Here is a 1037336-nt window from a genome sequence, read left to right on the forward strand (position 1 = left end):
GGGGCAGCATTGCATGACCGCGCAATTGCCTGTTAAAGTAACGCAGCACCATAAAGCAAAAAATGGCCTGGTCAGGAAGGGGGGGAAATCCTCAGGAGGGCAAGTGGTTAAAGAATATGTAAACTCAACATTTCATATTCCTGACATGTGCCTGCTGTACCATGTACTTGTTATAAAGAAATATCCTGCTCCCTTTGTATTGCTTCCTTTGTGTGAAATCCCTGGTGTTACTGCCAGTACCTCTGCTTTTCTATTAAAAATCAACCACACTAGGCATGAGAGCACAGTGTGGTCAGTTTTCTAGCTGTGCTGGGAACTCAGCCTGTTCTCCAATTATCAGACTTGTCCTGTCCCCTCCTGCCCTGCACCACCATTTACTAGGAAGATAAGTCTGCTGCTGTTTCTCCTCCTCCACCTCTCTATGCAGCTGAGAATAGAGGGTAAATGATGAAATAAAAAAAAGGGGAAAAAAGGTATTTACATTTTTTTTTATACAGTATGTATACACAAATGTTTTACCTTTAATTTCTATTTTAAACTGTATTGTTTTTTTTTTTTACAAATGTGAAGGTTTACATACGGTATACTTTAAAGGAGAAAATCTGGTAAGATCTTGTTGAAATCAAATTATTTCTCATCATAATTTTTATTTCAGTAATTATTATTTATTGAACACCTGGTCATATACACGTGGTAGAGTTTAAAAATGTAGGTAAGATCTGTGTGGTTTCTTCTCTTCGGCTTAACAGCTGAGCTGGTTTGATCATGAGAAAAAAACGCTGCCAATGGTCACTCTTACCATAGCACCCCCCGAACCCGGAAAGCTGGCACTCATGCAAATGCCAACTATATTCGGAGGGATACCTTGGCTGTCCACTTTTACCGCCCACACCTCGATACGATGTGAAGTGATATATTTAGTCATTTTAAGTGTTTTCTGCAGAGATTGTGTTAACTTTTCATTTACGAATTCAGCAAAACAGGTAATTGGATCCGAGGTGTCCAAACCTTTGCACAGTCATGCTGTGTGTATGTATAAATTATTTTTGGAGAGGCACTGGTAAAACCAGTCAGGAATAGGGTGCAGGGTGTTTTTGGGAAACTGTAATAATCAGGATCAGTTGGATCAATGGTATGACTGTTCCTAATAGAAGAACGAGCTGCCTTCACAAGTATCTCATAGCCTTCAAGGCTTGGGGAAGCTGGAGGATGATGACTGCAGAGAGACACTGTGTGGCAGCAGCTTTGGCAAGGAAGAACTACTTTGAGAAGAGATTAGGTTCATTTCTCTGCTAGAAAAGGCCTAGATGTGCAGGGATTAATATTTATAGAAAATGTTCTCTTTCCACGGACAAGTTGCTTAAATCATTTAATCTTGGAAATGTTAATTTGAGTCTATTGCTAGATTGTAGTGGCCCTACCTATCTACCTCTCTTAGGACTCTTTAACATGGGCAGCTCCCTGGCTGCCCACCCAAATGCTAACATTACAGCCCAACAGGGCTGTGCACATGCGGTGGCTGCAGTGCTTTGCATCATGGCCACTGCATTTTTAATTTGGGTTGCAGAGTTTGACAGGCGGCACCGCCTGGCAGACTCACTCATTGAGATCAATGGGGCCGCACCACAACCAAGAGCCAATTGTTTGGCTTTTATTATGGAGCAGTCCCACAAAAAAAAGAAATTAAAAAAAAAACAAAACAGGCATCAGAAGGTGGCAGTAGCACCTCCTGAACGCCTGTCAGCCACTGCTCAATTGCCTTGTGAAAAGCAATCCCCCATGGATCGCTTTTTACAGGGTGGTAAGCACTGCCGCCTGTCTGGAAGAGACCTTAAGCTCTCCAGTCAAACATACTTTTAAAACATTAACTGCTTCTCCACTGCCCTATAGCAGATATACTGCTACAGGGCAGCATTGGTGCGCAAAATTACGTATATATAATCGATTTTGCATTTCTGGGTACAGGGCACGCATGAGGCACACGCTCCCTACCTGCGCCACCGCTCGTGGCCACGGCTGTCAATCACCGGGTCTGGGCCACTGATTACTCGCCAGTGCCCAGTGATTGCCGAGCATCTCCGACAGGGAGGAGAACTGTTTGTAAACAAAACAGTTCTCCTCCCTGTCAGCTCATGCACACTGCTTTGCATGGCTGTGCACAACACAGCCATGCAAAGCAGTGTGCTTACAGTGAAGCACACGGACACTGCCAAATGTAAAACAGCGCACAGTTAACCCTTTGATCACCCCTCATGTTAACAACTTCCTGCCCAGTGCCATTAGTACAATGGCAGTGCTTTTTTTTAGCACTGATCACTGTATTGGTGTCACTGGGGATGTCAGTGACACCAAGTCAATTTCCCCCAGTGTCAGAATGCCCACCACAGTCCCGCTATAAGTCGCTGATCGCAGCCATTACTAGTAAAAAAAAAATTCCAGTATCCATACTGCCATTTGTAAACGCTATAACTTTCACGTAAACCAATTAATTTACACATATTAGGATTTTTTTTAGCTAAGACATGTAGCAAAATACATTTTGGCCTAAATTTATGGCAACATTTTATTTTTTTACATTTTTTTACTGGATATTTTTTATAGCAAAAAGTCAAAAATGTTTTTTCGCAAAATTTTCTTTTTTAATAGCGCAAAAAATAAAAAACGCACACGTGAGCAAATATCACCAAAAGAAAGCACAATTCATGGGAAAAAAAAGGACGTAATTTTCATACTGATGTAGCATTGCATGACTGTGCAATTGTCAGTTAAAGTAACGCAGCGCCATAACGCAAAAAATGGCCTGGTCAGGAAGGGGGGTAAATCCTCAGGAGGGCAAGGGGTTAAACTATCATGATATTAAGATATTACAAATAATCATGAAAACATCTGTTAAATAAATGCATGCAAAGCTTTTTTCCAAGGATCTTAGACCTGCACTGAGCCATGTAATGAGGTGTTAGCACTGTTCAGTGTAGTATTATTGTGAGTCTGGGCCGATGTAATGCTGTACCCCCGGGGGTATGTTCATTCAGCCTCTGCTAAAAGAAGGTGGGTTGAAAGAAGCTAGTCATCACTGAACTTGGAAGAAGAATGCCATCTAGAGGAGGAAAGAGTTTTCTGCCTGGGACAACAGCGGATTGAAGGTAAGTTTTACAAATGCAATTAATTTTTTTTTTTTTTACGCAGTCATGGAGTTCTTAAAGGTTTGCAGATGCTGGAAGTGCAATAAAGTTAAACACCTGAATGGCTGAGTGGCCTCTCACTATCTGCATGAAAACCCCTCATTTGAGGCTGTCTGTCTCAAGATACAGCAAGAGCAACACAGTACGTAAAATATTGGAAATGTTCAGACAGAAAACCAACTGAGGTCATCACAGAGGACAAGGGGGCACTCTTTATGTCTGGAGGAAAAGAGATTTAACCTCCAAACACGGAAAGGTTTCTTCACAGTGAGAGCTTTGAAAATGTGGAATAGACTCCCTCAAGAGTTGTTTCTGGCCAGCTCAGTGGATTGCTTTAAAAAAAGTCCTGGATTCTTTCCTAGATACACAGAATATAACTGGATACTAACATTTATAGGTAAAGTTGATCCAGGGAATATCCGATTGCCTCTCGGGGGATCAGGAAGGAATTTTTTTCCCTACAGGAGCAAATTGGATCATGCTTTGCTGTTTTTTTTGTCTTCCTCTGGATCAATTGTGGGTATAGGATTATAACTTTTTTTTTTTAATGGTTCAATTGGATGAAATTTTGTCTTTTTTAGCCAGACTAACTATATAACTGGACGTTTTGAGTGAAGCTGCTGAAACCACTGATATATATAAATAACGGTCATGAATATTGCATAGGAACGTAAATGTCTCCAGTTGGCTGTCAAAATAAAAATAAAACTAGGAAGGTGACCCCAAAAGTCCCCACAGGGCAATTTTACTTGCACTTTGCTCTATGTCTCAGAATTTTTTTACTGCATGCAATGCATAGCCTGTTTATCTGGTTTACTAATTAATATTTGTCCTGACATTCTGGTAGCTGACAGCCTAATGCTATAATATGTTTATTGCAGTTTGTGACACACAGAAGGCAGATTAGCTTCAAGTCATCCGGAGCCCAAAATGCATACGTAAATGGAAGGTGTAGACAAGGCTCTCATATTAAATTTGACAGTAATCAAAGTAATGTAGGTCAGTAGAGGCATCACTGTTTCATGTAAGAAATTAATAAATTAAAGTGATTCTAAAGGTTTTTTTTTAATAATAAACATGATATACTCGCCTGCTCTGTGCAATGGTTTTGCACACAGCAACCCTGGACATCCTTTTCTGGGTTCCCCCCGCCGGCTCTCCTGGCTCATCTACCCTTCTAAGTTCCCCCATAGCAAGCAGCTGACTATGGTGGCACTCATGCAGGCTCGCTCCCAAGCCAGCCTGTATTTGTCCATTGACACACATAGCACAGCTTAGCCCTGCTTCCTGCTCCCTCCTCACAGGATTTGATTGACAGCAACAGGAGCCATTAGCTCCCTCTGCTGCCTCTATGTCCAGTGCTCTCAGGCACGACACCACTGGATCGAGATCAGGCTCAGGTAAGTATAAGGGGGGGAGGAGTACTGGGAAGGGAAATGACCACAGAAGGTTTTTTACTTCAATGTAGAGAATGCATTAAGGTAAAAAAAAAAAATCTACCATTACAACCTCTTTAATTTACATTTACAAAATTTAAGGAAGAACAAGGGTATAACTGGGAGGGTTTTGGGCAGAGAGTTTGTAATTATAGCAACACTCTAAAAAGCTAAAAAGCCTGAGCTGTCCGCATTCTCTCATATTAAATATTTTTTTTTATTTTATACTAAATCTATTTTTGCAATCCATTCCAATTTTCAGAACCTTTTGAATGAAGTCTAAGGGGGTCTACCTATAAAAAATTTGCTGTATGAATGTATAAGTATTCATACAAAAGTCACAAATATTACTATTGCAAATGTTTTTAATCTTTGTGAAATGTTATTTCATGATATTCAGGCCTGGTTCACACTAGTACCATTGCAGATGGCGCTTGAGTTGAACAAAATCACATGACAATGCAAATCACATTGTTTTCAATGGTGCCTGTTCACATCAATGCAGCACAGCATGGCATGGTTTATGGGTCCTCTGTGATTCCAGTGTGATTTCATTCCCCTGGCTCCTCCTGCTACACAGGCCATAGAGATTTGTAGTTTAACCCTTTCGCGCCAGCACCTCCTGGCCCTTTAAGAGGTTTCAGAAGCCGGGAGGCGGGGCAGGGTTTTAGGGTCACGTGACCACCATGATTCGCTGTCACGGCGGTCACATGATCGGAAAAGGTCCCGATCGCAAGGGGAGATCGGGACCTTTCCCTGAGTCATGCACATACGTGCTGGGAGTGCGCAGGGCGCACGCTCTCAGCACATGTGTATTTTCAAACGGTACGCAAATATGCGGCCGCTCGGTGTCAAGGCCCAGACGCAGAGAGGCTGCATATTTGTGTGCGCTCGGCGTCTAAGGGTTAAAATAGCTGTCATTTCATGACAGGCTGTTGCCTGAGACTACACCTCCCAGCATCCCAGGCAGGCAGGGAGCGAAGCAAAGTGAGCTTAACCACTTCAATACCGGGCCCTTTCTTCCCTTCCTGCCCAGGCCAATTTTCAGTTTTCGGTGCTGATGCACTTTGAATGTCGCACTTTGAATGACAATTGTGCAGTCATGCAACACTGTAAGCAAATTAAATTTTTATAATTTTTTTCAGAAAATTAGAGCTTTTGTTTGGTGGTATTTAATTACCACTGGGTTTTTTATATTATCCTAAAAAAATTTAAAAAGACAGAAAATATTGAATAAAAAAAAGTGTTTTTCTTTGTTTCTGTTATCAAATCTATATTTTTTTTCATAAATTTAGGCCAAAATGTATTGTGCTACATATCTTTGCCGAAAATAACCCAAATCAGTGTTTATTATTTAGTCTGTAGGAAAGTTATAGAATCTACAAATTATGAGATATACTAGTGTTTCTCAACCTTTTCCAGTCGGGGTGCCCTTGAAAAGTATTTTCAGTCACGAGGCACCCCTGTCCAATGCTTGGTTCACGTTACTGTGTGTCACAGAACGCATACAAAATCACGCTCATTCCTGACACGCAGGCAAATGCTCTGCTTTTTAGGAGTACCCCCATACATTGGCAAACGCGGGTGTTTTTGGTGTGGTACAATTTTAAAAAAGGTTCAGGGATGAATTTCCCTGCATTTCTGTGGGTAGGCAGCCTATTGAAATGAATGGGCTGCCCTACACACAGCCACACATCTGAACCAAGGGCTTGTTCACCTGTGAGGTTGGAGGGTGGTAAAACCGTGCAATTGAGCTGCTTTTACCACCCCCAACGGCTCCCTCTTTAGCTGCAGAAGCAGCAGCTGAGGGTATACACATGCTGTGGCCGCAACTGCAAGTATACAGCCAGGTGAATGGGGTTGAACTACAACCACCCCACAACTGTGTGCACATTGTATGCGGTTGTTAGGGTTGCCACCTCATCCCTTTAACCAGTTCCTGACTGCACTATACCCAAAAGATGGCTACAGCGTGGTCGGCTATTTCAGAGAGGGCATGTGTGGACGTCCTCCCTTTGGACACAGCTGATCACATGACTAAGGAACGGGCCAATCACAGCCGCTTTTCCATGTGACCAGCTGTGCCCAATCACAGCTGATCACAGGGTAAATAGGAAATGCCGGTTATCATCAGTCCTCTCCTCATGTTGACAGCGTGTGAGGAGAGGAGAGATGGTAAGCGGCATTTCGCAGGGGAACATCTACACCGAACATTAGGGCACTGATCATCAGTGTCCTGGTGATCAGTGTAGCCCCATTACTGCAGCGAATAGTGCCCAGCAGTGACCATCAGTTGAATCAGTGCTGCCTATCAGTGCCACCTAATAGTACTCAACAGTGCCACCTATCAATGCCCATCAGTGCAGCCTAACTGTGCCCATCAGTGCCACCTAACAGTGCCCATCAGTGCCACCTAACAGTGCCCATCAGTGCCGCCTAACAATGCCCTTCAGTGCCCATCAGGGCAGCCTATCAGTGCCCATCAGTAACTTTTTTTTTCCAAAATATTTGGTCTTTTTTAGTTTGTTTGACAAAAAAAAAACCCTTTAGTGATTAAATATCATCAAAAGAAAGCTCTATTTGTCTAAAAAAAGATACAAATTTAGTTTGGATACAGTGTTGCATGACTGCGCAATTATCATTCAAAGTATGAGAGCGCTGAAAGCTGAAATCGGTCTGGGCAGGAAGGGGGTAAAAGTGCCCGGTAGACAAGTGGTTAAACCTGAACACATATTAATTACACAGGTTCTGAGGCTAAGATAAGGCACTATGTGCGTTTAATCACCACTTTAATCAGCCACAGAATCTGTGTAATTAGTATGTGTTCAGTTTTAAAGCGATGAGGTGGCAACCCTAGCGGTTGTGGTATGGTGATGCTGCTTTTACGGGGTTAAAACAGGTGTTGAGGAGGAAACATATTGCCAAATGCCTCTGAAAAGTGATCTGAGCATGGGTTGCTTTACAGAGGAGCAGCAGTCATTGCTGCTATCATGAACAAATCCTAAAAAAGCAGTTCTGAAAGGACTGGAATAGGGGGTCAAGATTAAAAGTAACATACATACACACATACATATAAAAACAAACACACACATTAAAACACACATACAAACGCATGTACACACACACATACAAACACATGTACATACAGACACATGTACACACAAACACAGACACATGTACATACACACACACGTGTACTCACGTGCGTACTACACATGAATTTCACTGGTATAAGCAACCATTTTTACTGAATTAAATTGATTAATTCAGTGTGCATTGTTGTGATTAGCTGTGATTGGCCACGGCTAATCACAAGGTACAGATGGGCTGTGATTAGCCCTGTCTGTACCATGTGATCACTGTGACAAATCACAGCAACACAATTGTACACAATAAATGGCATGAATCAAAGCCATTTATTGCTGACAATTGTCATGTCATGCTGTGATCATTAGGCACACAGTTAACCCTTTGATTGCCCCTTGATGTTAACCCCTTCCCATCCAGTATCATTAGCACAGTGACAGTGCACTGTACAGTGATAGCACTGATCACTGTATTAGTGTCACTGATGATGTCAGTGTCAGTTAGCCAGTTAATAAATCTCCAAGCCAGTGTCTGGTAGCACCAGATTGTACACCACACTATCACAGTCCTATTATAAGTTGGTGATCACCACACATTACCAGTATAGCATCCTAGCTGCATACATTTTTCATTATATATACCATCATTTGTAGATGCTATAACTTTTGCACAAATTTTATTTTTTTTATGATTTATATCAAAAAATGGTCTTTTTTCCTTTATATAGTAAAAAATAAAAAACCAAGTGGTGATCAAACAGAAAGGTCTATTTGTGTGAAAAAATAAATTTGGGTAACGTGTTGCATGATCGCACAATTGCCAGGTAAAGTAACGCAGTGCTGAATAGCTAAAAATTCCCTGGACATGAAAGGGATACAACTTACCAGAGGTCAAGTGCTTAACGTAAAGTATGTCTGGGCTACAAGAGGACTCAGATAAATGTTTTGTTTTGGGGGGGGGGGGCAGGTATTGGAAGATTTTATAACCTTAAAGCAGAGAATGCATTAAGGTAAAAAACCTTTTGAATATATAACCGCATTCATTCAACTGTAGAGATGTGCTGGTTGCTTTAAATCTTAAACAGCAGTTGCAAAGCATTTTTTTTCTTTTCCCTCTTTGTGAGTGACAGACAGGGAAAGCAGGACTGTGCTCTGATTGGTGGTTGCTACAGCTGAGAAGGATCCACCCATAGCAGCACTGTTGCAGCTGAACTTATGATTGGCTGTGGAGGAAAAGGAGAGAGGAAAAAGGAAGAAGAGGCACATGTGGGGAGGCAGACATTTTCAGGGGACCGCATGGAGCAAGGGCTCCTGGTTTAAAATCACAGAGTCTCACTCTCTGTGCTGCTAGAGCCCATGGACTGGGCTGGGAGCGTGTAGCAGAGAAATTGTTGCAGGAGGACAGTGTGCAAATCAAGGATTGTCCTGCCTGACACTCGGGATTACAGCCACTCAAGTGCATGTGTCTCTCAATGTCTGGAGCTGCTGAAAGAGAGAGGATTTTTACTACTGTCTAATGCTATCTAGAGGACAATCCAGAAACAGTGAGTACTCTGTGATGAAAGGGGATTTTGATATTGCTGCATTTGCTGTTCATCTCTGGAGAATGGTCATGAAAAAGCCTGCTCTCTAATTCTCAGAGTGACCCAGATCTTGGAAAGCCCAAGCTGCTCAGAATTAGCTATACCTGCTGCTGATTGATGAGAAAACTCTGTCTCTGTATATTACTGGTTTGTCTCCTCAAGACTTGTGCTGTGGCTGAAGAGTGTGTTTAGTTCAAAGTCCCCACAGAAGCTTGCTGCTCTGAAAATACTGAGCAAGTGTCAGTATATCAGGATTTCACCTGTATGGTAAAGATTTTGTTGAAGTGTTGTTTTTCTTCTATTGCAATGTTCACTAGAAGATTCTGCTTAAAGGAGACTGTGCTATCCTGCTACCCCTGAATTACAAATACTCTCCCATGCAGAGAGTGAGCGCTCTTCCATTGATTAAAGGGCCCCAATGTTGAGGGACTTTAAGTTTCATCCCACCGGCCAGTGGTTAGGTAGGACATTTCTGCTTTAAATAGTACTGCTATAGCAAATGTCAATAAGCTGCTAAATGTCATTAACAGTTATTGTTTCATGTGTCAATGTCACTCTCATATGTCACCCTAGTCAGTGTGATACTAGTCAGTTTTTGGAGTCTTTGGCGTGTGAAGAGTGATTTCTTACTAACTGTGTTATGCAAAGTGGTATCTGTGTTTTATGTACATTACCTGTGTTAAATCAGCTAGTTCTTTTTCAGGGTTTGTCTTCTTCAATAAAACCCATAAAAGTGTTCTGGATATAATCAGAGGTGTTACCAGATTCAGGTGGGAGCTGAACCTATATATTTAGCCAAGTTCCACCCAAGGGTGTGCTACACAACCATATCCCCATCTTAAGCATCATACTTCCTTCAAATAATAAATGACTAAATGTCAGTCCCCCAAACCCCTTCAGCTGAGACAATGTAGCAGATGCCTTGGCATCTTGGTATGTGCCAAATTGCCAATTTAGGGTGAATTTGCAGTGGTAAGTACTACAGGGAGCAGAATGGGCAAGAACATTTGTAGGGTTTCATTTTGGTATAGTTCCACTTGTGAACAAGTATGTACAACAAGCATTTACGAACCTTTAGCCAACACTAAACAGCTTTCTTCAAACCCATAGGTTGTGTTCATTTAGGTTGGAAAATTGGTTCTGACCCTCAACAAATTCCTCCTAAATGAGAGGGCAGATGCCATGTACTGAGGGATTAGGGGGGAAAATACCATATACTAAGGGATTAGGAGGGCAGATTCTGTGTACTGCAGTAGCGTCACTAGGGTTGGTAAAGCTTGGTGTCACACCCTGACTCCCCCATGCCCCATGGACATGATACAAGAGATGGTTAGAGATTGTGGACATAATACAAGAGATGATTAAAGGCTGCAGACATGATACAAGAGATGGCCAGAGACTGTGGCTTCACAGTGGCATGGGAGTCTGCAGCAACCATGGATAGATGGTGCGGGGGTCCGGTCTCTGGGACTCCATGTCCGTGCTGCTCACAGTGGCATGTTGGAGGGATTGTGTGGATTGTGGGAGTCTCCAGCAGCCTTAGATGGATGGTGTGGGGGTCCGGTCTCTGGGACTCCATGTCCGTGCTGCTCACAGTGGCATGATGGTGGGATTGTGTGGAGTGTGGGAGTCTCCAGCAGCCATGGATGGATGGTGCAGGGGTCCGGTCTCTGGGACTCCATGTCCATGCTGCACACAGTGGCATTGTGGTGGGATTGTGTGGAGTGTGGGAGTCTCCAGCAGCCATGGATGGATGGTGCAGGGGTCCGGTCTCTAGGACTCCATGTCCATGCTGCACACAGTGGCATGGTGGTGGGATTGTGTGGAGTATTGGAGTCTTCAGCAGCTATGGATGAATGGTGCGGGGGTCCAGTCTCTGGGATTCCATGACCATGCTGCTCACAGTGGCATGGTGGAGGGATTGTGTGGAGTGTGGGAGTCTCCAGCAGCCATGGATGGATGGTGCAGGGGTCCGGTCTCTGGGACTCCATGTCCATGCTGCACACAGTGGCATAGTGGTGGGAATGTGTGGAGTATTGGAGTCTCCAGCAGCCATGGGGGTCCAGTCTCTGGGACTCCATGTCCGTGCTGCTCACAGTGGCATGGTGGAGGGATTCTGTGGAGTGTGGGAGTCTCCAGCAGCCATGGATGGATGGTGCGGGGGTCTGGTCTCCAGGACTCCATGTCTGTGCTGCTCACAGTGGCATGGTGGTGGGATTGTGTGGAGTGCGGGAGTCTCCAGCAGCCATGGATGGATGGTGAGGGGGTCCGGTCTCTGGGACTCTATGTCTGTGCTGCTCACAGTGGCATGATGGTGGGAGTCTCCAGCAGCTATGGAAGGATGGTGAGGGTCTCCGGTCTCCGGGACTCCATGTCCATGCTGCTCACAGTGGCATGGTGGTGGCATTGTGTGGAGTGCGGGAGTCTCCAGCAGCCATGGATGGATGGTGAAGGGGTCCGGTCTCTCAGTAATGTGGACTTGCGGTAATGTGGTGGGAGTCTCCAGAAGTCATGGATGGATGGAGAAGGGGTCCAGTCTCTGGGACTCCATGTGACAGTGTTCACAGTGGTGTGGTAGGAATCTCCAGCAGTCATGGATGGATGGTGCAGGGCAGGGGTCCTGTCTCTGGGACTTCATGTCTGTGCTGCTCACAGTGGCATGGTGGTGGGATGGTCTGTGCCAGGATCCAGTCTCTGCGTTGAGACTTCGGAGATGTGCCCACTGCTGTGCTGCCATTCATTCAAACATGATGCCAAGCAGCGCCATGATGTCACCGACTCACTGCGCATGTGTGATGGATTTGGTAAAATGCCTATTTCGTTTCCTATTGAATATATATATATATACGCTATTTCTATAAGTTTTATAAATATTTACTTTTATACTTTAATACATATGTTGTGTGAATATTTTCTGCCTGCTGGGCTTTGTGGTACTTTAAGAAATCCTTGCTTAAGAAATATTTGCTCACAGGAACAGACCCCCTCCCATCGTGTGATTTGGAAGACAAAAGAATGTTTTTCTCTTTTTAAGATAAGACTGAAGAAGATCACACCTATACCATGACGGAGATTGTTTTCGTGTAAAGTGACCAATCAAAGACTAATATAATGCTTATGCTGTTATCACGTGATGTTCGCATCATTTTTCATATATAAACTCACGGTTTCATTTCAATAAATTAGAGAGAAGTTTTCACAGACCAAAGGTGTCAGTGTGAGTTTCTTTATGTGCGCACATTCCACAAGCTGGCCAGCGTCATAAATTTTGGACAGGAACAGATAAGCACTAAATGATTAAGTCCAAGACTAAAACAATTTGGTGCCAAGAAACCCGGGAACTGAATAATGAACCTGCAGCCAGCCGCCATGAAAAGGCGTTCGGTGTCAGTCAAACTGGACAGGCCGGAGAGCTTGATCACCTCTCAGAGCATGGTAAGATATATTTTGCTATCTTACCATTGCTTATCCTGTCTTTGTTGTTGATTCATACCTGTGCCTAGTACGGCTGCTAAAGGTCAAAGGCAGGTAACCTTGTATGCCCGGAGTTTATTTAAATATACCTGCATGTGCTTATCTGTTACCTGGGTCTCTGTTGTGTGTTTTTATGTATCAGTCTTGAGGTGGAAGAGGAGTGGACCTACTGAGGGTTTTGACACATAATTTCTCTGGGTGTGTGGTAACCTTGTGTGTTGACCACAACAGAGGAGGTGTCGGATATGCGTCACGGTAATGTGACAGCGGGTGCCGTAACTGTTTGTGTGGGTTACGATGAGTTACTCAGTGGTCTGTACTCAGAGCCCACCAAGATAGACTGCTATGTTATGTCCTAAATGTGTGTCTGTAAGCTAATGTTTGCCATTCATAACAGAAGGTTGGGGTTTGTTAAGGGTTAAGGAAAGTCTGGACAGCAGCCTGTGAAGTGTCTTAGATTTGTTTGGAAGGACCAGGGACAGGAGGAGATGGGTCAGACGCTGATAAGACCCCTAGAAAGGAATGTTAGCACGTGACCTGGTTGCACAGAGGGAGGGGGAGCAGTATGTTAAAGGGATTAGTTAAGTTAGAAAGTGTGTGGAATCAAAGATAAGGAGGTATGAGAAAAAAAAAAAAAAAGAGAAGAAAGATGTCTTAGTTGACAAACATGTGCTGAAGACAGCAAGAAGTTTGGTATAATGTAGCCGAAGTTATCCACAAAAAGTAGTGGACAGAACAGGTATTGCTACAGGGAAAAAAAAAAATAAAAATAAACTGTTTATGTGTACCATTAATGTGTTAAAATATTGAAAAGGATTACTGGCATGTCATATTGTGAAGGAAGTGAAGCAGTTAAAGTTATAGTAAGTAGCGAAAGTTTGTAAGCTGAAGGTCAGGACTGGCATAAATCATTGTAGGAACAGAGAGGAATGTTATGTGATAAAGGTTTGCTGAACGTGACAGAAGTTTTGTACAGAACTGGAAAAGTGTTGTATAAAGAAGGATAGTTGGAACAAATTCAAGAAAATGGCAATTGTATAATGTATTTGTATCACAAAATTGTAAATGGAAGTGTGTGCTAAAACCACCGCCCTATGTTGGAATGTGGGGTGGAGGAGGGGAGGGACAGCACTGCCCTTCATCTAACGCCTACTTTATGCCCACCACCCCAGCCCTGCCCAGCCCACTTCCTGAAGGCAGCCATCTTGCTGCTCCTGTTTTGTCCCTTCCTGCCCTGCCCAGTACAGTTCCTGATGGCAGCCATCTTGCTGCTCCTGTTTTGTCCCTTCCTGCCCAGCCCAGTACACTTCCTGGAGGCGGCCATATTGGTACACCAAAATTAGACAAATGGAAGGCCAATGCCTTGAGTGAGCCGCCTCTACCCAGTGTGTCCGGTCTTACAAGTCAATGGTACATTCTACGTGGCACCGGATGTGCTGAGCAGAATCCCAAGTTGTCTATGGTCCACAGGACCCGAAGATATTGGACGTTTAAAAAGGTACCTCCAATTATGGTGGAACTGAAGCCTGGAGCTCCCCTACCCAGGAAACCACAGTACCCACTGAAACCAGCGCAATCCAAGGCCATCTCGAAGCAGGTCAAGTCCTTTGTGGCAAATGGTGCACTCATACCTTGTACCTCTCCATGTAATACGCTTTTGTTCCCGATAAGAAAAGAAGACACCCAAAGGAGAACCAGAGAAGTACAGGATGATACAGGACCTCCGAGCAGTGAATGAAGCCACTGTCTTAGAGACACCTATCGTTCCAAATCCCCACACTTTACTCACAGGGGTATCTCCAACAGCAAAGTATTTCACCGTGATGGACCTGGCAAATGTATTCTCCAGCGTTCCCTTGTATCCTCCCTGCAGATACTTCTTCATTTTTTATCCATGAGGGGCAGCAATACACCTGGGCAGTTATGCCACAAGGGGGTGAAAAATTCCCTGAGCCAGTTTGCCAAAGCCATGACCACCATACTGGACACGTGGCAAAAGGAACATTTGGCAGTGGTCCTTCTTCAATATGTGGATGACTTTTCCTCTGTGCTTATGACCTGCCCACGGCTGAAGAAGCCTCAGAGTTTACTATGTTACTTGGCACACCAAGGCTGTAAGGCCTCTAAACCGAAGTTGCAATGGTGCTCTACAACAGTCGTATTCTTGGGCCACTGTCTCTCACATGGAACAAGGCATCTTACGGAGGAAAGAGTTAAGGCCATCCAGAACTTGCCACTCCCTTTAGGCCAGAAGCCACTCCATGCCTTTCTTGGCCTCATATCCTACTGTAGGTCATGGATTCCTGATGCTTCTTGGTTTATGCAACCACTCTACGATGCTCTCAAGTCTGAGCCCTTCCATCTGTCCGAAGAGGCCGACTCCAATTTTTTTGGCTCTAAAATGCTTATTTTCTTCAGCCCCAGCCCTAGGTCTACCAGACTACGAGAAACCTTTCAAACTGTTCATGTCTGAACGCCAAGGCCATGGCACAAGAGTATTGGCCCAGTCCCACGGAGACTGCCTACGATCCGTAGGCTACTACTCATGCCGTTTGGACCCAGTGGCTAGAGGAGCACCGTCGTGTCTGCGTGCAGTTTTCGCTGCTCAAGCTCTGCTGGATAAGACCTCTGATATCGTACTGGGACATGAACTTGTTCTTCTGGCGCCGCATGCCATTGCTGCCATTTTAAACCAAGTCCAACCTAAACATTTGTCCACAGCGAGGCATCTTAGACTACAGTGTTCCCTCCACCTTCCTGATAACGTCACTCTCCTACGTTGCCAAACCCTGAATCCGGCCACTCTCCTCCCAATTGCTGAGGGGGGTAATGAAGGTAATGCAGAAAGTGGAGAGGATGATGGAGCCACTGAGCCTCATAATTGTCTTGAAGTGATGGAAATGGAAATCTTCCATCTCCCCACAGTGAGTGAAACACCTCTGCAGGATCCAGACTTCACTTTCTTTGTTGATGGTTCCAGATATGCAGATGAAGGAGGCACATATTACACAGGATTTGCGGTCACTACTGCAGACACAGTCCTACAGGCAAGAGCCCTATCGCCAGCAATATCTGCACAGGGAGCTGAACTTCAAGCACTCACAACAGCATGCCAGATGGCGGAAGGAAAAAGGGCCAATATCTACACAGACTCCAGATACGCCTTTGGGATGGCCCATGACTTTGGACCCATATGGAAGGCAAGAGGATTTATGACTGCGGCAGGTACATCCATAAGACATGGAGCAGCCATTGGACGACTGCTGGAAGCACTCCTTCTACCCATTCAAGTGGCTATTCTGAAGGTAAAAGTTCATGGGAAATTAAACTCTTCAGAAGCCAAAGGCAATAATCTGGCAGATTTGGCGACAAAACGAGCGGCCATGGGACCACCAGAAATGGAAGGAGAGGTGACCGGAGAGTGGAAACCAATGTTCACTTTACAGACCTTACCTGTGGACAGAAACTACTTCAAGGAACTCCAAGAAGCAGCAAGTCCAGAAGAAAAAGAGAGCTGGAGACGGAGAGGAGCTATTCTCAAAGACGGTCTGTTTGAGTGCAACAAGAGGCTTTGTTTACCCAAGAATATGTTTCCAGCTGTAGTCCAGTGGGCACACGGAGCAGCCCATCTGTCAAAGAGCCTCATGAACTCTCTCATCAACAAGTACTATATAGCGCCTGGAATCACCACATTGACGAACAATTTTTTGCAGAACATGTGCCATCTGTGCAAAGTGCAATCCGGAACGCACAGAGAAGACACCACAGAAATATTGGCCAAACCCCTATACCCTTTTCAAAGGATACAAATTGATCATATCCAGATGCCAAAGAGTGGGCGGTTGAGTACACCCTAGTGGTGTTGGACATGTTTTCCAGTTGGCCAGAGGCCTTTGCTGTAACTAACAGGACTGCTAAAACAACTGTGAAGAAACTCCTCACTGAGGTTGTATGCAGATATGGGCTTCCAGAGGTGATAGAGAGTGACCAGGGCCCCGCTTTCACAGCTTCAGTAACCAAAGAAATATGGGCGGCATTAGGAGTCACTCTGGCGTTCCAAACCCCCTATCACCCCCAAAGTAGTGGGAAAATAGAAAGAATGCTAAAAGTAGCCCAAGAGACTGGCATGAGTTGGCCAGACAGTCTGCTTATTGCCCTATTTAGTGTCAGATACACACCAAGAGAGAACACTCCCTATCCTCTTATGAGATTTTGTTTAGCTCAGCCCCCAGATTTGGTTGTTATTTTCCACAACAGTTGTAATTACAATTTGATGTGTTAACTGATTATGTGACTGTATTATCACGTGAATTAACCCGTATCCATGTCCAAGTGTTTTCTCCATTCCAGATTCTGAGTCAGATACAGGAACTCACAGCCTATTACCCGGAGATTGGGTATTAGTAAAGACATTTATGAGGAAACATTCCCTTGAGCCAAGATATGATGGTCCATTCCAAGTTCTGCTGACCACAGCCCCTTCTGACAAGGTGGCCAGGAAGAACACTTGGATACACGCCTCCCACTGCAAGAAAGTCCCGAACCCTGAGGGAAAGGCGTCATCTACACCATGACAACTATGTTGTATATCCTTTTTCTAATGAGTCTGACAGAGGCTCAACAGGTGGATATCACTGAAATAGGTGACACCACTATATTTTGGTACAACTCATCCAACACTCATGTAGCTATTTACACCTTTGATTTCTGTAGTACAGATCCCATGTGGTGCTATGACCGTAATCTATATGATCTTGACACAACGAGCATGTTCCGATAGTAGTGACCAGGTATACATATGTGTCACGGATAATTACTGGGGACCAAAAGATTAGAATAAGATTGGAAGGGATTTGGACTGGTGAGTATGCCCTTGTAAAGGCCATTATGCCTCTCCACATCCTAGCAGAGAATATCCCTGACCCAACGCCTGGCCGTAGGAGGAAACAAAAAGCTCCTTCTGGTAGTTTTGACCCACATGTGTATATAGATGCCATTGGAGTCCCAAGGGGGGTGTCTAATAAATTTAAAGCCAGAGACCAAGTAAAGCAGGTTTTGAATCCCTGATTTCCATGATAACTGTTAATAAAAATGTAGATTAGATAAATTACATATACTACAACCAACAGAGGTTTGTGAATTACACCAGGGATGCCCTTCAAGGGATCGTTGACCAGTTAGCCCCTACATCCTACATGACATTCCAGAATAGAATGGCTCTGGACATGATTTTAGCAGAAAAAGGAGGTGTCTGTAAAATGATAGAAGGAACCGGAACATGTTGTACATATATTCCTGACAATACTGGCCCGAATGGTAAGGTTACTCTGGGTATAAATAAATTGGAAGATCTGTCAGTGGAGCTGAAGAAGAACTCAGGTATCTCAGACCCGTGGGATCAATATTTTAGCTGGATGAGTGGGTGGGAAAAAGTGCTCGCCCAAATAGGGGTAACTGTACTAATAATTATAGTTCTTTTAGCTCTGATTGTATGTTGTATTCTACCATTTGTAAAGAAGTTAATAAGCAAAGCTGTAGACAACAGAACACCTACCTTCCTGAACCAGGACCAAGAGGATCCCCATATGATGGATGAAGAAAAACCTTACACCCCATTACGGTCCCTCCCCGCCAATAGTAATCTCACAATTTTGTAGGGATAGCATCTGACTTCCTTATGTACAAAGTCTGTGGCAAGGGAGGTGATGAAATAGTCATCACTTGTCTAACGTACAGCACAAAAGAGTTCCAAGGTACATAAGGACAGATGAGCTAGGTTTTATAGGGACAGAGTAAAATAGTCATTTTAAGGGGGGACTGTGATGGATTTGGTAAAATGCCTATTTCGTTTCCTATTGAATATATATATATATACGCTATTTCTATAGGTTTTATAAATATTTACTTTTATACTTTAATACATATGTTGTGTGAATATTTTCTGCCTGCTGGGCTTTGTGGTACTTTAAGAAATCCTTGCTTAAGAAATATTTGCTCACAGGAACAGACCCCCTCCCATCGTGTGATTTGGAAGACAAAAGAATGTTTTCTCTTTTTAAGATAAGACTGAAGAAGATCACACCTATACCATGACGGAGATTGTTTTCGTGTAAAGTGACCAATCAAAGACTAATATAATGCTTATGCTGTTATCACGTGATGTTCGCATCATTTTTCATATATAAACTCACGGTTTCATTTCAATAAATTAGAGAGAAGTTTTCACAGACCAAAGGTGTCAGTGTGAGTTTCTTTATGTGCGCACATTCCACAAGCTGGCCAGCGTCATAAATTTTGGACAGGAACAGATAAGCACTGGATGATTAAGTCCAAGACTAAAACACATGCACCCTCCTGGCTGAAAATGCCCAAGCCCAGTCGACTTTGGAATTGCACATGCGCAGTCCCAAAATCATTCTGCAGCCATATTATTTACAGAAGGTTGGCAACCCTGGTGTCACCCCTCTAGCGGGTGTCACTTGTGTGTGGTATGCACCCCCGCAACCCCATAGTGACGTCACTGGTGTACTGAGGGATTAGGGGACATATGCTGTGTACTGAGGGATTAGGGGACATATGCTGTGTACTGAGGGATTAGGGGACATATGCTGTGTACTGAGGGATTAGGGGACATATGCTGTGTACTGAGGGGTTAGGAGAGATATATACTGTGCACTGAAGGATTACGGAGACATATGGTATTTATTGAGCGATTAGGAGGACATATGCTGTGTACGGAGGGGTTAGGGGGCAGATGCCGAGTACTGAGTGAGATATTACAGGTAACATATGCTGTGTACCAAATAATTAGGGGGGTGGTGCAGGTTTTGGGGGGAGCAGTATGGTGTGGCATAGCTGTGTGAACATTACCTGCAGTGTTCAGGTAGCAGTTGAGCCACAGGCGACTATTCAGTACAACTAAACCCATTGATCTTTTCCTCTCTCCTGAATACATATTTCCTTAATTAGAGGAATGAGTAAAGCTTTGTGTTCATTTTTCATTGCATAATACATTTAGAGTTCATAAACATGAAAAAAACATGCCTCCCACATAAAGGATAATCACACACCAGGCACATGAAAGGCACCAGGACACAAAGAAGATTCCCTGTCATTGTCAGGTTCTAGAAGTTTATCTCCTACTTCTTCTCAGCCTGTCCCGGTGAATACATTCCTCAGTTATGATAAACGTAACAAAAAATCTTCAAAGTGCAACTACTTTTTGAATTTTGGACGCTCACATGAACTTCTTTGTATTGGAAAGCAATAAATCAAAATGTTTGTGTTTTTTTGGTTGGGAGTAGGAACCCTCCATATAAACTTTTCCTTCAGATCCAAACCTGTGTAGTGCTACCCCCACAGGAGCTGCTGGTAATTTGGGCCTATTTCCCCTCACTCACAGCAAACACAGCCAGGCACACAACATTTTCAGCTTTCTTCCTTTGGCTCATAGATCAATTTGAGCAGTGGTCTCCAAACTGCGGACCTTTGCTTGCCTCTATCCAGCCCTCAGGGTACTTTTCCTCCCACTAATAGCAACAAGGAGGCACCATTTCTTGCACTCTCACCAACTATGGTACATTTTTCCTTCCACTGACACCAATGATGGGACACAATTCCTCCCACTGATATAATCAATTAGGTACTATTCCTCCAACTAATCCCAAGGATGGGGCACTATTCTTTCTTCTGATACCAATGATGGGGCACTATTCCTCCAACTGTCACCAATGATGGGGCACTATTCCTCCCACTGTCACCAATGATGGGGCACTATTCCTCCAACTGACACCAATGATGGGGCACTATTCCTCCAACTGACACCAATGATGGGGCACTATTACTCCCACTGTCACCAATGATGAAGCACTATTCCTCCCACTTACACCAATGATGGGGCACTATTCCTCCCACTGACATCAATGATGGAGCACTATTCCTCCCACTGTCAACAATGATGGAGCACTATTCCTCCCACTGACACCAATGATGAGGCACTATTCCTCCCACTGTCACCAGTGATGGGGCACTATTCCTCCAACTAATCCCAAGGATGAAGCACTATTCCTCCCACTGTCACCAATGATGGAACACTATTCCTCCCACTGTCACCAATGATGGAGCACTATTCCTCCCACTGACACCAATGATGGGGCACTATTCCTCCCACTGTCACCAATGATGGAGCACTATTCCTCTCACTGACACCAATGATGGGGCACTATTCCTCCCACTGACACCAATGATGGGGCACTATTCATCCCACTGTCACCAAAGATGGGGCACTATTCCTCCCACTGACACCAATGATGGGGCACTATTCCTCCCACTGACACCAATGATGGGGCACTATTCTTCCCACTGACACCAATGATGGGGCACTATTCCTCCCACTGACACCAATGATGGGGCACTATTCCTCCCACTGAAACCAATGATGGGGCACTATGCCTCCCACTGACACCAATGATGGGGCACTATTCCTCCCACTGAAACCAATGATGGGGCACTATTCCTCCCACTAATACCAATGACTGGACATTATTCCTCCTTCCACTGACTACAAGAATTATGTCATTTTGTTTACTCCTACTGACACTGGGACATTTTCTACTCCCACTGGCCACTCCGGCCCTCATAAAGTCTGAAGGACAGTAAATCAGCCCTTTTGTCTAGAAAGTTTGGAGACCCCTGGTCTATGAGTTTCGTTTTGGGTTTTTATTAGAACAGTAAATTGAATAGGGAGCATGGGATACCCCAGAATTTCAAAACTGTACAACTTGAGTACTACTACATTTCTGGCTGCTGTGCACAACTCTTGAAAGGAGAGATACACTGCTTTCATGCACATTGCTGGATTGAGATCAGGCTCAGCTAAGTGTTTAGTGAAGCAATGGGAAAACTGTATGCTGAAGGTTTTGTCTTGTTAGTGTTACTAAACCCCGTACCCTGCATTCACTATATTATTATTATTATTATACAGGATTTATATAGCGCCAACAGTTTGCTCAGTGCTTTACAATATAACGGGAGACAATACAGCAACAATACAGTTCAATACAAGAGGGTTAGGAGCTTACAGTCTAGGATATCTGGTCTCCCACCGTACACACAACATGTAAATTAAATTAATGTAGTGAATATAAACTGTTAAATACCTTTTTTGATCAACAGAGCAGTCTTGTGACTTCTATCAGTTTCTAGCTGAGCACTGGTTAAAGCTTGTAGGAGGAGTTTTCATTCTTCTCTGACTGTCCTATGAGGCTGCATAACTCCTGACCTCTGTCTGGACAGTGTTGATTGGTCCTGTGCTGATTACATGCACCCTCCAAAAGAAAAAAAAACCTCTCTAGCCATACACTCTAAACTGAGCATGTCCAGAGTGACTCATAGAGCTCCGTACTATCAGTAGATGGATTGGGACAGTAGAAGAAGGGGAGGATCAGAGAATACAGGATCAAACAGACTTTTTTACACAATGTGGAGGCTTATCCCCTTAGGTTCCACAGCGAGTATAACAAGCATGCTTTACTGCATATGCAGACTGATTTTACTGTTGTGGGTTTAGTAACACTTTAATGCATAGAACTGCACGGTCATGCAAAAGTGCAGCCAAATGAAATTTATGTCATTTTTTCCCACAAATGGAGCTTTCTTTTGGTGGTATTTGATCGCCTGTGCGTTTTTTTATTTTTTGCACTATAAAAAAAAAGACCCCCGGTTTTGAGAAAAAAAACTATATTTTTGACTTTTTGCTATTAAACATGTTCAGCAAAAAAATCCTATAAAATGAAATTTAATCATAATTTTAGGCGGAAATATCTATCACGTCTTTGCTAAAAAAAATCCCAATATGTGTAAATTAATTGGTTTAAATGAAAGTTGTAGAGTCTACAATGGGGCGGTATATATACTGGAATTTTTTTTTTTTATACTAGTAATGGCGGCGATCAGCGACTTATAGCGGGACTGCGGTGGGCATTCTGACACTGGGGGAGGGAACTGAATAACTGTCACTGACATCCCCAGTGACAGTTATAAAGTGATCAGTGCTAATAAAAAGCACTGTACTAATGGCACTGGGCAGGAAGGGGTTAACATCTGGGACAATCAAAGGGTTAACTGTGTGCAAAACTGTGTGCAGTTTTGCTGTGTGTGTAAGCACATTGGTTTGTATGGCTCTGCTATGCAAAGCCATGCAAAGCAGCGTGCTGGAGCTGATGGAAGAGATCTGTATTGTTTACATACAGACCTCTCCTCTGCAGTGATAATAGACAATCGCCGGGTGCCAGTGGGGAATCACCAGCCCAGACCAAGTGATTGACAGCCGAGGCCGCCATTGGTGGCGTGGGAAGGGCGCGCACCCCTCTACCCGAAAATGCAAAGTCACTTATATATACGTGATTTTGTGCAGCCCTGCCGCCCTGTAGCAGTATTTTTGCTATAGGGAGGCAGGAAAGCGGTTAAATGAATTCATTTTGCAGAGAACTCACAAAAATGTATGCTATCACATCACAACCAAAACATTACTAAGGGCTGGTTCACACTTTAGAAACACAGTCCAGATGCGTTTCTGCATGGGCATTTTTGGCGCGTTCTTGTGCATTTTTTATGCGTTTTTTTTTACTTGTTCTGGTGCGTTTTTGATGCTTTCCAGTTCATTTTTTCCCCTCTCTTTTTCTTCAATTTAAATAAGGATCTGTGCATTACAGTGCATTTTTTTGTGTGTTCCAGTGCATTTTGATACATTTTACCGCAGTCCAATACAGTTCTGTGCAGTAAAAATGCAGCCTGTTCTACTTTTTTTTCTGCATCCAGAAAGCACTGGAATTGCAAGCACTAATGTGAACTATGACATGGACAACCATATAACATTGACAACCATATAATATTTTCTGCGCGTTTTGGATGCAGAAAAAAAACAACTGAAACACATGTACTGTGATATACAGACTGATTTTACTGTTGTGGGTTTAGATACCATTCATTGATGGTATCATGAATTCACAGATGTACTGCTCTATATTGAAAGAGAAGATGCTACCATCACTCGGTGCCCTTGGTCGTCGTGCACTTTTCCAACATGACAATGATTCAAAACACACATCTAAGGCCATTGTTGCATTTCTGAAGAACAGGGTGGAAGTGATTCAGTGGCCAAGTATGTCTCCTGATCTGAACCCAATTGAACACCTATGGGGGATTCTGAGAATACAAATTGAGCATCACTCTCCATCCAGGCTCTAAAAGAGGTCGTTCTTGAAGAATGGAAAAAGATAAATGTTGCAATATGTGTCCAACTTGTTCATTCCATGCCTAGAAGACTTGGTGCTGTCCTTACAAATCATGGAGGTCTCTGTATCACAGGAGGAGGTCTCTGTATTAACCATGGGAAGATAGTGCAGCGATCTCCCCGCTGAGCTATTGTGTCCTGACAGGGGGACCGCCCCCCTTGCCAGAACACACTGGTCAGCACTCGCAGCCATTGGCTGAGAGCGCTGATCGACTTCTGATCAGCAGATTTTTTTCTGGCTTGCCCGTACTACAGAAGCCAGACATCTAGCCGGCTTCTGTCTGACAGACTGCTGTACACACGGGCCGAATGTCAGCAGTCGACACTGGCCCATATTCGGCTCGTGTGTACCAGGCATTACACTGTATTTACTCAATGACATTTGCCTTTTGGAATTGTGGATCCTTTACTGTATGTGGGGATAAGAGAGAAATTCTCTGTTTGCTTAATCAACCCTGTCTTTTGCTTTTTTGGTAATAAGACTTTCCGTGTGTGAGATCACATCCTCTGATGACAATATCAAACAGACAATTTGGTATTACAGGGCGCACACAATGGCCCTTCCAGTAAAGCCCATTTACCAATTAAGCAATATGTCCCCGGGCAATGTTGTTCTTTTATGAACTTTCCATCTCTTCAGATTTCATTGTGTCAACAAGGAAGTACAGGTTGGGTAAGTGCAGGTGATTGTCTGAGACTTTGAAGAGTTCGCTATAACTGATTATTAGCAAGCTTGTAAAATGACAGTCCTATTGTTTCTATCCTTCTAAGAAAAGTTTTGAAGTAACAAATATGGGTTTATAGCATAAATTAGATCTTTCTTCACAAATGTCTGGCAAACCTTGTAAAGGAGTTCAAGCATAAAAAAGTCAATAAAAGCTGTTCAGTCGACTTCCTTAATTAAACAGTGTGGGGGGGGGGGGGGGGCAGACAGTATTTTCCATAATGTGCAAGTATGTACAGCATACCTGCATCATGACACACTTGGAAAAAAATAGTGTTGCATGTCAGGAAAACATTTTATTCGATATATAGGTGTTGATTTACTAAAACTGGAGAGTGCAAAATCTGGTGCGCAATTGGCTGCATAGAAACCAATCAGCTTCCAGGTTTTATTGCCAGCGCTTAATTGAACAAGCTGAAGTTAGAAGCTGATTGGCTACCATGCACAGCTGCACCAGATTTTACTTGACGCAACCTTGTCTTTTATGTTTTACTAAAAAATGGGTGTTGTATTGTGTGTGCTTTCACTGAAATTTATTTAATTATATTTTGTCCTGAAAATGTGCATTTAATAAACAGCAAATACCATGTGACCTAAAAAATTGCAACTATCATCTTTTTATTCTACAGGGCCTCTGCTTTCAGAAAATATATAAAGCCAAAGCTTAATTGAGCAAGCTGAAATTAGAAGCTGACTGGCTACCATGCACAGCTGAACCAGAATTTGCACTCTCCAGTTTTAGCAAATCAACCCCACAGTGTATAGCAAACAAATGAAAGAATAAAATCCTACAAATGAAATATCAAAGTTCACCAAAAGTGTGCAAAATCTTCATGCAAACTGCTGCAAACCTCAGTGGCTGCAAACCTCAGACATGAAATATGAACAAACCATATCCCTCTATAGTGGGTACTTGTCTCAATCCAAAGCACTAAGTGTTGTTTCTGTCTCCTGTTTCATTCCTCTGCTATCAGCATGAATCACTGTTCCTAACACCATAAGAAAAAAGGTGACAGGGCAGGGAGCTCCAGTAGATTGACAGCTGCAGCTCAGTTCCTGTGTGCTGTGTGGAGGGGGGGTGTTCCTTCCCTCCAATCACCTTTCAGAGCTTTCCTTACTAAGCTCTGCAAGGTGTAACTTCAGCTCTACACCCCCTTTTTTGACAGCTCAGACAAGCTTTATAAATTCTGGACTTTGAATGGATCTATAGAAAAGAAGACTGCAAATAAACAGGTACAACTTATGTAGGAGGATTTGTTTCATATCTGTGTATCACCTGAAGCCAGTCATTTCACCTGGTATATGTAAGGGATTACAACCACTTTAGGGAGCCCCAGCACTGCTTACTAGCAATGTACCGACTTTGCTGATGCTCACGCTACCTGTCCTTGGTTTAGACATACTTCGTGTTAAACCGGAGCTCCACCCAAAAGGGGAAGTTTCACTTTAATGCTTTGTCTCTCGCTCCTCATTAAGGATTGGCACCTTTGGAGAGCGGGTACCTGAATTCTCCCATTTATGCTGTGTTCGCCTAGGCCAGTGGTGGGCAACCTTTTTTTGCAACTGAGCCAAATCTCGCCAAAACCACGATTGAAATTTATTTTGAGAGCCACATTTTTAAAACTGAAAATACATCCCCCATATAGTAATTCATCCCCCATAGTAATTCATCCCCCATAGTAATTCATCCCCCATATAGTAATTCATCCCCCATATAGTAATTCATCCCCCATAGTAATTCATCCCCCATATAGTAATTCATCCCCCATAGTAATTCATCCCCCATATAGTAATTCATCCCCCATATAGTAATTCATCCCCCATAGTAATTCATCCCCCATATAGTAATTCATCCCCCATAGTAATTCATCCCCCATAGTAATTCATCCCCCATATAGTAATTAATCCTCCATAGTAATTCATCCCCCATATAGTAATTAATCCCCCATATAGTAATTCATCCCTCATATAGTAATTCATCCCCCATAGTAATTAATCCCCCATATAGTAATTCATCCCCCATAGTAATTCATCCCCCATATAGTAATTCATCCCCCATATAGTAATTCATCCCCCATAGTAATTCATTCCCCCCTATAGTAATTCATCCCCCATATAGTAATTCATCCCCCCTATAATAATTCATTCCCCATATTGTGTCAATTCACTTACCTTTGCTCCGCGCGTTCCTCTCGCCGTGTTCCCGCGCCGTTCCGGTCTTCAGGGCGGACTGTGAGAGGAGAGGTGTTTGTCACGCTGCCCCGCCTACATCCTGACAGCCAATGTTTGCCATGCTCTGCGGGCCGGATTAAAAGGTCCGCCGGGCCTGACTTTTGGGGCGGCCGCTCGAGAGGAGGGAGGGGAGCGGGCGCCCGGCACACAGAAGAGCCGCATTAAAGTGTGGAAAGAGCCGCATGTGGCTCGCGAGCTGCGGGTTGCCGACCACTGGCCTAGGCGATCGGAAGCAGAAGTTGTTCTCCCCCATCCCTCCCTTTAGTCTTCTGGGATACGTGACAGGTCCCAGAAGACTACAGGGCCATTCACAAAGCACAGCGCTTCTTGCACATGCACAGTGGGTACCCGGCTGTGAAGCCACAAACTGTCACCACCGGGTGCCCACACTGAAGATGTCGGCGCCAGGGATAGAAGATGGCCGGTGAAACCAGCGGTGGTGAGGACACCGCTGGATCGAGGGACAGGTGAGTGGCTGTATTTTAATAGTCAGCAGCTACAGTTTTTGTAGCTGCTGACTTTTTTTTTTTTCAGGTGGAACATGTATTGTCATAACTGATACTGCCAGTTGTTACAGATTTAGATGCCCAACATTTTGCTATGGGGCCCCATAATTCATAGTTGCACCCCTGCAAGGTTGGACTATTAGTGAAAGAAGAATTCTTGTGTAAGAACAAAAATCTACCAACCTGAAGACAGGACCTCATATCCTCACCCACTGTAGTTATGAATTCTGTTTCATAGGGTGTGGGGATGAACACCTCCCAAGGAAGAACAGAAAGAGCCCCAGGTAGGTTCACTAATCTTCAGCAGGTATCTGTATTCATAGAACAAATGCTTTAGTATTTACTGTACAGTGTAAAATATGATTGAGGAAAAAATATTTATACTCTTTAAACCTGTATTTACATTATTCCTCAACATAAAGAATCAGTTTTATAATATTGTGTGATACTGTCATTACATCATAGATGTAATGATACTATTCAGTGTATTCATTCCTTGTTTTTATTTTATCCCTCATGCCTTTCTTTATTTTTTTTTCTCTGTATTTACATGCCAGCCAACCAGGATACGGGGAACATCTTATATTATGCAATAAACCTGTAAAAATCCCTACATACAATTTTTGGAATGATAGGAAGGTGTCTTTGAAAGAAGTGCCCTCTAGCGGTTAGATCTCCCAGTAAGGTATTAAGTGGTACTAAACCCAAAACCAAAAATGTAATATATTGCAACTTACCAATCAGTACATGTGGTAGTACATGTGGTGGCTGTATTAGTTTTCTTTTTTTTACTCTGTTTTCACCTGGTGATCTGGCCAGTAACATATCTCCTGTATTAGTGAGACACCACTCTGGATGAATGAGCACAGGAGGCACAGCAGCATTGTCAGTCTGGGGGTAGGGTAGTGTTAAATGTACTAGCAGATTTAGAACCAGTAACAAATTGAAGCCAATCTCCAGTTTACACTTTAAAATAAAATAAATAAATAATGCAGCGATTTAAATTATAAAAGTGACAATATGAAAAGGTGAAGCGCAAAATGGTTTAGCGCTGGAGCGACCGCAGAATATAAGGTGTTTTGTCAGATGTTGACAATATAAATACAGTTGCAAGAAAAAGTATGTGAACCCCTTGGGATTACGTGGAGTTTTGCATGAATTGGGCATAAAATGTGCTCTGAATGTCATCTAAGTCACAACAATAGAAGAATACAGTCTGCTGAACATAATACTACACAAACATTAGATGTTGCCATGGTTTAATTGCACATAACATGTAAACATTCACAGTGCAGGGAGGAAAAAGTATGTGAACCTTTGGACTTAATAACTTGTTGACCCTCCTTTGGCAGCAATAACCTCAACCAAACGTTTCCTGTAGTTGCAGATCAGACCTGCACAACAATCTGGAGTAATTTTGGACCACTCCTCTTCACAAGACTGTTTCAGTGTAGCAATATTCTTGGGATGTCTGGTGTGAATCTCTCTCTTAAGGTTATGCCACAGCATTTCAATCGGGTTGAGGTCAGGACTCTGACTGGGCCACTCCAGAAGGTGTATTCTGTGATGTTGCAGCCAATGTTTTGTTGAATTACTTGTATGCTTTGGGTCATTGTCCTGTTGCATCACCCATCCTCTGCGGAGCTTCAGTTGGCGGACAGATTTTCTTACGTTTTCCTGAAAAATGTCTTGATAAACTGTGGAATTCATTTTCATATCAATGACAACAATCCATCCAGGCCCTGAGGCAGCAAAGCAGCCCCAAACCATGATGCTCCCTCCGCCATGTTTTACAGTGGGGATGAGGTTTTGATGTTGGTGTGCTGTGCCTTTTTTTCTCCACACATAGTGTTGTGTGTTCTTCCCAAACAACTCAGTCTTGGTTTCATCTGTCCACAGTATATTTTGCCAGTAGTGCTGTGGAACATCCAGGTGCTCTTTTGCAAACTTCAAACGTGCTGCAATATTCTTTTTGGACAGCAATGGCTTCCTCCGTGGTGTCCTCCCATGTACTCCATTCTTGTTTAATGTTTTCCTTATTGTAGATGTGTCAACAAAAATGTTAGCATGTGCCAGAGATTTCTGTAGGTCTTTAGCTGACACTCTGGGATTCTTCTTTACCTCATGCAGCATTCGGCGCTGTGCTCTTGCAGTCATTTTTATAGGACAACCACGCCTAGGGAGAGTAGCAACAGTGCTAAACTTTCTCCATTTGTAGACAGTCTGTCTTACCGTGGACACATGAACATCAAGGCTTTTGGAGATACTTTTGTAACACTTTCCAGCTTCATGCAAGTCAACAATTCTTGATCGTAGGTCTTCTGAGAGCTTTTTTCTGCGAGGCATGGTTCACATCAGACAGTGCTTCTTGAAACCAGTAAACCCAAAACAGGTGTGTGTTTTTTAAGGGCAGGACAGCTGTCAGCAACACATCCAATATCATCACACTGATTGGAGTCAAGGTTGGCTCACTCCTGGCTCCAATTAGCTCTGGGAGAAGTCATTAAGCTAGGGCTTCACATACTTTTTCCTCCCTGCAGTGTGAATGTTTACATGTTATGTGCAATTAAACCATGGCAACATCTAATGTTTGTATAGTATTATGTTCAGCAGACTGTGTTCTTCTATTGTTGTGACTTAGATGACGTTCGGAGCACATTTTATGCCCAATTCATGCAAAACTCCACGTAATCCTAAGGGGTTCACATACTTTTTCTTGCAACTGTAGTGGCTGGAATATTTAATAGTACTAATAGTGAATAGTCCCAAAAAATGAATATGCTGATACACTTGTAAATATTGATGAGCAAAGTCCAAAGTATTCCGTGAAATATCCGTGCACGTGGCTCTGTGATAAGGGATTGCTGTATGAATGCACCCACCAGAAGCGCAATAAAATTGTGCATAGAATCATATCCAAGAACTCCGCGGTGAACATCTGGGCACAGGAAAGGAACTCCACTGGCTTAATAACAGCACACAGGAAAATACCCCAGGCATCAATCACTGGACCCTCACAGCATACAGGGATGGCTCCACTTGTCCCTCTCCACCATGGATAAATGATGTCAAAAGGGATGTATTCCACCTTAAAGGAAATGGCTCGCATATACAAGCTGCTGCCCTGGAGCCGCCTCCTCCTACCGCCGCAAGCACCGGACGGAACCGTTTGAATTTCACCGGAACATGAGTGCCGCATCTGCGTGCCCCAGCTGAGCTGCTGGATTGGGTCACTGCTGGGGGGGGTAACAAGGAAAGATGAGCTACTGAGCAACTGATGGGGGGAGTGTAACAGGGGAAGATGAGCTACTAAGCAACTGATGGGGGGAGTGTAACAGGGGAAGATGAGCTACTGAGCAACGATGGGGGGAGTGTAACAGGGGAAGCTGAGCTGTTGGGTCGGGTCATTGCTGGGGGGAATGTAATAGGGGAAGCTGAGTTGCTGGGTTGGGTCACTGCTGGGGGGAGTGTAACAGGGAAAGATGAGCTACTGAGCAACTGATGGGGGGAGTGAAGCAGGGAGAGCTGAGCTGTTGTGTCACTGGATGGGTGGAGTGTAACAAAGAGAGCTGAACTGCTTGGTTACTGTTGGGGGAAGTGTAACAGGGAGAGCTGAGCTGCTGAGTCATTGCTAGGAGGGGAATCCATGAATTTGGAGCACCTTAGTTGCAGCTGGGAGAAGGGAGAAAGGATGCTGAGTTGCTGAGATAAGGACTGGGAAAACTTCAGCACTGTCAGTTTTAAATAGGAATCACGCCATAGTGTTTGTAGCTACAGATGTCAGTGTTTTGCTGTGCACCTTACTTGTAAAGCTAGTCACTCCTTTATATTCAGTGAACTATAATTCAAATGAACTGTCCTGTGTTTCCATCTTTGCATTGGCTATACAGAGCCAAATAGAGCCCCACCGTAGCCATCTTTATGAGCAGGCTCTGGATTGCTGGCTCCGTGTACCATTCTGTTTTTGACTGACCTGTAACTGGAGGTTTGTGACAAAGCTGTGATGCACTCAATGCGTTCTACCCAACCAGGAGTTCAGGGATCCTGCAATGACAAAGAGCGAGCTACATTTTACAGCTTCTAAATGTAAGTGAATATGGATAAATTTGAAAAAAAATTAACTTGGTCTAAGTTCTCCTAATAGTTTCGAATAGATTCCCGTAAATGAAGATGAGGGTTTTTAAATACATTCTTTATTTATACGAACACTTTTACATAGAATGCTGCAGGAGAAAGAAGAAGGTATTGAGAAAAAAAATATATAATATAATGAGTACATCATAGTCAGGCAAATAGAACACACCATGTATAAACAGGAAAATGTAAAAAATAGATTTCCAAACAATTCCTAGGTGAATAGTGGTCCAAAGATAACAATCCTAATAATTTTTATAGAGTCAAGAGGGTTTGGTGAGATATTGATAAAGAAAGTAGCTATCTGCAGGCTCCATGGAATCTGTGATGGTGCCCCGGGTCAGGGTCAAAGGTCACATCAGTATACTTTAGGTAGAATTTAAAAAAAAAAAAATTTAAATTAGTATCAGTGGGGGAGATTTACTAACCCTCAGTTCACACTGTGTGGGCTGGTTGCGGGAATCGCATTAGTTCCCACACCTGCAACCACCCGCAGCCAAATCTTATGAGATGCGTGGCTGCCATTCATTGCGGGTGTGGGAACCGCAGGAAAACCACATGGTCAAAAAGACCATACAGTATCCCTGCGCCCACTTTTTCAAAAAGGTGCATGCACCTTTTTTGTGTGGAAACGCGGGCACAGCCACCCTTTCAAATGAATGGGTTGCCATGCCTGAGCAAACGCAGCCTGCGCAGCTTGTGATAGTGTGAACTGAGCATAAAACTGGAGCACTCAGAATCTGGTGCGGCTGTGCATGGTGGCCAATCAACATTTAACTTCAACTTGTTCAATTAAGCTTTGACAATAAATCCTGGAAACTGATTGGTTTCTATGCAGAGCTGCACCACATTTTGCACCCTCCTGCTTTAGTAAATCTCCCTCAATGTGTCAATGTGTTATATGATAACAAAAAGCAAAATGCTCACCATTGTTTCTGGGCCCTACTATGGGTACAAACAACAACTGACACACATATGGGGTATCGCTGTGATCATCAAGAGCAGGAGAATTTATTTTGGGCTGTTCTTTGGTGGTAAAATATAGTAATAGTAAAAAATATACAGCTAAATTTAAAAGAAATTATTTTTTTACTACTTTGGACCAGTTTTCCTTTGATAATAAAAAAAATAGGAGATATCCATTTACCACCAAAAGAAAGCCCAATTTGTCCTGAAAAAAACAAGGTATAATTTACCTGAATACACAAAGTAGTTGCAATGATTTGTACAGTTTTACTAACACATGTCAAAGTTGCAACATTGTGCTTAGGCATTATTCTTTGTTTTACCCTCAGTTGCTAAGGGGTTAAGGATAAAAACAAAAAATGTAAAATTACATTTTAAAATGTAATTAAAAAAATTAAATTAACATTAAAAAAGAAAGAGAAAAAGAGAGAAAGACAAAGGGGGTTACAATTCAGGCATCTCCACCTTGGGTGCCAGAGGACCTTGTCCAAGCAGACATACAAATGACAACAATACATATAATTGCAAATGTTCAAAAATAAAATGAAAACAAAATAAATAATTTTTTAAAAAATGTAACTCCTACTTTATTAAAAAAAAAGTAAATAATAATAATAATAATATTTTTAGACTGGGGTTAGGCTTTCTTGGGTAACTTCCTCAGATCTTCCTTATTTTACAAGTAAACATTGGTTTACTATTGAATGCCTCAGAAATGTTTTTACTTTCTAGGTTTATGAGTCTGCCATGAGCCCGTCTTGCACACAATGTGACTTGTAAAGCAGGGTTACATTATACGGAGGGAGGGACCGTCCTGTCCTGTAGGTTCATTTTTTCATTATGAAACAGGATGTAAATTACAGGTAACGGAAGGCGGAGCCGCGCATAATAAGACGACACGTCACATCTTGTATAAAAGCCGAGTGATTCAGGTATTGTGGAGCACACACTGGAAAACTTGTTTGGAGCTAACTGAACAACTTAGAAAACTTGTTTGGAGCTAACTGAACACCACAGTACGGAATTCCCCAACCAGGTCAGTCTCTTCCTCAATTCCTAACCTTTTCTTATTGGGATTATTGTAGGCTGGTATATTTTTTGCAATGGATTGTTTGAGTTGTTTATGTTTTAGAATATCTTATGTTGCTGGCCGTTGTTTTGCTCCATTGTATGTTTGTTATTGGAAGATTATATCATTTCTTGTAGTAGTTTTGTACTGAGGACGTTACTTGAACCAGTGACTAGACCTCTTTAACATTACAGAACAAGTCCAGTTGAATGCGACCAACTACTACTAGATATACATGATCACAGATGTATTTATTTATTTACATTCAATAGAGTTTTATTGGTTTTCCAAAAGTCATTTTTATTCTTGGAAATGATAAACACATGCAAAATATGGTTAATGATGAAACAGAGCAGGAGGAACTTGACTTTGTTAAAAAAAATAAATCGTCAACAGGAAAATACTTGAATGAAGCACCGGTTTACATTTTTTAAAATTATATTTAATGTTTACATTTAATTTTTATTTATTTATGTATTTATTTTTAATTTCCAAGCACTTTTGAAGCAGTCCCAGAATATACTTATAAACTTGTTTATAAATGAATAGTTTTTATTGTTACAACCACCCTTATTTAAACAGTTTTAATATGGGGTGTATATACAGCCAGGCTTTTTTGAAATAAACAATAGAAGGATTACAACCCCTGTCTAGCTCGTATTGCTGTCTGTGTAATGTAATGTTTGTGACATTAATACTAGTTTTGTTTGTATGTAATAAGAAGCTGAATACTCTATTGTAATGACAGTGTAGGATGTTTGATGAGTATCAGTGAAGTGTAGACACACAGCTGACTATGATGAAAATTTGCCTGTTCAGCATTTTAAATGACGTGTAGATTTATATAAGGAGTTATTAGGTACCTTTTTGTATCACTTCAGGGTCTGTTTTATCTTTGAGATCTGAAACACTGTAAAGGTAAATGTAGGGTTATTGTTGGCTGTTTGATGTGAGTGCAGGTTACGACTTCACGTGAGTCATGTGTGCATTGCGTGCATCGCGGCTTACCTTGCCAAAGTTTCAATTTTGCATCAATTAAGTGAAAACTATGCAACTGAAGTACTATGGAGTAGAAAACATTCATTTTGCAAAGTGAATGTTCATGTAGATTGTGAATATGCTGAAGCTGAATTTATTGGGGTTGATTTACTATAGGCAAATAGCCTGTTCACGTTTCAAGGGAATTTTCACCTTGTTTTTCTCATAGTTTAGTGAACGAGGTTGCAATCAGATGACTTTCATCCTTCAATAATGTGCAAGCAAAAATATATATTTTTTACATTTTATTTTCCTTGCACGTGATTGGGAATACTATGCAAAGCGAATGTTCAGCACATTCACAAAGCTAAGGGAAAATTCCCTTGCAAAGTGAACAGCCTATTCACCTTCACTAAATCAAATCATGTGGAAGCAAAAATATTGCTCTCCTTAGATTCCAGCAATGGAAACCTGACAGACATTTGCAGAGAGGTGAAACCCTCGCAAGAGTCATTTTCACCAATATTTCACCAATATGTAAAATCCAACTAGATGACATTAGGTTTTCTAAAGTAGTGCATTACCCTTTAAAATAATAAAATATTTTCACCTTATTTTCATCCTTTGTTGCATCTCAGTGCTGCTGATCTTCTGCAGCCTTTTTGCTGCCTCTTCATGTCTCCAGCGATGGCTGCATGGCATTCTCAGGGTGGGTTTCCTGATGGTGATAACAATGGACCATACCTGCGCAATACACATCAGTGCAGCCATTTGTAGCCTTCATTGATGGAGCATTCAATAAGGCGACAACACGGGAGACATTTGAGAGACAAGGACAGAGCATTATCGCCACATACCAGGAAGTGCCTGAACAAAGACCTTCATGGCAGGATCATCAGGGATTACTTTTTAATGAAAGTGACAGCTTTAAAATTATGATCCATACAAAATGCTCACAAAGATGACACAAAGTGGAACCTAACGGTTTAATCCTCCGCACTTTGTAAAAAGAATGTTTGATCCTGTCTTTTCTGATCCTCCCCTTCTTCTAATGTCCCCAACCCATCTGCTTCTAGAACAGAGCCTTGGGGGTAAGCTGCACATGCTTAGTTTGGTGTGTATTGCTGTAGATTTTTTTTCTTGGGAGAGTGCATGTGATCAGCACAGGGCCAATCAGCACTGTCCAGGCAGAGGTCGGGGTCCTCCAGCCTCATAGGACAATCAGGGGAGACTAAAAGCTTGTCCTACAAGCTTTAACCAGTGCTCTGCTGGACACTGATAGAACTCAGAAAACTGCTATGTACTGCTGATGAGAAAAAGTATTTAGCAGTTTATATTTACTGAAATAATCACATTTTCAAGTTGTGTGTACTGTTGGAGACCAGATATAGTAAATGCAGGGTCCATGGTTAAGTAACAGTTTAAGGGAGATTTAATAAAACTGGAGCACTCCGATTCTGGTGCAGCTGTGCATGGTAGACAATCATTTAACTTTGGCAATAAAATCTGAAAGCTGATTCTTTTCTATGCAGAGCTGCACCAAATTTTGCACTCTTCCTTACTGGCTGGTTGTGCTGAAACTCTAGCCTTGTTGGCTGTATGCCCTGCCATGATATCATCAAATAAAATTTATATGTGCTGAATATGTTCAGACAGTTATTTAGTAGAGTTAATCGTATCTCATTATATGTTTGTTGCAGCTTTTATTGCTGTCTGTTATATTTATAGAACTCTGCTATTCAATATCTGCACCTAAATCTGCCACATAGAGGATGACCAGATTCCTTTTTATTAAAAAGTTAGTGTTTATAAAGGTCCTCTAACATTCATTTACATGTGCAAAAATTTATCAAAGAAATAAATGTGTAGATAATTCTCATTATTTCATAGAAACACATAATACCAGTTAGTTTTCACAATGATATGGGATATGTAAGATGCCAGAGGGATACAGCGAAGGACAGATATATATACACACACACGTATTTAAAAATAAATAAATACATGAAAAAATATATATATACATATATATATATATATATATATATATATATAAAATCTTGATATAAATATATGGTCCTCAGTGCAAATGTAAAGCCTTTGTTTTAGTTCTGGATTGAATAAGGAAGAATTCAATCTCCAATCAGGTTAAGTTTTGCTCCAGTGTTCTGATGGGGACATTTTCCTTCACTTCCTGTTCTGGAGACAACAGGAAATCTCTCCAAAGTGAACAGAATTCACATCTCAGCTGTCACATGAACAGGTGTTCTTATCACAGGATTTCCTTTCCTCTCTTGCTCTGGTGACAACTGTAAAATTTTGGATTCCTCCAATTTCCCCGATTTGCTGCTTATGTTTTGGTTGGAGAGTCTACCTCATTTCCTCTGCTGGTCTTAAGGTTGTCACCAGGACAGGAAGTACAGGGAAATTAGCTCAATGAAAGAAATAAAAAAATTCACAGCTGTAAAAAATAAAATAAAATAAATAAAAATTAAAAATACATGTTAAAAAATAGAACGTAGGGAACATATAGAAATGTTTTTTGTGCATAAGCAGTACCCTGACAATTGTTTCTCCTTATAAATAGCACCACCCTTCCTCTATTGTGAGTGTGCCTAGGCACCTAAGAGCTTTACAGTATATTTGTAGTGTGAGAACATCTAAGGCACTGCTGACTTTGACTGCTAGACTCAGGAGATTTGGAGTGAGTTTTAGTGTTCTCCTTTGCTGGAGGTTCTGCCTTGAGGAAGGAAAGCCCTGCCTCTACAAAGATGGCCACCTCCACACACAGAGACACAGTACAGAACCTGGCATTGTTAGTCAGTAAACAGGGACAGATCAACTGTATGAAACTGTACTTTTTTGGGGCACAGCTTCTCTTTAAAGCACACCTCCCAAGAGAAAATTAAGGGACCTGAAATTGTTGACCCCCTTTTGAAAATTATGGTTGCCCGGCCTTGCCTGGCTTCAGTCCTTTTGGGTCACAGACCTGATACAAGCACAGTGGAAATAAGTTGTATAACCTTAGGGAGACCATCCTAGATCATCTGAATTTAGCAGGTGACGTACTCGGGTGTCTGGAGTCATTTCAGAAAGTTTGCTGCATAACTAACACAGTTTTGGTTTTTTGCCAAAAATGTGTCACCGACAGCGATGGAAACGTGACAGACATTGGCAAAGAGAGTGAAGTCACGAGAGCCAAGCGGGTGTGGCGGTAGTCTTTGTGAAGTTTAGAAGTAAGATGGTGAAAGCAGAAAAAGGTAGAAGGAGAGGATTATGAGAGTGGAGGAAGTTGTGAGGAAGTGAAGAGGACACAGCGGAGGGGGCCACGTGAGGTGCATTGACCGAGGGATTCAATCAGGGCTGGATTTCGTATTAGGTACAGTAGGCTTATGTCTATAGGCAGCAGTGGGAAAGAGGCGGCTTTCCTTTGTGGATTTGGTGGGCACACCATTTTATTGTTTTTATATCATCAGATATATGGTTATCTTATATTAGCCTGTTTATACATTGTTACCATACTATATTAACCACTTCAATATCGCGATATAGTCTACAGGCAGCTAAAAGGAGAGCTGATAACAGACAAGGCTGTCAGTACATGGTTTACACTGATAATCAGGGCACTGATGATCAGAAAAGCCTCATCAGTGCATATCAGTGCAGCTTCATCAGTGCAACCTCATCAGCTTCATCAGTGCAACCTCATCAGTGCTCTTCAGGGCAGCCTCATTAGTGCCCATCAGTGCAGCCTCATCAGTGCCCATTAGTGCAGCCTCATCAGTGCCCTTCAGTGCAGCCTCATCAGAGCATTAGTGAAGAAAAATTACTTATTTGCAAAATTTTATAAGGGAAACTAAGAATTTGTTTTTCAAAATGTTCGGTCTTTTTTAACTTGTTTAGCAAAACATAAAAAACCCAGATGTGATTAAATACCACCAAAAGAACATTCTGTCTAAAAAAAAAAAAAATAACAATTTAATATGGGCACAGTGTTGCATGACCAGGCAATTGTCATTCAAAATGTGGCAGCAATGAAAGTGGAAAATTGGCCTGAGCAGCAAAGGAGTGAAACTGCCCAGGATTGAAGTGGTTAAATGTATCTAACCCCAAGAAGAAGATTTGCAAATATTGCAGCTTAGATGTTATGGCTGCAACAACACACTTTGGGTGACAACTCACTGTGCTGTATGGTGAAGCAGTGTTGCCACCCTAGGAGAGGGCTACAGGACCCTTCCCCCTCTCCTCATCTCCATAATATAGGTGGGAGCTGTTCTGTACTCCCCAGAGAGGGCTGGTGGGGTGGGGGCACCCGATTTTAGTGTTGCCTAGGGCAAGCACAAATAAATCCACCACTGCTTATCAGATAGAACAAACACTTTCAATGGTATATTTAACTATCCAAAATGGTACAAATAAGAGATGTTCATAGTTAGGGTATACATGTACTTTCTGGGACGATTCACACTGGGAATTGCACAGGGATGCACTGATTGCTACTTACCTGTGCACTGTAGTCTCAGGTATGGAAGTGCGGCCCTTATATTACTTACTAAACTACTGATCAAGTAGCCTGCAGGTTGGATGTCTTGGCTTTACTGGCAGCATACTTGTATCACCATTCATATCCCTCTCTGATGCAGAACACAACTTGATTAGCACATAGAAGTGCTTATAATTTGTAATGAAAATATTCTATTTTGAATACAAAATCGCATTCTGTAAAATTCATCTAATAAGCCAGTAGGGGCATGACTGCTGGATGAGTATTCTTGGCGAGAACAGTCAATTGGGTGGTTTAGAAAACTCGTCATTAGGGTTCCCCCCTTCATCTGCCCTCTGCGCAGACCTCTGGGGATTTTGGTGAAATAGATTGACACAAAATGACTTGATTTCACTGCAAAATTACTATTTTGACTCTTGAGGCTAAAAATGGGCCATTTTGGCACAAGAAGAAGTGCAAGATAGATGAAGGGAGCACCTGTGACCCTCAGGAGCAATTTAAAGCCCATTGTGACCTTATATACTACCAACAACTATCATATTTTCGCCATCCCCATTGACGGCATTGCATTTTGAGAAAAATGGTGAAATTTCACAGAAATCGTCTGATTTTTGCCAACATTTCAGGAAATGAAAATGTTAAATTTTGCTTATCCCTGCTCATCTCCCCCTTTCCAGTCTCTGTCAAACCGCAGATCACTTATCAGAGGGCTAATGCTGGTGTGAACAAACCATAACTGGGAAAATCTACTTTTCATTCAGTTCCAACTGTAAATTAATGTATTTTAAATAGACAGCAGTGGTGCATTTAGTTTTTTTGCTGCCCTAGGCAACACAAAAAGTGGCCAACCCCCTCCCCTGCAAAGAGAGCTTGACACCGACCAACAACACCCCTGTCCCCCCACCCGAGAGCCTTCTACTACCATCGCTCCCAATACACTAGGCACCCCCCTCCCCCCCCTTCCTGGCAAGAGAGAGAGACACTCACTTTCACAGCTCCAGACATCCCCAAGAACGAGAGACAGGCTCTACATACACTTTCAAGCAGTCCGCAGTCTCTCTCGGTTCCAACCTGGTCCCCATGCCACGTGTGTCCCTTCTTCCATCTCTTCTTCCAGGGGCATTGCTACCCCCCCTGAAAAATGCCGCCCTAGGCAAATGCCTTGTTTGCCTTGTGGTAAATATGCCCTTGCATAGAAAGAAGAGGGCAAGGAGTAAAAAAATATTTGTTAGCAAGATCACTGTGTGTTTACATACTGAGAGGGGGAATTACACATTAATTAATGATTGCATAAAGGGAATTTCGCAATCAAAACTATTTTATACCAAAACTCAGATCTCATATGACCTAAAGTGCAACGAGTTCTGGGTGGCATTCTGCTGCTACACGTGAGGAGTCTTGTTTTTTTGGATCGTGCTGAGTGGAAAGTCATGTGATCACTATTTTCTGCGACGTGCCTGACTGGTGAATCACAGAGCAACTCGAAATTCCATCTTCACCTTGCTGCCTCTCCAGCATTGCTCAGCAATTTTCTTCTGGCGATGTAACAACTCATCACTGGATTCAAATAAAAAAGTTCATGTACACGGAAGTATAAATGTAAAAAATGTATATATTATTGCAAAAGGATTATAACCTCTGACAGTTTTATTTTACGCTGCTTGTTTCCCTGCTGAGTAGATGTCTTTTGTCTTTGGGGCACAACAGGAAATCTCTACAAAAATGAAGGAAAACCCCTCTTAGATAGGTGACCCCATTGGAAGATTTCTCCCCACTATTTTGGATTTTCCCTTACTTTTTGTGTTAGTGGCAGTGGTCACCAGGACAAATAGAGGGGCAAATTTTCACGGCGGACAATAAAACTTGACAGAGAATCTAACTCTTCAACACACCATCCAAAACTTAAAAATAACTTTGCTATATACTTTAAATGTTATTATATAGTTACTATAAATAAATATGCAAAGCTTTGACTTAGCAGCTATGAATAGCACAGGAAGTGACGGTAAATCTCTTGAATGGAGTCCCGGATAGCAGTAAGACTTCATGTACACGAGCCTCCCCTGACTGCCGGCCGCAGGAAAACGCAAATTGCGGCAAAAAAACGGTACCAAGATTGCTGCGTTTTGCAGCGGTTTTGCTGTGTTTTGCTGTAGTCGGCGGGCAAAATGTTCCTGTCCTGAATGTGATTCTTCTGCGTTTAGGAGAGGGAGGTTTAACCTCACCTAAATGCGGCAGCTCCTAAACTCTGCTAAAAGCCTATGTGTACATGGACACATGGGGGATTTACTAAAACTGGAGCACGCAGAATCTGGTGCAGCTGTGCATGTCGGCCAATCAGCTTCTAAGCTCAACTTGTTCAATTAAGCTTTGACAATAAAACCTGGAAGCTGATTGGTTTCTAAGCAGAGTTGCACCAGATTTTGCACGCTCCAATTTTAGTAAATAATGCCCAATGGCTTTTATGAAGGTGAGTTTAGGAGTTTTGGCAAAAAAAATGCCAAAAGCTGCTTTGTGTTTTTGATTGGAGCTTTCTGGAAGAAAAAAAATGCTAAACTCTCCTAAACTGTACAAAAACACTCTATATCAGCGTCATTTTCTGCCAAGGGAGCTGGCGTTTTTTAAAAGTCCAGTGTACAGGGAGCCTAAACTTAACAGGAGTTCTAATCCCCCCACCCCCACCCATCCAAAGCTAAAAAAAAAAGTTATTTTTGGCATGACATACACATCAAATGAATACATGGCGATCCTGCAATGTAGGTCCTTTTTCAGGCACTTCCTGTTGTGGAGTGACAACTTTCTCCCAAGTGCACTCCTGCATTGTCCCATGTGCCCCTGGTGTAGACTATAAGTGGCCTTTAAAATCAATAGAAAATATTAACTTTATAAATATAAATGTAAATGTATAAATAGCACTAATAAATCATTTCTAAAATATATTATATATACAGGCGTATATATACAGGCGTACCTCGGTTTACGAATTCAATGCGTTCTGCGGGACTTTTCATATTGTAAAAAATTCATAAACTGGAACGTGGTTTCCCATAGGAATGCACTGAAAACCAATTAATCCGTTCCGGAGGTCAGAAAAAAGTAAAAAAAAAAGTCTTTTATCGGTTCAAAACTATTTATAAAGTGCACTTTAAAGGTATAAATACTGTACAGGGACATGATTAAAAATTAATTTGTAAATGCATTGAAAACCAATTAATCCTTTCGTATTGCGAAAAAAATTTGTAAATGCATTGAAAACCAATTAATCCATTCCGGAGGTGAGAAAAAAGTAAAACAAAGTCTTATCTGTTCTCAACTCTTTATAAAGTGCACTTTAAATGCATAGTACTGCACAGGGACATGATTTAAAAAAATTTGTAAGTGCATTGAAAACCAATTAATCTTTTCATATTGCATAAAAAATTTGTAAACCGAGGTATTATTTTCAATGGATTTTCATTCGTAAACCGAAAATTACGCTGACTGAGGCGTTTGTAAACCGAGGTACGCCTGTATATATAAAACCCATAGCAACCAACCATTGTCATTGTCTTTTTGTTCTGATATATATCTTTTGTTGTTCAGGGTTGTAAATTATATAATAAAAGATGAATTAGTGAGGAGTTGATGTCAGTGATGGAGAATGATAAACACTTCATAACAGATCTTTTACAAGGTCTGCTGATCACAATATTGTCACACAAAGGGATTAACTACTGACAGTTGCATTACCTTGTCTTATTTTATGTTTTTATTCTGCTCCTCGTCATGCTGTATCAGAGCATGTAGACTTCTGAGTCTTCATTACAGCAAATGTACAATTACCCAGTACGGAAGAAGATTAAGAGAAACTTGAAACAAAGGGAAATACGCTCTTTTTTTACAACCTTTTTAGCTTTGAATAGGGCAGGGGAGGATTAGCACCTCATTGAGTGAGAAAGTTGTCATCAGAACAGTAATAGAGGGGAAATCTTCCAATGGGGACAACGTTTCTGTGACAACAAAGGGGGGAATTCCCCCCAGTTTTGAAATATTTCCTCTCACTTCCTGTTGTGTCCCCTGGACAGGAAGTGATGGCAAATTTCACCTTCGAAGGGAACAGACAGCAAAATTAATTCTTTGGAGGTTCTAAATTCATCTAAACCCATCCAGTTTGAGCTGGAGCTGTGCATTGAGTTCTTTGAACATCAGCTGTATATTTAGGTGCACTTAATTGATCAGTGCAGTTGTTTTTTAGATGGAAAATGAGGCATCCATTTGCCATTGAACACCCAAATAACAAAACCGTTTATCAGTCCTTAGATGTAGTAGCTGCATTAGTTTTCTTTTTTAGGTTTTTTTTTATTTTATTTTCAGTGATCCTGCTAGTAACATATCTCCAGTCCTAAGGTGACAACACTTAGTCACTGTGCTTTGTCTATGGAGGAACAATGTTGTCACCTTAGGACAGGTCTACAGAACACCTCCTCCTCTCTAACATAAGGTGAAGGGGATTGTTCTGTACAAAGGTAGTTGTGAACAATGCAAATTATTATTATTATTATTCCAGGTACTTATATAGCGCCGTAAGTTTACGCCACTCTTTACATATATATTGTACATTCACATCAGTCCCTAACCCTCAAGGGGCGTACAATCTAAAGTCCCTAACTCACATTCATACATACACATACAAGGGCCAATTTAGACAGGAGTCAATTAACCTACCAGCATGTCTTTGGAGTGTGGGAGGAAACCAGAATACCTGGAGGAAACCCACGCAGGCACAGGGAGAATGCAGCGGAGACAGAGAGCACAAGGTGTTATCCTCTCAATGGGTTTCTGGCAGGATCAGAAGTTGTTTTTTTCAGATATTGAACAGCTATAACAAAACTCTTTCAATGGTATATTTAACAAAACAAAAAGGAGCAAATATTAGAAATGACCTATGCATCCACTATATATTAATACTTTCCAATAATTCTATTTACAGACCAGCCTGAACATAAACCTGCATAGTCCTGTGTTGACACCCTCACTTCGCTGCTTGGTGAACCCGATTGAACACTTTTTGCCTGGAGCTTGGTGCTGATCTGAGTGATTTGATTTGTGGCCTGAATCAAATCGCCTGTCCCAAGGCCTTGTGCTAACCATCATGCCTCGCCTCAGCTTCATCTCCGGCAGGAAAAAGCCAAAAGAATTATTGCGCACAGGGACACTTAGGAAGCCACAGAAACTTCTAAGCCAGGACTACCAGACCTTGTTGGAGAAGAGTCTGAGGAATAAGCAGCTGTTTGTTGATGATGCCTTCCCTGCTGAACTAAGTTCCATTGGCAGCGGAGACCTCTTACGAAAACTTCCGTCGTGTGTGGAGTGGAAAAGACCCCAGGTAAAAGAAAAGTGGGATTGTAGATCCATAGCAAGGACATAACATAGTAAGGACAACTGCTTTGTCGGGGACCTTTTGTCAATTGTCCAAATTTGGATGTTTCCAGTCTATAGCTTAATTGGTGGAAGAATAAATTGTTTGGAGCAACCTTTTTACCCTAGAGGAACCCCTAAAAAAATGTCAGGTCTTTGGGAACCTTTACAACGCTGGTCAATAGGAAGAAAGCCTCCCTTACAGTTGTGGTCTGAATGCCACCATTATAGCATATCTCCCAACTTTCTGAGATGGGAATGAGGGACACCTATTGCCAAAAGTATGTAGGCATAGGACACACCCCCTGCCATGCCCCTCTTAAAGGAGAATTGTACCAAAAAAATTATTGGTTAGTGCTTTTTTACCACTACTATTCCCGTATATTGGCTTTTGGAATTTACAAATGCAGCAATTTAGAAATTGGATGAAAGGTTTAGCCTGGGAAACACATTTTAATAGCTAAGTAGTGCATTTCATATACAGCTATATAGATGGGACCAAAATGAGGGACAAATGAGGGGGAAAGAGAGACTTAGGGACAATCCCTCGAAATTTGGGATAGTTGTGAGCTATGGTTATAGACAGCCAAAAGGACAACTGATGTCATGCTGCTGGCTCTGCCAAGTGGTGTTGACTTGAGAACTATGCAGTTAGGAAAACATAATTTTTAATAGCATTAAATAAGTAGATGTTTAGTAAGTATATTTGTTACATTCAATTTTTAATAGGAACGTGCTTCTTCCCATACTCAAATGTTTAATATTAAGGTTAGGTTAACAGCAATAATACTCACAATTACATATTTATCTCTCTTGGAGAAAATGCTGCTCTGAGCTCCCATCAGTACTGCTCACATGCGCATACCTTTGGCTATGTGGTCTTGGCTGTAGGAGAAAATTAGAAAATTTTAATGTTGATAGCCTTTTTCAGCAGAGGTAACCTGACTATCGTTATATCTAATTATCTAGCAGGTAACCTGTTTGTTAGTCAAGGCAACCAGTCAAATTCTGTTTTCCATTTTTAGAGATCAGCTATTAGTGGAAAGGAAAGGGTTACCCTTCGCTTGCTTTGCACAGTTTTTAATGAATTCAAACAAAGTCACAATGTCGGCAAACACAGAACTTTAATGCAAATGCTCCGATGATTAAAAGTCAGTTTTTTGAATTGTTTTCCACTATATCTGTATATTTTACATAACCTAAACATTCCTGCAGGATTCGACTTTAATACTTCGCAGGGAATAATCACGCCACAATGGCTGTTGCAGCATTTAATATTTACGGCTTTCATTACTTAATCTGGATACCGACACACTTTAATTAAAGAAGAGATCTTTGTATAATTATTACTGTGCAGTAAGGGACAAACATTTGTGAAGCCAGGCTGATATTTGTGAGTTCCTGGGAGGACAAAGTGATGATTTTGCTGTAAACATGATGGAAATTGTGCCATTTGCAACGGCATAACCTCATTTATTTTTACAGGAACTTGTGAAGAATCCACAGTTTTTTGCTGATTATGCCAGCAGGTTTGATCTTCATCAAGGACTTACAGGTACTAATATGTCAAAGACACACACTTAATCGGTATTCTATTCAATAAAGTAGAACTCTCAGTAACTTAGCACATTTTTGCAAATATGTTTCCAAGAACTTTACCAGGGTTTACATGATTGTGCCATGTCTAAACTGGCATCTCAATCTAGGAAGTAAATGGTAACCCTGGATGATGCCTGAACAAAGATGGTTGAGTACTGATGCTGGACGAGAAGACCTGGTTTGCAGTTGACATACCAATTTATCCCTAAAGTGTCCAGTAGGGTTGAGTTCAGGGCTTTGTGAAGGCCACTTGAGTTCCTACATATGAAACTGGTCAAAGCATGTCTTTATGGAATTGACTTTGTACACAGAGTGTACTCCAAACTATTACCACGAGGCAGGAAGCGCACAATTGTCCAAAATGTCTTTGTATGCTCTTGTATTATCAGTACTCTTCACTTGAAACACCTGAGCTCAATCATATGGAAAGGTGTCCACATTTTGACATAGGGTTAGGTGTGATGGTCACGTGACCACATAATCTCATTTGGAAAGGTGTCCACATTTTGACATAGGGTTAGGTGTGATGGTCAGGTGACCACATAATCTCCTAGATGAAGCCACCAGCATATAAATAGCTAGTGGTTTATTTATTTATTCAGTTTTCACCTATAACTACACTGTCTGTTAACTGTGGAAGACCCACTATGTATAATTCACAATCATTTATATAGTGTTCTGCATTAAAATAAGTTTTAATACATTTCCTGGAAAATGCTTTTGGGATTCAAATAGTCTTGAAATCAGATATCTTTTATGCATTTTACTATTAAAACTACTATTGCTACTACTACTAATAAAAAAACAATAATAATCTTGTTAATATTAGAAGAGAATGTTACCCAAAGGATATTTGATGTAAAAGTAGGAACCCTAACACTGGTAGCCAACTTTTTAAGCGTCATCTAAGAGTCATGCCTCTGTTTCTCCTTTATGGAGCAGCATTACCCTTCTGTATGTTGATGTGACCTTGCCATCTTAAATTCTTAAAACCTTCTATCATTTCCAGAAAACTGCTGGTTCCTGGCTGCACTGGCATCTGTCACCTTCCACAAGGACATTCTCACCAATGTGGTCCCTCGGAACCAGAGCTTTGACAAGAACTATGCAGGAATCTTCCATTTTCGGGTGAGTAAAGCACATTGCTGCAAAAGACTGCTATAAACTGTTATCAATATGAGACTCATATCTATAAAATAATATACTGATCTCTAAAGAATATGCTGATAACTTAATCACCTTCCTTAATTTCTGATGCACTCCTTTATAGAGTTCTTTAAAGCAGATTTCCAGCACACAATAACAAGTTAAAGCTGAATTACCCATTAAAAGATAAAATAACAAAATCAGACTTTGCTACAATATGCAGCTTCAATCAAGAGATTTTCCCCACAGTACTTTTTTCTGCCACTAGATGCCCTCAGTTAGATGGCCAACATCACTCAAATCACTTTCTCTGAGCCCAGGTCGTTCTGGACCCTCTCTTGCTTGTGACTGGACAGTGAAAGGAGAAGCAGCAAACTGATCAGCTCATCTCACTGTCACTCTGCTCTTTCCTACTATCTGCATGTTTTTTTTTTCCTCAGCACCTCAACTGATTGGCTCCTTGCACTGCTTCTGCCTTTCACACTCCATCCCTGCTATAGAGGGACTGAAAGTGTCTGATACCAAGTCAAATTCAGATACTTACATTGTTTGAATTTAAAAAATACATATAATGATGTATTCCTGATTACAGAACTTCATTAGTTTGTGTCTCTTAAATCTGTACAGTTAGAATTTAAAGACAATGTTCAAGTATGTCTGAAGTCAAGTTTGTTTCCAAAGCTATCAAGCCTGGATGACCTTTCACAACTCCAGATTTTCTGTCTCCATCATTAATCTAGTTGTCCCCCTTTAAACCTTCTCCAAATCTTCAGTGTTCATCTTGTATTACTGATGAGTTTCTTTCTGGCTGCTATCAGCCCCGCTCACATACTTGTTGTTAGATATAAACAAAGTTCTTATTTTAATGGGATCTCCTGTATCCAGAGCCGAGAATAACGCCATTGAGTGTTGTAATTGACCTTACTCCTCCATAGTGCACCATTAGTGTAATGCTGAGGCCCGATAATGAACAGTTATTGCAATTTATCGCTGGTCGGGTTGTAGCTATTATGAGGTACAGGCTCGTGTTCGGCAATCCACATTATAATCATGAGCAGTAAATAAATAGCGGTGTTACAGCTCGGGGCAGAGATTGCTGGCGGGAGCCAAAGAGCGGCCAGGGAATTATCTGCTTAGGAAAATTATGTGTTACAAGGAAGCCATGACCTCTGAGCTGATCTTCTGCGGCCAGTGCTAGCTCCAGGGAGTTGTAGCAGCTGGGATTAGGGATGAGCGAAACTTAGTTTTTTTTATTTCATTTATATTTGTGAAATTTCAAGGAAAATGAGAAAATTTCAGTTACTTTTCATCATTTTGGTGAAATTCATTGGAGTTAATAGGGAAGGTGGTTTTAAAGGGTGCAATGGGTTTTAAATGGTTCTTGGGTATTACAGAAGCTCATGTGTTAATGTCACCTTGTGGTCCCTCATTAGCCTTGTAATATTAAGGTTTTTTTTATACAATAAGAACAAACATAGCATAACAATACACAATTGTAGAACAATTGCACAAAACAGGAAAAAAGAAACAGAAAACCACTCCATTCATTTATCCAGTGATTTGGCAGCTTAGCTCACCCTGCATCCCTCTTACAGAAATTAGATGGATGAGAAGTCACTGCTGATAAGGGGGAGCAGGGGAGGCTGAGCTGTTGATTCAATGTTGGGAGGGGGTTAGCATGAGTAGAACTGCTCAGTTACTGCAGTGAAAGGGTAGCAGAGCGAACTGAGCTGGTCGGTTGCTACTTTGAAGGGGAAGCACAGTAAGCTGAGCTGTGGAGACTTTGCTAGGAGTTGTAGCTGAACTCCAGATTCACTGTTGGGAGGGAGAGTAGGATGAGTTGAACTACTAAATCACTGTTTGGAAAGTGGGGAAGGAGAATTGAGTTGCCAAATTACTATTAGGCAAGGTGAGCAGGGTTTTCAGAGCTGCTAAGAGAATTATGGGTAATTTAAGGATTCATTTTTCCATAGTGCCTACAGCTACAGAGATAATTAGGGCTTGCTTTGAAGCTCATGTACATATACTACTTGTAACCGAACTGCAACTTGCAAAAGTTACTTCAAAGTTAACAAATGGAGATATAAACTTGTAGAGTCCCCAATGACAGGTCTCAAAGGGACAGAAAGGGGTTATATTTGCAAAATTAACTTTGTTCTTGCTCAACTGTTCTGTCTGGTCAGTGAACAGTGATTTAAAGGGTAAATCCACTTTCGTGGAAAATAACAATTAGCAAATAAAAAAAATAATAGAGCATATGCATTTGCAACACACGTGATATTGTAATTGAATGTTATTAAAAATAACCTTTCCTTTTCAATCTGTAGCGCTATAATTTTCTGTAAAATGCAATAAAATATACCTACCTAGAGGTATTCTATACACAGATGGTGTACAGATCGTCCCCCAGATATGCAATTTCCTGCTTGTGTGGCTTACTGATATTCCCAGAAGTCTGCACTAAGATACAATTCAGATTTTGAGCATCCCCTGCAACAAAAATGTCATTTTTGGTGAGATACTCTCTAAGGAAATCATGTCTAAAGGGATGCAGACCCTGCAGTTATCCTCATTAGAGCCCTGCAGGAGCAGCGTAGTTATAAAGACACTCCCATACAGATTTACTTTGCACATGGGCACAGACAAACAAACAGCTCTTCCTTCAGAATAACAAAAGGTAGGAATCTGCAATAAAGCTTTTTAAAATTCTTGCAATGTACATTGATCACCTAGAAGGGAATATTTTTTCTCAATAAAAGTGGAGTTATTCTTTAAACACCAAAATAGGTGAGGAGCTAAAGAATGAAATCACCATTGCCTGCATGTGAATGACACTTTTGTGATTTTTTTTCAGTTCTGGCGATTTGGCGAGTGGGTCGATGTGGTAGTTGATGACCGCCTACCTGTGAATAAAGATGGCAAGCTCTTGTTTGTGTCCTCTTCAAGGAAGAACCTATTTTGGGGCCCTCTGCTAGAGAAAGCCTATGCCAAGTAAGTGTATGAATATACAAAAGTCTGAAAGAAAGAACTGCCTATATTGAACCCACCAACCAGACTCTCTCTTCCATTTTCTAACCAGAAAGATGAGTTGACTATGGTCAAAGAGGACTTCAGTAATAATACAAGCAACCTAAGCGTGGTCTTGTGTTTGTCCACAAGAGGGCAGTGTTGCAGTGTCTTTGCCAGCACAATAATGTAGCATTGAGTAAAGGAAAAGATTTGACATGATTTGATAGAGTTTAAAGGGAACCTGTTGAGACAAATTTGAGAACTGCCACTGCTGAGTGAAAAGACCCAAGCTCAGAAGCTGCCTTTCTTTTCTGCTTAGCAAGCCACTGACTTACAATAAACAAGGGCAAATCAATTCACTACCTGCATGAAGGTGACTCACTGCATAATGAATGCATTACCAGGATGACAGAATGACAGCCCTATTATTGTTACTACTCCTGACAATGCAGAAAGCCAGAGCCATCTTTGTTCTGGCATCTTCCAGGGTCAGCGTCTATTTCCTTGACAGACATGTTGGCTCAGAGATGACACACTCATGTAAATCCTGGTTCAATAAAGTCTGACACAGATCACCGCCACCTTGAGACTTGCTACAGTTACAATGTTGTGCTCTGATCACTGGGAGAAAGAGGGGACTGAGGAAATGCTGCCTCCCACGTGCAGCAGACTGATGGCATCATTTGAGCCTAGGTGATGTCCTTAAACTGAAGCTCAAGAGTAACATTTTAATTATAAAAGGAGCAGCTCTTTTTTTGTTACAAATGATATTGTTGATGTATGTGACATGTCAGGAATTTATTTATGAGAACAGGTTACAGAAAGGTCCATTTTAATTCATCTGGAAGCTTGGCTGGCACCTGTTCCTACGTGCTCCGTGCTAAAATTTGGCACATATTCAAAAATTACAGCTGGCGACTATTGCTGAACAGATGAGTTTCAGGGCGTGACAGGTTTACTTTAATTAGAGATGCGGCATTTAAAAGGAAATGTTGGTTGATTCTGCTGCAATGCTGTCAGATGAGTGTACCTCCAAATCAGATGTCAGTTTGTGGAAACGTGATGTGTATTTTAGGGCAGGCTATATCTAGATCAGTGGTCTCCAAACTGTGGCCCACGGGCTGGATGTGGCCCTTTGCTTGCCTTTATCTGACCCTTAGTGCGCTATTCCTTCCACTGACACCAACAATGGGGCACTATTTCGCCTACTGACAACAAAGATGGAGTAATAGTCCTCCCACTAACACCGACAATAAGGCACTATTCCTCCCACTGTCACCAACAATGGGGCATTATACCTCCCACTGATACCAACAATGGAGTACTATTCCTCCCACTGTCACCAACAATGGGGCACTATTTCTCCAACTGTCACCAACAATGGGGCACTATTCCTCCCACTGACACCACCAATGGGGCGCTATTCCTTCCACTGACACAAACAATGGGGAACTATTTCTCTCACTGACACCAACAATGGGGCACTATTCATCCCACTGACACCAACAATGGGGAACTATTTCTCCCACTGACACCAAAGATGGAGTAATATTTCTCCCACTGACACCAACAATGAGGCACTTTTCCTCCCACTGTCACCAACAACTGGGCACTATTTCTCCCACTGTCACCAACAGTGGGGCACTATTCCTCTAACTGACACCAACAATGGGGCACTATTCATCCCACTGACACCAACAATGGGGCAAAATTCCTTCCAATGACACTAAAGATGGAGCAATATTCATCCCAATGACACCATAGATGGGGCACTGTTGCTCCCACTGACACTAGGGATGAGGATATTTCTTTAATACCATTACCATTAATACCATCAATACCATTAATACCAATGATGAGGCACTATTCCTCCCAGTGATACCAATGATGGGGCACTATTCCTCTCAGTGATACCAATGATGGGGCACTATTCCTCCCACTGATACCAATGATGGGGCACTGTTCCTCCAACTGACACCAATGATGAGGCACTATTCCTCCCAGTGATACCAATGATGGGGCACTATTCCTCCCACTGACACCAATGATCGGGCACTATTCCTCCCACTGACACCAATGATGGGGCACTATTCCTCCAACTGACACCAATGATGAGGCACTATTCCTCCCACTGATACCAATGATGGGGCACTATTCCTCCCAGTGACACCAATGATGGGGCACTATTCCTCCCACTGACACCAATGATGGGGCACTATTCCTCCAACTGACACCAATGATGAGGCACTATTCCCCCCATTGACACCTATGAAATTATTATTCCTGCTAATACAAATGAAGAGGCACTATTCTCCTATTGCCCACAGGTCTTATGTAATTTTTTTTTAACCCTGTTGATCACCAAGTCTGTGGCATTTTCTATTCCTGCTGGCCACAATCTGGCCCTCCTAAAGTCTGAAGTAGCAGACTGATCCTTCACTTAGAAAGTTCGGTGACCCCTGCTCAACAGAATATGCCCCTTTTTGAGAATTTCATGCTGCCCTCTATTGGCTGACTGCAGATATTTATTTATTATTATTTATTTATTTCAGGTACTTATATAGCGCTGTCAATTTACACAGCGGTTTACATATATATTGGACATTCACATCAGTCCCTAACCCGCAAGGGGCGTACAATCTAAGGTCCCTAAATAATCTTTTCCTCTCCTGTGATAGGCTCTGTGGCTCCTATGAAGATCTGCAGATTGGTCAAGTATCTGAGGCTCTGGTGGATTTCACCGGCGGGGTCAACATGACTATCAAACTGGAACAAGCTCCCGCAGACCTGTGGCAGGTCATGGTACGGGCAGCATACAGCGGGTCCTTGATGGGCTGTCAGACAAAGGCAGGGGTAAGTACAAATTGCAGTGGCCATCTCTTGTTTTCACATTGCAGTGGCAAAATGCTATCCATTTTTTCAATGGCAGCAATCTTTTTTTTTTTCTATCATATATCTGAATATCATAGATCTCAATAGTTCTAGCTGGAAACTTAATTGTTCACTCTAAAGTTAGACAAACTTTGACATTTTCTGGCACATAAGAAAAGTAGAAGAGGACTCTGGCTGCACCCAGAGTTCGTGTTTGTGTTTGTGTTAGGAAGCAGGGCACTGATCACATAAAGACTTCCATTCCCAGAAAGCATGCATAAGGGGAAAACAACCAAATAGGGAGATTGTCTGAGCCAAGGACTGGCTGTAAATATACATGATAAGTTATAAAGGTGGGTAATGAACGTTCTAACTCCTTCAAAAGAGTTTTTCCTGTTTTGGTGAAAGTTCCTCCAAAGCAAACCAAGGAACCAGCCACAGTTCTATTACATTAGAGGCTCCAGTCCAGTCCTAGAGAGCTAGAAATTACTAGAAAGTAGGACTATGGAGGACACTTGTGCTGAGGGGTGTGGCTGTTTCTCAGCTCTGCCAGCACAGAGCACTGGAGGGGGAGGCTAAAAAGTAACATTTTCACTGAGAGAAAAAAGACATGGCTGAAATATTAAAATACAGTACCTAAAGGGCGTGAATAAGGTTCGGGAGGGCAGTATAACCAAACTGAAGCTAAGATCAAGAACATGGTGATGTGCTCTTAAACTAGCAGGAGGAAAGTTCAAAGCTATCTTTAGATAGTTTTAAATTAACAAAAGAGTAAGAGATGCTTAAAACAGACTTCCAGCAGAGGCAGCCAAAGGTAAGAAACTTTGAATATGCATTAGGATAAACATATCTTTATAAAAAGACAAAAAAGGTTAAAAAGATAACCAAAAAAAAGCAAAAAACAAAAATTAAAAATACATTTATAAATAAAAAAACAAATCTCTGTCAATCAACATTACCTATTTTTAATCCTTATGATGCTAGCCTTAGTAAATAGATAGGAAGGTATACAGTATTATATTTACTTGTTGTTTTTTTTTTTTTTTTTACATTTCATCAGTTGCATCCTGGTTTCTGGCCTAGGCCAAAATGTCATAAATCCAAGCAGTCTTCATGGACATTTTTTTCCCCTTTCATCTAGAGGAAGTTGCTGGCCTAGGCCAATATGATGTCATACATTCTATGAGTCTTCATTGGCATTTTTGTCTTTCATCTGGAGAAAAGGCTTTCTCTGCTAACCACGCCCTCCTGTCTGTATGCCTGAGATAAGGGCAGATGGATTCCAGGAAGTAAATGCTACATGAATCATCTGCCCTTACTCAAGATGGCCGCAGCTAGAAATACTAGGGGGTGATTTCTCAACAAAATAGAGCATGGAGAGATGGAGGGATGATGAAGTTTGTTCTGAATACTAAAAATGAATAAAATAGTGTTTTCAGATTGTGGTGCTCAGATGCAGTGCAGTTCCGCTTTAAATGTTAAAGAAAAAGTATAAAAAAGAACAGATTCGATGGACCACTTTTTCTGTGATCACTTTTCTTTGTTTCTTGTATTTCTATTTCGATGCCTTACCTAGCAAAAGTCATCCACCAGCCCAAACATGCGGGTTGCTGGACTATAAAGAGATAAAACTTAAGACTTCAATTTAACTTTAAAACTGTGTTCCTGCCAGTTATTTGGTGTTCAGGGAACACTAAATCCTGAGCCTGCGAAGGAGCAGACCTTGGGTTGCTCCACTCCCTCCCTCTATACCCCTTGCAGTATGAAGGAATTATTAATAAAAGAAATATATTTCCTGACCTCTGACCTCACCAATTAGCCTAATAGGAGTCCTAGCAATGCTGTTACTTGTAGATCACTGAGGTGTGAGCGGCAGACAAGAGCTCTGAGCTTTGCAGTTGCTGAAACCGCATTGAACAATCCTTTCAAATCCCGTCTTTTAATGTGCTGAATGGCTGCGGCTCGGCTCTTATCGCTGACCTATTTTGTGATTCTGTTTTAGCCTGAAAGGGTTCTGGAGAACGGATTAGTGGCCGGACACGCGTACACGGTGACGGGAATCAGAAAGGTAAAAATCCACAATTATAAACCCCTTTGATGAATGTCTCTCGGAGCGATAAAGCAGCCTTCTCTGTTTGCGTTCGATAAATGAATCAGGTTTTCCCATCTCTTCTCTCCAGGTGACCTGCAAATCTGGAACAGAAAATTTAGTCAGGCTGAGGAACCCATGGGGGAAGATTGAATGGAAGGGAAATTGGAGTGACAAGTGAGTAAAACTTTCAAAAAAAAAGTCTATTATATAAAAATATCTCTGTATGGGGTGTCCTGCTTCCCTCTAGCGATAGAAATGTGACAGTGTATGTAACCAAATTAGTATATTTACTAGGGTAAGTACAATAGCTCATTCTATGCAGTGTCATGGGATCTAAATGCAAACAGAGTAAGACATTCTTTTTATCTAGTTAAAAAGTGAACAGCTCAGCTTTTGCTATTAATGTGCAGTACTCCCTAATTCAAAGGAAAACTGTATGGACTTTTGGTTTTTGATGCAGACACTTCCACTTTCAGTCTGGTGTAAACAAGGTGGGAATTTATACTTCATATTTGCACCCTCTGCATTATATTCCTACATATACTGTCCCTCTCATACCCTCCACACTGCTCTCCTGCACATAGTGCCCACTGTTATACCCTCCACATTTCTCTCCTGTACACACTGCCCACTGTCATATCTTCCACATGCCTCCCCTGCACATATATTTGAATGTCATACCCTTCACGGTCCTTTCCTGCACATAGTGCCCACTGTCATACCCTTCATGGTCATCTCCTGCACATAGTGCCCACTGTCATGCCCTTCATGGTCATCTCCTGCACATAGTGCCCACTGTCATACCCTTCACAGTCATCTCCTGCACATAGTGCCCACTGTCATACCTTTCACGGTCATCTCCTGCACATAGTGCCCACTGTCATACCTTTCACGGTCATCTCCTGCACATAGTGCCCACTGTCATACCTTTCACGGTCATCTCCTGCACATAGTGCCCACTGTCATACCTTTCACGGTCATCGCCTGCACATAGTGCCCACTGTCATACCCTTCACGGTCATCTCCTGCACATAGTGCCCACTGTCATACCTTTCACGGTCATCTCCTGCACATAGTGCCCACTGTCATACCTTTCACGGTCATCTCCTGCACATAGTGCCCACTGTCATACCTTTCACGGTCATCGCCTGCACATAGTGCCCACTGTCATACCCTTCATGGTCATCTCCTGCACATAGTGCCCACTGTCATACCCTTCACAGTCATCTCCTGCACATAGTTCCCCTTGTCATACCCCTCATGGTCATCTCCTGCACATAGTGCCCATTGTCATACCGTTGAAATACCTCTTGTGTACAGTTATATTGTGTACAGTTATATATCCTTTACAACCATCTCCTGCATATACTAACTGCTGACCTTTCCCTCTGCACTCCTCACCTCCTACTGTTTACTGTCAGACTTTGAACTCATCTCCAGTACATATTGTCAGCAGTCATACCCTCTACACTTCTCTTCTGCACACATGCCCTCTCATACCCTCCCCACTCTGTTGCATATACTGCCCACTGGCATTCCCTCAACACTCTTCTCCAGCGTACACAAACTACCTGGTGTCATACCCTCCACATTCCTCTTCTGCACATACTGTCCCTTTCATACCCTCCCCACTCCTCTATTGCATATACTGCCCACTGGCATTCCCTTAACACCCCTCATCTGCACATGCAGCCCATTGTCATACTCTCTGCACTCCTTTTCTGCTCATACTGCCCATTGTCATACTCTCTGCACTCCTCTTCTGCACATACTGCCCATTGCCATACCCACAGCACGCCTTTACTACATATATTGCCATGGCTCTTCCATTTACACTCCTCTTCTGCACATATGGCCTGCTGTCATACCCTCCAAACTCCTCTGTTGCACATACTATACCTTTCATACGCTGAAAACACGACTCCTGCACATTCTTCCCATATTAATACCCTCCACACTCCTCTCCTGTTCCTATCATCAAGCATCATAAGCCTCAGCATTCCTCTCCTGCTCCTAATGCCCTCTATCATACCTTGCACGCTCCTTTTCTGCACAGATTGCCTGATGTAATACCCTCCACACTTCTCTCTGGCACATGCTGCCTGCAATACCCAGCACAATGCTCATCTGCACAAAGAAAACTGTAAATTCCTTCTTCAGTAGAATAGTACAAATTGTTTACACTTCTTATTGACACTACTAAAACTTTTGAGGGAAAATTTTTTTTGTGTGTGTGTATATATATATATATATATATATATATATATCACATCTATACATGTTATGCATATTTACATTTGCCTAGAGTTACATTTACATATTAAATACATTTTTCATGAGCACATTATTATAAGAAGCCCCCATGAAATTATTAAAAGAATGTGAAAAGAGTTTGTGTCAGTATTTCCTGCTCTGACACAAAACACAGCGTGAAACTCATTTCAGATAAGCCGTGGGCAGGATCGATTCCTTGCGCTTGTCTCCGCTGTAATTTATATGATCGATCTATGTGCCCAGTGCCTTCCAGTCATCCATTTTGTCTTGTGACTTTGTTCCAGCTCCTCCAAATGGGACCAGCTCAGCCTGAAGGAGAGACTGTTACTGCGAAAGACGCGGGAGGATGGAGAGTTTTGGTAATGATATTACAGATGCCATCTTAACCGCTTTGCATTGCACTTTTCTTGGTTCTCGGTTCTCCCAGCCAAAGCTCTTATCATAAAGATTATTATGTGAGAGTTCCAGGAGGGCATGTAGGATCCAAGAGATGGAAAGAGCACCTGTATTACTGCAAGAAAATACAAAGCATTGAGAAAGAAGAGGGAAGTGTTAGTATATTTTGGCAGTTTAAGTTCTGCTCTGGTTTGGTATACCTGTTCTCGTGGCAACTGTTCAGAAGGGGAGTGCTCCTCACTTTGGAGAGATTTCCACTAATATTCTGTTAGGTGTCCTGGATAGGAAGTAAAGGGAATAATCTCCCATATGGGACACACACAGCAAACTAAATGCCTGGCTAGAGCTCTAACTATTCCCTGCTTTATCCAAATAAAGAAAAAATTGGCTTTGGCATAAGATCAAAGGCCAAAGAAACAGTTGGGCATCACTAGCCATGAAAAACAAATATACTGACATGCTAGTATGTCATGGAGCAAAATGGCCACCGCTAATATTTTTAAAGTGGACCTTGCAGCAACCTTACATGAGAAAACGCCTGACAAGTCCACATTTTACCCAACTTTATTATTTTCTCGGTCACCAACCAGGATCAGGAACTGACTTCAATGCATGTATGCTCCAGAGAGAAGTCAACAGGAATCAGGCTCCACAAATGGTGTATTACAGAGCAGAAATTTATGCTAAATTGTGCAGAACAGTTTGGGAAACTCCTGGCAGCCTAATGAGAACCATAAGGCAGCCTGAGCCACTTCTTTTAAAAATTCTACCAGTGATACTAAGATAGATAGGTGGGACTTGGAGTCAAGCAAGGGTGCTCAGGGAACAGCAGAAACAGAGGTAAGTCATGGCCTTTGGCCCATTTCTCCCAGAAATCTTTTGGGAATACAAACTATTAAAATTTGGGTTATCGTAATTCATGAACTTCTGTCCAAATCTAACAGCATCCAAATTTTGGGGTCAATAAACAATAACTTAAAGGTATCAAAGCAGAGATTTAACTTGGCAGTTCATTATCTAGCATTTTCAGGAGAAGGTCAACCTATGTATATCCTCAAGAGGTCATGCTACCCAATCTGGTCCAATGACTCATTTTGATTGTGAATTGTTACAGGATGTCTATTGAAGACTTTGAGGCTCAGTTTGTGGAGCTGGTTATCTGCAAGCTGACCCCTGACCTCATGAGCCACGAGAATGGGAAGGAGTGGACGTTATCCATGCAGACTGGGAAGTGGGTTGCTGGAAGTACAGCTGGAGGGAGAATGACATATACAGGTAAAGTCAAGTGTCTGATTATGAATCCATCAGTGATATGTAGCAGCGCATAGGAAAATAGCCCCACTGTATTCAACTAGCATGAACCCACCATATTCACGCTAAACTAAAATCTAAATTTGGTTTTAAAGGATCATTGTCTAAAACGGCCACCCATGTTATAATTTGATTGCACAATGTCTGCACAATCTTCTTTATTTGTAAAGAACTATGTAGTGCAAAGACCTGCTTATACAACCCAATCAATTTATTGCCATTTAGGTGGTTCTTCACAATACATGTTTTTTGGTAAATCTAAGGGAGATCATATTGTAATGTGTGTACCTATTTTAATGGTAGAAATTTATCATAAAGGCTTGGGACGCCTTCAGTTTTATTTTTGTTAACTTATTTCTTGCTTTCCTGAAAGTAATGATTGTTGTAGCAAATAAGGATCTTTCTAATATAGATATTTATAGATTTAAAATGAGGTTTAAAGTGGTATGAAACATTCATAGTAAATAAAAAAAAACAAAAAAACCTGACAGGTAGGATTTTTATAACAGAAGAGATTCTAGTGGTCTTTTCTATTATAAATACCTCTCCTGGCCTGTCAGTGGTAATGTAATCTGAGCCGCGCATGTGCAGATTTCTGGCACCTGCTGTGCGCAGTGGTGAAGTGACTCCCATGTTGAAGTGGCGTCATTGTGGCCAGGGATCATGAACCTGGAAGGAAGACCAGGTGAAGATGGAAGGGGCTGGAACAGTGACAGCACAGTGCTGGAAGGCTGTGTTTGACAGGTAAGTCTGCTATAATGTTCGAATGTGTAGTGCATACTAGCACATTATGGCACAAACATGCAGGGGCCCAATTTTAAAAGACAATTTTTAAAGCTGGTTTACTACCACTTTAAAGTGTATCTAAACCCACAAACAAACTGTAATGTATTTCAGCCTACCAGTCCCTAGATGTCGTGGTTGCATTAGTTTTCTCTTTTTCAGTCTTTCTTTCCTTTATTTTCACCTGGTACTCATGCCAATAACACCCTTATTATCCTAGGGTGACATTGGTCACTCACTGTACTGTATTTATGGAGGAACATCGCTGTCATCCTAGGACTGGCCTATAGGACACCTCCCCCCTCTCCTCTTAACCATAACATGGGGGTGTTCTGTAGTTCACTTGCAGCCTGTAGTCCACAGGCAGCACTGCATGTCTGGCAGTATCAACAGGTATCTTTTTGTACTTGTTGAACATTTAGTATAAATTCTGTTCTTGGTTTATAACTACATATGTGCATGGGGCAACTTGAAAAGTGAGGACAATTATGTTATTTTAAAAATGATGTATTGCACTACGTCACTGTAACCGTGGATTCTTATCTGTCTTACTTGTAGACTCATACTGGAAGAACCCCCAGTACCGACTAAAGATACTAAAGGGAGACAACATGGAGAAATACACAAATTCTTGCAGAGTCCTGGTGTCCCTTCTCCAGAAACAGAACCACAAGCACCGGAACCAGTCCCCACCATGGTTCATAGGGCTCTCTGTGTTTATGGTATGGGAACTTTTTTTTATGGTACTTTACTTAGAATATGTTACTTTTTTATTGTACTTTACTTAGAATATGTTACTTTACTTAAAGCTGAATTCAGAGAGCAAAACTTTCATTTAAATGTCTTCCTCAGTAGTCACAAAAGATATAAATCCATTTTCCCTTTTTAAAACCCAGATGTTGCCTTTAAAACTAGCAGTGACATCATCCCTTCGCAGTGCATTGCTTGTGCAGAAAACAGAGATGTGGGAGGGGCTCAGCAGGCCCCACCCACTACAGGCTGCTTGCAGAAAACTAAAGGAAGGGATGGAGACAAGACCAGTCACCTGGCACAAGGAGAGAGAGCAGCAGTGACTGGTCTTTATTACAGGAAGCTGCTTCACAGAGGCAAAGTTTACACTGGATTACTGCACAGATCTGGAAGAAATACACAAATCACAGCAAGATTCAAATAAGAATACACATGGTTCTTGTAATTAGACAATATTTGCTTATTCTGGAGTGCAGTTTTACAATGTATGTAGGTTAGAACCCCTGCCAGGTTTCTATTGCTAATCAAAGAATAAATGTTAAGCGCAAGACAAAAAAGGAAAAAGTAAAGCAGCAAACACTCTGTCTCCACCAAAGCAAAACACTATAATATCAATGTGCAGCGCTAATAAAAATGTGTGTTATAATCAATGATGACCAATGTGATAGTAAAAGAGAAAGGAAACATCATAAAAAAGAAATAGAGAATAGTGAATACTCCAATGAAGAAACAAAATGGACGAAATAACAAATGAAAATATATAAGTCCTCTAAATATCATAATAGTCCCAAAAAATAGTGATTTATTTATTTCAGGTACTTATATAGCACCATCAATTTACGCAGCGCTTTACATATATATTGTACCTTCACATCAGTCCCTAACCCTCAAGGGGTGTACAATCTAAGGTCCCTACCTCCCATTCATACATACACATACTAGGAACAATTTAGACAGGATCCAATTAACCTACCAGCATGTCTTTGGAGTGTGGGAGGAAACCCACACAGGCACAGAGAGAACATGCAAACTCCAGGGAGGTGGTGCTGTGGTTGGGATTTGAACCGACGATGATAGTACTTCCAGGCGGAACTGCACTGCACCTCCGCCATAATGCACTCACCAGAAGTAAGTAGCAAGCAAGCCCAGAGCGGAATGACACACTAAGGGGTGTTCCTGCTTGTTTCTCCTGCTGGTAACCCGGTTGAAGGTGGGATCTCTCCAGAAACCAGTGATGCACCAAATGAACAATCAAAAGTAGAGTAGCCAAGTCTCCATCTCCAGCCCACGGTGAACCAAGGAAAGGGGTTCCTCCTAGAGGGCAAGCTCATAGAGCCCGGAGACAGTATCATATAGTGTAGTATGTTTTATTAAAAAGATAGCAACCACGTGGAGCATAAAATCATCAATGGATAAAAAGCATGTACAAATATGGCCACCGGACCATCACGTGGATGAGGCAGCGTGACATCAGCACATATGCTCCCCTCTGACGCGTTTCATGCGCACGCATGTTCTCAAAGGGATCCGCTCATTGCTGTTTGAGTTCCCACTAAGTAGTTTCACCCTTTCTATTTATTCTGGTGAACATTACCATTGAGAAAGAAAATCATGGAGAATCCAACATTTTACAGTCGTCGCCATAACAGAAATAGAGGGGAAATCTTCCCGTAGGACACCTGTTGTAGTAGCAGCTCATAAGGGATTTCCACTGTCTTTGTAGAGATTATTGAGCGATCCACTTACTGGAAGAACCATGCTGACTATGTTCCTGAGAAGCTTTTTGTAAATGGAGCAATATTTCAGAATGAAATACCAGCTTCCAACTGGCTAAAAGCTGCAATCTAATGATATCTGGAGTCACCTGCCCCAACAGCAGCTAGATGTAGTAATGGTGGAATAGCTCCAGAAGACATGGATTGTACATTTGTGTATAACAGTAACTAAACATTATGATTATTTTACTACTTAGGCCATAGCATTCACGGAACAGTCCTATAATTTGTGATAGGTGGTAAATACAGTATATTCCTTAAGTGGTGTCACCTATCTCCTCCTGTAGGGGACGCTGTTACTATTATATTATACTATTTTACATATAATCTAATTCTAATGGCTCTTTATTTTTTCTTCTCTTGCAGGTGCCACTTGAGGTGAGTACCCTTGACATTTTATAACTCACTATGAAGAGGTAAAAATGAATGCATGCAGATGAAGTACACGCTAAAGCATAAACAGGCAACATACATCGTACCAGGGGCGGACTGACAAATCATGGGGCCCCGGGCAATAGGGGATCATGGGGCCCCTGCGTCCTCGCCCACACTCAATCCACACCCCAAAAAGCCTATGAAAATTTACCAGGGGCATCTCATGGGGCCCCTACTGACCCCGGGCCCTTGGGCAGTGCCCAAGTTCCCGAATGGTCAGTCCGCCCCTGCATCGTACAGATGCTGAGGAACTTCAACCCCAAGCAAACCCTTGTGGCTCCTTGTAATTGGAATGAGCAGAGCTTGCTGAGAGTTGTGGTGCCTCGGTATAATATTGTCACTTGCTCCTCTACAGCTGTTTTGGGCATGTTAGCTGCAAGTAAAAGCTGAAAGTTAACCAGTCCTGCTATTCCCAAAACGTTTTACAAGACGGTGAAATGCTGATCCTTCATCTTTTTCAGCAAAGCTGGCTGGATACTGTAAGAACAGTTTTACAAACTGGCAAATGGACAATAGGCAAGAAAGTTTTATATAATACTCTAATTCAAATAGACTGGCCCTGCTATTGGGTGACTGTGTCAAAATATGGGTAAACTGATCAATCCAAATTGTACATTCTCATTAGGGACTCACTGACATATCTGATAGACCTGATAGGCAGCCCAATGGCCAACTGAAGGAGCTTGCAGAGCAAGCTGACAACGCTGCTGATATTCGCAGGGCTCTGGCTTAGGGTTGTCAGCTTGTAACTGGATGGCAGAATCTCCAAGTGAAAAGAACTTTGCAAAAGATTCACACAAAAAAAAAAAAAAAAAATTGCTTAAGAAAATTGTATACAGTCAAACATGATGCCAGAAAATAGATTTTGGGCATTTTAAAGTGGTTCTGAAGGTAGAAGGGTTTTTTTTAACTGAATGCACTCTTTGCAATAAAGGAACAAAACATTCTGTGTGCATCTCCACCCCCAGCCCCCCCTTATAAATACATGAGCCCAAACTTGATCCAGTGCTGTGCATGAGAGCAGTGTCTCTCTCCACTCTCTCCCTCCTCATTGGCTCAGAGATAGCAGCAGGAACCACTGGCTCCTGCTCCTGTCAATCATAGCCATTGAGGAGGGAACAGGGGCCGGGTCCGAGCCACATTCTGTGTGTCAATGGAATCACACAAAGCACTGACTGGGAGCGAGCCCACACGAGTGCACCCATAGCAAGCAGCATGCTATGAGGGCACACAGTGGAAGGTGAGAAGAGCCCGGAGTGCCGGTGGGGGACCCAAGAAGAGGAGGATCGGGGCTGCTCTGTACAAAACCATTACACAGAGTAGGTAAGTTTGACATGTTTGTTATTCTTTTTTTTAAATAAAAAGTTTAGTGTTAAAAACCACTTTGAGTTTTAGCACAGTGGCTAAGTGGTTAGCACTTTCACCTGGCAGTACTAGAGTTGTTGGTTCAAATCCCAACCATGGCACCACCTGCCTGGAGTTCTCCCTGTGCTTGCGTGGGTTTCCTCCTAGTACTCTGGTTTCCTCCCACATCCAAAGACATGCTAGTAGGTGAATTAGATCCTGTCTAAATTGTCCCTAGTATGTGTATGTATGAATGTGAGTTAGAAACCTTAGATTGTACACCCCTTGAGGTCTAGGGACTGATGTGAATGTACAATATATATGTAAAGTGCTGCATAAATTGATGGTGCTGTAACAGTACCTGTAATAATACACACCAACATTAGTCATTTGACCTGAAGAGCTTACAATCTACTGCCCCTACAGCAGTTGTAACTCACAACTCTCAGGACATTTTAATCACATTGTCAATTAGCCTATCAGTATATTTATGGATTGCTAGATATGGCGGTATCCCACAGAACTAAATGGAGTACATGCACACACCATGCAGTTAAAGCCCGGATAGAAACTGAACCCAGGTCTTAGAGCTCCATTGTAGTGTTCTACATTCCAATCAGTTCAATTAGATGCTGAGAGGTGAATTTACACTTTTAAGCAAGGGTAGACACTGACATAGCCGATTTTAATTTGAGCAAATCAGAATTCTCCATAGGTTTTGAAGTTCCAGGGGGAAGGCGGAGGGGGAGGGGCCTGTAGAGTGATTGACTCAGCCCTGTAATTTACTCAACCACAAGAATGGAATTCAGACTTTTATGCACTTTACTAAAAAGAGCCTAAAGAAAACTGTACATTTTTTATACAAATTTATATTTGCAAAAAGATTTCTCTAAATTTGATCTATAAATATATATCGTTATCAAAGGACACAGGGCTATCCTTTAAATCCAGGCTCTTACACTTTCATCGAGCCAAGCCCCTTATTAAACAGAGCTTTGTTAGCAGAGCACTTGCAGCAATGTTGAAATCAATGGTGTAATGCATTCGTAATGCCAAAAAATTGATGCCGCTCAGCAGCTGATATAAACAAAGCATTAGTCTACCCTGGGCAGGCGGGATTGCGTCAAACAGTCGCTTTCATGACTCCATACTTCAGAGCTCTGTCATCATTTAATAATAATAATTATTATATGTAATTGCACACTTGGCCGATGGCAGAACAGCAAGGGCAGAGCCGGCTTGATGAACGCCACCGTGGTTGGCGCTTAGAAAAAAACCATGGCAGTACTCTGAGAGGTCAAATGCAGGTTTTATTGAACAGTGAGATTAATGGTGAAGGTTGAAAAAGCGTAGCTGGTCGTAAGCCCGAGAAGGGTAATAAATCCTCCTATTGACCGGAATCGCTAACCGGTGTCTTTTTCATTTATATTGCAAGCCGGGGACGTTGATACATATAAGAAAAAAACAAAATATAGACCCCCAACTTCTGCGGATTCTCACGTACATTGTTGCTGTCTGCAGGTGTAATCTTTATTTATGCAGAGGCAACGCTTTCTGTGGTATATTACAGTCTAAAGAAATCAGAGATCAAACCCACAAAAAATAGTACATGAACACAAAAGGTGCCCAAGAGCTTACGCTCTAAGGCAGCATGCTGTGATAATAGTTGCCTTACCTTGTGAGATTGTTCATAGTGTGCATTAGAAGCTGCAGCAAGTCAGATAGGGCCCCCATCTCATTTTTTTGCTTGAGGACGTCCAGCATCATTTAGCTGTTTCCTCCCCAGCCTGACTGTCCCTGGCCTTCACCCTCTTATTCATTGGAATTCTGTTCATACTATCTTGGGGGGGAGGTGATATATAAGAAGATTAAACTTTGGCTTTAAATTGGATTTGTAGACAAAGCATGTTTTTAATTTTCTTTCTTGGAAAGAGTAGAGAATGGTTAGAACATTTTTTCTTAATTGTCTCTGTCTTGTAATGTCCATATGGAACTATATCTTGTTACCTCTTCTCTGCACAGTATCAAGGTATAAGAAGCCGTCTGCCCCAAGAATTCTTCCTGTACACCCGCCCTGTGAACAACAAGTGTATCTTCATTAATGAGAGAGAAGTGACTCAGGACTTCCACTTGCTCCCAGGATCTTACGTCATTGTCCCCTCGACGGCGGAGCCGGACCAGCAGTGTGAATTCATCCTGAGGGTCTTCTCCAGGAAACACATTCTAGAGTAAGTGCAGCCTCTTCCCTGAAAAAAATAAGCTTTTCACCCTTAAATTGTACGTAAATCCCAAATTTTTCTTGTTTCCAAGTGAGTTTGGAAGAGTTAGAACCTCTGTCAAGTTTTTGTTGTCTATGTCCAGCTTGGGCGATTTATCTGCTTTATTCAGCTTGGTGATGGAAATCCTCAGTTTTACAGCTGTCACTGGAAGTGGAGGTGAAAGCAGATCTTCTAATATGGAGACCCGTAAAAAAAAGGAAGAAGCTGATATTACCCAACTCTGTCCGGAGCTATCCTGCCCACCTTTTTGTATTCCAGCTGCTGTTACCGTCTCCATATTATAAAATACAAAAAAAATCCAGCAGGGTTGGTGGGAGCTCCTCATAATAGGTACAGAGGGTGTGCAGACCTAGAACTCACACCAGAGATCTCACCAATAGAATCAAAATGAGTAAGAGAGACTGTCAGGAGATTTACCTCTTCAACATTTACAGAGGAATGAAATTGGGTGGATTGATCCTTTAATATAAAAAATGGCACTCAGACATCCCTGCATGCACTGCTTCCTTCATGAATTTAAATTTGTCACTTAAAGGTCCACAGCATACCTTTATGGGGTTCCTCTCCTCATTAATCGCAATCTCAAAGGCAATTCCTCTATCACTACAGAATGATAATTGTCTTTATGGTGTGTGTATGTATATATATATATATATATATATATATATATATTTATACACCATAAAGACAATTATCATATATATCTATTGGACAATAAGTCCAACTCTGAGCTTATTTTTGTATATGGTTCCCAGGCAGCAGTGTTAAAAAAACTGTAATGTTCACCTCTATTCATAGTTCTCCGCAGTACCTTTTTTCTGCCACAAGATGTCCTTAGTCTTCTTGGTTGAATAAGCACAGCTTCAGGCAACCTAGAAGACTGAAGACATACTGTGAGTTCAGACTGTCATGGTCCCAACCCCTGAGGTGCCCTGAATTCACAATATACTAATGCAGAGAGCGGCGCTGACATCATTATGGCAGTGCTGCTTTCTGGACTGTCCAACCTGGAAATGCAAAGAGGAAGAACACCCTGTGGCAGAGTCCGGAGCTGAGTTGTAATTTTATCCAAATGTATTTTTCAAATTGCCATGTGCTCCTGGTCCCCATAACAGTTGCATGGTGTGCTATGGCTTAATTAGCACCCTTTGATGGTGGTTGGTAGCCTCAAGGTAGACAGGCAAAAGCCTCCAGCCTGATAAGTTCCTTGAAATAAAGGATCATTTTTGTCATGGGTAAACACCTTATTATTAGTAGGCATATTATAAATAGCATTATTATTATGTATGTGTTTATTTTAAACATATTGGTCTAAGATAGCAAATATAACACATCTTTGTTTTAATTACAGAGAACAAGGAGAGAACCCCAGCCCGGTCCTGTGCTGCAAGGTAAGCAGAGCAGAATACACAAACACATTCATTCCTGTCATTTGACATAACCCCTTAAAAAGCTCTTAAAGTCGAACTCCGGGGAGATTTAAAAAAAAATTCAGCTCCAGCAGAATTCTTCCCGAGTAGAAGAGAATTTGTCTGCTTGTATGACAGGCCGGCTTCCCTGATTGCACACTATCCTACTGTAATTAGCATTTTAATGAAGTTTGTGCATGTCGCAGTTGACAGATGTTATATAAGGGAGGGAAAGGGCTGCGAATTACATCAGAGATTTATTTGTCATAATTGGGGAGAAAGACTGAGCTTGCCTTACCAGCAAGTCCAGGATCAATCCCTGTAATAGGACACGGTTATCAATACACTGTACCGGTCTGATACAACATCACTGCCAATAGATAGAGCACAGCACCTTTGTCCTTCTGTAAGTCACTAATGTGTCTCACAGTGTGCGTTAGAATCTGCAACAAATCAGACAGAGTTTGCCTTATTTCCTGGCTGGAGGCATCCAACATCATCTAGCACTTTCCTCCCCAACCTTACTGTACCTAACCCACCGCTTCTTTTTATTCACTGGATTCCATTTTCAATCATGGAATGTCATCATAACATGTGGGTGTTACCTAAGATGGTCTACATGCAAAAGCAGCCAGGCTGGGAATGTCCACTGCTCCAGATTGACATCCACCTATCAAAGCATTTCAATACTTGCATAATTTCCCCCAAGAACTACCCTAATGTTAACATCAGGACAGGTGGCTCTTGAGAGGAGTAATGAGGCAGGGTGCTGTGATGTTTTCATGGCCCAGCTCCTCGGCATCTCCCTCATCACCCTAACTTTTCATGTAGCTGCCAGGAGAGGAGTGAAGGGGAATACTATAGAACAGTCTTTTTCAACCTCCACCCAACAGGAACCCTTAAACTCTGATAAAACCAATTTATTGGGGATCAGTGCGAACAATGCCCATAATATTGGTGGTTAAAGGGAATAATGCATCCCTTACAGTGGTGATCAGAATGCCACTCTGGCAGGCAGATAAAATGATAACTGGTGTCATGCCACTGGCTGTACCAAGTGGTGTTGGTACTAGAACTATGCAGGCAGCATCAAATAGGAGGTTAATAAGCCACAGCTCATGGATCCCCTAGACACCTCTGGAGGAACCCTAGGATTCCATAGAACCCAGGTTGAGAATGGCTGCTATACAGTGTCAATTGAATGCCAGCTCTGAGTCTGCCGGGGCTGCTGACATCACATCCAAGATGTTGGTGTCTACACAAGGGAGGCTTTTTCAGGTCCATACATCCATAAAATATTTTACATGCACGTGTCATTTTAGAGAAAGATTTTTGTTGAAATAATGGTCTTACAGCAGGGTATCTTAGAGAATATCTGAGGCTTTAAACATAAATCAGCAATTAATTATCCTTTTCTTCCTTTCAAACAGAAAATTGCTGATAAACAGGATGAGCTGGAAACTGTTATCATCAGGTATTTTGAAAAGGTAAGAGGAAGAATTATACACCTCCCAGTTGTCAAACAGAACTTTTCAGTTCATTGCTATTGATATTTAAAACAAAGGTCAAACCATGGCAAGACAGTACCAAATGATTCCTACCACCTATCATAGGCTCCAGTGCATGGATGTGACTTTATACACACAATGAGGTGGATTTACTAAAGGCAAATAGACTGTGGTCTTTGCAAGTTCAGTTACACTAATTTTGCCCAGATCTTATTAAAATGTGGTGAAGCTTTGCTGATTTCCATCATCCAATCATGTGTTCTTTATTTGCACCTGATTGAGTATTCTTTACAAAGTGAAGCTTTAACTAATTTACATTTACTAAGGAAAATTAGTGCAACTGCATCTGCAAAGTGCACAGTCTATTTGCCTTTAGTAGCAGAGTTGCCTTCAGCCAGCACAGTGGCTAAATGGTTAGCACTTCCACCTGGCAGTATTAGGCTCGTTGGTTCAATTCCCAACCACAGCACCACCTGCCTGAAGTTTGCATGCTCTCCCTGTGCCTGCATGGGTTTCCCCTGTGTAGTCCAGTTTCCTCCCACACTCCACAGACAGGCTGGTAGGTTAATTGGATTCTGTCTAAATTGGCCCTATTGTGTGTATGTATGATTTGTAAGTTAGGGACCTTAGATTGTACACCCCTTGAGGGTTAGGGACTGATGTGAATGTACAATATATATGTCTAAATTGACAGCAATATATAAGTGCCTGTAATTAATAACCAAAATAAGTCAACCCCAATCAGGGGCGGACTGACCATTTGGAAAATCAGGCACTGCCCGAGGGCCTGGTGCCAGTAGGGGACCCCATGAGATGCCCCTGGTACCTTTTTCATAGGCTTTTTTGAGTTTGGGCAAGGACACAGGGGCCCCATGATCCCCTATTGCCCGGGGCCCCATGAGTTGTCAGCCCGCCCCTGACCCCAATGCATCTTTGTCACAATGGGCCCAATAAACTATCAGGGGTGTGACAATGCATGCTCTTATTAAATTGTGGCAGGGGCGTCAAAAATAGAAAAAACCCTATTTGATACATTTCACTGAATAGTTGCAATTTGTGAAAAGATATTATTAAGGTTGCATATATGTTGGGTGCCTAGAACAAGCGTATTTTTGTGCCAAGCAGTAGTTGGTGGAAAACTCCCAGTAACTATGGATAATGGATAATTTGTCACAATTTGCTACTTTTTTTGAAAATTTGGCATTTGTTGAAATTCCTAGAACAAGATTGCATTATTGGATTCAGAATGCTGCCTGTCATTCTATATACAGCTCTCAAGGACACCAAATAACAGAAAGCAAAGATGTGATCATTTTGTCCAAGCTATAGAGAGTCTTGTGACTGATCTAAATAGTATCTGCATCCCCTAGTCATTGCTTTTTTGCATAAAAGTTTCACATCTAAAGATAACCACAATCTCATCATGTTTGGCTTGGTGCTTCCCTCTGTCAAGGTGCCTTGGACCAGTAGAGAGCATGTTTTATGGGGTTATCAGGGGGGATCCAATAAGACCTTGTGGTACCTGCTCTTCATAACCCTCAAGCCAACTGACCTCATAGAGAAGAAGGATTTTTTCCTGGGCAAGGCAATTGGTTAAGGTAGATAAGATAATGTTGGGGGATGGGGGGGGTCACTTAAAGTAGGACATTACGGGCTTGATTTACTAAAACTAGAGCGTACAAAATCTAATGCAGCTCTGTATAGAAACCAATCAGCTTCCAGATTTTTTTGTCAAAGCTTAATTGAACAAGTTACAGTTAGATGCTGATTGGCCGCCATGCACAGCTGCACCGGATTTTGCACTCCTCAGTTTTAGTGCATCAACCCCTATGCATCTAGTTAAAAGCAATAGTGGAAGTCAAAGGGTATTGTTGACATTATTAAGGATTTAATATCAATAAAAAAAAACTAAACTGTATCATTTTCCTCTCCCAGCACCCAGAAATCAATGTCTCCCAACTACAGATGCTGTTGAACAAAGGAAACTGGACAAGTAAGTGTGGAAAAAGTCATCTCACTTCTTGTTAGAGAATATTTTGTTTGCTATCATGGTACAAGCAACTGCTAGCCGCGCACGGGTGTCAAACTGGCGGCCCTCCGACTGTTGCCGAACTATAAGTCCCATGAGGCATTGCAAGATTGACAGTTATGAGCATGACTCCTAAAGGCAGAGGCATGATGGGACTTGTAGTTTTGCAACAGCTGGAGGGCCACCAGTTTGACACCCCTGTAGAGGCTCTGTTCAAGTCACATTAGACCATTAGAGGCATATTACTAGGGATTATAAAAGACTGCTGACCTGTTAGAAGTGACTGAAACATCAGTTTCAAGGGACTGCTAACGGCTGCCACCATTTTAATGGAGAATGAGAGCCCGCTGTCATGTTGTACCCATCATGAGTACTAAGCAAAAGTCTTTGTTATGTAAGTAGAAACAATGGGCCGACCCTCAATTTGCCAGTTCCTCAACCCCACCTGTGGTCCAATAGTGATAGCCTCTTCACATTGTGGTGACTGCCAGATTTAGACAGCATCCAGTATGGATTTTTGTTCAGGTTTTTGCAGAGCATGATAATGCAACAATACGTTGGGTGCTCTAAAAAAGACCATCATCATTCAAGCATGCTAAACATATTTTAGACCCAGTGACATAATCACTGGGGCTCTTTGCTTCTCTATGCAATGCAGGCAGATCATGACTGGTGGGAGGGGCTTCACCTTACCTTAGTACTCCCCAAGTCCTGATGCAAGCAGTGGGCTGACTCCTGGGTGAAGTTATCAAATATCAAAATACCTTGATGGACAGGAGTGGGCATTCCTAGGAACACTGCGTTTGCATACAAACCACCCTAGGTAACGCTCACATGTTATGCTGAGCTCCATAACTGACAGAACTGAATCCAATCAATGAATGGGGTGGGTCAGGGACAGTCAAGCTGGGGAGGAAAGAGCTAGATGAAGCTGAAAGTCCTCCAGCAAAAAAAAAATAAGTTTTTAAATAAGAATTAAATAAAAATTGAGTTTTATCTGACTTGCTGCAGCTTCTAATGTACACTGTGAGAAGCTCACAGTGTGCAGTGAAGTCAGAGTGAGCAATTTCAATTCAGGAGAGGAGCAGGACTGAGCCCTGGTTCACACTGATGTGGTGCGGAATTCTCAGCATTTTCTGTGTGAATTCCGCACAGCATCAGGATTTCACTCCGTTTGTGCGAACTGCTGCAGGTGTGTATGTAAACAAGACCCCAAAAGCGGTCCGCAAAACGCACTGTGATGTGCAGAATCAGATCTCATAGGTGTGAATACCCATGTGATCCGATTCTAGTGCAGACCCAAAAAAGTGTCCTGCACGTTTTTGGTGCGGGTGCGGTGCGATTAGAGACATACAAAATGTACGGCTCCAATCGCACCGCACACAAATCGCATGTGATTTGCACAGGAATGCTGTGTGGTTCCTCTATCAATCACATGCAATATACCGCACTGCATATATGTGAACCCGGGCTGAAGGTAAAGCGGGAGTGCATCTTACATAACAAAAGGGGTGGAGCCTGTGCAGAAGAGCGTCATCATTCAAGCCTGACCGCAGATCTTGTCTTTGTACAGCCCTGCCTGAATCCCGTGTGACTCCAATCAAAGCGCTAAATTTATCAGCACACTTATTAAGTCAAAGTTCTTTAATTGATCCTGCTTTGTAACAATTCAATAATAGCTAATTATCTTGATTTATGAACAAACACAAGTCTCCCGGCGGCTGATTCCTGCTCCTGGCGCAGCTGTTCATCGGTCTATCATGCATTTCATTGTGAGATCCCTGGCCGATGCTTCCTTTACTTTACAAGCCTTTTATGTTTTGTTAGTTTAAATGCGATGACATTAATTTAGTAATCATTTGTTTGTGACGGAACCGTAATGTGGATCTGTGTGTTCTCTCCTAGGCGCAAGGCAAGCTCCGGTGAAGTTTAGCCTAGATGCCTGCAAAGTCATTATGGCTCAGTTGGACGTATCCTTTCTGATTTGTGAAAATGCTTTGATTTGTGAACTGCTTACAATGCCCCAGGGCCCCGTGAAATCATTACGCTGAATCATGGACGCTGTTATTTTTCTGAGAACTGCGTGCAGCGTTTCATTAGTTGGGGTATTCGGGGAATGGACGGTTTATGGGATTCTAATTCAAGGATCTACCAAGAGGGCTCTGAACTTTTTGGGTCTTTTTAACCTTTAAAGTAGTTGTGAACCCTTACATGTACCCAGTGAAGTGATTGGCCTCAGATGATACACAGACATGAAACAAATTCTCCTGCATATGTTGTTCATGTTTATCTGCAGCCATCCCTTCTCTACAGCCCTTCAAAGTTCAGAATTTATACAGCTTGTCTGAGCTTTCAGAAAGCGGGGGGGAGGGGGGCTGAAATTACACTCTGCAGAGCTTAGTGAGAGACGACTGGAAAAGGCCACACACTCCCCTTCACACAGCACACAAGAACAGAGCTAAGGCTGTCAATCACAGGCTGTGTGCTGGAGCTCTCTCCCCCGTCAGCTTTTTATCTCTTGCTGATAATAGAGGAATTAAGCAGCAGACACAAATGACCCTTAATGCTCTGGATTGAGGCAAATACACACTGTAGTGGGGTATGCTTTTTTTATATCTCATGTCTGAGGTTTACAACCACTTTAACCCATTTCCACCCCATTAACCCATATGTGTGGCAGAAAAAAGCTGGGCCTTAACGCCCACACTCTGCACATATGTGTCACTAAGCAGGCAATTTTTATGTGCAGGAGGTGCTCCCAGCACAGAGACTGAGCTGCTGAAAATGGCTTCATTCTAAATAACTATTAAGGCTTGGTTTACATATGTGTGGGTGGTGCCGCTGCGGATCCGCACACAAATCTGTACAGCTGCACCACCCGCACAGAGGAATGCGGACCCACAGGCAGGTGCCATTAATTCTAATGGCAAGGCGCCCACACTGGAAATCACAACCGTACTGGGAGCCTCAGTTCCCGTGCGGGCTGCGCAGGGGCGGACTGACAATTCATGGGGCCCCCAGGGCAATAGGGGATCATGGGGCCCCTGTGTCCTTGCCAAAACTCAAAAAAGCCTATGAAAAAGGTACCAAGGGCATCTCATGGGGCCCCCTACTGACCTCGGTCCCTCGGGCAGTGCCCGCGTTTCCAAATGGTCAGTCCGCCCATGGGGCTGCCTTTTCAGAGGAAGGGCAGGGACTTCTTCCCTGCGTGTCCTGGGGCAAGGGAGTCCATTCAAATGAATGTGCTCTCATGACTGCGCAAAACATGGACCGCAGGAATGCGGATATGTGAACTAGGGGTAACACATCCAATAGGTTCTGTGCCTTAACTCATGATACAGGTTAGAGCATCTGGGACCCTGAACATGATAGCATTTCTCAACCTCTGGAATCAGTTACTATCTCATCACGTAAGTACTGTGTGCATCCCCCAAACTTTTCAAGCGTGTCTTTCCAATAATTATTATTATTATTTTGGTTTTGAAGAGAATGAAAATCTCTTTTGGGTTTTTACTGCTGTCTGTGTCTCTAGGGAGATTCACCCTCTCTATATGTCCTGGTAACCATTGCCACTGGATTGAAATTGATTAGAGATCCAAAACATTATAGTTGTCACCAGAACAGGAAGTGAGGGGAAGTCTTCCAGCAGGAACCCTTTTCTAGTGAAAAAGGGTGAGATTTTCCATTGACTTCCTGTTGTGTCTCTGAGACAGGAAGTGGGGATATATATTCCCAATAGGATACATACAGAAAAAAAACCTTCCAGAAGTTCTTACCATTCCCCAAACTATCAAAATTAAAAAAAAAAAAAATGGTTTGGCAAGAGATACATATTCTTCCTGTTGCAGATGTTCCCATGATTCCTGTCTGGTTAAACCGTTGTCACCATGACAGTATCTGAGGGAAAATAACTGGTCCCAATAGCAGTAAAACATGACAGTGACTCTAATCCTTCCTCGCTCCATCCATAACCATAAAAAAGTTTTGGCTGGACATAGTGTAACTAAAGGCAAAACTTGTTTTTTGGTTTTTTTTTTTTTCATTTTGGGTAGAGTGAAAGAGGGTTAAAATCCCTGCTGTTAGTTTTTTGCAATCTGTGTCCCTTTGGGAAGATTCCCCTTAACTTCCTGTCCCATAACCAAAACAGGAAGTGAGAAGGAATCCCTCCAAAGTGAGTAATCCTGGGGTGTGTCCAGAACAAGTTTCTCTATTGGAAGATTTACCCTCTATTACTTTTCTGATGTCTTTTACTTTCCCTTTCAATGATAATGGTAAACAGGACAAATAGGGAGGGTGATGCTCCCTAACGAGCGCATAGACAGTAATAAAACTGGCAGGGGTTCTAATCCCTATCCACTCAGTCTAAAACAAAAAAAAAAAGTTTTGCCTTTAGTTATAATTTAAGCAGTTGCCGCCCAGCCACAGTACATTTACTGCCGCAGGGCGGCACGGGAAGGCTGGATCATGTACGTCGTCCAGCCGAGGGCATGCAGCAACTGGATTGCGATTACACGATCACAATGAATTTCATTCATAACAGCTGTTATTCCTATAGTGATGCTGTCATTGGCTCACAGCTATCTCATGGTACCTGGGCCAATCACAGCACCCTGTACCATGTAATAGCTGTGAGCCAATCACAGCACAATAGCAATCACAGCTCTAATGAATGTAATCCATTCATGACAGTTCAAAACATTGCTGTTACAGTGATCATCACTGTAACAGCAATTAAAGTGAAAAAAAAGTGTTACTATGGTGACACTGAACTACTCCGATGAAAGTAAGTAAAAAAAAATTATTCAAAGTTTAAAAAATTTAATTTTTAACATACTGTCACCAGTCAGTATCCCTGATCATTGCAACGCCAGTGATATGATGACACTGTACTGCACTGATGACAATATGTTTAAAAAAAAAAGTGACAAAAACAAATTGTAGTTAATTTCTTCATTTTCCAAAAAATTATGACAAAACATTCCAACATAAAAAAACTCGCCATGCCCCTTACTAAATATCTCAGACTGTCTACTTTCCAAAAAGGGGTCATTTGGGAGATATTTTTTACTGTCTTGGCATTTTAAGGGCCTCAAGAAATTATATAAGCCATCAATACATCAGGTTTGATCACTTTTCAAATATATATACCATAGTATGTAGACTATAACTTTTCACACAAACCATTTAATATACACGTATTGGGATTTTATATTTTTTACCAAAGACATGTAGCTGAATACATTTTGTCCTAAATTTATGAATAAATTTGATTTTATTTGATATGTTGTAAAAGAAATGAGAAAATATCTTTTTTTTTTCAAGATCTTCTGTGTTTTCTTCGTTCATATAGCAAAAAATAAAAAACCCAGTAGTGATTAAATGCCACTAAATGAAAGCTCTATTTGTGTCAAAAAAATTATATAAATTTTATTTGGGTACAGTGTTGCATGAATGATCAGCTAATATTCAAAAATCGGTGTTCAAATAAAATAAAATAAAACAAATAACGAAAACCCTTAATTGACACTCAAAAAGTCACATTTTCACCCTGAAAGTCCAAAAATCTTTTTGAGGTACACGGTGGATGCCTATACCACATTTGGATTATTACATCAAAGGAATAAAGAATTAAGAAGATGGTTTTTATTTTAGATGAATGTTCAGCTACCAGATAAAGTAGTTCAGCCCTGAATAGCAAAAAAATGGCCAGCTCATGAAGGGAATAAAACCTTCCAAATGCAGTGAAATATTTGTTCACTTTAAGACCCCAGTCACACTGGATGGAATTACAAGTCGCACGGCATGCAAATTGCATGCAAAATCACAGCCTATTGTCCGCTATTAGAGCGGTCATATCAGTGCGGTTCCAACTTGGTCGGAGCCACACCGATTTCTAAAGTAGTACATGCACTACTTTTGGTGTGATTTGCATAGACATCTGTATCAGATATTTTGTAAAGCGCTGAGCAAACTGTTGGTGCTATATAAATCCTGTATAATAATAATAATGTCTTGCAAATCGCACCTGAAATCGACATGTCATCCGACTTCGAAATCGTGCGGCTTCACTGTAAGTCGCACAATTTTAACCGCTTGCCAACCCGCCGCAGTGTTTTTACTGCGGCAGGGAGGCACCTGTGCGCACAGCGCCGTCTTTTAACGTCGCTGTGCAAAACAGGTAGGGGGCGCGCACGAGGCTCGTGCCTGCCCTACCCGTCCCGCCGATTGTGGCAGCGGGTGTCCGTCACCGGCTCCCAGCAGGTCATTTCCCGCCGGATGCCGGCAATTACAAGTAATCACTGACAGATAGCAGAGCTGCAATGTAAACAATGCAGCAGTGCTATCTGTCAGTTCAGAGCATGCTGAACCTGAGAGAAGACTTTATCTCTCGGGATCAGCGTGTTCCTGTGAAGTACACACCCCCGCCCCCTAGTAAAACACTCCCCTCACACAGTTAACCCTTTCTTTACCTAATATAAGTTAACCCCTTCCTCCCCAGTGCCATTATTACAGTGTCAGTGTTTTTTTTTTTTTTGCACTGATCACTGTATTGGTGTCACTGGGGATGTTAGTGACCCCAAGTCAGTTCCCCCCAGTGTCAAAATGTCCGCCGCAGTCCCGCCATAAGTCGCTGATCACTGTCATAAATCGCTGATCACCGCCATAAGTCGCTGATTGCCACCATTTGTAGACGCTATAACTTTCATGTATTTTACACGTATTGGGATTTTTTTTAAGACATGTCACAGAATACATTTTGGCAGAAATTTATGACTAAATTAGATTTTTACATTTTTTTACTGGACATGTTTTATAGCAAAGTCCAAAATATTGTTTTGTTTCTCAAAATTGTCAGCCTTTTTTTTTATAGAGCAAAAAATAAAAAACGCACAGGCGATCAAAATACCACTGAAAGAAAGCTCAATTTGTGGGGAAAAAAGGATGTAAATTTCATTTATGTACCGTATTGCATGACCGTACAATTGTCCGTGAAACTAGCGCAGCGCTGTATAGCAAAAAAATGGCGTAAATTGCAGTATTTATACCATAGTTTGTAGATGCTATAACTTTCACACAAAGCAATCAATATACACTTATTGGAATTTTTTTTACCAAAAACATGTAGCAGAATACATTTTGGCCTAAATTTATAATTAACTTTGAGTTTACTATATATTTTTTATAGCTGAAAGTAAAAAATATCATTTTTCTTCAAAATTTTTGGTCTTTTTTTGTTTATAGCGTGAAAAATAAAAAGCGCACAGGTGATCAAATACCATCGAAAGAAAGCTCTATTTGTGTGAAAAAAGGATGTAAATTTTGTTTGGGTGCAGCATTGCATGAGCGCGCAATTAACAGTTGAATTAGTGCAGCGCCGAGTAGCAAAAAGAGGCCTGGTCATTAAGGGGGGTAAATCCTCAGGAGGGCAAGTGGTTAAAGTAGGGTTTGATGCGACCGATGTGTTAACTTTGTTTTTCTGTTCTGATTTTCGAGTAAACAGAATGAGGCTACAGTGCTGCTTACATTAATATGCCCTGCTAGCCTGCATATTGCTCAGAATGTACATTTAGAATATTTAATTACAGTCATGGTACCGTTGACACCAGCCAGTGTTTATGATGCAATTAGGGAATAAATAGGTCCTGGCAGTTTGAAATCAGAGCATATATCCACCACGGCACTGGTGACATAAATATTCTTTTATCTTCTGCCCCTCGCTCTCCGAATAATAGAGGAAACCGAGGTTTACCCTTGTAGAACACGCAACCATCGAAAGGTCAATCCCAGCTAATCTTCCCAGATGCATTATATAATGTTCTGTTTGCTCAGACTGAAATTGAGATTTATGAGCGCTGCTCGCGCCATTCGGAATAAAGCATTTCTATTTTTAAAGAAGCAAAAAAAAAGGAAAAAAAAAAATCTAACCTTGTAATCTCATTGTTTTCATAGGAGATTTTCCAAAGGAGAGACATTGACAGATCGGGATTTCTGAAACTCAGTGACCTCCAAGCTGCCATACAAGAAAAAGGTAAATTTTGTTTTTCACCTTCATGAAAGTCAAACACAAGGAATTACTAGTAGATTGGTTCTGGTTCCTGCAAAGGATTGGTATCTTGTTGCTGGTGCTTTAGAAGGACAATGGTCCTTTTAAGGACTGCCATGAGAAAAATATGTAGGCTCCCATTGCTGACCTCCTTCTGAAGATGATAAACATTTATTTAAAAACATATAAGCCCAAATAGTAAATTTTTCATTCCTTTCATTCATTGAGTAGCTTTCCTGCCAATGAATTGATAGCCAAAAAAACTCCTTGTCAGGGATCAGCAACAGGGATGGCTAGATCTGCGTGGGTACGCTTAGGAGACCAGACTGTGTATGCTTTAACCCCTTCGCGCCGGCGCCTCCCGGCCCTTTAAGGGTTTCAGAAGTCGGGAGGCGGGGTTTATAGGGTAACGTGACTGCCATGACACGCTGCTACAGTGGTCACATGATCGGGAAAGGTCCCAGGAGATCGGGACCTTTCCGTGAGTACCGGACATGTGTGCTGGGAGTGCACACGGTGCGCGCTCTCAGCACATATGTTCTTTTTTAATAGAACGCAAATGTGCGGCCGCTCGGCGTCTAGGCCCAGATGCCGGGAGGCCGCACATTTGCGTTCAGCCGGCGTGAAGAGGTTAAATAAGATTTATTTAGGGCTTGTTCACACTTGACTTCTTTCCAAACACCCCTATAGGGTTTGACAGGCGTTAGACGGGAGTTTGGGGAGCGGTTTTAATGCTCCTCAAACACTCCCCAGTTGCTCCCCAAACACCCTATGCGCGTTTTTGAAGTGTTTCATTGGCGTTTTCCAAGCAGTAAAACCGCACCACAAATGCCTCTCATGTAGTTAATGGTATTTCCGCCCTGCAAATGCCTGCCAGGCATTTGAGGAGCATCACCATAGACTTGAATGGGAGGAGTTGAAAGGCTTCAACTCCTCCTGACTTGACATGGGGTGTCAATTTTGCTGCAACGCTAATGCTTCAGTGTGAACAGCACTGTGTGCTGCCATGTGTTTAATTGTCATAGGCATTTGAGGAGCGTTAAAAATGCCCCTCAAATGCCTGCAAAATGCCTGTTTACAAAGCTAGTGTGAATGTAGCTTTACAATGAAACTTAAATCATCTAAACACCAGCAAACACAGCAAATGTGAAGATACACGTGAACCATAACCACAGCAAAAATGCCTAACTAGCACCCTAAGTAACAGCCTAACTAACAAACTAGATACAATATGTACAAAAATGATGAACACAGATAAACAGGGTAATACCAGAGATGCAAGAAGGAGGGGGAAGCGGGATCAGGGACTGGGATCAGGAATAAAGGGAGCACATATAAGGCCGCAGGGTGCAAGGTATGGAGTACAGGATGCAGGGCAAGAGCAAGATCAGGAGCAGGATAAATGGCAAGAAGCATCTGGCTAGCAAAGCAAATGACTGAAGCGAAGTGTAATAGTAGAGGTGGGACTAAATACCCTCTCAGCAGCCAGCATCAGGTGGATGCAGTTTACTGGAATCTGATGGCTGCTGGGACACACCCGCTGGTGGATACTAAAAATACAACCTCCCATTCTGAGAGGCACAGTGCCACCAACAGGTTATCCAGGACTTGTTACTCCTGGTACAGAGCTGTAGCTTTCTACTACATTATCTGAGCCTCTGTTTTTTGTATATTTGCTGGGATATAACCTAAGGCTGGCCATACACTATGCAATCTCTGTACAAACTCCTTAAGACCTAGTTTACACAAGAGACCGCACTATAACTGTGGTCAATGTACGCGGCTGCAGCACGGTGCTGCTGGCTTTCCCTTGTTAAAACAGGTATTCAGGAGGTGACATATCACCTCCAAGCCACATGTCAAATGCCCCTGAAAAATGATCCACCATGGATTGTTCTTCAGAGGGATGGTATACAACACCACACATGTAATTTAAGGACATAACTAAGCAATCTATTTAATTAGTATGGAATCAGACAGGACTTGCACAACATAGTTGAAGGTAGATCTAAAGGAGATTCCTGAATCAGATTTTATAATGATTGCTCAACCTAAGAATAGATAACTTTCTTAGAGGAACTACAATTTCCAGCATGCATTTCCAGACAGAGTTGAGACTTTAGCAGTCATAGGCAGGGGCAGACTGACCATTCGAGAACTCGGCACTGCCCGAGGGCCCAGGGTCAGTACGGGGCCCTATGAAATGCCCCTGGTACCTTTTTTATAGGCTTTTTTTGAGTGTGGGCAAGGACACAGGGGCCCCATAATCCCCTATTGCCTGGGGGCCCCATGAGTTGTCAGTCCGCCCCTGGTCAGAGGAGTATTGTATGCTTAGATTTGTTGTGTCTGTAAGCATGAACATAGGTTTTGATTGGCTGTTTTATTTTAGTAATGCAGACACAGTTAGAAATAGATATCCTCAATCACGTTATTGTTTTTCTCTTTGTTATTATTTTGTTTTAGTATTAATTTGCACCTTCTTACGTTCATTTTTTTTTCTTTCTCCTGCTCAAAAGGAATAACATTAAGCCATCAATTTTGCAACTTAATGGCGCTGCGATATGGCAACTCCTCTCTGAAAATCAATTTTGAGAATTTTGTCTGCCTCATGCTGAGGCTGGAGATCAATGGAGGTACGTCAAAGCACCGCATGACCATAGGAGTGCATTGATCGCCCCGGGCGCATTCTGCTTTCCTGGGATATGGGGGGAGGGGTCGCACTTGATAAATGGTGGCTAAGAGGAGCATAGGAATATAATTAAGGACATTAAGTAATACTTCAGTCATTGAATACTACAGAAGAGGCTATTTATTTTAAGATTGCAGATATTCCTGGTAGATTATATGAGGAATCCATGACCTCAAAATGTCATCTTGTGAGCCGTATTCAGATACAGCCAGTGTTGGAGAGCCGTGCTTGCATCAAGGAACAATGCGTAACCTGTCCCCGCTAATCTGCAAACGACTGACTTCAGCAGACTGATTGGCTGCTATAGATTCTTGTATATGCTCCATACTCTTAGCACAGCCAATTTATTATTCATCTTTTTTATTTTATATTGTTTTGTTATATTTATATTTTCATTTTCATCATTATTTCTTAGAAGGATGATGTGCCTTATTAATGGAAATGAGTAAAAAAGAAACTGTTAAAAGTTTCCTTTGTTAGATTACGACTGAGCCTTTACTTTAAATCATCTAAATACATTCCCCTAAGCATAGTAAAGTCTAAGGGTCCATTAAAGGAGGAGTACAGCCAAAACTCTTTTGAATGTGCTTCTCCTGTGGATCACAGGAGTGCAGTTCATTTGCCTGGACCCCAGTCAGTCCAGGCTGGGGAAAGATCCCGACTTTAAAGTCGGGATCCACCTTAGAGTCTGGAGCGGCACCTGGCTCGGCCTTTGAGCGAACTGCTGAGAGCCTGACTCAGCTGTTCCCTCCCCTTACACAGCCCATCACTGGGGGGGGGGGCAGAGCAGAGAGCGGTGACTGACAGTCATGCTCTCTGCTCAGAGCGGCTGTGAGAACTCAGCGATCAGTGATAATGTGAGTTCTCAGCCTTAGAGCCGGCCGGAGACCAATGCAGCATGCACCTAGATAAGTATGAAAAAAAAAATCCTGCACTTCACTTTTAAGGCTCGGTTCACACTCCTGCAACTTGTGAGACCCAAAATCGCAGGACATGTGAAATGCCATGTATCTCTATGAGAGCCGTTCCAATGGACATTACCGAAGTCGCTTTGAAAAAAAATTGACCGACAATTTTGAGAAAAAAAAAGATAATTTTGAGTTTTTGCTATTAAACATGTCCAGTAAAAATTTTTTAAAAAATCAAATTTCGTCATAAATTTACTCCAAAATGTATTCTGCTATATGTCTTTGGTAGAAAAAAATCCCAATACGTGTAAATTAATTGGTTTACGTGAAAGTTATAGCATTTACAAATGGCTGTATAGATACTGGAATTTTATTCTTTTTACTAGTAATGGCAGCAATCAGCAACTTATAGCGAGACTGCGGGACTGCAGTGGGCATTCTGACACTGGGGGGGAACTGACTTGGTGTCACTGACATCCCCAGTGACACCAATAGATTGATCAGTGCTAAAAAAAAAAGCACTGACACTGTACTAATGACACTGGGCAGGAAGGGCTGAACATGAGGGGCGATCAAAGGGTTAACTGTGTGCTGGGAGTGTTTTACTGGAGGGCGGTGTGTTGGTGCTTCACTGTAAGCACACTGCTCTGGATGGCTGTACTGTGCGCTGCTATCCAGAGCAGTGTGCCCAAGGTGACAGAGAGGAGGACTGTTAGTATACAAAGCAGTCCTCCTCCCCATCAGAGGTGCTCGGTAATTAGCGGGCACCAGTGGGGAATCACTGGCCAAGACCCAGTGATTGACAGCCGTGAATGGCGGTGCAGGTAGGTTTTCTCACCCCCTACCTGGAAATACAAAATCACGTATATATACATGATTTTGCGCACCCCTGCTGTCCTGTAGCAGTATATCTTCTATAGGGCGGTTGGGATGTGGTTAAGGCTACTTTCACACTGAGGAGTTTTTCAAGCGTTTTTGCGTTAAAAAAAGCGCCTGAAAAGCTCAAGAAAACTGCTTCCCTATGTATGTGAATGTATATCTATGTATGTTTTCACACCGAGGCGTTGCGCTTGCAGTGTGGTGTAAAAACCCCAGCTTGCAGCATCTTTGGGGCATGTTTGGGGAGTTAAAAAAAAATGCCCCAAAAACACCTCTTCCCATTGAAATCAATGGAAAACACCTCTGAGAAGCGTTATTGATGCAGTCTTAAGTCATGTGTCCTTTAAAAAAAGCGGCAAAAGCACGGCAGATCAGTGTGAAAGTAGCCTAAGGTTTTGCCCATCTTTTGATTTGATGCACCTGGAATGTATTTAGCTGATTTAAACTGAAAGCTCAGTTGGGCTTTTATATTCTATACTCTCCACCTTCCTTTTTACTTAGCATTTAAATTTGCACCAGTATGTGTTAGATGGCCCAACATTTAGTTAATATTCTACATTTTATATTGTTTACTTCTTTTCTGCAAAACATCACCAGTAGTCCAAATGTCTAATGAGATTTCTTGCAAGTGTTCAGTTCTAGGTATACAAAATGACTGAATTAATGGTAACCAGGAGACAAGGCCTGGAGTCTGATGGGAATTATCGTCTGCAGGCTAATGTCCGCGGTCCCATGAAGGGGAGGGAGGAGTCAATTGGGAGCAGTACTGCCCCCTGTTGTTGGCAGCTGTGCATTGCTCACTAATGCAAGCTGTGCTCCTCCTCCCCTTTGCAGGGCCTCGTACTCTACGCCGAACCTTGTCCTTGCCGCCGGCTCCACGATCGTCTTGGCGTGCCTCTACCAGTCCCTACCCCACTTTGTACTATCGTCACCGCCCACCAGCGGTACAGGTATGACGTGGGGAAGGGACGTTCATGACGTTTTTGCAAAATGTAGGACATATTAAGGGCTCATATGTTAATGTCATGCTATTAATTATAATCACGTATAATATTTGGGTATTTGTCAGTTCACAATATATCCATGAAAAAAAAGTTCTAACTGGTTAATACTTGATAGCATGTCATGCACTTTGTGCTTTGCCTTATTGAAGGCGCAATCAAAGAGCTTATTCCATAAACCAATGTAAAGTTCAACAATGAGGTTTAAGCAGCTAAAATTCATAATGGCCAAAAATATATTTTTTTTCAGCCATGTCCATTTCTGATTGGTTTATATGCTTTGCTGCACTTTTCACATGGACTTAGCGTTGTTTTATTGCGTAAACCAAAGTGAAAAAAGGGTAAACCTATCTATTAAACTCACTTCTGATCTTTCAAACCAATTGCTTTGTTATCAAAGACATGATGACCACACATCTAAAGTGTGTGTGAATTTAAATGATCAGTCCACCCAATATTTTAACTCCTACCTTTCTAGGTTCTTATTTGTCATGGGTATTCCTACACCACGGGTGTCAAACTGGCTGCCCTCCAGCTGTTGCAAACTACAAGTCCCATGAGGCATTGCAAGATTGACAGTTACAAGCATGACTCTGAAATGCAGAGGCATGATGGGACAGGTAGTTTCACAACAGCTGGAGGGACCAGTTTGACACCCTTGTCTTACACTGAGATCTCCCTGCCATAATGTCTGACTCTGTTCTTGTCCATCTAGAAGTTTTGGGTATTCCAGCCCACCTTTTCACATTTCAGTTTCATTCTGTTACATTCTCCATAATATGGAATAAATAATTTTGGGAGCCCTTCATAATAGGCACAGCAGGTGTGCAGACTCAGGAGCTCAGTGCAGAGATCTCACCGACAAAGTCCTCAAGAAAAGAAACTGTCAGATAGTTTGACTCTCCAAGATCTACAAAAAATGTAAACAATAGCAAATTGGGTGAACTGATCCTTTAATATCAACCGTCCAGTGCAATTACTACATTAATCAATCCTTCAATCTAAGCGAGACACGTCGTTGAGTCAAGCAAGTCAATTATTTCTTTGCCAATCTGATTAGTCATATGATTGCTTTTTAATATTAAGGTCAGATGGGTGCTTTCAGAACCATTAAAGCAGAACTCCAGACAGCTATGGAAAACTGATCAGTTAAATATTATTCATTCAAAAGTGATCAAATGCTTTAAGGCAGCCTTTCCCAACCAAGGTTCCCCGGAGACCTGGGTTCCTCCAGTACCTGCTAGGAGTTCCTTGGACAGTGAGCGATGGTGGATTGATCTTCCACTTACAATGACCACTAATCCAAGGTGGCAATTTTCCACTAACCACCAGTGTATCCAAGAGACCAAAGGGGTCACTTCTATACTGACCACTAATGAAAAGAGAGGTGGAGAAAGGCCGCTTTAAATTATTGTCACGGCAATCTAAAAATGAACAGAGGTTCTGATCCTCCCCCACTCTGAAAGATAATTGGGGTTTTAAATACGTTCCATATGTTGTGTGTTCTAGAAGATGGTGGAGGGTCATTTCCTTGAGTTAAAGCAGGAGTGAACAGGGAACCACAATTTCCATTGCAAATACATATCAAGCAAAAAGGGACTTCCCCAATATTATGTCTAAAAGATGTACTGTAAATCACCCATCTAACCTTCCTAAAAGCTTTTGGGTAGAAGTTGACTAAATATCACAATCTATTAATTTAATTCTTTCCAGAAAGGTATTGAGTGCTGTGCTCAGGGGCCCCATAGTAACAAAGTGGCGACTGCCATTCATTGTGCTGTATCCTTTGCACCAATGAATGCTGAAATTTGATTGGTTGCTATGGGTGGTTGGTCATCATTACTTTTTAATTTTGCTTTGAACAAAGCAATCTGCTTACATAAAACTTTCTTTTGATTGCAGAGGTGTTTAAAAACTTAAGTCAAGATGGAAAAGGGATCTATCTCCAGGAGGATGAGGTATGCACACTGTCGTTTCTCTTTTCAGCAGGGACATCCTGGATCTCCAAATTGTTTTTTATTTTACCATTTTCTGAACACCCTGGCTTTATTGGGTCACTGGTGGTGTAGACAATGTAGGACAATATTTCTCAACATGTAACGTGTTCCTCTGCTTTTAGTTACATAGTCACATGATGTCACATGCTGCCCCCAGGCTTCTAAGTGTGCACAACAGCAGAGTATAATAGAACTAAGGGTCAGTTAACTGAAGCATTATGAATACATTATTTTAATTTCATGTCTTTCCGGCTGTTTTATGAGGCTGATTTTATGTCTTTTTGTGCACTTTGTCAGCTTACTTATCTGAACATGCTGTCTCTCAGTTTCTGAGTGTGCAAAACAGTTTCACATAAAACCGTATCACATAAAAGAGCTCTGCATTATGGCTGAGGAACTGGCCACTAGCATAGAAAAACACTATCTAAGGATGTCCTAATACTGTTGTTGTCTGGGACAGGGGTCTCCAAACATCCTAAACAAAGGGCCAGTTCACTGTCTGTCAAACCTTAGGGGGACAGGATTGTAGCCAGCGGGAGCAGAAATTTTCAATGGCAGGAATAGTGCCCCATTGTTAGTGTTAGTGGGAGAAACAGTGCGCCATCGTTGATGTCTGTGGGGAGAACAGTGCCCCATTGTTAGTGTCACTGGGAGGAATGGTGCCTCATCATTGGTTTCAGTAGGAGAAATAGTACGCCATCATTGGTGTCAGTGGGGGGAATAGTGCCCCATCAGTGGTGTCAATAGGAATGGTGACCCATCGTTGGTGTCACTTGGAGGAATAGTGCCCCATCATTGGTGTCAGTGGAAGGAATGGTGACCCATCGTTGGTGTCACTTGGAGAAATGGTGCCCCATCATTGATATCAGTAAAAGGAATAGTCCCCCATCAATGGTGTCAATGAAAGGAATGATGAACCATCATTGGTCTCACTTGGAGGAATATTGCTCTATCATTGGTGTCAGTGGGAGGAACAGTGCCCCATCAATGGTGTTAGTGGAAGGAATAGTTCCTCATCAATGGTGTTAGTGAAAATAATGATGAACCATCATTGGTGTCACTTGAAATAATAGTTCCCTATCAATGGTGTCACTGGGAGGAATAGTGCCCCATCATTGGTGTCAGTAGGCGGAATAGTGCCCTATTGTAAGTGGCAGGTACTATGCCCCACTGTTGCTGACAGTAGGGGAAATAATGCCCCAAGGTCCAGATAAATGCAAGCAAAGGGCCATATCTAGCCCCTAGGCCGCAATTTGGAGACTACTAATCTAGCAGAAGAAAAAAAATACAACAAGCCAATTGCAGTAAAATAAATTCAAGTGAACCTATCAATTATTATAGTTTTGCTCTGTATTGTGACATGTCAGGAATTAATTCATGTAGTTGGTAATTCTGCATGATCAACATTTCTAACATATCTCAATACAGTGCAACAATATAATTTTTCAGAAAAAAAAGTTAAAAAGCACCCTTGTAGTTGTTAATGACTTTGCCTAAGCTGAGATGATGTCATTAGTTTGCTGCAGGCAGGAGGGTGCATTTCCTAAGTCTCCTCTGCCTCCAGTGAGGACTGCAACATTATAACTTTGTAGCAAATCACAAGGTGAAAGGCTGCAGCAGTGTCAGATTTTTGTGAACACTGCCAAGAACTGCACAGGCACCAGGATTTACATGATTGTGTCACCTCTAAGCTGGCATCTCAGTCCGGGCTGTAGGTGCTGACCCTTGAGCATTGTCTGGGGGAGTACTGTGATCTTTGTGAGATGTAATAAATACCTGGACAGGTTCCACTTACACATTATATGTCATGCATGCAGCTACTGTGACAAAATAAGTCTGATGATAGGTTCACTTTAATTACTGACCATGTCAACAACAATCAAATAGCTTCTTGGGAGCAATCTCTGTAAAATGCTTCTGAACTTCTACTATGTTAATACATGTTTAACATTTTAACTCATCCAATTGGTAATAGTATAGCGGAACATTATATGCTTTTCATAAATCCTCCAAATGCATTTCTGACATAGCAGATCATGCAAAGTAATGGAGGATATTTTAGCGATGTCACAGGAAAGCCACAAGGGCTGAATATATCCCAGTCTAAAGTGCAGTGCTCAACGGTGATTAGTGTCTGTTTGATTCATACGGTATAATTAGCGGATGTTAATAACTGTATTTTTCTTTGACTTTCAATTTATTGAGTCAAAAGGTGAAGATGAATGGCCCTCTATAGGGAAGATCTGAGCACTGAACGAGTGTTATGTGTCTGCACAGGGGCTGTATTGACATATTAAGGCATTAACATTTTGGCATCAATGGTTGCAGTATTGTGAATAATTTAAAGGCTAAAGCCACCTGAATTGGACACTTCAATATTAGATAGATATGTCACCTTCTCAGCATCTATAGCGATGAGGTCCTTGTCCTCAAGTGAGCAGTAGCCATGCAACCTCCATGGAGCCCAACACATAAAATTGTATATAGGCAGCTAAACATGTTGAAAAATGTGTGTGTGTGTATATATATATATATATACACACACACACACATACATATATATATATATATATATATTTTTTTAAATATGAATAATAAATATGTAGTGTTCAGCATGAAAGCAAGGTGAAAATGGAGGAAAGAAATTGCGGTCACATCCTGAAAATGCTATTTCTGGCTCCAATACTTTTTTTTACACAGCTCAGGAAAATTATTTTTTTGGGGGGGGGAAAAAGTCTGAAATGTAACTAAATAAAGCAAAATCCCAAATGGAAATTAGGATTTTTTTTACAGACGAAAAAGGAGGACAAATAAAAAAAACATGTTAAAGATAAAAAGGGTAAACAAAAGAATTTTACAATCCAGAAATATCATTTTAATGTATTCATTGGTAAAATTGCAACGTTTTAAAGCCAATGACTTTGAATTACTAATTTAAATTATGTTTCCTTTCAGTGGATGATGTGGACGCTATATGCTTGAGAATGACAACATGACCCTGCTCCCTTCTGATCTTAACCCAGCAATATGAAGACTATTGCAAACATTTTTGACACAATTTTGAGAATGGTTTATTGTCCGAAGACATTTCTGATATTGTTATAGTGCTGTTTTTTATTATATATTTATTTATTATATATTTATTTATTTTTGGAGTCTCCTATGTTACAGCGTGCCAAATATTTATAAAGGTGAGGGTTTTTCTAAACTTCATTATTGCTATGACTTTTTCTACTACACATAGGAATAATATCTGTCTTTTGTTACATGGCCTACACCAGTCATTACATTTGTGAAATAGATTTAATGATACAGCATCATTCTGTTGAAGCAAAGTCTTTTGTTTCAAAAATCTCTACAGGAATTGGTCCTCATATCAGTATCTTCAAGTTGCATTCTTTGAGATAAAAAAATTTGAGACAAAAAAAAATGTGAGCTAATTTTTAATCTTTTGAGTTAAAATCAGAATTTTGAAGTAATACTTGAGGCATGTAAATTAAAATCAGAATTTTGAAGTAATACTTGAGGCATCTAAATTATAATCAGAATTTGGAGCTAATACTTCCAGACTTTTAAGCTGAAATCAGAATCATATACACTAATATATCAGATTTGCGAGCACAACAATTACTAATGCTTTAGATCTCAGAGAGAAAAAAAACTTCAGCTTCAGAATAAAATCTGAATTTTGAGTCAATTTTTCAGAATTGTAATCTGAATTTTTCTTAGAAGTCAGAAGTTTTATCTCAGAATTCTGATTTTAGAAGTTTGAGCTGATATTTCTGACATTGGAGCTGAAGTCAGAATTTTGATTGAATACTTTTGAACTCTGAGATAAATTTAGAATTCTAACTTATACTTTTGACCTCTAAACCAGTGTTTCTCAACCTTTTTTGATTCAAGGCACCCTTTAAAATCCTACACACTCTCAAGGCACCCCATTTTAAAATGTAAAAAACTAATATTTTTACATAATGCACATGTAGAACACCCAATGTTAGAGGTGATTTTTTCTTCAATAGCAAATACACCTTTGCTCACTGGCACTATCTATTATTCCAATGTTTCTCTGTTCCCTTACCCCAGTGCTGGTTTAGAATCAGGGGAGAGATAAACAAAGACACTGTGCAGGTACCCAACATCCTCCTTATCAACCAATTGAAGCCATTAGTTGTAAGGATGTTGTTCGTGGATGGAAGGTTGTAATAGCGCATAATGAAAACCTGTGGCTTTGTGGAATTAAAAGGCAGGCTTGATCCACTTGTATGCAACTTTTAAGCATTTTGCCAAGGCACTGCTCAAGAAACCTGAAGGCACCCCAGGGTACCTGGGCACCCTGGTTGAAAAAGGCTGCTCTAAACTAACATTTAAAACAATCTAATAGTTTGGACCACTAAGACCAAATTAGAATTTCAAACTTCTGAGCTAAAATCAGAATTCTGATCTAGTACTTAAAGCGGAGCTCCACCCAAAAGGGGACGTTCTGTTTTAAAGACTGGCCCCCCGCTCCCTATTAAGGATTGGCACCTTTGGGGAGCGGGTACCCAAAATTGACAGGTACCCATTCCCACTTGGGTACCCATTCCCACTTCCACTGTGATCACCTAGGCGATCGGAAGCAGACGTTATCCTCCTACCCTCCCTCCCCGAAGTTTTCTGGGACACGTGACAGGTCCCAGAAGCCGACGGGGCCATTCAGGAAGCACAGCGCTACTTGCGCATGCGCAGTGGGCACCCGGCTGTAAAGCTGCAAGCTGTCACAGCCGGGTGCCCACACTGAAGATGCCGGCACCTGGAACACCAGACGGCTGGTGAAACGGACTGCGGGGAGGACACTGCAGGATCGTGGGACAGGTGAGTGACTGTTTTTTAAAAGTCAGCAGCCACAGTTTTTGTAGCTGCTGACTTTTATTTTTTGACAGTGCGAGTGGAACTCCGCTTTAAGATCTCTGAGCCAAAATCCAAATTCTAATCTAATATTTTAGACCACTGAGTTCTAGTCTAATACTGTAAATGCTCTCAGAATAGTTTTAGAAATCTGATGTATTAGCCCAAGATTTTGATTTTAGCTGAATAAAAAGGTTCTGCCCAGAGATACCATTTGGGGTTTACTTATTTATGTTTTCACACAAGATTTATATTGCTTTCACCCAGGATTCAGTTTTTCAACTATATCCACCTAGAATAAATGTGAATCTTGGGTGAAAGTTGTTTGAATCTTGTATGAAAAATGTATAAATAGCCCCTTTAAAGGAGAAGTATGCATCTGTAAAAAAAATCTAACATCCATACTCCTCTCTATGCTACAGCATCAGTGTAATGTGCTGTCCCATGTCAGCTCTAAGCCTGAAAACGGAGCAATTATATGACTACTTATTGCTCAGTCTGTCAGTCACCAATCTCTGCTCTGCTCCTTTAGTGCACCAGACAGCGGAGGGGGTGGGAGCAGCTGGCTGCGATCTTTAGCCACACGCTAAGAGGCAGAGCCAGCTGTAAATCATACACCCGGGTGAATCCTGACAATATTGGATGGCTTTGCCACATCAGCTGATAGCAGGCAACAGCCCACCATCAGCTGATTCTGGGTTACAGGAGAGCAAAAGTAACTGCACTACTGTGACCCACAAAATATATATGGCCAAAAAAACTTTGGCCATACTTCTTTTTTAAGTCCACCATAACCAGCTGTCATTTTTTTTTCTGTTCACAGCAACATTTATAACTCCCACCCCTTCCCGGACAGGGTCACCCTGGGGAGCTGCAGTGCAACCACTTCTGGATAAATTCATCTGAACACAATCTCTCCAAGAGAGATGGACAGTAAAAAAAAAAAAAAATTGGCGTGTTTGAAGCAGACACAAACAGAATTATAAATTAGTTAACTAACAGAGGAAGCCGGCTGCTTAAACCCATCAGAGTTTAATTTGGCATAACCAAGCGTAGACTCGGCAAGGCCCCCTCGTGTTTGTCATCTCCTGTGCGCCTCGGTGCTGAACCGAGCAGGCCCTGGACTCTTCATTTAAATGTTTAATGTTTGTTTTCTGCAGAAAAAAACAACTCGGTGCCCACAAGAGTGGAACAAATGTGCAAAGCCTCCGAAGCACTCTAATAAGTAAGGAACCGCGCAGTGAAACACGGATCACTATCCAGCAACTTCTGCTGCTTTTCCAGCTTCGTTAGATGTGCAACTGACTGTAACATACATGAAAAATATGTATACACTTATGGCATGCAGATGTACTTATACCCTGAGAAATATATGTTATACAATGCTTTGAAATATTTCCCAGGATGCTGGTTCTGGGCTCTATAATTTCATTTTTTTTGGCCTGTTTATGATATAATCATGTACTGTATACAATCAGTATTGCACTGTGAATTCTGTTTTTTGATGAATATTGAATTACAATGTAAGGGGACATACTGGCAGGGATCTCTAGCAGTCTCATGTAACCTGTCTTCAGTCTCTAGCTCCTACAGCATATTCCCAATCCCCAACTACACCTGTAGCATGTCCACAGTCTCTGACCATCTCCTGTAGTAGGCCTGCAGTTTCTGACTATCTCTTGTAACATGTTCATGGTCCCTCACAATATCCTGTAGTATATATGTGGTCTCTGACAGTCCCCTGTAGCATGTCTGCAGTCTCTGACCATCTCCTGTAGTATGTCTGCAGTCTCTGACCCTCTCCTGTAGTATGTCTGTAGTCTCTGACCCTCTCCTGTAGTATGTCTGCAGTCTCTGACCATTTCCAGTAGTATGTCTGCAGTCTCTGACCCTCTCCTGTAGGATGTTAATGGTCTCTGACTATCTCATGTAATATGTTAATGGTCTCTGATAATATCTTGAAGTATATCTGCAGTCTCTGACCATCTCCTGTAGCATGTCTGCAGTCTCTAACTATTTCCTGTAGTACACCTGCAGTCTCTGACCATTTCCTGTAGTATGTCTGCAGTCTCTGACCATTTCCTGTGACATGTCCGCAGTCTCTGACTATTTCCTGTAGTATGTCTGCAGTCTCTGACCCTCTCCTATAGGATATCTGCAGTCTCTGATCCCCTCCTGTAGGATGTCTACAGTCTCTGACCCTCTCCTATGGGATGTCTGCAGTCTCTGACCCTTTCCTATAGGATGTCTACAGTCTCTGACCCTCTCCTATAGGATGTCTGCAGTCTCTGGCCCTCTACTGTAGGATGTCTGTAGTCTCTGACTATCTCCTCTAATATGTTCATGATCTCTGATCATATCCTGTAGTATAACTGCAGTCTCTGACCATCTCCTGTACTATGTCTGCAATCTCTGGCCATCTCCTGTAGGATGTCTGCAATCTCTGACCATCTCTTATAATATGTCCGCAGTCTCTGATCATTTCATGTAGCATGTCCACAGTCTTTGACCATCTCCTGTAGTATATCCACAGTCTCTGACCATTTCCTGTAGTATGCCTGCAGTATTTATCTCTGTAGTGTGTCTGCAGTCTCTAATATCTACATACAATAATAAAACATAACTACCTGGCTATTGTAGTCTACCTACAATAACAAAAACATTTATGCACATTTAGAATTGTTTACAATAAATTCATTAAACGTATATTGTACGAAAAAATAAAACTGTGAATATATGTTTTGTATCCTTTTGGTTATTTGATGTTACTGCTGGTTAGTTTGTATTTCTGTAAAATTCCAAATTGTTTGTGTATTTGTTTTTTCGTATCTCTCACTTTCATATGTTATATTTGTATGTGTATTTTATTATATTTGATTTCTGCTTTTATTGGTATTTTTTTGTCTGTGATATATTATTATTATTTTTTTACATTTAAAAGGTATTTTAATGTAACGGTGCTACTCTATTTTTTATTATCTATTTAAATAAATTATCTTTTTATAATATTTTAAGTCGTGGATTACACTTTTTTTTTTTTATTAAAAAAGAATACATTGTAAAGAAGGCCACCTGGGAAGATCTATACATGATGTAATTTAGTCCTCCATAAGGTACAAATATAAAAAAAACGTAAAGCTACAGCAGTGACACATTGTAATTGTGGGGTTGATTTGCTAAAGGCAAATAGGCTTTTCAAGGGAAGTTTCCTTTTGCTTAGTAAAACTGGTGAAAGAAAAACCCATCATGTGTAATGATAATTTAAAAAAAACTGTATTTATGCTTGGATATGGTTGGATATTGAAAGTCAGCAGAGATTTATTTTATTCACTAAGGTACAGGCAAATTCCTTTGCAAAGTGACTATTCCTATAAAAGTGAACAATCTAATTGTCTTTAGTAAATCAACTTGGTTTGTGCTATTGCAGTCATTAAGGTCAGAGCCATGGATGGATCAGAAAATTTTTCAGTCAGCTATGCAAGTTGCTAATCTATCACTGAAACTCTGTTTACAGTGAAATATATAAAGTTTAAGCATAGCCCTTTTTTGTTTTAGTGTGTGCAGTAAGGTCTTGATGGGGAGATTTACCTCTCTATTGGTCCTGGTGATCATTGTCTTTTGTACAAAAAGTCATGGGAAATTAAATATTTTATAGTTGTCACCAGAACAGAGCATGAGGGAAAATGTTCTAATGGAGCTGACTATTCTAAGAGGGGTTTTCCACTCTTCACTATTGGAATCTTTTTTCTTTCCAATTAATTATATGTAAAGCCTCACCTTGTAAATCAATCCATCCAGTTTAAAGAAGAAATTAAAGAAAAAAAATAAAATTATATATATATATATAACATATATGTAGAAAACGTGCACTTGGGAATTTGCAAATCAAATTAGCAGATGACACAATATATAGGCGAAAATAAACAAACTAAAAAAACACTTAGTGTAGCGCTTATGATTAACAAATAAAAACTAATATTGTCCAAATCACTACAAGGGAAGGATATTGGTGAAACAATATAGTACATAAAATAAAGTCTATACAAAATTATTCTGATCCAGTAGTGGTGGTGCCAAGTGAAACAAAAAAACAGAACAAAAGAGAGAATCCTTCACCTTTCACCCAATCATTTGGCCTTGTACCTGAGAGTTTGACCACCCGAAGGATTAGTCAAACAAAGCAGATGTCAAGTCCAGCAGATGAGTCCAGGATTCCAAAAAGGATCTCACCGGATGTCAGGATGAATTAGGAATTTCTCACTAAGAAATGCGATCTAGGATGGCAAATACTTCTCCACACAGTAAACACCACATACGGAAAAAGTATAACCTCTCATAGTGTAGTATTTGAAGAAAAAGCAGCAGATTTGAATAGTGTTTCCAACCAACAAGATGGCCGCAGTCCATGGCGGTGCGTGGCGACTTCACGCATCTTAGCTCCACCCTATGTATTTTGTTACACAAAGGACGTCATCAGGGGGGTGGTCAATACGCGGCAACGCGCCTAATAAGTAGGAACGGGAGTCAACCCTGCCCTAACTCAATTGCACTCCGCATACCGGAAATACCAGTAACCAGTGTCCATCGGATTGGGTCAAACTGGTTAACAAATCATTAACTGCGCTCCAAATACCTGAAGCAGGACCACAAGCCTAAAGGGCTCAAAGAAAATGAGTATCGCGACATTTAAACCAGCACACAGTAAACAACTTTAAACACTAATTATATCAAATAAACAGGGAAATTAAAAAAGGGAAAATTAAAATAATTAACATCTTTAATGAATGGTTATTATAAATATTAAGTGAACAGCACCAATGGACAGCGCCATCTTGTGAAAACAATACAATACATTTACAAATTATAAAAAACACTGAAATATAAAGTATGAAAAATAAATATAAATAATCAGAACAAATTAACCATTATTAATAAAAGCATTTACATCCCATTCTAAACTGAGTCCATATGGGGTGTATGTTTTTAAAGAGTAAATCCAAAAAGTTTCTAATATGGAGATCTCTTGTCTCACATTTTTTCCTCTCCACCTAGGGGTAAATTTATCAATAGCTAAAAACAAAATTCCATCCGGACTTTTATTATGATGCAATGTATAGTGTTTAGACACACTATGGTCAGGGAACCCCTTACGTATATTCTTGATATGCTCATTAAATATAATACGTAACATACGTGTGTACGGCCCGCATACTGTAGGCCTCATGGGCACTGAATCAAATAGACCACATTCCGTGTGGTACATCAAAAACTTTCTAATGTCATAAATCTTGACAGCATGGCTTTATTGAAAATAATTAGTCCTTCTACACCCTTGAGAATTATTGCCACAAGCTTTGCACTTGCACTTTCTACAGAGGTAATTGCCATTTAGCCCCTGAAAGAACTTGGGCCCACAGGGGGCTTCACAACATTCGGGGCTACATTTATCCTGAAAGGGGGAGCTCCCCTAAAGGTGACCGACAGAACCTCAGGAAGCAAAGGGTCCAGAACCTTATCATTCTTCAAGACATTCCAATGTCTATGAAGAATTTGTTTGACAGCATAATGTTGTGTAGAATAAGTGGTGAAAAAGGAAAAATTGGAAGGAGGATCCATTCATACCACTTGTTTCGGTCTATACATAACTTCCCTATCCTTACTGTCAACCTGAAGGAAGGCCTTATCTAGATCCTCAGACTTATAGACGTTATAAAGAAAGCTCTGTCTCAAAAAGTCAACTTCCCGAAGAAAATCATTACGGAACGTACAATTTCTCTTAAGCCTAAAATATTGGCTCTTGGGTACCAATCTCAACCAAGCCGCATGATGGCAATCATTTCGGTCTGTCTCCTTAAAAAACATAGAGGTCACCAACTAACCATCAATGACACGAATCTTGAGATCCAAAAAATTAATCTAATTTTTACTCGCCCTGTGCTGGAGAAAAATACCCTGATCATTGATGTTCAACTGACCTATGAACTAACTCAAAAAGTCAAAATTGCCCTCCCAGAGGACTGACTCAAAAAGTCAAAATCGCCCTCCCAGAGGAGGAGGATGTCATCTATATATCTTTTCCAGAGAACCAATTCTGGTCTCCGTTCCTTATAGACAACGCCCTTTTTTTTGCAATGCCAACAGGAGCTGGGGCGGGGGTGAGGCCTGAACATGGCATCGAGTAGAAGTGTGTAGCAGGAGCTCCATACACCCATTTTGAATGCCATACCTTGCACTGCTAGAGAGAGGGGCACTCAGTGGGATGTAGGAAACCTGGAGGTTCCTCAGTCGGGCAGGGAGTGCAGAACAGCACCCAGAGAGCTGTGCAGTGGAGAAAGGAAGAAGGTCGGAAGGAAGTGAAGGAGTCTGAGTATCGGCGACCGCATGGCCCGCTGGGAAACATTTCTGGCATGAGAGAAGGAGTGAGGCAGCGGAGGAGGACCAGGGCTTTTTTGGGTAGACACCTTGGAAATCCCCCCACCAAGAGGACAATGCTCATGGATACATAGAAATGAACAGTCGGTGGCTGGTAAGCAGAAGGCACGTCCATAATGTTTTTGTATTGTTTGTAGGAAGAAAACAAAGAGCAGAAGCTGGCAGGATGAGGAGAGAGAGGGTCACCCAGTGAGACATAAAGATGCAATCTTAATAGCCTTGGTCCAGTCCATGATCTCTATCTCTATCAGTAAAAGGCGGAGGGGTTAAGACTCCTAAGACAAACGCTAGTACAATGAAAAAATATATGCCCCTGGAGGAGAAAAGTCCAGGATACCAGACCCCTGAGAGGCAACAGGGAATTAATGGAAAACAAGAAATGGGGAATAATAGTGGAGATCAATCCAACCTGTCAATAGAAGCAACTAATCTGAGTCAAGGTAAAGAAACTTTAAATATAGACTGTGAATCGGATATGGGGAGCACTGGAGAGCAAGGGGATGGAGCTCAGATACCTACAAAAATTGATATGATAGAGATATTCCCAAAGCTAGAACACTTGCTAAAAGGTGACATGACAATAATACTGAAGGACTTAGGTCAAGTTTTAGAGTGAAGAATCGGAAGGGAAATTGGATAAGCATGCTCAAATAATAACAGAACTCAAGCGTCAACTGGAGGAAATGCGACTTGAACAAAGAAGAGTGAGATATAAACTAGAAGATCAAGAGAACAGGAAGGAATAATCTGAGGATTCGGGGTTTACCCGAAGGTGCACAAGGAGAGACGTAATGATTAAAGTGCTTAATCAATTAATATACAGACCTATAACAGAACAGTTAAAAATTGAGGGAGTCCACAGGATAAAGAGACCTCAAGGAATATCTCCGGAAACCCCAAGAGATGTGATTGTAAAGTTTCATTACTTTGAGGATAATGTAAAAATTTGGGATAAAATGAGAGGAATGCCAGCAATGTCATATGAAGGGACGAACTTGCAAATCTACACTGATATAGCACCTTAAACATTAGCAAGAAGAAGAACTCTAAGACCTTTGTTGGAGAAAATGCGAACACAAAATGTCAAATATAATTGGGGTTTTCCTGCATGTTTGGTGGGATGGAAAGAAGGACGTTCAGCTACACTAAGGTTTCCGGAAGATCTTCAGGTCTTCTGTTGGAAATTAGAAATACAAGTACCAGATATCTAAAAATGGACTAATGGAAGTAAGGGAGAAAGGAGTCTGGAACAAGAGAGATGGCAATTGTGCTAAGTAGAAATAAAGAAAATGGGGGGTTGGGGGTACCGGATTTTAAGAGATATCACAGAGCAGTTATTTTAGCAAGAATTTTTGATTGGATGCACAACTCAAAGAGCAAACATTGGGTCACAATAGAAAATACACTTAGTAGAAAGGATTTGAGTAGGAGTGTGTGGGTGTTAGGAATGGACTGGCCAGCAATGGTGGGACTCACCTGCCTTTTGATCTGCAGTACCAGGGCTGGCCAGTGGGTGCTCCCAGCAATCAGAGACTCAACCTTTCAGCCAGCTAACACCTGGAACTGATGATGCTGGGGTATTTAAGGGATGGCCAGACCCACAGACTCTGCCTTGGTGTTGTGTTTGTCCTGGGCCCTGTATCTGTCCTGCATCCTGTTTCTGTCCCTCTGCCTGACCCTTTGTACTACGCTGCTTGTTACCTGTTTTGATCTCTGGCTTGTGACCCTGACCATCCCTCTGCCTGACCCTCTGTACTACGCTGCTTGCTACCTGCTGAACCTGGCCTGTGACTCCGACCATTCTCTGCTTGCTCCCCCTGTACCTACCTGCCCAATTGATATTGACCCGGCCTGCCTGACGACGCTTGCTTGTATGTACTGTTATCTGTGGGTGGTTTGGTTTGGTTTGTTTGCACTGTATTATGTTTAGTATTGCACTGCGTTTATGTTTGTATTGTTAGTGTTAATAAATTGTATTATTTATCACATATCTGAAGTCTGCGTTTCCCTGCATCAGTCACACACCTCTGGTCATACCTGGGAGCCCTGACATTACACCAAGGCCAATCCTGACCAGAAGTGGCTGCACAGGGAAGCCATCTTGGCTTGTTGATGGGAAGGATGGATCTTGATGAGGTTGAATATTTATATCTGCTAGTGTTTGATGACAGGGAGTATGCTTATCAAACTCTGAAGGAGTATACCCGGGATGAACTGCTAGAATGTATACGGCTCGCTCATGTTCTAGTAGATCAGGGCACAGAGTTCTCTGAGGTGCAACCATTGATTGAGGTTTGTGCTGAGTTGGTTTCATCTGGTTCCCCCGAATGCAGGGATGAATTTTTGCCACCATTTAGTGCAGACCAGGTAGAGTCCCTGGTGTGGTTATTAGAGGATGATGTGGGTTACTTTCTGGAGCGTTATTCCACATGTTCACCACAGACACTAAGAGATTGTATAAACGCAGTACAGTCATTGACCAGACAGGCTTTGTGTAAGCTCAGCTTTGTTCAACCCATACTGCAGACATGGACAGATTTGTTGCACCCAGCCTCAGTCAGCTTACAAAGACCCAGTCCTGCTTCTAATCTATTTCCTCAAAACTCTATTCCTGCATTCCCAACAGCTCCTCCTGCCCTGCTATCTACCGCATGTCAGTACCCTGTTCCCACTCGCTGCACCTATCCTGCCTTTAACCCTGTAAAAGAGCCCTCTGTAGCAACTGCTCCCTCTCCTGTTCCATCCTCCAGTTCTTCTCTGTTTCCAGCTGCTCCATTCGTTTGCAGACCTGCGTTTACTTGCAGTGCTCCAGTAGTTAAAACCAGAAAAAAGCGAAAATTCTTTCCAACCAGTACCATCCTGCCAGTATCCAAACCGGTGAGCCTGCCTTCCGTGGTTCAGCCTGAAGCCTCTACTCAGCCTGAAGCCTCTACTCAGCCTGATGCCTCTACTCAGCCTGATGCCTCTACTCAGCCTGATGCCTCTACTCAGCCTGATGCCTCTACTCAGCCTGAAGCCTCTACTCAGCCTGATGCCTCTACTCAGCCTGATGCCTCTCTTCAGCCTGATGCCTGTATGCAGCCTGATGCCTCTCTTCAGCCTGATGCCTCTACTCGGCCTGATGCCTCTACTCGGCCTGAAGCCTCTACTCGGCCTGATGCCTCTACTCGGCCTGATGCCTCTACTCGGCCTGAAGCCTCTACTCGGCCTGATGCCTCTACTCGGCCTGAAGCCTCTACTCAGCCTGATGCCTCTACTCAGCCTGATGCCTCTACTCAGCCTGATGCCTCTACTCAGCCTGATGCCTCTACTCAGCCTGAAGCCTCTACTCAGCCTGATGCCTCTACTCAGCCTGATGCCTCTCTTCAGCCTGATGCCTGTATGCAGCCTGATGCCTCTCTTCAGCCTGATGCCTCTACTCGGCCTGATGCCTCTACTCGGCCTGAAGCCTCTACTCGGCCTGATGCCTCTACTCGGCCTGATGCCTCTACTCGGCCTGAAGCCTCTACTCGGCCTGATGCCTCTACTCGGCCTGAAGCCTCTACTCGGCCTGAAGCCTCTACTCGGCCTGATGCCTCTACTCGGCCTGAAGCCTCTACTCGGCCTGATGCCTCTACTCGGCCTGAAGCCTCTACTCAGCCGGACGCCGGCATTCAGCCTGATGCCTCTACCCAGCATGATGAACTGATCCAGCCTGACGATCCTATTAGGCCAGTTGACTCGATGCCCGCTGTTGATCCAGATGATCCGGTACCTGATCCGGTGCCCGCTGTCGAGCCAAATGACCTGATGCCTGGTGACCCAGTGCCCGCTGTCATACCTGGTGACCCGATGCCCGCTGTCGAGCCAGACAATCCGGTACCTGATGACCCGGTGCTCACTGTCGTGCCTGTTGACTCGGAGCCCACTGCCTTGCCAGATGACGCGGTGCCCGCTGTCGAGCCAAATGACCTGATGCCTGGTGACCCAGTGCCCGCTGTCCAGCCAGACGATCCAATGTCTGACCCAGTGCCCGCGGTCATACCAGTTGACTCGGAGCCCACTGCCTTGCCAGATGACGCGGTGCCCGCTGTCGAGCCAAATGACCTGATGCCTGGTGACCCAGTGCCCGCTGTCCAGCCAGACGATCCAATGTCTGACCCAGTGCCCGCGGTCATACCAGTTGACTCGGAGCCCACTGCCTTGCCAGATGACGCGGTGCCCGCTGTCGAGCCAAATGACCTGATGCCTGGTGACCCGATGCCCGCTGTCCAGCCAGACGATCCAATGTCTGACCCAGTGCCAGCGGTCATCCCAGTTGACTCGGAGCCCACGGTTGTGCCTGGTGACTCGGTGCCCGCCGCCCCGCCTGGGGGCCTGAGACCTGTCGTTCCGCCTGGGGGTCCGGCGCCCGCCACTCCGCCTGAGGGTCCGAGACCTGTCGCTCCTCCTGGGGGTCCGGCGCCCGCCGCTCCGCCTGAGGGCCCGAGACCTGTCGCTCCGCCTGGGGGTCCGGCGCCCGCCGCTCCGCCTGAGGGCCCGAGACCTGTCGCTCCGCCTGGGGGTCCGGCGCCCGCCGCTCCGCCTGAGGGCCCGAGACCTGTCGCTCCACCTGGGGGTCCGGCGCCCGCCGCTCCGCCTGAGGGCCCGAGACCTGTCGCTCCTCCTGGGGGTCCGGCGCCCGCCGCTCCGCCTGGGGGCCCGAGACCTGTCGCTCCGCCTGGGGGTCCGGCGCCCGCCGCTCCGCCTGGGGGCACGATGCCTGTCGCCCCGCCTGGGGGCACGATGCCTGTCGCCCCGCCTGGGGGCACGATGCCTGTCGCTCCGCCTGGGGGCACGATGCCTGTCGCCCCGCCTGGTGGCACGATGCCTGTCGCCCCGCCTGGGGGCCCGATGCCTGTCGCCCCTCCTGGGGGCCCGGCGCCCGCCGCCCCGCCTGGGGGCCCGACGCCGGTCGCCCCGCCCGGGGGCACGATGCCTGTCGCCCCGCCTGGGGGCCCGATGCCTGTCGCCCCTCCTGGGGGCCCGACGCCGGTCGCCCCGCCCGGGGGCCCGGTGCCTGCTGCTCCGCCCGGGGGCCCGGTGCCTGCTGCTCCGCCCGGGGGCCCGGTGCCTGCTGCTCCGCCCGGGGGCCCGGTGCCTGCTGCTCCGCCCGGGGGTCCGATGCATGTCGCCCCGCCCGGGGGCTCGGTGCCTGCTGCCCCGCCCGGGGGCCCGGTGCCTGCTGCTCCGCCCGGGGGCCCGGTGCCTGCTGCTCCGCCCGGGGGCCCGGTGCCTGCTGCCCCGCCCGGGGGCCCGGTGCCTGCTGCCCCGCCCGGGGGCCCGGTGCCTGCTGCCCCGCCCGGGGGCCCGGTGCCTGCTGCTCCGCCCGGGGGCCCGGTGCCTGCTGCCCCGCCCGGGGGCCCGGTGCCTGCCGCTCCGCCCGGGGGCCCGGTGCCTGCTGCTTCGCCTGGTAATCCGATGTGCCTCTGCCCGGAGTCCTGCCCGATGTGCCTCTGCCCGGAGTCCTGCCCGATGTGCCTCTGCCCGGAGTCCTGCCCGATGTGCCTCTGCCCGGAGTCCTGCCCGATGTGCCTCTGCCCGGAGTCCTGCCCGATGTGCCTCTGCCCGGAGTCCTGCCCGATGTGCCTCTGCCCGATGTGCCTCTGCCTGGAGTCCTGCCCGATGTGCCTCTGCCTGATGTGCCTCTGGCCAGTGGGTGCTCCCAGCAATCAGAGACTCAACCTTTCAGCCAGCTAACACCTGGAACTGATGATGCTGGGGTATTTAAGGGATGGCCAGACCCACAGACTCTGCCTTGGTGTTGTGTTTGTCCTGGGCCCTGTATCTGTCCTGCATCCTGTTTCTGTCCCTCTGCCTGACCCTTTGTACTACGCTGCTTGTTACCTGTTTTGATCTCTGGCTTGTGACCCTGACCATCCCTCTGCCTGACCCTCTGTACTACGCTGCTTGCTACCTGCTGAACCTGGCCTGTGACTCCGACCATTCTCTGCTTGCTCCCCCTGTACCTACCTGCCCAATTGATATTGACCCGGCCTGCCTGACGACGCTTGCTTGTATGTACTGTTATCTGTGGGTGGTTTGGTTTGTTTGCACTGTATTATGTTTAGTATTGCACTGCGTTTATGTTTGTATTGTTAGTGTTAATAAATTGTATTATTTATCACATATCTGAAGTCTGCGTTTCCCTGCATCAGTCACACACCTCTGGTCATACCTGGGAGCCCTGACAGTGGGTGCCAGCACAGTTTAGAGAATTAGGGGAGAGCACGAGTATATACACGAGGATTGTATTAAGGGAGTGGGATAAAATGCACAAAAAGGGGAAATGGGATTTTAATTCATTGTTAATGCCACTAAGAAACTCAGCGTTCTTTCCCCCAGGTAAAGAGGAAATCACAGGTAGATGGATTAAAAAGGAAGATGTCCAGTTGAGAGATGTAATGGAGGGGGTAAAATTAAGAACATTGGAGGATTTGAAAAGGGAAGAGGGAAAGATTTTCACTAAGATAGATATATGGAGATATAATCAACTGAAACAATTTGTGGAGAAACTTACGAAGCCCCTTAGAACTAGGAAAGACTGGAATATATTTGAGAAATACTTAGAAGCTCGAGGAGATGGGAAACACAGCACTGCTAAAGCATATAAAGCACTCACTGATTTAGATAGTAAGTCAAAACCAAATTACATAGGAAAATGGGAAAGGGACTTGGGAGTGGAGTGGGAAGAGCACACACAGAGAAAAATATACAAAAGGGTACATGAAAATATAAGCATGCGTGAGGTGGAAATGAATTTTAAATGTCTGACAAGGTGGTATGTTACACCGATGATTGAGCACAAGATGAGTGGGGAAAAACAACCTTGGTGTTGGCGAGGATGCGGAGGGTTGGGCATGATGTATCACATATGGTGGGAATGTTTAAAAATACAAATATACTGGAAAAAAGTTATAAATCAAATTAGGAACATTACTGGAACAGAGATTGGACTGGACCCTGAAACCTGTCTTTTTCACAACTCAATAATATCTGAGAATAAATATAAAGAATTGGGTATAGGGAGTTACCTAAAAGCAGCAAAAAGTTTGATCCCCAGGTTTTGGCGCAAAGTTGAGGCACCTAGAGAAGAGGATTGGATAAATAGAGTCGACCAGATCGCGAGATTGGAAAAACTTTATTATATACAGGAAGATAGGATGGTAGCATACTATATGAAATGGGAGAAATGGGAGGAGTTTAAGGTAAAGGTAAAAGAAGGTACTGAATAAGTAAGAGTAAAGAAAGGGGAAAGAGAGAACGAGAAAAGAGAAAGGGGAAAGAAAAAGGGAGAAAATATAGCAATTTGTCTTTCTTTCTTTCTTTCAATCCTTTGTATCCAGAGGATGTGAGATATAAGTCGATCAGATAGATGTCATGGGTTTAAAGCAGTGGGAGGGGGTGGAGGGTGGGTTGAAAGGAAGGGTACTAAGGGGAGAAAATGATACGAAATAAGGGTTTTATGAGATTTTGGTATGTTGTATTTTCCACTGTGAAATTTTGTATTTTGTATCGGTTTATTTGAAAATGAATAAATATTTAAATTAAAAAAAAAAAAGAGAGATGGCAATTAATCAGAAGGAAGCAGCAGAGAAAAGGTAAGTAGAAGGGAGAGAATAAGGAAAAAAGAATAATTCTCCCTCCTGTATTTTATTTCCTGCCTACCCCCTCCTTTCCTATAAATTTTTTTTGTTACGAGGAGGGGCTGTGTAGAGATATGGGGGAAAGGTCGATTAAGGCGGGATATATGGAGGTGTTGCACGCTCTGAAGCTAGACCCAAAAAAAGGAGGTATTAGGAGATAGGCGAGGGTGTCTATGAACAGAGTCCAACCCCAAGTAGAGGGATCGAGGGTGAGATTAGACCCACAACAGATCCAAGGGCTGGGTATGGGCCAGGTAGGATTAAGGGGGGAGGAAAGGGGGCTGGGGGGAAGGGAAGAGATTAGGTGGGAGGGTAGGTTGAAGAGAAAGAAGTACTCCATATCTCTCCTTTGGCTACTAATTTTTTGTATAGATCTATCTCTCTATGTGATTCAAATGAAAAAAGGTATACTATTAAGAAATAGTAGACATGAGCGTAGTTAATTTTATGACTTATAATGTTAAGGGATTGAACACACCAGTAAATATACATAAGATTGCCAGAGAAATTTGGCAACACTCAGTTGATATTACATTTTTCCAGGAGACACATTTATCCCTAGATACAATAGTTAATTTAAAATCAAGACATTATCCGACTTGATATTATGCCGACTCACCAATAAAACGAGCTAAAGGAGTAGCCATTGGAATGTAAGATTTAATATAGAAGACAGGCTGGTAGACCCAGAGGGTTGGATTTTGTTATTGAAGGGGAAATCATATGGTATGGAATGTACGTTAGCAAATATTTACTGTCCAAATAAGAATACAATGGTTTATTTAGAGGATATATTAAGGAAACTGATAGATTTTAAGAAAGGGAAACTACTTGTGGCTGGGGATTTTAATTTTTGCATGGATCCGCAGATGGATACTTCTTCGTGTGTGCAGAGGAATGGAGGTAAACGTTTAAAAGCCTTAAAAAAGATGTTATACCAAAGTCAACTGATAGATGTGTGGAGAATCAAGCACCCAGGGATAAAAGACTATACGTTCTATTCATCTGTACATGCAGTATATTCCAGATTGGATTATATAATGATAGAGCTTAGATTACTGGAACTGTTGGTTAAATCCAATATTGAAATTACATAACTATCAGACCATGCGCCAGTCACAATGAGGTTGAAAACAGGAGGGGATTCAAATAAGATAAATCTGTGGAAATTAAATGAGTCACTTTTACAAGATCAGGAGATTGAAGGAAGAATCAAAAAAGAAATCTAGCAATACTTTCAGTTAAATAAAGCAGAGAGTGTATTAATAGCCACAGTATGGGAAACTCATAAGGCGTATATAAGGGGCATCCTGATTTCAGTAGGGGCAGGAAAAATGAGAACAGGGGTGGAAAAAATGAGAATATTAATAGAGGAAATACAGGAATTAGAACAAGCTCATAAAAGAAAAACAGAAATGGAGGTATATCATTAGCTAATCTTAAAAAGAGAAGATCTAAATGATCTACTGGAACAGGATACAAAGAGGATTTTTAACATTGTGGCAAAAGAAAGATATAAGTGGGGGAATAAACCTGGGAAATATCTGGCAAACATATTAAGAGTGAAGAAATCAGTTAATTATATAGAGAACAGGAATAAATCAGGGGAGATAATATATCCAACTAAAAAGATTGCTAGCATATTCCAAGAATACTATGGCTCATTATATACTGTTAAACTCAAGGACCAAGGTGAACCCGAAGGAGAAATAAGATCGAAAATTAAGGCATTTATAGAAGCAGCTGGATTACCTAGGTTAGAAGAAGAAAGAATAGCAATGTTGGAAAATCCAATAACACAAGAGGAAATACAAGTAGCTTTAAAGAGCACAAAAGCGGGAAAGAGCCCCGGTGGCTGGATGGGTATACCATAAGATATTATAGGAAATGTATGGAACAACTGATGCCCAGAATGTGTGAATATATAAATGCTTTAGGAGAAGGGATGGAAATGAGGAAAGACTCGCTGTTGGCACATATTACAATTATACCTAAGGAAGGGAAAGACTTATCTCAATGTGCTAGCTACAGACCGATATCATTATTGAATGTAGATACAAAACTATATGCGAAGGTTATTGCTAGTAGGATAAAAGATTTAATGCCTGAATGAGTCCACTTTGACCAGGTGGGTGTCAGCACCGGTGGTGGTGAACTCTATTGATCCTCAACTTGGGGTTCCCCATGGCGCAGAGTCTAAGCCCCAGCCTGCTTGTTCACCAGAGCCACTGATGGTGGGGATGGACTTGCAGCAGGCTGGGACCAGGTCGCAGCCCCCAGGTACACCCAGCTGAGGTGGAAGAGACTGCTCGCGGGAGCAGAGTATAACAGGAGAAGACAAAGGGAATCCAATAGGTAGGCCGAGGTCAGGACAGGTGGGAAACATGCAAGGTCGGGAACGAAGCCGGGGTCGGTACACAGCTAGACATTATAGGATTCACAGCAGAAACAGCTCAACAGCTAAGAAGTTGCTCAGGCAAAGTGGCCTAGTCTGAGCACGTTTTATGTAGACAGGCAAACAAGTGGGACAGGAAGTGATGGAAGGGAAGGAAAAAAACCCAGAAGACAGCAGACAACACCCATAGATGAGCACAGGCAAACATGAGAAGGGATCAGAAACAGGACTGCAGCAAGAAAGGTAAGAACACAAACGAAATTGCAGTCTAACATTTGACAGTGGGATTTGTACCAGGGAGAGAAGGAAGGGATAACGGTTTGAGATCGTTACTTCTTCTGCAGGAAAGTAAGAAAGGGAAGTCCCCAGTGATATACTTGTTAATAGATGCTGAAAAAGCATTTGATAGAGTAGATTGGGGATTTATGACGAGTACTTTAGAAGTAATAGGATTAGGATATAAAATTATTCAATGGATAAAAAATTTATATAACAACCCCTCAGCAGTAGTGAAGATTAATGGTTCATTGTCCCAACCTTTCACAATGTTTAATGGAACAAGACAGGGATGTCCATTGTCGCCACTCCTGTTTATATTATCTTTACAACCTCTGTTAGCGACTATATGGAATTGTGTAGATATAAAAGGAATTCAGATCAGAGATACAGAGCATAAAGTAGCGCCGTACGCAGATGATCTGTTATTTTATGTTGTAAATCCTAGATTGACACTACCGAACTTGATGAATATATTAAAACAATATGGAGAGCTGTCAAAGTTTAAAATTAATTTGACGAAGTCAGAAATAATGAATATTTATCAAAGGCAGAGAGGTAATACAAGGAAAGTTCCTCTTTACTTGGAGAGATAAAGAATTAAATTACCTAGGAATTAAACTAACTCCATCAGTAAAGGGTATTTACCATGCAAATTATGTCCCGTTAATTAATAAGATAAGGGAGGAATTGAGAAGAAATTCAAAGGGATTTCTTTCCTGGATTGGGCGAATAAAAATGGTTAAGGTGGTGATATTGCCAAAAATTTTATATAAATTTCAAATGTTACCGATATATCTGCCGCAGGTGTTTCTTAGGGTCTTACAAAGAGTGATAATGAGATATATATGGGCAAATAAAAGACCTAGGATTAAGCAGGAAGTACTGTATTATGTTGGGAGATAAAAAAGGGGGTCTGAATATGCCAGATATTAAAATATATTACTTTGCAGTAATGTTGTCACAAATTATGAAATGGGCTTATAATTCACAGGGGAAAAGCTGGGTACAGATTGAAAAAATGTTAAGTAAAGCACAATTGGATAAAATTATATCCACAACAATATCGTTCGACAGCGGAAAAGTCTAGCACTGTAACACGGAATATATTTCAGATATATGATTTAATATATAAACAGATTGGATGGGGATATAATTCACCACTAATACCACCAGTAGGAACAAAATATTTTACACCAGGGATGGGGAACATACCAGGAATGTGGATAAAAAATAGGAATGCATGTTTAAATGATATTATGGAAAAAGGAGAAATATGTTCTTTTCAGGAGTTGAAACATAATAGGGACATGTTTTATGTGATGAATGAATGGAGAAATCACCAACTTAAACATTTTGTTACAGTACTTCCACAGCCAATAAGAGCGATTGACAATTTGCACCCACTAGAACAATTGATGAATTTAGAATCAATACAAAAACATTGTACCTTTCGTATGTATAAGACACTTACTATAATAGCGGAGCCGGTTTTTCCATTATATATGGAAAGATGGGAAAAGGAATTAGGAACACAGCTGAATGAATTGTTGGGAAGATAAAATGGAAAAATTAAAAAAATGTGAATGTGGTGTGAATATAGGACTACACAGAAATATGTTGGTCTGATGGAGTAAAGAGGAGAAGAAAAGAGTTGGGAGAGGAATAGGGAGAAAGGATATATAATAAAGGTTTAGTGAGACAAATAGTAGAAGAGGACAGAAAGGAGAAAGAGAGCTGGAGAGCTGTGTCAGCACAAGTCTGATCATTAGAGGACAGACAGGTAGTTCTCCCAGCACAGCCAGAAAACTGACCATACTGAGGCTGCAATCACACTTGAGCGTTTTGTAGCTAGAAGCTCCAAGCTCCAAAAAAGCTCAAACTTAAAAAATCTATTGTTCTCTATGATGCTTGTTCACACCGGATTGCGCAAACTAGCACCATAGAGTTTTAAGTTTGAGTGTTTTTGGTGCTTCGAGCTTCAAGCTACAAAACGCTCAAGTGTGAATGCAGCCTGAGATGGATGTGCCCTCATGCCTAGCATGGTCAGTTTGATATTAGAAATCAGGAGGACTGGCAAGATCACCAGGGATTTCACATGAAGGAAGCAATTCAAAGAGAACAGGATATTTTGAACTCAAGTACATGGTACAACCTACACATATCGGGGATATAAAATGTTGTTCTAAAATATTACTTAAGTTTTGGATAGAGCGATAAGTAGTTAGAACCCCTGTTGGTTTTTTCATCACTGTCTTTGTATTCCCAAGGGAGATTCACCATCTCTATTTGTCCTGATGGCTAGCAGGAATAAAGGAAATTCTTTCAATGGAGTCAAATGTTCCAGTGACAATTATCTGAGAGGATATTTCTCTCAATTTGGGAGAATTTCCCCTCACATGGGTTAAGGCTACATTTTGTGTGGGTGTTTAGCCGTGCTGTGACTCTCAGTTGCCAGAATCTGATTTCTGTGGCTGAGACTGACACCTATATACGGAATACAATGACTACTGAGCCCATGCAATGCAATGACAGGCTCTTGGTGGCCGAACCTATTCGTGCTTGTCCACACAACACAAGTGCATCCAACTACGATCATGGCAGTTGATCACTAACTGTGCAAAAAGGCCCAAAAATTTGCAGCCACTGATAGCTTGTGATTGCAGATTATGGGCTCAGCAGCCATTGCTACATACGCACAGCTATCAGTCCCAGCAGCAGTAATCAGTAGATTCCTGCTGCTGGGCTTTGCACCGTGGCTAAACACCAATGCAAATGCACCCTATGTAAACTGAAGTTTAATCTGCTTATATATGGTGCTTTCCCCCTCATCAACATACTAATTATTTTTGTTTAAATAAAAACTTTCACTTTTCATACATACCTTGTTTTAGTCCCAGTGATATCATCATTGGGTCTCTGTGCTTCTCTAAAGAATGCAGGCAGATCAGGTCTAGTGGGAGGGGCTAGCCAGGCGCTAAAAATAGCTTTCTGGAAATATCACTGCACCCTGCCGCAGTGCATCTCCTATGAGCCCACCCTTGACAATACCCACATGCGATGGTAAGCCTCCACGATTGAAAGAGCTGAAATCCAGTGAATGAAAGAAACCAGGAACAGTTAGGCTGGGGAAAAAGCTAGATGATGTTGGATGTCCTTCAGCCAGGAAATGAGGCTGCCTCTATCTGACGTGATGCAGCTTCAAATGCACACATTGAGAAGCTCACAGAGAAAGCTATTTTAGTGAGGGAGAGAGGCATGTATCTACAGTTGTGCTCAAATGTTTGCATACCCTGGCAGAAATGAGGACATTTTGGTATTGATATTGAAAATATGACTGATCATTCCAAAAAACTGTCTTTTATTTAAGGGTAGCAATCAAATGAAGTCATTTATTGTCACATAGCTGTTTGCTCCTTTTTAAATCATAATGATAACAGAAATCACTCAAATAGCCCATCAATAGTTTACATACCCTGGAATGTTTTGCCTCGGTACAGACACACAAGGTGACACACACAGCTTAAGATGGCAATAAAGGTTAATTTCACACATCTGTGGCTGTTTAAATTGCAATTAGTGTCTGCATTAAACAGTCAATGAGTTTGTCAGCTCTCATGTGGATGCACTGAGCAGGCTAGATACTGAGCCATGGGGAGCAGAAAAGAACTGTCAAAAGACCTGCGTAACAAGGTAATGGAACTTTGTAAAGATGGAAAAGGATATAAAAAGATATCCAAAGCCTTGAATATGCCAATCAGTACTGTTTAGTCACTTATTAAGAAGTGGAAAATTTGGAGATCTCTTGATACCAAGCCAAGGTCAGGTAGACCAAGAAAGATTGCAGCCACAACTGCCAGAAGAATTGTTAGGGATACCAAGAAAAACCCACTGGTAAGTATGAAAATACTTGAACAAAAATGAGCTGCATGGTCAAGTTGCCAGAAAGAAGCCTTTACTGCTCCAATGCCACAAAAAAGTCCAGTTACAATATGCCACACAACACCTTGACACACCTCATAGCTTCTAGCACACTGTAATCTGGAGTGACAAGACCAAAACAGAGCTTTATGGTCACAACCATAAATGTTATATTTGGAGAGGTGTCAATAAGGCCTATAGTGACAAGAATGCCATCCCCACTGTGAAGCATGGTGGTGGCTCACTGATGTTTTCGGGATGTGTTAGGTCTAAAGGCTTGATTGATGGCAAAATGAATGCAGCATGTTATCAGAAAATACTGGTAGACAATTTGCATTCTTCTGCATGAAGGCTGTGCATGGGACTTTCCAGCACAACAATAACTCTAAGCACAGGACCAAATTGACCCTCCAGTGGGTAGAGCAGAAAAAGGTGAAGGTTCTGGAGTGGCCATCACAGTCTCCTGATCTTAATATCATCAAGCCACTCATAGGTCTCATAAGTGCGGTTCATGAAAGACGACTAAAGACTTTGCATGACCTGGAGGCATTTTGCCAAGACAAATGGGTAGCTTTACCACCTGCAAGCATTCGGGGCCTCATAGACAACTATTACAAAAGTCTGCATGCTGTCATTGATGCTAAAAGGGGCAATACACAGTATTAGGAACTAAGGGTATGCAGACCTTTGAACAGGGGTCATTTAATTTGTTCACTTGTTGCCATGTTTTGTTTTATGATTGTGCCAATCTGTAATGACCTACAGTTGAATATGAATCCCATAAGAAATAAAAGAAACGTTTGCCTGCTCCTCATGTTTTCTTTAAGAATGGTGCATACTGTATATTACCAATTCTCAAAAGGTATGCAAACATTTAAACATGACTGTAAAAAGAGATTTTACCTAAGTGTGGAAAGATTTCCTCTAACTTCCTGTTGTGTCCCTGGGACAGAAAGTGAAAGAAAATCTGCTTAATACACAGACAGTCCCAAAATGAAATAAATAAATAAATACCTTTCTCACTGCTCCCTGTGCTATCCAAATCAAAAGTCCTAACTTTAAAAACACAATACAGCTGATCTCCAGACAAGTAACTAAATATGTAGCTAAAACACAGACATGTGGGTATGGTTTTATCGCACAAAGCTTTTGTAATTCTGTGCAGCCTGTCTTGTGATCCAGGCAGAGCCTGGCCCTCTGGTACAAATTCAGGTAATAGCTGAGTTACTGAAGAAGTTTGGGGCTGTGAAAAAAACTAAACATACATGCTCACCTCCATGTTGCATCACTGTGGCAGTGGCAGGGTGACAGTTACAGTGAGTGGGGGATGATGGATCCACATTCTAACAGATCCCAGGCTGGAATTACCCAGGCAAAGGGGGGTGGGGGAGGATCACGCTGTGACAGAAGGCAGCTGAACTGAGCAATTCTACACAGTGATAGATCCGACACAACACACCACCTCCAACACTGACACAGATCAGCAGGCCCAGCAGGCACTAGAAGAGCAGGCTGTGGGATGGTGATGATAACATCACTCACTGACACATTGCACATGTGATGGATGTCCGGACGGCCGGGTCACACTCACACAGATGTGAGACATCAGAGTCAGACATTACCTTCCTCCGCACGCAAAGCTCCGCCTCTGATGATGAATGGAAAGAAAAGGGCTGGAACTCCACAGTGATCAGCAGCTGCCAGCAGGCTTGCAGTACGAGACTGAGTCTGAGAGGAACACTGGAAGGAGCGGCAGCTCAGCTGCTACACTGGCCCCAGAAACCCAGCATTTTCCTCTCCTTTCTACTTCCCCTCTGCCACCCCTCCTCTCAGCTGAAGGATCATTCATGATGTGGCGACGTCCCACACAGAGAGAGTTCCGACCTGTACTGCACCAAGGCACCCCTAGGTGGCAGTGCGCCCTAGGCGGCCGCCTAGTTTGCCTAGTGGAAGCACCAGCCATGGCTGTAGTTACAAAACAGGTTGCTGTGTGTTATTCTCACATCTCAGCATGTTAGTAAATTGTGCTAAGTGGTGTGTGTTCCTGACATGCAGGGAAATGAGCTGCTCTTTAGCTAATCCACAAGGCTGCCAATATTTCAATATGTGACACCCCCACACATCATAAACCATGTGTGTATTCACATACATGAAAACGCATGGTGTCGCAGTACCCTGAGGTTCAGGGCAATTTTCCAGGAGGGTCGGAGAATTCTTTCCCCATGTTTCTTATGGTTAGGGCAGGCCATGGAAATGAATGGGTAGCCCTACACACAGAACGCAGTACTGTACTGTGAACCAAGGCTATGGGCCCATTCACAAGCAAAGCGGGCAGAAGTCCATTTTGGGCTGTGGTGACATGTGCCAGGGAGCAGTCTGATGCGTGTTTTATCACATACACATCTCCCTTTTTACTTCATTTATTTGATATTGGTGTCACCACACAGCAGAGCAGTGTGTTTCACTCGCTTCTTTCAGTGTGGAAAAATGCCAATCACGGCTCCACTGTGAACAGGCCTTTACACACCACCAGGGGCGGACTGACCATTTGGAAACTCGGGCACTGCCCGAGGGCTCGGGGTCAGTAGGGGGCCCCATGAGATGCCCCTGGTACCTTTTTCATAGGCTTTTTTGAGTTTGGGCAAGGACACAGGGGCCCCATGATCCCCTATTACCCGGGGGCCCCATGAGTTGTCAGTCCGCCCCTGCACACCACTGACCTGCGCACTGTTTGCTATATTCCACTGACCTTGACCTCTGCATTACTTGCTACTTACCTCTGAATTCTGGTTCACATACTACTAACATCTGAACTCTGCACGACTCACGCCTGTGCTCTGCATTACTTACTCTTCATTATATATTACTGACCTCTGCACTCCATGTTACATCCCGCTGACCTCTGAACACAGCAGTAGTTTCTACTGCCCCCTAAAATTTTCAAACCTTCCTTTTTAATAGAGCCATTCTAGGTGATCTCCTTAAAAAATGTGCGCTATGAGCTGGTGACCTTTGATCTCTTCCATGTCGTCCAAGTAGATCTCCACCTTTCCAAGGTGTATAGTATTATCACTGATTACTGTATTAGTGTCACTGGTGATATTAGTGTCAGTTAGTCAGTTCCCCCCAGCATCAGTTAGTGTCAGATTGCCCGCCGCAATATCACAGTCCCACAGTAAAGGCATAGTACTGTACAGGGACATGATTAAAAAAGAATTTGTAAATGCATTGAAAACCAATTAATCTGTTCGTATTGTGAAAACAATTCATAAACCGAGGCATTATTTTCAATGGATTTTCATTCGTAAACTGAACATTATGCTAACCAAGGCGTTCATAAACCGAGGTACGCCTGTATGTCTAAATTAATGCTTTTGTGCCCGGAGTACAGCTTTAAATATTACAATCTATTTTAAGGTTTTAATGTTTACATTTCTGCATTTATGAATGTACTTCTTGGAATATTTTATTTCTCTGGGTGAATATCTCCCCCTCCCAATATAAAAAAAGCTACAAAGAAACAGAACTGACAGTGTTAACAAAACAATTGCATGAAAGGTAATGGAGCATGCAGAGCCCTGCAGTGTCTCTGAGAGCATCTCAGTTTGAAGTGCACATCAAGCTTTTGTGCTTTGGTTCTCTTTGTGTAATGGCGAGAGAGCGTTGTCTGATGTGGTTCTTATCAGCGGGACAATCGCGGCACGCCACGCGGCATAATACACTGACAATTCACTGGCTGCCTCTTAAAGATTGTTCAGATTTCAGCAGACTGCCTCTTCCCCTCGTTATTTCTAACATCTTCATAGTGCCAAATACCACTCTCTGTTTTCTGCCATGTACAGTGGGAGCATCAGTTGAGTTAAAGTAGATGTAAACCCTAACAGAATGACAGTTTACTAAATTGCCATGTATTGTATATAACTGACCATTTTTGTAAAAATGAAATATCTGTTACCTTTTTTCTTATCCTTTGTTGTATCTCAGTGGTGCTGATCTACTGCGGTCTATTTACAGCTACTTCCTATCTACATGCACTAGAGCAATGGCTGCATGGCATTTTATATAGTGGGTTTTCTGATGGTGACAACAATAGACTATGCCTTTGTAATGAATGGTCACTTGTATGTCTCTATCAGATGCACATGTGACAGGGTGACAACACAGGAACACAACTTGGAGAGATGGACAAAGCGTTGTCACCCTATAACAGGAAATCCCGGAACCTATCTTCCATGGCAGGATCACAAGATGTTATTTTAATTAAGCTGCAGATTTAAAGTGTTATCAAAGTGGAAGTAAACTCTCACTGGACTTATAATAAAGCTTACCTGTAGATACAAGGTATATCTCCTAAACATGCACCTTCTAGGAGATATTCAGTGTCCCTGCAGGCAATGATGTCACTGGCACATGTGCTCTGAAGACTGTAGCATGCATGCGTGGGAGTGACGTCATCGCGGTTCAGCCAATCAGCCAATCAAGCGGACAGAGCCCCCAAACCCAGAAGGAAGACCAAGTGAAGATGGAAGTGCTATCAGCAGTGATAGTGTGCCACTGGAGGGGTTCGTTCTGAGATATGTATTTCATAATGTGCTAGTATGCAATGCAATGCATACTAGCACATTACGACATTATTTTGCAGGAAATGTTTTTGTTCTTTGGCTGTTTACTACCACTTTAAACCCAAAACCAAAAATATAATCATTAGATGTTGTGGCTGCATTAGTTTTCTTTTTTTAGGCTTTTCCCCCTCTGTTTTCACCTGGTGATATGGTCTTTAACACACCACTTGTATTAGAGTGCCTCCATTCTAGATCAAGGTGCATAGGGGGCCTCTTCGGACAGCAGCATTGTCAATTGTGAGGGAAGGGTAATGTTAGATGTACTAGTAGCTTTAGAAAAACTAAAAAAAATGGAGACCAAACTCCAGATAGCACTTTATAAGCAGTTACAGCAATAGCTTTTTCATTTAGGAATAAAAAGGTTTTATGTAGTTAAATAAAAGCTGACAATTGTAAGCACCCCTGTCAGTGGTAAATGGTTTGTCTCATCCCTGTAACTGCAAGATAGCGTGTTCTTTTGAAAGGCAACAGACTTACTGGCCAGATCACCATATGAAAATAGAAGAAAATAAGCCTAAAAAAAGAAAACTAATGCAGCTATGACATCTAAGAATTAGTAAACTGCACTAATAAATGTTTGCTGTTCGGTTTAATACTGCTTTAACCTCTTCACGCCGGCCGAACGCAAATGTGCGGTCTCCCGGCATCTGGGCCTAGACGCCAAGCGGCCGCACATTTGCGTTCTATTAAAAAAGAACATACGTGCTGAGAGAGTGCTCCCTGCGCGCTCCCAGCACACATGTCCGGTGATCAAGGAAAAGTCCCGATCTCCTCTATTCGATCGGGACCTTTCCCGATCATGCCACCGCCGTGACGGCGTGTCACGGTGGTCACATGACCCTAAACCCTGCCCCGCCTCCCGGCTTCTGAAACCCTTAAAAGGCGGGGAGGCGCCGGCGTGAACAGGTTAAAGTCTTCATAAGATTTTAGTGATTTGGTTTACCTATACACTAAGGGGACACTCCATCCAAATCTGTCAATTTGCTGTTTGAAAGGAATCAGGATTTTTAAAGATACATTCTAAATGAAACATATAATTGTCAATGAGAGGGCTGTTATAATCGCTAAACAGAATTGTATTACATCCTAACTTTGCCAATTCAAAATAAGAATGTGGAGAAATAAAATGCACATATCCCAGAAGGGCTTTCAATGAGAAAGATGAAATATCAAAATAATCAGTAGATCCAGAAAAAAAGGCAGCTGAAATTATATGCTAATTATGACTTTTCTTTAAAAGTCGTTCTTGGTCTCTCCCACTCCTACCCAGTGATGGTGTTGGTGGGAGGAGACAAGGCAAAGTTGGACTCATATTGTAAATGATGTAAGATTACTATACAAGCCATTTAGTAATGCAATGTTATTAAAAGTCTTTAGTTTTAATCTGCGGCATGCTAAGATTTTCTGAAATATTACAATTTTTAGCTTCTGTATGACCATGAGACCAATGCTCCAGAAATCTTAGTTGTGTGATTGGCTTAGTATTATTTCATAACGCCTGCACAGAGCCTGAAGTCAAATGATGTCCTCCATTTTGCTCCTGTGGACGTCGCTGCTTTATGATGAAATGCATAAAGCAGAATTCTGCATAATGTAATTTCCATACCTGAAGTGCAAGGTGGAGGGGTGGGGCAGAGATGTCAGAAAACGTTTTGCTTTCTTTCCGAAAATGCAGAGCATTCTCTAACCAGTGCCCATGCTGAGTGGCCAATCTCCTGCTCCTCCTTGCAGTGTGCAATAGAAGCTGCAGCAAGTCAGATAAAGCCCACCTCATTTCCTGGGTGGAGGACATCCAGTATCAGTTAGCGCTGTCCTCCCAAGGCTGACTGTCATAAGTCCGTCTCTTTCATTCATTGAATTTCAATTCTTTCAAACATGGTGGCTGGGCATTACATGTGGGCATTACCCAGGGCACCCAATCGTCCGGAATGACATCCACCTGTCAAGACATTCTAAATGCCAGCCCACTGTTTGCATCAGGGCTGAGGTCTCTTGAGAAGAGTACTGAGGCAGGGTGATGTTTTCAGGAAGCTATTACAGCACCCTGCTGGCCCCTCCCACCAGCCATGATTTGCCTGCATTAAATAGAGAAGCACAGAGACTCATTTATGACAATATATTTAAAAATTTCATGTTGATGAAAGGGGAGGGAGGAACCAAGGAATGCAAAATAAAAGCAGATTAAATTTCAGCACACATTGATACTTGATGTGTATAAAAAAAAGTATAATTTCCTTTAAACAATAATAATTACAATAATACACTGAACTTGCGATTATAATGTGATTTTCCAGCAGCAGAAAAGAGTTTACCTGTTCTGCCTCCTCCATCTCATTTGAAGCATTTGTTGCTGATAAATAAGGAGGGTGCTGGAAACCATTCATAAATGGGGAGTCCTCTGGAAGTCATTTTTATGTGCAGCGAGTGAAGGAGAAGTTTATGCAAGGCTGGCATCTTTGGATATTAAATGCCGAGCGAGTAATGCAAAAAGAAAAATGCCAAATCAACACATTTCACAACGTAACAAAATGGAGGCAGAGGCATTGAAAATGGAAAGATGTTAATGATATTCCACAAATACAATCTCCGTGGACCGGCTAGGTTGTCAATAACCAGAATTTCCATTAGATGACATTTATCAGAAAATAACTCGTATAATTCGCTGTTCTGCCTGTGTTCAGATATAGCACACAGTGTTTAAGGAGGACTCCGATGTAAGCACTTTCTAATGGCAGACTTTAGATGCCTAAATAAAACCTGTTAACCCTTCTTGTCTCTGTTAGGGATTGGAATATACAAATCCACAGATCACCTAAACCCTACACCCAGAATTTTTATGTTAGAGCTGAACCCAGCCTTCCCTTCAGTCTTGCACAATTGTACAGGCTCCTCTCCTGGACTGTAACTTCCTTTTCTGATTTCACCGCACACTGTGAGCTTCTCACAATGTACATTGGAAGCTGTAGCTCATTTCCTGGATAGAGGTCACCCAGCATCATTTAGTTATTTCCTCCCTACCTGACTGTCTTTGTCCAACCACTTTCATTTATTAGATTTCAGTTCAATAATTTAAGCTCAGCATCAGATATGGGCATTACCTAGGTCAGGCTGCATGCAAGAGCCTATGAATGCCCATTCTTCCAAACTGACAGCCTATCATGAAAGCATTTGATATCTGCTTAGCTCTTCCCAAAAGCCAACCCACTGCATGCATCGGGGCTGAGGGTTCTTTAGAGAAGAGGGGCTGTGATGTTTTCAGGAAGCTTCATACAGCACCCTGCTGGCCCCTTCCACTATCCACGATCTGCATGCACTGCATAGAGAAGCACAAAAAAATATATATTGCACCCTGCTCTAGGCTGGATAAAATTGCTGATCAGCAATCTAAGTCTGATCAGGTCTATTCCTAAGTCTGATGGTAGATTTCCCTGCCTGCCTCTGGAGGAAGCCCCCAGAGATAGAATATGAGAATCAGTCACTGGGTTATGAATATTTATCTGACCTCAGCCAATCCCTGGGAGTGGGCCACCTGTAAGTAGCTGGGGAGAAGATAAATATTTGGGAGGACAGTTCCGAGATCTTTCTGTCCTGGGGCCTCTGCCCTAAGAGGCAGCCTGTGCTACTGAAGATCTGTTGCTGTTAGGCCTTAACCTGTGCGTGGCTGAGGGCCTCAAAGAAACTTGCTGGAGGACACTATTTTAGGAAGCTGGGCTGGAGAAGATCCCTTTCACTGAAGAGTCTCACAAGGGAGCTACTTGTGGACCTGTCTCTGGATGTTGTAAATAGGAACATTTGCCTAGAGCTCAAGGTGTGCCTGTGCTTGAATGATAGATGCCAGAGGTTGCTACAAGGAACGTGACTGCTCTTCTAGATTCTCAGACTAGCTGGTTGACCCCTTTTAGCTCCAGCACCACATAGCTGCTACTGAAAAAAATTTCTTGAGAATCTGTCCTCCTGTACATAAGTTCAAAAGGACACCCCAAGACAGCCTGGATTTTGTCAGTGTGCTCTAGAACTGGTACCTGGGCCTGGCAACCTCTGAATAGGTAAGGGAGACCTGTGTTATTTCCAGCAAATACATGTACTGTAGTTTGTAATGAAAATGGAAAGATTGTATTAAAAATGTAACTGGAATATTGATGGTGGGGGAGCAGATTTAAAAAAAAAAAAAAAAAGTATATATATATATATATATATATATATATATACACACACACACACACACACACACACACACACTATATTGCCAAAAGTATTGGGACGCCTGCCTTTACACGTACATGAATTTTAATGGAATCCCTGTCTTTGTCCATAGGGTTCACTATTGAGTTGGCCCACCCTTTACAGCTATAACAGCTTCAACTCTTCTGGGAAGGCTGTCCATAAGGTTTAGGAGTGTGTCTATGGGAATGTTTGACCATTCTTACAGAAGCACATTTGTGGGGTCAGGCACTGATAAGAGATGACAAGGCCTGGCTCTCAGTCTCCACTCTAATTCATCCCAAAGGTGTTCTATCTGGTTGAGGTCAAGACTCCGTGCAGGCCAGTAAAGTTCCTCCACCCCAAACTCGCTCATCCATTCTCTTTATGGACCTTGCTTTGTGCACTGGTGTGCAGTCATGTTGGAACAGGAAGGGGCCATCTCCAAACTGTTCCCACAAAGTTGGGAGCATGATATTGTCCAAAATGTCTTGGTATGCTGACGCCTTAAGAGTCCCCTTCACTGGAATTAAGGGGCCAAGCCCAACCCCTGAAAAACAACCCCACACCATAATCCCCCCTCTACCAAACTTTATACTTGGCACAATGCAGTCAGGCAAGTACCGTTCTCCTGGCAAATTCCAAACCTAGACACGTCCATTGGATTGCCAGACAGAGATGCGTGATTGGTCACTCCAGAGAACACGTCTCCACTGCTCTAGAGTCCAGAGGTGGCGTGCTTTGCTTGGATGCAGCTGCTCGGCCATGGAAACCCATTCCATGAAGCTCTCTACGCACTGTTGTTGTGCTAATCTGAAGGTCACACAAAGTTTGGAGGTCATTAGCTATTGACTCTGCAAACAGTTGGCAACTTTTGTGCACTGTGCGCTTCAGCATGCGCTGATCCCGCTCTGTCATTTTATGTGGCCTACCACTTGTTGGCTGAGTTGCTGTTGTTCCCAGTTGCTTCCACTTTGTTATAATACCACTAATAGTTGACCGTGGAATATTTAGTAGCAAGAAAATTTCACGGATGGACTTATTGCACAAGTAGCAACCTATCACGGTACCACGCTTTATACAACTGTGGCCATGGAGGTGATTGGAACACCTGATTCAAATGATTTGAATGGGGTGTCCCAATACTTTTGGCAATATAGTGCAGGGCTTGAAAAAGCCGCTCGCCCACTCGCCAAATGCGAGGAGAAATTCCTCTGTGGCGAGCGGCAAGCAGCGAGCACAGAGGAAGCATGGAGCGACTGCACCTGCGCTCCAAGCCTATTTGTGAAGCCGAGTTCCGGTTTACAACTTCCGGTTTCTGGCTCCTGCGGCACCGCCGCTGAGGGGACAGGTGCAGGAGAGGTCCGCTCTCCTCCCCTGAGAGGAGACACCCTCTCCACCGCCGCGGGGTACTCGGAGGAACTAGGAGTAAGTACTGTATACAACATGTCATATCACTATAATGGAGTACAGGGGAGCTGGGATATACATTACTGTATGCATGTCATATCACTATAATGGAGTACAGGGGAGCTGGGATATACATTACTGTATACATGTCATATCACTATAATGGAGTACAGGGGAGCTGGGATATACATTACTGTATACATGTCATATCACTATAATGGAGTACAGGGGAGGGGGATATACATTACTGTATACACGTCATATCACTATAATGGAGTACAGGGGAGTTGGGATATACATTACTGTATGCATGTCATATCACTATAATGGAGTACAGGGGAGCTGGGATATACATTACTGTATGCATGTCATATCACTATAGTGATACCTTTAGATTTACAGTAAAGCAGTGTTGAAGATTGGCCTCCATGTCCCGATGAAGCAGTCTCCACGAAACGCATTAACAATCTAACAATTTGTAAAGGCACTTTACTTACAATCTTCTATGTGCATTCTTTTATGATTTTTGAGGTGCTTCCCACTTCTTTTTAAAGTTTGTACAATACATTAGTGATTTTATTCATTTATGTACTTGTACGAATTCTATGTAATATCTGGTCTCCTGCGGCTATGGCTAAAGTCCCTTTTTCTCCATAGCAATGTATATCCCAGCTCCCCTGTACTCCATTATAGTGATATGACGTGTATACGGTAATGTATATCCCAGCCCCCCTGTACTCCATTATAGTGATATGACGTGTATACGGTAATGTATATCCCAGCCCCCCTGTACTCCATTATAGTGATATGACGTGTACACAGTAATGTATATCCCAGCTCCCCTGTACTCCACTATAGTGATATGACGTGTACACAGTAATGTATATCCCAGCCCCCCTGTACTCCACTATAGTGATATGACGTGTATACAGTAATGTATATCCCAGCCCCCCTGTACTCCATTATAGTGATATGACGTGTACACAGTAATGTACATCCCAGCTCCCCTGTACTCCATTATAGTGATATGACGTGTATACAGTAATGTATATCCCAGCCCCCCTGTACTCCATTATAGTGATATGACATGCATACAGTAATGTATATCCCAGCCCCCCTGTACTCCATTATAGTGATATGACATGCATACAGTAATGTATATCCCAGCTCCCCTGTACTCCATTATAGTGATATGACATGCATACAGTAATGTATATCCCAGCTCCCCTGTACTCCATTATAGTGATGTATACAGGATTACTGTATACATGTCATATCACTATAATTCCAGGTTTTATTGCCAAAGCTTAATTAAACAAGCTGAAGTCAGAAGCTGATTGGCTACCATGCACAGCTGCACCAGATTCTCAGTGCTCCAGTTTTATCAAATCTACCTCATACTGTCTATACCACCCAGAGGACAAAAAAAATAAAAAAATAAAAATATGTGTATATATATATCTATATATATGCATATTGTCATAAATACATGTTACAAGACGTACCTGTCTAACCAACAGAGGGTGCATGGGAGTAACCAGTCTCCCCTGCCCCAAAAGGGGGGAAGAAGGGGCACATAAAAAGTTTAAAACCATTATTGTGTAATTTTTCTGTGTTCAGTTGGGGAGATTCCCTTCACTTCCTGTCCCACAGATGCAACAGAAAGTGAAAGGAAATTTCTACAAAGTCAGGGGAGTTCTTCTCATAGACAATTGTCACAGAATCAGGTGACCTTATTGGAATCTTTCCCATTATCTTGTTCCATTGATTGTAAATAGTTGGAATTCCCCTCACTTTCTGTCTCTGTGACAATAGTCATCAGGACAATTACAGAGTGTGAATATACCTAGCCTGGACCTGGACAACGGTAAAAACATGAACGAGATTCTAATCTCTTCTTTATCTAAAAAAGATTTAGGATATAAATATACTGTAACCCCTTTCTGGAAGTTTGTAGAATACCATTCCTCAGCTTGGTGCCTCATGCAGTGGGAATGTTAATGTACATTTCCCTTTCCAGCTATGAGCATACAGCACTGCGTGCTCCTAGCTGTAAGACCACAATCTCACTGACAGCTCCCAGCCTCTGCCACCGATCGGGAACCAGTGTGGTTTCCAATTATGTGATCTCTGTTGTAGGTATGACATACTGATCACATCACAGTGTTAGTAGACAGGTGTCAGTGACAGCTGCCGTTATATATTTTTTTTCTCTGTGACTTGCTGTGTACGGAGAACAAGGTACATTTCTTGATGCAGAAGACAGTACTTTTTTATAATAAATGTTATTTTTCACATTATTTGTCAGCCAATAATACTAAATCTCTGCAAGGCGATTATTTAAACATACAGTGATACAACGCCTCCTTGCGACCTGCCAAATATTCTCTGAAGAACGTTCCAAATGCAGATCGCTCTTAAGACATCAAAGCACTTGTGAACGAGCCCTTAGCCCTGGTTCAAACTGATGCAAATTTTCATGTGATTTGACCATTCAAATCTCATGACAAATTGCTCTCAATGGTTGGCAATGGAACAGTTCTAATTAGTGGAACTACAACTTAGTCAGAGTGCACTGATTATAAAAGTAGTTCCTGCACTACTTTTGCTGATTTGGGGTGCAAATTGCATAGATATTTGTGCATGAAGTCACACAGATGTGTATGAAGTCACACCTGAGGTCGCACCACCATTCGACTTTGAAATCGCGCGACTTCAAGTGAAGTCCCATGATTTCAAAGTCAGATCCAGTGTCAACCAGGGCTTGCTGACATTCGCTCATGTGATATTTGAGGGCCTTCACTCTGCATTCCTTATCCTAGGTTCACAACTATGCAGGTTGAGTTTCTGCATTGCGTTTTTGCCATGTTTTTACCACGTTTTCTTTTTCATTTTTTAAAATTTTTCTAATTGCTAGGCAGATTTTAAATGCAAAATGCATCAAAAACGTGGCAAAAACGCTGAAAAAATGCAGCAAAAATGCAATACATGCTTTTCTGCAGCATTCCCATTGAAGTCTATAGAACAAAAAACACAAGGTTTTGAGTTCAAAAAAGTCCTTGACCTCTTTATCCATTGCAGCCCGAGATGCCCTGAATGCGGATATCTCCAAATCTGAACTCTACCAAGCCATCAAATCTTTGAAGGCCTCCAAGGCTCCAGGCGCAGAAGGGTTTTCTGGGCTCTACTATAAAAAATTTGCCACCGTTCTGGTTCCTCACTTGACAGCCTTTTTCAATTCTTTGAAGCAGGGTTCCTGGCTTTCTTTGGAGTCTCTTCAGGCGCATATTACTATGATCCTTAAGAAGTCTGAAGATGCCTTTGAACCGCAAGCTTTCAGACCGATCTTGCTGCTAAATGTGGACTTGAAGATTCTGGGAAAGGTTCTGAGCACCCGAATTAATAAGTGTCTACTCTCACTTAGTCATCGAGATCAGGTTGGCTTTGTTCCGGGGCGACAAGCTGCTGATAACATCCGTAAAGTCATCCATCTCATTCATATTTTACATCGCCACAGGATACCAAGGTTCCTTTTATCCCTGGACATTTATAAAGCGTTTGATTCGCTTTCTTGGGAGTATTTGACATATACACTGTCTAGATGGGGGTTTGGAAATGCATTTCTGGCTTGGATCTCAGCTTTATATTTGTCTCCCTTGGCCTCTTTTAAATATGCAGGGTTTTTTTCCTCATCTCACTCTATTTTCAGGGGCACGAGACAGGGATGCCCATTATCACCTGCTCTTTTTGTTCTCGCTCTTGAACCTCTAGTTGCAGCCATTTGAAATCACCCAGATATATATGGTGTCCCCTATGCTGGCACTCAATACAAGGCCAACTTTTATGCGGATGATGCTCTTTTGGTTTTAACCAATCCTCTCATCACTCTCCCCAATCTCCAGGTCATATTGGACCATTTTTTTTACTATATCTGGCCTTCGCATCAATTTGTCTAAAACCACAGCATTGAATATTACACTCCCTGCTGACCTAGTTGAATGGTTGCAGACACAATTTCCCTACCGTTGGGCATCCCATTTCCTGGCTTACCTTGGTGTTACACTTACTTCCTCCTCCTCTGCCTTATTTTCGGCTAATTATTACCCCTTATTGCGCTGTTACTTCCCTGCTTCATTCTTGGCAGTTTCCTCTTTATCATGGATTGGCCGGATACATGCTGTCAAGATGACTATCTTGCTGAAGATCCTGTACTTTTTCCGTACTCTCCCTATTCAGGTCCCTGCGTCTTTTCTTCATGTACTGCAAAGCCGGATTCTCCATTTTATTTGGGCTCATAAATGTCCCAGAGTGCCTAGAGCCACTCTGTATACTCATAGATTACAGGGAGGTTTGGGAGTTCCACATGTTTCTAGATACTACTTGGCGGCTCAGATTTCCCAGTTGTCTATGCTTCATGCCACGACAAATATCCCATTATGGGTACTCTTGGAATTACCCAACTGTGTTCCGCTTTCCTTAACTACATTGCTTTGGCTCCCGCCTAAGTTGCACCCTCCGGATTTGAGCCCTATCATGCTTCACAGTTTACGAACCTGGGATTCTGTTAAATATTCGGGTAATTTGATATCGTTTCTACCTCTTTTGCAGATTACGCATAATCCTTTATTTCCACCAGGTCTAGAACATCCCCCTTCTTTCTCTTGGTGGACCTCCCATGGCTTTGTTATTGTACATGATTTTCTGAGCGCTTGCACGTTTCCATCATGGGAGTCTCGTCCAGAATCAAGGGGGGTCCCGCCACGGGAATATTATTGGTATTTGCAATTGCACCACTGGGTCCTATCCCTCCGCCGTACCTCTACATATCCTTACCGCAAAACGCCCTTTGAACACGTCTGTCAGCATTCCCCAGGGTCCCTGGTCTCATTTCTGTAATTTATGCCTCTCTTAACAGTAGGTCCTCCTCACCACCCCTGTCTTATGTCCCTCAATGGGAGCTAGATCTGGGTTTCTCGATTGTGGTGCAGGATTGGCATAGGGCCTGGGGGATGGTGGCGAAATGTTCATTCAATACAGTCACTCTTGAGGCAGCCTACAAACTTCTCCTGCGGTGGTACTGGGTCCCGGCTCGGACTGCTCACTTTAATCCAACTGGTGGAACTGTGGTCTATGTGGGGACGTCTTGCACATTTGGTGGTTGTGCCCGCGATTGATAGGCTTCTGGTCTAGGGTTTTTGGTTTGCTACAAACGCTATTTCATACTACGGTCCGTAGGGATGCAAGGGTGGGCCTCCTGCATTGCCCAATTTTGGGTCTGTCTAGGTCTCAGCAGAAATTGGCATCCTACCTATTTATTTCAGCCAAACGTGCTATAGCTCAAGCTTGGAGAACCCCTTCGGTTGTCTTCCAGGGAGTGAAGACCTGTATGAACGCTATGTTGATCAATGAACAGATGTCTAGCGTTCTTCATGATTCTCATTTGAGATTCCTTAAGGTTTGAGAACCTTGGATACGTTATTCCTTGCCATCCCTGCCTCCTTCTAGTCATGGCCTCTTATAGTAGTTGCCTCGGCTAGCCCTGGATCCGTGATTCTTCTAGTTTTCCTTTCCTCCATGTTTTCTTTCTGATTCTTTTTTTTTTCTCTCTATGTTTTTATATTTTCTTTTTCCTTTCTTCTCACCTTTTTTTTTTTTTTCTTTCCTCTTCTTTTTCCGGTAATATGATAAATTGCTGCTGCTATTATTTGGTTCGGCTTTTTGCTGTCCCTCCTTGATGTCATTGGACATTCCGTTATTTGGGTAATACAAGTCAGCAGGATGTATCTGTTTATGTATTATTGTTCTGCTCTGCTCCTACGTGGGCGTATCTTGAGCTTGTTGTATTCTTAAAACAAAACTTTCTTAATAAGAATATTGAAACAGAAAAAAGTCCCTGACCCTTTCCAAAAAAACACAGCGGGTGAAAACGCACAGGTGTGAACATGTCCCATAGGAAATCATGTTAAATGGACTGTACTGCGTTTCTGCAAAACGCAGCGGAAAATGCTTGGGTGTGAACCTAGGGTCAGTCACATTACTTACAATGCTGGCAGTAGCTCTCCAAGGTGCTGAGAATGTGTTTATGCTCTAGTAGCTTTTTGAAAGAATGCTTGTACACACATTTGTATGAAAATTATTATCAGTACATTGACTTGACTTGGCAAATGCCAGTTGAAAGTACTTGAAAACATTTACTTTTAATATTCGACTTTGGAGTGAATGGACTTTCCTGAATGAAAACCACATTCACTGTTAGAAATTTGTTTGAATCCACTAACAATTAGAAAACTAACCAAACTTTTTTAAAACTAAAATTTTCTAATGAAATTCCCCTAGTGTATGGCCAGCTTTGGGCTGCTAAATTTGATCTGTGCATCTAGACATCAATGACCTCACAAAAGGGTTAAAATCCTGCAATAATTGATTTTGCAATATGACACTATCAGAGATGTATATGGGAGAGTCCGCGATGATATTATAGGGTTGATTTACTATAGGCGAAAAGAATGTGCACTTTGCAAAGTGCAGTTGCTCCAGAACTTAGTAAATGAGCAGAACCTCTGCTGACTTCCATCATCCAATCATGTGCAAGCCAAAAAGCTATTTTTTTATTTTCCTTGAATGTGATTGGATATTCTTTGCAAAGCGAAGCTTTACCTCTTTCAAAGCTCTGGAGTAACTGCTCTTTGCAAGGTGCACAGTCTATTTGCCTTTTGTAAATCAACCCCTATGTTTATCTTTGCTGCTTCACTACTCAATGTCAACCATTCTGGCTGTTTTTGTATCTCAGTTAGTGTCTTGGAGATATTTGTAACCAAGGGCAGGTATTCTTCCAACCTGTAGGTGGCACTGTGCCATTGTTAAGGCAAATGTCCCCTTATGGACTTCATCAGTCTTAGAGAAGACAGCCATCTGATTGGATGCTGAAAGCTCTCAATATCTAAGCTTGCCATTTTGACTAGGGGCCTGAGAAATAGGGTCTCCTGCATCATTCAGGCATGCCTGGAGCAACTGGTAGGTTAGGGACATGTACCTGCTGGCTAGGGAAAGGGAATAGTGCAGGGAAAGTTAAAAAGTTATTTGATCAACATATTTTACAAACAGCTAAAATCTTGCTGTGCAGAATAGCCTCTCTCCTCAAGATGGTCAAGAAAGGAGAGAAAGATTAATTTTTTTTTCAGCTGGAAAACCCAGCTAAAATCAACATATGAAGGCAGTTACAAAGCAACATGCTGACTTGCTGTGAAGATATAACCTCCCTCTACAAGATGGTCAAGAGAAGAGAGAAAAGCTAATTTTCTTCAGCTAAAAAAACCCAACGCGTTTCAGAACTAAGTCTTTACTCAGGGGTAAACTGAAGAACAGGATGGCTAGGAAGCATTCTATAGGATACAATGAACAGCAGTGAGATTTCACACTTATACAATTTGAACAATAGGGTTAGAGACATAAATCTGTATTACATATCATCCAATTCCTTTTAATAAGTTTAATAACCAAAAATTACAGAAGATAGAAAATTCTGTTGTTAGTGTGTCCACCACCAGCACCCTACAGCATCCCGAGCTAGATGTTTGCAAATTAAGGGAAGAACAGAGGAAACCCTCAGAATTCTCACACTGGGGTCACCCCAAAAAACACATTGGAACCGAATCAAAGACAATGGGAACATCTATAGAGAGAGAAAATTTGCTAAAAGATGTCTATTTTCTCAAAAAGGAATACACTTCAAATGACACATATTTGTACTGGTAAGTGATGGTCCATATGCGGGGAAAGAGGAAAATCTATTTGTATGTATTCATATTGCTTTATACATATTCCACACAAAGACATGGAACCCTCTAAGATAAATTGTAGAGCGCATATCTGACACGGCCAAAAATAAAGATTCAGTCAAATAAAAGCCATAGTATAAAGCTCTCCATGACTCATCCTTACATTGCTCCAACCGAGCATGCAGACCCCAAAGATGGGCACATAGCCTAGATTAAGTATGAGAAAACTCACATCTGATATCTTAAAGGCTCAAACATGACAATGCATAGGTGTGCAGCCAAAACTGAGAACATACAGAAATATTTAGACATAAAGGGGGCCAGCCAATCCTGTGCCCATCTGTCCAAGGTTACAAAGTATTTATCTTAGTCTCCAGTTTACACAAAGTCCCCCCAATAAAAATAACTAGTTCTTATCTAGAGTGCCAACATATACAACAAAAGAGGACCACCGCTGCATCACAACCAATAGATAATGCCATTCAAAAGAAATCCTTGGATTTAAATATTGTGCTCAGACGCCAGCACATGCACATTTAGAACCACACACTGCGCTTGTGCGGTCCAAATTGTTATGGCGACCCTCCCGAGGTGTCCGCACGTTGCGCCGCCTTGCCCAACAGGGCGCTATGACATCACGCGTCAGCACCCTGTCGGCACACAATACAGCGGACCGGCAATGCCAGTAAAAGTCCCAATACATATGGGGAAAATTTCTTGTTCTATATCATCCGGGATGTTGGCAACTAGGCAGTGAATCCTATGGTGGACCCACATACTTTATGTCCTAGGGTAGCAAATACCCATCTCCCCATTTAGACTACCATCACACACTCAGAGAGTTGATTATCATTGTTCATTATTTGCTTTTTTTCTTCATTATTCTGCTTATTGTTCTGAACTTTACAGTTGTCGCTATATTTGTCAGTGGCAATCATGACTATGTTTCAGGATAAGGAGTGGGATAATCTGATGTCAGGCTATTACAGAGATTATGGTATAAAAGGAATCTGTTTTATCAGCTCAGCAGAGTACATGAGAAAAAGGCTGCATATTTTTTGCACATCCAAAATTTTGAGTAATATATTAAAGAAGATATTAATGCTATGGATTTACGACTACAAATTTTCCCAACTCTTGATGATCTGGATGACACATCAAAGAGGACTGGGAAAACAACTTGCAACAATGTACATGAACTTTGATGAATTTACTCATCAATGAATATAAAAAGCGTATAACAATGTTGGACAAGGAAATTCACCATATAAACAATAAACTTTTACCGTTTAAAAACATGCCCTCAGTTTATAGAACATGAAAAGAATATCAAACTCCATCTAGATAACTTTATGAAAGACATCTTAGTCACCAAGGAAAAAAAAAGTTTTAAAAGGACAAGCTAGCCTTCCAGGAAGGTAGAGCATACAAATGTAACCTAAAAAACAGAAATGGCAGGGGTATATGATCGGGTCATGCAACGTAATGAAGGGGGCAGAGGGTCTGTCTCATCACTCAATTCCTCTTTATCCTCTTCCTCACAGGCTACTGTCAGACATCAAGATCCACGCAAATTCAAGCAATTTTTAACGGAAGATGGTTTGGACAATCAAGTCAAAAAACGCACTCTAGAGGGCCCTTCTCACACTATGGAAAATCGACTTTCTGGGGCTACTTCGGTGATGGGTTCAGGTAATTCATGTGGTGATTCTATTTCTCACCCATTGGGGCCTTCTGGTAATGGTTTTCATAATACTGTTAATCATTCTTTTCAGTCGCACATAATGGTGTCTACTCCTTACTCTTATAACTCCACCGAAACGTTTTTAGATCCCATGTAGAGATATCTGCAGTCCATAAAGGGGAATACTATTTAGAAAGGGGAGACAGACCAGAACATAAACTAAATGTACATGAGCTTAACATTATCAATCTCTCTCATCACACATTATCTAATGAGGAAATTCAGGTACTTACCAAAGGCCTTAGTTTTTGTCCTGCTCAAAATGTCAATAAATTTGAAATTCTTAAAGACGTACAACTCTTTGCACGTCAACTAATTTTGAAAAGCACTTTTTCCAAAGATCCCAGTCACTGAAAACCAATGCCTAATCAGCAGGATCAGGCCCTGGCTGATCTAATAGCACTTCACAATGAGGAATCACCAATCGATTTAATTTATCGGTTTGACATTGAGGCCCTACTAAGCCAAAAAACTGACCCTGAGAACCCTGAATTTGGCCTTTCCATACTCAGAAAAAAGTCAGACAAATTCTCATCTCTTAACAAAAACCCTAATATAGTAGCATTTGTAACTTCAACGATGAAGAAAATTAATAAACTTAAGGCCAGTAGCTCAATTACTAACCTCACTGAAACTGAGAAACCGGCCTTGAAGGAACTATCCAACTATTATGAACTAACGATAAAACCATCAGACAAAGGTGGCAATAATGTCGTTATGAGCAATGAGCAATACAAGAAAATGTGCTCTAAAGTTTTAAGCAACCATGATTGGTATCACCCAATATCCAAATCAGCAGTCGAAAAGTTCAAGCAGGAGTTTTAGCTCCTGGTGGGCGATGCCTATCTCAATGGGGTTATTGATAAAACTCTATGGGAATTTGTCTATATCAGTCAAAATTCCGACCTTTCATGCCTTGCCCAAAATCCACAAGGACCTATGGGACCCTCCAGGTAGACCCATTATTTCTGGATCTTGATTTCGTGGATCCCTAACAGAAAATCTCAGCTGCTTTGTGGACAAGAAATTAAGACTGTTTGTCACCAACCTTCCATCATATATAGAGACACCATCCATTTACCACAAAACCTGGAGGGTATCCAAGGAAGGTACTCTTGTAGCAATTGACGTTGATGCATTATACAGTTTCATTTCTCACGAGAAAGGGCTCTCTACCATAAAACATATGCTTTGTCAGTCACACAGACAGGATCACAAACTTAGTGATTTCATTGTTTTGGCATTGGAATACATTTTGACCCATAATGTTTTCATGTTTGAAGGTTCCCACTTCCTCTAGGTACAGGGCGTAGCGATGGGGATGTAGTACCGTTATATAGATGACATTTTCCGCATTTGAGAGAGACCCCCAGACTCACTCTTGCAATGTGTTCAGGCCATGAATAACATCTTTAATTTTTGATTTACAGTGACATATAGCCCCACTGCAATTACCTTTTTAGATATAACTATCAATAAAGATCTGAATGGAAATCTTTCAAGCAGTCTATATCGTAAAACCACTGCAGGCAACACAATCCTGCACACTCAGGATACCCGGTCTTTAATTTCATCTATCCCATATATTCAGTATTTGCGTATTAGACACAACTGATCTAATGAAAGCAATATCATAGTAGAAGCAGCAAAACTTAAGGAAAGATTACTCCAAAGGGGCTACACATCTACATGTCTAAAAAAAAGCATTCAAAAGAGCTAGAGCAAAATCTAGACAGGACCTTCCCAAAAAAACATCCAACCAAAGAAAGAACTAGAGGTGTAAGCATTATCAGATATGCAAAACAGCACAAACAGATTAGAAACATCTTTCAGAAATACTGGCACCTCCTGCAATTAGATCCCACACGTAGCCCCCATATCTCAGAAACCCCCACTATAATCTACCGCAGAGCGAAATCAATTAAAGATCATTTAGTACATAGTGAATTTGTAGGTTGTTTCAAAAAAGATCCTTCCAAAAATTTGGGCACATTTAGGTGTGGGTAGCTCCTACTGTCAGTACATCAATATAGACAACGATACAATTTTAACAAATGGTGATAGGTACAGGCCCCGACATTTCACCAACTACAAGACTGTAGAAGTGGTTTACTTATTGAGGTGTGAATGTGGGGGATTCTATGTCTGAAAAACAAAACTTGAATTTTGGAAACTGGCGTATCGCCATATTTCCAGTATTAGATCCGCAAACCCTGTTTACCCTTGGGACGTAATGTTAGGGATATACATGGTGTAGATTCCCTAAAATCAATTTTTTCTATTCTTGACCGAGTCCATCCTAGTGGGAGAGGGGGAGATTGGAATAAGCTGCTACTCCAACATGAAACTAGATGGATTGTTTTATTTAATGCTGCGACCCCCCCGTACTCAATGACACACTTTTTAAACCTTTCTTGGATAGATTCATGTCAGGTGGACAGGAAAGATAAAATAATCAATGGATATTCCTTACATTGTTTGCATTTACATCTGAGGGCCTCCCAATATGCTGAGGGTAACCCATAGTGTATTACCCCTACTGTGCCATTTTTTCATGCTTGCCCTTTTTATCAGTTATTATACATTGTTGTAACATACTATGCATGTACATTGTCAGCTGTATTGCTGACAATGATTATCTCTTTTGTGTGTTTTCCAATTTCATCACTAGGTGTCACTGCTGCACCCCCTGTTATTTCTCCACCCAGCGCACCAGGGCCGACTGTGATCATCATGGCTGGCTCTGGAATATTTTCAGCAGTGCAAAAGGAAGATGAGCAGACATTTTGGCTGCCCCTCCCTCTTGGGGACAGTTCCACCTGGTTCCCACTTACTGGCACAGCCGGGCTGCTGCATTGTGCTCTGGCAGGGTGCTGACACTTGACGCCATTGCGCCCTGTTGGGCAAGGTGGCGCCAAGTGTGGACGTCTCAGGGGTACCATAACAACTTGGACCGCGCAAACACAGTGTGTGTTTCTCACTGCACATGCGCTGGCATCTGGACACCATATTTAAATCCCAGGATTTCCTATGAGTGGCATTATCTATGGGTACTCAGGCTGTGATGTAGCGGTGGTCCTCTTTTTTTTGGATATGTTGGCATTAGTGTGTTCCATGTCTTTGTGGGGAATATGTATAAAGCAAATTGAATACATACAAATAGATTTTCCTCTTTCCCCACATATGGACCCTCACTTACCAGTACAAATATGTGTAATTTAAAGTATTCTCCTTCTTGAGAATATAGACATCTTTTAGCAAACCATTTTCTCTCTCTATAGATGTTCATTTGGCAGCATTGTCTTTGATTCGGTTCCAATGTATTTCTTGGGGTGACCCCCAGTGTGAGAATTCTGAGGGTTTCCTCTGTTCTTCCCTTTATCTGTAAACATCTAGCTTGGGACACCGTAAGGTGCTCGTGGTGGACACACTAACAAGAGAATTTTCTATCTTCTGTAATTATTGGCGATTAAACGTATTAAAAGCAATTAGATGATATGTAATACAGATTTATGTCTCTAACCCTACTGTTTAAATTGTATAAGTGTGAAATCTCACTGCTGTTTATTGAATCGTATAGATTGCTTGCAAAATACGTTGATCAAATAACTTTTTAACTTTTTGTAATACAATATATTTGTTTATATAGATTTATGTATGTTGCCTGAAAAATCTCAATACGTTTATGGGGAAAATGTCTTATTCTATATCTTCCGGGATGTTTGCAACTAGGTAGTGAATCCTGTGGTGGACCCACATACTATACTTAGTACAGGGAGAGGTTCTTAATGAGCATGGTGAAAATAGGGGGAATTCCTGCAGTGTGAAGAACTCCCCAGTGTCCTCATCAGTGTCCAGAAGTGTGAAGTTTCCTTATTCAGTAAATTCAGTGTCCCCATGGTACATCAATTACCTCCACTCCTCCAGCAGAAGCTGTTCACTTATAATACTAGTAACAGGGCTGATGCACCTGTGTAAATACAATTCTTGTGTAGTGCTTGGTAGATTGGATTCTGTGTTCTTTGTATAGACTTGGTGAATGACCTCAGCCCCTCTGATACATCAGTTTAAGCAACCTTCATGCAGCCAGTGTACTATGCTGCTAGAGTGCACTCTAGGCATGACCAGGCTAAGGCCTACTACCAGCCTATTGCAATGGTACCCCCTTACTTTAAGCAGTGAGTGAAGTATTTGCAGAACAGCTTGTCTACAAAGAAAATCAGAAAGTCCTTTGTTCTAGTTCTTCAGCTAGCTAATGCTGGGGCTCAGTTTTTATGGTGGTGCACATAAGTACAGTCCCAATAAAGTCTGAATGCAGTGGTAATGGCTGCTAGTCAAATGCCCAGTTTCTAAGTACTCAATCTCTACTAGCAACAACAGGTCAGTGTCAGTACTGCCCTCTCACCAATCCCAGCGATATGGGAGCAATGGTCACATTGTTTAGATGTTCTCTGGATCTGCCTGAAATGGCTATAGTGCTCAGCCCACAGGTATACAGTGCTTTGGGCTCTTTGCAGCTAAGGTCTGTGTACCAGCAATAGCTCAGTCCTCAGCCTCTTTACACTCTGATCTCCTCTCACTCTGTCCCAAAGCACACAGATCCCCAATCTCTGGCTCGGATCGTGGGCTTGAGTCAGGTGGGCGCACACCCAGGAAAGCAGGTGTGCTACTTTTGTCCCCCTGTAGCAAAATAGGAATTCCTTGATCTTAATCCTGGGAAATACAGCCTTTCCTCCTCCTTCACACTGTCTCCTTGTGGGTACTGTAATTCGATAGTCCATAGGATTTAACAGCATGGTTCCTATTCAGGACTTCAACCCTCACAGTCCAATGCGGCCAGTGTACAAGGCTATGGAGCTCCTTTGGCTAGTCTTCTCCCCCTGCTGGTGGGAGGCAGACAGTGTTACTGGATTCAGCATGAACAGTTCAGTGAGGACATAGGGAGCAGCTGCAGCACAGTGTTTTACCTTGGCTATTTATCTGTAGCTAAGCACCTGGCTACACTTGCATTGCCTTATACTGGTGCCCATCAAACTGTTTATACCAGATACTGTTAAGCTATTCTAATTGATACAAGATAATATAGTGCGTCAGAAGACTGAGTGTGGTTTCTCCCAGTTTGGGTACCCTGACTGAGGCTCTGCCCACATAAAAAAGAATTACAGGTAATGCTACTGCAATTGTTCAGTAAATAGCTGAGCTCAAAGGAAGCATCAACATTTGCCTTTGAAAAATTCATCCTTAGAAATGTATTCTCTGAATTCTTCCCTGACATTTATGTGAGAAGAAAAATGATGCTTTTCAAAATAGTTTTGACGTAATTCAGCAGAAATGCCAATTGTGTGTGGTTCTTCCTACCTAAACAGTAGATGCTAGGGCTGGTATCTTTTGGTACAGAAATGGTTGGTCTTCAGAGCAAAGGATCCTGGGGAGGAAGAAGTCAGTATTTGTTCAAGTGGTTAAAGTGGAAGTCTGGCTAAAACCTAATAAAGCTGAAACCTGCTTCCACCCACCCCCCCTCCATTCTAAGCCCTACGCTAACTACCCTGTAAAGGAAAGATGTGTTTACTTACATAATCTAAGGGCGTTCTGGTATGGTCACATGATTGGCTTCCAGTGTTGGCTTCAGGGGAGAGGAGTTTCAGCAAACAATACATGTCGTCCCATAGTAAGTCTATGGGTGACATCATCACACTGCATTGCAACTGTTGTCCTTGCTCTCTCCTTTCCCCTGAAGCTGGCCACTGGGGAGATCACATGACTGAACCAGAGCACACAGGGAATAGATGGGTATACACATCTTTCCTATACAAGGTAGTTAGTAGAGGACTTAGAATGGGGGTGGGAGCAGGTTTTGGCTTAGTTTGGTGATGACAAGACTTTTACTTTAAATTTACATTAGAGAAAGTTAGTGTTAGGGTTATAGGGAGCTTTAGTGTGATGGCTATTTGTTAGGGATACAGGAAGAGTTTGTGTAAAGGGTTACAGGGAGGGTTAGTGTTACAGGAAGATTTTTTGGAGAATTACAGGAAGGCCTAAAGGTAAGCTTACAGGGAAAGTTTGTTTTAGGGTTACAGGGAGGATCAGTGTTACAGGAAGAATTGGCCTACGGATAACAGGGAGATATAGTGTTAGGATTACAGGAAGAATTGGCCTACGGATAACAGGGAGATATAGTGTTAGGATTACAGGAAGAATTGGCCTACGGATAACAGGGAGATATAGTGTTAGGATTACAGGAAGAATTGGCCTACGGATAACAGGGAGATATAGTGTTAGGATTACAGGAAGGCTTAAAGTGAAGGTTACAGGAAGAGTTAGTCTTTGGGATCAGGAATAACAATACAGAGTGAATGGTCTGCCAATTAACACCCAGTCTACCAAACGGACACTCCCTAATGAAGGCTATGTGATATTTGCATAACTCCTCTAAAAAAACAGGTCAATGCTTGCATTAATGATGAGGGCTCGTCGGAGGAGTACTGAGGCGGGGGGCTGTGAATTTTTCAGGAATTTATGTACAGCACCCTACTGACCCCCCCAACCAGCCATGATCTGCATGCATTGCTGTGAGAAGCACAGACACCCGCTGATGGCGTCACTGGGTTTAAAATACCTTGTTTTAGGATCCAGTGTGGTTATGTGTGGGTTACAGAGAAGGTTAATGCTAGGGTTACAAGGAGGATTAGCGATAGGATTACAGGAAGGGTTTGTATTAGGATTACAGGATGGGTTTGTATTAGGATTACAGGAAGAATTGGTGTTAGGATTACAAGGATGGATAGTGTTAGAATTACAAAAAAGGCATAAAGAGAGGGTTACTGTGATAGTTTGGGGGTTACAGGCAGGGTTAGTGTTGCAGGAAGGGTTTGTGGGAGGATTACAGCTGCATGTGAAGGCAGCTGTAGGGTAGAAGATTGCTCTCTTCAATGATCACCTAGGCCTGAAAGTTAAAATATCAGATTTCTGCTTAAATGGATGCAGTGGTAACTTATCATTTTAAATTGCCCACACAGCTGGGAACTATTGCAGCCCCCAATGTTTTCCTTCTTCTGGATGATGGTAAGCATTGTTCTCATTTGCAGGACAAATGGCCTGCTGGATTAAGACTTTGGCTTGGCTTTTGAAAGACAACTAATGCCTACTCTTAAAAGGGAGCACCTCTGATTATCTTGACAGGCTTTGGCAGAATGCACCTGGAATATGTAGTCTATACCTCTGCAGCTGCAAAAAGTCAGACCTTAGAAAAGACTCAAAACACTTGGTGAATCTCGGGAGGCTTTCTATTTCAGGCTAGAGATGCTGTGAAGTGGGTCTGTAGGTTTCAATTGACCAATGCTTTTATTTCTGTTGATAACTATCTGCACACTGCACAAATCAGTGAGTTTTCCCAGTGTTTTGCTGTTCCTTATTGCTGAAGTTTTACAAAGACCTTGCAGATCCTTGTACTTGACACCAGTCCTATTTCAGCTGTATCATAATTACAGTTGAATAAAGGTCTGCTTTATCAAGGCTGGATTCTGGAAGGGCCAGTGACACATATAGTGGCTCTTCTGTGCTGAACAGGGGACTGCTGGCCATACACTGTCTCTCCTCATACTGGAACCTCTCCCTGCACTAAAACTCACCCTAACACCCTAACTCACCCACTTGCAAAAAGCATGCCAAACAGAGCCAAACACTCCTATTTAGAAGGACTGCCCTTCACAAGAAAGCTGCTGAAGGTCATCAGGGATGGCAGCGTCCAATCAGACAACTGTTCTCCCAGGGACACCTATGGAGTCTGCAAAGGAACAATGTTCCTCTAAGCCTCGGCTCCACTGCTGGATGGAGGACAAACTACACCTGCCTACATGGTGTTGTAGAAATTCAAAATATCAAATATAGTAATTTGTCACTTTGTACTGCAACTCAACAGGTTCTACTGATAACAATACTGTATGTAACACACTGCATTGTTACTAGTTGTAGGAATCTAAATGGCCACAAGATGGCAGTGTTCTGCAGTTCAGCTATTACAGCAAGGGTAGCCAACCTTAGAGAGGTGGAGATCTACCTGAACAATGGCTCCCGCTGCTGTCTCAGCCAATGAAGAGAGGGAGTCCCAGGATAGCTAAGACTCCAGTGCACATCACTGGATCGAGAGGGGGCTTAGCCTAGGTGAGTATTAGGGGTGGCTGGGGGGGATGCTGCACAGAGAAGGTAAAAAACTTTGAGCCTTTACAACCACTTTAAACTCTGCAGAACGATTGCATCTACTTCAAGTGACACCGTTCTGAGTTACTGTATATTGCTTATTTCTTACATCTGGTTCTCTCTTGTCTACATCAGACATTGATTTTTAGTGTTTATACTATGGTTAATCTGACCGCAATATAAACAGAATAATTGTTCATCAACAGTTCTGTGTTTATCCTTTGTGTGATAACCAGAGTGACATCTGGCTAAAGTATTACAGTGGTGTCAACCAGGGTTCAGAAGCGAACAGGAACCCGAAAATACTAAGCAGCTCCTGAGGGGGTAGTGCTACAAATATATTTTCTCCAGTAGGCACATTTTGCTCATTTTAGAAAACACATGGCAATTTATTCAGTGTGAACAAATTGGTATTATTTGACCTCCTGTGTTATCATCTACAACCCATAATACAATGGCCTTCAGCAAGAACCTTAGCAGAAGGTCATTTTGTCTTAATGGCCTAGCCTATACTTCTTCTAAACTGTGTATTATTACACAACTGTGAGGTTAACAACTACAATTGTATGCTTTTAGCAAAGTGCAGAAAATTATTCTTTTTCAGTCTTAATTTTAGAAATGTCTTATAATTTCCAACCCTGTGCTGTTTCCTCAGTTCCTGTACTTCCAACACCAGACAAGTATAAAATGGATGGGATTTACAGTAGGAGACAGTGGGAGTGTGGCACTTTAAAGTTGAATTTAGGGTAAACTCCTGCAACCCTAATCAACCAGCCAAACCTTTCTAGAATCACCCACCAAGGGTCCCTTGTGTGTATTTTATACTTTTTTGTACATACAGTAGTTACCTTTTTCTGATATATTCAGTTTGGTCATGTAATATACATGGTTCTTTTTCTAGTGATCCCTCTCTGGCACCAGATGGTCTTCTCTATGTCATTAAACAATGAATGTAGAGTGCTGTCTTGATGTCCCCTCAGGGGCAGATCCATTTTGCCCTCTACAGCCCAGGCTGTCTTCGGTTGTGTGGGTGAATGACACCAGGCTTCCAAGTGGGGGCTCCTATAGTAATCCCTAGTCTACAGAAAGAATAGAAGTCTGGAGGCAGTGGTGAGGGGCATGGGCAGGGTGGAATAGATAAGGAGAAAGAAAGTAAAAGGGAAACAAAAGGAAAGAAACACTGTAGAAGAGAAAGAAACAAGAAGCAAAGGGAAAGTAAGAAATGTGCACAAAAGGAAGAGAGAAAAGAAGGAAAGTAGAAATTAGAAATTATTTATATAAACTTAGTTGCATATTATCACAACATTGTAAACTAGATTGGGACCAGTAAAACAAATGTTCTGAAAGGGAGAGAATTGAAAGAAATGTGAGAGAAGGGAAAGGAAGAGAGGCAGATAGAATGGAAAGAATCAGATGTAAAGGGAAAATAAATAATGAAGGGAGGTGGATTGAAAGTAGAAATTGGACATAAGGGAGGCAGAAGAAAGGGAGAAGAGGGGAGAGGAAGGGAGAACATGGAAAGAAGGGGAGTTAGTGCGAAGAGAAAGAAATGGAAAGGTAGGGAAGTAGAGGGAAGGAAAAGAATAGAAAGGAGGGTGGAAAAAAAGGGTGAGGAATGGTAAGGAAGGGAGCTAGAAGTATATCAAACAATTGGAAGAGATGGGAAGTAGAGGGATGGGTAGGAAATAAAAAGGAATGGAAGTAGAAGGCAGGATGGAAAGGAAGGGAAGTCAGAGAATAGACAGAAAAGAAGGTAGAAGAATGGAAAAGAAGAAACGTAGAGGGAAGAGAGGGAATTGAAAGGAATTGGAAATGAGCGAGCAGAATCAAAAGGAAGTTATACAAATATAAAGGAAGGTGGAAAAATGAAGTATGGAAAGGAATGGACGTGGGGGAAAGGAGAGAATAGAAAAGTAGCTGGAGAGAATGGATCACACGAGGAGAAGTTGGCACTCAGAATGGCATGATTATAACCTGATGGCCTACACACGTTGGATGTTTTACAAATGTTACACATGTTTTATGCAATAAAGGATAACCATTGTTGGATGTTATTCCAACAACTATTCCTTTCCATACTTCTTTTTTCCACCTTCCTTTATATTTCTCTCCCTTCTCATGCTACCTGAGACTTTCCTCAGCCTGTAAGTCTGAGCACCAGGCAGAGCTGAGATGTGAGAAGGTGGAGGTTCTTACACACCTGTATTCATGGAGAGAATGGAGATGTATGGAAGGAAGAGAGATGACAGAAAGAAAGAGAAATTGAAAAAAAAGGAGGTAGAGGAAAGGGGGAGACATGGAAAAGAATGGAGGTAGAGGAAAGAGGTAGAGGGTAGAAGAAAAAAAAATAAGGAAAAGTAATAAACAGAAGACAAGAGAAGAAAAGTAGGATAGAAAGAAGGAAACCAAGAGGAGATGATAAGAGAAGAGCAAATGAGAAAGGGAGGGAGGAAAAAACAAAAGGAATTGGACAGACACACACCATACAGTAGGTGTGTTCAATGTAAGACAAGGAACAGGTCAAAGTAAAGAAAGAGAAAGAAAAAAGAAAGGGAAAAGGAACTGTGAATGAAAAGATGGAAGTGATGGGGAGAGAGAACAGCAAGAAAGGAAAGCAAAAAGTCAATTTCTTTTCTTTTAGATAAACTTTGAAAAAGTAAAAACATTTGTCAAAACTTTGACCATGAACTTGCTGGGGAGAGTTCATCCAATTTCTTGTATTGAGGAGCTTTTTCTTTCCTAAAATCTCTCTGATTTTATTTTTATTTTGCTACAACCCCCAGCCTGTATCTGAGTTACAGGTTATTTTTTTAGGGGGATGGGGGGAGGGGGCTTGGGGGAAGGGAAGCACGTACCAATTTTTATCAGTACCCTCTCCCAATTTTGCCAATTCTCACCTAGATAAGGAGGATGTTCCTTGTCCTGCCTTCTCCCACAGCATCCTGGGACACAACACATGTTCCAGGAGGCTGCAGGACTAGATATGTGTGGAACGAAAAAATTAGTTTCGTTTTGCATCGATTTGTTAAATTACTAATTTCATGTAGTTGAATTCACATCAAAATTCGTTTAATTTCTTTATTTGTTTTGACTGCAGGGGGGGGCTGACCATTTGGAAACTCGGGCACTGCACGAAGGCCCGGGGTCAGTAGGGGGCCCCATGAGATTCCCCTGGTACCTTTTTCATAGGCTTTTTTGAGTTTGGGCAAGGACACAGGGGCGCCATGATCCCCTATTGCCCGGGCGCCCCATGAGTTGTCAGTCCACCCCTGTTTGACCGGATTCTAATTTTTCCAATGGACTTGAAATGTTAGAAGTGCATCAAATTCGAAATTAAAAATATTGAATTGATCTGAATTCATTGTGAAGAATAGCTGGTTCTATTCTATTTGAAATTCAAATTTCTGAAGACGGTTATATTCTTTCTATTCTATTTTACTCTGTGTTTTCTATTCTATTCTTTTCTATTCTGTTTTTTTCTATTCTATTCTATTCCTTTATTTTCTATTCTATTCTTTTATTTTCTGTTTTATTCTATTCTTTTCTTGTTTTACTCTATACTATTTTAAAAATTCGAATTTCAGAAGACAGCTATTATTTTTATAGTTTATTCTATGCTTTTCTATTCTATTCTTTTATATTCCTTTATTTTCTATTTTATTCTATTATTTTATTTTCTATTCTGTTCTGTTTTACTGTTATATTTTCTATTCTATTCCTTTATTTTCTGTTCTATTCTATTCTATTATTTTATTTTCTATTCTTTTCTATTCTATTACTTTATTTCCTATTATATTTAATTATATTCTTTTATTTTCTATTCTTTTCTGTTCTGTTCTGTTGTACTGTATTCTATCCAATCTATACTTTTTTCTATTCTATTCTATTATTTTCTATTCTATTCCTTTGTTTTCTATTCTATTTTATTCTATTCTATTTTCTTCTTTCAACAATTTAATTTCGGAAGACAGCTATATTCTAATACAAATCTTTGAAGGAAATCAGCAATAGTCAGTAATAATTTTATATTTCGAATTTGTTTTGGAATTCGATTTTTTGGACAAAATTTAATTTAGTTTTTTTTGGATTTGTTTAAATTCATTACTATTGTAATTCAGAAATAAATTCAAATCTCCCAATAACTAAAATTTTGTCCAAATTTAGATTTGTAATGCTGCACATGTCTATGCAGGACTAATCACAGAGCGTTGTGCAAGTTTGCTCCTGCACAGTGGGAAGCTGGCTGTGGTTCCTCAGAAAGCCAAAGCCAGTTTCCTGTATTCAAGATTGCGGGGCAGGCAACCCACGGCAGTAAGAAGAACCTAATGCAAAAAAGCAGTGCTGGAACACAGGTGTCAAGGTCCTACCTTTTCCCTAAGGTTATGTTACTCCATGTGCTGGCGTCCATCTTGGATTCTGCTGTGCATGGTGGGAATCCTTTTATGCCTTCAGGTCTCTGAGGTCCATCCCCCAGAGGGGCGTGGCTGATGACATATAAGCCTGTGGCCCGCACATGCTCTTTGCACTTGTGTCTTGTGTCTTTGTGTTGCTATTACTCTGTTCTGACTCTCGTGACTCTCCTGGTATCTGATTCGGCTTGTGACTTGACTATTCTTTGTATTCTCCTTTGATCTGACCCTCTGTTGCTGAACCCGGCTCGTGACCTGTGATTCTCGTCTGCTGTCCTGTACTGTTTTGTCCTGTTGTTGTTGACCCCGGCCTGTCTGACTACTCTTTTGTCTCTTCCACCAGCTACACGCCATTGGCGGCGGCCATTACCGCAGCTGAGGTGTCTCGGGGGCCGCGACCTGGTTCCTGGCTGCGTCAAGTCCATCCCCACCATCAGGGGCCCTGGTGAAGGGCAGCCTGGGACTTAGACTCCGCGCCCTGAGGGACTTCGGTCTGTGGGTGGTGGTTGTCGTCAGCCAGTGCGTTACATTGTTAGGCCTGCCTGTCCGTTCCTCGGCTCCTGCCCTGACATTAGGCACTTGTAAGAATCTGTTTGTATTTGTAGCTGTCAAGCTGAAATTCTTTTTTAAGTACCTTCTAAAGACCTGTTTTTGTAAAGTGAGTCACTGCGCTTATACACCCCTCGACAGGGACGATTGATGACGAATTGCGTAAGTTGGAGTCACAGCGTGTTACATCATCGAGTACCAGCATGGGCCGCCGCCATCTTGTTGGTTTGAAATTTGGATTGAAATTTATGACATGCTGGATTTTACTTGGATTGTTGTAAGTGCAATACATTTATTAAATTTGAAGCTTGTTGACATATTACACTATGAGATGGTCTCATTCTCTTTTCTGATGCATACCATCATTTAATGTATTCCATCTTGAGAAGAGTTGCGGCTTATCAATTTTGGATCTGAAGGAGGGTGTACTCATGGTGAACTGATTTTTGGCTCTTGCTCAGGGTTTACAATTGAGCTATTTGACCATTTTGTGGTCAAATCTATCGGGTAAGAGACTGCACGATTGGGGTGACGGTGGAGGATACGTATCCACTGTCATTTTTTTCTTATGAGCACCACTGCCTATGGACTCAATAGCTTGTATATGGACTTATGTCATTTATTTGTCTATGTTCGCTGGTTTATGCTTTCCATACATTTACGATGGGGATATTTTTGCTGATTTATTAGTGCTGCCCTCCAAGTTATATATGTTTGTGATGGGTTTAGCCTTAATGTGCTAGCTGCTTAACATTTGGTCTTTCTGTTTTATGATTATTGTCTCTTATTAGTTTAAGTGCAAGTAGTTGATCTAAATTTTGTGCTATAGCTATTTTGCCTTCTGGATTTTATACTGCAGATGTCCACTAATATATATTATCCTTCGGATATTAACACTGGCTTCTAAAGGTCTTCATATCCCCAGCAGTCCCCTCTTTCCACTTATTAGGGCAAGCCTGGATTGTGTGCTTGACGGGCTCAATGCAAAATCAATATAATCTACTACCTTTTTTTCTCTTGAGGATGTAGATTTAATATCTGGGAAAAGCATTGAGAAGTGATCCCATTCCTCTGCAATTATCAGAGGAAGAATTGAAAGTTAACTGAATACTGAACATTATGAAGTAGATATATGAGCCCAGCAGGAGGTTTTTGGATTGTAGGAGGTTATTGCTGAGAAATCTGTATACAAAGAAGCAGAGCACTAGGCAGTGGCATGCAGTTCTGTGAAATGTGCTTTTAACATTGTTTTAATATATAGAGGAATACAATGTATGTTTTCAAAAGAATATTTTGTTAGTATATATAGGATTTCTGGTACCTTTCAAATATTGCATTAAAAAAAAGTGCAGTTAAGGGGAGTGGAGTTGGACTTTAAGTGTTGTGACACTTAGTAACATATTGGATCTATCTTTGCCAGAGTAACTTCCTGATTGGGATAGTTTATGGCACACCACAGTTCAATTCAATGTCTTTATTAATACTTAGGGTATAACTAAAGGCATTTTTTTAGTTTTGGATAGAGTGGAGAGGGATTAGAATACCTGTCAGGTTTTTGTTTATTGCTGTCTGTGCCCCCATTAGAGAGATTCACCCTCTCTACTTGTCCTGTTTACAATTATCATTGAAAGGTAAAGTAACTGAAAATCCAAAATTTTGGGTTGTCCCCAGAAAACAAATAGAGGGGAAATCTTACAATGAGGACAGTAGTTGTAGTGACTTGGGGGGCCCCCAAGGGATTCCCTTAATTTTGCAGTTTCCTCTTGCTTGCTGTTTTGGCTATGTGACAGGAATGATGGAAAAAAAAAACTATCCAAAATGAAAAAAAAAGGTTTTGCCTACAGTGCTACTACTCTAAAACATGGACTAACAGATAGAACAGGAGCTCTGATTCTTATGTGTTTCACACCAGCAGCTGCTTAATCATACAATACCTTTTATGCCATTTTTTAAATGGGAATGCTACTCATGCCTCTTGTTTGATATGATGTTTGGCCATTATCGGCCGCTATGATATGTAAGTGCAATACTTTGTATAGAACCATTAAACTATTTTAAACAGTTTTACACTGTGGGCTGGCACCATGTTTTTTGCTTTTGAAAGTTACTGCGGAACCCTGCTGGACTTTGGATTTCCAGCACTGGTTCTTCTTTTGGCAGGAGGGTGGCCGGAACAAGCCCAAAAGAGCTTTTAGACCATTTGCTCTGGTTGCATAGGTCTGCACTATCCGGTAACCTGCTGACCTTTTGCACGCTGTGGTGTCACTGAGTGGGTTGTAAAGAGGTTTTCAGCACTGTACTTTCATTTTGTAGGATCTTTCTGTTGGACTTTTATTGATTTTTCAGGAACACATTACTGTTAATTTTGCACTAATATATTTCATATTTGTTATTCACTGTATTATTGTATGTTTTCCAGGTTTAGTGCCACTCTATTATTTGTTACACTACTTGTTTTAGGCATAAGACTTCTGAGTGTTGGAGGCAATATTGGGTTGGGTTTATATCCTTAAGTGCAATATTGGGTTGGGTTTCTATCCTTAAGAGCAATATTGGGTTGGGTTTCTATCCTTAAGCGTAATATTGGGTTGGGTTTATATCCTTAAGTGTAATATTGGGTTGGGTTTATATCCTTAAGCGCAATATTGGGTTGAGCTTATATCCTTAAGCGCAATATTGGGTTGGGCTTATGATCTTAAGCGCAATATTGGGTTGGGTTTATATCTTTAAGTGTAATATTGGGTTAGGTTTATGTCCTTATGCGCAATATTGGGTTGGGTTTATATCCTTAAGCGTAATATTGGGTTTGGTTTATATCCTTAAGTGTAATATTGGGTTGGGTTTATGTCCTTAAGCGCAATATTGGGTTGGGTTTATATCCTTAAGTGTAATATTGAGTTGGGTTTATATCCTTAAACATAATATTGGGTTGGGTTTATATCTTTAAGTGTAATATTGGGTTGGCTTTATATCCTTAAGCGCAATATTGGGTTGGGTTTATATCCTTAAGCACAATATTTGGTTGGGTTTATATCCTTAAGCACAATATTGGGTTGGGTTTATATCCTTAAGCACAATATTTGGTTGGGTTTATATCCTTAAGTGCAGAGGTTTTCGTTTTTAAAATATGTTTTAATCTTCAATATGGACAGTGCAAGGAACTGTGGTGCGCCATCACCTATCCAAATTTTTGGACTAGTTGTCAGCGACCAGCTGGATGAGCACCCCTTTGCAGTAGGCAAGTGTGAACTGAACTGGAGCAACACTTTTTGGCTCATGTCAAACTTTTCAAAGGGTTGACATTAGGGTGCATAGGGACCCTTCCCCAAAATTGGCATTTCACAGGACTTTCAGCAAAATCTCTTCAAGGCAAAGGCAAAATTAGGGTGATTTTAGTGTTTTTTAGTGAAGAGGATCTAGGTCTTTTTCATAAAAAAAAAAAGTTTTGGCTGGAGTTGAGTTTTAGGAATTAGAAAAACAAAATATGGTGACAATAGAGCTTGGTTTACTTTGAAAATGATGAAAAAAGGACCACAATGGAAAATACAAGAGAGATTGGGAAGGAAGTGGTGCGAGATGGAAGGGGAGGAATCTGAAAGGAAGCAGGATGGGGAAAACAGAAAGAATTAGAAGAGCTTATTGAATAAGACGAAACACAAAGACTCTGTGCAAAGGCAAACAGCCCACAGACACCAAACAGAATAATCTGCTACCGCTCTGAATAAAGCAAACGTGACATTTTAATGCAATTTGCATACAAACACTTCACTCTTTGCAGACTTATTAAATAAATCCGAAAATGTGGCTCTATTTGTGATAAGGAATAGTTTAGATTGCAAACAGTACAATATTAAACCAAGAAGGAACATTCAAGCCCTTTGTTTTTGGCTGTTGTTATACCTCTTTGTACCCGCCTCTAACGAAATTGGGCTTTGACGAAACGCTTAAAAATGAAATGGTGTCAAAACTGCATTTGCTTGGCTCAATCAACGCAGGTACCTGCCTGGACCCCTGCTGGGCCTGTGGTTGCCACGGCAACAGACTCCTCACCTTTAACATGTAAACATTATCAGCACAAAGCAAACAAATGGAAATGGAAACAAAACATCTGTCAGGATTGTCGCACAATCATTCAGAATAAATAAATTTTCTGCAGCGGCAATTCAATAGCTTTTGTTTTGCTTTCAGATGTAAACAAGCAAAATGTACAGTGCAGTATACATTAGTTCGAGAGAATGGAGCATGGCGGGCGGATTGGATGCTAACGCTGTGCTCTGGAAATATTTCTCAGATGACAAATAGGGTACGTGTGGAAAACAAGCAAAAAAAACCATCAATATAACAATTGTTTTTATATGCATCAACAATTACCTATTGCTTGCATATGGTGGCTGAGGTTGTTTTATACTTTAAGGCCTCATGCACACTGCTGCTCATAAACACGAGTTTAAGAGCTTTTGGCGTTTTTTTTTTGCCAAATCCCCTAAACCCAACTCAATAAAAGCATGTGTGTCCATGCACACAGACTTTTATCTGAGGTTAACAGCAGCAGAGTTTAGGGCCAGTTAAACGTCCCTCTCCTGAACGAAGAAGAATCACCTTCAGTAGAGGAGAGTTTTGGGCAAAAAAATACTAAACGTGGCAAACACACTTGTAAATGTGCCTGAGCAGAACTGCGTTTCTTGGGCATTTCTTAATTTCAACGGCAAGTACTCTGGGCAATGAATTGAATAAACATCTGCATGCTAAACGCGTGTAAATGTCACTAGATATGGTACCGCCTTTAAACGCGTTTGGCGTGTAAAATGCCACGTTTGGCATTTTTCTGCTGCCAGTAGAAAAACGTTTCAGTGTACATGGAGCCTTAAAACTGAGCTAAACCCATCAGTTTAATGGTTTACCAAAACAGTTACATTCAGGGACAACTCAAAATTGCTTGTGCTCTTAAAAAGCATTGCCACCAAAATGTATTCAGGTAGCAGCGTCCTCAACTGCCTGACTACAATGGTGCTGCTGAACAGGGACTGCATCTGATAGGTGAATTTTCAAACTGGTTCAGCTAACCTTGGAAGAGCTGGATGGTGCTTAGAAGACCACCCAGGGCTACAATTTCAGCCAATTCGGTATGTAGGGCTAACAGGGGTAGTGTGGTGCTTGTTTGTCATGTTGCCATGTTTTCCAATGAACTCATTGGGCGCCAAATCTGGAAATAACAAGAGGCCTTCCCCCTGGGTGGGTTCTTCTGGTCTATGCTAGGCACCTTGTATGGGGTCACTCTATTTTACACACATGGGGTACCTGGTTTTAATAATGACCTGGGACAAGGCCGAGGTTGCCGTTAGGGAATACTCAACCTTAAGGTGGGCCTCTAGTTTTGGAGATAAACTTACACCATGTACACTTGCACTGGAATTGTTCTTCATTTAACTCTCTGGTCCCCATGTAAATGTACATCTTTTCACTGTAACTTGCATTTAGGCGGACCATGCCGAACACTGAGCACAGCCACCTGTTCAGCATTTCACCACTACTGGTCCTGGTAGCAGCATGGAACCCTGCCATGCACATAGCGTGCACTTGACTTTAACTCTTGAACTTCTGTAACTCTGTACAGGATGGAGACCTGCAGTTCTGTTCCGTTCCGGTTGCTAGGGGAGAGAGAATGTGGTGTAGGGAGTGCTGACAACATTTTCCTCCAGGCTAGAGGTATTTCCACCTATAACAGGCACATATTCATGAGAGATTTCTTGCTGATTGTACCTCGTAGCAACCCCATGTTTAACTTGGTGACTCCCAGCATGATAACTCTTCATATCCCATGTGCAGGTGACCCAAGCTGTAGACTAAGTGCGTGATAGTGCCAGTTACTCGCAATGCACCCCTTTTAAGGACTTCACACCAGGCAGAAGGCAAAGTTCAATGCTTTACTTGTATTCAAATGCAGCATTACAAAGCATCCAAAGCAGACAGTCCAGCAGAACTTTAATAAAAAAACGGTCAACATCCTAAGTCCCCACTCTTAACCAGACTATGAGCTGCCCTGGCATACCTGCAAATGTAATTACATGTAATTACACAGTCCATCAGAATCGTTCACCAGCAGCTGGTGTCTTTGGGCAAAACCCCGAGTTCCGCCAACTTTACATCTTGGTGATACACTGTGACATCTTTGTATTCCTCCTGGGTGCAACTCTCTCCCAGGGAAGCAAGAAAATGGGCAAGACCGTGACAAAGGAAAAAGGTAAGGCCAGGCAACTCTCATGACTGGGCCAACTATTCTCTTTTATAAGCACAGGTGCACGGGGTAGGACCCAAAGATGCCAGAAAAAAGCCAAAGAACTGGGAAAAGCAAGATTCAGATGAAATTTGAGCCTCCTATGGGGGTCTTAAAGCAGATTCAACACCTCCTATCTTTTACAGCCAAGGAGGCAGCCATCTTAGCCTATGTTTGATCTGAATTTGTCATGGTGCTGCATGTGATCAGTTATCAAGCAATATACAGACTTTTTTTTCTTGTGCTGTGTGGCGAGCTTGCTTGGCTCCTGAGGGTTTAATGAGCTTAGCTCAAGCAGGTCTAATACTCTGGGCTCTATAAAACTTCCAGGCTGCTTAGGGAGGATGCTCCATCCTAGAATAAGTTCTCTGAAGAACAGACTGAGAATCAGCCATTTTCTTCTGTGTGACAGTCAGGTGCCTGGACAGCAGTAGGTTGCTCCAGACAGGTAGTTAGATTTCCGAGTTTGTAGATAGCCGCCTGATGTGGCAAGGATTTATTTTCCGTTCTTGTTTTATTTTGCCATTTTGATGCCTGTACTATATGGACACAGACTTTTGGAGACACGTAAAAATAACTGCTGGGCTAATTCCTCACAATACCCAATGGTTTTAAACCAAACTATTAACCAATGAACTAATGTCCATCCTTCAACCCAGTACTGATACCTTGTTCTCAAACTATACTGATGAACTGTATGATGTCATTTTTGTATTATTTTACTGACCAAATGTTGTGGTCATTTTCATTGTTATCTGTATTCTCGCATCAAAAAATAAAACAAAATTGCATTTACTCATCAGTTTTAAGGATTTTCCCCACAATGTATAAATTTGTAGCTGTTGAGGTAATGGATTAAAATCAAATGTTCTTAGGGTATTTTCTCTTCTTATTTATTGTTCTTAGTGTGTTTTCCCCTAGGATTGAATATTGTTAGACTATGTTGTATCCAGTATTTCGTATATGTGTGTAGCACCCTCCTAGTTACACTAGGTGGAGTTAGATTCCTAATGGTTAGACAGGTGCTGAATAGCAGCTCAGGTGCAAAAGCCAGATGGGTCAAATTTGGGTCAAGAGCTGAGAGACTCTGCAGACCAGCCCCTCTGGAATTTCCCTCTGCTATGAGTCTATCGGAGGAGGGCCTTGGAGGCAGTGGGTGGATCTGAGGAGTGGTAGGTTGCACCTTTGAGGGACCCCAGCCAATCCCCAACAGAAGGCTTGGCAAGATCTGGAGTCCCTTAAGAGGTGTTAGAGTCTGCTCAGTAGCAGGAGTGTGGAGTGTGGTTGTGGGAGAGAAGTGTGAGTCAGGGAGATGTGAGGCTGGAGGAGGAAGTGTGCCAGGAGGCCTGCTGGGATGGGGCCAGCCTGCGAGCTTGGAGCTGGAAAGGAGGAAACCTCAGGATTCACTGGTCCCCTGAGAGAGGACTACCTGTGTGGAAAGGAAGAAGCAGCTCAGCTCAAAGGGCTGGTAGCAGCAGCCATTCCACAAGCTGTACAGGAAAGGATCTTAATGAGTACACCTGCACCCCCTGGGTGGATAGGGGAAGGAGCACTCTGGTGGGAAACCAGATTAGCCCTGTGCTAGTGACTGTGCACCTACTTAAGAGAACAGGAGCCAGATCCACTGGTAAGGAAGAACACCTTCAGCTTGCTTGGTGAAGAGGCGTTCATCTAGAATCTGGGGTAGTACAACTGGAACTGCTGGCTAGCACTCCAACAGAGACTGCATCAGAGAGAAGAAGCTGTGAATAGTTCAGGAAGTTGTCCTCAGTTTTCAGTTCCCTTGGGCATCCTATATACCCCTCTACCCTGTCCAAGTGTATTCCCCTCAATAAAACAACAAAACCAACACTCAAGGCCTGATTTGTGTCTGTGGAATAAAGCTGTGTGGAAAATGCTAACTGACTGGCTGTACAGGAGTATAGGGGGACCCAAATTTATAAGGGGTTAGTGCTACATGTTTCACAGGAATCCATACAATAACAAGTATAATAATTAACACATTCTATTTGTATTCTAGTTGACAACATTGAAGCAAACAGGATTTGCCAATCCCTGTGTTGTTTGTTTGCCTTACCTTGTAGTGATGGGTTTGCATGTTGTGGCTGCAGTTTGTAGTGTCATGGTTGATCAGTTCCCCTATGTTCATGTATTCATTGACCTAGCTTGTCCCTAGGGACAGGCAACTTCGTGTTCTAGGTCATAGGGGATCCACTGTATGCCTCACCATTTGTTGCATCACAAATGTAGCAGATCCCCTTGATAGCATCCTATTGGTTGAAATGTATTGAGGACGGAGCTTGTGCTGACATCACTACTACCACCGTGGGTAGCTGGAGGTGGCGGTGGTGTACATGTATGTTATATTTATACTTATGTGAGTATTTCTACCTCAGTTTGGTTGAATAAAATGAAGGTTTTGCACTATGGTATGTCCAATTGTTTTTTACATGGTACAAACCTACTGAGCAGAGTGGTGGTGTACTACATGATCTTTGGTGGTGTATTTGGAGACTGCTCAAGTGCCTTTGGGTTATACGACATTGAGGCTTTCCATGTGATCTCGGAAGCTGGGAACATGTATTATACAGATGAATGGTGGTTGAACCCTCCCTTTGATTATCTATGTTTGATTCGTTAAATACATTTAATTTGTTAGTCAAGTCTATCTAAATTTGATAGTACATCTACCACTAACGTCTCCACAGATTAAAAATGCTGCTGTGCAAAGAAGGCTCTATTGCTCCTCCATCCAGAGTGGAGACAAATTAGGGTCTCATTTACGCTTGTATTTTTACTACCTCCAAACCTCCCCCTTCAAGCCTCAAAGGCAGCAAACAAGGCTGTACACATGCTCCTGGTGTGATGCTTTGCACTGTAGTGCAGCAACATTTATCCCCACTGTTGCACCTATGAAACTCATTCAACTGAAAATACAGTAGTGGGGCAGTGATGTTGGGTTTTAGGGCTTAAAATATAACACAAGGAGGTAATACCACAGATCATTCTTCAGAGGGTAAATGAGCCCGAAGACAGGAAGTATGTTGCTTGCCTGGATCACCATGTGAAAATAAAAGATAAAAAAGGAAATAAATACCACCACCACATTGAGGCTGCATTCAGGGGCGTATTTGCCGTGAGGCAAACAAGGCATTTGCCTAGGGTGGCACTTTTCAGGGGGGCAGAACGGCGGTGGCGCCCCCCCCTTTCCCATGGAAGGGACACTTCCATGGGAAAGGGACAGGGTCTGCTATGTCTTACCTGTGTCATTGACTCCGTGTCCCACATCGATCCGGTCCACAAGGCGCTGCTGGAGGAGGGGTGCAGAGGGTGTCCGTCCAGTGTCTTCATCTTCCTGGATCTTGATCGCGATGTGGGTGGGATGACTATCCACCTCTCGAATCTGGCCACACCCCTGGGATCACTGGGCAGCATATCCCTCCCTCTGTAAGCTCCGCCTCCTCGCCGTTGATTGGCCGCTAGATCTGTAGCTCAGAAAAGGCACACAAGCGGCCAATCACAGTTGAGGAGGCGGAGCTTGGAGAGGAGGAGCTGAGCGGCAGCGCGAAGATTGAAGATCGAGTGAGGGAGCAGCTGGAGCCGGTGAAGAGGAGGAGAGCGGCTAGAGAAGGAAGACAGCTGATGGGTAAGTGTCTGTGCCTGAAGGAGGGAGCCTGGGCTGGAGCAGGGGTCAGCACAGCGATGTAAGTATAATTGGTGTCAGTGGGAGTAATAATGCCCCATCATTAATGTCAGTGTGGGAGGAATAGTGCCCCCTCATTGGTGTCACTGACACACCAATGAGGGGGCACTTTTCCTCCCACTGACACCAATGATGGGGCACTATTCCTCCCACTGACACCAATGACGGGACACTATTCCTCCCACTGACACCAATAATGTGGCACTATGCCTCCGGGCCTCCCACTGACACCAATGATGGGGCACTATTCCTCCCCCTAACACCAATGATGGGGTACGATTCCTTCCCCTGACACCAATGATGGGGCACGATTCCTCCCACTGACACCAATAATGGGGCACGATTCCTCCCACTGACACCAATGATGGGGCACGCTTCCTCCCACTGACACCAATGATGGGGCATGATTCTTCCCACTGACACTAATGATGGAGTACTATTCCTCCCACTGACACTAATGATGGGGCACTATTCCTCATACACTGACACTAATGATGGGGCCCCATCATTGGTATCAGTGGGAGGAATAGTGCCCCATCAGTGTCAGTGGGAGGAATAGCGCCCCATCATTGTCAGTGGGTGGAGCTCTAATGGGAAGAGGTGTAGCCTAAAGAGGAAGGGGTGGAGTTTGCAGATGAAAGGGTGGGACAAATTTAGATGCGGGGGGTGCCCGATTTTAGTCTTGCCTAAGGCAGCACAAAACCAAAATACACGATTGGCTGCATTCACATCTGGCGTTTTGGGATCTTAGGTAGAATTGCAGTTATTCTGCCTGTAGTTTCAAAACGCACTGCAATAGTGGCAAAAGGCACCACATGTGTTCAGGTGTCATTCATTTGCAATGATTGACACATGATAAATCATGCTGAAAATCACAGCAAACCACCTGGTGAAGCTTACTGTATTGCCTCAAAAGGCGTAGGAGCTTCTTTTGGGTGACAAGCTTCACGCACCATGTTTAGGTGGCATTGAAAATGAATGGCACCTAAACACGCATGGTGTGTTTTGCCAGTATTGCAGTGCATTTTGAGATCCCAGGCCGAATTTCAGCAATTCTGCCTGAGATCACAAAACGCCAGATGTGAACAGGACCTGAAGAACTGAAAAATTGCAGTATATTACATTTTTGGGAGGTTTAACCACTTGCCCTCCAGAGGATTTACCCCCCTTCCTGACCAGGCCATTTTTTGCAATACAGCACTGTTATTTTAACTGAATTGTGCAGTCATGCAACGCTGCACCCAAATTAAATTTTTCTTTTTTTTACCATAAATGGATCTTTCTTTCGGTGATATTTGATCACCTCTGCGGTTTTTATTTTTTGCACTATAAACAAAAAAAGAAAGACAAGTTTGAAAAAAAATATATATTTTTGACTTTTTCTATAAAACATATCCAGTAAAAAAAATTTAAAAATCAAATTACGTCATAAATGTAGGCCAAAGTGTATTCTGCTACAAGTCTTTGCTAAAAAAAATTCCCAATACCTGCAAATTAATTGGTTTATGTGAAAGTTATAGCGTCTACAAATGGCGGTATATATACTGGAATTTTTTTTTTTTTACTAGTAATGGCGGCGATCAGCGACATATAGCGGGACTGCGGCGGGCATTCTGACACTGGGCGCGAACTGACTAACTGCCACTGACATCCCCAGTGACACTAATACAGTGGTCAGTGCTAATAAAAAGCACTGACACTGTACTAATGACACTGGACAGGAAGGGGCGATCAAAGGCGATCAAAGGGTTAACTGTGTGCTGTTTTACTGTGTGTGCTGTGTGTGTTTCACTAGGGAAACATACTGCTGTGTATTTATCTGCTATGCAGAGCAAGACAAAGCAGCATGCTGATGCTGACAGGGGAGAGATCTGTACTGTTTACATACAGACCTCTCCCCTGTCAGTGTTACTTGGTGATTGCCGGATGCCGGTGGGGAATTTCCAGCCGGGACCCAGTGATCAACAGCTGTAGCCACCAATGGCAGCGCAGGTAGGGCGATGCACATGCGCCCCCTAGCCAGAATTGCCAATTTACGTATATATACATGATTTGGCACAGGCCTGTTGCCCTGTAGCAGAATGGGAAGCAGTTAATACCACCAGGGGCAGACTGACCATTTGGAAACTCGGGCACTGCCCGAAGGCCTGGGGTCAGTAGGGGGCCCCATGAGATGCCCCTGGTACCTTTTTCATAGGCTTTTTTGAGTTTGGACAAGGACACAGGGGCCCCATGATCCCCTATTGCCTGGGGGCCCCATGAATTGTCAGTCCGCCCCTGAATACCACTTTAGGAATCTGCACACATCTTTATAGATTTCTTACTTAAAGCGACTCTGGCGGGAGGAACCACTGAGTATTGGACACAGAAGATCAGCACTCCAGGGAGTGGCATTTTTCTGCTCTGGAACAGTGTTCAGTGGGCAGTGGAAAAGATAAGTATTTAGATTTTTCTCTGCAGGAAAGCTTTTAATTCTGGCATTTATTTTTGCTGTTCTTCTTTGCATGTTTTCTCCTGCCACTGCAGACCCTGTGAGATTAGTTGGCAGACATTCTACTACTATGATGTAAATGATCGGTGTGGGGAGGGGAGGTGAGGTTCAGGTTCTTTTTATTAACTGCTATAGACAAATGTGGAGTCACCCACCTGACAAAGCTGTGTAAATCTCAGGACTGGTTGGACAGAAATACAAATCCCTTGGAAAGAAAGACAGCCCCTAAATATGTATTTTGTCTGTGTTTAGCTGTTTGCTTGACGTTCAGCTTTAAATAAGCCTGCATTTGCCAATTCCTCTCTTATTAAGTCTACCCCAGGCAGCTCGTTAACAAGGTTTCACCAAGATGCGTTGCGTGATCTCATTTGTCACCGCGCCTACGCAATAAAAAGACCTTTTAAATTAACATAATAACATTCAACTAAACACAGATTGACACAAGTTTTCATTTCTTTCCCCCATGAAATATGTTCTATTTTAATACATATTTTAACAGTGCTTTTTATTTCCCACTGATTGAGTTAATTGAATTTTATGTAAATTCATTCTGAACGCTTGTTTATACTAATGAAGATTTTTTTGCGTGCCTAATTCCTGCAGCTGAGTATTGACATATGCTGCATGGGATCTGCTTTATTCTCTTTTTTTATGCCTGCCTTTTCATAACCCATGACTTGCTGGGTAGAGTTTTTTTTCTCTCAAAGGGAGACTGTAGTCCTTTTTTAAGATATTATATATATGTGATGGGCAAAAATATTAGTACCCCTGCATTTTTGTCAGATAATGCACCATTTCACCTAGTAAATTGTTGCAATTACAAATGTTTAGGCATTCTCATGTTTATTTCTTTTGTTTGTTTTGGTATGACACAAAAAAGTGGAGAAATAAAAAGCCAAATCTGACACATTCCACCCAAAACTCCAAAAATGGACTGGACAAAATTATTGGAACCTTCTCAAAATTGTAAGAAATAATTGCATTCCAAGTTTGTGATGCTCCTGTAATTTGTAATTAAACTCACCTGTATCAATTAACAGATGCTGACAATATAGAAATCACCCCGGGAACCAGTTAAAAATGGTCAAAACTTGACTCATCCTTTCTGTTGTGTGGCTCTGTGTGCCACATGGAGCATGGAGAAGAGAAAGAGCAGTAAAGAATTGTCTGAGGATTTGAGAAAAAAAATTGTGAAAAAGCATTGACAATCTTAGGGTTACCAGTCCATCCCCAGATATCTTAATGTTACTGTGCACACTGTGCGCAACATTGTCAAAACGTTTACAGCCCATGAAACTGTAGCTAATCTTCCTGGACGTGAACGAAAGAGGAAAGTGATCAAAGATTGCAAAGAAGGATTGTTCGAATGGTGGCTAAAGAACCTCGATCAACTTCCAGACAACTTCAAGCTGACCTTCAGCCACAGGATACAACTGTATCAGCTCACAGTATACAGTACATCACCATCTGAATGAAAAGGAATGCTATGGTAGGAGACCCAGGAGGACCCCACTGCTGACACAGAAACATAAAAAAGCCAGATTGGAGTTTGTGAAAAACCGACCTAAGGAAGCCAAAATTCTTTTGGGAGAATGTGCTGTGGACAGACACCAAAATTACAGCTTTTTGGTAAAGCCCATCATTCTGCTGTTTTCAGAAAAAGAAATGAGGCCTTTAAAGAAAAGAATACAGTCAAACATGGTGGAGGTTTACTGATGTTTTGGGGTTGCTTTGCTGCTTCAGGCACTGGATGTCTTGACCATGTGCATGGCATTATGAAATCTGAAGGCGACAAAAGAAATCTGGGGTGTAATGTAGGGCCCAGTGTCAGAAAGTTGGGTCTCTGTCAGAGATCATGGGTCTTACAGCAGGACAATAACCCAAATCACTCATCATGAAGCACCCAGAAATGGTTTTAGAGAAAGCGCTGGAGAATACTGAACTGGCCAGCTATGAGTCCAGATCTCAATCCCATAGAGCACCTGTGGAGAGATCTCAAAACAGCAGTTGGGAAAAGGAACCCTTCCAATCGGAGAGACCTGGAGCAGTTGATGAAAGAAGAGAGGTCCAAAATTCCAGTAGAGAGGTGTAAGAAACTCATTGATGGGTACAGGAAGCAATTGATTCCAGTTTTTTCCAAGGGGTGTGCTACCAAATATTAAATTGAGGGTGCCAATAATTTTATCCAGTCCATTTTTGGAGTTTTGGGTGGAATGTGTCAGATTTGGCATTTTGTTTCTTCACTTTTTTTGTGTCATACCACTAAACAAAATAAATAAACATGAGAATGCCTAAACATTTGTAATAGCAACAATTTTCTGGGCGAAGTGGTGCATTATATGACACAAATGCAGGGGTGCCAATGTTTTTGCCCATGAATATATATGTGTGTATATATATATATATATATATATGTGTGTGTGTGTGTAGGGCCGCTGGATTTGTTTGGGTCCCAAAAAGCCCTGCACAGCCAGGCAACATTCATTTTCCACAGTCAGTAAACCAGTACTTGAGCTGGTTTTTAGTTATTTTTATTAGGGGGTTAATAATTTGGATGGGGCCAATGGGTATATGGGGTGCCCAAGAAACTAGAACTTGAGGACAAACTTCTTAGCAATTATGTACAAAAAGGGTGAACTGGCAGAAAAAAATAAAAAATAAAGCACTGTCCTTTCTGGCATATCTCCTCTAGATGAATCCTCATCTTCTCCCAGCTGTGCTGAAGGTATCCCTGAGCAAGGGGGTCCCAAGAGCTTTCACTTAAGCAGTTCCAGGTGAAGAAAACTTGGATAATGCACCTGACTTCCCTCTCCCTTATCTGGCTCTGGGGGTGTAGGGGTATTCACACTGTCCTGTCCTGTCAGCAAGGTGGGTTGGTAGCTGCTTTCAGGCATTTCGCTGGTCTGGCTCCTTCCCTGCTGCACAGGAATGCCTCCCTAGGAGACTTTAGGCAGTGGAGATCCTCTCATCCAGTAACCAGCCTGTAGGAAAGCTTCCCTCCCAGGCTCCACACTCCAGTCTTCTCTCAATCCATCTTCCACCCAACTCCCCTCTCTCCCCAGGCTTGGTCATATTTGAGGGTTGCCCTGGTCACCATGTCCAGCCTCCTGCCAGGGGATTGGCCAAGGTCCCTTAAACATGCAGATCTGGGCTTCCTTCCCTCCTCCTCCTCTGTTCCAGAAGATTCTTAGGTTTCTGGAAAGGTGAGAGGGCTCCAGAAGCCCTGAGCTGTAGAACCACAAAGCCTGTTCAGAAGTGAACTTACTGCCTCATGCCTCATTCCCAGCCTGACTCATCTCAGGCTTCTACTCAGCCTCCATATAACAACAAAAACCCTATCTAGCTAACCTGGAGGGTGTTACACACACACACAAAAAAAAGTATATATATCCAAGTGCAGGCTACTAAGACACATTGCAAAAATAAGATTTATACACTGTTTATTTTCCTCCTCATGCTCAATTACAAGGCTGGTATATCACCTCCTGCCAATAGAGGGGGATAGTTTTTCCTCTTATAGAGCAAAGGATCTTGGGACCAGTAGTCCTGCAACTATCATTCACAAAATCCTAGAACCCATTTGGAACTACAAATCCAAGTGAGCTGAATCAACAAGGGATTCTGTGATAATCTAAAAATTTGACTGCAACTGGTGAGCTCGCTCTCTTGGCTGCGGGGACACCTAAGAGATCGGTCTGCCACCGCTATTCTGCTAACAGTTGCACAGAGGCCAAGCGAAACACCAGAGGCAGACCTCATACTTATCTGTGCTAGGATCAGGTGCTCATAGACACTGCACATCTTTTCATTGAGCACTCACTGCGTCTCTCAATAGTCTAGGGACCCAGAGACACTCATGGTTTCTGATCATCACTACCCACTGCTTCTCCTCGCATACCAGCCAGGGGCGGACTGACCCTTTGGAAACTCGGGCACTGCCCGAAAGCCCGGGGTAAGTAGGGGGACCCATGAGATGCCCCTGGTACCTTTTTTTCATAGGCTTTTTTGAGTTTGGGTAAGGATACAGGGGCCCCATGATCCTCTATTGCCCAGGGGCCCCATGAGTTGTCAGTCCGCCCCTGATACCAGCAGTCACTGAGCAACCACTGCTTCATCTTGCCAGTGGTTCAAGGCCTGCTCAACTCACCTTACAGCACCAGAGACCTTCTTTTGATCAGGATTGGTGAGAGGGCAGCCACCCAGCCTTTGTTTTGTTTGTTTAAGGACACTGCTAAGAGACACCTATACACCAAACTCAGCTTCTTTGCCCTCTCTCTCTGCAGCCCTGTCTCTACCATCTGCTCTTATAAGTCAAGTATAAAGAGATCCAGCTTTCTAGCCGAAGAACTCAACCTCAACCTTGAATTGACTTTCTTTAACATTCCTAGATATTCATCACTCCCCTAAGGGGTGTTCCCTCTTCACTCAAACAGAACACTTACCAGTTTTCCTAGTACTGCACCAGTGGTTGCAGTAGTTTCCTCTTGCCAGGCCTCTTTCCTACAGTCAGAGTTTCAGCCACAATAGGCTCCACTGCTATCCATATTTTGTAACCCAGTGGTTTACCACAATCTGTTGACCCTCCCTATTCATTGTTATCTGTTAAGTTAAATAATACTGCTTAACAACCTATGTGTATTACTGCAAGCAGATTGTGTATTTCTGAGTATTGGCTTGAATCACTGTCTTTACTTTGTGTTGGATATTGTTGTTAACTTGGTTAGTGAACACTGTTTGCCTAACCCACGTCTGAACCTAGAGTGTCGGAAGGGTCGAGGGGCTTGCAAGGTCAGGGCAGCTCCAGTGGACAGAGCATTGATATAAAAAAAACCCCAGTAAAGTGTGTTGAGGTGTTATTGAGCATATTGTAACCCAGCTTTTTTGGAACATTGGCACAGTAAAGGCTTCTTTCTGGCAACTTGACCATGCAGCTCATTTTTGTTCAAGTATTGTGATCCTTAAAATAACCACACTGTCTTTTTACAGAGCAACCTGTATTTCTCCTGAGGTTACCTGTTGGTTTTTCCCTTGTATCCTGACAAATCTTCTGGCAGTTGTGGCTGCAATCTTTCTTGGTCTACCTGACCCTGGCTTGGTATCAAGATATCCCCAAATTGTCCACTTCTTAATAAATGATTCAACAGTACTGACTGGTATATTCAAGGCTTTAGATATCTTTTTATAACCTTTTCCATTTTTCTAAAGTTCCATTACCTTGTTACGCAGGTCTTTTTGATAGTTCTTTTCTGCTCCCCATGACTCACTTTTTAGCCTACTGAGTGCACCCACATGAGAGCTAACAAACCCATTGACTATTTATACAAAGACACTAACTGAAATGTAACTGCTCGCCCGCCGCCCTACAGTAAAACTGGTTCATGCAATGCAAAATCATAAATAGGCCGTTAATAAAATACTGTTTTCAAATTTTTCATTATTGGTTTCATCTTGGTGCTACTTGTCTGCTCCAAACTCTTTTAACCACTTCCAGTCTGCATACACTTTCCAGCTTCTACTGCACATCATTGTTCTTGCTGGGTTCCTGATGGTGACAAGCTTGTGGATTGTGTGATGGCACAGCTGCTTGTAGACTTGGCCAGGCAGACATGACAGGATGGCAATCTCTGAAAAAATTTAAACTGGAGCTACATTAAAGCAGAATTCAAGCTTTGTTTGGATGTTGATATAAAAAACATGTTAAAGGAGTCTCTGGGGAGGATAGGACAGTATCTATAGAAGAGCCCCCAATGGAGATACATATAATCCCCACCAATATTTGACAGCTTTATGGAGGCTAACTGTTGAACATACACAATTCAATTTAAAGTGTTAGCTATTTATAGCCAATTTTAGATTGTGTAAATGATCATCCTGATCCTTCAAGTTGCTACAGAAAACTGTTTGTTTTTGGTTTAGGTAGAAGCTGTAAGTTATAGTTTGCCTCAATACATGTGTATGTTTTTTGTAATCTAAAGCTGGATATTGGTGGACAGAGTTGGTATATGTATAGTCAGAATAGAGGTCACCAATGTGGAAACTGTCAACCAGCAAACCTCTGTTGTGTTTGACAACAAACCACAGAGGGGAAAGTGTGATTTTTAAAAAATGTTTAAATATAGTGCATGATTATTTAAAGTAGAACTAAAGGCAAACTTTTTTTGTCCATCTTGGATAGAGTAAGGGAGAGTTATAACCCCAGTTTCTTTTTGCAATTTGTGTTCCCCATTGGGGAGATTCCCTTCACTTCCTGTCCCATAGCCAAAACAGGAAGTTAGAGGAAATGCATTCAAAGTGCAGGAATCCCTGGTTATTACCAAAATCACCAGAAAAAGTGTCCTCACTAGAAGATATACCCTCTATTCCTGTTCTGGTGACAACCCAAAATTTGGAATTGCCTTTAAATTTTACTCTTGATAAACTGGACAATTAGAGAGGGTACAACTTAACAGGGCAGACAGCAGTAAAAACATGACAGGCATTCTCATCCCTCTCCACACTGTCCACAACTGAAAAACAAATGTGTTGCCTTTAGTTAACGTACAGTACACTTTAAGATTTGTCCCTTGCAAGCAGCAGGAGATGTGCTAAACATAGATATCTGAAGGACTCTCCTGCTTAATTAGTCAGTTAAAGGCAATGCAAGGCCTTCTTGCTCAAAAGCCCAGCATGCTTTGCTGACTGATACAATTTACAGCTAAAAGTTTGTGGACATCTAAGTATATACACATACAGTATATAAGCTTATCAGACATTAATTTCAAAAAACTGGGTGCAAAAAAAATCAAGCTCATGGCCATGCAATTTCCATGGAAACATATTAGCATACAAAAGGCATGTTAGATGTTTGTGAGCTTTCAACCTGGTGGTTTGAGGAATACTCTGTTTGGTCCTGGCTTGACTGTGCTCCTGTGCACAAAGCCAGATCCATAAAGACATTGGGTGACTAGTTTGGTGTAGAGGAACTCAAGTAGTCTACACAGAGCCCTGACCTCAACCCTATTGGACACCTTTAAGGAATGCCAATTGTAAGCCAGATCTTCTCATCCAATATTAGTATCTGACCTCACAAATGCTCTTTTGGCAGAGTTCGCACAAATTCCTATATACTGTACATACTCCAAGGTCTTGTGGAAAGTCTTCCCAGAGGAGTGGAGGCTAGGGGGGCTAACACCGTATTAATGGCCGTGGTTTTCAAATGAGATGTCGAACAAGTTCTTATAGGTGTCCACAAATGTTTGGCTATATTGATGAACAATGTAATAAATATTGTGTATAAGTAATGAACAGCACATATAAAACTTTTGAATGTAACACCATCCAGGTTTTTAGGTAGTTTTTGTTAAAGAGCGGCTGAGTAGCAGCTTGGGGGATGAGTCAGTCTAGGGTGTGAGGTTACCTCAGTACAGGCTAGGAGGTTCTAACAGGTCAGGGCTTCTTGAGCCCTCTCACCTCTCCAGAAACCTGGAGAAGGAACTTTCTGGAGGAAGGGTGGAGAAGGGGAGGAGGCCAGATCTGCATGTTTGAGGGACCCTGGTCAATCCCCTGGCAGGAGGCTGGGCATGGTGACCAGGGCAACATTCAAATGTCGATGAGCCTGGGGGGGCTGCAAAGATGGTGGAAGATGGAATGAGGAAGGCTGGAGTGTGGAGCCTGGGAGGGGAGCTTACCTACGGGCAGGTCGCTGGAGAAGAGGATCTCCACTGCCTCACCGTCTCCCAGGGAGGACAGCCTGTGTAGCAGGGATTGAGCCAGTGCAGTGTAAGGCTTGAAGGCAGCCACCAAGCTACTAGGAGAGGACTGTGTGAGTATTCCTACACCCCCTTGGCCAGATAAGCGGAGAGGGCAGTCAGATGGAAGGCCCAACTAGGTTCTCATCTGGGACTGTTCTAAATTAACAGTTCTTGGGCCCCCTTACCCAGGGAATACCTTCAGTGCAGATAGGTGATGAGGAAGAATCATCTGGGGTCTGAAGAGGTACATCAAAGAGCCCTTGGTGCTCTTCAAGGAAAGGGACTGTTGATATCCACATTTTTGTACATAGTTGATAAGGAATTTGTCCCCAAATCCTACAGTTCCTCAGGCATCCCATATACCCCACTACCCTATGCAAGTTTAACCTCTCCATGAAATCACAAAACCAAGCTCAAGGACTGTTTGCTGACTCCAGTGTACAAGGTGTGGAAAATGCGTTTGCCTGGCTGTGCAGAGCACAGGAGGACCCAATCAAACTCAGCAGCCCTTACTACATATACACATGCTAGATATAGAATTGTAATATTCCGAAGGTGAGGTGACCCAAAGACAAACAATTAAAAACACAGACTTTAGCGCAATTCTAATATTTCCTGGATAGAATCTGCAGTTCATTGACTGACAGACTACACACTGCCTACGCTTGCGCCTGTTTCCTTTTTAACTTAAATTAAAACAAAATATAAATTAGCTATTTCTTTTTTTTAGCATAATTAATGAAAACAATTTCCATTTTTGGATGATGCGACTTCTTTGCAGACGCCAGAGGCGATGTACTTCATCATTAAGCTGCTGATACCACGTCTCCAAGGAAGGAGATTAAATTGATGCAGGCCGACTAAGTGAATGAAACTCCGAGAGAGGAAAAAAAAGTAGCTTTGAACAAAAGGATCCATCAGTAGAGCTGTGCGAGATGGTTTTTATTCTTGTGTTCCTTTCCAAAGGCAGTGCTAAAAGGATGCATTAAGAAGACAGCTTGCTTATGCCATTAAAATAATGCATACATTTTTTACATAATGCGATAGCTGTAATTCACCTTGATGGAGCGCCTTAATATAAGCTAAGCTATTCATACTTAAAGATTCTACAAAACAATCAAGGGTGTGATTTCTGCAAAATACTTTTTTTTTAAAGGTACATTCGAGGCAGAAATGAAGCTTCAAAAGCATCTGGGGAATTGCCTACCTGCTGGTTTAAAGTGATTCTATCAATGTGTTAAATAAATGTATAAATGGAGGATCTGACTGTCTGTTCTTCCTTTTTGGGCTCTGCTCAAAAGCTTCAGCCACTTGAAGTATCTTCACATTCCAGGAGCATCGGCTTTCTGGTTGGTTGGTAGGTCTGTAACTGTAGGTGCCCAAGGCAAAGAAGTCCTGTATGGTTGTTGTCCACACATTTCCTATCAGCAGCATACACCTGTCTCATGAAAGACTATTCACACATCCACATATTCTTCTAACGTGTTTTGTACAAATGGGGAGATCATAGCAGAAGGAGGCTACTTTGGATAACCAAAGGATATAAGTCTACAGCAGGCTCAGATCTAGGGGGGTGCTGGGATGAGCTGTGCCACCAGGTCTCAGAGTGCATCTACTAATCTGTATGGCATTCCGATGGGGACATTTGATGTAAAGGGGCACTCTGATGGGGGAAGTTAATGTAAAGGGGCACTCTGATGGGGACAGTTGATATAACAGGAATCTGTGATGGGGACATTTGATGTAAGAGGACACCCACATTATTTGATGTATCAGGATACTCTGATGGGGATCATTGATGCAAAGAAGTACTCTGATGGGAGCAAGTGATGTCAGGTGCAGGGGCAGACTGACCATTTGGAAACTCTGGCACTGCCTGAGGGCCGGGGTCAGTAGGGGGCCCCATGAGATGCCCCTGGTACCTTTTTTTTTTTTTTATAGGCTTTTTTGAGTTTGGGCAAGGACACAGGGGACCCATGATCCCCTATTGCCCAGGGGCCCCATGAGTTGTCAGTCCGCCCCTGGTCAGGTGGCATCCTGAAGGATTACAGTTGATGTAGGAGGCCACTCTGATGGGACTGTTGACGTAAGGGGACACTCTTATTAGGACAACTGATGTAAGGAGGTACTCTGATGGGGACAATTGATGTAAGGGGGCAGTCTGATGGGGACAATTGATGTAAGGGGGAGGTCTGATGGGGACAATTGATGTAAGGGGGCAGTCTGATGGGGACAATTATGTAAGGGGGCCTCTGTTTGGAGCCCTGATGTCAGGGGGGACTCTGATGCAGAAGGTCATGTCAAATGGGAACTCCTCATGTGAGGGGCTTTGATAGGGAAATCTGATATAAGGGGGCATATGATATATTTAACTATCCTAATCTAATGACAGTCTAATACATACTGGTGTTCCCTGCTCAGTCCTGTACCACCTCTGGCCTGTCAGATGTCACTTTCAGGTTGTGAACCATGATACTGAAGAATGCCAAGTTATTTCCTGCATCTCTGTCACACTGTGTGACAGACTGTCACTGACTCACAGTGTTGATATTGCCCCCCTGAATTTGTTTTACTGCACCCCTAGATCAGACATTCTGGATCTGGACCTGGCCTACAGGCTCTGGTGAAGTGATGGCCATCCGGCCTTGATGGAAACCCTGGACGGGGAGGAACAACATAGCAGCCCTGAACTGGCTAACTTCAGCATCTACACAGGAAGAATTGTTTGCATTTTCAAACATCCAGTGAGTTAAATATTCCTTGTTCTGTTCTAAGAAAATATTCCTGGGCAGCTGCCAATTGTCCTGCTTCTCTATGCTCAATTATAGCATCTACTGGGCAATCTGGGCTATCATTCTTGGCAAGCTAAACCTTATTTTTGATTCCATGTCTTGCCATAGTACATAAAGTGAAGTTTTTAATGACCGCAAACAGCACCCAATAAACTGTTTTCTATGCTTCACTGTAGAAATAACTCTTGGGTGGCCAGTGCACTCGTTAGTAGCTATGATCTGAGCCATCACATCACAGGCACAGTATACAGAGCACCTCTGTTCCTTGTGATCTGTGTGATGATCTCAGTAACCACAAATTTAAACAATGCCAATGTTCACATTTGACAGCCTGCCCCTTCCTTTCAAAATGGAGGAGGAAGGAACTAATGAATGAATGAACAATCATTCATTAGCTTCAGATCAGGCAGCAGCAGACTGCTGTCACCTCCCCTCCTGTACATCTGGTCTCCATCCTGTCTCTAGTGACTGTATTCTACACATCTGCAAATTACCCCCCTCACCTCTATTCTACCACTGTATGTGATCTGTACATTAACCCCCTCCACCATGTCCTCCCTCTACATAGGTCTTGTACCTAGTGCTCCATTACCAAGCTCAATGTTTTAACAATTTCACTACCAGCATGCTTCTTCATTCTCAAAATAAATTGTGGAAAATCACATTGTGGTGTCTACTTTCCAAAAAGAAGTCATTTTGAAGATGTTTGTTCTGTCCTGGCATTATTTTAATACAAAGTAAGGGGAACAGTAGGTATGGTGTTTTTTCATTAATATAGTAAAGCATAAAAACCAGAGATCTGAAAAACAATTTAGCCATGTGCTTGGCTATAGAAAGAGAGTGATTCAGGACACTATGCTACAGTGCTTTCTTTGTCTCCACTGGACTTCAACTAAATGGGTTAACACTACCTTGCCTCTATCCACTAGGGTGAGCTGACAAGCAGAAGGAGCTCAAGAGACTTGATGGTTAGCAGCATTGAATCATGGGAGATGAAGTGCGGGAAAGAAACTTTTACTATGACAGAAAATGGACTTTTGGACTACAATTTCCAATAAGAGTCAGGTATAAAGACAGAGAGAGAGTGAAAGAGAGCTGTATTTTCACAGGCTACATACAGAGTGATTTCCTCTTTGCTGTGAGAAGACAGAGGTGTGTACATTGCTGCTCCTGTGTGCACATCAACCTGCTACAAGCCCACAGCCATGTACCGAGGACTGAAGTATGCAGATCCAGATGTGAGCTGAAATCTGAACAGCAGACCCAGTTTGCTGTATCACTGGGACTGGTGTGAGGACACTGCTGCCATTAACCTGTTGCTGCTTGCAGAAACTGATCACATAGGGACTGGTCATCTAACTAGCAGCATTATTTACTGCAGGAAGACTTCACTAGGACTGTACTCATGTGCACCACTGTAAAGACAGGGCCCCAACACTAGCTGGCTGAAGAACTAGGGCTAAAGACTGCTCATTCAAATAGCTGCTTCACAAAAACTTTGTCTATTGTCCATAGCAAGAGGTACCTCTTTAACGAGTCTTAAATTTAATTGCTGCCATTCATATAGAGTGCATTCTATAGTTGATATAGCCTACTGTTTATAGAAGAGTTATTACAATATTATTATTGCTGTTACTTTTTTTTTAGTGTCGTTATGTATTGCTGATTTTGTGGATTACCAGGTTTACACTGATTTAGCTGCACAGAACTACATTCTATACTGCTGTAGCGTTAATTGATTGACCTAATTCTTTATTTACTCATTTATGTGCATACTGCTATTCTCCACAACCCGTGACAGTATATTGAGTTCCTTTTACTACTAACCAGTCTGATGTTTGCATTTTGATACTGAACCTTCGTTGTGTGCAGGGTATCTATGTGTGTGGTCCCATGTAGCAGTGCAGTATCCATTTGCTTAACCTGGTATTTTAGTGGGGCATATCAGAGTCAAGAGAACCCAAGAAGCTCCTGCAGGGGTAGCATTACAAAAATATATAAATTAATTTGGGTAAAGTATTGCATGGTTTGCCAGTCAAACTATCATGGTACAGAAAATAATAAAAATAGCCTAGTAATGAAGGAGTGTTATAGAATGGTGCTTAAAGTGTTACTAAACCCACAACAGTAAAATCAGTCTATATATGCAATAAGGCATTATTGTTATACTCACTGTTGAACCTAAGAGGTTAATTCTCTGCACTGTGTAAAAAGGCTGTTTGATGCTGTCTTCTCTGATATTCCCCTTCTTCTACTGTGCCCAATCTATCTTCTGATAGAATAGAGCCTTGGGGGCAAAGTTCACATGCTCAGTTTAGTGTGTATGAGAGGTTTTCTTTCTTTGGGAGGGTGCATGTGATTAGCACAGGATCAAACAGCGCTATCCAGACAGAGGGTCAAGGGTCCTTCAGCCTCATAGGACAATCAGGGGAGATTGAAAACTCCTCCTACAAGCTTTAACCAGTGCTCTGCTGGACACTGATAGAAGTCACAAGACTGCTATATACTGCTGATGAGAAAAGGTATTTAGCAGTTTATATTTACTAAAATAATTGTATTTCCATGTTCTGTGTACTGTGGAGGACCTGATATATTGAATGCAGGGTCCTGGGTTTAGTAACACTTTAAGCTGTTAAAGGGAATAGGCATTGTACATATTTTTATCTTTATTTATTATGCTAAAGACTAAAAAAAAACATGTTTTCTAGTCTAGCAAACATAAATCATTAAATATTACTGTAATACTATTTTATTTGTTCATTCAGTAGGTGGACTTTTATCATAATCTGTGTCTTCTAGCCATCTGTTAAGAGCAATCAGTAGCTCAAGCTACATTTTAAACCCAGGATTAAATCAGTAACTCACCTCTGCATTAAATGTGATCAACCCATGTCTCACTAAGCAATGATTAGTGAAATATCTGCCTGCTCTCACTTTCAAGTTTGTTTATCTAGACATCCAGAAATATTTTGACAGTGTTGAACATATTCTCCTAGGTGATGGATATTTAGTTTGAAATTTAGCAAAATCACATGTTGCTTGTAATATCAAACACAAAGGGAGTCATGCTGAAGGGTTCGGTTGTTGTGTCCCTCTGTGACCTCTTATCATTACTGAACAGTTTTGCAAATTCTAGTCTGGCAGGCTCTGCAGCCCTGCAACATATAATCTTGCACAGTGGAACCTGTGACAGGACATCATTTAAGGCTTCAACCTCATTTATTTGTCCATGCTGGAGGAATGCCCTTCACATTAATCTTCTGTGCTGAGATCGCTGTCATTTTATCCTGAATAGTGAGCTAGTGACAACTTTTACTACAAAGAAAGGGAGACCTTAAAATAAAAACAAAAGCTTGTATAGTTGCCAGCTGTTCAGCTTTTACAGTAAATCCATATCTCTGTCTTATTGCTTCCAAAATGGCCCCTTTTGTATATCTAATGTACATAAAAGGGGTAGTATGTCCGAAAGTCATGTTTCAAGTAGGAGTAATACCTGGTGACATGCATATCTTCCTACCTCTGATAGGTTTGCGGACTCCAGTCGTAACCCCCCCCCCCCCCCAATCAGTTTCTGTTTTGGAATACAGTGTTCTTGTAATTGTGCAACAGCTACATCAGTATTCAGTAGAGATATGCTGTATTCTTCAACCAGTAGATGGTAGGGTTTATAATTTTGTAGCTGCATCTATGATAACCTCTATGTTTTTTCTCTAAAAATAAATTTTCCTGTTTGCAGTGAAACAAGCAGAAAAAACACATGTGGACTGTGCACTGTGTCTGTTCTGTAGGGCTATATACAGAATCTCTAACCAGTTATGGTCCCAGTGGTTGAGAATTACCAGGCATAGCCTGCTACAAAATAAGTGCAAGATACAGCAACAGAATAAACGAAAATGGGCAGTAACACTGCTGCAACAAAGCATTAATTTGCAAACCTGACAAAGTAGAACTACAAGTCTTTGAACTTCAAGATGAAAATGCTGGTAATAAGAGAAGGTACGTAGAAATGTATAAATGAAGTCAGGCCAGAACACCCTTCAGGTGAGTGGATAGAGAAATATCAGAAAGATCAGAGCACAATCTCTCTTAGTATAGAAGATGATAAAATCATACATATATGTAAATGCAGGGCCAGAAAAAGAGGAAGGCGGAAGAGGCAGGAGCCCTGGGTGCAACAATTCACTGGAGGGGGCACAGGTGGAATGCAGTGATGACACAGTCCAGCGCCGGCTAAAGTCAGCCTTATAAAGGATGCACAGCAATGCACACATTACGGCTGTTACCTAGAACACACAGTGGCCTTGTTGAGCTGCAGTGGGGTGCCGAGTGTTGGAGCGGTCACTTTGCTCCTCAAACACCGTGACCCGGCCGGCACTACACTAAAAGGCACACCTCTCTCTTTCAGGAGGAGTGATCCACTTGACAGATGATTTTTAGTCCCGGCCTTTAACATGATGTCATTCAGAGGCCGGGACAGGAATAAAGAGCGGCGCTGCGAGGGACTGTGCAAGTTGGATTGAGTAAGTGATAAGATGAGTAAAAGCAGCAGCCAGTGGAGGATGAACAACAAGTGTATGTAGTTATGTAGACTTTGTCATAAGGCTTTGAGGAGGAACTGTGAACTGGACTGGAGGTGGAACTGTTAACTACTTGGAGAGTGTGGGGGGTTTGTAATGTGCAGTACAAAAGGGTTCATTTACAACCAATGGTCACTGATGCATTAATGATCAGTAGCAGTGTTAATTAACCTCTTCATGCTGCAGCTTGATGGGATTAATAAATGCTGCCACTGTCCACTACTGCAGCACAAAGAGGTTAATTAACACTGCTACTGATCACTAATGTAGAGAGATGTCTAAATAGCACTGCCACACTAACCATCCCTGGAAACAGATTAAAGTGGAATTCTAGGTTACACCTAACCAACCCTAAAAATGCCCCCTCCTTCTCCTAACACCTATGCTGACTAACCTATTTTTAGGCCACTTCAGTCCAGTCATGTGATCTCCCTATGTGAGTGTGATGGAATGCCTGTCACACCGATTGGGTGACCCCGTTAGAGAAAGATATAGCCATACACTCAGAGCTATAACGGATCTAGCACTGAACGTTTATTACAGTCTACAGCTGATGATAATGTGGGGACTCTAAAGTTTTTGTTTCGTAAACTAGAATGATTAAGGAGATGAAATCCTATTGGGATAAAAGTACCTTGATTGAATATTTAGCAGTGGATCGGATTCCTCACTGTCTCCGCATAAAAAAGTTCCCTACTTTTGAACTGGCCACAGATGAATTAAAAAAGAAATGGACTGACACATTGTCTGCAGCCTCGCATGAGCTGATGCAAATCATTGTGGAAGCTAACACACAGGAACTCAATAGAACACAGGATGAAATTGCAGTTATACAAAAGGAGATTATACCATTTAGGAGTCACCTGATGTTTGATGTTTGAGTCACCTGATGTTTGAAAGTCTGGATATTAAATTGCCGTAAATGAGAGGTTGGACAAAATGGAAAAGGAGGTGATCACTTGTAAGAAAGAGAAACTGCTTCAGCATAAGCTTGATTATGATTCCAATCCAGTGTATCTATGGAAGAGATCTCGATACCCAAAATTCAAGAATAAAAAGAAGGGAAATGGTGTTTGTATTATTACGATAGTTAGTTTTTTTGAGTCTGAGAATGATAATTTGGATCTAACTTTAGCAGCGTCAGGGATGAATTAATCTTCAGAAGTGGGTGAATGTGCCACACCTGGTTCCAGCTGTTTAAACGATATGGAGGTGAGCAAAAAGAAAAAGAAGCACATCAAGAAAAAACGCAGGAAAACCTGCCGAGGGGTAAAGAAGAATGTGGAGAAGGTGTGGACCGCTACTCATTGAGGAAACAGATGTCAAAACCATAGATAACGTTTTGAACTTGTTTAAAAGGACTTTGTCCTATGATGATATATCTCTACTGTCTAGGGGTCTTAATTTTTGCTCTACACGTCATTTCAATCCTTTTGATACTATTTTAGATTTGAATAGGTTTGCCCGCTTTTTGACCTTGCATAAACACTTTTTTGGTGAGAGCATAAATGGAGATGATATTGAAAAGAATTTTGTACAAGAGGTCCAAACAAGTAACTTTTCAGACCAATGTAATATCTGTGTTTTGGCTGATATAGCTATGGAATCTCATCTGGAAGAGGAGGATGAACAGGGATCTTTGGTCCCTGTTTCTTTAAGATATAGGTCAGATTTTTATCCCATTCATGCTAGGAGCAAGGAAATGGATCGCTTTCAAAAAATGGTTGAGCAAGAGTTAACCAGACTGGCCATGCATACCACATCTGGTGTCGCTGCCCCAGTGGACAATCTTAGCCCCATTTAGAGACATCCTCTTAGGATACTTAGTAAGGATGATTCTATTGTTATTAAAAATTTGGATAAAGGGGGCTTGGTTGTTGTCCAGGATGCCAACACATACAGACGTGAGGTTCTTAGGCAGCTGTCAGATGAGAATACTTACCTTAAACTGAGAAGGGATCCTACCAAAGAGTATAAATGTGTACTCACTTCACTGATCCAGAAGGGTGTCCGATTGGGTATTCTATCCAAATGTGAAAGTGAAGCACTAGTTCCAGAGTCTTCTGTTGTCACGTTATTTTACCATCTACCTAAGACACATAAGGGGCTGGACCCCTTAATGGGTAGACCCATTGTAGCCGATATTGGGTCCCTGGACAAAAGGGTTGGACAATGGTTGGATTTCCAACTACACCCTATAGTGGTGTGACGACTCCCCAGCTACCTTCGTGATACCAACCATTTGTTGAACTTGTGTCGGGAGGTTAAATGGAGAGATGGATATAGGTGGGTCACATGTGATCTGGCAAGCCTATATTCATCCATCCCTCATACTGTGGGGCTTAGGGCTGTTTCCTTCTTTTTAGATTTGTGTGGACTATATTCCCGCATACAGAGGGAATTCATTTTGGAATGTCTTGAATACCTATTATTACACAACTATTCTTTTGATGGTGTTTTTTTACCTCCAATGATGTGGGGCAGTGATGGGTGCCAGGTTTTCACCCTCTCTCGCCAACCTTTACAGCAGTTGGTGGGAGAGGGTGAAGATATTTGGACCTGACAACCTGTTCCGTCCCTACATCCAATTTTTCAGATGCTACATAGAGGATTTGATCTTCATTTGTTCCAGTGAGTTTGGGAATTTGGAAGGTTTTTTGTCGTATCTCAACGACAAATGAACTTAACCTCAGTTTCACTGGACAGATGAGCGATCACATCGTTCATTTCTTGGATGTCACACTAAGGGGATATGAGGATGCAGTTGTCACCGGTTTGTATAGGAAACCCTTATCAGGCAATAGCATTCTAAGAGCTGAATCAGGAAATCCCAAACCCTTATCAGGAAATCCCAAACACACAGCTAGAGGGATTCCTGTGGGACAGTTCCTATGATTGCATAAGATTTGAAATAAGGATGAAGATTTCAGTAGAGAGGTGACACACATGAGGTAGCGCTTTAATACAGAGAGGTTATCCGATGCCCATGATAGATCATGCTGTGGGTATAGCTAACAATACTGACAGGAACAACTTATTAATTACAAAGGAGAGGTGTAGTTCCAGGCAGGGACCACCAGTTTTCTCCACTGCTTTCAGCCTAGAGTTTGGGAGGATTAAAAGGATCATTGAGCGCGATCTTCCCATACTTCTGAGTGATGACATATTTGCACATAATTCCACGGTACTAAATTTGTTTCCTGAAGTGCACCAACTTTGGCCAATACTCTGTCCTCTAGCTATTTCTCCTCTAGAAAAACTCAGAGAACATGGCTGAGTTTTAAGGGTAACTATAGGTGTGGTATAGATGGCTTTCCCTGTTGCTCTTGTATTAAGAAATGGGAGGATATAGCTCCACAGTTAGTGGCAAGGTTTACAGGATCAAAAACTTTATCAATTGTAATACTAAGCATCTAGTATATTTGATCACCTGTAGAAGTTGTCAAGTACAATATGTTGGTAGGACGACTAGGAGGCTACGAGATCGCCTCCATAATCATGTTTATGACATATAAAAGAATCATTCTACCAATGTCGCTAATCATTTTAACAGTGCTCATGGAGGTTACCTTAGTGCTTTGAGCATACAGGGCATTGAAAGGGTGGACAGGTCTCCTAGGGGTGGAGATGGCTTTAGATTGCTGTGCAAACGTGAAGTCTTTTGGATTTTTATTTGCATACACGTATTCCTAATGGTTTGAACTTTGAATAGGATCTTACCCATTTTTATGAGTGATTTCCTTGTTCAGCCATGGTCTCACCCACTTCCCCCTCTGATGCGATTATATTTTACAAGCTTTTTGAATATATGCGTTTATTTGGTGCTGATCCTTTTTGGTAATGTTTTGTGTCTCTGCCTGTCCCATCGCCTTATTAGCCTTTTTGGTCTTTATTATATCTGGGATGGTGAGGATAGGGCTTTGCTGTTGATCTGAGACATATCTATTTTTATAATTTGTATATCTTCTTATTTTGGATGGATCCAATATACATACATTTATACATGATGTGGTGTTTTCTTCATTGTATGTTATTTTTTTGTTTCTTCTTCCCATACATTCTTTACAGCTTTATTTTTATTTTTGCCATCTCCATTGTGCGAAGCGGGAATTCTTGCACATATCCTGTAGTTGGTGCATTGGATTTTATGTGTTGCACTTTGGGGATGTTAAAATTGTTAGTTGCAGAAATGTCTTTACCTTTTAAATTGGTTTGGTGTAGCAGGAGGTGGACCCAGGGTTGATTAGGAGGAACAGCTGTTGCTGGTGCTTAAAACCAACACTTCGTACATGGGTCCACTGGGTTTTACCTGCCAGTCCCCCACTCTATTTCCACTATCTGTATTGGTTTGATCTTGGTTCAATAAAGTGGATTGTTTGGAGTGCAGCCGATCAGACATCCTTTGTTCTCATCTATGCAGCACATAGAGCTGGGCTAGCACCTACAGGAGGAGTTTTGCCTGGAGATTGGGAGTCTCTCTACCTTGAGCAGCGGTAAACATACCTGTCAGAGAACCATTTCCTTGCCAATCGGGGCACAGGACCAAGGTATTATAGCTGGACATTGCACCCAAGACTAGACGAGACTATCTTAGATGCCAAACTGGAACTCCTTTATTGAACAGAAATACAGTTTTTATACAATCCAGAAACAGGAGCAGTCCCTACAATCAAACAAATATTACACATTGAGCTAAACATCCCATACTGATTAGATAACGAGTTGAAGCTGACATCAGTCTAGTCCTATCATGTAGGCACCTCCAGAAGGACTTGGCAACAGACAAACAATAGGTGACTCAACTCAATTAACAATGGGAATGCACACCTAGGAGGCACACATTTGGAGAAGATAGTAAACACATAACACTTTAATAAAAAGATTAGAGCAAGAGTCTTCAGCATGAGGATGCACTTTGCTATTTTCGCCCTGGGCGCCAGATGACCTTGTCCCAAACTATGTAAGTGTGAAACTGCTCAAGAACTGTGGGAAGGATTACAAAAAAGGCATGAAAGAGCTAATAAACTGTATTTGATTAGAAAGCTATACCAAAGCTGAAGAAAGGACAGGATGTGCTTGAGAAACATCCCCCACTTTTCATGTGATCCTTATCAGTTTCTAATTGGGGCGGAGAAGAGTGCTCATTTGAGCATCTCCCTATAAATTTAGACCAGCTTATGGGGGGGCGCAGTCACTGATGGGGGTGCTGCATTGCGTGAGTGCTGCGTTGATGGAGTGCGAAGAAGCAGTTAAACACAGCAGGAATAGCCGCAATCCCCTCAATTTATTATCGGTCCCTGTGCTCCCAAAAACCACCCTCCCTTTTTCATGTGCGCTCTGGAATGCCCGCTCTGTCTGTAATAAGCTCACCTCAGTCCATGACCTTTTTGTCTCTTGCTCCCTTAACCTACTAGCAATTACAGAAACCTGGCTCCAAGCAGCAGATTCTGCTTCCCCCGCAGCACTTTCCTATGGAGGCCTCATCTGGACCCACTCACCCAGACCCAGTGGTCGGAAAGGTGGTGGGGTTGGTTTGCTTCTATCCCCACTGAGCACCTTTCAAGTCCTCCCTAACCCTCCCTCTCTATCCTTCTCTTCTTTCGAGACTCACTGCATCTGGCTGTTTTCTCCCATTTCTATGAGGATTTCAGTGATCTATCAGCCTCCTGAACCGGTGTCCCGCTTTCTTGATGATTTCTCCGCCTGCCTTCCCTACTTTCTCTCCTCTGAACTACCCACTATCATTCTCTGAGATTTTAACATCCCTATTAATGTCAACAACCCGGCCACATCCCAACTCTTCAACATAACCTCATCTTTTGCATTAGTACAATGTATACAGTCCTCCACTCACTCTGATGGGAATACATTAGACCTTGTTTTCTCCCATATTTGTACTCCCTACAACCTCACAAACACCCCCTTTCCTCTCTTTGATCACAATCTCATCATCTTCACAGTCTCCTCGTCTTCAAACACCTATCCCTCCAAGCGGCAAACAATTACCTGCAGAAACCCAGAAACTGACCAACTCTATGACAGAATCTCTCTCCTGTCCTGCCCTGACCTGGCTACTGCTGTCTATAACAGTTCGCTTTCATCCGCATTAGACTCGCTTGCTCCTCTAACAACATGAAGCATCAGGCCATGACCGTTACAACCTTGGCAGACTGTCCACACCAGAAATCTTAAACGGCATAGTCATGCGCTGGAGAGATGGTGGCGTAAAACCAAATCCCACCAAGCATTCACCCGATCTGAAAGAAATCTGCTTTCTTAACATACACTTTCTCCCTTCATGCTGCCACACAAGCCTACTTTGTCACTCTTATTAACACCTTCTCATCCAGTCCTCGTCGTCTCTTCTCTACTTTTAACTCTCTACTTTCTCCACCTCTACTCAGTACCTCACTCACTGCTCACGAGATTGCAAATCATTTTAAAAACAAGATTGATGCAATTCGTAGGGGCATCGCCACTGCACAGACATCCATCCCACTTAGCATACCTTATACTAAACCTCCCTCAACACTTTCCTCTTCTGACCTCGCTACTACCAAAGAGGTCACTAAGGTTTTCTCAGAAGCCCATCTCACTACCTGCCCCCTGTATCCTGTCCCCTCACAACTACTACGGTCACCCTCTTCTTCCATCCTACGCTCCCTCACTCACATCTTCAATCTTTCCCTTCTCTACTGGTGCCTTTCCCTCCCCTCTAAAGCATGCACACATCACTCCCATACTTAAAAAGCCCTCCCTGTACCCCACCAACATGAACAATTTAAGACCCATCTCCCTGCTGCCATTTACCTCTAAACTCCTAGAACGCTTAGTCTACAATTGCCTGAGCTCCCACTTCACCGACAACAACCCTCTTGACCCTTTACAGTCTGGTTTTCACGCTCTACACTCCACTGAGACTGCGCTACTAAAACTCACTAATGATCTACTAACTGCTAAAACCAATGGCCACTACTCCGTACTCTTACTACTTGACCTCTCCACGGCTTTTGATACGGTTGACCATCCCCTCCTCCCCAAATACTCCACTCTCTTGGCCTCAGAGACTCTGCTCTCTCCTGGTTCTCCTCCTACCTATTGCAGCGCTCCTTCAGTGTTGCCTATAACGCTGCCTCCTCCTCTTCACTCCCTCTTTCTGTAGGGGTCCCTCAAAGTTCTGTCCTTGGACCCCTTCTCTTCTCCATCTACACCTCCTGCTTTGGTCACTTGATAAACTCCCACGGCTTTAAGTACCATCTCTATGCTGATGACACACAAATCTATCTTTCTACTCCTCACCTCACCCCTTCAGTCTCCACTCGCATTACTAACCTACTAAGCGACATATCGGCATGGGTTCCACTCCACTTCCTCAAACTCAATCTTTCCAAAACTGAGCTCTTAGTATTCCCCCCAGCCCGTGCCCCCTCCCCTGACTTCTCCATCAAGATCAATAACACAATCATCAGTCCCTCCCCTCATGCCAGGGTACTAGGTGTAATCCTAGACTCCCATCTGTCCTTTCAGCCCCAAATCCAATCACTGTCCAAATCGTGTAGACTTCACCTCCGCAACATCTCCAAGATACGACCGTTCCTAACCTCAGAAACTACTAAGAAACGTATTCACTCCCTTGTTATATCTCGCCTTGACTGTTGTAACTCCCTTCTCATTGGCCTACCTCATCGCAGGCTATCCCCTCTTCAGTCTATCATGAATGCTGCTGCCAGACTCATCCACCTTACTAACCGTTCTGTATCTGCCACCCCTCTCTGCCAATCCCTTCACTGGCTTCCCTTTGCCCAACGGATAAAATTCAAAACACTAACAATAACATATAAAGCCATTTATAACTCGGGCCCAAATTACATCACCGATCTTGTCTCTAAATATCACCCAAACCGTACTTTCCGCTCCTCGCAAGACCTCCTACTCTCTAGCTCCCTTGTCTCCTCCTCCCATGCTCGTCTCCCGGACTTCTCCAGAGATTCCCCCATCCTCTGGAACTCTCTACCCCAATTTATCTACTCTGCTCACTTTTAGGCGATCTCTGAAAACCTATCTCTTCAGGGAAGCCTATCCTGCCCTCAGCTAACTGGAATCTTCTACTCTTCCAACCAGTTCATCCCCCACAGTTACTATCTTTTATACCACTAGCCCCTCCCTCCTAGATTGTAAGCTCCAAGGAGCAGGGCCCTCAAATCCCTCTTGTATTGAACTGTATTGTTACTGTATTGTCTCCCGTTATATTGTAAAGCACTGAGGAAACTGTTGGCGCTATATAAATCCTGTATAATAATAATAATATGCAGGATTGCTTAAGGCACAACTTGGAAATAATTGAACACATATTGAGAAATATAGGAGAAGAAATAAAAGGTTATCATGTTGCAGCACTATTACCAGAATGTCTGGTTTACCAGAAAGTTATGAAATGCTTGCCACAGCACTTGATGCACATCCAGATGATGAACTGACACACATATGTTAAGGGCAAGCTTGTGGATGAATATAAGTGTAAAACAGAAAGCATTAATATTGATGGTGCTTCTATTGCAGCGTCTTCTTAAAGGATGAAAAATAGGAATAAAAACAGTAACATGCAACAATAAACATATGAATGCTTTGTGTGCAAGAAACAAGGTCATTTAGAAGCAGATTGTATAATCTGTAAAGCTAGAACGCAAAACAAAGAAAACTACAAAAGGTCAAAAGTGTTAAGAAAGAAACAGATTTTTCTTCAGATAATGAATATGTTTTTTAATCCAAAAGTTGCACCTCATTTTATCTGGCATGGTGTGTTGATTCAGGAGCTTAATGTCGCATGGCAAATGACAGAAATTTCTTTATTCGCCTTGACCAGAGTAAAACAGAAAAAATCACCACAGCTTATGGGCAAATAATAGAATTAGAGGGAATAGGAGACTTCCTTATTTACTGTCCTATTTCCCAGAGTGTCACTAGAAAGATACCTGTGAAAAATGTTATGTACAGTATGTCCTTGCTCTTGAGACTACTCTTTTGTCAGTGAAAACGCTCACAAAACAAGGCAACATAGTGACCTTCCAAGATGACAGTTGTGCCATCTTGCAAAGGCTAAAATTACAGATGAACTGTATCAGCTGACCCACAATGAGGTGGTTAATACTGTCAAAGAGGAAAAACATTCAAACTCACACATGGCACAGACGACTTGGGAACAGAAGACATAATAAAGAATGTAACTGAGAGTGACTATGCTATTAAATAAAAATTAGTCCATATGATCAAACAATGAAATGCACCAGCTGTATAAAAGGAAAAATGACAAGAAAAGCCTTTCCAAAGCAGAGTAACTGTAGAGCTGGGAAACCTCTGGACTTAATTCATTCAGATATTTGCGATCCAATGGAAAAATTTACTCCAGGAAAGAAAAGGTATTTTCTCACTTTTATAGATGATTACTCCAGGTATACTACACTATATCTGTTACACAACAAAAGTGAAGTACCAGAGAAACTTGAACAGTATTTGGCTCAAGTTAGCAATACACCTGGCAAAATGCCAACTGTATTGAGCACCAAAAATAGAACTGAACATACAGGTGATAACACACAGGCAATTCTCAGAAAGCATGGCATAATATTTCAAAATACTGTACCATACAACCCAGAATATATCGGGGTTGCAGAAAGATTGAACTGTACTCTATGTGAGAGTGGAAGAACCATGCTGTTTGATGCAGATATGCCAGGCGTTTCATAACTTTCTGGTAAATCACTAAGTAATAGTACTGAAAATCTTTATTTCTTCTCCTATACTTCTCAGATGTTCAACCATCTACCAAGGTGTGCCTTATGTAATCCTGCATGTCCTGGCCTTTCATCAGCTTGGTGTTGTAAAACTTTTTTTATCTTGACCTGGCAATGTACAATTAGGAAAAATTGTTAACCAGGGGAAAAAGAGCTTTTATGTTAGAATAGACATAACAATATACCTGCTAAGATTTTGTTTTTTAATCGCGTTTAGTTCCACTTTAAAATGTGTATGCTTTACCCATAGAGGACAACTAAAGAAGTTCAAGTTAATGCTTCCCTGCCTAGCTCCAGATGCTTTATTTTCCTTCTATCATTTGCAGATCCATTCTACTTAAGGTGTGGAGAATGGCAGCTCTCTGTCTGTAAGCTCCAAATTGCTTGGAGCTTAAAAAGGTTGCAGATTCTTCCCAGCCATTTGATAGCACTGGGTCATGCCTTAAGGTCAACACCTTAGAAGGGTTCATTCCCTTCTTCTTAGCTAGAGTTACATCTCACAAACCACTTTCAGAGGCCCAGACACTGACAAAGTTCTCAGTGGCTCTCCTAAGCTCAGGACATCTTCTTTGTCAAGAGATAGGGTAGGCCACTGGTGAAGGGTGAAGGGTGACTGCTCATTGTGCCCTCTTCAACACACTCAACCACCTATGAGCTGTTCCCTTTAACATCAAATACCTGCTTGCAACACTTGATTGGCCAGTAGGAGCCTGCCCATAGAATGGTATCCTTCAAGACACATACACCAGTGAGTGGCAAGCTACAGGGTGTTTTTCAAACCCTCCAGAAAAACTCTGCCTTTGCAAAACTAAAGTGGTTATAAAGGCTCAAGGTCAGGGGTGGACTGACAACTCATGGGGCCCCCGGGCAATAGGGGATCATGGGGCCCCTGTGTCCTTGCCCAAACTCAAAAAAGCCTATGAAAAAGGTACCAGGGGCATCTCATGGGGCCCCCTATTGACCCCGGGCCCTCGGGCAGTGCCCGAGTTTCCAAATGGTCAGTCCGCCCCTGCTCAAGGTTTTTTACCTTCATGCATTCTATACATGAAGTAAAAAAACCTTCTGTGTGCAGCAGCCACCCCAGCCCTTCTAATATTTACCTGAGCCCCATTGCAATCAAGCAATGTGCACAAGAGCCTTGGCTCTCTGGGGACTCTCCCTCCTCATTGGCTGAGACAGCAGGGGGAGCCATTGCTGTCAATCAAGGCCAGTGAGGCAATGAGGAGAGAGGGGGCAGGGCCAGGAGTTAAGCTCTGTGTGTGAATGGACACACAGAACAGTGGCTCCTGAGCGAGCCTGCTTGGGTGTCCCCATATCAAGCTGCATGCTCTGGGGCACTAGGCAGGAGGGAGGGAGCAGGAACACCAGTAGGGGGGACATGAGAAGAGGAGGATTGCACAGAGCAGATAAGTATATGTCTTTTCTTTAAAAAAAAATGCCCTTAATATCACATTAAAGTAGATCAAAATATGTATAAACTCAATCACTAAAATTTAACTTAAGCTTTAATGACTCCTTTTTACCAACATAATTTTTTTTAAAGTAAAGCCCAGAAAAATGAAATGCTTGCAATGTGCTACAAAATTTGACTACTCAAGAAAGAGTAAATTCCATAGGACAGCCTCTTTCTTCCTTGCAAGCCATAGCCCTCACCTCTTCTGGGAGAATTTAATAATTCTCTGTGCTGGAATAGCTCCTCCAACCCTCCGTTTACCTTCCTACATAATCTTTTATGTAGCAGCCAGGGGCAGAGCGAAGGGGTATACTAGAATTTTACTTGAGTGACAGCTCTGAGTTTGATGGTGCTGCTGACATCACAACCAAGATAATGGCATCCTGCAACAATCTCAAGAAATTTGGATGTCTACTCAAACAAGGATTTTACAGGTAAATAATATACATAAAATATGTTAAATGCACGAAAGGGGAGATTTTTCTTGAAATTGAATTATTTTAAATACCTTTTAAATCTGTAGCTTTTCATTTAAACACTAAATGGTGCCATGAAGGGTCTTCCTGTTGTAGGGTGACAACACTGTCTTCCAATTGTGCTCCTACAGTGTCACCCTGTCACAAGCATCCAAAAGAGACTACAAGTTGTCTTCGAACAAATACTATGCTGGCATGGTCTACAGTTGTCATATTAAGAAACCTGTCCTGAGAAATGCCATTTGGCTATAACAGAAATACATCCAGCAGCACCAAGACCAGCAGCACTAAGATGCAACAAAGGATGAAAAAAAAGGTGACAAAAAGCTTACAAAAAAGTAGAGGATTATGATAAACGGTGATTTAGGAAAATCAACATAATTCAGGTAGGGTTTGCATCATCTTTAACCCCTTCCGTGCACCCATTACAAGTGCAGCAGAAAAAGTGAGACTTCACGTGCCGTGAAGTCAGCATGTCATTCTAGCTACAAACCTGTTCTATTCAGCAAATTTCTGCCCACATCTCAGAACATTCTAGGACACCGTTTAATTGCTGTTCAATCCATCTTTAATGTTTTCTTTCCATTTGCTATTTTAAGCAGAAAACAACTTTTTCGTCTTTTTTTTTTTTTTTTTTCGTGCCAAGGTTTTACAGTCATGCGACTTAGTTTGTGGATGCAGATAGCTAATGCATATTCATGAGATGGTATAATTATAATCTGCAAAACCCGGAAGATTCTTTTTATTCTTGAGCTCTGATGTAATTAACAGGCTGAAAATCCTTCCTTAGGGTGTAAAAGCTTCTTGTCTCTCCTCTGACAGTAACTAAACTCTACAGATATACCGGATCTCTGCCAAGTATCCTGCCGACTCCTTCATAGCAATACAATGGCAAGAATTTTAATTTATGAGATGTATATAAATGTTAGACTCGGAGAGAGGAATTTTTTGCTGAAAATAAATATGTCTGTATATCACTTTCGCTATCGATTTCCCAGCCACTCTGTGAGGGGCATAGTCTCTGAAATCCAACATTCAACAAACACATATACAGTCAAATGTTGGATGTAATTATTGAGTGTTATTTTCACTGGGAGTGTGGAAGAAGAATCTCATTTGCATGCAAATGCTGCATTAGCAAACTAATCTCTAAAAAAAAAAAAATACAGATTTAGATTAAGCTTTGTCTTTAGATTGGAGTTTATTTTATCGCACTTTGGTAAAATATTTGTTTGGTTTGTGTATTTTAGTATGTTTGTATGGGCTGGGTTAGGAAAATGTTATAATTATAAGTTGTGATTGAATACCAGAAGAAGATATGAAAAAGGAGCCCCGGTACAAAAAGCACATTTAAAGTGGAACTGAAGTTGTCTTTATAATAGACTGTGATCATGCAGGCTATTATTGCAATGTCTGTTCTGCAATAAAATACACCTACCTGCCTGCTTGCAGTGATCGCTGGCATGTAAACTGAACTGCGCATGCACAGATCAGCTTACAGTGCCGGCCTGATCCCCGTGCCCTGTGTGCCAAAATGACTAGCTCTTGAGCATATACAGCAGTGATGTCATTCCATGCCAGCCAATGAAGATGGCCAAATAGAGGCACACAGAGGAAGAAACCAGTGCCGGTGAGGGATTGTTGGAGGAAAGGTACGTAAAGCTCCCTTTAGTACTGCTTAGGTACTTCTTGCATATAGCAAGATCCCTACAATGGCAAATCATTCTGTTACAATTATCTTACAGTATATTGTAGATCAATACGTGATATAGAAATGCTCTTAAAGTGTTACTAAACCCAGGACCCTGCATTCACTATATCTGGTCTCCCACAGTGCACAGAAAATGGAAATGCAATTATTTTAGTAAATATAAACTGCTAAATACCCTTTCTTATCAGTAGTATATAGCAGTCTTGTGACTTCTATCAGTGTCCAGTACAGCAATGGTTAAAGCTTGTTTTCATTCTTCCCTAATTGTCCTATGAGGCTGCATAACCCCTGACCCTCTGTCTTGACAGTGCTGATTGTCCCTGTGCTGATCACATGCACCCTCCCCAGAAAAAAAAAAATCTTTAGCATAACACACTAAACTGAGCATGTGCAGCATGCTCCCAAGGCTTTGTTCTATCAGCATATGGATTGGGGACAGTAGAAGAAGGGGAGGATCAGAGAAGACAGGATCAAACAGCCATTTTACACCATGCAGAGAATTAACCCCTTAGGTTCCACAGTGAGTATAACAAGCATGCTTTACTGCATATACAGACTGATTTTACTGTTGTGGGTTTTGTAACACTTTAAAGCTGAACTTCTGAGGTAAAGTACTTTTTCTGCAGGTATAGAAAATACTTGTTGATCCTGGAAAAAAACACTTGTGTCCCTCTCACTTCCTGTGCACTGAACTAAAATCTAAAGTAATATTATCATTTTTCTCAGTTATCTTCTGCAAACTACAAAGCAATACCCTCTGTGTAAGGTCAGTAAAGGGGGAAGTGTTTGTAGTCCAAATGAAGAGAGCAGCCTAACGTGACAATGGCCTTCCGTAGAATGCAGTAAGTAATTGTTGTCACCTGAGAAGGCTCCATGCACAATAGTGTTTTTTTTTTTAAGCTCAAAAAACAATGGATAAAATGCTGGCTAAAAAATGCTGGTAATAGCGTTTTTAGTAGCATTTTAGTAGTGCTCAGATGTGTTTAGGAGCATTTAGGAGCCTTAGTGTTTTATTATTGCTTTTACAGTATACGTAGAGGAGGAAAAATGCTAGAAAAAAGCTGTTAGGAGCATTTTATTAGCATTTAGCAGCAAAATGCTAACAACAGCTTCTAGAAGCTTAAAAAAACACTAGTGTGCAAGGAGCTGAAGTGTGCTAGCAGCAAGATCACTAGGTGAAAATTAAAGTAAAAAAGGCTTACAAAGTAACTAATGTGGCCACCACATCTAAAGATTACCCCTGGTTCACATCTGTGCGGGTGGTGCCGCTGCGGATCCACACAAAAATCCGTGCAGCCGCACCACCCGCACAGAGGAATGCGGACCCGCGGGCGAGTGCTATTAATTCTAATGGCAAGCCGCCCGCACTGGAAAACGCAACCGTACTGGGAACCGAGGTTCCTGTGCTGGCTGCGTTTTCCCAAGAAGTGTCCCGGGGCACGGGAGTCCATTCAAATGAATAGGCTCTCGCGCCCGCGAAAAACGTGGCCCGCAGGAACACAGAGATGTGAACCTAGCCTAAGTAAGCTAAGCTGCCACATATTAAATGAACCACTTCATTGCATTTCACATGCATGTTAAAATCAGCATTTTTGCTGGAAAATTGCTTAGAACCCCCAAAAATTATATATTTTCTGAAAGCAGAATCCCTGGAGAAGCCATATTGATTGTTGCATTTTTTTAACTTGCATAATAATTGCACAGCTGCTTTATCAAACACATACTTTATGTTAAGGACAATTTTAGCCACACAAACACAATACCCAATTTTGTGAGTAAAATATAAAAAGTGATGTTGCGTTGAGTAAATTAATACCAAACATTTCAAGACTCAATTCTGTGCACCTGTGAAATGGTGAAAAATTATGGCACCTAAAATATTTCTTAGTTGATGATTTAACCTCCTTGGCGGTATGATTCTATCCGATTTTTTTGTGCTGAAAGTGGTACCATTTTTTTGCATGGAAATATGTAGTTTTTTATTGTAGGCTATAATTTTTAGGAATAGCTCACTGAAATCTGTCCGAACAAGAGTCTAGTAAACATTCCGGATGTGATAAAACTTGAAACACGAAATCATAAATTATAATTTAACAAATAATCATAAAAAATAATAATATAATAATAATAAATGTAATTTAATAATATAATCAAACCAAAAACACTGAAATTTGAAATACAGAGGCAAATTCGCACATCGCTGAGTAAAGTCGCGAAATCGTTTTCAGTGTCTGATGACGAATTTCCCCACAAATCATTATCACTCAATTCTGCAAGTGGTTCTGATTTACTATCGCTGTTCTAAAACCACTTTTGATGTAAAGGGATGCTTTTTGGACGCCATGGACTTTTCTAAGTTTCCAGGCAGACAGAACATTCAAAATGCAGGCAGGGCACAGGACAAAGCAGTAGGGACAAAATATATGTGAAATGCATTGAAACAGCAATGACAGCAAAAATTACATTTTTTAAAAATTTCACATTTGCGCCCATACGTCCCGACGTCACAGGGACCGGAACACGGAAGTCGGATGCCGGCATCGGCCAGAGGAGATGGCTGGGGATGCTGCAGGGGACACATCGTGGGAGCAAAGGACAAGGTAAGTGCTGCAGAGACCCCCGGAGCAACGCCGCATGGTAAGCCCGAGTGTAGCTCGGGGTTACCTCTCTTGGTATTGAAATTTTACCCCGAGCTACACTCGGGAAAACCGCTAAGGAGGTTAAGAGACTTTAAAGGTTATCAGTTTTGAGTTGACCATAAATTATAGCCCTAGAATTATTGCACTCATTCCGACAATCATGGCGATACTGAACATGTGTGGCGCAATCACGGTTCACTTACACATGCAGGACCTATGCTCTCATTTGCATTTGAATGTATGTACAGGGAGAAAAGGGTGCTTACATTTTTTTTTATATTTTATGAAATTTTAGTCAAATGTAATTTCTTTATATTTTTTAACATTTTTTTTTTTATTTATCTTTATTGCTTTCCTAAGGGGGCTAGCAAACCCCCGTGTGATAGCATGGACAGGTGACAGGACTCTTTATGGAGAACTTAGGGATCTATTTGATTCCCAATGTCTATCCTGCTCTCCACTTCAGCTAATCAAGCTGCTACCATAAAAATGAACACCTTTTACTGAACAGTCAATCACCGACTGAAAAAAATGACATCAAAATCATGGCTGAAGTTGCAGCTAGGAGCTTGCATTAACCACTTCAAATTCACGGTATTTTAAAAAGGCCTCAGGATGTACAGTGGTTAAAACAGCATTATTTGGATGGTTGTAGCCCCCTCCTAGATACGTGCTAGGAGTAGAGATTTAGTTTGCTCACTATAGTCAATGAGGCTGTATTTTTGTGCTAGGTAAATTTAGCTGGTCTCACTGTAGTCAGTAATCATGGGTTAGGCAAACTCAGCTCTAGTTTATCATAGCCAGTGCCGCTGCATGTGATTGTTTAGTTTCTGCTCTATGACTCACAGGCTGCTGATTTATTTGCCCCAACTCTATTTCCAGAGTTACCTAGATACCTGGTTCCAGCTATATCTTTGCTTTGAGCAGTACCATAATCTGTTAAATTTAATTGAATTACCAGTATTCACTAATGTTTACGGGCCCCCACCATTGCTAGCATAAGACACAGGATACCACCATATCAGGAACTTTAAACATCACAGGACTCAAATTGCAATCTCTAATTAAAGGGACCTCTTCTCTTTTAAGGCTATTGCTATTCAAATCAGGGTATTTACATCTATTCATAGTGGAGTATATGTTTACATAATTCTCTGCATTCCCTATTGCAGAGCCAGTGGTCTCGGGGGAGATAATAAGTCTTTTCTTCCCCCTCTTGCTGCTGGTGTTGCAATTTAATGATTGAAGCTTACTACTCATGACTGTATAATCTGTTAAGTGCTGTTAATTGATTATTCCTATTTTACCAGTGTTCTGCTTTTATGTATTAACTGGAGTTGTATATTGTTAGCCCACCATTTCTGTGGCCCATGCTTTTTAACAAGATTAATATAGAGGTGTTACTAAAGAATTGTGTCCATTGCATTAATATACTATACTGTTGAAATATGTCTGATCCCAGAGTGTCAGAGGTGTTCGGAGGCTTGCAAGCTCAGGGCAACCACTGGGGACAAGCATTATGAAGCAGTCCCTGTGGGGGGTAGCGCTACATGCTACATAGATAATTTTGGAACATAGGTCTGGAGTAATGTAAATGGGTAGCACGTATGTTTATACTGCCTTAACCAATCTTTGTGGGCCCTGCACAGGTGGTTGCTGGGTAAGGGTATAAATAGTTTGCACTCTAGAGCATTCTTGACTTTTCATGGAAGGAAGAAGTCCAGCCTGGAGGGCACACTGCCCTTCCAGGCAAATCTACCATGTGCTTATTGTTCATGTGGCCTCAGCTGGGCTAGCTGAGAGGTCTGGAAGCTGAATGAGAGATCGTCTCATGGTGGATCTGGTCTGGAACCACTAGCAGTCATTGGAAGGAAGCATTCATTCGTCTGAGCAATTGTGAGTACAGACTGAGTGAAAGATCCTAGTGACTGAGCCTGTGGGTGTTACCACCCACCCCTCTGGTGCTTGAGAGTCAGGAAAAAGGGGGTACCGGCTGGTATCCTGAAGAGCTTTGTTTTGAAAAGTCTTTGCTCAGATTACTGGAACAACTTTGTGCCTGTCATCTGCTTCAACTATGCCAAATCCTTTCTGGCCTATACAAGGCCTGTGCTTAAACTGCTGTAGAAGAAGGTTAGTGTCCTCAGTTGTACATAGTTCTTTTTTTGGGCATCCCACTCTGCCCTAAACCCTAACCAAGTTACCCCAAAAATAAAAATCCCCAAAATAACACCCCTGGGCTGTTTACTGAAGATTGATTATGTATGTGTGCCTGGCTGTGGTGCAAAATCAGGGGCGGGCTGACAACTCATGGGGCCCCCAGGCAATAGGGGACCATGGGGCCCGTGTCCTTGCCCAAACTCAAAAAAGCCCATGAAAAAGGTACCAGAGGCATCTCATGGGGCCCCCTACTGTCCCCGGGCCCTCGGGCAGTGCCCTAGTTTCCAAATGGTCAGTCCGCCCCTGGGCAGAATATGGGAAAAAACCCAAGGGACCTACCAAACTGCTGGCCTTTACAGGGGTACCGCTACATGTTCAATGAACACGGTGAAGTGGACATCAACCAATTAGAATTCACTTAACTGAGAAGCCATTAGCACAGAATAGATCCGACTGGTAGCATTACCCACTTTGCTCTGTACGCTGTTCTATCAAAAAAAGCCTGCATGTCTGTGTTGTCACAGATCTCCTTTGACTGTTACTCTACAACTACAAATGAAATCAAATTATGCTCCATCTGTAGACGAGGCAGCAGCGGAGCAATATGTAAAAATAATATTTGCACAATTGCGCTGTCTTTGACATTTTATTGCTTTCATCTCATTCCGATCTTGCCTAGCTCTGCAGAAATGTTCTTTCTCCTTGCTTTGTAAATCCAGGGGTAATGTAGTGTATCTAGTTTCCGCCTATGTCAGAGCTGGAGAAAGCGAATGTTAAAGACGATGAACAACAATGGAGTGGGTTATAGAAGAGGACTCTCTCAGCCGTCAAATATCCATTCTGAGTGGAGTCTTCACAGCCATGAATTTTATACAGAGGTTATCTCTTCAGCGGTACAAGAGGCCTTAGTAGTGCAGACCTTGCAGTAAACAGCCAGGTTAGGTTACTAGATTCGGGCCCCCTTCCCCTGTAATAAGTGCTTCATGTACAGTACTTTAAAAAATGTACGTGTAAGGAAAATCATTCAATTACATATTTAAAGTGGTTGTAAACCCTCACACAGGGGCAGACTGACCATTTGGAAACTCGGGCACCGCCCGAGGGCCGGGGGTCAGTAGGGGGCCCCATGAGATGCCCCTGGTACCTTTTTCATAGGCTTTTTTGAGTTTGGGCAAGGACACAGGGGCCCCATGATCCCCTATTGCCCGGGGGCCCCATGAGTTGTCCGTCCGCTCCTGCCCTCACATATAACCGGGGAAGTGACCGGCCTCAGATGATACACAGAGAAGAAACAAATCCTCTTACATACGTTGTATCCATTTATCTGCAATCCTCTCTTCTCTACAGCTTTTGAAAGTATAGAATTTACACAGCATTTTATTAATATTTTATTTCAGGTATTTATATAGCGCCATCAATTTCCACAGTCCTTTACATATATTTTGTACATTCACATCAGTCTCTAACCCTCAAGGAGTGTGCAATATAAGGTCCCTAACTCATATTCATACACATACTAGGGCCAATTTAGACAGAAGCCAATTAACCTTCCAGCATGTCTTTGAAGTGTGGGAGGAAACCCATGCAGGCAAAGGGAGAACATGCAGATTCCACAGAGGTAGTGCCATGGTTCCTGAGCTCTGGAAGGCTGGGGGCAGGAATCTGACATCACACACTACACAGCATAGAGCAGGGAACTGAGTGTAATATGAGACCTGAGTGGAGGCAATAGACACACAGTCTCATATGGAAACATTTACAGTTGAGGCTGTCAGTCACCTGCTGTGGGGGTGAGGCCATGTTCAAGGATTGCTTAGTGTTGGCATAAACTGTCAGAAGTGACTAATTTAGAATTTACAAACACTTTAAAAATATCTACAGACAAAACAATGCTCTCATTTTTGGATAGAGTAGGAATTGGTTTAAACACCTGTCAATTTTCTTTATGCCGTCTGTGTCCCATTCAAGAGATTTCTCTTCACTTTCTGACCTGTAGATGCAACAGGAAGTGAGAGCAAATCTCTCCAAAATCCCCTTTTAGTTGTCACCAAAACATAGTGTCTTCATTGGAAGATACTCCCCCCCTTTTCCTGCTCCTGTGGCCACTCATAATTTCATATTTTCCCTCACTTTCAGTCTCAGTGACAATGGACACCAGGACAAATTGAGAGAGTTAATCTCCTTGTTGATGGACAAAGACAGCAATGAAAACCTGACAGGGTTGTAATCTTTCCAAAAAAAAGGTTTTGCATTTGGACATGCTTTACCTTACCCAGGGGCGTCCCTAGGGTTGGTGTCACCCAGTGCGATAACACTTGGTGACACCCCTCCAACGATCCCTGCAGAATAGATCGGATCTGCGGATTGAGCATAATGGATTGGACTCTGATCCATTATGCTCCCCAATCCACAGATCCGATCCATCCTGCGGGGATCGTCAGCTTTCTTTACAACTTACCTTTTCGTGGAGTGGGTCCGGTGTCACCCGTATAGGATGCATGCCGATGATCTCCGCAGGATGGATCTGATCTGCGGTTGGAGCATAATGGATCAGAGTCCGATCCATTATGCTCCCCAATCCACAGATCCGATCCATTATGCTCAATCCATTGGGAAGCATAATGGATCAGAGTCCGATCCATTATGCTCAATCCGCAGATCCGATCCATCCTGTGGGGATCATCGGCATGCAACCTATACGGGATGACACCGGACCCTCTCCACGAAAAGGTAAGTTTTAAAGAAAGCCGACGATACCCGCAGGATGGATCCGATCTATCCTGCGGGGATCGTCGGCTTGCTTTACAACTTACCTTTTCGTGGAGTGGGTCCGGTGTTACCCCATGTGGTAGGTGTCACCCGCACCTGCCCAGCACCTGCCTTGGGAAGCCACTGACCTTACCCCATGTTCTGCATTGAAAGGCATGAGATCACCAAATGTAAGGTACAAATCTTTCTGTTAGAAAAATAGGAATGAAGGCAACCACACCCTAGGTTACTCCGGATGACTCTTTTACTCAGGCATGGGATCACATCCTCACGGGGAGATTAGTGGAAAATGAGGAATAGCCAAAATCGTGTGAAAAGGTAATCCAGTCCTGGGCAAATCATCTTCTCTGGACCTAATAAAAAAGTGAGCTTACCTTCAGTCCTGTACAGTTCTACAGGCTCCTCTCCTATAATAAAAAGACTTACTCTGATATCACTGTATGCCCCGAGCTTCTCACAGTGTGCACTGGAAGGTGCAGCAAGGCAGAGCTCACCTCATTACCTGGCTGGATGTCTGACAGGACCAACTCCTATCCCCCTCGCCGCATAGTCCTTGGATTTTAGCTCTTTCTTTCATGGGGATGGGGGGGAGGTAAAATAGGAACCGGGAATGGCAAAATATAAGCAGATTAGGTTTTGCATTTCAGCTCTTTAAATTATAGAGGTTTAGCATTACTGTACATGTGGGTGTTACCTACAGTGATTTGCTGTTTTCAGGAAGCTAAGGAAGCTATGTACAGCACTGTGCCAGTCCCTCCCACCATACATGATTTTCTTACATTGCATAGGGAAGCACAGAGACTCAGGGATAACATGGGTCAAAGATATGTAATGAAAATATAGTGCTAGAATTGAACTACATATTCCTACCACCTACTGTATATTAAAATCACACATCTACACATTCCGTTCATCCAGAAATTAACAACATTTATAGTGCATTGACCAACTCCTCGCAATCTGTGAACATGCATAATCCTTTACCCTCTTCATAAACAAAGCATTATACAGTGGATAAAAAAAGTCCACTGTATATAAATAGTGCATGCACACGTAAATAGTACAGAAAAAAAAATCCAGCACCAGTGTCTCTGATGAAGTCCACCTATCCCTGACCTGTTCTTGTGACCCGTCATTAGTGGGGATGCGGTTTGAGTTCACCACTATCATGGCTTCATGGCAAATCCCAGGGATTTGCACTACATATAATGGACTTCGTCAGGGACACTGAAACCAATTTTTTTTTTCACACATTTCTATTTGACTACAGACTGTTTGGAGTTGGTGAATGCAATATAATTACCTGTTATTATTTCTGGATGAAGGGAATGTGTAGATGTGTGATTTTATTATAGATAGTAAGTATAGGTAGTGCAATTATAATGCTGCACTACCTATACTTACTAGGAATTTCTATTTCTATTTTTGATGTGTGAATCACAGGGGAGTGCGGGCTTGCTAAAGAATAGTTTTTTGGTTTGTTCATAGCAGCACAGAAAATATCCATATACTGAATGAAAATTGAAAGTTAGCATGTTGATGATTAGGGAGGACCCAGGAAAGGCAAAATATAAGCAGCTGAAGCTTCAGCTTTAACCACTTGACCTCTGTAAGGTTTTACCCCATTTATGACCAGGGCATTTTTGCTATTTAGCACTGTGCTACTGTAGCTGCCAGTTGTGCTGTCATGCAACCCTGTACCCAAATTAAATTGTTATTATTTTTTCACACAAATAAAACTTTCTTTTGGTGGTATTTAATCCACACTGGGTTTTTTATTTTTGCTATATAAATAAAATAAATACCAAAAATTTTGGAAAAAACACACAAGCTATTGCCAGACAAAAAGGGATGGAAAGCCGGGCATTGTCATTAGGAACATGTACCACTGTCCAAAAAAAAAATGTATCTCTCCCTAAAAAGAAGTGTCAGCTCTCCTTAGAGAGGAGCTCCAGTATCCCCCCCAAAAAATTAACACTCAGTTGCTACAAATACTGAAGCTGCTGACTTATAATTTAAGAACCCTTACTTGTCCAGGGATTCAGCGATGTCCTTACCCGAGCCGATCTTTCAATGGGCTTCGGATGCAGGTGCTGGCATCTTAGGTAAGGGAAACTTGCAGTGAAGCCTTCCGGATTTACAGCCGGTTTCCTACTGCACATGTGTGAGTCGCGATATGCTTTGTGAGTGATCTCGCTGTTATCGGGGACCTGTGACATGTCCCAAAAGGCTGCGGGGGGAGGAGGAGGGGCTGAACTTTGCCACAGCAAATTTAATGGAAGTGGGAGAGGTTACTGGTCAAAATCAGGTTCCCGCTCCCCCTTCCCCCCAAAAAAAGTGCGAAATGTGGCAAGGGAGGAGGGGTGGTTTCAAACTAGTGGAACTTCCCATTTTGTGCAAAATTCAACTTTACCAGCACACAAACAATATAGCTGCTGTGAGCCTACCCTTTATATACTGTAGAAAGGGGGCTGGGTTATCCATTCCCTCAAATTATTGGCTTTTGTGACTAGAGAAAACACTATGCAATGCATTATAGGTTATTTTTTGAAGCAAACCTGAAAACATTTCAGCCAAAAGAGAGTTGTGACTTTTGCAAATCTCTGCGATTTGCCATGAACCCATGGTAGCAGTGAACTTGAACCTCATCCCTACTAATGAGGGGTAGTTTTTCAGCACAAGAACAGGTTAGGGATAGTTGACGGTACCAGCTTCCATAACCCTCACCTGTTGCTGCAATCATACAAAAAAAACAACCAAAAAATGTCTTAGTTTTGGCTTCCCAATTGACTTGGAGAAACACAAACCCAACCCTAGACATTGTTATTATTATAATACAGTATTTATATAGCACCAACGGTTTGCTCAGTGCTGTATATTATAATGTGAGACAGTACATGAGACAGCACAGTAACAATACAATACATGAGGGGTTCGAGGGCCCTGCTCCTTGGAGCTTACAATCTAGGAGGGAGGGGAGAGTGGTAGAGGAGGAAATAGCTGTGGGGGATGGAGTGGTGGGAAGAGCAGAGGAGATCAGCAATTAGGTGAGGGCGGGGTAGGCTTCTCTGAAGAGATGGGTTTTAAGGGTGCACCTAAAGGTGAGGAGGGAAGGTGAAAGTCTGATTGATTGAGGTAGTGAGTTCCAGAGGATGGGGGAAGCCCTGGAGAAGTCCTGGAGATGGGCATGGGAGGAGAAGACCAGGGAACTGGAGAGTAGGAGGTCTTGTATATCAGCCATTGTAGACCTCTAGGACTCCGTTGGGGAGACCTTTCTTTCAAATCTACTATCTTCTTTCTTTAGCGTGGGGAAGACGTTGGGGCCATTCCAGGGGCGGACTGACAACTCATGGGGCCCCCGGACAATTGGGGATCATAGGGCCCCTGTGTCCTCGCCCACACTCAAACCACACCCAAAAAAGCCTAAGAAAGTTACCAGGGGCATCTCATGGGGCCCCCTACTGACCCCGGGCCCTTGGGCAGTTCCCGAGTCCGCCCCTGGCCCATTCACATAAAGCTGATCCATTGACGTGCATTTAAACCACATGCATTGCATCATTTAACAAGCATTAAGGCAATCCATTCATTTAAATTGGCTGCCAATGCATCGCAGCAGTACAAAAGTGAAGCTGAACCATTTTTTGATAATGCAGTACACCACGACAAACAGTAGTGTATTAACATTTCATTAAATTGAATGACACTGAAATCACTGACGCATGTATGGTGCACGTCCATGCGTTATGGTAATTACTGGCAATGCATAGGAGTAAAGAGGACCCTTGAATCCTTGAGTAGTCAAAGGAAACCAGAGCTGACCTGATCCCACAAAATCCACTAAGAAAATGAGAGTAATGATAATGGTTATTTTTTTTTCTAAATCCATTTGTAGAGAGCCAAACCAAAAACCAAATCTTCCTGCTGTCTGTGAAACCTCACAAGCCCTTAGAATGAATCAAGCACAGAATCATTCCAACCCAGAGCAAAGACAATGAGGAGATAATTAGTACACCAAACACACTTCCGACAGAATTAGAGTGCTATTGACATAAAACACCTTTTATTCTTGTGTATACATGATTTAAAAGGGAAGTCAAACAGCCTCCAACAAAATGCGCTTTATGGTTCGAAACACGTTTTAAATGAAATCATTACAGTCTGAAGCTAAGTAATTGCATTTATTTCATTTTCTTTCAGCTTTTGGCAATTTATTGACAAGATTTGTGGCCTCATTCATCACAAGACCGAAGAGAATAAACACGATAAAGATGATGTTCTTCAGATTAGAAAACAAATAAAAAGAGGAAAGTAAGCAGTAGAATGGACAGCAATCCGCATAGCTATGGACACCAGAAGTCCTACACATCCTTAGCCGATCAATTTCTGCCGAGAAAACAATCAGACTAAGGATAAGAAAAATCTAGTTTTAGTGTTTCAATAAATGCTGCCTAAAACTGGAAAGTTCAGCAAAATTCACCATTTATTGGCATCAAATGAGGAAATAAAAATTAAGTTGTTTTTTGGTGGTTTCTGAAGTCGAAATAGACTTTAAAATGGCATAAAACCCAAAAGCAAACATTTATTATATTGCAGCTTACCAATTGTTAGATAAGGTGGCTGCGTTAGCTTTCTTTTTTAGGCTTTCTTTCCTTTATTTCCATCTGGTGATCCTGCCAGTACATCTGGTGTTTTTCTGCTGATGTAGCAGTTAGAGGGTTGAGGCAAATCATTTACCACTGACAGGGGTGCTTCCAATCAGGGGCGGACTGACAACTCATCAGCTTTTATTTTTTTATGTAAAACATTTATCCCCCCAAAAAAAGAAAACTGTTGTTGTAGCTGTTTAAAAATTGTCGCTGGAGTTTGTCTTTAGTTTGTTAGTGTATCTAAAACTGCTAGTACATCTAACTCTCCCCTCTCAAACAATTAACAATGCTGCTGTTCGGAAGGTGTCCCTGTTGCTCCTTCATCCAGAGTGTAGTCACTCTAATACAAGAGGTGTATTAATAGCCAGATCACTGGCTCAAAACAGAGGGAAAAAAAGCTTTTTATTTTTCAGTATTCCAACTCCCCTATGTACCAATATATCATTAATGTACTTCTTTTTCAGAAATTCAAAAGATTTCCATTTATTGTGTACACCCTGATCTCCAGTGTCCAGATGGCTGTATAAAAAAAGCTTCTCCATTATATCTGCCTTATTTCCTGTCATCGACCTGCAAAAGAGCTTAATGAGAGCAGGTAAATCGCTCATTAGGTAAATACTTCATTATTATAGCTGAACTTCTAAATACAAAGTTGAATTATGGCCATTAGGGCTGATTTGTAGCCAAAAGATGTGTAGTGCTGTTCAGCCAGTCTTGTGATCCAATCTCCCCTGCCAGACAGCACAGTCTAAATGAATGTGAAGTTATTAGTAGAGATGAGCGAATCGAAGTATCCGAAGTGGAATTCGAGTCGAATATCGGAAAAATTTCGATTCGTGCCGAATCCGAAAAACAGCCTAATTCGGACGCGCGAATCGAAATTTTTCCGAAAATGGCGGCTGACATGTGCGGCGACGGAGCGGGGATGTCGGGGAAGGCGCGCAGACAAGGCGCGCTGCCCCATAATGCATTCCTCAACGACATGTGATCGCATCAGCCAATCAGCAGCCAGCCAGCCAGCACTGTGTAATGGTCGAGGTATATATAGCGGCCATTTTGGAAATCTTCATTTGCCTGCAGTCATTGAACAGAGGCAGACCGCTCTGTACTAGGGACAGGGACAGAGTTAGGGCCACAGAAACGAGAATTGGGGACAGAGAGAAGTTACTTAGGGACAGAGAACCATTACTCAGGGACACAGACTTGTTAATGAGGGCCACAGAATCGTTATTTAGGGACAAAGAAACGCTAGTTAGGGCCACAGAATTCATACTCAGGGACAGACAGAATTTTCACTCAGTGCCAGAGAATTGTTACTTAGGGCCACAGAAACGTTATTAGGGCCACAGAATTTTTACTCAGGGACAGACAGAATTGTTACTGAGTGCCAGAGAATTGTTACTCAGGGACAGACAGAATTGTTACTGAGTGCCAGAGAATTCTTACTCAGGGCCACAGAATTCATTCTCAGGGACAGACAGAATTGTTACTCAGGGACAGACAGAATTGTTACTGAGTGCCAGAGAATTGTTACTCAGGGACAGACAGAATTGTTACTGAGTGCCAGAGAATTGTTACTCAGGGACAGACAGAATTGTTACTGAGTGCCAGAGAATTGTTACTCAGGGACAGACAGAATTGTTACTGAGTGCCAGAGAATTGTTACTCGCACAGACACAAAATTGTTACTTGCACAGACACAGAATTGTTACTCGCACAGACACAGAATTGTTACTCAGGGCCACAGAATTCATACTCAGGGACAGACAGAATTGTTACTGAGTGCCAGAGAATTGTTACTCAGGGACAGACAGAATTGTTACTGAGTGCCAGAGAATTGTTACTCAGGGACAGACAGAATTGTTACTGAGTGCCAGAGAATTGTTACTCGCACAGACACAAAATTGTTACTTGCACAGACACAGAATTGTTACTCGCACAGACACAGAATTGTTACTCAGGGCCACAGAATTCATACTCAGGGACAGACAGAATTGTTACTGAGTGCCAGAGAATTGTTACTCGCACAGACACAAAATTGTTACTTGCACAGACACAGAATTGTTACTCGCACAGACACAGAATTGTTACTGAGTGCCAGAGAATTGTTACTCAGGGACAGACAGAATTGTTACTGAGTGCCAGAGAATTGTTACTCAGGGACAGACAGAATTGTTACTGAGTGCCAGAGAATTGTTACTCAGGGACAGACAGAATTGTTACTGAGTGCCAGAGAATTGTTACTCGCACAGACACAAAATTGTTACTTGCACAGACACAGAATTGTTACTCGCACAGACACAGAATTGTTACTCAGGGCCACAGAATTCATACTCAGGGACAGACAGAATTGTTACTGAGTGCCAGAGAATTGTTACTCGCACAGACACAAAATTGTTACTTGCACAGACACAGAATTGTTACTCGCACAGACACAGAATTGTTACTGAGTGCCAGAGAATTGTTACTCAGGGACAGACAGAATTGTTACTGAGTGCCAGAGAATTGTTACTCAGGGACAGACAGAATTGTTACTGAGTGCCAGAGAATTGTTACTCAGGGACAGACAGAATTGTTACTGAGTGCCAGAGAATTGTTACTCAGGGACAGACAGAATTGTTACTGAGTGCCAGAGAATTGTTACTCGCACAGACACAAAATTGTTACTTGCACAGACACAGAATTGTTACTCGCACAGACACAGAATTGTTACTCAGGGCCACAGAATTCATACTCAGGGACAGACAGAATTGTTACTGAGTGCCAGAGAATTGTTACTCAGGGACAGACAGAATTGTTACTGAGTGCCAGAGAATTGTTACTCAGGGACAGACAGAATTGTTACTGAGTGCCAGAGAATTGTTACTCGCACAGACACAAAATTGTTACTTGCACAGACACAGAATTGTTACTCGCACAGACACAGAATTGTTACTGAGTGCCAGAGAATTGTTACTCAGGGACAGACAGAATTGTTACTGAGTGCCAGAGAATTGTTACTCAGGGACAGACAGAATTGTTACTGAGTGCCAGAGAATTGTTACTCAGGGACAGACAGAATTGTTACTGAGTGCCAGAGAATTGTTACTCAGGGACAGACAGAATTGTTACTGAGTGCCAGAGAATTGTTACTCGCACAGACACAAAATTGTTACTTGCACAGACACAGAATTGTTACTCGCACAGACACAGAATTGTTACTCAGGGCCACAGAATTCATACTCAGGGACAGACAGAATTGTTACTGAGTGCCAGAGAATTGTTACTCAGGGACAGACAGAATTGTTACTGAGTGCCAGAGAATTGTTACTCAGGGACAGACAGAATTGTTACTGAGTGCCAGAGAATTGTTACTCAGGGACAGACAGAATTGTTACTGAGTGCCAGAGAATTGTTACTCGCACAGACACAAAATTGTTACTTGCACAGACACAGAATTGTTACTCGCACAGACACAGAATTGTTACTCAGGGCCACAGAATTCATACTCAGGGACAGACAGAATTGTTACTGAGTGCCAGAGAATTGTTACTCAGGGACAGACAGAATTGTTACTGAGTGCCAGAGAATTGTTACTCAGGGACAGACAGAATTGTTACTGAGTGCCAGAGAATTGTTACTCGCACAGACACAAAATTGTTACTTGCACAGACACAGAATTGTTACTCGCACAGACACAGAATTGTTACTCAGGGCCACAGAATTCATACTCAGGGACAGACAGAATTGTTACTGAGTGCCAGAGAATTGTTACTCAGGGACAGACAGAATTGTTACTGAGTGCCAGAGAATTGTTACTCAGGGACAGACAGAATTGTTACTGAGTGCCAGAGAATTGTTACTCGCACAGACACAAAATTGTTACTTGCACAGACACAGAATTGTTACTCGCACAGACACAGAATTGTTACTCAGGGCCACAGAATTCATACTCAGGGACAGACAGAATTGTTACTGAGTGCCAGAGAATTGTTACTCGCACAGACACAAAATTGTTACTTGCACAGACACAGAATTGTTACTCGCACAGACACAGAATTGTTACTCAGGGCCACAGAATTCATACTCAGGGACAGACAGAATTGTTACTGAGTGCCAGAGAATTGTTACTCAGGGACAGACAGAATTGTTACTGAGTGCCAGAGAATTGTTACTCAGGGACAGACAGAATTGTTACTGAGTGCCAGAGAATTGTTACTCAGGGACAGACAGAATTGTTACTGAGTGCCAGAGAATTGTTACTCGCACAGACACAAAATTGTTACTTGCACAGACACAGAATTGTTACTCGCACAGACACAGAATTGTTACTCAGGGCCACAGAATTCATACTCAGGGACAGACAGAATTGTTACTGAGTGCCAGAGAATTGTTACTCAGGGACAGACAGAATTGTTACTGAGTGCCAGAGAATTGTTACTCAGGGACAGACAGAATTGTTACTGAGTGCCAGAGAATTGTTACTCGCACAGACACAAAATTGTTACTTGCACAGACACAGAATTGTTACTCGCACAGACACAGAATTGTTACTCAGGGCCACAGAATTCATACTCAGGGACAGACAGAATTGTTACTGAGTGCCAGAGAATTGTTACTCAGGGACAGACAGAATTGTTACTGAGTGCCAGAGAATTGTTACTCAGGGACAGACAGAATTGTTACTGAGTGCCAGAGAATTGTTACTCGCACAGACACAAAATTGTTACTTGCACAGACACAGAATTGTTACTCGCACAGACACAGAATTGTTACTCAGGGCCACAGAATTCATACTCAGGGACAGACAGAATTGTTACTGAGTGCCAGAGAATTGTTACTCGCACAGACACAAAATTGTTACTTGCACAGACACAGAATTGTTACTCGCACAGACACAGAATTGTTACTGAGTGCCAGAGAATTGTTACTCAGGGACAGACAGAATTGTTACTGAGTGCCAGAGAATTGTTACTCAGGGACAGACAGAATTGTTACTGAGTGCCAGAGAATTGTTACTCAGGGACAGACAGAATTGTTACTGAGTGCCAGAGAATTGTTACTCAGGGACAGACAGAATTGTTACTGAGTGCCAGAGAATTGTTACTCGCACAGACACAAAATTGTTACTTGCACAGACACAGAATTGTTACTCGCACAGACACAGAATTGTTACTCAGGGCCACAGAATTCATACTCAGGGACAGACAGAATTGTTACTGAGTGCCAGAGAATTGTTACTCAGGGACAGACAGAATTGTTACTGAGTGCCAGAGAATTGTTACTCAGGGACAGACAGAATTGTTACTGAGTGCCAGAGAATTGTTACTCGCACAGACACAAAATTGTTACTTGCACAGACACAGAATTGTTACTCGCACAGACACAGAATTGTTACTGAGTGCCAGAGAATTGTTACTCAGGGACAGACAGAATTGTTACTGAGTGCCAGAGAATTGTTACTCAGGGACAGACAGAATTGTTACTGAGTGCCAGAGAATTGTTACTCAGGGACAGACAGAATTGTTACTGAGTGCCAGAGAATTGTTACTCGCACAGACACAAAATTGTTACTTGCACAGACACAGAATTGTTACTCGCACAGACACAGAATTGTTACTCAGGGCCACAGAATTCATACTCAGGGACAGACAGAATTGTTACTGAGTGCCAGAGAATTGTTACTCAGGGACAGACAGAATTGTTACTGAGTGCCAGAGAATTGTTACTCAGGGACAGACAGAATTGTTACTGAGTGCCAGAGAATTGTTACTCGCACAGACACAAAATTGTTACTTGCACAGACACAGAATTGTTACTCGCACAGACACAGAATTGTTACTGAGTGCCAGAGAATTGTTACTCAGGGACAGACAGAATTGTTACTGAGTGCCAGAGAATTGTTACTCAGGGACAGACAGAATTGTTACTGAGTGCCAGAGAATTGTTACTCAGGGACAGACAGAATTGTTACTGAGTGCCAGAGAATTGTTACTCGCACAGACACAAAATTGTTACTTGCACAGACACAGAATTGTTACTCGCACAGACACAGAATTGTTACTCAGGGCCACAGAATTCATACTCAGGGACAGACAGAATTGTTACTGAGTGCCAGAGAATTGTTACTCAGGGACAGACAGAATTGTTACTGAGTGCCAGAGAATTGTTACTCAGGGACAGACAGAATTGTTACTGAGTGCCAGAGAATTGTTACTCGCACAGACACAAAATTGTTACTTGCACAGACACAGAATTGTTACTCGCACAGACACAGAATTGTTACTCGCACAGACACAGAATTGTTACTCAGGGCCACAGAATTCATACTCAGGGACAGACAGAATTGTTACTGAGTGCCAGAGAATTGTTACTCAGGGACACCTAATCGTTGAATTAAATAGTATGTCAGACAACATGCAGAGGAGTGGCAGAGGAGGCAATGTTTTAGGAGCGAGCAGACGTGGCAGCAGAGGAAGGGGTCGAGGCAGCAGTATTCGCAGCCAGAGGCCAGTGCTCCCGGTGTCATCCAGCGGTCGTGTCTCCACCGACAACCCTGCCGTCATTGATTGGTTGGCTCGGTCGTCTTCCTCTTCCCAGGTCACCTCTGACACCTACAGCCAACGGTCGGTGGGTACGTCAGACACAACCGTTAGTTGGCATGGCCCGGGAGCAAGCCCACTGAAATCACGTGTCCTCTACCTGCCCCTGTCCTTTGCTGTTCCCTCACCAAGCGAAGTATCGCATGCTGTGGGCTCAGCCCCACTGTACAGTGAGGAAGAGCTAACAGAGGGCGGTCAGGAACGGGGGGGAGACATCGGCCTTTTCAGCAGCCAAGCGAACAAGTACTGGCGAGGAGAGTGGCTCGGTAGCCGGTCTAGAGACAGGTCTGTCTCCTGACCCAGACGCAGCCGAGGGGGCTAGTAGTGAGGCGGAGACCCTACTTGATGATGAGGAGGTTGATCGCACTTGGCAGCCTCGTCGTCATCAGGCAATTTCTTCCGCATCATCAGGAGAAGAGGGTGGCAGCTTGGCAGCGAGCAAAACAGTCGGTGGGTTGCCCAGGAGACAGTAGCAGGGTCGCATCAGTGTCAGTGGAGCCAAACGTCCACGGAGTAGAGCACCAGCTCCACTGCAGCCTACCACCACGGCCAGTAGTGGTGCCGGTGCGCACGGAGGAAGTAGCAGTCAGCCAGTGAAGAGTAGCGGGGGCAAAGTTTCCTACTCGGTGGTGTGGCAATTTTTCCTCAAGCCGCCCGAGGAAGTAAACGTAGCCGTATGTCGACTATGTGGCCAGAAATGCAAGCGTGGCCAGGGGGCCCATGTTGGGACTACAGCGTTGCGTCAGCATATGCAGCGTCACCATTCGGTGGCCTGGGAAAACCGTGATAAACATACGGCGGTTCTGCCTGCCCCAGCCCCCGCTCCATCACCCGCTCCGTTACTTGCTCCGTCACCCGACGTCGTCAATCGCCCTCTATCAGCCAGTCAAGGCTCCAACACCTCTGCTGAGGGGAGTTGTCGCTCGTTGGCATCTTCCGCTCGTTCAGATGCTCCTTCTCCTGCTACTCCTCTTCTCGGATTCCTTCAACAGTCTTTCTTGGAATCCGTATCCAAGAGACAACAGTTTGCGAGCACGCACCCGACGGTGCAAAAGCTGAACGTCCTCCTGTCCAAGTTGCTGGTGCTGCAGTCCCTCCCTTTCCAACTGGTGGACTCAGCACCTTTCCGAGAAATGATGGCTTGTGCCGCGCCGCGGTGGAGAGTGCCAAGCCGTCATTTCTTTGCCCAAAAGGCAGTGCCAGCCCTGCATTCACATGTAGAAGAGATGGTGGGCCAGTCTTTGAGCATGTCGGTCTCTGCCAAAGTGCACGGCAGCGCCGACGTGTGGAGCTGTAATTACGGTCAGGGACAGTACATGTCATTTACGGCCCACTGGGTGAACGTGGTGCCGGCACAGCCGCACCAGCAACTTGGACAGGTCACGACGCTTTTGCCTCCACGTTTGCACGTCCTTGGTCCAGCAAGCATGTCCGCCTCTACCACCTCTTTTTCCGCCGTGTCCTCAGCCGCCACCCCCGTGCCAAGTCCCATTACCCGACCGGCATATCACATGTGCAGGGCGCAACGGTGTCACGCTGTGCTGCACCTGGTATGCCTTGGCGAACGTAGTCACACAGGGGAGGAACTGCTGAGTGTAATGAACAGAGAAATCGACAGATGGCTGTCTCCGCGCAAACTAAAAATCGGAACCATGTTGACTGACAACGGAAAGAACATGGTGTCTGCTCTGCGTCAAGGAAGGTTGTGCCATGCGCCATGCATGGCTCACGTGTTCAATCTGGTTGTCAAGCGGTTCCTAAAATCCACCACCCCACTGCAAGACATCCTTAAAATGTCACGTAAACTGTGCATGCATTTCAGCCATTCCTACACCGCAAAGAACACCCTCATTGAGCTGCAGCGGCAGAACGGAATTCCACAGCATCGCCTGATCTGCGACGTTGCAACAAGGTGGAATTCAACCCTACACATGTTAGACCGCCTTTACGAGCAGCGAAAGGCCATCACCGATTTCCTGATGTTACAAGCGGATAAAGGTACTCCCCTGTGTAACTTAGATGTCAGCCATTGGCAGCTCATGCGTGACACCTGCCGCTTGCTCAGGCCCTTTGAGGAGGCCACGCTATTCGTGAGTCGGCAGGACTATGGGATGAACGACGTCATTCCTCTGTTGCACGTCCTGGAACAAATGCTGTTAACAATGGCTGGTCAGGGTGCGGTAGACGTGGCGCACAGATCTCAACGCCACATGACCCCTGTGGGGGCAGGACAGGAAGAAGAGGAGGAGGTAGAGGAGGACATTTGTGCTCAGGAATTATTGAGTGAAATGGGTGGTTTTTCCACTCAGCGGACAGGAGTGGAGGAGCAGGAGCATCTGGTAGAGGAGGAGGAGGAGGAGACAGAGGACCCAGACGCACCGTGGCAGTATGCTGTGGAGATGGAGGCAGGGAGTCCCTCGCATTCCTTGGCACAAATGGCCCATAGCATGCTCGGTTGCTTGCGTAGCGACAGCCGAATAATAACCATCAGACAGAGGGATGACTTTTGGCTGTCCACCTTGTTGGACCCTCGCTACCGGTCCAAAATGGTGGCCTTTTTCACACCTGCTGAGAGGGAGGCCAAAATTACGTACTATAAAAACCACCTATGTAGTCAGTTGGTCTCTGCCTTTGTGCGCCAACGTCCATCCTCAGACACTGTGGGCCCTGTGCGCTCGCGTTCCGCTGGCATGGCAGCAGGGGAGGGGTGGGGTGGTAGGAGCAGTGGCAGCTCCACCAGCAGTGGCTGCCTCAGTCTGCAGTCGATGATGAGTAGCTTTCTTCACCAGCGCAGTGAGGAAACTACTAACCAGCCGCAGCAGCAGCAGCAGCATCAGGTGGACCTGGAGCAGGAGCTCAAACAACAGGCTTGGGCCTACTTGGACAGCACCCTGCCAACCGAGGTAGACAATCCCCTTGACTACTGGGCAACGAAACTTGACCTTTGGCCCCAACTAGCTGAATTTGCCCTTGAAAGGCTGTCATGCCCGGCCAGTAGCGTGGCATCGGAGCGCGTGTTTAGTGCGGCAGGAGGTATTGTAACTCCGCGGAGGACACGACTGTCCACCCAAAGTGTGGAGAGACTCACGTTTGTGAAAATGAATCAGGCGTGGATTAGTCTGGATTTCAAACCACCAGTTCCTGACACAACTGACTAAATCCGCCATGAATCATGCCTCAAACATGTGCCACTTTCAGGTCTCCTCACACTGCTGGTGTGTTTAATTTTTTGACATAGGGTGCTGGCAGATTACGGGCCTCCTATAGCTGCTGCCAGGCCCCTAATCTGCCATAGGCCCCTATATACCGCCTCCTCATGCTGCTGCTAGGTCCAGAGTCTCTCATGGGTCCCTGTACGGCCTCCCATTGCTGCTGTCTCCATCGCCACACTCTGCTGCCATGTGCCACTTTCAGGTCTCTTCACACTGCTGGTGTGCTAAATTTTTTGACATAGGGTGCAGGCAGATTACGGGCCTCACATAGCTGCTGCCAGGCCCCTAATCTGCCATGGGCCCCTATAAACCGCCTCCTCATGCTGCTGCCAAGTCTAGAGTCTCTCATGGGTCCCTGTACGGCCTCCCATTGCTGCTGTCTCCATCGCCACACTCTGCTGCCATGTGCCACTTTCAGGTCTCTTCACACTGCTGGTGTGTTAAATTTTTTGACATAGGGTGCAGGCAGATTACGGGCCTCACATAGCTGCTGCCAGGCCCCTAATCTGCCATGGGCCCCTATATACCGCCTCCTCATGCTGCTGCCAAGTCCAGAGTCTCTCATGGGTCCCTGTACGGCCTCCCATTGCTGCTGTCTCCATCGCCACACTCTGCTGCCATGTGCCACTTTCAGGTCTCTTCACACTGCTGGTGTGTTAAATTTTTTGACATAGGGTGCAGGCAGATTACGGGCCTCACATAGCTGCTGCCAGGCCCCTAATCTGCCATGGGCCCCTATATACCGCCTCCTCATGCTGCTGCCAAGTCTAGAGTCTCTCATGGGTCCCTGTACGGCCTCCCATTGCTGCTGTCTCCATCGCCACACTCTGCTGCCATGTGCCACTTTCAGGTCTCTTCACACTGCTGGTGTGTTAAATTTTTTGACATAGGGTGCAGGCAGATTACGGGCCTCACATAGCTGCTGCCAGGCCCCTAATCTGCCATGGGCCCCTATATACCGCCTCCTCATGCTGCTGCCAAGTCCAGAGTCTCTCATGGGTCCCTGTACGGCCTCCCATTGCTGCTGTCTCCATCGCCACACTCTGCTGCCATGTGCCACTTTCAGGTCTCTTCACACTGCTGGTGTGTTAAATTTTTTGACATAGGGTGCAGGCAGATTATGGGCCTCACATAGCTGCTGCCAGGCCCCTAATCTGCCATGGGCCCCTATATACCGCCTCCTCATGCTGCTGCCAAGTCTAGAGTCTCTCATGGGTCCCTGTACGGCCTCCCATTGCTGCTGTCTCCATCGCCACACTCTGCTGCCATGTGCCACTTTCAGGTCTCTTCACACTGCTGGTGTGTTAAATTTTTTGACATAGGGTGCAGGCAGATTACGGGCCTTACATAGCTGCTGCCAGGCCCCTAATCTGCCATGGGCCCCTATATACCGCCTCCTCATGCTGCTGCCAAGTCCAGAGTCTCTCATGGGTCCCTGTACGGCCTCCCATTGCTGCTGTCTCCATCGCCACACTCTGCTGCCATGTGCCACTTTCAGGTCTCTTCACACTGCTGGTGTGTTTAATTTTTTGACATAGGGTGCAGGCAGATTACGGGCCTCACATAGCTGCTGCCAGGCCCCTAATCTGCCATGGGCCCCTATATACCGCCTCCTCATGCTGCTGCCAAGTCTAGAGTCTCTCATGGGTCCCTGTACGGCCTCCCATTGCTGCTGTCTCCATCGCCACACTCTGCTGCCATGTGCCACTTTCAGGTCTCTTCACACTGCTGGTGTGTTAAATTTTTTGACATAGGGTGCAGGCAGATTACGGGCCTCACATAGCTGCTGCCAGGCCCCTAATCTGCCATGGGCCCCTATAAACCGCCTCCTCATGCTGCTGCCAAGTCTAGAGTCTCTCATGGGTCCCTGTACGGCCTCCCATTGCTGCTGTCTCCATCGCCACACTCTGCTGCCATGTGCCACTTTCAGGTCTCTTCACACTGCTGGTGTGTTTAATTTTTTGACATAGGGTGCTGCAAGATAACGGGCCTCACATAGCTGCTGCCAGGCCCCTAATCTGCCATGGGCCCCTATATACCGCCTCCTCATGCTGCTGCCAAGTCCAGAGTCTCTCATGGGTCCCTGTACGGCCTCCCATTGCTGCTGTCTCCATCGCCACACTCTGCTGCCATGTGCCACTTTCAGGTCTCTTCACACTGCTGGTGTGTTTAATTTTTTGACATAGGGTGCTGCAAGATAACGGGCCTCACATAGCTGCTGCCAGGCCCCTAATCTGCCATGGGCCCCTATATACCGCCTCCTCATGCTGCTGCCAAGTCCAGAGTCTCTCATGGGTCCCTGTACGGCCTCCCATTGCTGCTGTCTCCATCGCCACACTCTGCTGCCATGTGCCACTTTCAGGTCTCTTCACACTGCTGGTGTGTTAAATTTTTTGACATAGGGTGCAGGCAGATTACGGGCCTCACATAGCTGCTGCCAGGCCCCTAATCTGCCATGGGCCCCTATATACCGCCTCCTCATGCTGCTGCCAAGTCTAGAGTCTCTCATGGGTCCCTGTACGGCCTCCCATTGCTGCTGTCTCCATCGCCACACTCTGCTGCCATGTGCCACTTTCAGGTCTCTTCACACTGCTGGTGTGTTTAATTTTTTGACATAGGGTGCTGCAAGATAACGGGCCTCACATAGCTGCTGCCAGGCCCCTAATCTGCCATGGGCCCCTATATACCGCCTCCTCATGCTGCTGCCAAGTCCAGAGTCTCTCATGGGTCCCTGTACGGCCTCCCATTGCTGCTGTCTCCATCGCCACACTCTGCTGCCATGTGCCACTTTCAGGTCTCCTTCACACTGCTGGTGTGTTAAATTTTTTGACATAGGGTGCAGGCAGATTACGGGCCTCACATAGCTGCTGCCAGGCCCCTAATCTGCCATGGGCCCCTATAAACCGCCTCCTCATGCTGCTGCCAAGTCTAGAGTCTCTCATGGGTCCCTGTACGGCCTCCCATTGCTGCTGTCTCCATCGCCACACTCTGCTGCCATGTGCCACTTTCAGGTCTCTTCACACTGCTGGTGTGTTAAATTTTTTGACATAGGGTGCAGGCAGATTACGGGCCTCACATAGCTGCTGCCAGGCCCCTAATCTGCCATGGGCCCCTATATACCGCCTCCTCATGCTGCTGCCAAGTCTAGAGTCTCTCATGGGTCCCTGTACGGCCTCCCATTGCTGCTGTCTCCATCGCCACACTCTGCTGCCATGTGCCACTTTCAGGTCTCTTCACACTGCTGGTGTGTTAAATTTTTTGACATAGGGTGCTGGCAGATTACGGGCCTCCCATTGCTGCTGCCAGACATGTAATCTGCCATGGGCCCCCGTACCGACTCCTCATGCTGTGACGTTGCAACAAGGTGTAATTCAACCCTACATATGTTAGACCGCCTTTACGAACAGCTAAAGGCCATCACAGATTTCCTGATGTTAAAAGCGGATAAAGGTACTCCCTGTGTAACTTAGATGTCAGCCATTGTCAGCTCATGTGTGACACCTGCGCTTGCTCAGGCCCTTTGAGGAGGCCACGCTATTCGTGAGTCGGCAGGACTATGGGATGAATGAGGTCAAATCGGCCATGGGCCCCCGTACCGCCTGTTCACGCTGATGCTGGTCCCACAGTGTGACCTGGGTCCCTGTACGGCCTCCCATTGCTTCCACTCTGCCATGTACCTCTTTGAAATCTCCTCACACTCCTGCGGTTGTCCATTTTGTCATAGGTTGCTGGCAGATTAGCGGCCTTCCATAGGTGCCGCCAGGCCCCATATCGACCATGGGCCCCCGTACCTCCTGGTCACGCTGCTGCTGAGCCCACAGTGTGACCTGGGTCCCTGTACGGCCTCCCATTGCTTCCACTCTGCCATGTGCCACTTTGAAATCTCCTCACACTCCTGCGGTTGTCCATTTTGTCATAGGTTGCTGGCAGATTACAGGCCTTCCATAGGTGCCACCAAGCCCCATATCGGCCATGGGCCCCCGTACCGCCTGGTCACGCTGCTGCTGGGCCCACAGTGTGACCTGGGTCCCTGTACCGCCTCCCATTGCTCCCACTCTGCCATGTGCCACTTTCAGGTCTCCTCACGCTCCTGCTGGTTTCCATTTTGTCATAGGTTGCTGTATGGCCTCCCATTGCTGCTGCCTCCACCGCCACACTGTGGCTCCAAACACTGGTTTTGGCCCCGTGACTGGCCAAAGGAGTGAAGTGTGCAGTGATTCTAAGATCGACGGCACTCATCTGCATGTCATACTGACAGACAGTATTATTTCTCTTCCCCAGCAGACTCCAAGGGCATTTAAATTAAAGGTACAGTGTTCTGCACTAATATTAAGTCTCTCTGAAGCCTAGAAACACCCTTTTTTAAGTTAAATTCACAGCGAATTTATTCGACTCGAATCGAATATTGTCCACGAATTCGCCGAATCAGTCGAATCGAATTTTTCATTTCTTCGCTCATCTCTAGTTATTAGTGTCAGTCTGAGCACAATGACTCTGAAGAATAGCAATAAGACTGATCCTGATCATTTTAATGGTAACAACACCCTGTACATTTTGGAGATATACGGTAGAATCCTTTATTCAGGGCTAAAATCAAACAGGGTTGTAAAGATTTGCTTGCAACAGTAAAAAAAAGTACAAAAGGAGACACCATATGTTTGAATGCAGAAAAAAACAAACCAAAGCTATTTCAACAGAAACACACAGATTTAAACAGATGGGAGCAGCTAGATCAATCAAAGGTTAGAGCTATGAAATTCTGTATAGTACATGATGCAATGATCTAATAATCCGAATACAAAGCGTACACTGGAATGTAGAAGCAGCAATTTTCATGAGAGAGAGTCAACAATTGCTGCTGCAATGGAGAGATAAAACCAGGGCTATTTTTTTTCCTCTGAGAATAGGTGCAGAAACTTCCCCCTTCTTAGTCACCCCTTGTCTCCGCCCCCCTACCCACCTCCGAGCACCCCCCTGATCCCACCCCCTACCTACCTCCCAGTCCCACCCCTTTTAGAGAATACAGAACCCAGTATAATTTTGTGGTGCTCAGTAATTTGCATGAAACGTGTTAATGATAACAAGAAAAGCAGTAAAATAGATCCCCTGCAGTCAGCAAAAGAAGACCCTATCCAGCAGCAATAGATCCCCCATCAACAATAGACATCCCTAGGAACAATAGATTACTGGGCAACAAAAGCTCCTCCCCCCCCCCAAGTAACAATAGATCCCTCAGCAAAAATAGATCCCACACACAATAATAAACCCTCCCCCAGCCACAATAGACCCCCCCTTCAACAAAATACCACCCCAGCACCAATAGACTCCCAGCAGCCAGCATCAATAGATCTTCCAGCAGCAAGCAACAATACACCTCTCCCTCAGCAGGAGATCCTTCACATCAACAATTGATTCCCCCAGTAAGATAAGACTCACACAGCAACAATAGATCCCTCACCAACAACAGTAGACCTCCACGGCACCAATAGACCCCCATGGAAAAATAAATCCTCACCAATGATAATAGACCCCCAGCAGTCAACATAAATAGACCCTCCAGCATTCAGTGCTGGATGTGGCGGGACTGCGTTTCCCCACGTTCCCACTGAAATATCCCTGGATACAACGATTAGTAAGGGAGAGGGGAAGGAGTATATGAGAGTCATGTCGTCATTTATAATATCGTGTACAATCGACTATTTTGTTAAAAATACACACAAAATGATAAAGGTAAATGGACAAACAAATTACAGCTCATATATTTTTGATGGCAATTTCATTTTGTTGAAATAACTAATAAAAAAAAAAACATTAGCTCTCTAAAGAGCAATCCACAGTACATACATCACTTTTCAGAGTTCATTTTACATGCGTAAAGGAGGCATTATGTCGCCTCCTCACCGCCTGTTTTATAATCTGCACCACCGCGCCACAACCACTGGCATTGATGGTGTGGGCTCATTTGCTTGAATAAATTGCATTTGCCAGGTACTTTCAACCTAAGGTGATGGGGTTTACTTCTTTGCTGGGGGTGTGGCATGTGTGCACCCCTCTTCGCTGCCTTTGCAGCTTAACCTCCCTAGCAGTATTCCCAAGTGTAGTTCGGGGTAAAGTTTCAGCACCAAAAGCGGTAACCCCGAGCTACACTCTGGAATACCCTGCAACGTTGCTCGGGGATCCCTCTTGCAGTTACCTTGTCCTGCGCTCCCGCGATGTCCCTCCTGCGGCGTCCCCGGCCATCTCCTCCGGCCGATGCTGTCATCTGTCTTCCGGGTTCCTTTCCCTGCGAGTGTCGGGACGTACGGGGGATGGAACGGCGGGAAATTTAAAAATGTCAAAAAGTGACATTCACTAAATACACTAAAATCACAAAGTAAAACATTCCTGTATCAACCCATTTCACATACATTTTGTCCCGAGTGCTTTGTCCTGTTCCCTGCCTGCATTTTTACTGTTCTTTCTGCCTGGAAACTGAGAAACGTTCATGGCGTCCAAAAAGCGTCCCTTTAGGTCAAAAGCGGGTTTAGATCAACTTGAGAACAGCGATAGTAAATTAGAACCACTTGTAGAATTGAGTGATAATGATTCGTGGGGAAATTCGTCATCAGACACTAAAAACGATTTTGCGACTTTGCTCAGTGATGTGCGAACTTGGCGCTATATTTCAAATTTCAGTGTTTTTGGTTTGATTATATTATTGAATTAAATGTATTATTATATTATTTTTTAGGATTATTTATGAAATTATAATTTATGATTTCGTGTTTCAAATTTTAACATACCCGGGATATTTACTGGACTCTTGTTCGGACAGATTTCAGTGAGTTATTCCTAAAAATTACAGGCCTACAATAAAAAGACAACAAAAAAAATGTACCACTTTGAGCACAGAAATACTGACATAATCAGACCGCTAGGGAGGCTACAGTAGAACTATAGGGAAAACTTTTTTTTCATTTTAGATAGAGTAAGGGAGGGTTATAACTCATATAAGGTTTTTTTTTGCCATCTGTGTTCCATTGTGGAGATTTCCCTTCACTTCCTGTCCCATAGCCAACCATGAAGTGCGAGGAAATCCCTGCAAATAAAGGGAATTCCTTGGGGACCCCCAGGTGTTTCCATTGGAAGATTTAACGTCTATTACTTTTGTGGGGACAACCCAAAATGTGGGATTTTCTTTTACTTTCACTTTCAGTGATAATGGTAAACAGGAAAAATAGAGAGGGTGAATCTCCCTAATGGGGGCACAGACAGCAATAAAAACCCAACAAGCATTTGAATCCCTCTACACTCTATCCAAAGCAAAAACAAAAAGTTTTGCCTTTAGTTATACTTTAAAGGGGAATAGTTGAGGGGGCAGTAAAAACACAGGTCAGCTGCATGTTTTTTTTTATCTCGTCCCAGCTGTAAGTATAAACAAGCCCTAAAAGCATACAGTACTGTGGGCAATGTTTCTTACTAATGCTCCAAGTTTGAGCCTAGGTTCGCACTTGTGTGGGCGGTTTCCACTGCAGGACCACTCCTGTTTCCGCACCCACAACCACCCACAGAGAAAGACACAATGCTGTTCAGGAAATGCTTTGGGATATCATTATTATTATTATTATACAGTATTTATATAGCGCCAAAAAGTTTGCTCAGCGCTGTACATTATAGTGGGGAACAGTACATGAGACAATACAGTAACAATACAATACACGAGGGGTTCGAGGGCCCTGCTCCTTGGAGCTTACAATCTAGGAGGGAGGGGAGAGTGGTACAGGAGGAAGTGGCTGTGGGGGATGGAGTGGTAGGAGGAGTGGAGGAGATCAGCTGTTAGGTGAGGGCGGGGTAGGCTTCCCTGAAGAGATGGGTTTTCAGGGTGCGCCTAAAGGTGAGGGGGGTAGATGACAGTCTGTTGGATTGGGGTAGTGAGTTCCAGAGGATAGGGGAAGACCTGGAGAAATCCTGGAGTCGTGCATGGGAGGAGGAGACCAGGGAACTGGAGAGTAGGAGGTCTTGTGAGGAGCGAAGAGTACGTGTTGGGTGGTATTTGGATATCAGATCGGTGAGGTAGTTTGGGGCAGTATTATGAATAGCTTTGTCAGTATGTCAGTGTTAGTAGTTTGAATTTTATGCGTTGGGCATTCGGAAGCCAGTGGAGGGAATGACAGAGGGGGGTGGCGGATATGGAGCGGTTGGTAAGGTGGAAGGTGGTGGATATCATGAAACCTAATGGCACCCCCACACACTGAAAACCACGTCCTGAACTGGGAGCTGCACTGCACTATGCAGTTTCCCTGCAGCGGCATTTTCAGAAAAGGTGCAGAGAGCTTTTCCCTGTATTTTCAGTAGGTACATCAGCCCATTCTCCTATGAGCAAACACAGCTGCAGGGGAACCATATACATGTGAACATAGCCTGAAGAATAGATGCCATGCCCAAGTTTTATATATACAGTATACTGTGTCTATATATATATATATATATATATATATAAACTATGCACACTATATTGCCAAAAGTATTGGGCCAGCCCTTCAAATAATTGGATTCAGGTGTTCCAATCACCTCCATGGCCGCAGATGTATAAAATCCAGCACCTTGGCATGCAGACTGCTTCTACAAACATTTGTGAAAGAATGGGTCGCTCTCAGGAGCTCAGGGGATTCAAGCGTGGTACCGTGATAGGTTGTCACCTCTGCAATAAGTCCATCCGTGACATTTCCTGGCTACTAAATATTCCACAGTCAACTGTTAGTGGTTTTATAACAAAGTGGAAGCAACTGGGAACAACAGCAACTCAGCCACAAAGTGGTAGGCCACGTAAAATGACAGAGCGGGGTTAGCTCATGCTGAACTGTACAGTGCGCATGAGTCGCCAACTGTTTGCAGAGTCAATAGCTAAAGACCTCCAAGCTTTGTGTGGCCTTCAGATTAGCACAACAACAGTGCGTAGAGAGCTTCATGGAATGGAATTCAATGGCTGAGTAGCTGCATCCAAGCCATACATCACCAAGTGCAATGCAATGCATCTCATGCCGTTGCGTAAAGCACAACACCACCACTGGACTCTAGAGCAGTGGAGACGTGTTTTCTGGAGTGATGAATTGCACTTTTCTGTCTGGCAATCCAATGGACGTGTCTGGGTTTGGAGGTTGCCAAGAGAACAGTACTTGCCTGACTGCTTTGTGCCAAGTGTAAAGTTTGGTAGAGGGTTGATTATGGTGTGGGGTTGTTTTTTAGGGGTTGGGCTTGGCCCCTTAGTTCCAGTGAAGGGAACTCTTAAGGCATCAGCATACCAAGACATTTTGGACAATTCCATGCTCCCAACTTTGTGGGAACAGTTTGGGGATGGCCCCTTCCTGTTCCAACATGACTGCACACCAGTGCACAAAGCAAGGTCCATAAAGACATGGATGAGCGAGTTTGGGGTGAAGGAACTTGACTGGCCTGCACAGAGTCCTGACCTCATCCCGATAGAACACCTTTGGGATGAATTAGAGCGGAGACTGCGAGCCAGGCCTTCTCGTCCGACATCAGTGCCTGACCTCACAAATGTGCTTCTGGAACACTGGGCAATCTTTCCCATAGACACACTCCTAAATCTTGTGAACAGCCTTCCCAGAAGAGTTGAAGCTGTTGTAGCTGCAAAGAGTGGGCCGACTCAATATTGAACCCTGGGATGCCAGTAAAGTTCATGTGCATGTAAAAGGCAGGCTTCCCAATACTTCTGGCAAAAGAGTGTACATATATATATATGTATATATATATATATATATATATAAAAATATAATTCTGGTTTTAACATTAATGCAAAAATGTATTATTATGTCTTTATTACTATTATAATATTATACAATTACAGTATTAGACAGAGGCACACTGCCAACCACAGGCTGTACCATTATTTTCTAAGTGAAGGATCCAGCTTGCGTATGATCATTAGGTCATAGCAGAGATAGTGATCACATGATTGGGTTGGGTCACTGACAGTTGTGTTCAACAGACAACAGTTGCACAAATTGTCAGCTTCTAGCTGTCAAAGAAATAATGTTTACTGTATATTCCCAAGACCAAAATTTGAAATATATTGCAGTTTTCCCAGTCCTTAGATGTGATGGCTGCATTATTTTTTTCCAACAACTAATCTCAGCGCTCTTCCTGCTAGAGGCTGGATTATTGTGTCCAATTTAATTGGAAGGTGTACAGGGAATTGTGATAAATGTCATGTACCGACTAAAAGTCAGCCTGCTGACATACTGTACAAGGGTCAATGTATTAAAAGAAGCAAAACTTCAGATAGAAAAAGTAATGAGTAAACCTTGGATACAAAAAATTGCCCAACAAACAAGTAACAAGTAACAAAGCAAGAAACAAAGATCCCGAAGGTATGGGCTGGTGCTAATTGATTATGAAGTCACTGCTTAAGGATTTCTTTCCTTTACTTTCACTTGGTAATCATGTCAGTGACACACTTCGGCCTCTTTCATATGAATGTCTGATTGGGTGCACCTATCCATTTTTCAGACAGACCCGACTGGAACCTCCATTCTCCTCTATGGAGCAGCAACTGTGTACATCCAACCCCATCTGCTAAAAACAGACAGACGGGGATTCATTCTCTTTCCGTCCAACAGATCGGATGGCAGTAGGGTGTAAACAGACAGGCTGTCCGTTTACATCCAACAGCCCATAGAGGAGATCGGGCTATGTCTGTGTTTGTGTTTGCTCTGCATAAGGGGAGCGGACATGGACCTGTCATCCACCTGCTCAGCAGGGATCAGCAGACAGATCCACTAATGACAGCATTTATTAATTGCACTATATCTAAAGACTGGGAAGCTGTATATCACATTTTTATTCTTGGGCTTAGATACTCTTGAAGCTTGATCTATTGAGCTCTGTACATAGACTTTTTCAACAGAGCATCAAAAAATAGTCAGGTGGCTAGAAATGGAATTATGAAACATTCGTATACAATATTTGATATTTACCTGATAAAATAATAAAATGCATTTAAGGATGGTGCCCAAAAAATTATATAGGTAACTACAGGAGAGTTTTACCATTATTAGGGATGGTGCCTGAAGAGTTCCAAGATCATAATACTTTGTGTACATTTTAAGTCTTAAATGTAGTAAACAATGGAAAAGAAATAGATAAAAAATGTTTTATACATATATATATATATATATATAAAATTATATTTAAAAATAATGAAGGTTAAAAAAACAAATCATTTTCTTTGTTGATGCAAAACATACCAGAGTCTTGGGTCTCCAAGGTGTTCCTAGCACATTCCACTGTCATTTGTAGCCACATTCTCAATCTGGGGGTCATCAGCCCCAGTATATTGTTAATTTTCTTTGTTTTTTTTTTTTTTTGCTCTGGTTGGGATCATTTCAGCAGGGCGACTTTGAATTCTTATAGCAGAAATGAAAAGCAAAGAGAAGAACTGGAAGGTAACAAGTGATTTATGTGATATGTGGGTTCCTGCACCATAAAAAGCCTCTATTCGTTCTGCAAGCAGTAAAACCGCACAAGACTGGATGTATTTATGGCCGTTTTCTCATTTTTGTTAATGGCGCGGCCGGCAGTTTTGGTAAATGTTGACCTTGTAGTGGATCTATTTCTTTCATTAGAAACATGAAACTTTCCGAAGGAATTTATTGCAAAGTATTCCCGTGTAAAGTTCTTCAAAAATCATTTTTAGGAAAAGCTTGGATGGTTGGTGACTCAAACTACAAATCCCAGCATGACCTGTTTGGATGGAGAGTCACCTGTTGTCTAGAGGTATTCCTGGATGTGTCAGTCACATGTAATGGAGATTAACAAAGACTGCTGTGTGCATGTTGCATATTTTTCAGGCAACATTTTTGCATGGCCAATTGTTAATATCTCTTTGATGCTCTGGGGGCCCTATTGGTATTCCGTATCTGTAACTTGGTGATTGAGGACCTGGATGGCTCTTTTTTGGCAATATGGGATCCTATCATAGTTTTTGGGCCATGTGTATTGGTTTATGTTTTGGCAAGAAGTATTCCCATGGTGTTACCTATGTGTTGGATACAGGATACTTGGACATGTCATCTCTTTATTGTTGTTTTTTTTAACACATTCCCATGCCCCATGTGCTGGCTTTGGACAAGTTTACAATATCCAGCTTCCACCTTGTTCAGGTGTGTAATCCTTTTTTTAACATATAATACATTTTATTATAATTTTCCAAAAACTAGCAGTTCTATACAAAATACCTTTTTAACCACTTGCTCTCCAGAGGATTTATTTACCTTCATGACCAGGCCATTTTTTGTTTGGCACTGCTCAAATTCAACTGGCAATTGCATTGTCATGCAATGCTGTACCCAAACAATATTGATGTCCTTTTTTTCCCACACAAATAGAGCTTTCTTTTGGTGGTATTTGATCATCTCTGCAGTTTTTACTTTTTGCGCTATAAGCAAAAAAAGACTGAAAATTTTGAAAAACGATTTTTCACTTTTCGTTATAAAAAATATCAAATAAACTCAAAGTTAGTCATAAATTTAGGCCAAAATGTATTCTTCTGCATGTCTTTGGTTACAAAATCTCAATACATGTGTATTAATTGGTTTATAGTGGTTTTATTAATTATTAAGTTATAGCGTCTACAAACTATGGTATATATATAGGAATTTACGCAGCTTTTACTTTTTGACTGCCTATCACATTTTTTGAGGTGCTAAAATTCCAGGGCAGTACAACCCCCCCCCCCCAAATGACCCCTTTTTGGAAAGTAGACGCCCCAAGGATTTTGCAGAAAGTCATGTTGAGAGGCAACGCATTTCGTCACTGATCACATGACTTTTTCAAGGGGATCCGATTCCATTTGAAAAAGTCACATGATCAGTGATGATCAGTGATGGGGAGGAGCCTTTGGATGATGTCACAATGCAACTAGGAGCCGGCATTATCATAGTGGGAGCACGCATCCTTTGTGGAGATCTTTTATTTATGAGGTATATTGCTGAAGAGGGATGTATTCAGAGTGGGATAACTACATCCATTTATTCATCCAGTTGATCTTCAGAGTCCATTGTGGGACCAAAAGTGCAGTTAGACCAAACATACTATATGTGAGGTCACACTACTGGAGGTGAGCAGACATCTGGTGGAGGAATTCAGCACTTTTTTGGTTGGAGCACTTGGTGATCACGGCAGAAAGAAAAATTCTATTTAGTAAAATTGTGTTTTGACTTTCACATTTATATGATCATGATTTGTTTTTTAGTTTTATGATATGTAGCGCTATACTTTTTTCACAATTTTTTTGACTTTCCCACTGCCTATCACAGTTTCGGAGGACCTAAAATGCCAGGATAGTACAAACCCCCACCCCCCAAATGTCCCCTTGTTGGAAAGTAGACATCCCAAGGGATTTGTTAAGAGGCATGGTGAGCATTTTGCACATCTCATTTGTTGCCACATGTTTTTGTGAAATGAAGAAAGAAAACAAAAATGTATTTTTTTCTTTTTTCATCATTTTCCAAAAACATGTGGCAACAAATGAGATGTGCAAAATACTCACCATGCCTCTTAACAAATATCTTGGAGTGTCTGCTCTTCAAAAAGGGGTCATTTGGAGGGGTTGCTTCTACTATCCTGGCATTTCAGGGCCAACATTAGAAGCTTATGCCACACATCACCCATTCTTGAAGACCAAGCCTGACACTTTTTGTTCACATGAAAAAACTGTTTTTTTTGCTAGAAAATTGGTGTGTGTTGAAATTTTTTACGTCACCCAGTATTTGCACAGCGATTTTTCAAATGCAAATCTTTTGGGAAAAATACTCTTTTTAGAATTTTAATGCACAAAAACACAATATATTTGCCAATTGTTTGATAAAATATAAAAGATGATGTTACGCCGAGTAAATAGATACCAAACATTACATGCTTTAAAATTGCGCATGCCCGTGCAATGGCAACAAAATATATACATTTTTATTACCGATAGGCAATGCTTTAAAAGCCTTTACAGGCCACCAATTTATATGTACACAGGAGGTCTAGCACTAGAATTACTACCCTTGATCTGACGTTCGCGGCGTTACCTCACATGCATGGTGCAACCACTGTTTACATACAGGCACAGGGTCAACGCTTGGGGGCAAGGGTGCTTTTTTTTTTTTTCTTTTTAGCTCTCTTGTTTTCTTTTTTATTATTTTTACACTGTCTATTTCTTCTCTTTTTTTTAAATCACTTTTATTGCTACCACAGGGAATGTAAATATCCCCTCTGATTGCAATAGGCATTGACAGGCATTCTTTTTTGAGAAATTTGGGGTCTGTTAGACTCTAGATATCTCCTCTGCTCTTACATCATCTGATCTCACCAAGATCGGTGTGATCAGATGCTTTCCAAATTTACAAAGGGCGCTGTTTATATCCTGCAAAACTGAAGAAATGAAATGCTCGTAGCTTTTGATTTCTTAGATTATAAAGATGATTGGCGCCACTCAGGGTGCTGTAATTGGCCCCATGTATCATGTGACAGCTGTGGGCTAATCACAGCTCACTAGGAAGAGAAGCAGATATGTTATGAATGAGATTGATTCATAACAGCTTTGCTTACATTGTGATCATGTGATCACATAATCACTGGGTCCCGTTCACTGGGATCTTCATTTCGCTGTGTCCGCCAGACACAGCATTCGGGGGGGCGGAGAGCACTGTGCACCCGTTCAGGCACCCAGGGCCCCCTGTGTTAGTACAGCCAGAGTGACATACGGGTACGTCGCTTTGCCTGTAGCTGCCGCCTGGCCGCAGTACATTGCGGTTAAGTTTCATTCTGATTGATATCAAAATAGTACAACTATAACAACTCTACCCCTTGCTTATATATCTCAGAAAAAATAAATAAATAACGCTACTGCGTTTGCCTCTGAAATTTCTTAAAAAATACTAGTTCTAGTTTATTCTAAACTGTGGTTGTTTCATAAGAAACAGAAGGAGAAAAAGAAAAAACACACCATAGAGCATCTCCCATAAACACCATTTTATAAATAATGCCCGAGAAGCAAGCGTGGAAACTATTCCATAAACGATCTCAGGATGTCAGAGCTCATAAACTCGACCCAAGGGAACCACAGGGACAGATGTTTATGGTAACAATCATGTATGGTTGCTGTTAGTTCTTCTATTCTGTTTAATCAGTTTATTTCATCTATCTACTCCTTAACGGAGGGGACAACCTGAGTATTCCAATATCTTGGTATTACTGTACGTGCTGCGGAGAATGAATAACAAGACAATCCTCTTTTTGAAGCTCTTCCAGATTCTGGAGAAATAGACAACAATAATATTTTGGGGGACATCTGATAAGATATGCCATTAATATGTGAGAGAGTCCAAAATACTAATTCCCAAAATGGTTTAATCCTAGAACAGGACCACCATACATGAGTCATTGTACCTTCATCCTACCCACAGCGCCAACACTTTTCAGGCTAGGTCGAAATGCTCCTATGTATTCCCACTGGACACCTATACCACATTGTAAGTATTTTATCATTTTTCTGTTGAATGTAAGTTGACATACTGGATTTAAACATTAGCCTGAAGGATTTTTTCCACTCCTTCTCGGTTAACATATGGCCCAATTCTCTCTCCCTGTCTCTGGTATAATAAGGTTGATGTGGATATGCATGAGATAGTAATATGTCATATACTGTTGAAATAGCAGGTGAGCACATCCAACTCCTCATACAGAGTGATTCATAAGGGGTTAGATCTCTATGTAATGAGCCTATTTTAGATAAATATTTATAAAAATGTTGAAGTTGGAAATAATGAAGCCAACGGCCTGTGTATAACCACTTGCCTACAGGGCACTGCTACCCCCTTCCTGCCCAGGCCAATTTTCAGCTTTCAGCGCTGTCACACTTTGAATGACACTTGCGCGGTCATGCAACACTGTACTCATATGACATTTTTAGCATCTTTTTGAGACAGAGCTTTCTTTTGGTAGTATTTAATCGCCTCTGGGTTTTTTATTTTTTGCTAAACAAACCAAAAACAACTGAAAATTTGGAAAATAAAAGTTTTTTTCTTCGTTTTTGTTATAAAAGTTTGTAAGTAAGTGATTTTTCTCCTTCACTGATGTACGCTAATGAGGCTGCAGTGATGGGCACTAATAGGCTGCACTGATAGGTTGCACTGATGAGGAGACACTGGTAGGTGGCACTGATGGGCATTGACAGGCATCACTGATGGGCACTGAAAGGCAGCACTGATAGGTGGCACTGGTAGGTGGCACTGATAGGCGGCACTGACTGGCACTGATAAGTGGCACTGACTGGCACTGTTAGGTGGCACTGACTGGCACTGTTAAGCGGCGCTGATAGGCAGCACTGACGGGCACTGATAGGCGGCATTGACTGGCACTGATAGGCGGCATTGACTGGCACTGATAGGCGGCATTTACTGGCACTGATAGGAGGCACTAACTGGCAGCACTGATAGGTGGCACTGACTGGCATTGATAGATGGCACTGACTGGCACTGAAAGGTGGCACAGAGAGGCAGCTCAGATGGGCACTGATATATGACAGGTGATGCCCCATAGGGGGCGGGGCCATGATGCCCATTCATTCATGGTATGTGCTCAGGCTGGGATTTGTTCCACCCAGAGGACTGAGGGCATCTTGTGGCATAAAAGGATTACTGCAGTGGACAACTCCAAATTAAAGGTGAGTAATACAGCCTGAGCTGCTGCTTTATTGTTTTTAACTTGTTTGGGGTCCCATATGTAAAAATAAATGTCTAGAGCTGGGTTTAAAAGAAAAAAACACAATACACAACACAATTAAACCCTTTAAAACAGAGATGTATCTAAAAGAAAACATGATATTTTGCTTTGTTCCTCGACTCCTGCGCCTGTTCTCACGGTGTCCTCAGCATGCCTCCCAAGTCATGTACAATTACTGGAAAATAAATCACATACCTTGTTAGGTGTAGATATAAGAGGCACATTTGTAATTCTGTTAGTGATAGACTGATACACTTGCAGTCTTTCAAATAGAAATATATTAGCAGGGAAAGAGATGACTTAAGCATAACGAGATACAAGTAGCTTTTCAGTCGTTGGAAAATCAATGGCTCCCCCCGTCCTCCTCCCCCAGATACGCTCTGCTCAGAGCCTAGCAAAGGGTCTGCTAAATCAACACTCTCTGCTACCCATCAATACAAGTTCTGCTGAACCAATTAAGTAATAAACTAACCAGGGAAGTTAAGTGGCAGAGTTGCTAGTTGGCTTTTTTTCCCCTCTGTCTCCTGCAAACCTCCTGTTTTGTAACCCCCCACCCCTCCCAAGCAGCCCCTGCTACAATGTATTTATTTTTACTCCTTGGAAAGCCCTGGATAAGCTTAATTCCACAGGGCAAAGATCAATACTGGGAGCTGATGCTAGCCTGTTTTATCTGTACACTCAGCACAAATGCTTCAAATAAATTAATTCTCTGGCTTTGAGCTACTTCAGATCTCTCTTTCTTGAAAATTACTGTAACCCTTCTCAAAAGTAAAGGATTTGTTAACTCTTGTCGTGTTATGTTCTGGAGGATTTTTGAGGATGATGGTTGAAAGAAAGCTGAAGTAAGACTTAAGACCTCCAATTTTTTATTGCAGATACACCACTAACCAGGGGCGGACTGACAACTCATGGGGCCCCCGGGCAATAGGGGATCATGGGGCCCCTGTGTCTTTTCCCAAACTCAAAAAAGCCTATGAAAAAGGTACCAGGGGCATCTCATGGAGCCCGCTACTGACCCCGGGACCTCGGCAGTGCCCGAGTTTCCAAATGGTCAGTCCGCCCCTTCCACTAACAATACAATTGAAATACATATATGTGGACAACTTACCAAAGGGTTTGCAGTTTTATCCAGCTAGCCTGGTAGTCCAGGTACCTCTGCTACAAAGTGTAGCCAGCTCCTACTCCCCTTGAGACCTTGCTGTGGATAACACTGCATTAACCACTTCCAGTCCGGACACTTTTACCCCCTTCCTGTCCAGGTAAAGTTTCAGCTTTCAGCACTATCACACTTTGAATTACAATTGCGCATTCATGCAACACTGTACCCATATGAATTGTTTAGCATTTTTTTGAGACAGATAAAGCTTTATTTTGGTTGTATTTATTCACCACTGGGATTTTTATTTTTTTTTGCTATGTAAATGAAAAAGTCCAAAAATTTTGAAAAAAAGTGTTTTTTTTATTTTGCAAATAAATAATATTTCATCATAAATCTTGGCCAAAATTTATTCTGTTATCTTTTTAGTAAAAAAGAAAATAACCCAAATTAGTTTATAACCAAAAATTATAATTTTTAAACTTTTTTTTTACATTTTTATATTATTATTTATGGGGTTTGTTTTCTACATACTGTCACCCTAGCAGTACAGTGTCACCATGGTACTACTTGTAGGGGGTGATGAAGATTTTTTTTTTGCACTGATTGCTTTTACACCCATAAAGGCTGTAAAAGCAATCATTTCTCCTTCTCTCTGGCTGCATTCTTGCAGCTATTGAGAACTACTGTGTGTGCTGTGATTGGTCACAGCTTGTCACATAATACAAGGCTGTTGTGAATAGCCCTGTACCATGTGACCTCTGTGATCATTCACAGATTTCACACGTAGTAAGCAATGATGTCGGAAGTGACATCTTGCTTACTACTATTCATGTGATCACTGATCAGAGGTCCCGGGCGACGAGCAGTGTTCCACTGTATTCGGAGGACACAGCGGTCACCGGATCGCGGTGCTGCATGCTCCCAGGGAGCGCGCACAAGCAGGGGGCAGGGAGGCCATTTATAAATGGCCACCTGACCCTGCACTGCCACCGTCCAGCCGTTTATATACAACATCCAGACGGGAGGTGGTTAAAGTGTTACTAAACCCAGAACAGTAAAAGACAAGGACAGAGCTTTGTGACCACATACCACCTTCATGGCAGGATCACCAGGAATTACTTTTTTTTGTACTTCCTTTATTTATGGCATTTTGCAGTTAAGGCATAATAGCCACGGAAAAATGAAACATAGAAATGTAGAATGATTATAAAAGAAATGGCATTGTACAGGTCAAAAAGACCAACGTTCGGGTGAACAAACATCAATGTTATATAGGACAGAGTAGGCAAGAACATATAGAGGACCGCTACATGGCACTATGTGGACCCTAGCAGTAAGGGATTACTTATAATGAAAGTTACAGCTGGCAGTACTAGGGTCGTCGGTTCAAATCCCAACCACGGCACCACCTGACTGGAGTTTGCATGTTCTCCCTGTGCCTGTGTGGGTTTCCTCCCACACTCCAAAGACATGCTGGTAGGTTACTTGGCTCCTGTCTAAATAGGCCCTAGTACGTGTATGTATGAATGTAAGTTAGGGACCTTAGATTGTACGCTCCTTGAGGGTTAGGGACTGATGTGAATATACAATATATATGTAAAGCACTGCATAAATTGACAGCACTATATAAGTACCTGTAATAAATAATAAATAAATAAGATCTGTACAAAATGTTCACAAAGATGACACTTAAAGTGTTACTAAACCCACAACAGTAAAATAAGTCTGCATATGCATGCTTGTTATACTCACTGTGGAACCTAAGGAGTTAAGCCGCCGCATCGTGTAAAAGACCCTGTCTTCTCTGATCTTCCCCTGCTTTTACTGCCCCCAATCCATCTGCTGATAGTACAGAGCCCTAAGAGGCACTCTGTACCTGCTCAGTTTGGTGTGTATTGCTACAGAGGTTTTTTTTTGGGGGGGGGAGGGTGCATGAGATCGGCACAGGGCCAATCTGCATTGTTCAGACCACGGACGGACTGACCATCTGGAAACTCAGGCACTGCCCGAGGGCCCAGGGTCAGTAGGGGGCCCCATGAGATGCCCCTGGTACCTTTTTCATAGGTTTTTGAAAGTTTCGGCAAGGACATAGGGGCCCCATGATCCCCTATTGCCCGGGGGCCCCATGAGTTGTCAGTCCGCCCCTGGGCTGGAGAACGTCCAGCATCATCTGACGCTGTTCTCCCTAACCTTACTGTCCCGGTCTGCCCCTTTCTTTCACCGGATTTCAGTTCTTTGATTCATGGAGGCTCAGTATCATATGCAGAAGTTATCTAGGGAGGTCTGCATAAAAAAACAGCCTGACTGGGAATGCCTATTCCTCCAGACTGACACACACCCATTTAGACATTTTGATACTTGAAAAACTCTTCCCTAGAGGCAGCCCGCTGCTTCCAACACAGCTGAGGGCTCTTTAACCCCTTGACTCCGACTGCACGCAAATTAGTGGCCTCACAGAACTGGTTTTTTTTCCATGAGGCTGCTAATTTGCATACATGTCTTACTGCATGGCGCGCTCTCAACACAAAGAATGGGGTGTCACTGAGAGCCCCGAGTCCTGTTCTAACGATCAGGACCCAGAACGCCCAATTCCGAGTCACCTGATCACTGTGATAGCCTCTAATTGGCTGTCACAGTGATCAGACATGCTGAAGCCTGCCACCCTTGTTTTCTCTCTCTGAATGGAGGAGAGAGATATATTGTATCTTTCTCTGTCCTTTCAGAGAGAAAAAAAACAAAAAAACGTGTGTGTAAAAAATAAATAGATTAATTAAATAAATAAAAATAATAACAAAAATACCTAGATCAAGGTTTGATGTAGGTCAACTAGGGTTAGTGTTTTGGTCAAGGTTAGGGTCAAAGGTCAGGGTCAGTTTTTTTTTTGTGGGGGGGTAGGTTTTTTTTTTTTTAAATGATTTTTTAATTTGTAGCAGTGTCAGTTAGTGGCAGAATGAAAAAAAAAGAACGCAAATTGCGCACTATCATACAAGACAAGAACAAGCGAGTGCACGGTAGAATATAAAGCAGCTAGCATGAAAGGATGAACCCCTATATCCCCAAATGTGAATAAAATGTAAAATGCAGTGCTGTATAATATAAGGAAACAAATAAATGAGCAAATAAGGTGACAAAAGTGACCAAAATGGAAGTGAAGCGCATATGATTAAGCGCTAATGTGAACAATATTCCATAAAGTGTCTCGCCAAGCAATAGCGAGAATGGTGATTATAAATGTATATAAATATATATAAAAGTGACAATGGTGAGTAGTCCAGCATAAATATAATGCAAGAAAAATTATAAAAGAAAAACAACCAAAAAAGTCCAAATATGCTCTGTGAAAAATCCGTGCAAGTGACTCTGTGCTAGGGGATTGCTGTATGAATGCACTCACCAGAAGCGCATATACAGTGCGCATAATATTATATCCAACTCCTCCGCGGTAGGTGTGATTATAATATGGACGCAGGAAAGGAACTCCACTGGATTCTTACGGCATACAGGGAAGACACCAAAACACCACCACTGGCCTCTCACAGCATACAGGGATGGCTCACATGGTCCCTCTCCACCATTGATCAAACAAGCCAAAACGATGCCAAAAACGATGTGTTCCACCTTAAGATAAATGGCTGCCGCGCCTTCAGCACAGCTGCCTCTTCCTCCCGCACCTCCACCACACAATAATTCACCAACACCGTTTTGGTCACTTTGGTCACCATATTTGCTCATTTATTTATGTATTTATTTCCTTCTATTAAATTGCGCTCTATGGATCTGGACTGCACTACGGGTACAAACAACAACTAACATACACATATGTGGTATCATTGCGATCGTCAGGAGCACGAGAAATTGTTTTGGCTTGTTCTTTGGTGGTAAGTTATGGTAATAGAAAGAAATATACAGCTAAATTAAAAAATAAGGTTTTTTCTTTTACTATTTTAGGCCAGATTTCCTTTGGTAATAAAAACAAAAATCAGAAGATATCCATTACCATTTACCACCAAATGAAAGCCCAATTTGTCCTGAAAAAAAACAAAGTATAATCCACCTGGATGTACAAAGTAGTTGTGATGAAATCTACGATTTTGCTAACACGTCAAAGTTGCAAAATTGTGCTTAGGCATTATGATTTGTTTTACCCTTAGGCGTGAAGGGGTTAAATGATTACTGAGGCAGGGTACTGTGATGTTCACAGGGAGTTATGCACAGCACCCTGTCGGCCCCTCCCACCAGCTGTGGTCTGCCTGCATTGCATAGAGAAGCACAAAGTCCCAGTAAGGTATGTAATGAAAATTTTAAGATTTTATTTATAAACTTCATTAGCATGCTGATGAAGGGGGAGAGGGAAATCAGAAAAGGCAAAATAAAAACAGATTAAACTTCTGCTTTAAGTTACACAGGAGCACTCTATAGTTTTTTCCCCCACAGTGGACACAGGCATTTATTAAAATGCAAAGAAAGTAAATGCTTTTGTGAGACCAAAATTCTCACACATAACACTGTTTCTGCCTTCCGGGTCTCATCAGTATGGGTCACATGACAATGGCCTCAACAGCTGACAACAGCTGTAAGTTGCATTAAAGCTCAGTAGGTTGACTTATATAGTTTATATGAAGAAAAAAAAAAGTTATCCTAAATCAATCCCCGACCTTTCCTGTCTGCAGTAATCATCTTCTGAAGCGTACCGCCTAAAAATAAATCAAAATACGACTGGGCGCAGCTGTGCTCCGACGTTCTTTGTACAATCAGTTACTGTTTCAATCATACGCCAATAAATGTTGCAGACCATTAAATTTAAATAAATTGAATTTGTGCTATCGGATTAAATTCTGAACTGCTTGCTGCGATATAGATCATTCACCTTATTTTATCCCAGCCCCGCTACTGACTTGAAAACTGATTATTTTCTCCTCTTTAATGAACCGGTGACTGATACAAATAATTCACTTTTTAAGAACAAGTTTCTCAGCCTCCACCAATAAATTCTAATAATACAAATAAAGCGTTATTTGCTCTGGGGGCTAAAATATATTTTGAAAATGTTGCTGCAGATAAGCGATTTTCTCTAGCTTTACCACCAGTTTCCATGGGGTATACAAAAGGAACTTATTTCTGATTTTTTTTTTAAATTTCATAGATGCGATTTAGAGGTTGTTATATGGTTTCAATGGAGAACACTACCTTGGGACTGCGGTAAACCAGTTAGTCTAGTCCTGCCCTGAGAAATACAAGGGTTAGCATGCTATTGAAAAAACAAAGATCTTTGAAAACGGGGCTATGGCATCAAAAAGCAGCTCAGGTGTGTAAATTTATTTATTAAAAATCTTACAAAATCAAACAAACAGCGTAATAAAAACATATGTACATATCTATCTATCTATCTATCTATCTATCTATCTATCTTTGTTTTTTTTCATATATATATATATATATATATATATAAAATAAAGTTAAAAAAAAAACAAAACAAATAAAAAAATAATAATATATATATATTACAAAAAAATTCATATATGTAGCACTCTCCTAGTGTAGTGTAGGCTGTTACGTAAATTTAGCTAGCTCCTCTGTACTCAATGGAGGAAGGATGAATTGTTTAGGCACTGACATGAAAACTGATTATTTCCTCCTCTTTAATGAACCGGCGACTGATACAAATAATTCACTTTTTAGGAACAAGTTTCTCACGTGGTATACAAAAGTAACTTATGCGATTTAGTGGTTGTTATATGGTTGCAATGTAGAACACTACCTTTGGACTGTGGTAAACCAGTTAGTCTAGTCCTGCCCTGAGAATACAAGGGTTAGCATGCTATTGAAAAAACAAAGACCTTTGAAAACAGGGCTATGGCATCAAAAAGCAGCTCATGTGTGCAAATTTTTTGTTTAATAAAAATCTTACAAACAAAGCGTAATAAAAACATATGCACATATATATATATAATAAAGTAAAAAATATATATATCTGACAGCACTCAGATACCCCCCCATCCAAGTTGTTTTAGGGGGTGTGGTCACCTAGTGATGTCACCCTATATTTAGGGTGTAACGTGTTCCTAAGCACAGATCCTATCACCCACCCACCCTCCATCCAGACCCCTCCCCCAGTGACAGTCTGCTGTAGGTCTTCTTCCCCACATTTAAAATCAGCATTGCTGTGTGGGGCTCCACCTGAACAGCCATGTCATTCATTCACAGAGATCTGTGATTGGATAAACTACAAGTCTTGTCTGCCACAGCATTTGTTAATTGCCCAGAAACTGTTTAACACAAGGGGGAGCTGTTTCTCGACAGATAGTTGACAATGAGAGGGAGGTCTATGAGATAGTCTGTTCACCACTAGATGGAGCCCCTTGGAGATAGGCCAGGGGTGTCAAACTCAATTTCATCCCGAGCCTCATCAGCATTATGTTTGCTCTCAAAGGGTCAGATGTATTTGTAAGACTAGATGTCCAGAGCACCCCAACTACCTTACATCAGATGTCAAGAGCCCCCCCCCCCTTCCCCCACCACCACCATTTTAAATCAAGAGTGTTCCACCCTCCCTCTCCACTTCAGAGTACACCCTACTTACCAGGACCTGGAGGAGGAGGAGTTCTGTCCTTCTTTCTGCTGACAACTGCTGAGACAAGGTGGGGGGTGGAGATGAGGAGGTGTCACAGCTGCAGGAGAGGTGCAAGGACCACATGAAATGGCCTGGTGGGTTGGATTTGGCCCATGGGCCTTGTGTTTGGCACATGTTCACATGTTCACCACTTGGAGATAGTCCCTTCACCACTGGAGGGAGCACTTTGGAGACAGACTGTTCACCACTAGAGGGAGCTCTTGGCAGACAGAAGCTGTCAGACCTCAGGGGAGGACTCTTCTCTCACTTTCAGCTTCAACAGACTAATAAGGGTAAAAATATAAATCCTCTATAAATAAGCCTATAGAATTTTAATAGCTTGAGTGTGAATGTTCAGTTTCTTACTGAAATTCAATTATGATTGTTTCTCTTTAACTCATTTTAATGGAAAACACACACATCTACAGAAAAATACCGGCACTAATACCACTTGAATATGAAAGTGACAATAGCGACTTGTAAATGTACGGCACTTATCACCGCTGAGTAAGTATAAAGAGCTTCCTGCCTCTCTCTGTACCAGGATGTGGATGAGAGGTAATGGAGATATAAAGATGTGACTTTTACACCAGTGCACGGTCTATCCTAGAAAGTGGGTGCTAAGAGTTTATTTTATGGGGGGGGGGGGGTGATATTAACTTCATTGTAAAGTGGTAGAAGACCATGACCCCCTTCCCTTTAGCTGTAGCCTTCAAAGATAGTCTCTAGACAGGGACTACTATTTAGCAACTGCCACTTCCAGTAGTGGATGGACCTGTATGCACTAGAGAGAGAAATATTCCACTGTTTTGTACCAGTTGGAATATATATGTTAGATCTGCACATACATTGAACTGTGTTGTGGATTGCCTGTCGGTACTAAATAGAGGATTACAAATGATCGGTGGTGAAATTCCTACCCCTCATTGCTGTGTTTACACCAAGTAGGGAATTATGCTACGCTGTTTTTCCTTGATCTTTGTGCTCATTGCATTTAGTATGAATGGCCCTCTTTTTACATTCCCTTGAGGAATATTGGTGATGTTGTCTGATCTCCATCCTTAGGTAACCATACATATAAGAATCCCACCATTTTACAAAAAACACTAACACTAAATTAGGTATTTTGTCTTTTCCACTGACCTATGGGGCATACGCACCCTCCTTCTCAGTTGTAACTTTACACATATCAACCACAAAGGAATAATTACAGCCCCAGATAATCAACATTCCTAATAGCAACACAAAGCAGATCAGTCAAAACCAGGTTATACCAGTTAATTGAGGCATACAAATGATGACATGAGGTCACTGAAGAGGCTTTCATGGCCACCAAGGCTAATTTTAGGCATCTTGTGGTGTCTGCTACTAGGTGAGCCTTTCAGATGTTTATGCAGCACCGGCATGGCACTGCAAAAAAGGTACATGCATTGTTTATGCGGAAGCACATTACACTGCATTGCACATCATTGCATTGTCTGTAAGAAGGTGTACTAACCAGGGGCGGACTGACAACTCAAGGGGCCCCCGGGCAATAGGGAATCATGGGGCCCCTGTGTCCTTGCCCAAACTCAAAAAAGCCTATGAAAAAGGTACCAGGGGTATCTCATGGGGCCCCCTACTGACCCCGGGCCCTCGGGCAGTGCCCAAGTTTCCAAATGGTCAGTCCGCCCCTGGTACTAACACGCACACTGCTGTGAACAGACCCTTACATGGACTGGATCATGTAAAAAGAAAAATATTAAAAGTATGTTCTCCAGAAAATTTTAAATTAAATTGCTTGCTGCCTATATGTAGGAGACGGGGGGGGGGGGGGGGGGGAGGGGGGCAGTTTCATCAGTTTAGGAAGGGTTTATTTACAGTAAGAGTGGTTAAGGTGGACCTAATCATATCAGCAGCAGATATAGTTTTCATGGTAAGTGCAGCATGGCTAAGTAAAGTATCAATGAAACACTTCCATGTATTTGTTACTTTTTACAGAGATCCACCTTTTATCATTAAAAATTCATCCTTGAGCTATAGTCCAGTGACTTTGCTCAGATGATGACATCAGACTGTTGCTGCAGGCAGGAGGAAGCATTTCCTTAGTCTCCTCTCTGCCAATGATAAGACTTTAACATTGTAACTCTGTAGGAGATGAGAGAGTGCAGCAGGGCTTCCTGCAACAAAATGTTTTCCTCTCTTCCATCCAGGGGTGTACCTACAGGGGTTGCAGGGGTCACAATTGTGACCCAGGCCCATGCTGTACGGAGCTCATGTGCTCCCTATACACCTGGATAGGAGGAGCAGTGGGGGCGGCTGCATATAAAGGAACCAATCTCTCTATGTCCCTCCTGCAGCTGCTGAATGCCTGTAGGAGGGAGAGGAAGAGAAGCTGGCATTTAGTGGCTATAGGAGGAACATGGAGAGATCGGTTCCTCTATATGCAGTCGCCCCTGCCGCTCCTCCTATCCATCTTTTTTCTGCTGTCCTCCCATGTCCTCTCCAGCCCCCTGAGCTCTTTCTCAGCCCCCCGTGCCATTTTCTGGCCCCCTCATCTCCCATAGCAATGTCGGGTTCCCCCCTCCCTTCTCCTGCCAGCTGCTACTGGGGATCTGTCAGGATGGAGAGTGGGAAAGGGGCTGGTAAAGGTGTAATATAAGTCCCCTTCCTTTTCTGAATAAGAGTCAGTGATCCATACTGATCACTGAGTCTGTCCTTTCACAACTGAAACATGTGTTTACTATGTTTCAGTTTGTGAATGGAGGGGGAGCTCTGTCCAGGGCTATTCCTATCCATTCATTCAGTGCATCTGAGGCTACAGAGATGTGTGCTGTATCCTCAATCTCATTTTTCTTTCTCAAAGTTGGAACATCAGAGGTCTAATATCTCACCAAAGCCCCCCAACGGGCTCCTAAAAAAATAAAAAAATAAATAATTAAAAAAAATTGTAAAAAAAAATAGTAAAGAAAAAAATTAAATAACAAAAATGAAAAAAAAAACCCCTGACACCATTGGCAGAACTACCAGAGTCACAAAGGTTGCACCTGCGACAGGGCCACCAGGCTTGGAGGCAAGGTCCCTGGCTGACGGTCAGGGAGGTCTTAATGGTTTCTTGCACTGGGGCCCTGAAGGTTCTAGTTACGCCACTGCCACCATCCCTGGGTGAACCGGCTCTGGCCAAGAGCACATCCTTGCTTGGTATACCTAGTGTCAGAAAGCAAAGGGGCTGTGCACTGATGACATCACTGTGCTAGAAACAATTTTATTCACGTAACACAATCCAGACTGTAGTACAGGTCCTCTCTAACACTTATGAGCAAAGCCTGTAATGGTGAAATATGCCAGTATGGGGCTGTACTGCAGGCAGGATCTGGATTGTGTGGCCTGAAAATTTTTTTTGTAGTGGAGTCATCAGTGTGCGTCCCTTTTACTTTCTGACAAGAAGAAGGCCTGTGTCACAGTCAAAAACTGCGCGGACACCAGGATTTGATATCTCTGTCCAAGAAGTAGATGGCGATCCTGGATAATGCCTGAACAAAGATGGCTCTGTTCTTCTGGAGAGAAAAGCAGATGAAGACATTGTCAAGGGGAATACTGCGATCTCTGTGAGAGGTAATGAAAAGCTGAAATTGTTACACTTACAGTGCATATGAAATGCATACATAAAACATGAAAAAAGAATCTATTTTTGTCAGTTTTTTTTTCTTGTGCCATCTGTCTCCCATTGGGGAGATTTCCCTTCACTTCCTGTCCCATAGCCAAAACAGGAAGTGGAAGGAAATCCCTCCAAAGTAATGGGAGTCCCTGGTTGGCCAGAACTTGCGTCCCCATTGAAAGATTTCCCCTCCATTCCTGTTTTGGTGACAACCTAAAGTGTGGGATTCTCTTCCACCTTCACTCTGGGTGATAATGGTAAAGAGGACAAATCTCGGAATGTCTGTCCATCAGTTTCTAATCCAGTCCATGTTATCTCACAGTATTACTTTCAAACTTTTTCTCCTCCGACAAAGACAGAATCAGGCCTTTGATGTGTTCGGCATCAGTACTAATTAAGACTAATCCAGAGGATAAAGATTTTATCAGAATGCAGATTTTCATTTCCAGTTGAAATTAATTCTCACTTTGGTCTGTGTGTTGGTTTTCTTCTCATTTGTTTTCCCTTCATGTCTTATCATTGTGCTGTATATTCATCAACGCACAGCAACCATCCCACATGGGGAAAGGAAATCATTTCATAGGAAAGCTTGTCCTCCTTTCTCCTTCTTTACTTCCCTCTTCTCTATGTTCCTTTCCTTTTCTTACTTTCTTTCTCCCTTTCATCTTTTCTCTGTTCCTTTTTCCTCCTTTCCCTTCTTCCTCCTTTCCCTTCCTTCCTTCTCAGTCTGTATTTCCTTTTTCTTTCTCTCTCTTTCTTTTTCTTTCTTTCTTTCTTTTTTTCCTTTCTTTCTCTCTCTCTTTCTTTCCTTCCTTCCTTCCTTCCTTCCTTCCTTCCTTCCTTCTCTCTCTCTCTCTTTCCTTCCTTCCTTCCTCCCTCCCTTCCTTCCTTCCTTCCTTCCTTCCTTCCTTCCTTCCTTCCTCCCTCTCTCTCTCTCTCTCTCTCTCTCTCTCACTCTCTCTCACTCTCTCTGTCTTTTTCTCTCACGCTCTCTCTCTCTTTCTCTCTTTCTTTCACATGTCCCTTGACATGTGCATAGATGTGCTGAATGTCTCTGCTTGGTCCAGAAGGCTCAGATGCTGGATTGGTGAGGAGGGACAGGGTCTGCATTATGGAAACTGAAGCTAAAGTTTCATTTGCTAATTTTTTCCCTTCCCTAATTCCTCCCTTTCCCCCTTCATCAACATGAAAATGGTGTTTTGACATAGAACCTTTCTGTTTTCATTACCTAATGTTAGACCCACTGGCATCATCACTGGGTCTCTGTACTTCTCTATGCAATGCAGGCAAATCATAGCTGGAGAGAAGGGCCAACAGGGTGCTGTAAATAGAACATTGTAGCATCCTCCCTCAGTACTTCTGTCAAGAATCCTTGGCTCTGATGCTAGCGGTGGGCTGTTTCTTGGGAAGAGTTATGCAAATAACAAAATGCCTTGATGGGTAGATGTCAATCTGGAGGAGTGGGCGCTCCTAGGAAGACTGCATTTGAATTTAAACTACCTTAGGTAGCATCCACATAGGATGCCGAGCCTCCATGAATGAAAGACCTGAAATCCAATGAATGAAAGGGATAGGCCAGGGACAGTAAGGCTGGAGTGGAAAGTGCTAGATGATGCTGGATGTCCTCCAGCCAGGAAATTATGTGAGTTTTATCTGACATGCTGCAGCTTCTAATGCACATTGTGAGATGCTCACAGTGTGCAGTGAAATCAGAGTAAGCCATTTTAGTGCAAAAGAGGAACCTGTACAACTGTACAAGATTGAAGGCAAGGCTGGAGTTCAGCTTTAAGTGGTAAATACATTCATTTCAATATTATTTTTCTGCAGAAAGGTTGCCATTTTGTGGAATCATTGGTTCCCACTTTGGCTTGGATATTTTTTTAATTTGATTTCCCTGGCAACATTTCCTAATCCTATAATGTCCTCTAATCTGCAGACGGTTTCCAATTACAGAGCGATATTGATGTAAAATAATTGTAGAAGTGAGCAGCCCATTAGACAATTCATTAGAACGTGGAGCACCGGGACATGAAATGTTATATTAGAACAGCAGCGTAGTACACAAGATGACACCACAAATACATTACCGCTGCTTTAGAAACTGATATTCAAGAAATAGTATTTGTTATATTTTACAATCCAATGATATTGTAATTATTCCAATCATTCTCAAGGAGCCATGATGTACCCCAAAGTATAACTGAAGGCCAAACCTTTTTGTTGTTTTGGATAGAGTGGGGAGGGACTAGATCCCCTGTCAGCATTTTTGTTGTCTGTGTCCCTCTCTATTTGTCCTGTGTACCTTTATCATCCAGAGTGAAAGAAAATCCCAAATTATGGGTTGTCACCTGAAGAGTAATAGAGGGGAAATCTTCCAATGGGGTCACTAGATCTAGTCAACCAGGGATTTCCCTTCACTTTAGGGGGATTTCCTCTCACTAGTTTTGGCTATGAAGGGAAATCTTCTCAATGGGACACAGCTGTAAATAAAAAAAAAAAACTGACAGGGGTTATAACCCTCCCTTACTCTATCCAAAATAGAAAACAATTTGCCTTTAGTTCTAGAACAAGTAGAGGAGGGACAGGTCCCCTTTGCACATGTATGGACTAACATGCATTTGGGGTGGCTAAATATTTGTGTAGGGATCAGTCCTGATGAACACCTAGTATAAGGGATGCTAGCATGAAGCATGTTTGCCAAATTTCATGTTAATTGTGCGACTGTGCTTGTCACGTTGGCTTCCAGGGAGAAGAGCTCATGGACTGAAACAATGGCCCACATTTATGTGACAAATAATAAATGGCATTTGAAACTGTTCCCCCCTCTCAGCAGTGATTTAGCAGCTGAGCTCCTCCTGCTCCCACTCCCAGCAGTGATGTAGCAGGTGAGCTCCTCCTGCTCCCACTCCCAGCAGTGATTTAGCAGCTGAGCTCCTTCTGCTCCCACTCCCATCCGTGATTTAGCAGCTGAGCTCCTCCTGCTCCCACTTCCAGCAGTGATTTAGCAGCTGAGCTCCTCCTACTTCCACTCCCAGCAGTGATTTAGCAGCTGAGCTCCTCCTTCTCCCACTCCCATTAGTGATTTAGCAGCTGAGCTCCTCCTTCTCCCACTCCCAGCAGTGATTTAGCAGCTGGGCTCCTCCTGCTCCCACTTCCATCAGTGATTTAGCAGCTGTGCTCCTCCTGCTCCCAATCCCATCAGTGATTTAGCAGCTGGGCTCCTCCTGCTCCCACTCCCATTAGTGATTTAGCAGCTGAGCTCCTCCTTCTCCCACTCCCATCAGTGATTTAGCAGCTGAGCTCCTTCTGCTCCCAATCCCATCAGTGATTTAGCAGCTGAGCTCCTCCTGCTTCCACTCCCAGCAGTGATTCAGCAGCTGAGCTCCTGCTCCCACTCCCACTCCCAGCAGTGATTTAGCATCTGAGCTCCTACTGCTCCCACTCCCAATGGTGATTTAACAGCTGAGCTCCTCCTGCTCCCACTCCCTGCAGTGATTTGGCAGCTTTGCTCCAGACAGACAGTGTAACCCTCAGGACCAGTGCAAGGGTTTTTGTCTACCCAGAAGAAGGGCCATTTTGCTGCCCCCCCACTATCCTTCCGCCAACCCCCTCCCTTCAACAATGCAACCCCCCACCCTCATATGGTATACATTCCATTGTGTAATGAGGGGGCGGGGTTATGCATTCCCCCCTTCCCATCACTGCCTATCGACAGCTGGCAGGTGAGGCAAACTAAAACGCCCAACTGCACCCTTTAGGAGAGCGCAGTGTTAGGGGAAGGGAAGGCAGGTATTTTAAAAATCCCCATCCTGGCACCCTAAGGCGGCTGAAAGAGCAAAAGATCCGCTCCAGGTGAGTACCGAATCTTCATAACCCCTCCAAAGACACGCAGGTGCTGGCCAGATCCGTGATCACAGATGCAATGGAGAAACAGAATGGTTGGCCGCACAAACAGCAATGTGATGGATGAAATTCTTTATTGGAATCCTTTACATGCAATATGATAAGAACATGACAGCTCCAAGACAGGACAGAGGAGCAGTAGATGCATTTCACATGAACACGTGCTTAGTCATGACTGATTTTCACTAAGGCGCCCTGAGCAGCCATATGCTGGTGCCGGCCGTGGTAACCCTTTCTCATTCTATCAAAAAAAAAAAAGGGTTTGGCACCGAGACATGCTGTGAATGAGATGTACAAAGCTTCCAACTGTCCCTCATTTAAAGGGACTGTCCCTCTTTTGGAACCAAATCCCTCTGTCCTCCTAAGTTGTCCCTTTTTATGGTGTGATATTAACCTATAAAAATATACCATTTGCTTCACCAACATTATTCTATCTATCCATCCATTCAGTCGTATCTGACCCTTGGCGATTTCATGGACCGTCACTTGGAAGTGACTTTTTCCATGAATTCTCTTAGCATTTATTTTTACAGGGTAGGTTGCCAGGTCTTTCCTCAACCCCTACCATGCAGGAGATCCCTTGTGGCCAGGGATGAAACTAGGACAATTTAGACAGGAGCCAATTAACCTACCAGCATGTCTTTGGAGTGTGGGAAGAAATCGGAGTACCCGGAGGAAACCCACGCAAACACAGGGAGAACATGCAAACTTCATGCAGGAGGCACCATGGTTAAGAACTGAACCCATGACCCAATTACTGCAAGGCAGCAGAGCTAACCACTAAGCCACTGTGCCACCCACCAACATTATTATTTACTTTAAATACATCATCTGACCTCTACATTCCTGCCTTTGTTATGATGAAAAGTATATAAAGGAACAAGGAATGAAAAAAGCACTTGTGGGAGTATTCTTTTCATTATGATCTCTGTAACTGGGGACATAGTGGGGCGTATCTTTTGCCTAAAACTTTTTTTCTAAAAGGGATCCTCCTTTCTCATCTCAAAAAGTTGAGGAATATGAACATTTCTGACTCAAATTTGCCTCAACTGGAGCACAGTCAATAGGTTTTTAAATTTTCAATTTCTAAGCCATCTGGAAAAATAAAAGAGAGAAGTGACTTGGTTGCTAGGGGCAACAGCATCAACTGAGACACCTTTTTAATAAAATCCCCCCAAATTGTCTTTTCTGCAAACCCCCCCCCCCCCCAAAAAAAAAAACTTCAAATGCATAATTGTATCTTTCCCAGGAAGAGTTTTACTTTAATTTCACCTTTCACATTGACTCCAATGTATTTTGCCAAAGTGTTACAGAAAGCCTCTGATTTTTTTTTACTTTTTTTTATTTTACGGAATTGAAAATTCCCAATTGAACTCATCCTCAGTGAGAGGGAATCATGCTACGAAGCATCTACGGGGCTTGAAAAATCCTTCTGGAAAGGTGGTGTGGGTCCCAGCAGCCCCTGAGCTCCTTATCTGCTATCCAGACACTGCCTAGCCCCCAGACACAATACCTGGGCTCTTGGGCACCTTACGTTCCTGGACTCTTTAGCTGATCCCCAGGCCCCTTCCCTGCCCCCCAGGTACATTACCTAGCCCCTGGGCTCCTTACCTGCATCCTGCCCACTTTACCTGTTCCTGGACTCCGTTCCTGCCCCGAGAACCTTTCCTAGCCAATGGGCACCTTATCTGGTTCCCGGGCAACTTAAAGCGGAGTTCCAGTCATTTTAGTGTTTATAAAACGTAATTACAAAAACTGTAGCTGCTGACTTTGAATAAACACACACTTACCTGTCCTGGAGTGCAGCGATCTTCTCATCTGCGCCGTTCCTTCTCCCCTTCTTTCCTCCACAGCTCGGGCATCTCAACTGTGGGCACCTGGCTGTGACAGCTTGTGGCTTCACAGCCGGGTGCCCACTGCATATGCGTGAGTTGTGCTGCGCCTCCTAAGTGGTCTGGCACTCTTTTGGGATCTGTGAAAGTTCTCAAGAGACTGCGGGAGGGAGAAGGAGACCGAACTTCTGGCTCATTTCGCAATGGCGGACTAAGCCAGAAGTGGGAGCGGGTACCTGTCAAAACCAGGTATCCGCTCCCCCCCAAAAAGATGCCAAATATGGCAGTGAAGGGAGGTAGGAGGCAAATAAACAGAGCTTCCACTTTTGAGTGGAACTCCGATGTAAAGCAGATTTAGAACCCAAAAGAGGAAGGTAGTGCATTGCAGGTTACCAATCCAAAATGTGGTGGCCTCATTCGTTTCCATGTTTAGTAGTGATGCACCAATATATTGGCCGCCAAAAATGATCGCCTGAAAATAGGGTTATTGGCGTTTTGCTGATAGAAAAAAAAAGTGCCGGTAATGCATAATGCAGATTTTAATTTTTTTAAAGGAAAATTTCACCTACAAAAGTTTCTTTTTCCTTTTGGGATAAAAGTTTTACATAAATAAGTAAAAGCTGATCATTGTAAGCACCCCTGTCAGCGTTAAATGGGTTGTCTCATCTCTGTAACTGCTACTGTTGCAGGAGAGCTTGTTCTATTAAAGGAAATTGCAAAAACAACAGACTTACTGGCAAGATCATCAGGTGAAACAAATGGCAAAACAAATCTAAAAAGTAAACGAAGAATTGATAAGCTACAACATGTTACATTTTTAATATAGGTCTAATACTGCTTTAACTGGCCCTGTAACTTTGCCTGGCCCTCTGGCTCCTTACCGGGCCCCCACACTGTATCTTGCTCCCAGGCTCCTTACCTGGCCCCCACATTGTATCTGGCCCCCGGGCACCTTACCTGGCCCCCACACTGTATCTGGTCTCGGGCTCCTTACCTGCCCCCCCGGACATTGTATCTGGCCCCAGGGCTCCATAACTGGCCCCCACACTGTATCTGGCCCCCGGACACTGTATATGGCCCCCGGGCTCCTTACTTGGCCCCCGGGCTCCTTATCTGGCCCCCAGACACTGTATCTGACCCCCGGACACTGTATCTGACCCCCGGACACTGTATCTGACCCCCGGACACTGTATCTGACCCCCGGACACTGTATCTGGCCCCCGGACACTGTATCTTGTCCCCGGACTCCTTACCTGGCCCCCGGACATTTGTATATGGCCCCCGGACACTGTATCTGGCCCCCGGACACTGTATCTGACCCCCGGACACTGTATCTGGCCCCCGGGCTCCTTACCTGTCCAGGTGAGCGCTGCGCTCGGCAAGTGTGGTGCGGCAGGGGTGGTGCAGTGTCATTGGTGTCCAGCAGGGGGCGCCGCTCTCCCCGTCGTCCCTGGCTCCACTGCTCGCTGTCAGTGTCATTCCTCCGCTGGTACAGCCGGGCACACAGCTCGGTGCCAGCTCCTCTCTGCCCGTCCTCCCCCCTCCACCTGGAATGAGAGCTCCACCCTGATCGGGGCACACACATGGCCGGCACGGCGGCGGGCACCGGGCATCCATGACCCCCCGGCCCCCCGGACAATGAGGCGGATGGCTCGCCGGCTGGTGCTGTCACTGATCGGGCTGGTGTGGGTGGCCATCCTCATCTTCTTACTGGGCGGCCGGAGGAAGTTGGAAGCCGAAGAATCGGACGGGGACGGAGCCAAGGTAAGCCCGGGGACCCTCCCCCCTCACCTGGACAGGTGTGCTGAGAGCTCCCTCCTGCCGGCTGTCCTCCTGTGACCTCCGGCCAGACTGACACTGAGCCCTCCAACTTCTCCATCAACTGGTCCCAGCAGAAGTTACATTGTCACCCTCATGGGGTCACTCCCATGGATTAGGGGTGTTCTGGATGGAGTGTGGTGGGCTTGTAGTTCGTGGGGGCTCCAGCAATGCCCCCCCCCCTCCATAGTATTACTGCGCCTCACTGTGGACTTTTTAGGGACCTGGGAAAGGGGGCAGAAAAGGTGATAGTGACTAAGATGTAAAAGTCCCAACAAAAAGTCCCGGAGGAATATGAAAAAAACGTTAGACAGTGTAACTATCGGCATCCACCAACAACAGGAATGTGAGTTCTGGGTGGAGTGGCCCTTTAATGCTGGGCATGCTGGCTGGGGGGTGAGAAAAGGCATTAGCAATTGGCACAGGGCTAGGACCACATGACTTACCCCCCCACTCCCCCAACCCCAACTTGCATATAAGACCTGCAGCACTTACATAAAAGTGTCCTTTTTGAGATAAGCATGCCTGGCCTCCTAACTGGGGGGTCAGCTACTCCCAGAAATAGCTGTATAGGGCCCCCCAATGCCAGCCGGCTCAGCCAATCAACAATGAATTATAAGAATAGATTAAATGTAAATGATTTTCAGCTCACTGTGGCTGCTGATCAGATACACAATAAAGTGCCTGTGCCATATATAATATATAGTATAATATATAATATAAATATAATAATAGTATAATAATACAGTAATAATAAACAGTATAATAAAAATATACTCTAAATATAATCAAAACAGTATAATAATACTGTAAGAATAAATTGTATAATAATATAAATATAGTCTAAATATAATAATTATAGTATAATAATACTGTAATAATAAACAGTATAATAAAATATACAGCATATGTAAATATCTAAATATAATAAAAATACAGTAATAATATATTGTATAATAATATAAATTGAGTCTAAATATACTAAGTATAATAATACAGTTATAATAGTATAATAAAAATATACAGTATATGTAAATATAATCTGAATATTACAAAAACAGTATAATAATACAGTAATAATATATCGTATAATAATAGAAATATAATAGAAATATAATTATAGTACAAAAACACAGTAATAATAAAACGTACAATAATATAAATATAATAATAATAGTATACTAATACAGTAATAATAAAGTAACCACAGTAACATTGGGGAGAGGGTAGAAAGAAGCCCCCAGGGTCCACACCAATGTTATTCCCATGGAAAGTCTGTTTATTATAACTTGTCCTGTCTTTGTATTAACTAACCTGGATGTTCCCACTGGCCGATCTGATCAGAGTTCATGGGAAAAGTTGGAAAACGTTAACACCAGATCAGACTTTCTCAACTGTCTTAGCACAGAGGAACCCTTGAAATAACATTTAGGTATTGAGCCGGTCATGCACTATACAATCTAATTATACAATCTCTGTACCATCTACTTTACAATTACCAAAAGTATGCAATATGAGAAGAAACCTAAACAACAAATTCGGTTAGTTTTAAGTCTGGGAGACCCCAGTACTACATAGTTGATTATAAATCTAAGGGGGGTAGTACAATCAGATTGTGCAGTATATGGTCAACTTTATAGGGAACCCTCGCTTATAATTATTATATCTACAGTTCACAGGACATTAGCATACCTGCAAGTTATAGATAAAATAATACATAACAGAATAGAGAATGTGGTGTACATTGGAAATAAAAATGGAAAAAATGTATAATAATAAAATGAAGAAAATAATAATAATAATAAATAACAAAACAGAAACGAAACTCAGAACATGAACATAGTAGTGCTGCCTTACATTGGTTATCAGTGTAATACACCATACATTAGTTGATGGTGTAGTACCCCTTATATTGGTGGTCATTGTAGTACACCTGATGTTGCTGGAGAGTGTAGTATGCCCTTGTATCAGTGACCACTATAGTACATCTTATGTTGATGCTCATTGTAATGCCCCTTATATTGGTGGTTGGTGCAGTACCCCTTGTATTGGTGGTTGGTGCAGTACCCCTTGTATTGGTGGTTGGTGCAGTACCCCCTTATATTGGTGGTTGGTGCAGTACCCCTTGTATTGGTGGTTGGTGCAGTATCCCTGTATTGGTGGTTGGTGCAGTACCCCTTGTATTGGTGATTGGTGCAGTACCCCCTTATATTGGTGGTTGGTGCAGTACCCCTTGTATTGGTGGTTGGTGCAGTACCCCTTGTATTGGTGGTCAGTGTGGTACCCCTCTTATTGGTGGTCAGAGAAGTTCTCTATTACATTGGTGGTGAGAAACCCCCTCCAGATTGGGGGTTTAGAAAAGAAAAACCCCTTCCACTGGTGGTCAGTGGGAAGAATGCCCCCCTCACAGATAGATGAAGGGATCTTTGGTGTCAGTGGTAACTTGTCTGAGAGGCAGAACTTGCTAATTGCTCAAGGAACTCCTGTTAACCTTTGAAGGAACCCCTTTGAGTTCCACAAAGTCCTGGCTGAGAAAGGTTGCCCAAGACCACAGGTGTCAAACACAAGGCCCGCGGGCTACGTCCGGTCCTCCAGGCCATTTCATGTTTCCCTTGCACCTCTCCTGCAGGTACCCCCTTGGCTCCGCCCCCACCTTGTCTCAGCAGTCGGCAGCAGAGAATAGAATAGAAGTCCAGCATCTCTCAGTGCAGCTGCAGCACCCCCTCATCTCTGCCTCCCCTGGTCAGCAGACTCTGGTAACTGACTCCACTCCTCCTCTGGTCCTCCTCCAGACCCTGCACTTTCTGCTCTCCAGCTCTGCCTCCAAAGGGGGTGCACGGTGATGTTAGGGAGGGTGTGGGATTCTTGACATCTGATGTAATGGGGGGGGTGCTTTGGACATCTAGTCTTACATATACAACCGGCCCTTTGAGGGCAACCATAATGCTAATACGGCCCGCGATGAAATGGAGTTTGACACCCCTACCCTAGAATGCCCTCTATTATCTTTTCTTTTTTTTGGTGTTGTTTTTACATTTACCATGTTTTGCATTTTGCTTCTAGCACTCATTAAGAAGAAAATAATGAATGCTAATAAATAATAATGATAATAGTTACATGATTATAAGCGTCACTTTGTTATTATAATTAGTGATAATAATATTGTTGTTGCTATGAGGTACAATGTGATTACTAGCAGAAATGTGCATGTTCATTGATTGGGATGAGGTAATGAATTCCTAAAAAAATCTTAGTAGTAGAAACATTTCAGTTTATTGAGTTCAACAGTCTGGGGAATGGAGTGTATAATGTAATGTATAGCACAGGATATGGGATGCAGCAGTTTGGGGAATGGATTGTACAATGTACTACATAGCACAGCATACAGAGTGAAGCAGTTTGGGGAATGGAATTTACTGTTTAATATAACATATAGCACAGCATATGGAGTGCAGTAGTTTGAGGAATGGAATGTGTCTTGTAATGTATAGCACATCATACAGAGTGGTGAATGTACTGTATAATGTAATACTGTATATTGCACAGCATATGAAGTAGGCACTTTGGGGAATGTACTATATTATATAACTTATAGAAGAGCATGTAGCGTGCAGCAGTTTGGTGAATATACTATATGATGTATTGAACAGCACAATATATAGAAGGCAGCTGTTTGCGATCATCATTACATTGATGGTGGTTGACAGTAGAGAAGCGCACTGTTATCACAAATGTGTGTCATTACTGTTATTATTATTTATATTATTATTGTTGTTGTTGATGGTGTTAGTGATATTAATATTTATTAAAGAAAGTTGTGTCTGTTCTTGCAACAGAATATAATACTGAATTTCTTGTTAAACTCTTGTGGTATGAATATGCAGAGCAAAGCTGACATTGAGCAGCAGTCTGTAGAATGTAATGTATAGCAAAGGTTACATTGGCAACAGTTTGTGGAATGTAATATATAGCACAGTTTACATAGGACAGATAAAGCAGTCTGGGGAATGTAATGTATAGCACAGCTTACATGGGCAGCAGTCTGTGGAATCTAATGTATAGCACAGATTACATGGGGCTACACTCAGGGGAATGTAATGTATAGCAGAACTTACATTGGCAGCAGTCTGTGGAATGTAATGTATAGCACAGCTTACATAGGGCCACAGTCTGATAATTGTAATGCATAGCAAAACGTACACAAGGTATACATTTGGAGAATGTAATGTATTGTACAGCTTACATAGGACCAGTCTGGGGAATGTAATGCATAGCACAGCACAGCGTAAATGGGGGAGCAATCTATGGACTGTAAAGTATAGCACGATGTACATAAATCAGCAGTCTGTGGAATGTAAAGAATGCACAGTGTACATAGGGCAGGAGTCTGGGGAATGTAATGTATAGCACAGCGTACATAGGGCAACAGTCTGGGGAATGTAATGTATAGCATAGTGTACATAAAGCAGCAGGCTGTGGAATGTAATGAATGAAAAGTGTACATAGGTCAGCAGTCTGGAGAATGAAATGAATGCTTACTATACAAAGGGCAGCATTAAAGGGAATGCAATGTATAGCACAGTTTACATAAGGTAGCAGTTTGTGGTATGTGGTGTGTTGTTACACTGGTGAAGGTCAGTGAAGAAGTGGGCCATTATCATGATTACTTGTGTCATAATGATAATAATAATATTCATTTTAATAACATTGTTACTGGTTCTCTACTTCCTTATATCATTGTTATTATTATATTTTAATTTTGTAATATCGTTGCCAGGATGCCTAGAGTACAATTTGTATTATTATTCCTGTGTTACATAAGAGTGTGAGTATCCATGCCAGGCAGTCATGTGTGAACAGAGCTCTATGGAATATTAGCAGGCAGGCCAGGATACCACCAGTGTTATCTGTGCTGTTAATATACTGTATACTGGTACGAGGAACTACAAGCCCCAGCATGCCTTGTCGGTCACTATGATCAGGAAGTGTTTTGTGCAGCAGCCAGCTATCAGTGCTTGCAGCTACTTTTGCCGTGGCAGGAAGATCTTACTGGGTAGAGGATACTTTCATCTCTGGTCATTAAAGAGGACCTGTAAGGAGAGCAGTGAAGAAGCTGCTATTACTAACTTGGATTTAGAGGTGTTGGCTTTGCAGTGTCATCCTGATTGAGTTTTCACTACTTAGTGGCTCACTCACCCGGTGTGTAGGTCAGGATGTGGATGACATCTGCAAAATCTCTGCTTTCAAAAACCAAATCGGCAATGACTGCCCCCATATATCTTTACCGATCGATGCATTTTTAAGGAAACCAATACTGAAAGAAACTGCCTTAGCTGACCTCCTTTGAAGATGCTCCTAGTCTGGGTGTCATGCTCATCCATCGACTTCGATTCATTCTTAGTCTCTGACCCAGTACAAGCATGAAGAAGGTGAAATCAGAGCTCCTGAGTGCCATGTTCAGGAGAGGCTAGCAATGACAGTGTACCTTTTTCCTCAGTACAGGTGTCCTTTAACACAAGGTTAGATACTTTGAGAATATATAACGATTAAAGGCTTTTAAATATAGTGAAAAATTATGTTGCGGTCTTACTTTAAAGTGGACCTAACAGATATATATTTTTTATGTTAAATACACATATGCTACGTGATGTGCCAGTATAAAACGTTCAGGTATCTAGTTTCCTCTCCAGAAGTATGGTGCCATCTTTGTTCAGGCATCACAGTCATTTAAATCCTGTTGCTTGTGCAGTTCTGGGCTGTGTTTTTCAGATGCCTGACACAGACCAGCCGCCTGCTGCAGCCTCTCGCCTTGTGGCTTGCTACCAATTACACTACTGACAGTACAATCACTGGGGGAGAGAGAGACTGGAGAGGAGACTGAGGGAATGCTTCCTTCTGCCTGCAGCCGACAGGTGGCATCGTCTCAGCCTGGACAAACGTCACTGGAAGACGCAATAAAAATATTTCCCTTTAATTCCTATGAGTCCCTTTCATACCACTGCACAGCAGGTATGCTGCGTTTCAAAAGGTTTTTCAAAACCGCACCAAAAAACGAAGCTTCCCATTGAAATGAATGGAAAGCTTGTTAAAAACAATTGTCAAAAAAATGCACAACAGTTGCATTTTTTTTTGAGTCACATGTCCATGTTCAACAGGTGTATGCCAACCAGAAAACGCACCAGAAATGCGTCAAAAATGCATATGAATTTAAGCATTTTTTTTAGCAGAGCTGTGTGAAAGCAGCCAAAACCGCAGAGCTTTAAAAAAAAAAAATGTTGCAAATTATTTGGACATATCAGGAATGTATTCATATAGACAGTAAACTTACGGAATGGTCCACTTGAAATAAGGCATTGGCTTTTTATTTAACAGACACTGACAATTTTATTAATTGTCTGACTACAATCCTCAGATGTCTTCTATGAGATTGTGAGCTTCTGGTTATGAAAACCAGCCCTATGGTTTTTAGTTACAACACAAATTTGCTGGTACTTGTTGTTCTCCAGCAGCAGTGGCAGAGAATACTCAGCAAGTGTTAACCAATAAACAAACAGGATTGTAGTCGGGGTTATGGAGGTCAGACCCTGCTGGTTCTGACAGCACCTATTAATACGCGGCGGCGAAAATAGATGAGCGTTCTCGCCAGTGAAGTGTAAATGGCTCCTGGTGATGTATAAGGCATCGCTACAGTGAATTCCATAAGAGGAAGGTGAAGCAGAGGTGTTGGTATTTCCCTGAATGTGTACAGCACAGTGCTAAAGATTCACTATTATAAAAAATATTCTGATAAATTCTATATGGTTAATACATATAATGATAGCATTCAATATTATTTTTATTATACAGGATTTCTAAAGCACCAGCAGTTTGCACAGTACTTTACAACATGAGGGCAGACAGTACAATTACAATACAATTCAATACAGGAGGAATCAGAGGGCTCGCTCATTAGAGCTTGCAATCTAAAATATATTATATGAAATCCTTTATTTACATCACATGCCTTTATATATTTATCTCTTCATTAACATGCAGGCCATAGCACTGCCAGGGGTGATGGTTACATTTTATTCACATATGGTTGCATTTGTAAAGCCCAACTCGGGGAAATTCAAAAATTATCCCTTGCAGAGGGGCCGAACCCGCACTGCAAGAGTCAACTGCTCATTTAGTCTACAGGGGCAGAGAAGCACTTTAACTCATTGATTCTCCACCCCAGCAGGTGGCGCTACCCCATGCTCTGGCAATAGACTGTCCCATGACGTCATCACATGACATGTGGCTTGATGATGTGAGGACTTTAGACAACTGGAACACTGGGGTGGAAGGTGCTGCAGGGACCAGTCTAGCACTGTGGAGGAGAGGAGGATAGGAAGATCAGGTAAGTAAATCTTCTCTAACAAGTCCCCTAGTCCTAAATGAGCAATTAACCCATGCAGTGCGGATGCAACCCGCTATACGGATAAATTGCTCATTTAGGTCTAGAGGACTTGTGGATCATTTTTAGGTTTCCCAAAGTTGGGCTTTAAAGTATATCTAAATTCCCCAAAAATATTATATATTAGTCCTTATAATATAGCATAATATAATATACAGTTTATGAATGATAAAGTTCTTATAATATACCAGTCCGCAAGCACTTCAGATCCGGAAGATTTTACCCCCTTCATGACCAAGGCATTTTTTTGCTATGTAGCGCTGTGCTACTTTAACCAGTAATTGTGGGATCATGCAACGGTGTACCTAAATTGAACTTGTATAATTCTTTTCACACAAATAGAGCTTTATTGTGGTGGTACGTCCGGGTTTTTACATATTTTTATTGCATAAACAAAAACATTTTGAAAAAAACACATTTTTTTTTACTTTCTGAAAAAAAAATCCAATACAAAATAAAATAACAAACATTTCTGCATAAAGATAGGCCATAATTTATTTTGCTTCATGCCTGTGGTAAAAAAAAAATCCCAGTCATTGTATATTGATTGGTCTGCATAAAAATTATAGTGTCTACAAACTGCAGTATATATACTGGATTTTTTATTTATTCATTTATTTTTTATACAACTAATGGTGGTGATCAGCAACTTATAGTGGGACTGTGAAAGTGCGGGGGCCAATCTGACACTAACTGACGCTGAGTGGGAACTGAATAACTAAATGACACTGACATCTCAGTGGCAGTGATAAGTGATAATACTATATGCCAGTGGTTTCCAAATTGTGGCCCTGGGGCCAGATGCGGCCCTTTGCTTGCCTTTATCCGGCCCTTGGGACAATATCCCTCCCACTGGTACCCACAGTGGGGCATAGTTTTTGCCACTAACACCAGCAATGGGGCACTATTCCTTTCACTGACACCAAGGATGCAGCACTATCCCCCAAATACTCCTCCACCTGATACTAAAGATGGTTCACTGTTTACTCTCACTGATGCCAGGGCATTTTCTACTCCCAGTGACTATGATCTGCCCCCCCCAAAGGCCTTATGGACAGTAAACTGGCCCTTTGTTTAAAAAGTTTGGAGAACCCTGCTATAATCTTTCACTGTATTAAAAACACTGGTTGGGAAGGGGTTAACATCTAGGGTTAACTGTGTGCCTCTATGATTTACATGGAGAAAAAAGGATCCATATCACTGCTCCAAGTACAGAGCCTTGTGTTAGTAAACATAGGGCTTTGTACTGTAATTTGCTGAGTCAATCAGCAGGTCCTGGCCATAAATATCATTGGTTGGAATCTGCTGATTAACTTGTGCTGTGCCGAATGACAGCACAAATGGGGCGGCGGGTGCACGCCCCCTACTGGGAATTGCTGGATTGCGTATGATGCTCAACAAACTTGATATCAGGACAACAGAAAGATTCTATGGAAACCTTTCCTCATCTCCATAATATAGATGGACAGGCTTCTCATAGAGAGCTGGGAACAATGTAACAGATAAAAGTGCAGCAAATGAAATTATCAGCTCACAAAATTTCTGGTAGGATCAACAGATATTTTTTTATATTAATCCAACAGATATAACAACATGCTTTCAATTGTATATTTTAGAGACCAAAGGGGAGCGAATGAGAGTTCATTGTTCATATAACCAAGCAAAAAGCAGTTCCTGCACCCCCAGCCATGTTATAGGTTGTCCCAACTCCTTCAAACAGCTTGGCTTGTAGGCAAATGTATAGAAAAATAAAACAAAAATAGTAAGATAAAAAAATACATTCATATACTGAACATAATCATTACACATATTCATCTCTAAAGTACCAGAATACATTATTCTTCAAGGTAAGACATGAAGGAGTCACACAGCCACAGAATATTGTATGTGTATAGAATACAGACGATACATTCTGATATTTAGGCTACTATCTGGCTCTGTGTGCAAAGATCAGATAAGATGCGTAAAATCAGCTGACATCAATGTATTTCTTGCAAATTCTGTCTGCTTGTTTATTGGGCATGTAAGATTTATTGACAGAGACCTAGGAAGCGTCATGACATTAAAGCTGTATTCATCATTTTTTTCTTGCTGAATTCACAAAGCTGACAATGTAGCTGTTTAATTGTGTCCATGTGTCAGACAAGCGGTGAGAAGGAGAGACCTCAGATAGCAGCGTATTGCGGTGAATCTGGCAGCTTTACTGACAAAGGACCTGCTATGACAGCCTGGGGCTCCCAGCTGTGCTGTCTCTCTACATGTGTAGATGTATTATGTGCTTTAGAAAGATGGCCATTTTGCTTGTTATTTAATATAGATTGTTTCTGATTTTCAAACACTTTTATTGAAGTGAAACTTCACTGCATCTGAGCACCGCAAACTAAAAGCACTATTTCATTCATTTTTAATATTTAAAGTAAACTCCTCCATTCACCCATGTCCCTATGCTTTATTTTGCTGAAAAATTACTTTGGAAAACACCCCCTAGCATTTCTGGCCGTGGCTATCTTGATTAAGGGCAGATGATTCATGTAGCCTTTACTTCCTGGAATCCATCTGCCCTTAGCTCAGGTTTGCATGCAGGAGGGAGTGCTTAGCTGAGAAAGCCCCTCCTCCCCTCCTGAAGACTCCTGAGATGTATGACATTATTTTGGCCTAGGCCAGAAACCGGGAAGCTACTGAAGAAATGTAAACAAAAATTAAAACGTAAATATGATATACTTTCCTATCTAGTCATTGATGCTAGCAGCAAAAGGATCAAAACTAGTCCATGTTGACTGAAAGAGTGAAGTTCCGCTTTAGCCCAGGTTACAAGTGTGCAGTGTGATTGTCAGGTCCGATTTCAGTACCAATTTTCAAAGTAGCTGTTCAGAGGTTTAGCTATGATTTAGATACGGTTCTGATGCGAGTTGGCAAGTCAGATACACAAATTTTATTAGCGAGCATCCTTAACATTAGCTGGATGTGAAGGAACAGGATGGCAAGCTGGACAATCATTCTGCGCAGTTAAGAAATGGTGGAAAAGCGCTACATACATACAAATTAAAGCTGACAACTTTGAAAAATGTGTTGGCATACTATGAGTGTTACTAAACCCACAACAGTAAAATCAGTCTGTATATGCAGTAAAGCATGCTTGTTATACTCACTGTGGAACCTAAGGGGTTAATCCTCTACATTGTGTGAAAAGGATGTTTGTTCCTGTCTTCTCGGATCCTCCCCTTCTATTGTCCGACTCATCTCTTGATAGAACAGAGCCTTGGGGGCAAGCTGCATATGCTCAGTTTGGTGTGTATTGCTACAGAGTTTTTCTTTTACTTGGGAGAGGACATGTGATCAGCACAGGACCAATCAGCACTGTCCAGACAGATGGTCAGGGGTCCAGCAGCCTCATAGGACAATCAGGGGAGTAGGAAAACTCATCCTACAAGCTTTAACCAGTGCTCAGCTGGACACTGATAGAAGTCACAAGACTGCTATATACTGCTGATAAGAAAAGGTATTTAGCAGTTTATATTTACCAAAATAATTGCATTTCCATGTTGTGGGTACTGTGGGAGACCAGATACAGTGAATTCAGGGTCCTGGGTTTAGTAACACTTTAAGTCCAACAAGGTGCTGACCTAGTAGACTTATCTTTTGAAATTACATGTGACAGTTTTACAGAGATCAGTACAGAACTGCAATCAATCTGCCTCCCTGCTTAACCTCTTGCTGCCCTTATAATGCATATATACTGTATGGCAACAAAGCGGGTGGGTGGTGTCAGATGAAGGTATTTTGCCTGGGGGGTGCATAGCAGACACAGTGTAATGAAACAGGGGTTTACCTTCCTCTGACCAGGAGGGAGGGTTAGGTGGGTTGAAGGTGATGTGTACAAGGAGAAGCCAATGAGGTTTGTGTGAGGCAGGCCAAACATTATGGTTGTACCACATACATTACCACTGGTAGCTGGAAAGAAAATTGCTTGATTCCCCCATCAACAATCACTGTGTGAATCCCTCCGGCTGTGCTATTGTATTCTGTTAGCAGGAGGTTTCCCTGTTGTCAGAATATAATGATCACTGCTGCTGGCTATAGCCGCCAACAGTGATCACACAAAAAAAACCCGACAGGTTGCTTGTGCTGAAGTTGATTGATAGATCAGTTGAAATTGTCTGATTCCTGCTAAACTGGCTGACCATGACCAGCTTAGGGTGATTTGACTGGGGGGTTGGTGGTCCCATCACGCCTCTACCTTGCGGAGTCATGCTTGTAACTGTCAATCTTGCAATTCCTCATGCGACTTGTAGTTTGACAACAGCTGGAGGGCCGCCAGTTGACACCTGTGCACTAGGGTGTACCTGTGTACTAGGGTGTAACAGGGACACTAGTTCTGGTGACCAGGGGGGCCTGAAGCAACAAAAAAAACCCAACAGGTTGCTTGTGCTGAAGTTGATTGATAGATCAGTTGAAATTGTCTGATTCCTGCTGAACTGGCTGACCATGACCAGCTTAGGGTGATTTGGCTGGGGGGTTGGTGGATATGCAGGAAGTGGAATGCTCTAACCTTGGAGGTTAGGTGGCTTGGGAGACACAGAGACCAGGAAGGGATGGAGGAAGGTAAGGTGGTATGGGGAGGCTGGGGGGAGGAGACCAGGAAGGGATGGAGGAAAGTAAGTTGGTATGGGGAAGCTGGGGGGAGGAGACCAGGAAGGGATGAAGGAAGGTAAGGTGGTATGGGGAAGCTGCAGGGAGGAGACCAGTTGGTATGGGAGGAGACCAGGAAGGGATGAAGGAAGGTAAGGTGGTATGGGGAAGCTGGAGGAAGGTAAGTTGGTATGGGGAAGCTGGGGGGAGGAGACCAGGAAGGGATGAAGGAAGGTAATGTGGTATGGGGAAGCTGGGGAGAAGTGGGAAAAGACATCTGACATTTTACAGGGACAGGCACTAGGGCAGGGGTGTCAAACTGGTGGCCCTTCAGCTGTTGTGACACTACAGGTCCCATCATGCCTCTGTCTTTGGGAGTCATGCTTGTAACTGTCAATCTTGCAATTCCTCATGGGACTTGTAGTTTGACAACAGCTGGAGGGCCACCAGTTGACACCTGTGCACTAGGGTGTACTAAAGGGGAAATCTTCCAACAGGGACACTAGTTCTGGTGACCTGGGGGGCCTGAAACAATTTCCTTAATTCTCATGGATTTCCTCTCTTTTCTTGTTTTGGCTATAGTACAGGAAGTGAAGGTAAATCTCCTCAAAGGGACACAGATGGCAAGAAAACTGACAGGAGTTATAACCCTCCCATACTCTATCCAAAATGCCTATAGTTCTACTTTAAACTCACCTGAGTCCTTCAGTGTAATTGCTCAGCCTGGAAAGTCTTTGCTTTCACAGCCCGTCCTGTGTTCCAGCGTGATGTCTACAGTGACTCCCTGCACAGTGATCATGCTGTGTGTGAAGGAAGTTCTTTGTTTTTGTATGTTTTGTTGCAGGCGCTTGTTACACTGTACTAATTTCATCAAGCTGCATGCATGAAGATGGCTGACATAATTGCAGAGCTGTCAGCGCTCCTCCATGCAAGGAGCCTGGAAGCAGTAGCACAGTGTTACTGGCTCCAGCAACTAAAGGTACAAGGGGTACAAGGTGCTCTTACCTTGCCTTTCAGTAGCACGGAGCAGGTAGTGATATCAATGTACACAGCAAGGAGCACTCTGCAGAGTAGGGACTGGCTTTGTGTGTGGTGACATTCCTGGCGGACTGGCTGCAACTCAAAGATCAAAGGCTGGAGTTGGGTGGCAGCTTCACTGACATCAGGCTTTGTGTGGTGGGAGGGTGGAAGACACAGTGTCCAATTGGGGTAAGAAGCTGGGGAAGAAGATCTGGGATGAAGAGACACTGAAGCTATGACATTGACACAGTGCAGGACACATTGGTGATGAGACAAATGACTGACAAATGGGACTGTTCCAGCAAATCAGTGACTCTTGTTAATTATGGAACCTATTTTTTAGAAGGAGGTTGGCAATGGCAGCTTCCCATAGTTCTTTGATTCCAAAAAGACACATCCAAGAGACAAGAAAAATAATAATTTGCAGAGCTTATTGGCTAGGCAGCTTGTTGAAAATGGAACTACCCTTCAATAGGTCCTCAGAAAGTCACTTAAAGAAGATTTCCAAGTGTGGCATATTTTTTACAGGCCACCAGAGCTCTAGAAGCTGGAAATCACTGTAGTAGAGATTGCTACTCCAGTGATCTCCCCTAGCTTCTGAGTGCCATGCTGAGCTGCTGCCCTGCTGAATTGTGAACACAGGCGGTTGACCAATAGGCACTGGCACCATTCAGAGAATTCTTTGCATTTTCTCAAGGAATGCAAATCATTTTCTGATTGGACGAGGTGGGAAGGTGGTACAGTGATGTCACACTGCTCACCTAATCAGTGGGTGGTAGGGATGGGAGGGTGAGAGTTATTGTACCAGAAAGTTTAATGTAGAAAGTTTAATTGATATCATTTATTGGCTAAGTTGAATTACTAAAGTTGCAAGCTTTTGGGTGCCCTGGAGCCCTTCTTCAGGCTTACGCAATTCACATATGCATTAAACATATAAAGCTTGAAGAAGAGATCTACAGTATTCCAAAAGCCTACAACTTTAATCACTTTCTTTGGCCAATACAGTAAAGTAAAAAAAAAGATCTCACCAAGAGCAAAATCAATTTATTTGTGAATATAGTTAGTACTGCCCTATCAAGACTCCACCCAACGCGTTTTAGCAGTAAAGGGGTTAAACATGAGCAGCGTGATCTGGGTTGCAGAAAAGGCAAATGATGAATAATGCATCTTTGGCTGGATCTCCTGAAATTGCTCAGGGAAGATGTCTCTTCTCCAGCGCTACTGTATAATTAGAGGTTTTATTAAATCAACACTAGACGATCTTAGCAGCTCATTGAGAGCGCCTTACGCGGCTCACGTGATCGCAACGAACACAGTGATTGAATGGGGCGCAATCTTTCAATGGTGGAAGTTTAACTCGGAGGAAAGTCATTACTCTTTCATGCCGCTGTGATTTGGCTGCATCTTCACTTCACTAAGCTCTATGATTAGTAATCACTGGCAGTAATTCTGTCTTAACAGGAGGGCGAGAGAATCCCGTGCCAAGGGATGAGTGATATCGCTGGCGGGTGCCTGAGAAATAAATAAGACATAATGAAAAACAAAATGCAACACAAGTTCAGCATATAGCACATCGATTTAAAGTGTATCTACCCAAAAACTAAAATGTAATTTACTTTTACTAGCTTTCCGGTCCTCAGATGTCGTGGCTGCATTCCTTTTCTGTTTTTAGGCTTTTTTAATGTTTATTTTCACCTGCTGATCCTGCAGGTAACACACTTTCTGATATGGGGTGATGGAGCAATGGGGACACCCTAGGACAGCAACATTGTCTGGTGAGGGTAGTATTAAATGGACTAATAGCTTTACAGTAGATGGGAATTACATAAGTGGCTAACAAATTACAGCTAAAATTCAGATGACACTTCTTAATCAGTTACAGAAACAGTTTTTTTTTTCATTTTGGGATAACGATTTTACATAGATTATTAAAAGCTGATCATTGTAAGCACCCCTCTAAGTGTTAAATGGTTTATCTCATCCCTCTAATGTCCATTTTATTGGACAGTTCCAAAGGTCCCTTGCCAGCACCAGCATTTTCTTCTGTGTGCCGGTCTTCAGCAATCGGCCTTTAGCCAAGGCTTTCCTTCCGACACACAGAGACTGGACCGGCACTGCAAGCTGAGCCGCGCATGCACAGCTCTGTTTACAGTGCCGGAGAAGACAGAGAGTAGGCAGGTAGGGGCATTTTATTGTAGAAGTTTGTCATAGAGGTTTAAAAACCAAGGCGAATTTGATCATGTTTCATGTTATACCCTAATAATAGGTAACATGAAATATGGTCAGAAATTTGGACTATTCCTTCAAGCATTTATGTGTTGTAGTACATAATCACTCTTGCTGCTGGTGGCTAATAGGCTAATATCTAATGCAATATTACATTTAATAATAATAATTTTAACAGTTAATGAATAAATAATAAGTAAATATTAAACATATCATAATTATGTAATAATAATAATTGCAGAGTACATTTAACACAATAATAAACATTTATCAAAGCAAGCATGTAAAAATGTGAAAGTCACAGACTACACAAAACACTCCAGTATAAAAAATAATCTCTTGCTAAACACATCATATACTTCCAGGGTAATGATAATTCCATAGTTGTGGACAAGAAATGTAGTGATGATGTAGTGGATGGATGAGAAATCCCATTTTGTTTTTTGCTTTTTATTTTTTTTTTCCTGGCAAACGCTTTATGTAAAACAGAAAGAGATAGAAAATGCAGGTGCATCAATTTGCCAAATGTGCTTTTTCTCCCTTTCATGTCAGAAGTAGCTGGAAACAACATTGTTGCCGCATTTTAATCTCTTATTTTGCAGGCACGTTATCAGTGTTTACGTAATCGTTAAAGCCATTACAGTGTTTTGAAATTTTCAGCATAATTGCATTGCACCAATGACATAAAGTCAACTATTTTTAGGAAGAGAGAACAGACAGAACTGATGTTTGATTACACAAAAAATATTCGATCAAAGAACTCTGCACTAAAAAAAAGTAGCTTTCTATTTTGGCACATCCAGAAGAGGAGGAGCCAAGGGCATCGGCAGGGGACCCCAGAAGAGGAGGATCAGGGCGGCTCTGTGCAATACCATTGCACAGAGCAGGTAAGTATAACATGTTTATTATTTTAATTTATTTTAAAAACCTGAAGATTTACAACCACTTTACTTAAGTGGTTACTATTTAAAAAAAAGTGCCTACTATTGCTCTCAGCCTCCTCCAAATCTCCAAATTCATTTTTATGGTTCCTATGATCCACCTTCCTGTTAGAGGGTGGCTACATTCATTCTCCATGGCTCCACTGTATGTAGGAATGTAGCCATGCTCTCTTGCATTCTCTGGACAATGAACTATGGAATGTGTAGTTTTCATAGACCAGTGCACATGACACATTTCAGTTGTCGCAAACAAATGGAAGTGAAAGGGGAAAGGAGAGGTTCAGAAGCTCATGGAGGACATTACAAGGAGGCAGAAACACAAAGCAAGAAGCAATTTCATGAAAAATATATTGCAGATCCATTAAGTAGTATATGTGTATAGATTATTTTCGGAGAATAAGAATATGAGGGAAACAAAAGCCCAATCTTGACAATAGCAGGCACCAAACGTGCAATTTTGAAATATTAGGAAAACAAGGAAATAAACATGACAATATGTAGGCAAGAAACAGGCAATCATGACAATATAAAGACAAGAAATGGCCAATGATGACAACAGACAAGCAATCATGACAATATGTGGGCAACAAATGGCCAGTTGTGACAATATGAGGGCAACAAATGGGCAATCATGACAATATGTGGGCAACAGACGGTCAGTCAAGACAATATATAGGCAACAAATGGGCAATCATGGCAATATATGGGCAACAACTGGACAGTCGAAATATTATGAGGGCAACAAATGAGCAATCATGCCATTATGTGGATAACAAATGGACAGTTGAGACAATATGGGGGGAACACATGGGCAATCTTTGCAATATGCAGACAAGAAACAGGATTGTGACAATATGAGAGCAACAAACAACCAGTTGTGGCGATTGTGGGAAAAAAATGACCATGTATGTTTCAACTAGTAGTTCCACAAAGACAGTAGTCCCACAAAGACTGGTATTACCAGCTACCGTATTTTGTGGAATGAAAGGATCATGGACCCATCCATGAGATGTCTTCCCTGGGCCCACCAGTCTTTTAAAATGTCCCTTATATCACTGCTTGTGGGTCCTTGATGCAGGAGGTATTGAAACCAGGGGGTCAGTATACTGGTCAGAATGGCAACTCCCATATTGCTCTTACCAGAAGATTACTTGGAATTCAAAATATTTTAACAATTTTTTAAAATATATTCCTTGAAAGGTAAAATGATTGCAGATATAATCTCACCACAGACCCAGCCTTGGAGATAAATGTCTCCATGATATTTTCTTTAAATAGATGCAGTAAACAAAAAGTTCTCGTGTAAGTGATGAATGAGGCAGCCAGGGACCCTCTGCTTCGACACACACTATTATGTTGTCAAGTGTTATCCAAACATGTAGCTGGAAGCGGGAGGGGAGCGTTCTTATCCGTTCCTGGACTGTCTTATTCTTCACACTGTGTGTCGCCTTCTCCTGACACTTGAAATAAGTAGCTGTTAGTGCTGAGCGCATTGCTTTTCATTGGCTTGAAGGATGTGTTCTATGGAGAAAGATAGATCCCTGTTGGGGTGCAAAAAAAAGCAAAAAAAAACAGGAGCAGTAACTGAGTAAATTAGTTATAAGGCCACAAATTCACATGCAGTGAGGATTTTTTTTACAAAAAGATGGCTGCCCTTACCATTATGGATCCCATACTGTGACAGTTGGAAGCAAACTGTGTTTGAAGGCATCCTTTGGCTTACTTCAAAGGTAAACCCATCAGGCTGTAGGAAATACGTTGGTGAAGGAAGACCTTGTATTGTATCTATATTCAAAAGTGTTTTTCCTTAAGGTGAATATGTGCTTTGCCCAGGCTGGTCAGAACATTAAATGTGGGTTCCCCCTCTTTCCAGTATATCCAGTGCTTGTTTTCTCTAGGGTGGATTTAATGAAGAGGAATACTAACCTTGTTCCAGGGTCCTGCAGTCTTCCTGTCCTTAGGTTTCAGTAGTGACTAGTGGTCCTCAGAGGCTGCTCTTCTCCAGTCTTGAAAACATCCCTCTAGCCAACATCACCATGTGCAATGCAGGGCACAGTAATGACGTAGAGGCCTTGCTGTCTGTCACATACAGAATGCCTGATGTATCGATGTAGGATCATATTTTACACAGCTACCAATCAGATCTGAATTGAAAGCTTGACTCTGGTGATACATGAAGCAGAGAAAGAAAGGACTTTATTCGTTACAAACTTTATGTAGAAAACCCATCCAGCCCAAAACTGGAATCTGGAAATTTTTATAATTAATTACATTTGCTGAATAATTCCACATTTTGTCTGGAATTTAGGAGGCTAGTTAAAAAAAAGTGATATTTTAGCTATCAGTGACGTCTGATGGTCTTCTTAAATTTTTGGTGGACTCCAACAATAAGATCTCTCTTCTGTATTCTTTGGTTGTATTATCTCCAGCTTAGAATTTTTAGCGCTCCATCCATCATTGAGATTTCCCAGTACTGCATTCTCCATTATGTAAAATAAAGGTAACTGGAGTCCTCCTTCATGATGACCAGGGTAGGTCTGCCGACCCAGAAACGCAAATGCAAAGGTTTCACTAATAGATTGCCAGAGAGATGTATGAAATGGCTTGGTTAAAAGCTGAATTCCAAACAAACAGATTTGTACACAGATCTATCTGGTTTGGAATAAGTATTGGGAATGTGATCAACAATCCAAACTTGTTACTCCTTTGTAGATTATGAGTGAACTTCTGGATATACTGTATTTTTTTCTCCCTTGTTGCATGGCCCTTCTGTGTTCCCTGTTCCCCAAATCTTACTCTTAGTGTTCGGATGTTCTTACCAATATGCAATAAGCCAAATGGGTATTTGAGAGAGAAGATAACTAATGCTGAGGAACAATTGTAAAAAATAGAAATGGGTAGGTTTTCCATTCTCTTGAAGTAACTTTAAGGCATGTGGAACAAAGCAGCAGCTGAGACATTTTATATTATGGCACTGGTACATGCCGAGTTTGTTCCCAAAGAAGTTACCTGGTGCTGGCTGGGTTTTTATAGGCTTTTTTTACATTACGAGGGGCTATTTGACCTTTGATGTTCTGTGCTCATCTGTATATGAACTTGTGCTTGGAAGGTAATACAAGCCCCAATTGTGGGTCGCTTAATAGGATCTCCCAGATTTTGGAAACAGTCCTTTCCCTTTTTTTTATTATAATAGGAGTGAGTATTGAATATAATGGGAACCAAGGTATCTGTGGGCGTCTCTCTCTTGTCGTGATTGGACAAGCTGCTCATAAAACTTAAAGGAACACTTTGAAAAAACATCAGATCTCAATGGGGAAAATATCATACTGGATATCTATACTGATCTGGACTGGGTAATGTGTTAGGAACGTAAGGATGCCCCATCGTTTGATGGAAATTAAAACTGGACTGAGGACTGAGTTCAGACACCCCGAAAATCAAAGTGAAAAAATGATGCAGCAGGCTAGTCCATTTTGCTCAAATTCATTGCTCAAACTGGTACTCAGTAGTTTATATGGCCTCCACGTGCTTGTATGCATGCTCCTAATGAGATGACGGATGGTGTCCTGAGGTGTTTCCTCTCAGATCTGGACCAGGGCATCACTGAGCTCCTGGATAGTCTGAGGTGCAACCTGGTGGTGTTGGATGGACCGAAACGATATCCCAGAGGTTTTCTATTGGATTTAGGTTAGGTGAGCGTTGGGGCCATTCAAGGGTATCAATTCCTTCATCCTTCAGGAACTGCCTGCATACTCTCGCCACATGAGGCTGGGCTTTGTTGTGCACCAGGAGGAACCCAGGACCCACTGCACCAACGTAGGGTGTGACAATGGGTCCAAGGATTTCACCCCGATACCTAATGGCAGTCAGGGTTCCATTGTCTAGCCTGTAGAGGTCTGTGTGGCCCTCCATGTATATGCCTCCCCAGACCACCACTTACCCTCCACCAAAACGGTCATGCTGAATGATGTTACAGGCAGCATAACATTCTCCATGGCTTCTCCAGACCCTTTCATGTCTGTCACATGTGCTCAATGGCAAATGGCGATCGAGCTCTATGGTGCCGGGCAGTGAGCACAGGGCCCACTAGAGGACGTCGGGCCCTCGGGCCACCCTCATAAAGTCTGTTTCTGATTGTTTGGTCAGAAACATTCACACCAGTGGCCTGCTAGAGGTCCTTTTGTAGGGCTCTTGCAGTGCTCTGTTACTCCTTGCACAAAGGAGTATATACCAGTCTTGCTGATGAGTTAAGGACCTTCTATGGCCCTGTCCAGCTCTCTCTGTCTCCTGAAATCTCCTCCATGTTCTTGGGACTGTGCTGAGAGACACAGCAAACCTTCTGGCAATGACACGTATTGATCTGCCATTCTGGAGGAGTTGGACTGCCTGTGAGACCTCTGTAGCGTCCAGGTATTGCCTCATGCTACCAGTAGTGACACTGACCCTAGCCAAATACAAAACTAGTGAAAAACAGTCAGAAAAGACGAGTAGGGAAAAAATGCCATTGGCAGTCACCTGTAAAACCATTCCTGTTTTGGGGGTTGTCTCATTGTTGCCCATCTAGGGCACCTGTTGTTAATTTAATTAACACCAAAGCAGCTGAAACTGATTAACAACCCCCTCTGCTCATTAACTGACCAGATCATTATCCTAGGAGTTTAATTGACTTGATTCTATACTCTGATTAAAAAGTGTTCCTTTAATTTTTCTGAGCAGTGTATAAGTGGAAAACACTTCATTAATGTGTTGTGGGGAATAACCTTTTCTAAGAATATTTTTTTCTGGAGAATTGTAGCTTGGTCACTGTAATCAGCTTCCAGTGTACAATTCCTACAAAGCCAATGGAATTGGCTTTTTGAAATATCATGTTTGCATCTTGGATGATAGTAGCTGGTTGAATGAATGTGGGAATTGCCTGCAGTCTCTTAAAATGTTTTTTGGAGATTATCTTGGACCCAGAGGAGCCGAGTACCAGATGAAGGAAAACCAAAGAGTGTGTATCTGCCACATGGGTAAAGAATTGGTTGTGACTGTAGTAAGGGACACGTTCAGTCATGCTTGATGCTAGGCTGTCCCAAATGATGACGATGTCATTGCTATACCTTCCATAAAAAAAATTACTTAGGGCAAAAGGGTTGTGATGGTAGATATAGGTGCTCTCCCTCAGGCCCATGGTCAAATCCACATAACACTGGGAAAAATGTGTCCCCATAACTGTGCCTGTGACCTGAAGGTAGAATTGTTCATCAAACATGAAATAGTTTTATTTTGTAGCTTCCAATGTGAAACAGGCCTGTTTGTAGCCTGTTTGAAGATTACATCAGATTGAGTGAACAAAAAATGTTTGACCTCTTGTAAGCCTACGATGTGGGGAATGGAGGCGTAAAGGGAATTTAAAAGGCTTGGATAAAAGCTGATCTCCAGGCAAATAGATCCATACACAGATGAAAAACAAGGAGTTGTTTTACCTGCCAAATGGTTTGTATTTCTGTTCTTTCCTTCCTCAGATCTACGCAGCCCTGCCACAAATTATAGACAGGCTGGTGACCTGACTTTTCTCTACTGCACAGCGATACAGCTTGGTCATTAACCTGCTACTAGTCCATAAGTAGACCGTGACCCTAGGTTCACATCTGTGTGGGTGGTGCCGGATCCGAAATGAAAAAGCCGCACCACCCGCACAGAGAAATTTGGACCCGCAGGCGGGTTCCATTACTTCTAATGGCACGCCACCCGCACTGGAAATCGGAACCGTACTGGGAATTGAGGTTCCCGTGTGGGCTGCGTTTTCCAAAGAAGTGCAGGGACTTCTTCCCTGCATGTCATGTGCACAAAAGTGCATTCAAATGAATGGGTTCTCGTGCCCGTGCAAAACACGGCCCGCACAGCCGCATATATGTGAACCGGGGGTGAAGGATCAGCAGAATACCGATGAGTCACTTTCTGCTCTCTCCTGTCAAACTTGCTCCTTGTCAGCACATTTGCATGCTGCACACTTGATTGGCTCCTAGTGTTGTTTTTCCTCTTCTCATCTTACCTTTGCTGTACAGGGAATTACAAGAGGGTAAAGCTTTGTTCACATCTGTGTTGTTGCGGGAATGGGTGCAAAATCGCACTTTCCTGCAGCTCATGAAAATGCGTTGCCCTTTTACAGGTGTGCATCACTGCCATTACTCTTAAAGGCGCCCCATGCATCTTGCTAATGCGTGTTTGTTCACTTGTGCCAAAGCGCATGTTGCTGCTGTACCATGCGTTTGGTGCAGTGCATTGATGCGTTTTGGTGCATATTTCTTGTTCATAGGGCAGCCCATTTAAATGCATGGGCTTCCCTAAACATGATGCTCAGGCACACAAACAAATGTGTAAAAAAAACTGTGCTTTGCGACATCTGCGAGATGTGAACAGAGCCTGAAACCAGTTATATTCATGTCCTTACACTAACTGCAGTTGAGAATACATTTCATGATCTCTTAATGAACACACAAAATGCATTTATTGGTATATTTTTATTCTTGTACAAAGTTCATCTTTAAGTCCCTTTTATCTACCGAAAACTGAAAAATCACTTTTGGTTGGAGTGACCCTTTTATCTTTCACTGCATACACCAGACACAGCTAAGGGAGATGAATGCAGACATAAATAGTTCTCATTGATTTGTATGGAGGATGAAAAGTAGCTAATGTGACAGGCTCCATAGAAATCAATGAGACCTATTTTTGTCTGCTGTAAAGCACATGACGACCATTGCAGGCGGACAAGGACAAGGTAATGAACATGTCACAGCAAACCTTCTGCAGTTTTATTAAAAAGTAGACTGTTTCTAGACTGTGATGTCAGTTACATAATTAGGTGGAAGAGAGATGCGTGTTCTTTTTTTAGGGTTGAGCATATTCTCATTTATCAGTGCCACATAGAAAGCCTCAATGTATGGGCGCCTAGATTTTATTCCTGTGTACATAGGTTATGTATGCAAGCAGACCACAGCCTAAATATTAAAGCTAATCAAAGCATTGGAATATTTGCAGGATTTTATCATGCTGTAGCTAGTTACAACAGTTAAAGGGTAACTGGTTTGGGGGTTGGTGAGATATATTAAGAAGCAAGTAAACTTGTTGCCTCTGAAGTTGATGTGTTGAAAGTAGATAAAATGGGCATTGCAGTTTATTGTGTATGGGGCTGTGTAGCTGCAGACCGGTCAGGGTGCCCATGCTGACCCATGTCCACAGCCAAAAGTGCCTACAGTGGGCACGTGAGCATCAGAAGTGGATGGAGGAGCAATGGAAGAAGGTAGCCTGGTCTGATGAATAGCGTTTTCTTTTATATCATGTGGATGGACAGGCGCATATATGTCACTTACCTGGGGAAGATATGGCACCAGGATGCAGTATGGGCGGAAGGTAAGCCAGTAGAGGCAGTGTGATGCTTTGGGCAATGGCAACCTTGGGTCTTGCCAGTCATGTTGAGGTTACTTGACATGTATCACCTACTTAAATGTTGTTGCTGACCAAGTGCACCCCTTCATGGAAACAGTGTTCCCTGATGGCAGCGGCCTCTTTTAGTAGGATAATGCACCCTGCCACACTGCAAAAATGATTCAAGAATGGTTTGAGAAACACAATGAGTTTGAGGTGTTGACTTGGCCTCCAAATTCTCCAGATCTCAGTTCAATTGAGCATCTGTGGGATGTTTTGGAAAAACAATTCCGATCCATGGGGGGTCGCACCTCTCAACTTACAGGGCCTAAAGGATCTGCTACCGATGGCTTGCTGCCAGATACTATGGCATACCTTCAGAGGTCTAGTGGCATCCATGCCTTGACGGGTCAGGACTATTTTGGTGGCAAAAGGGGGACCTAATCAAAATTAGGTGGACAGTCATAATGTTATGGCTGATTGGTAGATATATACACACATTCAAAATGGTACCAGCATTTGTAGTATAAAACAATTGGGGTGCTCTTCCCCTATAGGGAAGCAATGTTGTCCCCCTAAGACAGTACTACGAACTACATGGGCAGTGGACAGTTTCTGCCTCTTAGATATGTGACATTGATTCCAATAATCTTTTTAGCAATCTGTAAGGGGAGCAACCTTCCCGATTACCACGAATGTAAGAACCTTACAGGACTTCCCAATGATCACCAGGCACTGTACTGTGAGCTGTTGATATCTTTATTATTGGCAGGGGTTCCCTGAAACATGAATGCAATTTCAAGCATTCCTCGGTGTTAACAAAGTTGAGACAGGGTGATTGATCGTAAAACTATGAACAGGGCCAATTAGAAAGAATGGGATTCTGTATGTTGAACATACTCACACATAGGGAAACAAGCTGAAAATGATCAAGTATCAGTGGGGGTCTACTCCCTTCCTTCATTGTGAATGGGCTGAAAACTGTAAACACTGACAGTAAAGTGACTTGTGAAGACTGTAAATGTTTCACAACCATCACAAGGTACAGAGCCACTCTGATTGGCTCTGTACATTGTGACTGTAAAGTGAGCTGTCCCATAACCGCTATATCACAGCCATTCCCAAATGCGCTAGCTTTCTCGTGTGTGTTTTATGGATTTCCATTTTGAAACAGCATTCCAGATTATAGCATCCACCTCTCCACTTTTTTTTAAAAATAGGGTGTGACATAGGGGGCCAGCAGATGGAACCACAAAGTGTGTTGGGGAACACAGGCATCCGACATTCCTGTCATGAAGATTCTGCTGTAGGCCATAGCAATTGAACACTTGACAATTGAGAAGCCACATATCGATCAACGCCCACCCACCTTGAAGTTTTAGGGCCGTTCACACTAGAATGCAGTGTAGGAAAGCCAGGTCCCTGTGTGGCTTCCCACACTACATTCCAATTGCACTGCCTTTGTGATCTGCTGCAGATGTCTGTGCAAAGTTAGAGGCACCCCAAACACAGGTCGCAGACAGTGCATTTGCCCGCATGCACTACTTTTGGTGTGGTACAATGTGATTTCAGCCCATTCAGAATGAATAGGGCAGAAATCACTCTGCACAGAACTGCGTGTGAATTGTACAAGAACCGCACATGCAGTTCCTAGTGTGAATGGGCTCTAAAGGCCCTGCTGTATTTTGCTGAGTGCATGTGGGCTTACTGTGCCCATGAGGGGACCCAAAGGCAGTGCTCGTTAGTGCCCCCAAAAGGTGGGCTGAGTCTGCCGTGCAACGCAAAACTGGAGTTTAAGGCAGCACTCCAACTTAAAAGCAATGCTTCTCCACAAGTATACATTGGTAACTCCTTGTGCTTCGTGGCCCATCTTCTGTACTCTTTACATTGTTCACTCCAGATATCCATTCCTCATTACACTATATGCCAGGGCCACTTAAGTGATTTGGTAACCAGTCATGGGCCACGATGAAATGAAATAGTTCAGAATTTCAAAATTTATATTTTGAATTGCATAATGAATATTTTCCTCCTGCAGCCACTGAATGCTGGCAGGAGGGAAAGGAGGAGAAGCCAGCTTTCCGCAGGAGGAAAATGGAGGGGATCAGTTTCTGTGTATGCCGTTACTGTCGCCTCTCCTGCCCTAGTGTAAAACAGAATGTGGCAGGGAGGCCATTGCGACCCCTGACGCTGCACCATTGGGTGAGGGGATGTGGTATTAACACATCTCAACTATGGGGTTCTACTGCCCCCCCAAACTGCAAATGTAAACAAGCCCTTACTATACTGAGCTTCCTATGAGGTTGCTTGACTGAGGGACATGCAGAATATCGAGGCTAATACCACCTAACCAATAAAACAACCACCCCCTCAACCGTCTCCCACCTGAAATAACCATGTGACTCTCCTTTTGGTGGAAAACCGGCCATAGCAGCCCATTGATTTAACATAACTCTTATATAACACTTCATACAGTACAATCAAATAATAACTGACAGTAATGATCCCAATCGGTCCAAGGTCTTCAAACGCACTGTTACTCACATCAGTAACTCGGCTATATCTGACACCCAATGAAAAGGCCCCCAGCCGCTATTACACCGCCTCGGGGACAATACTACAGCTACGTAGTCCCAGATACAGCCCATTAACTACCACCTTACCAATGTAACCTTATAATTGGGAAGGAACACCCATACCTACGATGGGCCCAACCCATAATCCACCAAATTGTAACTCCAGCACCGCCTTCAAAGACCCAGTGACCCCTGCCAGCTGCGATGACAATACAAAAACCACCAGACAAACAACCCAGGACACAAAATGCCGATCAAGGAAAGAAAACAAAATCAAGGAACCCACACAAAACCAAACAACAGGACAAACACAAAAGGACAAGACCAATAACAAAAAAAACAAAACAACAAAACAGGTCCAGGGAGGGAGGGTGGGAGAAACCTCACCTGTGTTGGCACAAGCTTCAACTGACACCCGACAAGTCCCAACCCCTCTCCTCATCCTGGAAAGACCACCCTCAAGCTCGAATACTTCAATCAGGTGAGTAACCACTCAGCACCCTTTGGTGCCTTGTGCGCTGTGGCATTAGAAAAATTATGCAATTGCTGTTTCTTTGTTTAATTAGACTGACTTTACTCTGTAATTCCTCCAATGCCGCTCTATGGATGCAGTAGGTTTAAAGAGCACACCGAATACTTTAGTTAACTTCTTTAATAACTTCAATCTTCTTCATATAACTGTTTACAATGGCTTGTTTCATTTATCATACAGTAGCTTATTTCTTTATATTACAGTGGTTTGATTTGATAGCTTGATAAATTTGTTAGATTCGGTAAATTCGTAAGTTCGATTCGATTTGATAAGTTCGTTCGTTCGCTAAATTCGATATATTCGTTATATTCGGTGGAACTACAAGTAAAACACACACAACAGTTTCAACATACAGATCCACCTGCACTGCCAAACAATAAAGGAACACACAAGTGCATTAAATACCTATTTGGCCTTCTCTGTCTCCATAAAGCTTCTCTGACTGGAACTGTCTGTTTCCTCTTCTGTCTGGTGAGCATGTGTCTCTAGAAAATCCTCGCAGGGAGTTTTACACAGGTATAGATGTGAAACTGGCTGGGATTGGTTAAGGCTCTGTACAGTGTGAGGCTGTCTGTGATTGGCTCAGCTCTATACTAACTCTTAAAGGCATATTTTCCTTTTCTGCTTCTGCTAACACAATGAATATATAAATGTCATATAACAATCAAAGACATAAATTACAGCAATGATTTTGCTTTTGGCTTTAACATATGCACATATATACTATACTGAGGTTATTGGCAGGTTTGGTATACACATATACTAGCAACCTAGGACTGGTCTTTGCTGGCCAGCTACACTCCCACCAAAATTGCCTATAATTCTATGTTCTCAGTAATAGGATTCGAACATGAATTTGAGGAATTTTCCATCAGTTTCTCAACTCTCAAGTGTTTTTGTTACTCTCAAGCAGAACAACTAACTTTTGTATTGGACGTTCCAACTTGAGTGGAGTTGTGAGACGTTTTCCCTTTTTGTCCAGTTTTGAGTCTCCCATTTGTAACAAAACTCTTCTTACTAGTCCTTCTTCATCCTTTCGAGCTTCTAGGACTTTGGCCAATTTCCATTGACTTCTAGGTAAGTCGTCTTCCTTTACTAACACTATGTCATCAACATGAACATTTCTTCTAGGCGTTTGCCATTTACTTCTTAGTATGAGATGAGCTAAGTACTCCTTGCTCCATCTATTCCAAAACTGCTCTGATAGATATTGAACTCTTCGCCATCTTTTCCTTGCGTATAAATTCTCTTTTGTGAAGTTGCCAGGTGGTGGCTGTATGTAATCAGACTTAAGGTGAAGTAGATGGTTGGGCGTTAGAGGTTCCAAACTTGTTGGGTCGTTGATGTTGTTGACTGTAAGTGGACGACTGTTAACAATAGACATTACTTCATAGAATAGTGTCCTAAGTGAAGCATCATCTAATCTTCCGGTGTTCTTTTTCAACACTGAACTTAGTACGTTTCTTACAGTTCTGATTTGCCTCTCCCAGATTCCGCCTGTATGGCTTGCATGTGGAGCATTCATGTGAAAATCACACTGTTTCTCTAACAAGTACTCAGTTACTTTTTCTTTATCAATCTCTTTTAGAGCCTTGTTCAATTCGTTCTTTGCTCCAACAAAATTAGATCCTTGGTCAGATCTAAGTTCTCTGACAGTACCTCTAATGGCTATGAAACATCTTAAGGCGTTGATAAAGGCGTCGGTTGACATATCTTCCAACATTTCCAGGTGAATTGCTCTGGAGCTTAGACATGTAAATATCAGTCCATATCTCTTGTACTCCTTGCGGTTTTGTTTGGTGATAAATGGGCCGAAGCAATCCATTCCGCTATAAAGAAATGGTGGTGATGGGTTTACACGATCAGCTGGTAAATCAGCCATTCTTTGTTCTTCTGTAGGTCTACGTGTCTTTCTACAGATTACACATTTACTTATGTACTTTGCTATAACTTTGCTTCCTTTCACTATCCAGTAACCACCTTCTCTCAGACAGCTTTGAGTAAAGCTTCTTCCTTGATGCAAGGATTTGTTGTGGTAGTGATTGATAATCAATCTTGTGAAGGTAGAATTTTTGGGTAGAATTGCTGGATGCTTAACTCTGTTAGGTAGCGATGCATTTTCCAGCCTCCCTCCCACCTTCAGTATACCATCCTGCAGAATAAGATTAAGCTTGTACAATGGGTGGTTGTTTGGAAGTCTCTTAGGTTCTTGACTAAGTCTCTTCAATTCTTCACTATAGAATCTTTGATGAATGAGTCTTATAACCGTTTCTTCAGCTTTCACTCTTTCCTCTACATTCAACGATTCCTTCTTTCTGATTCCTTTTGCTAAGCGTTGAATTCGAGCTACAATGTTTATGACTGTATTCCACTTTGAACATCTGGCTAGTCGTTCAAGTATGTCATCTTGACACTTGGCGGCAGTGCTCAATGTTTGAACTACTTTTACTTCTGGATCACCCATAGACAGTTCTGTATAACCTTCATTGGGTATGATTTCCCTTTCCCAAAGGAACTCTGGACCGGTGAACCAGTTTGAATTCTTCAATTCTGTTACATTTAGGCCTCTTGAAGCATGATCTGCCGGGTTTTGCTTTGTGTCAACATAGTGCCAATGTTCTGGATTCGTTGCTTTTCGAATTTTTTGAACTCTGTTAGCGACAAAGGTGTGGAATCTTCTAGCTTCATTGTTTATGTAACCTAGGACAACTTGTGAGTCTGTCCAAAAATGCTCTTCGTCTATTTTCAATTCCAATTCTTCTTTCAGAAACTGACTTACTGATGCTGAAACGACTGCTGCCGTTAGTTCGAGTCTTGGTATTGTCTGAATATTGTTGGGTGCTACTCTGGCCTTTCCCATAACTAGGGCACAGTGTATCTTTCCTTCTCCTACTGCTCTGATGTAGGAGCACTGACCATAACCATGACTACTGGCATCTGAAAAGTGATGAAGTTCTATTTTCTTGTACTTTCCGAAATCAGGAGGTACAAAACATCTGGGTATCCGAATTTCTTTCAAACTTTGCAAGTCTCTTATCCAACTCTCCCACCTTGGCCTCAAGCCTGCAGGTATGGGTTCGTCCCATCCCAACTTCTGTCTGCATAATTCTTGCAGTATTTCTTTTGCTCTGAGGATTACTGGTGATAAGAATCCCAACGGATCATATATTGAGGCTACTGTGGAAAGAATGGTACGTCTAGTTGGAACTTTCTCTTCCATGGATATTTCAAAGAAAAAATTGTCGTTTTCTACATTCCATCCCAATCCGAGTACATTCTGAACTGGAAGAGGATCATAGTTAAGATCCACATTCTTTATTGTTGATGCACGTTCGGAGTCACTGATGGATTCTAGTACCTCTCTGTCGTTTGAGATGAATTTGTGAAGACGCAGGTTTGCCTTTGCGCATAACTCTTGGCTCTCTCTCACCAACTGAATTGCCGATTTTGAGGATTCTAGGCTTATAAGACCATCATCTACATAAAAGTTTTTCTGCAAAAAATTTGCTGCTGATGGACAATCCTTTTCATTCTGATTGGCCAGATACTTCATACCATAATTGGCACAACCTGGGGATGATGCTGCTCCAAACAAGTGTACTTTCATTCTGTATTCCGCTGGCTCTGTATCTGTATCTCCGTCTTCCCACCATAGGAACCTCAGGAAGTCTCTATCTTCTTCCTTCACATAAAATTGGTGGAACATCTTTTCAATGTCGCACATGACTGCTATGGGATACTTTCTGAATCTACAGAGTACTCCAGGTACAGTATTTGTAAGAACTGGTCCCTTTAGTAGATGATCGTTCAATGCAACATCATTGTACCTTGCTGAGCAATCAAAAACTACTCTGATCTTATCTGGTTTCTTTGGGTGATAGACACCTTGATGTGGGATGTACCACACTTCTCCATTTTTAGGCTGACCATCAACTTTCTCTGCGTGCCCTTCTTTGAGAATTTCTTTCATGAATTTCAAATAATCGTCTTTCAGTTTGGGATCTCTTCCCATCCTTTTCTTTAAGCTTTTCAATCTTGCTAGGGCAAGATCTCTGTTATTTGGCAGATGAGGTCGTTCTCTAAAAGGTAGGGGCATTTCAAGATGACCTTGTTGATTTTGCTGAATATTATCTTCTAGAACTTGTACAAACTTTATGTCCTCTTGGGATACACTCTTTTCATTACAACTTACGTCTGCAAAGTCAGATTCTAGGATTTTGAGTACTTTTGCTGGACTTACAGTTGGTAACTCTTGGACAGATATTCTATGACACAATCCTGTCACCTGTCCTGAATCTGCAATCTGTCGTTTTCCTCCAACAACACCCCATCCTAGATCAGTCTGGACTGCGTAGGGTTCACCCTTTCCTCCTGCGATTATCTTTCGTGGCACCAAGGCCTCGGGACAGTCGTAGCCTATCAACAGTCCAACACCAAATTCCTTCAGCGGGGACATTTCATGAGATATGACAGATAGGTGTTCCCATTTGTTGGCTGTTTCACAGGTAGGTATGCGATCTCGATCCAGAGGTATGTCGTCTTTTGTATAAGCTGGAGGTAGATCTAATATGCAGTTTGAGTGGAGTCCTCTAACTCTCAGTCCTTTGACTCTTTGACTGTTCACCAATGTGTCTCTTCCTGTCATTGTGGTGAGTTTGAGTTTTACTGGTTCTGTGGCCACTTGTAATTTCTTGCAGATTTCTTGATCAATGAAGGTGATGTCACTCTGGGCATCCAGTAGCGCATAGGCGTATACCTTCTTGTTCTTCCTTTTAGGATTTGAAATACACACTGGTACAACCATTGACGTGCCATTGATTTCTCTTCCTCTCACTCTGCAAGAGAATACTGTTGCTTTATTTTCTTCCTCAGTGTCCTTGGGCATTAAGGATTTCTCTTTCTTTGGACGTTCTTCATGTAGTGGTGTAGGATGACGTCCTTTACAAATGCTGCAAGTGGCCTTTTTCTTGCATTCTTTAGTAATATGGCCTTTTCTTAAACATCCAAAACACAGCTGATTATCAAACACAAACTTCTTCTTTTCGTCTGGAGACCTTTCCTTCAATCGTTGGCACTTATGTATGGAGTGATTCTCTTCACAGAACATACACTTGAAGGTAGTCTGAAGACTTGTCGGTTCAAACTCTTTACTGAACCTAGTAGTGATGTTGAACTTGCTCTCATGGGCATCTGGACCTTTAGTAGCTGTGTTGGTTGCAAAGCTAGTTGCTCTTGCACGTCTTATCTCTCTTGTAGGCCTTTCTTCTAAGGGTTTTAAGACATGAGATGCTGTTACTGGATTACACGCTATTCGTGCTTCCTCATTGACAAATTCAGAGAACTCTTTGAAACTTGGGAAGTTTTTGCCTTGATCTAACTATTTAGTCACATAGCGATTCCATCCAGAAGCCACTTGTTCTGGTAGCTTGGCTAGCATCCTGTGGTTTTCTAGATAGTCGTTCAATACTTCTAGTCCTTGAACATGTGGGATAGCGTTGCTGCATGCTTGCAGGAAGTCGCCATACTCTTGGAGCTTGAAGTGTTCTTTAGGACCTATTTTAGGCCAGTTTATCAACTTCTCTCTGAAAGCTCTTTGTACTAAGAAGGGATGACCATATCTTGCATTTAATTTTTCCCAAGCTTGCTTGTAGGCTTCTTCATCTTTCCTATAGAAGTTACCTTCAAGAACCTTTTTTGCTTCTCCGCCAGTATACCGCTGGAGGTAGAATAACTTGTCCACTGGACGGGAGCAATTATATTCTATGATCATTTCAAAACTTGCCTTCCATTCTATAAACTTCAGTACGTCTCCGGAGAATATAGTAGGTTCCGGAACAGGAAGTCTAGTGAGAAAGCTTCTCTGAGCTTTCGCCAGGTCAGCAGTTGCAACATTCTCGTGACCACTGCTATGACATATGGGATTTGAATTATCTGGTTCTCTTTTTCCACTTTGTTCTGAATCAGGTGAGTCTCTCTTCTTTTCTCTCTGAGCAGGGATGAAAGGACTATAACTTATTTCTTTACTACATGCTGGAGATTTCCTTCCATTTTCCTGGGCGTAAGGAAGAACGTAGGAGTCAGCTTCTCCACTTAGTACTGATTTGGATCTATGACTACCCTGATTCGTATCCTCTTCGTGCACTCTGAGTCTGGCTTCTATAATCTTAACTTCCTTCTGCCTTTCCAGACTTTTCATTTCAGCTTCCATTTTATGGCGCTGAGCCTCCATTTCGGCTTCCATTTTATGGCGCTGGGCCTCCATTTTATGGCGTTGTGCCTCAATGGCAGATTCCATCTCAACTTCTGCTCTTTTGGCAGCGAGTTGTTCAGCTAATTCCTTTCTTTTGGCTGATGTATTTGAGAACTCTGTTATGTGGCTGGCACTTCTGCTAGTGATGGAAGTCAGACTTGAGATTGTGGTTCCTCCTAAGGACCTAGCATAGTCTTTCATGAAGAGCTCATTCATTCTCTTTCGTGCCTTGACTTCATCATAATTTGCTGCAGATGATAGTTCTCTCATAAGCATCACTAAATCCCTAGTGACTGCGGTACATGTATCCATGTTTCTTACAATATCCTGGGAGGGTGTTAAGGACGACCGCAAGTTGACATATGCTGTCATAAGCTCTGACTCAGAATCTTCTACTGTCTCTATTATTTCACTCAAATTCTCCTTTATGCTTTCTTGTTTTAGCTTACTGCGAATGACTATAATGTATACTTTCCACCTCTCATATATTCGGGCGAACTTTTTTCCTTTCAGTGCTGCCTCTTGCTCCAAATTTTCTAGCACCTTTTGGGTCGGTTTTCTGTCCCGTGATGAACGTCTTAATTCACCTGTTTCAGCTATATTTGTTTGGGGCGAGACTACCGTTACATTGCACCTTTCAGATTCAGACAGGTTCTCTTGGTCTTCACCTTCTACCATATCTATCATTGCATCTGCTAACAGTGGGGTGGCAATGCTAGGCTCAGCCATTTCTGAATGCTATAACAATTAATATGAATAATAAGGACCTGTCACTTTAAATGCAATACTAACAAATGCAAGAATAAATGACTTTCACTTTACATGTAATAGCATCAAAATGCAGGCAATAAATGACTTTCACTTTAAATACTTCAGAATCATATACTATAAATGTCTCTCTTTTATTAAAAGTCTGTATTCTCTTGAGCACAAAAATGTCTCTTGCAGAAACCTATGTGCATAAGTGAGTAATAAAGGAAAGCTCTGACCTTAATTGAAGAACAGGATACCGTGATCTGAAGGTTGCAGAAACAAATGTCAGTCTTAAAGGAGACTTTTCTTGATGCGGTGACTTTGCGATGCTCTGCGGTAACTTGCAATGCTCTGCGGTGACTTGCGATGCTCTGCGGTGACTTTGTGATGCTCTGCGGTGGCTTGCGATTAGTATCTTGAACTCTCTGGATACAACACGTGGTCTCTTGATGGATAGCGGTGCGGGCGCTCTAGCTCTGGACTCTGGCCCTCCCCCCATGCATCTCTTTCTCTCTCTAGGGGTGCAGGAGGTTTGGCGCTCTTTCTCTGACTGTCTTGCCTTTGCCGTTATGCCACTTTAAGAGTCGGTTGCAGTCTGACTAATGCGCACGTGCTATGGCCTGTACTGTTCCGCTGAGGTGTCTCCGCGTGGCGGTATATGTTGGCGCTCTATTTCTCTAGTGTACTCTTTACTGTGCAAGTTGAGGAGCGCTGTTGCTTGACCTCTGAGGGTAATAGTTCCACTGTGGCAGGCGCAGCACCCTTTGGTGCCTTGTGCGCTGTGGCATTAGAAAAATTATGCAATTGCTGTTTCTTTGTTTAATTAGACTGACTTTACTCTGTAATTCCTCCAATGCCGCTCTATGGATGCAGTAGGTTTAAAGAGCACACCGAATACTTTAGTTAACTTCTTTAATAACTTCAATCTTCTTCATATAACTGTTTACAATGGCTTGTTTCATTTATCATACAGTAGCTTATTTCTTTATATTACAGTGGTTTGATTTGATAGCTTGATAAATTTGTTAGATTCGGTAAATTCGTAAGTTCGATTCGATTTGATAAGTTCGTTCGTTCGCTAAATTCGATATATTCGTTATATTCGGTGGAACTACAAGTAAAACACACACAACAGTTTCAACATACAGATCCACCTGCACTGCCAAACAATAAAGGAACACACAAGTGCATTAAATACCTATTTGGCCTTCTCTGTCTCCATAAAGCTTCTCTGACTGGAACTGTCTGTTTCCTCTTCTGTCTGGTGAGCATGTGTCTCTAGAAAATCCTCGCAGGGAGTTTTACACAGGCATAGATGTGAAACTGGCTGGGATTGGTTAAGGCTCTGTACAGTGTGAGGCTGTCTGTGATTGGCTCAGCTCTATACTAACTCTTAAAGGCATATTTTCCTTTTCTGCTTCTGCTAACACAATGAATATATAAATGTCATATAACAATCAAAGACATAAATTACAGCAATGATTTTGCTTTTGGCTTTAACATATGCACATATATACTATACTGAGGTTATTGGCAGGTTTGGTATACACATATACTAGCAACCTAGGACTGGTCTTTGCTGGCCAGCTACAACCACCCCTACCTACTGAATATCCTCCCACCCAAATCCAATCTCTGCCTCGTCTGCAAGCCCCAGTCATGCTGGCCCTCCCCTTAGCTTCGCTCAGTCCAGGCCATGACTTTCCCGCTGAAAGCTTTTCTGCGGGTGAGCTGCGCTTTGCCATAGACTTCTATTATATTTTGCCGGAGTGGTGCACTTTGTGAAAGAGCACCAACCCCCCAGGATATAACAGAAGTCTATGGCTCGATGCAGCTAATCCACAGGAAAGCCCTGCGTTGCACTCGCAGATCAGTGTGAAAGCAACCTAATGGTGGATAACCCCTTTACAGGTGCTAATTTGCCCATTGCAAAAGTGCAATTTATGTGATGTTTAATACTCTGACCTTTTTTTCTCTTCCAGCTTCTACTAGCATCATTCTCCAGGCTGCTAGATAGGTCCTGGGTGAAATACACTTGGTATCACTCCATCTGGCACAGGAGCCGGCGCTACAGAGGAAGCATTAGCTTATGCGGCTCCTGCTTCCACTGCTGCCTGTGCCATCTCGATGCACTATAATGATTGGGAATAGCGGGTCGGCAAGCTCTGATCACTATCAAAGGGTTGCTGACCCCGGCCATGCGCTTCCCTAGTTGCAGGTCACAGGCCAAATCAGAGGGCTCCGCGGGCCATGGGTTGAGCACTCCTGCACTATTCTTTATGGATAACAGTTCCTCATTATAAACAAAAAGTTCCCCATTACACTTCATAACTCTTCTCTCACTTCATTGTGCCGCATTTCTGAACCGGTGCTGCAGAACGTGTACCGGACTCTACCAGCCCAGTAATCCATCACCTCACTCCCCATGACAATAATTTGCATGTTTCACTTGAATACTAGGAAGCTATACTCTTGTACATCACCCATGCTTACACTTCTCCCGAGGTCTCACTCTTATCTTCTGTGACTCCCAGGCTGGGTCCATAGGACACCCTGTGCCACGATGTCAGACCCAGTATTGGGGTTCTGAATGCTAGGGAATGATCCTAAGCACATAAGATCCTTCACTAATACTGACTCTGTCACCTTTGCAATGTCTCTGCTTCCCGAGCAGCTGGTGGCTTATGCACTCAGCATTAGTACGGTAGTCATTAGCAACAGCAATATAGCCTCCTCTGAAGAGCTTCACTGCACATTAGACCTTGGTACTGTATCTTCTCTATCACATCTTGTCCCCTTATTAAGCCCTGTTCTTTGTGATATGCCATACATACATTGCACCCCTTAGGTACAGTATGTTCTCAAATAACTTCAGACAAGGCCAAGTTGAATAACAATAAACATTATTTACTGAAAATGTTCTAATAAAAAACAAATAGTCACGTTATCCTAGGTGGATGTAGCATCGGTCCACTCCTACATCTGTCCCCTACCACCTCTAGACCGAGAACCAAGCAATTCAAGACCGCTGATTGCTCAGTTCTTGCTTAGTCTTCAGTCACCGGCTCTCTGTTCTGCCCCTCCAGTGCTCACTGGACTGCTGGGCTGTGGAGGGGGCAGGTGGGGCTGGTTCTGGCTCTCAGCGGTACTCTGAGGAGGCTGCGTAAGCTGTCGGTCTGGGTGGATCCTGACTTTAAAGACTTTAAAGCCCGGATCAGCTCAGTGACATTAGCCGACTATGGACTTTAGCCTGCTGTCAGCTGAAAACAGGTCACAGGAGTGCAGAATGAATTGCACTCCCGTGATCAATAGAGAAAGTATAATCAAAAGAGCTTTGGCCCTACTTTGTACATAGTTGTACTACTGCTGCCCCTGAATGCCCATGAGCTAGTCATACACTACAAAGGTGGGAAGCCCTTAAGTCGCCGAGCACACTGGATGCAAATTGGCATGCGATTTGCATGCCATGCAACTTGCAAATCTCCTGCCAAGTTTCACCCTATTGTCTGCAATTGCAGTGGTCATATCAGTACGGTTCCAACTTGGTCGGAGCCACACTGATTTCTAATGTAGTACATGCACTACTTTTGGTGCGATTTGTATCGGCATCTGTGTCAGATGTCTTGCAGATCACACCGCAAATCACCATGTCATCCGACTTTGAAATTGTGCGACTTCAATGTAAGTCGCACGATTTCAAAGTCGGGTTTGGTGTGACCAAAGTCCATTTAGCAGTGGTATAAGTCCATATCCCTGGAACCCCAATTGGGCTCCAACAGAGGGTGGTTAAATGAAACAGTAGTTCACATCTTCAGCAGCATTCTGTTTCTTAAGTGAGGAGTCCTGGAACCGTACCTCCGACACTCTTACTTGCTGCGGTGCCCTTGAGAGGTGGGTCCCACCTTTTTTATGTGTTTGCCCCAGCAGAGTGTGGTACTTCCCTGAAAAGCCTGGGAAAACCTGGCCAGCAGAGTTAACCCTTACCTCCTCAGGACTACCACCTCAGCAGGGCAGAACAGACTTTCAGTGTACACTGGCAGCACATCACTGTAACACGGTGGTGTGAACCAGGCACAAAGAAGACAAGACAGTCCCACCGCACCTGATGTGAATGGGCCCTAAGGCCATGTCTGCTCTTGGAAAGGACAGCAGGAATACTAAAATGTCTGCATAGTCACACTTTAAACTTGTAATGTTATCTGTTCTAAAGATACATTTCAAGAGTTCAGAGAAATTTAAGTTTCACTTTCACTCTATGTAACAATTGACCGCTGTTATCTTGTTATCTGACCGCGGCAGTCGTTTATCACTGACAATCTAAGCTCCAATTTCCAAACTTGAGTCCGCTACTGCCTTATCAGGATCCAATCAGCCATGGAAGGTCACATGGGATTTGTAGGGCTCTAACCTGACAGTGTGTGCATTCTCTGACTAGTCATCCATTTAAAGTGGAACTGCTGCTGAAACAAGTATCAAAGTGACTTCTTCACTTAATGATCTGTAAAATCTTTCCTTTTTCTGTGCAGATGGTTCTTGGCTCTGTTAAGCCTGCCATAGTGGGATCGAATCTTGGCCGGTTCTGCAGGGACTGGCCAAGATTCAATCCATGTATGTGCAGGCTGGTTGTACTGAAGTCGATCCATCAGTACAACCAGCCTGTCAGATTTTTTGTATGTGATTACTGAAGGCGGCTATAGCCACCAGCAGTATTGTGTTCTGCTGACAGGGGAGACTCCCCACCAGCAGAACACAATAGTGCTGTAGAAAGGATTCCTTCATCAACACGGACTGTGTTGACAGGGAAATGAAGAGATTTTCTTTCCTGCCACCTGTGGTAGCAGGAAAGAAAATCGCATCATCTATAGCTTGCCTTAGTACCTTTCATGTTATATGGCTGCTGTAGCTTTAAGGCAGAACTCTGGGGAAAAAAATTCTTTACATGTCCTTGTTGTTTATTTCCTACCTTCTGTGAATATGTCATCCATCTTCTAGTTCACTCAGTAGTTGCTCTGAAATAGCCTATTTATTTTCAAATCAAACTGTTAATTCTCTTTGATTTCCTGTTTGTAATACCAGTGGCTGCTATGCCTCCTATTCTCTCAGCTAATGGTCTTGGCACATCCCTTCTGTAGTTCTGTCTCTAGGAAGCAGCTCTACTTGCAGTGGTGGGCAGACCGAGACTCTCAGACACATTCAACAGGTACAGGCCTAGTGTATCCCCCACATTCACTACAATTCCCTGTGGTTGATGGGAATTGTAGTTTCCGTTTACTGCAGAGAGAGAGGAGAGGATATGATGCAATCCCAGCTGTTACACCTCCTCCATGACAGAGCAGATGCTGCTGTCTTTTGAATTACAGAGATGAGATCATGAAAATTCTATTAGACTTTGCTCCTAAATGGTAAGGATTTTCAAAACTGTATTAACTGTTTAGTGTTTTATGTAGGGATATGTAGTAATGGGTGATTTTTTTGACTATCCCAGAGTTCTACTTTAAGGACTACTTCACACCTATGTGCATGTTAATGTGCATGCACCATTTTGCCTTTATTCTTGAGTTGGTACACATTCTGGTACAGTAGGAAATCCACATTGAATTGGCCCCTATTCAGCTTTTAATACACAAAAATCGACCTGCACTATTTTGGGCCAATCTCACACATATAATTTGAATCTGTGCATTTTAGAGGGACAGCTGCTTGTGTTTATTCTGCATATGTGTGCTGGGATGCCACTAAGAGTGTATGGTAGCATACATGTTCTGCCTACCCTAATACCTCATTTCCCCTCTCTCCTACTGTACAGACTGCCCACAATGGTATCAAATGCCCACAATTCAGATGACACCAGAGACCATGTCATCTTTGCCTAAGCAGTGAGTTTGTGGAGCTAGGGGCAGAAAGGAAGGGGTTGCTTTAATATTCAAAAACCATATAAATTTGTAATGCTGCTGTGGGCCCAGATGATTTTAAAGTATAACACAGAATGTTTTTAATGTAGGTTCCATGTCTTCACTTGCTTGCTGTACAATATTTCATATATATATACTATATTGCCAAAAGTATTGAGACGCCTGCCTTTACACACACATCAACTTTAATGGCATCCTAGTCTTAATCCGTAGGGTTCACTATTGAGTTGGCCCACCCTTTGCAGCTCTAACAGGTTCAACTCTTCTGGGAAGGCTGTCCACAAGGTTTAGGAGGGTGTCTATGGGTATGTTTGACCATTCTTCCAGAAGCGCATTTGTGAGGTCAGGCACTGATGTCGGATGAGAAGGCCTGGCTCGCAGTCTCCGCTCTAATTCATCCCCAAATTGTTTTGTCGGGTTGAGGTAAGGACTCTGTGCAGGCCAGTCAAGTTCCTCCACCCCAAACTCGCTCATCCATGTCTTTATGGACTTTGCTTTGTGCACTGGTGTGCAGTCATGTTGGAACAGGAAGGGGCCATCCCCAAACTGTTCCCACAAAGTTGGGGGCATGAAATTGTCCAAAATGTCTTGGTATGCCTTAAGAGTTCCCTTCACTGGAACTAAGGGGCCAAGCCCAGCCCATGAAAAATAACCCCACACCATAATCCCCCCTCCACCAAACTTTACACTTGGCACAATGCAGTCAGTCAAGTATCGTTCTCCTGGCAACCACCAAACCCAGACAAGTCCATCAGATTGCCAGACAGAGAAATGTGATATGTCACTCCAGAGAACACGTCTCCACTGCTCTAGAGTCCAGTGATGGCATGCTTTACATCACGGCATCCGACGCTTTGCATTGCACTTGGTGATGTAAGGCTTGGATGCAGCTGCTCGGCTGAGTTGCTGTTGTTCCCAGTTGCTTCCACTTTGTTGTAATACCACTAACATTGACTACGGAATATTTTGTAGCAAGGAAATTTCATGGATGGACTTATTGCACAGGTGGCAACCTATCACGGTACCACGCTTGAATTCAATGAGCTCCTGAGAGCGTACAATTCTTTCACAAATGTTTGTAGAAGCAGTCTGCATGCCTAGGTGCTTGATTTTATATACCTGTGACCATGGAGGTGATTGGAACACCTGAATCCAATGATTTGGAGGGGTGTCCCAATACTTTTGGCAATATAGTGTATATATACATACACACACACTGTGTGCACAATTATTAGGCAAGCTATTTTTTGACCAAATCATCATTTTTATGCATATTGTCCAACTCCAACTTGTAAAAACCTGAATGCTTATGGGATTTAAGCATAGCAAGTGATGTGTATTTGTGTAATGAGGGAGGGTGTGGCCTAAGGAGATCAACACCCTATATCAAGATGTGCATAATTATTAGTCAGCTTCTTTTCCTCATGCAAAATTGGCCAAAAAAGAGATTTAACTGACTGAAAAGTCAAAAATTGTAAAAAGTCTTTCAGAGGGATGCAGCACTCTTGAAATTGCAAAGATATTGGGTCGTGATCACAGAACCATCAAACGTTTTGTTGCAAATAGTCAACAGGGTCACAAGAAACGTGTTGAGAAAAAAAATAAATTGCCAAAGATTTGAGAAGAATCAGACTTGAAGCTACCAGGAGCCCATTATCCTCCAGTGCTGTTATATTTCAGAACTGAAACCCACTTGGAATGGCCAAAAGTACAAGGTGATCAGTGCTCAGAGACATGGCCAATGTAAGGAAGGCTGAAACTCGACCACCATTGAACAAGACACATAAGTTGAAACGTCAAGACTGGGCCAAGAAATATCTGAAGACAGATTTTTCAAAGGTTTTATGGACTGATGATATGAGAGTGACTCTTGACGGACCAGATGGATGGGCCTGTTGCTGGATCAGTAACGAGCACAGAGCTCCACTTTGACTCAGACCCCAGCAAGGTTGAGCTGGGGTTCTGGTATGGGCTGGTATTATTACAGTAATAATACCAGCCCATACCAGAACCCCACCGCTACCTTGCTGGCTGGCGTCACTCTCATCTCATCAGTTCATAAAACTTTTGAAAAAACTATCTTCAGATATTTCTTGGCCCAGTCTTGACATTTCAACCTATGTGTCTTGGTCAGTGATGGTCGGGTTTTAGCCTTCCTTACCTGGCCAAGCCTATGAGCACTGAACACCTTGTACGTCTGAGCACTCCAGGTAGGTGGCAGTTCTGGAATATGACAGCACCGAAGGATAATGGGTTCCTGGTAGCTTCACATTTGATTCTTCTCAAACCTTTGGCAAAAATTAGCTTCTTTTTTTCTCAATTGCTGCATCCCTTTGAAAGACTTTTTACAATTTTTGACTTTTCAGAATTAACTTTAATACATTAATTTTTTTGTTGATATTCTAATTTATTGATATGCACCTGTATGTATAAACAGTATAAATATATATATATATATATATATATATATATATATATATACACACATACACATATATATACACATACACACACACACAATTATGTATATTTATGTATAAATATACAAACCATATACATATATTTATATATAGTATATATACACATACATCTATATAGAAAATACATACTAGATCTATCTATCTATCTATCTATCTATCTATCTATCTATATATATATATATATCTATATATATATATATAGTTCCTATACAGTTGTGTATGCACTTCCTTGTTGTAGCATAAAAGACTGCAGTCAGCACTCTTGCTAAAAGATAGCTATAGGAATATCACAGAATATCAGAAGATAAGCCGTCAGTTAGTAAATATGATCACCTACCTGTAAAAATATAATTATGACCTATACATAGAAATATTACAACTTATCAGTAAAAATATTTCCATTAATCTAATCATATTCGCATATAAAAAAGTGATGGACTTTTTAAAAAAAAAAAAACCTCACTCCAGGCAAGTAATGAAATCATTTGGTGAGCTGCCAACGCAATTGAGAAAACATTTTTACTGTGTCAAAGTCATTAAGTTTAAAACTTTAATTTTACCAAATCCATGGTGGCGACACTTTAGCAATGCAAAGAAGCCTTTCAGAATTCCGAGGATGGATCGTAATGTTATAAGCTCTCTGTTAAAATGACAGTAAAAATGTCAGGATGGCTTTAGCCTTAAGCAGGTTTACTTTATTTTTAGCGCTAAAAGACCTAGCTGACAATTTGTGAGTTATAAAAAAAAAGAACATAGCGTTCCACAATTCTTCAGTGACTGTGGTAAGTAGGGAAAAGCATGCAGCCAGTGTTCTTTTTAATGTTATTCAGAAAACAGTAACACTGTGAGGAAATGAGAAATGTCACTTCATTTGCTGTGTCTGCCTATGCAGCAGTACATGGAAATCCCAGACATACATTACCTTGCATAACATTATGTACTAATTTACAGCCCTGTGCAAGAGCCCGAAAAATGAACTCCATTCTTTCCTTCAGTCTTGTACAGATTTAGAGGCTCCTCTTGTGCATTGAAATCGCTTTCTCTGATTTCACCGCACACTGTGAGCTTCTCACAGAGTGTATTAGCAGTTGCAGCATCATCTAGCCTTTTCTCCCCAGACTGACTGTCTCTGGACGGCCCCTTTCATTCATTGAATTTCAGTTCTTTCAATCATGGAGGCTCAGCATCACATATGGGTGTTATCTAGGGTGATCTGCATACAAATTTAGTCTGCCTAGGAACACCCACTCCTCCAGACTGACATCTACCCATCAAGGCATTTTGATTTTTGCAGAGCGGGTTCGCTCTGTTCGACCGCTTGAATGGCTGAGCCGTGATGACATTCTTCCCACACTTGCACACAGGAGTCACTTTATCATGGCACAGAGCAGTGCTGTAAATGTACACTATGCTGCACATGCATGGCTCAGTGTATATGACAGGCAGGGAGAAGCTTTTATCACAGAACAGACCACTAGAATCTATTCTATCATAAAAATCCTACATGCTCGCAGTTTTAAATATTTGAATTTAATTATGCTTTAAAGTGTTACTAAACCCGGGACCCTGCATTCACTATATCTGGTCCCTCACAGTACACACAAAATGCATTTATTTTAGTAAATATAAACTGCTAAATACCTTTTTCTCTTTAACAGTTAGAGCAGTCTGGTGACTTCTATCAGTGTCCATCAGAGCACTGATTAAAGCTTGTGGGATGAGTTTTCATTCTCCTCTCACTGTCCTATGAGGCTGCAGGACCCCTGACCCTCTGTTTGGACAGTGCTGATTGGCCCTGTGCTGATCACATGCACTTTCCCAAAAAAAAAAAAACTCTCTTGCAATACATATCAAACTGAGCATGTGCAGCTTGCCCCCAAGGCTCTGTTCTATCAGCAGGTGGAGTGGGAACAGTGTAAAAAGGGGAGGATCAGAGAAGACGTTATCAAACATCCCTTTTTATACAATGTAGAGGATTAACCCCTTAGGTTCCACAGTGAGTATAATAAGCATGCTTTACTGAATATACAGACTGATTTTACTGAAGTGGGTTTAGTAACACTTTAAGTATGGTATATAATAAAAATGATTGAAGTGACCACCCCTCTCAAAATAAGTTCAGTATTGTCTCTGTATAAGCAAAGGTCAGATGTCATATATCCATCAACTGCTTCCTGTGAATCCAATCTTTCTATGCATTGATCTCCAAAAAAAGAAATTACAATATAGTGTAGCAAGTGTTAAAGGAGACATCTACACTGATAATCAGTGCTCTGATTATCAGTGCAGCCCCAAAAGTGCCCATCAGTTCTGCCCATCTGTGCCCGTCAGTGCTGCCCATCTGTGCCAGTCAGTGCTGCCATGCAGTGCTGCCTATCAGTACCCTTCAGTGCTGCCTATTAGTGCCCATCAGTGCTGCCTACTAGTGCCCATCATTGCCACCTATCAGTGCCGCATATCAGTGCAGCCTCATCATTGCCTCCTTATCAATGCCCACCAGTGATTCCTTCTTCAGAGCCCCTCAGTGCTTCCTATCAGTGCTGCCTATCAGTGCCCATCTGTGCTGCCTATCAGTTCCCATCAGTGCAGCCTCAACAGCGCATATCAGTGAAGGAGAAAAATTACCTTCTAATACAAACTTTTTGAAAAGAAAAACTTTTTTTTTCTCAAAATGTTCGGTCTTTTTTAGCAAAAAATAAAACACCCAGTGGCGATTAAATTCCACCAAAAGAAAGCTCTATTTGTGTGAAAAAAAAATTATAAAAATTTCATATGGGTACAGTGTTGCATGACTGCGCAATTCTCATTCAAAATGCAACAGTGCTGACAGCTGAAAATTGGCCTGGGCAGGAAAGGGTTACAAGTGCCGGTAGGCAAGTGGTAATTACACAGGTCCTGAGGCTAATTTAACACAGATAAGACATTAAGTGATTTTAATTACCACCTTAATCAGCCACAGAACCACAGTAATTAACATTAATAAGCTTTTTTTGGGGAGGTGTTAGAGTGGCGAAGGGGGGTTCATTTATGTCTATCACCTCATTGGGGTCACCTCCATGTGCTCCTTGAAACAGCCACACCATCTTTTTACAGAGCAGCCTCTATTTCTCCTGAGGTTACCTGTGGGGTTTTTCTTTGTATCCCCAACAATTCTTCTGGCAGTTATGGCTGCAATCTTTCTTGGTCTACCTGACCTTGGCTTAGTAACAAGAGATCCCAAAACTTTCCACTTCTTAATAAGTGATGGAACAGTACTGACTGGCATATTCAAGGCTTTGGATGTCTTTTTATATCATTTTATATCCATCTTTATAAAGTTCCATTATCTTGTTACACAGGTTTTTTTTAAAAGTCCTTTTCTGCTCCCCATGGCTCAGTATCTAGCCTGCTCAGTGCATCCACGTGAGAGTTAGCAAACTCACTGACTATTTATACACAGACACTAATCGCAAATTAAAAAGTCACCAATGTGGGAAATTAACTTTTAATTGCCATTTTAACGTGTGTGTCAATTTGCGTGTCTGTATCAATGCCAAACATTCCAGGGTATGTAAACTTTTGATCATGGCCATTTGGATGATTTCTGTTATCATTTTGATTTAAAAAGGAGCCAAACAACTATGTGATAATAAATGGCTTCATATGATCACTATCCTTGAATAAAAGACAGTATTTTGGTATGATTAGTTTTCAATTACAGCGCTAAAATGTCACGGTTTCTGCCAGGGTATGCAAACTTTTGAGCACAACTGTATATATATTTCAACTGTAAACATGATTGCATCTTGAATTAAATGAATGTTCGATCAGCGAATGGCAGACATTTATCTTCTTTCTAGGAGAACGTGAAGGTCAGTGATACAAAATGTGATTTTCACTAGCAATGAGAGACTTGAACTTCTCTGACATTTACAGGCATCTTCAATTAAACAACTAAATACATCCAAAAGAATACTGTTTCTGGTTTACGGGGTGGATGGCTCATACCCTCAGAGGTCTGTGGCCACCTATCTATATAGATGTGATACTTTCTTTTATATGTGACTAGAGATGAGCGAATTATTCAAAAATTTGATTCGGCTGATTCGCCGAATTTGCGGGAGAAATTCGATTCGATGCGAATTTATTCGCCGCAAATTTAACTTATTTAAAGGGTTTCTAGGCTTCAGAGAGCCTTTATATTAGTGCAGAACACTGTACCTTTAATTTAAATGCCCTTGGAGTCTGCTGGGGAAGAGAAATAATACTCTCAGTCAGTATGACATGCAGATGAGTGCCGTCGATCTTAGAATCACCGCACACTTCACTCATTTGGGCAGTCACGGGGCACGACGAAGAAGAAGAAGAAGAAGAAGAAGAATGAAAAGAAGAATGAAAAGAAGAAGAAGAAGAATGAAAAGAAGAAGAAGAAGAATGAAAAGAAGAATGAAAAGAAGAAGAATGAAAAGAAGAAGAAGAATGAAAAGAAGAATGAGAAGAAGAATGAAAAGAAGAAGAAGAAGAATGAAAAGAAGAATGAAAAGAAGAAGAAGAAGAATGAAAAGAAGAATGAAAAGAAGAATGAGAAGAATGAAAAGAAGAATGAAAAGAAGAAGAAGAAGAATGAAAAGAAGAATGAAAAGAAGAAGAAGAAGAATGAAAAGAAGAAGAAGAAGAAGAATGAAAAGAAGAAGAAGAAGAATGAAAAGAAGAATGAAAAGAAGAAGAAGCAGAATGAAAAGAAGAAGAAGAATGAAAAGAAGAAGAAGAAGAATGAAAAGAAGAAGAAGAAGAATGAAAAGAAGAATGAGAAGAAGAAGAATGAAAAGAAGAAGAAGAAGAATGAAAAGAAGAATGAAAAGAAGAAGAAGAAGAATGAAAAGAAGAAGAAGAAGAATGAAAAGAAGAATGAAAAGAAGAAGAATAAGAATGAAAAGAAGAAGAAGAATGAAAAGAAGAAGTATTCCAGTACAGCAAAAAGTGTATCTGCAGAGACCTCCGCTATTTCTGACAGTTCTCTGACAGTTCCTTCACATTTACAGCGGTTGAAACATTGTATCTATTTATTTCCGAATAAAAACATCTGTATCCTAAATGGAAACAAATAGATACAATGTTTCAACCGCTGTAAATGAACTGTCAGAACTGTCAGAAATAGCGGAGCTCTCTGCAGTGACACTTTTGCCGGCTGATCGGGAAAAATTCGATTCGTGCACCCGAAGTTGGCTAAAATTCGAATTCGATGCGAATCGAATTTTTCCAGATATTCGAAACGAATTCCACTTCGCCTGGTTCGATTCGCTCATCTCTATATGTGACACCTTAAATATGTGACAATTTCTTTTAAAGCACATTGTAAGGAAAGAGAGAAACTCCCTAATGAAGATGACAGAAAACAAATTTGCATAGTATTACTTTTATGACAGTCGGGTCAAAGTCAAGTGTTCAGTTTTCTCTTGGTGGGCAATGAAGAGTTTAAATGAATTAGGCAATTTTAGGAATGGCATGCACCTCATTACATTAATGTCTTGAGAGAGAAATTTCATGATTTTTCTGGATGCTATACTAACAAACATTAGTAACCATTCCACAGAACTTTTCCTTGCGTTGATGGCAAGGACTTCTTCTCAGCATCATCTATCTATAATAACACAGTTGATGCATGGTCACAGATGGAGACTTAGTATTGCCACCTCATGTCCTCCTGAAAGGTATGAGTGCCGATGACTGAGGTCAACACATAGGAATCTGCTCCCAGGATATCCAGAAACAATATCGCCCATTTGCCTTTGTTGTAATATCTTTTCTGTATTCTTCACCAGAAGGAGGGATTGTCTCTTTCCCTTCTTTCTGAATGGAATCTGCCACTTGATGACAATGAACTATTGTTCATGACCCAGCTGGAATCAATTCCCCAAATAGTTCTGCCAAGATGGCAACACTGCCACATGGCAGTAAGTAAAATCAATAATTAAATATTCGCTATATACGGGATATGAGGAGCAGATACACCCAGCCTTCCTCCACCATGTATGTACCCATCACCTTCCCTCTTGTGTCAGGTTTTGAAGTGAAACTGCAGCAAAGTTTCATGTTGGATGGAATTGTCTTTTAGTATCCCAAGTTTTGTTTCTGGATGACTAGAGATTTGTGAACTAGTTAGCTCAAAAATAGGTGTTTGCTGGAGATCTGCAGGAGATCCACTTGGTTGGTGAACTGGGCACCCTTGGATCTCTTTGTCTGTCCAGCCTTGGTGACCTATGATTACTGGATGAAATGATCTACCTTTCGCTGGCTTTTACTATTTCCAGAATGAAGTTATGTCATGTTGCACCCATGTACAACCCTGTCTGGCATTGCAAGAGCCCTGATTTTTCTCTGGTGTAGTTTAGTAACACTTAATGGTGGCCATACGTGGTTAGAAAATCATTCGAAAAAGCACTCAACACACTTGTTTGTTCAACTTTCAAAACTTTAGTGGGCTTTTTTGATTTTCTTAAAATGCAAAGTTTTAAGGCAAAAAACAAACCTTAGTAGTGGAATCAATCAGAAACAGTTGGAAAAACCTGCAGTGCATGTTAAATTGTAACTCCAGAAGTGCAAGCAACGAACAGAAAGATAGTTTTTTAAACAACTGGAGATCTTACCCCATTCATGACCAGGCCATTTTTTGCTAATTTGCAGTATGCTACTTTAACTGGTAATTGCTTGGTCATGCAACACTCTACCCAAATGAAATTTATATAATTTTTTGGCACAAATTTGGTATTTGATCTCCATTGGGTTTTTTATTTTTTGCAATGTAAACGAAAAAAGACCAACCGTTTTGAAAAAAAAAATACTTTCTGCTATTAAACATATCCAATAAAAAAAAATTCTTCATAAATTTTGGCCAAAATGTATTCTGGTACATGTCTTTGGTAAACAAAAATCCCAATAAGTGTATATAGATTGATTTGCCCCAAGGGTAAAGCATCTCCAAACTATGGTATATACTGTATATATATATATATATATATATATATATATATATATACATACAGTTGTGTTCAAAATAATAGCAGTGTGTTGAAAAAAGCGAATAAAGCTCAAAATCCTTCTAATAGCTTTTATTTCCATACACACAGATGCATTGGGAACACTACACATTCTATTCCAAATCAAAACATGAAGAAAAATATATCAAATTTGTGTTGTTCTGCTAAAAAAATTGAAGAAAAGTGAATATTAGACTGTTCAAAAAAATAGCAGTGTTTGTATTCTTCTTTACAAACTCCAACATTCACTATATAAGCTGAAAAATGTTTGAAGATTTTGCTTTCCTTTGAATCACTTAATTAATATTTAGTTGTATAAGCACTGTTTCTGAGAACTGCTGTACATCTGTGTTGCATGGAGACAACCAACTTCTGGCACCTGTGATCAGGTATTCCAGCCCAGGATGATTGGACTACATTCCACAGTTCTTCTCTAATTCTTGGTTTTGCCTCAGAAACTGCATTTTTGATGTCACCCCACAGGTTCTCTATTGGATTAAGATCCGGGGATTGGGCTGGCCACTCCATAACGTCAATCTTGTTGGTCTGGAACCAAGATGTTGCACACTTACTGGTGTGTTTGGGGTCGTTGTCTTGTTGGAACACCCATTTCAAGGGCATTTCCTCTTCAGCATAAGGCAGCATGACCTCTTCAAGTATTCTGATGTATTCAAACTGATCCATGATCCCTGGTATGCGATAAATAGGCCCAACACCGTAGTATGAGAAACATCCCCATATCATGATGCTTGCGCAACCATGCTTCACTGTCTTCACAGTGTACTGTGGCTTGAATTCAGTGTTTGGGGGTCGTCTGACAAACTGTCTCCGGCCACTAGACCCAAAAAGAACAATCTTACTTTCATCAGTCCACAAAATGTTGCGTCATTTCTCTTTAGGCCAGTCAATGTGCTCTTTGGCAAATTGTAACCTCTTCAGCACATGTCTTTTTTTCAACAGTGGGGCTTTGCGGGGGCTTCTTGCAGATAGCTTGGCTTCACATAGGCGTCTTCTAATTGTAACAGTACTCACAGGTAACTTTAGACCTTCTTTGATCTTCCTGGAGCTGATTGTTGGCTGAGTCCTTGCCATTTTGGCTATTCTTCTATCCATTCGAATGGTAGTTTTTCACTTTCTTCTACATCTTTCAGGTTTTGGTTGCCATTTTAAAGCATTTGCGATCATTTTAGCTGAGCAGCCATCATTTTCTGCACTTCTTTATATGTTTTCCCCTCTCCAATCAACTTTTTAATCAAAGTACGTTGTTCTTCTGAACAATGTCTGGAATGACCCATTTTCCTCCGAATTTCAGAGAGAAATGCACTGTAACCAGTATGTATAACATTTGCTGCCTTCCTTCTTTAAATAAGGGCAATAATTGCCACCTGTTTTTTAAAGAATGAATTACCTCACTAATAGAACTCCACATTATTTTGAACATGCCCCTTTCAATTAGTGATTCAATTAAACAGAATCAGCAGCATGCATGTCATGACTGTTGGGTCTGTTGGATTTCTACTACTCTACTACACCTGCTAGTAAATTATTTGCCATGTAGAAATATAATTTCTACCAAAAACAGTGATTGATCAGGTTAGTGATGTCTGACTGCTATTATTTTGAACACAACTGTATATATATATATATATATTTATATTTGAATTTCTTCTTATTTATTTATAATATTTTAGCCTGGGTTCACATATATGCAGTGCGGTATATCGCATTTGATTCACACAGAAACCGCACCACATTCCTGTGCAAATCACATGTGATTTGTGTGCAGTGCAATTGGAGCCATACATTTTATATGGCTCTATTCGCACTGCACCCGAGCCAAAAATGTGCAGGACCCTTTTTTGGGTCTGCACTAGAATTGGATCTCATAGGTATTCACACCTATGCAATCTGATTCTGCACATCGCACTGCATTTTGCGGACTGCTTTCAGGGTGTTGTTAACTTAACATACACACCCGCAGTGGTTTGCATGAGCGGGGTGCGATTGTGATGCGGTGCAGAATTGCACTGAAAACGCACACTGAATCAGTGTGAATCAGGGCTTAAAGGCAGTGATCAACGGCTTAGAATGGGGCTGTGATAGTGCGGCAGGCTTTGCAGGAATGAGAAACAGAGAGAAGGTTCCCTCGGTACAAAGCCCTATGTTGATTGTCAACACAGGGCTCTGGGCTGTGATTGGACATGGTGAATCATTGGCTGGGACTTGCTGACAGACTCTCTTTGTGTACAATCACAGCTAGAGTCAGCAGGGGGAATGGGGAGGTGTGCGCATGAGTAGCGCCCTAAACCAGGAAGCAGATAGCAACATACCTGGAGGTCACTGTGTCTGTGGGCAGGCAGTCCAAAAGTAGTTCCAGCTGAAAAAAAAGAAAAAAAGTCAGCAGCTACAAAACTGTAGCTGCTGACTTTTAAAATACAGCCACTTACCTGTCCCTCGGTCCAACAGTGTCCTCACCATGGCTGGTTTCACCGGCCTTCTTCTCCGCTCTTCAGTGTGGACACCCTGCTATGACAGCTTGCGGCTTCACATCCAGGTGCCCACTGCACATGTGCGAGAAGCGCTGCACTTTGTGAATTGCCCCGTAGTCTTCTGGGACCTGTCACGTGTCCCAGAAGACTACAGGGAGGGAGGACAACTTCCACTTCTGATCGCCTTAGGCGATCACAGCGAAAATGGGAGCGGGTACCTGACAAATTCAGGTACCCGCTCACCAAAGGAGCCAATCCTAAATGGGGAGCGGGGGACAAAGACTTAAAGCGGAACTTCCTTTTGGGTGGCGCTCCACTTTAAATACAATTGGCGAGTGGTAGGGTTCACAAAGGTCAGAAAACCTTTACAGCATTTCTGCTGATCAACGGAAAATGTACAATTTATGTTGTTAACGATCAAAAATATGTTGACAATTGGGGGAAATATTTTGATGACATTATCGCATGAAAGTTTGACAGATCTGTATCAAATACGACCATTTTTTTAACGATTTTCTAACCGTGTCTGGTCACAGTCAAAAATCATACTCCTGTAAATGGCTGCAGCACTGGACCCAACTGAAGCTGTCCCCCTACGGCTCAGTTCTCAGTCTCCAGTCAGCATAAAAGTATCTGTCATTCACTGGCTCTCTGCTCTGCCCCTCCAGTGCTCACTGGACTGCTGGGCTTAGGAGGGGGTGGGAGTTGCTGGCTCAGGTTGTCAGTGGTGTGCTGTGAGGCTGAGCCAAGTGCCAGTCCAGGCATTTGGGTGGATCCAGACATTAAAGTCGGGATCTCTCCAGAGCCTTTACTGGCTGAGTGACGTCAGCCGACAGCTTGGCTTTAGCGAGCTTTGGACATACTTCTCTTTTAGTCCCTTGGGGCTGGCGCTTCATGGAGCTTTAAGGGTTTTAGATGCCGGTAGACAGGGCTTGTGTTAGGGAGGAGCCTTAATGCACCGGCGTCACGCCGCCGAGGCTGCATGGAAGGCCGGCGGCCATCTTAACTTCTTGTAAGCTTACTACCATACCTTATCTTTTACCTGGAATTTTTCCAATACTTAATAAAATACTACACTATCCAAAACATTTGTTTTGTGGCTTGTATACGAGCCATTTAAGGTGGATCACTATCCTTTTGGCAACAAACTTCTATGGTGAAGATGCATAAGAGGAGCTGTCTCTATGTGCTGAGAGGGTCCAGTTTGTGAGGTCTGGAGTGCCTTTCCTGTGTGCTGTGTGTGTACGAGTGGGGCCCCCTGCCCGCCAGAGCCCTGATGTCCTCCATGGTTTCCCCGGATATTATTACATGCGCATTATCATTGCACTTCTGGTGAGTGCAAGCATACTTCAATCCCTTATCACTAAAGTCACGAGCATGGAATTTGACAGATCACTTTATGGACTATACGCAGGGGTGGACTGACCATTTGGAAACTCTGGCATTGCCCGAGGGCCCGGGGTCAGTAGGGGGCCCTATGAGATGCCCCTGGTACCTTTTTAATAGGTTTTTTGGAGTTTGGGCAAGGAAACGGGCCCCATGATCCCCTATTGCCCGGGGGCCCCATGAGTTGTCAGTCCACCCCTGACTAAACGTATTTCAAGATATCTTCATCTGCTATTTGATTTATTACTTTTATGTGGAACAGTTCACCATTTTTACGTTTTAGCGCAATAATTTGCTCCTTATGTTATGCACTTGTCACTTTCATTTATTTAGCGCTCCATTTTGTTTTATCAGGGCTTGTGATTCTTCCAAACGCAAGTAGAGATAGGGAGCTTTCCGTTTGCCACCGGAAAACTGTGCCAGAGTGCACACAGTGTGCGCTCTTGGCACAGTTCTATTTTTTGGGGTTACGCATATATGCGGCCTATTAGTGTTAAGACCCACCAGCTGAGAGGCCGCATATATGCGTGTCACCGGCGCAAAGGTGTTAATAAAAATACTTTTATGATTCATTAATGATTAATTTGTGTCCGTTATATCTCCCTGAAGTCCATCTTTAACCTGTTTGCCTGGGTTTAGGCTGTAAGTACAAATGGGTCAGTAATTATGTTCCCTCTACAAGCGTGGATTTACGACCCTGGACTCCATCTTGTCAATGTTCCTCTTTTTTTATTTGTTTGCGAGTCTCCTTCTTATCTTCTTTGCTTCTTGTTAGCTGCTTTTATTGTTTATGGATTTGACATTTATTATACAAGTCATTTTCTGTGTTCTGCTGTCTTCTATTATCCGTGAATGTGCTGCCGAGACAGAAACATTAACCAGTCCGTTTTATTTGTTTCTCTCTTACGGGCGCCCGAGGGATTGGAAGAATAGCCAGAGACTTCCTGGAGATTAAATTCTGACTTTTCATGTGGAGAGAATATTTATGTTTTCAAAGATAATATGGCAAAATATACTTGTTTAGTGATAAAAAAAAAAGGGTTATAATGTGTGCGCCCTGCCGCAGAAGTGCTGATGTCGGGATGGAAGGTCACACACAGCATATTGAGCTGCAGCTTGTTTCGGGGCCAATTCACACTGTGCCTAAACATTCCTTAGCGTGTTGTGGTTCCATTGATTGTTAATGGCACCCAATGCCCCTTGGATACACATGCACTGAAGCAAAAAACAACACATAGTAACACACTACTGTGCTCTATGGTGTGCTGCGATTGAAAACAGACATTGGGCACTTCTTTTTTTTTCTTTTGGTCCACTTTGGTGCATTGACAGCCCAATAATTTGAGTGTAATGCCTTTACATACTACACATACAGTGTGCACACACACATAGCCGACAGGTGTGAATGAGCCCTAAAAGAGAGACTGGAGTCTTATATATATATAAAATGGGTTCTCCTTAAAATCAGTTGGGGCTCATTATATTAAAAGTAAACTCAATCACTTAAATCCACGTAATGCATATGTGCGGTGGCAAAAGAGGCTGGGCTTTGACACCCACATGCTGCACATATGTGTCGGAGTTTCTGTGCTGAGAATGTGCTCCCAGCACAAAGACTGAGCTGTCAAAGACAGCTCCTGGTCTTTAGTAATGATTAGGAGCGTATAACAGTTGTCCCGTGATCAAGCAGATCTTCCCACCCCCGGGTGTAAAAGCCCAATTAAAGGGACAGTGGGGACGGGCGGATAGGGGTTAACATGTTAATCACATTCCAAAAGTTGTTTTCAAACTCTGTTAAAGTGGTTGTAAACCCTACATATACCCAGTGAGATGACTAACCACAGGTGATACACAGAGATTAAGTACACCCTCCTACATAAATTGTACCTGTCTATCTGTAGTCTTCTCTCCTCTACATCCATTTAGAGTGCTGAATTTATAAAGCTTGTCTTAAGTTCATAAAAACAAGGGTGGAGTGCTGAAATTACACACTGCAGAGCTCAGTGATGAAAGCTCTGAGAGCTGATTGGAGGGAAGGGACACACCCTCCTTCACACAGTACACAGGAACAGAGCTGAGGCTGTCAATCTGCTATAGTTCCCTCCCCTATCACCGTTTTTCTCTTGGTGTCAGGAAAATTTGTCAGAAGAGATTCATGCTGATAGCAGAGGAATGAAGCAGCAGACAGAAATGACACTTGTGCTCTTAATTGAGATAAGTACACACTATAGAGGGATATGCTTTATTTATATTTCATGTCTGAGGTTTACAACCACTTTAAGTCTGTCGCTGTCTTTAAAGCATCCTGCTGTGAATGACCTTCCTCAGGCACTTTCTGTTATGGGGTGAGGCCCCATGTACACGGGACGTTTCTGAATGATGGAAACTGACTGCTGGAAAATGAAGGTTAAAAAAACATCTGTTTAGCCGCGTTTGCATAACGCGTTTATGTGCGTTTGCATTTAGAAGTGTTTTTTAAAGATAAGCACTGGAGAACCTCCCAAATGCCCAGAATGCACTGAAAAGTGGTAAATTATTAACTATTTCAGACGGTTTCAGAGAAATACACAGAGTAGAAGCAGAGACAGCAGTATGTGTTGAGATAATTAGGTGTGAGTTGCTCATTAACATTTCTTTTGTTTCCAAGGGTGGGAAAGGTGTCTGCTGGAGTGAGTCATTAAGGTCACCTGGCAGGGGATCTACATGAGGAATTTGATGTGTGAATGGTCATTAACATATCTTTTGTCTCCAAGGGTGGGAGGAGTCTTAGGTGTGAATTGGTCATTACAATGTGTGACAAGCTTGGTAGGAACATCCTGTGTCCATCTGAGTACCTTGAAAACTCTTTGCATGCATTTTTCATGATTATAAAAGGCTCTGGACAGCATTGGGAACTGGAAGAGTTAAAAAACAATGGCAAACGCAAACGCTTATAAATGCGATTTGCTGCGTTTATACGCGTTTACAAGCGTTTTGCGTTTGAAACACTGATAAAATCGACGTCTGAACGCAAGTTTATTGTGTTGAAAAAATGACTGTAAACTCAACTGCCTGTAAACGACTGTAAACGAAGATGTGTACATGGACACATAGGAAAACATTAGGGAGAGTTCAGGGGCTGCTGAAAAAAACGCAGAACAGCTCCTAAACATGAATTTATCAGCTGCAGTGTACATGAGCCCTGACAACTGTCCCCTAATTGTGCTCCTATGTTGTCACTTTGCTACATGCATCCCAAATGGCAGTGCTGAAACAGATTGTGCAGATTTGGTCCACCATTGTCACTATCAGGAAGCCACTCTTAAGCAATGATTTTCGGCCAATGCCGCAGTTAGTGCATGTAGGCCCATTCGGGGTTTACATCTATTTTAAAATGTATTCAAATCCATATCTGTCATTGTTTTTATTGCCATTTGTATCCCCACTAGGAAGATTGAGGGCTCGTTCATACCATGTGGTGTGTCCGGGCGTGCATGTTTTTTCTTGCCTTTCCTGGTGTCGTATTTAGGGCAGCCTATTGTTTTTTATGGGCTGCCCTATGTGCATCAAAACACATAAATAGTACAGGCACAATTTCTTCAAACCATATGACATTGCACTACTTTGGCGCTTTGACGGTCGCAAATGCACCTGTGCTTGCTAGATGCTTGGGGGCGCCACTAAGAATTAGAATCAGAATGTGAGCCCAGAAAATGGCTATAAAATTCATCATCATAGTCGCCCTCATATACTATCACATTGTACAGTCAGGGCCTGGACTGAGCGAAGCTAAAAGGGAGGGCCAGCATGACTGGGGCTTGCAGACGAGGCGGAGACTGGATTTAGGTGGGAGTATATGAGATGGGGGTGGTTACTCACCTGATTGGAGCAATCGGGCTTGAGGGTGGTCTTCCTAGGATGAGGAGAGGGCTTGGGACTTGTCGGAGGTCCTAGCTTGTGCCAGCACTGGTGAGGTTTCTCCCGCCCTCCCTCCCTGGAGCTGTTTCATTGTTTGTTTTGCTGTTTTGTTTGTTTGCTTTGTTTATTGGTTTTGTCCTTTTTGTGTTTGTCCTGTTTGTTTTGTGTGAGTTAATTGCTTTGTTTCTTTTCTTGCTCACCATTTTGATGTCCTGTGGTGTTGTCTGGTTTTCTGTTTTGTCATGGCAGCCGGCAGGGGTCGCTGGGTCTTTGAAGGTGGTGCTGGAGTGACAAGTTGGTGGATTATGGGTTGGGCCCATCGTAGGTATGGGTGTCCCTTCCCAATTATAAGGTCATGTTGGTAAGGTGTTAGGTCATTGGCTGTATCTGGGACTACGTAACTGTAGTATTTTCCCCGAAGTGGTGTTGTAGTGGCTGGGGGCCTTTTTTTCGTTGGGCGTCAGATACAGCCGAGTTATTGATGTGAGTAACAGTGCCTTCGAAGACCTTGGGACCCGGTTGTGATTGTTAATGTCAGTTATTATTATTTGATTGTACCAGAAGAAGTGTTATGTAAGAGTTATGTTAAATAAATGGGCTGCTATGGCCGGTTTTCCCCCAAAAGGAGAGTCACATGGTTATTTAGGTGGGGGAGGTTGATGGGGGTTGTTGTTTTATGGTTTAGGTGGTAAGTACTAGTCTCGATATTCTGCATGTCCCTCAGTCATGTGATTCCACTGACTTGGCTGAAGCACACTTTGTTACCCAGTAAATGAACTGCTGGCAATCCATAGTCTGTCTCTGGTGACATATTGCCATTGCAGTTGTAAGGGTCAATCAGCCAAATGTATCAATTTAATGCCACTTATTAAATTTCCTCCATGCGTCGCAAGTCATTGTGCTGCATCCCGTACTATTCTCGGAGCTTCTACTTTTCATTCACAGACGGTCTATACATAAAAAAGGTGTCTATCCTTTTTCGGCAGCCAACTGTGAGCCCGGGAGATATTTTATTGAAACTTCGTCTGTTTTGAAGCCGGATCCTTTGTACGGGGAGGAATGTGTCGGCTTTAATGTTTCTTTAATGTTCTTTTCAATAGCTCTTTGAAATGGACGCCTTGCATAGCAATAATTTGGAGTGCTAGGATTCTGTTATCTCGTCACGAGTATTGTCGAGGAGCCTTTCACAAGTGTCACACTGAAGATCAAGACGGGTGAAATGCAAACCCTTTACTTTTTATATCGTGCAATTCAGCGGCGAAAACGAGGTCACCACGGGATTAAGTGAGTGCATGAGAGTGTGGCAGTTAGTCTGACGCAGTGCTGGGGCTTGCATGATTTGGGCAACAGTTCACAAAAAGGATATTGCAGAACTGGAGAGAGCACAGAGAGGGACAGCCTGACAAATAAGGGTCGGCAATGAGCAAAGACTAAAGTCTATGTACATCCTAACAGCTCGTTCACATGTGCGTCAACAACTGCTGCTCCTTAGAAAAGCGATCCATGCTCAGATCACTTTTTAGAGATGTTTGACAGGCGGTGAGGAGGTGATATGAGGTGCCTGACTGGCGGTGTGTAGGTGAATTAACCCTACATTTGCCATACTAACACGTCATAATCTCATACATCGCATGCAGGTCTTGCAGCCCCATAGGACTGCATTAGTCATGCTTGGTGAAAGCACTGCCTGCTGAAAGTGATGTGCTGGTTAAGTTTTGACGCAGCTTTGAAGCACAACAGGGTGGTCCCGGCAGGTGTACAGCCTTATTTCAGTGTTCAGGCCGGAGTTTAGGGGGTAATAAATCTGTGGCTCAAGCCCCTTTTTTTACTGTCACCCCCCCCCCCTCCCCCCCAGGCTTCAAATATGGTTGGGACAAGCATAGATCTATACTCAGTCAAAAAAAGTTAACAAAAAAAAAACAAAAAACTGAAAAACAAAACAAAAACCATGTATGAAAAACCCCAAATGTGACTCTTCTAAACTATAAAACCTTCCTGCTTGGTGATCCTGCCATAAGGACACTTCCTGTTATAGGGTTCCTGTCCATAGACTGTGCTCCAGCATTGTCACCCTGGCAATAGGCTTATAATTGAGACTACAAGTGGACATTTCATCACATATTATGCCAGTGTTTCTCAACCTTTTTCAGTCAAGGCACCCTTTGAAATGATGGAAAGTCCCGAGCAGGGACGGACTGACCATTCCGGCAGTGCCCGAGGGCCCGGGTCAGTAGGGGGCCCCATGAGATGCCCTTGGTACCTTTCATAGGCTTTTTTGGTGTGGTTTTAGTGTGAGCAAGGACACAGGGGCCCCATGATCCCCTATTGCCCGGGGGCCCCATGAGTTGCCAGTCCGCCCCTGGTCCCGAGGCACCCTTTAAAATTATGGACAGTCTTGAGGCACCCCATTCTAAAATGGGGTGCTTCTAGACTGTCCATAGTTTTAAAAGGGCACCCCATTCTAAAATGTGAAAAAATGTTCTAATAGTTGTATATAATGCAGCAACATCCACACATGTAGACACCCAACATTACAGGTGATTTATTCTTCCAAACTAAATACACTTTTGCACACTGGTACTGACTAGTATTCTAATGTTTCTCTTCTCCCTCAGTTTTTCTCCATCAATGAGCTAATGTGACCCCAGCACTGACTGAGAGGGGCAGGGGATGATCAAACTAGGATGCTGTGCAGGCAACCAACATCCTCCTTATCAACTGATGATGTCATTGGTTGTCAGGACGCTGGCGGCTAGAAGGTAGTAATGGTGCACAATGAAAACCTGTGACTATGTGTAACTAAAAGGCAGGCTTGTTCCACCTACTGGCTTGTATACAAGTTTTGGGCAATTTTTAGACATTTTCTCAAGGCACCCCTGAAGAAACCTCAAGGAACCCCAGGGTGCCTGGGCCCCCTGGAAGAGAAAGGCAGCATTACGCAGCAATTGTCCACTGTTGTCACTATAAATCCTGGGGATCCTCCTTGAAAGTCCTTGTTTAGGAACTTCCTGTTATAGGCTGACAACACGCTGTCCTTGTCTGCAACTTGTGCACCTGAGATGGCTCTGTGTCACAATCCCTTCCAATGGAGAATGTAAGCAGCCATGCTAATTCTCATGGCACAGGTGTATTTTGCCATTGTCACTATCAGAAAACCTGCTTTTGAAAAAGTCTTGCAGCCATCACTGTAGCTGGCCAGCTAAGACCAGTCCTAGGTTGTTAATATGGTTCACACATATGTGTATACCAAACCTGCCAATAACATCAGTATAATATATATGTGCATATGTTAAAGCCAAAAGCAAAATCATTGCTGTAATTTATTTCTTTGATTGTTATATGACATTTATATATTCATTGTGTTAGCAGAAGCAGAAAAGGAAAATATGCCTTTAAGAGTTAGTATAGAGCTGAGCCAATCACAGACAGCCTCATACTGTACAGAGCCTTAACCAATCCCAGCCAGTTTCACATCTATGCCTGTGTAAAACTCCCTGCTAGGATTTTCTAGAGACACATGCTCACCAGACAGAAGAGGAAACGGACAGTTCCAATCAGAAGAGCTTTATGGAGGCAGAGCGGGCCAAATAGGTATTTAACCACTTGCCTACCAGTCACTTATACCCCCTTCCTTACCAGGCCAATTTTCAGCTTTCAGCGCTGCCGCACTTTGATTGACAATTGCGCGGTCATGCAACATTGTACCCATATGAAATTTTGATCATTTTTTTCTCACAAATAGAGCTTTCTTTTGGTGGTATTTAATCGCCACTGGGCACTTTACTTTTTGCGCTATAAATTAAAAAAAGTGCAAAAAATTTGAAAAAAAAAAAAGTTTATTTGTATCTTTTATAAAATTTTTCAAACAGGTATTTTTTCTCCTTCATTGATTTGCGTTGATGAGGCGGCACTGATGGGCACTGATAGGCGGCACTGATGGGCACTGATAGACAGCACTAAAGGGCACTGATAGGCAGTACTAATGAGGTGGCACGGATAGGCGGCACTGATAGACAGCACTAATTAGGGGTCACGGATAGGCGGCACTGATATGCAGCACTGATAGGCGGCACTGATACGTGACACTGATGATGGGTACTGATAGACGGCACTGACTGGCATCACTTCTGGGCACTGACTGGCGGCACTGACTGGCACAACCCCTGGGCACTGACTGGTGGCACTGACTGGCAGCACTGCTGGGCTGCACTGGTGGGTGGCACTGGTGGGCGGCACTGGTGGGTGGGCACAGGTGGGTGGCACTGGTGGGCACATGTGGGTGGCACTGGTGGGCACAGGTGGGTGGGCACAGGTGGGTGGCACTGCTGGGCACATGTAGGTGGCACTTCTGGGCACAGGTAGGTGGCACTGCAGAGTGGCACAGGTGGGTGCACTGCTGGGCACAGGTGGGGGCACTGCTGGGCACAGGTGGGGGCACTGCTGGGAATGGGTGGGCGGGGCTAGTGGGCGCACTGCTGGGCGGAACTTGCGGGTGTCACTGCTGGGCACTGATCATCAGGGCACTGATCATCAGTGCCCTGATGATCGGTGCCGATCCCCGCTCTACCAACTGCCGGTTCTCGGCAGTACTTTCCTCACGATCTGACAGCGTGAGGAAAGTGCAGCCGAGAACCGGCACTTGCATTTCCCTGTGATCAGCGTGTCATTGGACACCGCTGATCACGTGGTAAAAGGCCGGTGGGATCGGCCTTTCACCACATCACGTGATCAGCTGTGTCCGTAGGACACAGCGATCACGGAGATCGCCGGGTGTGCGCCCCCTGGGGCGCGCAGGAGAGCGCGTTCTGGGAGGACGTCATATGACGTCCACTCAGAACTGGCCGGCCGCGGTGAAGCCGTCATTCGGCTATGCGCGGTCGGCAAGAGGTTAATGCACTTGTGTGTTCCTCTATTGTTTGGCAGTGCAGGTGGATCTGTGTGTTGAAACTGTTGTGTGTGTTTTACTTGTAGTTCCACCGAATGAACTTATCGAATCGAATATAGCAAATCGAATTTACTGAATCTAACGAATTTATCAATCTATTGAATCAACCCAATGTAATACAAGTTAAACCATTGTAATATGAAAGAAATAAGCCATTGTAAGCAGTTATATGAAGAAGATTGAAGTTATTAAAGAAGTTAACTAAAGTATTCGGTGTGCTCTTTAAACCTACTGCATCCATAGAGCGGCATTGGAGGAATTACAGAGTAAAGTCAGTCTAATCAAACAAAGAAACAGCAATTGCATAATTTTTCTAATGCCACAGCGCACTAGGCACCAAAGGGTGCTGCGCCTGCCACAATCACTGGAGTCCATGTAGATGGACGCTGTAATAAGGTTGCAGAAGGTCAGCAGAACTGAGATGTAACAAAGGGGGAAAAAAAGTGTTTTTAAAGAAAAAAAACGAAATATGACGATTGTTTAAGGTAAACTGCGCTTTAGCAAACTAAATATCACCCGGTTAGGCTGTACATCTACTTCGAGTGCAATAACATATGGCATATAATCAGGATTGCTTCTACTGGAGTACAAAACGGATTCTAAATGGACGATAAAAAGTAAACTTTTCCTTAAAAAACAGTGCACAAGTTTCAAAAAGCTCAGAAAAAGTTCATAATCAGTTCACACATTTGTATTCTGCGACAAATCCCGACTCTTGGTTGCTCTGCCAAACACATGAGCTGCAGGCAGCCAAGAGCGTCTCATCTGCGTCCAATCGATCAGTCGCTGCTGTGGCCCCGGGGAGGAAAGGTGCGCAGGCTGCTGCGGGCCAGACAGAAAAATCTGCTGAGATCACAGAATGTGAACAATGGCTGTGAGGGGTTGGCAGGGCCAGGGATGGCAGGAGTTCTGGATGAATCGTCACCTTTCCTGGGCTCTGCTGGAAGACACGGTTTAATCCAATTTGTATTGGTGGCCCCCTTCACCACGGTGCATTTTATCTGCGGTTTGCATGCAAATACTAAGCTGCAGCTAAAGAAAAATAATTTTGTTCCTTCAGTAAGTATGCAATTTCAATTCTAAATACCATTGGTCTACATTTTGTATAAAACTGAACTCCAGCCAAGTATAAAAGATACACATAATGCAGCTCTGTAATCATTAATACATCATTACCTGTATTATTTAAATATAAGCAGTGTATGCACCTGGATTGCACCTACTATCAGCCTTTTGCAGTCTCTGTACAGCAGGGCTGGAGTGTGGGAGGAAGAAGAAGTATGAGGAGCCAATTAGGTCATGTGCCTACAAGAAGCATGCTGATAGGAGAAGAGAGCAGAGTGAGACAGATGAGCTCATCACTGTGCCACTTCTCTTATCACTGTCCATTCACAGGCTGGAGGCTAGTTCAAGATGACCAGGGTTCAGATGACATGGGTTGATTGATGCTGGCCATCAGACTGAGTACATCTAGTAGCAGAAAAAAAGTTCTGCAGGAGAAATCTCTGTACTGAAACTGATTTTTCTCAGCAAAAAGCTGCTTTTCTGTTTATATCTCTTAATGGGCTCTTCATGCTTATCTTGTTATTTTTGGCACGAGACAAGCACGAGACAAGCTTTAAATATATGCAAAGCCTAAACCTAAAGCGGTTGTAAAGGCTGAGGGTTTTTTACCTTTATGCATTCTAGGTGTATTAGGTACACCTTGCTAGTACCGGGTTGGACCCCATTTTGCCTTAATTCTTCTTGGCATAGATTCAAAAAGGTGTTGGAAACATTCCTCAGAGATTGCGGCCCATAATAACATGATAGCATCACACAGTTGCTGCAGATTTGTCCGTTGTGCATCCATGATGCAAATCTCTTGTTCTACCAAATCCCAAAGGTGCTCTAATGGATTGAGATCTGATGACTGTGGAGACCATTGGAGCACAGTGAACTCGTTGTCATGTCCAAGAAACCAGTTTGAGATGGTTTGAGCTTTGTGACATGGTGCATTATCCTGCTGGAAGCAGCCATGAGAAGATGGTACACTGTAGCCATAAAGGGATGGACATGGTCAGCAACAATACTCAGATAGGCCCTGGTATTTAAATGATGCTCAGTTGGTACTAAGGGGCTCAAAGTGTGCCAAGAAAAAAATCCCCCTCACCATCACACCACCACCAGCATGAACCGTTGATACTGCTGAAGGCAGGATGGATCCATGCTGTTATGTTGTTTACTCCAAATTCCTACCCTACCATCTGAATGTTGAAGCTGAAATCGAGACCCATCAGACCAGGCAACATTTTTCCAATCTTCTATTGTTCAATTTTGGTGAGCCTGTGTGAATTGTAGCTTCCGTTTCCTGATCTTAGCTGACAGGAGTGGCACCCGGTGTGGTCTTCTGCTGCTGTAGCCCATCTGCTTCAAGGTTCAACTTGTTTTACTTTCAGAGATGGTATTCTGCATACCTTGGTTGTAATAAGTGGTTATTTGAGTTACTGCTGCTATCATCTCAGACCAGTCTGCTCATTCTCCTCTGACCTCTGGCATCAACAAGGCATTTTTGTTTACACAACAGCCGCTCACTGGATATATTCTCTTTTTTGGACCATTCTCTGTAAACCCTAGAGATGGTTGTGTGTGAAAATCCCAGTAGATCAGCAGTTTATGAAATGCTCAAACCAGCCTGTCTAGAACCAACAATCATGCCATGTTCAAAGTCACTTAAATCCTCTTTTTTCCCCATTCTGGTGCTCGGTTTGAACTTCAGCAAGTCGTTTTCACCACATTTAGATGCCTAAATGCATTTAGTTAATGCCATGTGATTGGCTGATTAGCAATTTGTGTTACCAAGCAATTGAACAGGCGTACCTAATAAAGAGGCCGGTAAGTGTATATACTATGGGGCCAAAATTGCACTGGAATTGCACCAAACTAGTATTTTTCCAAAATCACTCTATGGTGAGTGGCATTGATGTGAATGCCTGCCATTGAAAACAATGTGATCTCCCTTGTTATGCAATTCTGTGCTACTCACGTTGTATCTGAAATTGCACTAGTGTGAACCAGGGTTAATCCTAGTCATTCTCTTAGGAACTCAGCTCTTCCTGCCCCCCCTCCCAGCAGTAATTTGGCAACTCAAGGTCCCCCTTCCCAGCACAGTCCAATGCAGTCCTCAGATGATGCTTTTCTTTTTCATTCAACCAGTGGGTTGAATGAAAAAAAAAAAAATCAATTCCCCCATCAGCTATAGCCGGTGGCACTGATCAAGCAAGAAAGCTCTACAGGCTGGTCGTGCAGAAATCATTTGAGAGATCAATTACTGTACAACCAGCCTGCCCATAGATGGAATGAAATTCTGCTGAACCGGCCAAATCTATGGCTGGCTTAAACAGCTCAGCACCCACTGCTCCCCCATCCTAGAAGTGACTCAGCAGCTCAGCTCACTGCTGGGAGAGGGAGCAGGGCTTTAACATATCTCTCCAGTGTTAAAGAGGAGCTCCAGTCTCCCCCCAGAAAAATTAAAAGTCAGCAGCTACAAATACTGTAGCTGCTGACTTTTTAATATAAGGACACTTACCTGTCCAGGGATCCAGCGATATCCTCACCTGAGCCGATTCTTCATCTGGCTTCCAGTGCAGGAGCCGGCATCTTGGGTAAGGGAAACTGGCAGTGAAGCCTTCCAGCTTCACAGTCGGTTTTCTACTACAAATGCACGAGCCACTCTGCGCTGTGTAAGTGGTCCTGCAGTCTGTGTGTGTCCTAGAAGGCTGAGGGGTGAAGGGTGGGCTGAAAGATTGCTACAGTGATCTTAGCCAGAAGTGGGAGCAAGTATCTGTCAAAACCAGGTACCTGCACCCCCCCCCCCAAAAAAGTGCCAAATGTGGCAGTGAAGGAAGAGGAGGCAAACAAGGGGAGCTTCTCCTTTTGGGTGAAGTTCCACTTAAAGTATGTGGCCTTGTGCAGAGCTGAGAATTGTTTACACCTATTTCTTCTCCTTTTTTGTCATCATGTATAATTAAATATAACTATAAATGGTTATGTAAAAAAGATCCGTAGAACCAGTTGTGGGATGAGAGTACATGCTGTATTATCACTAACAGATGGTGTCACACATTAGTCGCACTTTTTTGTTGTTACAACAGTGAACTTTAAATACATGCTCCCTCTCCCTCCACAATAGGCACCTCTTTCAGTTTTTTTCACATCATGCTTCACTGTGAAATGGGACATTTTTCTTTCTGAGATGTTTTGTGCCGTTCTGCAATTTAGCCTTTGTGTGAAATGATTTCTTTTCATCTCACCATTCTGCCGCTTGGTTTTCACTCCACAAATGATGGGTTTGCAGAAACAAGCTTTGTGGCTATTTTCCTTTTTTTTTTTATTCGTAAATAGGGGCTCTGAGCAGGAGTACAAAATTCCTCCATCTGTAGTCTGTGAATCCTGAAAATTCCTGTACAAGAGGTCTGGGATTGAGTGGTTTTAGTTGAGAATGTAAACCTTAACTGGACAGCCTTTCATTTGAGTATCATATACAATTGAACCATTGCCAAGTGTGTTTTTTTAAATATTGTTTTCACCCTTTATCATCCTATGTAGCATCTCAGTGCTGCTAATCTCCTACAGTTTCTTTATACCCACTTGGCCATACTTTAGTATATTTTTTTAAAGGTGTTCCTACAAAATGTCTCAGTAAATTCAACAGCTTGATGAATGTAATTCAAAAGTTTTCTTTTAACATTCAAATTTAGAATAAATGGACTTTCCTGATTGTAAACCACATACGCTGTTAGAAATTAATTTGATCCAGAAAACTTTTTTTATCCTGCTCCTTTTCATTTTCTCATCACTGCGCTCAAAAATGAATGTTGATTTGACCTCACTAATGATTAGAACATTGAACAAATGTTCCTAAAATGAAACGTTTCGAACAACGTTCTACTAGTGTATAGCCAGATTCCCAAAAAGGGAAGTTCCGCTTGTTTGCCTCCTACCTCCCTCCACTGCAACAATTGCCACTTTAGGGGAAGAGGGGGGAGCAGGTACCTGGTATTGACTGGTACCTGCTCCTACTTCCGGTCAGATGCACCACTGCGATCTGAGCCAGAAGTTTAGCCCCCTTCTTCCCTTGCAGCCTTCCGGGGCACTTCATAGGTCCCAGAAGACTGCAGGAGCATTTACAAAGCACAGTGTGCTTCACGCATGTGCAGTAGGAAACCGGCTGTGAAGCCGCAGGTCTCTGCTACCGTTTTACCTTACTGAAGGTGCTGGCAACTGCACCCAAAGCCGATTGAAGACTTGGCTCAGGTGAGGACATTGCTGGATCCCTGGACAGGTAAGTGTCCTTATATTTAAAGTCAGCAACTACAGTATTTGTCAGGGTGGATAAAAACCAATTATTTTTAAAAAAATAAATAAAAAAAATCTGATTTTTTTTATTTAAATCAGATTTTTTTTATTTAAATCGGATTTTTTTAAATAAAATGCTTTTTGAGGAAAATATATTACCATCCAAAGGTTATTCCATCATGAAATAAAGAGTTTTTTAATTATGTAGAATAAGGCTGTATTTGTTTAAGTTTTTTGGTAAATAAATTCCATTAATCCATTCACAATGTCATGCTCTTCCAGAGGTTTTTGTAAGATTATTGGGCAGTTTCTCTGCCTACAAGATATTATCACAGATGCTTGGTTTACTTTTGCAGTTCTCAAAACTGAATTTGACTCAGCGGAGATCACATGCCTCTTCTTCACAGCAAAAATGTTATAACATGAACAGAGTTAAGAAAAAGACCTTAATCCTAACTTCTACAAACCTATGAATACAGAATCAACCCCTTCACTGCTAAGTTTCAAGAAGTTCAGTGAATAGAATAGAAACAATATTTTTCTGATTGTTTGGAGTGGAATAGATCTGCACAAGAAGAAAGTGAAACTAAGTGTGAGGAGGAAGGGGCTGACAGTCTAAGTTTCTTAAAATATATATATTTTGTTTAGCCAAATTAGTTAACAAACATGTATGTTTGTTTAAGCAAATAACATATGCTGGAATGTTATTGTTTCAGTTGAATAAATCTATTTAAATTGTTATTATTAAGGTAATGATTATTTTTCTCCTTCCTAAGTACAACAGAAAAGTTGTCCAAATATGAATGATTAACCTATTAAACTGGGGATAAAAAAACTAATATGAAAAGTTGTTATTCTAAAAATCTTCATCTACTTGCATATAAAAATTATACCAGCAAGAATTAGTCTTTATGTAGAAAACTATGATTTAAATCAAGCCTTACTGACTAGTAATTTAAATCGTGATTTAAATCAGTTTGATTTAAATCAAATCCACCCTGGTATTTGTAGCTGCTGCCTTTTATTTTTTGGGGGGGAGCCTGGAGCTCTGCTTTAACTGTATCTGCACTACAAACAGAAAACACATTTTTATTTTCAGAGCAAACTCCCCCACCATCCATGTCTCCATGCTTTATTTTGTTGAGAAATCTAGCATTTCTAGTCACGGCCATCTTGAGTAAGGGCAGATGATTCACGTAGCATTGACTTCCTTAAATCCATCTGCCTTTAGCTTAGGCATGCAAAGTAGGAGGGTGTGCTTAGCTAAGAAAGCCCCTCCTCCATATGAAAGAAAAAAAATGCTCTTGAAAACTTCTGGGATGTATGACATCATTTTGGCCTAGGCCAGAAACCAAGAAAGAACTGGACAACTAAAAAAAAATATTTTTTTTTTTAAAAAAGTAAATTTAATAAACCTTCCTATCTACTCACTAAGACTAGTGGCATAAGGATTCAAATATTTAATGTTGATTGAGATAAATTAGTTTTGCTCTAAATTCCTTCAGCTGCCAAATTTACAAAGCAGACACTCCTAAAGCATGTTGTTTTGTGGTGGCACTGAAGTAGGATCTCTGAGGGTTCCTCAAACCTTTGTGAAGTCTTTGTTCTGTTCGGTAGTTTAGGGCTGCTTACATGGAAGGAGACCTTCTAAGACAAGGGTTCTAGCTTGAATCTATAGGTTGGTGCACATGAGCACCAGAAAATAAGTAATCAGAGATGAAGTAATCAATATATTTTATTTGTTAAAAATCACATTAACACTAGCACATTTCAGGGGCACTCAGATATCTGCTTCAGGGTTTAGGTTTGGAATGCAGCCAGATCCTGTTATGTGTGTTTTTTAAAAAAAAAACAAGTTGAAAAGTGTCAGAGAACTATAAATGGAGTAATAATAGGTGCTTCTGGCTTTTGTTGGCTGAATGTTAACACCCATAGCAGTTCCACATATAGGTTTTAGTTCAAGTGTAAAAGCCCCCTTAAATTATTCATAAGTACTAAAACTTGTATTAAAGTGAAAATCCAGGCAAATGTCTAATACAGTACTGTATTTGAACCAAAGCTCCACCGCCTATTTTTACAGCACAGCCCATCCCAACTGCAATTGTAAATGAGCCCTTAGAACTTTACAGTCAGCACAGCTACAAATGGCTAAGATTTAATATTTATTCTGTTATTTAATGTTATATCTACATATATTTGTTGTGTGGCATTGTGGGGGTCCAGATCACTAAGCTGTGTCTTCATAATGCAAACTAACTTAACCATAAAAAAAACAAAACAGTCCATGAACTCTGGTACAAAGCAAAGCTTTTGCTCACCGCCAGCATAGTCTTGCCCCACAAGAGGGTTTAAAGTTCATGCCTGCTCCACCTTCTCAGCAGCCAAACAGTCCAGAGCTCTCTCAACCACTGTGTCCTGTTCCCCAATACTTCTCATCAACACCTGCTCACTATTTTTTCCCCCCTTTTAGGCTTATCCTGCAGGCAGATTAACCCTGTCAGATCCCATTTAAAGGGACAACAACCCATGTAACAGTGACTCATATTTACCATCTAGAACCCATTTGAGGTGTCCCATAGCTAAAGTTCTGTTATCATACTAACAATTCATTAGGATAAGAAAAATAATTTCAGGTGTACCCCAAAATCTATACATTTTTGGGGGGATTCCTCCAGGTTAAAAAGTTTAGGAAAGGCTATTTAAACTTTATTTAGTTAATGGAGTTCCTCTTCATGTCTTGTGACTGAAGAAAGGAGACACATTGATTGTGTGTCTAGCCCAGCGATCTATACAAATAATTCTAATTTATGCACAATCTGATTTTTAAAATTGATTTAGGATTTAAGTGTTGTAGCCTCTGCCCTATTAATTTCTTCACATGGCTCCCTCCAATAAAATGGTCATTCTACAAATCAAAGCTTAATCAAAGTTACAAACTGATAATGTATATGCAGGATCGATAAAATGCCCAGTTTTATTAAGCATAATGAATATAAAATGGATAATCAATAGGTCAGTGGTGATGAAGCTTACATAGACCGTGGCTTAACCAACTACAAATGTGGATCTGACCTTCAACACTCGTCATAGAATGCAAAAGAAGGTTCACTTTAAAAGAACACTACAGTGTGTTTTTATTTCATTAGTTACACATGTGCATGTGATTGGCCTAAAATGTATGTATTGACAGACATTTTCTTTTGAGTTTTGGATAGAGTAGGGAAGGTTTAAAACTGCCAGTTTATTTTTTTATGTCTTTGTCCCTTCAGTTCTTGTCCTGTAAATCCAACAAGAAGTGTGAGAAAATGTCTCCAAACTGAGGGGAATGCCCTTGGTAGGCAGTTGTCATCTGAACCAGTGTCCATGTTTGAAGATTTCCCTTCACTCTTTGCTCTGGAGATAACTCAGCTCTTCAAACTATACTTGTCTATCTTAGGCAATCCATGTCACACACTAGATTATACTGGATTACTCTAGCATGGGGCCCCAGGATTCCTGCAGGAATGGATGACGCACATTAGACTTTGTCTCTTTTGGGACATCATGAGAGCAACCTAGCCTGGCCTGACCAATGCCAAGGGACCCCATCCAACCTGCTGTGTTTGCAAGCTTTGGACCCTGTGTGACGATCGTGCGTCAGACCCCTGACCTTCTCACTAAACTTCTGACCGAAGGACTAGCCAATCTGAAACCGCGATGTCACGTGCGTAACAATGCCATGCCCAGCTGCACCCTGCACAACAATTTTCCAGCTAATGGACCGCAAATCGATGTACTGGCAGCCTGAATGCGATTGTTACTGTTTCAGGTTAATTACGCAATTAACCCTTCACACTGCCACCACCTCCTTTTTGTACAGAGAAAGAGGAAACTCGGCAATATCAGCAATAACACTATGATGGTTGAGATAATCGTCTGTATAGCACTGTCACCGCAGACAGGTTATACAGAGGGTTAAACAAACACAGTAGCGCTCTTTTAGAGGCAGGAATTCATAAGTTGCAATAAGGAGCTTTAGAAACAGTTCAACACTTTCAGAAATAAATATTTATTACTAAAAGGTCAAAAGGGTGCAATAAAAATATTTACAGAGAAACGATGTAACCAATATATATATAAATATACAGAGAACAACAGCACAGCAAAGAGGTAACAGAAAGGAGGTTAAAGGGTTAAAGTACTTGCCTATCAGCCTTGGGTTAAGCAGATCACATTTCAGAGCAAAGGGGCTCCCAAGTTGGTTCTGATGTTAAACGGGAGAATTCTTCAACTTCCACAGCTCCTCCTGACAGCCTAATTTGTAGCCCCCCAGCAGGGGGTGTCTCTAAAGCCAAGGACCAATGCCTCATTTGGGGAGGGATTGTCTGGGCAGAGACCCAAACTAGAACCAAAATCTCTCATAGCTCATATTTTGGCTTATAACTTTTCCTAGGCACAAGTACTATTCCACCCACGGTAGATTAATATGCAGACGCATCTGAGGAACGGTTAGATATGAAACATGAAATACATACTTGAACGGTTCCAGAGATGTAATTATCTGCTTTCCTAGGTATTCCAGTCAGGGAGTGTGACCCATCAAATGATTTGTCTGATCGTGAGCAATCTAAAGATATGCCTGGTTTTTATGTAAGTATCTCATATTCCAAGATATGAGACATAGGGGAAAAATGGATTTTAAAAGTGTTATCTAGTTCCTTACTGCTCTGGAATGTCTTTGGCACCTCGTAAAAAGATATCCCAAGCCTTACCTTGAGTTCAGATTGCTCAGCTTCCCAGCCAGCCCGGCACCCAGCTCAGAGATGGTTTATAGCTTGGAGCTCCCTGCTGTGCCCTGGCCGGCCTGTGACACTTCCAACACACACACATTGACCAAATGTCACTGTGACTCTCAGAGAGGGAGGGGGAGAATGAGGGGAGATATGTTTGTACAAGATGGATGATCCTTTGCCAAGATGGAGGTTGGAGCCAAAATGGTTGAACCGCGTCCATCTCTGTGGGCATGATTGCTACACCCTGCAATGTCCCCTGGCACAAGCACATGTCCTAGAGTAGTCCTTGGCTAGCATTAGAGATAGTCCACAAAAAAAAGCATGATCTGTGTCAGACATTTGTGAACACAGCCAAGAACTGTACAGGAACCAGAAATGTTATGATTTTGACACACTGAGCGTGATGGCTCTGTACTTCTGGAGACAAAAACATGAACGTATTATCGAAGTTGTAATATTTTCTCTGTAAGAAATAATAAATTCCTGGAAGTACTGCACCTACATATTACTTAGCATGATATATGAAAGATATATCTAATTGTAGGTCCACGCTACGGTAAAATAAGTCAATTTTCGCAGCTGTGGTGTTTGCTGGATTAAAAGCTCTCTGATACATTTGGCTTGTTGCCTGCTACTGCTCTGTAAATAACTATAAGGAAAGGTTTGTCATATGATGTGGGGGTTTGTTGTAGGTGGTATAAATGGTGATTTGTAGGGATTTCTTAGAAACATGAACTGCACGTCAGCGATGCGACAGAGAGGATATGAGTTATCTATGTTTATTGCTTGTAATTAAGTATAGCCAAATGTCCCTGACGGCAGGAGACATTCATCCTCATAATGTGAATCCCTCAGACACATATTATGTTAACAAATCTATTCTGCTTCTCTTTAGTGCCTCTCCAATGTCTCCTTTGCCAGGTTTTTTTTAACCTCTTCCTTCCGACGTGGCACATATATGCCTCTCGGCAGGTGAGCTTTAATGCCAAGAGCATTAACGGGCAAGACACGCCCATTCTTAACCTCGGAAACCACTAACCAACTTATTCACTCCCTTATTATATCTCGCCTTGACTATTGTAACTCCCTCCTCATTGGCCGACCTCATCGCAGGCTATCCCCTCTTCAGTTTATTATGAATGCTGCTGCCAGACTCATCCACCTTACTAACCGTTCTGTATCTGCCACCCCTCTCTGCCAATCCCTCCACTGGCTTCCTTTTGCCCAACGGATTAAATTCAAAACACTAATAATAACATATAAAGCCATTTATAACTCTGCCCCAAATTACATCTCAAATCTTGTCTCCAAATATCACCCAAACCGCACTCTTTGCTCCTCGCACGACCTCTTGCTCTCTAGCTCCCTTGTCTCCTCCTCCCATGCTCGTCTCCAGGACTTCTCCAGAACCTCCCCCATGCTCTGGAACTCTCTACCCCAATTTATCAGACTATCGCCTACTCTGCTCACTTTTAGGCGATCTCTGAAAACCTATCTCTTCAGGGAAGCCTATCTTGCCCTCAGCTAATAACGGAATCTTCTATTCCTCCAACCAGTCCATCCCCCACAGTTATTCCCTTTTGTACCACTAGCCCCTCCCTCTTAGATTGTAAGCCCCAAGGAGCAGTAAGCTCCAAGGAGCTCCTAACTCTCTTGTATTGAACTGTATTGTTGCTGTATTGTCTCCCGTTATATTGTAAAGCGCTGAGCAAACTGTTGGCGCTTTTTAAATCCTGTATAATAATAATAATAATAATAAGAGGTCCCATACAGTTGCAAGAAAAAGTATGTGAACCCCTTGGGATTACGTGGAGTTTTGCATGAATTGGGCACAAAATGTTTACACGTAATCCCAAGGGGTTCACATACTTTTTCTTGCAACTGTATATGTGATCCTATGTAAACAACTATCTGTGCTGAGAGCATGGACACCGGCGGGGACTGGAAAGCTCCCGATGCATACTAGTGGTTGGGAACTTTCCGATCATGTGACCACCGTGACAGCCAATCACAGCGGTCACATGACCAAAGTGCCCATCTCTGCCTCCTGGCATTTAAAAGCTTTTAAAGGGTCGACAGGCAGCTGTGGGGAGGGGTTAAAGTTGAGGATTAAATCTGCTTCTGTTATTTCTTTCCCATCCTTCCAACCATTTTACAAGCTAATTACATTTTTACATATAATGTTTTCATTTTCATTACATGCCTTATTTTAGACCCAGTGACATCATCAAAGGTCTCTGTGCTTGTCTATGCAATAGGAAGAAAGGTCAGCCACACACCGGAGGATTGATGAATATAGTGTATATTTATTGATCCATAGGACACACAAAACACCAGGACATGAATACAGGACCTGTTAACGTGTTTCACACGATCTTGTGCCTAATCATAACTTCTCTATGCAATGCAGGCAGATCTTGGCTGGTGGAAGGGGCTTGCAGTGTGCTGTATATAGCTTCCTGAAAACATCACAGCCTCCTATCTCCGTACTCCTCTCCAGAGTATTCAAGCCTGATGCAAGCAGTGGGCTGAGTCTTGGGAGGAGTTCTGCAAATATCAAAATGCTTTGATAGGAGGATGTCAGCCTGGAGGAATGAGCATTCCTTGGCAAGCTATATTTGCATGCAAACTTCTTATGTAACACCGACTTGTGATGCTGAGTCTCCATGAATGAAAGAACTGAAATTCAATGGGTGAAAAGGGGCCAACCAGGGACAGTCCAGTTGGGAAGGAAAGGCTAGATGATGCTGGATGTCCTCTGGCCAGGAAATGAGGTGAGTTCTATTTTGCCTGCAACTTTTGATGCACACTGGGAGAAGCTCACAGTGTGCAGTGAAATCAGAGTAAGCCCTTTCAGTACAGGAGATGAGCCGGTACAACTGTGCAAGACTGAAGGGAAGGCTGGAGGTCAGCTTTAATTACATGTCACATTTTGTATGGCACACGTTTGCTTTATTTTTATTTGTATCAAAATAGATATAGATGGGGATACAGCATAATGTCTCTGCCAGTCCCTCCACTGGCTTTCACTTGCCCAATAAAATTCAAAATACAACAATTTACAAAGCCATCCACAACTCTGCCCCCAGCTACATCACCCAGCTGGTCTCAAAATATCAACCAAACCTCTCTCTACGATCCTCCCAAGATCTTCTGCTCTCTAGTTCCCGTGTCACCTCCTCCCATGCTTGCCTCCAGGACTTCTCCTGAGCTTATCCCATCCTATGGAACTCCCTACCCCAATCTGTCCGACTATATCCTAATCTATCCACCTTTAGATGATCCCTGAAAACCCTTCTCTTTAAAGAAGCCTATCCTGCTTCTACCTAGTAAACTGCCATTTATTTGCTCCATCAGCTCATCCCGCACATTATTACCTTTTGCATCACTCAACCAGGGATGAACTGACAACTCATGGGGCCCCCAGGCAATAGGGGATTATGGGGCCCCTGTGTCCTTGCCCAAACTCAAATAAAAGCCTATGAAAAAGGTACCAGGGGCATCTCATGGGGCCCCCTACTGACCCCGGGCCCCCGGGCAGTGCCCGAGTTTCCAAATGGTCAGTCCGCCCCTGCACTCAACCCTTCCTCTTGGATTGTAAGCTCTTACGAGCAGGGCCCTCTGTTTCCTCTCGTACCAAATTGTATTGTAACTGTAATGTCTACCTTCATTTTGTAAAGCACTGCGCAAACTGTTGGCGCTATATAAATTCTGTATAATAGTAATAATAATAAATAATAATGCGCAATAGAAATATTAGTACAGTAATGAACATAAATATTGAGAAGTATATGAATGTCCCTCTTAATATTTGAGTTCAGATGTGTTCAGCACAGGGTACTGTTATTGTTAACAGCGGTAACCCCTCCTCTTCCTCTCGTTGTTGGATTGTCAGTAGAACCCGGAATACAGACCTGAAAAACAAACGTCATACTGAGAGTGTCACCGGGAATTAAACCCAGGACCCCAGCGCTACAATACTAGCAATACTGCTTCTGACTGCTCAGCGTGTAGCTATCAGTGGACTGTTTTCGGACTCTAGTATTCTTGGATCAAGAAAATGTTATTAGAAGTGTAATCCATCATGATACTTTTTGTTCAAAAAGTGTTTTTTTTTTACCCACAGTCCTTTGTTCTGCATTGGAGATTAGAGCTTGCTGGAGTCAATCTATCATCCCCAGCTCACAGCTCCAGCTCTGGCGTGCGTAAACAGCATACGAAAAGCCTTACGGTTTTGCTAGGAAGCATTGTGGAAAGCTGAGGCAGCAGTATTTGGTGGCATAAGTGAGCTTTGTTTGTCTTCAGCTCAGTTTGTTTAAGGCAAGGTATACAAAAATATATATGTATACAGTGTATAGTGGTTTTAGTTCAGATGAAGGTTATGGAAAATGAAATTCTGATTCTGGTAATTCCACACTGAAATGTCATCATGTTGCAAGGCGTTATAATAAATGTTTAGTGGTATAGCTTTATTACAGCTGGGTTAAAAAAATATTCATTTAAAATACGGTACTTTTTTTTTTTCAGTCAAGTAAATTTAAGTTATTGCATATGAATACTTTGCATTTTTTATTTTCATCCAGCAACTGCAGTTGTAGACTCTTATTCATACATTTTCATGTCTTTTCTTATATAATTTGCAGGGAAAAAAATGTTGCTAACAGAGTTCAATAACTGACCCTCAGACTTGCATACAACTGAATTTCCTAAGAGCAGTGATTGTCGCCATCCCTCAATTCTACCTTCCCCTTCCTCCATGACACTTTCTTCCTCCCTACTTCTCTCCTCTCTGCATCCCTCTCTCTCTATGCCTTCTTCCTTTTCCCCTTTCCTCCTCTCTTCTGCTTCCTGCTTCACAACTCCCCTCCTTCCCTCCTCTTTCCTCCCTCCCACCTCTCTGCATTCTCTTTTTTTCCCTGCCTCTGTTCTCCTCCCTGCCTCTGTTCTTCACCCTGTTTCCTTTCTTCTCTCTGTCTCCCTCCTCCTCTCTCCTCGTCCCTGCATTCCTCATCACTCAATCCCTCCTCCTCCCTGCCTCCCTCAGCCTCTTTCCTCCTCTTTGCTCCCTTCCTGCTCTGTGCCTACTCTCCTCCTCTTTGCCTCCCACCTCCCCTCTGCCTCCCTCCTCTTCTCAGACTCCCACCTCCTCTCTGCCTCTTCCTTTCTATGGCTCCCTGCCTCTCTCTTCTTCTCTCCTCCTCTCTGCCTCCCTCGTGTGTGCCACTCTTCTCCTCTCTGCTTCCCTCCTCCTCTCTGCCTAACTCCTCTTCTCTGCCTCCCACCTCTTTTCTGCATCTCCCTTTCTCTCTCTGCGTCACTGTCCTCCTCTCTGCTCCCCTCCCCCTCCCTGCCTCCCTCTTCTTCACTGCTTCCCACCTCCTCTCCGCCTATCCCTTTCTCCCTCCCTTTCTCTGGCTCCCTGCTTCTCTCTTCCTCTCTCCTCCTCTCTGCCCCCCTCCTCCTCTCTGCCTCTCTCCTCCTCTCTGCTCTCCTCCTCCTCTCTGCCTCTCTCTGTTCCCCTTCTCCTCTCTGCCTCTCTTCTCCTCTATGCCTCTCTCCTCCTCTCTGCTCTCCTCCTTCTCTCTGCCTCCCTCTTCCTTTCTGCTTCCCCCTTCTTCTCTGCCTCCCACCTCCTCTTCCTCTCCCTTTCTCTCTCCTTTTCTCTGGCTCCCTGCTTCTCTCTTCCTCTCTCCCCCTCTCTGCTGCCCTTCTCTGCCTCTCTGCCGCTCTCCTCTTCTCTGTTCCCCTCCTCTCTGCTCCCCTCTTTCTCTTTGCCTCTCTCCTCCTCTCTGCCCCCCTCCTCCTCTCTCCTCTTCTCTGCTCTCCTCCTCCTCTCTGCCTCTCTCTGTTCCCCTTCTCCTCTCTGCCTCTCTTCTCCTCTATGCCTCTCTCCTCCTCTCTGCTCTCCTCCTTCTCTCTGCCTCCCTCTTCCTTTCTGCTTCCCTCTTCTTCTCTGCCTCCCACCTCCTCTTCCTCTCCCTTTCTCCTTTTCTCTGGTTCCCTGCTTCTCTCTTCCTCTCTCCCCCTCTCTGCTGCCCTTCTCTGCCTCTCTCCTCCTCTCTGCCGCTCTCCTCTTCTCTGTTCCCCTCCTCTCTGCTCCCCTCTTTCTCTTTGCCTCTCTCCTCCTCCTTGCCTCTCTCTTCCTCGCTGCTCCCCTCTTCCTCTCTGCCTCTCTCCCCCTCTCTGCTCCCCTCTTCCACTCTGCCTGCCTCCTCCTCATCTCTGCATCTCTCCTCCTTTCTACCGCCCTCCTCATCTCTGCTTCCCTCTTCTTCTCTGCCTCGGCAGTCTTCAGAACAGACAGGAGTACCCACTGTAGGCCCAGTACACAGAAATATGTCCAAAGGGTTAAATCCCACACATTCTATTATTGAGATCCACAAAGAAGTGAAGGTTACATGAAAGAGGATAGCACTTCCTTTAATGCAACGTACACCCCTGTGTGTATATATATATATATACTCCTGGGATATTGATCTGGTCAGTTAAGTAGCAGAGGGGGTTGTTAATCAGTTTCAGCTGCTTTGGTATTAATGAAATTAACAACAGGTGCACTAGATGGGCAACAATCAGATGACCCCCAAAACAGGAATGGTTTTACAGGTGGAGGCCACAGACATTTTTTTCCCTACCCATCTTTTTGGACTGTTTTTCACTAGTTTTGCATTTGGCTAGGGTCAGTGTTACTACTGGTAGCATGAGGCAATACCTGGACCCCGCAGAGGTTGCACAGGTAGTCCAACTCTTCCAGGATGGCATATCAATACACCAGAAGGTTTGCTGTGTCTCCCAACACCAGCTCAAGAGCACAGAGGAGATTCCAGGAGACAAGCAGTTACTGTAGGAGAGCTGAACAGGGCCGTAAAAGGTCCTTAACCCATCAGCAGGACCGATATCTGCTCCTTTGTGCAAGGAGGAACAGGATGAGCACTGCCAGAGCCCTACAAAATGACCTCCGGCAGGCCACTGGTGTGAATGTCTCTGACCAAACAAGCAGAAACAGAATTCATGAGGGTGGCCTGAGGGCCCAACGTCCTCTAGTGGGCCCTGTACTCACTGCCCGGCACCATAGAGCTCGAATGGCATTTGTCATTGAACACCAGAATTGGCAGGTCCACCACTGGCACCCTGTGCTTCTCACAGATGAGAGCAGGTTCACCCTGAGCACATGTGACAGATGTGAAAGGGTCTGGAGAACCCGTGGAGAACATTATGCTACCTGTAACATCGTTCAGCATGACCATTTTGGTGGTGGGTCAGTGATGGTCTGGAGGGATGCACATACCTCTACAGGATAGACAATGGCACCTTGACTGCCATTAGGTATCAGGATGAATTCGTCAGACTCATTGTCAGAACCTAAGCTGGTGCAGTGGGTCCTGGGTTCCTCCTGGTGCATAACAATGCCCTGCCTCATGTGGCAAGAGTATGAAGGCGGTTCCTGGAGGATGAAGGAGTTGATACCATTGAATGGCCCCCACGCCCGCCTGACCTAAATCCAATAGAACACCTCTGGTATATCACATTTTGGTCCATCCGACACCCCCAGGCTGCACTTCAGACTGTCCACTGCCTTAGTGATGCCCATGTCTAGATCCGGGAGGAAATACCCCAGGACACCATCTCATTAGGAGCATGCCCTGATGTTGTCAGGCATGCATACAAGCACTTGGGGTCCATGCAAACTACTGAGTACCGTTTTGAGTTGCTGCAATGAAATTTCAGCAAAATGGACTAGCCTGCTGCATCATTTTTTTACTTTGATTTTCGGGGTATCTTTGAATTCAGTCCTCTGTAGATTGATAATTTTCATCTCCATCAAATGATGGGGAATCCTTACGTTCCTAACACATTACCCAGTCCATATCAGTATAGATATCCAGCAGGAGCTTTTTCCCCTTTGAGATCTGATGTGTTTTTAAAGTGTTCCTTTAATTTTTTTGAGCAGTGTATGTATATATATATATATATATATATATATATATATATATATATTTATAAGAAGAAAATGATATGCCATAAAGTTTGTTTTAAAACTAGAAGGATTCATCTATTTCTTTTCTGAGCAAACAATTTCCTCTCATTGCAAAGTGTGCCTCTTCTGTGTGGGCAGAGTCTTGGCATCATCACATACAGTACAGGGACATTGACCCTGCATTGTATGCTGCGGAGGCTGGAGTGCACTTGCAGCTGCTCTTAGTTTAAATAGGGAACAATCGCAGCTGGAGGGGCCCTGCTGTAGTAAAGAAACACCATTAAGCTTCATGCAAAAAACGTGAACCTAGCCTTACGCATGATACCTGCTGCACATGCCTAGAATATCTGGGAAGGAAGGGAAGGGGTTCTTCTTTTTTAAAATTAAAAAGATGTTCTTTTTTCTCCTTATTCATTCATTTTATTTGCAAATTTCTGAGATTATTTAAAGTGTTGTTATAGCTCTGGTGTTCATTTTTTAAAATTTACTGCTTGCTTTTCCGCATGCACTATGACAAAGTTCAATTTGTAATTCAAAGTCTCAGCTACAGAAATAAATAAGGTGCGAGAAATGATAGCGCAGGGTGGCGTTTTGCTGCTCGCGTGTAAATCTACCTCCGGCGTAACTGTTGCCAACAAACATGCACCATCTGCGCTACTTTGCTGATCATCTTCCAGCTGCCTGGATGCCGTATATCCTCTTTACAGATTTTGTATACATCGTCTTTACTTTTTTTACTGTTTTTTTTTTTCTGCCACTTTTTTCAACATTTTCAAAATTTAAATGGCCCAAGGCACTTTAGAAATATAATTTACAGTAGTTTCAATCAACATATTCCTTAGATTAGATGCTAAACTTATTTTAAGCGAAACCCTATTAATGCGCATTGTAAAATATGATTACAACAGTTACCTGGATTCCATTTTTGAGATGAGTTTTACATTTTTATATGTCACATACAGATTTGTAAATGTTATGTGTGCAACGGGAAACATAATTAGCAGAACATGCTTATGTATTGGGCTAAAATGGCAGCTCCATGTACATATTTAAATCTACATCTATCTATTTAGTTATTTATCCTAGAAATATCTTTTGAAATATTGGTGTGTTGTGCTAAAAAATAAATAAATAAAGCAATACGTGTTCACAGTGCAGAAATAAGGCACAATCATATATTAATGCAATAATCAACTCATGAACCAATGATAAATAAAAGCAGCGCAAAAAAAATTATATATATATATATATATAAAACACTGGCAGAGTGAAAATATGACACAAAATATAACACTGTAAATATACACAAATATTTAAATCATTTGACATAAGTCCATCAACTGATAAATGAAAATTGTGATGAAGTGCACAGTCCTTATTGATCCACTGAAATCACCAGGTGAGCAATCATAACGATAATTGATTGAGTGAAGTGCACTCAGATGTCATCACGTGCTCCAGAGGAAAACCTCACCCAATTCAGTAGCACTGAACAGATATCATGGCCCATGCACACCTGATAGGCAATAGCGCTTGTGGTGAGTGTCAACGTAGTACAGATCATCAATCAACAAGCCCTTCATCATTTACAGACTGATATGATGGCGGGACATCCTCCAAACTATTACACATTAAGAGACAGGGACAGAATGTTGCCAACCTGTAACAGGAAGTGCCTGAACAAAAATATTCATGGCAGGATACCCAGGTATAATTTTAAGGAAAGCTGCAATATAAAAATGTTGAATATTTATTTTTTTAAATTACCTTAACCTCCTTGGCGGTGTTCCCGAGCGTGACTCGGGGTTAATTTTCATGTCCAGGAGCGGTAACCCCGAGTCACGCTCGGGGTAAACTGCAGAGCATACAGCGGACTTCCCCTACCTTCTCCCCGCGATTCAGCGATGTTCCCCGCTGTGATCGCCGGCGAGAACGCTGCCCGGCATCTGACTTCCTGGTTCCCCTCTCTGCGAGCAGCCGAGAGCGGAACTGGGAGGGAATTTTAAAATTTAAAGTGACACACACACACATATAAAAGAGATGATACATTTTAATCTGAGAGGATTACAATATATCACCTCAGATCACCTCAGATCTGACATTTTACTGGCATTTGTGCCCATAAAAATAAAACATGGCATCAAAAAAGCGCCCAATTATGTCCAAAGCACTTTTAGACCAACTGAGTGACATTGACAGCGACGTGGAGGTGCCCGCAGAACTGAGCGAAAGTGAGTCGTGGGGAGATTTGTCATCTAGCACTGACACTGACACCGATCTGGCAAGTGACAGCGGCGATGATCCTGCTCCTGACCTCAGCAATGTGCGCACTTGGTGCCCTATTGCCTGCGATTCGGACCATGTAGCGCCCCCAAGATTCCCATTTATTGGATCACCTGGGATGAAGGTAGATGTTGAACGTAACAACCCTCTGGCCTACCTGCAATTATTCCTCACTGAGGAGGTAATTGAAAAAATTGTCACGGAGACCAACCGCTACCAAGAGCAGCAACCCGCTACGCTGCAAGCCAGGTTTTCCAGAAACCGAAAGTGGGAACCGGTGAGCAGAGAGCACATCTGGAAATTTCTGGGACTCATCATTCTGCAGGGCGTGGTAGGAAAACCGCTCCAGAAATGGTACTGGACCACCAATAAATTACTGGCCACTCCGGTTTTTGGCACCGTTATGTCCAAATATCGGTTTTCCCTCATCATGAAGTATTTACACTTCACTAACAATGAGGAATTTGATGAGGCCACGCATCCTGAGCCCAAACTTAAAAAAATCTGTGAGGTGTACCAAATTATTGTGTTCAATTTCCAGCGGACCTACGTGCCAGATAGGGACGTCAGTGTGGATGAAAGCTTGATGGTCTACAAGGGTCCCCTAAGCTGGATCCAGTACATAGCGTCCAAAAGAGCACGGTTTGGCATCAAATTCTACATGCTTTGCGAGTCATCCACTGGGTACATCTGGAATTCGGTCATTTACACCGGTAAAGGCACGCAGTTCAACCCCAGGTACAGCGACTATGGGATGGCCACATCATCTGTCCTTACACTGCTGGAGCCGTTGCTGAACCAGGGATATTGTGTGACCACAGACAACTTTTACACGTCTCCGGAACTGTATGAGGTTTTGATAAAAAACAAGACCGATGCTTATGGTACAGTCAAGTCTAATCGACGTGGCATGCCATCTATATTTGCCAAGAAACAACTCAAAACCGGAGAAATGGTTGCCTGGCAAAAGGGTAAGATGATGGCAATGCGATGACGAGACAAGAAGGACGTGTGTCTCATGAGCACTGTGCATAATTTATCCACTGGCATGGTCCACACAAGAGGTGGGAAAGATGTGCTGAAGCCGCAACTCGTGATAGACTATAATAACACCATGGGAGGTGTGGACAGAGCCGATCAGGCAATGACATTTTATCCGGCTATGCACAAACAACAAAAAAAATATTATAAGAAGATATTCAGGCATCTTCTTGAACAGTGCCTTTGGAACTCGTAGATCCTTCACAGAGCAAAGAGTGACAAGCCTCTTATTCATTCTGAGTTTATCTGGAAGGTGGCTAAGCAGATTTTTATCAACTACCAAATGCCATCAGTAGCCATGAACAGATCTGGACGTCGTGCTGTTGACGTTGTCAATCCAGAACGCCTGACTGGTCGCCATTTCATGGACTACATCCCGCCAACCACAAAAAAGGCAGCACCTACCAGGGTGTGTGTGGTGTGCTGCTCAAGGAGAGATGGCAATGGAAAGAATGTTCGAAAAGAAACCAGATTCCATTGCCCTGACTGTGACGTCGGACTGTGTGCAGTGCCATGTTTCAAAATTTATCACACTCAGGATGTTTACTGAATTTTCTTTGTTTGACAAATTTCATTATTTTTTTATTACATTATTGAATAAAATTATATTATTTATTAGATTATAATTCATGATTTTGTGTTTCATACTTTATCACATCCGGGTTGTCTACTAGAGTCTTTTTTGCTCAGGTTTAAGTAAGTAATTACTAAGAATTGCAGGCCTACAATACATAACACCAAATTTCCATGCAAAAAAATGGTACCGCTTTTGGTACAAAATTCCTGACATAATCATACCGCCAGGGAGGTTAATATCTGAAAGCATATTTGAGATTTTAGTGATTGGGTCTACATATACTTTAATGGTTTTGCCTTAGAAGCCCGACCCTCCATAATGTATGGCGTGTAACGGTACCCTCCTCTAAAAGTCAGATCATAATATTATTCCAACTCGACCAGAGAAACTGTTCATTTTCTTTGTATGGCCAGGGAAGAGCGAGCAGATATAGGAATCACTGAAGGGAGCTTGTTAATTTTTCTGTTCTAATTACGATTAATGAATTTCACCCAATTACACTTCATTACAGCACTGCATTATAACGGTGAGTGATGGATCCATTAATATCGACTGGACAAGATTCTTTCTTTCTTTTGTCTTGCTTTTTCTCTGCATTTTATGGAATGTTGCCCTGTTTCTCTCGAGCTTTGATTGAGACGCTTTTTGTTGCAAGACGTGGTGGGTAAAGAATGCTTCACTGTCTGTTCTGTTGGCAGTTAGAAATGCATTATTCATAATTAAATATGCAGGGACTCGCCATGTTTATTACAGGTAGTCATTGCTTAATGAATATTTAATTTGCATCCCATTTCCGGTTAATTGATGGAGGATGTATGCGGGGATTCAGTTTCTAATGTAACCTTCACTTAACCAGTCTGCCATTCACAAATGTTTTTGGAGTTCTAGAAATATGTTTAAATGGAAACTATTATTGTTAGTTCTTTTTTTAATATTTACCAGCCAGCAAGTTCCAGCCTCCTCTGAGTTGTGACTTTCACATTTTTAAATTTTTTTTTTTTTGGGGATAATTTTTTACTTTTGTTTTTTTATTTTCTAGATTCCTAAAGGAAGGGAAGATTAGCCTCTACAATTACTTGAAGCAGAACTCCGGGTATGATATTTTATATATAGTTACATCAGTTCAGTTTGGCCCAATGTAACTATGCATATTCCATACCTGTGGGATCCCTATAGAAGCTGTATTCATTGTAGTAGACACTGCTACTACAATGATCTCTACTAGCTTCCTGGTCTAGTGCCAAGCAACTGCCCTGCTACTTTGTGAACACTGGCGGTCAGGCACCATTCAGAGAATTCTTTGCATTTTCCCAATGAATGCAAACCCTTCTGTGATTAGAGAAGGTGGACAGCATGATGTCACCTCCCCAACTCAACACCTCATCCAATCAGAAAATAGTTTGCATTCATTGGGAAAAAAAGAAGCATTCTCTGAATAGCATTCATGCCGTGCAGCCAAGCTCCTGTGTTCAAAATGCAGCAGGGAAGCTACTTGGCACTTGACCCAGAAGCAAGTGGAGACCACTGGATTAGCCATGCCTACTACAATGATTTCCATCTTTTAGAGAGAAATAGAAGGTTTCCCTTGCTGGGTAGTATTTCAGTTCCATATCGCCAAGGATGGTGCTTTTCCAGCTTCTTGACTGTTTTACCACATATCTTGGTCTACTGTGGCTCCAAGTCTTTTCCAGCATAGCCTAAAGCTGAAAGCACAGTGGTGGAATATCAATCTATATTTTTCTTTTTAAGAACATTCTTTTGATCTTCTGATTATGAGTGAGGTCAAATTGACATTTGGTTTCAGAGAGAGCATCAAAGCAATTTGGAGCAGGATGGAAATTTTTTTCTCAAACGAAAGAGATTCAGTGTATGTACCTTTCTTTCATGAAATTCCATTCACTACACAATTGAATGTTTAAAGGAAGCAAAATTTGGAAGTACATTAAAACAACATTCATCAAGTCACCAAACGTACTGAGAATTTTTGTAATAATATTTGTATGAATATTTGTAAGAGCATTTGTTTAAAAATTTTCTAGTGTATGTCCAGCTTGACTTTCTGTGTCTCACTCTGATGTTGATTTTTAGGTTCATGTCCATTTAGGCTAGATAGGCCTGGACTTACACACTCCATGTGTCCTGCTCCCAGATATATTCAGTCCCACTTTTAATGCTTTCTAAGTAGGAGTGAACACAAGGGCACGGGCCTGGATACCCATCCACATGGTAAAAAAATATTTTAAAAAGCGTAAAATGTGCCAATACAAAAAAAAATAGTTAGCAAACACAAACAAAAGATATCTCTTCCAATATAAATATTTAAAGTGATAATGTGTTGCGCTCATTATAAAATCTAATTGTGAAAGCAAATTATTATGAATACGCACAGAAATTAAATGCAAATCAATAAAATCTCAATATACAATCTTCAAAAAAGAAAATCGAATAATGTATTTATACAAATAAACCATAAATGAGAGTCCAAATAAAGTCCCATTAGGAGCAAAGATAGTGCTTCAATCAATCATCCAATACATAGTGTAAAAGGTGTCTTCAGCATGCAGCTTCTCCAAAAGTGACAACCAAATGGTTGTCGACGAACTCAAATTGACCATCTTATAATAAGAATGGTCTCACAGTGCTCTAGTATTAGCCATGGACATCAATGGTCTTTTCCAAAATCTTCACAACTCACAAACGAAGCAGCTTCCCCAGCAGCAGTTTATACAGTATACTCATGCAAGGCAAACAAACAAAGGCCTCTCCATAGTGTAAAAAAATCTTTAAAAATGTTTATTGCAGATAAAAGTGCACTCACATTTAAATAAAAACAATGTTCATAAGTAATAGTCAACCAAGCCGGGATACAATGAGCACTCTCGGGAACACGATGACGTCAGTAGGAGGCTCCCGTTGACGTGTTTTATCATCAAAAGTCGTCTTCTAAGGGCATAAGCAGCATACTGCGTCATTGTGACTTTATACAATAATCAGTATAACTAAGCCTCATTTTCACATCATATCCAAGCCTTTCTCTGAATTCATAGATGTATGACACTCATGCCTCGTTTTCACATAATAACCAAGTCTCCATCTGGTATACGAGGTGCTGAATTATCTATATATTCAATCCAACTCAACCCCTATTCGGTCATCAGTCAGATTCCACAATTAATAGGAAGATCGAACAGAGACTGAGCAATAGGGGTACGGTAAGAAAAAAAATTAATTTTTGTCAGCCCCCCCCCCCCAAACATCATAACCCTTATATAATGACACAAAATCCAGCGCTTAAAGTAAGATATACATGCATTAAATATATGTAAAAACATCATCTTGTGGGGACACAGTAGATTACAAACATATCTACAACACATCTATTATATAAATATAGACATAACATGAAAACAGTCCCAAAGATTAATAAACAACCCACCCAAGGGCTTGTGCATAGCAATGAAACCTTATATCACATTCCTAGGTAAAAGAGAAACCAATTATATACCATCATTCATTGGAGCCTCAAGCATTATTGATAAAAGCATTGACATCCCAATCTACATTCAGGCCAAAGAGGACATATGCCCTAACATCGTAGATCCACCTCGTTTCTAGTCTAGATATTTCTCTCCTAATTGCACTGCGCCTTTATCCACATGGTGTCTATTTCATTTAGTGACCAAGCAGCTCTTTAGCTGACCATAGATGGATGGAATTTGGCTGGTTCAACAGGGACAAGACAAATTTCGATCCACATATGACCTTTGACAGAAGTCAATCATTAGATTATCTTCTATTAAATTGTAATACTGGAAGCTGCTGATTTCCATCCAACTTGTTTGAGTGGATAGAGAAATATATGGTCAGGTATAGTCCCCATTCCAAACTTTCTTTTTGTTGGCAAAGTCCATCCGACTTCTCAATAAAGGCACCTGATGGCTTTGATGGGCAATGCAGCATGCTGGTCACATCAGTTTTAGAGGCTTCTGAGATCATTCAGAATTCATTACAGGTGCAGTTGGCTTGCATTTGACCTTTAAAAGTTTTTGCATTCATGTAGACTTGTATGGGGATACACAGGGCCTTGCCAGGACCAGCTCTTACAGTGCCACATCTCCACAGTGATAATTCTCTCTCTCTATATATATATATAGCTTCCTCCGGCTCATGTCACAATATGTACATATATATTGCAGTCTCATCCAACCAGGGACTTTAATTAGAAGCATTAAAGTCTGGAGCGCCTTGTTATATGAACTGTTTAAAGCTGCAATTTTAACCTGGCTCAGAAGCAGCGAAGAAGCTTTGTAATTCGAGCAAAGGCTTACTTTGCATAATAAAAGCCTTCACATATTACTCTTAATGAAAAATTAATTTTTTTTTTTCGACACAAAAGCTTATCGTGTTTTCTTAATAGCCTTCCGGTGAAATTGAATTCGGTCCTTTAAGCTGTGGCAGGAGTTAATGGAAAAAAAAAGTGGGGATCTTAAAACACTTATTATTATAAAAAAAAGGGCCAATAGATCGTATTTGCACCACTCACACCGATAAAATGATACCTGAGACGAAAAAGGCGTTTGGAAAGTGAAGGCAGTGTTACTTTAGCTAAGGGATTTTTATGAGCAGGTTATGTCAGGATAATTGGGTAGGACTGGTGAAGGTATTGATTTAGCTGTCACTGCAATTTTTGCAGACCTCAGCATTTGCAGAAAAAGGAACCATTATGGTGTGAGGGTGGCGCGCTTAGAGGATTTACCTGTGTGCCTGTCGACATGTCACCCAAAAAAAAAAGATGTTTGCTACCACGCTGTGACATCTCTTCTTGGACATCTCTCAGAGCCAAATATGAAAATGCACAACTGGTTTACGCAGCAAAATCTGTAATTCTGTCCAGTCAGGAATGCGATTTACACGGTCCTTCTACCTGCATAGCCAAAATGGTGACAGCGCTTTTTTTTGGTACAGTTTTGCAGTTTTCTGTGTTACCTGCCTTATTCATGATGCTTATTTATGGTCCAATGAGTGACTATAAACACCCATCATATGTAACTCAGAACAATGGAAATAGTACTGTTAGAATACCACCCAAACTTGTTCCAATAGGATCAGCATGTGAATAGATTGGTGCAAGACAGACAGGATTGGCTTTTCAGGCTCTAGTAGACTTCAACAAAATGGTGGCCTTCTGCACACAGACACAGACTCCCTGTTGCATAAATGTGAATGAGATGGGCAAAGAATAGCTTCAGCTCCTGGTATCTACCTGTAGATAATGTGTTGTATCCTTTACGGGGCTTAATTGCAACAGTCATATATATTATTCCTTAAATCTTGGTGTGCTTTTTTAGTTCTTCGAAATCTATGCAGTAATCCAGTGTGAAACTTTACCTCTGTGCAGTAGCTTCCTGTAATAATGACCGGTCACTGCTGCTCTGTCCTTGTGCAGGGTGACTGGTCTTGTCTTCACCCCCTCCTATACTTTTCTGCAGTCAGCCTGTAGTGGGTGGGACCTGCTGGGTCCCTCCCACAGCTCTGCTTTCTATACAGGCTGTGTAAATCACTGCTAGTTTTACAAGGTAGTGTCTGTGTTTACAAAAACATTTAGTGCACACAAACTGGATTTACATCGTTTGTGGCTATTTAGGAATTTATTTTAGATCCAAATTTTTGTCCCTGAAGTTCAACTTTAAAATAAATAAATAAAAAGTAAGCAATCTTTTAAAAATGTGCAGCACAGTGGCTTAATGGTTAGCACTTCCGCCTGGCAGTACTTGTGTAGTAGCAATTTTGTCAAACCAGAGAACTCCAGACATGGACTTGAGGAATACAACTGATTTATTAAAAACAGCACTGTTTTGACTCAACAGATGGCTTATGCTCTCATCTACTAAATGAGTTATAGAAAACTTCTTACAAGTGTATATACCAATGATTACGTCACAAAGCATACATTTATTCTTTCACTTTCTATATTTTCAACAGGCTTTCTAAACTTTGCAGAATAACCTTGGACAGCAGCTGCAGATAAGGGTCCCAGCTACGAGCTGGTACAACATAATGCTCACAGGAAATAAGGGAGGGGGAAGATGATCCAAAAACTTTGCTTTAAAAGCAGAGGCTGCTAGAAATGTTACAGTTGAACCACTGGCCTACAGGGCACTTATACTCCCTTCCTGCCCAGGCCAATTTTCAGCTTTCAGCGCTGTGCACGCGCGGTTAGAGTGGGAATATGTCAGATGACGTCCTCCCAGAACAAGAGAACCGCCTTGCGCCCGTCATTTCCTTATATGGCGGGGGTGAGGAGGTTAATGGGAAACTCTGCAATATCTGGGTGCTACCACACTAGGATCGCTGGTTTTAATCCCAACCACGGCACCACTTGCCTGGAGTTTGCATGTTCTCCCACACTCCAAAGCCATGCTGGTAGGTTAATTGGCTCCTGTCTAAATTGGCCCTAGTATGTGTATGTATGAATGTAAGTTAGGGACCTGAGATTGTACATTCCTTGAGGGTTAGGGACCGATGTGAATGTACCATACATGTATATAAAGCGCTGCATAAATTGACGGCGTTATAAAAGTACCTGTAATAAATTTATAAAAATAAAATAAATAAATGTGCAAACAACACTTTTACTGGGCTAGCATTATTCCCCATCGGGCTAATAACACACACCATGCCATAGAATATGTAGTAATAAAATGCACCATGCTGGACCGCAGTCATGTGACTGATAGCTACAGAAATACATGTCATTTTCCTGTGTAATGAAATATCCAAGCGAGAAGTATGGTATGAGGACCTAGGAATGCATGAAGACTAAGATTTTGTATACAACGTAAGGCATGTTTCCTAAGAGAACCTATAACACACTCCAATTGGTCGCTCTATGGTCAAACCTCAATGTTAAAGGAAGTTTGAGAAAAGTAAAACAGCTATTGTTGAAGCTTCTGATAGACCAGTGTTTCTCAACCGTTTTTCAATCAATGCACCCTTTTAAAATTATGGACCGTCTAGAGGCACCCCATTCTAAAATGTGAAAAACTATTCTAATAGTTTTATATAACGCAGCAACATCCACACATGTAGGACACCCAACATTACAGGTGATTTTATTCTTCCAGAGCAAATACACTTTTGCACACTGGTACTGACTAGTATTCCAGTGTTTCTCTTCTCCCTCAGTTTTTCTCTATCACTGAGCTAAAGTGACCCCGGCACTGATGGAGAAGGACAGAAGAGGATCAAACTAGGATGCTGTGCAGGTAGCTGACATCCTCCTTATCAACTGATGATTGGTCATTGGTTGTCAGGACGCTGGCGGCTAGAAGGTCGTAATGGTGCACAATGAAAACCTGTGACTTTGTATAACTAAAACACAGGCTTATTCCACCCGCTGGCTTTTATAGATGTTTTGGGCAATTTTAGACATTTTGCCAAGGCACCCCTGAAGAGACCTCAAGGAACCCCAGGGTGCCTGGGCACCCTGGTTGAGAAAAGCTGTGATAGACCATGTCATTCACTGACTATGCCTAGGACCACATTGTTGAATTGTAGCACCCTTGTGCTAATGATCAATAGGAGTTTGCAAAGATATATATGTTTGGTGCATATTATACAGTTGCTAACTTTTTTTTTTTTTTTTAATAGAAGAGCTTTGTGTAAAAATATAAGGGAGCAAAAGTTATCTTATTATAGCGGACCTTCCACAAAAAAAAATAACAAAAGTCTGCCCAAAGTTCTCCCCTATAATAAAAACTCACTCCAAAATACAAATTGCTTTAAATCCATTGAAAAAGAAAGTTTGTACAAATATAAACTTTCTGCACTTCCAGGAGCTGCGAGTGATGTCAACCATGCCCCCGGGAAGAGCTGAGCTCTAGAAATTGGCTGGAGGGCATTCTCACTGAATTATGAGAGCTCAGCCTTCCCAGTAGGCAGAGATGATGTCACCCAAGCCTACCAGATGCATGAAGGCTGAAGTAAGTTTTGTTTTTAACTTTATTTTGAAATGGATTTTTAAAAGCTGATGTTTAATCTGTTTATAGTTCCTGGGTTTCCCCCTCTTTAACTTTTCGTTTTCATTTCCTACCTGATTTTAAACACAGTGGCATCATCACTGGGTCTCTGCGCTTTTTTAAGCAATGCAGGGTAGATCGTGGCTGGTTGGAGGCGCAGGCAGGGTGCTGTACATAAAACAGCAATGGGACTGCCTGATTGACCCTAATCCCCTAAGGCAGAGGCGTGCCTAGGGTTGGTGTCACCCTGTGCAGTAACACTTGGTGACACCCCCTCCGACGATCCTCGCAGAATGGATCGGATCTGCGGATTGAGCATAATGGATCGGACTCCAATCCATTATGCTCAATCCGCAGATCCGATCCATCCTGCGGGGATCATCGGCTTTCTTTACAACTTACGTTTTCTTGGAGCGGGTCCGGTTTTACCCTGTATAGGTTGCATGCCGACAATCCCCGCAGGATCGTCGGCATGCAACCTATATGGGGTGACACCGGACCCGCTACAAGAAAAGGTAAGTTGTAAAGAAAGCCGACGATCCCCGCAGGATAGATTGGATCCATCCTGCGGGGATTGTCGCCTTGCTTTACAACTTACCTTTTTGTGGAGCGGGTCCGGTGTCACCCCAAGCAGTTGGTGCCACACGGTGCGGACTGCACCCCCTCACCTGCCTCGGGACGCCACTGCCCGAAGGGGTTATGCAATTAAAATGCCTTGATAGGTGGATGCCAGTCTGGGGGAGCTGCTATTCCTAGACAGGTTGTATCTGCATGCAGACCACCCTAGGCAACGCCCGCATGCAGTGCTGAGCCTCCATGATTGGAAAAACTGAAATCCAAAGAATGAAAGGGGCAGGCCAGGGACAGTCCGGATAGGGGGAAAAGAGCTAGTGGATGCTGGACATCATCCATCTAGGAAATGAAGTAGTCTCTCTCTGATTGCTGTAGTTTCTAAGGCACACTGTGGGTTCGTTAGGGGCCTTGCACCCACACCCACATGCATGTCACATTGGGAGCTGTATTCTTGAAGATGCTGGATCTCAGTTGGCAGCAATGGGACTGCCTGCACAGGGATGTACAATACACCTGTTCATCCCCATGTGTTCATCCCCATGTGTTCATCCCCATGTGGGTACATTAAAAAAAACAAAACTTTAAATAGCGGCCATGTTGTGAGCTTTGTGCTATTATTTTTTTTTATTTGAAATGAGAGGATATTAGTGTTTGATGGCTGGTTGTCTTTTGTATGAAAATGTCTGTAGCTTAATCTGGAGGTTTTTATCAGATGTCGCTATTCCCATTAACCACCACTGTTAGATTGGAATGGGTTGTGATGGATGAATCAGATACTTGGTGTGATTATTTAATGAGTTGTGTGTGATGTCAGACATTCCTGACAAAGGCAGTATGCCAAAACGCGTCGAGCGGTGACATCATTCTGCACGCACATTGTACACAGAGGAGGCTTGCTGGCATTTTTTCCTTGTGTTGGTTGGTGAAGTCTATAGAGAACCCTCCCCCCCCCCACATATGGGCAGTTATATAGTAGTCATCCAGCAGTCATATTATGATGCTTGTGAATAGTTTAGTGCCACTTAAGCACTTTTAAGATGTGGGTTGTTTACTTATTGCTTTTTTATATTTTATTAAACCGTTATTACTCTATGAGCAGCAGCTTTCTCTTTTTAGGTACTCCTCCAAACTTTTTGAGCTATGACTAATAATAATAAGGTTTGAAGAAAAAAACCTGCGCTACACCCCAGACAATACAATAAGTGAATAAATGTGTGAACAAAATATATATTCTAAAACAATAGTGAAACAATTAGTGAACTGCTGCTACTCTTTCCCTGAACACCAGCAAAATACAAAACATATAAAAAATTGGTGCGTTGTAGACTAAAAAATCATAAACATTTATGTGCCATCGATAGCCCCTGTGTGGGCGCACCTTTTGCTCTGTTGGTGTTAGAGCACTGTTTTTAAATTTTTTTTATGTGCAATTGATAGCCCCTGCATGGGCGTGTTTTGTTGCTCCTGTCTTCTTAAATTGTTTATAAATGAATAAAAACATTGAAATACAAAAATCATAAACAATAATAATCAAATAATTACTGCTTCATAAAAAAATTTGCATAAATTAATTGAAATTATATAAGTCCACATTCATATATTAAATAATTAAAAGTCCCAAAATCCAATAACACAGTGCTATGTGCTAAAGAAATCCTCCAACGGAAAGTGCATAGGTGTCCACAAATGCTTGACACAAAAGAAAAAAATCAGCCTCTTACCAGAGACTTTGATCTCCAATCAAGAGATCAAACGAGCAGATGGTGTTCAGATCCCACACTGACACCCTAGTTAGCCGAGATGAATAGGAGATGTATGGCAGGGGTGTATTTACCACAAGGCAAACAAGGCATTTGCCTAGGGCAGCATTTTTCAGGAGTGCAGCAGCATTTTTCAGGGGGCAGTGCTGCCCCCCCCCCTGAAAGAAGGGGTGGAAGAAGGGACACATGCAGCACCGGAACCAGCTGGGATCTGAGAGAGGCTGCGGGCTGCTTGATGGTGTCTGACTCTTTTCCTGGGGATGTCCAGAGCTGTGAAGGTGAGTGTCTTATCTCTTGCCGGGGTGGGGGAGGTTGCTAGTGTATGGGGGGGGCGGTGGTAGTGGAAGTATCTCTTGGGTGGGGTTGGGGTGTTGTTGGTCAAAGTCAGGCTCTCTTCGTGGGGGAGAGACGTGTTGGTCGGTGTCAGAGTCTCTTTGTGGCGGGGAGCCAATTTTCGCATTGCCTAGGGCAGCATGAAACCTAAATACACTACTGATGTATGGACAACTGCAGGTTCACTTGAACGAATCCATCACATCGGAGAGCTCTCCACATCATGCAAGGAAAGGTTTAAAACAGAAGAAGAAAACTTCATAGTGCGACCCGATAACGAAGCAAAAAATGTATTTAAGTGTTCTTGCATGGCAAGACCACTTACTGTTATCTCACATATATATTCTTATTATTATAGCCAAATTTACCACCCTAACTCCTCCCACAGTTTTTACACTACATAGACAGTAATATACCGAAAGGTGCAGATTGTTCCCGATTGGTGTGCTATTACTTTGTGGAACGTTTCACTGAATGGTTCACGAAATATCGGCGTTTTTGTGGTGAAATTGGTCCCATTGTAATGAATGTAGACTACTGGTGGAGGCAAGAACACTTCACACGATTTCCCCAGAAATTTTAGCTTTTCTAGTAAAGTATTGCACTTACATAGATAAGGTGCATAAAGGCAGTGTAAACATTTAAAATTCCTGCGGTGTCAGACCACCGGCCAGAACAGAAAGCTCCGTTTCTCCAAAAATGGCGTCCTCTGGGATTGGAGAACAGACTGTTCCCAATAGGAGGATTCACCGAAGTATATAATCGGTCCAACCATTTGAGAGTTATGTGTAAGTTGTCTGGAGCCTAAACTACCATGTAATCTGATTATGACCTTCCTATGATTTGGGGGTCATAAAAGCTGGTGAGTGTGATTCCATCGGGTGGCAGTAAATTTGGTTTTTAGGGTTTGTTGGCTTAAATGCTACGCATATTATTGCGCACCATAATACATGCTAAACCATGTGTGTTGACACCCCATAAAGAGGTAAATGGACCCTGAGGTGTAACGTGTACTTTAAGCACGAAGAACATTCACTTTCAAAAGTAGAAACTCTCTACTTCTCTAATTCTCTAGTACTCTGCTCCAGTAATTCGAGCCCATTATCTTCAGGACTAATTTTTGTTAATGGTTTTATTGGCTTTTAGAACTGAAAAATGAACAGAGCTGCGGGAAAATGACAAGAGATCATCCTTCCTCCTCCCAACACGTGTGTTATTCCAGTCAGATGTCAGCACTGTAATAATACAGAGAGGAAGATCCACATGTAGACTTCCAGTGTTCCTGGAGGGTGGCCTTGTGACAGCTGGAAACAATGCTGCTCTGCAAATGTAGTGCGGTCTATCAATGCGGTTTTATGTTTATCTTGAGACACTTTTAGTGAAAAGATCTCAAGCCTTAGAAAAGGATTTAAATGTGTATTTAGAGCTTCCCATTGTGTCTAAGATGAATGGCTTCAGTCTCTAATGGCTTGATTTACTAAAGGCAAATAAACTGTGTACTTTGCAAGTGCAGTTGCACTCTGCAAGGGTTTTTGCTGCAGAGCTTAGTAAATGAGGTGAACTTTCACTTTCACTTTCACTATAAAGTATACCCAATCACATGCAAGGAACATAAAAAACAGCATTTTTGCTTGCACATGATTGGATTATGGAAGTCAGCAGAGCTTCCCCTCATTTACTGAGCTCCGGAGCAATTGCCCTTGCAAAGTACACAGTCTATTTGCCTTTAGCAACCCCTAAATGTGAACTTAGAACAAAGATTACATTTTTATTGTTACATTTATTATTTTATTTATAAAATGTGCAAGTTTTCTTTTCCTGGGAGAGTGCATGTGATCAGCACAGGGTCATTCAGCGCTGTCCAGACAGTGGTCAGGGGTCATGCAGCCTCATAGAACAATCAGGGGAGAATGAAAACTCCTCCTACAAGCTTTAACATGTGCTCTGCTGGAGGTTATTTTTTCAGCACAAGGCCAATCAGCAGTGGTCAGACAGAGGTCAGGGGTTTTGCATCCTCCTAGAGCAGAATGAAAACTCATCCTACAAGCTTTAGCTAGTGCTTGGCTGGACACTGTTAGAAGTCACAAGATTGCTCTTACTACTGATGAGAAAAGGCATTTAGCAGTTTCTATTTACTAAAATAATTGCACTTCCATGTTGTGTACTGTGGGAGACCAGATATAGTGCATGCAGGGTTCTGGGTTTAGTAACACTTTAAGTCGAAAAAAAGATAGGTTATAAAAATGGAAAGATTTGATTTAATCCTGTCATTACCATAGTGAGGGGGGTAGGGAGGAATCGATGAAGGAAAAATATAAGCAGATCAGGCTTCGGCTTTAATGATACACGCTTTAGCAAACCAAATGTCATCCAGTTAGGGTTTATATGGACTTTAATGCAAAGATGTGTGACACTTTGATGTTGCAGTTGGCTGCATTTCTGAGCACAGAGGATGTGGTGTCAGTGAAGCTGCTGCTTATTGAGCTTAATTCTATATCTGGCATAGCATCCAATTCTCCAGCGTTGAAGAGATTTGCAGCATCTTCCAATTTACTGCTATCAATGATCTTCACAGAGCATACCAGAGAACAGATCCCTTTAATATGCAAATAAGTCAGCAATTGTGTTTTGATGATCCACATGGCTTTTCCCCATCAAGAGCAATAATCCAGCCATAAAGACGGAAGGAATTGCTGCTAACTGACTGGTGAACGGGCCGACTTAATGACCTATTTGTATTCATGTATTTTAATGTTTGTTTGCATTCTTAAAGGACAAGTGCAGCGAACCCTGATGTCTGGATTGGGATGGGAGAGCGTAATAATGGAATTGCATATGAAACTGAACTCCAGGCAGATATAAAAGACACCAATTAATGCAGCTCTGTATTCAATAATATATCATTAAATGTATTTTTTAATGCAAGCAATGCAAGTACAGTACCTGTGTTTGATCTGTTATCAGACTCTTGCAGCCCCTGTACAGCAGAGCTCAGGCTGGAGGAGGGAGAAGCAGCAGAAGGAACCAATTAGTTCTATCGCAGAGCATGATGCATCCAGATAGGAAAAGAGCAATAGTGACCTCATCAGTATGCTGCTTCTCCTTCCACTGTCCAGTCGCAGATTGGGGGAGGGACAAGACTTGTAAGTGTTACTTACGTGCAGCAGAGAATATTTATTTATTTCAGGTACTTATATAGTGCTGTCAATTTACACAGTGCTTTACACATATATATTGTACATTCACATCAGTCCCTAACCCTCAAGGGGTGTACAATCTAAGGTCCCTAACTTACATTCATACATACACATACTAGGGCCAATTTACCTGCCAGCATGTCTTTGGAGTGTGGGAGGAAACCAACGCAGGCACCGGGAGAAAATGCAAACTCCAGGCAGGTGGTGCCATGGCTGGGATTCGAACCGACAACCCTAGTACTGCCAGGTGGAAGTGCTAACCATTTAGCCACTGTGATGCCCAATAATCCAGTCATTCTGCCCTTCCAGATAGGACTGAGCAATGTGGCAGAGAGCTGAGGTTAGACACACCCCCCTGCTGAGTCAGAGCTAGAATTCTCCAATCAGCATACAGCACAAATTTTGCTAATTGCAGCGCTATAACTCGGACTAAAAGGGCCACTGATGGACCTCAGCCGAGAGATCACTGGTTCCATACAGAGAACAAGGGTGCTTATCTTCAGCATGCTGGGGACGGAGGAGGGGCAGGCTTTTCTACTCAGGCTGTGGCTGCTTTCCAACACAAACCAACTGTAAGTCTAGGTTCACACCTAAGCGTTTTCTGCAGCGTTTTGCAGAATTGCACTACAGTCCATTTAACATGACTTCCTATGGGACACATTCACATCTCCGTGTTTTCACCCGGTGCGTTTTTTGAAAAGAGTCAGGGACTATTTTAAATGGAAATAGTTGCGTTTTTGGTTCTATAGACCTCAGTGGAGACGCTGCAGAAAAGCATGTAGTGCGTTTTCCTGCATTTTTGACACATTTTTGATGCGTTTTTTTGTTTTAATCTGCCTAGAAACAAAAATAAAAAACACAAAACGCGGCAAAAACGCATGTGCAAAAACACAAATCACACCGCAAAAGGACTGCAGAAATGGATCAATTGCAAACTGCATAGGTGTAAACCTAGGCTTAGACTTCTTTTATTTTGGTGCACTTGAAATGTATTTAGCTGATTCAGCCTGGATTCACATATATGCGTTGCGGTAAATCGCATGTGATTTTCACATGAACCGCACTGCATTCCTGTGCAAATCATGTGAGATTTGTGTGCGGTGCGACAGGAGCCATACATTTTGTAGGGCTCAAATCACACCACACCAAAAAGGTGCAGGACCCTTTTTTGGGTCCACACTAGAATTGGATCGTATGGGTATTCACACCTATGCAATCTGATTCTGTACATTGCACGGCGTTTTGTGGACCGCTTTTGGGGCGTTGTTAACTTACCATACACACCTGCAGCGGTTCACATGAATGGGGTACGATTCTGATGCGGTGCAGAATTCGCACTGAAAACGCTGCGAATTCTGCACCACATCAGTGTGAACCAGGGCTTAATGGCCAGCTCCAGGAAACTTTAAAATGATCCCATGCAGGAAGGCTGCCCTGGACCTTGCACTACAAAGGTTAATTGCTTGTCTATGTCTAAGGGACACAGAAAAGATGTGCTTACTTGGTCCTCTGCGCCTCCATGCTGCCAGACCAGTACTCACAGCATCGTCTCCTTCATCCTCCAGCAGTCTAAGGTTCTGACATCATCAAGATCAATGCAGGGTTCATAGCCTTGCACTGGATGTGATAATGTCAAGGAACAGTCCACTGTCAGGGCATTGGGGAGCTCCACCTTCTGAGGGAGTGGAGGATCAGGTAAGTAAATGTACGTCTCCTCTCTCCTAGACAAAACAAGCAGGCAACCCTTGCAAAGTGGACTGCATGGGATAATTGTAACATTTTCCAGAGTTGAACTTTAACATCTTGCCCCGCGGCCACGTGAGCGGCTTGTTTTGACAGGACATCATATGACGCCCAGTCACAACAGCGAGTGTCCCGCCCAGCCTATAGCAGAATGACGGCTGGGCGGGACACTCGCCATTGTGACTGGGCCTCATATGATGTCCTGTCAAAACGAGCCGCTCAAATGGCCGCAGGGCTGCCCAGCAGCGCGATCTGTCACCGGCTGTGTCCACGGGACACAGCCGATGACGTATCACTACATCGTCCCGTTGCCAGTATCATGTGACCACTGTGACCAATCACAGCAGATCACATGTCAATTGTATACAATGGATGACTTCCTGTCATGCCATCCATTGTATACAATTGCGTTGTTGGCTGTGATTGGTCAAAGCAGTCACATGGTACAGACAGAGCCATTCACAGTCTATCTGTATCATGTGATCAGCTTTGCCCAATCACAGCTAATCACAACAAAAGACTGAATCAGTTTACTTCAGCAACAATGATTGCAAATATCAATGAAATACATTGGTATGAGGAATCATAATGTGTTAAAAAAAAAAGAAAAATCCTGATCACTTGCCCAGAGTAGTTCAATGTTACTATGGTAACATTGTATTGCTTTGGTCACAATGTGTTGAAAAAAAAATTGTAAATAAAGAAAAAATAATGTAATAAAAAATAAATAAAATAGCAAAATGTGAAAAAAAACATAAATTAAATTATTATTATTATTTTTATTATTTTCACCAAAGAAATGTAGCTCAATACATATTGACCTAAAGTATGAAGAAATGTTATTTATTTGCAAAATTTTATAACACAAATGAAGAAAAGTAAGTTTTTTTTTTCAAAAGTTTCAGGTGGTTTTTGTTTTATTTAGCAAAAAATAAAAAACTCAGTGGTGATTAAATACCACCAAAGGAAAGCTCTGTTTGTGTGAAAAAAAATGCTAAAAATGTCATATGGGTACAGTGTTGCATGACCGCGCAATTGTCATTCAAAGTGCGACAGCGCTGAAAGCTGAAATTTGGCCTGGGCAGGAAGGGGGTATAAGTCCCAGTTATGAAATGGTTAAACTGAAAGTTCGTTGGATTTAATAGTGCAAACGTTTTGGATCTGCCATTCAGCATGAAAAGCAAACCACATTTGCTTGTCTCTGTTAACTGCTTCTAGCTGTGCCGGAAACCTATAGACTATTTATAATTCAATGCACTTTTAGGTTCTTTACCTGCATAGTACTTTAAATGAAGAAAAGCCTTGAAAAGTGGGAACTTTCTTTGCAGTCAAGTGAGCCTCATTTGATTGATAGTGTTTAGTCGGGAACTTTTTTCCTGGTCTAAAAGTAACAGTTCCTGCTGAAGGAGATATAATACATCAAGTGAGCGTGTATTGTCATGTCCCTTAAATGCTTTAGTCTTCCCCCTCTATTATGTATGAACCTTCAGAGAGAGGAATACATTACGTTTGGAGCTGGTGGGAGAACATTCCCTCTTTCTCTCTCTCTCTCTCCGGCGTATTTTCCTTTCCCATTTTCCAAAAATGTTCACATAATATGACTAGAAATGTACAGAATAACCATAGCATTAATGGAAGCTGTAATGGTTCTTGTTTCTTTTTGTTTTAGGTTTTTAAAGTTAAACTTTAGTATTACTAACAGCTTTAGGCCGGGTTTACACTTGTGCAGTGCGGTATATCACAAGTGATTCGCAAAGGAACCGCATCGCATTCCTGTGCAAATTACATGCAAATTGTGTGCGGTGCGATCGGAGCCATACATTTTGTATGGCTCAAATCCCACCGCATCTGCACCAAAAAGGTGCAGGACCCTATTTTTGGTCCGTGTTAGAATCGAATCCCGTGGGTATTCACACTCATGCGATCCGATTCTGCAAATAGCACTGCGTTTTACGCACCGTTTTCGGGGTGTTGTTAACTTAACATACACACCCACAGTGGTTCGCATGAATGGGGTGCGATTGTGATGCGGTGTGGAATTCGCACAGAAAACGAGAATTCTGCACCGCATCAGTGTGAACCCAGATATAAAGAAGAAGACCCTGCCTAAACAAGTAGCACATAGTAGATTGCACAATGGCATGAGGTCTGGTATGTTGTAGATGCTCATCAGTGGCAGAACTACCAGGGTCGCAAAGGTCGAACTTGCGACCAAGCCCCGGCGCTCCGCCACTGTGGGGGGGCCCAAGACCCGGCTTGTCCTTCTGCTCCGCTGGCTTGCAGATCACTATGCAGTGTTGGTGGTAGTGGTGGAGGGAGATCCCACGGACACAAAAGAGCTGCCAATCGCCCCCACCCCCTTTTCTTCCATTTATCACTGAGAAGTACAGTAATGACAGTAACACGTAAACCTCCTGTTGCCTAATGATCTTGGGCTGCCATGGCATGGCAAGAACATGGGGTGGACCTAAATGTGAAGCTTTGGCCAGGCTATGGACATTCAAGTGTTTACATATTCATGACATGCAGTTAATGAGCCCTCAGATGCTCTCACTGACCTCTGTAACTGCAGGCACTGAGGAGCAATTAATCTCAAAGTTCACAGTAGAAGCAATAATGTCCTTCAAGATTGCTCTCTTTGCAGCTCAGCTACCCTCTAACAGTGAGTCAGCTCAGCTCCTCCTGCTCTCCCCTCCCAACAGTGACTGAGCAGCTCAGATCTTTTAGCTCCACTTGCCAGCCATGGCTGATCAGTTCTTCTCACCCCCCTTCCCCATTCCAGCAGTGCCACAGAAACATAGCTATCCCTTTGAGTGGATGAGCTCTTTTTGCCCACCCCTCCCAGCAGTGACTTAGCACCTTAGCTTCTTCCGCTCCCCCTCCCAGCAGTGACTTAGCACCTTAGCTTCTTCTGCTCCCCCTCCCAGCAGTGACCTAGCACCTTAGCTTCTTCCGCTCCCCCTCCCAGCAGTGACTTAGCACCTTAGCTTCTTCCGCTCCCCCTCCCAGCAGTGAGTTAGCACCTTAGCTTCTTCCGCTCCCCCTCCCAGCAGTGACTTAGCACCTAAGCTTCTTCCGCTCCCCCTCCCAGCAGTGACTTAGCACCTTAGCTTCTTCCACTCCCCCTCCCAGCAGTGACTTAGCACCTTAGCTTCTTCCACTCCCCCTCCCAGCAGTAACTTAGCACCTTAGCTTCTTCCGCTCCCCCTCCCAGCAGTGACCCAGGAGCTAAGCTGTGCCTGCTCCTCCTCCCACCAGCTAATCTCTTCCTGCATCCACTTTAGTGCCAAAGCATCCTATCTCACCCTGCTTCTCCATCCCAGCAGTAATTCAGCAGCTCAGCTCCTTCTGCTCCTCCTCCCAGCAATGACACAGAAGCTCAGCTCCGCCTGCCCCCACCTTCAAGAGCGCTGTGTGCTCATTATAAATTAGAGGGCTGCTCAAAGGGGGAAGCAGGGAGACCTAAACTCCGAAGTCAGAGGGAGTCCAGCTGCTACACCACTCCGAGCATTTCATTGGATCTTATCATATATTGGCTGCACTGTGGTATTATAATAGCCTCTACATCTTTTTTTATAAATCGTATATTTTATGCTTCCCTAGCTATTTCACTGATTGATGGTATGTCTACTGTGGGAAAGAACAAAACAGGGTGCACTCTCCTCATGCATTACCGTGATAATATGAAATTTATTATAAAAATACAAATGCATACTCACAAGCCAAAAAAGTCATAAAAACAAAGACAAGGAGTCAAAGGATGCCAGTCGTGGACAGCATAGGTCCTTGAGTAAAGTGCTAACACAAGGACATATGCTGTCCACGACTGGCATCCTTTGACTGCTTGTCTCTGTTTTTATGACTTTTTTTGGCTTGTGAGTATGCAAGTGTATTTTTATAATAAATTTCATATTATCACAGTAATGCACGAGGAGAGTGCTCCCTGTTTTGTTCTTTTCTGCTAGTATCAAGATTCCCTGATCTACCAGGGGCGGCACCTCAGCAAGTGCTTGAATCCATATTTTGAGTGTAGCAAGAGAGATTTGAGTGCTTTTTTCTGGATACTGTTGGGTTATGTCTACTGTGGCATGACAGGTCCACTTGATGACCTTGCACCATGTCCCGAGTCCAGCTCTAGGAATTTCTATTCTATCAATATCATTCTGTAAGGGACTAAACCCAATCCTTCAAATGAGGTTGTGTAACCTCTCTCTGCCTCTTTCTGCATGAGACGAGTTTATCTTCTGCTGCAACTTAATAGGAACTCAGAACTTTCTTGGCAAAGTCAAGCTTCTTAAGAAGTATCTGACATGAAAAGGGATAGGTAGATCAGAGAACAACATGAAAGACAAGAAGACGTGAAGGAAATGTAAAAAATAAAAAAAAAAGACTTGAAAGACTGGAAAAAACCCAATGAATATACGACTTTGTGTCACAAGACAAATCCAGCAGAACCCGTGATTAATGAACCTTATTACGGATTGTCTACGCAGAGTGAGCAAGGTGCCTTTGTTGCTGGTGTATCTGCATTTTGTTGTAATAAATTAAAACTCATAAATAAGAACAAAATGCAAAAATCAAGTTACAAGGTGAACCCTGTGAAACACTTGAATAGATATTAGATGTTCCAGTAGGGCGTAGCACAAAGTGCGGTGACTCAGAACACCTTATCCGTTTTTTAAGTTACTGAACTAGACGGATTCTTCATTGATTTCTGTACCTTGGCCATTTTTCATAAGATAAGAAGTCTCTCTCCTGCAGTTGCATTCTTTATCAAGTCAAATTGTTGGAGAACTCAGTACAAAGTTGATGAAAGTCAACATGGTGCCAACTGCCATTTTTATGAAATCAGGAAACAATTCAGACCTTCCAGTGTTTCACCAAAAATGAATATTTTAGTTTTTACATTTGGATGAAAATCAGTCATGATATGGAGTGAATTGTATATATTGTTTTTAAAGTAAATCTAAAACCTAACTGAATGACAGTTAGTTCATTAAAGCACTGTGTGTAATTAACAACTGCCATTTAAAAAAATAAATAAATACAACAGTGGACTATGCCTGTGTAATGTGTAGTGAAATGGCCACTTGTCTAAGTTGGAAGCCCATGAGATGGGTTGACAGCACAAGAGTACAATTGTGAAACGGGGACAGAGCATTGTCACCCTATAACAGGTAGTGCCTGAACACAGACTATCAGGGCAAGATCACTAGGTATTTTTTTAATCAAAGCCGTATTATTTTAATCAAAGCTGTAGATTTAAAAATGTAAAAAATGACTTTGGAAATGGTGATTGACATGTTAAATATTATAAGAGATTGTTATAATTGCATATTCAGTATATGTTATGTTTATAGTTGTATTTAGTTAATACACAACAAATAATCCCTGGAGCACAGTGGCTTAGCTAAATAGAAAGGGCTGCACTAGTTACTTCTTTTTAGATTTTTTTTATCTCTAATTAAACCTCAGATGGGAGGGAGTGGGAGGAGCCAGTGCTCTGACCTATTCACTTGTGTATGTAAGTCTCGCCTTGAGCTACTGAGCTCTATAAACAACATTTTTTTTCAGTAGGAGGTTCTACCTGTTGACTGAATATGAGAATACACATATTCAGTATTTTATATATATGTCATTTTTTAGTCCTGATTGTATTGAGCCAGCGGTACCAAGACCCTTCAAAGGGGAAACTGCACAATAGACCAATAAAAGAGTTATAATGGGTCAGTTCCAGAGATGAGCGCACTTTGAGCACTGAAGTGGACTACATGGATGGATATAAGTTTACAGCACAAGAGTACTTTTGTATGAGCACTGGAGTTGATAATTCATATTTATTTGCACATATAATTATTTATAAAGCGCTGAGCAAACTGTTGGCGCTATATAAATCCTGTATAATAATAATAATTATTATTATTATTTATGATTATATACAGTAGTATTTTACTTGATAAAATATTAAATTAAGGAACATTATCAATGTATAATGTTATGGGATTTGGTATTTATTTAGAGCTTTTGCTGTGAATAATTTATACATGTAAGATAATTTTTGCACATATTTATTTTAGGTATAATTATTTACCAGCAACCAGGACAATTATTTTAGGTGATCTAATTGTGGGATGTTATATTGGTATAGAAGCACTGCTCTTTATTAAATAAAATACATATGGGTGGTGGGAACACAAATCAGTGCTGTTCGGCAACATTTCACATACAATATTGTGTATGTAATTTATTGGATACCATAGAATGTTAGATACTATATGGGTTGAGGTTTTTCCATAAATTGTTTCTTACTGTTTTTCTGCCACATTGTAACATCCTCCATGAATTCTCGAACATCTCCATTTACCTTCACTTTTGTTTGTTAGGGATGAGCAGTGCATATTTTTTGTGACCATATGAAGTGCTGTATGTATACTACAAATCCCATAGTCTGCCTCAGGAGTGAGCAAGGGAGGGTGGCTACATTCCTACATACAGGGGGACAATGGAGAACTAACATAGTCACCCTCCAACAGGAAGTCAGATCACAGCAACAAAAAAAAAAGGAATTTGGAGATTTGGAGGCGGCTGAGAGCAATAGAAGGGTCTATTTTTGAGTTAGGAATACATACTTGAATAGAATAAAAAAAAACCAAAAACCTGAGTTTAGTGTCACTTTAAATAAAATATTTTGGCTAGAGGTGTACCTTTAGCTTTACAGATTTACCTCTATACTGTCTTGTTGGTTTCCAAGCCCTACTTCATGGAAGCCATGGTTTCCATACACTGCTCTGATGATGGCCAAAAAGCCTGAAAGAGCTGTATGAGGTGTACAATAGATGGCTGTATGACATTAGGCTATATGTGTACTCCACATCAATGGTGTCCAATGGGGACCATGCTGTTTAGGAATGGTTCTGCCCATTGCTGTTAAAGTGTTACTAAACACCAGACCCTGCATTCACTATATCTGGCCTCCCACAGTACACACAACATGGAAATGCAATTAGTTTAATAAATATAAACTGCTAAATACCTTTTCTCATCAGAAGTTAGAGCAGTCTTATGACTTCTAACAGTGTCCAGCCAAGCACTAGCTAAAGCTTGTAGGATGAGTTTTCATTCTGCTCTAGGAGGATGCAAAACCCCTGACCTCTGTCTGACCACTGCTGATTGGCCTTGTGCTGAAAAAATAACCTCTCTAGCAATACACACCTAACTGAGCATGTGCAAAATGCCTACGGTTCAGTCTGTCTGTTATCAGAGATAAGAGGTGGTCTCTTGAACAAGGGGAGGAACAGAGCAATCAGAATCGAACAGCCTTTTTACACAATGCAGAGGATTAACCCCTTAGGTTCTACAGTGAGTATAAAAAGCATGCTTTACTATATATACAGGCTGATTTTACTGTTGGGGGTTTAGTAACACTTTAAATATGAATAACCTCCTTATTTTGGGATATGTGAAGGATTGAGATGTGTGAGTACCTTCTGTTCTAAAAAGGCTTTACAGTGCTGCGTACTAAAGTGGTTGGAGGGATTTTGGATTCCTTAAGTCCCTCCTCACCATAACATGTATGGTTATAGTGTCCAGTTTTATGGATTAGAAGACAGCTAATCTTGAAGACTATAGATAGTCCTGATCCTCTACTGCCCTGGTGCCCACCCTGCAGCCCAAGGGTCACATGCAGTCCATTGATTTATGATATGCCGCCCTCAGACCTCAGCAGCTTGTAGTGGGGACATTGATCAGGGTAATAGCATTGATCTCTAGTAGCCTTGTGTACAGGGCCGTGGATAAGAGTCTATCGCCAGTCCTCCTGTACGGGGCCCAGGCCAGCAGAGGGGCCCAGGCAGCTGGGTGAATTGGAAGTAGGCAGGGTGATCGGCACGGCGAGGGGTGCAATTACTGGAACTGATCCCCTGTCTGTCTCTCTCTGCAGCAGCTGAAAGCTGGCTTCTTCTCTTCTCCCTCCCGCTGGCCATCAGCTGCTGCAGAAAGACCCATGTGGGGATCGGTTCCATTAATTGCCCCCCCCTGCCACACCCATTACCCTCCCTGTGCATCATACATTTCTTTCTGCTGCCCAGGCCCCCCCTGTGTGCCCCTACTTCCGCAGTGCTGCTGGCTTCCCTCCTCTCCCTCCTACCATCACAATAGGATCCTTCAGCAGTGGGGGAAGGGTCTGGTAAATTTCACATTTAGTTCCTTCCTTTCCTAAATGAACACAATGAGTGATCTGTACTGATCACTCACTGTGTTCATTCATACCTGAAACATATTTTTTTTTTTTTAGAGGGGGCCCTTTCAGGTTGGCTGTATGGGGCCCCATGGTTTCTAACAGCAGCCCTGCTCGTGTAACATGTTCCCATTTTCGTATTATCTTCTGCAGCATATCCCCAGCCAAAAATGTAGAATGTCTACACTCTCTGACTCTCATTTCCACTAATAGGTCTGTGGTTTATGACAGCCCTCTCAAGCATTACATGTAATGAACATCATGTTCGGCCCTTGGGTGATGTCAGGGGCTGTATCTGAGGCCCTCTTTTAGCTCATAAGTTGACAACCACTGCTCTACGTCAACACTGTAAGAACTAGTTTCCTCGTTATCTCCTCGTTGGTATGCAGGATTTAACAATTCTAGAAAACTTGAATAACGGCCAATAAGCTTCAAAGCCAAAACTGCAGCTTCTTATAGTCAGCACCAGTGCAAATAATACTGTTAAAACCATTAAAGCCGCTTAAATAGATTTGATATAAAGTATTCATAAAGAAGTTAATGTAGATTGCAGCTCTGACACTTCAGGAACTTATCCAAACTCGAGTCAGATTTCCTTAATGAATCTTCTATTGCAGTTTCCCTGGGAATCGGATTGCACAGGCTGGCTGCTAGCTGGACGGGTACCAGCGGTAACAATTTCTTGGCCGGCTTTTCTACATATTTGAGCTGTGCCCTAACAGGGATCCCTTTGTTTGTGGCGTGGTTTTTGTATCCCTTTCTCAGGATTGCAAGTGTGCCAGATAATTAGGAAGCAGTCAGACTACTTCAAGCAATTAAACTACTGCGGAGTGGTGGAATTATTGCCTAGGTTAGCTTTAATTATTTTACTTATTTATTCGAATGTATTGGATGGTTTGATTTGTCCTTAGGGTGGCTTTACCTAGCACTAGAGGCAGATCTTGGAGATGATATGGCAAATGTAGAGATGAGTTGAACAAATGCAGTGAGCTACTGAATACAATTAAAGCTGGACTCCAGGATAAGCAGATATTGTCCAAATACAAAAGGCATTTGTATTCTTGAATTTTAGTATGCTTTGTCTTTTTAGTTCTGTGCAGGAGCTTCCTGTAATAAAGACCAGTCAGTTCTGCTCTCTCTCCTTCTTCAGAGTGACTGGTCTTGTCTCCACCCCCCTCCTGTAGTTTTCTGCATGCAGCCTGTAATGGGTGGAGCTTCTGGGTCCCTCCCACAGCTTTGACCTCTGCACAGGCTTTGTACAGCACAGTGATGATGTCGCTGCCATTTTTACAAGGTGATACCTGGGTTTGCAAAGGCATTTGGTGTGCACAAAGTAGATTTATATCATTTTATTACTTTTAAGGAATATATTTTAATGAACATTTTCATGCCCGGAGTTAAGCTTTTAAAATAATTTTGTAGCCTCTCGACATGTATAAAGCATGGTGTGCAAGCAAGATTGATTGTTACTGCAAAATGCTACATGCTCTGTGTAGTTCACTCTATCAGAAACCCTTTCCTCCATCTGTTTAGCAGTTAATTGCTAGTGATATTAGTAGCACTCTTGAGCTTTGAAAAATGTTCTCTGTACTTCTGTTCTAATAAGCTGACAACCAGCTAGTGGTAAATATTTCAGTAGCAAGAGAGTAAAAGTGAGTGTAGCATAGCCCCTAGCCTAGGCTAAATTGTTTTCTGGGTTTTTTTTTGCTATTCAGCACTGTGCAACTTTAACTGCCAATTGCTCAGTCATGCAACATTGTACCCAAATGAAATAAACAAAAAAAAAACATTTCTAAATACATTTTCCTTTGTTTCTGTTATAAAATTTTGCAAACAAATAATTGTTATTCGTAAATGTAGGCCAAAATGTATTCTGCAAAAAATACAAATAAACCAAATCAATGTATATTATTTAGTCTATGTGAAAGGTATAGTGTCCACAAACTATGGTATATATAGTATACTATGGGCAACACAGTGGCTAAATGGTTAGCACTTCCGCTTGGCAGTACTAGGGTAATTGGTTTGAATCCCAGCCATGGCACCTCCTGCCCGGAATTAGCATGTTCTCCCTGTGCCTGTGTGGGTTTCCTCCAGGTACTCTGGTTTCCTCCCACACTCCAAAGACATGCTGGTAGGTTAACTGGATCCTGTCTAAATTGGCCCTTGTATATGAATGTGAGTTAGGGACCTTAGAGTGTACACCCCTTGAGGGTTAGGGACTGATGTGAATGTACAATATATATGTAAAAGCGCTGTGTAAATTGATGGCACTATATAAGTACAGTATTTTCTGGCATATAAGACTACTTTTTATACTTAAAAATATATCCCAACAATTGGGGGTCGTCTTATACGCGGGGTATAAAATGCGAACCTTGAGTTTGTTTGGGTCATGCGGGCTGGATGTGTGGTAATACTGTACATACAGTATACCGTGCTGAGCCAAGCTGGCTCAAAACATATGTCCCTATGAGAGATTAATCTGTCAGCCCGCTGGATGTGCGGTATATACAGTATACTGCGCTGAGCCAAGCTGTTTCAAAATGTACTGGTACGCCCCTACTGTAATCAGCCCGCTGGATGCGTGTATGTACGGTAGCTGCGGCTACATACAGTATACGCTGGGCCAATCACGGTAAACAATGTATTCTACTAATGAATACAAAGCCTGCTCGGATTGGCTGAGTCAGAGAGGTGGGCTGATGATGTCACAACCTCAGCCAATCTGAGCAGGCTATGTATTCATTAGTAGAATACATCGCTCGCCGTGATTGGCCCAGTGTATAATGTATGTAGCCGCAGCTACCGTACTTACACACATCCAGCGGTCTGATTACCGTAGGGACCAGGGGCGGACTGACCATTCGAGCACTCGGGCACTGCCCGAGGGCCCGGGGTCAGTAGGGGGCCCCATGAGATGCCCCTGGTACCTTTCATTGGATTTTTCATAGGCTTTTTTGGGTGTGGGTGAGGACACAGGGGCCCCATGATCCCCTATTGCCCGGGGGCCCCATGAATTGTCAGTCCGCCCCTGGTAGGGACGTACCGGTACGTTTTGAAACAGCTTGGCTCAGTATACTGTATGTAACACGGTAGTATATACTCAGTATACTGTATATACCACACATCCAGCGGGCTGACAGATTAATCTGTCATAGGGACATTTGTTTTGAGCCAGCTTGGCTCAGCGCGGTATACTGTATGTACATTACTGCACATCCAGCGGGCTGTATATATACTGTATGTAGCCGAAGCTACTGTATTACCGCACATCCAGCGGTAACAATCTGATTTGGAATTTGATCCATATGATGACTGTCTTACAAATGTATCACAAGATGTCATTCATGAACTTATGATGTCAGAGGATGAACATGAGGATTTTGAAGGATTTTAAGTACTGGTAAGTCATAACCATTTCAATTAAAAAATCTGATGTTTTTAAATGGTGTTGCCTCAGAAGGGGGGTAGTCTTATACGGTGAGTATAGCCCAAAACCTATGTTTTAACTGGAAAATTAGGGGGTTGTCTTATACACCCAGTCGCCTTATACGCCGGAAAATACGGTACCTGACATAAATAAAATATATTTGAAACTGGATCAATCCTGATGTCTTGACGGCCTCTGTACTCATTTCTTGAGGCCCTAAATTGCCAGGACAGTATAAATACTCTCCAAATGACCCCCTTTTTGGAAAGTAGACAGTCCAAAGTATTTAGTTAGAGGCATGGCAAGTTTTTTGAAGTCGCAATTTTTTGTCACAATTTTTGGGAAAATGAAAAATTTTAAAAAGATTGTTTTTTTTTCATAATTTTCCTTTTATATGCTGTCACCAGTGCCGAGGTACCATGTGATAGCTGTGGGCCAATCACAGCATCACTATAGAAATCACAGCTGTTATGAAATCCATTGTGATGAGCATTGTGATCACATGATCCCCGGCCGCATTTAAGTTGCTGAGCCTGGCTGTGGAAAGTGGTTAAAGTTGACAGTACAGTTTTTACATTTGTGATTGATCTGATTGGTCATCGCAGTGATCACATGGTACAGAGTCACTCTTCACATCACAGCCATCCCAAGGGTGATTCTGCAGTGCCATTTTTAAACAGCACTGCAGAAAACAACATCACTTCACCTTCATATGGTGGTTAAAGGATAAGTTCACCTTTGGGAACAGGTTACATGTTCCACCCATTTTTAGGGTGGAACATGTAACATGTTCTTACTGCTGCAGCTGCTGCCCACAGTCCTCTCTTCCTGTGACAGCAGTACAGGGAGAAGTTCCCTGAACTAGCTGTCTCTTTTTGAAAAAAATCATAGCCGCGCGGGGCTCCACCCACATCATGCATTCACAGAGTTCTGTGCATGAATGCAGGGGTGCATTTACCACAAGGTGAACAAGGCATTTGCCTAGGGCGGAATTTTTCAGGGGTGGCAGCACCACTCCCTGGAAGAAGACACAGAAGAAGGGACCCATGCGGTATGGGGACCAGGTGGGATCCGAGAGAGGCTGTGGGCTGCTTGACGGTGTATGAAGAGCCTCAGAGACTCATTCCAGGGGATGCCTGGAGCTGTGAAGGTAAGTGTCTTTCTCTCTCTCGCTGGGGGGTGGGGTGGCCAGTGTATGGAGGGTGGTGGTAGTGGAATGCTTTCTTGGGTGGAGGGTCAGGGGGGAGGGAGTGTTGGTTGGTGTCAGGCTCTCTCTGTGGGGCGGACGATTTTTGTGTTTCCTAGGGCAGCACAAAACCTAAATACATCACTGCATGAATGCACTACAAGTCCCGACAGCCTTTGTGGCTGTCGGCTTGTAGTTCTCAGTGAACTACCACAGCGCTGTTGAGTGATGTGGTAGTTAATTGATTCTTCTTGTCACAGTATATCTGCTCGCCTGTATGAGGTACGAGCACACAGATACCCTGACAGGTTTGCAGGAGTCCTGCATGTCACCAGCAATCTGCTGATCGCTGGTGCAATGCTTTTCAGGTTCCAAAACTTAATAAATAAATAAAATAGTAAATGCACATTTTGTACCTGCAAAGAAATGGGAATTTTTAAAAAATGTTTGTTAAAGAGAACTTATCCTTTAAAAACATTGCAAACCGTGACAGGTTCACTTTATAGTACTGTCACCGACTCAGCTCCTGCCACTATGGATAGCAAAGTATGCAAATAACAAGTTGGGCTGCTGCAGAGGAGAACGTTATTACACACTCATATTCCTGGCACAATGTTGCATTACCCCACTTGCATGACCTTGGAAGACTTGTGCGATGATTCTAAAATCACTGGAGTATGGTGTTACCCTTAGGTGAAATAACACAGAGCAGATGCTACTTGTAAAGTGTCAGCACATCCTGCAGATAATGGAACATTCCGCCAGCGTGTAATTGACTCTGGAGCGGAAACAAATAGTCCTCTTCACCTTTGTAGTAAACTCAATGAGCTGTTACCAAAAATCTACAGGCAGATATTCTAAGCTGTAAACTTTCATAGTTTTTTCTGTAAGAGTTTTAATGTACTCATAGATGCCGAACTCCTGTATACTCAACGCAGACCTAAAGTCTAAAATTCATTAATCCTTCACACCAGAAGATTACGGTTACCAGGTACAGGGATAGGGGAGGGATAAGAGCACAGAGGATTTCAACTAACCAAATAGCCATCAGCACAAGGGACACTTTTCACTGATTGTAAGCTCAGTCCCTTGTGCTGATTTGAAAAAAACCTCTGAAATGAAAAATGAACAAAGCATATCATTCTGTAGGGTGTACTTGCCTCTATCCAAAGCACTTAGTATGATTTATGTCTGATCTATAATTTCTCTGCTATTTGCATGAATCAGTTCTGGCAGCCGATGCTGACATCAGACAACCCTGGGAGACAGCCCCACGCCCCTTCCAGCATGCCAGGTGATTGACAGGCTCAACTGTACATGTTTCCCTATGAGACTGGTGGGTGTGTCCTTTCCCTGCACTCAGGTCTCAGATTACAATTAGCTCCCTATGCTATAATGTGCATTATGTGACATCAGATCCGTGCCCTTGGTCTTCTGAAGTTCAGAAATGCTGTCTAATTTCTGTGCTTTGAATGTCTATAAAGGAGAGAGGGCTTAGATAAACAGGTACAACTTATATAAGAGGATTTGTGTCATCACTGTGTATCACCTGATGCTAGTCACTTCAGGGAGTATAATGTATGTACGGATTTACAACCACTTTAAGTATAAATCCACTTTAAGAAAAAAATTATTATTTTTTTTTACATAAAGTGATACAATGTTTTCTATTGTTTGCTTATTAGATCAATGTACAAAGGTGCAATTGATTCTGTCCGTGCTTCGCAGTGTGGTTCCAGTCCTTTATTTCACCTGGGGCTATTGATTTTATTGTACTTGCTGTGACTTAGAATCGCTTTCCTTTAAAATTCCTTTTTATGTTCATGCCATTGGCACAGTGATATAAATTAAAGATGTACCTTTCTGCGGAGAGTCCTTCGCGCTCTCCTCTCTGTCGCTCGTCGTTTGCTGTCCATTACTTTGTAATTAAAAACAACACTATTTAGCAACCAATTGAAAGTTTGTATTTAACCCTTCCTGGTCACACTGCTCTAGTCGAGTGGAGCACAGCCTTGAACAAACCATTGCAATGTGATATTAAGTCCCACAATGCATTGCTTCAGTAAATGTCAAGTGTGCATGTAATAAGGAGTTTGGTAGTGGATGGACACAGGAGATAGCTAGCAATGGAAAAGATAATGTTTATGGAGTCTTGCAGTTTAGGACAAATTGCTGGCAGAAACGTGTGAAGGTTACGGCAGAGTACGGTTCATGAACAGCTTAGAGTTATCGTTAAAAATGGTGGATGCTGTCAGGGATTAAATAAGACTTCTACTGTTGCTGAATTTTTTTTAACCTCTTCCCGATAGAGTAACACACACAGTCCTCAGCATAAAATTATTTATTTATTTCAGGTACTTACAGTGGGGATCGAAAGTTTGGGCACCCCAGCTAAAAATTTGTATTAATGTGCATAAAGAAGCCAAGGAAAGATGGAAAAATCTCCAAAAGGCATCAAATTACAGATTAGACATTCTTATAATATGCCAACAAAAGTTAGATTTTATTTCCATCATTTACACTTTCAAAATAACCGAAAACAAAAAAATGGCGTCTGCAAAAGTTTGGGCACCCTGCAGAGTTAATATCTTGTACTGCCCCCTTTGGCAAGTATCACAGCTTGTAAACGCTTTTTGTAGCCAGCCAAGAGTCTTTCAATTCTTGTTTGAGGTATCTTTGCCCATTCTTCCTTACAAAAGTCTTCCAGTTCTTTGAGATTTCTGGGCTGTCTGTCACGCACTGCTCTTTTAAGGTCTATCCATAGATTTTCAATTATGTTGAGGTCAGGAGATTGTGAAGGCCATGGCAAAACCTTCACTTTACGCCTCTTGATGTAATCCCCCGTGGATTTCGAGGTGTGTTTAGGATCATTATCCATTTGTAGAAGCCATCCTCTCTTTAACTTCAGCTTTTTCACAGATGGCATCAAGTTACCATCCAAAACTTGCTGAAATTTTATTGAATCCATTCTTCCTTCTACTCGTGAGATGTTCCCTGTGCCACTGGCTGCAACACAACCCCAAAGCATGATTGATCCAACCCCATGCTTAACAGTTGGACAGAGGTTCTTTTCATTAAATTCTGTGCCCCTTCTTCTCCAAACGTACCTTTGCTCATTCCGGCCAAAAAGTTCAATTTTAACCTCATCGGTCCACAGAACTTGTTTCCAAAATGCATCAGGCTTGTCTATATGTTCATTTGCAAAGTTCAAACGATGATTTTTGTGGTGAGGACGTAGAAGAGGTTTTCTTCTGATGACTCTTCCATGAAGACCATATTTGTACAAGTATCTCTTTATAGTGGAATAGTGTACCACAACTCCAGTGTCTGCCAGATCTTTCTGGAGGGATCGTGCAGTCAAACGTGGGTTTTGAATTGTTTTTCTCACAATCCTGCGAGCTGTTCTGTCTGCTATTTTTCTTGGTCTTTCAGATCTTGCTTTAACTTCCACTGTTCCTGATGACTGCCATTTCTTAATTACATTCCGAACAGAGGGTATTGACATCTGAAAACGCTTTGCTATCTTCTTATAGCCTTCTCCAGCTTTGTGAGTGTCAACTATTTTCAGTTTCAGTTTTCTAGACAACTGTTTGGAAGAACCCATGGTGCTGATTGTTGGGGCAAGGTCAGATGAGTCTGGGCATTTAAAACCTTTGAGATTGACATCACCTGGTCTTCCCAGATGATGATTGAGAACAATCCATGACACTGGCAGGTCTCAGCTTGGCAAAGGGGGTAGTGCATGCTATAAATTCTGCAGGGTGCCCAAACTTTTGCAGACGCCATTTTTTTGTTTTCTGTTATTTTGAAAGTGTAAATGATGGAAATAAAATCTAACTTTTGTTGACATATTATAAGAATGTCTAATCTGTAATTTGATGCCTTTTGGAGATTTTTCCATCTTTCCTTGGCTTCTTTATGCACATTAATACAAATTTTTAGCTGGGGTGCCCAAACTTTCGATCCCCACTGTATATAGCACTGTCAATTTACACAGCACTTTACATATATATTGTACTTTCATATCAGTCCCTAACCCTCATGGGGTGTACAATCTAAGGTCCCTAACTCACATTCATATACAAGGGCCAATTTAGACAGGATCCAATCAACCTACCAGCATGTCTTTGGAGTGCGGGAGGAAACTGGAGTACTCACGCAGGCACAGGGAGAACATGCAAACTCCAGGTAGGAGGTGCCTTGGCTGGGATTTGAACCAATGGCCCTAGTACTGCCAGGTGGAAGTACTAACCATTTAGCCACTGTGCTGCCCATAAATGAGTACAACCTTTGAACCTGTAAGATTCAAATCAATATCTCAATGAACACAAGAACAATTTCTAACATTTTTGACAAAACTTAAGTTTTATAGAACGTTTGTTTAGCTCATTACAGGAAAGTAAGATTCATAATATAACTTAGATTACAGAATCTTCAATTTACTCAAATAATTGATACAAAAAGTGAATACACCCCACAACAAAAACTACTACATCTAGTATTTGGTATGACCTCCATGATTTGTAAGGACAGCTCCAAGTCTTCTGGGAATGGAATGAACAAGTTGGCAACATATCGCACCATGTATCTTCTTTCATTCTTCAAGAACGATCTCTTTTAGAGCCTGGATGCTGGATGGAGAGTGATGCTCAACTTGTATCTTCAGAAATCCCCATATCTGTTCGATTGGGTTCAGATCAGGAGACATACTTGGCCACTGAATCACTTTCACCCTGTTCTTCTTCAGAAATGCAACAGTGGCCTTAGATGTGTGTTTTGGATCATTGTCATTTGGATCATTGTCAAAAGAGTGAGGGTAGCATCTTCTCCTTTAATATAGAGCAGTACATCTGTGAATTCATGATACCATCAATGAAATGCAGCTCCCCAACACCAGCAGCACTCATGCAGCCCCACAGAAGGACACTGCCACCACCATGTTTCATTGTAGGCACCATGCATTTTTCTTTGTACTCCTCACCTTTGCGATACCTTACAGTTTTGAAGTATTTAGTTTCAAAAACCTTTATCTTGGCCTCATCACTCCAGAGTTTCAGTATTGGCTCTGGCAAATTCTAGGCGGGCATTTTTGTGCATGGGCTTTATGAGAGGCTTTCTTCATGGATGGCACCCATGCATGCCATTCCTCTGCAGTGTATGTTGTTTGTGTCATGAGAAACAATCACCCCAGTTTGGCTTTCTACTTCTTTAGCTAACTGCAATGAACTTGCATGGCAATTTTCTTCAACCCTTCTCATCAGAAGACGCTCCTGTCGAGGTGTTAATGTCTGTGGATGGCCTGGACATCTCTGTGAGATGGTTGCAGTTCCATCTTTGTTAAATTTTCTTAGCACTTTTGCTACAGTATTCTGACTGATAAGTAAAGCTTTGCTGATGTTCTTGTAGCCTTCACCTTTCATATGTAAAGAAATGTTTTTCTTTCTCAGGCCTTGGGACATTTTTCTTTCATTGTGGTGCCATTGCTGACAGCATGAAATGAAAAGGGGTTTCTTTGTTAAGTAATGCTCTTTTATAATCAATTGTCTGCTGGACACCTGTTTAATGAATAATTAGCTTCACATGTAGATTAATTCTTGTTAATTAGGATTTTGTTGTCTAAAATTTAGCTTTGCTCCTAAGACTTTCATTGGGGTGTATTCATTTTTGCAACATGGTCTTGAATGAATTTGTTAGGAAAAATACTTTTTTTTGTTTGCAAATTAACAAATCTTGTTTGCAAACAATGGGCCGCATTTGTGGAAGTATTTTGTAGTATTGTGTCCCATAGAAAATGTTTATTCTGAAAGGAAAGTAAAGGTTTCCTGACAAATCTGTTGGGGTGTACTCATTTATGCTGAGCACTGTATATGCAGTTGCAAGGTAGGTGGGCCCTAAGGCTGCCGCATATGTGCATCCATGAAGCTCTGAGGTTCTACGCTAGGAGCATGCTCATTGCGTCTTTCTTTGCAATGGGGAACCAGCAGGAGGGGCTTATGATCATGTGATAGCTGATCATAGCGATCATGTGATCAGTAAACGTCCTCTTTTTCAATCTCTTAAAGGGATACTGAGAGGCAAGTACTAGGGGTTTAAGCTGTGTGCTTCTGCTATGCCTTCCTTATCTTCACCATGCTTCTTAGTGGATAGAATGAAGTGGGACCCGCAACCTATGCTGCTGAAGTAGTTCACAATTCAAAGTGGGTGCATTTTGACCTTTTCTTTTTGGGTGCTAAAAGACCTTGTCCCAACATTGATGACTGTACTGTCAGTGATTTCTGGCAGTATCATGTAATATTATCAATCAGCAGGCCATAGGTGGATCGAATCTTGGCCAGTTCAGCAGGGTCTGGCCAAGATTCGATCCATCTAAGGGCAGGCTGGTTGTACTTAAGCTGATCCATACAAATTTTTTTTCATAGCCACCAGCACTGATCATTGTGTTCTGTCACCAGGGAAGGATCCTCTTCGGGAAAACACAACAGCTCTGTGGGAAGGATTCCCCTATCAACATCAATGTGGGCATTGAGCAGTTTTATTTCCTGCAACCCGAGGTTGCAGGAAAGAAAATTGCTTATTGTTTGGCTTGCTAAGTGTCTCCTTCAGCAGGTCCCCAGACTCCATCCTCTTCTGTAGCATGGCTTTGGTCTCTTACTATCTCCTCTAACGTGCCCACAATCTCTGGCAGTATATGCATTGGTTATATGTGTCCTATAAATAATGTCAGGGACCGCATTTAGGGCTAAAATAATAAGTTGACTGCCAAAAGATTAGCACATTGCAACTTATATCTATCATGTTGGTTCCACCAACCCGCTTGCAGCAGTTATCAAAACACAACCTTGATCTCTCAATCCATTACCAGAGAATAGTCTATTGTCCTCTGTTCTTAGGTAACAGGGCCCACTCCAGAGTTTCAGTATTGGCTCTGGCAAATTCTAGGCGGGCTTTTTTGTGCATGGGCTTTAGGAGAGGCTTTCTTCATGGATGGCACCCATGCATGCCATTCCTCTGCAGTGTATGTTGTTTGTGTCATGAGAAACAATCACCACAGTTTGGCTTTCTACTTCTTTAGCTAACTGCAATGAACTTACATGGCAATTTTCTTCAACTCTTCCCATCAGAAGACGCTCCTGTTGAGGTGTTAATGTCTATGGATGGCCTGGACATCTCTGTGAGATGGTTGCAGTTCCATCTTTGTTAAATTTTTTTATCACTTTTGCTACAGTATTCTCACTGATAAGTAAAGCTTTGCTGATGTTCTTGTAGCCTTCACCTTTCATATGTAAAGAAATGTTTTTCTTTCTCAGGCCTTGGGACATTTTTCTTTCATTGTGGTGCCATTGCTGACAGCATGAAATGGAAAGGGGTTTCTTTATTAAGTAATGCCCTTTTATAATCAACTGTCTGCTGGACACATGTTTAATGAATAACTAGCTTCACATGTAGATTAATTCTTGTTAATTAGGATTTTGTTGTCTAAAACCTTGATCTGTCAATCCATTACCAGAGAATAGTCTATTGTCTTCTGTTCTTAGGTAAAGGGGCCCACTCAAAAATCACATTGAGCTTAGGAGGAGCACCTCTGCCAAGACCTCACCATGCACCCACAAAGTTAACCAGGGCTGCCTTTATTAGACTGGGCGAAATAATCCATCCACTGCCATTGCACCTTGCAAAGAAAGTTTTTTGGTACATCTTAAAGCTTAAAAGAAAAACTTTCAAGAATGTGAAGCACTCTTTAGTAGAATGCAGTTCTGTTCTTGCAGAAAATGAAAATGTATATGTTAATAAATAGCTAATCATTATAGGAAAGGGGAACATAATAATTATTCTAAATATATGTAACCGCATGAAAAGAATTTTATAAATTATACAAACTATTTACTTTATATGTTATTGTAGTGTGTGTGTCTTTATGTGTACAACAAGACCCTTGTGTAGTTCTGGAACCTCGAAGTGATAGCTCACGTGTGTTGTACCAAGAGCCTCATTGTCATCAATATCTAGAAGAAAGGAGATAAGATGATGGACTGTAATTTTTATTTGCAGTGAATACATACAATGATCATTTTATGCAAACAATATCACAAATAATATTGAAGTATTAAGCATAACTACAGCCATGCCCTAATTAGAAAATATTATAGTAGAAAGTACAATTAGAAATTCATACTCATTATAATAGCCAATAGTCCTAATTTTCTCACTCCCTTGCTTTCCAGATTAAAATTACAGAAATAATTATCTGAGTGCCTTTTACATTCATTCAATTTAAAATGTTACTAAACCCAGGACCCTGCATTCACTATATCTGGCCTCCCACAGTACACAGAGCATGGAAATTCCATTATTTCAGTAAATATAAACCACTAAATATTTTTTCTCATCAGCAATTAGAGCAGTCTTGTGACTTCTATCAGTGTCCAGTAGAACACTGGCTATAGCTTGTAGGAGGAGTTTTCATTCTCTCCCGATTGTCCTATGAGGCTGCAGGACACCTGACCCTCTGGTACATGGCCTGCTGTCATTAAAGTGTTACTATACCCAGGACCCTGCATTCAGTATATCTGGTCTCCCACATTACACAGAACATGGAAATGCAATTATTTTAGTAAATATAAACTGCTAAATACCTTTTGTCATCAGCAGTTACAGCAGTTTTGTGACTTCTATCAGTGTCCAGCACAGCACATGTTAAAGCTGGTAGGAGGAATTTTCTTTCTGCTCTAGGAGGATGCAGGACCCCTGAACTCTGTCTGGACAGCACTGATTGGCCCTGTGCTGATCACATGCACTCTCCCAAGAATAAAAAAAACTCTCTAGTAATACACACCAAACTGAGAATGTGTAGCTTGCCCCCAAGGCTCTGTTCTATCGGCAGATGGATTGGGGACTGTGGAAGAAGGGGAGGATAAGAGAAGACAGGATCACCGAGCATGGAAATGCAATTATTTTAGTAAATATAAACCGATAAATATTTTTTCTCATCAGCAATTAGAGCAGTCTTGTGACTTCTATCAGTGTCCAGTAGAGCACTGGTTATAGCTTGTAGGAGGAGTTTTCATTCTATCCCGATTGTCTTATGAGGCTGCAGGACACCTGACACTCTGTCTGGACAGCACTGATTGGCCCTGTGCTGATCACATGCACTCTCTCAAGCAAAAAAAACTCTCTAGCAATACACACCAAACTGAGCATGTGCAGTTTACCCCCCCCCCCCCTCCCAGGGCTTTGTTCTATCAGCAGATGGATTTGGGACTGTGGAAGAAGGGGAGGATAAGAGAAGACAGGATCAAACATCCTTTTTACACAATGTAGAGGATTAACCCCTTAGGTTTCACAGTGAGTATAACAAGCATGCTTTACTGCATATACAGACTGATTTTACTGTTGTGGGTTTAGTAACACTTTAGTCCTACAGACACAGCTTTGCTAGCAAGCTATATATATTTAATAAGCTCGAAAGAGCAGGGCCCTCGAACCCCTTGTGTATCACATTGTATTGGTATTGTTCTGTCACATGTTCTGTCCCCCTTTGTAATGTACAGCGCTGAGCGAACTATTGGCGCTTTATAAATACTGTATAATAATAATAATAATACATCTTTAATATGTCAGGTTGTTGCCTGATGAACAAATATGCCATCCACCTCTAATAGGTGGTAGATAGTAGAGTAAAAATTGTCACCCCCCCCCCCCGTGTATGATAAGGAGAGCATAGTAAGGTATGTATATGTTCTTCTGCATGCACTCTCTCAGTCAAGAAAGTCATATTAGTGATTCTAGGGAAAAAAAAAAGATTTGCAGTCACATAATTTGCATACCATACAGTGAAAAGGTATATTTTTATATAATATTTTATAGAACAAGTGCAAGTATCAAAATCAATCAGCGATATCAGAAAAATGACATAAAAAGGACATTGTAACATTATATATATTTGTGCATCATTGTATGTATTCTCACTGTGCTTTCATAGAAGTCGTACCTAAGGCTAGGTTCACTATGCGTTTCTTGGAAAGGTGCAGGGACTTTTTTTTACATGCAGAAAAGTGTGAGCCTAGTCTAAAAGTAGAGTTCTAACTTGAGTCTGCAGAATGACGTTTTTCGTCTAATTTCAGTCTAGCCTCCTGGACTGTGCAGGGAAATCTGATCCTAGTTCCATTTTTGCTTATCTGTTTTAAGCTGGACTTACCTCTGAACATGCGATCTCTGGTGCAGTAGACAGTTTTGAAGCTGCCAAAATCTCTGTTATCTTCACAGTTCATATTGTTCTCATTGTTATGTGTCTTGTATGTTTTGCATATTTACCGCCATGTTATTTCTGTAATCATTTTATTTTATTAAATTGTTGAAGATGTGTACAGTGGGGATCGAAAGTTTGGGCACCCCAGCTAACATTTGTATTAATGTGCATAAAGAAGCCAAGGAAAGATGGAAAAACCTCCAAAAGGCATCAAATTACAGATTAGACATTCTTATAACATGTCAACAAAAGTTGGATTTTATTTCCATCATTTACACTTTCAAAATAACAGAAAACAAAAAAATGGCGTCTGCAAAAGTTTGGGCACCCAGCAGAGTTAATATCTTGTACTGCCCCCTTTGGCAAGTATCACAGCTTGTAAATGCTTTTTGTAGCCAGCCAAGAGTCTTTCAATTCCTGTTTGAGGTATCTTTGCCCATTCTTCCTTACAAAAGTCTTCCAGTTCTTTGAGATATCTGGGCTGTCTGTCACGCACTGCTCTTTTAAGGTCTATCCATAGATTTTCAATTATGTTGAGGTCAGAAGATTGTGAAGGCCATGGCAAAACCTTCAGTTTACGCCTCTTGATGTAATCCCCCGTGGATTTCGAGGTGTGTTTAGGGTCATTATCCATTTGTAGAAGCCATCCTCTCTTTAACTTCAGCTTTTTCACAGATGGCATCAAGTTACCATCCAAAATGTGCTGAAATTTTATTCAATCCATTTTTCCTTCTACTCGTGAGATGTTCCCTGTGCCACTGGCTGCAACACAACCCCAAAGCATGATTGATCCAACCCCATGCTTAACAGTTGGACAGAGGTTCTTTTCATTAAATTCTGTGCCCCTTCTTCTCCAAACGTACCTTTGCTCATTCCGGCCAAAAAGTTCAATTTTAACCTCATCGGTCCACAGAACTTGTTTCCAAAATGCATCAGGCTTGTCTATATGTTCATTTGCAAAGTTCAAACGATGATTTTTGTGGTGAGGACGTAGAAGAGGTTTTCTTCTGATGACTCTTCCATGAAGACCATATTTGTACAAGTATCTCTTTATAGTGGAATAGTGTACCACAACTCCAGTGTCTGACAGATCTTTCTGGAGGGATCGTGCAGTCAAACGTGGGTTTTGAATTGTTTTTCTCACAATTCTGCGAGCTGTTCTGTCTGATATTTTTCTTAGTCTTCCAGATCTTGCTTTAACTTCCACTGTTCCTGATGACTGCCATTTCTTAATTACATTCCGAACAGAGGATATTGACATCTGAAAACGCTTTGCTATCTTCTTATAGCCTTCTCCAGCTTTGTGAGCGTCAACTATTTTCAGTTTCAGTTTTCTAGACAACTGCTTAGAAGAACCCATGGTGCTGATTGTTGGGGCAAGGTCAGATGAGTCTGGGCATTTAAAACCTTTGAGATTGACATCACCTGGTCTTCCCAGATGATGATTGAGAACAATCCATGACACTGGCAGGTCTCAGCTTTGCAAAGGGGGCAGTGCATGCTATAAATTCTGCAGGGTGCCCAAACTTTTGCAGACGCCATTTTTTTGTTTTCTGTTATTTTGAAAGTGTAAATGATGGAAATAAAATCTAACTTTTGTTGACGTATTATAAGAATGTCTAATCTGTAATTTGATGCCTTTTGGAGATTTTCCCATCTTTCCTTGGCTTCTTTATGCACATTAATACAAATTTTTAGCTGGGGTGCCCAAACTTTCGATCCCCACTGTATATACAAATATAGATATGCTTAAAGTGTCTTGGTCTTGAGAAAGGCGGGCTGTGCCCTGCCAAAACTTTGGCATTGTTTAACCTACGCAGGAAATTTCATCTTGTTGTAAGTCCCATTGAGTGCACCTACTGCCTGCTTGATATGCTTAAAGCGGACTTCCACTCAACCTGTCAAAAAATAAAAGTCAGCAGCTACAAAAAGTGTAGCTGCTGACTTTTAAAAAACAGCCACTTACCTGTCCCTCGGTCCCGTGGTGTGTCCCCCGCAGCCCGTTTCACTGGCTGTCCTGTATTCCAGGAGGCCGGCATCTTCAGTGTGGGCACCCGGCTGTGACAGCTTGCGGCTTCACAGCCGGGTACCCACTGCACATGTGCGAGTAGCGCTGCGCTTCATGAATGGGCCTGTAGTCTTCTGGGACCTGTCACGTGTCCCAAAAGACTACAGGGAGGGAAGGAGGGAGGACACCTTTCCGCCTCCGGTCACCTAGGCGATTGGACCGGAAGTGGGAGCGGGTACCTGTCAAATTTGGGTACCCGCTCCCCCACCCCCCAAAAGGTGCCAATCCTTAATGGGGAGTGGAGGAGCAGTCCTTAAAGCGGAACTTCTCCTTTTGGGTGGAACTCCGCTTTAAAGTGGATTTTTAGCCATTTTATTTCTTTAAGTTAAAGTTAGAACCTTTGTCAGGATTCTATTGCCGTTTCCCAGGTAGGTAGATTTTTCCCTCCTTTATGGTTCTGGTGACCACACAGGAAGCCAGGAAGAAATCCCCTCAAAGGGACCGGTGAGAAAGGCCTTAAAGTGGTTGTAAACCCTTACATGTGCTTAGTGAAGTGACCGACCTTAGGTGATACACAGAGATGAAACAAATCCTTCTACATAAGTTGTACCTTTTTATCTTCAGTCTTCTCTTCTCTACATCCATTGAATGTGATGAATATATAAAGCTTGTGGAGCTGTAAAAAAAATGGGGTGGAGAGCTGAAGTTACACTCTGCAGAGCTTAGTAAAGAGAGCTTTGAGAGCTGATTGGAGCAAAGGGGTACACCTCTCCTTCACATAGCTCACAGGAACAGAGCTGAGGCTGTCGGTCTACTGGAAGTCCATCTTCCTCACAATTTTTCTCTTGGTGTCAGGAAAACTTGTCAGAAGTGATTCATGCTGATAGCTGAGGAATGAAGCAGCAGACAGAAATTACATTTAGTGGCCTTAACTGAGACAAGTACACACTATAGAGGGATGTGCTTTGTTCATATTTCATGTCTGAGGTTTACAACTACTTTAACACTACTCTACTTTCTTGAAGATTTAAAAAAAAAAACCAAAACATAAAAATATGATCCATTAACAAAGCTTTAACACAAGGATAAGGATGTTTATTTTAGCCATGTGACTGTAATTTCCAAATCTCATTGGACTAAAAATAATTGTTTGAAAATAAGGGTTCATTACCCTTAATGTGTTAACCTTGTTAAGTGACTTGAAGCCAGGAACAGCACTGTGTGCAGATTTTAATGAAATTTCATTCATTGGAAATGGACATTGTCCCCAACCTATAAGTATCTCTAAGTATCTGTAAAAATAGGTCCTGTTACACTTAGGAACCATTTTTAACCACTTGCCGTCCAGCATATATGCATCCTATACAACAAGTAATTATACCAGGATCATGGTTGCAACTGCAGCCACAATTCTGGTATCAACATTTTCAGCCGGCAATGGGCTTCAAAATAAAAGTGATTTGATCACTTTACAGAGCTCAGAAGGGGACCCCCCCACAATGCTCCCGTTGTCCTGGGGTGCCCTGGACCACTACAAACTGTTGAGCCTGTTGCTGACAGAAGAGAAAGATAAGGAGAAGCAATGAGGATTTTATCACTTCCAGTTTTGGTTCTTTGTACACTCCTTTACCGGCCAGTGAAGCAGACGATCAAGCCAATCTTGGTTTGATCCCTTGAACTGGAAGGCAGAGGAGGCATCAGGGTCTAATAGACCTCTCCATAAACTGGACATGTCCTGCCCCAGGTATCACCATTGATATTGTTCATCCTTTGGGATATCAATAAAGTTGTACAAAAATAATGTAATGAAAAAGTGTAAAAAAAAAAATATTTAAATAATGTAAATTTTAAAAAAATGTTTAAAGCACCCTGCCCCCCACCCCTTCATGCTCATGCGCAAATGTGATTGCATGAATAGGTCCTGCACACATATGTAAACAGTGACTACTCCACATATGTGAGTTATCGCACACATCAGAGTGAGAGCTAGATTTTAGATTAGAGTTCATGTTTAACTTTAAACTGGTAAGAAGTAAAGGCTTTTTAAGTGCCACCTATGGAGATTTTTAGATACTGTAGTTTGACGTCTTTCCATAGGCGTGTGGAATTTTAAATCTTAACATGTTTAGTATCTCTTTACAGCATCATCTTTTATATTTTATCAAAAATGTGGGTATCATATTGAGTTTTGTGAACTAAAATGCATTTAAGTGTACTTTTTCCAGAAAGTTTGCGTTTGATAAATGGCTGCCCAAATATCGTGCAAAATAAAAATTTGCACCATCAAACATTTTAATTTCCAAGGCCTTTTCTTTCAGGAAATATATAGTGTATGGGGGATCTAAGTATTTTTGAGCAAACAAAATGCTGATTTTAACATGTATGTAAAAAATGTCAGAATTAGCCAGGAAACAAAGTGGGTGGAACCAACATGGCTCAAATGTGGTCATATTTCTGCTTTTCAAAAAAAAAAATCATTGGGCATGTTTATAGAGCACTACTATATAAATGTGTCTTCTGCTTAAAGTGGGACTAATCCCTAAAAAAATTTAGAACTTTTTGGCAGAATAAATTTTGCATGTCTATGCTACCAAAAAAGGTCCCTTGTTCACTTAGCAAACTTTGCATGCTGCATGCACAGTGCAGTGTGCATTCATGCCATATGTAAGATGCTGAGAAGGTAGTGGAGAAAATGTAAAAGTGGTCCTCCTGCACTACCTCCCTGACTGCTGATGGAGAAAATGTAACTCCTGCTAGCAAGTGCAGGAGTTGTATCAACAGTAGACACCCAGTGGCCAGAGAGCAGAGGCAGCACCAGGCCAGGCTACAAGAAGCAACAGTAAAGATGACAGAAGTGGCAATGAAGCAACAACAGAGATCACGTAGCTGTCAGCATTGGAAGAGAGCAAACTCAGAAAAGTCTGCCATAATATGAAAGTTTGGTATGCATACTTATACAAGTCTCTCGGCTACGCCATAGTTCTGCTTTGGAAGAATGGCAACAATGTAGAAAAAGAAGAGAAACATGAACTGGATCTGGACAACGTGTTGTCTTCTGAGGATGGAGTTCCATGCTGTCTTGTGAGGATGGAGGTCCACGTTGTCTTCTGAGGATGGAGGTCCGTGCTGTCTTCTGAGGTTGAAGGTCTGTGCTCTCTTCTGTCAATGGACTTCTGTGCTCTCTTCTGAGGATGAACTAATGTGCTCTCTTTTTGGATATAGTGGTCCATGTTGCCTTCTGAGGAAAAAGGTCCATGTTGTCCTTTGAGGATGGAGTTCCTGCCCTCAAGGATCATGATTTATCATCTTTAAAATGTTCTCCTGAAATTAGAAAGGGTCAAGGGAGATACAACTCTGTCTCCAGTGTACAAAACAGCTCTCTGGCCTGGCATAGGATCAGGAAACAAAGGCTTTGTAACCTGCAAAGGACCCCTCAATAGAGACATTAGGGTCTCAAGACAGAATCCTTAGTTTAGTGTAGTGTAGGAGAGTTGCTGTGTGTTACAAGAACAAAGCAAAGATGCCATATTCAGATTCAGAGCACTCTGACCAGAGGCCGTGATATAATGGGTGAGAACCCTTACAATAGATGAAATAGATGAAATAGATGAAATATAAAATAACCATTATTTCAGCAGCTTTGGACATTGGGAAGTTTATTATTTTGCTTAAAAGGAAATAGAAGTGAGAGGCCAACATGCTGTGGCTCCATCTTTTATGGAACGTGTTTTGAGGGAAGGGGCTGACAAAAGCCATACCATAAAACGGTATCTGCCCAGGACCACATGTGCATGAGCGAAACAAACATAACTGTATGTGCAAGTGATTTTATCCCCCCGTTATGAGATGAAGCAGCTTTTTCATCAGTTCTGGTGGTTTCACTCAGCCAGTTGGCAGGGCTAGAGCTTTGCTCAATTACAGATACTGAAACAAGCTTTATCAGAAGAGGATGTGCTGCTCTGGTGAAAAGGATTTTGGCTCATTGGTCAAAGGCTGCGCTGCAAAAAAATTTCGAACCAGGCCATTAAAGCGGTATTAAACCCCAAACAAAACATTTATTATATTGCAACTTACTAATCATTAGATGTGGTGACTACATTAGTTTTCTTTTTTTAGGCTTTTTTCTTTCTGTTTACAGCTGGTCAGTAACACACCTGTTGTATTAGAGTGCCTCTGGAAGGAGCAAGAAAGACACTTTTGGACAGCAGCATTGTTAGTCTGGAAGGGATACCAATTCTTAAATATGATGGCTGCATTCTTTTTCTTTTAGGCTCTCTTTCCTTTATCTTCACCTGGTGATCCTGCCACTAAGTTTTTTGTTTTTCCAGAGAACAAGCGGTTCTGCAGATGTAGCAATTAGAGGGTTGAGACAAACCATTTAACACAGACAGGAGTGCTTACAATGATCAGCTTTTATTTATTTATGTAAAACCTTTATCACAAAAGGAAAAAAAACTGTTACTGTAACTGCTTATAAAGAGTTAGCTGAAGTTTAGCTTTAAAGTGTTACTAAACCTACAGTAAAATCAATCTTTATATGCAGTAAAGAATGCTTGTTATACTCACTGTGGAACCTAAGGTGTTAATCCTCCACATTGTGTAAAAAGTGTAAATGTCTTCTCTGATCCTCCCTTTCTGTCCCAAATCCATCTACCATAGTACAGAGCAGCACATGCTGTTTGGTGTGTATTGCTAGAGAGGTTTTTTTTTTTGGGGGGGGTGTTGCATGTGATCCGCACACGGTCAATCAGGTCTGTCTAGACAGAGGGTCAGGTTTTATGCAGCCTCATAGGACAGTCCGTGGAGAATAAAAACTCCTCCTACAAGATTAACTAGTGCTAGGCCAGACACTGATGAGAAAAGGTATTTAGCAGTTTATATTTACTAAAATAATTGCATTTCCATGTTATGTCTACTGTGGAAGACCAGATATACTAAATGCAGGGTCCTGGGTTTAGTAACACTTTAATTTGTTAGTGCATCTAAATCTGCTAGTACATCTATCTGTCTCCTCCACCTCAGACTAACAATGCTGCTGTTCAAAGGTGTCTCTATTGTTCCTTCATCCAGAGTGTAGGCACTCTAATACAGGAGGTGTATTACTGACCAGAAAATAGTGAAAATAGAGGGAAAAAATACTAAAAATATAAAAATAATGCAGCCACCACATCTAATGATTAGTAAGCTGCAATATATTTCATTTTTGGTTTTGTGTTTAACACCGCTTTAAGCACAAGCTTCATTAACATTTTATTCTTCACTTTCTAATTTCCAACCATTAAGGGATATTTAAAGAAGGCAAATAAGCCATGAAGGAAGCCAAGTGAGAGTAATCAGTTTACAATTTCTGTAAACAGGTAGAATCTTTGCAGGAAGGATATTATTAAAAATTGAGCATTACTGTGCATTGTAGAGGAAAACATCAAGCATTGGGGAAAGATTCGCCATTCATAACACATCTACTAATCTATATTACTCTGTAATTAAACCTCTTTATTAAAGGAAAAAAGGTTCTTTATAGTTTTTAATAATTTATCTCAAATCTCTTCTCTGTCTTTTACTTATTATGTAGGATGCAGGAAAAGCCCCTCAAAGTATCATTCTACTTTATCTCCAACAGGATATAAAGTCCACTAAGTACTATTTATATATAGAACAGAACATTGCCATGTAATATAACTCCATTATTATTTCAGAAAAGAAAACAACAACTCCTTCTGAGAAATGCATTTCCTTTTTAAGTGTACTAACTGTTCTGTATTTAGTGCATATGATTTAATTTTTGATATTGTGTTTTGCAACTTGTTGACTTGTCATAGCTGAACCAGGTCCATACTAGGAGAAGTGTTTGTCCCCGGAGATCCAATGGCAATGTACTCTGCTAAATTTATGATTGAGCCGTCATCAGCTACACTTGGTGTCTCAGAACAGTGACCTATATTTGGGGTCCAACAACAATGACACACTGATGCTTGGAGTTCAGAATGAAAATATGTTTGACACATCGAGGCCCCAAAATAATTACACACTGACACTTGGTGCTTGCAGAACAATGGCTCACTGACACTTGGAAGACCTAGAATAATGGTACAGCAAAATCTGGGACCCCAGAATAATTATACAGTGACATTTGAGACCCCAAGACAATGACACCCAGGCATGACAAATCAACACTTGGAAATCAAGATCAATGATACCCTGACACTTTTGCTTAGATAAGTTATATGTTGACATTTGGGGTCTCAGAACAATTACATCCAGATACTTGGAGGTTTACTTACTAAAGCTGGAGAGTGCAAAATCAGGCTCACTTCTGCATAGAAACCAATCAGCTCCTAACCTCAGCTTGTTCAATTAAGCTTTCGCAATAAAACCTGGAAGCTGATTGGTTTCTATGCAAAAGTGAGCCTGATATTGCACTCTCCAGCTTTAGTAAATAAACCCCTTAGGGCCCCAAAACAATGGCACACTGACATTTGACATTTTAGGAAAATTACATTCTAAGACTTGGGAGATCCCAAAACAATCACACACTGGAACTTAGGGTCCCAGACCAATGACACACTGATATTTTAGGTCTCACACCAATTTTGCTGTAACTAAATCAATGCCACCTTCACGTTTGGGATCCCAGAACAATCACACATTGACATTTTATGGTCTTGGAACAATGACACACTGACACTTGGGGCCTCAAAACAATGGCACACTGACACTCGGGGCCCAAAACAATGAAACACTTACACCTGGAACCCCAAAACAGTGGCACACTGACACTTGGGGCCCCAAAACAATAAGACACTGACACTTGAGGCCCAAAAACAGTGACACAATGACCATTAGGAATGCCTAAGAATGACACACTGACAGTTAAAATTCTATAAAAAATTACACTTTGTTACTTGGGGGATCCCAAAACAATCACACACTGGCACTTGGGGTCCCAGACCAATTACACACTGATATTTCAGGCCTTACACCAATTTTTCTGTAACAGTTGGGGCCCTGAGAACAATGATACACTGACACTGATAGTTCTAATCAATGCCACCATAAGGCTTGGGGTCCCAGAATAATCACACATTGACATTTACGGTCTCAGAACAATGATGCACTGACACTAGCAACCCAAAACAATGACACACTGACACTTGGGGCCACAAAAAAAATGACACACAGATACTTGGGGCCACAAAACAATGACACACAGACACTTAGGAATGCTAAATAATGACACACTAGGGTCTCAGAACAATGATGCACTGACACTAGGAACCCCAGAATAATGTCACCTTAACAAATGGGATTTCAGAACAATGACACACTGACACCTGAAGCCAAAGACCATTTCATTTATGACATTCAGTCCTCAGATCAATGCCACCTTGAAGTAAAAGTTCAGTCAAAATCTAACTAGGGCTAAACCTACTTCTAGTTCCAATCTAAGTTTATTCCATCTAACCCTGTAAAGAAAAGATATTTATACTTACCTGTTTGGAAGTTGCTCCAGTCTGGTCCCATGATCAGCTGTCAGCAGTGGCTTCAGGGTAGAGGAGGAGCAGTCAACAACTAATGCCCCATAGTAAGCCTATGGGTGACGTCCTCTCCCAGGCATTTTCAGCCATTATCCGTGATCTCTCCTGTAGACAGAAGCCACCACTCAAAGATCATGTGATTGGACCAGAGCGGCTTCAGAACAGGTAAGTATACAGATCTTTTCTTTACACGGTTTGATAGAATAGGCTTAGAATGGGGGTGAGAACAGGTTTAGTCCTAGAGTTTGACTGAACTTTCACTTCAACAATTGGGGCCCTGAGAACAATGACCCTGATGCTTGGGGTCCCAGAACAATGACATTTTGAGACTTGGGGTTCTAGAATAATGACACACAGACACTTAGGATCCCCCAGTAATGATAAATTGATTCAACACTGATTGAGGGGTGGGCTCGTCCTTCCTTTGAGTCATTTGGAATTCTAAATATTCATCTAATAGCTCCTGGAATTCAGGTCTGTTGCATAGCATTAGCAGTCTTTTCAGCATGCTGGTATTGAGTGGTAAATATAAAACATTCCTATGTGATATTTCATCTGTTTGAAGCACACATGTATATAAAATATACAATTATAATGTAGATGTATATATGTGTACGAAACAAAGTATAAAAAACGGATTTGCTTTAATTGCTGCCTTTTTCAGAGCTGGCAAATCTCTTTATGCCAGTATAGATGAGCCAATCTGTTCCCGTGAAGTTGTTTTATTCAGCTAGGCTCCTTCCCTCGACATTCTGCTTTTCTCAGCAAGAGCCTTGGAGTTTACTGCCATATGGATGCTTGATGTTAGCCTAGGCATGGAAACACATTGCTACCTGCCAGTCTGTGCCGTTCTGCTCGGCTTTCCAAAGCCGAGTGTTGAGGAATCGCTGCTTCTAACAGCGAGCATCTGCAGTGGAGCAATGAGGCTTGTTCGCCTCCAGTTCCCTTTTCAAATGCTTGTTTAATCTTTTGCTGACGCTGAACAAGTGAGTTTTCTGCAATTCATCCCCAAGAGTGGATCCAAAATGATTTTCTGTTGAAATATTTGGCATCTTTTGTCTGATTAGAAACATGTTTTCCGATACTGATAATCTGTTCTGGTGTTTTATAATACAAATCCGTAGGATGTTTTGTTTACATATGTCTAAGGGGGTATCTGAGGCTCACTGCCTAGGGGAAAAAATTGATACTGCTAATGTTTTAGGATTAAAAATGACTAGTCAATGAGTGCTGTAAATTAAAATAGAGCAATAGAACATCTTCCCTTTAAATGAGGAACCCTGAATTAATTTTACAATAGATGCAAACCCAAGATGAATTACATAATAAACAATTGCCTTTTTTTTCCCATAGGTTTCTATTGTTTTTTTCATTCCTTGTTGCAACTGAGTGCTGCTAATATAGTACAGCCTCTTCCAGTCCATATGCACCCCAGCGAAGGCTGCATGGCATTTATCAAGGTGGGTTTCCTGATGGTGACAACAGTGGACCATACATGTGTAATGTGTGTTGAAACAGCACACAGCCACTGTAGTCTCCATTTGAGGGTGACAATGCATACGCACAGCTGGAAAAAGGGGCAGAGAGTTTTCATCCTATAACAGGAAGTATCTGAACAAAGATCTTCATTGGCAGGATTGTGAAAGCTGCAGATTTAAAATTACATTTGAAAGTACAATTACATGGTATAAATGATACGAGAATTTAATGATTGAGTTTATAAATATTTTAGAATGTTTTTCCTCCCAAAAGTAAGATTTCAGGTGTAGGTTGAGTCTGGTGAGCTAGGTCGCCCTCAATCTTCCTATAACTCTCTACAGAAGAGTTTTTACTATCCTAATGTATGACTGCTGCTCTCACTCATCCTGGAATTTTGGATGTTTCCACCCATTTTGGAGTTTTAGTTGTTCCCACCCACCTAACCTTAACTTTGACATTGGGTGTTCCTAGCCATTTTGAAATTTTCAGTGTTTCCAGCCACCTTGGACTTCTGGGTGTTTTCACCCAGTTTGGACTTTTGGGTGTTCCCATTCTCAAGCATTTTAGATGTTCCTGTCCACCTTGGAGTTTTGAATTTTCCTGGGAACCCGGGGGTTTTGGGTGTTCCTACCACTTCTGTTCCCCTAAAATAAAATCAATAATAGGGAAAATAGAAGTAATAGAGAAAGCAAGTTCCAAGACTATTGACAATAGCGGGTGTGCAGACCTGTCCTCCAGAATCTTCAAGAGATATTACTAAACTATATGATCCAAGTTGTGTCCATAAATATGTCTGCCGGCAACTCGGATGCTTCTTAATACAAATTCTTTATTGGTTACAAAATGTTGATACAAATCCAAAAATTCTAACACATTTAGATGAAAGACTTCCTCATAGCTTGCTATGAGGAAGGCTGTTGCCGAAATGCGTTAGTTGTCAGTGCCTACCAAAAAACTGAAATTTGGTTTTGAATGTACCAATCTTTCAAAGACCAGCTTCTTGAAAACCTCATGTATGAGTTCTGAATAGGAAAGGCTTTGATCTGTCTTTCTCTTGCTCAGAGATTTACTTCTGAGTTGCAATATGTAGCTTTTGCTATTTTTGCATTCATATTGTCTTGCATAGGAAAGAGAAGCAGCTTAGAGGCAGCAAAGGTTCCTATGGTGAAAAAGTTGTGTGAATCTTGGATACTGTAAATAGACTCCTAAAGGGTATTGCTCTTGCAGTAAAAACTACTGTAATAGTACATAGCAATCATCGCTATAACACAACCAGGATGTGTCCATTACTCCTTTCCAGCATCTGATATAATGGGCTGTTCATCCAATAATGAAATCTCCCAACTCAACATAGCAGAAATGTTATGAAATAAACTGAAGGAGATATGTTTAGCTAGAAGAGCCACAATTGTCACGTTCTCCAAAGTGTTGTATCCAACAGGTGCAAGACAAACATAACTGCATAAGTTACCTCTCCGAGATGCAGAGCTCTGTCCTTCAGCCCAGCTTGGTTCTTTCTCAGAAAATTTACTTTACAGGGAATCAAATAATGATTTGATCCCCTGCAGATTTTGTAAGTTTGCTCACTTACAAATAAATGAAGGGTCTACAAATTTTATCGTATTTGTATTTTAAATGATATCAAGATGAAATATTTATAGTCTTAAGTGCAAACTGTAATTAGTATTTTTTTTTTTTTAATTATGTTTGGAAATGTTTAGAAGCTAATGCAGTAGATCTATGAGGTGATATATATAAACATAGGGTAGAAAAGTGGTTATAGTTGTACTATTTTGATGTTTTTAAGAATGAAATTGTGAAACCTAAAAGAGGATTTTGTTTATAATTGCTTGTTAGACTTTGGAAAGTGATAATAAAGATTAATTAGAAAAATAAATAAATGATAGAGACAAAATATCAACCAAAAATGCAGAAAAAAACACATGATACTAATGTTATAAATAGAGTTTCAGTTCAGTGAGTAAAATAAGTATATGATCCCCTACCAACAATAATTCTGGCTCATGTTCTCCTCATGTGGTACACAGATTAGTCCTGTCAATTTAAGAAGGTGCTCCTAATGACAACTCGTGTATAAAAGACACCTGCCCACAGAATCTCTTTCTTGGGCACCACCATGAGCAAGACCAAATTGCTGTCAAAGGACATCAGGGACAAGATTGTAGACCTGCACAAGGCTGGAATGGCAAACCTAGAAAGGATTTCCCAGCAACACATAAGGAGAATAATAATTGGTAATGGAGGAGTGTATGGCTATATTAAAAGTCCATATAACAGTCCATATGGGAGACCATGTGAAACTCAAGAGGGAGCACAGATAAGCAGCATCAGTGGGAGCACTCTTAGAGCAAAGCTGAAACTCTGTAAGTAGAAGGAAGCAGAGGGGCACCATACTGAGTGCAGCATTAATGGTAAATTGTATTAAAAACATACAATTGGTAACTCACAGCAGAGTAGACAAATAGCAGGCTGAAGAAGAAGCTTCAAAACGCATCACCGCCCACTTACATCATCACGTTCCCTGCTGATGTCACATCCGGTCTGGCACCATCTTGCGTTCCACGCTGGTCAATGCGTCAATCGGCCGCATGAGGATGCTCCCCTTGCTCCCTATTCAGCTATGCATAGACTGCTTGTTGTTGACCATCCCTCAGGGATCCGGACATTATACTGACCTGCCTATCTTTGTCTATTCTACTGTGAGTTGCCAATTGTATGTTTTTAATAAAATGTACCATTAATGCTATACTTAGTCTGGTACCCTTCTGTTTCCTACCCAGCAACACTTACCAGCCAGCCTGCAAAACAATCAATTTGGCCTGTTTAACAGTTTGTGTTCAAAACAGAGGATTTTGGTTGCACACATTTGCCAATACATGTGTAAGCCACAGTCCCACGTCAAGGGTCCTCTGTATACTGTGGACTTAACTACAATTTCCAAAGCCTTCATAGTAGGAGCACATGTATCAATGGATAGGTTAAGGGCAGGTATGCCTGCAGGAGCCCATCCTTCCCTAAATGTACAGGGATGCACAGGACACCCAGCTATACCAAAATGACAGCAAAGGCATTCAGTGCGTCCCTGCATCCAAAGGCTGGAATGGGCTACAAGACCATCAGCAAGAAGCTTGGTGAGAAGGAGACAACTGTTGGAGTGATTATTCACAAATGGAAGAAATACAAAATAACCATCAATCACCCTCAGTCTGGAGCTCCATGCAAGATTTCACCTCATGGGGTAAGGATGATCATGAAAAAAGTGAGGCATCAGCCCAGAACTACACGAAAGGAGGTTGTGAATGATCCCAAGGCAGTTGGGACCACAGTCACTAAACAAACCATTGGTAACACAATAAGCAGCCATGGATTGAAATCAGCGCCCACAAAGTCCCCCTCCTCAAGAAGTCACATGTGCAGTCCTGTCTGAAGTTTGCCCATGAATAGATTCAGAAAAGGATTGGTAAAAAGTGCTGTGATCAGATGAGACCAAAATTTAGCTTTATGGCATTAACTCGACTTGCTGTGTTTGGAGGAATGAAAATTCTGATTATGACCCTAAGAACACCATCCCTACAGTCAAGCATGGAGGCAGAAAATTATGCTTTGGGGCTGTTTCTCTGTTAAAAGTACAGGCCGACTTTGCTGCATTGAGGGGCCCATGGATGAGGCCGTATATTGTAAAATCTTGGATGAGAACCTTCTTCCCTCAGCCAGAACACTGAAGAGGGGTCGTGGATGGGTCCTCCAGCATGACAATGACCCAAAACATTCCGGCAAGGCAACAAAGGAGTGGCTCAAGAAGAAGCACATTAAGGTCATGAAGTGGCCTAGCCAGTCTCCAGACTTTAATCCTATAATAACTTCATGGAGGGAGCTGAAACTTCGAGTTGCCAAAGGACAGACAAGAAACCTTAAGGTTTTAGAGAAGATTTGTAAATCTTCTGATTTGTAAAGCTGTGGACCAAAATCCCTCCTGAGATGTGTGCAAACCTGGTAACCAACTTCAAGAAACGTCTTGGCAAGGGTGTTTCCACCACGTACTAAGTCACGTTTTGCTTGGGGATCTTATTTTATTCACTGAGCTGCAACTCAATTTATAACATTTGTGTCGTGTTTTTTTTTTATTTTTGGTTGATATTCTGTCTCTATCATTTAAAATGCACCTATGATAAAAATTATTTTTTTGTAAGGGGGCAAACTTACAAAACCTGCAGGGGATCAAATAATTATTTTCCTCACTGTATAAGCAATGGTAAAAGAGTTTTTTTTCCTTTTGAATGGAGTTTTTTGCTTTCATTTACCTCAAATTGATATGCTCATGCTTCATCAATCTCAAAACATGTACACATATGTTGGATGATGCGGTTGGAGCTGATAGTTCATCAGTATGACTCCTTCAGAAACAGATGGCCTCCTTGGATTATTTTCATGGGGACTAAGGATTTCCGGACCTTGGCATGAGCCCACTAATATTTTCTTCTTTTTCCTTTTTCATCTTTATCCTTTTTTTGTTTTTCATCCACAAATACTCTTTATGCGGAACGCCATTGTGGCACCATTTTCGGGACTGTTCACCTGTTTCCCCTTTCTTTTTTCCTCCAGTAACCCCATGGTTACCTGGATCTTTCTCCGCTTGTATATTTTCTATATCTTCTTTACTGCCTTTGGTTGCTTTTAAGTTTGTTCTCTTAAGTGGCCCCAAACCACTTCTCAGTGTGTTGCAACACCAACCAAATGAAGTTGTGATACATTCAGGTAAATTGATGTTGAATAGTTGCATGTGACCCATTAGGCTGGTCTATTTTTTCCTATGGGATATGGAACCCCCATTCCCCTGGCCCCGTCCCATGCACCTTAGTATGTGCATCCATTTCTCCCTGTCCGTCTTCCTTTTGTTTTTATGTATCCTATTGCTATTAAAAAATGTGTGTGTATGTGTATGTATATATGTATATATATATATATATATATATATATATATATATATACACATACTTGCACATGCTGTGTTTTGTGTTCTGTTAAAAATTCCTGGCAATGAGTGTCTCTGTGTTTAATTCTTGTCATTGCCATACTAGAGTACTGGGATGTTTCTAGATTTGCTTATTAATGATTTGCTGCAGGCAACATATTAACAAGCCCTGCCGAGCTTCTGAGAGCATCTGTGTTAATTGCGTTGTCTTAGTAGGTGTATGCTATTTCATAGTGTTGTTTAACAAAACTCTCAACAAACTTTGCTGCAGTAAAATTCTGGCCAAATTCTCTTTATTGATCCGCTGACATTTTGTAGCTTTCTGTAAATGTTAGGAAGCCGCAAAAGTTCTCTTTAATATGGGGAAATCCAATTTTAATTGGCCTGTCTCAGGAATGTTCTAATATTCTGTCTCGCAGATTTAAAATAGAGCATTGGAAAAGGACCTCACATAACCCCTAGGAATACAAAAGTTTTGCTTTAAAGAGACCCAGTCATTTCAATTACAGTCTTCTCAAAAGATTCTATATGCATGCAATGTATTATATCCATTTTATTTATCTGAAACAGACTCATACAAAAGGCTCAATATTGCTGTTGGGAACATCCATCTTGGATTTGATGTCAGTGGCCCCAGCAGACTCTGAGCTGTCACTCTAGTGACACTCTGTGGTATTCCCCTTTCATCCCTCCCCAGGCAGCTACATTAGGAAAGTGAGGGGAGGGGCAGAGGAGCTGGGTCAGCAAAAACAATAACTAGACATTCCCAGAAGGAGGGAGGGGGGGAGTACAACGTGCAAATAGGGAGGGTACTATGCTCAAAAATGTACACTTTCTGGAGTTTAAATTGCCTAGGAGTTCATATTTTTTAGGAGTAGGGTTAGGATCACCTAGTACAAACAGACATACAGCTTAGTGATTTGTTATAATCTGTTTACTAGTAAGAACAGGGGTCTGCAAACTTTCTAAACAAAGGGACACTTTTCTGTCCTTCAAACTTTAGAGGGGCCGAAATGTTGCCAGTGGGGGAAGAAAGTGTCCTGGTGTCAGTAGGAGCAAACCATGCCCCATCATTGGTATTAGGCAGAGTAATATTGCCCCATCATTGGTATTAGGTGGAGTAAAAGTGCCCCATCATTGGTGTCAGTGGGAGGAATAGTGCCCTATCCTTGGTGTCAGTCAGAAAAAATTGTGCTTCATCATTGGTGTTGGTGGGAGGAACAGTGCTCCATCATTGGTCTCAATGGGAGGAATAGTTTCCAATCATTGGTGTCAGTGCCCCCAATTAGTGTCACTGTCAGTGGCTGGAACTATGTCCTACTGTTTCTGATGCAAGTATAGATTTTTGACTGAAAATATTTGTATGCGCATTTGTATGAAATTTCTTTGAATATTTGATGAATGGACAAATGTTTGAAAATTGTCGTTTGCTTTTAATATTCAATTTTAAAAAGAATGTAGTATCTGAACAAAAGCTATATACACTTGCTAAAAATTCATCCAATTGAGAAAAGTCTTCCTTTCTGGCCGTTCGAATTTTCCTGTTCCCTGCGGTCAAAAACGAACATCAATTTGACCCCACTAACGATTCGATAATCAAATGAATGTTCTTAAAACAAAACCTTTAAAATGAAAATCTATACATGTATGGCTAGCATGACAGTGGGGGGAAAAATGCCCCAAGGGCCAAAAAAAAGCAACCAAAGGGACGCAACTGGCCCCCAAGCCACAGTTTGGAGACCATTGAGTAAGAACATCAAATGTAGCCAACACTTTTGAGGGAAAGGCCTCTGCAATTCAGTTACTTAAGCCTTGAAAAGGCAAACATATTGTGTGGTGAATTCAATAGATAGGTTAGTTTATGGTTGAATTGGGCTAGATTGTCAGTGTTTCCTTCTGGCAGTATGAGTAATTTATGGCCCCAAATACTATCTTGTAAAGGTAGCAGTGACATCATCACTGTGCTGTACATAGTATGTGCAGGGAGCAGAGCTAAAATGTGCATGATCTAGTTTTCCTGCCAAAGGATGTGTAAATTTGTTCAGCCACACACAGTTCCCTGACCTTACCCTTACCATTCTTTACTGCAGTTAATCCTTTTGCCCTTTTTGCTGCCAGTTGCATTTGTATTTTTTTGCACAAATGTTTCAAAAATCAGTTTACTTAAACCCCCTATCCGATGTTCATTGTTGTAAGATTCTCTCAGTTTATGGAATAAACTTCACAAGATCTACAAGATGTCTTCTGGATTGAGTCACTGCCTGTGATACTCAACTAAGATTGGAGTTATCGCTATCTCATCACAATTGTAAGTTACAGAGATCACACTTTCAATGCTTAGATTGGAGAGACAGAGCAGTGGTAGTTCTTCATTTTTAATACTAGCGCAACAGTTTATCAAGCTCCAAATTTTATTAAAAGAATATAGTAAATTTTAGGGCACACATATCCAATATGTTACCCAATTTTGCTCAAATATAAAAGATGAATTTGCGCTGAGTAAAGAAGAAATACCCACCATGTCAAGCTTTAAAATTGTGTGTGCTCATGAAATGTCAACAAACTTCAGGACCCTACATTTTCTATAGGTGATGGTTTAAGACTTAACTGTGAACTATTGCTCTCACTCCAGCATGTGTGATGATATGTACTGTGTAACACAATGAATGTATTCATGCATTGGCACCCCAATCCACGTGTTTATGTTTGTATGTGGGAATAGAGGGGGCTTAACCACTTTTCGGCCGCCCTATAGCAGCTTTACTTCTACAGGGCAGCCGTTCTGTGCAAAATTACGTATTTGAATGTGATTCTGCATTTACGGGTCGGGGACATGTGCACTCCCGCCTACTTGCACTGTCATTGGCTCCTGTACGTGTCAATCACCAGGTCCCAGCCAGCGATTCATGCCCAGGACCCGGCAATTGGCAGAGCAAGTGACAGGAGAGAGATCTGTGAATGTAAACAACACAGATCTCTCTCCTGTCAGCAGGGATGTGCTAGTTTTTATCTCTCTGCAAAGCAGGGAATAAAAACTAGCACATCCCCTAGTAAAACAGTACAAAGTGCACAATAATTACACTCCTTAACACACAGTTAACCCTTTGATTGCCGTAGATGTTATCACCTTCCTGCCCTGTGTCATTAATACAGCGACAGTGCTTTTTATTAGCACTGATCACTGTATTACTGTCACTGGAGATGTCAGTGTCATTTAGTCAGTTCCCTCCCAGTGTCAGAATGCCCACCGTACTATCATGTCCCGCTATAAGTCGCTGATCGCCACCATTACTAGTTTAAACAAAAAGATTCAGTATCAATACCATTGTTTGTAGATGCTATAATTTTCATGAAAACTGATCAATATACACTTATTGGGATTTGTTTTACTAAAGACATGTAGCAGAATACATTTTGACTTAAAGTTATAAAGAATGTTTATTTTTTTATTGGATGTTTTATAGCAAAAAGTAAAAAATATAGTTTTTTTTTTTAGTTTTCTGTATTTTTTGATTATAGCGCAAGCAATACAAAACCCAGTGGTGATCAAATACCACCAAAAGAAATCTCTATTTGTGTGCAAAAAATGACGTGAATTTCATTTGTGTACAGTGTTGCGTAAGCACGCAGTTGTCAGTTAAAGTAGTGCAGCGCTATATAGCAAAAAATGGCCTGGTCATGAAGATGAGTAAATCTTCCGGAAGGGCAAGTGGTTAAACATTTTTTTGGGGGGTTAGATGCTTGGGGGTAACTTTAATTTTTTACACTTTTTTTCACTAAAATGTATTTTTCAATTTTCAATCAGTTTTTAATTGATCCATAATTAGATCATTGGGGACCTTAAAAATCTGTTTATAAAATGTATAAAACGTGTGGCTTTTTCACGAAGATCTTCCGACGTGGTGACACAGCTGTGAATATACAGTCATGGCCGAAATTGTTGGCACCCTTGATATTTTTCCTGAAAATCAAGTATTTCACACAAAAAAGGTATTGCATTAACACATGTTTTGCTATACACATGTTTATTCCCTTTGTATGTATTGGAACAAATATAAAACAGAGGCAGAAAAGCAAATATGACATAATGTCACACAAAACCCCAAAAATGGGCTGGACAAAAGTATTGGCACCCTTAACTTAATATTTGGTTGCACACCCTTTGGAAAACATAACTGAAATCAGTCGCTTCCTATAACCATCAATAAGCTTCTGACACCTCTCACCCGGAATTTTGGACCACTCTTCCTTTGCAAACAGCTCCAGGTCTCTCTTATTGGAAGGACACCTTTTCCCAACAGCAATTTTAAGATCTCTCCACAGGTGTTCAATGGGATTTAGATCTGGGCTCATTGCTGGCCACTTCAGAACTCTCCAGCGCTTCTTTGCCATCCATTTCTGAGTGCTTTTTGACGTATGTTTGGGGTCATTGTCCTGCTGGAAGACCCAGGATCTTGGACGCAAACCCAGCTTTCTGACACTGGGCCCTACAGTGCGACCCAAAATCCTTTGGTAATCCTCAGATTTCATGATGCCTTGCACACAGTCAAGGCACCCAGTGCCAGAGGCAGCAAAACAACCCCAAAACATCATTGAACCTCCACCATATTTTACCGTAGGTACTGTGTTTTGTTCTTTGTAGGCCTCATTCCGTTTTCGGTAAACAGTAGAATGATGTGCTTTACCGAAAAGCTCTATCTTGGTCTCATCTGTCCACAAGACGTTTTCCCAGAAGGCTTTTGGCTTACTCAAGTACATTTTGGCAAACTGTAGTCTTGCTTTTTTATGTCTCTGTGTCAGCAGTGGGGTCCTCCTGGGTCTCCTGCCATAGCGTTTCATTTCATTTAAATGTCGACGGATAGTTCGCGCTGACACTGATGCTCCCTGAGCCTGCAGGACAGCTTGAATGTCTTTGGAACATGTTTGGGGCTGCTTATCCACCATCCGGACTATTCTGCGTTGCAATCTTTCATCAATTTTCCTCATCCGTCCACGACCAGGGAGATTAGCTACAGTGCCATGGGTTGCAAACTTCTTGATAATGTTGCGCACTGTGGACAAAGGCAAATCTAGTTCTCTGGAGATGGACTTGTAACCTTGAGATTGTTGATATTTTGCCACAATTTTGGTTCTCAGGTCCTCAGACAGTTCTCGTCTCCTCTTTCTGTTGTCCATGCTTAGTGTGGCACAGACAGACACACAATGCAAAGGTTAAGTGAACGTCTCTCCTTTTTATCTGCTTTCAGGTGTGATTTCTATATTGCCCACACCTGTTACTTGCCCCAGGTGAGTTTACAGGAGCATCACATGCTTGTAACATTCTTATTTATCCGCAGTTGTGAAAGGGTGCCAATACTTTTGTCCAGCCCATTTTTGGAGGTTTGTGTGACATTATGTCGAATTTGCTTTCTTTCCTCCCTTTTTTTGTTTTGTCCCAATACACACAAAGGGAATAAACATGTGTATAGCAAAACATGTGTTAATGCAATACGTTTCGTGAGAAATACATGATTTCCTGGAGAAATATCAAGGGTGCCAACAATTTCGGCCATGACTGTACTTGAAGAACATCACATAACATTCCTTCTTTGAACCTTTTTTCTGAACCCTCTCACGTGCCTCGATAAATCCTGAGAAAGAGATTACTCCATCATTTTTCGCTCTTGTTTCTTGGCCCTTGTTGTAAATATGTGTAGGATATTTGCTCCGCTGAAAGTGATATATGTCTCCTGGGGGCCTTCTCACATACTAAGTATATTTAGGCCAAGAAATTGCCGTTCTCTAAAGCATATTCGTTCTTTACCTGTTCTTGTTTCTGTGGTTTGCGGAGCTCAACACAAGAGAATAATGCCTCTGATTTTCTTTTTTCATTATTTTATTTCTTCCTTTGTAAGGAAAATAAGTGCTTAGCCTGAAGAATAAAAAAAAATATATATAATACATTTATACAAGGGAAAATAGTTTGGTTATTAAAGGGTCAGTCCACCTATAATGATTTTTCAGAAATGTGTTTTGTTTTGGATATTGCTGGGAAAAGCTGAAAATTATGCCAGGCTTTAATTTTTGTCTGGGACCTTTTTCCATTCATTCCCTGTCCTTGCTACACCAAGACAAGAAGTGTGGAGGCAAAGGTTATTGGGATGAAAAGGAACTAGCTATAGGGACTGGGATAAGTCAAGCTTTAGCAAGGAATAGAATAGAAAGAATATAGCTGTCTTCTGAATTTCAAATAGAATAGAGCCAGCTATTCTGCACAATGATTTCGTATTGATTCAATATTTTCTGATTCAAAATGTTGAATCCGGTTGAAAGGGAATAAACTCTAAATGAAATGAATTTCATGGCAAATGCAACAAAACATAATTAGCAAGTTAACAAATGTATCCGGAATAAAACCAAACACATATTTCTGCACATGTCTACAAGACGGCTTAACCTCTTAGATCAGGAAATTTACAGAACCCATTATCTTCATATTAGTCTTGGGTCAGTGACCTAAGTATCAAAACCTGACAACCGCCATGAAACCTGGGCAACTAGCCTTTCACAATGGCAGCAATGGCTACCTCCATTATTCTTTTACTAGTGCTTGCATATTGCATATGCTTCCCCCATTAAAGTCACTGAAAGGGTTCTGCATCTCATAATAGATCCATATTTTTAAAGCAAAATTTAAAACAAACTGAAAGAGAAAGAAGGAAGAACCGGCAGGCCATTGACAATGGGGGGCATGCTGGTTCTTTCCACAAAAAGGCTTCTATCAAATGGGCAGTGGGGGGGGGGGGGTAAAAACGGGCATTGAGCCCCGGACTGGCCATCTAAAGTCTACAATACAGCTGGAGGAGGCTGTTCATATGATGCACAGCTGTGGCAAAATACACAACGCCTATCAAGTGCAGCCATTTAAGCAGAGGGGTGTTCTTCAACTTTGAACTAAAATCTTGGCTCTCAGATGGGACACATTAGTCCCATTGTAAACTGTTTGACCAAAAATAAAAAAACAGGTATTCAGGAGGCAGCAGGATCACCTCCTAAACACCTGACAGCAGCTGCTTAGTCGCACCCCCAAAAATGATCCACCAGATCCACCAAAATCTGGTACGTGGCCTGCTGTCATTAAGGTGTTCCTATATCCAGGACCCTGCATTCACTATATCTGGTCTCCCACAGTACACAAAACATGGAAATGCAATTATTTTAGTAAATATAAACTGCTAAATACCTTTTGTCATCAGCAGTTACAGCAGTCTTGTGACTTCTATCAGTGTCCAGCACAGCACATGTTAAAGCTGGTAGGAGGAGTTTTCTTTCTGCTCTAAGAGGATGCAGGACCCCTGACCTCTGTCTGGATAGTGCTGATAGGCTCTGTGCTAATCACATGCACTCTCCCAAGAAACAAAAAACCTCTCTACCAATACACACCAAACTAAGCATGTGCAGAGTGACTCCATAAGATATGTCTTATCAGGAGATAAGAGGGGGGCACTTGAAGAAGGGGAGAATCAGAGAAGTCAGGATCAAACAGCATTTTTACATAATGCAGAGGATTAAGCCCTTAGGTACCACAGTGAGTGTAACAATCATACTTTACTGCATATACAGACTGATTTTACTGTTGTGGGTTTAGTAACACTTTAAGGCTGGATGGTTACTTATTTCTGCTGAGAACCCAAAGTTATTGATTAATGGAATTAACTTGGCATTTAATATTTTAACAAGGCTGGATTTCACAGCCTGCATTTCTGATATAAACCTGTACATAGACATCAACTATGCTGGGATCACAGAATGACTGCAGAAAAAATGAGGGATTTGTCAAAACAAAGGGTGAAATTGCAGTTTTATCATTTTAGATATGAACCCTAATAAATGCAATTTAGTTTGCTAAAGCACTGTGTATCATAAAATACTGCTTTCAGCTTTTTTTCCTCCTTTGTTACATTTCAGTCCCGCTAATCTCCTGCAGCCTTTCTGCAGCCACTTCCTGTCCACATGCACTCTAGCGATGGTTGCATGACATTTCACAGGGTGAGTTTCATGGGGGTGACAACAGTGGACTATACCTGTGTAATACAACAAAAAGTGTTGAATTGATAAATAAAGCTAATAAAATTATCAAAAATTGTTCACAGAAATATTTAAAAAAAATAGTGTATACAGGAAAGTCCATAAAATGTAAAAAGGATGTAGATCCCCTCTAAAAAAAACAAATATAGTAAGTTAGCCAAAAAGATGGTGAGAAACAAAATATAGTCCACAGTGAGTGAATCAAAAGTATTAGTGTTCCACAACTTTCCTCTTCATCCACTAACACCAGTGTCACCCGCCACCGCAGTGAGGATGAGATGCAAGCTTACCAGATGTAAAGACCCCCTTATTCAGGGTGCTCATAAGTGCTGGATATGCTTAATGCCAGTGCCAACACTTCACACTTCACCTCAGTCCCAGTGCTAATCACTTGTACCATTCCCCAGATGTATGGTAAGTTCAACAAAGGTGCATATAGTCATGCAAAATAAGCACATAAAACCAGGTAAGGACCGGGGCTTTTTTTCTCAGAAAAAAGGTGCAGGAACTCTCCCCCCCTCCTTCTAGGTCATGTCCCTACCTGCCCCTAGAACTGCCCCCCTTAGGGAACAGGGAACCGCGTATAATTTGCGAGCGGGGGGGAACCGCTTATAATTTGTGCGTGGGGGGGAGGGGGCGCTATGCAAGTATTTTGTTTGGAATTTGTTAATAAAAAGCAATGCAGTAAAATGCACAAATGTGATGCCCATCGCATCAAAGAGAAAGCCCAGTGCAGTTCAGCAAAGAGACATCTCCAAATATTCAGCAATGAGAAATTGCCATGTATTAAGCAAAGAGGCATCCACAAATATTCAGCAAAGACATCCCCATATATTCAGTAAAGAGACAGCCCCAAATATCCAGCAAAGAGACAGCCCCAAATATCCAGCAAAAGAGACTTCATCATATCTGAAGAGACATCCCCAAATATCCAGTAATAAGACAGCCCCATATATCCAGTAAAGAGACAGCCCCAAAGAGACATCCCTATATATTCAAAGTAACATCCCCATATATTCAAAGGCACATCCCCAGATTTTCAGCAATTTAGCAAAGCTACAACCCCATATATTGAGCGAAGAGACATTTCCATATATTGAGCGCAGAGACATTCCTTAATATTGAGCAGAGAGACATTCCCAAATTTTCAGCAATTTAGCAAAGATACAACCCTATATATTGAGCAAAGAGACATTCCTATATATATCGAGCAAAGAGACATTCCCAAATATCCAGCAAAGAGACAGCCCCGTCCAGCAAAGAGACAGTTCAGTCTAGCAAAGAGACAGTTCAGTCCAGAAAAGAGACAGCCCAATTCAGCAAAGAGACAGCCCAATTCAGCAAAGAGACATTTCAGCAAAGACAGTCTCATCCAGCAAAGATACAGCCCAATGCATCAAAGACAGCCAAGCACATCAAAGAGACAGCTACCCACTCCGGATTCAGTGAGTCCACGATTCGACCTCGAGCTGCACTACACCTCGCTACTGGCACCAAAATGAGCTTGCGGTCAGTCTGCAGGGAGAGGTGGAGAGAAGTGCAGATCACTCCGCCTTCCACTCTCTCAGACTGCTGCTGCTTGATCCCTCTGCGGCTGCCGGCCACTTTGTTTCAGGCAGCAGCTGCTTACTATAATATATGACAGAGAGAGAGAGAGATAGTGCTCTGGCGGAGGTACCGGAATGCCGTTCTGAACTTTTCCGCCAGAAAAAAAAGCCCTGACAAGGACCTTCATGGCAGGATCACCAGGGAATATTTGAATGAAAGCTGCAGATTTAAAAAATTGAAGATGACTTTTCATATATTTGATGGTATGGGGAGGAGTGGAAAGGGGATAAAAATTATCCCAAAGTGGGGTTTTAATAATACATAAAATTTGGAGCTTCCTTTCAAGTTTCTCACATTTTTCTTAACTCTTGTAATATTAGTCAACTACCCTTGTAATCAAGGGTATGTAACTCAACTAGGACTTACTAGAACCTAGTTAAAGAAGACATGACCCCATTATATGTAAACTGGCCAGCATTTGATAGTTACAGTGGCTCTAAAGGCAGAAGGTTTTTTACCTTAAGGCATTCTTTGCATTAAGATAAAAAAAAAACAAAAACCTTCTGTAAAGCAGATCCACCTTGCCCGAGCCTCCCACCTCCTTATACTTACCTGAGCCTGATCTTGATCCAGCAAGGTGAACAAGAGCATTGGCTCAAACACAGCAGCGGGAGCCATTGGCTCTTGATGCTGTCAATCACAACCAGTGAGGAGCTGGGGTTGGGGCCAAGCCGCACTCTGTGTGTCTTATGGACACACCGAGGAGCAGGGGGTGGGGCCAAGCCACACTCGGTGTGTCCTGTGGACACACATATGTGGCTCGGGAGTGAGCATGCACAAGTGCCCCCCTAGCAAGTGGCTTGCTATGGGGGCACTCGGCAGGGGGGAGCAGCCAAGAACACCGACAGTGGACCCCAGAAGTGGAGGATCGGGGCTGTTCTGTGCAAAACCATTACACAGAGCACATAAGTATAACATTTGTTATATTTTTTTTTAAAAAGTGAGCCTTTAGAATCACTTTCAGAACTCTCTGGAAAAAACATCTGCATTGCCAAAAGCAAGGAATAAAACTCTAGCTTTATTTTCTAACCTGTTCTGAAAAATTTCAGTCTGGTTTCAATAAGTAGCCCAATCCCTTTTCTCCAGTTTTTATAAGAACTCTAATACCTCCCTGCATTGTTCCAGCTCTCCAACACTGCGATAGTAACCTTTTTTTATTACCATCTACCTCTGTACATACTTACTGTCTACAATCTTCCTGTAAATTCTGTGAGCCATCAATTCTTACAGCTACTCCGAACATGAAGCCCTACTCCGGTGGAAACATACAGAGCTTCACAGAGTGATGTGTGATTGTTTGTAACCCAGCGTGATAATGGGCCACGGCGCTAACCCAGACCGCCGCTTGGACAACCGATTATGCAAGAGTAACTAAATTATGTTAAAGGTCTCTATTAGCATTTAAATTGGAAACACATAGAAATCATTCTCTGCACATTAATAATTTCTGCAGCTACGGGCAAAAAGTATCGGACTATTTTATATGGGTTCTCTGATTGGCTGAACACTTGGCCTTAAAAGGGAAGAGGTTTTTTTTTTATATATGTAGGCGAATTTGATCAATTTAAAAAGTATGGAAAAGGTTTCTGGAGCAAATATACATCAATAGGCTTGGAGCGTCACCAACCCGTTTTTAAATTCACAAATATGGAACTTTTTTAGATATCACACATAGCTGAGCGAATATAGGAACATTTCATTATTTTACTTTACATGGAGCATTTAATTTAAGATTTATAATAAAATATCACCATTTCCCATATTGAAAAACCTTTATCAAGTGACCCATATTTCACCAGCAAATATCACAGCATTTACATATATCGACACCTCTACCTTCCATGATTAATTTATACATATGCTTCTTTGTAACCTTTGAATTCGTTGCCTTTCAATATTGCTAGATGGGTGACTCACTTTCTATGAATTGTGATCTATCTATCTATCTATCTATCTATCTATCTATCTATCTATCTATCTATCTACGGTAATCTATCTTTACCCTGCCCTTGGGGCAATATTCCTCCCACTGGTGTGAGGCACTATTCCTCTTTAATGACAGGAAAATGGCCCTTTGTTTAAAAAGTTTGGAGTCGCCTGACTTAAAGGATAAGTTCACCTTTTGGGAAAAAATAATACATGCACATATTTTTCCCCCAAGGGGCCTGGAAAGCACTGCACCCATGATCAGTGGTTTAGGGGTGCAAAGCCAGACTCCTGCAGACAAGCCCTGCAGCTCTCACCCTGTACCTGCATATGGGATGAGTGTTTACAAGCTGTAGGGCTTGTGAATGAACTACAAGGCCACTCCTCAGTGACCCCGCAGTCCATTCAGAACTACAAACTGTCAGCCGCAAGGCTGGTGGTACTTGTACTTCAATCATTGACAGGAAACTGTAAATGAATGCCACGCTCTTGTGGGCAGAGCCATGCACAGCCACGTTATTTTCAAATAGTGACAACGGGCACATAGAGAGGATACCTGCTTGCTGTCACTGGGGGTGGGGGGAAGAGTGGGAGATGTTGCAGCTACTGGAACATGTTACATGTTCCACTCTAAACATCGGTGGAACATGTAACGTTCCAAAAGGTGAACTTATCCTTTAGGGAGAACCATTGCCAATTTGTTCTTTAAAGGCTACTATTCTATCTATCTAAATCTATATATTTCTCCTGTTTCAGTCCCCCATTTAGTTAGAACCATTGCCAAACTGTTCTTTAAAGGTGCAAATTCCAAGGCTGCCATTCTTATTTTTTCTTCATTGACACAATGAAAAGCTATAAAAGCAATGGTTTCCATACACTGTATTAATGATGGCAAAGAAACCTGAAACAGCTGTGGTTCTATAATATAATGTTGTATCTGTACTTGACACCAGCAGTTCTAGATGTTCATTTGGCTAATTTGGGCATAAAGGAATGATCTGCCTGGCTCAGCCCCGTGGCATGAAATGAGTCAAATCAATTCATTTTGGGTTTGTGATGGAATGAGACATGTGAATACCTTCTGTTCTCAAAAGAGTCTACTGTGCTCCAGTGACCCACAAAAGGCATATAAGTGTGATTTTAAGTGTGATTTAAGTGGCGTGGGGCTAATAGCTGAGCAAAGGATGAGGAGGACAGTCCCAGAACCTGCACCAAGTCAACAGTCACAGCTTCTGTACTTCCCTAGAGGTCCCATGGAGGAGGCCATTTCACTGACATGTCACCAGATGCCAACCAATGTCTCAGTCCACTTAGTTACCTAGTACTGTCTTTTCATAGAATGTTTTACAGGTTTATCTGGTCTGTAAAGAAAGAAAAGAAAATATTTATTACGTGTTCTTGCATGGCAAGACCACTTACTGTTATCTCACATATATATTCTCATTATTATAGCCAAATTTACCACCCTAACGCCTCCCACAGTTTTTACACTACATAGACAGTAATATACCGAAACGTGCGGATTGTTCCCGATTGGTGTGCTGTTACTTTCTGGAACGTATTGTAAAATGGTTCACGAAATATCGGCGTTTTTGTGGTGAAATTGGTCTCATAGGAATGAATGGCGGAATGTTCAAAACTAGAGTGAGAGCTGACAAAAGCTAGAGTGTGAGCTGAAAAATCAGGACATGATTTATAAACTGCCATCACTCCCTCATTTTCAAGCCCACCTACACAAATCTTATATCAAAACGTTCAGTTATCCCTGCTGCCACTAAAAATGTCCACTGCTAAGCCATAGTCCTGATAGTTTTCACAATATGACCATTTGTTTGCAACTCACGCCGCCCATTGACATTCATTGAAACTCCACTCTAGCCACCTCAAATTTGAAGGGCAATTTCTAAACTGCGACTGAGCCTTCATTTTTAATATTTCAGAGACGTACTATGCATCAAAATGTAGGTCTCGGTCTTGTGATTCTCACAATATAAAGCTCTTCGGTATAGGATTTATAATTTTTAAACTACAACCGTTTGAAGATGGCCACCGACAGTGAAGTGAGCAAGTTGTAGCAGTTTGTTTTTAACCGCTCTTCTCTGCCCTTGCTGTAGAGTGAGTTGCCATAGGAACGCACGTGTGTGAGCAGGCAGCAGAGTGACAAGCCACTCCACCCAGTTACTCCGCCTACTCCAGTTGTAGACTACTGGTGGAGGCAAGAACACTTCACACAATTTCCCTAGAAATTGTAGCTTTTCTAGTTAGCACATGAAATTGTATCCTGGCTGACTTCGAGTCAAATGGCAGGGAATAAAATCAATTAAAGTAATGCAGTCTATCCTTTCACTCGCTGTTGCTAATGCACAGTAATAACATACATACATACATACAGAGTGTATATATATATATATATATATATATATATATATATATATATACAGAGTGTATGTATGTATATATATATATATATATATATATATATATATAGTAATGGTATACTATGAGTCTATTTTAGGTCGACTGTAGTATTACTTAAAAGCCCCGGAGACCAACGTAATTGATTATTGTCTAGGCTGCTAGGCAAAAAATGTTATCTGTCCTCCGATGACCTCCAGAGCGTGAAGAAATAAAATGGAAGTAATCATATTAGAGCAGGGACCGGCAACCTTTTCAACACTATGTGTCAATTTACAAGCATTAGACATGCCAGTCAACGATAGTGCGATATAGACCTCAGATCAACCCCATTTCCTGCACCATCAGAAATACAGGGGTTTTACATTTCCACTTAGTATAGCTGGTGGTTCCAGTAGGTGGAGGAAAGAAAGAAAGATGGCAATGAACGACGTCCGCAGATGCAGGCAGTTCTATGTTGCTGCACAGAGGGCAAGCACGTCAACATCAGTGACATCAGATGGACCTCTCTCTAAAATGTCATGGAGGTAGGTGGGCAGCGGGAGCAGAAGCAGACCAGGCTTTGTAATCAACCGTATTGGCATTGATGCTGCACTGTAAGGGAGTCAGTGCCCTTGGGCAGGCCAGGCCTGCCTCCACACATGCCGTGTGCTGATCTTCCGGGTGCCAATGACATATTTTGTTTTAAAGCCCAATGCCAGGCAGCTAAAACAATTATTCCTTGCAGTGGGGCTGCACCCGCACTGCAAGGGTTGATTGCTCATTAAGATCTAAGAGAACAAAAAAAGACTTATTTACCCGATCCTCCACTCCTCCCCGCTGCTAGACTGATTGCCACAGTCTCTTTCCCCCACATTCTAGCGGGCTAGGGTCCTAATGTCATCAAGACCAAAGCAGGGTCCATAGCTGAGGAACGGTCCAATCATCACTATCTGCTGAGGGAGCAGAGGATCAGGTAAGTAAAATTGTTTCTAAAAACTAGGATCCCTGAAAATGTGCATTAGCACAAAATGTGTTGGGCAAAGCTATACGTTCTGATGTCAAGCCACTGCTTTTGGTTCTGGGATCGGTGGCCATCTTAGTGGGTGTCATTCCATGTCCCAGGAACACAACAAAGTGTGAGAGGGAATCTCTCCAAAGTGATTTTAGACAGTCGTCACCAGAAATGTTCCTATTGGATGATTTGCCATCAATGCCTTTTTCAGTTACAAGTGTAGCATTTTGGATTTCCATCACTTTCATTCTAAGTGGCAATGGTCAGAGAGTGAAGACAATTAAAAACAAAATGTAAAAAACACAGCCAAGTTATACCCATAGAGATATAGAAAGGAGTACCAAAACCAAAAGAAGAGGGAGTCCAAGATGCTTTTAATTGTTCATAATTCGATCGCATAATGCATCTAATGTGTTTCAGGGCCAAAACACTCCTTCTTCGTCATGGACTAAATAACAAAATGAGGACATGAGTGGATTCAAGGGCAATAGTAACAGATACATACATGTAATAAGTCTGACTCTCATCTTGTCTGGCATTTTCTCTCATTAACATGCCCCAGTACACAGCAATGCAGGGTACACCTTTCTATTTGCTGTAAATTGCTAAGCATTTTCAGTCACTGTTTATTACAGCACAGGGGTTCAAATACTCAAATGTGAATACATTTTACTGTGTAGACAGTATTATTTGCCATAATGGCATTGGTGGGTCATTGACTAGGGCGGCAGTAAATTGCTACTTGCACTTGTTGCTGCATAAGCCCGATAATGTACTTCTGTTGTACCTTTATTGGTCGTTAATTTTTAAACACGTAAAGGCACTTTTCAAAAGCTGTCATACAGTTTAATTTTGCACTTTGGTCACACTAGGGGCTTTGCTGCCTTTCTGAGACTCCACAGGCCCGATTTTGTTTACGAGTTGCCTGACAAGCAGATGAGAATTTTTCCAGGTGTTATCGTAAAACAGCCTATATGTCTCTGGATCGCTGCGCTCTCCTGAGAGCTGGTATTTTTGTCACGTCTTAGCAGTAAACTGTTCTATTCTCAAGGAGACTATCACAGGGGTTATGGCTGCTCGTGGTGAAATAAAGAAATATTTATTATGTTTTATGCTGATGTAAAATTATTTATGAGCCTCTGGTTTCTATCGATTTTCCAGAATTTCAAGCTGATATCCTTAATGTGTTCTCAGGCTTGCAGATAGAGCCGAGAGAAACGCTTTTTAGCAGAGTGGACCTGTCTGCTGGCAATAGAATAAAGCTCAGTTTTTAGAAGCCTGTGCATTGAATATCTATATACAGTATATATAGATAGATATACTTTATACATATACAGTGGGGAAAAAATTATTTGATTCCCCGCAGATTTTGTGAGTTTGCCCACTTACAAAGAAATGAAGGGTCTATAATTTTTATCATAGGTGTATTTTAACCGTTTCAATACCGGGCACTTTTACCCCTTCCTGCCCAGGCCATTTTTCAGGTTTCAGCGCTCTCACACTTTGAATGACAATTGCGCGGTCATACAACATTGTACCCAAACTAAAATTTTATCATTTTCTTCACACAACTAGAGCTTTCTTTTGGTGGTATTTAATCACCGCTGGGGTTTTTATTTTTTGCTAAATTAACAAAAAAATACCAAAAATTTTGAAAAAAAAACACATTTTTCTTTGTTTCTGTTATAAAAGTTTACAAATAAATAATTGTTCTTCAGAAATTTAGGCAGAGATGTATTCTGCTACATGTCTTTGGTGAAAATAACCCAAATTAGGATGTATTTTTTAGTTCGTAGGAAAGTTATAGAGTTCACAAACTCTGGTATAGATCTGATTATTGATCAATCCTGAAGTACTGACGGCCAATCTAATTTCTTGAGGTCCAAGAATGTCAGAATAGTACAGATATCCCCCAAATGACCCCTTTTTGCAGAGTAGACAGTCCGACGTACTTCATAAGAGGCATGGCGAGTTTTTTGAAGTTGTATTTTTTTGCCATAATTTTTCGGAAAATGAAAAAATTAAAAAAATTATTTTCACTATTTTTTTTTTTACATACTGTCACCAGTGCAGTACAGCGTCATCATATAACTGGCATGGCGGTGAACAGGGACACTGACTGGTGACAGTATGAAAAAAAAATATATATATATTTTTTTTTTTTAATTTTTTTTATTAATTTATTATATTTAATTTTTTATTACATTTTTTTTAAGATTTTTTTTTTCATATTTTACTATGACCAAAGTAGTACAATGTTACCATAGTAACATTGTACTACTTTGGGGAAGTGATCAGTATTTTTTTTTTTTTTTACACAATTTGCTTATAGCAAAGAATTACTTTGCTATAAGCAAGCATTTACCTGAATGAAATCGATTCATTCAGCTTTTTTTTTTTTTTTTTGTGCTTAGCTGTGATTTGGTCACAGCTAATCACATGACATGTGCATGTGATTATCTGTGACCATTCACAGCTAGGCACTAGTATACAATGGATGGCATCATGAATGAAGCCATCCATTGTATAAAACTGTCATGTGACCTGCTGTGATTGGTCACAGCAGGTCACATGGTACCAGCAACGGGAGCCGGTACTCGGATCTGTCATCGGCCGTGTCCCAGGTGCACGGCCGGTGACAGATCGCACTGCTGCGCCGCTCTGCATTAGCGCAAACGGCGCATGTGCGGGAGCACGCCAAATGGCGTGCACCCGGAATGCAGGGACACATCTGAAGCCGCCAAACGGCCATTGGCCGGGCGGCTAATGGTTAAATGATAGAGACAGAATATCAACCAAAATGCAGAAAAAAACCCACAATACAAATGTTATAAATGGGAGTTACAGTTCAGTGAGTAAAATAAGTATTTGATCCCCAAGCAAAACATGACTTATTACTTGGTGGAGAAAGCCGTGTTGGCAAGCAGAGGTAAGACGTTTCTTGTAGTTGGTTAGCAGGTCTGCACACATCTCAGGAGGGATTTTGGTCCACTCTTCTTTACAGATCTTCTCTAAATCCTTAAGGTTTTTTGGCTTATATAGGAGTAAGATCTGGAGACTGGCTAGGCCACATGACCTTAATGCGCTTCTTCTTGAGCTACTCCTTTGTTGCCTTGGCGGTATACAGTATTTTGGGTCATCGTCATGCTGGAAGACCCATCCACGAAACATCTTCAGTGTTCTGGCTGAGGGAAGAAGGTTCTCATCCTAGATTTTACAATACACAGCCCTGTTCATTGGCCCCTCAATGCGGCAAAGTCAGCCTGAACCTTTAGCAGAGAAACAGCCCCAAAGCATAAAGTTTCCACCTCCGTGCTTGACTGTTGTGATGGTGTTGCCAATGGTTTGTTTGGTGATTTTGGTCCCAGCTGTTTTGAGATCATTCACAAGCTCCACCCATGTAGTTTTAAGCTGATCCCTCACTTTTCTCATGATCATCCTTACTCTGTGAGACGAAATCTTGCATGGAGCTCCAGACCAAGGGCGATTGATGGTTATTTTATATTTCTTCCATTTGCGAATAATCGCTCCAACAGCTGTCTCATTCTCACCAAGCTTCTTGCTGATGGTCTTGTAGCCCATTCCAGCCTTGTGCAGGTCTACAATCTTGTCCCTGACTTTCTTTGACAGCTCTTTGGTCTTTCTTATGGGGGTGAGGTTTGAATGGCTGAAAGAGATTTTGTGGACAGGTGTCTTTTATACACATAACAAGCTGTCATTAGGAGCACCTTCTTAAATTGATAGGACTAATCTGTGAACCACATGAGCACATAGCCAGTCTGTGGGAGCCAGAATTATTGTTGGTTGGTAGGGGATCAAATACTTATTTTACTCACTGAACTGCAGCTCAATTTTAATAGTTGTATCATGTGGTGTCTCTGGATTTTTGGTTGATATGCTGTCTCTATCATTTAAAATATACCTATGATAAAAATTATAGACCCTTAAATTCTTTGTAAGTGGGCAAAAATACAAAATGTGCAGGGGAACAATTAATTATTTTCCCCACTGTATATATATACACAAACTATAATGCCAAAAGTATTGGGACACCTGCCTTTACACGCACTCAGGTCAGGACTCTGTACAGGCCAGTCAAATTCCTCCACCCCAGACGTGCTCATCCATGTCTTTATAGACCTTGCATGTTGTCATGTTGGAACAGGAAGGGGCCATCCCCAAACTGTTCCCACAAAGTTGGGAGCATGAAATTGTCCAAAATGTCTTGGTATGCTGTTGCCTTAAGAGTTCCCTTCACTGGAACTAAGAGGCCAAGCCCAACCCCTGAAATACAAACCCACACCATAATACTGTTCTCCTGGGAACCACCAAACTCAGACACGTCCATCAGACTGCCAGACAGAGAAGCGTGATTCATCACTCCAGAGAACATGTCTCCAATGCTGTAGAGTCCAGTGGCGGTGTGCTTTACACCACTGCATTCTATGCTTTACATTGCACATGGTAATGTAAGGCTTGGGTGCAGCTGCTCGGCCATGGAAACCCATTCCATGAAGCTCTCTATGCACTGTTGTTGTGTTAATCTAAAGGACACATGAAGTTTGGAGGACCTGCGGTTGGTGACTTCTGCGCACTGTGCACTTCAGCATGCTTTGACCTCGCTCTGTCATTTTACATGGCCTACCACTTCGTGGCTGACTTGCTGTTGTTCCCAGTTGCTTCCACTTTGTTATAATACCACTAACAGTTGACCATAGAATATTTAATTGCAAAGAAATTTCACGGATGGACTTATTGCACAGGTGACAACCTATCACGGTACCACACTTGAATTCACTGAGCTCCTGAGAGCGACCCATTTTTTCACAAATTCTTGTAGAAGCAGTCTGCATGCCTAGGTGCTTGATTTTATACACCTGTGGCCATGGAGGTGATTGGAACACCTGAATCCAATGATTTGGAGGGCTGGCCCAATACTTTTTGCAATATAGTATATACTGTGTGTGTGTGTGTAAATATATATATATGATCAAATTCATAGTCCTATTAATCTTATTAACCTCCTTAGCGGTATTCCCGAGTGTAGCTCGGGGTAAAATGTCAATACCAAAAGCGGTAACCCCGAGCTACACTCGGGCTTACCATGCAGCGTTGCATAAGGGGTCCCTGCAGCACTTACCTTGTCCTTCGCTCCCACGATGTGTCCCCTGCAGCGTCCCCAGCCATCTCCTCCGGCCGATGCCGGCATCCGTGTTCCGGTCCCTGTGACGTCGGGACGTATGGGCGCCGGAACCGGCGGCAAATTTGACATTTTTAAAAAATGTCATTTTTTTTTAAATGATCATTACATAGTAAAACATTGCTGTTTTAATGCATTTGACATACATTTTGTCCCTACTGCTTTGTCCTGTGCCCTGCCTGCATTTTGACTGTTCTTTCTGCCTGGAAACTTAAAAAGCGTCCCTTTACGTCAAAAGCGGTTTTAGAACAGCTAGAGAACAGCGATAGTAAATCAGAACCACTTGCAGAATTGAGTGATAATGATTCGTGGGGAAATTCGTCATCAGACACTGAAAACGATTTTGCGACTGAGCTCAGCGATGTGCGAATTTGCCAATGTATTTCAAATTTCAGTGTTTTTGCTTTGATTATATTATTGAATTAAATTTATTATTATTATATTATTATTTTTTGTGATTATTTATTAAATTATAACTTATGATTTTGTGTTTCAAATTTTATCCTACCCGGGATGTTTACTAGACTCAGATTGCAGTGAGTTATTCCTAAAAAATTACAGTATACAATAAAAAAACTACATATTTCCACGCAAAAAAATGGTACCGCTTTCAGCACAAAAAATCGGAAAGAATCATACCGCTAGGGAGGTTAATGTGGACCTAGCAGCAGATGTGTAACTGAAGCCCATGTATTTATTTCCTCTCACAGAGATCATAGTATTCCCCCTGACAATGCCTTCAGTTGATTATTCTTTCCAGAAGGATGCATCACAGTCTACACACTTAAGTGTTAGTTCACCTTTTCAGAAAAAATGAAAAGGTGAACTAACACAGGTCACCTTCCACAACGCCCCCTCAGCACCCCCCCACCCCAATTCCAGCTGTACTTACCTTCATGGATCCTGAGCGGTTATTTCTCATGGAGTTGTTTGGTTCAATGGTCTGAGAGATTGAAATCCCTGCTTATTTCCCTTTTCTCTGTGTACCGTTCCTGGGAGGGACTTGAGAGATGCCCTGTGCCAGTGTTGTCCAATCAGAATCACTCTGATCCTTCTTGGAAGTACTGTACAGAAAAAAGGGAGAAGAGCGGGGATTTCAGATCCTTGAAATGCTGCATCAGCTGCATGGGCACTGACAGCTCGGCATCCACAGAGGTTAGTACAGCACGGGACAATGTGAGGATGTTAATTCACTTTTTATTTTTTTATTTTTTTAATTAACTAACACTTAAACTTTCTACAAAGTCTGCAGTCTTGCGGTCTGATCACTGAGAGAGAGAAGACTGAGAAAATGCTTCCTCTTGCCTGCCTACAGCACTCAAGATATTACCTTAGCCTAGGCAAGTCATAGCTTGGAGCTTACACATTCCTTCTGCTCTTTGCTGTCAGCGGCCAAATAGATATGTAGGTGCTGGTCTAGGGGTCACCCTTAAGGCTGTTTCACAATGGGCAGGCTCCATTATGATCAACAGTGGATCTGTCCACCGGCAGATGACATGTCCATTCAGTTTATGCAGCACGGACATGGACAGAACCCACTCTGCTTTATGGGTGGCCATGAGCAAACGGACTTTGCTGACCGTTTACACCTGACTGCCCTCCAATCTGATCTGCCAAGACAGACGGGGACGGGTCTCCTTCCATTTCTTTTTAGCAGACTGGATTGGATTGGAGATAGGCATGTGTAAACACCCGATGGACCATAGGGATACATGAACCATCTGATCAGGTCCACCTGAAAAACTTACAGGCAGACTTGATCTGATCACCCATGTGAAAGGGGCCTTAAAGTGAAGCTGCTGTATGGGTAAGCGAAATGTTTACTTTAAAGTAGAACTTAAGTCCAAGTTTGGATGGAGGAAGGGTTAGTGCCTATTAGGATTTTATTTGGGTCACTTTCAGTGTCGGTGATAGTGGTCATCATTACAAAAACTGAAGGGAAATCCAAAATTTTAAAGCTAATGAAGCAAAGAAGGCAAGCTGAGATATTTCAAAAGGCAAATGGCAGCTGTTAAAGGTAAGATTACCCCTAGATTTGGGGAGACTTCATCACAGTTGCCAAAAAATAAGCTCTTATGTGAACTGCCCATATAGCCTGTAGGTAGTATAAATAGTAGGCTACTCCCTCGACAATGTGGAAATATCTTGTGTATAGTCCTGTGTGAGTGTATATTTGCAAAAGAAGTCCCCTCTTCGTAGAGTACAACATTCCTTTACCTTGATAAATAATATGACATAATATAGATCATTGTAGATGGCACAATGATAGGTCAGAATTTCCTTCCAAGTACAGTGTACTATTTCTATATCATAGGCTAGTTTCTGATTTTGTGGCAGAAAATGGACATCTTAATGTTCCATTCTAAAAATAAAAAAAGAACAAAAGAAAATGTCTTATTTCTTTGCGTTAACACTACCCAGCGGACAAGGATACGGCGACCTCGATCTCTATAAATTGCTTCCTATTTATTTCATCGAGGCACAATGAAGAAAAAAGCTCTTGCGGATGTTTCGCCCTGGCAGTATATTACTTTTAATGCCTTCGGGAGTTTCATAAGATCTCGGTGACCTTTGCGGCTGCAGAATATTGCCGACTGAAATTTAGATTTTCTGTCTCCTCTGCAATTTATGATGAAATCAGTGGTGCCTTTAATTATTGTTCCCCGAGAGGGAGAGTGTGAGAGAGAGAAGTGTCTTTTTTTCCCCTCGCTGAGTGTTTGCGGCCTGATTGCCAGCAGAGCATGGAGTCATTTAGAGTTGTATTTAAGAGTGACTATAAGGTTACTTCCCCCGGCGGTTGGAGGAAATGGTTCCTAAACCCCTTCATGTCCAGGTCTACGTTCTGCCTTTGTGATCGGAGTGATTCTGGTTAGAGGACTTTTCTTTTTTTAAGCAAAATTTATACTTTGAGTATTTATTAACGATTGATTAAAGAACTATGATCCAACCATGAACCATATATGTCATGTAGGCTGCCATAACAGTAATTCTGTTTTCCTAAGTATGTCCAGAAACATTTTGTAGCTACCTGTTGGTAGAACCATTGAACTGGCACTTCCTTTAATAGGATGACAACATTCTTCCTTCTGATGTGAAATCATTGAAGAGTTGTCACCCTTGCTGCTATAGTTGCTTAGGTGTTGGCACTGTCATTAACGCCCTACTGTGAACGGCCAAGTTTAGTTCCACCCACAGACCTTTCAGTTGGCAAAACAATAATGAGTATTCTTACTCTATAACCCCCCATGCTTAAAATGGGGTCTCCATTGGATGCAGCTGGGTACCTGGATATCACCTAGGGATGGGAGCTAATGCTGTTTTTGGGAAGGTGGAGATTGTTTCTTTAAAGATATTTAGAGCCAAGAATAAAAATATAATATATATAACATACTTGCCATTAAATATGGTGGCTGTGTTGGCTTTCACTTCATAATAAGAATTTTTTTAACAAGTACAGAAAATAACAAAAATACAGTGTCCTTGTCGCTTCCCGTAAACCCACCTGAAAGCACAAACAATGCTATCTTCTTTCTACTTCTTTTTCTAATCTATTTCTAATTCCCCTACCCTACATATAATTGAATGAAGAGATGAAAACATGTTTTAAATAGCATTAATGTCATACTTACCTGCTCTGTGCAGTGGTTTTGCACAGAGCAGACCCAATCCTCCTCGTCTCAGGTCCCCTATTGGTGCACCTGACCCCTCCCTTCTACCAAGTGCCCCCAGAGCAAGCAGCTTGCTATGGGGGCATCCAAACAGGCTCGTTCCAGAGCTGTTGCTCTGTTTGTCCATTTACACACAGTGCGTGGCTTGGCCCCACCTCCACTCACTCGTCATTGGCTCATTGGCTGTAGTGGGAGCCAATGGCTCCTGCTGCTGTATCAGCCAATGAAGAGGAAGAGACCCGTGGAGCTGAAGCTCTAATGCACACCAATGAATGGGGAGGGGGCTCAGGAAAGTATTAAGGGGAGCTTCTGCACACAGAAGGGTTTTTTACCTTTATGCATAGAATGCACGAAGGTAAAAAAACCTTGAGCCTTTAAAACCACTTTGAGTCCAGCCTGGGTGACAACCAAGGCTGCCTCCATAAACACAGTGGAAAGTGAATTTAGCTTCCCTAGGACTGGAAGTATGTTATTTGCTGGATTACCAGGTGACAATAAAAACAAATGAAACAAATGAATTCAGCCACCACATCAAAGGACCTGCAATCTTCAACACATTAAGCTGACACTAAACGATATCCTTATTCCCCAAAAATACTCCATATACATCCACTACTTAAGGGCCCTAAAATCTATATATTTATGGCTTTGCTTACTGTGTTCTGCCTTCTTATAATGTCTACCCAACCCAAGCTCCTGAATCTCTCCCTCCCACATTAGTTGTGGTCATGCACACTGCTCTATCCACTCTACATACCCCATAGTACATAGACCCTGGTCCATCACAGGAGCGGCCAGGAGATGGTGGCTACGTTCCTACATACAGTGGGACCATAGAGAACGAATGTAGCCACCCTCTAACAGGTAGTTGGATCCCAGTAGTTAAAAAGGGAATTTGGAGATTTGGGGGAGGCTGAGAGGAACAGAAGCTACATTTTTGAGTTAAGAATACAATACATACCGTATATACTCGAGTATAAGCCGAGTTTTTCAGCACATTTTTTGTGCTGAAAAACGGCCCACTCGGCTTATACTCGAGCCAATGTCTGCAGGGGGGGGGCGCAAGGCTCCGTCAAGGGGGGCGCGTACAGGGGTGGGCAGAGGGCTGCTGTCTCTTACCTGGCTCCCACGATGATCCATCCAGGAAGCGCTGCTCCTTCCGTCACTCCGGCCACTCCCTCACTCCTGCCGCTCGGCTCCGCCTCCTCACCGGTGATTGGCCGCCAGAACTGTAGCTCAGGAAAGGTACACAGGCGGCCAATCACGGGCGAGGAGGCGAAGCCGAGCGGACCCGCGAAAACCGAGTGAGGGAAAAGCCGGTAAGTGTGCAGTGCAGAGGTGCTGCTGCAACCACATATGCTGGTTGCAGCAGCACCATACTGCAACAGGGGTCAGCAAGTGTCATTGGTGTCAGTGGGAGGAATAGTGCCACATCATTGGTGTCACTGATACTAATGATGGGGCATTATTCCTCCCACTGACACCAACGATGGGGCACTATTCCTCCCACTGACACCAATGATGGGGCACTATTCCTCCCACTGATACTAATGATGGGGCATTATTCCTCCCACTGACACCAACGATGGGGTACTATTCCTCCCAGTGATACCAATGATAGGGCACTATTCCTCTACTGACACCAATGATGGGGCACTATTCCTCCCACTGACACCAATGATGGGGCACTATTCCTCCCACTGATACCAATGATGGGGCATTATTCCTCCCACTGACACCAATGATGGGGCACTATTCCCCCCACTGATACCAATGATGGGGCACTATTCCTCCCACTGACACCAATGATGGGGCACTATTCCTCCCACTGATACCAATGATGGGGCACTATTCCTCCCACTGACACCAATGATGGGGCACTATTCCCCCCACTGACACCAATGATGGGGCACTATTCCTCCCACTGATACCAATGATGGGGCACTATTCCTCCCACTGACACCAATGATGGGGCACTATTCCTCCCACTGATACCAATGATGGGGCACTATTCCTCCCACTGATACTAATGATGGGGCTTATACTCGAGTCAATAGTTTTTCCCAGTTTTTTGTGGTAAAATTAGGTACCTCGGCTTATATTCGGGTCGGCTTATACTCGAGTATATACGGTAAATAGATTTTTTTTAAACCAGAGTTTAGTGTCACTTAAAATGTTTGTGTTCAGCTTTAATGGAAAACACACTGGCATTTATTCAGCAATTCTGTAGTCTTTATATGACCCTTTCAAAAACTGTTTCAGCGTTTTTCCTGCTTGCCTGAATCACCCAAGGGGAAAAAATATTACAAATTGACTAAAAAATAAAAAAACAAGCAAAAAAGAAATCTGAGCAAATTAAAACTTATATCTTCTTGCTAAATTGGCCACATAACCTTTGAAGATGCCAGTCACCTGACCTCATATTAGCTCCCCCCCCTTCCTTATGGCACAAGTAATTATGGCCACTGGATATATTTAGCGATTTCAGCAGTTTATCAAGCTAAAACAGTAGTCTGCTTTTTAATTAGCCTAGAGTTCTCCTGTAAATACCGTTAAGTGTAAACAATGCAATAAGTGAAATGAGAAATGGAAGCGATGGGAGACAGAGACGGAAATATCCGCAGTATAAAAATATTGCCTCCTCCAGCTATGCGTTCCTTTTTTTTTTATAATTTTGCAATCTAGGTCACACAGATGCGCTATTGTTTAGCATTTTATCACTTCTATAGGTCCCGTGAGCACTTACAAGAGGATGAAGTAGGCATGAGGAATGCAGCAGTGTCTCTGCATACTGATTCTGCTGGAAGAGCCTTAAGCCTTGTTAGGAGACGGAGAGGCAGACAAGAGCTGCGAGTTCTGAGGGCTTGAGCTCGCTGCCCAGCTGTACAAGTAAATTAGCTCCCAAGGGAGGTGGTGGGTAGTTCTGGAAGATGTGCAAGATGGGTACTGCCAAATCCGTCTATAAAAATATAAAAATAAAAAGATGATGGGAAAAAAATCAGACTGAGTAAAGTCTCCATCTCCCCAAAATAATTAGAGGCGCAATTACAGTAAATTTTTATAGTGGACATGTGGCCAGCATATATCACAGAGAGAAATGTTCATTTTTTTTAAAGCAGCAGCTTATTTATTGACTAGATTGAGAAATCACAAACTGTCTATCCATCATTAACGTTTACAGAATCTCCTTTGTACCCATACAGTGTTCAGCCCCACATCCAGCCCCCAGAGTCAGTGTGCACAGCTTACCTCCAGCCCCAAGAGTCAGTGTGCGCAGCTCACCACCAGCCCCCAGAGTCAGCGTGCACAGCTCACCACCAGCCCCCAGAGTCAGCGTGCACAGCTCACCACCAGCTCCCAGAGTCAGTGTGCACAGCTCACCTCCAGCTCCCAGAGTCAGTGTGCACAGCTCACCACCAGCTCCCAGAGTCAGCGTGCACAGCTCACCACTAGCCCCCAGAACCAGCGTGCACAGATCACCACCAGCCCCCAGAGTCAGCGTGCACAGCTCACCACCAGCCCCCAGAGTCAGTGTGCATAGCTCACCTCCAGCCCCCAGAGTCAGTGTGCGCAGCTCACCTCCAGCCCCCAGAGTCAGTGTGCACAGCTCACCACCAGCCCCCAGAGTCAGTGTGCATAGCTCACCTCCAGCCCCCAGAGTCAGTGTGCGCAGCTCACCTCCAGCCCCCAGAGTCAGTGTGCACAGCTCACCTCCAGCCCCCAGAATCAGTGTGCACAGATCTCAACCAGCCCCCAGAGTCAGCATGCACAGCTCACCACCAGCCCCCAGAGTCAGTGTGCACAGTTCACCTCCAGCCCCCAGAGTCTGTACTCACAGCTTACCTCCAGCCCCCAGAGTCAGTTTGCACAGCTCACCTCCAGCCCCCAGAGTCGGTGTGCGCAGCTCACCTCCAGCCCCCAGAGTCAGCGTGCACAGCTCACCACTAGTCCCCAGAGTCAGTGTGCGCAGCTCACCTCCAGCCCCCAGAGTCAGTACTCACAGCTCACCTCCAGCCCCCAGAGTCAGTGCTCACAGCTCACCTCCAGCCCCCAGAGTCAGTGCTCACAGCTCACCTCTAGCCCCCAGAGTCAGTTTGCACAGCTCACCTCCAGCCCCCAGAGTCAGTGCGTACAGGTCACCTGCAGCCCCCAGAGTCAGTACTCACAGCTTACCTCCAGCCCCCAGAGTCAGTTTGCACAGCTCACCTCCAGCCCCCAGAGTCGGTGTGCGCAGCTCACCTCCAGCCCCCAGAGTCAGTACTCACAGCTCACCTCCAGCCCCCAGAGTCAGTACTCACAGCTCACCTCCAGCTCCCAGAGTCAGTTTGCACAGCTCACCTCCACGCCACGCAGTTCACCTCCAGGACCCAGAGTCAGTTTGCACAGCTCATCTCCAGCCCCAAAAGTCAATGTGCACAGCTCACCTTCAGCCCCCTGAGTCAGTGTGCACAGACCCATTTCCTATCCCCTATTCTTATCCCTATTCCTAGCTCAGTTTACATTCTAGCACAATTCCTGTGTGCCAGGCTGACTGCACCTCTGTGCATGGTGGGAGTGACGTCATCACGCACCAGCCAGTAGAGATGGCCAAAGAGGCCATCTGGAAGAAGCTGGGGAGAAGATGCTAGTGCCAGCAAAGGACCTCACAGGGGTCACTAGAGGTCATCGTTGGCTTTCTTTACAACTTATCAGACCCGCTCCACGAAAAGGTAAGTTGTAAAGAAAGCCGACGATCCCCGCAGGATGGATCGGATCCATCCTGCGGGGATCATCGGCTTGCTTTACAACTTACCTTTTCGTGGAGTGGGTCTGGTGTCACCCCGTATAGGTTGCATGCCGACGATCCCCGCAGCATGGATCGTATCTGCAGATTGGGGAGCATAATGGATCGGACTCCGATTATGCTCAATCCGCAGATCCGAACCATCCTGCGGGGATCGTCAGCATGCAACCTATACTGGGTGACACCGGACCCACTCCACGAAAAGGTAAGTTGTAAAGAAAGATGACGATCCCCACGGGATGGATCGGATCTCCGGATTGAGCATAATGGATCGGAGTCAAGGGCTAAGCAATCAGCAATTATGTAATCATTCAGTTCTCAGTCTTAGCGCCGACGCCAGACAGTCCATACTTGTCCTTAACAAGCAAACTATATTTTAGTAATTTAAGTCATTTTCAATATTTTTAAATTTGCAGCTTCATTAAAATATTCCCTGGTGATCCTGCAATGAAGGTTCTTGTCTCGGTACATCTTGTTACAGGGCAACAATGCTCTGTCCCTGTCTCCCAGTAATGATCGCACATTGTCACCCTGTTGCATGAAGACTACAAGTGTACCAACACACAATACATAGACGTAGTCCACTGTTGTCACTATAAGGTAACCAGCACTGAGAACTATATAAATAAAAGTGCAGCGCTATGTGATAAATCTGAAAATTGTCCACTGTAAGTCCAGTTCATATAAACGTGCCAGGTGACAAATGGAAATCCACAATGGTGATCGGTGAGGAAGTAGCAGAAATGCGCACTCACCAGAAGGCGGATATATATAAGCAGTATATATCAAAAGCTCATGGATCCTCGGTCAAGAAGAAGCAGGTCTGGTCACTGTAGGTCTGGCCTTTCCTTTCCTCAAGGGTGCAGAGCAAAATTCTTCCTCCTCTCAGGTGGATGCTTGGATTCCTAATAAGGACTGAGGATCCATGAGCTTTTGATATATACTGCTTATATATATCCGCCTTCTGGTGAGTGCGCATTTCTGCTACTTCCTCACGGATCACCATTGCGGATTTCCATTTGTCACCTGGCACGTTTATATGAACTGGACTTACAGTGGACAATTTTCAGATTTATCACTTAGCACTGCACTTTTATTTATATTATTCTGTATAATTGGTTACTTAGAGTGCCTAGCTGCTTTCTAGGATCAGCGCTCACTTTTTTCATTTTCTATAGACAGCACTGAGAACTGTCATGCAGCCATTGCTGAGGTGCATGGGGACAGGAAGTGGTTGCAAAGCGGCTAATGAAGATCAGCAACACTGGGATGCAACAAAAGATAAACAACATGGTGGAAACAAGTATTTTATTTAAACAAAAATGGCAGTTTTTATGATACCTAGTGCTTTAGCAATCTATATGCAATTGTGTTAAATCTACATCTACTTTTGAAAGGTATTAGAATTAGTTAGGACTCACCAATCTGATGAGATTAGCATGATCCTAGGAATTCAGAGATGTGGAAAGATTCTTGAGGAAGATTTTCCTATATATATTATTTAATGCCATTTTTGCTGCAAGGCTCCCTGCCAGCAGAATAAAATAAAGGGAAGATTCTTGCAGCGATAGACCTCGTACAAATTAATGGCAAAGCCCGTATACTGTTGACAAGAATGAGGAACCTGCATAACAATGCGATGTTATTTTCTTTCCAATTGAAGGCAGTAAAGGATATCAAGCTGTCAGTCAGGCAGCAGATTAATGTCAGCGGGAAAAAAACCTCTTTGCATATGTGAAAACGCAGAGGCTCTGTTTAGATTGGTTGGGAATGAGGGGTAGAAGGAAAATAATGGCTTCTTGCACTGAAACCTTATTTACAAAATGTCATGGGTAGAATTCTATTCCAGGCAGATCTCCAGATATATGGGGGTCTACGAAGGTCGTGTTTTCCACTTATTGAGGAAAGAATGATTTGACTTACAGCACATTCCGAAAATTTGTACATCAAGGTGAGGTCTTATATATCAGAGCATTATTTAATCCCAGTTTGCATACAGTAATCTGAGGAAAGTTTAAATTGTAATATTTATAAAGTATTTATCAACTTGCTTGCAACTCTTTTTCAGGGTCATTCTATCTCAAAAAATGACACTTGAATTACAGGTGGAGTCAGCCCCTGATGTCTTATACATTATATGGCCAAAAATGAACACCCTTCCAAGTAATTGAGATTGGGTGTTTCCAGTGACAGGTTATAATAATGCTACAACATACAAAGACATTATAGACAACTGGGGGCTTCCAACCATGTGGTAACAGGTTGGAGAAGGCCTTACTCTGTTCCGTTATGACTTTAACCCTGTGTTCAAAGCCATCTCCATAAAGACATGGTTTGACCAGCTTGGTGTGGAGAAACTTGAGTGGCTTGGCTTCAACCCTACTAAAAACCTTTGGGATGAAACATTTTGAGTCAGATCCTCTTGTCCGACTTCAGTACCCAATCTCACAAATGCTCTTTAGACCGAAAGGGCACAAATTCCCACAGAAACACTCGAAAAGCTTAATGGGAAGCCTTCAAAGAAGAGTAGAGGCTGTTATAGCCACCAAAGGTGGCCAACTGCATAATAATGTCCATGGTAGTGGAATGGGATGACCCACAAACTCATATAGGTGTAATGGTCAGGTGTACACAAACGCTCAACCAAGTATATGTGTTGGATACTCCAGCGGTGAGTTCTCCCAGCCTAAATTCCCAACCCATGTACTTGTGTACCTGAGTTTTGTGTGGTCAAACCTGTTGTATTATGTACGAGGGGCGTTCTAGTCAAAACAGGACTTTTGAGTTTATATAATAAAAGAACACATTTCAAGGAGTGGAATCTGCATTTATTTTTCAACATACTCCCCTGCTACATTTATATATTTATCCCAGTATTTAACTAATGCCTGGAAAGCTTTGGCATAGAAAGATTTGTCAGTACATCTGAACCATCCTAGGACAGTCTGCTTTACTTCGTCATCAGTGCTGAAATTTGTCCCTTGTCCAATTTCACGACAGGTTATGCATCGATTATCCAGGATCAGGCATTGCCATTGCACGCACTGAATGTTCACAGGAGTGACTGCTGTGGGCTGGGAACCACCACAGACGGGATTGTCACTGATGGATGTATGGCCATCTTTGAAATATTTACACCATTCAGATGTCTTACTGTGGCTGAGCATCTCATCACCGTACTGTGCTTGAAGTCTTCTGTAGATATCTGCGAGTTTTACGCATTCATTCACAAGAAGCTTCATCACCACATGCTGTGCCATGCATGTACTAAAACTGTTGTCTGCCATCTTGATTAACAGTCTCTGGACAGGCCTGCGACATGTGCGCCGCCTATCAGTAATAGGACACACTTACCACTACTACGTGTAGTATCACTACACTAGCATCCCTTTTTATACCTGTAAGAGTCCCGGTTTGACTTAAACTCCCCTCATAGATTATATTATCATTAAAAAGATCCCCAAGGGATGCTTGGACCATCTGAAAAAAGGACACAGAAGATGTGAAAACCACCATCAATACGATGCTGAGATCTCACCAACAGAATGCGCTAGAGATAGAAGAAATTGTCAGGTTTCTCTCCAGCATCCACAGAAACCAAAATATCATTTCTGTGTTGACTGATCCTTTTTAGTGGAACTCAAGCCAAAACATTTTTTAGTTGTGGTTAGAGTAGGAAAGGGTTAGAACCTTTCTTCTTGTTGCTATATCTGTTTGGGATTTACAACTATGTAGTGTGAGAGAAACAATTCATTTAATTTACATCAAGTCTGCCAGGCACTTGTACTCCATATTATTGATTTTGTTGATTGTATTCCATAGATTATTGATTTATAGTTTCAGTATAATCTCCTTGAAGCAGAACTTCACCCAAAATGGGAAGTTCTCCTTATTTGCATCCTCTCCCCCTCCACTTTAACATTTGTAACATTTGGCACTTTTTTTTGGGGGGGGGGGGTTACCTGGTTTTGACAGGTACCCGCTCCCACGTATTCTGGTCGGATTCTCTTGGCAACCCAAATAGAATTACACCCCCTCCCTTGCAGCCTTTTAAGGACACTTCATAGGTCCCAGAAGACTGCGGGACCTTTCACATAGTGCAGTTCACACATGCCCAGTGAGAAACTGGCTGTGAAGCTGGAAGGCTTCACTGCTGGTTTCCCTTAGTTAAGATGCCGGCTCCTGGACCTGAAGTCGATTGAAGAATCAGCTCGGGAGAGGACAGCGCTGGATCCCTGGACAGGGAAGTGTCCTTATGTTAAAAGCCAGCGGTTACAGTATTTGTAGCTGCTGACTTTTAATTTTTAAGGGGGAGACTGGAGAACTGCCTTTAATATGCCAGCATCCTAGATTGTAAGCTCTAATGATCAGGGCCCTCTTTTTCATCTTCTACCAAATTGTATTGTAACTGAAATGTTTGCCTTCATTTTGTAAAGCGCTGCGCAAACTGTTGGTGCTATATAAATCCTGCATAATAATAAAAATAATAATAATTATTATTATTATTATACAGGATTTATATAGCGACAACAGTTTGCTCAGCACTTTACAATATAACAGGAGACAATACAGCAACAATACAGTTCAATTCACACTGCAGCGGAGAGCTGCTGGAATTCTTTACTGCAGCACCAGCTCTCTGTTGCTGGTGCGGTAGGGAGTAGTGTGGCGCACGATTCAGCGCATCACATGACTACCTGATTTGAGTTCCTTTGGAGGGGTTATAGGATCCCCTATATCCTATATGGCTCATTACTCACCTCCATCTGGTGAGTGCGGTCAACATTATTTCTCACGTGGCGGATAGGTGGAAGCACATTTGAAAGATTTTCTGATTGATTTTTTTATTATTTTTTTATTGGTTTTGATGGGAATAAGGACTTATATATTTTTTCACGGACACTTATTATAAATTTAGTGTTTATTTATTTGTGGTATTTTAATTTTAGATTTTGCGCTGTTTTGGTGTTGTTTATTATTGGTGTTTTTCACTGGTGCACAGCTGCATAATCATATTGTTTTTTTCTTTCTTTTCTTGGCGCTGGGATATATATTTTTGGTTTTTTCTTTTTTTTTTGTTTTGTACAAAATTCTTTGCAATTTTAAAAAAATACACTTCGTTCATGGCAATGTGATGTACTAAATTGCTGTACATTGCCATGCGATTTGGCACAATGCGTTGTGATACAATGCTGCATGTCTATATTTTATCGCAGCACACTGCAGTGCAGTCATGGCTACATTGCAGTGTGAACATAGGAGACAATTGTTTCTTGTGTGACGTTGTGGTGACGCAGTAAAATGTCACTGCATATAGTATAAATTAGTTGTTAAAGTAGATCGAATTACTAACTGGATAAGATTTAGTTTGCTGTACTATAAGTCATTGCCATTTTTTTTCTTATAGAAAATACTTGTTTTCACCTTTTTTCATCCTTTGTTGCATCTTGGTGCTGCTGATCTCCTGCAGCTTCTTGGCAGCCAATTACTATCTACATGCACTTTAGCCATGGCCACATTTCCCAGGGTAGGTTTCCTGATGGTGACAATGAGAGGACATACTTGCACAATGTGCCTTGGCATTGCTTCCTGTATTTCCCACCGGAGGCACATATGTCAGAGTGACACTACATGATAGAATGAGGGACAAGAACAGAGTGTTGTCACCCCACAACAGGAAGTACCTGTACAAGGACCTTTATATCAGGATAACCAGGATTCATTTTAATAAAAGTTTTAAATTGAAAAGATTGAAAATAACTGTTAAAGGTTATAGAAATTAGTCATGATTGTATTTTACATGGACTTTAAATTGCTTAGCATGCATGCGTGTTCTTGTCCTGTATGTATGTGTGTGTTTTATATATGGAGAGGGTTGCAGTGATTTGGCTCTCAGTTCTACAGTATGCAGTGAAATCCTCATTTGTCACTCACACAGAAACAATTTGAAAATACATTTAACCCAGCCTTGACACCGCAGCCACACAAGCGTTCCGTGACTAACAACCTTCTTCAGATAGTGAGAAAAAATATATTGTCCTAGGTCAGCTGCTGTGTGCTTAATGTTTTTATTATTAAGAGGCTCGCCTACCCACAGCAACCATACGTCAACCATGCTGGGAAAATGGAACCTAAAGCGGATCTAAACCAAGGACAAAAAATAATAAAATGCAGTTTTTCAATACTTAGATGTGGTGGCTGCATTTATTCCGGTGATCCTGCCAGTAGCGCACTTCCTGTCTTAGAGTGACAACGTTCACTCTCTGTATCTATAGAGGAGCAGCGTTGTCACCTTAGGCCAGGAAATGTGTTAGGATTACAGAATGAAGGGAAATATCCCCAATGGAATAGCGATAGGTATCCACTAACAGGAATTTTAACCTTAAAGTGGTATTAAACCCCAAAACCAAAAATGTTATATATTGCAGCTTAACAATCATTACATATGGCGGCTGCATTTGTTTTCTTTTTTTAGTCCTTTCCCCATCTGTTTTCACCTGGTGATTTGGCCAGTAACACACCTCCTGTATTAGAGTGACCCCACTCTGGATGAATGAGCGCAGAGGACATCTTTGGAAAGCAGCATTGTCAGTCTGGGAGAGAGGAGTGTTAGATGTAATAGCAGATTTAGATACACTGATGAACTGCAGCCAAGCTCCAGCTCACACTTTATAATCAGTTACAGCAAATAGATTTTTTTCCTTTTGGGATAAAGGTTTTACATAAATAAATAAAGCTGAGCATTGTAAGCACCCCTGTCAGTGGTAAATGGCTTGTCTCGATCCTCTAACTGCTACATCTTCAGGACAGCTTGTTCTTTTGAAAACCAACAGACGTACTGGTCAGATCACTGGATGAAAATAGGAAGTCTAAAAAAGACTAAAACTAATGCAGCCATTACATCTAATTGGTAAGCTGCAATGTAACAAATGTTTGCTTTTGGGTTTAATACCATTTAAAAAAATGTTTTGACTTTTGATATAGGTAATGTCTTGCTGCCTAATGACGATACACACGCATCGATGCAATTGTTTGATGAAATGTGCACATTACCATTCTGGATAAATGTGGCAGTCACAAGTTGGTTTCGCAATCATTTTGACTACTTTCAGTGGATTGTATGTTCTACAGACAATGAAAGCTGTCAGATGGATTTGAAGTTTCCTGATTGTTTTCAAACTGATTAGCCAGTGTGTGAAATAGTCGATTTTGAAAAAAAAAATCACTTCTGGTGTACGTCATCCATTGGATTAATGTTTGTTCTGCATCAAATGATCATTTCAGAAATGTAGTATTTTGATGTTTGTTCACATTAAGACAAATCAATGTGTGTATATACACTGTGTGCACAATTATTAGGCAAGTTGTATTTGTGAGGATTCATTTCATTATTGAATAACTACTGTGCTCTCGGTCAATCCAAAATGTTAAACCTCAAACCTGAATATTTAAGAAAGTAAAAGTGAGTTTTTGGCTTTCTTAGGAGAATATCTATGTGTGCACAATTATTGGACAACTGTTAGCCCTCAGGCACACGGGACATTTTGATAACTCTGGTAAAATTAGCTGTGTAAAGTCATGTTAAAACCGTGAGTTTTTCAGCATTTTTGCATTAGCGTTTACTGGTGTTTTGCCACGATTAGCGGTGTTTTCCCGCCTTTTTCTACGTTTGCGTTTTTTAGAGGTTTTTTTTAACATAAAAAATATTTTTGGGGGTGTCAAAAAAAGTCCAAAAAGTCCAAAAATGCCGGTTTACTGCGTTTTACCGCGTTTTGCCGTGTTAGATTGTTTTTACAGCTAAAAAACTCCTCTAGAAACCCACTAGTCCTGGGTTTTTTTCCAGCCAAAAAACGCTGATAACAGTCTATGTGTGCATGGACACATAGGATAACATATAATCATAAATCCCCAGCACCAAATATGTGTACCAAAATAAAATTAATTAAATGCTGCTGTACATAAGTGCAATATACACCAAAAAATATGAAAACATCACAAACAGCGCAAATAATTGAAAAATATTTAATCATATAAAAAATTATAAAAATTATATATATAAATAGTCCCACTCCAAAAAACGTGAAGAATTGTGAGGGTTAAATTTTTTTTATACAGTTGTGTTTAAAATAATAGCAGTGTGTTGAAAAAAGTGAATAAAGCTCAAAATCCTTCTAATAGCTTTTATTTCCATACACACAAATGCATTGGGAACACTACACATTCTATTCCAAATCAAAACATGAAGAAAAATATATCACATTTGTGTTGTTCCTCTAAAAAAATTGAAGAAAAGTGAATATTAGACTTTTCAAAAAAATAGCAGTGTTTGTATTCTTCTTTACAAACTCAAACATTCACTATATAAACTGAAAAATGTTTGAAGATTTTGCTTTCCTTTGAATCACTTAATTAATATTTAGTTGTATAAGCACTGTTTCTGAGAACTGCAGTTCTCAGGTATTCACAGGTATTCCAGCCCAGGATGATTGGACTACATTCCACAGTTCTTCTCTATTTCTTGGTTTTGCCTCAGAAACTGCATTTTTGATGTCACCCCACAAGTTTTCTATTGGATTAAGATCCGGGGATTGGGCTGGCCACTCCATAACGTCAATCTTGTTGGTCTGGAACCAAGATGTTGCACGTTTACTGGTGTGTTTGGGGTCATTGTCTTGTTGGAACACCCATTTCAAGGGCATTTCCTCTTCAGCATAAGGCATCATGACCTCTTCAAGTATTCTGATGTATTCAAACTGATCCATGATCCCTGGTATGCGATAAATAGGCCTAACACCGTAGTATGAAAAACATCCCCATATCATGATGCTTCCGCAACCATGCTTCACTGTCTTCACAGTGTACTGTGGCTTGAATTCAGTGTTTGGGGGTCGTCTGACAAACTGTCTCTGGCCACTAGACCCAAAAAGAACAATCTTACTTTCATCAGTCCACAAAATGTTGTGCCATTTCTCTTTAGGCCAGTCAATGTGCTCTTTGGCAAATTGTAACCTCTTCAGCACATGCCTTTTTTTCAACAGTAGGACTTTGCGGGGGCTTCTTGCAGATAGCTTGGCTTCACATAGGCGTCTTCTAATTGTAACAGTCCTCACAGGTAACTTTAGACCTTCTTTGATCTTCCTGGAGCTGATTGTTGGCTGAGTCCTTGCCATTTTGGCTATTCTTCTATCCATTCAAATGGTAGTTTTTCACTTTCTTCCAGTCTTTCAGGTTTTGGTTGCCATTTTAAAGCATTTGTGATCATTTTAGCTGAGCAGCCTATCATTTTCTGCACTTCTTTATATGTTTTCCCCTCTCCAATCAACTTTTTAATCAAGGTACGCTGTTCTTCTGAACAATGTCTGGAACGACCCATTTTCCTCAGAATTTCAGAGAGAAATGCACTGTAACCAGCATGTACAACATTTGCTGCCTTCCTTCCTTCCTTAAATAAGGGCAATAATTGCCACCTGTTTTTCAAAGAATGAATGACCTCACTAATAGAACTCCACACTGCTATTATTTTGAACATGCCCCTTTCAATTAGTGATTCAATTACACAGAATCAGCAGCATGCATGTCATGACTGTTGGGTCTGTTGGATTTCTATTACTCTACTACACCTGCTAGTAAATTATTTGAGATGTAGAAATATTATTTCTACCAAAAACAGTGATTGATCAGGTTAGTGATGTCTGACTGCTATTATTTTGAACACAACTGTATATATGTAAATAAACACAAGTGCCAAAATAAAAAACAAACAAAAAAAGTCCTTGTTCCAAAAAAGTGTGCTTCCACCAAAGATCAGTGCTTTAAACCAACATATACCGCATTCACCAGATTCTGGTGAAATAAACGCCTTTTAGGCATTTTTGGGGTCCCAGACCCTAATGATAAGCCTCCAGAACTCCACTCCAACACAAGAGAACTTTGCTGTACCTTCCAACACCTTCAAGCTCCTCTTCCCAGAAAGATGTCTTCCTCAATCTGGCAGGCTTCCACCACATTGTGTGACTGGTACCCTAAAATCGGTTCTCGGCACTCTGATGTCACCAATACAATGCAGGACCAAAGGTTTTGCATCATATACAAGTATGATGAGGACCTGTCCACGACCCCGAGCGTCTCAGAAAAGCAGACAGCACCTCCAAAGAGAACACCAGACAGATCCCACCGCTTCCGCCCTTCTCTGTTGCTTTCTGGTACGCTTCCGGTTTCGGTGACTCTCCTCACATAGGATAACATGCTGGGGGGTTTACTGACTGTAGAAAAAAACGTCAAAAGCCAAAAACAGCCGCTGTAAAAACGTCAAATGCGCATTAGGGCTAAGGGTGCAGAATTATGCGACTAAATGAAAAACAAAAATTGTCCCATCTCACTTGTTTATTTTCATCTGTTAAAGTGAGGATGTAAATGTAAATTTGTTTTCTAGTTACATTTTGCACCTTTTGAAGTAAAAGCTGAAGGTCAAAGCAGAAAAACACAACTAACAGTACGCAGAAAGCACAAAGGTAGAAAATCTTACCATATCTTACATCAAATACAAGGGCCTCTTCCTTATTAGGCCTCCACCCCCTTTAACAAAATTCTGCACATTAGAAAAAAAAGGAGCTAAAAAATGGACTTGCCTTACACCATAACTTCTGGCAAGATTTTAGGACCACAAAGGGCTCATTCACATCACTGCAGCTTTGCCCAATGCAGCCCCAATACAAAGACAAGGCACAAAGGAATGCTTTGTATGGGGAACTGTTCAAGCCAACATGCTGCATGTGCATTGCAAGCAGAAGATGCAGGCATACGTTTTATGGCAACACAGAATGTTACAACTTGCAGCAATGTGTTGCAACGTGCTGATGTACATAGAGTTAACTGAAGTGTAAATAAAGTTAGTTTAAATAAAGTTTTAAAAAAAGCAAGCACTGCTATGTGTTGTAGGAAAACATCTCAGTGTATATGTGCAATGCACACCAGAGTGCACATTATGTGCGCCACAGTGCTCATCTGCTGGTGTGATCAAGCCCTAGGAATCCAAAATCTCATCATCTTATACTCGATCACAGTGCAGGTGAGTGCTCATGTCCCATGGATATCCGTCAGGGTGAAAACAGTCATCAGCCCTCATGCACACAGGACGTTTTGATAACGCTGACAATGTTAGCTGTGTAAAGTCACGTTAAAAACATGAGTTTTTCCGTTTTCTAGCATTTTTACATTTTCGTTTAGTGGCATTTTTCCATGATTAGCAGCATTTTACCACGTTTTTCCGCATTTGCGGTTTTTAGTGTTTTTAGCTTTTTTTTACAGAAAAAAAATTCAGGAGGTCAAAAAATAGACAAATAGTTAGTCTGCGGCGTTTTACCGCGTTTTGCCACGTTTTTCAGCGTTAGAGCACTTTTACAGCTAAAAAATTCCTCTAGCAACCCACTAGTCCTGGGTTTTTTTTCCAGCCAAAAAACATCCCAGCCAAAAAACGTTGATTACAGTCTGTGTGCATGGACACATAGGATAACATGCTGGGGAGTTTACTGCCTGTAGAAAAAAAATGTCAAAAGCCAAAAACAGCCGCTGTAAAAACGTCCAGTGTGCATGAGGGCTTAGAACAAGGGTGAAAGTAACGCTCGCCAAATGTGACACTGTTTAATTTTTGGCTGCGTGTCATTCACTTGATGACCAAGCATTTCCTGGCTCGCTTTGTTTAAATCTGTATATTTTGCTAGAAAACTACTTATAACCCCCAAACATTTTATATATATATTTAGCAAAGACTCTAGAGAATGAAATGGCGATAATTGCAATTGTTTTATGACACATGCTTTTTCCGCATTGGTTTTTCAAATGCATGTTTGTTGGGAAAAATACATTTTAGTGAATATGAAAAGAAAAAAACACAATATATATCTTTTTTTTTGTAATATGAAAGAGGATGTTACGGCAAGTAAATAAATACCTAACATGTCACGCTTTAAAGTTGCGCACGCTTGTGGAATGGCGACAAACTACAGTACTTAAAAATCTCCATAGGGGACTCTTTAAAAATGTTTACAGGTTATCTGTTTAGAGTTGCAGAGGAGGTCTAGCACTAGAAGATTTGCTCTCGCTTTAAAGTTCGCGGCGATACCTCACTTGTGTTCTACGAACACTGATAACATATGCATGTGTGACTTACGTATGTGATCACGTCTGTGCGTGAGCATGGACATTTTATTTTTTTTTTTACACTGTTCGTTTATTTATTTGGATCACTTTTATTCTTATTACAAGCAATGTAAACATCCTTAGTAATAAAAATAGGCATGACAGGTCCTCTTTAAGGAGAGATCTGGAGTCAAAAAGACCCCAAATCTCTCCTTTACCTTCAAAAGCAAAAAACAATGTTTTAGATCTTTTGGTTTAAAAATAAGCCTGAGAAACACCGGCAAGCGGAGGAAGGGGACGTGGTTCTCAAGCTTATCGTTTTTAAAGCAAAAGATCAAAAACCTTTTTTTTTTTTTTTTTTTTTAGATCTTTTTACCGAAAGTGATCCAATGGCTAATCAGCTGCTTGGATCACTTTCATCAGAAAGTCAGCTGTCGGCTGAAAAAAAAGATACTGGGGTTATGGCTGATATCTTCAGCCATAACCCTGGTAAACCACTTGACAACCGCAATACGTATAGAAACATTGCAGCTTTCAAGTGGTTAAGGTGGGCAGTTGAGGGGCGGTGAAAGCTTGGCTCAACCACCAGGTTTTACCGCCTCCTGTCTGCTCATGTAAGAGCACTTAATCACTTAACTGAGTATGTATCTTTATCTTTTATTCCTTGGCGAGGTTCCAGCTCAAGCTTGTGCCATGCCTGCTGCTTCAGGTTTCCTGTTTCTATGCGGCTCCTTTGTCCTCCAGCATCCTATGGATCCAGCCTTACCTGAACAAACAAAACCAGCGCTCAAATCTTCATGCAGACTAGGATAACTGAAACTGTCAATTGTAGAAGTGCAGCCCTTACAGATCGGGAAATCTTGATACTGGTGAACAAAAGCAAAACAGGGCGCACTCTCTTCATTCATTAACATAGTAAACCAAGAATTTATTAGAAAGCATAAAAATGCGTAATGACAGTCCAAATTGACGGTAGACCCTTGGTGAGGTAGGCTAACGCGTTTCGGGAGACAAACTCCCTTCTTCATCCAGCCTTGCATGCAGGGACTAGATTTGTGTCTCTCTGCACTGTGTGCATCAATGGAAACACACAACCGCATAGCCTAGGAATGGCAAGGCACTTCCATGCTCCTCTCTCCTCCTCCCTTCCTTCTCCAAGCTAACAGACTGCACTGTTCACTGTTAACTCTTACATTTGAACACCAGAGTTTCAGGGAAGTAGCACTGGGAAAGCAGGACTCAGCAGCACTGAAAATTGTAACAAATAACTTAGTGGGGGATGTTTATTTTATTGTGTTCAATGTGTTAAACTAAAAAAAGCTAAGCATTTAACACCCCGGTCACACTGGATGCGAATTGGCATGCGATTTGCATGCCATGCGACTTGCAAATAGCATACCAAGTTGCACCCTATTGTCCGCAATTACAGCGGTCATATCGGTGCGGTCCCGACTTGGTTTCCAAAGTAGTATATGCACTACTTTTGGTGCGATTTGCATAGACATCTTCCTTCTCTCACTCCTCCATAAAGTTTGTAAGTCATTTTGGATGTCCTGCCACAGTGCAGAGAACACAGGCCGAACCCCCAACCTCTGCACAGGGTCTGAACACAGGCCGATCCCCCAACCTCTGCACAGGGTCTGAACACAGGCCGATCCCCCAACCTCTGCACAGGGTCTGAACACAGGCCGATCCCCCAACCTCTGCACAGGGTCTGAACACAGGCCGATCCCCCAACCTCTGCACAGGGTCTGAACACAGGCCGATCCCCCAACCTCTGCACAGGGTCTGAACACATTCATTCCTGGGAGTCTGTCCCCTGTTGTTTATTCCAGTATGTGATGGACATCGAGCTGCACTACAGCACCTGGTCAGTGAATGTAATGAAGAACTGTCCTCTCCTGACATTGTTAGTTATTGCTTCTGATATGAAACTGAAATATGTCAGTTATTATTGCTCTCTTCCAATCCTCTGGAAACCATTGTACGGCTGGAGATTGTTTCGAATATATTGGCTTCTTTGCTGCACTTTGCCTTGTGTGGCTGGGCAATTGTACCTCTTATTACTGGGTTCTTAAAGGGAACATATAGTGGTTTTGTATACACTTTATTTATTATCAAGAGGGCTAAAAAAGCAATATTTTCATTTTGATTAGTCAAGTAAATATCAAATATTAAATAATATTGTGTAGTGTCCTGTCCAGCCAGCAGATGGAGCTCTCTGCTGTTCTCAATTCGTGTGGCATTGTATCATCTCAGCTCTGCCCCAGCCATAGCCAGCAACCACATTGACACAACTCCTTCCCCATACTAAGCAGCCATGTATACATTGCCTTGAGGTTTCTTCAGGGGTGCCTTGGCAAAATGTCTAAAAATTGCCCTAAACTTGTATAAAAGTCAGCAAGTGGAACAAGCCTGCATATTAGTTACACAAAGCCACAGATTTTCATTGTGCACCATTACGACCTTCTAGCCGCCCGCGACCTGAAAATCAATATCATCAGTTGATAAGGAAGATGTCGGTTGCCTGCACAGCATCCTAGTTTCACCCTCCCCTGCCCCTCTCATCAGTGCTGGGGTCACATTAGCTTAGTGATGGATAAAAATGAAGGGAGAAGAGAAACATTGGAATACTAGTCAGTACCTGCGTGCAAAAGTGTTTTTGCTTTGGAAGAATAAATCACCTCTAATGTTGGGTGTCCTATATGTGTGGATGTTGCTGTGTTATATAAAACTATCAGAATAGTTTTTCACTTTTTAGAATGGGGTGCCTGAAGACTGTCCATAATTTTAAAGGGTGTCTTGACTGCAAAAAGGTTAAAAAACACTGCACTACACCAACCCTGCTATATATTCATTATCTCCTGAGAAATATATACAGTATACATCCCTCATGATATATACATTAGGCTACCAGGAATATAGACAATTAACCTCCCCCACCATAAATACATAAATTACCCCCAGATTAAAATATACTGCACCACCCCCACCTTACAATGTATACAGTATATGGAGGAGGTGTATTGTATATATGTCTGGAAGGTCTATTACATATATGGTTGGGGGGGGTAATGTATATGTGGTGGATGTGGTGTATTTTTTATATGGCTGAGCAGTTAGTGTATATATGATGATGGTGGTGCAATGTAATTGAGGCTGGGGGGGAAGTAGTTCATATATCTACATACAATATGGTGGTGGTGATGTATATACGGCTATGGGGCAATGTACATTATATATGGTGGGGGTGGTGTATTGTATATGGCTGAACACGTAATGTATATATGGTGGTGGTGATGTATATACGGCTATGGGATAATGTACATTATATATGGTGGGGGTGGTGTTTTGTATATGGCTGAACACGTAATGTATACAGGTGAAACTCAAAAAATTAGAATATCGTGCAAAAGTTCATTTATTTCAGCAACTTAAAAGGTGAATCTAATATATGAGATAGACCCATTACATGCAAAGCAAGATAGTTCAAGCCGTGATTTGTCATAATTGTGATGATTATGGCTTACAGCTCATGAAAACCCCATGAACTATCTTGCTTTGCATGTAATGAGTCTATCTCATACATTAGTTTCACCTTTTAAGTTGCATTACTGAAACAAATGAACTTTTACGCAATATTCAAATTTTTCGAGTTTCACCTGTATATGGTGGTGGTGATGTATATACGGCTATGGGGTAATGTACATTATATATGGTGGGGGTGGTGTATTGTATATAGCTGCACATAATGTATATATGGTGGGGGTGGTGTATATTCGGCTATGGGACAATGTACGTTATATATAGTGGGGGATGGTGTATTGTATATGGCTGAACACGTAATGTATATATGGTGGTGGTGATGTATATACGACTATGGGGCAATGTAAACTATATATGGTGGGGGTGGTGTATATATGTCTAGGGGGTAGTGAACATGTGGTTGGGGTGGTGTATTGTATATGTGACTGGTGGGGGATAGAGAGAGAGGAACGGGTAAGAGAGAGAAAAAACATGGGAAAAGAGAGTGCGAAAGACAATACTCCGATTTCTTTGTCCTGGGTCAGTGATGCAAAGCACTAAAATTATTGGGTCAGCATAACAGCCAGACAACTACCATTTCCAGAAGGAGATCAGAAATGGCAGTTCTCATATCTTTCTCATGATAGGATAACTTTAATTAAGTGGCTGGAATGGCCAGTATTCTCAGTATCTACAGAACAGAAGCAGGGAAATATCTGCAGTAAAGTTTGAGAAAATCCTTGCAGGATATCTATAGTTTTTTTTATCCCTCCACAAATCTGGAAATTCACATTACACTTCACACATTGGAGTTACTTTTCATCTTCAGTTTATTTCTGACTCAGACAAATTCTCGCCGCAAAGACACTCGCTTTAATTCAGTAGCAGAATGTTCTTTTTGCCAAAGACAGTCATCCTGTTTGAAGTATGCTGTCTAACCCACTGTGCTAGGCTTGTTGTTGACATGCTCCCCCGTCTCCGGAGAATGTAACTGGAATTATAAAGTTGACACTTACATGGCATATTAGAAACATCTGTTTCCTTTGAACAATCCTCTCCATCGTGCTCTGTCCGTGGTGCTGAATCTGGAATCCTGCTCACAGCCAGCCACTAGCAGCTCTTTTAAAACAGAAACATGAAGAGTGTAAGAGCACATTCATATGGGCGGAAGCCCTTGCCACCCCTTTAAAAAGGGTCCACAGTGGATCACTTTTTAGAGGGTGTTTACCAGGCCTGTTTAACCCTGAAAGTGGCAACCCACTGCACCGCAATGGTGTGGACTGTGCGTGGTTTCAGGGTGGTGCAGCCCCATACACTTAAATGGGTCACATTCGGCACCCGCTAAATTTGACCTGCTGTTTAATTCTTGCTGCCTCATGTTAACAGCCTTTAAACGGCTTCATGCCTTAGACAACATTTGAAAAGGCCTTCCTCGTTTCATGGAAGAAAGTGAACATTTCCAAAATGGAAAAGAACGCAGATCCTTTTTGTGTTTTTTTTTCTGTGGACATAAACTGACATGGATGCAAGAAGATAAAAGACTGTATGTTCATTTATATCAATCCACCCATAGACCTTCCTTGTGGTTCAGTCTGGATCCATCTGAAAAACTGATAGAAGAATAAAGACTGGGTGCTCATGTGAAAGAACCCTAACTGATGACTTCTCGTTCTGAAAATGCTTGTGTTTTGGCTGTCATGGTTGCTTTCATTTGACTTTGAGCATTGTCATCTACATACAGTACTTGTTATAAGTCAGTGGCTCAAACAATTGAAAAGCAATTTTCCAAAAAATAAAATTGGTGGCTTCAGCATGCACAGAACAGAGAATTTTGGCATAGGAGAGCCACGAGTGCAGCATACAGCCTTCCATTGCATTAAATGGCTGTACTCTTCTATATGAGAGTTTACAACAATGCTTGCATAACCTCACACATGTTCATGGGTATATGGCCATGGATACAGACTGTGTCCAGTGATGTACTCCTACGCTCATGCCTCTATATTGCACCCCCTTGTGTTTCTGTCTCTATTCAGCATGTAGGGTCTAGTGTTGTTTTACCAACTACACTATTTTGTGAGCGGGGCCTACCATGCCCATTCACTAGGGTCACCTCTGCCATCGGGAGGCATCAATGCCTGGGAATAGGCAGGAACTGCAGTCGTGTGCACAGTCTAACAGAGATGAGCTGAAATTGTATGTAGAAGCCAAGGCTCTCTATTAGATGTTGTCCCATAGCTCTGTCAGTCCGTTGGCTTGTGTGTGGTGACATCATAGAAAGACTCCACCCTTTATTTCTGTGACGTCACCACGCACGAGCTGACAGACTGACACCACGGCTGAATAGTCAAATGCTTTTCCCTTGCTCTCTTAAACTCATCTGAATGTAAATGCAATACTTAGGTTTTATTAAAATTTGCTTTTAATGAGGTTTCACTATGAAATATTTTCTTGTTTAAACCCCTTCATACACTATTGCGGAGGGCGGTATGAAGTGGTTAAGTCAGTTCCTGGTGTGAACACACAGTGGTTTGCTGTATCCATCCATCCTCCATGGATCTGTCAGTGAGAGTGTCAGTGTGGAGTTTGGACACTATCCTCTAGTTCACAGGTGTCAAGCTGGTAGCCCTCCAGCTGTTGCCGAACTACAAGTCCCATGATGCATTGCAAGAATGACAATTACAGCCATGACTCCCAAAGGCAGAGGCATGATGGGACATGTAGTTTCACAACAGCCGGAGGGCCTCCAGTTTGACACCCCTGCTAGTTGATCTCTATAGCTTGAGATCAGTTTGTTTCGGTAAGAGGCGTGCCTGTTTTTCTGAGGAGCACCTTTTGAGCACAGCCGCACTTTATTGGAAGATTAATTAGGCATGCAGCACTTTTTCTTCACATTGTATCTGGGGACTTATTTACATGCGTTTATTTTGCACTGCATTGCACTGTATATGAAATAATCATTTGGTATCATATGTATGTTAGTTTGCATAGTTTTGTACTTCATATGGAATAATTATCATTTGGGGATGTATGACTTTTAGTTTGCACATATTTATTTATTTATTTATACCTATTATAAACCTATAGTGGACCTTCACCCAGTACATCAACCTATTCTCCTCTGCTTCCTCCCCCGTCCCTCAAAACTGGAAAAAACTTTAGTATTTTTTGAAGAGTACAGTATCTTTTTGTGCTGCAAGGCAGCATTTCCTATTTTCTTCTCGAAGTGAAAATGCTGAAGTCCTCCTGCTTCCTCCTGGGATTGGCAAGTCATACATCCTAGAAGGTAGTGTTTTACTAAAGGCGGACATGCGATGCAGAATTGGGATGGTGTCGGTTTCAGCAATGCCCCAATAACAAAAACTAGTGATACCTATGCGCATGCACCCAGTTGCCAGTGGTTTTTGACATCAGTGAATTTTACAGACCAGCACCATGTGTGCCCATGTGCTGCAGGCCTCTGCTGGGTCTCAGGAACACAACTGCACAAGAGCTGGATTGCTAAAATGATTCTTCAGTCTGGAAAAAAAATTAAGAAAGAAAGCTTACCACTTAGCATTGTCCTCACCTAGGCTGATTCTTTACCTGTCTTCGGGTTCCTGGTGCCGTCATGTTTACTGTGGGAAGCTGGCTGTGACTCCCACTGTGCTCTGTGAATGGTCCTGCAGTCTTTTGGCCCCTTTTTAGATGACGTTCCACTTTAAAGATGGTGGCAGGTTAGAAATGTTGCTGTGGTGCAGTTTCTCCTTCAGCAACTCAGTTTCAGCACTTTATCAAAAAATACATAAGCAGCAGGTACCTTCAGTGAAAACTGCATGTCAAACAGCTAGCAAAACCCGAGTTTTAGGCAGCTGAAGTTATCTGCAAATCTTGGTCCACCTGGGAAGCATCCCTATTGGTCAGTGAGGCAGCCCATCCCATTTAAGGAGCAATAGGGAGACAAGAGAGGGTGAAGGCAAGCTTAAAGCGGATCTCCACCCAAAAGGGGAAGTTCCGCTTTAAGGACTGCTCCCCCGCTCCCCATTAAGGATTGGCACCTTTGGGGGGTGGGGGGAGCGGGTACCCGAATTTGACAGGTACCCGCTCCCACTTTCGGCCTTATCGCCTAGGCGATCGGAAGCGGAAGGTGTCCTCCCTCCCTCCCTGTAGTCTTGTGGGACACGTGACAGGTCCCAGAAGACTACAGAACCATTCATGAAGCGCAGCGCTACTTGTGCATGCGCAGTGGGTACCCGGCTCTGAAGCCGCAAGCTGTCACAGCCGGGTGCCCACACTGAAGATGCCGGCCTCCTGGAATACAGGACGGCCAGTGAAACGGGCTGCGGGGGACACACCGCAGGACTGAGGGACAGCTAAGTGGCTGTTTTTTAAAAGTCAGCAGCTACAGTTTTTGTAGCTGCTGACTTTTATTTTTTGACAGGGTGAGTGGAACTCCGCTTTAAACAGTAACTTTGCGTTCTTGGGAAAACATGAACAAGTGATAAAGAAAATGAATATAGCGTATACAATAGCGGCACAAATCATATTGTAATGTAATGTTATAAAAAATGACCTTTGCTTTACAGTCTGTGGCACTGTAATCATCTATAAAATGCAATATGGCTACCCGGAGGTGTTCTGTACATAGATGGTATAAAGAATCCCCCCTGAGAAAAGTCATTTCCTGCTTGTGTGATTGGCTTACTGATTTCCCAGAAGTCTGCACTGAGATACAAGTCAGATTTTTGGCATCCCCACAACAAAAATGTCATTTTGGTGAGATACTCCCAAAGGGAAATCAGATCTAAAGGGATGCAGACCCTGCCACTTTCCTAATTAGAACCCTGCAGGTTTAGCAGCTGATTGATAATTGTAATACCACTCCCATACAGATTGACTTTGCACATGAACACAGACAAACAAACAGCTATTTCCTCAGAATAACAAAAGGTCGGAATCTGCAACAAAGTTTGTTAAAATCCCTGCAATGTACATAGATCACACAGAGGGCAATATTTGTTTGTCAACAAAAGTGGAGTTACTCTTTAACTTTTACAGCAAATGTCAATCATGCATAATAATCTGCTTATATCTCTGGATCCATGGGTTTTTTTGACACAAGGGTCACTAATGATCTCCTCTACCCATGCAGTTTTCATTAGATGCTCAGTTTGAATTGCCCAGGGTTGTGATAGGCTTTACTTTAAGTTGGAGTAAGCAGGGCTGCGGTAATATTTGCAGGCAGTGGAACAGGAATGTGTCCTGATTTTGATTTGACATATACCGAACAGGCTATTTTTCCTTCTGCAGAGAGGATTATCTTTAATGGCATTTTAAATTACTTCGTTCTGCTTAAAACATTAAAGCTCTCTAAGCATGGCTCATTTAAACTCAAGGGTAGAAAAAAGAGGCTGGTTAAAACTGGGAGGTATTAATATTCTCGAGTTGGACAGCGGGGATGCCATTAGGGACCCAATAAATGTCATCGGTAATCCATCACGCCTGATGCATCCTAATGAGAGCTGGATTCTTCCTCTACTTCTCCTGCCATGTCAATCAAAAGTTGCTGTCCTCTTCTTTTCATCCATCGCGGTAAAGCTGAACTCTGGGAATTTTTTTTTTTTTCTTGTGTAAAAGTAAATTACCTATCACAATGGGTATCTTACATTCATTCAGCCTGGACACCACTGTAACAGCTGAACAAACTGAATTTCCGGCACAGAATTTTACAGTCCTGGCTCTAGTACACTGATCATAGTGGGTCGCTTACCTCCTCCATTAGAAAAATGTCTTGCATTTTGACAAATTGCAAGCCATTCTGTGATTGGAGGAGGGGAGATTATGATGTTCACCTGCACCTCATCCAATCACAGAACACCTTGCATTCTGTGAAAAAAATGCAGGATGTTTTATGAATGGCAGAGGTGTACAGTTAGCGTCCTGTTCTGATTAGTACACTAGAGTCAGTACTGTCAGACTATGAGCCGAACGTTCGGTGGTTACAGTGCTGTCGGGGATGAATGAGAGGTTTACTAAAAGCAACAGCAGCAGCCGGTAATGGAATACTCATATTTACAGGTTATTCATTTTTACAAGGTCCAAAAAAACTTTATTTTCCCAGGGTTCAGCTTTAACTCGACTAATAGATAGAGGAGGATAGCAGCTTTTGATTACCATGGCAGAAGTGGAGGAAGAGGCCAGCTGTTATTAGGATGCATAATGCGTGATGGATTATTGAGGACATTTATTCAGACTAAAGCTTGTTCAAGTGTTTGCTGGACATTCAGCCTGTTCAGCAGAAGGCAAATGTTTATATATATATATATATATATATATATATATATATATATAGTTTTCCCACTACTATAAAGGACAGCTTCCTTTGTCAGCTATCGAGGTTGTAAAGGAAGCAGCCGCCACAGTCTTAGCAACCAGTGATACCACCCAACCTCGTTAATTTACTGCCTGCGAATCCTCGCCATATAAACAAGCTGCCGGGGATAGTTAAAACAACGGTGTGGGGTTCGCACAATATAAATCCATGAATCCACTATCGATCACATCACTCTGAGATGCAGATCTGTAATCTGGGTGCCCCTTTATTGTTAAAGAGGGATTCCTGATTTGATTAGCCCCTCACCCACAGACGCCCCCAACCACAGGGCTAGGGTTGTGAAGAAAAGGCCCTTGTCCTCATCAGCATAGAGACAGGGTACCCCCCATTCTGAGGGCATGTAGTCTGGTATGGTTCAGGAGGGGTGAGCACACACTTGTCTTTTTATCCTTTCTTGGCCTGCCAGACTGCATTCTCAGATAAGGGTCTGGTATAGATATACACTCACCGGCCACTTTATTAGGCACACCTTGCTACTGCCAAGAAAATATCCCCCACACCATTACACCACCACCAGCCTGAACCATTGATGCAAGGCAGGATGGATCCATGCTTTCATGTTGTTTATGCCAGATTCCGACCCCACTATCTGAATGTTGCAATGACCAGTCTGCCCATTCTCCTCTGACCTCTGACATCAACAAGGCATTTTCGTCCACACAACTGCCACTCACTGGATATTTTCTCTTTTTTGGACCATTCTCTGTAAACCCTAGAGATGGTTGTTCTTAAAAATCCCAGTAGATCAGCAGTTTTTTAAATACTCAGCCCGTCTGGCACCAAAAACCATGCTACTTCCAACCAGCCCATCTGGCACCAACAACCAAATTCACTTAAATTCCCTTTCTTCCCCATTCTGATGCTCAGTTTGAACTTCAGAAAGTCCTCTTTACCATGTCTAGATGCCTAAATTCATTGAGTTGCTGCCATGTGATTGGCTAAATAGCAATTTGTGTTACCAAGCAATTGAGCAGGTGTACCTAATAAAGTGGCCAGTGAGTGTATGGCAAATGAATGTCTCACAGAAAATGAGGGTAAAAAGCTTTCAAATCCACACGTCCAGCACAGATTTCAGCACGCTCTTTTTATTTAATAGCTCCTGAAATTGTTTAGATCTGGAATACAGAGTCCATTCAGCCACAGTTTATGCCTGTAGGGGACTTTATGTAATAACATTTTCATCAGCTCCGCAGTATCTCCCTTCTGACCGTGAGTTCACCTGGACCCATAAGTAATGATAAGTGGGGTGTATCAATTATGAATGGAGCTGAGCAGGGAATTTTCACTCGGTGCTTTCTGTAGGACTTGCTGCAAAGCTGTTTTTAAGGGATCCTGTAATAATAAAGTATATGGGTTACAACTTATAATCTCTTCCGAATACTCCAGTAGATTGCCTGTCATGCCAATGCTTTGAGTATTATTAATCCAGCCAAAATGTTTCCATCCTAAGCCTTGGAATTTTCTCATCCAAATAGTCAAAAACAAAGCCAATTTGCTCCTCTTCACCATTAGAGAATTGAATGACCATTTAGGAAACAAGAGTTTTCATAGTAAGCTCTACCGGTGTATGGCTAATGGTAAATAATCAGCTGCCGAGGTGGATTGGTGCAGTTTAGGGGGCGAGAAGGTGGATTTTGCAAAAATTAATATAAATGTACAGATGTCCTCAAAAAAATTCCACGTGTACTAATCACACTCTTCGGAGAGTAGCAATGAAATAATACATTCGTGTTGAGAGTTGTGTTTTCAGTAGAACATGTTTATGACAAATAACTAACAAGCTCTTCTAAAAGGCAACGTATGCCAGCAAAATCCCCATGGCCTCCCATCGCCAATACCCATCAAAGATCTGTGAAGGAACGCTCCTTGGGGGCTTTGTTCTTTAGCGGCTGTTATTCTATATTCTAATTGTTTGCCGTTTACCTCCCCAATGTGCTCGCATGAAGTCTAGACAAGTCCCGATCAATGCTCATATATGCTATCAGCCTGTAATTAAACTGTCACGGGCGTTTTCTCTTTCTGTGCAATATTGTTATTACTGATGATCAAACAATGAACTGGTTAAACGGAAACTCTCTCTCTGTACCAAGGACTTTTCATTTATGGCCATGCTGAGTTAAAAGCTTTTCCTCAAATCGTTGGGGAAAGGGGGAGGATTTATACAGGTTTAATTAGGCTGCTCTATTAATATTTGATTTCAAAAGGCTTTTATTTTCCCATTGATTAGCGAGAGAAAGAAACTTTTGTCAAAATATGTTGACGCTAATCAGAGTCATAGAAAGCTGGATTTTATGTGACGGGTTTTTATGTTCAGACAGCAAGCATGTTTTTGATCATCAAACATTGAAGGCATTTATTTTGAAAGGTTCTCCATGACCGTGTCCAATCCCCCTCTGATGCTTTTTAGGACACAGAGAAAATTGGAATCGGACATTATGACGACACCAAGGGGGTCAATCACAACCTCAGTGTAATTTTTAATTAACATGCATCAGATTTCTTTTGAACACCAAGCTAAGTGAGTGTGCTATGTAGTCAATGGTGACTTTTTTTGCTTCGTCATCTATGTACAGTTGCAAAGTGCATTTTTAATTAACCGCATGACTAAATTCTTGACATGTTGCAACCTGCCGCTACAGTATATTTAAAAACAAAACTCCTTATGTTTAAAACAGTCATCGTGTTTTACCCCAGTGTCATAAGTCTGCTGCAGGCAGTGGGAAGAATTGCCTCAGTCTTTCCTCCCCTGTAATCAGATTGTACATAGTAACTTTGTAACATGTAACAACGTGAGAGGCTGCAGCTGGGGCTGATCTGTGTTAGATATTTGTGAGCCAAGAACTTCACAGGCTATGGGAATTTTTATGAATGTTATCTGGCATGTCAGTTCAGAAAGTAGTTGGTGACCCTGGATGATGGCTCAACATGAGATGGCACCATCCTTGGTTCCAAGCAATAAAACACATATGTTACTTAGCATACATGCACTTAACGTTAAAAACATATATGATGCTCAGTCCATCTCAGATCAGCTAATTACTGACAGAGCTGTGGTTATAGCTGTAGCTGTAGTTATCTCATCAGTCTGTCACATTGCTGCCTTTCCTCTTATGAGTTGGCCTTCAACCTGTCTAATGATCTTTCTCTTCACATGATGCGTTCAAAGTATGGAGGTCAAAGTCTTGGCATTGCAGCTTCCAGGGAAAAGGGTTGATCTAGTCCACTAGTTATTTATTTGTTCTTTGAGAAATCTGCAGTGTTCACAGTATACTTTGGCAGAATTTTAATTCAAAGCCATAGTTTCTATTTTTGTCTGTCATCTTCACCATTTAAGGCCAGTATCCATATCAACAAGTTGAGACTTTCTGTACAAAGATACATCTTTGCACTTGAAGATCTTATTTAGGTTTCTTGTAGCCATTCTCCCAAGGGTGATGTGTTGATGTCTTTTTTACTGATTACAAATTTGAGCTTGTTGGAGTCCTGCAGTCTATTACTTCTCCACGGAGGATGAAATTATGGATTTTACCAGTCGTATTTTTTACTTCATTACGATTAAACAATTCTTGCATTTTCCCAATGCAGGACAAACCTCTCCTTTGTGTTCCAATAATTTGTTTAGCCATCACAAGCAAAGAAAACTTCTATTTCTTTCATGTATAGAGGAGCATGTGACACACTCCTCTTTCCTTCCATGTGGTAGAGCTGGCACTTGGTTTGGGCCCAGCACTTTCACAAGGAGTTGGAGATAGAGTCCTCATCCTTATAAGAGCTCCAACTAGAGCACCTCATAGCTTACGTAGGGCCTGCTTACATGAACCTGTACCATTATGAGGACTCTGAGATGCTAAGTACAGATTCTCTTACTGCTTTAGTCCAAATACCCCTGGACTAGATGACGGGGAAAGTAGAAACCAAAGAAGTGGCATGAGTACCTGAGATATAGTATCAGTACTGCTGGGATGTTGTTTGCAAGGTCATCTTGACAGCATAGAGACACCAGGTTAGCAAAGATGGAATTGTGATCAATGATGGGTGCAGTCAGCAAAAAGTCAGACAGAGAAGCAGAGTCAAAGTCAGGCTGAGATCAGCAACAATCAAGCATGAAAGTTCAAGAACAGCAGGCCAGGATTGTAGTTAGCGGACAAGTAGAAATTGGTAACAGGAATAGGTGCATAAATAATGAGAAGCAACAGATAAGTCAATGGAGAAGCTGAGGGCAGTACAGCAGCCAGGCAAGGATTCAGATTTGCAGATCACAGAAAAACTGCTAAAGGCCAATCAGAATTGTTATTTGACAAACATTAATTTTGAAGCCAAACTCTAGACCAGGGGTCTCCAAACTTTCTAATTAGAGGGCCAATTTACTATCCTTCAGACTTTAGGGGGGCTAGACTGTAGCCATTGAGAGTAGAAAATATCCCAGCATCAGTAGGCGTAAACAATGGCCATCTTTTGTGTCAGTGGGAGGAATCATGCTCAACGATTGGTGTCATTAGGAAGAACTGTGCTTCATCCTTAGTGTCATTGGGAGTAATTGTGTCCTATCGTTGGTATGAGGATTCATGCTTCATCAGTGGTGTCATTGGGAGGAATGGTACCCCATTGTTGGTGTCATTGGGAGGAATTGTCTCCCATTGTTGTGGTCATTGAGCCCCATTGTTGGTGTCACTGGGTCCCAATGTCGGTGTCATTGGGATAAATTGTGCCCCATCGTTGGTGCCATTGGGCTCCATTATTGGTGTCATTGGGAGGAACTGTGCCCCATCATTTGTGTCATTGTGGTGGAATTGTGCCCCATCGTTGGTGTCATTGGGAGGAATTGTGCCTCATCGTTGGTGCCAGTGGATGAAATATTGCCCCAAAGGCCAGATAAAAGCAATCAAAGGGCTGCATCCGACCCCCAGGCTGCAGTTTGGAGACCAACAATTGCTCTAGACAGCTAAAAAACACAAATGTATGCATATTTGAATACATCCTGAACTGTATTTCTTTAAACGTAATGTATTTCTTTAAATGATATGTGATGTAAGCACCTGAATTTGGCAGTATCTGCAAAGCACAGGCTGGAGGTGGGAGAGGCACAAGGAGCCAGTCAACTGCAAAGAACATGCGGATAGGAGGAGAGAGAAGAGTGATGGACAGATTTAGCTGTTTGCCTGGAATACAGCTTTAAATAACCCATTGGTGCATGCATACCCACCTGTAAGACAAGCCAGACATGCAAATGAATGCACAAACAACTATGCAGGGACATGTGGCCAGCCAAGATTCGAGTTACAGAACCAGAAGTAGGTTCCAGTGCTGACATACAATTATGCAAGTCAATACAGTCTTCCCTACAGGAAGAAGCAGTGAGCTTGTGCAGCGTAGAAGGGTGACATTAAAGCAAACTTGTTGCTCTTCCCTGCTTGGGTGGACCACAGGTTTTCTTTTAGATGCAAACTATTTTTGAGACTAGAGCTGATTCATTAAAACCAGAGAAGAGGAAATAAGTGCACAAGTGGCATTTCTGCCAAAAACAAATCATATTTTATCCTATATTTTATTGAAGAACTAAAAGGGTCATCCCAACAAGCTGTATTTTTAGAAATGTGATGTCTAGAGGAATTAGTCATTCCTTGGGTTTCATATGTCCTGGAGGCTCCACGAGTGAGCTCTCTCAGCCGTAATTCCTCACTCTGTTCCTGCCCACCCTGGTGTATTCCATATCCTCCTGTTACACCCCCCCATAATATAGATGCAAATCCAGCACTGAGAATGAGAGTTCCCCATAATAGACAAAATGTTACAGTCTAGGAAAGATAGAAGAAACCTTTCGGTAATTAACCTTCCAGACTCCAGATTGGTCATTATGAGCATCAGTTTTGAACTCATTTTCTTTTCTCCAGTTTTAATGAATCTGTGTCTTTTGTTCTTCGATCTTAACAAGCAGGTGTTTCAGGCAGTTCCCATTTTCAGCCAGTAATGTAAAGTTGTCAGCATAAAGAAGTTTGTTAATGAGACTTCTAGCAGCCATAGCCTCTCACCTCAGTTTTCGGCATAGACTTCTTCTTTGCTAATGATTTGGTCAGTATGTAAGTTAAACAGGTGCGGGGAAAGTATAATGTTTCATAAATGAGCTCTCATTTTTTAAGACTGAACTTCACGAATTATATTTTTTGCATATTTACATTGAGCCAGCTTGGCTCAATATATGCATATGTCATATCTGGAGGGCCTTTGGGGATGCTGTAAATCACTGTAGTAGCCTGAGCTACATCTAGCGAGATCTGTGGTCTTCTGGTTTTAATGCAAGTGGCTTCCCTTTGCACACTGACCACAGAGGGTCCCTCACTCATCATCTACACCATTCATGGAGCGTCTTGTATTTTAGTGAAGGTGTTCTCTGATTGGATGAGGGGAAGTGGAGGGGTGGTGGTGCCATGATCTCCACCTTGTCCAATCAGAGATTACCTTGTATTGACTGAAAAAATACAAGGTGTTTCAAGAATAGCAGTGGTTCTGAGCAAGTGACTCCCTGTGTTCAGTTTGCAAAGAGTGGCTCTTGCTATACTGTATGTAGTGTGGATTACTGCAGTGACTTACAATCAGGTCCATAAATATTGGGACATTGACACAATTCTAGCATTCTTGGCTCTATACACCACCACAATGGATTTGAAATGAAACGAACAAGATGTGCTTTAACTGCAGACTGCCAGCTTTAATTTGAGGGTATTTACATCCAAATCAGGTGAACGGTGTAGGAATTACAACAGTTTGCATATGTGCCTCCCACTTGTTAAGGGACCAAAAGTAATGGGACAATTGGCTTCTCAGCTGTTCCATGGCCAGGTGTGTGTTATTCCCTCATTATCCCAATTACAATGAGCAGATAAAAGGTCCAGAGTTCATTTCAAGTGTGCTATTTGCATTTGGAATCTGTTGCTGTCAACTCTCAAGATGAGATCCAAAGAGCTGTCACTATCAGTGAAGAAAGCCATCATTAGGCTGAAAAAAAAGCAAACCCATCAGAGAGATAGCAAAAACATTAGGCGTGGCCAAAACAACTGTTTGGAACATTCTTAAAAAGAAGGAACGCACCGGTGAGCTCAGCAACACCAAAAGACCCGGAAGACCACGGAAAACAACTGTGGTGGATGACCAAAGAATTCTTTCCCTGGTGAAGAAAACACCCTTCACAACAGTTGGCCAGATCAAGAACACTCTCCAGGAGGTAGGTGTATGTGTGTCAAAGTCAACAATCAAGAGAAGACTTCACCAGAGTGAATACAGAGGGTTCACCACAAGATGGAAACCATTGGTGAGCCTCAAAAACAGGAAGGCCAGATTAGATTTTGCCAAACAACATCTAAAAAAGCCTTCACAGTTCTGGAACAACATCCTATGGACAGATGAGACCAAGATCAACTTGTACCAGAGTGATGGGAAGAGAAGAGTATGGAGAAGGAAAGGAACTGCTCATGATCCTAAGCATACCACCTCATCAGTGAAGCGTGGTGGTGGTAGTGTCATGGCGTGGCCATGTATGGCTGCCAATGGAACTGGTTCTCTTGTATTTATTGATGATGTGACTGCTGACCCTAGCCAAATGCAAAGCTAGTGAAAAACAGTCAGAAAAGATAAGAAGGAAAAAAATGTCAATGGCCTCCACCTGTAAAACCATTCTTGTTTTGGGTGGGTCATCTCATTGTTGCCCATCTAGTGCAGCTGTTGTTAATTTAATTAACACCAAAGCAGCTGGAAGTGATTAACAACCCCTCTGCTACTTAACTGACCAGATCAATATCCCAGGAGTTTAATTGACTTGATGCTATACTCTGATTTAAAAGTGATCCTTTATTTTTTTTGAGCAGTGTATATGCTGTAGCTTCCAAGTCCTTAAATGTGGTGACTCCATTGGTTTTCCCTGACCTCAACCCTACCAAGCACTATTTGAAATGCTGAATGCAAGCCAGGTCTTCTCATCCAACATCAGTACCTGACCACACAAATGCTCTTCTGGCTGAATGGACACAAATCCCCAGAAGAGTAGAGACTGCTGTAGCTGCAGAGTAGAGCCAATTCCATATAACAGTATAATACCCAGGGGTTTGAATGTCCAACAAGCTCATATTGTTAATGTGTCCACATATATATGTAAATTTATATATCTATTAGTCTTTGAACATTTGAACTGTGCTTTATACACAGTCCACCCTTCCTAGGTTTGCAGTTCACTTCCAGTTGTACAAGCATGACATTTTCCTCCATATAATCTACATTGGCACGCAATTGTTCACACAGAGCCATTGTTCATTCACAGGGCATTGCACGCTTTGTGTTAGCAAACAGAACGGTGGGCCAGGGTCACAAAGGGGCTCAAAGGAGACGGCGGCATATAAATCATTTGCCAAAGTAAACAGCAAGCAGCAGAATTCCCGCCGTTGTTTACACAATCAACCGCATTAAAAAAAGGAAAACCTAAAATAATAATTTGCGTGGAATAAAAATGCTGGCTTGCGTTCCCTGAGAGGCAGCATTTACAGCTGAATTGTTTAAAATGCCCACAAGTTATTTAAATGCCTTGCAGATACGGGGCTGAAAAACACAACACTTGTGGGAATACTGATTCATCCCTGGAATATGAAGAAGAGGACACACAGGATTGACAATAAAAGCAGAGCTGGGAGCTTGCACCAGGGCTGAGGCTGATGACTAAATAAATTATACAAAAAATGGTACATAGTGTTGGACAGAACGGAGTTTCAGTATTCAGAACATAAATATGAAAGCAAATTTCATGTGTTCGCAATGTCCTTTGCCTACCTGCTGTTATGTGTAATTTGATTTTGTATAAAATAAATCAGTGCTAAGAATAAAGGATACATGCATATTAAGATCACAGTGTACAGTATTGTTTTTAAAAGGAAGCTATAGGTATGGGCATGCACAGGATAATTGCACATTATGGCAGACATAATGCGTAAGAGGCACCAGATCTCCTAATTGTAAATGATAAAAAATTGTAGTCAATCCATGCCTCTCAAATAGCATGGTGCCACATCCCGCAACAGTATACAAAAAGGAAAAAAGAATGTATGGTACTTTAAGGGCACCACGAATGCATTTACACATGTCACTAAAAATAAATATTTTTTATTGTACAAAAATCACATTAAAACCAGACCAAATGTCATTAAAACAGGATCCCATAACAATCATCACAATCATCAGCCCACATGGGGTCACAAAAAAATCCTGCATTTGAATGTCTGACGCATTTCACCTTTATTCATCTTCTTCAGGGGGTAGATGAAGTGGATGAATTAAAAAGCAAAAAAATACAACGACAACTTCCATGAATGCATTCGCCCCACACTAGCCCACAGAGTGGCTCAGAGTGGACACAAAAGATGGCCAAAGACGCCACATATGGAAATCAAGGAGTGGTCATTAAAGCTTTATTAACAGATTCCTAAAAGAGACTCTATATATATCCTGTATTTTTGGTGAGAGGTCCAGGGGGGTTCAGATTAAAAACTCCAACTTCCAGAAATCCAATCCAATGAAAACAGCCTGAGAAGAGTAAGAATATTCCCACCAGAACTATGAGGTGAACAATAACCACCACAGAGATATAAATGCCAGTCAAAACCTAAGCCGGTCAAAAACAAAGTCTATCCTACAACCAGTATGATATTAAATTCTGCCTCCAGCCCTCCTACCTCCTACTTATCCTGCATACCCTGTGTACAAAAGATCTGTGTACTTCCCTTGGTTTAATCCAACCACGTCATGTGATTCCACAGCACCAGGTCCCTGTCCAAGGGAGGGTTGGACAACAGCTGTGAATTCCAGGCGCTGTGATGTCACCCATAGGCTTCCATGGTCCAGCCGTTGCTGGTGCTCCCTCCTCTCCCCTACAGCAATCTCTCACTGACATAGGGAAGCTGCAGGATCGGAGCGGATTAAAAATAGTTAAGTACACAGATCTTTTTATGCAGGTGTTATGGAAGATTTTTGGCTGAGACAGTGAAAATAAAAGTTAACACTGTAATCTCAGGAACAGGTTCACAGGACACAATCACTGTGGATTAAAGTATTCATTCTGCCAAAATGTATTATTACATTCTATTTTATACAACACATAAAAAAGGGGGTGGTGTGAGGTGTTGTTAAAAACTAGTGAATAGAATAATGTCACATTTCATATGTCATAGACTATGCCTAACAGTTGCGAAACGAAAGCCTTGAGTAGGTAGGGAGAGAGAGAGAACATCTAGGTCTGTTGTGTCAGTGTCTTAAAGTGTTACTAAACCCACAACAGTAAAATCAGTCTGTATATGCAGTAAAACATACTTGTTACACTCTAAGGGGTTAATCATCTGCATTGTGTAAAAACACTGTTTGATCCTGTCTTCTCTGATTCTCCCCTTCTTCCAGTGTCTCCCTCTTATCTCCTGATAAGATATATCGTGTGGAGTCAGTCTGCGTATGCTCAGTTTGGTGTGTATTGCTAGAGTGTTTTTTTTTCTTGGGAGAGTGCGTGTGATCAGCACAGGGTCAATCAGCACTGTCCAAACAGAGGTCAGGGGTCCTGCATCCTCCTGGAGCAGAATGAAAACTCCTCCTACAAGCTTTAACCAAAGCTCAGCCGGACACTGATTGAAGTCACAAGACTGCTTTAACTGCTGATGAGAAAAGGTATTTAGCAGTTTACTAAAATAATTGCACTTCCATGTTCTGTGCACTGTGGAAGACCAAATATAGTGAATGCAGGGTCCTGGGTTTAGTAACACTTAAAGTGAAGGGCACAGGGCACATTTCAACATTGCAAGCAAGATGGAGTCTCTTGTGCTTAAATGAATAATACAGTGAAAGTCCATGTCATTTCCCACCTTTTGTTTATTTGACACGATCCTACTCCACATTGCATTCAGTTGATTGCTGGCAGCTCCTGCTACATTGGCACAAAGAGATGGGGTCCTGTTCAGCTCTCTCCCAGTTTTCTCAGAATGATGGGTTCATCAGGGAGGGTGGACCATCTGCTGGTACATTGCACAGAGGCATAGTCTGATGAGGAAGTAAATAACAAGTATAAGAAATAGAAACATCACAATGTAAGCACCTAATCTCTGTAACCATGTTGCTATGCCATGGAAAAAGTCACCAAAAACTCCTAATCCCTTAACCGCCTCCCGCCCGCCATATAAGGTAATGACGGGTGCAAGGCGGTTCTTTCGTTCTGGGAGGACATCATATGACGTCCTCCCACTCTAACCGCGCATGCGAGGCCCCGAGAGCGCGCAGCATGGCGATCGGTGGTGCGCTGTGTCTCTCGGACACAGTGGATCGCCGATCAATGGAAAGAGCCAAGGATGTCGGCTCGGTCATGTGATCAGCTGTGTCCGATCCAGGGTGGATAAAAATCAATGATTTTTAAAAAAAAAAAATCAAAAAAATCAGATTTTTTTGATTTAAATCGGATTTATTTTATTTAAATCGTTTTTTTTAAAAAATAAAATGCTTTTTGAGGAAAATATATTACCATCCAAAGGTTATTCTATCATGAAATAAAGATTCGTTTTTTAATTATGTAGAATAAGGCTGTATATGTTTAATTTTTTTGGTAAATAAATTCCATTAATCCATTCACAATGTCATTCTCTTCCAGAGGTTTTTGTAAGATTAAAGCCTTATGATTAGTGATTTAAATCGTGATTTAAATCAGTTTGATTTAAATCAAATCCACCCTGGTCCAATCACAGCTGATCGCATGTAAATAGGGAAATGCCGGTTATCTGCATTTCTCTCCTTACGAGCTGTCACGCTGACAGCTCAAGTGGAGAGCAGAGCCGGTAATCAGCATTCTCGGAGTAGACATCTACATTGATCATCACGGTACTGATGATCAGTGTGCCCTGATGATCAGTGTAGCCCCATCAATGCCACCTGCCAGTGCCAATCAGTGCCACCTATCAGTGCCCATCAGTGCAGCCTATCAGTGCCCATCTCTGCAGCCTCATTAGTGCACATCAGTGAAGGAGAAAAATCACTTATTTACAAAATTTTATAACAAAAACTAAGAAAAAATGTTTTTTTTGAAAATTTTCAGTGGTTTTTGGTTTGTTTAGCAAAAAAAAAAAACAGGGGTGATTAAATACCACCAAAAGAAAGCTCCATCTGTCTAAAAAAAATGATAAAAATTTCATATGAGTACAGTGTTGCATGACCGCGCAATTGTCATTCAAAGTGCGACAGCGCTGAAAGAACTGGCCTGGGCAGGAAGGGGGTATAAGTGCCCTGTAGGCAAGTGGTTAAAGGGTTTCCATCCATCTTTAGCAATATCTTTGGCTGTATTCTGTAGTTCTCTTATCTTAGGAAGATGACCTTTAATAATATCGTCTTTATCAGAAATGTATATACAACAGTCAGTGGGAATAACCTTACACTTCCCACCTTGAGCTGCAGTGAGATCATTTTCCGTTAATCTATGCTCTAATATTTCTTTTCTAAGTTGAACTATTCCTTCATTTAATAAGTCTATATCAATGGTAGTAAGGTTAATAATCTCATCTAAAATTCTAGTGTAATTATTTATTCTTTTCCTTGCTTCAATTCCCCATCCTGTCCAGGAAGGACACCATGACCATGCCATGTGACCTTCAGCTCTCTTTTGAACACTAAAGGGTATTCTGGACTTTCCCCTGGTTGTAATGTGTCCTTATGAACAGCCAAAGCAGGTAATAACTTCCCAATATAATATGTACCTGTAACATTAGAAGACTGCAGGACCATTCAATATGCTGCTCACGCATGCGCAGTCTGCACCCGGCTGTGAAGCCACAAGTTGTCACAGCCCACACTTTAGATGTCCGTTGCCAGGGACAGAGGTTGGTCAGTGAACCTGTGTGCGGTGAGCACATCACCGGATCAAGGGACAGGTGAGTGGCTGTTTTTTAAAAGTCAGCAGGTACAGTTTTTGTAGCTGCTTTTATTTTTTTCACCAGAGAGCTCCCCTTTAAAGTTCACATGTTCTCTTTGAGGAGTTTTAACACCTTACTTGCTGAATGAGATCTCGAGCTGTCCAATCAACAGGGGACATGAATTTTGCTGGTTGTAGAGCTATGGGGCTGCCTCGGTAGGGGGCATGTGAGACCTCTGTACAGAGATTACTGCTTCCACACAGAGAGCAAGGATCCTTCTCTGCAGCATGCTGGCAGGGGAAAGGCTTTTCTATTGAGTGTGGCTGCTTTTTAACTGCTTTCGCGCTGCCCTATAGCATAAATACTGCTACAGGGTGGCATGGGTGTGCAAAATCACGTTTATATTCGTGATTTTGATGTCCTGGGGAGGGGCCTCGGCTGTCAATCAACAGGTCCCGGCTGGTGATTCCTCGCCAGCATCTATTGATTGCCGAGTATCTCCGATAGGGGAGAGACCTGTATATAAACAACACAGATCTCTCCCCTGTCAGCTCTTGCACACTTCTTTGTATGGCTCTGCGTAGCAGAGCCATACAAAGCAGTGCACTTACAGTGTAAAACACACACAGCACACAGTAAAACAGCACACAGTTAACCCTTTGATTGCCACACATGTTAACCCCTTCCTGTCCAGTGCCAGTGCTTTTTATTAGTACTGATCACTGTATTGGTGTCACTGGGGATGTCAGTGACACCAAGTCAGTTTCCCCCAGTGTCAGAATGTCCGCCGCAGTCCCATTTTAAGTTGCTGATCACCGACATTACTAGTAAAAACAAAAAAATAAAATGAAAAATTCCAGTGTATATATACCTCCATTTGTAAACGCTATAACTTTCACGTGAACCAATTAATTGCCACGTATTGGAATTTTTTTTAGCAAAGGCATGTAGCAGAATACATTTTGGCCTAAATTTATGACGAAATTAGATTTTTAAAAATTTCTTACTGGACATGTTTCATAGCAAAAAGTCAAAAATATTTTTTTTTCTCAAAATTGTAGGCCTTTTTTTGTTTGTAGCACAAAAGAAAAAATTCACAGGCAATCAAATACCACCAAAATATGTAAAGAGTAGATATGCGAGCGCTATCCAAAAGAAAAATAGCCGCTGAAACACCTAAAAAGGTAACCAAACAGAACCTTCCAATGTAAATCTCAATATAAAGGTGCCTGCCACTGGAAGTAACCCTCCACGCACGCTTATCGGGATCATACAGGATCCTCATGTGGGCAATACATCTGGGACTTTTTTTTACACTGTATTCACCTATTGGTGACATCATTTATGCACAAATTTTATTTATTTATTTGTACATTTTATATTGGTTTATTTTGAACGATCTGATATTGCTGGAAATCTACACCTATGTCTGAGCACGTTATTGACTTTCTCATGTTGCACAATTTTAAATAGACTGCATCTTCTCATTTTCTTTTAATATTGACGAGATTTACGCTGTATATTTAGTGTTTAGCTCTGCACCTTTATATTAAGAAATACCACCAAAAGAAAGTACTATTTGTTGGAAAAAAAGAACGTAAATTTTATTTGGGTGCATTGTTGTATGACTGCGCAATTGTCAGTTAAAGTAACGCATCGCCATATCGCAAAAAATGGTCAGGAAGGGGGGTAAATCCTCAAGAGGGCCAATGGTTAAAAAAAATGAACTATAAGACTCTGCAAATGTTTAATTTTGATGCACCCCCAATGGAGCACCCAGTGGGGTGGAGCTTGTACACCATTTGCGCTATATTGGCGTCAGGTCTGCACCTTCAAGCCACCAGTAGCAGCTCCCATTATTCTATCGTGGAACATTCCCTGTAAGTTACTGGTTACATTGCATGCTGCTGTGTATGATTTGCAGCTCGACAGCCACAATAGCAGATCATTCCTCCAAATGAACTCCACATCCAGCAACAGAAAAAGACGTTTCATTCTCTTATCTTAGGTTGACAACAGAATGACAGCAAGCACTGCTCTGCTGCTTACATATGAATTGCAGAGATAGCTCTCCCTGGATGTGTGCAGAGGTGAGCTTCTGACATTGGAAATGACTGCTAAAAGGTGAAGATAAAGGAACTGTCCTTCAGGACTATGAGAAAGGAAGACTTTGTATCTGAGTAAACAATTCTGTTTTATTGTGTGATATTATTGTTTTCTGTTCCACAATGCATAACACATGAAGGTTTACATAGCAAGGCAAGAAAAGGATGGTGATGTGAAAAGCGTAGTGCCAAGGCAGCCAACCAGATTTCAATTAAAGCGTTAGTTCACCTTTACATAAAAAATGAAAAAGTGAACTAACACCGTACACCTTCTTCTCACCCCTGGTCCCCGCTGTACATACCTCCGCGGGTGCTGAGCTGTCAGTGCCCATGCAGCCTGCTCTGCTCCCTCTTCTCTTTGCAGCACTTCTAGGGTGGATCAGAGTGATGCTGTCTGCCAAGGCTGACCAATCAGAATCACTCTGATCAATCCCAAAAGCCCTGCAGAAAGAAGAGGGAAAAGTGCAGGAATTTCAAATCCCTGTACTACTACATGGGCCGTGTGGGCACTGACAGCTCATGCCGCATGGAGGTAAGTATAGTGGGGACCGGGGCAGGGGGAGGAGAGGGTGTGCAATGTTAATTCACTTTTTTTTTTTTTCTGAAAAGGTGAACTAACCCTTTAAAGCTGAATTTTTTTCTGATGCTGCGAGAGTTAAAGTTACGAAACCCAGGACCCCACATTCACTATATTTGGTCTCTCACACACAGGGCATGAAAATGCAATTATTTGAGTAAATATAAACTGCTTAATACCTTTTCTCATCAGTAGTTAGAGCAGTCTTGTGCCTTCCATCAGAGCACTGCTAAAGCTTGTAGGAGGAGTTTTCTTTCACCCCTGATTGTTCTATGAGGCTGCATGACCCCTGACCCTCTGTTTGGACAGTGCTGATTAGCCCTGTGCAGATCACATGCACTCTCCCAAGAAAAAAGAAACTCTCTAGCAGTACACACCAAACTGAGCATGTGCAGCTTGCCCCCAAGGCTCTGTATTATCAGCAGATGGATTGTGAACAGCAGAAGGAGGGGAGGATCAGAGAAGACTGGATCAAACATTATTTTTACATAATGCAGAGGATTAACCCCTTCGGTTCCACAGTGAGTAAAACAAGCATGCTTTACTGCATAAACAGACTGATTTTACTGTTTTGGGTTTAGTAATGCTTTAACAGCAGCCGCTGCTACTGAGAAAAGCTGCACCACTCGCCAGCCCTCCTCTGCTTTCTACCATTCATTTTTTTGGTACTAGTACCCTCATACAATGCATCTCATTCTATGAATGGGCAAGGGAGATCCTATGATTCAACTGCTCCTCCTCCATTCACAGAATGCAATGCATTTTGGGAGAATAATAGTATGAGTATGAATGGCGAAGAAGGATATCAAATCAGTTTTTCCATTCAACCCTCTGGCCTTGTATGGCCAGCTTTACTCTCTTCTCCTGAATTCTCTGCACTGCTGGAAAAAGTCCACTAAGCTAGGAACCTATAGCTTACTATACAGCAGGGCTTTTTCAGTGGAAATGTGGGGGAACACAGGGATCTAGTGCTTGTTGCAGGCTCAATTGTTGCTGGAAGGGATCTACTGTTGAGGAAGGAGTCTATTGTTGCTGGCTGCTGGAGAGTCTATTGATTCTGGCTGCTTGGAGATCTGGTGTTGCTGCTGGGGGTCTGTTGTTTCTGGTGTGGTATTTTGTTGTGGGGTCTATTGTTGCTGGGGGAATCTGTTATTGCTGGGGGGGTCTAATGCTGCTGGCTGCAGGGGATTTATTTTACTTCTTTTCTTGTTATAAATAACAAATTCTATACAAATTACTTAGCAGCACAAAATGATACTTAGCTTTGTATTCTCTACAAGGAGCAATATCGGGAGGTAGGTACCAAGATACGGTGCTGGGAGGTGGGTAGGGGGGTAGGGATAAGGGGTGACTCAGAAGGGGGGGGGGGGTTCCTGCGCCTATTCTCTAATTAAAAAAGCCCTGCTATACACATATTTTAAGGGTTTTTATAGAAGCACTGAACATAAATCCCCAAATGTCCAAAATGATTAATCACCTTACCTATTGGTCAATCGATCCTTTCCTGTAACTGTATCTGCAGAGAAAAGGTAAATTGGAGTTTAAATCACTCCACAGTAAAGGCATAAGTCACAGTGTCATGATATGGAGGTCCCAGCAGATATATCTATGTTCAGTTACAGGAGAACTCAGGGAAAATGAAATGTAATTTGAGAAAGAGGGAAAAAGATAGATAGATAGATAGATAGATAGATAGATAGATAGATAGATAGATAGATAGATCTGAAAGAAAGAAAGAAAGAAAGAAAGGACATAATTAATTTATTGGCACTGTACTGCAGCATTCTTTTGTTGAGTTCAGGCTCGATGATGCTTCTCCCTAGGAGGTGGGTCCTTGACATCCTGAGTTTCTAGGAAATGAGAACCAGCACTGGATTGCAGAGTGCAGGAGTATTGCAGTGGGAGCTGCTTTTTTCATTGCAGCAATGTCTGCACTTTATTTTTACATTTTTTAAAATTTTTTGTAGGATTGCTGCAGTTGGACTTTAGGAATAGATCGTTATATATATTCATATAAATATGAAAGGATGCACATAGCACCATCTACTGGCTGGAGATGAAAATACAATATTCATATGGAATATTTTATATTTACCTACAAATAAGTAAAAAAAAAAAACATTTTAAGTTTTATTTTTCAATCTTGACCATAAATAAATTATATATCAAAACACGCCTTATAACAAGTGCCATGCCACGAATAATAATGTTTTTGCGACTGCACCACATAGTAATGGACTATAGATGTGTGTTGCAATGTAAAGTTAAAGTGTTACTAAACTCACAACAATAAAATCAGTCTGTATATGCAGCAAAGCATGCTTGTTATACTCGCTGTGAAACCTAAGGGGTTAATCCTCTGCATTGTGTAAAAAGGCTGTATGATCCTGTCTTCTCTGATCCTCCCCTTCGTCTACTGTCCCCAATCCATCTGCTGATTGTACAGAGCTCTAGGAGTCACTCTGCACATGCTCAGTTTAGTGAGTATTGCTAGACAGTTTTTTTTTCTTTGGGAGGGTGCATGTGATCAGCACAGGACCAATCACCACTGTCCAGACAGAGGGTCAGGGGTGATACAGCCTCAACTGTGAAGTGAAGCAAAAAAGAAAGAGCGCACCAACCTTGCACATTACCTCAGTAAACTATGAAATTATTAAATAAAAAAAATATATACAAACAAGGACGTATAACAAGCATAAACAGATCCTCAAAGGAAATTGAAGTGTAGAGCCAGTGTGAGTCACATCATGAGGGTAGACTCTCAAAGTGAGGTTGACGCGCTTCAAAGGGGGACCCTTCTTCATCAGAGCTCTTAGGGCAGTCAGAGGAGAATGAAAACTCCTCTTACAAGATTAACCAGTGCTCTGCTGTACACTGATAAAAGCTCTGAGTCATGCAGCCTCATAGGACAGTCAGAGGAGAATGAAAACTCCTCTTGCAAGATTAACCAGTGCTCTGCTGTACACTGATAAAAGCTCTGAGTCATGCAGCCTCATAGGACAGTTAGAGGAGAATGAAAACTCCTCTTACAAGATTAACCAGTGCTCTGCTGTACACTGATACAAGTCACAAAACTGCTCTATACTGCTGATGATAAAAATGTAATTAGCAACTTATATTTAGTAAAATAATTTCATTTCCATGTTGTGTGTACTGCGGGAGACCAGATATAGTGAATGCAGGGTTCTGGGTTTAGTAACACTTTAAAGTTACCTATGGTCAGAATATAAAATCATATATTCATTTCCACATTGTATTTGTATTATTTCTAGTTTTTTTGTAGTAATCTGAGCAATCCTGAAGTTTGTAAACTTACTTTGTGACGATCTCCACAATTTTACTTCTTTGAATTCTGTGACACATAGTCACTATGTCCTGTGAGTAGGCACTGCTGTGTCACACATTTCACAGGGCCTGCCTTCTGAAGTACTGAGGGGCTGTGAGGAGGAGTTTCAGGAGGCGGAGTCAATACAGCAATCAGCAAAGTACCATGGGATATATAGTCCTTAGAAAAGGAAAGAAAACAGCAGAGAAGAAGCAGCAAAGCATGCAGGGAATCCAGGAAGTTGCGGAAAGAGATGGCCAGAAGACAGGCAGAGCAGCATGAAAGGAGTAAGCTTATGATGGATTGTCACAAATAACTGTTTGTATTGTTATTACAATGATGATGATATCAAATTATTATTATTATTATTATACAGGATTTATATATAGAGGGAGACAATATAGCAACAATACAGTTCAATACAAGAGGGTTAGGCGGGCCCTGCTCCTTGGAGCTTACAATCTAGGAGATGACATGCTGTGATCATAGAGATCCTTTCATTGCACCACAATGCACATCTACAGTGCGCTGCAACACTCCCACATTGAAGCATACTGCAATGCACGGATGAATATGGTGTGTGCGTTGCATTGCCCTGTGCTGAAAACAAATATGCAGGACCTACTTTTACCTGTATTGATGACCTCCTCATTTTATTTGGACTCCATAATGCAATGTGCCTCAATATCCAGAAACATGCGTTACTGTGTGAATGAGCCCTATAAGATGCCATTTGCATGTCTACCATTCATATACACTATATTAAAAAAAATCCTTCCCTTTCCCTGCTGCTAAATACATTTTATCATTTCAAATAATATCATTCCTATAAAAGAAAATCGAGCTCCTGCAGCCCTGGCCTTATATATGAGAGGTCATTCGAATGGATGAAGCTGTGCACTGTTGTCTGAGCGGATTTAACCTGCAAAATGTTTTGGATCTTCGAGGAAAGGAAAATGCTGCCCCGTCCTAAACAGCCTGGCTCCGGCAGTGTCAAACCTCTGCCATCGGGTTAAATGATGAACCATGGAGGTGATTCTTCTCCTGAACGGTGAGCTAAAGCGGTCAGGATGATTGAAGAGGAAACTCACAGCTCAGAGTAGAGGTTGTGAAGGTAAATAATTAAAGGGGGCCTGTTGTGGGAGACATATAAAGGCTTCCCTTGCTGAGCTCTTTCTGCAGATGTTAGTTGCCTTTTTGCCATGCTGGTCCTTTGGCTTCAAGGCTAGATACTCAATGCCAGTTTAATACCTTGCTGAAAGGGCATAGCATTTTCTTTATGCTTCGGCAGCAGATAAAAAAAGAGCGTAGGAAGAAATGCAGGGGTCAGGAGTGTTTAAAGTACAGAGTGCAGGGGTCAGGAGTGAGTAACATACATACAGCAGGGTCACAAGTTAGTAACACAGACAGCAGGGGTCAGGAGTGAGAAACACACAGAGTGCAAGGGTCAGGAGTGACTAGCATATAAAGGGCAGGGGTCAGTAATGAACAACACACAAAGAACAGGGGTCAGGAGTATGTAACACACAGAGTGCAGGGGTCAGACGTGAGTAACATAGAGAGCGCAGAGCTCAGGAGTGAGTAACACACAGAGGACAGAGGTCAGGAATGAGTAACATAGAGAGCACAGAGCTCAGGAGTGAGTAACACACAAAGTGCAGGGGTCAGGGTAACACACAGAGAGCAAGGGTTTGGAGTGATTAACACAAAGTGCAGGGGTCAGGAGTGAGTAACACACAGAACACAAGCATCAGGAGTGAGTAACACACAAAGTGCAGGGGCCAGGGGTAACACACAGAGCACAAGGGTTTGGAGTGATTAACACAAAGAGCGCAGGGGTCAGGAGTAAGTAACACAAAGAGCTGGGGCTCAGGAGTGAGTAGCACAAGGAGCACAAGAGTCAGGAGTGAGTAAAACAGAAAGCACAGGGGTCAGGAGTGAGTAACACACACAGTACACAGGGATCAGGAGTGAGTAACACACACAGTGCACAAGGGTCAGGAGTGAGTACACACACAGTGCACAGGGGTCAGGAGTGAGTAACACACACAGTGCACAGGGGTCAGGAGTGAGTAACACACAGACCCGAGAGGACAGGAGTCAGCAACACAGTGTGCAGAGGTCAGGAGTAACACAAAGAGCACATGGGTCAGGAGTGAGAAACACACAGAACGCAGAGCTCAGGACTGAGTAACACAAAGAGTAGGTAACACAGAACACAGAGGTTAGGAGTAACACATAGTGTGCAGGGATCAGGAGTAGGTAACACACAGAACGCAGGGATCAGGAGTAGGTAACACACAGAATGCAGGGCTCAGGAGTGCATAAAGCACAGAGCATAGGGGATCAAAAGTGCACAGAGCACAGGGCTCAGGAGTGTGTAATGTACAGGTAACCAAATGCTTGAAAAGCACTCTGAAAGCAGAAAACAATAAAATGGTAGTGCATATCTTTCTAAATGCTAAAATGATTTTAAATGGGGGATGTTAGCGTGAGGGCAAGCGTTTTTGAATGGGTGACAGAAAAAATAGCAGGTACTGTATAAATTTAGACCTACCATCAGATCATCATTTTCATGTTAAGGATGCTTGTACACATTTGTATTTCCAAAACATGCTACAAACGCACATTACTCTTGTGGTGCCATTATTTGTTAATGGCTTCTCAAATACGTTTGCGGATATGCATTTTGATGCGCAACAAATATGCTACAAATGTGCATTGAAAAAAAGCGCACGGCACTGCTCGCCTGAAAAGGTTTAGGAGCTACTTTGGCATGTTTATTGCACATAGGGCAGCCATTCAAATGAATGCGCTGCCCTATGTGTTATGTGAGAAAATGCATTTAAAAACTTGTAAAAAAAAAGTGGGTTGGAGCGTGTTTAGATTCATTTTCATGCGTTTAGGTGCATTGGTGTATTTTTTCTGCTCTTCTGCTCCTTTCCTGAACGCACTTTTTATATGTTAGGGTTTTTTTTAGCCTGTATATATGCACCCCTTGTAATATACCTGTAAATGCCTATGTGTGCATAGATGCATAGGCCAACATAGAGGTGCTTTACAGGCTGAAAAAAATGCCAAATGCTTGTAAAAGTGGCTTCTTTTAGATCCTACACACATAAGGCCTAACAATGAACTTCCCTTATTTGCTGCCTTTTTAGTTTGGTAATGCAAAAAAATACCATTTGATCCTGGTATTAGTTACATTGCTCTCAGTCCTCTTTGTGAACTATAGACCAGCACCCGCCTGAGAGCAGAGATGAGGTGTTCTGTAGTCCTAACACACTTCCTGCTCTAGCATGACAACACTGCTCCACCACTGATATAGTATTATGAGTGTTGTCACCATAAGTGTGTTACTGCCAGGATCGCCAGGTGAGAATAAAGGGAAAAAAGCTTAAAAAGAAAAAAAAAAACGAATGCAGTCACTACATCTAAGGCCGATTAAGCTGCAATATATGACATTTTCGTGCTTGGGTTTAGGTACGCTTTCAACCTCGTTCAGAGGAGGATTGATTTACATCTCTTGCGTTCAGCATGGTTAACTTTTGAACTGTAGCATCTGTTCAACATTCACCTTCAGAAGGAAGCTTCACATACAGTTAAGTTTGATTTCTCAAGTTATTTGCTTTTCACACCACTAAAATCTCCCATATGTCCTGCTAAACCATTCAAAAACATCACCCAGCATACCACTTGCTGATCACAGTTTGACAAAGAAAAAAAAATGTGACAGTCTAGAAAAGAGGAAATATAACAAATCAAGTGATTGAAACGGAAACAGAAATGAAGTATACAGTATATCATGTATATCTGTCATTTGTTGAATTGTGCTGCTACTGCGGGAAGGCTGCATTGTGTGTACAGGCTGTATTCATAAACGCATTGGAACAATGTTATTACAATTTTTTTTATTTTATGTGCAGACCAAAGGCATGCAATTGGATCAACACATAGAGGTCTGGTGATAAAAAATTCACTTTGTCTCGGTAGTGCAACATTATATAGTTAAATCAGGCAGTGAGGAGGGGATATAACAGTTCCTCAGCGGCTGTCAAATGCCCTCTGAAAAGCAAAATGAACATTGATCACTCTTCAGAGGGCACCACATTCCACAGCGAGTGTGAAAGAGCCCTAAGAGAAAAATGGCTTAAGGAGGTAATAAACCCAAAACCAAAAATGTAATATATTGCAGCTAGATGTTGTGACTGCATTCGTTTTTTTTTGCTGTTTTTTTCCCTCTGGTTTCATCTGGTGATCTGGCCAGTAACACACCTCTGGTATTAGTGAGACACCACTCTGATGGATGAACACAGGAGGCATTGCAGACAGCAGCATTGTTGGTGTGGGGAAGGGGGAGGGGATGTTAATGTATTAACAGAATTAAATTCTCTTAGATTGTAAGCTCCAAGGAGCAGGGCCCTCCTATCCCCCTTGTATTGAACTGTATTGTCTCCCGTTATATTGTAAAGCGCTGAGCAAACTGTTGGCACCATATAAATCCTGTATATTAATAATAATAATAATAATAATAAATACAATAACAAATTGAAGCCTGCAACTGAACCGGACACTGACTGTAATAGGGTATTTCCGTTAGACTCCTGCTTCCCTGTCCGAACACAGATCTACGGACACCACCGCTGACCATACAAGAGGAGACAGCACCAGACTTGAAGGATTCCAGAAGTAAAACGGCTTTATTTTAACATAGATACAAGATATATACACAGGGTGGGGAAATACATACTCAGTAACAGGAAACACACCAGCAGGCAGTCCCATCAGGGGAAAGGGCTGCTAAAAACACCCCCCACCAAGCCAATGCACAAACACCTACATCCCATAATAGTTTGCTCCCAAGCCAGACACACAATAGAACAATGGGATGCAGCCCCAAAGCAGTGAACTATGAACAACCCTCACTTATACATGTCTACACAATAGCAGGACATTCCACCCTGTACCCCTAACAGGCACAGGGTGACTTACACATAAGAGGGATATGGGGAGCTGAGACAGGGGTCTCCCCACCTCTCTAAAGGGGGCTGTGTTCCATGGGCCCCCCACCCAAAGTGACTCCCATCACTCCAGCGCACACTTTATAAGCAGTTACATCAAACAGTTATTTTCTTTTGGGATAAAGGTTTTACATGAATAAATAAAAGATGATCATTTTAACTACTCCTGCCAGTGGTAAATGATATGTCTCATCCATGTAAATGGATACATTCTGCTGGAGAGCTTGAGTTTTTGAAAAACAACAGACTTGCTGGCTGGATCACCAGGTGAAAATAGTAGAAAAAAAGTCTAAAAAAGAAAACTAATGCAGCCATCACATCTAAGAATTGGTAAACTGGAATATACTAAATGTTAGCATTTGGGTTTAATAACTCTTTAAAGCGGAGCTCCACCCAAAAGGGGAAGTTCCGCTTTAAGGACTGCTCCCCATTAAGGATTGGCACCTTTGGGGGGTGGGAGGGGAGCGGGTACCTGAATTCGCCTAGGCGATCAGAAGTGGAAGGTGTCCTCCCTCCCTCCCTGTATACTTTTGGGACACGTGACAGGTCCCAGAAGACTACAGGACCATTCATGAAGCGAATAGCTACTCGCACATGCGCAGTGGGTACCCGGCTGTGAAGCCGCAAGCTGACACAGCCGACTGCCCACACTGAAGATGCCGGCCTCCTGGAATACAGGACGGCCGGTGAAATGGGCTGCAGGGGACACACCGCGGGACTGAGGGACAGGAAAGTGGCTGTTTTTTTAAAAGTCAGCGGAGTGAAGGGAAACATTTAGCAGCAGTACTATTATCACTGCTGAATGTGACCAACTTTCCCCTGGTTGCTAGGGAGGCGGTACCTGCCAGCTTCCTAACAACCAGTGACTCATCCCCACCTAGCACATTCAGCTGTAAGATTCCCTATTGACAGGTGAATGTAAACAAGCAGCAGTGTTTTTAAATCTGGACCCTTCACCCAGTGATCCTGCCATAAAGGTTCTTGTCTGGGCACGTCCTGTTAAGCTCCACTTACATCTGAGCGTCGCGTTTTTGGTGTTTTTTCGCGTGCGGTTTTTGTGCATTTTCATACAGCGTTTTTAGGTGTCTTTGAGCTTTGGCGTTTTTTTTATTAACCAATACAGAAAACTGTCATCTGTTGCATCATTTGTTGCTAGGTTTTTTTTTTTTTGTTTTTTCATCACCTTTAGTTTTTATTATCATGCATTATTATTATTCTTCATTTTTTATTATTTTGTTTTTTGTTAGAGTAAGGGGTTAGAATTAGGTTTTGGGTTGGGGTTAGTATTTTATTTATTATTTTCTTATTATTTATTTGTTTTTTGTTAGGGTTAGTGTAATAATATTAATACAATGAATAATTAAATGTAAAATAAATACAAATAATCATAAATAAATACTAGTTATTAATAAATAAATAATATTAATTAACTCCCAACCCTTAAAAAATATAATAGACAAATTATTATTATTATTATTATTGATAAAAATAATAATAAACACCTAAACCTGAACAAAAATACATTATTATCATAATAATAATAATAATAATAATAATAAATAATACATAAATAAATGTAAAATAAATACGAAAATAAATAAAAATAATCATCAATAAATACTTAATATTTAACACATAACCTTAACCCCCTAAAACCTAAAAAGTGTTAAAATAATAATACCAATCATGTATTTTTTGTTTGGGTGTTTATTATTATTACTATTAATATTAATTTGTTTAATTTTTTTCAGGTTAGGGGGTAATTATTACTATTTTTTATTTTACATTTTTTCATTTGAGCATAAAAACGCACCAATCGCACGTTTCTATTCTTTTATATGGGAAAAAAACGTGCCAAAAATGTGCACAACTGCCCAAATTGAGCTACATAAGTAGCTCCAAACCTTTTTTGAGCTTCAGGCATTCTTATTCAGGCAACTTGGAGTGGAGATGTGAACCATCTCCATAGAGTAATATTGATTTTTTCCCCCCTGAGCATTTTGGAGCTTCGAGCTTCACGCTACAAAACGCTCAGGTGTGTATGCAGTCTTATTGGATGACAATGCTCTGTCCCTGTCCCCGAATTATCCTCTTGCATTGTCACCCTGACACGTGTTTTTGAAGCAGATAATTGAACCCACATTACACAGGCATGGTCCACGGATGTCACCACCAGAGGAATGCCATGCAGCCATAGCAGGGAGTGGCTGCAGGAACACAGTAGCAGTAAGATTCGACAAATGACAAAACTGTGAAAAAATCTTTACTAAAAAATAAGAACTGTTTATGATATACAATCTAAATGTCATCCTGTAGCAGCCTGCGGTTTGCTGAGGTGTCAGCTACTCTTGAATGTCACCCTTCAATCACAGGTCAGCCTTCCCTGCATCTTATGCAGTCCTGATAGATGTCTGCAATGTTTTTTCCCAGCTGCTGGTGGGCCGCATCCCATTAATGTCTTCTCCTGGTACAATGACAGCCGCCACAAGCTGTTTGGGGTTTGATAAGTCGCGCCTAACTAACACCCCTGAAATGCGTCCAAGCGTTTATTTAAGTAACTTCGCACATTTAAATAGCGAGTGTGTAATAGGATTTCCAGGAAATCTTGCAGTGAATTGGTGCTTTGCAGCTACTAAATTACTGTGTATATCCTTTACTGCCACCGCTGAAAAACTTCCCTAAAATGTTATTTCTGTCATATAAAAATCCTCCGGTAACCTTACTTAGAGGAGCTCTCGGAGGGCCGGAAAATGACTACATGGCTGAAGGCTCTGAATTCTAATGTGGCCGGTAAATATGTGCAATCCGCTGTCTGCTGTATGAAAGCATTTTCTGAAAGCAAAGTTATTTCAAAGATCAGCTGAAAAACTGGCCTGAAATAGTCATCCTCAATCCCTGTAGTCACATGACCAACGACATCATCGCGCTGTCCTCAACAAACTCAGCATAGGCATAGAATTAATCCTGGATCCTTAAAGCCCAAGTGAACTTTACGATTAATCAGTTTAATTTTCATTTAAAAGCAGCCAAGGTCTGAGTAGATATGTCACGGGACACTTCTGAATGATGGAAACTCACTGCTAGCAAACGTAGGTTAAAAAACTTTTCTGTTTAGCCGTGTTTATGCGCATTTATGCGCGTTTAGGCACATTTGGGTTTAGAAGCATTTTTTAAAGATAAGCACAGGAGAACCTCCCAAATGCCCAGAATGCACTGAAAAGTGGTAAATTATTAACTATTTCAGACTATTTCAGAGAAATACAGAGAGTAGAAGCAGAGACAGTAGTATGTGTTGAGATAATTAGGTGTGAGTTCCTCATTAACATTTCTTTTGTTTCCAAGGGTGGGAAGGTGTCTGGTGGAGTGAGTCATTAAGGTCACCTGGCAGGGGGTCTTCATGAGGAAGTTGAGGTATGAATGGGCATTAACATATCTTTTGTTTCCAAGGGCCAGGGAGAGGTCTGAGGTGTGAATTAGCCATTACAATGTGTGACAGGTTTGCTAGGAACATCCTGTGTTCAGTGTTTTGTCCATTTGAGTACCTTGAAAATGCTTTGCATGCATTTTTCATGATGAAAAAGGCTCTGGACAGCATCGGGAACTGGAAGAGTTAAAAACATTTTTCAAACACTTACAAACGCGATTTGCCGCATTTACAAGCATTTTGTGTTTGAAACACTGATAAAATAGACTGCTGAACGCAAGTTTTCTGTGTTCAAAAAAACGACTGTAAACTCAGATCCCTATAAATGACTGTAAACGAAGATGTGTACATGGACACATAGGAAAACATTAGGCAGAGTTCAGGGGCTGCTGAACAAAATGCTGAACAGCTCCTAAACGTGAGTTGCAGTGTACATGAGCCCTAACTCTCTAATTTTTAGGTTCCTGATAATTGGAGAGTTCCTGCCCAAGGCAGCCCACACATTATCCATTTTTTTTTCCCGTTCAACCAGCGGTGACGGGCCTCTCTGATCTGGGCATTGTCACACAGGGTGTCTGTTTACATGTGATCAGCTGTGATTGGACACAGCTGATCACATGGCAAAGGGCCGCTGTAATTGGCCCTTTAACACAACCTGTGATCAGCTGTGTCCAAAGGACACAGCGGTGACAGAGCATGCCCAATGCATGCCCCATGTCCATGGATGCCCTCCAAGAACTAGAGAGCCCCGCTGTAGCTGTCTTTTGGCTATAGCACAGTACTATAGTGGTTAAAGCCTGGGTACCCCACCTGTAACATGTTCCTGGGTTTGTATTGTCTTCTGTAGCATATCTCCAGCCAAAATTGTATCCTGCCCACACTCTCTGACCCTCATTTCCTCTATTACAGTTGCAAGAAAAAGTATGTGAACCCCTTGGGATTACGTGGAATTTTGCATGAATTTGGCATAAAATGTGCTCTGAACGTCATCTAAGTCACAACAATAGAAGAACACAGTCTGCTGAACATAATACTACACAAACATTAGATGTTGCCATGGTTTAATTGCACATAACATGAAAACATTAACAGTGCAGGGAGGAAAAAGTATGTGAACCTTTGGACTTAATAACTGGTTGACCCTCCTTTGGCAGCAATAACCTCAACCAAACGTTTCCTGTAGTTGCAGATCAGACCTGCACAACGATCTGGAGTAATTTTGGACCACTCCTCTTCACAAAACTGTTTCAGTGTAGCAATATTCTTGGGATGTCTGGTGTGAATCGCTCTCTTAAGGTCATGCCACAGCATTTCAATCGGGTTGAGGTCAGGACTCTGACTGGGCCACTCCAGAAGGCGTATTCTGTGCTGTTGCAGCCATTGTTTTGTTGAATTACTTGTATGCTTTGGATCATTGTCCTGTTGCATCACCCATCCTCTGCGGAGCTTCAGTTGGCGGACAGATGGTCGTACGTTTTCCTTCAAAATGTCTTGATAAACTCTGGAATTCATTTTCCTATCAATGAAAACAATCCGTCCAGGCCCTGAGGCAGCAAAGCAGCCCCAAACCATGATGCTCCCTCCGCCATGTTTTACAGTGGGGATGAGGTTTTGATGTTGGTATGCTGTGCCTTTTTTTCTCCACACATAGTGTTGTGTGTTCTTCCCAAACAACTCAATCTTGGTTTCATCTGTCCACAGTATATTTTGCCAGTAGTGCTGTGGAACATCCAGGTGCTCTTTTGCAAACTTCAAACGTGCTGCAATCTTCTTTTTGGACAGCAATGGCTTCCTCCGTGGTGTCCTCCCATGTACTCCATTCTTGTTTCATGTTTTCCTTATTGTAGATGTGTCAACAAAAATGTTAGCATGTGCCAGAGATTTCTGTAGGTCTTTAGCTGACACTCTGGGATTCTTCTTTACCTCATGCAGCATTCTGCGCTGTGCTCTTGCAGTCATTTTTACAGGACGGCCACGCCTGGGGAGAGTAGCAACAGTGCTAAACTTTCTCCATTTGTAGACAGTCTGTCTTACCGTGGACACATGAACATCAAGGCTTTTGGAGATACTTTTGTAACCCTTTCCAGCTTCATGCAAGTCAATAATTCTTGATCGTAGGTCTTCTGAGAGCTTTTTTCTGCGAGGCATGGTTCACATCAGACAGTGCTTCTTGAAACCAGTAAACCCAAAACAGGTGTGTGTTTTTTAAGGGCAGGACAGCTGTCAGCAACACATCCAATATCATCACACTGATTGGAGTCAAGGTTGGCTCACTCCTGGCTCCAATTAGCTCTGGGAGAAGTCATTAAGCTAGGGCCTCACATACTTTTTCCTCCCTGCACTGTGAATGTTTACATGTTATGTGCAATTAAACCATGGCAACATCTAATGTTTGTGTAGTATTATGTTCAGCAGACTGTGTTCTTCTATTGTTGTGACTTAGATGACGTTCAGAGCACATTTTATGCCCAATTCATGCAAAACTCCACGTAATCCCAAGGGGTTCACATACTTTTTCTTGCAACTGTAAGTCTGCAGTTCCTGACAGTGCTCTGACAAGGTTTACATATATTGAACATTATGTAGCAATATTATATTACCCTTGGGTGATGTCTGGGGCCACATTTCATGCACCTTTCAGACAACCACCCCAGCACTTTGACAGCTGCTGGTTTAAAGCCTATATATATTAACTTCTCCTTTTTGCTCTCTTTTGCCGGCCCAGCCTCTGCAGTGATCCTGACTTTAATGTCAGGATCCACCCAGATGCCTGAACCAATCACTGGCTCAGCCTCTTGATGAGCCACTGAGAGCTGGAGCCAGCTGCTCTCATCCCCTCCACAGCCCGGTGCTCAGAAGGGGCAGAGCAGAAATTCCAGTGACTGACAGTCACCACTCTATACTCAAAGTGGACCTAGAACTTCTCGATCAGGAGCCTTTGATTGCTCAGTTCTCAGTCTTAGAAGCAGCAGGGGACAGATGCAGCATTCACCTAGGTGAGTATAGAATTTTTTTTAGCCCCAAATTTCTCTTAAATGTTCTGTTAAAATTGTTTTATTACATCTGTTCCTTAAGTGCAAAGAATACCTGTTTATTCTTCAGAAAAAGGGGGAGGTGTTCTGTAGCTCTTACACATTTCCTGTCCTAGGGTGACAACACTGCTCCTCCATAGATGTAGTTCAATAAGTGAGTGCTGTCACCCCAGGACAGGAAGTTTTTACTGTCCGGATCACCAGGTGTAAAATAGGAAAAAACTGAAATAAAAAACCTAACCCAGCCACCACATCTGAGGACTGTGCATTACATAACCTTTTTGCTCCTGGTTTTTGATAAACTTTATGTAGGGCCTGAGAACAGTGGACACACCTATTTCCAGAACAGGCTCTGTTCACACCAATGCGTTTTTTTTTAGTGCTTTTTGCAGAAACGCACTACAGTCCATTTAACATGGTTTCCTATGGAACATGTTCACATCTATGCTTTTTTCAGCTGCTGCGTTTTTGGAAAGGGTCAGAGACTTTTTCAAAAGCAAAAAGCAGCATTATTGCTACAATAGAGTTCAATGGAAAATCTGCTGTAACGCATGGTAGTGCGTTTTTGCTGCGTTTTGCATATTATTCTGCCCAGCAAAAAAAAAAAAATTCCACTTAAAAAAAAAAAGCTGAACAAAACACAAAAGGTGGTTAAAAATGTGTCAAAAATGCATCAAAAATGCGTGTATAAAAGCGCAAAACAAATTGCGAAAAGCACTGCAAAATGGACAAAAAGCAAACTACATAGGTGTGAGCGGAGCCTTATTGATTTGTCACCTTTAGTGCGGCACTTTTTCAGCCCCCAATAGCAAAGACCATAACCTGATCCCATGTACATTTCTAACAAGTGTTACTCAAAATGGAATGTTCCTTTAATTCTGATCTACAGTAGTGAAACGCGTCAGTAAAATCTTTATCTGAACGATATATCTAACCCTAGGGACCCAGGTGGTGCTTTACCATTGTCACTGTCTTTTTCCATCTACTCCTCGTCTCTCACTTAATGTGTATTCTACCTGCAGAGAATATTTTTTTCCTCCACCTGTCGTCTTTAATTGTGTATTTATAGCATTTTTCCACTACTGAGGACTTTCTGAATCCATGCAAGACTATAACGATACAGGTCAAGGTTTACGCAATAGTCACTGAGCAAAACTTGACATTAATCAGGATTCGAGTTATTATTCATTTTTTTTATGTCAGTAACTGTTTTTGTATTTTTATGTATTTTTTTTTTAACTGCGTATTTGCTTCTAATTACACAAATGCACATCAAACAAGTAATTACATTGACTTGATTATTTTCTTTTTTGTTGGAAAGCATAAAGAATCCCTACTAATTTATCAGCATGTCTTGAAAGAGTTGACACCAAATTATTGTGTTTAAGGAAAAATGTAAGAGAGAAATGTCAGGTGGCTGGGGAGAGGCAGAACAATCCATTTGTTTACATAATGTCATTTAATGCATAAGCTGCCGCGGCAGGACGCCTTCAGTGAGAAATTAGCAGACGTCTTAGCCGAGTAGGTGTAGGCGGAGAACAAACCGGATTTTATTGCCTGCACCCACATAGCTATCATTGAGACAGCAGTGTGGCGATTTTGATCCACCGTTACCGCACGGTGGCTGCACATCTAAATACTGCTGGTTAGTCCTTAAAGGGAATTTACAAAGCTTCAAAGCCCAACCCTTGGTTCTTCTCTCCCCTCCCTGAGGTCCCCATTGCAGCTAATTCAAAATAAATTAATTAAAACATAAAAACCTTTAATCTGGCCACACCAATAATGTCACGGGTCCACCCTCTTCTTGTATTGTGGCGGGTGGTCCTTAGTGCTGCACACGGATCGGGCCAGTGCAATGCCATTTCTCCCTAGGGAAGCGACTGCGACAACCTGGGCTCCAGAGAAGTGGATTGAATTATACTGGCAGTCATTCAACCCAAAAGACTAGTGGTGACACAATCATTTTATCAGACAGGAAGTGAGGGAAAATCTGGAACGGGGAAAAAGGCAAAAATGAAATTCCAAATAATTCTTTAGGTGGTGAGGACTGCTGGTAGCTCTATTAGTCCAAGGACTCCCATAGATAGAAAAAGTGATAATAAGATAGGGAATAGATCACTCTATGTATAAGAATCCAGAGTGATATAATAGTTACATTTGCCATGGTAAAGCCAACATGTTTTGGGGGTTGTGAGTATCCCTCTTCTTCAGGGTTGAAGAAGATCAGAAGTCTGAGATCTGGATGCGACAGCTATCAAATCAAAGCAGTACACAACTGCTGGTGGATCTACAAGCATTGAGTTCTCTGTACTTTTATTATTGTCAGATCTAAATTCCAAAACGTTGATCATCTGCAGTTCTGAGGAAGTGGGTGTCAGGAATGGACTCAGCACTGGTGGTGGGACTCACCTGCCGTGTGGGCTGCAGTACCAGGGCTGACCAGCGGGTGCTCTCAGCAGCCAGAAGCTCACTCCTGCAATCAGCCAAACCTGGGGCTGATTGCAGAAGGTGTATTTAAGGCATTACCAGGCCTGTGATCTGGGCCTTGGTGTATGGTTTCCCATGAGCCCCTGTACCTGGTATCCTGTGTTCCTGCTTCGTTGCTGACCCTGCTTGATCCTGACCTCTGCTGACCGTCTCCTGTTGAACCCCTGGCTTGCCTGACCATCCTTCTGCCTGATCCCCTGTACCACGCTGCCCGTGAGTTACTGAACCCAGCTTGTGACCCTGACCATTCTCTGCCTGCTCCTTTGGTACCTTGCTGCCCGCACGTTGCTGACCTGGCCGGTCTGACCACGCTAACTACTCTGCCATCCATCCATCCTGCACGGATCCAGCCGTCCCTGCTCACACCTTCTGCCTCTTCACATCAGGCTTTCTACCTGCACATACCTCTGGCGGATCCCTCTACCACTAGCAGGTGTACTCGGGCCGCGACCTGGTTCCTGTCTGCTCCAAGTCCATCCCCACCATCAGGGGCCCTGTCAAGCAGACTGGGACTTAGACTCCGCGCCCTGGGGAATCCTGTCCTGGAGACCGCTAGAGGTACCACCAAACGGTCATTACAGAACCCTACGGCCAGCCTGACCATTCCACCTCTCCAGCCCTGACTACGCCTGTGTTCCTGCACCTAAGATTAGTGGAAGGTTGGTTTGTTCACTGTGCGTTTATATATATATCTGGGTGGCTAATAATAAACTGTATTATTATACTATACCTGAAACCTGCGTTTCCCTGTGTCAGTCCACACCTTTCTGGTCATTCCTAGATTCCTGACAGTGGGACTCTCACAACCTACAAACCCTGTTGGCTTTACCTTGGTAAGTTAAATTAGTACTACACTCTGGACTCTTATATGTAGAGTGATCTATTCATTATCGTATACTCACTCTTTACATTTACGGGAGTCCTAGGACAAGTAGAGCTGCCAGCACTCCTCACCATCTGAAGAATTATTGAGAGTTTTAATTCTGCATCTGCCCCTGTTGCAGATCTTCCCTCACCTATGGTCTGATAAACTTTTCATAATCTGAACAGCAGGTAAGGGGAACTATCTAACAGAGCCCTGCATAGAAGTATGGTAAGAACTAAAAACCAGATGGTTGTTTGAATTATCTCCCACTCTATATAAAGTTTTTAAAAAATGGGTTTGCCATACACTTAGTACAGACATGTCCAAAGTCCGGGCCACGGGCCAATTGCGGCCCGTGTTCGGATTAATATGGCCCCACAGGTAATTTGACAATATCTAAAAAGGAGAAAAGCGCTTCTAAGTGCAATATGTGGTACATTTATTGAGGAACATAATGAGAAACACATGATGAAAGAAAACGAAAGGCTTAGGCATATGTGGTGAAAGTGCAGGACATGGCTGCGTTCTCGATGTATACGCCGTAGTAAGCGCTGGAGGAGAGTCGGGATGTTCACAGGGAGCCAGCCGGCATGTGTGAGATCCAAACATGGCAAACATGGCATTCGGAGTCCACCCTGGAGAGCCAGCATGATGACGTAGGGATGACGTAGGGCAATGTGATGCATTTCAGAGCATGCGCGAGGCCGATGAAAGGCAAAGGTGCGCTCCCTTCTCAAGCATTGAAGGAAATCAATGAGAGTAATTTTGCTTTCTTTTTTAGGGGGAGAAACAAGTACAGAATTCGAAAATGTCATGACCAGTATCAGTCACTCCTTCATTCATTTTTTGCCGCAAAATGGTCGGCCCTCGCACATGTTCACTTGATCAAATCTGGACCTCTTTGATAAAAGTTTGGACACCCCTGACTTAGGGGGTCTGTTTATAAAGAAAAAAAAATGCTGAGTGAATGTCTGAAGCATTTGCACAGCCATCAGGAACAATACCCTTATTTTGCTTAACATTTCTATTTCCTGTGATCATCAGCTCCATCTAGTGGCCATCATATGGTATTTTCCCGAAATGCCTTAATTGGGAAAATACTGCATCATGGCCATTACATGGAGCTGACAATCACAGGAAATGAAAAATTAGGCAAAATAGAGGTTATTTGTGATGATTTGTCATTTTCGGAACATTTTTATAACTAGACCCCTTACATTCACAAAACCCTCTGTACAAGTAGGTTTGCTATTAAAATATTGAAATGTAAAATTTTTAATGGATCCCCTAATAAAAAATCCAAACCAGATCATCAATAATAATTTGATAAAGAATCTACCATTTTACTGACGGATGTCGATGGAGTCTATATCACAGCCTGTTCCGCAGACGGATGGTCTCATTCCACATTGGAATTATTGCGGTTATAAAGTTTGCACAATATTTCACTGGGGAAATTCTTGTCGTGGAACTGTTTCCCTTAAAAAGTTAAATTACTGCCCTCCTCAGTGTTCAGTGTACTCCATTAACTCTCGGCGGGTGTTGCGCCAAACGCCATCATTTTCTTTTATGATCCAGGCCTCCGTTTATTTAGCATGCAATCCAGTCCGCCGCCATCCTTCACTCGGCCGAGTGAATTATGGAAAGCATTTGTAACTCTGTTCAGTTTTTTACTTTTATTTCCCCGAGATCTGAAAAGCTTTTGTACTAATCCCAATCCTCAGAAAAGCTGAGTTTTATTGATGTATTAATGGAGAGAGAGCACGCTGAGGCCTTATCTTTCTTTTTCTGTTTTTATGTGGTCAGGACCTGTTTTTCTTAAAGAAATGCAGATTAAAAAAATAAGTGAATATTGTTTCAAATTATAGGCTTTTGAAATCACTGAATGCAGCAAGGGGGTCACACAATTTTTTCAAAGCTCCAAAATATTAGAAGCTGAGCTCCAGGATAAGCAAATATTGTCTAAATACAAGAGCCATGTGTATTCTTCCTTAAATCTCGCTGTACTTTGTGTATTTCTTCCAGATCTCTGCAGTAATCCAATGTGAAGTTACCTCTGTGTAGGAACTTTCTCCAAAAAAGACTGGTCACTGCTGATCTCTGTCTGTGCAAGGTGACTGGTCTCATCTCCGCCCCTTCCTGTAGTTTTCTGTAGGTAGATGGTTGTGGGTGGGGCCTGATAGGCCCCTCCTACAGCTCTGCTTTCTGCACAGAAGTAACATGTATTTTCTATCCTTCCAACTGCAATATTTAAAGTGTACCCAAAACCTTTTTTTTTGTTTTGGAGTCAAGAGGGATTACAACCTCTGACAGGTTTTATTGCTGTCCCTGTTAGGGAGATTCACCCTCTCTATTTGCCATATTTACTGTTATCATTGAAAGTGAAAGTAAAAAAAAATCTCAGATTTTGGGTTGTCCCCAGAACAGTAGAAAAGGGGAAATCTTCCAATGGGAAAGCTAGTTCTGGTTGCCCTGGTGACACCTCAGGATTCTTTCACTTTGAAAGGATTTCCTCTAACTTCCTGTTTTGGCTATGCAACAGGAAGTGAAGGGAAATCTCCCCAATGGGACACAAATGTCAAAAACAAACTGTCAGGGGTTATAACTCTTCCTTACTCTATTCAAAATGAAAAAAAATTGACTTTAGTTTAAGAACTGGTAAGCTAAAAAATATGACAATGTTATTACAAAGCTGCATATGAATGGCTGAGAGACGCTCAGATGGACTCTGCATTGTTCCAGTTGTGAGACGGGAAGTCTCTGTCTTACAGCCGGAAGCCAGTGCTGTGTATTGTATGTAGCTGAGGCTAATTGCAGTAGATATGGTGCTTGGAGTCCAAGCAAACTATTTAAAGTCACAAAAAACCTGGAGATCAGCTTTAAGCCTGCTATTATAGAAGAAGTAACCAAGCTTTTCTTAAATACCCACCTAACCACCTGCCCCCTGGACCCCAATCCCTCACAATTACTATGGTTACTCTCTTGTCCTACACTCTCTAACTCACATCTTCAATCTCTCCCTCTCTACTGACATCTTTTCCAACTCTCTAAATCAGGCACTGGTCATCCCCATACTTAAAGTAGAACTATAGGCTAAACATTTTTTTGTTCATTTTGGATAGAGCAAGAGAAGTTTATAACCCCTGTCAGATATATTTTTTTGCCATCTGTGTCCCATTGCAGAGATTTCCCTTCACTTCCTGTCCTGTAGCCAAACAGGAAATCCTTGCAAATGAAGGGAATTCCTCGGGGACCCCCAGGTCACCAGAACTAGTGTCCCCATTGGAAGATTTCCCCTCTAATACTTTTCTGGGGACAACCCAAAATTTGTGATTTTCATGGGGGCACAGACAGCAATAAAAACTGAGAACGTTATAATCCCTCTCCACTTTCTCTGCCTTTAGTTATACTTTAAAAAGCTCTCACTGTCTCAATGAATCCACCAGTCCTAACAACCTAAGACCCATCTCTTTGCTCCCTCTCCCTGGTACCTCCAAACTCCTTGTACGTCTAGAGCTACCATCTCATTGAAAATAACCTTGTTCCCCATCTGGATTTTGCCGCACCACTCCACAGAAACTACTCTCCTTCAGCTTACCAATGATTTACTAAAGGCAAAAACTAATGGTCACTATTCTGTACTCTTGGACCTCTCTGCTCCCTTTGACACAGTTGACCACTGCCTTGCTCTCCATGACTGTATTCTTTGGTGGTTCGTTGGTTACCTATCTTACCACACCTTCAGTGTCACTTATAACTCTACCTCCTCCTCTTCTCTTCCTTTTTCTGTCATGGTCCCCCAAGACTTTGTACTTGGACCTCTCTTATTCTTGATCTACATATCCTCCCTAGGCTATCCTTCCATGACTTCCAATACCATTTCTACACTGAAGACACTCATATCTATCTTTTTACCCCTTAGCTCACCCCATCAGTATCCTCATGCATCAGTAATTTACTAACAAACATATCAGCCTGGATGTCACACCATTTCCTGAAACTCAATTTATCCAAAACTTCATTCATAATATTTCCTTCCTTATGTGCCCCTTCCCACAGCTATTAGTTTGTCCCCGCATGCCAGGGTGCTAGGTGTAATCCTGGACTTTCCTGGACTCAACATCATCTCCAAAATGCATCCCTTTCTAACTAATGACACCACAAAGCTAATTCACTCCCTAGTTATCTGTCACCCTGACTATAGCAACTAGGCTTTCCCTCCTTCAGTCTATCATGAATGCTGGTGCCAGACGCATCCACCTTACCAACTATTCAGTGTCTCCTATTCCTTTCTGACAATTCCTTCACTGGCTTCCACTCACCCAACAAATAAAATTAAAAATATCAACAACTTAAAAAGCCATCCACAACTCTGCCCCCAGCTACATCACTAAACTAGACTCAAAATACCAACCAAATCGTTTTCTTCGCCCCTCTCAAGACCTCCTGCTCTCCAGTTCCCTCATCATCTCCTCCCATGCTTGCCTCCAGGACTTCTCCCGAGCTTCTCCCTTCCTATGGAACTCCCTACCCCAATCAGTCTATCTCCTACTCTATCCACCTTTAGGCGATTCCTGAAAACCCATATCATTAGAGAACCCTATTCCCCTCTACCTAAGAAATGCACTTTTATTTTTTTCGTCACCTCTTCTTCCACAGTTATTACCTTTTGTATCACTTGACCCTCCCTTTTAGATTGTAAGCAATAGCAAGCAGGACCCTCTGATTCCTCCTGTATTGAATTGTAATGCAACTGTACTGTCTGCCCTCACTTTATAAAGCACTGCACAGCCCGTTGATGCTATATAAATCCTGAATAATAATGATACTTTTTAACTATTACTTTGTATAGTGCAACTTTTCAGCAGTCAGTGATGACCTAAAGTAATTTGTTTTCTGCCAATTCAACTACCTGGTCCCGCACACTGTCAAGTCCCTGTGTCAAATATCAGTGCACTGACAGTATGTGAGGCCCAGCATTTGATATGACAGCAGCTGTCAGTCTTCACATGACCTGTCACACAAGACTCTCAGGCTTAAGAGTCAGCCTGAAAGAAAGTAAATCTTTTACAAGTCTCCACAACTTTATTATTTAAGCCTTTCCCTGCCAGATGACAAGAGGGGTTTTTACACACAATACTGTGGCCACAGCCACCAGGATTGTGTCTAAAACCGAAAGGCAGACTCCTGCCTGTCAGGTGGAAGCAGTCCGGCAGGCCAAGTTTCTTCCACAGCCCCTCTGGTACTGTTGCCCCACCCTCTTGGCCAGGGGCGGACTGACAACTCATGGGGCCCCCGGGCAATAGGGGATCATGGGGCCCCTGTGTCCTTGCCCAAACTCAAAAAAGCCTATGAAAAAGGTACCAGGGGCATCTCATGGGGCCCCCTACTGACCCCGGGCCCTTGGGCAGTGCCCGAGTTTCCAAATGGTCAGTCCACCCCTGCTCTCGGCATGTACCCCCTGCCATGTATTCTCGGCTCCGCTTGCCCGGGGCTGACATGACGGGTACCGGCAGGTGGAGGGGAGGGAGGAGAGTGAACACATGTCTGCTCTACTCCCCTTCTTCCTGTGACCCAGAAAGTGACATGTATGACGTCACTTCTGGGTCACCCCTAGCACAGCCGAAAAACAATGTATTGCAATGCAGATACATTGAGTGGAGTCCAGAGGAGACATGCAGGGTCTTTTAGACCCTGCATGTCTCATTAAAGAGAACCTGTCACTAAAAACCATCACATAGTTATAGGGGATGTGTTGAAAAAAAAAGTTAAGCAAAAAAAATAAATAAATAAAGTTACACCCACGCACCTAAAATTTCCTCCAAAAACTTTGAGGCCCCCCCACCCCCACATATAAGCACATACAAATTTAAAAGCAAGCGTCGGGGAAGCCTACACGTGAAAATGTCGATTGCAATACACATGTTACATATCACTGTGCATGCCAAAGTGAGAGTAATAATGCTAGCACCAGACCTCCTCTGTATCACTGATCTGATGACCTATAGGAGGCTTTTGAAGCATCGCCTATAGAAAATATAGGGTACTGACGTTTGTCGCCATTTCATAGGCGCACACAAATTTAAGGTTTGACATGTTGGGTATCTATTTACTTGGTGCAACCTTGTCTTTTATATTTTACCAGAAATGTGGGTAATTTATTGCATTTATTGCCCTAAAATTCACTTTAGTGTAATTTTTACTAAAATTTTGCATTCCCTAGACCTGTGGTAATACCGTGTAACATACAAAATTGGAACTACCGCTATTTTCATTTCTAGGGTGTCTGCTTTAAGAAAATATATAATGTTTGGGGGTTTTGTGTAATCAGGCCTGATATCATTTTTTAAACATGTGTACAAAAAATTCAAAAACAGCTCTGGCAGCGGAAGGGTTAAACCCCCTCCTTCTCTTTGGATCGCCACCAGTACATTATTTTTTCTGGCACCACTGGGTCATCTTTAGTCTTCTTTCAGTGGTGGGTGAGCCTGGATTATACGGCGTGTGACACTGATATGATGACATCAGCTTTGCCATCTGCATTATTGCACATGCTCAGGGGACAGGGCGATGACTCCCTGCACTCACAGTCTTTCCTCAGTCTTTAGTTTAGTTTTGGTGGGTGTCATTGAAACCCAGAAGACATCTTGTGGTGAAGAAGAAGTACTGTGGTGAACAATTGAGTATTGCAGCCAAAGCTGCTTTTTAAGGAAGAAAAAAAGCACTAAAGTGGGCTTTAATGCAGAAAATTCAGATCCCTGCATATTTCTAATGGCGGCCGGTAACTTGCTTATAAATCACAGACTCCCTGCTGAATCCCTGTTCTCTGGTTTGCAAGATTTTATTGTATACCACATATGTTTTAATTTTTATCACAGATGGTTTGTAGTTTTTCTGGTATTACACTGAGGTTATGTGACCTGTTTAGATGCAAATAGCCTCTTTCTTTAAATCCCGGTTCTATAGAACACTGCACAATCTAGATAAATTGTAGTCATCTATCAGATAAGATTTATGATAATGGTGAGCTGCTGTATCACTTAATCAGCTTGGAAACATCTCAGTATCTAATCACAGTGTGTGTGCAGCACATGTACCGGCAATAACACCAGAATCTCTATTCGTGTCGCTCCCAATGCCGTCTCATAAATCAGTGGGAGGCCAAGAGCGCAGGACCAGTGTGACCAAGATGAGACATGGTTTATGGGCTGTAATCCAGCCCGAAGTGAATTATGGGAAGGATAATAAGAACACAGCTGGCATCTCGATGCCTCCCTGGCATACACTACAATCACCAGCTTGAGTAGTTTTGGACACTAACATCTGCTGTGGGAACTAGCTGGCGGCAAAATGATGCCTCCTTCAGATGTTGCTTTATGGTAAATTTAGATCTTTTATGAGGCTTCTTCACACTCATTCTACTATGAACAAGCTGCAAGGATTCCATATCTTGTTTAAAAAGGAACTGTACATATTATACATGGCAACTGGTAATTCTGACCGGCTTAGCTTAGTTTCAAAGTAGCAACGTTGACACAAATGGATGTAGATCTTCCATGAAAGATTGGTAGGTATAATCCTCTAAACATTCAGGGTCTTTGCAAAGGCATGCTGCTGTAGCACCCTCATATTTAGGTTTTTAGTGAGGTTAAAGTCAATTTTGTTTTTGTTTTGCTCCTCTGTAATCAGTGGAGCAGAGTGTGATTTGTTTTGGCTGTTCTGGGTCCTACAAGCTGCAGGCACCGCTACTTCTCCCTGCCTTCTAGTAGGTTCTAGAATGTAGTGGGCTGGAAGAGGTAGACCCTGAACTTGAATATTTATGGGAATATAGCCAATCCCTGGGAAGGTGTGCCCAAAAGGTGGAGAGAGAGCCCATACATAGTCAGAGGTCTGGCGCAGCTAGGTTTTTGTCCTTGAGGATGAGATCCCAGCCTGAAGGGCTGATGCCCTTCTGGGCAGGATAGTTGAAGGCTGCAAAGAGTTCTTCGAGGTCCCAGCTCAGTGGGAGCTGGGGGGCCTGTTACAGAGAGTTCATCAAGGTCTCAGCTTAGGGAGAGCTTGGGGGCCTATTAAAGAGTGTTCATCGAGGTCCAATCTCAGTGGGAGTTGGGGGCCTATTGCAGAGAGTTCATCAAGGTTCCAGCTCAGTGGGAGCTGGGGGCATATTGAAGAGAGTTCATTGAGGTTCCAGGTCAGTGGGAGCTGGGGGGACCTTTTTTTTCCTGCAAGCAGTTTTGAACCAAGTAAAGGGGTGCACTGAGTATCCGCTCTGGAGATGTACAGTACAGTGTCTCTCCAATATTGGACAAGAGGTATCCAATTATCTGGAGACATATTGGGGTGCATTTTCTAAAGAAAAATAGAATGTGCACTTTGCAAAGTGCAGTTGCTCTAGAGCTTAGTAAATAAGCAGAAGCTCTGCTGACTTCCATCTTCCAATCATGTGCAAGCAAACATTATGTTTTTTTATTTTCCTTGCATGTGATTGGGTATTCTTTGCAAAGTAAAACTTTGCCTCATTTACTAAGCTCTAGACTAGAGCAACTGCTCTAGAGTGTACAGTTTGCCTTTAGTAAATCAACCACAGTGAGTAGAGGCTTGGAAGTGGGATCCTAGTGACTGTCTGCTGTTTAACCCCTTGCTTGACTGTGTCAGTGCTGTTAAAGTGCTGTTGGAAATCTCAGACGTGCTAGTGGCTCTAGTCTCTGCAAAGAACGGGTGTGCCCTTGAGCAAAGTAGACAGAATAGAGAGTGTCTTCAAATACTGTGTGCACTAAATTCTGCAGTATCCCAAAGCTTCCCTGCACCTCATCCAAATTTAAACAGCAATGAATCATAAAAGACATTCACTGCCTTGTTACTGTGTGTAAGACTGAGGGAGCTGCTGTGTGCATGGTTGCTGTGTACCCAATAAGGAATAGAACCTGGGACAAATCTGCGGGACCCAATGTGGTCTGCACTACATTGCAAAGCAGCTTTGGACTTTTCTGTGGTCTTCAAATCCATAACTGACAACATTGACAACCAACTGAAACAAAGTATTGTAGCACTGCTTGAAAACAGGCAGAGGTTGGGGAAGATGGATCCTGGTCATACCACAGTCAGAAAGTCAAGGCAGGAAACAAATGGAGGAACAAGAGCCACGGGACAGCCTTGGGTTATATCCAGGAAAGCATGCTGGATTTGAAGAAAAGGATACCAAAGCAATTGTAAGGACGGCAAAAACTAAAACTCTAGAAGAGTGCACTTGTTCTCTGAACGAGCTAACCTGATAAAGTGTGTTTGCTATGTTATGCCTATTTCAGTCAGCAAATGGAAAAAAACATGCTTCCAATAAAAGGATGCTCAAGGCTACAGAGAAAAAATTAGTTTGTTTGAGTTGGCATCAAGGACCAAAGACAGGCAAGGTCCCACAGAAGTTGAGTGGGAGCAACAAGTTTCCACCTTGTTTAGGTGGTTTAGGACTTTTAATCAGTTCTGACACTCTAGATATGAAGAAAAGGTGTTGTTGAATTATATTCATGTGTGTGCTGCTTCAAGACGATCTGCACCCTGTTGCCATATGGAATTCCAGTTTTATGTATCTGTCCAGTGCCTGGGCCCTTTGACAACCAGTTCCTCTCTTCTAAGCCCTCTGCTTTTTTCTTTTGGTGTCATGCATGTAGCACATCCCCACCACAACATACAACAGAGATCGGTCATTAAACTGGTGTACATGATAAACTGCCAGTAGGTGAGCCTTGTCAGTAAAATGTCCCAAAAAAGAGTCTAACTTGTACTGTGGTATTCAAGGATGACTCTAAGTGTGGTGCATGGGACACTGAAGTCTGGCACCTTCTGCATCAGAGATGTTTAGACCTTCCTCAATCTGCTTTCTTGGAAGCAGCTTATAGATAGCAAAAACATTACCTTTCAGAGTCCTAACAATGGAGTGACTGTTATAGCTCTGTAACATCTCATAAAGCCAAACTGAGGAAGCCATCCTTATAGCTTAATTTAGTTACAGTAGATGTAAACCCCAACTGGATGACATTTGGAATGCTAAAACACTGTATTTAAAAACAATTGTAATTGTTTAAATAAAATACTTGTTTTTTCTTTTTATTTATCTTTTGTTACATCTTAGTGCTGCTGATCTTTGCTCTTTGCAGTGACTTCATATCTGCATGGCCACATTAATTTTTATAATAGTAAGAACAATGGAACATGTCAGTGTAATATGTGTTACATAATTACTTAGTTACATATAGTTATTCTGGCTGGAAAAAAAACAAAGTCCTTCCAGTTCAACCAAAAAAAAAAAAAATTATAATCCTATACCCACAGTTGATCCAGAGAAAGGCAAAATAAAACCAAGCAAAGCACGATCCAATTTGCTCCTGCAGGGGAAAAAAATTCCTTCCTGATCCCCCGAGAGGCAATCGGATATTCCCTGGATCAACTTTACCTATAAATGTTAGTATCCAGTTATATTCTGTGTATCCAAGAAACAATTCAGGCCTTTTTTATAACAATCCACTGAGCTGACCAGAACCAACTCTTGAGGGAGTCTATTCCACATTATCACAGCTCTTACTGTGAAGAAACCTTTCCGTATTTGGAAATTAAATCTTTTTTCCTCCAGACGTAAAGAGTGCCTCCTTGTCCTCTGTGATGACCTCAGGGTGAATAGCTCTACACCGAGTTCACTATATGAACCACTGATGCATTTATACATGTTGATCATATCCCCCCTTAATCTTCTCTTCTCAAGAGAGAATAAATTCAGTTCCTCTAATCTTTCCTCATAACTAAGCTCCTCCATGCCTCGTATCAGTTTAGTTGCCTTTCACTGTATTTTCTCCAGTTCTCCAATGTTCTTTTTGTGAATTGGTGCCCAAAACTGAACTGCATATTCCAGATGAGGTCTTACTAATGATTTGTACAGAGGTAATATGATATTTCTCTCTCTGGAGTCTATACCTCTTTTAATACAAGAGAGGATTTTGCTCGCTTTAGAAACCGCAGCTTGGCATTGCATGCCATTATTAAGCTTGTGATCTACCAGAACCTCCAGATGCTTTTCCACCATTGATTCCCCCAGTTGTACTCCCCCTAGTATGTATGATGCATGCATATTCTTAGCCCCCAAATTCATATAGTAAAAAAGTGGCCCAAAACATCCCCTAGTTGTCAGCATACTGCTGAACAATAATAAACTGATGCAGTTCAACACAATGAAAAAAAATTACATAAAAGTTGGGCAGAACATGTTTTTTTAGCTGCGTGTTTTGCTACGTGACTTGCTTTCCTGCATTTGGGCTGTCATTAACAATGAATGGCACTGCATGCTCACTATGTGGTTTTGTGCATATCGTGAATGCGAAGGCATTTATTATAGTGATCGGGGCTGTGATTGGGCGGACTCCACATTATTAGAGGTCAGGTTTCAACAGGACACTCCAGTAAGTAGGCTGGGCCTAGGCTGGACCACCAGTCATTGGGCGTACCAGAGACAGACTGTGGGCGGAATTACCTCTGTCCTGAGGACCAAGGCTGAAATATTGGAAAGTATTAAGTTTTGTAAGTTCTCTTTGACTTGGGTTCTTTATAAACCTATCTTATATCTACTGTTTTTTGTGGGTACTTTACCAATGTACAGTATATTCCTGGCAAAAAAAAAAAAACGGGAGGATGGGCTGTCTAGCACTTGCACGTATTTGTGCAAATGCGGACACACAAAATTCTAATAGCTTTATTTTAATGAAGCAAGTTTGGCTTATGCGAGTACAATGATACGTGGATTCATGAACTTAATTTGTTCCACGACTCTGGTTCCCGAACCGAATTGGTCACGAACCAAGGCAAATTTTCCCATAAGGTTCAGTGTAAATAAGGTTAATCTGTTCTGAACTTTTTTTTTGTTTGTTTTGAACCACAAAAATATGAAACAAAGTACAGTACAGTAAGAAGAGAGAGAACATTAACCTTGCTTGAGATGACTTCTGGCGTGGAGGACAGGAAGGCCAGTGGGAGACAGTTATTGTTCAGAGGGAGAATTCCCCTCCATAAGGACATTGGGGAGATCTCCTTCAGGGGTTTCCTCTCTTCTTTGTCTCTTAGCTGCAGGCTCAGTTTTGGTGAAAAATCTGTCCAATGTCACTTGTCTTTTCCTGCGCTGCATAACCCTCCGGAAATGAGAGACCATGTTATCGTTCATCAGATTCAATGCTCGTTCGTTACAGTTATGTTGGGGTGGTGCTTCTCAAAAAAATCATGGCACTCATTCCATTTTTCCATAATGGATTTTATGGCGTCACTGCTAACCTCCTCGCTGTCTTCCTCTTCCTCAGTGGAATGCTCCTCTCTGCACATTCTTGTCACCTTCATTACTGCCCTGCATGTTCTTGTCACCTTCATTACCGCTCTGCACGTTCTTGTCACCTTCCTTACCACTTTGCACGTTCTGGTCACCTTCATTACCACTCTGCACATTCTTTTCACCTTCATTACCGCTCTGCACCTTCTGGTCACCTTCACTACCGCTCTGCACGTTCTTGTCACCTTCATTACCGCTCTGCACCTTCTGGTCACCTTCATTACCGCTCTGCACTTTCTTGTCACCTTCACTACCGCTCTGCACCTTCTGGTCACCTTCATTACCACTCTGCACATTCTTGTCACCTTCATTACCGCTATGCACCTTCTGGTCACCTTAATTACCGCTCTGCGCATTCTTGTCACCTTCATTACCGCTCTGCGCATTCTTGTCACCTTCATTACTGCTCTGCACATTCTTGTCACCTTCATTACTGCCCTGCACATTCTTGTCACCTTCATTACTGCCCTGCACATTCTTGTCACCTTCATTACTGCCCTGCACATTCTTGTCACCTTCATTACCACTCTGCATGTTCTCATCACCTTCATTACTGCTCTGCACATTCTTGTCACCTTCATTACCGCCCTTCACCTTCTGGTCACCTTAATTACTGCTCTGCACATTCTTGTCACCTTCACTACTGCCCTGCACGTTCTTGTCACCCTCATTACTGCTCTGCACATTCTTGTCACCTTCATTACTGCTCTGCACATTCTTGTCACCTTCATTACCTCTCTGCACGTTCTTGTCACCTTAATTACTGCTCTGCATATTCTTGTCACCTTCACTATCACTCTGTACCTTCTGGTCACCTTCATTACAGCTCTGCACATTGTTGTCACCTTCATTACTGCTCTGCACCTTCTGGTCACCTTAATTACCGCTCTGCGCATTCTTGTCACCTTAATTACCACTCTGCACATTCTTGTCACCTTCATTACTGCTCTGCACATTCTTTTCACCTTCATTACTGCTCTCCACATTCTTGTCACCTTCATTACCTCCCTGCACCTTCTGGTTACCTTATTTTCTGCTCTGCACATTCTTGTCACCTTCATGACCACTCTGCACGTTCTTGTCACCTTCATTACCGCTCTGCATGTTCTTGTCACCTTCGTTACCGCTCTGCATAACCACACTTTCTTTTCAACAACATGCTTGCTCTGCACATTCTTGTCACATCCATTACTGCTCTGCACACTACCATGCTGTCACATTCATTACTGCTTCTTCTTACTACCATGCTTGCTTTGAATTTTCTTTGGAGCCATACTGGATGTCCAGCACAGTATGTGCTACAAAATCACACAAAAAAGCTTTACAGCAAGTGTGCACAGGGAGGTACAGTACAGTATTGTACAGTATGTGCTAAAAAGCACAACAAAAAGCTTCTCAGTACTGTAAGTGTCTTCACAGTACACTTTCAGTGTCTGTCTGTGACCGTGATCTCGCCTACAGGAAGTCACGACCACGTGTCAGAGCAGGGAAGATGGCCGCGGCTTGTGTTTGTCAACCGAAGCGGAGTTTGCGAACCAAAGCAAATTTTTGCAAACTCTTCAGTTTGCGGACCGAGTTGTCCGTGAACGGAGGTACCACTGTATTAGCACGTACATGCGTGAATGTGCATAAAAATACTGAACACAGATTTGTTTTTTCGTTTTGCTGGTCTGTATGCAGTGCATGTATACAAGTATGTGTGTACAGGCACATTGAAAACAATGGTCTGCATTTACATCAATAAAAAAAAACAAAAAACGCCGGTATGCCTAAAAACTCTGCATTTTCAGGCAGTAGTATGCAAGAGGCCTATTTGTTTTCCAAGGTCCAGTAAGGTGATCAGTATTCCCCATGGGGCCCTTTATCTTATGTTTATTGGGCTAATTGTCATTTTTTACCACATATCCCAACTGCCTGACAAATTCCCAGATTAAAGCACCTTATTTGTGTCTGCTGGAATTTCCTCCTCCGGCTCAGCGGTCCGATGATGCGGCACTGAAAGACCTTGAGTATATACTGTAATTCTTCACGGCTGAAGTAATATAGTGATAATTAGGACCTGTAAGTGTTATTTAATGTGTACATTTCATAACAAAGAAGTTAATGCTTTATCAGAGCACTGAGCGGTACAGTACATCCTCCGCTGGGAATGACATTTTGGCTGACAGCGGTCCTATCAGAGCATGCAATATTTCCACGAGCCTTGTGCTTGTAATTAATATCAAGCGCTGGAACACGTCTGAGTAATGTGCTGCCATTAACTCCAAGACGCCTGGAACAATAGAGCTGCTTGTAAAAGCTTTAGGAGAACAAAATAATAAAACTTTAAGTCACACTGATATGTAAAGTAAATCTAAAACCAGAAACCATTTTTAACATATTAATGCCATTCAAAAAGCCAAATAGGTTTGCACTGATAGCGGCATCGGTGCTGATACTAAACATTTGCAGGAGTGCTCGTATCCGTGCAAATGCTCCCATACCTGAAATTGATACCTTTCCGGTGCGATTTGAGCCCACACAAAATGAATGGTCTCAAATCGCCCTGCAAAGAATTGCATGTGATTTGATCAGGAATGTGGTGCAATTCCTGTCTGAATCACATGTGCTTTCCCTGCAGGTGCGGTGCAATTTGCAGTGCGATTTGAGATATTAATTTTGCATGGCTCCAATCGCACCGCACCCACAGGGAAATCGAATGTGATTTGGAGAGAAATCACACTGGCTTCCTATTCCAATCTTATGCAGATCTTTGCAGTGTGATTTGAGCCCAATCATTTTGTATGGGCTCAAATCGCGCCGCAAAGGTAACGGTAATCAGTATCTGCAAGTACTTGATCACAAGTATCGTACTCATACTTGCCGATTAAAAAAACTGTATTGGTGCTACCCTATTTTCTATGTTTTAGATCTGCAGGTTCCATTAAAATGATGCCTGGAGATCCTGCCATGAAGGTCCTCAGTCAGTCCTTAGTAAAGGGTGACAACGCTTTGTCCATGTCTCCCAGTTGTGCTCCTGAGTTGTCACCCTATCACATACACTTGCAGTGGAATCACGTATCATACAAACATGTTTTATTGTTGTTGCCATCTGGAAGCCAGTTCACAGTAATGGAGAGCACTCAGAGCAGCCACCCCCCAGAGTGAGTGTATGCAGAGAGAAAGCAGCTGAAACAAGTTGGGCGAGATCAGCAGCACAAAGATGCAAAAAGGCTGCATTCTGACGTGCGTCTAACATGCCTCTTCTCTGCAATTGATGAATGACAGGCTGCAAGGAAGCAATGTGATGCCTCTTCACATCCAGTTTTGTCCCCATTTAAAGCAATACCAAAAAGTGCACTTAATTTTATTTCACTGCAAACACTCAAGTACCGCGTTACACAATAAGTCCAATGTGATTGTGCTCAGTGCCACTCCAAACACTTCAACATAAGTGCCGTATAGGTGATAACTTCCCACAGGTGTCTTCCACTTACACCCCACTTATCAAATATACTTCTTTATATAGCAAGAGAGTCAAAATGTGCCAAAGGACTTCCAGCTTGGTTATACTCCATCCGGCACTCCATATGGCTTGGAGGCCCTTTATTCACTCATATATAGACCAAAATCATATAGCAAGTCCATAGGGAGAAAGAAGAAGAGCCTCTCATAGTGAAATACAACTTTTATTAAGAAGGATTAAAAGCCAACGCACTTATACAGGTACTTTTTTGAGATCTCATGTAAAGCAGGAAGAGCTGCTATGTACATCCAGCCCGTGCTTCAGTGAATGGATGTGACATCACCGGAAGTCCCTTCCTATGCATTACGATGTCCCCAGGAGCAAGTACATAAGTATTTTGATTATTAGCGAAGATACAAAGCAGAAGGCAGCAAGCAATGTCAAGTATGCAAGCTGAGGATACTACAGGTAGGCAAAAGGTCCAGAGGCAGGTCAGCAGAAAGGTTGGGTGGTACACTAGAAGGTAGATTTAGGTCAGGTCACAGATAAAGGGGAACTAGCTAAGGACCACTCAACAATTTCTCCATGTAATGCTCCAGTTTTTAAGGCCATTTGGCGGCAATACCAGTTCTGAACGTGCATGCGCATGCTGCAAGGCTTACAAACCATTATGCACTTTATGTACTCACTCCCCCTCTCTGTTGGGGTCCCCCAAGGTTCTGTCCTCGGGCCCCTTCTCTTCTCCATTTACACCTGCTCCCTTGGTCAACTGATGCACTCCCACGGCTTCAACTACCATCTCTATGCCGATGACGCTCAAATCTATCTCTCTACCCCTCGCCTCACCCCTTCAGTCTCCGCCCGAATCACTAGCCTTCTGAACGACATATCAGACTGGATGTCATTTCACTTCCTCAAATTAAACCTTGCCAAAACCAAGCTCCTACTTTTCCCCTCAGCCCGCGCCCCCCCCCCGACCTCTCCATCGCGACCAACAACGCCACCATCAGCCCCACCCCGCAAGAGTACTAGGTGTCATTCTAGACTCCAATCTGTCTTTCCAGCCCCAGATCCAATCTCTGACGAATTCATGCAGACTCCACCTCTGCAACATCTCCAAAATACGCACGTTCCTAACTCCAGAAACTACAAAGCAACTCATTCACTCCCTTATCATATCACGACTTGACTACTGTAACTCCCTCCTCGCCGGCCTACCTCATCACAGGCTTTCCCCGCTTCAGTCTATCCTGAATTCTGCGGCCAGACTCATCCACCTTACCAACCGCTCCGTATCCAGCACCCCTCTCTGCCAATCCCTCCAATGGCTTCCGATTGCCCAACAGATAAAATTCGAAATACTAACATTGACATACAAAGCTGTCCATAACACTGCCCCAAACTACCTCACCAACCTGATATCCATCTACCACCCAAAACGCACTCTCCGCTCCTCACAAGACCGCCTACTCTCTAGCTCCTTGGTCTCCTCCTCCTATGCCCATCTCCAGGACTTCTCCAGGGCTTCCCCCATCCTCTGGAACTCACTACCCCAATCCATCAGACTGTCACCTACCCTCCTCACCTTTAGGCGCACCCTGAAAACCCATCTCTTCAGAGAAGCCTACCCTGCCCTCACCTAACTGCTAATCTCCTCCGCTCTCCCCACCACTCCATCCCCCACAGCTATTTCCTCATGTACCACTCTCCCCTCCCTCCTAGATTGTAAGCTCCAAGGAGCAGGGCCCTCGAACACCTCGTGTATTTTATTGTATTGTTACTGTACTGTCTCATGTATTGTCTCCCATTGTAATGTACAGCGCTGAGCAAACTGTTGGCGCTATATAAATACTGTGTAGTAATAATAATAATAATAATGTACATTACTGTAGTATGTGAATAAATCCAAACTATCCTTGATTTGAAGGGACTTCCCCTCTTTTGGAACAATGTCCCTCTGTCCTTCTTTCCGCCTCACTTGTCCATCATTTAGGTCTGATGATTATGTCCGTATAAACAATGCACTATTTATCTATCAAAAATCTTGAAAAGCTGCATTTGTAAATTTCAAAAGCCAGTATAAATGAACAGTAGTAGTAAAAAAGACGTTTGTGGGTTTCACCAATCATTTTTTGTGCTTTAATTTTCATGTGTGTAGCAGGAGTGTGTCATTTACCTATATACTTTTTGCTAGTAGTTGTCCCTCATTCCAGTCTCAGAAAGTTGGGAGGAATGTATGAACCTGCGCATACGCTCAAATAGGTATTCTTGTGAAGGAACATATGAGAAATGTCTTACACAAGCTAATGTGGTATTTAACCTAGCAGCATGTACCTAAACCTTCATGTCAGGTTTGAGCAAACTGACCATTTTAACAGGTTAAAAGCACCTCATATGTTTTTTCTCCAGGATGTTTTTAAGTAAAATGTGCACTGACAATACACTTTTCCTGCATGAATACATGCCCATTTTCAACACTTCTCTGTAAACACTTTAATTTAAATAAATCTATTTATTGTCAGTCTGTTTTCAGTGACTGCCGACTGCTTAAAAGCGTTCTCCCTCATAGACCCATAAATAAAAAGTGTCATCGATGCTTTTCAGACTCTTATTAACATGATAAATGTGCAGCAGCAAAGTGAATAAGAATCAATTATCGGATAAATATCACACTTCTCAAAAGTTTCAACTTTCTTGCTTGAAATACAACGGAACAAGTGAATGGACATTCCAGCTTTATGGTGAGTGGTGAGATGCAGAGAGCATCTTTACCTATTTGTTTTACAGATAAATCTGCCTAGCTCCTTATGGCGTACAACAAGTTGAAGCTGCTCAGTGTTTGCTTAGAGAAACCATTTTCAACCAGGGTTTCTCCAGAGGTTATTAGAGCTGTGGCGGATTGATCACCCATTCGATAGTGCCTGCATAGTTCCAAAGCCTTGGCAGCACCAGCTGCTTGACACCAATTACCTTTTTGACTGTAAAAGTGGCATTCTGGCCATCACTGTAAGGGTATTCTTCCTGCTGGCCACCACTGTAAGGGTAGTGTTCCTACATGCCACCACTGTACAGGTATTCCTCCTACTGACCACCACTGTAAGGGCATTCTTCCTACTGGCCACCACTATAAGGGTATTCTTCCTACTGACTACCAATGTAAGGACATTCTTCTTACTGACCACCACTTTTAGGGGATTCTTCCTACTGGCCACCACTGTAAGGGCATTCTTTCTACTGACCACCACTGTAAGGGCATTCTTCCTACTGGCCACCACTATAAGGGTATTCTTCCTACTGACTACCAATGTAAGGACATTCTTCTTACTGACCACCACTTTTAGGGCCTTCTTCCTACTGGCCACCACTGTAAGGGCATTCTTTCTACTGGCCACCACTGTAAGGGCATTCTTCCTACTTACTACCAGTCTAAGGGCATTCTAGTTACTGTCCACCATTTTAAGGGCATTCTTCCTACTAGCCACCACTGTAAGGGTATTCATCCTACTGCTCACTTTTGTAAGGGTATTCTTCCTACTGACTACCGATGTAAGAGCATTCTTCTTACTAACCACCATTGTCAGGGCATTCTTCTTACCAGCCACCACTGTAAGGGCAATAATCCTACTTTTATAAGGGTATTCTTTCTACTGACCACCTATGTAAGGGCATTTCTCCTATTAGCCACAAATGTAAGGGGCATTCTTCCTATTGGCCACCACTGTAAAGGCATTCTTTCTACTGGCCACCACTGTGAGGGGTATTCTTCTTACTAACCACCAATGTAAGGGTATTCTTCCTACTGACCACTGATGTGTGGGTATTCTTCCTACTAGTCACCAGTGTAAGGGGCATTTTTTCCTAATGACCACCAATGAATTGGTTTTTACCAAAGCTTCTCCTAGATCTGAAGACGTCAAGGGTTCCTCAGGGATAAAAAAGTCGAGTAAGGCTCCATGTACACGGGACACTTCTGAATGATGGAAACTGACTGCTGGATAATGTAGGTTAAAAAACGTCTGTTTAGCCGCGTTTGCATACCACGTTTATGTGCCTTTATGAGCATTTGAAGTATTTTTTAAAGATAACCTCAGGAGACCATTCAAAATGCCCAGAATGCACTGAAAAACAGTAAAAAAATTAACTATTTCAGACATTTTGAGATAAATAGAGAGGGCAGTATTTGTTGAGACTAGCTGTTTTTTTTTTTTTATTGTGGTGTTTGGAAGTGTTCCAGCTCATTTCTGTGCAGAAATTATTGCAGCAGTGTCTAACATATTTTCTTTCATGTGAAACCTCAAAGTATGGTGTACCAGGTCCATTTGAGTTCCGGGAAAAGGCTTTGCATGCATTTTTCATAATGAAAAAAGGCTCTGGACAGCATCTGGAAATGGAAGAGTTAAAAAATGTTTACAAACACAAACGCTTATAAATGCGGTTAGCCGCGTTTACACGTGTTTACAAACGTGTACTCCTGAACGCAAGTTTGGTGCGTTCAAAAAACGACTGTAAACGACATAGTGTACATAGACACATAGGAAAACATTAGGGAGAGTTCAGGGGCTGCTGAAAAAAACGCAGAAAAGCTCCTAATTGTGAGTTTATCAGCTGCAGTGTACATGGAGCCTTAGGCTATCGTAGAGCATACATGAATCCAATACATATGAGAAGCCTGTGCTAAAATAAAATGCTAAACGTGTTGCAATAAACTTGACAGCTGCTGTGTAAATATCAAAGAATATTTTTATACACTCTAATGACTTTGTCTGACACAGCACTATAAATATATCTAATGTAAAAATATAAAAATTCAATACTAAAAACAAGAGTGCTGTCAGTGATAAATAACTTATAAAAATAACCAGAAAACAAACGACAATGTAAACTTATATCACCCAGCCCTCAGCGCTGTAAATATAACAAATCTTCAGATGGCTATTAATGCTTATATTAAATAAAATATCGCAAATAGAATCTAAACATGTGCAAACACAATGCTTGTAATGTGCCAATAGGCAAACAAATACAGTACTGTGCAAAAGTTATAGACAGGTATGAAGAAATGCTGTAAAATAAGAATGCTTTCAAAAATATATATTTTAATTGTTTATTTTTAGCAATTTACAAAATGCAACATGAGCAAACACAAAAAAAAAATCTAAATCAAACCAATATTTGGTGTGACTATCCTTTGTCTTCAAACCAGCATCAATTCAACGCATCAAACTTTTCTGAAGAAGCACAAAGGAACAGGCAACATTAAGGACCGTAGATGCAATGGTCAGCCAAGGCAACTTAATGCAGCAGATAAAAGACGCATCCTTCCCTTCAACATTCGAAGATGTCCAGCAATGACATCAGTACAGAACTGGTGGAAGCAAGTAGGACCCAGGTACACCCATCTACTCTTCGGAGAAGTCTGGACAGAAGTGGTCTTCATGGAAGCATTGTGCTCAAAAAGCTATACATCTGACGTGGAAACAAGGCTACTCAACTTTGTAAACATAGGAACTGGGGTGCAGAAAGGTGGCAGCAGGTGCTCTGGACTGATGAGTCAAAATTTGAAATATTTGGCTGTAGCAAGAGGTAGTTTATTCACTGAAGGGCTGTAGTGTGGTACAGTAATGAGTGTTTGCAGGCAACAGTGAAGCATGGTTTGAGGTTCCTTGCAAGTTTGGGACTGCATTTCTGCAAATGGAGTTGAAGATTTGGTCAGCATCAATGGTGTCCTTAATGCTGAAAAATACATGCAGATACTTTTCCACTATGCCATACCATCAGGGAGGCGTGTGATTGGCACCAGATTTATTCTGCAGCAGGACAATGACCCCAAACATACAAACCAACACCATTAAGAACTATCTTCAGTGTAAAGAAGAACTAGGAGTCCTGGAAGTGATAGTTTGGCCCCCACAGAGCCCTGATCTCAACATTATCGAGTCTGTCTGAGATTACATGAAGACACAGAAGGATTTGAGACAGCCTACATCCACATAAGATCTGTGGTTAGTTCTCCAAGATGTTTGGAACAACCTACCTGCCAAATTCCTTCAAAAAGTGTGTGCAGGTGAAGAATTGATGCTGTTTTGAAGGCAATGGGTGGTCACACCAAGTACTGATTTGATTTGGATTTCTCTTCTGTTCATTTACTTTCCATTTTGCTAAATTATAAAAATAAACTATTAACACTTCTATTTCTGAAAGCATTCTTCATTTACAGAATCTTTTCACAACCGTCCATAACGTTTGCAGAGCACTATATGTGCAATTCCAGATATGCAAGATAATTAGTCTTCCTTCCACACAGTGGGAAAGTTCACAAAGGTAAAAACAAGCTCATGAAATAAAAAGTTCAAAGCACCAATGTTCAAGATTGTGAATAATGCTAAAAAATAAATATGTTCTCTTGTTCCTTCCAAAGGTAATATTTGATCCACTTATACTTACCCATCCCGATCCAGTGATGTGCATGAGAGCAGCGTCTCTCCTGGGTCTCTGCCTCCTTGATGGCTCACATAGCAGTGGGAGCCATTGGCTCCTGCTTCTGTCAGTTATGACCAGTTTGTGATTGACAGCATTCACAGGAGTGCGGCTCGGGTGCGAGCCTACCCGTGTCCACCCATAGCAAGTGGCTTGCTATTGGGGGCACTCAGCAGGGGGGAGAAGCCAGGACTGCCTGGGGGGGGGGGGGACCCAGAAAGAACAGGATCTGGGCTGCCCTATGAAAACTCATTATACAGAGCAGGTAAGTATAACATGTTTGTTAGTTAAAAACAAATTCAACCTTTAGAACCACATTAAGCTGCCTGTATAACAAGAACCTTGTGAACAAATATAATATTTCTTTATAATGTTGTTAGGAAAGTAACTACAGTTACATTTGTGTCTTCCAATTCAACATGACATGTGTCAGACATTCTCAAGATGAGTCTGAAAGCTATCATCTGGATTTCTGTGTCTGCAGGATGCGGATGTGGATTGGGATGATCTGTGGGACCAGTTTGATGAACGCCGTTACCTGAACGCCCAGAGATGGAAGCCTGGAGAGGACCCCTACAGGCTGTATGCATTCAACCAGCGGGAGAGTGAGCGGATACCAAGCGACCGCGCCATTAAGGACACCAGACATTACAAGTCAGTCCACATGTTCTCATGATTTAATTTGCCTCCAATTTTTTTTTATTTTTTTTCCAGGTTTGCATGGAATATATCAGGTATTTATGGTGGGCACTTTGATTGATCAATTATTGTAAAGTTATCTAGAAGAAACTTCGAGGTGATACTTAATAAAGGTGTGATATCGGAGCCTGAGATCATTAGCCAAGCACATTGGTAAAAGCAATTAGCTTTTATTTCTTCAGGCAAAATAGCTTTCTTTGGCATAGACAAAAACAAATATTCCGTACACTTGTGACTTACTGCCATCTTGTCCCATGAAGAGTTAATGTCCCCGACTGCCTCAAAGGTCCTAGGGGTCAGGTCACCAGTGGTCACATCGGGTGCAATTTGGCATGTGATTTGCATGCCAGACGACTTGCAAATCGTAAGGCAAGTCGCACCCTATTGTCCGCTTTTAGAGCGGTCATATCAGTACGGTTCTGACTTGGTCGGAGCCGCACCGATTTCTAAAGTAGTGCATGCATTACTTTTTTTGCGATTTGCATAGACATCTGTGTCAAATGTCTTCCAAATCGCAATAAAATTGGCAGGTCACCCGATTTTGAAATTATGCGACTTCACTGTAAGTCACACAATTTCGAAATCGGCTTTGATGTGACCGAGGTATAAGTGCCCGGTCACATCGGTGTGATTTCAGGTACGATTTGGGACTTGAAATTGCACCTGAAATCGCATCTAATGAATGTGAATGTCGGTGTCTTAACATGTGCGATTTTCTGCAGTGCGATTTCTAAAGTAGTTTTTGCATTACTTTTTTCTGCAGTTTTGTTGCGATTTCACACACATAGAATATAATGGAAATCGCGCTGCAAATTGAAAATCATTGAAAATCTTCACAAGTAGCAATAAATCTTCAGAAATCGCGCCTAAGTGTGTACTGCTCAACACTTCACCTTACAGAGAGGTGCTGGCTGTTTCTTGTTCTTTTTCTGGACTCTCACGCAGACGGATTAAAGCCTAGTACACACTATTATATTATTATTATACAGGATTTATATAGCGCCAACAGTTAGCTCAGCGCTTTACAATATAACGGGAGACAATACAGCAACGATACAGTTCAATACAAGAGGGATAGGAGGGCCCTGCTCCTTGGAGCTTACAATCTAGGAGGGATCACTATTAGAAAATTTGATCAACAATCATTCCCATTTTTCCGTGTTCTCATCCCATGTTGACAATGAGAATACCTACTTAAATGGTACTTCCCATGTACATACAGTAGCTATGGTCCATGTCTGGTCTGTGGTCGTATATTGTTTTCAATTATGCCGGTCTTGCTCCTTCAATTTTTATAGGACAAATACTGTCCTAATTAAACAAAATCAGACGTTATGATAACTATCAGGAAAATTTTTCATCTGAACAATCCATATCGGCTCTAGAAAGCAATGTACTTACAAACAGAAAATCAAACATTTGATTGTCCTGAATACGGATATTTTGGTCCAATATCTAATAGTGTGTACTAGACTTAACCCCATCAGGACCAACGTCCCTGTAACCAAGGTTTGGAGGTTCTTTCCCACCCAAATCTCTGAATTCTGGGGACTGAGGAATTAGCAATCCAGAGAATACAAAAAATCAGTCCTCTCTAACCAGACTACCCCAGAACCCCTCACCTGTAATGGATGAGAACTCCTGTGTACTCAGCAATGTGTTCAAACTGTCCCCTTTAGCCCTCATGCACACGGGACGTTTTGATAACACTGGTAACGTTAGCTGTGTAAAGTCACGTTAAAAACGTGAGTTTTTAATCTTTTTTTCACGTTTTTGCATTAGCGTTTAGCGGCGTTTTGCAGCGATTAGCAGCATTTTGCAGCATTTAAATTTTTTAGAGGTTTTTTTGACCATAATAAAAAAAATTTCTTGGTCAAAAGAACATCCAAAAACGCCTCTTTGCCACATTTTTCAGCATTAGAGCGTTTGTACAGCTAAAAAACTCCTCTAGAAACCCACTAGTCCTGGGGTTTTTTTCTAGCCAAAAAACATCCCAGCCAAAAAACGTTGCTTACAGTCTGTATATATGCATGGACACATAGGATAACATGCTGGGGGGTTTACTGGCTGTAGAAAAAAACATAAAAAGCCAAAAACAGCCGCTGTAAAAACGTCCCGTGTGCATGAGGGCTTAAAGGGACCACAACCCAAATAGTGGAGAAACATACCTACTGTCCAGGACACATCCCTGGCATCCTGTACAAATTCTAAATAGGTGAGCAATGTAGTGACTAAATGTAAGGCTAGATTCACTCCGGCAGCAGAGGGGCAGTAAAAACAGGTGGTTAATCCGTGTTTTTACCATCCCCGAATGCCCATGTCCAAAAGAACCTTGAAATCACTCTAGTGTGTGCACATTGCCACAGCCATGATGATTAGCTCCATGGTGAAGCTATTTCCAACCCAGTATGTCATACTTGCCTATTGAAACCAAGTGGGCAATGCAGCAAAAAAAAAAAAAAAATCCTCTATTGGCTGGGAAAAAAAAGGCAAAAAAAAAGGGTAGGTATGTACTCTAGTGGCAAATCATATGTCATACCTAGCATACTGGCAGAGTGATAGCTGTGTGAAAATAAATTTCAGGATACACCACCTGAATGATATATTATTTGCACTGGAAGTCTGGCAAGAAAATTCCTATATCTGACTTTGCTTGCAATGTTTTAACGTTTATACTTTATATATGCTTATGAAAGTGAGTACTCAAATAACTAATAAAATAACAGTGTAACAGCAGTGAGAAAATCAAATGCAGAATCTGCCAACAAAATGGTATATTGTATCCATTGGAAGTGTAGTTCCATAGACATACTATGAGAAAATAGGAACAGAAAATATAATATGTGTACTACTAGTACTGCATAAGTATGTAGTATACAAATACAGATCTTTGTAGGTAATGCAATGATTTCAGGTTGCAGCATTCAAATGCAGAGCTCAAAACTACAATTTATAAGTAGGCTTGCATGCCACCATGTGTAAATAATAATATCAACATTTTGGTAGTGCTTTCAAACAATTGTTCTTGTATATGTATATGTGTATATATATATATATATATATATATATATATATATATATATACTGTGTATATATGAATATATATATATATATTTGTAGCACGTATGTGGCAAACATGCCACTTTCAGGTTTGGGGAGAAGCAGTGTACATGCGTGAGCAAGCATGGATGGCTTCTAGATGTGCATTTACCTGTGCATGCACATACACCACAAGCACGGCACATTCAACCATCCAGTGCCAGAAAGCGCCGGGGATTTTACGCTTCAGCACACAGCTTGTGAACGTCCGTTTGCATGAGGCTTCAGAACTAAACAAAATCTGTCTGGAGTGGTTCTTTAAGATGGATTCTCCTATTTATAGCCCTCTCTGCAACCAAACATGACAGAAGCCAATTTTTCTGTGCGAGATGGTAGTGCATATTTCATTACACGCACCTGCGCCTCGGAGTACACATGTGTTCTGCTCAGCAGCTGCGGAGACATTGACAATGCTAATTCATTCTCTGGCTGAAGATCTAATCCCTGGATATGTCAGATAGAAACCTCTGTACTATGATGGGAGCACCTCCGCTGCACAGGCTCTTTAATTATTCCCTACCAAGTGAAATCTTCTGCAGTCCTGTTTAGAGGAAGGAGCCCATCCTCAGCGTGCAGCCCTTTGATATTCCATCATAAAGCAGAATTATGCAATAGGAAACAACTTTCTGGAGAGAAACATTTTCAAACTAAGCTCCAGGCAAACAGTTGAAATTTATATATATATATATATGAGCTGTTTTACCTTCCAACGGAGTCAGTTTTCTGTCTATCCTGTCTGGAGATATGTACAGCTCTGCCATACAGCACAGCCATATCTGGCAGAGGAAGAGAACTGTTTTTTTTCTGTTGCATTTCAGTAACTCTAAGGGCTAGTGTACACTAGTGTTTCTCTCTGAAGAGTATTCCACATTTAGATCACTTTTCAGTCACTCTTCTACATTTACGACGATACTTCACATGTGTGGCCCAACTGATGGTAACATACATGTGTTCGCCTATGCTGTGCTTTCTATATGGGGTATGTACAGGGGTGACAGGAGTGCTTTCATTTTTTTTTTTATATAATTCAGTTTTGTTTACACTTTTTGGCTATATTATTGCTATCAAAAGCATGGACAGGTGACAGGTACTCTTTATAGAAACATTGGGGGTCTATTAGATCCTCAATAAGGTGTACAAAGAGAGTCTCATAAAAGTGATCAGATCACTTTCATCAGAAAGCCCTTTGCCGACTCTTTGGCCCTGTTCACATCTGAGTAACACACCCTCAACACATTATTTGCTTTTCTTAGCTTTTTTTGTAGCGCATTCATTTGAATGTGCTGCCCTTCACTCCAAAAACGTGCCAAAATTACTCCTGTACCCTTTTTTGGAGCCGACTTTGGTGCGATATTTAATTTGCATGTTTTTACGTGTTTTTGGTTGTTTTGTCATACACAGGGGCAGACTGACAACTCATGGGGCCCCCGGGCAATAGGGGATCATGGGGCCCCTGTGTCCTTGCCCAAAGTCAAAAAAGCCTATGAAAAAGGTACCAGGGGCATCTCATGGGGCCCCCTACTGACCCCGGGCCCTCGGGCAGTGCCCGAGTTTCCAAATGGTCAGTCAGCCCCTGGTCATGCAACAAAACCCCCGTGTCTTTAGCATATTTGGGGTGTCATTAACAATGAATGGCATACAAACGCACCGTATGGCACATTTTTAGCGGGTTTCAGAACTACGGACAAAATTATGCCCGCAGTTCTGCTACGCCCAAATGTGAACAGGGTATCTGGTACCAAGCACAGGGCTGCAGCAGCAACTATGAGCTTCATTGAACCTCTTGTCTAGGTAGACAAGGGGTTAACACTTGCTGCCTGCCCACATATTTGCTGACGGCAGGCAGCAGCTACGCGCTAGCCGATGTACCCGTACATTGCCTCCTGTTTCCAGGTCTTCAGATACGCATGCTCATGCCCACTGCTGACCTACGCTGTGATTGGACATAGCACAAGTTCATCAGCAGGTTTCAGCCAATGATTTTGGCTTTATACCTGCTGATTGGTTGTGGCCAATCACAGCATAGAGCTCTGTGTACAAAGACAAAGAATTCTGTACACAGACAGCGATCTGGCTGTTTCTTCTCCCTGAAATCAAATCTGAGTTCAGGGAGAAAAAGCAGCCAGATCTGTAAGCAAAGGCAGTACATATTACAGTTTTTAAGCACATTCATTATAGGTACTTATATAGTGTCATCAATTTACACAGCGCTTTACAAATATATAGTACATTCACATCAGTCCCTAACCCTCAAGGGGTGTACAACCTAAGGTCCCTAACTTACATTCATACTTACACATACTAGGGCCAATTTAGACAGGAGCCAATTAACCTACCAGCATGTCTTTGGAGTGTGGGAGGAAACCAGAGTACCTGGAGGAAACCCACGCAGGCACAGGGAGAACATGCAAACTCCAGGCAGGTGGTGCTGTGGTTGGGATTCGAACCAACGACCCTAGTACTGCCAGGGGGAAGTGCTAACCATTTAGCCACTGTGCTACCGTAGTTAAACCCTTGATTTCCCCATGATGTTTAGCCCTTCCCACCCAGTGTCATTAGTACAGTGTGCGGTATTATCACTAATCACTGTATTTCATCAGTGTCAGTCAGTGTCCCTCCCAGCCAGTCTGTGCCAGATTGCCCACTACACTATCACAGTCTCACTATAAATTGCTGACCACTACCATTACTAGTATAGTGTCTATAGCTGTATAAATTCCAGTATTTATACCATAGCAGGGGTGGACTGACCATTTGGAAACTCGGGCACTGCCTGAGGGCCCGGGGTCAGTAGGGGGTCCCATGAGATGCCCCTGGTTTCTTTTATATAGGCTTTTTTGATTTTGGGCATGGACACAGGGGCCCCATGATCCCCTATTGCCCGGGGGCCCCATGAGTTGTCAGTCCGCCCCTGTACCATAGTTTGTAGACTCTACAATCTTCACACAAACCAATTATTATACACTTATTGGCATTTTTTTTTCAACCAGAGGCATGTAGCAGAATACATTTTGGCCTACATTTTTTAAGAAATTTGATTTTATTGGATATACTTTATATGAGAAAGTAAAAAAAATATTCTTCTTCTTTCAAAATTGTTGATCTTTTTTCATTTATACAATAAAAAAAACCCACTGTTGATCAAACACGACCAAAAGAAAGCTCTATTTGTGACAACAAAATTTAATTTAGGTACGGAGTTGCATGACCAAATAATTACCAGTTAAAATAGCGTGCTAAAAAGTAAAAGATGCCTTGGTTATGAAGGGGGGTAAAACTTTCTGGAGGTTAAGTGGTTAAAGTGCGTTGGTGGAAATAGCCCTTATCCCCTAAAACTAGGGGCACCTTGTTCATATATCACAGCATCACAATCATTCAGAATATTGAAATGCAGAGCTGAACTTTTCTTTTCTGATCCATTAGGATAAACAAGCTGCGATGTTCCATTTAGTCTCCTGTTTTTCTCTGAAGTTTTCTTAGAAGTACAAAACTTTCTCTTTTTCCCCATTATACTTATATGTTATTATGTAGCCATTTATCTTGTCTGGTATAGAACAGCTTATTGAATTTTTCTTTTGGCATCCAGAGATTGCTCATCGCTTGTCGCTTCCACCAGCTCCCGTCCCTCATCAGATATATTCTTGTGATATTGCTATTTATTTCTTTGTGCTTTTCTTTGTTTTATCTATCCTCTGATCCTGTTTTTATATTAAAGGATTTTTTGTTTTTGTGACAAAGCATTGAAAAATAAATATTTCTGAGTCAGTCTCTGCCTCTGGATGTAAATCCAAAACCTTTTTGTTAGTTTCGGATAGAGTAGGGAAGGGTTAATGGTGAACTCCAGGATTCAAAAATATTGTCTACATACAAGAGCCATGTGTGTTCTTCCTTGTATCCTCTTAGGGGGAGATTTACTAAAATTGGAGCACTCAGAATCTGGTGCAGCTGTGGATGGCAGCCAATCAGCTTCTAACTTCAGCTTGTTCAGTTAAGCTTTGGGAATAAAACCTGGAAGCTGATTGGTTTCTATGCAGAGCTGCACCAGATTTTACACTCTTCAGTTTTAGTAAATGACCCCAAAAGTGTGCTTTGTGTATTTCTTTCAGATCTGTGCAGTATTCCTGTTTGACACTTTGCCTCAGTGCAGGAGTTTTCTGTATTAAAGACCCATCAGTACTGCTCTTTCTCCTTGTGCAGGGTGACTGGTCTTGTTTCCGCCCCTTGCTGTAGTTTATTGCAGGCAGCTTGTAGTGGGTGGGGCCTGTGGAGTCCCTCCCACAGGTCTGTTCTCTGCACAGGCTATGTACAGCACAGTGATGATGTCACTGCTACTTTTACAAAGTAACATCTAGGTTTGCAAGGGTATTTGCTGCACATAATAGAAATGTATACCTTTTGTGGCTGTTAAAGTTTTTGTGTCCAGAATTCAGCTTTAAAACCTAAAAGCTTTTTTTTTATTTGTTTTCTGATTGTGTCCTTTTGGTTATTATTATTATTATTATACAGTATTTATAAAGCGCCAATATTTCGCTCAGCGCTGTACATTACAAAGGGGGACAGAACATGTGACAGAACAATAACAATACAATGCAAAACATGAGGGGATTGAGGGCCCTGCTCTTTCGAGCTTACAATTTAGGAGGGAGGGGATGGTGGCACAGGAGGAGATAGCTGTGGGGGATGGGGTGGTAGGAGGTTGGCAAGTTAGCAGGGGGTGGGGTAGGCTTCCCTGAAGAGATGGGTTTTCAGGGTGCGCCTAAAGGAGAGGAGAGTAGGTAATAATCTGATGGGTTGGGGCAGGGAGTTCCAGAGAATGGGTGACACCCTGGAGAAGTCCTGGAGGCGGGCATGGGAGGAGGAGACTAGGGAACTAGAGAGAAGGAGGTCTTGTGAGGAGCGGAGTGTGCGTGCTGGGCGGTACTTGGATATTAGGTCAGTGATGTAGTTCGGGGCAGTATAGTGGACAGCTTTGTACGTCAGTGTTAGGATTTTGAATTTAATCTGTTGGGTCCTTCATCTCATATTTCTGTTCCATCAAAAGGACAGGCAGGTAAAATAAATCCCCCCAAAGTAAGCAGAATCACCCTCTTAGGCTAGGTTCACATGTTTACGCTGTTCATCTAGCTACCGTGCGTTTTGGTACAGCACCATTTTTCAAAAGGGGCATGTGTTTTTCACACAGTAGTCCTTTGAAATGAATGGACTGCCCTAAATGCGATGTGTGGAAACGCACAAAAACATGCGCGTGCTTTGTCGCATCTGCATAGGTGGGAGTAGATCCTTGGAAAAGTTGTCATGGGAACAAGTGTCCCCATTGTAATATTTCTCCTATATTTGTAATTTGATGGCGACTGTAAAATTTTTGATTTTCAGTCCTACTTGCAATAGTCACCAGAACAATCAGCTAGGGTGTATCTGTGTAGCGGGAAAACAGAAAGCCCTTAAAGAACCCTTTTACAGCTGTGTGCAAGTCAGGGGCAGACTGACAACTCATGGTGCCCCTGGGCAATAGGGGATCATGGGGCCCCTGTGTCCTTGCGCAAACTAAAAAAAGCCTATGAAAAAGGTACCAGGGGAATCTCATGGGGCCCCCTACTGACCCTGGGCCCTCGGGCAGTGCCCGAGTTTCTAAATGGTCAGTCCGCCCCTGGTGCAAGTGCTTTTGCCTTGGATTCACATTTTTAAAGTGTCTATTTTATCTCATGTATATGCAATGTAGGGGAAGATCCTAGTGTTTGTAAACCCTACCAATGGACGTCTTTGCTTGCTCCTTTTTCGTCTGTTAAATATACAACAACAAGTGTTTTGCTTTATCTGTTCAACAGGTGCAAGAAATACCCATTGATCCTGCCAAATATCCAGTGAGCACTTTTATCAAATGCATTGTTCCCAGTTCTCTCTGTGGACTATAGTATCTCTCCTCCTGAAAAGGAGAGGGGGAAGTGTTCTATAGTAGAGTTAGCATTAATGTAGCATTAGGCTGAGCCTAGGGGTCAGGCTTGGCTTTGTTTATTAACAAAGCCATTGATGACCATGTCAGCACAAGAGTGAAATGATTTTGGCAAAATTAGTTTTGCCACATAACTACCGATCTCAATGGCAAATTTTGCCAAAGAGTAAAACTCTCAGTTTTGCTCATTGAGGTGAAATTTGTTTGAGAAGGTAATAATCCTCTCTTTTCCTTTAGTTCCCAAAAAAATGCAGCTTTGAAATCACGCTACCTCAGTGCGATTTCAAAGCTGCCAATTAGTGAGACTTCATGTGCTGCTTGCCGACATCTGTGCATGAAATCACAAAAAATAGTTCAAGAATCTTTTTCAAAGCTGGTGCAAATTGGAGTCACACCAATTTGATCTGTTCCATAGCCTGCAATAGGGTGCAATTTGTCATGCGACTTTGATCTGTCAAGTCGCATGACACGTCATACTGGTGTGAACTGGGGCTCAAGGTTTTTTTTGGTGCATTTACAGTAGTTTAGTTTAGTTCATTTAGTATATTTAGTATTCATGTTTGTTTTTACCCTTTTTTATGAATTTAATAATTGTTTGATAATTTTTTTAAATGTCACTTTAAGAAGAGGTCAAGAACAGATAAAGCTTCTGTAACCCTTAGATATTTAAGGGCCATTTCACACCAGAATTCCTTGCAGGAAACCAGCATTTTATGCGCATTTCCTGCACTGCTTTCAAAACACACTGCACTTGAGATCTGCAGTGTGTGTCAGTGTAAAGATAACACAGGTTGCACCTGTCTTTTCAGCCCCAAATCTAATCACTGTCCAAATCTTGTTGACTTCCCCTCCACAACATCTCCAAGATACGCCCGTTCCTAACCTCAGAAACTACTAAGCAACTTATTCACTCCCTGGTTATCTATCGCCTTGACTATTGTAACTCCCTCCTCATTGGCCTACCTCATCGCAGGCTATCCCCTCTTCAGTCTATCATGAATGCTGCTGCCAGACTCATCTACCTTACTAACCGTTCCGTATCTGCCACCCCTCTCTGCCAATCCCTCCATTGGCTTCCCATTGCCCAACGAATAAAATTCAAAACATTAACAATAACGTATAAAGCCATTTATAACTCTGCCCCAAATTACATCACCAATCTTGTCTCCAAATATCACCCAAACCATCCTCTCCGCTCCTCCCACGATCTCTTGCTCTCTAGCTCCCTTGTCTCCTCCTCCCATGCTCATCTCCAGGACTTCTCCAGAGCCTCCCCCATCCTCTGGAACTCTCTACCTCAATCTGTCAGCCTACTGTGCCCACGTTTAGGCGATCTCTGAAAACATATCTCTTCAGGGAAGCCTATCCTGCCTTCAGCTAATAACAAATCTATTCCTCCTACCAGTCCAACCCCAGCAGTTATTACCTTTTGTACCACCAGCCCCTCCCTCTTAGATTGTAAGCACCAAGGAGCAGGGCCCTGCTAACCCTTTTGTATTGAACTCTAATGTTGCTGTATTGTCTCCCATTATATTGTAAAGCGCTGAGCAAGCTCTTGGCACTATATAAATCCTGTATAATAATAATAATAATGAAGTGAGTTTGCCTGCACCAGATTGCATGGTACAGAAGTACCATGCAATTTGGCTGCTGCGCATTTTGTAAAGCTGAACATGCACTACTTTTGCTGTGGTCCGGCACCACTGCACCTGAATTACCTGTAATTCGCACAGAAACGAACAGCGCTCCCTGAGTGACTCATGGTTTGAACAGGCCCCCAAGCTCATTGCATTTGAAAAACCACCAGAAAGCCTGTCAGTCAGTATCAACATAGTAATAGCCCGTCTTTGTCAAAGTTTTTAAGCTAATTTTACGTAAAGGAGCCACGTGGTAAAATTTGAGGATTCACTGAAATCGCCCGCTCATCTCTACTGCATAAGCACCAGGATTTACATAATTGTCTCCATTCTTTTGGAGAGAAAAAGCAGATGAAGACATTGTCCCCGCTATCCCCGCTTCAGTCGATCCTGAATACGGCTGCCAGACTCATTCACCTTTCCAACCGCTCCATTTCCGCCACCCCCCTCTGCCAATCCCTCCACTTTATTCCGATTGCGCAACGGATCAAATTCAAAATCCTAACACTGACGTACAAAGCTGTCCACTATACTGCCCCGAACTACAAAATTGAGCTAATATCCAAGTACCGCCCAGCACGCACACTCCGCTCCTCACAAGACCTCCTTCTCTCTAGTTTCCTGGTCTCCTCCTCCCATGCCCGCCTCCAGGACTTCTCCAGGGTGTCACCCATCCTCTGGAACTCCCTGCCCCAACCCATCAGATTATCACCTACTCTCCTCTCCTTTAGGCGCACCCTGAAAACCCATCTCTTCAGGGAAGCCTACCCCACCCCCTGCTAACTTGCCGACCTCCTCCACTCTTCCTACCACTCCATCCCCCACAGCTATCTCCTCCTGTGCCACCATCCCCTCCCTCCTAGATTGTAAGCTTGAAAGAGCAGGGCCCTCAATACCCTCATGTTTTGCATTGTATTGGTATTGTTCTGTCACATGTTCTGTCCCCCTTTGTAATGTACAGCACTCAGTGAACTATTGGCGCTTTATAAATACTGTATAATAATAATAATTGTCATTGGCAGTACTGTGATCTGTGTGAGAGGTAATGTTAGTGGATTTACTAAAGGCAAACAGACTTTGGTAGTGCAGTTGCACTCATTTTCCCCAGAGTTCAGTGAATGCAGAAAGCTCAGTTGATTTTCATCATCTAATCTTGTACAAGCAAAATCCTTTTTTTTTTAATTGTGTAGTGCCATCCTCAAAGGAGCCGCTTGATAATTTTGGGTTCTCTGTTATGTTCCTCCACTCCAAGAACAACCTCACCCCACTGGCACACCTGGTTGAATAAAAATCACTGCAAACACAAGTAGAGACACAAATGTAAAATACCTTTTGCCTGGTTGTGGGTTATTACAAGTAAATAAACACACACCTGTTAGTGTGATAAACACACTTAAACTATTGATACGGATTCAAATAAATGTCAGTCTGAACATACATAAGCAGCCAGCAGGTAAATCAGGACTCAATCTACCAGACGGAGTAATAACTAGGACCAAGAAAAGAAATCATCAGGTTCTGTACCACTGATTAGAATCAATAAATGGATTAGCAATTCAGCAATAAACAATGTAAATAAACTTTACATGCAGTATAAAATGGCAATATTTGGACACTGGTTTAGAGTGCACTCTAAAGAATGGTCAGGGGTGTGGTGCCTCTTTAACTAACAAAGGGACAAAGGCCTTGAGGCAGCAATGGTTAGGGGCAGTCTTTAGTCCTGACTCTTCAGCGGGCTAAATGTTGGAGCTCTTTTACCATAGGCACGCCTTGAGGCAGTCAATAAAGCCTGCAGGTAGTATATGATCTATGGAGTAGCTAATTAGGTGGTTCCTAATGGCTCAGTCTCTAGGGATAGTAGTAGGTAATGGCCGACAGGCCCTCTCTCTAGACCCAACGATACCGCAGCAATGTTCCCTGTGGCTGGACGTCTGTTCACTCTGGGTGGCCTGGGTGACTTTGGTTTGTAATGCAGCAAGTCTGTATCCTGGCAGTGGCTCAGTCTCAAGTCACAGCTCTGTACTCCGATCCTTGGCAACGTAGAGTGCATTCTAGTGGCCAAGTCTCTCTCTAACAGCCTGCAATAGAACCTTCTACTCTCCTGTCCCGCTTGGGTCTCAATAGGGGGTAGCATGGCTCTCTCCCTCTCCTCAGGCTGCACTCCTCTCTCCTAAATAAATTTTACTCGGGAACCTGCTCCTTCCTCCCCTCTGTCTCCAGGCTTTTTGGACATGTAGTCCAGAGCTGTCTTGCTACCCATGGCCAGTTCACTCTTCAGAACTATATGTCCCATGATGCCCTTCTGGTCTCCCCGAATGGTCCCCTACACCATTTGGCAGGAAAGGGGGGGAGGGGAGAGGGGGCGGCAAGCAGGTCCAAATGGAGCCCACGCTATACATCCTGTCTCGGCACAGTTACTCTGCCTCCCACATGGTCCCACCGCTGCAACGGAGCGAGAAAGGGGTGAGCGGGAAATCTAAATGCAACTCGCCACTCTGCCCCTTTCCTGTCAGGGGGTAGGTTGTCAGCAGCTTCACCTGCTACACTTGCACCTGATTGGGTATTCCTTACAAAGTGAAGCTTCATCACATTCACTAAGTTCAGGGGAAAATAAGTGCAACTGCTCTTGCAAAGTGCACAGTCTATTTACCTTTAGTAAACCCACCTCACTAACTTCTTCCTGCCAGCAGTACGAATATATGCGACCTCTCGGCGTTAAGGCCCACCCGTTGAGAATGCCAACATAGCTGTACCGAGAGCATGCACAGTTACCGGCGGCTAACGGAAAGCTCCCTATCTCTACAGCCGATCACAGCAGTCGCATGATCAGAAACCCCGCCACGCCTCCCGGCATCAGAAACCTCTTAAAGGGCTGGAAGGCACCGCCATTAACGGGTTAAATATCCGGAAGTGTTATTGTGACCATACTGTTAACGCTTGGATTAACCGGTTCCAGGTTCGAATGGCGGGCGGTTCAAATGGCGGCCGGCAAAAACCCTCATCCCTCCGGGTGGACGCCATATGGCGTCCTTTCAGGCATGCACAGTTTGCATGCCAGCAGAGCCGCCTAGCGGCGCAATCTGTCACCGGTGACAGATCTGTGTACCGGCCCCATTGCCGGTACCATGTGACCTGCTGTGACCAATCACAGCAGGTCACATGCCAGTTGTATACAATGGATGGCTTCATATCATGCCATGCATTGTATACAAGTGTGGCTAGCTGTGAATGGTCACAGCGATCACATGCACAAGCTGGGCCAATCACAGCCCAGCTGTGTCATGTGATTAGCTGTGGCCAAATCACAGTTAAGAAAAAAAAAATCCTGAATGAATCGATTTCATTCAGGTAAATACTTGATTATAGCAAAGTAATTCTTTGCTATAAGCAAATTGTGTAGAAAAAAACAAAATACTGATCACTTCCCCAAAGTAGTACAATATTACTATGGTAACATTATACTACTTTGGTCATCGTGAAATATGAAAAAAATCTTAAAAAAAGAGAAAAAAAGTAATAAAAAATAATTAAAAAGTTAATAAAAAATAAAAAAAAAACAATTTTTCTTTTCGTTCTGTGACCAGTTAGTGTCCCTGATCACCGCCATGCCAGTTATATGATGACGCTGTACTGCACTGGTGACAGTATGTAAAAAAAAAAATAGTGAAAATCACTTTTTTTATTTCATTTCCGAAAAATTATGACAAAAAAATTACAACTTCAAAAAACCCTCCATACCTCTTATGAAATCCGTCGTACTGTCTACTTTACAAAAAGGGGTCATTTGGGGGATATCTGTACTGTTCTGACATTCTTAGACCTCAAGAAATTAGATTGGCTGTCACTACTTCAGGACTGATCAATATTCAGATATATACCATAGTTTGTGAACTCTATAACTTTCCTACAAACTAAATAATAAATACTAATTTGGGTTATTTTCACCAAAGACATGTAGTAGAATACATTTTGGCCTAAATTTATGAAGAACAATTATTTATTTGCAAACTTTTATAACAGAAACAAATCAAAACGTGTTTTTTATTTTCAAAAATGTTGGTCTTTTTTTGTTAATTTAGCAAAAAATAAAAACCCCAGTGGTGATTAAATACCACCAAAAGAAATCTCTAGTTGTGTGAAGAAAATGAGATAAAATTTTAGTTTGGGTACAATGTTGTATGACCGCGCAATTGTCATTCAAAGTGTGAGAGCGCTGAAACCTGAAAATTGGCCTGGGCAGAAAGGGGGGTAAAAGTGCCCGGTATGGAAGAGGTTAAACAATTCTTTACAGAATTGCACAATTTGATGGCATCTGTGAATTACTATATGAAAAAGGTATATATTGTTCCATTAATTGATTTTGAGCAAAACCTATTGATTTAATCAAAATTATTCTGATTGGTGTGGAGAGAAATTCCGATTGTAGGAAAACATTTAAATCAATATGATTGTGATATGTATGGTGCATTGAATGATGTTTTTAGTCTTCCAATCTAATATTACTCCCAGACCACAAATTAATAATACAATCGTACAAAAAACCACTTTGTGAATGCCCACCATTACACTTACACAATACTGACCATGTTGCACTTAGCATGAAAAAATAGGTCTGATGCTAGATCCACTTTTTTTAATAATTCAAAAGGGAAATCTTCATGTCTCAGTGTGGTTTATACTATATTTATGCCTTTTATACACTACCTGAACCTGAAACCTGACTCGACATTCACAAGCTTGAGACTCCCTGCAATCTCTGGAGAGTGTTTTAGATTTTGCCCATACAACGCAATCAATATATATACATTGCATGCAAGAGCTTGTATTCATGTCCTACTACAGGGAAATGTCCCAAAGCTAGAGGATAGCTCAGTAAATGAGGTCTAATCCAGCCTCTGCTCCGTAACATTACAATGGTGTTCTGGTTCTCCATATATTAGTGGGCGTTAATATTTTATAGTAACGGGATGACTTCAGGCGAATGCCTTTCACAGACTGCAATAAGTCCATCACCGAAGAGATGGATTGATGATCCGATGGGCAATGGTGGATGAATAATGCAGATGATGAGCTCGTCTGTAGAATTCTATATTCTTCCCCAGTGATAAAAGATTTTAAAAAATGTGAACTTTGCTCAGGAGTCAATGGGGTTTGGGTACTGCATTATTTAACCTCTTGCTGCCTACGTAGATCACATGTGCTCCAGAAAACAGGATGGGCTTTAACGCCCTCACACCACACATATGTGTCCATGGGCGGCCAAGTTTTCTGTGGTGAAACTGTGCTCACCGTGCACTCCTAGCTGTCAAAAACTGTCCCCAGTCTCTAAAAAAGACTGGGAGCTGGCAGGACTGGCTCCCGATCATGTGACCACTGACCAACTGGCTAGTTGCAGTGGTCAGGTGAACGGCCAGTCCTTCCTGCCCCCTGGGCTTAAAGACCCCTTTAAAGGGATGCTTGGGATGGGCAGGAAGAGTTAAAGGGAGAATATCATCCAATTTAGGAATAATAGAATAACTATAACAAAAAAGAAGCTTTTTTTCCATTAAGATTTGCTAAAAGTATATGTATACAATGAACTTATCTTATGTGCTCTTTTAGTCTGTTAAATATAACAATGAAAGTACTTTGAAAATAGGGGGAAACAAATCAGCTGCACTCCAATTAGCTCTTTTTGCAGCATTTTTAATAATCAGTTCATTGACTGCATACCCCAAATCAGCCTTCCGTGACACGTTTCACCACTCCTGACTTGCTCACAATGAGAGGGACTTACTCTATCCTTGAGCACAAGCTATGAGTGGTGAAATGCGTCAAGGAAGGCTGGTTTTGGTTTGGAGACAGGCAGGGTAGATATAATGGAGATGACACTGGAGAGAGCACAAAAGAACACTGGATTTTTGGCAGGATCAACTGTTTTTTGGGACTTTTTTTGCACTTGTCAAATAGATGTAACAAATGCCCTCAAAAGAATGCAAGCCAGGAGTGGTGAAACGCATCAAGGAAGGCTGGTTTTGGTTTGGAGACAGGCAGGGTAGATATAATAGAGATGACACTGAAAAGTGCATGAGCCAACACTGGATGTTTGGCAGGATCAACTGTTTTTTGGGAGTTTTTTTGCACTTGTCAAATAGATGTAAAAAATGCCCTCAATGGTATGGAAGCCAAGAGTGGTGAAACGCGTCAGAGGTTGGTTTTGGGTTGGGGAAAGGCAAGGTAGATATAACGGAGATGACACTGGAGAGTGCACGAAAGAAAACTGGATTTTTGGCAGGATCAACTGTTTTTGGGGGGGGTTTGCACTTGTCAAATAGATGTAACAAATGCCCTCAATGGTATTCAAGCCAGGAGTAGTGAAACGCATCAAGGAAGGCTGGTTTTGGTTTGGAGACAGGCAGGGTAGATATAATGGAGATGACACTGGAGAGTGCACGAAAGAACACTGGATTTTTGGCAGGATCAACTGTGTTTTTTGGGGGTTTTTTTTGCACTTGTCAAATAGATGTAACAAATGCCCTCAATGGTATTCAAGCCAGGAGTAGTGAAACGCATCAAGGAAGGCTGGTTTTGGTTTGGAGACAGGCAGGGTAGATATAATGGAGATGACACTGGAGAGTGCACGAAAGAACACTGGATTTTTGGCAGGATCAACTGTGTTTTGGGAGTTTTTTTGCACTTTTCAAATAGATGTAACAAATGCCCTCAATGGTATGGAAGCCAGGAGTGGTGAAACGCGTTTTTGGAACCTCCGCACCTCTCCCGGCTTCCCCTCCTATGTCCTGCTATTCTGAGCTGTGTAATTTACTTAACAGTAGAGGTGACATCTGTGTCCAGTTCATCTTGTCACTTGTTAATCCTCGTGGAACAGATCTGCGAATATCGATGGGATTCTTTATTTAATAGACAATATAACAGGCCTGATACAAAAACAGTGGCTGGAGTCCATCATTCATGTTTTTAAAGGGAGACCCTGTAATGGGAAATAATAAATTCAATTTTAAAGGGTCAGTGTACCCAAATATGTTACGAATGTAAAAAACATGCACAAATACTTAGTATAAACATTTATCTGTACAGAACATTAAAGCTGACCTCCAAACAGATAGAAAAGACACAAATAATGCAGCCATGCGTTTACTGATAAACCAGGATATTTTTTGGGATGCATTTAGTGTATGTACCTGAATGTGAGCTGGTATCAGCATTTTGTGCTCACCTATACCAGGGGTCTGCAAACTTTCTAAACAAAGGGCCAGTTTACTATTCTTCAGACTTTAGAGGGGCCAGACTGTGGCTAGTGGAAGTAGTAAATGTTCTGGCTTCAGTAACAATGCCCCATTGTTGGTGTCAGTGGGAGGAATAGTGCCCCATCGCTGGTGTCAGTGAGAGAAATAGTGCCCCATCATTGGTGTGAATAAGAGGAATAGTGCCCCATCGTTGGTGTCAGTAAGAAGAATAGTTCCCCAATACTGGTGTCCACGAGAAGAATAATACCCCATTGTTGGTGTCAGTGAGAGGAAAAGCCCCATCATTGGTGTCCATGAGAGGAATAGTTCCCCATTGTTGGTGTCAGTGAGGGGAATAGTACCCCGTTATTGGTATCAGTGGGAGGAATATTGCCTCATTATCGGTGTCAGTTGGAGGAAAAGTGCCCCATCATTGGTGTCAGTGGGAGGAATAGTGCCTCGTCATTGATGTCAGTGTGAGGAATAGTGTCCCAACATTGGTGTCTGTGAGAGAAATAGTGTCCCGTAATTAGTGTCAGTGGGAGGAATAGTGCCCCAAGAACCAGATAAAGGCAAGCAAAGGGCTGCATTCGGCCCCCAGCCAGCACAACACTGAACTATACAGTAGCACTCACACTGGGAGAGGGAGGGGCATCACTGGGAGCCAATCAGCTGTGCTGCATGCAAATATGCCATGCCATGGTGCCGGCACCTCCCAGGCCTTTAAGGGGTTTGTGACAGCAGGGGGTGGGGTCTAGGGTCATGTGACCTCCATGAATGGCTGTACACATGAATCGAATATAGGGTGGTATTGTTGGCAGTATTTGTTGAACCGGTCGACATTCAGCCTGTGTGTATGGCACCCGGTCCAACAGAAGTAAGACACTCATCCAGGTTCTGTCAAAGGCATGATTGAAAAAGTTCTGCCGATTGATGTCTGATCGGTGCTCGCAGCCATTTAATAGTCCATCACAATTGTCTTCTAACAACAATATCGAAGCACAAGGATATGATGTGTTGTAGGGAATAACCTCAAATTTATGTTCCAGAAATAGTTTGTCAATAACAATCATGTAGAATGGCCAATCATGTCTCTATTCTGTGCCATTCTTCTGCAGCCCTCTTCTCTGCTTTTACAGACTGCTAAACTAAATGCTACTTGTTACCAGGCTGATCTTTCGGAGAACTGTAATTGAGAGTGAATAGAGATTTGCTTTGTTGAACCATACTTTCTGATTTGCATTGCACAGCCAAAGTGAACTGTTTAAAGTGATTGTAAATGGAATTTTTATTTTTAAAATAACAGACATGTCATGCTTATCTGCTCCATTCAATGGTTTTGTACAGAGCAACCCTGATCTTTCTCTTCTCGGGATCCCTGCTGGCACTTCTGGGTTCTCCTCCTTGCTGAGTGCCAACATAGCAAGCTGTGGGGGTACTAACACAGGTGTGATCCCAAGGCCCGTTCTGTGTATCCATTGACACACACAGCGCAGCTCGCCCCACCCCTTTGCTCTCAGACTGTGACTGACAACAGCAGGCCCCAATGGCTCCTGCTACTGCCTCCATGTACAGCGAGGATAGAGAGAGAGACAATGGTCTCATGCACAACGCTGGATCAAGATCAGACTCAGGCAAGTATAAGGGGGGACTGGAGGGGGCGGAGGGCTGCACACAAAAGGTTATTTACCTTAATATAGAGACTGTATTAAGATATGAAAAACTTTCAGCCTTTAGAACCACTTTAATCTCTTCACGCCGAGTGTACGCAAATATGCAGCCTCTCAGTGGCTGGGGGCCCCAGGGGCAGACTGACAACTCATGGGGCCCCTGGGCAATAGGGGATCATGGGGCCCCTGTGTCCTTGCCCAAACTCAAAAAAGCCTATGAAAAAGGTACCAGGGGCCCCCTACTGACCCCGGGCCCTCGGGCAGAGCCCGAGTTTCCAAATGGTCAGTCCGCCCCAGGCTGGGCCGTGACGCTGAGTGGCCCCATATTTTCGTACCATTTGTAAATGAACATGTGCTGAGAGCGTGCACCCTTAGCACGTGTCCCACAGAAAGGTCTTGATCTCTCCTTGCGATCATGTAACTGCTATGATAGCCAATCACAGCGGTCACATGACCATAAACCCGCCCCGCTTCGCCTCCCGGCATCAGAAACCCCTTGAAGGGCCAGGAGGCGCCGGCGCGAAGGGGTTAAGGTCCTTTGAACTGAAATGTCCACCAAACCCAAAACTAGTTTCATTTTTCATTTGATAATCCCGCCCTGACTTTAGATTAACCAATCAGCTATCTGTGTTGAGAAGGTATACCATGATGCAGTGCATCTGCAAGACCTACATCATGTTTAAAAAGTACCTCCACTTTTGTTGAGAAAAAAACCTTCCCCTTAGGATCATCTACGTATATTGCAAGAAGTTTAACAAACTTTATTGCAGATTTCTACCTTTTGTTATTCTGAAGAATTAGCTGTTTATCTGTGCCCACATGCAGAGTGAATCTGTATGGAAGTGACTTCATAATTATCTATCAGCTGCTGTGTTTGCAGGGCTATAATGAGAATAGTGGCAGGGTCTGCATCCCTTTAGGTGAGATTTCCCTTTGGAAATATCTCACCAAAAGTTAAATTTTTGTTGCAGGTCTGCAGACTTCTGAGAAAATCAGTGAGCCAATCACACAAGCAGGAAATTACATATCGGGGGGGGGCGTTCTGTACACCATCTTTGTACAGAATGCCTTCAGGTTGCCATATTGCATTGGATTTTCAGAAGATTACAGCTCTGAAGTTCAAAAGGAAAGCTAATTTTTAATACCATTCAAATACAATATGACTTGTGCTGCATTTGTATACGTTATATTATTTTTTTGTATTTGCACATTTTTTTCACCACTAAAGTGGAGTCACTCTTTAAACTAGTTTTAATATGGGAAGTAAGTCCAAATATTAGCAACTAGGTTGTTATTATTACTAATGATACATGCTGTGCACTGCACCATATTAAAAAGTCAACATCACCTTGTCCATACAGGCGACCTATTATACTTATCAGTGCTCGGTCACATGATTCTTTCTCCATTGCCTCAAATCAACAAGCCCAATCTGCAGCAAATCCCAATTTACGCTCTTCTCTAGTAACATGCGCTTTTCATTTGAACACTAAATCTGGTCATTATAGACATTGCCAACTTCCAGTTTCAGGAGACTAGACCCATTCCAGTATATGCATGTTTTTGATGCATGAACAGTTATAGCATATTACCTCAATTTACAGATTTCATAGGGAAAGTTAATTGCACATAGCTGAAAGATCTGGACAGCCACAAACTGTTTTCTACCTCAATATTCCCATGTACTTTCTGTGTAGATGATATATTATTCTATATTAATTAATGCAGCAAAAGGGTTGATCCCTACATTTTGGAAGGCCCAAGAGACCCCTAAAATAAAAAACTGGATAAAAAAGGTAGAACCTATTTAAAGGAAGGAAGATCTATATTTTAGTGGAGAAGATAAAATGGATAAATTTAGGAAAATCTGGGAAAAGTGGGGAGAGTTTAAAACTAGAGAGATTCATAGAACTGATGGAGAAGAAAAAAGAGAATATAGGAATGAGAAGTAAGGGAAAAAAGATGATACAACGATAATAAGATATACTGGAGTCAGAGGAAGATAGTAGGGATGAGGGAAAACTACTAGAAGAACAAAAGGCAGTGACATTTGGGGGGAATTGAGGGTGGGGGGTGGTAATAAATGTTTGATTATTATATATCACTGTATTTATAACAGTAACCAGAAACCAGCGCTAAAATCCTTCTTGCTGCACTCAAAAATATGAAATCCAGCACTTGCTGAGGTGCCGCCCTTGATAGATCGGGGAATCTTGATACTAGCAGAAAAGAACAAAACAGGGCACACTCTCCTCACGCATTATCGTGATAATAAGAAATGTATTAAAGAAATACAAATGCATACTCACATACTCTGTTTTTATGACCTTTTTGGCATCAATGTATTTATGTCATATTGGTTTTGTATTTAATAAAAATTTTAAAAAAGACAATATCTTATTCTCAACAGTTGTTAAAGGAGAGAAAGTGTAAATGCACTGAGCCAGTGAAAGCTCTCTAGTGGCCAATGTACAATTTTCTTTAAAGCAATAGCAAAAGCATGGAAAAACAAAATTGTAAAATATGAAAGTCATAAAAAAAGCTGCCTTAAAGTCCAACTTAAAACAGATCTTCACTATGACAAATACGGTGCCCAACACCGGACCTTCTCACCAGCCGGTGACAAAGGACCGGCCAAAATCACAGCGCGCTGCCACTTGTGTAACATTGCCACTCTCAGCTGCACCCTGCGCAAAGATCAAAATAGTGCAAATAAAACATTTACAGAAAAAAGGTGTTACAATGAAATAAAGAATTCATAAAGCAACAGAGAAATAAAAAGGAGTTGAAAATGAAAAATACTTCCGAAGTCCTTGGTTTTAGCAGAGTCCAATTGTTCAAGCAAAAACGGTACAGTGGCCTTCTCAAGCCCAGTTAGGTGTTCCCTGGTTGATGTTAAAATGAGAGCTGTCAGAGGGTCCTGAAATTTCCTTTTTCTGTTGTATCAAAGGGATGTTGACAGAGACCATCTGACCAATTACCCAGTTTAAGGGGTGGAGGCTGAGAGGTCACCACATTTAGGACTTTATCGTAGCACTTCCTTACACACAGTAAGGGAGGGCTACCAATAAAAATATCTTCCGCTATGTACAGTTTGCATTCTGGAAACTGGTAGATTATTGTTCAGCATCATATTTCGTGCCCAGGGATACCAATCAGAGAATATTTCAGATGGGTCTGTCACCCAGGAGGGAGAAGACTCTTTTTTCCCTTTCATATGTGCTAACCTAGTCCTGTATGACTGGATCCATTGTTGTCCTACAGAATTCTTTTCTCCTCTGCCACCACTCAGTTGCCAATCTGCCATCTTCTTTTGTGACATCATCGGGAATCTGCTGGCACTTCTGGGTTCAGCTGATGGGCCTCCTGAGGCCTCCTGATGATGACGTGCATTTCCTAGGAGGCACCTAGGCCAGTGACGTGCGGGGGGGGGGGGGGGGGGAGGGGTTGGTTGGCCCAAAGTCTTTCCGTAAAAAAAAAAGTAAATAGACAAAATAAGTGATATTTGTCTAGCAGAGTGGAGGAAGGATGGAGATGAGGGAACTTCAATTTGAAGGTGCAGATCTGCTTTAACTTTCAGTTTAAATCAAAAGGTCCATCAAAGCAAAAGGTGTACAAAGCCTAATGTTCTTTAGGACTTGTTCACGTATGCTGTACTCCTTGAAGAGCAATCTGTGTTTGAATTGCTCCTCAGAGAGAATTTCACAGGTGAGGAGTTAAAGCACCACCTTGCTTTAACCCTCTTGAACCCATTGCAGAGATTTATGGATAATTGCAAAGCAGCCCGATTCACTTGAATGGGTCATGTTTGGGGGCGCTATGACCGCCGAATGCAAATTCTTGCCAAAGCATCATGGACGCGGCATGTGTACACTCCCAGCCGCTGCCTCATCTCTCTCTCTGGGTAGTGGTTGGGGGTGGTAAAAGTGTGACTCAACTGCTGGGTTTTAACATCCCCCAACCCTGTGTGTGAATGAGCCCTTAGAAATCTGCTACAGCCTTAGTAGAGAAGCCCGTCTCTTGCCAGTATGCTACAGAGAAGGACCCTTAGTTAATTTAAATTGAAAGTTCAATTTGACTTTAATTTAAATATTGCAGTAATGACTCAATATACAGTGAAAATGATTTGGTGTGCATTCCATTTTAACTCCCACTGTATTTTTATTTTATGGGAGATAAAAGTCAAGTCAGTGGAACCGAGGCAGTGAAGCCAGATTAACACGTCACACCGAGTATCATGCAAATCGCAGGGTGACCCTCGGGGCGAGAAGGGGTTACGATGGAAATAAAAACAGACAATATAACATTTCTCTTTAAATAACAGAACTCATCCATCAAAGAGCGGCACTGAGTAACCGCATGAGGAAACCGGCAGCCGAGAGACAACTCTCTCATTTGCAGCCAAGAATGTGTCAGGAATAGATAGCGAGATAAAAAGAAATGAGGAAGAAAAAGAAATATTTTTTTAAAGATTTAAAGAGGCACAGTCTCCTAAAGAAAAAATAAACAGCAGTCATTATCAGAGTGATCCTTCGACAGATGCTATTTTGCTGTCACAGGGACTGTAATCCAGATTCCCAGACCACTGGGGTCAAGGGGTGGAACACAACCCTGCCTCTAGGGGACTCTGGTGGTACAGATGGCTTTTGTGTCTATTGGCTGTATGTTGGTGGTTTGAAAGGGAAAGTATTCCACTGTAGGTCCCCAGCTGTAGCTTCTTCTCCAGTAAGGAAAACAGTGGGTGACAATGCCAAATCCCACTCCAAATCTGGTGAAATTAGCAGTCAGTGGCAACAATGCCTGAGATCTCACACTGCAGCTATACAGCTTTGAGGCTACAGAGCAGGGGTGCCTAGTTAAAGGAAATACACAAGGAAGAATTTAGGTGTCAGGGATCCCGGCCGCTCGGCGGTGCGCGAATGCGCAGATCGCTGACTCGTCCTAGCCGGCGAACACTGAGTCCTAGGCGATCGCGGCGGCGGCCGCGCATGCGCACCCAATGAGAGCATAAGGCGCCCTATTTAAACCAGCCCTGTGCATCTCCAAATCGCCTTATGGTCTTGTTCCCTGTACCTGTGTTCCTGTTTGATCCTGTGTTCCTGATTACCTTGTTGCCGACCCAGCCTGTTCCTGATACTGCTGTCTTCTCCTGCTCTGACCCCTGGCTCGTCCTGACTATTTTCTGCCTGATCCCGATTGCCTGACCTCCTGTTACTGAACCCGGATTGTGACCCGTTATTCTTCTGCCTACTGCTCCGTACTGTCTGCTCTGCTGTTGCCAACCCGGCCTGTCTGACCACGCATACCTCTTCACATCTGGCTCTTACCTGCTCCACACCATTGGCATCTGCCTCTACCACAGCTGGTGTTTCTTGGGGGTCGTGACCTGGTCTCAGGCTGCTTCAAGTCCATCCCCACCATCAGGGGCTCTGGTGAACCAGCAGACTGAGGCTTAGACTCCGCGCCCTGAGAGATCCCGGCCAGTGGGCCGCTAGGGGCTACCGCCAGTGCTGACATTGGGATATAGGGTAGATTTTCAGGATACTGCTTAGATACAAATAATATTTCAAGATATTCCATGTAAGATAGCAAATCTTCACTTTTATAATTGTACAATACATTTGGTTCTAAGGCAGAAGTTTTTTTTTTACCTTCATGCAGCCCTTCTAATACTTACCTGAGCCCCCTCTCAATTCATCAAAGTGCACGAGGGCCTTGGCTATCCTGGGACTCCCTCTCCTCATTAGCAGAGACAGCAGCGGGTCCATTGCCTCCTACTGCTGTCAGTCACAGCCAGTGAGCCAATGAAGAGAGAGCAGGAGGAGGAGGCTGAGCTGGGGCTCTATGCGTCTTATGGACGCATAGAACCGGGCTTGAGAGTGAGCATCCTGCCTGGGGACGCCACTGGTGGGACACAAGAAGCATAAATGAAGACTATAGTGGTGCTTTTAGCATAATCTTATGTATACCACACATCCATCATTAGGGCTGCTCTGAGCAATAAACTTGGCATTTTATGGTATATTTTCTCTTTTGTTGGCTTTGTTCACTACCTCTAAGTCCTCCTACAGTCCATTTGCTAGAAAATGTTTTGTGTTTTTTTATATATTGGTGTGATGGGTACATAATAACAGGGTATCTTCTTCTATTATCTAACTGTTCTGCACTGTGTCTGTGTGGATGCGGCCATCTTGGTATGAGCAGGGCTTTGCTTCCTCATGTCTGAGCCTCCAGCAAGAAGAGCCCTGAACTACATAATAGTGACATCACCAAATCTAACTTTTAACCTTGTGAGACTGGCAGTCAGAAGCAGTAGTGCCTTGGATTCACACAGATATGCAGTTATAAGTTGGTATGCACAGTCTTGCCTAGGCACCCTCAGATATGAGGAAGTGCACTGCTATTAATCAGGAGGAATTCCAGACAATAGGTAGGTTTTTGAGAGTACTGTTTTGGTACAGTTTACCATTCTCGATGTTCCCAATCACATCAAATCTTCAGTTTTTTTAGTTCAATTCCATTTCCCCTTTCAGATTTTGTAATTTGCAATCACTGGCAGAATTGCTGCGATTCTGCCCACGTTTCCAAAATGCAGCAGAATGTGCGATGCAAATCAAAATGCAATGCGATTCTGGTGCAATTGTCACACAACAGAAATGTGCAGCAATTACTTCAAGATGCAAATTTAATAAAACTCGCCAAGCATGTCATTCAAAAAGGAGTAGCGGCTTCTTTTGGGCAACAAACACGCATAGGGCAGCCCATTGAAGTGAATGGCCTGCCCTACATGCAACATGCATGAAAATCGTACAACAAAATCCGCAATCGGGAACGCTTGTTCCCACTACGTGACAGGTAGACAGGGCCTTATAGTGAGCTCACAGGAGATAAAGATACTAAGTTTCTCTTGTTACAACAATGGGACTGACTATGTGATTGTAGAAAGCATATCTCCCACTTATCAATCAGTTAGCAGAGGTTGCAGGGGCCTGTCTCTGTATCTATAAAACAGAAGCAGGTAAAACCCTGCAGGTAGATGTGTTCAAATCCAATGTCTGTAAATAACATCAATCTTGATTGGTATTTCTCACTATACATAGAGCTTCATTTTGGACCGTTCATATATTGTAATTGGTTTCCTTTGCGTACTTGGAGAACTCTACAAAGTATTATTGCCGCCGAGCGCCAGCGAACATTATGCTAACAAACAAAATCTGCTCGGCAAACAGATCCCAGACTCCATATGCGGAAAACTTCAGGTTTTCTAAATAACAGCGTCTCCATCGCCTGCCACAGGCCCGTGTTCTGTTGTGATAATAGGCGACACAGCAGAATCATGTACAGCCGGTTAAACCTTATTAATTCCAAGTTAGTCAGCCCCAATTAAATTTTTATTAAAGCGGAGTTGGAGCTGCTGGTAGAAGGCCCTAATGAAAAAATGTAATTTCCAACACTGGTTATTTTCTGTATCATTAAAATGGAACAAAAAACAGAGTTAGTCTTTGGCTGAGCCGGGAGATGACAGAATGTTCAGAGTACGGAATGCCGACTACCCCTGAATTCTACATGAAATGTTCTCCTTATATTTTTTATGTAACTTGCACACTTTGGAACATATATCACTGATGGTGATAAATAGAGATGTTTGTTGGAAATGGCGTACTATCAAACTTCAAGCCCAAATGGACTTTCAGGTTAAAGGCAAAATATGGGTTTTTGAAAAAAACTAACATCCATACTCCTCTCTATGCTGCAGCATTGGTGTGATTCTGCATCTGTACCATATTAACTCTAAGACTGAGAACTGATCAATCATATGACTGCTGATCACTCAGTTCTTGGTCTGTTCAGAGTGGAGAGCAATGACTGTCAGTCACCAGGTCTGTTCCTCTAGCACTCACTAGAGCATTGGGCCGGAGAGTGGGCAGGCACAGCATTTATTGGCAGAGCCAACTGTCAGTCAGGCAGCCTGGTGGATCCTGACAATATTGTCGGGATCCTTCCAGAGCCTGGAGCTTCTCTGCCACATCTGCTAATAGGGGCAATAACTGACTCTGGAATTTGGTTATAACAAAAAGAAAAAAAAAACCTGTCTAATGCACAAAATAAACCACATAAATGTCCTTCAGTGAATGAAGCTTTGAATACCATCAAAACGTGTTAAAAAAATAAAATGAATGTCTTGTCAACAAGAATGAAAACCACAATCCACATGTGAATAAATGAATAAAATGCCAATATAGCGTCTACTTAAAAATAATAAAATTGCTGGGGGCAGCTCTGTTTGTGGTATCACACTGTATTAGCAACTTTTTACTGCTCATGACTGTAATCCAGCTGTCACAGTAAGTCAGTAATACAGTAGCTGAGAGTTCTGCTTGGCGACTTGTAGCAACTTGTAAACATTCAGGCTCCATGCACACTAGCATTTTTTTAAGCTCCTAGAAGCTATTATGAGCATTTTATTCTGCTCCTAGAAGTTAATGGTATTGTCCTATGTGTACACCACATTATTTTATGCTAGAAGCATTTTTCAAGCATCAGCTTTTAGGTGCAGAAAAATAGTTGTTTTTGTAGTGTTTTTGGGAGCGTTTTCTCAGCAGAATAAAAATGCTGAATGCTCCTAACCGCTACTAAAATGCTCCTGACACATTTTTTTAGCTTTTTTTTCCCCTGTACTTTAAAAACACTAATAAAATGCTAATGCTTCTAAACTCTACTACAGGCCAGCATTTTTCATCCTGCTTTTTGGGGTTTTTTTTTATGAGTTTATAAAAAACGCTAGTGTGCATGGAGCCTTAATGCCTATATTAGCCGACAATACATCACCCGATTCCAATACCTCTGATGAAGCCATGTAGTGGGTGTAACGCGTAAGGGGTGGAGCCGGTAACGTAGTGAGCGTAGAGAGTTTGGGCGGAAGGTAATTATCGCTCGGTATGTTCATACACAGCGCTGTTTGATCGTTTTAAGGAAACAGGAGCAAGGTAGTACACGATTGGATTGTACAGACTCACAAGCTGCAGCCTCTAATAACAGCACTGCCAGTGGTTACTTGGGCAATATGCAAGCTTTTTACATGTAGTGCACCAGCTATTGTGCACATCACATGTGAGTGGCATTTTAAAGCTTTTAATAAATCTGGTTATTTTATGAAAAACACTATGATTTTTTTTTTTTTTTTTGAGCATTAATCTCTGGATACCTGGGAATGTGTATGTAACTTAACGGAGGTGGTGCAGGATTCCAGCAATTTAGCACATCAAAGTGATTATCCTTAAAGGGACAGGCGCAATTTGACCATATTAATGGTAAGTCATAAATTTGAGGTGAGCTTCTTTATGGTGGTGGAGGGCACATCACTTGGTGATTTGTAGATCACAGAGGAGTGTGAAGATATTTATTATTATTAATAATAATAATAATAATTCTACGTAGACACTATATTGGCATCTTATTCACATGTGGATTCTGGTTTTCATTCTTGTTTAAGAGACATTCACTTTCTTAATTTTTTTTAACAAATTTTGATGGCATTCATAGCTTCATTCACTGAAGGTCATTTATGTGGTTTATTTTGTGTATTAGAAAGTTTTTTTTTTCTTTTTGTAATAAGCAGAGTGCAGCACAGAGTCACTGATTATTCAATTTGTAGAATGCTGTTATATGTGGGTCACTTTTCAGACTTCAGCAGCATCACGCATAACACTGAAAACACATTGGCACAAGTTGTGGTTGCGCAGGAGTAATCTCTTTTTTTTATTTTAATAACACACTTTGGGTCACAGGACAGCAAAAGTAAATGCACTACTGGGACCCACAAGAGAAGTGTAGCCAGAAAAGCTTTGGACATACTTTTCAAGTCAAGTCAAGTCAATCAAGTATTTATTAGGTGTATCAAAATAATATGTTCCCCTGTATGCCCTGCACATTATATACTGGTTTCCCTGTGCTCTACACTACATTCCCCGAGTTGTGCCACAATATAATATGTGCCCCTGTATGCCCTGCACATTATATACTGGTTTCCCTGTATTGTACACTACATCCCTGGGCTGTGCCACAATATATGTGCCCCTGTATGCCCTGCACATTATATACTGGTTTCCCTGTGCTGTACACTACATTCCTCGAGCTGGGCCACAGTATAATATGTGCCCCTGTATGCCCTGCACATTATATACTGGTTTCCCTGTGTTGTACACTACATTCTCCGAGCTGTGCCACAATATATGCGCCCCTGTATGCCCTGTACATTATGTACTGGTTTCCCTGTGCTGTACTATACACCCTTCGGGCTGTGCCACGATATAATACGTGCCCATATATGCCCTGTACATTATGTACTGGTTTCCCTGTGTTGTACACTACATCCCCAGGCTGTGCCACAATATATGTGCCCCTGTATGCCCTGCACATTATATTTTGGTTTTCCTGTGCTGTACACTACATTCCTGGGCTGTGCCACAATATATGTGCCCCTGTATGCCCTGCACATTATATTTTGGTTTTCCTGTGCTGTACACTACACCCTTCAGGCTGTGCCACAGTACAATATGTGCCCCTGTATGCCCTGCACATTATATATTGGTTTTCCTGTGCTGTACACTACACCCTTCAGGCTGTGCCACAGTATAATATGTGCCCCTGTATGCCCAGCACATTATATACCGGCTTCCCTATGCTGTACCTCTGCAGCATTCCCTCTTGTGCCTGAAATGGACAATGTGTCACTTTCCTATATTGCTGTCAGTCCTCTACTGTGTTCATTTCATCATCATGATCACTTGTAAATATATTCACATACTTGCATCTGCTGACAGCACCGCGCTCTTATGAATGTGTTTCTTGATTTGGATTTTTGACCCGTGACTTGTTACTTGTGTCCGCTGCAGCAGACCGAAGATGGCTGAAAAATCAATCTCTGGAACTGGAATTTTTCATCCATTTTCAGTTGAATAAATGATCTTTCTGCAAGTCTAGTTTTCCATCTTAAAGTGGACCTAGCATCTGATGTTTTTTCTTGTTCAAACCATACATGTTATGTAATGCATCAGTGTAACACTCCTAGATATGTATTACCTCTTACAGAAATCACAGTCCCCCTACTGTCAATGCATTCAAATGCTTTCCTCTCCAGAAGGAAGAAGCCATGTTTGTTTGGCATCATCTAGTGTCATCATGTACTTCCTAACGGAGATGCCAGAGATGGCACAGCTAGGTATATCCTGGTGTCTGTGCAGTTCTTGGTTCACAAATGTCTGACACAAATCAGCTCCTGCTGCAGCCTCTAACTTTGCTAGAAAGTTTCAGTGCTGCAGTCTGATAACTGGGAGAGAGGAGATTGAGGAAATGTTCCTTCTGACCGCAGCAGGTTGATGACACCATCTCACCTAATGATAAATGATGTAGCTCTTTTAAAAGATAATACTGCTGCTGTATATTCACTTTGAGACTGCCTGCCCGCAATATACTATGGAAGGGCAACCCGTGCAGGCAAAGTGACATACTGGTACAGTGCTGTCTGCTTCTAGCGCTTAGGGACCCCCCAATGACACTGAGCTTGTCAGAAAGTCCTGGCCAATGATTCATGGCCAGGACCTGCTGATCAGATGTGTACAATCACAGCTCAGAGCTCTGTGTTGACAATCAACACAGGGCTCTGTATACACAGGGAACAATCTCTCTGTTTCTTATTCCTGCAAAGCAGGAATAAGAAGCAAAGAGATCTGTTAGTAAAAGCAGCATATTTTACATACATTACACATAGTTAGGCACACATTTAACCCCTTGATTGCCCTAGATCAGGGGTGTCAAACTGCCGGACCTCCAGCTCTTGCAAAACTTCAAAGTCCCATCATGCCTCTGCCTTTGGGAGTCATGTTTGTAACTGTCAATCTTGCAATGCCTCATGAGACTTGCAGTTTGGCAACAGCTGGAGGGCCGCCAGTCTGACACCAGTGCGCTAGATGTTAACTCCTTCCCAACCAGTGTCATTAGTATAGTGACTGGGTATAGTATTATCACTAAACACTGTATTATGTCACTGGTGATGTTGGTGGCAGTTAATTAGTTTTCCCACAGCATCAGTTAGTGCAGCAGGCAATCTGACACTATTGCAGCCCCATTATAAGTCACTGACCACTGTCATTAGTAGTATACAAAATGTTGTATATACCATAGTTTGTAGACGCTATAACTTTCACGCAAACCAATCAATATACACTTATTGGGATTTTTTTTTTACTAAAGACTTGTTACAGATTACATTTTTGGCCAAAATTTATGAAGTCATTTGATTTTTGGGATTTTTTTTTTATTGGATGTGTTTTTTAGCAGAAAGTAAAATGTATTGTTTTCTTTTCCAAATGCTTGGGGTTTATATCGCGAAAACAAAACCCCAGTGGTTATCAAATACCACCAGTAGCAGTATACAGGGGTGTATTTACCACAAGGCAAACAAGGCACTTGCCTAGGGTGGCAGCTTTCAGAGGGGCAGCACCTCGCCCCAGAAGAAGGGATGAAAGAAGGGACATGCTTTGCCATGGGAACCAGGTGTGATCCGAGAGAGCCTGCAGGCTGCTTGATGGTGTATGTAGAGCCTGACTCTTGTTCCTGGGGAGCTGTGAAGATGAGTGTTTTTTTTTTTTCTATCGCCGGGGGGGGGGTAGTGGAAGGCTCTCCCGGGTGGGGGGCAAGAGTGTTGTTGGTCAGTGGCAGCATTGTCAGGTTCTCTCCACGGGAGCGAAGGGGGGGTGATGTTGGTTGGTGTCTGTGGGGGCAGACGATTTTTGTGTTGCCTAGGGCTGCACAAAGCCTAAATACACTACTGGCAGTATATCAAAAAATGGCCTGGTCATGAAGGGGGAAAAACCTGCCAGAGCTGAAGTGGATATCATGACTATAGAAATGTATTTCTGCAAATGCTTAAGGTCCATTTAGACCTGTTTTTTTCCTTTCCAGTGCAATGCATGGTAGTACATTACTTGTGGTGCTTTGCGGATTGGTTCAGTGCATTGGTGGTTTGTTCATTTATGGCATTGGAGTGCCATTGAAAATGAATGGCGTTGTAACACACCACTCCACAGTACATGCATTGCTGTCAGTTAGGTAATGCATGTTTTACTGCTTGTTACTATGTTTCTCAATGGGTCCATAAACTTACTGGGAGATCCACATTAATAAAATGCTCGTACACAATGCACATTCTCATCCTGAGTCTGGAAGTATTTCTTCACTGGTGCCTGGCACCACACAGGTGTTTTTTTTTTTTTTGGAATGAGGTATGGTACCTTCAAGCCAAAAACAGTCCAAAAGTGCCCCCGGAAGAAACATGGGAGGAGGGATTAACTAAAACCAGAGCATACAGAATCTGGTGCAGGTTTGCATAGTAACCAATCAGCTTTCAGGTTTTATTGTCAAAGCACAATTGAACAAGTCAAAGTTAGCAGCTGATTGGTTATTGTGCACAGCTGCACTAGATTCTGTGTGTTTCAGTTTTAGTAACCCCCCACATAGATTTCTAGCTGCGCAGAGACTAATGCGGATCTGCTCTTAACTCCTATACCTATAACATTAACACCAAATTTGACAAAAATGACAAATACTTCTTCCATAACTCTGCTTATTGGAACTGTTACTTTTCTGACCCCTTAATGCCGTTTAAATACTTACAAGTGATCTCATGGTCACAGTGCGCTGTAAATATAGAAAGATGATGATGACTAATTACCTTCTGGGCTCTTAATTTTAGCAGATCGTCATTCATTTGCATTTGGGAGATTTTTAGAACGTCTGTTGCCCTGTATGCAGAATCAGTTTTTATGTTTAAAGCAGAAACAACATAGAAAAATGCGTCTTTAGAGTCGGGTCAGCGCCTCCATGGATCTGTACTGTATGTATTTCTGGACTGTGATTCATCACTACTAACAATGGAGGGACAAGGTGAGGGGAAGGCTTTTCCCTTTCAGCATCAGCGATGATATTATGCACTTGTGTGGGCAGCACGGCATCCATCTCAAAACCCAACTCCACCCAAAACAATATTTTTTTTAAATGTTGGTTTGAGTGGGAAAGGGGTATGACTCCCATGAGGCTTTAAAGCTGGACTCCAGGCAGATTGTTAAGTACACATATGGAATACATACAATATAGTTTGGTCATCTCCCTGGCCATTTACTATGCCTAGGTAGTTAAAGAGTAGCAACAGACTGGTGAGGTCATCTCTCTGCTCTCTCTAGCACATGCAGGACACCTGATTGGTCCCAATTACAGCCTCTCCCTTTTCCAGTTTGAATGCTGCTGTTCATTGGCTTACAAGAGGCTGAAACCATTTCAGATACAGGTATTTATTCTTTTTACAATCAAACTGCACTACAGTATTTTTAATAGATGCATAATTACATTTGTTGGTGATTTTTTTTTGAGCCTGGAGTTCATATTTAAATTACCATTTGTGCTTCCAAAAGAGGTTTTTTTTTTTTCCCTTTTTTGTCTACCATCCAACACTCGAACAGGAAAAGGGGGAGAAATCTCCACCATGGGGGCAAAGACAATGTTATAGTGGTTGTAAACCCTCACATATACCCAGTGTAGTGACTGGTGTCAGGTGATACACAGAGATGAAACAAGTCTTCCTGCATAAATTGTACCTGTTTGTCAATCCCCTGCCCCCCTAATCCATAGTGCAGAATTTACACAGAATCTATCTGCTCTGAAAAACAGGGGGTGCTAAAGTTACACTCAGTGAGGAGAGCTCTGAGAGCTGATTGGACAGAAGGGACACCCCCTGCACATAGGAACAGTGCTGAAGCTGTCAATCACAATCTATGTGCTGGAGCTCCCTCCCCATCACCTTTTTTTTTTTTCAGGAAAACAAACCCATAGTGACTCATGTAGATAGTGGAGGAACAAGGCAGCAGAGAGAAATGACACTTAGTGCTCTGGATTGAGACAAGTACACACTATAGAGGGATATTCTTTATTCATATTGCATGTCAGAGGTTTACAACCACTTTACCCTTCCTAGCGGTCTGATTATGTCAGTATTTCTGTGCTCAAAACAGTACATTGTTTTCAATGGAAATATGTTGTTTTTTTATCGTAGGCCTGTAATTCTTAGGAATAACTCGCTGAAATCTGTCCGAACAAGAGTCTAGTAAATATCCCGGGTAGGATAAAATTTGAAACACGAAATCATAAATTCTAATATAATAAATAATCATAAATAATAATATAATAATAAATTTATTTCAATAATGTAATCAAACTAAAAACACTGAAATATGAAATATAGCGCCAAGTTCGCACATCACTGAGCAAAGTCGCAAAATCGTTTTCAGTGTCTGATGACGAATTTTCCCATGAAACTATAAAACTGGGTTTTGTCAAAATTTTAGAAATTGTTCCTTTGTTCATTGAGATATTGATTAAAGTCTTACTTTTTAACCTCCCTGGCGGTATGATTATTTCCAATTTTTGGTGCTGAAAGCGGTACCATTATTTTGCATGGAAATATGTAGTTTTTTTATTGTAGGCCTGTAATTTTTAGGAATAACTCACTGAAATCTGTCCGAACAAGAGTCTAGTAAACATTCCGGGTAGGATAAAACTTGAAACACGAAATCATAAATTATAATTTAATAAATAATCATAAAAAATAATAATATAATAATAAATTTAATTCAATAATATAATCAAACCAAAAACACTGAAATTTGAAATATAGCGCCAAGTTCGCACATCACTGAGCAAAGTCGCAAAATCGTTTTCAGTGTCTGATGACGAATTTCCCCACGAATCATTATCATTCAATCTGCAAGTGGTTCTAATTTTATCGCTGTTCTCTAGCTGGTCTAAAACTGCTTTTGACCAAAAGGGACGCTTTTTGGACGCCATGGACATTTCTCAGTTTCCAGGCAGAAAGAACAGTAAAAATGCAGTCAGGGCACAGGACAAAGCACTCGGGACAAAATGTATGTGAAATGGTTTGATACAGTAATGTAATACTATCAGATTTTAGTCTATTGAGTGAATGTAAAATTCTTAAATTTGTGAAATTCCCGCCGGTTCCGTCCCCAGTATGTCCTGTACGTCCCGACGCTCGCAGGGAACGGAACCTGGAAGACAGATGCTGGCATTGGCCGGAGAACATGGCCGGGGACGCTGCAGGGGGGACATCGCGGGACTGCAGGACAAGGTAAGTGCTGAAAGGATCCCAGAGCAACGCTGCAGTGTAGCTCGGGATTACCGCTTCTGGAACTGAAAGTTAACCCCGAGCTACACTCGGGAATACCGCCAGGGGGATTAAAGTCCTCTTATGAACAGAATACCTCACACTAGCCTATTAGTCAACTAACCAGCTGCTAGCATGTTAATGGTACAGACCACATCTTGCTTATATATGTGAAATCTGTATACTCCAAAAAAATTGCAATTGTGTATTTAGGTGGAAAATCCCAAAATATATATCAAAGTGAAAAGATATACAATAATCATAAAGTGTCCCACAATTAGTGCACAATTATAAAAGACCAAATCTTAAATCAATGTCCATATAAAAGTGCACTGCATTTAACACAACCATACCTCTGATGAAGTCAATGACGTAGTGCGTAAGGAGATGACATTGGTGACGGAGAGCACTATTTTACTTTATTATAATGTTAAAGTCTTGACATAAGTTGTGACAGACCACCTGACACCCCGCCTGGGTGCTTCCCTCAGAGACTTGCTTCCTCGCCGGTGGTACACAGGACCAAGGTATTATAGCCGGACACTGCACCCAAGAACTAGACGGCACTAGCTTAGGTGCAACAAGGAACTTTTTGTTGAACAGAAATACAGGCTTTTATACACTTCAGAAATGGGGGCAGTCCCCACATAAACAATAAAAAACAAATATTACACATTGGAATAAACATCCAACACATATTAGATAACAAGGTCAAGTAGGCACAAGACTAATTACATCATGTAGGAACCTCCAGGAGGACTAACCAACAGACAGAAACAATAGGTGACTCAATTAACAATGGGACAAAGACACAACAGTAAACACATCACACCTTCATAAACAGATTACAGCAAGAGACCTCAGCATCAGGTTGCTTTGAGCTGATTATATTAACATTTGCTCAGAGTATCTGAGTCTAGGAGGGTGGTTGAAGCAGTCAATGCTGGTTTGGACACAGAGAACCCAAATCTGTATCCTGGTCATCCAGTTCTCAGAGTCTGTGTTTTGGGGAGACATGGACTTGAATCTGAAGTAAAACTACTCCAAAGGCCCCCCTCAGGCACACACCTCCCAAAGAACCTATATGGAAGAAAAATATATATGAAATATATTTTAAAAATATTCTTCCCAAATATATTGACATATATTTGAAATGCTACAATTTTGGCCATATTCAATATATTTTGATAACAAAATGTATATACTGTATATATATATATATATATATATGTATATACTGTATATATATATATACTACATGTTGAAATGCATTTTTAGTACAAAATATATGACAAATATTTTTAAAAATACATTTCAAATATACTGTATATCTTTAATAATACAAATCTACATTTTTGGAGTGCATTTACAAATATATGTAAAAATATATGTTAAAATGACTTTTTTATGTTGAAATAAATCTGAAGAATATATTTAAGAAAAAATATTTAAAAAATATTTTTCATATATTTTGTAATATATAAAAACGCATTTCAACATGCAGTATAAATATATATATATATATATATATATATATATATACTGCATGTTGTTGTTTTTATAAAGATGTACAGTATATTCGAAATGTATTTTTAAATATATTTTTCATATATTTTGTAATAAAAATGAATTTCAATATGCAGTATATGTGTGTGTATGTATATATATATATATACATATATATATATTGAAATATATTTTGAAATATATTGCATATGGCCAAAATTGTAGCATTTCAAATATATTTCAAATATTTTTATTTCCATGTGGGAATAGCGCCCCCTCAGATGCCAGGGCCCACAGTCATTAGGCAAGAGGCTAGCCTACAGTCCCCTCCATAAGACCCTGTCCTGGTTGGGTCTGTCACATAAGTTATTTAAATTTCCATGTTCCCATATGTGGAATTTTCTTCACTTCCTGTTTTGCCTAAAACCCTTCAAATGGACAGTAAGTGATGCACACAGCAGTGAAAAAGTTGTTGATGTTCTAACTCTTCCCACTTTATCCAAAAACATTAACTGGGGTTGTCTTGGGATTTGAAGGATAAGTACACTTACTTATAGAGATATAAAAGACGTGCATTAATGCAGCTCTGTATTAACTGATAAAACATAAAATGTGCCTTTTTCAAATGCAAGCAGCAAGCACCTTCATCTGACTTCATATTGACCCCTGTACAGCAGAGCTTAGACTGGGAAAGGAAAAAGCAGCACAATAGGCCAATCAGTTGTACTTCAGTGTGAGGGGGATGCTGATAGCAGGCGAGATCAAAGTAATTGAGAGGTGAAATCATCAGCCTCCTGCTTCTCCTTTCACTATCCAATCACAGGCTAGGGGAGTGACTAGACTTGTGAGTGTTACTGAACTGCCCCAGAGAAAATTCAGGTCTCCTCCATGGACAGACAGGGCTGTGCTGTGTGGGACAGCAGGCCTGGAGGGAGGGAAATACAAATCCCTTGGTAGGTAGCCCATATCTGTATTAATCTGGAGTTCAGCACTATCATCAGCTGCCTTCTGCAATGTACAGATCCACCTTAAGAATAAATGAGGTTTATATAATACTGACAGAGGCTGTGATGGAACCATTATTTTACAGCCAGGCTGTGGCCATTAGAACTGCGGGAATGAGGTCCTCTGTGCTAACCTTCATATTAGTTTGTTTTACATGTGGAACATTTAAAGAGGATTGATCATCGCAAATCAATGTTTTCTAATTAAATCGTACATCATAACCTGTCAATGTGCCACGCTAGACATTTTTTCCCCTGCCATAGCCTGCGTCTTTTAATTAACCTTTTCACCCAACTCCTCCTCATTATTGCTGCTGGCGTTGTATGCAAATGAGGAAAAGGTGCTGGGTTCAGCAAGCAGGAGATTAGGAAGGATCACACACTTTGTCCTTGTCATTTCACAGGAAGGATGGGAAGACAAGTGTTGGAATTGTGCTGGGGACCCCCTTTATACTGTTTTGTATATTGCCCTACCGAGGGTGGACACGTGGTCTGCCAGACTTTGTTGAACACTGCCATCACTCTTACTGAGAGAGTGAAAGTGTGTTGTAAACCTCTGAAATGAAAAATGAACAGAGCATATCCTTCTATAGTGTGTACTTGCCTCAGTCCAAAGCACCTAGTGCCATTTCTGTCTGGTCCCTCTTACCTTTACTGTCTCCATGAGTCAGTCTATGTGACACAAAGCAATTCCAGAAGACGATGACCCAACAACACACAGAAGGTGATTGGCAGCCTCAGCTTTGCATGTTTCCCTATGAGACTGTGTAGAGGAGTAAAGTTACGTCACGTTAGGGGGGATACTGTGTAAAGGAGAGGTATGAGCTTTGGTGTTCAGTTCATCTTATGGGGTTGTGCTCTTTCCAGGGGCGGACTGACCACTCGATCACTCGGGCACTGCCCGAGGGCCCAGGGTCAGTAAGGGGCCCCATGAAATGCCCCTGGTACCTTTTATAGGCTTTTCTGGGTGTACTTTGAGTGTGGGCAAGGACACAGGGGCCCCATGATCCCCTATTGCCCGGGGGCTCCATGAGTTGTCAGTCCGCCCCTAGCTCTTTCTCTACTTTATGGGGTTCTGATGTCAGGGCGGCTTTCCCTCATTGTTATATCTTATAAGAAGCAGTCCTCTATAGAACCCCAATTCCAAAAACATTGGGACACTGTGTAAAATCTACATAAAATCAGAATGCAATGATTTGATCCCTTCAGTTCCCAGATGTTCATAAAGTGTTAAAAGAGGAGGGGATGCTACGCTGTGGACAACATGGCCCTGTTCCAACATTATTCTGAAATTGTTCAACAGTTTTTAGATGCAGCTTTTCACCGATTGGTGAACCTCTGCCCAGCTTTACTTCTGAGACACTCTGACCCTCTAAGATGTTCTTTTTATTCCCAATCATGTTACTGACCTGTTGCCATCTAAGCTAATTATTTGCAAGATGTGTTTACAACTCTTCCTTGTTATTACCACTTTACCAGCTTTTTGTTGCCCTGTCCCAACTTTTTTGAGATGTGTTGCTGCCATCAATTCAAATCAATGAAAATTACCTTTTTTTTTTTTTCCTTAGAAATGGTAAATTTACTTACTTCAACCACTAGCTTCCCAAGCCTATTCTGCCAATTCTCAAATAAATGTAAAAATCAGCTTTTTTTGCTAGAATATTACTAAGAACCCCCAATCATTATATATTTTTTTTCTAAGCAGAAGCCCTAAAGAATAAAATGGTATTTATTGCAATTTTTTAAGTCACACGGTATTTGCACAGTGATTTTTCAAACGCAAAAAAAAACACTTTAATGAATTTTTTGTTCGGAAACATATAAAAGATGATTTTACATCGAGTAAATAGATACCTACCATGTCATGCTTTAAAACAGTTCACGCTCATGGAATGGTGACAAACTACAGTACCTAAAAATCACCATAAGCAACATTTTAAAAGCCTTTACAGGTTATCGGTTTAGAGTTACACAGGAAGTGTGATTGCTTTCCCTATAATGTTCATGGTGATACCTAACATGCGTGGTGTGTAACCATTAACATATGTGTGTGACTTACGTATACATTCGCCTTTGTGTACGAGCATAGGGCGGGTGCTTTAATTTTTTTTATTATTATTGTTTTTTTTTTATTTTTACACTGTCCTTTTTTTTCAACTTTATTGTTATCACAAGGGATGAATAACATCCATTGTGATAACATGAGCAGCAACAGGTACTCTTTACTGAGAGATCTGGGGGTCCGTTAGACCCCATATCTCTCCTCTGCCCTTCAAAACATCATATCAAGCCAAGATTGGTTTGATCTGCTTTCACGGGCCGGTAATGGTCTGTTTACATTAGACCAAAACTGGAAGTGACAAAATCCTCATCGTTTCATAGAGCATAGGGATGATCTGAGACATTCCAGTCCTCGGTCATCTCTATGGTCAGTTGGCTTCAGTTTTGAACTTCCAGGAGAGCCCATAAAGGCAGCGGAATGTGGCAGAGTGACCCCCTCCCTCCACCTGTAAAAACGATCCAGCAGCTAATTGGTTGCTTGGATCATTTTTAGTTAATTCAGCATCGCCAGCTGAAAAGATTGCAGCCATAGCCCCGATATAACCACTGCAGCTCAAGGACATACAAGAACATCCTTGGGCAGCAAGTGGTTAAACATTTGCTATGTGAATAAAATATAGGTTTATGAGGTTTGCAAATCATTGCATTCTGTTTTTATACAGATTTTACACAGCGTCCCAACTTTTTTGGAATTGGGGTTATACTTTGAAGGCTTCATGAGATTATGGTTGGTGTACATCTATATTCCTGGGATAGAGCGAACCATAATTTATGCACAGTTTGATCCTGAGGAAGCATATTAACTGTGAAACGCGTTGATCATAAGCACTGTGTCTGGAATATTATACTCTGAGGAACAATATAATTGATGATGAGTTGATTAGTAGATGCACCATATACGAAATGAACACTTTTTAACCTTTTGTAATAACATTTGGTATTATATATATATATATTTTTTACAATGTCTATTGTCTCTATAAGGTACGATTAAAGTCACAATTTTTTATACCTCTCCCTTCCCCCCTTTTTCAGTTTGGGGGTTGGAGTGGATATTAGTTACTATTTGGATGAGGGATGGTACCTGTGGAGAAGTATGTACACAAGACATCTGGCCGCCCTTTAGTTTTGCTTGATGTTATGATTTCCAACTTCCGCAGAGGCCCATCAGCAATGAGATGTGCGTATAGTATGTTCATTGTGCCAAGCTAGACCAATGTAAAGATACAAATCACTCCTGGAGTGCAGGTTTAAAGCGATTCGAAAGGTTCATTTTTTTTTTGGAAAATAACAAACATGTCTATACTTACCTGCTGTGTGCAGTGGTTTTGCACAGAGCAGCCTGGATCCTCCTCTTCTCGGGTCCCCCGCAGGCTCTCCTGGCCATTCCCTCCTGTCGGGTGCCCCCACAGCAAGCAGCTTTGTCCATTCACACAGGGAGCCATGGCTTGGCCCTGCCCCCTCTCTCTCCTCATTGGCTGACTGGCTGAGATTGACAGCAGCGGGAGCCAATGGCTCCCGCTTGCTGTCTCAGCCAATGAGGAGGCGGAGACCCGGGACAGCCAAGGCTATCGTTCACATCACTGGATCACGATGAGGCTCAGGTAAGGTTTGGGGGGCTGGGGGCACTGCTGCACACAGAAGGTTTTTTTACCTTCATGCATAAAAAACCTTGAGCCTTTACAACCACTTTAAATGGTTAAAGTCTGGAGCTGGGTAGTCTGGTGTCGGAGCAGGGGCGGACTGACCATTGGGGAACTCAGGCACTGCCCGAGGGCCCGGGGTCAGTAGGGGGCCCCATGAGTTGTCCCTGGTACCTTTCATAGGCTTTTTTGGGTGTGGTTTGAGTGTGGGCAAGGACACAGGGGCCCCGTGATCCCCTATTGTCCGGGGGCCCCATGAGTTGTCAGTCCGCCCCTGTGTCAGAGCGAATGAAAGGGACATATAGGCAGCTGATAGGGAAGGGGGAAAAGAACACGTACTTGACAATGGACAAAATACCCTCCTTTTAAGATAAATAAAATTGTGATCAAATCTAATAAATATTTATTTTTAAAAGTGATGGTTCCTCTTTAGTAGAAAACAACCTTCTTATAAGGATCTTTTACTTTCTTTGTAATTTTTAGACATCAATGATGTTCTCTTTTGCTGAACTGAAAAACTTGCAGTGAATAGTCTTTTCTTTATTGTTCTGTTTAATCAGTGGAGCAGCTGGTAACAGCTCTAGAGCCATACTCCATCCTCTGCCTCCTCCACCTACGTCAGCTGTCACCTTCTATGTTGGGAAGATGATGATTTCCTCAGATGTGCGATATCTCCGCTGTACAGAATTGTAAAGCCTCTGCCTCCCGGATTAAAGGGAGATTCTTTCTTCCTGGCACCAATTAGATTTATACACTACAGATCGTATTAGCTTTGCTTGACTTTTAGACATATTATTCCTGCTGTGTGTACATACTCTTAAAAATTATGACACATGCTTTAAATTATTTGCTTAAAGTAAACCTATGGAAGTATAACGTTCCTAAACTGCTGAGCGATCTCAAAAGAAGCCTGCCGGGAAGAAGGCTGCTACTGCCAAAAATGCAAGCTGCTGGGTTAAAATGGTTGGAACGCAGGGCTGGATCTCACCTGTCTGATTTGGGGGTGCAGTAAAAAATGTCAGGGGGGCAGATTATGGGAGGTCAGTAGGGCAGTGTACAGGGTGTCAGTAGGGCAGTTTACAGGGTGCATCAGGGCAGTATACAGGGTGTCAGTAGGGAAGTGTACAGGATGGCAGTAGTGCAGTGTACACTGGGGCAGCAGGGTAGTGTACAGGGGGTCAATAGGACAGTATACAGGGTGTCAGTAGGGCAGTGTACACTGGGGCAGCAGGTAGTGTACAGGGTGTCAGTAGGGCAGTATACAGGGTGTCAGTAGGGCAGTGTACCCCGGGGCAGCAGGGTAGTGTACAGGGGGTCAGTAGGACAGTATACAGGGTGTCAGTGGGGCAGTGCACACTGGGGCACCAGGGTAGTGTACAGGGTGTCAGTAGGGCAATGCACAGGGGGTCAGTAGGGCAGGGTACAGGGGGCATCTGGGCAGTGTACAGGGTGCATACCAAACTGAAGAAATTGGTTATGGATTCAACCAGGACTCATGGGACTGAATCCATAACCAATTTCTTCAGTTTGGTATGCATATAGGTGTTTGATTGGGGATTCCCGGACTACTGCTTTTGAGACCTTGAGGCCCTCTTTTTCTGGGAGATTTTGCAGTATACAGGGTGTCAGTAGGACAGTGTACAGGGTGTCAGTAGGGCAGTTTACATTGGGCATCAGTGCAGTATACAGGGTGTCAGTAGGGAAGTGTACAGGGTTTCAGTAGGGCAGTGTACACTGGGGCAGCAGGGCAGTGTTCAGGGGGTCAGTAGGGAAGTGTACAGGGGTCAGCAGGGTGAAGCATGGGAGATCAGCAGGGTAGACCACCCCAGTGCCTTGCTACAACTGGCCATGTTACAACAAGGATGTGAATCAGGACTTCACTCTGACCCCACTGGTATCAGTTTGGGATGACTCAGAAAGTATTAAAGTCAGGCAACTAGTATTCTCAGAAGGGGGTTAGTAAAGGCAGTCTCACTATTTTTATTCAGGACAGGTTTCTTTTAAAAGCAGCCATTGATAGATATGTTTGTATGTGTGTAGGTGCCTTGGAAGCCTGAAACTTGGGATGCTTTATTATGCAAATTTTGACTACAGAGAAAGTCTAGCTGTGCCCTCCTCTTGTTTCCAAAACCTGACCTTTGGCCTGCAAGACTGCCCATCACAACTACAGTAATCGTTTCCACTGTAAAAATGAATCCAGCGGATGACAAAACCTAAATGATCTGTGACAGCTCATCTCAATCTTTTCACCCCAAAGGAACCCCTAAAATACTTTTCAGGTCTCTGGGAACCTTTACTAAAACCAATTCATTGGGGTAATTGGGAAAAATGTCCCTTACTCTGGTGGTCAGGTGAAAGAATGCAAACCTTATGGCGGTGGTCTCAATGCCCCCTGTACAGGCAAATGGTGTATTGTTGTGTGTTGGCCCAGGAATTTATTCGTGCACTGTCAATGGGAGGTAAATCAGCCACAGCTTAAAGTGGTTGTAAAGCCTTAAGTTTTTTTTACCTTAATGCATACATGGGATCCCCCTCCACCCAGCTCACTTATACGTGCCTGAGCCCCATCGCGATCCAGCACTGTGCATGAGAGCAGTGGCTCTCCCAGATCTGTCCCTCCTCACTGGGCAGATCAATAGCAGTGGGAATCATGCTGTCAATCAACTTCTGTGATGAGCACCCTAAAAATTAGGAATCCCAGAACACAGTGTGGGGACAAGGTCACCCAGTGCCCAGAGTAAAGATGCCAAACTGTGCCCCCCCAACCCGTCACCCCCATCCCCGTAGTGCAAGCTTAGGGAATCCTACGCCCAGCAATCGCTTGCTTGTCAAAAATCACTGCTACTCTCTCTACTTCTGTCATCTTTGTAGCAGAAGGAAGCTGTCTCCATCCCTACAGTAAACCTATGGCGCCCAGGGCAACTGCCCTTCCTGCCCACCCCTTTTCCAGGTCCTGCTGGAGAGCTCCTGAAGCCAATGAAAGGTACATACTTTCATTTAATTCCGTAATGTAAAGTAGATGTTAACCCTAAATGAAAGACAGGATGTTAAAACACTTGCTTTTGAAATCATATTATGTATTAAAACATTATTAAACACAAAAGCAAATTTTTTTAGGCTTTCTTTCTTCTGTAGTCATCTGGTGATCCAGCAAGCAAGTCTGTTGTTTTTCCAAAGAACAAGCTCTCCAGCAGAATGCATAGGCTACAGACATGGGACAAACCATTTAACACTGACAGGGGTGCTTACAGTTTATTTATGTAAAACCTTTATCCCAAAAGGAAAAAAAAAAGGTTGTTGTAACTGTTTATAAAGCATTCGCTGGAGTTCAGCTTCAGTTTGTATTGTAATCAAATCTGCTAGTACATCTAACACTCCCCTCCACTCAGACTGACAATGCTGCTATCCAGAGGTGCCCCCTGTGCTCATTCATCCAGAGTGGGGCCACTCTGATACAGGAGGTGTGTTACTGGCCAGATCACATTGTGAAACTAAGGGGATAACGCTTAAAAGAATAAACGTAATGCAGCCCCCACATCTAATGATCGGAAAGCTGCAATATATTTCACTTTTGGTTTTGGGTTTCAGCCCTGGTTCACCCCGATGCGACTTGTCATGCAAGTTGACAGTTTAAATTGCATGAAAAATCTCACCCTATCCTTGACAATGGAACCGTTCAATTATGAAAGTATTTCCTGAACTACTGTTTGTGATTTCAGGTGCGACTTGCATAGATATCTGTGTATGAAGTAGTACAGATGTCTTCCAAGTCACACTGACATCCGACTTTGAAATCGTCTGACTCCAGGTGAAGTAGAATGATTTCAAAGTTGGATCCAGTGTGAACACGGCTAAAACCACGTTTAGGCATAGGTAAGATATTAGTGATTGGGTTTACATATACTTATTGGTAGTATTCCAGAAGAAAGAGTTAAGTTGAATTGAATTCATGAAACCTTTTTTCACCTCCTATGCTGTCCTGATGAAATAATTCATAATTCCTACCATTGACACCAACAATGGGGCCTAATTCCTACCATTGATGCAAAACAATGGGAAATACACTCATTGGCCATTTTATTAGGTACACCTTGCTAGTGCCAAAAAAATATCCCCCACACCATTACACCACCAGCCTGAACTGTTGATACAAGGCAGGATGAATCCATGCTTTTATGTTGTTTACGACAAATTCTGAACCTACCATCTGAATGTTTGCAGCTGAACCAGTCTGCCAATTCTCCTCTGACATCAACAAAGCATTTTTGTCCACACAACGGCTGCTCACTGGATATTTTCTCTTTTTCGGACCATTCTCTGTAAAGAGATGGTTGTAAGTTAAAATCCTAGTAGATCAGCAGTTTTTGAAATACTTATACAAGCTCTTCTGGCACCAACAACCATGCCACATTCAAAGTCACTTAAATCCCCTTTCTTCCCCATTTTGATGCCCGGTTTGATCTTCAGCAAGTCATCTTCACCATGTCTAGATGCCTTAATGTATTACGTTGCTGCCATGTGATTGGCTGGCTAGCAATTTGTGTTACCAAGCAATCGAACAGGTGTACCTAATAAAGTGGCCGGTGAGTGTAATTCCTACCACTGACACCAATAATGGGGCATAATTCCTACCACTGACCCTAACAATGGGGCATAACTGCTACCACTGGCCATAACAAGGGGGCATAATTCCTACCACTGGCCACAACAATGGGACATAATTCCTACTACTGACCCCAACAATAGGACATAATTCCTACCACTGACCCCAACAATGGAGCATAATTGCTACCACTGACACCAACAATGGGGCATAATTCCTACCACTGACACCAACAATGGGGCATAATTCCTACCACTGACACCAACAATGGGGCATAATTCCTACCACTGACCCCAACAATCGGGCAAAATTCCTACCACTGACCCCAACAATAGGGCATAATTCCTACCATTGACCCCAACAATAGGGCAAAATTACTACCATTGACCCTAACAATGGAGCATAATTCCTACCACTGACACCAACAATGGGGCATAATTCCTACCACTGACCCCAACAATAGGGCTTAACTCCTACCACTGATCCCAACAATAGGGTATAATTCCTACCACTGACCCCGACAATGAAGCATAATTCCTACCACTGACACCAACAGTGGGGCATAATTCCTAACACTGACCCCAACAATGGGGCATAATTCATATTACTGACCCCAACAATGGGGCATAATTTCTATCACTGACCGCAACAATGGAGCCTAATTGTTACCACTGACACTAACAATGGGGCATCATTTCTACCACTGGCACCAACAATGGGACATAATTCCTACCATTGACACCAACAGTGGGGCATAATTCCTAACACTGACCCCAACAATGGGGCATAATTCATATTACTGACCCCAACAATGGGGCATAATTTCTATCACTGACCGCAACAATGGAGCCTAATTGTTACCACTGACACTAACAATGGGGCATAATTTCTACCACTGACCCCGACAATGAAGCATAATTCCTACCACTGACACCAACAGTGGGGCATAATTCCTAACACTGACCCCAACAATGGGGCATAATTCATATTACTGACCCCAACAATGGGGCATAATTTCTATCACTGACCGCAACAATGGAGCCTAATTGTTACCACTGACACTAACAATGGGGCATAATTTCTACCACTGGCACCAACAATGGGACATAATTCCTACCACTGACCCCAACAATGGGGCATAATTCCTACCACTGACCCCAACAACGGGGCATAATTCCTACCACTGACCCCAACAATGGGGCATAATTCCTACCACTGACTCCAACAATGAGGCATTATTCCTACCAGGGACACCAACAATGGGGCATAATTCCTACCACTGACACCAGGAAGGTTACTACCCTCACTAGCCACAGTCCGGACCCCCTAAAATCCGAAGAACAGTAAGCTTGCCCTTTGGAAAGTTTGGAAACCCCTGTCCCGAACAGCATTGAAGCAAGAGATGACATTAGGTATTTATGGCCTACAAAAAAATATATAGTATAAAGATTGCAATAACTGTATCAAACTTGGAGGATGTCGGGAAAACCTCTCAAAAAATGCATTGCCGATTGTGCTGGTAATTATCAGACATAAAGTTTCTATTAAATTGCCATCTTTTAGAGCAGAATTAACTTGGTATTTTTATTGTAATAGCCTGGCAAACAATGAAAAATTTAGCATGATGCGTAAGGCAAAACAGAAACAATGCTTTTTATGATGTACATCACCATTCATTTTTATTACTCTTGTTGAAATCCAAACATCTTTCCATTAAATGCAAAACAGTAAAATAACAATGTCAAATAAAAATATTGCACAGCTTAATTCAGAAAAATGCTAAGTTATTACACTGGCAGGGAACGGGATTCGGCTGCCGATGTTTTGTTTATGCCACCGAGAAAGACTGCCAGCTTCATATGTTCTGGAGATTAAAGTGAACCTGAAAGAGATACTGTCATCCTCCTGAAGATGCTAGTTGCCTGGCTGTGAGGCTGTCCCTTTGGCTTCAACACTTCCAGGTCAATAAGACCTGAAACAGGTACGTAGACCAGAAAAGTCACAATCCTGTATCTACGTGATTGTTTTGGGCTGGGCTGCTTTCACACTGATCCTTTCTTGGTGCATTCTTCAGTTTAAAAAAAGTGGAAGAAAACTGCATCCCTTTAAATCCTATGTAGCTCTTCACACTGGTCCGTTGCACTTCAGCTGCGGTTAAAAAAAATTCTGCTTACTGCATTTTTGGTCCAGTACAACAACCAAACCAAAATTACATTCCTCCATTGAAATGAATGGAAATCGCATCAAAAACACATGAAAAACGCAATAAAAAATGCAATGCACCTGTATGAAGTTCTCAAGCCCCGGTTTACAGAATCACATGAAGGGAAATCACATGATATTCAGTTATGGCCTTCAAATCAACTCAGCACAGTGCGATTTTGGAACAGGCTCCTGGTGGACTCAGTGGGATTTCAGTCCCATAGACTTCAATGTTATCTCACAGAAATTGCATCATCATAGATAAAAAACATTCTTCTATGACTGGATTCAGTGTTTTTTTTTTTAACTCTCGTCTCTCCTCCCTGGTCATCCTTCATCCATGGATTTTGATCCAGCTGCAATTTTAGAGCCTTCCTTTGATTGATTAGCCAACCCTACCTTTGATCGATCGACTGACTTTTCCTTCCTTTGATCAATTGACCCTTTGATCAATCAATATATCCTTTGATCAATTGACGCTGCCTTTGATCGATCGATCAACCAACCGAACAATGAATCAATTGATCAATAAACCGAAGGAGGGATCGATTGATCGACCAAAGAAAGGATTGATCACTTGATTGAAGGAAGGATCGATTGAAGGAAGGATCAGTCACTCAAAGGGAGAATTGATGAATTGAAGAAAGGATCATTCGACCAACAAAAGGATAGATCAACAAAGGATTGATCGATCGACCAACCAAAGAAAGGATCAATCGCTCAATTGAAGGAAGGATTGATCAATCAAAGGATCAAAACCCCTTCAGTGTGAACCTAGGTGTTAGGTAGCAAGGATGAGGGAGGAGAGGTGAGAGTTATAAAAAAAAATACTGATCCATCAAAGTTCTATAGGAATGTTTCCCTTGTCATGCAATTCTGCAAACCCAGGCTTGACAATTTCTAAAGTCGCATCAATAATCGCACTGGAAAATTGCATTAGAATAGTGGGCAGTGATATTGGGAAATCACAATGCAAACGCAGCAAAAACTCATAATGCATTGCATTGAATTTAACACACAAAAAACACACCAAAAACTTGTGTGTTTTTGATGCATTTTTCATACAGAGCAGTGTGAAATTAGCTTAGTGGCTTAAAGTAATGAAACAAGAGGGACAGCCAGAAATCTGTGCAAAAATTATGAGTGCAGCGCTAATTAGTATCTAATAGAACCGTATTACAATATATACTCAATCCCCAAAATAAATCCAAGATACTCAATACATATACAGTGTCATGCATGTATTCCCTCATGGGGAATATCTCGTGCAAAAACGTGAAAATAAAGTAATATATACTATAATAACATATATACTAATAATAAACAGTGCCACACAAAAAGTGCACAAAGGAATAAACGATAGTTCTAATACGAGAAAAGTCCAAAGTTAATAATAATAATACTGATGATGCTGTGCTTAATGATGAACTTCACACTCCACTCTTCATGCAAAATTATGTGCAGTGTACGTGATGCACACGTGACAATCCTTAACTGCCAAAATGCCCCCTCACCTCCTTCCTTAGACCCCAAGGGGCCAGCACGCTTTCAGGATCACACGATCCTATCAGTATGGATCACTCTCTAGAGAATATCTTCCTCCTCCAGCGTCCACCAGTTTAGCAGCCAGCTCCTCCCAGGGTCATAGTAAGACACAAGCAGAGACCCTCCATAGTGCAACCAGTAATTTTATTGGTAATAGGTATAAAAAGTAGATTTCCACTCACAAAACGATGAATCTTCCAGCCTCCTACCACATGCTATGGGTGTACTGCATGGGTAATACACAGGGTGTTCCAATATGGCCCCCACGCCGGAAATGACGTCACCACGATTACAGGAAGCTCCTCCCCACGTACCGACTAGTTGCGTCACGCCCACTTCGTGACTTCATCGTGAGCGCAGGAGGTTTTTTGTAAACAGCCAGAAATCTGGCATTTTCAAAAAGGAAAGATCAACACTGGAAACTCTTTAGCCTAGTTCACTCAATCAGAAAATCATATGAAAACTATCGCTTTCGAAGCGACTTTGTCACTATTTTCTAACCCAAAATCGAAGGCATTCTGCAAATATACAGGTTAATACTTTACACCACCCTCATCACAGATTTTCACTGTCTTCTATACTGTAGCTACACATTTCTAGGCGTGCCAGATGCCTGGTCCCCATGCTGTGCTACGTGGTACTTCCTCTGGTGGCTCTATGACACTACAAGACAAAGTAGTGACATGGAGGCCGGTGGATGAAACTACAGATTGAAGAGGGGGACCATGCAACTGACTCTCCAAGGATTGTCGAATGCTGAAGAAAATTTTGGTCAGCAAAGCAAATAACAGAGCTGGAGAGCGGCTGGAGCAGCACGGGCGGTGGGAGGGGTGAGTATTAACCACCTTCTTTTTTTTTTTTTTTTTTTTTTTTTGCAGGTATGCCTTTGGTTTTGCGATTTAAAAAATTAACCTTTACAGTGGGCCTACTGTATTTATTAAATAGGATTTACATTTTTTTACCAGAAATAAAAATCATATTACTTTTATACTAATTAAAAAAGCTCAAGCTGTGGCAACTCAAAGAGACCCTGTCACTAGTCCAATTATTTCAGCAAAAATCTTCTCCTAAGATTCTATGTACATTTGATGCATTTTTCTGCATGTTATTAACCTGTAAAAGCCTCCATTATGTAGACATCCAAGCCTCGAGATTGTTGCTGTGGGCCCCACCATCTAGGATGGGATGTCAACAGACTCAGAGTTATCCCTCAGGTGACTCTTCAGACCTCGTTCACACCAGTGCATTTTTTAGTGCATTTTGCAGAACCGCACTACAATCCATTTAACATGGTTTCCTATGGGACACGGTCACATCTATGCGTTTTTCAGCAGCTGCGTTTTTGGAAAGGGTCAGGGACTTTTTTAAATGCAACACGGTGCATTTCTGGTTCAATAGACTTCAATGGATACACAGCAAAAATGCATGTAGTGCATTTTTAATGAGTTTTTAATGCACTTTGTGTATTTGCCAATAGGAAATATTGACTTTGATGCCACTTTAATGTGACTTTGGATGGGTGCAATTTTGATGCGACTTTGGATGTGTGAGACTTTGATAAAGCTTTTTTTTTTTTTTTTTTGCTAATAGGAAAGTATCACAGTTCTGTTCATGTAGTGTGACCTAGATGTGACTTTACACTCCCCGGCACTTAAGTAGCATCCAAGTCGCATCAAAGTCACACCAATACAAAAGTCTCCAGAATTCTCTGAGAACACAGTTCTCCTGTGAATGCCTTTTATGAAGCGGTGTAGATTAGTTCTCTGAACGAAGGGAGAACGGTCTATAAACGCTGGTAAACGGCTGATTTTACTATAATCTCGCAAGATTACAGTAAAAGATCAGTTTACTAAGCAGAGGTAGATTATCGCTGCTTAGTTTGCGGTCCCTCCTAGTCTCCAGCTCTGGGCTGGAGAATCTGGAGGGAGAACACAGATCTCCAGTGAAGGGCTGAACATGTTCTCCGCTGATTTCCTGAGTGTCATAAACTGTGAATGACCAGAGAATAGCTGCGATCCTCTGAATCGCAGCTATTCTCTGTGTCATAAATGGACACCCATGTCCACAAAAAAAACCCAATATTTATCTATTGGGCAAAAAACCCATAAAAAAGCAGCAAAAATGCATGTTCAAAAAAGTAAAATGCACTGCAAAACGCACTGGGAAAACCCATCAATTGCACAAAGGCTAACTGCATTACGTTTTACTCCTCCCACACTTAAAGGTAATGTAGATAGGTGAGGGGTAGGATGGAGGAACCCAGTGTAAACAGGCCCCTTGGATGATGCACCTATCTCATTCACCTGTTTTGACAAACAACAGTGGACTCTCTTGACCACATCTGAATGCTTCATGAATTATCTATTAAGTGGCAGCTACATGTAATACCGGGACATGTTAATCAAGTGCCCAGGGCAAGGATACAGAACTGCACCCCTCCCTCCTTTTTAATGTATGCCATAGAATGGGTTTACCATCCTTTGCCTTTCTTTGCCCCCTTATTCCACTGTGCCCAGGGCAGCTGCCCCTCCTGCCCACCCTTTGTCCCGGCCCTGGTTACATGATGTGCATTTTTCTGTACATGTTAGCAAGCAGAGTACCTAACATAGTAGATACTCTTTGCATATAAATTATTTCTGTTGAATTGAAAAACGAAATCAGATATTCATTCATAGGTAAATCTCCTGTCTAATGAACTCGTGGCAGCTTTACATTCTGCTGGGTAAACTATCTAATGGGCCTGCGTCTGCCCAATCCGCCAATTATCGTCAGCAAAATGCTGTGTACCAAACATAACCTTCTGTGTGCAGGAGGTGTCTCAGCGCCGATGATCAGTTCACGGCTTCTGTTCTCTGAATACTCAGCAGCTTCACCATCAGATATCAGGGAAAGATAAAGAAAAGAGAAACACAAGAGAGATGTATCTGTAAGATTATTAGAATGCAGAAATACCGATATCTTAAAGGGAATTTAATATGTACAGTTGTGTTCAAAATAATAGCAGTGTGTTGAAAAAAGTGAGTAAAGCTCAAAATCCTTCTAATTGCTTTTATTTCCATACATACAAATGCATTGGGAACACTACACATTCTATTCCAAATCAAAACATGAAGAAAAATATATCAAATTTGTGTTGTTCCTCTAAAAAAATTTAAGAAAAGTGAATATTAGACTTCAAAAAAATAGCAGTGTTTATATTCTTCTTTACAAACTCAAACATTCACTATATAAACTGAAAAAGTTTGAAGATTTTCCTTTCCTTTGAATCACTTAATGAATATTTAGTTGTATAAGCACTGTTTCTGAGAACTGCTGTACATCTGTGTTGCATGGAGTCAACCAACTTCTGGCACCTGTGATCAGGTATTCCAGCCCAGGATGATTGGACTACATTCTACAGTTCTTCCCTATTTCTTGGTTTTGCCTCAGAAACTGCATTTTTGATGTCACCCCACAAGTTTTCTATTGGATTAAGATCCGGGGATTGGGCTGGCCACTCCATAACGTCAATCTTGTTGGTCTGGAACCAAGATGTTGCACGTTTACTGGTGTGTTTGGGGTCGTTGTCTTGTTGGAACACCCATTTCAAGGGCATTTCCTCTTCAGCATAAGGCAGCATGACCTCTTCAAGTATTCTGATGTATTCAAACTGATCCATGATCCCTGGTATGCGATAAATAGGCCCAACACCGTAGTATGAGAAACATCCCCATACCATGATGCTTGTGCAACCATGCTTCACTGTCTTCACAGTGTACTGTGGCTTGAATTCAGTGTTTGGGGGTCGTCTGACAAACTGTCTCCACCCACTAGACCCAAAAAGAACAATCTTACTTTCATCAGTCCACAAAATGTTGCGTCATTTCTCTTTAGGCCAGTCAATGTGCTCTTTGGCAAATTGTAACCTCTTCAGCACATGTCTTTTTTTCAACAGTGGGACTTTGCGGGGGCTTCTTGCAGATAGCTTGGCTTCACATAGGCATCTTCTAATTGTAACAGTCCTCACAGGTAACTTTAGACCTTCTTTGATCTTCCTGGAGCTGATTGTTGGCTGAGTCCTTGCCATTTTGGCTATTCTTCTATGCATTCGAATGGTAGTTTTTCACTTTCTTCCACGTCTTTCAGGTTTTGGTTGCCATTTTAAAGCATTTGTGATAATTTTAGCTGAGCAGCCTATCATTTTCTTTATATGTTTTCCCCTCTCCAATCAACTTTGCAATCAAGGTACACTAAAATAGGTAAAGTGCAGCGCTAAAATGACAATTGGAAAAGTTCAATCTCCAAAGTTTGATAGAAAAGTGATCTAGACACACACATAAATGTTCATAGGATCAAGCAAATGATAGGTGAACACAGCTGAAATCGGGTCCGGGAAATGGCAAGCATGCACACTCACCGACCGCACATAGGGAATGCGCGTTTTGTTTTATATCCGATCAAACGAGTACCGATATCCCACAGGGAGAGATGTCCTCAAACGGTCTGCTGGGCTAATATGGTCTCCTCAGTTTGAAATGGATCACTCACGGCACACGTCCCTTCCAGGTACAGGTATCCCTCCTCTGGGTGATATGCAGCTGTGTCTGCCGACCCCTCAGTGGGGGGTAAAAAATGGAAAAGTACCCATAGTGTAGTATATCCAAATTTATTGGTGAAAAAAGGGTTAACAACCCAGGTCAGTAATATTAATGGCAATAAGCCAGAAAACACAGAAATAAAATAGATTAAAAAAGTATGTTACTGACCCTTTAAAAGCAAACACCCAGACCTCCACGTGGTCTGGGTGGTAGAGAGGCATCACAGGCTGTCAGTTCCTCCTGAGGCCTTTCGTGCTAAGGCACATCTTCAGAGGGGATGCTGACAGCTCTGTGACAGACGCCAAATGAATATATGGAGAAAACGCGGGGTTCGCGCATGCGCAATGGATCGCCGCCATTTTCCAGAAGACCATACAACTGCGCATGCGCACACATCGAAGCGAATCAAGGTACACTGTTCTTCTGAACAATGTCTGGAACGACCCATTTTCCTCAGAATTTCAGAGAGAAAACTATAACCAGCATGTACAACATTTGCTGCCTTCCTTCCTTAAATAAGGGCAATAATTGTCACCTGTTTTTCAAAGAATGAATGACCTCACTAATAGAACTCCACACTGCTATTATTTTGAACATGCCCCTTTCAATGAGTGATTCAATTACACCGAATCAGCAGCATGCATGTCATGACTGTTGGGTCTGTTGGATTTCTATTACTCTACTACACCTGCTAGTAAATTATTTGCCATGTAGAAATATCATTCCTACCAAAAACAGTGATTGATCCGGTTAGTGATGTCTGACTGCTATTATTTTGAACACAACTGTATATATTTAACATTTATTGATTTTAAGGTTGAAGTACAATCTTCCTATATTTTGCCTTTCATGGTTTCTCCTTCCCCACCTAATCAACATGCAAATAATACTTTTAATACAAAGCCTCTGCCTTTTTCTTTACATTCCTTTTTTTAGACCTAATCATGTCATAATTGGGTCTCTATACTTCTCTATGCAATGCAAGAAGATCATGGCTGGTGGGAGGGGCCAGCAGGGTGCTGTACATGGCTTATATTCTGGAAACCATGCAAGACTGTACAAAAATTAAAACTTGAGCAAAAACCACAAAACAGGATATCCTCTCTAGTACGTATTGATAAATGGTAAGTGTTGCACTATTAATAAACATAAATGAAAATAACTAAACAAAAAGTGAAGGAATTGTGAAATAATCATCCCTTAGGAGAAAAACTGAATATATAACATAAAAGATATACAGTGAAAAGGATAGTTCACAGTGAAATGAATACCAGTCCCCTTTAAGAGGAGTGCATAGTCATCTTCTCCTTGTCTTCTATTAACACCAGTGTTACCCAACACCATGGTGAAGTCAAGATGCAGGCTTACCACCCCATTATTCAGAATGGACAGTAATCACTCAAAGAAAATCATTCCCAAAGACAACACTCCACACCAATCCAAATACTGTTGTCAAGCACCGCAGTCCTCAGATGAAAGGCAAATGCAGTAAAGACAGGTAGAATGATGTAAAGATAAGCAGATAGACACTTCTCATAGTGTAGGTATCACCATACACTGCTTATTAGGCATAAAACCGCGCTTACTAGCATAAAATATTGTGTGCACATCAGTATAGTCACCAGATCGACATCAACAGCATCAACTTCTGGTTTACTTCCTGTACGCGATGACGTCATGGGGGAGGCTCCTCCTGTCATGTTTCGTCATAAGCAGACGTCTTCTGGGGCTCGGTGCAGAGTTAGGTGCCGGTGCTGTACAAGGCTTACTGAAAACATCACAGTAGCCTGCCTCAGTACTCCTCTCAAGAGCCTTCAGCCTTGGTGCAAAGCTGTGGGCTAGGTCTTGGGCATTCTTCATTTGCATGCAGATCACCCTGGGTTATGCCCATAGGTGATACTAAGCCTCCATGAGGAAATGTGGGGGGCTCTACCTTTGTACAGCTTCTAATGCACACCATAAGAAGCTCACAGTCAAAAATCAGAGTAATCTGTTATAGTACAAGGAAGGAGTCTGTACAACTGTGTCAAGACTGAAGGAAAGGCTGATTTAGGTCAGTTAATTATCAATCAATTCATACAAATACAACACGGATTTGATATGTGTATTTTCCATCCAGCAGATGGCGCTTTAGGCTCTTTTGGACATGTTTAATAGGCTAACCTTTAAAAGTAATTCCCCCCAGCCCCTCAATACACACAGAGAGCCTTCTCTTCCTACCCACAAATTGTTGGCTGGTCTCAGTCTCACTTGGTCTTCTCTGGGAATTGCAGTGTCTGTATCTGTTTTTACCCCCCTCCTTCTGTGACATTGTATCACCATTTAGGGCAGAGCAGGAATAAAGAAATGCGTTTACACCTATCAGTAAAGCACACAGCAATAGCCACATCTGTGAAAATGGGTCTGTAAATGTCAGCTGGGAATAATTAGGCTCCATGTACACGGGACATTTGGAAAACTCTTCTGAACGATGGACACTGACTGCTGGAAAACGCAGGTTAATAAACATCTGCTTAGCCACGGTTGCATACCGCGTTTATGAACGTTTGCGTTTAGAAGAGTTTTTTTAAGATAACCTCTGGAGACCTTCCAAAATGCCCAGAATTAACTCAAAAACAGTAAAAAATTAACTATTTCAGACATTTTGAGAGAATTTGAGAGAGCAGAAGCAGAGAGAGCAGTATGTCTTGAAATGACCTGTCTTTTCTGGTTGTATTCACTATGGATCCCATCATGAGCATAATGCGGCACCTTCTACCATTTCTTCCTTCATGCAAAACCTGGAACTGACTGCGCTGGTGTACCGGGTCCTTTTGAATACATGGAAAACACTTTGCATGCATTTCTGAAAAAAGGCTCTGGACAGTATCTGTATATGGAACAGTTAAACAACGCTTCTAAACACCAACGCTTATAAACGTGGTTAGCCGCTTTGAAACGCTGATAAAATCTACTCCTGAACACAAGTTTGGTGCGTTAAAAAAAACAACTGTAAACTCAACTGCCTGGAAATGACAGTAAATGACATAGTGTACATGGACACATAGGAAAACATTAGGGAGAGTTCGCAGAAAACCTCCTAAACGTCAGTTTATCAGCTGCAGTGTACACAAGCCCTTACATTTTTATAATGATGTTGCGAAGTATATAAAATATTTTACAAATTAACATTTCCAACAGAGTACATCAATGACACAGGATTCAGAGAGTACTATGAGTTTTCTAAACAGAGAGGATAACAGAAACTGTATACCTTCTGGCTCCCTCTTTCCCTGATTGAATCTCCACATTATACCTCTGGAAGAAGCAGGGAAGGGGAGAGAGGAGTCATTTTGTGGACTCATTCAGTTTTCTATAGACTGGAGCTTGGGTTATTGAGCTCTGTAAACAAGTTTTCTTTCAACAGAGCAGCTATGAATAGACTGGTTGACTTATGAAAAGGAGTCTTGAGCACCTGATGCTGGTTGTAAATGTAAATATGAATTAGTAAAATGTGCTATATCATATTTACTGGATAAACAAATAAAATATTTTGACAATGTATTTTTAATTCTGAACATATTAAATATTTTAAAAACATTTATGTAAATACTATAGCTCCCTTTTTCATGAGTCACCCAGAAATGTTTCCATATTTACATAATGTTCTTTCAACAGAGCAGCTATGAATAGACTGGTTGACTTATGAAAAGGAGTCTTGAGCACCTGGTGCTGGTTGTAAATGTAAATATGAATTAGTAAAATGTGCTACGTCATATTTACTGGATAAACAAATAAAACATTTTGACAATTTATTTTTAATTCTGAACATATTAAATATTTTAAAAACATTTATGTAAATACTATAGCTCCCTTTTTCATGAGTCACCCAGAAATGTTTCCATATTTACATAATGTTCTTTCAACAGAGCAGCTATGAATAGACTGGTTGACTTATGAAAAGGAGTCTTGAGCACCTGGTGCTGGTTGTAAATGTAAATATGAATTAGTAAAATGTGCTACGTCATATTTACTGGATAAACAAATAAAACATTTTGACAATTTATTTTTAATTCTGAACATATTAAATATTTTAAAAACATTTATGTAAATACTATAGCACCCTTTTTCATGAGTCACCCAGAAATGTTTCCATATTTACATGTGATCAGGCACTGTTCACAGTACAGTTCTGAATAATTGGCAAATGAAATCTCTCTCCATTAATGTGTCCCCCTCTTGCCTCATCATAGAGGCTGTTAATAGCCTCGAACCCATCCAAGCCCGCACTCCCTGCCCAAAAAAACTTGTGCGACTATAAAAACAAATTACAAGGCAAACTATCCAAAGAGCTGTAATCTAGCCGAGGCACAGATGGACATGCTCTGATCTCATCACTACACGGGAGAGACTATAAAATCTTAATTGCAAATCTGCAAAATGGATTTTTCTGAACACAGAATAAATTAATGCAATATGACAAGCACACAGCGTTTATTAGGAATAAACCATGTTCAGTAATCAGCAGAAAAAGTGTAGTGGATGGACTGCTGGGGGGGAATTAGACTGTATGCTCCTCTGGAAGAAGGGACTGAATAGGAAATATTGTCTATACTACAAAATGTAAATAATAATGAAATACATATATTTTTAAGCTTAAGGCTGCTTTTTACATGGGCAGGCAAGGGGCAGTACTGATGATCCGCGTTTTTACCACCCGACTGTCCGTCTCCAGGCACACATGGTGTTGCTCAGTGCAGTAGATATTGCTGTGCAATGCTTTGCAACATGGCATGGAAAATGTTAACCCTACATACAAAGTTTCAAACTCTTCTATGTAAGTGAATGGGGCTGTGCCGCAACCGCAAACCAATCGCTTAGCTCCCAGTTGCACCATGACCCCCAAAATGCAAATTTAAAAAAAAAAAACAACCTCATCAGTAGGTGGCAGTATCACCTCCTAAACACCTGCCAACCTCCTCTCACCACCCTCTGAAAAGCGATCCACTGCGGGGGGGAGGGAATATTGTGTGGTGGGAGTAAATGGGTAAATGGTATGGTTATTGCGAACGGAGCCTTAATTTGTTTGTTTTGAATAAGATAAAAAATAATTTAGAGAAGTTATGTAAATTCTAAAAGTGAATTTCTTGTTTGCTTGTTTGCTCATTAAACATACCTTTGCACATTTTGTTAAATCTGTTAAATGCAAAAGATTACCTGTTGATCCTGCCAGAAATGTCTGAGTTGTTATCTTGGTTGCCTGAGCTGACTGTTCTCAGTCACATTATTTCCACTTATATCTGAGGACTGCAGAAAAGAAGAGCAGAGGGGTGTTTTTTTTTAAGTCCTCTCCTAAGGTGACAACGCTGCTCCTCCTAAATATAATACAGCTAATGAGAGTTGTCACCCTAGTACAGGAAGTCTGTTACTGGCAGGATCATTGGGTGAAAGTAAATTAACCTGTTAAGGATCATCCACCCATAGTGTACTATGGACAGGCGGCCTGTGCAGGCACAATGATGTATTGGTACATCGCTGGCTGTTTCCGGATATAGGGTACGCGCATACACACCCCCTGCCGATGCTTGCTGTGATTGTACACAGTGGGAGTCGGTCGACAAGTCTCGGCCAATGATTCATGCATCCAATCACAGCACAGGACCCTGTGTTGACAATCAACACAGGGCTCTGTACAGGGGGAACGATCTCTCTGTTTCTCATTCTTGTAAAGCAGTGATGAGAAACAGAGAACCTTGTAGTAAAAGCAGCAAACAATACACGTTGTTAGGCACACATTTATATCCTTGATCACCCTACATGTTAACTTTCCCAGCCAGTGTCATTAGTACAGTGACTATGTATAGTATTATCACTAATCACTGTATTAATGTCACTGGTGATGTCAGTGGCAGTTAGTCAGTTCCCCCCAGCGTCAGTTAGTGTGAGATTGCCTGCCACACTGTTGCAGTCCCCTTATAAGCTGATGATCACTGCCATTAGTAGTTTAAAAAAAAAAAATCCAATATATACCATACTTTGTAGACGCTCTAACTTTCATGCAAACCCATCAATATACACTTATTGGGATTTTTTTTACATGACATGCAGCAGAATACAGTTTTGGTCAAAATTTATGAAAAAGTTTGATTTTTTTTTTTAAATTGGATACATTTTATAGCAGGAAGTAAAAAATATTGTTTTTTTTTTCAAAATTTTCAGTCTTTTTTATTTATATTGCAAAAGATAAAAAAAACTCAGTGGCGATCAAATACCACCAAAAGAAAGCTCTATTTGTGTGAAAAAAAATATAAATAATAGATAAATATATAAATTTTGTGTGGGTACAGTATTGCATGACCACACTATTACCAATTAAAGTAGCACAGTGCCGAATGACAAAAAATGGCCTGGCCATGAAGGGGATAAAACCTTCTAGAGCTGAAGTAGTTCAAAAAGCCAGTAAAAAGAAAATGAATGCAGCCGCCACATCTAAGGACTGGTAGGCTGCACTATATTATATATTAGTAGTGGCTAAATGGTTAGCACTGCCACCTCGCAGTATTAGGATTGTCGGTTCAAATCCCAACCACGGCACTACCTGCCTGGAGTTTGCATGTTCTCCCTGTGCCTGTGTGGGTTTTCTGGTTTCCTCCCACACTCCATGCTGGTAGGTTAATTGGATTCTGTCTAAATTGGCCCTAGTATGTGTATGTATGAAGGTGTGTAAGGGACCATAGGTTGAATGCCCCTTGAGGGTTAGGGACTGATGTGAATGTACAATATACTGTATATGTAAAGCGCTGCATAAATTGATGGCGCTATATAAGTACCTGTAATAAATTATGTGTTCTTCGTGTTAGATGTTCATTGCCTCTAATCTTTAAAGCCTAACTTCTAGAATTTTTCAATTGTATAAATAAATATATATACAGTATGTATGTAAAGTTTAAGAGGGATGACAGCACCAGGAGGTAATTGTGGTTGTCTATGCAAATAACCAGGTGGATCACCCCAAAAAACAACAAACTAATCAATATATAATGCAACGGGGTTAGAGCAGAATAAGATTACACTTGTGGCCAATCCTATAAGCAGCTTCAGGCATCCCTGCCCTATATTGTTACCCAACTGCACTGGGCAGTCGAATTGGAGATATGAAGGCATAGGTCCTACATAGCTTCATATACACAACACATGAGATCCTAAGGAGAGGTTGCCGCTTGTTAGCCCTTACCTATAGCAAACTATTTTGCCTAAAGTTTTGTTTCATCTACCCCAACACCTTGATAAATAAGTACAACACCATTAACAGTACATATAATGAGATAAAATAAAATAAGAAAAATATATATAAATACAAACTTTAAAAACAGTGCTATGACTGTCCAATAATATAAACTTCAAAACTCTGTTTGCCTTTATAACGTGACTTCCAATCCTCCAAATATCTAGTTTTCAGTCAGTATTCCATAGACATAATGTTCAGTGACTCCCACCGCAACACTCATGCGCTCACCTCCAAATGTAGACCTGCTAGTAATTCAGGTCAAACACGCTTCCCCTTGTCGGGACTGTTCTCTGATTTCACTCCAATGAAACTCCTCTCCACAGTCTTCTTCCTATGGACACTTAGGGTGGTATAAACCAAATCTACTTTAGTTAGGCCTAGGCCCTTAGAGATTGCAGTTCCCTGCAACCAAGCTCACACAGCACAGGGGTCCCGTATAGTTCAGCAGATTAAAAGCCTTTTATTTGAATATATAGTTGCACTTACATTTACTAAAAATGCAGTTATAAGACAAAGACAACAGGGCAGTGGCTCCCGTGTTACTTCCATTTTCTGAAAATATGTTGCCCGGCTCTGTCCTATGCATGTCGACACGTCACTTGGCTCCTAAAGCTTCTGTGAGTGCACCTGGCCTCCAACCCCTGAGGAAGTCACATAACCATGACAACACTCGTAGAAAAAGGTAACCCCTGAGGAAGTCAAGAGTGAAGCTGCCCATACACTGATCAAAATGTGTCCGATTCAGCAAGGATCAGCCAAATTTCAATCAGTGTGTGGCCATGTCTGCTTGATAGAAGTTAATTGCTTGAAAGATGTCTGTTGAAAGGACAAGTTGGAAAATGTTTGCTGATCAGGGGCTGCAGCAAATCAATTTTAGCTGCTGTTCAGTGTTTTCTGACAGCAACAGGTCATGCTGTTGGATTTTTATCATCCACCTCATTTGTTTAGATAGAGGAATCTGTTTGGCCCCTTTCACACAAAGGGTTTGATCAGGACCACCTGTCAGTTTTTCAGGAGGACCTGATCGGACTCTCCAGTCAACCCTATGGAACGACGGGTGTAAATGGACTTGTGTCCGTCCCCCTCCGCCTAGGCGGATCAGACCAGAAGGCAATCGAGTATATTTACTCCTGGTCGCCCATAAATCTGAGCTGTCATTAGCCCGCTCTGCTCAGATCAGCAAGGGTTCAGCACACATATCCCCTGCTGATCTCAACGGAGTCCGCCCCATGTGAAAGGGGCCTACACTTTTTTTCGATCAGCCTGCTGAAACAGAGCCCTCCAATGGTGCAGAGCATTTCAAGAGTTAGATAGCGGAAGGAGGAAAGTACTCCAGCAGTGCATAGTATTTCAGGAGAGGAGAGTTAGAGGAAGGAGCAGAGTCCTCCAACTGCATGGAATACTTCAGGAGAGGAGAGTTAGGTAGAGGAAGGGACAGAACCAGGATAGAGCAGTGGTTCTCAACCTGTGGAACCTCAAGACTTACTTTTGTCCTTGGTCATTAAGTTTCAACCCAAAAATAATTTAATTTCCGAAACATAATTTCTTTCCCCTTTTATGCTCTTTCCTCATCCCCCTTTCACACCCTCCTTTAATACCCACCTTGGCCCCTTTTGCATTCCCTCCCCTTTCATGGTTTCTTTCAGCCTTCCCCTTTCATGTACACTTTCAGTGCCCCCCATCACCATCACCATCACCATCGCTTTCCTGTTTTCTTTCACTCGTTTCAAATTGCGCTCTCCATCACCCTGCCACAAACCAGGAAAAGTAACTAGGGAGTCATTCCCTGATGTCACGGGGTGCTTTTCTTACCCTGCGCGGCTGGCTGGCAGGAAGGTTAGTTATATGTCAGGAATGTGCGTGAGGGCCATTGGACTGCTTTGTAAGCGCACCGTGCACTCCACCTTAATGGGACCAGCTGGCTGCAATAATACAAATATTAAGGCCAGTCAGTTGCCGTCCCGGCTGTCTTAACATTTACATTAGTGCAGCTGGCGTTTTTTTTAAGCTATGTTGTCAGGGCACCGGATGTTTTATTGGGGTATTAGAAATGCCGGGGGGGGGGGGCACTTGCTCAGCGGTTCAGTCCACACCTGATCACGGCCCACTTTTGGGTCGTGACCCATCACTTGAGAAACATGGGGATAGAAGTAGGAGCAGAGTCCTCCAGCAGTGCAGAGTATTTCGGGGGGGGGAATTGAATAGAGGAAGGAGCAGAGTCCTCCAGCAGTGCAGAGTATTTTGGGGGGGAGAATTGAATAGATGAAGGAGCAGAGTCCTCCAGCAGTGCAGAGTATTTCAGGGGGGAGAATTGAATAGAGGCAGGAGCAGAGTCCTCCAGCAGTGCAGAGTATTTTGGGGGGGGGGGGAGAATTGAATAGAGGAAGGAGCAGAGTCCTCCAGTAATGCAGAGTATTTTGGTGGGAGAATTGAATAGAGGAAGGAGCAGAGTCCTCCAGCAGTGCAGAGCATTTCGGGGGGGGGGGAGAGAATCGAGTAGAGGAAGGAGCAGAGTCCTCCAGCAGTGCAGAGTATTTTGGGGGGGGGATTGAATAGAGGAAGGAGCAGAGTCCTCCAGCAGTGCAGAGTATTTCGGAAGGGAGAATTGAATAGATGAAGGAGCAGAGTCCTCCAGCAGTGCAGAGTATTTCAGGGGGGAGAATTGAATAGAGGCAGGAGCAGAGTCCTCCAGCAGTGCAGAGTATTTTGGGGGGGGGGGGAGAATTGAATAGAGGAAGGAGCAGAGTCCTCCAGTAATGCAGAGTATTTTGGTGGGAGAATTGAATAGAGGAAGGAGCAGAGTCCTCCAGCAGTGCAGAGCATTTCGGGGGGGGGGGGAGAGAATCGAGTAGAGGAAGGAGCAGAGTCCTCCAGCAGTGCAGAGTATTTTGGGGGGGGGGATTGAATAGAGGAAGGAGCAGAGTCCTCCAGCAGTGCAGAGTATTTCGGAAGGGAGAATTGAATAGAGGAAGGAGCAGAGTCCTCCAGCAGTGCAGAGTATTTTGGGGGGGGGGGGAGAATTGAATAGAGGAAGGAGCAGAGTCCTCCAGCAGTGCAGAGTATTTCGGGGGGGGGGGGGAATTGAATAGAGGAAGGAGCAGAGTCCTCCAGCAGTGCAGAGTATTTCAGGAGTGGAGAATTGAATAGCGGAAAGAACAGAGTCCTCCAATGGTGTAGAATATTTCAGGGGGGGCGGGATTGAATAGAGGAAGGAGCAGAGTCCTCCAGTAATGCAGAGTATTTCCGGAGGGGAGAATTGAATAGAGGAAGGAGCAGAGTCCTCCAATGGTGCAGAGTATTTCAGGAGAGAAGAGTTAGGTATAGGAAGGGACAGCATCTCCTGCAGTGCAGAGTATTTCAGGAACACATGGAATTCAGTCTCAGAACAATGTCAGAATTCATTTTCCATTGTATATATCAGTGTTACTCTCCCAGTAATAATAATAATTGCTCTCTGGATATACAGATTTCTCAGTATTAGCACACTGACAGAAATAAGCTCCTAACCCGAGTAACGTATTGTCACCATTCTTCATGAATGAAAATGTAGCATTCTATTCACATCCCACAATAACCTCTTTCCCCTAATGTGTAAGTATTGTCAGCGGCTCGTGTAATAAATTTGTCCTTCACAGTGAGAGGCTGCAGGCCGCTCCACCGCTATAGAAATAATGACCGTTTTAACAATAGCGCCGTGAACAAGACATTTCGTGTTGTGTTTTCTCTTTGCATTGTGTTGCTCTCCAGCCTTGAAGCTTCTGCATTTTCCTGCATTCTGAGAGTCGGGCTATTTACACATGAAAGCAGCTTTATTTTATCAGAAGCTATAATTGCAAATAGCTGCGGACATCTGGAGCTGCGCAGGCACTTAGACAGCTTGGCAAAACAATCGCGTCCCCCCAGTACTCCACATCGACTGCTTCGCCACTAGACTTAATCTTCCTTGCTTGCTAATTACAAATGCACACTCGTTCCTGTTATTTGGACACCGTCTCCAAGTCGCAGTCCCGTCTTTCACAAAAAAATAAAAAATAGTGCCCTTGGGAATAGGATGCCACTTGGCAGAAGCTCACTTCTAGGAATGACTCGTGGTAACAGGATATTCAGCGCTCAGTGGCATCGCCATTATTTCAGGGGTCTTTGTTATTGATAAAAGCCTGGTGGTGCATTCAAGTGCCTTGCCTGACAATGGAGTCCCAATGCATCAAACAGCGATCTGCTCTTTTGTGCTCTGTTTGTACAATGAAGAGGGATGGCAAGCAGGTGTTGAAAAAAATCCAACAATAATATTATCAAAAGTGCATTTATGTACTGTATTTGTCATAACAACACAGTTGAGTTCTGTCTGTGATATCTTTTTTATTTGCAGTTAACCACAACCTTTTGTGGTGTACTTAATTCTTCTTAGTTCAAACAGTAGAGCGGGAAGTTGGAGTTGTCCCCCAGCAGCTTGTCCTGAAATATTAACTTTCAATGCAAATTAAAAATAAGTATTGTGGACAGTGCCCAGCTGCGATGCTGCAAATGCACCAATATGGCTACAGTCACCTTAAAGGCTTTCCAGAAAAAAGCTTATGCAGTCAGCCACTGTAATGCAAACATACAGTACACATCACTGTGTATACTGGTAAGAAAATGAATTAAGGAATTTCATGAACAAAGTTAGTGCTGACCTTCTGAAGCAAAAAGAAAATGAAGGCACCCCAAATGCCCATCCCTACCCCTTTATCATACCAATGTGTAATATTACAGACTCAGCAACATCCAATTTGATGTGATGTGACCGATGTTAAAGCCTACATTGAACCAGGTACCACTCTTCTCTTCCAAAAGATGACATATTATGCATGGGCAACTTAGTTTTTTTACCATAGATTTCAGTCAAGATCCAGTCTTGCTGAAGGTATCTTCCTGTCTCTCCAGTTATGTTAAAGAGCCATGCATATACAGTTCTGTGGATCCTGGTTGGGACCCTGGTGTAGACTCCAGCTTAAGTACAAAATGCTATTGTCTGAACTGAGGTTTATGGTATTATATATACAGGGCTGATCAGGAGAGCTAGGGGAGGCATTTTGGATGGATAGTGTACTGTTGTGTTTGGGGAAGTGTGTGCAGTTACCTTTAAAATAAAAGGACTTGTCAGTTAAAGTTATTTTTTCATGGCAAATTTCGGACAAATGCCCAACCTAGTAGATGTTTAACATGAGTCTGAACTTAGAAAGTGAAGTTTTGCCGTCTTATGGGGAACAGCTAGAAATAAAAATTCTCCCTAAGCAGAACACTAAAAGGTGTACCTTTGTCTGGAATTCCTCTTGTACAAATAGCAAGGTACTTTCATTGCCTAGGCACCCATGTTCTATAGTCCCCCAATGCTATATCTGCACTGTGAAATCATCATAGATACTGCTTCCTCTGACTGCTAGTCTGATGGGATTTGGAGGGATATCACTTATGTGCTGCTCGCTGTTCTCCTTGCTGGAGAGAAAGCCGTACCTGAGGACCTGCAGTGCAAGGATCTCCCTGCTTCTGCTTCATTCTGTGGATCTGTGCTTTCTCCATCTCTCTTAATGCTTTTGATTAGTACCCCACCAGTAATTAGATCACTAGTCATCACAGGGGCAGCTCTAGCATGAGGAAGCAAAACCCTGCCCATATCAAGATGGCTGCTTCCACACAGAGACACAAGGCAAACAAGACATGGTAAGTCAACAATACGGAAAAATCAATTGCAGGGAGACCAAAGGCAATACTGGTGACTAGTCATTTGCCATCTTCTTGTCTTTTTAGGGAACAGTTTTCATATGCAGCTCAGGTATTAAATAGTCTTTGCTGGACCACCAGAAGACAATTTTCTTTTACCCTCTAGGTATATAAAAATTACATTTACCCACAAACCCCCTATTAGAGAGTTTTATTTGCATATTTTCATATTGAATTATTGTCCATTGCATGTTATGTTCCTTCCATGTTTCCTATGTTTGTAAACTGGAGCAGATCAATGCTCTTTGCTGTAGGCCAGTAAATATTTACAGTGGAAGGATGTATTAATTGATCTTGATTGTTGAATGAATTAGTTGCTTGACAGAAAGTTACTTTGGGAACCATTACATGCTATTGATTTGCTGGTAATGATGACTGAACTTGAGAAGGTTGTGGAATAGGCCCTTCAATGAGGTCATGTTTCTTTGTTTTATCCCTGACTTCCAGTGCTGCAAGCAATTTACCAATGAAATCTTCAGGACCACCTACTCCCTACAGACTAATAATCAATGCTCATAAACTTTTTATTAAAGGCATAGTTCAAAAATTTTATTTTCAGTGTTGAGCACTTCTTGACCCAATGTTTATATATTAGCACATAGCTAGTTCTTACAGTACTGAGGAACGGGTGGATTTATACTCTTTGCTCCAAGGTACACCTTTGGGTCATGCTTGCAGGGGACTGAGAGGTCTTTTCCCAACCCTTGTTATAGTGGTGACTAAGCAGCAACTTACTAAGAACCAGTGATACATGGGTGATTCTTCTAAATCAGAAATCTGTGGTAATAGTGGCAGACATCCTCTACTGTTTCTTTTTTGGGAAACAGATATGTGTATATATACTATCTTTAAAGTATATGGACTTCAGTTGTAAAGCATAATCAAAGCAAAAGTTTTAGAACCCCTCTCAAATTTTTTTTTTCTATTGCCCTGTGCCTCCTTACACTCTGTAGTTTGTTCTGGTTACCATTGTTACCAAGGTAGAAAGTGATTGTAAATCTAAAATTTTAGAGTTTCCACCAGAACAGGAAGTTTGGGAAACCCCTTTAATGAGGACATCTATTCTGTTAGCAGTTGTCTAAAGCTGGCCATACATGCTTTGAATTTCTATCTTTCAGCCCACTGGAACTCCACTGATTCCGCCATCCATGCCTGTTGAATACCTGAATGGTGATTGCATCTGATGCAAGTTCTGTTTGGCTGAAAATATTTTACTGGTGCCTTCACCAAAAGTCAATTGACTGTGGATGCTGAGAGGGCCACCCACAGCTTGAATTTGTGTTGGTTGATCAGGGATCAGTGGAAGTCCCTCTCACAAACTGCAGCAAATAAGTTGACAAGGAGTTAACGCTTCTTTAATTTATACAAAACAAACAAAAAAAGTTTTGGCTATAAAAACACTTAAAGAAATTAAATGTCAGCTGTAGCTACAGTTTAAATGAGCCCTAAGTGTGATGCATGGTCCTATAAGCCAGCATTTCTCAACCTATTTTTGAGTCACAGCATCTTTTAAAAGTATGAAAAATCTCAAGGTACTCTTGACGTAAATTACCATCAGTGGGAAACCTGAGCCTGGAACAATGCACACAACCACACAAACCACGCAAACTTTATATAAGAAGCCCCCTTCACATCAGGAGTCACCCCCATCATGTCAGAATCCCACCACCACCCCAATCACGTCAGCAGCATCCCACCATCTTAGAATCTTCTCATCAGAAGCCCCACCCTTTCAATCAGAGTCCCCCATCACAGAGTCCCCTCTACTTATCTAACCCTTCTTTAATCAAGCAACATGGTAGAGGGTGGGAGGCCAAGCAGATCTGGACAGAATTCCCAAATTCTGGGGACATGCCACCTTCCCTGGATAAGCATCATGCATTGCCACAGTATGGAAGGACACTTTGGGGTTGATTTATTGAAACTGGAGAGTGCAAAATCTGGTGCAGCTGTGCATGGTAGCCAATCAGCTTCAGCTTGTTCAATTAGGCTTTGGCAAAAAACCCTGGAAGCGGATTGGTTTCTATGCAGAGCTACACCAGATTTTGCACTCTCAAGTTTTAGTAAATCAACCCAGTGTGTCCTGGCCAAAGAGCTTTATTGGTTGTTATGGTGCTGGTGGTCAGCCCACACCATGGCAGTGCATGATGCTGATTTAGGGCAAACTGGGTGCCATGTTCTCAGCACCCCAGGGGAACCCAAACAACACCCTATTTGAGAAACTGTGTTATAAACCTTGAGGTAAGAAATAGATCTGAACAAAAAACAAAAGCCAAACTTATTTAACTTCCAGAGTTGCCACACTTGTAAGTCACTGGAGCCCTCTTCAAGTACTGCTTGAAAATAAGAAGACAAAATCAAAGTGTTTGTTGGGAATTACATATCTCCTGAGATAAAATGTGTCACTTTGCAGAATTTAGTTAGAAGCACTCCGGCAGAAGCTTTGAAGCAACGAGGGTACATCCTGCATCCTAAACTCTAACTGGCCTTGTACACTTCAGTAAGATAGATTTATTGCAAAGTAATTGTAAAGATTGCAAAAGCAGAATGATTCCATCTTATTAAAGTGCAAGGTCACTTCAGGCTGGCCCCTTTTGCAGATTTAGCTATGTAAAATATTAAAAATAAGTGCATATATACTGTTTAAATCCAGTAATACACTGCCTCAGCCCGCTCTGCACATTCTTAGTTGTTTTCTATTTTTTGACACTGTGCCGAATTTGTAGAGTCTGATCTGCTGACAGCCTAAAGATTTGCTGCTGCTCAAGGGCTCTGGACTACAGTGAAATAGCAGCCTCCAGGAAGAAGACACAGGAAAAATGCTAACGGCAATTTACAGCACACACTAATTTTGGTAGCATAATAATTAATGTGGAATGTATGTTACTCACTAAAGAACATTATTTTTATTACTTAACATTACGTTGTTATGGGTAATGTTCCACTTTAATGATCTTCACTCTCAGATAAGGGTTGGAAATTTTTCTGTTTCCAGCAGGTTGAACGAAAGAAAATGACTTAATTTGATCCCTCTGAGTTATTATAGTCTGACAACGTGGAGATTTCCTCACCCTTAGAGTACATTCATCGGCACCGCCAGCTTTAGCCGGTGGCGCTGATCGAGATAAATTTTTCCTACAGGCTGGTTGTGCACAACTCAATCTATATATCAACTTGTGTACAGACAACTTTTCAGCCGCTCCCTGCTGAACCAGCCAAATTTCGATCCATGTATGGCCAGCTTAATGCATTCAATTTTTTTGCTTATATTTTATTTTGTGTTATACCGTTATGTGTTATTTTCAGAATTAAATCAATGTATTATTGTTTTATTATGTCTTAGGTTAACATGAAATATTGGGTATTTTTATACAATCCCAATTCCAAAAAAGTTGGAACACTGTGTAAAATGTAGTGATTTTCAAATCTCGTAAACACATATTTTATTCACTATAGAAAACATACCAAATGTTTGAACTGAGAAAAAGTACCATTTTAGGGAAAAAATCCTGAAATTGATGGGAGCAGTGTGTCTAAAAAAAATTAAGACAGGGCAACAAAAAGCTGGAAAAATAAGTGATTCCAACAAGAAAGAGCTGGAAGAACATTTTGCAACTAATGACGTCAATTGGAACCAGGTCAGTAACATGATTGGGTATAAATAGAGCATTTTAGAGACTCAGAGTCTCAGAAGTAAAAATGGGCAGAGGTTCACCAATCTGTGAAAAGCAGCATCTAAATTTGTCAAACAATTTCAGAATAATGATCCTCAATGCAAAACTGAAAAGACATAAATGTATTATCATCTGCAGTACATAATATCATCAAAACATTCTGGGAATCTGGAGAAATCTCTGTGCACCAGGGACAAGACCAAAACTCAGTATTGGATCCCCATGATCTTCAGGCCCTCAGACCACACTGCATTAAAAACAGGCATGATTCTGTGATGGACATCACTGCATGGGCTCAGGAATACTTCCAAAAAATCACTGTGAACACAGTTCGCTGTGCTATCCAAAAATGCAAGTTAAAGCTCTATCATGCAAAGAAAAAGCAATATCTGGACATGATCCAGAAATGTTCCTGCCTTTTCTTGGTCAAAGTTCATTTAAAATGGTCTGTTCCAAAGTGCAAAACTGTTCTGTGGTCAAGCGAATCACAATTTGGCATTCTTTTTGGCAACCATGGGAGCTGCACCCTCTGGACTAAAGAGGAGAGAACACTTCCTGCTTGTTATCAGCACTTAGTTCAAAAGCCTGCATCTCTGATGGTATAGGGGTGGGGGGTCATTAGTCCATATGGAAAGGGCAGCTTGCACATCTGGAAAATATTAGTTTATGAGATTTTCAAATCATTGCATATTTGTATATTTTACACAGCATCCCAACTATTTTGGAATTGAGGTTGTACTGAGCAATCACACACAGGAGGTCACAAGTCGTGAGGCTTGTTTCAGAAACCAGCTTTGCTTTTATACTTCTATACTATGTGGCCAGAAGTGTGTGGGTGCCTGACCATCATGCCTATATCAGTTTGTTGGACATCCCATTCCAAAACCTTGGGCATTAATAAAGAGTTGCCCCACTTTTTGGCCATAACAGCCTTTACTTTTCTGGGAAGACTTTCAATGCGATTTTGGCATGTGTCTATGAAAATTTCTATCCGTTCAGTTAAAAGAGCTTTTTGTGAGGTCAAGTACTGATGTCGGATGAGAAGACCTGGCTCACAATTTGTGTTCCAATTCACCCCAAATGTGTTCAACATGGTTGAGGTCAGGGCTCTATGCAGGACACTCAAATTCCTTCACACCAAACTCATCAAACCATGTCTTTATGGAGCTTTGTGCACAGGGGCACAAGTGTCTAAAATGTCTATACTGTATATGGGTTTCTTTAAAGGATCTTATGAAAATGTTAATAAACAGTGAAACAAAAAGTTTAATTGAGCTACTTTATCATTTTGGTGCTTAGTTCTTGCCAGTGCCAAGCCACTGGTCATGTGGTCTAAAAGGGCAAGTACTTAATGAAAACTGGCAATATAGCAGTAGTGGGGCGGATATGTACACAGCAAGAGAGAGCTACTAATGGGGCTCTTTGAAACCTTTTCTACTTTTGTATAGTGCTTTAGGATAGGAAGTGATATGAACTGAAGATAATTCTCCCCCTTCCCATACTTTATCGAAAACCAAAAACGTTTTTTTTGTGGAGACTGCTGAGACTACCCTGGCCTTGTAGCTAGCCAGCTTCAGTAGGTTTTGAGGCTGAATATTGGTACTGGCAAAGTGTACGCAGTCTGCTTTAACGTTTTCAGAAATATTTTCAACCAAGGCAGACAGTCACTCAACTTCTCTCCTAGCACAGATGCTGCATTTTCATGGACTCATTTAGCTGGCAAATTTGTGTATGTTTTCAAAGTGCGTTAGAAGCTGAGCTGCTAAGTATTGCAATTATTCACACTATTTTACCAGATTGTATTTTACTTGAAGGCTGGTAACTAGGGAATTTGTGTTAATAGAGAGATAGACAAGACAGATTGCAAAACATTATGTGGAACACCGTCAGCTTAATGCAGGCTCCGGAGCACAAAGTCCTGCATTAAAAAAGGACACATTTCCCACTTAATAAAGAAGTCTGGTCCGATTACAAAAAACAAGTTGCTCTACAATATCGAAGAAAGTGCTGTTTAAATGGCTAAATATTGCTTATAAAAATGTTGCTTGTTTAGCACTGACCCCACAGGAGCAGCTGGATTGTATGGGTCTCTCTGCCCTGCTCCAGCGATCACCTGTCTTGTACCTGGACCCAAAAAATATAGACACTTGGAACTGTTGCAACTGGCTTTATTAACCAATAGCCATTTTGCGGCCTGAAAAATGCTGTAGACTTCCGGGGTGGACGCCATAGGGCGTCCTGCCGGGCATGCGCAGTTTTCGCGCTTGCAGAGCCGCGCATAGGTGCGATCTGTCACCGGCCGTGTACCTTGGACACGGCCGATGACAGATCTGAGTACCGGCCCCCGTTGCCGGTACCATGTGACCTGCTGTGACCAATCACAGCAGGTCACATGACAGTTGTACACAATGGATGGCTTCGTTAATGCCATCCATTGTATACTAGTGTCTAGCTGTGAATGGTCACAGCGATCACATGCACATGTCATGTGATTAGCTGTGGCCAAATCACAAGTAAGCACAAAAAAAACCCCAAAAAAAACAAAACCTGAATGAATCGATGTCATTCAGGTAAATGCTTGCTTATAGCAAAGTAATTCTTTGCTATAAGCAAATTGTTTAAAAAAAAAAAAAAAAAATAATGATCACTTCCCCAAAGTAGTACAATGTTACTATGGAAACATTGTACTACTTTGGTCATAGTGAAATATGAAAAATAAATCTTAAAAAAAGAAAAATGTAATAAAAACTTAAAAATAATAAAAAAAGAAAAAAAAATATATATATATTTTTTAATTTTCATACTGTCACCAGTCAGTGTCGCTGATCACCGCCATGCCAGTTATATGATGACGCTGTACTGCACTGGTGACAGTATGTAAAAAAAAAATAGTGAAATTTTTTTAAATTTTTTATTTTCCGAAAATTATGACAAAAGAAATACAAGTTCAAAAACTCGCCATGCCTCTTATGAAGTACGTCGGACTGTCTACTTTGCAAAATGGGGTCATTTTGGGGATATCTGTACTGTTCTGATATTCTTGGAGCTCAAGAAATTAGATTGGCTGTCAGTACTTCAGGATTGATCAATATTCAGATCTATACCATAGTTTGTGAACTCTATAACTTTCCTACAAACTAAAAAATACATCCTAATTTGGGTTATTTTCACCAAAGACATGTAGCAGAATACATCTTGGCCTAAATTTATGAAGAACAATTATTTATTTGCAAACTTTTATAACAGAAACAAAGAAAAACATGTTTTTTGTTCAAAATGTTCAGTCTTTTTTTGTTAATTTAGCAAAAAATAAAAACCCCAGTGGTGATTAAATACCACCAAAAGAAAGCTCTAGTTGTGTGAAGAAAATGATAAAATTTTAGTTTGGGTACAATGTTGTATGACCGCACAATTGTCATTCAAAGTGTGAGAGCGCTGAAACCTGAAAAATGGCCTGGGAGGGAAGGGGGTAAAAGTGCCCGGCATGGAAATGGTTAACGGGAAAAGCCCTGTAATAAGTAAGATTGGGTTAAGCAAATGCAACAAACACAAGGTCAGCAAAATATCAAATCCTGGCCCCCTGAACATCAGATCACAGTACTCTGAACAATGTACTATACAGGAGAATGCCCTATCTAGCATACAAAGTCTCTAACCAGGGGCCCTACCCCTCGGTGGAACACTGACTTCTAAATCGGAGATTTGTGATCCACAGAGTAAAGAAATGAATTTAACTTTCACCCCCCAGCAGAAGTCCTCTCTTAATGTACAATGTTAGATATAATAGCCAAACCACATGGTGGCCAATAGACCTCTCACTGCTCTGGCACTTCCTCCTGGACACAATGGGGTTTATTTACTAAAGCTGGAGAGTCCAAAATCAGACTCCCTTCTGCATAGAAACCAATCAGCTTCCAGGTTTCATTGCCAAAGCTTCATTGAACAAGCTGAGGTTAGAAGCTGATTGGTTTCTATGCAGAAGGGAGTCTGATTTTGGACTCTCCAGCTTTAGTAAATAAACCCCAATTTGTTCTGACAAAGACCTCTCCCATCTTAGGTCGGATGTAGTTCGAAGCTAAGCTGCAGCTCCCGAGTGGAATCAGGCATAAGGTAGCCTGGCAGGCTCTGGACCTGTCTGTCAAACCTCCCCACAGTCTTTGAGTACAAACGACAGTCCTGGACAGTGGTATCTTAGTCCCACAGCTCTTTCTCTTTTGAATCTAATCATTAGATGGAAGTACTTTTAAGTTATCCATCACACCATCAGGCAACCTCACGATCCAATCAATCTAAATACATTTGAATTTATGACAGAGTCATCTCGGTGCTGCTGATTTGATGTAAAACGGTCAAAAATGTTCTGCCCTTGCTGATTCACTCTTTTTCTGATTTGATCAGGTTAAATGAATTGTGCATGGATCTGATATATAAAGTATATATACATATAACTTCTATAAAGTATAGAAAAGTAGGCATACATGTCTACCATTAGAATTAGTCATCACTCTTGGTGGTCAAAGCTACCAGCGCCAATTTTGTGGCTTTAAAAGCAGCCATATCAGCAACAAATACTTTACCTTTTATCCCTTTTCCTAATATATTTGAAGGTTGGGTGTGGTAGTGTATTTTTTTCCCCAGAAGCATTATGGTTTGATTGTTGGCATCAGGGCAGTCTTAACAGCATCATGGGCCCTGGGTAAAATAATGCACTTACCAGCGAGATGGCAACCCGTACGTAGCGCACTGTCGCAAAAAGTGGGCATGGCTACATGATGCTAAATATTGAGTGTGACTGTTTAGTTTTATTAGAAATAACAAATAAACACAACCAGGGAATTATCCCAAATTAAATTCACCCCCCTGTACACCTTGTCCCACCCTCTCTATATACTGCCACCCTGTATAGACTGACCCTCTGCTCCCTGTATACATTGCTCCCCGTCATGAATGCCTTTTCCAGCCTGTCAGCAGTTTGTATTTATGTATGTCTGTTTGTTACTGTTAGGCCTGCCTGTCACCATACAGTGGCAGAGCCTAATGCAAGATTATCATTGGGCCCCCATGCATCTGGGGCCCCTGGGCAGTGTCCAGGGGGGCCCATGCATTAAGACAGTCCTGGCTGGCACAGCTGTTAAAAAGATACGAGGGATTTGTTTTAAATGGTTGTATTCCTTATTATCAGAGGCATCACTCTTTCCTATGTCATAGATGGATTTACACTTTGCAGTCTGCCGGTTGAATTGGTTATAATCCATTCTGCTGCTACCTGATATTTCCTTGTTTCTTCTCTTGTTCCGTTTCTCCTTAAACAACCCGGCATGCTGCTGCTGTTAATTGCTTTTCCCTCCCGCGTAACACTTGACATTAGTTTGCCATTTAGTTTCTTATTTTACAGCCAGAGATTTGTGATGCAAGCAAAGTAATTTGTACTTTTTGATAGGTTGTAAAACTCCATTACTGTCAAGTCTCATGTTTATTCCAATCGGTTGCAAATAAGTTCTTTTCTAGACTGTAGACAGCTGTCATGAGCAAGATTTCTGGCTCATAGGTTTGTGTGTCAGAGCACCCCAACACTTTGTGTCACCCCATTCCTGCAAGCTAAATGAGTTTTCTATCAGATACTTCGGGTATTTCGGAGTTTGCCATTTTTAAAAACAAAACAGCTAAATACAAAGTAAAAATGAATTCTATATATGTGTTCTGGATTTGTAATTCTGATCAGCAGGTTTTGTGATTTACACATTGCACAGCCAGGCAGGCAACGCATTGACCAAACACTATGCTCTGATTTGAAAAAGAATACTCTATGCAAGTATATATTCTTAATTCAGAAAAGTACCTTCTATTGCTCCCAGCCTCCTCAAAATCTCCAAATTCCTTATTTTTGTGCTGCTGGGATCTGAGTTCCTGTTACCCCTGGTTCACATATCAGCATTCCTGCGGGCTGTGTTTTGCGCGGGCACGAGAGCCCATTCAATTGAATGGATTCCCGTGCCCCAGGACACGCAGGGAAGAAGTCCCTGCACTTCTTCAGAAAGCGCAGTCCGCACAGGAACTTCGGTTCCCAGTACAGTTGCAAATTCCTGTGCGGGCAGCGTGCCATTAGAATTAATGGCACTCGCCCGTGGGTCCGCATTCCTCTGTGCGGGTAGTGCTGCTGCATGGATTTTTGTGCGGATCCGCAGCGGCACCACCCGCACAGATGTGAACCTAGCCTTAGAGGGTGGCTATATGATTGTAAGCTCGTAAGAGTAGGGCCCTCTTACCCCTCGTACGCTGTCTGTCTTTGTTGTACTGTGCCATGTATTGTCCCCCCCTATTGTACAGCGCTGAGCAAACCCTTTGGCGCTATATAAACTCGTAGTAATAATAATAATAATAATGTTCATTCTCCATTATTCCACCTACAGGTAAGAACATAGCCACCAGCTGTTGTTTGCTCCCGAGAATGACTATAAACTATGAACTTTGGGATTTGTAGACTGCATAGGGCAGTGCATGTGACTATAACTAACCATAGTGTCAGAGGTGTTGGGAGGCTTGCAAGGTCAGAGCAGCCACTGGAGTCAAGCATTATCAAGCGGCCCCTGTGGGGGTAGCACTACAAATAGCATTTGGTAACACAAGAGGACTTGCCTTTGAGATGCAGATTTCAAAGATGTAGGGAACCATTAATTGGTGTTGTCACACATACTGTAGTTTTTGCCCTGAAATGCAATGGAAAATAAACTCTCTTTTTAATTCCCGTGAAAAAAAAAAATCAAGAAGTCCTTCTATTTGTCAGTGAAAAGTGTTCACATTTTCTCCATCTTTTCTGAAGAATTGCTGGAGGACGAAGTATGGGTCTGAGAAAGAAGCATTGCTCTCTTGGTGCCGTATCTATTATACGGTGATAGAGATTTAAACTATCGCTGACCTTGGATGGGGAAGAAGAAAGATGATAGCGGAGTGAGAGAGGAAGAGAACAGAGACATCTCGGGAACAGAGCTGTCACTCCACACTTCCTCTCCCACCGACAGACTGATGGAGATTGACTTCCGGGAGAATTGATTTTTACCAAAAGCTATTGAACGCCTCTCCAGCATGTGGACTGTAAGTGTAGAGCGCTGCGATCTAACATAACAGAATAGACAGCACAGCAGGAAAAGGCCATCCGCAGAGGATCTGTACTTAAACTTGTGAAGGAAATGTCTGACCCTTCTTAAAATCTGGGCTACAGTTTTTGTTATAATTGTTGCTGGAATTTCATGTCCACCTTCGCACTGTGAAATAGCTTCATTACATGTGCTCATGCCTCCCACATAGTTATGCAGTTTATTTCCAATATTTCTTATTCTAATTGTATGGCTTAATATTGTACTAGCATAATTGTGTTTGCGATGTTTTAATTGAGATTCCATGAAGGCAGTGTTTAAAGCATAATGAAACTCTCTTAATCTCCACTAACTATATTTAATCCTTATTCTGCTAACATTAGTAAATAGATAGGAAGGTATATTATATTTTCATGGTATTTTTTACATTTCTTTAGTTATTTTCTGGTTCATGGCCTATGCCAAGGGAACAAGGATTCCAGTATGTAAATGCTACATGAATCATATGCCCCTACTTATGGCCACAGCTAGACCTGCTAGGGGGTGATTTCAAAGCAATTTCTCAACAAATAAAAGCAAGAAAAGATGAATGGATGGGGGAGTTTCCTTTGAATATTAAAAATGAATTAAATTGAAAATAAAGGCAATTTAAAAAAGAGTTCATACTTACCTCCTCAGAGGTTTTGCACAGAGCAGCTTCAGTTCTCCCATTCTCGGGTCCCCCGCCAGCACTCCTGGCCCCTTCTTCCTGCTAGAACAAGCAGCCATGGGGCCACCCAAGTAGGCTCGCTCCCGAGCCGCTGCTCTGCGTGTCTATTCACACAGAGTTGTTGCTCAGCCTTGCCCCCTTTCTTTCCTCAATGGCTCTCGCTGCTGTCTCAGCCAGTGAGGAGGGAGAGTCCTTGGAGAGCTGAGGCTCTCATGCACATTACTGGATCGGGATGAGGCTCAGATAAGTATTAGGAGGGCTGGGAGCTGCTGCACACAAAAGGTTTTTTACTTTCATGCATAGAATGCATGAAGGTAAAAAACTTTGAGCCTTTACAATCACTTTAAATAGTTTGTTCACTTTGTAGTGCTCAAATACAGTTTACTTCCACTTTAAATGCAATTTCAAGCAACTTGTGATCTTAGTCCATAAAGTGTATTGTTGGAAACAGTAATAAAAGGTTAAAAATTCTATCATGTTATCGTTTGCTGTCCATGTCCCCATGGGGAGATCTCCCTTTGTTTCCTGTCATGCAAAAGTAAATGAGAAGAAATCTCCGCAAAGTAAGGAAAATTCCCATCTTTGACAGCTGATATCAGAACATTTAAGCGAAAGCCAAGATTTTGGTGGGAGAGGCACAAGGGCATAAACCATTATCAAAATGTTCGATTAATTGTCGGTTTGGACAAAAGACTGTATTGTTAAAAACCCCTGTCAGATTTTTTCTTGTTTTTGGTGTCTCTGTCCTGTTAGATCAATTTCCCTTTACTTGTTCCACAGGAGACAGCAGGAAGTGAGAGGAAATCTTTCCAAAGTAAGGGGAAATCCCCCCTTAGCCATTCACAGAAACCGATATCACCATTGGAAAATGTCCGCTCTGTTTCTATGACAACTGTAAAATTTTGTATTTTCTATTATTTTATGTCCTGCTGAAAAAAGTCACCAGGATCAATAGAGAAGGGATATAGACAGCAAATAAACAGTGACAGGGGTGCTAACCTTTTCCATGGACAAAATTATTGGCACCCTCAAAGTAATATTTGGTAGCACACCCTTTGGAGGAAATAAGTGAAATCAAAGCTTCTTGTATCCATCAATGAGTTTCTTACACTTCTCTACTGGAGTTTTGGACCAACTGCTCCAGGTCTCTCAGATTGGAAGGGTTCCTTTTCCCAACTGCTGTTTTGAGATCTCTCCACAGATGTTCTATGTGATTGAGATCTGGACTTATTGCTGGCAAGTTCAGTACTCTCCAGTACTTTGTCTGAAACCATTTCTGGGTACTTTTTGATGTGTGCTTTGGGTCATTGTCCTGCTGTAAGACCCATGACCTCTGACGGAAACCCAACTTTCTGACACTGGGCCCTACATTACACCCCAGAATTCTTTACAGTTTTCAGATTTCATAATGCCATGCATACGGTCAAGTCATCCAGTGCCTGAAGCAGCAAAGTAATCCCAAAACATCAGTGAACCTCCACCATGTTTGACTGTCGGGACTGTATTCTTTTCTTTAAAGGCCTCATTACTTTTTCTGAAAACAGCAGAATGATGGGCTTTACCAAAAAGCTATAATTTTGCTTAATCTGTCCATAACACATTCTCCCAAAAGGATTTTGGCTCCCTCAGGTAAGTTTTGGCAAACTCCAATATGGCTTTTTTATGTTTCGGTGTCAGCAGTGGGGTCTTCCTGGGTCTCCTACCATAGCGTCCATCTTCATTCAGATGGTGACGTATAGTACAAGCTGGCACAGTTGTACTCTGTACCTGAAGGTCAGCTTGAATTTGTCTGGAAGTTGCTCAAGGTTCTTTAGCCACCATTCGAACAATGCTTCATTGCAATCTTTGATCAGTTTTTCTCTTTCATCCACATCCAGGGAGATGAGCTACAGTACCATGGGCTGTAAACATCTTAACAATGTTGTGCACAGTGGACACAGGAACATAAGATCTCTGGAGATGGACTTGTAACCTTGAGATTGTCCATGGTTTTCCACAATTTTTGTTTTCAAATCCTCCGACAATTCTGTTCTGCTTTTTCTCTTTCCATGCTCAATGTGGCACACAGAGACACACAACAGAAAGGTTGAGTACATTTTTCACCATTTTAACTGGTTGTCAGTATGATTCCTATATTGTCAGCACCTGTTAATTGATACAGGTGAGTTTAATTACAAATTACAGGAGCATCACAAACTTGGAATGCAATTATTTCTTAGAATTTTAAGAAAGGTGACAATAATTTTGTTCAGTCCATTATTTTGGGTTCTGCGTAGAATTTGTCAGATTTGGCTTTTTGTAGCTCCACTTTTTTGTGTCATACCAATACAAACAAAAAAAATAAACATGAGAATGCCTAAACATTTGTAATTGAAAAAGTTTCTGTGTGAAGTGGCGCATTATCTGACAGAAATGCAGGGGTGCCAATATTTTTGGCCATGACTGTGTATGTGTGTGTGTATACAGTATATATATATATATACACATTACAATCCATATGGCATATAGCAATTGCACAGTTTCAAGCTTTATTGCTCTTCATCAAGCTGTAGGCAAATATTATCCAAACACAATCAATCCTTTATGCTCACACAGGGCGTGACCACACAGTTGCTATTCTTCCACCAAAGTTGACATAATTAATCCTATATTTTTATAAACAAGACAAACGAACGTTTCAAAGGATTACATACTCTACTAAATAGTCATCTATTTGTATTAACCCTCCGTATATATACACAATTATTAATTAATATTCTGTCAATGGTTCTTCACTACAGTTTCTCTGTTCATGCTCCAAACACCTGAAAAAGAACATAATGAACGTGTACAAATGAATACAGTTAGATCCATATATATTTGGACAGAGGCACAATTTTAGATTTTTTTCAAGTGTTTACCAAAACATATTGAAGCTATAGTTATATAATGTATATGGGCTTAAAGTGCACACTCTCAGGTTTAATTTGAGGGTATGCACATCCAAATTGGAGGAAGGGTTTAGAAATTACAGCTCTTAAGAGTAGCCATCCCCCCTTTTTCAATGGACCAAAAGTAATTGGACAATTGAATCAAAAGCTGTTTCATGGCTAGGTGTGGGCTACTCCTTCATTATTTCTTCATCAATTAAGCAGGTAAAAGGTCTGGAGTTGATTCTAAGTATGGTATTTGCATTTGGAATCTATTTCTGTGAACCTACATCATGCGTTCAAAGCAGCTGTCTATGCAAGTGAAACAGGCCATTGTAAGGCTTCAAAAACTAAACAAATCCATCAGACAACATTAGGAGTGTCCAAATCAACAGTTTGGTACATTCTGAGGAAAGAAGAATGCACTGGTGAGCTCAGCAACATAAAAAGACATGAACTTCCATGGAAGACAACAGTGGTGGATGATCACAGGATCCTCCCTATGGTAAAGAAAAACTCATTTACAACATCCAGACAAGTGAAGGACACTCTCCAGGAGGTGGGTGTATCATTGTCAAAGTCTACAATCAAGAGAAGACTTCACGAGAGAAAATACAGAGGGTTCACCACAAGTTGCAAACCATTCATAAGCCTGAAGAATAGAAAAGCAAGATTAGACTTTGCCAAAAAAAAACTAAAAAAGCCAGACCAGTTCTGGAAAAGCATTCTTTGGACGGATGAAACTAAGATTATCTGTACCAGAATGACGGGAAGAAAAAAGTGCGGAGAAGGCTTGGAACAGGTCATGATCCAAAGCACACAACATCATCTGTAAAACATGGTGGAGGCAATGTGATGGCATAGGCATGCATGACTTCCAGTGGCACTGGGTCATTGGTGTTTATTGATGATGTGACAGAAGACAGAAGCAGCCGGATGAATTCTGCAATGTTTAGTGATATACTGTCAGCCCAGATTCAGCCAAATGTAGCAAAGTTAATTGGATGACGCTTCACAGTACAGATGGATAATGATCCAAAACACACTGCAAAAGCAACCCAGGAGCTTTTGAAGGAAAAGAAGTGGAATATTCTGCAATGGCCGAGTCAATCATCTGATCTCAACCCAATTGAGCATGCATTTCACTTGCTGAAAGCAAAACTAAAGGCAGAAAGACCCACAAAAAACAACTGAAGACAGCTGCAGTTAGAGCCTGGCAAAGCATCAGAAAGGAGGAAACCCAGTCTTTGGTAATGTCTATGGGTTCCAGACTTCAGGCAGTCATTGCCAGTAAAGGATTCTCAACAAAATATTAAAAATGAACATTTTATTAATGATTATATTCAATTGTCCAATTACTTCTGGTCCCTTCAAAAAGGGGGATGGCTACTCTCAAGAGCTGTAATTCCTAAACCTTTCCTCCAATTTGGATGTACATACCCTCAAATTAAACCCGAGAGTGTGCACTTTCAGCCCATATCCATTATACAGTTATGTTCAAAATAATAGCAGTCAGACATCACTAACCTGATCAATCACTGTTTTTGGTAGAAATGATATTTCTACATGGCAAATAAGTTACTAGCAGGTGTAGTAGAGTAATAGAAATCCAACAGATCCAACAGTCATGACATGCATGCTGCTGATTCTGTGTAATTGAATCACTAATTGAAAGGGGCATGTTCAAAATAATAGCAGTGTGGAGTTCTATTAGTGAGGTCATTCATTCTTTGAAAAACAAGTGGCAATTATTGCCCTTATTTAAGGAAGGACGGCAGCAAATGTTGTACATGCTGGTTACAGTGCATTTCTCTCTGAAATTCTGAGGAAAATGGGTCGTTCCAGACATTGTTCAGAAGAACAGCGTACTTTGATTAAAAAGTTGATTGGAGAGGGGAAAACATATAAAGAAGTGAAGAAAATGATAGGCTGCTCAGCTAAAATGATCGCAAATGCTTTAAAATGGCAACCAAAACCTGAAAGACGTGGAAGAAAGCAAAAAACTACCATTCGAATGGATAGAAGAATAGCCAAATGGCAAGGACTCAGCCAACAATCATCTCCAGGAAGATCAAAGAAGGTCTAAAGTTACCTGTGAGTACTGTTACAATTAGAAGACGCCTATGTGAAGCCAAGCTATCTGCAAGAAGCCCCCGCAAAGTCCCACTGCCGAAAAAAAGACATGTGCTGAAGAGGTTACAATTTGCCAAAGAGCACATTGACTGGCCTAAAGAGAAATGGCGCAACATTTTGTGGACTGATGAAAGTAAGATTGTTCTTTTTGGGTCTAGTGGCTGGAGACAGTTTGTCAGACGACCCCCAAACACTGAATTCAAGCCACAGTACACTGTGAAGACAGTGAAGCATGGTTGCGCAAGCATCATGATATGGGGATGTTTCTCATACTACGGTGTTGGGCCTATTTATCGCATACCAGGGATCATGGATCAGTTTGAATACATCAGAATACTTGAAGAGGTCATGCTGCCTTATGCTGAAGAGGAAATGCCCTTGAAATGGGTGTTCCAACAAGACAACGACCCCAAACACACCACTAAACGTGCAACATCTTGGTTCCAGACCAACAAGATTGACGTTATGGAGTGGCCAGCCCAATCCCCGGATCTTAATCCAATAGAAAACTTGTGGGGTGACATCAAAAATGCAGTTTCTGAGGCAAAACCAAGAAATAGAGAAGAACTGTGGAATGTAGTCCAATCATCCTGGGCTGGAATGCTCACACTAACACTGTCTGCCATCTTGACTAATCATCTCTGGAGTGGCCTGCAACATGTGCGCTGCATATCAGTAATAGGACACATTGCCACTTACTACTGCGTGTATTACCACCATGCTAGCATCCCTTTTTATACCTGTAAAATTAAAAGTCTCAGTTTCGCTTGAATGCCCCGTGTGTGTGTGTATGCATATATATATATAAATATATATCGATGCACATACCTGTGGCAAACTTGCTCTTCCTTGTTGGAGCGGAGTCCCCCTTTACACTCTCTTTTTCGTGTTCTGTCTGTTTATCTGAGGCATTCCTCAAATCATTCCTCACATCCCCCCTGCATTCCTGTGAGGCAAATGTTATCTCCTGGCAGATGGGGTGGAACAACCAGGTTAAGACATCCTGCGTCCAGAGGCCAGCTGTCCATAAAGGCTGTAAAGTGTACTTCTTCCCCCATCTTACTCAAGATAAGTAATTGCACAGTCCTCGGGTCAACTGTATGGTTCATATCATGGGATATGAAGCTGGTAGTTTAGTTTAGAGTTCCCCAATGACCACTCCCAAAACGTGTAGTCCGAGCCCCCCACTCCCCTTTTTGAGAGGGAGTTGTAAGAGAGACAAGTGAGACACACACACAGACAGAGATCTCTGTGTGATCTAGGTAACATCGTAACAGAGGAGATCAAAGAACCTTTCTGCTCTCAACTTGGATTTGCAAACCCAGGCATATGGGCAAGTAACTTAACCCTGTAATCTTCTTCCTAATTATCTCTTTGCTGTGTCTTTATATACATATATATATATTTTTGTGATATCTCTTTGTAAATATTCATATTCATCTGTCTGACGCTTTTAGTAATAAATCTTTCTTTCTGAAAGTGTTAAACGGTTTCTAAGCGCTTACTTGCAATTCACGAATCCCTGCCTTTGAAGAGACGCTACTGTTTGTTATATCTCTGTATAGCAGGTCTGCGGGCCGTGCGATATAGATCAATATTTCAATCATTATAGTGTATATTTTATAACGGGAGTTTCCCAGTCTCCGACAAAAGTGGTGGTGGCAGTAGAGGGTTAGTTGCGTAATTAACCCGACCCAGTAACAAGCGCATTTAGGCTGCAGGCACAGATTGTAGACCATTAGCTGGGCAATAGCTGTGCTGGGTGCGTCTGAGTGTGGCCTTGTTACGCGCGTCACACCGCGGTTTTAGATCAGCCGGTCCTTTGGTCACGAGTTTGGTGAGAAGGTCTGGGGTCTGACGCCGTGGGCGTGACGTATTACTGTTAGTCGCAGCTGTGCGATTGTCGCCTGTTGGTGGCGGCGACCGCGGGTCGTGACAATACCCACCCGCCTATATTGTACAGTGTATGGAAGTAAACTGCACTCCGTAGTGTGATCATACAGATAAGTATCCTGCCTTGAACACAAGAATGTAGCAGTGGTGGCTAATTTCATGGAAAGGAAAAGGGAACTAACAGTACGGGTAACCCATGTTCCATGTGTAATTCCTGCACTGTGTTCAAAATGTATTGGGCGTACAATCTGCTGCAGGTGTCAGTGTGTTCCTAACGACACCCCACGTATTGGGGGGGTTATTTACTAAAACTGGAAAGTGGCACAGTTCTGCATAGTAACCAGTCAGCTTCCAGGCTTTATTGCCAAAGCCTAACTGAACAAGCTAAAGTTAGAAGCTGATTGGCTACCATGCAAAGCTGCATCAGTTTCTGAGTGCATCAGCTTTAGTAAATCTACCCCATTGTGTTTGCCTGCACCAGATTATGCTGCAGTACCATGAGATCTGATGGCAATGTGTTTTTAAAAGTTGTGCATGCACTACTTTTGATGCAGTTCAGTGCGATTTCATCCCCGTTCAAATGAATGTGCTGAAAATAGCATCACACTGAACTGCAGAGGAATCAGGTTGAACCGGCCCTTAAAGAGAAAAAAATAGGCATTAGGGAATGGACAGAAAAGCATAGGATAAGGCAGAGCCGTGGTAGGTACAATCCAGAAGATGCTCTCTTATGTTCTTATAAGTGGGGAAGTCAGTGCTCAAAGCTAGGTGGTAGAAAATGTGTCACCTGTGGAGCCATATTTGATCAAATTTCAACATAGTATTGTTCAGGTTCTTCATTTCTTTACCATAGTCCATGCAATACAATCCCATCCTTTTAGTGTGCCCGGGAGGGCACAGGTGCAGCATCCAGCCCCATTGCATGCATTCTATGACAGATTTAAATACACCAAAATTTGACGGGGCAGAATTCTATACAGAGTATAGTACTCATCAGGGCCTAAAGTGTTCAGGGATAAATACCCGATATGCAGAATACCAACCCTGCAAGTTCCACGTGTATAGCATTCATTCCTTTCTAGCTGCAGTGTATTTCAGCCTGTCATAGAATTTGACAGGCTGCAGGCAGCAGGGCTAGACACCACATCTGTACTGGGCACATTAAAATGCCAGGATTGGACGTACAGGGGCTGGCACCCTAGGTGCCAGGTCCCTTATTGTGCAGGTTATGTATGTTACAATGGGGATTCTATGTATAGTATTTCAAGTGCCATTACGCTTCATTTCAATTTAATTAGCATTCCCTCAGAAATGACAAAAAAGCCAGTGAATACAAATTGCACTGTTTCTGCTGAATTTTAGTCTCTGACTTCCAGGTGACTTCTCAGTTCTCTGGAAAATCAGCTGAAATGTGCAGACTGGGAGCTCCGTCACGCCGGGCTCCTCCGCTTACAAAGATAATTATGTAAAAATGCAATGTGTAGAATTTATCGTGTTGCGGGAATCAGTTTTTGGAAGGTAACTTTATGGAGTGTTGAAGGGACTTTTTTGTTACGCCTAATAAAACCAGGCTTAAAGATGAGGTTAACCTCTTGGGGGAGCAGAAATCTCTCAGGTAGATGGAATGTCAGAAGAGCATTTGGCAACAAAGTGCTTGATATAGGAATAGAGAATTTCACACCAACATCTACGGGTATAATATGGTTTCTACATGTCAGCCCACCTACTTCCTAAGCCTTATATACACTACTCAAAAAAATTAAAGGAACATTTTGAAAATACATCAGATATCAATGGGGAAAAATATCATGCTGGATAGCTATACTAATATGGACTGGGTAATGTGTTAGGAACGTAAAGATGTCCTATTGTTTGATGGAAATGAAAATTATCAACCTACAGAGGACTAAATTAAAAGACAACCCAAAAATCAAAGTGAAAAAATGATGCAGCAACTGAATGAAATTTAATTTCAGCAACTCAGTAATTTGTATGATCCCCATGTGCTTGAATGCATGCCTGACAACGTCGGGGCATGCTCTTAATGAAATGACGGATGGTGTTCTGGGGTATTTCCTCCCAGATCTGGACAAGGGCATCACAGAGCTCGTGGACAGTCTGAGGTTCATCCTGGTAGTGTTGGATGGACTGAAACATGATATGCCAGAGGTGATCTATTGGATTTAGGTCAGGCAAGCGTGGGGGTCATTCAATGGTATCAATTCCTTTATCCTCCAGGAACTGCCTGCATACTCTCGCCACATGAGGCCGGGCATTGTTGTTCACCAGGAGGAACCCAGGACCCACTGCATCAGTGTAGGGTCTGACAGTGGGTCCAAGGATTTCATCCTGATACCTAAGGGTAGTCAGGGTGCCATTGTCTAGCCTGTAGAGGTCTGTGTGTCTCTCCATGGATATGCCTCCCCAGACCGTCACTGACCTACCACCAAAACGGTCTTGCTGAACGATGTTACAGGCATCTTAACATTCTCCACAGCTTCTCCAGACCCTTTTACGTCTGTCACATGTGCTCAGGGGGCACCTGCTCTCATCTGTGAAAAGCACAGGGCGCCAGCGGAGGCCCTACCAATTCTGGTATTCAATTGCAAATGCCAATCAAGCTATATGGTGCCAAGAAGTGAGCACAGAGCCCAATAAGGATGCCAGTGGTGGACCTGCCAATTCTGGTGTTCAATGACAAATGCCAATCAAGCTCTATGGTGTCGGGCAGTGATCACAGGGCCTACTAGAGGACGTTGGGCTCTCATGCCACCCTCATGAAGTCGGTTTCTGATTGTTTGGTCAGAGCCATTCACACCAGTGCCCTGCTGGAGGTAATTTTGCAGGGCTCTGGCAGTGTTCATCCTGTTCATTCTTGCACAAAGGAGCAGATACCGGTCCTGCTGATGGGTTAACCACTGACCTACCACTTATACCCTCTTCCTGCCCAGGCCAATTTTCAGCTTTCAGCGCCATCGCACTTTGAATGACAATTGCACGGTCATGCAACACTGTAGCCATATGAAATTTTTATCATTTTTTTGAGACAGATAGAGCTTTCTTTTGGTGGTATTTAATCACCTCTGGGTTTTTTATTTTTTGCTAAACAAACCAAAAGCCACTGAAAATTTTTAACAAAAAGTTTTTTCTTAGTTTTTGTTGTAAAATTTTGTAAGTAAGTGATTTTTCTCCTTCACTGATGTGCGCTAATGAGGCTGCAGTGATGGGCACTGATAGGCTGCACTGATGGACACTGATAGGTGGCACTGATGGACACTGATGAGGAGGCACTGGTAGATGGCACTGATGGGCATTGACAGGCATCACTGAAAGGCAGCACTCATATATGGCACTGATGGGCAGCACTGACTGGCACTGATAGGCTGTACTGACTGGCACTGTTGGGTGGCACTGACTGGCACTGTTAGGCGGCACTGATAGGCAGCACTGACGGGCACTGACTGGCACTGGTAGGCGGCACTGACTGGCACTGATAGGCGGCACTGACTGGCACTGATAGGCGGCACTGACTGGCACTGATTGACAGCACTGATAAGTAGCACTGACTGGCATTGATAGGTGGCACTGACTGGCACTGATAGGTGACACTGAAAGGTAACTCAGATGGGCACTGATATGTGGCATTGATGTGCACTGGTAGGCACTGATATGTGGCATTGATGGGCACTGGCAGGTGGCATTGATGAGCACTGACAGCTGGCAATGATGGACACTGACAGGTGGCACTGCTGGGGCTACACTGATCATCAATGCCCTAATGATCAGTGTACATGTCCCCTCCGAGGAATGCCAATTACCAGCTCTCCTCTTGAGCTGTCAGCATGACAGCTCGTGAGGAGAGAAATGCCGATAACCGGCATTTTCCTATTTACATATGATCAGCTGTGATTGCACACAGCTGATCACAAGACTGAGCCGACATCTTTGGCTCTTTCCGTCAATCAGTGATCCGCTGTGTCCGAGGGACACAGCGCACTACCGATCGCCTCGCTGCACTCTCCCGGAGTCGCGCATGCGCGGTTAGAATGGGAGGACATCATATGACATCCTCCCAGAACGAGAGAACCGCCTTGCGCCCGTCATTACCTTATATGGCAGGAAAGAGGCGATTAAGGACCTTCTGCAGCCCTGTCCAGCTCTCTTAGTGTAATTGCCTGTCTCCTGGAATCTCCTCTATGCTCTGGAGACTGCTGGGAGACACAGCAAACCTTCTGGCAATGGCACGTATTGATGTGCCATCCTGGAGGAGTTGGACTGCCTGTGCAACCTCTGTAGGATCCAGGTATCGCCTCATGCTACCAGTAGTGTCACTGACCCTAGCCAAATGCAAAACTATGGAAAAACAGTCAGAAAAGATGATTAGGGGAAAAAATGTCAGTGGCCTCCACCTGTAAAACCATTCCTGTTTTGGGGATCGTCTCATTGTTGACCATCTAGTGCACCTGTTGTTAATTTCAATAACACCAAAGCAGTTGAAACTGATTAACAACGCCCTCTGCAATTTAACGGACCAGATCAATATCCCAGGAGTTTAATTGACTTGATGCTGTTCTCTGATTAAAAAGTGTTCCTTTATTTTTTTTGAGCAGTGTATTAGAACCAAATAAACAGAAAACGTACTATATGGTATAATAAAAGGGTGAAGAAACACATTTAAAGGGTCTATTTATAAATACTTTTTCTCAAGATTTACACAACTTTTACCCAAGAATCACACACAAATTTCTAATTGGATTTAATTTGAAAAATGCATGCTTTATGTGTGAATCTTGTGTGAAAACATTCATACTTAATATAAATTAAACTACTCTATAGCCCCCAAGAACAGCATTTCCCCAGGCAAAGTATTTTTTTCCTAAACCCCTATTTTTATTTTATTCATCCCAGCAAGGCTTTTAATACAACTTTATGGCCTCAGGCAGCTGCTTCCATGTAGTGAATTTCTGGGTCTGGAATTCTTCTCTAACTTTGCAGCTATTTAAAACATTTAACTGTGATGTCAAGTTAGTCCACCTAAAGCCAATATTTCAGATTTTACTGACACTATCTTTAAATATCATTAGCCAGTTGTAGACGTGGGTGATGCTATACTGTACATGCTCAAAAAACTTCACTGACACTTTGTCCTTCTGTGCTGCTGCTGCCCTCCCTGTATTTGCTGGCAATTGCCAGCTCTCAAAATGACAGCCAGGAGTTGTGTAAATACAGCAGCTATTTCAGCTATTGCTGTCAAACAATGGATCTTCCTTCACAGTGTTTAAAAACACTGTTCAGACAGGGGATAGCGAGATGAAAGCAACATTCATACGTGGATCAAAAGCATGAGTTTCACTCTGCATATGATGTCAGTTAAGGGAACCTGATAAGCAGAAAAAAACAAGTTGTTTTTTAAATAAAATGTGTTTCCATTTAACTGCTTATTATCCATACGTTTACCCTAATCCGTCCTAATTAGTTCCTTCTTCTCGTTCTTCCCTTAGCTGTTTTCTTCTTGATGATTTATTTTTGTTTATTTATGTGTGATCAAAGTAGAAAAATATGTCCTTTTTTATTTTTGCTGTATTTTCTGGATTGCATTAAAATTAAAATAATTAATAAGAAACTGTCACCAAGAGACAGCTTTCTTTGTTCTAAAAAAAATATATATATAGTTGTGCTCAATAGTTTGCATACCCTGGCAGGAAATTTTGGCCATGATATTGAAAATATGACTGATTATGCCAAAAAATTACAGATGGTGGTAATGTGAAGCCATTTATTATCACATAGTTGTTTGGCTCCTTTTTAAATCCTAATGATAACAGAAATCACCCAAATGGCCCTGATCAAAAGTTTACATACCCTGGAATGTTTGGCCTTGGTACAGACACACAAGGTGACACACACGGGTTAAAATGGCAATTAAAGGTTGATTTCCCACATCTATGTTTTTTTAAATTGCAGTTAGTGTCTGTGTATAAATAGTCATTGAGTTTGTCAGCTCTCGCATAGATGCACTGAGCAGGCAAGATACTGAGTCATGGGGAGCAGAAAAGAGCTATCAAAAGACCTGTGTGACAAGGTAATGGAACTTTCTAAAGGTGGAAAAGGATATAAAAAGATATGCAAAGCCTTGAATATACCACTCAGTACTATTCAATCATTTGTTAGTAAGTGGAAAATTTGGAGATCTCTTGATACCAAGCCAAGGTCAGGTAGACCAAGAAATTACAGTGTAGAAATGGCAAACCTAGATACTCCTGCGCTTAGGGATGGACTTTGTATGGATAGGACCACATCAAGAATTTCTTGGGATATGCATGCTGTCCTCAAATGACCCGGGAAGTCCAAATGTACTGAGTAGAGAAAAACAGAGGGCGCACCAGCCTAGTGCATTACCTTAAAAACATATATTTAATAAATGATAAAAGTAGGTATTGTACTTACAAAATGACAATACAGTCAAAGGTACATCCTGAAAGAACAGCTCTTGTCCAATCCGCACTACGTGTCTGTCTGTAATGGGACCTCTGGACCTCCAGCTAATGCGTTTCGAGGACTTGCCTCTTCCTCAGAGCCAACTCAGAGTGCGCCCTTTGTTTGTTTTTCTCTACTCAGACCAAGAAAATTGCAGTCACGCCTGACAGAAGAATTGTTCGGGATACAAAGAAAAACCCATAGGTAATCTCAGGAGAAATACAGCCTGCTCTGGAAAAAGACAGTGTGGTTGTTTCAACCCTAAGAACACAATACGACGGATACTTGAACACAAATTGGCTGCATGGTTGAGTTGCCAGAAAGAAGCCTTTACTGTGTCAATCCCACAAGAAAGCCCAGTGAGGCATGTCAAGGTGTTGTGAGGCATGTTGTAGCTGGGCTTTTTTGAGGCAGTAGCACAAATACACTGCTCACCAAGTCTGTGTAGTAGTTATTCCCGAACAAGGGCGGACTGACCATTTGAGTACTCAGGCAATGCCTGAGGGCCCAGGGTCAGTAGGGGGCCCCATGAGATGCCCTTGGTACCTTTCATTGTCTTTTTCATAGGCTTTTTTGGGTGTGGGCAAGGACACAGGGGCCCCATGATCCCCTATTGCTCGGGGGCCCCATGAGTTGTCAGTCCGCCCCTGCTCCCGAACTGGGTACCCTCGTTAAGCCCCACTAACAGGCTGATGAGTTCAGTTCTCTGCAATTCTGCTCTTTCCTTCTATCAGCAAGCTACTTGTGTTGCAGCATGCTTGATTGACTCCTTGTACAGTTTTTTTCTCCAGCCACTCTTCTGATTTACTTGGAGTCTACACAAGGTTTACACTGATGTCTCCAATATGAGGGTGAAAAAGTCTAATGGGATCAAGAAAACTTTCAAAAAAGCCTGTTACTTTGTGCCCGAATGGGCAAAACAACATGTAAGTGACCTGTTAAGTACTAGGAAACCAGCCTGCCATCTTGGCTGCTTTGGTTCTCAAGGCCTAAGGCCCACAATACATATGCCTGAGGATCTCTTGTAATAAAGGATCTACAGCTGTTGCTTTTTTAATGCTTTACATGAACCACAACAAGTTGTCCCATAACACAGCACAATGCCTCCTCTCCAGCACTTCACACAACTTCGAGAAATATAGGTTTCACACAGTCTTTTCATAGTACCAAGTTTCTTTAACTACAATCATGAATTGAGGTCCCTTGAAATAGGTGCGTGCCAAGACCTGCCCTGGAGGGGCTTCTTCCCCACTTTCTCTGAGACTCCACCCCAAGCAGACATTAGGGTTGATTTATTAAAACTAGAGAGTGCAAAATTTGATGTATTTCTGCATAGAAACCAATCATCTTCCAGGTTTTTTGTTAAAGCTTAAGTGAACAAGCTAAAGTTAGAAGCTGATTGGCTACAATGCACAGTTGCACCAGATCTTGCACTCTCCAGTTTTAGTAAATCAACCCCTATATATAGATAACAGGGTGACCCACCCCTCCATGACACACCCCTAGGCTGGACTTTGTAGAGGCATAACAAACAGATGCTCTTCAAGGTGGTCACTTCTTCCTGCCATGCATCAGCTTCCCAGGACATAGGTTGGAGACAGGTGAAATGTGTTCTATTGGGGATTACAGGGTTACATATCGGAGCGGAGGGTTAGTTGCACATCAGGAGACAAAGAAGTGTGTACCAGAAAATGAACTTGCCAAATCCATCAGCATTATGATACATTGCATGGCACCCAAAAGCAAACATTTATTATATTGCAGCTTACCATTTGTTAGATGTGATGGCTGCATTTTTTTTCTTTTTTAGGCATTCCTTCTTCTATTTTCATTTGGTGATCCAGCAAGTAAGTCTGATTTTATCAAAAGAACAAGCTCTTGAAGAGAATGTAGCAATTACAGAGTTGAGACAAACCATTTAACACTAGCAGGGGTGCTTACAATGCTCAGCTTTTAGTGAAAAAAAAAACAGTTTTCCGCAATTGCTTGAGGGCAGGGCCCCCTTCGTCCGTGCACAAGGGGGTAACACTTCTCGCGTACATGTTCACCATTGCCCGAGACCAGGCGGGGTTGTGTTCATGTGGAAATCGACATTAAGGTGATACTCCGACTTAGAAATGAGCCATACACTGTGTGCAGTTGTGTGAGATACAGAGTCCCATGTGACTACACACCTTTACCGCATGAATGTTGCATTTAGGAGTGACACCGCAGAGCCTGGGCCCTCTCCACCAGTCCAGCATATCTCTGCCACCTCACAGTGGCAGAATGGGGTCCTCCTGTGCACTAGCGCTGACCTCATGCATGCACTAGCTAACTTTTCCTCTCTCCCATACCATGCGGTGAGGTATCTGGGGTCTCTGTACTGCATGTTCAGTCCTGGTTGCATTTCAGGGGGAACCAACTGCTAGGGAGAGAGTCAGAACACCGATCCCCTCCCTACAGGATGACCTGTCAACTGCTGCTGAACGGCTGCTTAAAGTATTCCCACCAGTTCCTGGTTACCCGTGGCAACTACACTCCTCCACCTCTCCTGCCGAGTTAAGTCTCTTGCTGGCCTTCCTCTTCACCCTGAATGTGCAATGCAGGCCCTGATCCTTCTGAATATGCCATGTATCTTCCTGCACCCCTTTAAGTAACTACAGATGAGTCTCAAACATTAAAAGACTTTATTGAACTTTCTGCAGCATCACAGTCTGTAGTGCAGACACAGTTCATCTTAACTAACTAATAAACGCCTGGCTGCCCAGGCATACCTGTCCAGGTGCTAGTCTGTATAAGGTAGGCCCCTAAGCTTACAACTCATGGTTAGGTGCAGATTACATCTTCTCAGGTGGAACCTCGCTCCTTTCCCATGCAGTCCCCAGAACCCTTCCTGAGCTTAGCCTTCCCCTTTTATATATCACAATGTGAAGGGCAGGACTCAGGAAAACACAGAATCAGCATTAACCCTTACCCACCTGGGCAGCCCAGACTTTCTAACTAATACATTCCATTTGTAGGCACCTGCCTGCATGCTTATAAAGTTTAAGCTGGAGTTTTATTTCAAATTATTAGTGTATTTAAATCTGCTAGCACATCTAACACTCCCCTCATCCCAGACTGACAATGCTGCTGTCCAAATGTTCCCCCTGTGCTCCTTCAGCCAGAGTGGGGATGCTCTAATACAGGAGGTGTGTTACTGGCCAGATCACTAGAGGAGAACAGAGAGAAAAAAGACTAAGAAAAGAAAACTTATGCAGCCACCACAGCTGATGATTGGTAAGCTGTAATTTGTTTATATTTTTGGTTTTGGGTTTAATACCACTTTAAGGAAAATTTTACAAAATTGGAGCAGCCAGAATCTGGAGCAGCTGTACGTGGCAACCAATCAGCTTCTATCTTTCATTTCCAAAGATTAACTAAACTATCTGAAGACAGAAGCTGATTAGTTGCCATGCGCAGCTGCTCCAGATTCTGGCTGCGCCATTTTCGATAAATTCCCTTCATGTCTTTAATTAACCACATGCCGACTGCAGATAGCCGAATGACAGCTACACTGCGGCCGGCCAGTCCTGGAGGGCGTCATATGACGTCCTCCCAGAACGCGCTCTCCTGCGCATGGACACAGCTGATCACGTGATGTAGTAAAAGGCCAATCAGAGCGGCCTTTTACCACGTGATCAGCCGTGTCCAATGACACGCTGATCACCGGGAAATGCAATTGCCGGTTCTCGGCTGCACTTTCCTCATGCTGTCAGAGCGTGAGGAAAGTACTGCCGAGAACCAGCAGTTGTCAGAGCAGGGATCTGTACTGATCATCAGGGCACTGATGATCAGTGCCCTGATGATTGGTGCCCAGCAGTGCCACCCACCAGTTCCGCCCACCTGTGCCCAGCAGTGCGCCCACCTGTGCCCAGCAGTGCACCCACTTGTGCCTAGCAGTGCGCCCACCTGTACCGAGCAGTGCACCCTCCTGTGCCCAGCAGTGCAAACACCTGTGCCACCCAGCAGTGCCACACACCTGTGCTCAGAAGTGCCACCTACCTGTGCCCAGCAGTGCCACCCACATGTGCCCACCAGTGCCACCCACCTGTGCCTACCAGTGCCACCCACCAGTGCCCAGTGTTGCCAGTCAGTGCCACCAGTCAGTGCCCAGTGGTTGTGCCAGTCAGTGCCCAGCAGTTGCGCCAGTCAGTGCCTAGCAGTGCCGCCAGTCAGTGCCCAGCAGTAATGCCAGTCAGTGCCACCTATCAGTTCTGTCTATCAGTGCCACCTATCAGTGCCGCCCATCCGTGACACCATATTAGTGCTGCCTATCAGTGCCGCCTATCTGTGCCACCTCATTAGTGCTGCCTATCAGTGCCGCCTATCAGTGCTGCCTATCAGTGCCCATCAGTGCTTCCTATCAGTGCCCATCAGTGCCGCCTATTAGTACCCATCAGTGCTGTCTCATCAACGCATATAAGTGAAGGAGAAAAATTACCTGTTTGAATTGAAATTTTATAATAGAAACAAAGAAACTTTTTTTTTTCCATTTTTTTGCACTTTTATTGTTTATAGCGCAAAAAGTAAAGTGCCCAGCAGTGATTAAATACCTCCAAAAGAAAGCTCTATTTGTGAGAAAAAAAATGATAAAAATTTCATATGGGTACAATCTTCCATGACCGCGCAATTGTCAATCAAAGTGTGACAGCGCTGAAAGCTGAAAATTGGCCTGGTAAGGAAGGGGGTATAAGTGCCCGGTAGGCAAGTGGTTAATAACAGAAATAGGTTATATTTGTAACCTGCACCAACTTTGTGTGATTGGGAAGAAATCTGGCTCCTTTGTACAGACATGCTGGAACGCAGCAGAAGCACAAATCTGGTTTATGATCCCCGTGGAATCGGCACGACTTGCCCTGGGGTCACAGAATGAGCTGACAGCACGATTGAAATCTGTACCCATTCTAGAAAGTCATCTACGTCTCCTCTTGTGGAAGTTTTATTAGCGGAAAGCGGCAGAAGGAAGATTGGACAGTGCAGTCTATGAATGGTGTCATTACCGGGGAGCTGCGAGGCTTTCTTTTAGGGGAAAGTAGATATGAAACAAAATGACTTCAATTCCACAGCCACTAAGCAGAGTCTGCAGGATGTGATTTATGTGTCGAGGTCCAACTGGCTTTCAGTGTCAGTTCAATTTCCGAGAAGCATGGAAGGGGAGAAATTGCACTGCCGACCTCGGATACAACCAGGGTGGACACAGCTGAGACTCAATCAGAAGAGTCTGTAGACTTTTAAAGTTTTAACCATTTTTTGTACAGTACCCACAGACCTAAGTCATGACTAGATAGCTTTATAGGATTCTATAGAGTACCACCTATAAACATAAAGAGTTTTTATTGCAGTGTTTGGTTTAAAGTGGAAGTAAAGTCTACTTATTAACTTATACCTACAGCTAAGCCTATAATAAGACCTACCTGTAGCTACAGTAACTATTGCCTAAACTTGCACTGTTTAGGAGATTTTCACACCACATACAGCAGGTGACATCACCAGCACATGCACTTTCAAGGGACAGCATACGAGGGAGTGGCAAAATCACAGCCCGGCCATTCATACAGCCGGAGTCTGCAAAACCGGAAGGAAGATCGGGTGAAGATGGATGTGCCAAGGAGCCGTGACACCGCTGCACTGGAGGGTTCTGTGTCCAGGTAAGTCTATTATAATGTGCTAGTATGTGGTGCATACTAGTACACTATGATTTAAACCCGCACAAGTCCGATTTTTCTTTTGTGGCTGTTTCCCATATGGAAGAAAAATGTATTTGAAATGTGTTTTTAAAACATTCTTCCCAACCAAATATATTGCCATATATTTCAAATGCTTCAGTTGTGGACATATTCAATATATTTCAAAATATATTTCAAAATATATTTCAATATATATATATATATATATACTGCATGTTGAAATGCATTTTTATGACAAAATATATTAAAATATTTTTAATAATACATTTGAAATATACTGTATGTCTTTAAAAATACAAATCTACATTTTTGGAATGCATTTACAAATATATGTAAAATATATGTTAAAATGACTTTTTTTATATATTAAAAAAAATCTGAAGAACATATTTACATATATTTGTAAATGCATTCCAAAAATGTAGATTTGTATTTTTAAAGACATACAGTATATTTGAAATATATTTTTTAAAATATTGTTCATGTATTTTGTAATACAAACACATTTCAACATGCAGTATATATATATGTATATATATATATATGTATATATATATTTATAGAAATATATTTTTAAATATATCGAATATGTCCAAAATTATAGCATTTCAAATATATGGCAATATATTTGTGAAGAATATTTTTCATATATTTCAAATATATTTTTCTTCCATGTGGGTTACTAATGCCTTGAAGGATAAAGGCACTTCAAAACAAAATGCATGGCCTTGAAGCACAGTCACCTGTAATTCTATAGGGTACTAATGTGTGAGCGTGGCCAGGATAGTGAAGATGTAAACAAACAGCAGAACTGCGGCCCTCAAGATTTAGGCAAGGTTTACACCTATGCAGGTTGCATTTGACCAGTTTCTGCATTGCATTTTTGCACCTGTGTTTTTGATGCGTTTTTGATGAGTCTTTGATGCGTTTTGTATTTTGCATTTTTTTTGTTTTCATTTTTTAAAATTTTTCTTGTTGCTAGGCAGATTTAAAATGCAAAACACATAAAAAATGCAGCAAACACGCGTTTCTATTGACATTCATAGAACCAAAAATGCAACTATTTGCGTTCAAAAAAGTCCCCAAGCCTTTCCAAAAAATGCACCGGGTGAAAATGTGGAGATGTGAACATGTCCCAAAAGAAATCATGTTAAATGGACTGTACTGCGTTTCTGCAAAACGCCGCGTGCATAGAATGCATGAAGCTAAAAAAACCTGTAGCCTTTACAACCACTTTAATGTGCTTTTTTAAATGTCCTTTTATTGTCAAGTAATTTTCTGTTAAACCTCTCAATCTTACTATTGTTGCCTCATCTCAGTCCCATCACTGCATTTGAAGCGTTGTTGGCCCTTGGATTTGTTCCTTCCCATTCAGCTAAATGTCACCGCCATCATGTTGCCATGTCCATCACAGTGCAGGTGTTGTTGGCTGGGTCTGCTCCTCTTAACAGCCCAAAATCTATTTAACCTCCCTGGCGGAATTCCCGAGTGTAGCTCGGGGTAAAGTTTCAGCACCACAAGCGGTAACCTCGAGCTACACTCGGGAACACCTTGCAGTGCTGCTCCGGGATCTCTTCTGCACTTACCTAGTCCTGCGCTCCCGCAATGTCCCTCCTGCAGTGTCCCCGGCAATGTCCTCCGGCTGATGCCAGCATCTGTCTTCTGGGTTCCGTTCCCTGCGACGTCAAGAAGTACGGGGGACGGAACGGCGGGAAATTTAAAAAAGTGAAAAAGTGACATTCACTAAATACACTAAAATCACATAGTATAACATTCCTGTATCAAACCATTTCACATACATTTTGTCCCGAGTGCTTTGTCCGGCGCCCTGCCTGCATTTTTACTGTTCTTTCTGCCTGGAAACTGAGAAACGTCCATGGAGTCCAAAAAGCGTCCCTTTAGGTCAAAAGCGGTTTTAGACCAGCTAGAAAACAGCGATAGTAAATTAGAACCACTTGCAGAATTGAGTGATAATGATTCGTGGGGAAATTCATCATCAGATACTGAAGACGATTTTGCGACTTTGCTCAGTGATGTGCGAACTTGCCGCTATATTTCAAATTTAAGTGTTTTTGCTTTGATTATAGTATTGAATGAAATTTATTATTATTATATTATTATTTTTTATGATTATTTATTAAATTATAATTCATGATTTCGTGTTTCAAATTTTAATATACCCGGGATGTTTACTAGACTCGTTCGGACAGATTTCAGTGAGTTATTCCTAAAAATTACAGGTCTACAATAAAAAAAATACATATTTCCATGCAAAAAAAGTACCGCTTTGAGCACAGAAATACTGACATAATCAGACCGCTAGGGAGGCTACACACTGGAGAGAGCTGACATAGGAGCTTCATCAGAGCCCACCCACTGGCCGGACAGGAATAAGAGCTTGTAAGGAATCGGTGATCATGTGGCCAAAAATAACATAGTAATATAAAGCTACTAACAACCGACTTTTTTAAAAAAGTGTAATGAATTGCTGAATTTTTATTGTTGGAGCTTTGCCTTATATTTTAAGTTTTGAAGAAATTACAATTGGGCTTTAAAACCTCCCCTATAAACAAAACTTGGCCTTGTACAGACAAACCATGGGTTTATTTTTTTCTTTTTCCAGGTAAGATGGACATACCGTTTCTATTTACTACTTGTAAACTGTTCTATTATTTAGATTTTTTCCATTGTTCCCTGTGGTGTATATTTATGAGGGCAATCCTCCCCTCCTATCTAACATAAATGTCTTTCACACCAAGGAACATTATTCTAAAATGTCACTCAATAAATTCCAGGTGATGTGCAGCGGGGAAAAAAAGAGTCCTATTTACTCCATACAGTATATGACATGAGATATCACCACAAAGACCTGGAAATTATGGCTGCTGCTGCATCAACATACAATTCCGGGAAAAAATGAACACACTTTTCTTTTTAGGATTATTTTTTTCTTTGACTGTGGTACGTGATATTGAAAAAAAAAAAAATTATGTATTTTTTTATGACTTAACTGAACTTTCAGTTATATTAGCTGAAGCTTTTCCAGGTGCATCAAAACAAAAAGTATGCAAAGTCTGAGGGCCGATTCACACCAGAACACAGTGCCAAGGAAGGTGTATTCCGTGCACATTTCCTGCACTGTGTTCAAAACACACTGCCTTTGCAATCTGCTGCTGATGCCAAGGTAATGTTAAAGACATTCCAAATGCAGATTGCAAACAAAATGTGTTGTGGGCACCAAACTACATGGTACCCCAGTACCATGCAATTTGGTGCATGCACTACTTTTTCTGCATTCCAGTGTGATTGTAGCCCATTCCAGTGAAATTACACCGCACAGAAAGCACAGAAATTGCACAAGAATGTGTGCCGCGATTCTCTACCAGCCCCAGTGTGATAACTCATAAAACAAGGAGTGCAGCGCTACATGAAATATTAAACCAAATAAACCTTTGTCACAAAGATATAAGCAATAGAAATGAGTCCACTATGGTATCTTAATCTGAATTCCTCAGTCCACAATGAGATATCTGACAATGTAGGTATAATCCGGTTTTCTGTTGTGGCGATATGAATAGATTGCCTACTCACCAGAAACACAATGTTAATGCGCATATGTGGATCACATGCATCCTGGGGTCCCGGATGAAGACAGCCCGGTGTTAGGATCCTCTGGTGGTCCATCAATGGTGTGTGAGAAGGATACCGGTCTGGTCTCAAAGTGCTTACTCTTCAGGTCTACAGCAATGCCTGAAATACTGGGGCTGAGGTGGGGAAGCTCAGTGCCAGGTATGGAGAATGAAGGTGCTCATAGTGTAGTATTATAAACAATGAATTTATTATATTAAAATGAGAGCAATGCCATACATACCTAAATGACTGCATATGATAAAAGGCTGCTGTGAGCAATAGTAAAAGCACCAGTGTCATAACTGGTAACAAAAAAGCAAGAGGCACCATAGGTTTAACGTATCGCTGAACGGATATCATCTGCCAAGTAACCAAAAACCATACATCAAAAAAAGGGGGGATGTGAAAAGGGATTCACAAGAAAAGCGGTTACATCATGAACAGAAAGCGACACACAAACAATTTCTCAAAAATTATGTCTCTCATTGGTCATTGCCCTAATTGAATGTTTATATACAACATTGGGTTCCTGTATACATCCTTAACTGGTACCTATGTCTATCTTATTGCATATCTGATGTATAGCCTATTATGGTACAATGTTTTTAATACATCCCCTACTTGGTGGTGTTACCTATGTGTCAGTGCTGCTCATGTACTAGACCAAGTGTCATTACATTTACAGCACTATATATTTATGAGCGGTCATGACGTCTGTTTTTAATTATAATTTGGTTTTAGGTCATACTTTTCCATATGGTCTCATTTTGTGGTGTTGGCTAACTGAGGTATTCACCTAATTGTCTATATATGCATTTTTTGTAATAAAGCATAATTTGTGAGAAATTTTTTGGGTATCGCTTTCTGTTCATGAGGTAACCGCTTTTCTTGTGAAACCCTTTTCACATCCCTCCTTTTCTGATGTCCAGTGTGTACTGGCCCTTATAGTCAGTTTACTTTAGAAAACAGCCTGTCTTCAGCATGCTGTAGAGAAAGGTCCTTGTTCTTATTGTGGAAGCAGTGGTCTCTCTGCGGAGGTCTGACATACCCCCCATGAGTCAAACCTAGAGCACTCCAATCAAAAGGGAGCTTGAGCTCTTGTGGTTGTAGTTATTGGTCTGATGGAGCATTTGTGACTGATAATCCCACCCCTTCCCACCTTGTTAAATCACCCTGCCCCCCCCATTCAGCTCCCCCTTTTGCCAGTTGTCCTTCCTAAATTTGTGAAAGCAGGCCTTCCATTTAGGACTATCAGAGGAGGCCGTTGCCTGAATAATCCTACAAGCACCAAGGCAAATTACACTACATATAACCAAGCTGCACAGTTTCATAGGCATATATTTCCATCCCGTCTATATAACTAATACAGAAATCTGTGTAATACAGAGCCAAATCACTGAATAAACTGTAAAATGCAGCTGAAAAAAAAAAGTTAATGTAATGATGTAACAGATACAACTGCATCATGGGGTCAGTATGATAATTGCCCAGACCAAAAAGTGAAAATGAATCAATATGCAAAGCCGCTGCCTTAAAACAACATGCAGGTATACTGTAATTGTGCTAAGGCCTTATCTTACACATTTTGTCATTGGACTTCATCAGGGCAGTCATTGGACTTTATTTATGCTGCTGATGAAATGCAATGATGAAATGCATCAACATATCATTTAACCATGGAAGGCATCATCCCTGGACAACAACATTATAAGTAACTTAATTTAATGGGGCTTTAAATATGCCTCCAATAGTCAGCAAACGAAGAATTAAATATACATATTGTTTATTATAAAATATAGTTTAAAACATATCTTTTTGACATAATTAGTACATTAAAAAAATGATAAAATTCCATTATTCATGTTGAAAGGTAATTTAAAAAAAAAACACCAATCTGTCCACAAAGCATACAATGGTCGATATATGTTGGTCAACGAGTTTAGTGGGATCCCCTTGCTTCTTCAGGACCGTTGAGACCTTAAATATGTCCACATGAGCAAGATGCAAAATTTAATACTGAAAAGAAACAAAACATACATCAATATAATTATAATTGTATAAAATGATTCATAGAGTCTATCCTCCTATGGAAACAGATACAATTGAATCCCAGTAATTCAAAATATTATGAAAATAATGAAAAATAATAATAAATTAAAATAATAATAAAAAAATGGTTGTAAAGGCTGAAGGTGGAAAAAAGTGTAGTGACATAATTTCCGGTCGGACGGGGGCCACCATCTTGGTACACCTGTTGCTATGTATTGTATTACCAATGCTGGTATGGGTCTGCTGGCCTGATTTTAAAAGTTGAGTATTCTATACCTGGTCTTTATACATTAAACATAGATGTACAGTCAGGTCCATAAATATTGGGACATCGACACAATTCTAACATTTTTGGCTCTATACATCATCACAATAGATTTGAAATGAAACAAACAAGATGTGCTTTAACTGCAGACTGTCCGCTTTAATTTGAGGGTATTTACATCCAAATCAGGTGAACGGTGTAGGAATTACAACAGTTTGCATATGTGCCTCCCACTTGTTAAGGGACCAAAAGTAATGGGGCAGAATAATAATCATAACTCAAACTTTCACTTTTTAATACTTGGTTGCAAATCCTTTGCAGTCAATTACAGTCTGAAGTCTGGAACGCATAGACATCACCAGACGCTGGGTTTCATCCCTGGTGATGCTCTGCCAGGCCTCTACTGCAACTGTCTTCAGTTCCTTCTTGTTCTTGGGGCATTTTCCCTTCAGTTTTGTCTTCAGCAAGTGAAATGCATGCTCAATCGGATTCAGGTCAGGTGATTGACTTGGCCATTGCATAACATTCCACTTCTTTCCCTTAAAAAACTCTTTGGTTGCTTTTGCAGTATGCTTTGGGTCATTGTCCATCTGCACTGTGAAGCGGCGTCCAATGAGTTGTGAAGCATTTGCCTTAATATGAGCAGATAATATTGCCCGAAACACTTCACAATTCATCCGGCTGCTTTTGTCAGCAGTCACATCATCAATAAATACAAGAGAACCAGTTCCATTGGCAGCCATACATGCCCACGCCATGACACTACCACCACCATGCTTCACTGATGAGGTGGTATGCTTAGGATCATGAGCAGTTCCTTTCCTTCTTCATACTCTTCTCTTCCCATCACTCTGGTACAAGTTGATCTTGGTCTCATCTGTCCATAGGATGTTGTTCCAGAACTGTGAAGGCTTTTTTAGATGTCGTTTGCAAACTCTAATCTGGCCTTCCTGTTTTTGAGGCTCACCAATGGTTTACATCTTGTGGTGAACCCTCTGTATTCACTCTGGTGAAGTCTTCTCTTGATTGTTGACTTTGACACATATACACCTACCTCCTGGAGAGTGTTCTTGATCTGGCCAACTGTTGTGAAGGGTGTTTTCGTCACCAGGGAAAGAATTCTTTGGTCATCCACCACAGTTGTTTTCCGTGGTCTTTCGGGTCTTTTGGTGTTGCTGAGCTCACCGGTGCGTTCCTTCTTTTTAAGAATGTTCCAAACAGTTGTTTTGGCCACGCCTAATGTTTTTGCTATCTCTCTGATGGGTTTGTTTTGTTTTTTCAGCCTAATGATGGCTTGCTTCACTGATGGTGACAGCTCTTTGGATCTCACCTTGAGAGTTGACAGCAACAGATTCCAAATGCAAATAGCACACTTGAAATGAACTCTGGACCTTTTATCTGCTCATTGTAATTGGGATAATGAGGGAATAACACACACCTGGCCATGGAACAGCTGAGAAGCCAATTGTCCCATTACTTTTGGTCCCTTAAAAAGTGGGAGGCACATATGCAAACTGTTGTAATTCCTACACCGTTCACCTGATTTGGATGTAAATACCCTCAAATTAAAGGTGACAGTCTGCAGTTAAAGCACATCTTGTTTGTTTCATTTCAAATCCATTGTGGTGGTGTATAGAGCCAAAAATGTTAGAATTGTGTCGATGTCCCAATATTTATGGACCTGACTGTATTATACTATGACATGTCCTTTGATGTTTTTTGAACATGGATTTCTGATTAGGAATTGGAGAAGGAGCCAATAAAGTACGCTTACAGAGGAGAGCTGGTTGGATTTTGGGTTGATATTAAAGCACATTTGACCTTTATTCCCTATAGGTCAAAATGGGAGGTGAGCGTGCACACTAGCTGGTGGAGGATTTTTAAGGGTGATCACTTTTCAAGTCACGTGTGGAATATATGCTGATTTGAATATTTTTCTGCACTACAGATCTTGATTGTTGTGTGCTTTATTAGAAATATTATTTATTCCTTGATATATATTACTCAGATTTTCTATTTTCACATGAGTGGAGGTTACACATACTGATTTGTTCATATTTGGTATTGCAGGGCATCTACTCTTTTTGGATATTTTTATTCACTTGTGATTGGTTATTTTTGAAGTATGCACTTATATTACTTTAGTTAGGGGTTCTGTCAGGTGTTTACTTTTTGCTGTATGGTTAGGTTTAGTGAGTAGCACTATTTATTCATTTTATTCTTTAGTATTGTGGGAACACAGTTTTGTGTTTTCAGCCACTCCTAGTTTAGGATATTAGGTTTGGCAGCGTAAGAGGATTTTTTCTTTATGTAAAAATATATTCTACCTGGAACTCTTTTTTAAACATTTCTGTGTCACTGGCATTAAAAAAGCATACAAGTCCAGAAAGTGAGAGAAAAGTCCCTATCTGTGTATTTGTTCTGGGTCTTTGGCATTATTGCTCAATGTAGCAAAATACAAAAATTCAGAAAAATCCAGTACATGAAATCACACTGTATATAAAACATCTACATTACTCTATAGCTACAAATGGAGCTCTTTTACAATAATGTGTTGATGTACCTAATTTAAAATCCAGCATTGGCTACAAATTTACAAATCCTTGTCGCCACTGTCCCATATACAGTACCATGGGAGAGCAAGTTGTCTCCCATTGTTCGCTCCTACACCTGTTCAGCTTAGTCTAATTACTCATGAGAGACTTGCTGAAATGCAGCTAGCTACAGCTCCACAAATTACACGAGTACTTGATTTATGCTCCCACCAGCCAAACATTTTTAAATGGTTATTGCTTTGGATCAGATACAAATGAGAACATTTTGGCATGTAGCTGAGAACATGTAAATCTTCAGTTTATTCTGAGAAAATCAACTATCTCTGCCAGACTCGCTTGTGCTGTATGGCTTAATGACTCCTGATGCTTGTTCTGTACACAGTTTCATTAGGGGCACTGATCCTTTGTTATACATATATGTGATGGAGGTTTGCTTGTTTTTTTTTATTATGGTATTGGGAAATCAGGTGGAGACAGAGGGCTAGAAAAGATATTCAAACTAGCATAGGCTCGAGAAATTCGTGATGTTTTTTACTGCAGACCTCAAAGGTTTAGCATCCATGCCAAAGGGTATTGCATGTTAACAAAGAAAATATTGGTACTCAACACACAGGATGGAAGGAGGCGGTGATGGTTGTCATGTCATTTTATTTAGCAACTGCCAGTTGCAAACAGGGGTGGACTGGTCCAGGGGGCAGGAAGGCAATTGCCCTGATGCCCCATAAAAAGGCTGCACCGCTTCGGCCGCAGACATGCCTAAAGGCTTCCTGATGAAGAGGAGTAACTGGTGTCCAACCAAGGGTGGGATGAGGACGACGAGAGAGTGCAGGCTGCTTCTCCCCACCCTTGTTATGGATTGTGTAAAGCTCTGAGCCCATCGGAGGCTCTACTTCCCCAGCCAGCCCCGACCGAGCCGCCCTGGCTCCCCCCTGCTGGCCAGTTTTTGAACTCACGATCGAAGCAGCAGGCATTGTCCAGCCTGACCTGCTCGGTGAGCAGAGAGTACCAGGAGCAAAGCTTCATCCTGGGATGAGAGTCAGAAGGAGGCAAGGAAGAGGGAGAGTGGCACCATGGGCTTCTCGGTTTCTATTTTCCCCCCGGGCCAAAAGTTCCCAGTCAGCCCCTGGTTACAAGTAAAAACCAACTATCCACAAAGGACTTATAACAAACACACCCAAAAGCATTACTTCCTACCAACCAAGACGGGTACTTTGGATTGGGTTATGGAAATTTTACATTGACTGGTTAATCACATACAGTTGTGTTCAAAATAATAGCAGTCAGACATCACTAACCTGATCAATCACTGTTTTTGGTAGAAATGATATTGCTACATGGCAAATAATTTACTACCAGGTGTAGTAGAGTAGTAGAAATCCAACAGACCCAACAGTCATGACATGCATGCTGCTGATTCTGTGTAATTGAATCACTAATTGAAAGGGGCATGTTCAAAATAACAGCAGTGTGGAGTTCTATTAGTCAGGTCATTCATTCTTTGAAAAACAGGTGGCAATTATTGCCCTTGTTTAAGGAAGGAAGGCAGCAAATGTTGTACATGCTGGTTACAGTGCATTTCTCTTTGAAATTCTGAGGAAAATGGGTCGTTCCAGACATTGTTCAGAAGAGCAACGTACCTTGATTAAAAAGTTGATTGGAGAGGGGAAAACATATAAAGAAGTGCAGAAAATGATTGGCTGCTCAGCTAAAATGCTTTAAAATGGCAACCAAAACCTGAAAGACGTAGAAGAAAGCGAAAAACTACCATTCGAATGAATAGAAGAATAACCAAAATGGCAAGGACTCAGCCAACAATCAGCTCCAGGAAGATAAAAGAAGGTCTAAAGTTACCTGTGAGTACTGTTTCAATTAGAAGACGCCTATGTGAAGCCAAGCTATCTGCAAGAAGCCCCCGCAAAGTCCCACTGTTGAAAAAAAGACGTGTGCTGAAGAGGTTACAATTTGCCAAAGAACACATTGACTGGCCTAAAGAGAAATGGTGCAACATTTTGTGGACTGATGAAAGTAAGATTGTTCTTTTTGGGTCTAGTGGCCGGAGACAGTTTGTCAGACGACCCCCAAACACTGAATTCAAGCCACAGTACACTGTGAAGACAGTGAAGCATGGTTGCGCAAGCATCATGATATGGAGATGTTTCTCATACTACGGTGTTGGGCCTATTTATCGCATACCAGGGATCATGGATCAGTTTGAATACATCAGAATACTTGAAGAGGTCATGCTGCCTTATGCTGAAGAGGAAATGCCCTTGAAATGGGTGTTCCAACAAGACAACGACCCCAAACACACCAGTAAAAGTGCAACATCTTGGTTCCAGACCAACAAGATTGACGTTATGGAGTGGCCAGCCCAATCCCCGGATCTTAATCCAATAGAAAACCTGTGGGGTGACATCAAAAATGCAGTTTCTGAGGCAAAACCAAGAAATAGAGAAGAACTGTGGAATGTAGTCCAATCATCCTGAGCTGGAATACCTGTTCACAGGTGCCAGAAGTTGGTTGACTCCATGCAACACAAATGTACAGCAGTTCTCAGAAACAGTGCTTATACAACTACCGTAAATATTAATTAAGTGATTCAAAGGAAAGCAAAATCTTCAAACATTTTTCAGTTTATATAGTGAATGTTTGAGTTTGTAAAGAAGAATACAAACACTGCTATTCACTTTTCTTCAATTTTTTTAGAGGAACAACACAAATTTGATATATTTTTCTTCATGTTTGATTTGGAATAGAATGTGTAGTGTTCCCAATGTATGTGTGTGTATGGAAATAAAAGCTATTAGAAGGATTTTGAGCTTTATTCACTTTTTTCAACACACTGCTAATATTTTGAACACAACTGTACATACAGTATTTCCCCTTGTTTTGTCTCTTTTAAAATGCTGCAAGTACAGAAAATTACCCTTTGGTCCTGCCATAGATCCAGCGAGCTTCTAACTTCCTGTAGTGAGGTGACAACTCTACTTCTACTGCCCTGAGATCCCAAGCAGTGTTCTCAGCCCTGCCTAAGGCTCTGTTCCCATCCTGTATTTGTCAGTAACATGCATAAATACACACACATTCCTGATATGCACAGAAATGCACTGCCCTTTAGCAAACGTGCAGCAGTGTGATTGAGTTCTTAACAACACCCCCACATATACAGTAGCAAGAAAAAGTATGTGAACCCCTTGGGATTACGTGGAGTTTTGCATGAATTGGGCATAAAATGTGCTCTGAACGTCATCTAAGTCACAACAATAGAAGAACACAGTCTGCTGAACATAATACTACACAAACATTAGATGTTGCCATGGTTTAATTGTACATAACATGTAAACATTCACAGTGCAGGGAGGAAAAAGTATGTGAGGCCCTAGCTTAATGACTTCTCCCAGAGCTAACTGGAGCCAGGAGTGAGCCAACCTTGACTCCAATCAGTGTGATGATATTGGATGTGTTGCTGACAGCTGTCCTGCCCTTAAAAAACACACACCTGTTTTGGGTTTACTGGTTTCAAGAAGCACTGTCTGATGTGAACCATGCCTCGCGGAAAGGACTCTCAGAAGACCTACGATCAAGAATTGTTGACTTGCATGAAGCTGGAAAGGGTTACAAAAGTATCTCCAAAAGCCTTGATGTTCATGTGTCCACGGTAAGACAGACTGTCTACAAATGGAGAAAGTTTAGCACTGTTGCTACTCTCCCTAGGCGTGGTCGTCCTGTAAAAATGACTGCAAGAGCACAGCGCAGAATGCTGCATGAGGTAAAGAAGAATCCCAGAGTGTCAGCTAAAGACCTACAGAAATCTCTGGCACATGCTAACATTTTTGTTGACACATCTACAATAAGGAAAACATTAAACAAGAATGGAGTACATGGGAGGACACCACGGAGGAAGCCATTGCTGTCCAAAAAGAATATTGCAACACGTTTTAAGTTTGCAAAAGAGCACCTGGATGTTCCACAGCACTACTGGCAAAATCTACTGTGGACAGATGAAACCAAGATTGAGTTGTTTGGGAAGAACACGCAACACTATGTGTGGAGAAAAAAAGGCACAGCACACCAACATCAAAACCTCATCCCCACTGTAAAACATGGCGGAGGGAGCATCATGGTTTGGGGCTGCTTTGCTGCCTCAGGGCCTGGACGAATTGTTGTCATTGATGGGAAAATGAATTCCAGAGTTTATCAAGACATTTTGCAGGAAATCGTACGACCATCTGTCCGCCAACTGAAGCTCCGCAGAGGATGGGTGATGCAACAGGACAATGACCCAAAGCATACAAGTAATTCAACAAAACAATGGCTGCAACAGCACAGAATACGCCTTCTGGAGTGGCCCAGTCAGAGTCCTGACCTCAACCCGATTGAAATGCTGTGGTATGACCTTAAGAGAGCGATTCACACCAGACATCCCAAGAATATTGCTACACTGAAACAGTTTTGTGAAGAGGAGTGGTCCAAAATTACTCCAGATTGTTGTGCAGGTCTGATCTGCAACTACAGGAAACGTTTGGTTGAGGTTATTGCTGCCAAAGGAGGGTCAACCAGTTATTAAGTCCAAATGTTCACATACTTTTTCCTCCTGCACTGTGAATGTTTACATGTTATGTGCAATTAAAACCTGGCTACATCTAATGTTTGTGTAGTATTATGTTCAGCAGACTGTGTTCTTCTATTGTTGTGACTTAGATGACGTTCAGACCACATTTTATGCCCAATTCATGCAAAACTCCACGTAATCCCAAGGGGTTCACATACTTTTTCTTGCAACTGTATCTGCTAATTTGTGCATTATCGCACATGCCAAAACACATGGTGCTGCAGCACCATGCTCTTTGGTGTGGTACAATTTTGCAAAAGGGTCAGGGAATGCTCTTGCATGTTTCACACGCGAAAGTCAGCCTATGGCAATTAATGGCCTGCCCTAAATGTGATGCTTGTATGGTGTGTATGTAGTCTGGTGGACTACAGAACACCTCCCAATCTCCTCATCTCACTAATATAATGGGTAGGCATTATGTGATTCAGCAGGGGAAAATTGGAGAGGTTTGACAACACTGGTTGGGATTTCAGTGCAGCTGAGACACTGTGTTGTCAGCGCACTATAGGAATTTAGAAGCTCACTGGATTTCTTACAGGTATTTTTATGTACTTGCAGTATTTGTAAAAAGATAAACCATGGGGAAACATGCATGTATTACAGAGATGTACTGCATATATATATTTTTTTTTTATCCTGCACAGGCATACACTTTTAAAGGAACCTGTACATTTCGGTGCTTGTAGTCACCTATAATTGGGGGAAAGCTGTCACCCTAAAATATGATGTGTCTAAATAGGGACCTTCATGGCAGGGTCAACAGGGATTATTTTAATGAATGCTTCAGAGAATGATGAGGATGAGGACAGATCATCTTTTGCTGATTGCAGCTTCCACAGTGCAAAAATAAATGCAACACTTTTTATATGATTTTGAACTCTGCCTGTGAGTGACCTCCGTCTATAAATCTTTGCACATAAAATCTTGATATTTCCAGTTGCATGTAATTTTCTTGGTGTTCTGTGGCTCCATAATGGCAGTTAGGTCCCTCCAATTGCACTCCGTGCAGAGTCAGCGGTTTAGGCAGCACTTGCCAGAGGTAGTAAAAACCTCATCACTAAGGGGATTTTGTTCATTATTATAACGCTTTTCCAGCTAAAAGCTGCAATTTTCACTTGTGGAGAGGTATTAAGTTGCAATTACTCTGGATGTAATTGTCACACACAATAATTATGAGTATGCTGAATGAAGGGCTAGATGAAGGTTCCGTCTTAGAAATCTTCAAAAAAAAAAAACCTTCTTTGTTGCTTAAAGCGAACCTGTAGCATCAAAAGCTAAAAAAAAGATGTTAGTGATGCTTAACAAAAGGAACTACTAAATTACTGATATCACATACAGGGTCCACGCACAGTAGGGGCAGAGAAGATACCAGAACCTATGGAAGAAAAAAAGCAGCGTAAAATGTTTTCATAGTGGCTCATGTTGCACAAGAGTTTATGAGAGTTTATGGGCATTTGCTTTTATAAGCATTTTTTCCAAAACACTCCACTCTTCTTATTTTTTAATGTACAGTTTAAAATACAAACGCTCCTGAACTCAGCGTTAGGTGCATTTAGGCTTATTTATGAGTGCTAAGTGTTTTTTTTTTCTGCCCAAAAGCTCCTCTCAAAATGCGATTCTGAAGGTTTTTTTCTGCCTCTAAACCCTTCTCTGAATGTGAAACGCACTCCCTAATGTGCATGGATTCATACACTCACCAGCCACTTTATTAGGTACACCTTGCTAGTACTGGGTTGGACCCCCTTCTGCCTTCAGAACTGCCTTAATTCTTTGTGGCAGGTGTTGGAAACATTCCTGAGAGGTCCTTATTGGCATGAGTTACTGTTGCTTTTCTATCATCTCAAGCCAGTCTGCAGTTTATACAGCCATTTTGCGGTTTTGTAGAAGCAGCTCTATGATGACCTACACTCACCGGTCACTTTATTAGGTACACCGGTTCAAGTGCTTGGTAACACAAATTGCTAATCAGCCAATCACATGGCAGCAGCTTAATGCATTTAGGCATCTAGATGTCAGTGTTATTGGTGTCAGACGGGCTGGTCTGAGTGTAGCGATACCCCCTGAAGGGGCTACTTCAGTTTGTTCACTCCGCCACTCTGCCTCTCGACCCCAAGAACTCTCTCAGCCCCAACTGACACACCTGGCAATAGTGTAAGTGCAAGGACCAATGAAAAGCACACACTTTATAATAAAACACACAGATCAGCTTTACTGTAAGACCTCTATGGGAAGTAATAAACATTAACAACAGGTATTCGTTAGGTGAATCAAGAGAACAACAATTACTGTGACCGAAAGCAATATAGCTCACTTTTACACTCAGGCTGCTTTCAAGGGATTCCAACCATGAATAACCCCAAGAGCAGAGGCAAACACTTAAATGGCAACCTAAAAGTAGGTTTAACTCCTCTACATAAATCTGGCTCTACGATGTCCAAGCAGGAGAGCAGAAGAATGACTCTCTGTTGTGTCAGACTTCTCCCTTCTGACCCCCCGACACCACAAGATCAATAGGCAAACACTGTACCCAACTGATGCTTAATAGCTACTTTCCAAGGTAAAGCTATTCCCTCACACACCATGCAATATAGAGACCTGAATACGCATGCGCATGCCCGTATGACACCAGTAACTTCAGTCTCTTGGTAACAGGATGAATATTGGGATCTTCAGCGAGCCACTTTTGTTGGTGCACTTAAACTCCTATGGTAAAGTATATTGTAATCCCGTGGCAGTATTTGTATAGCAAAGCAAATACTGTCTGTTTATCAGGGCCATCTACACAACCCAGTGCCTGGTGAGTATGGGCGAAGTGTAATGTCTTTGTATTACACTTTGTGGGCAAAATCCCTCTCACCAGATCCTGTGACTAAGGCCCAAACGATTGTCCTGGAAATGACTAAGGCCCAATCGATTGTCCTGGAAATGACCGGCTCCTCTGGTCACCTAATGATGAGCGCTTCACACTGTTGGTGTAGGTACTGTACTGTAGGCCACTTCTCTCAGCTTTAATGTTCCCCTGACTGATGCAGATAACTAAACATGCAGTGAACTGACCCAAACACTGCCACATGCAGACTGCTTCCCCTCAGAAAAAAACAAGATGGAGTCCTTCACTCTCCTCTCACTAAGCATGCTGGTCTCTGTAGTTCTATTCCTCATATAAGCCTATCAGGCTGTTTCTGTTCAAGACTGCATATTCCACAGTAATAATATATTAAACGACTTAAATACACTCAAAATCCACAAAAGAAAATAAAAGGAAAAAATTTGTCCAAAATCTCAAACACAATGTCCAAAAATAAAGTCCAAATCTTGATAGATAAGTGTTCACTAACCCAAAGTGAAAATGAATGCCAGAAGTTCTTCATATACCTCAAAAAAAAAGAAAAAATCCAGACATGGTGTATTATCTTAGGTAACAAAAATAGTGTCACACGTGCAGCATGCAAAAACACTATGGTGTCACAGCACTCGTGTCAGGATTATACCCAATATGTATCACTGCAAACCATATCCAAAGTGCATAATTACCCTAATTCCAGTATAAACAGCATGTAGACAAAAAAGGCATGGAGTATCCTCTTGTTCAGCCACTTCCCTTAGACCTCACAAATAGACCAAGGATCAGTATATGAATCAAAGTAAAAAATAGATTTTATTATATCCACTTACATTAAAAACTAGTACAGCCGGCTTCCTGGTCCTGATGATATGTACACAGCCATTTAGTGGTAACCCCCACAAATCTCTCCCAGCACTGATCTTTTATCTCGAAAAGCACCAGGGGTGCACTAAGAGTCCCAGTACAGCCAAACAATATGCGCTCCAGACTCCAAAATGGCTGCCACGACACTTCCAGGAACGACAATTCGTCACTTACGTCGCGTGCCCTGGACGCGTTTCGTCACTTCCGGACTTTGTCAACCTCACTTACGTCACGTGCCCTGGACGCGTTTCGTCACTTCCGGACTTTGTCAACCAGTGCTTTGCAGGTGCACCTCCTGCTTGAGAAAGTCCCTATCATTGGCTCCTTTAATGGCTCTTCTGATTGGCTCTCTCTCTATTGCAGTCTGAGAGAAGGGGAGCTGAATTCCCTCACTGCCTTGTGTGTGCCTAGTACAAGTGTTAGATTTCACAGGAGATACAAGTCAGCAGGTTACACATAGGATTAATTTCAGCAAAAACTGCTGATCTACTGGGATTTTTACACACAACCATCTCTAGGGTTTACAGAGAATGGTCCGGAAAAGAGAAAATATTCAGTGAGCGGAAGTTGTGTGGATGAAAATGCCTTGTTGATGTCAGAGGTCAGACATTCAGATGGTAGGGTCAGAATTTGGCATAAACAACATAAAAGCATGGATTCATCCTGCCATGTATCAACGGTTCAGGATGGTGGTGGTGGTGTAATGGTGTGAGGGATATTTTCTTGGCACCAGCAAGGTGTACCTAATAAAGTGGCCAGTGAGTGTAATAAATGTGTAGTCAACATGTCATTTAATATATGTAAATACTGTATTGTAGATGCTTTGGTAACCAGTTTGAGATATTCAGATCTCTGAAACTGACAAAAATGCAAGGTTCTCTTCTGTATCATCCCCATTGCCCTCAGACTAAGACATTTTCAGTATAAGCTATGAAGGAACAAAGCTTTTAAAGAAAATTGTAAAATATACTTACCTGTAGGTGCTGATGATGTCACTGGTGCTGACTGCAGAATCCTGGGAAAGCTGAGAATCCCAAATATCTCATGACGAAGCTCCAGCACTGTGTAGAAGCTCATTCTCATGGGATCTGGAACCCTCAGCTTTCCAAATATCAATAACAAGAAGGCCAAGTGAAGCCTCCATTGCCTAGACGAGTGTGACAGAAATGGTATCTTTTTTACATTTTTCCCTAATTTTTGCTTTTATTTTTTATATAGCTTTCACTGAGATTCTTTTTTTATTTGTAACATTTTCAGTCCGCTTTAATCACCTTTAGAGTCGTTTTCCTAGGTTTTTATAAATACGCAAACCACTACTAAACTGAATGGTGAACAGAAGTTCAGGATTCATACTTTTCTGCAAATGAAACTGGTGGAATGGAAGTTAAAGTAGAGAAATTTAGACATATTTGTTCTGCAGTCTTCAGTTATACTTATTCTGCTGCTGTAGGATAAAACTGTGCAAGGTGATTACGAAAGCTCTGTTTAAAACTACTGTCAACATACGTAACACTCTTTCAGAGATGAATAAATAAATAGTATTACAAGGGCTGAAACACTTGACCCCCCTGGAGAAAACACTGCTCCCATCTCCCTTCAGTACTGCTTACATAACTAAAATGCCTAGTGATAATTGGCTGTATTTAGTGATTTTGACAGTTCTGCATCTAAGACATGACCTGGCTCCTCTGCTAGACCAGGGTTCTTATGAAGAATACCCATATTATTATATCTCTAATCTGTCTAATTAATAAATTCTACATCAGTTACAACAATCTAATTTCAAGTGTGTGACCTGTGCATAATTGCAGGGGAAAAGGCAATTTGGATGGAATTACTACAGTCAGCAAGCAGTACTCCCAGGAGAGTTTCGGCTGGGATGCAGAATGTGCTCTGAGCCAAGAAAACGGGGAGAAATCACTGAAACGGCATTTTAATATACATGCAAAGTCTTATGTATCTGCAAGGGTTGTTCACTCAATGCTTGACCTAGTTTAATATCAGCTAGTAATTGCCTGAAATAGAGCTTTGGAACATCTGCCTAAAGTGGACCTTTCAGTAACTTTAAGACCTCATGCATGCTGGGCTAAAAAACACCACTTTTACAGGCATTTGAGGGTTTTGTTCAGCCTGTTAAAACACCTCTATGTAAGCCTATATGACCATGCACACATAGGTGTTTACAGGCATATTAGAAGAGGAGCATTTCAGGAGGAGCATTCAGGAGGAGCGGAAAAAATATGCCTAAACTTGTATAAACGTGTCTAAATGCTAGATGCGTTTAGGTGCGTTTGAGTGTTAATGCATTCCAGTGGCTAGAATAAATCCATATTCTAGCTAATTTAATCCAGTAACACTCTATGCACCTAAATGCGCCCAAATGTGTGTGCAATACAGTATATGGCTGTTACTATGTTTTTTAAACAGCTTATTTCCTGCCAGGAGTAAAGTCCTTCAGAGGGTCTGATCAAATGCCTAGATATGCTGTGCCTGTATCATGAACCGTACCCTTAAATATTTATATTTTGTCTTGAATTTTTCCTGAAAATTATCAATGCGCTTCCTGTGCCTTAAGCCTCCATACCCATATATCTACAGTGTGGGATCTAAGGTACTACTGCCTCTGACTGCTAGTCTGCCAAGATTTGGAGTGAGATTTGGTGATATTACTACTGTACAGCTCACTATTCTCCTTTCTGGAGAGGAAGCTGAACCCAAGGAACTGCAGTGCAAGAATCTCCCTTCTTCTGCATCATCCATTCTATGGATCTCTACTCCCTTAACCCTTCCTGCTGCTTCCTGGTATTTCCTCAACTAGTTGTGAGCTCACTGGTCATTGGGAACGGGGTAAGAGCAACTTTGACATGTGAAAGCATAGTCCTATATCACCAAGATGGCTGTTACCACTAACAGACACAGAGCAGAACAAGGCATGATAAGTCAGTAATGGGGAAAAGATCAGGTGTAGTGACCACTAGCAATATCGGTGACATAATTCTTTGTCCTTGGCCTGCTATTTATGGACACAGCTTCCACAGCACAGGTTCTCTTTAAGACCACTCCAACACTTCCCAAGTCTTACTGAATAAATGGCTAGTACTGGGCATCTACAGGTCTACAAACCATGTTTGCCTGATGAGACACCAATATTAAAGTCTTTGGGAGACCAAGTTATTTATCTCCACAGTCTGTATTTGCATAATATGCTGTGACTTGAGAAGTTCATAATTTATATTACATTTTATGAAGACAAAGAACTGGTCTTGGATAAACTTTCATTTGTTCTTGCCTTATGTTCCTCCTGATTATAGCCTTGATTTTTCTTCCCGTCAAAAATAATGAATCTTCTGTTTTAATACATTTCAGTGCACTAAGTCCCATTAATGCATCTTCATTTCCTCCCATACACTGCCTACTCTATAACCTTTTTTAGTCCTTTCTGGTTCTCCATCATCCTTTTTTTAAAGTAAATGTAAACCAATTCATTATAAAGCTGAATTTACACCGGCTAACAGTAAAATGCATGGAAAATTGATGTCATTTTCCATCTACTTTATGCATGTTTTAACATGCTTTGATTTGCGTTGATCTACATTTGCACTTGTAAAATGCAGGTCAACGTATAGACACTAGAACGTGTAGTTCACACTACAACACTGCGTTGTCCAACATTGTGTTAAAATGTTTACATGTTGCATTTTAATGCAACACACTTCAACACAGACATCACTGTCAGGGGCAGACTGACAACTTATGGGGCCCCTGGGCAATAGGGGATCATGGGGCCCCTGTGTCCTTGCCCAAATTCAAAAAATCCTATGAAAAAGGTACCAGGGGCATCTCATGGTGCCCCCTACTGACCCTAGGCCCTCGGGCCGTGCCCGAGTTTCCAAATGGTCAGTCCACCCCTGATCACTATTCATATGTAGCCTTACACCAAGTGGTTACTTGCAGTTAGGGATCGGTTTCTGAGCCTGGATTTAGTCAGATACGTCTGGCTCTGACACCCATCCCTAACTGCAGATAACCGCTTGGTGTGCAGATACAAGCGAACAGCAACATTCGCTCACAGCCTGACAATACTTTGTACAAGCTGAGTGGCTGCCACTATTCACATGCACCGGCCATTCCAGCTGATTCTTGCTGCTGGAATAAGGTGAATGTGGCTAAACACAAATAATTCCTTAATTTCAGTTTTGAATCTCAAGACAGGCAACCTTCCACTTAATTTATCCACTGCTATACACAGTATGCTTCAACTTGGATACTATGTAGAGCTAGGGCCATAGTATGCAGAGGAGCCTTGATGTGGCTCCTCTGCAAATGTGAATTGATAGGGTCAGTTTGGTCTGTTTGGAGGCTAATTGGTAAGTGGGCTGAGAAATGTATTTATTTATTGAAGGTACTTATATAGCGTCGTCAATTTATGCAGCACTATACATATTTATTATACATTTACATCAATTCCTACCCTCAAGGAGCTTACAATCTAAGGTCCTTAACTCACATTCATACGCATACTAGTGCCAATTTAGACAGGAGCCAGTTAACCTACCAGCATATCTTTGGAATGTGGGAGGAAACCAGAGTACACCCATACAGGCACAGAGAGAACATGCAAACTCCAGGCAGGTAGTGCCGTGGTCAGGATTCAAACCAACAACCCTAGAGCTCCTAGGCAGAGGTGCTAACCACTTAACCACTGTGCTGCTTAATTTTGTATGTTTGTGCTGACTCAAGACTGGAACACAGACAAAAAAAACAACCTACTTTATGGCCAAATGGTGCCCTAGGCAAGGTAGAATCTCTCGGCACCCCTACGGGATGGAGAATGTGCAGCATGAGGTAAAAATGGAGAAACATGATAGTAAATTTACAACATAGCATCAAGGGTGATGAATTTGGAATATATATAACATACAGGACCTCATCTTGCCTGAAAGTCCAGGATCCTCCCAGTTTCCTTCCTAGATTGTTACACTAAATAAACTAAATAATATAAGACTGTTACACTGCATAAAATAGAGATAATATACGATCGTAACTGCGTCATATGAAATAATAATAAGCTAAGCTTGACCCTCTGGTTTTCCACGCTCTATACTAGTAATCAAAATACAAACCTTCATTACATAGGTCAACAACAGCCGAGCTAGTGAAAAAGTATTAGATTTTATTCTCACATAAATTAGACTCTTTTAAAGAGTAATGGCCATATTAAAAAAGAAACCTTTAAAATTAGGTTCACCTACACTGGCAGCCTAACACTGTGACAGGCAAATAGAAATATGTGGGAAAGAAGGGAGGAGGAAGGTACTTTGTCAAAATAGCTAGGGATCCAACTAGACACTGGCAACAATAGAAGGGGGTCATTTGACTGTATCAGACTACCACCATAAATGGCACAATGGCTACAATGAGAGAAAGAGATGATAGTGTCACTCTAATTTCTGGTATATAAGAAAATATTTTGAATAAAGACTAAATAAAACCATGTACATCAATATACCGTAAACAAGCTTTTTTTACTATATAGGCAAAAGTATATGGACTCCTGACCGTCATCAGGCCTAAAGTATGCAGATACCCCTCCAAGTTATTGAGTTCAAGTGTTTTAAGTGACGGATTTTGTTAATACTACATCATATTAAGACTTTGTGACAACAGTGAAGGGAAACTTTTTTCTGTTCCAAAATGACTGTGTCCCTGTACACAAAGCCAGATGGATAAAGACATGGTTTGATAGGTTTGGTGTGGAAAAAATTGACTGGCCTGTACAGAGCCCAGACCTCAACCAAACCACCTTTGGGATGAATTGGAATGACAATTTTGAGACAGGTCTTCTTCAACTTCAGTGCCTGACCTATCAAAACAGAAGAGTGGAGGATGGTAAAGTTGCAAAGGTGAGTGTATGGGAAGTAAACCAAAAAGCTCCACAAAGCTTTGTCCATATACTTTATGTACAGTATATTTCATATGCTCCCTAGATTTAGATCTACAGCATATACTTATCTCAGGGCACCTTTGCATAATGGACCAAGCTAGCCTAATAACAGCATCCCTCTCTTCATATAGCAGATTATATATTAATAAAGCAGCTATATTACATTTCATGGCAGTGTTCCAATGTATCACACTGTATTTAGTGAACTCTATCAGCAAAACCAAATTTTTAAACTCTTGTCAAAAGCCACTTTATCATCATTATCCAGCCTGTTAAAAAATGTCTCATATCGTAAGGACAGCCGAGCTTTACCAAGCTGCAAATGTGAGTGGAAGAGAAAAAAAATCATGAAACGATAAGAAAAGAGTCTGAATGGATGTCATTATTCACACTCAGGTAGAACTATTTTTTTCTGGAGCGATTATGACACATTACATTATAATGCACGGTGATCACTTATCCGCAGACTTAATAAGAAACAAGCTGACAGCTCCCTCTTACAATACGTACATTAAAATATATAGGAAAGCACAGCACAATGCCAAGACTTGCAGCTGTAACAATGTTAAAAATAGGCATTGAAAGCTGCATAAATAGACAGTGAAATCGAGGCAGAACGCAGTGTGAATTTGCCGCGATCAAGGAAAACGGTGATAATAAAAATATAATGAGGCTTTGTCGTTTAACAAATTAGAAAAAAAAAATCTCGGTGACACATTTATGTAACTGTCAGCGAGCGCGGAGGTAATTCTGCTTGTAAAACAATCAGCGGGAATGGTTACTTTTCTTTAAATACATCATACTGATGAAGGTTTTGAGCCTAACAGTTTATGTGCTGCAATAGCTGGGCCAAGCTGACAGAGAACTCAGTATTTTGTTCACTTGTGATGGAAAAAGGCATACAGAAGTTTACAGTGTAGGAAGTGGTACAGGGTTATCAAGGGATATGACCTTACTTTCCTACTGTGGAGTTCTGTACTCTGGTGGAACATTTTATCCAATCTGGAAAAAGGGCTTATGTTGATGAGGTGGAGGTCAATCAGTGGAAGCAGCTAAGGAGGAGGGTTCTGTTTTGAGTAGAGATAGAGAGAGCACAAACAAGAACAGCCATATAGGTTTGTGGTGACTCCTCTGGGGAAAGATGGTGATGTAACTGAAAAGGTGAGCATCAACCATTGATGAGTATCTATATTGTTGCTAAATTTGTGTACCCAATCTTCTGATTATAATGTATTTGTGACATTTTGAGAACTCTTCAGTAAAGTTCCCAAAAAGACACAGCCATCCCATCGCTTTTCCTCCTCACTCCAGTGCTGTGATGGAGCAAAGCTTTCAGGTATTGGGTGGCCTACTCTATGGGACAGCACTGAGGCCCAAGAAGGTTAGTCGTCAGATCAGTACACTTTCAGGCCATCAGGCTGTCACTGTTTGTACACTGCCATGGGCAGTGACAGCATCCACATTGGTAAGCTTCAACATCAGCGCTTTCCGAAGGTAGACCCCTACATCAAAGGTAGTGCTGGAGTATGAATATTTGAATACAGATTTCCCGGGGGGAGAAGTGGGATAATCTTTTGGGAGCACTAAGACATCTGTGACTCCATTGTTTCCAGCTGTACTTCAAAAAGAATCTGTGTAGTAAGAAATAAAGTGAGCAGTAGTTGAGAAGGTTGGAAGTTTTGGCACTAGGTATGGTGTGAAAAGACAACACAAATGCAGACACACCAGCAGGCAGAAGGGGGTTTACCTGGTTCTAGGCTCTGGGAAGTAGTCAAAGTTGATTGGAATGCTGGAGGAGGATGGCTTCTTTGATTGAGCTATGAGACCCAGGCATGAAGACTAGTTTGTGTCTGCAGAAAGATGGAGTTGAGACACTTAGTTCTGCACTCCTGTGACCCAAGTTCACAGAGCCAGTCCAGGCTCTGGAGATCCAAACTTTAAAGTTGGGATCCACCCAGATTCCTGACCGGTAGCTGGATCAGCCTCTCAGCAAGCCGCCAAGAGCCTGAGCCAGCTGCACCCACAACCCAGTGCTCCAGTGAGTGCTGGAGGAGCAGAGCAGAGAGATGATGACTGACAGTCACTGGCTCTCTGCTTAGTGAAGACTGAGAACCAAGCGATCACTGGTGGTGAAAGGTGAAGGGTGGTGGGGGAACAGCTGTGAGTGATGCTGCATCCATTGTGGTGATGCTAATTCTAGTTATGTTTTTTTTTTTTTCATTTATTCCCGAACTTTTCTTTTAAGGTGGAACCTCAGCCAATCATTATTATTTTTTTTTCTGATAGACTGGTGATGGTACATAACAAAGTCATTACCTACCTTTTGGGTGGGACTTGCCTTTGTTATGTAAACAATGGCTTGTTGATAAACAAAAGCCACATGATTGCAATCACATGGGTCTTGTATATCAACAAACCATTCACAATTGTCATGTCCCCCTTTGACCTGGTGATCATATATGGCTTGTCAACATAGAAAAACTATTAATGATCACCAATACAAGGAAGTGGCAAAAATAAAAACTACAAAAAAATATTTTTCAAATTTGCAGCAAACTACAAACAAATTTAAATAATTTAGGGAGTCTTTTGTTATTTAAACTTTATTTTTTCATTTACTTATTTTGGTTATTTCTTTACTTTACACTTTTTCATTGCATCATAAGAATCAGTGACCACTTATAACAGTATACAGTTTGTACACACGGAAGATCTCCCTGCGCTGAAAATGGGGCCCTATTCACCAAGCTGCCGACACAAAAATCACCTTACCAAAATGAGTGAAATAAACATATATAAAAAAAAAAAAAATGTGTAGCGCTATCCCTAAACTTGCTAAATAAAGCATATACCTAACTAATCAGAATATAACAGTGCTTTATATAAAGTGCAAAGTCTCTGTGCAGTATGTGCAATTGAAATTGTGCAATCCGTGTACTGCCAACTATAGATAAAGTGCAATAGTGCCAATCGCTAACAAAAAATCACTGCACACATCTGAAAAAAAAAAATATATATAGTCCATAAAAAAGAAGTGTCCAAATTCGACAAAAAAACACACAAATCTTCATGCATGTGCTCACACGTGTCCACACTATGTGAATCCAAAATAGCTGTAGTGGCCCCTCACCTCCTTGCCAAGACCCCACAGGGTCAGCTCGCTTTAAACCAGGACACCACTCTGATGACTCACCAGGTCCTCCCCCGCCTCTTACACTTTATCTGTAGCCTCCTCCTCGTTTTGTATACAGACAAAAGAACTCCTATAGTGTAATACTGTGAATCTCCTGCATGGGTATTAGATACAGGGATTAGATACACAATCCTGAGGAAGTCACGTGATACCGTGACGCAACGCGTCGGTACGCGAGGAGGATTCTGGGAGCGCGGTGACGTCATTTCCGGCGTGGCGGCCATATTTGAAATCCCTGTATCTAATACCCATGCAGGAGATTCACAGCATGGGGTATTGAAGACATGTAATAAGAAGACTAAATGTGAGTAGGCAATTTTTCTATGTTGATTTTCTCAATTGATTAAACAGTATTACACTATATGAGTTCTTTTGTCTGTATACAAAACGAGGAGGAGGCTACAGATAAAGTGTAAGACCTGGTGAGTCATCAGAGTGGTGTCCTGGTTTAAAGCGAGCTGACCCTGTGGGGTCTTGGCAAGGAGGTGAGGGGCCACTACAGCTATTTTGGATTCACATAGTGTGGACACGTGTGAGCACATGCATGAAGATTTGTGTGTTTTTTTGTCGAATTTGGACACTTCTTTTTTATGGACTATATACCGTATTTTTCGCTCCATAAGACGCACCTGACCATAAGACGCACCTAGGTTTTAGAGGCAAAAACAAGAAAAAAAATATTCTGAACCAATGGACTGCGGACACAGTGCAGGAGATGACCAGAGACTGCGGACACAGTGCAGGAGATGACCAGAGACTGCAGACACAGTGCAGGGGATGACCAGAGACTGCAGACACAGTGCAGGGAATGACCAGAGACTGCAGACATAGTACAGGAGATGACCAGAGACTGCAGACACAGTACAGGAGATGACCAGAGACTGCAGACACAGTGCAGGGAATGACCAGAGACTGCAGACACAGTGCAGGGAATGACCAGAGACTGCAGACACAGTGCAGGGGATGACCAGAGACTGCAGACACAGTGCAGGGAATGACCAGAGACTGCAGACAGTGCAGGGAATGACCAGAGACTGCAGACAGTGCAGAGAATGACCAGAGACTGCGGACAGTGCAGGGAATGACCAGAGACTGCAGACAGTGCAGGGAATGACCCGAGACTGCAGACAGTGCAGGGAATGACCAGAGACTGCAGACAGTGCAGGGGATGACCAGAGACTGCAGACAGTGCAGGGGATGACCAGAGACTGCAGACAGTGCAGGGGATGACCAGAGACTGCAGACAGTGCAAGGGATGACCAGAGACTGCAGACAGTGCAGGGGATGACCAGAGACTGCAGACAGTGCAGGGAATGACCAGAGACTGCAGACAGTGCAAGGGATGACCAGAGACTGCAGACAGTGCAGGGGATGACCAGAGACTGCAGACAGTGCAGGGGATGACCAGAGACTGCAGACAGTGCAGGGGATGACCAGAGACTGCAGACAGTGCAGGGAATGACCAGAAACTGCAGACAGTGCAGGGAATGACTAGAGACTGCTGACCTTTGGGGAGGGAGGGGGAGCGGGTACCTGAATTTGACAGGTACCCGCTCCCACTTCCGCGGAGTTGTCCTTCCCTCTTCTTCCCGGGCCGGCTTCTGTGACAGCTGGGTGCCCATTGCGCATGCGCAAGAAGCGCGGCACTTTGTGAATGGCCCGGCGCCTTCTGGGACCTGTCATGTGTCCCAGAAGACACCAGATCATTCACAAAGCGCAGCACATGCGCAGTGGGCACCGGGCTGTCACAGAAGCCAGCGCGGGAAGACTGTGCAGTGCTGGAGCGAGGAACAGGTAAGGCCCTGCAGGAGACAACAGCTGAGCGGCCGGCCCGGTATTCTGACATGGTGGCGGCAGAAATACCGGACCGGCCGCTTTATATTCACTCCATAAGACGCACTGACATTTTCCCCCTTTTTTGGGGGGAAAAAAGTGCGTCTTATGGAGCGAAAAATACGGTATATATGTTTTTTTCAGATGTGTGCAGTGATTTTTTGTTAGCGATTGGCACTATTGCACTTTATCTACAGTTGGCAGTACACGGATTGCACAATTTCAATTGCACATACTGCAGAGAGACTTTGCACTTTATATAAAGCACTGTTATATTCTGATTAGTTAGGTATATGCTTTATTTAGCAAGTTTAGGGATAGCGCTACACATTTTTTTTTTTTTTATATAAGTTTGTACACACAATCACTAAAATCTCATGCAAGCTGTTATCATTTTAAAGGTATATTTTACATTAAATCTGAATCTTTCATTTAAATAACACCTGCTGATCTTCCTATGAAGGTCCTTGTTCAGACATTTCTTGCTATAGGGTGAAACACGCTGTCTCTATATCTCAGTCATGCTCCTGCAATGTCTATTTGCCTCATGGGCTTTCAATAGACACTATAAGTGACAATTTCAATACACATTATACATACATGGTCCACTGTTGTGATCATCAGGAAACCTGCCCTGAGAAATGCCATGCAGTCTTCACTGGAGGATGCAAGTAAACAGAAAGTTGCTTCAAAAAAGAGGGCAGGAGATCAGCAGCACTGAGATGCAACATAGAAAGAAAATGCTGTAGGTGAACATCATTATTACATAGAAAAAAAAATGTCATGTTTAGGTTACACCAGGCTTTTAGCAAACTAATTTTCATACAGTTAGGTTTCACATCTACTTCATAGAAAAGATGGGGAACATTTATTTTGAGTGGTGAGAGAGCCATCCAAAGTTTCTGCACCTTCTGATGTCGAAATATTCAGCAGACTGGCAGCCTTTAGACATAAGCAAAAAGTTAACATTGCTACCGACACACAGCATCGGTGGAATCCATTATACCAGCTCATGTCATAATTAAAAAGTTGCTGATCTTCCTTGGTAAGACACTGCTGCATTCGTAAAGTCATTGCATCACAAACCAACGGATGAAAGTAATAAAATATTTAAGAGAATGTTGCTTTGTGTAAAGAAGATTAATTTGGCAGCTCAATACAAAAAGCTTTGATGTGAAGGAAGTCAATTTTAGACGCCACAACCACAAAGCTCTGAAAGAGCATTAAATGAAAACTTTGATGCTTATACAACAGATACTGTCGCCAGCTGGGGCTGACACCTACCCCGCCAATCTGGGGGGATCATCTCACAACTTTCACTTGTTCAGTTGGGATTTTAAACATTTTTTTCTTTTTTCTTCATTTTTTTCAAATCTGTGAGCTTTGTGAGGAATGGCATCACAGTTGTGAAGAGAGATGGAAATACATTTCATCACCTGCACAAGGTGGAAGCAGAGGTGAGAGAATCCATTGCTGAATCTTTCAGTAGAAGGTTGAATTCCAGCCATTTTTTTTTGTTTGTTTGCTAAGGCCTGAGTTGGAAAAAAGTTTTACCACTGGGAAGATTTTCTAATCTTCTCCTCTCACGAGAACAGAAAATGAAACAAAGTGTATTCAATGGAATTGCAAGCATTAATAAAAACCTCTTGTTAGAAGAGTAGGGGATGAGGTAGGACCTCTTTTAGGCTTTTTTTTATTTTGTTTATTACACTTAAACAATTGTACACAAGTATGAAATTATGTGAAGTTATGTAGGTACAATGGGTACGTGAGTCATTTGGACACAGACATGCATGCAATAGTTTGCTGGAGGCTTGCTTTCTTAAGCAGAATTGCTTGTGGCCAATCACTCTGACTAAGAGGGATGTTGCACTGTTCCAACCATGCACAGCTCACTCCAGACTGGTACGCTGCTTACATGCAGATAAGTTTCTTCTTCCCATCATGGGTACAAACAGGAGGTGTCTGTGATGTCCCTAGTCTGTCTCTTATCCACTGTAAACTGTCCCTAGGCTCAGCCTATCTCTCCCTCACAAGTGGTTCTCTATACCTACTTTCCCCGCACTGTGGGACTTGCCAAGAATGACTTAACAACAGTTATGAAAACTTCCCTCTGTTTAAGATGGTCATCCAAATCTCGGGAGAACTCAGTGTTCAATCGGACACAGGCTCCGCCAAGATGGCGCCTGGAGTCCATGTCAGAGGACACACTAAAGTCATGCATGACCTCCCTCTAGAAGACAGAACAAAAGGGAAGTACTTCTTTATAAATATAATTCAAATTTAGGAACTAAGGACATGGTGAAAGTGGCCCAACATGCTGCAACAATCTTGTGAGTCTGTTAAATACATGCATTATTTGACATAATACAGAGAATGACAAACATGCACTGGTTATAAAAGTTGTAAATTTGACAAGAAGGTTCACCTCCTTTAGATTTTATTTGTTATCATTTATGTCCCCACTGGGGAGATTACCCCACATAAGCACTGACCACTTTCTGTTCCTGCCTCTGAGGTGCCATGCTAAGCTCCACCCCTCTTTCCCATGCTCAGAGAATCTGTTCCAGTAGCTAATCATGGGCAATAAGCCTCCTCCCATACCTGAGATCAACACTGGTTCCTGCAGTCCTTAGGAGCTCTATGATTATGTTATCCGTGTATTTTCCATATTGGGTAAATGAATTGGCTTCCTCCTTGGCATGTGTGTCTGATGATAGAAAGGACATAACACCCAACCTTGGCACAGCAAAAAAATCTACCCTTGTAGTGCCCCCCCCCCCTTCCTTAATGCAAGGATTAAATGGTTGTGAAGTCTAGCAATGCGTGAAAGTGTAATGTTCACCCCATTCTTCACTACAGAAGGGTCCTTCCAACAGTGCAATTGGTCAATTGAAGCCTCTTCTCTAAGGGGCTCCCTACATATAATGCAAATTATGTCACCGAAGGACCATCCACAGACCAGCTCGATGCCAGAGCAGGTTTTAGGGTAAGAAATAGTGCTTGTTTATTTACCCCTAGACATAATTAGAATTTAACCCTTGCAGTGGGCCCCTGCCCACTTTTTTGTCTAATTCCAGACGTTAGGCTTTAAGTCACCAGCATCTAGAAAGCAGGGACTGGTTCATATCATTGTGCTATTGTGTTCAGAATTAACACAAAGGTTTAAAACCTCCTATGACCTAATTGGGAAGATTCTACATACTTGCAGTTCCAGTGACACAACAGTAATATGAATGAAAGGAAATGAGGAGAAGTCCCATCTGTAACAGTTGTCACCAAACCAGGCATTCCCATTTGGAAGATTTCCCCTCTACAACTGAAAGTGTTTAGGTTTCACTGTACTTTATGTCCTGTTGGCAATGAGTGGAAGTGACAGAGGAGAGAATAAACTTCCACTTTTATTAACAAAAAATAATTATAAGTGGGTTGCTGCAGGCTTTTTCATTTTGACAGCAGGAACTCTATTGGTTCAATATATTGGAGGAGGCGCTCTGGTCTGAGCTATCAACCCAGCTTTCCAAACTAATATCTCGCTAGACCTTAAACACTGAGTATTAGGGATACTGGATGGTTATAACCTTCGGGAATTTACCAGGGCAGCCCTCTGAAGCTCTGTTCCAGGCAAGACGGTTTATCTTGTAATATTGGAAGTCTGAACAGTCGCCAACTCATCAGGAATGAGTCCACCATATGGGTAACAATCTCCATTTGGAATGAGTTAATTTTCAATACAGGGGGTGTTAAAAACAGATCTGGGTTAAAAACCATTGCAATTGTTATGTCATATAATGTAATTTCACTGCAGGTTTAAAGATCTCAGATATACTTGTAACTCATATCGGGGATTGTCAATATTACATATTGATTTGATAGTGTGTTTTTTGGTCCTGAATTGAATACTGGCTACTGGTGTACTCTGGAACCTTATACTTCTGTTTTTGTATGCTGTTATGTTTTTGTACAATAAAATTATACCTGATTAAAAAAAAATATGTTGGGGGGAGCCTGGAATAAACATTTCTGCCAAGGTTTACATTTTATCCCCAAGGCCTTAGATTGCATAATTGCATAATATAAGAATCTTTACTGTTAAAGTGAAACACCAACCCACACCTTTTTTTTAATTGGAAAGAGTGAGGAATGGTTAAAAGTTTTGCTGTCTGTGTTCCTGTTGGGGAGATTATCCCTGTTATGGTTAGAAATAGTCATAGGAATAGGAATTTAGAGGCAATATACATTTTTTAAATAGATTGTGAAAAAGTTTTACTTCTTTTAGGGTTTTACTGCTTTCTCTGTATCCTTTGGAATCATTTCACTTACTTCCTCTGCTGACAATCGTCCCTAGGTCAGGAAGTGAGGATAAATCTTCCTAAAGGGGACACAGAGAATAATGAAAACCCTGAAAGATTTTCTATTTCTTTCCCTTTCTACCAAAATGAAACAACAAAAAAGTTTTGGGTCTGTAAGCAGTGGTGTACCATATTAAACTTTAGCTTTACTAGCTTAAAAAAAAAAAAAAGAGAAAATTGTTTCCTTTCAAGGAAGAGAATGCCTTACTGCTGAGAGATAAATGGGACTTTAACTAGTCAGAAGTTATGTGTGAAAATGATGAGCTGTAAATCTATGATGCTTACAGCGTAATTGCTCTCTATCTCCTTTTCAGATGTACAGAATTGCACTACTCATCGGATCTTCCACCCACAAGCGTCATTATAACTTTTCACAACGAGGCGAGATCGACGCTTCTGAGAACCATCAGGAGGTAAGAGCTAGGCTGCGACAAGAGAGTGCCCCGCTCTTCCAAATAGCGTGGCACATGAGAAACTTTTATTGAAGTTACCTTTCAGTGAGGTGACACTGTAGGCTATCGCTTGAAAGTCTGCTAATTAACACACGACATGGAAACAAAAAAAAAAAGAAAGACAATGCAATGCGATGACAGTTAGGTTGAAGGTGGCAGGGAATGTGACAGTTTGTGAAAAGGATCAGGAGACATTTTCCCTTGTGCTGTCGCAATCTGTGCGTAGGGAGGAAAACTGACCAATTAGTGCAGGAAAAAAAGAATGGAAAGAGCAACACTGATAAAATACATCTCAGTAACAAATACCAACCTTAGAAAGTGCTTCATTTTTTTTCTGGAGGAGTAATAAATTCTCAAAAAAGTGAATGTAAACATTAAAATTGCTGGAGCTTCTACTATGTAATGGAGGATTTAAAGGACAACTGAAATATATAGACTGCCATTTCAAATCTCATTTTTGAGTCAATAACCCATAGTTGTCAAATGTCCCTGATACTGCAAAAAAGTAGCACAGAGTGCCAAGTGCTGGAATGTTCTGTGCTCCAGTTCTATAAATGGTGGACTGTAAGGCATAGTGATCCTCAGCCTGACTGACAAAGTATAGTCCCAGCTTCTGGCAAGGGGCAGCAGTGTGGGAGCATGTTAATAGGTAAGTAAGCATGAACCCCAACAGCATAAAGTTTATTTATCACTGAAACCAATGGCAAGACCTATTTTATCCCACTGACACCAAAGATAAGACTTATTATATCCCACTGATACCAATGATGAGACTTATTTTTTCTCCCTGACATCAACAACGAGACGATTTATCCCACTAACACTTACAATGGGACCTTTTTTTTTCCATTCTTTATTTATAAATGTTTCTAGTACATAAACAAATACAGGAAAAAGAATGAAAAACAACAGAATAGATTGGAAAAATAATCCGATCCATGCATGGCAGGTAATGAATAACAAAGTGCAAATTGCTAAAGTAATCTGAGGGGCCTCAAGTGAAGATAGGATCGGAAGATCATTATAAGGATAGATGGAAGGCCAGATGTAGGTCAGGCTACGGTACATAAGGTATGGTATGAAAGTAGTGCATGTGGTGAGAAGGGGGTCCAGGAGCCTGTCTTAATGGCAGATGACATTGTACACCCAACAGGTATCTAATTTTACAGTTGCTAGAGGGACCCCACCAAATCTATCCGATATATAAATAGGGTAGAAATTGACAGAGAGTCATGAAGAAAGAGAAAAAAAGGGGAAAAAAGTGGGGGATGAAAGGGGGGGGGGTTCAATAAGCAGGGTTACTCATTGGCATAGCCCAGAGGAGGGGACCATTAAAACAGACCCTAGTGGCCTACACAGCATACCCATTATACAATGGGACCTATTTTATTCTTCCCATATTCACCACCAATGGAAATATTTTAAACCACTGGCACCAATGTCAGGGCTTATTTTTCTCCCACTTTCTCTTCAGTGTATCCACAAGCCTTATGGTGTCTATTTTGTTCCTATTTTGTCATCTCTACCAGTTCTGTAATGGATGGTCAGTCCCACTAAGCCACACTTCTTCTCTGATCATTCAGCTGGACCCTCACTGAAACCATCATGTAGATTTCCAGACCAGCAGTAAAATATTGCACATGAGGACATCGAGGACCTTGCTTAGAGGGCAGCTGTCAAAGTAGTGAGGAGTAAGGCTAGTATTCCTCTATGTTATATCCTTCTACACTAAATTACCATTAGACCTGGTGTATACTAGTGGGAGAATGAATAGGGCCCCCAAAAGTAATCTTAAACAAAATTTATAAGAAGGATATTTATGGACTCTGTATATCTCAGGGACTGCAGTAACAAGATGTGCCCAACAGTAGAGAGATATCCAAGAAACATAAGAATTTAAATATAATTAAAGCATTTTTTTGTTGTTTTGGACAGAGTGGAGATGGGTTAGAACACCTATTAGGTTTTTATAGCTGGTTTTACCCCTGTTAGGGAGAGTCCCTCTCTCTCTATTTGTCCTGTTTACCATTATTAATAAAAGTGAAAATGAAAGAAAATCCCAAATTATGGGCTGACCCCAGAAAGGTGATAGAGAGGAAACCTTCTGATGAGGACATTAGTTCTGGTGACCCAGGGGCCCCCAAGGAATTTCCTTCATTTACCACACACTTGCTGTTTAGGCTATTGGTCAGAGAGTGAAGGTAAATCACCCCAATGGATCACAGATGGCAAAAATAAATAAATACTGATAGGGGTTATAACCCTCCCTTACTCTATCCAAAATGAAAAAAAGTTTTGCATATAGCTCTACTTTCAGCATATAATTCAACTTGTCAGCAACCACACAAAACAGGAATTTATTGTTTATTTAATGGGATGTTTTGGCCACATTCTCCATGTTTATAAATCACCCTCTATCGTTTAGCCATAGACGTTGCAGAGAGTTCAGTCTACCTTTGTTAATAAATAAAATAAAATATTCTCAAGGAAAATGACTTTCTTGTATATTTCCCTAGTGCATTACAGAAAATAGATTGCAATGAACCATTTTTCTGGATGTAGGCTTTCCTCTCTTTACATATACTCTTTCTAATATGAATACATGTCTAGAGATACAAATGAATGGGGGAAAGAGGTAATTGGAACACAGTATGATTAAACTTCTCCCAGTATGTTACACCTAATATATCTAATACATCTTAAAAAGAAAAAAGAAAAGAAAAAAAAAAAAAAAAAAGAAAAAAAAAAAATATATATATATATATACAGTTGTGTTCAAAATAATAGCAGTCAGACATCACTCACCTGATCAATCACTGTTTTTGGTAGAAATGATATTTGTACATGGCAAATAATTTACTAGCAGGTGTAGTAGAGTAATAGAAATCCAACAGACCCAACAGTCATGACATGCATGCTGCTGATTCTGTGTAATTGAATCACTAATTGAAAGGGGCATGTTCAAAATAATAGCAGTGTGGAGTTCTATTAGTGAGGTCATTCATTCTTTGAAAAACAGGTAGCAATTATTGCCCTTATTTAAGGAAGGAAGGCAGCAAATGTTGTACATGCTGGTTACAGTGCATTTCTCTCTGGAATTCTGAGGAAAATGGGTCGTTCCGGACATTGTTCAGAAGAACAGCGTACCTTGGTTAAAAAGTTGATTGGAGAGGGGAAAACATATAAAGAAGTGCAGAAAATGATTGGCTGCTCAGCTAAAATGATCGCAAATGCTTTAAAATGGCAACCAAAACCTGAAAGACGTGGAAGAAAGCGAAAAACTACCATTCGAATGGATAGAAGAATAGCCAAAATGGCAAGGACTCAGCCAACAATCAGCTCCAGGAAGATCAAAGAAGGTGTAAAGTTACCTGTGAGTACTGTTACAATTAGAAGACGCCTATGTGAAGCCAAGCTATCTGCAAGAAGCCCCCGCAAAGTCCCACTGTTGAAAAAAAGACGTGCTGAAGAGGTTACAATTTGCCAAAGAGCACATTGACTGGCCTAAAGAGAAATGGCGCAACATTTTGTGGACTGATGAAAGTAAGATTGTTCTTTTTGGGTCTAGTGGATGGAGACAGTTTGTCAGACGACCCCCAAACACTGAATTCAAGCCACAGTACACTGTGAAGACAGTGAAGCATGGTTACGCAAGCATCATGATATGGGGATGTTTCTCACACTTTGGTGTTGGGCCTATTTATCTCATACCAGGGATCATGGATCAGTTTGAATATATTAGAATACATGAAGAGGTCATGCTGCCTTATGCTGAAGAGGAAATGCCCTTGAAATGGGTGTTCCAACAAGACAACGACCCCAAACACACCAGGAAACGTGCAACATCTTGGTTCCAGACCAAAAAGATTGATGTTATGGAGTGGCCAGCCCAATCCCCGGATCTTAATCCAATAGAAAACTTGTGGGGTGACATAAAAAATGCAGTTTCTGAGGCAAAACCAAGAAATAGAGAAGAACTATGGAATGTAGTCCAATCATCCTGGGCTGGAATACCTGTTCACAGGTGCCCAAAGCTGGTTGACTCCATGCAACACAGATGTACAGCAGTTCTCAGAAACAGTGCTTATACAACTAAATATTCATTAAGTGATTCAAAGGAAAGCAAAATCTTCAAACATTTTTCAGTTTATATAGTGAATGTTTGAGTTTGTAAAGAATACAAACACTGCTATTTTTTTGAACAGTCTAATATTCACTTTTCTTAATTTGTTTTAGAGGAACAACACAAATTTGATCTATTTTTCTTCATGTTTTGATTTGGAATAGAATGTGTAGTGTTCCAAATGCATTTGTGTGTATGGAAATAAAAGCTATTAGAAGGATTTTGAGCTTTATTCACTGTTTTCAACACACTGCTATTATTTTGAACACAACTGTATATATGTATATATATATATAGAGAGAGAGAGAGAGAGAGAGAGAGAGAGAGAGAGAGAGAGAGAGAGATGTGCTGGTTGCTTTAAATCTTAAACAGCAGTTGCAAAGCATTTTTTTTCTTTTCCCTCTTTGTGAGTGACAGACAGGGAAAGCAGGACTGTGCTCTGATTGGTTGTTGCTACAGCTGAGAAGGACCCACCCATAGCAGCACTGTTGCAGCTGGACTTGATGATTGGCTGTGGAGGAGAGAGAAAAAAGGAAGAAGAAACACATGTGCGGAAGGAGACATTTTCAGGGTACCGCATGGAGCAAAGGCTCCTGGTGTAAAGCCACACTGGTGTAGAGTCTCACTCTCTGTGCTGCTAGAGCCCATGGGCTAGGCTGGGAGTGTGTAGCAGAGGAATTGTTGCAGGAGGACAGTGTGCAAATCAAGGATTGTCCTGCCTGACACTCAGGATTACAGCCACTCAAGTGCATGTGTCTCTCAAAGTCTGGAGCTGCTGAAAGAGAGAGGATTTCTACTACTGTCTAATGCTATCTAGAGGACAATCCAGAAACAGTGAGTACTCTGTGATGAAAGGGGATTTTGATATTGCTGCATTTGCTGTTCATCTCTGGAGAATGGTCATGAGAAAGCCTGCTCTCTAATTGTCAGAGTGACACAGATCTTGGAAAGCCCAAGCTGCTCAGAATTAGCTATTCCTGTTGCTGATTGATGAGAACTGTCTCTGTATATTACTGGTGATTGTCTCCTCAAGACTTGTGCTGTGGCTGAAGAGTGTGCTTAGTTTCAAGTCCCCACAGAAGCTTGCTGCTTTGAATATACTGAGCAAGTGTCAGTATATCAGGATTTCACCTGTATGGTAAAGATTTTGTGGAAGGGTTGTTTCTTTCTATTGCAATGTTCACTGGAAGATTCTGCTTAAAGGGGACTGTGCTGTCCTGCTACCCCTGAATTACAAATACTCTCCCATGCAGAGAGTGAGCGCTCTTCCATTGATTAAAGGGCCCCAACATTGAGAGACTTTAAGTTTCATCCCACTGGCCAGTGGTTAGGTAGGACATTTCTGCTCTAGATAGTACTGCTATAACAAATGTTAATAAGCTGCTAAACCTCATTAACAGTTATTGTTTCATGTGTCAATGTCACTCTCATGTGATACTAGTCAGTTTTTTGAGTCTTTGGCGAGTGAAGAGTGATTTCCTACTAACTGTGTTATGCAAAGTGGTATCTGTGTTTTATGTACATTACCTGTGTTAAATCAGCTACCGTATTTTTCGCTCCATAAGATGCACTTTTTTCCCCCAAAAAAAGGGGGGAAAATGTCAGTGCGTCTTATGGAGCGAATATAAAGCGGCCGGTCCGGTATTTCTGCCGCCACCATGTCAGAATACCGGGCTGGCCGCTCAGCTGTTGTCTCCTGCAGGGCCTTACCTGTTCCTCGCTCCAGCGCTGCACAGTCTTCCCGCGCTGGCTTCTGTGACAGCCGGGTGCCCACTGCACATGTGCTGCGCTTTGTGAATGATCCGTGTGTCTTCTGGGACACATTACAGGTCCCAGAAGGCGCCGGGCCATTCACAAAGCGCAGCGCTTCTCGCGCATGCGCAGTGGGCACCCGGCTGTCACAGAAGCCGGCCCGGGAAGAAGAACGAAGGACAATTCCGCGGAAGTGGGAGCGGGTACCTGTCAAATTCAGGTACCCGCTCCCCCTCCCTCCCCAAAGGTCAGCAGTCTCTGGTCATTCCCTGCACTGTCTGCAGTCTCTGGTCATTCCCTGCACTGTCTACAGTCTCTGGTCATTCCCTGCACTGTCTGCATTCTCAGGTCATTCCCTGCACTGTCTGCAGTCTCAGGTCATTCCCTGCACTGTCTACAGTCTCTGGTCATTCCCTGCACTGTCTGTAGTCTCAGGTCATTCCCTGCACTGTCTGCAGTCTCTGGTCATTCCCTGCACTGTCAGCAGTCTCTGGTCATTCCCTGCACTGTCTCCAGTCTCTGGTCATTCCCTGCACTGTCCGCAGTCTCTGGTCATTCCCTGCACTGTCCGCAGTCTCTGGTCATTCCCTGCACTGTCCGCAGTCTCTAGTCATCTCCTGTACTGTGTCCGCAGTCTCTGGTCATCTCCTGTACTGTGTCCGCAGTCTCTGGTCATCTCCTGTATTGTGTCCGCAGTCTCTGGTCATCCCCTGTACTGTGTCTGCAGTCCATTGGTTTAGAATATTTTTTTTCTTGTTTTTCGCCTCAAAAACCTAGGTGCGTCTTATGGTCAGGTGCGTCTTATGGAGCGAAAAATACGGTAGTTCTTTTTCAGGGTTTGTCTTCTTCAATAAAACCCATAAAAAATATTCAAAGTGTTCTGGGTATATTTGGAGGTGTCACCAGATTCGGGTGGGAGCCGAACCTATATATCTAGCCAAGCATCACCCAAGGGTGTGCTACATAATGTATATATAATGCAAAGGTTGCAGAATGTCCATAAATTCACAGCAGCAATAGGAAACAAAACCTATAAAGCAATAAACATAATATTACGAGAATAGCAAAGAACATGCCTGCTCTGCAGCCAATGAAGAGTCATTATCACCTGACAGCGCTCTGCTCATGGGAGAGAGTTACTGACCACAACACACATAAAGACCTGCAGAAAATCACTGCTCAAGGACACTGGCTAAAATGGAACACAAAATAACTATATATAAAATATGGCAACTGTGTTATTAGAGCAAAGCACATCTAGAAAAGGAACCAATATACAGGGAAATATTTTCAGAAGAAAAAGTTTTAAAAGGTTTGTAAAGTAGCGCATGTTGTATTGCCCTTTCACATTTATGCCTTATGGTAACACTATAATGCGCAATCTAACACACTGTAATCTGTGGATAATGGTGTGATGCGGTTATGTTTTTTTTAATGCCACCCTAAAGAATTGTTACAGTAATGAGCAAAGCACTTGCATGTGCCATGCATTGGGGTGCACGGCATTAAATAAATAGGTCATGATAACAAATGAACTGCTTTAAAGCAAACCTATTTACATTTTGAGATATGAATGACCCTGTGTGCAGAATATAGACCCTATTATTCTGTGTCAATGTGACCCCCCACAAATATGCTAAAGTGCCCAACCAACTGAACTCTGTAATGTGCTGTAATAGCTTCTAGTGTGCACCAACAGCACCCCTACTAAACAAAAAAAAAGGAACCTCAATGTGCATAAACACAATTCCTCTTTGGACTGCAGAGACTCCCCCATCCCAGCCTACAGAGTGATTCCCCCCCCACCAGCTCTCAGGGTACAAAAAGTCTTCCTTCCCAATGCGCACAGAAACAGTAAATTTTTTCAACTACTGAAGTCACATGTCAACATATTTTCCCGCATTTGACAAATGTAGTAAAAAATGTCGCTGTGAATGTCTCGCTTGAAAATTCTGCCTTTTTATAATAGCAAATGTGTGCAGATTAGAAAAATAATAGATGGCTGTTAAGTGAAATCTAATCATAGTTCAGTCATCCATAAGAATTAAATTACTTTTTTTCTTTAACCCTAATTTGATTCTAACTTCCACTTTATCAAAATCCTGATACAATTTTCACAAATAGAAGAACATTGAGTAGAGCGCTGCTGAAGTGAGACCTTTAAAAAAGAGCTTAAAGGGGCTGGGACGTTTGTGGCCAAAGGAGTAAGTAGAACCTGAAGCAGGAGAGCTTTAATGCCCACTGGAGTAGAGGCAGGATTATAGGGATTAACTACCTGTCTTCCAGGGAATGTTTTAATTTTTTTGCATACGCTACAATATGCATTTAATGCTAAAAAATAACTTTAAACCCCAGTGTAATATATGTAGGACAGGGGTCAGGTATGTGTATTGTACATAGGGCAGGGGTCAGGTGCAATGTACAAAGGACATGGGTAGGGTTTGTGTAATTTACATGTGGCAGAGGTCAAGTGTGCGTAATGTACATAGACAAGAAGTCATGTGTGTGCATTGCACGTAAGGCAGGGGTCAGGTGTATGCAGTATACTTAGCACAGGGGTCAGGTTTATGTATTGGCCATAGGGCAGAAGTCAGGAGAATGTAATGCACATAGAACAGGGGCCAGGTGTGTGTAATGTAGAAAAGGCAGGTTTCAGGTATGTGTAATGTACATAAGGAAGGGCTCAGGTATATATAATGTACATAGGACAGGGGTCAAGTATATGTAACGTACATAGTGCAAGAGTCAGGTTTGTGTAATAGACCTAGGCAGAGATCAGGTGTAAGAAATGTACATAGGGCAGGGGTCAGGTGTAAGTAATACTAATAGTGCAGGGGTGTGTGCAATGTACATAGTGCAGGGGTCCATTGTGTGCAATTCACATAGGGCAGGGGTCAGGTGTGCGTAATGTACATAGTGCAGGAGTCAGATGTGTGTAATGTATATAGTGCAGGGGTCAGGACACACCACCCTATGTAATGTATTAGAGGCATGAAAGCTGCTTTGCTCCCATCCCCCAACAATACAGCACAGCCACAATAACAGCAGCAGTCATAAATCCCTCCACAGATTATATTTAATCAGACACAGCTCAGAGAGCATTGGTTGTACAGTCCGTGCCCAATATATCAGGCAGCCCAAGCACCCATTCCAGCATTTCAGTATAACACTGTGCTACTCACTTAAGTCTTTGCTTAGACCAGTACTAACTCTTCTCCTCCTGATCTCTTCTTCTGGAAGCAGCTCAGCCAGCAGCACCATGCAGGGTACACTGCTAGGAACAGGACGCTCCTATTCTTTACACTACTCCTGTTCTCACCAGCAGGAACACATGTGGGTGGTGCTGGAGGAGGAGCAAATGACGCACTACCAACAGGTCCTTATCACTCCATCCACACGAACTCCTTTTTCTGAATTGTGCGGGCCTCTGTGAATACACATGGAAACTGGCTAGGCCAGGCAATATTGCCCACAACTAATATGGTGGCTAGGGGTGTACAGCACTGGCAGCTCTGCACCGAAGCAAATGTATGTAGCAAATTGGCAGACCTTGAGACTTGGGGCACCCAGTAGTAGATGTAGGGCATGTTCCCCGGAGGCTGGGTTATCTATTCCCTCAAATTATTGGCTGTTGTGACTCTGCTGACCAGGGAAATGCTATTCCCTGCATTATAGGCTGTTGCTTATTTCTGGCAGCATACCTGCAAGCTTCATGAACTCAAGGGATTCACTACAACCTTATGGCAGCAGCAGACCGGAACCTCATCCCTAGTTAGGGCATGTAGGCAAAACGTTTTTATTAGCCTAGTTTTGTCAGGGAAAGCCTAGTATAGAAAACGGGCACATGTGATGCTCAGTAATTCTTCTTATCACCCTATATTTAAATCCTACATGGCCAAATGGTCTCCCTATTATTTTAAGCAATGCTCAAATCTTTCAAATTATTTGTTGCTTTAAAATTGCATGTCTTCTCAAACTCCATGACAGTGACATAGATAAGGATGCTGACAGCTAAACGCTGTCACTGACCTTGATATACACATAATATTTCCTCACCGATGGACATGCCCTTTCCAGCTCTTTGTAAATCTCAGTTTCGTCAATTGACTATCGATGAAGTTTCAGAAACTGGCAAATTATTTTATTTGTCAGGCCATACAATCCACGCTGCTAAGAAAAACAACGGAGTAATTAGTGTGTACAAACCGCCGGCCACAGAGAACACGACTAAAAGAAATAATATGTATAGACAACAAGTGAATTAACGCATCAGCATGGAAGACACCAAGGGTGCTAATACTTCTCTCCCATTGTTCCTACAAAAAGAGAATTTAATTCTTCGACTGATATTGTTATTAACACGGCACATTTGCATAAACAGCATCTGTTCCGAAGCGATCATCTGACAGTATTTCATCCCAGCAAATCACAGAGGAAAGATGTGGGAGGACAAATTATCCTTCTCGGTTTAAAATTACAATATGCACTGCATAAACTCATCTCCCATTTTCCTCCAAATTGTCAGTTTATGTCTCCATTTATTTGACAGCTTTTCAGGAACTGATAAGAAGAAAAAAAAGTAATTAACCTCTATACAAATAAAGAGGTCAGCAGATATTTGTATTATGTTTTTATGGATGTATAGCCTTTTTTTTAATTTTTTTTTAGTTTTGGATAGAGTAGGAAGGATCAGAACCTCTGTTGGGTTTGTATTGCTTTCTGTGTTTCAGATGGGGAATTTCAGTTCATTCATTTGCTCACTTGTGGGTTCTCATTGCTTCCAGAGGGAACAACTGTCTAAGAGAGTAGAGTAGAAAGGATCAGATTCCAATGGGGCTAACTTTCCTCTGTTGGGTTTTTATTGCTTGCAACAGGGGCAATTGGCTAATTGGTGAGAGTAGGAGGAATCATATCCTTTGTTGGGTTTTAATTGATTTATGTGTCACTGATGGGACTTCAGAAGAGGAAATTGAAAATCCAAAGTTTTACAGTTGTCACCGAAATAGGAATAGAGTGGAAATTCTCCAATAGGGACAACTGTCTAGGAAGGTAGCACCCCCCTCTATGGAAAAATGTCCTCTCATTTCCTGTTAGGTCTCTGGGACATGAAGTGAAGGATAATCTCCCCAGTGGGACAGCACAAAAAATATACTAACAGGGGTTTTCACCCACTATACTATACTATACTATATTTACTAAGCACTGGAGTAATTGTTTTTGTGCTGCTGAGGTGTTTGAGTACTGGGTGTTATCAATTAGCACCTGTTGAGTACTGGGTGTTATCAATTAGTATATGTAAGAGAGGAAACCTGTTGTCCTAATTGGTGCCTAATTAGTGTTGTATTTAAGAGGGGTAGCAACTCTGTAGAGTTTTCTCTGTAGACTTTGCTCCTTGGAAGTGCAGCAGGAAAAAAGTGCAGTTTGAACAGCAATAGTTTGAAAATAACAGAAGTTTGGAAACAGCCAACTTATCTTTGGTTAATACCTGTGTTTGAAAATCTTTTTTTAAATGTCTGGTTTAGTTCAGTGCAGTACTTGTTTGGCATTTGTTTTTCATGGTGCTTTTTGGAAGCTGGGATGCTGTCCCATTTGTATGCAGATTTCTATCCTATGTGATGACATTACTTGCATAAATTCACTGGTTATTGCCCTGCAGTCTGAGATCTGGAGGCTGTCTAAGCCAATTTGTTCTGTTGAGCTGCCTTGCAAAAAGCTACCTCTTCCTCAAAGACTGCGCAGGAGAATGGCAGTGTGGACTACTGTTGGGTCAGGAAGAGTGAGGCCTGTGAACCATAAACATGTAGCTTTTGGTGTGACACTGCATAACTCCTATAAGAGGTGTTTCTTTAGGAAATCACGTGGAAGTGTCGAAGGAAGTTAGGTTTGCATGGTGCTACTGTTAGGAGAGATAAAAGGCCTATTTTAAAAATTGTCAAAAAAGCTAGTGAAGAGTGCATCGTTGATGCTGTTGTGTACCTTGGCAAAAATGATTTGTCCCAGAATGATGTATGTTCTTTACAGAAGGATTTTCAGTATTTGGGACAGGATCTTCAACAGTTAGAGTGTACTGTTACATTTTCAGAGGTCTTACCTGTGCATAATGGACAACAAGAAAAAGTACTTTGTATAGAAGATTTCAATGTTTGGTTAAAGGATTGCTGCAAAACTGAAGGTTTTGGTTGTGTTAGTCATGATGCTATCAGGTGGTCTGACATTGAGCTGTACAAAAGAGATGGTCGTCATCCCTCACAAATGGGCGCAGAGCTTCTTAGTATGGAATTTAGGAGTTTTTTGGACATGCATCTAAACTGAGAAATGGGGGCAGAGATGTAATTGTTGAAGAGCATTTCTGTCCCCAGCAAGGTGACACAAATGAGGGTTTGTGTTGCTAAGGACTGGGCTGATGGGGTGGTCACTTCAGTTAAAGTTTCTGGTGGTAAAAATAAAGCAGTAGATAGCAGTGTTTGTCATGTCATGTGTAGTAATGCTCGTAGTTTAGGCAACAAGCTTTGTGAGCTGACAGCTCTTATGTCTAGGGACAACTTGGACCTTGTTGCAAGTACAAAGACTTGATTAAAGGATTCAAATGACTGAGAAATACCTATATCAGGGTATACACTATACAGGAAAGACAGAGTAGGGAAGAGGGGAGGTGGAGTTGCCATATATGTCAAAACTAGGCTAACATTGATTTAAAAAACAAATGAAATACTCAAAACCCTCTGGGTCTGCCTTCCACCCAGAGAGGGATATTCTCTTAGAATTGGTGTAATATACAGACCCCCCAGACAGACTGAAGATTATGATAACTTGTTGATTGATGGGATAACGCAAATGACAATGAAGGGGGAGGTTTTGATTATGGGTGACTTCAACATGACTGACATTAACTGGAATTTTCAAACTGCTATTACAAGCAGGAGCAGGGATGTAATGGAAGCACTGAATGGGCTTTCTCTAAAATAGTTAGTAAAAAGTCCAACCCGAGGTGATCGTATTCTAGACCTAGTACTGACAACTGGGGATCAACTGTCTAATGTTGAGGTGGGAGACAATTTGGGTTCTTGTGATCACCAATGTCTTTGGTTTTATATTAAAAGAAGAACTGAAAAATCATATACAAAAACAAAAGTTTTAGATTTTAAAAAGACGAAATTTGCTGAAATGGGTGAATTTCTAAAAAAAATGAGTTGCAAGGTTGGAGTAAAACGACAGGAGTAAGTAATCAGTGGGCACTGCTAAAGTCTACCATCCTGGAGGCAACTAGATTATATGTCAGGCAAGTTAATAAGAATAAACAGAAGAAAAAAAAACAATATAGTTCACTAAAGAGATAAGTAGGATAGCAAAGGTAAAAAAAATCAGCATACGGGAGATTCAAAAAAGCAGGAGGGTTTAGCTGACTGAGAAGACTATAAGAATAGACAAAAGGAGGCCAAACACATTGTCAATGCTACCAAAGCACAGAAAGAGGAGGAAATAGCTAAATCTTTTAAGAAAAAAGATAAAATCTTTTTTAGGTGCATAAGTGATAGAAATAAAAAATATGATGGGATCGCTAAAATGAAAACTGGGCACAACACTTATGTTAAGGGAGATCTGGATGTAGCAAACCACTTAAACAATTACTTTTGTTCAGTCTTCTCAGAAATAATTTATGCTAACAATAATAGGTTGGGAAATCATATTGGTTCTAGTAATGATGGTTCATATTTAGAACTGCTAGAGGCAGAGGTAGTAGAGGAACTGGATCAGTTAAAGATTAATAAAGCAATGGGCCCTGATGGTATTCATCCCAGAGTTCTAAGAGAAGTTGTTGAACCATTAACTGATCTTTTTAATGGATCTCTTCTAACAGGAGAAGTTACCAGTGACTGCCAGATAGCTAATATTGAACCTATCCACAAGAAAGGCAGCAGCATAGAAACTAGCAATTACAGGCCAGTGAGTTTAACATTGGTTGTAGTCAAGTTAATGGAATCACTCCCGAAAAGAAGGATCATTGATCACTTAAAAACACACAACTTGCTGGATCCAAAGCAGCATGACTTTACTGAGGGCAGATCATGTCCGGCTAACCTGTTTGGATTTTTTGACTATATTACCATTGTTTTGGACCAGGATATAGCATATCTTGATTTCAGCAAGGCACTTGATACAGTTTCATATAATGATCTAATACAAAAGTTGTACAAGCCAGGAGTTAGCCTTTGGGTGGTTCAGTGGATATGCACCTGTTTAAAGGATAGATACCAGAGTGTGGTTGTAAATGGGGTTCACTCCGAAAAGAGACCAGTCACTAATGGTGTACCACAAAGCTCTGTACTATGTCCTGTTCTATTTAATCTATATGTACATGATATAACTAAAGGTTTGTTGAGTAAGATATGTCTTTTTCTGATGACACAAAGGTGTGCAATAGAGTTGATAACCCTGGGGGGATATGTAACATAGAACATGATTTGGCATTGCTTGAAGATTGGTCACAAAACTGGAAATTGCAGTTCAATGTTTCTAAATGTAAAATAATGCATCTAGGGAAAAAGAATCCCTCGAGAGCGTACAACATTGGGGGTACATTGTTGGCCAGCACTACAGAGGAAAAGGATTTGGGGGTACTTATTTTAGATGATTGCAAAATGAGCAAACAATGTGGCCAGGCAGTGGGGAAAGTGAAGAGAATTCTAGGATGCATCACCAGAGGGGTCACCAACAGGAGGAAGGAGGTCCTGATTCCCCTATATAAGGGACCTTGTTTAGAATACTGTGTCCAGCTCTGGAGACCTCACTTACAAAAAGATATTGATAATATAGAACAAGTCCAGAGACAGGTAACACAAATAGTGAAAGGTCTTGGGGATAAAACATATCAAGAGCACCTTCAAAAAACTTAACATGTACAGTCTGGAGGAAAGAAGGGAAAGGGGAGACATGATTGAAACCTTTAAATACATCAAGGGGGTGAACAAGGTTCAGGCGGCCAGGATTTTCAACAGCAAACACAAAATCAAGAACACAGGGACATGACCTGAAACTAACTGGAGGAAAGTTCAAAACTAATCTCAGAAAGTACTATTTTACTGAAAGAGTAGTTGATGCTTGGAATAAACTTACAGCAGAGGTAGTGAGCCAGTCAACAGTAAATAGCTTCAAACATGTTTGGGACAAGCATAGATCTATACTCAGACAGAAAAATTAACAAAACAAAAAAACAAACACCATTCCCCGCAAAAAAACCCCAAAAAACGGGCAGGTTCAATGGACCACTCAGTGTTTTTCTGCCGTCACTTTTTTATGTTTCTATGTTTTCACCTACTATATCCGAAAAAATACAATTGAAGCCTAGCCATAGACACTGGATTGTTGATCATTTCAAAAACAGGCATGCTCATTAGAGACAACCATGAATTTTTATGCACTGGGAAGATACCAATGGCTCTGGTGGTTTCATACAAAAATGGATATCAGGGTTATATGACCAGTTTCCAGCTCCAAACACAGACAGTATGGACTATGGTTATGGTTGAATTAAATGTGCATTGTATATATTGTGTGGAGTATGTATTGTATTTAGAGATGAGCGAATCGAAGTATCCGAAGTGGAATTCGAGTCGAATATCGGAAAAATTTCGATTCGTGCCGAATCCGAAAAACAGCCTAATTCGGACGCGCGAATCGAAATTTTTCCGAAAATGGCGGCTGACATGTGCGGCGACGGAGCGGGGATGTCGGGGAAGGCGCGCAGACAAGGCGCGCTGCCCCATAATGCATTCCTCAACGACATGTGATCGCATCAGCCAATCAGCAGCCAGCCAGCCAGCACTGTGTAATGGTCGAGGTATATATAGCGGCCATTTTGGAAATCTTCATTTGCCTGCAGTCATTGAACAGAGGCAGACCGCTCTGTACTAGGGACAGGGACAGAGTTAGGGCCACAGAAACGAGAATTGGGGACAGAGAGAAGTTACTTAGGGACAGAGAACCATTACTCAGGGACACAGACTTGTTAATGAGGGCCACAGAATCGTTATTTAGGGACAAAGAAACGCTAGTTAGGGCCACAGAATTCATACTCAGGGACAGACAGAATTGTTACTCAGTGCCAGAGAATTGTTACTTAGGGCCACAGAAACGTTATTAGGGCCACAGAATTTTTACTCAGGGACAGACAGAATTGTTACTGAGTGCCAGAGAATTGTTACTCAGGGACAGACAGAATTGTTACTGAGTGCCAGAGAATTCTTACTCAGGGCCACAGAATTCATTCTCAGGGACAGACAGAATTGTTACTCAGGGACAGACAGAATTGTTACTGAGTGCCAGAGAATTGTTACTCAGGGACAGACAGAATTGTTACTGAGTGCCAGAGAATTGTTACTCAGGGACAGACAGAATTGTTACTGAGTGCCAGAGAATTGTTACTCAGGGACAGACAGAATTGTTACTGAGTGCCAGAGAATTGTTACTCGCACAGACACAAAATTGTTACTTGCACAGACACAGAATTGTTACTCGCACAGACACAGAATTGTTACTCAGGGCCACAGAATTCATACTCAGGGACAGACAGAATTGTTACTGAGTGCCAGAGAATTGTTACTCAGGGACAGACAGAATTGTTACTGAGTGCCAGAGAATTGTTACTCAGGGACAGACAGAATTGTTACTGAGTGCCAGAGAATTGTTACTCGCACAGACACAAAATTGTTACTTGCACAGACACAGAATTGTTACTCGCACAGACACAGAATTGTTACTCAGGGCCACAGAATTCATACTCAGGGACAGACAGAATTGTTACTGAGTGCCAGAGAATTGTTACTCAGGGACAGACAGAATTGTTACTGAGTGCCAGAGAATTGTTACTCAGGGACAGACAGAATTGTTACTGAGTGCCAGAGAATTGTTACTCGCACAGACACAAAATTGTTACTTGCACAGACACAGAATTGTTACTCGCACAGACACAGAATTGTTACTCAGGGCCACAGAATTCATACTCAGGGACAGACAGAATTGTTACTGAGTGCCAGAGAATTGTTACTCAGGGACAGACAGAATTGTTACTGAGTGCCAGAGAATTGTTACTCAGGGACAGACAGAATTGTTACTGAGTGCCAGAGAATTGTTACTCAGGGACAGACAGAATTGTTACTGAGTGCCAGAGAATTGTTACTCAGGGACAGACAGAATTGTTACTGAGTGCCAGAGAATTGTTACTCGCACAGACACAAAATTGTTACTTGCACAGACACAGAATTGTTACTCGCACAGACACAGAATTGTTACTCAGGGCCACAGAATTCATACTCAGGGATAGACAGAATTGTTACTGAGTGCCAGAGAATTGTTACTCAGGGACAGACAGAATTGTTACTGAGTGCCAGAGAATTGTTACTCAGGGACAGACAGAATTGTTACTGAGTGCCAGAGAATTGTTACTCGCACAGACACAAAATTGTTACTTGCACAGACACAGAATTGTTACTCGCACAGACACAGAATTGTTACTCAGGGCCACAGAATTCATACTCAGGGACAGACAGAATTGTTACTGAGTGCCAGAGAATTGTTACTCAGGGACAGACAGAATTGTTACTGAGTGCCAGAGAATTGTTACTCAGGGACAGACAGAATTGTTACTGAGTGCCAGAGAATTGTTACTCGCACAGACACAAAATTGTTACTTGCACAGACACAGAATTGTTACTCGCACAGACACAGAATTGTTACTCAGGGCCACAGAATTCATACTCAGGGACAGACAGAATTGTTACTGAGTGCCAGAGAATTGTTACTCAGGGACAGACAGAATTGTTACTGAGTGCCAGAGAATTGTTACTCAGGGACAGACAGAATTGTTACTGAGTGCCAGAGAATTGTTACTCAGGGACAGACAGAATTGTTACTGAGTGCCAGAGAATTGTTACTCAGGGACAGACAGAATTGTTACTGAGTGCCAGAGAATTGTTACTCGCACAGACACAAAATTGTTACTTGCACAGACACAGAATTGTTACTCGCACAGACACAGAATTGTTACTCAGGGCCACAGAATTCATACTCAGGGATAGACAGAATTGTTACTGAGTGCCAGAGAATTGTTACTCAGGGACAGACAGAATTGTTACTGAGTGCCAGAGAATTGTTACTCAGGGACAGACAGAATTGTTACTGAGTGCCAGAGAATTGTTACTCAGGGACAGACAGAATTGTTACTGAGTGCCAGAGAATTGTTACTCAGGGACAGACAGAATTGTTACTGAGTGCCAGAGAATTGTTACTCGCACAGACACAAAATTGTTACTTGCACAGACACAGAATTGTTACTCGCACAGACACAGAATTGTTACTCAGGGCCACAGAATTCATACTCAGGGACAGACAGAATTGTTACTGAGTGCCAGAGAATTGTTACTCAGGGACAGACAGAATTGTTACTGAGTGCCAGAGAATTGTTACTCGCACAGACACAAAATTGTTACTTGCACAGACACAGAATTGTTACTCGCACAGACACAGAATTGTTACTCAGGGCCACAGAATTCATACTCAGGGACAGACAGAATTGTTACTGCGTGCCAGAGAATTGTTACTCAGGGACAGACAGAATTGTTACTGAGTGCCAGAGAATTGTTACTCGCACAGACACAAAATTGTTACTTGCACAGACACAGAATTGTTACTCGCACAGACACAGAATTGTTACTCGCACAGACACATAATTGTTACTCAGGGCCACAGAATTCATACTCAGGGACAGACAGAATTGTTACTGAGTGCCAGAGAATTGTTACTCAGGGACACCTAATCGTTGAATTAAATAGTATGTCAGACAACATGCAGAGGAGTGGCAGAGGAGGCAATGTTTTAGGAGCGAGCAGACGTGGCAGCAGAGGAAGGGGTCGAGGCAGCAGTATTCGCAGCCAGAGGCCAGTGCTCCCGGTGTCATCCAGCGGTCGTGTCTCCACCGACAACCCTGCCGTCATTGATTGGTTGGCTCGGTCGTCTTCCTCTTCCCAGGTCACCTCTGACACCTACAGCCAACGGTCGGTGGGTACGTCAGACACAACCGTTAGTTGGCATGGCCCGGGACCAAGCCCACTGAAATCACGTGTCCTCTACCTGCCCCTGTCCTTTGCTGTTCCCTCACCAAGCGAAGTATCGCATGCTGTGGGCTCAGCCCCACTGTACAGTGAGGAAGAGCTAACAGAGGGCGGTCAGGAACGGGGGGAGACATCGGCCTTTTCAGCAGCCAAGCGAACAAGTACTGGCGAGGAGAGTGGCTCGGTAGCCGGTCTAGAGACAGGTCTGTCTCCTGACCCAGACGCAGCCGAGGGGGCTAGTAGTGAGGCGGAGACCCTACTTGATGATGAGGAGGTTGATCGCACTTGGCAGCCTCGTCGTCATCAGGCAATTTCTTCCGCATCATCAGGAGAAGAGGGTGGCAGCTTGGCAGCGAGCAAAACAGTCGGTGGGTTGCCCAGGAGACAGCAGCAGGGTCGCATCAGTGTCAGTGGAGCCAAACGTCCACGGAGTAGAGCACCAGCTCCACTGCAGCCTACCACCACGGCCAGTAGTGGTGCCGGTGCGCACGGAGGAAGTAGCAGTCAGCCAGTGAAGAGTAGCGGGGGCAAAGTTTCCTACTCGGTGGTGTGGCAATTTTTCCTCAAGCCGCCCGAGGAAGTAAACGTAGCCGTATGTCGACTATGTGGCCAGAAATGCAAGCGTGGCCAGGGGGCCCATGTTGGGACTACAGCGTTGCGTCAGCATATGCAGCGTCACCATTCGGTGGCCTGGGAAAACCGTGATAAACATACGGCGGTTCTGCCTGCCCCAGCCCCCGCTCCATCACCCGCTCCGTTACTTGCTCCGTCACCCGACGTCGTCAATCGCCCTCTATCAGCCAGTCAAGGCTCCAACACCTCTGCTGAGGGGAGTTGTCGCTCATTGGCATCTTCCGCTCGTTCAGATGCTCCTTCTCCTGCTACTCCTCTTCTCGGATTCCGTCAACAGTCTTTCTTGGAATCCGTATCCAAGAGACAACAGTTTGCGAGCACGCACCCGACGGTGCAAAAGCTGAACGTCCTCCTGTCCAAGTTGCTGGTGCTGCAGTCCCTCCCTTTCCAACTGGTGGACTCAGCACCTTTCCGAGAAATGATGGCTTGTGCCGCGCCGCGGTGGAGAGTGCCAAGCCGTCATTTCTTTGCCCAAAAGGCAGTGCCAGCCCTGCATTCACATGTAGAAGAGATGGTGGGCCAGTCTTTGAGCATGTCGGTCTCTGCCAAAGTGCACGGCAGCGCCGACGTGTGGAGCTGTAACTACGGTCAGGGACAGTACATGTCATTTACGGCCCACTGGGTGAACGTGGTGCCGGCACAGCCGCACCAGCAACTTGGACAGGTCACGACGCTTTTGCCTCCACGTTTGCACGTCCTTGGTCCAGCAAGCATGTCCGCCTCTACCACCTCTTTTTCCGCCGTGTCCTCAGCCGCCACCCCCGTGCCAAGTCCCATTACCCGACCGGCATATCACATGTGCAGGGCGCAACGGTGTCACGCTGTGCTGCACCTGGTATGCCTTGGCGAACGTAGTCACACAGGGGAGGAACTGCTGAGTGTAATGAACAGAGAAATCGACAGATGGCTGTCTCCGCGCAAACTAAAAATCGGAACCATGTTGACTGACAACGGAAAGAACATGGTGTCTGCTCTGCGTCAAGGAAGGTTGTGCCATGCGCCATGCATGGCTCACGTGTTCAATCTGGTTGTCAAGCGGTTCCTAAAATCCACCATCCCACTGCAAGACATCCTTAAAATGTCACGTAAACTGTGCATGCATTTCAGCCATTCCTACACCGCAAAGAACACCCTCATTGAGCTGCAGCGGCAGAACGGAATTCCACAGCATCGCCTGATCTGCGACGTTGCAACAAGGTGGAATTCAACCCTACACATGTTAGACCGCCTTTACGAGCAGCGAAAGGCCATCACCGATTTCCTGATGTTACAAGCGGATAAAGGTACTCCCCTGTGTAACTTAGATGTCAGCCATTGGCAGCTCATGCGTGACACCTGCCGCTTGCTCAGGCCCTTTGAGGAGGCCACGCTATTCGTGAGTCGGCAGGACTATGGGATGAACGACGTCATTCCTCTGTTGCACGTCCTGGAACAAATGCTGTTAACAATGGCTGGTCAGGGTGCGGTAGACGTGGCGCACAGATCTCAACGCCACATGACCCCTGTGGGGGCAGGACAGGAAGAAGAGGAGGAGGTAGAGGAGGACATTTGTGCTCAGGAATTATTGAGTGAAATGGGTGGTTTTTCCACTCAGCGGACAGGAGTGGAGGAGCAGGAGCATCTGGTAGAGGAGGAGGAGGAGGAGACAGAGGACCCAGACGCACCGTGGCAGTATGCTGTGGAGATGGAGGCAGGGAGTCCCTCGCATTCCTTGGCACAAATGGCCCATAGCATGCTCGGTTGCTTGCGTAGCGACAGCCGAATAATAACCATCAGACAGAGGGATGACTTTTGGCTGTCCACCTTGTTGGACCCTCGCTACCGGTCCAAAATGGTGGCCTTTTTCACACCTGCTGAGAGGGAGGCCAAAATTACGTACTATAAAAACCACCTATGTAGTCAGTTGGTCTCTGCCTTTGTGCGCCAACGTCCATCCTCAGACACTGTGGGCCCTGTGCGCTCGCGTTCCGCTGGCATGGCAGCAGGGGAGGGGTGGGGTGGTAGGAGCAGTGGCAGCTCCACCAGCAGTGGCTGCCTCAGTCTGCAGTCGATGATGAGTAGCTTTCTTCACCAGCGCAGTGAGGAAACTACTAACCAGCCGCAGCAGCAGCAGCAGCATCAGGTGGACCTGGAGCAGGAGCTCAAACAACAGGCTTGGGCCTACTTGGACAGCACCCTGCCAACCGAGGTAGACAATCCCCTTGACTACTGGGCAACGAAACTTGACCTTTGGCCCCAACTAGCTGAATTTGCCCTTGAAAGGCTGTCATGCCCGGCCAGTAGCGTGGCATCGGAGCGCGTGTTTAGTGCGGCAGGAGGTATTGTAACTCCGCGGAGGACACGACTGTCCACCCAAAGTGTGGAGAGACTCACGTTTGTGAAAATGAATCAGGCGTGGATTAGTCTGGATTTCAAACCACCAGTTCCTGACACAACTGACTAAATCCGCCATGAATCATGCCTCAAACATGTGCCACTTTCAGGTCTCCTCACACTGCTGGTGTGTTTAATTTTTTGACATAGGGTGCTGGCAGATTACGGGCCTCCTATAGCTGCTGCCAGGCCCCTAATCTGCCATGGGCCCCTATATACCGCCTCCTCATGCTGCTGCCAAGTCTAGAGTCTCTCATGGGTCCCTGTACGGCCTCCCATTGCTGCTGTCTCCATCGCCACACTCTGCTGCCATGTGCCACTTTCAGGTCTCTTCACACTGCTGGTGTGTTAAATTTTTTGACATAGGGTGCAGGCAGATTACGGGCCTCACATAGCTGCTGCCAGGCCCCTAATCTGCCATGGGCCCCTATATACCGCCTCCTCATGCTGCTGCCAAGTCCAGAGTCTGTCATGGGTCCCTGTACGGCCTCCCATTGCTGCTGTCTCCATCGCCACACTCTGCTGCCATGTGCCACTTTCAGGTCTCTTCACACTGCTGGTGTGTTTAATTTTTTGACATAGGGTGCAGGCAGATTACGGGCCTCACATAGCTGCTGCCAGGCCCCTAATCTGCCATGGGCCCCTATATACCGCCTCCTCATGCTGCTGCCAAGTCCAGAGTCTGTCATGGGTCCCTGTACGGCCTCCCATTGCTGCTGTCTCCATCGCCACACTCTGCTGCCATGTGCCACTTTCAGGTCTCTTCACACTGCTGGTGTGTTTAATTTTTTGACATAGGGTGCAGGCAGATTACGGGCCTCACATAGCTGCTGCCAGGCCCCTAATCTGCCATGGGCCCCTATATACCGCCTCCTCATGCTGCTGCCAAGTCCAGAGTCTCTCATGGGTCCCTGTACGGCCTCCCATTGCTGCTGTCTCCATCGCCACACTCTGCTGCCATGTGCCACTTTCAGGTCTCTTCACACTGCTGGTGTGTTAAATTTTTTGACATAGGGTGCAGGCAGATTACGGGCCTCACATAGCTGCTGCCAGGCCCCTAATCTGCCATGGGCCCCTATATACCGCCTCCTCATGCTGCTGCCAAGTCCAGAGTCTGTCATGGGTCCCTGTATGGCCTCCCATTGCTGCTGTCTCCATCGCCACACTCTGCTGCCATGTGCCACTTTCAGGTCTCTTCACACTGCTGGTGTGTTTAATTTTTTGACATAGGGTGCAGGCAGATTACGGGCCTCACATAGCTGCTGCCAGGCCCCTAATCTGCCATGGGCCCCTATATACCGCCTCCTCATGCTGCTGCCAAGTCCAGAGTCTGTCATGGGTCCCTGTACGGCCTCCCATTGCTGCTGTCTCCATCGCCACACTCTGCTGCCATGTGCCACTTTCAGGTCTCTTCACACTGCTGGTGTGTTAAATTTTTTGACATAGGGTGCAGGCAGATTACGGGCCTCACATAGCTGCTGCCAGGCCCCTAATCTGCCATGGGCCCCTATATACCGCCTCCTCATGCTGCTGCCAAGTCCAGAGTCTGTCATGGGTCCCTGTATGGCCTCCCATTGCTGCTGTCTCCATCGCCACACTCTGCTGCCATGTGCCACTTTCAGGTCTCTTCACACTGCTGGTGTGTTAAATTTTTTGACATAGGGTGCAGGCAGATTACGGGCCTCACATAGCTGCTGCCAGGCCCCTAATCTGCCATGGGCCCCTATATACCGCCTCCTCATGCTGCTGCCAAGTCTAGAGTCTCTCATGGGTCCCTGTACGGCCTCCCATTGCTGCTGTCTCCATCGCCACACTCTGCTGCCATGTGCCACTTTCAGGTCTCTTCACACTGCTGGTGTGTTTAATTTTTTGACATAGGGTGCAGGCAGATTACGGGCCTCACATAGCTGCTGCCAGGCCCCTAATCTGCCATGGGCCCCTATATACCGCCTCCTCATGCTGCTGCCAAGTCTAGAGTCTCTCATGGGTCCCTGTACGGCCTCCCATTGCTGCTGTCTCCATCGCCACACTCTGCTGCCATGTGCCACTTTCAGGTCTCTTCACACTGCTGGTGTGTTAAATTTTTTGACATAGGGTGCAGGCAGATTACGGGCCTCACATAGCTGCTGCCAGGCCCCTAATCTGCCATGGGCCCCTATATACCGCCTCCTCATGCTGCTGCCAAGTCCAGAGTCTGTCATGGGTCCCTGTACGGCCTCCCATTGCTGCTGTCTCCATCGCCACACTCTGCTGCCATGTGCCACTTTCAGGTCTCTTCACACTGCTGGTGTGTTAAATTTTTTGACATAGGGTGCAGGCAGATTACGGGCCTCACATAGCTGCTGCCAGGCCCCTAATCTGCCATGGGCCCCTATATACCGCCTCCTCATGCTGCTGCCAAGTCCAGAGTCTGTCATGGGTCCCTGTACGGCCTCCCATTGCTGCTGTCTCCATCGCCACACTCTGCTGCCATGTGCCACTTTCAGGTCTCCTCACACTGCTGGTGTGTAGAATTTTTTGACATAGGGTGCTGGCAGATTACGGGCCTCCCATAGCTGCTGCCAGGCCCCTAATCTGCCATAGGCCCCTATATACCGCCTCCTCATGCTGCTGCTAGGTCCAGAGTTTCTCATGGGTCCCTGTACGGCCTCCCATTGCTGCTGTCTCCATCGCCACACTCTGCCATGTGCCACTTTCAGGTCTCCTCACACTGCTGGTGTGTTTAATTTTTTGACATAGGGTGCTGGCAGATTACGGGCCTCCCATAGCTGCTGCCAGGCCCCTAATCTGCCATGGGCCCCTATATACCGCCTCCTCATGCTGCTGCCAAGTCCAGAGTCTGTCATGGGTCCCTGTACGGCCTCCCATTGCTGCTGTCTCCATCGCCACACTCTGCTGCCATGTGCCACTTTCAGGTCTCTTCACACTGCTGGTGTGTTAAATTTTTTGACATAGGGTGCAGGCAGATTACGGGCCTCACATAGCTGCTGCCAGGCCCCTAATCTGCCATGGGCCCCTATATACCGCCTCCTCATGCTGCTGCCAAGTCTAGAGTCTCTCATGGGTCCCTGTACGGCCTCCCATTGCTGCTGTCTCCATCGCCACACTCTGCTGCCATGTGCCACTTTCAGGTCTCTTCACACTGCTGGTGTGTTAAATTTTTTGACATAGGGTGCAGGCAGATTACGGGCCTCACATAGCTGCTGCCAGGCCCCTAATCTGCCATGGGCCCCTATATACCGCCTCCTCATGCTGCTGCCAAGTCCAGAGTCTGTCATGGGTCCCTGTACGGCCTCCCATTGCTGCTGTCTCCATCGCCACACTCTGCTGCCATGTGCCACTTTCAGGTCTCTTCACACTGCTGGTGTGTTAAATTTTTTGACATAGGGTGCAGGCAGATTACGGGCCTCACATAGCTGCTGCCAGGCCCCTAATCTGCCATGGGCCCCTATATACCGCCTCCTCATGCTGCTGCCAAGTCTAGAGTCTCTCATGGGTCCCTGTACGGCCTCCCATTGCTGCTGTCTCCATCGCCACACTCTGCTGCCATGTGCCACTTTCAGGTCTCTTCACACTGCTGGTGTGTTAAATTTTTTGACATAGGGTGCAGGCAGATTACGGGCCTCACATAGCTGCTGCCAGGCCCCTAATCTGCCATGGGCCCCTATATACCGCCTCCTCATGCTGCTGCCAAGTCCAGAGTCTGTCATGGGTCCCTGTACGGCCTCCCATTGCTGCTGTCTCCATCGCCACACTCTGCTGCCATGTGCCACTTTCAGGTCTCTTCACACTGCTGGTGTGTTAAATTTTTTGACATAGGGTGCAGGCAGATTACGGGCCTCACATAGCTGCTGCCAGGCCCCTAATCTGCCATGGGCCCCTATATACCGCCTCCTCATGCTGCTGCCAAGTCCAGAGTCTGTCATGGGTCCCTGTACGGCCTCCCATTGCTGCTGTCTCCATCGCCACACTCTGCTGCCATGTGCCACTTTCAGGTCTCCTCACACTGCTGGTGTGTAGAATTTTTTGACATAGGGTGCTGGCAGATTACGGGCCTCCCATAGCTGCTGCCAGGCCCCTAATCTGCCATAGGCCCCTATATACCGCCTCCTCATGCTGCTGCTAGGTCCAGAGTTTCTCATGGGTCCCTGTACGGCCTCCCATTGCTGCTGTCTCCATCGCCACACTCTGCCATGTGCCACTTTCAGGTCTCCTCACACTGCTGGTGTGTTTAATTTTTTGACATAGGGTGCTGGCAGATTACGGGCCTCCCATAGCTGCTGCCAGGCCCCTAATCTGCCATAGGCCCCTATATACCGCCTCCTCATGCTGCTGCCAAGTCCAGAGTCTGTCATGGGTCCCTGTACGGCCTCCCATTGCTGCTGTCTCCATCGCCACACTCTGCTGCCATGTGCCACTTTCAGGTCTCTTCACACTGCTGGTGTGTTAAATTTTTTGACATAGGGTGCAGGCAGATTACGGGCCTCACATAGCTGCTGCCAGGCCCCTAATCTGCCATGGGCCCCTATATACCGCCTCCTCATGCTGCTGCCAAGTCTAGAGTCTCTCATGGGTCCCTGTACGGCCTCCCATTGCTGCTGTCTCCATCGCCACACTCTGCTGCCATGTGCCACTTTCAGGTCTCTTCACACTGCTGGTGTGTTAAATTTTTTGACATAGGGTGCAGGCAGATTACGGGCCTCACATAGCTGCTGCCAGGCCCCTAATCTGCCATGGGCCCCTATATACCGCCTCCTCATGCTGCTGCCAAGTCTAGAGTCTCTCATGGGTCCCTGTACGGCCTCCCATTGCTGCTGTCTCCATCGCCACACTCTGCCATGTGCCACTTTCAGGTCTCTTCACACTGCTGGTGTGTTAAATTTTTTGACATAGGGTGCAGGCAGATTACGGGCCTCACATAGCTGCTGCCAGGCCCCTAATCTGCCATGGGCCCCTATATACCGCCTCCTCATGCTGCTGCCAAGTCCAGAGTCTGTCATGGGTCCCTGTACGGCCTCCCATTGCTGCTGTCTCCATCGCCACACTCTGCTGCCATGTGCCACTTTCAGGTCTCTTCACACTGCTGGTGTGTTTAATTTTTTGACATAGGGTGCAGGCAGATTACGGGCCTCACATAGCTGCTGCCAGGCCCCTAATCTGCCATGGGCCCCTATATACCGCCTCCTCATGCTGCTGCCAAGTCCAGAGTCTGTCATGGGTCCCTGTACGGCCTCCCATTGCTGCTGTCTCCATCGCCACACTCTGCTGCCATGTGCCACTTTCAGGTCTCTTCACACTGCTGGTGTGTTTAATTTTTTGACATAGGGTGCAGGCAGATTACGGGCCTCACATAGCTGCTGCCAGGCCCCTAATCTGCCATGGGCCCCTATATACCGCCTCCTCATGCTGCTGCCAAGTCTAGAGTCTCTCATGGGTCCCTGTACGGCCTCCCATTGCTGCTGTCTCCATCGCCACACTCTGCTGCCATGTGCCACTTTCAGGTCTCTTCACACTGCTGGTGTGTTAAATTTTTTGACATAGGGTGCAGGCAGATTACGGGCCTCACATAGCTGCTGCCAGGCCCCTAATCTGCCATGGGCCCCTATATACCGCCTCCTCATGCTGCTGCCAAGTCCAGAGTCTGTCATGGGTCCCTGTACGGCCTCCCATTGCTGCTGTCTCCATCGCCACACTCTGCTGCCATGTGCCACTTTCAGGTCTCTTCACACTGCTGGTGTGTTAAATTTTTTGACATAGGGTGCAGGCAGATTACGGGCCTCACATAGCTGCTGCCAGGCCCCTAATCTGCCATGGGCCCCTATATACCGCCTCCTCATGCTGCTGCCAAGTCCAGAGTCTGTCATGGGTCCCTGTATGGCCTCCCATTGCTGCTGTCTCCATCGCCACACTCTGCTGCCATGTGCCACTTTCAGGTCTCTTCACACTGCTGGTGTGTTAAATTTTTTGACATAGGGTGCAGGCAGATTACGGGCCTCACATAGCTGCTGCCAGGCCCCTAATCTGCCATGGGCCCCTATATACCGCCTCCTCATGCTGCTGCCAAGTCTAGAGTCTCTCATGGGTCCCTGTACGGCCTCCCATTGCTGCTGTCTCCATCGCCACACTCTGCTGCCATGTGCCACTTTCAGGTCTCTTCACACTGCTGGTGTGTTAAATTTTTTGACATAGGGTGCAGGCAGATTACGGGCCTCACATAGCTGCTGCCAGGCCCCTAATCTGCCATGGGCCCCTATATACCGCCTCCTCATGCTGCTGCCAAGTCCAGAGTCTGTCATGGGTCCCTGTATGGCCTCCCATTGCTGCTGTCTCCATCGCCACACTCTGCTGCCATGTGCCACTTTCAGGTCTCTTCACACTACTGGTGTGTTAAATTTTTTGACATAGGGTGCAGGCAGATTACGGGCCTCACATAGCTGCTGCCAGGCCCCTAATCTGCCATGGGCCCCTATATACCGCCTCCTCATGCTGCTGCCAAGTCCAGAGTCTCTCATGGGTCCCTGTACGGCCTCCCATTGCTGCTGTCTCCATCGCCACACTCTGCTGCCATGTGCCACTTTCAGGTCTCTTCACACTGCTGGTGTGTTAAATTTTTTGACATAGGGTGCTGGCAGATTACGGGCCTCCCATTGCTGCTGCCAGACATGTAATCTGCCATGGGCCCCCGTACCGACTCCTCATGCTGTGACGTTGCAACAAGGTGTAATTCAACCCTACATATGTTAGACCGCCTTTACGAACAGCTAAAGGCCATCACAGATTTCCTGATGTTAAAAGCGGATAAAGGTACTCCCTGTGTAACTTAGATGTCAGCCATTGTCAGCTCATGTGTGACACCTGCGCTTGCTCAGGCCCTTTGAGGAGGCCACGCTATTCGTGAGTCGGCAGGACTATGGGATGAATGAGGTCAAATCGGCCATGGGCCCCCGTACCGCCTGTTCACGCTGATGCTGGTCCCACAGTGTGACCTGGGTCCCTGTACGGCCTCCCATTGCTTCCACTCTGCCATGTGCCACTTTGAAATCTCCTCACACTCCTGCGGTTGTCCATTTTGTCATAGGTTGCTGGCAGATTACAGGCCTTCCATAGGTGCCACCAAGCCCCATATCGGCCATGGGCCCCCGTACCGCCTGGTCACGCTGCTGCTGGGCCCATAGTGTGACCTGGGTCCCTGTACCGCCTCCCATTGCTCCCACTCTGCCATGTGCCACTTTCAGGTCTCCTCACGCTCCTGCTGGTTTCCATTTTGTCATAGGTTGCTGTATGGCCTCCCATTGCTGCTGCCTCCACCGCCACACTGTGGCTCCAAACACTGGTTTTGGCCCCGTGACTGGCCAAAGGAGTGAAGTGTGCAGTGATTCTAAGATCGATGGCACTCATCTGCATGTCATACTGACAGACAGTATTATTTCTCTTCCCCAGCAGACTCCAAGGGCATTTAAATTAAAGGTACAGTGTTCTGCACTAATATTAAGTCTCTCTGAAGCCTAGAAACACCCTTTTTTAAGTTAAATTCACAGCGAATTTATTCGACTCGAATCGAATATTGTCCACGAATTCGCCGAATCAGTCGAATCGAATTTTTCATTTCTTCGCTCATCTCTAATTGTATTGTATTGTATGTATGTGTGGTTTTGTTGAAGATAGTGTTTTATGTGAGTTATGTGATGTATTTTATTGCGAGGGGGCTGCATCTCATTTTATAATTTATTATTGTAAAATAATAACCTTTATGATTCTGAAAAAATCCACTTGTTCCCTACTAATGTAAGCAGTCAATTACAAAGCCTTTCCTGCCCCTCTGTGTCAGCAGCCCACTCATCTCATTGTCATTTCAGGGAGACACATCTGACTTCATTGATGCTCAAGTGCCAAGCATTCTCTCAGTACCATTGTAGGCCCACCTGGAGCTGGACATCATTATAGGAAGAATCCCACTTCTACGTTTTCCTCCTTCTAGTGGAATCATAAGCAACACATGCATGAATGTAATACTTTCATGTTTCTGTTGGTGCAGGAATTGGGGCCTGGTCTGAGGACTGAGGGTGCCGGGACTGGGGATGATCTGAGATCCAGGGCGCTCTATTGCTCACTTAGTTATCTAATGTCTGTAAATTGACACCTAATGTGGATAAGGTTGCTGACACCTGATCGTATGCTTGCAAAAACTTCAAGCTTGCTACTTGTTTGTGGCTAGAGACCAGCTGTTCAACGGCATTGTAAAATTAAGAAATTTTACGGCATCGATTTCAGACTAAAAGACAGATTTTTACACTTAAATAAGCAGTTGATGAAAAATGTATATATTTTAAGCATGAATTACAAGTTCGCCAACCCCCGCTGGGTTTGTAATCCAGGAACAATTCAAGGAGTTCTGCTTGGGAAATTATGTAATATTTACATCCAAGCAGACCGAAATATAATAAAATGTGAGTCAAATTTATGTGTCCCCCGTGTGCCATAAATTTCTTCCCGCTCTGTTAATGAAATGCAGTGGAGCTTGTGTTGTTTTCGCATCTTATTTTGGCAAAGTAAGTAATCGGACCAATTATGTGCGGTATACAATTACAGACTTAGATGCAATAGTGATGAGTGTGCTGCCGATGGATAGAAGGATTAAGTTGAATTATGTATAAAATCAATGTAAGATTTTTCTTGGATTGGGGAAATCTTGGATTGCTTTAGCCCAGGTATACATAGGGGTTGATTTACTAAAGAATTAGAGGCTGTTTACATAGAAAAGTTAAAGTTGGGAAATAGGTGAACCCAATCAGAATATTCCTGCTTCTGCCTAAATTGCCAGTGGGAATGTAGCTTAAAGGTCACCATATGCAATATGTTACAATTTGACAATACAACGCTAAACCAACAGTCTCCACACATTCTAAATAAAGGGCCAGTTCATTGTCCTTTATACTTTAAGGGGGCTGAACTATGGCTGGTGGGGGTAGAAAGTGTCCCAGGGAGCAAGTGACCAGTGGTAGTAAAAAAAAAAGGTAAAATAGTGCCCCATCATTGGTGTCAGTGGAAAGATTATTGTCCCATGGTTGGTTTCAGTTAAAGGAATAGTGCCCCACCATTAAATAGTAGGAGTGAGAGAAATTATGCCTCACTATTGGTGTCAGTTGAAAGCATAGTGCCTCAAAGTTGGTGTCAGTAGGAGGAATAGTGCTTTGTATGAATGGGAGGAATGGTGCTCCAAGCTCCAAGGCAAGCAAAGAGCTGCTCAGTGTGTAATATGAGCACTTGCTTTTTATTTATTATTATATCTACCATTTACTGATTCCAATGTATCATGAATTGTAGATACAATCATTTTTAGCAGGGCTTTCCTGAGACCTGAAAATGATTGCAAGAGTTCTCCTATGGTAAAAAGATTGAGAAAGGGTGCACTACTGTAATGTGATAACCAAAAAATATTAAAATTTAATCTGATAGTATTTATTGGTGTTGCCAATACTATATGTATACAGAATATATTGTATGTATACAGTGTATATAATGTATCCTCCTTTGTTTAATGCCAAGTTCATTAATATTGCAGTCACAATGATTTATGGTCATAGGGGAAAATGTGAAAATGTCGAATGGGGGGGGGGCAAGGAAGGGCAACTGAAAGCCGGACTGCTGTAGTATTTAGGCAAAATCTAATTTTAATGACGTCTGCCAAAACTAAATTCTTAATCAGAACTGCACAGTCCTATTATTTCCTGGGGATTAGAAATAACAGCAAGACTATAATACCCGACATATGTTTCCCTGAAAGCATGTAAAAATATAACCCCCTGTGGGCCTGACAATATTCCATCAGCCACAAATAGAATAATGTAAATCTTGCCCATCCAGTAACCTGCGTCCTCTTCATTTTGTGATGTGTGGAGGAATGACGTCACTTGACAGCTCACCGACCCATCAAAGCAGATGGTCCATTTCAGCTCCCTGTCTCATTGCTGCATCCTGGAGGGCCGACAAATACGCACCACCATCTGATGTGTGCTCTGCGAAGCACTGAACGAAAACATCAAATGGATCGAGCAATGAACAGCGCAGCATCTTTTTTTTGTTTTTTCTTTCAACTAAAAGCTTTCTAATTACTTTATAAACAATAGACAAGGCTCACTGCTGGGGACAAAATGACAGAGATTTAGAATTTGTGTTTAAAATGAGCTTTAAAGGAGCTTTAAACACCAGGCAAAAATCTCTCCATTTACCATATCTAAAAGATGATGACATTTAAAGAGCACCTGTGCTAAGGGAAGAAAGATAATGCCATTATGTGTAGTTAGGCATTGCGTGTGAATACAATGCTAATAATAAACCTAGCGCTCAGGCATTGCTTTCGGCTCATTCCTGGGTCTATAGCACAGTTCAAGAAGGGTGTCTTCCATTTCTTCATCGCGGCAGCATGGGCACTCATCCTTAGACACTGGAAATCCATGGCCATCCCTTCTGTTAGGGTATGGATTGAGGAACTCAATAATATCATTTGAATGGAAGAACTAGCGGCTAGTCTTTATGAGCAATACCCACAGGTTGTACAAATATGGTTTACTTGGATCGACTTCTCTACCTCCTCCAAAATCCAGCCTTTTGTGTGATACTCACTTTGAATCCAGGGTCACTGCTGCGGATGTCCAGCAGGGTCTCAGTCTTGAGTCTTCCCTTATCTTTTGTCTCTCTCTCCTCATTTCTTTATTCTTTTTTACTTTTCCTCTTTTGGATTCGATATGCCCCTTCCTTGTCCCCTTCATCGTGGGTGGTTCCCCGTTTCTAGATATGTCTGGGAGATACATACTGTCTAAACCCTGAGACGTGTCCGACCCCTTTTAGATCTTTGTACCATGCAAGGTCATTGATAATGTAACTTAACTCAAGGAATGGATGGGATATCCATCCAACGAGAGCAGAGATCACCTGCATATACTTCAGTTATATTGTGCCTTTAAACTATTGACAAGAACGCGCCATCCCATATAGTGACTATCTCAATATCATACCAATGATTTCCTAGGCGGCTGCCCCTTTAAATGCACCGTGACATTCCAAATATGAACAAAAACAATAACAGTGGGCGGTCACCCTTAACATAATAAATAAATAAATACAATAGTGATCATAGAGTTCAAATAGTATTAAATAGAAAAGTCCCCATCCACCATATTCTTGTGTGTAAACTCAGAAATGAATATTCCAGTAGTGTTCCACTAACGTGCTCAGCTGAATTTTGCACTCAGCAGATATCCTCGACCAACAAGTGGTCAGTGTGCCTTGGATGATAGATCCTCTAATCAGCCCCAATTAGACGTTTACTTCTCATGCGGAATCTCCAAAAAAGTGTTCTCACAAGCATTCATTAATAAGCCTCTTCCAGTATTACTAATTGTTCTCAGAGAGAAGCCAGAAAGGAAATGTATATGCTGTAGTATGTTAATCCAAGAAACACAATAAAACCATATACATTATATGTACTCAAATGCATGTGGTGCCAAGAGGGGCACCACCATGTACAGCCCACCAGAGGGAACCTCTCCCCACACCCCCGCTAGTCTTGCAGCCAGCGTGCGTTCCAGCAATCAGAAGTGACGTAACAGGGGGGGACCGGAAATGATGTATGAGGCTCAGCCTCAATGCATTTTGCGCAATGCACGTCCTCAGGAAGCTCTCTTGGCACCAGATCCATGTGAGTGCATATACTGTATACAGTTTTATATACAACCTATACTATATACATTTCCTTTCTGGCTTCTCTTTGAGAACAATTAGTAATACTGGAAGAGGCTGGAAGATATCTGGTGAGTGCACAATTCAGCTGAGCAAGTTGGTGGAACACTGCTGGAATATTAAGAAGATTTGGTCACTCCGTTTACATACAAGAATTTGGTGGATGGGGACTTTATGTATAACTATTTGAACTTTATGCTCACTATTGTATTTATGTATTTGTTATTTTAAGGGTGAGCACCCAATGTTATTGTTTTTGTTTATATTGTGCCTTTGTCTTCTCTATGATAGTGTCTTTGGTTTAAAGAAACCGGTCTCCTGGCCTGTTGAAAGAGACTGGTTAAGCAAACAAATGGAATGTCAGTTTCTTGCAACAATACAATTGCCATAAAGATGGCCTATATATGACCAAAAGGGCCTGTGTACTCTGTATACTGGCCAGTGGGACAAAATCTATAACCCAGTCCTGCTGGCGTTAGGGCCTTGATCTTCACAGAGGTCACTCAAATGAAATAAGACAGACTGAGATGGCCAAGAGCTCATAAAAAGTTGGTCCCTAGTTCTCAGGCAGTCCTTCAGTGGCCAGCAAAAGGTCTTATTCCTCTCAAGCCAATGTTCTGTAGCATCAACAGATGGACCTCATCATGGAAGGTCAGGAACAGTTGCCGACTCTCACTGGATCTTAGCTTCAGTCTCTTATCGGCTTTCAACTGTAGTCTCTCACCAAATCTCAGCTGCACTTTGGCAGCAAAGTCCACAATTCCAACACATTCACCTCTTGCTCATCCCACTCTCCAGGCTCACACATGGACTCCCACCGCCAGTCCCTGTTTCTGGATGTTCTTTCCCTGCAACCACAAGTGGTGGGATAGTTCTAAATTCAGTCTTGGCATGCGGCTAATCCAAGACCATCTTTTCCCCCCGGCTATAGGCTTGTCCAAGCTGTGATGGCAAACAATCAAGGACCTTCTTCCTCTCCATTCCTCCCTACACTGTCCAACAATGCAGGGAATGGCAGATAGTAACATTCTGCTAAGCTGCTTAATAATCATTATAAAACAAATAGCCTTGGTAGCCATTTTAATAAATGTAGAATTTTAATAAAAAATTTATGTACAGTATGTTTTAGACCAACGTATTTCAACCAGGTTGCTCAGGCACCCTGGGGTGCCTTGAAGTTTTTTCAGGAGTGCCTTGGAAAAATGACCAAAAATTTAAAACAAGCCAGGGGGTGGATCAAGCTTGCCTTTTAGTTACACAAAGCCACAGGTTTTAATTGTGCACTATTACAACTTTCTAGGTGCCGGCATCCTAAAAACCAATGTTCAGTTGATGTGGAGGGTGTCGGTCGCCTGCACAGGATCCTTATTTGACCCTCCCCTGCCCCTCTCTGTCAGTAATGGGGTGAAATTAGCTGAGTGATAGAGAAAATTGAGAGAGAAAAGAAACCTTGAAATACTATACAGTATCAGTGCGCAAAAGTGTATTTGCTTTGGACAAATAAATCCTTTCTAACATTGTGTGTCCTTCATGTGTGGGTGTTGCTGCAATAGGTAAAACTATTAGAATAGTTTTTTACATTTTAGAAGGAGGTGTCTTGAGACAGTCCATAATTGTAAAGGGTGCCTCAAGATTGTTCATACCTTTTTAAAGGGTGCCTTGACTGATAAAAGGTTGAGAAACACTGTTTTGGATAATTCTAATTTTTATAATGACATATACTATGTACAGTGTATGTATATATGTTTAAACTCATGTCACACTTTCTGTGTTCTGATTAGTTTCCCTGGATTAATTTAAATGTACCTATTGATTGGACAGGCCCAGCCATTTGTATTATCTTTCTTAGGTTGATAATACCGCCTTTGGGAATAGAAGGTATTCAAAGCACAGACAGAAAAGGTTGGCTTATCGCCAGTAAATGTACATGATTATTTCCTCCCGCTGAAATTAAAGTCAACTTGGTGTATTGCTTATCGCAGTGCTGTTCTAGGGGAAGCAGATAAGGAAAATTGCCTATTTTAGCAGTCATCTTGGCTTTGTTGTTCAGTACAATTAATATTTCACATATCTCATACAGGCACTGTGAATGGGTAAAGCAGGAGTTATGTGGCTTGAGGCAAGTTAAAATTAATTCAGTAAGAAAGTTGATCTGCTAATATTCAGAAATGTACTGCTTTGTGCATTCATCACATAGCACTCAAGGCCTATACTTAGGACTGCAGGGTATAGAGTGGAGCCGGTATGTTTTTGCACACCCTCAACCCTCAGGATAAACCCAAGTAACTGTCTTATAGGCAAAACCGTTTTGTTTCCCATCCTAAGTAATTTTTTCCCTTCCTAAGTAATTTTTCCCATTTTAGGTAGAGACTGGTATACTGTAAGTAATAATACTTTAAAGTGTATGTATGCTTCCCAAAAGACAACTTTTAGCATAAAATGGAAAAAACTCCAGTTATGTGAACCATGTAGCATTATTATGCAAAGAATGATTGGTTAAATCCACAAATGTTTTTTCATTACTACTCTTCCTTTATTTGAAGTGACTTTTTAGAATAATACATGTAATTATTTAGAGGTTGGATGAAATGTTTAGGGTGGTACATAGGTGCCAGCTGTCTTGGCAAATAGGGCATATTGCCATATCTAAAGCATTTTATCCAACTTATGTCCCGGGATCACAGCATCAACCTTATTTGCAATAATTTAAAAAAAAACATTAATTGCGAAGAGTGTGGGCTGTGCGTATGTGGTCTCTGCATATTTAGGCAGGGTCTAAAGGCAGGGTGGGAACAGCTCTAAAAATGGGCATGATCTGGGCGTACCCACGCAGAAAGCGTATACCTGAAATGCGGACTGTGGGCTAACAGTGTCCCAGGATCCACAACCATAATGTTGGTAAGTATGGTAGTGTAACACTTTTATTAGTTAAATAGACCATTTTTAGAGAGGTAAGAACATTAGGCAAAAAAGGACAATAAAGGCCCCATACACACTCTGCACTTAGCTCAGGCGTGTGAGGCTTCAGCATTTAGGTGCAGACTGACGTAGAAATGAATTTTATTTATTTTGGATCGATTCGTTAAGTTACTAATTTAATTGTATTTGTAACTAAATTTGGTTCATTGTGTTTTTGTTTGTATTAGTTTTTGACTCGATTTGAATTTTTTCAATGGATTCAAAGTATTCTAATCAAATTCGAACTGAAAATATCGAATCAGTCCGAATTCATTGTTAAGAATAGCTGGTTATATTCTATTCAAATTGGAATTTTGGAAAATGGTTATATTCTTTCTATTTTATTCTATTATTTTCTATTCTAACCTATTTATTTATATTCTTTTCTTTCCTTTCCTTTTCTTTTCTACTCTATTATGTTCTAGTCTATCCCTTTATTTTATATTCTATATTATTCTATTCTTTTATTTTCTCTTTTTTTTCTATTGTATCTATCTGTTCCATTTTTTTCTATTCTATTTTTCTCTTTTCTATTGTGTCATATTCTTTTCTTTTCTATTTTATTCCTTTATTTTATATTCTATTTTATTCTATTCTGTTCTGTTTTACCCTATTCTAGTCTAATCTATTTTTCTATTCTATTCCTTTTATTTTCTATTCTATTTTATTCTGTTCTTTTATTTTCTATTTTATTCTATTCTGTTCGGTTGTTTTTTAAATTTTAATTTCCGAAGACAGTTATTTTCTTTCTGTTTGATTCTATTCTATTCAGATATATTCTATTTTTGATTCTATTCTGTCCTATTCCTTTATTTTTCTTCTATTCTTTTACACTCTGTTCTAGTCTGTGTTATTCTATTATATTATGTTCGAATTTTGGAAGATGGACGACCTATTCTAGCATTAATGCACATAGTCTTTTGAAGGAAATCAGCAATAGTCAGCAATATGTTTATATTTCAAATTTGTTTTATATGTTTAAGACAGTATGCACCAGGAACAAATGCCTGGATCGCAATCAGGGTAAGTGTAGGGTTTCCAGAGAGAGATAGATTAAGGATTAGAGTAATGTTACAACAGAGATGGTTAGTGTCAGGGTTACAAGAAGGGTCATCAGAGTAGGAGGATTAGTGTTAGGGTAAGTGTTACTGTTATGGTTACAAGGGTCAGTGTCAGAGCTAGTATTAGGCTTGCATAGAAGATTACTGTTAGTTTAGAGAAGGGGCCTCCAAACTTTCTAAACAAAGGGCCAGTTTCCTACGCTTCAAACTTTAGGGTAGCTGGACTATGGCCAATGGGGAAGAAAATGTCCTGGCATCAGTGGGGAAAAAAACATGCCCCATTATTGGTATCAATGGGAAGAATAGTGCCCCATCATTGCTATCAATGGGAAGAATAGTGCTCCATCATTGGTATCAATGGAATAGTGCCCCATCATTGGTGTCAGTGGGTGGAATAGTGCTCCATTGTCGGTGTCAGTGGTAGGAACTGTTGCTGACAATGGGGAAATAATGCCCAGAGGGTCGGATAAAAGCAAGGAAAGGGCCACATCCCACCCCTGGGCCACAGTTTGGAGACCACTGGTTTAGAGTTAGAATTAGAGGAAGGGTCAGACTGAGATTTTTATTATTGTGGTTACAAAGAGATAGTGTTATGGTTAATGTTATGTTAGGGTTACAGTGTGGTTTAGTGTGTTTAACAAAAATTGCAACCACCTCAATTTATAACTAGCTTTACACAAGGTTTAGTGTGTTCAAGTATAAAGAACGTATGGCATGGCAGCTATCTCTGTGCCAGGAACACCAAAAACTAACATTGCCAATATCTTCCTGGCAGTAAAACCAGCAACATACCATGAAACTATGCAACTGTCTAACATTACTGTTGTTTGGTATTTTGAAATAAAATAACTGTCATATCTTTTTTTTCTCTTTTTGCAGTGTGTTAAACAGAACACCTATGCACCTTATCCATGAAATAATACTCGTGGATGACTTCAGCGATAATTGTAAGTTTAACGTCTTCCTTGCTCCATCTAATGGGTTTAAAAATTCATTATGGTGTTTTGCTCTAAGGCCCCTTTTAGATGGGGCAGATTCAGGTCTGATAAGCAGGGGATCAGCTCACAGATCTCATGCTGGTTGGAGCAGAGCAGTTGGATGATGTGTCAACATGGATAGCGCACACGGACAGATCCTGCTCTGCTCTATGGGCAGCTGGGAATAAACAGATTCTGCTGTCCGTCTATATCCAACTACCCACTGACTCAATCCACCTAAACAGAGGAGATGGATCGTCTTCTGTTTTTTTTAGCAGAGCAGATTAGACCCAGAGGTAAGGAGCTCCATTTACACCCGCATGTCCATAGAAATGCATGAACCTTCTGATCAGGTTCACCTGAAAAACTGACAGGCGTACCTGATCAGATCGCCCATGTGAAATGGGCCTTATACTAAAATATTCTACCACCAACTGCTAATATTAACAAAAATTCTCACACATTCTGAAGGAACTGCTGATACTTTGTAAATGCCAGTAGCGTCACATAAAGTCTAATATTGAAAATGAAGTCCATATCTGTACAGGAAACACAACTTACCTGCTCATGGCTTCAGCTGTTTATCCAGGCAAGCTCTGTGTTAACCTATCAAAATGTGTCAGCACTGAAACATTTGGAAATTGGAAAAACATCTGTCTTTGCCCTGCTTCTTAGATTAATTATTGCTTCTTGTGATACAATGGAAATATTTCCAACAGGGACACAGAAATCAATACAAAGGCATTGTGTTAGCATTAAAACCTCACTCAGATTTTTATTGCTGCCATTGGGGGCATTTCCCTTTATTTCTTTTTGTGCCACAGAAACAGGAGGTGAGATGAATTCTCCCAATTAGAGACACAGCAATAAAAGAAACTTCATAGAAGTTTAAAGCCTTGCCCATTATACGTGAAGAAGAACTATAGGCATAACCTTTTTTCCATTTTGGATAGAATAATGGAGGTTATAGCTCCTGCCAGTTTTTTTTGTGTACCATTGGGAAGATTTGCCGTCACTTCCTGTCCCAGAGCCAAAACAGGATGTGAGATGAAATCTCTGCAAATTAAAATAGTTTTACATTTTTGATATAAAATCTGAACTAAGCATATCCCTCTATAGTGTGTACTTATCTCAATCCAGAGCACTAAGTGTCATGTCTGTCTGCTGCCTTGTTCCTGTGCTATCTACATGAGTAACTTTTGACAGGGTTTCAAGACACCAAGAGAAAAAAAGGGAGGGGGGAGCTCCAGCACACAGTCTGTGATTAGCAGCCTCAGCTCTGTTCTTGTGTGCTGTGTAAAGGGGGACGTGTCCCTTCCTTTCATTCAGTTCTCATTGAGCTCTGCAGTGTAACATCAGCTCCCTGCCCTCTGCTTCTGGAAGCTCAGACAAGCTGTAAAAATTCTGGACTTTGTATGGCTGTAGAGGAGAAAATACAGCAAATAAACAGGTACAACTCATGTAGGAGGATTTGTTTAATCTCTGTGTGTCACCTGAGGCCAGTCAGTTCACTGGGTGTATGAAAGGTTTACAACCACTTTAAAGGATTCCCTTGTGGGCCCCCAGGTCACCAGAACTAGTGATCCCATAGGAAGATTTACCCTCTCTTACTTTTCTGGGGACACCCCAACATTCAGGATTTTCTGTTACTTTTACTTTCAATGATAATTGTAAACAGGACAAACAGAGAGGGTGAAGCTCTGTAGCGGGGGCAGAGACAGCAATAAAAATCTAACAGGTGTTCTAATCCATCCCCACTCTGTCCAAAACTAAAAAGAAAGTGTTGGCTTTAGTTATACTTAAATATATATATATTTTGAACCTCTATTAGGTTTTTATTGAAAAGGGCTTTTCTCATTTTATTTCCATATGATGCATGTCAGACCGAACTCAGCTCGATTGTAATATTTCTCAGTTAGCAATGTGTTAAACTGTGAGCAGTACAAATTGTTCCATTTGTATGACTCATCCCAGTTCAGCTAGAGTCTAGACTGTCTCAAGAATTCAACAACTGATATCTAGGGTTGAGGGTATTGTCACAGCCAGGTCAAGCTTCCTTTTCTGTGTGAAATTTAGTTATTTTCCTAATCACACAAACATAAATTGGCACAGGACAGCAAGACATCTCTCAATGGCAGAAATGCTGTAGAATGTCACTGCAGTGGCAGAACAAAGCCTCAGTCGTCTGACCAGCAAGAGTGACACATGGAAACAAGTATACTGAGCGTAGACCTGGGTACTTTTGGGGCAATTTCAACAACTTTTGAGTAGGTTTTAAATAATGACTAAGCAGATCAAAGCAACCTACTAATAACAGTTTCTATAAAAACTGTAAAATAATCAAGAGCATTAGTGATTTGAAATCTGGTTGATAATTGATGCAAAACATTCTGGTCCATGGTCATCACTGGAGTGAACGATATGGATAGGTTACGGTTGGTGACTCCGGGAAGTCAGTGTTTCACGATTGCTTGGTTATAGTGCCAAAGGTACAAAGCTGAGAACCTCCCAGTGCCAAAATACAATGTAAAGACCCAATGTACTATGGCAAAAACATCTTAAAAAAGGTCCATGTACTCGGGAAACTTCTGAACGATGGAAACTGACTGCTGAAAAATGTAGGTTAAACGTCTGATTAGCCGTGTTTGCGTACCGGTTTATACACGTTTATGAGCATTTGCGTTTAGAAGCATTTTTTAAAGATAACCTCAGGACGCCTTCCAAAATGCACAGAATGCACCGAAGAATAGTAAAAAATTAACTATTTCAGACATTTTGAGAGAAATGGGGAGAGCAGAAGCAGAGAGAGCAGTATTTGTTGAGATTAACTGTTTTTTTTTTGTGGTGTTTGGATGTGTTCCAGCTCATTTCTGTGCAGAAATTATTGCAGCAGTGTCTAACATATTTTCTTTCATGTGAAACCTCAAAGTATGGTGTACCAGGTCCATTTGAGTACCGGGAGAATGCTTTGCATGCATTTTTCATGATGAAAAAAGACTCTGGACGGCATCTGGAAATGGAAGAGTTAAAAAAAAATGTCAAACACTTATAAACGTATTTAGCCGCGTTTACAAGCATTTGGCGTTTGAAACGCTGATAACATCTACTCCTGAACACAAGTTTTCTGCGTTCAAAAAAATGACTGTAAACTCATCTCCCTGTAAATGACTGTAAACGACAATGTGTACATGGACACATAGGAAAACATTAGGGGGAGTTCAGCGGCTGCTGAAAAAAACGCTGAACAGCTCCTAAACGTGAGTTTATCAGCTGCAGTGTACATGAGCCCTAAAGCGTCCAGGTGCTAGAAAGAAAGAAAAATGCTAAGGGCATGATCATCTAAGTGTAGATGTTTATTAAAAACAATGAGTTAAAAGAAATCATTCACTCACACCTTGAAATGCATACCCACATAGTCTGTTGTCATCTTGCGGGGCACTCCATGCTGGTTTTATCAGCTTCTACATGTCCATAGTCACTTCCCAGCATTACTCTGCATCCCCCACAGCCACTTAATGGTGCTGCTCTCCAACATCCTGCCCACTCTGCAAGCGTACTCTGCCAATGCTTCTGGGTTCGTCCAGCGGGTCTACACTGATGTACCACCTTGTTGATGTGCCTGTCACTTCAGATCCATATGCGGGTGCATGATTTCTTTTAACCCATTGTTTTTAATAAACATCAACACTTAGATGGTCGCACCCTCTGCATTTTTCTGTCTAGCACCATAATATAATGTAACAATCTTAACTTTTTCCAGAGGCAACTTAGTTGGAAGCTTAAGAAACTCCTGAAAAGGGATGAGTTGTAGGAATGTCTGAAAGTGAAAGAATGTTATGGAAGGATAGAACTAGTTAGATGAAGTTTGGCTAATGCTGAGTGCTTCCTGGAATTGACCAAACATGGTGTAGGTGTCATCTCCACGCTGCCATTCAAGGGTTAGTTTACCAGGCCTATTCACATACACATTTATTATTGATATAGTTATTTTAGCAACAAACTATCATTCCTCTGTCATTTACAACAGCAGTAAGCTGCAATCTAATTGGTTTAAGTGTGTACTGCACATCTTCTGTTGCTCATTTCTAGCCTTATTAGATTAGCCAAGAAAATCTCTAAAATAACAATTTTCTGTGAGCTCAATAGCCATCTTTCTCTTCCTTCCTCTGGTCTCCAATATATTTCTGCAAGGTAATAATTGATTACACTTTACAGCAAGAAAAGATCCCGACAATTCAAATTTTTAGCTACATTTAACCAGTAAAAGATTGCGGGACTATATAACAAAGTGTGACAAATGTTTCTCTGAAGGAGGATGCTGAAAAATGGATGAGTTTAATAACTTTTAATGAGTTCATTAAATACCTCTTAAGTCTGTGATGAAAAGTCATGAAAGTCAATGAACTACTATTATGCCAGTGTTTGAACCAAAAGATCTTTCTCTTTCTATCTGCCTCTTTCCCCAGTGAGGGAATCAGTGAGGGTACAGGACCATGTTTATTATATGTAGGAAAATGTGAATGGTATCAAGGAGAACCTAGAAAATTATTGAGTTAAGGGGAAAATATTTAAGAAAAATTATGTTTTTAACTTACTGCTCCCCCTTTTAACGTACGTTCTCCTCTCCTACTCACCCTTTATATTTCCTTCTCCCTTCCTCACTTTTCTGCACTCCTCTCTTCTACTTTCTTTTTCTTTTATATGCTACCCTTGCCTCTCTTTAATATTTGCTTTTCTACTACCTTTTCATTTACACCCTTTATCTTCTTTTTGCTCTCCTCTCCTCTTGTTTTCTTCTATATCTTCCACTACCCTCCTCTCCAGTCTACTCGCCTCCCTTGTAGTTTCATTTTCTTTTATATCCTTCCTGCCTCCCGTCTGCATTCTACTCTTCTCCATTCTATGCTCCTTTACTACTATATACTTCATTGCCCCCTCTCCATTCTACTCACCTCTCTTTTACCCTTTTTCATATCATCCCTCCCTTCCTCTGCATACTACTCTCCTCTTTTTTTTATTCTTCTTCTTTTACATCCCTCACTCTTCTTTTTTTATATTTTTCTCTTTTATACTGCTCTTTATATCCTCCACATTCACTCCTCTCCATTCTACTCTCCTCTCTTCTACTCTTCTTTATATCCTTCACCACCCTCCTCTTCTGTCTCCTCCCTTCTAGTCTCCTTTTCTTTTATATCCTTCGTCCCATCCTCTGCATTCTACTCTCCTTTTTTCTGCTCTCCTTTTCTACTATATAGAGTAGAGAATTAGAGTATTTCCCTGCCCCCTCACAATTCAACTCACCTCTCTTCTACTCTTTTTTTTATATATTTCACTCCCCTCCTCTCTATTCTACTTTCTTTTCTTTTATATCCTTCCCTTGCTTCCCCCTGTTCTACTCTCCCCTTTTCTACTCTTCTTTTCTTTTATGCCCTTCCCAGCTTTTCTTTATACTCTCCTCTCTTCTAGTCTCCTTTTCTTTAGATCCTCCCCTCCTCTCCATTCTACTCTCCCTTTCTATTATATCCTTTAGTTCTCGCTAACACATACTTCTCTCTTCTGTTCTTTTCCTTTCAATTCCTCTCCTACTCTCCTTTCCTCTTATATGAAATAAGCAAAAAGCAGCAAGGAAAAAAGGAGAGTAGAAAAAGGGATTATATAAAAGGAAAGGAGAGTAAAAGAGGGTGGAGCATATATACAGTTGTGGCCAAAATTATTCAACCCCCAATGCTGTAAAGGGGTTTAGGGACTATAGTGTACATTTGGAATTGTATTCAGAATCAAATCCTACAAGGACGTTGTAACTACCCAAATGCAACTAAAATGACATCAATTGTTTATGTAATACAGTAGTAAATGGTTCTTATGTGGTTTCTTCATTGCCACAATTATTCAACCCCTTAAAGACTACCACTCTGAAGAACAGAGGTTCATACAGGTGCTTTCCATCAGGTATTGAAAACACCTGTGGATGTCACCGAGCAGCAATCAAGCATAATAAGCACCAATTAGGCAGCTTTAAAATGACTGTGATACTCAGCTCCTTCTAGACATTTACTGGTGTGGTTACAAACATGGTGAAGGCAAGAGAATGGTCCAGGAAGACAAGAGAAGAGGTGATTTCTCTTCACAGGAAGGGCAATGGCTATAAGAAGATTGCAAAGATGTTAAACATACCAAGAGACACCTTAGGAAGCATCATTCGCAAATTCAAGGCAAAGGGCACTGTTGAAACGCTACCTGGTCGTGGCAGAAAGAAGATGCTGACTTCGACTGCTGTGCGCTACCTGAAGCGTAGAGTGGAGAGAAGTCCCCGTGTGACTGCTGAGGAACTGAGAAAAGATTTGTCAGATGTGGGTACAGAAGTTTCAGCCCAGACAATAAGACGCACACTGCGTAATGAAGGCCTCCGTGCCAGAACTCCCAGGCGTACCCCCTTGCTGTCTCCAAAGAATAAGAAGAGTCGACTGCAGTATGCCAAAAGCCATGTGGACAAACCACAAAAGTTGTGGGATAGTGTTCTGTGGACTGATGAAACAAAATTAGAACTGTTTGGGCCCATGGATCAACGCTATGTTTGGAGGAGGAAGAACAAGGCCTATGATGAAAAGAACACCTTGCCTACTGTGAAGCATGGTGGAGGGTCAATCATGCTTTGGGGCTGTTTTGCTTCTGCAGGTACAGGGAAGCTTCAGCGTGTGCAAGGTACCATGAATTCTCTTCAGTACCAGGAGATATTGGATGGAAACGTGATGCAGTCCGTCACACACCTGAGGCTTGGGAGACGTTGGACCTTTCAACAGGACAATGATCCCAAGCATACCTCCAAGTCCACTAGAGCATGGTTGCAGAGGAAAGGCTGGAACATTTTGGAGTGGCCATCGCAGTCACCAGACTTAAATCCGATTGAGAACCTCTGGTGGGACTTAAAGAAAGCAGTTGCAGTGCGCAAGCCTAAGAATGTGACTGAACTGGAGGCCTTTGCCCATGAAGAATGGGCGAAGATACCCGTAGATCGCTGCAAGACACTTGTGTCAAGCTATGCTTCACGTTTAAAAGCTGTTATAACTGTAAAAGGATGCTGTACTAAGTACTAAGATTGAATGTCACTTGGGGGTTGAATAAAACTGATAATGCTGTGAGCACAGAAAAGACATTTGTGGTTATTTCATTATAACTGTTATGTTATATTTGTCTGACCTACAAGTGCCTCTTTAATGTAAATGTAAGCAAGATGACTGAATGATCAAAAGCAATGTCAAACTGGCCAAAACACTCAATTTCAGTGGGGGTTGAATAATTTTGGCCACAACTGTATATATATATATATAATAATTCTCTCTTCTCCTCTCCATTTCTGCTCTTTTCTCCACTCCTCTCCATTTCTGCTCTTTTCTCCTCTATCCCTTTCTCCCATACTCTTCCCTTCTGTCTCCTCATCTTCTCTCCCCTCTATTACTCTTTTCTCTTCACCTGCTCATCCGTTGAGAATCGCACATTTAAGACTGCATTTGGGGAGCTTACATCACAAGGAGCAGGAATCTTTCCCCATTAACCGGCAGCTTTAAAACCACGACCTATTGGATCACAGCAGAAACTGAATTTTAGCCAAGGGACAGAGAGCTTTGTACCACTTTTTTTACCATTTTAATAACATTGTTGGGTAAATTATATATTAGCCTAGTGCTTGAATAATGGTCATGGCTTTCTGTGAAATGCTGTAACATGTACTGCAGCTATTTTCTCAGTCTGCTCCTTTTTTGAATTTTGAGTTTATTCTCCTCCATATGGCAATGAAGTTCACAGTGTAAGCAGAAAGTCTCTGGAAGTTAGGTTTTCCCACTTAAGGGACATTGAACATAAGTGTGGCTCATCCATCAGAGCCCCTGATCACAGTCTTTGTGGGCTCTCTGTTCATGGGGTTGTAGGTCTATGTATCTCTGCTGTTCAAATTTACACTTTCTGTCTCTCTTCTTCTGTTTTCATCATCCTCTGCATACCTAACCATCATCCAGTCTTCTGACCATAGGGGACCTATAGTTTTACTGGTTTATTTTTAGATATACCACAATGTAGCTAAAAGTAATCAAGATATATTTTATTATACAGTATATGAAAGTAGCTGCAGTTCTGTGGTAATCATGTCAATTTATTATCTGAGCCGTGCTCATTATTAGTTGGAACACTATGGTTTTTATGTTTCCAGCTATAAATATATACAATTACAACTTCTTCTAATTAACTTACTTGGAAAAATGTGTTGCATATATTACTGAATATGTAGCAGGGATTTTATAACATAAAAGTGACAGAATGTTTATGCTGCATTTTTCTTTGGGATTTGTGGGGCAGTTTGTTGAGCCGGTTGGTCTTGACTAGTGGTCTCAGTATTCTTCCCAGGCTCCCCCCTCCAAAAATGAAAAGTCAGCAGCTACACTTACCTGTTTAGGGGGTCCAGCAATGTCCTCACCCAAGCTGATTCTTCAGTCGGCTTCAGGTGCAGGTGCCAGCATCTTCAGTAAGGGAAACCGGAAGTGAAGCCCTGCAGCTTCACAGCCGTTTTCTTACTGTGCATGCACAAGGCCGACTGCGCTTTATGAATGGCCCTGCAGTCTTCTGGGACTTATGAAGTGTCCCAGAAGGCTGTGGGGGAAGGGGAGGTGAACCTCCGGCTCATATTGCCATGGCACATCTGACTGGAAGTGTGAGCAGGTACCTGTCAAAACCAGGTAACAAAAAAAGTGTCAAATGTGGCTGCGGAGGGGGGGGGGAGGCAAACAAGCAGAACAATCAGGCATAATTCCTCCTCCTGCGCCAATGATGGGATACTGTTCCTTCCACTGACACCAATCAAGGGGCACTATACCTTCCACTGACACCAATTATAGGACACGATTCGTCTCACTAACATCAATCATAGGGCACTGTTCCTCCCACTGGCAGCAATCATAGGGCACTATTCCTCTCATTGACACCAATCATGGGACACTATTCCTCCCACTGACTTCAATCATAGAGCACTATTCCTCCCACTGACACCAATCATGGGGCATTGTTCCTGCCCATGGACACCAATCATGGTGTACATCAACATAGTGCACTATTCCTCTTGCTGACACCAGTGATGGGGCATTATTCCTCCCAATGACACCAATCATTTGGCCCTATTCCTTTAACTGATACCAATCATAGGGCACTTTTCCTCCCCCTGACACCAATGAAGGGGCATTGTCACTGACTCAAGAACATTTTCTATCCCTATTGGCCACAGTGTTGCCCCTCTTAAGATTGAAGGATAATAAACTGGCCCTTTGTTTAGAACATTTGGAGACCCCTGATCCAGACTTCCTTTAAATGGCCCTAGACTCTAATCTGAGAATGTGCAAAGTACTCTTATGCAAATAGGAACTATATTATGAGGCCAGCCAATAAAGATATAGTGGACACCATTGTCCCATTTTTTTTTTAACTGCGACGGGAGATACACATTAGTGGTATCTATATCACTCTTTCTTCTTCGTTATCTACAAGTTTGGATGTGAGAGTTTGTAAAGAGAGAAAAAACCTCAGCGCCCAGGATTCTCTTATTCCACACACTATTCCCTGTGAGATGCTGCTGTACACAGGTGCAAAACCAAAAAACTTATTTCAACTTATACCAGCGCAAAACCCACAAAACAATAAAATACATCACCCAACTCATAAATAATAGTTACTAAATATCACAATCTTAAAATACACTGTAACACAAAAATATTAATTAAAATATTAATGAAATAAAAATTATATATAATTTGAAAAATAATAAGTCCAGTGACAAAATCCAAAAGAACAGTCCCGTGAAAAAATTATATTTTCATTAGATTCTTCCGCGCCAGTGATACCTCCACCATCCACCAGTGCAAAACCAACATTAACTGCACTCACCAGATAATGGTGAGTAAAACGCCTTTCAGGGATATTAAGGGCTCCTGGACCCCCTTTACTTTGTATATGACCTCCAAATATTGCCTCCTCTAGGATATGGACACCTCCTCTGGTTACTCCTCTCACCGAATCCCCCAGAGAAAATCAGGAAGAAGAAAAGACCATAGTGTGATACCGGAATGATTTCCAATCTTAAAAGAATTTTTCCAGACCACTCACATTTTAGCAGATATTAACCCGCATTTTATTGAAGCAAAACGATCTTTCTTTCATAAAAACGATCTTTCTTTCATAAAACGATTTCTGTATAGAGACGCCACAGCCAGGTATACAGCAGGATAACAGACCTCAGATGCAGACTCATCCACTATGCAAAGATGGCCCCTTGGAACGCACCGCTCGGCGTGCGTTCCACTCACCGGAAATGACGTCAGACACCGGGACAGGCAGCCGGAAATACATTAACGCGTTTCGCCCCACCCACAGGGCGTTCTCAAGACCTTGAGAAGGTCAAGGTCAAGGTCTTGAGAACTCCCTGTGGGTGGGGAGAAACGCGTTGACGTATTTCCGGCTGCCTGTCTCGGCATCTGACGTCATTTCCGGTGAGTGGAACGCACTCCGAGCGGTGCGTTCCAAGGGGCCATCTTTGCATAGTGGATGAGTCTGCATCTGAGGTCTGTTATCCTGCTGTATACCTGGCTGTGGGGTCTCTATACAGAAATTGTTTTATGAAAGAAAGATCGTTTTTATGAAAGAAAGATCGTTTTGCTTCAATAAAATGTGGGTTAATATCTGCTAAAATGTGAGTGGTCTGGAAAAATTATTTTAAGATTGGAAATCATTCCGGTGTTACACACTATGGTCTTTTCTTCTTCCTGATTTTCTCTGGGGGATTCGGTGAGAGGAGTAACCAGAGGAGGTGTCCATATCCTAGAGGAGGCAATATTTGGAGGTCATATACAAAGTAAAGGGGGTCCAGGAGCCCTTAATATCCCTGAAAGGCGTTTTACTCACCATTATCTGGTGAGTGCAGTTAATGTTGGTTTTGCACTGGTGGATGGTGGAGGTATCACTGGCACGGAAGAATCTAATGAAAATATAATTTTTTCATGGGACTGTTTTTTTGGATTTTGTCACTGGACTTATTATTTTTCAAATTATATATAATTTTTATTTCATTAATATTTTAATTAATATTTTTGTGTCACAGTGTATTTTAAGATTGTGATATTTAGTAACTATTATTTATGAGTTGGGTGATATATTTTATTGTTTTGTGGGTTTTGCGCTGGTATAAGTTGAAATAAGTTTTTTGGATGTGAGAGTGCCTGCTCTAATGTATATGGGGATTAAAAATCCCTGTAATTGAAAGATTTTGGGTTCCTGGGCCTACATATTTTATATCTTTGTGATCATACTATACTATATAACAATATAATATTGTAAGTGTGTTTTGAGTTTGCACTGGACCCATTTACAGTTAGATCTGCATACTGACAGTAAGTGTTCCGGGGTCTTCCGAGATGTTGAAACAGAATAATTGGCTTCGTTCTGAGATGTCCTAGTTGCCTTGCTCCTGAATTCAACACACTTAAAGTATAACTAAAGGAAAAACCATTTTTTCTTTTTTGGAGGGTTAAGACATCCTCTTTTTTTTTGGAGGGGGGGTGTTTGCCATCTCTGTCCCATTGTGTAGATTCCTCTGCACATCCTGTCCCATAGCCAAACCAGTTGCAGTCTCTATATTACCTCAGATCATTGTATCAGTCATTTTTGCTCTACACATATGCTCAGAGAATGTTGGAATGTGAATACTAATGAGATTTGCTTACATATATATTTGTAGGGGTATGTACACTATTTATTGACAGGCAATAAAAAATGGAAACAATTTATTCTTTGAAATGCTCTGTAAAAGTCTATAGAAGATGTTTCAGCATGCTAATAATGCACAATCAAAACTAGGAAGTGATTATGTAGATCTGAGAGTGTCAAGAGAGGTAAAATTATTTTAATAATTAAAAAAAAAACATTAAAAATCTATGATAAATAGGCTTGTGGAGGCAATTACAAGTCAAGTCTCAGACAGACATAATTTTTTCTTATATCAATAATTTCACAGACACGTTTGTAAGCCTATATTATTTAAAATAATCAAAAGAAAATTATCCAACAAGTACACCTTGAAAATTGTTTATCATCCGAACTGGCAATAGCCAGGGATTGGTAATGAAGCCTTTGTAAATACAGGTGCATTCATTCACCACTGCCTGAAGCCTTGTACATACTACGTTAGTCCACCAATTAAAATGTACATTCTGTTCTGGGACCACAATGAGGACCTGGCTGGATTGGTCTGGTAGGCAGGGTTTCAGTTTGGAATACAGTATATTATTTTATTGTGTGAATATACTACTGGCAATGCGAAAAATTCAATTTTAATACTTTCAGGCAGCAGTTGATGAGTCATATGCACTCTCTATGCTCTCTGAAGTCTTTCTTTAGCTTTGGTGCAAAAAATAGACTAGAATGACAAAAAGGAATGACTTAATCTTTCCCTTTGTCTCTGAAAGCAGGCATGACTCAAAGGAGGGGTATAACCTCTTCTTTTCTGCCAATATTTTTATGTCTTGTATTGAACTGCATTAAGTTACCAGCTTTCAGTAGTATTGTGACATAAAGTGGTGGCTTCTGGCTACTACAACATGTTTACAATATTATTTTGGTATATTCCTCTGTCCTTCCTTCATGTTTAATGCTAGTTAGTTTATTCCTAGGTAGACCCTCCCCATATTTTCTATGTTCCCTCAGTCAATGTTAGTATTTCACAGAAACTCAGGCTCAGGACAGTCATTGGGGTTGATTTACTAAAACTGGAGAGTGCATTCAGCTTCCTGGTATTTGTCAAAGCTTAATTGAACAAGCTGAAGTTAGCAGCTGATAGACTAATATGCACCAGATTTTGCACTCTCTAGTTTTAGTAAATCATAGCCTTCTTACACTTTACCCCCTTTGCGCCGGTGCCTCCTGGCCCTTTAACCTCCCTGGCGGTATTCCCGAGTGTAGCTCGGGGTAAAGTTTCAGTACCAAAAGTGGTAACCCTGAGCTACACTTAGGCTAACCATGCAGCATTGCTCAGGGATTCCCTGCAGCGCTTACCTTGTCCTTCGCTCCCGCGATGCGTCCCCTGCAGCGTGTCTGGCCATCTCCTCCGGCCGATGCCGGCATCCAGCTTCCGTGTTCCGGTCCCTGCGAGCGTCGGGACGTAAGGAACGTTTGGGGGCCGGAACTGGTGGCAAATTTAAAAATTTTAAAAACTGTCATTTTCTAATAAACGAATATTACATAGTAAAACATTACTGTATCAAACCATTTCACATACATTTTGTCCCCACTGCTTTGTCCTGTGCCCTGTCTACATTTTTACTGTTCTTTCTGCCTGGAAACTTAGAACTGTCCATGGCGTCCAAAAAGCGTCCCTTTATGTCAAAAGCGGTTTTAGATTAGCTAGAGAACAGCGATAGTAAATCAGAACCATTTGCAGAATTGAGTGATAATGATTTGTGGGGAAATTCGTCATCAGACACTGAAAACGATTTTGCAACTGAGCTCAGCAATGTGCGAACTTGGCGCTCTATTTCAAATTTCAGGGTTTTTGGTTTGATTATATTATTGAATTAAATTTATTATTATATTATTATTTTTTATGATTATTTATTAAATTATAATTTATGATTTTGTGTTTCAAATTTTATCATACCCGGGATGTTTACTAGACTCTTGTTTGGGCAGATTGCAGTGAGTTATTCCTAAAAATTACAGACCTACAATAAAAAAAATGACATATTTCCATGCAAAAAAATGTACCGCTTTCAGCACAGAAATATGGACATAATCATACCGCTAGGGAGGTAAAGGGTTGCAGAAGCTGGGAAGTGGGGCGGGGGTTTTAGGGTCATGTGACCGTCGTGATTTGCTGTCACGGCGGTCACATGATCGGGAAAGGTCCCTATCGAAAGCACATATGTTTTTTTTTAAAGAACGCAAATGTGCGGCCGCTCAGCATCTAGGCCCAGACGCCGGGAGGCCGCACATTTGCTTTCGGCCGGCGCCAAGAGATTAAAAGACAGGTACTTTGTAACTGATATTAGATGAAGCAAAATTGCATTGGATTCACCTTGTCTTATTGAAGAGTTAAGCTGCCTGTGGAGGTTGCTAAGCCAGCAGGTGACCATACTGTCTAGACAGACTGGGCCTAAGGAAGTACAGTGCTCAGCATAAATGAACACAGCTCAACAGATTTTTCAGAAAATTTTTACTTTCCTTTCAGAATCAATGTTTTCTATGGGACACTATACTACAAAATACTCCCACAAATGCGGGTCACTGATTACTAACAAGATTTTTTAATTTGCACATACAAAAAAGTATTTTAACTATCAAATTCATTCAAGACCATGTAGCAAAAATAAATACACCCCAGTGAAAGTCTAAGGCTAGCCATACATTATACAATTATCTTCCAATTTTCTGCCCAATTTCCTTTTGATTTACCTTCAACTGTGTAGTGCAAGGGCCTGCCTAATTGGATACAACTGAAAGTGTTGTTTAGGTTTGTCCTCCTATTATATGGTTTTAGGTAAATCTAAACCAAAAATCTCCAGATAATTGCATAATGTATGGCCAGCCTTAGGAGCAAAGCTAAATTTTACACAACAAAATCCTAATTAACAAGAATTCAACTACAGGTGAATCTAATTATTAATTAGCCAGGTGTTCTGCAGACAGTTGATTATAAAAGGGTGTTACTTAACAAAGAAAACCCCTTCCCATTCCATGCAGTCAGCAATGGCACCACATGGAAGAGAAATGTGACAAAGCCTGAGAAAGAAAATAATTTCTTTACACAAGAGAGGTGAAGGCTACAAGAACATCAGCAAAGCTTTACTTATCAGTCAGAATACTGTAGCAAAAGTGATACAAAAATTTAACAAAGATGGAACTGCAACCATCTCAGATGTCCAGGGTGTCAACGGAAATTAACACCTCAACAGGAGCATCTTCTGATGAGAAGGGTTGAAGAAAATAGCCATGCAAGTTCACTGCAGTTAGCTAAAGAAGTAGAAAGCCAAACTGGGGTGATTGTTTCTCATGACACAATATGGCATACACTGTAGAAGTTTGGCATGCATGAGTGTTGTCCATAAGGGAAGCCTCTCCTAAAGCCCATGCACAAAAAAGCCCACCTAGAATTTGCCCGGGCCCATGCTGGAAAAGAAGAAGACCATTGGAACTCTGTACTCTGGAGTGATGAGATCAAGATAAATGTTTTTGGAACTGATGGCTTCAAAACTGCATGGTTAGAAGTACAAAGGAAAATGCATGGCACCTACAGTGAAACATGGTGGTGGCAGTATCCTTTTCTGGGGCTGCATGAGTGCTGCTGGTGTCGGGGAACTGCATTTCATTCATGGTATAATAAATTCACAGATATACTGCTCTATTTTGAAAGAGAAGATACTACCATCACTCCGTGCCCTTGTTAGTCGTGCACTTTTCCAACATGACAATGATCCAAAACGCACATCTAAGGCCATTGTTGCTTTTCTGAAGAAGAACAGGGTGAAAGTGATTCAGTGGCCAAGTATGTCTCCTGATCTGAACCCAATCGACCACCTATGGGGAATTCTGAAAAGACAAGTTGAGCATCACTCTGCATCCAGTATCCATGCTCTAAAAGAGATCATTCTTGAAGAATGGAAGAAGATAGATGTTGCAATATGTTGCCAACTTGTTCATTCCATGCCTAGAAGACCTGGTGTTGTCCTTATAAATCATGGAGTTCATACAAAATACTACATGTAGAAGTTTTTGTTGTGGGGTGTAATCATTTTTGCATCAGCTAATTTGAGTAAAACTGAAGATTTTGTAACCTAAGTTATAATATTAACCTTACTTTCATGTAATGAACTAAACAAATGTTCTATAAAACTGGGTTTTGTCAAAATTTTAAAAATTGTTCTTGTGTTCAGTGAGATATTGATTAAAGTCTTACTTTTTAAAAGGGGTGTACTTGTTTACGCTGAGCACTGTATGTCTAAGCATAAAGCAGCATTTCAAATAGAACACACTCCTCCATCTCTGTAAGTAGACATGACAAAAAGGTCGGACACACTCCTCCATCTCTACCAGCAGGTAAGACTCAAAGAAGTGGCACACCCCCTCCTTCTTTACCAGCAGGCATGACTTAAAGCAACGTTTCTCAACCAGGGTGCCTTGAGGTTTCTTCAGGGGTGCCTTGGCAAAATGTCTAAAAATTGCCCAAAACTTGTATACAAGCCAGTGGGTGGAACAAGCCTGCCTTTTAGTTACACAAAAGCATAGGTTTTCATTGTGTAACATTACGACCTTCTAGCCACTGGCATCCTGACAACCAATGACATCATCAGTTGATAAGGAGGATGTCAGTTGCCTGCCCATCATCCTAGTATGACCCTCCCCTGCCCCTTTCCATCAGTGCCGGGGTCACATTAGCTAAGCGATGGAGAAAAACTGAGGGAGAAGAGAAACACTGAACACTGGAATACTAGTCAGTACCAGTGTGCCAAAGTGTATTTGCTTTGGAAGTATATTACAGTATACAGTATATTAAAAAGTATTGGTCCCCACACTGGGGTACACCACTAACAACCCTAGACCATTCAGAGTATGAATCATTAACCTCTGAAACTGGTCGTTTAGCCAGTTTTCTGTCCATTTACTAATTTCTCCAGCATATAGACTTTACCTTATACATTAGCCGTGTGTGGGGAACTGTGCCAAATGGTTTTGCAAAGTCCAAGTATGCTACGTCCGCAGCTGACATGATCAACTGACCAAAAGAGACAAAAGGACATTGCGCAGGATTGTGACCTGGAATAAGAAATCAACTGCTGCAGAGCTCAATCTCATTCTTCCAAAGCCCATGTCCACAAAAAACTTGCGGAGGGAACTCCATAAGCAAAGCATTCATGGGCGAGCTGCAATTGCCAAACCATTAGTGACCGATATTAATGCTCAGAGGAGGCGAGAGTGGTGCAACACCAATAAATCATGGCCTATCAATCAATGGAAGACTGTAATATGGTCCGATGAATCGAGGTTCACACTGTTCCCAACCACCAAGCTTACGACCAGGACTGTCCTGTGCCAACGGTAAAGCAAGGTGGTGGCGCAATCATGGTTTGGCCAGCCATATTTTGGTATTCTGCAGACCCCATCATCACCTTGAAAGGTAGAATCACTGCCAGTGACTATGTACAAATTTTGGCCAACCATGTGCACTCCATTGTGCAGACATTGTTTCCCGAAGACAACGCCATTTACCAAGACAATAATGCTCCGATTCACACAGCTGGTGTTGTCATATAGTGGTTTGACAAGCATGCTCTCACACCTTCCCTGGGCGCCGCATTTGCAGGACCTCAATATTATAGAGCTGCTATGGTCAATTGTGGAGGACAAAGTTCAAGCTCGTTTTCCACCTCTGGCATCTCTGTGAGAACAGGAATGCTTTTTGCATGAAGAGTAGTATTGGATTCCATTATCCACCATGCAAGCCTTATATTTGTCAATTCTCAAGACAATTCAGGCTGTCTTGGATGCTAAAGACGGTCCAAAACTATATTAGGTAACAATTTTGTTTTTACCTGGTGTTTCTATCATTTTGTCCAACCCCTGTGTATGTACTGTATAAATATATATACAGTATGTGTGTGTATATATATATATATATATAAACATATATATACCTTTAGTAAAATATAAAGCCATAGACTCTCTGGAATGTTCAACTGTGTTCTGCCACAGAGCTTTGACTTTGGCTTCTCTAAGTTCTTGATGTGACAGGTTCGCTTTAATTATTCAGTACATCCAGCAGTATCTTCATACACAGTAGCAAAGAGAATAGCGAAAGGCAAGTATTTTATTGAAAGATTATATAGATCCATTGTATTGATATCAAATAGATTATTCTTTACCGCTTTCTGTCTGCCCTATAGCAGAAATACTGCTACAGTATGGCACGCATGTGCAAAATCACGTATATATACATGATTTTGCATTTCCGGGTAGAGGGCGTGGCCAGGAGCTATGTGCGTGCCCTACCCGTGCTGCCATTTGCGGCCGCGACTGTCAATCACCAGGTCCCGGATGGTAATTACTCGCTGGCACCTGGTGATTTCCAAAGATCTCCAATGGGGAGGAGAACTGTTTTGTTTACTAACAGTCCTCCCTGTCAGCTCAGGCACACTGCTCTGGATGGCTGTGTGATTACAGTAAAGAACACTGACGTGGCCCCCTAGTAAAACACTCCCAGCACACAGTTAACCCTTTGATCGCCCCTCATGTTAACTCCTTTCTGCCCAGTGCCATTAGTACAGTGTCAGTTCTTTTTTTTAGCACTGATCACTGTATTGGTGTCACTGGGGATGTCAGTGACACCAAGTCATTTCCCCCCAGTGTCAGAATGCCAGCTGCAGTCCCGCTATAAGTCGCTGATTGCTGTCATTACTAGTAAAAAAAAAAAATATTCCAGTATATATACCACCATTTGTAAACGCTATAACTTTCATGTAAACTAATTAATTTACACATATTGTTTTTTTTTTTTTAGCAAAGACATGTAGCAGAATACATTTCGCCCTAAATTTATGACAAAATTAGATTTTTTAAATTTTTTTACCGGATATGTTTAATAGCAAAAAGTCAAAAATATTGTTTTTTTTTCTCAAAATTATTGGTCTTTTTTTTAATAGCACAAAAAATAAAAAATGCACAGGTGATCAAATACCAGCGAAAGAAAGCTGAATTTGTGGGAAAAAAGGACATAAATTTCACTTGGGTGCAGCATTGCATGACTGCGCAATTGTCAGTTAAAGTAATGCAGTGCCGTAGCACAAAAAATGGCCTGATCCTCAGGAGGGCAAGTGGTTAAACAAAAACGTAGTCTTTTTATGACATGATCCTGCAAGACCTCCTGGCAATACCTGACCGTTTGTAATATATCAATCATTACAGAAAGATTAGAGCAACCCCAGGGTGTTTTATCTGTCTATTTGTGGTAAATAGGTACATTTAATGTATTCAGTATTCATAGGCTGTATTGTGTAGCTGACAGCGCTTGGGAGCAGTAAAATTGCTTTTAATCCTGCAGGGTAATAGAACATGTGTGCTGTAGTCTCCATATATTTATCCCTGGACCACCAACGTCACACGCTGAGTTTAGAAAGCACGACATCTGCCTGGATCGCTGACTCCATCTGCACAGAGCAGCTCAGAAACAGATGGAGACCCTGGGTGTTATGGCGGAGCTCTTGCCAACTGACCCGTCCGCACTGGAAGCACAGAATTTTCACGGCTTGTAGATGCCTGTACAACGATATTGCAGATAGACTGTCTGATTGTTCTAGGAAACTGCATGGCTGGAGGTTTTTGTATAGGAAACTGGTATGTTTAAGTGATCAATTCAACATCTGAGCTTCTAAAGCCACATGGGAACCTTTGATGGCTCAGATGACCCAGCACAAGGCAGGATTTCAGTGTACTAGGTCTAATCAGCATAGGAATGATCGATCTGGTCAGTAGGTGACAACGTTGGAATACTGAGCGTAGGCAGATGTTAAATGTATAATGCAAGAATGTCACTTACCCCGAAGTGGTTTCTACTCATTGAGAGGCTTAAAGCATTCATTTCATTGCGGCCTTTTCAGTCGATGTGTTTACCTGACATCCGTCTTTGTATATTAAGTTATGCTACATTAGGTAATCTGATTGTACTATTCCTTTCTAATGTGAGTGTAACCCTTGTTCAGTTTCTTACATTTTTGGCATTAGGATCTTCTCCCCAAAAGATACCTATGTCAGGATCCCAGCTCCATAATATATAGATCCAACAGAGTTCAAGTGGTTGTAAACCCTTACATATACCCAGTAAAGTGACTACCCCCAGGTGATACACAGAGATTAAACAAATCCTCATGCATAAATTGAACGTGTGTATATGCAGTCCTCTCTTCTCTACATCCATTCAAAGTGCACAATGTATAAAGCTTATCTGAGCTGTCAGAAAAAGGGGGCGGAGAGCTGAAGTTACACACTGCAGAGTTTAGTGACCTGATTGGAGGGAAGGGACACACGCCCCTTCACACAGCTCACAGGAACAGAGTTGAGGCTGTCAAACTGCTGGTCCATTCCTTGTCACCATTTTTTTCTTAGTGTCAGGAAAGCATGTCAGATGTTACTCATGCTGATAGCAGAGGAAGGAAGCAGCAGAGAGAAATGAAACTTAGTGCTCTTAATTGAGACAAGTGCACATTATAGAGGGATATGCTTTGTTCATATTTATGTCTGAGGTTTACAACCGCTTTAAAGTAAACCCTAGCACTAAAACTGATATGTATTATAAACAATTGTCTTTTTTAAATAAAATAACTTTTCATTCTTATTTACATTTCAGTGCTGCCTCTTTGCAGCCATTTCCTGTCCACATGCACTGCAGATATGATCTCTTTCCCTGCCGGACGGGTTTCTTGATGGTGACAATAGTGAACCATGCCTGAGTACTGTGTGTTGAAATGGCCACTTGTAGTCTCCATCAGAAGCCTGCCAGGGTGACAATGCAGAGGCACAGTTGGGAGACAGGGATAGAACATTGTAACCCTATAACAGGAAGTCAATGAATCAGGATTTTCATGGCAGGATCACCAGGTATACGTTTGTTGAAAGCTGCGAACCTTAAGTATTGAAAATAATTTTGAAATTACATTAACCTGTTAAAGTATATATGAGATTTTAGTTATTGTGTTTAAATATACTTTAAGGGTTTGACTACAGTTGTATTAAACCAAAAAGAAAACATTTTATATACTGCAGCAAACCATTTCTTAGATGTCATGGCTGCTTTAGTTTTAATTTTTAAGCTCTCATTCTTTTATTTTTACCTGGTGATCTTGCCAGTAAGCATGTTGTTTTTCAATAGAACAAGCTTTCCTGCAAATGTATCGGTTTAGAGTGTTGAGACAAACCATTTACCACTGACTGGGGCGTGTTTACAATGATCAGCTTTTATTTATTCATATAAAACCTTTATCCCAAAAGAAAAAACTGTTACTGAAACTGTTTTTGCAACTGCAGTTTAAGCTGGACTTTGGCTTCAATTTGTTAGTTTATTAAATCTGCTTGTACTTCTAACACTTCCCTCCTCCAGACCGACAATGCTGCTGTCCCCCCTGTGCTCCTTCATCTAGAATTGGGACACTCTAAGGCTCCATGTACATGAGCCTACCTTGAACGGTGGCAAAACGCAAATCGCGGCAAAACGCAGCGACCATGGTACCACGATTTTGCCGTGGTTTTGTCAAGTTTTGCGTTTCTGACGGCCAGCGGTCAAAACGTTCCTATCCTGAACGCAATTCTTCTGCGTTCAGGGGAGGGATGTTTAGCCTCACCTAAACACAGAAGCTCCTAAATGCTGCTAAAAGCCTATGTGTACATGGACACATAGGCTTTTATGGAGTTGAGTTTAGGAGCTTTGGCAAAAAAATGCCAAAAGCTTGTAAACTCGAGTTTAGGAACAGCAGTGTACATGGAGCCTAATACAGGAGGTGTGTTCCTGGCCAAATCAGCAGGTGAAAACAGAGTGGGAAAAGCCTAAAAAAAGCAAATAGATGCAGCCATCACATCTAATGATTGACAGTGCTAATTTTGACGTCATGTTAAATGCCGTTTTAGTTGTATTTTAGTCATCTTAATTGTTTTAATTATAGTGGTATTTTAGTGACTAAAATCTAATGGGTTTAGTTAAAATGTAATGCATTATTTAAGCATTTATCTAGAAATTCAAAACTCGTTATATACTCCTGGAGTAAAAATCTAATAACTTGTTATTATTTATAGTATTAAGGTTTTTAAACATGCACTACAGAAACAGATTTAGCTGCTGTGATATATAAGGTCTTCATTTGAAAAAAAAAAAAACAGGTTTCATAAACTGGTGGGTAAAGTAGTTGTTCAGGTTCAGGACAGAATTAGATCAGGTTCAGGACAAGTTTAGAACAGGTTCAGGACAGGATTAGATCAGGTTAGTGCAGGTTCACATATATATGCGAATTGGATGTGGTTTGAACTACATTCAGTCCACATTACGTGAAATAACATTGCTTCCTATAGTGCACTGAAAGTGCGAATTAAGTGCGAATTGAAAAAGAGTCCTGTCCGATTTCTAAACAGTGCTTCTGGTTCAGGTGTGGATGACAGGCTATAGACTTATGGGAACCACTTCTAAACCGTACATATCATCAGTTGTGAACAGGATTGCCATTCAGGATCAGGTTTCAGCACAGTTTGCTCTCCTCCCTCCTCCTCTGCACCTCAGCAAAACCAAAAAAGCCTTGCAAAACCACATCCAAACTGGCCCTGACCTGTGAACAGTACAGTTCACAGCTGTGTCACAAAAATGGTCCAGAACCAGCCCTGAACCGCTGAACAAGTAGATTGCAATCCGCACTGAAACCGGACCTTGAATTCCAGCACTCAGGACAGGATTAGTTCAGCTTCAGGACAGGATTAGATCAGGTTCGGGACAGGATTAGATCAGGTTCAAAACAGGATTAGATCAGGTTCAAAACAGGATTAGGTCAGGTTCAGGACAGGATTTTTGATACAGCTGCCAAGTCTCTGACTAGAGAGCAAACCGTGCTGAAATCGTGTTCAAAACTGGTGACATGTTTGATTCATTTTGTTTAGTTTTCATTCGTTGATGAAAAGTCCAATTAATGTTCGTCTAGTTTTTTTCACTGAAAACATGATACTGATGAAAATTATGATGAAAATATTTTTATCAACGAAATTATCACTGATATATGGTAGACTGCAGTGTATTACATTTTTGGTTTTGGGGTTAATACTGCTTTAATAAGTTATGTGTGGGTCCTGGAGCCCAGAGGCATTGTAGAGCTTTGGATAAGATAAAGCCTCTCTTTTAGGTCCACATCTTACCTTACCTTATCTAGCTAGAGATAGGGGTCAGTGTTAGGATTAGGTAAACTGTGAGGGGATCATTTTCAGTGTTAGTTTAAGGATCAGGGTTCATTAAAATGTTTAGTTTAACGGTTACTTGTAGAGGATTGGTCTAGATTAATATTCAGTGTTAAATTACTGTTATGCTTCAATGTTACGGGAATGGAGGCAGGATTACAGGATTAACAGTTATTATTATTTCAGAAAAAATGAAAGGGTGAAGTAACACCCAACACTCTGCCCCCCCCCCCAGTCCCTGATTCACTTACCTCCATGAGTTACTCATTTTCAAATCATTCCACACAGCCTGATGGAGCAAGTTCTGAGGTTTTAAAACCACCTGTTCTTCCTTTTTTTCCTTAGGGACACCAGCAGGGGAGGACTGACAACTCATGGGGCCCCCGGGCAATAGGGGATCATGGGGCCCCTGTGTCCTTGCCCACACTCAAAAAAACCCTATAAAAGGTACCAGGGGCATTTCATGGGGCCCCCTACTGACCCCGGGCCCTTGGGCAGTGCTTGAGTTCTCGAATGGTCAGTCCGCTCCTGGACACCAGGATAGATTAGAGTGATTCTGATTGGTCAGTGCCAGTGTATGTGTTTTTTTTTAGTTTATTCAGCTCTGGGCCAGGTTATTCCTTACCTTACAGCAGATGTAAAAAAAAGGGGCGGGGTGCTGGTGACAACAGTACACTTATACAGTCAGGGCCAAAAATATTGGCACCTCTGTAATATAATGCACTACTTGTCCCAGAAAATTGTTGCAATTGCAAATGTTTATACATTTTCATGTTTATTTCTTTTGTTTGTATTGGTATGACAGAAAAAAATGGAGAAACAAAAAGCCAAATCTGACACATTCCACGCAAAACCCCAAAAATGGACTGGACAGAATTATTGGCACCCTCAATTTAATATTTGACAGCACACCCCTTGGAAAAAATAACTGAAATCAATCGCTTCCTGTAACCATCAATGAGTTTCTTTTACTTGTCTACTGGAATTTTGGAGCACTCTTCTTTCGACAACTGCTCCAGGTATCTCAGATTGGAAGGTTCTTTTCCCAACTGCTGTTTTGAGATCTCTCCACAGGAGCTCTATGGGATTGAGATCTGGACTTATTGCTGGCCAGTTCAGTACTCTCCAGCGCTTTGTCTGAAACCATTTCTAGGAGCTTTTTCATGTGTGCTTTGGGTCATTGACCTCTGACAGAGACCCAACTTTCTGACACTGGGCCCTGCATTGCACACCAGAATTCTTTGGTCATCTTCATATTTTAGAATGCCATGTACACGGTCAAGACATCCAGTGCCTGAAGCAGCAAAGCAACCCCAAAACATCAGTGAACCTCCACCATGTTTGACTGTAGGGACTGTATTCTTTTCTTTAAAGGTCTCATTTCTTTTTCTGAAAACACTAGAATGCTGGGATTTACCAAAAAGCTGTAATTTTGTTTAGTCAGAACATTCTCCTGAAAGGATTTTAGCTTCCTCAGTAGTGATGTAGTATTGAACAGCCCGCCGAACGCCATTACCGTTCATGTGTTCGCCAAACACACAAATTGCTGATGTTCAAGTTGAACGTACATTCAACTCAAACATCCAGACCTTCACTATTCCTCAGGTAAGTTTTGGCAAACTCCAATCTGGCTTTTTTTTGTTTCTGTGTAAGCAGTGGGGGTCTCCTACCATAGCGTCCCTTTGCATTCAGATGGTGACGTATAGTGTGAGCTGAGACAGTTGTACCCCGTGCCTGAAGGTCAGCTTGAATTTGTCTGGAAGTTGATCAAGGTTCTTTATCCACCATTTGAACAATCCTTTGTTGCAATCTTTGATCAAGATTTCTTTTTTGTCCACGTCCAAGGAGATTAGCTACAGTGCCATGGGCTGTAAACTTCTTGACAATACTGTGCACAGTGGACACAGAAACATTAAGATTTGGTAATTTATACAGGTGAGTTTAATTACAAATTACAGGAGCATCACAAAATTGGAATGCAATTATTTCTTACAGTTTTGAGAAGGTGCCAATAACTTTGTCCAATCCAATTTTGGGGTTTTGCGTGGAATGTGTCAGAATTGACTTTTAGTTTCCCCACTTTTTTGTGTCAGACCAATACAAACAAAAGAAATGAACACGAGAATGCTTAAACATTAGTAATTGCAACAATTTTCTGGGTGAAGTGGCACATTATCTGACAGAAATGCAGGGGTGCCAATATTTTTGGCCATGACTGTATGGACACATGCCCATATCTAGTCAGTGACATTTTTGGATGCAACATGTCCGATTGAGTTCCATTTGAGCTGCAGGTAAAGCAAGTCAAACTCAGCCATTTCTTTTCAAGTGCTGCTTGTAATTGCCATTAGAGAACACATGCATGTGCTTTATAATAGCAATTGTAGAGTTTGAAAATAACTCCCATTGACATGAGCCCTAGACCAGGCAGATTATGTTGGCAAGCAGAAATATCCCCACCTGCCAGGTCAAACCTTATTAAACCAGGAAAATCTTTTTTTGCATAGTTTCATAAATCACATCATTTATCCAATACAGAAACATCGTCCTTTATTGGTTTGAATACAATTTAATGACTGACAGGTGTGACTAGTAAATCCCTCTTTGTTTTCCTATTCTCTGACTGTCAGCAGAGGAATAGCCTGATGAGGGATCCTAGGAAATGCATTAACAGGCAACTACATTGTGTATTAGATTACAGAGCTTTGGGAACACAAGACCTCTATTTACATACAATAATTCAGTTTTGGTTCATTTGAATGCTGTTCTTTATCTGGATGTTCCTCTAAACTCTAAAATTTTTTTAAATTAAAATATGTATCTAGGTGATACCCATAAATCAGTCTAACTCCGAATGTTCCCCTAATACACCTAACATTTCCTTTTCCTACACCTCTTCCACTGTAACGCCCAGCAGGAAGTAATAAAATGTTCTCGCTGTATAGGCGGAGGACGTGATTTATGAGAGTCATATAAAACAACTTTACACTGCGTAATAAATCATAACATGTAATTTTATATAGCTGGAGGTGCCAGTGGAGTGCTTGCTTTGTTCAGGAAGAAATACTCTGTAGCAGTTTTGTAGATATATAATAGGTTAAGCTCCTAATAATAGGATACATCAGAATCTATGGCACAGAGGAGGAATCTATAGACAAATAGTCATATTATCATTCATTTACACCTTTGATATTTGGAACACTACACTAGACCAGTGGCTATGTGGTCCTCGAGGCTTAATAGAAATGCATGTTTGCAGGAAAAGGTATCGCTTTTTTTTGCGCATTGCTTGGATTCATGCAAAGGGTAGACAAACACGACACAGAAAGCTTTCAACTTTTTGAGCTTCAACCATTTTTTAAGGACGTGTTTTGCTGTGTGCACAAACACGTCTTGTTTGCAATGTTTGGGATGCCTTTAATAATGGCATCACAAGTGCAAAACATGTATTGTGAACATATGCAAAATCTCATGTTTTTTTTGCACAGCCATGTATTAATTACTGCACTGTCTCCAAAAACTACTTTAATTAATTAAATAAATGAATGAACTCCCTACTACACAAAGGCTCCCCACAAATCTGCATGTGCTATAATGCCCCGTGGGCTGGCAATTATATCCCTCCTCCCCAGTGATTAAATTCCAAATAAACCAATAGGTAAATACAAGGTGCTTAAACGACAATAGTGCTAGAATAGCACATATACAACGCCATGAAACTGTGTGTACAGTGAAATTGTGCAAAACCATATATATATATTTATATATATATATATATATATTAAAGTACCAATAAATGTGCAAACATATAAGAGTTCCAAAAAAGTAGAAAGTTAAAAATATACCTCAAAGAAACCCCCATTCGCATCCGTTGTGAATATTAAGTGATACAGTAGTAAATCTTCTTATCCATAGCAATTCTCTGTGCATAGTGCTCCAATTATTGTTACCCCTCCAGAGAACCACTCACCACAGATACTTGACCACCTGGAATGGTAGGTCAAATATTGCATGAGATGTTGCATGAGATCAATTGTTTGCGACAAAACTCCTCCAGAGTCTCCACAGTACTCATAGAAACCATGTGTATGGCACTTTAAATCCCAGCAAAAAGCAATTACTTCTCAGAGGACAAGTGTAGCGCTATCAAGCCCCGCTCAAGAGTCCTTGACCTCTGAGAAGGAATTTCTTTTTGCTGGGATTTAAAGTGCCATACACATTTTTTTTTTAGTATTGTGGAGGTTCTGGAGGAGTTTTGTCGCAAACGATTGATCTAGCGGTGTTTTCACTATGGAGTCTGTCATCAGTGTATAGAGGTGTCAAGACCACACAGACGGCCAACTTTCCTGCAGGAGAGTGCTGCAACATCTCATGCGATATTTGACCTACCATTCCAGGTAGTCAATTATCTGTGGTGAGTGGGTCTCTGGAGGGGGAACACTAATTGGAGCACTACGCACAGAGAATTGCTATGGATAAGAAGATTTACTATTGTATCACTTAATATTCACACCAGATGCGGATGGGGGTTTCTTTGAGGTTTTTTTTGGAACTTTCAGTTTTTTTGGAACTTTTATTAAGTTTGCACAATTATTGGGACTTTTAAATATATATATATATATATATACAGTCAGGTCCATAAATATTGGGACATCGACACAAGTCTAACATTTTTGGCTCTATACACAACCACAATGGATTTGACATGAAATGAACAAGATGTGCTTTAACTGCAGTCCGTCAGCTTTAATTTGAGGGTATTTACATCCAAATCAGGTGAATGGTGTAGGAATTACAACAGTTTGCATATGTGCCTCCCACTTGTTAAGGGACCAAAAGTTATGAGACAGAATAATAATCATAAATCAAACTTTCACTTTTTAATACTTGGTTGCAAATCCTTTGCAGTCAATTACAGCCTGAAGTCTGGAATGCATAGACATCACCAGACGCTGGGTTTCATCCCTGGTGATGCTCTGCCAGGCCTCTACTGGAACTGTCTTCAGTTCCTGCTTGTTCTTGGGGCATTTTCCCTTCCGTTTTGTCTTCAGCAAGTGAAGTGCGTGCTCAATCGGATTCAGGTCAGTTGATTGACTTGGCCATTGCATAACATTCCACTTCTTTCCCTTAAGAAACTCTTTGGTTGCTTTTGCAGTATGCTTTGGGTCATTGTCCATCTGCACTGTGAAGCGGCGTCCAATGAGTTCTGAAGCATTTGGCTGAATATGAGCAGATAATATTGCCCGAAACACTTCAGAATTCATCCTGCTGCTTTTGTCAGCAATCACATCATCAATAAATACAAGAGAACCAGTTCCATTGGCAGCCATACATGCCCACGCCATGACACTACCACCACCCTGCTTCACTGATGAGGTGGTATGCTTAGGATCATGAGCAGTTCCTTTCCTTCTCCATACTCTTCTCTTCCCATTACTCTGGTACAAGTTGATCTTGGTCTCATCTGTCCATAGGATGTTGTTCCAGAACTGTGAAGGCTTTTTTAGATGTCGTTTGGCAAACTCTAATCTGGCCGTCCTGTTTTTGGGGCTCACCAATGGTTTACATCTTGTGGTGAACCCTCTGTATTCACTCTGGTGAAGTCTTCTCTTGATTGTTGACTTTGACACACATACACCTACCTCCTGGAGAGTGTTCTTGATCTGGCCAACTGTTGTGAAGGGTGTTTTCTTCACCAGGGAAAGAATTCTTCGGTCATCCACCACAGTTGTTTTCCGTGGTCTTCCGGGTCTTTTGGTGTTGCTGAGCTCACCGGTGCGTTCCTTCTTTTTAAGAATGTTCCAAACAGTTGTTTTGGCCACGCCTAATGTTTTTGCTATCTCTCTGATGGGTTTGTTTTGTTTTTTCAGCCTAATGATGGCTTGCTTCACTGATAGTGACAGCTCTTTGGATCTCATCTTGAGAGTTGACAGCAACAGATTCCAAATGCAAATAGCACACTTGAAATGAACTCTGGACCTTTTATCTGCTCGTTGTAACTGGGATAATGAGGGAATAACACACACCTGGCCATGGAACATTTGCCCATCTCTCCTAAATACCTATCTTCCTGGCAGCAGCGTTTTGGCAGAAAGAAATGCTTGACGCTTGTAAATGTGTGCAGACATGTTTAGGAGCATTTAGGCATGTTAAGCACTTGGACATTAATTCATTTAATTGGGCAGAATAATAATTTATTCTGGTCATTGAAATAAATAACACCTAAGTGCTAAATGCATTTACTTGCATCAAGAGTTTTTTTCTGCCAAAATGCTGCTGCTGATGCACTACCACTGTTTTTTTATTCTGCCTCTAAACGCCCCTGCCTCTAAAAACCTCTTAACGCCTAGGTGTGCATGGACACATGGGCTAACATGCAGGGGCATTTAGAGGCAGAAAACAAAACACCAGTTGCCCGTAACAGCAGCATTAAAAACATCCAGTGTGCATGAGGCCTTAAAGTGTTAAAAAAAAGATACAGTTTTGTATGCATTAAAAAAAAAATAATGCTGCATGGCCAGTTATAAATCTTATGTTTGTCTCCCCCCATTAGGTATTTATTTATCAGTGTTTTCAGCCAACATTTACACATTTTTAATTCACTCTTGTGTGTAAAACATTCTTGGGTGAAAGTTGTGATTATCTTGGATAAAAGCAATGATAAATACACCTGTAGGGTAGGGCACAGAAGTGGCCCATTGTAATTTCCCTTTAGGCTACTAAATATCTCCGTAGCCATTAGTCAAGGAAGGCTCAGGAGTTGTCAGGGTTAAGGAACTATGGTTAAAGATCTTCTTGGCCTTTTCTTCTCCTGTGGGTCACAGGAGTGCACTCAGTTCTGCACTACAATGACCCACATACAGCCTGATGTTTGCTGATGTCACAGAGCCAGTCCAGGGGCTGGAGTTCACTATTAATAATTAGATGCCTATATAAATTATTTAGACCAGTGTTTCTCAACCTTTTTTCAGTCAAGGCACCCTTTAAAATTCTGGATAATCTCAACGCACCCTTTAAAATTCTGGATAATCTCAAGGCACACTTTAAAATTCTGGATAATCTCAAGGCACCCTTTAAAATTCTGGATAATCTCAAGACACCCTTTAAAATTCTGGATAATCTCAAGACACCCTTTAAAATTCTGCACAATCTCAAGGCACCCTATTCTAAAATGTAAAAAAATATTCTACACACATCCAGCACACCCAACGTTAGAGGTGATTTTTATCTTCCAAAACAAATACAGCTTTGCACACTGGTACCGACTAGTATTCCAGTGTGTCTCTCTGTTTCTCTCCCTTACTCTGCTAATGTGACTCCAATGCTAACATAGGGGCAAACAAGGATGATGTGTATGCACCCCACATCCTCCTTACCAACTGATGATGTCATTGGTTGTTAGGATGCAGGCAGCTAGAAAGTCATAAAAGTGCACAATGAAAACCTGTTGCTTTGTGTACTAAAAAGCAGGATTGATCCAACTGCTGGCTTGTATACAATTTTTGGGGCATTTTGCCAAGGCACCCCTGAAGGTGCCTGAAGGTACACCAGGGTGCTTTGACACCCTGATTGAGAAAGGCTGTTTTAGACTTCAAATGATTGACATAAGTGCAGCCACCATGTGGCCTTGGAAGAGATCTTTCAGCCCAGTTCTGTCTAGAAACACGGATGGCCCAGTCACCCAAGTATTGCAAATCACAGACATCGACATATAGATGGTGTGATGCACAGCATCATGGGTGTGTTGTATCCTCATGATGTCATTACCCATAGTATGGTACAAATCACTCCATGATGACCACAATATTTTGGGTGCACCATGCTATCTCTGTAGATACCATGCTCCTGCTATCCAATTCACTTTCCAGAGGCTTTATCTGAAAGAACTCTAGGCAGGGGATGACTAGGCTGGGTGGCAAAGGTTCATTTTCCCACTAGACCATACTGATTTGATATGTTGGGCTGGTGGCTCTGAGCTCTGATTGGAGATACTCCTCAACTGGGACATGTATTGGAGAGGGACCTGTAGTCAGTGGCACAAGCTGGGCAATATAATGATACCTGCTCCCCATTCAGACCTGTGATCACAGCATCTTGTAAGGGCTTTCATTTGCAGCTCTGAGATGTTTTACAAACAGATTCAGAGAGCTGCAATGGAAAGTGATGCTAGAAGATGTGAAGGAGTGCCACAATAAGCCATGTCCTTTAGGATCACCCACCTTTCTCTATGCCTCCTTAATTTCTCCCTCTCTTAATCTCTCCCATTCCCTCTCTACTGGCGTCTTCCCCTCCCCCCTAAAACATGCGCACATCACCCCCATACGCAAAAAGCCCTCCCTGGACCCCACTGACCTCAACAACCTCAGACCAATTTCCCTGCTGCCACTCACTTCCAAGCTCCTTGAGCGCTTGGTCTTCGATCGCCTAAGCGCCCACCTAACTGACAGCAACCTCCTTGACCCACTACAGTCCGGCTTCCATCCCCTACACTCCACCGAAACTGCCCTCCTCAAAATCACCAACGATCTACTAACCGCCAAAGCCAAAGGCGACTACTCTGTCCTCCTCCTCCTAGACCTCTCTGCGGCCTTTGACACAGTCGACCACCCCCTCCTCCTTAATAAACTACTCTCCCTTGGCATCAGAGACACCGCTCTCTCCTGGTTCTCGTCCTATCTATCCCGACGCTCCTTCAGCATTTCCTACAACGATGCCACCTCCTCTTCCCTCCCCCTCTCTGTTGGGGTCCCTCAGGGCTCTGTCCTTGGACCCCTTCTCTTCTCCATCTACACCTCCTCCCTTGGCAAACTCATACACTCCCACGGCTTCAATTACCACCTCTATGCTGATGATACTCAAATCTACCTATCCACCCCTCACCTCACCCCCACATTCTCCGCCCGCATCACTCGCCTCCTAAACGACATCTCTGACTGGATGTCGCTCCATTTCCTCAAGCTCAACCTCTCCAAAACCGAGCTTCTCGTCATCCCCCCAGCCCGCGCCCCCCCCCCCATCCTTTCCATCACTACCAACAACACCACCATCAATCCCGCCCAGCAAGCCAAGGTCCTTGGCGTCATTCTAGACTCAAACCTTTCCTTTCAACCTCATATCAAATCACTTACAAACACATGCAGGCACCACCTCCGGAACATCGCCAAGATACACTCCTTCCTTACCCCAGACACCACTAAACTACTCGTACACTCCCTGATTATCTCACGCCTTGACTACTGCAACTCCCTCCTCACCGGCCTACCCCAGTGCAGGCTCTCCCCGCTTCAGACCATCCTGAACTCAGCTGCCAGACTCATCCACCTCACCAGCCACTCCACCTCTGCCACCCCCCTCTGCCTCTCCCTCCACTGGCTCCCTATTGCCCAAAGCATTAAATTCAAACTGCTCACTCTGACCTATAAGGCCATTCACAACACTGCCCCTAACTACCTCACCGACCTGATTCCCAGGTACCACCCTACCCGTACCCTTCGCTCTTCACAGGACCTCCTTCTATCTTGCTCCCTGGTCTCCTCCTCCCACGCACGACTGCAAGCAAGACTTCTCCAGGTCCTCCCCCATCCTCTGGAACTCACTACCCCAATCCATCAGACTGTCACCTTCCCTCCTCACCTTCAGGCGCTCCCTGAAAACCCACCTCTTCAGGGAAGCCTACCCCACCCTCACCTAACAGCTGCTGCCCTTCCATCCTCCTACCACTCCATCCCCCACAGCCGTTTCCTCCTGTGCCTCTACCCCCTCCCTCCTAGATTGTAAGCTCGAAAGAGTAGGGCCCTCTTACCCCTTGTGTGCTGTTTGATGTTACTGTACTGTTTCATGTATTGCCCCCCCCTCTATTGTACAGCGCTGAGCAAACCCTTTGGCGCTATATAAACTCGATAAATAAATAAATAAAATAAAATATGCCCACCAATCAATGTGGCACCATGGTATCCTTTGCATGGTATACGTACCTTCATCTACAGAAATCTGACCATGAAATGGCTAGTTGTCTGTGTTTGACCTTCTAGTCCAAGGTTCCCAGTCCTCTCCTAACTCTAGGAATTCAAAAGGCCTCTTTGCTAGGCCACGTAAATGGTTTGCCCAGCAGATTGGGGATCTTTTGTAAATATAGTCTTACCATGACTTCCAGACTGGGATAAATCAAGCAGCTTATCACCATTCAGTCATCACTTACTAAAGAGTCAAGCAGCTTTCTTGAAGCCCTCTAAGCACCCTTTAGTTCCAGTTTGAGAGTGTTGAATACAAACAATAATGGAAGCGCTTGCCGTGACAAACATTTAGTCAGCTTCAGCAGTCATTTAGCAAGCTCAGGGAGACTGATGCTTACTAAATGCTTAGTAATTGCCCACTGAAGCATACTAAATAGCTGCTGAACCATTTGGTCATCAGACTAAGTGCAGAAAATGCCCTTAATGCCAAAATGAGGCTTCAGGAAGAATGCTTTAAATAAATTTAGTGTGCAGGGAATCAAGAGGTTCCCAGTATCTTACTATTATTTTCTTTGTAAAGCCCTGGGGAGAGTAATAAAATCATGTACCCTGCATGGCATAACACTGAAAAGGACCATGGAAGCAGCTGTCTCTCTGCACCCACAAATAAGTCACAGCTGGAGCCCACCAATCAGCAGGATTATTAAGTTTTGCCAATTGCTGGGCTCTAGCTGTGACTCAGTGGGGATTATGTTGGAGCGCTGCAGAGAGACTACTGCTTTCACAAAGAGTGCATTGGTGCTTCTCTATAGCATAGTCCTCCACTGGGAGTAGAAGGGATGACGTCATGTATTTTGTAGTTCCCATAACAGTGCAGAGTGCCAAGAGGAGGAGAGAGCAAAGTGAGCAGGGATATGATTCATCAGTGTGCTTCTGCTGTGTTATCAGCAGGTTGATGTGGTCCTGACCAAGCTGTGATGCTGCTGCAGTGGACGTTGAGGTTCTGGCTATGCTGTCTGTTAGGGGTTCCTGGTGAACAACTGACTATGCAGGAGTACAAATCATTTGGCTGGAAAAGCAGTTCCAATAGAAGATTTGTGAGTGTAGTTAGCTGCTTGGCTGGAGTTTAGCTTTAACTTAAAAAAAACATACATGTATTTTTTTTACAAAAGTTTTTTTTTTCTTTTTAAGTTTGGAGAATTATTGGTGCCAATTAATGTCCATCAGTGCAGCACATCAGTGCCCACCAGTACAGCATATCAGTGCCATCTCATCAGTGCCCATTAGTGCCACCTCATCAGTGCAGCCCTATCAGTGTCCATTAGTGCAGCCTATCAATGCATATCAGTGCCTTCTCATCAGTGCCCATTAGTGCCACCTCATCAGTGCAGCCCTATGAGTGCAGCCTATCAATGCCTATCAGTGCAGCCTCATCAATGCATATCAGTGAAGAAGAAAAATACCTTATGCGTTGACCTTGTACAAAGTAGTAGAATTTTCCCATGTATGAGCCAATGAAGCTTCCCTGTACAACAGAGCTCTCCATGGTTCTGAAAGCACTCTGCTCAGCCCACAGATGGATACACTTATTGCTGTCACCCAATCGCCAAGAAGACAAATAAGGGGGATTTACTAAAACAGGCACACTCGGAATCTGGTAAAGCTGTTCATAGTAACCAATCAGCTTCCAACTTCAGCTTGTCGATTAAGCTTTGACAATAAAACCTGGAAGCTGGTTTGTACTGCTAACTGGTTACTATGCAGAGCAGCACCAGATTCTGTGTGTGCCAATTTTAGTAAATCTCCCCTATAATGTTTTTATGATCTTAAGCTAGCATTGAACTGAAGAAGAAATCCATACCTGCTAAATCAGTACATCAGCTCAGACGTTTTCAACCAGGGTGCCCCACCCTGTGGTGCCTTCAGGTTTGTTCAGGGGTACCTTGGCCTAATGCCTACAAATTGCCCAAAAATGGTATACAAGCCAGCAGGTGGCCCATGTCTGCCTGGACAAAGCCATAGGTTGGTATTGTGTGCATTACAATCTTCCAGTTACCAGTGTCCTAACAACCAATGATGTTATCGGATGATAAGGAGCACAACGGGTATCTGCAGAGCATCTTTGTTTGCCCCTCCTCTGCCCTTCTCTATCAGTACTGGGGTCACATTAGTTGAGTGAGGGAGACTTGATTTTGACAGGTCACATGCCTGATGATGGGGTCCTGCCAGTGGCGGACTGACAACTCATGGGGCCCCCTGGCAATAGGGGATCATGGGGCCCCTGTGTCCTTGCCCAAACTCAAAAAAGCCTATGAAAAAGGTACCAGGAGCATCTCATGGGGCCCCCTACTGACCCCGGGCCCTCGGGCAGTGCCCGAGTTTCCAAATGGTCAGTTCGCCCCTGGATCCTGCGAGACTGTGATCGTTCATTAAAACTTTTGGACCCATGTTGGTGATCCTCGGTGTGCTGGTGACATTCCCCCTTGTTAACATTGACAGGTACCCCCCTAACTACGCAATCGGAAGCGGTAATTGTCCTCCCCCCCTTCCTCCCTGTAGTCTTCTGGGACATGTGACAGGTCCCAGAAGACTACAGGACCATTTACAAGGCACAGGGCTACTTGCGCATGCGCAGTGAACACCCGGCTGTGAAGCCACAAGCTGTCACAGCCGGGTGCCCACACTTAAGATGTCAGCGTCAGGAAGAGAGAACGGCCAGTGAACCTGCTGACTTTTATTTTTTTTCAAGTGAGACTGGAGCTCTGCTTTAAAAAAAACAATAGTGTGCATGCAGCCTTAAAATAAAGTAATACATTAGTTGTTTTTTTTTAAGACAAACAAGGTTTTCCTGATGATTTTGTCTCAAACTAATTAGTTTCTATCCAGATGAAACGATGTAGCACCTTTGCCCCTTTCACAAAAAACACACTTTTTTCTACTTTGATCAAGCTTAGGTTTTTATTAGTGTTACTGTACCAGATAAAATGTAAGTTTTATTCTTTAATTTGACCAGTTTACAAAAAACATTAAAATTTTGATTCTTGTTAAAAAGCTTTGCAAAGTTATTAAAAAATATAATAAAGACGTTTATTTTCCAATTTTGCACTTTTTTTTCATGCAGCACTAAAAAAAACAGAGTACCCGTAGGAAACCCAGGCAGGCACAGAGAGAACATGCAAACTCTAGGCAGGTGGTGCCGTGGTTGGCATTCAAACCAACGACCCTAGTACTGCCAGGGGGAAGTAATAATAATAATTGTAGATCTCTGACACATCTGTAGAGGTGTGTCCATCTTCTGCAGAGAGCCCACTTCTTCCACACAGACAGTAAGGGTCCCTACTTTGTGGCATGCTGGCAGGGGACATGCTTTTCTGCTCAGGCTGTCATACTTTCTAGAGAAAAGGAACTGTAACACAGTGGGGTTGATTTACTAAAGTTAAATATACTGTGCACTGCAAGTGCAGTTGCTTTCGATCCGAGGGGAAGCTCTGAAATGCGACAAAACTCTACTGATTTCTTTCATCCAATCATGTGCAAGCAAAAATGCTGTTTTTTATTTTCCTTGCATGTTCCCCTCAGATCTAGAGCAACTGCACTTTCAGTGCACTTGGAGTGCACAGCCTATTTGTATTTAGTAAATCAGCCCCAGAGTCTTGGATGGGTCACAATCCTGTTGGTAGCTGTGAGAATTGCCTTAGCAGCACTGGCACTTTTGCTTTCTGTATATAAGAGACAACAAGGAACCTCCAGTTGTTTAGGATTCTTCTTGTGCTTTACAAACAGGTATGTAAAAGGGGTTCCCAGAACATCACATTGCTAACCAAAAGAGTGTAATGGACTGGGGCACTATGGCAATATCTGAATAAGAAAACAAAGTCCTGAGGATGTTTCTGTCCTGTCCATGCTGACAGAAAAGAGACCTGTGTTGTTTATACAGAGGTCTCCCTTCTCTTGGCTGGGACTTGGTGACTGACATCCTCAGCAGCCAGTATCAGCGCGGGTAGGGTGGTGATTTTGCACAGCGCAGACACCCTGTAGCAGTACATCTGCTATGGGGCGGTGGGAAAGTGGGTAAAGGAGAAGTATGGCCAAAGCTATTTTGTCCCTACTTCTCCTGTCGATCAGTTTGTTTTGCACTCCTGTGACCTATTTTCAGCCGCTCCAGCCACCTCTACAGGCTGGTGCTCCAGTAAGCACTGGAGGGGCAGAGCAGAAAGCCGGTGTCTGACAGTCACCGACCGCTTACTGAAGGCTGAGAACTGAGTGATCAGTGGTCTTTTATCACTCAGTTCTCAGTCTTAGAAGCAGCGGGGGGACAGATGCAGCATCGGACCGATGCTGCATCCACCTAGGTGAGTTGGATTTTTTTTTTCAAAAGTCATACTTTTTTTCCTGGATTCTATGTTCATAGAATAGACTTTCATTTTATAACATCAGCATTGCAAAATTAATAGAAACAACAGTTATTTTTGATAATCCAATGTAAGCTTACATGAAAAACCTCCTTTCATGTTGTGAGTTCTGCCTGTCTGCTGACCATCACTTTCCACAACTTCCTGGACTTCCTGCATGCTTTGCAGCTTCTCCTTTGCTGTTCACTTTCAAGGACTACATATCCCATGGTACCTTGCTGCCTGCAAGCAGTGATCCTGTACTGAGTCCGCCTCCTGAAACTCCTCTCAGCTCCTCTGTACTTCAGAAGGCAGGCTCTGTGAAATGTGTGACACAGCAGTGCCTACTCACAGGGTATAGTGACTACATGTCACAGAATTCAAGTAAATGTGTGCGTATCTTCACAACAGGGGCGGACTGACAACTCATGGGGCCCCCGGGCAATATGGGATCATGGGGCCCCTGTGTCCTTGCCCAAACTCAGAGAAGCCTATGAAAAAGGTACCAGGGCCATCTCATGGGGCCCGCTACTGACCCCGGGCCCTCGGGCACTGCCCTAGTTTCCAAATGGTCAGTCCGCCCCTGCTTCACAAAGTAAGTTTACAAACTTCAAGATCATTTAGATTAATAGGAGTAGAGTAGAAAAAATACAGTGTGGAATTGAATATATGATTTTACATTTTGACCATAGATACTCTTTAGTCCTCATGCACACTGGATGTTTTTACAGCTGTTGTTTTTGGCTTTTGATGTTTTTTTTCTACAGCTAGTAAACCCCCCAGCATGTTCTCCTATGTGTCCATACACACATAGACTGTAATAAACATTTTTTGGCTGGGAAAAACCCCAGGACTTAGCTGTAAAAAAGCAGCCAAACACCTCAAAATGGTGTTTTTGAACTTTTTTTGACAGAAACAAATTTTTTTTTGGTAAAAAAACCTGCTAAAAAACATAAACGTGGAAAAACGCCTGCTAAACGCTAATGCAAAAATGCTGAAAAACAAGTTTTTAACATGACTTTACACAGCTAATGTTACCAGCGTTATCAATACACCCCATGTGCATGAAGACTGAAAATGTATGTTATGGCAAAAAAAGATAATCAGTACAAAAATGCACACAGATGTTTTTTTTCTATATGATTGAATTGCAACTGAATGCACAACATTTTATTATCCATGAAATCTTTGCAGTGATCTGTGGGTAAATATTTTTGCAGTGTACTGAAGATAACCCCATATTCTTCCACTAACTCACCTATTTCTGTCTATTTCTGTCTCAACAGCTGATGACTGCCGACTTCTCTGCAAGTTACCCAAAGTGAAGTGCTTACGCAACGATCGGAGGGAAGGTATGCACTAATCTTCAAAAAGATTCCATGGCTTTAACTGTGGAAGAAGGTAGATCAGATGGATGCAGGAACATTATTCTGGAGCCGGTGATAAGCCCAGAAACATTTTTAGGAAGTGTTTGGAACAAGTTGATGGTGAACATGGACAGCTATAATATGACTTTAAATGAAAGAGTAATGCAGTTTTATTAAAGCAGAACTCCAGTAAAAAATGAATCACCCATTAAAAGATACAATTAAAAAATGATTTTAAAAAATGTTTGCTGTAATGCTCACCTTCTATCCCGAGCTGCCCACTACAGTTCTTCTTTTCTACCGCTAGATGTCCTTAGTCCCTGGCCAGCGTCATTCAATCCACGTCCTTTGAGCCCAGGTTGTCATGGACCTGCCCCCAGCCCTTGATTGGACAGTGAGAAGGAAGTAGCAGACTGATGAGCTTATGTCTCTGGCATTCTACTTTCTCCCTCTATCAGCATGCTCCTTGTTCTGTTTTTTCCTATCCAGCTTTGAGCTGTGCTTTAGAGAGCCTGCAAGAGGCTGATACCAGGACACATCCAGATACTTACATGACTTGCATTTAAAAATACAGTAAGGCTAGGTTAACACCTATGCAGGTTGCGGTTGATTACATTTTCCTGATGCATTTTGCAGTTTTTGACATGCATTTTTAATGCATTTTTTTGGTGCGTTTTGCGTTTTTGGTGCGTTTTGCGTGTCTGTTTTCATGCAGGAGAAACCAGCAATAAAGCGACGTAAATGCATCTAAAATTCACACAAGCACCATGTTTTTGATGTGTTTCCACTGCGTTTCCTTTGAAGTCTATGGACCCAAAAATGCAACCTGCTGTGGGCACAAAGTCCCTGACCCTTTCCAAAAAGCGCACCAGCTGGAAACGCACAGATGTGAATGTGTCCCATATTGTTAAATGGACTGTAGTGCGTTTCTGCAAAATGCCTAGCCTTACTGATTTTTCAATAATAATAATAATAATAATAATAATTTCAAGTGGACCTATTATTAAAGTTCACCCTCTTCATTAATCAGCATTATCAAATCACATTATTATTTTGAAAAAAGAAATGTTGCTTTTAGGGCTCATGTACACTGCAGCTGCTAAACTGACATTTAGGAGCAGTTGAGTGACATCACCCTGTGACCCCAGCCCCGTGTGACATCATTGACCAGGGCATGCTGGGTCAATGATTTCACACGGGGAAGGGTCACATACATGATGACCCCGCCCCTTACATATTTAAGAACTGTCAAGCCAGCGGAGAGGCCAGGAGCCAGGGTCGGGAGTGGAGCCTTTTCTTTTTTCGGGCAGTGGCGGGCATCATGATTGATGTTGAATCTACTTCGGGGGACATTCTTTTATTTTCCTTCTTTTAATAAAGGACTTGTCAAAGAATGTATCCTGTCTTTTTTCACACTACAGATTTTTTTTGTGAATAGGCAGCACTACCATGTACCCCATACTCATTCACATGGGAGGCCCGGGATCTGGGGGCCCCCTTGCTAAAAGGGGCTTCCAGATCCCGATAAGCCCCCACCCGCAGACCCTCACGAGAGGCCCTTGTCCCTATCATATCAACATGGGGACAAGGTGTTTTGGGGGGCGGGCCCCCCCCCCATGTTGATGGCATGTGGCCTGGTATGGTTCAGGAGGGGGCACTTCTGACCTGCCGGGCTGCATGCTCAGATAAGGTTCTGGTAAGGATTTGGGGGCGTGGGGCTTCCCCTCAAAATCTATACCAGACCTGAAGGGCTTGGTATGGATGGAGGGGGGACCCCACGCCGTTTTTAAATTATTTTTTAATTGCCGGCAATTCTTTCTTTCATTCAGCTGTCAGTGGGGAATCCCGCTGACAGCTGAAACATCAACGCATGCTTTTCACTACTAAAATACTGCATGACTTGATAAAATGACTGATGTGGTATTTTAGCAGCGTTTTTTAGTGCATTCAAACGTTTAAAAAAAAAAATACTATGCGGTATCCTACCGCTTAGTCGGATGCGGTAAGATCCTGCTTAGTGAATTGCGCCCTGTGTAAGATGTCTATGCAAATCGCACCAAAAGTAATGCATGTTCTACTTCTGAATTCGGTGCGGCTCCGACCAAGTCAGAACCGCACCGATTTGACCGCTCCAAGTCGCATCCAGTGTGAACCAGGGATTATGCTCATGATGGGATCCATAGTGAATACAACCAGAAAAGACAGGTAATCTCAAAACATACTGCTCTCTCTGCTTCTGCTCTCTCTATTTCTCACAAAATGTCTGAAATAGTTAATTAAGTTCTATTTTTCAGTGCATTCTGGGCATTTGGGAGGGTCTTATCTTTTAAAATGCTTCTAAATTGAAACGTACATAAACGCAGCTAAATGCGCATAAACGCGGTAAGCAAACGTGGCTAAACTGACTTTTGTAACCTGTTTTTTAGCAGTCAGTTTCCAGAAGAGTTTTTCAAACACCCTATGTACATGAGCCCTTCAACTGTCTCATACTCCTCTTAGCCGGGGGCATAACTACAGATTATGTGGCCCTATAGCATAATTTTGATGGGCCCCCCTGGCGACTTCCCTACTATCATTGATCTTAACATAAAGTATGTCTAAATCAAGGACAGGTAGCAGGATAGTTCTCGGCATAGTCAGTACATTACTAGGAACCAGAGCTGCAGACTGTGTATGTGTGTGTGTGTGTGTGTGGGGGGGGGGGGGGGTAGTCAGTGCAGGGAATTACTGTTTAACGTTGATTTTCCTGCTAACCGCTCTGTGCTCAGTAGCTCACCAGTCTTATTCAGCATCCTATATTACAGAACCTCAGTGTAAATTTCATGCAACTCCCACCCCTTCTACCACCACATCAAGCAAGTGCTAAAAGAAACAGTATATTAGTAAGTAAAAAAAAAAATAGATTTGCAGTTGCGATAATATTAATAACCATCACGATATTTTATATTGTGACATAATTGTTAGTACTCTTGCGCACAATTATCCTGCAACCCTAGGGCTTGTTCACACTTACTCTGGTCTCTGAAGCTTGGTCTGCACTTGGATTGCTCTTCCCAGGGCTCTAAGGGTTTAGAAAAGGTCACAATAGCCCAGCAGTATCTCAGCAGCTCAGCAGTCCACAGCACTCTCACAACTGTGTCCTGTTCCACGTAACCCCTCATGGACACCTACTGGCTGCTTTCTGCTGTTTTCAGACCTCTCTCACAGGTGGGATAACTGTTTCAGGTCAAAGATACCCATAATCAGGTTAGAGGCTCTTTCCTCTCCAAGCCTCTAAATTCCAGGACCCATATCAGGATTTAATAATCTTGGGAAAACTGCACCATGAAATATGTTGATTCACGGTGGAAAATGTCCCATATGTCACTAAATCTACCACCAAATATAATCACTCACCACGAGGGGCAGCCAAGAATAGGGAATGGAAGTGCAGCAGGTTAGCTTTAAACACACCCTCTGTCTCCTCTGTGCATTGGTAGTCATGCAACACAACCCAAATACATTTTTTCATAATTTTTTTATACAAATATAGCATTCTTTTGTGCTATTTATTGACCACTGGGTTTATAAAAAAAATGTATTCAAAGGAAAAAAGACTAAAAACATTTGGGTTTGCTTATATTTCTATTTCTTTACCTTTAGAAAAGATCTCACAATCCCACTGCTGGTTAGTGCCACTTTAACTCTTCCCCCAACCTTTAGAAAAATTCTTACAACCATTGATGGTCAGTGCTCCCCCCTCTCCCCCCCCCCCAACAAAAACAAAACAAACTATCTCACAGTCACTGGTGGTCGGTGGAACTTTAAACTCCCCTCCCTTTACAAAACTGATTCCATCATCATTGGTCTGTGGCCTTTTAAGAGCCCCTACCTATACCTTCATTCTGACGATCTTTCTGTCTGCTGTGTGTACAAATCTTCAGTCTATTCACAATGGAGGCAAATGGGCTAAATGTCTGTAACAACTACTGGTTACACTTGTGATGGCTGTGATTAAACAGGTATCACAAGGTACAGAGCCACTCTGATTGGTCCTGTACCTTGGGAAATGGGGCTGTCCAATAACCACTCAGATCACAGCCATTCAAGGTCTCACTGGCTGCCCAAGTGTGTTTCTGAGGTGTCGTTTATAATCGTCACTCCAGAAATATACATCGACCCCCAAACCATTTTTTTGCCAAGAATAACCTTAAGATTATAACAAGCTCATACTGTAAATCTTGTTAATATTTGAATATTTTCTGATCATTTTCACATTGCTTTTGCTCTTCCTCTCGAGAACAGGATGAAGCCACATTCCCATGAAATGAAGACCACTTGTATCTTCTATCTTCCTGTTAGGGCTTACTGGTGAAAATGAAGTATGGGGAATTTAGCAGTGTATAAAATGTAATTTGCGCTGTATATATCTCATTCCATTATGCGGCGAGGCTAAAGCACCCGCTGTAAAATACAACGCTTTATTCCTCTTAGAGGTTTTGGATCATCCATCAATTTCCGGGCCCCTGATATAAAATCAATTCCCTTCTGTTTCGGAATAAACAGCGCTAACAAGCCGGATTGGCGGTAATAGAGCAGTGCCGGGTTTCCTGTTAGTGTGTGACATTACGTCGGCCCGCTTTACCCTGTAATGCGAAATGAGTGAATGTCTGCAGCGGATTTCATGCGTATCTGTCATGGCGAGGAAGAAACGCAGGCTGATGATTCATGTAGAGACAAGATCAAAGCTGTCGCCGAATGATCTAGCCCAGAGTAAAAACAATTTAGACGGCTAGAATTCAATTCTTCCAACAGGCTGGAAAGTAATAATTATGCATGTAAACATAAGTGACAGTTGTTTGTACATTATCGGTCTAGTCTCAAGCAGCACCGCCTTTGTTTGGGGGGCATGTAAAACGCTTCAGAGGGGGGATGCTTGCTGCACAGTTTAGCAACAAAGATTCAGCAACAATGCAAGGTACATGGAAATAGAAAATAGATATAAAACATTTGATTTGCTCTGTGTGAATTTGCCATTAAAAAACTTTCACTATTTTCAGCGCTTCTGACCTCCTGCAGCCTCTTTGCAGCGAAAGTTTTGAGTTCAACTCAAAATCGGAAACTCTGCTTATTTGCCTCCTCCCCCCTCCACTGCCATATTGGCACCTTTTGGGGGGGAGTGGATACCTGTTTTTGACAGGTACTCGCTCCCACTTCTGGCAAAGTGAGCCGGAAGGTCAGCCCCCTCCTCCCCCCCTCCCCTGCCATATTTGACACCTTTTGGGGGGGGAGTGGATATCTGTTTTTGACAGGTACCCGTTCTTACTTCCGGCGAAGTGAGAGGGAAGTTCGGCCCCCTCCTCCCCCCCTCTACTGCCATATTTGGCACCTTTTGGGGGGGGAGTGGATACCTGTTTTTGACAGGTACCCGCTCCCACTTCTGCCAAAGTGAGTCGGAAGGTCAGCCCCCTCCCCTGCCATATTTGACACCTTTTGGGGGGGAGTGGATACCTGTTTTTGACAGGTACCCGTTCTTACTTCCAGCGAAGTGAGACAGAAGTTTGGCCCCCTCCTCCCCCCCTCTACTGCCATATTTGGCACCTTTTGGAGCGGAGCGGATACCTGTTTTTGACAGATACCCGCTCCCACTCCTGGCTCAGTTCGTCGCGGCAGAGTGAACCGGAAGTTTGCCCCCCCTCCTCCCTCCCGCAGTCTCCTGGGAACTTTCACAGGTCCCAGGAGACTGCTGGACCAATTAGGAGGCGAACCGCAACTGCACATGCGCAGTGGGCACCAAGCTGTCACAGCCTGGTGCCCACAGTTGAGATTCTGGTGTCGTGGAGGAGAGAAGAGGAGAACAACCGGCGCAGGTGAGAACATCGCTGGACTCCGGGACAGCTAAGTGTGTGTTTATTAAAAGTCAGCAACTACAGTTTTTTTTGCTGCTGACTTTTAATAAACACTAAAACAGCTGAAACTCCGCTTTAATGACATTTCTAATAACAGGTTTCCTGATGGTGACAACAGTGGACCGTCCCTTTGAAATTTGTGTTGAAACTGTCACTTGTAGTCTCTAGAGTTGATCCTGAATTTTGGATGACATTACTATAAAGGCCAATTCACTCCACATTCCTGTGCGATTCCTGCACATTCCTGCGCAGTCCTATTTTGCAGCCTGTTCATTTGAATGTGTTGCAAATTACACAGGAATGCTGAAAAGGTAGTGTATGCATGATGCGAAAATGTGCAGCACCAAATTGCAAGGTACTGCTCTACCATGCAACATTGTGCCTGCAGATGCAGTGGCAAAGGCAGTGCCTTTTTGAGCGTGGTGCTGGAAACGCACATGGAGCATGCTTTTCTGGCTCCATGTTCTGGTGTGAACCGGTCCTAAAGCCCAATTATACTTTTAGTTTAAATCAGCTAATTGCCTTGCAGACGCATCTAAAAAAAAAGTGTGCAAAAGTAGCCACGACCTACATAGAAAAGCCTGAGCCCTGCCAGCAGGATGCAGAGAAGAGCCCTTTCTTGCTGTGAAGCAGTGGTGTCTCTGTAGAAGTCTGACATACGCCCTACTAAGTCGCAGCAAGATCTCTCTAATTAGCAAGGAGCATGAATTTTGCTAATTGTAGGGTAAGTGCGCATGCTTGCATTAATGGATAAAAAATTAATTAAAAAAATAAATAAATAAAAATAGTTAAAAAAATAATAAAAAAAAATAATATATATATACACACATGCACATTCCATGTATTTCCACCAATGTCGTTATCTTTATATAATGTAACTTTTTGTTTGGGAAGTGTCATAAAATTTTTATAAATAAATAAGTATACTCAATGAAGAAACATAGCAGTTTTTGCTTTACCAATTTATGCAGAAAGTTATCTTACTTAATCCGATGGATCTGCCGGTCTCTGCTGGTTTTGTAAGCAGGGGAAGTTTGAAAGGAACTTCTTTTGACGGTTTGAGATTTTTGCCTCCGATGTGCAGTAAAGCAGATCAGAATCTGCTTAAAATTCATAGTCTGATTCTTCACAGTGGAACGAGCTAAATTAGTTATCAAAATGATGGAGGCCTTCTCCTGCGCTTCTATGTTCTCTGGCAAGTGTCACTTTCATAGCTGGTGTTTTATTGAATGAACAGGCATAGGCTTCAGATAGCAGACTTTATTTATTTTTCCTGAGTTTTCTTGTGTGTATTTCAAGCATCTAACAGGAAGAATTAAAGTGGAATTGTAGCCAAAACATTTTTAAAAAATAGAGATTTTGGGTATTAGACATTTAACCCTTTTGCCACCAGAGCTGTTTTTGTGTTTTTTGCACACATTTAAAAAAAAATATTTTAGACCTGAAGATTACTCAAAATCCCCAAAACGTTATATATTTTTCTGAAAACAGAGAACCTAGAGATGGTAGTTCCATTTTTTTATGTCACACTGTTTATTACCCTCCTAGTTTAGCTAGGGGGAGCTAGACCTTAATGGTTAGTGAAGACCTGGTTAGCAGCTCAGGAGAGATAGCCAGAGGAGTCAAATTCTGATCAGGACCGAGAGACTCTGCAGGCCAACCCCTCTGAAATTTCCCCCTGCTCTGAGGCTTTTGGAGGAGGGCCTTGGAAGCAGTGGGTGGATCTGAGGAGTGACTGGCTACACTATTGATGGACCTCAGCCAATCCCCAACTGGAGACTTGGCAAGGGGCTTGTACTCCCTTAAAAGTAGAAGAGCCTGCTAAGTAGCAGAAGTGTGGTGGTGGGAGAGGAGTGAGGAGCAGGAAGATGTGAGGCTGGAGGAAGAAGGCTGCCAGGAGGCCTAGTGGGATGGGGCCTACCTGCAAGCCTGGAAATGGAAAGGAGGAAAACTCAGGACTCACTGACCCCCTGAGAGAGGACCACCTGCATGGCAGGGAAGGAGCAGCCCAGCTGATAGGCCTGGTAGCAGCAGCCATTCTGCAAGCAGTACAGGAGAGGATCTGAGTGAGTACACCTGCACCCCCTGGGAGGATAGGGGAAGGAGCACTCTGGTGGGAAACCAGATTAGCCCTCTGCTAGTGCTTGTTACTCATTTAAAGGAAGGAAGTCTCCAGATTTCTGGGTGAAGCGGAGTCATCTGGGGTCTGGGCTGGTACAACTGGAGCTGCTGGCTAGCACTCCAACAGAGACTGCATCAGAGAAGAAGCTTGTGAACAGTTGTCCTCAGATATCGGTTCCCATGGGCATCCTGTACACCCCTTACCCTGTCCAAGTTTAATCCCCTCAATAAAAAAAATGGTCAAGGCCTGATTTCTGTCTACGGCTGAAAGCTTGTGTGAAAAATGCTGACTGGCTGTGAAGGGCTATAGGAGGACCCAAATTCATCAGCGATCCCTAAGGGGGTAGTGTTACACTATATGAGTGCAATATATTATCTAGTGCAAAATTTCAGCATAAAATACACTTACATTAATTTTATGGCACAGAAATGCAATGTACTACCCAATTGTATAATATATATAATACATTTATAATAATAAAATATAAAAGATGAGGTTGTGCTGAGTAAATACAGTTGCAAGAAAAAGTATGTGAACCCCTTGGGATTACGTGGAGTTTTGCATGAATTGGTCATAAAATGTGCTCTGAACGTCATCTAAGTCACAACAATAGAAGAACACAGTCTGCTGAACATAATACTACACAAACATTAGATGTTGCCATGGTTTAATTGCACATAACTAGTAAACATTCACAGTGCAGGGAGGAAAAAGTATATGAGGCCCTAGCTTAATGACTTCTCCCAGAGCTAATTGGAGCCAGGAGTGAGCCAACCTTGTCTCCAATCAGTGTGATGATATTGGATGTGTTGCTGACAGCTGTCCTGCCCTTAAAAAAACACACACCTGTTCTGGGTTTACTGGTTTTAAGAAGCACTGTCTGATGTGAACCATGCCTCGCAGAAAAGAGCTCTCAGAAGACCTACGATCAAGAATTGTTGACTTGCATGAAGCTGGAAAGGGTTACAAAAGTATCTGCAAAAGCCTTGAAGTTCATGTGTCCACGGTAAGACAGATTGTCTACAAATGGAGAAAGTTTAGCACTGTTGCTACTCTCCCTAGGCGTGGTCGTCCTGTAAAAATGACTGCAAGAGCACAGCGCAGAATGCTGCATGAGGTAAAGAAGAATCCCAGAGTGTCAGCTAAAGACCTACAGAAATCTCTGGCACATGCTAACATTTTTGTTGACACATCTACAATAAGGAAAACATGAAACAAGAATGGAGTACATGGGAGGACACCACGGAGGAAGCCATTGCTGTCCAAAAAGAATATTGCAGCACGTTTGAAGTTTGCAAAAGAGCACCTGGATGTTCCACAGCACTACTGGCAAAATATACTGTGGACAGATGAAACCAAGATTGAGTTGTTTGGGAAGAACACACAACACTATGTGTGGAGAAAAAAAGGCACAGCACACCAACATCAAAACCTCATCCCCACTGTAAAACATGGCGGAGGGAGCATCATGGTTTGGGGCTGCTTTGCTGCCTCAGGGCCTGGACGGATTGTTGTCATTGATGGGAAAATGAATTCCAGAGTTCATCAAGACATTTTGCAGGAAATCGTACGACCATCTGTCCGCCAACTGAAGCTCCACAGAGGATGGGTGATGCAACAGGACAGTGACCCAAAGCATACAAGTAATTCAACAAAACAATGGCTGCAACAGCACAGAATACGCCTTCTGGAGTGGCCCAGTCAGAGTCTTGACCTCAACCAGATTGAAATGCTGTGGCATGACCTTAAGAGAGCGATTCACACTGGACATCCCAAGAATATTGCTACACTGAAACAGTTTTGTGAAGAGGAGTGGTCCAAAATTACTCCAGATCGTTGTGCAGGTCTGATCTGCAACTACAGGAAATGTTTGGTTCAGGTTATTGCTGCCAAAGGAGGGTCAACCAGTTATTAAGTCCAAAGGTTCACATACATTTTCCTCCCTGCACTGTGAATGTTTACATGTTATGTGCAATTAAACCATGGCAACATCTAATGTTTGTGTAGTATTATGTTCAGCAGACTGTATTTTTCTATTGTTGTGACTTAGATGACGTTCAGAGCACATTTTATGCCCAATTCATGCAAAACTCCACGTAATCCCAAGGGGTTCACATACTTTTTCTTGCAACTGTAGATACCCAGCATGTTAAGCCTTGAAATTGTTCTCACTCCGACATACACAACGATATGTAAAATGTGTAGCACTATTGTCTATTTTATTTGTAGCCACTCCGAACGCATGTGTTTATTTTCGTATGTGCATGTATGTGGGGGTAAAATTTTTTGGGGGAGAGAGGTTAAAAAAGTAACTGCAGTTTTTTTTTATTTAAGTCCGCAGCTACAAATACTTTGTACTTTCTAGTGCCTGGAGTCCAGCACTGTCTTCCCAATAGCCAGCTCTTCTTACTGTTGCAGGTCCCCTCTGCCACCATCTTGGTCATGGGATGGTGTTGTGGCTTTCTGAAGAACCGCAGCCAGCTCCCCACTGCGCATGCACAACCTTTTGTGGTGCTGTGAGAATGTTCATGCAGTCTCCTGGGACACATCACATGTCCTTTGAGACTGTGGGAGGAGGTAAGGGACAGGCCAAGGGGCCTAATCTTTGCTTAAGCGAGGATTGTGGCTGTGGGAGCAGGTACTGATAAAAATCAGTACTTGCTCCTTCCCCCTCAAAAAACAAACAAACTGTAATACACTTTTTGAGTGAAGTTCTGTTTTAATTGCTTGGCTGTAACTTTATTTTTTCAGGCTGGGTTCACACTCATGCGGTGTGGTACATCGCATCTGATTCGCACAGGAACCGCACCGCATTCCTGTGCAAATTACATCCGAATTGAGTGCGGTGCAATTGGAGCCATACATTTTGTATGGCTCCAATTGCACCGCATCCGCATCAAAAAGGTGCAGGACCCTTTTTTGGGTCCACACTAGAATCGGATCGCATGGGTTATTCACACCCATGCGATCCGATTTGGCACATCTCACCGCGTTTTGCTGACTGATTTTAGGGTGTTGCTAACTTAACATACACACCCTCAGCGGTTCGCATAAACGGGGTGCGATTCTGATGCAGTGCGGAATTCGCACAGAAAACGCTGCGAATTCTGGACCGCATCAGTGTGAACCTGGGCTCAGGCTCCATGCACTTTATAAGCTCAAAAAATGCTAGAAAAAAAACGCTGGATGAAAAATGCTGATAATATCATTTTTGTGCCAGCTTATAGTAGCGTTTTAGTAGCGTTTAGAAGTGTTTAGGAGTGTTAGTGTTTTATTAGCATTTTTACAGTACATGAAGAGAAAAAAAAAGTTAAAATAGCTGTTAGGAACATTTTAGTAGTGTTTGGAAATGATGTTATACACATTGCTTCTGGGCTCTTACTAGGTGGGGGGAGATCAGCGAATGAGCATTCTCTGGTCTCCCTCTCCTGTACCTACTTTGCTGGTCCCAGGACTGCAGCTGGGAGCTTGGAGCCTGGGAATAAAGGCAGGGGGTGATGTAGCAGAAGTGTGCGAGAGCATTGGGTGAGTGTACAGCCGCCTGATCACTTCCATTTGACAGCTGACAGTCGACTTGTCATATTTACACAGCCAGGAGTGTGTGTAAAACCTGCTGCTGTTGGTGGAAGCGAAAGGGTTAAAGCATATATAAATCCAAAACCAGAAATGTAATATATTGTAGCTTGCTAGTCCTTAGATGTGATGGCTGCATTAGTATTCTTGTTTCAGACTGTTTCCTTAATATTCTGCTGGTGATCCTGCCAATAACACACTTCCTGTCCTAACATGACAACTATAGGACACTGTGTAGAAATCATGCACAGAGAGATGGACGCGGTCATCCATTTTGCTCCCAAACCTCTCCATATTGTATCTCTCTCTCCCAAATCAGATTCCTCCGACATCCCCCCTCCCTCTCTGTTGAGTGACATGTGGTCTGTTTGTTGCAGAGATCACAGGCAGCAAACTCATTGGGAGGGCGTCCTGGCTATAAAACCCCCAACTGAGCTGGGACCTAGATGTCTGTTAACTTCTCAATCTGGGATATTGTAAAGCCATAAACCAAGTCCTTCACTGAGCTCAAAGGCATTCCAGGGAGTCGTAAAAACAGACTTACATTTAAAAACTCACTTTTCCATATAATTTTAAATAGGACATAATTACATAAATAGGGAGCACATATTTGGACGGCTCACTTTAAGACAAGTCACCTGGTATATTACACCCCCTAGCTGGCATATACAGGAGAGCAGAAAATTATATCTCCTGAACCATTCAAGCAGATATGTCATATTTCATATCTAACCATTCAGCAAATGTGTCTGCATATTATTCTACTAGTGGCAAGGCTGCTAAATGCACTGAGAATAAGTTATGAACCATGACATCAACTGTGAGAGTTTTGGTCATAGCCTGAGCTCCCCGCCTACACAACCCCCTCCCCAAATGAGGCGATTGGTTCTCTGCTTCAGGGAGACACCCTGTGGAGTTCCTAGAAAAAGCTAAGCTGAGCTAAGTTGAGAAAAGTTGAAGAATCTCCCTTTTTAACATCGGAACTAACTTTTGGCTCATGAAACCTGATCTGCTTAAACCAGGATGTTTGGCAAATACTTTACCTCCCTAAATTCCTTTCTGTTATCTCTTTGCTGTGCTATTGTTCTCTGTATATATATTGGCTACATCTTTTTCTGTAAATATTTTTATTGCACCCTTTTGACCTTTTAGTAATAAATCTTACTTTCTGAAAGTGTTGAACTGTTTTTAAAGCTCTTTAATGCAAACTACGAACCCCTGCCTCTGAAAAGCACTACTGTGTGTGTGTTTTAAATTTCAGTATATCTCTGCCTGCAGCGACAGTGGTATACTGATGATTATTGAAACATCATAGTGTTATTGCTGATACTGCCAAGTTTCCTCTTTCTCTGTACAAAAAGGAGGTGGTGGCAGTGTGAAGGGTTAATTGCGTAATTAACCTGACCCAGTAACAATCGCTCCCAGGCTGCCGGCACACAGGTTGTGGTCCATTATCTGGAAAATCTTTGTGCAGGGTGCAGCTGGGTGTGGCATTGTTACGCACGTGACATCGTGGTTTTAGATTGGCTAGTCCTTCGGTCACGAGTTTGGTGAGAAGGGCTGGGGTCTGACGCCGCGATCGTCACACACTGTACTGCATCTATATAAAAGACATGTTGCCACACAAGGACAAGATGTGTATTAGTACTACAAGCACTTTCAGCTCTCCTCCATTATATGGGAAGGGGGTGGTGTTCTGTTGTCCATAGAGATAACAGGGAAGAATGTAACTGAGTGCAGTACAGGCAGTTATCAGATCACAAATTTCTAATAGGATCAACAGGAACATTTTTCATTCATTAAACAGATATTTCAAAGGTATATTTAACAGACCAAAAGGGAGCAAATCAGAAACATTCATTGTTAGGTTGTGCATACATTTTAATACTGTACAATGCCTTGAAAAAGTATTCATACCCCTTGAAATTTTCCACATTTTGTCATGTTAAAACCTAAAACCTAAATGTATTTTATTGGGATTTTATGTGCTCCATCATTGGTGACAGTTGGTGGAATATTGCCCCAAGGGCCAGATAAACTCAAGCAAAGGGCCACATCCGGCCCCTGGGCCACAGTTTGAAGACCATTGGTTTAAATCAAAGCACATTCACATGTTAGAAGGGCCCAGTCATAGTCCAGACCTAAATCCAATTGAGAATCTGTGTCAAGACTTGCAAATTGCTGTTCACAGACGCTCTCCATCCAATCTGTCAGAGCTTGAGCTATTTTGCAAAGAATGGGCTAACATTTCACACTGTAGATGTGCAAAGCTGGTAGAGACATCCCCAAAAAGACTTGCTGCTGTAATTGCAGCGAAAGGTGGTTCTACAAAGTATTCACTCCGGGGGGGCTGAATACAAATGCACACCACACTTTTCAGATATTTATTTGGAAAAAATTTGGAAAACCATTTATCATTTTCCTTCCACTTCACAATTATGTGCCACTTTGTGTTGGTCTATCACATAAAATCCAAATAAAATACATTTACGTTTTTTGGTTGTAACATGACAAAATGTGGAAAATTTCAAGCGGTATGAATTCTTTTTCAAGACACTGTATGTGCCTCTGTTGGAGAGATTCCCTCGAGTGGAAGATTAGGTGTTCCTTGGGCCCTGGGCTGTTTCTGTTTCTCCCCTATCCCATGACAGCTGCTTATAAAACACTAGGTAGGAATAAACAATTTTCTAAGTAACAGTATGTAACTGTCAAAATCTGGGATATTTAAATTTGCATATACTGTATGTCACTGCAGTAAAACAGTCATGCCACTAAACCAGTCACTGCTTACAATGACACTAAAATGATACCCCTTGTACATGGCATTACATAGTTATGTACAAAGGAAATAAAGGCCTTTTTTATATCCTGCCATATTTTCAGTGCAATTCTACAAAACTGAATTAACAAAGTGAAAAAAAAGAAATAGTTTGTACAATAATGGTAAAAAACAAAAAAAGATGGCAGAAAAAAAGAAGTGAACTGGGAAACAATTTCTGTTTAAAAAAAATGTTTGCCAGTCTTTTAATTGACATCATGGAGGGGATTTACTAAAACTGGAGCCAAGATAACCTGGTGCACCTGTTCTTAGTAAGCAATCGGCTTTTAACACCCCGGTCACATCGGGTGTGACTTGGCATACGATTTGCATGCAATGCGACTTGCAAATTGTATGCCAAGTCGCACCCTATTGTCCGCAATTAAAGCGGTCAAATTGGTGTGGTTCTGACTTGGTCAGATGTCTTGCAAATCGCAACTGAAATCGGCATCTCACCCAACTTTGAAATCGTTTCAAAGTTGGGCTTGATGTGACTGGGAGGGTAAACTCAGTTTGTTCTATGAAACTTTGACAATAACACTTAGTAGCCGATTGGTTACTAGGCATAGATTATCTGGGCTCCAGATTTAGTAAATCCCCCACCACCACCACCCATGTGAGTATCATATAAAACTCCTTAGACCTGCAAATAAAAGAACTGGTGTAAATGCTTTGTAACAATAATATTCTTACAGTGTATAATTCAATGAAACCTGCAAGGTTGCAGGTTTCATTCACATAGGTAGTAGTGTTTGGAATCTGCCTCCAATCTCCCCAATGGGGACACAGGCAACAATAGAAACCTAAAAGACGATGTAACCTGTCCCCACTCAGCATCCTTCTGTACAGTGCAGGACGAGCGTTCCGGGATAATATCAGAGAGCTGTGACTGTTAGGGCAGCAAAGGGAAGAGGCTTTTGGGGACCAATCACACCAAGAGAAGGACGCTTGAAGGAGCATATGATAAGGTAAATATATCCCCCTATTTATCATCCCCTAAACAAAACAAGCAGTTAACCTTTGCAGTGGGTCCCCCTATAAATGCATTTGTCCCCAGAGTTCATCTTTCAGTTTAAATCCTTAAAGTGACCCTGTTGCTTGACAAAAATTGTCTCAACTGCAGCTTAAAAGAAAATTAAATAAACATCTAATAGGAATTAAAATCCAAAATGCAGCTCCCGCTGTGTAGTCTGTATCTGGCATGTTCCACACTCTGTAATCCAGTGGTTCTCTTCTGGATTAAATGAAGTCAAGAGTCAACCATTCCACTTCCTGTGAGCCCAGAGCCAAGGGTGTCATGGAATATCGCTGACATCATTATGTGGTGTTTCCTGCAGTGTTCCCATGCACCGTGCATTGCACCTAGAAAATGAAAAAATGACAAGGAGCATGGGGCAAATGTTGACTTGAGTCTGCCAATAAATAAAAAAAAAAAAAAAACCTCTAAATCCTAGTGATTTTTTAATTGCAGAAGTTTAGGAAGTTTACTTTCATTTGAAGCTGCTCCTGGAAATCTGTTAGTTCTCAATGAGTTTCCAAGGTGGGACAATGCCGACCTGATGAAAGCAACATTTTCAATCAATGTTCCATAGGACAACTATGAGACCCAAAGGAGGTTGAGAAGCATTACTGAGTTCTGTCTTCAGGAATGCTTGGCAGTGCTGGTAGATCAGAAGATCAGTGGGGGCTCCTACCAGGACACCTCTATCCAGGGCTATCAATAGAGGGGTAGAGCCGGCCCTACTGTACTGGGCCCAGGCCCATTAGTTAAGCAGAGGGCCCAAGGGCAAAGAGAGGAATTGTTGGGAGGCTCCTGACAATTACATTCAAGATTACAGATTGAGTGATATACAGATTGATATTGAAGAACTTTAACGTAATCATCAGGAGTCAAGGCACAGGGGTGTGGGGGACCTGCTCCTGAAAATGTGAAAAAAGTAGACCCCTCTGTATCCCCAGTCCCTGCTGCTGAACTGATGGGGTCCATGGAACTTTTATTTAATTGCATGGAGAGGCAGTTGGCGGGATTACTGTGCATGTGCAATAAGGTTTATAAAGGCAGGGACTGTCAGGCGGGGGAGGGGCAGGGCCCTTGCAAGCAGGCTGTATGGGCCCATGATTTCATTTGGTGGCCCTGGCTCTGTCAATCAGAATCATGATTTGATGGTAGACAAGTTTATGATAGGTGACTGCTCATGGAGTCATTGATCAGGTTACAGTACTATACCCAGTGGTGTGCCCTAGGCAACACAAAACTTGGCCTACTCCCCTCTCCCCCCATGGAGAGAGACTGACACCAACAAACACCCCCCCCCCCCCCGAGGAAAGAGTCTGACACCGACCAATACCACCCCTCCCCCACCCTCTCCCCTGCTCAGAGAGAAACTGACACCGACCAACACCCCCCCCTCTCCCCAGTGGAGAGAGCCTGACACCGACCAACATCACCCTCCTCTCCCCCCCGCGAACAGAGACTGACACCAACCAACACCCCCTCCCGCTACCATCACCCCCTATGCACCAGTCACCCCCCTTGCAAGAGAGAGAAAGACACTCACTTTCACAGCTCTGGACATCCCTGGGAATGAGAGACGGGCTCTGCATCATACACTGTCAAGTAGCCCACAGTATCTCTCTGATCCCACCTAGTCCCCATGCCACGTGTGTCCCTTCTTCCATCTCTTCTTCCAGTGGATAGCACTGCCCCCCCTGAAAAATGCTGCCCTAGGCAAATGCCTTGTATGCCTTGTGGTAAATACGCCCCTGACTATACCTGAATAGTTATCTTTCCAAAAAAAGTGGCTATGACAATGTATACTTACGACACCCTCTTTGCACAATAATCATTGAATGTGTTTATAAACCTTTAGCCAGATCGTTCATTATTTACTAAAGTGATAAAAAGATAAAGGACTTGTTCAAAAAAATATATGCTAATGAAAAGAGTGTGAAATCAATTAAATGGAAGTTTCCTTCACAGAAGAATCAATAACTATGTATAAATTTAAATATATAAATGTCTAAATACGTATTTGTTATACAGGCTATTTAATTATGCATGAGTAATAATAGCGGCTCATATAAAAAAACAACAAAGTCTTTTTTTTCTAAGTACTTTTGAACATTCAACATTGAAAAGTGGCCACCAGGCATTCCATCAACTAAAATATGCTATTTGCATAACATCAATAAATGTATTATAATAGTATGCCCAGATATCAAAATTCATATATGAACAATTGCGTTTGAGGTTTTACAAGCATTTCCAGGCATCGCAGTGCCTTATTTTTCCCACAAAGCACACTTTATACATTAAATCTCCATTACGAATGGTTGAGATGAAAGTTCTGAATCCCTCCTCTCCCTCAAGTCCTGCTGAGACGGCAAAGCACAGGAAGAAAGCATATTACCTCCGAACCTTGCAAATTCTGAATTTTAAACGTCATTTTTATGTTCTAGCAGACAATGTTTCATAGCTCCCGAGTTGTTTGTATAAAATACACCTCAATAAATATAGCCGGAGAACAGTCGCTGTAAATACACGGCTTACCGCTTGGGTCTCTGTTTTATAATGTTAGAGTGAACACAGAGAGATGAATCAAGGGCTTAATTATATGTGACTGCTATGGAGTCTAGGAGTACAGGGGAAGCAGAACAGTGATAAAACATGGCTTCCATTGTGTCTGTCCCACTGATGTAGCAAAGGCAGCACAGGAGTTTAGGACATAAAAAGGAGTTTTGGAGGAAAAGTAAAAGGCAATGCGGGGTAACGCGCATAATATGATTTTCATTTTGAATGGCATCTCTCTGCACAAAGGCAATGCACCGGTGTTGCAATGTGCTGCAATGAATGGAAGCAGATTGCTCTGTGTTCTTTGTTACGCGTTTCGTTTTTCGCATGTGATTTTAGGCATGATCAGGTGCATTAGCAGGCCTCAAATGTTAGATGGGCTGCTTTAACACAATGATTATTACCAGGTGACATTAAAGCAGAACTAAAGATAGGGATACTCACCTATTTTCTAGCAGTTTGACGCTTGCGAAGTCCCTCACCGGCATCTTCTTCCTGGCTTTTTCCTAGTGCCAATCTTTGGCCAACTTTATTGGCCGGTGCGGGATGACGTCATTCATCCCAACACTCTAGCACTGTTTCAGAAATGTGAACAGAGCTGCTCCGTGTACATTTTGAAGAGGATTGCAAACAGGAATGTAAGTGTATTGTATTGCAGAAGAGACATTATGGGGTTTATTTACTAAAGCTGGAGAGTCCAAAATCAGACTCCCTTCTGCATAGAAACCAATCAGCTTCCAGGTTTCATTGCCAAAGCTTCATTGAACAAGCTGAGGTTAGAAGCTGATTGGTTTCTATGCAGAAGGGAGTCTGATTTTGGACTCTCCAGCTTTAGTAAATAAACCCCTATATGTCACGGGCAACACAGTGGCTAAATGGTTAGCCCTTCCGCCTGGCAGTACTAGGGTCGTTGGTTCAAATACCAATCATGGCACCAGCTGCTTAAAGTTTGCATGTTTGCTCTGTGCCTGCATGGGTTTCTTCCCACACTCCAAAGACATGCGGGTAGGTCAATTGGCTCCTGTCTAAATTGGCCCTAGTATGTCTATGTATGAATGTAAGTTAGGGACCCCTTGAAGGTTAGGGACTGATATGAAAGTATGATATATATGTAAAGCACTGCATAAATTGACAGCAGTATATAAGTACCTGTAATAATAATAAAATAAATATCTCTTCTGTAACATTTGTTTTTTATAGCCTTTAGTTTTGCTTTCATTCACATGCTTTAATTAAATAAGCTGTAAGGCCCCATTTCCACTTGTGCGATTTTGTCATGTGACTACTTTGATGCAAAAGTGTCTAATTAGTAAGGGCAGCACAGTGGCTAAATGGTTAGCACTTCCACCTGGCAGTACTAGGGTCATTGGTTCAAATCCCAACCACAGCACCACCTTCCTGGAGTTTGCATGTTCTCCCTGTTCCTGCATAGGTTTCCTCCAGTTTCCTCCCACACTCCAAAGACATGCTGGTAGGTTAATTGGCTCCTGTCTAAATTGGCCCTAGTATGTGTATGAATGTGAGTTAGGGACCTTAGATTGTACACTCCTTGAGGGTTAGGGACTGATGTGAATGTACAATATATATGTAAAGCACTGTGTAAATTGATGGCGCTATATAAGTATCTGAAATAAATTATACACCGAAAATAACATAAATCAAGTCAGCAAAAACCATACATAGAAAATCAATCATGTGCAAAAAATTTTATTTCGGGTGTACTTGCTAATTAGACATGGTATTTCACAATTAACCAGCGCAGCAATGATTGGTTTTATAATATTGGTATGTGAATGTGATCAGTATGAAGGTCACTTAGAGTGCATGGCGGTTGGTACACATTAATTAGCTTTCATTTTATAATTTGGAAAATATTTTGTGTACAGTATTTATACATTAATTATTTACAAGGTGGAGTAGTATTGGGCACTTATATAATTTTGTGCACTTTATTTTATTTTTATTTTTTCTTGATTTTTTCTGGATTTGAGTTTGGATTCTGATTTAAAGTGTTACTAAACCCACAACAGTAAAATCAGTCTGTATATGCAGTAAAGCATGCTTGTTATACTCACTGTGGAACCTAAGGGATTAATACTCTGCATTGTGTAAAAAGGCTGTTTGATCCTGTCTTCTCTGCCCCTTCTCTTGTTGAAATGACCACCTGATACAGACTGAATCCATAGTCACATGCACAAGCTCAGTTTGGTGTGTATTGCTAGAGAGGTTTTTTGTTTTTCTTGGGAGGGTGCATGTGATCAGCACAGGGCCAATCAGAAATGTCAAGACAGAGGGTCAGAGATTTCACATCCTCCTAGAGCAGAAAGAAAACTCCTCCTACAAGCTTAAACCCATGGTCTGTTGAAGTCACAAGACTGCTCTAACTGCTGATGAGAAAAAGTATTTAGCAGTTTATATATTTATATATAATAATTGCATTTCCATGTTGTGGGTACTGTGGGAGACCAGATATAGTGAATGCAGGGTCCTGGGTTTAGTAATACTTTAATATACTGTATATTTCACACATAGCAGCTCACAAGGGCTATAGTGTTAACTACTTTGATGCAACTTTCATGCGACTTGAGTGCCATAGACTGCAATGTAAACTCTCCATGAAAGTCGCATCTTAATGTTATCAATGCGACAGTTGTTGAACGGTCAAAAGCCAAAGTCACATCCATCCAAGTTGCATCAAAGTTGCAATGTAAATCGCACAACTTTGGAGTCGCACAAGTGTGAATAGAGCCTAAGGGTTTTTAGTCAAGTGTATTTTTTTAAGATAAACTAAAAGGGCCCATTCACATTTGTTCACTGTGGCAATGCGAGTTACCACAATAGACGTCAACACACCTTGCTCTATGTGCGCTGTGATGTGGTGCCATCGTTTGCAAGGCCAGGGAACCCCAAGATTCACTGTGAACCTATTGTAGTGGTAGAGAATAAACAGGTGGCGCACACACCTAGTGCATTATCCAAGGTTTATTGAAAGGAGTGAAAAATAAAAACATACGCACAGACGAAGCACGTATCTAAAAAGCATTTGCATAATGCCGATGGCCACAACGGCAAGCAAGGTGTTCCAACTGTCAGTGCAGTCAAATGGCTGTTGCGTTTCGGGGACGAATCCCTTTCCTCAGAGATACTGACCAGCCTCTGGTGCAGATGTGTAGTGGATGGATGATGGGAGCCTTGCAGGTGATGCCCTCAATCTATTCTCCTTCTAGTGGCTGATCTCCCCATTTGAGGAGGGCTGCACCCCTAAAGCATTTCCTTTGGTTGTCGCTGTCCTGGTTCCCTTGGCTTCCCCTTTGGCTGTGCATATCCTGAGGCGCTGGAGAGTACATACGATATCCTATTGTAGTGGTAAACCTGGATCTTTCCCTAATGAAAATGGCAAAAGTGTTTGTAGTCGAGTCTGGATGGGAACCATCCATGGCTCCTCTATTAAAAGAAATGAATATAGTCGCCCAGGGAGAGGACGTGTGTTATTTGTAGGATCACCAGAAAATGAATGCAGCCACCACATCTACAGACTGCTAAACTTCAATAGATTACATTTTTGGGGGGGAAACAGGGGTGTAGACATGCTTTAAAATTCGCCTGCCAGGGCAGATGGCTGCCTAGTCCTTCCAAATGGTCTGTGCTGTCAGCCAGTCATTATATATGGCATTGAGTAGTCATATGCCAAGGGATTGGAACGAATGCTCCACTCGGAGGGAGAGGAAAGTTGACAAGAGTGCCATCCACCAATTGACTGGAGTCTGTGGTATTGGTGGGCAGGTTTTATAGTTATGCTCTAAACCAGGGGTCTCCAAACTTTTCAGTACAAAGGCCACATTGTATATCTTACATATATTTGTGGGTCACAAAAAAATCCTCATCACAGCCCCCCCTTACATCAAAGTCCCCCCTTATATTAGAGTCCCCCCTTACATAAATTTCCCCATCAGAATTCATCCTACATCTGGGTCCCTAGAGTTCCTCTTGCATCAAGGTCCCTAATAGAGTCCCCCTTACATCAGGGTCCCTATCAGAGTCTCACATTACATTAGAGCCACCCTTATATCACAAGCAGGGACCATAGGTAGCTCTGGGGGTTGTGGTTCCTCCATCTAGGCACACTGAAGATATGCCAGTCTAGCTGGGGCCATATATATTCTTGTATCTGGCTGGATGTGGTCCATGAGCCATATCTTGGAGGCCCCTACTCTAGGCAGATATAAAAACACATATTTATGCAATCATAATCACTAATACATCATTAAATGGATTGTTTTAAAAGCAAGCTGTATAAGTTCCTGGTTTGACTTGGTATCACTTATAGTCTCTGTACAGCAGAGGTCGGAACAAGGAGCCAATCAGTTCATGTGCTGACAAGAGGCATGCTCATAGGAGTAATAGGCTGGTATGTGTTCACAGCGATCTGGGCTCAGAGGAAATGGATCAAATGGTGCTGACTATCAAACTGAACACATGAAGCGGCAGAATGACTGCGGAGAAAATTGATTGAAACCTTTAAATACATCAAGGGGATAAATAAGATTCAGGAGGGCAGCATTTTCAACATGAAACCAAAATCAAGAACACGGGGACATGACCTTATACTAACTGGAGGAAAGATCAAAACTAATCTCAGAAAGTATTATTATACTGAAAGAGTAGTTGATGCTTGGAATAAACTTCCAGCAGAGGTAGTGAGCCAGTCAACAGTAAACATGCATGGGACAAGCACAGATCTATACTCTGACAAAAAAGTAAAAAAAACACAGAAAAAAAAAACGGGCAGACTCGATGGCCTTTTTCTGCCATCACTTTTCTATGTTTCTAAAATATCTGGTTTTGTTAGTTTAGCCTTTATTGGGCTATTTATGTCTATCTTGTTATTTGTGGCTAGAGTTCTGCTTAACAAATACTTTTGTGGTGAATGATAAGACAGTAATGGGGTATGGTACAGCGCAATCATATATCCAGCACTAACAAAGTTCAAATGCTACTGATGTGTGTCACTGGTACAGGAAACGAGGGGAAGTCTTTCTATGGGGTCACAGACAAAGGTTCTAACCCTTCCATAGTCTAAAAGGTTTTGGCTGGAGATGAACTGAACTTTAAAGCCAAACTCCAGCCAAAATATATTTTCTACTGTCTCTGCTCTTGCTGGAGATATTTTGACTCCACTGCAAGTAAGGCAAAAACTCTTCAATGGCTACAGAAACAAAAACACTTGGCAGCATTTACAAGCCTTTCCTACACCATCTAAAGCAATACACAGAATGTTTTGCCTACAGTGGGGGTTTACATGCCTCCGGGGGTTATATTTTATGATGCAAACCTTGCTTAGTGGAGCTTTCTATTGCACAGGTTTGATCCGGTCCCGAGTCCGAGGGGCAGACATCGCCAAGGCCGGAGTTCTTACCTTTCTGGACAGCCACTGTGAAGTCAATAAGGACTGGCTCCCCCCTCTTCTGCAACGTATTAAAGAGGTGAGAAAGTATCTTTCACATGGGGGAGGGTTGTTTCTGCTGAGCTCCAGCCTTCACTTCAGTCTTGCACAGTTGTACCGGCTCCTCTCTTGGACTGAAATTGCTTACTCTGATTTCACTGCACACTGTGAGCTTCTCACAATGTGCATAAGAAGCAGGTCAGATAGAGCATGCCTCATTTCCATGACTCATTTCCAGCATCATCTAGTTCACAGGTGTCAAACACAAGGCCTGCGGGCCAAATCCAGCCCTCCAGGCCTTTTCATGTGGCCCTTCCACCTCTCCTGCAGGTACCCCCTTGTCTCCGCCCCTACCTTGTCTCAGCAGTCGACAGCAGAGAGGAGAACAGAACTCCTCTGCCAATCCTGCACCTCTCAGTGCAGCTGCAGCACTCCCTCATCTCTGCCTCCCCTGGTCTAAGCATTCAGCAGACTCTGGTAACTGACTCCACTCCTCCTCTGGTCCTTCTCCAGACCCTGCACCTTCTGCTTTCCAGCTTTGCCCCCAAAGGGGGTACACGGTGATGTAAGGGAGGGAGTGGGATTCTTTACATCTGATGTAATGTGGGGTGTGGGATGCTCTTGACATCTAGTCTTACAGATACAATCGGCCCTTTGAAAGCAACCATAATGCTAATACGGCCCGCAATGAAATGGAGTTTGACACCCCTGATCTAGCTCATTCCTTCCCAGCATTTCTATCCCTGGCCCACCCCTCTTATTCATTGGATTTAAGTTCTTTCAACCATGGGGGCTCGACATCACATGTAGGTGGTCTGCATATAAATGTATTCTGCCTAGGACTGGTCACTACTCCAGACTGACACCTGCCTATGAAGGCAATTTGATAATTGTTTAACTCATTCCAAGAAGCAGCTTACTGCTTGCATCAGGTTTGAGGGCTCTTGAGAAGAGCACTGAGGCAGCACACTATGATGTTTTTAAAAAGCTATGTACAGCATGCTGCTGGTCCCTCCCACCAGCCAAGATCTGCCTGGATTGCATATAGAGGCAATGAGGACCACTGATGATGTCATGAAAACAAAAATAAAGTATGGAATGTAACTGGAAATACTGTATATATATTTTTTTATTTCCATTAGCATGTTGATAAGGGGGGAAGGGAGGGACCAGGGAAGGTAACAAAAATTGTCACAAAACTAAAATAATAAATGAAACCAGTGAATAGTGTCTTCACTTGACCTCTGGAAGGTTTTACACCCTTCATGGCCAGGACATTGTTTGCTATTTAGCACTAGCAACTGGCAATTGCTCGGTCATTGAAATGAACTTTATATCATTTTTTCACACAGATAGAGCTTTCTTTTGGTTGTATTGAATCACTACTGGGCTGTTTATATTTTATTATATAAACAAAAAAATACCAAACATTTTGGAAAAAATACAGGTTTTCCTTAGTTTCTGTTGTAAAATTTGGCAAACAAATAATCTTTCTTCCTAAAGTTAGGCCAAAATGTATTCTGTATTTCTTTGGTAAAAATTAACTCAAATCAATGTTTATTATTTAGCTTGTTTGAAAGTTATAGAATCCACAAACTATGGTATTATTATATTTACAAATTGTCTAATCCTGATGTACTGAGCCTCTCATTTCTTGAGGCCTGAAAATGTCAGGACGGTACAAATTACCTCTTTTTGGAAAGTAGACAGTCCAAGGTATTAAGTAAGTGGCATGACAAGGTTTTGAAGGTTTTTTTTATGTCACAATTTTCTGGAAATTAAATAAAATACATTTTTTCTTCACTTTTTTTTTTACTGTTATCAGTGCAGTACAGCGTCATCATATGACTGGTGTGGCGGTGATCAGGGACATTGACTGGTGACAGTATATAAAAAAATATATTTTTTCTTTTTTTTTTTTTACAATATTTTTTTACATACTGTCATCAAAGTAGTTCAGTGTCACCATAGTGACACTGTACTGCTTAGTGGGGGGAAGGTGATCGGAAATTTTTTTTTTTTTTTTTTTAGCACCAGGCAGTTATTTACTAAGAGCTGGAGGGTGCAAAATCTGGTGTACAGAAACCAATCAGCTTTCAGGTGTTTTGTCAAAGCTTAACTGAACAGGTGGAAGTTAGAAGCTTATTGGCTACCATGCAGAGCTGCACCAGATTTTACACTCTCCAGTTTTAGTAAATCAACCCCTATGATCGCTTGTTACAGTGATTATAACTATAACCAGGGGCGGACTGACAACTCATGGGGCCCCCGGGCAATAGGGGATCATGGGGCCCCTGTGCCCTTGCCCAAACTCAAAAAAGCCTATGAAAAAGGTACCAGGGGCATCTCATGGGGCCCTCCCCTGACCCCGGGCACTCGGGCGTTGCCCGAGTTTCCAAATGGTCAGTCCGCCCCTGACTATAACAGCAATCTTTTGAACTGTCATGAATAGCTTCATTCATGTCTCACTGGGGTTGATTTACTAAAGCCTCCAGAGCTTAGGAAATGAGATAAAGCTTCACTTTGCAAAGAATAACCAATCATGTGCAAGAATTAAAATATATAATTTTTACTTGCACATGATTGGATGATGAATGTCAGCAAAGCTTCTGCTCATTTACTAAGAGTGCAACTGCGGTTAGCATAGTTCACTTTCTATTTTCCTTTAGCAAATCAACCCCATTGTTTATTATTGTAATGCTGTGATTGGCCACAGCCAATCACATGGTACAGGGTGCTGTGATTGGCTCAGGGGCCATGTGATAGCTGTGGGGCAATCACAGCATCACAATAGTAAAAAAGCTGTCATAAATTAAAACCATTCATGACAGTTTTGCCTCCTGTGATCGCTATGATTGGTCATATCGACCACGCAATACCCTGGCTGCTGACAGAGGACGGGTACTGAGCACAGGATTGCACCACTGCATGCTCCAGGGGGTACGCCAGTATGCATTAGCACCATGAGATATAGTACGACCTGGTGTCTGGGGAAGCTGCCTGCCAGCAGTAAATGTACTGCTGGCAGCCGGCAAGTGGTTGATTTTCAAATCTGCCCCAGAAACATGAAATAGTCAAGCTGATTGGTTGGTATCAGTTACAAAGACAGTTCTTATTACATCCAAAATAGATAAGGAGGTTCTGTGTCACACTTGTCCTGCTTGAAAGGAATAATGTCTTGCCTACAGAGCATAAAGCAGCTTGTCCCATTTATGGTACCAGAGTTGACTAGAAAAAATGGAAAAGGGTTTCTAGTTGCACCGGGCAACATAAACGGTTCTTCCTTTGGATACTTTGTTGGTGAGGCACAAAGTGTTGTTGGAATGCTGAATTCTTATAAATGTATTTTTCTGTTTAGAACCCGACCCGTGTGGTGAGTCCTGTTATTGACATCATAAACCTGGACACATTTGCCTACATTGCTGCATCTTCTGACCTGAGAGGAGGTGAGATAAATGTATAATATTTCATTATATCTGAACCGCCCCTGCATTGTGCAAACCCCACCCATAGGAGCTGTGCCATGCCTGCTGTTTTTAAATCTGGGACTGTCTACAATTGACGAACTGATCCTTTCTGAGTGACATCTGGTCCGTTTACTCCTTTCTAATTGTTAGTGGGGGTCAAATTGACATTCATTTTCGGCCGCAGTCAAAAGAGGAGGATCAAAAATAATTTCTCAAACTAACACATTTTTGGACAGTGTATGTGGTTTTTGTTTAGTAATTACATTTATTTTAAAATAGAATGTTAAAAACAAGTGAAATTTTGACATTCGTCCATTCATGGAATGTACAAAGAATTTTTGTACAAATGTTAATTTGAATATTCTCATTAGAAAATCTGCTACTGTATGGCCAGCATTAGAAGCAAATATTCCCCTTCTCTCTCTTTTGTTTATATTAAATGTCAGATAGGCAGGTTTGTAGTGGGTTTTTTTCATGAATTCCTTACATAGTAATTCATTCTCTAACTTCATAGTATAATTAATTTAATACCTTTTCTGTTTAATTGACTGGGCTCCTTAAAACCATTAAAATTGTTTCATTAGTTCTAAAGCACGTATCTATGAAAAACTGAAAATTCCCTCTGTAATATGGTAATTGATTTCATTTTACGGGACGTTTTAAAATTCTCTTTGATCTAAAACCAGCATATTCAAATTGTAATATAAGAAATAGCTTACTGATTTATAAAAAAAAAAAAAAAAGACTTACTACACAACCATATACAAATGCCTTGGGGAATAAAATATTCAGTATTTTAGATCCATGCAAAAGCACTGACTCTTAAACATTGGTTTGTGTAGTATAACACATTTTTTTCACAATTTTGTTATTTGTCAAATTATAATAAAAGAAGCTTAAGCATGGTATTTATTAACCACTTAAGCTCAAGAAGGTTTTACCCCCTTCATGACCAGAGCATTTTTTGCTATTTGGCACTGCACTACATTAACTGGCAATTGCTCTGTCATGCAATACTGTATCCAAATGAAATTTGTCTTTTTTTTCACCCAATAGAGCTTTTTTTGATGGTTTTTGATCACAACTGGGGTTTTTTGTTTTATTATATAAATGCAAAAAGACTAAAAATTTTGAAAAAAAAACAATATTTTTTTCTTTCTGTTATAAAACATATCCAAAGAAAAATTTTAAAATCTAATTTCTTCATAAACTTAGAGTAAGGTGTATTCTGCTACATGTCTTTGGTAAAAAAAAGAAAATCCCAATAAATGTACATTAATTGGTTTGTGCAAAAGTTATAGCATATACAAACTGTGATAGTATGGCAGTTAATTGGGCGCTAGCTAGCGCTGGCTGGGAGGGACACTAACTGACACTGACATCAATAGTGACACTAACACAGTGGTCAGTTTTAATACTGTACATTGTCACTATACTAACAATGCTGGCTGGGAAGGGGTTACCATCTAGGTCAATTAAAGGGTTAACTGTGTGCCTAACAATGTAATGTGCACAATGTGTGCTGCTTTTATTAATCAATGTGGATGTTTTTTCTCCCTGCAGTGCAGGGAGAAAACACAGCCACAGTGCTACATTGCTGCTCTGCACAGACCCTTGTGTTGTTAGTAAACACAGGGCTCTATACTGTGATTCACTAAGCTGATCAGCAGGTCCTGGCCATAAATCATTAGCTGGGACCTGTGATGGGCTTATGCTGTACCAATGAATGCACAGAATAGGTGGAGGGGGCGCATGCGCTCTCTCAACATGGAAATGCTGGATCATGTAAATGTACATGATTCAGCACACAGGGGCCCTCAGGCTACAGTAAAAAGGCTATGGGCGGTTCCTTAAGCAGTTAAAGTGCATCTACAGCCAAAACCATTTTTTTCTCTATTTTTATTTTGGGATTTAAATTTAGGATTACAGAAGGATACTTTTTTAAGTAGGGGAATGCAACACTGTTCAGATTCGCTTCCTTACTCCATCTAAGTCTATGAAAAAAATATGGGCTATGTACATTTTAATAAGGGACTGTAAAGTCCACATATTCAGCGTCAAGCTTGCTGAATGCAATCTATTCGAGTGAATGGGAATGCACCACAAATGCCCCAACACATTGCCCCTTCTCCACCTATCAATTGCCTCTGAAAATCAATCTGAATCTGGACATAGACACAAGCTTAAACCTAGCATTATTCTGCATACCTGTCCTGGGCCAGCTATTAAGTAAGTATTAAAGCCATTGGATCAGCATGATAGAATACTACTAACATTTTCAGAAGCTGATGTCAACAATCGACAGGGTGTCCCAAAAATGTATACACACTTTGAATGATTATAAAGTCAGTATTTATTACCATACAGTTCATTTTATTACCATACAGTTCATTTTAAAACTTACTATACAATATATAAATGTACTTTTTTTATACTTAGCGATCGATTCAATTAACCACCACAATTGCACTTGCACTGTTCACCTCACAATCTGCACATTATGGAGGAACATCATGTAAATTTAACAGTATGGCATTGGTTCACAGAGCAGGACACCCAAGTTCCTAAAGGAGCATATGAAAGGAATGATTTTCTTTTCCCCTCAGAGACCCCCGGTCTGTGGAGAGATTCCTGGTTTATCAGCAGAATTCTGGGAACACCCCTTGAACACGGAAATAACGGCAGCTTATGTTCAGAGATGTTCAAAGTTTATTAGACATTAATAAGATTATATAGACTACAGATAATAATAAGGGAGGGGGGAGTGAGTTTCAAAACTGTAACTTGTAAATTTCCATCATGAGCTAACTACATGAAACATAACATATACATACATATACATTTCTTGGTACAAATTGTTTTGGCTAACTTTCTGAGAAACAACCAGACAAAAACATTGTCAGGATCATGTTAGCTTCTGTTGATACATCCTTGAACAGTTTCATTAAACTTCTAATATATCTGCAAAAAGCTAAAATGGTGTATATTAACAAAATGGAGGTTATCTAGATCCTTTCAATCCCCTCTGAGATCATGAACATGATCTCAATTCTTTACTTCATTCATCTTTTTGTACATAGCTAGATAACCTTCATTTGTATTTTGCGGCTTAATAGCTCTAGCAATGCAATATAATAAGCATTTAAAACATAGATATAAAGATAAAACAAAAAACAATATCATGACTATGCTTACAGCGATACCTTTCATCCATGAAAAGATGGAACCAAATCCTGATCCTAACCAATCAAAAGGAGTCCATCCATCTTTTCCTATAGCTTTAGCTTCTTCCATTAAACCATCTACCTGTTCCCTGTGTTGCTTTATTATTTCATAATAATCTGGAACAGTCATTGTGGTATTATATATCCAAGTACAACATTCATAATCCTCTGTCATCTCACACAGACCTGTCAGAGCAGCACTCATACTTTCAATAGCTAATTCTTGCATCTCCAGCTGTTTTCTAATAGCTCTGGTCTCGGTATTTAGCAACCCTATGTCCTTAGAGTTCCTCTCCAGTATATCATCAATAATGTTTGTGTAATTATTTATTTTGTTCATGAGTGTTATTCCCCATCCCATGTAGGTAGGGAACCATGACCAAACCTTATCGCCTGTAGAGAATAGATCTACCTTTTCTTGTTTGGTTTCCCTTCTCTGTCTCAGAGTTAGTTGGTGTATGGGTATGTACTGGCTTTTACCTGATGTTCCTTTTGGTCTATAGCTGCCATAATTGGCACTAATTGGGCTACATAGCACCAGCCCTGGACATTACTCGGTATCCAAGGGTAACAGATCTTACCACAACAGATATAGGTATTGTTTCCCAAGGAGATCGGCAATTTTTGTATTGCAGAGCGAAATTCAGGGGTGACAACAAGTGTGAAATAAAAAAGAAGTTTTCCAAACATAGTTTTCCCCACATTATCTTGTATCCCTTCTAAACTTTCATTCAGGGTTTTACCATTTACTTTGCCAGAGTTTCACAGAAGAAGTTCCATCCCTCCTTCCAGGATCAGATATGTTTAATATGGACTGAGAGCACATTCCCTTTCCCTTGTGGGAAGTATTCCCCAGTCTAAAACACCAATCGGGGAGTTGAGTGACTCCCAGAGTTGGAAAAGATATGGTGGCATTAGAAGTAATATTGGTCAAACCAATACTTACATTCCCTTTTATTAACAAAAATATTTTGACTGGAGCGGCCAGAAGAGGAATTTCATATGTGCTAGGATGTAACTTACTACATATCCAACATTTATCATAACCTGACTTTTGAGCATAAGCATATTTAAACTGCATCATCAACATTTTTCCTGAAAAAGGATTGTTCTCTTCAAAACTTCTTTTTGACTTTCTTTCACTTTTGGTTATCTGGGTCTCATTTAAAACTAGTCCTTGACCACAGATACCTTTTATTAGGCCCAAGTCCTCAGGGTGATAAATACAGTTAGTTAGGATCCATACTGGCAGGAAAAAGAGCACAGTCAGTGTGCCCAATAGGACCCAGAGCTTCAAAGCACCATGAGGGGCAGTAAGGAATGTCATCTTCAGGGTCTTTCTCACCGACTTCACCTGCTCTTCAAGGATTTTCTACTTGTCCTTCACCTCCTTTTTCCATTTCGTATTTCTCAGGTGTTTGGTTCACCTTCTTCACTCGACTAGCATGGATCCAGGACTGGGAATTCTCCACCAGAACAGCCGTTCTGGTAACCGCTATCACCGTAGTAGGTGGTCCAAAGGGGTAGCCTTGCTTCTTGTCTTTAGCGAGTTGGCATACCACTACGACATCTCCCACTTGGAAAGGGTGTGTTGGTTCCTGAAAAGATAAAGGAGAGGTGCGAGCAACATTTCTTTCAATCTGATCTAAAGTCTGAATCAATTTTCTCACATATTCTTGTTGTACCAGGTCAAGGTCCCCTCTTTCTAACATAAGTGGCTGTCTAGCCCAAGGAGTGGGGAACGGTCTTCCCATTAATATTTCAAAAGGAGATAACCCTGTAGTCTTATTAGGTGTCATTCTTACCTCTGCTAGAATTGCAGGTAACATATTCTTCCAGTGGGTATAGGTTCCTCCAGTGGCCTTCCTCAACTTATCCTTAATTGTCCTGTTCATCCTTTCTACTATACCCGAACTTTGAAGATGATAGGGAATATGAAATTTCCAATCTAAGTACTTTTACCAGATCTTGGAATACCTTGGCCATAAAAGCTGGTCCGTTATCAGAATTTATCTGCAGCGGACATCCCCATCTGGGTATTATCTCCTGTGTAAGAATTCTGACTACAGTTTGTGCATCTTCTTTATTAGTGACAAATGCTTCCACCCATCTGCTGAACATATCCACCATTACCAACAAAAACTCTTGCCTCTGTCCTGTTTTTGGCATGTGGGTAAAATCTATTTGTAAATGGGTGAAAGGTGTAGTTGGGTACACTAGATGCTGGTGTTTTCATTTCTTTGGGTTCTGTGGATTGTTCCTTATACATGTAATGCACCTAGAAACATATTCTTTCACCAACCTAGATAAACCTGTAATGTAAAAATCCTGCAATAATGTTTCACATGTCGTTTTCCATCCTCTATGTCCTAGACCAGGGGTGGGCAAACTTTTTGACTTGAGGGCCGCAATGGGTTCATATATTGGACCCGGGTGCCGGACCAAGAGTAGATGAATAATGTGTATGTGTCATCCATAGTAAGTATAGTAATATTCCCCCATAGTAAGCATAGTAATTCATCCCCCATAGTAATTCATCCCCCATAGTAATTCATCCCCCATAGTAATTCATCCCCCATATAGTAATTCATCCCCCATGGTAATTCATCCCCCATATAGTAATTCATCCCCCATATAGTAATTCATCCCCCCTATAGTAATTCATCCCCCATATAGTAATTCATCCCCCATAGTAATTCATCCCCCATATAGTAATTCATCCCCCATATAGTAATTCATCCCCCATAGTAATTCATCCCCCATATAGTAATTTATTCCCCATAGTAATTCATCCCCCATATAGTAATTAATCCCCCATAGTAATTCATCCCCCCTATAGTAATTCATCCCCCCTATAGTAATTCATTCCCCCTATAGTAATTCATCCCCCATAGTAATTCATCCCCCCTATAGTAATTCATCCCCCCTATAGTAATTCATCCCCCATAGTAATTCATCCCCCATATAGTAATTCATCCCCCCTATAGTAATTCATCCCCCATAGTAATTCATCCCCCATATAGTAATTCATCCCCCATAGTAATTCATCCCCCATATAGTAATTCATCCCCCATAGTAATTCATCCCCCATATAGTAATTTATTCCCCATAGTAATTCATCCCCCATATAGTAATTAATCCCCCATATAGTAATTCATCCCCCCTATAGTAATTCATCCCCCCTATAGTAATTCATCCCCCATAGTAATTCATCCCCCCTATAGTAATTCATCCCCCCTATAGTAATTCATCCCCCATAGTAATTCATCCCCCCTATAGTAATTCATCCCCCCTATAGTAATTCATCCCCCATATTAAGTCCCCAAGTCCCCCCTGTGTCAATTCACTTACCTTTGCTCTGCGCGTTCCTCTCGCCGTATTCCCGCGCCGTTCCGGTGTAGCATGAAAATCTGTCTCCTATGAGGATCTGTCCCCCTCAACGTATCTGCGCATGTGCCAGTTTCAGGCATTAGCAGCCGATCGGCGATCTCCGGCACATGCGCAGATACGTGGAGGGGGACAGATCCTCATAGGAGACAGATTTTCACGCTACACCGGTCTTCAGGGCGGACTGTGAGAGGAGCCTAGCTCCCCTCACGTTCGTCACGCTGCCCCGCCTACACACATCCTGACAGCCATCCTGACAGTATCACGCTCCGCGGGCCCGGATTAAAAGGTCCGTCGGGCCGTATACGGCCCGCGGGCCGTAGTTTGCCCATTGCTGTCCTAGACCGTGGTACTGTGCAATAAACAATGGGGCACTTGACATGGGAATGCATGGTTTCCCCTCTAAGCACACTAGACCAGAAGCTGGATCTAGTTGTGCTCCAGAACCATTCCAGTCTGCTAGATCGATTTTTGTAGCAAATTTTTGTAAATCTGCATACATCTGGTCATGTGGGGTAGTTGTGACGCCTGAAGTGAGCAAAGGCATCTGCTCACTGGCCACCTGTTGTAATGCAGCTTCCTTTGCTACCTTATCTGCTAATGCATTTCCTTTGGCAATATGATCTCCGCGATTTGTATGTGCCCTGCAATGAAGAATGGCTAATGTTTTTGGTAACTGTATGGCTTTGAGTAGATCAGATATCAAGGAAGAGTGAGATATGGTTTTGCCATCAGCAGCAATGAATCCTCTTCTCTCCCAAATGACCCAAAAATCATGTACAGCACCATGGGGGTACTTGGAGTCTGTGTAAATGTTGACATCCTGTCCTGCAAATAATTGACATGCTCTTGTAAGGGCAATCAGTTCGGCTGCTTGGGCTGACTGATATGGGATTGGCTTTGCCTCGAGTATTTTGTCAGGAAGTTGCACAATGCTATATCCTGCATGGTAAGTATTATCATTTGGCCTAGAGCATGAGTCATCTACAAACACATCTGGGGCCCCATCAAGAGCCACAGCTGACATGTCGGACCTAGGGGAAGTGTCTTGCTGTATGTGGGTTATACAATTGTGTTCTGGTGCCACTTCATCCTGTTCCCCCTTTAGCCCCAGTAGGGCATTCAAAATTGGAGCAGGACCTGAATTTGCTGAAGAATATTTAGTAATCAAGTTGGGATCAGATAGAAGAATCACTTCATATCCGCTCAACCTTTGTGCTGACATGTGTTGAGTGTGTATGTTTTTCAGTAGTAAGGACACTTGATGTGTGGTGTGTAGGGTAGTTTCATGTCCCAATGTGAAAGAAATAGCCATCTCCACCAGAATCGCGCACGATGCAACAGCTCTCAGACAAGCAGGCATGCCCTGAACCTGAGTTGGCACTACTTTGGAAAAAAAAGCTACAGGGCGGAGCTTGCCTCCATGTTCCTGAGCCAGGACCCCCGCCATGGTTGTACAATTTTCCCTAGCATACAGATGAAACATTTTCTTATAATCAGGTAGTCCAAGACCAGGGGCCGTTACCATAGCATTCTTCAGGTACACAAAGGCATCAACCATTTCATTTGACCATGTGAGAATGTCAGGTGATTCTGAAAGTGTGGCAGACCTCAGAGTGTGATCATAGAATGAACAATCAGGTATCCATTGGCGGCAGTAACCAATCATACCAAGAAAAGTTAGCATGTCCTTTTTTGTTTGTGGGCGGGGCAGACCCACGAGAGCCGCAGCTCTTTTGTGACTGACATTCCTCTCACCATGACTTAGAATAAAACCAAGGTACTCAACCTGTTTTTGGCACCATTGCAATTTCTTTTTAGATGCTTTGTGACCATTCCCTGACAACCATTCTAACAGAGACCAACTATCCTCCTGACTGGCCGCCTGACTTGGACTACCAATCAATAAGTCATCCACATATATAATGAGGACCGAACCATTGGGAGGGGTCCAGGACCTCAGTGTGGTCTGGAGGGCAAGCGAGTAGACTGCAGGCAAATCTACATAGCCCTAGGGCATTCTACAGCAGCTCATCTGGCGGTTACGAAACGTAAATGCAAATAGCGCCCTCGTCTGGTGGTCCACAGGAACCGAAAAAAATGCATTTGTTAAATCAATCACTGTAAAATATTCTGCATCGGACGGAATGGAGGTGAGGAGTGATGGCACATCAGGCACTATTGGGGCTAATGGAACCACCAAATTATTTATGGCCCTCAAATCTTGTACAAACCTGTAAGAGCCATCCTGGAAATTACTACTATTAACCTTCTCTTTTCTTACAATATCTAAACATCCCGCTGCCTCCTTCTCGTGAAGAGAGGTCTGAAACTCAACAACAGTTTTAGTTGCCCAGTCAGAGACCTGCTGCTTCACGGCTAATCCTACTTCTGGCTTAAGACCTGTTATGAATGTCTGAATCATCAATGGACTTAACTCTCCAGTTAGAGCCAGTCCTGCTTCTTGTGTCCAGACATCCTTGAACCTTTTCCAAAATTCTAATACAGTTTCTCCTACCTTCTGTTTACATGCTGTAGCAATAGGGAGGGAAGCCTTATTCTTGAAAACCCTTTTTAATTCTGCGTCAAGCTCCTCCCACATAGTTTCTCTCCCTTCTGTGGTATTTAGTTTATAGGCAGTAGCCTGTGTATTACTTGGTTCTATGTGACTAGTGCTTTTTACATTTATCCAATCCCAAGCTGGATTATTTCCCAGAATACCATCAATGATCAATCTCATATCTTCCTGCGTGTAATTTCTTCCCAAACATGCCTTTTTTAAATAAGCAAGTGTACCTCCAGGAGATACTGTAGGCTTGGGACAATGTTTAACAATCTTATTAATATCTTCTAATTCTATGGGTTTTTTTAGAATTAGTTCTCCTGCTGTGAGAAAAGGTAGTGTCAATATAGCCAACTCCTTTCCTCCTATGGCCCCCTCATCTTCTCTTTTTCCCTCTTGTTTCTTATCCATGGATCTAAGCTGCATTCTAAATTCCTCCACATCTCTGCCCTTTCTATGACTGGTGTCACTTCTTCTCCATTGACCATCCTTTTTCTGTAATGTTATTATATTTACCTGTCCCTGTTCTTCGTATTCCAACTCTCCTTCGTTGTCATTATTTTCCGTAAGGATGCCTTGAACCTGGCTACCCTCTTTGTCTGGTCATTTTATACTAATAATCTGTTTGGGTCTAGTGGAGGGGCCTGGCTGTATTGGTTGTAGATCCGGAACGGGAAGTGGCACAGGGACAGGGGCAGGGACTGGAGGGGCAGGGGCTGGAGGGGCATTAGGCTGGGGAGTAGTCATCCCCAAACTGATCAAAAAATCATCATCAGCAGCATTTTTAAAACCACTTAATGAAGGATATATATTATACGGAGGGGGTGGGATTGGTGTCTGAACTGTTTTCAGTCCAATCTTGGGTCTGCATGTCTTTTCAGATTGATGCTTTTCCTGGCATATTTTTAATGTATCCAATTTCAACTTCCTCTTTTGTTTTAAAGAGAAAATCAAATTGAACTTTCCCTTGCTATTATCAACCCAATACGGTGACCATTTTAACCAGTTTTCTCCCCCTTTCTTCATATAAACTTGGTCCCATTGTGGGTCCCCCTCATACCAAGGAAAGGCTTGTTTGTCCCCCAAACATAATCCCTTAACCATGTCTGTATGAAAAGGATCATTTGCCCCCTTTCTTGGGAATGGGTCTGTACTCCCCATAGCTTCTGTCCAGCCTGCCATACAATCCACCCAGGGATTTATTAAATAATAGTCCGTTCCACAAACTCTAACATAATCCTTACAATTTTCTCCCTTTTCTGGGGGACCTGGTGGGTAACTACCTCCTTGACCCATATTTAGACAGTGGATAAGACAATTTTACCTTAAAATCTTATTTTGTTCTACACAACAAATTATCTTATACTTCTACGCAACAGAAAGAAAAAGCAAAAGACAGATAAACCAGAATCTGCTCCACAGACTTATTAACCTTTTGATAACTTCCCAAAAGTTATCTCTTCACTGTTTTACCAAAAAACAGTGTGTTCTACCAGAAAACAATCTGTGTTTACCAAAAACACCTTTTTTTTTTATAGTGCACTATTTTGTAACTCTACCAAAGAGTTAAGTCTGCTTACCAAAAGCAGCTACAGGTTATCACGGGTCTATATAGACAATACAGAATGATTCAAGACCTTCGCTCAACACAGGGCAAGAAAGAGCTTTTAGTCATAAAAAGACAAAAGGTTTACTTACCAAGTGAGGTGGGTGGCCATCCCGGGCTGAGCCCCCAGCTGAAAGGAATGATTTTCTTTTCCCCTCAGAGACCCCCGGTCTGTGGAGAGATTCCTGGTTTATCAGCAGAATTCTGGGAACACCCCTTGAACACGGAAATAACGGCAGCTTATGTTCAGAGATGTTCAAAGTTTATTAGACATTAATAAGATTATATAGACTACAGATAATAATAAGGGAGGGGGGAGTGAGTTTCAAAACTGTAACTTGTAAATTTCCATCATGAGCTAACTACATGAAACATAACATATACATTTCTTGGTACAAATTGTTTTGGCTAACTTTCTGAGAAACAACCAGACAAAAACATTGTCAGGATCATGTTAGCTTCTGTTGATACATCCTTGAACAACTAAAACAGTTTCATTAAACTTCTAATATATCTGCAAAAAGATAAAATGGCGTATATTAACAAAATGGAGGTTATCTAGATCCTTTCAGCATACACTAGAAACGTTTTGATGGTTGGAAATGGCACCATATGAGGGAAAGTGGAGAGGGGGTTTATGGAAATAGAGCCTGGGAGTGACCCCTTAAAGGGGAAAGTGATATTTGACCTGAACATTGACAGGTCAAGAAGTGAAGGTGAGAGTATTGGTGAAATGGTGGTGGAAGTCAATATACATTATGAGACTGATTCTTGAAAACACTTAAAGGTGGAATTTGTGTGATTTGGATTTATGGAATAGAAGAGACTTGCATTAAAGATTGATACAATGTTTTGTATGCACATATTGGAGAAGGATTGAACATGCTTAAAGGGAAATAACACTAGAGACTTTTTAACTTATTTTTTATGTTATAGTTGTTTATTCATAACACATTTAATTTCACGCTTTTGTATGTTATCATCTTTATTTTCATTAATGGCTTAATTTATGCACTGGGAATTGCTGAATGGAGATTGAGATTTTATAGGAGGCACAACAAAGATATATATGTTTGACCAGGAGTGACGGTGTGGTGCAGCTTGTCAGCACATGGATTAAAGGGACCATTCTTTTTTTATGGTACTGTAATTGGTGTCATTTAGTTGAACTTGCCACTGAAATCTGTCATGCCACGTATCCAAGAAGATTTTGGAGATGAAGACTTTTATTAACATGAAGGCGCCTATCTTGATGAGAATCTGCCAAACAGATGGATTGGGCGAAGAGGTTCAGTGGACTACCCTCCGCGCTTAACAGACCTCACGCCACTGGACAGTTTCTTATGGGGATTTCTAAAGGATAAAGTGTATGCTACAAAACAAGAAACCATTGGTGACATAAGAGTAGCCATTGAAAGAGAATGCACCCAAATAACAAACTAGATGTTTTTTGATGTTTGTGATTGTATGCTTTGTGTTATCAGCTATGTCTAGACCAGAATGGTCATCAGTATGAGAACAAACAGGCGCTAAGTATATAAAAAAGTAAATTTATGTATTTTAATTTAAAATTTGAAAGTGAACTGTTTGGTAATAAACACTGACTTTATAATTATTCAAACTCTGTATACATTTTTTGGGACACCCTATATATACCAAGAACACTTACCAATTAGGAACTTAGTGTTTCTGTTCCATATGATAGGTGCTTTTACTGACCTAATCATACAAGCTCCGCAGCTGTAATCTTGACATCGGCTTCACCACGTAATCAGATACTGAATTGGAACAAGTATGCAGCCGCTGAGGTTTAGAAGGTGTGAACATTTCAAAAGCTTGTTCCAGTTCAGAAATTCACTAACTAGTGAAGTCATGGTCAAAATAACAGTCCTCAAGTCTACAACCTTTAAAATTAAGTCAGCGTAAATCGAATCAATATTACCTAACTCACAGACTACATTTTATGTCATAAGTGGGACTCTCCTTCAAGCTAATAAGTTTTACTGATTTGAGAAAGATTTTGTTTTTAATCAAATGCTTCAATGAACTCTGGAAGCTTAGGGCAAAACGCACCTGCTCCCAACAAATGGTGTATATAATGAACAGAGAGCAAAGAGATGAGAGATAAGATGGACACAATTTTTAGCTGACTTGGGAGCAGAGAGAGAGGGAAAAAGGAATTGATGAAAGAGGAGACGGTAAAAGACTGGAGAGCAAGAAAACGAATGATGGGGGAGAAAACAAGGAAAGGAAAGGAGGAGAGAGTGCCAAAAGGGAATACTGGAGAGAATGTTGGGTAGGTGACGAAGACAGACAGTGGGCATGGGGTGGATGAGACACAAAAAGTGAAAAAGACAACAGCTGGAGAAAGGGGTACACAAGGTAAGACTTCCATACCTAATGGAGACCATTCACACATCCAGCCCATATGACCCTGCATTTGGTGGTGGGGAGTGACACCAGTGTCAAGTGAGTGACTTGAGGGAAAAGTTATGTCTCGTTTCAATGACCTGGAGCTTGTGGTTGCAGGCATTGGTTGTGGCTAAAAGAATAGAATGTGGCATTTGTACAGTACATAAGAATCTTGGTTTGGACCAGGATCAACAGCTGGAAGGCAAGCTGATGGTAGCAACCAGGATCGTCGAAGTGCAAGCCTGGGTCAGCAACAGGCAGGCAGGTCAGGAAAAGGACAACAAGCATGAGTGTGGATGAAGTATGTACTGAGATTGGTTCCAGGTACTCAATAAAGCAGCAACATCAGCAAGATCATAGACAGAAGGCAGGCCAAGGTCAAGCAGAATATAAAGCAGATCCCAAAGCAAACTGGTTTGGTGACGGAGGACAGGATTCTAGGTCAGGTTTGCAAGACCCAGAAAAGTGACTGAAGACCTTCCATCAACTTCTCTGTAGTGCAGGCCTTGGGGCATGCACTAAAACAGATGTGTGTCCCGCAGTGACTATGGGCCAGAACACATGCATGAAGGAAATGATCTAGATCAGTGTACCTCAACCTTCTTTTAGGCAAGGTACCCTTTAAAATTATGGACAATTCCAAGGCACCCTCTAAAATTATGGACAGTCTTGAGGCACCCCATTCTAAAATGTAAAAAACTATTCTAATAGTTTTATATAATGCAGCAACATCCACACATGTAGGACCCCCAGCGTTACAGGTGATTTATTCATCCAAAGCAAATACACTTTTGCACACTGCTACTGACTAGTATCCCAGTGTTTCTCTTCTCCCTCAGTTTTTCTCCATCACTGAGCTGATGTGACATCAGCACTGACGGAGGGGGACAAGGGAGGGTCAAACAAGGATGCTCTGCAGGCAACTGACATCCTCCTTGTCAACTGATGATGTCATTGGATGTTAGGACACCAGCGGCTAGAAGGTTGTAATGGTGCACAATGAAAACCTGTGGCTTTGTTTAACTAAAAGACAGACTCTTCCCACCCACTGGCTTGTATACAAGTTTTGGGAAATGTTTAGACATTTTTCCAAGGCACCCCTGATGAAACCTAAGGGCACCCCAGGGTGCCTGGGCACCCTGGTTGAAAAAGGTTGATCTTGAGAGAAAGAAAACTGAAAAGAGAGATAAAGGGAAAAAGAGCAAAGAAATGAGGACAGTGACAAATAGAAAAGGAGAAATCAAGGTTGTCAAATATAAAAGATTTTACCATTCCTCAAAAAACAAAAATCTTGGGACTTGTAGACTATAGCAGTGGAAAACACCGAACAACAATGTTTATATAAAAATATGTATCCAATTGGAAATGGCATACAAGATGTGTTATTAAGCAGCATGTATTTTACTGGATGTATTTGGAATAAAACACATGTTTGATGATACATATATAATACATATTTTCTATGTACATTGTTGTTGGTTTTGCATATCAAAGAAATCAAGAGTAAAGAAGAATTAGAGAATGAAAGAAGAGAAAGAAGAAAGGGAGAAAGAGAGAAAATATACTTTATGATTTGAAGAGAAGAGCTCTATTTAATGCACACTAAAGCCAAAAAGGTGCAAGGAAGGAGATTTAAAGTGAACCCAGAGGCAAATTTAATAGAGCATCAGTGAAGTGACATAATGGGTCTTTTCATGTTCATATGACGCTCTAGAGTTCAATTTGAGACCAACTTTCATGATCAGGAACCTAACTTCATCCCCTTCTGCTTCACTCAAAGAGGAAGCCATTATCACGATTGACTAGTAATATTTGTGAAGCTTCTCTAAATGTATTCTGTCAGCACAATGAGACAATGCATTCACAATATTTAGGGCAATTAAGCTGAAAGGGGATATTTTACACCCTCTAAGTAACATATGCTATGGAATCTTGAGGAATCAGCAGTATATTGTAGAGCTGGTATGAGACCAGTATACAGTTTGTGTAATGCTTGCCATTCCTGGAAAAAATCATTAGAATAATAATCTGCTGTTTCTTTTTTCAGGATTTGACTGGAGTTTGCACTTTAAATGGGAACAACTCTCCATGGAGCAAAAAGCTAAACGATCAGATCCCACAGAGCATATAAAGTGAGTCATATATTTGATATAAATGGTATAAAAGACACATAATCAGCAATTGAGATTTTAGTTTTGTGTGATACTGAATCCCTAAAGTTGAATTCCAGGTGAATATAGAGAAAAACATCTGTAGTGCCCCCCTAGTTAGGTAGGGGGAGCTAGAATCTAATTGTTAGAGAGAAGGGCTGAGTAGAAGCCTGGGTACAATAGCCAGGAGGTCAAATTTGGTCCAGGAGCTGAGAGGCTCTGCAGACCAGCCCTCTGGAATTTTCCCCTGCTGTAGATCTTTAGAGAAAGGTCTAGAAGCAGTGGGTGGGTCTGAGGAGTGACTGGCCTGAACTCTTGAAGGATCCTGGCCAATCCCCAACAGGAGGCTTGGAAAGGGTCTGGAACAACCTTTAAGAGTCTCTGAGCCTGCTCAGCTGCAGGAGTGGAAGACAGTGAGAAAGATGTGAGTCTGAATGCAGAAGCCTGGGAGGGGGCCCAGATGGAGAGAGGGGCTCACGTACAGGCAGTGGAGCTGGAAAGGAAGAGAGCTCAGGACTTTACTGGCCACCATAGTTTGGACCACCTGGAAGGAGTAGCCCAGCTCAAAGGCCTGGTAGCAGCCACCAACCCATCAGCAGTACAGGAGAGGATCTGAATGAGTACCAATGCACCCCCTGGGTGGAGAGGGACAGGAGCATTCTGGTGGGAAACCAGATTTGCTACCTACTTGGGACTTTACGCTTCTTAATAAAACAGACACCAGATCCCCTGTTTAGGGATACCTCCAGATTGCTGGGTGAAAGAAGAAAAGTTCACCTAGGGTCTGGGGTGGTACATTAAGGAGACACTGGCTAGCTCTCCAACAAAAACTGTGTTGCAGTGAATGCTTGTAAATAGTTCCAGGAATTTGTCTTTTTGTCTTCAGTTCATCAGTTCCCTTGGGCATCCTGTACACCCCAAATCTTATTTCAGTTCAAATCCCCTAAATAAAATGCCAAAGCAAAACCAAAGCGCAAGGACTGATTTCTGACTCTGGATGCAAGCCTATGTGGAAATGCGCGTTGCCTAGCTGTGCAGGACTATAGGGGGACCCGAAATCTCTTTACAACTCCTAAGGGGGTAGAGCTACTGTACACATCATTTACTGTAGTTCTTTATTCATTAAGAAATTATTAAATGTATTTTAAATGCAGTCAATGGAAGTACCCATATTTATCTTCATTTCTGCCTTCTGCAAGCCCCTTTTGCAGCAGTAGTCAGAGGCAAGAAGCCAATCACACTCTCTTGCATAGTGATGACCTAAAGAGAGAGGTGAGAGCTGAAATCATCTTCTGCTGCACCTTCACTGTCCAATCACAGGCTGGGGGCGGAGGGTTAATTAAGCTATATTTCGGAAATGGAAATTGAGAAAAGTGAGGTCAACTACCTGACTGTGCTGTGTGGCAGAGTTGTGTAAAGCTCTTTATCTACTGGACAAAATAGTAAATCCTTTGACAGAAACCCCCAACTCCTATAGATGTATTTCAGTTGTTTATTTTAGCAGTATATTCAAATTGTGTTTGCCTGGAGTTAAGTTTTAAAAAAACCAACAGCAAAAGCAATTACATGCCAAAATAGCCATCAGACAAACCCCAGGTTTAAAAGAAACAAAAACAATGGAACTGGGCAGTGTGGGGTGTTATTTGGAGTGTTATTTGGAATGTCTCAGGTTTTTATCCAGTTCACTGTTCTTTTCAGCTTGAATGACTGATGCAACTTCTTGCCCCTATAATCACAGGACTCCTGTCATAGCTGGAGGTCTATTCGTAATCGACAAATCCTGGTTTAATCATTTGGGGAAATATGACACGGCCATGGACATCTGGGGAGGAGAGAATTTTGGTAAGAAACTAGTGAAATCTTATCCATCCAGCCTTATATCTAATTACAGCATTGTATTTCAATTATTTCTAGCTTATTCCTATTTGTATGAATGATCTTGAAGTTTGAAAACGTACTTTTTGAAGATCCAACATATTAACTTCCCTGAATTCTGTAACACATATTCACTATGCCCTGTGAGTAGATGTTGCTGTATCGCAGAATTTCAGGAGGCGGAGTGAGTACAGGGATCACTGCTGTCAGGCAGCAAGATACCATGGGGTATGTAGCAGAGGCGGACTGACCATTTGGAAACTCAAGCACTGCCCGAGGGCCTGGGGTCAGTAGGGGGCCCCATGAGATGCCCCTGGTACCTTTTTCATAGGCTTTTTTGAGTTTGGGCAAGGACACAGGGGCCCCATGATCCCCTATTGCCCGGGGGCCCCATGAGTTGCCAGTCCGCCCCTGGTATGTAGTCCTTTGAAATCTAAAGCAAAAAGCAGAGGAGAAGCTGCAAAGTATGCATAAAATCCAGGAAGTTGTGGAAAAAGATAGACAGGGGACAAGCAGCAATCACATGAAAGAACAAGTTTATATTGGATTGTCAATAATAATTATTGTTTGTTTTGCTATTACAATGCTGATGTTATAAAACAAAAGAGTATGCTGTGACTACAGATTTCCTTTATTTCTTAATGGGAAGGAACTACACCGTAATCTGTTAAAGCGGAGTGACACCTAAAGAGAACCTGTGATCATTATAGCTGTCTGCTAGTATACAGTACAGTGTAGACAACTCCAGACACCTACTTGCACCCTTAATTAATTATTAGAGGAAACCGGTAATCTGAATAGGTGACTCACTCTGCAAGGCAAACATGGATCACAGCTGTCATGGTCAGAGTCTGGCCTACTTCTTTCCTGATCCCAGTAATCTAACCACTGTTCCTAAGTATAACTCTAGTTGTAAACCCCAACCATTATTCTAACCCCCATCCACCATTATTCTAACCCCCATCCTTAATCCCAGCCATCAACCTTACCTCATTCTAGTTCCCAGCAATCAAGCCAACAGCCCTAAACTTCAATCTTTCTCTTAAACCTAAACACTCATCCTAAACCCCAACCATCAACCTTACCCTCCTCCTAAACCCCGACCATCAAACTAACCCTCATCTTTAACCCCATCCTGCAACCTAACTCTCATCCTAAACCCCAACCATTAACCTAACCCTCATTCTTAACCCCGTCCATCAACCTAACTCTCCTCCTAAACCCCAGTCATCAACCTAACCCTCTTCCTTAGTCCCAGCCATCAACCTAACCCTCATCCTAAACCCCAACCATAAACCTAACCCTCCTCCTAAACTTCGACCATCAAGCTAACTCTCATCTTTAACCCTAATCATCAACCTAACCCTCATCCTAAACCCCAGGTCTTCAACCTAACCCTCATCCTTAGCCCCAATCATCAACCTAACCTTTATCCTAAACTGAAACCATCAACCTAACCCTCAGAACAAGAGGTGAGGTTTATAATCCAATGGGAACAAATGTTTCTAGTGACAACAGTCTAGGTTGGAGTTGCCCTCGCTTCAGTGAAAGAAAATCTCCCCAGTAGAACACAGAATAAAATATTGTATTTCTTTCCTACTCTATCAAAAACTAAAATAAAATCTTATGTCTGTATATATATTTTAACCCAGCCCCTAATTTAGTCCTCAATCTGGCGTTTGGCTTTAAAGTAAACTAAATGGATTGTTCTATCTACAATGTTTCCTACTTTTTTTTACCTTTATGTGTTCTCTTTTGAATTATTTAGCAGGTGCAGTTTTTGTAGACTAAGCCAGATTTTTTGCTTTTTTTGAGATTTTGTAATTTAAAAATACCAGTGGTTCCCCCACCTATTGTTTTTGTATATTGAAGCCCCTTAGTGGGTGGATTACACAACCTATAGGTACCTTGGATTTTATTTGTTGGGTCTTTAGTGTTTCCTGCTTTGCATTTTCATTTCACAAATAAACTTTGGGGTGTTTGAAATGTGATTATTAGATTGAAGCACACTGCCTAGCAGCTCCTGCAAAACCAAATTACATTTTAAGGTCTGTACAAAGTGCAATAAAACCCACTTGATGATAATATAGTATTGCTCCTGTGGGAGCATGTTTTAGGACAACATCTAAAATATGTGGTTCAGTTTTTGGGCACTGTATAGCATGAAGGACATAGGAAATTTAGCGAGGGTTTAGAGATCAGTAACTATATTATAAAATTAGATGAGAGATCTTATTCCTAATGAAAGCTTAGAAAAAAAAGGGACTGTTTGGAAAACAATATGGCTTAGAGGTGATTTAAAGTGGGCCCAAACAAAAAATAAAAACTCAAAAGCTTTAAATTGTTTAAACCCGCATTGTTCATAACATTATACCCAGTGATCCTGCCACTAAGCTCTTTCTTCAGGAATTTCCTGTAATGAGTCACTAATTGTCTGCCAATTGCACACCTCCATTACCACCCTGTCTCATGAGTTCTTAGTGGAGACTACAAGCAGCTCTGCCAAAATACATCGCACATTGTCACTGACGGGCAGCTGACGTGGGAGCAAGTGCATGCAGACAGTAAGGGGCTCAACAAGGCTGGAGGAGATCAAAAGAATTGAGATTCTCAAAAGGTCAAAATAGGATTTTATGAAAGGAAAAAAAAGGCTTATGATACACTGTGTTTTCACAAATTGCCGTCTACTTTAATATTTGTAAATATACACTGCTCAAAAAAATTAAAAGAACACTTTGAAAACACAACAGATGTCAGTGGGGAAAAATATCATGCTGGATATCTGCTGTATACTGATATGGACTGGGTAATGTGTTAGGAACATAAGGATGGCCCATCGTTTGATGGAAATGAAAAAGATCAACCTACAGAGGATTGAATTCAAAGACATCCCGAAAATCAAAGTGAAAAAATTATGCGTTTCTGGATCATGTTCATACACTGCTTCAGCTTTGCCTTGCATTTGTGGATGTGAACTTGTGTTTTGGCCTTGTCCATTTTGCACAGAGATTTTTTCCAGATTCTCTGAATCTTTTGATGATATTATTTACTGTAGATGATGATATATAAGCAGTTGCAATTTTTGTTGAGGAACATTATTCTGAGATTGTTTGGCAATTTTCACAGATTGGTGAACCTCTTCCTATCTTTATTTCTGAGACACTCTGACTCTCTAAGATGCTCTTTTAATACCCAATAATGTTACTGATCTGTTGCCAATTTACCTAATTAGCTGCAAAATGTTCTTCCAGTGCTTCATTGTTACTTCCACTTAATTTACCAGCTTTTTGTTGCCCTGTCCCAACTTTTTTGTTTTGCTGCCACAAAAAAGTTGGGACATTTTCTTTGTTTAAACATTTAACATTTATTGCAAATAAAATATGGATTTATGAGATTTGCAAATCATTCCATTCTGTTTTTATGAAGATTTTGCATAGCGTCCCAACTTTTTTTTGGAATTGAGGTTGTATAGCCAACTATTATTTGGTACTGGGCACCATGCTGGTATTTGTAGCGTAGAGTGGAAAACTAAATCTTTTTCAGAATTTCTTGCAGTATCTATCTTGAGAATAGAAAGGCTTTCAGGTACGGTACAACATAGTAACTGTAACTACTGTTCTACTTTGCAGAGAAAATTGCAGTTTAACAAGAGTAATCATAGTCTGAAGCCTGTAAATATGCAGACGTAATATAAAGTTATTCAAAGCTCTCGTAAAAAATGAATTATTAAATATTCATTCCCTGTCTCATGAAAGCTCATTAAACAGATTGCTATTTACCAAGAGGTACGTGGGAATTTTACAAGTATAGAAAATACATAAATCATGCTGTTGACTTTATGAAAAAAGTAAATCAATTCAAATGGCTTCTTATTTTTGGTGCACATTAATCAATACGTTTCCTTGGGGCAATCCTGAACTGGTACGCTAATCTTGCTACGAAAGAAAATGGTATTGACGCAGATAAAATACAGCTAAAAAGCCAGTTATAGTAACATTTGTTAGCATACATTATATCATCATTAGGAAGAGGAATGTGTTTCAGTCAATGATCATTTGACAACTATGGATTCCTAAATGTCCTAAATGTGACAGATAGCAAGGATTCTTGTCAGGGGGAAGCAAGGGCTGTTGGCCTAAAGTGTTGAGTTTGGACTGCAGAAATAAAGGAAACATGTCACATGGGCATAGTGGATATTTAGGACAAAGCTGGAACAGGTGAGAGGGCCTGTACTGGGAATGAGGGGAAGGTCAGTGATCAATTACAGCAAGCTGAGATTAGCAGGTAAGTCCAGAAAGCTTGTGAACAAAGCAGACAACGGTGTCCAGTTTTAGTGATGATAAAGTAGGAAAACAGTGTCGCTGGTAGGTGGTATAAGACTATACAAGAGGTACAGACCCTTCATGTACCTGATCTTTCACAGAACCCCTGATGGTGGGGATGGGCTTGGCCATAAAACAAGCTTCTGTTGCTTTCCCCCATTACAGTTTGTTGCATGCACCAACAGAAGATTTATCTGGTCCACATTGATAATGGCAGTCTACAAAATTGAGTTGAATATGGAAGTTGATGTAGAACCCCCTCTAGATAGGTTGCTACAAAGGTTAGGTAAATTTAGTTCTTTTTGGCTCCTCTGTAATCAGTGAAGCAGTTTAGTAATACCTTGAGCTGTTTTAGGCTTCACTGACTGCAGGTTGGACTGTCCCCCCCCCCCGCCTTCTGGGGCATTCTAGAATGTAGTGGGTTGGGAAAGGCAGATCAGATCAACAGTCAGGAAATTTATGTTATCTCAGCCAATCCCTGGGGAAGGGTACCCAGTAGATGGCTGAGGAATGCATAAATAGCCTGCGGCCTGAGGCAACCCTGTTCTTGTCCAGGAAGAGAAGTTCCCAGCCTGAATGGCTGCTGCTGTTCTGGGCAGTGCAGCTGAAGTTTTTACAGGAGCTCATTGAGCTAAGCTAGAACTGGGGGGGGGGTCTACTGCTCTGAGAATAGCTGGAGCTGATCAAGGGATTTAAAGTGGAACTTTACCCATAACAAATAAATAATAATGTTATTTAGCAAGAAACATACATTCCACATTAATAATTATGCTACTAAACTTAGTGTGTTGTGCATTGCCTCCAGTATTGTTCTTGTCTCTTCTTGCTGGAGGCTGCCATTTTGCTGAAGTCCTAAATAGCAGTAAATATTTAGCCTGTCAGAAATTTGACCTCTTCAGATTTGGCACCGTGCCTAAAATTAGAGAGTGATTGACCATGTGCAGAGCAGGGTGAGACAGTGTATTACTAGATTTTAGTATAGGAATTTCAACTTTAACTGAGGATCTGGTTTGGAGAGTACACAGGAGAAAATGTCGGTCTGATATTGGAAGGAGGCATCCAAGTATCCAGGCACATTGTTAGTACAGACTTGAGTGTAGGATCCTAGTGATTATTTGCTGCTACTATCCCTTGCGCATCAATGCCAGTGCTTGCTTGGATTGGGACATGGTGGCTTATGGTGGCTCAGTGCTGCTCATTCCCTTGGCTGGTACTAGAGGGACTGTACTAAGAAGTTTCGATAAAGTATAGTGTAGTGCTGTTGGAGTTTAACACAGCTCCCCCCTGCTTCCTATCCAAGTTTCTTCAGCAATAAATCTGAAAAAGACAAACCCCTAGACTACTCATTGTGCAAGAAGAAGGACTGTTGATGTGTGTCTGGCTGTTGCTACACCAGTTTATGGAAAGAACCTGGGGCAAATCAGCCGGCCCTTTTGGGGGTGAGCACTACATTAATATTATATTCTAATGCCAGACTCCATCTTTAGCTTGGCTGAACTGGAATGGAGGAAAAAACAGCAGGACAAATAAGCATTATTATTATTAGATTGTAAGCTCTCACGAGCAGGGCCCTCCTAACCTTCTTTTATTAAATTGTTTTGTAACTGTACTGTCTCCCTTATATCATAAAACACTGTGCAAACTATTGGCTCTATGTGAATCCTGTATAATAATTAATTATCCCAGGCAGGCCAAGCAGTAGTGAGTTAAATTTCCTCCGAAGCAAGGTTAACTTTTTGAATTGGTTTATTGCGGTGATGGGGAAGGAGGGAGGGGTAACTTACTTTTTTAGCCAAGGATACAACCTATTGCTTCTTTATTTCCACTGAGGATGTCCATTGCATAGAGGAAACACATAAGGAGGGGTTAATGGCCTATGACTCCATCACATCTGCTGTTGTACCGCAGCATGGTGTTTTTGAGCTTTTGTTACCCTGAGATGCATGTGAGTATATTTGCATGAAATAAATTTGTGTTTTTAGTGACATTAATCTATGGTCCTTTGTATTTTCCTCTGAATCTTAATGTGGAAAAGTGAGCTTTCCAGATATTCAGAGGAGGACCTGGTGGGCATGGAGGTTTCATATATCTATGTACGAGGTGGTTGAGAATAAAACGTGTGGCATTTCATTTTTACTCGAGATGCTACACTGAGCCCTGAAATATTCTTTTGGGAGTGGACTTTAATTTTCACAGAAGACTGTTTATATACTGGCCCCCTAGTAGAGCCCTGTTTATCCCTTTGGGAGTGGACATTCATTTATAATATATAATTGTCTGGTTTATACTGAATATGCTTTTATTTTTTTCACTATATTGTTGGTTTTGTTTATTGATGCTGATATTATTTGTATCACTTTATTGTTTGCTTTCATTGTGATTATGATGGTTAGAGGTTTGTGCACTCTTTTTGTTTATTAATATCTTTGAATAGTTGGATGCCTACTTCTAATATCAGCTAGACATTTCTCCCGTGACCAGATCCCCAAAAATAAATTCCTCCATCAACTCCAGCAGAGTTCAAAAGAATGCCCCCCCCCCCCCCCCTCCGCTAGCAGAGCTGGGACCTCAGTGAGCAAATGAAAGAGCATAGCTGGATTGCCCAGAAGAGTAAATCCCTCTGTACAAGAACCCCTCTACTCCAAGTCTCATACTATTTATTCTCACTCCCAGCTACCATCTGGGCACTCTCCCTCCAGGGATTAGCTGGGGCCACATAAACATTCAGACTGGAGATTTGATTCTCCCAGCACACTACATTCCAGAACCATCCAGAAAGCAGGGAGAAGCAGCCAATCCCACAGCCAGTGAAACTTAGAGCAGACCGGAGCAGTCACAAGCTACTCAACTGATTACAGGAGAGTTAAAGAACTAAATGTACCTAGTCTAGTACCTATCTAGGAGGGTGTTACATCAACATTTCATTAGCATGTTGACAAGAGGGCAAAAAATTCAGAATAAACTTCAGCTTTATGGTTTTGGGTAGGTAAATCAGTTCATATGTATTTCAGTTGTGCATTTAGCTGTTTGCCTGCAGTTCTTCTTTAACTCATTTACATTTACCAAAAAAACTAAATATGAGTTTTGGGTGGATTGATTGTTTCATGTATCTTTAATAAGACTCCCATGACATGCTGTATAACACTGTTAACTATATTGATTGTGACATGTGTACGCTTAGAATATTAAAGCAACTTCCAACTTTATTAATGTGACACTGCCTTGACTCAACTCCTGCCCTCTGTGAGTTTCCGTCAGCAATGCTTGGCGTGTTCAGCAGCCGATTTGCGTGTGACATTTTATCAGAGCTTGGAGATTTAATGAGATGGAGATGAGGTGAAAATTCAATAGCCGCCCATATCTGTCTGAGAGAAGTGACAATACAAATGGAATTAGTGAAAAAACAGAAGCGTGGCTTGTGTCAGGATGAGAGGCCTTGCATGACTGAGCCAGAACAAGCCAGGAGTTTAGGTGCTGACACATTCCATTATATGGCAGCGCACGTTGGTAACATCACCGCAATTGCATTCCGAGAGCCATGATAGGTGCCATTTTTTTTTTTCTTTTGCTCAGTAGCTCGAATCAGATGAAGAAATCCATTAATAATGGTTAAAAAAATGAAAAAGGCAGCCAAAAAAAGAATTTATCAGGCTTATTTAATAAAACAATGAATACCAGGCTATTATAATGGCTATAGCCTTACCACACTCACCTTGTGATTTAGCTCATTTCCTTCCACTGTAACATGTAACTGAGGTCCTATTTTATGATTGGAGGAAATCTTCCTCCAAATAAGGGAACGGGTACTTATTGGGTGGGTGGAGGAAAAGGTTCTGCAGAGGCTGTCTTGAGAGAACTACCCTTTCTGTAACTCTGCATCTTAGTCACTTTATATCCTTCTCATCTCTAATGTAGAGATGGTGCTCTGTTGGGGGAACAGGGGGAGCTGAGCTGCTGAGTCATGTTAGGAGGGGGGAGCAGGGTGGAATTAGCTGCTGAGTTACTGTTGGGAGGAGGAAGCAGGGCGAACTGAGCTTCTGAGACACTGTTGAGAGCAAGGAGATCTTAGCAGCTGAGTCATTGTTGGAAGGGGGGAGCAAGGTGGGATTAGCTGCTGAGACATTGTTGGAAGGGGGGAGCAGGGTGGGATTAGCTGCTGAGTTACTGTTGGGAGGGGGGGGCAGGGCGAACTGAGCTGCTGAGACACTGTTGAGAGCAAGGAGAGCTTAGCTGCTGAGACACTATTGGGAGGGGGGAGCAGGGTGGGATTAGCTGCTGAGTCACTGTTGGGAGGGGGGAGCAGGGCAAACTGAGCTGCTAAGACACTGTCGAGAGCAAGGAGAGCTTAGCTGCTGAGTCATTGCTGGGAGAAGTCATCAGGGGAAACTGAGCTGCTGAGACACTGTTGGTAGGGGGAGCAGGGAGAGCTTAGCTACTGAGTCACTATTTGGAGGGGGAGCAGAGTTCAGTTTAGTTAATGGGTCACAGCTCAGAGGAACTAGTAGGGTATGTTTAGCTTCTGGATCACTGCTGGGAGGGAGAAACAGGACGAGTATAGCTGCTGAATGACTGCTGAGAGGGCTGGGTAAGCTTAGTTGCCGAGTCAATGTTGGGAGGGGGGAACAGGGTGAGCTGAGTTTCTGAGTCACTGTTGAGATGGAGGAGCAGGGTGAACTGTGCCACTGAGACATTGTTGGCAGGGGGCAGCAGGGAGAGCTTAGCTGAATGACTGCTAGGATGGGGAAGCTTAGCTGCTGAGTCACTGCTGGAAGAGAGAGCAGATTTTTGTTTAGCTAATGGGTCACAGCTCAGATGAAGTAGCAGGGTAGGTTTAGCTTCTTGGCCACTGCTGGGAGGAGAAAGCAGGGTGAGTTTAGATTCTGAGTTAATGTTGGGAGGGTGGAGCAGTGTGAACATAGCTGCTGAATGACTGCTGGGAGGTGGGAGCTGGGTAAGCTTACCTGCTGAGTCACTGTTAGAAGGGAGAGCAGGATGAACTTAACTGCTGAGTCCCTGCTAGGAGGGGGGTGCAGGGTGAGCTGAACTGCTGAGTTGCTGCTGGAAGGGTGTTATGTATTACAGTATTGGATTAAATATATTTTTCTTTTTCCTTTTTTTTTTTCCTTGACTTACACTTTTTGTTCTCTGTTAGCTAGATGACTGGCACACCATGCATCTGCTGGGCTTCCTGAAGCCGCACAGCAGGAACACGCACAGTAGATTGACAACACTGCTGCTTCATGCAGGGCAACAAAAGGCCGCGTTGTCATCCTTAGGAAGCCCCGAGTGCTGAATTTTTAGATTATCTGTGGACAAACTGCTGACTTGGAGACAAAAAGAAGGTGAAAGACAGAACATAATACAAGAGTATCAATCTATTGTTTATCTTATAAAGATTTAGATACACTTTAAAAATAAAACATTCTTAAAGCTGTGGATTTACTATGATTTCCATTCCTGCTGTCTACCTGTCACCAACAGCTAACACGGCCATATACTGCCAATGGGTGATAGGTTGAAATGTTTTTTATATAGAACTTTGTAAATAAAACATATCTTGTAGTTGCAGATATTTACACATCTCGCTGCAGTGATGTGCGCTGCCTGACTAATGAAAATAGGCCACTGTCCTCGTCACAGGCAGCAGACATATTGAGAGTGACAAATTGGTTTATAGAACAGCAGAATATATGAAAATCTCAGCCCTCCTAATCAGTTTTTACCTCCCGCATTTTTTTTTCCTAGAGAATTTATTGACTCATCAAGTGAATGTGTCCTCCTCTGGGATGCAGAAAGCTATTATGTATGTGTTATCTGGAGCTAGGCCCTCGCACAGTCAATATTCTGATTGAATTTCAGGCCTCTGGCGGGAACAGTGCGCTTTTTTTTTTCCACCTTTGTTTTTCATTTTTCTTTGCAGAAGTCGGCGTCAGATGAAAGAAAGCTCTCTATTCCTCCTACACTATCGCACTTTTTAAAGCGTTTCAAGTTTCTTGTGTTTGCTACTTTGGTTTGCTTTGTTCCATCTGGAGGAGATAACAATATTTATTTTATACTTTTTTTAAGGGTACCAGTTAAAACAAAGTTGCATTAGGCAGAAGGTGTGAAGCACAATATAGTGATTTTTAGATGTATGCCTGGTCAATCAGTTGTGTTTATGCCTAAGGAAAGGGGAAGGAGAATGGTACACAGACGCAAGCTAGGCCCACTTAACCTTTACACTGCCACAATCCACATAACAAGGCAGAATTAAAGATTTAAAAAAATTAAATTTTGGCAGTGAAAATTAGGATTCCTAGGAACGTTGAGGATTCCAAATCTTCAAAGGAGCTACTTCAACACAGTCCAGGGGGCAACTACAGACCACCCATGTAAAAGGGCACTTCTCCATTAACCACCAATGTAATGGGCTCTTCTCCACTGACCACCAATGTAAGAAAGCTCTTCTTCACTACCTCCAATGTAAGGAAGCGCTTCTCCACTACCTCCAACATAAGGAAGCTCTTCTCCATGGACCTCCAATGTAAGGAAGCTCTTCTCCACTGACCTCCAATGTAAGGAAGCTCTTCTCCACTGACCTCCAATGTAAGGAAGCTCTTCTCCAGTGACCTCCGATGTAAGGAAGCTGTTCTCCACTGATCTCTGATGTAAGGAAGCGCTTCTCCACTGACCTCCAATGTAAGGAAGCTCTTCTCCACTGACCTCCAGTGTAAGGAAGCTTTTCTCCACTGACCTCCAATGTAAGGAAGCTTTTCTCCACTGACCTCCAATGTAAGGAAGCTTTTCTCCTCTGACCTCCAATGTAAAAAAGCTCTTCTCCACTGACCTCCAATGTAGGGAAGCTCTTCTCCACTGACCACCAATGCAAGGAAGCTCTTCTCTATTGACCGCTAATGTAAGGAAGCTCTTCTCCACTGACCTCCAATGTAAGGAAGCTTTTCTCCACTGACTAACAATATAAGAAAGCTCTTCTCCACTGACCAACAATGTGTGATGACATTACAACATTGACTACCAATGCAAGGTGCCCTTCTCCAATTTTTCTTTATTAAAAGTCTTGCAATCAATAAAAACATATACAAAAATAAATAATTATATACATATTTATACAAAAAAATGAAAATAAATATTGCAAAATCTGCTGTCAGACAAAAGCATAACTCTCAGAAATGAACATGTCATTACTGGGGAAAATAAATCTTACTAAGACTCACATAACTACACCAGACATCAAACCTGAGATGTCAAGAAACAACCCACCCCCATTATTCATGCCACCTTTCTTCAAAAAGAAGATCTTAACCAGCAAAATCTAAGCGATTGAAAAGAACAGCATAAGAAAAGAGCCCCTCACCCTGAGATGGACAGTTCACCAAAGGCAGGTTTGATGTTCCTCCAGACCTGTATCCAGACTGCTCGAGGCTCCCTGCCCTTCTCAAGACCCTGAATCTTCCCAACCTTGCCCAGAATATCATGCACCACCAACTCAACAGGGAGTACTTTCTTCGTGCATTCCATGTGAAGTAACGAACAATTATACCAAAGTCCCAGCAAGCTAGGAATGCCCTGTACACCCACTCTGCATAACTCATTTGATAGAGAAAGGGGATGCCCAGAACCGTCCCCACCCTTTTATACACCTCCATGTTAAAGGGACACTGGAGCAGAAAGTGGTCAATAGACTCCACTTTACCAACACACTCCGCTCTAGGACAATCCCGATCATCCACAGGGTAGTGCTTCAGGTTTCCTCTCACATAGAGCCTTCCATGGAAAGCGAGCCAGGCTTGATCTCTAAACTTCAAAGCGATTCTCTCCAAATTATTAAATGCAATCCCGCCCTCATTACAGAGTCTGGGCAATCCTTTAAGGCCAGTGACACACTGAAAGCAGAAGCCAAAATCCTCTCCCCTAGGAGCTTCCTGGAAAGGGACCTGATATCCTCCACTGTCACCTGCCACTGCCAAAGTATTTTCAGACACGGGGCAATATATGCAGGGAGCTTGCCATGTCAGACTTGCAGACTTTTCACTGGCTCGCCATCTTCAAAGCAATGCAGAAAAGGCTTCAACCAAGATTGAAAAATACCCATCCATCCCGGTGAGGTCTCTGCTAACATATTGCCAAGACTGTACTTTAAAAAGAGCAAAGAAAAAAAACTATCGGGTTGACCATTCCTAGGCCACCCTTCCGCCTGGACAGGTAAGTTACATTGCATTTGATCAGGTTCAGTCTATTTCCCCATAACAGTTGGAAAAAACAGCTGTAGACCCTTACATAGAGAGATACCGGCAAGATACAGATAAAACTGACATATAAAAATATCGGGATCAGGTAAGTTTTAATCAAGTCAACCCACTCCCTCAAGGAGAGCCTCCATCTCTTCCAGCTCGCTACTTTGGCATTGGCATCCACCAACCTGCTTTCCCAGTTTTGATGACCATAGTCACCAGGACAAAATTTGATGCCTAACACTTTAATTTCCTTCTGGGGCTCTGGGAAGGCATCCAGAAGTTCGAAGCTTTCACCCTCCTCCCCTATCTAGAAAACGTCACTCTTTTTGTTGTTGATTTTAGAGCCAGAAGCCTCCGTGTACTGCTCTGTCACAGAGACCACCTCCTGCACCTCTTCATTCCCAGAGATAACAACAGACAAATCATCAGCATAAGCCACGACCTTCAAAGGCTGTGCACCAGCAATGCCCAGAGGCACCCTGCACAATGATGCGCCCTCTTACAAAGGGGTCGATTGCAAAAGCATATAGCAGGGGGCTCAAAGAACATCCCTGGCACACACCAGAGCCAACCTCAAAAGGCCGTCCAACCCAACCATTAACAAGTGGGAAGTTCTCAGCCCCTCTATACAATGTCTTCAGCCAATCTATAAACATCCCCTGCAGGCCGTATCTACCAAGTAGCAACCACAGATATTCATGATTCACTCAATCAAAAGCTTTTGCCTGATCCAGTGCCAGCAAGTACTTTCTCCAACCAGCAGCCCTGCATCGTTCCAAAGTCTCCCAGATAGCCAAAACTGCTGAAAAGGTACTTGGACCAAACAGTGCTGATGGCTGGACAGCAAATCGCCTGCTATTGACTACAAGCGCCAAAAAAGAATCTTTGCCAAGATCTTTCTATCAACACTGAGAAGACTGATGGGGCGCCAGTTCTCAATCATTGAGGGGTCTTTACCTTTTGACAGAAGAATCACAACGGATTGCCTCATGGAGGGAGGGAGTGAGCCCTCTTCTAGACAGCTATTAAAAACCTCCGCTAGAAAGGGAGTAAAAATGGACTTAAAACACTTGTAAAATTCAGCTGTTAATCCATCTGGCCTAGGCGATTTTTTGGTAGACAGCTTGTCTATAGCACGAACTACCTCACCCACTGAAATTGATTCTGTCAAATTCATCAAAAGCAATGTAACATTTCCCAATCTTGGAGTAGAATCCAGAAAGCTTTCCATCTTGTCCTGGCTAAGGTCCTTTCTTCCCAAGAGGTCAGCATAATATGACCCAACAATCTCCAAGATCCCTGATCTGGACTTCATCAGGGAACCTGTACTGTCTTTCAGGTCAATGACTGTCTTAACTGCTATGCCTTGCTTGCAGTTCTGGTAAGGATCACGCGAGTGATATTTCCCATAATCCCTCTCCAGAACCCAGGAGGCATTCCAGTCATATTGACACTTCCTAAGAAGAAGCTTCACTTCAGAGATTTCCCCTGGATCTCCTCCATACAAGACCAGATGATAAAGCTTCATACGCAAATGCTGGTAGGCAATATACATACCAAGCTGCTTCTTCTTGCTTATGGCCTTGAAAAGTTCAATCGCCCTTTGTTTCACAAGCTCCCACCACTCTGACTTACTGCTGCAAATGTCTAGAACAGAAACCTGTGCCTGAAAAAAATCCTCAAAGGATTGTCTTACTTCTGCATCATCCAGGAGAGCCGAATTCAGTTTCCAGACACCCCTTACCCTGGGTGAAGTGTCCAAGATATTCAGAGTCACAGACAGCATACAGTGGCCAGAGAACTCCACCGTCCTCAACTCAGGAGCCGAGAAAGCAGAGTTCTCCTTTAAAAAAAACTTTGTCTATCCTGCTCTGACTATTCCCTCTCTGAAATGTGAAACCCGTACTGCCAGGGCAGTGTTTAATGTGCACTTCTAACAGGCCTGCCTGTCTAACCATATCTCTAAGAAAAACGCTACCATAACCCAGCCTGTCTATGGAGTCTCTCCTGTCTTCAGGCCTAATTATGGTGTTAAAGTCACCTCCAAAGACAACCTGTTGGGACATAAAAAGGAAGGGCTTGATCTTTGTGAGGAGGCATTTCCTATCCCATTTTGACTGAGGTCCATAGATATTGATCAGACGCAGGTCCTGCCTCCTAACAGAGAAATCTAAAACCATGCATCTCCCCATTTCTACCTCGATTACCCGCCGGCACATTACCATATCGGTTTTAAAAAGCACCGCAACTCCGCTGCAAGGTTCAGCCACAAAAGACCAAAAGCAGGGACCACATCTCCACTCCCTTTTTGCTAGATAGACATTGGCTAATGTATTGAGCCAGATCTCTTTTAAAAATAAAATCTCAGCGTCAAACTCACTGAGCAAAAATAAGGCCATATCACGAGCTCTTGCAGATTTAATGCTGGCAACATTAATGGTCACCAGCTTTAACGGAGTGGGAACTGCTATCAGGATGATTGGGGTAGTCGTTTCTTAACCTCTACCACACTCTCATCACCTGAAACAGTTCTCTTCAGGCTATTTGACTCCCCCTCATCCATAGATGATAAAGAAATTAATAAATCAGATTCCATCTCATCACCTGACAAAACCGAATAGGTGTTGCCAAGAGGGACCCCTCCTGGGTCTGATTCTGAGGAAGAAAGGGCAGCTCTTTTCATTCTCCTCTTCTTTTTCTTCCTCTTCACCCTCTCCCACCCCTCATCATCTGAATCCCCTTCAGCAGGAGGTGAGACATGGGACATGGCACCCCTCCTTGAGCCCTATTGGCTCCACCCCCATCCAGCACCCCCACACTTTTCTGACCACGTTTGCGCTGTCATGAGACAGGTACCGGAGGTGGAGTTGGCTGAAAGGAAGATCCGCTACACCCGCCCCCCCCCAGCAGCTTACGCTAGTCTGGAGGATCTACGTACAGTAGGATTAGGAACAGGAGGGACAGACTCAGGGATGACATTACTAGGGGAAACAGAATCTGACACAACAGGCGGAACACACACACGGGGGGGCAACAACAATTTCCTCCCTAGCATCAGCTGCCTCATCTTCTTTATCCAGCCTCTGCAGCTCAGCCTCCAATCCTGACAGGTTGTGTAGTTCCTCTGGGCACTGACTATATGGATGACCCAGCTGCTGGCATAAATTGCACCGAATATGGTTGCATTCTTTGGCCAAATGGCCTAAATCCTGGCACAGTAAGCATTTCTTGATGGTACAGGATGATGCAAAGTGGTCTTTCTTGCTGCATTTATTACAAACCTTAGGCTGGCCCTGATAGAAAATGGTCAGCCTATCCCTCCCCAGAAAAGCTGAGCAGGGCAGGTGCTGAACCACATTGCTCAGCATCCTCAATTACAGTGACACTGGCCAGGCCCCTGTCCATATCCCATGCTCATCCAGGACCTTCCGCAGTGGGGTGAGCACCTTGCCATATTGGCGTAGCCCTATTACCAAATCAGCCTCTGGTATGGATTCATTATGGACCACGATTGTCACCGATTTTATCAAAGGGTGCCTTGAAACCACCTTTGCCACCAAACCTCTCCACTGCTGAAGGCCCCTGCACCTCCTATATCTCTCCCAAGAAACATCCAGACCTTCAGGTTTTACAAATGACAAATCATATTCATAACTGCCAACTGGGCAGATCAAAGCAAACAAATCACAGGCTTTAAACCCCATCTCCAAAATCAACTCAGTCACCCTTCCCCTTTCTGGTGGGGTACCCTCCCCCTCCCACCTCAGCTGCACAACATTCCTCCTCCTGAACCCACCAACCATACCACCACCAAACCTCCCACAATTGTGACCATTAGGGTTTCCAACACTCCCTCGACCCCCCTAGGTGCAACTCCCCAAAACAGAAGCGTAGCTCCCCACATTCATCCCAGCAGCAGAAACATTTGTGTATCTGGGAGCATCTGGTGCAACTACCGATTGTACAAATTGTAGATTGGATGGTGTGTCCTCTCTCTTTTGAGCAGGGGGAGAAATGTCATTTTTACTCCTGTCAGCAACATTAATCCGTTTACCACCACCCACCACCAACACATCCATTGCTTTACTAGTCTCAACAGTCATATTGAATTAAGAAAAATTTATATTATGGCGCCTAGTGTATCTGATAACACTAACAGAATATATATTAAATATGTGATAAGAAATTTGCAGCTGCCTCTATACAGTGGATCGTTCCACTTGTGCAAACTAATATTTTTAAATAGACAGGTGCTAAGCAAATACAATGTGCATGTATATGTAAAAGAAGCCTGGTTCACAACATGCCCCTGAATCCAAGCGTCTTAATATATTGCACCTATTGGAGGTGCTAGGTCATCCTATTATATATATAAACAAAATGAAAGTCCATAAGTGACTATATATATTAGAGAAGTGACAGTCCTTTTATAATCCACTGTGCTGTGACCCATAAAAGTATATATCGTCACCACGTGCCGACAGAGCATAAGTGAATTGCTCACTCACCAGACCTTTTCACCCTGGTTAAGGCAGTCAGATGCGCATTTTGGTAGTGTATGAAGCCATCCTCTCTGGCTTTCCTAGGATGTTTCTCCCCTCCAACAGCTCTCCATTGAACATGCCCAAGGATATGGCAATAAGGCTCACAGCAAACTCTCCAATTCATCTGTGTGCTCAATGCGGACTATTCCTTTCTTGATGAGACATGGTACCAAGCTGCTCATGTGCTGAGATTTGGGCTCCTCAACTGTGTATGCTCTCTGTAGCTACATATATATAATAGGATGACCTAGCACCTCCAATAGGTGCAATATATTAAGACGCTTGGATTCAGGGGCATGTTGCGAACCAGGTTTCTATTACATATACATGCACATCGTATTTTCTTAGCAACTCTCTATTTAAAAATATTAGTCAACATTACTTGCAGACACATTCATAGATTTCACAGCAATGTCCGCACTCACTGCTGCAACCATAGAAACTTCAGCTCCAGCTGTAATCTCCTCCTCCAGGAAAGGACTTTCAGCCAAGAAAGTATGGACTGTTCAGACATACCAACAAGTGAAACATCCATGGCTGTTTGTTTTCCACATGGTGCAGTGTGCTGCTCTCCTCCCCCACTCAGCTCTGAAACCCTTGCAGATTCAGCTGCAGCATACTCTTTGCAGGTGGCAGCCATCTTCCCTGTAGAGGGACTACTGGTCTCAGCAGGAACAGCAGCAGTAACATCCATCTCTGGGGTGTTTGGCGCAGGTCCATCCACAGTCCCCTGATGGTCTGGAGACATCTGGAGACATCTCTGTGAGCGGTTTTCCCTCCATGTCTGAAGAGGGTTCCTCCACAGCAGAAACTTCCACAGCAGGTTGCTCCTTTGCATCAGCAGTACTCACCACAGCCAGTTGGGCAGACATGTTGGAAGGCAGCATTTTGTACTGGGACTTCTCCACCAGTACTGGCTTTGCTGGTCTGTACCGCCTCTGCCCGTCTGTACCGCCTCTGCCCATCCTCAGGGACTTCTGAAGGGTCATCAGAGAATGCAAACCTGTCTGCCCTTAGGGGTGACTCCATCTGCTGGATGAAGGTCAGGGTTCCATGCTCACTCTCAACCCCATGGCTTGTTGCCACTGACAACTCCACAGCCTGGAGGAAGAGACGCTGAGGTAGATAGAGCCAGATCATCCATTACCTGAGGCTGCTGATTCACAGAACTCGCTGATGTCTGGCTGGCAAATCTCTCATTTTCAAATTTTTCTGCAAATGCTCCACTTCTGGTTTTCAGCTTTTCCAACAAAAAAGATTGTTTCTTTACTTTTTCCTCCATCTGCTGTAGCTCTGGCTTCATGGCCAATCTGCTCTTACTCCAGGCCTGGCAGTATTTGGCTCTGAAGGATTTGTGCTCAACTTTTAAAACTTTAAGTTTTTTCGTAGCTCTCCCAATAGCCAAGAATTGATCTATAATCTTCTGTCTGAAGACATCCACATCCTTACCAGGGCCTGGACCCACAGTCAGGTCCTCCACCTCCTCCTCCTAACTAGGCGCAGTGTAATCAGGGGAATCCCTCCCAGGGCCTCCCCTTGGATCAGGCATGGTTCCTGGGCCAAGCTAGCAGGCAAGGCCCAGGCTTGAAAAACTCTGGTTCTCAGGGAGAGCTCCTTCAGTCTGCCCTCCTGCTCCCACTGACCACCAATGTAAGGGAAACCTTGTTCAATGACCACCAATTAAAGGGAACCTTCTCCACTGACCATCAAAGTAAGGAAGCTCTTCTCAACTGACCACTGATGTAAGATGGCAATGCAAAACTAGGTACTAATGTAAAAGGAAGCCCAAAAATATTGACTATCAATGTAAAGGAAACCCTTCTCTACTGACCACCAATGCAAGGGGATACTTCACTGACAACCAGTGTAAAAGGCCTTTCCACACCGACTTTCATTGTAAGTATCCCTTTTGCACTGGCCAACAATATAAAGAGGCCCTTCTCAACTGATCCCCAATGTAGAGAGCCTTATTCCACTGACCACAAATGTAAGGGCGCCCTACTATACCGAACAACAATGTTAAGAGGCCCTCTACATTGATTACCAATGTAAGGGTGCCAAGCAGCTTGGCAATAGTTTGGTAGCCCAGTCCTGACATCCTTGGACAGCTCTTTGGCTTTGCCATGATGGAGAGTTTGGAATCTGATTGATTGCTCCTGTGGACAGGTGTCTTTTATATAGATAAGAAAATGAGATTAGCAGCGCTCCCTTTAAGAGACTGCTTCTAATCTCAGCTTGTTACCTGTATGAAAGACACCTGGTAGCCAGCAATCCTGCTGAATGATAGGGCATCAAATACTTATTTGCCTCATGAACATGCAAAAAGTGCATAATTTGTTAGACATGCACTTCTTTTGAATTTTTTTTTTGCTATTCTGTCTCTGTGTCACAATATACCTACCATTCGATTTTTAGACTGATCATTTCTTTGTGAGTGGGAAAACATTCAAAATAAGCAGGGGATCAAATACTTATTTCCTTCACTGTATGTATGTGTATATATATATATATATATATATATATATATATGTATATATATTGTACATTCACATCAGTCTCTAACCCTCAAGGCACGTACAAAGTAAGGTCCCTAACTCACATTCGTACATATACTAGGGCCAATTTAGATAGGAGCCAATAACCTACTAGCATGTTTTTTGGAGTGTGAGAGGAAACCGGAGTACTTGAAGGAAACCCACTCAGCCACAAGGAGAACATGCAAACTCCAGGCAGGTGGTACTGTGGTTGGGATACAAACCAACAGCCCTGGTGCAGCCAGGCGAAAGTGTTAACCATTTAGCCACTGTGCTGTCCCTAAGCCACTAAGGTGCCCTGTGTACCTTACAGTGCTTCTAACGCCTATCACTCCACCCAACAATTTTAAAAAGTTTGGGCTTTAGATACACTTTTGCAAATTTCAGCTTTCATTAAACACATTCCTTTAATGCTATTGTGTCCTTATGAGCCAGGGCCAACATACTGTATGTTATTAGTAATGATAAGCCTGCTGAAAGGGCCCACTAGCACTAATGCCTTGCCTGAACATATCTAAAGATAATTGGTTGATGTAAGGGTTAAAGAATATGTAAACCCAACATTTCTTATTCATGATAGGTGGCTGCTGTACCATGTACTTGTAAGAAGAATATCCTGTTCTCTTTGTATTGCTCTTTTGTATGAAATCCCTAGTGTTTGACAGTCCCTCTGCTTTCCAATAAAAACTGATCACACTAGGCATGAGAGCACAGTATAGTCAGTTGTCTAACTGTGCTGGGAACTCAGCTTGCTCTCCTCCAATAATCAGACTTGTCCTGACAACTCCCCTGCACAGCGATTCACTGGGAAGCTCAGTGTGCTGCTATTTCTCCTCCCTCATCTCTCTATGCAGCTGAGAACAGAGAGTATGGGATCACCTATAAAAAAGGGAAAAAGGTATTTATAATGTTTTTATATGCATGCACAAATGTTTTACTTTTCTGTTTTTAAACTGAATGAGTTTTTTTACGAGGTGCGGGCTCTCATATACTGTAAGATACGACAAGACAACAACCATTTACAAGTAATGAACAACTAAAGATTTTCAATATTACATACAAGTATATTAGCTGTCATGTTGCATAAGAATAATACTGTATATAAAAAATGAAATGGTATTCCCAATCTTTATCACTAGTCACTATCTGCCCTTCCTATCCGGTTTCATATTATAGCCTCATATTATACAGCAGCCAATGTATGCCACAAGCTCACAGAAACATGTTTTTATTAATGGAAGATTTTCTCCCCCTGACTTCAAAGGAATTTTGCTCTTTGATACAATGTATCAGCGGAGGAAGGGGAGGAATCATTCTGCGTCTGTAGATAAGGTGTTATTGCAGTCAGGAGGGGAGGCCGCCTCAGTGACTTTCGTTTAGCCGTGATCGGGATTGGCGTATGTTACACAACCTTCTTAATCCTCGGTACACAGGGATCTGATATTTTTCTGGCTCGCCTAATTCAAACAAGACACGGCTGAGCTTAAGTAGCGACTAAAACTGCTATTTGACAAAGATTGCATATAACTCTGTTAAAGTGGACCTGTCTGCCAATAGCACAGTACTGCAAGGAAAAGAGTATGGCTGGTAGATTTTGGACCTAGCCAGGGGTGTATTTACCACAAGATAAACAAGGCATTTGCCTAGGGCGGTATTTATCGGGGGGGCAGCAATGCCCCTTGGAAGAAGGGACAGAAGAAGGGACACATGTGGCATGGGGACCTGGTGGGCTCCAAGAGATGCTCTGGGTTTCACGAGGGTATATGCACAGCCCGACTCTCGTTCCTGGGGATGTCCAGAGCCGTGAGGGTGAGTGTCTTTCTCTCTCTCGCCATGGGGGATGGGGGCTGGTGTATGGGGGGCAGTGGTAGTAGAAGGCTAGGGTGCAGGGGCGGACTGACCATTTGGAAACTCGGGCACTGCCCGAGGGCCCAAGGTCAGTAGGGGACCCCATGAGATACCCCTGGTACCTTTTTCATAGGCTTTTTTGAGTTTGGGCAAGGACACAGGGCCCCCATGATCCCCTATTGCCTGGGGGCCCCATGAGTTGTCAGTCCGCCCCTGCTAGGGTGGAGGGCAGGGGTGCTCTTGGTCAATGTCAGGCTCTTTCTGCAGGGGGGGGGGCACCAGTTTGTGCGTTGCCTAGGGCAGCACAAATCCTAAATACAACACTGGACCTAGCCATAGAACAGAGCTTGAATTATAAAATGATTTTCTCCTGAAACAATATAATTTGCCTAAACAGATTTGTAAAATAATCAAAATATGTAAACCTGTGCTATGTTCTTATCAGTTAGGCATTCTGAATGCCGCAGCCTGATGGACTGGTCCCACCCTTTCCCATTCCGATAAACATCCGGCCTCCCATAGGGTCATCATGGGTCGGGCCCTGTCCGCTGTGTAAATGCGGACACAAACTGAATAGGCACCGATGGAAAAAAACTGACATCCGTCCCGCTCAGCTCCGAACCAGCAAAGGATCTATTCACTGAACAGAATGGGCAAAGTTCAAGTAAAAGGGCCATAAGGGGGTCTATTAATGTTTTACCCAATATCATTATTTATTTCAGGTACTTATATAGTGCCGTCAATTTACGCAGCGCTTTTACATATATATTGTATATTCACATCAGTCCCTAGCCCTCAAGGGGTGTACAATCTAAGATCCCTAACTCACATACACATACTAGGGCCAATTTAGACAGGAGCCAGTTAACCTACCAGCATTAGAGTGTGGGAGGAAACCGGAGTACCCAAAGGAAACCAACGCAGGCACAAGGAGAACATGTAAACTCCTGGCAGGTGGTGCCATGATTGGGATTTGAGCCCATGACCCTAGTATTGCCAGGCAGAAGTGCTAACCATTTAGCCTTTGTGTTGCCCAATATTCACACAACATTAGCCCAAGATTCCCAGTTTTTCAAGTAAATCTACATTGGCAAAATGTGTGACTCTTGGGCAAAAGTTTTGTTAAGATGGTATTAAACCCATAAGCAAACTTATGATATTGCAGCTTTCCAATTCTTACATGTAATGGATGCATTAGTTTTCTTTTTAAGGCTTTCTTTCCTTTATTTTTACCTGATGATCCTGCCAGTAAGTCTGTTGTTTTTCAACAGAACAAGCTGTTCTGCAGATGTAGCAGTTATGGGGTTGTGACAAACCATTTAGTACTGACCGGGATGCTTACATTGGTCAGCTTGTAATAATTTATGTAAAACCTTTATCTCAAAAGGAAAAACTGTTCTTGTAACTGCTTATAAAGTATTAGCTCAGATTACATTTTTTAGTATATCTAAATCTGCTAGTACATCTAACACTTCCCCTCCCCCAGACTGACAATGCTACTGTCTGCTGTGCCTGCTTGGCTCCTTGGGGGGCACTCTAATACAGGAGGTGTGTTACTGGCCAGGTCATCAGGTGAAAACAGAGGGAAGAAGCCTAAAAAAGAAAACTAACATGGCTACCACATCTAAGGATTAGTAAGCTGCAATATATTACATTTTTGGCTTTGGGTTCAATACCACTTTAATTAAGGTTGAAAACATCTCTGAATTGACCCCTTAATGTATAGAAATTCTAACTGATTGGCATTTAGCTTACCACTATCGTCCAAAGTGTAGGCAAAAGAAAATCCCAAATTTTGGGTTGACACAAGAACAGTAATAGAGGGGAAATCTTCCAACAGGGATACTAATTCTGGTGACACCCCAGGATTCCCTCACTTGGAGGGCTTTCCTTTCTCTACCTGTTTTGACAATGGGACAGGATGTGAAGGGAAATTTCCCTAATGTACGGCAGATGGCAAAAACAGACGGTGTTATTACCCTCCCTTACCCTATCCAAAATGAAAAATACAAAACGTTTTTCCTTTTAGTTCTACTTTTTATATTGTTGATTTTCTGATGGCTGTGTGGCATTTCTCAGGGCAGGCTTCTTGCCAGTGAAAACTTGAATCAGCATGGCTGATTGTACATCTGGCAGATACGGATGAAGTGTTGTCACCGTGTAACAAGAAATGTCTGAGCATGGACTGTTATACCTGGATCACAAGGTATTATTTTGAAACAGCTGCCAATTAAAAATTTTGAAAATTACTTTTGAAATTACCATATTTTTCGCTCCATAAGATGCACCTGACCATAAGACGCACCTAGGTTTTAGAGGCAGAAAACAGGGGAAAAAAAATTCTGAACTAATGGACTGCAGACATAGTACAGGAGATGACCAGAGACTGCGGACACAGAACAGGAGATGACCAGAGACTGCGGACACAGTACAGGAGATGACCAAAGACTGTGGACAGCACAGGGATGACCAGATACTGCGGACAGCACAGGGATGACCAGAGACTGCGGACAGCACAGGGATGACCAGAGACTGCAGACATAGTACAGGAGATGACCAGAGACTGCGGACACAGCACAGGAGATGACCAGAGACTGCGGACACAGTACAGGGATGACCAGAGACTGCGGACACAGTACAGGAGATGACCAAAGACTGTGGACAGCACAGGGATGACCAGAGACTGCGGACAGCACAGGGATGACCAGAGACTGCGGACAGCACAGGGATGACCAGAGACTGCGGACAGCACAGGGATGACCAGATACTGCGGACAGCACAGGGATGACCAGAGACTGCGGACAGCACAGGGATGACCAGAGACTGCAGACATAGTACAGGAGATGACCAGAGACTGCGGACACAGTACAGGAGATGACCAGAGACTGCGGACACAGTACAGGGATGACCAGAGACTGCGGACACAGTACAGGAGATGACCAAAGACTGTGGACAGCACAGGGATGACCAGAGACTGCGGACAGCACAGAAATGACCAGAGACTGCGGACAGCACAGGGATGACCAGAGACTGCGGACAGCACAGGGATGACCAGAGACTGCGGACAGCACAGGGATGACCAGAGACTGCAGACAGCACAGGGATGACCAGAGACTGCAGACATAGTACAGGAGATGACCAGAGACTGCGGACACAGTACAGGAGATGACCAGAGACTGTGGACAGCACAGGGATGACCAGAGACTGCGGACACAGTACAGGAGATGACCAGAGACTGCGGACACAGTACAGGAGATGACCAGAGACTGTGGACAGCACAGGGATGACCAGATACTGCGGACAGCACAGGGATGACCAGAGACTGCGGACAGCACAGGGATGACCAGAGACTGCAGACATAGTACAGGAGATGACCAGAGACTGCGGACACAGTACAGGAGATGACCAGAGACTGCGGACACAGTACAGGGATGACCAGAGACTGCGGACACAGTACAGGAGATGACCAAAGACTGTGGACAGCACAGGGATGACCAGAGACTGCGGACAGCACAGGGATGACCAGAGACTGCGGACAGCACAGGGATGACCAGAGACTGCGGACAGCACAGGGATGACCAGAGACTGCAGACAGCACAGGGATGACCAGAGACTGCGGACAGTACAGGAGATGACTGCTGACCTTTGGGGTGGGGGTGGGGGAGCGGGTACCTGAATTTGAGAGGTACCCGCTCTTACTTCCGCGGAGTTGTTCTTTGATCTTACCTGTTCCTCTATCCAGCCGCGCACTGTCTTCCCGGCTTCTGTAGTGTCGGCGCTCGGCATGACAGCCGGGTGCCCAGTGCGCATGAGCGAGAAGCACTTGCGCTTTGTGATTGGTCCAGTGGCTTCTGGGATCTGTCATGTGTCCCAGGTACTGCCTTACCGTTCACAAAAATCACCGCTTCTTGTGCATGCGCACTTGGCACCCGGCTGTCAAGCCCAGCGCCGACACTACAGAAGCCGGGAAGACAGCTGGATAGAGGAACAGGTAACGTCAAAGAACAACTCCGCGGAAGTAAGAGCGGGTACCTGTCAAATTCAGGTACCCGCTCCCCAGCTCCCAAAGGTCAGCAGTCATCTCCATAAGGTCCTGCTGCAGAGCTGAGCGGCCGGCCCGGTATTCTGACACGACGGCGGTGGAAATACCGGACCGGCCGCTCCATATTTGCTCCATAAGACGCACTAACATTTTCCTCCCTTTTTTGGGGGGAAAAAAGTGCGTCTTATGGAGCGAAACATACGGTACTTTAGAATGTTAAAGCTTATATTAGAGGGTGTAGGTATATAACCATTATCCTGCCATATATAGACCAGTCCACTAACAGCTCCTACAGAGGTATACATATACTTAGTCCTCATGCACACTGGACGTTTTTACAGCCGCTGTTTTGGGCTTTTGGCATTTTTTTCTCTACAGCCAGTAAACCCCCCAGCATGTTATCCTATGTGTCCTTGCACACATAGACTGTAATCAGCGTTTTTTAACAGTGACGTTTTTTTTTGCTGGAAAAGCCCCCCAGAACTAGTGGGTTTCTAGAGGAGTTTTTTAGTCCTCATGCACACTGGGCGTTTTTACAGCGGCTGTTTTTGACTTTTGACGTTTATTTTCTACAGCCAGTAAACCTCCCAGCATGTTATCCTATGTGTCCATGCACACATAGACTGTAATCAACGTTTTTTGGCTGGAAAAAAACCCCAGAACTAGTGGGTTTCTAGAGTAATTTTTTAACTGTAGAAACACTCTGACGTGGAAAAACGCCGCTAAACGCTAATACAAAAACACTAAAAAAAGCTGAAAAACTCACTTAACGTGTCTTTACACAGCTAACGTTACCAGCGTTATCAAAACATCCAGTATGCATGAGGACTTAGCTGTAAATATGCTCTAACAATGAAAAACACAGTAAAACATGGCAAACTGGCATTTTTGGGCTTTTTTTGAACAAATATTTTTTTTGTGTGTGTAAAAAAAATAACGCAGCTAAACAGTAATGCAAAAACAATAAAAACCGCTGCAAAACTCACGTTTTTAATGTGACTTTACACAGCTAATGCTACCGGCGTTATTAAAATGCCCAGTGTGCACGGAGCCTGATAGTTAGGGATCTTTCAGTTGGAACGCAGTTCCGGTGCCTCCAGCACTGATTATGTATAATGGCAAGAGGTGATGGGGTGTGCTGGAGGGTCTGTTGTTGCTGGCTGCTATGGGATCTGTTGTTGTTGGGGGATCTATTGTTGTGGGGGGCATCAAATGTTAAAGGTATCTTCTGTTAAGGGGGGGGGGGTCTCCTGGTGTAAGCTGCTGGGAGATCTATTGTTGCTGGCAAGGGTCTTTTGTTACAGGGGGATCTATTGTTGTGTGGATCTATTGTTGTGAGGGGGGTATATTGTTGCTGTTGGGGGGGTCATATGTTACTGGGAGGGACCTTCTGGTAAGGGAGGGGTCTCCTGGTGTAGGCTGCTGGGAGATCTGTTGTTACTGGCAAGGGTCTTTTGTTGCAGGGAGATATATTGCTGTTGGGGGGATCTATTGTTGCTCAAGAGATCTATTGATGCTGGAGGGTCTATTGTTGCTGTCTGCATAGGATCTACAGTACTTTACTGCTTTTCTTGTTATCATTAACACATTCCATACAAATTACTTAGTACCAACCACAAAATGATACTTGGATCTGTGGACTCCAAAAAGGGTGGTATTGGGAGATGGGTAGGAGGTGAAACCAAGGGACAATAAGGGGTGACTGGGGAGTACTTGCACCTATTGTCTTAGAAAACATGACCTGCTTATAGTGCACTACATAAATATTACAATCTGGCTGAAAACAGTTACATTTAGACATGTCTCCATAATAGATTTTCCTTTCTCAGAGATATGCAGCTTCCGTAAAATGTTTTATTTTGTGATTAGTTGAAGATATCTGCAGATCATTATCCTGTATTGAATACTATTTGTTTGGTGGTTCTTAAAAGTTAGGATGAGCAAGGTGCATTAGCCATTGCCTGGGAAATGAGTGCAAAGACACAGGGAATTATGGAAAGAAGATTGGCAGGGTAAAAATCACATTTTATAAATTCACATTTCGCATGGCCGATTATTTACTGATCTGCTGGATTAGGAAATGGGGCTTATTGGATTCCTTGCCCTTTAATTTACCATCTGTGCTTTACTCCAGAGCATAGGTCCTTCTACCTATTGATGGGATAGCCTGGGCTACTGACCTGTTGATTTGGTCATCAAGGCTTATTAGTTACTGTAATATAGCACAGCCCATGGGTTTATATAGAGTGCTATGAAGTAATTGCTGATATTTGAATTACACTAATGCCCTCTACACATGATGACGATATCGGACCAACGATCCTTTTTTTTTGCATGCTAGTCTCATATCAAAAATGAATAGGTTACTAAAGTTCTGAAAATCCTCGTACGTCAGAATTCAACTTTAGAAGTAATGTAGTATTGTATTGTAATGTATTCTTTCATTTCCAAGCATGCGCGACCTTGTTCCCTCGAATACTGTACTGATTAAACGCAAATCGTTTGCAATTGTACGAGAAAACTTTTTGTGCTTGTCCCTTTGGATATTGTTGCATGAACTGTCTTGATTGGCTGTCGAAAGCTGTGTACAAACAATCAGATTATCGTACAATCGCTCCGAAAGCAGTTTTTGTCATCTGATTTCCTAATCGTGTGTACTAGGCATAAGGAGTTTCAAGGACCCCTCAATAATTGATCAAGCACATCCCTTCTCCCAGAGGTGGGCCACTGATCTCTGTTGGGTGCACAGTCCCAGCTGGCAAATTTATTTGCTGGGAAGTGTTCTTCTAGTACTGGGATATCAGTGACTAAAGGACTTCACACAATGGGGTGGTCTTCTATGCCCTAGGATCATCAGAGAGAAAAACACAAGCCCTGAAGGATTAGACTGTTTCGATAAAAGTCAGGGTGGATTTGATTTAAATCAAACTGATTTAAATCACGATTTAAATCACTAGTCAGTAAGACTTGATTTAAATCATAGTTTTCTACATAGACTCATTCTTGCTGGTATTACTTTAATATGCAAGTAGATGAAGATTTTTAGAATAACTTTTCAAATTAGTTTTTTTTATCCCCAGTTTAATAGGTTAATCAATCATATTTGGACAACTTTTCTGTTGTACTTAGGAAGGAGAAAAATAATCATTACCTTAATAACAATTTAAATAGATTTATTCAACTGAAACAATAACATTCCAGCATATGTTATTTGCTTAAACAAACATCCATGTTTGTTAACTAATTTGGCTAAACAAAATATATACTGTATATTTTAAGAAACTTAGACTGTCAGCCCCTTCCTCCTCACACTTAGTTTCACTTTCTTCTTGTGCAGATCTATTCCACTCCAAACAATCAGAAATATATTGTTTCTATTCTATTCACTGAACTTCTTGAAACTTAGCACTGAAGGGGTTGATTCTGTATTCATAGGTTTGTAGAAGTTAGGATTAAGGTCTTTTTCTTAACTCTGTTCATGTTATAACATTTTTGCTGTGAAGAAGAGGCATGTGATCTCCACTGAGTCAAATTCAGTTTTGAGAACTGCAAAAGTAAACCAAGCATCTGTGATAATATCTTGTAGGCAGAGAAACTGCCCAATAATCTTACAAAAACCTCTGGAAGAGCATGACATTGTGAATGGATTCATGGAATTTATTTACCAAAAAAATTAAACATATACAGCCTTATTCTACAAAATTAAAAAACTAATCTTTATTTCATGATGGAATAACCTTTGGATGGTAATATATTTTCCTCAAAAAGCATTTTATTAAAAAAAATCCGATTTAAATAAAAAAAATCTGATTTAAATAAAAAAATCCGATTTTTTTGATTTTTAAAAAAAAATCATTGATTTTTATCCACCCTGATAAATCTGCAGTAATGAATTACTGTCATGTCACAGTATACAGCAACCGTCTATTAAAAAAAAAAACTCTACCAGTTATCATTTAAAATAAATAATTAAAGCAAAAACTTCTTTACATGACCTTGTTGGTGATTTCCTTCCTGAATATGTCATCCATCTTCTGGTTCACTCACTAGTTGCTCTGTAATAGCCTATTCATTTTCAAATCAAACTGTTAATCCTCTTTGGATTCCTGTTTGACCAGTGGCTGCTGTGCCTCCTATTCCCCCAGGGGGTCTTGGCACATCCCTTCTGTAGGTCTTTGTCCAGGAAGCAATGATGTAATCCATCCCCGCTTGCAGTGGTGGGCAGACTGAGAACTCTCCGACACTTTCAACATGTACAGGCCTAGTGTAGCCACCACATTCACTACAATTCCCTATGGTTGATGGGACTGTAGTTTCCTTTTACTGCAGCGAAAGAGGAGAGGATATGATGTAATCCTTGCCTTTACACCTCCTCCTTGGCAGAGCAGATGCTGCTATCTTTTGAATTACAAAGATGAGGTCGGGAAAATTCAGTTTCTCCTAAATGGTAAGGGTTTTCAAATTTGTATTGACTGTTTAGTGTTTTCTGCAGGGGGTGTGTTAATGGATGATTTTATTTTACAATCTCAGGGTTCTTCTTTAAGCCTCAGTCTAGCGACATTGCCTAGGTTGAGGCTATCAGTCTGTTGCAGACTGGAGAAGACATTTCCTCAGTTCCTTCTCCTCCAGTAATCAGACTGGGTCATAAGGTGAGAGATTACATCTGGGGCTAATCTGTGTCAGACATTTGTGAACACAACTAGAGATGAGCTCAGGAATCTTCAGGCACAAGTCCGCACCTGCCTAAGCAATCCTGCCAGGAAGCTGACAAAGCGGACAGCCAGTCATAAGCAGCAGATGTGGCATACCCCACACCTGCCTGAATACGTGCCCCTTATATACATGTGGCAGCGGGGGGGGGGGCATACATCAGCCGCCTATGATTGGCTGTCCATTTTGACAGATTCCTTGTGGGATAGCTCAAGAGGGTATGGACTAGTTTCTGAACATGCCTGAGTTCATCTCTAAATACAACCAAGAACTGTACAGGCACTAGGACTTCTAGTACATGACTGTGTCATTGTTGATCTTGTTTTAGTCCTAGAAGAAGGTTGTGACCCTGGGTGATGCCTGAATAAAGATGGAACCACCCTTCTGGACAGCAAAGCAGCTGCAGTCATGGGGAGTAATGTAGTCTGTACAATATATATATTTAAAAGTGTTACACTAACACACTATTTTTTAATGCATAGTCTTAAAGCAGTATTAACCTCCCTGGCGGTCTGATTATTTCAGTTTTTTGGTGCTGAAAGCGGTACCATTATTTTGCATGGAAATATGTCGTTTTTTTATTGTAGGCTGTAATATTTAGGAATAACTCACTGAAATCTGTCCGAATAAGAGTCTATTAAACATCCTGGGTATGATAAAATTTGAAACACAAAATCATAAATTATAATTTAATAAATAATCATAAAAAATAATAATATAATTAGAATACATTTAGTTCAAAAATATAATCAAACCAAAAACACTGACATTTTAAATATAGCGCCAAGTTCGCACATCGCTGAGCAAAGTCGCAAAATTGTTTTCAGTGTCTGATGACAAATTTTTCCACGAATCATTATCACTCAATTCTGCAAGTAGTTCTGATTTACTATCGCTGTTCTCTAGCTGGTCTAAAACCGCTTTTGACCTAAAGGGACGCTTTTTGGACTCCATGGACTTTTCTAAGTTTCCAGGCAGAAAGAACAGACAAAATGCAGACAGGGGACAGGACAAAGCACTAGGGAGAAAATGTATGTGAAATGGTTTGAAACAGCAATGTTTTACTATGTAAAATTCGTTTTGAAAAAAATGAAAATTTCCCGCCGGCGCCCGTACGTCCCGACGTCACAGGGACCGGAACACAGAAGCTGGATGCCGGCATCGGCAGGAGGAGATGGCCGGGGACGCTGCAGGGGACACATCGCGGGAGCGAAGGACAAGGTAAGCTCTGCAGGGACTCCCTATGCAGCGCCGCATGGTAAGCCCGACTGTAGCTCGGGGATACCGCTTTTGGTACAGAAACGTTACCCCGAGCTACACTCGGGAATACCGCCAGGGAGGTTAAGCCCAAAACCAAAAATGTTATATATTACAGCTTACCAATCATTAGATGTGGTGGCTGCATTCATTTTATTTTTTTTTCTTCTTATTTTCACCTGGTGATCTGGCTACTAAAACACCTCCTGTTTTAGAGTGCCTCCACTCTGGATGAAGGAGCACAGGGGGCACCTTTGGACAGCAGCATTGTCAGTCTTGGGGGAGGGGAGTGTTAGATGGACTAGCAGATTTAGATACACTATCTAAATGAAGCCAAACGCCAGCTCGCTCTTTATAAGCAGTTACAGCAGTTTTTCTTTTTCTTTTGGGGTTTACATAAATAATTAAAAGCTGACCATGGCAAGCACCCCTGTCAATGATAAATGGTTTGTCTCATCCCTCTAACTGCTACATCTGCAAGAGAGCTTGTTCTTTTGAAAAACAACAGACTTACTGCCTGGATCACCAGGTTAAATAAGAGAAAGAATGCCAAAAAAAGTAAACTAATGCATCCATCACATCTAAGAATTGGTAAGCTGCAGTATAATAAATGCTCGCTTTTGGGTTTAATAACATTTTAATATTAAAAAAAGAAATAAATCTAGTGATAGGTTGTCTTCTTTGTTTTCCATATTAACAGAGAACATATCCTTAATGTTTTTCCAGAGATCTCATTCCGTGTGTGGATGTGCGGGGGAAGCCTGGAGATCATCCCGTGTAGTCGGGTGGGTCATGTGTTTCGAAAGAAGCATCCCTATGTGTTTCCCGAGGGCAACGCCAACACATACATCAAGTAGGTACACTACTACCTCTGCTGGTAATGAGCGGAGTGCCTGGGGATGCAGCTGTGTATTATTTGCCTTTGCAGGCGTGCGGCATATCGCTGTGTCGAATCAGCTCTGAAATTGATTTTTCACACACTGTGACATTGTTAATTAAGAAGTAACAGCATCTAGAAAACAATTTCTTCTGCTCTTATCTCGCCTTACAAGATTAAAATCAATACGTTTTCATAAGGCCACTTGACAGGGGTTAAATACATCGTATCACTTCATATCTGTCTCCTCATGCAAATACGGGTGTCTTTATTTACAGTCCTTTTCTTCAGCTAGTAAAAGAATAGATAGTCGACAGCAGCAGCAATAATAATAGAACATAACATATTTAAAGGTGAACTCCAGCCTTTCAGTCAATCTTGCACAGCTGTACAGTTTCCTCTCCTGAACTGAAATTGCTTACTCTGATTTCACTGCACACTGTGAGCTTCTCATAGTGTGCATTAGAAGCTGCAGCAAGTCAAGTACAGGAGGATGTCCAACATCATCTAGAACTTTTCTTTCCAACCTTATTGTCCATGGGCCACTCCTTTCATTTCTTGGCTTTTAGCTCCTTCAATCATGGAGGCTCATTATCACATGTGGGTATTACTTAGGCCAGTCTGAAATCAAATGCAGTCTGCCTAGGAACGTCCACTCCTCCAGACTCACATCTACCCACCTGAGCTCCAAAAGATTTTACCCCCTTCATGACCAGGCCATATTTTGTTATTCGGTGCACCGCTACTTTAACTGGCAATTGCAAAACGCTGTAACCAAGCGAAATTAATATAAATTTTTTCATACGAATAAGGTTTTTATATAAAGAAAAAAAAGACCGAACATTTTGAAAAAAAAAAACTATATTCTTTACTTTCTACTATAAAACATATCCAATAAATTTTTTTTTAAAAATCTAATTTCTTCAACAATTTAGGCCAAAATGCATTGTGCTATATGTGATTGGTAAAAAAAATTCCAATACGTGTATAGTAATTGATTTGTGTGAAAGTTATAGCGTCTACAAACTATGGGATAAATACTGGAATTTTTATTTATTTATTTATTTATTACACTAGTAATAGCAGTGATCAGTGACATATTGTAGGACTGTGATAGTGTGGCGGGCAATCTGACATTAACTGACATTGGGGAGAACTGACTAACTGTCACTTATATCTCCAGTGACACTAATACAGTGATCAGTGCCAATAATATACACTGTCAGTGTACTAATGACACTGGCTGGGAAAGGGTTAACATCTAGGGGCAATTAAGGGGTTAACTGTGTGCCTGTGTGTTGTGTAAACAACACAGAGCTCTCTACTGGCAGCAGCGATGTACCATTTTGTTTGCCCTTGCTTTGTGAAAACACCAAACAGTAAACACATTACACAGGCACACAGGTTTTTTTTTATAAATATTTATTAATTTTTCAATCCAAATACAGATCACTTTGACATTTTTATCATTTTAATAGAAATGTCAAAGTGATCTGTATTTGGATTGAAAAATTAATAAATATTTATAAAAAAAAAAAACTGTGTGCCTGTGTAATGTGTTTACTGTTTGGTGTTTTCACAAAGCAAGGGCAAACAAAATGGTACATCGCTGCTGCCAGTAGAGAGCTCTGTGTTGTTTACCAACACAGAGATCTCTCCTGTTGTGCCCTCTGATGTGCAATAAATCATTGGCTGGGACCCAATGATCGGCTTGTGTTGGAGCTAATGGCGGCATAGACCCCCTACCCGGTAGAGCTACGTGACCCAGCACAGAGAGGTCGACACGTCACAGTATACACAGTATACATGTGGCAGGCAGCAACTAGTTAAGGCATTTTGGTATTTGAATAACTCCTTTCAAGAGCCAATACACTGTTTGCATCAGGCAATTAGAACAACCTCCTGCGCTCAAGTGTGGTGCTCAGAAATCAGTTGACTTTCACTGTTCCACTTTAGAAGTATAAAAGGTCGCCACACTTTGCTGCCCTCTCAGGAATGGGGAAGCCCTGATACACACAACACTGAAAGAACAAAGAGAGGGTACACCAGCCTTATTGAAGAAATAAAAGCAAATAATAACCCCCAGATTTACTAAACATACTCTTCATGCTCTTCATTTCAAGGGGAGTCCCCTTTTCATCAGAACTCAGATGAAGAGGCAACTTCCCTTGAAACGCGCCTGCCGTAGTACACCTGGGTGGCTTCTTCCCATGATGAAGAGTAGGTGCAGTAGATCTGGTGTTTTTGATTGTGGAATATATTGATGGGCTTGTTAACACATTTGTGAGTATAATATTTGCTTTTATTTCATCAATAAATGGTATATAAAAGGTAATGTGCTAGACTAGTGTCAGAGATGCAGGTGTGACTAGAAGTGTGTGGACTGACACAGGGAAACGCAAGCTTCAGATATGGTATAAATAAGACGCTTTATTAAAGACTAACAATACAAACATAAACGCAGTGCACCAAACCCCAAGCTAACACAAATACATACAACAAGGTGAAACAAACCCAAATCTAAACTGATACAGATACCCAGGTACATACACATGTAGAGCACAACGTAGTTAGGCAGGCTGGGTCGATAACTATCGGGCAGGTAGGTACAGGAGAAGCAGGCGGAGAGAATGGTCAGGGTCACAAGCCAGGGATCAAAACAGGAGAAGTCAGCAGAGGTCAGGATCAGGCAGGGTCGGCAACAAGTCAGGCAGGAACAGGAACGCAGGTTACAAGATACAGGGGCCCATGGAAAACCACACACCAAGGCACAGACTGCAGATCTGGCCATCCCTTAAATACACCTGCAATCAGCCCCAGGTGATGGCTAATTGCCGAAGTAAACCTCTGGTTGTTGAGAGCACCCGCTGGCCAGCCCTGGTACTGCAGCCCACAAGGCAGGTGAGTCCCACCACTATTGGCAAGTCCATTCCTGACAACTAGTATGCCCTCTCTGTGTTCTTTCAGCACCTCTTGCATCAGCAAATTTTATGAATACAGCACTGCGTTTCTTGTACATAAAGTCAGCTTTAATGTGATTTTTTGTTACCCTATTCTTGAAACAGCTCTGCATGCATACCCAGGCCACATGAAAAAAGTACAAAAACAAGCTTTCTTGCTAAAGTAATATGTTGGTACAGGTGGTTGAGATGGTTGAGAAAACTAAAAGACAACTTTTCTTTTGAGGCTATTTCTCCTGTCATGGCTCTGCTCTCTGGCCCACCTGCAGAGGTTGAGAGGATGGAGAGAAGATATTATTATGCAGAGATTGCATGGCAGGTGTTGTGTGTGACACACTGGAGCAAGTGTTCTGCCATCTTCCCGTATCCCGCCATAATTAATTTCTGAGAGAGTGAACAGCAGGTGCATGCCTAATGAAGAAACACTCATTTACATTCCTACTTCCAGATCTCATGCAAAGTTTTCCTGCGTGTGGCGGTGAGGCTCCACTGCCTTCCACCGTTTAACATATGCTACACGTTGTCAATATTTCTTCAGAAATATTACACTTTGTCGTAAAGACTAATTAAAGTCTCACACCTTTTTCTCTGTTTAGTCCTATACTGCTATGTCTTATAATTTTTAATTTGTTTTTGCTTGACAATATCTTAAAATACTTTTTTCTCATAGCAGCAATTAAATCCTACCCACCAACTTCAGTGCCCTTTCCTTGCAGAGTAACAGCTACACCCTTCATCTTAAGTGCCCCTACAGGGACTTGTAGTGACCAGGTCTGTTAGGCTACATTCACACGGGCAATTAGCACACCCTGTGAATTCCAGCCGCAAAACCACCACTTTTTCATCATAGCAGCCTTTCTTAACCAGGGTTCTGTGAAACACTTGGGTTCCTCCAGACGTTGTCAGGGTTGCTTGAGCAATAAACAGTAATGGATTGATCTCCTATCTCATGGTCTCTGTATAGTTCTAGCACCAGTCCCACTCACAGAGCCAGCAGTATGGGAGCTTCTCCAAAGATCTTCTCTCGTAAGTTACTGCTGACACCAGTGCCTATGGGGTACAACACTGGCCGCCATTGTATTGAACCTATTTTTTCACTAACCACCAATGTAAGTGAGCCTTTCTTTAGCACACCACACCACTAGTGTACCGTGAGCTATATAGCTAATCATTTTTAGCAGGGGTTCCCTGAAACCTAATTATTTCATGGGTTCCTCCAAAGGGAAAAGGTTGAAAAAAGCTGCCACAGACATCACAGGGGCTTCAAAACCAGAGCCTTCTCTTATGTAATGCAATTAGCTCTTGTGGCACAATCACTTCTATGTCTCTTTATTGGCTCATCACTGTGGTGGGCAAGCAAAGAAAAAAAATGAGGGTTGGAAGAGGCAGGTGAGAGCCCACATCTAAGGAGTTTGTCATTATTTTCCAGTCAGGGTGTGTTGGGTTTCAGAGCTCCTGGGGTAATCTAGAGGAAAAAGAATAAGTATGTGCCTGTTTACTTTACAGCTGGCTTATGCTCAAAAACTATAGCTAATCTACTGAAACAGCCTTGCTGTTACTGATGGTATGAGAAACTTACCTTATCTGGGGAAATTAGGACTAACTCCAGTTCCCTCACAAAAGCATTAATCATGTTGTTTTCCCTGCCAAAGTAGAAGTTTGCCTTCATGATGAGCCCCAGCTCCACAATAAGTGTTTGTTAATTGAGATTGATACTATTCAAAGGCTTGGTTAAAATTGCTGTCCATTACCTTATTAGCCCATGTAATAGAAAATGTTATTAGATATCCACACAAATTACATTTTTCTGTTTTTCATGGCTCAAAGCTTGTTTGCATCTCACCAATACTGGGATTTTGCAAGTGGTCATTATTACTGGAGTAAGTGAAACCTAGGAGAATCTACTATAGTGTAAATCAGTTGTTGTCAACGTAAGAGCTACAAGGGGATTCAAATGCAGCCCTTGACATCACCAAAGGACTACACATTCATGTTTGATATTTGTAATGCTTGAGAGGGCTGTCAGAAACCTCAGACCTGATAGAGGAAATGAAGGCCAGAGAGTGTGGACATGCTACATTTTTAGCTGGGGATATCCTGCAGAAGACAATACGAAACTGAGAACATGTTAGATGAGGCTGGTAGAGATCAATGCTATTACTCTAAGCAGTGTTCCTACTACAGACTTCTGGGGTCCAAGAGCTACGCATCATATACCAAAGGGTCGCATGCGGTCCTCAGGTTACAGGTCAGGGACCAGGGGTATAAATGATACTGGATTTCTGTTTTCTGTGTCATTCAGTAGATTCCATACAAGGATATATGAGGGGCATGGCAGTGACAGTGATGCAATAGCTTGGCTTAAGCTCCACAGTAAAGCTGTCATGGGTGGGACGGATTTCCCTGATAGGGTCCCTAACAGTTTTAAAGATAAATCTGGGTCTTGAACACTCCTCACTCCATCCAAAGCAGAAACGTCAGCTTTGGGGTGGAGTTACAATTTAATCTTCCTCATAACCGAGAACATTTTGGATTGTGAGGAGCTGCTAAAATATTTTATTCTGAAAGTGATTCTGTTTGTGATTTCAATGCTGTCTGTGTTCTGCAATGACAACTTTGACACAGAAGGCAAACATTACTGATAAGTGCTTTTCTGTCACCCTTCAGGAACACCAAACGCACGGCAGAGGTATGGATGGATGAATTCAAAAACCATTACTATGCAGCACGCCCGGCCGCCCAAGGGAGACCCTATGGAGAGTATGTATCTACAGAGCTGCCAGCCTCTTTTATAGAATAAAGAGTAAGACTCCTAAGTATTTATTCAGTAAGATGGTACAAAGGACCTTTATGTTCTGTCTCTTAAAACAGCCATTCAGATGTCTCTAGCTTTCTGTTACCATGGCACATCATTGCTCTTTTTACGCCGACGTATTAAAAGCAATGTCACTTAAGGATTCACAGATGCTTCTGACCCCGCCGTGCTCTAAGTAAAGACCCAACTCACTTTTCATTAGAAGCTCAATGGCTTAAAAAGTCCCTGTCAATCCTAATGACACTCTCTTAAAAGAATAGAGTTATTATTCTCACCTTTCCAGCGGTCTGTGTCTCCTGAATTCCTTCTGTTCCTGTGTTGCAGTCGCCATCAGCATTCAATGCAGTCTTCAACAAAATGCACATTAGGGTTCCATTATATGGCCTAGTTTTATAACAAAGTCATGTGATCACCATGTTGGTGGTAATGTGGTGATAGATGGTTCTGATGATAAATAAAGCCATGGCAGTGACATAAATAATTTTTTTGTCCATTTAAATGAAAAGTTAAGGTTCCTTGTTCCTCTATCTAACACCTTGTTCCTAGCCAACAAGGTAAAATTTTTTGGTACAAGAACAAGTAAGAGGGTGAAAGCCTTGGAGGCCTGCTTAAAGGAGCAATCCTAAAGCACACTGCACCTGTAAGTTCTAAACTCTTGTTACATAACTGTAAAAGTGCCATACTGTCCATATGGATACTCGGGGGTTACTACCATATTGGTCTACTGTTTATTATTTTTTGCATAAACCAAAATGTGACGGGATTCACTTTGGGTGGTGGGCCCTAGGAACACAGCTCACATTGTTCTATTGTTTGTCTTGCTTGGGAGCAAACTATTATGGGATGTATGTGTTTATGTGTATTGGCCTGGTGGGGGGTGTCTCCAACAGCCTCCCTCCTGATGGGACTGTCTATTGGTCTGTCTTTTGTTACTAAAGGTAGATTGCCCCACCCTATGTCATTATGCAGGGAGGGGGGTTGTTCCCTCGTATATATCTTGTATCTGTGTTAAAATAAAGTAGTCTATTTCCTGGTTTACTTCAAATCTGTGGTGTCTGTGGTCGGTGTTTGGATGGAGAAGTGGTATTCTAACGGAAATACTCAGCGCAGGCTGGGACGGTTCCGTTACATACAAAATTCATAGAAGACGTTTCACCTGGGGCCTTTTAATTACTGCTACCCAACACCACCCACAAACAGCTCAGAACTCATGTAAAGCCCATCGAACCCTTATAACCCTCAAAATAACCTTCATTTCTTCTTTACCGTTGACTACAATGGCTTTCACCAAAATTTTGGTGAAGGAAAAATTCTCAGTTCCACTCAGACCTACTAAAGACACAGTCAAAATTCAAATGCAACCTGTTTTAGCTGTCAATTTATCTGGAGTTCTAGGAATCTCCTACAAGTTTGCTTTCAGAGTTCCCACAATATAAAAATACAGTTGGTGAATTAACTTTGGTTAGCCATAAGCCTGTATGGTTGCACAGGTGGAATTTCAGATGATGATAATGAAATAATGAATACAGTAGATATGGGGGACGCCTGGCAATTGTCCACAACCAGAGCAGCTACTGCCCCCCCTGCTTCCTCTCCACCTCACCACAGTGGAATTCACCCAGCTACTTCTCAAGATTCCAAGGTGGTGAGGCAAAAAAGCAATTTTTGCAATGGTTACAAATTACAAAATGATTGAGCAAGATTGGATACAAAGGGTCTAAGGGACCATTCATGCGAGAACACGGTGAGTGGAACTCGCATTCCATGCCGGTCTCCTGCGCCACATTCAAATTGCATTGCCCTTTCGATCTGCAGCTGGTATCAAAAAAACACCCCAAATGCAGGTCACAAATGCAGTGTATTTGCCCCTTACCATACAATCCAGTTGCAGTGTATTTCCAAAAGTAGTGCCTGCACTGCTTTTGGTGCTAGGCCGTATGATTTCAGCATATTCAAAATGAATGGGCTGAAATTGCACTGCACAGAACTGCATGTGAATCGCACAGGAAGACGCATGCAGTTCCTAGTGTGAATCAGCCCTAATGCTAGCCATACACAGCTAGATTTACATAGATTTACATAGGTAGAATGAGTGAAAATAAATGGATTTCTACATCCACCTTAATGGCATGGATGGAGGAATGTACACTGCCAGCTATTGTATTCAGACAACCACAGAATCCACAACTGCTTGAATACACGGACAGTGACTGCATCTGATTGCATGCAGTCACTGTTTGGCCAACAATATTTCACCCGCAACCTTCAATTTTTCAAGTGGCTGTCATCAAGGCAAGTGGTGATGGCAAAGCCAACCACAGTTTGAAATTTGGCCAATTCAGCAGGAATTAGTCAAAATTTGATCCGTGTATGACCAGCTAAGGAAATACTAACCATAGATGGCCAAATCTGTCACCTAGAACAATTGGCAGTAGGAGGTCTGCCTATTCTTGCCTAAATGATTCTCATCAGGGCCCTATGTAGGATTTTTTCCTCAGCATAAAGTTTACCTACGTTTTGTTCATATAGTGCAAAGCAACAGATTCACTCTAATGCCCAGTCCCCAGCAGCAAATATTCACTTTCCTTTCACTTCATCCACTGCTTGTTTTGCCACCAAGAATGAGGAGAGGAAGCCCTATGTAAGCTCTGCATCACTCCAGTCATTGATTAGACAGGGCTGAGGACTCTTCCTACTCCATTTGACAGCACTGGGCCAACCAAAAAGCATCAGCACTGTCACATGTGAAGAAGGGTAGTGAATAGCATGCTCTTCCATACCTGAAAGTACTGATCAAATTTTATTCTTGCAGTCAAATGGCACAAAAGAAATATGATGCTGAAGAGAAGGTCAACAAAGTAACTTCATTATTTTTCCCTGGAGTCTGAAGAACATTGATTTGTTTTAACATGGATCTTGCAATAAAATACAGGATCTGCATACATTGTCCCAACCCCTACCCTTCACAAAGTACCTACTATTAGTAAGTGTAAAATGTACCTGCACTCTAAAAAATAATGTTTTGGCTCAACAACAAAAAATTAACACAACAGTTTGCATCAAGCTTTTTAAGTTATGACAATGTCTGGTGAAATTAAGTTGAAGCAACAAACTACATTGCATTGAGGTAATTAGCTTTTCTGATAGAAATGAATGCATTTTTATTTACCGCCAACTTAATTACTGGCATTATAAACACATGTTTTTAAGTTGAGTACTTAAACATATTAAGTTAATTCAAATAGTTTTTCCAGTTTTTATAAGAAACCTTCAAGTCACGTGTACTTAATTGCTACAATTATGAGCAAGTTTTTTAAAGTTAAAAAGAAGTTAAAAATCAAGTTGATCCAAATTGATTTTCTGTATTAGTTTTTAGCTTTGTTTTTTTTATACTAGCTTTCAAAAATGAATTAATCAGTTTAGGCTTACACTAGAATGTGTTGCAGAAACCCCGCAATCTGTGTGCATTTCGCGCACCGCATTCAAATCGCACTACCCTTGCAGTCTGCAGTGGATGTCAGTGTTGCAAACACAGTGCATTTGCCGGCACCAGATTGCATGGTACAAAACAAAACATGCAATCTGGTTGCACTGTGGTTCAAAAATTGGTGCATGCATGTCTTTGGTGCGATGTGGTGTGATTTGAGCTCATTCAAAATGAATGGGCTCAAATTGCATTACACTGAACCACATGTGAATTGCACAGGAATGTGTTGCAGTTCCTTTGTGATTCACATGCACTTCATTGTGTGAACCAAGGCCCAACAATCCAATTGTTAAACAATTGACATTTTTTGCACACCAAAATCAAATTCTTAAAGTTGTACTGATGAATGAGTAAGCACTTTGCATTAAGATTTTTTTAATATTGTCTGTCTGGTGCAGAAACTGTTTCTCTACAAGACCTTTGCTATATTGTGCAACAAATTGTGGCAATATAGTGAAGCTATTGGAGGATATTGAAAGTTGATATTTTGTGAGCTTTCTTACAATTTGCTATATTCTTTCCGCATTACCCTGCGACAACCATTTTGTGAACTGAAATAAAAGTGAAAAATGTCATCTGAGTATGACTGTGCTATGGAACACATACGTTCTTCAGAGAATACTTGAGACCCATTACTTTAGCACTGGCTTTCAGTCCATCAAGTTCAAGGAACAGTTTTTGAAACAACTGAGACTTGATTTGTGTTAAGTGAATGGGGGTGGAGACTTGCAATGCAGCTCTCAATGTAGAGCAAAATTAAGTTACCAAGTCAAATTTATTAAGGTACCTTAACTTAAATTTCATTGTACAACAATGAATGCAGAAATGTAACTGTACATGACACACAATATTAAGTTGATGTAATTTCCAACATTATCATTTCAACACAACTCATGAAAGTAGGTTTTTAAATGAAAAAGTTTATTTAAACCAATAAATTAGGATTTTTATCTTGGAAATACACATTTAATTAAGTGGTGGTAACAGGTCGCTTGAGTTATTTTTAGAGTGTGTAAAGATAAAAAGTTGGGGTTTTTCCTGACTTCACCCTCATTTTCCGCCCATAATGCAAGCACATGTCAATGCAATGGACTGAAGTGTCTTTTCTTCATTCCCCAGAAGTCTTCCCGGAAGGATGGCAATGTCATCCTCCTTATAGCCCATGTTTGGGAACATGTTTCATTTTACACCCACATTTAGGGTGTACTATTAAACATGGTCACATCCACCGCCCCCCCCCCCCCCACCCTTAAACCCTTAAACCCTTAAACCACCTTCCTCCTACTTGCCTGGATCATGGGATTCTACTCTCTAGAGCTGCCTTTTGATTGAATTTATCACAGTTTTGCATGGCTCACAGCCACGCCATCTTTGTGAACAGGAAGACTGCAAGTCCCATCTGTCTCTGTGGCACTGCACTTGTAACATAATATTTACTTCCTCTGGACCCATAACAGAAGGTCCATCTGTGTAGAGCTGGGGCTGGGATATAAACAGTGCAGGAGCCTGTACACTGCAACCATGACACACTGATCATGATTGTAATGCTCTGTAGGCTTCAATGCAAACATGTAATAAATGCACATTTTTATTTATTAACGTGGGTGGATTTATTAAATTTCTGCAAAAGGTGGACTATGCCTTTAAGCAAATTTACGCTGTTATACTGTTTTATGTCCACTCCATATCCCATAATGCATTGCTGTACTTTATCCCCTCCAAGGTATTGGCGTGTGCTTCTAGTCATCAGCGCGGTATGAAACGAAGACAAACAGCTCCCATTTACCGTATTACATGATTTAATTGTGCAAATTGCTCCCAGGTAATAGAATAAAGCAAGAGAGCCCATATTCATAAATTAGACGGCAAGGCCAATTATCTGTGAATTACATCGCTGGTAAAAGTATTTGGAATGTTGCAAACAATCAGGTTGTAACCCACTTACAGCTGATGTCTACATTAGATTTAATGGACTGTGTTCATTAAGCTTCACACAGTTGAGCAGAGCTTAAAATACTTCATAATAACTTCTGACGGGGAACAAAAATATCACCTTTACTTCCTGTTGTAGGTGTTCAAGAATTGAATGGCGCTAAAAGGATACGAATTATGCTTATATATTTATAAATGTATTTATTTCACCTGGACTAAAAGCTTTGCACTATATTAGCTAAAAGATCTGCTCAAAGTCAATTTCTGGCTTCTTACATGCCAAATAGGACAAATGTTTATGGATACCTGATCACCAAACCTACATGAGCTTGCTGGACATCCCATTCCACAACCACAGGCATTAATATGGAGATGGCCACCCCAAATCCCTTTGCAGTCATAACAGTCTCCACCCTTTGAAAGGAAAGGCTTTCCACAAGATTTTGGAGTGTTTCTGAAGGAATGGTGGCCCATGCAGCCAAAAGAGCATTAGTGAGGTTGGATATTGATGTTAGGCAAGAAGATCTGGTTCACAATTCATCCCAAAGGTCTTCAGTAGGGTTGAGATCCTTTACACCAAATGGGTTAGACTATGTATTTATGGAGCTGGCTTTGTGAATAGGTACACAGCCATTCAACAACTGAAAGGGGACTTCCTAACAGTGTTGCTATAGGGTTGGAAACACCCAGTTTTCAAACATGTCTTTGTATGCAGTAATATTGAAATTATCCTTCATTGGAAACAATTGAACTCATTAATAAGGAGGGGTGTCAACATTCTTTTGACAATAAAGTAGGTGTGATGGCCAGGTGACCACAAACATTTGGCCATTTAGTATATGCACACTTATCCCAGATCAGTGACTCAAACTCTATTGAACCCACTTGCCTGCGTCTCTTAGGAAATAACTTACTTTAAGCATAACTAAAGCAGACCTTACCTCATAAATTAAAGTACCACACAACCCCCGTCCCAACACACACCTCAAACACAATTTACTTTTTTGGGGGGAGCAGGCACTTTTTTGAAAGATACCTGCCCCCACTTTCTCAATTATCACCTAGGCAAGAATGATATCTCCTTGGTCCTTTCCCCCTGCAGCCTCCTGGGACATGTCACATGTCTCACAGCGGACCAGTCCCATAGCACATCAGGAAGTCACAGCTGACTCCCAAATCCAAAATGGGTGCACCTAGTGAAGAATCAAGTACTAGCAAGTGTTTGTGTTTAAAAGTCACCAGCTACAGTATTCGTAGCTGCTGACCTTTAATTTCTTTAAACTAAAGTTCCTCTTTAAGATGTATTTAATGGGCTTTTAGAAGCTCCAGAGAGTGTTTTTTTTTCTTAATCATACATTACAGGTCACAAAATCATGAGCAACGAGTAGACATGCTTGAAAAAGATGCACAAGACATGTGAGTGGGTACACAAGTTCCCACAACGCTCAGGTGTGGATCTAGCATAAGAGAAGCAAACTTTTTTTTGTTATTACTTTTTGCTTTGCTATTTATTGCATCAAGATTTTCATAACAAGTCCACTCCTGTTGCATTATGGATCAGTTGACTCCTTAGCTGCACCTTGGGAAATTTTAACCTGGGCCACACCAGGAAGAAGATATATGGGGATGACCTGTAACGGTGCTTCAGTTTGGTGCTCACCTATGAACATAGTGCAATGCGTTATGTGCAGGGTGCTATACAGGTCCAGGGCCGTGGTCTATCCACCATGGGATCCTGTCCCTTTACACACCTTATGGGTGTACACAGTGGGAGGCAAAGACATGGATGGGACTTAACATCTGTTCCACAGCTGATGGATCCACAAGACCATAAGTGTAAGCCAGAGCTGTAACCCTATCTGGATGCCGTCTGATCCCTGTGAGGTTTATATGGAGTACTGGGCTTGCCTGAACTTTTTAATTTGGCATAATTTTCTCCCCTCTCGTTTGGGACTGTATAATTTTACCTAACAGTCTGATAATCCTGACCATTGTCTCCAGTGTGAGCCACTGAAGGGGTAAAGGGTGGGAGGAGAGTAAGGGGAGCTAAGCAGGAACCAAGAGGTCCCTCCGGCAGGGATCCTTCCTGACCATTGGCTGTTTTGTATTAGTTTGCCTTCCTTTTACAGCTGAGCACCACTCATCTTTTTCCCAGCACCGGCTCTGTTATTTTTGCCCTACTTCTCTCTACAGCTCAGCATCTCACAACCAGGGGTGAACTGACAACTCATGGGGGCCCCGGGCAATAGGGGATCATGGGGCCCCTGTGTCCTTGCCCAAACTCAAAAAAGCATATGAAAAAGGTACCAGGGGCATCTCATGGGGCCCTCTACTGACCCCGGGACCTCGGGCAGTGTCCGAGTTTCCAAATGGTCAGTCCGCCCCTGCTCACAACAGATGTGTAGGAGCTGAGAGCAGAGAGACATGGAGAAGCAGGGAAATCATTGCAATGCTTGTTCTGCTTGCTATTAGTAGTTTGTTTTTTATTCTGTGACCTGTGCCTGTGAAGTGTACATAGATGCTGCCAGCAAGTGTGCCCTAGGAAAGACAGGGGAGTTATCTGCTCCCATCACCACCTACACACATACTCATTTTTATGAATCAGTCTGTACATACGGCTCATGGAGAATATAGCTCTGCCAGGAAATGACATAAGAAGCCCTCTTGATCCCTCCTCCTGGTTACATAATTACATAGTTAGTCTGGTTGAAAAAAGACACAAGTCCATCTAGTTCAACCAATAAAAGGGAGTAAAAAATGTATACAATCCTATAAACACAATCCTATACCCACAGTTAATCCAGAAGGCAAAAAACCCCAATGAAGCATGATGCAATTTGCTCCAGCAGGGAAAAAATTCCTCCCTAATCCCCCATAAGCCAATCGGATATTCCCTGGATCAACTTATAAATATTAGTATCTTGTTATATTGTGTACAATTAAGAAAGAACCCAGGCACCTTTTTAAAACAATCTACTGAGCTGGCCAGAAACAGCTCTTGGTGGAGTATATTCCACATAAAGAGTGTCCCCTTGTCCTCTGTGATGACCTTAAAATGAATAACTCTACACCAAGTTCACTATATGGACCACCTATGGCTCGCATGATATGATGAATTTTCTGCCCCTGTGATGATGTCACAGGGACTGAGAAGATGAAATACTCAGAACAGGGACAAGCTAAGTAAAAACAAAAAACAGGAGGGCAGTAAAGAGGGAAGGAGCAAGGTAGGAGGCTAGTTTAAAGTGGTTGTAAATGTAAACCCTTACATATACCTAGTGAAGTGACTGGCCTCAGGTGATACACAGAGATGAAACAAATCCTCCTATATAAGTTGTACCTGTTAATCTGCAGTCTTCTCTTCTCTACATCTGCTGAAAGTGATGAGTGTATAAAGCTTGTAGAGCTGGCAAAAAAAGGGGTGAGGGAGCTGAAGTTACACTCTGCAGAGCTCAGTGAGAACTCTGAGAGCTGATTGGAGGGAAGAAACACCTCCCCCTATGCACAGCACACAGAAACAGAGCTGAGGGTGCCAATCTGCTGGAGGACCCTCCTCTGTCACCATTTTGCTTTTATTGTCAGGAAAACTTGTCAGAAGAGATTCATGCTTATAGGAGAGGAATGAAGCAGCATACAGAAATTACATTTAGTGCTCTAAAAGTGTTACTAAACCCACAACAGTAAAACCAGTCTGTATATTCAGCTTGAGCATGCTTATTATACTCAGTGAGGAACCTAAGAGGTTAATCCTTTGCATTGTGTCAAAATGATGTTTGATCCTGACCTCTCTGATCCTCCCCTTCTTCCAGTGCCCCCCCCCATCTTATCTCCTGATAAGACATATTGTGTGGAGACACTCTGCACATGCTCAGTTTGTTGTGTATTGCTAGAGAGGTTTTTTTTTCTTGGGAGAGTGCATGTGGTCAGCATAGGGCCAATCACCACTGTCCAGACAGAGGTCAAAGGTTCTGCATCCTCCTAGAGCAGAATGAAAACTCCTCCTACAAGATTTAACCAGTGCTCTGCTGAACACTGATAGACGTCACAAGATTGCTCTATCTGATTATGGGAAAATGTATTTAGCAGTTTATATTTACTGAAATAATTGCACTTCCATGTTGTGTGTACTGTGGGAGACCAGATAGAGTGAATGCAGGGTCCTGGGTTTAGTAACACTTTATTTGAGACAAGTACATGCTACAGAGGGATTTTCTTTGTTTATATCCCTCTATATTTCATGTCTGAGGTTTACAACCACTTTAAGGTACTGGATCATCTTGCTTAATCATTTAGCTCATATCTAGTTCAGCTGTCATTGAGAACCTCAGGACAACACTGTTATGCCACGTTCTTCCAAAGCCTCCTTATAGCTGCTTTATAGAAGTTAGGTGGAGCTTAGACGTAAAGGAGGTGATGGCAAGTTGACACAAGGGTCTCTGCTTCATTGGTTAGACCAGTGGATGAGAACTTGGAAGGTATGCTGTTCAACATATGTAATACTAGTGGACTGTAATTCAAGTGGACTGCAAAGGCTACAGGCATACTAGAGAAAATAATGTGAGTGTAGACGGGAGACTGTGTTAGAAATTCTGTATATAGCCCTACAAAACAGATAGTGCAGAGTCCACATGTGCTTTTCTGCTGCTTCACTACAAGGAAACAGGAACCTTTATTTTGAAGAAAAGACATAGAGTTTATCATAGATGTAGCTACAAGCCTATAAATACTGCCATCTACTGGTTGAAGAATATATCTCTACTGAATACTGATATACTTGTTGCATAAAATACATGAGCACTATTCCAGCAGGCTATCCTATAGGTTTGGAGATATTCTGCAGAAGATAAGGAGAAACTGGGGACATGTTACACTGAGCTAGCAGAGATAACTATTATCTCTATATAAATAAATGCTCACATGCCCACTACAGACCACTGGGGTCCAAGGGCTATACAAAAAGTACTGAAGCACGTTGGTCACCTGGGGTTAGAACCTTCCATAACACCCTAAATCATCATGAATTAAAAAAAACGTGATTTCAAACTTACAGTACCTTCTGTTTTCATTGCAACATACTGTTTTTTCACTTATTTCTCCCTCTTTGCCTTCCTGCTGCAGATACAAATACTGCATTCTTCGCTGAACTAGAATCATCTGCCCTGATTATTACTGTCCCCCCTGACCCCATTATCTCCTTCAAATGGTAGGAAGCAATATAGCTTTACTTCCAGTTTTTCTTTTCTCCGCCACATTACAGGCAGCGGTGACAGCAGGAAACTACCTTTGATAAATAATTCAGCTGTATTGAAGGCACGCTGTATGTGACTATATATGATCAATGGTCCAATCTGGTGCATTGCACACATTTACTGAGACATGATATATATTGTATTGAGTTGCATCCCAGGGCTGAGAGAGTCTTCAGGATGTAAAGTCAATATTCTCTGTGGATTTAGAAGAATATTAGATTCAAAATGGCTTCAGTTGTCCCCAACACTTTTATTGCTAACAAGATAACACTGGTTGCTACGTGCATTCTTTCCCATAATCCCCTTCTACTGGAAAAGACACAACGATCCTGCAGTAAGGTATATGCTGAGTTATTCCTCTGTACAGTAAACACATGGCTATCCTGCAGGAGGCTAAACCTTCAGCTATGTGTCTTCCACAAAGTATAGACGTTACTAAAAGGAGACTAAACATTCAGCTATGTGTCTTCCACAAAGTATAGACGTTACTAAATGGAGGCTAAACATTCAGCTACAGTGAGGAGCAGAAGTATTTGAACACCCTGCGATTTTGCAAGTTCTCCCACTTAGAAATCATGGAGGGGTCTGAAATTCACATTGTAGGTACATTCCAACTCTGAGAGACTGAATAAAAAAAAAAATTCAGGAAATCACATTGTATGATTTTTAAAGAATTTATTTGGCTTGCACTGCTGAACATAAGTATTTGAACACCTAAGAAACAGCAAGAATTCTGGCTCTCAAAGACCTGTTACTGTGCCTTTAAAAAGCCCACCTCTACTCCACTCATTAATCTAACTTAGTAGCACCTGTCTGAGCTCTTTAAGGACACCTGTCCACCCCACAGTCAGTCAGACGCCAACTACTACCATGGGCAAGACCAAAGAGCTGTCAAAAGACAGCAGAGACAAAATTGTGGACCTCCACAAGGCTGGAAAGGGCTGTTCCTCACTGTATGTGTCTTCCATAAAGTATAGACGTTACTAAAAGGAGGCTAAACCTTCAGCTATGTGTCTTCCATAAAGTATAGACGTTACTAAAAGGAGGCTAAACATTCAGCTATGTGTCTTCCACGAAGTATAAACGTTACTAAAAGGAGGCTAAACATTCAGCTATGTGTCTTCCACAAAGTATAGATGTTACTAAAAGGAGGCTAAACATTCAGCTATGTGTCTTCCATAAAGTATAGACGTTACTAATTGGAGGCTAAACATTCAGCTATGTGTCTTCCACAAAGTATAGACGTTACTAAAAGGAGACTAAACCTTCAGCTATGCGTCTTCCACAAAGTATAGAAATTACTAAAAGGAGACTAAACCTTCAGCTATGCGTCTTCCATAAAGTATAGACGTTACTAAAAGGAGGCTAAGCATTGAAAGGTGCTTGCTCCATAAAGCTGACACATGACTATGCTGCAGGAGGCTAAACATTCAACTATGCCTCCTCCATAAAGTATAGACATGACCTTCCTTAAAGAGGCTAAATGTTCAATTGTCTCTCCTCCATAAAGCAGATAAGTGACTATTCTGTAGGGAGCTAAACATCGAGCCATGCCTCTACAAAATAGACACGTGACCTGTGGAGTCTAAAATAATGAGCTATGTCTCCACAAAATACCCATCTATCCTTGCAGGGGGCTATGGAACCAAACCTTCATAGCTGATACTCTTGCATCCTTTCCTATAAATATCTGCTATTGGAAAGACAGAGCTACTGTTACGTAGACATGTGACTGTCCTATAGGAGGCTATCTATGTGACTATCCTGCCATCTGTGGTTTCCTCTGCCAGTCCATATGTTCATAAATTTAAACATTTATATCTTAATTTGACTCAGTTGACTTGTAGCTTGGGCTTATAATGTAAAGAAAGTCTTCAGATGTCTACTTTTCTGCTAAAGTTGTGGTGCATCACTGACAGTCACAGTCAGATCCCCAGCTATTCCAACCTTTCCTGTACACATAGAGCCTACAGATTCCTTAGGTCATTCAGTGAAAGTTGTTTAAAAATTGGAGTCAAAAGGAGAGTGACATTACATTAGGGAGCATATATTTTTTGGCAAGGTTATCGTGCCAGCAGTTAAATGATCCCCGATTGATGACCTCTGCAGAAGAAATCCTGTCTGGAAGTAATGGTTAGGATAGAGCTGGGAGCTCACAGTTAATGTTTTTGTTTTTAAAGCTATTATTTTGCTATTATGTTGTTTTTTTAATATGTTGCTTTACCTTATAATGCTGTCTTGCCTGTCACACATTGGGGGGTTTTATATAAAAAATTGCTGTTCAAAAGCATTCTCACAGTCATCATGAATAATCACCATAAGATGTCTAAAATGTTTATTTCCTATAATTATCAGCTATGTCTAGCAGCCACACTGCAGTTTTTTTCCTGATTTAGGTATTTCAGGAAAATGCTGCATTAAAACCACTAAATGAAGCTTACACTAATAGGAAATGAACGCATTTTGTGACAGCTGTGTGAATATATGCACAGCAATTTTTTTTATATAGCCCCCTAACATATTCAATGTTAGGATACTTGGTGGTTTAAATTATATCTGTAATTAAATTTTGCACCCTCCTAAATAGGTGTTAGAATTAGGTAAATTTAGTTCCGGCTTACTGTGTTCGGCTCACTGTGCTTTTGTGTTAGGTAAATTTAGTTTGTCTAACTGTAATCAGCGTGGCTGCAATTTCTGGGTTAAGCAAATTTAGCTCTAGCTCACTGTAATCAGTGCAGCTGCATGTGATTGGTTAGGTCTGTTCTGGGTCTCACAGGCTGCAGGTTTTATTGTTCTCTCCCTATCTTTTCAAAACCCTCTAGTTGGTTCTGAAACATGGGTGTGGAGTAATTTAGATTGGCATCATGAATATTTATACTGTCCCAGCCAATCTTTGTGAAGCCCTGCACAGGTGACTACTGAGAAATGGAAGCCTCATGCACAGGGACCTTTATTTGACTCTCTTGGAAGCCAGCAGCATTTATGCAGTAAAAATTCCTGTCGCATCACTCTTCCCTTTCCGGGGGGCAGTATTTCAAATCCTTAGCTATGCACATGATCAATGCAGCCAGACTCTGCATCCCTGTTCTGTGGGGTTCCACACACCCTCCTTCTATACGCGATTGGCTCACCCGAGTGGGTAAAACGGCAGTTATGGAAGAACTGATTGCGACTGCACTTGATACCCCTACGAAATTTTCCCACACTTGGGCCTGTTGGACTCATTTCCTGAACACCCCTGCATATCAGTCTCTTATGGACCAACCTGTTTGACTTGACTTAGGTTCCCTACTGTTGTAACTCAGTTGTATTTGACCCGATGGTGGTCAACATACTCCTCCTCCTTCGTGTACATCCCACATTTATTTGCAACTAATGTTAATTTAGACTTCTACCGCACCTGATATGACCCGTATTGATGATCCAATAATTTTTGCAGTCACCCCCTCTCTCACTCCCTTCTACCCATATGTTTCCCTCCCCCCCCCCCCTTTTTTTTTTTTTTTTTTTTTTTTCTTCTCTTCCCCTTTTCTTTCTCTTTCTTTCCTTCGCGCTTCTCTCCTTCCTCTTTTTTTTCTCCTCTCTTATGCTTGTACAAGCTCCAGATAATTATTCCGCAGAGCATTAGGCATGATGTCAACATCTTATCTCCTTTCCCATTAGCGATTTCCATGACAATCTACTCCCATATACGCTCTCCGCCACCTCCACTATCTCAAACCTGTAGTTTGGACTTCTGCTTAGATATTGTACGCACCTTCCTTTCCTCCATAGCACCATACTTTGAGACATTACTGTAGAATGCCTGGTGCTTCCTTGCTCTATTCGTTTGACAAGCACACTGGAATATTGCAGGCACAACCTTGTCGTGGTTTTACTCATCCAATTTGTTCATTTCTGCATTGGATTGCATGCTCTTCTGTATGATATATGTTTTGCCACATGACCTATGTTCAACCCGTTTGAAATTTTATTCTGTCTTGTATCAATCTGTGTGTTTTGTTTTCAATAAACACCTCTTTTTTGGAAAAAAAAAAATTCCTGTCGCTTGTGAAAGTGTTTAAAGCTTTTACAAGATTTAGGAGCTTTTATAGGCGTCAAGCTCTTGGCAGTTAATTTATTTCATTGGCCAGAATAAATAATTTATTCTGATCATTTAAATTATTTAATACTCAAGCACTAATGTTTAGACGTGTTTAGCAGCTTCTATCAGCTTTTAGTAGCTTCAAGCGTTTTTTTCTGCCCAAACTCTACTGCTCCTGGACACACTGGCAGTGGCTTTATTTTCCTGCCTTTAAAAGCCTCTAAAAGTCCCTGCCACTAAACCCTGCTAAAAGCCAATGTGTACTTGGACACATAGGCTAGCATGGAGGGGAGTTTAGAGGCAGGAAAAAAAAAACCATCAGACGCCCCTAGAAGCAGCTGTAATAACGTCCTGTGTGCATAAATAGTCTGAGACCTGGGGTAGAATTGTCTTATTCTGCATGTATCCAAAGAACCCCCAGTGGGACTTTAATGCAGCAATAGGATCATACATATATTGAAAAAGACATTTAGTTAAAAAATATTTTTATCAACTTTATTACATACACATTTCCATTGTAATGTTAAATACATGATTTTTTAAAAGAATATTGCTCTGACAGTATTCTTACAATAAATCTCTTAATACAAAAATATGAAACCACACAGAAAAGAAAAAAAATTCAGACGCGTTTCGATTATTCCATATTCTAGATCTTCCTCAGGGAGCATGAGAGACAAAGGACTTTACAAGCATATGTCAGAGCAAAAGAAAGGATGACTTCCAGGATGAGAGGCTGGACACAATGCTCCGGTGGGGTGCATCATCCAAGAGGGTGCTTCATTTAAGACTTGCCTTAAGTGCCACTTTGGTCTTTGTTCCATGTGATTTGACATACTTCCATTCCTTGGAGAAATTCAGATCTCAAATTTTCCTCTTTTTCCTTGAGTTGTTACATCCATTACTGAGTGAAATTCTATTTGTTCCATACATTGGGCTGCTTAAGACACATCCCATTGGGGGGATGTTCTGGTGCCCCTCTGTCAGTCCTTGTCTGGTGACTTACATCTGACCACTCTAGCCCTCTTGGATGATGCACTGGAGCATGGTGTCCAGCTTCTCATCCTGGAAGTCATCCTTTCTTTTGCTCTGACATATGCTTTTAAAGTCCTTTGTCTCTCATGCTCCCTGAGGAAGATCTAGAATATGGAATGATTGAACCGCGTCAGGTTTTTTTTTCTGTGTGGTTTCATATTTTTGTATTAAGAGTTTTCTTGTAAAAATACTGTCAGAGCAATATTCTTTTTAGAAATCATGTATTTAACATTACAATGGAAATGTGTATGTAATAAAGTTGATAAAAATCTTTTTTAGCTACATGTCTTTTTCAATATATGTATGATCCTATTGCTGCAGTAAAGTCCCACTGGGGGTACTTTAGGTACATGCATTCATATAGGGATGAGCAGCCAGATACTCGACCCTTTTGGTTATTGTCTTATCCTGCAGAAGAGGAACACAGCCTAAGGCTACTTTCACACTGATCCACCGCAAAACCACATAGGCATTTTTACCGTGCTTTTGCCACACTTTCTGAGTGTTTTTAAAGGACACGTGACTTAAAAACTGCACCAAAACGCTTCTCAGACGCGTTTTTGAGGTGCTTTTCAGGCATTTTCTATTGATTTCAATAGGAAGAGGTGTATTTGGGGCTTTTTTTTAACTCACCAAACATGTCCCAAAGATGCTGCAAGCAGGAGTTTTTACACCGCACCGCAAGCGCAATGCCTCAGTGTGAAATCATACATAGACATACATCCACATACATAGGGAAGCATTTTTCTTGAGCTTTTAAATCACTTTTTTAATGCAAAAACGCTCTAAAAACTCCTCAGTGTGAAAGTAGCCTAAGGGTGGCAGCTGTCCCCTTAGGCAACCCTGCCATGTTCTTGCTGTTTGTGAGGCCTCAGCTGTTGAAAGCTGACTGAGGGGCAGTCATCTGAGGATCTAGTCTGAGGTCACTGGTAAAGGTGTGTGGAAGATTTTGGCTGAAGGCAACCATCGTCTGAGGAAGTTTGTAAGTACAGACTGTGTGAGAGATTCTAGAGACTATGGGCTGCTGACACCCCTCTGGTGTTAGAAAGTCAGATGGGTGAGTAAAAAAGGGCATCAGCTGGTGTCCTGAAGGGCTCAGTCGAATTAGTTCTTTTTGAAAGGACTCTTCTCAATTTGCTCAAAGGAAGAGGTTTTTGTGCCATTAGCCAAGTCCACTGCCCACTTTATTAATTTTATACAGGATTTATATAGCGCCAACAGTTTGCTCAGCGCTTTACAATATAAAGGGAGACAATACAGCAACAATACAGTTCAATATAAGAGGGTTAGGAGGGCCCTGCTCCTCAGAGCTTACAATCTAGTTTACAAGGACTTTGTCTACAGTTCTACAGAACGAAGCTCAGTGTCCTTAGTTCAGTGTCATAGTTCTTTTTGAAGTATCCCTCTCCCCATCCAAGTTACCCCTAAAATCAAAACACTGAAAATAACACCCCTGGACTGATCATTGAGCCAAACAGTGACTGAGACTATGTGCCAGGCTTTGGGGCTCACAGGTAAAAGGAACTCTGAGCACTTCTCAAGCGGCTCCTACGGGGTTGGGCCACAACATTTTTTTTTTTGGTATGACTTAGTTCAAACCTCTGGCAGTTTTTTTCTATTATTTACACTGCCTGTGTCCCATTAAGCAAATTCCCCTGCACTTTCTTAATGGAATCCCCTCTTAAACTCACTATGCATGTTACAGTTTGACGGTGATCTACCAACAATTATGTAGTGCATGGGTCTACCTGATGTGATACAATTTGATTACATAGCTTTAGTAAATCTAAATTTGACTATACAGTCAGATTGTAATATACATACAGTATATGGTAAGCTCTAACTACTCTATCGTAAACTAGAAAAACATTTGGCTTTAGATGTTCTTTTACGTTATGCCTATACAATCTCGAAGGTCGTGCTGAGGTCCACTTGAACTGCTCACATTACACTAAATATGGAAAAAATGCATTCCTTTGTGCTGCTTTGCAATGTATTACATTTACATTGCATTGCTTTTCAAAACTTGCATACATGAGTCCTTAAAAGCCGGGGAAAAAAGGTGAATAATGGAGAAAATGGAGGATGGATGGAAAATATTTTACAGGTGGAAAATGTTATAGGACTGAAATGGCTCCTAATGCTGCTGGCTATATAGAACAACATTCCAAGTCTTGACAATGAATGACATTTCTGAGTTAAGGAACAAAATAATTCATGCTGCACAAAACTGGCCATGTCCCCAGCAAATGTACTTGTGTTCCTGATAAAAAAGAAAGATGTATCAATCGGATGTATTTTATACTTTGTTTAATTGTCTGAAATGAACTTGAAATAAAAGAGCAGATGTATGGTATTTATTCTCACTTCTATATGCCAGCGAGATCGACTCCCTCATCCTTCTTGGAATTTTTAACCATTTGAATATTTTTAATTAAAACTCGTACAAGCAATAAATAAATTATTCAGAATCCGCTGTTCACGTTCTCCTGAGACTGCTATCACGTTTAACGCGGAGTCGCGTTGGTAATATTATTATGCATTTTAGCCAATTAAGCTGTCTTCTTAGTAACATGTAATGCTAAATAGCATGCCGTATTTTTCATCACAAGTCAATTACTGAGATAACAATCAGCAAACAAACTTAATTTCACCTTGGCACCGGCGGTTGTTTCTCTGTCACGTTTTACGACCAATAACTCTTCAGGAGCATGGCAGACGGTTATAATTGTAAATATCCCTCGTTATGAATGTCTCTGGTGCCCTGAGTAAAATGTAGTACCCTCAAGTGCCAAAGACATAGATTTTACCTATATTCAGTGTCCCACCTTATACTGTACCTAGCTCCAACCAGCCCCTCGTGGTATACCAGCCACTGGTGCCCCAGCATGTGTAGTAATTACCAACAGTGGCCAAGGATTGATTGAAAGAGTCTTTGGAGCTCCAGTCTGTAAATTACTATCCACCAGTACCGCAGCATGTAATACACCATCCTTTGATGACCCAGAAGGGCTCATGTCCATGGGTGTTGTTTTCTTGCATTCGAAATGCGTTTGAAATGCAGGTCAGCAAATTTCTTTGACTTCAGTTGAGCAGTATGCATGGCAGTTCAGAGGCTGTGCTTGGCTTTGCATTCTGCTGCATTTCTTTGGATGGAACATTTCCTATTAGGGTGTAATTGAACAGCAGGAAAATCAGGTCACCTGCAGTCTTTTCATGTCAAATGCTTCATTATTCATTCAAATGCAGCTACATGTGTTCAACTGGAAGATGCAGTGTTTGACTAGAATTCTCATCAGCATTCACCCTAATGCTAACCACCAATTCTTTGTCAGGTTTGACACCAGTCTTTGGTGCACCAACCTGTATTTTAGTAGTCACCAGTTTCACAGCATGAACGCTCAATACTAGCAGCCAATGCCTTGTCAAGTTTGACACCAGTCTTTGGTGCACCAACCTGTATAATAGTAGCCACTTGTTCCCCAGCAGTAATGCACCACTCTCTGGTGCCATAGCCTATATTAGGGTTAGTGTACACTTGCATCACTCTCACACGTGGCATGCCTGTCTAAATTTGGCTATAGATGGATCATTTTATTTTGGTTAGCCAGCTGATCAAAAAAAAGGGGATTCCTCCATCCACACATTCGAGGTGGATGGAGGAATCCTCCCTGCTATGTTATTGTACAATGTTCAAGGTTGCATCCGCAAGTGCTAATCGAATACAAATATGTCAACAGTCCAGTTCGGGAGGTGTCGATCATTAGATTGACACCTCTTGAATGGGAATGGCCATATGTAGCACTACCCTTAAGGGTTGCTTAGTAATTTTTGGGTTCCCTGTTAATCTGGACCTCTTGTTGAAAGCCCAACCTCTGCTGACACCACCGTGCTCTGGTGACCCAGATAAATCACACCTGTGAAATGGACTCACACACAGAGTAGTACAAACCAAAATTAAGTTTATATTGGATTTGGAGGTAACTGAGTCAAGAATAACAAAATAACACTGGTCTTGGCAGCAAATCTGATCACTCTTGGCAACTGTGAGCAAAAGTAACAATATTCACAGTAAAACAACAGCATCTGTTAGCAGGTCTGTTTTCAGAAATAATCCACTACCTAGAGTCTGAGGGGACTGTTGATTCCTCAGTGATGACTATTAATAACAGAGAAGCTCACTGTGGTTCCTCAGAACTAGATAACAAGGATTAAATGTGAAATAAAGAGAATTCTCAGTAATAATTGGTAGTGTCTCCTTTAAGAGCTCTATAATGTCTTCTGCACGCTTGCTGGGGCCCACTTGAAGTGAAGTTGCATCAAGGGGTGGATGGTAGTTCCTCAGAGTGGTCACATCAAAGATAGTGAAGGAAAAGGACAAGATTTAACACTTCCCTGATTGATGGTAAAGAATTAGTGCAAGGTTCCCTTTAAGAGCTCTAACCTTGAACTGAGCTTGAAATAGTAAATAGCAACAATTGACATAAATGTCTATGGACAAAGACAGCTTAATATGAATGTCAAAGACAAAAGATGAACAGTAGTAGGAATCCTGCTCTGCAAAGAGGGAAATGGACTCATTGATTTAGTTGGCACTGCTGTATCTTGATCTGTAACTGTGTGTCCTGCGATCAGCTTGAACGATAACTGTACTGCAGATGTATTCCAACAATGGTGCTGGTATAACTAGGCTGCAAACTGGTGCAACAGTATGTGATGTTCACAACTATGTGCAAGCAGATAACTGAGGTGGCGAATTATCAATGTTCACTTTGTTAGTGCATGCATGGGTCTCTCTCACCTGATCAATGTGGTTTAGCGGATTGCCACAATCTGGCTTTCACAATCGATAGGGACAATCCACAGGCTCTCTGATTCAGACTTGGCATTCCGCTCTGTCTCCTGCTGACAGAGTGACTTGCTTGGCAGCGCAGCAGGCTGGCCGGTCAGTAAGTTCTTTACGCTCTCTCTCCAATCCTGGCTCTGCGGCCTAGTTCAGCACTTCAGCCGTCAACATACCTCCTTCTCCTTCAATCTCCCTCTGCATTCTCCTGGCTAATCTCCTGGGATTTGATATTTATATGCCCCCGCCCACACGCTATCTCTCCTGGCAAATGTTGCATTTCCACTGGTTTATTTAGTTATAAAAGCAGTTAAAAATCAATAGCGTATAACAAGCTTGGCTTAAAAAAGCTATAATAAATACCAGTTATCCCTGCTCCATGAGAAAATCAGTCACCATGTTCCTGATTTTTCAGAAATGCATGTCAAAAAACACTTGAAAGACCCTTTAGAACCTACAGTCTGAGGGCACACTGAGTAACACACAATTTAAACTTTGAAATTTTACTTTTACTGCAGCTAAGTAGACTTTGGCAAAAGCATAGAAATCAACTGTACCAACTGTAATACAGGTCAAAAGGAAAATGGCCTGGTATTTGACAAATGAGAAACTCTCAGCTGTACTTCAAGATTCCATGCAACAAAGTCTGAACACCCTGGATCACGTACTACATGGGCTCTGACTTTGATTGAATTTTGCTATTTAGTAAGTCATGGAATGGTGTGTTCTTGGAGTTGGGCCTCCCTGAACATTTCCCCTCCTTTCTTGCATCCCCCCAGAACTTCTTGCTACACTAGCTGTCTTCTCCTGATCACTTTACTGGGAACATGGGGATAGGGAACATGAATACAGAGTTATTGCATTACATAGAAATCATCAATTGCCATCTGCATTAGAAGTATGAGCAATTCTATCTATACCCTTTAGTTCCAATGAATGTTAGTACTTGCCTTTAGTTATTATTTGTAAATTATTCTGTATAGTGCTCTAATATGTGTGTTACATGTAAAAATGATAAGAACAGAAAAATACATGTTAAAAAAAAAATTTGGGCTGTGCACCCATACACCAGTCTGTGGTGCCCAGTCCTTCCCAAGCTCCATGTTATACTACATAATTAAATAGTGGTGCACTAATTACCAAAAATTTAAATTCATAAGTCAAACTCCAAATAAGTGACTTAAAAATTTTTTTAGTGTGAAAGTCCACAGTGTGTAAACACAATCAGAGATATGTCACCCAAATGTTCTCGGAAAAGGTGCAAGGATGGATCCAAAGCCTCCACCAAATGGTAGCAAATGCAGGCCATTATTTCCCATTATTAATTGTGGGACTTTCTTTATCATACATCATGGCACACAGAGTAGTCTATTCATGACTATGTGGGTTATATGTCACCTATAGGTGAATTGACGCTGGCCAACCAATCAGAGAGGAGGTCCTTGCCTGTATAATCCCTCCTACACAGGAAGTACTTCAGTTTTTTCACCAGTGTCTGTAAGGTGGATGGTCACTAAAAGTGTTGCTTGTGCTCTAGGAGCAAAAGCAATGGCAGTTTGGGGAAGATTTGGACAAATATATCCAAAAGATTTCAGGGGGAAAGAGTTCTCTTCTACACCTTAAAAGGAGATCCATTCACCCTTCTTTTAAGGTGTCAGGGGCTTCAGTTGCTGGCCCCTCATCTACCAGGTAGTCGTTTAGCCACACACAGGTCCCAGCCTCCAGAGGTAGAACTCAGAATCAAAACCAGAGGAGTCCCTGGGTGCAAAGGTCATCTAAGGCAGATCCAAAGTTAGCCTCCTTATGAAGGGGCGCCCCTACTTGTTCGGGTGGGGGGAAGGCTTTTTATTTTTTTGCTGCCTGGAGGGCTCTAATCCAAAACAAATGGGTCATTTCCATTATTTCTCTGGGGTAAAGACTAGAATTTTGAGTCTCTTCCCCTTCCCAGTTTCTAAAATCAAATGTACCAATGAATCCAGAGAAAAAAAGAGTTTTATTACAGGCATGTGATCGCCTATTGTCTCTGGGGGATGATCATGGAGGTTCCAGCAGACAAAAGGTTTCAGGGGTTTTATTCAAACCTGTTTTTAGTCCCAAAGCCAAATGGGGATGAAAGGCCCATTTTGGACCTCACAAACCAAAACAATCCAAAAGATGGGTGCAGTTGTTACTGTTGGTGGCAAATGTTTTCAGGGCTGATGTAACAGAAAAAGAATACTGAATTCAAAATATATTCATAGAATTAAATTTTTTATTACTGCTGAATATTGGTTAAAAGAACAACCAATGTGAAATCCAAGCAAAAACAGTCATAAATATCATAGTTGAAAAACATGTCACCATGAATGGAAAAAAAGAAAAAAAAAAAAAACACAAACATACAACGACGAATAAACGTCCAGACGCATATAGAGTCACACATGGGTTCTATACCGCAGCATCAGCCACATAATGGGTGAAGGAAATGATATAGTGATAGGTATTTCCCATGTGTGAGCCTTGGGAAACCTTGTGGACCAACTATTGAGCCTAGTGTGCACTGTGATGTATCGATTGATTGTCATGGCTTGAGATCTGTACTCAATATTTGTAGCAGGGCCCTGTATGGGTCAGCATATCAGTCCTTGAATAAAAGTTCATCCAATCAGTTTCTGTGTTCTTTTCAAAGATTGACACTTATTTTCATCACATAAGTTATCTTTATATGGAGTATTGAAAGAAGGGAGACTATGAGAGTCTTGTGCGATGATTAGCACAATTGCTTTTGAGTGTAAAGAGCAGCGTTAGCAAAAAAACATAAGACCAGCTATTGATATCACAGTAAGACATTTTGCTCCATGTTACTCCTGGTCCAACCTGGACCTATTATATCTGGAGTAGCTAAATGGTCATGTGTCCATATGGATCTTCAATACTTTTCAGTAAAGGTTGCGTATACTTTACCACTTTTATGACTGTTCGCAATGCTCTCTGAGTGTGCAGCTCCGCCAGTGTCAATCAGGGATGACTGCTACTCCCATTGATTTAGATACATGTCGCATGTCTCCTCTACGTTTCACTGACGCCTTTGGGATGCCATCATCACAAGGTTCCCATATGGAAAAATGGCGTCACTAGAAGGCAGCGTAGCTTTTTCTGGACCATTTTAGACCTCAAGGGGCTAAATCAATTTCTAAATATCCGATCTTTTCATATGGAATCGGTTCAATTAGTAGTGGCCTCCTTACAGGAAGGGGATTTTTTAGCATCCATAGACATGAAGGACGCATACCTACATGTGCTGATATTCATTCCTCACCAAAGATTTCTGTGGTTTCCAGTAGGGGCTCAGCATTTTCAGTTCACAGCGCTACCGTTTGGGCTGGCCACGGCTCCCAGAGTTTTCACAAAGATTCTTGCTCTGGTGTTGGGGCTGCTCAGAACTCAGGAGTATCAGTCATAGGTTATTTAGATGATCTGTTGCTTCGAGGTTGGTCGGTGCCAGGTCTGAAGCAGGATGTGGTTCTTACAATGCAGATCCTGTATCAGCTGGGCTGGCTGCTCAACTTCAAGAGGTCTGCCCTGGAACCAATACAGAGCCTGCAGTATTTGGGGATGGTCCTAGACACTGTTCAGGCAAATGTATTTCTGCCTCCAGGGAAATGTAGCACCTTGAGGAATGAGGTTTGCAGTTTGAAAGCCAAGAGATATCCTTCAATTCGCCTCTGTATGAGGTTGCTTGGGAAGATGGTGTCCTTGTTCAAGGCTATTCCTTATGCTCAATTCAACTCCAGACCGCTGCAAAGGTACATTCTGACTGTTTGGAACAAGAAGATTCTGGCCCTGGATTACTGCCTATCTTTGTTTCCAGGGGTACTGCGAAGCCTGCATTGATGGTTGATGACTCAAAATTTGGAGAGAGGAAGATCCTTTCGGCCAGTGATGTGGAAGTTTGTAACCACCAATGCCAGCTTCTTAGGTTGCGGGGCTGTCCTGGAGGAAGCCACATTTCAGGGAACGTGGTTTCCATGGGAAAGGGTTCTACCCATCAATGTCCTGGAGCTTCAGGCAGTGAGACTGGCTCTGAGGTATTGGACATCCAGGCTTCGGGTTTGGCCTGTAAGGATTCAGTCCGACAATGCACAGCGGTGGCATACATCAACCACTAGGGTGGTACCAGGAGTTGAGGTGCTCAGGAGGGGGTGAATTACATTCTAGCCTGGGTAGAGAGATATGTTCCAAGTTTGTCAGTGGTGTTCATTGCAGGGGTGGAAAATTGGCAGGTGGATTTTCTCAGTAGCCAACAGTTGATTCCAGGGGAATGAGCTTTGCAGGTTTTCACAGGAATCTGCCAGCGATGGGGTTGCCCGGATGTAGATCTATTGGCATCCAGGTTCAACAACAAGGTCGGTCTTTGTTTGTCCAGGGTAAAAGACACTCGTGAGGCAGGGGTAGATGCCATAGTGATTCCTTGTAACCAGTTTTCACTGATTTATGCCTTCCCTCCGATTCAGCATCTCTTGCACAGGATTCGTGAGGAGTCTGTTCCAGTGATTCTGATTGCTCCAGCCTGTCCCAGGAGGGCCTGGTATACGGACATAGTGAAGATGGCAGTAGAGTGGCGGTGGTCCCTGCCGTATCGGCCAGACCTGCTGTATTAAGGTCTTATATTGTACCCAGCTTTACGGTTGCTAAATTTGACGGCGAGGCTATTGAAACCCAGATGCTGAAGGATGGGGGAAGTGTCAGATTCTGTCATCCGCATCATGTTGGATGCTAGAACGGTAGTCTCTAGGAACATTTATTACAGAACTTGGAAGGCTTACATATGTGATTGGTAGGATTCTGTGATTTCTTAAAACAGAAATAAGCAGAAGAAATTGGCTGTTGGTACCATTAAGAGCCAGGTTTCAGCATTAGCTGTTTCATTCCAGAGGCCCATTGTGTCTCACTTTTTGGTGCACACTTTTTTACAGGGAGTATTGCTCCTCCTGTCAGGTTACTTTTGTGTCCTTGGGACCTGAACTTGGTTTTGGAGGTTTTTCAAAAACCACCATTTGAGCCTAATAGAGAGCTTCCTCTGGTCCTGTTGACTCATAAGGTTTTATTTCTAGTGACAATCACTTCTGCAAGAAGGGTGTCGGAGCTGGCAGCTCTTTCTTGCAGAGAACCCTTTCTGGTTTTGCATCATGAAAAGGTGGTGTTGCAATCTCAACCGGCTTTTTTACAAAGGTGGTTTTTGGTTTTCAGCTCAATCAGGACATCGTTCTGCCTTCATTCTTTCCTAGGCCTCAGTCAGCAAGAGAAAGATCTCTGCATACTTTGGATGTGGTATGCGCTGTAAGGGTCTTCTTGAAGGTGACAGCACAGGTCAGGAGGTCAGATGCTTTGTTCGTACTGTCAGAGGGGCCTAGGAATGGGCAGGCAGCATCCAAGGCGACTATTTCACGTTGGATCCGCCAATTTATCATTCAAGCCTATGGTTTGAAAGGTAAGGTCCCACCCTTTCGGGTGAAGGCACACTCTACCAGGAGTGTGGGGGCATCTTGGGCAATCCGCCATCAGGTGTCGGTGGCTCAGGTTTGCAAGGCCGCTACATGGTCTTTGGTTCATACATTCACAAGGTTCTACCAGGTGAATGTCCGAGCCTCAGACGATTTGCCTTTGGCTGCAGTGTTTTATAGATGGCTGAGTAGGTCCTGAGGGATTATTGATGTTGGCTATCATGGTGTCACCATGATCATTTTCTTTATTGCTTTGGGACATCCCACATAGTCATGAATAACCTGCTCTGTGTCCCGTGATGTACGATAAAGAACACTGGATTTTTTCTACATACTTACCTGTAAAATCCATTTTTTGGAGACAGAGGTCCTGCTCTTCTTTCTGAAATTTCATTGTTTGCTACAAAAACTGAAGTACTTCCTATGTAGGAGGGGTTATATAGGGGAGGACTTTCTCTCTGATTTTTCGGCCAGTGTCCATTCACCTATAGGTGGCATATAAACCACATAGTCATGAATAATATGTCCCATGATGTACTCCAGGAAATGGATTTTGCAGGTATGTCGAAAAAAATCAATTTTTTTTAGTTTACTTTGGAGTTTGACATAAGAATTAGAATTTTTGTTAATTAGTGCAGCACTATTTATTTTTGTAATTTGTTACTATGGAAAATATTTCCTGGGGCATTTGCAAATTTTTTCACTGACATTAGATTGGTCACATTAGTGAGACTTTCTTTTCACAAGCGCCACAAGCAGTTTAAAAACAATATTCTCCCAGAGTCCCTTCAAGGAACAAGATTCATCTTTCTTTGTTGCGGTTATGGATTAATATGCACCATTGTCTTCTTAAACTGTAAATAATGATCTTGTTGATGTGGTCAGAATGGTGGAATTAAATATTTGCAATGTTTTCTCTGTAACTCTATCTTGGCCACATACTGATCATTTTCCCTCCCTGTCTCTTTCCTGCTTCTGTCACTTTCATCTCACAATTTCTTGCTGCCTTTCTTGTTCTTTCTTTTTCCTCATACTGTCACCTTACCTCATCTCCTCCTCTTCTCACCTCTCTCCTCTCTCATTCTCTCTTTCCCCTAATCATTCTCACTGTTTGCCTTTCTTTCTCTTCATCTCTTTATCTTTTCTCTTATCACTCATCTCTCTCCTTCCCTTTGCCTCTATATCCCTCTCTCTGCATCTTGCCCTTCTATCTCTTTCCTTTCCTCTCTCCTTACACTGTCTTTCTCTTTCTTATTGTCACTTTCTTCTTTTTGTCTTGTCCCTTCTCTGTCTCTTTTTTTCTTCTTTATCTTGTCTCTCCCTCTGCCCCTCTGTGCCTCCATTTTCTTTGTTTCTTTCCCTCCCTCTCTATACCATCTCTTTTCTTCTGCACCCCACGTCTTCCTCTTCTCTGCCCCCCCCCCCATGTCTCCCCCTTCTCTGTCTCACCTCTGTCTTCCCCTTCTCTGTCCCATTGTGTCTCCCCCTGCCCTGCCCTCCCTCATGTCTCCCCCTTCTCTATCCCCCCATGTCTGCCCCTTCTCTGTCTTCCTATGTCTCCCCCTACTCTGCCCTCTCTCATGTCTCCCCCTTCTCTGCCACCCCCTATTCTGCCCCCCCTGTGTCTGCTTCTTCTCTGCCCCCCCTGTGTCTCCCCTTTATCTGCCCCCCCTGTCTTCTCTCTTATCTGTCTCCCCTGTGTCTCCCCCTTCTGTGCCCCCCCGTCTCTCTTCTTATCTGTCTCCCCTTTCTCTGTTGCCCCTTCTCTGTCTCCCCTGTGCCCCCCTTCTCTGTCCCCCCCCCCCCCATCTCTGCCTGCCCTGTTTGTCTCTCTTCTCTGCTTCCTCTGTGTCTCACTCTTCTCTGCCCCCACCCCTCTATCTGGCCTGTGTCTGGGCTTCTCTGTCTCCCATGTGTCTCCCCTTCTCTGTCTCCTCCTTCTCTGTCTCCCTGTTCTCTGTCTCCCCTGTTTGTCCCTCTTCTCTGCCTCCTCTGTGTCTCCCTCTTCTCTGCCCCCACCCCTATATCTGGCCTGTGTCTGGGCTTCTCTGTCTCTCCTGTGCCTCTCCCTTCTCTGCTTCTCTGCCCCCCCCCCCCATGTCTCTCTCTTCTTTGCTCCCCCTCACTGTCTCCCCTGTGTCTTCCCCTTCTCTGACCCCCTTCTCTGTCTCCCCTGTGTCTCCCCCTTCTCTGTCTTCCCTGGGTCTCCCCCATGTCTCTTTCCTCCCTCTCTCCATCCCATCTCTCTTCCTCTACTCCTCTGTGTTTTCCCTTCTTGGTCTCTTTCTCTCTCTCTATCCCAACTATCTCCATCTTTCTCCCTGTGCCCCTCCACATCTCTCCTCTTTTTTCCTCTCTCTTTCCTTCTCTTCTGTGTGTCTCTCTCTTGCTCCCTTTCCTCCTGTGCCTCCCTCTCTCCACCACATCTCTCTCCCCTCTAACCACCCCATCCCTCTCTTACTATTTCTCCCTCTCTGTGTGTTTGTCTCTCCCCTCCTGTCTCTCTCTCTGCCCCATCTCTCTCTATGACTGCTCTGCCCCACTGTCTCTCTCACCCCCTCTTCCTTCCCTTTCTTTTTTTCTCCTTCTTGCTTTCCCCAGCATTCAGAAGAGACTGTCACTGCGGAGAAGCTTAAAATGCAGACCGTTTAAGTGGTATTTGGAGAATGTTTACCCGGAACTCCAGTAAGTCCCTTTGATTACATTCACATTGATTTTGTGTTGTACGGAAGAGGTCACTGCATTTTGCTGACGATTAGCCGTGTTTATTGAAGCCCGGCCATAAATCTTTTATAAATCAGATTTGTGTCTGCAGCTAAAGAGCACCTGTCACTCAGCAGAGGAAGCCTTTTGTGCAGTTACAACAACAACTTATATTTTAGTTTTGGATGAATTCCATCTTTATGCCCAGCACAGTGGTGTATTTAGGTATCGTGCTGCTCTAGGCAACACAAAAATTGGCCCCATCGAGAGACACTGACACCGACCAACACCCCCCTCCCCCACGAAGAGAGCCTGACGTTGACCAACAACACCCCAGCCCACCCCCACCCAAGAGAGCCTTCCACTACCACTGCCCCCATACACTGGAAACCCCTCCACCCCTGCGAGAGAGAAGACACCTTCATAGCTCTGGACATCCCTGGGAACAAGAGTCAGGCTCTGCATACACCATCAAGCAGCACGCAGCCTCTCTCAGATCCCACCTGGTCCCCATGCTACGTGTGTCCCTTCTTCAATCCCTTCTTTCGGGGGCGGCGCTGCCCCCCTGAAAAATGCCACCCTAGGCAAATGCCTTGTTTGCCTTGTGGTATATACGCACTTGGTCCAGCAGTGTCCACACCAAAATAACATTTTTAATTTTGGGTGGCTTTAGTGTTTTTATAAAGCACAGGGTCATATGTCGATGAAATAATAGAACTGAATAAATAGGTTCCGATGCAACCATTACAGTATATATTATTAGCAATTATCTGCTACAAGTATTCATGGTTGTAGATATGCTAGACATGGTGCTGGCGGAGTGTTATTAAACTAAGCGGACTCTCTGTCCACATTAATAACAGTTCAGTGTCTGCCTGGCGCTTGTACTCTACACTGTTTTCAGTACATTATTAATGGTGCCAGTTCATTGACCTGTAAAATAATATTCCTGGATGTACTTTATTGAAGCTCTTGCATTTTTCAGCAAGGCCACATTCTCATGATGAAAACACCAGTGTCAGGGAATTCATGGCATTTTTTTTTTTTTTGCTATATCAGTGCTAAAGCGTAAAAACAAAAACATAAAAATCCTACTTTTTAGCTCTTTTAATCAAATAGATATTAAGTATTGCAAGCTATTGACTAATGATTACCACTTGCATTGAGCAGATGGTGATGGTCAACTTTCTATAGGTTCAAAACCTGCTAATGTTGTGAAGCAGATTTGTAAAGCAGGGAGATCAATTTACACACTTCTGGCGAATAACTCTGAGTCGGGACACATCCTCCTCTTCCAGCAGATGTAGAAGGGTCTCTCTAACACCCCGGTCACATCGGGTGCGACTTGGCATGCGATTTGCATGCCCTGCGACTTGCAAACCATATGCCAAGTCGCACTCTATTGTCCGCTATTAGAGTGGTCATATCGAGACGGTTCCAACTTAGTCAAACCCGCACCAATTTCTAAAGTAGTACATGCACTACTTTTGTTGCGATTTGCATAGACATCTGTGTCAGATGCCTTGCAAATCGCAACTGAAATCGGCTGGTCACCCGATTTCAAAATCGGCTTTGATGTGACCGGGGGCTTAAGCCTAGTACACGCAATCAGAAAATCATACAAAAATACCTCCCTCAAAGCAATTGTACGATAATCGGATCGTTGGTACACAGCTTTCGTCCAAAGGGAGAAGCATGAAAATTTTTCTCGTACAATACCAGATCATACGATTTTCATTTAATCAGTATAATTTTAATTCGAAAATACAATACAAATACAATACATTACATCACTTTTGAATTTTTATTCTGTCATACAAGAATTTTTTGTAGCTCAGTAATCTCTCGATATGAGACTAGCATGCAAAAAAAAAAAGGACTATCATTCATTTGATATTCTCATCATGTGTATGAGGCTTAAGTCAGTTATACACAGGAGAGCATGTAGGCAATGCTAGATTTGTTGTTGGAAAACAGATTCTGTTTGGGAAAATTGGAGATTGGGGAAACTTGATATATGCTTAGCATGTCACGATGAACAGCGCTCATTGATTTCTCCATCAACATTTCTTCACTCTAATCTTTTCTCTTGTAGTTCTCATTCTCACTGTTATGGCTCATCACACTGGATGTTTTTACAGCGGCTGTTTTTGGCTTTTGGCGTTTTGTTCTAAAACCAGTAAACTCCCAAGCATGTTATCCTATGGGTCCATGCACACATAGGCTTCAATCAGTGTTTTTTGGCAAGGGTGTTTTTTGGCTGGAAAAACCCCCAGAACTACTGGTTTTCTAGGGGAGTTTTGTAGCTGTAAAAAAGCTCTAACGCTGGTAAACACGGAAGAAAGCAGCAAACCTGTGTTTTGGGGGGGGGGGGGGGGGTAGCACAAATGTTATATAGATTTATTTTTGTTTGCATAGTAAACATTAAAAAAAAACTAAAACGTGGAAAGAGCGGCTAAACGCAAATGCTAAAGCGCTAAAAGATGCGGAAAAACTTGCTTTTTAAACGTGACTTTATACAGCTAATGCTACTGGCATTCTTAAAACGCCCAGTGTCCTTGAGTTAATGTAGAACTAATCCCAATCACATAAATTTCAGAGAAACTTTAACATATTTTTGTAATTTCAAAAGTTGTTTTCAATCCTTCTAAATCTGCATCATAAAAATGTGGGTAAACCCTACCAACCCTATTATTTTCTCCTTAATTATACCATGAAATGAGTTCTGTGTTCTGTGCATGCTTAGGTTATCAAAGAAAACTAGACAAGACCACGCAGCTCATAAAAATGCTGTGTGTTGTCACCTTACAATTGAACTTTGTTGTTGAGTGCATTTGTTGTTGATCTTGCAGATCAATAGTTGTTTTTGTGTACTTTCAGAAGTTTTTAAATTAATAAAACACTGGGAAATGAGCATGTTTTGCCAAGATGTACAATATTTTTTTAAATTGTGCTCCTGTGTTTTCCCTCTGTCACATGTGCCCCTGGTGCAGACTACAAGTGGTCGTGCTGACACCGTTGTCTCTATCAGGAAGCCAATCCAGAGAAAAGATGTACAGTCGAAAATGGAGCAATTGCTTATGGAGATAAGGAAAAATGTTTTTCCTTTCTAATTAAAATTGGATCGTGCTTTTTGGGTTTTTTGCTTCCTTCTGGATCAACTGTGGTTTACACTGCTGAGGATGCAGGGTTTTTAATGTACTGTTTTAGTCTTTTACTTGAATATGACATATGTCTTTTCAGTCTAACTATGTTACTACTGTAAAAGTTACCTAGTGGTCACTTGGGATATGCCCCATTACATTGGATGTCTTTGAAAAAATCTCCATTACATTGGTGGTCAGTGTAGAAGGGTGTAGAAGGGCATTGGATAAGATCCCATTTACACTGGTGATCAATGGATAAGCTACCCTTGTACATTGATGGTTTATGGATAAGCCCCCCTTACATTGGTGGTCAGTGGATAAGTCCACTCTTACATTGGTGGTCAATGGATAAGTCCCCCCCCCAGCACTCGTGGCCAATGGCTGTGTTCCCCCCATCCGTTGGTGGTCAACAGATAGGTTCCCCCCTTAGACTCGTGGTCAGTAGATTGGTTCCCCCCTTACAATGGTGGTCAATGGATAAGTCCCCCCCCAGCACTTGTGGTCAATGGCTATGTTTCCCCCATCCATTGCTGGTCAACAGATAAGTTCCCCCCTTAGACTGGTGGTCAGTAGATTGGTTCCCCCCTTACAATGGTGGTCAGTGGATAGGTTCTTCTCTTACATACATTGGTGGTCAATGGATAAGTTCCCCAACTTTTTTGGTGGTCAATGGATACGTTCCCCCATGATATTGGGATAAGTTCCCCACTTACTTTGGTGGTCACTAGATAAGTTTCCTTCTTATGTTGGTCATCAGTGGGGGGAAACAGCCCCTTACATTGATAATCAGTGGAAAAGTGTCTGCTTACACTGTTCACTGCTCATGGAACTTCTAGCAGCCTCTGGAGGGACCAGTGGGTTTCTTGGTACAGTGTTGGAAAAGTCTGATTTCAGTCATTAGTAATAAAGCAGTCTTTATTTAGGCCTCATCGGGAGATCCCAGACCGCTAGCCGGGAAAGGTGCACCGCAAGCCAGCATGAATTATAAGGGTCCTACTGGTTGATGGTAGTGCTTATCTTGGACTTAGCCCGGGAAATGTCACTATTCAAAGTGCAAGAGTTCTAACCAGCAGGTTTCAGCTCAAGGCGACTTTGTGCCTAATATTTTTTGGTGAATCTAACCAGACCAAGTTTGGTTCCACACAGGGTAGGGCCCCAAAACTTGGTGGATCTATGGTGGGAGCCCCTGTGAGCATGCCACAGGAGTTTGGGGCCCCCAGGTTTGTGCAGGGTGGTGTTAGTTAACCAGGGAATGGCCGTGGCTCCACAGGGGAAAGGTCGGATGAGTTCTGCCTGGTACTTTCGGAAAGCTGTGGCCCTAAGAAGGTGGGTCAAAGTCAGTCTCATTTCTCGACTGGTTCCCAGCAGGCTAAGGGCCCCAGTTTTGGGGAGGTGGGCCCCAAGGGTCTCTTCTACCCCTGCCCATGGGCATTAATTAATTTCTTAATTGATTCTGGCCATTGAAATAAATTTATGCTCAAGTGCTAAATGGGCCTATTATTTAGGAGCATTTTCTTCTGTCAATACGCCACTGCAGCAGGATCCACTGGCCCTGTTTTTTTTACTGCCTCTAAACGCCACTGCCACTGAAAGCTTCTAGAAGCCATAGTGTGTATGGATACACAATAACATGGGGGAGGCATTTGAAAACAGTGAGAAAAAAAAACGCCTGGTGCTCCTAAAAGCGGCAAGAAAAATGCCCTGTGTGCATAAAGCTTTAAAAACAGGACACCCACAAAACGGTTCACATTGTAAACATTTTAAACCAGAATTGTTCTGGGTTGTTTCAGTTTCATAGAACACATATAATTTATATCTACAGAAAAGTTTTGTGAGGATAGTTTCACTCACTGCAGCTCTAATGTTTTCCTACAATGCACAAAATATTTTAGCAGCTAAAAATTGGTAAAGGCAGCGAGAGGCCGGCATTAAACATTTATGTGATACAGTTGTAACGTTAAACAGAAACACTTCAGAAAATGAGTAGAATCCAGAAGTATCGCTGGTAAATGCATACACAATAAAGCTGAGAGCTGGAAAGTGGATATGAAGCCTAGAGAAGGTAAACAGCAGAAACAAGGTTACATGTTTAAATTGAACCTGTTAGCCATTTAAACATTTTAAAAGGAAAGGTCATGATTAAAGAGGTACTGTCACGTTACCCCTGCTGTCTGCATGTGTATATTTTTGTTAGGTCTCTCTTGGAACATGGTTTTCTGGGCTTCCTGTATTGACATTACTTTAAGGCCACCAAATTTTCAAAATTAAATATGGGCCCCCCCTACTAATCACAATTATTATTATGGGGGGTGGAGCGGGGGGTGGGGACAGGGGCAGACTGACAACTCATGGGGCAATAGGGGATCATGGGACCCAAACTCAAAAAAGCCTATGAAAAAGGTACCAGGGGCATCTCATGGGGCCCCCTACTGACCCCGGGCCCTCGGGCAGTGCCTGTGTTTCCAAATGGTCAGTCCGCCCCTGGGTGGGGACATTAGCAGCATTCGAAGCGCTCCACACCAAATGTCAGGTGTGGTCAAATTGTGCTAACAGTGGGAGGAGGTTAAAGGGGTATAGTGTAATAACACCTGAGCCTACTGTACTCTGGGTCAAGAGTGTAGGCCCATGTGTGCACTGCAGGCCACCATCACAAGCAAGAGCAAGACAGCAGATGATCCACATCTTTAATTCCTACAACAAAATCTGAAAAAGCCAAAAAAGGGAGGGACTGAGAAGGCCACGTAATTTTGGCAAGTGACACCATCAATTATTCCAGATGCAACCGGTAGCAGACTTGCCCCTTCCCTCCAACCTACTGTTCCTGACCAAACACAGAAACAATTGAGTACTGTCTGTGATACTTTTTGGGCAACCCTAGATACACACTACTGTCCATTTGAAAAGTCAGTTAATTTACTAATATATTGGGGAATGATACTGGAGCACCTAGTGGAAACCCTCACAGACGCAATATACAAACCCCATGCAGATGTGACCCTAGTTGAAACCTAGGAGTGCTGCCCCCATAGCAACCATTGTGTCACAACACACCTCCCACTGACAACCAATGATGATTTCAAAGCATAGTGTCTGGTCTTGGTTCTGCACATTATACCTTTTAGCATTTGTAGTTTACCCAAACATGTTATACATTGGTTTGTTTTTCGGGAAAATGGATAGGACTATAATTTGGTAGAAAATTTGGATACATATAGTTTTATTTCTTTCATTTTTTGGGGGATCAAAAAGTAAAAAATTAGACAGATGCATTTTCCTGCAACATTTACATAATTTGCGCATCCCCATATATTTACCGTAATAAATATATCATCAAAGTCTGCTCATTAAATTATCACATTAGTGCGGCTTTTGTAATGCAGTAGAATGGGAAAGCTCAAAGTGAATGTTTTACTTTTAGGAGAGCCTTACTCCGACACTACATCGTGATGCAGGCAGGGGAGAGAAACGGTTTGCATGCATTTTAAGTGCAACATTGAGATACAATTCACAAAGGCACAAATTAGTATGATGGCAATATTTTCACAGATTCCTATAGGTTTGCAAACACAAAAAATTCAAATGACATTGCAATAACTTTGATTTGCTTGCGTAGTGACACAAATGTCATTCAGACCATTCAACGGCATTGTTGGAACCTGGAAATTAATTTTGGGAGGAAATATTTAATTTATTTTTAGGATATATGTATACACCAATCAGTCAAAACATTATGGTGTCTCAGCTAATATTGAGTAGGTCCCCCTTTTGCCTCTAAAACAGCCCCTTCTGCAGCCAAAACAGCCGTGACCTGTTAGCTGTGGTATCTGGCACCAAGCTAGAGTTGCGGAGTGGCCTTCATGAAGCAAACTTGTTTTTTCCAGCACATCCCACAAATGCATTGAGATCTGGACAATTTAAAGGCCAAGTCAACACCTTGAACATTGTTTTGTTCCTCAAACCATTCTTAAAGTTGTGTGGCAGGATGCATTATCCTGCTGAAAGAGGCCAGTGCCATCAGGGAATACCGTTTCCATGAAGGGGTATACTTGATCAGCAACAATGTTTAGGTGGGTGGTAGTGTCAAGTAACATCCATATGAATGGGAGGACCCAAGGTTTCCCAGCAGAACATTGCCCAAAGCATCACACTGCCTCCCCCAGCTTGACTTCTTCTCATACTACATCCTGGTGCCTTCCTCAGGTAAGCAATGTAAACACAGCTGTCCATCCATATGCTATAAAAGAAAGTATGATTCATGAGACCATCCACCTTCTTCTATTGCTCTGTGGTCCAGTTCTGATGCTCACCATATTAGCCTCTTTTGGCTGTGGACACGGGTCAGCATGGGCACCCTGACCGGTCTGCAGCTACATAGCCCCAGACACAACAAACTGTGATGCCCATTTTTTCTACTTTCAACACATCAACTTCAAGGACATGTTTAGCTGCAGCCTAATATATCCCAGCGACATTCAGATGCCATTATAACAAGATAATCAATGTTATTGACTTTACCTCTCAGTGATCTTAACCTCTTGGCGCCGGCCGAACACAAATGTGCGGCCTCCCGGCATCTGGGTCTAGACACCGAGCAGCCGCACATTTGCGTTCTAATAAAAACATATGTGCTGAGAGCGCGCCCTGCATGCTCCCAGCACGCACGTTCAGTACTCATGGAAAGGTCCCGATCTCCTCTTTCGATTGGGACCTTTTCCGATCATGTGACCGCCGTGACAGCGAATCATGGCGGTCACATAACCCTAAAACCCTGCCCCGCTTCCCGGCTTCTGGAACCTTTACAGGGCTGGGAGGTGCCGGCGCCAAAGGGTTAATGTTATGGCTGATATATATATACTGAGGGAGATTTACTAATCTGGTGCAGTAACCAATCAGCTTTTAGGTTTTAGCCCTCATGCACACTGGACGCTTTGATAATGTTGGTAGCTGTGTTTATTTACTTGTTTTATCTTTTAATAATAAATCCAACAGGGGCCGCAGGAACTGCTGAGGCCAGCCACCATTTTAAAACACTGCTGTGGGACCAACAGACACATTTTAAAATAGCAACCAGGTCTCAAGTGGTTAAAGATGAGCTAATTTGCATTTACACATCCTTCCCAATTCCAAAAGCCAAGCTTATTATCTTATATTTAGTTATCTAAACCGCTCTATCATTGGAAACTATAGTGGGGATTGTTTAGACTGGAGCTCAATCTCCGTTCTTATGAGAAATAGCACCTCCAGCTATAATTAGTCAGTAGGATTCATCAAAGGGATTGATCCTGGGAATTAATATGACCGCCACTGATCCAGGAAATTAATATGAGTGCCACTGATCGAATAAAGAAGGATTTTTTCCCCACTGAGAGGATAAATTGTCAGCTGCATCAATGGAGTTTATGTTTTGCCATCTTTAAAGGAATTGTAACTGCATCAGAATTAAAACAGACTGGCAATGTGGATGCTTTGCTTATTTCAGCCTTACTGGATATGATGTTGGATTTGTTAATTAAAGGACAACTATAATTAGAGAATTACTGGGGTTCTCATTGCCAATCTCTTTCTGCAAATGCTAATTGCCTGGCATTCTCTGGCTACAGCATTTTCATTAACCTAGAACAAGCATGCAACGTGTTTGAGGAGTTTGAACTGTTGACCAGTATACCTGCCTTGGATGAGTGACTTGGAAAGCATGAGGCTGGAATACTACCATGGCAGCAAGAGAAGTAGCATTTTCAGAAAAAGGTCAGCAGTAGTATTCCCCATCATGTGGTTTTCTTCAAAAGACATTTGTCATTTATGGGCATATATTGGTTAGTGTGATGGCACACCACCTTTTATGCTACAAGCCCACAAAAGCTTTTTATTTTGTGTGCACTGCCTGCAGCATATGTGTGGTGCAGTGTGCATTCCCAGTTTATTTCAGTCATCTATAAGATATCTAAAGGTTGTTTTAACAGATGTAATTTGTAGATCAAAGGTCACCCCCTTTGATTTGCACATGAATAAAACAATAATGTTTTTTGTAGATTCCAATTATTGTATTATTCTCTTTTTTTTTGTGTCAATACAATTTTATTAGTTTTTAAAGACAAATACAGAGGATACAGCATTTGCAGACACTTGGGAGCTTTTGCTGTTTATTACAAGGTATATAGAAAGGATGAAATAACATAAAAAAATGTTGCATTGCCATTTTGGATTAGCAAATAATAACAGATTTATAATATTGTATCCTTAAGACCAAGAGACATCTCCATCACTAAATTTAGGTTCCTTGAATAGAAATCAATTCTGTCCAAGGTTGCTAAACCTTCAAGAAGGTCAGCTATGAGTTGCAACTGAAATTGATTTTAACCATAGAGAAGGCTTCTGATGGATTTGGTGTCACCTGGGATTTCCATTGTCTAACAATTGTAGTTCTAGCCTCCAAAAAGATATGGATAATGATGGTGTGGTATGCTTTATCCCTAAATTCATTAGTGCAAAAGCTGGATTGACAGGCATTATTATTCCAGTGATATCAGAAATGATGCTACATATTTTGTGCCAAAAGCTGGTGTTTTTCTATTGTAGGTATGGGCAATGCTAAGAGAGCTCTTCACGCTAGTAGAGATGATTGCATGGGCAGTAGCAAACTCTTCAGTGATTACTGCACCCACAGTAATCAGCTTACTGCACCCACAGACTGCTGCCAACCAGCTGCCGCCCTCCACCCTCACTCTACCCCTACAGAAGGACTCAAATGACTCTCCCATGGTAACACAGATTCCCCACACACCTTGCCCTGACCTGTATCCCTTCACCTCCCCTGACCCAACTGTCACCGCACCCACCCCAACATGCCTCCTGCACTCCTCCTCCTCATTTTCCTCTCCACCATCCCAAAAATCGCCTCCCTCTACCCGCCTACCCCCCCAAAACAGCTCTACATTGCCCCTTCACTACTCCCCTCTCCCCACTACGGCACTCACCACCTCCTCCTGCTACTCCACTCCCCCGTCGACCCACGTGCCACCACTATCAGACCCACACGCTCCTACACTTCCCATTCCCATGCCACCTTCCTCACCCTTCTCCTTCTCCTATCTGCTGGGGACATCTCCCCGAACCCTGGCCCCTCGCCACCTCACCCCTCCTCTAGGGACCCCCCTGCTCCCGCCAGCTGCCGTAACCCCCTCAACCTCATATCTGTGCCCCTTCTCCCCGCATCCATCCCCCCTCTCTCGGTTGCACTCCTGAACGCCCGCTCGGTCTGCAACAAACTTACTGCCATCCATGACCTCTTTATCTCCCGCTCCCTTAACCTCCTAGCCATCACCGAAACCTGGGTACAGGCCACTGACTCCACCTCCCCTGCGGCACTCTCCTATGGAAGTCTCGTCTGGTCCCATTCACCAAGACTGAGCGGTCACAAAGGTGGTGGGGTCGGCCTGCTCCTATCACCGCTGAGCACCTTCCAGGTCCTCCCTAATCCTCCCTCCCTAACTTTCTCCTCCTTCGAGGCTCACTGCATCCGGCTCTTCTCACCCACCCCCCTAAGGATCGCAGTGATCTACAGGCCTCCCGGATCCATACCCCGCTTCCTGGATGACTTCGCTGCCTGGCTTCCCTTCTTCCTCTCCTCTGAGCTACCAACCATCATCCTCGGGGACTTCAATATCCCCATCAATGACAACAGCCCGGCTACTTCCCAATTCCTCCACCTAACCTCCTCCTTCGCGCTCACACAGCACACTCAATCCTCCACCCACATCATTGGGAACACCCTGGACCTCGTCTTCTCCCACCTCTGTACCCTCAACCAGTTCTCTAACACCCCCTTCCCACTCTCCGACCACCACCTCCTCACGTTCTCCATCTCCCCTTCCCCTAACTCCCCCCCCCCCCAGAGCGCCAAACCATCACCAGCCGCAACCTTCGCAACCTGAACCCGGCCCCCCTCCACTCAGCTGCCGACCGCCTACACGACAGAATCCTTCCACTGTCTTGTCCTGACCTAGCCACTAACACGTACAACGACTCACTATCAGCTACCCTAGACTCTCTGGCACCCCTAACCACACGCTACATCAAACCCAGACCGCTCCAACCATGGCAGAACGACCACACTAAATGCCTCAAACGTCGCAGTCGTGCGCTGGAGAGACTATGGCGCAAAACCAGGTCCCCCCGTTCATTCTCCCTCTACAAATCTGCCTTCCTCACTTACACCTCCTCCCTCCACGCCGCCAAGCAGGCTTACTTCGTAAACCTGATTAACACCCTCTCCTCCTGCCCTCGCCGACTCTTCTCCACCTTCAACTCCCTGCTCTCTCCCCCCCCTCCTCCACTCAGTACCTCACTCACCGCCCACGAGATTGCCACTCATTTCCACAATAAAATTGATGCTATCCGTCAGGACATAGTCAACTCGCAATCTACCTCCCCACCTAGCCTCCCCCCCCCTATCTCCCCCTCATCTCTTCCCTCCTCTGACCTCGCAACCGCACTGCCCCCCTCCACACCCAAGACCCCGCTTACCGTAACCCCACCAGCTCTGCACTCCTTCAGCCCCGCTACCACTGAGGAAGTCACCAGGGTCTTCTCTGAAGCCCGCCTCACTACCTGCCCCCTAGACCCTATCCCCTCTCGACTCCTCCAGTCACCCCCCTCTTCCCTCATCTGCTCCCTCACCCACATCTTCAATCTCTCCCTCTCTACCGGCGTATTCCCCTCCCCCCTAAAGCATGCGCACATCACCCCCATACTCAAAAAGCCCTCCCTGGACCCCTCTGACCCAAACAACCTCAGACCCATCTCCCTGCTGCCACTCACTTCCAAACTCCTGGAGCGCTTAGTCTACAACCGCCTAAGCGCCCACCTAACTGACAACAACCTCCTTGATCCACTACAGTCCGGCTTTCGTCCCCTACACTCCACCGAAACCGCCCTCCTCAAAATCACCAACGACCTACTTACCGCCAAAGCCAAAGGCGACTACTCTGTCCTCCTCCTCCTGGACCTCTCCGCGGCCTTCGACACAGTTGACCACCCCCTCCTCCTTAATAAACTACTCTCCCTTGGCATCAGAGAAACCGCTCTCTCCTGGTTCTCCTCTTACCTATCCCGACGCTCCTTCAGCGTTTCCTACAATGGTGCCACCTCCCCTTCCCTCCCCCTCTCTGTTGGGGTCCCCCAGGGCTCTGTCCTTGGACCCCTTCTCTTCTCCATCTACACCTCCTCCCTTGGCAAACTCATACACTCCCACGGCTTCAACTACCATCTCTATGCTGATGACACTCAAATTTACCTCTCCACCCCTCACCTCACCTCCACTTTCTCCGCCCGCATCACTCACCTCCTAAACGACATCTCTGACTGGATGTCGCTCCATTTTCTCAAACGACATCTCTGACTGGATGTCGCTCCATTTCCTCAAACTCAACCTCTCCAAATCCGAGCTTCTCGTCTTCCCTCCTGCCCGCGCCCCCCCCCCCATCCTATCCATCACTACTAACATCACCACCATCAATCCCGCCCCGCAAGCCAAAGTCCTTGGGGTCATTCTGGACTCTAACCTCTCCTTCCAACCTCATGTCAAATCACTGACAAACACATGCAGGCTCCACCTCCGCAATATCGCCAAAATACGCACCTTCCTTACCCCAGACACCGCTAAACTACTTGTGCACTCCCTGATTATCTCACGCCTTGACTACTGCAACTCCCTCCTCACCGGCCTACCCCAGTGCAAACTCTCCCCGCTTCAGACCATCCTGAACTCAGCTGCCAGACTCATCCACCTCACCAGCCGCTCCACCTCTGCCACCCCCCTCTGCCTCTCCCTCCACTGGCTCCCTATCGCCCAACGCATCAAATTCAAACTACTCACTCTGACCTACAAAGCCATTCACAACACTGCCCCTAACTACCTCACCGACCTGATTCCCAAGTACCACCCTACCCGTACCCTTCGCTCTTCACAGGACCTCCTTCTATCTTGCTCCCTGGTCTCCTCCTCACACGCACGTCTGCAAGACTTCTCCAGGTCCTCCCCCATCCTCTGGAACTCACTACCCCAATCCATCAGACTGTCACCTTCCCTCCTCACCTTCAGGCGCTCCCTGAAAACCCACCTCTTCAGGGAAGCCTACCCCACCCTCACCTAACTGCTGCTCTCCTTCATTCCTCCTACCACTCCATCCCCCACAGCCACTTCCTCCTGTACCACTACCCCCTCCCTCCCAGATTGTAAGCTCGAAAGAGTAGGGCCCTCTTACCCCTCGTGTGCTGTTCGTAGCTGCTGTAATGTTTCATGTATTGTCCCCCCCTCTATTGTACAGCGCTGAGCAAACCCTTTGGCGCTATATAAACTCAATGTAATGTAATGTAATAATGATTGAGGACTCCACATATCAACTAACAATAAATTGAGTAGGTTAGGGGCCAGTGCTAAGGTTTTTTCTATATGCAACTTAGGAAATCTGGAGAGAGTCAAAACCACTGTTTAAGCTGATCAAGTTGGGACGCCAAGATAGTAATCCTTTATATCCACTAGACCTATGCCTCCAGCTATCCTATGTTTGATTACCCATGCATAAGGGCCAGGTATAATGTTTAAACATAGAAGTCAAGGACTTCATATATGTCAGGGGAAGTGGAATAGGGAGGGACCGGAATAAATAAAGTATTTGCTGCAGCACCATCATTTTGTAAGAAACCGGCCAGAGCAGGACATATCTACTTTAGAAAACTGTTGAAATGCAGGTCAGTATTTCAAGAAGGGTTCATATTTAGCATGAGTCAGGGAGGCTACTTTTGATGTTAGAATAATGCATAAGTATGGTATGCTGTCACTAGCCCAGGAGAAGGGGAAATTGCTTTGTAGTGTGCGTTTAGTGCTCATGTGAACACCTAAATCAAGTATTAAGTATTTGTAAAAGTTTACTTTGTAGTATAATATAGTATTGAATTGGGCGAGGACTGCATGGGTGTTGGGTAAGGACACCTGGGGATTTGTGAGAATCAGGATTACATTATCTGCAAAAGATTGCTCTTATGTGTTCTGGTGTGGAACTGAAAACCGATGATGGCTGGGTGAGAGCAAATCGTTTCAGCTGGGGGTTCAATCATAAGACTGAAGATGGTAGGCGAGAGTGGGCATCCTTGGAGCATGCCATTTGTGATGTGGAAGGGTTTGGATAACATGCCAGAGGTTTAAACCTGAGCAGAGACCTGTGCAAGAATATCAGAGAGAATATTCCACTGGAAGCCAAATTTGAGGAGAACTTAGGTCATGTATTACCAGTGTACTCTTATGGAATGCCTTCTCATTGATAGATAGTAGCAGAGGCCTTGCCCAAAGAAGCCCAGCAAAGTGGATAATGTTGATGATTCGCCTTGTGGTGTCCAATGATTGTCTACCAGACGTAACACCTGTTTGATCAGGTTGCACTAATTTTGGCATTATATGCATTAGTTGGCTGACTTGAAGTTCAGCATAGAGTTTTATATCAGAGTTCAAGAGTGATATGGGTCTAAAATTAGAAGGCAGTCTTTGCCAGGTTTTGGTAGCATCACTACATACGCTCTCAGTATGTCAGGAGGGAATGACTTTAGAAGCCGCCGTCTCAAAGAGAGTGGCAATATGGAGAGAAAACAAAACCTGAAACACCTTATAATATTCATTTGAGAATCCATCAGGGCCAGGGGATTTGTTCAGCGGGAGGGTAGCGATGGATTTTTGAATTTCCTGTACACTAAAAGGGACATTCAACGCTTCTAATTGGGATTTCATGAGTGATGGGAAATTAAGTTTGAACAGAAATGCTTTAACCTCCTTGGCGGTATGATTATTTCGGATTTTTTGTGCTGAAAGCGGTACCATTTTTTTGCATTGAAATATGTAGTTTTTTATTGTAGGCCTGTAATTTTTAGGAATAACTCACTGAAATCTGTACGAACAAGAGTGTAGTAAACATTCCGGATATGATAAAACTTGAAACACGAAATCATAAATTATAATTAAATAAATAATCATAAAAAATAATAATATAATAATAATACATTTAATTCAATAATATAATCAAACCAAAAACACTGAAATTTGAAATACAGAGGCAAATTCGCAGATCGCTGAGCAAAGTCGCAAAATCGTTTTCAGTGTCTGATGACGAATTTCCCCACAAATCATTATCACTCAATTCTACAAGTGGTTCTGAATTACTATCGCTGTTCTCTAGCTGATCTAAAACCGCTTTTGACGTAAAGGGACGCTTTTTGGACGCCTTGGACTTTTCTAAGTTTCCAGGCAGAAAGAACAGTCAAAATGCAGGCAGGGCACAGGACAAAGCAGTGGGGACAAAATGTATGTGAAATGCATTGAAACAGCAATGTTTTACTATGTAATAATCATTTTTAAAAAAATGAAATTTTTTAAAAATTTCAATTTTGCCGCCGGTTCCGGCGCCCGTACGTCCCGACGTCACAGGGACCGGAACACGGAAGCCAGATGCCGGCATCGGCCAGAGGAGATGGCCGGGGACGCTGCAGGGGACACATCGCAGGAGCGAAGGACAAGGTAAGTGCTGCAGGGAATCCCTGAGCAACGCCGCATGGTAAGCCCGAGTGTAGCTCAGGGTTACCGCTCTTGGTACTCAAATTTTACCCTGAGCTACACTCGGGAATACCGCCAAGGAGGTTAATGACAGTGTGCACTCTCCAGCACTCCAGGAATCAACTGCCAACGTGAAGCCAGGGGAACCAAGGCAAAAAGGTGGCCTATGGATAGCGTTTCGGGGATGCCGCCCTCCTCAGACAGGGAAATCAACAACTAGAAAAAGAGCAAAGTTTATTAGAAAGTAAAAAAGATGAAAACATACACACAGACATAGCATGTTTGTAAAGCTAAGTATGGAAATTGAGATGGCCACAACAGTGGGCAGGATATTCCGGCTGTCAGTGTGGTACACCACTGACGCGTTTCAGGGATGAGTCCCTTTCCTCAGAGCTTGTGATGCTGGGGGCAGGGCACACAACCATCATTGGTTGTTAGGATGACAGTGGTCCTAACAAAGACTGTATAGGAAGGGGGGAACCTATGTTGGGGACTGGCTTGTTGGTGATCCACCAGTCTGCGGCCAACCTTGGAGTTAAGACCACAAGGTAAAGTTCGAAAGCAAGTCATGCTGAAGGTGATTATGCTGCAACCTTTTGGGGGCTCGGTAATCACAGCATTCTTAAAAAGTCCAAACATAAAAAATTTAATATATTGCAGCTTACCATCTTAGATTTGTTGGTTGCATATGTTTTTTAATGGCTAGTTTTAAAGTATATCATTAAATGTTTTGTTTTTTTTTTTTGCTTAAGTAAATTTGATGTCATTTCTTTTGCAATATTCTGTACAGCAGAAAAAACAACACAATGAGACAGTCAGTTGTGCTGCAGTGCTCATGTGTTAACAAGAAACAAGCTGATATGTGGAGAGAGATGAGTGACAGAGGGATGAGGTCATCAGTCTGCTTCTGCTCCCTCACTAACCAGTCAAAAGCTGAGAGAGGCACAGCCTACAACTGTTGCTTAACTGCAGCAGAAAAAGGCTCAAAAAATTACTTTGCTGTGTGACAGAGTGGTGTAAATCTCAGGACTGGATGGATAGAAAGAGAAATCATTTGACAATTAAATCCATTCCTTTTTTATTATTTTATGTGTATTTAGCGGTTTGGTGTTCAGCTTCAGGGCCCATGTCATTATGCTTTTGTTCATGCCAGAACTGCTGCTCTCCCCATACAAGTTCATTCATGGGAAAGCAAAAGCAGCTTGAAATAGGTGAAATTCAGATTAGGAAGAAGTAATTTACAGGACGAATACACCTATCAATTCATTCCAAATGAACTCATAGGTGTGTCTTGAACTGAATTTAAAAGCAAGCTGCATTTGCCTATCAATACAAGCCAAAAACACATTGATGCAGGCCCTTAAACATACTGAAACTTTTCTTTTTTATTTAACAAATGGACTTTCTCCATTTCACTCAACAGGGTACATTCCTTAATTGGATTTAGAAAGTTTGCTGCATTGTATTGTCTATACTGCTCACACATAACCCTGGGTAAAATAATGCCCCATCTGACTTCACAATCAACCAATTTCTTTCTTCAATGCTATCTATCGCTCTCGATACGTCTTGTTTGTTTTGCAGAATTCCAACAGAATCCTTATCGAAATCAGGATTAATCAGGCAAAGGCAGCGATGTGTTGAGTCCCAGAAGACTGGAGGAGAGGATGCTCCTACTCTAAACCTGGTACCTTGTAGCAGCCTTAAAGGGGTGCCCGATAAATCTCAGGTATTGTATTTACTATCTAAGGACAAAATAGATTTCTGCTATCAGATTTGTTGAGCCTTAATTATGTAGCACTACGCCCTTAAGGGTTGCTGAGTTATTTTCAGGTGGCTCCCCGTCACTCTCTGAAAGTCCAACCCTGTTGACACCACGTACACTTCTGGTCAGGGTAAACTCTCTCAATATTATCAGACAATGGACACACACAAGTTAGAGTGAACTGCAGTATATGCAGTAAAGCATGCTTGTTATATTCACTGTGGAACCTAAGGGGTTAATCCTCTGCATTGTGAAAAAATGCTGTTTGATCCTAACTTCTCTGATCCTCCCCTTCTTCCAATGCCCCCAATCTTATCTCCTGATAAGACATATTGTATGGAGACACTCTGCACATGCTCAATTTGGTGTGTATTGCTGGCGAGGTTTTTTTTTCTTGGGAGAGTGCATGTGATCAGTACAAGGCCAATCAGCACTGTCTAGACAGAGGTCAGGGGCTCTGCATCCTTCTAGAGCAGAAATAAAACTTCTCCTACAAGCTTTAACCAGTGCTCTGCTGAACACTGATAGAAGTCACAAGACTGCTCTAACTACTGATGAGAAAAGCTATCTAGCAGTTTATATTTACTAAAATAATTGCATTTCCATGTTGTGCGTACTGTGGGACACCAGATGAATGCAGGGTCCTGGGTTTAGTAACACTTTAGGTGGTATTTAACTTGGGCAGTACCCCCTTTAACCACTTGCCTACCGGGCACTTATACCCCCTTCCTTACCAGGCCAGTTTTCAGCTTTCAGTGCTGTCGCACTTTAAATGACAATTGCGCGGTCATGCAACATTGTAACCATATGAAATTTTTAACATTGTTTTCACACAAATAGAGCTTTCTTTTAGTGGTATTTACTCATCGCTGGGTGTTTTATTTTTTGCACTATAAACAAAGAAAGAGCAAAACATTTGGAAAAAAAAGAGTTTTTCTTTGTTTCTATTATAAAATTTTGCAAACAGGTAATTTTTCTCCTTCACTGATGTACGTTGATGAGGCTGCACTGATAGGCAGCACTGATGGGAACTGATAGGCAGCAATGATGGGCAATTATAGGTGGCACTGATGAGGTGGCACTGATGAGGTGGCACTGGTAGGCGGCACTGATGGGCTCTGATAGGTGGCACTGATGAGCTGGCACTGATAGGTGGCACTGATGAGCTGGCACTGCTGGGCACTGACTGGCGGCACTGCTGGGCACTGATTGGCGGCACTGCTGGGCACTGATTGGCAGCACTGCTGGGTGGCACTGATGGATGGTACTGCTGGGCTGCACTGATGGGCACTGAATGTCGATGCTCCAAGTGTATAAAGGCATGAGTCGTTTGACAGTGACTAAGGTATGGATTAGGCAGCTTTTATCACTTCACTGAGCCTGTAACCATTGCTATAAAGCCGTACATTGCTGGATAGATAAACAGTCCAGATAGAGAAGGAATATTGTGTCTTTAAACTGGCCAAGAAACTGCTGATTCGGCCTTATTTCCCAAACCCTTTGCGTGGTGCACTGCTGAGTTAAGGCAGAATTATAAGGTATACTTATCAAAAGTGTTGTGCTGCATCTCTGTCTGACACATAAAGTGAATCCACAGCTCAGCCTGACCTCCAATTATATCATAAAATGGGAAATATATTGTGTCAGCACTACATCCACTATTTACTAACCTGCATCAGACGGACTTGTTACTGCCATACGTTTAATTCCAGTTTCCCATTACTTGCGGCTGCAGATGAACAGATTTCCTGGCTCATCTGAGGTGCGAGTGCGAGGTCAGCTGCAAGCAGACGCAGAACGGTTCAATAAACGTTTATTGCTTTGTGTGTGTCTGATGGATCTGCCGCGATGTTGCTATTTGATAAACGCTGCTTCTGCTCTGCTACAATGTGACACCCATGTGCAAGAAGACAGATACCCTTACCAGATCATTACCTCTAAAATTAACTCTGGGAAGCTCAATTTTTGTAATGACTTGTGTTTTACAAAATCGCTGCTCTAGTTTTAAAGAAAAAACATAGTAATTATTCCACTAAAAAAAGAAAACACTTTTGGATAAAGTGGTAAAGGGTAAAGTCTTTATTGATGAGTCCCCTTTGGGAAGATTCACCATTTCTATTTGTTCTGGTGACTGTTTTCACTAAGACACATTGTGATGAGAAATCAAAAATGTTGAGATGTCAACAGTACAGTAATAGAAAGGTAAGATAGAAATCTTATAATGAGGGCAAATGTTCCAGTGACAACTAAAAGGATTTACCTCACTTAAGAGAGACTTTCTCTCATTCCCTGTTGTGTCTACAGGACAAAAAATAAAGGGACACAATTGTTAAAAAAAAATAACAATATTCCTTACTTCACCCAAAGTAGAACAATTTTAGAGCGGTATTAAATCTAACAGCAAACATTTAATATATTGCAGCTTACCAATTCTTAGATGTGATGACTGCATGTGTTCTGATTTTCAGGCTTTCTTACTTTTATTTTCATCTGGTGATCCTGCCAATAAATCTTTTGTTTTTCGAAAGAACAAGCTCTCCTGCAGATGTAGCAGTTACAGAGATGAGACAAACTATTTAACACTGGCAGGAGTGCTCACAATGATCATCTTGTATTTATTTATGTAAAACCTTTATCCCAAAAGTTAAAACTGTTTGCTGGAACTGCTTATAAAGTATTAGCTGGAGTTCAGCTTCAATTTGTTAATGTAGCTAAATTTGCTAGTACATCTAACACTCCCCTCTCCCCAGACTGACAATGCTGCTGTCCAAAGGTGCCCCCCTGTGCTCCTTCATCCAGAGTGGGGGAACTCTAATACAGGATGAGTTCTACTGGCTACATCACCAGGTGAAAACAGAGGGAAAGCCTAAAAAAAGAAAACTAATGCAGTCACCACATCTAATGATTGGTAAATGCTAGGGTTGCACCAATGTCAGTTTTTTAAAAAAGAGTATGAGTACCAATACTTTTTATCAGGTACTGGCCTATGTCAATTACCGATACCTATTTTTCGTGCAGTACGGTGCAGTTATAGCCCATACAAAATGTGTGGGCTCAAATTGCACTGCAAAGAATCACATGTGATTTGAACAGGAATGCAGTGCGATTCCTGTCCATATCACATGTGGTTTCCTGCACCACTCCTGTGTGAACCCAGACTGTACTCACTATGACAAGCCTGGGTTCACACAGGAGCATTGCAAGAAACTGACCTACCTAACCACTACACTGACCTACCTGACCACTACACTAACCTACCTGACCACTACACTAACCTACCTGACCACTACACTGACCTACCTGACTACTACACTAACCTACCTGACCACTACACTGACCTACCTGACCACTACACTAACCTACCTGACCACTACACTGACGTACCTGACCACTACACTGACCTACCTGACCATTACTCTGACCTACCTGACTACTACACTGACCTACCCGATTCCTACACCGACCTACCTGACCGCTACACTGACCTACGACCTATCTGACCACTACACAGACCTACCTGACTACTACACTGATCTATCTGATTCCTACACTGACCTACCTGACCAATACACTGACCTACCTGACCACTACACTGACTACACTGACCTACCTGACCAATACACTGACCTACCTGACCACTACACTGACCTACCTGACCAATACACTGACCTACCTGACCACTACACTGACTACACTGACCTACCTGACCAATACACTAACCTACCTGAGCACTACACTGACTACACTGACCTACCTGACCAATACACTGACCTACCTGACCACTACACTGACTACACTGACCTACCTGACCAATACACTGACCTACCTGACCACTACACTGACTACACTGACCTATCTGACCACTACACAGACCTACCTGACTATTACACTGACCTACCTGACCACTACACTGACCTACTTGACCAATACAGTGACCTACCTGGCTACTACACCGACCTACCTGGCTACTACAATGACCTACCTGGCTACTACATTGTCTTACCTGACTTCTACACTGACCTACCCGATTCCTACACTGACCTACCTGACTCCTAGTAACTCTGACTTGAAAGTCCTGCACATCTGCTGGGAAGTGATCTCCATCCCTCAGTATGTCCCCTGGACACAGTACAATGTATATCGGTGGATCCTCCTCACCTCTCCATGTCCTCCATCATCAGGCTGATTAGGGCGCTCCCCAGCTCCGGACAGTACTATTTTGGCGTCCGACCAGCCAGCCGCTCCTTGGTATCCCTTGCAGGGAGGACCAGCACAACCACCGTACCTCCGCCATAGGGGCAGGCAACACTGCAGTCTGGGGGAGGCTCCCAGCACACTCAGGGTGGCCCAGGAGAAATTCCACACATTTAAAACTGACAGGTGGGAGTGGCTAGGGAGTGAAGTCATTGGTTGTTAAGGATGCAGTGACCTGCTCCTTAACAACCAATATTTGTTGGCATTCTTTTGTTTACATTTCAGCTGTCAGTGGGGGGGATCCTGCTGACAGCTAAAAGAACCAAGCCAGAATGTATCAGTTTTTAGTATTGTGCATTTGCATGAGTATCAATACTCGTGAAAATGCTTGGTTTCGGCACCGATTCCGGTACCAGTATTGGTGCAACCCTAGTAAGTGCAATATAATACATTCTTGGTTTTGGGTTTAATAACAGTTTAAGTTTTAGACATACTTTAAAGTGGAACTTTAGCTATAACAAAAGGGTGAACAAGCAGAATTTTAGTGCAGAAGAGACAGGCTTTGTCTCTTATGTTTTAAAGATGAAGTTTGGGCTAAACTTAACTAAACCTAAACCTACCCCCACCCCCCCATTCTAAGGCTATTCTATCTAACCCTGTAAAGAAATGATGTGTATGCTTACCTAACCTGAAGCCACTCTAGCCCGGTCCCAACATCAGCTGTCAGCTTCTGTGTAGAGGAGGGACAGCCGACAAAGGATGCCCCATAGTAAGTCTATATGTGATGTCATTTCCTAGGCATTTCCAGCCATTGTCTGCAATCTCTCCTGCACACAGAAGCTGCTGCTGGAGACCAGACTGGAGCAGCTTCAGAACAGGTACGTATACAGATCTTTTCTTACAGGGTTACATAAAACCCACATGGAAGAAAAATATATTTGAAATACATCTTTAAAATATTCTTCCCAAATATATTAACATATATTTGAAAGGCTACAATTTTGGCCATATTCAATTTATTTAGAAAAATATATATATATATATATATATATATACTGCATGTTGAAATGCATTTTTATTACAAAATATATTAAAAATAATTTTAGAAATACATTTCAAATATACTGTATGTCTTTAAAAATACAAATCTACATTTTTGGAATGCATTTACAAATATATGTAAAAATATATGTTAAAAATACTTTTTTATATGTTAAAAAAATCTGAAGGATATATTTAAAACATATGTCAGTGGCTGGTGGGGATCTCTGGGATGCTCCATCGCTGGTGAGTATAGTTCCACTTTAAAGAAAAAGAATAGTCGTATTAATGCGAGACGCGTACTCCTGACACTTATAACCAGAAAGTTGCTCTCCACAGAAAACAAGCTAGTACAAACATTTTTGGAAACACACATTCTGTTTTCTCTAACACTTAAAAAATTAACTAAGCCAGTGATTTCACTTGCGGTGTTCCTATAGACTCATGCAACAGGTTCACTCAGTAATCTTCACATTTGTTGGTAGTTTAATAAAAAATAAAAACATATTTTATACTTTTGGGGTTGGCATTCCATATATACAGAAATAGAGAAGGTTACAAAAATAATTTAGATTAAAAAAAAATAAGAGAAAGTCCTAAAAAATTCTTGCTCCAGAGGTTTGGAGAAGAAATGGGGAACATACCCCAGTCAGTAACAGGACCCTTAGAACATGGGCATTCATTACATTTCAGGAATCAAACTATATACTGTTCAAGATCAAAATAAAATTGCCAGCCTGCACCTCCCTCCTGTCAGATAAGAGGGGTCCTCAGTTGCACACTAAGCTCTTTTCTGTCAGTGTGTTTAGACTGAGCAAAAAGCAGTAAACCTAGATAACTGGGTCGAGTTATGAGATACCAATTACGTGTTTTGGTTAGTCATTGTGGTATTCAAATAGTTACATTTAGAGATCAAGTGTGGATAATTCAACCTTTATATTCCAAGACGGGGCTTTTTTGCTCAGAGAATAGATGGAAGAACGCTCCTCTTCTGAGTCCCTTCTTGTCGCCACCTCCACCACCCACCTCCACCTTGGTTCCACTCCTACCCACCTCCCAGTAGTTATTTTAGATAATACAGAGCCAAGTATAATTTTGTGGTCCCAAGTAACTTGGATGGAACTAGTTAATGATAACAAGAAAAGGAGTAAAATAGATCCCCAGAGCCTTATCCCCAGCAACAAATGATTCCCCCAACAACAATGGACCCCAGAATAAAATACCACCCCAGCAACAATAGCCCTCCATCAGTAACAACAGATCTCCCAGCAGCTAGCATCAATATACTCTCCAGCAGCCACCAACAATAGACCCCTCCCTCAACAGTAGATCCCTTCCAGCAACTATTGACCCCCAAGAAACAAATTCTCACCAGCAACAATATTGTAGACCACCATGCAAAAATAGATTCCCTGCAGTGACAATAGACCCCCCCAGCAGCCAGCATCAATAGACCTTTCAGTGCATCCCAGCACCCCTTTCCATTGCCTACATTCAATGCTGAAGGTACCAGAGATGCATTCCCCTACCTTCCCAGAGAGACCAAATTTATTAATGACTCTCCCATATCATAAGGCTTTCAGGGCATGTCTGCACCGCTTATAATTCTCTCTGTGCAACCAATTATTTGCATTATTATAATTGTGTAAAGTATAGGACCCCAGGGCATGAATGTCTATGTTACACCTCTGTGTTCACCTTACTGTAGGTGATCTTAGTGAACAGATCTAAATGTTGCCCAGACCTTGTTTCTTGCAACTGTTTTATGAGCAAGTACTGCTAGAATACTGTATTTAGGGCAGCATGGAGTTTGTTTCATATGCAGATCATCAACAAGAGAAAGAAGAGATGGTTTTATGTTTCTGAACTATAGAGAGTCTTCTGACTTCTCTCATCACCCCCTGCTCACCCTCCCTTTACTGCTTTCTTGCTTAATGTAGCCCTCAAAGTAGACAGAAGACTTGTACATTTTAAAGCCTGATAGCTAAATATCCCCCCTTCACTTGTCAACATTCCTTGCTGCCTTTTTTCCCAATAAATATATTTTATCTGCTTTGACAACAAAAAACATCCTTACATGAGCTGTAAGTGGTGCACAGAATATTAATAGCAGAGGGGGGCAGAAGAGATGTTGTGTGAGGGTGCAGCAAAGAGTGGCGTAACACCTCTTGTTTCATTCTCACCCAACACTGCAAGTATGATATCAATGCATGCATCATGATGTCCCTCCTGTAGTCTTGAGGAGGTAATCGGGGGTGGTTATTACACCCAGTACCAAGAATACGAGGCTATATGATGCTGGGGGGCCACATAACTGGAAGTAGGGAGAAGCCCATTCAGAGAACTGTCTGAGGATGCCCAAAAGGAGAAGACGGCACATGGCAGCACAGGAGAAGACGCTATCAAGAGAGAATGCTCTCCACTACTGCAGGTAAGTATAATTTTTCAAATTGGGACTGGACTTTAAGGCTTGATGTTGCCTCCTTTAACCCTGCCCTAGGCACTAACCCAAGTGTCCCATGATGGTCAATACAGCTCTAGTTAGAGTATATAAAGCCATTGATGTAATGGGTACACGCATGGACAAACCTACCATTTGTGCAGACCGTACAGCTCCACAAAGGCCCCTTTGGGGCATAAGTACACATTTAGAGTATATTTTATGTGGATGCTGAGTTCCCTCTTCACCGTCTCATTAACTTGGACACCGCTCAGTGCAACCTCAATCTGTCAATCTATACACCAGATTATACTGTAAGTGTTTTACTTGGCCAGTAGTTGAATGGGGGAAACAAAAAATGAGTGTTTCTCAAGGGCCTTTTGGTGATTCTGTTGGCTACCGGCTACAAGAATACAGATGTGAGAGCTATGTGGGATAATGAGACCTCTTTATTCTTCCTGTGTATTCAAGTTCAGCGGACAGCCTCTCATTACATTTCCTCCACACGGATGTAAATGTAAGCTGAGGTAATGCGTACTGTGCAGAGATATCAATGTGAAGAATTCATTTCAGTAAATGCTCCTTCATTGGCCATTTATCACAGTCATTCCCGGGAAAGCTGTCACATTTGTAAGATAGCAGAAGCCATTGTAAAACCTGAGCTGACAACCCAGCAAATAAAGCGTTCTGCAGTCTGTGTACGGGGAAATGTAACACTTTCCATAGAGAGGGAGAACTCACACAGGACCAAAGTGGAAAAGATATTCTGAGTACTTATAGATGGAAAAAACTGAAGGTATCCAAACTGAAGTTTAAAACAAACCTTTGCTTGACTCATTTATGGCAAAGTGTTTGCTTCAATCACATGCACCCATCCCCAGTAGAACATACTTAAGGGGCAAGCCAGCTGTCTGTGTCTATGGACACACACAGCCCAGCTTAAGAGCAAGCCTGCACATGCAAGCCTCCCCATGTTAGGGAGGCAGACACAGAAGAGGAGCCTTGAGCGCCAGCAGGGGACCCAGTAGAGGATTTTCAGGGCCACTCTGTCCAATACTTTTGCACAGAGCAGGCACGTATAATATTTTTGTTAGTTTAAGAAATAAAAAACAACCTTTACCCATAGTAGAACTATGGCCTCTTATTAAAACATTTTTTCCTGTTAGCCCCTCTGCAAAGTCCTACAAATACCTTTTGATCCTGCCAGTGAAGTCCACCTTACGCAGCTTCCTGTGATGGTGGCAACTATGCTATACCGCTCCTGATTTCAGAGCAGAGTTGCCACTCTTATAGGATATGCCTGCTTTCTCTACAATGGAATGAGAAGCTGCTGCAGAGGGTGAGGCTATCAGCGTTTTCACTGCTGATTATCAACCCTGTAGCTTATCAGTCAGCACCTGGCCCCACCTAGTCCTGCCCATTGCTTTCTGGATTGACAGCTGAAACACCCCCACTGTGATATGGAGTGTCTCAAGGGGTGGGCATATGAGACACAAATGAAGGATGATTTGGAAAGGAAAATTACTTTTTTAATGCATTTTACTTTATGAGGCTTTTACATCATTCAATAACTTGATTTATTACTGTATAGACTGTTATATTGGAACCTTTAGATGTACATTAACCAGATGCCGGCCAGCTCCTATAGATCTACTGCTACAGGCTCTGTGCAGAATCGTGTATATACAGTTTACATGATTCTGCATTTCCAGGTAGGGGGAATGCATCCACCCACCTGATTTGTCACTGCACATGCCGATCACCAGGTCTCAGCCAGTGATTGACGGCCGGCACCCAGCGATCAGCTCTGTGTCTCACTGAACAAAGCTCTGATGTGTTAAGTGACAGGGAATCTAATTGGTTTTCATTCCTTGCTAGGCAGGGAATGAAATCCCCGCCCCCACCACTCTCCAAAATTTTACAAATATTGTTTAATCTCAGAGCTCTTCTGGCTGATCTGTTCATGTTATTCTCCTTCCGGTAATGGGTAGTCCTTATTGCTGCTATGAATGGTGCTTACAAAATGACGTGTTAATTCCTTTCAGTGAAGTAGTACTCTGGGCCCAAGCAGTGTGTACGCCTTTGTGTCAAAGGGCGGGTCCATGACACCCTGTTCTTAAAGTATGACACTGGCCATCATTCAACCCTAAAGACTGACATCATCTAGTGCAAAATAGAATAATGACAGGACACAGCTTTTAATTGAATGTATTTCAGCAAAAGATATTATTTTTTATATTTTAAACCCTTTTTTTGTCTGGGGTTCTGCTGTGAATTCCCCTGATAAGCTGTAGTTTCATCCTCTTGCACCCTCCCTTTATAATATTGACACTTTGGCTTTAATTAAAGTACGCTTCAATCTACCATGTGACATACCCTGTAAGTATTTCTCCTTGACTCACAAATCAATTCGAAAAATAGCTCAGCAATTAAAGGTGGCATAATAATATCGATCACTGGGAGGTGAAATTCAATACGCTTTTAAATGGCACAATCTACCTATTACTAATGATATTAGACTTGCACACAGCTAAACATCTTTCTGGGATTACTGTTCATTGTTACTCCTGTGTTTGTTTCAGGAAAATGAAGGGGGGTTTAATTTATTATACTCATAGCGCCATACAAATTGTATTTCAGCGGGAACAATCATGCAGGATGGTATTGACCTTTTAGGGTACACTCAAACTAGGGCTGGTTAAAATGAGCCAGACCCGAATGCAATTCTCCCCACCCCCACTGCCCATCCCCCACCAGTCTGCGCTATTAAGGGAGTACTTACACTTACAAGTGTTCCTGGGCACACTTCCCTGCTAAATAGACCAGTAATCCTTGCTTCCATACACAGTTCTCTATGGAGAGAGCTGTGCTCCAACACGGTTTGCACTCACACGGAAGCAAACCGTACTGGACCACAAGTGAACTGCACCCGGGACCACCTCTTCTAATTGGTCCCAGGCATGATTCGGATAACTAATCCTGGACACAGTTCAGAGCAGGCACACCACACAAAGGAACAGGTCTAAAGGGCAAAACAGTTCAAAAGTGCTAGTGTCTATGCACCCTTAGTCTTTACTGGCAACATGCTTGTCACTGGATAGTAGCTCATTAGGTACTAATGCTTCGATGACAGCTCTATAGCTTGTAGGACCAAGTCAACAAATGTAGAGCTCATATTTATATTCTGACTGGTCCCTTTTATAGTATTGCTCTTTTTGTTCCTTAAAGAATGAGGGGAATCAGCCGATTCACAGCTTTATAGTCCAAGGTATGTTACCTGAAAGGTTCTTTTGGTGCTCCATGATCAAAATGGTCTACAACAAATGCCCTTTTTTCCCCCTTCGTTTACACAGCTTGCTTTTAACAAACCAAAACTAGCAAATGTTATTGTCACAGGAGCTGTCCACGATGCTGAATCCACCCAGGGAGCTTTCCATAGTGCTGAATCTGCCCACGTGAGCACTCCATAGTGCTGAATCTGCCCACGTGAGCACTCCATAGTGCTGAATCTGCCCACGTGAGCACTCCATAGTGCTGAATCTGCCCATGTGAACTCTACATAGTGCTGAATCTGCCCATGTGAACTCTACATAGTGCTGAATGTACCCACATGAGCTCTCCGTAGTGCTGAGTCTGTCCAAGTGAGCTCTCCATAGTGCAGAATCTGCTCACGTAAGCTCTCCATAGTACTGAATCTGCCCATGTAAGCTCTCCATAGTAATGAATCTGCCCGCGTAAGCTCTCCATAGTACTGAATCTGCCCATGTGAGCTCTCCATAGTAATGAATCTGCCCATGTGAGCTTTCCACAGTGCTGAATCTGCCCATGTAAGCTCTCCATAGTACTGAATCTGCCCATGTGAACTCTCCACAGTGCTGAATCTACCCATGTAAGCTCTCCATAGTAATGAATCTGCCAATGTGAACTCTCCACAGTGCTGAATCTGCCCACCTGAACTCTCCACAGTGCTGAATCTGCCCACATGAGCTCTCCACAGTGCTGCATCTGTTTACATGAGCTCTCTACAGTGCTGAATCTGCCCACATGAGCTCTCCACAGTGCTGCATCTGTTTACATGAGCTCTCCACAGTGCTGAATCTGCACACATGAACTCTCCATAGTGCTGCATCTGTTTACATGAGCTCTCCATAGTGCTGCATCTGTTTACATGAGCTCTCTACAGTGCTGAATCTGCACACGTGAGCTCTCCATAGTGATGAACCTGCCCACAGAAGCTCTCAGTAGTGCTGAAAGACAGTTTATACCATGAGGAGGGCTAAATATCAATTCAAAAATGTACAAAAAAAAAAAAGCCTGCGCCCTCCAGGAAATGACCAGCCCAGCACACCAGGCATGCAGACTGGTATCCCTAAGGTAGAGTTCCATATTACGCTACACGCAGGAGTTTCTTTTATAATTACTTGAAATTGACCATGAAAATGTCAACAACAAACTAATAACATTTCTTTCTGTGTGTGTATTTTGCAGGAATGGATCTACACTCAGGTTCAGCAGATAAGCCAGCAGGGTCTGTGTCTATCCGTGCACACCTTATTTCCAGGGACACAGGTGGTCCTCTTGCCCTGCAAAGAGGGAGATGGAAAGCAGGTAATATTTTGTATCCACCATGCCAAATTCCTGTTTCTATGTTGGCCTATCTCAAATGCAATGCATCACTTTGCCAATAAATTCTTGGTAGAAGGCTTTGCCCTTCACAGCTCTACTCCACCAAAAACTATGAAGATTTTTTGCCTCTACCCATTAAGCAGATTTACTAATCCCAGGCCCTACTATACAGATGACTGTTAGAGGGTACATTTGTACATCTGTGTGTACAAATGCAATAATCAGAATATGAAACAGCAAGTAAAAATGTGACAGGCCTGTCAAAACTTTTAATAAATATTTCACTGAGATTGAAAAATGTGTGTTTGCTAAAAATACATGGCAGCTTCTTTTTTTAAACACCCTGGCAATTAGTAAAAGCATTTATTTCTAAGGTGAGGATTACATGTGCTCTGTAGCAAAGCACTGCATGCAGCAGTAAATGCTTCTTGTATTTTGTGTTTTCTTGAATAAAGGAAAGTTTTCAGTGGACACAGTGTGTGATCTTCCAATTGTTATCACTTGGATGCTTCTATCAGTAACCGAAATATATAAATGAATAATTTACTGGCATGGCCCCTTATATAGCAATTGTATCATTTTTTAAAAAAAGATGTAGCTTTAAACATTACAAATCAACCTCTGAGCTCCAGTCATATTACTTTTGCTTAGGCTGAGATTACTGTATGTCTGCATTTTGCTGCAGGCAGTAGGAAGCATTTTCTCAGTCTCCTCACCCCCAGTGATCAGACTCACATCTCATAGAATGTATGCGCTAAATATGAAAAACACTATATATTTGATGCTTGTTGACAGGTATCACATTTATATCATATTGATCAGTAGCAATAATATTAATTTCTCTAACATAAATCAGTACAATCAGCAATCCAGTTTACTACCTGGATTCCAGAATTTCATTATTCTCTGCAGAAAGGATACATTTGTGTGCGGATATTCAGTGAACCAGTTAATCTCATTAGTGAACATAGACCTGTGAGTTATCTATAGTATTTTAAAGTAGATATAAACCCTAGCTAAATGACTTGTCCATGTATCATAAACAATTATCATGTTTTTTCACCACTTGAACCCAGGCCAATTCTGACATTTCTGTCGTACATGTAAATATCTGTTGGGTTATTTTTTTGCTAGAAAATTACTTAGAACCCTCAAATAATATTGTTCAGCGGATTTTCAAACACAAACTTTTTTAAAAAGTAATATAACTTAATAAATTTTAGTGAACACAAGCACAATATAATACCCAATTTTTTTGGTAAAATATAAAAGATGATGTTATGCTATATAGCTGCTCAAACCACTTTTACTGCCAGCTGCAAAGATTGATACAGGATCATGGTTGTAGCTGTAACCATGGTCTTGGTATAACCACCTAAATATGAGCATATATATATATATATATATATATATATATATATATATATACCGTAGAATTGAGGTGGTTAAATAAACTACTTGTTTGGGCTTTTTTTTTCATTGTTAGCTGTGTGCTGCTGATCTCCTAGAGCCTGTTTGCAGTCACCTCCTGTTTATTTGCACTTGAGCAATGGCCAGATGGCATTTTTATGGGCTGGTTTCCTGATTGTGCCGGAAGTGGACCAAACTTTCATAATGTGTGATGGCCATTTGTAGCTTGCACTGGAAGCCTGTATAACAGACTGACAATGCAGGAGCACATTTGGGAAACAGGCAAAGAGTGTTATCATCCTATGACAGGAAATATCTGATCAAAGACTTTCATGGTGGAATCACCAAGTATTATTTTAATGAAAGCTGCAGATTCAAAAGATATAGAGAAATTACTTTTGAAATGGTGTTAACATGTTAAAACGTGTATGATATTTTAGTGATTGGGATTACATATACTTTAATATGTACAATCAGTGTTTACATTTTTTGTTTAGTTAGGTCTTTCTTTTTTTTTGTTTTTTTATTGTCAGCGATGGAGTAAAGTGGGCTCTCACATTGAACATATGGCTTCCCACTTCTGCCTGGATACGGAAATCATTGGCGACGCAGATGAGAACAACCGCGAGATCGTAATCAACCCATGTGAGACCACGGCCATCAGTCAACGCTGGGAGATGGTCCTTCAAGACTTCCACTGAGGGCGATGAAACCATCGCAGTAGAAAATTGAAAAGCCTTACGACGAGCTCCATAACGTTGCGCTGCTTGGAGCCAATGAGGCTCTAGGTATACATGCCGTAACACGATGCTGAAAATGACGATATTAAAATGGAGAGAAGAGACTGCAAGAAATCCAAAGGGAAAAGAAAGATCTTACTGGCAAATTTGATTTCTGAGGGAAATACAAAATCTGTAAGAAAATTGTAATAATGGATACGGTATGCCTGAGGAAAACAGTAGATACATTTCCAGAAAAAGAAAAGCACAAACATAAAGAATCAGTCTGCAGGAAACTGATGTTTTAGGTAGCAGTAAATGGGGTTGGGCTGAAACGTTCACAGCTTTTTATATCTTGGAGATTCTGGAAGAGATATCTCTGTAATAGAGTTCCCAACTTCACTCACTTCCCACAACCATTATGAAGGAATCTTATTCTCTAGCTTGTTTTATTAGACTCAGTAGTGGAACCACTATCCAACCTAGCTGGGTGATCTTGTCTCTGCTATTACCAAAAGGCAGGTGTGTGATTCAGTGATATTTCAGTTCTGTATTATTGCAGGGTAGTGGAATCACATGACAGCCTTCCATATGTTTTATGGAACATGGTGGCAAGATTACCTAACCTGAACTACCAGTTCTACCCAATTACACTCCCCTGATTTTCCTACTTAATGAAGTATAAAAGGGAATACAGTATATGGCCAAAGTTTGTAAACACCTGACCATCACATCCATATGAGCTTGTTGAACATCATATTCTAAAACCATGGACTTTAATATGGAGAAGTCTGTGAGAATTTGCACCCATTCAGTTAAAACAACACTTGTGAGATCAAGCACTGATGTTGGAAAGGAAGACCTGACTCACATTTCGTCTTCACTAGGGTTGAGATCAGAGCTCTTGAAGAGCATGCATGTTTTCACAAAACAAACTCATGAAACCATGTCTTTATGGAGCTGGCTTTGTGCACTGTTATCACAAGTTTGGAAGTGAATTATTTTCTAGAATGTTTTTAAATGCTATGGCATTAACCTTCACTGGAAGCACCCAAGCCCAACTTGGGGGGGGGGGGGGTCCAGATCATTCTGGTTTTACAGTGTAGATGTAATGGCCGGGTGTACACAACTTTTTGCCAACATAATTCATATAGGGTTTTACCTCCATGAGAGTGATAGCTTCACAAGTGGATTTACGGGAGTGGGCAGAGACACAAACTACGATTGAGAAACCTCACCAATGGAGTCTTGAGATGCAGGAAGCCAGTGGGTGTTTTAATCCACAAGCGCTCACTTAAAACTGACATATCAACTTTGGGTAGAATTGGCCTTTAAAGTGCACCTGCGCTTTCCTCATGCAGGGTAAACCAAATGGATTATTTTATTGATAGTGCTATCAGGAGCAAATACTCAAGTTCCCTTCACTGCTTGGCTGCTTCATAAATCCCCAGAAACATCTAAATATGTGGGTCCTGTGACTCACTATCCCCCCTTTCGCATGGTTGATCTTTTAAGCATCCAGCACTATCTCATTGGGCCAGGGGTTTTCTCAGCCCTGTGTAAGCTGTAAGTTTCAAACTGGAGCCTACACAGTTGCCAGCCCAAGTGATGGGGGTGCAGATCAATGTGGCTAGAAAATTGATTTGCATGAGAAAAGTACAGGTTTACTTTAAAGAGACCCTGTCACTTTGTCCATACAGGAACAGTGTATCTGCAAAGGATCCCTTCCCTGACCTGCTTATACTAAACTTTCTTCTTCCTCCATCCAATGTGGCAACACTACCCATAGTTTCCAATATGGAGTAAACATGCAACTTCCGTGGTGACAGCGCCTAGGCTTAGCAGCCAATCACTATGCCTGAGAGCTGTCACATGACCAAGGGAGTGGCAGAAAGGAGGAGCAAGCAGGGCAGATAAGATGAATTTAAAGAGGTTGATAGGGGTCTTTGCAGAATCATCGTCACTTTATCCTGCATTTTAAAGGTGAGAGTGTCTCTTTAAGGAAGAAAGAAGGCCTGTGACTCGAAATACAAACATGAGCTTACAACTGAAGTAGCCATTTTACCTACATTACCAATATTCAGCCTATCAGGTAACTAAGAAACAACTACAGACAGAGTTCTTAGTGAAACAATAGGCCTATCTGTAACGAGCACTGGTTCCGCAAACAAAACAGTTAACCCCACACTGCACCTCTGACAGGTACACTTTGATGTACATTCCTAAATCCTGGAATCTTTCCATTTGTATACATGTTATAGGTCAGAGCAGAGCTCTGAACCTCTCTTAGGCTCTATATAATATATATTTTACTTGTATATTTATGAATCAAAGACTAATATATAATGAATTTCTGTGATAATTGAAGTCTACTCAATAAAAATCAAAAAAAAAAAATCACAATCAAGTAAATTCTGGATGAAATAACAGATCTCTCTTCAAATAAATAAAAAGTGGGCACCAAAGTTTTTAATAAAAAAACATGTAAAAAGCACTACAAAATTACTAAGGTGTGATTTTTGTCACGCTAATTGTATCATCTCTCAGAAATAAAATCATTTTCCACAATTGTCTTTTTTTCTTCTTTTTTGTGGACCTCAGTTGGTGGAAAGGAAAGTGTCTGTGTTGATCAAAGCTCGGAACGGAATAATAGTAAAATAGATTTGGATAGTATTTGGAAGGGATTGATTTACTCATGGGTTTTTATTAATGGACATATGCACAGATTTACTCACCATTTGCTGTGTGGAAACGGTGGTCTCTCTACAGAGGTTCAACAAGCCCCCTGCTGACTCAGAGCTATAGCTCTCCAATTAGCAAGAACCATGAGCTCTGCTGATTGCAGAACTCTTGTTCTGTCTAAGCAGGGGGTAGACCTCTGCTTCCACAAAGAGAGCAAGAATCCTCTGCAGCATGTTGGCAGGAGACAGACTTTTCTAAACAGGCTGTGGCTGCTTTCTAAAGGTAAGAAACTGGAACACTTGGCACACATTCTGTTTTGATGCACCAGGAATGTATTGAGCTGATTTAAACTGAAAAGTCAATTGGGCTCTAAAGTGTACTTTTCATATATATAACCTTTTTTTACATCTTAAATAAATAAAACAAATCTAATAAAAAAGCAGTTTACTTACTAAGAAATATAAAACTTTTAGGAGCAAAATGTGCAAATGCCAGTTTGATTTACCCACTTCCATTCCAGATTAGAGCAGAGTCACACAGGGCCAACAGTGACCTTTCCTAAATTATTCATAACATTTACATTACCTTTTCAGTACAGCACTGCACGCTATATTAATATTCCACAGTTGTGCTTTTGTGTTTTATTTCACCTGGCAGTTTGACGGACATCGGAGAAGACAAGCCTTCTTCTACAGGAGAGACAAGCCCATCCACATGAAATTGACATGCTTCTTGAATAATTTATCCTCTTCTAGACAGAAGGGACATGTAAGTGGAAATATGGCCCCTGCTGATTGACGGATGTCTCACCGAGAAAACAATTCCTTCTGCAAGTTTGCACAAATGTCTTATTTGTACAGAATTAGTGAAGCAATCAGGCATATTCAGCAAGGAAGAGCAAACCACAGTGTTGACATGCAAGGTAACTCATAGTGACCAGTCCATTGCACTTATTGCACTGATAACAAACTGATCAGTGAGGATCACTATCTACCTGGATTGGATACCTGCAAGAAATCTGGGGCAGCTCTGCACAGAAACCAGTCAGCTCCCAGGTGTTTTGTCAAAGCTTATTGAACAAGCTGGGGTTAGAAGCTGATTGGGTACCATGCACAGCTGCACCAGATTTTGTACTCTCTATTAGTAAATCAACCCCATATTGTATTGTAGGAGGGCCTTAGTTGTATAGCCTCTGACACCAGCCTATATATCTGACAGCACTGGCTTAGCTTTTCTTGAGGAAGGGTCCCTCAAGAGCAGTGTAGGTCCTCTTTTCAAAACACCACCATCACCAAAAGAGCATTTGGCCCTTTCACATCTCTGATGCACTGGGAAGAAGGTTCATCTGTGTGGACAAATATGTGTTTACCTACTTGCTGTCTTGGTGAACTTTTAAAAGGGACTGTTGGAAAACACACCCTTTCCATTGCAAATTTAAAATTAATTAAAAAAAAGAAAAACAGTTGCATCTTGTTTCATTTACATCACTTAGAATACACTGGACAGATCTTGCTTCCAGAATGCTTTATAGATCTTTGGCTGCAAATCACGAAAATAATCTATAGTGCCTATCACTTACTGTTCTATCTTCTGTTTTTGCAATTTGAAATACTTGTTTTCTATGCTGCAAACCTGAAAAAGGCATACAATAACATGTAACTGTTGTTGAAGCACATCCAGTACACCAAGTACAACTGGAATATCTATGAAGATTTAATGGTGGCTCTGTTGCTTGGAATGTTAGCTTGGATATGCCAAGTACTGTTGTTACATATGTAGATGGGACAGCCATGCAAGAGAGTTGCATTACATTAAAAAGAAATGAAAGAATTTGGTTCCAGGACAGAAGGACATGACACATGAACCACTTGTTGACCCGACAAAGATATTTTTGCTTCTGCTTCACATTAAACTTGGACCTATGAAAAATGTTGTGAAAATGATGAACCAAGAAGGTGAAGGTTTTCGTTATTTGAGATAAATGTATCTAAGAATAACTGATGGCAAGATTAAGGAAACCATTTTGGTTGATCCACAGGTCAGATACATCATCAATGACAAGCAGTTTGAAGATCTGTTAATGGGGTCAGGAGAAATTCGCCTGGAGAGCATTCAAGGATGTCATTGAGAATTTTCTTGGCAACAACATAGCACCAAGCTACATTCAGCTAGCTGGCAAACTTTTTACAGCATACAAGACCATGTAGTGCAACATGGCACTAAAGATTAATTTTCTGCATTCACAGTTGGACTTCTTTCCTGAAAATCTAGGTACAGTTGATGACAAACATGGTGAAAGGTTTCACCAGGACATTGCCACAATGAAAAAATGGTATCAGGGCAACTGGAATCATCAATGCTTACTGGGTATTGTTGGACACTGCAGTGAGATGCACCAGACACTGGAGTACAGATGAAAATTAGCAAAACACGTTTAGACCTGTTGAACTCATGTAGCATTTCAGAAACATTATGAAAACAAATACATTATAGTAAAAATTAATTTCATATGTCTCATTATTCTTATATGATAGTCATTATGAAATTATATTTGTGTTCAGTTTGAAGGGGTCTATCATAATCACTAAAAGTTTTTCAAGAAGTAAATAGTAATCCAGTGATATTTTTAATACACAAAAGTATGCAGTATGTATTACTTTGGTATCATGTAAAACATTATTGCTAAATCAACAGGTCCATAGCGGCTTAATAAATATTGCTCTCGTTGCTGGATCATCTCAGCAGTGTTTCCTTTTCATTTGGAGGGAGACCAATATCCCATATCTGTGAATTCAACTTACCACCAATATTGACTCACTGTGTGCCTACAATTATCCGCCTTACTTAAGAAACTGGAGGCTGATTTGATACAATGGTCTTCTCATAATCTTTCTTGGCTGGGCAGGATACCTACTGTTAAAATTACATTATTACCCTGCCTTCTTTTTTTTTTAGCTCCCTCCTGATTTTAGTCCCTCAATTCTAGACAAATTCCAGTCTAAAGTTATTAGGTATGTGTGGGGTCAGAAGGGACACTGATTCTCTGAACAGATTTTGTTTCAACCCAAAACTAAAGGGAGGTTAGGGCTACCCAACCTGTCTCTATATTACCAAACTGTATAGCTGACTCAGATTTATGTAGTTTACTTCTGTTTTACTAAACTGGATTGGGTCCAGATGGAAAGGCAGACTGTCCCAGGCTATACCCTGGACTATCTGTTATGGTACCCTCCTAAGAGATGACCCTCCATACTTCTTTGCATCATGGGATAGGCTACGACGAACTCCCACTTTAGTCTCCTTACTCCCCTAGCACATATTTTTAATAACCCACTTTTTCCACCAGGACAGAATATTAAATGATTCCAGTGGTGGCTGGTTAAAGGGCTCTATAAAATCAGACACTTTTTTACCCATGAAGGACCATTCACATACTTGAAATGAACTTCCTATGTTCCATCCGGGTGGAGGGACAGAGTCCCTACAAAGTCACCCCTTATGAGAAATGGTGTACACAGGACTCAGGTCTGCGGAGGACATATCTCTCATTTATGGACTACTTTTGGACACCCCTCCTAAATTCCCTTATGTTTTAGATTGGGAAAGGGATCTTCTAGAGCAGGGTTGTCATACTCCATTTAATCGCAGGCCATATCAGCATTATGGTTGCCCTCAAAGGGCTGGTTGTATCTGTAAGACTAGATGTCCAGAGCACCCCCCCCCATTACATCAGATGTCAAAAATCTCATACCCTCCATAACTTCATCATGCACCCACTTTGGGGGCAGAGCTGGAAAGCAGAAAGTGCGGGGTCTGGAGGAGGACCAGAGGAGGAGTGGAGTCAGTTTCCAGAGTCTACTAATGCTGAGACCAGGGGAGGCAGAGATGAGAGGTGCAGGACTTGGCAGAGGAGTTCTATTCTCCTCTCTGCTGCCAACTGCTGAGACAAGGTTGGGGTGGAGACAAGGGGATACCTGAAGGAGAGGTGCAAGGGCCACATGAAATGGCCTGGAAGGCTGGTTTTGGCCCACGGGCCTTGTGTTTGACACCTGTATCCTAGAGGATAAAGACCTTGACTTCTGGCATAAAGGTTTTCTGAGATCATTCACTGGTATTATAAATGTGGCCTTAACGGAACTTAGTCTGAAGGTCTTCACCCGATAGTACCTAGTCCCGACACACTTAGTTAAGATGTATCCCTCGTCCTCTCCATTATGTTTTTTCGGGGATGTGAGCTGGTTGGTTCTGTACCACATATGGTGGGAGTGTCCTAGGATCTGTAGCTTTTGGAATGACATCTTCGCTCTGTTGTGAAGGGTCACTGGAGTGTCGGTTCCACAAACACCCCAAACAGCCCTTCTTAATGTACCAGTTGATCACATGCCTAACAAGGTACAATGCCTGATTTTCTTTATTTTGTTGGGGGCCAAGATTACAATCGCTAAAGCTTGGAAACAGCCCTCCGTGTCTCTAGCACAAGCAAAGAAAAAAGTCTCTTGGATCATGCTGCATGAAAACCTGGCAAGCATCCTATAAGACAGGGTTAAGAAATATGAAGCAACCTGGAAGCCATGGGCTAAATACCTCAATATTTAATTTGAATTATAAGGTAGATTTAGAGGTCTACCGGGGAGTGTGTCTCTCTGTCTCTTTGAATCTACTACTATATTTTTTGTCTTTCTTCTCCTCTTATTTACTTTATTTTCCTTTTTTTTATTTTCCTATTGACCCTCGATAAAGGGGTTGTAGTTGGTTCCCTAAAAACTCTCATCTGAGAGAATACTGTTTTTTGTATGGTACCGACTATGCTATACTCACCAGTTCCGGATTCTGTTGCTTAGTCTCAATACTGTCAATGTTGTAACTGATTCTGTATGAACAGTTTTCTGATTTTCATAAAAAATAATAAACATATTGAAAGTAAAAGTTGCTCTCGTCCGTAAGTGATATACAGTTTTAGGAGCTGAAGGTGTTAAAGTGAACCTATACTTTTGTTGAAAAAAAATATTTATCCTCTCCAGAGCATTTATACATGATGCAAAGTTTTGTTAGTACTAATTGTACTCTAGCTCTGTGATACCTGTATTCTCATCACTTCGTATGTCCTGAGTGCTCATTGGGAAAATCTGCCGAATACAGTCACATGATCACTCCTAGTGTTGTGGTAACAGATGCTGGAAACAGTAGTGAGCCAATTGCATCAGCAGGAAAATACATTTGTTGGGAGAGTTTGTATGCAAACAAGATACAGAAAGTCTTGGGTGCCATGGTTACTGGAAATTTTAAGCATCTTTATGAAATAAAAGACATTTTTAATAACTTACTGTCAGGATGTCAACTATGCCAATGTGAACTTTCTAACTGCACTGTTAAGAGAGGCAGTAGGCTTACCCAAGAATTGTAGGCTGACAGCCAATTCAAGGTAGAGCAGGGCACCATGGGACAGGTTAGACCTGGGAGCTGGACCTGCAGAGTAGAAGCCACCCTGGAACATACAGGAAGAGGGAGGTCCTGGAAATTGGACTAAGATCACTCTGGAATGGATAAGAGCTGGGGGCTACAGCCAGTTGATATTTACCAGTTATTCCTTACAGAGGTTTTGGCTTTGCTGTGTGCTGACTGCAGTTATTGCTCTAAGTCCCAAAGAGCACAAGTTGAAGGTCTTGGGAATAGTCCAGAGGTTATGGCTGGCTGTGGACATGGAGGGTCAGAAGCAAGCCAGAGATCAGGGTGGTCAATAGACATGGATAACCGAGAAAAAACTAGAGGTCAGGAGGAGTATCAGGCATCAATAACCAGGAACAAACCAGAGGTCAGGATGGGTAGCAGAGATGGGTAACCATGAACAAGCCAGAGGTGGAAGCTGCAGAAGCAAAGGCTTTGAGGAACCGAGGAAGGTAGGTAGCACTGACAATTTCAATTATGAAAACTTTTAAATATCAATTAAATATATCGTTCTTGGTGTTGCAAAGCAGATTAAATACTGAAGGGATCATTGTGTTCAAGAAATAATTAAATATCTCTTTTAATTGATAATAAAAATAAAATAGTTGTCCCCCATATGGCTTAAGCAATATGTTACCCCATCATTTCATATTTCTAACATATGTCTGTTGTACTAGTATTTAAATGTGACCTGTTCTCTATGTATTGCTACCTTTAGCTGAAATACCTATGTTCCTGCTAGTCCCCTTGCTCTCCTCTTTCAAACTGACCACATTAGGCATGAGAGCACATCCTTCAAAGTGTGATACGTTTTATGGCTGTGTTGGGGAAACAGCCTGCCTGTCTTCCAATGGTCAGACTTGTGCTAACACGCCTCCCCCCATCCTGTATAGCTATTCACTGAGAAGATCAGCATACTGCTGTTTCTCCACCCCCAGTTCCCCAAGTCCATTATGCAGCTGAAAACAGAGATGTGATCACGTATGGAAAAAAAAAGTGATTATAATATTTTTTTACACACACAAATGTTTTGCCTTTCATTTCTATTTGAAATTGAATGTAATGTTTTAAAAAGTAAGGGTTTGCATATACGTTAATATTGTAGATCTGTTTATTCCAAACTGCATACCTCTTTCTGGCTTGCTGGTCACCATTCAAATTAAAAATACACCTAAATAGATGAAAGTATAATAAACAAAAAACAGATTTTATTTACTATAAATATCCTTTAAAGAATCTGCCTCAGGAGTCAGATCTGTAAATACCAATTTAAGTTATCCACTTCCACTCTTGCATTGTAGAAGAGTCACACAGGGCCAATGATGACCTTTCTGAAATCACTCATAACATTTGCATTACATTTTCATTATGGTAGTTCATGGTATATTAACATTTCACCGTCATGCTTTTGTGTTGTTTTAACTTGGCACTTTGATGGACAGAGCTAGATTCTATCCCCTCTGATGTCATGTCCTTTTCAAACAATATAAAAGTGTCAAGGCTACCACTTTGTGATGTATATGTTTGTCAGGAAATTAAGCTTTGGTGAAATGCCAAATACTTTTGTAAAATGCAAAAAATACCGTGCAGTAATTGTTAGACCTTTGAATGCAGTATGATTTGATTTATTTGATTTGGCTCTAAGAAAACAACAGGCTCCCACTGCTGTCAATCAAAGCCAGTGAGGAGGGAGTTGCTCAGGAGCAAGCACACACGAGTGCCCCCATATTAAGTGGTTTTCTATGACACTCAACAAGGGGGATGAGCCAGGTGTGCCAATGGGGACCCGAAAAGAGGATGATCAGGGCTGCTCTGTGCAAAACCATTGCACAGAGCATGTGAGTATAACATTATTATTATACAGAATGTATGAAGCCCCAACAGTTTGCTCAGCGCTTTACAATATAACGGGAGACAATACAGCAACAATCCAGTTCAATACAACAGGGTTAGGAGTTAAGAGTATTTGCTATTAAAAAAAATTACCTTTATTATCACTTTAACAGAGATATAGTACATGTATTTGTTAATAAAGAATGCAGATGTCTCTGAATGTAAAATAAGAAATAAACTACATTGACCCCATCCTCACCAACAAGTATTCAGGAATTCCAGAATATGCGGTTCTCTCCTATACTCATATAAAATATGTTGTGCTCAACCTAAATTAATAATTACATGTATTCAAAATATGCAAATATAATATAAATATATAATCATGTGCAAATAATAATATAAAGTGAGTGAAACAAAGTCTGTGTACAAAGTCCCATCCAAGTGTTAATAAGTGTTGGTAAATGGAAAGTTCATTCCTTCTTAATAACATAAAACGCCACCGCTCAACACCGTCACCCAAAGGTGGCAATAGGATACATGCTTACCAGCTCCCAATGACCTCCCTTACAATAAGAGTGGTCAAAAGTGCTTGCATGATATCCTCCAGATACACCCACAGCAGCTTCAATGGTAAACAGGAACACTGCCAAAAGGGTATATATAATCCTCACAGTGTAACAGTTCAGTCTTTCCAAACACGGAAAGGTTTCTTCACAGTGAGAGCTGTGAAAATGTGGATTAGACTCCCTCAAGAGTTGGTTCTGGCCAGCTCAGTGGATTGCTTTAAAAAAAGTCCTGGATTCTTTCTTAGATACACAAAATATAACTGGATACTAACATTTATAGGCAAAGTTGATCCAGAGAATTTCCGATTGCCTCTCGGGGGATCAGGAGGGATTTTTTTTCCCTGTGGGAGCAAATTGCATCACGCTTGGCTGGGTTTTTTTTTTTACCTTCCTCTGGGTCAACTGTGGGTATAGGATTATAACTTTTTTTTTTTTTTTAAATGGTTGAACTGGTTGGACTTTTGTCTTTTTTCAGCCGGACTAACTATGTAACTATGCAAGGCAAAAAGAGGAAGAGAGCCTCTCCACAGTGTAAAACATTCTTCAAATAATTGTATTTGATAAAAATATACTCACATATAATAAGACAACATGTATAATTACAAAGACTAAAGCCACCATAGACATCAACCTCCTCAAACATGATGATGTCAATGCGAAGCTCCGCCAACGTATTTCGTCATTAAAGGACATCTTCCCAGGACAGTGGGCAGTTCTCTCCTCTGGTGACACCAGCCCATAAGCTTCCCAGGATTGGATATGTTTTGGGATAGGGTAGAAGTAACAATAAGTAATAACATTAAACAGAAGTAAGTGAGCGCTATGAACGGTATAATATCAAATACATCAGCAGCTATGCACCAAAAGGCACCATATAAGACCTTCAAAAAAACAAGTGTAAAGGGGGGGGGGGGGGGTGCAGCGCTAAATAGAAATCCACAGGTACTGAGCATCAAAACATTGTAACAATATAATGAATAAAGTGACAATGTGCAAATACATGGGCCACTAGATAGGTGGCCAACATAGTGAAGAAAGTGTCAGACTCTATCAGATGGGATAAGTCCAAAGTGAGAGTGTTGATAAGATCTCAGGTGTTCTTCAGATATCCAATAGCTGGAACCGTGGAAGAGGTGACAAAAAAATGTATAAAGATTGCACACTCACCAGATACGCAATCTCAATGCGCAGTTGTGAAAAATAACCACAAAACATCAGATATCCTTGGGTTGGTCTGGTCAGATCTGGTTATGTCTCCCTCACTGCCTCATGGTACTGCCACACTCGGAAGAGACCGCTCTGTAAATGTAGCCAACTGTCAGTACCGGGGAGTCCTCCTGGAAGGGTCACAGCACACTCACTGGCTCTGCTGCAAACACACGCCTACAGATGATATATGATCAGTGCAGTCCGCACCAGACCAACCTGAGGATATCTGATGTTTTCTAGTTATTTATCACAAATGCGCATTGAGATTGCGTATCTGGTGAGTGCGCAATCTTTATACATTTTTTTGTCACCTCGTCCACGGTTCCAGCTATTGGATATCTGAAGATCACCTGAGATCTTATCAACACTCTCACTTTGGACTTATCCCATCTGATAGAGTCTGACACTTTCTTCACTATGTTGGCCACCTACCTAGTGGCCCATGTATTTGCACATTGTCACTTTATTCATTATATTGTTATAATGTTTTGATGCTCAGTGCCTGTGGATTTCTATTTAGCGCTGCACCCCCCCCTTTACACAAATAAGTAATAACATGAAAACCTGAATCCTGCAGGATGTACACCTGTATATTTTTAATTATTAAAAAGGATGAAGAGGCAACTGTCTGAATCTACCATTAAGTAGAAAACTGCTTTAATCACAGCACTATCAGTATACAAGTCTAGTAAAATGTCCTATTATCATTATCCTTATCTTCCTTCCATCATTCAGCAGGCAGGCAGTAAAACTTGAGCCATCGGAAATTAGAAAGAAATTACATTTGGAAATTCCCCTTCAGCTATGCAGGAATTAAAGTTGTCAGTCAGTTAATTGTGTCGAGTCTAATTTATGTATCACCCCGTTACATCGTGCTCTTTCATTCAGAGAACTCAAATGTTACTGACTTACAGGATTGATTTCTTGCTCGTCTTTAGCAGCAATCATCACACTGAAGAGACGGCCGGCTTTGGCGGCTGGCTTCGGGTAATGATTGCTCTTTTTGTTTCGGAGGATTGAAAGTGCACTCTGCATTTTGCTTTTGGTTGCTGTCAGAGGCAGGACTGAAATAACCCCAGCTTCCCACATTGCTACATTAGAGATTATCTCTGGTTTTAGCAAAAAACTTTGCTATAGTTTCTCAGCTTTTTAGCTCTCAAAATATAATCTAGGCTCCAGTAATATCTTTTATTTTTGTTTGATGCGTAATCTATTGAAAAAAGTAAATGCATTAGAACGCATCTAAATGTTTGACACATGCAGGGGTGGACTGACCATTCGAGCACTCGGGCACTGCCCGAGGACCCGAGGTCAGTAGGGGGCACTAAGAGATGCCTCTGGTACCTTTCATTGGCTTTTTCATAGGTTTTTTTGGGTGTGGGTGATGACACAGGGGCCCCATGATCCCCCATTGCCTGGGGGCCCCATGAGTTGTCAGTCTGCCCCTGGACACACGTAAACTCATCATGATGTGCATCAACAAATGCTGATGCATGTTATGATGCATGTTGACATTCAATACAAAGTGCATTACAACACACAGTAAAAATGGGCACCATTGGACACTAACATTCATTTTGATGTGTTTCTATTTATTTCAATGGAAAATACATCAGATGTCCATGGAAACTAGGGTTGCACAAATATGGATACTGGTATCGGGGCCAATACCCAGTACTTGTACAAGTACTCATACTCTTGCAAATGCTCCCGATACCGAAACTGATACCTTTGTGGTGCGTTTTGAGCCCATACAGAATTAATACGCAGAGGATGTCCTGCTAAATATCACAAAGTTTGGGATAGATGGCTCGACTCTACATTTACTTGTGACGAGGAAGAGGAGGAATGATCACTCTTGTAAATCTATTATGTTGGTTGCTATTATGCTGGTCCTCCTTTCCTTGCCTGTGGCAAAGGCTCTACAATCTGTATACTGCATTATTCGCTTGTCTAATCGACCTGTGTTTGCTTTCATTGAATATGTGATGTGGCTGCATATCTCTTCCTCTCAATAAAAGTTTGCTTGATTTAAAAAAAGGGCAATAGAGACAAATTTCAATAACCTCAGTTGTATTGAATATTTCAAAGTGGCACAGGTTAATAATTAGGAGGTTACAATCTGTTTGCAGTAATATGCACAATCAGAAAAGACTAAACAATGGCAACCCAACACAGATAGCAATGACTGAGTAACGTTAACAAACTGTAAATATCCACTGGGTGTCAGTGGTGCCTACTGAGGGTGCACAACTGGTTGTGGAGATCAGGCCTAGTGAAGCAGCCAATTCCCCTGCAATAAATGTAGAGATTCAGAAGCGGTGCTCCTTTAAATGAATAAAGAAATATCCTCCTGTGCTTAAAATGGGGCCCTAACCCTGACACTAACCTATTAGGTGAAGTGACTAATTAATACAAAAAGTGTAGCGCTAAATAAATATACAAAAAAAAATATTAAGTCATAAACAATATAGTGACACACTCAATCCCCTTAAAAACACACAAAAAGGGGGTAACACACAAATTGTGCAACACGTGACTTCCCACTAAGGGAATATAACAAGTGCAAGTTATAAATACTCCAATAGTGACTCACACAAAAATGCAACAGTGACTCTCACAAAAATAATAATATAAACCTCAAAAACAGTCCACACACAGTGCATATATATACACTATATATAATCTGATGAAAGTGCTCCAATTCAACTGTCATGCAAGTGACTGTGTATAATCCATGATCAATCCTCCAGTGACCTGAGTCGCCCCTCACCTCCTTATCTCGACCCCACAAGGTCAGCTTGCTCAAAGGATAACACCAATCCTGATAAGGGCAGATTCCTCACAGGCTCCCCTCAAGGAAATGAACGCTCCTCATTCCAAGCCTCCATACAGTGCAGTAACACACTCCCCGGATCATAGATAGACAAAAAAAGCTTCCATAGTGTAATCCGTTTTTATTTAAACATATATAATATAGATTGCCCACTCACATGTAAATCCTTCTTGTGCACAGCTTCGTATCACCTCATGTTAGAGGTGTACTCCATGGGTATGCAAAGGTGTTCCAATATGGCCCCCACGCCGGAAGTGACATCACCGCGCACCCGGAAATACCTCCTCGCTCTAACTATATTGTTTATGACTTAATATATTTTTTTGTATATTTATTTAGCGCTACACTTTTTGTATTAATTAGTCCTTTAAACGAATGGTGAATATTTGCGAGTATTAAGTAGAGCCAGTCCCATAACTGGAGATAAAGTCTTCTGATAGCAAGTTGGGGCCCCTTAAAGTTGAAGAGTGATAGTGAGAGTCAGAGTCAGGTCTGCATACAGATCAAAGTAGGTGACAATGCAAGGTTTCCTTAACTGGGTGTATATAAGTGTGCGCTAGTAGTGTGCTTATGCAATAGGGCAAAGAAAATGGAGGGCAACTGCCGTCTGACCAATCCCAATTCAGGTATGGTGTCTGGCACTGAAAAATTAGCTGAGTGAGTCTTGTACCCCTCTGCAGGAGAAACAATGGCTGTGGAGCAGGCTATTTGTGCACTGGCAGCCAAGGCAGGTAATGATGAGAAGAACTGTGAGAGTCTCTGGACAGTTGAGAGCGGCTGTGAACAGTCAGCATAATGATCTGCAGTGAAGCTGCATTGATGCGTTGTGTGAGCTCTGTCACTAGCGAGGGCTGAGTCACTGAGTCTCAGTGCAGCTACAAGCAGAATGGCAGCATCCAACTGTCCTCTCTGATGTCCCCGCATCAAGAGAGAGAGAGAAAGCCTGCCCAATTCAAGTTATAGGCTCTCCCATGATCCCTTGTTGATTCTTTTTTCTGAGATTTGTAGTTCCAAAGGGGTTCTGAAATACAGTGAGGTTCTGCTGCAGGACTACATGTCCCAAGATCATCTGCTCTTTTACAAGAAGAATGGTTTATCCCTCTATAAACAAGAAGTAATGTAATGGTCTGGACCCTGGGCATTAGGAGGAATCTAAATAGCCTGTGGTTCATTTTGGTAATGTCCCCTTGATTCCATTTCGCAGTAGCCAGCACCTGGCTACACATCTTTTGGTAACCTTAGAAGACTGCATGAAGAAGAGCAGGAGGAGAGGACACTGGGAGCGGTGTGATCAGGGAGCAGGAGGAGAGGACACTGGGAGCGGTGTGATCAGGGAGCAGCAGGAGAGGACACGGAGCGGTGTGATCAGGGAGCAGGAGGAGAGAACGCTTGGAGCGGTGTGATCAGGGAGCAGGAGGAGAGGACACTGGGAGCAGTGTGATCAGGGAGCAGGAGGAGAGGACACTGGGAGCGGTGTGATCAGGGAGCAGGAGGAGAGGGTGCTGGGAGCGGTGTGATCAGGGAGCAGCAGAAGAGGACACTGGGAGCAGTGTGATCAGGGAGCAGGAGGAGAGGGCGCTGGGAGCGGTGTGATCAGGGAGCAGGAGGAGAGAACGCTTGGAGCGGTGTGATCAGGGAGCAGGAGGAGAGGACGCTGGGAGCGGTGTGATCAGGGAGCAGGAGGAGAGGACACTGGGAGCAGTGTGATCAGGGAGCAGGAGGAGAGAACGCTTGGAGCAGTGTGATCAGGGAGCAGGAGGAGAGAACGCTTGGAGCGGTGTGATCAGGGAGCAGGAGGAGAGGACACTGGGAGCAGTGTGATCAGGGAGCAGGAGGAGAGGGCGCTGGGAGCGGTGTGATCAGGGAGCAGGAGGAGAGAACGCTTGGAGCGGTGTGATCAGGGAGCAGGAGGAGAGGACACTGGGAGCAGTGTGATCAGGGAGCAGGAGGAGAGGACACTGGGAGCAGTGTGATCAGGGAGCAGGAGGAGAGGGCGCTGGGAGCGGTGTGATCAGGGAGCAGGAGGAGAGGACACTGGGAGCAGTGTGATCAGGGAGCAGGAGGAGAGGACACTAGGAGCAGTGTGATCAGGGAGCAGGAGGAGAGGGCGCTGGGAGCGGTGTGATCAGGGAGCAGGAGGAGAGGACACTGGGAGCGGTGTGATCAGGGAGCAGGAGGAGAGGACACTGGGAGCGGTGTGATCAGGGAGCAGCAGGAGAGGACACGGAGCGGTGTGATCAGGGAGCAGGAGGAGAGGACACTGGGAGCGGTGTGATCAGGGAGCAGCAGAAGAGCACGCTGGGAGCAGTGTGATCAGGGAGCAGGAGGAGAGGGCGCTGGGAGCGGTGTGATCAGGGAGCAGGAGGAGAGAATGCTTGGAGCGGTGTGATCAGGGAGCAGGAGGAGAGGACGCTGGGAGCGGTGTGATCAGGGAGCAGGAAGAGAGGATGCTGGGAGCGGTGTGATCAGGGAGCAGGAGGAGAGGACGCTGGGAGCGGTGTGATCAGGGAGCAGGAGCAGAGGACGCTGGGAGCGGTGTGATCAGGGAGCAGGAGGAGAGGACGCTGGGAGCGGTGTGATCAGGGAGCAGGAAGAGAGGACGCTGGGAGCGGTGTGATCAGGGAGCAGGAGCAGAGGACGCTGGGAGCGGTGTGATCAGGGAGCAGGAGGAGAGGACGCTGGGAGCGGTGTGATCAGGGAGCAGGAGGAGAGGACGCTGGGAGCGGAGTGATCAGGGAGCAGGAGGAGAGGACACTGGGAGCGGTGTGATCAGGGAGCAGCAGAAGAGGACACTGGGAGCAGTGTGATCAGGGAGCAGGAGGAGAGGGCGCTGGGAGCGGTGTGATCAGGGAGCAGGAGGAGAGAACACTTGGAGCGGTGTGATCAGGGAGCAGGAGGAGAGGACACTGGGAGCGGTGTGATCAGGGAGCAGGAGGAGAGGGCGCTGGGAGCGGTGTGATCAGGGAGCAGGAGGAGAGGACACTGGGAGCGGTGTGATCAGGGAGCAGGAAGAGAGGACGCTGGGAGCGGTGTGATCAGGGAGCAGGAAGAGAGGACGCTGGGAGCGGTGTGATCAGGGAGCAGGAGGAGAGGACGCTGAAAGCGGTGTGATCAGGGAGCAGGAGGAGAGGACGCTGGGAGCGGTGTGATCAGGGAGCAGGAGGAGAGGACGCTGGGAGCGGTGTGATCAGGGAGCAGGAGGAGAAGATGCAGGGAGCGGTGTGATCAGGGAGCAGGAGGAGAAAATGCAGGGAGCGGTGTGATCAGGGAGCAGGTGGAGAGGACGCTGGGAGCGGTGTGATCAGGGAGCAGGAGGAGAGGACGCTTTGAGCGGTGTGATCAGGGAGCAGGAGGAGAGGATGCTGGGAGCGGTGTGATCAGGGAGCAGGAGGAGAAGATGCAGGGAGCGGTGTGATCAGGGAGCAGGAGGAGAAGATGCAGGGAGCGGTGTGATCAGGGAGCAGGAGGAGAGGACGCTGGGAGCGGTGTGATCAGGGAGCAGGAGGAGAGGACGCTGGGAGCGGTGTGATCAGGGAGCAGGAGGAGAGGACGCTGGGAGCGGTGTGATCAGGGAGCAGGAGGAGAGGACGCTGGGAGCGGTGTGATCAGGGAGCAGGAGGAGAGGACGCTTTGAGCGGTGTGATCAGGGAGCAGGAGGAGAAGATGCAGGGAGCGGTGTGATCAGGGAGCAGGAGGAGAGGATGCTGGGAGCGGTGTGATCAGGGAGTAGGAAGGAAGGATGCCAGGAGTTGAGTGATCAGGGAGCAGAAGAAGAGGATTCCGGGACCCATGTGACAGAGTCAGGAAGGAGGATTAACACAAATTTTTGTAAAATATGAATCCAAATCTTCTTGGATTATCCCCATTACAGTAGTGGGTATTGAGTCCAACAGAAATGGTGTTGTGACAAAATGTGAATAGTTTTTTCCTTGGGAATCCAGATCCTGAATCTAAGGAAGCAGTTGACAACAAAGCATCACCAACCTAAAAGTGAGTTTGGAGTGTACCAGGTGCTGGTAGGGGCCAGTGCAGAGGTGAATGGAGACATGGAGGTGCAGGCACCAGAGCAGGGTAAATGGGTGACAGACAGGGTAGAGGGAAAAGCATTGAAAAGGCCAGTCTTGAGCTGACATGTACCAATAAATAGGTTGTGTGATGCTACAGATGTCAGTACAGACATGGCATTGCTAAAGCAAAGTGATTCCCCCGGGGGACCAACTGCTCCAGTAAAGATGTGGGAAAGATTACAGGTGTAGACAAATGCTGGCTATATCATTGTGCCATTCAGGACCGTTTACAGATAGGACTATAGTTAATCCCCCCCCCCCCCAGTAATGCCCAGTACTTGGACTGCTACATCACTTCCTGTTAGCAGAGTGGATTCAGTTTTTCTGACAGCAGAGGATCTTGGGATCTGTAGTCCTATAGCCAATACATCCTGTATTCCTGAGCGCTGATTGAACTACAACTACTAGAGAGAGGGGGAATGGGAAGAATGCTGGGAAAGCAGATATATTGTACAGCAAGGGACTGGCTGACTCTCTTGGCGTGGAATTCAGAGCTGAACACAGGGGTACTGCTGGTATTAATAGTTCAGTCTCAGTGTTTGCGGATGATACAAAGCTAAGCAGGACAATAACTTCACAGCAAGATATAGAAACTTTACAAGAAGACCTCAATTAAATAAAGGGATGAGAAACTACATGGCAAATTAGGTTTAATGTTGAAAAATGTAAGGTAATGCACCTGGGGGCTAAAAATATGAACCTAAAACAAAGTAACCTTTGGGGAAATTCAGGATGAAAAAAGATCTGGGGGGTCTTAATAGATCACAAGCTCAGCAATGGCTGCAGCAAGAAAAGCAAGCAGACTATTAGCATGCATTAAAAATGGTATCTACATAAGAGGACTATAACCATTCTACCAATTTACAAAACTCTCATCCAGCCGCATCTGGAGTATGCTGTCCAGTTCTGGTCATCAGTCCTCAGGAAGAAAGTGCTGGAACTGGAGAAAGTCCAGAGAAGGGCATCAAAGCTAATAAGGGGGCTGAAGGACTTCAGTAACGAGGAACGACTACAAACATTAAATGTATTTTCCCTGGAGAATAGACACTTAAGAGAGGATATGATAGCAATATACAAATATCTTAATGACAATTCTTGCAAAGGGAGGAAACCATGCCATCTCAGGTCACATAAGAAGACACACGGCCAATGAAATTGGACAAGAAGCAGTTTAACCTTAAACTGTGTAAGGGGTTATTTACTGTCAGAACAGCAGTTCCACAGTTGGTGATGTCCAGGGATGGAGGTCGATAATATCAAAGAACTCTTAGGTGGGCATCTTAGCGAACACAATATACAGAGATATAGGAAATGGTATAAACATTAACACACACCTGCACAGGTTGAACTGGATGGACTGGTGTCTTTACTTAACCTTACCAATTATGTAACTATGTAATTATGTAATTTTACAGCATCCATCACAATTATTTTCTTTTTCTTCTGGAAAAGGTCCACCTATTATTATTACAAATCAATCTGTTCAAGTCTTGTGGCTTTACCTAGGCTGAGATTATGCCTGCAGGAAAGCATTTCCTCAGGGTGGCCATAGATAGATCAAAATGTCTCCAATTCAGCAAGGACCAGCCGAACCTTGATCCATATGTGACCACTCCAGTTGAAGAGAAGTTGATCTACTGATAGACTTCTGTGCAACTGCTGTGTCGAATAAAACTGCTCGATTAGTAGCTGCAGCCAATGGCTGCAGCACTGATCTGTGTATTCCGATAGTCACAGAGTCTTCTCACTGTCAGAATACAATAGCGCAGCAGGAAAGATTCCCCAAACACCTCAAATGTGTGGATGGGGGAATCGGTTCAGTGTTTCTGGTTCATTCTGCTGGCTGAACAAAAAAAACCTAAACCATATATGGCTAGTTTCAGTTTTCTCTCCCAGTGATCAGAGTGCAATATTGTACCTTTGGTAGCAAGTCACAAAGCTAGAGACTGCAGCAGAGGCTGATCTGTATCCAACAGAACAGCCAGTAACTGCACAAGCACCAGAATTTACATGATTGTGTCATCTCTGAACATTTCAGTTTATGAAAAGATGGACAAAGACTGAAGAGAACAGTAGATGAAGAGATTGTCATTGGGAATATTGTGATTTCTGTGAGGAAATAAAACAAATCTGTAATTGTTACACTGACACATTGCATAGCATGAATGTACTTAAAGTGAAAAATGCTGTATTTCTGATGACAGGTCCACTTTCAATAAACATCCAGCATTATGCCTATTTAGGGCAAAGCAACAGATTCTCTAGAAAGCCCACCACTTTTGCTGCTGATATATATGTTTTTTTTGCACTGCTTTCCTGCATCCTGCAATTTATCCTTCAACTGATCTAACATGGATACTTTGGTAATTTCCTAATGTGGTGATTGTTTCCCTACACATTATTCATTACTCATGTTGATTTTCCAGGACCCACTTTTCGTGTCATTTCCACACCCAGAATTGATTATTATACATGTGAGGGGAAAAGATTTACCCTCCTACAGCTATGCTATCACTGGAAATCAGCAAGGAATTCAAATTATGAAGATACAATCAACTTGATTATATTGAAAGTGAACTTTCCATACATTCCTACAGTCTCTCATTAATGAAAAAGTTTCTTCCATCAGAAAATTCCTACCTATCGGTTTTCTAGCCATGCACACATTTACCATGATTCAGCTAAGTGAATGTGCGGGACATTTTGTTTTTTGTTTTTAATACACTGTTTTTATTTCTTTGATTGACTGTGTGTTCACCATGTCAAATACCCACCTGTCAGAGGATCCTAGTGATCATAATAAAGATACTGTTTTGCATCCACTTTGATGTATTAGTTTACTCTATCTTGGATTTAAATACCGTTTTTTTTGCAGTTTGTTCTAGTCAACTGTTAAGGTTAATAATCCACACCTTTATTTATGGTGAGTCAGAGAAATGTGTTTGATGGGTGGCTACACCCCAAACTATGGCATTTTTTCTTTTTGTTTATACCTAGCTACCCAGCCTGTGTGGTCCCTGTCTACACCCCAAATTGCTTTCACAGCTGCCCAGAACCAGACACATATTTGGCAGGCTTGTCTAAAAAGCCCAGACATTATGGTCACAGAGTGGTCTACCAACTTTTACACATTCTCTTTTAAAGACCACTTCCCAAAAAACCCTAGCAACGCACTCCTCCTTCTGAAACCTGAAGGTATTTTAAAGCACTTATTTGTGCTCATGACTCAAAGTTTGATATCCCCAAGACAAATGATTGATAAAGCATGGTTGTCTGACAACTTTTACATGTCCCAGGTTGAAATCAGACTACATTGAACTCACCAAAAAAAAATAAAACTACCTAAGATTCAAGGCACCAAAAAAAATCTAGGAACCTTGGGTCTCACATTTTTTGGCTGCAGACTTTGACTGACATCTCTCTGAAATTTGATATAGGTACCAAACCCCTACGCAATGGGCATGGCTAGCATACATTGAACCAATATGTTGCATGAGCACAAAGAACACTTCTGTCAGAGGGACCACTGAGTGTGTGCAGGGGACCAAGCCCTGGAGCTGAGGTGCCAATAGGCTGCAGGTGCAGGACTATGTGCCATGGTTGGTAAGAGAGGTTTTTCCCATTTCCTTGCCCAGGTGAAATACAGTTCTGCATCGCCTCAGGACTGTAAAGCCTAGCAGCTGTATCAAGAATATCTGACACTTCATTCGGGTTGCTGCTACAGTGTTGAGAGCTGTTGCCATTGCCTGCAAGGACAGCAAGAGTTAACATGCTTATGCATCCAGTGTTCAAGACTCCCATGAGACAGAGGAAAGTTTACAATGGACTTTCAAATAATGTGAGACCTCTAACCACCCTCTGGCACTACCACTTTTTAGGACTTGCAGGGGTTCGTTCTCAGCATTATTCTTCTCTTTGGAATGACAAAAACTCTTTTTTAGAGCACGCCAACATAGTGTTGGACCCCAACGCCAGTCATTTCCACTGGCCAATGCGAATGTGGTAAGGAGGAACTGTGACATATAGCCTCCATGTGCATATATCCTACGTTTAGGGCACTTCCTTAACTCAGGGCATAGGAGGTATAGACTTTGTCCCCTTAAACCAAGTTCTGGATACCCATTATAAGTGTTTTGTAAATATCCTGTCTGCAAACTGTGTTTTGGTGCAAGCGTTATTTATGTCTGTTTCACATTGTTTGTTATTATTGTTACTGTTATTTGCTTTGCTAGGTATCTCCCAAATATACATCCTTTGAAGGGTTATTATTATTATTATATTATTATACAGTATTTATATAGCACCAAAGGGTTTGCTCAGCGCCGTATCACAAGGAGCCAGGGAAACTATACATCAGAGGCTCCTTCGGAGGTAAATGTAACACGCACATGATAATGCCTGTTGTAACGTGCGTTAAAATGCATGCTGATACAAAGAACCACACTGTGTTTTAATGTCTTTCTATTGATTTTAGTGAAAAACACTAGGAAAAAATGCACAAAAACTCAAAGGTATGATTCCAGCCTGATGTTTTGGCCGGTGTTCCACTTTACCTACATGACTGTGCTTTTGTATTGGAGCATAGTTCTTCCTAAAGTTCTCTGACATCGCCTAAGTTCATTTCTCTGTATCAGATTTTACTGGAGATTTCCTCTGAGCTTTTCACAGCTTTTCATCTGCTGGAGGCTTTTCATCTGTCATGTTAGATGACATCTTCTATGATCTGCAGTACTTATCCCGGGTATTAAACAAACACCCCTCTTCCTCCTCTCTGCCTGCATTGACATCACACAGACTTGTCACTCTCTCGTGTCCTTCCAGTCTGCTCTCTGCAGGCAGGAGACAGATTGCATCCAACCCCTGTCTATCCTTTGAAATTCTTTCATATCTCTTGATATTCTGTCATAGTTAAAGTTGAGCATCTTTGGACTGTGAAATGTTAGATACAAAAAACACAATAACACTGAGCTATCTTTCTCTGAGGTCTACCCATAACCAAAGCACCAAAGTTCTCTGTACTGTTTATGTTTTCTTTACTAGGCTGGGTCATTTAGGCAAAAACTGCAAATGGAACTGTTTTACTGCTATATGGTTTTTGTCATTAACCACTTCAATACCGAGCAATTTTCAGCTTTCAGAGCATTTGCACTTTGAATGACAATTGCACGGGCATGCAACACTGTACCCATATGAAATTTTGAATCCTTTTTTTACACAAATAGAGCTTTCTTTAAGTGGCATGTAATCACTACTGGGTTTTAATGTATTGCTAAATAAACAAAGAAAGACTGAAAAGTGTGAAAAAAACAAATTTTTCTTAATTTCTACAAATAAATAATCTTTCTTCATAAATGACGGCTAAAGTGTATTCTGCTACATTTCTTTGGAGAAAACAACCCAAATCAGTGTTTATCATTTAGTCTGTAGGAACGTTATAGAGTCCACAATCTATGGTATATACTGTATATATAAAAATTGATCAATCTTGATCTCATTTCTTGAAGGCCGAAAATGCCAGAACAGTACAAATATACACCAAATTACCCCTTTTTGGAAAGCAGACAGTCCAAGGTATTTAGAATTACAAAAAATTTACCATATCAAAATAAATAAATGTCCTTAAAATTGAATAATGTGTTAATAGTCCATCACCAATGTAAGCATTTATTATGTCTTCAGTACTCTTCTTAACACTTCTCTTCTCAGCTAGTCATCGCCCAAGTGCAATGTGTACGCTCACCTTCTAAATTTGACCCCAATATAAATTAGGGTCTAAAATGCATGTGTCATCATATCCAGGGAGATGTTCCTGCCAATGAACTTCCATTTTCTATCACATCTTTTACTGTAGCTCCACACTCATGGGTAGGAGAATATGCAAAAAAAGAAACAAAATAGTGCTCTCTGTGTACAACTGTATACAAAAACATTCAGTGGTGCACTCACATTATATTACTAAATACTGTACGTGCCAATATACATTCAGTGCAAATAGGCTGCTCACCTCCTACAATAGACCTCAATTTACTGTACATATCAAGCTCATAAAAGCATGTGCAACTCCTTCCTTCCCATTGCTCCTCTACATTATTCTCCTCTTCTACCATACGACAATCAGAAGCTTGGCCACATAAAAATATAGACATGGGACCAATAGTGTACTTCTGTTTAAAAACAACTTTTTATTACAACTTCAAGTATTGTACTCCCATAAAAGAGCACCCAAAGTGCTATGACATACATTCTACAGATACCACATTTATAAAGGACAATATACACATCACATTCCAAAACCAGGAACATAAACTTCTTACAGACTCTTCAAGGTCAAAGATATTTAGTAAGAGGCATGTTGAGTTTATTGAAGTTATCATTTTTTACCCAATGCTTTTGGAAAATGAAGAAATTTAAAAACAAAATGTTTCCTTTCACATTTTTTTTTAACATTCTGTCACCAGTGCAGTACAGTGTCATTATATATTTGATGTGGCGGTGATCAGGGGCACTGACTGGTGACAGTCAGTGTAAAAAAAAACATTTTTAATATTTTTTTTCAATTTATTTTCTTTTTTTTTAAATGTTTTTCTTTTTTTTTTTTAACACACTGTGACCAGAGCAATGCAATGTTACCATAGTACAAAGTTATCAGGATTTTTCTTTTTTACACATTATGATTGCTCATACCAGTGAAATTCACTAGTATAAGGAATCATTTTTACTGAATGAAATTGATTAATTCATTGTATATTGTTGTAATCAGCTGTGATTGGCCACAGCTAAACAAATGGTACAGATGGACTGTGACTGGCCCTGTCTGTACCATGTGATCACTGTGATCAACAACACAATTGTACACAATGAATGGCATGAATCAAAAGCCATTCATTATTTACAATTCTCAATGTAATTTACAATGTGATCTGCTGCAATTGGTCACATAGATCACATGGTACCGGCAGGAATCAGTCATCTTCTATGTCCAGTGGAAACAGCCGATGACAGATCGTGCTACAATGTGGCCCCACAGCCATGCAGGAGGTGTATTCCGGGAGGACGTCATATGACATCCACCCGGAACAACAAAGGCCCTGTCCAGCCATAATTTGACAATAGGCTGGGCAAAAATTGGTTAAAATGATACAAATAAATAAATGTAGCACTACCCCCACAGGGATCGCTGGTAAATGCAGGTTTTCTGTTCTTTGCCACCTGCTCCGCAGACCTCTGCCCTACTGACCCACCCAGGTTCTGATTATTTTCTCCTTTTGACCAGGAGACTAAATGCACTCCAAAATTGCTCTCAGTTGTATGTCTGATGCTAACTGTAGGTGGGCCGGTGGCCCGCTAGCCAACTCCTCTGGAAGCGATGTGGATTTGCGATGAAGGGGGCTCGCTCTTGCAAGTAATTTCCAAGGCGATGACTGCGGTAGTAATGGCATGATAGACAGTTCAGCTGGGCTGCAGAATAGCAGGTTTCAGGACTATAGGTGAAACAGTGGATCAAGAAATGTGGTCATCTCCTGGTAGCAGCGCCAGCCAGTGGATTACATAGGTACAATCTGGACCCCATGTCTCCATCCTCTACACAGAACCTTACACTTCCAAGGTGCCAAGAGAGAAGACTTTTCCCAGGCAGAGAATTTATTGGCTTACCCTGACTTCTCCTGCTGCACACGCTGTTGGGATTTTTAGTTCAAAGAAGCTAAGAGCGTCATATCATGGTCATCGCCAGGGACTACATCTCCCAGCATCCCATGTTCTTTGTAATAAAGTCTTTAGGCTTAGAGTAGCTGGGTTCTCCTCATGGTGGCAGGAAGATATTGTAGCAACAATACAACTTGTGGAGATATTATAGCAAACCAATCACATTCTAAAGTAAAGAATGCCTGGATCTGGGCTAAATGTAGTCATTAAAGATCTGGGGCCAACCTGCAGCCCTTCACCACTTATTGTATGGCTCCTGAAGATAAAAGTCCATGTTTTGCTGCTTACTCATGCCAGTAAAAGAAAACACTGATTCCCTAGAGAGCTGCTGGATAGATGGATCCTTCTGCAGCTCCCAGTGATGACCGATCCTATTGGAACCCAAACTCACAATCAGGGGCGGACTGACAACTCATGGGGCCCCCCGGGCAATACGGGATCATGGGGCCCCTGTGTCCTTGCCCAAACTCAAAAAAGCCTATGAAAAAGATACCAAGGGCATCTCATGGGGCCCCCTACTGACCCCGGGACCATTTCCAAATGGCCAGTCCGCCCCTGCTCACAACACACAAGTAGTATAACGTGTACCGACCTCTGTACAAGAACTGTCAGACTTTCCCCACTCAATCGGTGCCACAGACTGCAGCCTGCAGTGCTGATCAGTGTATTCTAACAGCAGGGAACTCTCGCTGCTGTCATAATACAATAGCTCAGCGGACAGGACTCCGCCATTCACCTTGAATGTATGGATGGGAGAATCGGGTCATTTTTTTTGTTCATTCCCCTGGTTGAAAGAAAAAAAAAACAGACTAATGAATGGGCTACCTTACTCTTGACTCCAGCACTTTACACACTATGTTGTATATTACATAGTCCTGAACAAAGTCTTCATTGATTCGAAAGTTGCTGGTTGAAAGTTGTAAAGGCTGAAACATATTTTGTTTTCTAAAAACAAAGCACCAAGAACCATTTGTCTGTGTTCACCACCAGATGGCAGTGCCTGGTCAGAGTCCTTCATTAGGAATTTGTTTTTTATTTTGATGTTTCTGGTATCCCTAATCTCATAGTGTGATGTGAAATGATCAACAAAGGTTGTATTCATAATTAGTTTTTTTTATTTGAGGGGGGCTCTGGCAAAAGTGCAAATGTTTTGAAAACACTTGTGATTTAGCCCTAGTTCACATATATGCAATTTTGAATGAATTTTTATGAAGCGGATGACAGTTGGCAGAAAGTGTATTTCTATGGCGGGTGTTCAGACAAGTACAGTTGATCCACACTGCATTTTTACAAAAGAGTCCTATGTGACTTTGGCTCAGTGCAATCTGTTTTTCTAGAGAGAGCTCTTAAAATCGCATGAAAACCGCAGTGTGAATTGCAGGTCAAATTGCACTGCTGAACCACACTTCCCTCACATTGCTGACGTGTGAACCTCGGCTCAGTATACTGGGACGTGCATTACACAGAGGATCTTATTCTATTGGCTGTATACACTGCTCAAAAAACATTAAAGGAACACTTTTTAATCAGAGTACAGCATCAAGTCAATTAAACTCCTGGGATATTGATCTGGTCAGTTAAGTAGCAGAGGGGGTTGTTAATCAGTTTCAGCTGCTTTGGTGTTCATAAAATTAACGACAGGTGCACTAGATGGGCAACAATGAGACGAACCCCAAATCAGGAATGGTTTTACAGGTGGAAGCCACTGAAATTTTTTTTCCTCCTCATCTTTCTGACTCTTTTTCACTTATTTTGCATTTGGCTAGGGTCAGTGTCACTATTGGTAGCATGAGGCGATACCTGGACCATACAGAGGTAAGTTGCACAGGCAGTCCAACTCCTCCAGGATGGCACATCAATCAGTGGTGTATTTAGGTTTTGTGCTGACCTAGGCAACACAAAAATCGTTTGCCCCCACAGACAGTGACCAACACCCAGGCTCTACATACACATCAAGCAGCCCACAGCCTCTCTTAAATCCCACCTGGTCCTCGTGCTGCGTGTCTCCATTTTTCTTTCCTTCTTTCAGGGGATGGCAATGCCCCCCTTTAAAAATACCACCCTAGGCGAATGCCTTGTTTGCCCTGTGGTAAATATACCCCTGGGTCAGTAGTTTCGAATTTGGGGCTGTAGTACCCAGTGAATCAGGTGAATCCCCTTCTTTCACCCCTTCTTCTGGGGGAGGTGCTGCCCCCCTGAAAAATGCTGCCCTAGGTAAATGCCTTGTTTGCCTTGTGGTAAATACACCCCTGACATCAATACATGCCATTGCCAGACAGTTTGCTGTGTCTCCCAGCACAGTCTCAAGATCATGGAGGGAATTCCAGGGGACAGGCAGTTACTCTAGGAGAGCTGGACAGGGCCGTAGAAGGTCCTTAACCCATGTGCTCTTGCAAGGAGGAATAGGATGAGCACTACAAAATGACCTCCGGCAGGCCACTGGTGTGAAAGTCTCTGACCAAAAAATCAGAAACAGACTTCATGAGGGTGGCCTGAGGGCCCAACGTCCTCTAGTGGGCCCTGTGCTCACTGCCCGGCACCATAGAGCTGGATTGGCATTTGCCATTGAACACCAGAATTGGCAGGTCCGCCACTGGAACCCTGTGCTTTTCACATATGAGAGCAGGTGCACCCTGAGCACATGTGACAGACGTGAAAGGGTCTGGAGAAGCTGTGGACAACATTATACTGCCTGCAACAATGTTCAGCATAACTGTTTTGGTGGTGGGTCAGTGATGGTCTTGGGAGGCATATCCATGGAGGGACGCACAGACCTCTACTGGCTAGACAATGGCACCCTGACTGCCTCATGTGGTGAGAGTATGCAGGCAGTTCCTGTAAGATGAAGAAATTGATACCATCGAATGGCCCCCACACTCACCTGACCTAAATCCAATAGAACACCTCTGAGATATCATGTTTCTGTCCATCCGACGCCGCAAGGTTGCACCTCAGACTGTCCAGGAGCTCAGTGATACCCTGGTCCAGATTTGGGAGGAAATACCCCAGGACACCATCCGTCATCTCATTAGGAGCATGCCCCGATGTTGTCAGGCATACAAGCATGTGGGGGCCATACAAACTACTGAGTACCATTTTGAGTTGCGTCAATGAAATTTCAGCTAAATGAACTAGCCTGCTGCATCATTTTTTCACTTTGATTTTCAGGGTGACTTGGAACTCAGTCCTCTGTAGGTTGATAATTTTCATTTCCATCAAACAATGGGACATCCTTACGTTCCTAACACATTACCCAGTCCATATCAGTATAGATATACAGCATGATATTTTTCCCCATTGAGGTCTGATGTGTTTTCAAAGTGTTCCTTTAATTTTGAGCAGTGTAGAGCTGGACAGGATAAGAGGTATTGTATGTTTTTTTAATGCTGAAACTGCTATTTACTGTACCTTGGATCTGATGTTGGACGCACAATAAAGCTGGTTGCCTCTTGCTACCTGTCTTACAGTACATCCATATCAGGGACCCTGAGAACAGCTCATCCCAAAGGATTCTCTTTACCTGCATTATTAGGCATTAATCAACTCAAGAAGTCCATTGGTGGATCAAAGACTGATAAGTCTGCAAAGAAAAGTACCGGTAGGAGGTAAGTATTGCAGCAGAGCTGCATTTTTTTTTAAATTGTAACCATGATTGGTCTAGTTATGTAAAAACTCTAGCTGGAGTAGGGAATTACAAAAAAGGATTTTTTAAAAAATTTATTATAGAGTGGGAAAGGATTATAACATCTGTCTATGTATGTTAAGAATGCAGAAAACAATAAAAACCTTCGAGAAATTCTAACCTTTCTCCATCCTGTTTTTAAAATTGTGTGCTGAAAGTGTTCCCACTGGGGAGATTACCTGTCTTGGTGACAAGCATATATGGTAGAGGGAGCGATAAAATATTCCTCCAATGACGACACAAACTCCAATTAACTGAGGATCTAAACCGTAAAGTACAAAACATTGGGGCTGATATACTAAAACTGAAACACACATAATCTGGTGTAACTGTGTATAGTAACCAATCATTTTCTAGCTTCAGCTTGTTCAATGAAGCTGTGACAATAAACTACATTAACTAAACACTAAAAGTTTATTTGGTTCATATTTTGCCTTCCATGGTTTCACATTTCCTCCTTATCAACATACCAATGATATTTTTAAAATAAGACCTTTCCCTTATCGTTACATACCTTATTTTAAACTCACTGATGTCATCACTGTCATCAGTGCTTCTCTATGAAATGCAGGCAGATCATGGATGGTGGGAGAGGCCAGCAGAATGCTGTACATAACTTCATGAAAACATCACAGCACCCTACCTTAGTAGTCCTCTCAAGAGTTATCAGTCCTGATGCATGCATGGGTCTGGCGCCTCGGAGGAGTTATGGAAATATCAAAATGCCTTGATGGGTGAATGTCAGTCTGGAGGAGATGGATTTTCAAGGCGGGGTACATTTACATGCCAACCTCATGAGTAATGCACACATGTTATGCTGAGCCCCCATCAGTGAAAGAACTGAAAGCCAGTGAATGAAGGGGGCAGGCCAGGGACAGTCAGGTTAGGGAAGAAAGGGTTATATGATGCTGGACTTCCCCCAGCTAGGAAATGAGGTGGACTATCTGACTTCCTGCAGCTTCTAATCCACACTATCAGAAGTTCGCAGTGTGCAGTAAAATCAAAGAAAGCAATTTCAGTATAGGAGAGGAGTCTGTACAACTGTGCAAGACTGAAGACTGGAATTCTGTTTTAAAAAACACACTATATCACTACAACCAAACTGAAAAAAAATGCCTGGAAATACATACAGGGGACATATTTTTGTGTTTGTTTGTTTTGTTTTTTTACCGTAGCTTTGTTGAAGTACTTTAGACATTTGTGCGGTTTTAATCTCTCAGTCACCACTAACCTCTCGGTTTGGGAATATCTATTTCAAGCCCACAGGTCTGGTCTGAGATTTGCGGCTTTCTCAACAGTACTGGTACATAAGTGTGGTGCTTAAGGTAGGAAGATCTACAGCACATGTGAGTCAGTATGTAGACACTGTAGTGCACTACCTAAGAAGCAGCTGAGAAAATGTTTCCAACCAACAAGATGGCTGCGATCCATTTCACAATGACATCACACGTTGTAGCTCCACCCTACACACCTGAAGACGTCTTTTAATGATGAAACGCATAGGGTGGGTCTTTTAATGTCATTGCGTAACGGATCTTGTGGCCATCTTGTTGGTTGGAAACTTTTTTTTGAAACTGTCATTTTATATGCAGAATCTGTTTGGATCTATGTGAGTGCAATACTTTTTAAATACATTTGTGATACTAAAATTTGCTAAACCATGAGATGGTTCTGTTTCCCTTCCTATCTATGTATTTGGGAGAGCTAGACCTTCTTTCTGGTTGAATAGTACATCTATCCTTGGGAGTGTGTCACAGTGGATAAGTGCCAGCGAAGAGGGACCTGGCATCTCCGGCTATTATTACATGATACAAATGCTTTCTGACCGCTTGATTTTGTGGTCAACATGATGTGGTACGAGGTTGTGTGTGTAGTTTGATGGGATGCGGTCTCTTCTTTTGCGGGCACTATTATCTCTCTAAGCATGCCGTTTGGGTGATTCCCTAGGTGTGCCCACTGGATAAGGACTACACTTATGGACTTTCTCACTGTTTTATAGTTATATGTGAGACCTTGATGCCTTGGTTAAATATTACTTTTAACATTGCATTTTATTGTTATGTTGTTAGATTTTTTGTTAGAAGATTAGCACTGCATCTTGCCGTCCATCCTGTGCATGAGTGTGGTGGACTATGGACAAATTCACAGCTGCACGCCTTTTAAGACACCATCAAGAGATAAAACAGGCCTTGCTGCCCTATGACGACTTGGGTGGTCCAAAGAGCATCTGCAAGAAAAACAAAACAGAGCACACTGGCCTAGTGCATTATCCCATGTATCTTTTATTACAACTCAATAAAAAAAAATATATACTCAAAAACCATATAGGTTTACAGCACATCAAGCGACTAGCTCGTGGCACAGTGGTAGGTTTGACCCAGAATATTCTAACGCCAAAGAGACACCGTCTAGGATTCCAATTGGCTTACGTGTTTCGAGGGAAGACCCTCTTCTTCAGTGCCCCTACACTGGGGTCTTCTCCAGCAGGACTGGACCTAGGAACTCCTCACCCCTACCTCAGGCCTCAGAATATTTATGGGCTCTCCATTCACCTACTGAACAGTGCTCCCCAGGTTTTGGCTGGACCCCAATAAATATTCAAGCTGCCTCTCTCATTCTTCCTCCAACTATAATTCTAGAATCCTATAAAATACAGAGGGAAGCAATCAGAGCAGCAGGCTGTGGGGCACTGAGCAGGCCAGATTAATCAACCTCTGTTCCACTGATTACAAAGGAGCTGTACTATTTTTTCCTCACAGGTGGGTGCTACACTATTCAAAATATAAAGAGCCTAAGACAGGGGCGGACTGACAACTCATGGGGCCCCCGGGCAATAGGGGATCATGGGGCCCCTGTGTCCTTGCCCAAACTCAAACCACACCCAAAAAAGCCTATGAAAGGTACCAGGGGCATCTCATGGGGCCCCCTACTGACCCCGGGCCCTCGGGCAGTGCCCTAGTTCCCGAATGGTCAGTCCGCCCCTGGCCTAAGAACATTTCCTGAAATGCTGAGATGCTAAGTTACGAAGTTACGTAAGGATGTATACCCTTCAAAAACTGGAGAGCCGCTGAGATCTCCTTTAAATCAGATGAGAACCACAACGAATTTGTGAGAGGTAGGGGGTGTATGCATACCTGCATTGCAAACACATTGCATCTGCATGCCCCAGCAGCACCTCCCTTATCCAAAAAAACACCTTGATCTTTTATATCAGACATCACAACTAGAACACTCTGCTGTTATTCATCACATTTTTATGAGACTTGAAAAAAAATTTAATTCTAAGTTGGATGGCGTTTCTGATAGAAAATCCAATTTTCATTGACTTTTTTGTTCCTTTACATCCAGAAAGTCCTCATCTTCCAACCTGAACATTTTTATGACAAATTATTTCTCTTTATGGTGTGATATAAAATGAACAAGACACAGTTACATACAATTTCCGCGGTGCAGAAATGGTTTTGTCTTTGTAGCGCCATAACTTTTTGGCTTGGGACACTAAAATAAAGCAACTAAATTATCTAATGGTGTGAAAGAGTCCCCGGGGCCTTTTACAAAGGTCCACCACATGTACAGAAGTTGAGATATTCAATATTTAGGGTACGTTGCTATGCAGTCCATTTGTATATAATCTAGGAAGCCATCAATCAATATTGGTATGGCCTTGGTATGGGCACAAAACAAACATTTCATTATACTGTTAAGAATGAGGGGGTCTTGTCCAATTAAGACTCTGAAGGCAATTATGACAGAATGGACAAGGCCATGGCTTTATTCATATTCCTACTTAAAGGAGAAGTACAGCCAAAGCGGATTACAGGAGTGTAGTTTGTTCTGCACTCCTGTGACCCATTTCACAGCTGAAGCCCGCTGTCGGCTGATGTCACTCAGCCCATCCAGACTGGGGAAAGATCCTGATTTTAAAGTCAGGATCCACCCCAGAATCTGGAGCGGCACTTGCCTCGGCCTGTCAGTGATCTGCTGAGAGCCTGAGCCAGCCATTCCCCCCCCCCTTCACAGCTCAGCACTCCAGTGAGCCCGGGGGGGGAGCGGCAGAGCAGACAGTGGTGACTGACAGTCAGAACGGCGGTGAGAACTCAGGCGAGTTCTCACCCTTAGGCCTAGTTCACACTGGGGTTTTTAATGCTCCTCAAACCCCTATGCAAATAATACTATGGACAGCACACAGTGCTGTTCACATTATCAAAACATGAAGCGTCACATCGCTTCAAAATTGAAGTCTCATGTTGAGTCTGGAGGAGGTTGAAGCCTTTCAACGCCTCCCATTCAAGTCTATGGCAACGCTCCAAAAACTTGCTGGCAGGCATTTACGGGACATTTGCAGTGCGGTTGCAGCTCTTTAATACCATTAGAGCTTATTATAGGCATTTGTGGTGCACTTTTATGGCTTGTAAAACACTTAAAAAACACCTCAAAACTGTGCATAGGGCATTTGGGGAGCGTTTTTAAAGCATTGTCATCTTGCCCTGCATGAGCTATCCTAATGAGGCACTAGCAATAAAATCAAGCACTGCAACAACTTAAAGGGTAACTCCACTTCCATGGGAAAAAAGCAACTAAAAAAAATAAATATAGTGTAAGTTTCTGTAAAATGCAATATGGCAACCTGGAGGCATTTTGTACACAGATGGTGTACAGAATACCCCAGAAATGTCATTTCCTGTTTGTGTGATTGGGTTACTTATTTTACCAGAAGTCTGAATTAAGATAGAAATCAGACTTTGAGCATCCCCTGCAATGAAATTGTCATTTTTGGTGAGATACTCCCAGATGAAAATCACATCTAAAGGGATGCAGACACTGCCGCTTTCCTCATTAGATCCCTGCAAGTTCAGCAGCTAACTGATAATTATAAAATCACTCCCATTAAGATTCATTTTGCACATGGATATAGACAAACAGCTATTTCTTCAGAATAACAAAGGTAGGAATCTGCAATAAAGTTTGCTAAAATCCCTGCAATATATATTGATCAGCCAGAGTGGAATGTTTTTTCCTCAACAAAAGTGGAGTTACTCTTTAACCACATCCAGACCGCCCTATAGCAGAAATACTGCTACAGGGCAGCAAGGGTGCACAAAATCACCTATATCTATATATCTATACAATGAAGGAAATAAGTATTTGATCCCCAACTGATTTTGAGTGTTTGGAATCTGATTGTTTGATTGCTCATGTGGACAGGTGTCTTTTATACAGGTAACAAAATGAGATTAGCAGCACTCCCTTTAAGAGACTGCTTCTAATCTCAGCTTGTTACCTGTATGAAAGACACCTGGTAGCCAGAAATCCTGCTGAATTATAGGGGTTCAAATACGTATTTCCCTCATGAACATGCAAATCAGTCATCATTTGTTAGACATGCATTTCTTTTGAATTTTTTTGTTGCTATTCTCTCTCTCAGTGTTACAATACACCTACCATTCAATTTATAGACTGATCATTTCTTTGTGAGTGGGCAAACATTCAAAATACACAGGGGATCAAATACTTATTTCCTTCACTGTATATATGTGGATTTGTATTTCTGGGTAGCTGTGCGTACGCCCTACCCGCCATTCGTGGCCCTGGCTGTCAATCACTGCTTCCCAGCCGGTGATTCCTTGCCAGCGCCTAGTGATTACAAAGCATCTCCTACGGGGAGGAGGACTGCTTTCTTTACAAACAGTCCTCCTTCCTGTCAGCTCAGGCACACTGCTCTGGATGGCTGTGCACGGCACAGCCATCCAGAGCAGTGTGCTTACAGTGAAGCACCAACACACCTACCCCAGTAAAACACTCCCAGCACACAGTTAACCCTTTGATCGCCCCTCATGTTAACCCCATCCTGCCCAGTGCCATTAGTACAGTATCAGTGCTTTTATTTTTAGCACTGATCACTGTATTGGTGTCACTGGGGATGTCAGTGACACCAAGTCAGTTATCCCCAGTGTCAGAATGCCCGGCGCAGTCCCGCAGTCCCACCATTACTAGTAAAAAAAAAATTCCAGTATCTACACTGCCATTTGTAAATGCTATAACTTTCATGATAACCAATTAATTTACATGTATTGGGATGTATTTTTTAGCAAAGACATGTAGCAGAATACATTTTGGCATAAATTTATGACGAAATTGGATTTTATACTTTTTTTTACTGGACATGTTTAATAGCAAAAAGTCAAAAATATTGTTTTTTTCTCAAACTTGTCAGACTTTCTTTTTTATAGTGCAGAAAATAAAACATGCACAGGCGATCAAATACCACTGAAAGAAATCTCTATTAGTGGGGAAAAAAGGATGTAAATTTCATTTGGGTGCAGCATTGCATGACTGCTCAATTGTCAGTTAACCACTTCCCGACCGGCCGTTGTATATAAACGTCCGGACGGTGGCACTGCAGGGTCGGGAGGCCGTCTATAAACGGCCTCCCCGCACCCTGCTTGTGCGTGCTCCCTGGGAGCGCGCAGCACCGCGATCCGGTGCCCGCTGTGTCCTCCGGACACAGTGAAACACCGATCGTCGGACGGGACCTCTGTACGAGGTCCCGATCATGTGATCACTGATTGGCCAATCAGTGATCACATGCAAAGTAGTAAGCAAGATGTCACTTCTGACATCATTGCTTACTATGTGTGAAATCTGTGAATGATCACAGAGGTCACATGGTACAAGGCTATTCACAAAAGCCTTGTACCATGTGACAAGCTGTGACCAATCACAGCTCACTCAGTTCTTCTCAATGAGTGCATGAATGCACACAGAGAGAAAGAGAAAAGATTGCTTTTACATCCTATATGGGTGTAAAAGCAATCAGTGTAAAAAAAAAAAAAAAAAATCTTCATCACCCCTCACAAGTAGTACAGTGTCACCATGGTGACACTGTACTGCTAGGGTGACAGTATGTAAAAAAAAATAATAAAAATAAAAAATAATAATATAAAAAAATAAAATAAAAATGTAAAAAAAATGTTTAAAAACTATAATTTTTGCTTATAAACTAATTTGGATTTTTTTTTTTTTACTAAAAAGATAACGGAATAAATTTTGGCTACGATTTATGATGAAATATTATTTATTTGCAAAATTTTATAAAAAAAACACTTTTTTTCAAAATTTTTGGACATTTCATTTACATAGCAAAAAAAATACAAATCTCAGTGGTGAATAAATACCACCAAAATAAAGCTTTATCTATCTCAAAAAAATGGTAAAAAATTCATTTGGGTACAGTGTTGCATGACCGCGCAATTGTCATTCAAAGTGTGATTGCGCTAAAAGCTGAAAATTGCCCTGGTCAGGAAGGGGGTAAAAGTGTCCGGTCTGGAAGTGGTTAAAGTAACACAGCGCCATAACGCCAAAGATGGCCTGGCCAGGAGAGCGAGTGGTTAAGGATTGATAACACCTCTCTGTGTTGGCCTGTGGAATGTTCACTACTCAATGCAGACTCAAAGCTAGGACACAAACAGTTGTTTTCGCTGAGCCTTGTTGACCCCATAATTCTTTGGTGCAGAGGGTTGTGCTACATAAAAATGGAACATGTCTGCCTTTTTGTACAGCGCAACTCACTACATTTCACTGTCATTTTGAGACACTTCAAATAAAGTAAAAAAATAAATAAAAAAGGTAAACAGTGCCTAGTGTTTCATTCACATAAAGCGCCATCACTGTCTCTCCACAATAGACACCAGCCGGCTGGCATTTTAGATTGCAGACTGACGTAAACAAGTCCTTCACACTCGTGTGACCTGCGTTCTGTCGGCCGGCAGTCCATTCATTTCAGTGGGCTGTCCTACCTGCAGAAAAGCAGGGAAAGAAGCCCCTGACTCTTTTTTAAAATCACGCCACACTAAGTCACATGGTGCCACTATAGATCAGCACGTTTTGCCTTTGGATCGGGAACGCGCGCAATTTTGTGAACACTCCCACAAGTGTGGACCTAGGCTGCATGGGAACTAAAGCCACTAATTTAAACTGGTAAAGACAGTTACACTCAAGGCATGCCTCTGGTCATAACTGTCACAGTTGGTTGTGCGCTTATGTTGGCTCTCAACCAAACATTCAAATCGTCAAATGGCTGGTGTCCTAGCTGGTCACATGTGCAGCTCCACGGCAACTGCAAATCTAACCAGAGGCTAAGGGGGCACCTTACTTGGCTGTAAGGGATAGGAACAGGAACATTTAGTTCAGCTTTACTGGAGAGGTAAGCCTTGAGCAGAGCATAAATACAAACTTAAATAAACATAAATATGCTCAGTGAAAATTAATAAAAGAAACCCTTTCTTTTATTAATTTTCACTGAGCATATTTATGTTTATATTTGTGCACCTCTAAGGGTAGAGGTGAAGTGTGCTTAAAAAGAGTTGGGAGAATTAGTGATCTATATTTACTACATAAATACAAGCTGTATTTGCAGAAAAGGAATTCAGATACCGTATTTTTCACTCCATAAGACGCCCCTAGGTTTTAGAGGAGGAAAACAAGAAAAAAAACATTCTGAACGAATGGACTGCAAACATAGTACAGGAGATGACCAGAGACTGAGGACATGCTACAGGAGATGAACAGAGACTGCGGACATAGTGCTGGAGATGGCCAGAGACTGCGGACATAGTACAGGAGATGACCAGAGACTGAGGACATGCTACAGGAGATGAACAGAGACTGCGGACATAGTGCTGGAGATGGCCAGAGACTGCGGACATAGTACAGGAGATGACCAGAGACTGCGGACATACTACAGGAGATGACCAGAGACTGAGGACATACTACCGGAAATGAACAGAGACTGCAGACATAGTACAGGAGATGACCAGAGACTGCAGACATACTACAAGAGATGACCAGAGACTGCAGACATACTACAGGAGATGACCAGAGACTGTGAACACAGTACAAGAGATGACCAGAAACTGCGGACATACTACAGATGACCAGAGACTGCAGACATAGTACAGGAGATGAACAGAGACTGCAGACATACTATAGGAGATGACCAGAGACTGCAGACCTTTGGGGAGTGGAAGGGGGGGGAGCGGGTACCCAAATTTGACAGGTACTCCCACTTCTGCAGAGTTGTCCTCCCTCCCCGTTTTCTGGGACACGTGACAGGTCCCAGAAGACTGCCAGACCATTGACAAAGTGCAGCAATTCTTGGGCATGTGCAGCGGGTATCCTGCTGTGCAGCCGCAAGCTGTCACAGCTGGGTGCTCACACTAAAGATGCCGGCGCCACGGAGAGAAGACGGCGAGGATATCGCTGGACCGAGGAACAGGTAGGACCGAAAAGCAGGTTCTGCTGCACAGAAGAGCCGAGCGGCCTGCCCCGTATTCCAACACAGCGGTGGCGGTCAGCTCCATATTCGCTCCATAAGATGCAGAGACATTTTCCCCCATTTTTTGGGTGGAATAAAGTGCATCTTATGGAGTGAAAAATACAGTAATTAGCAGAGTTTGGAATGAATAGTGTTGTCACTAAAGCCAACCATACATGGATCGAAATGTAGCCAATTCAGCAGGGACAGGCCAAGTTTCAAACCATGTATGGGCAGAGTTGTTGTACATAAGTCGATCTACCAATTGATTTTGTGGACAACCAACCTGTTGGATTTTTGTTACTCAATCAACACTGCAGGCTGTAGCCAGAACACAATAGACCAGCAGGAGGATTCCTCCATCCACACTGAATGTGTGATTGGGGGAATCGAGTCCGATTTTTACATTCAACCCACTGACTGAGTAAAAAAAAATGATTTAGGTATGAGCTGCTTAAAGGGTTAGTTCACCTTTACCAAAAAACTACCTATACAGATAAGATAAGGGGCATCTGTAGTTAAAAACAAACAATACAACTCTGAGTAAAGTTGAATAATGCAAATGCTATAGGTGTAGACCATCTACCAGGGGTGGACTGACAACTCATGAGGCCCCTGGGCAATAGGGGATCATGGGGCCCCTGTGTCCTCGCCCACACTCAAACCACACTCAAAAAAGCCTATGAAAGGTACCAGGGGCATCTCATGGGGCCCCCTACTGACCCCGGGCCCTCGGGCACTGCCTGAGTGCTCGAATGGTCAGTCCGTCCCTGCCATCTACGTACCTCATGAAGCCTGGCATGAATACTCCCAGGACATTGCTAAGTTGTTACTGCTCCCCTTCATCACAGAAGTGAGCTCTGAAACGCTAAGCTCAGAGCTACTGCATCAAGGGATAGAAAGAGCATGTGAGGGGGCTTGATGTAGAGAAAGAGCTTACTCCTATGATGGTGGATGTGAGCAGTAACGACTAGGCCACACTTAGCAACATACTAGGAGTATTCATGTCAGGTTTCATGAGGTATGTAAATGGCCTACACCCATAGCAAGGGCATTATTCAACTTAAGTCAGAGCTGCTGAGTTTGTTTTTATCTACAGACAACCTTTATCTGCATAGGCAGTTTTTGATAAGGGTGAACTAACCCTTTAACAGTGTAAAAACTAAGCAGACCCATAAAAGCTATTGCAAAGTTGAGTTTCATTTTAATGAACTGCTATTCTAGATAATTCTAGATGTTTTCAGTGTTTTTGGTTTCCCTTTTTCACTTTTATCAGGACAATGCCAAGAAAGAAACATGCCCCCAAGGGTAAAAAATTAACCCTAACGGCTGCTAAGAACACCATCAAGATTACAATTGATGGCAGGAAAAGGCTGGATCTATCTAAGAGGAGACTTTTAGCCTTTCCTAAATGCTTGTTGAATCTCTGTGATGTGGCAGAGCTGGATCTTAGTAGAAATTCAATAAAGAAAGTGCCTGAATGGATAGAGAAATTTCAGGATCTTCGCTTATTAGACCTGCATAGCAATCAGATTGAGAAACTTCCAGAATCTATAGGACAGCTTCAAAATTTACTGTTTCTCAATGTTAGTAATAACAAACTCACAGAAAAAGGTCTCCCTGTGGAGTTAAACCAGCTGAAGAAACTTCGTCAACTTAATCTTGGTCTTAACTCTATTAAAGTTCTACCAACTACAATAGGTGCTCTTAAAGATCTCGAAGAAATAGGCCTTTTTGACAACAAGCTTACTAAAGTGCCCCCTGGCATCCTTGAATTGCCAAAATTAAAGAAATTAAACACTGAGAGAAATCCTATATTGCCAACAAAAGAAGAAATGGAGGCAGAACAACATGAGGCCATCCAACGTACTCAAAGTTTTCATCTTGTGAGCGAGAAAGATTTGTGCAGTTCTTGTGTCAACATGTGTCAAGCCGAAAGGAGCAAGCTGAATAAATGGAAGAATATTGACAACCCGTTAGTGAAAAAAAAGAAACCTCGCTTCACTGACCCGGTGACCCCAAACTCAACAGGCAAAAAAAGCTAAGAAAACGATTAACAAATAACTATTGATTTGGCATTGTACACCAGAATACGGACGTGTGCAAAAGACTTGTCATTTTGCTTCCATAACACCTAAGAAATAAACTATTATCTACATAACATATAATCATACCAGAATCCTTGATTTTATTTCATATTAAGTCTATATATTACTGATAGGGTATCAAAAATGTCAGCTGTGTGAATAGATTCAGGATACAAAGCTACAGTTTACAGGGATCATGTGTTTAATTTAAAGATATAGTTCATCTTTACCAAAAACTGTCTATATAGGTGAGGGGTGTCTGTAGATAAAAACAAACTGTACAGCTTTGCCCAAAGTTGAACAATATAGGTGTAGGCCTTTTACATGCATCATGAAGCCTGACTGGAATACTCCCTGGATATTGCTAAGGATGTTGCTAAGAGAAGCCTAGCTATTATTGTTCACATTCACCATCACAGGACTGAGCTCTTTCTCTGATTCAAACCACCTCAGAAGGTGTGATTGGGGAGAAGACAAATATTTTGGAGACTCTCCCCCCTGGGAGGCAGCCTATGTGTTGAGCTGTTGCTGTTAGGCCTCAGCATGTGCCTGGAGGAACCTGGGTTTAAAGAAACGTGCAGGAAGACATCACCTGTGGAAGCTGCACTGGACAGGGAAATCTTTCATTGGGAAGTGTTGCAGAGAAGCTGGAGAGGGAGTTTCCTCCCCCATTGGACATTGTGAGTAACACCTTTTGCCTAGACCTCCAAGTGTGCAAGTACCATGACATCAGAGGTTGCTGCAAGGACTGTGACTACCTGCAGTCTCAGATAAGCTGGCTGTCCACTCTACTTCCAACATTACTGATTGCTGCTATTGAAGGACCAAATTAGGGGCGGACTGACAACTCATGGGGCCCCCGGGCAATAGAGGATCATGGGGCCCCTGAGTCCTTCACAAACTCAAAAAAGCCTATGAAAAAGGTACCAGGGGCATCTCATGGGGCCATTTGTTAAAGATAGTTATTAAGAGGTCGTACAATAAATTCCCGTATCACCCAGTAAATGGTCTCCATTCAGTAGCCAAAAAAGGCATACAAAAAAAGAGAGGTTGTGAAAAGAAATTCACAAAGAAAGCGGCTACATTATGAACAGAATGTGATACTCAGAAAAATTTCCAAAAATTATGCTTTATTACACATACAAATTTGACATATGGGCAATCGCCCTGGTTTACCACCACCTCAGTATGAGACAATACACACAGACCTAAAACCATATAAAAAGACACCAGTACCGGTCTAAATACCTGTGCAAAAAGGACAATGACTACAAGAATCTAGAGTCCCTGTGGCACTGGCGCATAGGTGAACACTTCCCAAAGGAGGTGTATACAAAAAATTATACCATAGGTATACAATAACACGTGTTATAATATGTAGACTATGCTACTACCAGAGTGGTTATATCCCAAACAGAGAGTTTCAAAAAATTATACCATAGATATAAATATCACATGTATGCAGTACGGCAAGCACAGTATGCGTCAAAAAGGAGGCATGCCTCAAGGCCTATATGAAACAAAACATAAATGTCATGTAAATAATGCAGTACATTCCTATGCCGGCACAAGTGGTTGGGGCCCATTCATCTGTGATTATTACCAGCTGTTTCCTAGGGCTCTTGAATAAATATATATATATGTCCCATTATTCCCAGGATGGAAGGGTAGATGCATAAAGCAGCGCACTGCTTGAAATGGTTTCTTCACCACTACATGTGGACTACATACCACTTTCTGTGAGAAAAACATGACACATCCCAATAGATCTTCTGCCTGTTGAAATACATGTGGTATATCTTGTTTCCTATACAAAGCACCATGATGTCCCCATCCTGTAGTGAAACAGACAATATATGGAAAGTCACTGAAAGAGCTTACACTCTATAAAGGATATATAGGTCATATATGTCACATGGGACCATATATCTAGTGTCCCGCAACAGTCCACTCACCACCTGTGCAATGGATAATAGGAGAGGAAAGAATATCCTTCATAGGTACTGCCATACAAGGCCAAGGAGGCCAGGGAGCCACCGCTGACATCCGCCGATATATACCGCGGGCTCCAGCCTCTTCTCGGCGCCTGTGCTGCCTAAGCTTGCCTCATGGCATGTGAAAAATGGCTTCCTCCTTGTAGGTCAGCGTGCGTTCCACCTAATGCGCATGACCGGAAGTGACGTATCTGACGTATGACGTCATACGTCAGATACGTCACTTCCGGTCATGCGCATTAGGTGGAACGCACGCTGACCTACAAGGAGGAAGCCATTTTTCACATGCCATGAGGCAAGCTTAGGCAGCACAGGCGCCGAGAAGAGGCTGGAGCCCGCGGTATATCGGCGGATGTCAGCGGTGGCTCCCTGGCCTCGTTGGCCTTGTATGGCAGTACCTATGAAGGATATTCTTTCCTCTCCTATTATCCATTGCACAGGTGGTGAGTGGACTGTTGCGGGACACTAGATATATGGTCCTATGTGACATATATGACCTATATATCCTTTATAGAGTGTAAGCTCTTTCAGTGACTTTCCATATATTGTCTGTTTCACTACAGGATGGGGACATCATGGTGCTTTGTATAGGAAACAAGATATACTGTACCACATGTATTTCAACAGGCAGAAGATCTATTGGGATGTGTCTTGTTTTTCTCACAGAAAGTGGTATGTAGTCCACATGTAGTGGTGAAGAAACCATTTCAAGCAGTGCGCTGCTTTATGCATCTACCCTTCCATCCTGGGAATAATGGGACATATATATATATTTTTTCAAGAGCCCTAGGAAACAGCTGGTAATAATCACAGATGAATGGGCCCCAACCACTTGTGCCGGCATAGGAATGTACTGCATTATTTACATGACATTTATGTTTTGTTTCATATAGGCCTTGAGGCATGCCTCCTTTTTGACGCATACTGTGCTTGCCGTACTGCATACATGTGATATTTATATCTATGGTATAATTTTTTGAAACTCTCTGTTTGGGATATAACCACTCTGGTAGTAGCATAGTCTACATATTATAACACGTGTTATTGTATACCTATGGTATAATTTTTTGTATACACCTCCTTTGGGAAGTGTTCACCTATGCGCCAGTGCCACAGGGACTCTAGATTCTTGTAGTCATTGTCCTTTTTGCACAGGTATTTAGACCGGTACTGGTGTCTTTTTATATGGTTTTAGGTCTGTGTGTATTGTCTCATACTGAGGTGGTGGTAAACCAGGGCGATTGCCCATATGTCAAATTTGTATGTGTAATAAAGCATAATTTTTGGAAATTTTTCTGAGTATCACATTCTGTTCATAATGTAGCCGCTTTCTTTGTGAATTTCTTTTCACAACCTCTCTTTTTTTGCATCTCATGGGGCCCCCTACTGACCCTGGGCCCTCGGGCAGTGCCCGAGTTTCCAAATGGTCAGTCTGCCCCTGGACCAAATACTGCCGGAACAGAACCTTCTATGCAAAATTGATCTCTGATACCTGCATGTGTTTTTGGAGTATCCTACACTCTCATCCCGCTACCCTCCTTTGTTCAAGTATGGCAATACATTTTCAAAAAAGACACCCCTATATGGAGCCTAAATTATGTTGGGTGTTCTGAAGCTGCTACCTAGCTGTCAGCTTCTGGGCACGTAAGGAAGACTTGGCTTGCTTCCAGTGGCCCCTCTGAGGATAAGCAATACAGTAATGATCATTTTCCACTATTGACTATTTGAAAGAGAAAAACATAAAATCGAAGAAAACAGTTTGATCCCTCTGCACCATGGCCACACCAAAGCCCCATGCACATACATATATATGAGAAAGCAGCTGATCTGCTGTGTTGTATTATACTGTATGTATAGGATTATGAATTAAAATTGATTTGAATAACAACTATGAATACACATGAGACATAAAATAAGTCCCATATATTCTTTATATCAGTATTCTTAGTATCCATTCTGTTACTAAAAAAAAATATTAGTTCATGAAAAAGTAATATCCTCATCAAAATGTACATATACAGTATCGAGATAATTAAAATAATAATCACTGAAACAACTAAATTGACAGAAACTTGTAGTGACCTCAAAGCCCAAACCAATTAATAACAAAATACAATTGCAAAACAGGAGGCTCAGCTGCAATCTTTGTTCTTATTGCATGACAATTTTGAAAACTGGTGTCACCGTAATAGCAATAGAATATGGGGACTCTCTGAGGCAACAGGCACAGCGGGCCTACTCCCCACAGTCAAAGTCACTTTTACTGAATTATTAAATTGGCAGTAAACTGCAGCAAAAAAAAAAAAAAAATTGGGCCCCGGGCAGTTTAATGTATAATATGCTAGTAAGCACCGCATACTAGCACATTATGACAGACTTACCTGAAAACGAAGCCCTCCAGCTGTAGGCGCCTCCATCTTCACCCAGTCCTCATTCTGGCTTTGTGTGCTTTGGCGGTATGAATGGATGACGCAATGACGTCACTTCTGCACACAGGCATCCCTCTTTATGGCACAAGGCTCTGAAGAAACAGATATGGATTCCCATTTCAACACCAAATCCATCAAGCTGGCAAAACCTACTTCCAAAATACCTTGTCACCAGTTGTCTAGAGTTAGAATTTCGCACCATTAGTGGGTCACAGAAATGGCCGATTTTTGTGTGACCATCGAATTTGAGTGATCGTGCATGTTGGAAATGTTTTGAAAAAGGAATGAATTTTCAATCAAAGAGGGGAGAATCATGTGGGAAATATAAACGAGAAAGAAATGAGCATGAGCTGTGATATAGAAAGATAATAAAATTCTTGGCCATGAAAATTCTTTTCTGTAGCAACATAAGGTGAAATGGAAGGCTCGGTTGGTCGAATTTCGAAATCAATGGTGGCACTATCGGATTACAAACCGCACAAAATTTCCAATTTTTTAAAGAACATTTGTTTGGAATTCAACCCATGTATGGCCTGCATAAGCCTGGCAAAATCACACTGATATGCTCCTGCAGAGATCTATAAAGAGAAAAAAGATGTGAGATTCTGTTGGATTTTAATGAAAGATAGTAGGTAAGGATATATATGTGATTTTTTTCAATAGTATCCATAAAGTACAGAAAATAACCTGTTGATCTGCCTACAATCCACTGAGCATCTACAGTGAAGGAAATAAGTATTTGATCCATTGCTGATTTTGAATGTTTGCCCACTCACAAAGAAATGCTCAGTCTAAAAATTGAATGGTAGGTGTATTGTAACACCGAGAGACAGAATAGCAACAAAAAATTCAAAAGAAATGCATGTCTAACAAGTGATGCACTGATTTGCAAGTTCATGAGGGAAATAAGTATTTGATCCCCCTCACAAAACATGACTTAGTACTTGGTGGCAAATCCCTTGTTGGCAATCACAGAGGTCAGACGTTTCCATGTAGTTGGCCACCAAGTTTGCACACATCTCAGGAGGGATTTTGCCCCACTCCTCTTGGCAGATCCTCCCCTAGTCATTAAGGTTTGGCCCACTGCCTGAATTCTTCCCTTTTGGCTACATGACACCTCCCCTTATGTTATGGAGATGAGGCTAGGATAGGGTATGCTGTAGTCCTGCAAATAATTAGTAGGCAGGGCTAACAACACTGCTTGGGATTTCAGTGCAGCAGAGTCAACATTGTCAGTTCACTACAGGAGGTAAGTAGCTTGCCAGTTTTCTGGCCAAAGCTACAATTTTCTGTACTTGCAGCAATTTTAAAAAGACACACCATGGGGAAATACACATTTACAGCAGAAATGTATTGCATATCTATTTTTTCTTTAGTATTTCCATATGCATTAACATTCCTATTGACCTTATTATGTCTCGGACGCTACTGCCTCCTTTGATATTCTCATTCAGCCTGTGCTCTCTAAAAACCTACATTATCACAAATGGAGTAATTTGTCTGAGAAGAAAATCATTATTAGCGCCTTGACATTTCAGCGCAGCCGCGTGCTTTGTATCTGAGCTGGTGGCCACGTGCCCATTAGTCACTTAGGAGGGCGACATATTAAACCTCCACTCTCATGCAGATGATAGGGTATTATCCAGGGTGGTTGGCGGGTATTATCCATTGTGTATATCTCTCTAATGACACTCAGCAAGGCTGGACATTAACTAAATGGTGACAAAGCAAGTCAAACAAACACTCAGCGCAGTAATGAGGTTGTTGCACTTGTGGAGCTTTGTTCTTGTTAATGTGGCAATGATGCGTATTGTCATTCCATAACAGTAAAATCTCATAATACAGAGCCGCAGCTGTCACGCTATTATCGCTGTATTTGTTCTACTTTTTTTATCCTTTGGCCCAGGCATTGTTTTGTCATCCAATAACTGTGTGCCAATTAGCTCCTCATTAATAAATAAGAAACGTAATACAGACAAAGGGGCTGATTAAAAAAATATACATAACCTTATGGCCGGCTATACATTAAGCAATTTCCTATGGTTGCAGGAAAGAAAATTGCCCGTTTCGTGTTGAATGAGTTTAAAGGAGAATCTAGATATGTGCAAACATTTGTTTTGTTTCAATTCGATCCGTTATTTTAAAAATTTTGTTTTAGTTAAATTTGTTAAATTCGTTTTTGGAACTTATTTAGTTTCGTTTCATTTATCTGTTTTCGAATTTGATTAGAATTTTTCAAACTTGACTGAATTGAATTCAATTTGACCGAATTCTGAAAATTTTAATCAAAGTTGAAAAGTATCGAATTGGCATTCAAATTCAAATTTATTCTATTCGAAATACGAATTTCGGAAGACAGTTATATTCTTTCTATTCTATTTTATTATTTTCTATTCTATTCCTTTGTTTTTTATTCTATTTTATTCTGTTCTTTTATTTTCTATTCTATTATTTTGCTCTATTCTATTCTGTTTATTCCATTCTATTCTTTTCAAAATTTGAATTTAAGAAGGCAGCTATATTTTCTTTTATTCTGTTCTATTTTTATTCTATCCTGTTTTACTCTATGCCATTATTTTCTATCCTAGTCTATTCTTTTCTATTCTATGCTATTTTATTACTTTATTTTCTATTCTATTTTATTCTAGTCTTTTACTTCTATTCCATTATGTTCTGTTTTACTCTATTCTTTTCTATTCTATTCTTTTCTATTCCTTTATTTTCAATTCTATTTTATTCTATTTCTTAATATTCTAATCTATTTTATTCTATTTCTTTCTTTTCTTTTCTATTCTATTCTGTTTTATTGTATTCTTTTATATTCTGTTCTAGTCTGTTCAATTCTTTTATTTTCTATTCTATTTTTTTAATTTCTATTCTGTTTTAGTCTATTCTTGTTTTTGAATTAGATTTAGTTTTCGAATTTGATTCGAATTTTGGACGAAGTTTCATTTTGTTATTTCAGATTTGGTTAAATTAGTTACTATTGTAATTTAGAAATTCAGATATGTCCAAATCTACAAATAATGAAAAATTTGTCCAAATTTTGATTTGGAGTGAAACAAACTGCACATGACTAGGGGAATCCCTCCTGCTGAGCTATTGTGTACTATTGGCAGGGATCCTTCCCTGCTGGCAGAACACAATGATCACTACTAGCAGCTATAGCTGGTGTCAGTGATTGCATACAAAAAATCCGACAGGCTGGTGGTCACACACCTGTAGCAGATGATGCAAGTCTGAAAAGGAGGATCGCACAACACTGGTATCATCCAGAAGAAACTATTTTTGGAGACTGCTCAGACAGTATATGGTTCTGCTATCTTTTTTGTGGATGATCTCAGTGGTGTGCGACCTTCCTTTTCAACTGGCATAGAATCTTACTATTCTCATAATAATTATAGGCAAACTTTCTTTTTTTGAAAACCCAATTTGGCAACAGCTGAAATCACCCCACTTGCACCTTCTCACAGCATAAGTACGCCACATGATAGTGAAGTACATAATTGCAAGCACTCTCCAATTATTTTTCTGTTTTCAGTCTTTTTTTAACTTTCAAAAGACACTTCAGTGTGTGTGTGTGTGCTGTATCTCTCTCTCTTTACTTTCCTATAAACCAGTGGTCTCCAAACTGCGGCTCTTTCTTTGCTTTTATCTGGCCCTTGGAGCACTACTTCATTCACTGACACCAACGGTGCACAATTCCTCTGAATCACACCAACAATGGGACACAATTCCTCCCAATGACACCAATGATGGGGCACAGTTCTTCCCAATGACACAAACAATGGGGCCCAATAACACCAGAGATGGAGCACATTCTTTCCAATGACACCAATGATGGGGCACCATTCCTCGCATTGACACCAGTGATGGGGCACAATTCCTCCCGATGACACCAATTTTGGGGCACAATTCCTACCAATAATGGGGAATAATTCCTACCAATGACACCAACGATGGGGCATTGCTTACTCCAACTGATGCAAGGACATTTTCTATTCCCGATGGCCACAATCTGGCCCCCCTAAAGTCTGAAGGACATTAAAATGGCCCTTTGTTTAGAAAGTTTGGAGACCCCTGCTATAAACTGCTGTTTAATGCATGTGTCATCTAGCTGTTGGTTTCATCCAGACTGATTGCAGATTGATTCTGAATGGAGAGGTCAGGTTCATTACAATCGCCAGGTACACTGCCTGTGTTCTAATGATCTAATGAGAAAATCTGCAGTGTCTGCATCCATTTAGAATTACACTGCTCAAAAATATTAAAGGAATGCTTTGAAAACACATCAGATCTCAATGGGGAAAAATATCATGCTGGATATCTATACTGATATGGACTGAATAATGTGTTAGGAACATAAGGATGCCCCATTGTTTGATGGAAATGACAACAATCAACCTACAGAGGACTAAATTCAAAGAGACCCTGAAAATCAAAGTAAAAAAATGATGCAGAAGACTAGTCCATTTTTCTGAAATTTCACTACAACTCAAAACGGTACTCAGCAGTTTGTATGGCCCCCACGTGTTTGTATGTATGCCTGACAACATCAGGGCATGCTCCTAATGAGATGACGGATGGTGTCCTGGGGTATTTCTTTCCAGATCTGGACCAGGGTAACATTGAGCTCCTGGGCAGTCTGAGGTGCAACCTGGCGGCGTCGGATGGACCAAAACATGATATCCCAGAGCTGTTCTATTGGATTTAGGTCAGGAGAGTGCGGGGGCCATTCAATGGTATTAATTCCTTCATCCTCCAGAACTGCCTGCATACTGTCGCCACATGAGGCCGGGCATTGTCGTGCACCAGGAGGAACCCAGGACCCACTGCACCAGCATGAGGTCTGACAATGGGTCCAAGGATTGCATTGATTTCTATTTCTTTGTCACTTTGTTGCATATCTTCATGTGACACTGATGTGGAATTTCCCTCCATTTGAATCATTTGTGTTAGTTCATGAAATTTTGAACACACTTAAGTTTCATTGACAATTACACTTCTACTGATGGTTACCTTGTTTGTGTTTTGGTGTACAATTCTGTATCCCTTTTGAGATTCACTGTACCCCATGAGTACACCTTCCTTCCATCCCATTTTGTGCATTTTTCTTTTGGGATGTGCACATAGGCTTTGCTTCCAACAATTTTTAGATGGTTCAGATTCAGGGCCTTTCCATTCCACAGTTCTTATGGAGTTTTCTCGGTTGATTTTCCTGGTAGTCGATTTTGGAGGTAGCATGCGGTCATAATTACCTCTCCCCAATATGTGGTTGGTATACCTGCATCAGACAGCACAAACTGCAAACTGATAAACACTGCCATCTACTGGCTGAAGAATATATCTCTACTGAATACTGTTGCACAAAATACATGAATACTGTATTCCAACACCCCTCTATTACTTTTCTGGGAAAACAACAAAAGTTGGGCTTTTCTTTTCATTTCACTTTCAATAATAATAGTAAACAGGACAAACAGAGAGGATGAATCTCCTTAATGGGGGCACAGACATCAATAAAAGCAGACAAGCATTATAATCCATCTGTAATCTATCCAAAACTAAGAAAAAGTTTTGCCTTTAGTTAAACTTTAAATTCCAGAAATGTACACCAACAGTGTGGAGAATGCCTCCAAGTTGCCATATTGCATTGAATTTTACAGGAAATTACAGCGCTGCAGATTAAAAAAGAAATGCAATTTTTACTAACACTATATTAGAACATGGCTTGTGTGGCAATTATATCTGCTATATTATTTTTTTATTTTGCTGTATTTTTTCCCAGGAAAGTGGAGGTACCCTTTAACCACTTGCCTACAGGGCACGTTCACCCCCTTCTTGCCCAGGCCAATTTTCAGCTTTCAGTGCTGTCACACTTTGAATGACAATTGTGTGGTCATGCAACACTGTACCCATATGCAATTTGTATTTTTTGAGACAGATAGAGCTTTCTTTTGGTGGTATTTAATCACCTCTGGGTTTTTATTTTTTGATAAACAAACCAAAAACAACTGAAAATTTTGAAGCAAAAAAGTTTTTTCTTAGTTTCTGTTATAAAATTTTGTGAATGAGCAATTTTTCGCCTTCACTGATGTGCGCTAATGAGGCTGCAGTGATGGGCACCGATAAGTTGCACTGATGGGCACTGATATGGGGCACTGATGGGCACTGATGAGGAGGCACTGGTAGGTGGCATTGACAGGCAACACTGATGGGAATTCACAGACATCACTGATGGCACTGAAAGGCAGTACTCATATATAGCACTGATAGGCGGCACTGATAGGCAGCACTGACTGGCATTGATAGGCAGTATTGCCTGGAACTGTTAGGTGGCACTGACGGGCACTGATAGGCAGCAGTGATGGGCACTGATAGGCGGCACTGACTGGCACCGATAGGCGGCAGTGATGGGCACTGATAGGCGGCACTGACTGGCACTGATAGGCGGCACTGATAGGCGGCACTGATTATTGGCACTGAAAGGCAGCTCAGATGGGCACTGATACGTGGCATTAATGTGCACTTTTAGGCACTGATACGGGGCACTGATGTGCACTGACAGGTGGCATTGATGGACACTGACAGGTGGCACTGATGGGGCTACACTGATCATCAGGGCACTGATCATCAGTGCCCTGATGATCAGTGTAGATGTCCCCTCTGAGGAATGCCGATTACCGGCATTTCCTTATTTACATGCGATCAGCTATGATTGGACACAGCTAATCACATGACAGAACCGACGTCTTCGGCTCTTTCCGCTGATCGGTGATCCGCTGTGTCCCAGGACGTCCTCCCAGAATGAGAGAACCACCTTGCGCCCGTCATTTCCTTATATAGTGGGCGAGAGGTGGTTAAAGCATTTTGGAGTCAACCTCCCCCTTCACAAGAGTTTTCAGCTTGTTTTCCTACTCAGATCCCCAACTGCACTGTTGTCATCTTTCCCAGAGTCCCAAGAGCCGCTAAAATGCTTACCAGTCCTTACATGTGGTAACTATATTAATGTTTTTTTTCCCATGTGATCCTGCCAGTAACACACTTCCTATCCTAGGGTGACAACACTTACTCATTGTACTCTATATAGGAACAGTTTTGTGGATCTAGGACAGGACTACAGACAACTCCCCTTCTCTTCTCCATAAGATAGAAGAGAGAGATTCTGTAGTCCTCGGAGATAACTGCAAACAATGTCACTGACAAAAGTGCAGCATAGGCACAAAGCACAAAGTTATCAATTGGCAAGATTTCTGGCAGGATCAACGGATTTTCTACACTTAGTGAAAAGGTATAACATTATAAAACACTTTCTGTGGTATATTTAACAGACCAAAACAGAGCAAATAAGAAAAGTTCATTGTGCCGGGTTATAATACTTAAACTTTTCTCCAGAAGTTCCATACAGTTCAAACATGTGACAGCTGGCCCTAAGGGGGACAATGACAAAGACAAGTGACTTTTAGTTCCACGAAATGCTCTGTAAATGTATTATGTTGTTTTCTCTCTTTTATTCCCTAGCTTCCTCACAGACCAGTTGTCGCCTTTATAATATTTTTCTATTTTGTAAGTAAAAGTGACTACATAAAAATATTAAAATTAAAGCGGTATTAAAACCAAAACGAAATATGTAATATATTGCAGCTTATCAATCATTAGATGTGGTGGCTGCATTAGCATTCTTTTCTTTGGCTTTTGTCCCCCTGTTTTCACCTGGTGATCTGACCAGTAACACATCTCCAGTATGAGTGAGACACCACTCTGGAGGAATGAGCATAGGAGGAACAGACAAAGACAGCAGCATTGCCAGTCTGGTGGGAGTGTTTAAAAAGATTTAAATACAATAACAAATTGAAGCCAAACTTTTCCTTTTGGGATAAAGGTTTTAGGTGAATAAATAGAAGCTGATAATGTAACCACCCCTGCTAGTGTTAACTGGTTTGTCTCACCCATGTAAACTGATACATTCTGTTGGAGAGCTTGAGCTTTTGAAAAACAACAGACTTACTGTCTGGATCACAAGATGAAAAAAAAATTAGAGAAAGCCTAAAAAAAGAAAACAAATGCAGCCATCATATCTCAGAATTGGTAAGCTGCAATATAATAGGTGCTTGTTTTTGGGTTTAGTAGAGCTTTAAATTAAATGTACAACTCAATTACCAAAATCATATACAAAATCTTGTATTTTTTAAAAATAACAAACATGTCATAGTTACCTGCTCTATGCAGTAGTTTTGCGCAGTGCAGCTTGGATCCTCCTCTTCTCCCCCGCCATTGCTCTTGGCCCTCCTTCCTATCGTGTGCCCCCCCAGCAAGCAACTTGCTATGGGGGCACCCAAGCAGGCACACCCCCAAGCTAAGTGTGCCCCCTCCCTCTCCTGATTGGCTCACTGGCTGTGTCTAACAGCAGCTAGGGCCAATGGCTCCCACTGCTGTCTCAGCCAGTCAGGAGTGAGAATCTCTGGAGAAGGCTCTCCTTGACATCGTGGATCGGGATGGGGCTCAGGTAGGTGTTATAGGGGGCCGGGGGGACTACTACACACAGAAAGTTTTTTACCTTTATGCAGAGAATACATGAAGGTAAAAAAAACCTGGAGCCTTTACAACCACTTTGATATGATAAAGTCATTTAAAAACTAGCTTTTCATTTTTTTTAAACCTGCAGCTTTCATTACAGTCCTGCCAGGAAGAACCTTGTTCAGACACTTCCTGTGATAGTGTCAGCTCTCTACCCCTGTCTCCCATTTGTGTTCCTGCATTGTCATCATGTTACAGTGCCTATTTCAGCACACCAGGGGCGGACTGACAACTCATGAGACCCCCGGGCAATAGGGGATCATGGGGCCCCTGTGTCCTTGCCCAAACTCAAAAAAGCCTATGAAAAAGGTACCAGGGGCATCTCATGGGGCCCCTACTGACCCCTCGGGCAATAGGGGATCATGGGGTCCCTGTGTCCTTGCCCAAACTCAAAAAAGCCTATGAAAAAGATACCAGGTACATCTCATGGGGCCCCCTACTGACCCAGGGCCCTCGGGCAGTGCCCGAGTTTCCAAACGGTCAGTCCACCCCTGCAGCACACATTACGCAGACATAGTCCACTGTTGTCACCATCATGAGACCCACTCTGGGAAAAAACATGCAGCCTTTGCTGGAGTGCATGTAGACAGAAAGTGGCAGCAAAGAGGCTGCAGGAGATCAGCATCACGTAAATGCCACAAAGGATGGAATAAAGGTAAAAAAGTGGTCGTTTATACAAATAAAAAACATTGCAATTGTTTATGACATAGAGTGCATTCAAAAACTAAACGGCAATCAGGGTTTATCTTTATCTACTTTAAAGTTTTATGAAGACATTTAAAAGCACAAAGGCTTAGTGCGGGTGTGATATATTCCCAGCTGATGGCAAGAAATTCTGTATAAAGAACTATTTGTAATTTTGTTTGCATAGTAAAGTTATAAATGACCAATATGTCAGTTTCTGTACAGTGGAATGGTAACTGTACATGTTTGTGTGGTTGGGGGAAGGGGGGAGGTATGTCTGTCCTCGCAATTATTTATTCTGCATCTGTAGAAGGGAAGATGCCAGTTGATGAGAATGCTATTCAGCAAAATAAATGATCACAGAGCAATGACAGGCCTTGGGGGACTAGCAGGTTTAGAGAAGAATCGGTCGCCTGAATTAACTAGTCTGGAAAAAACTCATATCTGATGCAGTGTTCGACCCCGCAACCCCCTCGAGGCTTTCACATATCCGCTCCGGGGCTTTGCTATAAATATTTGAGTACTTCAAAAAACCAAAACCTGTTTACTGTCTAAAACACAGACCTAACTATATTCCACAGGTTAACTGAAGGCCAGGCAGAAAGCTCAGTACACTGGGGTGACAAGACGTTCCCAGTTTCTCAGGACAGTCCTCAATTTAGGCTTGGTTCACACTAGTGGGGGCTGTGTGGCCCGTGTTTGCTCAGGCACGGTAGCCCATTCATTTGAATGGGCTTCTGTGCCGCGTGAACCGCAAAAAAATGTTTCCCTGCAGATCTGGCACCCGAGGTCTCCTTGTGGGCTGAGATGTGTGGGGGTGCCATTCAGAGTAAATGGCAGCCCCAAGCGTCTCGCAAGAGCAGCACGATTCTGCTGCGGGTGGTTATGGGTGCGGGAATCGATGCGATTCACAGTGTGAACTAGGCGCTGATTTTGTCTCTGGTTAAAATAATTTGTTTTTGATTTCTTTCCAGCTTAAAAAGCCCTCGCTAGACCCCACTAATCTTAACAACCTACGACCCATCTTCTTACTCCCCTTTTCCTCCAAACTCCTTGAATGCCTGGTCAACAACCAGCTGAGCAACCGTCTCACTGAGAATAACCTTAACCCCCTTCAGTCTGGATTTCGCTCTCAGCACTCCACGGAAACTCCTCTCCTCGAACTTACAAACGATCTACTAATGGCCAAAATCAACGGACACTATTCTGTACTCCTACTACTGGATCTCTCTGCTGCCTTTGATACAGTGGACCACTCCCTCCACCACAAAAAACTCTCCTCCTTTGGTTTTCATGACTGTGCCCTTTGTTGGTCCTGATCCTACCTATCCCACTGCACCTTCACTGTCCCTTACAATTCTACTCCTCTTCTCCTTTTCCCTTCTGCATTGGGGTTGCCCAAAGTTCTGTTCTGGGACCCCTCCTATTCTCAATTTACACCTCTTCTCTGGGTCAATTAATTGCCTCCCATGGCTTTCAATACCATTTCTATGAGGATGACACCCAAATCTATATCTCTACCGCTCAGCTCACTCCATCAGTCTCCTGATGCATCACTAATCTACTGACATATCAGCCTGGATCACACACCACTTCCTGAAAATGAATCTATCCAAAACTGAGCTCATAATATTTCCTCCTCGACGTGCCCCTTCCACTGACTTCTCTGTCAAAATCAACAGCTCACCATCAACCCATCCCCACATGCCAGGGTGCTAGGTGTAATCCTGGACGCTGAACTATCCTTTTGGCCCCACATCCAATCGCTGTCCAAATATTGCCGCCTCAAGTTCCGCAACAACTCCAAGTTACGCCCCTTCCTAACCAATGACACCACAAAGCTTCTAATTCACTCCCTGGTCATTTCCCACCTTGACTACTGAAACTCCCTCCTCACTGACTTGCCTTTGCATAGGCTATCCCCCCTCCAGTCCATCACGAATGCTGCTGCCAGACTCATCCACCGTACCAACCGCTCAGTGTCTGCCACCCCTCTTTGCCAATCCCTCCACTGGCTCCCGCTCGCTCAAAGAATAACATTCAAGATACTTACAACAACTTATAAAGCCATCCACAACTCAGCCCCTTAGTAACATCATTAACCTGGTCTCAAAATAGCTACCAAATCATTCTCTTCGTTCCTCCCAAGACCTCCTGCTCTCTAGCTCCCTTGTCACCTCCTCCCATGCTCGCCTCCAGGATTTCTCCAGAGCCGCTCCTATCCTCTGGAACTCCCTTCCCCAATGTGTCCGGCTATCTCCATCCCTGTCCACATTTAGACGATCCCTGAAAAGTCATCTCTTCAGATAGGCCTATCCTGCCCCCACCTAACAACTGTATGTTGTCCATCAGCCCATCCCCCACAGTTATTAACTTTTGTATATCTTGACACTCCCTCTTAGATTGTAAGCTCTAATGAGCAGGGTCCTCTGAATCCTCCTGTATTATTTGTATTGTAATTGTACTGTCTGTCCTTATGTTGTAAAGCACTGTGATAACTGTTGGTGCTATATTCGTCCTGTATAATAATAATAATAATAAAAAAGGGTTAGTTCACCTTTTAGAGAAAAAATTCAAGGTGATTTAACACTGCACACCCCCCGCCGGTCCCTACTGTACTTACCTCCATAGATGAGCTGTCAGTGCCCATGCAGCCAATGTAGTGGTCTGGTGATTTAAAATCACCACTCTTCTATTTCTTATTTCTTAATTCTGCAATGGATCACAGCAATGCTTTTTTCTGGTGCTGACCAATCAGAATCGTGATCCATCTCAGAAGTCCTGCTGAAAGTAGAGTGAGAAGAGTGGGGATTTCAGATCTCCAAACTGCTACACCAGTTGCGTGGGCACTGACAGCTTTTCATCCACAGCGGTAAGTACAGCAAGGACGAGGAACGAGGAGGGTGTACGGTGTTAGTTCACCTTTTCATATTTTATGAAAAGGTGAACATACGCTCAGAGGCAGATTTAGACTTTGGGGGGGCCCGGAGTACTTCAGGTTCAGGGTGGGTCCTAATACACAGAGTTGGTTTACAATCTCAAAGACAATCACACATTTTTATAATGCAAGACGCAAGCTCATTCTGAGGTCATGCATACACATACACACACAGTCATAGTGCTCTATGTGTCGTTAGCTTGTGCTACCAAAATTAATTTTTCAAAATGATACAATATCCAGAATAAATACTTTTACAGATGATGGCTGGCAAAATATTAGTTCCCAGGATACATTTAATAAATGAAAATATTTTTATTATACTTTTTATAATATTTTATTATTATTATTTTTTTTATTTAGTTTTATATTTTTATATTGTTTTATATAGTTTTTGAATAAGGTGGGGGGGCAGTTGCCCCTTTTGCCCCCTTATAAATCTACGCTTTAGACTAGGTTCACACTTGAATTGCACCGCATTCCGAGGCGCAATTTGAGGCATACATTGTATATGGCTCAAATCGCATTGCATCCACACCAAAATGGTTGCGGACCCTTTTTTTTCCTCACCTGATTTGCATCCGATTTCTGGCAATCACACTGTGTTTTGCAATCTGTTTTGGGTTTTTATTAATTGACACCTGCAGCAGAATGCATGGATGCCAGGCGATGGCAATGCGGTGCAGAAAACGCACAGGGTTCGCTGTGTTTCCCACATCTCATCACTGTGAACCAGGGCTGAAAGCTGATTTGATTGAGGTTAAATAGTTTGTTTGGCCCAAAAGTGGCCCTAGAATTCTTGCTGTCACTCTGGCATAAGCAGCAATACGTAATGTGTATTGCAAGTGACATTTTTGTTTAGAGGCGTCCTGATGGGTTCATTTATGTTTGTTTGTGCACGTATATGGGAGCAGGATGGACTCAAAATCTTTTGGGGAGGGTGTAACTTTATTTTTTTACTTTCAATAAAGTATCAGGGACAAAAAAGACAGGTTCTCTTTTATGAGATATCAGGGGTCTTTTAAACCCCTGATGTCTCAGCTGCCTTCTATTGAAGCTAATGGAGTGCAGATGATGTTCCCTTAACTTCTTTCATGGCTGCAAAGACCAGGAAAAGTAACAACAGAAGCCAAAACTGATGTTTTACGTGTCACTTCTGGGTTCATTCTCCATCTCTCCCACCAGGCGGAACTTGCCATGCAGGTCCTGGGCCCGCAGATGGGACAACAGAGCCTGTGAAACATGGTGGCAGGCGCAAGGGACGGGCGCATTCCGGAGGTCACAGAAAAGGATTGGGTGGCTTTACAGCTGCCTAGTAACTTTTATTAGAAAGCAGATAGTTGACTGGTGGAGTGTGCAACGGCCAAGAGTTTGCATAGTAAAGAACGAGTAACTCTGGTGCACAGGAGTAAAGTAGTGTAAGGGTGAAAAGGATAAAAAATATATAAAGTAAAAGATGATAATGGCAATGTTGGCATATAAGTACTTTAAATGCATTGGTGTACAATAAGTCCTTATAAGAGTCTCTCAGGCAATCTGCCTGAAATCTTTTTAGCACAAAAAGACGGCAGCCATCCTCGGAGAAAGCCAGCTCTGTATGCAGGGACAGAAGAAAAGAGACAGGAGGCGTCCGTCTGAGTGTAGTAATAACACTGTATTTAATAGCAAAGGATTAAAAACACTCACAGGGGGCGCATGCATGGCGGGCTCCCTGTATGGATGCTCCATAGCAGAGCTCCTCCACCACTTCAGCCACAGTAGAGGCTTCATAGCGACTAACAGAACACCGACGCCCTACAATATGGGGTATACCCCCCTGCTCCCTTCGGTGTGATGCCCCAGCAACGTAAATCAACCTAAATCACTCAGACAGACCCTACATAGTGATATTTGCTAACGTGATAGCTCTGATTTCTAACACTATCCTTGATCATGCTAAACGCTTGCATCACATTGAAAAAAAATGACCAACATGTTCTCGGCCCCCAACAGCATGGTTGATGTACATGCAGATCATGATATTGAAATCCAACAACCAAAGCTCAAGATAGCAGACCTAGAACACTGCTCTATAAGAAATAACATTAAATTCCGCAGCATCCCAGAATCGGTCACTCCTGACGCCTTGATGCCCTACCTGCAACAACTGATGAAACATCTTATCTCGTCACTCAGTGCTATCAAAGCAACAATTGACAGAGCTCATATAATCCCAAAACCATCCTTTTTACCCGCATCGGTCCCTAGAAACGTACTGGTCCGGGTTCACTTTTACCATATCAAAGAGCAGCTTATGGCAGCTGCGAGGAAATCATCAGCGCTCCCCACATCCCACGCAGGTGTGAAACTGTATATGGATCTATCCAAAGCCTAATACTTAATATTACTTAACAGAAAAAAGCTGATCTCAGTCACCAAAGCCCTACGTAATAGTGGTATAGGATATCAATGGGGTTTCCCTACCAAACTCCTCATAAAAAGACAGGGCAAATCTTTTATAATCAGGAATCTGGAGGAAGGCATTGACCTCCTCAAAGAATGGAATATCCTACCTGTCGATGACCACCAACGTTCTCCACACCAACCTCACCATATGGAGGGCGAATGGACCTGACTTAGACCTAACACCTGATCGGTATCGCCATGTGAAATCTATCTTTTACATGTTGCTGAATGGCCTCGGCCTAAATTTTGTGACCTCCAAAATGATAAAGTCATTATTATGGCAACCTGTTGTTGCCATGGTTCCTACACTACCCCGTTTGACAGTAGCCATCCAGTCTACCCATACGTCTTGTACTTTCAACAAGATTTGTTTATATTTTCATTGTCTGTTCTTTATTGTTTGTACCAGTCTACCTTACTCCTATTATTTTTGCTATGTTTCTGGCAATCCTTACCACAACTCTCCCATATGAGTGACCATGCCTTCTGCGTTGAACTCCTCAGCTGCCCATCGTTGCATCAAATGCATAAGACCTACAAAAGTGCAATAACTCTTTTATACAGAATACGTATTCCAACCTCTCCTCAAGAGATCTTTCTGAACCAACTCCTCTGCATCAATGGATGCCTAAATGGTATTAAAATAATATCGCTCAACACCATAATTCCCCCTATAAAAGATCGTCAATTACCAAAGACACTCATTCTCTACATGCAGACATTGTCTTCATCCAAGAGACACATTTTGCTTCCTACAAAACACCCCTCTTTAATATGAGGTGCTTTTCTACAAAATATTTAGCTTCTAATGCCAAAAAGATAAACAGAGTCATGACAGCAATCAAATACTCACTTAAATTCCATCTCACTTCTGATTGTGCTGACCCCCCGGGGCCGCTTCCATATTTTAGTTTGCCTTACCAACGATACTCAATATACACTAGTATGGTCCAAATTCCAACCAAATTCAATTTAGCAAAAATCTGTTTACTCGGATTTCCTCTCTCAAAAAAGGCCACCTAATTATAGGAGGAAACTTCAATATAGTTGGAAACGTTCACCTGAATATGTCTTCTGGCAAACGGCCCTCAAATCACAGCCTGAACCAATTTCTTCACACTAATGACCTCTAAGACATTTGGAGATGCCAGCACGGATCAGAGAGAGATTACTCATATTATTCTCTCTCCCAACTCTTGTACTCCAGAATAGATTTCTTCCTCACGGATAAATGGACATTACAGCACATCTCTTCGTCAACAACAGGATCAATAACGTGGTTGGACCATGTACCAATTAGTATCACGATTGGCATACCTAACAGACCTTCCATCTCTAGTCCCTGGAGACTAAACTCCACATTGCTGATGGATCCTGCTCATCAGAAGTCCATTATGGAAGTCCACTCTTTCTTTTGAAACAAATAGCACACCTGATGTTTCTATAAATATATTATGGGCTACCTACAAGGCCTATATGAGAGGGATTTTTATAAAGTTAAATTCCCAGGTGCTGAACTGAAGGAGGCGCCAGATTGAGGAGGTTTTAGATTCTATAAAAATTAAGGAAGATACGAATAAAACTAATGAAGCCAACCCCGCTTCCTTACTTGTGGAGAGAGATAAACTTCATTCTCTTCTGCTATTCAAATATGACCTTAACCTAAAGAAAATGAAAGCTAAATACTATTCTCTATGTAACAAAGCCGCATCCCTTCTAGCTAGGTCGGTTAAACATCAACGACTTAAAACCAAAATACATTCAATTCACCAACCAATTTCAAACTCACCTGTGGCAAACCCTTCAGACATAGCAAACGCCTTTGCCGACTTTTACCAATCCCTATATAACCTTAAAGACGGCAAGGAGACTCCTCAACCGTCTCCTTTTGCCATACAAAGATTCCTACAATCGGTTAAACTCCCAGCTCTCCCCTCCTCAACTCCAAACCATCTTGAAACCATTCCACCCTGCGGAAATTGAGTGATGTCACATCCTGCTGGTGTGTTCCAGGTTGGTTACTAGACTCCTTCCTACACAAATGTCACTGGATCATCTCTACAACACCACCACTCTGCAGGATTGACCACTACAGTGTCTCTTACCATCTCCATCAGCCCAGCTGCTATTGCACTAACCACCGGTGGCATCTGCCAGACGTTTTGAGGAACGGTCATCTCAAATATACACAGATGAACTTATTTTATTACTTCTTTTGTGAGTGTTTTTAATCCTTTGCTATTAAATACAGTGTTAATACTACACTCAGACGGGCGCCTCCTGTCTCTTTCCTTCTGTCCCTGCATGAAACCAGAGCAGGCAGTAAAAGGGTTAATTAGATGCTCGTTTTGATGCGGTAAATTCCAATTTGTTTAATTTATTTATTATTGAAGATTGGACTGTTGTTTCATGTTTTATTTTGCCTATTATTATTTGGTTTTAACTTTTATACTGCCTGTTTTTTTCCCCACTCTATGCAAAACAAACGTTTTTACTGATACTTTTATTTAAAGCAGCTTCTTATAGTGCTTGCACATTTTTTTTAATCCTGTTATTTTAGTAAATATCTTTTTTCGTGCTCGCTCAGCGTTGTTGCCGGAGGGGTGTTTATAACTTGTTCTGACGTGTCTGCTTAGTCACTGGATCACACACTGGTAAAAAAAAGAAGTTGCACATCCCCTAATAACCTGTGTGATCAGGTAGCAGCCTCATTGTAAGCTCTGGCCTTTTCAGACTGTACATAAAGCTCCAGGTGTTCTATACAAGCCAGCCTGAGACTGAGACAAATGCAGAGGTGTCAGAATACCTACACATCTACATAGGAGAGAAGTTCCACTCTTGTGTACTCCAGAGACGAAAGGAAAATGTAAGTATTTTATTTAGGTATAGAAAGTAATTGGTTGCAGAACCCTGCAGTTATCCTGTGATCATCCAATAAATAAAAGGATAGTGCAATTGTAAGGTGAACATTAGAAAGTGAGGTTACTCAAAGTGGCAGAGGGACGTACACAGGGAATTCTAGAACGTTTGGTAAAATCGGAAATAAACAGCAAAGTGCAAAAGAAACTTTAAGTATTCCATGTGCAGTCTTCCCTGGGCAAAGATAAAAAAGAATGTTTTTGCAGCAAAGAGGAATCAGTACAAGCATTTGTTATCTTTCTTTCTTTCTTTTTCTTTCTTTCTTTTTTCTTTCTTTTTCTTTCTTTCTTTCTTTCTTTCTTTCTTTCTTTCTTTCTTTCTTTCTTTCTTTCTCTCTCTCTCTCTCTTTCTTTCTCTTATCTTCCTTCCTTCCTCCTCTGCCTTCCCTCTCTTCTTCCTGTTCTGCACAACTGTTTGTGCTGCTTCACCATTTCCCAGTCTGAGTTCTGCTACACAGAGATTGTAACAGGCTTATGCCAAATCAAATTCAGATATATACACTTCAAGATTTAGATATTCGAAGATTTAGAAACTAATAAAATCAGACTGAAACAATTTTAGGTACTTACACAGCTTTCATTTAAAAAAATATATTTAAGTATGCATTAATGAATAAGTAGCTGCATTAATGTATCATATATGTTTGCCTAGAGATCAGCTTTAAAGTATAACTAAAGGGAAAACATTTTCTTTAGTTTTAAACAGAGTGGATATTGATTAGAACACCTGCCAGTTTTATTGCTGTCTGTGCCATTAGGGAGATTCACCCTCTCTATTTGTCCTGTGTACCATTATTTAAAAAAATGGAAATAAAAGAAAGCCTCAAATTTTGGGTTGTCCCCAGAAAAGAACCAGAGGGGAAATCTTCCAATAGGGACACTAGTTCTGAGTTCTGGTGATCTTAGGCTCTGCTTAGGTTTGATTTCTACTTTGATGCAACTTTGAATCAACTTTCATGCCATACAACTTTGCCTGTGTCCAATGCAAATGTAATGTCCTGTAAAGTCGGATCCAAATTACATCAGATGAGGATCCATCTTGGAGGTGATTTCTATTAAAATCTATGGGCACAAGTCGGATAGAAGGCGCCTTGAAGTAATAAAGGAACCTTTTCTAAAGTCAGAGTGATTTCAGTAGTGCTAATTAAGACAGCTCTCACTGACCAACATGGGATTTCACATGTCATGCAACTTGGGGTCTCACAAATCAGATTCCAAGTCACAGCAATGTGAACTGAGCCTTAAACTAATGATTTATATTTTTATTTACTATTTACATAAAATATTTATTTTAATATTAAATTTTATTATAGACATGGATCTGGTATTTTCTAACGGAAGAGCACAGCAGAAGCTGTTTGTTTTTAGAATGTTTCTTTCTCTTAGTTAAAGTTTGTGTATAGTCATATGGGACAAGGATGGATTGGTATGAGAGAGGGAGAAGTCATTTTTCTGAGTTTTCAGGTATGTGTAGTTTGTTTTTGAGCTATTGCACACTGTAAAAAACTGAGAAATTAGTATTAGCTTGGTAAACATATGAAAAGGACCTTAGATCGTCAGCTAATAAAAAATATTTATTCACAAGCAGAAATTATAAATATATGTTAAATATATTATTAAATGTATGTGGCTATGTATAAAAAATAAATATATGTTTACATTTATTTAAAAAAAATAGAAAAACACTGTGAATTATCATTATTATAAGTTAGAATGCAAAGTTTGATAAAGATGAATTTCTTTTTTTTACTTATGATAATTGCTACAGTTGTTGAAAAAGGAAGAAAAGTTTTGCCTTAATTCAGATAGTCATTGATCACTACTCTTCCTGTTGAGCAATTTCTACAGAAAAGAGTGTTAATGTCTCAACACCTTGCCTCAAGGGAAGTCTAATTGTGTTGGAAAAAAATAGCAAAAATGTTTGTAGTATATAAAACGCTTCTCCATTATGAACTATGACACTATGAACTTAGTTTCGCAATGTTTTTGGAGTTGTTTTTAAAAATAAGAGAGATGGATTATTTTGTACTCAGCTCCACTTCTTATTAAAGTGAATCTAAACCCAAAAACAAAAATGTTTATATAGCAACTGATTGGGTCCATAATCTGTTTCTCCTTCTGACAATCAGTACTGTGCTGTGCAGGAGGCTTATGCCAAATCAAATTCCTGTATCTACACTGCTTACATTTAAAATATATACATTTATTGATATATTTCTGAATATGTAGCTGCATTGATTTATGTCTTTTAAATCTTCCTTGAGTTCAGCTTTAATTTATACCTTTTTAAATTAATAATTAGTATTTTTATTTACTGTTTATTTTATAAATGAATTTTTAACACACCCATGGCACTGGTATACTCTAATGAGATAGCGCAGCAACGCATTTACTTATTCTCTCTGTAATTTAAAGTCTCAGCATAGTCATGTGGGGCAGAGATGGAGGGGGAGAGAGGGGAGGAGACATTTCTCTTAGTTTTCAGGTATACATAATTTGTACTTAAACTATTACGTAAACAACAGAGCGGTAAGGATTAGCTGGAAAACACATGAAAAAGATCTTAGATCTTTAGCTAAAAAAAATATTTTCATATGCAATATTATACATTTGTTAATTATGTTATTGCAAATATGTATCAGCATAAAATAAAATATGTTTTTACATTTATTTTAAGAGCTGAACATAATAATCAAACAAAGAAAGAAAAATATACAAAAATACTGCACGTTATCTTTATTAGACTTTATTAGGCAAAGTTTAATAATCATAACATTTTTATTGTACCTGATATACTTCTAACAAAGCTAACAATAGGAAATCTAAAATTAATTAAGATCTCCAAGGTTTTTTGTTTTGTTTTTCTAATCACGATGATTGTTGTAGCTATTGTTTTGCGTCCTTTTGCCATTTGCAGCAATATTTATAAAGGGGGGAAACATTGGCAAGCCGTCGGTGGAAGAGAAAGATGAAACTCTGTGGTTTACTGCAGACAGTCACGGTTCATCCTGTTTAGCGAGTTTTACAGAAAAGAATGTCATCGGTTTGGTGCTAAGTAGTATGCCCCGAAGGAAGACTTTGGTGCCTGAAAACAGCAAAAACTGTTTTCAGTTGTCTCTGTTGTACACTGCAGAATTCACAATTTTCACAATTTTTTTGAAGTTGTTTGCTTGAAATATAAAACTGTTGTAAGGCAGAGAGAAAGAGAGAGAGACAAGAATAGATATTTTTGTACTCAACTTCCTATTAAGTAAATTTAGACCCAAACACAAAAATGTAGTATATCGTAGTTTACCAGTCCTTAGATGTGGTGGCTGTATTAGTTTTAATCTTTAGGCTTATTTACCTTTATATTTACCTGGGTATCCTGCCTGTAACACAGTTCCTGTCCTAGGGTGACAGTTTTGCTCACTGTACTTTATCAGGACAACTGAAAAAGGACAGAACTACAGAGACCTACCCCTTTCTTCTGCATATACCCTCTGCCATAACTCAGGAGGAGTTCACTAATCCTCAGACATAACTTGGAATGCTTTAAAGCAGTTCTTCAGTCAATTCTGGAAAAACTTAAGTTCAGCAGGTACAAAAGCTGTTGCTGCTTACTTTTAATAGACAGACACCTTTTAACCACTTGCCTACAGGGCACTTATACCCCCTTCCTGCCCAGGCCAATTTCCAGCTTTCAGCGCTGTCACACTCTGAATGGCAATTGCGCGGTCATGCAACACTGTACCCATATGAAATTTTTAGCATTTTTTTGAGACAGATAGAGCTTTCTTTTTGGTGGTATTTAATCACCTCTGGGATTTTTATTTTTTCTTAAACAAACCAAAAACCACTGAAAATTTTGAAAAAACAAATTTTTCTTAGTTTTTGTTATACAATTTTGTAAATAAGTGATTTTTCTCCTTCACTGATGTGCGCTAATGAGGCTGCAGTGATGGGCACTGATAGGCTGCACTGATGGACGCTGATAGGTGGCACTGATGGGCACTGATGAGGAGGCACTGGTAGGTTGCACTGATGGGCATTGACAGTCATCACTGATGGGCACTGAAAGGCAGCACTGATACATGGCACTGATAGGTGGCACTGATAGGCAGCACTGACTGGCACTGATAGGCGGGGCTGACTGGCACTGTTAGGCAGCTCTGACTGGCACTGATAGGCGGCACTGACTGGAACTAATAGGCGGCACTGACTGGCACTGATAGGTGGTACTGATTGGCAGCACTGATAGGTGGCACTGAATGGCATTGATAGGTGGCAATGACTGGCACTGATGGGTGACATTGAAAGGCAGCTCAGATGGGCACTGATATGTGGCATTGATGTGCACTGGTATGCACTGATATGTGGCATTGATGTGGCACTGATGGGCACTGGCACGTGGCATTGATGAGCACTGACTGCTAGCACTGATGGACACTGACAGGTGGCACTTCTGGGGCCACACTGATCATCAGGGCACACTGATCATCAGTGCCCTGATGATCAGTGTACATGTCCCCTCTGCGGAAAGCCGATTACTGGCTCTCCTATCCTCTCGAGCTGTCAGCGTGACAGCTCGAGAGGAGAGAAATGCCGATAACCGGCATTTCCGTGTTTACATGTGATCAGCTGTGATTGGACACAGCTGATCACATGACCGCGCCGCACATCTTCTGCTCTTTCCATGATCTGTGATCCGCTGTGTCCGTGGGACACAGCGCACCGGCAATCGCCGGGCTGCGCGCTCCCTGAGCCGCGCATGCGTGGTGAGAATGCAAGGACGTCATATGACGTCCTATCAGAACGAGAGAACCACCTTGCGCCCGTCATTGTACTATATGGCGGGCAGAAGGTGGTTAATAAACAGACACTCACCTGTGCAAGGATCCAGCGTCATCCTCACCCAGGGCGGGTTCTTCACTGGTCTTTAGTCCCCAGTGGTGGCATGTTAACTGTGGGCAGCTGTCTGTGACTGCTTAAGGCTTCACAACTGGCTGCTCGCTGTGCATTCACAAACTGTGCTTTGCTTAGTGAATGGTCCCGTGGCCTTCTGGAACCTGTGACGTGACCCAGAAGGATTCGGGCAGGAAGGGGGGAGGAGAACTTCTGCTCAGATTGGCTTGTCGATCCAAGTGGAAGTGGGAGCAGGTACTTTTCAAAACCAGGTTCCAGCTCCCCCCCCCAAAAAAAAAATATGTGCCAAAATTTAAAGAGGGGGGGGGGAGGAGGAGGAAAAGTTCACCCTTTTGGGTGAAGTTCCGCTTTAACTGATAACAGTGCAGCACAGGCAGTTATCATCTGACAAGATTTCTGGCAACATCAACCCTTTCAGTGGCATATAATTGTTAGGAGTTACATACCCTTTAAAGCGGTAGTAAACCACCCAAAAACAATTCCAAAAAATCTTCTTCCTGCAGGTTAAGAGCATAATGTGCTAGTATGCATCACACACTAGCACATTATGAAAGACTTACCTGAAAATGAAGCACTCCAGTGGAGCACTGTCACAGCTCCCTGAGGCTTCCAACTTCATTCCGACTTCCTTCTGGGGTCATGAGCTTTGTCCATCTGATTGGCCGAGCCGTGATGTCGTCACTCCTGTGCTTGAGCAAAGGGAGTTTCACCCGTGGCACTGCTCTCTCAATGGATGACGTGCATGCGCTGGTGACATCACCATCGCTTCTACAGTAAATATCTCCTAAACAGGGCACATTTAGGAGATATTTACAGTATCTACAGGTATGCCTTATTAAAGGCTTGCCTGTAGGTAAAAGTTGCCTAAGTGGGTTTACGTCCACTTTAAGGTTGAAGCAATGTTGCGGTGGAGGAACTCAATTCTTTAAGTTATTAAGTGCTGTTAATAGATGGGACCCCTTATTTTGTGCCCCTTATTGCCCCTCTTTACAAGCACTTCATATAGTCAGATCATACCAGAATGAAGACCATCCTCCTACACTCCCTTTTCCTCATAACAGCTCCACATATCCACAACTGCCATCCAACAGTATCTTCACATACGTTATCTACCTAAATCCAGACTGACAAAGGCCTGCAGGCCACCTTGACTAGAGACCACCTTCACCTGTCCCCAAACCAACAAGAAACCACAACCACTGAACAATGTTAAAATGTATTTGGCCCAACTAATAAAATATATTTGTATTTAAATGTGTGAAACAAGGATTGGAAATAGAAGGGATAGCAAGAGAAAAGGGTAAAAAAGAGCAAGAGAGGTAGTCAACCCTTCTGCACACAATCGGGTTGACTTACTAAAGGCAAATAGATTGTTCATTTTGCAAGAGACATTTCTCGTAGCTTAGTGAATGCAGCTAAAATTCACTTTGCAAATAATACCCAATCATGTGCAAGGAAAATAAAATTAACCATATCTTTGCTTGTACATTTTTGGATGATGGAAGTCGGCACACCTTACCTACATTCACTATGCTATGAAAAAATGGCCTTGAAAAGTGCAAAATTCCTTGCAAAGTGAAAAGCCTATCTGGCTTTAGTAAATCAACTCATATGAGTATAAAAAGATAGTAATAGATGGTAGATATGTCTGCATGGTGTGATATGTATATTGGAGTGTGGAAATCCACCTCACTCTAAGTGTCCGTTCACATATATGCATATTGGATGCAGTGTGAACAGCATCCATTCTGTATGCCATTTGAAATAACATTGATTCCTATTTTGACTGTTCACATATGTCAGGTGCACTGGCAGTGCGGATTCAGTGCAGATTGAAAAAGAGTCCTGTCCAATTTCTGGGCAGTTCGGTCTGGTTCAGATGCGGATTACAAGCTATTGACCTCTATGGGAAGCTTCCAAACAGCATATGTCATCAGTTGTGAACAGGATTAAATCCTGACCTGAACCTGATCTAAACTTGACCTAAACCGCTGAACAACTACAGTGTCAAGTAGCTGTGAAAACTAAGCTTCAATTTGCACCGCACATGTGTGAATCCACACTAATTCTTCTTTATGAACATTTCTGGGTAATGTTTTTATTGACAGCAGAACTCATATATAAAACGCATACACTAAGAATATATTTATTTTTTTCAGTGTCACTATGAACACCTCTAGATCTGGTCTCCAGGTCAGAAATGGCACCCTGGATAAACCACGCAAGTTTTACAATCAGGACTTTTATTCCCTGAGAGATGGGCATCTGAAGAGGGGAAGTTTGTTTGTTGATGAAGCCTTTCCTGCTAACCTTAACAGCACTGGATATGGAAAAGACCTTGATATCAACCCAAAGAACATAGAGTGGAGGAGACCAAGAGAAATTATAGTATGTATATTACAATGCATAATATATATATATATATATATATGGGGCGTTCAAGTCAAACCAGGACTTCTAATTTTACAGGTATAAAAAGGGATGTTAGTGTGGCAGTGCTACGCACAGTAGTAAGTGGCAAGTGTGTCCTATTACTGATAGGTGGAGCACATTTTGCGGGCCAGTCCAGAGACCGTTAATCAAGATGACAGACAAGAGTGTTAGTGTGCATGGAACAGCATGTTGGTGATGGAGTTTCTTGTGAACAAAAGCATAAAACTCTAATCTACAGAAGACTTCAAGCACAGTACGGTGATGAGACGCTCAGCTGCAGTAAGACATTTGAATGGTGTAAACATTTCAAGGTCAGTCGTACATCCATCAGTGACAATCCCAACCTTGGCCATTCCCAGTCCACAGCAATCATTCCTGTGAGCATTCAATGTGTGAAACACCTGATCCTAGATAATCGATGTATAACCTGTCCTGAAATTGCACAAGAGACAAATATTTCTGTGGAAAAAGTGAATACAATTCTGATGAAGTAAAGCAGTCTGTCCTAGGATGGTTGAGGTGTACTGACAAATCTTTCAATGCTTCCAGGAATTAGCTAAGTACTGGGATAAGTGTATGAATGTAGCAGGGAAGTATGTAAAAAAAATAAATGCAGTTTCCACTCCTTGGAATTGTTCTTTTATTATATAAACACAAAAGTCCCTGTTTGACTTGAACGTTCCTCGTATATATATGCCAATGGTGGCTCACAGCATTTCCAGAAACTATAGAGCAGCAGCCTACCCTGTCACAACTGTCTCTTCTTTTTGAAGCTTTTGCTTTACTTGTCCATGTTTTTTCACCAGGAAAGACAATAAATCATATGAAGGGGCTACTTGTGATTTGTAATTCACCTAGTCAATGAAAACCTGGATAAAAATGCAAGAACTTTTAAGAAAATCATTGATGTACAGTATATAATCAAAAAGTATGTACACCACCAGTTCAGGTGTTTCCAGTAAAGTGAACTGTCACTGTAGCATACTAAGACATTTTTAACATTTTTGGAAAGGCCCTTTTCTGTTCCATGCTGACTGTCCCTCTGTACTCTGCTCCATAAAGACATAGCTTGGCTAGTTTCATGCTGTGGGCCTTGAGTTGACTGCACATAGCCATGATTTCAATGCTAAGGAACACATTTGAATTGGAAAGCCAGGTCTTTTCATCTGACATAAGCACCTGATTGCAAAAATGCTTTTTTGGCTAAATGCATACAATTTCCCAAAGACACACTCCAAAACCTTGTGGAAAGCCTTCTCAGAACAGTAGAGACTGTAATAGCTGCAAAGGAGGGCCGACTCCATAATAATGTCCATGGTTTTGAAATGAAATGTTCAACAGGCTCATACAGGTGTAATGGGCAGAGGTCCACAAATTGTTGATCTTTAATATGCATCAGGTGACTCCAGGCAGACAGACAGAAAAATCATCTTCTTAAAAGCATTTGTATTACATTTACCAAATGTGGTAGTTATATAGAAAATACAAAAAGATATAAAACATCAAAAAGATATAAAACTTCAAGTGGATGAGAATTGCAAACTAACAATTAAATAAATTTGGGTAAAAGGCATAATATACAGTAAATGAAGAGAAAGTACAACACTCATTACTTTGCAATCGAGAATATTATATAAGAACATAAAAACATTTATTTCTTTTTGTTGTCTATTGATGCTTGTATTATATTTTTATCTTACCCTAAAATTGTTAGTTTGATTATTAGGTACTTGCGGCTGTGTGTGATTAATATATTGTAGTGAGCTTCCTGAGCCATTTCATTCCCTTTGGTGTTTGTAGTTATTCCAAGACATCTATCTGAGGTTTAAACTGATTAATCTCTTCTGTAGGGACAGCTTCCCCATTAAATGTTATCTTGGTACTTCTAAAACTTTGAAAAAAATACCTTAAGGGTGTGAAGCACTAAAAGATGAAATGTACTCAGCATTATATATAAATCAAACATATTTATTAACAAACAGCAAATGATAACAGGATAAGAAAAATAATACAATATATGTCAATAATGTAAAAAATATAGTAGACAAAAGTTCCTTGTTTGTATGGTTGTATCAGTGCTTGCTTGTGTGTCTGTGCATGGAGATGTCTAAAGTATGTGTGTCAAAAAGTGAATGTGTACAATCCTAGAACAGAACAGATATACGCAGCACATGATGTAGTATGAATCTATTTTGTCAGTGTCAATCAATCAGAAAGATGTTTAGCAGAAGGGAATGCCAGCCTTTCCATACTTAGTGAAGTGCAACTTTTAACGCATTCCTATAAAAATCAATTTAATCAAATAATCGCACAAATGCTGCTATAAAAATGACTGTTCTTTTATGCACATATGCCCTAATAAGGAAACATTGCAGTAAAAAGTTAGCAATCATAAAGAATACTCCTTGTAATAATTGATTTTTTTTGCACAGTCTCACTCTGTTTCAAATCAAATTCAAATTGTACCGATCCTCATTTGAACTGTATACTATTTTCCAATGAATTACACTTTTCTGGTCCCAAAAAAAACTTTACTGCAGCAACGTTACAGATAGAGATGAGCGAATCGAAGTAGCCGAAGTGGAATTCGAGTCGAATATCGGAAAAATTTCGATTCGCGCCGAATCCGAAAAATAGCCTAATTCGGACGCGCGAATCGAAATTTTTCCGAAAATGGCGGCTGACATGTGCGGCGACGGAGCGGGGATGTCTGGGAAGGCGCGCAGACAAGGCGCGCTGACCCATAATGCATTCCTCAACGACATGTGATCGCATCAGCCAATCAGCAGCCAGCCAGCTAGCACTGTGTAATGGTCGAGCTATAAATAGCGGCCATTTTGGAATTCTTCATTTGCCTGCAGTCATTGAACAGAGGCAGACCGCTCTGTATTAGGGACAGGGACAGAGTTAGGGCCACAGAAACGATACTTGGGGACAGAGAAACGATACTTAGGGACAGAGAACTATTACTCAGGGACACAGAATTGTTAATTAGGGCCACAGAATCGTTACTTAGGGACAAAGAAACGCTAGTTAGGGCCACAGAATTCATACTCAGGGACAGACAGAATTGTTACTGAGTGCCAGAGAATTGTTATTTAGGGCCACAGAAACGTTATTAGGGCCACAGAATTGTTACTCAGGGACAGACAGAATTGTTACTGAGTGCCAGAGAATTGTTACTTAGGGCCACAGAAACGTTATTAGGGCCACAGAATTGTTACTCAGGGACAGACAGAATTGTTACTGAGTGCCAGATAATTGTTACTTAGGGCCACAGAAACGTTATTAGGGCCACAGAATTGTTACTCAGGGACAGACAGAATTGTTACTGAGTGCCAGAGAATTGTTACTTAGGGCCACAGAAACTTTAGTTAGGGCCACAGAATTGTTACTCAGGGACAGACACAGAATTGTTACTGAGGGCCACAGAACCGTTACTTAGGGCCACAGAATTGTTACTCGCACAGACACAGAATTGTTACTCGCACAGACACAGAATTGTTACTCAGGGACACAGAACTGTTACTGAGGGCCACAGAACTGTTACTTAGGGCCACAGAATTGTTACTCGCACAGACACAGAATTGTTACTCGCACAGACACAGAATTGTTACTGAGGGCCACAGAACTGTTACTTGGGGCCACAGAAACATTAATCAGGGACACAGAATTGTTACTGAGGGCCACAGAATTGTTACTCGCACAGACACAGAATTGTTACTCGCACAGACACAGAACTGTTACTGAGGGCCACAGAACCGTTACTTAGGGCCACAGAATTGTTACTCGCACAGACACAGAATTGTTACTCGCACAGACACAGAATTGTTACTCAGGGACACAGAACTGTTACTGAGGGCCACAGAACTGTTACTTAGGGCCACAGAATTGTTACTCGCACAGACACAGAATTGTTACTCGCACAGACACAGAATTGTTACTGAGGGCCACAGAATGTGTTACTTGGGGCCACAGAAACATTAATCAGGGACACAGAATTGTTACTGAGGGCCACAGAATTGTTACTCGCACAGACACAGAATTGTTACTCGCACAGACACAGAATTGTTACTGAGGGCCACAGAACTGTTACTTAGGGCCACAGAATTGTTACTCGCACAGACACAGAATTGTTACACAGGGACACAGAACTGTTACTGAGGGCCACAGAACCGTTACTTAGGGCCACAGAATTGTTACTCACACAGACACAGAATTGTTACTCGCACAGACACAGAATTGTTACTCGCACAGACACAGAATTGTTACTGAGGGCCACAGAACTGTTAGTTAGGGCCACAGAATTGTTACTCGCACAGACACAGAATTGTTACTCGCACAGACACAGAATTGTTACTGAGGGCCACAGAACTGTTACTTGGGGCCACAGAAACGTTAATCAGGGACACAGAATTGTTACTGAGGGCCACAGAACTGTTACTTAGGGCCACAGAATTGTTACTCGCACAGACACAGAATTGTTACACAGGGACACAGAACTGTTACTGAGGGCCACAGAACCGTTACTTAGGGCCACAGAATTGTTACTCGCACAGACACAGAATTGTTACTGAGGGCCACAGAACTGTTACTTGGGGCCACAGAAACGTTAATCAGGGACACAGAATTGTTACTGAGGGCCACAGAACTGTTAGGGCCACAGAATTGTTACTCGCACAGACACAGAATTGTTACTCGCACAGACACAGAATTGTTACTGAGGGCCACAGAACTGTTACTTGGGGCCACAGAAACGTTAATCAGGGACACAGAATTGTTACTGAGGGCCACAGAACTGTTACTTAGGGCCACAGAATTGTTACTCGCACAGACACAGAATTGTTACTCGCACAGACACAGAATTGTTACTGAGGGCCACAGAACTGTTACTTGGGGCCACAGAAACGTTAATCAGGGACACAGAATTGTTACTGAGGGCCACAGAACTGTTAGGGCCACAGAATTGTTACTCGCACAGACACAGAATTGTTACTCGCACAGACACAGAATTGTTACTGAGGGCCACAGAACTGTTACTTGGGGCCACAGAAACGTTAATCAGGGACACAGAATTGTTACTGAGGGCCACAGAACTGTTACTTAGGGCCACAGAATTGTTACTCGCACAGACACAGAATTGTTACACAGGGACACAGAACTGTTACTGAGGGCCACAGAACCGTTACTTAGGGCCACAGAATTGTTACTCGCACAGACACAGAATTGTTACTCGCACAGACACAGAATTGTTACTCAGGGACACAGAACTGTTACTGAGGGCCACAGAACTGTTACTTAGGGCCACAGAATTGTTACTTAGGGCCACAGAATTGTTACTCGCACAGACACAGAATTGTTACTGAGGGCCACAGAACTGTTACTTGGGGCCACAGAAACATTAATCAGGGACACAGAATTGTTACTGAGGGCCACAGAATTGTTACTCGCACAGACACAGAATTGTTACTCGCACAGACACAGAATTGTTACTGAGGGACACAGAACTGTTACTTGGGGCCACAGAAACGTTAATCAGGGACACAGAATTGTTACTGAGGGCCACAGAACTGTTACTTAGGGCCACAGAATTGTTACTCGCACAGACACAGAATTGTTACTCAGGGACACAGAATTGTTACTCAGGGACACATAATCGTTTAATTAAAGAGTATGTCAGACAACATGCAGAGTAGTGGCAGAGGAGGCAATGTTTTAGGAGCGAGCAGACGTGGCAGCAGAGGAAGGGGTCGAGGCAGCACTATTCGCAGCCAGAGGCCAGTGCTCCCGGTGTCATCCAGCGGTCGTGTCTCCACCGACAACCCTGCCGTCATCGATTGGTTGGCTCGGTCGTCTTCCTCTTCCCAGGTCACCTCTGACACCTACAGCCAACGGTCGGTGGGTACGTCAGACACAACCGTTAGTTGGCATGGCCCGGGACCAAGCCCACTGAAATCACGTGTCCTCTACCTGCCCCTGTCCTTTGGTGTTCCCTCACCAAGCGAAGTATCGCATGCTGTGGGCTCAGCCCCACTGTACAGTGAGGAAGAGCTAACAGAGGGCGGTCAGGAACGGGGGGAGACATCCGCCTTTTCAGCAGCCAGGCGAAGAAGTAGTGGCAAGGAGAGTGGCCCGGTAGCCGGTCTAGAGACAGGTCTGTCTCCTGACCCAGACGCAGCCGAGGGGGCTAGTAGTGAGGCGGAGACCCTACTTGATGATGAGGAGGTTGATCGCACTTGGCAGCCTCGTCGTCATCAGGCAATTTCTTCCGCATCATCAGGAGAAGAGGGTGGCAGCTTGGCAGTGAGCGAAACAGTCGGTGGGTTGCCCAGGAGACAGCAGCAGGGTCGCAGCAGTGTCAGTGGAAGCAGTGTCAGTGGAGCCAAACGGCCACGGAGTAGAGCACCAGCTCCACTGCAGCCTACCACCACGGCCAGTAGTGGTGCCGGTGTGCACGGAGGAAGCAGCAGTCAGCCAGTGAGGAGTATCGGGGGCAAAGTTTCCTACTCGGCGGTGTGGCAATTTTTCGTCAAGCCGCCCGAGGAAGTAAACGTAGCCGTATGTCGACTATGTGGCCAGAAAGTCAAGCGTGGCCAGGGGGCCCATGTTGGGACTACAGCGTTGCGGCAGCATATGCAGCGTCGCCATTTGGTGGCCTGGGAAAACCGTGATAAAGATACGGCGGTTCTGCCCGCCCCAGCCCCCGCTCCATCACCCGCTTCGTTACTTGCTCCGTCACCCGACGTCAATCGCCCTCCATCAGCCAGTCAAGGCTCCAACACCTCTGCTGAGGGGAGTTGTCGCTCGTTGGCATCTTCCGCTCGTTCAGATGCTCCTTCTCCTGCTACTCCTCTTCACGGATTCCGTCAGCAGTCTTTCTTGGAATCTGTTTCCAAGAGACAACAGTTTGCGAGCACGCACCCGACGGTGCAAAAGCTGAACGTCCTCCTGTCCAAGTTGCTGGTGCTGCAGTCCCTCCCTTTCCAAGTGGTGGACTCAGCACCTTTCAGAGAAATGATGGCTTGTGCCGCGCCGCGGTGGAGAGTGCCAAGCCGTCATTTCTTTGCCAAAAAGGCAGTGCCAGCCCTGCATTCACATGTAGAAGACATGGTGGGCCAGTCTTTGAGCATGTCGGTCTCTGCCAAAGTGCACGGCAGCGCCGACGTGTGGAGCTGTAACTACGGTCAGGGACAGTACATGTCATTTACGGCCCACTGGGTGAACGTGGTGCCGTCACAGCCGCACCAGCAACTTGGACAGGTCACGCCGCTTTTGCCTCCACGTTTGCACGTCCTTGGTCCGGCAAAGATGTCCGCCTCTACCACCTCTTCTTCCGCCGTGTCCTCAGCCGCCACCCCCGTGCCAAGTCCCATTACCCGACCGGCATATCACATGTGCAGGGCGCAACGGTGTCACGCTGTTCTGCACCTGGTATGCCTTGGCGAACGTAGTCACACAGGGGAGGGACTTCTGAGTGTAATGAACAGAGAAATCGACAGATGGCTGTCTCCGCGCAAACTGAAAATCGGAACCATGTTGACCGACAACGGAAAGAACATGGTGTCTGCTCTGCGTCAAGGAAGGTTGTGCCATGCGCCATGCATGGCTCACGTGTTCAATCTGGTTGTCAAGCGGTTCCTAAAATCCACCATCCCACTGCAAGACATCCTTAAAATGTCACGTAAACTTTGCATGCATTTCAGCCATTCCTACACCGCAAAGCACACCCTCCTTGAGCTGCAGCGGCAGAACGGATATCCACATCATCGCCTGATCTGCGACGTTGCAACAAGGTGGAATTCAACCCTACACATGTTAGACCGCCTTTACGAGCAGCGAAAGGCCATCACCGATTTCCTGATGTTACAAGCGGATAAAGGTACTCCCCTGTGTAACTTCGATGTCAGCCATTGGCAGCTCATGCGTGACACCTGCCGCTTGCTCAGGCCCTTTGAGGAGGCCACGCTATTCGTGAGTCGGCAGGACTATGGGATGAACGACGTCATTCCTCTGTTGCACGTCCTTGAACAAATGCTGTTAACAATGGCTGGTCAGGGTGCGGTAGACGTGGCGCACAGATCTCAACGCCACATGACCCCTGTGGGGGCAGGACAGGAAGAAGAGGAGGAGGTAGAGGAGGACATTTGTGCTCAGGAATTATTGAGTGAAATGGGTGGTTTTTCCACTCAGCGGACAGGAGTGGAGGAGCAGGAGCATCTGGTAGAGGAGGAGGAGGAGGAGACAGAGGACCCAGACGCACCGTGGCAGTATGCTGTGGAGATGGAGGCAGGGAGTCCCTCGCATTCCTTGGCACAAATGGCCCATAGCATGCTCGGTTGCTTGCGTAGCGACAGCCGAATAATAACCATCAGACAGAGGGATGACTTTTGGCTGTCCACCTTGTTGGACCCTCGCTACCGTTCAAAAATGGTGGCCTTTTTCACACCTGCTGAGAGGGAGGCCAAAATAACGTACTATAAAAACCACCTATGTAGTCAGTTGGTCTCTGCCTTTGTGCGCCAACGTCCATCCTCAGACACTGTGGGCCCTGTGCGCTCGCGTTCCGCTGCCATGGCAGCAGGGGAGGGGTGGGGTGGTAGGAGCAGTGGCAGCTCCACCAGCAGCGGCTGCCTCAGTCTGCAGTCGATGATGAGTAGCTTTCTTCACCAGCGCAGTGAGGAAACTACTAACCAGCCGCAGCAGCAGCAGCAGCAGCAGCATCAGGTGGACCTGGAGCAGGACCTCAAACAACAGGCTTGGGCCTACTTGGACAGCACCCTGCCAACCGAGGTAGACAATCCCCTTGACTACTGGTCAACGAAACTTGACCTTTGGCCCCAACTAGCTGAATTTGCCCTTGAAAGGCTGTCATGCCCGGCCAGTAGCGTGGCATCGGAGCGCGTGTTTAGTGCGGCAGGAGGTATTGTAACTCCGCGGAGGACACGACTGTCCACCCAAAGTGTGGAGAGACTCACGTTTGTGAAAATGAATCAGGCGTGGATTAGTCTGGATTTCAAACCACCAGTTCCTGACACAACTGACTAAATCCGCCATGAATCATGCCTCAAACATGTGCCACTTTGAGGTCTCCTCACACACTGCTGGTGTGTTGAATTTTTTGACATAGGGTGCTGGCAGATTACGGGCCTCCTATAGCTGCTGCCAGGCCCCTAATCTGCCATAGGCCCCTATATACCGCCTCCTCATGCTGCTGCCAGGTCCAGAGTCTCTCATGGGTCCCTGTACGGCCTCCCATTGCTGCTGTCTCCATCGCCACACTCTGCCATGTGCCACTTTCAGGTCTCCTCACACACTGCTGGTGTGTAGAATTTTTTGACATAGGGTGCTGGCAGATTACGGGCCTCCCATTGCTGCTGCCAGGCCCCTAATCTGCCATGGGCCCCTATACCGCCTCCTCATGCTGCTGCCAAGTCCAGGGTCTCTCATGGGTCCCTGTACGGCCTCCCATTGCTGCTGTCTCCATCGCCACACTCTGCCATGTGCCACTTTCAGGTCTCCTCACACACTGCTGGTGTGTAGAATTTTTTGACATAGGGTGCTGGCAGATTACGGGCCTCCCATAGCTGCTGCCAGGCCCCTAATCTGCCATAGGCCCCTATATACCGCCTCCTCATGCTGCTGCCAGGTCCAGAGTCTCTCATGGGTCCCTGTACGGCCTCCCATTGCTGCTGTCTCCATCGCCACACTCTGCCATGTGCCACTTTCAGGTCTCCTCACACTGCTGGTGTGTAGAATTTTTTGACATAGGGTGCTGGCAGATTACGGGCCTCCTATAGCTGCTGCCAGGCCCCTAATCTGCCATAGGCCCCTATATACCGCCTCCTCATGCTGCTGCCAGGTCCAGAGTCTCTCATGGGTCCCTGTACGGCCTCCCATTGCTGCTGTCTCCATCGCCACACTCTGCCATGTGCCACTTTCAGGTCTCCTCACACACTGCTGGTGTGTAGAATTTTTTGACATAGGGTGCTGGCAGATTACGGGCCTCCCATTGCTGCTGCCAGGCCCCTAATCTGCCATGGGCCCCTATACCGCCTCCTCATGCTGCTGCCAAGTCCAGGGTCTCTCATGGGTCCCTGTACGGCCTCCCATTGCTGCTGTCTCCATCGCCACACTCTGCCATGTGCCACTTTCAGGTCTCCTCACACACTGCTGGTGTGTAGAATTTTTTGACATAGGGTGCTGGCAGATTACGGGCCTCCCATAGCTGCTGCCAGGCCCCTAATCTGCCATGGGCCCCTATATACCGCCTCCTCATGCTGCTGCCAGGTCCAGAGTCTCTCATGGTTCCCTGTACGGCCTCCCATTGCTGCTGTCTCCATCGCCACACTCTGCCATGTGCCACTTTCAGGTCTCCTCACACTGCTGGTGTGTAGAATTTTTTGACATAGGGTGCTGGCAGATTACGGGCCTCCTATAGCTGCTGCCAGGCCCCTAATCTGCCATAGGCCCCTATATACCGCCTCCTCATGCTGCTGCCAGGTCCAGAGTCTCTCATGGGTCCCTGTAAGGCCTCCCATTGCTGCTGTCTCCATCGCCACACTCTGCCATGTGCCACTTTCAGGTCTCCTCACACACTGCTGGTGTGTAGAATTTTTTGACATAGGGTGCTGGCAGATTACGGGCCTCCCATTGCTGCTGCCAGGCCCCTAATCTGCCATGGGCCCCTATACCGCCTCCTCATGCTGCTGCCAAGTCCAGGATCTCTCATGGGTCCCTGTACGGCCTCCCATTGCTGCTGTCTCCATCGCCACACTCTGCCATGTGCCACTTTCAGGTCTCCTCACACACTGCTGGTGTGTAGAATTTTTTGACATAGGGTGCTGGCAGATTACGGGCCTCCCATAGCTGCTGCCAGGCCCCTAATCTGCCATAGGCCCCTATATACCGCCTCCTCATGCTGCTGCCAGGTCCAGAGTCTCTCATGGGTCCCTGTACGGCCTCCCATTGCTGCTGTCTCCATCGCCACACTCTGCCATGTGCCACTTTCAGGTCTCCTCACACTGCTGGTGTGTAGAATTTTTTGACATAGGGTGCTGGCAGATTACGGGCCTCCCATTGCTGCTGCCAGGCCCCTAATCTGCCATGGGCCCCTATACCGCCTCCTCATGCTGCTGCCAAGTCCAGGGTCTCTCATGGGTCCCTGTACGGCCTCCCATTGCTGCTGTCTCCATCGCCACACTCTGCCATGTGCCACTTTCAGGTCTCCTCACACTGCTGGTGTGTTGAATTTTTTGACATAGGGTGCTGGCAGATTATGGGCCTCCTATAGCTGCTGCCAGGCCCCTAATCTGCCATAGGCCCCTATATACCGCCTCCTCATGCTGCTGCCAGGTCCAGAGTCTCTCATGGTTCCCTGTACGGCCTCCCATTGCTGCTGTCTCCATCGCCACACTCTGCCATGTGCCACTTTCAGGTCTCCTCACACTGCTGGTGTGTAGAATTTTTTGACATAGGGTGCTGGCAGATTACGGGCCTCCTATAGCTGCTGCCAGGCCCCTAATCTGCCATAGGCCCCTATATACTGCCTCCTCATGCTGCTGCCAGGTCCAGAGTCTCTCATGGGTCCCTGTACGGCCTCCCATTGCTGCTGTCTCCATCGCCACACTCTGCCATGTGCCACTTTCAGGTCTCCTCACACACTGCTGGTGTGTAGAATTTTTTGACATAGGGTGCTGGCAGATTACGGGCCTCCCATTGCTGCTGCCAGGCCCCTAATCTGCCATGGGCCCCTATACCGCCTCCTCATGCTGCTGCCAAGTCCAGGGTCTCTCATGGGTCCCTGTACGGCCTCCCATTGCTGCTATCTCCATCGCCACACTCTGCCATGTGCCACTTTCAGGTCTCCTCACACACTGCTGGTGTGTAGAATTTTTTGACATAGGGTGCTGGCAGATTACGGGCCTCCCATAGCTGCTGCCAGGCCCCTAATCTGCCATAGGCCCCTATATACCGCCTCCTCATGCTGCTGCCAGGTCCAGAGTCTCTCATGGTTCCCTGTACGGCCTCCCATTGCTGCTGTCTCCATCGCCACACTCTGCCATGTGCCACTTTCAGGTCTCCTCACACTGCTGGTGTGTAGAATTTTTTGACATAGGGTGCTGGCAGATTACGGGCCTCCTATAGCTGCTGCCAGGCCCCTAATCTGCCATAGTCCCCTATATACCGCCTCCTCATGCTGCTGCCAGGTCCAGAGTCTCTCATGGGTCCCTGTACAGCCTCCCATTGCTGCTGTCTCCATCGCCACACTCTGCCATGTGCCACTTTCAGGTCTCCTCACACACTGCTGGTGTGTAGAATTTTTTGACATAGGGTGCTGGCAGATTACGGGCCTCCCATTGCTGCTGCCAGGCCCCTAATCTGCCATGGGCCCCTATACCGCCTCCTCATGCTGCTGCCAAGTCCAGGGTCTCTCATGGGTCCCTGTACGGCCTCCCATTGCTGCTGTCTCCATCGCCACACTCTGCCATGTGCCACTTTCAGGTCTCCTCACACACTGCTGGTGTGTAGAATTTTTTGACATAGGGTGCTGGCAGATTACGGGCCTCCCATAACTGCTGCCAGGCCCCTAATCTGCCATAGGCCCCTATATACCGCCTCCTCATGCTGCTGCCAGGTCCAGAGTCTCTCATGGGTCCCTGTACGGCCTCCCATTGCTGCTGTCTCCATCGCCACACTCTGCCATGTGCCACTTTCAGGTCTCCTCACACTGCTGGTGTGTAGAATTTTTTGACATAGGGTGCTGGCAGATTACGGGCCTCCTATAGCTGCTGCCAGGCCCCTAATCTGCCATGGGCCCCTATATACCGCCTCCTCATGCTGCTGCCAGGTCCAGAGTCTCTCATGGGTCCCTGTACGGCCTCCCATTGCTGCTGTCTCCATCGCCACACTCTGCCATGTGCCACTTTCAGGTCTCCTCACACACTGCTGGTGTGTAGAATTTTTTGACATAGGGTGCTGGCAGATTACGGGCCTCCCATTGCTGCTGCCAGGCCCCTAATCTGCCATGGGCCCCTATACCGCCTCCTCATGCTGCTGCCAAGTCCAGGGTCTCTCATGGGTCCCTGTACGGCCTCCCATTGCTGCTGTCTCCATCGCCACACTCTGCCATGTGCCACTTTCAGGTCTCCTCACACACTGCTGGTGTGTAGAATTTTTTGACATAGGGTGCTGGCAGATTACGGGCCTCCCATAGCTGCTGCCAGGCCCCTAATCTGCCATGGGCCCCTGTATACCGCCTCCTCATGCTGCTGCCAGGTCCAGAGTCTCTCATGGTTCCCTGTACGGCCTCCCATTGCTGCTGTCTCCATCGCCACACTCTGCCATGTGCCACTTTCAGGTCTCCTCACACTGCTGGTGTGTAGAATTTTTTGACATAGGGTGCTGGCAGATTACGGGCCTCCTATAGCTGCTGCCAGGCCCCTAATCTGCCATAGGCCCCTATATACCGCCTCCTCATGCTGCTGCCAGGTCCAGAGTCTCTCATGGGTCCCTGTACGGCCTCCCATTGCTGCTGTCTCCATCGCCACACTCTGCCATGTGCCACTTTCAGGTCTCCTCACACACTGCTGGTGTGTAGAATTTTTTGACATAGGGTGCTGGCAGATTACGGGCCTCCCATTGCTGCTGCCAGGCCCCTAATCTGCCATGGGCCCCTATACCGCCTCCTCATGCTGCTGCCAAGTCCAGGATCTCTCATGGGTCCCTGTACGGCCTCCCATTGCTGCTGTCTCCATCGCCACACTCTGCCATGTGCCACTTTCAGGTCTCCTCACACACTGCTGGTGTGTAGAATTTTTTGACATAGGGTGCTGGCAGATTACGGGCCTCCCATAGCTGCTGCCAGGCCCCTAATCTGCCATAGGCCCCTATATACCGCCTCCTCATGCTGCTGCCAGGTCCAGAGTCTCTCATGGGTCCCTGTACGGCCTCCCATTGCTGCTGTCTCCATCGCCACACTCTGCCATGTGCCACTTTCAGGTCTCCTCACACTGCTGGTGTGTAGAATTTTTTGACATAGGGTGCTGGCAGATTACGGGCCTCCCATTGCTGTTGCCAGGCCCCTAATCTGCCATGGGCCCCTATACCGCCTCCTCATGCTGCTGCCAAGTCCAGGGTCTCTCATGGGTCCCTGTACGGCCTCCCATTGCTGCTGTCTCCATCGCCACACTCTGCCATGTGCCACTTTCAGGTCTCCTCACACTGCTGGTGTGTTGAATTTTTTGACATAGGGTGCTGGCAGATTATGGGCCTCCTATAGCTGCTGCCAGGCCCCTAATCTGCCATAGGCCCCTATATACCGCCTCCTCATGCTGCTGCCAGGTCCAGAGTCTCTCATGGTTCCCTGTACGGCCTCCCATTGCTGCTGTCTCCATCGCCACACTCTGCCATGTGCCACTTTCAGGTCTCCTCACACTGCTGGTGTGTAGAATTTTTTGACATAGGGTGCTGGCAGATTACGGGCCTCCTATAGCTGCTGCCAGGCCCCTAATCTGCCATAGGCCCCTATATACCGCCTCCTCATGCTGCTGCCAGGTCCAGAGTCTCTCATGGGTCCCTGTACGGCCTCCCATTGCTGCTGTCTCCATCGCCACACTCTGCCATGTGCCACTTTCAGGTCTCCTCACACACTGCTGGTGTGTAGAATTTTTTGACATAGGGTGCTGGCAGATTACGGGCCTCCCATTGCTGCTGCCAGGCCCCTAATCTGCCATGGGCCCCTATACCGCCTCCTCATGCTGCTGCCAAGTCCAGGGTCTCTCATGGGTCCCTGTACGGCCTCCCATTGCTGCTATCTCCATCGCCACACTCTGCCATGTGCCACTTTCAGGTCTCCTCACACACTGCTGGTGTGTAGAATTTTTTGACATAGGGTGCTGGCAGATTACGGGCCTCCCATAGCTGCTGCCAGGCCCCTAATCTGCCATAGGCCCCTATATACCGCCTCCTCATGCTGCTGCCAGGTCCAGAGTCTCTCATGGTTCCCTGTACGGCCTCCCATTGCTGCTGTCTCCATCGCCACACTCTGCCATGTGCCACTTTCAGGTCTCCTCACACTGCTGGTGTGTAGAATTTTTTGACATAGGGTGCTGGCAGATTACGGGCCTCCTATAGCTGCTGCCAGGCCCCTAATCTGCCATAGTCCCCTATATACCGCCTCCTCATGCTGCTGCCAGGTCCAGAGTCTCTCATGGGTCCCTGTACAGCCTCCCATTGCTGCTGTCTCCATCGCCACACTCTGCCATGTGCCACTTTCAGGTCTCCTCACACACTGCTGGTGTGTAGAATTTTTTGACATAGGGTGCTGGCAGATTACGGGCCTCCCATTGCTGCTGCCAGGCCCCTAATCTGCCATGGGCCCCTATACCGCCTCCTCATGCTGCTGCCAAGTCCAGGGTCTCTCATGGGTCCCTGTACGGCCTCCCATTGCTGCTGTCTCCATCGCCACACTCTGCCATGTGCCACTTTCAGGTCTCCTCACACACTGCTGGTGTGTAGAATTTTTTGACATAGGGTGCTGGCAGATTACGGGCCTCCCATAGCTGCTGCCAGGCCCCTAATCTGCCATAGGCCCCTATATACCGCCTCCTCATGCTGCTGCCAGGTCCAGAGTCTCTCATGGGTCCCTGTACGGCCTCCCATTGCTGCTGTCTCCATCGCCACACTCTGCCATGTGCCACTTTCAGGTCTCCTCACACTGCTGGTGTGTAGAATTTTTTGACATAGGGTGCTGGCAGATTACGGGCCTCCTATAGCTGCTGCCAGGCCCCTAATCTGCCATAGGCCCCTATATACCGCCTCCTCATGCTGCTGCCAGGTCCAGAGTCTCTCATGGGTCCCTGTACGGCCTCCCATTGCTGCTGTCTCCATCGCCACACTCTGCCATGTGCCACTTTCAGGTCTCCTCACACACTGCTGGTGTGTAGAATTTTTTGACATAGGGTGCTGGCAGATTACGGGCCTCCCATAGCTGCTGCCAGGCCCCTAATCTGCCATGGGCCCCTATATACCGCCTCCTCATGCTGCTGCCAGGTCCAGAGTCTCTCATGGTTCCCTGTACGGCCTCCCATTGCTGCTGTCTCCATCGCCACACTCTGCCATGTGCCACTTTCAGGTCTCCTCACACTGCTGGTGTGTAGAATTTTTTGACATAGGGTGCTGGCAGATTACGGGCCTCCTATAGCTGCTGCCAGGCCCCTAATCTGCCATAGGCCCCTATATACCGCCTCCTCATGCTGCTGCCAGGTCCAGAGTCTCTCATGGGTCCCTGTACGGCCTCCCATTGCTGCTGTCTCCATCGCCACACTCTGCCATGTGCCACTTTCAGGTCTCCTCACACACTGCTGGTGTGTAGAATTTTTTGACATAGGGTGCTGGCAGATTACGGGCCTCCCATTGCTGCTGCCAGGCCCCTAATCTGCCATGGGCCCCTATACCGCCTCCTCATGCTGCTGCCAAGTCCAGGATCTCTCATGGGTCCCTGTACGGCCTCCCATTGCTGCTGTCTCCATCGCCACACTCTGCCATGTGCCACTTTCAGGTCTCCTCACACACTGCTGGTGTGTAGAATTTTTTGACATAGGGTGCTGGCAGATTACAGGCCTTACATAGCTGCTGCCAGGCCCCTAATCTGCCATAGGCCCCTATATACCGCCTCCTCATGCTGCTGCCAGGTCCAGAGTCTCTCATGGGTCCCTGTACGGCCTCCCATTGCTGCTGTCTCCATCGCCACACTCTGCCATGTGCCACTTTCAGGTCTCCTCACACTGCTGGTGTGTAGAATTTTTTGACATAGGGTGCTGGCAGATTACGGGCCTCCCATTGCTGCTGCCAGGCCCCTAATCTGCCATGGGCCCCTATACCGCCTCCTCATGCTGCTGCCAAGTCCAGGGTCTCTCATGGGTCCCTGTACGGCCTCCCATTGCTGCTGTCTCCATCGCCACACTCTGCCATGTGCCACTTTCAGGTCTCCTCACACTGCTGGTGTGTTGAATTTTTTGACATAGGGTGCTGGCAGATTATGGGCCTCCTATAGCTGCTGCCAGGCCCCTAATCTGCCATAGGCCCCTATATACCGCCTCCTCATGCTGCTGCCAGGTCCAGAGTCTCTCATGGTTCCCTGTACGGCCTCCCATTGCTGCTGTCTCCATCGCCACACTCTGCCATGTGCCACTTTCAGGTCTCCTCACACTGCTGGTGTGTAGAATTTTTTGACATAGGGTGCTGGCAGATTACGGGCCTCCTATAGCTGCTGCCAGGCCCCTAATCTGCCATAGGCCCCTATATACCGCCTCCTCATGCTGCTGCCAGGTCCAGAGTCTCTCATGGGTCCTTGTACGGCCTCCCATTGCTGCTGTCTCCATCGCCACACTCTGCCATGTGCCACTTTCAGGTCTCCTCACACACTGCTGGTGTGTAGAATTTTTTGACATAGGGTGCTGGCAGATTACGGGCCTCCCATTGCTGCTGCCAGGCCCCTAATCTGCCATGGGCCCCTATACCGCCTCCTCATGCTGCTGCCAAGTCCAGGGTCTCTCATGGGTCCCTGTACGGCCTCCCATTGCTGCTATCTCCATCGCCACACTCTGCCATGTGCCACTTTCAGGTCTCCTCACACACTGCTGGTGTGTAGAATTTTTTGACATAGGGTGCTGGCAGATTACGGGCCTCCCATAGCTGCTGCCAGGCCCCTAATCTGCCATAGGCCCCTATATACCGCCTCCTCATGCTGCTGCCAGGTCCAGAGTCTCTCATGGTTCCCTGTACGGCCTCCCATTGCTGCTGTCTCCATCGCCACACTCTGCCATGTGCCACTTTCAGGTCTCCTCACACTGCTGGTGTGTAGAATTTTTTGACATAGGGTGCTGGCAGATTACGGGCCTCCTATAGCTGCTGCCAGGCCCCTAATCTGCCATAGTCCCCTATATACCGCCTCCTCATGCTGCTGCCAGGTCCAGAGTCTCTCATGGGTCCCTGTACAGCCTCCCATTGCTGCTGTCTCCATCGCCACACTCTGCCATGTGCCACTTTCAGGTCTCCTCACACACTGCTGGTGTGTAGAATTTTTTGACATAGGGTGCTGGCAGATTACGGGCCTCCCATTGCTGCTTCCAGGCCCCTAATCTTCCATGGGCCCCTATACCGCCTCCTCATGCTGCTGCCAAGTCCAGGGTCTCTCATGGGTCCCTGTACGGCCTCCCATTGCTGCTGTCTCCATCGCCACACTCTGCCATGTGCCACTTTCAGGTCTCCTCACACACTGCTGGTGTGTAGAATTTTTTGACATAGGGTGCTGGCAGATTACGGGCCTCCCATAGCTGCTGCCAGGCCCCTAATCTGCCATAGGCCCCTATATACCGCCTCCTCATGCTGCTGCCAGGTCCAGAGTCTCTCATGGGTCCCTGTACGGCCTCCCATTGCTGCTGTCTCCATCGCCACACTCTGCCATGTGCCACTTTCAGGTCTCCTCACACTGCTGGTGTGTAGAATTTTTTGACATAGGGTGCTGGCAGATTACGGGCCTCCTATAGCTGCTGCCAGGCCCCTAATCTGCCATAGGCCCCTATATACCGCCTCCTCATGCTGCTGCCAGGTCCAGAGTCTCTCATGGGTCCCTGTACGGCCTCCCATTGCTGCTGTCTCCATCGCCACACTCTGCCATGTGCCACTTTCAGGTCTCCTCACACACTGCTGGTGTGTAGAATTTTTTGACATAGGGTGCTGGCAGATTACGGGCCTCCCATTGCTGCTGCCAGGCCCCTAATCTGCCATGGGCCCTTATACCGCCTCCTCATGCTGCTGCCAAGTCCAGAGTCTCTCATGGGTCCCTGTACGGCCTCCCATTGCTGCTGTCTCCATCGCCACACTCTGCCATGTGCCACTTTCAGGTCTCCTCACACACTGCTGGTGTGTAGAATTTTTTGACATAGGGTGCTGGCAGATTACGGGCCTCCCATAGCTGCTGCCAGGCCCCTAATCTGCCATGGGCCCCTATATACCGCCTCCTCATGCTGCTGCCAGGTCCACAGTGTCTCATGCCATGTGCCACTTTCAGGTCTCCTCACACTGCTGGTGTGTAGAATTTTTTGACATAGGGTGCTGGCAGATTATGGGCCTCCTATAGCTGCTGCCAGGCCCCTAATCTGCCATAGGCCCCTATATACCGCCTCCTCATGCTGCTGCCAGGTCCAGAGTCTCTCATGGTTCCCTGTACGGCCTCCCATTGCTGCTGTCTCCATCGCCACACTCTGCCATGTGCCACTTTCAGGTCTCCTCACACTGCTGGTGTGTAGAATTTTTTGACATAGGGTGCTGGCAGATTACGGGCCTCCTATAGCTGCTGCCAGGCCCCTAATCTGCCATAGGCCCCTATATACCGCCTCCTCATGCTGCTGCCAGGTCCAGAGTCTCTCATGGGTCCCTGTACGGCCTCCCATTGCTGCTGTCTCCATCGCCACACTCTGCCATGTGCCACTTTCAGGTCTCCTCACACACTGCTGGTGTGTAGAATTTTTTGACATAGGGTGCTGGCAGATTACGGGCCTCCCATTGCTGCTGCCAGGCCCCTAATCTGCCATGGGCCCCTATACCGCCTCCTCATGCTGCTGCCAAGTCCAGGGTCTCTCATGGGTCCCTGTACGGCCTCCCATTGCTGCTGTCTCCATCGCCACACTCTGCCATGTGCCACTTTCAGGTCTCCTCACACACTGCTGGTGTGTAGAATTTTTTGACATAGGGTGCTGGCAGATTACGGGGCTCCCATAGCTGCTGCCAGGCCCCTAATCTGCCATAGGCCCCTATATACCGCCTCCTCATGCTGCTGCCAGGTCCAGAGTCTCTCATGGGTCCCTGTACGGCCTCCCATTGCTGCTGTCTCCATCGCCACACTCTGCCATGTGCCACTTTCAGGTCTCCTCACACACTGCTGGTGTGTAGAATTTTTTGACATAGGGTGCTGGCAGATTACGGGCCTCCCATAGCTGCTGCCAGGCCCCTAATCTGCCATGGGCCCCTATATACCGCCTCCTCATGCTGCTGCCAGGTCCACAGTGTCTCATGCCATGTGCCACTTTCAGGTCTCCTCACACTGCTGGTGTGTTGAATTTTTTGACATAGGGTGCTGGCAGATTATGGGCCTCCTATAGCTGCTGCCAGGCCCCTAATCTGCCATAGGCCCCTATATACCGCCTCCTCATGCTGCTGCCAGGTCCAGAGTCTCTCATGGGTCCCTGTACGGCCTCCCATTGCTGCTGTCTCCATCGCCACACTCTGCCATGTGCCACTTTCAGGTCTCCTCACACTGCTGGTGTGTAGAATTTTTTTGACATAGGGTGCTGGCAGATTACGGGCCTCCCATTGCTGCTGCCAGGCACGTAATCTGCCATGGGCCCCCGTACCGACTCCTCATGCTGTGACGTTGCAACAAGGTGGAATTCAACCCTACATATGTTAGACCGCCTTTACGAACAGCGAAAGGCCATCACAGATTTCCTGATGTTAAAAGCGGATAAAGGTACTCCCTGTGTAACTTAGATGTCAGCCATTGGCAGCTCATGCGTGACACCTGCCGCTTGCTCAGGCCCTTTGAGGAGGCCACGCTATTCGTGAGTCGGCAGGACTATGGGATGAACGACGTCATTCCTCTGTTGCACGTCCTGGAACAAATGCTGTTAACAATGGCTGGTCAGGGTGCGGTAGACGTGGCGCACAGATCTCAACGCCACATGACCCCTGTGGGGGCAGGACAGGAAGAAGAGGAGGAGGTAGAGGAGGACATTGGTGCTCAGGAATTATTGAGTGAAATGGGTGGTTTTTCCACTCAGCGGACAGGAGTGGAGGAGCAGGAGCATCTGGTAGAGGAGGAGGAGGAGGAGGAGACAGAGGACCCAGACGCACCGTGGCAGTATGCTGTGGAGATGGAGGCAGGGAGTCCCTCGCATTCCTTGGCACAAATGGCCCATAGCATGCTCGGTTGCTTGCGTAGCGACAGCCGAATAATAACCATCAGACAGAGGGATGACTTTTGGCTGTCCACCTTGTTGGACCCTCGCTACCGTTCAAAAATGGTGGCCTTTTTCACACCTGCTGAGAGGGAGGCCAAAATAACGTACTATAAAAACCACCTATGTAGTCAGCTGGTCTCTGCCTGTCTGCGCCAACGTCCATCCTCAGACACTGTGGGCCCTGTGCGCTCGCGTTCCGCTGCCATGGCAGCAGGGGAGGGGTGGGGTGGTAGGAGCAGTGGCAGCTCCACCAGCAGCGGCTGCCTCAGTCTGCAGTCGATGATGAGTAGCTTTCTTCACCAGCGCAGTGAGGAAACTACTAACCAGCCGCAGCAGCAGCAGCAGCAGCAGCATCAGGTGGACCTGGAGCAGGACCTCAAACAACAGGCTTAGGCCTACTTGGACAGCACCCTGCCAACTGAGGTAGACAATCCCCTTGACTACTGGGCAACAAAACTTGACCTTTGGCCCCAACTAGCTGAATTTGCCCTTGAAAGGCTGTCATGCCCGGCCAGTAGCGTGGCATCGGAGCGCGTGTTTAGTGCGGCAGGAGGTATTGCAACTCCGCGGAGGACACGACTGTCCACCCAAAGTGTGGAGAGACTCACGTTTGTGAAAATGAATCAGGCGTGGATTAGTCTGGATTTCAAACCACCAGTTCCTGACACAACTGACTAAATCCGCCATGAATCATGCCCCAAACATGTGCCACTTTCAGGTCTCCTCACACTGCTGGTGTGTTACATTTTTTGTCATAGGGTGCTGGCAGATTACGGGCCTCCCATAGCTGCTGCCAGGCCCCTAATCTGCCATGGGCCCCTATACCGCCTCCTCATGCTGCTGCCAAGTCCAGAGTCTCTCATGGGTCCCTGTACGGCCTCCCATTGCTGCTGTCTCCATCGCCACACTCTGCCATGTGCCACTTTCAGGTCTCCTCACACTGCTGGTGTATTCCATTTTTTGTCATAGGGTGCTGGCAGATTACGGGCCTCCCATAGCTGCTGCCAGGCCCCTAATCTGCCATGGGCCCCTATACCGCCTCCTCATGCTGCTGCCAGGTCCAGAGTCTCTCATGGGTCCCTGTACGGCCTCCCATTGCTGCTGTCTCCATCGCCACACTCTGCCATGTGCCACTTTCAGGTCTCCTCACACTGCTGGTGGGTTCCATTTTTTGTCATAGGGTGCTGGCAGATTACGGGCCTCCCATAGCTGCTGCCAGGCCCCTAATCTGCCATGGGCCCCCGTACCGACTCCTCATGCTGCTGCCAGGCCCGTAATCTGTCATGGGCCCCTGTTGTCGCTTGTTGGCATATTCCGCTCGTTCAGATGCTCCTTCTCCTGCTACTCCTCTTCACGGATTCCGTCAGCAGTCTTTCTTGGAATCCGTTTCCAAGAGACAACAGTTTGCGAGCACGCACCAGACGGTGCAGAAGCTGAACGTCCTCCTGTCCAAGTTGCTGCTGCCAGGCTCGTAATCTGTCATGCGCCCCTGTACCGCCTCCTCATGCTGCTGCCAGGTCCAGAGTGTGTCATGGGCCCCCGTACCGACTCCTCATGCTGCTGCCAGGCCCGTAATCTGTCATGGGCCCCTGTACCGCCTCCCCATGCTGCTGCCAGGTCCAGAGTGTGTCATGGGTCCCTGTACGGCCTCCCATTGCTGCTGCCAGGCCCGTAATCTGCCATGGGCCCCCGTACCGACTCCTCATGCTGCTGCCAGGCCCGTAATCTGCCATGGGCCCCTGTACCGCCTCCTCATGCTGCTGCCAGGTCCAGAGTGTGTCATGGGTCCCTGTACGGCCTCCCATTGCTGCTGTCTCTATCGCCACACTCTGCCATGTGCCACTTTCAGGTCTCCTCACACTGCTGGTGGTTTCCATTTTTGTCATAGGGTGCTGTATGGCCTCCCATTGCTGCTGCCTCCACCGCCACACTGTGGCTCCACACTCTGGTTTTGGCCCCGTGACTGCCCAAATGAGTGAAGTGTGCGGTGATTCTAAGATCGACGGCACTCATCTGCATGTCATACTGACTGACAGTATTATTTCTCTTCCCCAGCAGACTCCAAGGGCATTTAAATTAAAGGTACAGTGTTCAGCACTAATATTAAGTCTCTCTGAAGCCTAGAAACACCCTTTTTTAAGTTAAATTCACAGCGAATATATTCGACTCGAATCGAAATTTTTCCACGAATTCGCCGAATCAGTCGAATCGAATTTTTGAATACTTCGCTCATCTCTAGTTACAGACCTAGAAAGCAGAGGTAGATAAAGGTAGTTGAGTAATTTGCAAAGTGTAAGAAGTATCACAACAACACAGGGGCTTTGCATCATGCACCAAAAGATATAGAATGACAAAATGTATACTTGTACCATTCGGAAGACCAAGTGGCATAGAAAGGGAATGTGCCTGAAGCTTCACATAATGTTGTCCTGCTCGCCCTTGTTTTAAGCATTATTGGTCAGGATTCACTCTCTCACTATGTCCTGTTTACCGTTATCAATTATCATCAATAGTGAAAGTGAAAGAAAATCCAAAATTTTGGGTTCTCCCCAGAAAAGAAATAGAGGGAAAATCTTCTAATTGGGGCTCTATATCTGCTGACCTGGTGGGCCCCAATTGGTCCCTTTAATTTGCAGGGATTTCCAATTATTTTCTGTTTTGGCTAAGGGGCAGGGAATGATGGTAAATCTCCCCAATTGGACACAAAAAAAACTAACAGGGGTTATATTCTTCCACTACTTTAGCCAAAATTTAAAAAAAAGGTTTGCCTATAGTTCTACTTCGAAAAATTTAACTTTTTGGAATGCAACTTGAAGTTTTTTGCAGACTTCCCAACCGTAATCTGCAAAAACAGTGTATTCTAGTTTTCCTTAATATTGTCAATAACTGAGTGGTTAACATTTTTAATTGTTAGACCAGCTGAAGCCATATAATGTTCAATATAGTACTCATGTAGTACTAGTTGTAATTTAATAGAAAAGTAATTCAGTTTTGCCACAGTCATAAAGCAATGCCACCTGTTATAGTTAAGTGTGCTTCTGTCCATACCAAGCCATGCCTGCACCTAATGAATAAAGACAGCAAAGGCAGAAGTGCATCCAGTTTTCTTTAACAAGTTCAACTTCAGTTAACTAGTATTCCAAGTAGATTTTCTGGGAGTTAAGGTTTAACAAATATTTTGATCAGGTCCTCTATGTGATGACATCCATGCCTGGAATGTGGTCTTTGATATATATATTCCGTTTTTAAATTTTGAAATAGTGAAGGGCTCAAAATATCCTTAAAAAACAAACAATCCAAAGGGCACTTTAAGGGGCACAACAAACAAAAAACTCTGATATCACCTGTGACATGTGTTTGCATATATGACATTCATTTACATAAATAAAATAATATGTAGTGCAAAATTAATATGTATGAAAAGAATATATAGAAAACACAGTGTCCAAATATCCTTATAAAATATTTCTTGGCCAGTTCAAAATAATCCCAGTGTCCAAAAAAACCTTTTATGTATACAAATAAAACAACAGTCCTTTTGTATTCAAAGTGTACATACAAATCTTCACCGTGTCTTTAAATATTACTCCATGCACTGTGCATTACACCACCGCCATGATATTATAGATGCGCCCTCACTTTGTACAATAGGCCCCACTATTTTTAAAAACAGGAGGTCAACATCATTTAAATGTAATAGATATGCTCCCCAAATACTCCTCTCAGGGTTGCTGATATCCATGTTCAAAGGGCTGCTATCATCTACCATTTCCTTACACACAACTCTGATCCAGGGAAATCCATAAATGAAACGAAAGCTCCAAAGCGTAAAACCACTCACTTGAACTTACAATCTCTGATATAGTAAAGAGCATCAAACACTAGCTAGTACAGAGAATCCAAGATGGTGCTTCAGGTTTGTCCAACATGATGACATCACAATGCTCCTTCTTTGAAAGCCAAACTTCAGTGATTTTTTTTTATTGAGTACAGTAGAGTTACATTTTCAGTCAGGGTTTATTCTTTGCTAGAAAGGAAAAAGTTGTGAAGCACCAGATCCTTAGTTCACACAAATGTTCAAAAAGCTCATTGTAGCCCTGATGAAGATAACCCTCTGAAAACTTTGAAACATGTTGGCTTAAAAAACAAAAACATGGCAGCTAAGAAAAACATAACTGGATTACTAAACTTGCCTGAATCTTTTCTTTCTAAAATATAACCATAGTTCTCAATTCTATTCCCATTTCAATCTCACTCCTACTAGAGCAAGATGTTTCCATGTTCTCTGTCTTCTTCATTAGTTCTACATTACATGAAAGAGAAGAGTGTTACTTCTGCATCAATAGTGAATAGAAAGTGAAAAGGTATGTTAGCCGCGGCTAGCATGAAATTGTGTTTCCACAACTAAAGTAAAACTATTAAATAATGAAATGCTGCGCTGCTAGTGCTTCAGAATAAAACTTCATAATGTTTGATCCCCTAATAAGGTAATATTAATCCGTCTACAACTTTTTTAAAGTTTTATTTTGAAGCATTACCCGCACAGAATTTCAGTAATTCTGTATAACATAAAATAATTTTAACAAGAGAGTGGGATATATTTATATTGGTCCTGGCATTTGGTGAGAAGACCTGAGAACCCATGTCTTCTGGTCCTCGAGAGACTTGAGAGAAACCACCGCTACATGATTTAACACTTTAACGACTACCATAAACTAACATATCAACTTTGACTGTACTGGTTCTTCTATGTTTGGTTGTTGCTTTTTATTCATTTATTAAAAAGATCTAAACTAACAAATATTGTTTTCTTTCTGATGCATAGGAATATGGTAAAAGGCCACATCTGATAGTCGATGGTACAAGCTTATTTGATATTTTACAGAGTAAGAAACTAGGTAAGGATAAACCTCAGCTGTAGAGATTGTTACAACAAAAAGATATCTGGTATATGGTAACATCTCTGCAAAGAGCAAATGTTGTTGTCCTTTTACCCCCATCTTGCTGTGAACTGCAGCTTGCCCTTAATGGGTTGGCTGCTGTAGGTGCAGTGCCTAGAAGTGAACTCTGAATGTTGGAATGTTGAATGTTCTAAGAAATTCTGAGGAACCTTTTTGTGTATATTCATTTATTAAGGCAATACATGTGATTTTAATTTTCTCTGTCAATAATAGAAAAATATGCAAGTATTGGGGTTATAGTAAAAATGCTAAAGGTTAGGTTCTGTTTATTGTAAGGGGATTGATTTTACATATGGTGAGAACTAGCATCAAGGATAGACTTTTTAAAGCACACAGGCACTTGCTTTCTTGTTTTTAAAGGGTGTTTCTGTCCAGCTTTATTTAAAAGAAAGTTCCATACAATCTAGGTTTCTCATGCAGTGGTATCCACCATCAATGCCAAAGAAAAAAGATTCAGCCTCCTGGCTCTCTTTAGCGGCACCGCTGCTCAGGCTTTATGCCTTGGTCCTCTTGACCATTCACATACAAAACGCTGCACCTTTGTTAGCACCCTTTCACAGCATTCCTGCTTCTCCAGCCCACAGCGCTGGGGCCCTGTCTTCTCTGTCAGACTATGCTGTGCCACCATGCACACTTGTGGCTGCTCCCTTGCACCCACATGGACTCCTTGGGAGGGTGGAGCCCAGAACCCTGGTCCTGACTCTATAGGAGGCCCACACACACCTGCCCAATTAGTATCCTGGCCATTCCCAAAACCTGGTCCCAGGATTGGAAATTTCCTCTGACCCAGATGACTGTGAAATTTCCAAGCTCCAGGTCCCAACAGAGTTTTGCAAAGAACCGAGGAAACTGAAAACACAGTTTACTCCAACTTAAATAAGCATCCTGGAGCCCCTCAACCTGCCTTGTTGAGAATCCTGGGTGAAATATCCTTTTTACATTGTGACCAGGGGCGGACTGACAACTCATGGGGCCCCCGGGCAATAGGGGATCATGGGGCCCCTGTGTCCTTGCCCAAACTCAAAAAAGCCTATGAAAAAGGTACCAGGGAATCTCATGGGGCCCCCTACTGACCCTGGGCCCTCGGGCAGTGCCCGAGTTTCCAAATGGTCAGTCCGCCCCTGATCGTGACAGATCACCACACTGTCACAATATGTTTAGGGTAGGTTCAGATATAAAGTTGGGTGTAGTGTTTTGGTGAACATTTGTCCTAGGTTTTGGAGTTAGGAGGCAAGGTATATTGGATACTTTATAATTAGGTTTTTTTGAGTAATAAATTAGTATTTCAGATGTAATAAATAGGCAAGAAAAGAGTTTAACCAAAAACAAGTAATTTTATAAAACCAAGGATGGATGTATTGTTCTGGGGCAGACCCAGAACACACCAGTGGAGTTAAATCTCCCAACTGATCTTGAAACATTTTGGAATCAAATAAAAGAAGCTGGACGGCATTCAAGTCCAACCAGCTCAGTCTGCTTCCCCATTACATTTTCAGGAGAAGTGGGGTAAAAAAGGTCTCTGAAATATCACAACTGTGAATCAATGTTGGCTTTTGCATGGTAAAATGATCCTTAGAGAATTACTGGTCATAGCTTAGCTAACAGTTGGGCCACCCATGACAAGAAGGTCTCTGTTCATGATCCAGACCCAAAGGGCGTGCCTTTGTTCTCCAGGCTTAGGGTTGGCCATGGGGTTACTAATCACATCCTGAAAAGAAAATAATTACTGCAAAGCCAAAATAGGAGGTCAGAGGCTCATGGTATTGATTTAAAAAAATGATGACCACACTGCACTTAAAAATGTATAGTTTTTCTACAGTCACATATTCCACAAAATGTATTATAGTACATACAATTGAAATATTGTATTTAAATGCAATAGGATCCCCAAGTATTTGTGTCTACTTTAGCTGCTAAGCATGCCTCTTCGTCGTTTTCATAATCCTTCCCTATGGGAAAGAAAGTTATATTATTATTATTTATTATTATACAGGATTTATATAGCGCCAACAGTTTGCGCAGCGCTTTACAAAATGAAGGACATTACAGTTACAATACAATTTGGTACAAGAGAAAACAGAGGGCCCTGCTCGTTAGAGCTTACAATCTAGGAGGAAGGGTTGAGTGATACAAAAGGTAATAGTTGTGGGGGGATGAGCTGATGGAGAAAATAAATGGCGGTTTACTAGGTAGAAGCAGGAGAGACTTCTTTAAAGAGAAAGGTTTTCAGGGATCGTCTAAAGGTGGATAGATTAGGAGACAGTCGGAAAGATTGGGGTAGAGAGTTCCATAGGATGGAAGAAGCTCAGGAAAAGTCCTGGAGGTGAGCATGGGAGGAGGTGACATGGGAACTAGAGAGCAGAAGGTCTTGGGAGTATCAAAGAGAGCGGTTTGGTTGATATTTTGAGACCAGGTTGGTGATGGAGCTGGGGGCAGAGTTGTAGATGGCTTTGTAAGTTGTTGTTAGTATTTTGAATTTTATTCATTGAGTGAGTGGAAGCCAGTGGAGGGATTGGCAGAGAGGGGTAGCAATGTTATATATTTTAGTGTATGATATTAGACAATTACATAGTTTGTATCTTTCTTACATTAGGATGACTGTGCACTTAACAAGAATAACTAGTTTGTACTGTTGATTTACAGGTAACTGTTGGTTCCTCTGTGCAATGGGGGCTCTCACGCTGAAGCCAAAATTACTGCAGAACATCATGCCAAAAGATCAAGCGTATGATGCAAATTATGCTGGGATCTTCCATTTCAGGGTAAGGCATGAAAATATTATTAATTAAATCTAGGGATCTTATGTGCCACAGATTGAGGAGAGATTTTTAAATTGTATCAGTCATAGCAGCCGCAATTGATTTGGAAGATAGAGAAAATAATGTAGATGTTGATTTTTTTTTTTTTTCATAAAATTGTCTTCACCCATGTGATAGGGTGACCACCCAAGAGCACAATTAGGAGACAGGGACAGAGTGTTGTCACTCTATACCAGAAAGTGCATTGACAAAGACTTTCATTTTAGGATCACTTGGTATTATTTTATAGAAAATTGTTGATTTAAAAATATTGAAAACAACTTTTGGAATTACATTAACATATTAAAACTTATATAAGATTTTATTGATTGGGTTTAGATCAGTCTTTTGCAAAAGGTTTAACATTTTAAATATTAATATAATAACAATTTTTTTTTCTTTAGTTGTGGCATCTTGGAGAATGGGTGGACATTGTCATAGATGATATGCTGCCATTTATGAATGGAGAGCTCCTATACGTTCGACCATCCTCTGCCTATGAATTCTGGCCCTGTCTCTTGGAAAAAGCCTATGCAAAGTAATTGTTTTTGGCTTTTTGATGACTCTTAAGACAAAGTTAGATCACTTGGTCTCATTGTTTTAGCTAAGCAGTTAACATTATCCAGATGAATTGGATTCCACAATATGTCTTAAAGTATATCTAAAACTTATTTTGGGAAAGTACCAAAACACCTGTTTTCTTTTTTTTTTTGCTTTTTTTGTCATCTGTGTCCCATTGGAGAGATATCCCCTAATTTCCTCTCATGTAGACCCAAAGAGAAATACAAAAAAAAACTCTAATGTGAGGGAAAATCCTCCACTTTCTGTCACCAGTGTGCATGTCTCAATTAGAGCCTTTCCTTCCCTATTCCAGATCTGGTTCCATTTTTGCATTTTCTCTTAATTTCAATTACAGTGGCAGGGATCACCAGGACTAATAGAGAAGGTAAATCTCCCTAACAGGGACATAGATAACAATAAAAACATAACAGGACATCTAACCCTTCTCCACTTTAAATCTAAAAGAAAATGTTTTAAGATAAAAAAAATGACTTTTTAAGCCATTACCTGGTTGTCAGAGATACATTTTAAGAGGGTTTTGGCTAAAAACAAAACCCAGGAGGATGCAGCCTAAAGGATAGCCCTGCCTTTGAAAAGCATCAGTAGACTCTCTGGGGTTTATTTACTAAAGCTGGAGAGTCCAAAATCAGACGCCCTTCTGCATAGAAACCAATCAGCTTCCAGGTTTCATTGCCAAAGCTTCATTGAACAAGCTGAGGTTAGAAGCTGATTGGTTTCTATGCAGAAGGGAGTCTGATTTTGGACTCTCCAGCTTTAGTAAATAAACCCCTCTGTGTCACCAGGGACAACAGCTGATGACAGGAAGTACAGATTCTAGTATGGTATAAATTGTCACAGAGATGGTCAGAGTATGTGACAAGTCAGCAACTGATGGTCAGGTTAAGAGCAAATAGACAGAGTCCATGATCCAGACAGTTAAAGGAGTAATGAGGTCAAAGACAAGCAAAGACCCAACCCAGCACAAACCAGCTCAAACAATCTATAGGGAAAATCCAAGGCATGAAACAATCAGACAGAAGTCAGAGACAGACCTCTATTTGGGGCAGGAGCAAAGAAACACAAACAAGCAAATAAAAAAAACCTATTGATCAGGCTTGAAATTTTGCCGTCCCTTTAAAGCCTGCTAATAAGGGTAGGTGTGCACAACAGAGTCCTGAGTTGTAGTACTGAGTAATAACCAGCAGATAGCAAACATTCAAGCCAAATTAGCTAGTCCCAAAACAATGACACACTGACTACTGGTGCCTCAGATCAATGATACACTGACACATGGAATTCCAGAAAATGAGACACTGACACTTGGGGTCCCAGAACAATGACACAATGATGCTTTGGGGGTCCTGGAAGAGATTGCCAAATGGGGTTTCAGGAAAATTATGCATTGACACTTGGGGCCCCAGAACAATGACAAACTGGCACTTGGGTCTTACCACAATGACACACAGGTAACTGGGTACCAGAAAGATGATTCACTGACACTTTGATTTTTAGAAAAACGACATACTGACACTTGGGGACCCAGAACAATGACAATCTGGAATTTGGGATCCTAGAACAATGACATTTTGACGCTTGGCATTCCAGAACAATTAAACACTGATACTTTCCAGGAAAAATGACACATTGCCACATGGGGTTGCAGAAAAATGACACTTGGGGTCCCAGAACAATCATATTAACCTGTCTTCCTAGCACAGAACTTTTTTCATTGGCACTTGGGATTCCCTGAAAATTTAAATACTGACATTTGATGTCAAAGAACAATAACCCAATGACTTGTTAACCTAACTAATAATATTAATAATAATAGTAAACACTTTTATTTCTTTTGTATTATAGACTTTTGGGTTCATACCAAAACTTGCACATGGGGTACCCTGAAGAAGCCTTTGTGAACCTGACTGGTGGGATAGCTATGACATTTTCCCTTAAGTATGACCAACTAGAGCAGAATTACCTCTGGCACGTGGTCAGCAATGCGAGTCCAGACACATTGATGGCCTGTGTCCATGGCAAACAGGTACTGTTGTGATAACAATATGCTGCTAGGTTATGCTGATATACAGAGAAATCATTTGTTAACTAGAAAAGCTACAATTTCTGGGGAAATTGTGTGAAGTGTTCTTGCCTCCACCAGTATTCTAGGGCTTGAAGATGAGGGAGTGGTGGCAGTTTAGAAATCATGTCCTGATTTTTCAGCTCACACTCTAGCTTTTGTCACTCTGCTGCCTGCTCACACATCTGGGTTCCTATGGCAACTCACTCTACAGCAAGGGAAGAGAAGAGCAGTTAAAAACAAACTGCTCCAACTTGCTCACTTCACTGGCGGTTGCCATATTCAAACGGTTGTAGTTTAAAAATGATAAATCCTACACTGAAGAGCTTCATATTGCGAGAATCACAAGACCCATACCTACATTTTGATGCAGAGTATGTCTCTGAAATATTAAAAATGAAGGCACAGTTTAAAAATTGCCCTTCAAATTTGAGGTGGCTGGAGTGGAGTTTCAATGAATATCAATGGGCGGCGTGAGTTGCAAACAAATGGTCACATTGTGAAAACTATCAGGACTATGGCTTAGCTGTGGACATTTTTAGTGGCAGCAGGGATAGCTGAACGTTTTGATATAAGTGGGTATATTTGTGTAGGTGGGCTTCAAAATAAGGGAGTGATGGCAGTTTAGAAATCATGTCCTGATTTTTCAGCTCCCACTCTAGCTTTTGTCAGCTCCCACTCTAGTTTTGAACATTCCGCCATTCATTCCTATGGGACCAATTTCACCACAAAAACGGCGATATTTCGTGAACCATTTGGCGAAACGTTCCACAAAGTAATAGCACACCAATCGGGTACAATCCGCACGTTTTTGTATATTACTGTCTATGTAGTGTATAAACTGTGGGAGGAGTTAGGGTGGTAAATTTGGCTATAATAATAAGAATATATATGTGAGATAACAGTAAGTGGTCTTGCCATTCAAGAATACTTAATGAGTCTTCCTGTAATTAGAATTCTTTATTGATTATGGTAATTGGCTCACTAAGGATTTTGGAATTTGTAATTGGCTGTTAAAATTTCACACACTTCAGTTTGAGCTTCAAGACAAATTTCTTCTAAGGCTGTTAAATCAAAGCCTATGCTAAATGACTGATATTGTCCTCCTCTAAGTCTTATTTTAATGTTTTGATTAACAGGAAGGAACACCGAGGAATCGAAGCATGAGTTTGCCAGTGGTGGTGAGATCTGTTTGTCTTTATCCTCTAATTCTTCAGATTTATTTCCATTGCATGCTTGTACAAAGAGCACCCTATGGCAGGGGTGGGCAAACTGTGGCCCTCCAGATGTTGTGGAACTACTAGTCCCATCATGCCTCTGCGAGTCGTGATGCAACTGTCAGCCTTTCAATGCCTCATGGGACATGTAGTTCCATGACAGCTGGAGGGCCACAGTTGCCCACCACTGCCCTATGGGATACTTTTTTGTAGATGCTAGATAATTATCACATAATAGATTTTAGTCTTTTTAAAGCTCCAATGGTAAGAACAGCAGGGTAACTGAAGGAAGTCTAAAAGATTTGTTGAAATCTTGTCCAGTAAGCTTATGGCTTCATTTAGTTTTATGGTGAGGTATGTGACAGAAAAGATGTAAGGAAGGAGGTTCCAGTCACACCAGGTGCAGTGGGATTGCATTGGGTGGCTTTTCCAGTGCAGTCTCATCATAAAATGCCTTGTGTCATGTACCTGGTTGGGGAGCAAGATGTGGAGAGAAGGCGTCCTCTTATGACCCCCGCTCGGAGCCCCTGATAGTGGAAACAGAGGGCGCAGAGCCAGGAGTGGCACGAGTGCCGGGTGGATCTGGAGCTGGCGGCAGGTAGCTGAAGACCCAGGAGATCCGGATGCAGGTCAGGGTGGATGCAGGAATGTAGGCACAGCAGCAGGCAGGTATGGCGGCAATCAGGATGCAGACTGGGACCGGACACCGGAGCGTGCATGCGGTAGCAGGCAGGTATGGCAGTGACCAGGATGCAGGCCAGATGAAGGACCGTGGGTGCAGTGGCAGTTAAGTATGGCACACGTCAGGATGCAAGCCAGATGAAGGACCGTGGGTGCAGCGGCAGGTAAGTATGGAAGCCGTCAGGATGCAAGCCAGGTGCATGTGCAGGTAAGTAGATGCAGCAGAGTCAGACAAGCCGGGTCAGTATTAAGCGGGCAGATTAAGTACAAGGGAGCAGCCAAGCGGATGGTCAGGGATAGCCAAGGTCAGTGCAGGCGGAGTTCTTTCTTAGTCAGGGTCAGATCAAAATACAAGCAACAGGATCAGGTAATAGTGCAGGGACGTTGTAGACCAGAAGGCATTGATTGTACTGTATTGCAGGTTTAAATAGCCTGCCTAGCGGTGACGTGGACTCTACTGCGCATGTGCGCACTTCCGCACTTCTGCGCATGTGCTACGCATGCTCCCGCGCATGTGCACTCGCACAGCCGCGACCCAAAGGGATTTGTCACCGTCGCACGGCTGCACGGCGAAATGGTCCCTGACACCTTGTCTCATGTGTGCCTAGTTCAGACTACTGCATCATGGTGATGTGCGCATGGTGTGTGGTGAAAAAAAGAACGATATTTCAATAAATGAGCTGAGATTGGCACAACAGCACAACGATCCTGCCGGACTGCACCACACACCAGTCACTGCATTGTAATGTGAATTAGGCCGAAAGTTGTAAGCACAGAAGGAGGCCTTTGGGAAGAGCTAAGCAAATACCTGGATGGGGGGGGGGAGTTGAGGTTTAAAATAAAGCCTAAGTGCTGCTAAAATCACAAAAGACACGTAAATTACAGTCAGTAGGATGTGTCCCTCATGCTGATTCCTCTTCTGTTAGTGAAATGCTTCCTCTGTCCTGCAAGCCCCCCTCCTGGAAATCTTGCAGTGCGATGAATTAATACAATGAAAGGCCTGTCACAGGTTCTCAAGAGAGCTGGACTATGTCCACTCTTTACACCTAGCTGCGCCATTCATAGAAGCTCTATTACAGGTTCAATGAGTAGAACACAATCTATGAATTGAGCAAGTGACCAATCACAGCAATCACACTTGTAAACAAAAGTTGTCTTTGAGCCACTTGCTCTCACAGCTATCAACTTTGAGAGGGAACAGAGTGTTCATTTCAGTGATCAGCACCGTAATCAACACTCAGAGTGTAAAAAAATAATAAAAACCATCACACCCTCCCTGCAGTACAGTGTCATTATGGAGATATTGTACGGCTCTGTCTGGTAATCAGAGACATTGGCTGGCTGCACTGATGATGCTGTATTCCAGTGCGGCCAGCCAGAGTCTCTGACCAATAACCACTGCAGTATCACTTTGATCATTTTTTTTAACACACTGTCACCAGAGCTGTGCCACTAGGGTGATATTGTACTGCTATGGTGGTGATCATGTACAAAGGTTGGATGCTCTGATATTACTGTATGTCAGAACAGACACTCACAGTGTCCTCAATCACCACCACACCAGTCAAAGCGTCACCATATTAGTGCAGTGAGTCACACCATCTCTGATCACCATCACACCAGTCCCCGTATCACCATAATAGGGCAGTCAACACCAGTGTTCCTAATCACTGCTGCACCAGTATTGCCACCCCATTGCAGCCAGCAATAATGTTCCTGATCTCCCTACACCAATCTCAGTGTCACCAGACCAATGTAAGCCATCAACAGTGTTCCTTTTCTCCACCACACCAGTTACAGTGTGACCAGACCAGTGTAAACCAGCAACAATATTCCTGATCATTGCCACACCAGTCCCAGTGTCTCTATACTAGTTTACACCATTGACAGTATTCCAGATCTCTGCTACACCAGTCCCAGTTTTACCAGACCAGTGTAAGCCAGTAGCAGTGTTCCTGATTGCTGCCACATCAGTGCCAGGGTCTCCACAGCCATTGAAACCAGCAACAGTGTTCCTGATCACCACCCCACCAGTCGCAGTTTCACCAGACCAGTGTAAGTCACCAACAGTGTTCATGATTTCTGCCCCACCAGTCCTAGTGTCACCAGACCAGTGTAAGTCAGCAATAGTGTTCCTGATTGCCGCCACACAAGTCTCAGTGTCACCAGTGTAAGCCATTAACAGTGTTGCTGATTACTGCCACACTAGTCACAATGTCACCAGACCAGTGTAAGCCATCAACAATGTTCCTGATCACTCGTATAGCCATCAACTGAGCCCTTGATCACTGCCATATCAATACAGTATCAACAGAGCCAGTGCAGCTATAAACAGTATCCCTGATCACCACATCAGTACAGTGTCACCAGAGTCATTGCAGCCATCAACAGTGTCCTGTATAGCCTCCCCACAAGTGGAGTGTTGCTTCTGCCTGCCACCTGTATTGACCTTGGCCTGTTTATTGACCACATTTCTGCCTGCTGTCTGGACCAATCCTTTGCCTGTTTTCTGACCATGTCTTTACCTGCTGCCTGAACTGACCCTTCTGCACATCCCAATGACTATGTTCCTGTGAGAAACCAGTTCCAGCAATCCTCTGCAGACAAACCACAGGAGCTCTTTGTTCAGCCTCCTGTACTTCCTGACCAGTGAACATGGCATTCCTGGGGAGCAGCCACATACCAGTAGGTATGACTTTCTTGGATTATAGGAATGGGGACTGCTGTAGGTTATGCTACACTAAACTATATTCCCTGACCAATCATACAGAGGCCACCATTATAGTACACTGTTTTTGATACAGTTGGTTGATTTTTGTAATACACAAGATTATGTCTGAATCATAATCAGTCCAAACATTGAAAAAGTCTTACAAATGTGGTATCCCCATACACAGAAAAACAGAATGTGTTTTATGGTGAAATTCTAAGTACAATCATGCTGTGTGCAAGAAATATTTTATTAAATTGACAAATTTTGTGTAAAAAATAATTTTCATTTTCTTTCTCCACAAAAACCTGTGGCAAAAAACAAGTCTTCAAAAGACTCACCATGCCTCTTAAAAAAATGAGTTTGGTTGTTTGCTCCCCAAAATGAGGTCACATTGTTTGTATTTCTACTTCTTCTTGTGCTCCAGGGCCTCCAAAAATGTGATATGTAGTCAGGAAAATGGATGCATAAATTGTACCCCTTGAAAGTCTGAAAGTAATTCAAAAGCCAAAAGGTTTTTATCTTAATGCATTACTTGCATTAAGGTACAAAACCTTCCACTAGCTTTTCCCCCAGCACTTACAATAAATACTGACATGAATCCTCTATCGATCCAGTGCTGAGTCTGTCTGCAGCAGTGCTGTTCTCTTTTCCTGTTCTCACAGGACAGACTGAGAGCAACAGGAGCCATAGGGGAGAAGAGTAGGTAAGGGGTCACTGTGCAATATCATTGCACAGACCAGGTAAGTATAAGCTTCTTTTTTTTTTTTTTTTTCAAATTTACGCCTTTACTATGACTTGAAGGTGTTCCTTGAATTTATTGCCACTCTATGTGTCTAAGCTGCAAAAAAACTCTCACATACAGTATATGGTATCCCCATACTCAGCAATAACAGAATATGTTTTGGGGTGTAATTCTAAGTATGACCATACAGTGTGTTAGGAATATCTTATTAATTGACAGCTTTGTGTAAAAAAATAAAAAAATCTTTCTTTATTTTCCAAAGACATGTGTCAATAAATGATATCTTCAAAAGACTCACCATACCTCTTACCAATGCTATTTGATGTTAGTTTTCCAAAATGGTTTCATTTTGTTGGTGTTTCTACTGCCCTTGTACTCAAGGGTTTCCAAAATGTGAGAGGTACTCAGGAAATTAGATGTATACTAATGCCTCTTGCAAACCTGGAGGTGATGCATTGATTTTGGGGCCCTCTATGCAGTTCCTAAAAAATCTCATACATGTTGTATTCCCATACTCAGGAGGAATAGCAGAATATATTTTGATGTGTAATTCTCAGTACGCCCATGCTGTGTGTGAAAAATATCTTATTAATTGACAGCTGTGTGTAAAAAAAAAATACAATTTAATTTTCCACAAACTTGTGGCAAAAAATGTGATCCTTAACCACTTGCCCTCCACAGGATTTACCCCCTCTACTTACCAGGCCATTTTTTGCGATACAGCGCTGCGTTGTTTAACTGACAATTGCACGGTTATGCAGCACTGCACTCAAATGAAATTTATGTCCTTTTTTCCCACAAATGGAGCTTTCTTTTGGTGGTATTTGATCGCCTCTGCCGTTTTTATTTTTTGCGCTATAAACAAAAAAAGGCTAACAATTTTGTGAAAAAAAACATTATTTTTTACTTTTTGCTATTAAACTTGTCCAGTAAAAAAAATTTCAAAATCAAATTTCGTCATAACTAGAGATGAGCGAAGAAATGAAAAATTTGATTCGACTGATTCGGCGAATTCGTGGACAATATTCGATTCGAGTCGAATAAATTCGCTGTGAATTTAACTTAAAAAAGGGTGTTTCTAGGCTTCAGAGAGACTTAATATTAGTGCAGAACACTGTACCTTTAATTTAAATGCCCTTGGAGTCTGCTGGGGAAGAGAAATAATACTGTCTGTCAGTATGACATGCAGATGAGTGCCGTCGATCTTAGAATCACTGCACACTTCACTCCTTTGGCCAGTCACGGGGCCAAAACCAGTGTTTGGAGCCACAGTGTGGCGGTGGAGGCAGCAGCAATGGGAGGCCATACAGCAACCTATGACAAAATGGAAACCAGCAGGAGCGTGAGGAGACCTGAAAGTGGCACATGGCAGAGTGGGAGCAATGGGAGGCGGTACAGGGACCCAGGTCACACTGTGGGCCCAGCAGCAGCGTGACCAGGCGGTACGGGGGCCCATGGCCGATATGGGGCTTGGTGGCACCTATGGAAGGCCTGTAATCTGCCAGCAACCTATGACAAAATGGACAACCGCAGGAGTGTGAGGAGATTTCAAAGTGGCACATGGCAGAGTGGAAGCAATGGGAGGCCGTACAGGGACCCAGGTCACACTGTGGGCTCAGCAGCAGCGTGACCAGGAGGTACGGGGGCCCATGGTCGATATGGGGCCTGGCGGCACCTATGGAAGGCCGCTAATCTGCCAGCAACCTATGACAAAATGGACAACCGCAGGAGTGTGAGGAGATTTCAAAGAGGTACATGGCAGAGTGGAAGCAATGGGAGGCCGTACAGGGACCCAGGTCACACTGTGGGACCAGCATCAGCGTGAACAGGCGGTACGGGGGCCCATGGCCGATTTGACCTCATTCATCCCATAGTCCTGCCGACTCACGAATAGCGTGGCCTCCTCAAAGGGCCTGAGCAAGCGCAGGTGTCACACATGAGCTGACAATGGCTGACATCTAAGTTACACAGGGAGTACCTTTATCCGCTTTTAACATCAGGAAATCTGTGATGGCCTTTAGCTGTTCGTAAAGGCGGTCTAACATATGTAGGGTTGAATTACACCTTGTTGCAACGTCACAGCATGAGGAGTCGGTACGGGGGCCCATGGCAGATTACATGTCTGGCAGCAGCAATGGGAGGCCCGTAATCTGCCAGCACCCTATGTCAAAAAATTTAACACACCAGCAGTGTGAAGAGACCTGAAAGTGGCACATGGCAGCAGAGTGTGGCGATGGAGACAGCAGCAATGGGAGGCCGTACAGGGACCCATGAGAGACTCTAGACTTGGCAGCAGCATGAGGAGGCGGTATATAGGGGCCCATGGCAGATTAGGGGCCTGGCAGCAGCTATGTGAGGCCCGTAATCTGCCTGCACCCTATGTCAAAAAATTTAACACACCAGCAGTGTGAAGAGACCTGAAAGTGGCACATGGCAGCAGAGTGTGGCGATGGAGACAGCAGCAATGGGAGGCCGTACAGGGACCCATGAGAGACTCTAGACTTGGCAGCAGCATGAGGAGGCGGTTTATAGGGGCCCATGGCAGATTAGGGGCCTGGCAGCAGCTATGTGAGGCCCGTAATCTGCCTGCACCCTATGTCAAAAAATTTAACACACCAGCAGTGTGAAGGAGACCTGAAAGTGGCACATGGCAGCAGAGTGTGGCGATGGAGACAGCAGCAATGGGAGGCCGTACAGGGACCCATGAGAGACTCTGGACTTGGCAGCAGCATGAGGAGGCGGTATATAGGGGCCCATGGCAGATTAGGGGCCTGGCAGCAGCTATGTGAGGCCCGTAATCTGCCTGCACCCTATGTCAAAAAATTTAACACACCAGCAGTGTGAAGAGACCTGAAAGTGGCACATGGCAGCAGAGTGTGGCGATGGAGACAGCAGCAATGGGAGGCCGTACAGGGACCCATGAGAGACTCTGGACTTGGCAGCAGCATGAGGAGGCGGTATATAGGGGCCCATGGCAGATTAGGGGCCTGGCAGCAGCTATGTGAGGCCCGTAATCTGCCTGCACCCTATGTCAAAAAATTAAACACACCAGCAGTGTGAAGAGACCTGAAAGTGGCACATGGCAGAGTGTGGCGATGGAGACAGCAGCAATGGGAGGCCGTACAGGGACCCATGACAGACTCTAGACTTGGCAGCAGCATGAGGAGGCGGTATATAGGGGCCCATGGCAGATTAGGGGCCTGGCAGCAGCTATGTGAGGCCCGTAATCTGCCTGCACCCTATGTCAAAAAATTTAACACACCAGCAGTGTGAAGAGACCTGAAAGTGGCACATGGCAGCAGAGTGTGGCGATGGAGACAGCAGCAATGGGAGGCCGTACAGGGACCCATGAGAGACTCTGGACTTGGCAGCAGCATGAGGAGGTGGTATATAGGGGCCCATGGCAGATTAGGGGCCTGGCAGCAGCTATGTGAGGCCCGTTATCTTGCAGCACCCTATGTCAAAAAATTAAACACACCAGCAGTGTGAAGAGACCTGAAAGTGGCACATGGCAGCAGAGTGTGGCGATGGAGACAGCAGCAATGGGAGGCCGTACAGGGACCCATGAGAGACTCTAGACTTGGCAGCAGCATGAGGAGGCGGTTTATAGGGGCCCATGGCAGATTAGGGGCCTGGCAGCAGCTATGTGAGGCCCGTAATCTGCCTGCACCCTATGTCAAAAAATTTAACACACCAGCAGTGTGAAGAGACCTGAAAGTGGCACATGGCAGCAGAGTGTGGCGATGGAGACAGCAGCAATGGGAGGCCGTACAGGGACCCATGAGAGACTCTAGACTTGGCAGCAGCATGAGGAGGCGGTATATAGGGGCCCATGGCAGATTAGGGGCCTGGCAGCAGCTATGTGAGGCCCGTAATCTGCCTGCACCCTATGTCAAAAAATTTAACACACCAGCAGTGTGAAGGAGACCTGAAAGTGGCACATGGCAGCAGAGTGTGGCGATGGAGACAGCAGCAATGGGAGGCCGTACAGGGACCCATGAGAGACTCTGGACTTGGCAGCAGCATGAGGAGGCGGTATATAGGGGCCCATGGCAGATTAGGGGCCTGGCAGCAGCTATGTGAGGCCCGTTATCTTGCAGCACCCTATGTCAAAAAATTAAACACACCAGCAGTGTGAAGAGACCTGAAAGTGGCACATGGCAGCAGAGTGTGGCGATGGAGACAGCAGCAATGGGAGGCCGTACAGGGACCCATGAGAGACTCTAGACTTGGCAGCAGCATGAGGAGGCGGTTTATAGGGGCCCATGGCAGATTAGGGGCCTGGCAGCAGCTATGTGAGGCCCGTAATCTGCCTGCACCCTATGTCAAAAAATTTAACACACCAGCAGTGTGAAGAGACCTGAAAGTGGCACATGGCAGCAGAGTGTGGCGATGGAGACAGCAGCAATGGGAGGCCGTACAGGGACCCATGAGAGACTCTAGACTTGGCAGCAGCATGAGGAGGCGGTATATAGGGGCCCATGGCAGATTAGGGGCCTGGCAGCAGCTATGTGAGGCCCGTAATCTGCCTGCACCCTATGTCAAAAAATTTAACACACCAGCAGTGTGAAGAGACCTGAAAGTGGCACATGGCAGCAGAGTGTGGCGATGGAGACAGCAGCAATGGGAGGCCGTACAGGGACCCATGAGAGACTCTAGACTTGGCAGCAGCATGAGGAGGCGGTATATAGGGGCCCATGGCAGATTAGGGGCCTGGCAGCAGCTATGTGAGGCCCGTAATCTGCCTGCACCCTATGTCAAAAAATTTAACACACCAGCAGTGTGAAGAGACCTGAAAGTGGCACATGGCAGCAGAGTGTGGCGATGGAGACAGCAGCAATGGGAGGCCGTACAGGGACCCATGAGAGACTCTGGACTTGGCAGCAGCATGAGGAGGCGGTATATAGGGGCCCATGGCAGATTAGGGGCCTGGCAGCAGCTATGTGAGGCCCGTTATCTTGCAGCACCCTATGTCAAAAAATTAAACACACCAGCAGTGTGAAGAGACCTGAAAGTGGCACATGGCAGCAGAGTGTGGCGATGGAGACAGCAGCAATGGGAGGCCGTACAGGGACCCATGAGAGACTCTAGACTTGGCAGCAGCATGAGGAGGCGGTTTATAGGGGCCCATGGCAGATTAGGGGCCTGGCAGCAGCTATGTGAGGCCCGTAATCTGCCTGCACCCTATGTCAAAAAATTTAACACACCAGCAGTGTGAAGAGACCTGAAAGTGGCACATGGCAGCAGAGTGTGGCGATGGAGACAGCAGCAATGGGAGGCCGTACAGGGACCCATGAGAGACTCTAGACTTGGCAGCAGCATGAGGAGGCGGTATATAGGGGCCCATGGCAGATTAGGGGCCTGGCAGCAGCTATGTGAGGCCCGTAATCTGCCTGCACCCTATGTCAAAAAATTTAACACACCAGCAGTGTGAAGAGACCTGAAAGTGGCACATGGCAGCAGAGTGTGGCGATGGAGACAGCAGCAATGGGAGGCCGTACAGGGACCCATGAGAGACTCTGGACTTGGCAGCAGCATGAGGAGGCGGTATATAGGGGCCCATGGCAGATTAGGGGCCTGGCAGCAGCTATGTGAGGCCCGTAATCTGCCTGCACCCTATGTCAAAAAATTAAACACACCAGCAGTGTGAAGAGACCTGAAAGTGGCACATGGCAGAGTGTGGCGATGGAGACAGCAGCAATGGGAGGCCGTACAGGGACCCATGACAGACTCTAGACTTGGCAGCAGCATGAGGAGGCGGTATATAGGGGCCCATGGCAGATTAGGGGCCTGGCAGCAGCTATGTGAGGCCCGTAATCTGCCTGCACCCTATGTCAAAAAATTTAACACACCAGCAGTGTGAAGAGACCTGAAAGTGGCACATGGCAGCAGAGTGTGGCGATGGAGACAGCAGCAATGGGAGGCCGTACAGGGACCCATGAGAGACTCTGGACTTGGCAGCAGCATGAGGAGGTGGTATATAGGGGCCCATGGCAGATTAGGGGCCTGGCAGCAGCTATGTGAGGCCCGTTATCTTGCAGCACCCTATGTCAAAAAATTAAACACACCAGCAGTGTGAAGAGACCTGAAAGTGGCACATGGCAGCAGAGTGTGGCGATGGAGACAGCAGCAATGGGAGGCCGTACAGGGACCCATGAGAGACTCTAGACTTGGCAGCAGCATGAGGAGGCGGTTTATAGGGGCCCATGGCAGATTAGGGGCCTGGCAGCAGCTATGTGAGGCCCGTAATCTGCCTGCACCCTATGTCAAAAAATTTAACACACCAGCAGTGTGAAGAGACCTGAAAGTGGCACATGGCAGCAGAGTGTGGCGATGGAGACAGCAGCAATGGGAGGCCGTACAGGGACCCATGAGAGACTCTAGACTTGGCAGCAGCATGAGGAGGCGGTATATAGGGGCCCATGGCAGATTAGGGGCCTGGCAGCAGCTATGTGAGGCCCGTAATCTGCCTGCACCCTATGTCAAAAAATTTAACACACCAGCAGTGTGAAGGAGACCTGAAAGTGGCACATGGCAGCAGAGTGTGGCGATGGAGACAGCAGCAATGGGAGGCCGTACAGGGACCCATGAGAGACTCTAGACTTGGCAGCAGCATGAGGAGGCGGTATATAGGGGCCCATGGCAGATTAGGGGCCTGGCAGCAGCTATGTGAGGCCCGTTATCTTGCAGCACCCTATGTCAAAAAATTAAACACACCAGCAGTGTGAAGAGACCTGAAAGTGGCACATGGCAGCAGAGTGTGGCGATGGAGACAGCAGCAATGGGAGGCCGTACAGGGACCCATGAGAGACTCTAGACTTGGCAGCAGCATGAGGAGGCGGTTTATAGGGGCCCATGGCAGATTAGGGGCCTGGCAGCAGCTATGTGAGGCCCGTAATCTGCCTGCACCCTATGTCAAAAAATTTAACACACCAGCAGTGTGAAGAGACCTGAAAGTGGCACATGGCAGCAGAGTGTGGCGATGGAGACAGCAGCAATGGGAGGCCGTACAGGGACCCATGAGAGACTCTAGACTTGGCAGCAGCATGAGGAGGCGGTATATAGGGGCCCATGGCAGATTAGGGGCCTGGCAGCAGCTATGTGAGGCCCGTAATCTGCCTGCACCCTATGTCAAAAAATTTAACACACCAGCAGTGTGAAGAGACCTGAAAGTGGCACATGGCAGCAGAGTGTGGCGATGGAGACAGCAGCAATGGGAGGCCGTACAGGGACCCATGAGAGACTCTAGACTTGGCAGCAGCATGAGGAGGCGGTATATAGGGGCCCATGGCAGATTAGGGGCCTGGCAGCAGCTATGTGAGGCCCGTAATCTGCCTGCACCCTATGTCAAAAAATTTAACACACCAGCAGTGTGAAGAGACCTGAAAGTGGCACATGGCAGCAGAGTGTGGCGATGGAGACAGCAGCAATGGGAGGCCGTACAGGGACCCATGAGAGACTCTGGACTTGGCAGCAGCATGAGGAGGCGGTATATAGGGGCCCATGGCAGATTAGGGGCCTGGCAGCAGCTATGTGAGGCCCGTTATCTTGCAGCACCCTATGTCAAAAAATTAAACACACCAGCAGTGTGAAGAGACCTGAAAGTGGCACATGGCAGCAGAGTGTGGCGATGGAGACAGCAGCAATGGGAGGCCGTACAGGGACCCATGAGAGACTCTAGACTTGGCAGCAGCATGAGGAGGCGGTTTATAGGGGCCCATGGCAGATTAGGGGCCTGGCAGCAGCTATGTGAGGCCCGTAATCTGCCTGCACCCTATGTCAAAAAATTTAACACACCAGCAGTGTGAAGAGACCTGAAAGTGGCACATGGCAGCAGAGTGTGGCGATGGAGACAGCAGCAATGGGAGGCCGTACAGGGACCCATGAGAGACTCTAGACTTGGCAGCAGCATGAGGAGGCGGTATATAGGGGCCCATGGCAGATTAGGGGCCTGGCAGCAGCTATGTGAGGCCCGTAATCTGCCTGCACCCTATGTCAAAAAATTTAACACACCAGCAGTGTGAAGAGACCTGAAAGTGGCACATGGCAGCAGAGTGTGGCGATGGAGACAGCATCAATGGGAGGCCGTACAGGGACCCATGAGAGACTCTGGACTTGGCAGCAGCATGAGGAGGCGGTATATAGGGGCCCATGGCAGATTAGGGGCCTGGCAGCAGCTATGTGAGGCCCGTTATCTTGCAGCACCCTATGTCAAAAAATTAAACACACCAGCAGTGTGAAGAGACCTGAAAGTGGCACATGGCAGCAGAGTGTGGCGATGGAGACAGCAGCAATGGGAGGCCGTACAGGGACCCATGAGAGACTCTGGACTTGGCAGCAGCATGAGGAGGCGGTATATAGGGGCCCATGGCAGATTAGGGGCCTGGCAGCAGCTATGTGAGGCCCGTTATCTTGCAGCACCCTATGTCAAAAAATTAAACACACCAGCAGTGTGAAGAGACCTGAAAGTGGCACATGGCAGCAGAGTGTGGCGATGGAGACAGCAGCAATGGGAGGCCGTACAGGGACCCATGAGAGACTCTAGACTTGGCAGCAGCATGAGGAGGCGGTATATAGGGGTCCATGGCAGATTAGGGGCCTGGCAGCAGCTATGTGAGGCCCGTAATCTGCCTGCACCCTATGTCAAAAAATTTAACACACCAGCAGTGTGAAGAGACCTGAAAGTGGAACATGGCAGCAGAGTGTGGCGATGGAGACAGCAGCAATGGGAGGCCGTACAGGGACCCATGAGAGACTCTAGACTTGGCAGCAGCATGAGGAGGCGGTATATAGGGGCCCATGGCAGATTAGGGGCCTGGCAGCAGCTATGTGAGGCCCGTTATCTTGCAGCACCCTATGTCAAAAAATTAAACACACCAGCAGTGTGAAGAGACCTGAAAGTGGCACATGGCAGCAGAGTGTGGCGATGGAGACAGCAGCAATGGGAGGCCGTACAGGGACCCATGAGAGACTCTGGACTTGGCAGCAGCATGAGGAGGCGGTATATAGGGGCCCATGGCAGATTAGGGGCCTGGCAGCAGCTATGTGAGGCCCGTTATCTTGCAGCACCCTATGTCAAAAAATTAAACACACCAGCAGTGTGAAGAGACCTGAAAGTGGCACATGGCAGCAGAGTGTGGCGATGGAGACAGCAGCAATGGGAGGCCGTACAGGGACCCATGAGAGACTCTAGACTTGGCAGCAGCATGAGGAGGCGGTATATAGGGGTCCATGGCAGATTAGGGGCCTGGCAGCAGCTATGTGAGGCCCGTAATCTGCCTGCACCCTATGTCAAAAAATTTAACACACCAGCAGTGTGAAGAGACCTGAAAGTGGCACATGGCAGCAGAGTGTGGCGATGGAGACAGCAGCAATGGGAGGCCGTACAGGGACCCATGAGAGACTCTAGACTTGGCAGCAGCATGAGGAGGCGGTATATAGGGGCCCATGGCAGATTAGGGGCCTGGCAGCAGCTATGTGAGGCCCGTAATCTGCCTGCACCCTATGTCAAAAAATTTAACACACCAGCAGTGTGAAGAGACCTGAAAGTGGCACATGGCAGCAGAGTGTGGCGATGGAGACAGCAGCAATGGGAGGCCGTACAGGGACCCATGAGAGACTCTAGACTTGGCAGCAGCATGAGGAGGCGGTTTATAGGGGCCCATGGCAGATTAGGGGCCTGGCAGCAGCTATGTGAGGCCCGTAATCTGCCTGCACCCTATGTCAAAAAATTTAGCACACCAGCAGTGTGAAGAGACCTGAAAGTGGCACATGGCAGCAGAGTGTGGCGATGGAGACAGCAGCAATGGGAGGCCGTACAGGGACCCATGAGAGACTCTGGACCTAGCAGCAGCATGAGGAGGCGGTATATAGGGGCCTATGGCAGATTAGGGGCCTGGCAGCAGCTATAGGAGGCCCGTAATCTGCCAGCACCCTATGTCAAAAAATTAAACACACCAGCAGTGTGAGGAGACCTGAAAGTGGCACATGTTTGAGGCATGATTCATGGCGGATTTAGTCAGTTGTGTCAGGAACTGGTGGTTTGAAATCCAGACTAATCCACGCCTGATTCATTTTCACAAACGTGAGTCTCTCCACACTTTGGGTGGACAGTCGTGTCCTCCGCGGAGTTACAATACCTCCTGCCGCACTAAACACGCGCTCCGATGCCACGCTACTGGCCGGGCATGACAGCCTTTCAAGGGCAAATTCAGCTAGTTGGGGCCAAAGGTCAAGTTTCGTTGCCCAGTAGTCAAGGGGATTGTCTACCTCGGTTGGCAGGGTGCTGTCCAAGTAGGCCCAAGCCTGTTGTTTGAGCTCCTGCTCCAGGTCCACCTGATGCTGCTGCTGCTGCTGCGGCTGGTTAGTAGTTTCCTCACTGCGCTGGTGAAGAAAGCTACTCATCATCGACTGCAGACTGAGGCAGCCACTGCTGGTGGAGCTGCCACTGCTCCTACCACCCCACCCCTCCCCTGCTGCCATGCCAGCGGAACGCGAGCGCACAGGGCCCACAGTGTCTGAGGATGGACGTTGGCGCACAAAGGCAGAGACCAACTGACTACATAGGTGGTTTTTATAGTACGTAATTTTGGCCTCCCTCTCAGCAGGTGTGAAAAAGGCCACCATTTTGGACCGGTAGCGAGGGTCCAACAAGGTGGACAGCCAAAAGTCATCCCTCTGTCTGATGGTTATTATTCGGCTGTCGCTACGCAAGCAACCGAGCATGCTATGGGCCATTTGTGCCAAGGAATGCGAGGGACTCCCTGCCTCCATCTCCACAGCATACTGCCACGGTGCGTCTGGGTCCTCTGTCTCCTCCTCCTCCTCCTCTACCAGATGCTCCTGCTCCTCCACTCCTGTCCGCTGAGTGGAAAAACCACCCATTTCACTCAATAATTCCTGAGCACAAATGTCCTCCTCTACCTCCTCCTCTTCTTCCTGTCCTGCCCCCACAGGGGTCATGTGGCGTTGAGATCTGTGCGCCACGTCTACCGCACCCTGACCAGCCATTGTTAACAGCATTTGTTCCAGGACGTGCAACAGAGGAATGACGTCGTTCATCCCATAGTCCTGCCGACTCACGAATAGCGTGGCCTCCTCAAAGGGCCTGAGCAAGCGGCAGGTGTCACGCATGAGCTGCCAATGGCTGACATCTAAGTTACACAGGGGAGTACCTTTATCCGCTTGTAACATCAGGAAATCGGTGATGGCCTTTCGCTGCTCGTAAAGGCGGTCTAACATGTGTAGGGTTGAATTCCACCTTGTTGCAACGTCGCAGATCAGGCGATGCTGTGGAATTCCGTTCTGCCGCTGCAGCTCAATGAGGGTGTTCTTTGCGGTGTAGGAATGGCTGAAATGCATGCACAGTTTACGTGACATTTTAAGGATGTCTTGCAGTGGGATGGTGGATTTTAGGAACCGCTTGACAACCAGATTGAACACGTGAGCCATGCATGGCGCATGGCACAACCTTCCTTGACGCAGAGCAGACACCATGTTCTTTCCGTTGTCAGTCAACATGGTTCCGATTTTTAGTTTGCGCGGAGACAGCCATCTGTCGATTTCTCTGTTCATTACACTCAGCAGTTCCTCCCCTGTGTGACTACGTTCGCCAAGGCATACCAGGTGCAGCACAGCGTGACACCGTTGCGCCCTGCACATGTGATATGCCGGTCGGGTAATGGGACTTGGCACGGGGGTGGCGGCTGAGGACACGGCGGAAAAAGAGGTGGTAGAGGCGGACATGCTTGCTGGACCAAGGACGTGCAAACGTGGAGGCAAAAGCGTCGTGACCTGTCCAAGTTGCTGGTGCGGCTGTGCCGGCACCACGTTCACCCAGTGGGCCGTAAATGACATGTACTGTCCCTGACCGTAGTTACAGCTCCACACGTCGGCGCTGCCGTGCACTTTGGCAGAGACCGACATGCTCAAAGACTGGCCCACCATCTCTTCTACATGTGAATGCAGGGCTGGCACTGCCTTTTGGGCAAAGAAATGACGGCTTGGCACTCTCCACCGCGGCGCGGCACAAGCCATCATTTCTCGGAAAGGTGCTGAGTCCACCAGTTGGAAAGGGAGGGACTGCAGCACCAGCAACTTGGACAGGAGGACGTTCAGCTTTTGCACCGTCGGGTGCGTGCTCGCAAACTGTTGTCTCTTGGATACGGATTCCAAGAAAGACTGTTGACGGAATCCGAGAAGAGGAGTAGCAGGAGAAGGAGCATCTGAACGAGCGGAAGATGCCAACGAGCGACAACTCCCCTCAGCAGAGGTGTTGGAGCCTTGACTGGCTGATAGAGGGCGATTGACGACGTCGGGTGACGGAGCAAGTAACGGAGCGGGTGATGGAGCGGGGGCTGGGGCAGGCAGAACCGCCGTATGTTTATCACGGTTTTCCCAGGCCACCGAATGGTGACGCTGCATATGCTGACGCAACGCTGTAGTCCCAACATGGGCCCCCTGGCCACGCTTGCATTTCTGGCCACATAGTCGACATACGGCTACGTTTACTTCCTCGGGCGGCTTGAGGAAAAATTGCCACACCACCGAGTAGGAAACTTTGCCCCCGCTACTCTTCACTGGCTGACTGCTACTTCCTCCGTGCGCACCGGCACCACTACTGGCCGTGGTGGTAGGCTGCAGTGGAGCTGGTGCTCTACTCCGTGGACGTTTGGCTCCACTGACACTGATGCGACCCTGCTGCTGTCTCCTGGGCAACCCACCGACTGTTTTGCTCGCTGCCAAGCTGCCACCCTCTTCTCCTGATGATGCGGAAGAAATTGCCTGATGACGACGAGGCTGCCAAGTGCGATCAACCTCCTCATCATCAAGTAGGGTCTCCGCCTCACTACTAGCCCCCTCGGCTGCGTCTGGGTCAGGAGACAGACCTGTCTCTAGACCGGCTACCGAGCCACTCTCCTCGCCAGTACTTGTTCGCTTGGCTGCTGAAAAGGCTGATGTCTCCCCCCGTTCCTGACCGCCCTCTGTTAGCTCTTCCTCACTGTACAGTGGGGCTGAGCCCACAGCATGCGATACTTCGCTTGGTGAGGGAACAGCAAAGGACAGGGGCAGGTAGAGGACACGTGATTTCAGTGGGCTTGCTCCCGGGCCATGCCAACTAACGGTTGTGTCTGACGTACCCACCGACCGTTGGCTGTAGGTGTCAGAGGTGACCTGGGAAGAGGAAGACGACCGAGCCAACCAATCAATGACGGCAGGGTTGTCGGTGGAGACACGACCGCTGGATGACACCGGGAGCACTGGCCTCTGGCTGCGAATACTGCTGCCTCGACCCCTTCCTCTGCTGCCACGTCTGCTCGCTCCTAAAACATTGCCTCCTCTGCCACTCCTCTGCATGTTGTCTGACATACTATTTAATTCAACGATTAGGTGTCCCTGAGTAACAATTCTCTGGCACTCAGTAACAATTCTGTCTGTCCCTGAGTATGAATTCTGTGGCCCTGAGTAACAATTCTGTGTCTGTGCGAGTAACAATTCTGTGTCTGTGCGAGTAACAATTCTGTGTCTGTGCAAGTAACAATTTTGTGTCTGTGCGAGTAACAATTCTCTGGCACTCAGTAACAATTCTGTCTGTCCCTGAGTAACAATTCTCTGGCACTCAGTAACAATTCTGTCTGTCCCTGAGTAACAATTCTCTGGCACTCAGTAACAATTCTGTCTGTCCCTGAGTATGAATTCTGTGGCCCTGAGTAACAATTCTGTGTCTGTGCGAGTAACAATTCTGTGTCTGTGCAAGTAACAATTTTGTGTCTGTGCGAGTAACAATTCTCTGGCACTCAGTAACAATTCTGTCTGTCCCTGAGTAACAATTCTCTGGCACTCAGTAACAATTCTGTCTGTCCCTGAGTAACAATTCTCTGGCACTCAGTAACAATTCTGTCTGTCCCTGAGTAACAATTCTCTGGCACTCAGTAACAATTCTGTGTCTGTGCGAGTAACAATTCTGTGTCTGTGCAAGTAACAATTTTGTGTCTGTGCGAGTAACAATTCTCTGGCACTCAGTAACAATTCTGTCTGTCCCTGAGTAACAATTCTCTGGCACTCAGTAACAATTCTGTCTGTCCCTGAGTAACAATTCTCTGGCACTCAGTAACAATTCTGTCTGTCCCTGAGTATGAATTCTGTGGCCCTGAGTAACAATTCTGTGTCTGTGCGAGTAACAATTCTGTGTCTGTGCAAGTAACAATTTTGTGTCTGTGCGAGTAACAATTCTCTGGCACTCAGTAACAATTCTGTCTGTCCCTGAGTAACAATTCTCTGGCACTCAGTAACAATTCTGTCTGTCCCTGAGTAACAATTCTCTGGCACTCAGTAACAATTCTGTCTGTCCCTGAGTAACAATTCTCTGGCACTCAGTAACAATTCTGTCTGTCCCTGAGTAACAATTCTCTGGCACTCAGTAACAATTCTGTGTCTGTGCGAGTAACAATTCTGTGTCTGTGCAAGTAACAATTTTGTGTCTGTGCGAGTAACAATTCTCTGGCACTCAGTAACAATTCTGTCTGTCCCTGAGTATGAATTCTGTGGCCCTGAGTAACAATTCTGTGTCTGTGCGAGTAACAATTCTGTGTCTGTGCAAGTAACAATTTTGTGTCTGTGCGAGTAACAATTCTCTGGCACTCAGTAACAATTCTGTCTGTCCCTGAGTAACAATTCTCTGGCACTCAGTAACAATTCTGTCTGTCCCTGAGTAACAATTCTCTGGCACTCAGTAACAATTCTGTCTGTCCCTGAGTATGAATTCTGTGGCCCTGAGTAACAATTCTGTGTCTGTGCGAGTAACAATTCTGTGTCTGTGCAAGTAACAATTTTGTGTCTGTGCGAGTAACAATTCTCTGGCACTCAGTAACAATTCTGTCTGTCCCTGAGTAACAATTCTCTGGCACTCAGTAACAATTCTGTCTGTCCCTGAGTAACAATTCTCTGGCACTCAGTAACAATTCTGTCTGTCCCTGAGTAACAATTCTCTGGCACTCAGTAACAATTCTGTCTGTCCCTGAGTAACAATTCTCTGGCACTCAGTAACAATTCTGTGTCTGTGCGAGTAACAATTCTGTGTCTGTGCAAGTAACAATTTTGTGTCTGTGCGAGTAACAATTCTCTGGCACTCAGTAACAATTCTGTCTGTCCCTGAGTAACAATTCTCTGGCACTCAGTAACAATTCTGTCTGTCCCTGAGTAACAATTCTCTGGCACTCAGTAACAATTCTGTCTGTCCCTGAGTAACAATTCTGTCTGTCCCTGAGAATGAATTCTGTGGCCCTGAGTAAGAATTCTCTGGCACTCAGTAACAATTCTGTCTGTCCCTGAGTAACAATTCTCTGGCACTCAGTAACAATTCTGTCTGTCCCTGAGTAAAAATTCTGTGGCCCTAATAACGTTTCTGTGGCCCTAAGTAACAATTCTCTGGCACTGAGTGAAAATTCTGTCTGTCCCTGAGTATGAATTCTGTGGCCCTAACTAGCGTTTCTTTGTCCCTAAATAACGATTCTGTGGCCCTCATTAACAAGTCTGTGTCCCTGAGTAATGGTTCTCTGTCCCTAAGTAACTTCTCTCTGTCCCCAATTCTCGTTTCTGTGGCCCTAACTCTGTCCCTGTCCCTAGTACAGAGCGGTCTGCCTCTGTTCAATGACTGCAGGCAAATGAAGATTTCCAAAATGGCCGCTATATATACCTCGACCATTACACAGTGCTGGCTGGCTGGCTGCTGATTGGCTGATGCGATCACATGTCGTTGAGGAATGCATTATGGGGCAGCGCGCCTTGTCTGCGCGCCTTCCCCGACATCCCCGCTCCGTCGCCGCACATGTCAGCCGCCATTTTCGGAAAAATTTCGATTCGCGCGTCCGAATTAGGCTGTTTTTCGGATTCGGCACGAATCGAAATTTTTCCGATATTCGACTCGAATTCCACTTCGGATACTTCGATTCGCTCATCTCTAGTCATAACTTTAGGCCAAAATGTATTGTGCTACATGTCTTTGCTAAAAAAAATCCCAATATGTGTAAATTAATTGATTTACGTGAATGTTTTAATACTAGTAATGGCGGCGATCAGCGACTTATAGTGGGACTGCGGCAGGCATTCTGCCACTGGGGGGGAACTAACTGTCACTGACATCCCCAGTGACACCAATACAGTGATCAGAGCTAATAAAAAGTACTGACACTGTACTAATGGCACTGGGCAGGAAGGGGTTAACATCTGGGGCGTTCAAAGGGTTAACTGTGTGTTGTTTTACTGTGTGCTGTGTGTGTGCTTTACTGTATAAGCACATTGCTTTGTATTGCTTTGCTATGCAGAGCAATACAAAGCAATGAGCTGGAGCTGACAGGGGAGAGATCTGTATTGTTTACATACAGACCTCTCCCGTCAGTGATAATCAGTGATCGCCGGGTGTTGGCGGGGAATCACGGGCTGTGACACGGTGATCGTCAGCTGAAGCCGCCAATGGCGGCGCGGGTAGGGCCTGCTTCCCCATACCCAGAAATGCAAAATCACGTATATATATGTGATTTTGTGCAGCCCAGTATTTCTGCTATAGATTCACCATGCCTCAAATGAAATATGTTGGAGGGTCTACTTTGCAAAATGGAGTCGTTTTGTGGGTGATTCTCTTGTCCTAGAACTTCAAGAAGTATGAAAAGTAGTAAGGAAATCAGATACATTACTTATACCCCTTGAAAGCCCCTTGAAAGCCCAAAGATGCTCCCTGGATTTTGGACCCCTCTATGCATCTCAGCAGTGAAAAAGTCTCACACATGTTGCATCTCCATACTGGGGAGGAATAGAAAAATGTGTAATTGTAGGTACGTCCATTCTGTGTGTGAGAAATAACTTGTTAAAATTGGGACTACTGAATAATTAGTGTCAATGTTTAGGAGATTAGGAAGATTAGAGCAGTGGGAGAGTTTATGCAGTTTAGCAAAAGGAAACTGGGCAGGGCTGACACCTTAGTCTACAAAAATGCTGTGTTTTCAGCCCACAACAGGATTTAGTTGATGAGTGCATTTATTGCAAATCAACAGGTAATGTTCCATATTTGCAGGGAGAAAACACAGGGAAATGTGCATGCATTGCAGAGATGTACTGCATATGTTTTTTATGTCAATGTAATTTAATTGTATCCTGCAAAATGTGTTATATTTTTTTTCCTTTAACAGAAAGAAGCTCTTGACATCCGGAGGGGAAGTGCACCACTCACTGTAAGTAACATTTACTTCTTATTTCCCAGAAATGTTGCCATACAAAGCTCACAAACTCTATTAGCTGTAAGAATATAAAGTTGGCCATACACTGGTCAAAACTAACGGATTCCTACATCCACACAAACAGGATGGATGGAGGAATTCCTGCCCTCCCCAGGGCAATGTATTCTGACAATCGTACCTGTCTCTGTCAGCATGCCCTGGTCAGTGGCCTTAGCTGATTGGCTGCAGCCTCTAATAGAAGGAACATTTTCCAACAGGGGAGCCCAAGACTGATGACTTGACCAGTCCCTGCTTAACCAGAGAAATGTAAATGAGTGAATGACCAGTTTGAGTTCTAGTATTAGTGAAACATCAAAAAAAACTTTTATATGTGTTCTTTGATTGGGAGAAGAGAAATGATGTGCATTCCCACCCCTCCTCCCTCATCCTCCAATCACAGAATGGCTTGTATTTTTTAAAAAAAACAGTCTTTTTGTGGGTGGGCATGGAGTAAAGAAGGAACGTGATATGACATGTACAGTATATCTTTTCTACAGCAGCAACGCACACACAGCACACCTAATAATAGAATTACTAATACTAATATTATAGTAACATTTTTTTTCTCAAGTTGGGCTTTAAACTGGACCTGACATCAGATGTATTTTTTAAAAATAAGTGCAGCTTACTAAGTAATGTGTAAGTGTAACATTTCCAAGTATGTACTACCTCTCACAGAGATCACAACACTCCCTTTACAATGCCTTCCTTTGCTATTCTCTCCAGAAGGACAGAGCCATCATTGTTCAGGACTGATGTGAATGTACAATATATATGTGAAGTGTTATAAAAGTACCTGTGATTAAACTAATCAATCTACTTCCTGGACTGAGATGATGGCTGAGAGATGACGCATTCATGAAAATCCTGGTGCTTGTGCAGGTTTTGACTGTGTTCACGAATGTTCTACACAGATCAGCCCGTACTGCAGCCTCTCGCTTTGTAATATACTCATTGTAACTCAGGGCTGATGAGGGGGTTGGTGCAGCTGGCTTAGACTCTCAGCTATGCTTTGAGAGCCAGAGCCAGATGTCAATTAGGCATCTGAGTGGATCCTGACAATATGATCGGCATTCTTCCAGAGCCTGGAACAGCTTTCTCAGAGCTCTGTGATGTCAGCTGATAGCAGACATTAGTCAGATGACTTTAAGTCACAAGAAAGCAAAAGTAAGTGCCCTCCTGTGACCCACAAGAGAATTATGGCCAAAAAAGCTTTGGTCATACTTCTCTTTTAAAGCTATCAGCTTATTCAAATTTCCCACCTCCTCATCCCTAAAAGCCTGCATAAAAGTATCCATGTACAGAAAAAGGTTAGATAAAAAACTTACCTTTCCCCAACTTCCTTCCGTAGGAGTTAGATGAGGGTTGACATCATTCTCCTTCCGGCCAGATCTCAGAGAATGTTGAGGAGCCCAAATCTTGCAAGAAGACAATCTTGCACTGTACTTCAGCATCTTTTCGTGAGATGTGGGCTGTTCAACATTCTCAGGGGTCTTGTCAACAGGAGGATGCTGTCAATCACTGTACTATGAAAGTTGGGGAAAGGTAAGTATTTTATCTATTTTCCCCTCACAGGTACATTTATGGGGGAACATCTTAAATAAGTGGACCATGCCACTTATAGGTAAGTATTGTATCTATTTTTCCCTCACAGGCACATGGGTGCTGTGTTCAAATCTGGAGCAGAGGGTAAAGCGCTGAATCTTAGGGACCCTTGCTTAATTTGTAGCACTGGGGCAGGTATGTCTATCTGTGTAACTACAAACAGTGTCCACCCTAAACTTAAATATCAACTTTTTCTGGAATTCACGTTTATTTATCTATCACTACTTCTTTAGTATATTGCAGATAATCCGATACTCATTAATGGTCTGGTGCAGGCTCATGCCTATTGTATAACAGACACTACACAGGTGAGTAGCTAAACATCTGTTTACTTTGAATAAATACAGGTGATGGAGAAGATTTATTATTATTAAGGAGCAGTGTTGCTCATCTCAGCAGCCCATAGGGCTTGTTCCCAACAGTTGTGTTGGGCAGCAATGTCCAATTGAATCTCAAAGCAAGATCAAGGCAATTTTTCTTTTGTCCCACGGCTTTAGTCCACATGATAGTGGGCACTCAATAAAGTAGGACATTTGCCTTTTTCCTCAGCGTGTTCTGATGTGCTGTAGTGCATTGCAATGCATTTGCATACAGCTGTGAAAAAAAAGCAAGCACTGTATTGCATTTTAACAATACACACAACTACACAGAGTAACATCACACACCTATGTGCAGTTTATGCTTACCTTAAAGAGCGCTCACTGGTGTGAATTATCCCTTAAAGTGGTTGTATACCTTTGAAATGAAAAAATGAATGAAGCATATCCTTCTGTAGCACTACCCCCTTAGGAGTTGCTAAAGATTTGGGTCTCCCTATAGTCCTGCACAGCCAGGCTACACACATTTTCTTCAGACCTTGCACACAGTAAACAGTCCTTGAGCTTGTTTTTTGGGGGATTTTATTAAGGGTATTGAACTTGGATGGGGTTGAGGGGTGTATGGGATGCCCAGGGGAACTGTGAACTGAGGAAAAATTCCTTAGCAACTATGTACAAGTCCTTTAGTCAGCAAAGTCTCTTAGAAGAGCTCTTCAGCCCTCCAGGTGTACCACCCCAGACTCCAGATGAAATCTCTTCACCCAGCTGCCTGAGGGATTCCGTGGGCAAGGGGGCCCAGGATCTGTCACTTAAAAACAAGCAGTCCCAGATGGGGGCTGGTCAGGTTTCCAACCAGAATGCCCTCTCCCCTTATCAGGCCCAGGGTCTCCTGCAAGCTTGTGGGTTGGTGGCTGCCTTCAGGCCTTATGCTGGGCTGGCTCCTTTTCTGCTTCCCAGGCTGTCCTCTCTAAGGCGATGGTTAAGGCTGAGAGATCCTCCCTTCCAGCTCCTTTGCCTGCAGGTAGGCCCATCTCCTGGGCTTGCTCCCAGGCTCCTCACTCCAGCCTGCTCTCTCCATCTTCCACCTGAACTCTCCTGCTGCTGAGCACTTCAAGGCTGCCCTAGCCCCATGCCAAGCACCCTGCTTGGAAATTGGCTAGGATCCCCTAAGTGTGCAGGATAGCCCCTTCTCACTCCACTGCTTCTAGAATCTTGTCCAAAATTCTAGAGAGGGGGAGGTATCAGGGAAATGACTTGCAGAGCCTCTCAGCCCTTTCCTAAAATAACCCTCTGACTCAGCCCTGGATGATATTTAGCCTTTCTACAGTACAAAAAATGGCCACTGCCCCAGTCTATAACTGGCCTTCACAGCAAGGAGCACATGGAAGGGTGACGCATGTCAAACAACAAAAAAGAAAAATTCCCAGCTCTAACTTGCCAGCCAGCCTGCAAACAAACTGAATTAACTAACAGTATGCGTTAAAAACAGGGGTTTAGTTAGCACACATTTGCAAAGACATGCATAAGCTACAGAGCCTCGTCACGGCACCCCAGTATTCTGTAGTTCCTAACTCTCCAATTTTAAGAGCCCCCATAGTAGAGGCACATGTATTTAATGGATAGACCAAGGGCAGATGTACCTTAAAGGTACAGGAGCGCACTAGCTGAAAAACTAATAAAGCTCTCCCTAGCTACCTAGGAGGGTGCTACACTTCTAAAGTATGCACTTGCCTCTATCCAAAGCAACAAATATTATTTCTGTATGCTCTCTCCTTCTACTGCTATCTGCACGAGTCATTGCTGATAGTTTATGCTGACACCAAACAATCCTAGGAGACAGCCCCACCCCTCTCAAGTTCACAGCAGTTGGTTGACAGCCTCAGCTGTACATATTTCTCTATGTCAGTGTGTGACATAAGATCCCTGTTCCCTGCCTCCTGAAGCTCAGAAATGTCAGGTAAACTGTGCTCTTTTAACTACTATAGAGAAGTCTAAAGATAAACAGGTACAACTATGTAGGAGGATTCATTTTATCTCTGTGTATCACCTGAGGCTAGTCACTTCAGTGGGTATATGTAAGGGTTTACAACCACTCTAAAGTAAAGCTTTCACAAACTTCAAATAAAGTCTGCATTTAAATATATTAGTACAAGTTACCTTCAGTGAAAACTGGACGCCAGAAAAACTAGCCCCAGAAACACAAGCAGCTGAATAGATTTATGTCCATTGCCCTGTAGGTTGACCTTGAGCCCGCTGTACGCCATCTCCCATACCTCCATATTGGTCAGTAAGGATGCCTGACGTGCAGGGAAGAAGACTTGGGTCAAGCACGAAGTTTACAAAAGTTTTTTTTTTAATTTTTATTTTACTTCAGCTGTCTATATTTCTGGGTCTATGAGCATTTTGACATACTGTTTTTTACTGAAGGTAACCTCTGCTTATGCTTTTTTTATTCACCATCTGCTCCATCTTAATTGCTTAAAGTGGGGCTATGGGAAAAATAAAAAGTGACATATATGATGCAGCCTGTCACTGGCTCTAATAAAGCAGCTTTTGTCGTTTACACTTCAGTGGTTTTTATTCTGTATAAATGTAAAATGACACCGTATCTATCCATGGTGTACTATGTAAATTAGAGGTGAAACCAGTTTTTCCAGACTAGAGACATACTACCTCTTTTTAGTAATACAAAGCTGAATCAATGCAAAAAAAAATCTGTTGGTCATAGCTCTGCAGGAGTGCTCAAGTAGTCAGCATTGTTGTCTTGTAGCACTGTTGTCTGGGGTTCAGCTTCTCACTTTGGATACTATTTCCACGTACAGTATATTCTCCCTCTGTTTATGTTGATTTCCTGTTTGAATTAAATTGGTGGCAGGGTCAATATAGATTTTTATTGCTGTGACTCAGCTAGGGATATATTCCCTTACTTCTTGTCTGAAAGACACTGCAGGCAGTGAGTGAATATTTACCCAAATTGAGGGAAAATTCAGTCTTTGAGATTGGCAACTATGGAAGGTGTCTTCACGAGTGAATCTATCCAGGTTCAATTCACACAGGGTTCTGCGAATCCTGTTTGAAATTTGGCAAGCCCAAGCGCAGTGGCAAACTCCATTCAAGTCTATAAGGAGTGAATCTTGTTAGTAAATTCTGGTCCCTAAATTCATGTTTAGGGCTAATAAGCAAGCTATTGTCACAAAAAAGGTATGGGAACCTGGGCACTTTCACTGGGGAAATGTACTCAATAAAAACAAAAAATACCGTAGAGCAGGGAGAAGGTCCTTTTATGTTGCTTAGAGGATGAAGTGAAAAACAAAACATATATTTAAAATTACAGTCTTAGGGGTGGCTTAAATCTGTATGTACTTTTACAGACCAGTACGATTTTCACAGAGAACCCCACCAATAGCGTACTCTGGCAGAGCATATTTGGCTTGATTTGATTTTTTCCTTGGACAATTACCTTTTGCAAACGTACAGAAGCAGAACACCAAATCTTATTAATTTCATTTAATAAGGAGTTTTTAAATATTTTTGGAGCAACATATGCTTTTCCATCAAGCACTAATAGGCCCACCTTGAATGACAGATAAAAATTCACCAGTGGCTCACTGAGGACAGGACAGGACAGCAGCTCAAATTGACTGCTGCTCAGATATCAACCACACAATATAACCACATTTAAAAAACATAATAAGGCAGCACATGGTGTGACTGCTCAAGAGCAAGAGGTTGTGTCAAACAAGACCCCATTACTGCAATTCAGAGAACTAAAGCTTTCTTTACTATTCCTGCTGAAACACTCAACAAGCTCCAACACACTAAGGCTTCTCTGAGCACCTCCTTTTTATTGAGGGGGCTGGCTTAACTTGAAGCCCCTATTAATTGCAGACCATGGTGTAAAGGCCATGCAAAGCATTTTGGGTAAAAAAAAAGTTGTATGGAACCATAAATTGCCAATTTACCAAGGCTGAAATTCATCTTTACCTGCTACATCGGTTCCTAAATTTCTATTCCAGAAACAATGGTCAACACACTAAAGTGAACCCAATGATCAGTATTGATATTAGAGACAGCTAGGCATCTGTCATTTTCAGAAATAGTCAGCAAATTCAGCCAATGTATATTTCTGCAATATGCATGGCCATAAAAAGATATTCCATTACACACAAACTCCTATCAGATTCAGCACTCACTGGAAACATCAGACCCACATTTCTGAAAATCCATAAACGGTTGTGTTACAACCTCCTGATCATTGGTTCAATAAGTCATTGCTGGTATTAACAACAAACATACCATGCCATTCTTTCCCATCTAGTTCTTTGATCACTGTCAAGTTCAACACAAGCATTGACAAACAGGACCACAGTTATAATTCACCTAAGACTTTCCACCTCTTCTCATCCCTCTCAAGAAGCCTCCTCCATTATATGAGCCATTGAGTTTAAAGCAAAAATAAAACCAGTATGGTGGAACTCCGGTTTATTTAAAACAAACTAAAAACAATTACACACACAAGCTCTAGCATACCTGAAGTGTTTGTTTCATGTGAAAGAGGAGGATGAGCTGCGGCTGAACACCAATACAAGCGTGACGTTAATATTATGCAAAAATAGAACATGCGTGACTGTGTGTTCAAAAAAGGTTCTCCCTCCAGCATTATGGTTCACTGATTGGCAGTTTGCCTTTGAAGTCATTTCAAATTGGATTTTTAAAAACACACATGAATGCAACATATGTTAAGGTATGCATTGTGGTATGAATTCTGAAAATAGCAAAAAGAGCAGCAATAATAGGATAAAAGCATGCATGACTGGGCTTTAAATTAGTTATGCATAAATATGGATACCAGTGGGTTAGAAAATAGTGTGATATGTCGGGTGCTTAGATAAGGAGCTGGCCGGGTGAGGCTCCTGTAATTGATGATGTGATGTAAGAGCAGAAAAATATACCTGCATTGGGTGAACTCCTGGGCCCCCTTACTTCCCAATATATTGGGCCTAATGGGTGGTTGGATCATCTATTTTCATGCTAGCTTGCGGGGTGGTAGCGTTTTTTGAAAGTAGACCTCTTGGTGAGGACAGTTTCAGTAGGAACCTATCTTAGGTATGGCATCCCCTATTTTAGTAGGGTCTAATCACCATGCCATAGACTATGTCTGAAGACAACTCAAAAATACCCCCAGGTGGTGTGGACCAGCTTGGGGGTCCATCACACTGATTGCTCACAGATTAAAAAGTATTTCCCTGTTAAGACACTAGACTTGTGTTTTTTTCCTGCTTCAATGTTGTTTTATGATATATTGTTTTTATTTACAATATGTTGATATGTTATTTATGGTACAGAGTAACATACAGTATAGGCTGCTATGGCCAGTTAATCACAGACTGCATGTCTTATTTCCTTATTGGGTGCTGATATGTATTATTTCTAAAGCAGAAGGTAGAGCCTGGCCCAAAGTTAATGCCATAACCATGTGCTTAGTGGCCTACTGTATGTATAGTGATGAGCATTTAGCTGTTAAGTGGCATTCATTTATATTTATTTATTGGGGTGTATAAAATGATATGCTGCATATTTTGTGTCACATCACATTTTATGTCAGTTGTGACATGAGCTCCCTTTCACATGTTTATTAGTGTAGAAAATAATAAACCTAGAAAAATAGTTATTTAATTTGATTATAATAGTTTATTTTTACAAGTATAGGCTTTGTGCTTTACTACTCTTCTTCAGCTTGTTCAGATACAGATTTGAATTCCAGCATTTATTTCTTCCTTTTATGTCTGTACAGGTCGAAGTAAAAAATGGATTTGTTAAATTAATTCGGCTCTGGAATCCTTGGGGTCGTGGAGAATGGAGTGGAGCCTGGAATGATAAGTAAGTCTAATCTAGGCAAAATATGATTTGAGTGGTGATAGGTGTGTGACACCAGAGGATCGCTAGAGAGGGACTCTTCTTTTTCATTAAAGCAGTGTCATCGTTAAATTCACCAACTCAACCGGTTTAATCATCTTAATGATTAATAATGTTGGATCAGCTCATCAAACCAGAATCCACACTGAATGGGGACAAACTTTACTTGCTATATCAACCTCATGGCAAGCTCTCAACAGTGCACTCACACATACTATTTATTTATATTACAGTGCCTTGAAAAAGTATTCATACCCCTTGAAATTTTCCACATTTTGTCATGTTCCAACCAAAAATGTAAATGTATTTTATTTGGATTTTATTTGATAGACCAACACAAAATGGTACAAAATTGTGAAGTGGAAGGAAAATGATAAATGGTTTTCAAAATAGTTTTACAAATAAATATCTGAAAAGTGTGCATTTGTATTCAGCCCCCTTTACTCTGATACCCCTAACTAAAATCTAGTGGAACCAATTGCCTTCAGAAGTCACCTAATTAGTAAATAGATTCCACCTGTGTGCAATTTAATCTCAGTATAAATACAGCTGTTCTGTGAAGCCCTTAGAGGTTTGTTAGAGAACATTAGTGAACAAACAGTATCATGAAGGCCAAGGAACACACCAGGTCCGGGATAAAGTTGTGGAGAAGTTTAAAACAGGGTTAGGTTTTAAAAAAATATCCCAAGCTTTGACCATCTCATGGAGCACTGTTCAATCCATCATCCAAAAATGGAAAGCGTATGGCACAAATGCAAACCTACCAAGACATTGCCATCCACCTAAACTGACAGGCTAGGCAAGGAGAGAATTAATCAGAGAAGCAGCCAAGAGACCCATGGTAACTCTAGAGGAGCTGCAGAGATCAGGTGGGAGAATCTGTCCACAAGACAACTATTAGTCATGCAGTCCACAAATCTGGCCCTTATGGAAGCGTGGCAAGACGAAAGCCATTGATGAAAGAAAGCCATAAGAAGCCCCGTTTGCAGTTTGCGAGAAGCCATGTGGGGGACACCGCAAATGTGTAGCAGAAGGTGCTCTGGTCAGTTGAGACCAAAATTGAACTTTTTGGCCTAAAAGCAAACACTATGTGTGGCAAAAAACTAACACTGCACATCACCCTGAACATGCTGTGAAACATGGTGGTGGCAGCATCGTGTTGTGAGGATGCATTTCTTCAGCAGGGACAGGGAAGCAGGTCAGAGTTGATGGGAAGATGGTTGGAGCCAAATGCAGGAGAATCTTGGAAGAGTCTGCAAAAGACCTGAGACTGGGGTGGAGGTTCACCTTCCAGCAGAACAACGACCCTAAACATACAGCCAGAGCTACCATGGAATGGTTTAGAACAAAGTATATCCATGTGTTGGAATGGCCCAGTCAAAGTCCAGACCTAAATCCAATCGAGAATCTGTGGCATGATTGAAAATTGCTGTTCACAGACGCTCTCCATCCAATCCGACAAAGCGTGAGCTATTTTACAAAGAAGAATGGGCAAAAATGTCACTCTCTAGATGTGCAAAGCTGGTAGAGACATCCCCAAAAACACTTGTAGCTGTAATTGCAGCAAAGGTAGTTTTACAAAGTAGTGACTTGGGGGGCTGAATACAAATGCAAGCCACACTTTTCAGATATTTGTTTGTAAAAAATTGTGAAAACCATTTATAATTTTCCTTCCACTTCACAATTATGTGCCACTTTATGTTGGTATATCACATAAAATCCCAATAAAATACATTTAAGTTTCTGGTTGTAACATGACAAAATGTGGAAACTATAAAGGGGTATGAACACTTTTTCAAGGCAGTGTATCCCTTCTTTTTATGTGTTTGGGTGATGGCATTGTATTTAACTGTTTAAATACTGCTACAGGGCAGCACGGGTGCGCAAAATCATGTATATATACCTGATTTTTCATTTCCGGGTATGGTGCGCAAGTCGCGCGCGCACCCTAACCGCGCTGCGGCTGTCAATTACTTGCTTGCGCCCGGTGATTTCAGAAGATCTTTGACGGGGAGGACTGTTTTGTTTACTAACAGTCCTACTCCCTGTCAGCTCAGGCACACTGCTCAGCACAGCCATCCAGAGCAGGGTGATTACAGTAAAGCACACTGACACGGCACCCTAGTAAAACACTACCAGCACACAGTTAACCCTTTGATTGCCCCTCATGTTAACCCCTTCCTGCCCAGTGCCATTAGTACAGTGTCAGTGCTTTTTTTTTTAGCACTGATCACTGTATTGGAGTCACTGGGGATGTCAGTGACACCAAGTCAGTTCCCCCCAGTGTCAGAATGTCTGCCGCAGTCCCGTAGTCCCACTATAATCGCTGATCACCGCCATTGTTAGTAAAAATTTAAACCAAAAAATAAATACCTGTATATATACTTAACTTGGACATGTGTAAAAGTACTGTAAATAGTGAGGGTAGGGTGGCATAGCAAACATAGAAAGGTGGCACCACTTATTACATCAGGGTCTCCCACAGCAGTAGCAAAGCAAATCTTCACTGTTTAAGTTCAGTTCCACTTTAAGCACAGTAACAGAAAATAGTGCCTGAGACCCCTGAAAACTAAAGATTCCATTTCAGAATTAAAGAACTGAAAATTGGAAGGGTGACAACCTACCCCTGCTTATTAAGCCTTATTAACTCTGTCACAGGCTGGTGTCCGTGTGGTGTCCTTTCAACAAATGTTCAGCACTGTCTCTTATTTAGGGGTGTGGGGCTTATGTAAATGCCTAGGCTGCTGGATAACCTGCATAACAGTCACACTTATATCAGATTATTTTCTCTTCTTCTTTTCAGAAGTTCCACCTGGAAGGACCTGAGAAAGGAAGACAGACAGAGGCTGCACAGAGTCAGGGAAGACGGTGAATTCTGGTATCTTAGGCTGCTTTGAATTTAAATCTATTTGGCTAGTTATTTTTAGGGATGGGTGCACTTATCCTTTTTTCCCAGTCTCCCTCTACCTCAGCTTAAGTACCCCAATATTCCCATTTCCCCAATGCATAATTACTTCCATCAGTCCTTTTTCACATCCTTCTTCTGTGCATTGATCACACCAGTGCAGTAGATCTTCACAGTCTTGTGAGGCTAGGTACGCCCAGTGAAATTAAGTCTTAGACAACTGCCTCAGCATCTGTAGAGTACAACATTATCTGAATAGTTGTTATGAGTTGCAATGACCCTATTTTCTTACAAAATTACTTTGCCACCCTTGGGATTTATTGCTTACAACACATGACTTAAACCCTCCTACACCTCAAGGCATAAAAGTTAACACTACCTCTATCCATGTTGTGAGCTCCAGGTTATTACAGGAACAAATTTTAGTAAAACAACTGTTTCTGTTTTTTCAGGATGTCTTGGGAAGATTTTACTCTGACATTTTCCATAATTATTGTCTGCAATCACATCCCAGACTTCCTGGACTGTGGAGAGCAGCAAAGAAGATGGTACAAGAGAATGTTCTGGAACCGCTGGACCAAAGATGGTAACATTTTTTACTGACAGCAAAGGTATTTTTGAGGTTGAGGAAGTAGAAGATAGAGAAATAGCTAGCTAGCTATGGGATAGATAGATAGATAGATAGATAGATAGATAGATAGATAGATAGATATGTGATAGACAGATCTCTACAAAGTGAGAGGAATTACATTCTTAGCTAATTGTCACCAGAGCAGGTGTCCCATTTGGAGGATGTTCCTTCACCTCCTGTTCTTTTAACAGTTTAAAATTTTTAATTTCCTATGACTTTCTGTCTTGGTGACGATGTTCAATAGACAAATACAGACGACAAATCTACTCAGAGCTAAAAACTTCACAGGGGTTCCAATCTTTCCCTACTCTAATAAAAAAAATGGCTAAACACACTTTGATATCTTGTTATTTTTTTTTAATTTCAGAGTTGTTCAACAGGAACCCTCAATACATGATAACTGTGACATCCTCTGATGTGGTGAATAAAGGGTGCAATGTGGTCATATCACTAATGCAAAGCAGCAGGAATCGGCAAAAATTTGGAGGTCAATGGCTCCCAATTGGATTAAAGGTCTTTAAGGTACACACAAACATATCCATTTCATCACCCAGGAAATGTTTCTTTTTCTGGCTGTGCAGGATTGTAGGTAGAAGCAGTGTTAATCTCATCAAATCTGAATTTAGGTCAAATTTGAAGCTGATCCCTATGCACAAAAACTTTCCTTTAAATATATCCCTCAAAAATCTCTTTGTATGCACCAAATGTCTTGTATGCAAACCCAGATATGGTCTTGTAAAAGTAGCAGTGACATCATCACTGTGTTTGTAAATAGCCTGTGCAGAGAGCAGAGCTGTGGAAGGGACCCAGCACACCCCAACCACTACAGGCTGCTGCAGTAAACTACAGGAGGGGGTGGAGACAAGACCAGTCACCTTGTATAAGGAGAGAGAGCAGCAGTAACAGGTCTTTATTACAGCAGTAAAGTGCAGGAGTTGTTTCATGCTCGATTACTGCACATACAGTAATCGTGTGAAGGAAATACACAAAGGACACCAAGATTCAACTATTGATGCACATTTGGACAACACTAATTTTTCCCAGAGTTCAACTGTAGACATGGTACTTTTAAGGTGCACTAAATCCTTCATCAGTGGCAAAAAAGTAGCATTTGTCCTTTCTCCTATCCTCCTCTCTCTATACTTATTACTAAGACATAGGTACTCCTTAGCTAATTTCTATAATGTGAGGCTGTAGACAAATGAAGCTATTCAGCCCTTGCAGAAGAACAGGACAGCTGTGACAGGAGATACATAACGCTGATTAAACAATCTGCTTACTGACGCAGCAATCAGCCAGGAAATACAATATAGTCTCGTGTTGTGGCTAAATGTTGAATTGATTATATTGACTGGTTCTCATCGCTCAAAGCTCTTAAATTTATCGCTGGGCATTCCGCTGTGATTTGTTTCCCGCTGCTGCTAATGTGTTTACAGGCTCAAGCAGCGGAACCACTGCAGCATTCAAATTATCATCAACATGTGGCCTTGAGTTATCATTATAACAAATCAGTGTCTAATATTGTCACAGTGTTTATTTATTACAACTGGCAGAAAGGAAGAGTGTGCAAAGCTGGCCATACACTATTAGATTGTTTTCATTCACACTTTGCTCATGTTCCTGCATTAATGCTAAACAGCTTGAATAGACGAATTCCCCTGCTAGGCTATTGCATTCTGGTGTTGCAATACCTGAGTAATGACTTCATCTGATTGGATGCTGCCACTTGGCTTCTTTGATTTTTCAGTTGAAAGAGATCAAATAGAATGGTGCCGACAGGGCCAACCACTAAGCAAATATTGGTTTGTTCCAGCAATAGCCTTAATGTTGAATGACAATATATTTTGGAGCGGGTTTATATTTCAGCCGAAGAGCAGTCAAAGACAGACAGACATTTCCCTGAGAATAAAGGCCTCCTCCCTGAACACATCATGCATTTCGATTCTTGCCTGATGGTTACAATAGCATGGCGCATTTGCTAAGCCATGGAAATTGGACCAGTGCCCTCAGGGTTGCTGCCTAGAACACAGGGTTTCAGCTGCTACACTGTAATGTCAGAAATGTATGGTCACCTGGCCTTCACATTTATATATACTTAGGACACAGGGTTTCAGCTGCTACACTATAATGTCAAAAATGTATGGTCACCTGGCCTTCACGTTTATATATGCTTTGGACATCTTATTCCAAAAGCATGGGCAATAATAAGGAATGAAAACCCTCATAGCATTTTAGCAGTCTCCACCCTTCACGGAAGGGTTTATGGAAAATTTTGGGCTGTGTCTGTGGGAATCAGATACCAATTATCCAAATTATCATTTGTGAGCAAATTGGTCTGTGCTTAATAAGGATTTTCTGCCTTCAAGCTTCTTGGAAAGGTTTCCAGAAAATTTAGCAGGGTGTCTGTGGGAATTAGTCCCCAGTTATCCAAAGTAGCATGTGTGAGGTCAGGTACTGATGCTGGATGAGCAAACCAGGCTCACAATTCATCTCAAATGTTCAGTAAAGTTTAGGGTCAGGGGTCTGTGCAAGCCACTCAAGTTCTTCCACACCAAACTCATTAAGCCATGTCTTTATGGAGCTAGTTTTGCCCGGTAGCACAATCATACCGGAACAGAAAAGGTCCTTTCTAAAACTGTTGCTGCAAGGCTGGAAGTTCACAACTGTCCAAAATGTCTTTGCAGCATTAAAAGTACTCTTAAGTAGAAACACCTGAATTCAATCATTTAGAGAGGTTTCTACATACTTTTAGCAAGATTATAGTTGTGATCAGGGGTGGACTGACAATTCATGGGGCCCCCAGGCAATAGGGGATCATGGGGCAAACTCAAAAAAGCCTATGAAAAAGGTACCAGGGGCATCTCATGGGGCCCCCTACTGACCCTGGGCCCTCGGGCAGTGCCCGAGTTTCCAAATGGTCAGTCTGCCCCTGGTTGTTATGGTTAGGTGTCTACTTTGGCCTATATGATTTATCTTCAATAAAACATCAGCATGCAAACTGCTTAACACCAATATGTAGAATAACAGGACCTGCTTAGCCTAATATAGGGTAAATAGTTTATAAGAAGCCTCCTGTCTGATACTATGAGTTAAGTAGCATGTAGATAGACTGCAGTGCGATCTAAGTGCAAACAATACTAAAGGTAATAGGGAAGAGAAGGAGAGCCAATAGAAAGGAAAAGGGACAATAAAGAGCAACATGGGGTGGAGATTACAAAAGAATGTGAAATCTGTTTACTGTGGCATGCCACAACATTCCACCCTAGTTGGGGTCCTTCTTTTAGAGCCCAGGCAGCTACCATACAGCTACTAGAAGAGTAAACAGTTGGGCCACTTAAGTCGAGAAGTTTTAAGTGTTTTTACTTACTAGTCTTCTGCATGATATCATCTATTTGTCTTTCTTTTTGTCTCTCCAGGTGGAATCTCAGGTATGGAGAAGAAAAGTTCCAGCCATAGTACTACCCCCTTGGGGGATGCTAAGGAATTGGGTCCCTCTATAGTCCTGCACAGCCAGGCAGTCTGCATTCTCCACACAAGCTTGCATCCAAAGTCAGAAATCAGTCCTTGAGCTTTGCTTTTTTGGGTTGTTAAGGAGATTTAGAACTGGGATAGGGTAAGGGGGTATAGGATGAAAAGGCAAAAAGAGTTGACCTTACTCCATAGATCTGACAGATAACACTTCCATTTATTGATTCTTCATGTAAATATCAAAAGATCACACCTCCAAACACAGGACAGGGACAAGTAAACACGTTTCACACAAAAAACATGTGCTTAGTCATTACTACCACTAGTAATGAATAGATGTTTTTTGTGTGAAACACATTTACTTGTCCCTGTCCTGTGTTTGGAGGTGTGATCTTTTGATTTTTAAGTGAAGAATAAATAAATGGAAGCTTTATCTGTCACATCTAGAGAGTGCAGTCAAATCTTTTTGCCTTTTCATGTTACCGCAGTCACGGAACAGACCATCAACGGTTGATGGTCAGAAGGGCTTGTCTTTCACTTACCGACCTGGAGCACTTTACTTTTTTCCCATTGTGTTCAAGGGGGTATAGGATGCCCACGGGAATTGAGGACAGAGGACAACTTCCTGGAACTATTCACAAGCTTTCTCTGTAGCACAGTCTCTGTTGGAGAGCTAGCCAGCTTCTCCTTGATGTACCACCGCAGACCTTAAATGAACCTCTCCTCTTCACCCAGCAATCTGGAGATATCCCTGAGAAGGGGATTTTATTCCTGTCCCTTTAACCACTTGCCTACCAGGCACTTATACCCCCTTCCTTACCAGGCCAATTTTCAGCTTTCAGCGCTGCCGCACTTTGATTGACAATTGCGCGGTCATGCAACATTGTACCCATATGAAATTTTGATCATTTTTTTCTCACAAATAGAGCTTTCTTTTGGTGGTATTTAATCGCCACTGGGCGCTTTACTTTTTGCGCTATAAATTAAAAAAAGTGCAAAAAATTTGAAAAAAAAAAAAAAGTTTATTTGTTTCTTTTATAAAATTTTTCAAACAGGTATTTTTTCTCCTTCACTGATTTGCGTTGATGAGGCGGCACTGATGGGCACTGATAGGCGGCACTGATAGGCGGCACTGATGGGCACTGATAGGCAGCACTAAAGGGCACTGATAGGCAGTACTAATGAGGTGGCACGGATAGGCGGCACTGATAGACAGCACTAATTAGGGGTCACGGATAGGTGGCACTGATATGCAGCACTGATAGGCGGCACTGATAGGTGACACTGATGATGGGTACTGATAGACGGCACTGACTGGCATCACTTCTGGGCACTGACTGGCGGCACTGACTGGCACAACCCCTGGGCACTGACTGGTGGCACTGACTGGCAGCACTGGTGGGTGGCACTGGTGGGTGGCACTGGTGGACAGCACTGGTGGGTGGGCACAGGTGGGTGGCACTGGTGGGCACAGGTGGGTGGCACTGCTGGGCACATGTAGGTGGCACTGCTGGGCACAGGTAGGTGGCACTGCAGAGTGGCACAGGTGGGGGCACTGCTGGGCACAGGTGGGGGCACTGCTGGGCACAGGTGGGGGCACTGCTGGGAATGGGTGGGCGGGGCTAGTGGGCGCACAGCTGATCGGAACTTGCGGGGGTCACTGCTGGGCACCGATCATCAGGGCACTGATCATCAGTGCCCTGATGATCGGTGCCGATCCCCGCTCTGACAACTGCCGGTTCTCGGCAGTACTTTCCTCACGATCTGACAGCGTGAGGAAAGTGCAGCCGAGAACCGGCACTTGCATTTTCCTGTGATCAGCGTGTCATTGGACACCGCTGATCACGTGGTAAAAGGCCGGTGGGATCGGCCTTTCACCACATCTCGTGATCAGCTGTGTCCGTAGGACACAGCGATCACGGAGATCGCCGGGTGCGCGCCCCCTGGGGCGCGCAGGAGAGCGCGTTCTGGGAGGACGTCATATGACGTCCACTCAGAACTGGCCGGCCGCGGTGAAGCCGTCATTCGGCTATGCGCGGTCGGCAAGTGGTTAAATAGAAGATCAATCACTAGTAGGGGGCTAATCTGGGGTGCAGGTGTACTCACTCAGATCCTTTCCTGTACCACTGGGCTGCTCCTTCCCTGTCATAAAAGTGGTCCTCTCTTAAAGGGCCAGTAAGTTGCAAGTTCTCCGACTGTCCAGCTCCAGGCTCGCAGGCAGGCTCCATCCCACTAGAACTCCTGGCAGCATCCTTCCTCAACATCACATCACGCCCAAACGCTAAAAGTGCGTTTTCTCACACTTCTGCTGCATGTGACATTTTCTGTCAAAATACTTCTCTCCAGAACGCAATTCTTCTGCGTTCAGGAGAGAAGCATTTTATTACCTCTAAACTTTGCTGCTCTTTGTGTGCATGGGAACATTGGCTTTTATTGAGTTAAGTTCAAGGGCTGTGGCAAAAAAGGAGTTTAAGAGCAGCAGTGTGCATGAGGTTTAACAAAGTCTCAGTCTTTTTTTATGTAATCTCTGTAAGAAAAAGTTAAATTAAATGTATTTCTCAATAGCCACAAAAGATCCACTTTGTGTGCATTAGACGCCCTTGTTAACCTATAGATTACTTTGTAAAAGTAGAAACAACATCATCACTGTACTGCGCATAGCATGTGCAGAGAGCAGAGCTATGGGAGGGACCCAACAGTCCCACCTACTGTTGGCTATCTTGCCGAAAACTACAGAAGGGGGTAGATACAAGACCAAAGTCCCCTCATAAGGAGGGGAATCAGCAGTGACTGGTCTTTATTACAGGCTTCTGTATAGAGGTAAAGTTTCACACTGGATTACTGCACAGATCTGAATTAGTTAAAGCACACCAAGATTCTAGTTATGTAGAGGTAGTAGCCAAATGATCAGACAAATGTTTATATTGAAGTGAATTGTATGAATGCGAGATAAGTTGACATCGTCAATAAAAGGTAAAGGGATATGTAACAAGCAGAAGACAATGGGGTTGATTACCTAAAACTGGAGAGTGCAAAATCTGGTGCATCTGTGCATGGTTGCCAATCAACTTCTAACTTGTTCAATTAAGCTTTGACAGAAAAAAAACTGGAAACTGATTGGTTTCTATGCAGAGCTGCACCAGATTTTGCACTGTCCAGTCTTAGTAAATCAATCCCATTATTTATTTATCCCAAAGTTCTGACCCTATTGCGAAAATTCAATTTGCCAAAACAATTTTCCCATAAAAGAACATGGCTCTGTTGACAGAGAATCTTCCAGGAGTGTTGACCTCCTAATTTCTCTGCAGAGCTCACAAGTTCCACCTGTCAACCTTCTGTCAGAATCAATATTCCTAGAAGTTTCAATTTCCTAGCAGAGATGCTCAATGGCATGAGCAGCAAAACAGGTGACTTTTATTATCATTTTGGATAGAGTTGGGAATAATTCAAACTGCTGTCAGTTGTTTGCCATCTGAGTCTTATTAAGGAGATTTCTCTTAAATGTTTGTCTTGTAGAGTCAACTGGAAATTAGAGATTATCTTCAAATGTAAGGGTAATCCCCTCTAAGACATGTATAATAGGAACAATTTTCCCATTTAGAAGATTTTCCCTCTATTCCTTGTGAAAACTTGAAATCTTGGATTTACCCTCACTTTCATTGACATTGGTGATCAGGGCAGTTACAGAGGTTGAATCTACCAAACGGGGACACAGAGAGCAATAAAAAACTAACAGTGGTTCCAGCCCCATACCACTCTATCCATATCTATATTTGCTTTTAGTTATACTGTAGGCCTAGCTAAGTGTATATACCACACTGCATAAGACAGCTGAGCATGTAGAAGAGAATAGTAAACCTTTAGATGTTAATAGTTTTGTTTGTGTTTAACATTGTATTCTCTCTTCTCATTTGTAAGTTCCAGGACACACGAGAGCCGCTTCCAGCTTCGTTCTTTAATCGGGAGAAACTCCAAAAGTTGGAGGACTGCTTTAGACGGCGTGATCTTACAATAAGTCATGGCCTGGAAGCAGGGAAATACGTAATTGTCCCATATACAACAGAGAGAGAAAAGGAGCCTTCGTTTCTACTACAGATATTTTTGAAGAGCAAAGACTGTGCAATGTAAATATAACAATAGTTAAAGCCTGATTCTAGTTATTTTTTTCAGCTATAGGTAGAGAAGATGCAGACAGGTGTTGGACTGCACTGTGTCGGTTATTCAGATTGTCAGGAAGCCATTGAGGACTAATTTGTTACCTTATATGGGCTCCAGGCAGCCATCTTGGGAGGGAGCAGGGATCTCCTATTGAATGCTGAAATTATGTGAGATTTGGGTGACCATCTTAACATGGAAGTCCACCTTGACATGCCATTGAGTGACCATCTTGACATGCCTTCAGTATGGGCATAGATCAGGGACAGAGCCCTACTTGTTAGGGTGAGAAATATGAGCAGTGTTATGGAGAGATACCTGACAAGGAGGGGAAAGAGTAGGTTTCCCTTACAAGTTGTGTCTCCTGTCGGCTTCCTGATACTCTCTCCCACATGCAGTCTGAAAAACTGCAAGGACTTTGGGGATCTCAGGGTGACTCAGTAGTCTGGATACCTCCTCCACTGGAACTGCTCCTCAGGAATTCTATGGCCTGTAAGATCAAACTATATTGCTATTGAAAAAGTGCCTTGTTGGTAGACATTACCTTTCTGTTTGAACAAGTGCGAAACCTGCAACATACGGTAGGTGGAGTCATTTCTATCAACTACCTTTTTTCTGTGATCATTTTTTCCTCCCACTTTTTTGGGGTACTCTGGTTAAGCCCTCCCCACACAGATAAGGGTGAAAAATTGTCAGGTTATTATTCCGTTTCCCTTTTTTATACTACATGTTTAATTAAGACCACCTCTGAACTAGTGTACAGAGGTACGCCAGTATTCAGAGTGGGTCCTACCTGTGCTGCGAAGCTTTTACAGTATGTGTGTGACAGCACAGCATGGTATCCCTGGAATGATTTATCCATTGGCCAGGACATTATCCGGCCAAAAGCAATAGGATGGGGTTGCAGTGATGTCATTACCAAAATATGGGTGTCCCCTTACTAAAATATAAAGATTTTTTTAAAAGCTGAACTACAGCCTTCCCTTTGTACAGACTCCTCTCCTAGCGCTAAACGCCTACTATGTATGTAGCCTAGAAGTGTTTATAAACCTCCTAATCACTGCCCCTAACACTAACTAGATGTAACCTCTAATTTAATCTCTCATGCTAAACTGACCTCTTCTGCAGTGTAATCACCTTCTCCTGCACCGGAATTTGCTGCACTGAATCCTCAAGTGTCTTGTGCTTCAGACTACCTGCTCACTGTGCTGATAACTACTTATCCATGGCTAGGCATAGACTTGATCCCACCCTTCGTGTTGCAATGCTCAGGCCTAAGTCAGATAGGCACCAAACCCTGTAAGTGGAGTGCTAAAGGTGCAGTGCCTATACCTTAAATTTTTTTTTTAATAAGCAACAGGCAGGGTGAGCTGTTTTAGTAAATATGTGACTTTCTATCTATTACCACCTGCTATTACCCCACAAACATTGTACATTCCAAGTTTACTTTAACAAAAAAATAGCTTGGAAGCCACTATTGTTGCAACAGTCTGCAAACTTTTTTCTTTTGTTAATTTTATCCTTTTTTTCTTCTTTACTTTAATCTTCTCGTTCCAGCGAGCTGAGCTCAGTAGAAAGCATGAAGGTATGTATGAGCTCATTACTGTGTAATTGTAATACCCTGCTGGCATTTACCTCCATAAGTAAGAGATTGCAATTATATTTTATTTGAGATTCTCTGAGAATGATAAATAATTCATTGTCGGCAAACATTCTCCAGCATCATCAAAGGAAACTGCAGAATTAATTTATAACGAATGGGGGAAGCGAGAAATTATGAAAAATTTCAGTAAAATACATGCCAGTTAATGAGAGGTTATAGGACGATTTTACAACTTTTACATTTTTTTTAGATTTTTGCAGAGAAGGAGCTCATAGACACAGTGGAACTCTTACAAATTGTGAACTCTCAGTGTACATGATCTTATGAATTTTGAGCTCTGAACTCTGTACTTTATATTCTAACAATTAGGGTTGAGTGGAAAATGTAAGCAAACTTGATTTTGTGCCAAAATTACTTAACTTAAAGTGGTTGTAAAGGCTGAGGACGTTTTATCTTCATGCATTCTTTGCATGAAAGAAAAAACCTTCTGTGTGCAGCGCCTCCCTGACAGCTCTCCCAATACTTACCTGAGCGCAATCTCAATCGAGCACTGTGCACAGAAGCCTCGGTTCTCCAGGGTCTCTCTTTCTTCATTGGCTGAGACACAGCAGTGGAAACCATTGCTGCTCACAGCCAGTGAAGAGTGAGCGGGGGGCAGGGCTGAGCTGCAATGTGTGTCTTATTGACGGCGACTTGCTCTGGGGGCACTCAGCAGGAGGAAAGTGCCAGGAGAGTCAGCGGGAGACCCAAGAAGAGAAGGATTGGGGCTGCTGTGTGCAAAACCATTACACAGACCAAGTAAGTATGACATGTTTGTCATAAAAAAAACTGAGCCTTTAATCACTTTAAGTTTTGTTGAAATTCACAAATTTTGTCTTAAAAAGAAAAAAAATCACCTTTTGGGAATTGCAGTGAGAGTGGGTGGGTACACTAGGCCTGTACATGTTGAATGTGTACTCGCCTGTTTCAACAGAAAATGTGCCCACACAGCTGCTACTGCTATCCTCACATGTGACCACTCACCCTCCAGCATCAACAGAATAGGAACTAATTGCCTTGACATTCAGTTTTTATTCCCATAATAAATATGACCAAATGCTCAGAATTAGATTGTTTATCCATTGTTGTCTGCTGGAATTGAATATTAGAACTCTTTTTCCTATTTTTCTATCAGCCGTCGCTGCTGGTATGCTTCCATGTTGTCACATTCCTGGCCACTACACAACAGAAACAAAGCAACGGGAATTTTGCCACAAATTTCCCAGCAATTTTGCCACTATTTTACCAGCAAATTTACCTAGAATTTTGCTGCGATTTTGCCATGATTTGACACTGCAATTTCCCCCAAATTGTTCTGCGTTTTTACCTGCAATTTTGCTGCAGTTTTGCCTGGAACTTTGCTGAGATTTTTCCCACAATTTTGCCTGCAATTTTGCCATGATTTTATCACAGGGTGCGTTTTGCATAGGCTGTGTGACTCAAAAATGCATCATAACTGCAGCAAATGAGTATTTTTTATGTTTTTTGCTGCATTTTCAATGCATTTCAGGCTTGTTTCACACCCTTGCAGTTTGTGTTTTGTTCATTTTTCAGTGCTCTTTGCAGTGCATTTTGTGTTTTTGCACTTGCAAAAAGCACTGCAAAATGGACAAAACACAAACTGCAATTGTGTGAACCAGGCCTGAAATGCATTCAAAATGCAGCAAAAGTGTATCAAATACGCTTTAAAAAAGCGGTAAAATTATACGTAAAATTGCATTTTTTGTGGCCATTATCGGCACCTTTTTTCCTATCGGCAAAATCCCTAGTATGTATAGTATATAGACTGTTACTAGTGCAGGAGGTGCAAAGACTCCTAGCTGAAGCTATGGGAGGAGGGACATTCCCAGAGTGTCCTGAGCTGCCATTCTTAGAACACTGCCTGGGTGGAGGTACAGACCAGGAGTCTGACTCCACCCACTACAGTGAGCAGGGACGGAAATACATCCATACTTCCTGGAGAAAGAACTACAGAAGGAAAGTGCCAAGAAAAAAGGCTGGGGAAATAGGAAGGCAGCCACCAGTCTTACAAACGGGAAACCACAGGGGATTGCCAGTTTTATTTGAAAATCATCGGCTATTTTAAGAGCAGCTACTGAGTGAACAAGAAGATGGAGGACATATTTGGTGAAAGCAGGAGATCAGCAGCAAGGACATGAAAAAAAGTTTTTGCCAGGAGTACTTCTTTAAGAAAATGAAGGCACTTTTCTTTCTTAGTGTTCTCAAATGAAATAAACACAAAGGAAAAACACTGAGTGGCCCATCAAAACAAATTGCCACCTTAAACAATTCCTTAAGTCTTCACTTGCCTTTCTTATGGACTTCAATGGGTTTTGCTGATTTGTAAAAATTTCACCAAAAATTCTGATGAAGTGATACTTATTAATTTCACTAATCCATAATAAAAACATACTAATGTCTTCAGAGTAAAAACACCATTTTTATCCATCCTTTTCTTTTACGATATAACAAAAATACTCAAATCCTGACCCATCTTGGCTACTGTAAAAATACTCTTACCCAAACAGACTGGCCTTACTCAACTCTGTCGTAAAAGCTGCAGTGCGGCATATACACCTTCTAATCATCCATGTCACTTTCTGGATTGCTTCTCCAAGATCCACCGGGCAAAGATGAAATCATAGTGAAATCATGGGAATATGCTCTTAGACACTGGCCTTTTTTTTGGGGGCGGGGGGGTAGATTTCTACGCAAGAACTTTGACACCAAAGAAAACAAAGTAAGCTGTTTCTCCTAATGCCCCTGGCATAGAGTCTAAAATTTAGAGCAGGAAAAAAAAAGATTTAAAATGGCTTTAATTGAATACAATAAAGCTGATTGTGCTGCAATACCACTCTGTTCAGTCCAGATCTATGCCCCACAGTACTTCATATGTGCCACAAGATGTCCTTAGTCTTCCAGGCTGAATGACAGCCATCATCATTTAATCACTTCCTCTGAGCCCAGGCTGTCATGAAGCGGCCTCCAGCCTGTGAGTGGACAGTGAAAAGAAAAGTAGTCCAGTGATGCACGCATCTCACACTGTTTTCTCCTCATTGTCAGCAAATTCTCCCTGTCAGCGCATGAACTGATTAGCTCCTAGTGCTGCTTCTCCTTCCCTTATCCTGAGCTCTGCTTAAAGGGGATTAATGGCCAATACTAAGTCAAATTGAGGTATTTACACTGCTTGCATTTAAAAAAAAGCATATCATAATGAATTATTGAATACAGGGCTGCATTAATTTGAGCCTTTTCTATCTGCCTGGAATTTAGCTTAAAGCAGAGCCAAACTTATCTTTCCTTCTGCTGGGTGCCGGTCTTTGGCCATCTTCATTGGCTGGCACAGGATGACATCACTCATGCATATGCAGGAATCAGTCATCTCAGCACACAGGGACCATGTTGGTGATGTAAGCTGAGCTTCGCATGTACAGCTCAGTTTACAGAAATGGAAATGACAGTGAGCAGGCAGGTAGGTATATATTATTGCAGCAGAGACATTGCATTCTGCATTAAAGAGCCTGTCTGCTTACAGTTTGTGACAGCGGAACTTAATTTCCACTTTAAAACATATGGATACTAAGAGAAATATAATTGATACTGCTGAATCCTGTCTAGAAATACAAATTGCCTGGCTGCCTTTGGCTTCAATACTTTCTATGTCACTGACCTGGAACAAGCATGCAGATTAGATCCCGAAAATGAAATCAGAATTCCTGAATTGCATACTTGTTCCAAGTCTGTGACAGGTGAGTTGTACAAAGTCAGTACACATTTTCCTTGTTCATTATATGGTCTCAAAATAACGTTCACAATTGTTCTAACCCTTTCATTGTTGTCTCAGGAACCCGAACCTCAGCAATGTGACAGTGTCCGCCGGCTCTCTGACAATAAGGTAACGATTATGTTCAGTATATTTTTCAAACATCGCACTGCATACACAGCCAGATGCAGTTAGGAGCAGTAGGCCTGAGCTTATAGGCAGCAAAGAGGCAGTTTATTTTACTGTACAGATATCAGCCACATACATATACCCATCACATGCACAAAATGTGGTCATGAAATACAAGCTCAGTTTTCATTTGTTAGAGATATAGTGCTATGACGACCCCTCAATGGACTACTTGAGGATTACTTACATATGTGATAACCACATCTTTCTTTTACCCTTGGTTCACACTATTGTAGCATCCATTCATTTGAATGGGCTACTGTGCCCCCGTTTCCCACAGAAACAAGATGCATTTTTTGAAATGCGGCCGGAATGGAAATCGCATGGTCCTTTTGACCATTTGATTTTCCCTGCAGTTCCCACACCAACAAAAGAACGAATTGCAGCCCTGGGGGTCTCCTAAGATCAGCGCAATTTGACTGCGGGTGATTACGGGTGTGGGAACAGGTGCGATTCCTGCACCCACTACCAGCCTGCAGATTGTGGGTGATTATGAACCTAGGGTTCCAAACAGATTCCTTTATAAAATTAAATGGGACTTTAGTAGAGTCTCAGAATATACTGTAGCTCAAACAGATTATAACATATACTGTATAGGGAAAATGTTCCCAAACCTTCTTGGTAAATTTTATTTAAAAAAATTAAATACCCTTGAGGTTTTTTTAAAAACATTTTCACACATAGGATTGATGGGTTATTCATCAGGAGAGATCAGTTCCTCTGGTATTGCACAGTTTTAGTCTGATAAACATATATACATTTTTCCATGTTTCCATTTTTCCATGAATCATATGGAATTCTACTAATTGAATCTAAATAATTTAATATTACACTCTAAATATGGATTTCTGATGTGATTCTTAGGGTAAAGCTCACTTATTCAGGGAAAGATGAAAATGAGCGAGGATAAAGACCTCTAACCAGAAAATGTAATCTTATTTCAATACATATATAAGTAGCCCGGGCTACATATATATGTATTGGCGTGTACAGGATCAAGGCCTGGGAGCAATGGGCCGGGCTGTCAGGTTACACTGTCTTTTTTATTCCCTCTCCCCTCCCATCCACTGCAGCTGACAGAAGGACAGGAGAAAAAGAGAAGGAGGAATCCATCAATACAGGGTTGTGAGCAGCCCGGTTAAAGTCTTACTAAACCCAGGACCCTGCGTCCACTATATCTGGCCTCCTACAGTACACACAACATGGAAATTCAATTATTTTATTAAATATAAACTGCTAAATTCCTTTTCTCATCAGCAATTAGATCAGTCTTGTGACTTCTATCAGTGTCCAGCTGAGCACTGGTTAAAGCTTGTAGGAGAAGTTTTCTTTCTGCTCTAGGAGGATGCAAAACCCCTGACCTCTGTCTGGACAGTGCTGATTGGCCCTGTGCTGATCACATGCACTCTCCCAAGAAAAAAACCCCTCTCTAGCAATACACACTAAACTGAGCATGTGCATGTGACTACAGGTTCAGTCTGTCTTATCAGGTGGACATTTGAACAAGAGGAGGGGCAGAGAAGATAGGATCAAATGGCCTTTTTACACAATGCTTTACTGCATATACAGACTGATTTTACTGTTGTGAGTTTATTAACACTTTAAGCCCACACACCACTCAGGGAACATAGAGGAAGGGGTGTGGATTGCTGTGAATGCTGGGAGGTACTGAGATTTGTAGGGGATGTAGACCCTGGACAGACTGAGTCTGTAGTTTCATATTAGTGGTGGAAGTACATATAACAGGATTACCGGAACCTTGTAGGGAGAAAAAGGGGAAGGTCTGTTCCTTAGCTCAGGGTGAAGACATTGTGGGGGACAGACCAAGTGGCCGGCTGCAATCAATGCATTTACCATCACAGGAACGCAGAGAGACAGAACAGCAGACATCACCTGCTACATGCAAACATCAATGTTGCTGTCTTGTGTTGCTGCCTAATAGTTGGAGAGAGCCCTGCTGCAGTTGACTTTGCTGAGCTACGGACAGAGGATGGAGGGAGACCAACTGTCACCACAGAAGCGTGAGGCCGCTGGCAACACCCCATTAAAGAGTAACAGCACTGATTGCTTTGGATGCAGTGCAGGTGCCTATACCTGGGTTGGGAGGAACTTATCTTGAGTGCTCCAACACCGGATCTGGGCCCCAAAGCACTGGCCGGCTGTTCTTTAGGAAGGACCATCCCCAGTATAGAGTTTAGGGGTAATTCTTTGGATTACTGGCTTATTACTAACTGTATACCCTATTTGCTATTTGTTTATATAATATATATATCATAGTTTATATTTGAGGGGTTGTTTCCATTTTCATTTCTTTGGTTGCCACATATATTGTTACAAAAAATATCCCCTCTTCAGCCTGGGTATGTCGAGGAGTGTGGTTCTGCTGGTAGAGTCGCGGGTTCTGGGAACAAGGGAACTAAGGAAACAGTGGCTCCTTCAGGGGTAAGCGCTACATATAACACATAATTCTATTCTTAAGCATATAAATTCAGTCACTTATATTCTAAATACAATAATAAATGTTTAAATATTACAGTGCTTGGCACCGTAGGAAACATTCAGTGTGTAAAAAAAAATAACCTATCAGTCACTACAGTAGTGTCACTGTCACTATGGTGACACTGTGACTGGTGTGATCAGGAACACTGGCTGGTTGCTCTGATGGCACTGTATGTCAGTGCAGCCAACCAGTGTTGATTCCTAGGTGCACCAGTCCCAATGTAACCATACTAGTGCAGCCAGTTATAGTATCCCTGATCACCACCACACTGTTATAGTGTCACCAGACCAGTGTAAGTTATCAACATTGTTCCTGATCGCCGACACACCCATACAGGGTCAAGAGGCCATTGTAAGGCAGCAACAGTTTTCCTGATCACTGCCAGTATCACCAGTACCACCAGACCAGTGTACACCAGCAACAGTGTTTTTGATCGTCACACAAGTCAGTGTCACCAGACCAGTGTAAGCCAGCAACCTGACCATTGCCACACCAGTCTCTGTCACCAGACTAGTGCAAGCCAGCAACAGTGTTACTGATCACCGCAACACCAGCAACCAGAAACAGTGTACCACACACAATTGCCAATGTCACCAGACCAGTGTAGCCATCAATAGTGTTTTTAATCGATGCCATACCAGTCCCAGTGTCACCAGAACTGTACAGCCAGCAACAGTGTTCCTGATTCCTGCTACACCAGTCACAGTGTCACCAGACCAGTGTAAGCCAGCAACAGTGTTTCTGATCACTGCCACACCATTGCCATTGTCACCATACCAGTGTAAGTCAGAAACAGTGTTTCTGATCACTGTCACATCATTGCCACTGTCACCATACCAGTGAAGTCAGCAACAATGTTCACGATTGCCACCATACAAGTCCCAGTGTCACCAGAACTGTACAGCCAGCAACAGTGTTCCTGATTCCTGCTACACCAGTCACAGTGTCACCAGACCAGTGTAAGCCAGAAAAAGTGTTTCTGATCACTGTCACATCATTGCCACTGTCACCATACCAGTGCAGTCAGCAACAATGTTCACGATTGCCACCATACAAGTCCCAGTGTCACCAGAACAGTACAGCCAGCAACAGTGTTCCTGTTCACTGTCACACCAGTCACAGTGTCACCAGACCAGTGTAAGCTAGCAATAAATATAAGTGGGGTGGGAGATGGAGACAGTATATCTCCAGATCCTTGTAAAAAGGTTTTACTGGTACCACACCCCTGATTGGAACAGCAATAAATGTAATCCTAACAAGAAAGAGCTAATGGGGTTTTAAAGGTACCAAACCTTAGATCTGAAACAGAAATTGAAAAGAGTTTACTGACTTTTATTTGGTCAAAAAACCACCATCATGGTGGAACATGACAATTGGATACATAGATTAAAGGTCATAATAAGCCCAAATGTATTGGACAAACAAAACTACAAATAGTAGCCTACTGAGAATACGTAGAGTTACTGATATTCTTAAAGTTGTTCCTTGACATCAAAAGTGCCAGTATACAATTTTGGTTGGTTGTTCCAGCATAGAGATATCTGTTGATACTTTGTTCATATATTCCAATGTGTTTCACAGGACAAAGCCTGCTTCTTCAGGGAGACAAAGTATACATTCCTACAATAGAGCAAGAATAAGCCAGAAGATACATTATGGATATATGACCATACATAAAATTAGAAAAACAATAAAGATAAAAAGCTAACAGCATTTACCATTTGATGATATTGATGACCTCCCATAGGACCAGTGCATCATATATGGGACATTAGATTCACGCATGGAAGGAGGGAGGCCCTCATCTATTGGTATCAGTGACTGCCAGTCAAGTGGAAATGTGTATCTACTATGAAAATCTGAAATGTCAATATAGAGAATTACAATACAAAATGGTAAATGGTGACCCCCATTGTTACAAACTATACCCTTACTCCCTCATGTTCCACCATGATGGTGTTTTTTTTTTACCAAATAAAAGGCGGTAAACTCTTTTCAATTTCTGTTTCAGATCTATATATAGTTTTTGTTGTATATGGTTTGGTACCTTTAAAACCCCATTAGCTTTTTCTTGTTGGGGTTATATTTATTTTTTTAAGCTAGCAATAGTTTTCCTGATCACTGCCAAACCAATCACAGTGGCACTAGACCAATGTAAGCCAGCAATAGTGTATCTGATCAATGTCATACCAGTCCCAGTGTCATCACAGCCAGTGCAAGTCAACAACAGTATTCCTAATCTCCGCCACACCAGTGCTAGTTTCACAGACAGGTAAAAGCCCAGCACACTGTTCCTAAATGCTGCCACACCAGTCCCAGTGTCACCAGACCAATGCAGCCAACAACAGTGTTCCTGATCGCCACCACACCATTCCTAGTGTCATCAGACCAGTGTAAGCCAGCAACAGTGTATGTGACCGCTGTCACACCAGTGCCAGTGCTGCCAGATCAGTGTAAGCCATCAACTGTGTTCCTTATCACTGCCGTGCCAGTGACAATGTTACCAGACCAGTGCAGCCAGCAACAATGTTCCTTATCACTAGCCACACCTGTGCCAGTGTCACCAGAGCCAATGTAACCAGCAACACTGTTCTTGATCACCGCCACACCACTGCAGTGTTGCCTCTGTCTGCTACCTGTGCTGACCCTGGCCTATGTATTAACCACATTTCTGCCTGCCACCTGGACCAATTCTTTGCCTGTTTATTGACCATGTTTCTGTTGGTTATGTGTTAGAGAAGACACTGGTAGTGATAGCAGAATTCAGACTTTACTTGTGTGGCTTAAGTTACAAACATACAGAGCACATTTCAGCAGCCATATATTACAGACACATTACTTCCTGAAGAGATGATAGAGAAGAGGAAAGAACCAGCAAGTTTTACACATACACAACTAGTAACCTTTAGCGTACAGTGCCATCTACTGGTCAAGTGATATTACCACAGAATACTGTATATAGTACATTATAGTACATGCTGTTGCATTCCCAACACCCCTTCTCAACGGCATGTGCATAATTATATGACATTTAGTCTCTTTTGTAGAAAACAATGACGTTCCCTTGGCAAAGGTTTGGTGAGTGCGTCTGCAGTCATCTCCTCTGATGGGCAGTACTGGATGTTGATAACCCCTTGTTCTTGCATGTCTCTGAGGAGATGATATCTTGACATCAATGTGCTTGGTTCTTGGGTTAATCTTCTCAGAGTGTGTTAGCTTTATGCATCCCTGATTGTCTTCAAAGATGGGTGTGGGTTGTGACATATTCAGTCCCATGTCTAGTAGAAGTTGACGAATCTAAATGGCTTCTTGACATGCATGTGCTGCTGCTATGTATTCCGCTTCAGTCGAAGAGAGTGCAACAGTCACTTGTTTCCGACTAGACCAGCTTATGGTTCCTTGTCCATACTGGAAGATGTAACCACTTGTAGATTTGCGGTCAGTGGTGTCTCCAGCCCAATCGGCGTCCACATATCCAATCAGTTTTGGGTTTGACGATGCTGGAAGTCGCAGCTTCATCCGATTTGTTCCCTTTAGGTATTGCATTACCCTCTTTACTGCATTCCAGTCGCGTTGACACGGTGTTGCGACTTTCCAGCAAAGTATTCCCACTGCTAGGGCAATGTCTGGTCTTGTCACGGTGGCGATGTATAGCAATTTTCCGATTGCCCTGCGGTAATAATCATTGTTAGGTAACAAGTTTTCTGTTCCATTGTTTTTTAGATAATCTGGTTCCATTGGTGTTTTCACTTCCTTTGCATCTTGCATGTGAAACTGTTCTAACATTTCTGTAATTTTCTGACTTTGGTTAAGAAGATAGCTTCCATCCTCTTCCCGCTCTATTTGAATTCCTAGGTAGTGAGTAATGTTCCCCAACTCTTTAATTTCAAAATTTTGTTTCAGTTTGTGAACTATTTGGTCATAGTCCCCTTCTTGTTCAAAACACGTCAAGATGTCATCGACGTATATTAGGATGTATGTCCATTTGTTCTCTTGATTCCTTGAATACAGACATGGATCTGCTTTACTTTTTGAGAACCCTTCCTTTCTGAGTATTTTGTTCACTTTTTCATTCCATGCTCTCGCCGCTTGCTTGAGCCCGTAGATGCTCTTTTGCAGTTTGCATACAAGGTTCTTTTCTTTCTCAAAGCCTGGTGGCTGTTCCATGTACAGATCCTCCTTGATGTCTCCATACAAAAAGGCAGTTTTGACATCTAGATGCTTTACTTGCATTCCCTTTCCGGCAGCAATACTAAGGAGTGTTCTTATGGTTTCACAACTGGAGCAAATGTCTCATCGTAATCTTCTCCAAATTTCTGGGAGTATCCCTTGGCAACTAATCTTGCTTTGTATCTATGGATGTTTCCTTCTGCATCATATTTTACTTTAAAAGTCCATTTGCTTCTGATGGTTTTGCGACCAGGAGGGAGTTCTGTTAGTGACCAAGTTTTATTTTCTTGAAGTGATTTTATTTCTTCTTCAGCTGCTTTTCTCCACTGATCGGCTTCCCTTCTCAGCAAAGTTTCTATGTCTTCCCAGGATGTTGGCTCCTGTGTTTGATGTGTTTTAGCAGCGTATGATAACCTGCGGGGTGGTATCCCTTTTGTCATTCGAGAGGATCTTCTGATTTCTTGTTGTTCAGTGGATTCTATTGGCTCGTTGATTGTAAGTTCCACTTCTTGTTCTGGCTCTTGTCCTGCTTCGCATGGGTCAGTGTCTCTTGACGATTTAGTGTGTAAATCCTCTCCACATTTTTCAAGAATTGTATTATCTGGTGCTTCACTTTCATCAAAATAAACACTGCGGCTTACTGTGACCTTGTTGGTGTTTGGACAAAGGATTCTATATCCCTTACTCTGCTTACTGTAGCCAACCAGAATGCCTTCTATGGCTTTGTTCTCCAACTTGGAGCATTTCTGACTTAGAATGTGGGCATATGCTTTACAGCCAAATACTCTGATGTGTCCTATGTTGGGTTTTGATCCATTCCACATTTCATATGGTGTACTCTCAATAGCTTTTGATGGGAGCCTGTTTTGTAGGTATGTTGCAGTCATTATTGCTTCACCCCAGTATTTGTTAGGTAAGCCAGCGTCCGTAATCAAACATCTTGTCATTTCTACAAGAGTGCGATTCTTTCTTTCCGCTACACCGTTTTGCTCAGGAGTGTATGGTACGGTTGTTTGGTGTATAATACCTTGTTTCTTTAGGTATGATTCCATCTCTTTATTCATATATTCCCCTCCATTGTCAGTGCGTATTATTCCAGGTTTCCTTTGAAACTTGTTGCTTGTCATAGCTACAAACTCTCGAAATTTTTCTAATGTCTCACTTTTGTGCTTCATTAGATACGTTATTGTGTACCTGGAATAATCGTCGATGAAAGTCAGTAAATATCTGTTCCCGCCAGGTGTGATGGTTTTCATTGGTCCGCACACATCACTGTGTATCAGTTCCATGGGTTTAATGGTTTTACTCTGACTGGTCTGTGGAAGAGAGGTTCGGGTGGCCTTTGCTTTGATGCAACACGTGCACTTGCTGAGTGTGTGGCAAGGCAATATTTTCATGTCTTCTGATAGACCTCTCTTTGCAAAGTCCTTTATAGCTTCTGGGTTTCGATGCCCCAATCTTCTATGCCACAGGTGGATGCACTTGTCATGTGGGTTATGAGTTGCTGCATTAGCCTTCTCACTTTCAGTGATGAGTTTGTACAGATGTTCATTTAATCTTCCTCTTACTAGAATTTGCTTTCCATTTTGAATTGTGCATTCATTACCTCTGAACTGGACAGTGAGTCCATTGCTTGCAAGGGTTTTAACTGATAGGCTTCCTTTTAGGCTTGGAACATATAGAACATTCTTTACAAGGATGCTCTGCTTGCCCCCTGATGGCGTTTTGCAGTTCAGAAATCCCTGACCTTTACCTTCTGCTGTAATACTTTTCCCATTTGCTAGGAAGACTTTATCTTTTACACTAAAATCAATTTCTGTGAAGAATGTCTCGTCGCTTGTCATGTGACTTGTTGCCCCTGAATCAATGTACCATCCATGTGAGGTACTATTCTGAGTCAATTTAAAAGTACCACTCCATGATGCACTTTCATTTTCTTTCATGACTGCTTTGGCTCTTTCTCTTGTGGGTAGCTCCCGCTTTTGCTGCTCAGCTTTCCAGATTGAACAGTTCTTTTTCAGGTGACCGGCCTTTTTGCAGCGAAAACATACCCTGGTTTCTTTGCTTTGTCTTATGCCTTCATGCACCTTCAGAGCTGCCTCTGGTCTCTCGTTCTCTTCACTATGCAAATTTTTCTTTCTTCTGCTGTATTCATCAATTCATTTTCCCTTAACATATTCTAGCGTCAGTTCAGTTTCCGGTCTAGTTTCTAGAGCATTTATAAGGGCACTGTATGATTCTGGAAGGCTGCGCAGAAGTAGTGCCACAACATGGTTTCCTTTTATTTCTTCACCTATTGCACCCAGCTGGTCCACAATTTCTAGCATAGCATTTACATGTTCACCCATTTTCTGCCCTTTTTCCAGCCTCATCTTATACAGTTTGCGCAGTAGATATAGTTTACTGTTTAGGTTTGCATGTTCATGCAGTCTTTGTAATGCAGTCCACATACCTTTAGCTGTGCTTTCTTTCCTTATATGAATGAGCTGATCGTCCTCCACTAACAGGCTTATGACTGCTTTTGCTTGCCTGTTTTTCCTGTCCCATTCTTCCGGGTTGTCATTGGGTCTGTGTGTATCTAGTACCTGCCACAAGTCATCTTTGGATAACAGCATTTCAAGCTTAAACTTCCATAGCTGGTAGTTGGTATTGTTGAGCTTTGCTATTGTGAACTTCATATCTGAAGCACTTGCCATCTTTCAGTGAATTGGTAGGATTGTAAATGCAGCACTTACTTGCTTGTAGTTTTCCTTTTTTCAGTGTCTGGAGCTGGGCCCATAACCTGTTGGTTATGTGTTAGAGAAGACACTGGTAGTGATAGCAGAATTCAGACTTTACTTGTGTGGCTTAAGTTACAAACATACAGAGCACATTTCAGCAGCCATATATTACAGACACATTACTTCCTGAAGAGATGATAGAGAAGAGGAAAGAACCAGCAAGTTTTACACATACACAACTAGTAACCTTTAGCGTACAGTGCCATCTACTGGTCAAGTGATATTACCACAGAATACTGTATATAGTACATTATAGTACATGCTGTTGCATTCCCAACAGTTTCTGCCTGCCACCTGAACTGACCTATCTGCATGTCCCACTGACTATGTTCCCACAAGACACCAGTCCCAGCCATCCCTTGGAGACAACTGCACTCCTGGAACCACAGAAACTCTTTTGTTTGGCCTCCCATACTTCCTGACCAGTGAAGATGGCATTCCTGTGAGCAGCTACGTACCAGTAGGCTAGGCTTGCTTGGCTTATAGAAACAGGGACTGCTACAGGTGAGGCTACACTAAGCTACATTCCCTGACAAGTCGTGTACAGGTGAGCATTGTGGTACACTGTTTTTAATGCAATGTTGGTTGATTTTTTGGGATACGCAGTCTGCTACATAATGAGTCTAAACACTGAAAAAAAATCTCACAAATGTGGTGTCCCCATACTCAGAAGGAGTAGCAAAATGTGTTTTGTGGTGTAATTCTAAGTATGCCCATGCTGTGTGTGAGAAATATCTTATGAAACTGACATCTTTGTGTAAAAAAAAATAAAGTTCCATTTTCTTCCTGCATGTGGCTGAAAAATTAAATCTTCAAAAGGCTCATCATGTCTCCTAAAAAATGCCTTCAGATGGTCAGCTGTTCAAAATTAGGTCATTTTGTGGGTGTTTCTACTGCCCTGGTACTTCAGAGCCTCAGCAAGTGTGATAGGCAGTCAGGAAATCAGTGAAATTATCATGCCTATGTTTGGGCTTTAAACTTTAGTATTTTTGCATCTTGATATCAATTATTTAACAAATGTTTTCTCCCTTCTATGTCTGTTTCAGGAGCATGAAAATGAAACTTACAAAAATGTCTTCAAAAGTTACGCCACCAAGGTACGAGATACGGTCAATTTTTTTTTCATGATTTACGATAGGTATTGATGTGATCCTAAGGTGACAGGAGGGGGGACCTCCAGCACACAGCCTGTAATTGACAGCATCAGCTCTGTTCCTGTGCACTGTGTAGAGGAGGTGTATCCCTTCCCTCCAATCAGCTCTCAGAGCTCTCCTCACTGAGCTCCGCAGTGTGTAACTTTAACTCTCTGCCCCATACTTTCTGAAATCTCAGACAAGCTGCTTCATCTCAGTGTATCACCTGTTGCCAGTCATTTCACTGGTTATTTGTGAGGATTTAAAATCACATTTATGTTACTAATACCTAAAGTAGAACTATAGGCAAACATTTTTTTTTTCATTTTGGATAGAGTTACGGAGGAATATAACCCCTGTCAAATAGTTTTTCCCATAGCTGAAACAGGAAGTGAGGGACATCCCTTGAAATTAAGGAAATTCCTTGGGGACCCCCAGGTCACCAGATCTTATGTCCCTACTGGAAGATTTCCCCTCTATTAATTTTCTGGGGACAACCCACAATTTGGGGTTTTCTTTTACTTTCATTTTCAATGATAATGTTAAACAGGACAAATAGAGAGGGTGAATCTCCCTAACAGGGGCACAGACAGCAATAAAAACCTGACAAGCATTCTACTCCTTCTCCACTCTGTCCACAGCTAAAAAAGATTTTCCCTTTCATTATACTTTAAAGTATAACTAAAGATAAAACTGTTTATTTTTTTTTTTAGTTTTGGATAGAGTGAAGAGGGATTAGAACATTTGTTAGGTTCCTATTGCTACCTCTGCCCCCATTAGGGATATTTACCCTCTCTACTTGTCCTGCTTACCATTATCATCAAAAGTGAAAGTAAGAGAAAATCCCAAATTTTAGGCTGTCTCCAGAACATAAATACAGGGAAAATCGTCCAGTGTAGACACTAGTTCTGGTGACCTGGGGGTCCCAAAGGATTCTCTTAACTGGCAGGGATTTCCTCTCACTTCCTGTTTAGGCAATGAGACAGGAAGTGAATGTAAATCTCCCCAATGGGACACAGGTGGCAAAAAAATGACAGGTTTTATAACCTTCCCTTACTCTATCCAAAATAAAAAAAAAAAGTTTTGCCTATACTTTAACTTTGTCTGTATTTTGCTGGCAGATCTAATTATCATTTGTAAACTAGATTTGAACACCATCTGTTTTAACAAAGGGTTCTGCAATGTATGTCAATGTATTCCCAGTCTTGAGGGAGAGACTCACTTTGAAATTGTTCAGAGTAGCTTTCAGTCTGTCCAAAAGACTGCTCCAAACAAGCATCTAGATGTTAAGAAAAAAACAAATATTTTAAATGTATACATATTTTAGGTGTGCTGTGTGAACTGGAACACATACTGTAAACTGTAAACATATCCTGAGGTTTGGCTGCAAAAGTGGAAATACAATTTTAGATCCAGCTTTTACACAATTGAGAGCATTAATGGTAGATTGTTTTCCATTTTGTATGTATTCTTTTTTTTTTAGAACTATAATGACGTGTGAATTCAAATTCAGCTTTCATATTCTGTTTACTATAAAACAGGGGGTTATAATGAAATCCTTGGGTTTACAGAAGTGTCTGAATGAAGTCTTTATAAAAGGTGAGTTCTGTTCAGGTAAATCTATTGGTGAGACTTGTACTGTAAAAATATTCTCTCACCAAACAAAACACATGGGTGTCCTGGATATAATAGCAGATAGAAAAATAGTAATACAGGGAGAGAGAGAAAGAGGAAGAGAGCGGGAGGGAGAGAGAGAGGAAGCAAGGGACAGAGAAAGGGAGAGGCATAGGATAGGAAGAGAGGGAGGAGAGGGAGAGACAGAAGAGAGAGAGATAAAGGGATAGAGGGAGAGATAGAGGGAGGAGAAGGAGAGGAAGAGAGGAAGGAGAGAGAGAGGGAGAGATACAAGGAGAGAAGGAGGAGACAGAGAGATAGAGGGAGGAGAGAGGGAGTAGAGGGAGAGATAGAGGGAGGGAGGGAGGGAGGGAGGGAGGAGAGGGAGAGATAGAGGGAGAGTGGGAGGAGACGGAGAGAAAGAGGAAGGAGAGGGAGAGATAGAGGAGAGGGAGGAGAGGGAGAGATGGAGGAGAGAGAGAGAGGGAAGAGAGGGAGAGATAGAGGAGAGAGAGGGAGGAGAGGGAGAGATGGAGGAGAGGGGAGATAGAGGAGAGATAGAGGAGGGAGAGAGAGAGGAGAGAGAGAGGGAGGAGAGGGAGAGGGGGGAGAGGGAGAGGGAGGAGAGGGAGAGATAGATTGAGAGACAGAGGAGAGAGAGAGAGGGAGGAGAGGGAGAGAGAGAGGGAGAGTGGGAGGAGACGGAGAGAAAGAGGAAGGAAAGGGAGAGATAGAGGAGAGAGAGGGAGGAGAGGGAGAGATGGAGGAGAGGGGGAGATAGAGGAGAGACAGAGGGAGAGATAGAGGAGAGGGAGAGATAGAGGAGAGAGAGAGGGAAGAGAAGGAGAGATAGAGGAGAGAGAGGGAGGAGAGGGAGAGATAGAGGAGAGAGAGAGAGGGAGGAGAGGGAGAGATGGAGGAGAGGGGGAGATAGAGGAGAGAGAGAGGGAAGAGAGGGAGAGATAGAGGAGGGAGAGGGAGGGAGAAATAGGGGGAGAGATAGAGGAGAGAGAGGGAGAGATAGAGGAGAGAGAGAGGGAGGAGAGGGAGAGAGGGAGGAGAGGGGGAGATAAAGGATAGAGAGGGAGGAGAGGGAGAGATAGATCGAGAGACAGAGGAGAGAGAGAGGGAGCAAGGCAGTGAGAGGAAGAGAGGGATGGAAACAGAGGGAGGAATGAAGGAGAGGGACAAACAGTGAGGGAGAGAGAGGGGGCAAGTGAGAGAAGAGGGAGCAAGGGGGAATGAAAGAGGGAGAAAGGGATGGAGAAAGAGAGACAATAGAAAAATGAGATATAAGGTCATATTTACAAATCACTGGCCAGGTAAATGTTCCATTTTTTGCCAATCTCTCTCGGTAAATTAAGCCCCTATAGAAGGACAGAGAAAAATAAAGAAGAGAGCAGACAGGCAGAGAAAAAGCACACATAAAGATGGAGACAGAGATAGGGAAGAAAGGCTTAGGGAGAATGATGGAGATTTGAAGCAGAACACTACCTAATAAATAATATGATAACAACAAATAAACCTATAAAAGATACAATTTAAGAAATAGCTTTTATTGCAATACTCACGTCCAGTCCAAAGCTCTCCCCCGCAGTACTTCTTTTCTGCCACAAGATGACCCCAGTCTGATAACCAACACCATTTATCCCACTTCCCCTAAGCCCTGGTTGTCTTGGACCAGCCCAAGCCTGTGACCTAATAGTGAAAAGAGAAGCAACACCGTGATGACTGGACTCTAGGCATAAAAGACAGTTTAATGCAGTACTGTATTCACAAATACATCATTAAAGCAGAACTCTAGTCAGCAGATAAAAATCACATTTTGTCAACCCCCAGTGGAGGTTTGGGGGATGCCAAATTTAATGTAGCAAGGGTCTAAAGCTTAAAAGTCTGTATTACAGAGGAATACATACCTTTTCCTTGCACCCAATCACTCTTCTCTCTTTCCCTTCTAGAGCCTTGGAATATGAACAGGCCAACAAAGTCGGCCTCAGCCATGTTTATCCACATGGGAATGCACAGATGTTCTCTGTATTTCCATACAGGCAGTCACATAGCTGTCAATTGGGATGCAGCAGCTGCACAGACACATCTGCTGCTCTCAATGTGAGATCTGTGCGAGTGCACGGCCGCAGCAGGGAAAAGTATTGATATTTGAAGGGACAAACAGAGGCAGATGTAGCAGTTTCCCAAAATAATTAGTTTTAAGTAACATGACATTTGTTATTATACTTCTTTCCTTTTTTGCCTTGTAGAATTTCCAAATCCAAATGGATTAACATTCACAATTGATGGCAGTCGTGGATTGCTGGCATCGATGGATGTATCCTTTACCTATGATTCCTCCTTCTCAAGAGCACAGGCAGGGGACATACAGTAGGACCTTCATACAGCCTGCACACCAAGAGCTTAACCCAGCTAAGATGATGTTTCCCTTAACACCTTCTCCAGCATGTTGGCAGAGGTGCACTAGAGCTGGAGAACTTCCATCACTTGTGGAGATACCTTACCCAGTTTAAGGTAAAAAAATGTATCAAACTGTTTTTAAGCCCTTTTTTAGTAGTTTACCTTTAAGTGTACTTAGATTTCTTATTAGCTATGCAGCCATCCTTTCCAGCCTGGCAGGGTGGCAACGATGCCGTACAGGGTCTGCCTGGAGCCACAGCATTTCCACCCTCAGCTGTACACTCCTGTTTGGGATTACAAGGTTGTGTGCCAATCAAGAAACAAAAATACAGCCTGCACTGCGCAAAATGTACAGTAGGACACTTGCATTGGACATTTCTTGGGCAGAATGTTAGGTGTGTGGTACATAAGTAAGCCTAATTCTAATGAAAACAAGTCTAAAATGCTTTTAAGAAATGATGATCACTAAAAATACACTAATTACTGCATGAATATTCAGAGGGTGCAGATATAGAGTACTTTAAACAATTTGTAGATATGACCCAAATTTCCCCCATTTGGATTATGTCCCAGCATTATTTTTTAAACCTTGTTTCTGTAGTGAGAAACAACTTTTTACTTCCTGTTACCTCATCAGAATTCTAACATTTTTGCAGGAGCAGATGCTGCGGGGTTAGTTCCTACTGACATAGGCACACCCCCAGAACTACATCTCCCAAGAACCCTTTTCCTGTACACAGTATGTGAACAGGCCTTTGGGAGTCAAGGCACCAGCATGGTTTTCTGGGAAATAAACAAATGTATGCTTGTGGAGAGAGGCAGAGAGGGGTGGGGGATAGGCAATACAGATTGGGATTTCAGTGCAGCAGAGACACTGTGTTGTCAGGAAGTTAGGAGCATATTGGCACATCAACAGGTGTTTTTCTGTACTTGATTCTGTACTTGACACCTTTTTAATAAATTGTACTATGCTGTCAAGGGGCCCCTATAAGTTAACCACTTGTCACTTGCTACTCCCTCGTTTTCGGGCGTGAGGATGCATGCCCCCTGTGAACCTGCATAATGCAGGGAGGTTTCCCGCACCGCTCCTATGTGAACTCAGGCTATGATAAGCCTGGATTCACACAGTAGCAGCGAGGAAACCGCATGCAATTTGAACAGGAATTCTATTCCTGCTCAAATCGCATGCTATTCTTTGCCGTGCAATTTGCATCTATTCATTTTTTATTGATACAAATTGCACCGCAAAGTATTGGTAGTTGACCGAAAGTATCGGTACTAAAGCTCGCCGATAGAAAAATTGGTGTCGGTGCATCCCTAGTATATACTGTGTGTGTGTGTATATATATATATATATATATATATATACAGTTGCAAGAAAAAGTATGTGAACCCCTTGGGATTACGTGGAGTTTTGCATGAATTGGGCATAAAATGTGCTCTGAACGTCATCTAAGTCACAACAATAGAAGAACACAGTCTGCTGAACATAATACTACACAAACATTAGATGTTGCCATGGTTTAGTTGCACATAACATGTAAACATTCACAGTGCAGGGAGGAAAAAGTATGTGAGGCCCTAGCTTAATGACTTCTCCCTGAGCTAATTGGAGCCAGGAGTGAGCCAACCTTGACTCCAATCAGTGTGATGATATTGGATGTGTTGCTGACACCTGTTTTGGGTTTACTGGTCTCAAGAAGCACTGTCTGATGTGAACCATGCCTCGCAGAAAAGAGCTCTCAGAAAACCTACCATCAAGAATTGTTGACTTGCATGAAGCTGGAAAGGGTTACAGAAGTATCTCCTTGAGCCTTGATGTTCCTGTGTCCACGGTAAGACAGACTGTCTACAAATGGAGAAAGTTTAGCACTGTTGCTACTCTCCCTAGGCGCGGTCGTCCTGTAAAAATGACTGCAAGAGCACAGCGCAGAAAGCTGCATGAGGTAAAGAAGAATCCCAGAGTGTCAGCTAAAGACCTACAGAAATCTCTGGCACATGATAACATTTTTGTTGACACATCTACAATAAGGAAAACATGAAACAAGAATGGAGTACATGGGAGGACACCACGGAGGAAGCCATTGCTGTCCAAAAAGAAGATTGCAGCACGTTTGAAGTTTGCAAAAGAGCACCTGGATGTTCCACAGCACTACTGGCAAAATATACTGTGGACAGATGAAACCAAGATTGAGTTGTTTGGGAAGAACACACAACACTATGTGTGGAGAAAAAAAGGCCCAGCACACCAACATCAAAACCTCATCCCCACTGTGAAACATGGTGGAGGGAGCATCATGGTTTGGGGCTGCTTTGCTGCCTCAGGGCCTGGACGGATTGTTGTCATTGATGGAAAAATGAATTCCAGAGTTTATCAAGACATTTTGCAGGAAAACGTACGGCCATCTGTCCGCCAACTGAAGCTCCGCAGAGGATGGGTGATGCAACAGGACAATGACCCAAAGCATACAAGTCATTCAACAAAACAATGGCTGCAACAGCACAGAATACGCCTTCTGGAGTGGCCCAGTCAGAGTCCTGACCTCAACCTGATTGAAATGCTGTGGCATGACCTTAAGAGAGCGATTCACACCAGACATCCCAAGAATATTGCTACACTGAAACAGTTTTGTGAAGAGGAGTGGTCCAAAATGACTCCAGATCATTGTGCAGGTCTGATCTGCAACTACAGGAAACGGTTGGTTGAGGTTATTGCTGCCAAAGGAGGGTCAACCAGTTATTAAGTCCAAAGGTTCACATACTTTTTCCTCCCTGCACTGTGAATGTTTACATGTTATGTGCAATTAAACCATGGCAACATCTACTGTTTGTGTAGTATTATGTTCAGCAGACTGTGTTCTTCTATTGTTGTGACTTAGATGACGTTCAGAGCACATTTTATGCCCAATTCATGCAAAACTCCACGTAATCCCAAGGGGTTCACATACTTTTTCTTGCAACTGTATATGTGTGTGTGTGTGTGTATGTGTATGAATATTGTAAACACTACATGACTTGCAGTTGTGAAAGTGACGACACGTTTCGTTTTGAAAGTGATGTAACATTCTTTTGCTTCCACTGTGTGATGAGACACCTAGGTGGGAAGCCTCACTTTTGTCATTCACTGCATGCGCCGCTAATAATACGAAGTCATGTCAGAGATTACTGAGCTTCATAGAGGGCAAATAGCTTAGCTGGTGCTTCTGTGACTGAAGTTGCCAATTTATTTGCGGTATTGCGAGGTACAGTATCAAAGGTTATAACAGCATATACAGTTTCCAGGAAAATGTCGTCTGATAAGCATAAGCGTGGTTGACAAAGTCAGCTGACCGAAAGAGACAAAAGGACATTTTACAGGATTGAGACCCAGAATAACAAAACAACTGCTGCAAAAGTGACTGCAGAGCTCAACCTCAGTCCTGTGAAGAATGAGTCCCCTGAAGAGTGAGATTGAGCTCTGCAGTCACTTTTGCAACAGTTGTTTGGCACAACCAGGACTCTTTCAAGAGCTGATCGCGCGGCTAAACTGAGCAATCGGTTGACAAATGCCTTACTAAAAGAGGTGACCAGGAGTGCAATGGTCTTCCTAAGCTTCAGAGATCCTGTGAGGATATGGGACAAAGTTTCAGCAGGACAACCATCATTGCAGCCCTCTACTGATCTAGGCTTTATGGCAGAGTGACTAGACAGAAGCTCTCCTCATTGCGAAATACATGAAAGCAAAAAAAACATCCTCAGACTGTGAGGAACAAGATTCTCTGGTCTGGTGAAACCAACTAAACTTTTTGGCCTTGATTCTTAATGTTTTGTCTGAAGGAAACAGGCACATCTCATCACCTTTCCAATACCATCCCAACAGGAAAGCATGGTGGTGGCAGATTGAAAAATGATTGGTTAAATCCACAAGTGCTTTTTCAGCATTTCTGCTCCTTTATACAAAATTTTCAAACTAACAAATGCAATAACATAAAGTTTGGAGAAAGGGTTTATTAGAGAAAAAGATGTAAAACAGTAGTTACAATTCTTTAAACCTAAATAAAAACAACTAAAATAAAATGACCCAAGACCAGATATAATTTGCCGTTGAGCAAAAATCACTTGATATAAAAGGAAGTGTGACCAGTTCTGTGTGGCAATAAATGAAAATCATTGTAATAAAAGGAAGTGTGTCCAGTCCTTTGTGGCAATGGAATAAAATTATTGATAAAGTCAGTTTTTCTCCATTTACAAGTGATGTAAAACACAGTGATGGCGACTGTATCATTTGACATGTTATAAATTCACCAAATGCTAATGAAACCTGGATTTCCAACAAAAGCATTTACACTGACTGGTCAAATTATGTCTTTCAGGATATATTTGCGGACATTGATAGAAATCGCTGTGGTTTCCTAAATTCAGTGGAACTTCGCAAAGCAGTGAATCGAGCAGGTGCTGTGCAGACCTAGTCCCGTCTACTTTCATTTTATTAACTTACTTTTTCTCTACATTTTTCTGTTCGGTAATCACGAACATTTGTCTGAGATGTCAGCACTAACCTTAAATAGAACAGAAAGGAAAGTGAACCCACAGATGCAAAACAGGACCCTCTGAGGTCACTTGGTATCTTTAGTGTGTTTGCCCCCAGTTTGATCTGCCTCTGCAGAACCACAATATAGGCTATCATTACTGAATGTAAAAAAAAAGGAATACCTTAAGGTTAACATTAATTCAAAATATGTGTCCATTAAAGCACGTTATATTTTCCCTTTTGAAGGAATCTTTTTTATAGATAAAAGTTTCCTTTTAAAAGAGAATAAAGCAAAGAAAAGAACAAAGTGAAATGAAATGGATAATACAGAGTATTTTGAAGACCAGCTTCAGAGATGGGTGGTCCTGGGTGATGCAGAGATCAGTGCTGATGCTTCCTGCATCAATACACTATGAGTGAAGGGCACTGAGCTCAGTGGGCAGGGCCATGACAACTTACACCCACAGTCTGTTGTCAGCCTTCTGGATTGAATGACACTAGGCATCATTAAAAAAAACTGAGTACATCTTGTGGTGAACACCTGCGAAACGAGATTCCAAGGGGACTCTGAAATAAACAGCCCCAATTCAGACTTTAAGTGAGCATATATTTTGAATCAATACTGCAATTTTGAAATACATTTTAATGTCACTTTTCTATACCAGTAAACATGCATTCTCCTAAACATTTTTGTTGCTGTATTGAATGCAGAGATTAGACACTAGATATGGGGAGATCGGTTAGCTTACCAATTAGCTCCTCTTGCAGTACTTTTTAATAATCAATTAACTGACTACATACAGTAATGTCTCCTCCCAAAAATCAACCTTCCTTGATGTGTTTCACCATTTCTGGCTTGCTCACAAGGATAAGGGAAGTCACTATGGAAAATGAAAGTTCACTGTGCTTAAATTACATATAATTCAGATAATATTAAAGTCAGATTGTGTATTTACCATCTAGGACTTAACGTCAGCAACGACTTGCTTAAACAAATGATTGCTCGCTTTGGGGATTCTGAAGATAAAGTAAACTTTGTGGACTATCTGCTGTGTATGGTGCGCTTAAAAGCTGTTTCAAGTAAGTTGTGCCAAAAAATGGATATCATTTATTTCACAATTATTTCTAAAATTTGGAGCATAACAAGTACAGTAAATGAGTGTAGAATATCCATTAATTTCTAAACTAGCATTTGTCCTGGTGTGTCTTCCAACTGTTTACTAAAGTGTTGCTAAGTACGCCTCTCAAAGTGAGGAAAATGGGACCTAATTTTGGGCTTGTTGTCCTGGGAGCTTGTGATATGTATTTAAAGAATCAATGCACTTGAAAATTATATTTTATTTACAGCTGAAGCCTGATGAGCTGGGTCATCCCCATATATGTCTTGGATAGTCTAACAACCAGATCCCTCTACCATAAGTCCCCTATTTATGTCCGCCCAGGACTTATGGGTGCTCTTGTCCAACTTTGTGTGCTCTAGCTTCTCCTGTTACAAAACAAGTACTATTGTTTTCACTAGTAAAGATCTTCCACAAGGCTTCTACTATTCCTGCACCCGCGCAATAACTAGAATAATATTTCTCAACCAGGGTTCCTCCACAGATTGCTAAGGATCCTTGAGCAATGAATAATTTCTGTCTCTCAGATACAGTAAGTTCCTACTGACACCAATGATCTTTTTAGCTATGTGTAAGGGGGTAATTCATCTCAATGACCACAAGTATAAGCAGCATTCTTCCCACTGACTATCGCACTCATGTTACCCTCTTGAGGGCCACTGAGTATTTTTGGGTTCCCTGTCTGCTCTGAGCCTGCTTTGGAAGTACAGCCCCTGCTGACACCACCGTGAAACTTTGGCCAGGAGGACTCCCTGGCTTTGAACTATAAAATAAACACACAGGTTAAGGTGAGTAAGTATTCTGATTGTATTAAGGTCAGAATACTGTATAAAAAGTGCAAGCACAACAAGGATGATAGTGTGAATTAAAGAAAAAATAACCACACAGTACAGCATCACTTTAAGCAAACCCAAATGTCCAACAGGGTCAGAATTTAAACATCAGTTCCAGCTTCTGAGATCTCTCCCCAAGTGAGCTGAAGTGAACTATCAAGATGTGATGATCTGGGTTCTGGAATCCTTTCACCGGTTTGTAGCCTTTGCAGTGTTAGAGGTAGTCTTTCAGTTGGGGGGGCGTGTTCTTTTGGTCCCTCTGTTAAGAAACGATGCTGATGACAGCACTGCGATCTGCCTCCCTTAAGGATTCACTGTCCTGCTCATCAGCGATGCCAGCGGTCTGCAGTCCTTCTTTCCTTCTTCCCATAACGGCCCAATCCAGCCCAGATCTCAGGAGTCCCACACAGCCTTCTCCACACACACACCCATCCTCCGCCTCTCACCATCTACTTTCTTCCTGTAAAGTCCCCAGGCTTCTCAATATATCCTCCTGCCCCTTTGCCAGCTCTTCTTGGAAATGTAGACTGTTCACTCCTTGTCTGAGTCCTGCTACCAGCATAAAAGTTCAACAAGGCTTTGCTTCAATAGAGTCTGGATAACTGAACCACAGAACATTGCCCTCTTGTGTTTAATTAACATCCTGCAACCAGTACTAATGCAGTGTGTTACACTAATGTATCATGAGTTGTAGATATAATAATTTTTAGCATGGGTTCCATGGGACCGGAAAGTTATTTCAAGTGTTCCTCTATTTTGAAAAAGCGTGAGAAAGGCTGAAATAGAGATTGAGCCTCATTTAAGCTGGGAGAATAGGACCTTTTTGCAAATTAACCTCTGTCAGTGTATCCCCTCAGTTGGGACCCTCAGTTGTGATACCTTGTCTCCAGGAACGTCATTTACTATTCTTAACTCCTGAATATACGAAGTCCAGCTCTTGGATGTCTTAAGCATAACTTAAGTCCCAGTTGCCACCCAAAGGAAGTAGTGATATCACGTGACAGTGCATCTAAGACATCTGATAGTTTGGATTATCAGACATTTGAACAGTCCTCCTCTCACCTGACATGCAGGTTGACTTTATCCTTTATGAAACCAGTAGTATAGAACACCAGGTTATTTCCACCCTCCTATATTTTATCAACAGATAACCAGACCAATAGAAGGGTAGTGATTATCCCCAAGAGGATCCCAAAGTGATTATTTTCTCTTCAGACATTGCTACACAGTTCTGTATTGGTGTCCTGTAAACTCAGAATTTGCTAGAGCCTTTTTCATTAACAACATTTTATAGATCAATTGCAGCCACATTTTCAGATAGTGAAATCAGTATTGCTAGGTTATTACACATCAGCTTACAGACCTTTGCTGTTTCCTCTGAACATTTGCAGAAACCTTCTTGATGCTATCGGGCGATGGGAAAGGAATTTACATTAATCAAGAGAAGGTAGGTGCCAAGTGTTGTTGTGTAAGTATTTGATAACAGCAAAGCTTAATGTGCAAAATATGTTTTCATGTAGAGACCAAATCAATGTGACTGCAATAGAGTTCATTTCTGATTGTTTGCACTGCATTTGTTGCAAGGCTAAAGTTGATTATCAATGATTTTCAAAAGATTTCCAAATCTGTTATTAACTTTCAAACAGTTTTCAATCCCAAAATGAACAACTAAATGAGCATAACTGACAGCAACAATCTCTGTCCACGAAGTGAAGTGATCTAAGACAGTAGTTCTCAACCAGGGCCATATGTAGCCTTACAATATTTTCAATAGAGGTTCAAACATTCTGAGGGGGGCACAGAAGAGCAAATTGTATTATCCTGAAAATACTTGAAAAACACACTGATAGCTTTGATGTTGCAAGAGTATCTTATTGAACTACAGAGTGATATGAAAGATCAAGCAAAGACAAGGGGGGTGGGGGTTTAACGGTGCAATTTTCAAAATATTTTCCCAGCTTTGGTAGAAGAAAAGCTATTTTTCATAGCATTTCCCATGTCATAGATTCAAGTTTCATACACCGATTTCGTTGCTAGCACAAAAGCACAACCATCTTTACATCATAACTGTAATGGAACCTGACATAAAAATACTTGTTCACTAAGCCCAATTTTCACATCAACTACTAAACCACCCCACCTCCCAGCCAGTACATATAATATATACAGTGCTCAAAAACATTAAAGGAACACATTTTAATCAGAGTATAGCATAAAATCAATAAAACTCCTGGGATATTGATCTGGTCAGTTAAGTAGCAGATGGGGTTGTTAATCAGTTTCAGCTGCTTTTGTGTTAATTAAATTAACAACAAGTGCATTAGATGGGCAACAATGAGACAACCCCCAAACCAGGAATGGTTTTACAGGTGAAGGCCACTGAAATTTTTTTTCCCTACTCATCTTTTCTGACTGTTTTTCACTAGTTTTGCATTTGGCTAGGGTCAGTGTCACTACTGGTAGCATGAGGCGATACCTGAACCTTACAGAGGTTGCACAGGCAGTCCAACTCCTCCAGGATGGCACATCAATATGTGCCATTACCAGAAGGTTTGCTGTGAATCCCATCACAGTCTCAAGAGCATGGAGGAGATTCCAGGAGGCAGGTAATTACTCTAGGAGAGCTGACAGGGCTGTAGAAGGTCCTTAACCCATCAGGACTGGTATCTGCTCCTTTGTGCAAGGAGGGCCAGGATGTGCACTGTCAGAGCTGTACAAAGTGACCTCCAGCAGGCAACTGGTGTGAATTCTCTGACCAAACAATCAGAAACAGACTTCATGAGGGTGGCCTGATGGCCTCTAATGGGCCCTGTACTCACTGCCCAACACCACAGAGCTCAATTGGCATTTTCACAGATGAGAGCAGGTTCACCCTGAGCACATGTGACAGACATGAAAAGGTCTGGAGAAGCCATGGAGAATGTTATACTGCCTGTAACATCGTTTAGCATGACCGTTTTGGTGGTGTGTCAGTGATAGTCAGGGAAGGCATATCCATGGAGGGACTCACAGATCTCTACAGGCTAGACAATGGCACCCTGACTGCCATTCGGTATCGGGATGAAATCCTTGGACCCTATGTTGGTGCAGTGGGTCCTGGGTTCCTTCTGGTGCACGACAATGCCCGGCCTCATGTTACGAGAGTATGCAGGCAGTTTCTGGAGGATGAAGGAATTGACACCATTGAATGGCCCACATGCTCGCCTGACCTAAATCCAATAGAACACCTATGTTTTGGTCTATCCTACACCACCAGGTTGCACCTCAGACTGTCCAGGAGCTCAGTGATGCCCTGCTCCAGATCTGGGAGAAAATACCCCAGGACACCATCCATTGTCTCATTAGCAGCATACCCCCACGTTGTCAGGCATGCATAGAAGCATGTTGGGCCCATACAAACTACTGAGTACCATTTTGATTTGCTGAAATTTCAGCAAAAGGGACTAGCCTGCTGTATTATTTTTTTTACTTTTATTTTCGGGGTGTCTTTGAATTCAGTCCTCTGTAAGTTGATCATTTTCATTTCCATCAAACGATGGGGCATCCTTATGTTCCTAACACATTACCCAGTTCATATCAGTATAGATATCCAGCATGATATTTTTCTTCATTGAGATCTGATATGTTTTCAAAGTGTTCCTTTAATTTTTTTGAGCAGTGTATTTGGCTGATGACTTTGAATGGAAACACTAACCCATTTGGACCCAAAGTCACTGGCAGCTATTGAGCTTTGAATAGCCATATAGCCATCTGCTACTTGTTCAGACATGCACTCATAGAGCTTGGTGTAGATGTCCATGACTAAGGCAGACCATAGATGATGCTTTTTTTTTGTTCAGCCAGTGGGTTGAAGGGAAAAAAAAATGTTTGATTCCCTCATCAACACATTTGGTTTTGAAGGGGGACTCCCTCCTGTGGAGCTATAGTATTCTGACAGGGGGAGAGTTCCCCACCATCAGAATACACACATCAGTGCTGCTGGCTATAGCTAGTGGCACTGAATGAGCAAAAAAACCCTACAGACTGTTTGTAAGGAGGAGTCAATCAACAGATTGACTTCTGTACACAGTGCCCATAGATGGATTGAAATTCAGGCAGTCCCTATTAAACTGGCAGAATTTCAATCCATCCCTGCCGGCTTTAGCTCGTAAGTGTGAAGCATATCAGGGAGGGGCGGTCTCCAGATGGGAATGAGCTGTGTTACTTTTATGGCTAAATAGAAATTTATGGAGCCGAGAGACATCATTGGTGTGCGTCTTCTTCTTTTCTGTCAGTGTAGTTAGATGCACCAAGGAACCCTTCCCCCAAATCTCAACCAATAAAAAGTTCATATAGGAGCAAGCAGGCACCTTCATCTTAGGTAATGCTGTAACTCACCGTCAAAAAAGAAAAACATACATTAATTAAAAATGACCTAAAATTATGGTTGTCAATTGGTCTTTTTTATTCCTGGCTGTAGGTCAGCATTTTTCATAATTTATTTTTCACTTCCAGTTTATGGCACTGATGGTGTGAAGATTAATAATTGGTGTTCCTCCATCTGTCACAAGGAATCTCAAACAAGATTGAGCCCTGCTTGTATATACATAAATCCTGACATCTCAAGCGTTGACACCCCAGATGATAATATTCTAGAGAAAGACAGTTGGCTTCAGAAGTTATGAAAGCTGGGTCCACAGCAACGGTGTTACGTTATGATTTGTGTTTATTGATTGGTTTTATTTAATTATTTTATTGAAGTGTAATATAATTTTGGGTTGCAAGTACTCTATTGAGTCCTCCACCCTTTCATTCTGTTTAACCCTTTGACTTCTTTGGTGGCTTTTTCATGTTACGACTAGTGTTTTCTTTTACCATATCATGCTTAAACAATCAAGTATCTTCTTAAAGTATACTATATCTTCAGTAAGAACACATTTTGAATTATTTTTGTTACAGTAATCTAAAGGCAGCTTTAAACAGTACAGTATTTTCAATGTTTTTACTTGTCTGCTGATCTATTTTTTGATTACAGCATTCCATATACAGACTTTTAAATACTCATATTCACAACAGTGATTGTGCAAATAAACATAGAAGAAATAAGCTCAGTTATCATTATAGAGAGTCTGTTATTAAGTTGGTCAAGCCTGACCCATAGACTTTCAATGAGAGAAACAGTGAAGCATCCACCCTGTGTAGCACAACTTTGGAATCAGAACCTGTATAGATAATAAATAAATATGGCTGCCCCATGTGCATATATATTTACACTATGAAGTATATTTCTGTAAAAGGATTTAACACTTTAAAACTCAAGATTTTTTATGCTAATCATGTATGCTAATCAAGAAGCTTATAGTTTCAGTTTCAAGACATTAATGTGGGCTCTGGCTATTTTCAGCTCACTATAACTCTAGAGCCCGGACTCCGGAAAAGCCAGAAACAGAGATTTGATTGATGTTTTAACATGGTTAGTGGTAATGTTATTTGTTATGTTATATAACTCAATAAAATTGTGACACAGTTCTTTTCCCCTATATTGGTCTCAATGTGGTGTTTTTTTTAATCTACAGTTACTCACCTCTGAAGTGCCATTTTCCACAGGAATGTTATAAGGGATAAAACAATCTCCTGCAGCTGTACACCAATTACCTTTGCAGTATTTTAGTGTAATTAAAGAAAAAAAAAATATATATATAGTGTATATAGTGTGTGTATATATACACACATGTGTATGTATGTATGTATGTATGTATATATATATATATATATATATATATATATATATATATATATATATATATGTAGCACCCAACTAGTTAGTTGGCAGGATGTGTATAGGTAGGTTAAGCATAGCTGTGTTTCTCTGCTTACCAGAGAGGCTGTCAGGTAAATTCAGTGTGGTATTCTGCTTAACATAGTGCTGTGATCGATTAGCCAGGTCTGCTCATGCTTCTCTTGTGCTGTTGGAGTTCTGTCTGCCTTCAGGAAGCTATGAGAGCCTTCCAGAACAGGCAAATGAACAGCATGAATATGGATACAGTCCTGGCCAATTGCAAGGGAAGACAGTCCCATTGCTGGGAGAGGTTTTTATGTTCTAGGAGCACATGGGTTTAGGGTCTTTCCCAGGAGTGGATTGCACCAGCCAGGCTGGAGGCAGGATGCATCACCTGGCAACTGCTGCCTTGTGGCCTCAAGGTGGGTTGACCTGAGGGCCTGAAGCTAGAGAGAGAGATATAGAGAGAGACCCTGATCTTGCAGGAAGCTGACTGAGGGGAGTTGTCTGCCAAGGCTCTGTCTGGTATCACTGGAGGGTTTCGCTTGGAAGATTGAAAGGAAATATTCACTCTGTCCTTGGGACTTGTGAGTACTGATATTGAAGAACTTGGGGATGCTGTGAGCTTGCTACCTCTCCTGGGGATTGATAGTCAGAGTGGGACTTGAAAAAAGGAATACTGGTTAGTGTTCCGAAGAGTATTGTCCAAGTGCTGCTACCGCAAAAGTTTTTGCTCAGCTAAGTTACCTTTGGGCAGTCACAGTCTGTCGTAACGGGCTTATACCTGAGGAGTTCAGCCCTGTTACTACTACTACTGCTAAAGGGACTTGCTGGCTCCTAAAACTACTTTCTGCTATATGTTACATCTATTGTCAGCCAATACTTTTTACAGAGTTCTACTAAGAGATCAGCTAGATGTCCTCAATGTGAATTGTTCTGATTTGGAGTATCCTACTACAGTCCCCATCCCTATCCCTATCCCCAGTTCTACAATAAACTAAAAAAAAAAAACATCCCCTAGACTGGTCATTGAAGACAACGAGCTGAAGTGTGTGTGAGTGTATTTGGCTGTGGAAATACACAGTACCTGGCTGCGAGGCAAATAAAGGGGAAATCGGGGCAACAAACAAGCGACTCCTGCTGGGGTAGCACTATAGATAGATAGATAAGTAGTTCCAAAGGTAGCCATGGCACTCTGTGTTTGAGATAAATGCCCAGGTGCTCCACTGTTTGAAAGGACTCTAATATAGAAGAAGTCCTCAATGTACATAATTTGTACAGTTTCTGTCAGGGCTCCAGGTATGACCAGAGGTGTGTGGACTGACACAGGGAAACGCAGGCTTCAGGTATAGTATAAACAATACAATTTATTCAAGACTAAACAATACATAAACGTAGTGTAAGACTAAACATAAACACAGTGCAAACAAACCAAACCTCCAAAAGATAACAATAAGAACAATACTAAACGTAGTTGGGCAGGCCGGGTCGGTAGCAAACGGTCAGGCAAGGTACAAGGAGCAGGCGGAAGAGTAGTCAGGAATAGCCGAGGTCAGTACAGGCAGAGTTCATGCAGAGTCAGGATTCAAGCAGGCAGGATCAGGATACAGGGGCCAAGGGAAATTATACACCAAGGCACTGACTGCAGGCCTGGCCACTCCTTAAATACAACTCCTGCAATCAGCCTCAGGTGATGACTTGATTGCAGGAGTGAGCTTCTGGCTGCTGAGGGCACCCGCTGGCCAGCCTTGGTACTGCAGCCCACACGGCAGGTGAGTCCCACCACCAGTGGTGAGTCCATTCCTGACTGTTTCTAACTTGGAGTATCCCACTCATCTCCCTCATCCCTACCCCCCTTCTTCAAAAATAAATACAACAAAAACAAAACTGTTTGTTGTGTGATGAAGCCTATGTACCTGGCCATAGGGCAAAGTATATGTGGAGGATCTGGACAGTATCCCTGCGGCTCCTTAGGTAGTGGCATTGTGCATATATATATATATATATATATATATATATATATATATGTGTGTGTGTGTGTGTGTGTGTGTGTGTGTGTGTGATGGTGCTGAACAATTAGAATCCCTTGCAGTGCTGACAGTACAGGCTAGATGGCTTCTAAATGTACAGAAGGGAAATCCAAATCAAACCAATATTTGGTGTGACCACCCTTTGCCTTCCAAACAACATCAATTCTTCTTGGTACACATGCACACAGTTTTTGAAGGAACTCAGCAGGTAGGTTGTTCCAAACATCTTGAAAAATTAACCACAGATCCTCTGTGGATGTAGGCTGCCTCAAATCTTTCTATCTCTTCATGTAATCCCAGACACACTTGATGATGTTGCGATCAGGGCTCTGTGGGAGCTAAACCATCACTTCCAGTTTTTGTTCTTTGTGCTGAAGATAATTCTTAATGACATTGGCTGTGTGTTTGTGGTCGTTATCCTGCTGCAGATTAGCTTTGAGGCCAATCAAATGCCTCCCTGATGGTATTGCATGATGGATAAGTATCTGCCTGTATTTCTCAGCATTAAGGACACCATTGATCCTGACCAAATTTCCAACTCCTTTTGCAGAAATGCAGCCCCAAACTTGCAAGTAACCTCCACCACCCTTAAATGTTGCCTGCAGACACTCATTATTGTAATGCTTTCCAGCCTTTTGGGGAACACACTGCTTTGTTCTACAGCCAAATATTTCACATTTTTACTCATCAATCCAGAATATCTGCTGGCATTTTTTTTGCATCTACGTTTCTATGTTTTTGTGTGTAATTATTATTATATTATTATTATACAGGATTTATATAGCGCCAACAGTTTGCTCAGCGCTTTACAATATAACGGGAGACAATACAGCAACAATACAGTTCAATACAAGAGGAATTTGAGGGCCCTGCTCCTTGGAGCTTACAATCAAAGGAGGGGCTAGTGGTACAAAAGGTAATAACTGTGGGAGATGGACTGGTTGGAAGAGTAGAAGATTCCACTATTAGCTGAGGGCAGGATAGGCTTCCCTGAAGAGATAGGTTTTCAGAGATCACCTAAAAGTGAGCAGAGTAGGCAATAATCTGATAAATTGGGGTAGAGAGTTCCAGAGGATGGGGAAGCTCTGGAGAAGTCCTGGAGATGAGCATGGGAATAAGAGACAAGGGAGCTAGAGAGTAGGAGGTCTTGCGAGGAGCGGAGAGTACGGTTTGGGTGATATTTGGAGACAAGATTGGTGATGTAATTTGGGGCAGAGTTATAAATGGCTTTATACGTTATTGTTAGTGTTTTGAATTTTATCTGTTGGGCAATAGGAAGCCAGTGGAGGGATTGGCAGAGAGGGGTGGCAGATACAGAACGGTTAGTAAGGTGGATAAGTCTGGCAGCAGCATGCATGACAGACTGAAGAGGGGATATCCTGCGATAAGGTAGGCCAATGAGGAGGGAGTTACAATAGTCAAGGCGAGATATAACAAGGGAGTGGATAAGTTGCTTAGTGGTTTCTGAGGTTAAGAACGGGCGTATCTTGGAGATGTTGTGGAGGTGAAGTCTACAAGATTTGAACAGTGATTGGATTTGGGGCTGAAAGGACAGATGGGAGTCTAGGATTACACCTAGTACCCTGGCATGAGGGGAGGGAATGATGATTGTGTTATTGATCTTGATGGAGAAGTCAGGGGAGGGGGCACAGGTTGGAGGGAATACTAAGAGCTCAGTTTTGGAAAGATTGAGCTTGAGGAAGTGGAGTGACATCCATGCAGATATGTCACTTAGTAGGTTAGTGATGCGAGAGAAGACTGAAGGGGTGAGGTGAGGGATAATTGAGTCACTTAGCCTTGTTTCGACATCATGAGTATTTTGGGTCACAATTCTTCCGTGGAGACCACTTCTGGCCAGACTTCTCCAGACAGTAAATGGGTGTACCTGGTCCCACTAGTTTGTGCCAGTTCTGTGCTGATGGCACTGCTGGACATCTTCCAGTGTTGAAGGGAAGTAAGCATGATGTGTCTTTCATCTGCTGCATTAAGTTTCCTTGACTGAACACTGTCTCTACGGTTGTCAATGTTTCCCATTTCTTTGTGCTTTTTAAAAAGAGCTTGAACAGCACAAATTGAAACCCCAGTCTGCTTTGAAATCTTTGCCTGGGAGGGACCTTGCTGATGCAGTATAAATATTTGTGTCTTGTTGCTGTGCTCTGTCTTGCCATGGTGTATGATATATGACATCTAACTGTCTTCTACAACCTCATTTTAGTAGCAGAGTTTGACTGTTCCTCACCCAGTTTCAAGCTTCCTACGTAGCTGTTAATGATTACACAGGTCTGCAAAAAAAATTTTTTCAAGAGCTGTTTTGGTTATTCCACTTAATCTTTATGTTTTTTGGTGCGCTGAATCCGAAAATGACCTCCATTTTGTCATAGGATATCACGTTTCCTGACAATTTAGGTAACTATGTTAAATAAGGCAATACCTCAAAATAAATGGAAATAGACTGATAAAATTAAAGTTTTATTACAATTTTTTTTATGAAAATCCTTTTTTGAGCTGAAATGAGCTCACCTACACTCACTAAACTCGATTCTTCTTTGCTGTAAGGCTCATCTTGGTGCATTTACGCTTGTGAGTAGCATCTGGAATGTCTCTCTGAAGCATCCAACAGTAGTCTGCCATCATTGTAATGCTCCATTTTCCCTGGTATCTCCTTTCCATCTCTTTAATGTCTTGATGGAATCGTTCACCTTGTTCCTCACTCACAGCTCCCAAATTTTCAGGAAAGTAGTCAAGGTGGGACTGGAGGAAATGCACTTTCAAACTCATCTAGCAACCTAAAGCTTGAAATGCTTTCAGCATTCGTCCGACAATCTTTTTGTAGTGAGGATCTTTGTTATTGCCTAAAAATTTCTGTACGACTTCTTTAAATGCAATCCACCCTTCTTTTTGAGGATCCGTCATGGTATTGACAAACTTTTGATAAACTATAAGCTTTCTAATGTCTGGTCCGATGAACACACCTTCCTTCAATTTTGCCTCCGACAGGCCTGGAAACTTGGTGGCCAAGTATTTGAAGCATTCTCCATCTCTTGGAAGTGATTTTACGAATTGCTTCCTCAATCCCAATTTTATGTGGAGAGTTGGTAGAAGAACTTTATGGGAAGGTACCAAAGTTGGCTGCGAGTGCTGATCAGATGCTGGCATTATAGCATGTCCCTTTGACAAAAGCCAGTCCTTAGATCAGCTTCTGTCAGAAGGACAACTGCACACATGGTCCAAATGTTGGCCAGTTCCCACTGAAGGCTGTCCATACACAACTCATTTTCTTTCATTCAGCGAGGATAAATGAAAGAAAATAAATCAATTACCCCATCCACACATTTGAAGCAGATGGGGGAATCCCTCCCATGGAGCTAATGTATTCTTACAGTGGAGAGACCTTCCTGCTGTCAGAATACACTTATCAGCACCACCAGTTATAGTGCACTGATGAAGCAAAAATGGGTTCAATCTAAAAAAAATGAATAGATTCCTCCATCCACACAAGTGAGGTGGATGGGAGAATCCTACCTGCTGTTCTATTTCATTCTGGAAGCAAGGACTCCTGTCAAAGTACACTGATTAATGCTGCAACTGGCCCATTGGATGGAGCTGCTGATCAAATAAGATTTTCCAACATTCCTGTTTGGCAGTGTGTCGGTGAGTCATTGCTCTGGGGCTCAAAGTGTCAGTGTGCTATTGTTCTGTAACCCCCAAATGTCAGTGTGTCATTGATCTGGGATTCCCAAGTATCGGTGTGTCATTTTTCTAGAACTCTGAGTTTTAGTGGGCAATGTGGCACCTTGTCATTGTTCTGGATTCCCAAGTGTTGCCATGTGCTCAGAGGTAGACAGATAATAGAATAATCTGTCACTCATGATAGGTTAGTGTCACATACACAGTGAATGATCCTGATGTGATGAGGAAGGCCTCTCTTACAGCTCCAGTTTGGGGCCCCTGGGTCACCTGAGTGGACAAGTTGCACAAGGGTACAGAGTGGCACAAGTTCCTGATAGTCGTTGCTTGCAGGGTGTTCAAGGCTGAGCAGTAGGATGTTGACAGCGGTTCAGCAGGATAAACTCACTAGGTGGCAGTAGATAAATATCAGGCTGGAACACGCGGCTACTGGCTGACAGCAGGTAGGTGGTGAGTCAGCTTGGACTAGTCAGCATACAGATGTGATCAGGCACTGTCTGGCAGCAGGTACATGCTTGGAGCAGATTGCTAGGCAGCATGTGGCAGAGCAGAAGAGTCAGACATGCTGGGTTAGAGACTTGTAATCACACACACATAGACTGAAGTGTGGTCAGGATACAGACCGTAGTCGGTAATGGATAAGAAGCACAGTAGCAGCAGGAACAGGCAGAAGTGAAGGTCAAGAGCAAACCAGAGTCAGGTGGAGTTCATGGGGTGATCAGGACAACCCTGGTCAGTAACTGGTAATCAGATGCAGATAACAGGTCCCAGTGTTCACAGGGATGCCACAGAGAAGACAGCACTGAACTTGAGCAATGGCCCAGTTTAAATATTATTTGTATTAGAATAGCCAACAAATCACCAACATAAGTGACAAATGTGTGTTTATGGACATGTGATTTGGCATGTGGATGTGAGCGAGCATGCAGATCCTCGTATGCATGTGCACATGTACCTCGTGTAGGACTGTATGTCAGCCTGCGTCTACATGCAGAGATTTATATTGAGGGAACATTGTGTCTGTTGGCATGTCCTTCCTGACAGAAACAATGCAAACTAAAAATTTCCCAGCACACTTACCAGCCAGCCTGCAAAACATCCAAATTGACTCTAACAATTTACATTAAAAACAAAGTTTTGTTTGCACACATTTGCATGTATATGTGTAAGATGCAGTGCTGGGGTGGTTGCCACTATTTGGTGTAGTTGGTTGAATTGGGTTCGGGGGACACACTGGATCCCTTCGCTGCCATTGTGCTCTTGCTGGGTTTCACGTGTGTTCCTGTGCCTTTAAGGAAGGGTGGGCTCCCTCCAGGCACACCTGCGCTTAATCTTTCCACTGCTATGTGCTATTCAGGAGCTGCAGGACTGCAGTAGGCAGAGGAGCATTGATGTGGGCACTGCATCTTATGCATATATTTGTAAATGTTTGCAAACAAAACCCTCTGTTTTTACCATAAATTGTTAGACAGGGTCAGTTTGGTTGTTTTGCAGGCTGGCTGGTAAATGTGCTGGGAAATCTTTTTTTAGCCCTCATGTACACTTGACTTTTTTACAGCGGCTGTTTTTGGCTTTTAACATTTGTTTCTACATCCAGTAAACCCCCCCCAGCATGTTATCCTATATGTTCATGCACACATAGACTGTAATCATTGTTTTTTGGCTGGAAAACCCCCCAGAACTAGTGGGTTTCTAGAGGAGTTTTTTAGCTGTAAAAATGCTCTAACGCTGAAAAACGCGGCAAAATGCAAACTGGCGCTTTTGTACTTTTTTAACCGAAAAATGCTAAAAACCGCAAACGCGGGGAAACGCTGCTAAATGCTAATGCAAAAAAGCTAAAAGACAGCTGCAAAATTCACGTTTGTAAATGTGACTTTATACAGCTAACGTTACCAGCAGGGGCGGACTGACCATTTGGAAACTCGAGTCCCCAGGGTCAGTAGGGGGCCCGTGAGATGCCCCTGGTACCTTTTTATAGGCTTATTTGAGTTTGGGCAAGGACACAGGGGCCCCATGAGTTGTCAGTCCGCCCCTGGTTACCAGTGTTATCAAAATGTCCCATGTGCATGAGGGCTTTTAGTTTGTGATGTGAGTTGCCCTTCCAAGTAGACTTTACTGCAAAGGCTAGTTATAGATTGGGGTGGTTGCCACTTTTCTGTACATTTAGAAACAATGGACCTGTTAGGCCAAGACAAAAAAGACCTTAGAGGGGAAACTATTCTATCTACCATGTAAAAGGAAAGATGTCTATACTTACCTTTTCTAAAACCACTCCAGTTTGGTCACATGATCAGGTCCCAGCTCTGTCCTCAGTGTTGAGGAGGGACATCTGACAACAAATGCCCCGTAAGAAGCCTATGGGAGATGTCAGTGTGCAGGATTTGCAGTCATTGGCACTGCCTCACATCTACACTGAAACTGGCACTGGGACCCAATTATGTGACCCAACGGAAGCAGCTTCAGAATAGGTAAGTATAGACTTTTTTTACAGGGTAGATAGAATAGTCTTAGAATGGAGGTGGAAGTAGGTTTAGGCTTAGAATTTGATGTGAATTTCTCCGTGTGAACATATCAAATGGCAATAATAAGAACTAGCACTCTGAGTTAGAAAGAACAAGAAGGCATCAGCTGAGTATGGAGAGATGATTTCATGGTCAGTAGAATAAGGGAGCCCTTCCTTCTGTCTTTCTTCTAGGGAGGGGGCACATGGAAGATGTACATATTGGGGGGTTTTACCTAAATATTGCATACTATTTTACAAAGGTTGGAATAGATGTTACAGCATTTCTTGGCAGCCTAGGCTGAATTTCTTGCAGAAAGAACCCCTCTCACATGACCAGTTGTAGCCATGAACATAAAGACGTCCAATTTAGTATTTTTCTGATTATGTTTACATACCCAGTTGTAAAACCTTGCCTTTCTGACTTGTTCTACATCCCTGCAGTAAAAATGGTTGTACATTAATCAGTGATCTTCTCACACCCGTACTGTAGTTCAAAAGTTAATTTTTTTTCATGTAATTATTTACATTTTTGCGTCACAGCGTTCATCAACCCCTGGATCTTCCATTAAAAATGTATGAAATAACAAATAAGTGTTTGTTTATAGAAGCCAATCACACTCTCTTTCATTCTTTTGCATTTATGGGGTAGAGAAATTGTTAGATTGTTTCCCATCATTTATCTTCAGCCCAAGATTTATGAGGAAGATTAGTGTTACAATGTGATATCAGATAGATTAACTACAAATAAAATAAATACAGCTGTATAATACCAATTGCAGGAGTGTGCAACCTTTTGACTTTACTGGGCCACATTGGAAGAAGAGGAATTGTCTTGGGCCACACATAAAATACACAAACAATAAGGATAGCAGATGAGCAGAAAAAGGTGATCACTGATATAGATAATGTACCTATCTGAGTAATAAAACTTATTTTTTTTATTATAAAAGTAAAAGAGGACAACATAAAACTAGTGCGATATTTGACACTAACGCATCAATATCCACTTGCCGACAAGCCACAGTACATATAATGCAGCGGGGCGACATCTCCAGGCACAGCGATGTACTGGTACTTTGAAGTCAGCCTGTTTTGGGCGAACGCGCGCCCCCACCTGCCTACTCCTGTTGTGAGTTGACACAGCAGCAGTTCCTCAATGATTCGTGGATGGGACCTGCTGATTGGCTGTGTCGAATCACAGCCTAGAGCCCTGTGTTGATAAACAACACAGGGCTCTATACAGAGGGAAAGGTTGCTTTGCTTCAAACTGATGTGAAGTAAAAAGCAGCACATAGTACACACATTAACACTTGTTAGGCACACAATTAACTTCTTGGTTGCTCCTAGACGTTAACCCCTTCCCAGCCAGTATCATTAGTACTGTGACAGCATATATTATTAGCACTGATCAGGGGCGGACTGACCATTCAAGCCCTCGGGCACTGCCCAAGGGCCCGGGGTCAGTAGGGGGCCCCATGAAATGCCCCTGGTACCTTTTATAGGTTTTTTTTGGTGTGCTGTGAGTGTGGGCAAGGACACAGGGGCCCCATGATCCCCTATTGCACGGGGGCCCCATGAGTTGTCAGTCCACCCCTGGCACTGATCACTGTATTAGTGTCGCTGGTGATATCAGTGACAGTTAGTCAGTTCCCCCCAGCATCAGTGTCACATTGCCCACCGCACTATAACAGTTCCACTATAAGTCGCTGATCACTGCTATTACTAGTATAAAAAAAATTAATAAATACAAAATCCAGTATATATCCCATAGTTTGTAGATGCTATAACTTTCACACAAACCAATCAATCTACACTTATTGGGATTTTTTTTTTCTGAACACATGTAGCAGAATACATTTTGGCCTAAATTTATGAAGAAATTTAGATTTTTTTAATTTTTTTTCCTGGATAAATTTTATAGCAGAAAGTAAAAAATATTGTTTTTGTTTTTCAAACTTATTATACTTATAACTTGTATATAATAAAAACCCAGTGGTGATCAAATACCACCAAAAGAAAGTTCTATTTGTGTGAAAAAAATTATATAAATTTCGTGTGGGTACAGCGTTGCATGACTGCACAATTGCCAATTATAATAGTGCAATGCAGAATAGCAAAATATGGCCTGGTCATGAAGGGGGTAAAATCTTCCGTAGCTCAAGTAGATATCTGGTTCAATGAACATAGTAGCAGATCTCAATTAACTAGGTGCCAACTTCAGATAGACGAATGACGGCTGCACCGCGGCCGGCCAGTTCTGGGTGGACATCATATGACGTCCTCCCAGAACGCGCTCTCCTGCGCGCCCCCGGGGGCACGCACCCTGCGATCTCCGTGATCACTGTGTCCTATAGACACAGCTGATCACGTGATGTGTTAAAAGGCCAATCACAGCGGCCTTTTACCACGTAATAAGCCGTGTCCAATGACACGCTGATCACAGGGAAATTCAGATGTCCCCACATGCCAAAGTCCTGGGTGTCACCCTGGACTCAAACCTTTCCTTCCAACCTCATGTCCAATTACTATCAAGGTCATGCGGGCTCCACCTCCGCAACATCTCCAAGATACGTACATTCCTCACCCCAGACACTACTAAACAACTCGTACACTCCCTCATCATCTCACGCCTGGACTACTGCAACACCCTTCTCACTGGCCTACCCAAACAAACGCTATCCCCACTCCAGTCTATCCTGAACTCAGCGGTGAGACTCATCCACCTCACCAACCGCTTCACATCTGCCACCCCCCTCTGCCAATCCCTTCATTGGCTCCCGATTGCCCAGCGCATCAAATTCAAATTACTAACTCTGACCTACAAAGCCATTCACAACGCCGCCCCAAACTACCTAACCGACCTGATACCCAAATATCATCCTACCCGTGCCCTTCACTCCTCACAGGACCTCCTACTCTCTAGCTCCCTGGTCTCCTCCTCCCACACCCAATTTCAGGACTTCTCCAGGACTTCCCCCATCCTCTGGAACTCCCTACCCCAATCCATCAGACTGTCACCTACCCTCCTTACCTTCAGGCGCACCCTGAAAACCCACCTCTTCAGGGAAGCCTACCCCACCCTCACCTAACAACTGACCTCCTCCACTCCTCCCACCACTCCATCGCCTACAGCCATTTCCTCCTGTACCACTATCCCCTCCCTCCTAGATTGTAAGCTCGAAAGATCAGGGCCCTCGAACCCCTCATGTATTGTATTGTTACCGTCTTGTCTCATGTTCTGTACCCCTTGCTACTGTACAGTGCTGAGCAAACCCTTTGGCGCTATATAAATACTGTATAATAATAATTGTCGGTTCTCGGCTGCACTTTCCTCTCGCTGTCAGATCATGAGGAAAGTACTGCCAAGAACCGGCAGTTGTCAGAGCAGAGATCGGCACTGATCATCAGGGCACTGATGATCAGTGCCCTGATGATCGGTGCCCAGCAGTGCCACCCACCAGTTCCGCCCACCTGTGCCCAGCAGTGCTACCTACCTGTGCCCAGCAGTGCCACCCACCTGTGCCCATCAGTACCCACCAGTGCCCATCAGTGCCACACACCTGTGCCGCCCAGCAGTGCCACCCACCTGTGCCTAGCAGAGCCACCCACCTGTGCCGCCAGTCAGTGCCCAGCAGTGCCACTAGTCAGTGCCACCTATCAGTGCTGACTATCAGTGCCGGCTATCAGTGCCGCTTATCCGTGCCACCTCATTAGTGCTGCCTATCAGTGCCCTTCAGTGCTGCCTATCAGTGCCCATCAGTGCTGCCTATCAGTGCCCATCAGCGCCGCCTATCAGTGCACATCAGTGCTGCCTCATCAATGCACATCAGTGAAGGAGAAAAATTACCTGTTTGCAAAATTTTATAATAGAAACAAAGACATTTTTTTTTTCAAATTTTTTGCAATTTTTTTGTTTATAGCGCAAAAAGTAAAACACTTAGCGGCGATTAAATACCACCAAAAGAAAGCTCTATTTATGAAAAAAAATGATAAAAATTTCATATGGGTACAATGTTGCATGACTGCGCAGTTGTCATTCAAGGTGCGACAGCGATGAAAGCTGAAAATTGGCCTGGTAAGGAAGGGGGTATAAGTGCCCTGTAGGCAAGTGGTTAATTCTCAAGGCACTCCTCAGACATTTTGGTTTTGATTTTGCCCTTCGGGTGCTTCATCCTTGAACATAGTTGCTCACAAATATAAGTGCTTCCAAAAACTGATAACATGAATAAAGCATGATTGTGAAGAGTGGGATATTTTTCTTTGGGAAGATAAAACTTATAAAAGTAAAGAGACCCTGTCAAATTTTTCTTCGGCCACATGTATTTGCTAAGTGTAAACTCATTTTCACAATAAAATTCCCCAAAAAATCAACATTTGGAGTCTATAATTTTGTGTTGGGCCAAATTCATAGCCGTCTTGGGCGATGGGTTGGACACCCATGCCATATTTGGATTGATTACCAGGCATCATGCTTCACTCTGTAGAGATTTTTTTTTTAACCTCTTCGCGCCTGCCGCATACAAATGTGCGGCCTCCCGGCATCTGGGCCTAGACGCCCAGCGGCCGCACATTTGTGTTCAATTATAAAAAAACATATGTGCTGAGAGCGCGCGCCCTGTGCTCTCCCAGCACACATGTCCAGTACTCACGGAAAGGTCCCGGTCTTCTCTTTCGATTGGGACCTTTCCCGATCATGTGACCGCCGTGACGGCGTGTCACAGCGGTCACATGATCCCTAAGCCTTTCAGCCCCTCTGCTTATTAAAAACTGACTGACCACACTAGGCAGGAAAGCACAGTTCTCTAGCTTTCCTGGGAACTCAGCCTGCCCACCTTCAATGATCAGACATCTGCTGACACCATCCCCCGCACAGCTCTTTACTGGGGAGATCAATATGCTGCTGTTTCTCCTCCCCCAGCTTTTACGCAGCTGAGAAAAGAGGATTTGTGATCACTTATAAAAAAGGAAAACATGTATTTATTATGTTTTTTATATCTATATACAAATGTTTTGCCTTTCATTTCTATTTTAAACTGAATGGGTTGTTTTACAAGGTAAGGGTTAACAAGGACTTTAATTTTCCCTTTCTGGTGCCAAACCATGGCAGCATACATGTGGTAGTATCAGTAAAAACAAAAGTCCACATTCAACCTTTCTCTTTTATCTATAGGCAACTGTAGTGGGTGGACTGAGCACACAGCAGGTTAATATCATCCTACAAGGAAAATAATATATTAGACTGTCACAGCGGGTCACCCATATCACACTTTCATTATGACACATCTGCCTTCATCAGATAACCCAGCAAGTCTTGCCACTTGCTCAGACTATTTTAATCAGTTCCGAATTAATTAGTACTTAATTCTTTTTACAAGTTACTGTCATGTTTCAGCTGCTGAACTTGTTTGAAAATGACTAAAAATACCAAACGGAGTGTCTGCTCAATACCAGCAGCCAAAGGATTTATAGCAGACGGAGTGGACAGAGGGTAACAAAAAACTAGAGTTATAAGGCTGGTGTGTTTATTGTCCAAGTGTACCTGTCACTTTTTCCTAAAGCTCAGTCTAAGCAAAACCGATATTTCAGCGTTTGGTGGATGCTGGAGAGTTAAGGAACTCTATTGATGAGGTATATACCGTATGCTGAGTTCCTGGCTCTGCATACCCGCTGTGCCCATTACCAGGGGCTGGAAGACATGGGTGGGTGAGAACAAGCAAAATTACCAGCTGGAAAGTAAGAGAATCAGGAATTTTTTCAATGAGACCTCACTGTTTAAATATATATAACCCAGGTTGCCCAACCTGTGGCCCTTTGGCACTATTTGTGCGGCCTTCGGGGGCCCCTGCAGACATTGATCTGTGTTTCTATATTGCCCTGTTATAACACTGATTTCTAATAATCTTATTTAATATGTTTTATGTCTATTACTATCTCCTGAAGCATTTGCTCAATCTCCAATAACTCCTATAGTATGTTCATGGTCTCTGACAGTCTTCAGTAGCAGATCTGCAGTCTCTGACCATCTCCCATAGTATGTCTGCAGTCTGTGACAGTGTCCTGTAGTATGTCTGCAGTCTGTTATTGTCTCCTATTATATGTCTGCAGTCTCAGACTGTCTCCTGTAGTATGTCTGTAGTCTCTGACCATCTCCCATAGTATGTCTACAGTCTCTGACCGTGTCCTGTAGTATGTCTGCAGTCTCTGATCATCTCCTATAGTATGCCTGCAGTCTCTGACCATCCCCTGTACTATGTCTGCAGTCTCTGACTGTCTCCTGTAGTATGTCTGTAGTCTCTGGCCATCTCCCATAGTATGTCTACAGTCTCTGACTGTGTCCTGTAGTATGTCTGCAGTCTCTGATCATCTCCTATAGTATGCCTGCAGTCTCTGGCCATCCCCTGTAGTATGTCTGCAGTTTCTGACCGTCTCCTGTAGTATGTCTACAGACTCTGACTGTCTCCGTAGTATGTCTGCAGTCTCTGACCGCCTCCCGTACAGGGGCGGACTGACAACTCATGGGGCCCCCGGGCAATAGGGGGTCGTGGGGCCCCTGTGTCCTTGCCCACACTCAAAAAAAGCCTATAAAAAGGTACCAGGGGCTTTTCATGGGGCCCCCTACTGACCCTGGGCCCTCGGGCAGTGCCTGAGTGCTCGAATGGTCAGTCCGCCCCTGCTCCCGTATTATGTCCGCAGTCTCTGACTGCCTCCGGTAGTATGTCCGCAGTCTCTGACTGCCTGCTGTAGTATGTCTGCAGTCTCTGACCGTCTTCCGTAGTATGCAGCCTCTGACCGTCTCCCGTAGTATGTCTATAGTCTCTGCCCCTCTCTTATAGCATGTTTGTAGTCTCTGACCATCTCTTCTATCATGTTGTCAGACTCTGAACATCTACACTATATCCTCAATCTCTAACAATCTCTTGTATCATGTCTGTAGTCTCTGAACATCCCCTATACTATAGCCTCTGACTATATTCCGTTGTCTCTGAAACTGAATATTCACTAAATTTATCGTGCAGCCCTTTGGTGTTGTTGAGGGCCGCACTTGAGGACCACCATCTCAACAAAGTTGACCACCATTGATCTAAGATCTTTAAAAAGCCAAAAGATGACTCACCCACCAGACTCCACAAAGTGAGGGAAGTTCCATCTTTGTTGTCACCTGAAAAGGTGTCCAGTTGGAAGATCTCCCCTTCCTCTTCAGGCAACAACTCACATTTATGGATATCCCATCAGTAACAGTGACAGTTCACTAGGTCAAAGAGAGAGAGTAAAGCAGTGTTAAACCCATAAACAAACATTTAGCAAATTGCAGCTTACCAATTCTAAGATGTGATGGCTGCATTCATTTTCTTTTTAAGGCCTTGCTTGCCTTTATTTGCAACTGGTTATCCAGTAAGTCTGTTATTTTTCAACTTCCTTTAACAGAACAAGCTGTCCAGACAAAGCAGCAGTTAGGGGGTGAGACAAACCATTTACTATTGACAGGGGTGCTTACAATGATCAGCTTTTATTCATTTATGTAAAACTTTTATCTCAAAAGAAGCAAAAAAACTGTTTCTGTAACTGCTTAGAAAGTCTTAGCTGGAGTTTAGCTATAATTTGTTAGTCATGTACATTTACATATAACACTACTCTGTCCTCTGGTTGACAGTGCTGCTGTCCAAAGGTGTCTCCTTTACTACTTCACCCTGCTTACAGACACCCTAAAGCAGCCCATGGATTATGCAGTTTTCTTTCCTTCCACCATGGGTGGAACGAAAGTAAATTGCAAGATTCCCCCAACAGCTCAGTGTTGATAGAGGAATCCCTCCCGAAGCACTATTGTGTTCTGTCAGTGGGGAGCCTTCCCTGTTGGCAGAACACAATGATCACTGCTGAAGACTATAGCCACCGGCAGTGATTGAATGCAAAACAATCTGTAGCCTGGTTGTGGGTCAATGGATCAACTTCAATACAACCACTCTGCCCCAACGTGGATCGAATCTTGGGTGGTCCCTGCTGAACCAGCCAAGATTCAATCCATCTATGGCTGGCTTAAGACAGGAATTGTGTCCCTGGCTGGATCACCAAATGAAAATAAAGGAAAAAAAGCTTGAAAAAGAAAACAAATGAAACCATCACATCTAAGAATTGGTAAACTGTAATTTATTATATTTTTGGTTTTTTGGTTTAATACCACTTTAAATCCCCATAGCATTATATGTATTATATGTTGGTACACTTTACATCTCCAGGCGGATATGAAAGAATATTTAATTTAATATGTAGTCATTAAAAAAGGTAATTGTGAGCTTTTTAAATTAAAGCTGAATTCCATGTATGGCCATTTTTACATAGTTTCATTGGTCTAGCTTGGACCAGTGTAAGTGTGTACCATACCTGTGGGATCTGTGGAAGCTGGAAATAACTGTTGTAGTTACTATGGTGCCCTGCTACATTGTGAACACAGGTGGTCACTTGCTTGCCAGAGGCAACATTTATGGAACACCTTGCATTTTCTCAATCAGTGCAAAGCATTCTCTTATTGGATGAGCTGAAGAGACAGGGCACTGATGTCACAATCTCCACCGCATCCAAGAACACTTTGCATTCATTGAGAAAATACAATGTGTTAAAAAAGTGTTCCATGTGCCTGCATGGGTTTCCTCTGGGTACTCCAGTTTCCTCCTACACTCCAAAAACATGCTAGTAGGTTAATTGCTCCTTTCTAAATTGGCCCTTGTATGTGTATGTATGAATGTAAGTTAGGGACCTTAGATTGTACACTCCTTGAGGGTTAGGGACTGATGTGAATGTACAATATACAGTCATGGCCGAAATTGTTGGCACCCTTGATATTTTTCCTGAAAATCAAGTATTTCACACAAAAAAGGTATTGCATTAACACATGTTTTGCTATACACATGTTTATTCCCTTTGTATGTATTGGAACAAATATAAAACAGAGGCAGAAAAGCAAATATGACATAATGTCACACAAAACCCCAAAAATGGGCTGGACAAAAGTATTGGCACCCTTAACTTAATATTTGGTTGCACACCCTTTGGAAAACATAACTGAAATCAGTCGCTTCCTATAACCATCAATAAGCTTCTGACACCTCTCACCCGGAATTTTGGACCACTCTTCCTTTGCAAACAGCTCCAGGTCTCTCTTATTGGAAGGACACCTTTTCCCAACAGCAATTTTAAGATCTCTCCACAGGTGTTCAATGGGATTTAGATCTGGGCTCATTGCTGGCCACTTCAGAACTCTCCAGCGCTTCTTTGCCATCCATTTCTGAGTGCTTTTTGACGTATGTTTGGGGTCATTGTCCTGCTGGAAGACCCAGGATCTTGGACGCAAACCCAGCTTTCTGACACTGGGCCCTACAGTGCGACCCAAAATCCTTTGGTAATCCTCAGATTTCATGATGCCTTGCACACAGTCAAGGCACCCAGTGCCAGAGGCAGCAAAACAACCCCAAAACATCATTGAACCTCCACCATATTTTACCGTAGGTACTGTGTTTTGTTCTTTGTAGGCCTCATTCCGTTTTCGGTAAACAGTAGAATGATGTGCTTTACCGAAAAGCTCTATCTTGGTCTCATCTGTCCACAAGACGTTTTCCCAGAAGGCTTTTGGCTTACTCAAGTACATTTTGGCAAACTGTAGTCTTGCTTTTTTATGTCTCTGTGTCAGCAGTGGGGTCCTCCTGGGTCTCCTGCCATAGCGTTTCATTTCATTTAAATGTCGACGGATAGTTCGCGCTGACACTGATGCTCCCTGAGCCTGCAGGACAGCTTGAATGTCTTTGGAACATGTTTGGGGCTGCTTATCCACCATCCGGACTATTCTGCGTTGCAATCTTTCATCAATTTTCCTCATCCGTCCACGACCAGGGAGATTAGCTACAGTGCCATGGGTTGCAAACTTCTTGATAATGTTGCGCACTGTGGACAAAGGCAAATCTAGTTCTCTGGAGATGGACTTGTAACCTTGAGATTGTTGATATTTTGCCACAATTTTGGTTCTCAGGTCCTCAGACAGTTCTCGTCTCCTCTTTCTGTTGTCCATGCTTAGTGTGGCACAGACAGACACACAATGCAAAGGTTAAGTGAACGTCTCTCCTTTTTATCTGCTTTCAGGTGTGATTTCTATATTGCCCACACCTGTTACTTGCCCCAGGTGAGTTTACAGGAGCATCACATGCTTGTAACATTCTTATTTATCCGCAGTTGTGAAAGGGTGCCAATACTTTTGTCCAGCCCATTTTTGGAGGTTTGTGTGACATTATGTCGAATTTGCTTTCTTTCCTCCCTTTTTTTGTTTTGTCCCAATACACACAAAGGGAATAAACATGTGTATAGCAAAACATGTGTTAATGCAATACGTTTCGTGAGAAATACATGATTTCCTGGAGAAATATCAAGGGTGCCAACAATTTCGGCCATGACTGTATATAAAGTGCTGCGTAAATTGCTGACGCCATATAATACCTATAATAAATAAAATACATTTTAAAAAATAACTGGTGCCTGTGCTGAGGAAGCAACCCCTGTTCAGTAAACGGTAGGGTAGTTGCTTGGCATGGAACATGGACGCTAGTGGAGATCTCTAGAGTAGCAGTGTCTACTACAATGATTTCTAGCTTCTAGAGGGATCCCACAGCTATGCCACACATTTACATTGGTTCAAGCAGTAACAATATAACTATGTAAAAACTGCTATACCTGGCAATACCTCCCTGCCCATATGCGTATCGAAATTCAGCTGTTCCCTGCTGAACCATCCAAATTTTTATCCATGTATGGCCGGCTTAATGTATATGCTGACCTGAACAACTACTCCCTGTACATACCCTGGATAGATGAGAACCTTCAATGATGTATTTTTTTTGCTTATCAAACAGATATAACAAAACGCAATCAAAGGTATATTTACCAGGACAAAAGGGATCAAATTAGGCAATGTCATTGTTAAGGTGTACCCTTTAAGGTGAGCCTATCAGTGTATGTGAAAGAGGT

The 1037336-nt window shown here is 42.6% G+C and overlaps 3 protein-coding genes, 1 long non-coding RNA gene and 1 pseudogene across 5 annotated transcripts; all 5 read left to right on the forward strand.

Moving 5' to 3' along the window:
- Positions 1-33569: 33569 nt before the first annotated feature.
- On the forward strand, positions 33570-85050 carry CAPN14 (calpain 14). Its single transcript, XM_089685115.1, has 21 exons — positions 33570-33652; positions 44137-44532; positions 46050-46119; positions 47173-47291; positions 50164-50300; positions 52997-53171; positions 55192-55257; positions 55370-55455; positions 57840-57914; positions 59066-59226; positions 60604-60767; positions 62937-62948; positions 66372-66577; positions 67980-68019; positions 69468-69524; positions 71481-71538; positions 73480-73544; positions 74916-74984; positions 79525-79603; positions 82135-82251; positions 84929-85050. Exons 2-21 carry the CDS (start codon positions 44299-44301, stop codon positions 85048-85050), a joined length of 2112 nt encoding a protein of 703 aa, XP_089541241.1. The 5' UTR covers positions 33570-33652; positions 44137-44298.
- A 15-nt stretch (positions 85051-85065) lies between these two features.
- Positions 85066-94987, forward strand: LOC149456442 (uncharacterized). Its single transcript, XR_016313890.1, has 3 exons — positions 85066-87053; positions 90048-90283; positions 93140-94987. It is a non-coding gene; the product is annotated as an uncharacterized LOC149456442 (long non-coding RNA).
- A 148943-nt stretch (positions 94988-243930) lies between these two features.
- On the forward strand, positions 243931-844471 carry GALNT14 (polypeptide N-acetylgalactosaminyltransferase 14). Its single transcript, XM_089685116.1, has 15 exons — positions 243931-244192; positions 490083-490252; positions 621338-621436; positions 660100-660167; positions 698826-698891; positions 722240-722361; positions 725680-725767; positions 741028-741112; positions 742869-742972; positions 775223-775349; positions 781001-781093; positions 809863-809946; positions 827293-827437; positions 839637-839756; positions 841718-844471. Exons 1-15 carry the CDS (start codon positions 244067-244069, stop codon positions 841883-841885), a joined length of 1665 nt encoding a protein of 554 aa, XP_089541242.1. The 5' UTR covers positions 243931-244066; the 3' UTR covers positions 841886-844471.
- Positions 844472-882523: 38052 nt separating this feature from the next.
- On the forward strand, positions 882524-883288 carry LOC149456444 (leucine-rich repeat-containing protein 18 pseudogene; annotated as a pseudogene).
- A 21814-nt stretch (positions 883289-905102) lies between these two features.
- On the forward strand, positions 905103-1017870 carry LOC149456445 (calpain-13-like). 2 transcript variants are annotated; one of them, XM_089685117.1, is made up of 26 exons: positions 905103-905263; positions 912380-912608; positions 938499-938571; positions 941278-941396; positions 941837-941970; positions 943854-944034; positions 945210-945251; positions 966607-966648; positions 968532-968606; positions 974410-974495; positions 977335-977409; positions 977889-978022; positions 978435-978589; positions 981484-981495; positions 985454-985659; positions 987248-987275; positions 991177-991227; positions 993640-993726; positions 1001781-1001831; positions 1003409-1003466; positions 1005740-1005807; positions 1005936-1006004; positions 1010243-1010321; positions 1011364-1011480; positions 1013743-1013798; positions 1016846-1017870. In XM_089685117.1, exons 2-26 carry the CDS (start codon positions 912387-912389, stop codon positions 1016864-1016866), a joined length of 2241 nt encoding a protein of 746 aa, XP_089541243.1. In that variant the 5' UTR covers positions 905103-905263; positions 912380-912386; the 3' UTR covers positions 1016867-1017870. The 2 variants fall into 2 exon arrangements, with proteins under 2 accessions (XP_089541243.1, XP_089541244.1); XM_089685118.1 differs by lacking the exon at positions 993640-993726.
- Positions 1017871-1037336: the final 19466 nt, after the last annotated feature.

This window comes from Staurois parvus, unplaced genomic scaffold (assembly GCF_062004578.1).
Source record: "Staurois parvus isolate SC_StPar_1 unplaced genomic scaffold, SC_StPar_1.0 ptg000362l, whole genome shotgun sequence".
NCBI lineage: Eukaryota > Metazoa > Chordata > Amphibia > Anura > Ranidae > Staurois > Staurois parvus.

Bases quoted from the DNA above. Each gene is read 5' to 3' on its own strand.
- CAPN14 (XM_089685115.1), top strand. From the start codon at position 44,299: ATGCCTCGCCTCAGCTTCATCTCCGGCAGGAAAAAGCCAAAAGAATTA. The intron at 55,258-55,369 runs GTAAAAATCCAC...TCTTCTCTCCAG, and splicing joins CGGTGACGGGAATCAGAAAG to GTGACCTGCAAATCTGGAAC. The intron at 57,915-59,065 runs GTAATGATATTA...GAATTGTTACAG, and splicing joins CGGGAGGATGGAGAGTTTTG to GATGTCTATTGAAGACTTTG.
- GALNT14 (XM_089685116.1), top strand. From the start codon at position 244,067: ATGAGGCGGATGGCTCGCCGGCTGGTGCTGTCACTGATCGGGCTGGTG. The intron at 490,253-621,337 runs GTCAGTCCACAT...TCTCCTTTTCAG, and splicing joins AAGGACACCAGACATTACAA to ATGTACAGAATTGCACTACT. The intron at 827,438-839,636 runs GTATTGTATTTA...TGTATTTTGCAG, and splicing joins GGGTGCCCGATAAATCTCAG to GAATGGATCTACACTCAGGT.
- LOC149456445 (XM_089685117.1), top strand. From the start codon at position 912,387: ATGAACACCTCTAGATCTGGTCTCCAGGTCAGAAATGGCACCCTGGAT. The intron at 978,023-978,434 runs GTAACATTTTTT...TTTTAATTTCAG, and splicing joins GAACCGCTGGACCAAAGATG to AGTTGTTCAACAGGAACCCT. The intron at 985,660-987,247 runs GTAAATATAACA...TTCTCGTTCCAG, and splicing joins AAGAGCAAAGACTGTGCAAT to CGAGCTGAGCTCAGTAGAAA.